This window comes from Anser brachyrhynchus, assembly GCF_964034855.1.
Source record: "Anser brachyrhynchus genome assembly, chromosome: 2".
Taxonomy (NCBI): domain Eukaryota; kingdom Metazoa; phylum Chordata; class Aves; order Anseriformes; family Anatidae; genus Anser; species Anser brachyrhynchus.
This window is the reverse complement of record NC_137695.1, coordinates 574683-1662146: the sequence shown is the minus strand read 5'-3', so window position 1 is coordinate 1662146 and position 1087464 is coordinate 574683. Positions and strand designations below refer to the sequence as shown.

Sequence of the window (1087464 nt, the reverse complement as noted above, 5' to 3'; positions counted from 1 at the left end):
ACAAGGCAGCAAAGCAATCACACTCCAGATCAACGAAGAAAAACAGGCTGCTGTACAGATGCAAGCTATTAAAGAGAAAGGTCGGGAGAGCAGCAGCAACAGCAGATGGTATTTGCTAAAAAGGAGCCAGACTTGCCTGACACATTACAGAGCAAGGATGGAGAAAGCGGAGACAGCAGGACTAGGACAAGGCATGGGCTGGTTTGGCTTTGTCTCGCTTTTTACCCAGAAAAAGTGCAGCGTCCCACCACACGGCTGCAAAGAGCCCAGCAACAGCTCAAAGCACAGAAGGGTTCGTATCCAATAAATGGGCATCCGTCCGCTCCCCTTGCCTTCTCTGATCAAGGAAGGAAGGTGGGTGACCCGGCACCACCTCGGCCCCTGCCCAGGGTTCCCCAAAATGTGCTGACACCCCAGGACCCTTCGCACTGTGGCCTTCAGGCTGCCACCAGCTCCCATAGGTGGGACACCGTGGCTAGGAGCACCCAGCCATTAGCCGTGGTGGTGGACCTAGAAGAGACCCAGAGGGTGGAGGAGATAAGATGGGGGGGAGAAGGGTCTCCTGGATAAGACCAGTGGTTTTCACAGCCTCATCCTACAAAAGGGCGAGCATTTCTTCTCCCAAGGCAAGGCAAGGTGCTCGCTCCAGCCCAGACTCTACAGCCTCAGCAGATGACAGAAGGGCCTTCCCCACTTCTCCTGGGCCCCCTCCCACCTCACCTATAGAATCACAGAGCCATTAAGGTTGCAAAAGCCCTCCAAGATCATCTGGTCCAACCATCCCCCTCCCACCAATGTCACCACTAACCCATGTCCCCAAGCACCACGTCCAACCTCTCCTTGAACACCCCCAGGGACGGTGACGCCACCACCTCCCTGGGCAACCCGTCCCAACGCCTGACTGCTCTTTCTGAGCAGAAATGTCTCCTCGTTTCCAACCTGAACCTCCCCCGGCACGACTTGAGGCCGTTCCCTCTGGTCCTATCACTAGTTACCTGTGAGAAGAGGCCGACCCCCAGCTCCCTGGGTTAAAATTCAGCCCCAGGGACACCCACACTCAGGATTCAGTGTGGATTCACTCCAGGTGTGCTCTCAAAGTGATCCAGTCTAAATCGGGTCAACCTCCTACTTCTGCCCGTAAGTCCAAGGGGCCGTAATTTGATTTATGCAATTCACATCTAAAACAAATTAACTTAGGACAAATTCAGGCCTCTTTGATTCTGAGGACTCATCTACCCAGAGACACTGGGGAAAATTCATCTGAGTTAACGTCCGCCGTAGATTAGTAAAACTGCATTAAAACCCTGTGAGGACATTCTTATTCAGAACTGAAGTGGCTTAATCTGATTTAGCTAAATTCACTTCCAAAGCCCATAAGCATTGCAAGGGCACTAAATCAAGAGGCACTTAATTGTGCACATGGCACACCAGTGATGCCGTAAGGTTTGTGGGGAGGTTCTCCAAGGAACCAAGGCATGAGATAAGGTTGTAGATAACTCAGGTGTCCTGATGCCTGTTTTCAGCCCCTGCAAGCCCTGATGTCCTCAGAGGGCTCTGCAATGAGCTCTGCACAGCCCAGAGCCCAAGGGCCTTAACCAAAAGATGATGCCCCCCGAACATCACAGAGAGGAGACCAAGAAAATTCAATAAATGTCCCAGGAAAGCAAAGAGCACAGGACAGCAAAGCCCACTATGGAGAAAGCCACTTTTTTTTTTCTTTTTTTTTTTTTTCTTAAGACATAGAGCAACAAGAACTGAGTTTCCCAAGTCATAGAAAGGATCTACATCTGTCTCTATAACGATTTTTGAGGCAGAGCTTGTAACGTGGCAGGAAAAAAAAATACATGGTATCAAACAAGTCATGACACAGTAAATCAGTCAAGAACTACTTAATTATTGAAGAAAAAATGCCCCGTTTGGGAGAACATTTGATAGATGGTATGCCCTTACCTACAGGGGTATATAGCTCCCCAGTGCTGGAGGAAACAGGAATATTACTGGCAAGACGAGTAAGGAGACTTGAAAAAAATAAATCAATATATCCTTTTCTGTTATTTTGTGAACTTTAAAGATGAAAAGCCTCCTGCAAGTGAAACAGAAAGCAAGCGACAAGGGCGATGAGCCAGTCAGCGCAGGGGGGCGTTGAGGGTCTTCGGCTCCTGCTGCCGCTTCAAGGACCCCCCACAAACATTGGGGACCAGATGTCTGGAGGGTGTCTGGTCAAACACCCAGGGCCAGGGTTTGTGACCTTGGCTCAGGCCAGAAAACAGCAAAATGTGTCAGGTTGGATGGGGCTTGGGGCAGCCTGGTCTGGTGGGAGGTGCCGCTGCCCACACAGTCACAGAATCACTTAGGTTGGAAAAGTCCTCAGCGGGCATCAGGTCCGACCGCTAACCTAGCAGTGCCACGTCCACCACTACACCATTCCCCCAGGCACCACATCCACCTGTCTTTTAAACACCTCCAGGGATGGGGACTCCACCACCTCTCTGGGCAGCCTGTCCCAGTGCCTCACAACCATTTCAGTGATTTTTTTTTTCTAAATAATATCTAGAATCATAGAATCATAGAAAAACTAAGGTTGGAAAAGCCCTCCAAGATCATCTGGTCCAACCATCCCCCTACCACCAAACCATGTCCCCAAGCACCACGTCCAACCTTTCCTTGAACGCCCCCAGGGACGGTGACGCCACCACCTCCCTGGGCAACCTGTCCCAATGCCTGACTGCTCTTTCTGAGCAGAAATGTCCCCTAACTGTTTTAATTGTTGAAGAGTAGTGCTCTTTGTTCAAGTCTTTGTTTTAATTGTTGAAGAGTAGGGGCATGACGTTTCCATTTTTCCACTCACCAGGGAAATCGCCCAAATGCCAGGACTTTTCAGCTATGATGGAGAGACGCTTGGCAACTACATCAGCCAGTTCCCTTGGGACCCTGGGATTCATGTCATCGGGTCCCATAGACTTGTACCTGTTTAGATTCATCAGGTGGTGTCGAACCTGCTCTTCACTTACAGCGGGTGGGACTTTGCTCCCCCAGCCTCCATCTACGGGTTCAGGGAAATGAAAGACTTGGGGAGCCCATCTACCAGTGCAGATGGAGGCAAAGAAGTTGCCGAGTGCCTCATCCTTCTCCATGTCTGTCGTTACCAATTACTCAGATATAGAAACTCACTCCTAATATAAGAAATTAGCCAGCTATAATCACTTACACACTACTATTTTCACCCCTCAGTCTATTTTCACAAATGTTAAAGGTGCATGGTGGCCCTCAGGGACTCCTCCTGTCACCCTGCAGCCTGAAGGGAGCTGGGTCCTCTCTTGTGCTCTTCCTCGAGGCTCTGCGCAGAAGGGATGCCACCTCTCGCACAAGGGCTGGGGGATGGGAAGGAAGCACTCACGCAACCGCTGAGAATTGGCAAGAGTCGTTTATTGCCAGGACATCTTGCAGGTAAGCCTGCGGGATGTCCGTGGTGCTTGGTGGCTCCAAGCTAATGCTTGGGACGGAGCCTGAGCAACGAGTAGGGAGCAGGGCGGGCACTCCTGCGCCGCTGTTGGTGCTCTCGGATGGAAGAGAGCAACGACATGCTGCGGTAGTCCCACGTCTGTTCTGGTGGAGGTGGATCCACTTCCATTTGTTCTTCCACATCTTCTGGTGGATTCGTTTCCATGGGCTCCACGGTGCTTGGCAGGAGGATGAGCCAGCCTTTGCCCGGGATTGCCCAAACGGGATGCCTTCCGTTCGGAATGTTTTCCGGCCAGGGTGCTGAACCAGGAGGTCGTGCAGTTCCGCCCCCAGGACCCATGCCACTGCTGGCTTGATTTTCACGCGTGGGTTCGAGGCTGCCGTCTGTTTTACGGCCACGCCTAGGTCCCACGCTCCGTTCTGTACCATGGGCATGCCTCTGCCCCCCACGGCTGTCTTTCTGATGCTTCTGACTTTGCCCCACGCCACCGTTACGCCGATGGGAAGGCCCAGGCCCCCTGTCGCTGGATGTTAGAGGGGGCGGCCTGTTCCCCGCGTCACTGCGGTACCTGTGGTACCGCTTATGTGTGTCCGTGGGCTGGGCGCCAGAGGTCTCTCGAGCACTGATGTCTCTTGTGCTGCCGGCGCTATCCCTCCGCCCACGACACATCTCCTTCTTGTGAGCTGCATTCCTTCTTGGCGCTTCTTTGGATGGCATCGCTACCCTTGCGCACCAAGGAGGGCTGCTTCTCGCCTTTCTGCTTCTAGTCGTCTTCCTGCCGCTTACGCCGGCTGTCAGAGGAGCTAGTCGCTGAGCGAGTGGTGGGCCAGCTGCAGGGGGCCTGTTTTATAGGGCCCGCAGCAAAGGTGGGGCAGTGGTGGCCACTGTGACCTCAGCAAGCCCCTGTGATGGAGTGGCCCACGCGTGGCCAAAGGCGGCTGTGTTGGGAGCACCCTGGAAGATGCCCTCACGTGGAAGAAGGAGGAGGGTTGGGGGGGCTGAGGGCCCCTTTTCTGGGGCTGGCTCCACCGGGCCATTTGGCTTGCCAGAGAGAAGTGCTGCCCCTCGGCCACAGGGACTGCCCTGCACCTCCCACGTTCCAGAGGACATTTTCCAGCTCAAGCTCTAGCCTCTCATCAGTGTAACATAGAATCACAGAATTATTAAGGTTGGAAAAGCCCTCCAAGATCATCTGGTCCAACCATCCCCCTACCACCAATGTCATCACTAACCCATGTCCCCAAGCACCACGTCCAGCCTTTCCTTGAACACCCCCAGGGACGGTGATGCCACCACCTCCCTGGGCAACCCGTCCCAATGCCTGACCACTCTTTCTTATATATCATATATTATTAATATTATCTATTATCTATTATTAATATTATCTATTATCTATTATTAATATTATCTATTTTCTAAATAATATCTGTTTTCTAATATTCAACTGACATCATTGAGATTTACTACTTCGAAAATGAAAATTAATTCTGCTTTATGTAGATACTTGAAAAATTAGTAAACCTGGGGGAAAAAAAAATGTGTTCTTTTTTGAAATAGAAAATAATTCACTTAAATTTCATCAAGCAGGGTTGAAAGCGGGTGGGCCTTGAGGTCCCTCCCCACCCAAACCCCTCTGTGGTTCTGTGATAATGTCATTCACGCTTCATTCTCCTGATGTGCTCTATTGCTTGTGTGGAGAGCATTGTTTGGACTACACCTCAGAATAACCTCAAAATAGCACCATTATCCCAGGTTTGTGACCTGCTGGCTCCTCTCCTCGTTGGTGTTGCCGCTGGCCTCATGGTTAGAGCACTGCTAGAGCGCATGGGGGGACAGTCGCTGAGGGTTTTCTGAAGAAACAGCAAATCAGACACTTAAAATATTTCATGAAAGCTGTGCTGGGCAGATCGGTGTAAGGAACAGCCTTCATCTCCTCACTGCAGGCGAGAGAAGGACATGGTGTGTGTGTGACCTGCCTTTCAAATAATGCCCCGTTCTCCTGAGCTCGTGTCCACCCATCGCTCGCGTTCGTCTTCGCGCACCGGGACCGAGTCCTGGTGGGACTGGGATGCTGGGAGCCATGCCAGGGTTTTGTCTCACCCGAGAAATGCCAGCTTGGCAAAACCCAATGCAACTCCCACCAGCAGGTGCTAGGCACAAATATTGCCGGAATCTGGGGGGATTTTTAGTCTCCGGTGCAATTGTGGAAGGACCGAAGGGAGCCGAGAGCACAAGGAGGGATGGGAGGGCTAATCCTGCCGGCTGCGTCCGCAACGCCACCCAGCAGCAGAAACTGATGGTTGTGACATCGCCGTGGACCAGTTTACTCTGATCACTGGGAAAAGGGCGTCCCAGAAAGCCCCAGGTGCTGGGACCAGCCCGGCCGAAAGCACGGAGGGGCACTGCAGCCCCGAGGGCATCACCGCAGGGAAAAACACCTTGGCACCGGCCTCCATCAGCACGGGGCCGACTCCTCAGCATGCACAGAGTCGTTGGACTCCTCGTCTTCACCCTGCATCTCGTAGGGCGCAGGCTGGAGCCCCAGAGAGATGGGGATGTGGAGAAATTGGTATTCAGCATCTGCTCCGAGCTGATACAAGTGCAGCGCACAAGCTCTCAGTCACTACGGGGGTCTGGCTGAGCTGAGCTCTCTGGGAGAGCAGTCTGAGTGTTCTTCAATAAAAAAAAGAAATAAAGCTCTTTGGGTTTGAAATCAGTTTTTCCAACACTCCCCACTTGTGGCTGAATGGCTTCTGGAAAAAGGAAAAAACCAAAAGAAGTGTTTTGATAGAGATGAGTTCTGGCGTTAGCAAATCACGGAGCGTGCGTCTCAGCTTCAGAATGGCATTTTGAGTGACCCAACAGGACTTTTTAATTTTGTTTTGTCTTGCGGAGAGCTTTGAATTTGGTTTGCTTTGGAGAAAAGAACCCAAAATCATGAGATTGCCCACAGAACAGAAACAAAAATCCATTTCCTACCCTCTTGTATTATTTAGCCATGAAAGACTGCTTTTGAAGGATCCCAGCATCGCTTGAGAAATTGCTGATGAATATTCACAGTTTATTTGAAAACAGGCTCTTGCTGAAAGAACGGGGCAGAAACGTGACATCTGAAACCGCTCGCCAGCCGCAAGCGCTTTGTGGGCAAAGTTTCGGAGCAAACACAGGGCTTTGCAGAGCAAAGCCCCCAAAACGTCCCCGTGGGAGGGGGCAGCTCCTGCAGCAGGGCACGCTGCAAGGCTCGCCAAGCCTTCACACGACCACCCTGTGGCAAATTTTGTCCCGAAAGTGTCAAAATTTGGCACGCCGGGCACATCCTAGCAGGGATACGAGGTGTTTGGTCTCAGCGCGTGAGCATCTCCAGACCTTGGCCACCGCTCTGCTCGTGCCCTCGTGCTGCAGCGAGATGTCACATCAGCTGAGGGCAGCCCGATTATCTCCAATATCGATAGATAACAGCAGGGGACAGCTGCGTGGTGGGACCGTGTTCGTGGAAACGAGACCAAAGATCCAGGTCTTGCTCTGAGACCCGTGCCTGCTGCTACAGCTAATCAAATCTCTGCAAATAAGAAGGGGAAATATATATATATATATATATATACGTTTACAAACACACAAAGTTATATGTAGCAAACCACCAGAAACTAAATAATAAACGCCGAGGCGTGTTCCGGTGTGGCGAACTTGGATGGCCAAAAATCCCTGCTAGGAAACAAACCCAGTTCCCCGCGAGGACAGGAAAACCTGGGGAGAGGTCGGAGCCCACCGGGGATCTTTGCGTTGTCCTGGTGCTGGTGGGGCACGGGACCATCCCAGGCGGTCAGGGTGCCTGTCCCCAGCCCCAGCTGTGTTCAGGAATTTTTCCTTTGTTTTTCATGAACATGTGCACAGAAATGTAACTGAGGCAGCCCGCTAGCAGAAAGAGCCCGGGCAGCTGAATTTCCTCGCATTAGGAGATGTCAGTTCGAGACCTGGGATGCTGGGAACGCGATTTCCCTTTCTCTTTCTCCATCCCCGGCTCGGAAATGCAGTTTTCCTGAGAAAATGCTGACTGATGAGGGCCGTGGTTGACTCCCCTTGACTCCGAGAGATGCACCAGGCGGTGCTGTGAGCTGCGGGCTGACGCTTCCCAGCCGGCTACAAGGGGAAGATGCACATGAGCTGCTGAACCTCCACCTCCTGGAGGAGGCAGGCACCGGGGGGTGGCACCCAGCCCCAAAACTGGGTCCCAAAAGCCATCGGGAGACCATCCTGAGATCTTTCCTCAGCAGCCAGCTCTGTGCTGGCCTCAGGGCTCTGTCCCCGTTCTGCAAATGGCCATGGGCAACCTGCTCCAGGTGGCCCTGCTTGGGCTGGAGCAGGTGATCTCCAGGGGTGTCCCAACCTCTCTGGGCAGCGTGCGGGACAAGGGGCCGTGCCACCAGACCCAGCTCGAGCACCGAGGGTTTCAAGCATCATTTTTTCCTTGCCTCTCCCCAGAGAGCTACTGCGCGCTCACCCCAAAGGAGGCAACGGCTGCTTCGAGGTCTCTTGCCGAGACAGCAGATCCCAACGCGTTTTGGAGGGACAGACAGGACAGACGGAGGACAGACAGAGGACAGACATCGTGGTGCATCTCACCACCAGAGCCTGGGGAGGGCAGACACAACGCTGCATGGTCGGATGGGTCTGCAAAGAGCTGGGACCTGCTCCCACTGCCGGTGGGGAGGCAGAAAGCGAAGATTCAACAGAGCGAATACCCCACATCCACCCCAAAACACCCCGAGGTTTCCAAAAGGAGCGGTTTATGCCTGCAAACCCTCCTGGGCCACCTCTTTACCCATTTCAAAAAGGAGGGCACGGCAAGCATCCCTGCCCAGAGGCACTCGGTGTGGCAGGAGCATCGCGCCGGGGAGCAGCCCGGTCCTTCTGCTGCCCCCTCCGCTGGCTTTGCAAAGGGCCAAGGAACAGCTCAGAAAACAACAGAATAAAAAAAAAATGCCTTTTTCGAAAGCGTTTCAAGGGGCGGGGAGGACGCCTGTGCCGGCTCCGTGCCGACGAGCCCACTCCGGGCATCAGCAGCTCGGTGGTCCGCAGAAATCCCCCAGGAGGTGAACGCCAAGCCGTTGATTTCCCCAGAGCCGCGGGGATTATCTCGCCGGGTTATTTATTTGCCGTTCTCCTCTGGCCTTTCCAATCCGCTTTGCTTGAGGAATTGTTAATTCTGGTCCCGCTGTCCACCTCGCAAAGGAACTCGAGCCAAGTCGCCTCTGGGTTGTCTGCGGCTCTCGTTTCTGGTCGTCCCCTTCCAGCCCAGCGCTCAGAGGAGCTCCCCTCCTCCAGGAAAACCGAGGGAAGCAAATCCGTGATGTTTCTCGGTGTTTCCACCCCAAGGACATGAGCACAGGACTGAGATGCCCAAGGGGGGCTTCAGGTGGGTCCTTGGGACACCGCAACGCAACACAAAACCCCCGCGGTGAAGTTAAAACTGCCTCTGGGCCACGAGAAGCTTTGTTTGGGATGCTGAAGGGTCCTGAGGATCAACACGGGCTCGGGGCACGGCCTTTTAAAAGGCACAAAACCCCTCACCCTGTGGCCACACAGCCAAGGAATAAATGAAATCGGCGGGACACAGAGTTTGGGGTCGTATCCCAAACGCGCTGCTCTCCCTGCACTTCCCCTCCGTCCCCCAGGCTGGGGAAGGGAATGGCCCGGGGAAGGGGGGATGCTGGCACCCCCACCCCATACCGGGACCCCCACCCCATACCGGGACCCCCACCCCATACCGGGACCCCCATCCCATACCGGGATCCCCATCCCAGAGGTTTGGGGTTCAGGTCTGTACCGGGTGGCTGGAACCAACCTCTCCCCATCCCAGCCACATCTCCAAGCCCAGGACCTGGGCACGATCCCTGCACCCTCTCAGCCTGGAATAGAAGCAGAAAGCTCGTGGGCGAGGGAAAACCAAGATGGTTCATTTGGGCTTGTCCTGAAAGAAAACGTTTTGATTTTTCATTTCCAAATGGCATTTTCACACAGGGCTGAAAGAGAAAACGATTCTTTCAAGAACGCCTCCTTCGTCCAGAAAAGTGGGCTTTAATTGCTTTCATTTTGTCGTAGCGAGGAAATTCTGCTTCAAACGAGCTCCAGAAACGTCAGCCCCTTCTTGCTGCAGGGCCGGCTGCTCTGCCACGCGCAGGAGGACAAGACGGGCACCTCTGCCGTGGGACGGGGCACAGCTCCGCTCCGGGAAGGGCTGTGCCTGCAGCCAGACTGGGGAAAAACAGAGCTTACAGGGAATTTACATCCCTTGGTGCGCTCCTTTGTGCGCGGAGGTTTGCTGACATCTACAGGGCATCTCACGGAGGAGAGGCCGTGGCTCTACAGGGGACGTGGGATCACGTTCCCCAATCTCCTTCCCGGTGAAGGAACTGCACGTTAAGACATGACGACCGAGGTAATTAATAAATAAGCACAAATATACCCACACGGTGGAGCCATCCTGAAACACTCATCTCGTTCGGCAGCAGGGAAGGCCACCAGCTCAGCAGACAGCTCTGCTTCGGTGATGGAGAAGACATCACTGCCACAGGTCGGTGGGTCCTGGTCATTTTCAAGGAGGCTGAGCTCCTCGAAGCATCTGACCCATGCCGAGGATGTCCCCACACCGGCAGATCCACCCCCATTTTTCACAGAGTCACAGAATGCCCCAAGTCAGAAGGGACCCACCGGGATCACCGACTCCAACCCCTGGCTCTCTGCACGATCACCCCAAAAACAGCCCCTGTGTCTGACGACGTTTGCTCCTTGAGCTCCGGCAGCTCGGGGCCGTGCCCCCGTCCCCGGGCAGCCCGTCCCAGTGCCCGACCGCCTCTGGGTGCAGAACCTTTCCCTAACCCCCAGCCTGACCCTCCCCTGTCCCAGCTCCGTGCTGGACCCGGACAAACCGGGTACCTGACGGCACCCCGGCCAAACAACGTGGCACGGCAGCACCTTCACCGTGGCGGAGACCTTCAGGGATTTCTGGCCAGAAACAGCCTGGGCAGAAGGGTGAGGGGCATTAGGGCTGGCTCCTGGGGCGGCTGCAACCAAGGAGCAGTTGCAAGGACGTTGTCCTGGCTCAGCCGGTGACACTCGGGGCCAGAAATGCCATCCTTCGCCCAGGCAGGCTGCTGCGCCCCGTCCAGCGCAGGAGCTCCGCTAAGGATCTCTCCTCCCAGCTGCTCTTTCAACGGGCTTTTAAAAGCAGCAGGATGCTCGCATTAACGGGAACAGCTATTTTTATCACAGGTTAACTCTTCTCTAAATCCTGCTGTCAGGGCTATGTGCGCCAGGTGTTTTACCTCGGGAAAAAACTGCTTTCCAATCAAATGCAGAACGCAGGAGCCCACGTGGCTGGCCGAGGTGCCCAACCTGCAAAGTCTCCCCACTGCCACAGGACGTGAAGGGAACGGGGACCTGCAGACAGTGGGCTTAAGTCCCCGCAGATTAATCGAGCTGCCTCAACCAGAGCTCTGCAGACAGAACAAGTAACAGCTTCTTCCTCTGCGGGACCATTTTATTATGAAAAGATTTCTTACAACGAACTTTGTCCATTATAAAACACCTAGAGGAGAGGCACACGCTGCACAGCCTGGAGGGTCTGGGAACGCCAAGGAACAGAACAAACTGCACATTAGCCTCTCAGCTGGACGCTTTTCCCAGCGCAGAGCAGGTCCTGAGCACACAGCCGCTTCCAGCAGTTACTCTGCACGTGCTGGGTCTGACCGTGGATGAGAGATTCCCAAATACTCAGAGCCAGAGGCTCCCCAGAGCTAGAGACCTCGTTGTTCCCTGCATGCCAGCTACAGCAGCTCTTCTGCAGAAGGTGCCTCTCTGGGGGCTGCAGTGCTCTGTGTGGGCAGCTCTTGCTTGCCCAGCAAGTGAGAGTTGGCCTGAATTTACCTTCTCTAGCACTACTCTTTCGCCCAGATCCTCCTTGCTCCAACTCCCACCAGCCTAGGTCGAAGCTAACGTGGCTGTCTGTCCTGCTCCCGTCAACCCCTCGCGGTCCCGAAAGGCTGGCTGTGAAACGTGCCTCGTAAGCCAGCCACAGTCTCAGCGGGGACAGCGGTGTTCCTTGGATCTGCCCCTCTCCTCCAGGCCCGGCAGGACTTGAGGGCTTCAGCGTGTCCCGGCGAGGCGCCTCTACCTGAGAGCCATGGGATCGGTGCTGCCGGCAGAGCCCGTGCCCGAGGCTGCCGGGTGCAGCTCTTCAGTCGGAGTCGCTTCCATCCTGCTTCGCCGACCCGACTGCTGATGCCAGCTCCTCCTCCTGCCCTTTCAATCTTTCTCCTGCAGGCGAGAAGCAGCAGCTGCTTAGCGATCAGCCTCCTGTACCGGGGAACCCATAGGGAGAGGCTGAGGACCCAAAGTGCAGCCCCTATGCCCGCAAAGCATCCTTCTCTGCCATGCGAGCCGAGTGGGGCAACCCTAAAACGGCTGCCTTCCCCTTTTGGGAAGGGGATCGAGCTCTGCCAGTCCCTCCCCAGCCCAGCAGCAAGGCACCGAGCTCCCCGTGTGTGTCGTCCCTCTGGGACAAGGGGTGACCCCCCCGCACCGCCCCCGCAGCACCGTCACGCACGTATCAGTTCAGCAATGGCTCTCTGAGTCCTCTTATCCAGCTTCTCCAGTTTCTTGGCGACGTCTCGCTTTAAATCCCTAGGGAGGAGAAGGAGAGGGTGAGAACAAATCCCCACCCCCAGGCAGACGTGAAGGAAGGGGCCACGTTGCACTTTTCCTAGCGGGACAGAAACTCCTTCCCCCTCCTGCGAACGCCGCGGAGCAGAGCAGGCATCTGCCACGATCCCATGGGCAAACTGACCCGAAGCCCAGAGCACCCCGCGTCACTGAGGCCACCACAGTGACACGTACCCCAAAGGGCTCGGCGTGCCCCGCATTTCCCTCAACAGCAGGGCTGAGTTTCCCATTTCTTGCACTCCTAACCCAACCTGGACAACCCCGAGGTGAGGGTGACGCACCGGTGCCGCAGGCACTCACCAGTCCGGCTTTCTGGGGGCCAGGTTTGCCAGATCCTAGGGAGGAAGAGGAGAGAAGCAGTGAGAGCTGGAAGCGAGGCAGAGGTGTGCCCGGCGCCGAGCGGCTCTCAATACACGTACCACTTCGTCAATGATGGGCTCCGGCTTGGCAGCCTCCAGCTGCTCCTTCACCACGTCTTCCACTAGATGGGGGAACAGGACCAGCATCAGCACAAGGCGCGGCAGGGGGACACCGAAGGGGACGAGGCACGGGGAAACCCACCAGAACCCCGGGCTTGTTTCAGAGCAGCTTTTATTAAAGCCCGTTTGAACGGCATCGCCTTCAGAGCGCAGGGCCTACGAGTGAATCCACGTGGGTCCACGCACCCTCCCACCGCCCAAACCCTTTCAGAGACTCTTAGAGATCACCTGAAAAGGAGGCAAAACTAACAGCTGTTAAACCCCACAAACGGTACACGGCAGCAGGAAGTCTTCTGGGTTCAAGTCAAGTTCTGGCAAGGTCTGCACCGCCGAGCTGCTTGGCAAGTCTGCGGGGTTTTAATCTGCAATTTGTCTTCCCGTGACTCACTTCTGAGGGCGCAGCGTGGGACACCTCGCAGGGACCAAGCTCCAGCCCTGCCCTTACGTAAGGGCAAAAAAAAAAAAAGGAAAAAAGGGGAGCTAAGGGGTAACCAGGGAAAAAAGGGGAGCTAAGGGGTAACCACGCAGCCTTCCTTCTGCTAATGGAGGTGTCGGTGCAAGGAGGGAGCGCGGGCACCGAGGCTTGAGCACATCCGTCAGGGATGAACTGAATCCTGCTCCAGCAAATGCGTATGCCCAAGGTGTATTTAATGTGAAACCGCTTTGAGTCCAGTTCCTCCATCCTCCTCCCTCCCCAGCCCCTGCACAAGGTGCCCCAGGACAGGCGGTTTGGTTGCTCCAGACACAGGAGCTGCACCTGACGGGCGCTGCAGCTCCGAAGGGGCTGGCAGGGAGCTTGGGTTTTTACTGGAAACAGTCAAAATTGCCGTTCCCAATCCCAAACCACACACAGGGGAAGAGTCGAAGGAAGTCGAAAACTTTTAAAAAGGATAAAGAAAGCACAGCATCAGCATTCCTACCCGCCAGATCTCTGCCGTGCTCCCAAAGGCAGTGTTTTTATTCAGGGCATTGTTAAAGAGCCCTGTTCCAGGAGGACTTCCTATTTCAAGATCAAGGGAACTTCCACCCTTTGCCTCCCTCTCAAAGACACGCAGAGGTTCAGCACTAGGAAACAGCAGGCTGAACGCCTTGGACCCGTGACTAATATTTGTTTAAAGGCAACTCAAACAAAACAACCCCAATTTCCTTGAGAATCCTGCAGCGAGATCTCCGCTCCCCTCGAGTTATCGGCCCTTCGGTTTGGGCTGGACCCGGTGTGCTCAGACCCACGCCCCACTTGTGTAACGCAGGGCGTGCAGCCCCACGGCGAGAGGGGACGGTGAAGCAACGGCGCCCGCCAGCACCACGTTCGCTCCCGACGCGGCTGCTCAGGCACGCCAGCGCCCCGCAGGGCTGCAGGCGCCCTCTGGACCTAAGAAAAACCTAAACCCCTCAGCCAGAAGCCCGCCAGCAGAACGCGTCGCGGTGTCTCTGCCACCCTGGGCTGGAGGCAGACCTGCGAGGAGGGACACTGAGGTTTCCAAGCCCCCTGATTTTGGAAAGGAAAGGTAGACCCCGTCCATTTTGCAGCACGCTGGCTGGATGCGGAGTCCTGTGCTGTTGCGCTTGCCCACACGACCGTGAGCGCTGCCTTGTTCCCCCTGAACGCTGCCTGGGAGCAGGAGGGGATCAGAGGTGCTGTTAGGGTGCGCTGTTAGCCTCGTTACAGCGGTTAACGAACCCCTGCAAGGGCTCCGCACGATCTGGCCCCAGCACCACCGCGGGCCCTGCTTCTGCTTTGGTCCCCGCCTCGTCCCAGCTCCCAGGCTCAATGCCTTCACTCACCTGAGGCCGGCTTGGCCGGGGGCACCTTCCTCTTCTTCAGTTCCTCATCTTCGGGGTCGTAGTTTCGCAGTTTGATCTCCCTGGGGGGGAAAGGAGAAGAGCAGAGGGCAGTGAGAGGCGGGCACGCCAGCGAGGGGCACGTTGCGTCAGCGGCGGCTGGCTGAGACCCGCGCAAGTCCTTCGAGCTCGGCGCGCCAAGCAGGAACAGCCAGGATCGGCCCCGAGCTGCCCTGCAAAGCCCTGAGCTTCAGCCTTTAGGGTCTCGAGAGGTTAACCAGCCACCAGAGACGCTTCTGGACGCGTAGGGCCAAGGGCGCAGAGGAGCTGCAAGGGGAGCAAATATTGAGCTGGTGGCGCTGGGGTGAACAGGACCCAGAGGCTCCCCCAATCCCACACACAAGACAGCGGCCAGCCCCTTCCCCAGCGCACACACCCCTCCCCGACGCTCAAATACTAATTCTCCCTCTTTCCCATCTGCTCTTTTTAAGCTTCTCCCTGAGGGTTTGGGCCTGCAATTGATAAATATCGGGCAGCTCCAGCCGCACGTACCCTGGGGCTGGTTCCCCACTGCGCCAGCCCCTCAAAACTCGAAGCACTTCCCAAATCAGAGCCCCAAAAAGCAGCCTGCAGGACCCCATCGGCTGCCTACACGCGTGCACAAGATGCTCCGCAGCCTGCTGGGTCTATATAACAGCGTACTGGCCCAGAGGGCAAGTTAGGCGGATTAAATGCATTTAACGCTTCGGGTGGGTTTAACGGGTTCAAGCAGAAACCAAGGCACTCACTGCCAGCTCTGATCCTGCCCCGGCTCTCAGCAGAGCCTCGGGCAGTGCCAACGGGGCCGTGCAGGGGCACAGGAGGACACGGAGAGCCCCCGGTGCAAAGACGGGGCCAGGACATTTGTATCGGGCAGGAATAAATCAAACACGACAATTTTTCCGCCCCGCAGAGAGCCGATACCTGGGCGGCTCCCCTGCTCGGCTGTGCAGCTGGAGAAGCAAGAAGGGGCTTTGTTTGTGGCTTTGTTAAAGTCTAATTTACAGCCGGTGCCTGAGGTGAGTGGCGTTTAGTGGGAGCTATTTCAGACCCTACAAACACGCGGCTTTAAGGCGCGCACCGCACGGATTCCCACAAAGGGCAAACGCTTGCCGTTTGCTCTGCCCTGATACCCGCAGGCAAAACCTTGCTTTCCTTTCCAGCTTTGCCAGGCTCTGCGGTGAGATACGGCCCGTCCCTGGGGCTTGCAGGCAAAGCAAGGAGCAGCTGAGAAAGGGACGATGGAAGGACACGAGATACAGCCCAGGATGAGAAGGGGAAGGATGGCAAGCGGGTGGGAAGCACACGGGGAAAACCCCCCCCTGGAGCACAAGCACCAGCCTGGGGGCGCAGCACCCTGCCCTTCCCACCCCGACCCCTTTCCAGCACCCTGCTGCCAGCCCCCAGGAGCTATTCGGGCTGAACAAACTCGACGTGCAGCAGGGCTGACACCTCGGGGTGGTGGCAGGGGGACCGAGGTTTGCTCTCGGCCGCGGGTTTCCGTAGCTGGATGTGTCCCTTGCAAATTCGGCCTCGCTGCGGTTGCCAGCTTCTCCTGCCTCAAATTGGGCTGCAAACGAGACATTTCTTTTGATTTCAGCCAGCTTGTTGGAGAAAGGACGCTTAAAAAGAAACTCGGGGGCAGGATTAGCTCATGATTATCCCATCACTGCAATACCTCCCCCCGGCCAGGCGCGCCTGGACTGCGCCCGGCACAGGAAGCAGCCACCCCCGAGGACAAGCTGCTGCTCGGTTTTACGGGTTTTTTTTTCTTTTTTTACACACACACGTGCCCCGGGAGGAGGAATTTATTGCATTAACCCGGACCCAGCACCATCACTCCCCAGCCGGCAAGGCAGGGCTTTTCGGGAAGCCTGATCTCGGATGATCAAGCGATTATTTTTGGGCAGAAGGCGATGCCATCGGCAGGCACGCAGGACTCACCGGTGCGCCGGGAGCTTACGGACGGCCGGGTTTTGTTGCTAACCTTGGAGGCGGAGGGGAGGGAAGCAGTTAATTCGCCCAGGAGGTAACGGGGTGTCAGGCTGTGATGCCGGACATCTGGCCGCCAGCCTGCTCCTGCTCGCTGGAGAGGATTTATCAGGCCAAGCGGCAGCACCAGACCCTGCGGAACGCAAACTTTCAGCCTCTCCCCCGCTTTCTGTTGGGTTTAGCTCACGTTTAGAAGGATTCGCTTGCAGCCGAATGGAAACCAAACAGAGACTCCCCGAAGGTCAGAGGGGGCTAAAACAAGAGCTGGGAGCCAAGCAAGCTGTTTCCTTCAGGCCAGCGAGATGTTAGCATTGCGCCTCGACAAGCCGTATTTCAACATCGCCAGCTTGGGCGTGCGATGCTGGCTGCTCAGCCACGGCCACACCAGCGGAGATCTATTTAGCAACGTTCCCACAAGCTTCAGCCCCTTCCCAAGCTTATCAGGAGGCCGGCACCGCGCGGGGAACAAGCGCGGAAGAAGGGGCTGCCCGGGGAAAGCTGCTCCCTCTGCGCTTAGCCCACAGAAAGTCCCACCTCGGTTTGCAAACAAAAGCCTTGCTACCCGGCGCTGCCCGTGCTCGCCGGAGATTTCTCCGTGAGATTAAAAAGGAGAAAAAAAAAAAAGGCACTGCACAACCGAGCAGGTCCTGGCACAGACGGGAACCCCATCGGCACAGGTCCGGCAGAAGGGGAAGCGGCCGCTGGGCTGTGCCCAGATCCCCTCGCGCCGGGCAGGGCAGGCACTCAGTTCCCCCCGGTGCTTTCGGATCCTTATTAAACCCGTGCACAACTGCAGGCGGGGGGAGAAAACAACCAGAAACGGATCCCTTTAATTAGCTGCTGGATGCTGGGGGATTATCTCCATGCACAGCACGGGGACGCTCAAAGCTGTCTTGGAGGCTGTAAAACCGAGCAAAACAACCTCCGCTGCCCCAGCCCCAGGGGCTTTAAGGAGCAAAGATCGTTCTTCGGTCGATGAACGGATTTTTTTTAGGTCTCCATGCCGACGTCCCGTCGCTTGTGAGGACGCTGCAACCAAGCCGGCATCGCAACCAAGTCGTTCCTAACACCCAGAGCCCCAGGAATTATTTCTGGAGCGCCAGCTTAGAGACTTTGCGTCCTTTGCAAGCAGTTTAGGGAAGTCCTGGGCGTTCTCACCCCTACCTCAGCTGTTTCGGGCAATCTTCTCCCGAGGCCCTGGAGAAAGGCCGTCTGGTTTGAGGACCTGCTGCCCTTCGACCTCCTCGAGCTGCTCTCGTGACAGCTGCCCCAACCCACTTGAAACCGAATATCCTCGGCGACAATTTCCATCTTGCCCTTTAAGGAGAAACCACGGCAAGAATTTCGCTTTTCTTCCTCTGCCCCCCCCCCGAGTTTCACTCACTCCGGGGAGGTCCTGGGAAGCCGCGTTTGAGCGCGTCAAGGAAAGCAGGAGACACGAGGGAGGCCTCACATCCTTGGGGAAGCGGCGGGGTGCGCCACGGGGAGGCAAAAAGGTTTGAAGGAGCACGGACAAGGCAGTCGGACGACGAAGGACAGCGAGGCAGGGGACTACCGGCAGCAACCCAGGAGGTTTGGGGCTTGAGGAGGAGGAGGGTGAGAGCAGGAGGCTGTCCCGGCACCCCAGATCAGCGGGATCAGCTCCCCAGCACGGTGATGTCCCCAAAAATCAGACCCAGGGGACTTGCCAGATGACCGAGCCATGAGCTGACCGTGCAGCCGGCCTCCCGCTTGGTCTTTGCCTCGGTTCCCTGCCCACGCTGGGCTCTGGCCGAGCCACTGAAGGTCCCGAAGGAGCGGGGATGCTGCGGTACCCACGCAGCGAGGGCGTCCCCTGGGGCAGCACACGAACGGTCCTCGGTGGCGGCACACGCTTCTCCTCACCGCCCGTCTTCCCTTTTCCGTTTTCTACGGCAGGCCACAGAGCAGAAGTCATTTTCGAGCTTTTTTTTTTCTCTTTTCTCTGCCAAGGAAAACTCGCCGTAGGGTGAGTTCAACCGCCCAGCTTACTCTTATTTCCTACTGCCGCAGACCGCACGGCAAGAAGCGGATAAGTGCCACTTCCCCGGCGCTGGGAATTTGGGCCGAGCTTTCAGGCTTGGCCTCTTGCACTCCCTGCGAAGCCACCCAGCACAGACGGGGTGCCAGCTGACCCATCAGCACCCAAGGGTGCCGAGGGGCTGCTGCAGCACCACCACCCTCTGGGGGCACTGTGAGACTTGCTGTGCTAGCGGCCCCGGTGCAGATTCTGTTTCACAAGCCCTTTTTTTTTTTTTTTTTTCCACCCTTTGCCTTCCCCCCCGGCAGACAGCCCTGCCCTCTGCTCCTGGACATCCACGAGCACCTCCTGCTGCAGCCTGCCTGGTTTTTTTTTCCCTGCAGCTGGGCTAGCTCAAAGCAAGGTCCCCACAGCTCCAGGCTGTCTCACCGCACACGGTGACCTCCCCGGCGACCCAGACAATCCGCGTGTGCTCCGATTTAAAACCAAGAAACCACTTTTCGTGCCCCAAACGCGCTCCGTGTTTGCTCTCCTCACCCCGTCGTGCAGCAGGGCAGAGACACAGCCCTGCAGGACACAGCGGAGGGTCGGAGCTGCTGTTTGATCAAGGGGGTGAAGCTGTTCCCACCGTTCCTGGATTCCTAAACCCGTTCCTGGATTCCTCACCTGGGGCAGAAAAGCAGCGAGCAACAAGCAGGGGCAGAGGCCAGCAGCTCCCCCAGCCCCTGCAGAGGGATCTCCGCGCAGAGCCGAGCGTGTCGCAGCGCATCCTCCTCCCCAAGCGGCCGCCCAAAGGCACTCGAGGAATGCCAAAAAACAGGCGCCTCTCTTACGCCTCGAGCCCCCGAGCTTGCCGAGGAGGTTTCTTGCTCAGGACGTGGCTCCTCGGGGAGCGCAGACGGGGCTCGGGGCGGGCGGAGACGCATCTCCGGGTGCCGCAGGAGGAGGGCCGCAAGAGGAGCGCTCCAAACGCAGGCGGGTGCCACGAGGCTGTCTGGCCTCCCACGCCGCTTTCGCAGGCAGGCTGAGCATCTCCCGGACAGACACAAGCATCTGCAGCAGCAAACGGGACTGGGACGAAGCCTACGCTCGATTTGCAGAGGGGGATCCGGGCTGGTGATGCCCTGCAGTGCGCCTGGCACAGGAGCGTGCTTTACGGGGCTTCTCCAGCTTCTCTGGCTGGTGGCATGTCAGAAACAGCCTGCCATCCTCGAGGCTCAAGCCAAGAAGAGGCCCTGAAGGTGTCTCAGTAGAACCTGGAGGACCTCGGGAGCTTGATATTCCCCCAGGCAGCCTCAGAGAGCACCGAGCACAGCTTCTCTGCAGCGCTGAGCCTGGATAACCACGCTCACACGCACTGCGCCAGCTCGAGCTCCCACAGAGCTGGCAATCTGTGAAGAAGATGATGTTCAGGGGTACCTACAGCCTGCCCCAGCACCACGCCAACAGCCTGCCTCCAGGCAAGACACAGGGAGGATGAAAGACCCAAAATTCAGCCCCCAAAACGCTCTGGTTTGGTTACGGGAGGGACGTAACCGGCAGCGGCTACTGAAATACGGAGGGCGCTGCTGGGAAGGTGCCAAGTCACCGGTTTGGCTATCAAAACCACCACGTCCTTACACACGTGCGGTGCTTTCTCCCGTACCTATTATTATTTTTTGATCCCCCCATAAGCCTCTTCAGGACGGGAGGGAGGACATCTGCACAGCGGTTACCGAGCTACTGCCTCGGCTGTGCCGCCCGGCCAAGCCCCCCACCGAGCAGATTTGCTGCTGCGTTTTATTTTGTGCGGAGCGGAGGTGTGAAAAAATAAAAAAAAATAAAAAAGCAAAATAAAAAACGAGGGGTTTTGCCCTGCCCCGTGACATTCTTCCCACGGCGAGGACAGAGATCGTGTTCCCCAGCCCCTGCCTCCCCCGGCTCCTGCCCAGCGTTCAGCCGAGCTGTAATTTTCAAGGATGACTAAGTGTCGAAACACCAGCAGCTGATCAACAGCAGCTCACCAAGGCTCAATTTCTAGCTAAGGCAAAGGCTTTTGGTCCCCCCTCTGCCTTTTGCGAGCCCTACCTCGGGTTTCTATTTACACTTTTCCCGCCCCAGCGTGCTCCGACTGAAGAAGGGGGGCCAGGTTCAAAGCTCAGCACCTCGCTGCGGGGTGCCAGCACCCATCTCGGGCAGCGGTCGCCGTTCGATCCCCGAGCGCACCGGCTCGTTTCTCCCTGCCGGCGACGGGGCAGAAGGGGCCGAGTCCACCCACGGCCGGCTCCTCGCAGAGGCTGAGCGCTGCTCCGCAGCGGGAGGCGGTTCCTGGGCTGGGAAGAAAATAACCCAAGCGCTTAGAAAATAACCCAAGCGCTTAAGCTATTACAAACATCAACTCCCCGGAGAGGCAGATCAGAGATACCCGGAGCTTCAATTGCTTCGAGTGCGTTGCGTTTTGCACAGAGGGCCTCGTCAGCACTTGTTCCTGCCGCGGTATCTCGCGGCGTGAAAGATAATAACAAAGAACAACCAAAAAAAAAAATAGTCAGAGGGGGGAGGAGAGCTCCGAGTTGAGCAGAGAAAAAAAAACAGGAAGCTGCCCCGAATCGTGTCCTCACACTGGCAGCCAGAAAATATCAGCAAAGCAGGTTCCTGGCTCTGCTGCAGGGTGCAAAGTCCCAGCCCACCGAGGACAGGAGGAACCAGGCTGTGGCCAAAGCCTTGCTGGTGGTCAGTCCTGCCCCGACAGCCACCCCGAGGCCACACCAGTTGGTGACCAGCCCCAAATCCCAGCCCACGGAGGACAGACAGCAGACGAGGCCGTTCCTGCCTTCCAGCAGGGCAGGACTGGCTTTCAGGGCGTCCCCCAAGCCAGCTTCGCCGATTGAATGGTGCACCCGAACGCTGCACGTTGGCCGCAAGATTATTTACCGAGCCGCTGGGTTTCACCTCCCTCGGTTGTGTTTTTGGTGGTTTTCAGCTTGAGAAAGCAGCCCAGCTACCAAGGCTCTTGTTTCGGGGCGAGGGAGCAGCGAGGGCACGCTTCAGCTACCAGGACCCTTCGTTTCCCCGCACGTGGGACCACCGGCAGATCATCTCAGCTCACCTTTTAGCACCAGCCGGCAAGGCATTAGCGCAGGGCAGTTCCCCTTTTCGAAGGGTTGAGAAAGTTGGGCTATGCTACGGGGAAACGAAAATCTGAGATGAAATCGAGCCAGCGGCTTGCTGACATCCTAGATCGCGTTCAACGCGCCCATCCAATTTCAGCAGCAGAAAAAAAAACGGGCGTTCGACGAGTAAAGCAGAAAGCAGCGAAATCCCTAGATGGGCTGGAGTTGAGTCGTAAAGCTACGAGCCGTCTCGGCCAAATTTGTGATTCAAACATTTCCTGCAGAGCAGATCTCGCTCTAATTTGCCTTGCAAAGTTACGTTTGGATCCTGACAAAACACACAGTAGCTGGAGAGGCAGACAAAGAGCTACAGACTCCTGCGGGGAAAATCAAGCTGGAAAGGAAACTTTTCGCCCCAAAAGCTGCCTCCCTCCCCGGAGGCATCACTCCCACGAATTTCAGGAGATGCCCCGCGCCCACGTCCGCGGGCAGTTTCGTGAATCAGCACAAGGTTGACTGCAGAAAGGGGTTCCTACTCAACAACCTCCCTCTGTCCATAACCTCGGTGAGGTTTCAAGGGCATCACTGCAGGCAGAGGAAGGATTTGCTGAACCTGCTGCACGAGGAGAGCTCCCTGACATGGACTCGTTGGAAAAGGGACCTCCCGGATCAACAGGGGTGATGCTGAAGGTTTGGTATGAAACCATGTCACCTCTGATGATGACGGGGCTCAGGCAGCTCAGCAGTGGTTAAAAAGAAGCAATCCCTGGCCTAAAAGTCAGTCAAAAGAGAATAAAAATGATTATTTCAGGGATTATTTCAGAATTCAAGCTCGGTGTGTAGGGATGCATCGCTGCTAGCCCAACGGATGGTGCCAGCTCACCGCGTGGCAGGGAGCACAGGCGTGATGTGATGCTCCCCGTCCGAGGGCCGCAGCGCACCGCATCACCTCGCCACGCCGCGGATCAGGTGGCAGAGCTGGAAAGCGAGAGCTGTTTATTCATTATTCATCATCGTTTCCGAGATCTTTAACTCCTGTGTCAGCGTCAGCCCAGATCCCGTGACTCTTCCGGCACGAAACCCACCAGCGGCGCCTCCGGACGAAGTTCAGCCTCTGAGATCGTTCTCGAGAACTGCTCCCAGCCCAAAACCGACGCTGGCACTACTCGAGAAGTTATTCTCCAGCAGAAGCAGGCAGGGCAGCGGGGACCTTGCTCCGCTTTCTCAGCGGGACCCGCGCGCCTGCCTGCGGCAGCAGCCCTGACGCTCACCTCCTGCAGCACGGCAACGAGGACAGATCACGTCCCGAAAGTTCAAACCCAACGTCACCCCCCCCCGTCGGCTCCAAAGGAGACCTGGCGGTGTTTTTAGCGGCAGGAAACCCACTGCAGAGTCAGCTGGCCCTGCCAGGAGCGGCACCCTGCCTCGGCTGGCTTTGTGCTCACATTTTCCAGTGACAAGAACAGCGGCGGGCCACGGTTAAACGGCCACGTGTGAGCTGCAAAGCCCTGGGGCACGGAAAAACCTGCGCTCTTAAACCATGCACGTGTGAGTGACGGGGATGTAGCGATAGACGTGGAACCGACCTGCACTCCGGGTGCCTCCGAGGGCATCGCCTTTCCCATTGCTGCCCCCAGGAACGCGGCAAGTCGGCCAGAGGGCTTTCCTTGGCGTTCCCCCATCTCGCATCCTTTAGAGCAGGAGGTTAAATTCACACCAAAACCAAACCCAGGTTGTGTGTTGGAAGCCAAAGGATGGGGCTCAGAGCAACCTGGTGTAGCGGTGGCATCGTAGGTGGAATTAGGTGGCCATTAAGGTCCCTTCCAACCCCAACCACTCCGCGATTCTGCGATCCTAATCGGCAAACACGAGGGCAGTGCCCAAACAGTACATACGAGAGAGAGAAGTCGGAATAAATAAATAATTACTTGTGCCTGACGCTCTCCTCTTCATCGTCTCTTCTGAACTGCTTGCTCTCGGGCTCGCCGCTGTTCTTGTTCTGAAAAGACAAAAAGTTGCTCCGTCAGACCTTGCACCCTTGCAGCCAGGCAGGGCGAGGGCAGCCCAGCTCAGAGACACCCCCCCCGGGGTTTGAAATCACCGCTGAATTGTGACATCTGGAAATTAAGCTGGCTTTCCTTTTTCTCCAATTTGTACTCTAAGAACTGGCAAGGAAAAATTCAGTTGTGCCCTCAGAGGCAACGGCAGCGATCAGCAAAGGCAAGGAAGGAAGGGTTTCCCTGGCAGCAGTCGCTTTTACGACTGAGCACCCCTGTCGCGCTCAGGACGGGAAGCTAAACCCTAGCAGATGGCAGGCTGAGGCTGCGCTTCCTTGAGCGTGGCCGGCTGCAGGAGGGGAATCGCCCAGGCTACCTGGTAATAAACACACAGCTCCTGTAAGATCTGGCTGCGGTGATCCACGCCGCCACAAACGCAGAGCTGCTCCTGTGCCCACGCTCATCTCTGCCTTTTTCACTGAGAATGGCTCAGACAAAGTGAAACCGTTTGCAAGAAGAGCCCTTCCATCGCCCCGGTCTGCTCACGTCCTTTTCTCAACCCCGAAAGGGGAACGCCTGGCTTTGGAAAATCGCAGGCGAGGACTGGTTGGAGCCAGAACACGGCCAGCATCGCTTTCAGACCAGAAACGTCTCTGCTCGGTTACCTGCGGTGCTAAAAGTTTCACTGAGAGCTCAGACATCTGACAGCAGACTCGAGGATACCAAAATTAATTACCAGCTAGACTTATTTCTGTCCTCTGGAAGGACCAGAAACGTTTCCCTAGCGAACAGCTTGCTTAACTTGAACGTATAAGCTTTGAAACTCTATTCTGCTACGCGGGTTAAAAACCAGATTGCGTGCAAACCGCTCGGTTCTGGTTCAGGCCCATCGCAGACTGGAGGCGCTCAGGTTCAGATCTCGAACAAAGCGCAAGCAGAACGGCGCTCTTTATAAAAAGAAGAAAGCAATTATTCCTAAAAACCAGTATTTAGTTCAGTTCTAACCCCATCTGAACGCGGGTTTTATTTTTTTCAGAAGCCCACGGCAGCCTTCTGACACCGCACGGACGTTTCTCGTTCAGGACAGAGCTGGGCCGGGTGGAAGCCCGAGCAGCCCCCGAGCAGCCCGCTGCAGCTTTCTGCTGCTGTGCAATATCTGGACAGCCTTCAGCCGACGTTGCCGCGAGCTGGGGGAAGCACCTTCTTTCACTTTCTCATTCCTTTCATCTCTTCGCACACGCGCTAGCAGCCTGCGTTCCCCTCGTTCTCGCTGGAAACTTACCCGGGAGGGTTTCGAGCATGTTCTGAAACACTAACAAGAGATTTGGTGAGAACAACCCCCAGCAGCAGCCGCGCTTCCCAGCACAAGCTCGCGTGTCCTGCAGCACTGCACATCTTTCTTTTTTTCCCCTGTATGCCGAAATAATTTGGCACCGAAATCCTACCGCTCCTCTGCAGCCTGCCCAAAGCCCCCGGTTCCTGGTACCTGCTGCAACTCATTCCCCGCCACCACCAGAATATTTTCCAGCTGGTGTTCCTAGAAAAGCCAAGCACGCCACCGGCGAACGCAGCTGCGACGAGCCCTGCCGTGCTTTTAGCCGAGCTCTTTTCCTCTGCTGCAGCTCCCCCGTGGCGCCTTGGCGGTCTGTGCCGAAGGGATGCGCTGCCCCACGGAGACACGGGAGCAGGCACGAGCGTCCCTGGGGAAATCCTGAGCCGGCAAGGAGGAGATGCAGCAGAAGGGAGCGTGGAATAATAAGGGTGGCAGCGAGGTTCGAGGCGACGGCGCGTCTCCAACCGCGCGGAGCCATTTGCGGCGTGCCCTCTAAACGAGGCTCCCTGCCGTCGCCCGCCGCTCATCAGGCTCCGCCGGGCCGATCAGCGTGCAAGAAGAACGCAAACGAGGTCTGAAATGAACGCCTCGAGTCAGGCCTGACCCCAAGCAAGAGAAATCCCTGCCGGCTCGCCGTTTGGGGAACGGGCCGCCAGCTGGATTTTGGTTTCGTTCGCGCGGTGCCCAAAGCCCCGCAGAAAGTCGCAGGGGCTACCCGCAGCCTGCCACCAGGGCTTCTCGTGATGCCTTCGAGCACGCGAATTCACGCAGAGAAGAGGCAAAGCTGCAAGGTAACAGCGGCTTTCACCTGACGCTGCGTGCAGGGAGCTGCCACGAGTTCCTAAATGTGTCTGTGTGTGTGTAACTTGGGGTCCGAGCCCGCAGCCAACTCACAGCACTCCTTGTTTCCACGCACAAGGCAGGCACGGAGCACTGCGCACGGCCAGCAGCACCCCGCCAGGCCTTGCAGAAGTTCCTTCCTCTGCTCTCCATCCTTCCTCACCCCAAAAAGCCCCTGCAGGAGGCTGGAGCTTGCAGAGCGGGGCGCGGAAGAGAGCTGCAAAGATGCAATTAAAGCATCCGTAGCCTCAGAGGCTGACGGCACAAAGGCAGCAGGGCATGGGAAAGAAAGGACCGGGTCAGAGCTCACCACAGCACGATCTGATTCACCTGGGATGTGATCCTTCCTCCTGCAGGAACACAGAGGTGGATCCCATTGCTCCGCCATGCCCGCACCTTTGGCTAGCGAAAATAAAAACCTTTGGGCACAGCAAGCTGAACACGCAGCCCTGCGCTCCTCGGGGACGCCCCGCATTGATATTTAAAACTAAGGCACTCCAGCTGAGCCCGAAATAATTCGGGCACGTCCTTAAGGGAATACCTGCCTGAAATCCCCGGGGTGTGAACGGGGACGGAGCTGAAATGGCCGCGAGCAGAGCCGGCAGGCACGGCCCCGACTGCAGAGGAACTGCAGCCACCAGCGGCACGAATTACCGGGGATATGTCGCGAAGCCTCCTCGCTCGCGGCACCTCGCCTGAGCGTGGGGGGGGGGGACTCAGAGAGCCTCAGAGGGGCGAGAGGAGGGGGAAATAACAGCCCCCGGGTATTCCACGAGCAGGTGACCAACAGTCCTCGCAGAGAGAGGCGATGCATGCTTTAAAATATCTCCCTCCTCCCGCAGGCAGAAGGCTGCTCGGAGGTGATTCCCCCACAAGCAGGGGGCTTGGGGTGAGGATGGTGGCTGGGACAAGGGCTGAGTCGGGTCTCGTTACGTGATCATTTATTGATACGGGCACAGGCTCTCGAACACACATCTTATCTTACAGCTCCACGTCTCCCCGCTGCCCCGTCTCTCTTTTCTTCTCTGCCCTCGCTGGATTTACCCCATCGCTCGACACAGCAGCAGCATCTTAGGGGTTCTCCACTGGGCTCTGAGTTTTTCCTTTTACGATCTGTCGTCCTCTTCAAATACTTGTTTGCCAGCTGTGTCACAACTTTCGTTTCTTCAGCTCAGGGCAGGAAGCGCTCCTCCCTAAATTACCTCCCCCAGACGATTACCAGCTCGTCCCGCGAGCGTCTGGATGTTTCCCTTTGCTTGCTCGTGGTCCCACAGGTGCGCAGCAGCGATCGGACTCTCACCACTTTTCGGTTCAACTTCACTTTCCCCCACCTAAAACCTCGACACCGCAAAGGGAGCCGAAAATAACCCCTCTGCCCTTCCAGCCTCGCTTGAGCGATTCCTCTTTCTCTAGGCGCCCCGTGGCGAGCTGCTCGCTATCAGCAGCGACTCGCGAGGCTGGAGACGCGGCCACGCTCTGCGAGGCTTTTTGCCAACCGCCTGCAAACACAGAGTCACTCCCATCCTTCAGTCTCTGCGAGGAGACAGTCCAAAGATAAACCGCCGGCGTTAAAAAGCTTGCTGACTCGTAGGCTGCAAGTTAAACAGCGAGGAGACAGCTCAACGGCAACCCTTGGCTCACAGCTACCAGCAGGAAAATTTTCGCTCAGCTGCCTCCCGCTCTTCACTAAGAGGTCTGAGGTTAGACGAGCCCAACCCGCCGCCCGTTTGGGGCGGAAATCCAAGATTTGCATCAGGGTGTTCAAAGAAGGGCTTCAGCTGCCTCCCCGCGAGGCCGGTAGCGAGCCACGAGGTGACAGCCCGCGCTCCCAGGCGAGCACGATGCCCGCGAGGCTGGCTCCTGAAAAACCTCAGACACGGGCCACGCTCGGTCAGCACGGTTCGCTCTCCTCCTTGGCGGCACGAGGCAGAAGGAAAAAACACATTTGGCAGTTCAACGGTGAGGCCAGCTCAGTAAAAACCAGCCTGGAAGGCGCCCACACGTACTGGAGGGCAGCAAAGCAGGGGCTGCGGGGAGATGAACCCATGCCCTGGCAGGCAGCAGCTCCAGCTTTCTGCTCGCCAGCACGGGGATTTTGTTGAGCTCCCTCTGCGACACCCCAGGCTCGGAGCCCGCCGGGGAAGGCACCAGTTTTGTATTCTGCCCACCCCCTGGACTCCAGCGAGGACGTACCGCGAAGCAGGAGGTAAGCCTTGATAACTGCGGAACAGCAAGCTCGCGGACAGCATTTCTACCATCTCGTCTCCCGAGCTCCGCGTTTGGAATCACAAAACGCCAGACTCGTTCTTGTTCCAGCAGAACAAACCCTCCTGCCCAGCCGGGGGGGGCTGCAGGAGCCAGGTCGCAGCCCTCGGTGCACGAGGAGCCGGCCCCGGCGCTGGGCGATCCAGGCGAGGTGCCGAGGAATGCGAAAAATCCCCCCGGGCTTCGGCGCTTTTCCTTCCTGGTAGGAGCCTGCGCAGCCCGCTGGTTCCTTGCACCGTAATAACAAGGGAAGCGACTCGGTTTGCATCGCCTTCAAAAGGTTCAGGGCCAAAAGGGAGGCGTAAAATCACTTAGCTGGGTTTGTGAAACACCTCTCGTCTGGGGAGCCTCGCCCAGCGACCCGCAGCTCCTCCTGGAGACACGAGGTGCGGGAGCCACTCCTTTCACCAGCAGCCTGGCTCAAAACCTGTGCGATGCCAGAGCCCGACGCCTGCGAGGGGCGAGAATACTGGGGCACGGCGATCCAGAGCGCTTCTCAATCCTCCCGGCAACCTCCCCATCGCCACCGACCCTTAAAGCTGTCTTAAAACGCCTGCGCTGGGTGAGAGATGGAGCAGGGCAGCACGGAGGGGACGCCGCTCCTCGCCCAAAAAACCAAGAGCCAGCCTCCTTTACGCCTTCGGTTTCCAGGAGATGAACCCATTTCACGGAAAAGCCCCGCACCATCCCCAGGCAGGCGCACGGAGCACGCACTGCGGGCTCGTTTTGCTCGGCAGGGCTGGCTCCGTCGCTGCTCGGGCCCCGCCAGCCTTCAGACCTTTGAGTCATCCGTCGTAAAGCAGAAAACGCAGGCGTTATTTCCAGAGGAGCAGTGGAAACACCGTGTGCACAGCACCACGGGCCCCAAAAAGCGACGCTCCTGCTGGGGACAGCTCCTCGCCGGCAGCCCCGAAGCTCCTGGCTGCCCACCGCAGAGCTGCAACTTCTCATCGGCTTCGCTAAATCGCATTTACACGACAGAAGTGACGCTCCCTTCTTCTTCCTCTTCCTTAAAGGACTTGCAAATCGCCCTTTTCATCCTTCTGCTGACCACGGCAGCAGGCAAACCGGCTTCACACAGCTCACCCCTCCTGCCTGGAGTTTCATACAGCGGCGTTTTATCAGCCCCGCTTCCAGCCCTCCGGAATTTATCTGGTGCTCGGAAAAAAAAAGACCTAAATCGAAACGCAGCAGGCTAACCACCTCTTCGGCTGATTATTTTAGGATTCCTAGGTGCAAATTACCCCCCGACCGCTGATTTTAAGTGTTTTTTTGCTAGATACCCGACATCCTCTCATCACCGCCGGCCTGGGAAGTAGCTCGTCGTTCCCACGTGGCACAAGCGTGGCACTTAACTCCTTCCCAAAGAACCCTTCACGGAGTCGAGCTTGTGTTTATTTCCTTCTCCCCACTGTCTTAAAAATCTGTCTGAAGAATTGCTTCCCCCTCTACTCAGCGCTGGGCCTTGCCAAAGTCCCCGTAACCAAATCGCGACGCTTTGGTATTTGCCCGGATCTCCCATTTTGCCCGTCCCGCTGCATTTCCATCCCTCCCCAGCTCCAGCACAGCTGCTCTTCCAAATCCCCCAGGCTGCTCAGCCGGCCCGGGGCGCCCGCGTTAAATGCAGTCCGGCCACAGCTGGCAATCCCCTGGCAACCCCCTAAAAGTCAACAAAATGACCCGACGGCTTCTCCTCTTCCTGGGAACTAACAGCAGCTTGCTTTCCTCGGGGAGCGACCAGAATATGAAGATCTCCTTATCTTTCTTTTAAGGCTCAGTGGATGGCCGCGCTACCAGCCAAGTGCTTCTCCGGCAAATAACCGTCTGCTTTTCGAGGAGTTAAAAGAGGTCAGAGCTGGAACAAAGCCGGCTCCGTCCCTGGAGCTGCTCTCCCTGCTTTCTGCACCCTGCCCGGCTGCAGGAGCCGGTGTTAAGAGACAGCAAGAGCAGCACGTACAGCGTCACGTCCTCGCTTCTCCTCCCGCTGGGAGGCTCCCAGGTCCCACAGCACCATTTTCTGCGCGACGCAACCAGACTTCACCCAGGTAAGGAGCATCCGTCGTCTTCGGCGGTGACGTCGGCCGCTCTCCTCGATCCCCCCAGCCTCTGTGCTGAACGTACGCACCGTGGGGCGAGGACGGAGCTGCGGTGTCTCGGCAGGAGCCCAGCACGCGCTGCTACTTCTCGCTTCGCCCGGATTTCAGCCCGGGTGTCCTCGAAGCCCCGCAAGGCGCCGTCGCGTTGTGCCACCCCGCCTGCGGCTCCCTCGGGACGTTTCACACCAGCGGAGCCACGAAGGGGAAGAAGCTGAAAGGCACAAAACGCCTTCGCACCTCACCGGGTGGCCAAAGGTTTATGTTAACGATAAAGCACGTTTTAAAAAACGACGCCAGCTTTAATTCCCTAAGTAGCCCCTAAAGGACCCAATCATAGATTTTGCAGCCAAAAGCTCCGAGCACAAAAACGCCGTCAGGGTAGGGCCCGAGATCCACCGATATTTATCGGGAGCTGTTCGGAAGCCATTTGCTCATAGCAGTCCTTGCGGTAATCATATAAATACGGGATTTATAAGAGCCTGAGCTACGTCCCTGCAGCTTTTTCCTTATTGAAGCCGTAATCCCGGTTCAGTCCCCGCCGGTTACTATGGAAATGGTTAAAGGAGAGCCCGAGCAGGGCGGCTTCACGTAAGAAACGCACACAAGGAACAAAACCTCCTCTGAAAACAATCAAACACCTCGCTTTGTGCCAGGGCCTCCCAGAATAATCTATTTCCAAAATGAAAGGCGCTTTTAATTCTTTTTTTTTTATGATTATTATGATATAATTACGCTGTTTACACAGCAAACACTCGCAGGTATTTTTCCCCGTCCAATAACCCACACCACCGCCGAAGCGGCTGCGGTTTGCCGTCTTAAACGCGCCCGCCACCGTGATTTCGGGAGCTGCACATTCGCAGTTGCTGCCCGTTCACATTTCGAACGCCGCGGCGAAGGCTGCGGAAGGCTTCTGGCTGCGAGCTGCCGCCCCCAGTGAGAGCAGCGGCACGGCTGCTCCCCCGAGACCAGAACCACAAACCTTTCCGCGAAGCAAGCACGGTGAAAGCTCACGAGTTGAGGCTGGATGCAGAGAGTTTGAGCAGGAGGAACCCTACGTTTCAAAGCCGGAACCCTTCTCCGGGCAACAAAGGGCAGGAAAAGCCACGAATAAGCTTTTCCCTCCCAACCCAGGCGAAAGATCACCAGTCCTCCCCACGTCAAGGCAAAACCCAGGCCAGAACGAGAGCCCGGGTGGTCTCACACAGCCTGCCAGGCATCACCCACGTCCGATATATCGCGGCCGTTCTTCTCCGGGCTCTTCCTGACTTTCAGGCCACGTTTCATCCTCCATCCTCACCCTGATATCTTCCGCGGCGCCAATCCGGGTGGCTGCAGCGCGCACCAGCGCAAGACGCTGCTCCAACACCACCGCCACTTCCCTACGGATGGCCAGGCAGCTCTTGCCTGCATTCAGCCGTTATCAGGGGCGCTGGCACTGCCCTCACGCTGATGCCAACAGGAAGCTCTCCCAGTCCCCAGAACCCTCTCTCTTAAGCCCAAACGTCAGCCTGAAACCTTCCTCCTCGTGCACTCACCCTCGCCGCGATGCCGCGGCCCGGAGAGCCACCGCGCGCTGCTCAAAACGGGGACGGAGCTGCCGAGGGGCAGCAGCATCGAATGATCGACACCGAGAGGCAACGTGGTGCTTGGCTGGCGTCTGAGCACGAAGAGGAGCCCCCAGAGAAGCCCCCCCGAACCAGAGCCGCTGCCTGCAGCGCCCAGAGGGGCTGCTCAGCACCGAGCCCGCAGGGAAGCCGTCCGTCCTCCGTCTGTCCTCCGCCCATGGCACGCTCAGGACTCACGCGTTTGGAGACGGAGAGCAAAGCTCTGCAGCCCGATGCCCACCTACACGGGTGCTGGCAACAGGAGCAGAAGCTTTTACGGGCTTCGTAGGCTGTGCTCACACAGAGAAAGCACTAAGGTGTTTGAGAAGACGCGGCCGTCCCTCCCGAAACCAGAAGAGAAGCCCGCTACGGTTTGTTCTGCCACCAACAAACCCCCCGCGCCTGAACCCAATGGGTTAAGGCGCTCGCAGCGCTCCCGTCTGCTCCAACAAAAGCCATCGATTTACAGCACCTGACGCCCAGGAATCCCTCCCGAAATATTTTGTTACCTCCAGAATTAACTGCGCCTGTCAGAGAAACAGCGTGCCTGCGTTAACCCCCGTCACACCTTCTTTACTACGTCACGCGACTCCTTCCTACTACAGAGGAGAGAGGGGGAAAAAAAATAGAAAATCAAAAAGCAGCTGCTAGTTCTGTTTAAGCTGAGAAGCCAGCCCTGCCCTAGCTGCCCGGGACAACATTTTGGTTATCTGGGGGAATAAAACCGGTGTTTTCCAGGGCGGGAGGGCAGAGGAAAGCAGGCTGGCTCGGATTCAGTGCCTTAATGCCACCTCTGTTGTTGTTGGACAAAAGCAGAAACAAAACCGAACGCTACACGTGACCAGTTTCATTTCTCCAAAGAAGGAAAAAAAAAAACAGGAAAAAAGAGTACAACCAGGTCTGTGTTTACACACCAGGACCCTGTCGAAAGGTGAAACGTCTGCGGAAGGAAGGAGGTCTGTGCATGAATCCCCCTGGCCCTATATTTATATATATATTTTTTTAAAGTTAGCTAAAGCACCAGAGTTTCACAACGAAATCACAGCCCCGCACGCGCTAATTAAGCGGTGCCGCTTGGGCGCGAGACAAACCTAACTCTGCATTTTTGGAGCTGATGATTAACCTGCTTCCTGGAGGCTGTTTTTTCCTTCTTCTTTTTCCCCTCCATAAATTAAAGGAGAGCCCGCTGGTTGCGGAGCGCCGCCAGCCAGCCGTGCAGGGGCACGGGCCCTGTACCCACCACGGGCTCCCCTCGGCTTCGCATCGGCCTCGGTTCTTGCCGGCAGAAAGGTGCTGGGGGGAGCTGGAGATCACCGAGACGTCTTCGTAAGCGTTATAAATTCTCTGCTTGGAGGCTACGAGGGAACTGAAGTGAATTTAAAAGGAGATGTTGCCATTACCGAGCTGCAACCTTACGCCGGTATAGCTCGAGGACGGCTCAGCAACGCACAGCCGCTCGTTTCGGGGTTTTACATTGTTTCGATGAGATTTTTAACTCCCCATCCGTGAAATTGGGGTGGTTCAAAACTGCCCCAGAGGGATGCTGCGAGGGGAAGCGAACACAGCCTTGTCACACAGCTCAGCCACTTCCCAGGAGGGGCGAGCCTGGTCTTTACAGCCCAGCACCGATGTAATCGGGCATGGCCAGGAGGCGAGGCTTTAACACCCGCAGCTCCCTTCTGATTCACGCAAGGTCACGGCCAAAGGGCACTTCCAGCCACGCGCAAAACCCAGCCGAAAACAAAATATTTCACTGAAAAGCCAAATAACTCCCTGCAGAAACTCCGGCGCAAAGCCTCCCGAGCCCTTCCTTTTCCGTGGCTCCCCAAAAACGCACGGAGTGAGCGGTCTCCTACATCGCTGTGCCTCTAATTTATTTATTTATTTATTTCTAGAGAGCCTGAGAACCTCTCTGAAGGTTTAGTTTTCCACGCAGGCCCCACGTGGGATGCTGGAAGGCCTCCCGCGCAGCAGCAGCACACCAACAGCGCGGGCGGCAGCGAGCGCAGCCCCGAGGAAATAGCGTGGAGATTCAGTGCAAGCATCCAAAGTGAAATAAAAAAAAAAAAAGAGGGGAAAAAAGGTAAGAGGAGAACATTAAGGGCTCTCCAGCAAAACCCTCGGGTACTTGGCTCACTGGAAACAGCCTGGAGAAGGCTGGATGTCCCAGCACGGCAGTGGGAAGCGCTGCAGGAAAGCCTCAGTCCGAGGGCTCGTGGTGCTGCCCCTGCAGGAAAGGGGCTCGAGGACGGCTGGGGGCACACAAGCCTCATCTCCACATCCCTCTCGCAGCCCCAAACGGCCCGAAATCACACAGGAAGGCCGAAAAGATTCCTCTTCCACCTGCGCCGGTTGCAGGTAGAGGAGGAATCCTCCCCGCAGCCTGGCGGTGCCACCGCCCGCGTGCCACCGCCCTGGTCCCCGTCACCCGTCCGTCCCCGCCGGCGCTCGCCTCGCCCCGTGGGAAACCACTTCAAGGGCTCGCCCTCGCACAGAAGCTGAGCCAAAGAAACCAAACAAAAAAGGGGGGGAAGGAGGAAAAAAAAAAGCAAGCCAAGGCGGTGAGCTTCCTGAACCAGTTCGCACCAGGGTCAAGCGCGCGCCAGCACGGGCAGGACGCGGCCACACGTCAGCTCGGAGGGGCGTAAGGGGCTGTCAAGCTACGCCCTGCACGAAGCCGGGGCTCTAACGGAGCTCCTGCCGTCCACGGCCTCCTGCTGCTCCCCTCGCATCAGCTCTGGGAACCGGAGCAGACCCAAAAAAAAAAAACATTTCCTTTTCCCCGCGGTTTTAACCCGGCTCCCATCGCCTGAAGCCCTGCTGGGCGCAGGGGAGAGCAGCGCCACTTGCTCCCTGCCCGTGGAGAAGCTTCTGGGGAGCCCCAGCAGAGGCAGAGGAATTGCATTTGCGCGTCCCCTCGCATAAAAGCCATCGGACAGAGCTTGGAGGAGGGAGCTGTTCCTGCCTCTGCTTCCAGAGGCCGCGGCAAGGAGCTGGGAATAAGCAGAGGCGAGGTTCGGTCTCGCCCGTAACCAATGGCCCCGCGCATCCTTAAGGGAAAGGAGGGGAGCCGCCTTCCCACCCCGGGGAGCGTCCCCTCGTTTCATGGGGCGAGAGCAGGGGGGCGCAGACACACCGGGATCCAGCCCCGAGCTCCGCCTGTGCTCCCCACCTCCCACTTGTGGGGCGCGCAGCACGGCTCGGAGCGGTGACACGCGGCCCCTCCTGGAGCGCAAAGCTCTCCCGGAGCTCTGTGCGCTCACAAAAAGTTTTCAGTTTGGGAAAAACACACCATACCTCACATAATAGGCACCCAAGCTGATTGCAGGACACCCATCGGGCTGCAGGATTAACGAAACGAGCGCTGGGCGATTTTTGCTCTTGGGGTTTGGCTGCCCCGCGGGGACAGCAGCCCGGAGCCTGCCCAGCCGAGCACCCCAAAACCCCCCAGATCCCACCTACATGCCCCAACCCTTCCCAATCCCACTGACGGGGCTGCGGCAGACCTGCTCGCCCCCACGCCAGCGGGGTGGCGTTTCACAGAAGCTCCCAAATCATCCCTGGGGACAGCAGAGCCAAGGAACACGTCCCGGGGTTGGATGCCCGACCGCCTCCTGCGCTCGCACGCTGCGGTGGAAGCGCAACCGTGGCGTCTGCAGGCCTCCATCTCCAGCCCTCCGAGCACCGCAGCGACAGCTTATTGCTTCCCTAATAAAGCCCGGACAGAAACGAAGCCTTTGGAGCCTTCGGTGTGCGTTTTTGCGTTTTATCCTGCCTGTAATAACTTTACTCCGCTCCGTTTCCACAGCAACTATTTTCTCAGCCGCCCCGCGGCGGGGCCATCAGGCTCGCCTGGCCCCACAGCAAAACCCGAGCAGAAAAAAAACGTGCACCGAGATGAGGTGTGGGGACAGGCACCAGCCGATGAGGGACCCCAGGCTGGGGAAAAAAAACTGGGAGGAAAAGGAGTGGGAAGGGCAGGAATGGCCTCGGGTGCCGAGAGGAGGAAAGGAGCGGCCCCGCCGCCTTCCTCTGCCTCTCTCGAGAGCCCCGGCGGGCGCGGGGAGCTCCGGCCACGAACCGAAAGCGACGTTAAAGGGAGACAAAAGGCTGGGTTTTAGCCAAGGCAGTGCTTCCGATGCCATGCGTGACGCAGCCACAAGAGCTTCGGTGGCGGCGCAGGGATGTGAGGGGAAAAGCGGGCAGAGAGGCTGCCTGCCCCGCCGCCCGCGGCCTCGCCACCAAGGCTCCTGCTCGCTTGCCTCCCAAGCTGGGTTTGAGGTTTTTGGGGCAAGAGAGAAGGAAAAGCAGCTCCGTGGCTAGTCCGCTCGCTGGGTTTAACCAGGGCTGGGTGGGAGAAAGGCACCGTTCCTGCTCGGGTCAGCCCCGCGATGCTCTCCGCTGACGGACGCTTTTGGACGAGGAGCAGCATCCTCTCGTGCCACCACACCACGGGTCCTGCTCTAAAAGGAGAGGGGCAGCCAGGTCTTCTGCTGAGAATCAGCTCACAGTGGAGCCCGTTACTTGGTCTCGTTATTTGGTCTATTTATTATTATTCTCTCACATTATTTTTGTGCCCGGCCACACCACCACCAACCGTTTTTGGAGCCCTCTCCTCAAGCTGATCTCTTCTGACAGGGAATCCGGAACAAGGCAGCCGCTTTCTGCCTTTTCTTTTTTGTGCCTTAGCCCTAAATTCCCCCCCAGAAGAGTCCCAAGCAGCCTGGATCTCCGCAGCACAGCCCCGGCCGTAAGGCCAGAGCCGACCGCGCTCTCCGGGGCCCCGCAGACTCTCTGTCCCCTGTTTACCTCGGTGCCTCGATCCGCACAGAGCAGTGGGAATAACCCGAGGCCACCACGCAGGGGAGGGCTGGGCACAAAGCCATCCGCGTCCCAGGAGAGGCGAGAACAATACCAGAAGGAGAGGAAGGGAAGAGCTGCAGGTCTCGTCGTACGTGCTGCACGGGCTCAGGCAGCGGAGAGCCACCTGCATCAGCTGCAAGGAACGGGTAAAAATGGGTATTTACAGAAGGTTTCCTTCGTTTGGCAAAAAAAGCTCCGTCCTAAACCCACCGGGGAAGGTGTTTGCTGCTCGGACCACCTTCGGATCCCCGTTTCTGAACCACGACCGCAGCCTAAGGAGCGTCTGAGAGATCTCCTGCTTCCCCCGCTGGCATTTGGCTTTCAAATCTCTGCCTTCCAGCTGAAAACACGCTACCCTTGGAGCGCCCAGACTTCACGCGAGGCGTCTGACTAGCGGGATGGATTTGCATTTGTTGTACTGCTGGCACTAAGGGAAGCAGGAAAACAGACATCGAGCGATACCGCGAGTCGTCAAAGGCAAGAAAAGCTTCCGAAAGCACCAAAAACAGAACCTGAAAGGGAATCAAGCACTCAGACGGGAAGAGGAGCTCCCAACTGACCTTTAACCACACGGTTCCTCTTCAGCAAACACCCTCTTGAGCTTAACCGCAGCTGACGAAGCTCACAGGCTCAGGACCACGCCGAAGCAGCCTTCCCAGTAATGTGCATTCAAGGAGAGGCGCCAAGTGAAATTCCTGCAGGAGCTGCTGTGGGTTTGCGACCAGCAGAAGCAAGCAGGCCTGCTTTGCTACCGACTTGGCTCGTGGGTACTTTCTCTGGGGTTTTCATAAAGCAGGAGCTCTACCCAAAACATTTTTCAGACTTCGACTTCACAACGAGGCGGTAGCAGTTGAGCCTGCACCAAAATGTTTCAGCAGGGTGGTGTAAAAATACGAAATAAAGTCTCCTTCCATACAAAACCTCCTTTTTTTTTGTGATGTTTGCAGGGCCCTCGACACGCAGCGCGCCCACCCTCTGCTGCCCTGGCCTTAAACCCGTCAGGGAAACCAGGGAGGAGAGACACGGCCGTGCCGGCCCCGTATCCTTGGGAAAACAGGGCTCCTGCATCAAAAAAATAAAGAGGCAGTTTCCGTAACCTACGGAAAAAGGCATTTTAGGGATGAGCTTATTGACTTAAAGGCTAAACGAGGTTTCCCCCAAAGAGGGCTCGCACCTGGTCTTCCCCAGCCCCATTTCAGGCCACCGCCGAGCTCCTCCCGCGCCCGCATTACCCCTCGGAGCCGCTGCGAGCTCGCCACCAGCTGGGGATGAAAAGAGGCTCGGCGTCCGTCCGGCGTTATTTCCACGGAGCCCATTCAAAAGCTGCAGCAAAAGCCGGGCCGGGCGGCACAGCTGGGACCGCTGAGCGGCAGATTAAAGGAGCCTGGGCTCCAAGCGCTGCCTGGTCCGTGTTGAAAAGGAGAGGTTAATCTTTTTTTTTTTTTTAAAACGGGTAGAGATGAAAAGAGAAATATTGCGTAAAAACCCTCTGCCCATTACCACGGCGATGCGAAAGAAAGTCAAGGTTAAAGGAGCATCAGGGAAATCAGACCTCAAACTCTGTTTCCCCTTGAAGGTTAACCCCCCACTCAAAAGATAAGCGTGGGGCTCCGAAGGGGGGTTTGCTGTATCACAGAGGTTTCGTGCTAAGGAAGAGGGGAAAAAAAACCCTAAAAACTGGCAGGGAAAGGCTGAGGAAAAACTCTCAATACTTCAGCTGCCACCAGCAGCCAGCGAGCGCTCCCCCTCACTTCAGCAGCAGCCACGCACCCGAATTATTTCGGAGCCGAATCAGAGGGGCGAGGGCAGGTTACAGGCAAGAGCTGAGACGAGAATTCCTCTCCGCTACTCCGCTATCTATTGCTAAAAATAAGGAGCTGTGGGAAAAGCACTTAGCTCCTCGCAAGAAGATAACGTACGCGCTTCTTTATGTCACTACTTTGCTTCGCCGGTGCTACCCAGACAAAAGACCTATCAAATCCTTTTCTAAATATATACACATACACGCACACACAGATTTTTTTAACTACAACAGAAATTCCTCCCTAAGGAAAAGCCTTTAAGACACCACACTGGGTAATCTATACCAAAAAGAGGCCTGAGACCTTCTGCATCCCCCCCCTTTATTTTTAAAACCGAGCGGTTTTCCACCCAACAGGCGGATCCCCGAACGGGTTTCGCTTTCCACAAAGCCCCCAGTATTTTTAAGGCAAGCTCCGAGGTGCACAGTGCTCCCGACCACGTCCCAGGGCACGGCGGCTGGAGGAGCTGACGTTACGTGGGGATTTTTTTTTATGGGGTTTGAAGCAACGTCAGCTTCGCTGAACCTGAGCAAAGCGCCCGCCTAACTCCAAAACGGGCAGACGGGACGCATCAGAAAGCTTGTTCCAAGGGCAACCCGTAGGCAAGCACCTCCCAGCCAGGAGTAGCTGCAGTTAATTATCAACTCGCTCGGCAGAAGGCTGCGGTTGTGGAAATACGGCTCCTCGAGACTTACCGGGAGGACTTGCGACAATCCTGAGCCCTGCAGAGAGGCTGGCACCCCTCGGCACAGCGATCTGGCAGCTTCTTATCTAGGGCAAGGACGCGCTTTCTACGGCAAGCACCGCTGGGTTCACCCCTCCACTAAGGAGCCAGAGCTCCCCGACAGCTTCAGCACAAGCTGTAGCACGGGGACTTCGCAGCGCAAGGGCTTTCTGCTTCCCAGTGCAAGCCCCGTGCCACTGGGCTCTTTTTTTTTTTTAAACCAGGAAAATTGCAAAGTGTTCATGAAACCGTAAGGTCCCCAGCCTGAAAACGCTCGTGGTTTTGCGTATCCCTCACCTGGCCAAACCACTCCAGCGAGCACGCACAGGGCCTCGGTGTACGCAAAAACGGAGTCGCCTCCGCTGCGCGCTGCCAGGGGCTTCAAACGGATCCAGGGAACCCGGCTCTTCAAAATGTGTCGTTAGGTGATAGTAAGGAGCAGCTAGCCAAAGCTTGTGACTGCATTTTGTGTCCCTGTTAAAGCTTACAGTGAGCAAAAGATACCAAGATAAAAAGTCTCCCCGAGAAACACAATCCGAAGGCTTTAATCTGATTTGCAGCCGTTAGGGAAGAAAAAAAAAAGACAGGAAGGGAGCAGGTTGTCAGGTTTTAGCACACGATGCTGCCAGGATAAAGCCTCAGCATCGTCTGTATCAGCACGAGGAGCCTTCGGCTAGGAACCAGCTCACTTGCACAGCTCTGCCTGTTTCATTTAAGAAATAAAAAGAAATAAAAGCCCTATGAAGCACGGGAGGCATCCGGTCGGTCAGCCCCCGACCCAGAAGAGCCTTGCTCCAGGAGAGGCCTGCCCTGGTCACGGGTGCAACGCTCTGCATGGAAACAGAGCTGGGAAACGTCCCCGTTTCCCCCCGGGGCAGCACCCAGGAGCTGGCACCGATGGCTGCTCCCTCCCTCCGAAACGCAAATCCTCGAACACGAGCAGCCCTGCATCGGCACGCGACCTTTCACGCGGCTCCCTGCAGGAGCTTGGTGGGGTTTTCCCGTTAATCGAAGGTGGCAGCCAAAACACGAGCTAAGCGTGGGCTATCCGAGCGTGGGTTATACAAACAGCCAGCCTCAGAGAGGCTTCCAAACATCCCAGGCTGGTAGAAAATGAGCCCGGCCCTGTTACACGCTGCACGACTTCCCCGCGCGCTTCCTCTTCCCGGCGCGGCGACAAAGTTTACCTCCACAGCTACTCCCACGGGCTCTCCGAAGGCTCCCAGATAAGAGGCTGCTGTAGTTTTTTTTATTCCCCTAGCTCAGTTTCAGATTTGTTTGGGTGTAAAACCTGGATCTTTCAATCAGCAGGGCTCGCGCAGAAGCGGCGGCAATGCAACAGAAAGAGGTTCTGCTGCCCGAGCTGGCTGAGCCAGCACCGATCACTCCAGGGGAGTAAAACTGGTCTGGCTAACGCCCCGGCACCCAGGGAAGAATCCCAGCACCCAAAAGCACCAAAAAAAGAGGCCCTGGTGCCACAGGAACAGCTACAACTAACCACGTGCTGCGCCGAGAGAAGGGACAGGCTGCAGGAGGTGCCTCGGTGCGGGGCCAGGAGCTGCAGGAACCTCAGCGCTGGGGAGCAGCGGCTGCAAGACGTTTTGCTCTGGCTTGAAAAAAGAAGAAAAGGGAAGCTTGCAAACTATAGATTACAGTGGGACAATTCCAACTGCACTGTTTTTTGGGTGTTTGTTTTTTTTTTTGCCAGAACAGGAAGCAATATTCAATATGCCACCAAGTCCGAGCCACACTCTGATTACTCGCTGCTGAAAGACAATTTAAGTTTAGGAGGGAAATGGCCTCGCTGATACCGTACCCGACCCTTCACATTGCCTTGGCATTGCGAACCTTACCGACGCCAAGGCCACGCGTTTAGCCCAGGACGCCAGCATCGCCTCGTGTACTATTTTAAGCACATTTGTGCAAGCAAACGTCGACTGACACGCCTCAAGTGTAGGTTATGCCCCGAACTCAAACAATCACAACTTGTATTGAGCAAAAAACCATCGGCCGGCGATCAGCAAGAGGCAGCCCAGCAGGGCGGGCAAGCACGGCAGAGCGCACCGGCTCCTGCATCGAGCTTTTTAAACGTTTGGGCATGAGCTCAACTCATTTCCTCGTTAATTAAGAACGAGACGCCCAACGCCTTCATGCCAAAACCGAGCACAGGGTGCAGCTGGCAGGGGAGCCTGACCCGGAGGAGGTTCCTTGCCTGACCCCGAGTGTCGGTGCCCTCGCTGCGTGCCCGCGGCAGGGAGCGGCGCCTCCCCTCCTGCGAGACCAGGCAGTGCGCAGGAGGGCAGCTCCCCCCCTCCTCCCCTTTCCCCACGCCCTCTGCCAGGGTTTGGGGGTGGCACAAGCACGCCCAAAGGCTGGGGAAAGGCTCGACTGGTTCCACAGCAGGGCTCGCAGGAGCTCGCAGATGACTCACAAGGAAATCCAGCGGCGACCCGAGTCCCGCGGGAGGGTTTTACAGCCACGCGTCACCGAGCAATAAGGCAACAGGTGAAATTCAGAGCCTGATAAAAAAAAAAAGCAGGGCACGCGGGGAAAGAAGTAATTCTGGCTACACACAGGCAGGGAGCGGGCTCCTGATGAGTAGTGCTGCTCGGGAAAGGGCTCGGGGTGGCCAAAGGGAGCCCTCTGGAAACGTCAGCTCAGTGTTGAGCAGAAGAGATGGGCAAGGAAGTCACAGATATATATATTATATAATATATATACACACAGAGACAGACTTCACAGACCCCATCTTGAGCCTGGAAGAGAGACCGAGAGTGCCATACGATAATAAACACGGACAGAACAATCACTTAATGTTTCTCTCTAGATCTCTAAGAGCAAACAGCCCAGGCAGCTTTCACTTAAAGGACTTGAAACCAAAGGAGCTCGTTCTTCGTTCAACGGGGGAACTTTGTGTGCTGCCAAAGCCAGGGGTAAGAGCGGATTTAGAGGGCTTGGATAAGCTCAGCAGGACAAGCTGCCTAACACGAGGCTCGCCTTGGTCTGACCCAGGAAGTCCCCGCTCCTCGCCACAAGGAAATGGCTCGCGCCCGCGGCAAGCTGGGTGCCAACGGAGCTGCTCCCTGCCCCGGCGCTGCCGCTTCGCCCTTCCTCTCCGTGCTGCTCCAGCCAGCCCCGGGGAAGGAATCACCGCGCACGAGCTGAACGCCCACCAGAGCAGAGCGCTGGGCGGCCCCAGGCTGACCAACAGGGGATTTCACAAGAGGTTCGGGAGCCAGAAGCCTGGTAAAGACCTGGTGTTACCTTCGAGGGCACAGCAGCATGCTGGTACCGGCAAAATCTCCAAGTACAGTGGGTAAGAACAACGCACCGCGTGCTGCGCCCTCCGTAACCACCCGCTATGTCAGATCTCAAGAGATTATCTCCACCTGAGGAACTGAGCTTTGAAGGGCTCTTTCCTCTTTGAGGCACCAGGGACCAACGTTTTGGACTCTTCTGAAACGGCCTCGAAGGCTCTCAGCCCTTCCCCAGGTGGCTGCCAGCTGATCCCCGTCTCAAAGACAACAGGGAGTCACCGTTTAGTTTAGTTTACGGTCACGAGAAATACACCAAAAAAGACCAAATCAAGAGCTAACAACGTTTATATTACGCAGATGCTTGAGCGGCCTGAGCTGGGCAAGTTTACCAGGACACAGGTTCTCAGGAAGCCTCGCTCCCTCCAAGCTAGCCGAAAGAAAGGCAAGAGCTTTTCTTTCCGTCAGCTTTTCTTCTCGGCAAGAAAAGCTGAAAGTTTTTTTCCCCTCCCTGAAAGCTCAGCACTGATAACGATGGGCGTTTCAAGGCGAGGAACACAGCACGAAGCGCCCACCACGGTCACGGCTCCTGGCGGAGGCGTACGAGCCCCAGGAAGGTCTCAGCAGAGGGGCAAGACACCTTCCCACGTTACTGGACCGTACCAACCTCGATCTACAACTTGAGGCTGACGTGGCAGGAGGGGAACAGCTCGCACCGCCTCAGGAGCCCGAGAGGGGAGAATTAAGCAAGGCCGGGACTTGCCGAGACACGCTGGGACGTGGCGGCCTTCCTCGGGAGGCACTAACTGCCGCGTTCTCACACTCGCTGCATTCTTCTTTCAGCTCCAACAGGGGGGAAAAAAAAAATATTTCAATACTCTGAGCTCAGCATTCGCAAGGCGACAGGGACGGCTAGCCGGAAGAACCGTGCTTTTCCAGGTGAGGATTTGACCCACGACAAAACTTCTCCGGTGAATTCCTTACAAACCAACCGCAGGATCGCCCCCCAGGCCAGTCCCTGCATCTCACAGGGACGTCATCTCTGCAAACCCAGGGGACCGGCAGCAAGCACGGGGTCCAGGACATGGGAACCCTGACCTGCAGACCCACCTGGCCTCAGGTGCTGCGTGAGGCGACACCACGGGCTCCTACTAAAGGCAATCAGCCCACGACACCCCTACGAAAGGGCAGCTTCAGGCCCCTACTAGCAGGGAGCACCGGAGAAGCAGAACACGTTGCTAATTAAGCCGGGACAAACCTCTGTTTTCACCCTGGCTACCAAACCCAGCTTGTGGCCTGGATTTCCACACGCGACGGGAACAGCGCAGCGGGGAGGTAACGGGAATGTCGCGAGGTGGCTGTTTAGCAATGACAAGCAGAGAGGATGACAAAAGCAGGGTGAAAAGGCAATTGGAAGCCTGGGGGCAAGTCCCCGACCAGCCACAGGCACCTGGAGCCAGCAGGGAGCCAGCACACGGGACCAAAACCCAGTACTGGGGCTGGGCGAGAGGGCCTGGTCACACAGGGGGCAGGTCCCCAAAAGAAACCTTGTGCCTGCTTCTCCAGTTCTGCTCCTCCCATCCCCGTGGCCGGGGACGAGGGACTTCACTCCGGAGCACCTCATTTCCCCACGCAGCCCCTCATAAAACCCTAGTACTCCTCACTCACCCACAGTGATCCCCAAATCCCAGCTCCCTCCTCCAGCGCTTGCACCTCTCCCTTCCCTTGCACCCTTTTTACCAACGCCCTTCACCCCACAGCCCCGTTCTCCTCACCCCTGTCCTCCATAATCTCCACTTGCCCTCTCCTGCCCCACACCCACCCCATCGCCACCCTCCTCACCTTACAGCCCTAAAATCCGCTTCCCCAGCCCGCACAGCCCCGTCCCGCCACCACCCTTCACCCCACCACTCTCACCTACACCCCTAGCCAAAGCCCTGCGCCAAACACCACGCTTTTTCTACCCCAAATACCAGCCATCCTCCGTGCCCAGCCCTCAACACCCCATAACCTGAACCCCCTCACTGCTCAGCACCACCAACCTGGTGGCCCCAGACCCCCCCCAGTCCTCCTCAGACCCCCACCACCAACAACTCCCTACCCTCATGCCCCCAAGCTCCCCCTAACCCCAGATCCCCATTTAGACCCTTCTCAGCACCCCACACCTCTCCGTACCCCCCCAAAACACACACCCCAAACACAAAACATCCCAAGTTGGAAGGGACCCACCAGGATCACCGAGTCCAGCTCCTGGCTCCACACAGAACCACCCCAAAACCAGACCCCATGTCCGAGAGCGTTGTCCAAACGCTTCTTGAACGAGGTATAAATGGAAATTTCTCTCCCGTGAGGGTGATGAAGCACTGGAGCAGGCCCCACGCCTGCCTCTGGTCAAGAGATGCTCGGACAACGCCCTCCATAACATCTTTTCAGCCTGGAGAAGAGAAGGCTCCAGGGAGGCCCTATAACAACCTCCCAGCTCCTAAACGGGGCCGCAGGAGGGCTTCGTCGGGGGTGTAGCGCCAGGACAAGGGGCGATGGCTTTAATCTAAACGAAAATAGATCTTATTTATAAGGAAAAAAAAAACCAGAAAGGCCTTGCGGCTGGAGGAGATGATGCTTGAAGATCCCTTCCAAGGGAAGAACCCGATTCCTACACCCCCAGGCCCCAGAGCCCCAAACCCCACACTCCCCAGCCCCTCCTATACCTACAGGTCCAACCCTGTACCCCCAAACCCCCCCCCCCCAGCCCCTCAACACCTCCTGAACCTTCACACCCACATCCCCCCGACACACTTACCAGGAAGCACAGCAATACAACAAGGTGTAACGGTTTTAACCCGAAAGAGGCTGAATTTGGGCTGGACGTTAGGGGAAAATCGCTCATTTTGAGCGCGGGCTGCCCCCAGGAGCCGGGGGTGCCCCATCCCTGTGGGTGCCCAGGGCCAGGCTGGATGGGGCTGGGGGCAGCCTGGGCTGAGGACAGGGGGATTTGGGGTGGTTTTGGGGACGCTGAGGGGATTTTGGGGGCGCTGAATGGGTTTTAGGGACCCTTCCCCTCCGGATCCCTCCATGCTCCCGCACCCCCCCGGAACCCATCCCCGCAGCCCCCATACCTGCAGCGCACGCTGCCTCAGAGCCCGCAGCCTCTCCTGCCGCCTCCTCGCCTCCTCCTCCAGCCGCCCCAGCACCGGCTCCGGCTCCTCCACCGCGGCCGCCGCCGCCATCGCCTCCTCCCCGGCCCCGCCGCTGGGCGCCGCCATTTTGTGCTCCCCGCGCCGCCGCCTCCCCCCCCCCCCGCAGCCGCGGCGAGCCGAGCGCCGAGCGCGTCGATGGGGGCTTTATTTTTTGGGGGGTGGGGGTCGCTTCTGGGGGGGGGTCACCCCCAAAAACATAAAAATTAAAAATTCGTTGTAAGCTAATACATTAAAAAGCAGTAATAAAGAATCGCTAGGAGTGCTCCTCCCCGTGGGAAGAGGTGTGGGGGGGGGGTATCTCGGGGAGGGGGGGCGCAGCTCGATGGGGGGGGCTAAATAAAGGTTTTTCACCCCATTATTTTTCTTTTTTTTTTTTGGGGGGGGTACCCCCTTTATGTCACACCTCACCCTTTTTTCCCTCCCCCCCCACAACCCCCCCCTCCGCACCCCACACACCCCCGGCAGCCCATTCGGGTGTGTGAGGGTACGGGAGGGGAGGGGGGGGGGGGGGTGTACAAACAGCTGCCCCCCCCAAATTTTTTTTGGGAGGGGGGGGGGAACACCTGCACCACGGGGGGGAGGGGGACGGGACGGGGAGGTGTCCCCCCCCCCCCCTCAAAGCACGCACCTGGGGGAGGGCCCGGCAGCGGGGCGGAGCTGGCAGCCGAGCCGAGCCGTGCCGAGCCGTGCCGGGGCAGCGCCGTGCCCCCCCCCCCCCCACAACTATCCCCGACCCCAGCACCCCCCTTTCCCCTTTTTTCCTCCCACCCCCCCCCACCTTAACCCTTTCCCCTTTTTTCCCTCGATCTCGCCCAAACCGCGCTGCCCCCCCCCCACCCCCCCTCACCACAACCACCACAACCACCCCCCCCCCCCGGGGCTATGGCCCCCCGGGGGCGGCAGGGCCGGGAGCGCTGAGCCCGGCTCGGCCCGGCTCGGCCCGGCTCGGCATGGCTTCCCGGGAGCGGCTCTACGAGCTCTGGATGCTTTACTTCGCCAAGGTGAGCCCGGATCCCCCCCCCCCTAAAAAAAAAAACAGGGACCCCCCCCCATTTCTCCCCCACCCTCATCCCTCCCCCATCCCCATCCCTCCCTGCTTTACAACCCCCCGTGCCCACGCCCCCCCCCCCAAAAATTTTGACCCCCCCCCCTCTATTTCCCCCCCCCTCAAAATTTGGGGGTTTCCTTACGCCCCCCCCCCCCCCCTAATTTGAGGGCTCCGAGCCCCCTCCCCCCCCCCCCGCCCCTCAAATTTAGGGCCTCAGTGCCCCCCCCCCCCCCCCCCCGGCCCTCCTCCTCTCCCCCAAATTCGGGGGCTCCGCGACCCTCCCCTACCCACCCGAGGAGGGGGGGGGACACCCCATAGTGCCCCCCCCGGCCACCAGCCCCCCGTTATCCCCAGCTGTGCCCCCCCCCCCGCTTGCTTGTGCCCCCCCCCAGCAGCAGGTGCGGCCGCGGTGACATTGGAGCCACCTCCTGGGCTGCTCGCGCTGCGCTGGGGGGGGGGGGGGTGGAATTTGGGGGGGGGCCCGCACGTTGGGGGGGGGGTCCCATACCTTGAGGGGGGGTCCCGCATCTTGTGGGGGGGTCCCATATTTTGGGGGGGGGGTCCCGTGCCTTGGGGGGGGGTCCTGCACTTTGGGAGGGGTCCTGCACCTTGGGAGGGGGGGGTCTCATAGCTTGGGGGGGGGTCCTGCATAAAGGGGGGGGGTCCTGCACCTTGGGGGGGGGGGGTCCTGTATCTTCGGGGGGGTCCTGCATAAAGGGGGGGGTCCCATATCTTGGGGGGGGGGGGTCCTGCACCTTGGGAGGGGGTCCTGCACCTTGAGGGGGGGGGTCCCACACCTTGGGAGGGGTCCCGCACCTTGGGGGGGGGGGTCCCATATCTTGGGGGGGGTCCCTTATCTTGGGGGGGGTCCCGCACCTTGGGGGGGGTCCCGCACCTTGGGGGGGGGGGTCCCATACCTTGGGGGGGGTCCCGTATCTTGGGGGGGGTCCCACACCTTGGGAGGGGGTCCTGCATAAAGGGGGGGGTCCCATATCTTGGGGGGTGGGCCACACCTTGGGAGGGGTCCTGCACCTTGAGGGGGGGGGGTCCCACACTTTGGGGGGGGTCCTGCACAAAGGGGGGGGGATCCCACTGCACTGCCCCCCCCCCCCCCCCGTTTCACCCTGCTCCAGCAGCCCCCCCCCCCGCCCCAAAGCCTTGTCCGGCCCCACGGGGGGGTCCCCGCAGTGCTGGGGACATGGGGACCCCACCCCCCCCCCCAGCCACCCTGAGGACCTCCCCCCCCCGGCCGCCACCGCGCGCTCCGGCTGTCGTCGTGTGTGTGTGTCCCCCCCCCATCCATTTTTGGGTCCAAACGGGGCGTTTTGGGCAGCGGGGCTTTTGGGGACGAGCGGCGACGCCTTTCGGGATCGCGCCGGCGTAATTAGGATCGCGGCCGGCAGCTCGTTAGGTGTCGGGGAGCCGGGTCCTCATTAGGGCCACGGGGCCGGGGGGGGGGGGTCCCGTCTGCTCCGGAGCCCCCCCCATGGCTTTGGGTCTCGCCCCCGTCACGGCATCTTTTTGGGGAAAAAAAGGGGGATCTGGAGGCGGCGGTGCCGGTACCAGCGGTCACTGGGGTGCTCCCAGTTTGGGGACTGGGATGCGCTGGGGGTGGGGGGGGGGTCAGGCAGGGGGAGGCGTGCGGGGGCGCTTGCACGGGGACACCCGCGGTGCCACCGGGGTGTGCGGGCTTATAGGGACGGGGGCTTATAGGGACAGGGGCTGTGCCACCGGGGTGTGCGCTTATAGGGACGGGGACTTATAGGGACGGGGGCTTACAGGGACGGGGGTCGTGCCACCGGGGTGTGCGCCCATAGGGACAGGGGCTTATAGGGACAGGGGCCGTGCCATCGGGGTGTGCACCCGTAGGGACGGGGGTTTATAGGGACGGGAGCTTATAGGGACAGGGGCCGTGCCACCGGGGTGTGCATCTATAGGGACGGGGGCTTACAGGGACGGGGGCTTACAGGGACGGGGGCTTACAGGGACGGGGGCTTATAGGGACACGGGCCGTGCCACCGGGGTGTGCACCCATAGGGACCAGGGCTTATAGGTACAGGGGCTGTGCCACCAGGGTGTGCACGCCACTTTGGGGACGTGTCGTGCTATGCAGGTGAGCGCTTGTGCGGGGACGTCGGTCACACCATCGGGGTGTGCACACTCATATAGGGCCACGTGCCACGCCAGCGGGGTGCGCGCACTTGTACGGGGACAGTGGTCACAGCATCGGGGTGTGCGCGCTCTTATGGGGCCACGGGCCACCCCATCAGGGCGCGCACGCTCCTACGGGGCCACGTGCCACGGCAGCGGGGCGCGCACGCTTGCACGGGGACGTGCGTGACACCAGCGGGGACACGCGTGCGCGCCCCCCCCGAGCGCCCTCGGCCACCCCTCCTGCAGGGCCGGGGACGTCCCGCGGGGACACGGGACACGGACGGCGCCCCCGCCGCGTCCCACGGCCCCCCAACGGGACGGATCGAGGCCGGCGGGGGACCCCGAGCGAGCACGGGGGGGTGGCTTTTGGGGACGAGGGCGACGTTCCCAGGTGGCACGGTGCCACCAACCCCACGGGGCGCACCGGGGACAGCGGCTCGGGGAGCGGGGGCGCGCGGTGACAGCAGCGGGGTGACGCCGGGACGGGGACGCCGAGGCCGGCGCCGACGTCCCCACGGGGTTGGCGGCCCCCCCCGGACCCCCCCCCCCGGTGCGCGCGGCGGTGACAGCGGTGACAGCGGCCCCCCGGGGAAGGGGGGGGGGGAAGGAAATGTCGTTGGGGCCGCGGGTGACTTGGCATTTCCTGACTCCGTTTTACACAAGACCTCCGCGAAAAAAGAAAAAAAAAAGAGAAAAAAAAGGGGGGGGGACAGGAAAAATTAAAAAAACAAAAAAAAACAGAAAAAAAAAGCAAAAATAGGAGCGCGGAGGCACGCGTCCCGTCCCCCCCCCCCGTCACCGGTGTCCCCACGCGCGTTTCCGCTCCCCGGCCTCGCCACCGCCCCTTCCCGCGGCGGCACCGGGGGCCATGGAGGCGCGCGGGCGCCCCGCCGGGGCCCCCCCGGAGGTATCGGGGTGCTGGGAGGCGGGGGGGGGGGTCCCAAGGGTGCTGGAGGCGGCGGGGGGGGTCCCCCGGGGGTCCCCTGGGAGCAAAAAGGGGTGGCGGGGGCGGGGGGACGGGGGCTGTGGGGGTTGGAGGTGGCTGCGCTGGGTGCTGCGCGGGGGGCACGGGCACCCAAGGGTGCTGCATGGGGTGATAGGGATGGGGTGGCCTCAGGGTGCTCGGGGGAGTGGGCACGGACACCCAAGGGTGCTCGGTGGTGGACACCTCGAGGTGGTGCACGGAAAGTGGGGCACCCTGGGGTGCTCCGTGGGGACCGCAGGCACCCCAGGGTGCTGCGCGGGACGCTCGTGCGCATGGGGCACCCTGGGGTGCACCGTGGGGACCGCAGGCACCCCGGGTGCTGCACGGGAGCATGGACACCTAAGGGTGCTCCATGGGGTCCACCAACACCCCAGGGTGCTCCACGGGGTCCACAGGGACATGGACACCCCAGGGTGCTCCATGTGGTGCGCAGGGGCATGGGTCACCCAAGGGTGCTGCACGGGGTCATGGAGACCCCAGGGTGCTCTATGGGGTGCACAGCACCCAAGGGTGCTCCACGGGGTGCCTGGGGACATGGGTGGGCCAGGGTGCTGCATGGGGACAAGGGTCACCCAAGGGTGCTCCATGGGGTGCACAGTACCCAAGGGTGCTCCATGGGGTGCAGGGGGACATGGACACCCCAGGGTGCCCCATAGGGTCCCCAGGCACCCAAGGGTGCTCCATAGGGTGCAGGGGGATGTGGGCACCCCAGGGTGCTCCATAGGGTACCCAGGCACCCAAGGGTGCTCCATGGGGTGGGGGCTGGGTGACTCACCTCTTGCACAACCCCACGGGGGTGGGGTCCACACTCCGCCTGCTGATTGGCTGGCGCCCGTCTGGAGGACCAGGTGCTCTGCGTGCTGATTGGCTGGCAGGTGGCGGGGTTGGGTCATTCTGAGCGGTGATTGGGCAGGTGTTGTCTTAGAGGGGCTGCTCCTGGTGCTGATTGGCTGGTAGGTGCCTGTGGGGACAGGTGCTCTGCGTGGTGATTGGTCGGTACCTCTGCAGGTTGTGCTGCTCTGAGTGCTGATTGGTCAGTTCCTCTACAGGTTGTGCTGTTCTTTGTGCCAATTGGCCAGTGCCTCTACAGGTTGTTCTGCTCTGTGTGCTGATTGGTCAGTTCTTCTACAGGTTGTTGTGCTCTGAGTGCTGATTGGTCAGTTCTTCTACAGGTTGTGCTGCTCTGAGTGCTGATTGGTCAGCACCTCCACAGGTTGTGCTGTTCTGTGTGCTGATTGGTCAGCACCTGTACAGGTTGTTCTGCTCTGTGTGCTGATTGGTCAGCACCTCTACAGGTTGTTCTGCTCTCAGTGCTGATTGGTCAGCACCTCCACAGGTTGTGCTGTTCTTTGTGTTGATTGGTCGGCAGTTCTACAGGTTGTGCTGTTCTTCGTGCTGATTGGTCGGCACCTCTACAGGTTGTGCAGCTCTGGTTGCTCATTGGCCGGTGGCTCCCAGGGGTGTTTGGCTTCCTGCTGTGCTGATTGGCCAGCCGTTCCCGGGGGGCATCACTGCTCTGCGTGCTGATTGGCCAGTCCGCAAGGCACTGGATCCCCACTGGGCCAACAGCTCCCGGGGGACCGCTCTGATTGGCCGGTGGCTCTGGCAGGGGGGGGGGGATCTCCGCGGGAGCTGATTGGCCAGCACCCGGCCTGGGACTTCAGGGGTCCCCCCTGCAAAAAATAATGAAATAAAATCCGGAAAAAAACCAAATCCGTGACTTGACGGCCGCCCCCGCCCTTGCAGAAGGACCTGGCGTACCTGCAGCAGTGGCTGGAGGCCTTCGTCATGAACTTCGAGAAGGTCATCGCCGTGCCCTCGCTGGAGCCCCGCAGGTGAGGGCATCGCCGCCTCCCCCCCCCCCCCCCCAAAAAAATAACCCACTCCAAAAAAAAAATAACCCACTCCAAAACAAAATAACCTCCCCCCCCAAAAAAATACACCCCCCCCAAAAAAAATACCCCCTTCCCGAAAAAATAACCACCCCCACAAAAAAATAACCCACCTCCTAAAAAACTAGCCCACCCCCCCCAAAAAACCCCCCCGCAAAAAAAAAAATAACCCAACCCCAAGAAAATAACCCACCCCCCGAAAAGTAATCCCCCCCAAAGTAACCGCCCCAAAAAATACGCCCCCGCAAAAAAAAATACACCCCCGCAAAAAAAACACACCCCCGCAAAAAAATAACCCCTCCCCCAAAAAATAACCCACCCCAAAAAAATAACCCACCCCAAAAAAAAAATAACCCACGCCCCCAAAACTCCCTCCCCAAATACCCCCTTCCCCCCCCCAAAAAAAAAAACTAAGAAAGAATAACCCTCCTCCCCCAAAAAATACACCCCCCCCCCAATAAAAATACCCCCCCCCCGAAAAAATATCCCCCCCCCCCCAGCAGCCGGGGCTCGGTTTTGGGGTTTTCGCTGCAGCGCCGGAGGCCGCTCATCCGCCGCCTCGCTCGGCGGTTTGCAGCCATCCGGCCCCGCGGGAGGCTCGTGGGGGGGTGCTGGGGGGGGGGTGGTTTTTTTGGGGGGTGAGATCCCATCCTGCCCCCCCCCTTCCATTTTTCGCCCCCCCCCCAGGCCGGAGGATTCGGCGTCGGAGATCCCGGTGCTGCCGCGGGAGGTGCTGCAGGTGCTGAGCCAGCGGCTGGCGCAGTGCGTGGGGCAGGGCCCCCGCCTCGGGCAGGCCCTGCTGCTGCTCAAGTTCTTCATCATCATCTGCAGGTGGGTGGCGGGGTGGCCCCCCCCGGGACGGACAGACCCCCCCCGGATGGACGGACCGCCCCCCCAAATGTACAAACACCCCCCCCCCACCCCAGCCCGGACAGAGACCCCCGGGGTTGGGGCAGGACGGGGAGAGGAGGGGTCCCAAAGCTCCGTGGTGGCTCCCTGGGTGCACGTTCCTCCCCCAGACACGTATTTGTGTCCCCCCCCCAAAAAAAAATGTTTATTCTGCCCCCCCCAGGGCATCTCTCCCCCCTCCCAAAGTGTGTATTGCCCCCCAAAAGTGCGTCCCCCTCTGCCGCCCTCAAGTGTGTCCTGTCCCCACCCGAGTGCATCACGTTGCCCCCCCCCTAAAAAAGTGCATTGTGCATTGTGCCCCCCCCAAAGAATTCAATTGTGCCCCCCCAAAAGAATTTCATTGTCCCCCCCCAAAGTGCATCACACCACCTCCCCCCCAAAACCTCATCCCGCACCCCAAAAATCTCATCACCCCCCAAGCGCATCGTATCCCCCCCCCCAAAAAAATGCATCGTGTCCCCCCAAAATGCACCGTGCCCCCCCAAAATGCATCATGTACCCCCCCAAAAAAAGTCTATGGTGGCCCCCCAGGTGCCCCCCCCGCATGCCCCAGCCCTGTTCCTCCCGTGGGGGCCCCCCCCAGCCGCCTGCCCCCACCCAACCCCCGGGGGGCCACCCGGCCAGGGGACCTGTCCCCGTCCCCCCCCCATTTTGCCCCCCCCCCTCGCCACGGGTATATTTAGGGCTGGAGGGGGGCCAGGTCCCGAACAATGGGGCTGGGCGGTGCGGGAGGACACGGGGTCAGCCGAGGACGTGGCGCCTTATCCCACCCCCCCCAGCCCGTTATATCCCCCCCGGGTGTGTTATATTCCCCCCCGGGTGTGTTATATCCCCCCCCCGGGTGTGTTGTCCCCCCCCCGGGTGTGTCGTCCCCCCCCCACGGCGTTTCACACCTTGCAGGAATCTGGAGAACGTCCACGCGGACAAAACGCCCGGCTTCATCCCCGAGGTGCTGGCGCTGCTGCGGGGCTGCGCGAGCAAGGTGGGCGCCGCGGGGACAACCCGACGGCACCGCGGTCCTGAACAACCCCCCCAGGGGTTTTAGGGTCCTGGGGGGGGGGCGCTGAGCACCTGCGGGACCCCAAATTTTAGCGGGGGGGGGGGAAAGAAGGAGAGGGATGGGGGGCGAGCGCTCGGGTACCGCTTTGCGCCTTCATGGCGCACGGATGGCTCCCGATGGGATGGAGCAGGGAGAAGGGAAACTGCGGGGGGGGGGGGCTCTGGGCTGCGGGGGGGGGTATTATTTGGGATTAATCATGCTCTGCACCCCTGCCCCCCCAGCTGAGAAGCGGCCAGGAGGAGGGGGCGCAGCTGGAGAGCGTGATGCTCTACGCCCTGCACCTCTGCGAGTGCCTCTTCGACCCCTACCAGACGTGGCGGCGGCAGCTGAGCGGGTGAGCCCCGGGGGGGGCACGGCCACCTGCCCCCCCCCCCCCAAAAAAAATTCCTCGCACCCCTCTCGTCGCCCCCACCTCACTCCCCTCCTTCCAGGGAAGTCGTCAGCTCGCAGGAGAAGAGCAAATACAAGTTCGCCCCCGCCGCTTTGCCCCCCGAGTTCGACGCCTTCTTCCAAGGTAAATCTGCGCCCCCACCCCGTGTTGGGGGGGGGTCCTGGTTTGGGCAGCGATTCCTGCCCCCCCCCCCCGGGCCAATTCTTTTTGTCCATGCTGCAATCGGCACCAGCTGAAGCTGTTTTTTTGGGGGCCCTTTATTTTTTTTACACCCCCCCCCCTTCCCGGGAGTCCGCCGGAGTTAAAGGGATTTCACGGAGCGGGGATTCACTCAAGGTGGCTTTCCGGGGGGGAGGGGGGGGGGGGAGGCGCGTCGCTTCTGGAGCCCCCCACAGACCCAAAACCTGAGCTTTCGGTGCTAAAATCGAATTTATTTTTATTTAAATCACCTAAAATAGACTGGAAGGGGAAACCCTGCAAACACAGGTGTGCTCCACCAGTCCACCGCCGGCGTGGAGCAGCCAGGCTTCCCGGCAGTTCTCGCAGGATGCGCCCCCCCCTCCTTTTTGGGGGCAAAATCCTCCTTTTCCGTGCTCAGCGTTCGGCGCTTTCACCTTGTTTCGGAAGCAGCCTGTGCCGCAAGAAACAAAGCAAATGGGATTTTTCAGGCGAGACTGATGACTTCAGGGCACCGAAGCCGGGCGATCGGCGTCCTTTCAACGTGATTTTTGGCCGCTGTGGTGCATGGGGCTGACAAAAATACGGCCTGGCCGGGAAACCCTAAAAACCCCATAAATGAGCTGTGAACGGGGGCTGCCCCCGGGCAAAGGGGTTGCAGAAAGCACCTAAAACTCCCGGCAAGCTGTTACCGGTGCCGGCTGTGAATCCCCACCAGGCTTGATTTTAGCACAAAACCCCGGGGTTTTGGAACAAAAAACTCCCCTCCTGCAGCCAAAGCTGCCAAAATCCGAGGTGTTTGTGCCCCTTTTCCCCCAACAAGGTCCAGTGCCACGGAGCCCGGGGCGGGTTTTGGGGCGGGATAGGTGGAAAAGGGAATTTCTGCCTTTTTTTTTTGCCACCTGCCCCAAGCGCCTCCATCGCCCTTTGTCCTTGCAGAGAGCTTCCAGCCCGGCGGGCAGCTCCCCGATGAGCTCCAGCTCCGGCTCATCCACCTCTTCGGGGCCATCCTCTCCGGGTCCAAGGTACTGCTGGGGTGGGGACGGGGACAGCGGGGACACGGGGGGGGTCCCCACGGCTCTGCCAAACCTTCGCTCCCCCCCGATGGGGCTGTGTGTGTCAGCACGGGCTGGCGAGAGGGAAACCGTGCCGAGACCCAACCCCAAGCCTTATTCCAACCCCTCTGTTCCAAGCAAGATGCTCGGCTGGAATTAAACTGGAATTAAACAGCTTGACTTCCAAAAGCCTTTCCGGATCACATTTAGAAATTGCAGCCTGGGTGACACCCTCAATTCGCTCAATTCGCCTTAAAAAAACAAAATGAGAGTGAAGTTAAAGAGCAGTCCTGGCCGGCAGCTTCCCTCCCGTTCAGCTCCGGGGCAGCCGAGAGCACCTTGGGTGGAGAACTCAATGCCGAGCGCACACGGGCTGTGATAAACCCAGTGCTCAACAAAGCGGGACTTGATTAACAGCCCCAAAAAGTGCTTTTTTCAATCAATTTGCATGCACCAGGAGCGAGGCGGCGGGCAGGAAGGCATTGCGTGAGACCTGTAGCGCTGCAAACATCACCGGGGCTGGCTTAAACGTGGGGTTTTACATTGGTGGGGGGAAAAAAAAAAAAAAAAAAAAGAAAGAAAGAAAGAAAATAAAAATTTCCGTTTGCTCCTGACAGCCCAACGCGCTGCGAGCCATCACGCCGGCGGCGCTGGAGGTGCTGCTGGGGGTGCTGCGGCGGGCGGGCGCGGGGCCGGCGCCGTGCCCGGGGCTGCTGGGGCTGACGCTGCGCAGCGTGGTGGCGGCGGTGCACGCGCTGCACGCCAGCAGCCCCGGCCCCGTGCCCCTGCGCGCGCTGCTGGACGGCTACTTCAAGGTGCTCAACGCCAACCCCCCCGCGGCGGCGCCGGCGGCGGCCGGCGGCCTCATCGCCCTGCGGGTGCAGATGCTGGGTAAAGGAGGGGTTCGGGGTTCGGGTGGTGGGGGAGCGGAGCGGGTTTGGGGTCGTGGAGGGCGCTGAGACGTTTTCCCCGCAAACCCGCCGCAGATGCCATCCCGGCCATGCTGAGCTGCGACGACCGGCCGGTCCTGCAAGCCGTCTTCCTCAGCAACAACTGCTTCGAGCACATCATCCGCCTCCTGCAGAACAGCAAGGTAGCTGAGCTGCTTTGGGTTTTGTTTGAGCTTTGGGATGCGGCGTCCTCACCTCCGTCCTCACCCTCCCCGGCTCTAAACGCCCCAGGCGATGCCGGGATGGAGCGGCCGCGCTGCAGCAGCCGCCCCAGCACTGTCCCCACCTCGCCCTCACCCCAAGCTGGGGCAGGGATGGTGCATGACCCTATTTCCTCTCCCCCCACATCCCCGCCTGGCCTCTGCCTTCCTCGCCCCAGCTCTACCTCAACAGCACGCAGGAGGCGGGTGAAGCCCAGGACAAGCTCCCCGTGCAGCCGCCAACGGGCAGTGGGCTCCAGCAGGTATTCTGTGGGGCTGCCCCACGGCACAGCTGCCCAGCGGGGTCGGGGGCGATGCCCGCAGCCGACCCACCCCCCGTCCTGCAGGTCTTTGACGTCGGCTCCGACGCCATCGCGGTCCACGCTATCGGGGTGCTCACGGCCATCATGAGCAACTCGCCCTCGGCCAAGGTGGGCACAACCCCAGTGCACCTGGGGTTGGGGTTTTTCACGCTGCGAGGTGCTCTGGGACAGAGCAGCTCGTCCTGGGGCCGCTGCAGAGCCCGACGTGCCCGGGTGCTTGCAGGAGGTGTTTAAGGAACGCATCGGCTATGCCCACTTCTACGAGGTGCTGAGGAGCCAGGGCCAGCCCACCCAGCGCCTGTTCCAGGAGCTCCTCAACATGGTGAGTGCTCCCTTGGCTCATCCCGGAGCCCTCCCAGCTCCCGTAAACCCTCTTCTTCTTCGGTGCTGGCATATCACAGTGGAACAATGGGGTTGATCTCTGCCCGCTGCAGCCCCCTTCTCTTGCCCCCCATGGTCCCCGTGGTCCCCATCCCGAGGTGGCCTCACTGCCTCGAGCTTTGAGTGGTGCTCAGCTTTGGGGAAATTTGAGCCTTTTTAGGAGGGGTCTTGGGAGGGTTCCCCAAAATGCTCGGTGCACGGGGGTCTCCCAAGGGTTTTGGTGCATGAGGGTCTCTCAGAGGCTTGGTTTATGCAGGTCTCCAAGAGTTTATGGGGGGGGGGGGGACTCCCAAAACACTTGGTGCACGAGGGTCTCCCAAGGGACTTGGTTCATGAGGGTCCCCCAAGACCCTTCATTCACGAGGGTCTCCCAAGGGTCTTGGTTCACAAGGGTCCCCCAAGGCCCCTCATTCACAAGGGTCTCCCAAGGCCCTTGGATCACGAGGGTCTCCCAAGACCCTTCATTCATAAGGGTCCACCAAGGCTCTTGGTTTACAAGGGTCTCCCAAGAGCCTTCATTCACAGGAGTCTCCCAAGACCCTTGGATCATGAGGGTCTCCCAATACCCTTCATTCATGAGGATCTCCCAGGGCCCTTGGCTCACTAGGGTCCCCCAAGACCCTTCATTCACGAGGGTCTCCCAAGGGACTTGGTTCATGAAGGTCTCCCAAGGGGCTTGGTTCACAAGGGTCTCTCAAGGCCCTTGGTCCACGGGAGTCTCCAAGATGCTCAGTGCACAGGGGTCACCACTGCATGCCTGGGCTGGCCGGGGTGGGGATCCATCCCTCTCCCCGTGCCCGGTGCCGCGCTGACCATCTCCTATATTTCGGCAGGCAGTGGAGGGCGACCACAGCTCCTTCCCAGCGCGCCCCATCCGCAACGAGCAGCCCCTGCTCCTGCTGCTGGCCTGGCTGCCGGCGCTGGCCTGCCGCGAGCTGCAGCTCTTCCTGGCCGAGCGGCTGCGGCGCCTGTGCGAGGCCTCGCTGCCCAGCCGCCTCACCTGCGTCAAGGCGGGCATGGTGGGCAGCCTGCTGGCCGCCCTGGCCGCCGAGCCGGCGCTGCCGCCCGCCTGCTCCGAAAACCTGCTGGAGCTGCTGCAGGCGCTGGGCGGCCTCTCCATTCGGCCCGGCGAGCTGCGGCAGCTCCTGCGGCTGCTGCGCCGCGAGCGGGGCCGGGGGCCGCACCCCTACACGGCGCCCGTGCTGCGGGCGCTCTCAGGGATGGCGCGGGCCGAGGGCCCCCCGCGGGCCTTGCAGTACTTCGACCTGACCCCCGGTATGGCTGGGATCATGGTGCCCGCTGTCCAAAAGTGGCCCGGCGGCGCCTTCGCCTTCCACGCCTGGCTCTGCCTCAGCGAGGAGGAGCCCGGGCCGCCGGCGAGGCCAAAGAGGAGGCAGCTCTACAGGTGAGGCTGGTGGGGGTGGGAGGAGGGTGAGGAGGGTGAGACGCAGCCGTCCCCACCGTGCTGTCCCCCCTCCGCAGCTTCTTCACGGCCAGCGGGACGGGCTTCGAGGCCTTCTTCACCACCGACGGCATGCTGGTGGTGGCCGTCTGCACCAAGAAGGACTACATGACGGTGGCGCTGCCGGAGGTGGCCTTCAACGACTCGGCCTGGGTGAGCGACGTCCCCATCCCCGTCCCTGTCCCCGTGGTGGGGACAGGGACGGCCTGACGCCCCCTGCTCATCCCCACAGCACTGCGTCGACATCGTCCACGTCGCCGGCCGCCGGCCCTTCGGCCAGAACGTGGTCAGCATCTACGCGGACGGGCACCTTCGGAAGACGGCGCAGCTCCGCTTCCCGTCCCTGCACGAGGTCAGGGACCCCTCCCCGGCACCGTGTCGCCCCTCTGGGTGGCAGCTTGGGGACCAAACGCCGCTCCCTCTCCCCTGCAGTCCTTCACCTCCTGCTGCATCGGCTCCGCGGGGCACCGCACCACCACCACGGCCATCGGCAGCAGCCACCCGCCGCCGTCCCACGGGCCGGAGCTGGCCTTCCCCCCGCACCCCGCGCTCTGCCGCTCGCAGTCCTTCCCCGCCGCCCTGGGGCCCCACGCCTGGACCCCGCTGCAGCCCCCCACTGAGGGGGTGGTGGCCACCACAGCGGCCGGCAGCCAGGACACCGAGTGGGGCACCCCCACGTCCCTCGAGGGCCACCTGGGCTCCGTGGCCATCTTCTGCGAGGCGCTGCAGCAAACCCAGGTCAAGGCGCTCTTCTGCTCGGGTACGTCGGGACAGGGGGACATCCACGGGGGGGCGGGGGGCAGCCACATCTCCAACCCTTCGCCGCTCACCCCTCTTCCCTCCCCCAGGTCCAAACGTGGCATCTCCGTTTACGCTGGAAGGCGACCTGGTGGAGCTCAGCAGCAAGCTCCTGCTCTACTACACCCCGCAGGTGAGGGCAGCCCCGTGGAGTCGCTCCCGTTGTGTTTGTCCTCACCGGGACCTTCCCCTCATGGTCCTCGAGGTCCAACCCACCTCGTCTTCCCCTAGTGACTTTCTTGGGGTGATGGTGGGAACGTGTCCCCAAGTGTCCCTGAGTCCTCACGGGGTGCTGTGCTCCCTTCCAGGCCTGCAGGAACAACATCTGCCTGGACCTCTCTCCCAGTCACGGCCTGGACGGGAGGCTGACGGGGCACAAGGTGGTCAACTGGGACGTCAAGGTACGCTGGGCACAGGGTGACTCGGCCTGATCCATCCACCCCGTGGCTTGGAGGCTGCCAGGCCTCGCCATGGATGTAGGGCAGGACCCCCAAGGGGTGCTGGATGGCCGTGGTGGTTCCCCTGGACCCTACGGGGAAATCAGGGGAATATGTGGTATGGGGGTCCGTCAAGGACCTGCCTGACCCATGGGTCCACCAAGGCCTTGAGTGATGGCTCCTGGGCCACCAGGGTCCGCCCTGGAGGTCCTCAGTGTCCAGGCTGGGCACCATGGGTGGTCACTGCAGGGGAAGAGGTGCTTTTGGGGCACCTTTTGGGGTGTGTGCTGTAGGATGGGTCAGGGCACACCTCAGCCTTTGCTAGCCACAGGATTTAGTGTTCTCCAGCTTGGGTGAGCTGGCAGAATGGGCCCCGGGGGTCCCTGGCCCTGGGTGGACGTGCGACCTCCTCCTCTACACCGCCGTCACCGCGCAGCCCCCAGGGGCACCCAGCAAAGCCTCTCGCCTCCCCCCGGCAGGACGTGGTCAACTGCGTGGGCGGGATGGGCGTCCTGCTGCCCCTGCTCGAGCAAGTGGTGACCAAGAAGGAGGAGGCCGAGGACGAGCAGGAGACCAACGACCTGGTGGGGCCAGAGCTGACGTCCTCCAGGAACGCCCAGGGCATGCTGATCCCGCTGGGCAGGTCCTCAGGTGAGGTCCCCGGGGGGGTGAAGCAGGAGCCATCCCGTAGGTAACCCCGCTGCCACGTGGGCTGGTGTCTACCACGGGCAAAGCCTTGCCTGGGGCACCAAGATTTATGGGGCAGTGGAAAAACCATCGCTGTTGTTGACGTCTTTTGAGGTTGTTATGACCTAATTAGTCATAAACGAGCGGTTCTGGGAAGATGAGGGTGGTTCAAGCCTGCCTAGCTCCAGTTTTGCTTTTGCATGTAGTGCATGGTGTCCTGCAGTAGACTTAGGTTCATGCAGAAGCCTTAGTGACATGAAATTCCTCCTGATACCCAGCTGCTGATTTTCCGGGAGCTCAGAACAACTGAGGTTTCTGCTGGGTTAAGTTTGGGGGAAATAGGTGAACGGACTGGAGAACAGTTTGTGGTGGGGTCACCAGGGGGCCCATCGTGGCAGAAGTGGGAAGGACCCTGGTGGGGGCGGGCTGGTGGCTCCCAGCTCTACCCGTGCCTTGCAGAGAGCAGGCTGGAGAGGAACAGCGTGGCCGCCTTCCTGCTGCTGGTGAAGAACTTCATCCAGCACCACCCGGTGAACCAGGAGAGCCTGGTGCAGTGCCACGGGCCGGCCATCATCGGGGCGCTTCTGCAGAAGGTAGGGGGCTGCCACAGCCACAGGGCTCCATCCCGAAATCGCTGCCCAAACCACAAACCCCCCCCATTGTCACCCCGTGCAGGTCTCCGGCCCGCTGCTGGACATGAGCACGCTGATGGCCTCGCAGATCCTGATGGAGCAGGTGGCCTCCGAGGGCAGCGGGCTCCTGCTGCACCTCCTCTACCAGCACCTGCTCTTCGATTTCCGCATCTGGAGCAACAGCGACTTCGCCGTCCGCCTAGGTGGGAGCAGGAGGGCACCCGCGGGGCTCCCCGGTGCCCGACGGTGGCCGCTCACGCCCTCTCCACGCAGGTCACATCCAGTACCTGGCCAACGTCGTCAAGGACCACAAGCAGCGCATCCGCAAGAAGTACGGGGTGCAGTACGTCCTCGACTCCATCCGGACCTACTACGGGTGAGCTGCTGCTTGTAGCCGCGATGCCCGGCCCCCAGATGCCAGCGTCGTGTTGGGCTTGAGCCCTGGAAGCTGCAGTTTGGGGTGGACACCCTTTATTTGGGGTAGTATCCCCCCCTGCGAGCACGTCATGGGGAAATCTGATGGAGCATTATGGTGGGCACAGGACCTTCTGCTCCCCGTGCCCCATCCCCAAGCATTGCATGGTCTTTGACATACCCAGATCTGCAACCAATTAGCCCCAAAATCCCCCCCAGCAGTAACTGGGAGCATCGTGGTTCCTGCAACAAACTGATGCTCTCTTCTTGCCTGACCCCTTGCATTTCTGCAACACACCCTGCAGAGACCCAAACCCATGGGGTGGGTGTTTCCTGGTGTGCCTGCAGGGACGTTCACACTGTCCTGGAGCTCCTCAGGCTCCGTGGTGGGATTTGGGATTGTGCTGGCGATGGGTAACGAGCGGCAAGAGGGCGGCTGTGCACATCCCCACTGGGAACATCCACGTGCATCTCTTCCCCAGTGCTTCCAAGGAGAAGTCCACGACGACGGACGACATCAAGACGGTGCAGACGTCCCTCTTCAGCCTGGTGAAGGACTTCTTCTGCAGGAGCTTCTCCGGGGAGGAGATGCAGAGCTTGCTGAACTACGTGGCCGCGGCGCAGGACGAGCAGCAGGTACGGCGCCTGGCCACCCGGGTCCCACCACGCCACCCCAAAAAGGCTCCCCAGACACGTGGGGCTGGCCCCGCTCTCGGCAGTGGGCCAGCAGGCAGGTGGGGAGAAGCTGCTGAGACCCCGGTGGGGTGCGTGGAGGACAGCGTGCACCCTTTGCCCGCAGGTCTGCGGGGCGCTGGAGGTGATCCACGGCCTGCTGAAGGGCTCGCCCGCCCAGGAGCAGCTCTTCGCCTTCCTCTTCGAGCCGGGCCACGTGGAGGTCCTCTTCTCGCTGCTGGTGCAGAAGAAGTTCTCGGATGAAGTGCGGGAAAGGGTCTTCAAGGTGAGAAGGGGTCCCCGGTGTCGCCCCCTGAGGCTGAGGGCTTCTCCGCGGGGCCACCACCACCCCTCTGTGCCTCGCCAGGTCCTCTACAAGATGCTGAAGTACGAGAAGGTCCCCGAGCGCAGCAAGAACCGCCTGAAGCTGAAGGACATCGGGTACCAGGGGCTCATCGCCTGCCTCAGCGACATCCCCGGCTCCATGCTGCTCTTCCGCTGCCTCTCGGAGCAGGTCCTCGGGGCAGGTACCGTGTCCCCTTCTGTCCTGTCCTGGTGGCACACCACAGGGCCATCATGGCAGCTTCCCACCCGTCTCAGCTCAGTGGGGCTGGCTGGAGGTAGATCTGGGGAATTTTGGTGGCTTTTGGGGACCAAAACTCTATCCTTGCCTGCAGACCCTCCCAACTACAAGGACCTGGTGGCCGTGGTTTACCTGTCCCACCGGGCCGAGCTGACCGTCCGGCTCGATATCTGCCGCAAGGTGAGCAGAGCAAGGTGCAGGGGGTGCCACCACACGGTCACCCCAGGGCTGAGCTCCCCCATGGGAGCACGGGGACATGGGCACAGCGATAACACCCCATGCACGGGGCTGCATGATGGGACCTGGGGTGCTCGTGCCCTTTGCGGGGCCATGCCCGTCCTGCCCCTGCCCTTTGGGGGGTCCAAGCCCCCCGAGAGGCTGCCTGGAGCTGAGGTGACCCCGCTGGGTGTCTCCCCCTCTCATCCCGCAGCTCTTCCACTTGATCTACGCGCAGCAGGACATGGTGAAGCAGCTGGCGAGGCTGGCGGGCTGGCAGGACACGCTCACCAAGCTCTACGTCAAGGAGTCCTACGAGTCCCGCCAGCACAGCCTGAGCCACTCGAGCAGCGGGGGCTGCCTGGAGCTCCTGCGCCTCTCGGAGCCCCCCGGCAGGGACGGCAGCAACGAGGTGGGGAAGGAGGCGGTGGGCAGCGTGAGCCCCCCACCCACCGAGCTGCAGGAGCTGGACGTCTTCCTGCCTCTGGGCTACGAGGCTTCGGACCAGGAGCTCTCCGAGGGCTTCTCCGACCACTCCATCTCGCCGAGCGGCCGCACCAAGTCCTTCCACTCCTACAACTTCAAGTCCTTCGACTCCTCCGACCGCGCCAGCCGCTCTTCCTCCAACCCCGGCGACGTCCCCTTTGACGGCGTCTACCACCCGCTCTCGCCCTTCTCCACCTCGCCCTTCGACCTGGGGCTCGACCTGGCCAGCACCAGCTCCATCGCCACGGCCGAGAGCGGCGCGCAGACGCCTGCCAGCGGCCCCGGCACCCCCTCGCCCCTGGAGAGCTTCAAACCCTTCCCGGGGATGCGCACCCGCAAGAGCTCCAGCCTCTCCAACGTCCTGGATGAGAGCAGCTACCAGGACGCCCTGCCCAGCGACAACGTCTCCAACACCAGCAACCCCCAGGTGAGCCCCGAGCCGTGGCACCCACCTCCTTTTTAGGGTTACCGGCGGGGTCCCCTAACTCTTTTTTTTCCCCCCCGCCTCTGCTGGCAGCAAACGCCCGAGGAGGAGCTGTGCAACCTCCTGACCAACATCGTCTTCTCGGTGACGTGGCGCGGGGTGGAGGGCTGGGACGACGCGGCGTGGAGGGAGCGCGGGCAGGTCTTCTCCGTCCTCACCAAGCTGGGCACGGCCTGCGAGCTGGTGCGGCCCCCCGACGAGATCAAGCGCAGGTTTGTGGGGGCGTACGGAGGGTCAACAGGGGCCACGGGGTGTCCCAGGGGGTGGTGGCGGCCCTACAGAGCTCCCTGCTGTCCCGCAGCCTGCTGGAGATGATGCTGGAGTCGGCGCTGACGGACCTGAAGGAGTCGGGGCCAGCCGCCCTGCCCGGCCTCACCCAAAATGTTCTCAAGCTGCTGCGGCTGCTCCAGGACTTCTTGTTCTCCGAGGGGCACAACAACCAGGCCCTGTGGAGCGAGAAGGTGAGCGGCCACAGGCAGGGTCCTGGCCCCACAGAGAACTCTAAACCCTTGTGCTGACCCCCAAACCTGGGGTTAGTCTTGCCCCTAAACCCTGCCCCTACACCCGTAGCCCGTAAGCCTAACCCTAGAAACTAACCCAAGCCCAAATCCTAAAACCTAACCCATAACCTGTAAATTTAACCCCAACCTCTAAACCTAACCCCAAAACTTCGTTCCAGCCCTACGCTCTTGCCATAAACCCCAACTCTAACCATAAGCCTTAACCCCAACCCTAACAGTACACCCTTGCTGTAAACCTAACCCTAATCCTCAACCCTAATGCTAACGCCTAACCTTGATATTAGCCTTTAACCTGTAGCCCATAAACCTAACTCTAGGAACTAACCCAAACCCCAGTCCTAAAACCTCACCCTGGCTCATAACCTATAAACCTAAACTGTAAACCTAACCCTAAACCTTAACTCTACACTCCTCCTGTGAGCCCCAATCCTATAGCCTATCCCTAATCCCTAACCCTTAACCCTACATCCTTAGCGTAAACCCAAACCCTATACCCTAATCCTATACATTAAGCTATTTATCCCTGAATTATATAAATCTAACCCTGAACCTCAACCCTAACCCTACATCCTTGCTGTAAACCCTAGCCCTAACTCCTAATCCTGACCTTTAACCTTAACCCTACGCCCTTGCCATAAACCCAAGCCCTAAACCTAGCTCTATACCCTAAACCCTAATTTAAAACCTATGAATCTAACCAGACCTCCTAAATCCCAATCCTAAACCTTAACCCTACATCCTTGTTATAAGACTCAGCCCTAATCCTAACCATAACCCTAAGCCCCCACTCTATACCCTAATGCCAAACCCTAACCCCAACCCTAAAACCCATCCCCTGCCCTAACCCCAGCCCCTAATTCCTTCCCCTCCCCATAACCCAAACTGGTGTCGAGCGGTGGCTGGGAGATGGGGACCCGGCTCCGGCTCGGGGGCTGGCGCGGCGGGGGGCTCACTGTGTCCCCCGTCCCCCCCCCAGATCTACGAGGGGGTGAGCGGCCTCCTGGACAAGCTGGGCGTCTGGTACCACCTGGCCAACGGCACCTCCGACCTCAAGGAGATGGCCCAGACGGGGCTGCGCGTCCTGGTGGGCTACATCATGCTGCAGGACCCCCAGGTGGGTCACCCCCTCCTGGGGCTCCAGGGGAAGACCCCAGCCTTTTGGGGGCCGGGCAGGAGGCTTCACCTAACGCCCCGTGCCCCCCCCCCTCCCCAAGCTGCACTCGCTGGCCTACGTGAAGCTGCACAGCCTGCTGCAGACCGCCTCGGCCCCCAAAAAGGACGAGGCTTGCTACCTGCTGGGCAAGCTGGAGACCCCGCTGCGGCGCTCGCTGGACGCCAAATCGGAGACCTTCTCGTGGCTGGTGCCCATCGTGCGCACGCTCATGGACCAGTGCTACGAGACCCTGCAGCTGCAGCTCTTCCTGCCCTCGCTGCCCCCCACCAACGGCAGCCCCACCTTCTATGAGGACTTCCAGCTCTTCTGCACCACCCCTGAGTGGAGGAGCTTCATCGAGAAGCACGTGGGTGCCACGGGGAACCCTGTTTGGGACCCTTGGGGGAGCCCCTTCCCAGGCTTAGATGTGGCTCCAGCGTTGGAGTGCCACCAGGCTGGGACATCCCGGTCCCGTGCCGGGATGACCTCCAGGGAAGGGGTGCTGGCAGCCTGGGTGAGCGTTAGGGGGTGCTGGTGCCCTGCTGAGCACCCTGCAGATGTCTCCTCTCTTCCCCCGCAGGTGCAGCCCACCATGGCGCAGTTCGAGATGGACACGTTCGCCAAGAGCCACGACCACATGTCCAACTTCTGGAACGCCTGCTACGACGCCATGATGAGCAGCTCCCTGCGGCGGGAGCGGGACAAGGCGGACAGCAGGAAGATGTTCCAGGTACTGCCTCCTCCTCGCCCCGGGGACGTCTCCCTGGGGACGTGCTCCTTGTCCCAGGGCCATGCTCCTCACCCTAGGGGTGTCACCCAAAGGACGTGCTCCTCACCCCAGGGATGTCATCCCAGGGATGTGCTCCTCACCCCAAGGATGTGCTCCTCACCCAGGGGCCATGCTCCTCACCCCAGGCGTGTCACCCAAAGGACATGCTCTTCACCCCAGGGATGTGCTCCTCACCCCAGGGATGTTATCCTGGAGACATCCTCTTCACCCCAGAGACATCGTCCCAGCGATGTGTTCCTCACCTTGGGGATGTCATCCTAGAGACATGCTCCTCACCTTGGGGATGTCATCCTAGGAACACACTCCTCACCCCAAGGATGTCATCCTAGGGACACGCTCCTCACCCAGGGAACATGCCCATCACCCTAGCGACATGATCCCCAGGATGTGCTCTTCACCCTAGGGTGATCCTAGGGACAGGCTTCTTGCCCCAGGGCCATGCTCCTCATCCCAGGGACATCACCCTGGGGATGTTCTCCTTGCGCTGCAGACGTCACCCCATGGACGTGTTCCTCACCCCAGGAACGTCCCCAAGCCCCAACCCCACTGTCACCTCCCCTTCCCCGCTCCCTCGGCAGGATCTGGTGCTGGAGCCGGCGGCGAAACGCGCCAAGGCCGAAAACGCCCGGCACGCCAACGTGCTGAAGCAAGCCAACAACCACCAGAGCACCGTGCTGAAGCAGTGGCGCTCCCTGTGCCGCCTCCTCACCTCGCCCCGCTCCGCCTGGGCTGACCGGTGAGCACCCACACCCCCACCTCGGCTCCGGGGGGGGGTACGGGTGGGGGTCCGGGGTGCCTCACCCCCACCTGCCCCCCAGGAACCCGCCCGAGGTTCGCTGGAAGCTCTCAAGTGCCGAGACCTACTCGAGGATGCGGCTGAAGCTGGTGCCCAACCTGAATTTCGACCAGCACTTGGAGGCCAGCGCCCTGCGGGACAACCTGGGTGAGTCTGGCGGGCACCCAGGGGTCCCCAAGTCCCCAGGGGGGCTTGGCAGAGCTCGTCCCCCTTCCATGGGGGGTGCCCGCTGACCTCCCCCCTCGTTCCAGGAGCCGACAACCTCCACAACCCCGCCGAGTCCCTCCCGCTCGCCATGGCCAAGGAGGCCAAGGTGAGCGAGCTGGAGGACGACCAGCTGGCCGAGGAGGACCTCCCCGTCCTGGACACCCAGTGAGTGTCCCCGTCCCCACCCGTGACCCCAGGTCCCTCACCCGGGGGTGTCCTCACCCTTCCCCTGTCCCCCAGGGCCGAGCCCAAGGAGCAGAACCAGCGGGAGAAGCTGGTGGTCTCGGAGGACTGCGAGCTCATCACGACGGTGGCGGTCGTCCCCGGCCGCCTGGAGGTGACGACCCAGCACGTCTACTTCTACGACGGCAGCAGCGAGAAGGAGGAGACGGAGGGAGGTAAGGGCACGTGCCTGGGAGAGCATGGGGCAGGGGGACGGGGCCACAATCCCTGCCCAACCGCTGGTCCCCCAGACAGGCTGGAGCTCCTCGGGGGGGGTCCTTGCGGCACAGCGGGGTGAAGATGCCCCCATCCATCCCCTGCCCCGCCTCAAAGCCCAACCCTAGGGACGCCGACCTTTTGGGGTGCTGTCCCCAATCCCTGCCCCTCGTCCCCTGCCTCTCCCCCCTGCTGGGTGCTCGCTGAAGCCCGCGGGGCTCTGTGCTCCCCCGGCAGGGATCGGCTACGACTTCAAGCGCCCCTTGTCCCACCTGCGCGAGGTCCACCTGCGCCGCTACAACCTGCGCCGCTCCGCGCTCGAGCTCTTCTTCATCGACCAGGCCAACTACTTCCTCAACTTCAAGAAGAAGGTGGCGGCACCCTTTTCTACCCCGAGACCCCCCCAGGCTCCAGCCGGGCCCCCCCTGGAGTCACAGGACCGTGTCGGGTCCACGTGGGGACCTCGAGCATCAGCAGGGCTCTCGCCTCCATCCCCGCAGGTGAGGAACAAGGTCTACTCCTGCATCCTGGGCCTGCGGCCCCCCAGCCAGATCTACTTCGGCAGCCGCTCGCCCCAGGAGCTGCTGAAAGCCTCGGGGCTCACCCAGGTACCCGTGTTCCCCCTCCCTGTGCCCCCCCGAAGGCGCCTGTGCAAAGAGGGGTGTCCACGTGCCCCCTGCGGGGCCAGCTGTGGGGTTTGCTCCAGCTTCTGCCCCCAAACCTATCTCAGCCGTCCCCTCTTTTTGCTCCAGAAATGGGTTCTGCGGGAGATCTCCAACTTCGAGTACCTCATGCAGCTGAACACGATCGCGGGGCGCACCTACAACGACCTCTCGCAGTACCCCGTGGTGAGCACCCCGTGTTTCCCCAGCCCCGGGCTGCCCAGTGGCCCCACGACCCCCCCAGCCTCACCCAACCCCAACCCCACCCAGTTCCCCTGGATCTTGCGGGACTACGTCTCGGAGACCCTCGACCTCACCGACCCGGCCGTGTTTCGGGATCTCTCCAAACCCATCGGGGTGGCCAACGAGAGGCACGCGAGGGACGTGAAGGAAAAGTGAGCGCCCCAAAAAAACGGGGACCGGGGGTTGGGGGGGGACTGGGGCACCTGCCCTGACCCTGCTGCTTCCCCCCATGCCAGGTACGAGAGCTTCGAGGACCCCACGGGCACCGTGGACAAGTTTCACTACGGCACGCACTACTCCAACGCGGCGGGCGTCATGCACTACCTGATCCGCACCGAGCCCTTCACCACGCTGCACATCCAGCTGCAGAGCGGACGGTGAGCACCCGGGGGCGGGGGGGACACGGGGTAGGGGACAAAGCCACCACCGCCGGGGGTCCCACGGTCACCCTGTGCCACCAGGTTCGACTGCTCGGACCGGCAGTTCCACTCGGTGCCGGCGGCGTGGCAGGCCCGCATGGAAAACCCCGTGGACGTCAAGGAGCTCATCCCCGAGTTCTTCTACTTCCCTGAGTTCCTGGAGAACCAGAACGGTAACGGGGGGACGGGGACGGGGATGGGGACAGGATGGCCGGGTCCCTGACCCGCCGTCTTCCCCGCTGCCCGCAGGCTTCGACCTGGGCTGCCTGCAGATGTCCAACGAGAAGGTGAGCGACGTGCTGCTGCCGCGGTGGGCGCGCTCCCGCGAGGACTTCATCTACCAGCACCGCAAAGCCCTGGTGAGACGGTGGAGCCCCCATCTCCTCTCCCACTGGGGCAGGGTCGTCCTGGGGGGGGGCAGCGGGCGTCCCAGACCCCCCCCTGATGCCCCGTGCCCCTGCAGGAGTCAGAGTACGTCTCAGCCCACCTCCACGAGTGGATCGACCTCATTTTTGGGTACAAGCAGCGAGGCCCGGCCGCCGTGGAGGCCCTTAACGTCTTCTACTACTGCACCTACGAGGGTGAGCTGCGGGGACACGGGGTGGGGGGCACCCACCGGGTGGCCTCACTGATGCCCCCCCGTCCCCAGGCGCCGTGGACCTGGACGCCATCGCCGACGAGACGCAGAGGAAGGCTTTGGAGGGCATCATCAGCAACTTCGGGCAGACGCCCTGCCAGCTGCTCAAGGTGCCTCAGTCCCCCCAAAAATCCAAGCCCCCCCCCGCTTCGTTTCGGGGGGTGCTGCCCCCCTTCTAACGGGTCTCACTCCCCCTTCTCTAGGAGCCCCATCCTGCCCGGCTGTCGGCCGAGAGCGCAGCCCGCAGGCTGGCCCGCCTGGACACCCGCCCGCCCAACGTCTTCGAGAACCTGGACCAGCTCAAGTCCTTCTTCGTGGAGGTGGGGACAGGGACGCGGGGTGCCGGGGGTGCCAGCGGCGAGCAGGGCACCCACCGGCTGCGCCTTCCCCGCAGGGCATCAGCGACGGCGTGGCCCTGGTGCAAGCCGTGGTCCCCAAGAACCAGGCGCACTCCTTCATCACTCAGGGATCCCCCGACGTCCTGGTGAGCGCGGGGAAACTGAGGCACGGGTGCTCCTCGCCGGGAGGGTGCCGGTGTCGGGGGTCCCCCCGGGTGCGTCACCGCCGTCACCCCCCTCCGCCCAGGTCACCGTGAGTGCCAACGGCCTGCTGGGGACCCACAACTGGCTGCCCTACGACAAGAACATCTCCAACTACTTCAGCTTCACCAAAGACCCCACCGTCTCCAACGCGAAGTGAGTCCGCGTGTGTGCGCGGCGGGGACGGTCCCACCCCCGGGTCCCTCGGGGCCACACGAGCTCTCCGGTCCCTCCGGTGTCAGGACCGTGCGTCCCGGCCACCATCCCGTGTCGCGTCCCTCCCCGCCAGGACCCAGCGCTTCCTGCAGGGCCCCTTTGCCCCCGGCGCGGACCTGTGCTCCCGCACGCTGGCCGTGTCCCCCGACGGGAAGCTGCTCTTCAGCGGGGGACACTGGGACAACAGCCTGCGCGTCACCTCGCTGGGCAAAGGGAAGGTCGTTGGGCACATCACCCGGCACATAGGTACGGTGTCCCCCTCCACGGGGTGCCAAGGGGACCCGGGATGGCGCAGGGGACATCTCTGCAGCCCTCGGGGCTCATCCAGGCTCCACCAGGGCCGGGATGGGGCTAGCAGCAGCTCCGCGCCCCAAAGCATCCCTCTTGGTGCCACCTGCTGGGGCTGGGCTGCCAAGACACACGGGGACGGGGCCAGCAGCAGCTCACCGCGTCTCTCTGGGTGTCACAGATGTTGTCACCTGCCTGGCGCTCGACCTGTGTGGCATCTACCTCATTTCTGGCTCCCGGGACACCACCTGCATGGTGTGGCAGGTCCTGCAGCAGGTACGGGGCTGCGCCGTGTGCCAGCTCTCGGGGTGAAGGTGCTGACTGCTGGGGCCCTGTGGTGGCACAACGAGGTCCCTGAGGTCCCCGTGTCCCCTCCACCAGGGTGGGTTTTCCAGCGGCTTGGCCCCCAAGCCCGTCCAGGTCCTGTACGGCCACGACGACGAGGTGACGTGCGTGGCCATCAGCACCGAGCTGGACATGGCTGTCTCGGGCTCCAAGGTGAGCCGTGGACGGGTGGCGAGGCTCATCCCAGGGCGGGTGGCACAGCCACCGAGCAGCGCACCCTCATCCTCTTCCTCCGCAGGACGGCACCATCATCATCCACACCATCCGCCGGGGCCTCTTCATGAAGTCCCTGCGGCCGCCTGCGGAGAGCTCGCTGCCCGCCGCCGTCACCCACCTGGCCGTGGGGCCGGAGGGGCAGATCGTCACCCAGACGGCCGTGGGCGAGCGCGCGTCCCTCAAGGTGAGGTGGCACGGCCGGGCTGCGTCCCCCCGTCCCCAGGTCCCTCTGATCCATCATCTCCCCCCCCCCACTCTGCTCTCTCCCGCAGGACAAATTCGCGCTGCACCTCTACTCGGTGAACGGGAAGCACCTCGCCTCCGTCCCTCTGGACCAGGAGGTGACGGCCATGTGCGTGACGGAGGAGTTCGTGGTGCTGGGGACCATGCAGTGCGGGCTGGAGATCCGTGACCTCCAGAGGTGAGGGCTGGCACCCCGCTGGTGCCACCGGCACCCCCTTGGGCCGCCCGCGGGGTGCGATCCCCCCATCTTCTCCCCCTTGCAGCCTCCGGGCGGCGATGGCCCCCGTGCCCATGCGGGTGCCTGTGCACAGCGTGTCAGTGACCAAGGAGAAGAGTCACATCCTGGTGGGGCTGGAGGACGGCAAGCTGATTGTGGTGGGGGCCGGGCAGCCCGCCGAGGTGAGCACGGCCCCGCCTGGCCGTGGGGCTCGGGATGGCAGTGCGGGGGGGGGCAAGTCACGTCACTGTGTCCCTGTGTCTGGGATGAGATGGGATGGGATGGGATGGATCGGGATTAGATGGGAGGGTTGGGTTGAGTTGGGTTGGGTTGGGTTGAGTTCAGTTGGGTTGGGTTGAGTTGGGATGGGATGGGATAATTGGGTTGAGTTGGGATGGCTTGGATTGGGATGGGATGGGTGGGTTGAGTTGCGGTGGGATGGGATGGGATGGGAGGGTTGAGTTGGGTTGGGGTGGGGTGGGTTGAGTTGGGATGGCTTGGATTGGGATGGGATGGGTGGGTTGAGTTGCAGTGGGATAGGATGGGACAGGATGGGATGGGAGGGTTGGGTTGGGTTGGGGTGGGTTGGATTGGGATGGGATGGGTGGGTTGAGTTGGGTTGGGCTGGATTGGGATAGGATTTGACAGAATTAGGTGGGTTGAGTTGGATTGGGATGGTATAGGGTGGGACAGACAGGATGAATGGCACGGAGCAGGACAGGATGGGATGGGGATTCACCTAAGGAAGGGGATGGGGTTTGGATGGGAATGGGGATTCAGATAGGGGTTGTGGGTAGGGATGTGGAAGGGATTGGAAATGGAGATGGGGTCGTGGATCTGGAAGAGGATGCAGATGGAGAAAGGATAAGGGGGATTTGGAACAGGATGGGGAAGGGACTGGGGATGGAGACTGAGAAAGGGTGTGAGCAGGCAGTGTGCATGGGAATGGGGATGGGGAAAGGGGGTGGGGATGAGGATGGGGATGGAGAATGGGGATGGGAATGGGGACGGGATGGAGATGGGGAAGGGGATGGCGATGGGGACTTGGAAGGGGATGGAGAATGGGGACGGGGACTTGTTAGGGGATGGAGAAGGGGATGGGAATGGGGACGGGGACATGGAAGGGGATGGGGATGGGGACATGAAAGGGGATGGGGCGTGGGGCAGGCGCTGACCCCCCTCTCCCCTAGGTGCGTCCGGGCCAGTTCCACCGGCGGCTGTGGCGCTCCACCCGCCGCATCTCGCAGGTCTCGGCCGGCGAGACGGAGTACAACCCCAACGAGGGCAGGTCCTAGGCTGCCACCCCGCACCCGGCCCCGCCGGGCTTCCCGCAGGTCCCGGCCCCTCCTGGGGGGCACGGCGACAAGGGGGGGACCCCGCTCCCGCCCCACGGCAGCGCCCCGAGCCCCTCGCGAGCCGGGGGGCGAGGACAGGAGGGGCGAGCCCCGAGCTCCCCGCAACCGGGGCTGCGTGCTCGGCCCCTCGCCGTGGCCTTATCCAGCCCCCCCGGGCTGGGGGATAGCAGTGGGATGAGGGGGGGCGAGGAGGCTCCCGGGGGGGACCCCTCGCTGGGAAGGGGGGGTGCCGTGTCCCCCACCCCGCGCCCGCTGGCCGGGAGCCAGCTGCCCCCTTCCCCGACTGGTTTTTCTATCGATTTCTAGCTCTTTTACAAAAAAAAAAAAAAGAAAAAAAAAAAAAGAAAAGAAAAGAAAGAATAATAATATATCTATCTATAAGAAATAAACGTGCACAAGGCCCTTGTCTGCCCTGAACTGTCTCTGCTGGGGACGTCTCCCCCCCCCCCCCGCCCCCCCCCCAGGCTGTGTTTTTGGGATGCGGCGAGCCACGGGGCCCATTCTTCCTGCCCTACATAGCGGGGCCAGCCTGGCACGGGCTGTGCTCTGGGCAGGGGACCAGCGGCCCCCGCGTCCCTGCGGGCTGCCCGGGTGTCCCCAGGGGGCTGGGGCTGTCCCCAGCCCGCCTGGCACACGGGGACGCGCGGCAGCCACCTCCTGTCCCGCGCCGCTCGGACACGGGAGGCACACGTGTCACGAGCGTGGGGGGTCTCAGCCGTGTTGTGACACGTGGGGGGGGTCTCAGCCGTGTCCCCCACGTGTCACCACGGTGGAGGGCGCAGCAGCCTGGTCCCCACATGTCCCGACCACAGGGGCCCCGCAGCCTGTCTGCCACGTGTCGCGAGCGTGAGGGGCCCAGCAGCCGTGTCCCCATGTGTCACAGTCACGGGGGGGCTCAGCAGCGGTGTCCCCGTGTGTCAGGACCAGGGGGGGCTTGGCAGCCGTGTCCCCACGTGTCACAAGCATGGGGGTCCCCGCTGCGTCCCGTGTCCCCACCACGTGTCACGAGCGGCGGGGAGGGGGCCACGCGTCCGCGTCCCCACATGTCACAAGCGTGCGGGGTCTCAGCTGGGTCCCCAGGCGCCACGACCGCCGAGGTCTGCACCGAGGTGTCACGAGCGTGGCGGTCCCACCCTTGTCCCCACTGTCACGGGGGTCCCCACAACCCCTTCAAAGTCCCCCCCCCGCCCCACCTGGGGGCTCGCGTCTCCTCATCCCCACGGCCACAGGACCCCCACTGGGACCACTGCTGTCCCCAGCCGCCCCCACCCCGTCCCCGTGCCCGGCCCCAGGCGCTGAGCGGCCGCTGCGCCCGTGTCCTCCCCTGCCCCGGCACCGCCGGGGCCCCACGGCTGGCAGCGACCTCTGTCCCCGAGCAGGGCTGGCCGCGGGTGCCCACGGCGTCACGTGGAGCCGCACCAGCCAGAGGCCGCCGGGAGCCGAGCCGGGAGCAGCCGCGGCGGCGGAGGTACGGACGGACGGACGGGTGGGAGGGAGGCAGGGCTGGGCGCTCGGGGTGCCGCCGGGATGTCCTCGGTGGGAGGCGGTTGGGGAAACTGAGGCACCTGAGCTCAGGTGAGTCCCTCCCGGAGGGGTCCTGGCCTCCAACACCGCTGCTGGAGGGGCAGGGAGAGCCCTGCCATAGGGCCCGGTGGCACTGTCCCCCGTGTCCCCGACCCCAAACCCTGGGCCCAGCTGTCCCCGTGCCGTAGGTCCCAGTCCCAAGTGTCCCAGACCCATCGGTCCGTTCTCCCCGTGTCCCTGTCCCCAGTGTCCCAGTACCAGGTGTCCCTTTCCGAGGTCTCCCTGTTCCCTTTGCGCCAGGTATCCCAATCCCAGGTGTCCCAGTCCCAGGTATCCCAGTCCCAGGTGTCCCTGTCCCCAGGTATCCCAGTGTCCCAGTGTTCCAGATGACCCAGCCCCAGGTGTCCCAATCCCAGATGACCCAGCCCCAGGTGTCCCAGTCTCCATGTCCCAGGTGTCCCAGTCTCCATGTCCCAGTTGTCCCAGTGTCCCATATGTCCCTGTCCCCAGCTTCCCCAGCCCCAAGTCTCCCTGTTCCCAGTGTCCCTGTTCCCAGTGTCCCAGGTGTCCCAGCCCCAGGTCTCCCTGTTCCCAGTGTCCCAATCCCAGTCCCAGTGCTCCCAGTGTCCCCGGTGTCCCTGTCCCACGCATCCTGCTCAGCTCACGATAAGCCCCCGGCTCCCAGCACCCCCAAATCCCCCCCCCCCCATCCCCATAGGGTTGCGGGGCCGGGCGGTTGGGGGACACAAGCCCTGAAGCTCCCACATCCTCCCCCCCAAAAAAAAAAGTGCCACCATGTGGCTGGGCGCCCGCCTGGACGCGCTGCCCACCCCAGCGCTGGCCGTCGACCGTGCCACGGCGCGCCGCAACGCCGAGCGCATGCAGGAGCGCTGCCGGGCCCTCGGCCTCCGCCTGCGTCCCCACGTCAAGACCCACAAGACGCTGTGAGTGCCGCCCCCACCTTGTCCCCAAACCCCCCTACATCCCCCCTGTTCCCCCCAGACCGACCCCAAACCCCTCCATCCGCCCCTCCCGGCAGGGAGGGCGGCGCGCTGGCCACGGGCGGCACGCGGCGCGGCATCGCCGTCTCCACGCTGGCCGAGGCGCGCTTCTTCGCCGACGGCGGCTTCGACGACATCCTGCTGGCGTACCCGCTGCCGGCCGGGCGCCTGGAGGAGTGCGCCGAGCTGGCCCAGCGCCTCGACGCCTTCCAGGTGCTCCTGGACAGCCCCGGCGCGCTGCAGCGCCTGCGGCAGCGCCCGCTCGCCGGCGGCAAGCGCTGGCTCGTCTGGCTCAAGCTCGACTGCGGCAACGGCAGAGGTGGGGACGGACCCGGGGCAGGGGGTTTCGGGGGGGGGGGGGGGGCTCCGGGTGCCCCCGGTCCCCGTGGAGCAGCACGGATAGGGTGGTTGAGCAGCCCCACAAAGATACGGCGTTCCTCGCCAGCCACTTGCGGGGGCGTCCCCTGTGTTCCAAAGCCCCCAGGCAGTACGGGTCCGTGAGCCCCCAAACCCATTTCCAGCTCCCTACTACGTGGATGTGCCGTGGGGAACACATGTCCCTAACCCCACAGCCCACACCACCAGCATCTTAACCCCAAAGGAGTGTTCAAGTTTCCCAAAAGCCGTTTTTCACCACTCGCTGCAGGGATTCTCCACGGGGCAGGCGTGTCCCATAAGTCCCCAAACCCCCGGCCCCAACAGCTCAGCCATTATGCGTCCCTTAGCCCCCCCCCCCCCCAAAAAACCCCTTTTCACCCATCACCTGCTCCTTGGGGGGAGGGATTCCAGGTGTCCCCATCCCCAGCAGCTCAGCCATTAGCCCCCAAAACCCCATTTGCACCCACCCACCACAAGGATGCTCCGTGGGGCCGAGATGCCCCATGCATCCCCCAGCCCCAAATCCCCAAACCCCAGCAGCTCAGCCAACACGGGGCATCACGCCCCTACCCCAAACCCCTCCTCTTCACACCCCGTAAGGATGCTCCATGGGGGGACGCACGTCCCTTGTGTCCCCACCACCCCCCCGTATCCCACAGGGGACACTTGGGCCCCTCCATCCCCACCCACCCCATGGCAGTGGGACACCCCCAGCCCCACATTTTAAGCCGGACCCCCCCCCCTCCTTCCCCATCCCCTTGCCGGCAGCCGGCGTGCGCCCCACGGACCCCGGCGCCCTGCCCCTGGCCCGGGCCATCGCGGAGGAGGCTCCGGAGGAGGTGACGCTGGTCGGGGTCTACGCGCACTGCGGGAACACCTACGGCTGCAGCGGCGTGCCCGCCATCCAGGCCATCGCCAGGGCCACCACCGCCGCCGTCCTCGACTTTGTGGCCGCGTGAGTCTGCATCCCAACACCCCCCACCAAATACTCCCTCCCCCCCCAGTTTACCTTCACCAGGCCCAAACCCTGAGCAGAGTTACGGGGGATTTTTATTATGGGGGCTGCGGGCTGCGCCCACCCCCCTTGGCCCGCTCCGTCCCATAAAAGCCCCGGCCCCGATACGGCCCCGGCTGTAAATGCAAATCGCCCTCTTCCTGCCGGCACCATAAAGCGGGGCCCCACAAAGCCCCGGCGCCCCGGGGAGCCGGACGAGGATGCCCCGGCCACCTTTGAAGTGGGCTCTGTGTCCCGTCCCCCCCCCCCCCCCATTGTCCCCGGGGAAGGGACGAGTGGGATTTCGCATCCCGGAGCGAATTGCGGCCGGATGCCTCTCGCTGCCCCATGAGGTCAGCGGGGTCCCCGAGGCGCACGGGGACGTGCCGCAACCCAAAATGCCCCCAAAACGCCCTCCAGGTGTGTGTGTGAGTAGAAGGGGTCCCATTGAGGAACCCGTTGTGCCCCCACTTTTCAAGACCTGGGACAAATCCCCCCCCCAGGTGGCCCGATGGGGACACTGAGCACAGCCCGTCCCCAGCTCCGGGCGGCCCGGCACCCCCCACAACACCCACTGCTGGAGCACCCCAAGGAACTGGCTGCAGGGGGGGGGGGCACCACCACCAGGAGCAAGCTGGGGGACACACGTGTCACCAACCCCACTGCCACGACACTGGTGGCACATCTGGGGCACATCTGGGGGGTCCTGGACATACCTGGGGGGAGCTCTGGCACAGCGGGCAAGGAAGGCACAAAAGGGAGAGGGCTCAAAATGGAGCACCTTGGGGGGGGGGGGGGGACCCTGCCAGATCTGAGCAGCTCTCGCACGTCCAGATGGCATCTGGGCGCACCTGGATTGCATCTGGGCACACCTGGAGGGCATCTGTGCACACCTGGAGGGCATCTGTGCACACCTGGAGGGCATCTGGGCACACCTGGAGGGCACGCCGGAACACACCGGTGCGCCCCGTAAAGGTTTGGGTGCGCCCGGGCACATCTGGGCGATGCTGCGACCATCAAGAGGCACGGGGTGGCACGTCAGGGTGGCACCCCGGCCCACCTGGGAGAACCCTTTGCACACCCGGATGGCCAGCCACCACACGGGGAGGGTGTTCCTTTTCCACGTCTGGGTGGCACCGGCACATCTGGATGTCCCCTTGTACGCCCTGGGGCTCCCCGGGTGCGGCAAGATCCCCCTCGCTCTGGCGCTTCACCACGCTGGGGACCCCGTGGCACCCAGGGGTGACACAGCCACCGCCAGCCCCATGCCCTTGGTACCCGGGGAGGGGGGGTGACATCCCCCTCGGCCATGCCCGTGGGTGGTGACAGCCCCTCCCGTGCCACCAGGCTGCGCCAGGCCGGCGTGCCGTGCCCCCAGGCCAGCATCGGCTCCACGCCGTCCTGCAGCCACCCGGTCCCCGAGATGGCCGAGCTCACCGAGGTCCACCCAGGCAACTACATCTTCTACGGTGAGTACCACCACGTCCCCCACCCCTCCCCAGGCACGGCGTCCCCCCTCGGGACCCCCTCCACTCACCCACCCTCTCCGCAGACCTCCAGCAGACGCTGCTGGGCTCCTGCCAGCCCCAGGACGTGGCCATCCGCGTCCTCACCAGGGTGGTCGGCCACTACCCGCACCGCAACCAGCTGCTGGTGGACTGCGGCTGGACGGCGCTCAGCCTGCACGGCTGGGCGCAGCCACCCGCCGGCCGCGCCGCCGTCGAGGGACATCCCCAGCTCCGGTGAGCGCTGGGGACACTTGGGGGGGGGGAGAAGGGGGGCTCGGGGTGGCGGCACGGCACGGCGCGGGGACCTGACGGCGCATCCCCGCAGGCTGGTGGGGCTGACGCAGGAGCACGGGCTCCTGGAGCCCGCCAGCGGGCAGCTGGATTTCGGGAGGTTCCCGGTGGGCACCGTGCTGGCCCTCGTCCCCTTCCACGTGAGTACTGGCCCCGCTGTCCCCCGCTGTCCCCCCCCCGCCCCGTGTGTCTCACCTCCTCTCCCGCCGCAGGCCTGCGCCACGGCTGCCATGCACCCCGTCTACTACGTGCACGAGGAGGGCGAGGTGGTGGCCCTCTGGCACCCCGTCCGCGGCTGGTAGAGATCGTCCTGCTGCCGAGGTCCTGCGCCGTGCGGGGCTCCTGCGCCCACCCCGAGGTCCTGCGCCCACCCCGAGGTCCTGCGCCCACCCCGAGGTCCTGCAGCCACCCTGAGGTCCTGCGCCCACCTTGAAGTCCTGCGCCCACGCACTGAGATCCTGCACCCACGCTGAGGTCCTGCACCCGCACTACGACCCCGTACCCACACCAAGACCCCGAACCTACACTAAGACCCCACACCCACACTAAGACCCCGTACCCACACCAAGACCCCGCACCCACATCACCCAGGAGGGGGTCAATAAAGCTCCTCTCCCCCTCTGCAGGCGCTTTGGGCTCTTTGGGACGAAATCCGGCGGTTTTGGGGCCCAGCCGGGGCCGGGTGACACCACCCGGCTCATCCCAATGCGGCCGCCCCATGGGAACCGCCCGGCCTGGGATGGGGACGGGGTCCTGGGGGGTCCGGGGGGCACGGTGGGAGCGGGGTGGGTGAAACGGGGCAGCCCAAGTGGCCACGCACCCCTACAAACACCCCTACACACACCCCTACACTCCTATACGTACCTTTATACACATCTATACCTACACCCCGTATGTACACCTATACCTACACACTCCCCTATTTGTACACCTACACACACCCCTATACCTACACCTACACCCCCACACACCTCCCCATACTTACACCTGCACCCCTATATATGCACCTATACCTATACACACCCCTCTATGTACATCTACATGCACCCACCTCTACACACACCCCTCTTTGTACACCTATACCTATCCCTACACGCACACCTATACGTACACCTACACCAACGCCATATGTACACATATACCTACACCTACGTGCACACCCTAAGTGCTCCTATACTTACCCCTACATGCACACCTATACGTACACCTGCACACACACCTATATGTACACCTATACTTACCCCTATATACACACCTATACGTACACCTACACCCATACCGTATGTACACATATACCTACACCTCATACACACCTATACCTACACCTACATGCACAATATATGTACACCTATACGTACCCCTACATGCACACCTTACCCCTACACGTACACCTGCACACACACACACACACTTATACTTACACCTACACACACACAACCTATATGTACAGCTATACCTATCCCTATATACACACCTATACACACACCATACGTACACCTATGCTTACCCCCTACACGCACACCTATACGTACACCTACACACACACCTATACCTACCCCCACCCCCACCTATACGCACACCATACATACACCTATATGTACACCTGCACATACGTACACCCGTACCTACCCCTACACACACCATGCGTACAGCTACACCTACACACACCATGTGTACACCTACACCTATCCCTGCACACACCATACGTACACCTTTACCTATCCCTACACACACCATATGTACACCTACACGTACACCTACCCTCATACACACCATATGTACACCTACACCTACCCCTACACACACCGTATGTACACCTACCCTTACACACACCACACGTCCATCTACACCTATCTCTGCACACACCATACGTACACCTTTCCCTACCCCTGCACACACCATATGTACACCTACACCTACACACACCATATGTACACCTACACGTACACCTACCCTTACACACACCGCACGTACACCTACACGTACACCTACCCTTACACACACCATGTGTACACCTACACCTATCTCTGCACACACCATACGTACACCTTTACCTACCCCACATACACCATATGTACACCTACACGTACACCTACCCTTACACACACGACACGTACACCTACACCTACCCCTGCACACACCATAGGTACACCTTTCCCTACCCCTACACACACCATACGTACACCTACCCCTACACACACCATACGTACACCTAGCCCTGCACACACCATACGTACACCTAGCCCTGCACACACCACACGTACACCTACACCTATCTCTGCACACACCATACGTACACCTTTACCTACCCCTACACACACCATATGTACGCTTACACGTACACCTACCCCTACACACAGCATACGTACACCTACCCCTACACACACCATACGTACACCTACCCCTACACACGCCATACATACACCTACCCCTACACACGCCATACGTACACCTACCCCTACACACACCATACGTACACCTACCCCTACACACGCCATACGTACACCTACCCCTACACACACCATACGTACACCTAGCCCTGCACACACCATACGTACACCTAGCCCTGCACACACCACACGTACACCTACACCTATCTCTGCACACACCATACGTACACCTTTACCTACCCCTACACACACCATATGTACGCTTACACGTACACCTACCCCTACACACAGCATACGTACACCTACCCCTACACACACCATACGTACACCTACCCCTGCACACACCATACGTACACCTACCCCTGCACACAGCATACGTACACCTACCCCTACACACGCCATACGTACACCTACCCCTACACACGCCATACGTACACCTACCCCTGCACACACCATACGTACACCTACCCCTACACACGCCATACGTACACCTACCCCTACACACACCATACGTACACCTACCCCTGCACACACCATACGTACACGTTTCCCTACACACACCATACGTACACCTACCCCTGCACACACCATACGTACACCTACCCCTACACACACCATACGTACACCTACCCCTACACACACCATACGTACACCTACCCCTACACACACCATACATACACCTTTCCCTACCCCTACACACACCATACGTACACCTAGCCCTGCACACACCATACGTACACCTACCCCTACACACACCATACATACACCTACCCCTGCACACACCATACGTACACCCGTACCGCCCCCTACACGAGAAAAAGGGGGGGGGAGGGCTGACCCCACCGGGTCCCACCCGGGCCAAAGCGATCGGGTCCGAACCGGGCCAAACCCAAGAGGGCCCGGCCGGGCCCTGCCCGCTCCGAACCGAGCCGGGCTGGGGACCCCCGACCCGTCCCAAGCCCCCCGTGCCCCGAGCCGGGCCGAGCCGTGCCGAGCCGTGCCGGGCGAGGCCACGCCCCCAGCCCCGCCCCTCCCTCGGCAGCCAATGGCGTGGCGCCTCGCCCCTCCCTGCGGGGCCGCGCCGAGCCGAGCCGAGCCGAGCCGAGCCGGGCTGAGCCGAGCCGAGCCGGACCGGGCTAGGGGAGCCGCAGCGAGCCCAGCCCAACCGAGCCGGGCCGAACCGAGCCGAGCCGGGACGAGCCGGGACGAGCCGAGCCGAGCCGGGCTGGGCTGAGCCGAGCCGAGCCGAGCCGGGCCGAGCCGTGCCCGGGGACGGCTCCGGGCGCTCCCCGCTCAGCAGCGGCCGCGGGGGGCGCGGCTCGGCCCCGCTCGGCCCCGTTCCCGTGGCCGCGATGCGGCGGGGCCGGGCCCCGCTCTGCCTCCTGCTGGCGCTGCAGCTCTGCCCGCCGCAGGTCCGGGGGGGGCGGCCGGGGGGGGCCGGGGCTGGGTGGGTTTCGTCTCGTTCCTTCCCTCCCCCCTTCCCTTTTCCCTTCCCTTTTCCCCCTTTTTCCTCCCCCCCCCTTCCACTTTTTCCTCCCCCCCCCTTTTCCCTTCCTCCCCCCCCCTTTTCCCTTCCTCCCCCCCCTTTTCCCTTCCTCCCCCCCCTTTTCCCTTCCTCCCCCCCCTTTTCCCTTCCTCCCCCCCCTTTTCCCTTCCTCCCCCCCCCTTTTCCCTTCCTCCCCCCCCCTTTTCCCTTCCTCCCCCCCCCTTTTCCCTTCCTCCCCCCCCCTTTCCCTTCCTCCCCCCCCCTTTTCCCTTCCTCCCCCCCCTTTCCCCTTCCTCCCCCCCCTTTTCCCTTCCTCCCCCCCCCTTTCCCCTTCCTCCCCCCCCTTTTCCCTTCCTCCCCCCCCTTTTCCCTTCCTCCCCCCCCTTTTCCCTTCCTCCCCCCCCTTTTCCCTTCCTCCCCCCCCTTTCCCCTTCCTCCCCCCCCCTTTTCCCTTCCTCCCCCCCCCTTTTCCCTTCCTCCCCCCCCTTTCCCTTCCTCCCCCCCCCTTTCCCTTCCCCTCTCCCCCTTTTTTCCCCCCCCTCCCCCCGTGGGAGCGGCCGCCCCCCTTCCCCCCCCCCCGCCCCGTCCCCATCTGGCCGCAAGCTGGGACCCGGGGGGGCCCCTCGGGACCGCCCCCCCCCAGCCCCCGCCCGCCGGGACCCACGCGGGACGCGGCGCGGGGGGGGGGCCCCGGGGGCCTCAATCGGCGCCTTTGTTCCTGGGGGGGGGGGGGGCTGGGGCTGGGGCATCGCCCTGTGAGCACCCCAAAAATTTTTTTTTGGGGTGGGGGGGGAAGGGGGGGGGGCTCGGAATGAGTTTTGGGGCTCCGCGGTGCAGGATCCGTCCCTGAACGCGGGGCGGGGTTAAGGGGGAAACTGAGGCACGGAGGGAGTTGGGGGGGGCACCCAGATTTTTTGGCCCACCCCCCAAAAAAAATAACCCTTCTCCCCGCAGGTGCCGGCACGCAGCCAGCAGTGCCCGAGCGGGACATACACGGAGGACGGGGAGTGCTGCGCCTCCTGCCCCCCCGGCTTTGGGGTGGCCGTGCCCTGCGGCCGCGCCAACACCCAGTGCGAGCCCTGCGCCGAGAGTGAGTGCCCGTCCCCATCGCCCCCGTCCCCATCGCCCCTGTCCCCATCGCCCCTGTCCCCATCCCTGTCCCCATCCCAGTCCCTGTCCCCATCGTCCCTGTCCCCATCCCTGTCCCCATCCCAGTCCCTGTCCCCATCGTCCCCGTCCCCATCCCCGTCCCCATCCCCATTCCCGTCCCCATCGTCCCCGTCCCCATCCATGTCCCCATCCCAGTCCCTGTTCCTATCGTCCCCATCGTCCCCGTCCCCATCCATGTCCCCATCCCCAGCCCCATATCAGTTCCCATCCCAGTCCCCATCCCCATGCCTGTCCCCATTCCCATCCCCATCCCTGTCCCCATTCCCATCCCCATCCTTGTCCCCGTGCCCCCCATCCCCATCCATGTCCCTGTCCCCATCTCCATCGTCCCTGTCCCGGTCCCCATCCATGTCCCCATCCCCAACCCCATATCAGTTCCCATCCCAGTCCCCATCCCCGTGCCTGTCCCTTTCCCCATCCCTGTCCCCATTCCCGTCCCCATCCTTGTCCCCGTGCCCCCCCCATCCCCATCCCCGTCCCTATCCCCATCCCTCTCCCCAACCCCGTATCAGTTCCCGTCCCCGTCCCAGTCCCCAGCCCCGTCCCCGTCCCCCCCCCACGAGCCCCGCTCAGCCCCCTCGCCCCCCTCTGTCTCAGACCGGACCTTCTCGGCGGTGAGCAGCGCGGTGGAGCCGTGCCGGCCCTGCACCCCCTGCGCCCCGTCGCAGCCCCTCGCCCAGCCCTGCACGGCCGCCCGCGACGCCCTCTGCGCCGGCCGCTGCGCCCGCGGCCATTACCGGCCCCCCGCCGGCAACGGGACGGGCCCGGGGAGGCCGTGCCAGCCCTGCCAGCTGTGCCGCGAGGGCTACGGCGCCGTCCGGCCCTGCGTCCCCACGCAGGACGCCGAGTGCCGGCCCTGTCCCCAGGGCTTCTACTCAGAGGAGCGCAGCGCCGAGGCGCCCTGCCTGCCCTGCCAGCCCGCCTGCGGGCCCGGCGAGGTGATGATCCGCGCCTGCAGCCGCCTCTCCAACACGCTCTGCATGGGTGAGCGCCCCCAGATACGTGGCCGAGTTCCCCGGTGCCTCAGTTTACCCATCTGTAGCCCCAGGGCGCGCGTGCCCTGCTCTGCGCGCCGGGACGGGGACGCGCGGTGGAGAAAAACGCCACCTGGGGGGGTGGGGGGGGGTACCCCAAAGCCCCACACGCTCCTGGGGCTCATGTGAGTTTGTGGGGGGGTGGCACCGAGGCACCGAGCCCCCTCTGAGCCCCCCCCCAGAGCCATGCTCGCCCCCCCCCTCCCGGGGGCCACCGTCACCCGGCAGCTGCCGCCCCGCGGCTGTCATCGCGGCCCCGCGCGCGGAGCAGATGCTCCCGGCAGCACCAGCACGGGGGCTTTGATGTGGCCAGGAGGGGATGGGGGGGGCCTGGTGGGGCCGGGGTAGGGGGGGGGCCCCTCTCTGTTCCGTTCCCCCTTCCAGAGCTGGCTGCGGTTTCCTCCCACCCCAAAACAGCGTGGACCATCCGTGGGTGCCGGTTTGGGTACCCCCCAGCCCGACCTGCCCCGTTCCCAGGGGAAACTGAGGCAGCAGAGCTGGGTGGGAGGGGGTCGGATCATTGGGACTCCCCTAATCTGGGGCTGGGGGGGGGGGGGCTGGGCTTTATCCCTGCAGAGAAGGACCTGCAGATCCTAAAGCGGGCGGAGGGGGACCCCCAGAAGGAGCCCCGTCAGCGGCAGCCGGTGCCGGGGGGCAGCGCGGCCCCCACCGCCTCGGCCGCCTCCTCCGAGTTCATGCTGCCGCCCCCCGAGGACACGGGCAAGGACATCATCCCCGTCTACTGCTCCATCCTGGCCGCCGTGGTGGTGGGGCTCCTCGCCTACGTGGCCTTCAAGTGGTAAGGTTTGGGGCCTTGGGGGGGGGTTTGTGCAGGGGGGGGAGCAGGCGGGGGCGCCGGGTGACGCCCGTGCAGCTGGCACACGTGCAGGCAGAAGCAGCAGCTGGCCAAGGCGCGCGCCGGGGAGCTGGGGACGGCGCCCGAGGGCGAGAAGCTGCACAGCGACAGCGGCGTCTTCCTGGACACCCACAGCCTGCAGGAGCCCCACCAGCTCGGCAAGGGTGAGCAGCGTCCTCCCCCCTCCCCCCCCCCCGGCCTTGGGGACACCCGCCCTGGGGGCGGCAGTGGGGTGTAGTTGTCCCCCGATGTCGCTTTGGCCATCCCGGGGTGGGGTTGGGGAGCACCCAAACCCTGGAGGCACCTGGAAGGGGTTGTGGGGTCCCGCGGAGGGGTCGGGGTGCACCCGGATGGGGCTGGGGAGCGCCCGTGATCCGGGGACCACCCCAGGTGGGGTTGGGGCGCAGCGTTAGGAGCACGCAGGTGGGGTCAGGGTGCAGCCCCTGGAGCCGGAGAGCACCCAAACTTGGGGAGCATCACCCTGGCGCGGCACCCGTGCCTTGAGGAGCACCCAGATAGGGTTGGGGAGCCCCCTGGGGAGCACTCGGGTGGGATTTGGGGACACCCGTCCTCCTGGGGAGCACCCTGGTGGGCTGAGGGCGATCCTTGCAGGGGACAGCACCCAGATGTGGTCGGGGAGCACCCACGCCCGGGTCCAGGAGATGCCGTAGGAGCAGAAACGCTGGGGTTGGGGGGGGGGGACGACGACACACGCTGCTTTTCGGGGTGCCGATGCTGACCCCCGCCCCCCCCCCAACCCCAGCACCCCGTCCCGAGGGGCGTCCCTACGGCGCGGTGCCGCCGCAGCGGCAGGAGGAGGTGGAGCGGCTGCTGGAGAGCGGGGGTCCCGGCGGCGACTGGCGCAGCCTGGCCGCCCGCCTGGGCTACGGGGACGAAGCCATCGGCGCCTTCGCCCGCGGCCAGGCGCCCGCCCGCACCCTGCTCGCCGCCTGGGCGGCCACCGAAGGGGCCACGCTGGAAGCCCTCTGCCTGGCCCTGGCCGCCGTGGGACGCCAGGACGTGGCCGAGCGCCTGGCGGGGCCGGGGGACGCCAGCTCCGTGGTGTGAGCGCCCGCCCCCCCCGAAAGCCATTTGGGGACACCGCGAGGATTCGGGGGCGCCGAGAGCCCGGGGACGCTGCCCGCGGCCCCGCGGGGACGGGCGAGCCCCCGGCCGCCAGCAGCTTTATCGTGCCGTGTATTCTTTTTTAAGCCGTTTTTGTACTTTTTTAGGAGTGTCGGGTGGGGGTGGGGAGTGCCTTTTTTTGTATTTCTGGGGGGGGGGGTGTGCATTAAACAGCCAGACGTGCCTTGGTGTCACTCGTTTTGTCGCCGGGATGCGTCCCCTCCGTCCCCGTGTCCCCTCCATCCCCGTGTCCCCTCCGTCCCCGTGTCCCCTCCATCCCCGTGTCCCCCCGCTCCCGTGCGTGTCCCCCTGCCCTTGGGGCCCTGGGGGGGTACACGAGGGGCCAGGAGGTGGCTGCCCCAGCACCCTGTGGGGTCTGTGGGGCGAGGAGCACACGGGGACCCTCTGGGGCCGACCCCACGGCCCCCAGGCTCAGCAGCACCAGGGAGGCCAAATGCCAGGAGCACTTCTAGCCCCAGGGCGCCCCTGGGTCACCCCAAGCTGCTCCAGGACACCAAAACCCCTCCACCCCCGCTGCTGCCCCTGCGTTTTGGGGCTCACAGGGGTGCAAAAAGGGTGATGGGGGGGGGGGGGGTCCCCGTCCCCAAACGGGTAAGGGCTGCTGAGGAGGGCCACCGTGTCCCCTGCGGTGCCACCAGCAGGTCCCCTCAGAGGAGCCACCGCCACCCTTCGCCGCCTCCTGCGACACCCAGCCACCTTTTCCAGGCCAGGTACGGTGTTGATTTCATCTTATTTTATTTTTTTTAAATTTTTTTTACATAAAAAGTTCAGTAAAAATTGAATAAAGTAAAATGATTTAAGCAGTAAAATCAATCTTATCAACATAGCACGAGGCCTGCCAGAAATCCAGGGGCAGCCTGTTCCTGAATATTTACATGAGAACAGATTAAACCTTGCAGAACAAAAACGAGGAAACAAACAAACAAACAAAAAAAAAAAACCCGAAACTATCCTTACAAAGTGTTCCCGTGATATCAGCACGTGTTGGGCTAAAAGCGAAAAAAAAAAATAAAATAAAAACGAAACAAAAAAATTATCAATATATTCACAGATACGTTAAAATATAATACAGGTCTTGGTGACACAAGATGCGCGCGGGGAGCGCGCCGAACAGCACCGCCGGGGTGGGCGCCCGGGTCAGCCTGGGGAGAGGAGGCGGGGGGGGGGGGGGCGGGCTGGGAAGAGCGCTCCCACCCCGCTCTTCCTCGGGGGGGGCCGTGGGGACAGCCCTGCTTCTGCAGAAATTCACAGGTCGGTGTCGAATCGGGAGTGGGGGGGGGGGGGAATCCGACGGCCTCCGGGGCTCGGCGGCCCCGGAGGGGTTGGTGGTGGTTTACTCCAAGTCCGTGTCCTCTTTGGGTTTGTAAATGGCCCCGAATTTCTGCATGTACTTCTTAATGTACTCCTTCGTTTTGTGTTTCACATTCTCGTTGCACTCCAGGTCCTCCGGGTTCTTGCAGTACTTCAGCTCCTTGTTCATGACGCCGTGCGTCAGCTGCGGAGGAGAGGCGGGTCAAGGAGCGGCCGGCGGCACCGCGCGCACCAGCGCCTCGCGCGCTGCCCTCCCCGGCGCCTTTCTTAAAGCTCCCCCCTGGACGAACAGCCCCGTTTTCCCTTCCCTCCCTCGTCCCAAACGACCCTCCGGAACGGGGAGGGCTGGCGGCAGGCCCCGAGCCGCGTTACCTTGCGTGCCAGGTGCTTGAAGTCCTCCGTCGTGGTTATCCGGCCGACCTTGCAGTCGGGCTTGCGGTAGGGGTTCAGGCACTGCACGATGAACTGGGACATCTGCGGGCGGCGAGAGACGGATCAGCGCCGGCCCTCCGCCCTGCTCCCCATCCCGCGGCGTCAGGCCGGGTGCCACCGCGGGCATTTCGGTGCTGGGATGCCCCGAATCAGCCCACGCCGCGGCCCCGTGCCGCTGCCCCTCGGCGGCACGGCGCCCGCTCGCAGCGGTGACAACCCCCGGGGGCCCTGGGGACACGCACCTCTTTCCTGAAGACTTCCTTGCTCTTCTTAGCCAGCTCGCTCGACGTGTCTGCCTCGGCTGTCTTGGGCTTCTTGGAAGACTGGAATGGGGAGGGGAAAGGGAGATTAAAAACGATAGCAGAAAAATTAAAATAATTAACGAAGCTTCGCTGGGCCGGCTCCAGACGCAGGCGCGCGCGGGCGGGCGGCAGCCAGCTGACGGCGCGGCACAGCCCACGCCCGGCCACCTCGCCTCCCCCCCGAGCAGGGAAGGCCGTGACGGCACCGCCGCGCTCCCAGCTTACCCACCGGGGGGGCTGCGCTTCCCCTGACCTTGTTTTTGGGGTTGGGATGAGCTCCAACGCCAACAGGGCAGCCAAAAAAGCGCGAGTTCAGCAGCACGCCGCGTTACCAAAACCCGGGGGGGCTTCGCCACGAAGCCTGCACCCACGGAGCCGCAGGCACCCATCCCACCCGCCCACGTCCCCGGCATCCCTTAAGCCTTCCCCGGAGCCAAACCCACGCGCCCAAGGACAAATCCCCACCCCACCACCACCGGAGGGGCACGGCCGCGCCGCCCGCCTCCCCGAATCCGCCCCCAGCGCCGCGGGAGGAGCGGGGCCGCGCCAGGCCGACTCGCCCCTATTGTTTGCTCTGGGAAATGGCCGCACGGCGAGGGCTGGTTCTGGGAGACGAGGCTGGCCCGGGGAAGGAGGGGTTGAGCTCTGCGGTCTCCGTTATTAGCCTGAAATATGTTTAGCTGGAGGCGAGGGGGGAGGAATCCGGAGGGTTCACCACCACCACCCCCCCCCACATTTATTTCGTGCATGTGAAGGCACAATTACAGGAACACGAATCGGCGACCATCTCCTAATCGTTGGCTCCGTGGCGCTTCATGCTGCCGGGCGGAAAGCGTTTGGTTGTCTGCAGCAGCCCCTCTCCATCCCAGCCGTGCCGGAGCGCAGCCCCCCCATGCCCGGCATGCTGGGCGAACGGTGGCACGAAGCCGGGGCACGGCCGGAGCCGGCACCCCAAGAGCCCCCGGCACGGGCAGCCGCCGGGGTGACACCGCCTGCGACCGTGCTGCGCCCCGTCCCGCTTCACCCCGGGGCCGCTTTGAGCAACGCTCGCCTTCCTTCGGCGCCGTAATCAAAGCCAGGCGCTCGGCTGCGGCGCTCGGCCATCCCAGGAACGCTGGCGGAAGCCTCCTCCTCCTCCTCCTCCCTGCCTTGCCGGCACGGCGGCACCATCCTGCCCCGCCAAATCCCAGCGGCTGCCCCGGCCAAGCCCGGCACGGGCGAGCCGGAGCCGTGGCGGGGCGGAGGGGGTTCCTCCCGGGCTGGCCCCGCGCGGCCCCGTGCCGAGCTCGAGCGTCGAGCTCTGCCCTCAGTCCCTGGCGCTGCTCCCTCTGCCCTCCGGCCGGCCGCCCGCCCCCTCGAACCACAGCAGGGCCACACGGACGGACGGACGGAGGGACAGACGGACGGAGCGGTGCGTCGCACCGGGCGCCAGCCACGCAGGGAGCTCTTGGGAAGCGCCCGAAAGCAGCAGCAGGCTGGCGAAGGGCATTCACGGCGATGCTCCGCGCAGCCACGGCGGGCGGCAGGGGACTCCGGAGGAATTTCTGGCCGTTCCTTCGAGCGCTGCGCGAGCACCAAGCCCCCAGGGCGAAGGCGCCAGCTCCCGGCTTTAATTCCCTGCCTGTTTCACGGAGCGGGGCACGAACCTGGTGCCCCCCGACCCCAGCATCCCTGCGGCGCCCGGATCGTGCCGCCACCGAGCGACACCCACCCCGCAAACACAGCCCGAGGGGCTCGCCCTACAGCCACGGGATTTCCTCAGAGGCTGAGCTATGGGGGAGCGACTTCTCCTCCTGCACAGCTCCGCGCTTTCCCGGGAGCAGCTCGGGAGCTTTTTGTGCTGCTCCGACTCGGAGAGAGCGAGACGCGGAGAGGGGAAGGGCTGCCGAGGGGCAGCAGCGGCGCTGGGGGAGGTCTGCCCACTGCTTGCGTAATTGCAAGATGTTTTTTTGGGGTTTTTTTTTAAGCGTTTAGGACTGAAAAAAAAAAAGCAGGAGACACTTCATCCCGAGGAAGCGCCCGAAGAACGCGCGTCAGCTCGCAGGAAGCAGGCCTTCGGGGCTGGGGAGCGGAGCCGAAAAGTCCCGCAGTAAAACCAGCGCGGGGCGGGGGCTTCAATAAAACGCTGCCGGGGGCGCTTTTACGGCCGGGAGCTCTCCCCAGCGAAGTGAATTAGCGCTGGGCCGGCTCCGCTGGCCGCACATCAAAGCCCTCTCCCCTCCCTCATCCCGGGTACCTACATCAAACGGCCGCTAATGGGGAGCAGATGCCTTCGCGCCGGCTCCCCGCTCGGCACCGAGGGCACGGGAGGCACCGGGGAGCGCGGCAGCGCCCGGCCCCGCGCCGACGGCACGGCTCGTGGCGCGTCCCCGTGTCCCCGTGTCCCACTCTCGGCTGCTCAGAGTTGGCTCAGCCTCTTGGAAGGGGTCTGCAGCAGCAGGATGCGGCTCCAGGGGTGCTGAGCATTCGTCCCCATGAAGACAGGAGGGACCCGGAGCTGGCAAAGAGCCCTACGGGAACGGGGCGGTCACACACCGGGGTCGCTTCCGGACCCCCCGAGTGCAAAACGAGATTTCGTTGGGGATGGCAGCTGGGGGGAGCGGGGAGAGGATCCCGGCTTTGCTTTCGGGCAAGGTTTATCTGCGAGCCCCCTGGGCGGGCGAGGGTCTCGCCGAGTCCTGCAGGGCTTGGCGAGGAGCCCGCAGCTCCTGGAGGATGGGAGGGAGACGCCCCCACGGCCCCCGCTGACGGCGCCCTCCCCAAAACGCGCGCCGTAGCCCCAAAACGCTTACGTGCGTTTTGCAGAGCCCGGCCTCTCCTCCTCCCCGCCCCGCCGGTTCCTGGAGGGTCTCCCTCTCACCCAGGCTATTCTGGAAGCACAGCTGGCTATCTGAGGGATTTCGGGGCGGGCAGCAGGGAGCAGCCGGGGCAGCGCCGCTCCCCCGAGGGCTCCGGGTGCGCATTACAACAGGACCCGGCTGCCGCCCCGCAGAGCCAAAGCCGAGCGCCCTCGGCCCGGCTCCGCGGCGGCGAGGAGCTCCCGGGCTCCGCGGGGGGGGGGAGGCTTCAGGCAAAGGCTGCAGGACCCCAAACCTTCCTGGCCACGAGTTTCTGATAGAAAAGCGAAGTGCCCCGAGGCAGAGCTCGAGGATTTGCCAGCACGGGCGAGACTGGCACAGGCCACGAGGGAAACGCTCCCCGGTGCCCGGCGCCCACGGCACGGCTCCGGCCTCCCTCCGCGGGGACACACAGTGCAGAAATGGAGGTGGTGCCATCAGGCCCTCGAGCCCCGCACACGGCCCGAGTCTGAGCAACTGTTACATCAGCCTAGAGAGAGGGTTTTTTTGTTGTTTTTTTTTTTTTCTTTAAATCATCCCAGCGCAGCCAGCAGCAGACACGCAGGGAGGTCGCAGACGACTTCCAGAGCAGCCTCCCCCGGCACGGCACGGCACGGCACGGCACGGGAAAGCCCCGACGCAGGCACCCCGCACGCAGGGAGCGCGTGATGGAAGCCAGAAAACCAAGCCGCGAGCGGCAGCCCCGGCACTTCCCTCGGCAGGGGGGGGGAGGACACGAGCAGAAACAGCCTAAAAAAAAATCACCCAGGCAGGGCGCAGCCGGTGACCGGGGGGGGCGTTTCGGGAAGCGGAGCCGGGCGAGGGGCAAGAGCTGGGGGCACCTGCGGCGAGCTGCCCGGGCGCGGGGAGGTGGAGCCGCGTTTTTGGCAGCTGGACCAAGGCTCCGAAGCGTGCTCGGGACCAGGCGAGGCCGCCCGGCCCCCTAAAAGAAGAGGAGAGGCGCAGGCAAAGCGCCGCCACGCCTCGCCCTCTCCCCTTTCGTCTGCGGCAGCAGGGGACGGAAGGCAGCACAGGCGGCGGCGCCCCCCGCCAACACGCGCTCGCTCCTCCGGCGGCCTCGGGGGGGAGGAAGCTCTGGGCCCACGCAGGGCCAGCGGATCGGGAAGCCCCGATCCGGCCTCGCCTCTCCTTCGCCCCGCGCCCTGGGTGCGGATCCCGGGCTCCGGCCATCGCTGGAAGCGAGCGGCGTCAACCCACGCCTGCTCCCTCCGCCGCGGGGACACGTTCGAGGTCAGCCGGAGCTCCCTGGTGCGAGGCGGGGAGCGCCCGGCAAGGGCTGGGGCCGGCTCTGCCTCTGCAGCAGCCGCGGCCGGCCGGGAGAGAGCACCCCAATAAAAAAAAAAAAAAAAGAGCACGAAACCAAGCGGCGAAGCGCGACCCCGCTGACTTCCCCCGGCTCCCACGCGTGCCCGGGGTCGGCGAGCGCCACAGCCCAGCACCAACGCGCCCGCGCCTGCGCCCGCCGGCTCCTGCGGGGACGGCACGGGGAAGGAGCTCCTGCCTGCACGGGTCAGTTGTGCAACAGCGGGATTTTCGTTTGGTCCTCCGGGGGGGGGGGGGTCAGAGGATGTTACAAATTACAGGCGCTAATTGGCCTGCCCGAGCAGCGCCGCCGGATGATGGGTTCCCGAAGAACGCAAACCCCTCTGTTCCCTCCCCACTTTGATGCAAAATTCCCAATGTCAGCGTTTTTTTCCGACTGTCGGGGGCGGGATTCGTTTCCTTTCCCACGGAAAAACTGACGGAGGGAGCCGGCCCGCCGCCTTGCCGGAGCGCTCCCCGCGCGCGTCGCTCATGGCCGCGGCGGTGCCGAGGGCCGGGAGAAGCCAGAGCGGGGACGTGGCCCTCAAAGGGGCTGCGCAGGCATCCGAGGAGCCTTCTGAAACTCAGCAGGGCCACGCGAGCCCCTGGCGAAGGTGCAGAGGTCGCTGCGGTGGTTGCCCGGTGGAGGACGCGAGGAGCTCCTGGAGCCGCCGCGGGGCGCAGCGGGAGGCGGCGGCGCTGCCAGCAGCGAAGCGAGGCGCGTTCGGGAGCGGAACTGGGCGCCGCTGCTGCATCCAGACCTGGGACCGAAGGCTCCTGGAGCTCCCTGGGCCCCATCGCTGCCCTCCAAGACACGCACGGGTGGCGGGCACGCGGCGAGGGGACGACCGCGGTTATTCCCCGCGCCTGGCGGAGAGGGGAGCGGGGCGGGGAGGCGAAGCCGACCTCAAGCTTGAGTAGAAACGAAGAAGAAAGGCGGGGGTGGGAGGAAAACCCCCGTGAGGGCTGAAAAACGCCCCGGTGCCGCAGCCAGAGCCAGTCGGAGCGAGAAGCCCGAGGGATGGGGGAGCCCCGAGCGGCTCCTGCACCGAAACCCTGCTGCCGCCCATGCTGCTCGCCTCTCGCCTGCGGTGCCGCGGGGGCTCTGCTTGGGGTCCCGGGGTGGCACACAACCCCAAACGCCTCCCGGGGCTTTCTCTTCCGTTTGAAGCAAACAATGCGACCGTGCCGCTCCTAAACCCCGCGCGGGCCGCCCGGACCGGCGCTGGGGGTGTAACGACCGGCAGCCTCGCCACGCTGCCGCCTCCGTGCCCGCGCACCTCGACCCGGAGCGAGGGGAGATCGGTGCCTGAGGGTGGGGCGAGGGAAGAGGAGAAATATTTCCTTAGCTGCTCCTTGCGGAAAGGTGATGGTCCGTCCCTGCGCTGAGATTAACCTTTATTCTAACAAAAAAATGCCTTATTAAAAATCTTTCTGCTTGGAGAGCCACGGTTAGGACGGAAATACAGCAGCACGGGCGTGCGATGAGGCAGATCCGCGGTTACCATCACCCAAAGGTCTTCGCAAGGCTTCAGCCTGCCCTGGTTCGACCACGGCTCCTTCCTCCGAGTCCCTGCAAAGCGCTGCCGCAGCCCGAGGCTGCGCCGCCCGCCAAGGAAATGGCAACACGGGACAAGAAGGAAGGGACACGAGCACAGCTTTGGTGGCACTCACAACCCCGAGCCTGCCAGGAGCATCCCTCCGAAGCAGAGCGGGGCTGGAGGGGATGGCAACGATGCTACGGAGGGAAAGGCGGGCTGGGGTCGGGGAGGAAGGGGAGCAGGAGAGGGCAGCGAGGGGAGCAGAGGCTGGGGAAATCCAGAGAAATCAGGAGGAGAAGCCTGCACCGGTGCCCTCCCGCCACGCAGGGCGTGGGGAGATGCCGCCAGGAGATGCTCCAACGCTGCCGGCCTCTCCGTGCGCTCCAGGAGGCAAAAGCAGGTGTGAAGGAGCGAACAGGTGGTGCTGAGAGGCGTGCTGCGCACGCTCCCGAGGAAATTAAATACTCCCAGCGCGAGTCTCCGCCGGTCGCGCGGCGCGAGCGGTGCCTCGCCGCCGGGGAAGCCCCGAATAGCAGCGGCAGCTGCCGGCCCTCCAGGCTGGAGGTTTGACCCCGGAAAAGGTGCGGGGTGGGGAGAAGGAGGAAAGAAATGCGAGGAATGAGGCTGCAGCTTCAGCACACGGGGCGGAAGCTGAGAAAAGCGTCTCTGTGGAGGCGCCGTACCGCCAGCAGCGTTGGGGCCGAACGCGCGGGGATCCGGCGCTGCTGCCACGACCGAAACCCCAAAGCCCAGAGACGGCGCAGCCCGGGAAGAAAAAGAGTTAAAGCTGTCGAGTGAGCACAAACACATCGCCGTACGGCAAGACGTAGCCTAAGGTCAGCCAAAACTGCGTGTCTGGTGTTCATTTAGGAGCGAGGTACGGGCGGCTTCGGCCAAGTTGCGCACCTGAAGGCAGGGATCTCGCTCCCCAGCCAGCTGGAGACACCAGGCTCACGGTTTTCCTCCCCTTCGCGCGGCCACGAGGGCAACACCTCCCAGAGAGGAGCCCGAGCCGTCCGTGCAGCCGCCGGGGTAAACCCGACCAGCTCATCCGAGCTTAAATACAACCTAAAAAGCTCCTCGTGCGACGAGCGGAGGGCGTTACCCCGAAGGAGCCGTCGGGCTGGCACCGCTGAGACCCTGGAAGTCTGTACCCCGCTGCCACGCACAAGCCCGGGGGGATTTCTCCCTCGAAGAGCCCAGCTTGCTCTCGCAGCCTGAGCCATCTGGAGCGCCCATACAGCTCCCCGAGCTGAAATTTTCACGCTAAGCACAGCCACGGCACCGCAGCACGCAGCCGCGCTGCCAACTCACGCTCTCGAACGCGTTCCCCGAGAGCACCTAAAAAACCCAGCAAGGCACGCGTGTGTGGGCTCACCCCCTCGGGGACGTGACCGTCGGCTCCGTTACACCCCGGCGAGGTCCCGAGGTTCCCCGAACGGCAGCGGGGTGCGAGAGGCAGACCCGGGACAAAAATCATTACAGGGCTCAGGATTCCTCCGCAGAGCCGCAGAAGTAAACACTCAGCGGCGGAGCAGCCGTGCGCCAGGTCTTAGTTCATTCTCTAATTAACTGTTTTACGGGCAGATAAATATTTGCAAATAATGTCGCTTAAGTCGGCTCTCCAGGAATCCCAGCTCAAGCGCTCGGAGGCGTTGCAGGGATTGCATTAACCCTCGGGAGCCTGGCAGCAGACGGGACCGCAGCAGAGCAGGGAGACGTCGCCTCCGGTATCCACCACAAAACCAGTCCCAGGTCTGGGCATCACCGTCCTGCCAAGAGCGTAAAGGCTGGTGCAAAACGGCACGGCTGGAGAGGTGCGGGATTGCTCCCGGAGTCACAGCCCGATAAAACTGTGCTTTCCATGGCTCTCCTCTCTTCCCCGCTGCCCTCGAAGGTGGAAGCAGGAGAAGAGTTAACAGCTGCAAAGCCTTGGCTTTGGGCAAGCTCTGGAGGTCACGGAGAAAGCCTGACCGCTTGCATTTTGCTGAACCCGCTGTGTGCTGGCGGCATTTCGCTGCCTACCTGTAACAAGCCCCAGTTCCGTGCCCACGGAATATCTCCTAGGGGCTTAAAAACCAGCTCCGAAAGCGACAGCACGTGCGGGGAGGTGCTTGCAAAGAGCCTGCCCCGCGGTGCCAGGCCGGGGCAGCTGGGTGCCACCCAAACACCGCACGCCCACGGCACGGTTTGGCAGCTGCTGGGAGATGGGAGCCGGGGACGGGACCTGCGCCCCCCCCGAGGAGGCGCAGGCAAACCTCCTCCTGCCCAGGTGCTCGGGGAGATGCGCCCAGCAGCCCCACGAGGCGCAGACGTGAAGGCGGGATGTGGCTGCTCCCCCGAGCCTGCTGCCAAGAAGCACGAGGGTCTTCGGCAGCACAGCCCAGGAGGAGGTGAGAGCGCCACGAAAACCTGTGCGCTCTGCTCTTTGTCAGCTGAGCCGTACCAGGGAAAGACCGGCAGCAAACAAAACCAGGACTTTTTGTCCTACAGCACAAAAAAAGGCCACGGGCAGTAAAACCATTCCAGCCCGTCTCAGGTCACTGCTGCCCCTCTCTCACCCTCGCAGCCCCCAGAGACCCCAGGCAGCCCCCCGCAGTTTTCTCCGCAGAACGGGGCGCAGGATCGCCCACGGGGACATCGCGACGATGCCGGCGGCGCTTCCCTCGCTGACCCTACGCTCACCTTCATCGGGTTTTCATCGTACGTTGGAGTCCCGAGGTCCATTTCGGCTTCGTGTTCAAGGCTGGCGTCATCCCCCGGGCTGTCCCACGTCGGGGGGTCCCACTGGGTTTGCCTGGAGAACAAAGAGAGCGCTGTCACCGCCCCCCGAAGAACCTGGATAGGTGGATGGATGGGTGGACGAATGGGTGGATGGACGGACGGACAGATGGGTGGATGGATGATGAGCAGCTCACCCATAATTCAGGAGAGGTTAAGGAGCACTTATCTCGTCCCAGCATGGAGCTGAGCTGAGGGCGCTCTGGCTGCTCACCAGGCAGGGCTAGCACCGCTTCAGCAGGAGCAGCTCGGGTGAGCAGCAAGGAGGCACCACAGCTCGCTCCGACCCGTCACGCCAACGATGGGATGTGATGGGCCATGCTCACGCAGGATGGATGGAGAGAATTGGGATGAATATTCTCAGGCTGGACAAAGTCAGCAAAGGTGTGTGTGCTACTATTCTGGAGCCGAGGACATCTGCAAGAGGGGAGCGGGCAGCCCTCAGCATGCGGGAGCAAAGAGAGGACGGCGCCAGGGAGCAAGAGGCACACCGGGGGAGGAAGGCGGCCAGGAGAAACCAGAGACAGCAGGACAGATCGCTGCCACTACGAGACTTCGGGGTGGTGCTGCAGGGCACGCACGGGTTCCCAGCAGGTAGGAGGGCTGACTTAAAAGCAGACTAAACAAAAGGGATGAGAAGAGAGGAGATCTCCAGCAGCCCTTTTTAGGTACGGAGGTGACCTAACACAGCAACTATTTTCCATCTCCGAACTGCGCCTGCGTGAAGCCGGGACGTGTACTCCTCTGCACGGGATAAAAAAAGTGGAGGTCCGCTTCGAGTCGCTCGTCTGAGCTTCTTGGGGTTTCTGAGCTGCGTTCAGAACCCCTGCCCTGCTTTAAGGCTTTTTACTTTTTAGGAAATGCTGTGGAGAGGCATCAAAGTCTGCCTGTTTCAAACAGCCCCGTGTGCTTCAACGCACTGCTTAGTTCTCCAGACACTACTTAATACACGTGACGGCAGACGACTATCATTTGGCTGCTGAATAAAGCAAAATATTCAAATCAGAAAGCGCACTGACAAGTAAGATCTCCTTCCCTCTCCTGGCCTTGCCCGGTCTGAAGCCATACAAGAGAAGGATTTACAGAAATCTTCCCGCACGTGTTCCTCTGTGACCCACGAGTGGTTTCTGGTGTGACTGCGGAGGGTTGGCGAAGGCAGCATTCCTCACCGACAGGTAAGGCTCAGTTGCGTCTCCGCTTCCAAACCACAGCTCAGCACAAACACTTTTTTTTTTTATTTCCTGGGCTTGGAAGGGCTCCTGTTGGGCTGCTGGCACAGCTCTTGATGCTTAAGGGAGCAGGAAGGAGCGCAAGCAGGAGGCTGAGAAGGCTGATGCAGAGAAAATGCTTGCACGTAACAGTAACTGCACCAAGACGCTGTCAGGACTTGCAGGGAAATACTCGGGCTTAACCCTTTAGACAGGCGAATTCCCGCACAGATCTCACTTGAGGTTTAAGTAAAAATTGAAAAAAACGTATTCAGAAGTGTAACATTCAGGACATTGATCTATGATACTAGTTTAAGGGGAGTTCTTAGGTGCTCATCCAAACATCGTGCCTTGCAGAACTGAGCACAAAGGTATGGGCAAAGCACTCGGCGCTCAGCTAGAACCGCATTTCTTGCTGCAGGACAGCCCAGAGGTTTGGAGACGGAAAAAGCGAGGGTGAGAAGAAACCCTCCCTTTGATGCTGCACACCACTAATCACGGCTCTCCCCGAGCACGCCCGGGCTGCCAGGGACCTCGCGTCCGTACGGCATTCCGTCCGCACAGCTCCCAAGGGCTTGAAAAGGCTCCGCAGAGCAGGGTTATTTGCCTGGCACCGTCACCGAAGCCACACGGGTATTTTAGGGAGCTGGAGACGTACAAGGCTCCTCTATCTGCTGACTGAGGGTCTGTACCCGAGGCTCTCAGCGGGGCCGGGAGCGAAATGCCATTCCAGCAGCGCACGTGGCATGGGGCAGCTAACAAAAGGAACGTTTTTAAGCCAGTGATGGGAACAACAGAAGATTTGAAAAGAAATAAATGCTCTGTAGCAAAGGATCCGTGCAACCATGTCCAGAAGCACAGCCCCATCTGCCACACGGGGTGGTGACTCCAGAAGGACTCAGGTGAGCTCGGAAGCCTCCAACCTGTCCCTGTTTCCGAGACACACGAGGCTGAAGGCATCGTTTGCATGGAAGTCGTTTGCAAAGCATCAATGTAATCATCCCGATGAGCCTGACACGTGTGGTGTGCTGCCCGGTGCCACCGCGGCCGGCTCTCTTCCACCCGCTCCATCGCTTGAGCGAGCTCAGCCCCGAAGCAGCACAACGCTTCCCTCGTCATCTCTCCCCTCGTTATCCCTTCCCTCGTTATCCCTTACCTCGTTACGACGTGGTAGTAGTAGATCTTCCCCTCGGGATCCCGGGCTGTTTTCCAGTTGGGCGGCAGGACGATCGTTTTGGGTTTCGGAGGGGACGGCGGAGGCAAGTCCAGGAGGTTATTGCTCACCACAAGCTCTGGCTAAAAACAGCAAAGAAGTGATGGAAAAAGAGGGGCAGCAGTGCCACAGGGCAGAGCACAGTAGCCCTGTCCCCCCCGACAAAGGCTTTGTTCAAGGTAAAACCTAAAAAGGTGTTGTCCCGAGAGGTGACAGCACAATGTTTCGCTGCCTGTTCATCAAAACGCCCCTTGTAGCCACTTGCTCGCACCCCGAGCTTCTGGATACAGCCACGCTGCCACCACTGCTCTGAAATCCCCCAAAGCAGCACACGGTACAAAAACCAGACCATCACTTCGGATGGAGGGGCTGCAGCAGCAAAAGCAGCCCAAACTGCCCCCAGGTGCCCTCGTGCCGCCCATACAGAGCCTTCCTGGGTGTGCTGGCCCAAGAGGGATCCCCGAAGGATCAGAACTGGGCTCAACGCCCCCAAAACCCTCCCACCAGCTGCCCCCAGCCCGCTGGAGGCGAGCAGCCCGCGCTGTGCCAGCACGGTGCTGCAAGGGAGCTCCTTCAGCGCTGCCACCGCTGTCACAGCACCCTGGGGGTCACCCAACGCCCGAGCCCCCGTGTACGAACCCCCCCCCGTCCCTCCTGGAGCCGTACCTGCTGGATGGGCTGAGGCTGCCCGGCCGCTACGATGGTGGCGACGGCGGTCGGGGGCTGCACAATGACGCCCTGCGGGTGAGCCGTGTAGATCTGCTGCCCCTGGATGTACTGGAGGCCTGGCTGCGCGTAACTCTGAAACGGAGCACAAGGGGGTTGGGTCAGCGTCGGTCCTGGGAAGCCCGGGGTGAAGGGTACAGCGCGGCTTCCTTCGCTGAAAATCCCACCGTGGAAGGAAAATGAAATCTACCCCTACCTCCAACATGCAATGAGCTCCTACAGAAAAAAAAAAAACCAGTGATTCCGACCAAAACGAGGGATCTTTGAAACCGTCAGGTGTGAGAGGAAGGCAGGAGGAACTCGAAACAAAAAGCTTTGGGCACTCCACTCGGCCTCACTGCCACACGCCTCGGTCTGCTCTCTGTCCAAAATGCAAAAAGCCCCAAAGATGGAAAAACACAGCAAAGGAAAGGTTCAAGAAAGCCCCCCAAAGTGCTTGAAGACCTGGACGTTTTCCTCTCCAGGCACCGAGACCCAAAAGTTACAGGGAGCTTTGGCACAGCCTCTGTCACTGCCTCCCCCGTGGGACGGGAGGAAGGAAAGCGAGGTTGGGTGACGCTGAGCGGTAACGCTCAGAGCCGTAAGCCAGGAAGAATTCGGGGAACAAAAGAAAGGCAGTTTCACTTTTTTCTTTTTTTTTTAAGTAGTCCGAGACCACGCCAGCACAGCGCCTGCCTGCCGCAGGGACACTGCGCGGGGGCACCGCAGCCCGTTCCTCCAGCTGCAGGAAGGAATAATCCTACAAGCACGAGCAGCACTGACGAGTAGCTGTGCTGAACTCGTTGGATCCTTTACTTACAACCTGCAACGGAAAACGGATGGGTTTTGTCTTACTGCTACACTTCTGCCGTTAACCTGTGCGTCCCAGGGAAGCCTGCATGGCTCCCTCCTTCTGCGTGCGTCCAACACTAATAAACCACACGCCGACACGTCCGATCGGCGCTGCTTTGTGCCCTCCTGGGGAACCCTCGCTCCTGTTATAGGGAAAGCATTTGCTTCTCGTTTGAATGAGTATTTCAAGGAAAATGAGAGCTCATCCTGCAGCATTTCCAACACGATGTCGTTTCGCTCCTCAGAAAACCTGCCCACGGGCCACGGAGGGCAGCCCAAGGAGCCACCGGTGCCTCGGCTCCCCAGAGTGGCCGGGGCAGCCCCTGCAGCTCCAACAGGCTCCAGCTTGGGTGGGCAGCAGGACCCCAGAGCAAGATACACCAGCTGGGAACTCAACACGGATCATCTCCGCACCCTCGCCGGGCAGCGGTCCCGATGCCGTGATGCCCGCCTGTGCTAACCCCCGATTTACGGAGAGAAAGGGAAAACGTTGGCTGCTGCGTTAAGGGGAAGAAGTCTCGTGTCCCTAAGGACTAAGGGAAGGTCGCACCAAAACGGAGCAGTAGGAACCGGTGGCTGAGGCTGGATTCAAGGAAATGAGCTTTGTATCATGAGGTCTGTAGCCATAAAATGGCCCGGGTGTCACCTTCGGGAAGAAGGGGGCATCGGCAAGGTGCTCCCCGGCTGCACACTTCCTCGGTAAGGAAGAGAAAGAGGGCCGAGAGCGAATTTCTACACAATTCCCAGCTCCAGGCTGAGCCCGACTGGTGGGGACATGTAATTCAAAAGGAAATTTTGAAATTTTTCAGCAGCCTGCTGAAGGCAAGCTCACCGCTCGCCTTTACTGCCTACGTGTTCGGTGCCGGTGGAAGCTCTAACCAACAAATACCCGCTCAGCGCAACCAACGACCAAAAATAACTGGGCACGACCTGTGTAAACGGGCTAACAAACATCTCTGCCCGGCTGCGAACTCCTGCCTGGCCCCGGCGGCTACGATATGTTGTGTTTGTATACTGAAAACAAGGCGTATAAACGGGTTTTTCTCAGCCCCTTGGACGGGATTTTATCTCCACGACGCAGCCGAACACCAGAGGCAAGGCAGGATGGCCCCAGGCAGACACGAGCGAAGGGTGACCACACGAAGTGTTTCCCCTTGCAGGCTGGCACCATTCCTTTTGGGAGCCATTTCGGGCCACGCTGCCTCTGAGAAGGTCACGTTTTCCCCCCGGGGGGGGGGGATTACCTGTACAATCGGCGGGGTCGTCTGCGAGTACGGGGACGTCACCCCGTAAACAGTCTGACAGGTCTGTCCCTGGTAATATATGGCTGGCTGGGACTGGGCTGGCGAGTACTGCTGCTGCACCGCCACAGTCTGCTGGCTCGAGTCCCACACCCCGTAGCCCTGGCCCTGCACCGCTCCCGCGGCGGGCACGGGCAGGACGGCCACGTTGGCTTCCTGGTGGACCACGCTGTCGCTTTGTGCTACATACTGCGGCGGCGTGACCTCCAGCGGCGTTGCTACATGTTGGACTACTGGTACCGGCTGGGGGGCCGGCATGGTGGCTTCCACCGAGTGCCCGACCAAGGGCTGCGGGTGCTCGTAGGCCGCCGGCGAGCACATGGAGTCCATGGTTGGGGTGGGCAGCAGCACCTTGCCGGCGTTGGGGTTGCTGGGGTCCACGTAAGCCTGCATGGGGTAGCCGGGCGGGTAGCCGATGAAGCTGTGGTGGGGCGTGCCGTAGCCCATGGAGTCGTAGGGAAGGGGGGAAGTCATGCCCAGGTTCTGCAGCTGCTGCTGCTGCTTCTGGGCCTCCCGCTGGGCCACCTCCTGCTCGAACAGCTTCCTGCGCTCCTCCGTGGACAGCTTGTTGCGATCCTTGAGCCGGACTTTCTTCTTCGAAGACGCTGGCGTGTCATACCTGGAGGGGAAAGAAAAGGTAGCGCCGCGTGAGACCTCCGCAGGCCGCGGGTCCTGAGCAGCAAGGAAGGGGCCGCTGCTGACGGCGTGCCACAAACGTGCTACGGCAGCAGCGACTGCTCCAACCGTTTGGTTTTCAGCTGCCTGACCGAGCGTGGTGAGCCACGGAGAGGAGGAAGAGCCGCTGGTCCAGCTGCTCGGCAGCAAGACGCCCGCACCCTGCCGCTGCTGGAGGTCCAAAACTGGAGCAGAACCAGCCCGGGGGACCCAGCGGCAGAAGGGGGGGGACAACATCCACCAGCCCGTGGGCCAACAGGGAAGCCAGGGGAGAGTGGAGAAGCGAGGAGCCCTCCGGATGGGCTGGGCACCACTGCTCCAGCCCGAGCAAGGCACCTTGGACAAGAGCACGGAGCGATTCCCCCAACGCCCGCGCCGTCGTCCCCTTGGTGGGCTGCCCGCGTCTCATTTCCTTTTATTTGGCTTTCGGGGCGTGAGCACGGCTCACCCGGGGACCGTTTTGAGCCGTGCCCCGTCTCTCCTGCTGGAAGACCGAGCCCTGTTGTGGCGGAGCCGCCGGGCAGCCCCCCCGTGCCGCAGCCCCCCCAGCTCCGACGTGCAGACGTTACTAAGAACAATGGAATGGCAAGCAACACATTGCTGTTTAGAGTTATGCTATTTACTAGACCGCGGTTTTAGCTTAAAAAATAATAAAGTGTGGATGGTTTTTTTTGGTTTTGTTTTGTTTTTTTTTGAAGACTAAGAATTTGCGTCCTGAGATGCGGAGCAGCTGGACGGATTTTTCCAAGGAGTTAAAAAAAAAAAAAAAGCCTAAGGACTTTGATCAGACCTCAACCATGGAAAATTTCAGATCAAAGGTAGATATTTTGAGAAGTTACGAGTGTGGTAAAACAGGGATTACAAGCAAAAATGGTTTGCAGCCATAAGTATAATGGATTCTACAAAGCATCCCGTATATGCTTAATATCCTAACTCCGTGTTCATGTGCTGGGTTCACATATCAAAAGCACATTGCTACCAACACACACACTTAAGATGTTCCTTCGTTTCCTCACATTCCCAGAGTAGCTGCGAGCATCTGCTAATGTGAACCTCATTGACATGAAGAGTTTAATTTAAATAATTCAAGTCCTTCCTGGCGCCGCCTCGGGAGTTTACATGAGAGGCAGCTCGCGTGAAGGGGCAGGCAGGAGAAAATCGAGGACCCAGCGCGGAGCGCGGCGCGGCGCGTTCATGCAAACCCTCTCCCCTGGTTTTTGTCCGCTCCGATCCTTCGTACTCCTTCTCTACCTCTTCCTCCCGCGCTCACGTCGCTGTCCCGCTGTGCTCTGAGAAGTTCAAGCCTTCCCTTCCAACAAATGGATCAAACCTGGGGCACGCGCGCCACGAAGGGAACAGGGGTGGTGGTGACTTCAGAAGGGGTCAGAGCTTCCCAAAGCTCCGGACGTGTAGGGTCGCTCAGGCACTAACTGCTGGGATCAGGGGTAAAGCAACTACAAAATGCTGGAGGGCAGAAATTGTGTGTTCTTAGGGAATTTTATGGGTTTGAGTCTGCCGTAAGGGTTTTTAATACCTGAAAGTGGCCACGGTATGATGGGCGTCCAGGGAAAGAGAGCTGTTTGGTGTCAGCACCACTGCGGGAGCGCTCACCCCCTCCCCAGCGCTCCCACCTCGCCTGCCAGAGCTGCTTCTGCTCGTCCCTGGCTGGAAAAACTCCCCGCCACCCAGCCAGACCTGCTTCACCCGAACACACCGCTCGCTTCGTCCCTCTCCCCACCTCCTGACGCACCGCAGTTACTCGGCTCTCTCCACTTCTGCCCCCAGTCGTCCCCGGGGTTTCCATCCCCCGCAGGGATAATTACAGCATCGTGGATTTGTCTCTGATTTTCTTACCAGACATTTCAAACTTTCCCAGTAAGCTCCCTACGAGGACAAAGTAGGCTCGCCTGGCTGACTCACCAGCGATTGTTCCCTAATTACTACGTTGCTTCAGATCCTATTTAAGAGGGACAATAGGAAACTGCCTTCTGTAAAGGAGATCCCTTGGTAATTGCACCGCCTTTAATGTGATCTGAAGTCTCCCTGAAAAACAAGACGCATAATGTTTTCCTTTTCTTAATTAATGAAGAACTGTCAAGCAAGGAAAACCGGCAACCCACGTGCAAGGGAAACAAAAACAGTGAGAGTGGAAGCGCCACCGGGGTAACAAACAGCGCCGGGTCTGCACGCAGCAGCTTCTCTGAACACGGTGCCAAGTGCCACGATGGGCGTGCTATCTGGTTGCCAGCCTGTTTGTGGAGCCGGTGTTCAGAAAGAGCTTTCTGCTTTTAAATGCGCTGCAGAGAACAGGGGCGGCCCCAGGACAGAAGTGGCCCCGGGACAGAGGCGCATCCTCACCCGGAGCACCTCCAACCCACCCGGAGCATCGCCGGCTGCATCGGGCAGCCGAGCGCTGACGAAGCAGGAGCAGGAGGCAGAACAACCCCAAGGCCTCCAAAACCACCCTGCTGCTCCTCCTCGGGGAAGGGGAGCGGGAGCAGGGGGGGCGGTGCTGCTCAGCATCCCTCCTCCCAGCACCCTTCAGCCGGCTCGCTGCTTTTGGGGGGACGTCCGCGTGGTGAAGGAAGCTGTTCTGTGCTAGAAATGCTGCTTGGCTTGGGTGCTGCTCGTCTTCGTGCAGGCGTGGGCTTGCTGCAAGCTCAATTTTACGATTAAAATGTGTGTCCCAGGTACAGCGGGGATAGGCGACGCAGGGCGCAGGCTTGGAAGGACTCTGAAGACCCCTTTACCTGAGCCTCCTTCCCCCATTTCTGAGAGCCACGTGTAACTCCCTCTAACACCTAATTCCCCAGAAGGATAAAACCACCTCGTGAAGATGAAGGTGCGCGTTACCAGAGGGTCACCAACGCCAAGGAGCCACACAGCCCCAGGAGCAACGACTGGCCGGGGAGCACAGCTCGCCGCGCCCCCAGGTGAAGATTTTCCTCCCCATCCCTGCGTGCTTTCGGAGACCACCAGGGCCGATTTCCCCAGCGTTTAACCCTGGCAGTGCTCCCACGCACGCAGAGCTCTCAGACCAAGGTGACCGCGGCACCCAAACCTGTGCCAGCTGTGCCACGGAGGCCGCCCGAGACGACTTGCCTGTCCTCCGGCCTCTTGGTGCCGCGCTCGTACGCCGAGGACGGCGGGGACAGCGAGTCTCTGCGCCTCTTCTTCTCCTTGCTCTGGCTCTGCCGCTCGGGATCCCGCTCCCGGCTCAGGACGGGGTTCTTCGGGGTGGGAGTCTGATCCCTGTGGCCAGACGCCTCTCTCCCACGGTCGGCTGTTAGGGAAAACGGGTAAAAGGAGAGAAATTTTTTACAATTCAGCGCGTTTCTCGCTCCCGTAGTTTCAGTGGCTCCTCTGTCTCGGCCAACAGAGTCTCCATTCAAGCAAATTACAGGTTGCCTTGTATCAGCCTCGGGACTGCAGTGTGGTTAAAATAAAACTTCCATCTTAATTTCTATTTTTAGGTACTTCTCCAGCTCCTGAGCTGTTACCTAATGGATGAAAATGCATCACGCTTATTTTTAGATCCCACCCGTTTCCCCTCCTCCCATTCTTCCAGCGGGAAACCTATTGCAGAGTGGAAAAACGGTGGCTCCAGACCTCAGCACACATCTCCTGAAGCGCTTTTACACCCAAAAACTTGTTTATGAAGCAAGAAGTCCCCCGAGCACATCGCCGCCGACACAGAGCCTGTACTGAAAGCCACGGTGCTGGTGGGATCGGGCTCAGCCGGGAGCTGTTTCACAGCCACTACGGAGTTTTCAGGTCGAACAAAAATCCCAAACGCGCCCTTTGCACTCTTGCTTCCACCTCCCAAGAAAAACTTAGGTAAGGGGAAAAAGGGGAGAGATTTGCAGACAACCACCAAAGCCCGGAGGCGATGTTTTAGGGACCAGAGGGACCAGAAATTGCTCTTCCATCAGCTTTCTGAGCTTCCAGCGCTGCGGTTTTGCATCACGGGCTGGTTTCGCTGGGCTCAGGGCTGGGACACGGGAGCAGCAGCCCAGCTACCAAGGGGCCCTCTCGTGACACCACACCCTGTGAATACCGATCTGTTTTCTAGGAATACGTGAAAAAAAGCATCAGTACGTACCACTGCTCTCCTTTTCTGCTTGACTCTTCTTCGGGATTCGGTACACCTCCTGCAAAACAAGCCACAAGCCAGAGTCAGATTTTCAGCTGGCCACGAGAGAACACCCCCAGTGCCCACGGGGCTGCGAGAACCAGAACTCTTAACTCTAGCCATTTAACTGCAATTTTAAAACAAACGCCCCAAAATTGTCTTTTGAAGCAAAGCTCCGTTTTTAAGCAAATCATCGTGGTGCTTTCTGTATGCTATCCTTCAAGCAGTTCATGTTTGATGAGTTTGTGGGGTTTTTGTGCCAGTGGGGCAGCCGCTGTTCCCAGCTCTACGTTGGCCATCCCACCCGCACGCCGTCAGCTTGGGGCTCTGCTGGAATAGCGAAAGGATGATTTTGGCACCCCCGACCTGTCCAGGAGCTCGCTATTCCCTTTGCTTCATGTATTTAACGGCCCCCCTGTGCCCGGTGGTGTTTCTAACCAGAGGCAGGAGCACAAAGCGCAGCCGCAGCAGCAGGTCCGCGCGGCACGGAGCAGAGGAAGACTCACGAGGCGGCAGGAGCGCTGACATCTCTCCTTTCCTTTCGAAGCCTGAGCCTGCTGCTCACGCCCACCGTGCTCCCGCGAACCCCTGAGCTGAGCCCGAACCCGAACCCGCCGAGCTCCCAGCGAAGCAGCCGGGCTGCCCTGGCTTTGCCTCCGGGCCCCTTCCCCGAACCCCTCCCGCGGCACCGAGGCATTCCCTGCCCCGCGCTGCCACCGCTGCTGCCCGTTGCCTGCAGCATTCCTGCCCAATATCTGGGCGTTAATGCAATTCCCAGTGCTAAGGGATGTATGCGGAGGTACGATGATGCATGCAGAATGATGCACGCATGTGGGATGTACGCAGAACTGAGCAGCACGGTTCAGCGGTGGACCTGGCAGGGCTACGTTAAAGGCTGGATAAAATGACCTTCGAGCTCTTTTCCCACCTGAATGATTCTGTGATTAAAAAAAAAATAATAATAACGTTTTTGCATGTTTTTTCTGCATGGGTTTTAGGGCAGGTCACGCTTCCGAAGTCTTCGCACCACCCACTCTAACTCTAAGACGGACAGCAGGAGATTCTGCTGACCTGGGGGGAGCTTACAACACACGGCTGCTTTGTTAGCTAGGTTTTTCGTGCCCCGCAAGGGCTTTTGGAGCATCCTCCAGCCACGTCCCGTCCTTTAATCATCCCTCTGATCGTTACAGGCGCTGCTCTGAACCTCCTTTGCTCCCCCTCCAGCGCTGCTGCTGCTGGCATTGCCGACAGCCCCTCGCCCGCATCCTGCCCCCGGGCTCGGGGGGTGCTGGCGGTGGAGCCAGGCTCAGCAGGCTCTGTCCTCCATTTAAAGCCAGAAGCAAAGGCAGAAATAAAGGGAAGAAGAGCCTCGAGGAAAGAGCCAAGCGGGCGTGCACCGTGCCAGGCTGGGAGGGAATTCTTCGCGACGTCAGGCTCTTTGCGGCAGAAACCACGTTTGGGGACTGCGCGCTACATGGTGCTGAACTACGACACCCGCGTGGGCACGAATAACTCAAAAACATCTCCGTTAGCTTGGCAAAACGGGACAGGACTTGGAAACGAGGATGGAAACCTTCTCAGAGTCCCGGTTTTGCAAATAAACGTGGGGCCTGGGACTGCTAAATGCCACGGGATCCCGCAGCGGCGGTCACCGGAGGGCACGATAACCAACGGTGTCACCGCTGGCCACAAACCGAGCGTTGTATGCACCGCCGTGCTCTCAGCCGTGTTCTCAGTGAAATATTCTGGCACTCAGTGTGCAAATAATACGGTGTCGTACTAGGAATGCCAACAGTCCCACCTGTATAATGTATAGACACTATATTGTGTGCATATACACTATATACATATACTTATACACGCTATATATATATATATTGACCAACTGTCTGAGTCCCGGTATCCTAGAAGATAAGACTCCTTTTCTTTTATTTCCAGCTTGGACCAAGCCCTTGCTCTCTGCTCTCCTCAGAAGCGATTTCAGCAGCTAACAGCAGCGCCTGCTCGGTTATTTTCTGGCCGAACACGACCGACTGGCCAGGTGAAAGGAAACAAGGTCAAAGACAAGAGGGGTGGGAGGCCGCGGAGATGAGACCCCTGCCTGCACGTGCTCGGAGACCAATCCACAGAAGACAGCATTAGGGCCACACAAAGCGGCTGTCCTGGTGCGATGCGCTGAGATCCTGGACCTCTCCATTCGTTAGGGTGTGCGTTTTGCTAGGATTAGAGACCAAGCAGAGCCAAAGCCTGAGCAAAACCTGCTCCACGAGCCTCCGAGCAGCGTTAATTCTTCGTACTCAACGTGACAGCAAAGGCATAAACAGAAGCTTGATGCCCCAGGGGAAAAACACCGCGGTGCCTCCAGTGCGGCACCAAAATATCCTTTAATTTAGGGTATGGATGAGGCAGAGGGGGAGTTACAGGGGGAGCGAAGGCTGCTGGTGTTATTCCAGCAGCGCTGAGCGCTGCCTGCCTCTGCTTTGGGATTCAACGCCTTCCTAAACTCACAAAACACAAAGCTCCAGCCCAGCTTGACTGCAAGATCCTCGCCCTTACGTAATCCTTGAGTTTGTAAGAAATTTGCTGCTGAAGCAGCTCCGGAGGAGGGCCGTGCTCATCCTGCCAAGTCCGGGGCACGAAGCGCGCAGCAGCAGCGGGGCTGGGCAGAAATCCCCGTCGGGGCGTCCCTCGGTGCCACGGGGACGCTGCGGGGCGAGGGGGGGCCCCCTGGCTCCTAGCCTGCTTTAGTAGCAGCTCAGGTCACCAGGAGGAACCCTCAGAGCAAAACAAAGCATTTTCCCTTAAAATCCCAGCTCTCAGCCCATTATTTTTTCAAGGCGGTTGGAAACGACTCGAGGGCCACCTCCGCGGCGCTGCCCGGTCGCCCCGGATTACATCAGCCCTCAGCAATGTGCCCACCTCCAGCGCCGCGGTTAACGAGAGCGCCCGGCTCTGAGAGCCCTGCTTTTATTGTTTTAGAGGAAGCATGCGCCCCGTGGGCTGAAAAAATGCATTTTCCTTTGGTGAAAGGAACGAAAGGAGAAGGGATCCTCTTGCGGTCCGGTCACAAGTCACAGCCACTTCCAAAGTGCTGCTGGAGGTTATAAAACGGGATTGGGGCAGAGATTTGTTTTACAGTAGGGTCAAATGCCTATTTTGTTTTCTGTTTTTGTTTTTTTTTTTCAATCTCCTCTTTTTAAACAAAGCCTGGTGCACACCTTGCTTCTGTCCTGCTCTGGGCTCTGCCAGGTCCCCGCACCGCCGTAATCCTGCTCCCTCCCGTGGCTTCCCTTCCATTTTCACCTGCCGGACAAATTCAGCGCGTGCCCTGACCTCTTTCAGCACTGAGAGGCATCCATAATCCGTAAACACGCCCTTTTTAACGTTCTTTCTTGCTCACACGTTCGCTATGGATGAAAAGACCCAAAATTTATGGCGTGTTTTGAACTAAATCTAGGGAAACAAAGCGGTAACTCGCTGCTTGGGGCGGGAGGGACGTGGAAGGAAGCCCCCAGATTAGGAAAGCCTACACAGCTCTGTGAAATCTGTGATAGCCAAAAAGCCCCGCGTGGGACAGAGGTGACTTCCCCTGGAAGGCTAAAAGTGTGGCACAGCAGTGCCCCAAGTTGCCCTTACGCTCACTTCTTCAAGCCCTCTCCAAGCTGAATCCCGGCGGCGTAAGTGACTGTGCCAAGTTACGCGGGAGGATTTCTCTTACTGCCTTGCTCCTGCAGCCCCGACAGCACCCGTTGGCGCTGGGTTTTCTCTTTTACTCTCTCCCTCCTGCACCAGCACCCCCAAAAGCCCCTCCTCGGATGCAGAGCGGAGCAGCACGCCGTAAAACCAAGCAGAGCACCTCGGGCAGCCCGCGCCACGCTCCCACCGGCACCGACTGCAGAGGAGCCACCGGCGGCACGAGGTGCCAAGGAACCACAGCAGCAGCGGCAGGAGAGGAGGTGCTGGCTCCACCGGACCCCCCAGCTCCGAAAAAATAAACGGCAGAGCACGCGACGTGAAAGTACTGGAAGGAACGGTCCAAGAGAACGGCGAACTGGTGCAGGGAGGCGAGCTGGGTACGGCCGGAGGGCGGCTCCGCACGCGGCCAGCACCGCCGGCACCGCTCCGGGGCAGAGCGGAGGCAGCAGAGCCTTTGAAACGGTCACAGAGCGGCACGTCGGAACGGCTCGATGAAAAGCAGATGGTGGCCAAAGCAGACGCGAGGCAGGGAGAGCTCCAGAGCAAGCCTCTTTTATTTTTGGAAACGGAAGCCGCTAGCTCGAGCGCGCAGAGCTGCTAACCCAACGGGAGCGCCGCTAGCGGAGCCCAAACGGCCCTCTACCTCCGAGAGCAACTTTTGACGAGTTACACGGAAAATCAGATACAAGATCCGAGTCTGTTACAAACGTAAGGAAAGAAAAAAGCCCCGAACTGAGGCTGCTGGGCTGCGCACGCACCCGTCCTTGACCCAGGAGGGGGGAAGGTGCAGCAGGGGAGTCGCGTCCCGAGCGCATCCCCGTCCGTGGCGCACATGCAAGAAGCTACCGGGCGATGCCGAGGTAGGGAGGGGAGCGAGGACTAATCCCAAAACTTCCTTAAATAAAGGCCAAAAACAAACAAACAAACAAAAAAAAAAACAGCAACGGCCTGGCCACTCACCAGCGCCTATTGTTTCCACAAGCTGCTTCTTGCTGTAAGTTACGACAAATTACAAGCGCCCTAATTGGAGCCCGCGATGTGCGTGCTGGAGCGAGAGCCGCTCACCCCGGGCTGGCCGGGCTGCAAACAGGGCTGGCGAGAGCAGCTTCCCAGGGCTGCCTCTGAAGATGCGTCCAACGTGATTTGGAGAGGTTGGCTCGGGGGAAACGAAAAGCTCAGCTCGCCGGGGCCACCCAAGCTCCGCTATCCCTATCAGGGTGATGATTAAGCTCCCAAAAGGGTGTTTTGAAGAAGAGAAAGTCCACCTTGCCAAAGCGAAACGGCTGGGGCACTACCTTGGCCCTGAGCTGCTAAATGTTTATGAGGAGCGTTCCAGTAAAACCCATCAAATCCAAGGCGCTCAGTTCTTTCCGAACGGGTTTCTTAAAACAAAATACACCTATTTATGAAAAAAGCAGCCTTCAAGTAGTAAGGACAGGGTTTGGAGCCTCACAGCTGCAGCTCCTGTCTAGCTCTCTGGTTCTCTAAGGGATGGATTTTAGATGTATGGGTAGCAGACGGCTGCAGGACGCCTATGGGATGGGCAGTGGAGCCGTAGGACCTGCAGGCTGGCTTTGGGGTCAGCAGTGATAAAACCCGGCAGCCAGAGCACCCTCAGAGTGCCGGCGTTAGGAAAGCACACTGCGCTCAGCTCCCAACGTGCCTGCTGCCCCTCAGCCTCAGCACTGAGACGTCACCCCTCAGAAAGCCGGCCCTGCAGCTCCCTAAGGGCTTAACACCCGCAAATCCCAGGCGCCAGAGGGGTGCACGTCCCCCGTGCCACGCTCGGCGGTGCCGAGCCTGCCGCAGAAGGTGCGGGTGCTGCCAGAACACACCGAGACGCCGAGAGAGAGAGGGGAGCGCACTGGAGCCGTTCACCATCGCAGCACATCTGCCCCGGGTCTCCTCGCGTGCATCTATCCACGGGGACCTTACCTGCCACGGGACAGGAGCACAAATCCTCGGGTTGGAGCAGGCTAAAGCGCTGGGAAGAGCCACGCGTGCTCTCCAGCCCCTCTGCTTGGGTCCGTTTTCAGCACGGGGGTAAAGATGCACCGCGTCCTCGGAGCGCGGGATCCGCGGGCACGAGCCCAGGCTGAAAACGTCCCCCGGCGGGCGGTGTGGGGGGGTGTGTGTGTGTGTGTGTGGTGCCGTGGGTGTGTAGCAGTGGCCACAGCTCCCTGGGGGTTACGGGGCCGGCGTGCCCGAGCCCCGTAAGCCAAGGCAGCTGTCCTGTGTGTAGAGGTAGAGAAAAAGATAGCTCACTTAATCCTTTCACGCCAGGAGCTGGGTTTTTCCCGGAGCGACGTCCATTGCCGGCAATGGACGCACCAAAATAACGTCGGCAGCACTGAGTTAACCACCTCTGTCCTCTTTTCACCTATCACTTTTCTCATGCATCATCCAGCTTCCCAACCATCTTCCCGTCTCTTCACGGTACGCACGCTACGTTCGCTCCCTTCTTCAGCACGGAGTTGAGAAAAGGAGACACATGGTCAGCTGGTGATGTTAACAAGCTCCTTGCTGCCCTGAGAAGCTAGATGGAAATGGGTGAAATTACCAGGGGGGTCATCAGCACCACTGGAGAGGACATAGCTTAAGTTACGAGGTTTTCAGACCCCCCCACCACCCCACTCCCGGCCACCCTCCTGCCAGCTCCGTTCTTTTCCTTTAGGAACCGGCCACCTCGGGCTGCGCGGTCGTTAACCAGCGAGCGGTTAACCAGAAACCAGCGTCTGATAGGCGAAAGGCGGACAGAAGCAGTTAACTCGTGACCACGTACAGCGCAGAAGGCACCCACGGGGTCGTGGTTTCCCCGAGAGCACTCCGCTTTTCGGGCCAGCTCCGGCGACAAACACCCGCCGTGCCCCTGCGAGCGCTGCCCCGGGGCTGTCAGCATCCCTGCCGTGGCACGAGGTAAGCACTAAGCACGCCTAAGGGACCACCGAGGGGACGTGAATCCACATCCCAGCTACCAACCCGCACCGGTGACGGCTCCGTGAGCCGACCGCGGGCTTCAGCACAGGCCCCCCGGGTACCCCGAGCTCCTCCGGGCTCCGGAGAAAACCCCAAGCCCCGTGGGACCAGCGAATGTCGGGCCGAATCCGGGCTCACGGCACCGTTTTGGAGAAGTGGCCCGTTTCGGGCGTCTTTTTCCTTATTGCCTTTACGCGTTTCCCCTGTGCCGCTCCGCGTTTCAGCCCCGCGGCACGTGAAAACCTCGCGCTGCAAAGACGGGTCTGGGGGGTTCCCCGCGAGCGCGCCTCCGAAGCAGGAGCAGGAGCTCGCTGAGCTTTCAGCTTGAACAATCCCAGGTAGCAAGGACTTCCAGTTCCACCTGGAAGGACCGGGAGGAAAAGTCCTTTTCCTAAAAGGAAAAGGGCTTCCAATTCCACCCCAACCTCAACCTGACGGTGCCACTTACATAAAGAAGCCTAAAAAGAGACCCACGCAAACCTAAAAAGTCTGCACATTAAAACCTGGTGAGCGATATTCAGCGGATCCCCTTGGTGAGAGGGGAAGGAACAAGACCCACAGCCTGATTTTCTACAGCAAGACCCTTCAGCTCACGGTCTGTACGGTAAAGTCTCGCTTCCTCTCCCGGCACGATTTATGGCACGAACGATTACGCTCAAACAATTCTGCGAGTGTTCGAGAGCATCTGATTTTTCTGAAAAATTCAGAGATTAAGGTGAGATTTCCCTTAACTCTTACACAGAACTCTGTTTTATACGATAATGTTTGCACCCATGGTAGTTCACCGACGCAGCCAGAGGTCTGGGGACTCCACGCTCCCTGCGGCCTCCTCCACCTGCACGTGGCGCTGCGTCACGGGCACCGCCACCCCTCTAAATCATCGCCCATTACCCATTTCGATGAATAAAGCAGCTCTTTGGCTACACGATGCGCCGTAAAAACGTAAATTTGCTTAAAGAGCACTAATTAAAACCGGGCAGATGCTTGGTTGGGAGAAGGGCGCAACTCCTCCGCCACCTCTTCCCCCAAGGCCACCCCACTTGGAAGCACGGTAGACCTGGCAGATGCATCTTAGCTGTAGGGCAGCGGCTTGGGGACATGCAAGGGTCCCTTTCCTCTCCCTCTGACCTTTGTTACGCTGCTGTGGACGCGGCCTCAGGGCAGTGCCTTTGCTTTGCTGGCTCCTCAGTAAATGCTCTCACACTTCAAAGCAAGGCTCTCGCCCTCCTTGCTCTCCCTTTCACGGGAGAGCATATTTCCCTATATTCCCTATATATAATTTCCCTATATATATGATTATATAATATATATTCCCTATATATATAGTTATATAATGTTCCCTATATTTCCCTATATATATAATATTTCATATTTCCCTATATATTCCTATATAGGAATATAATCCTATCGGAACAGCAGATTCCCGAGGAGTTTCCAAAGACCTACAGAAACCCCCCGAAAATGCCCGAAGCGTTGAGCGGCAGGTTACGGAACTAAATTTCACCCGAAATGTCATCAAAGACAGCTGCCAGCTGAAGATCAAGCGGCCAAGGCGGCCACCTACACTGCCCAGGGAGGAGGGGAGGCAACCAGCAGCCCCAGACCCCACTCTCACGTTATCTGCTCCGGGAAGATCTTGATGGAAGTGAACCAGCGAGCAGCTGCGTGTTCTGGCAGCCTTTAAAGGCTCAGATTAACACCCCCAGATCTGAGTATTTACCTGATCTCAACACGAGCTGCAAACATCTAGAGGTTAACCCAGCATTAGAAGTGCTACCGAGAGGACAAAACGTTGCCAACAGACGTGATTCTGGGGGCTCTGCACGTTAACGGACAGGGAAACGCTGACCATCTTCTCATAACTGAATCGAAGGGTAGACGGTTGGTCAACGGGCAGCAGGACGGGCACGGGGCACTTCAACCAGAAACGCTTGTCACGCTGTCACTAGCCCCTTTTTCTGACCGTTTGGGAGGTGGCTCTCAACCACGTACAGCCGCCTTCCCCCCGAGCGGTCCCAAAACCGCCACGAGACGACTGAGGTGTTTTTGCGGTGGCCAGCCCGAACCGTCTTTGGTGCACACCTTGCGGCGTGCAACACCAAAAAAAAAAATCCGGACAAAATCACCCGGACAAAATCTGGACCAAAACCACCTGGAAATCTGTTTGAAGTCACGGGCAGGGGAGCTTGCAATGCAAGGATATATACAGAAAGCACCTGAAAAACCCTTTACGTAGCAAAAGCGATCTTAGGTGTCAGAGATTTACCAACAGGACCACGTCTCGGCCCTGCTGTACCGAACTGCCAACAACGCTGCGGGTACGACGGGGCGCCTCTTACCTTTAGGTCTTTCCAGCTGTCGAGCAGCCTGGTGGCCAAGTCGCTCACGTCGACGATTTTGTCGGTTTGCTCTTGGCTTCTCTCGCTCTCCACGTCGGATACGCCCTCCTCTTCGTCTTGGGACGGCGTTTCCATCGTGATGGGCTCCTCCAGCTTCGCACCGTTGCTCTCCTTGACCTCCGCTTCAGGCTCAGGCTCCAGCTCCACCACCTGGGGTTTGCTGCTCTCCACCGGCACGTCAGCAGCGGATTTGATCTCCTGCTGTTGCTGCTGCTCCTCCGGCACCTCCGTCGGGGCACCCTCCAGCTGGTCCAGGTCCTCCTTCCCTTCCTTCCCTTCCAGCTCGCTGGTCGTATCCGAGATTGCGCTGTCCATGCTGTTTTCACTTATAATTTTGAGCCTTCGGAACACCAGCTTCTTGGGGGTATCCGTGTCACCTTCTGCGCTCTGCTTGGTGGAAAGATCCGGCGTGTTGAGCGGCGTGTGAGCCCGCGACGTGTTCTCGCTCGAGTAGCCATCGCCCTCGCTGAGCTGCGGGACAGCGGTCTTGGTCTGAGCCCAGCGCTGAATAATCGGGAGCACCTTGCTCTCCTCCAGCATGTTCTTGGTGGGTATAGGCAGCAGCTCCAGCGTCTTCATAATCTAATTGCAGAGACAAAATCACAGCCATTAGAACCACCACAGCGCTCGGCTGGCTCCAACCTGGGCCGATTTCCTTTTCTCAGCGAAATATCAACGCAAACAGGACTGTGAGAGGTCACGAGGAGGAGACAGCCGCAGCCCTCCTCAAGGCTGAGCCGCAGGGGTGAACTTCTAAAGAGGGCAAAGAAACCATGAGCGGGAAACAGCGAGCACAAATACGTAGCGGGTTGCAATTAAATCGAGTTCAAAGAGCTCAGACGCTTACAGATGATGGCCACAGCCACTTCTGGGACAATCGACACGGCTCAAAGTGCTCCAACAGTCAGCCTGTCAAACCAGCACGCAGCTAGGCATGCTGTAGTCGAGAAAATCTCAGACTTTCGAGACGTGTCAGCAGCCAGAAGAGCAGAGCTCAACCCAAGTGCTCTTTAGAGACCGGGGAAGGTGGAGAGGAACCGAAGAGCCTTAACGGGACATGGTGCCAGCACGCCAGGAAAGCCTTTCCCTCACTTCCCAGAGGCGCCCTTACCACCTCCAGCAGAAGCTGGAGCATTAACGGGGTCACAGGAGGGGGACCAGACGATCTTCTGAGGTCCCTTCCAGCCTCGGCCGTTCCGTGAGACCGCGGTGCCCCGCAGGAGGGGACGCAGGCAAGCGGCCGCGCAGGCGCTGCGCCCAGCCACGGCACAAGAACAACCTGCGATGGAGCACCGCTGAGCCTTGGCGATCGTGCCAAGTAATCCTAGCTGTGTCTGTCTAGAGCTCCATGATTGTACACCCGTGAGTTTAATAGCCCACGGAATAAAAAAAATAAAACCAACCCCACGGTGGTACAAAACCTCTCCCAAAAACAGAGCCCAAATCCCCGCCAGTTCTTCTGAAGCAGGAGGCAGAAAGCCCTGTTGCAGCACTTGAAGTGCCCCAGCTTTTCAGCTTACTGATGTTTAAACCCAATCCTTCTGGAAGGAAGGACAGGAGACGGTTTTATGGCATTATGCTAATTTCTGCCACAGGCATCTGATGGCCAGAAGACCAACTCTTAAAACAATGTGACTGTAAAAAAGAAAAAAATAAAGAGGAAAGAAGAAAAAAAAACAAAGTGTGATCTGACCCCTATCACAAGCCTGACTTGCAACTCAGTAAAGAATGACCTAGATTTTAAAAGAGTGTATTTGATCCATAGAAAAACACCGAAGTTAATAGTGCAGTGACCAGATGCATCGGGAGTGGAGACAAAGCCACTGCCCCAGCAACTCAACGCTCTCAGGGTCCCTCTGAGTGCTCGTGGGGAGCAGCTCTGGCTTCGAGAACTGCGCTGAGTGCCTGAACCTACTCCAGACACAGCAGGGGAAAACCAAATTCTAACCTGAGCACTGATTTATGCAGCCAAAGCTGGAGGCCAAAGACACTGCCTCATCCCTCAGAGCAGTAACTACAACATATGCGGGGCTCTGTCTGCCCTAAAGAAGACAATGCTGTAGTCATGGAAGGGAAAGCTCAGTGCAGGAGTGGTTCCTGCAAGAGATGCCACGCTCAACTCAGTCCTGGTGCACCCACAGACCCCTAACTCAACAGCACAAAAGTTCTCCAGGTATTTACGGGCAGAACCGCGCAAGCGTCTGCATCGTGGAGGGAGCATCTAAACCCAGTGCTGGACATCTAAGCCCACGGTGCTGGACACTTCTGCTATGTCCTCATCAAAACCTGTGAGTCAGTGAAGTTAGAGAAGCTAAGAGGAGAAGTCCATGACTGCCAGCGGCCGGGCTGCCTTCTTCCACGCCATCTTTCAAAAAGTCACCGGGTTACGGGGGTGTCAGACACCATCCCTCCTGGGGCCAGGGCGAGATGAGCGCGACGCGACCCGTTCACAAAAGCTGAAAGAGGAAACCGGCGCGGAGCTAAGGGAGCAGGCTGTCAGGCTGCCATCCATCCGTGTCGCCACTTCTGGAAAACAAAGGGGGAGTCAGGAGCAGGACAGGCACCCTCAGCCCCGAGGCTCGGGCAGTCTCTGCTTTCCGGCTGGATTCGGGGCAGGGTGCGCCTCTCCGAAACGCCCAGCAAAGCGCTGGCAAGAAGCGTCTTTAACGAAGGAACTCCCAGATGGTTTTCGCGTGCGATGCTGAAGCGCATACAGAAAACAGAAATCTTAAAGTTCCACTTCGGCCCGTCAAAGCAATACCTCAAATTCCCTCTGTAGTGCAGTATGGAAGAAATAAAGATCAGTGCCGCTGCTGTGTAAGTCTGGCTCATGTCACCAACTCAGAAATCTAAGGAAAACCACAGAGGCAAATTCTTTCCATGTATTTAGACTCTCCCTTAAAGCAGAAGTTTTAGACTGTAGCTGCACGGATACCGGCAGTTTGTTTTCACGAACGCTTGGTACACAATGTGTCTCTCAATAAACAACCAACTAAGACAAAAATAAACCAAAACCAATTAGCAGAGCGGCTAGGAAAGCCTCAGGCCTGAGGGCAGTACTGACCTCCAGCTGCAGCTTCAGGTTGTTGGCGGTGCTCCCCCGCCCGTCGCCCAGCTCCGTCATCCAAATCCAGAGGAGGGACAGGCCATGGCACTCCAGGAAGGACTTCAGGCACGACTGCGAGTGCGTGTTCTGGATGGGCCAAAGTTACAGAGAGGCCACGGGAAGGGTCAGCGACACACAGGCAAAAATAATTCCGTTTCCACATGCTGCGATGGCTAACCGCTGCACCGGGCATGTGTTACTTGTCAAGCTCATTGCTGCCGAAAAAGCATGAAGCAGAGAGCCAGAGCGAGGCACCTGCCAAGACCAGCACGCGTCGAATGTAATGCAAGGGGACACAACTGCCGTTTTCGGAGCGGTAACACATGCAGCTGAATGTTTATAACCACCGCCTGGTGAACAGCTCGTTCTACAGAATAAAGCTTCACGAGGCATTGCACAGAAATCGGGCTGCAAGCAACGTGCAGACTCAGAGGTAATCTCAGAGATAAGACAGCTGTAACGTCATTTGCGTCTAGAAATGGGCTTTTCATGACCCAGGCACACCAGTTCCACCAAGCACAAGGCAAGGGCTGCACCACACACCACCTACAAACCAAGCAGAACCGCTCAAGCTCCCTCTTAGCGTGCTGGCACAACTCAGACACCATTTTCCTCCCTATTTCCCCCTCTTCCTCTAAGGAGCTCTAAAAGGACACCCTTCAACCAGCGATCCCCTCCCCTTTCAGCTGGGAGCTGCCCACCTGTATGAGTTTGAGGCAGGTGAGCTTCTGCTCCAGCGTTTCAATGCGCACCATCAGCCGGGATAAGCTGAGAACTTGGTTCTTATCCGAGAGGCCCTCTCCGTTCTCCAGCAGCGCTTCCAGCTCCCCGTCCACCTGCCAGGAGGAAGAAAACGACGAGGCAATTAATTCTCCGACCAGGCCAGGCGCACAAAGCGCCACCCTACCTACACGACGCTAAGGAGAATTCATCCCCTGGCTTCAAGAGCCAGCACGAGCCCCTCCTGACCACTGCTCACATAGCGAAAGGGCGAAGTCTGGCTTTAATTTGCCGCAATTTGGTTGGGTTTCATTTATCTGCTGCATTATGGTTCTCATTCCACGCTGTTTAGGCCTCAACTGCCACACAGAACTGCACTGTTCCCGCCAGCGTTCGAGACGTACACATCTACGCCACGTGCAGAATGCTCTGCAGGGGAAATTCCAGGCGGATGCCCCCAGAATATTTCTGGTTGGAAATTTACCTTTTCATGTAGGAAAACAGATGTGCACGAGAAGATTATCGTCGTTTTAATTGCAGAGAGATTTACTTCTCCGAATTCCTAGCTCTTATTTATATCCTTTACAACCAGAGGCACATTCCTCTCCGCGCAGACACTGAAATATCAACCTCCGCAATTCGCTTACTGCTCGGTGGCACCAATTCGCATTTTAAACCCGCTTAAAAATGACTTATTTCTTGCCTTCCTGACTCTCAGATACAGTAAATGAAAACGAAGCTGGCCTTTTCAAAGGCAGCACCTCCAAAAAAAAGACGTAACGTTATTTGTAGGAATAAGGCTCTGTTTCTTAAAGCACAGGAAAATTCCATCTAGCAGAGAGTAAGAAGAGTGCAAGTTATTTCTTTGCAGCGCTTTGCACTCGGGAAGAACTCCTTTTGACCACTTTTCTGCAAACTTTCCTCCACCTACCACACAAATCCATCGCTGCAATTCAATGTGGAGAAGGCTCATGTAACCACTTGAAGAGGATTACATGCATGAGGAGCTATAAAAAGGCTTTAAAAAGTCTGGATTTAGCGTACTTAATTTCATTCACATACATCTGCAAGCACAGCTGAATCTGAAGGCAAAGCAAACACAATGCACGTCCATGCAAGTTCCTCGACGCTGACTTGCCTCTAGGCCAAAGCAATTAGAGGTTCGAATTCCACATCCTAACCCGTGGATGGCAAACATCTGCACCATTTTAGCTGTCAAATTGCAGGTAACGTCCTACACAGTGAAGCCAGTGTCGTTTGTCGTTCACTGGAATTTAAAAAATCACGCAACCCAACAAATTCTAAAACCCACGTAGAATTTAGCACGCTCTTCCTGAAACCAGAAGCATACGGTGTCGACAGCACTGGATGCACTCAAGACTGCAAAAGTCCCTTTCTAGAGCAAGGAAAGGCACATTTAACTAAAGCACCAAGAAAACACAAGTGTTCTACGTGCCCCATGTGAAATAAAATGATACAAACACATTCACGAAGAAGACTGAGCCTTGAGGTTGTTGTGAGTCACGAACCCTAGAGGAAGGCTCTACTATAACAGTGACCCGAAGACTCAGGAAGAGAGCATCATGCCCTCAGTCAACCCTCTGTTGCTGCTCCTCTTAAGGGAAAAACAAAACAAAACGAACAAAAAACGCACACGCAGAGAATGACACTCACCGAATCCTTCTTCCGGGAGCGTTCCTTTTTCATCTTCCCTCCTGCAGCTCGGATGCTGACCCTGTTCTCTCCCCCCAGGTAACCCCGGCAGTTGGCCGAGCCGCAGAAGCATTTCTGAGCTTCTTTGCTGTTCATGGGCAGAAGCAACACACCAGTTAAATAACGAAATCGATGGCATTTACAGTCAGTTGTTTTATCTTAGGAGTAAGTGCATCCCGCTACTGCGATGAGAAAAGGCCATTACCGCACTGCCCAGTCACTTCTCCTTCTCTTTTCCCTCCATTGTTTTTCAAATACAAGCTAAGCAGCTACAAGAAAATACGGAAAGCCATCACATCCCCGTTCTCTCGGATGGTTTGTTCTGTCTTGGAGTCTCCCAGCAATGCTGCTGCAAAGCAAGGCTGCCCAGACCACAAGGACAGGGCAGCAAATGTGGTATTTCACCAGCTGCATTCAGAAGAAAGGGACAGAGACTTTCTGCACGGCAAGGCTTTTCATTCTGGCCACTAAAAATTCAAACAAACCCCTCAATTCTCAAACAGCTGCTGTGATCCTGTTATTTCCACAAGAAACCAAAGGCTGGTACAGTTCCAGGCCCTTCCGAGGTCAAGAACCAAGAACCAGAAAGGTAAAGGTGGGGGCGCTGGGTCTGTGAACCTCCTACCATATTTTGCAATCAACCGAAATCACACGTTCCTTAGGAAAAAGGCTTGCATTTTATTGCTCAAAACAAAATAAAGAACGGGCTGAGGGTTCGTGGAAGTAGAAAGATTCAGGTGGAAGACTTTTTTTGCAGAGATTTACAGCAATGGACAGCACAAGAGATTTAAGTTGCTTTGTCTTCAGACAATATTTTTACAAAGCCTCTGTATTTTCTGCTTGACATGCCATAAATCTTAAACTATACGTCAAGATTGCTTGAGAGTGTGCAGGTTTTTTTTGGTTAGTTTGTTTGTTATTTAGAAATGTGCACAACGGCCATTGGAGGAAGTTGGCTCTGCAGTACCAACGGTAAGAAATGGAGCGGCTGAACTGCAGGGTCTCACGTGAAGCAGAAGCTGAGATCAGGAAGGGGACGAACAAGATCAGAGCTAAAAAAGCTCCCAGGAGACAGAGACCAGATGGACTGAACTCCGGTACATGAAACACCAAGTGAGGCAACGCAGCAAAACGATTCACCAGCAGGGAGGCCCCTAGCAGCACCGGACCACCAAACCCTCGTGGTTTGGGCTATGCCAAATGAAAACAGACAGAAATAAAATTATGGCTGTACAGACTGCGTGCTGAGTGACTTTGCCAGCTTTAGAGATTGGGCTGACCCACTCGCCCGCCTACCTTAGGACGGGACAACGAGCCTCCAGAGAGACCTGGGTCCTGCCACTACCAACAGAGCTCCGTGGAGACCTGCCTGGGTACAAGGCACTAACTTTTTGACGTGCAAGTTCAGGCTGACGAATCCCACCTAGGGGCTCTAATGAGCTAACAGGCCAGATACTGCCTCGTCTTAAAACCTCCGTGCCTGATTAATGCTTGGAACAGAGAACTACATGACAGCATCTGACATTTTAGCATGAATCAATGTATAATACAACTAAAAATGCATTTCTGAGCCTCTGCTTACAGGAAGAGCCGTGCTGTTGCAGCAAGCAGGATCCAGAAAGAAAAGCAAGAGGCACTCATTAAACTGCCATATTCAGTAAAGATGCCTAGGGATTATAAAATGGATCCACAATTAATCTCATAATTGGGGGTTCTTCCACGACTGTCAGATGCTATTTTGTGCTAATCACTTTAAAGGGAGGGAAATATTTCACCTGGACGAGCAGTAACAGAAAACATTCAGCTCAAGTGCAGAGAAGGGAGCAAAGCCCAAGCTGCAGCCTGCAGCCGTGCACCTCCGCAGCCAGGCAGGAAGAGGGAATGTGCTATCTGCTAGGCTTTTACAGCCCCTGCAAGCTTTGCAAAGTTGTAAAACAGTAATGGGCAGGGAAGAAAGAAGAGACATTATTTAAGAGCATGGCAAAGCCTAGAGCTTGGGCAATTAATAGACAGAGGAAAGAAACAGTCAGATAATTATCTAGGAAGTTTCCACTGGAGAGAGATGGTATGAAGTGTAAGAAAAAGCCAATAAAGTGATACTGGAAAAGACGTATTAAATATAACAGTAAATTCCTCTTTCAATCTCTTCTGTTTGTAATGGATGAAACTTTATCCAGGTAATTTTTTATACGGTTGAATTCCAGTTCATTTACAACCGCTCTGCTAGATGAGGCTTTCAAACAGTTCTGTAGCAGGATTTCTTCATTGCATCAACACTCACAAAACCCACTTGCAGCAGCTTAAGCGAAGAGAGAGGAGACCTACCCGTATCTCTGGAACTGGTAGTCAAACGTCAGCTCAGAACCCGATGGGACGAGCTTGGTGGTGAAAAATCCAACTCTGAGCTGCCCATTCACAGTCCACTACGGCAAGGAGAAAACAAGATGACAGCGATTATTGCAAAAGCCGGGCTTGACTTCTTTCTTGCATTAAATTAGCAAGACTAATCCTTCACAAAGCACCAGTGACAAATTTTAAATCTGCTAAGTGAATCAGCGGCACTTGCCCATTTCAAAGGTTTACATTTGACTAATGAGCTGCTACAACAACACACAAAAAAGGAAGACACAAAGATAAAGGAGAAATGCTTGTCACTCTGAGCTTGCCAAGTCGCAGGCCAGTGAAGTTGAGAAGGCAGCAGCAGCAGCTTCGAACCAGCAGTTTACCTTTTGTGTCTCACAGTTTGGTTCACAGCTGTGGTTCATAAAACGGGAGCAGTTTCCTTTCTGGGTAGCATCTATTATCTAAAAAGGAAAGAAACAACAAATATAGCAGAACTGCCTCTCCTCCCCGTGCACTAGGCAGAGACACTGAGCTGTGTACCAGGGAACACAGCATATTTGTGCACAGCAGGCTGAAGGAGAACGCAATCACTGCACATCCTTTCCTCCTTCAGCTATCAACACCATTTGATTTGGAGAGAATGGATTTTACGGGGACAATAAAAGCCCCCCCCCCAAAAGAACACTTTGCAACCGATACGTGGTTCTTAGTTTTCCTTACAAATTAATACAGAGCTATTCAGCGCGGTTGGGATCCTAAATTTTTAATATCGGTTTCTGACCCTCTGATACACGGCACAGTGAGTATCTGGGCTGGTGACGCCGAACATCTTTGCCACGCAGATTGTATTTTAATGGGAAGATGGCCTTGTGGATCACTGCGCCCTAACTGGGCAAAATCCTCCCCTGTGCTCCCTTGCGATCACGTACCAATCCCAGGGCAGCTACCGAAATCGCTTACACGGAGGGAAAAGAAAAAAGCACTTGGGAGTATTTTTAGCTCCTTTACTGTAAAGCTACCAAGACCCAAAAAAAAATCTTCAGAGGAGAGACAAGCAGAATGGGGTATTAAATTTCTATTTATACACCTCGCTCGCAGCAGGCCAGGGCCCACCGCCCAAGGTAAGCGGCGCTGCAGCTCCCTGCATTGCAGCTCCACAGCTCCGTGGGTCTAAAATAGCTGATAAGCCGAAGCAAAGATAAATAATTAAGAACTTCTGGTATATAAATATTTCAATGACAGTAATTCTGCATGTAGGGACTCCACCGGCTAAAAGCGGCCCAGTTTAGCGTACTTCTGTGAACTGGGGGAGTAAGGAAACTTGGTTTCTTGGGTTTTCTGGAGTGGTTTACGTTGGAAAAAGAACACTGAGTTCAGCTCCGAGCATCTCCCAGAGCTGGGACACAGGCGTGGGTTCTCCCAAAAGGGTTTGCTCATGTGGAAGGGGTGGGCCCCTAACTCCATCCCTTCCCACCGACACCAGGACAGTTTCTCCTCTTCCACGCCGCCTATTTTAAGGACCCTGGAATACAGTTAAGCTAAAAAACTTCTCTTAAACCAGGCTGAGATTGAGCAACGGATTAAAAAACGGGCAGTAAGACAGTCCAAGCGTCCTTCCCCTAAGAAAACACCTGCAGCAGCCTCAGAGCATCGCTCTGCGCACACACTGTGCTCACACTGAGCCAGGGCTGTAGGCAGGCAGGGTTAAGCCAAAACCAGGCAGTGTTTTGGTGGGTTCACCACTCACCTCGTCGTTTTTTAGGGCCATGAAGTAGTAGTGAATGTTCTTGTTGCGGGCATACTCCTTCACACGCGCCTTGAATTCTTTGTGATCCAGCACCTCCCCGCAGTACTCCAGCACAAAGGTGTTCCTGCAAAGCACAAGAGGGAGAAGCGTCGCTCAGCTCAGCCGCGAGCAATCAGCAGAAAACAACCGCCACTGAGACGAGCTCTCGGAACACAACTCGCCCATCCGTTTGTTAGAGCTACAATTGTACCACACGGCACAGCACTCTACCAGCTTTCGTCTCAGGCGCTTCAGATTAACTTATTTCTGACACCATCACACGGCTGCGGTAGGGTAGGAATACCACAGCAAACGGCCGAGATGCGAGAACAAAGCTTCCCTTCAAGCGGAACTTACTCTCTAACAGAACAAGACTTCGTGAGCCATGCGAAGAGGAAAACGAGGAGGGTTCCCAGAACGTGCTGGCAGATGGGCTTCCTAAATTGAGATGGAAAGCCTGCCTGCACCTTGCTGATGTGGCGAGTGAAACGAGGGGTCAATAAAAAGCCCTTTTAGCCTTAGGAAAGGTGAGTCTTGAAGCAGAGGTGCAGGAGAACCACCGGCTACCCCGGACACAGCAGAGGGCCAGCTCAAACCTCACCCACCGCACTCCTTGACACTTCCACGGGCATGCTCCAGTCTACTGCAACAAACTGTTAGGCAGCTTTTCCCAATACCTGTCCCAGGTCTCCTTGCTTAGTATCAGCCTGAACCTGTCACCTCTTCCCTTGTGTCTTTCCTATTTCCTTCCTGGCCTGGAAGATCAGAGAATGGCTTGGGTGGGAAGGGACCTTCTGCACAGAACCACGGTGGCGTCGCAGCCCTTCCCTCCCAGCCCTTGTTTATAAATTACGTCCATCTTCCCCCATCTCCCTGTTCACCAGAAAAATGGTTCTCCACCGAAAGAGGCAGTTCTGGCACAGGAGAGCTGAGCTGGAAATCTCTGAACAGCCCCCCCAGGTGGGACCGGTCTCCTCCTGGTGTCCACCTCTCCACCCCTCGTTGGATTTGTGGCCGTCCAAGTCTGCCTGCTGCTGGGATGACCTCCAGGAGAAGGCTGTCTTCTCCCAGGACGAGCTTTGGCGCTGCAGCAACATTGTGCCAGTCAGCACATCTCTCTCCAGTGCCAGATTTTCAGAACAGAACACGCAGAAACAAAAGAAAGATTCCAGCCAGCAGCAGGCTTAGATCTCTGCACCGAGTGGCGAAGAACTGCATCCAAGTCCCTTGACGAACACGAGCCAACTGCAGCAGATCCTCTTGCTGCTCTCGTTTCAGTTGATTTATTTCTTCTCTTCCTCAACGCGGCCTTCACGTGGTTGTTTTCACGTGGTTATTTCCTTCCCGTGTCTCTCGATGTCATCGAGCCCGGCACACCGCACGGACGTGATGCTTGCTCGGGTTCGCCGCCGCCACATCTGCGAGACAACCTGCAGACCCCGGGCTTCCAGAAGGTTTCCTAAAAACTTTGAGTAAAACTGGGCCCGATGTGTCCGTATGGGGCAGCAGCACCAACACCTCAGTCGCCATCACTGCTGCTTCACAGAAGCCCTACACACACGTTATTTTTGAAAAAACAGGACTCCGCTCTTACACAGGTTAAGTTTTGTTCTGCAGCGAGGTCAGAGCACTAGTACTGCCCACGTATCTGGCAAAGCTGGGCGATCAGAAGCCAGAAAACACGATTCTCACCCCCTTTGGTACAGTTCCCGTGCAACAGACCCGTAACAGAGAGCAATCGCTTCTTTTAAAAGCGACTTAACCCAGTTGTCCTTTACCTAAAGCCAGCTTGAAGGCTCTCTGGGTTAAATATACCTGCATACACTGAATTGTTTCCAGTGCATCTTAGATAACGTGGCATTCCTCTAAAGCAGTCAAAACCTCCTCCCCTCTGAATTAGCCTCGTGTGTTTGATGTAGCACTAAAAGAAACTGCTGTAAGGCCTACAGAGTTCTTAGGAGTGTCAGAATCCACTGCTGGATTCCTCAGCAGAAATCTTTGTCTTCTACAGAGGCAAAAAATCAGTTTCCACGGAAACTCACTAAAATACCCTGAGTTACAGAAAATCTTTGCACGATTAAATTCTAGGCAGACAGTCTTCAAGCTCACAGTCTCTCGCGGGCTTGAGACTGAACAGACACCCCGTGCCCATCCCACAGCCTTTTGAAATGTAAATCGCAGCGCCTGGTGAAACTCCCAGTGCACAGCGCTGCTTCCTCACAGCGAGACACGCCACCAATTTATCCTACAAAGCCTTTTGTTGTTCATCTGCAGAGCTTCACAGCTGACTTCTGCATGCCCTGTAAGGATCCGAGAGGGGACCCAGGCTCGGATGACACGCACGACAAATGATGCTGTCTGAACCTGGGGGAAAAAATCCATCCAGATGTCCCATAGCCTGTAAGAGCACAGCAGCTCACCACGCCTTAAGCAGCCGCTCTCCCGTGGCAAAGCCTCCGCACTCCCAATAATCCCCCATATTTGCCTCCTGTTTGTCCCGCTCCTCCCTGCTGCACCTTTGTGCGTCAGCCCCAAGCAGCTCTTTGAACACACACAGTCCTATTTCTTCTCTCAAGCAGACTTAAAGCTCTTTTTATTACAGCGATTATGAGAACGCACCAACTTTGCTGGCAGGAGGCTCACAGCAACTCCTTGGTCCATCCTCCCTGGTGAGAGGGCATTCCTGTCCCAGACCTGCACACGCTGCGCCTCAGCAGCAGAACGCACCAGGCACTACGCTTCCTTCCCATCACGCTCCCTTTCGGAGAGCACCGGTTTCGGACCAGGCCTGTAATTCCAACAGCACTGGCACCCATCCTGCTGCCAACCCAGGAGGAGGCCGACGGGTTCAAGCGCAGCCCAACACCTGCGTTCAGGTGCAGCCGGCTCCTTTGTGCACCAAGGCACCGATCCAGGTGCAAGAAACGCAAGAAATATCTGAGTTTAGATAAACAGAGGCAAATCAAAACCAGACTTGGATCTGCAAGCACCGCTGATGTAGAACTAGCACTCAGCAGCCCAGCAGTTGACTAACGACAGGGGGACGAAGGAGCCCCACGGGTTCTCTGTACAGTCCAGCCACGAGCAGGAAGACTCAAGAAGAGGAAAAGCTTCACAGAGGTGGGAAGAGAAAAAAACCAGACACGAACAGAGAGCACACTCCTCTGAAGCGACGGGACGGAGCCAAACAGGGAGAGAAGGGAACACAGATTAAACACAAGAGGAAGCTAGAGGCAAGTCTGCCAGAAAGCCTACTGAGAACAGGTTGGTGGAAGAGGGTAAAACCCGAGCGGGTGATCTAATACTCAACTGGGGTACGTACGTGCAGGTAACAGACAGGAACACATGACAGAGAGCAAGGACAGCATATAAAACTGGAAGAAACTCAGCACGTCTCCTAACAGCGGTGAGGCTAAGAAACTGCAAGCACGTTATTTTCCATTCGCGAGGGAGTAAAATAGCACAGCTACGTCATTCGAAGAGCAAAGTCTTACGATGGGAGATCTTTGGCAGCTCTGAGCCCCCAACCTTTCTTCTCAGTGAGGATCACTTCAACATCTGCATGCTGTTTCTTCTGGAAGCGCCTGTTGGAACAGTAGTCGCCATTTGGGCACCTGGAAGAACTAAGGGAAGGAAATGGAACAAATCAATTCCCAGCAGGACGACGGCGGTAACAGAAACAGCTCAGATGGGGAAGAGATACCAAGTAACCATAATAAATTCAGTGTAAAACTTTCAAATGTGTTTTGCTATAAAAAGCATAACCATCTGACTGTCAACATGCAAATGCAGACAATTTATTTCTGGAAAGAAGATAAAAACAGTTTCAATCCAAATGCTACTGCACTTGCACGTCGTATAATCAAAATGGGCTGAAGTGGCCAATTCTCTCCACATTTTTATGGGTTCTTCCCCCGAGATCTCCCCCTTCCCTACATCTGCTGCCTGGGCTGAATTAAAAACAAAGGGCAGGGCTTCTGCCAGGTAATTCCTTTCCTTCCACCCCAGCTGGTAACGATCCACATGCCAGGGGTGTCAACCCCTTGCCGTGACTATTGAAATCCCAGCCACATGCACCTAGCCCCTGCCTCCTGCTCACACGGAGCAATGGTTCCTTGGTCTCCCAAGCTCTTCCAGGAGGGGAGAGGAGACAAGAGCAGAAGGCTGGTAAGGCTCTGGGGAGAGCAGGGTTGCCAAAGGAGAAGTGAAAGCAGATCGCTAGGCTCACACAGAGCTGCATCTGCATTTCTAACTCTCTCCCTTCAACCACGCTTACGACAGAGCAGAATTAAACCTCACGAGCAGAGGACTCCAGGCCTCTGCAGTCGGTTTTAGCAGGAGGTTACTGAGGAAGGCACTGGCTTAGAAGATCTAAGGTCAGATCTGAATGCTGATATGTGGCCTCTGAAGCTCAATCCACACCAGCCAGTGGAAATGGGAACGCAAAGACAGCTTGCTGCCAATGGCCAAAAAGGTTTAAATTCTTTCAGGGGCTCCCAAGTCATCCCATGTACAACAGTGGCCACTCAAGAAGCAGGACTTACCACTCGATCATGAGCAGGCGATTGAGACAGTCTTCTCCACAAGCGACCTCCCCCTGAGCTCGTTCCTCCTTGGAGAGAGGAGGGCATTCACACAGCATCCGCTTAATATCCCGGTGAGATTTGTTCTTCTTCCTATGGAAGACAGGTCATTGAAATACAGCTGAGATAGTGCTGGGGGAGGGAAATTAATCCTCAATCTTTATCAACTGTCACTGGGGGAAAAGTAGTTTCTTCTTTAGAAACTGGACATACGGACTGCTTTTGGACAACGACAGGAAGGCACACGGGTTATCAAGGACACCTGGTTTGTTTGGAGCAGGAGGCGAGGGCTTTCTGATCACGTAAGATGATTCTCAGAAAGACATCCCAGGATATTTAACTTATTCTTCTTCTCCTGAGGGCACACAAGCCAGCTGTACTTACAACGTAGATGTGTGCATCCACGGACCTGCACACAGCGGCAGGACTAAAAACCCTTTATTTCGTCAAACAAGTAAAGAAGCCGACTTCCAGAAAAGTCAGTCCTAAATTTTACAGCTAGAAGACTTCTCACCACATAGTACAAGTTATAAGGTTTAAATTAAAAGGATAAAAGGCTTTGATTGGCCTCTTTCGAAATACTATATTCTGTAATCACATGTAATGCTATGGAGACAATCTCCAGGGCTCCCTCCAGCCTCAGCTATCCTGCAATGCCCCATTTGGTTTTGCTGATTCAAAGGCCAGGAGAAAACCCACGTTCTAAAATATTAACACACAAAACGTTAGTGTGCACGTGTATCATTTTTAAAAAGCATTCTTTTAATAAAGCAAATTGAAGGGTTTAGCTACTTAAACCTCTGCTTTACTGTCAAATAAGAAGATTAAAAAAAAAAGAAAACCATACGAAAACTGGAGTTACAGCAAAGGTAGAGCACCAAAGACATCTACTAAGTGAAATTTTAGTTGCCATAAGATGACTAGCCCTTGCAAGGGAAATGCTTTGGAGCGAGGATCCCAACAAGACAAAAAAAGGCGTAAAAAAAATAAATAAACTTGGGCTGAAATAAACAGCAAGTTCTGTCTACACGTAAGCGGTCTATATCCGGACTCTGAATTAAGAATATGTTTTTTATATAAACGTGTTAAAGCGTTTTGGCGAACAACGTAGTTCAGAGCAGCCAAATGAAGCAACAAACACTTGAGCATCAGGACCTACTACACAAAACACAACACGCGTGTAAATCCGCACGCGCGGAGCTCCCCCGCACCGCACCGTGCCCTCGCTGCCGGTCGGTGCAGAAAAGTTTGGCGTTCACTTGGGTGTGAAAAACACAGCCCCGCTTTACTCTGCCTCAGACTACGAGAGGGAGGCATCCTGAAGTGAGAAAGGAGCTTTAACGGGTATAAATGATGAGCAGGCCTTACCCCAGGCTGCACAAGGAATAAGGGCTGTTTACAAACTTGTAAGGAGTTCCTACCTACCCGTTAAAGCCGGACTCCGTATTTTTGGGCACGGATGAAGGTTTTTGAGCTCTGAAGCAACATACTTACTGAAGCCCAGAGCTCAGGAACAGATTTTTTTTCAAATGATCACACCCTGTTCAATATTCCCACGCAGAAGGATTCATCAATCAGCAGCTAACCTCTGCTATTTCAAATTACAGCTGTTAGAGCTAAAATATCTTGTTTGAGACAACGAATAATTACATGCAAGCACCCACAGCCTTTGAAAACACACAACATGTGTCCAGAACCTTTCCCATGCCCAGATTTCCCTTGGTCTTGAGAGAGCTGTCATTTGGGGGCTCTGAACAGAAGATCTGACAAGCCCACAGGTGATGCTGCTGCACAGCTCTGGGCTCTACTGCAGCCCCACCACGTTCATATGAACAGTGGACAGCAGAGAACACAGGAAAAAAAAAAAAAAGAAAAAAATGGAAGAAAAAAAATCACTTCTGCAAGCTACTGTGGGCACAAGAACAATTTTACTTGTTGCTGATGCTGGGAATCTCAAGTGGGCAAGTCCTGCCTGCCACCCATGTCAGGACAAGCTACAGGAGATGCCACAGAGAAGGAGGTAATTAGTGATCATCCCTCCACATACTCCCATCACTGGCACCTCTCCGGATCCTAAAAGTGGTTTTTTTTTTTTTTTGCTTGGGAGAAGAGACCTCGTGGGGGTTACAGCACTGGCCCAGCATGTCCTCTACAAGCAGTGCTGTGAGACCCAGGGAATGCAACATGCTTCCTCCCCATTCCTCCCTGCTCTACCAATTGCCAATTTGGCTTTAAAAAAAGCTATCCCAGAGTCAAATACAAGTTGAAACCGAAAACTGCTATAGTCAAAGGAAAAAAATATATAAAAAAAAAATCAGTTACCTTTCCGTCAAGTACACATTTTCCTCAATCAGGTCAAAGTAACAGGGCATTTTGCCTTGCTTGGCAAACTCCTTCCAGCGCTGCGGGTCTCGGAAGTCGTCCATGATGCACAAGCGACCGACCATGGAGGAATCCTGCGGCGCCGCCTCCACTTGCTCCCCCTCTGTCTTTACCTTCTTCCTCTCCCTGGAGTCGCCATCGCTCTCAGAGTCGCTCTCCAACTCCTGGCGTCTTTTTTTTGGCGGCCCTCGCTCCTTCACGTCATTTTTTTCCAAAGCCTTCACCTCCTCCTTTTTCTCACCGGCAGACACCGGCTCCTTGGTGGAATTGCTGCTGATCTCATGGGCTTGCACAGAACCTGCCTCTTTCTGCTCAGGAGCATGGAACTTACTCGGGGAGCTGGGAAAACGAGCCTTGCAGTCATCATCCCAGCGGTCATCCTCCTCGTACTCCTCGTGATCCTCCGTTAGAGAATCCGGCACTTGTCCTTGAATTCGTTCGTAATTAATTCCAGAAGGCCTGCTAGCAGACCTCGCATCCCAATAACCGTTGCCTTGCCAGTAGTTCTGAGACCCGCTGTACGCTCCCGAACCTGGCTGGTAAACGTAGCCTGAGTAGACCCCGAAGCTGCTATCTGGCTGCTGATAGGTGCTACTGGGCTTCTCCGGCTGGGAGAAGTCCCAGCCCAAACCACCCAAATCCTCCGTTGTATGAAAACCGTCCACCTTGGAGAACTCTCCGAGGCCAGACTGATTAAGCCCACCCTTCCCCTGCCTGCTGTCCGGCTTGGAAGCGTTTGCCTGGTGTCGAGAGTTATCAGCGCTTCCGAAACTCTCAGGCAGACAAAATGGCTGCTCTTCCTGCAGGCCGACCGGCCTACCTACGGCCATCAGCTCCTTCAGTCTCTCGTCTGGGTTGGATTTGCCGTCGGGGTCTGCCGCTAGGTCTGCCTGACTCGTGCTGTCAACGCCGTCGCTCTGTGGCTGGCAAGCGTCTGGCCGGAGCTCTTCGGGCTCCTTCCTGCTGAGCTCGGTGGAAGAGGCTGGGCTCTTCTCCATCCCCCTAGGAGAGCACCTGCTCTCTGCCTGTGGGCCGTTCTTACTCGCCATATTCTCCGGCCTCTCTTCGTAGTAAGGCCTGCTGGGCTCCGGCCTCTCGTCGTCCCAGTGGTCCGAGTAGCGCCGGTTGCCCTGGCTGCTCCGCGAGGAGCACGGGCTGCTCTCCTCCATGGCAATGGTCGAGTTCTTTGGGATAACCACAACGGACTGGAGCCGTTTCCGCGGCACGCCGTCGTCGGAATCAGAATCCTCCGTGTCGCTGTCGTCACTGCCCGGCTCGCTGTCGCTCTCGGCCGTGTCCGAATAATCGTCGTGGCGAGGGGGAACGAACTCGGAAGCGCTGCCGCTGCTGTCACACGTGGGGGCCTGCGTTACGGTTTCCGTTTCTTCTGCAGTGACGACAACGTCGCAAGATGGAAACAAAGCGTCTGGAAAAGCCGAAGCCACCAAGGGCCCGCTCCCTTCGTCCTCAACTGACGCGCCGAGGCCCTGCTCTTTCAGATCCTCTGACCCAACTCCCTCGGTGGAAACCGCGCTTTCTTCCACTGCGACCTCTCTGCTGCGGTGCTCCAGCGGCACTTCGGAGTAATACGAATGCTCGTCTTTGAACGACAGCTTGCCTTTCGCTGAAGGGACGTCGAGGTGCTGAGTATCCACCTCGAGCACCTCCTCAGCTTCCGAGTGGTGCGGCGGCCTCTCGCGCTGGTTTGGCGGGGCCCTGTCCCACTTGGAGGGGACGTTTCCCTCGGGATGCTGCGCGACCACGGGGTTGTCCAACCTGATTCGGGGGGAAAAGCCGTCCTGAGAGGAATCTCTGCTCGAGCTATCCACGGCTAGGCTCGTTTTATGGGAATGGTTAATATGATACTGATCATCTTCGCACGCAGACTTTGAATTTTGATCCTCTGTGCATTCATAGTCGCACGTCACTGTCTGCGGCTCGACGTGCACGTCCAGAAACGCCTCGGAAGTAACTTTCAGATCTCCTGGTTCAACTTCGATTTCAACCTCCGAATGGTACAAAGAAGGGGTAGCATCATCTGAAATGTAGCAAAAAACTGATTCTTTGGTTTTGTCACACGGAGTCGCCTGATCATCCAGCTTCTTAATTAAAGTTTTAGAATGATCTACATTCACGACTGGCAAAGGCATAGCTTCGCATTGCTGCTCTGGGACCGGAGCCTCCGTTTCCTTAAACAGGCTGCTACACTCGCTGGACTGCACACGAGAATCATCTAGCTCGTGCTCTTTAGAGGCGTATGTGCTCTCAAATCCATTTGATGGCAACGGATACAACTTACTCGTCTTTACGACGGGTGACGCTTCCGACCTACACAGACTATCGTCAGAAGACGCTGCGACATCCTCTGTTTTGGAGGCACTGAGAGTTGCCAAGTCATCAGACCTACCCTCTGGGGACCCATTTATATTCATTACCATAGGGAAACACGTTCTTAACTGCTCGTGCTTTACCTTTACTAAAGTTTCTTGTTCCTTAACACTGTCATGGCATTCATTTCCTGCAAGTTCCTCGGACCTTGAATGAGGAAAACCAGCTTTTGATTCATCTGTCTTTTTAAAAGTGGGTGAATCATTTAACTGATTTAGTGGAGAAAGTGTCTTTTCCCTTTCAAATCTTTTTGCAATGGACACTCGGATCTCATTGCTTTTTAGACAAGAGGTCTCTAAATCTAGAGAATTAGACTGCTGCTTTATTTCTTCAACTGATTCTGTACAACAGAAAGAACTTTTAAATTTATCAGGCTTTGGCGCAGGGGTCTTTGAAGGGGTGGACTTATAACGGGAGGAATTCACATTACTGTCAGGCTTAGAATGGGATGTCCCCTTTCGATACCCGAGCTCATTAAGGGGAGAGCACCTTTTGGTTACTTCACTTTCTGAAGTCCGTTTTGAATCTCTATCTGCTTTTGAAGAAGACTTTCCTCTCCTCTCCATGTCAGCATGAGATGACTCTATTTTGCTGTCCCTGTCCGATTTAGAGTAAGAAGTCCTTGAATCTCTGTACGAAGAGGAGTGGGACGACGTGCGCCTCGAGTCGCTAGATCTGGAATGTGTCCTCCTGTACTCGTCTTCCGAATCAGAGCTCTCCCTCGCCCTGGAATCCGCATACGAACGAGAGTATCTTGTCCTTTCTCTGTAAGGGGAGCTCCGGTGGTATCTGCGGTCAGACTCGTAGTAATGCGAGCGCTCCGACCTCGAGTACGACGAGCTGGTTCGGGAGCCCCGATCGGACCGGGAACGAGAATGAGACCGGCTTCGCCGCCTCTCCCTGTCTGACCTCGATCGGGAGGACGCATACCGCGAATCTCGCTCTGACTTGGAATAGCTAGAATACTTCTCATCTCTGTCCGACTTGGAGCGCGAGGAGGACTTCACCGGTTCTTCTCCCCTGAGCGACGCAGAGCTTTTCCTGGGATCTCTCTCTTTTTCCGCACTGGATATCTTCAGTTCATGCGAGCGCTGGCTGGAAGAAGTCCTCACAGAGTCTTCGTCAGACTCGGAGCCCAGCAACGTGCCGTCGGACTGGGAGAACTTCCTCTTCAAACCCTGTTTCCTAGAGCACAGAGAAGCACCCTTTGAGCTGTCAGACACCTCATCGTCTTTCCCAATATGGGAATCTTCCTTCTGTGGAGTTATTTCCACCTGCTCGGCCGTGTGTACGGTTACGTGTTCTTCCAAACCGTGTGATACTGCATCCTGTTTGACGTCCAGCTCCAAAGCCTCCTTCGGTACTACGCGACACGGCTCCTTCGAAGCCGGGACTTCTGCTTCTACAGGCGGCGACAGCAACAGCGTCGACATGAGCGTTACGGGCAGTTGTGGCAAGGCTGCTGCTGCGGGAACTGGCATGGATGCTGCTGGTGATGCTGTTGGTGGAGGTGGAGGCGGCGGTGGCGGTGTTGACGGGAAGTCCGCGGCCGCTGCCACCGGTTCCGTTACCGGTGCCAGAGCCGACAGTGGCAACGTTGCTGCTGCAGCTGGTGGCGGTGGTTTGGTAGTGACGCTAAGTAAATGTTTCTTAAAATGGATCTTCCCCAGTTCTACCTTCGGTTTTGGAGGTGAAGACTCCTCAGCTGAACCGGCAGCATCCCCAAGGTCCATTTTAATTTTGGGGTTAAAGTCAGTCTGAAGGGGTACTGCTGGGGAGTTCTGTGTTTCATTTTGTTTCTCGTTTCCGAGACCGGTCAGAAATCTGTTCGGTAAGGTTTTCTTGGTTAAACTAAAGCTGAAAGACACCTTTTGTCTTCCTTGCTCCTCAAGGTTAACCTTTGTTTTGGTGCCTTTGGGCAAAAAGCGACTAGAAGCAACACCTTTGAACACTGGGCCTTTGATAAAGCCAGCCTTCTGCACGGTTTCAGTCTTGCCCTGGAAAAGACAAAAAAAGAAAAGGCTGTTAGAGGAAGGTGTTTTTAAAAAACAACCCTGTTCTACAGGAGCACTGAACAATTCCCTTTTACCTGGTGAATTTTTTAAGGTTATAAAATAGAAATTGATATCCTGGGCTGAAGTCTGGGACAGCGCAGCCACACTGCTTTCTGCGCCTGCCTCCCTTTTGATCAGAATCAATTATCCGCTCATTTCGAGTCTTGAACATATCTCCTCTGGGATTCAGGCTGAGGCTTTTTAACTGACTTATTAATAACCAAGCTGAAAGTTCTTTTTGCATTTAATTCTTATTAAAAAAAAGAAGAGAGAGAGGGTTCAACGCACAAAGTTAATCGAAGGGAGAGCGCTACTTTATTTGTTCTCTTTCTGTGGTCTCGCACCACAAAACACCCTGCACTTTCAAGCCTTAGGTGCGTTTGTTTTCACACCCCAGCAGACTGCACCTGGATGCGTTTGGTTTCAGAGTGAATCAGGCTACCAAGAGCCACAGTCGCAGCCCTAAGCCCCGTCCTTTCCCACGCTGTGCTTTATCTCGGTCATTCATCCTTCCCAACAAGTCTCAGGCCAACAAGCAGGTTACTCACATGAGAGATGTAAGGAACCTCTCACCTTACAGAACGTATTTATCGAAGCCCTAGATTAGCAACTTTCAGAGCAAAAAGCACACTGTGTTTATTTACCTTGGCTTTTGTCCACCTATTTCTAAAGCTACGGGCTTGTCTCCGCAGAAGCTCTATCGCTATCTACCGCAGCGTAACGAGAGTACAATCCCTAAAAGACGAATGCTGTCACACTGTGGTAAAAGGGTGTTCCTCTCCACCTCCCTTATCCCCATAAATCCAAACTGCATTAGCGTAATCGCACTTCGGGCGAGGAGCATGACTCCAATGAAAACAGTTTTAGCAGTCAGAACACCGTACGCAGCGAGGTTTTCCTCCCATAACTATTGCATGAACACATCTTTGGCAGCAGCAGTGGTTTCCTGCTACCCACGGTGACTTACTATGTGCTTAGTTATCGTTTAACTTCTGTAAAACAATGCACAGTCGCTAAGGCTAAAGGCACCGTGGTAAATTATTAAGTAAGATGCTGGAATGGAAACCCCATCCCATTCTATTTGCATGCTTAGATGTAATTTTTACAAAAATACCCCCATATTTGATGAAACGCACAATATTCTAATTGTGAAAAACATGTCACGGCCTCCACCTGACTTTGTCTTGGCTACCCAGCCTAGCACCACGCACGCATCGGGTCAAAAATCTGACTCCTTTAAAACTGGTGCCACCTCACGGGTGCTCTGAAACGAGCACGGATGCCGAAAGGGCGCCCAGATAACAATGGCCTTAAAAAGGGGCACGTCCACACGCTTGTCCTCCTCTTCTCGCCAACACCGTCCCACACTCACCTCTACAGAGGCTGCTGAAAATACTCAGTTTTCAAGGAATGCACACATCAGAAGCCATCCGTTTTTTGAACCCAAACAACAGACTAATACACAAGCGCATACAACCAAATTCACCGAAGCACAAAGGACAAAATCAAGCGCTCGGCCCGTTTGGTTGGAGTTTCTGCGTGTCTGAATGCTACTGAGACCATCCTCCCGCAGGATGCTGGGCTCAGCCTCCCAAAGAGCAAGGGAACGTCGTTTTGTGAGGTTGTTGGGTCACTTCTTCTCCTTCCATGACCAGAAACTGACACCTTCCTACCCTGACCTGGGCATATGCATTGGAACAACCTAAGTGTAAGAAATCAGGTTCCTATCTTCACACGTATCTGGGTGTCTAAGGGAAGTAGTCTCCACAAATCTGAATCCAAACTCTTATCATTGACTGGATTCACCTCTTATACCAATTATACACTATATATATTAAAAAAAAACACAGTGAACACAGTGCATCAGCATTCTGGAGTTGTCTTACTAGAACCTGGCTGAAATTATTTTATGTCCAAAATTCAGTTATGGAAATAGATGCCAGTGCTTTGATTAAAATCTTTCTATCTCTAAGCACAACAGAGCTGAAATCTGAGCTTGCACACAAATAACGGGGTTTGGATACAGCCACCTTTGCACAGAACACAGGACTGGAGGGAAGGAAAGGAGCTGCTGAGCTTCATTCCGCTGCTTTCCATATCTATTCAGCAGAGATCACGCATCTCAGAACAAATGTTTCAACCTCACATGCTCACCCTTCCAGGGATTTTTTTCCTTAAATAACACCAAGTTTAAAAAACATGACTTACATAAATGTAAAATATATTCCACAGGTAGCTTTTGAAATTTAATAGGGAGCAATTACTGGCAAAATAGTGGAAAAGTTCTCCTGCCTTTCATGTTTTACAGACAGCAAAGGCTCCCCAGCACGCTGCTGTGGGCGCAGTGCAGCAGGGGAAGGCGGCAGGAGCTCGCTCTGCGTACTCCGCGGAGATGAATGACTGCCGAGGAATGACTGAAGCAGCACGAGGCAGTGCCCCTGCAGCTCTCCAGTCGCTGGGAAGGCAGGAGCACGCACAGCACGTTCAACCAGAGCAGACGTGGTCCTGAAGCGTCAAAAATTATTAGCGGCGGTCCTTCCTCGGCTGGGGTGTTATAAAACGTTCCAGTCCCTGAAAGTTTCCTCCCTTCCCCACACATTAATGCAGCAGAACTCGTTGTTTTCCACGGACCAAGGCCTTAAATACTCGTCTTGTCGCGGCGCAGAGAGCAGAGCCTCCCTGCACCCAGCGACTCAGAGGCACCACCGCGCTCTGCTGCCCGCAGTCGCCACCGGAGAGACGTGGAGGTGGCACTGAGGGCGCTCCCCTTCCCTGCAGACCCAACCACTAACCTGGAGGCACCCCAAAACACCGGGCTGGAACGTGAGGATGTCTCTTGTCCCTGTCCAAGCAGGTGGGGTTTGGTTTTGCCCTCTGGTTTATCTGGACCCAAGGCTCAAGAAATCCCTAAGTCAAAACGACTACGCTGGGCTAAAGCCTAAACTGGGAGTGACATAAAAAAGGAGTTAATTTTACTCACCTCATTTTCTTCTTCTCTATTGCAATCCAGCCGAGAAAACATGCAAAAGAAAACACAGAGAGAAGGTGTGAGCATCAGGCAGAACCACAAAACGCAACGTCAGACCCCTGCCACCCCAAGCGTGGCCGCGCCAGCCCGCACCCACCCAGCCAGCACCCAGACACCGGCAGCTTCGGAGGGCGCCTCGGGGACCCGAACAGCGGCAATTCTGCAAGGACGCCCAGAGCAAACCTTCTGAAACCCAGCAGCCTGCTGGACGCCGACGGCCGGCAAGCCAGCCAGGGTCCTGCTTCAACAGAGGCGACGCTGCGAAGGTAACGCAGGCGTAAGAGTCTGGGGAACGAGACACGGGAATCAGGATTTGTTTTTCTTCCTGGTTCAGTATTTTCCTTAGCAGATCCGGAACGGCGAAAAGTTCCTCCTCTCTCATCACCTCCGCACGCTCAGAAATAGAGGCAGAGGTCCCGACACACACCTTACCGCTGCGTCACCTGCCGCGAACCCGCGGCCCCAGCTAATATTCACCGCGACGCGTAGGGTTCAAGAATCCAGCTCCTTGGCGCTCAGCCCCTCGGCACCGAGCAGGCTGAGCACCACCTGGCTCCCAGGGAAGCTGCCGAGGGGAAGCCCAGCCCTCCTCGCCTCCCTCCTTACGCTCGCTGCTCAGTCCCACCAGCCGGGCAGCTTCTCCGCGAGCGAGGAGGAAGAACCGCGCTGCTCTGGTCTCGCCGTGCCCGACGCCTGCAGAGCCTCGGGGAGCGTTTTGGCCCCTAAAGAGAAACTACACACGAACGGATGCAGAGGTTTCAGGCACATTTCTGCAACGACAGCACGGAAGCAACCGGGTATTGCCCCATTTCAGCAATCATCAACCGAGAGTTAGGGGCGACCCGCTCGAAAGCCCCATCGCCAGCAGCAATATCCGCCAAAGGCTCACGTCCAGTTGATAAAGCTTATTAATGGGGCATAAATCACCCGCACGGCAGCAATAACAGGGCTTGTTTTTATTGAGGAAACATGACCCGTGAGCTTGAGCAAGCCGTGGATACACAAAGGGCGTGTAGGTGATTTAATGGGGTTGGGAACACCATTAATTCAGCGCAGTGCCGACGGGGAGGACAGAAGCCCTTTAAGAACCGCATTTTGACGCGAATTACTGCCCGAAAGGAGGCTTTCCTTCTAGGATCGCAGAAAGCGGAGTTCAAGACTTCCCCAAAACGCACGGCCGTCAGGAACGACGGTGTCCCGAGTCAAAGCGAGCGTTGAGGGGGTGAGAACAGCACCAAGGTCAAGCACGGCCAAGACCCGACACCAAAACGTTCACTACAGCCGCAAGGAGACGCGCTGCGACGCAGCACGGGGTGACGACCAACACGCAAAAGCTGGCAGTCCCAAACCAGGCAGAAAGAAGCGTCCGTTCACACGGGAAAACACGGACACGAGTCGGTACGTGGTGGGAGACGGGCACCGGAGTTCAGTATTCCCGAGTGCCCGCCGTGAGGGTGAAGGAAATAACAACCTGCGTTCGCTCCCGTTGCTGAAAAGCTCCGCAAAACCGGCGTCAAGTTAAAACGCTGGCAAGGACGCAGAGAAGAGGTCTCCAAAAACCGCAGGCTAAGAATAAAACTTCCCCAAGCTCCGAAGCACTCGGGGAGGAGCTGGGCGGGGGGAGGCACGTCACGGAGCAGCAGCACCAGGGCACGGCTGCAAGCTCCGGTCCCGGGCGCAGCTTTCGGCCACGGCGATTTCCTCGAGAGCATCCAGCGGCCTGCGACACCCCCAGCGGCACGCACCTGCAATCTGAGGTGCTTTACAGGGGGAAAAAACCAGCCGAGATGCTTCAAAACCCAGAGGAAGCCTCCGAGGAGGGAGCGAGCTGCGTTAGGAAGAGGACGATCCGGCTGCTCTCGCTTCTGCTGGGAGCGAGGCTTCGGGGGGGGGGGGGGGGGGGAAGCTGCTTTTAGGCAAAAAAGAACTTTTTTTCTCCGTCCCGCGGTGGTATCGCAGAAAAGGCAGTGGGATTTCAGAGAGGAGCAGCGAGGAGGCAGCCGGGGCTGCAGCCTCTTCCTTTTGCCCCAGCTCCAACACAAACATAGGTTTCCAAAATTAGGTAAGGCGCCGCTCTTCGCTCGGGAACGGTTTGCCAAATTCCTCCCACGCCGGGCTGGGAGTTACGCGGGCTTTCCACGATAGGAGCGCGAGGAAGCAAAGCAGGATCGTACCCGAGCCGGGGACACCATCCGAACGCACAGCCGCAGCCCTGCCTGCCTCCCTCTGGCTGCTCTTTGCTATCCTCAGAGGTGTAAAAGGAAGAGTTGTTAAAATTAGCATTGGGCTCAGGCGTTTACTGGCTTCTTTCCGTGAATTTCAAGAGGAAGGGCTTGCGAAAACCCAAAATAAAACGCAAAGCAAAACAGAAGACATCTACCAACAAGCGCACGGTGAAGTTAAAAAAAATAAATAAGGAGCTTGTACCATCTTTTCCTTGCCGAGGGCAACGCTAACGTAGTAAGACTCAGCACAATCCGCCTGCCCCAACGTACGATTTCCAAGAACAACTGCGCCGGGCTGCTGCCAGGCCCGATTAACGCCAGGTATCGGCACCGTGGGTTTGCAAACACGCCACGAACCCACACCGCTCCCGGGAGCGGCCGGAGCAGCAAGGAAATCCCAAATCCCCGCACCCCGCGCGCAGTTCACACCTCCCCGGTTTGTCCTGGGCACGATAATAATAAAATGCAGGTGCATTTTTCTTCCCAGGTTCAGCATCCCTTAGATGCTCCGACAGCTTGGTAGGAATGCCGCTTCTCGCCTTTAGACTTCTCCCCTTTTTAAGTCGTAATTCACATCACAACCTTGGCTTTGCGGGCTTTGCTTATGCTAAAAAATGCAACCAAACAGAACGCCCTCAGGCTTACGAAGTCTAAATGACAAATGCTGGTATGCATCAGGGCAAAAAACTCGGGGCTGTGCCAGAGCCTCAGCTCCCCTCGGTCCTTTTTTTTTTGTCTGGAAGCCGACGGCTCTTTTTATCTAAGCACCTGCAGGGCTAACGACCCTGCAAGAGCAAAAAAGCCTCACCCTGAGCAGCACTCGGCACACCTAGCTGGAGGCCGAGGCCGGCATTATGCAGGCATTAGCACAGGTCCATCTGAAAGCCCACCTGGCCAGCAATTCCCTTCCTTTCTTAGGGAAACAAAGCGCAAAAGCCAAATCCCGGAGGGAATGGCAGCCTCGGGGCCGCCCTGCTCCCCAGGCGCCGCTCTTAGACTGGGCAAAAACCCACAAAAACCTGAAAACGTGGGCAGTGACACGGGGAAGAGCGTGCGTGGCCACCCCGAGCTCCGGCACGGTGCTCAAGGCAAGAAGGGGAGCCCAGCGCATCTCACCACCAGGCGATGGGTTACAGCTCGGTGCGCGAGCTCGCCGCAGCCGCCGGCAAGCTCAAAACCGAGTGGTTTTGTAAAACACTTACAGGTCTGAAGCTCTAGCGCGTGCTCGCCTTGTGAATCTCCGCCGTGTCCGGCTGGGGATTGGAAACTAGGCCAAATCAGCCCCTGCCATTACCCGAAATAAACGCGGTGCTAAGCGGCTGCGAGCTCCGTTGCGCCCGGTGCTGGGCTCCCGCTTCCCGGACGTGTCCCTGCTTCCAAAATTACGGACCGCTGGGTGCCGCGCGGCTGGAAAAAAAGGCAGGGGGGGTTAATACACAACCCCGCTCCTTCCCCGGGTAAACCGCACAGAGGAAAGGCGACGGCACAGCCGGACAGGAAGGGGGGCAGAAATCAAACATTTTCCCCAAACAGAAGCTGGAAACCCAGCCAGTTGCTCCAGAACCTGAGGTCAGCAGCGCTACGAGCGGGGCCGTGCCCCCGGTGACACCCCCCCAGCCCCGCTCCCCCAGCTCAGCACCCGCTTTTGGGCAACGGGTTTGGAGCCGCACCTTTGGGTGCTGCTGCCTGGGGTCGGGGCAGGGGCGAGACGCCGCGTCCCCTGGCCTGAAATACAAAAAAAAACCCGGCACGTTCCCCGTGCCAGGAAGCAAGGCAGCCACGCGCCGGATGTTATTTCCCCCCCCTTCCCTCCCTCGTTTCCGAAAATAACACGGGCTGGGGGGCATCCCGCAGCCACGAGCAGGTGGGGAAGGGACGAGTTTAACAAGGGGACGACCTGAAATACCCTTCGCGAAGCACAAAAAGGGCCGGCCGCCGGCCGCCGGCCACCCCAGCGGTGAATTGGGAGCAGCGGTGACACGGGTGCCACCACCGGCCCGGCCCGGCGCCCCCCCTTCTCACCGCGAGGAGCGGATCCGGGAGGCTTTAAGAGGCAGCACGGGGAGCTCAGGGCGCCGTAAATCCTCGCTACGGGCATTCAGGTTCCCCTTCCCCGCTGCCCAGGGGGGGAAAAAAGGCAGGCTAAAGAGGCACGAGCTGCAAAACGCCCGCTCCGTGCCAGCTGGCAGCCTGCGGGGAGGTGCGGGAGGTGGCCAAGGAGCCCGCACAGCCCCTGGGGTAAAGCCACAGGTTGAGGCTTGGGGTCCTTTTTCGGAGGCGGGCAAGGCTTCACCTGCCACATATTTCGCTCCCCGTGCGTTCACAGCAGCGTTTCGGAGAGGCTGGCAGCTTTTCCTTTCGGAAGCAGGCCCCGGGTAAGAACGTTTCCAGCAGTCTCCAGCCTGCCGCTCCAGGAGAGGCGCCGCGGGACCCGCTCCTCGCCCAGAACTCCCCCGAAGCCCGGCGGCCGCGCACCCCGCTCGCGCTCTCCCCGCTGCACCGGGGCTCCGGGGCACGTCTGAGGGAGGAAGCCGGCGGTTCAAGCCGGGCGCCGTGACAGCGGCCAGCCCCCGGCGATCCCACGGCTGCGGCGTGCCGCCGGACGGCCGAGAGCACCGGCCCGGCGAGGGAACGCACCGCGGCGCGTGGAAGGGGGACGGCGGCGAGCCAGCGAGCTGGGACGGCGTGCCGGGGCGGAAGGAGAGGGCGCAGGCCCACGGCTGCACCCGAAAGCAGGGCTCCCGGTGGGCAACGTGGCAGCGCTCGCCCTTGGCAAGCCTCCCCCCGTCCAAGCGGGGAAGGAGAGGTTCGGTTCGCAGCCTTGGGTTAGCTTCCCCCGCGGCAAAAGGTAACCGGGGGGGGGGGTCGATGCTCAGACCCCCCCCCCCCCGCACCAAAATCACCTCCTGGAGGCGTCGCGGGGCGGCAGGAGCTGCAACAAAAGGGAAGGCTCCGAGCACCCGCAGCATTCTCCAGTTGCACTGCCCCAAGGCCATGCAATTAAAGCAGAAAATGCGTGAGCACCCCGAGGCAGTGCGGTGCCCTTCCCGGACCGCCTGTCCTTCCAGGGGCTGCCGGCAATTTGTCCCCCCCCCCCCCCCCAATTTGTCCCCGCTGTCCCGCCTCTCCGGGGCTCCCCAGCGCGCAGGCACCTCCGCGCTACAGCCCCACGCAGAGCAGCAAATCCTCTCCCTAACGCAGAGCGAGAGCAGTGCCCTCTGCTTTCCTCAACGCGAGGAGAGAAAGCAGAGGGGACAGCCGCCTGCGAACTCCCCCGGCGCGGAGCGCAGCCCGGCTCGGGGGGGAAGGAGGCTTTGGAGCAACCTCTCCAGCACCCTGCAGCGGCAGGGGCAGCCGAGGGAGGCGAGGAACCCGCGAGCGGGCCGGGTTAGGAGATAAATCCATCGCCCCACCGAGTTCCGCGCTCACTCACGGTCATCGCTGCCGGCGAGCGGCACCGGGGCTTCGCTGGCGGCGGCAGCTCAGGCCGTGCGGCTCCACCTCACCTGGGCAGCAGGTCTGGGTGTTGGAAACAGGGGGGGAAAAAGGGGAAAAAGAAACAACAAAAGGCAAGGTGGCCCCTCCCCTGGGGGGCAGGTCCTGGGGGCAGCCCCTGCAGCAGGGGCTTCCACCCACCCTCCTCCTCTTCCTCTTTACCTCCTCCTCCTCTTCCTCCTCCTCCTCCTCCTCCTCTTCCTCCTCCTACTCTTCCTCCTCCTACTACTACTCCTTCTCCTCCTACTACTACTCCTCCTCCTCCTACTACTACTCCTCCTCGCAGACCCCCAGCAGGCACCTGCAGGCATCCAGAGCCCGCTCCCCGCGCGCCCGCTTCACCTGCGGGGAGCTTTTCCCCGCCGCCGCCGCCCCGTACGCAAGGGAGCAGAGGGGGGCGAGCACGCTCCTGCTCGGAGGATCCTGCTCGGAGGTTACGGGGGGTTTCCTACGCCGCGAGCACCGCCCCGAACGGCCCCCCTGAGGGACAGGCTGGTCCCCGTCACGGTCAGTCTTCGGCCGAAAGGCAGGCGCGGGGCAGCGCGCGCGGGGGTCACCTCGAGCGGATTCCGACCCGAGTTCGCGTCCGGAAAGCAAACCGACCGGGAGCCGACGGGAAGCCCGGCCTCGCTCCTGCCGCTCGCGCACCCCGAGAGCTTCCTGAGGCGCTCGGGGAAGGCCCGCGGGACCCCGGCAGGTTTTGTCAACTGACCCGCAGCCCTCCGGCAGCCCGCGTGGCCCTCCCGAGGGCTAGAAACGGCAGAGAAGGAACCAGAAGCAAACTCCCTGCACCGGCAGCTCCTGAAGAGCCGAGGGCCTCAAACCGAGCCGTCCTACGGCGAATAAACGGAGCCCAGCACGGCGGGAGGAGAGGAGCTGCTGTGGCAATGACAACCAGGAGCTGGCGACGGGCAGGCGAGTACTGGGGGAGCAGAGAAACGCGGCCCCCTTCATCCTTCCGGGGAGCAGAAACTTGCCCGACACAGCACGAGCGCAAGGCTCCGGAGCTCGTCCACCGGCCGCTGGTGAGGACTTGCCTTCCGTCAGCCGCGACACGGGGCTCAGCTCTCGACGCGGACCTCTCCGCGGAGGCGTTTCAAGTCCAAAAGCTGCTCGGGCAGCGGCGCCGTGACGCTCTCCGAGCCGTTAAGATCCTCGGAACCGCCGTGGGAAGCGAGGCGGGCGCAGGAGCGGTGCTGAGCGCGGCGCACGCAGGGTTTGCTCGGGTACGGCTGCGGAGGAGCTCGGCTCTTCCTCCCCTCCGCCTCCTGCCTTATGGTTTCCGATCCATCTCTGCCTCCTGACCCGCCTTTCTCTTTCCACTCCTCTTCGGCCCCAGGCTCTGCCCGCCGGACACCTTCCTCCTCCGGGAGCCCTGGGATTGATCCCAAAAGCCTAAAACATGCCGGGGGGGGGGGGGGGGGGAGGCGGCGGCACGGAGGGGAGCACCCCCTGGAGAGGCCGAACGACCTTCGAGGGGCAGGGGAGAAGAGAAGCGCGACGCCCGCTCCGAGCCACCGCGAGGCAAGAACCGAACCGCGCGGAGAGGGAATTCAGCGAGAAACGCAACGAGGAAACCCTCTGAAAGCCGCTTGAACCCAAAAGCGGGGTGCCCGGCCCCTTTGCCGAGCTCTCCCCTCACCCCAGGAGCGCCGAGTTCATGCATTAGCCGTTCCCGCACGCTAAGCACGCAGCAATTAATTACCCGCACGGGGCGTGCGGGTGATTAAAGCTCCCGGAACCGTTTGGAAATCACAGTACGCTGCCCCGCTGACGGCTCTCAGCTCCGAGGACGCCAGCCAGCCGCCCGGCCGAGCGCCCTGAGGCCGCGGCTCTGCCCCGTTAATTGCTCCCTCCGTAATTGCTCCATCCTCAACCGCTCCGAACTGGCCAAGGCACACGGGCGCCTCGACCGCTCGACGCCTCGGCGGGGGTTTTTTTTGGTTTTTGTTGTTTTTTTCCCCATTACACCCCCCGAGGCTGAACGCTGCGAATCCTCCCTCGGCCGCTGCTTCTGGGCCGCAAGCAGGCGGCGAGGGAGGAAGGGCAGAGCAGCGGGTGGAAGCTGCGGAAGAACCTGGGGGAAGGAGAGCGAGCCAGGAGCCCTCCGAGCCCGGAAAGCCACAAAAAGCCCCAAAACCGGGCTCCAGGCGCTCACAGGAAGGAGCCTGCTCCTGCGGACAGGGCACGGGGCAGCAGGCGCGGCCGTCCCTCATCGGAGACGCGTTTTGGGGCTTAAAACGCCTTTTTCCTTACAGAAGCTGACTTTTCAGGGACACGCGTAGGGTGTTAATTCGCAAGCGCATCGCTTTAAAAGCCGGACGCGCACCCGGGCACCGAAAGCCGCGGCTCCCTGCCCTCCCGCCAGCGTCCCCCCGCTGCTTACAACCCACCGGGGGACCTGAATTCGGGGTTTTAACCTCCGCTCCCCGCAGCGTACCTGACAGGAGATCTGCCTGAGAGCTCTCCCAGGGGACAGAAGCAGCCCACGGAATCCAGGTGCCTGCGGGAGGCAAAAAAAAACCAAGTCCCGGAGCGACAAAAAGCCCACGGCGCGAGGCTCTAAGAGACCACGGCGACGGCCACGGTGGAAAACCGGAGTTTGGGGCCGTTTGGATCCAATTCCCAGGCGCGTTAAAACCGTCGGAGGTGCGGCAACGGGGCCGAACCCTGGTCCTGCCAAAGCACCCAGGCAGGACGTGCCCGGGGAGCCGGGGACAGCGGGAGCACCGGTGTCACCCCGCGGGGAGCGCGGCGGGGAGACCCGCATGCGGCTGAGCCCAGCGAGGGCGGACAGACAGACCCGCAGCACGGGGATCTGCTGCAGGATGCCCTCTTTCCGCTGGAACGCCTGGGTGCGAGCTGGAGACATCCACGGGACTCAACCTAACTCGCCTCACCGCCCCCAGGTCTTAGCGCGGGACGTTTGGGAGTCCCAGCCCCCCCCAGCAGCAAGGGAGGACAATGCCCGGTCCCTCGGGAAGCATCCCGGGTTCCGCCGTGCCCCGACGGCGCCCCAAAACCTGCTCCCGCACATCACGATTCCCCCCGGCTCGCTGCCTACCCCGCGCACAAACGCATCCAGGAGGTCACCGCCGGTGCCACCCAGCTCCGCAGGGACGCTGCGGCAGCTCCGGGCACGAGGACCGGGCCCCTCTGACGCTCCCGACTGTCCCGCAGCAGAGCAGCAGAGGACATCGGGGCGCGTTTGTGCGGATCTCCGCCGCGGTGGGCGGCTGGAAATACCCGGCCGGGCCCTGGGACGCGCCGCCAGGCTCCCCGGCCCCTGAGGTCCCACCGCGGTGGCACCGGTTCGTTCGGAGCGATTCTTTAGAAAAGCTGTCGGACAAACCGCCCCGGCTTCTCCCCGCAGCCCCGGTTTGCAGGCTCGGAGGCTGTTCCGGAGGAGGACCAGCGGCGTTTCACACCGCCACGCGGCGGGCGCTGAGCTCAGGACGACGCTCACCCTGACACCAACCTCACACGTTACTCCGACCCCTGGGGCCAGCGTTCATTTCACCCTACATTAGCCCAAAACGTAAAATACCTACACCAGGCTAGAACTTCGTGTCTAATGGCGGAGCTCTTTGAAAGCAACGGGAAGGAAAGCTCAGGACAAACCAGGAGTGCGACCGCCAGCAGCCCCGCGGGCAGCACGGTGCCCACCGCCAGGGCTTGCTCCTTGCCCCACACAACCCTCCTGCAGCGGGCGAACGCGTCCCAGAGAACCTCGAGAACTACGGCTAGCGAAACCGAACCCCAGCCCACCACGAAATCCTCCGTCTCTCCCTAGTTTTAGCAGGCTCGAGCGCTGGCATCGTTCAGCGAGGGATCCCTGCAGCTGAAACAGCTCCTCGGCTGCCCCAGGTGGGCGCGCACCCGACTCGCGGCGCTCGCTCGGGAGGTTTGCTCTGCTGTCCTGGCTCGAAAGGGGCCGTTTTTAGCTCCGACTCCGCTCCAGCAGCGGCAGGGGGCCGCTACGCGCCGGGTGTTTGCCTCCTCGCAGCCCCGAGCCGGCCGCCCGGCCGCGATGCTGCGCACGCGAAGTTTACGGAGCGCCCCAAATCCTTCGGGGAGGACGTCTACAGCTGCAAAGACACCGTTCAGAACCAACGAGAGAAAAAATAAAATAAAATGAAATAAAATAAAATAAAATAAAGTAAAATAAAATAAATAAAATAAAATAAATGAATAAAATAAAATAAAACACAACAACCCGCTACGGGCAACTCTTCCACAGGCAGGAATAAAAGCAGGACGATGTAGCGGAGGGGGGTTAGCGAAACCCCCCCGAGGGGAGGACCAGCATTCACCGGCCATGAGGAGCAACCCCTCGTTTCGGAGACTTCTCCCTTCCGTCAGAAAACGGGGCAGGGGCTCGCTCCCCTCGCCTCCCTCCAGCCCCGGGCAGCGGGGAGAGGACGAGGAGGGCTGAGGGGACAGAACCGTGAGGAGCTCAGGCGCTGCCCCCCCCCCAGCACACAGCCGAGAAGGGGCCAAAAAGGCCCCCCCCGGGCCAGGGCCGCACCGCCCCGCCGCCCCCCGAGGGCCCAGACCCCTCCGCAGGGCCCAGCCGGGGCCGGGGCAGAGCAGGAGCCGTGCTCCCCTTCCCCTCCTTCCCCTCCTTCCCCCTCAGCTCCGCGCCGCCTCCTCCTCCCCCCTCCCGCCGCTGCCGGCCTCCCCCCTCCGGCTCCCGGCCGCGGCGCTCACGCGAGGCCGGGGATGCGCGGCCTACCCCGGCCTCCCCCCCTCGCCGCTCCCCGGGGGAGGACGAACGGGAGCGGGGGGCGAGCAGGGACCGGGAGACGGAGCTGAAGAAGCGGCCCGGCCCCTTACCCACCCCCCTCACCCCCCCCCCCCCAGGTCCTTTCCCGTGCCCCGCGGGTCGAGCGCGGCTGCGGGGCCCGGCAAGGCCTCAGGCCGGGGCCGAGCCGGGCCGGGAGGAGGCGGCGGCGGCCCCGGGGCGGCCCCGGCGCTGCCCGCGCTTACTCCGGGGTGGGGTGCTCCGGGTCGTAGAAGTCCCCCATGGTCGGGCTGCGGCCGTCGGGGCTGACGGAGGGAGAGGGGAGAGGGAAGGGGGGGGGACGGAGGAAAAGGAGGGGGGGGGGGGTCCGGCAGCGCGGCCCCGGGAGCGGGGAGCGGGGGCCGGGCCGGGCCGGGAGGCCGCCGTCCGCCCTCCGAGCCCGGCGGGGGGCTCGGGCTCCGCCGCCTTCCTCCTCCCTCACATCGTCCGCCGGGCCCCGCGCTGCAGCGGCCTCCGGCGGGGCCCCGCCATCCGCGCCGCGCCGTGCCCTGCCCGCCCGCCGAGCCGCCGAGTCCGCCCCGGCACGGCCCCGGCTCCTCCCCGCCGCGACGTCGCCGCTGCCGGAGGTGGTGGCGGTGGCGGTGCTGGTGCTGCTCCCCCCGCTCCTCCTCGGCGGCCCCGCCGCTGCTGCCGGCACGGGGAGAAGCGGGAGGAGCCCCCCCGGGTTGGGGGGGGGGGGGGCAGCGGCACGGGCGGACCCGCAGGGGGGCGGCGGGGTCGGCCCCCGGGATGCCGGGGGGGCCCCAAGGACCACCGGGACCCCCCCCCCCCAGGATCACCGGGAGCCCTGGGATCGGTACCGGGACGCTGGGGCCCCCAAGGACATCTGGGACCCCAAAAATCAGCCTCAGGACACCAGCACCCCCCCCCAGGATCATCGGGACCCCCCCAGGATTACCAGCACCTCCCCAGGATCACCGGGATCCCCTGGAACAACCGGCACCCCCTGGGATCGGTACCGGGATGCTGGGTGCCCAAGGATATCTGGGATCCCCAAACTCATCCCCAGAACACCGGCACCCCCCCAGGATCACCAGCACCCCCTGGGACGAGCGGCAGCCCCCGCGATCGGCACCGGGACGCTGGGGCCCCCAAGGACATCTGGGATCCCCAAAATCAGCCCCAGGACACCAGCACCCCCCAGGATCAGCACCGGGACGCTGGACCCCTCCAAGGACAACTGGGAACCCGAAATCAGCCCAGGGACACCAGCACCCCCCCAGGATCACCAGCACCCCGTGGGACAACCGACACCTCCAGGATCAGCACCAGGACAGTGGGACCCCCAAGGACAACTGGGACTCCCAAAATCAGCCCTGGGACCCCCCCGGGACCACCGACACCCCCAGGATCGCACCCGGGACCCTGGCACCCCCAGACCCCACCACCCACCCAGACCCCCTGCCCCGTGCCCATCCTGATCCCCCTGCTTGAAGGAAAACACGTGGCCCTGGTCTTGCTGGCGTCCAGGCCGCGTTTCAGAGATAAATGCCCCAAAATTGCCCAAAACTGCTCTTGCCCTTTCAAAAGTTGTTTTGTTTTTTTTTTTTATTATTTTATTTTATTATTTCGCTGACTTTTCAAACCCTGGGGAGAGCTCCTCGAGCGAGAGGCTGGCCCAGCACCCCGGGACACCCGCGTGCCTTTGGGGTGCGGTGCAAACCTCCCCGCGTCCTTCGGGATGGGAGCCTCACAACAACACTCACAGCACCTGAAAATGGAGAGGTCTTTATTTATTTATTTTTTCCCCCAGATTTGGAGCCACGGGGCGAGCAGCAGCGGCACGGGGACCTGCGGGGACAGGGCGGTGGCACCGAGCAGCCCCGCTCCCCGCAGCCAAACCCTCCCAGTTTGGTGCTGGGAACGGCGGGGGCGGTGTCCGTGGGCAGCCGGGGGTCCCACAAGAGGACGGCCGAGGATGGGGGGACAGAGGAAAACGTCAAGGCAAGGCCGAGATCGGTTCACCTGGCAGCGTTTCCTCGGGAAATGCGGCCTTGGTTGGGTTTCCAGCCCCTTCGTAAGCCTTCAGAAATGGATCGTTACAACAAAAACGCTGTCGTCGCTGACGCCTGGGCAGAGCAGGCGATGTTACAGCAGCAGAGCGATCCGCAACGAATTAGAGCGAACCCAACAGCTTGGACTAATTGATTTTCCCGACGTTTCACGTGAACGGGGGGCGGCGTGAGGCGGAGCGAACCTCGGGGACGCTCCCGCGAGGGCTGGGGCCGGCTCGGGCGGCTTCGCCCCGTGAAGGTGCTGGTGGAGGAGGAACGGTTCCAGCTCCTACAGGCAGGGCCGGGCACGCGTTATCTCATCCCACCAGAGCTGTTCCAGGTCCGGGTCACCCCCACAAGGCCGGAGGTGGCTGGGGAGGAGAGGTGTCCATCCCATCCTCGGTTCTGCGCAGGTGCTGCTCAGCCGCAGGACCCCCAGCAGCATCACTCAAAGCCAGCAGGAGGAGACGCAAAAAAAAAAAAAAACAGACACAAAATCGCAGCTGACCGAGTTTTATTCCTTGTCCAAAGCAGCAGAAACCCCGAGGAGCTGCACCCCAGCGCTCCTTTAAGCCACTCGTGCAGCCCGCCGGCACATCCCGGCCCACAGAGATAGGGACCCACGTCCCCAGCCGTGGCACAGGCAGAGAGGAGCCAACGCTGGTGGTGAGTTAGGCTTCAAAAAGTGCTGCTGCCGCTGTCACTGGTGGCCTGAGCTGCGTTAAATTAATTTTTGCTCTGTGCCCGCATCCACCGATGCGGTCGCTAACAGCTCGCAGCAGCAGCAGGAGATGGGACTCCCCCGGCGGGATGTTTTGTACGCAGATTTCCCTGGCACGTGCGGAGGGGCTGGGTGCTGGGGTCAACCTCTTGTTGCGTTTTCCACTGTCCTGGGTGAGTAGGGCGCCCGGAGCCCACAGTTCGTTCAGCTGGGGGGGGTTCTCCCTTTGCCAGGCCCTTGTGCCGTCAGGGAGTCGGGCTGTAAATGCTCTGCTGCTGCGAGCGGTGCCGAGAGCGCACGCGGGGTCCCTGGGGGTGCTGCAAGCAGGAGGCCCAGGCCCTCAGCACGCCCCGCTCCGCACGTGAAGGTGGCAGCAGCACGATATCCTCCGGTGCTTTCCAGTTGCTGGGCACCGTGATCTCCCCTCCCGGAGCAGAATTACCTTCCCGGAAAGCACCGGGCAAACGCTGCCCTATTCTCCTGCCGCACCGAGGAGTGGGGAGGGGAGGCTGCCCTGAATCAATAACGCCATGGCTAATGCTCATCGGCTGGTGGCAACGCTTCCCTGCCGCTGCACCGCGTGCGCCCCTCGGGGTCCCTCTCCCTCCAGCACAGCCTGCAGGGGGAAGTGCCCCGGGCCTGCTTCAGCCCAAGGGCTCTGCCCCGGTTCGGTCAGGATCCGTCCTGGGAGCATCAAAGCGGCAAAGGCGCGACTTGACGCTCGCAGCTGCCAAGGTGAGGACAAGCCTGGGAGGCCCTCGCCTCGGGGAAGGAGGGCAGAAGCAGCGCGAGGTGTTGTAACGCCTCCCTGCCGTGACACGGCGTCGTGCAGAGACCGTTTGAAGGCCCTGCCTTGCTTCCCGTCTGCGCGACGGGCCTGCTCGCCGATAACCGTCGGCCTAGCTGCACAAAAGCAAGCAGTTTGTTTTAATTTCCGACTGTTTATTTTCGAGAAACCCGTTGTGGAGAGGAACGCGGGGCGCTTTCTGAGCTGACGTTGCTTGTCCCCTTCGTGCTGAACGCCCGAGGCCCAGCCTGCTACGTGAGGTGCAGAGACGACGGGGCTTTACTCCCGGCGGCTGTGATGTGCCCGGGCTTCTTGCGCATTTGCCCAAGGGACGACATGGTTCTAGCGTACGTGTGCTGGCGACAGAAAACAAAAGCAGCTATGAACATAAACCCCGTTTTCAGAGCAGAATTACCGGTAAAGGCATTTTGCCTGCTAAGAGAAACGACATTCCCAGCCTTCCCAAGCGGTGCTGGATGAAGCTGCCCCCCATAAGAACCACAGGGGGCACGGCCCCATCACACCAGCATCGCTTCACCGGTGGCAAACGCCACCGGGCTCAGAGGAGGGCGCAAGAAGCCCTCAGAGCTCAGACTGCAGCCTGAGAAATCCTCCTCCTCACCCCCAGCACTGAAGGGCGGGCTTTGAGATGTTTTCTTTAAAAAGGCGTAAAGACAGAATGGTGCAGCCCCGTTACTCTCATCAGCGCCCAATGTTTCTGAGTCCCCCTGAGCTCGGGGCCTCAGCGGTATTTTATGGCGAGCCCTTGCCTGGAAGGAAGTAGAGGTGCGAAGTGCTGGGATTGCTTTACAGCAGAAGAGACCAGCATGGGATGGGGCCTTTACATCAGACAGAGGGGAAAAAAAAGCCATGTCAAAGAGCTTAGCTGCGCTACAGGATTAGTCCGGCATCCCTTGAAAGGCTGAATTGGGTCCTGAGGAGCCCCGCACCCCAGGAGGCAGCAGGGCACGGAGCCGCTCTCCCGGCACACATCGGCAGGAGCTGGGCCCGGCCGAGGTCACCTTCTGATCGCTCCTCATTTTCGCCTTGTAGAACGAGGCTGACTCCGGGCCAGCTGGCAGCGTCGTCTCCTGCATCCGCTCGAATCTGTCCTGCTCGTCTTCCTCCTGCCGGGAGAAAGAGAGACCCCGTTCCATGCAAAGCCACGCGTCGTGGAGACGCGGAGCTGGACCGGAGCTCTGCACGCCGATTCTCAGGAGCCTCAGGACACGGGCTGGAAGTGAGAGCCCCCCCTTCCCACCCCGCAGCCGGGCAGGGCTTGGGGCAAAGTCCTTGTGCAAGCGCAGAGCCCCAGCGGGAGCTCCCTCAGCTCTCTCGGCCGTACCTACCCACGGGACGGGTAACCTGAAGGTAACCTCACAGCAGGAATAAAGTCTGAGCTGCACCTTGTCCCCCGAGCCCGGCTGCTGGCCTCGTGCCCACGCTTCTCCAGGCAGCGGTCTGGAAGGCGTGAGCGCGCCGAAGAGGAGCGTGGCTGGGGTGGAAGCACAATTTTTTAAGGTATTTTCATGGCAGATTTGAGGATAGCTCTGGCTTTCCTTGGCTACCTTCCATTAACGAGCAGCCTGGAGAAGGTGGCAGAGAAAGTTTGGGGTGATAAAAGGTGAACGGGCAAAGGACTCGAGCCACGAGTAAAAGGCGAGTGCCCTGGAGCAGTGGGAAGTACCTAGAGCAGTGGGTAGTAAAAGGTGAGTACCCTGGCGCAGTGCATCAGAACGATAAGTGAAGAATCAGCCTGGAGAAGGAAAAACGGCTCGGAGTAGGAATGAAACCTCTGGAGGAACATGAGGTGGTGCCCTCAAGGAGCTGGTGTGGCGCTCGGTCACGCTGACGGGGAGGCTGCAGCGAGCTGCCCGGTGAAAGGAAAACGAGAAACCAGCACCGAGCAGCGTTCCGGGGTCGCTGTCGGTTCTCTGCCTGAAGATTTCTGCCTGTAACGCCATCAGCTTGACACAGCTGCGAAGCGTCGCGAAAAGGCATGCTTCATTTATCTTTCGGGTTTTAATTGATGTGATGACAAGGAATCCAGGGCTGGAAACCATTAAGGGAGTTTCTATGAATGCACTGAGTAACTCGGGTTAGTAAAAGTGACTGGTGATGGATTTCCTCTTCTCCCCAAAGAGTGGCGGCCTGGGCCAGCACAGGCAGGCAGGGTTCCCCTGCTGACCTCATTATCCAGAGGGGTTGGGGTTAGGCTTTTTTTGTTGTTATTTTGGGTTTTGGTTTGGTTTTTTGGTTTGTTTTTTTTTTTGCTGTTCTCTTTACAGAGTCCGTGTCTGAAACCTTCCAGCCTGGTACATCACAACATCCTGCTTAAAAGTAAACTTAGTACATCTTTTTTCCTACATGACGCTTGTTACTCGTAGCCTCAAGGGAATTCACTCAGGAGGATAGGAAGAACCCGTCTACGATCAACCTTGAAGCTCTTCACGTGCCTTCCTAGAAGGCACGGAAGAAAACGCTGAACCGAGATTCACAGTCAAAATGATCAGACATAGAAACAAAAGATCTCGGTTTCAGTTTTCTCTCTAGGGAGCTACAGTCCCCCAGTACTAGAAATGGGGCTAGAAATGGCTAGAAATCCCTAGGGCAGGGGTCGCACAGCTCACGCCCTGCTTCCACTCCTTCCCAACCGCCCGCAGGTGCCCCCTGCTCCTCCTTTTCCAACCCTAACGCTTCTGGGGCTAGGCAGCAGTCACGGAGACGTGGTAATGGTACGAAGGGCTAACCCCTCACGGCCAGGAGGGGATCTCCCTCCTTGCCGCGCACCCCTCCTGGGTGCCAGCCAGGGTGGAAGCCCCGGCACCACGTTCCTACCAAACAGCATTAAGGTTCGGAGGCTGACATTGCACAGCGGAGGACAAAACCTGGAATGACTTCAGGGGGAAATCATGTGCAGAAGAAGTCTGGTAAATAAGAAGCCCGAGAGAAACGTCCGTTGTCAGGAACGACAACAGACGATGGATGCCCCAAAGCGGTGGTTTCTAAACAAGAGGGCTGGCTAAGCACCAGTTGCCACAACACGAAACACAACGGCGTAGCTGTAAACGTTACAGCTCCTACAGGCTGGAAACTCCCGGCCTCCCAAGCACCCCTCGCACCGCTGGGCACCGTGCCTGCTCACTGAGAGTCGGCAGATGACTGCGTGCTTCAATCACCGTGTCCTATTTTGGCCTCTCCACGGGAAAGCTAATGTGAGAGCAAGATGCGTCTCCAGATAGCTGCTCTCTGCGCCGTGTCGGCCAGCGTTTCGCTGCCAGCCACCCTGCTCGGAGAAAAGGGCAGAGCTGCCGTGCCCCCCTCCTCCCACGGGCTGAGCTGTGCCCTCATCGCCACGCAACCGACGCGTGGCGAGCAGGGAGAATAGGCAGAGCTGCCGGGGCAACTCACCAGGCACATAACTCTGTTGATGGGAATCATTCCAGGCCTGATGTTGCCACCGGGCTTCAGAGCTTTCTGCGCGTAGGCGGGGATGAGGAAGGACTCACTGTACCAGATCTCAAACTCTGCAAGGCAAAGCAGGGGGGCGATGAACGGGGCCGCAGCCACCAGAGGGTGAATTTCTTCGGGCTCCCCGCCCGCGGATCACGGAGGCCATCGGTGCTCCGAGCTCTTCTGTTTCAACCTAGTGGAAGAGTTCGTTATAAGAAGGACAGAGGGACAGTAAGGACAGTTAATAAGGTCAGCAGGCACAGGAGGTGGCCGGGACGTGGTGACTGGCCCTGGGGACAGTCCCCTGGGCTTGTGCACCCAAGAGGGGAACGGCCACGAGATGGCACTGCTCCTGCGTCCCGGCCACACGGAGCCGTCCTCCCAACCGGTTGGGAGCTTGGAGCTGGCAATTTTGAGTGGCCGGGACATTTCGGGGTCACATTTCAATCCCAAATGCTAAAGGAGCACAGGCGCTATCCATCCCGTAATAGCCGGTGATAACACGCAACAGGTGCTGCAGGAATTCTGTCCTTGTTAACGCCGGGCACTTCCCAGACGCCCGCTGCAAAGTGTCTGTGCTACGCTCTGGGCTCCCCACCCAGGAAGGGAGCTGCTCCGCGGCACAGGAGTCAGGAACGCAGGCACCGTGGACACGGCGAACATCGCTGATTTTTTACCCTGGTTTCAGCTCTGAGACCTCTTTGCTCCGGGATGGCACGCAGTTGTGAGAGCGAGCCCGTGCCTGCGTGTTTAAACAAACAGCAAACATCCGGAGCACCTAAAAGTGCCGAAGCCAGACCTAACAGAAACCCGTGGCAAATCCGGGGACACACGGGAGCAGGTTCCTGTTCCTGCAGACCCAAACGGAGCAGCCTGCAGTGCAGCACACCACCGATTTGCCCAGGACGCTCTGAGCGGAGCCGTGACTCATCAGCACGAGGGAGGCGATGGCGAAGAACAGGCTAAAATGCCCGAGCTCTGCTTCCTGCCAGGGCAGCCTCGCTGCAGCGCTGGGACCTGAGAAATGCTGATCTCACGGGGGCACGCAGGGGATGTCTGCAGCCCAGAGCCAAAGCCCTGGCCCAGAGTAGCTCCTTATCCACCATCTATAATAAAATAAATCAAGGGTGAGAACCAGGGCCGTCAGCAGGAGCGTTATTGTTGACTGCAGTGTGAAAGGCTCTTCCCCCCCACAGGAATGTGTCTAGTGGCACGAGCAGGGGACAGCGTGGCACGACCTGCGAGAGGGAATCTACAGAAATGCAGTATTATGTCGAAAAGAAACCACGATAACCGTCAATGAAAAGAAAAAGTCTGGAAAGGCAGAAAGAGAAACCACAACAGAGCGTGACAGGGGTTTGGCAACACGTCTGTGAAGTGGCTCGGTGCTGAGCTGCTCTCACGCACCCCGGCTAAGCCGGAGGCTGCTCAGAAACTGCCCCGGCGAGCCAGTACCTGCGACGAGTTTGTTCCGACACCGGTCCACCAGGTGCTGGCAGTACTGGATCTCTGCCTTCAGGTCCTGCAGCTCAGCGTAAGCCGACCTGTACTCCTCCTTCAGGTCCTTCATCTTCATGATGAGTAAAAACTCCTTCTCGTCAATGATGAGGTGTCCTTTCTCATCGACGTACTCCCCTGGAGGGTAAGGAAAGGAAACAAGGATTCTCGTGTGGGTGGAGAGGGCCGCAGAGCAGTCGTTCCGCTTGGAAGCACCTGGCAGTTACCCCGTTACACCGAGGTTAACCACACAACTGACGCTTCCTTAGATGTGATTTCTACAAAGACAACATTGCGGCGGTGCGGGGCAGGAATCACAGCTGAGCTCTCGAACTTCAGTCCCCCGTGAGACAGGACACGTGCAGACGAAGAGGAGGGACTGGGCCCCGCAGAAAGACACCTGCTTAGGGTATCGCTCAGGGCTTTCGTGGCTCCTGCCGAAAAAAACCCTGGGCAGCCGGGGTGAGGGGTCTGGGGACAAAAGGCTGGGCGGCCCTTTGGAGACCGCTAAGCCAACGCTGCTTCTCCAGGATAAACATCTCGTGTTCTCAGCTTCCCTCAAATCAGTTTGCTCTTGTGGTTTCCAGCACCCACAGTAAACCACCCGTTGGTAGATGTCATCAGGAAGAGCAAAGGACCGAAAAAAAAGAAAGCAGTGAGTCTGTGAAAAGAGAAACCCTCCCTCTGACGCGGGTTCAAGATGACACTGCTCATCGTCTAGCCAAAGGAGCTCCGCAGCTTGCTGGCCCTGCGGGAAGAGGCCACGTGCAGAGCACGCTGCTCAAAGCTGCTCTGCGAGAAGAGGAACGGAGACCAGCAGCGCTGCAGTCCCTTGGGGCTGACTCCCGGGCCATCGTTCACCAGGCAGGGCCTCCTCGCTGCTGACCGTTCCCTTTTCTCTCTCTCCCCCTTACTTCCCGCTGATCCCCTAAGGCACAGTTTCGGCTGTAGCGTCACAGAGGCAGGTTGTTCTGCTGCCCACCCTGCACGCCAGGGCCGCCGCCGCTGCTGCTTCCTCGCAGGGACACGCAGAGCGCCCTGGCACACTCTCCTAATAGCACAGCTTGCTTCTGATTTCTCTCCGTGCCTGAAGGGGTTTTCTTCTCCACTCCTCTGCGGAACGAAGCAGCAGCGACTCCCGGGAGCCCCGCTGCAGGGCGCGCAAACTCTCGCACACCTCCCAGTCTCACCCGGGCATACTGCACCCAACTAACGCCTCAGCACAGCAGGACCGCGAGGAACTTACCCCATTTGTTCCTCTCCTACTTGGCACTTCGGGGTTTTGCCTTTCACAAACCGGACCCACAAACCAGAGATGAAATCAAACCGCTGGGTGGCATCCACCAAAACTGCTCTGAAACCGGTGGCTCCCTCTTGTGTCAGACTCTCCCTGGCCAGCGACTTACCCTGCTGCCACCGCTCCTGCCTCTGGGCCTCCAGAGCCTTTTTGATGTCCTCCATCTCCTGCTTGATGAAGTTGATCCTCCGGGCCACCGTACTGCTTCTCTTCTTCCTGGCAAGGAGGATGCTTTTGTTCTCCTTAAAGATCCGGCTGATCTCACTTCCACACTCCTCCTTGAATTGCTCAAACGCCACCGGCTTCGACGGAGGGGAGCTGCAACAGAATTCAAAGGCAACGCCCGCAGATGTGGGGGGGGGACACTCTGTTCTGCCCGCGAGCGGGACACAGTTTTGGGGAGCGGCCAGAGCTGAGGTCTGCGGGTGGCATTGCAAGGGGCCCTCCGAGGATCGTGCTGTGCTGGCTGCCTCCTGGTGCCATCCCCGTGCCAGCCCTCGTGCCCCTTTCCCTCCGTGCCACTCCCAGAAGAAAGGGTTATTCACACGGAAGCCTCATTCTTTAGGAGGCGCCTCAGAATTGAGTCTTCCCTGGAAAGAGGATCTCTAAGGGTTTGAATTTTCAGAAAAAATAACTAAGAGTGTTCCTCCCCATTGTCAAGCCGAAACGCCTTTGCCCTTTTCTCGCTGGATTCCCAGCACAGACCAGTCACGTCTGCCAAACAAAGCCCTTGGCTGTGGTTGTTGGCTGCTCCACGATGCTGCCACCCCTGGCCTTTAAGCCTTGCCTCTTTCAAAAGGCTGAATTCAAAGTGGCACGTGTCAGTCTTGACTTTTCGCTGAAATAGCTTTGACGCAAATGTGCCCTCACGAACAGCAGCTTCTCCTCCAACACGAGCCACGCAGGGCGAAAGGGGAGCATCTCAGGAGACCCCTGGCACTGCAGGAGGAACAGCAACTCCAGCGCACCGCTGCTCGGTGCTGCTGGCTGTTCCTGGGGAGCAGGGTGGGTCTGGAAGCAGACGGGAGCTCCGAGTCTTCACGTTCCTCAGCCCAGACCGGTCAAAGCAAACCCACCCGCTGCCTTCCCCTGACCGGCCTCTTCAGGGCATTTTCAGACTCCTGCAGGGCTGCACGGGACCGCTTTCCTGCCAGGCTGCTGGCAAAGCACGGCACACGACGGCCACCGGGCAGGCTGCCACTGCTACAGCCCCGGCAGCTCAGCTGCTGAGCGGCTCTGGGCTGCGCCTGACGCAGCTGGAGCAGCACCCTTCCCCGCTGGCTTTGGGGGGAGTGCTGCAAGGGAAGCAGAGGGCACGGAGGCAGCACCACGGCGAGGTGCTTCAGGAGTAAATTCACCTACGATGCTCTCCCTGGGCTGCGGGAACGAGCAAGGACCAGTCTTGTACAACACGGCCATGGAGGCGCTCGTAGTACTTCAGAGCTGCTTCACTCGCGGCCTGAGAGCTCAGCAACGACAGAGGGATGGAAATGGTGAGGGGAAAAGTGGGGTCAAGTGGTGTGGGGTCCTGGCTGAGCTCCTGGCAGCTCAACAGCGGCACGCTGCTGAGCACATCGAGCCCTCGGTCTTGGTACCCTGAGCGTTTTTTACCCCACTAACTCCATCCAGAAAGAAATGCAATTCAGTGCTGCCCTCCTGTGCTAAGTCCTTGCCGTTATACAAGCAGATAATTGGCACACCGCTGCGTTTTGGGCCGTTCTCCACAATTCTCTCTTGCTACGGCATTTCCTGCCATGACCTCACGCGGATATTGACCCTTTTTCACGAGCGTCTGGGGGTTTTGTGGCCGGTCATGAGGCGTCTCTGCCCTCTGCCCGAGGGGTGAAGAGTGCTGCGGCTTTCACCTGGGACCAGGTGGAAATGTAGAGAACTGGCATAGCTCAGCAGCAGAAGGTAAAACCCGCAGGTATGCTAGGAATGTAATACGGGAATATTGGCTCTAGAATATACAGAGAGAGGGAAAAAAAATCACACGCCAGCATTTAAATGAGGAACTGACCCCTGATCAGCAGAGACTTCACGCTTAACAGAGCAGCTGGCCAGGACAGAGCTCAGAGGAGGTGGAGAAGCTGACTGCCACCAACATGCTTTGGTCCACTGGTGCCCATAAAACACTGCTCTGCGACCATGTGTTTCTGCACCCAAGCAAGGAAGGTCTCTGAATCTCTCCTCTTTACTTTGAAGCAGGGAATTGTACTAGGGAAATGCAATGCATCCACTCGGGTGTGAACTGGCAAATGGGTTACGCTCCCTTCACAGGGACGGCTTACCTGGGCCGCTGGGAACCTTCCGCAGAGGCTGGCTTCGAGGGCTGCACATCAGTATTTGCTGTATCCTCGCTCCTTGCTCTCTCCTTCACGTCCAAATCCCTGGTGGGAATCGTTCCCTGACTTTTGGATGGTAAAGGAGCAGCCAGCTCTCTCCCAGAAAGGTAGCTCCTAGTTCCTTCCTTCCTGACGGGGGGGGGAAAAGATGAACCAGGTTAATTTCTTCGTAACAGCGAACCGGAATCAAAGCAAGCCGCAGGCGCTAGCCTTGCTCATTCGAAAACGAGCAGTCTGACATGGTTTCTACCAAAGCCTTCATGGTTTCTACTAAAGCCTTAGTTTCTCTCCTCTCTAACACGTGGGATTTGGGGGAAACATCAGGGAGGAGCCAAGCGGATGCCCTAGGCCACAGACGTAGCTGTAGCAGCTGCCGGCACAGGGACCTCACTTCTATAAACTGAAGGGTCTTTCTCTGCTCTGCATCGACTGCACGTTCCCCCTTCTCTCTCAGCCTCTTCTCAGCTTCGCTCCCTACCTGCTCCTCAGCCCGCTGCCTCCTCCTCCTCCCTTTCCACTCGGCAGACCTCACTGCACCTAGCGCTTTAAAGGAAAACTGCAGGCTTAACACGGCTCCCGATGCCATCGCAGGACTGCTCCCCTGCCTGTGCGTTCAGTTCCCCACCTCTCAGCACAGGCTAACCCCCCGGGTGCTGGCTGCAAGTTCTTCAGCTCGAAGCCTACGATCACAGCTCACGCCCTGCACTTTATCACAGAAAAGGGAGAGCCGTCGGCCTGCTTAACGCACTTGGACTGCTCACTGCTCTTCCTGGATTTCTTCTTCTTCCCGTCAGGTTTGGGTGAAACAGGAGTCGTTCTAGTCCCAAATTCCCGTCCGTCCTTTTTCCCCATCAAATGGCGATCCACATCGACCACTCCTGCCTGGAAACAGGAAGAAATAAAACACAGACCAGGAGGCATTAGCTCTGCAGCTGACCAAACCACGCTGTACAGCCCATACCCAACAGCCTCTTCATCTTCTCATACAACCGAATCCGGAAATCTTTGTTCACCACCAAGTACTTCAGGGAAACACCTCCATAAAAATGAAGTACGAATTAAAAGGCAGAATTACCCTTAAATTCATACGCTGAGTGTTTCGGCTATTTAGGGGGAGAATATCTTGGGTCTAGTGTCACAAAAATAAGTTCACAGTGCTCACAGTGTTTTACTGGTAATATCTCAGAGTAAAACTCTTACACCACCATGGCATCAGCAACAACGCGACGGAAAAGCGACCTCGGAAGTCTTCACTCAGTGAAGGGGGACATGTGAGAGAGTTACATGTCTTACACTACCTCTCATATTGCCTCAACCATAAAACAGAAGGGGGCACTAACTGTTAAAATCTGCTCGTATTAGGGTTTTGTTTTGTTTTCCAGGTCTTTACATAAAGACTTGAACAGGCCTGCTAGGGACCATCTGTTTTTCTGTTATGCAAATAATTTGCATTTTCCCTTTCGCCTTTCTTCCAAAATATTCAAAGCATCTACAGTTAAACCACAGGACGGGTACATGACTCTGCAAAGCAGATAATGATTATTTTATCTGCTTTACTGGGAAAAGCAAGGCGAGGAAACAACCACTTCAGAGAGAAAATATTTCACAGATGGAAACAAGTAATGAAAAATAGGTTATAACTACAGGTCAGAGTTCACATCTGCATTTATGGTTTAGAGATGGTACATTCACTTTGCTTCAGAAATTATAAGGCTTAAAAGGAGGACCTCAACAGAGGCAAGTGATCTGACCCTGCCTTCTACAACTGCCTGGTTGACAGGCAGGTCACATTCTTCTATTAGTTTATATTTTCTTTATTACCATGTTATAAATTATTCTGTTCAGATAGCGGGCCTAACGCTCTGCTGACAGGAATGCTACTCTGCTAATTGGTGCACCTCTGCTCTGTGCAAGTTTTTGACACGCTCATCACGATAACATTTCTGAGCTTTAGATTTCAATAGGGAAAAGTTAATTCAGTGTTCAGCAGCAAAGCAGCTAATTCTAAAATGGATTCTGGGCAAGGCCCGAGCACCAGGAGTTACCTTCTGAGCAGCAGCAATAGCAGCAAAGTCATTTTTGTCTATTAGAGCATACTTGCTTCGTAATCTGGCTTCCACTTCGTGTTCCTGTTGCCTAGGGGAGAAAGCAGCCCTTTACCATTGTGTTCACAGGGGATTATTTCATATGTCAAATCCTGCGATACCTGCCAATATCACATCTCCAAAGAAAACATCTTTTATCTGAGATCTCACTTCCAAACACCCCATTCTGCTCCTTCTGCTCTTCCCGTAGCTGTTGTAACCTTTTCCATTCTCCTCGTCCTTTCTTTTTCTATACTGTCCTTTTAGGCCTCACAGCTATGGAAGTTTTCTGATGGCTGTTTAAATACTGAGCTTAACCTTTCAATGGTCCAGATCAAATAGTATCACATCTGTTCGGTTATGTCACTTCAATATCTAATCTTATTCTCATCTATTCTCATCTATTGATTATCAAACAGTGATTTTTTTTCACTGAAAGAGAGCAGGTGAAGCACTGTCCATAGGTGTAAGTACACTATACGAGATTGAAGATTGTTTGAGAATCTGCAAGTTAAAGAGAAAAAAAAAAAAAGCTCAGTGCTTTGGCACAATAAAGGAGTCACAAGTTTAAAAAATAATAATTATTGGGCAAGATTTTTACCATTTTGGCCTTGGGTCCCTCAAAATCCTGACTGCCTGGTCTGATGACATACCGCAGACATTTGTGTTCAAACAAGTCTCTCGAGGGCAGGCAGATTTTCTGCAGCAATATCCCCACGTCGCCCTTGTGAACAGCAACCTCTAATGCCTAGCCAGACCGCTGCTGTAAAGGCTGGTGGGTTGCCCTAACACCCTTATTCCTCTCCGTCCTCTTCTGTTTCACGACACGGAAACTGCCTGCACTCCTTTTTTCCAGCCTGCCACTTACCTTCCCTCGTTCAGCCCGAAAGCACAGCTTTCAGCACCCACCGATGACATTTTCCAACAGGCACTTTCACACTTTCTCCCCTCCCACACCACGCAGAGAGCGCTCCCTTGGAAGCAGCCACAAAGCCTTCTTATCACGCTCCTCCAAACTGCCCTGTGACCTTCCTTTGCCATGATCTTTAAATATAAATATGCACACACATATCTGATGACCTTTAGATGCTGGTGTGGGGAGGGCAGCACGTATCGTCTCACCCTACAGTTTAATTTTCCTTCAGATCTGCTTGTTGCCTGCCTTGCACTATGGAGATACACACAACGACTGGGGTTCCCATGCTCAGGGGTGTATATTTGCTGAGCAGTGTTATTAACCAGCAAAGCTTATCACCCTTGTGCCCTTGCACGTGACTTATGAGCACTGGAAGGTTCGAGGCAATAGTCTTGTGGTGCCAGCAGAAATTGTCCATATCTCTGTTTTCAGTTACAACTTATTCCCTATACTTAATAATTCTTCTCCACCAATGTCCCAGTAAGCGTGATATCACAGACAAAAGCTTGATGGAATTGCTAAACCTCACTGTGAAATATATCAGTCCTGAATATCTTACCTTACAATCAGCTTGAACTGCTTAAATACCTCCTGGACTTGCCTGATATTCATTATCTGAGGAAGAGATGTATACAGTGAAGACACAAGTAAGCATTTCCAGGCTGTGGTCAGCTGTACTGATTCCAGTATTTCAGATCGTGAGGGCTTTGCTTTCCAGCTGGTGGGTATCAGCACTGAAGGAGAGTTACCTTTATCCTGTACTTGGCTGGAGGTTGATACCTTGCTCACTCTGAGGAGATTTTTAGAGAGAACGGAATCTGATAGACCTAGATTTAGACCCAGACCTAGATAGGTAAGTTCCACGGAGTGCACAGCCAGCCAGATAATGAATTGTTTACAGTAATTTTACAAATTACATAGATGGCATCTACTGACCTCGCAGATTATGATGTTGCTTCTCTTTTCACTGCTCTCCAAGACTGTCTACTTAGAACTGCCAGAGCACTATCTCCAGTCCTCTCAGCCATGACACCGAATCAGTTGAGCCCTGTCCCTGTCTCTGCTTTAGAGATGAGGAGCAAAGGCACAGGCACGGACAGACAAGCAATGGGGAGAGTGTAACTGGGCAGGAATCTGCCCTGAGGTCTCCCAAGGCCTAAGATACCGGACCAAACTGTGAAATGCGCTCTCTCTGCTCTCAACCCTCTCTCTAAAAGATTCTTCAGTCCCACTAAAGACATTGTTCCCCGTGTGAAACTCCTTAGTCCTCTACCTTCCCTGCTCCACACCCATCCACATCACATTTTGCAGCTCAGATATAAAACAGCTTCACGTAAGCCTTTATTCTGCTTCACTCCTGCCTGCTGGAAGAAGAACACACGGACTTTCAGAGAAGATAATGATTACATGAAACAAGAGCGAGTGTCTCAAGCTGTTTCATTTAGAATCAGAGGAACACAGAATCATTTAGGTTGGAAAAAAACTTGAAGATCGTTAAGTCCAACCATTAACCTGACCTACCGAGTCCCATCACCAAACCATGTCCCTCTGTGTCACATCCATGCATCTCCTAAATGCCTCCGGGGATGGGGACACCACCACTTCCCTGGGCAGCCCGTTCCAATGCTTGATCACCCTCTCCATGAAGAAATTCTTCCTAATATCCAATCTAAACCTTCACTGGCACAACTTGAGTCTGTTTCCTCACATCCTATCACTTGTTACCTGAGAAAAGAGAACACCCTCCTCACCACAACCTCCTTTCTGGCGGCTGTAGAGAGCGATGAGGTCTCCCCTCAGGCTCCATTTCTCCAGACTAAACAACGCCAGTTCCCTCAGCTGCTCCTCACAACTCTTGTTTTCCAGTCCCTTCACCAGCTTTGTTGCTCTTCCCTGCACGTGCTCGAGCAGTTCAGTATCCTTTTTTTTTTTTTTTTTTGCCTTGTTTAAACAAGTATCGGAATTGTGGCAGCTCACTATCCTTCTGGTAGAGAAGGATACTTGGGGAAGGATATCCTTCCCCAAGCCTGTACCTCTGCGTGGGGTTGTTTTCTTTTTTGCCCCCACAGAAATATTTGTGCATGGGGGACTTCAGCTGTTTCTTTCTGCAATCATTTTGCAGTCGACAGGTACTTCCAAGTTGTGAAACTGTCCTAACAAACCTGTCTCTAAGAGACAGAACGTATTTTGGCAACACACCTTGCAAAAGATTTAGTATGATGTTGACAGGGCAAATTTTTGACATTACTTATTTGTAGAAGTAATGCATAAACCAATTCAAAGGGTTTCACGACAGAGGAAAAGTCTCCTCATGCTTTGTCGTGGGTTTACACGGCAAGGTTTTACCCGAGTAAAACCATCGCAAGCTTCCAAAAAAAGCAAAAATGGTATGAAATCAAGGAGACAGCCCTAACAAGCCAAAAAAACATATATGGAAATCTGCAGCACTTTTAGGTTAAAGAGAGCCTCTTCAGAAGACACTCTCATTGTTCCTGTCTTGGGATAAAACGGGATGGAAGCAGTATCTAAGTCCTTCTCTACTTAAAAAGCTACTTACATCAATTTCATCAATGGCTCCTTGTAGGTATTTGTGGATTTGAGACTTAATCTCTGCTATCTGGACATCAGTCAGAGGGTCGTAAGTCACCAAAGATCGATTTACCTAGGAGAAAAGGTGAAAAACTGAGTGTTGATAAATCACAAAAAACTCAGCAAGTACTAGTGTGGCAACATCTGACATCGCTCTGCTGTGCCCAGGGAAGCCTTATGCTTAATTTCTGATTTTAACTTCTTGTCTTCTGAGTTAATAGGACATGGGACTTGGGAGCATGCTGAAAGCAATGCATTCCTTTTCGTGTTTCAACCAAACAAGAGGAGGGCCTCACAAGTCAAAAAAGGAAACCAGGCATCTACATGGGATGGTGACTGAAGATACAACAGTCTCAGTGCAGAGCTTTGACTGATCCCAGAAGGATTGTGCTGGAAACAGAAGGAAGAATGCAGTCATGAGTTAACTGATCCCTCCGCAAAACGATGATTATGGCAAAGCCTTGACTAGGTCCCATCTAAGATGGTGCGGCCAGTTCCTCACCAGGTTGTTGTGCATGGCCAGTTCTTGCTTCAGAAGAATAATCTCCTTCTCCAAAGCCCTCACTGTCTCCTAGCAGGAAAACAAAAAAAGGTGAGCAAGTAACTAAATGCTGTTATTGAAAAAAAAATAATGCTGAAAAGCCACATACAGCTCACTGCCATGTAACGTCACAGCTGTGTACCAGCTCCCCCAGGATTTGCTGTCAGGATTCCATCAGTGAAACAGTGAGCCTGGAAGTCACTTTGCCTCTGAATAGCTTCCTACAGGACAGCGTCTGTCGTGTCCTGGATGTGCTGCCTGCAGAGTCAGCCTCAGCCTCCAAGAGAAGGGCACTTGTTTTATTAACCTGATGCTTTCCTGATCTGGTACTGTAGGGGCCCTCAAATTCCGGACCACGAGACATCAACTCAAAGACAAAGAGATGTGCAGGGTTCCACTCTGACCATTAATGAACTCTGTAGGAGTTCTGACATTAAATTTAATCATAGGCAGGAGTCTCCCATGGCATAATTGTGATTGAATTTCTCCATAATTGGGAATATCTTCAAGCACTGACTATGCAGAATGTGTGTCCAGAAAGGTGGGAGTACCCAAATCTGTTGGGATCTGGTGAAAACCGGATACTGAGCTGCTTTAAGTGCCTGTTGGAGTATCAAAGCACAATAGCTTCCCTAAACACATGTTGGTTTCTCTTTCCCACTCCACACATCCCAACGAAAATGAAGGGACCGAAGAGGAAATGACAGTTTTTTGCACAGCTCCCAGCTTCTTCTGGAAGCTGTTGGAGGAAACTCCCCAGCTGTTCCTCTGCTCACCAGTGAGATCAGGCTGTGAAGTACAGCAGGGCTCTCACACACCCCATGTGTTACGGATCAGATAAATCTAAGCTTGTTCTTTGGGCTATCAGCAATTCATTCAGCTTTGACTGCTGCCAGCTCCCTTTCAACTGTGGAAGCGCACTCAGGACATCTAAAACACTGTCATCAATTTCTTTAATTTTTTGCCTTGTTTAAACAAGTATTGGAATCGTGGCAAGAACATTATTTTACCAGCAGGAGCAGGAACGATGCTGTTCTCTACGTACCTCTGGGTCACATGTCACGTTGATGACTGGCTCTGTTGTGATCCATTTCATTCTGGTAGCAAAACGAAGAGAAGACAACTGAAAAACATGTTTGGTTTTCTTTTGTTAAACAGTAACTGAAAGAGATAGTGGTGAGGATATCATTTTCATAATCCCTTACTATTAAATCGTATCAGATCCCAGTCCATAGAAAAGCAAAGCTATTTAACTGCGTGGAGAATTACAGGGTTTATGATTCCAGGAGCGTATCCTCCAGTGCTCATTGGTTTCTGTGTGATGAGCCAGCTTCAGACAATCTCTGTGTTTTCTGTTCTGCATGTGGACAGTTCTTTGTGTAAAAGAGCTGTGGTCTCGAAAATACTCCCGTCCCATTTCTGATCAAAATAACATGCCCTAACAACTCCAAATCCCGTATCAATGGCTTTCAGGCTTAGTTCCTGCAATGTGGTATCTTGAGAATAAGCCCCTGCAGCCTGAAAATCGTCCCATTTCCTCTGCAATTCCCCCTGTTTCTAGACGCTATCACAGCACAAGTGGGAGATGACAAAAACAACACTCTGCCTCGAGCACAGCTGCGTAGCAGGTGACTGCGTTTGCATTTGTTTTGCTATGTAAAAGTTTGTTGGCACAGAGCAAGGTGATTCCCTTCTCAGTGTCACAGATACGGCTAAGATGATCCCACTTCACCCAGCAGGGCTTTCACCCATTTTATTCTTTCATGGCTTAAAAAACTTGGCTTACTGTTAGGAGGCTACTCCTGGTTCCAGTCTCCCAAACCAGCTGAAAGCCAGCTCAGATTTGACGTGACCTGGTACAATTCCATCGATTTCATTATCCGATTAACCATTCAAAACACACTCGCAGAACTGAACCAACAATAACAATTAACGTTATCCAGTGTGCTTCGATCTCAGCTCTTGGGGCCCGCCGTAATTCAGGCCGGTTACCACTCTTTGCCTCACAAAGCAGACTGGCGAGATCAATGTGTTCTCTGAGCCTCTAAGATAAGATGAGCTATCCAATGTTTCTGAAGAATTAGACAGGATGTTTCTCTGGGACTCCAGCCACAGCCCTCCAGAGACTGCTCTTTGAACACAGTTAGGGCTGATGCAATTGCAGCAGTAGCAGGAACAAGACTGTAATTCTGCAGAAATCAGTTCAACTTACAGTCTCTTCTACGTGCAAAGCTTCCCCGCAGATATTTGCCACTAGGACAGTATTGCATTTTCCCCCTGGAACAATAGAAAAGAAAAAAAAAAAAAGGCAAAGTATATCATTTTGTTGCTGTTCTTTCCTCTTCTGGAAAATATTATGTTATGTGCTGACTGAAAAACAGAAAAAGAAGGAACAAAGAACGCGGCCAGTTTGGAACTGCCCCTCTAAAGTTCCCATGCAGTGGCACAGACTGACTTACAAGTGAAGGTAAAATGTGTTTTTCATCTGGTGATTGTGCAGTAAGGAGATGGGAAGACAAACTGCAAAAGCCTGACATCAGATAAATCAGAGCAGAGGATTTTAAAAACCTTTGGTGTGACTCTAGTACCGGGGAACCTGACAGGACATCGTCACCGTCTTTTACAAGAGCAATTCCAGTCGTATGCTCAGAGTACATCAAACATCCCTCCGCGTTTTGATGACTTCAGTTACTCCACACAAATGTCTGCAGCCTGCCTTCAGCTGCTTTCTCCTCAGCCTTTCCTGCACGTTCCAGATGCACCTCGGCTTTGGGTTTCTCATCTGGAGCCTGACGCTAGAGGAGCAGCAGCTGCAAAGGCTTGTAACGCGCTGCATTTTTTTGCTGGCTACTTTTTAAACTGTTCCAACTGAGGAAAGTTCAGCGAATTTCTATTGGCCTGATCAGTGCGGCCTTTGTACTGTCTGTGCCTGCCGCTTTATTTGATGAGGAAAACCAGACGTCCTTTGAACAATGATTAGTTCCACGTGTTTATATGTAAGGGCTTTAACAGCTGATAGGCTCCCTGAAACACGACCTTCTGTGCGTTTTATTTGGGGCTGCTGTAATCCACAGCTCTTACCCAGCGAGTCCTTGAGGACGTGAGTGAGCTTGCTCTGTCGGAAGGGGATGTGGTCCCTCTTCGGATCAGCCAGGGCGATGACGATTTGCTCGAGGAACGACAGAGACTTGTTAATGTACGTGGCTTCCTTCAGAACCTGCCCTTCAGACTGTAACAAAGACCAAAAGGCAAAGCTCGCACGGGTGTTTCTGGCTGAAGCGCGGAACAGAGCCTGCTCCTTACCGGGGCACAACCCCGCCCAACGGTGAGGACAGGAATCTAATCCCTGTCCCAAACGCATTGCTCATCTAGAGCTCTCCTCAGCCTGAAAACAAGTTTTCAGAGACTTCCGTTTTTCATTACGAGTCTACCAGCACTACTAGCTTTCCTTCGCAACGGGAGAGTATGCATTTGTCACAGGACCCTGCTCCGATCGGTACAGAACGTCACGCGGGACCTGTGAAGGTTTCAGCCGTTGAGGTCTAATGCTCTGAGAAAGTTTCAAGAGTTTGCCTGCTGTGACCAGAAGCGAGATTTGCACTGATGCTCAGGGAATGAAGAGGAAAAGCACAAGTTCTTTGTCTTAACAGCTAACGGCTCTGGCCTTCTCCTTTGCAGAGAAGGGATGGATAAACTGATAGTCAGACCTGAACCTGGATCAGACTGGGAGGCACACGCAGGACGGGAGTCACGTACATGCGGACTCGGCAAAGGTACACAGGAGCTGCAAACATCTGAGCACTCTCCCATGCATTAATGTGACTTACAACTTGTCACAGTCTCTCCTATTTATCACAGGCTGAATTCTGCTGTGGAAAACCCTCAAATTTCACCTCCAACGTGTTGATTACCTGACTCTCCACCATGGACTGAAATATTTCTTCCATTACTTACTCCAGTCTTGCTCAGTCTCTCTGAGCCTGCCAGATCTATTAGGTTGATCTTCGAATTAATGCATCTGACGTCTGAGAAAACCCTGCAACGAGACTGAGGGGGAAAAGAACACGGGCTGTACTTAACTGTAGGCAAAACTGGAAAACAGTAAAAAAACAGACACACAAAGATCCTCAGTCATTCGAGCCCCTGGAAAAGCTGCTGGAGCTCTTACCTCAATGTAGATAGTAAAAATGCAATGGGATCTGGATGAATTTTTATTCAGCGAGTGTTCTGCTATTACTCTGTTGGTCTCACCCTGTAAACAGAGTCAAAATTGAAGACGGTATTTTAAAGCTTCTGCACTGGTAGAACACAGGGAAATTAGAAATCCACACAGTTAAATAAACAGGGGTTCAATCTTCGTTCTGCAGACTTGTTCAGCTGGTTAGAGCCTCCAGTGCAGGAGCACACGGGGTATTGGAGCCGCTTTCTCGCTTAAAAGGCATTTCACATCATGGTTGGTTAATAATCGTAATAATCGTGCCATAATCGTGCCTTTTACCGGATACATTATCTGTATTTCCACTTTCAAGGCTCAGCTCACAGACCTGTGGCTCTGTGAAGAACAGCCAGGCTGGCCTCCTTCAGACCCAACACCCCCCTGGCTGTTTCAGTTTCTCGATGAGTGGAAAACCAAAGAGCTCCCCAGGCTTTAAATGTCACGGACAACTCAGACGTGTGTGATAACCACAAATTTGTGATGACTACTTCCACGGAAACAAAGCAACACTGCAAACGATGTTGGAACTGCTTGTGAGGACTGCCAGTCTATCACAGAGCTGCGCTGCCACTTCTGGCAAGGCACAGAAGGAAACGGCAGGCTCTACGGCACAGAAATGCACTTGTCACAGGTTTCACAGCCAGCTGGTTTGGCCATGCCTCTGAGGACAACAACCTTCAAGTGACTGCCACCTCACCAGGGAGTTTGAATCCAAGAGCAAGCATGAAGGTGACGAAGTCCAGGTAAATGTGTGAAAGTTAAGCCTCGTTTTCACCATCCTTCTACTTTTTAGGAGGAAAATGGGAGCTCCTGTGAATCACGGAGGCTAGCTTAGGACACCACAGTCCCATCAGTAAAAAGGCAAATCAAAGATTTTAAGGGCACCAAATGGCTCCCGGTAAGAAAACCCTTCCTGCAAACAGAACCAACAATTTATTCACGTTTTCGTTGCGAACTAAAGCACCCACAGGTAAAAGAAGGATGCAGCCATAACCAAGCAAACTTCCTTCAGAAAGACAACCCATTGTGTGAACATCCCTGCTGTAAAATCTGACAAACAGTACCTGTGCTGTGACCACTCTACCTGCCAGAGATGTCACTGGTAAGACTCTTTTCTTGGAGCACTGACTTCGCTAGGACAGGCAGGGGAGTTTTTCAGGAAGGAATTCCAGTGTAGGCCAGCTCTGGGGTCAAAAAGGATCCCAAATATCCTACACTTTGTATTAAGGCACGCGCTGACATCCTTGTGAGATAAGCAGGGTAATGAAAAGAGGTCGTTCCAACTGGTCAGCACCTCAGTTGCCTGAAGGGGCCAGTGAGGCTGCTGGTATTTCGGACAAGCCTTGTGAAATGAAGGCAGAATCCGTGGCTACCTCAACTATTTTGGTGCTGCCTGGAATCTCCAGTGCTGCTGCTTTCCGTGGCCTCACCCCCAACATATGTCCTCCATCCCTTGACTTGTTCTCACATACACTAAAGCCAGGGTTTCTCCACAGACATCTTCCAGAATCTCTATGCCAAGGACATTCCCTTGCAAGAGCAGGGACTACAAAGAGTTACCAGTTCTTCCACACACCAGAGAGAGAACAAAGAGGGCTGAAGCTCCCTCCGGCAGTCCTGGCCACCCGCTTCCTGCTTCACTGCTCCTTCCCTCAGCCAAGCCACCAAACACAGCCGCCAAGGGAACTGTAATATTCGGTTGCCTTGCCTCAAAAAGGAGATTGAGAGCATCCTCCTCGTGGCTGACAGGATGTACAGATAAGCCCTTCACGTAAACACCCCACGGGCAGTCCACTACAGCCATCGGCACGTCTCCGGTCGCACTGCTTGTCGTGGGGGACAGCAGGTCGAACAAGGTCTCGTTGTAGATCTCCAGGTAGGAGATCCGGACAGTGATGAAGGAATCAACGGAGCGCGCAATCGCTTTGAAGACCTGCGCAAAGAGAAAGGATGTCAGTGGCAGGCCGCGTTCACAAGCAGAGCTGTCTATGGCTTTTCGGGTGAGCTGTCTGTGACTTTTCGAACGGCTCGAAGCTCATCCGCACGTGCACAGCTAATTCGGAACCGTGGCTGCCTGCGGGCTGACAGGGCTAAGCCAACATTTTTAGCAGGATTTCTCAGAACGGTGTTTTTGAAAGCCCTGGAGGCCTTCTTACGTTTGCGAAGCAGCTAGTGCTTTGTGTGAGCTAGTAGAATTAAACGTGAACCTCTGTAAATGACGATATTGCATATCTACAGAATTCCTCCCATCTGTGTCTCAGGTTGTATCACTCCCATACTGCGTGTGTCAGCCGTCTTTGTGGGAGTGGACAGCGTTCTGCAGCGACCTGTCCCCTAAAATAGCGCTTAACAGGTGCCTCTGGGCAGCCACGGATGTAGGCAGTGATGGAACCGACACAGGAGCGTGTTTCAAACCAACACCATGCCAGAGGTGTGAAATAACCACCACTACCAACGCACGAGGTCACGGCGTAGGAAAAGGAAGGTACAAAGTAACCGAAGGTACAAAGTAACCGTGCTTTACAGGATCCTTTATCTCCTTAATGACCATCACAGAAATAAAATTAAAAAAAAAAAAAGGACCGATGGAAACCAAATAAAACATATCTACAGTGTTAAAAGGCTTTTATGAGCGCCAGCAATAGCTGATACGAGTGACGCCTTTATTACTTCTTCTAGGCTCTTTTCCCGCTCGGATCCTCAGTACCTGCTGGATAGCTCGGGGTATGAGCCCTCGATGCTTGTACTCGGCAGTTGCTCCCGTCATCGTGTACGTTTTACCAGCCCCCGTTTGCCCATAGCACATTATCGTGCCTAGAAAAGAACCAAAGCAAAAGAATAAACCCAGAAAGGAATCTTTGTGTTTCCCAAACGCGACATCAGAAGGCGACCTCCCGCAGATCAAATCTCCCCTTATTGTAAAAATAATAAAAATAGCACGAAATTACCATTATAGCCAACCAGGGCATCAGACACCAATTTCTGGGCTACGGTCTCATACGCCAGCTCCTGGGAGGCGTTGTGAAGGACCCCGTCCAGTCGGAAGGACCAGTCAGTCTGTCTGTTATTCACGACTCCTTTCCTGGCGTCTTTTTTGATGTATATATCTATGCTCTGAGACCCCAGAAAAGAAACAAAGGTTAATTTCAGCAGCCGTGAAGAGTTCCAGCAGCTACTGTCTAAAAAAAAAAACCCATCCACTGAAGACCTGCAGGTAAGCAGAAGACGGAACACAAATACTGTTACTGCTTTTACTGCTCCTGGTGGTATTTTCTGGTGGTAGGAGGTCCAAAAAAAGGGAAAAAGGTTCCTCTGTTTGCCTTCCAGAGATGTGCCACGGCAGTTATTGGGTTGGTATTAGCACAAGGATTACGGGGTGAAGTCAGGAGCGCGTGGATGGGGAAGAGAAGCAGCCTGCGCCACAGGGGGACCTCTAAGGCTGAACTGGAGGTTACCAGTGGGAATTCCTCCGGGATCGAAGTCCCAGCCAGCCCTTTTTAGGATTTTCTTTAGGATTCTTTACAATTCTTTTAGGATTTTCTTTAGTGACTGCATCACAAGAATTATGATATAGCCAAACGTACTGATACAAAACCACGAGGCTCTGTCAGCACAGAGGAACGAGGAGGAACGTGTGAACCCACACGCGCCAAAAAGCTATGTTTGGTCCCCTAGACACAGAAGAATTCTGCATTTCTACGGGCAAAACTGAAATCAAATTCCGAACCGCTCACGCTTGCCATCGCTTTTTCTCTACCTTGTTGTCTGGCCCAAACTTGATCATATCCTGAGCAAAATCGGCCGTTGGTTTGACTCGCACAAACGCACGGACTTTCTTTTCTGCTGCATCCATTCTGCAGAGGAAGAACACAGGAAAATCAACGGCGCTGCACTCCCCAAGATGAAACGCAATGCTCTCCGCTGCGAAAAGGCCAGCTACAGAGCAGCGGAGTTTAAAAATAAAGCGCTGACAAATGCTCGGCCGTAGCTTCTATCCTTTAGTAAGAGCAACCGTGGGCAACCAGCTGCTGAAAAGTCTTGCCAGCATTGTTCTGCTCCGAGAACGGGGCGTGTAAATAGAAAGGGGTTTCACTGGTCATGATTTCCTCTTGTGTGTCGGGCGTCTGAGCATCTAACAACACGAGCTTTTCTTCCTCCTAGCCCTGCAAAGCAAAACAACTGCAAGAATACGAGACGGATCTGCTTTCGTCCAGTGCTTTGTGCGTGAAGGCTTCCGCACCACCACGCCGTTGGGGTGCCAACACCTTCAGCGCTCCGAGCAGCACCGACTGGCTTACGGTCCGCACTGACCGTGCGTTCCTCGTGTCTTCACAACCCCTTTTTACACCGTTAACCCCTTTTTATAAAGCCCCACCTGAGGCACACGGGTGAGTCTCTTTAAATCCCTGCAGCACGCAGGTGCTGCGTTTTCTCCTGCCTGTTTGCTACAGCCCGTGCTCGGCGGGTGAGATCCAGCAACAAGCTCTGGTTTCGGACGGGATCTTTGGTATCTCTCACGTATTAACTGCGCTTTTCTGGGGTCTCCATCACCTTACCTGCTGTGACCTCACTAAAAAGAAACGTAGAGACGAGATCTGAACCAAGGCTTCGATTTCAATAAGAGGTGAGCGTCTGAGTGACTAACTGACAGAGCACCACATGCCGTCTAACTAATTTAACATACGCAAACACCCAGGGAAACGTTGCACGTGACGAAGCCAGGCGGGGCGCCTTGCTCTTTTCCCAGGTTATCGTAGCAAAGAGTCCAAAATAGTGCTGGGACGCCACTGCTGTGAGCTCTCAGCACCTGAGGCAGGCTTCAGCCACGAGAATCCGTGCCAAGGCGTGGTGACGAAGCAGTGCATGGGCGCTGTGAGGGCTGCCATCGCGGGACACGCACAGAAACGAGCTGCCAGCGCTGCGAGCAGAGGCGGGAGCTGCTCAGGGACAAGCGAAACGGGAGCAAATTCAGACAGCCGTAAAGGTCGCGGCCCCCTTGGAAATGCTGCTGATGGTTTCTTGAGGGGTTTTTACGGAGAATGAGAGCGTTCTTCCCTATCCAAACACACCCCAGCCTCAGTTCCGTAAGGCCACAGCAAGAAGGAAAACGGAGAGAAAGGAGCAAGGGAAAAATTCCGGCAAAAAACCCCTAATCTGGACCGGAGAGAGAGAGAGAAGAAATTTAGGACAAGGGGAATTTTCCTCACGGCAACGCCCCGCTAATTTAGGTCTCGGGGCGGATTCGTGCTCAGAGGCGATGGGGACACAGGAAAACCCTGCGACGGGCGGGGGGGGCAGGCACCAACCACGGAAACCATTAGGAAAATCCCAGGGTGGCCCCAAAATTCAGCCCACACCCCCCAAAAGCCCCCCCCCCCCCCCAGCACCTGCCTGCGCAGGGCGCAGCACCCAACCCCGGTACCTGCTGGGGTGCGAGGCAGCGGTGACACTGGTGACACTGGTGACACTGGGCCTGGGGGGTGGAAGAGAGAGAGCAAGGGGGGGTGAGGGGCTGGGAGGATGGGGAGCGGGGGGGGTCCCAGAGCCCAGTATGGGGGGGATGAGGACAATGGGGGTGACATGGGGGGGGTGGGGGGGGGAAGGGATGAGGGGACAGGGAGGGGGGACAAGGGCTGAGGGGGGGGACGAGGGCTGAGGGGGTGAGGGCTGGGGGGGGGGGGGGACAGAGCATGGGGTGGGGGACAAGGCCCTGAGGAGGGGGGTGACAGGGCTGGGGGGGGGGGGGGTGACATGGCCAGTGGGGGGGGTACATCCCTGGGGGGCTGTGATATGGCCCGGGGGGGGGTGACAGGGCTCGAGGGGGGGCGACAGGGCCGGGGGGGCGACAGGGCCCTGGGGGGGTGACAGGGCCCGGGGGGGGGGGCGACAGGGCCCGGGGGGGGGGGTGACAGGGCCCGGGGGGGGGTGACAGGGCCCGGGGGGGGGTGACAGGGCCCGGGGGGGGGGGGGGTGACAGGGCCCGGGGGGGTCACACGTCCCCTCACCCCCACCTCAGCGCCCCCTCTGCTCCGGCCGGGCGCCGCGCGCGGGCCGTTCCCATGGCAACCGCCGCTTTCCCGCGCGGACGGCGCCGGAAGCTCGAGGGGAGGCGGAAGTGAAGGCGCGGCGGCGGTGAGGGCGGAAGGCGGGCAGCGGGCGGGCGGGCGGCCTACGGCGGCCGGGAGGGGACAAGGCGCGGGGGAGGGCGAAGCGCGGCGAGGGGCGGCGGCGGCGGCGGCCGGGAAGCGGGGAACCGGCGCCGGTGAAAGCGGGAGGATGCTGGAGGCGGCCGAGGCCGAGCTGGACGCCGAGGACCTGGTGCATTTCTCGGTGGGCGACCTGCCCAGCCGCGGCTACGGCGTCATGGGCGAGATCCGGCGGCAGGGCAAGCTGTGCGACGTGACCCTCAAGGTGCTGGGGGGGGGGTCCTGAGGGGGATCTGGGGGGTCCTGAGGGGGATCTGGGGGGTCCTGAGGGGGATCTGGGGGGTCCTGAGGGAGTCCGAGGGGTCCTGAGGGGGATCTGAGGGGTCCTGAGGGAGTCTGAGGGGATCTGAGGGGTCCTGGGGGGGTCTGAGGGGTCCTGGGGGGGTCTGAGGGGATCTGAGGAGTCCTGGGGGAGGTCCTGGGGGGATCTGAGGGGTCCTGAGGTGTCCTGGGAGGGGTCTGAGGGGGATCGGAGGGGTCCTGGGGGGGATCTGAGGGGATCTGAGGAGTCCTGGGGGGCTCCTGAGGGGGTCCTGGGGGTATCTGAGGGGTCCTGGTGGGGGTCTGAGGGGATCTGAGGAGTCCGGGGGGAGTCCTGGGGGGATCTGAGGGGTCCTGGGGTGGGGGGTCTGAGGGGATCTCAGGGGTTCTGGGGGCTCCAAGAGGGGCCCTGGGGGGTCCTTGAGCTTGTGGGGGGACCCTGAGGGGTCCCTGGGGATGGGAGGGGGACCTGAGGGGTATTTGGGGTTGGGGGGGGGCGCTCTGAGGGCTATTTGGGGTTGGGAGAAGGATCCGAGGGGCTGGGGGGGGGTCTGAGGGGTCCGAGGGGTTCGAGAGGGGGGCTCTGAGGGGTCCCTAGGGTTGTAGGGAGGGTCCTGGGGGGTCCTTGGGGCTGCAGGAGGGGGTCCTGAGGGGTCTTTGGGGCTGGGGGGGGGTCTCTGAGGGGTATTTGGGGTTGTAGAGGGGAGGCTCCAGGGGTCCTTGGGGCTTTGGGGGGGGCTTTGAGAAGTCGGTGAGGCTGGGGGGGGGGGGGGGAACCCTGAGGGGTCCCTGGGGGTTGGGGGGGACCCTGAGGAGCCCCCAGGCACCTTCGGTGGGGAGAAAGGGGGAGCTGAGGAGCCCCCACCGATCCTTTTGGTGGGTGGGAGGGGAGAGCTGAACCCCCTCCAGCTATGTTGGCACCGTGGGATCGTTCCCCCCCCAATTCCTTTTGGGGAGCTGAGGGCTCCCCCCCCGGCCCCTTTTGCAGGGAAGGGGGCACCCCACCTGATTGAGGCCGGTTTTAGGGGTGCGCTTGCTACAAGAGGCCGTGGGCTGATGGGCTGAGGTGTGCTCCTCGACCCTCGAGGGATCGGGGTCGGTGCTTTTCCCTGGGGACAGCGCCAGGAGCCGAGGGGACGGCCCGGAGCTGGGGCAGGGGAGGGTCAGGCTGGGGGTTAGGGAAAGGTTCTGCACCCAGAGGTGGTCGGGCACTGGGACGGGCTGCCCGGGGACGGGGGCACGGCCCCGAGCTGCCGGAGCTCAAGAAACATTTGGACGACGCCCTCGGAGACGGGGGCCGGGTTTTGGGGTGATCCTGGTGGATCCCTTCCAGCTCAGGACGTCCTGTGCCCTGCGTGGCTGCCGGAGGCACCGCGGCGTTCGCCCCGCCGTGGGATTACTCAGGAAGGTGTAGCCCAGCCGACTCAGCTCGAAACGTTTCACCCGCTCCCGAAGAAGCGCCCGGCGAGGGCCGTGCCAGGAGCTCAGCACCTGGGGCCACGCGGGGCGGCTTCGCCCCTGCCTCCGCAAAGCAATCCCTGGGCGAAACGCTCCCGGGCATCGTCCGTTTGCTGATCTTCGTCCCAAACCGTGGCAAAACGCGGCGGCTCGCGCCGGTAACCGCAGCGGCTGCAGCCCGCCGTTGGCCTGCAAAACGCTCCCGGATCTCCCCTTCCTGCAGATTTACCATTCCAAGGTGCTTTTTTTTTTCGGTCCGACTTGTCTTACTTCGTCGTTTGTAACCTGGAGGGCTGAAAGTGACCCCCAGAGCAGCTGCCGGGACGTGCTGGGCAGCGTTACGGACGGAGGCACTGCCTCGGCCCCGCTTGCTCTCCCCCTCCTTTTATATTTTGTTCCCTCCCTCTCTGGGAGGGTGTGGAGCCTTTCGGCTCTACGAAGGTTTAAAATCTATTCTAAAATCGGTCTGTTCTCCTGAAAACGAGGCTTAACTTTCTCCGCTGCGTGGGTAATTTGTGATTATACCCAGGAGAGATCCCCAAAACAGCCAGTCTGCGTGACAGGGGGCCGGCACCGTGTTCCCTCGTCGGTTCAAACCAGCAGCCTCGCGTCCCTCGTACGCCACAGCCCCCCGAAATCCCCCGCTGGTTTGTCTCCTCTCGCCTCGCAGGGACGGTGCTGCCGCGCTCCTTGCACAGCGCCGAGGTAGGGAAGGGCGGAGAAGCGCAAAAAACCCGTACCCGGAGGATGCTGGAGCACCGCTGGGATTTTTTTGGGGGCCCTCTTTGCCGGCGCAGGTGCCAATGGCTGTGAACGATTCCCCCAGCCCACGCAAGCGTTTGCTCTGCTCAAAATCATGAGGCAGCGCTGGTACTCCGGCTTCTTTTAACTATTCCTCGTGTAAATTCGTCCAGCAGGGGCCGGGATCCCTTCCCCTTCCTCAGACCCCGCGCTGCTGCCGCTCACGTTGCCCCTCGGCAGCACGTGGCAGCGCAGGGCCGAGGCGATTACGAGCCGGGAAAGCGCTGATGCGCCCGGCGCTGTCCATCCCTTATTTATCCGGGCTCAGCTCGGGGAAATCCATCGGCGCTGCTCCCGCTTGCCCACATGGAAGCCGAGTCCCGCCGGGCGGTAGCCGAGCCCTGCCTCTCCCCTGGGGCTTTGCGGAGCCACCCGGCCCCGCAGCGCCTTCGTGCGCGGACGGTTTGGGGGCGACGCGTTTGAGAAGTCCCCGCCTGTGCCCGTCTCCTAAATAGCCGCGGTCGGGGCTTCTCCCGAAAAGCTGCCGTCGCGAGCAGCTGTCCTTCCAGCCTCCCTTTGGCAGCTCTCTGGAGCTGTCGAGGCGTTTACAGAAAGAGAAATTTTGGGGCGGTTCGGTGGACACGAGTGCGAGGGAGCTGCGGGGAGGAGGCGGGGAAAGGAAGCGCACCTTTTTCTGCGGCTTGTCGTACTTTTCCTTCGGATTTTGCTTACTAAGGCCGGGTTTCTGCTGTTGCTCTCCTCTTTCAGGACCGTCTCGGCGTGGCCTTGGCTGCTTTAAAAATAACAGACGCGCACAACCGTTCGCTGGTTTAACTCAGCCAGGGCAATATTGCTGAAAATCCGCTGCGTGAGTGGGATTCGGGTTCCTCCCTTGTCCGATCCATCGCCACGAAGCTGCTGGTGGCTGCACTGGTGGCAGGGATGCGCCGAGCACAGAGCGCTCATCGCACACGCAGCAGGGACACCTCTTTTTCCCCCGGGAGCTGAATTTAAAGCAGTTCCCTAGCAGATCTCTGGGTTATTTTCAGCCCGCGGTGCTGCTTCCAGGCAGCGCTTGGGCTCTCCCTGCAGCTCCTTCTTCCCAAGGCCTTTCGCACGTTGCGTCGCCTTCCCTCTAAACACGAGGCTTGGAGCTGCGAGCATTCGGCCGTCTCTGCTAGCAGCACTGCCGCTGATTTTTACCTTATCGGTAGAAATAATTAGCTGTTTACTAAGCGAGCTGCATCAGGAGAGCTCCCTGCTAAAGATTTAGGCTCTCATAGCTTCAGTTTCCCGCGCCTAACAAATACGCAGCAGGACCTTTCCCCGTATTTTGCAGGGATTTGCGGTTCTGTTGCCTGAAAGAAGCTCCTCGGTGTCTGTGCGCTTCCCGAACACTGGTTTTGAACACGCAAATCCTGGCGAGGTGAAAGCTGCTTGGACGGCTTCGTTGTTCTGGAGGTCGCTCCTCTGCTTTCCGCGCTTTGCGGAAGACGAAGGCAGCGCTCGTAGTGTTTCCTCATCGAGAAATTCGGGGGGGGGGGCACAAGTCCTTGTAGCTCCTGGGAGCCAGCACGGAGCCGAGAACGCTCCCTTGGAGCAGCTCGAATGCTGTCTTCCCACGATTAACTCGGTGACTGATTAGAAAGGTCCCAAAAAAGAACGCAAGCCTGGCAAGTCAAAGGGCTTCCAAGCTGCGGAGGGGGGTTGTTATTTGCTTCGTACACGAGCCGGATCGGCCTGACGGGTGAGGGTCCTGTTGGCTTTTCTCCCTGCAAAGAGACGGTTCTGGTCAAGTTTTCCAAAGCAGGCTGTTTGCCTGAAAGCCTCCGGACTCCAGCAGACGCACGGGAGAGCTGCTGCCAAGCAGAGCAGAGGCGGAGGAGCCTCCCTTGGTCCCGCCGTGGCAGAGAAGTGCAATTCCAGGCTTCGGCTGCCCCTGCGGCTTCAGCAGAGTCCTTGAAAAGCCCGTCCCCGGCTGCTCCGCAGGCGTGAGGGCATGTTTGCGAGATCCCCAGAGCACGACGAAGGCGGTGGGGGAGGCTGTCGTTTCGTTTGAGCAGCCGGCAGATTTAAAAATCAGATAATCTCGTATGTACTCGAGACCTTTGTGCTAAGGACCTTATTTAAATCTTGTCGTACGGAAGGAACGAGCTGCTTCGGATTACAGCCGGAGCTGTTTTCTCACCTCCGTCCCCAAGTCTCAGCCGCTCTCGCTGCTCTTCCCTTATATGAAGACGGGTATTTTTAGAGCTTCGCAGACGCTAAACCTGAAGCGTTCGCGGACGCCACGCGTTTCTGCGCTGAGCCTTTTCCTTGGTCCCTCGAGCCTGCTCTCTGACTTCCAGACTCACCCGCGTGGCTTTCGTTTGCTTTCCTTAGCAGAAAACCGTGCTCTGCTTGACGTCCGCCGGCCCTCTGTCACCCTGGTCTCCTCTCTGTCGGCCGGTCGAAGGCAAATCGCGCAGGCTGGGGGCCGAGGAGAGGAAGCCCTGCTCGGCCTTCGGCTTCGGGGGCAGGCGGGTGACGGGGAGCTGGAGCCGGTGGCGGGCCTGGCCCCGTGCCCTAGGTGCCCGGGCGCTCACCGTGCTGCTCTTGGGTTCGTCACCGCTGTGTCAGCAGGACTCGAGGCAGTCAGGACCGGGACCCGGGGCTGAACGGGATCGATCTCCTGGTTCTGCACGTGCCAAGTCTGACCTAATCTTTTCCACGGCCTGCCCAGCCCTCAGTGGGAAAGGGGCACTGGGGAGGAAGGGTATTTACTCAAACGCTTGCGTTTTGGTACAACATCTCTCAAACCGAACTCTTCTGGTACCATCTCCCTAGCAAAATTTTGCCACGATGCCTTGGGTTTCCACTCTGGCCTCTCTCTGGCTGGAATGCCGACGTCACGCCGTGTCAGGAAAGATGTACGTTTCTTAAAAAAAATATCTTTGCGGCAGAGAGCTCGAGAGACTTCTCAGCTCTGCAGCGTAACGCCGTGAAAACAATAGATGCCTTTATTCCACCTACACCAGTTTGCTATGGAGAGAGCTTCGGCGTGCCCTGGAACTTGCTAAGGTTTGGGGGATGTGGGAGTGAAAGGGAGAACATGCATCCTGTCAGTCAGAGAAAGGGAATTCTGGCATGTTCGTGGTTGGAAGAGATGCTCTGCAAGCAGCGGTTCTGCTCGTGCCTCTGGCAAATAGGTTCTTGTGCCTTAAAGAAAGGCCTCGGCTCTCTCGTGTTGTACGATGGAACATCCTCGCTTAAAGGTGGAAGTCTTCGGGCCAGCACGTTGTTGTGCTCGGGCTGCAGAAGGGCTGGGAGCGCTGCCCGAAGGGGCTGCCCTCCAGCCTCTTCCCAGCGACCCTGCTAACATGGAGCTCCTGGAGTATTTCTCTTTGTGACACTCGTGTAAACGGAGTTCTAACAGTTCTGCTCATCCTGGCTCTGCGATGTGGATGCGATTACATCTGAGCAATTCCCTTGGTGCCTGGAGATGGTCTTCAGGCTCGAGGAGTGACGGATAAGCGTACCGATCTGCGTTTAACCCAACGGGAGAGCCTGATTTCGGTAACCTCACGGCCACGAAACGGTCTGTTAGGGCAGCTGGGGGCTTCAGCTGAAGGCTGACATCCCCAGCCGAGATTCCGGTCTCGGTGCACGTGATGTGAGAGAGGCTGGGCCCTGAAAGGCATCCCAGCTTACAGGAGTTTCTCAGCAGCTCGCCCTGTGACGTTATTCGGGAGGCGATGAGACCCTTTAACCGGGAGGGGGCTGCTGCTGCAGGAGGCACCGGCTCGCTCGCTCGGAGCGAATGCAGCTGTGTAGAAATGCAAAACTAGAAGGAAAAGCGTTCCTTTGAGACAGCTGCTGAACGCAGAAAGGGCAGTCGGTTCCCAACGCCACGCTGCCGAGCGAGAGCTGCTCGGTAAAATCAAAACAGGAACTGAACAGCCCGTCCCTGCCGGCTGCGCGATGGCTTGGAGGGCAAAAAGGGGGTTACTCAACCCGACGAAGCTCTTCTACTTTTTTTTTTTTAACGTTCTGCCGGTACTTCTGGAACTGGCAGGCAGGCCTGTGATGGATTTGGGGCAAATGGAAACCCGTCGGTGGTATGGCGGAGCTGTAGTGTCAGGTGTGTGTGACTGCAGCGTGGCCCCGCAGACGATGGTTCCCTCAGGAGGGAGGGAGATGGTTTGGCTCCGGAGACGAGGAGCGTTTTTTGAATCATAAGATGCGAGGCTGAACTGAGGGGATGCGCGCTGTCTGCTCATCCTCGCAAGCATTTCTCATCTTGGGCAGGAAAAACAGGTATCGCCGCTGGCCTGCAGCGAGAAATTTAGCGCTTCCTTCGGGACTCGTCATTAGGCGGCGACGGTACGGACGTAATGCTGGCTTCCAGAGCAGAGGTCCCAATTTATAAATCTCCCTCGGGGCCCTCTATCATTACGTGAGCAAGTTAAATAAGTAAATAAATAAAATGAAGAGAACTGGAGGTTTTGTCTTGTCCGGCACCGGGGGACGGCCGCCTCTCAGCTGGCGGCGGCGGCAGCGCGGAGCTGGCCCGGCAGTTTGCTGATGCAGCCCCATGGCTCCAGCTGCGGGCAGGGGCCGCTCCCGTCCTCCTCTTTCCCCTGCTAGGACAGCAGAAAGCCATTCCCTTTTTCACACAGCTCCTTTCGGTTTTATTTCCTCCATCCGCGAGGTCAGGCAGGGGCAGCGTGTGGGAAGCGCCGGGGGCCGGGGCCTGCGCGAGGCCTAGCCCTGCGTGGGGAGCCCAGGTCCCTCCTGCCGCAATTAAAACACACAATTAATTAAAACGCGCTGATTAGTTCGAGCCCTGCCTTGTTGTGCAGGACCGTCCCAGGTTACCCTGCTGAACGGGGCATTCCCCAAGGTGAAATCCTTCCCTTGGAGAAGGGCGGAACAACGCGGGGAGCCGCCGAGTGGGAGGGCGGTGCTGCCCGCACAAGGTGTCCCTTCCCCCCGATGATACAGCCTCGTTACACAGCCTCATTAACCCCGCTGGAATCCTGCTGGATGGCTGCAGATGATCGCTTTTGTAATAACTGGGTGTGTTATTTACAGCGAGGCCGTTTGGGGGGACCAGGGACATCCGTCCCTGAAGCCGTGGTGATGCGTGACAGCATGGGGTGTCTTGTCAAAGTGGGGCCTTGCACCGTGCCTTAGGTGACCGTCCAAGGCACAGATCTATTTTAAAAATAAACCGCGAGCCTGTATCGCTTTTGTGCTTTATGGTTATTTTCCAAAGCAGAGGGCTTTTCTCCTCGTCGGCTAGCACGGTAGGCTTGTTTTGAATAAATTTAACCACGCTGTTGTAGCTGGCGTTAACTGTGCTCATAAGGTTAAGTTTGGTTATAACTCCGGTTATACCTAGGGGATAGCAGCTCACATTTGAAGCGGGTATGTTCGTATCATTTAATACGTGTCTGGTCAACTTTAATCCTAGTTGTTATTTAAAAAAAAAAAAAAAAGGTGAAATGGCATTTGAGAAGCTGTGATTTTTGGCAAATTGTGTTTGGGTGGAAGCAAAATTTCAAAATCCTGCTCCGTGCTCAGTGACTCCCAGCGCCTTAGTCTTTTGCCTTAGTTCCACACGTTTTCAGCAAAAACCACGTGAAAGAAACGCGTCTCGGGTGTTTATTCCTCTGGCTTTATCCAGCAGGTCGGGCGTTTGGGACCCGCAGGCGGGGAGGTGGGCAGCGGAGCGGCCAGCCCCCCGCCCGCGTCACCCAGCCTGTGGCTGTGCCCGGCAAAACCTGTGGAGGAAAACCTTCTGCCAGCCAGAGACCCGAGGAGTTGCTCCTGCACCCCCCTGGGAAGAGACGCAAGGAGGATGCTGAAGCAGCGATGGCTTTTAGCAGTGGTTGTGGTGTGCGTTGTGCTCTGCCCTGCTCGTGGCTTTGCTCCTGTGTCTCCAGCAGGAAGAGGGCAGTGAAACTGTGAAAGTGAGCACGGAACCGTCGCACCCTGGAAAGGACCCCAGGAGGCCACCTAGTCTGTCCTCTGTCCCCAGGCAGGGCCCCAGCACGCTTCTGACCGTCTGCAGTCTTTGGCAGCACGTTGCGTCGGCTGCTCTCGTTATTTGCAGGCGTTAACGCTGTACTTCTGTGGCCAGGCTAGCAGAGGAGGGACCAGAGAATGGAGAAGGAACAGGGAGAGAAGGGGAAGGGATTTTCTAGCTGTGTCCTCTGTGCTGCCATTCACGGCACGACTCTCTTCAAGCCTTGGAGCTTTTGAGGCGTTTTACACAGTTTTGGGGTTAGTAGAAGAGATTGGTACTGGCCTTTACCCATTGTAAGCCATCAGATCACCTTACAAATACACGTGTGACTTCTTCTCCATGAGCTGTAGTAGTACAGAGCATTTTGCCTGCTGCTTTTGCTCTGGGCGTTGTGAACTCCCCAAAATGCGGGAGAGCAGGGTTTATACCCGACAGTACAGGCACCGTGGCATCCTGCATTGCACGGGTATAAACGCACCTAGGGCGGCCAGGACAGGGCAAGGCTCTCCAAAAGCAGCCCCTCTATCGCAGCAAGCCGTGGGAGCAGCTCGAGGTGTGTGCTCGGGGCTCTGTTAAATGGAGAAGCTCGGGCAGAGCAGCCTCGCCTCGCACCTGAAAGGCTTCAAGTCGCAGGCACAAATGCAGCCAGGAGCCGGGAGGCCAGGCTGGTTTCCAGAAACACTCTACCAACGTTTGTGGCAGGGAAGTATGCTTTCGTTTAAAATGGAAAAAAAAAAATCCCACCTCTTGTTCACGTATTTTTTTATGTAGTGCTCAATTCCTCTTACTTTCTTTGTTTAAATGCCAGGAATTTTGCTTTCTAAACTCCCAGCAAGTCACATTTACTGAGCGTGGTAGCTCTGGGCTTAAAGGAAGAGGCAGGGCGCTGTTCTCAAGGTAACCATAAAACCCCAAACAAGCAAGATTTTTGCTAATGTGCTGCCTAGACATGAAAGGGCAACGAAGCTTTTTGCGGAGAAGAGAAGGGCTGCTTGGACAGCCCGGAGAGCAGAGGACCTGCTGTGCCAGCTTGTTCGTCCCAGTGAAACAAAGCTCAAAAGGAGAACTGAAAGTGGGAAAACTGAGGACTGCTGAAGTGGGAGAAAAGGGCAGCTCTGTACAAGCTCAGGTATAAACTCGTATGAGTCAGGTTAGCCTGGAAATTAGAGGGGAAAAGAAAAAACTGTGAACCAACACAGCACTTGGAGAGGAGCAATCAGAGCAAAGCCCCGTGCAGAGGTTGGACTCGGTGATCTTGGAGGTCTCTTCCCACCTAGATGATTCTGTGAATCTGTGAGCTTAAAAGGAGGCTGGAAAACCGGGTTCAAAAGTCTGAGTTTAAAAGACACCGTCAGCTGTCTTGCCTTGAAAAATTGTCCGTGAAAGACCTGGAAATTGTCTTTCAGCCCTCGATTACTGCTGGCCGGGCAGAGCTGTGCCACTGTGATTGCTCCCGACCGTTCGGGTGGTGGTGGATGGTGCTGATCTTCTCCTTCCCTTTTCTTTTTTTTTTTGTCTCCTTTAGGTCGGGGACCATAAGTTCAGCGCTCACCGGATCGTGCTGGCAGCTTCTATCCCGTACTTCCATGCCATGTTCACCAACGACATGATGGAGTGCAAGCAGGACGAGATTGTCATGCAAGGGATGGACCCCAGGTAACTTCCCGGGCACCTCAGAGGGTTTGGCCAGGCGGACAGGGAGTGCTCTGCAGGGCTCAGCATTATGCGTGCAAGGCTGGAAGCCTGCCCTCTCCGTGAGTTGCACCAGGAGGGATTTCTCTGTTAGTCGCGTCCTGTGCTAGGCTGATAGAATTGGCTCGAAATCCGTTTTTTGCCTTTTTTTTTCCCCCTTCGTTCAGCGCGCTCGAGGCTCTGATCAACTTTGCCTACAACGGTCACCTGGCCATAGACCAGCAGAACGTCCAGTCGCTGCTGATGGGGGCGAGCTTCCTCCAGCTGCAGAACATCAAGGATGCTTGCTGCACCTTCCTCAGGGAGAGGTAAGGGGCACGTTTCGGTGCGCTCACCGCTCACCCTCCGCAGCAGAAGGGTTTTAATCGCCTGCGTCAGCCCTGGAGGAGGCGGCACGATAAAAGCCCTGAACCTCCTGAGGCTCGGCATTCCTCTTGCCTGTAAAAGTTGTGTGGCTTGCAAGGCGCTGGGGACAGCGTAAGGCTTTGGCCAGCCGTGGGAGTGAATGCCTAAAGCAAAACGGGCTGAACGTTTCCCTTTTCAGAGTCGGAATCGTAGAATATCCCGAGTTGGAAGGGACCCGCAAGGATCGTAGAGTCCAATTCCTGGCACCACAGGGGTCTACCCAAAAATTCAGACCCTAGCCAGCTGCCTGGCGCAGCGGTGTGTTTCTGCCTCTGACAAACCCGTCCTCGCAGCACTTCCCCTTCCTGCTGCTGCCTGGACCCAAGGGGAGGAACAAACAGACTCGGCAGGACGTTGGGTGGGAAGCTGTGGCAGAGTGAAATTGATTCCAGTTTTTCCAGTCCCCTCGCTGGCGTTTGCCTCCAAGATCATTCCAGCAGCATGATCTGGAAAGCAAAAAGCCGGGTTATTCCTTGGAAACACACCGCACGCGGCTTCGGGCAGCGCCAGGAACCCGACGTGCTTTCCTTGCTCCCCAGCCTGATCTCTCTGCAGCTGCTCTGTGTTACCGTGGCGGGACGTTGAACACAAATACCAGATGAATGCAACATCTCGTCCAGTTGTTATTTTACTTCCAGACAGAGGTATCCTAGATCTATGGTTTGGGGAGAAAAAGATGTATTTCCTCCGTGTACAAAATGCTTCAGTTTACAGTCCCACGTGAATCCCGAGTTTCTGTAGGTTGTTTAAAATTAAGTTATATAAGATCAGAGTGTTAATTTTTCCTGCACAAACATTTTATTTGGGGTACTGGGTGTGACACCGAGCAGGGAGGAGGTGGGTTGTGTTGATTTAGGAGTTCCTGCCAGCTGTGGGTGGTTATATTTATACCTAGACTAAACAAGGTGAGTTGTTTTCCCCGAGGTTCGGCTGCCGCGGTTATCCCAAATCTACCAGGAGCCACAGGGTGCCCGAAGTTAACTCCTGGGTGTGAGCACACGGCTGTCACTGATGGATAACACGAAAATTGGTGTGCTCTGACCATCCTGCAGAGCTGGAGCGCAAGCACTGAGCTCTCCTTCTTACTTGGAAATGCGGTGGGGGTATTTTTAGGCACTTGTCTGCAGGCAGGTCCATCGCAGCCGGGCCCTCTCTGGCTGCTGGGTGTACAAAGGACAAGGTTTTCAGAGTCGCTGTGTGAGCCCTGAGGGTCATCCCAACGTGAAAACCCCCCCTCCCGCAGCTCTTCGTGCTGCTTGCTCCTGGTAGGGCAGGGATTTGAATCAGGGCGTTGGGTACGTCAGTGCCGCATCCTCACCCGCGTCTGACCACCGCTGCCACAGCGGAGCCAAACTGTTTTTACCCACGCGAGCAGCATTTATTTTGGTACCCGTCGATCAGCACCACAAAACACCGCGGCTGCTGGCTCGTCTTGCGCGGCGACGTGCCCACGCTGGGCAGGGCTCCTCGCTCGGACGGGAGCATCCAGGTCACCCCCCTGCTTGTGTAGGGCACGTGCCTGGGGAGGACGTTGGCTCCTCCGGCTCGCTTGTGGCACCGAGCAGCTCCTTGGCAGTGGCTGTGCTGGGGAGAGCTGGGGTCTGCAGCAGCGCTTCTCGCCGCACCAACCTTCAGCTGCAGCAGCAGCTTTGAGAAAACCTCCTCGTGTCAGGAAATGGCTTTGGGAAGGTGTAACAGGCGCCGTTCTGTAGTGCTCGGGAAAGACGTGCTGCTTTCTGTGTTATTCGTGCGGTGTACTTGAATCCAGCGTTGTCCAACACTGGAATTACAAAGGTGCCAGGAGCCCAGGAGCCCAGAGAAGTGGGAGGGAGGGATTGCTTTGCGAGCCTCACACTTCCTGACAACTTATATTAGTGCAGAGGCTGCCCAGAGGCTCCCTGGCAGGTCTCAGGGGAGATTTCAAGTCGTGGTTTCCGTCCTTTGGCTCTGCTGCGGATTCACCACCAGATCTCCGTGTAGGTGCCTTCATTATGAGCCGCAACCTTTAATTCTAAACCCTCGTCCTTGGCAGAGGGCGCAGCACCGCGTATCCTCTGACGCTTGCATTGCTTCGCTGAGCCCCTTTGCAATTCTATCCGTCCTCCTGTTAAACTGAATTTAATTTTGCTCTCCTCTTCCCCCCCCCCTTTCCCAGGCTTCACCCTAAGAACTGCCTGGGCGTGCGGCAGTTTGCGGAGACCATGATGTGCGCGGTGCTCTACGACGCCGCCAACAGCTTCATCCATCAGCACTTCGTGGAGGTGTCCATGTCCGAGGAGTTCCTGGCGCTGCCCTTCGAAGACGTCCTGGAGCTTGTTTCCAGGGATGAGCTCAACGTGAAGTCTGAGGAGCAGGTACGTGTGCGGTGGCAGCAGGGCCAGTTATCCTCCCTGGGGGGTTTCTGGTTGCTTGGCAGAGGAATGGAGTAATAAATACCCCGTGCCTGGGCGGAGCGAAGCTGGGAAGGTGCCCTGACGTGTGGGAGCCCTGAGAGGTAGGCAGAGCTGCGCTGCCTGTCAGAGCCTGCTTCTTGTCCGTGCTGGAGGTGTTTCTTAGCTCCGGGAGATGCCTGCTAGGGTTTCTTGGAGCGTAGATTTCGCAGAAGGTTGCACTGAGGTGTTTTGATTCACTGGTGACGGAGGTGGGCCCCCCTGAGGACCTGCAGCCGTGCCCTGCTTCTTCAGCTGAGGGTGCGGGCAGCAGCAGGGAGCGCTTCCTCGCGGAGCTCATGCTCCAGTCCAGGAGGCTCTGGAGGTGGAATTTTGTCTCCCAGCGTTTTATAACGAATGGATTTGCCATTAAGAAGCGCCTCTAGACAGGCGTGTTCCTAGAACAACCAGAAAGCAGGGCTGAGCCGCTTCAGGACGTTTCGGCAGCCTCGAGAACCTGTCAGTGCTGGGCTGGCAGTCTGCAGGAGAAGCACAACCAGTCCTTGAGCCAGAAAAGCTGTCCTGCCCTTTCTGAGGAGGCGACTAACGAAAAGCAGTGCTACCACTGTCGCCGTGCAGGGAGATAAGCTCCCCGCGATCCTGGGGAAGAAGCACTTCTGTGCTGAAAGCCTCGGGAGAGGCGATGTGGGAGGCTCCAGATCTGCACCGTGAGGGAAGGGCTTGATAATTCTGTTCTGAGCTGCGGTGGGCTTTTCTCCACGGCCCCAGGTTGCGATACAAGACACCCAGGGTCGGGTGCATGCACGTGGCGTGCGGTGGTCTGCTTCGGAGGACAGCTGAGCTGCCGGGTGGTGGCCGTGACCGGTGGTGGTGGCCGTGACCGGTGCTCCTGCAGCTGCCGGGAGGCTGCTGTGGGCTCGTGAGCTCCACGAGCTGAACCTGTGAGCAGAAATGAGGCTGTGACGTGCGACGTTGGTCTGAGGGCAGCTGGGGACACTGCTCAGTGGGCTCCCTGCCTCGGGCGGTGGTGACAGGGCTGGGGTGTACCCGTGGAGGTGAGCACAGTGGTGCAGGACAGCCCAGCTCAGGCTTTATCTGTGAGAGTCTGAATCAAAAAGTACATCTCTGAGAGGCCAGGCTCCCTGCGTAATCTCAAGCCAAGGACACGATGCATCTTGCATCCAAAGACCTCCAAAACGGGGCAGAAGAGCGGCGCTTTGGAGAGGCCTGTCTCTGCAGGGACCACAGAGGGGGCCAAGAGAACCCAGCTGAGCTGTAGGCATCCATCGCGTGGTTAGCTAAGAACGGATCCCTCCCATCAAAACTGCCTTCTGGTTTTCAGAGAGCAGCACCCTGCTCTCTTCTTTCTTCACAGGTTTACTGATTTTTAACACTTAAAAAAAAAAAAAACCTTTTGCATTTTGCCTCTGACAAAACTCTTACCAGCTCTCATCTTCCTGCAAACGACGACTGGCAGCAGTAGGAACTCGGGAGGGGGGGGAAAAAAGCAAAAACGAAGCGAAAAATAAAATCCACCTTCCCCCGCCTCTGTTTGGGCAGGTGTTTGAAGCCGCCTTAGCCTGGATCCGTTACGACCGGGAGCAGAGGGAGCCCTTCCTGCCCGAGCTCCTGGCCAAAATCCGCCTGCCCCTGTGCCGGCCGCAGTTCCTGGCTGACCGCGTGCAGCAGGACGACCTTGTGCGCTGCTGCCACAAGTGCAGGTGAGGCTTGGGCGTGGGGTAAGGTAGCAGGAGCGTGGTGTAGCAGGCCCGGCGAGGGAAATTCTTCCTCTCCGTGGACAGCGCACCTCTCACAGCAAAGCTCTCCCCGTTTTTAACCTGGCAGCAGGGCGTTCCGTCTATACAAATGGTAGCTGGAAAGCCAGTGGCCTAAATCTGCATCCAACTTCAGTCAGCTTTCGTCGTAGGGGAAGCCAGCACCAACCAAGCTAAATATCTCTCTTGGATTTCAGGGATCTAGTTGACGAGGCGAAAGATTATCACCTCATGCCAGAGCGCCGGCCGCACCTCCCGGCGTTCAAGACCCGTCCTCGGTGCTGTACGTCGATCGCGGGACTGATTTACGCTGTCGGAGGCCTTAACTCAGCAGGTACCTTGCACATCCACTCCCTGATGAGGAGAGCTGTGTGGTTTGCTGGGTAGGACCCTGGGATTATGAACTCCTCCACTTTGGCCCGGAATGCTCAAGGTGGCTGTGCCCCTAGTTTAACGTCTGCCCACTAGAAATTCTGTGTGGATCAGGCTTGTCGGGACAGCTGTTGTTGTGTAGCTCAGAGAATCCTCACCTGTAACAACGTAGAACCTGGAGGTATGAAGCTGAATCGGTTAGGGTTGCTGCATCACGCCTGCAGACGCAATGTGCTTGCGCGGCCCTAGTCAGAGCATGAAAAAGAGGACAGAAAACGCTAACGAAATAATCTGCCGGAATCGCAAATAACCTGGCTAACCTGGGAAACGTCCAGCGGGGTTTTAAAGCTGCCGAAGGACAGCTCGCTGGTGAAGGGTCTGATCAGTGGGTCCGTGCTGGGCTCTGCCTTGTGGGATTTCCGTTCTGCCTTCACACCACGGGCGACTTACGGGGAAGCTATGCTCACAGAAAGCAGGAGCACCATCGGATGGGATAGGGTAGGTCTCTGCTGCCCCTTCAGGCTATAAAAGGCCCCCACTTCCACAGGCTGGGACTTGTCAGCCCTGATTGTGCCAGGTCCGCGCGAGGGTTTCAACCCTTACAAACCCTTTGCATCGCAGGGTGCCGTTCACACGGATTTTTCAGAGCAGGCTCTTTGTGAGCGAGTAGAGATGTGGCTGGGAAATGCCTCCGGCTTGATTTTGTGGGAGCAGGGAGGCTGCGATAGGAAGCGTGCGAGCCTGGATCTTTTCCCGGAGACCAGCAGGCACGGTCCTCACTGTCAGCTCCTCCTGCGGGGTCGCGGCAGCAGCTGTTTGTACCCCTGCAGAGACCGAGAGGTGGGTCTCCCCCTTTTAATTTGAGTAGCAAATTTTTACGCAGGCGACTCGCTGAACGTGGTGGAAGTCTTTGACCCCATCGCCAACCGCTGGGAGAAGTGCCAGCCGATGACGACGGCTCGGAGCCGGGTGGGCGTAGCCGTGGTGAACGGGCTGCTCTACGCCATCGGCGGCTACGACGGGCAGCTGCGGCTCAGCACGGTGGAGGTTTACAACCCGGAGATGGATTCCTGGTCCAAAGTGGAAAGCATGAACAGCAAGCGAAGGTACGTGCTGTGGGAAGGGGAGCTGGGGAGCAGGAGGGGTGAAAATGGGGTTTTAGGAAGGCTGGCGGGTGCAGAGGGAGAGGTCCCCGCGTGGGGAAGCAGCAAAAAAACCACACGTGGAGGAGAAGAGCAATGTGGGAGCAGGTGAGAGTCCCCTAACCACGTCTGGGGCATTTGTGCTGAATGTGGGCTCTGCTTTCTGGTAAGAAGGGAAAACTGTCAGCAACTCTTTATAAGCGTTTCTAAAAACTCAGCAAAGTTATACCTGTGCAGCACAGCACGGATTTACAGGGAAAGCCGTTGATACCTCGGTAGGTTAAAAGCAGCCGAGCGGTAACAGAGCTGTAATCTCCAGAGGTCTCTTAGCTCTTGAGGCACGAGGGAGGGAAATCAAACCAAAAGAGTGGTGACGTTCTGCTTGTCGGGCCTGTGAGGGTCCCAAAGGACGGGCTCAGAGCCCCATTTCTTCAGATCGTGGTTCTGGGTGCCGGGTAAAGCGCTGGTGAGCACAGCGTGGGAATTCCTCCTTTGCTGCCAGGAGTCAGGGTGAACCTGTTTTCCGTCTCTGCCTAGTGCTGCATCTTCTTCCCCTAGCAGAAAGCGCAGGAGGATCGCAGCTGGAAGGAGAGGAGTATTTTTACGGTCCTCAGAGAGACGCGGCCGGCTGAGCAGAAGGCGTTTGTGTCTGCCCGGCGCTGCCGCGGCTCCTGACCAGCCTCGGGATTGCTCCGTGGTTGGGTCTGGGAGCGCAGCCCGTGTTATTTCGATCCCCCACCCATTAAGTTGTGCGGTCGTCCCGTCCTCCCCGGCACAGCACGGTGGCCGCTGCCATGCCTGAACATCCTCCTGGCTTTCGTGGGGTTCGCTGTGGTTTTCTTTCCGCTCCCTGAGAGCTGCTAAATTGCTCGCTGCTCTGCAAGCTTTGCAGCGCTTATTTACCATCATGGTTTGCCTGGCTGGGTTTTTGCGGTCCGGGATGTTTATTGCTCGGGAAGGGAGCGCTGCGAGAGGCTGAGTGTGGGCACGCGGCATCCCTGTGGCTGCTGGTGGCGCACTCCTTCGGGGGAGCACAGGAATGAGCCCTGGTCCTTCTGGTTCCTGTCCAGAGCTTTGGGGCCGGCCCAGAGGCAGAGTTCGTCTAAATTCCTGGAATATCGTTTCCCTCCGGTGAGATCACCCCGGTTTTCAATCTGTAGCAGGAAAGCTCGCTTCTTCCCTAGCAGCGAGGTTCCTGGGAGCTTTTCCCGTGGTGAGAGGCAGCCGCTCTTCCGCGACGGGGCTGCTCAGCCTCAAAGCCAAGCAAAACGGGTGTCGGATGCCCTCGTGCAGAGGAAAATCTGCTGCTGTACAACGTCCTCGGCTCTTGCTGTAGTGCTGGGGTTCTGGTGTTGTCTCCAAGCTCCTCCAAGAGTTTCTGTGACTTCATTTCCAAGGTCTTTACAGGAAGCCAGGACCGGCGGGATTTTGACCCGTGACAGAATTACTCCTCGTGGTTTGGTTTAGTTCCTGCGGTCAGGAAAAAGGGGGAGTGTTTGTGATCCGCGTCAGCCTGAAGGGGGGTTTAACCGCTACAGCTGGTGTCGTACTGCCTCAAGACCAGTCCTTGCTGGAAGGGGGGTGCTGTAGGGCATCAGAAAATCCCCTCGTTAGCTGGTTGCTCCCTCAGATCTCCAGGTGCCTTGTGCAGGCCGTTCCCCATGCTGAAATCACTCCGATAGCCCAACAGCGTGAATCAGTTCATTAAGGGGCAGTAAATGAGGCAGATTGCACAGATTTGCTGTGTTTCAGGCCGCGTAGCACCGCGTAAAGCCACCTCACGGGGTTCTGCTTCTTGCAGCGCGATGGGGACGGTGGTGCTGGACGGCCAGATCTACGTTTGTGGCGGATACGATGGGAACTCCTCCCTCAACTCCGTGGAGTCCTATTCTCCAGAAACAAACAAGTAAGAGCCCTCTGTGCCCTACGGCTTCTCCTCCTGCTGCTGCCAGCGATGTGCCGGGCGGTGGCACCGCGGGGGGCTAACAAAAACCCGCGGTGAGGGGTGCGAGCAGGTGCTGAGAGCCGTGCAGTGTCCCTCCCAGCAGGGAGCTTGCCTTGACGCGGGGAAATGAAACCAAAGATTTAAATAAAACAGGCAGCGGAAGAAGTTACCGAAACCCGGTCCCGGAAAATCTGACAGAGCTGCAATAATCCGCAGAGCGGCCGGCGGCGGCGCGTGCGCGGTGCCCGCGGGAGCCCCCGCTCACCTCTCCCCTCTCTCGCCAAGGTGGACGGTGGCGACCCCCATGAGCTCCAACCGCAGCGCCGCCGGAGTCACCGTCTTCGAGGGCAGGATCTACGTGTCGGGAGGGCACGACGGCCTGCAGATCTTCAACAGCGTAAGTCGCCGTGGCGCGGCTTCCCGAAGGCCTCGCGCCGATGTCAGCCCGCCGCGGGCAGCCGGGAGGTGAAGCTTCGGGTGGGGAAGGCTCCGTGCCCTTTCCCCGCGCACCCAGAGTGCCTCGAGCATTCCCACCGTCAGATTCTGTCCTTCCCAGGGCCCTTCTTCCAGCTCGGGAAGGAAGGTAACCAGGTACCCACAGGGAGTGGGACTGAAGCGTTATTGTTCTTGTTCCCCGGTGCCAAAAGGATCGAGTACATGCATTTTGTCTCCCTGCTTCCTTTGCTTTTTAACTACTTTTATCACGGTGTCCCTGTTCCCTTGAGACCCGGATGCCAGGCGCTTGCCTCTGCTTCCTCCGCCTGCTTGGTGGCTTCAGTTTCGGGAGGAGATTATCTCAGAAATGAGCTTGGCAGCAGGGGGAGCTGCTGGTGCAGGGCCAGCTGCGCTCTGTCCCGGCGGTTCGGTGCTTGTTCTCCGCACGTTCCCCGAAGCGGGATTTAATGGGGGACAGATGAGGCTCGTTCAGCTGGGAACAGCGTCTGGATAGGATTTGGCACTGACGCGCTGCTCTCAGGATGAAAGCTGCAATTAAGGGGTTTGCAGGGAGCAGCGATAACCACTCGCACCTTGCTCAGGTGGGGGTTGTTGCCTGCAGCGGGAGGTACCCCGGAGCCAACAGTCACGGGTCCGCTTGGCTGGGCTCGCTCCTGAGCTGGACACGTCTGGAGTTCGTGTAGAAGGGGTCCGCCTAATGGTCTCCGCAGAAATATCAGGGGTACAAAATGTTGGTTTTCTGCTTTATAGGGTGTTTTTTTGTTTGTTTGTTTCGCTTTGAGGGCACACAGCCCTTCTGCAGGCACGCGGAGGAGGTGCCAGGCTCTTCCAAACGCGGAAGAGTTTCCCTGCACAGAAGGAGGGCGCGAACCTTGGCTGGGGGGTGCGGGACAGGGAGCTGGAGGCTCAGACCGCGTCAGGAGAGGTCGATGTGCGACGCGGGGAGCTGCAGCCGCTGAAACCTGCCGGGGGGGAGCGGGGAGTCTCACGGCCGCAAGAGGCAGTGCCGAGGCTCAGAAACCCCTTTAAAACACAACCCAGAAGCAGATGAGAGGGGAGGGAGGCAGGGGGGGTTTTAGAGCTGCCCTTTCTGCGGTCTCTGCAGCAATGGCCGGCGGCGCCCAGTTCCTTAGAAAAGTCCGACGGCGTTACAAAATCCGGACGGGTGAAAATCGAGGAACAGAACGCGAGCTTCCCGGGCTGCTCGCGGTTGCACAACAAAACCGTCCGAGGTCTCCGAGGACGTCGGCGGGCGTCCCGCTGGGGGCCGTCCCTTAACGCTGTGCCTTGTCTGTGACCGCAGGTGGAGTACTACAACCACCACACGGCCACCTGGCACCCCGTCGCCAGCATGCTCAACAAGCGCTGCCGCCACGGCGCCGCCTCCCTGGGCAGCAAGATGTTCGTCTGCGGGGGCTACGACGGCTCGGGCTTCCTCAGCATCGCCGAGGTGTACAGCTCCGTGGCAGACCAGTGGTACCTGATCGTCCCCATGAACACCCGCAGGAGCCGCGTCTCCCTCGTGGCGAACTGTGGCCGCCTCTACGCCGTGGGGGGCTACGACGGACAGTCCAACCTCAGCTCGGTGGAAATGTACGACCCGGAGACGAACCGCTGGACGTTCATGGCTCCCATGGTGTGCCACGAGGGAGGGGTCGGCGTGGGCTGCATACCCCTCCTGACCATCTGAGGAGGAGGAGGAGGAGGAGGTGTCGGGGCTGCCTTCTCCGCGGCAATCGGGGGAGAGCTTCAGAGAGCGGTTCACAACGCGATAGCCAGAGGAGCGCGTCTCCAGGTGCTCAAGTGTCATTCACAAACACACACACACACACACACACACAACTTGACAAAACCACCCCTACCCCCTCGGCTCTTGGACTGAGGCTCCAGAAAGATCAAATCTTATTTTATTTTTTGGAAATACGGTGCGAGTGCTTCCGTGTACGTGCCGGGGCGAGCGAAGGAGCTGCCCGCCGCCCTCTCCAGCGCTTCTGCCTCTGCACGGCCGCGTGGCTGAGCAAATTCTTCCTCTCGCCGTTCGTTTGGCAAAATAGCACTGAGCCACGTCGGCCTGTGCCTTCGGGAAGCGAAGTTGCGGGCTGGGGGCAGGGGGGGGAGCAGTCCCAGTTGTGACACAGCAACGGCCACTTTAAGGACTGGGGGAACGCTCGCACGCTTCTGCCGGCGCCGAAACGGCCCCGACGTCCCGAGGGTTTGAGCGGCGGCGGCGTTCGGCGTTGTCAGCTTACTGCTGGCCACGGCTGGACCTTACCCAGCTTATCAAAACAGACCGAACCCACCAGCGCGGGCCCTCAGGAGCATATCCAGGCTCTGCGCGTTCAGGCGCTCCTTGCGCAAGAGGTCACCTGCTGCTCCAAGGGCTTTCTTCAGCTCGATGGGGAAAACTTCTCCACAGGAGCCGCACGATGGAGAAACCAGGAAGAGGAAAAAGGCAGTTAAACCAGCCGCCAGCTTTAGCAAGCTTTGGAGGAGGAATGCCAAACGAAAATGGCACTAAGCAACAGTCTTAGGGTTGCAAAACCGGCAGGAAGCCAAAGGTGTTAATTATAAAGATATCCCTTAAATATTGATGCGGGTGGTTTGGTCGCGGAGCGCAAGCTTTGGCCTGTCAAAGCGGGGTCCCTGAGAGGCAGCTGGCGCGGTGCGAGCGGGATCCCCGGTTCTGACACCGTGCAGAGCCACCGCTGTGCCGGGGCAGCCGAAATTCGGCCGTGGGGAAGTGGGGCCGGGAGCTGCCGCCGGCCTCAGCAGGGGCTGCCAGCTCCTCGGCTCCATCCGGCACGGGCGCTGCTCGCCCCCGCGGAGAAACGCGCAGCGAGCGCCTCTGCGGGGGGGGCCGGCCGAAAGCCACGCATGCCCAGCACCTGCAGGATGGGTGTCCGTGGGTTTTTTGGTTTTTTTTTTTCCCCGTTTTGCTACGCTGGGAAAGGTTCCTCGCCACGTGCTTTGTTGCACAGCCGACGGGGCCACGCGAGGAAACGAAAATTCAGCGGCCAAACCGCGGCGGGGCTGAAGCTGCTGCCCGACGTCCCTGCCCCTGTGTTTGGGGGGGGGGCAGCGCCACCCCCAGCCCTTCCTGGGCTTCTTTCACACACCCCCCCCCCCCCTCCAGCAGCTGCAGACGAAGGGAGCTGCTGCTGCCAACCTGCTCCCAAACAAACCTTTCCCATCGTGGTTTGCAGGTGGGGGGGTCCCTGCCAGCCCCTGGGATTTCCCCCATAGCAGCCGGGGGGGGCGGCGGGACGGAGCCCCCCCAACACTAATCCCAGCGGTGGCAGCCGAGGGGGCTCGCGTCTGTCTTGTGCCCAAGCCCGGGGTTTTTGGGGGGGTGCTCGGAGCCCCGCATCCAGCCCGGGGCTGTCCCCCCAGTTCCCCCATCCGAGCCCCCACTTCTCCTCCGTGCCCGCCTCCCAGCGCCGCTTGGGGTTTTGACTTCGGGTGTAAATGTGGATGTCTGTATATTCGGGTACCGTGTATATTTTAGGAATACCTAACGAGCATAGCTGGCCGCAACCGTGACGTCTCCGTGTCCGTTTCCTCTGTATCCGTGCGTCGATGGACGGGTTCACTGGAGGGTGAATTCCTTGGGGCGGGGAGGGGGGTTCCCGTGCTGCTAAGACGCTTTAAAAAGAAAAAAAGAAAAAAGAAAAACACAAAAAAAAACACTGGAATTGGAGTTGCTTTTCAGGCTGCGAGTTGCAGAGCGCTGGATGAGTGAGCAACGTGCAGGACTGCTCCCCGCGGCTGTGCCAGAGCGAGGCGGGGACAGGGCGAGGGGTCCTGAGCTCCCCGTCCTTGGGGTCCTTGGCTCACCTGGGGAGCTCAGCACCACGCTCCGGCTTTCACCGGATGCTTCCCGCCCTCGCCGGGGTAGAATCGAGGCTCCGAAAACCTCTCACGGGTAAAGGGGCGCTGCCAGCCCCACGGGGCTGCAGCCAGGGGCTCGTTCCCTGGGGTTTCTTTGGGAGAGGACGAGGATTTCCAGCCGGGGGGGGGCGCGAGGAGGGTTTGGGGGAGGAAAACTGTAAAAAATACCGAATTTGGGGACGCGTGGCTCGCGGCAGGGGGCGGCTTGGGAGAGCACGGTGCCACCTCTGCCCTTCCACTCCCGGCGCTCGGTGCGATCCTCTGGCCTACGGAAAATTAAAGCGTTTGACTTCGGAAAACACATGGAAGGTGTGCTGTCGGCACGCGTGCGCGCACAAACTGCTGCTGCTCCTGCAGACGCCGTCCTGTGCTGGAGCCGAAGAAATGAGAGCGGCTCTTCCTGGGCTGGGGCCCCCCCCGGGGCTCTGAGCTGGGCTCCGTTAGGGGCCCGTCACCCTTTTTACGATAAAAACAGCAAAAAGGCATCGCCTGGCGTGCCGGGGGGTGCCTGCAAGAAGCGAGGAAGGTTTCCAGGAACGCGGGGAGCTGCCGGGCTCCGGGTTTGGCAGGGGAGGGACGGCGCGGCGGGGAGCAAACGTTTCTTTCCCCGAGCCGGCTCCCGGCCCCGTGTAGGGTGAGAGGGGCTGTGCACGAGGCAGTTTGGGGAGGCCGAGCCCCGCCACGCGCGGGGCTCATCCCAAAGCAAGGGCGGGCGGCCGGCCGCGGAGGGAGGAGGCCGGGAAGGAACCCGCCGAGCCCCAACCGCGAAGCCGAGCGAGCGTCGGCCACCCCGAGCTGGCTCTCCAAGAAAAACACCGGCAACCCGATCCCTTCCCGTCCGCGCCCCGGCGCCCGTGTTTGTGCTGGAAGCCTCGCTCCTCGCTCCCGGCCGGGCCCCAGCCCCGATGGAAGCGCTGCTGCTGCTGGGCGCGCTGCTGCTGCTGCTGCTGGGAGCGCTGCCGCCGGCGGTACCGGTGCCGCCGGCCCCGCGCGAGCTGGCCCGAGCCGTGCTGGAGGCGCACGGGCAGGATGCGGGCACCGGGCTGAAGCTGCTCAAGCTCCAGGGAGTCACCAGGACGGTAGGAGCGTGCTCGGCCGCGGAGAGGTTTTCCCCAAGGGGAGGCTTCGCTCCACGCCGACGCCGTCCTTTTTTCCTTCTTTCCCCCCCTGCAGAAGTTCGACTGGGGCACGCACTTCACCATCAACCTCACCGCCCGCGAGACGGCCTGCCCCAAAAACCCCGCTGCGCCGCGACACGCTGGCTGCAAAGCCCGGCCGGGCCAGGTAGGTGTGGGGTGACCCCGAAACACGAAGGAGGGCACAGACCTCTGCCCTGCCTCGCGACAATGCTCTCCAGCACCCCAGGGACGGGATCGGGGTGCTCGCCGGGGCCGTTTGCTTCCTTCCCTTGCCGGAGCCGTGAATTCGGTCCACCAGGACTCCCCCAGGGGCAGCGGCAAGCATTGGCCTCGCTCGGCTTCCCCACTGCCCCCAGACAGGGCTGGGGGCTTTCTGCGAGCCCCCCTCCCTCCGTCTCTCCCCTCTCACCCCGCCAGGTCCAGCACTGCGTGGCCCAAATCTCCGTCTTCGCCTTCCTGCCCGACGTGCCGCTATCGATGGTGGAGTGCGGCCGGCAGTCGGTGAGGGCTCCGCGGGTTCCCTTTTCCCCGGACATTTCGGGGCTGGGGTCCCCGTGGGGGCAACGTCCCCCCCTCGGGGATGAAGCCCACCCTGATTTCTTATCCTTTAGCCCAGTGGCTCGGGGCAGCCCCGCTCCAAAGGTCGGCGCAGCCCAGGGACCCCGCGAGCCTTCGGCCTCAGGGACCCGGCACCATCCTGAATCCCTGCAAGCGCATCTTTCCTGCGGGAGAGGACCCCCAGACCCCATCCCCCAGACCCCATCCCGCATGGAGCTGAAATAAAGCTGTTCTGGGGCCGTGTGTGTGTGTGTGTGATGCCTCTCTCCCCACTCCTCCTCCTGTTCGTGCCCAGGGATGGGGCACAGGACATCCAACAACGGATCCAGCCCCTGGAGCTGTGGGTGCCCCGTCCCTGGCAGTGCCCAAGGCCAGGCTGGATGGGGCTGGGGGCAGCCTGGGCTGGGGGCAGGGGGCCCTGGGCACGGCAGGGGGTGGCCGTGGGGGGTTTTGGGGTCCCTTCCCACCCAGACCCCGCCGTGGTGCCGTGCTCAGGACGGGGTGAGGCTCCCCGAGCCTCCCCCAGGAGGTTTCCAGAGGGCTCCGGGGGTGATGGTGCCGCTCTGGGGCATTGGGGGGTGGGAGCGCAGCCGTGGGGGTCCCGTCTGGGCTGGGAGAGGGGTGGGAGAGGGCTCGGGGCACGGCCACTGGGGGAAACCCGGCCCCTTGTTCAGCCACTTGACAATAAAGAAGCATTTTCTGATGTTGGACAACTTCCTCATGGGCTCGTGCTTGGCCTTCGGCCACGTTCGTTGCTCTTCTGTGCTGAGGTCGTGGCCGTTCCTCCTCCTCCTCCTGGTTCTGTGCCCTTGGGGTCACAGAGACACCAAATACACGAAGTCAGAAGCCATAAAAAAAAGTCAGATCTGCACAGAACCACCCCAAAACCCAGCCCCTGTGGCTGAGGGCGTTGTCCAAATGTTTTCTTGAGCTCCGGCAGCTCGGGGCCGTGCCCCCGTCCCCGGGCAGCCTGTCCCAGTGCCCGACCGCCTCTGGGTGCAGAACCTTTCCCTAACCCCCAGCCTGACCCTCCCCTGCCCCAGCTCCGGGCCGGTCATTCGGCTCCTGGCGCTGTCCCCAGGGAGCAGAGCTCAGCGCCCGCCCCTCCGCCATGCGGCCTCCCCTCGGCTCCTCCCGGCCCCACGACCCCAAGGCCCCGGCCGCTCCTCGCACCTCTTGTCCTGCAGACCCTGCACCGTCCCCACTGCCTTCCCTTGGCCTCCGTTGGCCTCCTTCGGCCTCCTTCGGCCTCTGTTGGCCTCCACCGCCCTCCTCTGACTTCCTCCACCCCCCCTTGGCCTCCTTCACCCGCTCCTCCCCATACCCAGCGCCAAAGGGGCCGTGGCGCCGGGGGCCCCGCGGCAGAGCCGTGGCAGATTTACGGCCTCCCGGGACTTCCCGGCCTCGACGCCCACCCTCGGGGCCGGCGCTGACCGGGTCGCGGGGCCGCCCTGCGCTGCCGCTCCCCTGCGGCTGTTTGCTCAGCGCCGCGGGCTTGGCGCGAGGGCCGGCGGCCTCCCCCCTGCCGCCACCCCCCTGGCGCTCCGGAAAGCCCCGGCCGTGCCCCCCCCGGGCCCGGGGGGCTCATAAAGGCACCCAGCGCCCGCCGCCAGGCACGAGGAGGAGGCTGCGGGCAGGATGCGGCCCTGCTGGGTGCTGCTGTTGCTGCTGCTGGCGCCGGCCGGAGCCGTCTCGCCGGAGCCGGACACGTCCCCGGTGCCGGGGCTGGAGGGAGCCGTCACGGCCAGGCCAGAGGGATCCGTGCCACCGGGGCAGGATGGATCCCTCCTGCCGACCCGGCCGTGGCGCTGGCCCTCCAGCTCCCTGCAGGCCGTGCTGGCGGCCCTGCGGCTGCTCCACCGCGGCTCCCCGGGCCCCTGCGCCCTGCGGCTGCGGGTCTTACAGCCCCGGCCCGGCCGGGTGAGTGCTGGGGGGCCGGGGCTGGCCCGGGGGTCCCGTCCCGTCCCTGAGGGTCTCGTCCCCCTGCAGCTCGGGGCCGCGCAGCGCCAGCAGGAGCTGACCTTCCTCGTGCAGGACGCGTGGTGCCAGCCCACGGGGACGCCACCGACCGCGTGCCGGAGCTGCCGCCCGCAGGTGAGGACCCGAGGACATGAGGGGGAGGCCGCGGGGGGCCGCGAGGCCCCGGGGGGGTCCCGGTGCCGCCCCGGGGCTGACGCCGCCGCCTCTCCCCGCAGCCCGGCCGCAGCTGGGGGGCCTGGATCCGCGAGCGCTGGGCCGGCCTCAGGCAGCGCCTGCGGGAGCGCGGCCCCCCGTGGACCCGCGGCCGGCGGAGCCGCACCAGCCCCGTGCGGCCCTGAGGAGCCCCGGCAGGAGCCGGAGCCGTGCGAGCGTCACAGCCCCGCGTCCCGATTAACGTCCCGATTAACGTCCCAATAAACGTCCCTCGCACCCGCTGTGTTCGTGTCCATCCCTTCCATCTGCCGTGGCTGTGTTCGTGCCCCTGCGCCTCCCCATGTGCACTCCCCAAGGGCTGGTGTCCCCACAGCATTTGATGTCCCGAGGGTGTCCCCAAGGTGTCCCCTCCATACATTCCTGCTCCCCAAGGGCCGGTGTCCCCACAGGGGACGATGTCCCCAAGCTGTCCCCAAGGTCTCCCCTCCACATGCGCTCATTCCCCAAGGGCCGGTGATGCACACATGCGGAGGGCACGGAGCAGGGCAGGGGACAGCCACGTCCCCACCACAACCCCCCCATCCCGCTGTGTCCCCCCCCAAAATAAAACGGCCGCGTTGTGGCTGCCCCCCCCCCCCTTGGCCCCAAAGTTTCCGCGGGGCCGTGCCCGCGCCGCGTTGCACAACCCCGGGGGCCGATAAAAGGCATCGGGGGCTGCGGGGCGACACGGGGCGAGGATGGCGAGCTGCTGGGTGCTGGTGCTGGCGGTGCTGGGGGGGGCCTGCGCCCTGCCCGCCCCGGCCCCCCTCGCCTACACCCAGGTGCTGGCGCAGGCCGTGGACTCGTTCAACCAGCGCCCCGACGTGCAGAACGCCTTCAGGCTGCTCAGCGCCGACCCCGAGCCCGCCCCGGTGAGCACACACCGAGGGGGCACCTTGGGGACACCTTGGGGACACCCCGGGGACACCCTGGGGACATTGGGGTGACATCCTGGGGACACCCTTGGGGATATTTTGGGGCTATCGTGGGGACAACCTGGGTACATCAAGGGGGATGATGAGGGGACCCCTCGGGGACACCCTGGGGACACCTTGGGGACACCCTGGGGACACCTTGGGGGCACCCTGGGGACATCCAGGGGACACAGTGGGGATGGGCTCGGGGGGGCTTTTCTGCCTTGGGGGGGGGCCTCGTTGTGACTGTTCCTCACAGGGCATCGACCTGAGCACGCTGCGGGCGCTCAACTTCACCATAATGGAGACAGACTGTGCCCCGGGCTCGCGGGTGCCCGCCGACGACTGCGACTTCAAGGAGAACGGGGTGAGGAGGGCTGGGGGGGGCTGGGGGGGGGGGACACACAGCTGGGAGCAGTGCTGGGGCACGTGGGGGTGACGCCGTGCGTGTCCCCAGGCCATCAAGGACTGCTCGGGGCCGGTGACGTTCCAGCAGGGCACCCCCGACGTCGACCTGCGCTGCACGGACGCCTCCTCCGACGTGAGTGGGGAGGGCTCGGGGGGGGCACCCACGGGTGGGGACGGGGCAGGGGCTGACAGCGCCCTTGCTCCTTCCCCATGTCCTGTGGTGTCGCCGTCCCCAAAAGCTCCGGGGATGGAGCTGCCACGACACGACGTCTCCATCCCAGGGGTGACGGAGGGAGGGACGGGGGGGTCCTGGGCGCGTTCAGGGCTCCCGATGCCGGGTCCCAGATTTGGGATCCCGGATGTGGGGTCCCAGATGTGACACCCTGCTGACACCCGCCTTCCCCCCGCAGCCCGTCCTCGTCCAGCGGGGCCGATTCGGCCGCTTCCTGGGCAGGATCCGGCGCTTTCGACCCAGGGTCAGCATCCGCGTGCAAGCCCACGGCACCATCCGCTTCGGCTGAGCAAATAAACGGGGCCGCGCACGGCCACCCACCGTGACCCGGGCTCTCTCCTTGCCTCCGGTCCCCACGGAAGTCCCCAAGTCCCCAGGGGGAAACTGAGGCAGGGGTTGGGGGGCTCCCCACGGTGCCGGTGCACGGCCCCACGTCCCGTGACATTTCCCAGCAGGGTTTTTCGCCCCGTCCCCTCCGAAGCGTCGCTGTGGGGCTGGGTTTCGGGCACAGCTGCCGTTGGGACCCCATCCCCATAACAAGCGTTGCCGAGCCCCCCCGGCCCCCACAAGTGGTTTCCATCCCACCCCCCGCGGTGTTTTGTCCCCAAACCACGGGGGCTGTGCTCCCAAAGACCCCCCCCCCCCCCAGCCCAGGATGTCCCCAGATGCCCACGGGGGGGGGATCAGCACGGAGCCACCGGGGCCATCACCAGCGGTTTGGGACGGGGCTGTGGGGACATGTGGGGATCCCATGCCCTAGGAGCTGGAGCTGTGGTGCCGTCCCCATGTCCCCCATGTCCCCCATGTCCCCCACGTCCCCTGCAATGTCCCCACAGGCTCACGCAGCCCCCAGGCACTGCCCTCTTCGAAACCCAGACCCCCCCCCGGTGCCCTGTCCATCCCTGGGGGACCCGTGGTTGTCCCCAGGTTCCACGGGACGTGCCAGTCCCCAACCCGTGCCAGGGGACGTGCCCTGTCCCTGCCCCGTGGCCACAAGTCCCCGAGCTCAGAAGGTGCCCGTGGGTGCATGGGGAGGCGGGGGGGGGGGGGGACAGACATCGCTATAGGGCCCCCATGGGGCAGACCCCGCTCCCCCCACACCGCTGCCCCCCCAGGGACCGTCCCCATCCCCATCACCCCCCCGTGTCCCCCGCACCCCGAGGGCACACAGAGCGGGCACAGCGCGGCCGGGAAGCAGCTTTATTGGGGGGGGGGGGGACAGGGGGCAGCGGGGGGGGCGGCAGCGGTGACGGGGGGGGCTCCCGGGGGGGGGCTCATTTCCTCCTGATGGCCTTGTAGAGGTTGATGCCAGCGGCCACGGTGTTGATCGCCACCGGCACCAGCGGCCAGAAGCGCTTGACGCGGACGGGCTGCGGGGACAAAGCGGTGTCACCGGGGGGGGGGGGGGGCACAACAGGGGACCCCCCACGCACCCCCCCTCCCTCCAAGGAAGGTCCCCCCGGGAGCGGCCCCCAGCAGTGCCACCAGCACAGGGGGGTCCCGAGCATCCCTGGGGCCGCCCCGCAGTGTGTGTGTCCCCCCCCTTGCCACCAGCACAGGGGGGGTCCCGAGCATCCCTGGGGCCACCCCACAGTGTCCTGTCCCCCCCCCCCCCGCCCCGGTGTCCCCCCACTCACGTCCATCGTGGAGTCCACGCAGGTGACGTCGAGCACGGGGCGGCCGCTCTGCGTCAGCACGGGCCCGGAGCAGTCCTTGATCAGCTGCGGGCAGCGGGGGCGCTGAGCACGGGGACGCGCAGCCCCCCCCATGGGGCTGTCACCTCTCCCCCTGCCCCCCCCCATCCTTCCAAGGGACCCCAGGGACCCCCCCCCCCGGCCCAGCGAGGCGCTCACCCCGTCCTCCTTGAAGTCGCAGGTGTCGGGGCGGGCGCCGGTGTGCGCGGGGCAGCGCGTCTCCATGATGGTGAAGTTGAGGTTCCGCAGGGAGCTGAGCTGGACATCCTGCGGGGACAGGGGGTGGCGGCCCCCCCAGGGCCCCCCCCCGGGCACTGCTCAGAGCCAGCGGTTTGGGGGGAGCAGCCCTGAGCCCCATGCCGCACCCCTACACCGCCATCACCGGCCGCGCGGTGTCCCCTTCGTGTCCCCTTGATATCCCCCCCCAGTGTCCCCCCAGTTTCTCCGAGGTGTCCCATTGATGTCCCCAGGGTGTCCCCCAAATGTCCCCCCGGTGCCCCCTCAATGCCCCCCCCGTGTCCCCTCCATGTCCCCAGGGTGTCCCCCCAGTGTCCCCTCCATATCCCAAGGGCGTCCCCCCAAAGTCTCCAGGGTGTCCCACTGATGTCCCCGCTCAGAGTGTCCCCTGCCCCGTCCCCCCAGCGTCCCCATAATGTCCCCCCCCGGGTGCACCCTCGATGTCCCCAAGGTGTCCCCGGGAAGTCCCATCGATGGCCACAAGGTGTCCCCAAGACATCCCTTGGTGTCCCCTTCATGCCCCCAAGGGTGTCCCCAGGATGTCCCCACATCATCCCCCTTGATATACCCACGATATCCCCAAAATGTCCCCAAGGGCGTCCCGAGGATGTCACCCCGGTGTCCCCAGGGTGTCGCCGAGGTGTCCCCAAGCGTCCCCGAGGTGTCCTCAGGGTGTCCCCAAGGTGTCCCCTAAATCCATGCTCACCGGGCTGGGCTCGGGGTCGGCGCTGAGCAGCCTGAAGGCGTTCTGCACGTCGGGGCGCTGGTTGAAGGAGTCCACGGCCTGCGCCAGCACCTGGGTGTAGGCGAGGGGGGCCGGGGCGGGCAGGGCGCAGGCCCCCCCCAGCACCGCCAGCACCAGCACCCAGCAGCTCGCCATCCTCGCCCCGTGTCGCCCCGCAGCCCCCGATGCCTTTTATCGGCCCCCGGGGTTGTGCAACGCGGCGCGGGCACGGCCCCGCGGAAACTTTGGGGCCAAGGGGGGGGGGCAGCCACAACGCGGCCGTTTTATTTTGGGGGGGGGACACGGCGGGATGGGGGGGTTGTGGTGGGGACGTGGCTGTCCCCTGCCCTGCTCCGTGCCCTCCGCATGTGTGCATCACCGGCCCTTGGGGAGCGAGCGCATGTGGAGGGGAGACCTTGGGGACAGCTTGGGGACATCGTCCCCTGTGGGGACACCGGCCCTTGGGGAGCAGGAATATGTGGAGGGGACACCTTGGGGACACCCTGGGGACATCGTGCCCCGTGGGGACACCGGCCCTTGGGGAGCGTAAGCGGGGCGGCGTGGGGACGCAAACACGACCACGGCGGATGGAAGGGATGGACACGAACACAGCGGGTGCGAGGGATGTTTATTGGGACATTAATTGGGATGTTAATCGGGACGTTAATTGGGACACAGGGCTGTGACGCTCGCACGGCTCCGGCTCCTGCCGGGGCTCCTCAGGGCCGCGCGGGGCTGGTGCGGCTCCGCCGGCCGCGGGTCCACGGGGGGCCGCGCTCCCACGGGCGCTGCCTGAGGCCGGCCCAGCGCTCGCGGATCCAGGCCCCCCAGCTGCGGCCGGGCTGCGGGGAGAGGCGGCGGCGTCAGCCCCGGGGTGGCACCGGGACCCCCCCGGGGCCTCGCGGCCCCCCGCGGCCTCCTCCTCGTGCCTGGCGGCGGGCGCTGGGCCCCTTTATGAGCCCCCCGGGCCCGGGGGGGGCACGGCCGGGGCTTTCCGGAGCGCCAGGGGGGTGGCGGCAGGGGGGAGGCCGCCGGCCCTCGCGCCAAGCCCGCGGCGCTGAGCAAACAGCCGCAGGGGAGCGGCAGCGCAGGGCGGCCCCGCGACCCGGTCAGCGCCGGCCCCGAGGGTGGGCGTCGAGGCCGGGAAGTCCCGGGAGGCCGTAAATCTGCCACGGCTCTGCCGCGGGGCCCCCGGCGCCACAGCCCCTTTGGCGCTGGGTATGGGGAGGAGCGGGTGAAGGAGGCCAAGGGGGGGTGGAGGAAGTCAGAGGAGGGCGGTGGAGGCCAACAGAGGCCGAAGGAGGCCAACGGAGGCCAAGGGAAGGCAGTGGGGACGGTGCAGGGTCTGCAGGACAAGAGGCGCGAGGAGCGGCCGGGGCCTTGGGGTCGTGGGGCCGGGAGGAGCCGAGGGGAGGCCGCATGGCGGAGGGGCGGGCGCTGAGCTCTGCTCCCTGGGGACAGCGCCAGGAGCCGAGGGACCGGCCCGGAGCTGGGGCAGGGGAGGGTCAGGCTGGGGGTTAGGGAAAGGTTCTGCACCCAGAGGTGGTCGGGCACTGGGACGGGCTGCCCGGGGACGGGGGCACGGCCCCGAGCTGCCGGAGCTCAAGAAAACATTTGGACACCGCCCTCAGCCACAGGGGCTGGGTTTTGGGGTGGTTCTGTGCAGATCTGACTTTTTTTTATGGCTTCTGACTTCGTGTATTTGGTGTCTCTGCGACCCCAAGGGCACGGGACCCGCCCCGCGCTCCCCTCCCGCCCCGACCCCGCACAAGGGCAGGGGCCGAGCCGCGACCACAAAATGGCGGCCCCCAGCCGCCGTGCACCGGAAGCCGCTCTCCTCTCTCCCCGGACCCCCAACCAATCAGCGCGCGGCTGGCTGAGCTGCGCGCCAATAAGAGGTGGCGGCGTTGCGGTGACGTCATCAGTCAGCGCCCGCACTCGGCGTGGTGCGGGCTGTCCGTACGGCGAGGGCCGGGCGAGGTCGGTCCCGGGGGGTGGCATGGCGTGGCATGGCGTGGCGGGGGGGGGGCGCGTCGTGCCGGCTCCGTTCCTAAATTTATTTTAATTTTTCTCCCCCCGCAGCCTCCCCGCCATGCGGCGCTGAGCCCCGGCTTCCCCCCCGCCCCTCCCCCGCCATGGCAGCCCGGCTGGTGGGGCGCTGCTGCTGGCGGCACCTGGCCGCCATCTCCTGCGGGCCCGGCCCGGCCTCGCGGCTCCGGGCCTCGCTTCACGCCCCGGGCCCCGCCGCCGACGGGGCGTCCGCCAAGGAACGGCCGGAGGAGAGCGGCGGGGCCGAGCACAGGGCGCTGAGGGAGCTGGTGGAGGCGGCGGCGGGGCCCCGGGAGCTGCTGGAGCTGAGCGAGGCGCCGGGGCTGAGCAGCAACCAGGCCTCGCTCGTCATCAGCCGCCTCTCGTGGCTGGCGGCCGAGCAGAAGCTGGAGGCGCAGAGCATCCTGCAGGACCACCGCTTCAGGCAGCTCGTCGGCGTGATGGACTCGCAGGTGGGTGCCCTGACGGGCGGCGCGCCCCGAAAGCTGCCTGCCCCCCTGCCCGCGTCCGCCTGCCTGGATGGCTCTTCTCCTTCCCCCCGTTTTTTTTGTAGTTGCGGCGAGCCAAAGCTGCCGCCTGCTCGGTGCTTGGTGGCTGAGACGTTTCAGAGCCCACCGCCACCAGCTTCAGCTCAAAACAGGGTCCCCGTGTCTGTGGGACAAGCCCGCAGCAACAGGGGTGCCCCAGAGCTGGAAGGGCCACGCTGCAGCACTGGGAGAGAGAGAAGCTGGCAGCGCGGCCTTGCTGCCCAGGGGAGTGGCAATGAACACAATTAGCTGAGAGTTAATCAAGCAAACTCGCTGCAAGCACAGTTATCCTTCTCCAAAGAGCTGCTGAAGCAGCCTGCAGTCCTGGGTAACTCAATGTAAGAAGGGGATTTGCAGATGCACGGGTGCTTTGATGCAGACTAAAATAAATAAAACAAACTAAAATCACAGAATCACAGAGTTGTAGGGGTTGGAAGGGACCTCAAGAGATCGTCGGGTCCAACCCCCCTGCCAAAGCAGGTTGGCCAGGCAGTAATTAATGACGTTGCAGCATCCTTGTGTTGACACGCCAGAGATTCTGAACCTTAGGGCATGAAGCAGAGCAGTGCTCAGCTCCCAAAACTTGAAGATCACCGTTTTGGGACTTTGCCTAAAGGGCGGGCTGGGAGGTTGAGGTCTTTGTTTGCTCAAAGCCGCCTGGTCCAAGTGCCCTGAGCTCCGTCGGTTCCAGCGCTCAGCGCTGCAGCTCTCCCCGTAGCCACGGAGCAGTGCCACCTGCTTGTCACAGCTGATCAATGTCTTTTCCCTATTCCTCCTGGCTGCCCAGATCTCTCAGGTGTGGAACAACACCCTGGTGAACGCGCTGAAGAGCCTCTACTCCCTGGGGATGCAGAGCAGCAGCAGGGAGATGCAGTCGGTGGAGCACGAGGTGCTGTGGCGGCTGCGGCGCCTCACCTTCCGCCAGCTCGCCTCCCTGGCCGAGTTCCTAGCCACCAGGCCGGAGAAGGAGAGCAGCAAGCTGCTGAGCGAGGTCATCAGGAAGCTGGAGCTGCGCTGGACGGAGCTGGAGGGCACCCGCACCGTGGTGGCGCTGATTGCCAAAGTCGGGCACATCTCCCCGGCCCTGATGGACCGCCTGGAGGACAAGGTAGGGCTCCAGGTGCTCTCAGCCTGCTCCGTTCCCTTCAGATCATCGTTCTGGGGGCGGAAAACAGCTTTGGGACGTTCCCTGTGGGCACCTGCTTAGCCTGCCAAGCAGAGGAGTGCTAATTCCACGCACATCTCTGTGCCAGCGCTCCGCTGTGTGCCCGCTGGCGGCTCTTTGAGCAGCTCCCCGTGCTTGGGAGAAGCATTTCCCCCCTGAGGAGCCACGCAGGTGGGGAGTTTGCGGGTGGGAGCTCCCTCAACGCGCTGCTCTGAGCCACTTGAAGGCTGATGTGCTGCGCTCTGAGGCTGGAATTGCCTTTTTTTGTGCCAGAATTGCCTTATTTTGTGCTAGAACCGCCTGAGCTCAGCTGGCAGGCGGTAAATTGCGGAGCCAGCAGAACCTAACAGCCAGAAGTGCTGTCCTTTTCCTCCCCCTCGCAGCCTGACTTGGCAGGGAAGGTGCTGAGGGAGGCCTGCTGCCTCTTTCTGTCCCTCCCAGCAGCAGGGAAACGTCCTTGGGGTCCTTGCAACCCAACAGGGGTTAACAGCTTACCGCAAACTGCAGGTGCGGGGCAGCAAATTAAAGCAAAATCAGGGCACGGGCCTCGCTGAGAGGAGCAAGGGCGACCTCCCGGGCAGCGGCCCGTCACGCCCCGCGTCCACGGCTGGCTGCGTGCCTCCCCCCTGACGTCCCGACGTTTCTTTGTCAGGCCCTGGAGCTGGCGGAGCAGTTCAGCCCCGAAGACATCCGGAAGATCACGCTGGCCCTGGCGTACCAGAACCGGCGCTGCGTGCCCCTGCTCCGCGCCCTGTCCTACCACCTGCTTCAGAAGCACGTGGAGCTCAGCCTCGGCACCCTGACGGACCTGATTTTCGCCTATGGTAAGCGACTCGGCCGGGTCGGGACCTGCCGAGGGCAGCTCGGCTCCTCCTGGGCGCTCGAGCCGGGCTCTGACAGCGTCGCTGCCACCCGGGGGGGGACCTGTGACAGAGGAGGGAGGCCGGGGATGTGCCAGCCAGCGCAGCCACCTCGTTTCCAGCTCCGGGTGCAGGCGGAGCGAGCCCCGGCGCCTCTCCCGCTGACGGCACAGCCTCTGGCCGCAGTTCTGCCTGCCCCCCGGCTCTGCCCCACACTCCCAGCATGGTTTTTTTGGTGCCAGCGGCGGTGAGGGAGACCTCCTGTGGCGGCACAGCGTGCGCGCTCAGCTCCGTGCTGCTGGCTGCTTCGTCTCGCTGCCGCCTCACCCCAGAGCCCGTTTGGGCACGGCCCGGGCGCGTGTGGTCAGCAGCGCGCCCCGGTTTTCCTTCCAGCGTGCGGGAAGAAGGGACGAGAGTGCTTCGGAAGGGCAGTTAGGGCACGGGGCAGCCCGGCAGTTAGCTGAGATCCCCAAACGGCCCGAGATCCTCTCCTGCCTCCTTCCCCGACCAGGCGTTTCTCAGGGAGTCCCTGTTTCCGTCTCCTCGCTTGCAAACCGGCCCCGTTCACAGCAGGCTGATCGATAATTGGTGTTGTTATCCTCAGTGTCGTGGTTCTCCGGCCCCTCTCCGTGCGATGCTGTGCGCCCCTGCCCGGAAAATGGGGGGAAGGCAGCCAGGGGAGCTGCGGGGAGCTGCTCCTCAGTTCCCCGCCCAGCTTTTGGCAGTGGGAACAGACTTTCTGTCTGCCCGTGGGGCGGGGTGGTCTGCGCGGGCTGGACATTCCCAAAAAATAAAGCCTCACCCCACGAGGCATGGCCTTGGAGGGGGGGGGGGGGCTCGCGCTTCTCGCGGCGATGTCTCCAGCCTCCCCTGGTCCTAAAAAAACAGCCTCGTGGCACCCCGCCCGCCCGGGCACGGCTCCCGTAGCAGCTCCGTGTAAGCGGCTGCCGCTTTTCTTTTGCTCCTTTAAGGAAAACTGAATTTCCACCAGCCCCAGGTCTTCCAGAAGATAGCCGCCGACCTGCACCCCCACGTGGCCACCATGACGCCCGTCGAGGTGACGCGCTGCATCAGGTCCTTCGCCCTCCTCAAGTGGCTCAGCCTGCCCCTCTTCGAGGCCATCGCTCAGGTGAGGGGGCGCCGGCGGGGCCCTCCCTGCCCCCAGCGGACGAGCGGGAATGTTGCGGAGCTCTGCTTCTGCTCACAGCTTTCCCCTTTAAAAAAAAAACAAAAATCCTACAGAAGTCCTCAGAGATCCCGTGCTCGTGTGTTCCTACCTCGCCGCGGGGGCCGGGCGCGTCCTCGGGTGGTGGTTTTTAATCTTTCCCTGGCCGTGCTCGCCCAGGACAGGTGACGACAAGCTCTGGTTTTGCTTCCCCTGTCTCGCAGTACGCCCTGGACAACGCCAAGCAGCTCCCGGTCGCCCACCTGTGCAGCATCATCCTGTCTTTCGCCCGCCTCAACTTCCAGCCCAGCAGCAGCGAGGACTTCTTTAAGATGGTAACCTCCCTCCCTCCCTCCCTAGGGTCCCTGGGAAGGCCGCGCGCCTCCCCCAGGCACATCCAGAGCAAAAAGCGGGCGTCGGAAGGCTCAGGCCGCTGCGGGAAAGGGGAATGGGGACCCCGCAGCTCACGACGGGCTGAAAATCCCCTCCTGAGCCGCGTGCTGGGCGATCGCAGAAGCAGGCAGCGCACCGCGAGCTCCCCGGCCCCTGCGGGCTCCCTTTTCCAGCAGCCACAAGCAGCGCGTGGGTGTTGGCGTGCCCTCCTGGACGCGGCGCGCTGTAATTAGCTTCCCCGTAACGAGGCCGCGGGGGGTTCGGGGTCGCGCAGCCGCCTGGCTCGCCCAGCCCTCAGCACCGCGGCGCTGGTTTTTGGGATCCTGCCGGAAGGAAGGAGGCCGCCGCCTGGGAAACGGGAGCCTCCCGCCGCGCCTGAGCCGGGGGCTGGCAGCAGGGAGCCCCTTCCCTCGCCCCCGGCGCCCCGAATTCCTGCAGGGGCACGGGAGAGGCAGGCGGCTCTCCCTGGGGACGGATCCTCGCCGGAGAGGGGCTGCGGCGTGGCTGCCAGCCGCTCGCGTGTGGTGCACAGCCGAGGAGGGATGGCACCCAAAATCGCGACCGTTAGGGTTGGAAAAGCCCTCTGCTCCAACCACCCCCCTAATTAACTGAATTTTTGAGGCATTGCAGAAAGAAAAACCCAAACCCTCAGCACCACGAGGCTGCCGCGGAGCGGTCCCGAATCCTCCCGGCGGCAGCCAGCCCGGGGAGGAGCGCCGCAGGAGCGGGGATGCGGGCGTGTCGTGGTGCTGAGCTGCGGGTTTTGTGCCGGGGCAGGTGCACGAGGAGCTGCGGGGCCAGCTGGGCGGCCTGGAGCCCCAGCTGCTCACCGACCTGGTGTGGTCGCTGTGCGTGCTGCAGCAAGCCGAGCCCCACTACCTGCAGCGAGTGCTGGCGCCCGACTTCCACGCTCGCATCCGAGGTGAGGGGGGACGGGGATAACGGCTCTGGGGGCTGCCTGAATTTGGCCCGGCGCAGGTCGTGGTAGCTCCAGCCGGGACCAGGAGGGGGGTCGGTGTCCCCAACGGGGGTCGGTGTCCCCAAGCACGGCTCCGACGTGCCCGCGGGGTCGAGCCCCAGCAGGGCGACGCGTTGCCCTCAGCCCTGGGGGGGAGCCACGCGCCCCAGGGCGCGGTTTTACTGCTCCACGCGCGCTGTCCCCAAACCTTTGCGCCTCGGGAGGGGGAGGGCTCGGCGCTTCTCCTCGAAACGGCGCCCGCCGCGGAGGCGCAGCCCCGTCAGATTCAGTCCCTGCCTCCTCCGTGGCAGGAGCCGGCCAGCCGCCTGCCACAGCAACGGCTGTAGCCCACGGGCCCCGCGTCCCCCCCCTGCCGTGGGACCCTGGGGATAAAAAATCGTGCCGCAGACAGCGGGGCCGTGCCCCCGGAGCCGCCCCTTCTGTGGGCGTTGGGTGTCCTGCGTGCAAATCCCTGCTCTCCTCTTCTTCCCCCCTCCGGCAGACGATCCGTCCCCCAAGGCCCAGACCCTGCGGGTGAAGCTGGCGCACATCAACGCGGCGGCCAAGCTGGAGAGCCCCGAGTACCGGGGGCCGTTCCTGCCGGCCGACGCGCTGGGTGCCGCGGGGCCGCCGGGGGACAGAGCCAGCCAGCTGCAGAGCGGCCTGCGGGAGGCCCTGGCGGGGGTGCTGGGCGGCCACGACAAGGGACGTTTCGACGTCCCCACCGTCTACGGCTGGCAGATCGGTGAGCGTGCCCTCTCCCCGCGCCCCCCACGCCGGTGGCGAGCGGCAGGACCCCGCCGGGGGGGTTACATCCCCTCTCGTCGTGCGGCCTCCGACCTCTCGCCGCCCCGCAGCCCTGTCAAATTCGGTCCCCGGCCTCTCGGTGGCGGGGACCGGCCAGCCGGCTGCCACAGCGACTTCCGTAGTCCATGGGCCCCGCGTCCGTTCCCCGTGGGACGCCGGGGATAAAATCGTGCCACGGACACGTCCCCCGCCCGAGGGGAGGTGCTCCCGGAGCGGGCGCTGGCGGGGGGAAGGCAGCCGGGTGGCCCCCAGCAGCCGGCCCTCGTGTTCCCCGCTCTCCGCAGACGCCGAAGCGGTGCTGAACGGCGAAAACAAACCCCTCCCCGTGAAGGATTTCGCCGCTCCCCACCTGCTCCACGCCGAGGGGACGAAGCCGCTGCCGCCGGGCGCCAGGAGGTGGGTCTGGGCGCGGCCGCGGGATGCCGGGGCTCCGCCATCCCCGGGGGACGGTGCCGTGGGGGCTGCCCCCGCGTGCCGGGGCTGCCTGCCCAGCTCCGTCCCTGGCTGTTTCGGCCGCCTGGGCTTGGGGAGGGATGGGTTTCGAGCCAGCAGCGCGGTGTTCGTGCTCAAAACCCAGCCCAGCGCTGAGCTCCGGTGTCAGCGCGCCACCGCGGTCCCTTCTGCCGCTGCTCCCGGCTCCCGCGGGGCCGAAGGGGCTCCGGCCCCCCTCTCACGGCCTCCCGTGCCCTCCGCGTGTCCCCCCCAGGGTCGCCTTCCTCAGGTGGGAGTTCCCAAACTTCAGCAACAGGAGCAAGGAGCTGCTGGGCCGCTACGCCATGGCCCGGCGCCACATCCAGGCGGCCGGCTTCCTCGTGGTGGACGTGAGTAGCCGCGGAGGAGGGCGAGGCTGCGGGGGCTGCCCCGGCCTCCCTCTGCCTCTCTGCTTGCCCCCCTGTGAGGGGGAGCGAAAAAAGCGCAGCCCCCCCCCTCCTGCGGGGGGCTGTGGGGGCACGGCAGCTCGCTTTTAGCCTGGCTTCAGGTGAAACGCTGCTGCCTCCGCGCCCCTCCTGCCCCTGCTTCCTAATTCCTCGGAGTTTCCTAATTCCTCGGAGCTTCCTAATTCCTCGGAGGAGCAGGACGGCACCCTGGGGGGGGCCAGGAGGTGGCACTGCCGTGGGCAGGGTTGCCCTCAGGAAGCCCCTAACCCCCCCGGTGCCAGAGGGGAGAGGAGTCGGGCCGGCTTCTTGCTCCCCTCACCCTAATCCTGATGGCTCGGGGCCCGGGGGGGATCCTGCGCGGTCCCGTCAGCCCCCAGCGCCCGTTGCTGCGGTCCCGCACCGGGCTTAGCCGCCCTGATCCTCCGCGGGCCACCTGGCGGGGGGGGGGGGGGGGGGCTCGCTAATGGAGGAGGACAGCGGGCGAGGTCTTAGCCGCGCTGATCCCTGCTCCGGAGCCCCGTGCTGCGGCGGGGTCACGCGTTATTGAGCCTCCCCGAGGTAATTTTAGCTCGGCGGGCGGCGAGCCACGTGTCGCCCCCGCTGCCGCCGCTCCCCGGCCCCACAAAGAGCCTGAGCTCGGGCACGTTTCGCCCGCCGAGCTGCTGCGTTTTGAGGCCGGGGGCTCCTGGTGCTGTGCGTAACCTCCCCCTGCTCCCCGGCTGGAGATTTCGGGGGGAGATGGAGAAGAGGAGGAGGGAAAACGTCGCTTCCCGAGGCTTGAGCCTCGCCTGGCAGCAGCTCCATCCAGCCGGGGTGGGCGGGGGGATCCCCCCCCAGGCATCAAATCTGCTCCCCTGGGCGCGGAGATGAGCGGTGCTGTGCCGAGGAGCGTTCATCCCGCCCCCAAAGCCGGCGCTGGGCCTGCGGCTCCTGCTCCCCTTTTTGGGGTGGGGAGCCCGGGGGCGTAAAAGGGATGGGTCCCCAAGCCCCCGTGGGCCACGCGCCGTGGTGGACGGAGGCCCTGAAGGCTCCCCGGCCCCCCTAACCTCCTCCTGGAGGGAGGCAGCCTTCAAAAAAACCCGGTGTCGCCCGCCTTTCCCCCCGGCTGCTGGGGGAGGCCGACGGGACACGGAGACGGGAGGAAGTGGCCGGCGGAGCCCCGCAAATCGGGTGAAAAATGGGGCAGGTTCTGGTGCTCCCTGAGGCTGCCACGGCTCTGCCCCGCTGCGAGCGGTCCCCGTGCTGCTCCCGCTGCTTTGCGCCCTGCTTACGGAAGCCCCTTGTTCCCCCGCGGTGATGGCGGCTGCTTTGGGGCCGCAGCTGGGATTTATCTTGGGGGTGTGTGGTGGGGGAGAAACGGCCCCAAAGCGGCCCCGAAACGTCCCCTCTGCGCCCGCAGCCTTGTCAAATTCGGTGCCCGCCTCTCGGTGGCGGGGACCGGCCCAAGGGCTGCCACAGCAAGGGCCGTGCTTCATGGGCCCCGCGTCCCCGCCGTGGGGCTGCGGGGATAAAAATAAGGCCACGCACAGCCCCCGGCAGCCCCCCCTGGCCCCCCCAGACCCTCACCCCCTTTCTCTTCACCGCCGCAGGTTCCCCACTACGAGTTCCTGGAGCTGAAGCTGGAGCGGCAGCGGGCGGCCTACCTCAGGGACAAGCTCAACAAGGCCGTGGCCAAGGAGCTGGCGAGCTAGCGGCCGGGCTCTGCGTGTGTGTGTGTCAGCGGCGTGCCCCGATAAACGACCCCCCCCCCCCCAATAAAACGCCCCCCCAATAAACCACACGGCTCTGCCCTGCTGCCTGCGCCGGGAACGGGGCTGGAGGGGCTGCGCCGCTCTGTGCCGGGGGTTTGGGGTTCGTCCTTGGGGTTCGGGGGGGGGGGGGATCAGGAGGAGGGCTGAGCAGCTCCGTGCCCCCCCCAAAAAATGCTGCTTTTGGGGTCGGGCCCTGCGCACACTGGCCCCCGGAGCTGAGGGTTAAGGGCGCAGCCTCGCTGCCTCCCCGTCTTCCCCGCAGCGCCTTGTCCCCGGGGAGGCTGCGCGGCGCGAGCAGGGGCAGCAGGACCCCAGAGGGGCACCGGGGAGCCCCCCCCCCAATATGCCTCTGTCCCAGCTCCGTGTCCCCCAGCACACGCGGGCTCTGTCCCCCCCCGTCCCCACGTCCCCCAGCCGGGCAGTGAGAAAGCAAGAAAACCCCGCTGCGAGCCGGCTGCCGGGAGGGTTTTTGGGGGGATTTAAGCGGCCGTGTGGGCCACGGCGAGCGGGTTTTTGGCCGTGGGGACACCGCCGGACCCTGGGTGCTCGGCCTGGTCCCAGCACCCCCCCGGCTGGGGACGGAGCCCCCCCCGGCAGAGCCCTGGCCGTGGGGACGAGGCGGCAGCGGCGGTGCTGAGTCACGGCTGGGGCTGCTCCTGGCACCGGCACCACGCCAGCGCCGGCCTCGCTCCCTGCCGCGTCGGGCCCTGATTTTGGGGGGGGGGGGCAGGACGTTTTGGGGGGGGGTTCTGGGGTTTGGGCAGCTGGGGTGGTTGCCCCCAACCGGGACTGGGCGGCCTGGGGGTGTCCCACGGGCGCCAGCTCCCCGCCAAACGTCCCCCTCCTCCCCAGGAGCCGTCAGCGCGTCCGTATGGGGTGTCCCCACCCCATGGCGCAGAGGGGGGGGGGGTACCGATGTGTGCCCCCCCCCCAGCATTACCAGGGAGCCGTCCCCATCCTCCTCCCCATCCCCATGGAGACGGGAGGAGGAGAAGCGCCACCGCCATGGCGACACCGGGGCCCGATCCTGTCCCCCCCCACCCAGGGGGACACCGGGCTTGGGGACACTGCGGGGGGGGGACCCTACACGTGCAGCATCAGCAGCTTTGGGGGGCCTGGGGACACCGGGGGGGGGACGGGGGGGACCCTACACGTGCAGCATCAGCAGCTTTGGGGTGCGGGGGGGGGGTTGGGGGGGGCTCCGAGCCCCTGTTCCCCGTATAAATGGGGGTGCGGTGTCACGGGGGGGCTGATCCTTAACCCCCACCCCACCCCAAAAAAAAATTTATCAGTGCTCGGGTGGGGAAACTAAAATGGGGGGGGGGTCCCCATGCCCCGCGCGCCCCCCCCCCTCCACCCGCCCCCCCCCAAGGCTGCTGCAGCGCCGCAGTGCCTGGCACACACCCCCCCCCCCCGCTGCTTTCTCTGAACTAAAATAAATAAATAAATAAATAAATAAATAAATAAATAAAAGGGGGAGGGATATAAAAAAAAAAACCAGCACCAAACCTGCTGACATCATCCGGGATGACGGGGCTGCGCCCCCCCCCCAACCTCCCCCCCCCCCCCCCCCCCAGCACCGATGCTCAGCCTCGCCCGGCGCAGCCGCCGTCGCCCAACGCCGCCGAGCCGAGCCGCGGGCTGAGCCGGCCTCGGGCCGGCCTGGGGGGTCCCCGGCCCCGCCGCCATGCCCGGAGAGTCGGCCTCGAGCCCCCCTGGGCTGCAGCTGGAGGCCGGCCTCCCCCCGGGCTCCGAGGAGGAGGAGGCAGGTGAGGCCGCGGGGATGGCGGCCGAGGGAGGCCGCGGGGACGGAGGCAGGGAGGGAGGGAGGACGTGAGGATGGAGGGCGCGGGGATGGAGGGATGGAGGCTGCTGGGGCTGGAGGCTGCAGGGTTGGAGGCTGCAGGGGCGGAGGACGTAGGGATGGAGGGATGGAGGCTGCAGGGGCGGAGGATGTAGGGCTGGAGGGACGGAGGCTGGAGGGATGGAGGCTGGGAGGATGGAGGATGGAGGGACGGAGGGACGGAGGCTGGAGGGACGGAGGGACGGAGGCTGGAGGGATGGAGGGACGGAGGCTGGAGGGATGGAGGACGGAGACAGAGGAGGACGCAGGGATGGAGGACGCGGGGCGGCAGCGCTCACCCTGAGGCTCTCCTGCCCCTCCACGCCGGGGGGGGGGGGGGATGCCACCCTGGGGACACCACCCTGACCCCCCCAGCCCCAAGTCGTGCCCCCGATACGGGGAGGCCCCGCAGCACCCAAGGGCGCCCGGGCCGGCCGGCCCCACGCCCCCCACCCCTCCCCCCCCCCACCCCCACCCAAGGGCCACCGGTCACCGCGCCCCAAGGTCACCCCGCAGAGACGGGGCCGGGGCGGGGGGGGGGAGGGTCCCGAGCGGTGCCCCCGTCCCGCTGCCACCCCCCCCCTGCGTGTCCCCAGGGTGCGGGGCTGGGGGACACCGGGGGGGCCCTGCCCAAAAGGGGCTTGGTGGGGGGGGGAGGTGAAGGGAGGGGATGGGGCAAGGTGGGGGGGGGTGGGATCAGGGCCCCCCCCCGGGCATTGAAGGGTTAAAGAGACCCCATGGAGCTGGGGGGGGTGCACGGGGGGGGGCTCGGTGATGGGGGGGGTGTCCCCTTGGTGAGATTGGTGCTGGGGGGGGGGGGGCCGGGGGTTTATCCCCATAGGGACAGAGTGGGGGTGCTCCAACCCCGCTGTCCCCAGCCCCCTATGTCCCCCCCCCCCCCCCGGGGCTCAAACTGGGGGGACAAAAAGCCCCCCCCCCACCCCCCAGCCACTTCTCAGGGTGCAAATGGGGGTCCCAAAGCCCCCCCAATAAGGCACAGCCCCCCCCATAAGGCACAGCCCCCCCCCCATATAGGGCACAGCCCCCCCCAGCCCCCCGTAGGCGCAGCATAGACACCACCCCAAAAACCTGGGGGAACTGATGCGCCCCCCCCCCCCCCAACACCGCCCCCAAAACGGGACCCCCATCCCTTATAGGACACCCCCTGAGCTTCCCCCCCCCCAAAAAAAAAATCCCCGAGGGCGGCCCCTCCCCGTTCCCAGCAGCCCCGCAGCCCGCCCCCGCCCCTCGCCCCTATATAACCCCCGGGGGGGCGCGTGGGGCAGCTCGAGGTGGGTGCCGGAGCCTGGTCCTGGTGGGGGCTCTGGGTGCTGCCGGAGCCTCCCCTGCCCCATGGAGCCACCCCTGAGGGCCCCAGGTAACGGGGGGTGGGGGGCTCCTTGTGTTTTTTTTTTTTGGGGGGGGGCTGCTGAGAGTTTTCGGGGGCGTTATGGGGTGGGGAGGGCTGCGTGCCCCTCGGGGCTGGGGCCCCCCCCACACTCAGCGCAGGGATGAGCGGTGGGGTTAGGGTGTGGTGGGTTTTTTTTTTGGGGGGTGGGGGGGTGGTTGTTGTTCCCCCCCCAGGTGGGGGACTTAATCCTTAGGGTTGCCCCCCCCCAATCCTAAATGCCCTGGGTGCAGCTGTGTCATCCAGGGGATGCAGGTGGGGGGGGTTGGGACTTCTGGCTACTCCCCTCCCTCCCCAACCCCCCACAAGACCCCTCCAGCACCCCCAAAACCTGTGGTGCCCCCCCGCTTAGATAAAGGGGCGTCTTTTTTTGGGGGGAGGGGGTCACCCCTATAATCTTCCCTGGGCTCTGCCCCCTCCCTCTGTGAGGACAGAGCGGGGGCCCTGCCCCATTTTGGGGTGTCTGAGCGTGTGTGGGGGGGTGAGGATATAACAGGGTGCTCTGCCCCCCCCACACTGACCCCCTCTCTCCACAGCCCCCCCGGGGGACGCCGCCGCCACCCCGATGCCCACCAAGGAGGAGGCCCGCCCGCAGCCCGAGGGGGCCAGCTGCGACGCGGCCCCCGGCCCCTCCGCCCCCGACGCGGCCGAGCACGGCCCCCCTGCCAAGGGCTGCCGCCCCCCCCCCGCCACCACCTCCGCCACCACCACCGGCCCCCCCCGGCCCTGCCCGCCGACCCCCTGGACACCCGCATCGTCATGGGCGAGGAGACGTGCTGCCCCCCCAAAACCCACCCCGAGCCCCCCCCCCCCCGCCGGCCGCCCCCCCGCCGGCCTGGACCCCGACCTCTTCTTCACGGCCCCCTCCACCCCCGTGCGGACGGGGGGGCCTCGCCCCAAGGCCGAGGAGGACGGGGGGGACGCGGAGAGCGAGGGGCTGGGCTCGCCCCCCACCTCCCCGTCCGGCTCCTACATGACGGCCGAGGGGGGCAGCTGGGGGTCCTCGGGGACCGCCAGCACCTCCCCGTCCTGCTCCCCGAACCTCCTGGCCGAGGCCCCCGACGGCGAGGCCGGGCCGGCGGCCTTCACGCACCGCTCCCCGTCGTCGTCTTCCTCCTCCGAGGATGAGGACGCGGCGTCGGCCGGGCAGGAGGAGGAGGAGGAAGAGGAGGAGGAAGAGGATGAAGGCAGCGGGCAGGCGCTGGTGGAGGAAGGCTCAGAGCTGCCCCAGGTGGCCCCCGCCGGCCTCATCCCCGCGGCGCTGCTGCCCTTCCGCGGCAGCCTCCTCTTCGAGGCCGAGGCCGTGGAGATCACGCTGGTGCCGGCCGAGGCGGCGGCCGAGCCCCTCTCCGGGGAGGAGGAGGACGAAGACGAAGAGGAAGACGAGGAGGAGGAAGAGGAAGACGAAGACCCCAGCACCTCGGCCTCCTTCCTGCGCTCGCTCTCCGAGACCTCCATCAACGAGGGGGTGGACGAGTCCTTCGCCTTCCGCGACGACACCTCGGCCTCCTCCGACTCGGCCTCCTACGACGGCGAGGAGGACGAGCGGCTCTACGGCACCGAGCGCCACGCGCTGGGAGGGGCGGGGGGGCCCCCCCCGGCCACCGCCACCCCCGGCGACACCGAGCCCTCCTCCGAGGCCTCCGGGGACATCGAGCTGCACCTGCGTGGCGGCGCCGCGCAGCCCGACGGGACGGGCAGCGGCAGCGTCACCCCCGGCGGGGATGAGAGGGCATCACCAGGAGGGTCCCCACGGCACGAGGCAGCCCCCAGCCCCCCCATTTTGGAGGCACCCCCCAGCACCGAGGAGGACCCTGAGACCACGTGCGTGGAGCTGGGGGCGCTGGGTGTGGAGCAGGATGGTGCCCACCCGGTTGTAGGAGAGGAAGAGGAGGTTGAGGAGGAGGAGGAAGAGGTGGAGGAGGAGGAGGAAGAGGAGGAAGAGGAGGTGGTGGTGGCGGCCTCTGAGGTGGCCTCCGTTGAGGCTCCCACCACAGAAGTCAGCGTGGAGCCGATGGGCGAGACCTTCAGCTCCTCCTCATCCTCCTCGGAGCTGGAGGAAGCCTCCACCCTGGAGCCCGACGTCCTGCAAGAACCAGGCCCCGTCCCAGAGGAGCCTCCCCCCACGGAGGCCGCCGTCCCCACGGAGTCTGTGCCCCCGGAGGAGGCCGAGGAGGTGACACCAGAGGTGGTGGAGGTGACACCAGAGGTGGTGGAGGTGACACCAGAGGTGGTGGAGGTGACACCAGAGGTGGTGGAGGCCCAGCCGGAGGCTGACCCCAGCGCGGGGCTGGAACCGGAGGCCGCAGCGAGCGGCAGCGCCCCGCAGCCCCCCTGTGCTGGGGAGACCAAAGACCCCGAACCCGATGGGCCGGGGGGGGATGCCCCCACGCTGCCTGCCACGAATGGTGACCACGAGCTTGACGCCACCACAGCGGAGACCCCCGAGCCTCCGTGCCCGCCTGAGCAAGGTGACCTCGACAGCCCGGACCACGAGGCCGGTGGCCACGAGGACGGCAGGACGGACCCCACGGCAGCGCCCAGCCTGGGTGAGGATGTCCCCGACCTGCAGGACGGCGTCATGGATGAGGCCCCTGAGCAGGATGAGGCCCCTGAGCAGGATGAGGCCCCTGAGCAGGATGAGGCCCCTGAGCAGGATGAGGCCCTCCACGAGGACGGGGAGGCCTCGGGCAGCGAGTCCCCGCCGCTGGCCGCGAGCGATGGTGGCAGCGACACTGCCGAGGCGCTGGAGGAGGCGCTCAGCCCCGCGCCGGGGGATGCGGACGAGATGAGGGACGCGGACGAGCCCGACGCCGCCTCCGAGGATGAAGCCTCCAGCGAGGACCTGGAGCGGGAGCAGAGCCCGGAGCCGGCCTCGGCCAGCGCGGAGGCCGAGTGGGATGCCACCGCCTCCTCCTCCTCCGAGGACTCGTCGCCGGAGCTGCTGGACACCTCGCGCTCCCGCACCGACTCCAGCTTCTTCACCGCCCCCGAGGACAGCGCGGGGGAAGCGGCCGCCCCTGGCCTCCCCTCCCCGGCCCCGCGGCCCTGCATGGCCCTCTGCCTGCTGCCCCCGGCCTCCGGCCCCCCGCCGCTGCGCTTCACCGCCTCGGAGCGGGAGGTGTACGTGGGGACCCCCCCCGGCCCCCCTCGAACTGCTCCCACCACCACCATCACCACCACTCGGTGCCTTGCCGGAGAGCGCGGAGGACCGCCGGCACGTGGCCACCATGCTGCAGGGCGCCTTCGGGGACCTGCCGGCACCGCAGCGACCGGGGGGGCCCGGACAAACTCCCCCCGCCACTGCTGCTGCTGTGGAGCCTCCGCAGCCTCCCCAGGCTGAGGCCGAAGCCACTGTCGCCACACCTGAACCCAAAGAGCCCCAGGAGCCGGGCGATGCGGGGAGCCCCCCGTGCACCCCTCCGGCCTGCCCCGTGCAGGACGAGGAGCCCCCGCTGCTCCCCCCCGGTGAAGAACCCGAAGCCAAAGTCCCGGCGGAGGGCGAGCAACCCCCAGCACCCCCTGAGCAGCAGCAGGAGGAGGAGGAGGAGGTGGCAGCAGGATCCGGCCCCACACCCAGCCCCGAGGAGGGCGGGGAGGCCGCCCCCAGCCCCACCGAGGCCGTTTTGGTGCCCTCAGAGCCCCCAGCAGAGCCCAGCTCCCCCGAGGACCGCGCACCCCAAGAGGTCCTGGCGGTGCCGGCCGAGGTTTCGGTGCCGGCCGAGGTTTCGGTGCCGGCCGCCTGCCCGCCGCTCTCCAAACTCATCCAAGTGCCTCCTCTCTCCTCCTCGCCGCCGCGCTCGGAGGACACCTCAGGGCTCGCCGAGCGGCCGGAGGAGCGTCCGTCTGTCCCGCCGGCCTCCAGGAAGCGGCTGGAGGGTAAGGGCCGTCCCCATCCCTATGGGTGCCTTTGTGGGGTCCCAAGAGGCACGTGTGGGGCTGGGTGGTGCTGTCCCCATCCCATGGGTTTGTTCGTGGGGTCCCGAGAGGCGCATGCGGGGTTGGGTGGTGCTGGGATCAGGGCGAGCATCCCGGGTTCCAGCCCCTGGGGGGGGGGGGTGCCTGGGGTCCCTACAAAGCCCGATTTTGGGTGATGGGGCTTCCCCTTGCTTCTTGGGGGGGGCATGCCGGGCCGTGGGGATGTGGTGACCCCAACATCTCCCATCCCCGCAGCGCTGGAGCCGTCCCCGCAGAAGGAGAAGGCGCGGGGCAGGAAGGCACCGGGCGGCACCAAGGGCGCACGGGGGCCGGAGGCGGCGGAGGGGGGGCCCCGCCGGGCGCCCCGGGGCTCGGTGCAGTCCGAGTCGAGCTCCTCCAGCGAGGCCGAGCTGCCCTACCGCTGCCCCGGCGCCGCCGAGCACCTGCCCGCCATCGCCCTGCTCGAGGACAAGGCAGCGCCGCGGCGGGGCGAGGCCAACCATAAAGGTGAGGGGGGGGGGGGGGGGGGGGAGATTTGGGGGGGGTTTTGGGGTGTTTGGGGGGGTGGTGGCATCGCCAACCTGGTCCTTTTGGCTTGTGCAGGGTCGTGCAACGAGTCAGAGAGCAACGACGAGTCCATCCCGGAGCTGGAGGAGCCCGAGGGCGCGGAGCCGCGGCCGGCACAGACCCAGGTATAGGGCTGGGGGCTCGGAGCCCCTGTCCCGGGGCACCCGAGGGACCGTGGCCCCCTGTCACCTGCTGCCGTCCCCCCCCCCCCCGCAGGCACCGCTCACCCACTCGCTGGGCACCGGGGAGGAGAGCATCAGCAAAGCCAAGCAGAGCCGGAGCGAGAAGAAGGCCAGGAAGGTGGGATGGGCACCGGTGGGATTGGCATCGATGTCCCATGGGGTTTATTTTTTGGGGGGGGGGGTGTGTTGGGACCCCGTGTCCTCCCCAGGGTGCTGTCACCATCCCTGGGGTCATGGCTGGGTCCCTTGGGGGGTGTCCCCGCCTTGTGGGGCAGCTCAGCCTGGGGACAGCCCTGTCCCCATCCTGCGTTATCCCATTGCTGAGCCCCGGGCTCTGCACCACCGGACCCAGCGGGGTCCCTGGGGCTGACCCCAAACGTGTTTTCCCCCCCCACCCCAACCCCAGGCCATGTCCAAGCTGGGTCTGAGGCAGATCCACGGCGTCACCCGCATCACCATCCGCAAGTCCAAGAACATCCTCTTCGTCATCACCAAGCCCGACGTCTTCAAGAGCCCCGCGTCCGACATCTACATCGTCTTCGGGGAAGCCAAGGTTGAGGGGGGGGTCCTTGGTCCCTGGGGGGTGGGAGGTCCCCGGGGAGCAGCCGGTGACCCCCCCCCCCCTTCCTTCTCCTCGTCCCCGCAGATCGAGGACCTGTCGCAGCAGGTGCACAAGGCTGCGGCGGAGAAGTTCAAGGTGCCCATGGAGCACTCGCCGCTGATCACCGAGACGGCGCCCGCCCTCACCATCAAGGAGGAGAGCGAGGAGGAGGAGGAGGTGGGCGGGATGGGGCTGGGAGGGGGGGGCCGAGACCCACCCCCCCAGTGGGATTTGTGGGGTGGGGGGGGGGTGCCGGGGTGGGGGTGACGGCGCTGTCCCTGCTCCCGCAGGTGGACGAGACGGGGCTGGAGGTGCGGGACATCGAGCTGGTCATGGCCCAGGCCAACGTCTCGCGCCCCAAAGCCGTGCGGGCGCTCAGGCACAACAACAACGACATCGTCAACGCCATCATGGTGAGCTGGGGGGGGGCAAGGGTTTGGGGGGGGTGTTTGTGGGGTTATCCCCACCCCGCGGTGCCTGACGCTGTGTTCTCCTCCCCCACAGGAGCTGACCATGTAGCGGCCGGGCCCCCCTCCCTGTATAGGTGCACAGTTCTCCTCCTCTTCCTTTCCCCCACCCCCCGGCATCCTTTAGCCCCGCGCCTTCGCCTCGCCCGCCTCTGTAATGCTCAATAAACGGCCTCATGCATCACTGGGATCGCACCCCGCCTCCACGCCTGGTGATTTGGGGGGGGGGGGCCCTCTCTGTGGGGTTTGGGGGGGTTGGGGGGCTCCTGCAGCCCCCCCACCCCCAGGCAGTGGGCTTGGGGGGGTGTAGGACGGAGACCGGGTGCGCAGGGAGGTGGGATGGAGACCCCCATGGTGGCACCTGGGGGTAGGATGGGGCTGAGCCCCCCCCTCCCCCCCACCAGGGGCTGGGGACCCCCAATTTGGGGGTGTTTTTGGGGACGGGCACAGCCCCGTTTGGGGCCGTCACCCCCCCCCCAGCCCTCGGAGCATTGGGTTTTGGGCACCCAGTGTCGGCCGGAGGGGAGGCGAGCGAGGGCTGAGCAAGGAGACGACGAAGCGCCGTGGGGTGCAGAGTTTTTTTTAATATTTACCTCTAACAATGCTCTGTACAGAAAGCATACATACAAACCACCCCCGGCCCCACCGTGGCGTGTCCCCCCCCCAGCTCCAGCAGCACCGGGGGCTGGAACCCCCCCTGGCGCTCAGCCCCCTGCCCACCAGAGCTCCAGCGCAGGGTCAGGGCCAGCTCCCAGCCACCTTTCCCCGTGAACAGAGTATTAAAAAAAAAAATACTGTGAGCTGCTAAAGATCTCCATACACAACCGGTCCAAAAATAGGGTTTTTTTCCAAATTTTTCCGGAGTAGTCAATGACTCGAGCGTCAGTGTGTGGTTTGGGGGTGGGTTTTGGGTGTTTTTTTTAGTTGGCAGGGTGTAAGAAGGCACTGAGGACTCGATGGAGCCGGGGTTCTGGCCTGATGCTCCCAGCGCTCGTTGGGAGCCCAGCGCCGGTACCCGTGGCTCGCGAGCTTGGCTTTTTTGTTTTTCTCACTTTCTTTTTTTAAGAAGAAAACGAACCCCGGGCCCCGCTGCTGGAGGTGCAGGGGCTCCCTCCCTCCCCTGCTCGGGGCTGACGGGTGATGCTGAGCGGGAGGAGCCCCCCCCCGGCTGCGCCCGTGCCCTGGCCGCGATTCCCAGCGCGGAGCCTGCAGGAACAGGGGGTAAGAAGCGCCCGGCGCAGTGGGGCTGAGCGAGGAGGAGGACGGCAGGATGAAGGCTCGGTGCTGGGAGCCCCGGCAGGATGGCGCTGAGGCGGTGGGTTCATGCAGCAGAGAGAGGTCTGGTTAATCGGAGCAGCCCGGTGGTGTGGAAAAGGTGCCAGCGGGTGCCCTGGGGCCCTGTCCCAGCGGGGGGGAAGCCGCAAAACGCAGCCAAAGCCCCACAAAGCCCCCGGACAAAGCGTGAGGAATGCGCACGAGGCAGGGGCGGGCTGGGTGCAGGGTGCTGAGCAAGCGTCTGGGCTCCCAGCGAGCCGTCCCTGCCAGCTCCGGGCTGCCGGAGCCCCCCCCAGGCTCCCTGTCCCTCCTCCTCCTCCTCTTCCTCTGCCTGCCCTCCTTCCTCCCAGGGCCCTGCTGGTGCCGGCTTGGGGCGAGGGCACGGATTTGGAGGGCAAAAAAAAAAACCCAGAAGGCTGAGGGATACAGGTTTAAAAAAAAGTGTTTGTAAGCGCCTGTAAAATATATACAACATCTCTGCCCTGCTCTGCGGCCGTCCTCGGGGGGGTCCTGGCGCGGAGCTCAGCTCCCTGGGGCACCGCGGGGAGCCACCGGTGGGTGCTGCCCCCATCCCACCACCTCCTGAGCAGAGCCTGGGGGGGCTGGACGGGGGGTTTGCAGTCCGGGCTGCTGCAGGGCACGAAGCATGGAGGCCGCCCGGGGGAGCAGCAGCAGCAGCACCGGGATTTGGGGGGGGGGAGCAGGGCCTGGTCCCCGGGAGCGAAATGTTTTGACGACGTGGAGGCGAGCTTTAAATAATTCACATTGTGGTAAACTTCATTCGAAACGGGGAGAAGGGGGGGGGAGCAGGGAGGAGGAGAGCAGTTACAGGAGGGACACCATGTGCAAAACTGTAAACCAGGGAGAGGGAGGGGGCTGCAGCCAGCTCGTCTCGGCCCCGCTCCCCGCACGGCGCCGGAGCCGCACCAGGGGAGGCTGAAGGCCGGGCTCCTGCCCGGCTCCCCCACTGCAGCACCCCCGTGGGCATGCACGCCCCCCTGGGAAGAGGGCACAGCCTCCTGCTGGACGGCCTCTAGGGGGGCCAGCGAAGCCGTTGAGGAGGCCGGGAGGGTGATTCCATCCCGCTCCATCCCCCAAATCCTCTTCGGGAGCGGAGGTTCCCTCGGGGGTGGGCTGCCCTCAGGAGGAGTCGCGGTCCATGCTGCACCCCAGGGCTTCGATGTCGTTGCTGATGTGCGAGATCATGCGGTCCCACTCGTCCTCCTCCGAGGGCACGGACTGGTCGTCCGAGCTGCCCGCCGCGCCGTTGCCGTTGGTGGTGGAATTGGAGGTGGTGCTCAGCGTCCGCCGGTACCTCCCGAAGCTGTCCGTGATGATGCCGCGGCCGTCCTTCACCCCGATGGTCTCCAGGAAGTTCTCGAAGTGTTGGCTGTCCTTCTCGGGGATGAAGGGCCGCAGGCCTGCCCCACGAAAGGAGACACGAGGAGGAGAAAGAGGAGAAATAGGAGCTGCGTCACCCAGCGCGGGGGCTCGCCGCAGCACCCAGGCAGTGATGTCAGGGCCACCAGGGCCTGGGCCACCAGGGACTCCATCTGGTGGCCACCTCTCCCACTCACAGCCCCGAGCCACGCTGCTGGGCAGGGGCTGCGGAGAGCTGACGGGGCTGAGGCAGGATTTCCTGAGCTCAGAAGGGCTGGCTGCCGCTTCAGCACCGCGGCACGTTGCTTGGCCTCGAGCTCATTACCCTAACGGCATCAGCAGGAGATTAAACGAGGGAGGGAGGGCGGGCTCGGGACATCTGTCCCTGCCCCATCCCCGCATCCTGCCCTGGGGCTGGCAGCTCAGCACGGGCAGGGGTCAGCCGAAAATCCAGCAGGGCTGCTACGTGCACCTCCTCGCCGCCCAAAGTGCTCGGAAGGAAACGCCACGCACCCAAAAACTTGGGGCCGAAGGGTGAGGGGGACGTAAAGCTAGGTGCTGGGGAAGCCTCTGGTTATTAACGCTGTTTGAGAGGATTGGAGCCAAAATTAAGCAGGGAGACTGAGCTGAGGGACTCCGAGAGCCCCTGAGGCTGTCAGCGCCCTTTTGGCGAAGGGAAACAGAAGGGTCCTGCTCCCTTCCCACCTAACGCCTGCCTGCTGGCGCTGCACAGCACCACCTGCGTGCTGCCCGTCCTTCTGGGATTGTAAGGTCACTTCATGAGGGCGTAGGTCCCCGAGGCACCCTGTGCAAACCAGAGGGCTGAACGCCAAACCTGTCCTGTGTTGAACACCTCGCTGCTTGGCCAGGAACAGTTCTGAGTGCCCCCAGCACGCGGAATCCTACAGGGCCCTGAGCATTGCACCCTGCTCGCCGTCTGGTGGCCGAGGAGCTCGCGCCGAGCCCACAAAGACGAGCAGCAGCAGCAGCAGCCTGAAGCAACGCGAGGCGGAAAGGCGGAGCCACTCACCCAGGAGCAGGAACTTCCTGCTGTCCCCGTAGAGCTGCTTCAGGTTGATGCAGAACTCGTGGATGGAGGCCCCGTTGCGGTACTCGTGCAGGAGCATGGCGAACTGCTGGATCTCTTGGGAAGAGAGCTTCGTCCGTAGCTGAGGGAGAGAAGCACACCGCCAACGGCACCGAGTTATTTTCGGAGCGCTCCCAGCTCTGAGATGGGGAGGAAGGAGAGATCGCGGGAAGGCTGGGGACTGCTTTCGCCGCTACTGCGGCAGGAGCCACCGAGCCGCAGCGCTCCCAGGGGAAAAGCAGGAGGGGACGGCGCAAAGCTGCTGCTGGGCTGGGACACGCTGCGAGCGCGTGGGGGGAGCGTGGCTCACAAAATGACGGGCCTGGGGTGCTGGGATGCGTCCCCCCACGCTGCAAGGGGACCAGGGGGTGGGGGTGCTCCCGCAGGAGGTCAAGATGAGCCTGAACTGGGAGCCAAGCAAGATTTGCCCGAGAAGTGGCGCGCAGACACCCAAAAGGGAAGGCGACCTCCCCCTCATGGGCGCCCTACCGTCATCATGTAGTCCTGCAGCAGCTCCGTGGCCGTGGTGCTCAGCTCGCTCTCGCTGACGGTCTTGATGTGGGGAGACTGCTGCGGCAGGAAGGAGGAGGGGGAGTTGTCACCCGCTTCTAAGGCTTCTGGAAAGGAACTGGAACACGAAGAGCTGGTGAGCCACCCCCCGCGCCCGAGGAGCTCTGGGTCACGTTGCTCCTGGAGGGGCGCTCACGTACAGCGGGACTAACAAGGAGCGCATCAGCCCTGTGATTTGCTGGACACGAAGCCCTGCGGAGGGAGGGATTCCCCTCCAAGCGCTTTTCCTTTTCAGAAAAGCGGGGGAAAAGGTCCCAAAAAAAAAGGTCCCCGACCATCTTATTTCGGTGTTAAATCTTAAACTCTCAAACAGTGTCGATCGACTTGAAACTCGACTCGAACCCAGCAGTTTGTGGGCCAGGTTTTCAGCCCACGACTGCTCTTACGCTTGCGGTGGTCACCGAGCCAGGAGCAGCTGGGTGACAGCCCCAGCCCCGCCGTGCCTACGTGACCACGGGGGAGCAGCGCTACCCGAACAATGCCGCCAAGGCTGCTGATTTGGCAGGCCCCCGCTGCACCCAGACGCTGCTGATGCTGGGAAACGTTCCAGCCAGGCTCAGCAGGCGCTCCCCAGCGTGCGGCGGTCCTGCTGGGGGGGGCTTAAAGCTGGCAGCGAGGCTGTGTGAGCCAGGTGTTATCCCCAGGGCTGCGCCATCACGTCGCGTTCACGCTCAACTTACACAGTGCTTGCTTCTGTCTCGTAAGGTTCTTTCACGTCCACTTTTGTAGAAGAGTCATCTGCAAGGGAGACGTTGGAGAGGTGAGGTTTGGGAGGCAGGAGCTTGCCCCGGCCCCTGCCCTACAAACACGTCGCTTTGGGGCTCAGCTTTTGGGCCGGAAGGGGAGAAGGGGGGTGAGGGGGCACAGGGCTGGGCACGGAGCCCCAGGGGAGACGCACAACCGCCAAGGGACAACGTGGTGCCTGGTTAACTGCCTCCATCCCCCGGGAACAGAAAGGCAAAGGGTATGGGGCAAGGACATGCTAAGGCTCGTGTCTTTTGGCTCCCCGCAGCCTGGAAGCATCTCCAGGCAGGAGAGCTCCCTGGTGCTGCTCCACCTCGCGTGCAGTCAAAGAAAAAGGGGCTCGTTCTCAGCACAGAGATGACCCCGCAGGAGGGGAAGCAGGGGGCTGGCTCTGTTTGGAGGGGGGTGAGGAAGGGGACGCGGAGGGGGCAGGCTCAGGCCGGGAAGGGGCGCCCGGAGCGAGCGCTTACCGCTGTGCAGGGACATGTGCCGCGTCGGCGTGGACGCCCCATCGAATATTGCTCTGTCTAAGAAGTCGATCGTGGACTCAGTGTAAACAATCTGGAAGACTTGGCTGAGGAGCGAGCACAGCTCCTCCGCGGTCACCTGGGGAGGGAGCAGGGAAGGGGAGGTGCGTGGCGCAGCGGCCTTTAGCTCGGCTCCCTGCAACGGCTGCGTGGCACGGGACGGTGTGTACCGAGCGTGGCATTTATGGGGCTGCTGCCTGCCCAGCAAGGGAAGGGAACCTGCCTGTCCAAGACGTGGGACGCTGCCTGCCTTGAGGTGACAAACCTGGAGCCGCGGGGCAGCCGGGTTAGCTCTCCCTGCTCCTCTGGCCCCAAGGGATTCGCCTCGGTGCGAGAGACGAGCCCCGAGCTGTCTGGCATCTCATCACCCTGCTGTAAGGCCGGGCAAGCACCCCAGCTCTCCTCTGCTCTGAGGCAGCGGGTGCTCGGGTGCTCCATCCTCCGGCAGCTCACGGCTATTAAATCCCACCCATGTCTCTGTCCTGTCTCTTCTCCTTCCTCGGCTCAGCCGCCCGGGACTGCGGCCGCGTGCCCTACATCCCGAATCGGTGCGGGCGCCCCGGGGAGCAGAACTGAGGGCGCAGCTGGAAGCGAGGAGCGCGCAACGCCGCCCTCGAGGCAGAGGGTTCCTGCTGCGGGAGCGGGAGCACGCTGGCCAGGATGGCAATCTCTGCGTCCAGACACGGGATAAAACAAACTGCCGGGTCAGCACCAGGAAAATGCCCTGGCTAGCAAATCCTATTGTGGGGGGAGATTCGGCTGCCTTCGCGGATTTCCTGCTGCTGGGGAAAGCTCCGGGCAGCAGGCACCACAAACGAGGGCAGAGCGTCTTCCGGGAGCGTCTCGGGTCTGAAGCAGGTCACGGGGCTGGGGCACCTCTGCTGAGGTTGTGGCCACCCCGGTCTAAATGTGATAAAAACCTCCCTGTCAACCTCTTCCCACCGCCAGTGCAATTCAGAACTGACTCTGGAGCCGGGGGGCAGCGTCAGCTGAGTGTTTGGAGCCTTACTTTGTTCTCCGTAGCCAGCACCACCAAGCAGCAAGCCTCCACGGGCACCACCCCGCTCTCCGACAGCGAGCCCGACGTGAGCGCCTTGGAGCTCTCGGCGCAGAGACTCTGGCTGGGGGAGATCCCGGGGTCCTGAGCTGAGAAAATCACAGAAGTCGTCACGGGAGGCCCGAGGCAGGGAGCAAGCAGCAAGGAGCCCTCTGCACGCCAGCCCCGTCCCCGACGCCGCCTCCCTGCAGGGAGAGCAAAGCCCCCAAACCAGACGAGTGCAGGATCCCGCGGCCAGGAAGAAAACACCCCGAGCAGGGAGCTCCGCCTGAAAGATGCCCGTGGGCAGAGCATTTGGATGCGGACCCCGTGATTTAGAGCAGGTTCCCGACAACTCCATAAATCGCTGCCTTAATTCCCGGGGCTCAGACAGCCTCGGGAGTCCTGCGGCAGAATTACGGCCCCGGAAGCCGGCTGTTCGTTGGTTCTCCAGCCCGTCCTCTGCTGTCGCAGGGTCTGTAATCCAGTAAGTCGCTGGTGTTACAGCCGCTAAGGAGCTCAGCCTGCCCCCAACCAGGCGGCTTTAACCCGGGCAGGGCTGTAGGGGACGGATGCCCAAGCCCTCCCCAGCTGCTCCAGACCCCACAGCGTGTACGATCTCCTGCTCTTCCACTCCCTCCCCAGCTTCCTCGGGCACAAGCCTCTCCCCAGGACACTTCTCCCACCTCCGGCAGCTCCGAATCTCTCGCAGTCTCCCCAGCCCCGGGAGGACACGCGGCGGGGACCTCACAGCGCTGTAGGATGCACGGCTGTGCTTTGGGACTGCACCGCCCTAAGCATCGGGGCTCAACCCCATCTCTGTCGGGGTCGGAGAGCTGCTGGAGGCTGGGGGAGGAATTTCGAAGCACGACGCGAGTCCGTGCATCCCGACACAACCGAGTACGTGGCCCAGCTCCAACGTCCTTCACCGTGCCCTGCGTGCTCGTACTCTGCGAGTCCCGCCGCTCGTGGTGGGAGGGTCCCAGCCCTTCCTCAACCCCCACGGTGAGAGAAAAGGAGGGACTGGAACAGCTCAGGGCAGGAGGAAGGACACCAATTACTCGGGTCTGTCCTCAGCCAGCATCACCTTTGTCCCGTTTCTGTCAGGGGAACGCTGCCCCGCACGGGGGCGATCCGGCTGCTACGAGACTGCCCCACAGCAAGGCAGCCACCTGCCTCTGGGCACCCTACGCGCCGAAAATACCATTTGTTGCCCCCAAAACGTCCCCTTGCTAGCATCTCCGGCTCCCAGCGCTACCAGGCCGGCTACCGCCCGAGCTCTCAGGGTCAGCGGGAGCAGGACTGCTCCCCCCAAGCCCTGCCCGCGCTGGCCCCGACCTACCTGTTTTCAGCACGACCAAGTGAGCCGAGTCGTCGCGGATGTAGGAGACGGACGCGATGTCGTGGATGGGGACCCTGAGGATGAGATCCTCCCCGTCCCGCCACACCAGCTTGATGTTGTAGGCGGACAGGCTGATCACGGCGTCGTGCTCGGGGGTCAGCTGCCCCGGGAGCTGGTGCGCTCGCTGCAACGAGCACGGGTGCCGTTAAAAAGCCGAACTGGTTGCCCTTGGGTAGCAGGGTGTGTGGGGGGGAGGCTTCCCGAAGTCTTCTCTAAGGCTTCCCTCCCACACTGGGGTCACCCGGGGAGGGAGGATCCTGCTCGGGGCAGGACCTCGCCCCAGGGACCCCCCCCCAAGCCTTTTTCCATGCGCGGGCACGGAGCCAGAGCGGCTGGTCAGCAGGGCTGAGCGCTCACCTTGGCGTTATCGATCAGGTGCAGGATCTCGGTGCGGCTGGAGGGGTTCAGGTACCCCGGGATGGACGTCAGCTGGCCTAAATACTGGGAAAGGAGCAGCAGGCAGCTGTGATGTCTCTGACACACCGGCGGGCCCCCCCCCAGCAGGCCAGCTGCAGGAGGGGAGACGCCGCCAGCTCCGCGCCGGGTGCCCCCAAACCCTCCTGAAGCTGCCGGATAGCACCCACCTACGAAAAATCGCTCGTTTTTAGGGTGAGCCTCACGCTCTAAGAGCAGTGAGGGCCTTCCTCCAGCTGAAGGGAGCTTGCCTGGAGCTGCTCTCTCCGTTCAGCCGCTGCAGTGAGCAGCGAGTATTTGTTTCCTTCGGCTCGGCGGCGGCTCCACGGAGCGCCTTTCCCGCAGGCCGCGTCGCCAGCTATTTCGCAGGGGCTACAAAAATGCCACCAGCTGCCAGGCCGAGAAGGAAAAAAACCCCCGTTTCTGCAAGAGGGGTGCCCGGGAGGGGTGAGGCCAGCAGGCAGAAAGCCGCCCCCAGGCCCTCCGAAACTGCAGAGGAAGGTAATTCAGCGCCCGCAGAGGCACAAGGGGGGAAAAAGAAAGTGAAAGAGCCGTGAGCCTTGTCCCGTGCCGTGCTCGTGCTGCCTGCGGGGCGAAATGTAGGTCCCTAGGAGGGTGCGGGAGAGGGGGAGATGTGGTCCCGGCCGGGCAGGCGTTACCTTCACTTCTTTCTCGATGTAGTCGTTCAGCAGGATGTCCGGCTCGACGCGGTCGGGCAGGGACACCACGACGGTGTGGAGAGGCCGCCTCTCCGTAACCTTCTCCTGGGCCTTTTTGTCGCGGCCTTTTTCACCCTTCAGGAAGACTCGCTTGAAAGGGGACACGATCCCAGGCTGCGGAGGGAAGGAGGAGACGGCGGGGCGTCGGGGACGAGGGCCCAGCACCGAGCTGGGGGGACACCGGGGCGGACACCTCCACCCCGTGGGCCAACGGGGTCAGGCTTCAGAGCTACGAATCCCAGCGCGTTGTCTTCTGCTGGAAACGTGTTTTTCTCCCTTCCCGGCAGCACCCCACATTTAGGAACACAGCTCCCGGGGGGCAGCCTGCGCCAGGCCTCACCGCCCGCAGAGGGAAGGATTTCGGCCTTGCGTCTAACCCAAACCCACCCTCTTTTACCTTAAAACCCTCACCCCGTGTCCTGCCCCTATGCCCCCTGACCCTCCCCTCGGGCTTGGGGGACGCCCATGAAGCACAACTGCTGCAGACCCCCCCCCTACACCCCGTTAAATCCCCGTTCTCCTCGCTGCGTCCCCGGGCAGCCCCCCCCGGCGCGGCTGCTGACGCAGAAAGCCCCGAGCTAAAAGCACGGCACGGCGCCCGGAGGCCTCCTTGCGCTGCTTTTTCTCAATTTAGACGAGCACGAGGGATCGACGGCAACACGAGAGACGGCAGCGAGACCGAAATAACCCGAAAGCATCGCCCTGGGACGGGGAAGCGGTAGGGGAAGAGCTCCTGTTAGCAGCACTTCCCAGCCTCCCCACCCGCCGCAAGGACGTCGGGGACGGCCCGGCCCCGAAACACTTCCCTTCGAGCCGGGCGTGCCGGGGAGATAAAAATAAAGGGGGGAGGTTTGGAGGACGACGGGGGGGCCGGAGGACAGCGAGCGGGACCGTACCTGGCCGGGCTCCCCGGCTCTGCTGCACGCCAGCACCGCCAGGCACTGCGGGGCAGGGGCAGAGCATCCCTCGCCGGGCCGGGCTCCGGAGGAGGAACGTCGTCCCTCCGCGCCACCAACTCCAGGCGGTTCCTGCCGAGGGGCAGGGGGCAGCTCCTGGCTCAGGACAGAAGAAATTCCCCCACCCCCTGTAAGAAACCCTCGTGCCGAGGGCAGGGACGGGGCTGGGCCAGCGGAGCGGTGCCCGGCCGGTTCCGCTTTCCGCGCCCGAACTGCGCAGATCTGGCCCAAAACGTGAGCGAACCCCGAGAAATGGGGGGGGGTTCCCCCCGAGTCTGGGGGTGCACCCGAGCCCCGCGGGAGAATCGGATCCTCCTCGAAGCGGCACTCGGCCCGCATTTTGCTCCTCGGGGAGCCCAAATTCAGGGCGGCGGCGGGCAGCAGTGGCACAGGGCGGAAAAGCCGCGGCTTTTTGGGGGCCGATTTCAGCCAGCACCTACCTCGCCCTCCATGAAGCGCCCTGCTACAGCGAGGTGACACGGGGGGGGGCTTCCCAAAAGCTCGTCCCCACTTGGGGGGGGGCTGTCCCCAGCTGCACAGGGGCCGCCGAGCCCCGCGGTGGGTGCCGGAGGCTGGCGGAGCCGCACGCGCTCGCCCGCCTGGCAGATCGCGGCCCGGAAGCGCGCAAACCGCAGCTTCCTCCTGCGAGCGGCGAAAACGTTCGGTTCTTGTTAAAAAAAAATGGGGTTTGAGAAAGGTGGGGGTCTGGGGGGGGGGCAGCTCCAGGCGGGGTGAGGCTGGCGCCCGCGGGGTTCGCCATTCCGCGGTCCCGGCCCCGGAGAGCAGAGGGGCGCGCCCAGCAGGGCGATATTCCCGGAGCCGGGCGGATTTTTTTAAGCCCGGTTTCTCCTCCAAATTTCAGGCGTTTTGGTACGACCTCGTCCTCCGGCTCCGTCTGGGGGACACCGAGGGCCGCGCAGATTTCCTAGGCCTCGTTTCCCCCCCCTCGAGAGCTGCAGGGGGCTGAGCCGAAGCAGTGCTCGGCCCCCGGTGAAGTGCCTTTCCCAGCACAACGGGTTCAGAAAACGCTTTTTTGGGTGTCCCTAAGAAGCAGCCCCTGCCCCCCCCGCCCCGTGCCGACACCTCCAGGTCACCTCCAGGTTTCAGAAGCCCCGGGGAAGGGCCCCGAGGACGCAGCTGTGGGCACGCAGGGGGCCAAAGGGGCTGCTCCGAGGGGCACCCGGGTGTCCCTAGCAGGGCACGCGCTGCCCCCCGCCCCCCGTCCCCGACGCCGAATTTGGGTTTTTTCCACCCGGGGGCCCCTCCCGGCTGTCTGCACCCATCCAAAAAAACGAGGCGAGGCTTTTGACAGCGCCCTAAATAGCTTCAGCCTTTCCGGGGGGAACGTAAAGGGAGAGAGAGCAGCCCCGTAACCCACTCGAGCGGCTTCTCGCGAGCGCAGCCGTGGAAAGCCGGATCAGACGGCCCCGACGGCGGGATGGCGCGCCGGGTCCCGCCGCTCTGCCGCGAGCCGTGGGCGATTAAAAACGTAACGAGGTGGCGTGTAAATTACAGCCGGAGGTGTGCCGGGCGGGGGATGCCCAGTATCCCCCCCACATAGTCCTGCCACGAGGGCCGGGTGCGGAGCTGACGTCCTGGGCCCGCTCCACAGAGCCGTGCTGGAACCACGGCAGGGCCGGGAGGGGGGCCGGGGGCTCAGCCCCTGAAGAGTGAGCAGAAAGCAGCCAGCAGCCGGCTTTACCAACCCTACAGCCGGCTTTACCGACCCTACAGCCGGCTTTACGGACCCTACAGCTGGCTTTACAGACCCTATAGCCGGCTTTACCGACCCTACAGCTGGCCTTACCAACCCTAGAGCTGGTTTTACCGACCCTAGAGCTGGCTTTACGGACCCTACAGCTGGCTTTATGGACCCTATAGCCGGCTTTATGGACCCTACAGCCAGTTTTACGGACCCTACAGCCGGCTTTACCAACCCTACAGCTGGTTTTACCGACCCTACAGCTGGTTTTACTGACCCTAGAGCTGGTTTTACTGACCCTACAGCTGGTTTTACCGACCCTATAGCCAGCTTTATGGACCCTACAGCTGGCTTTACCGACCCTACAGCTGGTTTTACCGACCCTAGAGCCGGTTTTACCAACCCTACAGCCGGTTTTATGGACCCTACAGCTGGCTTTACCAACCCTACAGCTGGTTTTACCGACCCTACAGCTGGCTTTATGGACCCTACAGCCAGTTTTACCAAACCTACAGCCAGCTTTATGGACCCTACAGCCAGCTTTACCAACCCTACAGCTAGTTTTACTGACCCTACAGCTGGTTTATGGACCCTACAGCTGGTTTTACAGACCCCACAGCCGGCTTTACGGACCCTACAGCTGGTTTTACAGACACTAAAGCCAGCTTTATGGACTCTAGAGCTGGTTTTACGGACCCTACAGCCGGCTTTGTGGACCCTACAGCCGGTTTTACAGCCCGTTCCCTGCTCAGCTCTGCCCGTGCCAGGGCTCCTGGGCTGATTCCAGGTGTGCGCACCTCGGAGCGGGTGCAATCCCAGAGCTGCGGGACCTTGGTGCCACCGGGACCCTTCCTGCAGAGCCCGATCCCCCTCCACCCCACCGCAAGTCGCCTGTCCCCAGACCAGGCCCACCCCGTGCCCCTAATTCTGTTTATTTCATCCCGGCCGGGCCTCAACCCCTTCCCCCGACTGCGCGGGCTGAGAGCCGGGGGGGGGGGGGACCGACATCGCAGCGCTCCGGGGCAGGGACACAAACACACACCTCCCCCAGGTCCTTTATGGGGGGCCCCGAGGGTCCCTCCAGCGTTGGGGGATTTGATAAAAGTGTTGAATTGGCACTGCAGGGACTCGGGGCGGGGGGGGGCACCCAAGTCGGTCATAAAAAAAAAAGCGGGGAAGGAGCTCGGGAGCAGCCCAGGGGTGGCACAAAACCACCCGCAAAGCGAGGCGAGGCTCCGGGCTTTCACGTCTGGCACCGCCGCGCCGGGCTCCGGCCTCCCGGCCGGGATTTTCCTTCGAGGCAAGAGGAAAGGAATTTTCCCCGGCTATTTTTAGCAAAAGCCTCGTTCCTCCTCGCAGAGATTCCTCCGGCCCTGCTCCTCCCTCGCTCCCTCGCCGAAGCTGCCCAGGGAGGCAGCGGAGCCACCTCCGACCCGAATTTGCTGGAAGAGCTCCGTGGGTCGCCGTGTGCGCTGTTTTTTTTGGGGGGGGGAAATTGGGCGGCGAGCCTGGCTTCCTCGCAGCCCTTCGGGAATTCGGAGGTTTTCCTCCAAATTTTCGGAGGAATTCGCCGGTTTCAGGCATATTCAGGCCTCTCCGCGGGGCCAGGCCAGCCAGGAGGCACGGCCCGGCGCTGTTTGCAGCCGCTCCTTCGCAAGACGGACGGCGGCCAGGCAAGCCTCGGGCCCTCGCAGGGCCGTGCACGGACCCCGAGCAGCGGGCGCGCTCTGAAACCACCAGCCTCCTCCGAACTTCAGCGGCTGGCCGGGGACGAGGAGCCCCCAGCTCCCACAGCTCGAATTTAATTTAAAAAATAAAAAAAAAAGGGGGTGGAATTCCACGAGGACGAGCACAGCGACGTCCACCTCAGCAGGAGCCCGGAGGCGGCGAAGCGGAGGCAGGGAGGCAGCCGGCCCCCGTTTTTCGGGCGGCCTGCACCCCGCGCCCCGCGGATGCGCTGGCGTCGGCGGTCCCGCTGCACAGCCGGAGCTCGCGGCTCCTGCGAGGAGAGGACGCGGAGCCCCAAGCCCCGAGGTTCTCCTCCCAGCCTGGCGCTCGACGACTTCCGTGCCGGGTTTGAGGGGGGAAAGCGCCACGGGCGGAGCACCCGGGGCTGCCCCGAAAGGAGCCAGGAGCCCTTTTGAGGGCTACGGCGTGATTCACCCCACATTTCGTCCCCAAATTCTGCCCTAACGGCACCGCAGAGCCGAGGGCACCTGGATGCACGCCTCACAGAAGCTCATCCTGCCCCGTGAACACCGACGGAGCTGACGCAGCTCCGGCCATCCCCCTCCCTTCCCTCTGGGGAAAGCTCCCCGCCCTGAACGCGAGGCACGAAAACAGAGCCCAAGGCGGCAGCGGCACGGTTTGAGACGGGAGAATCGCGCCTGCTCACCAAGCGGGTCGGCTGCGGGGACGGCTCCTGCCCTGCCCCGCGCCCACGGAGCCAGGCCACGGGCGCTCGGGGTGCTCGTTTCAGGGAAAAACAGGAGGCCCTACCTCCCGGCTGCGCCCGCCTTCGCGCAGCTTCCGCTCCTCGTGATTCCCGCAGAGCCGGCGCCTCCTGCCCCAGCCCGGACGCGCCCCCAGGCGCCTGGGGGCCAGAACCTTCTGGAAGGAGGCTCGGACCCGCAGCTCAGTCCCTCGGCGTGTTATATCCGGGCTGGGGGCTCGCGCTGGGCCTCCAACACCGCCTCGCCTCACCCCCGCGGAGGCTCAGCACCCGATCCTGCCGCTCCCATTCCTTGCTCGAGGGGCCCCAACACAGGATTTGCCCTCCCGGCCCTGCCCCAACGCTGGATTTGCCCTCCCGGCCCTGCCCCAACGCTGCTCGCGAATAGGGCCAAAAGGAACTCACCTGCCCCGTCCCAGCCCGTAATCCTGCTGGCTCAGGACCAGCCACCTGCACCCAGAGATGATTTTCACTGTACGCAAAGCGTGGGGAGGAGCTTTCCCTGCAAGCCCCCAGGGCTGGGAACCTGTGCCCCAGCAGCCAAACGAGCTCCTTGTCGGTGCTCCAAGCTCAAGAACACCGCAGGGGTTTGGCGAAGAGCTGGCTCAGCATCACCGCGAGGGAAAACCCGCAGGAAACTCGCCCCGGTCGGACCTGCAGCCCCAGACAACGCCAGCCCGGTGGGACAGGGATCTCTGCCCTCTGCCCAGCGTGCCCGGGGAGCGTCGCTGTGGGAGGCGGCAGGCACGGACTGCTTCGGTTTTGGCAACGGGTAACAGCGGCCGTCGGGGGAGAGGAGAGCTGGCCCCGCTCCTACACGAGGTGGCACCTCGTGCCGTGCTTCGGCTGAGCGCCACCTCCGTGCGAACGCATTGGGATTAACGCTGAAGCTGCTCTACGACCGCCCGCAGCCCCAGGAACAAGATCTGTCCCTTGAGGCACGAGGGATTTCCACGGAAGGGAATGCCACAGACCTGGGGATCGGGCCTGTTCCCCCGTCCCCCAGCGCCGCCGACCCCATCGCGCCGCACGCAGCTCACCGGGAAGCGTCACGGAGCCCTCCCAAGGCGCGCTCGGAGCCCCAGGTCCTGGATTCAGGGTTCTGGGCAGAGCCTCGAGCGAAGCCCTTCCTACCCGGCCGCGCGGGACGTACTCACGGTGCCCCACGAGAGGCGTCCGGCTCCGAGCTCGCCTCGATGGCAGCGGGGCCGCAGGAGGCTCCGAGGCCACCGCCGAGGTGCCGGTGGCCACAGGGCTCGGCCGGGAGCCTTGGGAGCCCCGGGGCGGGCTTGGTCCTGCGGGGCAGGGCTCGGAGCCTGTCGGAGGGGCTGCGTACAGCGAGCAGCTGCCCCAAGCTGTTTCACCTCCCACGGTGAAACGCGGCGTGGCACGGCGAAAATAAGCAAAAGACGGCAGAAAGCAGGCAGAACACGGGCAAAGAACAGCGTAAAATGGGGAAAAAAAGGGAAAGCGAGGAGGAAGGAAAGGGAAAAGGGGGGGGAAGGAAAAGGGGGAAAAACTTGGGGTGGAAGAGGGGGAAAAAGGGGGAGAAAAGAGGTGGAAAAAGAGAAGAATGGGGGGAAAAGAGGGGAAAAGAGGGGGGAAAAGGGGAAAAAAGGGAAGACTGGGGGGAAAAAGAGGGGAAAAGAGGGGGGAAAAGGGGGGGAATAGGGGGAAAGAAGGGAAAAAGAGGGGAAAACGGGGGGAAAAAAAGGGAAAAGCGGCACAAAGCGGCAGAGAGGCGTCCCCCGAGGCCCCGCAGCAGCAGCAGCCCCGCTCCCCGCCCGCCCCCGAGCCCCCCACCCGGGAGCCGGAGCCGGGCCGTGAGGGGCCGTGAGGGGCCGTGAGGGGCCGTGAGGGGCCGTGAGGGGCCGTGAGGGGCCGCTCCCGGGGCCGGCCCCGCTGCCGTGCCCCCCCCCCCTCCCTCACCTTGCGGCCCTTCCTGCCCTCCTCCTCCATAGCGGCTGCGGAGGCGGCCCCGGCCCCCCCCGGGGCATCCCCGGCGCGGCGGCGGCGGGGGCCGGGCCCGGCTCGGGGCGCTCCCGGCTGAGCCCCGGGGGCCCGCGGCCGCCTCAGCGCCCCCGGCCCCGCTTCCAGCCCGCCGCCATCTTGGGCGGCGCCTTCCCGGCGTGCCCCGCGCGGCGGCCGCGGAGGACTGACGTCAGTCCTCCTCCGCCGGGAAGGGCGGGGCCACGCCCGCTCGATTTGCATAGCCACGCCCTCCCGTGCGTGACCACGCCCCCTCGCTCGCCGACGCCCGCCGCAGCGCGCTGACGTCACGCGCCGCGGCGCTCTCGTAGCCATGGCGGCCGTGGAGGGAGGTAGGGCCCCTCGCCATCCGCCGCCATCCGCCTCCATCCGCCGCCATCCGCCGCCGGAGCCGCCCCTGAGGGCCGCAGGAGGGGTGAGGGCGCCGCGCGGTGACGGGATTTGCCCCGGATGGGTTTCGTTACGGCGTCCGTGCCGGGATGCGGAGCTGCGGCCTGCGCCCGGGGCCCGTGTGAGGCCCCAGCCTCCCCCCCCCCCGCAACCCCCGCAAGCCGTCCAGCATGGTGGGGCCTGCGGTGGCCCCGGCCGTTCCTGCAGCGCTTGCCAGAGCAGCCCCGGGGTGGTTTGAGGCCTCCCCCTGCGCCCCTCGGGGGGAGGCTATAGAAATCCCACACACGGCCCCGGCCTCTGCGAGGGTGGGAGATGGGGGCAGGGGGCTGGGGGGGGTTCACCCGTTCCCACTGGGCCTGCAGAGCCCCCCCTTTCCCATCCCTTCCCTCTCCTAACGCCGTGCTGCTTCTCCCCAGGTCGCAGCCTCCCCTCCGGCGGCCGTGGAGGGCATCTGAAGCCGCGCGGATCCAGCGGGTAAGTTAGCGGGGCCGCCCTGTGGGCCCTTCCTTCTGCACCCCGTGACGCCAGTTAGTCTGGCTCTGCGCTGTCAGGCCTGAACGATGAGGTCTTAAAGACCTCGTGGTCTCTTTGGGGCCACCAAACGAGTCCCTGCAGGAAAACCACAGCCTGGGGCTGCTTTGTGCCCCGGCAGGTAACAGGGAGGCTCAGCTGATGCTGTAGGGTTCGAGGCCCTGCACCCCACGAGGGCTCTCCTCAGCGTGTTCCCGTTTTGCCCCTTGCTCTGCCCGTACCTCGTGGTGGCGAGGCACCGAGCTGCCGTCACGTGGGGCTTCCCTGCGAGGTCTGCCTGTTGCACAGAGCGCCCGTGGTTTGCCAAGCACGGCGTTTCTTGCCGTGACAGCACCCACAAGGCTCCAGCGGCCGCAAGCCTTCCAGCGTGGTGGGGTCTGTAGTGGCCCCGTCCATTCCTGCAGCGCTTGCCAGAGCACCCCCAGGAGCTCTGGGGCCTCCCCCTGCACCCCGTGGGGAGGCCGTCGAAGTCTTGGGACACATTTGAGCGGCTCTTGCCTTGCCTGCGGTGTCTGCTGGGGCTTTGCTGCCTCCTTTAACACTGATTCTTCTCCCGCAGGGCTTTAACTCCCGATTTCTGCACCTCTTGTACCACGATGCGCTGGGCGGAGGGAGGAGCAGTGGCTCCAGCCCTGCCTTGGCCTCGCGAGGTTCCTCCCATGCCGGTATCGCAGCCGTAAAGCCGCCCGCCAAGCCGTGGGCAGTGATCTGAGCCCCCGAATCACGCTGTGCCCGGATCCCGCGGAGGTAAGGCGAGCCTTGGGGCCCTCTGATGCCACCCGAACCCATCACGCCCTGCGTGAGCAGCAGCATTGCGGCTTGGAAGGGACGTTGGCACCAGAGCCGCCTGCTCTGCCCCGCAGGAGGGGGGCGGTGGAAAGAAAGGTGGCCCTGGGGCGGCCTCACTGTTGGTAAAAAAAACAAACAAACAAAAAAAAAAAGCATTTGAGCGAGCTTTGGCCCGTTCCTGTGACTAACGCAGCTCTCTCTTTAATTCCAGGAGGAACGCCGCAGCCTGTGCCGAGCTCCCACCCCGCGTTGGTACCCGGACGTGCCGAGGAGCTGCCCGGCGCCATGGGGTGCTCGCGTCCTGAACCCCGCGTTCTGGGAGGGAGAGGGTTGGGGTGGGATCCCCCCACCCTCAGAGCGGAGGCCGCCGCTCTCCGGAGCGCCCAGCGCCGAGTGTGAGGAGGGGTGAGCGCCGTACCGATGTTTTGGGGTAAAACCTCTCCTGTTTAGCGCTGTACAGCGCGAGTCAGTCAATAAATACAATTTCCCGATGTTCCTGGTGTCTCCTTGTGGTTGTGGTGCTGGTGCAGGCTCTGCCCTGCTGGGACGAGAGGACCACGGGCCTGGGGCCGGCCCCAAGCAGCCGCCCGCGCAGCTCCGCTGCATTTCCTGGGGTATTTTTGGGAGCCTGCCCCTCGAGGGGGCATCGAGTTTGGGTGTCCGGGGCAGGGAAATGCCCCCAGGGCCGCGGTCCCCGGGTGCGGTGGCATCGGCCGGCCCTGACGCAGCGCCCCCGCGCCGTACTGGTACCGTACTGGTACCGTACTGGTGCCGTCCCAGCACCGCAGCCACCGCCGGCCGCACGGGCGGAGGCACCGACCAGCGCCCGCGGGCGTGGGGCCGGATGCGGCCAGGCACCGGAACGGGCGTAGTGCGTGCAGCGGGTGCAGTGGATGCAGCGGGCGCAGCGGCGCCGCCAGCGCGGCGCTGCCTCCGGAGGGAAGTGACGCTGCGTGACCGCAGCTGGGGGCACGGCGGTGGTCCCCGTGGATAACGGGGGGGGGGGGGTCACAGCCCCACGGGGCCTGCCCCGTGCCCCCAACCCAATAACTGCAGGACACCCCGGGGCTTGGACCCTGGGCGCACCGAGCGCCCACCCTTCCCCGTGAGGATGGGTGCTGCGGGGCGACGGCGCCCGAGCGCCCCGGGGCGTGGCACGGAGCGCAAATCCCCACCCCGTGGTCCCAGTTGTCCCCATCCCACCGCGCCCCACTGCCGCCCGTGGGAGGTGGTGACGGGGCTGGGCCACCCCCCGTCCCGCGCGCTGTGCGGCGCCTGCGCCGCTGCCTCGGCGGGCGGGCGGGCGGCGGCGGTGCAGGAAGCCGGCGCGGTCCGGGGTTGGGGGGGGGAAGTCGTTGGGCGCCCCGCGCTCGGTGGGCGCAGCATGGCGGAGCAGGAGGGCCCCGAGTTCGGCAAGGCCGACTTCGTCCTGCTGGACGAGGTCACCATGGAGCACTTCATGGAGAACCTGCGCCTGCGGTACGGGGGGGCGCGGGGGGCGAAGGGGGGCGAGGCCGGCCTCCCGGCCTCGACGGAGGATGCGGGCGATGCTCCGCGACGCCGTCCCCGGTAGGGCGGTGACGGGGATGCCGCCAGCCTCAAGGGACCTCGAATCCTTTGCGATGGTGGGGGGGAAGCGGTCCCGGGGCGCAAATCCTGGCTCTGCCCCGGGCGGTGCCGGCGGAGGGGAACCGAGGCACGTCCGCGGCGCTGGGCTGGGGATGTGGGTGGGGGCCCGGGGGATGTGCAGGCATGGCTGTGCGCCGCTGAGCTCTTGCACACCCACGCGTCCGTCCGTCCCGGTGCGCGTCCCAACCGCGGTGGCCCGCGCTTCCTGCCCGCGCCCCGCAGGAAGAGCCGCTCCCCCCGGCGCCCCACGGCGCCGCTCAGCCCCCACGGCGGCCGTGGCCGGCCCCGGCGTGGCGCCGCGACGATGCGCGGTGTCACCCTGCCCCACCGCCCGCAGGTTCTCGAAGGGCCGCATCTACACCTACATCGGGGAGGTGGTGGTGGCGGTGAACCCGTACCGGGCGATGGGGCTCTACGGCCCCGCCGTGGTGGAGCAGTACCGGGGCCGCGAGCTCTACGAGCGCCCGCCGCACCTCTTCGCGCTGGCCGACGCCGCCTACAAGGCCATGAAGCGCCGCGCCAAGGACACCTGCATCGTCATCTCGGGTAGGGGCGGGCAGGGGGCACCCCGGGGGGCCGGGCACCCATGGGTGCGTGCCCTCGCCCACCTCCTGCCTCTGCCAGGTGAGAGCGGGGCGGGGAAGACGGAGGCCAGCAAGTACATCATGCAGTACATCGCCGCCATCACCAACCCCACCCAGCGCGCCGAGGTGGAGAGGTGGGTCTGGCCCCACGGCGCCCGTGGCCCAGGGTCAGAGCAGGGTGGTCCTGGGGGGCTCCCTGCCCGTAGGGGCGGTGTGGGGGGGCCGGGGGGCGCCAGGCCGTGCCTTCACGCCGCGCCGCGCAGGGTGAAGAACGTGCTGCTGAAGTCCAACTGCGTCCTGGAGGCCTTCGGCAACGCCAAGACCAACCGCAACGACAACTCGAGCCGCTTCGGCAAGTACATGGACATCAACTTCGACTTCAAGGGCGACCCCACGGGCGGCCACATCCACAACTACCTCCTGGAGAAGGTGCGGGGGGGTGCGGGGCACGGGGCGTGGGCACGGGGGGGCGTGGTGCTGGCCCGCGGCACCGCCCAGCACCCACCCACTGCTGCCTCTTCCAGTCCCGAATCCTCCAGCAGCAGCCGGGAGAGAGGAACTTCCACTCCTTCTACCAGGTGAGGGGTGGGATGGGGTGGGAATATTGGGATGGGATGGGATTGATGGGATCCATGGGATGGGATCCATGGGATGGGATGGGATCGATGGGATGGGATGGGATGGATGGGGCGGGATGGGATGGGATGGATGGGATGGGACAGGACAGGATGGGATGCATGGGATGGGATGGGATCGATGGAACAGGATGGGATGGGATGGGATGGGACAGGACGGGATGGGACAGAATGGATGAGATGGGATGGATGGGACAGGAAGGGACGGGATGGGATGGGATCCATGGGATGGGATGGGATGGGACTTAATGGAAGGAATGGGATGAGACAGGTGGGTTGAGAGGGGGTGGAATGGATGGAATCTATGGGATGGGGCATAATGGATGGGATATGAAGGATGAGATGGGATGGATGGAACAAGGTGGAAGAGGCGGGATGGGACAGGATGGGTGGGATGGGGAGGGGATGGATGCGATGGGACAGGTGGGATCAGAGGAGACGGGTAGGAATGGGATGAAGGGAATCTATGGGATGGAACATGATGGATGAGATGGGATGGATGGGTCAGATTGGATGGGGATGGGATGGGAAAGGATGGGTGGGGTGGGATAGAATGGGATGGGATGGGGATAGAACAGATGGGTTCTATGGGACAGGACAGGATTGGTGGGTCAGGGTGAGAGGGGTGGAGATGGAACAGACAGGATCCATGGGAAGGGGCAGGATTGGGTTGGGGTGGGATAGGATGGGATGGGACAGATGGGTTGGGACAGTTGGGATAGGATGAGATGGATGGGGTGGGACAGATGGGATGGGATGGAGATGGGATGGATGTAATCCATGGGATGGGATGAGGATGGACGGGATGAGATGGGGTCGGATGGATGGGATCTATGGGATGAATGGGATGGAACAGGTGGGATGGGATGGGATGGATGGGATGGGATGGGGATGGGATGGATAGGATCTATGGGATGGATGGGATGGGGATGGATGGGATGGGGAAGTACAGGACGGGATGCAACAGGGTGGGGGCAAGACTGGAAAAGGTCAGGGGACACCAGGCCGGGTGGGCTGGGGACAGGGGTCCTGGTGTCCCCCTGGGCAGGGTACTGACACCCCCCTTCCCCACAGCTGCTGCTGGGAGCCCCCGATGCGCTGCTGGCCTCGCTGCACCTCTGCCGGGACCCTGGTGCCTACCGCTACACCCAGGAGGGTGCCCAGGGCAGCGTGAGTGCGCCGGGGGTGGTCAGGGGGTGGGTGGGGGTCCCGGGGGTCCCGTCCCTCACTCGCATCCCCCCAGGCTGGCAGTGACGATGCGGACGGCTTCCGAGCGGTGGAGGAGGCGATGGCCGTCATCGGCTTCTCCCCAGAGGAGGTGGGCGCCGTGCACCGCATCCTGGCGGCCATCCTGCACCTGGTGAGTGCACCAGTATGGTCCCACATGCACCAGTACGGTCCCACACACACCAGTATGGTCCCACATGCACCAGTACGGTCCCGTGCACACCAGCACGGCCCTACCAGTGCGACCCCATGCAACCCAGTACAGACCAGTGTCCGCAGGGCAACGTGCGCTTCGTGGCGGAGGGCGAGGAGGCGGCGGTGGAGGCGGCGGAGCAGCTGGCGGCGCTGGCCCAGCTGACGGCCACGACCCCCGAGCAGCTCCGCAAGGCGCTGCTGGCCCGCACGGTGGCCACGGGCGGCGGGGAGCTGATCGAGAAGGGCCACAGCCCCACCGAGGCCGCCTACGGCAGGGACGCCTGCGCCAAGGTGAGGAGGGGAACGCAGGGGCACCCCCCCCCTAAAACCCACCGCCAGGGTCCCCGGGGTGCCCACGGACTCCCCGACCCCGTCCCCAGGCCGTCTACGAGCGGCTTTTCAGCTGGATCGTGGGGCGCATCAACGCCAGCATCGCAGCGCGGGGCTACGACGCGCGCCTGCACGGCAAGGGCACCGTCATCGGCGTCCTCGACATCTACGGCTTCGAGATCTTCGACACCAACAGGTGACACGGCCCCCGGGGGGACAGGGACCTGCCGTGGAGGGGATAGGGATAGGGGGGAGGCGTGATGGGGCTGGGGGGAGCACACGGAGGGGATGTGGGGTAGAGGGACACCTGGAGGGGACAGGGACTGGGAGGGACACGTGGAAGGGACTGGGAAGGGCGAGGAGGGGACAGGGGACACCTTGGAAGGACATGCGGAAGGGGCCAGGGATGGGAAGGATCAGGAGGGGACAGGAGACACCTGGGAGGGACATGGGGAAGGGACTGGGGATGGGAAGGAGACGTGGAAGGGATGGGACCCGGGACAGGCACGTGGAGGGGACAGGGCTCAGAGGGACACCTGGAGGGGATGGCATTCAGGAGGGACACCTGGAGGGACGGGACCAGGGGGGCCAGCAGTAGGGCCACGCTCAGGGTGCCGGGGGCCGTGGTGCGGGGCCGGGCGGCGGTGGCTTGACCTGACCCCCGCCCGGGTTCAGCTTCGAGCAGTTCTGCATCAACTACTGCAACGAGAAGCTGCAGCAGCTCTTCATCGAGCTCATCCTGCGGCAGGAGCAGGCCGAGTACCAGCGCGAGGGCATCGCCTGGCAGAACGTGAGCGGCACGGGGGGGACACGGGGAGGGTGGCACCACCTGGCGGGGTGAGATTTGGGGTGCCGGGGGGCGATTTGGGGGACACGCTGCCCACCCCTCGCCCCCAGATCGAGTACTTCAGCAACGAGCCCATCGTGGAGCTGGTGGAGCAGCCGCACCGCGGCATCCTGGCGCTGCTGGACGAGGCTTGCTTGGCCGTGGGGACTGTCACCGACGCCCTCTTCCTGGCCTCCATGGACACCCGCCTGGGCCGCCACCCCCACTACAGCAGCCGCAAGGTGCATCGGGGGGCAGCGTGGGGGGCCGGGGGGGAGCGGGGGGCGCGTGGGCTGGGGCTGACACCCCCCTGCTCCCCAGCTCTGCCCCACCGACAAGACCATGGAGTTCAACCGTGACTTCCGCATCAAGCACTACGCCGGAGATGTCACGTATGGGGGGGCCGGAGGGGGCCACGGGGGGCTGTGGGGCACCACGAAGAACCATGGGGGGGTCTTGGGGCCATGGAGGACTTTCAGAGGGCATGGGGGACCATTTGGGACCATGGTGGGGCTGTGGGGGCTCTTGGGGGGTCCACGGTTGACCGTGGGGCCTTGGAGAACCGCAGCGGGTACTCTGTGGGGTTTTGGTGTCATTTGGAGCATTGAGAGTGTGGGTGGCCACTGGGGACTATGGGCATCCATGGGGGGCCATGGGGCTGCGGGGAGCCATGGGGAGCCATGGGGATGTGGGACACCACAAAAAAAACATGGGGGGGATCTTTGGGTCATGGAAGACTTTGAGAGGGCATGGGGGATCATTTGGTATCATGGTGGGGCTGTGGGGGCTCTTGGGGGGTCCACGGTTGACCGTGGGGCCTTGGGGAACCACAGAGGGCCATGGGGTGCTCTGTGGGGTTTTGGTGTCGTTTGGAGCCTTGGGAGTGTGGGTGGCCACTGGGGACTATGGGCATCCATGGGGGGCCATGGGGCTGCGGGAAACCATGGAGAACCACGGGGGACCATGGGTGGCCTTGGGGTCATGGAGGACTTTGGGAGGGCATGGGGGACCCTTTGGGATCACGGAGGACCATGGGACAGTAGGGTTTACACCTCCCAAGGACACGTCACCTCTGCGGGGCCAGCCAAGGGCATGGCGCTGCTGTGTCCCCAGCAGCCCCTGCCCCAAAGCTTGTCCCTGGCCCCCCAGCACGGTGTCCCCCTCCCGCAGGTACTCGGTGGAGGGTTTCCTGGACAAGAACAAGGACACGCTCTTCCAGGACTTCAAACGGCTGCTCTACAACAGGTTGGGGACAGCTAGGGGCTGGGGACACCGTGAGAGGGCTGGTGGCACAGCCTGGGGACACTGCCACGGGGTAGGGGGTGGCAGAGCCGTGGGGCTGGGCGCTGGGGGGGTGGGAGAGGAGCCCGGTGTCGCCAGCCCCACGCCGCCGCCGTCCCCAGCGCCGACCCCGTGCTGCGTGCCATGTGGCCCGACGGCGAGCAGAGCATCACCGAGGTCACCAAGCGCCCGCTGACCGCCGCCACGCTCTTCAAGAACTCCATCGTGGCCCTGGTGGAGAACCTCGCCTCCAAGGTACCAGCCCCGGGGCAGCTGGCCACGTCCCCACGCCAGCCCCGTATGTCCCCGAGCCGGCTGGGCACGTCCCTACGTGTCCCCAAGCCAGCCTGGTATGTCCCCATATCGGGTAGACGTGTCTCCAAGCCAGCTGCGCGCGTCCCTGAGCCCATCAGGTATGTCCCTACGCAGCCACAATGTCCCTGTGCAAGCCCTACGTGTCCCCAGGCCAGCCTGGTGTGTTCCCATATCAGCTAAAAGTGTCCCCAGGCCACTGGGACACGCTCCTCAGCCAGCCAGGCATGTCCCCAAGCCGGATGGGCACAGCTGTGCGTGTCCCCGAGGCAGTCGGGCACGTCCCTGTGCAGCCAAGGTGTCCCTGCGCAGCCAGACACGTCCCCAGGGCAGTCAGGTACGTCCCCGAGCTGGCCAGGCACGTCCCTGAGCCACGTGGGATTGTCCCCAAGCCACCGAGCTCTCCAGTCCCCATGCCAGCCCCCAGGATACGTACTGGCTCGGGGACACACGGGCTCGGGGACACACGTCTGGAGCGTGCCAGGCCGTGCGGGGACAGGGGACGGGGCCACCACCCGTTCCCCCGTTACCAGCCCCCACCGCGGTGCCCGCAGGAGCCCTACTACGTGCGCTGCATCAAGCCCAACGACCAGAAGTCGCCGGTGCTCTTCGACGAGGAGCGCTGCCGCCACCAGGTCGCCTACCTGGGGCTGCTGGAGAACGTGCGGGTGCGCCGCGCCGGCTTCGCCTACCGCCAGCCCTACGACCGCTTCCTGCTGCGGTACGGCCCCGGCGCCCCAAGGGGGGGGTCCTCGGCAGCCCCCGCGCCCCATCCTGCTGACCCCCTCCGCCCGCTGCTCCCCAGGTACAAGATGACGTGCGAGTACACGTGGCCCAACCACCTGATGGCCACCGACCGCGAGGCCGCGCAAGCCCTCCTGGAGCAGCACGGCTTCCAGGACGACGTGGCCTACGGCCACACCAAGGTCTTCATCCGCACGCCCCGCACCCTCTTCTGCCTCGAGCAGGAGCGGGCGCAGCTCATCCCCATCATCGTCCTGCTGCTGCAGAAGGTGGGGGTGGCACGGGGCGCGACACGGGGCATGGCGTGGGCTTGTGACGTGTGGCATGGAGTATGGCGTGGGGTGTGACGTGGGCTATAACGTGGGGGTGGCGTGGTGGTGGCATGGGGTGGGACATGGTGGTGGCATGGGGCATGGCATGGGGTGTGGCATGGGCCATAACACTGGGGTGGCGTGGTGGTGGCATGGGGCATGGCTTGGGGGTGATATGGGGATGACAATGGGGGATGGCATGGGCTTGTGACATGTGGCACGGAGTATGGCGTGGGGTGTGACATGGGGATGGCATAGGGCGTGACATGGGGCATGGCATGGGCCGTAACATGGTGGTGACGTGGGGCATGGCATGGGGGTGACAGAGAGCCTGGCATGGGGGTGACAGGGAGCAGGACCCGGGGTTGGTGCAGGGCAGAGCGTAGGGTGTTTTTTTGGATCAGCAGGCTGTGGGGCAGGGGATGGAGCCAGCTCCGGGCACCCCCAAACACTGCTGGGGGGCTCAGGGAACACGTCCAGCCCCGCAGCGCATTTTGGGGTAGGGGCAGCACTTTGGGGACCGTCCCCGCTGAGCCTGGCGGTGTGGGGCTTGGTGCCTGGCACCACGCTCTTGAGGAACAGGGCAGCACCCCCACCTCACATCCATGGGGGCAACGACGGGGAGGGTCCCCACCGCTGCCACACGCCCCGGAGGCGGTGGCGCCACCGTGGCGATCCCCGAATCCCCCCGAGGGCGGCACGTTGGCGGGGACAAAGTGACCTTGGCTGTCTCGCAGGCGTGGCGCGGCGCCCTGGCCCGCAGGCGGTGCCGCTATCTGCGCGCCGCCTACACCATCATGGGCTACTACAAGCGGCACAAGGTGAAGGCGTACCTGCTGGAGCTGGTGCGGCGCTTCCAGGGCGTCCGCGCCATGCCCGACTTCGGCAAGAGCCTGGCCTGGCCCGTGCCGCCGGCCGTGCTGGAGCGCTTCCAGGAGAACAGCCAGCAGCTCTTCCGCAGGTGCCAGCAGCGCGGGGGGGCTGAAGGGGTGCCGCGGTGGGGGCCGCGGCGGCGGTGCCTGAGCGCCTCGTGTGCCCCAAACCCCGCAGGTGGCGAGCGCGGCAAATCGTCAAGAACATCCCCCCCTCCGACATGGCGCAGATCCGGGCCAAGGTGGCCGCCATGGAGGTGCTGCAGGGGCTGCGGAAGGACTGGGGGTGCCAGCGGGGCTGGGCGCGGGACTACCTGTCCTCGGTAAGGGCACGGCGCGGCCAGCGGGACCCCGAAAGCCCACCCCACCCCGCTGCCTTCCCCCGGCCGCCCCACGCCGCGTTCCCCGCAGGCCAGCGAGAACCCCGGGCTGGCGCTGCCCTTCACCCGCCGCGTGCAGGCTCTGCGGGACAAGGTGCACTTCGGCTCCGTCCTCTTCTCCGGACACGTCCGCAAGGTGAGGAGCTCGGTGGGACCGGCACGTCCCCGTCGGTGTCCCCCCCCCCACCACCCCCTCAACTCATCTCCCTGCCCCGCAGATCAACCGCTTCAACAAGAGCCGCGACCGCGCCATCCTCATCACCGACCAGCACCTCTACAAGCTGGAGCCCCGGCAGCAGTACCGGGTGATGCGGGCGCTGCCCCTCAGCACCGTGAGTGTCCCCAGCACCGGCTGGCACCGGGATGCCCGTGGCCGTCCTGGCTGCCCCCGTCCCACATGAAGACCCCTCCACTGTCCCCGTATCCCACCCACGTTGGCACGGCGCAGCTCCCCGGGATGGGGGCGTCACGCTGTCCCCGCCACGGTGCCGTGACACCACTGCGGTGCCGTGACACCCTCGTGGTGCCGTGACACCACCGCGGTGCCGTGACACCCCTGCATGTCCGTGATGCCCCTGCATGCTTGTGACACCCGCAGGTGACGGGGCTGAGCGTGACGAGCTGCCAGGCGCAGCTGGTGGTCTTCCACACGCAGAGCCACGACGACCTGGCCGTCTGCCTGCACAAGACGCAGCCGCCGGGGGACAACCGGGTGGGCGAGCTGGTGGGCGTCCTGCTGGAGCACTGCCGAGCGTGAGTGGGGCCGGGTCTGCCCGGGGGGGGGGCACCCGACGGGGCGCTGAAGACCCCCCCGAAGTGCCCCCCCGTGCTGAAGCCGTGCCCTTGCAGGACCAAGCGGGAGCTGCAGGTCCGCGTCTCCGACTGCATCCAGCTGAGCCTGCGCGGGCGCAAGAGGCTGCTGACCGTGGAGACGCGGCCGGGCCTGGCCGCCCCCGATTTCCGCAAGAGCCGCGACGGCTTCGTGCTCTACTGGCCCGAGAGATGAAGGGGCGGCCGCCCTGCGTGTGTCCCCCCTCCCTGCACTGCCACTGGTGCCACGGTGGTCCCCGCGCGGGGCCGGGGGGACAGCAGCGTCCTCATCCCTGCCCCATGCCCCGTCCCGCTGGCGCGTGCCCAGGAGCCTCCCCGGGGACGCCCCCGGCCCCGCGTCCCCCCCACCCCGCGTCCTCCCCTCCCCTGGGCGATGCCAAAGCCTCTGAGTGCACTGGGAATAAAGAGAGCTGGATGGGAGCACAGGCGTGAGTGTGTCTGGGACCCCCTCCCAGCCCTTTCTTCGTGGTGCAGCCCCACACCGGGGGGCACTGGAGCCCCTGGGGACCCCTGTGCCAGCTCCCTCTCTCCCAGGGCCCCTGTGTCCCACGTCCCGATGTCCCTGACACCTGGGGTCCTTGTGCCCCTGTGTCCTGCTGTCGCTTTGTCCTGGGTCCTGATATCCATGTGTGCCGAGTACTGGTGTCACTATGTGCCGGGTCACTGGGTCCCAATGTCCCCAGGTCCTGGTGTCCCAACGTCTGTGTGTCCCAAGTCCTGGTGTCCCTGTGCCCTGGATATCTGGGTCCCACTGTCCCAGATCTCTGTGTCCTGATGTCCCCGGGGTCCCCATGTCCCTGACACCCCGTGTTGATGTCCCAGCAGTGCCGTTCCCTGCACTGACAGGTTGTCACAGCTCTGACACAGGAGCTCTGCAGCAGCTGCTGCTGCTCCTGCCCTGGGGAACCTCAGCAAGGCAGGAACTGGGGCGGGCAGAGACTGGGACCAGGGCTAGGACAGCCATGTCCCCCCCGCCTCTGGAGCTGGCAGGGACAGGTGACTCGTGGGGGCTCACGCACAGACATTTGGGGTCCCCTGAGCATCGGCCGTGTCCCCAATGACCGGCAGGGTCCCCCCGGGTGACGTCCCCATCCGCTGCAGAGCCCCGCGTGCTGCCGTCCATCCCTGGGTATCCCTGGGGTGGCACGGGCACCTCTGTGCCCCCACGCCCCACGGGCTGCTTCCAGGTGTGGCACCGCCAGGTGCCTCCAGTGGCTGCAGTGCCTGCGACGCGTGCGGTGCTTGCGATGCGCGCGGTGCCTGCGCTGCGGCTGCTGCTGCACCCAAGCAACGGTCCTGGGCATCGCGCGCGTTGCGTGCTGGCTGTTTTCCGGGGGTGGCAGGCAGTTGAGTCTCTGTACAACCGCTTCTCGCACTACCGGTAGACGGGGCCGGGCTGGATTTCTTTTTCCTGTTGACTGTGCCGTGTTGCTTAACAAGGCAGCAAGCGGCCGATTTTTGCTGTAACCCTGCTGCAGGCCCGGCGTGAAAACAACAGCACCGAGCTTGCGGCTGCCGAGTTGGTTTTGCTTCGTCTCCAGCTCGATGCCAGCGGTGTGCTCGGGACATTGCAGGGACGGCTGCGGACCTGGGGATGCGCAGGGCCAGAGCCAGGCGGCGCCTCCCAGGAAATGTCCTCGTCCCCTGCATCGAGCCGTGGGGGAGCCCTGGGTGCTGCCAGGAGGGCACGGAGCCAGCGGCCAGGCAGCACCACAAGGACGAGGAGGCTCTGAGCCCGGCTGCCCGTGCCTGAGAGCAGAGGCTGTTCCCCTCTGAGCAGGCTGGGACACAAAAACAGCACCAGCCGGGCTCTGTTCCTGGTCATCCCCAGCCGCTCGGTGCCTTTCTGCCGGCACAAATCCTGCCCAGCCCTCCCCTGCAAAGCAAAGTGACCGTGGTGCCAGCAGCCCCCAGCCTCTGCTTCCAGCGCGGCGCGAGGTGTGGCGGCCCGGTGTCCCAGCACGGGGGTCCAGAGGGTGGCTGCTTCTTTTGGGACCCTTCACTGAGCCCTGCTGAGCGTCTCCGCAGGAGGAGCCAGTGCTGCCCTCGCCCTGCGTGCCATCCCTCTGACACGAGGGCCGTGCTCTGGGCTGCTTCCGTCACCACTTTCACTTCCTGGTGGCTGTGAGCGTCCCGCGGGGACAAGGCGAACGCCAGCGCAGGACCTGCGGGAAGGTACGGGCTGAAGGTCAGGGGCTGCAAAGCTCTGTGCCAGCGGGAAGGGCTTTGAGGGGGGCTGGGGAACTGGCGCAGGGCAGCGGGGCAGGGAAGGGGCTCTTCCCCCTGTCCCCTTCTCTCTCCTCCCTTTCTCCCCACTCCTCGCTCCCCATGCTCGGCGTGGGCACAGCACAAACCTCCCCAGCCCCAGGCGCTTGCATGGCCCCAGCCCTGGCTCCAGCCCCAGCCCCAGCCCAGGGGAGCCCCTCGGCACCATGCTCAGCCCCACGTGGGGCCCCGGATGCACGAGTGTCACTGCCCCGAGGGTCCCTGCCACCACCCGAGGGTCCCTGCCACCACCCGAGGGTCCCTGCCACCACGCTGCCTTCCCCCCTGTGATCGTGCACAGACTGAGGCTGCCTCCTCGCTGCTCTGTTTCCCCGCAGCACCTCGCGGTTCTGGCTTTCATTTTCATTTCCTGTTCCTTGCTGCTGTCCGTGCACTGCTGTGGCTGCACACACTGCAGCACGATCCAGGGGACCCCGTCTGGCCCGGTGCCACCGCAGCCTGACCCAGCTGCAGCCTCCCGAGCCCTTCCCGCAGCGGGGGCACACAGAGCCCCGCAGCCTCCAGTCGCCAGCAGCGAGGCTCCGAAACCATCCCCGCTTTTAGTGAAAATCCCTTCTGCTGTCGGTAACGCTCCCCGCCTCTGGGTGCCTGCTGACGGAGCCCTGGGCGTCTGCTTTTGTCTCCGCAGCGTGGCCGTGGCCATCCGGCATGTCTACATGCTGCCCGGGGTCGGCGGGGGCTTGGAGATGAGGCTGATCCTGGCTGGGAAGGCTGGTGGGGGGAAAAGCGCCACGGGGAACACCCTCGTCGGGGAACGTGTCTTTGAGTCCAAGCTGTCCACCCAGCCAGTGACCGTGAGGTGTAAGAAAGCACAAGGGCACTGGGACGGCGAGGACTTCACGGTGGTTGACACGGCCGACATTTTCAACCCAAGTGATGCCAGTGATGAGGTGCACCAAGAAATTTTCCAGTGCGTCAAGCTGTCCTCCCCGGGCCCCCACGCGCTGCTGCTGGTGACCCAGCTGGGCCGATTCACCCAGGAGGACGAGGAGGCCGCAGAGAGACTGCAGGACATCTTTGGAGCTGATGTTTTGGGGCACACGATCGTCATATTCACCCGTGCAGAAGAGCTGGCGGGGCAATCTCTGCACGACTTCGTGTCCTGTACTGACAACAAAGCTCTCCGCGAGCTGATCCAGAGGTGCGGGAACAGGTACTGCGGCTTCAACAACCGGGCAGCTGGAGCCGAACGGGACCAGCAGGTCGCGGAGCTGATGGGGATGGTCCGCTGCATGGTGCAGGCGAATGGGGGCGGTTGCTACAGCAATGAGATGTACCTGGAGCCCGATTTAACAGAAGGGAAGGTGGAGTATCACATGAGGAGGTACAGAGCACGCAGGATAAAGAGGGAGCGGTCCGGCTGCAGGACAGTCGTCGCGGCTTTGGGGCTGATTGCCTTCACCGCGGCTGTGATTTCCCTGGGTTTCCTTATCGCACGGGTGCGAGGAATGACAGCACCATGGAAACACTGAACGCCTGGGGCTGGAGGCACCTCTGCACACCGCGTGTTCCATCCCTGCCCAGGCAGGGTCCCCAGCACCGGCTGCCCAGCACCGTGTCCATTGGGTGTCGGACATCTCCAGGGATGGAGACCCCAGCACGGCTCTGGGCAGCCTGTGCCAGCGCTCAGACACCCGCACAGCAATAAAAGACTTCCCTAATCTCTCACCATGCGTCCTTGTGCTTCCAGCATTACCCATGCCCTTGTGTCCTGGCTCTGGGCACCCCACCAGGTGGTGGCACACATAGATGGGACCCCCAAGTCCTGCTGCAATGGAACCAACTCTCCCTTGGAAAAGAAGAGGAATTGTCTATGTGTAATTGAGCATCCCTTGATCAGGTATCATTTATGTAGTACAGGGCAAAAATTACGTTTAACTTTTAACCTTGGCTCCCTTCGATCAGGGACAAAATGCTCCTTCTGGAAGAAACCAAGGAAAGTTGGCAAGAGAAAGTAGCCTTAGGATGTGCTTAGGTGACGTGTGGCCATCGGTGGATAAAAAGGGGTCAGGGTGCTTCATCAGGGAACACCACCAAGGGCCCCCAAAGAAAGGAAGGCATGCGCAGAAGGGCCAGGGAAGGATCCTTTAGAACGACAATACGTAAATACACAATGTAGATTAGAATGAACATGTATTAGATAGCTGAATAGTCATGAATTTAATGTCTACTTGTAGCAAGGAAGTCAACATCGGGTGTGCCTGATCTGTGGAAAATGCACCGAGCACCCAGGCCTGAATAAAAGCAATATCTCTCCTGAGTGCGTGGGAACTGGCTTATTGCACACCGGGTAAAGGAGCCACTTTTTCGGACAACGCCAACACCTCCGTGCCCTCGGCCGAGCAATCAACAGGGTGCCCACGTCCGCCCGCACACGGAGCGCTCTGGGGCACGGATGTGGGCCCCCGGCAGCCAGCAGGAACGCACAGCCCTGCCCTACAGCCCCTGCTCGGCCCTGGGGGCTTGCCACGTGCTCCCGAGGGATATAACGCGTTAAAATCCCTCGGCCCCGCACTCGGTCCCTGTGCATCCACGTGTGTGGCGGGAGGGGAGGATGGCAAAGCCCTTCTTGCCGTGCCGTGCCAGGTGCCCCAGGGCTGTCAGCCTGTCCCTCGCTGAGGGGACGGAATGAGGGGAGGGAATGAGGGAGGTCGTACAGGGAGGAGAACGAGGGAGATGCTGAGGGAGAGGGTGAGGGAAGAGAGTGAGGAACATCACCAAAGGAAGACATTGAGGGGAGACGCTAAGGGGTGACGCTGAGGGTGAGACTGAGGGGTGGGAATGAGGGAGGCCACCAAGGGAAGAGAAAGAGGGAAGACGCTGAGGAAGATGCTGGTAGAGAGGGTGAGGGAGGAGAATGAGGGAGGGAAAACATCGGGAATGAGGAACATCACCAAGGGAAAACATGGAGGGGAGGTGCTGAGGAGAGACACTGAGGTGGGCACTGAATGAAGAGCATGAGGGGAGACACCGAGGGGTGACACTGCGGGGAGACGTTGAGGTGACGTGGAGGGAGACACTGAGGGGAGCTGCTGGGAAGAGGCACTGCGAGGTCACTGAGGGAAGGGAAAGAGGGGGGACATCAAGGGAAGATACAAAGGGAAGACGCTGAGGTGGTCTAATGGTGGTCGCTGAGGGTGTCAGTGAGGGGAGTGAGCGGAGACATCAAGGCTTTGAGGGGAGGTACTGAGGGGACAAAATGAGGGGTGTCACTGACGGGGGTCATTGAGGGGGAGCGCTGAGCGGAGAGATTAGGGGAGGTCACCGAGGGAAGAGAAAGAAGGGAGACCATGAGGGAGATGGTGAGCGGAGTCACTGAGGGGTGGCACCAGGGGAAGGGAACGACAGGAGACACCCCAGGGAAACACCGAGCGAGGCGCTGAGGGGACACGCTGAAGGAGACGCTGAGGGAAGAGAAAGGCTTTATCGGTGTCAAAAAGGCCAGGAGTGTCAACAATTGGTCTTCCATGGAAGCACCTGTTGGCTCTTTTGTAGCCCTGGGTTGCTGAGCTTGGTAATGGCATAGATACGTGAGAAACAAAGTTGTGTTTTTGCGATAGAAGGTGGTTTTGCAGTGGGAAATTCCACTAAACTTTCATATTCAAAAGTGATTGTGCAGGCGTGACAGCGGGGAGTATGTTAAGCAGATAAGGGGAAGGTCCCACTGTCCCAAAATAAGGAGGATGGCTAAGAAAAACAGGATGAGCAGTACGAAATCAGTAAAAACAAAAATCACGGGCCCTCTAGTCACAAGAGAAGAAGGAAAAAATAAATAAAAAAAGGAAATGGAGAAATTAACGGTTGGTCAAATTAAATTGTACGTGTATGGCATAGAAGGGCGTCGAGTAGGTTGTGAACCTGCAGTACGCAGCCAGTGAGGAAACGGGAGAAATTGGGTGTCGGGTAATAGGGGATATAGGGTTATGGTAAACTTGTACTGTGCGCTCCTGCTTGCAGGATGCCCGCCATTGCAATCGTGAATAAAATAGCTTCATGGAAGGTCCTGTCTGAGAAAATTATTGAGATTTTTTCTCACACGATGGTCAGTCGAAAGGAAGGCCTGAGCAGAGACAGAGAAATTTCAAGATAGACGTGCGCATCTTCCTGAGGAGCCCCCGGGAATGGCTGCCCGGCTCCAAGCTCAGAGCACGTCTCTGGACTGGGGACAACCCTGTCCCAAGCCCGAAGCAAACCCAAAGCTCAGAAAGAGGGCTCCCCAGAGCCTAAACAAGTGTCCTGACATCTTTGAAAGCTGGATGAGGGAGACTTGGTGGGATGACTGTTATGGCTGGCGTGCTGCAGTGAGGGGATACGGGCTCTTTAGGAGGGACAGACTGGGGAGATGAGGAGGGGCAGTTGGGATTCTGCCTGGGGGTGGATGAGGAGCCCATGAGACCTTAAGATTTAATCAGACCACTGATTACAGGCAGTACAGGAGAAGGTGACATTATGGTGTGCATCTGCTACAGGCTGCCTGGCCAGGAAGAGCGAGCAGATGTGGCCCTCTACTGACAGACGAGAGCAGCCTCCTGCTCACAGACCCTGGTCTTCACAAGGACTTCACAAGGACTTCAGCCTTGTAAGAGGGACAGCACAGCAGGTCACAAGCAATCCAGGAGGTTCCCGGACCGCATCTGTGATGACTTCCTCCTCCAAGTGATAGAGCAGCCAACAAGGAGAGGTGCTCTGATGGACCTCATGCTCCCCAGCAATGTGGACTGGCTGGGAATGGGAAGGTCAAAGGCAGCCTTGGCTGCAGCGAGCATGAGATGGTGGAGTTCAGGGTCCCGAAGGCAGGGAGGAGGGTGAAAAGCAAACACATAACCCTAGACTTCAGGAAATCAGGATTTGGGCTCTTCAAGGATCTGCTTGGAAGAATCCAGTCCTGTGGTATAAGGCCCCAGAGAGAAGAGGGCCCAACAAAGCTGGTTAATATTTGAGGATCACCTGCTCCAAGCTCAGGAGTGATGCATCCCAACAAAGAGGAAGTCAGGCAAAAGTGCCAGGAGAGCTGCATGGATGTGCAAGGAGCTCCTGGCCATACTCAAACACAAAAAAAGGAAGACTACAGAAGTTGGAAGTAAGTAAACTCAAACACTCTGTTCAACATCTTCATGTACGGGTTTATGTGGTATGGTTTTGGTAGCAGGGGTCTGCAGGGAGACCTGTGAGCAGAGCCCCGAAGGGGGACCCATGCTGGAGAAGTGTGTTCCTGAAGGATAGACCCCTTGGTATGAACCCATGCTGCAGCAGTTCTTGAAGAGCTGCAGTCTGAATCACACTCAAACTGTAAATAATGAAGGCAGCACAGTCATACGTGACATTTTTTTTTTTTCTGGAAACACCACTAATACCTGACCAGCACTGGAATAACCAAAATGAGCCTGGGAGAAGAGTCCCGGCTGAGGGCACTGGGGGTGTTTAGTCTGGAGAAGAGGAGGCTCAGGGCAGACCTCATTGCTCTTTACAACTACCTGAAAGGAAGGTGTGGGGAGCTGGGGGTCGGCCTCTTCCCACAGATAACCAGTGATAGGACCAGAGGGAACAGCCTCAAGTTGTGCCAGGGGAGGTTCAGGTTGGAAACGAGGAGACATTTCTGCTCAGAAAGAGCAGTCAGGCCTTGGGACGGGTTGCCCAGGGAGGTGGTGGTGTCACCGTCCCTGGGGGTGTTCAAGGAGAGGTTGGACGTGGTGCTTGGGGACATGCGTTAGTGGTGACATTGGTGGGAGGGGTGGTCGGACCAGGTGAGCTTGGAGGTCTCCTCCAACCTTAACGATTCTGTGATTCTGTGACTTACTGGTTGAGCACTAGACAGAAGTTGCCTTTTTTGCACCATTTAAAACATCAGTAGTGCATGGGGTGGCCATCAATCAATTTTCTCAAGAAAACACTAATCGGAAATTTGCAAATGTTTAGAGGAAAAAGAAGTGGAAAGTGTGTGTGATAGTAAGGGTCTGGTTTGGTTCACAGGAGTGGAAGCCACCCTCACTGAGCATCACTGGTACGGCAGCTTTAAAGGCTGCTCACCAAAGCTCCCAGCACTCTGTGCCTGATGTAATCCTCACGTTGCTCTATAATACAACCTTGATATCGGTCTGTTATCTCTAAAAACACGTGGAAGGAAGCTCTGAAGAGAAAAGCAGGGGTGTGGGGGGGAGCGATAGTGACTGACCACAGCTGCTGCAAGAGCAGCCAAACCCATCTTGGTACTGAAGGAAACCGGAGGATGCCTTGTTGCTGGCAAACCAAATGTTCCAGACTCCAGGAGCGAGAGCTTCCTCGTCGTGGAGGATTTTTTGTGCTTTTCTTTGGCTACAAGAGCTGTGAATTTGGCTCTGCGTAGCATCAGAGTAATACAAAGGTTTTATGGTGTGGCAATTGCCGGCAACAGCAGGGACGGAGCCTTGGTGCGACAGCAGCACCCCGAGGAAATACAGGGCAAAAGACGGCAGCACTGGACCTGCTGCCGCTGTCCCATCCCTGACCGGTGCCAGCCCACTGACTCCATCCCGGACACTGGGTGTGCCCGGCATCGTGACGGCAGGCACATCGCTGAGAGCGGCGATGAAATTCACCTTTGTGTTGTGAGTCAGATGTAATTGCTACACTCCGGTACGCCTAATTGGTACTCACGCGGTGGATCAAGTGATTTGTTGCTGGCACTCTGCTCGAGAGAAATTCCGTGCCATTTCAAAGTGCTAAAAATTGGTACATTCTGCACTAAATCCCCTCAAAGCCTGAAAGGAGGTGGTCGGAGTGCATCAGACGCCCGCTCGCCGCCCTTCTCGGGTGCCTGGGCACCCTCGGGCCATCGGCAGGTGTGAGAAACTAAGTTGTTTTTGCAGTAGAGAACTAATTTTCTGTATTCCGAGGTAGTTGTGTAGTCATAACAAGGAGAAATGCCAAGTAGATAAGCGGAGAGTAGAAGGCCTCACTGTTCCAAAATAAGAGAGAAGCTTGAGAATAAACAGGATGAGCAGTGTGGGAACAGTAGAACAAAGATCACAAGTTCTCAAAACATAAGAAAGGGGAACAAAAAGGGAAAAGGGAGAAATTAAAGGGTTGAAGAAAAAGATATTGAACATATATGGTACAGAGGAGCGTCGAGCAGCTTGTGAACCTGTAGTACTCAGCTAATGAGGAAATGGGGAGGGGGTGTGTGATCAAGTGTCGGGTAATAGGGAGTAAAAGGTTATGATGTGTTTATTAAAATGCGCTCCTAATTGGCAGGACGCCCGCCATTGCGATCATGAATAAAATAGCTTCACAGAAGCTCCTGTCTGGAGAAAACTATTTGAGATTTTTCTCACAGGCACAGTACGGCTCCCACCTCAGGCACCCCCCTCGGGCCTAGAGGCGAGTGCCCCCCCAGCTCAGCCGCCCTGCACCGGGCACAGGCCCCAGGGGAGCCCCGGGGGAGCCGGGCTGGGGCTGCCCGAGCTGCGGGGGGGACCTGGGGGACAACACGGGCGGGGCCCCGCGGCGCTGCCCAGGGGAGGAGCGGCCCCGGGCGGGCCGGGCCTAGCGGCGCCCGGTGCAGGCCGCAGCCCGGAGTAGGCCTCAACCGAGTCCCAGGCCCGTTGCCACGGCAACCGCGTCGCCATAACAACACCCCCCCCGCCAGCGAGCCGTCGCCACGGCAACCCCGCCCCGAAGCGGGGTGGGCGGGGCGCGTCGCCATGGGAACGGCGAAGGAAAAGGAGGGGCGGGACTTCCGGGCGGGACCGGAAGCGGCTCGGTGGCGGCGGCCTCGGTTTCCCGTGAGGCTCCGCGCGGGGCCGGCGGCGGCGGCGGCTGTGGGGGGGGGGGCGGCGGGGCCCGGCGGGCGCCATGGAGGCCGTGCCCCGCATGCCCATGATCTGGCTGGACCTGAAGGAGGCCGGCGAGTTCGCCTTCAACGCCGCCGTCAAGAAGGTGAGGGCCCGGGGGGGGGGACGGGAGAGGTTTGGGGGGGGTACCGGGGGGGTATGGGGGGGGTACCGGGGCTGGGCCGCGGCCTGTGAGGGGAGCCCGGGGGCCGGGGGGGGGGCTGAGGGGGGCTGAGGGGAGCCCGCCCCGGTGACGGGGTGAGTCGGCAGGTTTGCGGCCTCCCTCCGGTCCCAGCCTGCCCCGGTGCCGGCCTCCGGGCCCGGTTCCTCCTTGCGCGGGAGCCCTCGGAGGGAGCCCTGAGGACCCTTGGGGAAGCTCTGCCCGGGGCCCGGCGGGAGGCCTCGCCTCGGGAAGGGGAAGGGGAAGGGGAAGGGGGGGGGACGCGTCCCTGTGCGCCGACGGGGCTGGCGGGGGGCTCCTCGGTTTCTCTGGGCGAGGGGCCGCGGAGGCAGGAGCCGGGCCGAGCCCCGCACGGGCCGGGCGCGGTGCCGGAGGCCTGTCCCTGGGCTGGAGACCCGGGGACCGGGGCAAAGCAACGCGATGAGGGCCTCGGCCCGGGCCCCTCCCGTCCACCCCCTGCCCGCGGGATGCGGGTGTCCCCCCCCCCCGCCAGGGCTCACCGTGTTCCTCGGGCTCTCCGTCCCTGCCTGGCCGTTTCCGAGGCCCCGGCGACGTTTGGTCCCGCAAAACGGAGCCCTCAGCCCTCTGCGAGGCTCCCGGCTGGCAGCGGAGGCGGCTCCCCTCTGCCCTTGGGTTTGGTTTTTTTTGGGGGAGGTCAGGACTTGGTTAGGCACCTCCGAACGAGGGGCTCGGCCCCCGGCACCCCGCAGTGCCACCGAGGGAGGAAAATCACCGCTCACAAACCCGATTATTTACCTCCCAGGCTGGGGAAGGGGCTGGGGGGGGGTGGTGGATTTCTCCGGTGCCGGTTTTGGGGCTGCAGAGGAGCTGTGCGGTGACACCGGGCGGGGCACCGCGGCTGAGTCCGGCCCTGCAGCAGGCTCAGCACCATCCTGCCAGCCCCGGGTGCCTCCCACAGGGATTTGTTCCGCGCCCGTACGTGGCGGGAGGTTTTCGACCCGCTCCGGAAAGCTGCCTTCCCCCCGGGTGTTTGTGACGCTCCCTCACACCCCCTGCCCGAGGGTCCCTCCCCAACCCCCCTGCACTCCCCGAAGGCCGCCGGGAGCTCTCCCCGCAGCCTCCTCTGGCTCTCTGTCCGTCGCGCGGGGCCGGGCCCTCACCTGTGCTTTCCCCCCCCCAAGTTTGTCCTGAAGAACTACGGGGAGAACCCGGAGAACTACAACGAGGAGCTGCGCAAGCTGGAGGTGCTGCGGCAGGTGAGCCCCCTGCGCACAGGGGGGGGCTCAGCCCCAAACAGCCTGCGGGGTGGCTGAGACCCCGCAGCTGGCCACGGGAGCTGCTTCGCAGCCGGCTCCCTGCGGAGCCGCGACGTTTTCCGGCTCCTGCTCCCCTCTCCCTCTCTCTCTTTCCCCCCCCAGAACGCCGTGAACGTCCCCAGGGACTTCGAGGGCTGCAGCACGCTGCGGAAATACTTCGGGCAGCTCCACTACCTGCAGAGCCGGATCCCGATGGGTGCCGAGCAGGAGGCCGCGGTCCCCATCGCGTGGTGAGGGGGGCAGCAGGGGCACGGGGGGGGCCTCTTTGTGCCCCCGTGGCGCGCGCTTTTCCCCGCCGCGCGGAGCTCGGGCGTTCCAACGACCGCTCCTCGTTCGTGGTGCTTTCCGCACGGCTTCCCCTGCTGCTGGGGTGTCCCGGGGAGCTCTAGAAATGACGTCCCGCCCTGGGGGGGTGGCGCTGAGGAGGCCGAGGCAGGGCCAGGAAGCTCACCTGGAGCCAGTGACACCCCCCCTGCCCCCCTTTATCCTCGCAGGACCGAGATCTTCTCGGGCAAGACGGTGACTCACGAGGACATCAAGTACGAGCAGGCGTGCGTCCTCTACAACCTGGGTGAGGCTCCAGGAGCGCCGCTGCTGCGGCCGGGCACGAGGGACGCCCCTCCTCGCTGCCCTGCTGCGCGGGAGCCCTCCCCGGGGGCAGAAACAAGGGAGGCCGGCTCTGGTTTGTGCCGGAACCTTCTTCCCCCCTTTTCCTCCTGGTCTGGGAGCGTCCAGGTCGGGGCGAGGCTGCGGGTTTAGAGGCTGCGCCCCCGGGGGCCGGCTTTGGGTTGAAGCCGCGGGGTCGCAAACGCCCTCCGTGGCGCAGCGACGGCCTCGCTCGGGCTCCGCCCGTCCCCTCAGAGCTGGCGTAAAAGCAGCAGACGTCACTTTCGGTGCCCCCTCGCCCCCCAGCCTTGGGCCGCTGCGGCTCAGCGGGTGCTTCTGTGGACCCAAAGGGGAGGTCGCGCTCAGCCGGTGCGCTGAAAACTGCCCCCCCCCAGGGCTGCAGCTCGCTTTGCTGGCCGGCGGCGCGCCGAGCGGAGCGGTGAGCCGCGAGAAGCAGCCCGCAGCCGAAACGCGCCTCTAAACCCGGCTCCCTGGAGCGGGCACCAACACGTCTGCGCGCCCGGGGGTGTCGGATGCTCGACGCTTGGCGGGGGGGGGTTGCTGCCAGCCTGGGGGCTTCCCTCTGTCGAGCGGCTTCCGCGCGTGCAGTCCTTCGGCGGAGCTGCGTGCCCGGCACGCAGCCCCTGCTGGCAGTGCGCAGGCTCCGCCTGGAGCCGGCCGCCCGCGGGTTTGGGGCAAGACTCCCGCTTTTTGGGGCTTCGGCACGGGCGCTGTGCTGAGGCCGCGCTCCTCTCCCCCCGCAGGTGCGCTGCACTCCATGCTGGGCGCCATGGACAAGAGGGTGTCGGAGGAGGTAAGGGGCCCCGAGCAGCCCCTGGGGATCCCCGAGGGGGCTTTGTTTCCCCCCCCCCCCGGGGCCAGCAGCCGCACGCCGACAGCGCTCAGGGCCCGGCTGTAGCCCGGCCGTCACGTCGACGCACGCCCCCGAGAGCTTTCTGGGTTCAGAGCTCGGCTTCGGGCCTCCGCGAGCTGCTCCTTGGGGTCCGGGGGGGGGTCCACGAATGGCGTTTGAGCCCCGCCGAGCTGGGTTTTGTCACCCTGAGCCCCCGGCGCCTCGCCGCTCCGAGGCCGAGTCCGCCCTCAGGCTCCTCGCAGCCGGGCGGCACGTTCCTGACGCGCCTTCTCCCGTCTGCTCAGGGCATGAAGGTGTCGTGCACCCACTTCCAGTGCGCTGCCGGGGCCTTCACCTACCTGCGGGACCACTTCCCCCACTCGTACAGCGTGGACATGAGCCACCAGATCCTCAACCTCAACATCAACCTCATGCTGGTAGGAAGCCGGCGGGTGCCGGGCAGCTCCCGCGCGTCCCCGGGGCAGCTCCGTGCTCGGCTCGGGAGGCGGGAGGGCTCCGCGCCGCGCCGCCGGGGGCATCCCGGTGGGGAAAAAAAGGGGCTGGAACCGCTGGGCCCTGGCGCTGGCTCGGGTTTCTGAGGAAAGGGGACACCCGGTAGCGCCTCCCTCTCCTTCGCAGGGCCAAGCGCAGGAGTGTCTGCTGGAGAAATCCATGCTGGACAACAGGAAGAGCTTCCTCGTGGCCCGGATCAGCGCCCAGGTGAGCTGCTGGAGGTGGGGGGGGGTCCCCTCCGTGCCCAGCTCCTGCCGGGTGACGCCTGGGGACGAGGCCCCCCCCGCGAGGAGCCGCGAGCGGCCCGCGGCTCCCCCGAGCGAGGCGTGAGGGCGGCGTGTTTCCTCGGAGGGCGCCCGGTTTTAACCCGCCTCCGGGTTAAAAAGGCGTCCCAAAAGGCGTCGGTGGGGCAACCCGAGCCCGGTGTCAGCAAATCTGCCCGTTTCGGGGGCCGCTCTCGCTTCGAAGCGGGTGTCCCCCCCCCTCCCCATCTCCGGGGGCTCTCCAAACACCCGCCCCGCTCCCCGCAGGTGGTGGATTACTACAAGGAGGCCTGCCGGGCGCTGGAGAACTCGGAGACGGCCTCGCTGCTGGGCAAGATCCAGAAGGACTGGAAGAAGCTGGTTCAGATGAAGATCTACTATTTCGCCGCCGTGGCCCACGTAAGGGCTGGGGTGGGGCTGCGAGGGGGGGAGCACCCCTCGCTCTCGGCCCTGCTCACGGCCAGCGAGCGGGGCTGGGGGGGGCTGAATTTCGTGTCTGAGAGCTCCCCCTCCCGCGGGGAGCTCTGACGCTTGTTCCGTTGCAGCTGCACATGGGGAAACAGGCCGAGGAGCAGCAGAAGTTCGGGGAAAGGGTGAGCGGAGCTGTGCCAACCCCGGGTCGCGGCCCTGCCCTGGGGTGTCACACCGCTGTGACCTTGGGGGGGGGTTGCCACAGCCCCGGGGACGTGGTTGAGAGCGCCCCCAACCTCCCGCAGGCGCTGGGGGGGTGACGCGCAGGGCGGTGCGTGCAGAGCTCCCGGTGGGGCTCCTCTCTCCTGAACCCCCAGCAGTTCCTGGGGTTCTGGGGCGGGGGGGAGCGGGAAGTGGGCGCCTGGGAAGCCGCTGAACAAAGCCGCGGCCCTCGGGGGCTGGTGGTGCTCCGTGCAAGGAAAGAGAGGCACTTATTTCTGCGCCAGCTCTGGCACCTCTGACAAATCTGGGACTGATTCCTCTTCTCTCCGCAGGTCATCTACTTCCAGAGCGCCCTGGATAAGCTCAACGAGGCTATCAAGCTGGCGAAGGTGCGCTCCTTCTCCCTCTAGCAGCAGGAGTTGTTGTGTTTGGTGTTTTTTTTTTTTAAGTCTTTGGTCTGTTACTGCTTCTGGGGATCCCCCTTGGGCGCAGTCCTTCCGCCTCCCTGCTCCAGGAGCGGTGCTGAGGGAAACCTCTGTCCCCGCTGTCCCTGCTGAGGAAGGGGACGGTGACAGAAGTGACCTGAGCCCGGAGGGCAGTGCCCCTTCCTGAAGCGGGGACCGAGCCGTTTGGGGTGCCCGTGTGGGGGCCAAAGTCCCTCTGGGACTTCCAAGGGCCCAGCCCCAAGGCTCTGGCAGCTCCCCGCTGGGCCAAGGCATGTTGAAAGGCACCTGGAGGCGGGCGCAGCCTCTCCCTTAGCGGGGGGGGCATTTATTTGGGTTTTAATCCTTCGGGAGCACGGCAGCAGCTCCCGAGGGGCCGTGGGTCCGCAGCGCTCGGCCCTGCCTCGGCGCTGGGCTCCTGCAGTGCCCCGCTGCTCCGGCAGCTGAGCGCAGCCCCCGCGACGGGGGTCTGCGTGTGAAAACGTGGGACGCGGGATCTGGGAGTGCCCGAGAAGGCAGATTCTGCCTGGGTTTCTCGCCCAGTAGCTCCGGGGTGCGGAGCCTGAGAGTCTCGGTCCTGGTTCGGGGCCCGAGGAGAGGGCTGGCGAGGCTGCCGCCGGCGTCCGGGCAATCCCCCCCCCCTCCCTCGCCTCCGCTAACTCGCTGCCACCCTCGTTTCTGCAGGGCCAGCCCGAAACCGTCCAGGAAGCCCTGAGGTTCACCATGGACGTGATCGGTGGCAAGTGAGCGTGCAAGGATCACCCCCCGACCCAGACACAGCCGTCCTGCTTCTCTGGGGGGGACAGAAACGCCCAGGGAAGGGCTCGTGGGGCGTGCGGTGCCCTGGAAGTCGCTGCTGGCTCTTCCCGGGGCGATCCCAAGAGGGGGGGGGCAGGCTCAAGGGAGCCAGGGCTGGCGCCCGCTTCCCGTCGGCCTGACGTCGCCTCTTGTTTCCAGGTACAATTCAGCCAAAAAGGACAACGACTTCATCTACCACGAAGCCGTGCCGGCCTTGGACACCCTGCAGGCCGTGAAAGGTGAGGCTGCGAGCCGCTGACGAGGGGGTGCACGCGCGGGGACCCCCCCACCGCAGCCCGGTGGGGCTTTGCGATGCCCCGCACCCCCTGGGACCTGCCTGGGGTGAGGGCGCTGAGCGGGAGGCCGTGTTTTGGGAACTGAGGAGCGTCCCCGAGGAGGTTTGGGACCAACGGGGCGCTTGCGTTCGGACCACAGGTGCCCCGCTGGTGAAAGCCCTCCCCGTCAACCCCACGGACCCGGCTGTCACCGGCCCCGACATCTTCGCCAAGCTGGTGCCCATGGCTGCCCACGAGGCCTCCTCGCTCTACAGGTGGGTCCCTGGGAACGGCCCCAGGGAGCGGGGCAGAGCTGCCTGCGCAGCCCCGGCACCGAGCTCGGTGAGGAGCCCGTGCCCAAGCTCAGCCTCCCTGCGTCTGACGGGGGTCTGGAGGGGGCCAGCCCAGCCGCGGGGGTTTCCTCGGGGCGCCACCGCCCTCCCGAAACGTCCTCGGGCCGATTCCTGCGGGGCGCGGAGCACCGGCGGTGTAGGGGTGGAGCTTTCCCGAGTCCCGTCCCGGCCCTAAAGGATTTTCTCCGCTCTGTCGTAGCGAGGAGAAGGCCAAGCTGCTGAGAGACGTGATGGCCAAGATCGAAGCCAAGAACGAAGTGCTGGAGTACGTGTGAGGCGCACCCCAAACGGGGGCCCCGGCCTCTTCCCCTCCCCGCTCGAGACCCCGGCGGGAGGTCCCGGTTTGCCCAGCTCCGGGCAGACCTCGGTGACCGGTCCCCAAATTCAGCCTGCGGCTGTCTCCGAGGCCGTGGTGTCCCTCGGGGGGCGGGGGGGCGATGCCTTGGCACTCTGCCCCTGGTTTTGGGGTGGGGAGGCGGGGAGCCCGCCCCCGTTTGGCTGGCGGGGGAGCCTCAGCCGCCGCTCAGGGCCTCGTTCCTGCCCGCAGCCAGTTCATGGACTCCATGCAGCTGGACCCCGAGACCGTGGACAACCTGGACATGTACAGCCACATCCCCCCCGTCCTGATGGAGAAGTGCGCCGCGCTCAGCGTGCGCCCCGACACCGTCAAGAACCTCGTCCAGTCCATGCAGGGTAAGGTCACGGGGGGATGTGGGACACCCGTCCGTCTCCTGGCTGGGGCTCGGTGTCGGGAGCGGCCTCTCCAGTCCCAAATTCTCTGCCCTTGTGAAGTTTTTAACCCCAAATCATCCTTGCTGTTGGACAGTCGCGGCGTGCGATGCTTCCCCGCGGGGCTGGACCGGCCGTTGGCCGCTGGCGCTTCAGGGCTGGAGCGGATGGGGGCCGGGGGGCTTGTGGCGGGGACCGGTTCAGCTCTTTCGGCCTCTGTCCCTCCCTCCCAGTGCTCTCCGGGGTCTTCACCGACGTGGAGGCCTCCCTGAAGGAGATCCGAGACCTCCTGGAGGAGGACGAGGCTCAGGAGCGGAAGCTGCGGGAGCTGCTGGGGAAGGGCCCGGCGCCGCAGGGCTCCCCCCCGCCGCCCTCGGCGGGGCTGGCCGAGGTCAGCAAGGAGTGCTCCAAGTACCTGGAGGTGCACGAGAAGGCCAGCTTCACCAACACCGAGCTGCACAAGGCCATGAACCTGCACATCGGCAACCTCCGCCTCCTCAGCGGGCCGCTGGAGCAGGTCCGGGCCGCGCTGCCCTCGCCCGCCTTGACCGAAGGTGAGCCCTGCGGGGGCTGGCTGTCCTCGCAGCCCCCCCCCGTGTCGTGCTCGTGCCCCCGGGCTGGTGGGGGCCGCGGGTTCTGCTCCCCCCGTGGTGCCCCTTCAGGGCTCCCTTCAACGTCGGCCGCGCTGTGCCGCCACATGGGCAGCGCTGTCACGGCGTCGGCCTGCGGCGTGGTCCGATGCTAGCCAGGGTGGGGGCTTGTCTCCCCCCAAAAAGATGTCCGAACGGCAATCCTGGCGCCTCGGGAGCCTGGCGCGGGGACGGAATGTGTCCGGCAGAGGCCCAGACATCCCCGCTGGGCTGCTGGGTGTGCTAGGAGGGGCTGCGGGCTGGCCCCCTGCCCTCGGCTCGCGCCCCGCCAGCAGGCTGGGGTTGGGGACGCCGCGCCGGCTCCGTTGCAGCCGCTGAGCGCCCCCCCGCCCCCCCCCCAGACGACAAGCAGGTGCTGCAGAACCTGAAGCGGATCCTGGTCAAGGTGCAGGAGATGCGGGACCAGCGCGTGTCCCTGGAGCAGCAGCTGCGCGAGATGATCCAGAAGGACGACATCACCACCTCGCTGGTCACCGCCGACCGCTCCGAGATGAAGGTGGGTGCTCGGGGCTGGGGGGGCCCCTCCGCGTGCCCCCTGTCACAGCCGGCGCCGCGGGGGGTGGCGGTGGCTGCCTGCAGCCCCCCCCCACCCCCCTCAGCTCCTCCCTTCTCCTGGCAGAAACTCTTCGAGGAGCAGCTGAAGAAGTACGACCAGATCAAGGTGTACCTGGAGCAGAACCTGGCCGCCCAGGAGAACATCCTGAAGGCGCTGACGGACGCCAACGTCAAATACGCAGCCGTGCGCAAGGCCCTGGCCGAGGTGGAGCACAAGTGAGTGGAGGGGGAGCCGTTCTCACCCGGCGTCCTGCTGCCCGTCCTGCGCGGGTGCCGCGTGCTGGGGGCTCCCGCGGGGCCGGGGGGAACGCGATGACGGCAAGGGCAATGACGGCGCGGGCAGGATGCGACCTCCACGCCGGCTCTCCCTCCCCCGGCTCCCCAGGTGGAACACCACCGTCCAGACCTTGGTGGCCTCCTACGAAGCCTACGAGGACCTGATGAAGAAGTCGCAGGAGGGGAAGGATTTCTACACCGACCTGGAGGGGAAAGCCGCCAAGCTGCTGGAGAAGGCGCGGGCGGCCTGCCAGGCTGCCGAAGCCAACCGGCAGCAGATCCTGGAGAAGTAGGTGGCGGCGCTGGGCCCCTGGCGCTGCGGGACCTGGGGGGGGGGTGGCACGGCACAGGGCTTCGAACCCCCAGCGAGGCGGGAAGCACCTTTGGGTGCTGGCTGGGAGGGGGGCGGGTCAGGGCTGCGGGGTTTTGGCTTCGGTGCCGTGGCTCCGCGAGCCCTCCTGTCCCTGAGGGGGTGGAGGAGAGGTGGGGGGGGTTGGTTCTCAGGGCTGGCAGCCCCCCCCTAACGCCTGCTGCCCCCCCCCACCGGCAGGGAGATGAAGAAGCAGCCGCCCCCCCCGCCCCACGGCCCCCAAGCCGGCCCTGCAGAAGAAGCCTCCGGAGCTGGACGCGGGCGGGCCGGAGGCGGCCGAGGTGCCGCAGCTCGGCTCCCTGGGCCTGGCCCAGCTGCCCGAGGAGCTGCGCAGCCTGCCCCCCGACGTGCTGGCCGGGCACCTGGCCCGCCTGCCCCCCTCCACGCTGGCCGCTCTCGCCCTCGACCCGGCCCTGGCAGCCGGGCTGCGCCCCCCCGGACCCCCCCCCGAGTTTTTTTTGCCCCCTGCCAGGCTGGCGAGCGCCCCGCTGCAGCCCGCGCAGCCCTTCGCCCCCGCCCGCTTCCCTGCCCTGCCCGGGCACTACGCCGCCGTGCCCGCCTCTGCCCCGGGAGCCTTTCCCCACGGCGGCGGGGCTCCGGTGCTGCCGCCGCAGCTCCTGCAGCCCTCAGCCCCCCAGGCGGCTGTCCCCCCCCCTCCCCCCCCCAGCTCAGCCCCTTCCTCTGCCCCCCAGCTCTTCCCCGCTGCCCCCCTGGCCCGGGGCGCGGTGCAGCCCGGCTACGCGGGGCCCCACGCGCTGCCCCCGCGCTCGTCCCCGCAGCACGGCCCCGCCGCCTCCTACGGCCTGGGCCAAGCCGGGCTGCCCGCGCCCTGCCCCCTCAGGCCCCCAGCCATGGGGCCGGCCCCCGTGGGTGCCCAGCCGCCACCCATGGGTGGCCCCGAGCAGCAGGGCCCGGCCGCCCGGCCGGCCACCACCACCGTGGACAGCATCCAGGCCCCCATCTCCAGCTGCGCGGCCCCCCCACGGCTCCCCAACCAGGGCCCCGCCGTGCCCCCCGGTGGTTTTCTGCCCCCCCAGCGCCCGGGCGCCCCCCCCGCCTCCTTCCCCTACGCCCCGGGGGGGCTGCAGCAGCCTTTCGGGCAGCCAGCTCCGCGCCCCTTCCCTCCCGGGCAGCCCCCCCACGCCGCCTTCGTCCCCGCGGCGCAGCTGCAGCCCGGCGTGGAGCTGCCAGCTCGCCCCCAGGGCCTGGGTGGCCCCCAGCAGCAGTTCCCCCCTCCCCAAGCCCCCTTCCTGCCCCCCCCCGGGCGCCCCCAGCTCCCGCTGCCCTTCCAGCCCCCGGCCCGGCCCCCGTTGCCCCCCCAGTTTGCCCAGCAGCCCTTCTCCGGCCCCGTGGGGCAGCTGCCCCCCCCAGCCCCTGGCCAGCCCCCGCTGTGCCCCCAGCTCTACGCGCTGCCCGGCCAGGACAAGCTGCCCCCCCACGGGCTCCCCCCGCACACGGGGGCCCTGCCCTTCGCCGGGCCGGTGCCCAGAGCCCCTGGGCAGAGCGTGCCCCCAGCACAGCCCCTGCACCCCACCCTGGGGGGGCTGCAGCCCGTGCCCGCCAGCTCCCCCGCCCTCCCCTTCTGCCCCAGCCCTGCCCCATGCCCCCCCGCGCCCTCCGGCACCGTGGCCATGGGGCCCCCCCCGCCGCCTTCCCCCGCCAGCCAGTCGGGCCCCCACCACGCCACCCCTTCTCCCAGCCCGGTCCTGAGCCAGATGCAGGGCCCAGCGGTGGTGCAGGGCCCTCTGGTCCCCTCCCCGGCACCGTCCCCGCAGCCGGCCGTGCCCCTGCAGCCCCCGGCTCTGGTGCCCGGCTCCGGCGCCCCCCCGCAGAGACCTCCGCCCTCGCTGACCCCCGGTGCAGCCCCGGGCCCCAGCGAGGCCCCCTTCCAGCGGCAGAGCTCCTCCACCGACGACCTCCTGTCCTCCAGCCCCGAGAGCCAGCACGGCGGCTCCAAGGCGGCCGTGGGCCAGCCGCTGCTGCAGCCCACCAAGGCCGACGCCAAGGAGGGCCAGAAGCCCAAGGCCCTGCAGCTCATCGAGAACGACCCCTACGAGAAGCCCGAGCGCGTCCTGCGCCTGCTGGCTGAGCTCGACCGCTTCCGCGGGCTGGTGGAGCGCCTGGAGCGCCCGGCGCCCGGCGGCGGCGGCACTGTCACCGAGCTGGACGCGGTGTGGAAGGAGCTGCAGGACGCCCAGGAGCGCGACGCCCGGCAGCTCTCCATCGCCATCGCCCGCTGCTACTCCATGAAGAACCGGCACCAGGACATCATGCCCTACGACCGGAACCGCGTCGTCCTGCGCTCGGGCAAGGACGACTACATCAACGCCAGCAGGGTGGAGGACCTCTCGCCCTACTGCCCCACCGTCATCGCCACCCAGGCGCCGCTGCTGGGCACCGCCGCCGACTTCTGGCTCATGATCTACGAGCAGAAGGTCTCCGTCGTCGTCATGCTGGTGTCGGAGCAGGAGCTGGACAAGGTAGACCCCCCCCCGAGCAGGAGCGGAGTGCGGCTGCGGGGCACGCGTGCGCTGGGCTTCCTCACCTCTCGTGGCGCCCATCGCACGCTGAGGTGGGAGACGTGGCCATGCCACGAGGCGCTGCGTGCCCTGAGGGGCCAGGGAGAGCCTGGTGCTGGGCCTTGAGGGGGTGCTGAGCCTTTAAGGGGTGCTGCGGGGCTGCCCCGTGTCTGCTCTGACCCCGTTCCCTCTCCCTCTTCCCCCCCCCCAGCAAAAGGTGCTGCGCTACTTCCCGGCGGAGCGGGGCCAGCCCGTGGTGCAGGGCCCCGTCACGCTCGTCCTCACGGGCCTGCGGGCCGCCCCCACGCACGTGGAGCGGATGATCACGCTGCAGTACCGCGACCAGAGCCTCAAGCGCACCGTCGTCCACCTCCAGTTCACCTCCTGGCCCGAGCTGTATGACAGAGGGGTTGGGGGGGGGATTGGGGTGGGGGGGGGGCCTGCTCTGTGCGTTGGGGGGGCAGGGGGAGGTTTTGGCGGAGCGCTGGGGGCTGCGGGGCTCCAGCCCTGGCAGGGGGAGGGCGCCGTCCCTTCTGGGGGCGTGAGAGGGGGGCCCCCTCCTCAGTAAGGGTCCCTTCACCCCCCCAGGGGCCTGCCCGACAGCAAGGGGAGCCTCCTGCGCTTCATCCAGGAGGTGCACGGCCACTACCTGCACCAGCGCCCGCTGCACACCCCCGTCGTCGTGCACTGCAGGTGAGGGGGGTTCTTAACCCAGCGCTGGGACAAGGGGGGGGATCCTGGGGGCTGTGGGGTGCCCCCCAGGGCCTGTCACAGCCTCTTGGCGCGCCTGACGTGGCCGCGTCTCCCTCGCAGCTCCGGCGTGGGCCGCACCGGGGCCTTCTGCCTGCTGTACGCGGCCATGCAGGAGGTGGAGGCGGGCAACGGCATCCCCGACCTGGCCCAGCTGGTGAAGCGCCTGCGGCAGCAGCGCAAGCACATGCTCCAGGAGAAGGTAGCAGGGTGGGGGGGGGGGGGGGGGGGGAGGTGTTCGGGTGGCCCCCGCCGGGTGCTGGGGGTGCTCACCCTGCTCTCGCCCCTCCAGCTCCACCTCAAGTTCTGCTACGAGGCCGTCCTGCAGCACGCGGAGCAGGTCCTGCACCGCCACGGCGTGGGCACGCCGCCCGTCCCCAAGCCCCCCAACAGCACCTCCCCCAAGGTGGGAGCAGGGGGGGAGGCTGCAGGCCTGGGTGGGGGGCGGTGGGGGAGGGCCAGCACCCCCCCGGCGCTCACAGGGCTCTCTCCTTGCAGCTCTACTTCCACCAGGACCCCCAGGACCTGGTGCTGGGGGGGGACCTGTCCATCAGCTCCATCCAGGCCACCATCGCCAAGCTCAGCATCAAGCCCGCGGGAGTCGGGGGGGAGATTGGGGGGGTCTGGGGGCCTGATCCTGCCCCTGGGCCTCATCCTGTCCCCGGGCCTGATCCTGCCCCGCTGGCGCCATTTCCCGACGGCGTGCTGGACGGCAGCGCCGCGCCGCTCCCTGAGCCAACCCCCCCAGCGCCGCCCGCGCCCGAGCCCCCTGCCGAGGCCGAGAGCAGCAACCACGTGGAGGAGAGCCCCAAGCCCCCCGCGGCCGAGCCCCCGGCCCCCCCGGCCTCCGCTCCCTCCTCCTCCTCGCTGGAGCTGCTGGCCTCCCTCACGCCCGAGGCCTTCACCCTGGACGCGTCGCTGAAGGGCAAGCAGCGGATGAACAAGCAGAACTTCCTCCAGGCGCAGACGGGCGAGGGGCTGCGGGGGCCCCGGCCCACCGACGACCCCCTCAGCATGCTCGACCCGCTCTGGACGCTCAACAAGAGCTGAGGGGGGGTGGCACAGCCCTCCTCCTCCAGACCCTGCACTACAGCCACGGCCCCCTGCCCCCCGCTGCTGCCTCCCAGGGTGCTGGGGTGGCCCCTGGGGGGGTTGGGGGTGGGCGCAGGGGGGGCCCTGCCTTCCCCCCCCCCCCCCCCCCCAGCTTTGTACAGGTGTAGCGGCGCCGATCACCTTCTCTCACTCCCTCAGAACTGACTTTTTCAGCTCTTTGCTACTAAAATAAAGGGGTTGCTCTGGCGCTGGGCCCCTGCGGTGCTGGGGTGTGTGTGTGGGGGGGGGCTGGGCCGTGTCCCCTCCCCGACTTTGTCCCCACAGCCCTGGGGGGGGCGTTTCACCATCAGCACAGCCATGGGGGGGGGGGGGGGGGTTAGTTCCGTTTAATGGTGGTGTCTCTGCGCATCTTATAAAACACGATCCGGTACAAAAAATGCTGCCGCTGTACAGAGCGAAGCGTACAGCGGGGCTAAGGCCACCCGAGGCACGGCGGGGGCGCGGGGTTTTGGGGGGGGGGGGGGAGCCGGGCGGCAGCGAGGGCACCCCCCCGAGCCTCCCTCCCTGCTGCCGCCGCGCTCTGGGCCCCCGCGCGCCGCCTCCACAATCAGCAGGATTCGATTAACGGACATGGGCGTCGTTTACTGGAGCAATGAGAGCGATTGAGCGGCTGGGGCCCGGCTCTGCTCGCAGGCACGGACAGGAACGGCCCTGTTCCCCCCCCCAACAAGCAAAACTCACGCTCCCCTGCTCGAGCGTGGGGTGGCCGCCGGGCCTCAGCCCCCCTCGCTGGGACCTCACAGCGAGGAATTTCTGGGAGAGCCGCGGGGCCGGGGCCTCCCCGCAGCCCTGGAGCTCCGCCAGGGCGCTTTGGTCCCCCCCCCCGCCGCAGGCCGTGCCCCGCTCCCCTGCCCCACGGGTGTTTTCTGTCCCCCTCTGCAGGGAGGCCGGGGCGAGGGCTGGGTGCCCAGGGCCCAACCTGAGAAACGCCTCCCCTGCCCCGGGGACGAGGACGAGGAGGAGGACGAGGAGGAGGAGGAAGGTGCCAACGCTGCAGGTTGGGCGAAGGACAGCGCGAGGAGGGCGGCCCGGGGTGGGGGGGAGGCAGCTCCACCACGGCGGCTTCGTGGCGAGCGCCCCGGTGCCAGCGCTACGGCCTGCAGCTCCCCCGCCCTCCTGCCAGAATAAATAAATATATACAGCACATAAATAAATAGGGCGGGAGCTGCTGCAGCACGGGGCCCGCAGGAGGCAGGGCCAGCCCGCTGAGGCGGGTGAGGGCCCTGCCCACGCTCGAAGGCACGTGGGGCTCGCCCGCAGCCGCTCCTGGGCACCATGCGCCGGGGTGGCCGTGGCGGGGGGCAGGCTCGGAGCAGGCTGGGCCGTGCCGCACGCGACGGCCTCCTCCTGCCCCGCTGCGGGCTGCGAGCAGAGCTGGGACCCGTCCGGGACACGGCTTAACGCAGCAGGCAACGCGCAGACACCCAGCTCCGTGTCACGCTGCAGCACCCGCTGCCATCATTCCTTCTCCCCGCTCAGCTCCGGGGAACCACCCCAACAGCACCGCGTCCCCATTTCCCGCTCCGGCCCCGTGCCCTACAGCTCCTGTCCCAAGCAGGGTGCTGGGAGCAGAGCCTCTGCACCAGCGCGCACAGCCCGGGGCCACACGCACGCCCCTGCCTCAGAGAGCGCTGAAGACGCAGGGGACGGGGGGAGACGAAGCCGGGCTCGGGCCCTGCGCACTGCTGGGGGACCGGAGTCCAGCTCCTGAGGAGCAAAGGCGACGGAGCTGCTGTCCCCAGCCTGGCACCCCCGGGGAGCAGCGCGGCGCTGCCCACGCACCACATCCACCTGCGCTGCCTTCGCCTACGGAAGGGGGCCGGGCGCCGAGCCCACCCGCCTCGCTGCCCCAGGCTCCAGCACCTGCCCCTCCTCCTCCTCCGCCTCCCTCCTCAGTCCAATTTCTCCAGCACCGAGGGCACGTAGACCAGGCTGAGCTCGCTCCCGAAGTTGCAGACGATGGCGGCGTTCTCCAGCACGAGGATCTGCCGGGCGGGCTGCGACTCGTTGCTCTTCCCCAGGTAGACGGTCTGGAGCAGGTCTCCGTAGCCAATGTCCCAGAAGGAGACGCAGCCCTGGCCGCCCGTCACCAGCAGGTTGTCGGAGATCACGCCCAGGCTGGCGCCGCAGCCCATCTCCTGCGAGGAACGAGAGCGCCCTGAGCACGCCCGGCCACCTTGCCGTGCCCGAAGAGGCTCAGCCCTGGCCCCTCTGCCGGCCCTGCCCATGCACACGGGTGAAAATGGGGCCGGAGCCTCGCAGCCTCAGCAGCGAGGCCCGGCTTCGCCTTGGATCTGGTCTTTGCCGAGCGTTTGCACGTCACGTTTGAGCACCCTCGAGCCTTCCCTGCTACCGACCTGCTGGATGGAATAGAGCTTGATGCCCGAGCTCCGGTCCCAGATGCTGATCACATCGTCCAAGCCGCTGCTGATGACGCAGGACGTGGTGCAGGTGAGCGAGGTGACGTCCCCTCGGTGGGCGTACATGTGGCTGACCTTGCTGCCGGTCAGCACGTCCCACAGGCAGATGGCACCATCCTGGCCTCCGCTCGCCAGCACCATCGTCTGCAAGCACAGGGGCAGAAGCAGGTCAGGCATCTCGCAGCAGAGCAGGCAGCCCTCCTCCCAGACCGCCCGGCCCCGGGAGGGCGCTGCACACGCAGGCTGATCCCATATGCGTGCGCTGCCGGCGCTCTGGGCACGATCCTGGGCTGCCAAAGCAAAGCGGGGGAGGGAAATCTGAACTGCTGGCTCAGCGTTTTCACTGCTTCCGTACGTGCGTTAGAGCAGGATGCGCTGGGGGTAACGCCAGAGCAGCAAAAACCTACGAGCCGCCTCCAGGAGAAGGTTGGTCCCCAGGCAGGCAGATAGTCACAGGGCGGAGAGTATTTCCTGGGCCAGTTTCAGCCTCATGCTCCTGGCTCTGCCTTCTGAGGCTCACAGGAATGGGGCATTCCCGCTGCAGACAGGACGGGGACAAACCGTGTCCGGGGACTGCTCTGCTTGCAGCGAGCGGGGCAGGAGGGCGATGCCCCAGCTTGCACAGCAGCTGGTGAGCGCGCCGCTGCAGGAGCCAGCGAGCCCTCTGCCCCCTCGGGAAGCGCACCCCAACTTCTCCAAGCACAGACCAGAAGCGGGTCGCAGCTGGGTCCCTCTGGCTAAAATAAATCTCAAATAAAGGCTGTTCTTCCAGCCGGGCCTTACCTGGTCCATGTACACGGCTGTGATGGCTCCTGAGTGGCCCTGCAGCGTGAACAGACAGCACGAGTCTTCGAGCCGGAACACCTGCAGGGCAGAAGGGCAGAGGTGAACGTCCCTCGCGCTCTTGCTAAAGAAGCAGCAGCTTCTCAGGTCGCCCTCCTCACTGCCATCCCCCCTCACGGCAGCAGGGCAGCGAGCTCACTGCGTGCCGCTGCAGGGGAAGAGGGCGATGCCCGTCGGGCAGCGTCGGGGCAGGGGGACAACGTGCATGGCAGAAGGGACAGCTACTGCTGGAAAGGACGAGGGGAAGACAGAGATACCCAGAACCCAGACCTTGCTACTTATGAGGTCGCTCAGCCCTCAGGCAGGAAGATCTCTGCTCTGTTTCGGCAGACACCTTGCGCAGGGCTTTGACCTTACTCCACTGAGGAGCCAGGTCCAGGCAGACAAGTACAGCTGGGAGCTGCAGGAGGGCACTGGACTGGCCTCCACCAACCATCCCCAACACTCCTCTACCTCCCTGCGCGTGGAGGCGTCCCCGCTGCGCCCCCGCAACGTGCAGCGGCCGCGCAGGAAGCCTTACCCTCAGCGTGTGGTCCTGGCTGCCCGTGACCAGGCGTCCGGCTGCGGCCTTCAGCGCCGTGATCGGCTTCTGGTGGGCGCAGGACACGGTGTGGGTGAGCTGACACACGATGATGTCGCTGCTGCTGAACACGGGGGAGGACGGGATGCTGCTTCTGCTCGGGGCTCCTGCGGCAAAACGCAGAGCTGAGCGCTCACGGCAGCAGGACGCAGCCCTGAGCCCCGGGGTAAGTGCCCAGCATCACCCAGAGAGGCCGAATCAGGGATGCCTCGGTGCTGAACTCGGGGAGAACTTGAGCCTGGGTCCCCCAAAGAGCCCCTGCACCGCTCAGCACCCTGGCTGACGCCCGCAGTAGCTACAGCTGCTCAAGCAAAGCACCTTTGAGCAAGCTGGTCTGGTGGGAGGGGACCCTGCCCACGGCAGGGGTTGGAACTGGGTGGGCTTTGAGGTCCTGCCAACCCAAACCGTCCTGGGATACACGGAAAAAACAGAGCGAGTGTCTCAAACACCCAGCTCGGCAGCAGCGCTCCCCTTTGTGAATCAGCGCCCTACACCTTTGGCAAGACAGATCCCTGAAGATCTCAAATGAGATCAGATGAAGAACTCAAACGAGCCCCAGCACTGCAAACCAGTTGCCACCGCTGGTATTTTAATTTGTGTGTGTCGTGGCTGTGCCGAAGCCCCGCGCTACCTCCTGGCTGCGTGGGGCTACGTGCTGTGCAAACAAAACCAGACCTTGCTGCGTGAGCAAGTAAGTGAGAGGTGGGAGAGGAAAGAGGTGCAGGGAAGAGCTGACACCAGAACGCGTCCCCCACCCTCCAGACTTAGGCACTGGAGAAAACCGGCACTCCAAATGCTTTAGCTCCACAGGGAATTCCCAAATTATTCTTCACTCCTGCACAACATCTGGCTTGGCATCCTGCAACGCAGGGATTTTTGGAGCGGAGCACGATCACAAAAGCTCACGAAGAGGGTGTGAGATGCCTGCTTACCTCGGAACAGCAGGTGCTTGAAGGACATGTGTGTTTCTAGTGAAAAGAAATCTAGAGAGCCATTCAGCCGGGCAGCAACAATCCTGGGGGAGAAATGCACACAGGTGAAGAGCTGCCCTCACAGCGCGAGGATCACCAGGACCAAACTATGTCACCCCCCCGTGAGGAGCCACTGCTGATGGCAAGGAAGGGGGCTTGGACATTGTGTCGAGCTCAGGCCACAGAATAAACCAGCAGATGGAAAAGCCTCCTGAGTAACAGCAAACAGGTCTGAGCAGAAACCGGTGACCCAAAGGCATCAGCTCTCACAGTTATTCCGGACACTCAGCCACCAGAAAGACCGAGTACACACGTATAAAAAAAAGTGGCTGCTGGAACAGCCCCGGAGCGCGGGGCCCAGGACACCTCGCCCCACCACGCTCTGCACGAGGTGGACACGTGGCAGGAAGCTTCCCCGACTTCCCAGCAGAGTCAGGCCACGGCAGCAGAGTGCCAGGGCAGGGATCCCAGCTTACACCGCCACGTTCTCCTCCCCGTGGGGACCACCAGGCACCGACACAACTACCTGTTGTTCAGGAACACAAGCGCCGTGATGCCGGACTGACTTTCCTCGTTACTGCTGCGGAGGGTGCCCTCGATGGCGTCCCACACCTGAGAGGGGGAAGAGTTCCTGCGTGAGCCCCAGCAGGAGGCCCCCGCGCCCTCGCAGCAGTGAAGCCGCGCGGCCGCAGGCCTGCACCGCGCCGCACGCATCCCCTGGCCGCAGGGCAGGCTGCTGTCACCCAGAAGGAAAAATTCTGATTTAGTTTCCTAAAACCAAACTCAAATCGAACTATTTCTGAAAGTTTCTCATTGGAGATGGACATTTCCAATCAAAGCTTGCTTCAAAACCTGTGCCATTCCTGTCGAGTTCCCACTCATCTTACTTTGCTTCGTGGCTGACGAGTAACGCTACCTAACGACGTGGCAGTCTTCAAGCTCCTTCAGCCTTAAAGAGCGCTGCTACTATTTAACACTGAGGCTTTTTTTTTCCTTATACTAAGAACCTCCTTTGAAATGAAGTACGTCAACACTGAAGAACAAGAAAAGAAGATGAGCAAAGTACTGATAAAGGAGAATTTCAGTACTGATAGAGGAGAATTTCTTTCAAGTACTTCAGAAAACCTGTTTTAGGTGGCACTAGGCACTATACCACAATTCCTGTTTTGTTCTAAAAAAGAACTAAGCTGAAGCACCGAGGTGCTCGGTGCAGAAGAGGAATGGGGCCTGTCCTGACCCGTGCCCCTGGCAGCAGCCCCGCAGGGCCACCGCGCACCGCAGGCCCCCAGTGCCGGGCTGGCAGCGGGCCCTGCCCCTTACCTCCAGCTTCCCGTTACTGCGGCCGGCCACGATGAGGTTCCCCTGCAGGTCCAGGCTCCAGACAGAGCTCTCCAAGTCTCCTCCCCAGGAAGGAAGTGGCGATGACTTGTCAAAGCCCGTAAAAGACTCGTCCCCCAGGCTCCTCCTGCGGCTGCTGCAGCCTCCCTCCTCGCCGCCGCAGCCCAGGGACCGGGGGCTGCCGGTGCCGCTGCAGAACCCGGCCTGGCCATGCGGGGCGGGCAGGCCGGCGAAGTTCACGCAGTTCGAGGTGCTGTGCTCTTCGTACACTTTGCCAACCAGGCTGCTGAAGTCGTAACCGGCCTCCTTCTGGCGACCGCCCACAGCCCGGAGCCGCGTCTCCGACTCGGGCACCTTCACCTGCTCGGAGAAGTTGGTGTCGATGAGGGACGTGAGGTCCGGCTGGTCACAGAAGAGGGGAGGCTGGGGCGGGCCGAGCATCCTCTTGAGCTGGTGGCTGTTCTCAAAGGAGTCGTCCAGACTGTTCTTGCCATCCGGGCTGTGATCCCAGCTTTCCTGGTAATCAAAAATGCCGCTGCTGTCCCTTCGCAACCTGGAAGACAGGAACAGGAGGTCAGCGCTCCCGTCTTCACCGAGTCAGAGGGCTTGGGATGGGGACAGGGGTGCCGAGGCAGCAAAGTGCTGGCACGCCACGAAGACAGCAAGAATTAGTGTGCACAAGAGCGGTGGTGGCAGGGATTAAGACTGCCCCAAGGACTGTGGCTGCTGATTTCTTCCAGAGGGGGTTGCGCCGGCTGGCGAGCGACCGCACAGCCAGCACGTACCTCGGTTTGGGAATAACGGTGAGGCAGTCTCCGGTCTGAGCATCCCACACACGGATCTGGCCCACCAGGCAGCAGCTGACGAGCAGCATCCCGTCGCTAGCCAGACATTCGATGTCCTGGGAAGGAAGCAGGAGCACAGCTGAGCACGGAGCACCAGCAGGGCCTCTGGCCTCTCGCAATCACCGTGCGCGTGGCTGAGAAGCTACACAGACGATAAATTTCACGTCCAAACTACACGGCTGGCTTAGCAACCTCTGGATCCTCTGAGAAAAAAGACACGTTGCCTGAAGCCCTGGCTGTGCACTAGACTGCCGCAAGCACACCGGACTCCATCTGCCTTCCCCTTCCCTGACAAAGCACAGCCCAAGGAGGCGGAGGATCAGCTGTCTCTGTAGCCCCGGACGATCCAGTGGGAACATACACTGACAGGAGCTGCAGGGACACCCAAAACAAAGGCGAACGCTGCAGTCTGTGAAACAAAAAGGCACTCAGCAGACAAAGGCTCCACAGGGACAGAGGTGCAGCTCATCGGGAAGACGCTGCGCAGCGTGTCCGTTCACGCTCCGTCTGACTGGGGGCTGAGCGCTTTGTTTCACTTCACAAGAGGGAGAAGAATCCTTTGCCTCAAGAAAAAACGAGTGAGCTGAGCCGCAGTGCACTTCTGCGGACACCCAGGGATGTTTTTAGCACTGGAAACAATATCTGACAGCTCAAACCTATCCACTAGCTTTTGGGAAAGCAGAAAAAAAAAGAGATGCAGTAGGCATTAAGTATCAGGAACGTAGAGCTACCCCAGCAAGGAAAGCTGGATCTGCCCAGCCTGTAAAGTCAGCAGTTGGCTACACAGTGGAAGGAATAACAGGGGCTGCAAACAACTCAGAGCAAGTTCCAGGAAGAGATGGGAAAGTCCTACACGTGGCTTCGTGCTACTAGACCCCACAATGTACCCGTACAGCTTTGCCTCTGCCTTTTACCTCCAAGGCTGCGTTACACCCAGGCTACACAACTAGCCTGTCTTTCACGAGGAATGTTAAGTAAACTACAGAAAATTAAAGATGTGTGGCACGAGTCACTAAACTGCCGTTCTCACAACGACTGCACCTGTCCAACCTACCATGAGGTGGCCCCTGAGAACCAAGGGGACGATCTCGGTCTCGGGCGGGGAGTAACCGTAGTCATCGCAGGGCAGGTCGCCCCTCTTCCTCCTGCTGTGGGACAGCCCGTTCTGCCCGTAGTTCTTGGGGCAGAACACCTTGTACAGGCAGAAGAGCAGGAGGACCAGGATAATGCCCGAGGCCAGACCCAGCGCGGCCACCCTGTGGGGAGAGAGGCACAAAGAGACCAGAAGGTGAGGTCAAGATCCCATCGCCAGTTCGCGGGCAGCGTTTGAAACACTGCAAACACATGCCAGAAGTCCAAAGTTTTCAGCTGAGAAAAACTTCCAACAAGCTGTAGTGATTTCTGGAGTAGTAAAGGATTTCTTTTTACAGGAAAATGTTTATTTTAACGAGATTTTCAGACTTGTCCATAAGAAGAACACACAGTTAAGACAGGAAAAAAAATGCTACGTGGGGATCAGGGTAATATGAAGTGTGTTCAGCACAGCCCGAGGAGAATGCAGATTCAGGTGGCAAGCTGGGAGCTTGTCGCCTCAGTAGGAAAGGAAGTTCTCTGCTTGCACGGGAGATTGATCTAACAGCCAATAAAGCATGGTCGAATCATGGCATTTATTCCCACAGATGAATTTCTATCTGTTTCCCACGGATCCACCCCATGACGTGTGGTGCTAGCAGTAACAGTTTTAGCATCACCATTAAAATCATCCATCTAACAATACATCAAAGCTAAATCCTCAATATGCACGACCAGCCGTGCACCGGTCGGTGTATGACAGTGAGCACTTGCACGTGTATCACATTTCTGCGATACACTTTTTTGTTTTTTTTTTCCTTTTTCCCCACAAGGAGAAGAGCCAAGCAGCCAAAGAGCAACCTGTGCCTCCAGAGAGCTGGGGCATGGCCGGAAGGCTGTGTCAAGGACTCTTACTTGTACAGGGTGACATCCCGGTGGCCCTGCAGCTTGGATGAGGCTTGGTCAGGCTGAGCGGCAGCACCCAGCTTCTCACTGCTCGAAGCGAGGAAAGGGTGGTAGCGGTTGGCCTCCTGGGGGTGCCGCACTTCTAAGGCCTCTTGTGGGTTCAGGTACAGCGTGACCGGGATGGCTGGAAGGATGCTGATGTATCTGAAGGGACGGAGATAAGAACAGCTTAGGAACAGCAAACACAGAAAGACAAAAACCCCAAACTCAGCTCGCCTTCTCACCAGCAGCCAGGACAGGCTGCCAGCAGTGGAGCTACCGATGAGCTCGGATGGGTCACACTGATTTAAGTAAAGATAAAACGATCCGGTCTGGCTTCCTGTACACTGTAGGTCGGAAGGTATCACCAAGAAGTTTGTTCAGCTCACGTGTCTCTATTCCTCACACGTACCATCCCCATCACGTACTGACAATCATACATGTCATCGGAGCTTGTCACCTCCAAAAAATACAACCTAGGATGAGGGTAACAAGCGAGGAATACACCGGAGAACACAAAAAAGAAACACAGCCCTTCTTCTCAGAGGAGCAGTCCAGCACAGTTTGGTGGCTCTGCACCCCAGGAGAGCCTGCTTTAATGGGTTGCTCCTCAAGACCCTTCTGGAGTAAGCCGCGTGGAGCACAAATTATCGGACTCGGGAGGATGAAGGGCAGAAAAAAAGACAAACGCTTGGACTCAATCCCACGGGGAATTCAAAGTGCCTGGGGCCCTCGGTGCCGGCCCACTTACCTTTTGGCCAGGGTGATATTGTAATAGCTGAAGAGGGATGGCCAGTGTCTGAAGGAAAGCTTCCTCCAGATCTCTTCATCCTCCGCTCCCCAGGTAACCTCTGCCTCAGTCCCAAGCTCCGTCTGTCCGTTCCCTTTGCCCTCCGGTCCTTGGGCCCAACTGTGCTGGTTCGTCTGCAGCCTGCTCAGGGAATCCAACCCTGACTTCTGCTCCCGCTGCTGCGTCTGGTTTTCCGACAGCTGCATAGGGTCCGCCGGGAAGACCGAGAGATCGATCTTGGGGTCGCCAGCAGGCAGGACCCCTCCAGGAACAGGCATGGGAGGCAGACCCGCTTCACCCAAGGGGCTCTGTTCGGTGACCTGCGAGGTGAGGTAGGTGCGGAGACCAGCAGGGTCCGTATAGACCAGGATTCCGATCCAGATCACCGTCCCGGCCTACACGAGGAGACAAACCCATTTAGTGCTCGGCCTTCCGCTCGCTGCCCCCACCCCCTCGCCGGCTGGCTGAGCTGATCAGCAGCACCCCAGCGAGGGGAGCACCCTGCCCTCGGTTAGGGTCCTGCTCCAGGCAGACCCTTATCCTTCACGGTGACCGGGAGAGGCTGCACGGTGTGCCCAATACCTGAGCACCACTTTGTGAGCTCCCCGACCCAGCCTGATGGTGGTGACTGCACTACCATCTACGGGGGACAAGCAGGGGCAGGAACTGGTGTCACTGTTACAGCTACACTTGCAAAAGGGAAAGAATTAGTCTCTCATGCAGAGAAATATCTCCGTGCCTTCCTTCCATGTTGCCTGCAGGGACAAATATGACTTCTGCTCTGTAAATACCTTCTCTTTCCACTCGTACAGTCCTTGAAAATCTGCTTATACAGAGGTATCTGAGAGCAAATAGCAGAAAATTGCCTGCTACCTCCTAAACATCAAGCAGACAGCAAAGCCCTGCAGCTAATGTATGCAGAGGGATGTTCTGAGGGAAGTACTTCTTGTATTATTTACCGTGGGGGGGTGTAAGCCTCGCAGGGGAACAAGGATGTGTGAAAATGTCGAGCTTTTTTTTGATTTTTTTTTTCCCCTGGAAGCCTGTTTGGGTTGGGCCAGCGGGACCCGAGAGAGCAAACACCACGGCGCCTACCATGATGAGCCTCTGGGCCAGCCGCGTCCTGGCGAAGAAGTAGATGACCCGCAGCCTCTTGGGGAGGCGCAGGTTCCTGAAGGACGAGGGCTGCAGGGTGATGGTGTGGGGGGTGGCGGGCCGCAGGGCTGGCTGCCGCTCGTAGCGCTGGGAGCGGCTGACGGCCTTGGCGGGGGGCAGGCAGGCTTCTGCCGGCAGCCGCTTGTTCAGGTCCGCAAGCTGCCGGGAGAGAAGCAGGCGTCAGAGAATCAGAGGAAGACGAGGTTGGAAAGGCCCTACAGGATCATCTGGTCCTCCGTTATCTGCTCTCATCTGCTCTTTTACGCGTGCTAAGTCTCAGCTCCCACCTTCACACCTGAGTCAGAAGGGCCCAGCTTCCCTCTGGTGTCCCCTTCTGCACCCAGCTGTGTTTGTGACCCCGTCTCCTTCCAACCACGTCTGTGACCACGTCCCCTTCCAGCCCATTGACCCACAACCTCCGCGTTTCTGTACCTGAGGGTCCCCCATCCCTGCATGTGTGTAACCAACAAGTCCCATCCCAGAGCATTTTTACAGCTCGCTCCTTTTTTTTTCAGAGGGTGGAAATCCCAGGGCGTGCTTCCCTCGGTCCCTCCACGCTCGCAGAGCAGGGCGAGCCAAGGCACGAGGCCGCGTCCCCAGCCCGTCCTTACCTCCATGCGGCGAATGTCAATGGAGAGCACGGTTGTGAAGAAGAACATCTGCAGGAAGAAGTCTGACACCAGGCCGACCACAGCGAAGAGGCAGAACTCCTGCAGGCAGCACACACACACACACAGATTAGCTACGGCAGCTCAGGGACAGGGGTGAATATCTCCAGTCCAGGAAAAGGGCAGCTCAGCACCCTCCTGCCCGGAGTGAGCGTATTTCACTGACCGGTCCTGTTATCAGGGCTTTGGAATAGTTGAAAGCTTGGTGTTAAAACAGTCCGCGTGAGAACTCAAGAGCACGTTTATTCATATTCACACTTTTTGTTCTTCTTAGCCACAAAACATCAAAGCACCCCAGGAAAAAACAGCAGAGGGTGCTGTCCCTGTTCCCAAAGCCGTGGCGGGGCTGCCACCAGAGCTCTCAGCCCCCTGCCTGCGTGTGCAAATCGCACGCCCAAAGAGCCCCCAGCAGTGCCGGTTTCCTTCCCTTCACCAATAAACCTCCCCCGATAGGAAACTCCTCCAGGAGCAGGGGGAGCCCAGGGACTGGGCACAGCCAGTCCTCCTCCCACCAAAGACCACCGAAGCCTCTGTACCCCCCCTGTGCTCACGACTAGTAGCTGCAGCCGTCCCCCAGGGCTCCAGCTAAACCACGGCTGTTTAAATCACACCCTTGGCTAGTGCTTATTTAGTGTTTATTTTTATATATATAGGAAATTTTCAGGCCCCTGGAAGAAAAGCTCCGTGCCCAGCCTCTGAACACCAAGCACACGAGGAGCAGCGTTGGTAAGATGGATCCCGAGCTCCCTGCCATGCTCCGCTTCCCCAGCAGGTGCCACTGCAGAAATGAGGATGACAAGAGGAGTACAACAAGTGAGCCCAGCACCAGGGACGCCCCTCGGAGGTACACATTGCTGCCAGGACCCGTCAGGGCCCAAAAAAGATGCAGTAACACGGGGAGATCGAGCAAACTGAAAGCAGGCACCGGCAGCAACCTCGGGCTAAAGGCGAGATCAAAGAGTCCGGCCCTCGCTTGCAGAACAGCCCTGGCAAATCCCCGCTGGGCCCAGCTGTGGCAACCACACTACATGCGCCCACATCCACCTCAGAGGAAGGAGAGGGGCCCTCAAGATTCATTTCTGTCCCCCTGCAGCCTATGCCTACCCGAGCTTCTCGCCTGTGACAGCAGGAGAGGCTATCCGAAACCTCGGAACGAACCTTGAAGCCTCCCCAGCCTGCCCAAACTGTTTTTTAAACACAAGCAGTCAGCTGCCTGCTGTCTGAAAATCAGCACGCTATGAGATGAGATAAACCACTAGGTCAGCTGCCCGCCCTTCCCCAAACCTCCCGGCAAAACCAGCACAAGGCTCTGATTTCGGCTCAATCCCTTCCTCGGCATTTGACGGGAGGTTTGGGGAGCAAACACGACATCCCGAAACATTCCGGGGATGAAAACACAGCACGGGTTCCTCTCTAAAAGCAGAAAAACAGAGGGAAAGCAACGCCCAGCTGCATTTCACCCAGATCTCAGCAAAAGCCTCCACAAATGGCAAGCTCTGCCATAATTAATTCCGCCGATACCTCCACTTATTCCACTTAGGATGAGAGCTATCTGAAACTACTAGCCCTGGAAATCTGACATCTTCTTATACTTGGGTTCTGCACACCCTACAGCACAACCCGAACCAATTTCGGTGATTGCCTCTCGGCAGGTGAGCTCCAGAACAAGGTGGGGGCCAGGAGGTGGGGAATGCAGGACGGGCACCCAGGACACATCCCTGCAGCGTCCTGGGACCACCAGGGCCACAAGTGCAAGGAGAAGGGGGGTCTCTGCCCCCCTGCAATGAAAGGTTCCACGGTAGCTCACAATTAGAAGGCATTTACGGTGTACGCCCAATTCTCACCTGAAGCTGAACTCTATTTAAGAAGGAGAACCTCAGAAAACAGAGAATTCCCTTCTGCTAAATGAGCTGCACTGCTGTGGGGTGGCTGAGGAAGGTGCCAGGACCTCACAGCCCTTGGGCAAGTGACATCCTTCGACAACGAAACGCCTCCCTCTCCTGCTGCTCCCCGTACGGGCAGGACGGGTGCCTCTGCTCCCTCTGACAGGCTGGAGCAAGGTCCCTGCCGGATTTACTCTGCCCGTCCCTCTCTTCACGACGCCTCCGAGGCTGCAACACGAGCACAGCGTTATCTGCGCAGCGCCCTTCGCCCCCAGGGACACGCAGATAAGGGGCACGCTCCCGGCTCCAGCAGACAGCATCCCCGTGAGATTCCTGCTCTGGAGAAAGCAAGCATCCTAGGAGGGACAGGATCACACGCAGAGCAAAGAAGGGATGTCATCACAAGCCTTACAACGCTGTAAGACCCAGGAATACATTCATAAAGGCAACACGCGGGTGTGGGGAAGTGCTGCTCTTCCCACGGCTCCTCTTCCAGGAAGAGGAGCTAAAAGACCCTATGCATGAGCCCAATTTAGACCCAAAGGATGGATCATGCTGGTTTTTGACCCGAGCAATCTCTGCAATCAGCTTCAAATAAAAAAATTAGGACACGACACGTGGCCGGGTGTAGCCTGGGGAATTCTGCTCTAGCTCCTCTCTTGCTGTCCTTCTCTTGGCCACTGAGAGCCAGGCTCAGGAGCCGCTAAATTCAGCCCGCAATGCTCCAGTTCAACCTGAACGGTTAATCTTCTTAGATTATAATTCACTTTAATCTGCAGTCTGTCTCCTGGTGGCTCCCCAGTGTCAAAGTGAGGACACGCACAGCCCGTGTGCGGACGGCAGCGGCCTTCAACTGTGCAGATGCTCCAGTGCTCCTGCCTTGCTGACTGCACCTGCTAAAATCTTTGCTAGGGATTTCCAGAGATAACAGGCTGACTCCTCCCTGAGCTCCGGCTGCAGCCTTACAGCAGTGGTGCTGAGGATTTGCCCAGGCACGAGCTCTGCCTGGCCCAGGGTCACAGAAGAGCAGATCCTGAGGCAACTCAGCAAGCACAGTCCTGCAAAGAGGTGGCACGATAAGTGGCAGCAAAGTGACACACCAAGGCAGAAGACCTTGACGCTATTTTCAGCGTTAGACCGACCCAACAGCACGACCATTCCACTAGATCATTCGCTGAGGTTTCAGTTTGTTCACCCCTGGAACAGAGACTGTGGTGCCTGCGGCTGGAAAAACCCAAAGGCTCGTACACCTGGTGAGACAGCCCCAAACACACCACCCACCCCTTCCTCAGAGGAGACATTCTGCACTAGTTACGGGTTTCCCTCCACTGCTGAAGGGGATTAGCTAGCTCACAACTCCGTGATAGGAAGCTCCCCTGCACAAGCAGAAAGGAGCACGGCGGGACTGTCAGGGAGGAACCAGCCCCTGCTCGGCTCGTCCCGGGGCTGTCACAGCACAGGGACCAGCCCCATGGTCTGGGGGTGACAGCCACCAGGACGAGTCAACGAGAGGCCTCCAAATGACCGGGCAGACTGACGTGGGTCACTGCCCAGGGGGTCTGGGACACATTTCGGGATGCAGGGAAGAGCGTTTGGGATTGCATGAAACCAGCCAGAGAAACCGGAGTGGAAATAAAGGCATTTCCTTGAGTCACCTCTTCTACTACTCAGCCACAGTAAAGCCAGCTAAGCCACAGAAAACGAGGTTTGGTGGGTTAGACAGTATCTTTTGTGGGACCAATAAACAAATAAATAATGGACAAGGCTCCTGATTCCAGTTATATCAACTGGCATCGAAAAATCACATTCCTCTTCCTACGTAACCTGCTTTTGCACATATTCTTAGAGGATAACGCCATTACTACAGACACTTCTGCGACACTTTGCTGCAGGGACTGTGAGCAGTAAGGCTCCGGGACGATGTGCCAGATCTTCTCAGAGCTCCACGTGGCCCAGGTGGCAGCCGGCAGTTCCGATGTCCCCCCAGGACAAATCTATTTGCACGCAAGCAGCCGCCACAGGGAAATGTCAGCAGGTGCCTGGCACCGACTGAACGAAGCCAGTCAGCTCCTGCACCACTGCCTGCTCTGTGACAGCTCCCAGGAGACACGTTCCTGCCGTGGCACACGGTTCCTCCCTTCTTCCCAAGAAGCCCTGAGAGGCAGCTGGGTGCTCTTTAACAGGAGGGCTGAGAGAGCAGAGCACTGCATACTGCGTTCGTGCAGTGACTACAAGCCTCTGTGTGCTCAAACTGCCCAAGCACACTCACCTGGATGGCTGGGACGAGGGTGAAATACCCGATCAGGATGATCCCAAGCTCTGTGGCCATGTTCTTCATAATTGACCAGCTCTCGTTGCTCAAGCCTGGGGAGAAAACATGCAGAGACAGGTAAAAGGAGACTGTTCACTAGTGAACGGGCGCGAGCAGAGCTTAAATGACTCCTCCCTGGATTACCCTTCTTTAAAATTAGGCACCTATAGTCAACAGATAAAAATGGCACTTTTAGGCTAAAATTCATCCGACCTATCTTGGATATCTACTTCTAAGCCAAGTAATTGGCCAGTAGATTTCAATGTGCTTATCAGCTGGGTTATCATCCAGCCCCAGAGCAGTAGTTGGATTATCATCCAACTACACGGGGAGCTGAAGAAGACTCAGCTCACAGAACTGCCTTGATTTAAGCAGTCTGAGGGTACTGAGCAGGACAATGCAGGGATTCAGAAGTTTAAGGAACCATTGAGTTTTCGAGTCCCGTTTTTGATCTAGGACACAAACCACGCTTATTTTCAAAAGTCAGTAGATTTTTCTGGGGATCACTCCAGAATCTCTCTTCCCTCATGTTTATAAATGTCTTTTAAGTTTGCAAACTACATTTATCTGTGGTTTGAGCATACCCAAATCCTTACGCAGCTGCAGAGCATATCTATTACTAGCACTTTTTAAAACTTGTTTTGCCAATGCTTCAGTCAAGAATCTTAGAAAGCAGCGCCCACAGTTAGAGGCTTACGTTAGTCTTGGAAATAACAAAAATAGTACAAAAGACCCTAAGAATACAACTGCCGATTCACATTCAACACACCCAGTCCTCGTTTCCTCTACAGACCACAATTAGGATAATTCCCCATCTCCCAGTCTTGGGATTACCCCAATTTTTTCCCTCTCAGCATTTTCCCAGAGCAGGTGCATACCTTGGGCAATGCGTAGCTTCACTTCCAGGTCGACAGGCGTAGAGACAACCGACTTGGTGAGAACCAGCACGTTCTCTAGGCCAATCACGACAACCAAGTAGGGAAATATCTCTCTGGGGGAAACAGAGGAAAAAATGAGAATGAGATCTTTGGTTAAAGAAAGTTAACTGTTTAGCCACTGCTCTTAGCCAAATTGTTATATTATTATAATATTAATATAATACAAATAAATATATTAAAATACATAATAAAATATTTATATTAATGTATAATTATATTATATATTATATTATTCTGCGGTGAGGTAAGAGGTGTGTATTTCATCTGCTTCGGACAGATATTAACATTTTTCTGAAACGGCATGATTTTCTGAAAAACAGCCACTGCAGACCACCACTAAATTAGTCTTAATGCTTCTTAGGGTCAGGAATCATAGAATCACAGAATATCTGAGTTGGAAGGGACCCACAAGGATCATCAAGTCCAACTCCTGGGTCCCCAAAGGACCAGCCAAAGGAGCACCCCAAAGGACAGCTCCCCTCAAAGAGTCTCTACAACAAAGTCTCCACAAAGAGGTGAAAATCAAAAAGATGGATTTGAGCACCACTGCAACAGACTCAGGAACAAACAGTCATCAAGAGGGCATTATAACACGAGGGTAGGGACCACGTCCCACCACCAGCAATGAAAATCTTGCTAAATCACAGCTTATTACATGAAACAAAACTTTCGAAAACCAACAAAAACCCTTCCCAGTGAAGAGCGCAGGCAAGGCCTGCTTCAGATACCCAAGGGGGAAGAGCTTCGGCACCTTGCAGCTGCAGTGAACAGCCAGGTCTCAGGCAGTGCAGGAGACACACGAAGGAAGAGGCTTCTCAGTCGAGGGGAAATAAAGTGCATGCAGCTCTGTTCTCCAGCACACCAGTGAGCTCAGAAGCCACGACACAGACCGCTATGCAATGTACACATGCTTTGGACGTGAACAAACTAAACCCTCCCAAGGATAACGTCTGCCCAAGACTGAATAATACACACTGCAATGGATTTGCCCTTCAGAATATATTCAAGCAGAAGAGAAAGACTACCCAAGGCCACCGCTGTGACTTTACCCAACTTGCCTTCTCACTTTTTTCTCTCTTTTAACTACTTACAGCCCAGCTCAGCAGGAGAAGAAGCTGATCCATGCACGGGAGGTGGTAAATCTCATTTCCCTCCAGCTAAACTTAGGCAAGAATAGGGATGTGTCCTTGCAGAGGGTAATCAATTTGTGCTGTGCTGGTCTGTGCAGGTCCAACAGGAGAACGTGTGTGCGTGCAGGTACACGCACCCCTTGGCAGATCACTAAGAGCCAAGACAGCTAAACAATAGGGTTTCAGGAGAACACCTCCTGCTTTCTGCCAGTACCTGCCACAACCCCCACGGACCACCTTCCCAAACGCCGCTTTGGATTGCCTACAGCCATCTGACATTGGCTTCAACAAAACTTGCACACGTGGAGCTGTCATCAGCCTGTACCTATCAAGTCCTGCTGGGGGAAAACACCTGTCTGGAATCACTGCGAGCTCAGCTATTTCGTTCCAGTTCCTTGAACAAATGGCAAGCTGAAACAGCAAGAGCTCCGTTCAAAGCAAAATTAAAAAAAAAATCAAAATAATAATAATAATAGAAAACCAAACCACCTCCACACACCCTTCTCCAGGTATCCAAATTGAATTTTCGCTCTAACAATGTGCAACGCATCAGTCCCTTCATCTCCTGTCCGACGCCTGCACTGCGAGTGAATTTCCAGGTTGAGTGAAAAACCACACACACACACAGGGCACTCGGGGGCTACTGCCTGCTCATGTCACAGAACCTAAAATCCAGCCAGTTCAGCTCAGTTCAGGCTTTATCTAAAGGCATTTTCAGTTCATAACTGGCACCACTCCTCCAAACAGCAGCTTGCAACAGAAGACAGACATGAGAAAACCTCTCTGGAATCCTTAGGGATGGAAATTGCTGGATGATGAGAATGAAACAAGCACAAGGGAGAGGTCTGCCGCATGGTGCAGCACAGTCCTGCAGAGTTTACGGTCCCCAAGAGCACGCTCCTGCAGAATCCTGTCCTTACACGCAGTCCTGCAAGAAGCGCTCGCTGTCCAGCACCGTTTGCAGACGAGCTGCAGTAAGCCTTCGGACGGCAGTACAAGTGTGCAAAAGGAAACCCGTAATTCTCTCAGCTATGTCCTACTTAACCAGTTGCTTCAACTGCAGAAGATAATTAATTAGTAGTCACAGGTTATCAATTTAAATAGTCCTTGAAGAGTCAGCAGGTTTCATTTTAAATGGCTAGCAGGCTCAGAGCAACCCGACATTGGCTTTTCTTGAAGAGAGCTACGAGCTGGTGCGGGTCAAACACAAGCTGTTGGCGCCCTGCAAACTCCAAACCCAAGTTCACTGCTCCCCACTCGGTGAGGCAGGCAGCAAGAGATCCTCGCTGTACTTTCTGCCATCCAGTGCCGAATGCTGAGAAAGAGCTTCCAGTAGGAGGAGGAAGGAAGAGCATGGACGCCACGCCACGTCCATCTAATGAAACACCTACAGATCATTTCTCACTTGGACGCCAGAAGGTGCTGCGTCACAGCAAGATCCAGCACCCATCAGTCAACAGAAACACCACCATGAACTCACGAAGAAAACAGATCTCCTCCGACTCCCTGACTCCAAGCATGCATGTGAACAGAGCGACTCACAGGTTTACCCAAAGATAAACTTGGAAGATATCACTCGGAAGCTTTATGGATTCATCACATCAGCCTCTCATATCTAAAACGTAAATGTTCGCATCTGAGCTAGTCAGCTTAGGCCAAAAAATCATATATAAAAAAATTATAATCAATACAGAGAGGTAGGTCGTCATTTAAGACGATGACTCCTCTAACCCAGCTGAGCTAGCAGCTCGTGGTGGCTGTGCTCTGGAGTCGTTCAGAGGCCTTCAGAGTCCCCCAGCTCACTTGTACCCCACTTCAGCAAACTCTGGGCATTCTGCACAACCTACTGTTCAGTCGTAAATCCTGGGCAGAGCATGCCACCAATCTCCACCTAGTCTTCTTTTCTGTAAAATAAGACTCATGTCTACCTCACCTATTCTACCTTGCCTTCATTAATATTTGAAATATGCTTTAAGGCAAGGGAAAACTATCAAAGCAAGATAAAAGATGAATGATAATGATTAAGGTCTAGTTTATAATATCATACGGTAGCAGTAAGCAGATACTGACCTCTAAGCACCAAGCTCTATTTTAGTACCTTACAAAAATCGGTGAGGGACAGAGGCTTATCGTAAATACGGGTACCATTAAAAACAAACACACCCATATCTAGAAGGCTCTGCTGTAAACAAAACAGATAAAAAAGGTTAAAATTCAGCTCAGAGTTTAACCAAACAAATCTGACTCTGCACCCTGAAGCCGGCCAACCCCTAGCACGTTACCATTGCGTCTAGGACATACCAAGAACACTCTGTCCCCACTCGGGAATCAGATAACAAGAGGGAAAGTGCTCTGGCAGACACTGGGGAATCAGGAAAAGGTCGGAGGATCCCTTGGGTACCTGCAGTCCCAACCCATTCTCTGTACGGCTTGCTCACATATTAATGCCACTTTCATCTCATCCAGATCTTTCTTGCTTTCAGCGTGATCCCACCTGTGACAGCTGTCGAGAACTGAAAATTATGAGCATTTAGGAAACGAAAAGGCAGGCCTCAGCCAAAGTGCCTCACTCTCCTTCAGTGTCCGAACGCTTACAGCACTTAGGAGAGGAGCCAGATCAAGCCCTGAGGGATCCTTCCCTATGACTTGCATCAAAAAGTACAACCACCGTTACTAGCACGTGGCATTTATCTGAAAGAGCAGAATCAACCTGCTAAAAAAACAACTCAATGTCATCAGAAAATAAAAACCTCAGTGTCATCGGAACCCATCACCACAGAACCCAAGTGTCTTTCATCCAATTAAATATCATTTATAAGGTATTGCAAGGGTTAAGTTTCAACCCCAAAGGAAATCATCTGTGCAATCATTTTAAGGGAAAGATTTTTTGCAGGAAAACCACTTTAAGAAACAAGAACTGATTAACTGTCTAGCCTGCGGGAGGAATAACTGAATTAGTTTAGCCCTTATGTGTGACAACAGTAATGCTGACAGTAGACAAAGGCCTTGGACTGCACTAACTAAAACCAGATTGAACCAACACTGGATGCCCCCATGTATCTGCATCCAAATACTGTTTTTACTTGAATTACAATTGTAAACTTCCAGTAGATCCTATCTTGATCTGGTCTTGATCCATAATTAAGGCTCTTAGTTACCACAGAAGTAAGAACAGGAACAAATAATTAAATAATTTAGTTTCTGAAGTCAATTATTTGTAGCTCTTCTAGGCTTCTCAGATTTCCTCCATGTAGGTCTGGCTCCTGGTAAACTATCACCAGCACTGAGAAAACCTCCCTCATGGTCAAACTTCGTATTGTTCCGGTGGTATATGGCTGGAAGGAGGAGTCGAGAAGACAATCGATGGGTACGTCCTTAATTACTTAGGAATGGGATCAGAAAAATCAAAGGAAAGATTCCAAATTGAACTTTAATTAATGGTGTTCTCAGGTGTTTTCAACTTGACACAAATATGAGTGGTAGTAACCACATCAAAAGGCCAAACACCAACGTGTGCAGGAGCCCCAGCCAAAAGAAGAGCTGACAAATGTCAGAGATGGGTGCAAAGTTACCAGCTGGCCTCCAGGCACAAACAGTGCAGCTCTGCCATTCTGAAAGATTCTTCTGAGCTAGCCCAAGATCAAGCAACGAGCACTTCTGGATGCTAGGACAAGTCACTGCAGGAGGAAGATATGTGGGAGCCTGCTCAGCTGCCAGGAAATCGTATTTATAATTAAGACATTGTCCCAATAATACCTTTTGCTTTAGGCTGGAAGAGCCAAATGCTAAGCAATAAGGCATCTCCAGGAAGACTGGGACTCAGTCAAATCTTTTTGCCAGACAGACAAAAACCACAAGGTCCTTCAGCTCAAGAAGTCTGTTTATAATTTTACACAGCAGTGTGTAAACACTATCATGTAAGCTTATATGAAAAATGCTAGATCTTAAAGGCTAAGCATTGAGCAGCTGTTTTCAAATGATTTCTCCTCCGTCTGCCCTTGTCTGGGAAGAGGTTTGGTGCTGGGAACATACCCTCCATTAAGAGTAGGGGTCAAACCAAACAGCGTGCACAGCCCAACTGACATGAGCAGAGAGCTGAGCACCGTGACGACCGCCGCCAGTGCCAGGCCCCATTTCGATTTCACCATGTCAATCTTCCCTGAAAAACAGAAATGCAAAGTCTCTGTTACGAAGCGAAAGAAAACGACATATTAATAAAAAATCAAGAAGGGATCCTCATCCCGACTTATTTCTGCAGGTACTTTACTAGCTGCAGCCCAGAAATTCTGGCAGTTCAATGTCTGAAATGCAGATCCCACCTCCTCCCAGTACCCAAGAACTGTTACAAGGACGGGACAGAAGACGTGGCTTGCGGCTTATACTGGCTCCAGTACAGCACTGCAGGGGCATGAAAAAAGGAACTTAAATACGGCTGGCAAGGTCTAAATCCACAAGCTCAGAACATGTATTTGATCTAAACGACCACAAATTAGTCTGTCCAAATTGGAAAAAGCATCACTGCTACAGCATTTAAAGCTGTGTAAGACAGGGAACACCTCAGAAGATACCACAAGGAGTAGCACCACTTTGGCTAAGAGGAACAAATCGGCAGAAATCAGATCAACAAGACTACTAATTCTCTACCTGACGGTTCACGGTAAAACTTCAACATCACCTTTGCTGCTGAAACAGGAGGAACTGCAGTGCTATGGATGGAACTCGTTTTTCCCATAGGTAGCCCTGGAAAGGTCCCCCACCACCCATCCCTTACATATGTACAGCTGTCAGGTGTGTATATATATATGGTTGGCTTATTAGCTTGCTCTACTCTCTAGGCTCTCCACCCCACAAACCTACGTGTGGAGAAGTAGATGTAAGCAAAGAGGATAATATAGGTGGTGACGAGGGGTATCAGCTCAGCGATGCCGATCTCCTCCTTGAAGTGGACGTGCACGATGTTCTCCTCTCGCAGCGTGCAGTTGGGGCTGGGATGCAGCAGCTTGAGGCGAGAACGGAGGCTGCTGAGGAACCTGGCGTGAAAAGCAGGCAGGTTGTCACTCACACTGTACCCAACAACCAGCAAACAGTTCCAAGGAGGAGCTCAATGAGGGCAGAGTACATCTGCGCTGTGGCTATCTCCCAGACCTTGGTATCTATGAAGATTCAAAAGGTAACTGTGAAGACTCAGCAAAATTATTTAAAGCAAGGGCTCATCGTCAACAAAATTTGGCCCTGGGGAACAGAACATCCTGTAGACTCAAACATCTCCTAAATTTTATGTAAGTGCTGCTGATGACAGGCCCTACAGGACAGTCCTTGAGGCTGAAGGGTTCTTGTACGGGCAGCAGCAGGGCACGTTTCGACTCCTGTGCTGCCAATTTCGTCCCAGGCATTCCTCGGGGAAATCTGTGCAGCACTGAGCAGATCATTTAGTCCTCAGATCTGCTCAAACCAAGGCAGCTTTGCCAACACTGCCAGAGGGGTTTCACAGTTGGTACCAGTTGAATTACTGCTTTCTGGGAAGCAAAACACTCAAACTCCATGCACCGGGAACTGGGTCAAAACAGACCTACTGGGCCTTGGCTGCAACAGTTGACAGCTCGGTGTGCAGATGAAGCCATCATCAGAGGAACTCTCACCAGCAGCTTTGGGTTTTATATTTACTATTTTTTATAAAGAAAGAAACAGCACTGACAGTGCTTTATTTCCCTAAAGCACAGCAAGTTTTCTCCCAAAAGCAGCACTCTGTTTTTCTACAGCACCTTCAGAGGATCCCAAAATACTCTAAAGCACAAGAAAATGGTGATTAAACAAAAACATAGCAATAATCAGAGCAGAGAAAACAGTGAACTTGACAAGAAAAGACTAAGGGATCCCTAATGTAAAAATAGCACAGCTAAAGCTCCCTACCTGGAATCGTATCGCTGGAGGCCCAGTGTGACCATATACGATACCACTCGCTTCCTATTGTACAGGTTCACCCCGCTGTATTTTCCAGGGAGTCCAAACAACAGATCTGCAAAAACACAGTATGAACAGAACATTACGATAACAGAAAAGGAGACAAAAAATGATTCATTGTGAAGAATGTTGAATAAGGACTGTTATTCTTAGGAAGCACCTTCTCAGTGCTCTGTGCAGATATTATCAATGTGTATAAACACCTGATGCAGGGAAATAAAGATGGAGCATCTCTTCTCAGTGGAGCCCAGTGACAAGACAAGAGGCAATGGGAACAAATTAAAATGTGGGATGTTTTCTTAAACATAGCGAAAAACTTACTTCCTGTGGTGGTTGGCTATCCTCATCTTCTTCCTGATCTGGCAGTCCATAGCAGATGATGGTTTGTCCTCTAATCCTAATCCATAAACTCTCAGATTGCTCATCATCCGTCCTGAAGCAAAGCTCCAGGCACTCCAGCTGTGTAAAGGGCAACTCTCCCTCCTCATCCTCCCAGCCTGTCCTTGATGAGGAGCCTGTGTCCACCCCCAGCAGCACTCCAGGACTGCGAGCTGCCCCACCTCACCTCTGTGATCCCAATGGGATCGTGGCCCTCCAGCTGCACACACCCCTAATTCCTCCTATTTGTTCCCCATGCTGTGTGTCCAGGCACTTCAAGTGGACACCCAATTTGTACTTCAAAGACAGGCATTATCTTTAAGGAAAAAAAACCCTGGAACATTTGTTTTTGTGCATGTCTGTGTGGGACTTAGACAGAGGTTCCAGGAAGTATTGCATCGCGAAGGACTATTAAATGTCTCTCCTGTTAATCTGGTGGGCTGAACGAAGGCTTAAAGAAAATTATGCATAATGAGGAACACCATCTCCACTTCCAGGAATTCCCAGGATATTGTGGACCTCTACCTTGGTTGTGAATGAGCTGTCAAAGAAAGGTTCCGTGTGCTCCAAACCACAGCGTGCATACATTATGGATGCTCAAAAAATAACCATTAAAACAAACCTGCTTTATGGATAAAAAGCCCCTTTTCAGACAGAGCTGTCATATTACAAGCTTCCTGTACCTATCTACGAAATTTGTTTAAATCTACAAAATTCCTTTAAAAATCTATGAAATTCCTTTCAAAATGGAGGAACAGCATTTCCTCTGGCCTTGTTGAACTACGAAACAGTATGACCCCAGTACACGATCAGACTTATTTTTTTAATTAAGAAAGCAAAAATACTTTCATGAGAGCCAGTGTCATCTCGGGGTATAGGCAGGCAAACGACAGCAAAAGCACAAGAGGGAGCAGGATGAATGTTTGTTTGTCTGTGACAATGAGACAGTCTTTGAATACAATAGACAATGGCACGAGGGAAAAAGGCTAGAGCACACGTAGAGATAAGAGGAATGAAAAGACTTGGACGATTTACCTGTTATTTTTACACCTACAGAAAGGGGGCTTCTTTGGCACTTCAGCCTCTTACCTTTGAGAGTAGCTGATGTCTGCAGAGTCTTTGGTTCATGCTGGTGGATGGTTTTGATAATATCTGGGTCAGCGTTAAATCGCTCTCGGTCATTCTGCCAGAAGTTCCCTGGAGACAGTAACAGACAGCCATGCTCGGGGAGCAGATTCCGCAGCTTCTTGAGGCCAGGAAGGAGGTCCGTAACCTGAAGGCAAACTTCCTCCAAGCTCTTGACACCAGAACTGAAATGCAAACAAAGATTAGACACCACTGTGCATGTTACAACTTCCACAGATAGGCAGAGCTGCTGAGATGAATACCCCAAGGACCTTCATCGCCACTCTTGTGCCACCGCTCTTGTCCTAAAAACAAAGGATCAAGAGCCTTGGGCCACAGACCGGGACCTCACCGAAACAGTGTGCAAACTCCAGAACCCTGTTATCATTTCTCTGCATGCTTTCTGGCCACATAGCTTTCCCTGTTCACCCATCCTAGATGCCACAAATTTCAGTTCCACATTTCAGATACCTCCAGTCTGCAGAGAAACTGGCTCCCTTGAACTCTTCTTAAAAGACCTTCAACTCTTCTGCATATTTCTTTCCACATATGTTGAGTGCCTGAGGTGGATTATTTAAGGTGTAGATTTGTTCCAGAACTTCCTGTTAGCACAATTACATAATCCTTATCAACTATTAACTCAGGGAAGACTCAGCTTGGGCTTACAATAGCATCTGACTGTGACTGCTCAGTTACAAAACCCATCAGCGCACCATTTGGCCAGACAAGCCAGAGCAGCTGATCCAAAAGAGAACACTTCCCTCAGCACGGCATGGGCAACCAGAGGGGTTTGCGCAAGAAGAGTATATTTAACAAAGGCTAATTTAAGACATCGGAGGCCAGTTTTCCCTGGCTTCGGCCCCACGGATTACAGAGAAGGTGTTGGAGAACTATTTTAAAATGCCTTCTCTAGAGGATTTTTTTCTATCATGACTGCAGAGAGAAAATATGGAACCCAACCGACGATGACTGAGTTACGACTTCGTCAGCACTCCCTCCAGAATCTGTATCTTGTTTTGTATCTGTATTATAGGGCAAGCTACCTAGAAAAGTCACATCTGTCAAGACAAAATACTAGATAATATGCTAGAAAATACTGTGTTTATAGAAACAGAAGTTTTCTAAAAGAGAACCCGAAAGAACTGATGCTGTGATGCCTCCGATAATAGCTCCAGGCAGAGTAAGAAGACTGTTGTTTTGTATTTAGGCTTTAACTAACTTTGAAACATAACAGCAATAGCAGTTTATACTGCACAAAAGCCTGTAAAAGCTCTTATTTGCGAAGCAAGTGCGTGCAGCCAATGTGCCCAGCAGTATGTTGCAGATTCAGAGACAAATACCAAAAATAATGAATGGAGCCAATGCCTGCTGCACTACAACAAATTTCAGGTCGCTTCGGACGTCACAAATGACTGCTCACAGTTTCAACAATCTTATAGCTAACGAAAATATAATCACCTTGTGTTTCCTGTCCAGTTGTCAGCAATCGTCAGCTGCTTCTGTCCCACCTTAGTATAAAAGTATGCTTTTTTCTTCATATGAAGAAAATCAGCTGCACTTAACTTTGATACTGACGAAAGCAACTGATGGGAAGGAACTCCATAATGACTTCTGGGGTGATTTCAGAATTTATCTGAAAGCTAGATGTTTCTTGAAATATGCAAGTCTGACACCAAATGGAAGACCTTATCCCAGGTCTGAGTGCCTAAATCACTACCTAGCCTTTTTCTTCTGGTGGCCGTGTAAGTTTAATTTTGCTTCCACACTGCCTCATTGCTCATCAGGGCTAACACAGCAAGGGGAGACAATGAGCAGATGACACACATACCAGGAGCAAGTTGTTTCTCACCTGTAATTGGCAACTACATCCAGATACTATCTAAAGATACACATTTGATATAGGAAGACATGAAAACAGAAAGAATGTCAGTGCCAAGACTTTGAGAGCTGCTAGCAAAAGCTCTATATTTAACAGCATGAGTGGCATTTCTAAATGTTATCAGAGAGAGCAGACAGCTATCTCACAAGGATTGGTTTTAAAAAAAGGACAAATCATCAGGTGGAGTGGCTAAGTGAACACTCAAAAATGAAGCAATGAAGGATGCTGCCAGGGAAGTAGGAAACGAACAAAGAGCAGATGTTCCCTAGCTATGTGAATTAGAGGACAAAGAATGAAGAAAGCTCCTGGCTAAAAAGCTAGGGGATGATCAAAGACTCTAATCTCACCATTTTTCACCACACTTGGCCTGTTCTCAGTATCATTATTCTCACTGAACAAAGAGAGAAAAAGGAGGGAAAGCCTTTCTGTCCTCAGAAAGTAAACCAGCCAAGAGCTTGTCAACAAATAAAAACTTAGAGCTCAAAGGGAAACATATTATAAAAAACAGAAGCAAATTAATATGTGTAAACTGTATTCTTGGTTTTCAAAGTGCGAATATGCCAAACTAACCGGAGTGGTCCTTTTTTTTTTTTAATACTTGACTTCTTAGATGAGGAAAGCACAGCAGATCTCATCTACTCGGGCCCAATAAAGGCTTTTGATGCAGCACCATGCAGAAAATGCTTTAGTTCACAGGAAAGACAGAAGTTAGCACAAAAAATGTAATTCAGTAAAGAAATGGGTTAACAGGAAAATGGCCATGGGGCTGCTGAAAGGGCAACCGCTGGTCTTGAAGAAAACAAAGTGGAATTTTTCACGGACAGCTCAGAGAACCAGTATTTATTTTATGTTTTTATTAAAAACCTTGGAATAAGATATAGAGACATCTGTCAAGGACACAAAATAAAGCAACACTGCTAACACAGCAAGGGAACAGAGTATCTGAAATGGATGTTGTAAGGGCTGGGCTAAATTTAATACCATTTCTACTAACTGTACAAAGTGCAAGGCCGTGTACTTGGGAACTAAAAAAAAGATTTTCTGCTATCAGGTAGGAGCTCATCAGCTGGAAATGATAAAAAGAGAGATGGACATGGAGGCATCAATCAACCACTTGACAAATGCTGATGTGATTGGCCATGAAAAAGGGATTCGCAATCTCACTGTATTTCAGAAAAGTCATTTCCATGGAAAATAAGGCACAAAAGAGACTTCAGTGAGAATCCTATGTAGAGTTCTCATCTCCCCTGTTCAGGGAAGACACTAAGAACAGTGCAGGGAAGAGCAACCAGGCTGACAAAGTGAACACAGAACCATCTTAGCTGTGTAAGTTGAGAGTTTCCTACATTTAGTTTAACAAACAAGGATTCGGGGTGGGGAGAATGAGCTTTCCCAGTAAATATCTGGAAGCAGAGGAGAGCTATTTTTGCACGAAGGCTGTGTCAGGACAAAACCAAGCAGGTACAAACTAGTCCTAAACACAGCCAAAAGTGGAAAGTCAGGAGAAGGTTCCTGACCATGCAAAAATTGTAGAAAAGCCTCACAATAGGCATGGTGGGGTCGAATGAACTTGCTTAAATATAAGCCTCACATGCTTATGAAAAGGATTATGTGAAACTGCTGTCAGCTATAAAAGGTATAACCTCAGAGGACCGTTCCAGACCTCTCTGCCTAAGACTCTGACCGGAGGGTTCCTGACAATTATCAGTAATTAAAGAACAGGCAAGTTCTCTAGCAGGAAAGCTAAAGTGCTGTACCTGCAGGAGGGATATGCCATCGCTGCTCAGCAGTGACCTCTCATTTTATTTTGAGAATCTGACACGTTCAAAGCCAATAATCAGATTTAGTAGGAATAATTTAGAAGACGGGTGTGCACAACAGTGGGTGGGTCTGCCTCCTCCACAACCCTTAACAAACAGTAACTACCTGTCTCTCAGGGCATGGTTTCTGATCTCCTCCACTAGCTGGAAGACGCGGGACAGCGGTGAACGAAACACGTCAACGGCGAGGAAGTTCTTCTGCCATGGGGAGACGGTAGCTTTCACAAAGATCTGCTGAATGTAGGCCACAGGAGCACCAACATACTGTGGGGAAAACCAGAGGGAGAACGAAAACACATGGTGAGTGGGAAGCTGCTTAGCAGAATTAGATCACAGCTTGGCAAGCTTTCAGGAAGGGGTTTGCCAGACTATATTTTTCTTTCCCAAGTTAGAGGTGAAGCATGGCAGTAGTAACCTAAGGAGAACAAAAAGAGTCTGTTTCTCACAGAGGCAAAATGCCACTGACCATTTTGTCATCGGTATATTGTGCTTCTGTGTGAGGCAGAGGCTCCCAGACCCTGCCGAATTTGGTACTGGAAGGCAAGCCGCAGCGGGGACTCGCTGCCTCTCACAGATGCCTCTCCCACACGGTGGTTCCCCCAACCTGTGCTGATCCTGCTGTGTGCCGTTTAATTCTTCTTGGTCTGTGTGCCCAGGCTGCTGTCCCCTGCTCTGGGGGCTGCAGTGCTGGCAGAACTTTGGGCTCAATTAGCAGAACTAGGCAACGAAGCAGGAGATTTAATCAGCCAGCATCAACCTGAGATAACAGCACAAAGCAAAAAGCTTCTCGGTTGAAATGATATCAATCACAACGAGAAGAGCACACGTGGAGAGAGTGGAGAGCTGGAGGCATCAAAAACATTAAGCCAACAGCCAATTTCTGCTTCACAGAGACCTTGGAATGAAAAGGAACAGTGCGGGTTACAAAGCATCATTTTACAATTGGTTCCTGATGTCCTGGACCTGTTATCAGCCTTCCTGGAAAGCATCAGGGCTCCATCCTGTTCACGCAAAAGAAATATTAATTCCTTACCCCTGAACATAAGTCTAGTTTACCTGTATGACATGTACCAGTCAACTGGTTGCTGCTCGAGGGAGACTGCATGCCTTCATATGGCATTAGGAAACCGGGGCATTATCCCAGAACCCTTCATTAAATGTACGTAAAACCTAGTAACGCTTTATAAAATGTACTGCTTGCCTTAGGACAAAGTTATCCATGTTAATCCTTGAAAAACGGGCCCTTAAACAGCATTTCACAACTTTCATAGAATCATGGAATGGTTTGGGTTGGAAGGGACCTTAGGGATCATGTAATTCCAACCCCCTGCCATGCCCAGGGCCCCCTGCCCCCAGCCCAGGCTGCCCCCAGCCCCATCCAGCCTGGCCTTGGGCACTGCCAGGGATGGGGCACCCACAGCTCCTGGGGGCAGCCTGCGCCAGGCCTCACCGCCCTCATAGTAAAGAATTTCTTCCTCGTATCTAACCCAAACCCGCCCTCATTTACCTTAAAACCATCACCCCCTGCCCGAGAGTCCCTCCCCAGCCCTCCTGCAGCCCCTGCAGGCACTGACGGCCGCTGTGAGGTCTCCCCGCAGCCTTCTCTTCTCCGGGCTGAACAACCCCAACTCCCTCGGCCTCTCCTCACGGCAGAGCTGCCCCAGCTCCTGGATCATTTTCACGCCCACACCGAAGCCGTACCCAGTCAGGGCGCTCGCCGAGGTCTCCTTGCTGCAAGACCGGGTCTGGAGAGGGTGGAAAGTAATCCTTCACGGGGGTGCTGTACTCCACGGGTCCCGTTCCAGGTAACGGCAGCTTAAGCAGCGGGTAGCTATGGTGAAGACAGAAGTGAGAAATGTGCTTTTTTTTTTTTTTTTAACTAGGCTTTTAAACGGTCTTCCAGAAGAGCCCAAAGAATGGATGGGTAAAATGAGCCCACCCCACCTTAAACTTATCTCTGCACAACAGGAAACACAGTCACAATAAAACAGGGCTTCAGCTCTCATAATAACAGATTTATGTATTTCTCCAACGCACAAGAGAGTTGGTCTTTTTCTCTTGGAAAGGGATGAGTAGGAATCCTGGGAGAAGTAGGAGGCAAGTTCTCCTTGCAGGAACGCACCTAAATTACTCATTATCACCTAAAAGTCCGTAGAGCTACAGCACAGCCATGTCTCAACTACCCCACAGCCTGCACAGAAATAATTACTGTACTTAGGTGGCCACTTTCCTATCCAAACCCCATCCTAATCACCTGGTTTTCCTCATTAAAATCTGAGCCGTTTCCAGTATTTGTCGCTAACTTCATTTCACCAGCAGCAGCCAGACACCAAAGCAGCTATGTGATGTTTATCTTCCTGCTCCTTGGCTCCTATGACCTTCGGGTCACCGCAGCAGCTATTGCACAACGAATACACGAAACCAGCTCAAAACTGAGATACCGTGGTTTCGGAGAGTTTAGGATGGCAGTTTTAGCTTCAGGGGGTCTCTAAAGTCACTAAAACCACGTCAGGAAAAAGCAAGATCGCTGTTACAGGGACAATGCCCGGCGAGTTGGAAGGGGAAGGGCCGAAACAGAGCGGAGATCCCAGCTCCAGGCCAGCTCCAGGTGCCCAACGCACCATGAGCTATCAGGGCTCCCCTGTCTGGCGTAGCTGTCAGCGCGGCCGAGCTTTCCTGGCAATAAACACGAAGGCCTTGGCACCGTTTTCCTGCAGGACTCTGTCCGCTGTGTCAGGGATCAGCCTGAATCATCCCCGGCCACGGAGGCGGCAAGCGGCAGCTAAAGGCGAGGTTTGGGGCTGAACAACAAAAGCTGGAAAAGAACAATGGAACGGGGAGCAAGGCTTGTCGGGTCTGCTCTTTTGTTAGCCTGACAAAAACGCATCTGATGATTGTCATTCCACTGCGCACTGGGAAGGGAGAAAAAAATAAAGCCAGGTCATAGCACATCATAATACAAAATACCCCACAAAACCCGACCCGGAGACACGGCACAGCCTTTTTCCTCTGACAGGCAGCAATCGCTTTGAGCCCTTTGAAAAGGCGCGTGGCACCGCCTGCCACAGGGTCTGCCGGCAGCAAAGCCTGGGGAGAGGCACGCAGCGAGCGTCCTGCGTCTGACTGAGACCAAGATGTTAAAATAAAAAAAAAAAATCTAGGTGTGATAAACAAAGCTGAACGAAGAGGTGACCTGCAGAATGATTTGTTCACTAAACGATTTTGACGCTGATGCCTGAAAAACAGGCACAAGATCTCAAAAAGGGCCAAGTGGAAAACACTTCGAATTCAGAGTACCTAGAGGTGCGTTTCTCTGCGTGACCCCTGTAAATTTTAGGGACTCATAAGGACAATTCCCTATATTCCTTATTCCTGCAGGAGGTGCTGGATGGATGCAGCAGGAGTTGGATGGATGCAGGAGGCGCTGGATGGATGCAGGAGGCATTGGATAAATGCAGGAGCTGCTGGATGGATGCAGCGGGTGCTGGATGGATGCAGGAGGTGCTGGATGGATGCAGGAGGCGCTGGATAAATGCAGGAGGCATTGGATAAATGCAGGAGCTGCTGGATGGATGCAGCAGGTGCTGGATGGATGCAGCGGGTGCTGGATTCCTGCCTTTCAAAGCAGAAGCCCCCAGTCCTGGCAGAGAATTAACCTGGATGTGGGTTTTCTTCACTTCCGAAAGGAAGGCAAGGATTTTCTCTCTTAGTACTTGCTAGGTAGGGAAAGCTATGTGGTACGAGCAAAGATGGAAGGAGCTGAAGGGGGTACGATGCAACAGAAGCAGATTGCTGCCTCGGAGGAAGACGCACGTAGCCTTCCCCTTGTCCCCCTCACCTGTGTGTGGCCTGGGAACAGCAGCCCCCCCTCCTCATCCCCCTCACTCTCAGCGTGGGCCCCGCTCCCCCTCAAAACACACAGCCCCCAAAATCCAGTACGAGCGGAGGTCAGACAAAACGGCCCCAGTAACCCTGCCGGCTACAGCCCTGCTGGTACGGCCCAGGGGGCAGAGGCCCTCCTGCTGCACGGACACGCTGCCTCGCTCTTACCCGACCCATCCTTGCCGCAGAGCCGCCTTCCAGCCCGCCCAGCTCCGGGTCCCACTCTGTCCTGGGTGCAGGGCTTTGCCTTTTTGCCTTTATTGAGCTTGACCCTGTCCCTGACCTGTCAGCGTGCCTCTGAGCGGCCACCATGCTCCCCACCACGCCGACCGCGCTCCCCAGCCCGGCGCGGAGCGAGCTGTGTCCGCAGAGCCACAGCGCGGCTGGGATGGGGGCACCCCCGGGTCCCTCCGGTCCCAGCCCTGCTCCAGCAGCACCCAGAGCTGGTGCCCAGGTCAGTGCAGGTCTGTAGGGTGGTGAAATGCTTTTGGAAGTGTGCGTGTGCACGTGTAGGTGTGTGTCTGTGCGTACACCGGGTGGCTTCAGAAGATCTCCAGGGAGGGAGGCTGCACAACCTCTCCGGGCAGCCTGTGCCCGCGTCCCGACACCCGCACAGCACAGGCGAGCTTCCTGAAGCACTTGGTGAAGTTCCCTCACCCGGGTCATGAGCAGTAACATCACCCTGCTGGGATCAGGGAGCACTTGCAAGAGCTGCTGGCAGGGCTGTGGAAGCAGCAAGAACAGCCGGGAAAGGTTAGCAGCCTCCCTACCCACGGCTGGCTGCAGAACACCAACCTGGCCACCATCACTGATGTTTTGGCAGTGCTGGGCACGGCACGTCAGGCAGTCCTGGATTCTGATGCGCCCCTTCTGTGCTTGAGGCCACGAAGGAAGGCTTTCACGTGCTAGCTTACGTACCAGGGAAACAGAAAAAAGAGCACTGCTGTGTTTTAAAAAGTAGCCTCTGGAGATGGCTGGCAGTTGCTCCACGTTGGTTGTCTGCTGGTGGTGTATTTACATCTCAATAAAACCAGTTTTAGCAACAGAAATGGCTGTTTGGAGGAAGCGTGGAGTAGAGGTGGGTGTCGTCGACTTCTCTGTTGAAGTTTCCTCCTGCTGTGTACCTGCTGTTCACGAAGTTCGGCTTTTGTTGTGTGAGAAGCTGGGAAGGAAGCGAGTCCATCCAACCGAGGGCAGTTCGTACACGGCTTCCAGAAGCATCAGAAAATCACAGAACCATAAGACGCGACCGATGAGAGACTGCCTGCCTGCTGCTAATATGAAGGTTTGTTGACAATCCAGCGTCTTTTTCCTGTTGTAAAAGTTATTTAACAAAAAAAAATAAATCCGTTCATGGGAAGAAGCCAACCACTCCCATCCTGATGTGCAAGTCACCTCCCAAAACACTGGGCACAGCGACTCCTAACTCCTTAGCGGCTATTTCTGAACGGCCAAGGGACGGATTCTTTTTGGTCGGTTGTTTTTTTCACCTTAGGGTTTTCACGTTTGCCCGAAAAAACCAAAAGCACACGCAAACGCAACAGAGGAAAGATTAAGCGGCATTTCTTGGAAGAACCAAGGCCCACAAAATGAGGGGAAGAACAGAAGGGAAATTTCTGATGGAAAAAAAAGCCCCCGAGACATCTGTGCACTGCTATGGATCCCATCCTGCTGCAGCTCTCGGGGGAACCAAGGCAACCAGGACTCCCTTACTCCACCACCCTCGTAGGCCTGCGCTGTGTCGGCCTGTCAGTGTCCAAACCAAATTCAGCATTTCCCCAAATTCTGAATATGGAACAGGACTGACGCTGTAAGAAGAGATCCGTATGCTCCCCCCAGCGCATATTTTTAATCCATCCATAGGACAGGGAAGGAAGAAGGCAGCAACCAACCCTGCAGGTTATTCAGACTGCCTCCCCCAGGCGATGCAGGACAGCACCAGGTTTTCTCTCTCCGGCCTAGTTTCTGCAGGCACGTTGATGGGCTCCTTCCTCTTCCTCGACACGTCCAGTGCGTGGCTCTGCCCTCACGGCACTCCCCTTGCTGGGAGCTTTGCAGTGGGTGCCTGTGCTCCTGGTGTGTGGACATACCCGCGTGTCCCTCCTATAGCTTGCACCCAACGTGGGATGGACAGGACAGATCGTCTCGGCACTGCTTTGCAGCAGGGCTCAGGAACAAGACTTACTGTGGGGACTCGTACCAAAAGCTGCCTCCTCCTGAGCCAGCTACAACAGAAATTAATGTCCCCAGTAAGCGAAGGGGGCATGTGTTTACTTATATCCCAGTGATGTTTGAGGATTTGGGTTTCTGTAGGGTTTTGATAATGCCTGGTGAAATTAAAAACAAGGCACACCTTCTGGTATACGCTTACTGCAGACTGTTTGGGTGAGATGTCAAAACATCAGTTCTTGAATTTATTTAGCCTTACGTGGCCACGGGATAGCAGCTGATCTAGTCAGCGATACCTGAGACAGCAAACAAAAATGAAGTGAAAAAAAATAGCAAGAAACTCACTAGACCTACTATTTCGGACATCGAATGTTAGAGCATCTTTAAAAGACGATACTTTAAAAAATATCTAAACTTTACTTAAAAAAAAGTATCTCATAAAGAGATACTTGAAAAAAAAACGTCAAATAAAAATACCAAGAACTAATACTAGGTTGTCAGAAGCATCCTGGCTCCCCACAGGCACTAAACGTTGCAGGGACAGCGAGCTGTGACAAGCCTGGGTCATTTCCATGGGCACTGCCTACCACGTGAGAGCTGCTCCAGGTAAATTACAGGATGGCGATTTCTAGCGTCCAGGTTTGATTCTCCTCACATTTCTCTCTGTTAGAGATTTTTTTTTCCACCATCAGGGGAAGAGGCGAACACTAGAATGGAAAGTTTAGAGACAGGAGAGGAAAGAAGTAAGATCTAAAACAGGCCAGAGGAAAGTTCAAAGAGAAGGGCTGGTTTTGAGGAAGGCTCTTTTTAGCTGCTCATGTAACAGCGTGCTCTGACATCCCTCTGCGAATCCAAAAGGGAAGGAAAATAGATTGTCTGCAAGTCAGCAGTGCTGAATTGAAGCAAGAGCAGCTCTCAGTTACCAAGCACGAGGTGGGTTCAAGCAAAAATGTTCATCCAACTACTTTACATATTTTCAAGACAGCTTCGAGGGCCAAGATGGAGACCTGCCAGGTCAGCCCGAGGCAGCTGGCAATGCAACAGGGCTGCAAGCCCTACGATTGCATATTCCTCCTTCACTGAATCAAAGTGGAGATCACCACCCCCAAATAGGCTTCTGCTGGTGAACACAAAGGAGAGTGGAGCTGCCAGGTCTTAGATAACAGCGAGGGCGGAGATGCACGGCCTTAAAATAGCTACCGCCTCCACCTCGCACGCTGCAGAACGAGCTTTTACTGTTTCGGGCCCAAACCAACCAGCACCAGGACAGAACAACCTGAAATCCCGTTGCTAATGAGATCTGACGCTTGACAAAAAGGGTCCTGCCAGTGGGTAGAGGGGACCAGATACCTGGCAGCAACAGGTCCCCCTTCGGCCTTACCAAGTGCCTAAACAATACCTGCTGCTGAATGAACTGTGTTTGGTTAGCACTGCCTCCCTCTGACAGGGCCCTCAAAGGTCTGAGCAGCAGCAGTACAGCTTCCCCCTGCTCTGTGCTGCCAGCTTCCTTTCTCTGAGAGCAGAGAGAGGTCTGGCCACACGCAACTTGCTTCTCGTTTCATCATGCGCTCCCACAGGCAGCTGTATTCTCCGTGGATGTGGAACACGAAGAAGCTGTCGGCAACCCAGCTCCTCGGGTTGCCGCGCGGGATGGCGCAAGCCTGTAAGATAGTAAAATGCTTGGAGAAGGGTGCGCACACGTGTGTGTGTGTGTGTGCACACTGCGTCCAGCAGCGCCTGGCCGTGGGGCTGGGCACCAACTCTGGGTGCTGCTGGAGCACGGCTGGGACCGCGGCGACCCGGGGGGGCCTCCAGCCTCAGCCACTCCATGGCTCTGTGCTTCGGTAATCGCGGGCCAGGTGGTTTATCCCAGCTTTTAAGAGTTAGCTGAACATCTGAACACGAAGACGGGCTTGGTTTACTGATGTGTTGTGGAAGAAAATGAGAACAGCTGAGTTAATTTCTTCTGCAGTACGATTTTACCAGCTCTCCTTGATTCCGGGTGCACACAGGTACAGAAGGAGAGAAGAGTGTTCCACCTCCCTCCCTTTCAAGACTTCGGGATGCAGGATCCACCCTTGCCTTAGCAATATGCTGTAGTTTAGATGTGGTTACATGGCTAAATAAATATGTTTAAGTAGGAAGAATACAGAACGTTTCCTTTTTACTCTACCACTGTCTCTTTTTTCCACACGCTTTGGGGACAGGGAGCAACGCTCTTAACAAGTTGTTACAGCTCCTTCCTTGTTGGTAAACGTCGGGATAAAACCCACTGGAACACTTCACTTATGTATCACCTTTCCTCATTAGAAAGACTTCTAGAGAAAGAACACTTCTGAAGAACACCAAACCCCAGCAGCAGGTTGCTGCCAAGGACCATTACTCAGAGCCCTCCCAACAAGACTACAGAAAAAAAAAGAAAAACCACAGCCGTGTCACTTCGTGGCCACCACCGAGTTCCTCGTCCCACCATCAGAAAGCTTCTGTGGGAAGCAGCCAGCCAGCAGCTCCTGTCTGCAATGGCTCTACAGCCAGCAGGCAGCGTGCCCGACTGCTGCTGCCGCTCTGGCACCCTGGAAGGCCGTCGGGATGGACGCTGCTTGAACCCACTGGACATCCAGCGAGCTATCATGGGCTGGGACAAAGCCCAAAACCCTGCAGCCTTCGTCCTGCAGTGGCCAGTAGCAGGCACCAGGGAAGAGCAGAAGGACGTGGTAAGCACGCAATGAAGGAAACACGCACCGTATGACAAGCGTGAGACAACTTCAGCCTAAAGTGAGTTCGTCTATTAGCTAAAAATGCACCCCCCTGACCAGTTATTACAATACTTTTGAAGTTTCCTGCCCTTCCCCGTACAGAGCTAGTGAGCGAGGTGACTGTTGGCCAACTCCATTTTTCTGTCATTGTGAACCATTTCAGACAATCTGCTGTCCTGATTAAGAAGTTGCTGTCCTGCCTTCGGCCTTGGCACCCTGCCCCTCCAAAATAGCAAAATTTCACCGAATCTCATGAAAATACTTACTTAGAAGGATTCTAGTGCAGGGCTATCTGAAAAGCTACTGAATATATTGCTCTGGGTTTCTACCATCGTAGTCCCTACCCTTTTGTTAGGGAGTGAGCTTTCAACAGCTCTAGCTGTGCTAGCCACAGAGCTAACAACTGCACGCAGCCACACGCCACAAATATCAGATTATTCCAGGCAGAGCAAGCAAGGAGGAGACCTCTCGTACTTGTGCTTATGAACCACTCACTGAACTGAAGCTCTGGCAAGAACACGTATTCTAGTACAAGTCAAGGAGCCCAAAATACAATAAAGCTGATAACATGGCTTTGTTGTATTGTAACTGGATATAAGTTGTATTTCTTGTTTTAAATGCACAAACAATATGTGGACTGCAACTGCAAGGCCACCTAGCCCCAGAAAACAGGAGCCGCTCTCAGATCGCTCGATAGCGAGGATGTGCGGTCCTTTCAGCACCGCTTCCTCTTTCCGTTTGAAAACACAGAAGATGACTTATCAGGAAGGAAGCGTGGCTGGGGGGGAGCACTTCAAACACCTTGATAAATCAACACAGCTCTGGCTCTGGAGAAAACTAAAAGGGAGTTGAAACCAGCTCCTGTTAATCATTTGCATTCCGCAGCTACTTAATAATCTTTGACTTTTACAGACGGAGAAGCAGGCAGATGTGATCCCAGAGAGCTGAGGCCAGCCCTGGAGCTCAGCTAGGCCACAACTGCTTGCATAGGGTCGGCCACAGCAGGTACATCAGGGCCGTGTCCAGGCGGCCTTTGAAGATCTCCAAGGAGGGAGCCTCCACAAGCTCCCTGGGACGTCTGCTCCCGTGGTTAATCACCCTCACAGTAAAAAGAACCAAGCTCAAAGAAAATTGCTCGGGCTCCAGGCTGGGCCCGGGGCCGCTGGGCCCGGCCCTGGGCACCGCCAGGCAGAGCCCGGCTCCGGCCTCTCGGCGCCTCCCTGCAGGTGCTGCCGGCCACGGCCGGGATCCCCCGGAGCCTCCTCTGCTCCAGGCTGAGCAGCCCCAGCTCTCCCGGCCTCTCCTCACAGCAGAGGGGCTCCGGGCCCTGCGGCATCTTCCTGGCCCCGCACCGGGCTCTCCCCAGCGCGTCCAGCTCCCTCCTGGACCGGGGGCCCAACACCGGACCCCGCACCCCAGGGGCGTCTCACCAGCACGCCACCTTTGCCACGAGGACACCTCACCGGTCTTGGTCACCTCGGTGCCCACCGGGACCCCCAGGGCCCTCTCTGCCAAGCTGTCCCCAGGGGCTGGCCCCCAGGTGCCGAGGGCTGTCCTACCCCGGGTGCAGGACTTGGCAGTTCCTTTTGTTGATCTTCACGAGGCTCCTGTCGGCTTGTCCAGCAGCACAGCCACTCTCCTTTCTTCATTCAGTTTTCCCGTTCGTGATACGGGAAGTTTATCACATCTGCAAACTTGCTGAGGGTGCAACCCGCCCCCCCCCCCCGTTCAGGTCAATAACAAAGAGGTCAGGCCTCGGCCTCAGACTAAGAAGAAGACCTGAAAACCTCAACCCAAAACTAAACTTCCAGAAAGTACCTCAGAGGAGCCTGTTCACAGATACTCTGTAAGATATCCTGTACGAGCTCAGCCTCACCACGCTGAAATGCTCAGGTGTAGAAGGGCTGCACCCCGGAATAGTCTGGGCCTAGTTAGTGCTGCTGCTTCCAGTATTTCCAAGCCAGAATGAGCACCTAGTTAACTCCAGTCAACACAGGGCAGCACAGAACAGGAACTGAAACATCCCCAAAAATTGTTTCTAGAGAAGGATAACTTTAAGCTGCACTTCCAGTTTTTGTCAGGGCACTCTTGCTCTCAAAGGGTGTCGTATTTTTTAAACCCTGTCCCTCCTAGGGCCATTTTTTGCCCCCTTTTTCTATTTAATTGAGTTACTGAAACTCATTAACGAAAACACACACTACTGACTATGCTCGATGTCCTCAACAAGCTTCTGCAGTCTAAAGGTAGCCAGTAATTAGAAAATCCTCAAATACCAGCGCTGAGCAAAGCAGACACTTCCACAATTACGAGCTGCTAATCTGCCAAAGAGGCCCTGGTTTGAAGCTTCAGGGACTTTGTGCGGGACACCTTGATTCGAATTGCTCTGAACACAATACCAGAAAGACAGGATGCATCCAAGCTCTGACCAGGACAGACGCTAGCAATCCTACACCAGATTTCCTCCTGTCGGGGAAATCTGAAATTTAGGAAGGGCATTAAGAAGCAGTTTTTATTTTGATCCCTCCCAACACGCAACACGTGTATGGATAAACATTTTATACTGAAGCAGCCATCTTAAATTCCTACCAGTAACAGCACCTGAAAGGTAACTGAAAATAGGAGCCTAATGCCACTGGGAGCTCTGAAGAGGCAATAAGCGAGCAAGAGAGCTGTGGCATGGCGATTTGGGACTCGCGGTGGACCTCCGTGTTGGCTAACGCAGCCCTGAATCTGAAATCTGCATCCAGCAGAGCTGAAGCCAACAGATAATTACTTGCAACCATATCAGCAAAAGATAAACAGAACAAAGAATTTTCTCGCTTCGACCTTGTAAAAGTTTCATATTTCTGCCCAACAGAAGAACTGAAAATAAAACTTCATCATTGAGGCTTAAATCATACAAAGCAGTGCAAAAGCAGAAAAGCACTGGCTCTGTGCTGTGCCCCTACTGCCGCTCACAACCTTCATGAGCCATAGGCACGAGAAGTGATCCCACGGGTTCTCAGTGCACGAAAACAATCACTGCAATAGCCTTTTTACGTTTGATGTGTTGAAGAAGTCTGTCCTACCCTCAGCAACGCTCAGAGAAAAACTGTCCTGTACCAACACAGGTGGAGCCCTTCTAAAAGCAGAAGGCCTCACCACATATGGCTTATTTTGACCACAGGAGACGAGATCCTTCGACTTAAAACCACAAAGACAGAACCTGTATGCGTGCGTGTGTCTCTGCACAGATCTGAGCACCAAAGTTTTCACGGCTCCAGTAGGTATTTCCATCGCCTCACTGGAAATGATTACAAGAAACGTAACATTTCTGATTGTGAAAATACATTCAGCTACAACTCACATTCAAACCTCAGTCCCCAAGGAAAGCAGAAAATTGAGAACAAACGAGACATTTATACCAAGGCAAGGGCTGAAGAGTACAAGTTTCAGGGAGACCAGAATATGTAAGCATGGAGAGAAAAACCAACTTCCTTTCTCCCCATTTTCAATTTATGACTTTGATGTCTTCCACCAGGTGTTTGGGGATCACTTTTACTTATTGATTTACTAATTAGTTTTTACTATTTACTTATTAAACCGCATGAAGATACTTCATTCCCTGTCTTTTCTTTTGTCCCACACAAAAAGATGACAAAAATCTACATTTAAGAAAAAATAAACAAAAGAAAAAGGACTTCTGGGATAGCCCACAAAACAGGGGAACCCGAGCGTGGCTGTGAGAGCCCCCAGAGCAGCCCCCGGAGCCCAACTGCCCAGGACAAGCAGAACTTGGTGACTTACCAGCAGGCCAAAATACAGAGCCCCGTGAAGAGGATGATGGGGATGGGGTAGGAGGCACAGAGCAGCCCGTGGCTGTAGAAGGCCCGCGATATCCTCTCGCGCAGCTTTTCAGTCAGGGTCATCCTCAGCGGCCGTCACCTCGCTGCCATCCCGGGGTACAGCAGGGCGGCGGGCAGCTCCAGCATGTGCAGCGCTTCAGGGGCGCCGTATCCACCTAGGAAGCAGAAAGCAAGCCCATGAGGAAAAATAAATCAATGACGGCAAACGCCACCAACTTGCTGCAGAAAGGCTTTCCCAGGACGGGGGCTGCTCAGCGCCGCGCGCCCACCAGAGCTGCTCCTGGACGCTGCCAGCCCGAGGGCTGTGACCGCCAGCAGCACCCAAGGGGATCCCGACAGGAGGGAGGAGAGCATGAAGCGAATTTTTAGAAACAACGGAGCAGAAGAAACCTTTTCCTGTCTTTTTTTAATTGGGCTATGCAAAGCATAGGGTTCGCAGCAGCGTACTCAGAAGCGAAAGACCCGAGTGCAAGACAGGTTTTTCTGTAGTTCAAAGCCACGATTATCCAAAGTTTTATGTTTTCATCCGAGAGGAAATAATGACAGTTTTCCTGGCTTCTTCAGAATAAGACCGGGCCGGTGAGAGACTCGAAGGACACGACTAAAGTCGCTTTGTCCGCAGGAAGATGCCATTCATGACTGCTCCAGATAATTCATACAAGACCTAAATTTAGGCTGCCCCACTACAAGCCCCTCGGCGTTTTGAGCTCCTCACCGTCACCATCCTGAAGGGACAGCACACGGGATGAGGAGGCTGGCAGGCAGGGAACCATTAAGGGTTATTTATACACACCCAGCTTAGAAATTCCCCGAGCTTCACACGTTCTGAAGCTGGAGCAGGCACCACAGGTGCTCTTTTTTGTATTTTCCTAAGCGCTCACTTTCAGCTACACCAGAGCACGTACCGGGGAAGGCAAACCCTGAGTACAACCATCATGCTTTTAATTTCAGGTGAAGTTCTATTTAATGCCCATTTTAATATAATCTACTTTTTTTTTTCCCAGAAACACAACTAAAATAATCAGATTTTTAGCAACAGAAGCACCGGTACATCGGCCTAATGACCAAATGAAAAACCTGGACAAATACTTTCGTTAATACCTTTTTCAGCAAGGCACCAGGCCTTGCCGGATGGATCGACATCGCTGTCCTAGACGTAGGGAACTGCCTACCCACCCCTTCCAATTCTTGAGCTCAAGAGAGAATAAACAAAACAAACTTTACTTTCAACTTCCAATAACAAAACCATCTCCCAGAGCTGTTCACGGAGTGGAACCACGCAGGAAACCCCTGCACACACGAGCCTCCTGCTCCGAACTGACCGCTGAAAGCAACATCAAACCCCTGGTGGACGTACAGCAGGAACTGATAACTCGGCCTGTGTTACTAGAAGGGGAAAGGAAATGCAGAAAAGTAAGTTGGAACATCTGACCTTCATCTCACTGGTGATATTTTCAACAGGAGTCTTGCTAGAGCTAGACAACTACGTTGGGGCTCGCATATAAGGCTTATCCCCCCTAACCTCAAGGCAGAAGACGAAAACCAAACATTAAAAAGTCCTTAAAAGCAGAATTCCGCCGCTTTTCAGCGCCCGCACTCCACGGCTGTCCTGTCACAGCAGCAGGACACAGCTTAACCTGACGGCCGGGCTGCAGCAAGCAGGAAGGGGGAAGAAACCAAAAGGAACGTGCCTCACATCAGCCCCACTGACGCTCGTAACGCAGTTTCTGCATACTGCAAACGCAAGGATTGGAAGAAAAACACGTTTCAAGCACTCACCAGTCACAGAAGGGGGAAGGCAGCCAAAATAAAAGCAAGTTCAAAGTGCAAAAGCAGCGCCACCAGCCTCGTCCTCTACGAGGGATCCCGGCGACAGCATCCCACCGGGAACAGCTTCGGCTGAACGCAAAGAGAGTTCCGCATTTACTTGCTTCGCCTGATGTGAAACATCAGCGTTAAAAGGAAAACCTGAGTGTTCCAAAGCTAACATGTGCTTACTGGTTTTTGGGGGGTTGCATATCCAATTCTGAAACCTCTGTTAGCTTTATGCTCATAAAAGTGGAAGGCGGGAACAGTTCCTATTCAAAGCCAGTTTCCCAAACAGAGGTTAGGTAACTCAAAATAAAGCCTCTGAGTTCAGGACAAATATTAAAATAGAATCTACTCAAAGTGGTTTTTTTTCCTGTTTTGCATGACTGCAAATCCAAGCCAAAGTTTGAATGGAGACGAGCAGACCTCGGGATGTTTCCTTCTACCCTTGCAACACTGTACGTGGCGTGCCTCGTGCCCTTCGCTTGCAAAAGGCGGGCACAGCACTGAGGGGCAGAGATGTAGAGTAGGAAACAAAAGCAAACAGCAGGCTGAAAAGAGCGAGGTTTAGCCCAAACCTCCTGGCTACCACAGTCCAAGTGGCAACTTGCCCCAAAGCAGAGCAGGCTCCGTACAAGGGAGCACGGGGAGTGAGACTGAGGAGCAAAACTTCCCGACACGCCGCGTTGCGTGCCAGGTCGCCACCCTTTTTCCTGGGGTACAGCACCCTGACACATGGCAAATGAGTTTCTCCAGCAGCCAAAACCTCTTCTCGTCCCCGACACTGCAACTCCAGACGGCTTCTACCACCTCGGCAAGAAAAAGCACAGCGTCACTCACCTGCTGTTCAACCACAGCGCGAGGCAGGCAGAGAGAACGTTAAACAAACGCCCGCGCTCTTGGAGCCCCACGCAGCCTGCCTGCCCGTGGCGCTCCTGGCAGCTCCCCGGGCCATCCTGCGTGCTTCACCAAGGTCACCCACTGAGGTTTCAGGCGAAGAAGTGCAGCAAAAGATCCCCACGCTCAGACAAAGGCTGTCGTCCCCACCTGTACCAGCCTTGAGGCTGGGACACACGGAACCCCAACGGCCTCTTGCACTTCTTGACTAAATGGGCGTACCAGCTAGAGAGACCGAACTACGGTAATATTAAACTACACCCTAAACGTGAGCAGAAAGGGCTTATTCCGTAGCAGTGTGGATGCTGGAACCGTTATACTTGCTTGGGAGCCTCCTCCTGCTGCTCTAGTTCGCTGCCTCTGCTGCAAGTTCCTACAAAAAGCAAGACTTCTGTAAGGAAGTCCTTCCGGCAAAGGAAGAGACGTGGAATTTCTTGCAGGGAGAATAAATTCAGGCTAGCAGACGCTGGGTGATGCTGCTTCTCCCAAGAGAAAGGCTTCTGTCTCACCCAGCAGTAGCTGCGCATCTCAAACTCCACGTTTCTGCCGGACAGCGTTTTGCAGGCTGCAAGGAAAACCTCCCTTTGCTACTGACAGGCAGCTACTGTGCATGTAAACGGCAGCAGCTCAGACAGCATTAACCCACAGCATGGTTAGAGGCAAAACTACGAAGTGTGGGAAAGCTTTCTCCTTCATTATGGACAGTATTTTATTTTTTTAAAAAAGATAAATATATTTAAACATTCGAGTCTTCCAAAAAAGCCTCTCTGGAGCACGCCTCAGCATTAGGTAGTCATAAAACCATAGCTGGTTAAGTGGGGCGGGGGGTAAAGAAAGGAACCGTTCTGTAGGAATTCTTCTGGCACTTCAATACATAAAATATTTTGCTCCGTCTTGCTGCCCATAGCGAAGTCCTACACCTAAATTTCAACATGAACTTTCGCCCAGCGATTTCCACTTCGATCACAGCTTGGGAACGCAGGACGCCAGCAGAGCAGATCTCTGTGACTGCTGATCGCTCAGCACCTGCGGGGCTGTCAGCAACAAGTCACCCTCCCGGGGCTGCAATCATCCCTCTTGCATCCACCAGGCCAGCACGGGCTTCCCAAGCATCTTCCGTCCCCAGAGGGATCGGCATTAAGCTTCCACCTTCAGTCATCACAAAATAAGAGGAGACAGCAGGACCGATGCTGCTCGAGACAAAGCTAGCCAGACTGCTTCAAAACTACTGCAAAATGAGGGAAAAATGGATTTGGGGTCCAGTTAAGATCTGAAACCCCAGGCAGAGCACCCACTGAGGACAACACCTCGTTCACATCCTTGTGCCACCTCCTTCACCCTCCTTCGACATCCTGCAGGCACATATTTGTACACACGTACAGCTACAGGAATCTCACGCACTCCTGGGCTTTTCCAGGACACCCAGGGAAACGCAGGAGCCATCACAGACAGAGCTCACCGCCTGATTCGTAGCCTGCCCTCAACCCACAAAGGTCTCCGATCCCTCTTCAGTCCTCTCTACGGATCTGGGTTCACTACGTGCCCGAAACTCAGCACAACATCCCCCCGAAAATAACCAAAAAAACCCAAAAGCCCCCCAGCATCCTGCTGCTGCCAGCCGAGAGGCACAAAACACCCAGAGGTCAGATCATCCACGAACCAAAGCAAAACCAGATTTCTTGCCCTGTCGGACTGCAGAGGCAGCTCGTAGCCCTGAGATGCCAGCAGCCGCCACCGCTTTGATCCCTCCAGCAGCGACTGGTGCCAGCAGCCGCCGCGGCTCTGCTCCCAGCCCGAAACGTCCCGGCAGCAGCAGCAGAAGGGGAAGGAAGAGGGGAACACGCCACGGGAACCCGCTTCTCAGCGCATCTCACTTGCCAAGCGCGAATTCTCCTCCAACCAGGGCCGGGGACGAAGCACTTCTGAAGACTTGAGAGATGGGAAAGCAAGAAATAGGCTCGAGAGACGGCCCTCCTTCAGAGAAACGCCACACAATCAGCTCTAACACCCGGTCCCCATTCTCCGCTCGCGTTCCCATGAGAAGAATAAGGTGCTTTGTGCTGCGAGAGGACGCGGGTCACGGGGAGCAGAACGCTTCCTATGGGAAAACCCCGACCAAGGCACTAACCTCCCGAAGGCCGCAGGCTCCAGCGGGCCAACCCTGACACAGCCCCTGGGGAAACGAGGCTCCAGAGCTGCCCCCGTTCTCTCTGCCGGGCACTGCTCCTGGAAGGCTACTTCTTGTATCTAGAAAGCAGAAACTCTTCAGTAAGCGTGATTTCAGACTACGCCCTCTCCGTCCCACAGAAGGCCAAAACAGCATTTAAAAAGGTGAACTGAGTTTTTAAAACCAGCTTTCAAAAAGAAACCGCTTTGAGAAGTCATCATAATATCGCAGACAATGTAGGCAGCTACCAAAGAGGGACCAACGCTCAAAATAAGCTTCCAAACCCACTTTCAGTGCATCTTTTGGACCTTCATGCCACAAGAGAAGAACCTCAGCTGAACTCCTGCTGAAGAGCAGCAACTCATTGAATCCATTTCCTATTAAAGGTCTTTTTTTGCTTCCTAAAATAACGAGTATTGCAGTAGGCATTAGACACCACCTAATTGGCATGGGTGAGGCGGTGGGATGTTCCATGAGAAGCGCCCTAAAACAACAGATATCTACAAAAATAACAAGCATCCAGATTTAGAAGGCAGACCACACAGCTTCAAAGTTTACTCCTCTTTTTGCATCCAGCCAAACGAAGCGAAGAACACTGACGTCTTACCAAACACACGAAAACATTTCCCAATCTTTTCTTCCTGACATTTCCCAATCTTTTCTTCTCTTGCCCAACCTGACTCTTGTTAGCAATGATCTAGGCTCCACTATTTACTACACAGAAAGAAACAAGATCCTTTAAGACAGCTTCTCTTAAAAAACGGTTTTAACATCATTTAATACAACTTCAGAAGCATTACTAGTGTACCCCTCACACAGGGCAGCGCATGGAGACACATGACAGAAAACCTGCAAAATTAAGTAGGAGGAGGTTTACTCTAGAGAAGAAAAGGTGCAGGGCACACCCAGAATCCCTGAAATTTTAATTTCCAATGTTGGCGCTAAGCTGCCGAGCTGTTTCAGACAGGTTTGTCCTCTCTGGACTCATTTCTCCATCTGTAAGAGGAAAGTAAGTTATACCGATGCCATTTTAAAACCCACTGTGAAACATAAAAGCTAAGAATCACAAATCAGAAGCTACCACTGTAAATACCAGGAAGACTTCCCTTCCAAATCACATTCTGGTGAAGCTGGGATGAGCACGTCAAGGAGCGCATCAATTCTTGGCCAGGTCAACGTCTGCACAGCCTCCAGAGAGCCCTGCTTTGCCGCTCAGCGGAATATTCAGAGGATTTCTAGGCAAGGCGGATTCTTCCACGACTCCAATGCACCAGCTGCAAATGAATTTTAAGAGTGCAACCACAACACGATATTTTTCCAGGCCTTTGGCAACTGACAGTAGCAAACTCCTACTCTAATGAGATAAGTAGAAAGAAGGCAAAAGAGACAATCGGATTGTAGCATCTGGCTTTTAATTCATTTCCTGCAGTCAAGAACTCAGCATTTACTTAGATAAACACAAGTCACGGTGATTGTAACACTATCGTTAAAGACTGCCAGGAGTTTCGGAAGAGACAAACTCGCAAGCACCAAGGAACACACAAGATTTCAACAAAAGGTAGCAAGCCTCTCCCAAAAGACGTCTTCAAATGCCTCAAACCTACTTGAGGATATTTTATCCAAGCCTACTGAACTGTAAAGCTGTGATTCAATTCCTTTGCTTTAATTGAGGAGTCATTGAGCTCAGAACTTGCCATCCAACGTATTTTTCACTGAACCTCCCTGTCAATAAGATCAGCACCAATTCTGTTACTATTCAGTTCACCAAGGGTTCAGGCAGCAGGGTTGGACAGTGGCTCTGCTTTCACATGAAAACCTCACTGGACAACCAAAGCATTTCCAGGAGTAAGAGTCCAAAATCAAAACCCACTGCTTTGCAGAACAGCAAAGGAAAAAATGCAGACTACATTAAAAAAAGAAGAGATTGTGTTTAAAAAGCCTTAAGGGGAATTAGAAGAGCAAAATGTTTGGTGATAACAGAAGCTATCTAAAGATATCGTATGGGAACCATGGGAAGCTCAGAAGAAATGCCTACCGCATCAGAAAATTTGGTCAGGAGTTGAAGATGTGTCTAAATGAGGCAAATAAGGAGAAAAATTCTTGCACACTGTGTACGAGAACATTATACAGCAGGCCAAAAAGGAGTGGAGGAACAGCTGGAAGAAGGTATAAGAACTAATAATAAATCCCAATTCAGATACCAGGAACGAGCCTGCCAGGGAGCCCGCAGGGCCAACAGATGATCGGGATACGGAAGAACAGAGAATACAAAAAGCCACAGAAGAAAAGCTAAAGCAAGCGTGAATCCGTCTCCATGGATGAAGAGCTCGGGGCAAGGAACTCCGGCAGGAGCAGGCAGCCTCTGCCCCACGGGGAGAGGTGGGGAGTGCTCGGCCAGCGCTATGGGGAGCAGGCGGCAAGCTGCAGATCACCACGGCACGGGCTCTGCAGTCAGTAGAAACTAGCTAACAGAATTTTGGGACGGGAGGACAATAATTACAACACGCTGTAGAAGAGTCAGCCTCACAGATCTGTTAACACTGACTTCTCTAAAGCTATAACCAAGTACAGAGACTGGAGATTCACTTCAGAAAGTCTAGCTAGGCTTCTCAAAGTGGATTCGGGCGAACTCCTTACCGGGGAGTGCTGAAAAGCTAAGCAGCCGTGTGCTACAGTCACCATCCCCGGAGGTCTTTAGAAGACGTTTAGATGTTGAGCTTAGTGATATGGTTTAGTGGAGGACTTGGTAGTGTTAGGTCAGAGGTTGGACCTGGTGATCTTGGAGGTCTCTTCCAACCTAGACGGTCCTGTGATTCTCTGACCTTCATAAGGCCAGAAATTGATTGCAAGAGGTTAAAAAAGGATCATAACAAACGTCCGATCCTTTTAATAGAAGGAGGTAACCAGCCCCACAGGGAACCGGGCCGCTCAGCAGCCTCACGAGTTACCTGGAGAAAAGGCACGACGCTGACAACGCCAGCAACGCCTCCAGCTGCTAGTCGTGGCACCAAAACCAGGCCGAGTGAAGAGCTGGCAGAAATAACTCCCTGCCGAGCAGCGGGGCAACAGGGCTGCAGATTAAGTTCAATGCCAATGAATGTTCTGTGGTGCATATGGGGAAAACAACGTTACAAGCACAGGACTGCGTTCCAGACTGGCTTTGTCACTTATGAACCAGGTCCTGCGGTCCTTCTGGTCGTTCCTCCTCCTCCTCACCTCAGAAAGGACATACTGAGGAATTAGAAGAGGTACAGAGAAGCCCAACCAAGGGTGATTAAATACATGGAGCAGTTTCCATAAAACAATAATATGGGAAGACTTTCCAATCTGGAAAAGATTTTATCAGCTAATGGGTACAACAGACCTCTAAAACCCGAGGCCATCTGAGGAAACGAACAAGGAAGGGCTGCCTCCTCCAGCGCGAGCACCACGCAACATCCAGTGAAGCTACAAAGCAGCAGCCCAAAATAAACGCGCAGGGAAGCTGCGGACATCTTTACCCCAGGGCTCTGCCCACACCACACGGGTTAGAAAAGCAACCGGGCACATTTTTTGGAAGGAAGAGGTGCGAAGCACCATTAAGCACCCCGCGAGGCGTTCCCCTGGCTTGGGGGGCCACTGCCACTTTCCCAGACCTCGGCGCTGGCTGCCAGCTCCTCCTCACACCCCTCTTGTTCGGGACTCTTCCCCTGTGCCAAGCAGCGCCCACGCTCAGTGACCAGACACCAACCTAAGCCTCGCAGCCCCTTCCCGTGCGACACGTCTCACACAACTGCTTTTGGAACAGGCGGCTCCTTTTGTCTGTTGACGCGGCTGCCTTACAAGCAGCCAGGGAATCGCTTTCCCCTAAAATATCAGGAGGGTGATGCAACAGGTATGCACGGTTACGTGGGGACGCCTTGCCATTACACACAGCAGCCCCAAAGCCTCCTGCCGCTCCGCACGCTGCTGCTCAGCACCAGGCGCTGGCTCCCCAGCGGCCGGGAGCCAGCTCCTGACTCCGGATGGGAGCAGCAGTTCCAGGGTGCAGACAGTAACCAGCAAGGAGCATCGTTTTTAGGATATATCCCATCTCCAGGAACGGACCGATGGGGCATCTTCAGCCCGTATTTTAAAATCTCGTTAAGAGAACTCATTTCCACAGACATAACAGGGGCTGCAGGCGTTCATTGCCATTTACCTACTTGCTAATCGAGCTCCCCAGCCGCAGCGTGAAGGAGTCGTGCCTACATCTGTGCGTCCTCCTCAGCCCCTTCGGCAGCAGTCACTGCAACCTGCAGTCAGCGCAGCTTCACGCGGGACTCCCACAGGAGCACGCGAACACCCCAACCCGCGCAGGCTGGCAGCAAGTTTGTCTTTGTACTCTGTCCACGATTTCTACCGGTGCCATTTTCTGAACCTCTCTGCAAGATCAAGTTCAGCATCTGAGTCCAGCCTTTTGCTTGTGATGTGAAATACAAGAACACTTGGGTGTCACTCCTGTGGGAAGCTTTGTCATGACCCACCCGCAGTGCGATGCATGAAAAGTTTCCCAGTGACACGTGGTAGGGCCTAGCAATACAGAGTGAAGGCCTCCCAAATGCAGCCCTCACGCCCCAATTAAAGCACGGAAATCGCAAAAATGAAGCTAAATACTTGAATATGACAGCTGTAAGCGGACTCCGTAGGGCAGAGACCCACCGCAGTGGGGGACACCACCACCTCCTGGTCCCTGTGCCCCCGTGCCCCGAGAGCAGCGCCCTGCAGGGAGGCCGCCCCCAGCTGCCCCATGGTCAGAGCCACGCAGCGAGCCTCGGTGGCGGTGCCAGCTCACGGGACAGCAGACGGGGCTGGAAGGGACCCTGCAGGCTCACCCGTGCACCTACCTCGGAGCGTTTGGGGTCACGCCCTCATTATTCCCAACAGGGTTTGTCAGAGTTGTCCTCGGGTGTTTCGCTAGAGACTACAGCCACCCCGAGCGATGTCCTCCCGTGCTGAGCTTCACGCAGCTTCCTGTGACACTTCACTGCACGTGTCCAGTGGGTGAAACCCTGCACAGTGTGCCTAAAAACGCTCCTTTCCTTCTGGATCATACCTGCTCATTTATTCCAGTCCCGCAGCTGACTATTCTTGCTTGAACACAAAGCCTTACAACTGCCCGCAGCGGCCTGCGGCCTGTTTTGCAGGCAGGGCTGAAGCCATCAAATCCCTTCGTCGATTTTCAGTCCCGTCACATCGCGTAGCTGCAGTCCTTCCCAGCTCCACGGCACTTAGGGCTTTAATACACGCAGTCCGTCCTACCCCGCAAGTCCTGGAGGAAAACCTGTGGCCCCAGAGTAACCCCTCAATACAGCCTCCTGCTCTAACACCAGCCATCTGTACCACAACGGGCTCGTTTATTTAACCGGTTTTGTACCAGTTACACAGCAGCATCCTCTCAGGATAATTTTTTCTAAGCCTCACCTACCTGATCCTTTTCCTAAACCTCCACCTGATCCTCACTAGGACAAAAATCAGGACTTCCTGAGTTCAGGACGCACGGACCCCTTTCCTTCTGCAGCCAGAGGCAGGCCTGCCACGGGATCACGGAAAGCAGCAGACTCACTTCGTCAGGGCAACACCTGCGGCAAACCAGTGCTGGCTGTTCCGCACTCCCTGGAATCCTTCAGGTGCGTACAAGTCATTTTTCTACTTGCTCCGGCGTTTTAGGATGACCACTACCCTCCTTTCTCCCCTTCCCACTCTCACCCCCACAGGCTGCTCGCTCCTCTCCAGCCTTCCCTCACCACCTATTTCCCGTTCCTCACAAAAGACGCCCACGGAAGCTTTCAACATTTTTTCCAGCCTGTACTTTAAGGACGTAAACGAAAATATCTTACTCAGCTGGCTGCCTGCGAGCCTGTTCCTTCTGCATCCCGGTCTGTCAGCAGCATCAGTCGCTGGCCAGCTGGCTTCAGCCTGCAGTAAGTCAGCTACAAAAGATACTGCAACAACAGACAGCGAGATCTCCTCTTGTTCTGCCCTCCATCATCCTCTACTACCACATTCATAGAATAATTTTATACCTTGGCTACTTGGGTCTGACTTCTATCTTAATCCTCCTCGTATGGTTTTGTTAGCCTTTAAATGAAAAATGCAACCCCCCCGGGGTTTCAGTAAGCCACACACGGCACGAGTGGTAAAAGCAATGTTTGCAGCTAGTCCACGGAGTGTAAGAACGGGATTTTAACCCAGCGCTGCTTTCAAGACGAAGTTCAGGGAACTGAGAAATACCTACAGCAGTCATTTACTCTCACAACCCACCCATCCAACACTCACCCAGTTTCTCTTCACAGTTCTCCAGCTGCAGTTACCCATCTACCTGCCAAACGAACAGCTGGAACTAGCACGGCCTCTTCCCTGTTCCCTCACCTACAGCCGGGACTCCTTTTGCTGCAAAGGATGCACTTCCTGCTTCAAAACCGGCCTTCGGGACAGAAAAAAAAGAATTTAATTTAGGCCTACAGACTACCTGCCTGTTTCGCAAGCAGGTGGCCTTGTCTGCATACCCGAGTACCTCCTTCTACTGCAGCTACTTTTAAAGACTTTCTGCCCCAATAAATACTTGGCCTTCCATACCTCATAGAACTGTCGAAAGCAAGGTGAAAGTTAAAGATGACAGTAACACTTTCCAAAGGTAACACACAAATACAGCCTTCAGAAGGGGATGCAGCTCAGCTGGCAGCCCGCTGCACTACTGCTCGTGACTCGGTCTCTGCTTTAGCCTTGGGTGTGACAAACAGGAAGGGTTTCAGGAACCTTCCCAGGTAAACCACGTCCACATAAAGGTTTCCAGCAGCTTTCTCCATTTTCCAGACCTTCAGTCCCTTTTCCCTCCTGCACACGCTCTCTGGATGCACCCAGGACTTTCTGCAGGTACAAGCCCGAGCAGAAGACTATTAATTTTTAAGCAGTATCACCACGGTCGTTGTACGGATGAATAAGGTATCTGTTACTACCAGGAACTTCATAAATATTCCCCCAGTAAAGCACTTCTGCTTCGGGGACAGAAGTTCAAAGATGTACGGACAGTAAACTAAAACAGAGGCTGGAAGGGTTCTGAAGCGATTAATTCAGAAAGAAACTTCTCTGGTAAAGGATAAAAAACCATGAAACAGCCAGCACTGGGACCTGACGATGGCTCACGTTATCCGGACATATCCTCACCACCCAGAAACCCGCTCAGGAAGGGCAGAAGAGCTTTTTTCAGGCATCTTCCTCCTGCTGCAGTCTGCACTGCCAGCACCGAGGCTCCAGGCACCTTTTGCATCACCTACATTTTCATCGCCGCCCCTGCGCTGCTCTGAATTGAATTCAGCAGCTAGCTCTGGTGGTCTCTGCTGATACAACACCAGGGTTATTCTGGTCTGGTTTAACCAAGACCACGGCTTACACTGGATCGTTTGCCCCCTGGAAGAAAGTTTCCCAAAAAACCCACTCTGAAGTGGTTCAGAGTAACCGCCCCGGTCTAACGCCTGTCACATCAGAACACCACGCACCAGAAATTTTCTGAGGAGCACTTTGCAGGAGCACGCGAAATCGTCTTCCTGCTCCAGGTGGAGGACTTTGGTTTCTGCCTTCCACATCCAGACGAGAACCTCCTCACAACTACCAGAGGAAGTCACCTTACGCTCTCTGCAAAACCTCCGGGTCAGGCAGAAAACAAGCAGCAGAGCACCCCCGGCTCCCCGGGGTAACAGACGCCCTGTTCCACAGAGCCTCTCCGCAGCTCCCAGACTTCAGAGCTTCAGTGGCATTTTCCCCCTGATGCCTTGAACGCTGGAAGTTCGGCCTGAGCCAAGTTAATCTAATTAACAGGTATCCTCTCACGGGCGGCACGCCAACGGCGACAGAAACAAGAGACCAGAACGCAACTCGGACCAGTTAGCCCATAAAACGGAAAGTAAAAATTAAGAACCAAACCTCAGCATCTATTTTCCTGCGCTGTCCCCCTCCCACCCCAAAATAAAGTCATGCACAACTCTAATCAGAACGGTTTCCATTCTGAACTAATAACTCTGCGCTTCCAGGTGTTCCAGGCACAAGCGCACGCAGGCATCGGTAAGGTGACTCACTCGCACGGGATTGATTTTCAGCAGGTCCTAGATCACAGCAGCAGCCCTCGGCGGGCCCGAATAAGCTACCAGGACCGCCGGCATCCGACACAGGGAGCTTTCTGCCAGCCCCAGCGTCACGCAGAACCAAATATTTTTCTTTCTAATAACCACCGATTAAAAAGCCGGGGCTGGCAGATCACTGAGCTCCTTCTTCCCAACAGCGAAACAACCCCCGGACTACTTCGTTAGATAACGAGTCTGGAAGCCCGGCCCGGGCATTGTCTTCTCAGAACAAACCAACTATTATCCCCCCGGCATCTTTATCACAATGCTCCATACAAGATCCGTTCGGCTTTTACCAAAGAAACGCGACCCTCCTCCTCCTCCTCCTTCTCCTCCTCCTCTCCTCGTCCACCACTGCGCTCTCTTCAGCTGAAACTCGCCGTGCTGCTGGCAGGGGCCTCAGGCTCGGGTTTTCTTCCCGAGGGAATCCAGCTAGGCACAGCAGGCTCCGGCCATTCCGAGGCGTCGGGAGCGTGTCTTCACCTGAGGACACAAAAGAAAAGACTCACTTGAAGGCAACCGTCCTCGGGTCCCCGCTCCTCTTTGCCATTTCAGCCGACAAGTAACACCGCACAGGCTTCGAAACTGAGGGCTGCGCTGCCCCAGATCTTCCTCACGCCCCTCAACACCCTTTTCTCTCACACGAGCAGGGGAAGAGGTGCTCGGTTGTGCTGCGGGGCTAAACTAAGAGGGAGGGGAACGGGTTGGCACGGGCACAAGGTCTTGGCTGGAAATAGCGGCCTGGATGTACCAGCAGGTAGGAGGAACGCAGAGCGAGCAGGATACATCCGGGACACGCACAAGGCCAGTTTGTTGTTTAAAGTAAAGGTGACACAGGGCAGCCACAGACCTCAGCAATAAATGTCCCTCCAGCTTCATGCTTAGCCCGAATTTGGCCATTTTACTTCCTGCAGTGCGAAGGAGCCGTAACCCAGCCTTACAGCTTCCAGTGCTCGCTGTGCCTCTGCCCCTGGTTCATGCTCAGGGATGGGCTCGGGGGGCAAAGCGAGCCGCGGCAGCACCTTGAGCCCTTCGGGGATGGAGCTGGAGCCCGGCTGCCGGCACCCCCGCGGGGATGGAGAGCTGCCAACACTCCCGGCGAGGGGGAGAGGGACCCCCAGCTGCTGCTGCTGCTCCCCTTCTGCTCGCTACCTGCGGAGCTGCACTGCAGACAGATTAATATTTGTATTCATCAGGCTCTACCTATTGTATTTTTAAACTCTTTGCTCACCAGAGAAGAAGAACCTGACTTTTCTACGCACAACCACACGGACTTGGACAAGACAGGCCCAGCAACCGAGTGAAAATAACCCCGAGTAACTGCACGGCTGTCTTCAGAGAAAGCCCAACAAACTTCTTTCATCGCTGAGATCAGGACACTTAGGAACCTATTTTAACGCTCCTCAGGGGGAAAAAAAAATAAAATAGATTCTTCTCCGCTCTTTTGTGGCGTCGGTACATTTAAATCACATTTGGAAAAATAACCAGCATTGTGTCAAGTTCAGCACCGTAGCTGAAAATACCGAGCGGAATTGTTTCGGCGGGAGGATTCGGAGCTAGCAGCACGGCCCTCCGCACGCAGCGCGTTCGGCGAAAATCCCTGGGTGTTCTCCTTCCTTGTGAATTCAAGTCAGCTAATCGCCTTTCTGCATTACACAACCGGTCATGTAATCCTAAATTTATCACGCCGGCGTGCTGTCACAACAGCTACAGGTTTCACCACGAAGGGGACCATGCCTCATCTTTGCCTCTGTCGGAACAGGAAGCGTTTTTTTCTTGTAACAACTCTAACAAATAAGCGGACACCGCGGTCGGGATCGTGTTGGCATCCAGGCAGCAGCTCTGCCCTCGGGATCCCCCCAGGCACGAAACCACGAGCAGAGCACTCGGGACCCAAACAGCTCCTCTGCCCGCGTGTTATCCTCGCTCGCCTAACCCGGGCTCGCCTGCTCGCAACGCCAGGAAATCGATTCCTAAACTTTAACCAAACTTCAAAGGCTGGGGCCGCGAGCCGGGGCGCGAGACCCCCGCGGCACCACGCCGTGCCGCAAAGCAAAGGCCCCGGGGAACCACAGCAGTGGGGCAGCTCCAAGGCAGCCAGCGACTGCCCGACTGACCACCTACCTGCCCGACTGACCACCTCCCTGCCCGGTTGACTACCTACCGACCACTTACCTGCCTGCCTGACCACCCACCTACCCGATTGACTACCTACCTACCTGCCCGACTGACCGACCACCTACCTACCTGATTGACTACTTACCTACCTACCTGACTACCCACCTGCCTGACTGACCACCTACCCGCCCGATTGACTACCTACCTGCGCGACTGACTACCTACCTGCCTGATCGACTACCTGCCCACCTGACTGACCACCTACCCGCCCGATTGACCACCTACCCGCCCGACTGACCACCTACCCGCCTACCTACCTGCCTGATTGCCTATTTACCTACCTCCTTGTCTACCTACCTGCCCGATCGACCACCTACCCGCCCGATTGCCTATTTACCTACCTCCTTGTCTACCTACCTGCCCGATTGACCACCTACCTGCCCGATTGACCACCTACCTGCCCGATCGACCACCCACCCGCCCGACTGACCACCCACCCGCCTACCTACCTGTCCGACTGACCACCCACCTACCTGCCTACCTACCCACCCGACTGACCGCCTCCCTGTCCCCCACCTCCCTGTCCCCAGCCGCCGTCCCGTCCCCCCCTTTGTCCCCTGCCCACCGCAGCCCCCCAGCAGCCCTCCCCGCGACGCCTTCACCCCCTCGCCCCCTCCCTTCCCCGGCCCACCCCCCTCCCCTCGCCCCGCCCGCACCCCCCGGGCCCCCCCCAGCCCCCCGGGCACCCCCGGCCCTCCCCCTCCTCCCCCCCCCGACCCCCGGAAGCGCAGCACAGCGCGGACAGGCCCCGGCCCGGCACCACCGCCCCCCCCCCGCCCCGGTGGCCTCCTCCCGAGCAGGAATTCGGGGAGGGGGCCCCGGGGGGGGACCGGGGGGGATCCCGTCAGCGGCCCGGCCTCGGCGCCCCCCCCACCCGACCCCCGCGCGGCCCCTCCTCACCTCACGGCCCCGCCGCTCCGCCCCCCCCCCCCCCCCCCGACGCGGCTCGGCCGATCCTTCGTTAATTTTTCCCTTAATTTTGCCCGTTTTAGTTCCGTTTTTAAGCGTTTATCCCGCCCCCCCAGCGCGGTGCGGGATTTACCTCACGCCGCTCGCAGCCCGCCGGCCCCGCGCGCGCTCCCGGCCCTCCCCGCCCCCACCCCCACCCCCCCCGCCCGCCGCCGCCGGGCGCGAGCGCGCAGGGCCGGCCCCGCCCCCCGCCCCCCCGCCGGCGTCACCGTCACCACGCCCCCGCCCTTAGACCACGCCCCCTGCCACTAAGCCACGCCCTCATCTGCCAGACCACGCCCCCCCCGTTGCCTGACCGCACGCCCCAGGCGACCAGGCCACGCCCCCTCGCGCTTTAGCCCCGCCCTCGTCCGCGTGGACACGCCCCTTTGTGGGCGGGGCTAGCGGCTCTTACGTCAGGACGCGGAAGTGGCCGAGGGCTGGCGGAGCACGTGGAGGGGCCGGGGCCGGGGCCGGGGCCGGGGCCGGGGCCGGGGCCGGGGCCGGGGCCGGGGCCGGGGCCGGGGCCGCGGCCGCGGCCGCTGTCCCCGTCCCCATCCCCGTCCCCGTCCCCCCAAGGCTCGCCCCGCAGCCCAGCGCCTCTGTGCGCCCATCAGCACCCTCCCAGGGGAGCTCCTGACGAATTACCGGGTACCGGCGGCGGTTACCGGGTGCCCGTATCCTCGTTTTAATTAAGACGAGCGATGAGGAGCCCCCCAGAAGCATTTTAAATACAGGCAGGCGTTAGCAAATTTTCAGTGTATGTTCGATATTTTAATTCTAGGCTGTGTTTCAAATGCAGGCAGGTAGTGGGGTAGGGGTTAAGGGGTAGGGGCTAGGATTAGGGTTAGGGGCTAGAATTAGGGACTAGGGGTTAGGGGCTAGCGGTTAGGGTTAAGGGCTAGGGGCTGGGATCTGGGCACAGCGACAGACACAGGCTCACGTACAAGCACCCGTCACCCAAAGCCAAGGCCGAGCCTGGGAAATCACACACGGAGCGCATCCGGGCACAGTGGTTTTATGTGAAAAGAGGGAAAATTAAAAAAAAAGGCAAGGGAGCGACCGCCCCAGGCAGCCTCTGGGTCTTACACCCTTACACCGGCTGTATAAATAGCGCCCTGGTTGTTAACGCTGCGGGAACGGGGCGTTGAGCAAATCTCCGCCCGCGCTGGGAGAAAGGTGAGGGTTGCGACACGCCCTGCGCCCGCTCTGCGTCACCTCGGTAAGGGCCGGGGTGGGGTGATGGCTCCCCGCCGCACCGCGGCACTGCCTGGCACCGCCACGCCGCAAACGGAAAAGGCGAGGCCCGCCCGGCCCCCGGGGCATCCTCCTGCCTGTATTTACACGCTCTGAGGGACATCCTCGGACGTTTTCGGTCTTCCTCTTGGCCTCGTAGGTTGGGAACAGGGTGGGAGGACAAAGGGATGCAATAAGCTCTTGGCGAGCTGATGCCTACGTCTGCTTGTAGCGCGAGAGCCGTTCAAGCTTCTCTCCGAGGGAGTTTTGCTCCTGGGAGGCAGGGGTGAGGCCAGCAGGGTGGTTCGGTGGCACCTCCGATGTACAGGTGCTGCCCCGGCCCCGCGCCGCGGTGCTCTCGTGGCGTCGCTGCATCACAGCACGGCAGCGGACAGCCCTCTAGCGAAGAAGGTGACGTTCCTCTCCTGGATCTTGTACTGGTAGACCTGGACGAGATCCTGCTCCGTTGACTCCAGCGACAGTCTCTTAATTATTTTAATCTGCAAAGGGAAAGGAAGAGGAGTATCATCCCTTGGGCTGCCCCCCTTACAGCATCCTTGCCCCCCTGCCCTCCAGCGCCACCAAGGGAAGGTGGTCACTGTCACAAAAGCCATCACACGGTGCCTGGCGCCAGTCTGTCACCCCTGGGGGCAGCCCCCAGTGACCCAGCTGCCCTCCCAGCCCGCAGAGACCACTCCAGGCCAGGCCGAGATCTGCGGACACGTCAATTTGAGGAAGCTTCCCAGGAATTAGCTATCATTCCTTTGGATCACCTTGGTGCAGGGCCTGGTGCTGGGTAAACCCTTTCCATCTTCCAGGAATGGGCAGTCTCCGGGTGGCAGGACGTCACTGAGACATCCCCACCGCAGCCGTAAGGGTCTGGGAGCTCCAGCAAGCCCTGGAGACCACAGCCAGGCAGCGTGTAAGCCCTCAGCCGCGCTGCAGACCACGCTAGTCCCGGGCTGTACGAGTGGCAGCGTCCCGTGGGGCAGCTGGAGCACAGCTCACGTCCCCAGGCAGAGCCGTGCGTGACATTCCGGCGTGCGTTACCTCCCCGTGAACGTCTTTGCAGAAGCCGGTCGCCAGCCCCTCCACCCACAGGATCAGGTCGCTGTGATGACCCAAGGAGTTGCCGACCAGGTCGTTCTCCTCGTCTTCCGCATCCTCGCTGCCGTGGACCAGCACCACGATGTTCCCCTGGAACGAGAGCGCCAGGCAGCGCTGAGCCCCTCGCTCATCCGCTGGCGGTAAGGAAGGGGAGGGAGCGAGAGGAGCCGGCAGAAATGCCCTGCTAGCTAAGCTGCGTGGGCACCTGCTGGCACGGCGCCCGCTTCTGAAGTCCACCGGGAAAACAAATACGAGGCACAGGCACCTCTCTGAAACACCTTGCCCTCTGTACACCGCATATACATGGACGTGCGTATAATCTGATCTCATCCGCGGCCCAAAATACATCAGGCCTTTGTTCCCAGGCAGCCGTCTAGTTAAACCCGTCTGTCGGGCCGCGCAAACGGCAGCGGATGAACTCCCAGCAGCTAAATAAAGACGCGGCCGCGCGGACGCAGCCAGAGCCGCGATGCTCGAACCTCCGCAGCTCCCGGAAAAAAGCGGAGGTCCCCCGAGCAACGCCAGCTCCATCAAAAACATGTCCCGAGAGGCCCTGCCTCAGCCCATGCAGATTGCCAAGGGCTTAAAATAACATCAAATCCACAATCAATTAAAATGTTCTTTAAAGCTTCGGAACATCTTGGACAGAAATAGAAGCGCGTTAGTATGATTTATCTTCTTTTTTTTTTTTTTTTTGAGCTGCTTTGGAGGTAAATATTCCCAGCGAGCTGAACATCCCCTGTCAGCACTTGCAGGGCAAACACCCTGGCACGCTTTGAGGTGCAGCATAACAAAACTTGACGCCGTCTACTTTATTTCTCGCTCAAGCAAAGAGAGAAGTGGCCGGGGCGGAGGACGCCGCGGTGTAAACAGCGAAGGACGGATGTGGCCGTAAGGAGTTTTGGCTGCGATGCTGTCAGGAGCGAGCACACCGCCGGGGAGATCTTCGTGGAATTGCCACCTTGTCGCACGCCCTTCGAGCAGCTGGTGCCGCACACAGCAACGCTGAAGGCTGCTGGAAGCAGAGACCCACGTCCCTCCAACTGCAGGAGGAGCTGGACCTTCATCTGTCTCCCCTGCGAGACTCATCAGCCCCTCGTCACCTTCCCAACCTGCTTCCTTCCCACGTGCGCACAAACGTGTGTGAGCAGCAAGCTCTGGGGAGCTCTTAAAAATGGTAATTTCCACCTCAAAGCTCTGTTCACACGTCAGGGGCGAAGAGAGCCCTTCCCACAGCACCTCCAGGGAAACCGGCTGCAAAGAACCTTGCAGAGGTACCCCAGGCTCTGACCAACCCCCCAAGAATTATTCCCCTTGGAATAATGATTTGAACTTTCCGGAAAAACAAAGCCCTACTGTGCAGAGGAAGATAAAGGAGACAAGGCCAGGCTTTGCTCCAGAGGCTCTTGGACGTTGGGAGCACCACGTGCGGAGGGAGCGGTACCTGGAGCTGAGAGCACACCACGACCCTGCAGTAGTGGATGAAGTCGAGCACAGCCACCGGCGCGGCGCCCAGGCTGAGCAGGACGCTGAGGTCGTCCACCAGCAGCACCGGGCCCTTCCACGAGGCGCTGTCGGCGGGAGTCAGGGAGGTCCGGACGAAGTCAAACAAGGCTTTGAGGTTGGAGGTGCTCCCGCTGGAAGAGAAGAGAGACCTCGAAGGGGTTCTGCCCACCCTCGCGTCCCTCTCCTCGCCCCGCGAGCCTCGCTGACCCAAAAAGGGGATCGCCGGCCCGTGCCACCCGTGCTGTCCCCACTGCTGTGACAGTCACCGGGTCCAACGCTTCCCTACCAGCCCGTGCACCCGCACCCAAAGGGCACAGGTAGGTTGGTTGGTTGCGAGGCCTCGCTGCCTGCCCTCATCTCTCCTCCAGCCGTGTCTCAGCTCCCAATTTAACAGCCCTCGGTGGGTCCTGCTGCCACACGCACCGACCCACGGGAGCTCTCCGCATGCCCTGCGGCCCCCAGCAGCCGGTCACTCAGCCTGACGGGGCGCGAAGCTCGGTTCGGTTGCTTCGTGTGCGCCCTGCTGCTCCTCCAGCACAGGCGGGGGTGATTTCTCTCCGCCGCGCGGGGTCTGATAACGCTTTTATCAAACCATCAGGGACGGGGAAAAGTGAGGTGGGAACAAAAATGAAAGCCAACGCGGCTAAAAGCAGCACCACTCTCTAATTGCTTGGATGGAGTTATTTGACAAAAGCCAGTTTGAGAGCTGAAATAAATTTTCTCTAGAGCTATAACACACTTGGCAGCGAAGACGGGAGCAGAAATTGCCCCGAAATGCTGGAGAAGTGGGACAGAATCCCTCTCAGAGTGGCAGGGAAAGCACAGCAGCGTGTGTGGCGCTGGCATTTCCCTCCACGGAGGGTGTCTGAGCATCGGGCACAGCTACTGAGCCCCTGAGCCCTGGAGGGAAGCCCAAGGGGAGCCTGGTCTCAGCCCCGGGGCTTCGCTGCTGCTCTCTGCATCGGCAGGAGACACCACACAGGAGCCGGAGGGGAAACACTCCGCACCAGAACCACCTCTGCCCTGTGCAGCCGGTCGGGCTTACCTTATAAACTGAAGAGGACTGGGCTCTCCCGACGGCTCCTCCTCCCCGAACAAGAGGTCGAGGCAGGACTTGAGGCCTTCCAAGAAGACGAGCTGTCCCCGCTCCCTGGCAGCTGTCAGACTGACTCCCTGGGGAGAGAGGAAAACATCACGTTGTGGAGCACACGGCTCCGGAGGAAGGGTGCAAGCAGAACCAAGCGGATCACCGAGCCTATTTCTATCCAATCTCATCTCAACGAAATAAAGCCGCCGCCTCGGTGACTCCTGCACGGCGGCTGAAACAGGCGGTTCTGCTGCACAACCGGGTGGACGCGGTCACTTGCCTTTATTTTGCCGGGAGGAAAAAAGAAGTTGCTGTGATTTGGGGCGCTCAGACGACCTGGAATCGCTCCTGGGAAGACAGCAGCATCGTTGCTGGCCCAGCATAGGAGAAAATTCTCATCCAGAGCCAGGGAGAAGGAGACAGGCACGGGGTGTTAGCGGGCGGCGATTGCTTCACCTCCTTGGCTGGTGAAGCCGAGGGTTTTCGCTGCTTTCCAATCACCGCCGTAGCAATAACGACGCCCTGGTGCTGGCAGCTCCTCAGCACAACCCACGCACCTGGAGAAGGCCGCGGGCTGGGCACCCCGACGCCTGGGAGACAGCGGGGTGGCCGGGGAAGCAGCCTCAGCCCTTCGGAGGAGGAAGAGGGGCCGCGACACAACCCCCAGCCCAGGTTCCTGCTCTCAGCCTCCTTCACGACGCCAGCCTCGAGACGGGGCCCATCCAGCCCCCACCGCCAGCGGAGAAAGCCCTGGCACAGCTGCGGCGCACACACACTCGGAGGATCCCAACCAGAGGCGTGGTTCATCATCAAGTTCATCCTCCTTTATCATCAGGGGCGACTTCTGGCAATTCTGCAGCCCCACAGCTTGCATCAGCCCACGTTTTGGGAGAAAACTTAGTGCTCGTCACTGGCACGGTCACACAACGTGCCACGCGCACCGTGTACCCCCTTCTCACCCGGTCAAGCCGTGCCTTCCCCAGCAGCAGGAGGTGGCTCTCGGCGCAGGTTGCTCCCCACGTTTCGCAGCGGGACCGTCAGAAATTAAAACGGAGCCGGGGAGCGTTGGCACGGGGACTCGCAGTGCCCCGGCACCCTGAAGCCGGGCCGCCGTGCGGCGCCGCAGGTAGCCGGACGAGGCGGTGGCACGGACGGCTCGTGGGGAGCTCAGGGAGGTTTTGCTCCGCGCGGCGTTGCTCAAGGGGCAGAACCGGTGAGCCAGAGGCCAGGAACCAGAAGCAAGGGTGCTGAGAAAGCGGTTCCCGTGTTTTGCCTGGGGAAAGACATCGCTGCTGGCGGCTGTGAGAGTTTGTGCCCCTGCCCGGAGCGTGGCTGAGCAGCACTGGCCCTCACCTCAAGCCTGGCTTCTGCCTGAACGCTGGGAGAGGCGCACACCAGCAGCCCCGCTGCTTTCCCACTTTTTTAAGCATCACAGAAAATATATATATTTTTTTTTTTGCTTTTTTCCTAAGCAGCCCTGCTGGGAGCTGCGGGACACTTGGGCGCAGTGTTGGCGATGCCGGAGCCGAAGGCTCGGAGCAGCTCTTCCCCCCAGGAGCTCGAGCACTGTGCTTGGCACGGCCCCAGCACCTCCTTCCGAAGAGGCCTTGGAGGTTTTCCAAGCGTTGCCAGTGCTCAGACACCCCGAGAGCTCTCCCTTTGCACGAGGGGGAGACGCGGCTAAGTGATGCGTCCACTTCTGCCTCCGGATTTCCGCCTCCATGGCTCACCTGCTGTCACTCTGACCTCAAAAACAAGTGCCAACATTTCACCTTCCTCCTTCCTTTTTCTTTTTTTTTAATAGATCGGCAAGCAATCCCAAGCATCTGATCGATGAGATATCCCTACACGGGGCTGCTTTGTGAGCAAAGGGACCCCCCGGAGAGAAGGTCTGAGCAGATAAGGACGAGGTCCTTTGCAGGAAGATTAACCCCGAGCTCCCGCGAGGCTTATCAGTTGCCACATGCTCAGCGCTGACGATAGGGAAGACAGATCTACGCCGCCTTCCCTCCCTGATGAAATCCTAGGGGGAGAGATCCCTTCAGCGGGGCCGGTGCCAGGACATGCTGCCTGCGGTAATTAGGGAACGGCGGCTCGCAGGCAACGTCCTCAGTCACGGCCAGGGGCGCCGCAGCACGCAGCCTCGGCTAGCGCAGGCTGCTCGGGGGTGAAGGGCACCGGGCCTGCGCCCGGCAAGTTCCTCACTCGGCCTCAAGTTTGCCCTTCGTTTTTCCGGTCTCCCACGCAGGCTGGTGGGAGGAAAGGAGTCCTGCAGGCCACGCAGACCCTGGCCGTGGATCTGTGGGCAGGGACTGCCTCGGGCGAGGAGCCAGCCAGCACTTTTGGACTTACCCCTTTTGTTTTCCAGCACCCTCTCGATGAACAGCATCGAGCCCTAAGCGTTGCGGCTGGCATCACGCCCCCCCTCACCTCACCCACGTTGCCTTCCCTCGTCTCCCTTTCCCCCAGGCGAGGCAGGAGCGGTAATTCCCAAGAAAGAGACGCTGGGGGAGGCTGCGGGGCCCTTCCATCTCCCCACGACACCTCCCGCCAGCCCGGAGTCCCGCAGAGGCTGACGCGGGCTCCAGACGCCAGAATCCAGCTTCGGCAGGTGATAATTCCTCACTAAAACCCTGCGAGGAGCGGGGCAGGGGCGCAGAGCTAACACGAGCCTCTTAGGCAACTGCAAGCCCACACCACGGAACAATTTCTGGCCAAGGACAGAAGGGCCTTTGTGCGGCAGGAATGCGGAGCAGACGGCAAATACCTGGCGTGCCACGGAGCAGGGCTGAGCTTCAGGGCGGCCTCACGGCCCTGATCCCCTGATCAAATCCTGGAGCCCGCAGGACTCGGGCACTTAAACGCCCTGCGAGAGCGGTGTCCGAGCTCACTCTCGATGTCGATAATTCAGGAATCGAGAGCAGGGAGGCAGCCCGAGGGAAGGGCAGGTTGGGGCAGCATGTGGATGGCTTGAACAGGGGAATTTGAGCCCCTGAGTGCCACGATGTTCCTGGGGGAACCCAGCACGTCCAGGCTCGTTTTCCAGCGGGAGAACCAGGTCCCAGAGACGCAGCGCTGGACGAGGTCTCACGCCCCAGCACCGCAGGCACCCAACAGCCCGCCTGAGCAGCACCTTCCCAGCATGTGAAGCCCCAGGACAGCTCAACATGGGTGAGAAAAGCGCCCAAAACGGCCAACGGCACCTCTCTGACCGCCAGCAGCTCCGCCGCTACAAACGTCCTTGCTGTAGAGCCGCCGCGCCGCAGCGCACCCTAACAGCGTGCGTTGCCGGCCCTGAAAGCTTTCGTTATCTCGCAGCACCGCACTCCATTATCGCACCCAGACGTTATCTCTGGCAATCTGTCCTTTATCGATCGAGCCCGGAGACGCCTCTCAAATAGCAGCCCAGCGTGACGGGGGCCGCGAGCTCCACAAAGGAGCACAACTGCTCTCACCCACAGCGCCACGTCCCGCCGGCCTGCCAGCACCGACGTCCCTAAAAGCCAAAAGCGCCGCTCGCTGCTGGCCGGGTGATGACGGAAAGCCAAATATTTGCAGGCGAGAGCTGATAATGGAGCTCGCGAGGCAGCGGGCATTAACTCAAGCAGCAGCCGCGGTGCAAAGCGCGACGCTCCGCGATCAGGCGATCCTGCGAGGTCTCTCCTGCGGGGCAGCACCTGCAGGGGCGAGCAGAGGCGACCAGGCAGCGTCCTCTGCTCTGGGGGTCTCAGCGCCACGGCACGGGACGGGGGAGCAGGCAAAAGGGAGGCCAAGTGGGGATAAAGACGTTTTTCCTCTAAAAGAAAACAAACGTCGTACAAACGAGGGTGGGACACCGACCTGGCAAGCTGCCCCGGTGCCATGAGTCTTCCTAGAGCCGAGCGTGCTGCCTGGGAGGCCATGACAAACACCTCTAACGTTGTCTGTCCCTCAAAATTAAGCGTGGATCCTCAGGAAGAGTGGGATTTGAAGAAAAGAAAAAGGTGAAGCCGTTCCTGTGGAGGCAGGACAGGCACAAAAAAACAGGGAAGCTTCTTCCTGCAAGTGAAAATAAGTCACTGCACTTGGCCAAGTTATAAGGAGCTGGTTCTGGGCTGGTAGGACCTGGCGACACTGTGGGGAAGTGGGAAACAACATCAGGCGCTACGGGGAGCACAAGATATCACTGCAAAGTCTGTATCCTACCCCCCTGGCTTCAGCAGCCTGCGCCAGGCCTCACCGCTCGCAGGGGGAAGGATTTCTGCCTTGGATCTAACCCAGACCCACCCTCTGATGCCTTAAAACCATCACCCCGTGTCCTGTCCCTACATCCCCTGCCCAAGAGTCCCTCCCCAGCCCTCCTGCAGCCCCCACCCCGTCCCCAGCAGAAAGAGGAGCACCACCGAGTTGCGAAGCTCTTTCCGCTGAGCCTTTCACAAGCACACGATGATTCTGCAGAGGAGATTTAACCTGTGCATGGGGTAACATAACATCAGCAGCCAGGTTCTTCCAGCCAGAGGCCTTTTCCTGCAGAACATCCCGACGGCCTGCAGTTCTCCCGGCCGGCACAGAGAGCCGGGCAGCTCGTCTTCAGCGTGCCCCTGAGGACGAGGAGGTGGGCAGGGAGCTGCTGGCCGCTCACAGAAGCACGCGGCACGTCTCGGCTCAGAGCTGTGCCTGAGCCCAGGGCTCGCTGCAGCAGCGTAAATGACATCTCAGCTGGTCTCCTGCAGGCACCTAGGGCAGCACAGCCACGCTGCCGGCTGTGAACGGAGCGAATTCCAATCATAAACAAGTCTCTGATCATGAACGAGTCTCCGATCATAAACAAGTCTACGTGGAACCACCCTGCCAAAAACCACCTGACATGTTTGTTTAGGCAAAGAAGGATTCGAGCAAAGGCAAGACCTCACGGAAACCCAGATACAAACAACCGACGGAGGTACAGCCTCCGGCTGCTCGGAGCTCAGGAAGAGCTCCCACCAACCAGCCAGGCAGACGTCTGCCAGGTCATAACGTAAAACTGACTCAGGGGCCTGAAACCACCGGCACGGGGCCAGCTCGCTGCTGGAGGCGAATGCAATCGCTCCTCCGAACTCCCCTGAGCAAACCGCACTGTTCTTCTTATCACCTCCCCTCCCGAGAGTGCCTGCCTGTTGGAAGCACCGGACAGCAAATCGTTTTTGTTGCACACGTGCTCCAGCTAATCCTCGCGTGCTCTCACTTCTCGGGCTCCCCCCAGGAGGGAGGTGACGCCGCCACCTGTTAAAAGCCCGCACTCAAACTGCGTACCAGGACACTGCACCACGTGAAGAAACAGACCAACGAAAGTGATTCTTCTTTGAGAGCAGACACGGTAAGGGGGTTCCCATCCCACTTAGCAAGCTCCCCCCAAGAGTTCCTGCTCTCTGCAGCACGAAGGGCAGAACTATTCAGCGCTCGCAGAGCCTGGTTTGCTCAGCAGGGAGATGCTCTGCAGGGGAAACGCACGTTCAGCACCTGGCCGAGGGTTAAAGCTTCACATGGAAATGCTTTGTTTGCTCAGTCCCTTTTAATTAACTCAGGTCTGAGCTCTCAGACCATTTATCTCCTTTTAAAAGGTAAAAACCGAATATTAAATAAAATACAGCTGTTTAGCAAGTACCAACATTCATCCCACATTTACAGCAGGACTACACCGTCATCACACCACCTGGTTCTCCAACACCTGAGAGTCTTTACCAGCAGAAGCACTGCGAGGTTTCCCAGCAGAACCAGAGCAGGGAGGTTCAACACGAGCCCTCATCCTCCAGCTCGGGAAGGTCACCCGGACTTCACAGCCGGAGCGTTTCACGTCCGTGAGAGAGCACTTCACAAAAAGCCGAGAGGCGCAGTTCAAACCCAGAGGGGAGAGTGGTTTGCTGACACCGGGAATGACCTCTCCTGCTTGGTTTTTTTTAGCTTTCTCCTTTCGTGGTACACGTAGTCCCTGCCTGACTCACCGTGGGAAGGGAATTGTTGAGAACGTTCTCACCTGTGGCTCCTCGGATGCCTCTAAGGGATGGCTTGGCCCAGGGGCCAAAAGCAGCACACAGGCATCGTCCCGAATTTACAGGTGTTCCAGCCCAAAATGGTTCAAGACAATGCAGCCACAGGACAGAGGACAAAGCCCTCCTGTGCCGTGTAGCCAGAGGACGCTGCAGGAGCACGGAGAGGCCCCATGGACACTGCACCAGTGAAACTACACCTACCGGTCTGGGCTTGTCTGGGGAACGCCAGAAAACTCTTCTAAGCCTAAAGTAAGCAGGCAGGGAGCGCCCGGTGGGGCTGCTGCAGTGAGCATCCTAATCAGACAAGCCTGATCCTAATCCTAAACCTGGCTTTTGTCCCGTATCACATCCCTCCCCCAGCGAGAACGCTCCCCGTTCCCCGCTGCAGGAGCACCGAGCCTGACCGGCCCCACCAAGACCTGTGAATCTGTGCCCACGTGCGATTTCCATTCTTTATTCTCATTTCTTTCCACCCAACAGAAACTGCCCAGGCCTGTAATTATTCACCTGTGCCAGGAGACTTACCAGCTTCTGTGCTACGATGTTATAGTGACTGAAGGACTGGAGCAGGGCCACAAAGCACACCTTACAGCCGGCTGGGAGAGAAGACAAAAGGCGCGTTATTATTTCGATTTTGCAAGCTGCCATTATCAAGGCACACAAATCACAGCAGCCAGGCTGCAAATCTGTCTGCAAAAGCCTTGAAGTGAGGCAGGTCTAGGCAGCCCCTCACTTGCTCGTGGCTGGGCTTCCAATTTTCACCTCTCTGTGGGTTTTCTGGTTTAGGGAAAATTTTAGTCAGGTTAAAAAGAAATGGAAAGAACAAGAAAGAGAGGACAAAAAAAAAATTAAAGGCCTCTTTTCTGTCTCACGTCATTCTGCCCTGGGATTTCCCGGCGTTGTTTGCTGGTCCCGCTGCAAGGAGGCCAACGGCCGACCATGACACGAACTACTGAAATCCCTGGCACGCCAGAAGTCCCTGTTTTGGCTCTCGCAGAGCGAGTGACCTTGTCTGGAAATACACACAGAACCAGCAACGCTGACAAAGCCACCTCGCTAAAACGTGATTTTGGAAAACCCGGCACGTGACGGCCCGGCCTTGTGGCTTGGGTACGAACCAAATCCGTGTGCTTGCTCCTCCCTGCCAGGGAGCGTGGATTAATTTTTAAAAATAGGGTGAAGCTGTAAGCTGAGGAGGTGGCAGCTGTTGGGGGGCAGGATGCTCTCAGCCCCACCACACGCACAGCGCTCTGAGCTGAGTTTCAAGTCGGAGAGGTTCGGTCTGACCACATTTGCAGGGCCGGCTGCTTTGCCAGCAGAAAGCTGGAGGAGCCCAGGCACCCAGTGCCCTCTCTGCAGGGGCTGGCAGGTTGCTCACAGGTGAAAGGGTAGCAGAAAAGCAATTAGGCAACTCGGCAAACCCCCTGCTTGTTTGTTTGTTTACCCGCTGCCATCTTATCTGCTTGTTCAGTCGTTCCTGATATTTTTAATTGTGTTATGAAAGGCTGAGTAGCAAAGGAACTGCATTCATCACCTCGCTCTCGGGTGCCCCTGTGATTTCCAACCTGCGCTGCACTAATGACGAAACGAGCTGCAGGGAGATTAAGGCTACAGGGCAAGTCCCGAGTGCCCAAGGCTATGGAGCACGTCCCAAGAACAAGCCGGGACTGGGATCCATAAATCCTGACGCCAGGGCCTTGCGCTAATCCAAGGATGCCACGTGCTCTGCCAAACCAGCCTCTGCTCAAGGAGAATCACTTCTCGGAGGAGGAAGCTCCAAGGACCAGGCGAAGACAAGCCCTCGCCTCGCAGCGTCCTGCTGCTCGCATACCTCTGAGGTAGAAGGAGAGGAAATGGTGCACCAGGAAGCTGCCGTCCGTCCCGGTGTCTCGCAGCAGCGTGAATTTACCCTGGAAAAGAAGAAGCAAAAGAACTTAACAGAGCACCACGAGGGTACAAACAGCTCCCGGCTCCATCTTGGTAGACAAGGTGCCTGCAAGGGCCTGCAGCCAGGGGAGGCTCTGCAGGCGTTACAGAGGGCAGAAGCAGCGCTCCAGCCACCCATCCATTTACAAAGGGATGCTGACCTGTGGAGAGGCAGCAGCAGACATTGAGCCCGCGGTGGAAGATCTGCCCGCCACCTGAAAGCCCTCACGCTGGACCCCTCGCTCTGTGCCCACCAAGAAGCTTCCACAGCGTATTTTCACGCTCCTGGTGCTGGACACCTCTGTCATGGGTGGCTGTGAGCAGTTTCCGCCTCCCAACTCTCCTCCGACTGAGGCTCGTCCTCCCTCTGCGCACAGTGGTGCAGGTGGCACGGGGACAAGAGCCACCAGCTCTGCTCCCCCTGCTGCTGCTCCCTCCCTGCTCCCAGCCCGTCGCAGGCAGTCCTCCCACCCCTGCTGCACGCTAACCCCAAACCACGTTCGTACCACCTAAATACTGCTACAGGAGCAGAGCTCCCCCCATGAAGTATAAACCTTGTTTGGATCACGCAGGAAATTAATTCAGTTCATCAGCGCGTGCTTGTTATCAGCACCAGTCTCATCAAGGCGTTTGTTGCCATTACAACCTTAGCCAGGATTTTTCTTTAATCAATACGAATCACAGAAGGGTTGTTTTTAATCACAAAGAACTTACCAATGCATTTTTTTTTTCAATCTACTGGAAGAATAAAAAAAAAACAACAAAGCCCTTCGCAGCAACAAGCAAGCTACCCACAGGCAATTTGCAAGCCATCTATCAGGTAACTCCCCGATGCCTAACACGTGTTGTAAAGCGGTGCTAATGGAACGGCAAATATTGAACGCGTCCGCACGGGATGCAAGGCAGGACTTCGGGTCCAGAAGGGCTGCTCTGCCCCAGCCTAAAAGCACTTTTCTATGCAAAAAAGGGGTACGCCTTGGTGGTCATTACAATAGTAGGAGGCACCACACGGTGGGAATCTCACCGGGATGCACCCTCCAAGGTGAAGCCCAGAGGGGTCTCTGTGTTAAAACAGCACAAGATCAAGTGTTCCTCGGTTCAGCTCCTGCCAGAGCTCCTGCTCCATCCCCTCGGCCTCTCCTCCTGCATGCAGTCAGCCGGAAGGCAGCCCCACGTCCCTCCTCGTGCCCGCTGAAGCCAAGTCCACCTGACAGCTCTCGGAAGGCTCTGCGCTTCGCTACCACGCACGCTGCGCAGAACACAGTGGGATGCTGTCATGCAGAGCATACATTATTTAGCTTCTTCAAAACTTCCCGTTGTTGACCTTTAATCCTGCCGATCCTCACTTTGCTGTCGCACTGCAGCAGCTTAGACTGTGCCCAAAACTCTCCACCGCCAACGTGTACGTGCCCAGCTTGTGAGCGGTGGGAATGCCCGAACCGTGCACCTCCAGAGACAGCAGCTGCACCACAGCTCACGGGGGTGCACGGTCTGACCCTCGTCCCCCACCTGCACATCCTTCTCAAGGCCAGAAAGGGCTTGGGATGAAGCACTTTCAAAGGGAAAGCCGCCTTCTTGCAGCACCTTCTCCATCTGTCTGCCCCTGGTCTCTCCGCACGCTGCTTTCGCACTCTTTCCACCTGCAGGCTACAAAGCAGAAGCTGCAGCGACTTGTTAGAAACTGCCAAAATCAATCAGCAGGGCAGCGGTGGATGTCACAAGCATTCAGTGGTGACATATCAGATACACCCACGCAGGCAGCAGCTTCTTCCACCTACCAGCCCTGCAGTCAGCACTTGGAAAATGGCACAGACTTAACCGCGGCGATGCAGAAAACAGAATGGGAAGAGGAGATTTGGAAAGGGCTGGTGCTTTTTAAGCACAGCAGGACACTGATTTCTGGCCAGCCTTTGTAGCCAGGTGTGGTAGGGCATCCGAGTGTGGAGAAGAAGTCCACGTCCCTGGCTGATGGAAAAGGAAGAGCTGACACAAATCTGAGGCAATTCCCCACACAGAGGAGCCTTCGGATCGGCGCCTCTGCCAGGTTCTGCCTACGCTGCCAAGTCAAAACTCGGGATCTTGAGGCCAAACCTCCTGTCAGTTTTGCTCTTCTGAATTCCCAATTTGCACCAAGCCCCACTTTGCAGGGCTGCGGCGTCAGATCACGATACCGCTTGGCCACGTTCCTTATCCCCAGTTTTGTCTCTGATTTCTCCGTCCATCGAGACCCCTGCCTGGGAGAAGGGCCTGGTGGGTGACAGCACCCCTGCCCGTCCCACGGCCTCCGCCAAGGCTCCTCGTTCGGGGCCTCCATGCTCAGCCCCCAGACACCAACCTGAGGGGCCTGGGGGCTCGGGCAGCCTCTGCTTTGGTCCCACTGATGTCCGTCTGTCCTTCTGGCAACAGGGCACTGCTTCGCTGCCATTTTCTGGCCAAGCACATTACCCTACCGGCATCGTGTGCTCTAAAAGGGAAGGAGCAGGGAGGCTCTGACTTATAAAGCTACCATCCCGAACACGCCTTTATGGCCTGACCCAGCATCCATCAGGAAGGACAAGTTCTCCGTGACACACGTGCATTTTGTTAACTTTTTACCCCAAGCACCTCACGGCCCTTACACAGGGTGTTTTGTCACCACATGATTTCACAGAACCATAGAATCGTTAAGGTCGGAGGAGACCTCCAAGCTCACCTGGTCCAACCACCCCCCTACCACCAATGTCACCACTAACCCATGTCCCCAAGCACCACGTCCAACCTCTCCTTGAACACCCCCAGGGACGGTGACGCCACCAGCTCCCTGGGCAACCCGTCCCAAGGCCTGACTGCTCCTTCTGAGCAGAAATGTCTCCTCGTTTCCAACCCGAACCTCCCCTGGCACAACTTGAGGCCGTTCCCTCTGGTCCTGTCACTGGTTATCTGTGGGAAGAGGCCGACCCCCAGCTCCCCACAGCTTCCTTTCAGGTATTTTCAGAGAGCAGCGAGGTCTGCCCTGCGCCTCCTCTTCCCCAGACTAAACACCCCCAGTCTCTCCTCGTAAGACTTGTGAACCAGTCCCAGAAAAAAAAAACCAAAAACCTACAGGGACAAAATAAATGAACAGAGCAGCCTAAAGGAGCTTAAACCCCTACAGCGCACCAGAGGGGCGTGAATACATTTGGGGCAATGCTGTTTTGTGACCACAGCCCCCAGCAGCCCCCGGCCCGCGGGGCAGAAGCCTGGCAGCCCCCCCAGGGGCTGCAGGCGGGGTTGGGGGGGGGGGGACATTAGTGACAGCGGCGGTGGCACTGATGGTGGTGCCGGGGACAGCGCTGCCTGTGGCGGCGAGGCCCTGCCCGCGCCATGGCGGCCGCCCCCCCCCCCCGCCGCCCGGACTACAACTCCCGGCGTTCCCCGCGCCTCCGCCCCGCCGCCGCCGCCCTCACCGTGCCCGGGCGCTGCGGGGAGGCGCCCAGCAGCTCGTTGAGCTCCGCCAGCATGGCCGGGGGCCGCCGCTGCCTCCCGGTGCCCGTGGCTTCGTGGGGGGGGAGGAACCGCAGCAGCGCATGCGGCGGGCGGAGCCCTCTTCTCCCGCCCCTTGCCCCCGGTTCCGTGTTCGTGGAGGGGGCGGAAGGGACCGGGGGGGCGGATGGACGCCCCCCCCCCCCCACACACACACCTCAGGCGGCGGCCCCCGGCGTTAAATGGCGGCCGGGGGTGGTGGCGGAGCACCCCCGGGGGGGGGGAGCCCCCCAAGGGCCGCCTGAGGGGGCGCCGGGCTGGGGGGGGCGTCGGGACAGGAGCGGGGGAGGCTTTAGGCTGAAAAGAGGGGGATTAGGGAAAAATTAGGGAAAATTAGGGAAAAATCCGTCCCCGTGAGGCCCTGGCGCAGGCTGCCCCCAGGAGCTGTGGGTGCCCCATCCCTGGCAGTGCCCAAGGCCAGGCTGGATGGGGCTGGGGGCAGCCTGGGCTGGGGGCAGGGGGCCCTGGGCACGGCAGGGGGTGGCCGTGGGGGGCTTTGGGGGTCCCTTCCCACCCAGCCCCCGCCGTGGTGCCGTGGTTCCGCGGTCCCATCCCTCCAGCTGCTGGCAGCGCTCGGCCCCGGGCAGCCCAGGGCTCCGTCAGCCTGCCTTGTGGTCACCTCGGCCCTACGGGCGTGCTGAGGGGGCACTGCCCCCATCATCCGCGTCGTTAACATCCACGTCGCCCCTGGGGTCCACCGCCAGCGCCTGGCCTCCCCCCGGGCCCTACACCTTGAGCCTCCACCCTTGGCACCCGGCCGTTCACCCGGGTAGATGCCGTGGCACGCCGGTGTCTTCAGGAGGGCTCTCCGATGTCCTTGATACTCCCCAGCAAGTCACCGGCACGTCCGGGTGCCGCTGAGCGTTAATTTGGGGCTCTCAAAGCAGAGCCCCGATAATTCCCGGCTGCTTCTCCGAGTAGTAGCAGCTAATTTACAGCCTGCAGCCGCGAACGTCCAAATCGCGTACGGTTATTTTTTTCCCCTTTGCTTGAATTTGCTTTTATGCACTTGCCCATTTTACTGCCCCTCATTTGCTTTTGTAATCTTTTTTCTTTTTCTTTTTTTTTTTTTAATATAAATGAGGATTGCCCGGCTGAGGGAGGCATGCAGAGCCCTGGATTTGCCGAGGGACCTGGAGGAGCTGCGCGGTCCCGGCACTGCCTCATCTGCTGCGAGCATTAGGGGGCATCACGCGATGCTAATAAATGGCAAGCGCCGAGCAAGAGCGAGGAGACGCGTGTGTCGTTTAACGCAGGGCTACGAAGAACCACAAATTGTCAATATTGAAGGGTTCGGTGGGCTTGGGGGGGGGGCGAACTGGTAGGAGAAGGGGACAAATCCATGGAGGAGAGATCTGAGGGCCACTATGGGCTTGGGAAGCCCCTGAGCTGCAAATTTGGGGGTCTGGGAGAAGAGTTTTGGGACCACGCAGCGCTCGCCTTAGCCTCAGGTTTCCCCATCTTCTGATGAGGAGAACTGCTGCAGAAAAGCCAGCGGGCTGCGTGGAGATTTGGTTGAGCCATTGCAGCTGTTCTTCCGCCTTTATTTTCGATGTTTACACGTGTATTATCTGTAGAATTTGCCACCCCATTCCCTGACCCTTTCCAGAGTGCGTAGGCACAGGCAGGGTGAGGTGCCCAGACCCCAAGATACCCCCCTGCCATCTCTCTTTGCTGCAGAAACCCACGTGCGTGTCAGCCCCGTGCTTCCTGCCTTTTAACCGGTCACTGAGCTGTGAAAGGGCTTCCTCTCCTACCCTTTGATGGCTTCGTTTCTCTAGGAGCCTTAGCTGAAAGCTGCTTTAAAAGCCCGGATCCCTTTGCTTTTGTTTTCCTACCCTTTCAGAGAGCTGGGAACCGGCGCTCTGGTCTCGGGGCGTGGGTAACCAGCTCCGGCCGGGCTCCGTGCCTTGACTCCCTCGCTGCCCTTCCAAGTGGCCTCCCCCTGGCTCCTGTCCTCCCAGCCCTCGGGGTTTGTCTGCAGAGCCCCATCCGCATCGCAGAGGGACTTGGCAGAGCCCGGGGATGTTCCTACCTGGGAGCTCTTTACAGGGCAGCGTTCGTACGCCGGTAAACGGGGCGTTTTTCTGACCACCTTTTGTCTGCACCATCACGTTTCTCTCCCCGTAGCACTTCCCTTCCAGCTCCTCCAGGAGCCGCAGAGCCCTCAGCGCCTTGTAAATGAAATGTAAAAATCCTGCCTTTTTCTCTTTGCAGTGGGAAGGGGACCAAAGACGCACGCAAAGTACAGCTGCGTCTCTCAAAACACCTCTTGTCCTTCTTAATGTATTCCTTCTCACAATTCGTGACTTGTTACCGCGCTAAGGCAGCGAGAATTTTGCTGTTAACACTGTTGCCCCTTCCCTTTCCATCTGCTCCGTGCTTATTTGCAGTATTTACAATGCAGCAAACCTTGTGTGTGTGGCATAGCGGAGCCGTATGGCATCCATAGGTAGCAATGCTGCTTACCATTAAGCTCCTGTGCTACGTGAGACCGAAATGAGTGGCAAAAAAAAAAAAAGCAATTCTTGACCAAAAGAAACCACCTAACCAAATCAAAACAATTCATCCTGCGGTGTTTGAGGCAGTTCCCAAGAGCGTGGCAGGGAAGGGTAGCTAAAATCACCGGGCTTCTTGGTGTGAGCGTGTGGAAAGCGATTTTTAGGGAGAAGACATCTGATTTCCTCCTCCGGTGACCCTGAGCTACCCGGGATGTTCCCATCCCGCCGGAGGTCAAGGCGCAAATCAAATTGCTCGGCAGCAAAAGGAGCGTACCCGAGCGGGAGGGCTCCCTCGTCTCCCACCGCCGGGCCGATGCTAAAGGCTTTAGTAATGCTCTGAGCCAGAAAAGATCATCATTAGAGCTTCGAGGCCAGCAGAGGTTAACGAGAGAGCAGCTGTCGGGCAGGCTCAATGGTGGGGCAAGAAGAGGCCCCGGGCAGACGGTGCCGTGAGCTCAGCTTGTGCGCGGGGGGCTCGGCCCTGCCGGGGCAGAAAGCAGCTGGAGGGAATAACGCCTGAGCTGAAGCCAGGCGCCGCGCTTCTCCGAAGCAATGCGAGAGTTTCCGGGCTTGGAAAAGAATTTCTGGGCAAGGGGGCGCCCCCCCCGGGAGGGCGAGCAGAGGGGGGGGCTGAGCTGGGTGTGAGCGGCGGGGCTGTCATCGGGGTGGGGATGCTCCCGCTCCTGCTCCTACCTGAACGCGCCACCCCGATGCAAACCCCATCCTCACCCCTCTGCCGCCAGCAGCAGCCCTTTTCCATCGCAAAACCGGGGCAAAACGGCTGATTCTTGTTAAAATAGCACCCACACTTGAACCCTCCCATCGCCTTCGGCTCAGGAAAGCACCGCCGATGACCCCGAGTCCCGCGGGGTGTTTGCAGAACTGCTCTGCGATCCCCCGTGGTGGTGGATCCGCCAGGCTGTGGGGAGAGATGCCAGCCGAGGACAGGCAGGAGACAGGGAAAGGAACGTGAATGCAGGTGCCTGCGAGCCAGCCGGGACCCCTGAGCACGCAGAACCCAGAGCTGACCCAAAAAGACCCCTGCAAAAGAAGCGGGTGGCGCTGCATCGGCGCGTCCCTCGCCCTCCTTCGCTCCTCCTTAGGCTGGCTGCAGACAGCCTGGAAGCCAGCTACACGTACTTTTTGGGGGTCCGGGCCCACCGCTGGGTAATCCTGCAAGATTTTATGGGGGCTGATAGGCCTGGGACGGAAGAAATGTGAGGTAAACAGGCACAGTTAATAGGAAGGGCAAAGATTTTTATTCCATCCCTTTTTAAACCGTCCGCTTTGCCTACACGTACTCACATCCACGTCCCTCTGTGTTTGCAGCAGCCGTTAGGGACGTAGGAGAAACCACCGACGACGATTGCCTCTGCGCCCCCAGCGAGGAGCAGAAAAAAAGCCTTCGGCGCTGCCCTGCGGAGCCGAGGAGCCTGGCAGCAGGGCAGCCCCGACATTGCTGCTGCCGAAGGAGCCGAAGCATCGCGGCGGCGCCGAGCACGGGGCTGGAGGGACACGGAGAGGGCACGCAGACCGAGCAGCGCCGGCCGCCGGGCGACAGCGGCTCAGCCCGAACCTGCCCTGGTGGTGTGTGCCCAACCTGCCCCTAAAAACCCGCAGCAGGGGGGGCCCCGCAGCTCATTATCCCCGCTTTAGGAGCTTTCTGCTAACGCCGAACCGAGGTACCCCTTGCTAGGTTTAACCGCGGCTCGTTTGCTGATTGCCTGTGGCCGCGGGGAATAATTTACTGCATTCGTGAAGCGAGGGGAAATGAAGGTTTTGGTTCAATTTCCAGGTCGCCTTTACAACTGGAAGCGAACTCCCCTGGCCTTTTCCAGCTCCGAGGAGTCCCCAGGAGCCGTGCCGAAGCCGGCAGGGACGTGACGGCAAAGACACCTCCGTGGGGAGCCGCCGGGATCCTGGGGACGGCCGCAAGCAAAACGGGATCAAACGGGGCACCGAGCCCCGGTGCCCGCCCTGGCAGCCAGCGTTGTCTGCGTTCCTTTGTGCTCTCTGCCCAGCAGATCGCCTCCATCTGCCGTCTCTTTGCAGTTGAATTGCCGTCCCTTCTGCCAGCTGGGGTTCACCACCTTTTTTGTGCCTTCCTGCGTGCCACCACGGCCCCCTGAGCGGTTACCCCAGCCTCTCGAGAAACCGTCCACATCCTTGGAGACCTTTCCCACATCTCGCTGCAGCTCCACACCGCCTAGCCCCGTGCCCCACACCCTGAGCCCGTCCCTCAAAGGCTCCTTTCTGGGCCTGGGATCAGGTCCCAGGTGCCTTCAGCCAGTTTTCTAATGAGGATAAAGTCCAGAAAAATCCCTCTCCAAGCTACGTGCACTGCTTACTATTCTCATTTACCCCAATTAACGCTCTCTGGGTGGACAGCACCCTGCATTATTCACCGTGGAGGGCACCTGCTTGCAGCTGACGTGTTTAAAGGCTGGTTTTACAAAGCCAGTGACACCTGAATGCTCAGCCCCTCGTTTTCCAGCAGCCTTCCTCCTCCAGCAGCACGCCGTGCCGCCGGCGCAGCCCTTTCTTCTCCCCCTGCTATTTCCATCTCAATTTGGCCGTTCGGATCCCCCCACGTGCCTGCGCCACCCCTGTAGCTGCCCCGAGTAATCCGACCTAGTTCCCACTTTCTGTCGGCCTTTTTCCCGAGCCCGAGGTCGGCGAGGAGCCGGCGACGGAGCCAAGCTGGTTCCTGGGGCGCTTCCTTTCGGGTTCGCCCCTCGTCGCGCTGCCTGCGGCGCTCCTCTGAAGCCCTGCCAGCGTCCCTTAAAGCCTTTCACCACCCAACGCGCCTCCGGGAGGCCTTTCCTACCGCCTCGCCCAGGCTCTCAGCCCGCTCGTCTTCGGCTCCCTTTCCTTCCCCGTCCCTTCACGAGGGCCAGGAGCGAGCTCACGCCGTGCTCGGCCTCCTCCTGGCCTCCTGCCTCTCCCCTCGATCCAGCCTCCTCTCTCGCAGCCCCTCGGGGCAGCCCGCACCCTGCAGTGCTCCTCTCCCCGCGGGACCCCCACCCCCCGGCCCCGCAGCTGGAAAGCAGCGAAGGAGAGGGGCTGCCGTGGCTAAACGACGCCGGGAGCTTCGCTGGCATCAGCAAACGCGCGCGCGCAGCTGTTCTCCCCGCACTGAGCGCTTTACAGTTTGCCCAGCTGAGAGGATTTTGCTTTCCTCCTCTCGTTAAATCCGGCGCAGGTTCAGCCCCATGCTGGGTTCGCTCCCTGTTAGGGTGCGGCTGGGATGAAGGAAGAGTTGGTGGCATCCCCCTGTCCGCGGCTGCCGAGGTCCCTGCGTGTCCTGGCCCTGCGGGCACCACCTGGGAGCTCCCCTTAGTGCCCAGGAAGAAATGGACATCAGCTGAGCTGCTCCACGACCCCCCCATGGGACACACGTCCCCCCGCAGTGCCCTCGGGTCACCAGGAGCCGCCCCCCCGTGTGTGCGTCTGGGGCTGGATGGGGTTTTGGCAGCCCCCAGAGACGGTCCAGGAGGCCGAGGAGGGTTTGGGAACGGTCCCACCAGCCCGACCTCCGTGCCCCTTACGCCGTCGGGATTGCGGCCGCTTTGTCTCGGGCAGCCCGCGCCAGCCAGCGGGAAGAAAGGCTCCTTGTCTCGGGGCCGCCGCGCTGCTCCCGGGACGTGTCCGACGGAGAAAAGAGGACGACGGAGGGAGGAGGACAACCGCGGCTCCCGTGCCAGTCCCCTCTCCTCGGCACCCGTGGTCCCGTGCCAGCCGTCGCCCAGCCACAAAGGGCCACCCCCCCCCTCCCAGGAAACCAACGAGGCATTTAAATTTAATGGCCGTCCGTGACCTCTCCGTTTAAAAGCGATTGGGTCTTTGGGTGAAGCCCGTGTGTTGGGAGGAGGCACGTTCCCCCGCGGGGACGGAAAGTCGCGGGGCTCCTCCATCCTCCGGCAAGCCCCGGGCAGGCAGCAGGATGGGGACGTGCCGGCGGCTGGAGGGGAAACTGAGGCACGGCGAGGGACGCGGACCCCAGAGTGAGATGGGCACCAGGGCACGAGAGGGGAAGGGAGGTTGTGTTTCTGCGAGAAACCCGGGGGGGGGTCTGGGTGGGCGAGAGGGCTCCGAAACGGGGCTGCAGGGGCCGTGCCGAGCTGCCTGCACCGTGCCGGCTCCCGGGCGTTAATCCCCAAAACGGGGCTGGGAATTAAGCATCCAGCAGCCGATGGCTGGGGCTGGGAATTAAGCATCCAGCAGCCGATGGCTGGGGCTGGGAATTAAGCATCCAGCAGCCGATGGCGAGCGCCACGAGCAGCCAAAAGGCGACGAGCTGCAGCCTGAGCGCTGCCCGGCCCTGGGGAGCTCGCCGTCCCGCGTGCCTAGTGCACGGCACGCTGAAAATCGCGTGGTGATTAATTGCTTAATTTCCTCTCTCTCTCCCGAGGAGCCAGCGAGCTCCTCTCCGGCAGGCGCGGGCGGGCGGGGAGCCATGGGGCCACGTCCCCCCCCGGGAGCCCGGGGACGGGCGGTGGAAATAGCGGCGGCGCTTCTGGTTTACGCCGCCAGCAGCGTGGCCAACGCCACCGAAGCCACCAGGAGTTTTTCCTTCCTGCTCCGGTCGGCTCGCTGGGGACGGGAGGATCGGCGCGATCGGAGGCTGCAGGCCGCGTGGAAAATCGGCTTCGCCGTGGTTCGGCCCCAAACAGGGTCGGAGCTGCCCAGGGAGTGAGTCCCTGCTGGGGCACCTCGTGAGCTGGTGGGGACACAGGGGTGACACCGCTGGCACCCGTCTCTGTCCAGCGGAGGTGACCGGGAGCACGCTGCGGGTGACGGCCGCGCCGCCACGCACACAGATCTTGTGGGGGGACCCTGTGCCGGGATGGGGACAGAGCAAACGGAGGGGGGGGCATGGAAAAGGGACGGGTCACACGCTGCCCACCCCCCCCCAGGTGGCATTCACCCCTATGGGGCAGGGGGAGATGGGACCCCGGGGGGCGGGTTAGGGTTAGGGTTGGGGTTGGGGTTGGGGTTCGAGTTGAGGTTGGGGTTGGAGTTGGGGTTGGAGTTAAGGTTAAGGTTAGGGTTAGGGTTGGGGTTGGGGTTGGGGTTGGAGTTGGGGTTGGGGTTGGGGTTGGAGTTAAGGTTAAGGTTAGGGTTGGGGTAAGGGTTGGGGTTGGGGTTAAGGTTAGGGTTAGGGTTGGGGTTAAGGTTAAGGTTAGGGTTAGGGTTAGGGTTAGGAGCCACAACCTGGGTTGGGAGAGCGCAGACACCAGCAAGAGGCTTAAGTTTAAAAAAAAAAAAAAAAAAGAAAAAAAAAATGTTTTATTTCAAGGTCTCCCTTTTTTTTGTTGTTTTTACTCATTTCAAAAAAAGTGGGGGTAAAAGTACAAAAAAAGTCGGTCGCGTAACAGCAAAGGTTTAGAAATCACAGCGCGGAACGGACCCAAGCGGCAGACACGGAGCACAAAGCACACACCCCAACGACACGGCGCAGCCGGGGCCGCCCTCGGCCTCCGGCTTCGTACGATTATTATTTTGTTCCTCTGTACAAAACACACCAAAGCATGCCACGGGCGGGAGGGGGGTGGGGGGGACACGGAGGCGGGCGGCGGGCCCCCCCCCGCGCCCTACCCCAGGTTGTTGTGCAGGCAGGGCACCCCGCAGCCCCCCGGCTCCCCCTTGCCGCCCTCCTGCGGGGCCGGCGCCGCGCTGTGGATGCTCGGCGGCTCCTCGTCCTTCAGGCAGGACTTGAGGGAGTCCTGCAGCTTGTGGGGGGCGTTGGGGTCGTCCTGGGGAGAGAGGAGGGGAGAGATTGCTGTGCCGGGCCCGTGCTTGGGCAGTTTGGGTGGCCGGACCCCCACGGACCGCCCCGTGCCACCCCTGCCGTGGGCTCCGCCAAGCTCCCGGTGCTCAAAGCCCCGAGCGCCCCAATCTAGGGCACCTCCAGCGATGGGCACCCAACGCCAACCGCTCCAATCACCCCGCCGTGGGCTCCCCCAGGCTCCCGGTGCTCAAAGCCCCGAGCACCCCAACCCTGGGCACCCCCAGCGATGGGCACCCACTCCCCCGTGAGGATCTCCTCCCTCCTTGGGTTTAAAACCTCTGCCCCTCGTCCCGTCCCTACTCCCTGGCGAAGTCCCTCTCCCTCTCCTAAGCCCCGTTACGTACGGAAAGGCCGCCACGCACCCCGGTGTCCCACCACCGCCTTGCCCCCTTGCCCGCACCCCCAACCTCCTACAGGGCACCGAGGGGAAAAAAAATCCCCCTGCACGCATCCTGGTGGGGGCTGAGCCCACGGGAAGGGCAGACAACAGGGTCCGACCCGTCCCCAGTCACTCGCTCCCAGGAGAGCCCCCAGCACCTCCAGCACCCAAAGCCATGCCCACCCCGAGCCGCCGTGTGTCCCCCCCCCCCAGGACAAGCAGCGACCCCAGGCAGCGCTGGCAGGAGCCCCGCGGGGTTGGATTTATTGCGTTTTGTTAGCGTACAGCCCCGTGCCGCTGCCCGGGGTTAGCAGAGCTCGTCCCCGCATCCCCTCGTGTTCCAACACCGTCCCCTCCGCGCTGCCACCGCTCTTGGGGCAGGACTGGCTGGTGCCGGCGGGCCGCAGCGCATCCCCGCGGTCTGGCACCCCAAAAACCCCTTCCTGGGGCGTCCCCCCCCTTGCTGTCCCCCTCCGGTTTGGGGATCACGCAGCCCCCAGCCGGGCACCGCAGCGTCCCGGCGGGGACGGGGGCACGGGGAACAGCAAGGAGCAGCGGCCGCCCCCCGGCTCCCGGGGACTGGCACCGGATTGAGGCCGGGGCCTCGCCGCGGCGGGAGCCTCCTGCCGGGGTCTCTCGCAGGCACTACGGGTGCTAAAATCGGTCGAAAGACGGGGAAAACGGCTAAGGCCGAGGCTAGAGGGCTCCGCGCTCCTCCTGCGGCTCGCAGGCGGCGAGGCACTTGGCGTCTCTCTGTTGCAACCCGAAAGAGCGGCGGCGGTGGGCGCAGCCCGGGGACCCCGGTGCCCACCTCCCGCACCCCGCGGCAGCTCCTGCTCCGGCACCCCCCGCCCGTGGCCACGACGCCCCCCCCCGCCGTGCCCAGCAGCACAGGGATGGGGACATCCCCCCGGTGTGTGTCCCCCCCCCGGGTCCCCGAGCATCCTTACGTTGGGGTGGGAGCCCTCGGCGATGGTGGAGAGGGAGAAGTTGTCGTTGTGCAGCTCGGACGGGGTGCGGTATCTGCCGGGGGGAGCACGGCGGTGAGCGCCCGCAGCACAGCGGTGCCATGGGGTTGTGGGGTTTTTTTGGGGGGGGGGTCCCCATTGAGCACTTGGGGGGGGAATGGGGGCCTGGGGGGGGAATGGGGGCCTGGGGGGGGGGGGGATGCCCCCAGGTTGGGGGAGCAGGCAGGAGCAGCGGAGGCAGAGGGGGACGCAAGGGCTGGCACAGGCTTCGCTGCTAATTACACTTGGCCCAGGCAAACGCTAATTAACAGTTCATTAGGGACCCGCGCTGGGAGCGCTTTCTCCTCGCCTGGCTCCAGGGACACGGGGATAAGTGGCTGGGGGGGGGGGGGGGGCCGGACCCCGACCTTCACCCACACCAACCCTGCCACCCCAAAGCGTCCCCAGAGGGGCGGTGGCAGCCGCCCTCCCCCCCCCCCCGCCATGGTCCCCGCACCCCATCACAGCCCCTGCATGCCCCCCCCCGTCCCAGTGGCCCCAGTTCCCAGTGGACCAGGTGAACTGGTGCCAGTCCAGAGCGACTCGAAAGGATTAACCACGCAGCGGCGTTTCTACCACCTCCCCCCCCAGCCCTGTGCCACCCCAAAAGCACACGGGGACGGGCGCTTTGGGGACGTGTCCTGTGCCCCCCCGCCCCCCCCCCGCCGCCCCACTCACTTGGTCTTGCGCAGTTTGCTGTTCTCCGTCTTGAGCAGGTAGAGCTTCTTGGCGAAGCAGACGGTCAGCATGAAGAGCAGCAGCAGCACCAGGGCGGCCGAGCCCACGGCCACGCACAGCACCTGGAAGTCGGTGACGATGGACTCGCAGCGCGTCCCCTTGTGCCACGTGTAGTCCTGCGTGTTGCACCTGCAAGGGGACGCGGTCAGGGTCCCGTTCGCCCCCCCCCCCCAGCACCACCACCGACCCCGAACCCGCCGAGCATCCTCGGGGGGCGCCGGGGGCAGCCGACATCTGCGCTCGGGACCGAGCGGGGGGGATTACGGCGGCCGGCGGGGGTGGGATTAGCGCGTGTCCCCACGGGGGGACAGCGCTGGGGCGATGCCTGTCCTTGGCACCCCCCCAAAGGCAGGGTGGCCCCGCAGGGACAGCCCTGGTGGAGCCCTCCACGCGGCAGCATCCCCGTCCCCCCCCTCGTGCCAAGCCCTCCCCGGCGCAATCCCGACAGGCGCCGCGGCCGGAGCCTCGTCCGCGCAGCCCTGACCCAATTCCCGCGCGGATGCGGCGGGCGATGGAGAGCCCCCGGCCCCCGGCGTGGCCTCGGGGAAGGGGACGCAGCCCCAGGCAAGGGGACATGGCCCCAGGGAATGGGACATGGGCCAGCTGTGGGGAAGCCAAGCATCGCCCCGAATCCGTCACCCTCCTCCAGGAGGCCGCCGGGGCCTCCCCGATGTCCTCCACGGGGACGTGCCCCCCGACACGTGCCGCAGCCCGGGGCGAAGCAGCCCCCCCGACACCCCCGTCCCTACCTGCAGAAAGCCCCGAGGCCCTCCACCAGGTAGCACTGGCCGCCGTTGTGGCAGTAGCTGGGGACGAGGTCGCAGACGGAGCGGCAGGAGCCGTTGTGCCGCACGAAGCCGCTCCGGCACTCGGTGCCGTTCTCCGGCACCAGGCGCTCCCCGGGCCGCGGCGGTGCTGGGGGGCTGCCCCCCGCGGCACCGGGGGGCTTCGGCGGCCGGGCGCTGGGTCGGGGTCCCCGCGGTGCCGGCGGGACGCGGGGCACGGCCGAGGCGGGCGGCCGGTAGCCGTTCTCGTCCTCCAGGCCCCCGTCTTCCTCCTCGTCCTCCTCATCCTCCTCTTCCAGCTCGTCCTCCTCTTCCTCCTCCTCGTCCCCCTCGGCGTAGAAGGAGGTGGTGGGGTAGAAATCGGACTCGTCGAAGGGCGTGAAGTCGTCGTACAGCTCGTGGAGGGCCCACGGCGTGGCCCCGCCGCCCGGCTCCCGCCTCGCCGAGCCGGCCGCCCCCCGGCCGCCCCCCAGCCCCTCGCCGCCCTCGAACAGGTCGTAGTAGTCGACGTCGATGATCTCGGGCGCCGGCGGCTCGGCCGTGCCCGGCGTGGCGGTGACGGGCTCCTGCACGTCCAGCCAGGTCCGGTCCGTGCGGCCACGAGCCCCCTGCGCCGGGGCCGGGCTGGATGAGGCCAGCCAGAGCTCCCGCCCCGAGTCCCCCGGCACCGGGGGCCGCACCGCGGCCGAGCCCCCGGCCGCCAGCAGCAGGTCGGATTCGGCCGAATCGGTGCCGAGCCCCGGGCTGGGGAGGCCGGGGCTGGGGAGGCCGGGGCTGGGGAGGCCGGGGAGGCTCGGCGGGGCGGCCGTGAGCCCCCCCAGGAACCCGGCTCCGTGCAGCGAGGCCCGCGTGGGCTGCTCGCCGCTGCCGGCCTCCTCGGGGCTGCCGATGGCCACCGCCACCGCGCCGCCGTCGCCGGGCCAGGTGACACCGGTGGCCGCCTCGCTGCCCTCCGCCGAGCCGGGCGTGGGGGGCAGAGCGCTGGCGTCACCCTCCCCGGCACACCCCGGGCACCCCGCAAGGCGCCCGGCCGTGTCCGTGGTGGAGGCCGTGCCCCCCCCGGGGGGCTCTAGCTGGGGTCCCAGCGGGGTGTCGCCGGCCGACGGGGCCCCCCCGGGGCTGGTGCCGTTGCTCGGGGTCCCCGGGGGGGCTCCGCTCGCCGGGTCCCGTTCCGGGGAGCCCCCCCAGCCTCTGCCTTCAGCCTCGCTGCCATTGCGGGGGGGCCACTGGGGCGCTGCGGGGAGCACAAGGACACAGCGGCGTCGGGGGGGGCCCCGCGCACCCCCTGGGCTCCACCTCGCACCGGGAGCCCCCCCCCCCGGCCTGCAGCGGGTCCCCCCCCAGCCGTGACCCCCCCCGGGGGTCCCAGCATCGCCCCCGCTGCCCCCGGCCCCTCCCGGGGGCTCCTGTCGGCCCCCAGCCCCCCCACCGCACGGGGATCCAGCCCTGCAGAGGGATCGAGTCGCCTGCAAGGGGATCCGGCCCCCGAACGGAGGGATGCAGCCCCCCCCCCCGGGGGGGGGGGATCCAGCCCTGCAGAGGGATCCAGTCCCTGCCGAGGGGATCCTGCCACATGCCAGGGGATCCAGTCCCCCCCCCCCCCCCCCCGCCCAACCATGGGATCCCGCCCCTGCAAGGGGATCCGGCCCCCGCCCCCAGACACATAACGGGATCCACCCCCACCCCCCCAGCAAGGAGATCCAGTCCCTGCGAGGGGATCCAGTCCCTCCGGGGGGGGGGGGGGGGGGCTCCGGCCCCCCCAAGAGCGGATCCCAGCCCCCCAAAACGCATCCCGATCCCCCCATAGCGGATCCCAGCCCCCCCATAACGGGATCCCAGCGCCCCATAACAGACCCCAGCCCCCCCCAACAGACCCCAGCCCCCCCATAACAGACCCCAGCCCCCCCCAACAGACCCCAGCCCCCCCATAACAGACCCCAGCCCCCCCATAACAGACCCCAGCCCCCCCCTAACAGACCCCAGCCCCCCCCAACAGACCCCAGCCCCCCCCAACAGACCCCAGCCCCCCCCTAACAGACCCCAGCCCCCCCTAACAGACCCCAGCCCCCCCTAACAGACCCCAGCCCCCCCCAACAGACCCCAGCCCCCCATAACAGACCCCAGCCCCCTATAACAGACCCCAGCCCCGCACCAGGACCCGGCCCCCCCCCCCCCCCCCCGCCGCAGCCCCCCCGGCCCCTGCCCAGCCCTGCGAGCCGGGGGCCGCCCCCCGCCCTCCCACAGGTGGGCTCGGCCCCGCCGGGACCCGGCCCCGGGCAGGGGGGATGCGGCCCCCCCCCATAACCCCCCCCAGGACCCCCCCCCAGGTCCCCGCACGTACCGGGCGCGGCGGGGCCGAGCGCGGCGAGCAGCAGCAGGGCGAGGGCGGCGCGGGGCGGGGGGGCCATGGCGGCATGGACGGGGCCGCGGCACCGCCACCGCCACCGGCACCGGCACCGGGAGCGCCACCGGCACCGGGCGGCCGCGGCTCCGCCCGAGCCCCCGCTCCCGAGCCCGATCCGGAGCCCGCCGCCGCCGCCGCCGCCGAGCTCCGCGCCGGGGGGGGGCCGGGCCGGGCCGGGCTGGGGGCGGGCGGGCGGCACCGGCTCCGCCCGCGGGGACTGGGGGGCGCCGAGATGGGGGCGCCGGGACGGGACCCCCCCCCCCCCCCCAAATCCCGGCACCGGGAGCCCCCCCGCCGGGACACCCCCATCGCTCTCCCCCACACCCCCGTCTCTCCCCCCTGCATCCCCCCCAGTACCGGGTCCCACCCCCCCATAGCTCTCCCAGTACCGGGACCCCCCCCCCATAGCTCTCCCAGTACCGGGACCCCCCCCCCATAGCTCTCCCAGTACCGGGACCCCCCCCCCCCCATAGCTCTCCCAGTACCGGGACCCCCCCCCATAGCTCTCCCAGTACCGGGACCCCCCCCCCCATAGCTCTCCCAGTACCGGGACCCCCCCCCCCATAGCTCTCCCAGTACCGGGACCCCCCCCCCCCATAGCTCTCCCAGCACCGGGACCCCCCCCCCATACCTCTCCCAGCACCGGGACCCCCCCCCATAGCTCTCCCAGCACCGAGACCCCCCCCCCCATAGCTCTCCCAGTACCGGGTCCCCCCCCCCCATAGCTCTCCCAGCACCTGGACTCCCCCCCCAGCAATCCCAGCACCGGGACCCCCCCATCTCCCCCCTCTGCCCCCCCAGATCCCTCCCAGCACCACGAATCTCAGCCGCTGTCATCCCCCCCCCACCGCTTGGTCCCCTCTCAGCATCCCCAAACAGCCCCCCCATGGCAGGACCCCCCCACCAGCACCAGCTGCCCTCACTGAGCCCCCCCCTCACTGGCCCTGTGTGGGGTGAGGGGGGACATCCCTGCACCAGGACCCCCCCCCAGCATCTACAACCAGCACAGGGACCCCCCCCCCCGCAGCCCCAAACCTGGCACTCAGCTGGGGGGCGCCCGCACCCCTCACCCGGGGTCACTGCGGGGCTGGGACAGGGGCTGGGACCCCCCCCCCAGGTGAAGACCCCGGTGCTGGGGCAGCCGCTCTGCTCCTCCTGCCCCATCTCCTGCCCACGAGCACTTTTCTCCCAGAAAATGCTCCCCAGGGTGGGCACCGGGCATTTTTTGGGTGTGGGGGGGCCTGATTCTGCCCTGCGGCGGGGTGTGAGGATGGGCAGGGGGTGAGGATGGGGACACGGGCAGGGGACACGGGCAGGGGACACGGGCAGGATGCGTGCCGGTGGCTGCCCCAGGCCCCTGCCCGTCGCGCGCCGGGGAGGCCGCGGCGGCACAGAGGCCGGATTGAGCAGGGGAAGAGCCGGGGAGGAAAAGCATCGCGTGGACGTGACCGGCGTAGTAATGGGGCCGGGGTGAGCCGAGAGAGGCCACGGGGGAAGAGGGGGGGACGGGGTTGGGGCAGGAGCCCTGCAGATGCGCGGCCGGGGGTTTGGTGTGGGCATGGCCCCGGGTGCTTGCGTGGGGGGGCTCCAAGCCGTCCCTGCGCCCCCCAGCCCCACGCGTGCCCCCACGGCGCCTTCACGCTGCTGGAGCCACGCAGGGGTGCGTGCGCTCCCCTGCCCACCCCGGGGCAGCACCCGAATCCCCCGTGTGCCGCTGCCAAGGTGCGGGGACACGGCCCGTTGCGTCCCCAGGTGCTCACGGGGACACCACACCCGTGAGGACACCACGCTCACGGGGACACCGCTGCGTGCACAGTGACACCGTGTGCACCTCGAGGTGCAGCGGGCACCCAGCCCGTGCCCGCAGCGCTGCTTTCCTCCGTGCACGCGCCCCTGCAGCGCTTCGAGGCCGGGCAGGCGGTCGGGGCGGTGACGTCCCGGTGCTGCCACGCGGTGCTGCGGGACCGATCCTGCTCTCAGTACCACAACCACCACGCTTCTCCGAACCGCCCAGGGAGAGCCCGAGGGTCCCCAAGGTCACCTCGTGTCCTCCAACGCAGCAAAAAGACACCGGCCGCTCCCGCACCCTGGTAAAGGATGCGCAGAGCAGGGCCAGGGCTACATTTGGGTGCCCCCAGGCCCGCCGTGCCCACCCTCGATCCCCGCCGGCGTTGCAGGGACCGGAGGAGCTGTGCGGGGACCTGGGGGCAGGCGTCCCCGCTCCCCCCAGCGCTGCGCCTGGCCGGGCTCCCCGTGCCGTGAACAAACCCGGCTCTGTCCCCGCTCAAAGGGGGATTGAAGGGGCTGCACCTGCTTAATATTCCCCGCGCTTCCGCCCCTGAATGCACCGGGGCTCCGGCGCGGAGCTGTTTCCAAGGGGACCCGGCCAGGGGCCGCCGAGGGCAGCGGCAGCCAGGGACGAGGATGGGGAAGAGGCAGCGGGGAGCTGGGTGCTCCCCGTGGCAGGGGCTGAGGCCCCAGTGGGTACCCACTGTCACAGGCACAGGCTTGGCGATGGCAGAGGGGAGCCTGGGGACGAGGACAGGGCTGGGAGGGAGGCGTGGGGCAGGGGGACGGAGCCTGGCCGAGGCCGTGGCCCCTTTCTTGCACCCTTGCCCAAACCCCAGCAACCCATCCCCATTTTGTCTTCATTAGGGGCAGGAGCGGCAGCAGAGGGGTGGAAGGGCAGCAGGACGGACAGCCAGAGGGACAGACAGAGGCTGCCCAGGACAGGGAGGCGGCAGCAGCTCCATCTGGCAGCGGGGAGCACGGTGCTGCAGGGGCACCCCCTCTGGATATTTCATTTTCCGCAAGGCCCCCGGTGCTGGGCTGGGTGAGCCGAACCCAAGCGGACGCGGCGATCCCTCCTCTTCCTCCTCCTCCTCGCAGAGGTGGGCAGGGGGCTGTGTAGGGCAGGGGGCTGTGAAGGGCAGGGCCCTGCTGCCCCTCGGGCCTTCCCGGGTGGCAGCGATGCTCAAACCTCTTCCCCCTCCGAATTTTTTAATTGCCAGGCAGCAATTCTTTAACTGCCAGCCCCAGCAACGCTAAAAACAACACGGGGGCTGCAGCCGCGCCGCCACCCCGCTGGCAGCCTTAAAGCCCCGACTGATCCCAGCCCTTCCGGGGGAGCAAGGGGGGATGAATTCAGACACCTCGCACGTATCAGGCGCCTGCCACCCCCCGTGGTGCTGAGCAGACCTGAACGTTGCCGTAAGCCTAGGACAGGAGCTGTGCTTGGGGGTGCAGGACGGGTGAAGAGCCTCGCGGCTCCAGCTGAGCACGTGTCGATGCCAGGACCTGCTGCCCCTGGGGGCCGGAGCTGCTCAGGCCCTCTCCCATCGACCAGAGGCTGACGAAGCCGTCAGCTCCCCAAAAAGCCCAACCCAGCCCACGCAGGGAGCTCCTGGCAGCAGGTTCAGAGCTGCTCCCACCCAGCCCGGCTGCAGGCAGGGCAGAGCCCCAGGGCCGGGGCTGCAGCCGTGGAGAGGAAGGGGGCAGAGCTCAGGGCTCGCACGACTGCTCTGATCTGCAAAGATTTAAAGAAATTAAGAAAAAAAATCAGCCTGAGCTGCGTTGGTGAGCAGAACAGCACCCTGAGATCCTGCCGGCTGCGCTCAGTACCGTCTGCACGTTCACAGCAGCACCAACAAGTGACAGCAAAGCCGGCACGGGCTGGGCTAAGCTGGTGCCAGCAGCACCTTCCTGCCCCTCCGAGCTCGAGAGACCTGCGCCGTGCTTAGAGGCTTGCGAAGGTGGCACCGAACGCGATGCACTTGAGAAACGCGTCTCAGCGTCAAGGCTTTCCTTTCATTGCTGCTGGAAAGGAGGATGAATCAAAGCAGCCGTTTAACAGCGAAGGACGCGGAGCGAGGACGGCGCTTTGCCCAGCTGAAAACAAAGGAAAAAAGCTCGGGAGGGCAGAAGTGCTGAACCCCGCCGGTGGACGCTCACCTTCCCCTCCCACGGGTGTTTAATGACCTCCGTGGCTCAGGCTTTGTTTCGTCTGAAACAGGGAAGCCAAAACAACAGCGAGAACCGGGTCCAGAGGCTGCAGAAATCCTCCCTGCACGCACGCAGCCGAGCTCCCGCCCCAAGCAGCCTCCAAGTGCTGTGGTGCCGAGGCTGCCTCCGCTTCCCCGCGTCCTCTACCGCGTCCTGGCCTCCTGCTGGGGATTTGGGTGAAACGGACCCTTGCTGTGGGTCCAGCTCTTCACCCGTGCATCGTCCACTGCTCCCGACCGCCCTCCCCACAGCTCCGCTCGGCAGCGGGGAAGGCTGCTGGTTTCGGCACGAACCAGGTGGTTCCCATCACGCTTCAGCTTGGAAGGAGAGAAAACGAGGGCTTTGGGAAATAAATCCAAATTCACCCCGAAGAGGTGTTGCAGCTCCCCTGTAGTGACCCCCAGCAGCCTCCCCCCAGCAGCGAGCACCCCTGGGGCTGCCAAAAAAGGTCCCCGAGCTGTGATCCCCGGTCGGAGGCTTCAGTGAAAGGGGGAATTTCCACGCAGACAACTCGTGGAGAAGGTGCAGACAATGCACAAAGCTGTTCCTAAAGAGTTGGGAAGGGAGCGGCAGAGCCACAGGAGCAGGGGGGCACTTGGGGTGCCCCTTCCCTGCCCCCATGTCCCCCTGGTCGCTGAGGGCTGGCAGCACCCACGGGGTTATCCCGAGCAGCTCCGTGCTTGTTGCTGCCAACCTGCGGCTGCACAGCTTGAAAAGGAGTTTCCAGACTCGCCAAATCCTTCCTTTTAGTTTCTCATGGGAAAGGAGGAGGAATTGGAACAAGGGCAGCGGAGAACAACGCGCACCCTCAGGCTCCCCAAACTCTTTAGGTGTCCCAGCACGCAGCTTTTGCTTTAATTCAGTTAAAGGAAAAAAAAAAAAAAAGGAGCTTTTCAGGAACCACACGGTGGAGCTGGTATTGCCAGGCACGACACAAGAGTGGCCAGGAGCTTTGGGATGTTGTTAAAGATGCGGAGACGATTCAAGACGTGGTGTGTGTGTGTGACTGTCCCCACAGCTGCCCCACCGCTCCTCTGCAAACCCCGCGCATTACGACGGTGTGAACAGGAGGAAATCGCTCTCCAAAGCCTGCGCCTCCCTGTGCCCGTGCCACCAGAGCCGGGGTGACGCAGCGCCATCAGTCCTCGCTCTTGGGGCCAGCCGCTCGCTGTCCCTGCAGCACAAGCCGGGTCCCCGAGGGCCCGCAGCCCCCCTCCGCTGCCGAGCCACCAGGCAGCCCAGCCTCGGCAATCTGACCGCAAAGCCCCGAAGGTGCACAAAGAGAAAAGACAGGGCTGAAGAAGGGACACCGTGCCCTACGCTGCTCTTCGTAGTCCTCAAGAGGGGGGAGAGGAGAAGCAGCAGCAGGGGGAAAACCTCCCCGAAGGCAGCGGCAGCGCATGCACAGAGCGATTTACCTGTCTCACCTGGCCCTAAGCAGGAGGAGCAGCCACCACCGGGGGCATTCAGCAGAAGACCCCAGCCCCGAGGTGCTCCTGTGCCGTCCTGCAGCAGCTAAGGAGGAATCCCCAGCCAAAAGGAGGGCACGCGCTCTCTTGGCATAACCGATCCCGTTCCTCTCGATGCCTCTCAGACCATCGCACCCCTCGCACGTCCCTGCTTTCGTGCCTTTTGTTCTCCAGCTTCAGGGAACAACGAGGGCCTGCACGTATTACACGCACAGACCTGGGGTGCCCTGGAAGAAGTGCTGTTGTCAGAGGAAAAGCAGTTCCTCGGTTAATAGCGGCAGCATTGGGAAGATAACCCAGGCTGGGCTCCCAGCTCCAGTTTAATCAAAAGGCAACCCATCCCGGCAGGCTCTGGAGCCCTGCAGGACAGGACAGAAGATCCGAAGATCCATTCGAATTAAACAATTAACCATGAAGCTGGTATGGGAATAGAGGGAAGGTGGGACCCCGCTAGGTCAGTGGGCCCAGTCCTCCTCTTTTGAAAACGCCACCTCCGAGCGGCTCTTCCAAGTGCTTCATTCAGCCAGGGGTGTGAGCGTGAGCAGTTGTCCAAGGCAGCGGTAGCGCAGCAAGGGTGTGTGAAAGCAGGAATCAAAAAGAAAATCATCCTAGGCCTTGAATGCTGTTTTACCTCATCCACATTCATGAAGGGTTTCAAAATCTGAAATATTTCCCGAAGCAGATCACCCAGCGCATTGTGAAGGGCCTTCACTCACCTGCCTCGCTCAGATGTCTCCCAGCTCGCCGGTAACAAGCTCTGGCTTTGTGCTCGCTCCGCCGTGGTTCGGACGCAGCCCCCAGACAGCCCCATGTTGTACCAGCAGCGCTCGGCAAATCCGCAAGGCGCACCGTGAGAGACCAGACTGCAGACAAACGGGCCCGAGCTTTGTACAAAAAAAGACTTTTTTATTTCACAAAATTGGGTGGCTGTGTTGCAGGAATAAAACCGGCCCTATACAGAGGATCAAGATGAAAAAGTCAGCACATGTATTATTTATACAGGAACACAACAGTGTCAAGAATTCAGGTACTCTGTAGGATCATCACTAGTACAGTAAAAAATAGTCTCCATCTGGATCCTTTATATTTGAAGTTGATCGCGCTAAAAACAACCTGAGGTTATTCTAAACCGGACTACGGTCTGAACCAGAATCCCATGCTCACCCCAACGACCCTGGAGGGAAAGGTAACGTCGGGAATGAATTTCCTTTGTGGAAGGTGGAAGGCAGGCGGGCCCTGACCGTTCTCTGCTAGGCACTGTGGATTCTTAGAGCTTGACAGTGGAAAGCGTTATTCCTATGCGCTGGAAGGATCGAGGCCGCAGCCAATTGCCTGAGCATGCAGCCGGTGTGCAGACAGCCCAGGAACGGTCACCCCACGCTCGCGCACTCTCAGGACCTGAAGTCCAACCCTTAGCGTCGACGAGTCGATCACCTGAGTGCTCTTCAAAGCAAATCCTTGTTTTTTAAGCCTGGTGACATACGTGGTTCTGCGGGCTTCGGGTTATTTGGGAGACCTCTCTCTGGGCAAGCCTCAAAACACCACCTCGCCCCGAGAGCCGCCCGTTCAGTACGGGAGCAGTCTCCAGACGCTTAGCGTGAAACCTCTCGGTCTGGGGAGAGGGCAGAGGCCCCGGGGCAGGCAAAGGGCTCCTCTGCAGCCGCCAGCGACTGGCGGAGCAGCAGCTCGGGGCCGCCTGGCTCCTGCATCGTACCCGAAGGACTGCTCCGGTGGTCTCGTTCAGAGCACTCCCAGACTTTTGCCTTGCCCACAACCCCACCGACAGCAGCCTCGAGGAGGTCCGCGAGCGGAGGCGGTGTGTGCACGAGGGGCTCTCCCAGTCCCGATCCCGAAGCAGCGTACCGCGGCCACTGACCTCTGCCCACGCCGGCTGTCGCAGGAGGTAGTTCTGGCATTCGCACCCCAGCCATCCCAACCCAATCCCGTATGCTAGCACTTCTTTGCTACCTACTTTTTTTTTTTGTTCATTTTAAAAAGTAAAAAGTATATGCTCCAAAAAGAGGGACTAAAAATCGCGTTTTTATTCCTCAGTTGGCTACTGTACCAAACTACTCAGAGGGAAGGTTCAACTACCACCTTCAAAGGCAAAAGAAAGGTAAAAACTGGAGCAAGAAAACTCCTACCGTTGAGTGGTTTTATTCCAATTGATTTACTCCTGGCTTCATTCACACTGGATCAATATTTTCTTTAATAAGTTAGCGAGGCAGCCCCCAGGACTCAGCTACTGTCCTTAATGATCAGGTATCTCTAATGAACATGGCTGGCATTCCTGCACCTTCCGTGCTACAGCACGCCCTTATTTATTTTCCTTTTTAGCCCAAAGCACTGGTTTAGCATCCAATCTTGATGCTTTGCTCGTTCTGCCCGGAGAACCTGAAGCACGAAGCCACAGGTGGATTGGGCACGTGCTGCATCCTAAAGCTCAGTTAATGCCTTAAAAGCTTCATTTTTTTTTCTTTTTTTTCTTTTTTTTTTTTTTTTTTATGCTCCCCAGGAGAACCCAAAGCTCAAAACACCAAGATGAAAGAAAACCAGAGTTGAGGACGCTCCGGAAGGCAAGCAGACCCAAGTGTAAAGGACTTCCCACCAGCAACACGGGAGCATCGCTGGCATTTCTGATCTAAAGATTTCCCAAAGGAGTGCCGAGTACTGCCAGGCTGCGAGCGGAGGGGACAGGGGGAAAGAGACTCTGTGTGTGTGTGCTTGTACACGTGGATGTGCGTGCGCACACACACGGCTGGGGCAGGTCAACGGGAGGCAAAAGCCCCCCCCGGGGAACAGAAGGTAACTGAGGAGTTATTTTTGGTCACCACTATGTTGCTGTAGAAGTTCCTTCTTCCTCGACTGCTTAGGGAGCTGCTGAGGCCGGCGGGGCTCCTGCCGGAGGTGGGGTCACCCCTTCCGCTGGTGGAGGCGGCTGCGCAGGGGGGGGATCTGCAAGGACAGCAGAGGAACAGTGAGCTGGGTGCTGAACGGGCGGAGGAGCACAGCACGCCCAAGTGGCCGGCTCAGCCCGGCCCCAGGAACGGCCACGGCTGCGGCTTCCCCCCCTCTAAGCATCACAGGAGCCCCCCGGCACGCCTCATCACGCCTTTCCTACCCCTGAGCGCTGCACGAGCTCTGTGAGAGGGGAAAAACCTTCCCCGTTTGTACAGAGAAGACGAGAGGCGTGCAGCTCACCGGGTAGTAAAGTTCACATCACGCAGCTTTCAGAGCTGGAGTTAGTATTTCTCATCTCCGTGCTCGAGCCTTCAGACACGGCCCTCTGCTATTTAAAATAGATGGAACAATACATCTCGTACACACAGAGCCTGCACTTCAGCTCTGCGCGGCGTATGTAGGTTAAAGCAGAGGAATCCACAGCTGCAGCAAGTGGAAGGGGAGAGATGAAGTACACAAAAGGCCAGCTTTCGTGCGCGCGGAGGAGATGCTAATGGAACATGACTGACTTGTTTAGTAGGGGAGGAAAAAAAAAAAAGAAACCGAGGTAAAGGAAAAGAGCAGGCAGGAATACAACCTGACATGAGATATTCCCAGAGGTAGAGGCTCAGAGAAATGGAAGAAAAAGTAAGGAAAGCTAGAGCTCTAGGAGAATAAAGAGCAAATATCTGCACAGAAATAGCATCCGAACGAGAAGTAATTCATGCTTACGCTGATTAACACCAGTGAGTCAGTACTCCTCGGCAACTCCCTTCAGCTGGAGCCCAAATGGGATGACTTCTCCCAGTTATTTTTTGCAAGAGGTACTAAAAGCGATTACAGTCGCTGCCTGGGTGGCGACAGCTACGCAGGGAGGCAGGCCAGCAGCTTGCCCCGGGCTGCAGGTAATGCAGCCCGATTTATCGAGGAAGTCACCGCAGCATCCTTCCTGCGCCAGCCATTCAGCTTTCCTTCTACTCTCTGCATTTGGCCACGTCCTTATGCTCATTCAAGTAACACCCACACGGTGGCTACTGACTTTTTTTTTCTTTTTGGCTGGCATAAATCGACTTCGTTTTCAGAGTATTTATACCATGTAAGGAACGTTCCCAATATACTTTTTGCTTTTTTTAAATTAGTGCTTCCTCTTTAATTCCACAGTGCTAAGTTGTCAGTTTTTATATTCCGATCTATTTAAGGACTTGGCTATAGTTTGTTCGTGAGGCTCTGCTGTGCGTTCTCACAGACTTAGCCGACAGAGGTTTTTGACAAAGACTACAAAGCCTTAGCACCATAATGAATAAAATAACGGATGTTATAAATAAAATAAAGGACAACGGAGTACGTTCGGATGCCTAGAGGGGAGACGAGCACTTAAAGCTTCAAGCACACCTCTGGAACCAGTCTTTGGCTGCCAACACGTACAGATATGATTCCCGCAGCACATAACGGGGTTTTCAGCTACAATGGCTTTTCCAGCAACGAGGCAAGCCACAGAAAAGCCACCCCACGCCAGGTACAATCAAAACGTTACCGGTGGAGATCACTTACACATGCCGTTTGGAGCTGCTAGAGGAACGCGGGGTCCGATGAGGTTCCCTGACATCGGCGACATGCCGGGTGGGGGAGGACCGCCGCCGGCCGGGTGGATGTTGGCCGAGACGCTCGGCATCATCCGTCCTGGCATGGGCTGCCCAGGCATCATCGAGCCGGGCCCTGGCATCTGACCTGCAAGAGCATCGAAGAGACACGGTAATGAGACTCGGAGAAACGCGGACGTGATCAGGAAACAGTCCGGTCGTTCTCTGAGCAGTGAGAAAAGCCGTCTTGCAAATGGGAGCCAACCCTGTGCACGCTCCGAGTGCCACCTCCATCCACCCCAAAGAAATGCCTTCGCATCCCCCATGCCAACACGCTCCCTTCAGGAAGAACTCCTGGGCACTTGTCATCTCTCAAAAGCATCAGCAGGAGAAGCGAGTGGAAGATAACACACAGCTCTCTTCAAACGAAGCCTCGCTAAAATGGCATTTAATATCAATCCAAACAAAGGCACAGGAAACAAACTGCTAGAACAACGAGACATTGAATTAAGAGCACTTGATGAAAAAGAGCAGCCACAAAGCCTAATGGATTAATTTAACGGGAGAAATTAAATCATTTCATTAAAAATTAGACTGTATAAGTATTTCCACTGCTAAAAAAACCTACTCTGATGTGATGGAGGTTCCGATAAATCTCCTTTGCTTATCAGCTCTGCAAGAGACCTTTGTGTTTCAGCAGCGTCAAGGAACTGTTAGGACCGCACGGCTTTGGACACCCACAACTTGCGGATTTGCTGCTTTAAAACCTCATTTGAAGAGATTATTTTGCATAATCCAATTATATTTATTTTTACACGTATACAAAGGTAAAGTATTTTAGTTAGTAAAGCAGCTACTAGGCATGGGTTGTAAAGGCTCACTCCGGAGGAGCACACTTCAGCCCCGAACCCGGTGAAGCAGTTCCACCATTCACGTGGAACGAAGCACGATGGCAGAGCCCTCCGACGAGGAAGGCTCTGAGAACAGTACATAAAAGCACCACAGCCACACCGGCAGTTAAAGCCAAAAAAGTGCAAATGCCATATTTGCGATCAAGGCAAACTTCCCAGGGTTTGGTGCCTCTGCCAACCACACAAGTCTCCCGGCTCAGCCACGTCCCTCCCGAGGACGCACACCTCCCACCTAAAGCACTGGGTGCTCACCAGGCCCTTGGGTGCTGGCCTCTGGTTTAACGTGCTGGGTAACGACAGGCAAAATCCTGCTCTCGGAGAAAGGCAGGCTGTCCTTGCACAAAGGCAAGGCAGGGCCACAGGATAAGGGAGTACTTGCTGCTGAAAGCCGAGCCGGTGACAGCCCCGGTGCCCAAGAATCCAACACACCTCAGCTCATGGGCTTCGTACAGCCCCGATGCCAAATCACCCGAAATTCGTAGAGACTCAGAAGCACCGGACCATGGAAACAACGCGGGAGCTCATGGTCACACAACAAGAGGTCCAAGTACCAGCCTGATGCTGCTCCACCACGGGAACAAGACTAGCACGCTCGCAAGCAGCAGATGTGAGGCTCTCTGGAAACATCCAACCTCTCAAACGTTCACAAAGGACAAGAACTCTGTGTATTTATCCCCAGACACGCTCCGCCGCTGGTAAGCGGCCTGCAGCGCAACACCACGGCATTTCCATCACTTTTCATTAAAGAGCAGCAGCCAACCACAAAGCCTGCCTACGGTTGAGCCTCAAATCCCCTCTTTTATCCCCAGCAGTACCAAAACATTTCCTGCTCTGGTGATGGCGAAGAGGTGACTCGAAGCAGACCCCTGGAATCCTTACTCCTCTGGTCACCAGCCTGAGCACGAGAGGAAACGCGGGGCATTTCCTAACGCTACACTGCACGCCTCTGTCCTCAGCCCCTCCACGCAGAAAGCTGCAGCCCTTGACTGTCTTTGGTCGCCCTCAGCTGACCTCACTCCGGTTTACTGACATCTTTCTTGTACTGGTGGGCCCAGTGCCCCAGACGTGGTCTAACAACCAACACGGGGCAAGGCCTCCCAGGTACAGGCTTTGCATTCGTCCTCGCTGCGTTTCACAAGGCTCCTGCCAGCCCGTTCCTCCGGCCTGTCTCAGTCCTCCTGAACAGCACCCCTGCCCTCAAGCACATCAACACGTAACGCTCAGATAACCGAAGATTTAAGCAGACTTGGCATGAATTTACTGCCACGGGCATCTACGCATCTGTCCAGCTCACTCAGGGTTGAGGAGTGGGCAGAAAGGGCACAGCAGGACACGGCAGGCAACACGAGAACAGCGTCACTGAAAGCAACAACCCGGCACAGCCTGGGACTTAAAAACATGATGATCCATTAGTGCTAGAAGTGGGGCAGGAGCTACAGGATCAGTGCTGCTGGGTTTACACCCGCAGACCCTGCACCACCCTCCTCCAGAGCTGGAGGGATCGGCACAAGGCCGTTGCATCCCGGTTCTGTATCAGAGGGCAGAGCTCGGAAACCTCAGCCTGCGGCTTCGCAGAAGTCAGTACAGCTGGGAGACGGAAAGCAGGCAGCTCTGCACCATTCCTTACGGCTGCCGATGTGCAGAAACCGATTTGGTGGCTTCTACGACCTCGGTGGTAGCAGCACGGCTCTGAAGCGCGGCCTGATGGAGAACGGGTGCACGAGGGCAGCTGGGCAGCTCCGGCAGCACGGATCGTCCTGATCTGCGTGAGACAGATGTGGGAACTTCCGACATGCCTGGCGTTACGTGATGACCTGTGGCACTGGAGTCACAGCATACGAGAGGACAGCTTGAATTCCAGGTCGCTGAAAATTCTGGGCAAAATATTAAAACAAAACCAAAGTCCTGCATCGCCAGCTATCTACCCAGAAGAAAATGAGATTCGTTTGGCCGCTTTGCTAACCGATACCAAGCAAGCCTATTCTCTTCAATTATGAAATGTCCTGGCTATTGCCAACTCAAAGGAGTTACTTTCCAGGAAAGATTTATACCCTCCTGCTCCATTTACCTGTGCCCCTTCACCTTACACTAAGCAGTCCCCCAAGAGCAGCCGGTATCTTCAGGGGTTGCTGTCGTAAATGCAGTCTGTTCCCCAGAGCCCAGAACACAACACTGCGGGCTGGTTTCCTGTGATAGGTAGGGAAGGAATTTGAGCATTTGCCTCACCGTCCTGATGGGCCGCCTGTTCCTGGTCAGTCTGAAGTTTTCGGGTGCACTCACGACCCCATTTAAGAGCAGCAGAGCTGGTGTAGAGACGTGGGCATGCAGCAGACGTGCAGAGGTCAGACCTACCAGCAGCTCGGGACACAGCAGTGCCAGTGTGGCTCCCTAAGCACCGAGCACCAAATGCTCCAAGAGCACAACTGCGGAAGGCTGGATCTGCACTCACCCTGTTTTAACAGCCTTCGCTGAGTATCTGCTGCCTACCAGGATCTGAGGCAGCAGCACAAGCCTCTGTGCTGGCCCAGCATGCATACTCACAAACTACAAACTACTCGTGAAAAGCCAGATTTGCCAGAGAACAGAGAAACTGGCCTGCCAAGCTTAAACACTGGCACAACGTGTCCAGCTCTGGATTAGCTCACACCAGCAGAAGCAGCACTGCTTCTTGCCACGTCCCCATCCTCCCACACCTCGACTCAAACGTTGTACTCTGGAAGGAGACAACACAAGGACGGCCACGCTCGGTACACCAAGACAACGTTATTATGCCGCTAAGAACTCTAGCTTGAGCACGTCTTTATTTTTTAATGAACTCCTGTATTTTCAACTACAAAAAATAATGAAGGGAAACAACTGCATCTGCAAACGTCCAGAAACAAAGGGAGACTACCGAGCAGATACAGGGCAGCTGAAACTACAGTGGCAGGTCTGAACCTGTGCCAAAAGCAGAAACCAGAGGCTAGAACAGCCTGGAGATGCAGAGGGCTTTGCAGCAAAAGGACAAGACAGTCACAGGTACAAGTCAAGTTATTCACTGGCAAAACAAAGGTTGAGGGGGGAACAAAAGTGAAAAAAATCAGCACATCACAGCGGTGTTGCAGAAGCCCAGGAAAGCCAGGAACTGAGAAATCCCCAGCCTGGGAGCTGCCATTTGACACAAGCCTGAAACTCTCCAAGCACAGTTTGGCTTTCTTCCTTCTAACGCTGCATCCCTGCAAGGCTCTCCCCATGCAAATGAAACGATTAGCACTGGAGAACCTCTTCTGAAACACCTGAAGCTGGATCAGGCTTACTGCATATGCAGACATGCTTCACATGAGGTCTTAAGAACCAATTAAATCAACTTAAAAATTGGTTTCTTTGTAAATTCAAATTGCATCATTACTTCATATCTTCTAACAACGCTCACTGGCAAGTTCCTGCTATCTGAATCGAGGTATCTGTCAGTATTTTTCTCTTTTGGAGATTTAAAATTAAGTGGCACCGCAGTTTTTTCCCATAAGCTGGAGAAGAGTGTTTGAGTACAGGGCTGGCTGTCCATTCTTCGCCTTTCTGATGGGATAAGCAACAATTTTGTCTTAAAATGAGCTTAAGGTACTTGCAGAGGAACAATCTTATCACATACACAACTCCAAAACGCTGAATTCGAGCAGTAATCAAGCAATACCCAACCAAACTGGGATTAACAAAGGGGAAATTACTACTACCACCATGGCAAAAATGAAGTGCCTTTTCTACAGAGATCATATGCTTTTTCATTTCACAAGAGATACCGCTTCAAGACAGCAGCTCAAGCATAAAATGTGCAAGTGTGACCTACATAAGGGGGAGAGCTTAAAAAACAGCAGACGCAGGAAGAGATAAAGCCAAAAGGTTCAATAAAATGAGATTTAGCAGACTAAAAAAAATCCTTTACACGTTAGAGGTTGGAGACATTTTCTAAATGCAAGCTCCGAAGCATTCCACTGTTACCGAACTGCCAACTGCAGATTCGCGTTACAGCGAAGCTCACGAGGAGCAGTTTTTAAAGGATCTCCAAGGTATTTATCCCAATTAGATAAGCCTCTACCCCTATTAAATCAGCTACCCGAGGGGCACTACAGTGGCAAACACCGAGGATTTTTGTTCCAGTGTAGCAGTCAATAGGGCGTGATGCACAGAGCCCGAGCCGACGCCAGTCCTCCTGCGCACCTCTGCTATTTGCCATGCAAAGCGCGAGCGTGCCAGCACAGGCAGCGCTACGTGAGGGCATTGCCCCCTTCCGTGGCCAGGATTTCAGAGAGGGCAAAGCAGCAGGCACCGCGACGTGGCCCTCATCTCCCCAGGAGCCACGTCCTTCTACAATCCCGCTCTCCTACTATTGAATGAGTTGTTTCAAAATCCTGATGGGGGAGCAGGCACACAGCCGCTCCAGGCACGCCGGCCGGCTCGCCGCAGTGCTGCGAGACACGCTCCTCCTCGCTGCCAACGGAGCCCGCAAGACGCGGCAATCCGCGCTCCAACCAGCCTCCCGGAGACGGCCTCTCCTTCAGCACGTCCTCCCCCCCTAACACGCGCTGCGGCAGGCGATCCCGTAGCCGAGAACTGTGAATAATTAACCACAATAACTCATTTAGCATCGAGTCTCGGGGGAGAGGCAGAATTTCCACTTCGCTTGCATGCCGCGTTTCTGTCGCTCCCCTCCAGCGCGATGCATTCGGCGCGGGCAGAGGCATCGGCGCGCTGCGCAGGCACCTCCCAAGGCCTGGGCACACCGCAGCTGGCTGTGGGGCCAGCCGACGGCTCGCTGCTCTTTGCTCATCAAACCCGATGCGAGGTCCTTTGTCGAGAGGCTGCTTCGCGTGTTACGCCAGCAAGGACAAGCCTTACGCACAGCAGCACTGGTGACCTTCAAATATCAAGGCACTCTCAATAACGCCTCCTTGCAAGGAGCTGGGAGCTGCTCAAACTCACCGGAGAAGCCCTGCAGACGTTCAGCACGGTGCGAGTCAGCAAAATGTCATCCAGCATCCCCAAGGGGAATCGTGGTCCCCCGGCCAGCTCTTATTTCCTACTCGAGCCCCGTGGCACCCTTTGCACGCCCAGGTTTTCGCAGGTGATGTGACACAGCTGGCAGGCCCTAAAGGAAGGCTTTAAAGCTGCCTGCCCTAGTGACCCGTGGGGCAGAGCCACGTACAAAAACCGCCCGTTGCACTGCCCCACAAACAGCCTTCAGCACGAACGCAGAGCAAAGAAGTCAAGGTAAAGTCAACACTCGTCTTCTGCCAAAATAGAAGTAACACAACTGCCTTTCCACGACACTGCTGAGAATCTGCCAGAGAGCATTATCTGGCTTTAATCTTTTTTTTTTTTTGTATTACCAACCACTGCTACACCTTACAAAGCCACAATTAAGCGTGGATTATGGCATTAGGGATGAATACCACAAACCTGTTTACCGCACATATTACTTTGCTTTCCTATCGCGTGACGACCCCCTGCAAGTCTTCTGCCGGCAAGCTCATAACGTGCAAAAAGGAAGCACTGACAGCCCTTGGAAAGTATTTACCGGAAGGAAGCGAACCCTAAAATCCTGATCTGGACAAAAAAAATATCCTGTGATTGCAGCCAGCTCAACAGGAAAGTAAAGAGCAACCAGGAGCTCAATTTTTATTTTTATTTTTAAATATTTCAACATAAAAAACGTGGAAAACATGTTGGGGAAAAACGCTATGAAGTTACTCACCCAGCCGTGGTGGAAGGTGCATCCTTACCTCTTTATTTCTGCTTTGGGTCAGAAATGATTTAGTAGCTGAAAATTCACTCTGAAGGGAGGAGTTAATTAATCCCAGCTATTAGTACATGCACCTCTCCCTTCCTCCAAGAACTGCAGGTTTCTCACAGCACACACCACAAGCACCACTTGTGCAAGGCACTTCTCGGCATTTCACAGATAACCTGAACGCAGAGCAATCTGTAACGTGCTTCGGATGATGCAACCAGCTGCAAGGCCAGCAGCACAGGAAGAAAACTGGAATTTTATTTTACATTCTAATTATGAGGTGTATTTTTTCACGGTGAGAAACAGAAATCCAACATTATTTTTCTTTATTTTAAACGTCTTCCTTTCAGGGACCGGAGAGAACAAAATGAGCTCCGTCAAAATGAAGTTAGGAGTTGTGGTAAAGTCAAAAACGTAGGAAATGAGCTAGCAACGGGACTTGTCTGAAAACAGTGAACAGCACCACCGAGCCGACCAGAACCTGGTCACATCCAGGCGCCGAAGCACAAACTAAAGGCAGCCAAGCTCAAAACCCAGGCTGGAGCAGCAGGCACCAAGTTCAGCTGAACGTCACGGCCGACACAGCAGAGCCCTACTTCGAATTTTAAACTCCAGGCTGTGTCTTTTCAACCATCGAGCCGTGCTGCTTGCTCTGACCAGCAGAGAGCCCAGCCTGCCTCTGCGACCAGAGGAGCTACAAGCAGCGACTTTCCTTTCTTCCATTTCTAAATGCCTTTCGGATCTTTTCACCACTTTGTTTCCTTGCCATCTCTTCAGCTTACGTCAATCACTTTAAAGCCATTCGACTCAGCTTTTTCTTCACGGTCTGCTGACCCAACGGTTACACTTTTTGCCACTGTTAAGGTCAGAAACCTGGCTGATAACACGGATGAGAACCAAGGCCTGGAGTCGGGCCCACGCAGCTGCAGAGGGAATGCTGAAGGTGTATTTCCACCTCCGGCTCCCCCTCAGGGCCTTGCTGCTTCACTTCCATTCACAGTCGGATTTTGAAGACTTGCCCACTGGCAGGTCCAAGCTGTTTGGGGATTTTTCTCCAGCGCCAACCGAGTGGGTCAGCCCCTCCTGCGGAGCTGCCAGCCGGCCCAGCGGCTCATCAAACAGCCTCCAACAACCTCCCTGTACCTGAGGGAAGGATTACTCCGCGTCACTCGAGTTCCTTGGAAGCGTCCACTTTAGGGAAAGCAGGTTATTAACGGACAGAGACTGAGAGGGTACGAAACAGACTGTTTTTCTTGCGAAAAGGAATTCAAGCTCAGCACTGGCATGCAGCACACTGACAGCTCCAAAGCCCAAGGTTCACCTATGCAGCTAACTCCGAAAAAAAAAGCAGTTTTCAGATTTCTTCTGCACATGTGTCTCAGCCCTCTCTAGCTGGGACTACGTCTGCTAGGTGAGGTCAATCTACATAGAAACCCTCCAGAATTTTAGCTCTCCACCAAGACACCAGGGAACTCCCCGGCAGGTATGCAGCGAGGGAACTTCAGGCACAGATGTACAGCCAGTAAGGTGAGGTTCCCCAGTTTGTTCCAACGGACCCCACATTAGCAGCTGAGGAGCAAAAATTGTTCCTGATCTATCTATGAAAAAGCATATCATGAAATTATTACACTGCTAAGTTGCCTAAAAAAATTAAAGAAAATACATACATTACAATAGGAATTCTGTAGTATTTAACACAGATTCAACAGGACCAATATGATGCAATAGGGGATTTTTCTTTTCTTTTTTTAGTGTATACAATACGTTGTGTGTGTGTGCATGCGAAATGCAATTGCTGACTGCCTCAGGGTTCCAGCAGGATTTCTGGAGATCGCAGCTTCGTGTCTGTCGCGTGCACCGCCTGCGCACAGACCCAGGCTGCAACATACTGATTTGTGAGAGAAACCAAAGTCACACACCAGGCAGCTTAAGCTACCTAAACAGAAAGTCAGGTCAATTTGTGAGTTACCTTCTTGGAGGGCTGAAGCATCCCTATTGCCACAAACACACCCTGGACTGGCTCAGCACTTAAGTCCTGAACTCGCTCGAGGAACAGCAAACTCTTCCGTTTCCTGTCCTTGCCCTCGAGATACGCAAAGCTCTGCTGCCTTCAGCCAGCTCACGGTGAAGCCAAGGAGCTCTGGTTCTACGTTGTGGACTTCCCAAGCATCTTCAACAAAACTAGAAATTTTGTCTCTGCCACTGAAGAGCCTGAGGAAAATGGACTACCTTGCTTTTTTAGGCAGGATGAGTCTGAGATAGTCTCGGTACAGAGGAAAGGATTTTGCCTTCAGATTCTCCAAGTCTCCTAAAAGGCATCTGCATTCTCACCTTCACAAAAATACCAAGCCCATGAACTACCAGGCTCAGTAAAAGGCAAGATCCACCTCCTCCCATGCCTGCACACCGACAGACGGCACCAGCTGCTTCCCTGCCAGGGAGTCTGCAGTGCTGCTCCTTGCCCATCAGCTTGCCACCCTCTAACAGGAGGGGGGAAGTCGATCTATTGACTAACTTTAATCAAATCTGAAAAAGATGTACTGACTAATTAACACAGTACCACACTCCGCTAATACTCGCTGGAAGGGATCACTGGAGATACAGAGGGCCTCGATGATTATGATGGGGCTGAAGTAATAAGGTATTATGTGAACCAAGGATGCAAATATATGAGAAATCAGGCTTTATTAGTCCCCTAGTGAATACAACAATGCATTTAATCTTGTTATATTTTCAGTCTCGATAGCACCTTGTAAATAGGAGCTGGTCTAATGATATGCAGTATGATTCCCCCTCCCTTTACACTGTTTTCAATTTGCCGTTTTTCCATTTCACAGAACGTTTCTTCATTCCACTAAATGAACAAACCGAATTGCCAATACAGCATACAATAGACAAATCAAGCTACAATATTATTTGAATCTAAAAATCATAGCATATTTTATCACATTCCCACTCCACAATTTCAGAATTAACTTTTTGCCCACAAGTGCTCAATGAACTCGCTGACCCTGACCTCTTGAGAAGATAGTTATCTTAAGCATCTAGATCACAAGATGACTCTTACCTTCCCCTCCGATGGTCATTTCTCTGCATCTGTTGACTGAATCGTGTTTTTATTACTGTGGAGATTCACACAATTGGATTGGATGCCTCGCATTTCATGGTCATCTGCAAACCCTGCTAGTTTACTAAGCACTTTTGCTCTTTCTCAGACCACACATTCAACAGAGGGCTTTTCCAAACTGCCCTTACCTCAGGCTTTTATTAAGGCGAAAACTCGTTCTACTGCACACTTTTGGTTACCACGTCTTATTCTTGATCATGATACTCTAAACTTTCCAGCTTCTTCAGCTATACAAGACCTTCTGAAAGATTTTTAGCTAATAACCAATCAGGCCATCTTTTAGAATGGCTTTTGAATGGCTTTAGAATGGCTTTTGGTCAAGCAGTTGGTACCTGACAAAACCTCTTCTCCTTTGCTGCAATCCAGTCTACCAGGTTCATACAATCCAGGTGGTGACATTTTAGTTTAAATGATCACTTCAACGACATGCAAGTATAACAAAGCCACCTAATTTCTCTATCCCTCAGTATTAGAAATATCTCCACCCTTGAACACATCTAGACCCCAACAGGACAAGTCCCTCTGCTGTCAGATCCAGCCAGGTTTGCCCTGAGCAGGAGGCTGGACTTTCAAGCAATTCTCCTGACCAACACAGCTCTGCGATTCTCATCTCACATCAAGCATAACTGAAGGGCAGAAGGCAGAAAGAAAAGCCCTAAGTAGGGGGTAGGAGCATATGAGAATGAGGTCTCCTGCCAAATAAAGCTGCCTAAGGAGCTTTCTGCCTCTGTTTCTCATTCTTGGCCTTTCCCTTAAGTTTTTTACCTGATTAGATGTGTCATGAACTGGAGAATTTGAGTGAATGATTGCTGTTGAAGGAGCAGAGATCGCTTGGCATAAAAAAGTCTAAAGAAATACAAACAAGCTCAAAAACATTTGAAAATGATAGTCAGTGGCAGCTCACAAGCTTTAAAAAAAGAAAAGGGAAACAAACACTTTAGAGGCTTGGAGTGACAACCTAAACTCCAAGCACAGAGAGCCCTCAGCCTCGCCAAGCAACCTGCTCTAGTGCTCAGGGACCATCATAGAAAAGGGTTTTCTTGTGCTGACATGGAATTTCAAGTGTTTTAATTTGTGCCCATCCCTTCTTGCCTGTCACTGGCTGCAACTGAGAAGAGCCTGGTGCCCTCCTTCTCATTCCCTCCGATCAGGTATTTATATGCATTGCTAAGATATCCCTCCCTTTCAGTCCCCCCAGATTCCACCCGCACATCTGGTACTGGGACATAAGCTCTAAAACAAAGCTGTAGTACAGGCAAAGCGAGAATATCCCGAGTTGGAAGGGACCCACAAGGATCATCGTGCTAACTATTCCAGCAAGCTGTTTCCATTTTACAAGAAGCACCATTATAAAACACCACATAACGGAACATCCGTCAAACCTCGTACAATTTTATCCAGCAATACTTTTTCCTCTTATTTTAATCTACTCTGAGTGGCGATGACTAACCTCGGGGGATTTCTCCTTCCAGTTCTTACCTGGCTGTGGTGGGTGGGGTGGTGGCATCTGGTGGTGCATCATTGGGTACGGCGGGGGCTGCTGATGTGGCAGTAGGCCTGGATGTGCTGGTGCCCCGAGCGGGTTCATTCCAGGCCCACCGGAGTGCTGGTGAGGTTGCTGTGGGTTTTGACTGTGCTGCTGCTCCATTTGCTGACGAGCCCTTAATTCAGCGTATTTCAGCTGTTCCATGTGAAAATTCTGGCGTTCTGTCAGCAACTGTTGTCTCTGCTGCTCTAACTACGTCAAAAATGGGGAAAAAATGAAAAGAGAAGAACATAGTTAAGAACTACATATTTAAGCCATTTCTATAGGATCGGCATTTGATTAGCAAAAAATTGGCAGCAGTTTTTGGTAATGGGTACAGGCCATCTTCCAGCCAGAACCGATGAAGTCACCTTGTTTTATCCTAAAGAATCCCCCAGTAATACAATTAACACATTACTCGATAATAACTGTACAGAACATTCAGCCTCAATACAGTTCTAGCAGTAACCGCACGTTTTTCTCTCAATCTTCCGTGTGTTGGAATGAGGAGAAATAGCCCAAAGAGATTCCAGGGAAAGACCAAAGCAGAATATGCAGGCAAAAACACATGCTCAGTGACTACAGGCAGGACCCTGCTCTGTACCTTTATTTTAAGAGTAGGACCTGTACACCATGATATCTAAACACCAATGATTTGCATTACTGATGAGTCTTATTTTAAAGAAAAGCCTCACGTAACCTAGGCCAATTAACGTAAAGAGATCACTTTAACTATGAAGGCATATAGTTTGCAAGCAGTGCCCAAATGAAAAGATGAAGCTTCAGAAAATGTGTCTTACTATTGGGCACTTACATGACCGATCACTGCCATGGCTAAGGAAATGTGTTTGACTACGAACCAAGAAATCATAATGCATTTTTATGTCTGTTACTCTCAAGCAACTGGACCTATTTGTGCAGCTAGTTTACGAATTTTGAATGAGCGTTGAAGATTTACTCTATTATTTATCTGAAAAGCAGGTTGCCAAGGAGACTTCCACCTTGTGGAAGTTCTCCAGAAATCCCGAAGCTCCACCAATGCTTTGTGTTAGCAGTTTGACTGCTGACAAAACACGGATGAAAACGAAATTCCACTACAGAGCACACATTCACCAGCAGAACCAGATGGGGACAGAGCTAATGAATAATACATGCTCCTTGTTGGGGGCTGTTTTTCAGCATGTAGGGACCACAATGTGATTATTCATGCTGCCATGATTCCTTTGTCCTTGACCAATCTGATACATTAGTGGGAGGAACTTGATAAAAAGAAGAGACACATACACCAATGGTGTAATTGTGCATGTATGGAAACAGATTCGGTAGGTGACAGGCGGTTCAGAAGAGAATTACTGCAAATGACCCGAAACAAAGGCTTAAGCAAGAAGAACTGCTACACCATACTTTTTATATTCTTTTACACTCCTGCTTTGCTCTCTTCATGGCACCCTATCCTGCTACACCTCATCTAAGAGGTCAGAGCAGTCCAAAAATGCTTTTTAAAGCATTACCAAACAGCATCCAGTATCTGAAAACATACCCTGTACTTAAGAAAATGAGTAAAAACTTCCCTTCTACACATTCCCTCCCTTCAGGATGAGAAGACCCAGTTGAACAGAAGAGAAAGGCACACAAATACAAGTCACAGCACAAGCTGGTCTTAAAACTGGTGCAGGGCCCAAAATACCTGGTTCTACATTAGGTTCTTGCATCTGTCACAACCAGTTTCAAAGCAGGTTTACAGACTCCCGCCGTACAGATCAGAATTAAGATGGGTGGTTAAAATGCATTTTTTTTTTGTTGGGCAGATTACCAGTAATTTGCATTCTCCAAACTCCATAAAATCTGCAGGTTAACATCAGGCGAGAGTGAAGCTTGGCTATCTCAGCGAAGATGAGCGTGCTTCAGTCTGCTGCACAATCTCCTACACAGCTCAATTCATTAAATCCACCAAATGCTTTAGGTACACATTCACAAATACTACACTCTTGATGATTTTCAAGTTTGCAGCAACATATTTTTGCACTGTTGCAAAGTGATTCCTGTTAGAAGGGACTCTTACAAATGCTTTATATGTACACTTATGCAAGTTGTCAAGTTGTCATCGTACTACAAATTCCATCTTCAGAAAATAATTCCTGCCTAACAGGCACAGTAAAGAAAAGCATTCGTGTGCGATTATAAATTCTGGGTCAACAAGGCTCCTACCAATAGGGTACACACAATCAGAATTAGCACTGAAGTTATTCAGCTTAAACACCAAGTACATTTGTTTTGCCTAAAACCTAACACTCTCCAGTCTGTAGCGCAGATTTCTTCCAACACTTGGAATCACCTCACCTTCACTGTAATGAAGCCACCTTTACCGTAATGCAACAAATAAGGACATATGCATGCTGTGCAATAGCACTAAGCAAATTTTTGCTTTAATTATTCCACCAAATATCCACAGTGACAGGTGAAAATTCCAAATTTAACTGCTAGAAAGCCAAGGAAAAAAATCTGTATGCACTTTTTGAAAAGGAAAATGTCATATGCCTCAAAGTGGAAAAAACCCTGTCAGTAATGGAATATATCCCCCAAAGAAAGAAATCTACAGAGAACCTTTTCAGAATAGTTAGGTCCATTTCTTGCACTGCCAATCAGTGTCAGAGGCAGACACCACACTGAAATGGCTGAGGATGCTGAGCAATCTAGAAATTCTTGCTGACATTCTGCTACAACAGAAGACCACAGTTCGTCAAATTCTATCAGTGTGATTAATGCCAAAGTGAGGACGTAAATTCCATTAAATTCACATGGTAGGGCAAACATGAAAACCCCCAGAACTATCAGTCGATATCTTCAACACACCTGGAGTAACTGCCTATTGACAAAACTGAGCAAGCTAAACAACAGAAAAATGCAAAAAAACTGACTGCTCTCTGATAAAAATGAAGTTTTGGGTCATGTTTACAGTAGTCAGAGAAAAACTGCTTCTCTAAAAGCCCACTGATCTACAGATGGGAGAACGCTCAGTAACTAATGTGTAATCCAGTCACTGGTAGGCAGAGACAGCATCTCTTTCATATTACATCCTGATTTTAGGGATGCACAAGTCCTCAGTGAGATGAACTAACAGCGTTACAACAAATAAACCCTGCCCGAGACGCCCCATATATATGCTCTCTCGGGGTCACTACTTTCTGCAGCTGGCTAGACCTCCGTCACAGCCTGTGCCCCGGCTACTGCCTCTCACCAGACTGAAGTCAAACAAACAATTTCTCTGCTTTACTTGCCCAGCTCCTCCTCCTCTGTATCCTCCATATCAATCATGCTTCATTGTCAGATTTGATAATTGAGCTTTGTTCTCCTTTGATACCTTTCTGTTCCCTATGAGCAATCACCTTTTCTCATCTCTTGACATTACTGCTTCCTTCCTTCTCTTGCACCTGCTGTTACCCCCTCCAGCTCAAGCAAATCCCTCATCTCAAAATGAGAAGCTGTTACTCCTGAGCATGTATCCTTCTGCTACTGCATTTCACTTTGAGGATTTTTTCAAGAGCTACTGAGAACGTCCTCCAAAAAAAAGAGCTACCTGCTTAAAACCACATCTCCCATCTGAACTGGGTCAGGAATAGCAGGCAGACACTGCTGCTTTCCCTTCCCTCTAGGGAAGCAAGGTTTCCATCCATTTCACTCTCTTTACAGGGAAAAGCCATTCTTCTGTCAGTTATCATTCACGTCACAAGGCCTACACACAGGCCCAGGTCTGAGTCCACACTCGTGCTTCCTTGACAGGAAAAAGGATTAGGAAGCAAATCTGGGATACTGCCAGTTTGCTGCTTATGGTAAAAGGGAGATTCTGGACAGAGGAGGAGAGAGCTCAGACATGACGGTATGGGGTAATTATGAATTTGAGCTGGGGTAGAAAGAAGTGCCTAAATGTGAAGAACAGCTGAAACTGCTGATGGCATAAAGTCTTTGTAGTGACTGATACAATCCAGAATTTCAGATTAGTGTCCCCACTACTTACTGCCTCTTTCTCTCTGTCCATAATGGTTTCCAACTCCTCAAAATGGCGAAGTTTTATCTCCAGCTTCTTCATCTGTGTTTCCACCAGAAGGGCAACCAGGGACTTGATCTTTCTTTCTTCCACTGCTGCCAGATGCTGAGAACAAAACAGGATTTTGCGTTACATGTATTTCACAAAACAGAGCATTTTAAGAAAACAAATTACCAACTACCCCTGCACCTAGCTTTAGCCATTCTGTTCCACTTCTGGACAGAAAGCAGGGCATCAGATTATCAACTTTATGCTCAGAACCAAAAGTCCTGGGAAGATTATTCAGCTTTTACATAAATACACAATGTATTGTGTATTGTGGATGCTCAGTACTCAAAAGCAAACCAGCTTTGCCCAAAAGCCTTCTGAATGCGCAACAGAGCATGTTCAGGGGAAATGCAAATAAGGAAGCAAAGGTTAGGTCATACTCAGCTGCAGGTCATCCAAAAACTCACCAGAACTCATACAGGAGGCTTTTACCTGGAAAAACCCACAAAAGCACTGAGATGACTTGCACGCCTTTGCCACTACATTTTTTTTGCTCAATTAAATTAGAAGCTATGTATCTAGCTAAGTATATTCCCATTACGTTCAACACCATACTGCTAAATCATAAGCTTTCTTCCTGCAGCAGTTCTACCTCAGGCTAGGGCAGAGACTGCAGAGAAACCTCTATGTATCTATGAAAAAAAATGGAAAAAAAACACCCTCTGGTTTCCTTCAATAACCAGGTTGCAAAGCTGTATATAAACAGTGTGAAACAGAGCTGCAGAAAAATGCAAACAGGTTCCTCGCGAGGATTTAGCTTTAACACATACACACGCAGATACGTACATGACTTAAGAGATAGATAATATATATAGGATAGGTAGATCTAAGACGACCTATGAAAGCATTTCACATTTTCCAAGTGTGAAAGGCATGCTAATGATGCCTTCTACCAGCTTTTGCTACAAGCCCACTGTTCAAACTAAAAATACACTCAAAATATAACACCCGTTATGGGCACACACTGCTGGGCAGTTTCTGTAGCAGCAGTCCCAGGACGTTTCCTGAGCAGGGCGCTGAGGCAGAGCCAGCCTGACCCATGCCTTTTGAGAAGGGCAAGGTGAGGGCAGAAGGGAAGAAAAACGCTAGATCTCAACCAGCTCAGCCTGCAAGCAGGGAGTCACATTAAGCAGGCTGTGTCCCAAATCTTTGCTCAGGACTGGAAGAAACACTGAGGAGAAAAGCAGCATTAGAAAACTGGTAATCCTGACCAGAAACAGAATTTCTCAAATCTCTCACGTTGTTTCCATCACTAATGTTTTACTGGAAATGAACGCTGTTGAATGACAACACATCAACAATAAAGCAAGTCTTCAGGAAGTCTTGGTACCGTACGGTCAAGACTCACTAAATTTCCTTCTCAGTAACGTCCAGTTTTAGGGAACCAGAACAATCCCCCAAAGTTCAACTGCTGGCATGCCGTTGTGAAATTCAAGCAGGATCCTCACTTAAGTGCTGACCAGACTTGACGGTGCACATCTGAAATAAACTAACTGAATGGCTGACACAACTACAACATAAAACGTCAATTAATACGGCTTAGTAAAGCAGACTGATCTGTACAAAAGTCAGTGACAAAAGCACCTTTGTTGGTACACAAAGCCTTTGATAGTCATTTTGCTTCACCTGGTGTGTGTAATTTTAATAATGAAACCAAATTAACAAGATCAGCAAGGCACGTCGTTAGGTAAAAGATGTCTCAAAATACACATTAGAAAGGAAATCCTCACAGAACTTTGTTCTGAAGAGACGTGAAGAAAGCACTCCTTAGCCTGACATTACTCAGGGCTTGATGTGGACAAAGAACAAGTCGTTGCCAACTCTGAAGCTTACAAAACAGAGTACGGATAAAAGTTAACAGTGATTCAAATTGTCTGATAAGATGGATGCAGCAAGGTGCTTAACAAGTAACAGAAAGCGAAAAAGAAGATATGACATTATCCTGGGACACCGCCACTCTGAAAGAGCTGAGCATCACCGAGCCAGCAGAGCCAGCCTCCGGCTGAGCGCCTCTACAGAACAAATCTTTTATGTTTCCCATGTCCCGGACACGAGGACAGCAATTAGCACCTCCATGCCTGGGATCGTGCCCACTGCCACAAAACCCACTGCTTCCCCTGCTCACAAATTCCTTCTGAGTGAATTCCTCTTGAAGAGGAATCGCAAGACTAGCTACAGACCCAGCAAACGCACGTTACAGGTGGTTTCACAGAACCTAACCCACCCCTGATCTTTTTTTTAACCCCTGCTTCAGTTAGGAAAGGGGCTAATCGCAGCAAGAGTGTGACAACAGGTACACGCAACTGTAAAACCAGAGCACGAGACGCCTGGAAAACAGATAGTGTCCTTGCAACACATCACAGGGAGCGTGACATCCTCTCATCCACACGCAGGAGATTAGTTGGAACTGCAACAGGCAGAGAAAATTATTTCTCCTCCCTCCCCTCCTCTATTTTGTGAAAGGAGACCAGGTGCTTCACCTCACTTTTGTTTTGAGGCCCAGAGGGCTCCGCCTTTTGCAAATGAAAACAGAAGAAATAGTTCTGTGCATTTGCCATCTTTGCCTAAACCAAGGCACACAAGGAGAAAAACTGCTAAATCCTGTCCTGCGTACGTTCAAGCAGGAGATGAGGAAGGTTCTACACTAAATTTCTAGAGCAGCAGCAAAAAGGAACCAATTAAAGACGACCTGCCTACAAACAGAAGACATGATGTAGCTTCCCAAAAATAAGGAGAAATAATTTTAGTAACAGCATCTATCCTATTGCTGAATTTCACATTTCTGAATACCTACACGTGGAACAAGCGGTTGCTAACCAAAGACTTTTTAATTCAGCAGGAAAGCGTTGCAGTGCTACAATAGTGGCTGAAGTGCACCAGACTAGAAATAAAGCTTAACAGCAAAGTTAACCACCCACGGAAAAACCTCTGGATAATTATAGGGGGTTTTGCATCACTGGCAGTTTTCAGATCAGCGGCTTCTAGAAAAAGATGTACCCGATCACAACTATCTCAAAACAGAAATTCAGGAGCCATACGGTCTCTGCCATGCAGGAGGTCACATTATGAACAGAACGGTCTTTTTTGGCAGGGTAAGTGACAGTCCAACAGCTACAGCAGAAGGGCACACAACTGGACAGAAGTCAACAGCAGTCTGCAGGACAGAAGGCATTTTCTGTCATGGGCTACTTACTGTGTTGGGTTGGTATGGCAAGGTTTTGGTACTGGGGAAGACTATGGGGGGCGAGGGGGCCTCTGCGAGCTGAGCCCAGCAGCTGCCCTGTGTCAGATCAAAGAGCCAATTCGTGAGAGATGCTGGTTGTGCCTCTGGGAGAACAGACTGGAGAGAGGGAGGGGAAAAAAAAGCAGATGGGAGAGAAGAGCGAGAAATAAGAGAGAACCGGCCCTGCAGCCTCCAGGTGAGCGCGGCAGGAGGTGCTCCAGGCACACAGCACAATCCCCCTGCGGCCCGAGGAGAGGCCCCTGGTGGAGCAGGCTGTCCCCCTGCAGCCCACGGGTCCCACACGGAGCAGATCTCCACGCTGCAGCCCGTGGAGGAGCCCCCGGTGGAGCAGGTAGATGTGGCCTGGAGGAGGCTGCGGCCCACGGAGAGCCCCCGCAGGAGCAGGCCCCGGGCCAGAGCTGCAGCCCGTGGAGAGGAGCCCACGCAGGAGCAGGGGGGCTGGGGGGAGCAGTAACAGTCATCCTATGCCAAGTCTGTTTTGCCCACAGTGCTAATTGTGGAACAATCTCCTTGTCCTTATTTCGACCCATGAGCATTTTTTCATATTTTCTCCTTCTGAGGGGGGGGAGTGAGAGTATGATGGCACAGTGGTGCTGAGCTACCTACTGGTGTGAAACCGCAAGGCTTACGTGCAGAAAGGAAGAAGAGCTTACATTGATTTAAGAATCCAAGAAGAAAAGGAGAAAAAGGGTCTTAAATAATTCTAATAATGTTTGTACCAAAGCCATAACCCGTAAAAATGCATTTAAAATTGTTGCTCCATTCTACGTGTAGGAATACAGAGCCTCTCCCCCAGATGAGCACATTCACTGGACACCATTTCTCAAACAGAACTCACTGGTAAAGCTACTTATCTCAAAAGAAAAACAACTTCAAATGCCTGCCTTTGACCCTTGTTTCTCCTTAGAAGATAACTGCAATATTCCTCCGATATAAAATCGGAAGGAAAATAACTCTACCAGCTCTTCACATGACCAGGTCTTCAGTTTAATACGAAGAACTGAATTACTTTCTCAGACAAGATACAGCTCACTGAAAGCCTAAATGTTGCCTGGGTTTTTAAATGCAAGTGGAAAGAGAAATCCCTACTGAACCTGAATTCTACTCTAAGTGTGAACATCCTAATTATATTATTTCCTGTAATATAAAGCTAAAATTCTTCTAGAATATTAGTATTATCATAACGAAAATTGCCATTAGCAAAGTCCCTTCTCCCTCTAGCACTCATTATCACCAAAGGAAGGAAAGCAGGATATCATTTTTTATTTGGAGAAAGAAGACTTCCATAAAATAGAGATTAAATTCCACACTTTAAAACAAAACATGGCTGAAAATCACAGAATCACAGAATCATTTAGGTTGAAAAAGGCTACAAGGGCAGTGTTAATTCATGCAGCTTTTGATTTTAGAAACTAGTTTGAAAGGTAGCCAACTAAAAATATCCTCAGTCTCATGGATTCATAATGGAAGGATTGTATTATTTCAACAACATCTATCATCATACTTCCTCAATATAGATGATGCATCTGGGAAAAATAGGTCTAAAGTTCAAGGGGCGAAAAAAAATCGGACCGGAAAGTCAGTGCAACACATACAACACCTCATTATGCCCACCATTATGTTCTGGAAATCCATCAGGAATAAATACAATCCATGCTTTGCTTTTTGGTGTCCATAAAGTAGATGGAATGCTATGGAATATGGCACTGAATCCCAAAGCACTAAGAAACCCAAACTAAAATGTGAATCCCCAAAAATATGAAGAGAAAACAGATTTAGAAAAAGATATTCTGAAAGAAGTAAAGGCAGTCTGGTTCCTGCAAAAAGAGAAGGAACAAAGGCCAGCATGCAATTAGTAATTACAGGGTAACGAAAAGCTACTAGACAGAACACTGATTCAAACCACAGCTCATTAAGAGACTACAGACAAACAGAAGTTTAAAAGCGTGTTTTTGTCTATCATTAACAGACACACAGCACCTCTTAACACAAATATCATCAAGTTGTCTGTAAAACAAATTATAACACTGGAATTGAGCATCACATTGTTGTTACAGACAAAGGATCCAAGTACAGAGGGGTTGTGTGAAGGCCACGGAATAGACTGGCACAGCAAGAAAGGCAACATAAGGGTGCTGCCATCCAGATCTATGCCTTCAACATTACAACCAGACCTACTGAGCAGAGAAAAGTCTTTACAAAAGTTGACAAAAGTTTTGGGGCTCTCTCTTATGGATGTTCATTGGCTTCATAAACATACAAATAGCAGCCTAAATTAAATTATACACAATTTCACTTCGTAGTTCAAGCAGAATAAATTCAAGATGACATGTGGTCTTTCAAGGCATTAGAGATCAGAACATGAAATTCCACAGATCTGGAACAAAGGACCATTTTAAAAACAGCTGTAACGTGAGCTGGAAATCAAGCCAACGCATATTTGCATAAAACAAACCTTTGCTTTGGTGGCAGCTGAGGCAAGAGCAGCAGCTGCAGCTGTAGCTACGTTTCCTTCCGAGATTTCATGTTCCACTTTCTTCTTCCCAGCCTCATTTTCTTTGTCTTTGCTTGCATCAACGTTCTCCTTGTTCTCTTCTGTCTCCTTTTCTTCTGAAAGAGATTTCCCGCCACGTTTGTTATGTGCATTCTCCCTTTGTTAACAGTATCACTCAGGACAGGAATTACACTTCACGCACTGCTATTGGCCAGACAAATCCATTCATCCACACAGTCACATTCCTCTGTAACACTACTGCTACTCATCCAAATGCTGACGTGGGAACAATTTTAAAGGATCTGATCCAACAAATACATCAAGTTTAAACGTTTTTAGTTTTCATCCTGTCAATTCATCTTCTGCCATCAGCTTATTTTCATTGGAACGCTTGTAGCTGCATTTCCAAATCAACTCCATTATTACCTCCACTTTTATATGTGAATCCAAGCATGTCTTGTTTTACCTGGTGCTAAAATACTGATTGCAAGCTCCAGTAAAGAACAACGTATCCACCATGTACAAGGGGAACGTGTTAAAAATAAATAACAAGAGTAATGTCTTATGTAGGAAAAAGATGGTACTTGCCAACCTGTCAAAATAAAGGCTTCACATCACTTCACAGGGAAATTGAGCTAGCACATTATCTTATAAGCATAGAAGTGAGCAGTCCCATTTCTTTGCATCGAAAATGATCAAATGGTGTGTAATGCAGGCAGAAGAAAAGAATTTGTGACCTATACTCACTTTGCCATTGCAATTTCTTCACCCAGTCACAACACACAATGAAAGAAAGCTCAGCTGAGGTCTAAAATGAGTTCAGGAAAGAATTTAGTGCTTGAGCTTTTCAGTGAAATTAAACGAGAATATTTACTACTGAACCATGAAGCAGCCTGATGTGCAAGACAAAATATTTCTGCCACAGTTGAGTTTATAGTCTATTCCAACAACTTTAGAGGAAGGCTATTAAAGCTAACACAGCTTGAGGAACAGCTGGGAATCATTACCTGTCTTGGTGTCTGCAGTCACTTCACTATCTTGTTCTTTTTCTGGGTTTCTCTCATTTTCTCCTTCTTGTGCTTTATCACCTTCCTCAATTTCACTCTCCACTTTGTTTTCAACCTAAATGGGATGAAGGATTGCTTGGAGAATGAGAGCTATACAAGACATTCAATGTTAACTTCGTTTATAGCTTTCAAATTAATTCACTACCACAAAGGAAGAGATTAAGTTTTAAAGGCTGACTTCTACTTAAGCCCATTCTGACAATCGTACCCACAATCTGAACAGACAAAGCAACTGCCATACTGGACGGAAATCTACCAGATTCAGTAACCCAGGTAAAACGCTTCATCTGAAGGTACGTGAAGTAAGATGACAGGTAAGAACATCTTCCACTCCCCATGCTGTCACCATTTATTCTGGTAGTTTGTGCACCAGTCTCCTATCTTTTCCGTGCTACGTCAGTATTCAGCAGTACACGCATCACCTCCGAATTCTCACGGTCACAACAGCATCTCGTGGCAATGAACACTACAACTGAATTACATATTGCAGGAGGGTGCTTCTGTCCAGGAACTGGTGAGAAAGACCAACGGTTGCAAAGTAGAAGTAAAATAAAAATATTAATTAAAAATCTAGGTGCCTTAAGATAGTATTCATAAAATCGGCGGCAGCTTCATGCATAGGACTGGAAATATAATTTTCCCCTTGGGAATAATCCAAACTGGCCCAAATGTTTCTCATTTATTCTGATTTAAAGAACAGAGCATCCTTTCAAGCTCTAACCAAGAAGTCTTCTATACTTGCATCTACCTAAATGTACCTGACTATCAGAAAGACAGTGTAAGAACTATCTGAGACCAGAGTGAGAAGTAATACCAAGACTACAGACAGAAACACATACGTCACTTTATCTCATTCCTTTGATGAAGCACGCAACACAGAAATACCATCTGTTGTAGCAGATGAGATAAGTGCCTACCACTATTTATTTAGCAGAGTGATGTTTGAATTCCAGCGTATTAGTTTTAACTGCAGTTTAGGTCAGGAACAATCACAGCCAGTGACATTACTGTTGACCATCTGAAAAGAGGTACTGCGTTTGTAGACACGATGTTATAAAACTCCCCCCCTCAAACACTTGCATTCTTGTGAGCATTATCAACAGGTTGAAGGAATTAATTTCTAATCTGATCTTTATTGGCAGGCTGCATCACACCTAACATCAAAAGCTCATACTACACACACCTATAACCAAAATTTAACACAGACTTCTCGTGAAGAGGAGTTCTACTGACCAGCTCAGTTACAGACACCTTCATTTCATCAGATCTCATTTGCCCACATCCGTGGAACAGAGAACGGTTCCAGAAACAGCCAACAAAGCCGCAGTGATCACACGGACTGAACAGACGTAACTCGCATTGCCACTGGGGAGTTGTGACAATAGCTAATAATCATTCAGGTCGTCTGTTCAGCTCCACACAAGCTACTCAAAAGTGGTTGCCAAATACTGCAAGGAATCCAAACAACTCACCAGTTTCCAGGAAAGCCCGGATCTCTCTGATCTTGATGGAGCTGAAAGCTGTATTCAACTTTGGAAAGGCAATTTGCCACAAGACAAACTTTTCTAGGGCAAGACTTCAAAGTGATACTTGCTTTAGACCACTACAAGTCATGAACCGCAACAAACCAATGTCCTTCTGCAGCTTAAGTCTCTACAATTAGTTTGATATTGCCTGCTTTACATTTCCTCCCAGTCCCAACCCTTTTTTTTTTCCTCAGGACTAGGAAAAAACATGCCAGCCATTTGTCCAGCACAAGAAACATCTCTACGTGACTATGTGATTAGAAAATGAAGTACTAGGAAGACTGGAAACTGTTAGGGAATACTGTTCACTAAGAACTGACCAGCACACTGCCATCTACCTTTTTTTTAAGCAGACACTTTAGAATTTAGTAATTCATGTCTATAAGTATCAGAAGTACCTTTTCAGAAACAGTATGCTGAACTAAGCTTACCTTCTCAGACTGCTGCCCATCTGTTTCTGCTTCCATTTTTTCTTCTTCAGCTCCATCTGAGAATATAAATAAAGTGTTTAGAATTGCCACAACATCCATTTATTATACTTATTTCAGAGTTAACTAAAATTTTCTGTTCTCTACTGACAATGGTTTATAAAGAAAGCCCAGACAGCACTGAATTCCTGGAAAACCCAATTCTATTACACTAATCTTACTTTAAAAATCAAGTTTACTTGCAAATTTAAATTTAACAGGCTTTTATTTACAGTCCAACAAGAAGGACAAAGCATTAAGTTATCTGTGCTCTACTCAAACACCCAATTTACCCACACAGGGAGAAACCCCCAAATCTATCCATCTTAGTTACATAAAGAACAGTATAATGTACAGCTCTGCAGTATTCAAGGCGCATAGTAATTCCCATTGGTAAGTCAAAGTATTATAAAATGTTTTTCCCAATACAGCCAATTTGATTCTGTAGATGGTTGTCAGCTGCATGATTAACCTCAATTACAGTGCTGCCAGACTTGTAATTCCTCCTTAGCACAAGATCCCCTGAGCTGCTTTTGATGAAAGGTCCACCCAGCAGCACTGTCGCATGTTGCAGGTCAACTGAAGATCTAAATTGCATTTTGCAGGTGGTGAAAACACCAGAGTTCGGTGCTGAAGTTTGCCGAAGCAGACTTTAAAATAATTATTCAAACGCCAAAGTAATACTGAGTCCTGGCCAATTTGTTAAAGCTGACGCTGTTGTTAAACACTAAGCACCTCCTGCTATTTTCCGCCCCAAAAAGCGCTGGAGGTCAAGGCAGTGAGCAATTCTTCTCCTTGGTGGTTCTGGCATGAAACCCAGCACCGTGCCGTGTTTCGCATCCTTGGTACCTGCTGCTCTCTGCACCAACACCGTGACTGCCGGGTTCTCAGGTACGGCCCGACCCGAAGCTTTCCTCAAAGCATGTTTCTCCCCAGAGCACTCTGAGAAGTATTCAAGCCCTCAGAAACACATTTAGATGAATGAAGATGTTTTAGAGCTCCTACATCACACGAGTTACCGAAAGGGGAGCGGCACAGAGCCCACGAGGCTAAATATCTTGTTACCGCCAGTTAGCACTTGATGCCAGGCACGGCATGTGGTCACGGGCAATCTAACAGATTTTCCAGGTATTTCACATGCGATGTAGAACTACATGTCCCAGTGAATCGGAACCGAACAATGATGCTTAAGTCAAAGAAACCGGTCCAAAAAGGTGTGCTACGATAGATGTTCGTGGACAATCCTCTCACTCAGGCCTTAATCATTCATTCTCTTGCTTCCTCCTCAGCTGAAATGAGAGCAATGCTTGTGGGTTTGTACTGAAGAACGGATCAATGAAGGGATCCAAGTTAAACCCAAACGCTTTATTTGCTTTCTGAGAACAAAACACTATTACAACAGCTCCTTAAAAACCCAACGGCAGCTTCCCAGCTAGGCGCTCAACAAGCCACGCATCGCATCTGAGCGCAAGAGCTGGTTGTTGGTTTGGTACAGAGCAAGATAATAACAGTCCCAGCTTTTTAAAGAACTTATTTTCCAAGATGCTCTGAAAAAGCGGAGCTAGCATGTGCCTTCAGTGCTAACACCAAAGACGACAATAGCGTTGTCCAAGAAGCTAGAAGCATGTAATATGAACCATTTGGACACTTGGCAGGTTTCTCACTGCTGTGGACGTGTGGGTCTGGACGCCACCCACTGCCTCTTACACATTCTTCATATTTTGAACCCAAAATGAGTTTCCCAGACACCCAGAAAAACCTGACCTTGACCACAAGCACCTTCTGAGTGCCCGGCCTCAGCTTCGATACACGACTACATGCTTCCTGCTGTTGCTCATTTTGGTTTTTGGCTGACGAGACCGAGCTCTTCAAGCTAATAACCTCTTATTTACTGTCTGTGTGGCATTCAAACAGCCACAACAGAGACATCTGAAGGGTTCTGCCAAAACAGAGCCAGGCCCCCTTGAGTTACAGACTGCTGTCTGAGTAACAGCTGACCAGTTATCATCCCTTCTAATTTTGGCACCTACTAAGGGAGATAATAGCCTAACTGATATGCAAGTGAGACTAAAATGAGACGAAAGAAAAAAAATCCATCTCCTGTCACTGCTACAGCCGTAATGTTACCATGTGCTGGATGCATGCACCTGGAAAGAGAGTGTTTTAACAGCAGTTAGTATATTCCTGTCCTTAGGACAGCTCTTCTGGTGCTAGCCTTTGGTTCGCTCATTTATTCCTTTATACAACATTTAAATAAACACTCCTGCTAACGAAAGCAAGCCTCTTCAGGATAAGAGGATAACAATAAACGCATTGACAGCAAATACCACGAAGGAGTCTGAATAATGCACTACTATTTCCCAATATTTTCCCATACGGATTGTTTACTAGACCGAGAAACACCGATCTATTTGCAGCACCCAGATGTTCTGTAAGAACAAACAAGAGGGAAACTTCAGCACAACCCTGTACTCCTTGTCTAGGACCTCAGACCTAAAAGACTGGATGCCAGTGAAATTTAACGTATGGAGGCATTAAAAAGGGAGCTTACTTAGATCACTGGCTCCAGCACACGCTGCCATACCAGTATAAATCTGGTGAAAAGCCTTTATCCGTCTCTAAGCTTCTGAAGACACTGGTTGGTGTAAGGGTGCTCATTTTCTGTAACCCTTACTTTACTGGGAATTCCCATGTGCTACACTGAAGCAAAACAGTGCCCAATGCCAGGCTGGATGGGGCTGGGGAGTGGAACTTGATAATATTTAAGGTCTCTTCTTACCCAAACCATTCTGTGATTCTGTGATCCATGATTCCTACCATCAGGATACAGTGTAATCGAAAGAAAAAAGGTCAGCATGAACAATGCAGAACTTAAACGCACGGAGGAACGGAGTGGGTCTGAAGCTCGGTATCATACAAAACTTACAGCGAAGCAGGCTAGAAAAGTCCCAGCTTGTGGACAATTTTAAGTGGAAAAGAGGAGATGTCTGTCTTACGAGCTCATAACGTGACAATTTGTTTGCTGTTCTGGAAGATGAGACCCTGTAGCTCAGGTTGGACTCAAGTCTCAGCCCCCCGTCCCACCTCGCTGCTCTCACCTGCCAAGGGCTTCCAGTCTGAGCAGTCCCCTCAAACCTGCGGCTTCACCTTTATAGTCTGCCGGAGGGGAAAGAAATCACTATGACGTTCTTGTCACGCAACTGCACACGATTTGCTCAGGACCACCAAACGGATGACAACGCTCTTTGCTACGTACACATTCCCGGTCACATTTGATAGAAAGCTGGAGGTAACAATTGTGCAAGCTGCTCCTAACAATGCCATAAAGTCAAGGCCTGTAAGACACAAACCTTCCCGCTCTATCCAAAAAGCCAGTTTGTTCTTGGGTCTGCTAGATAGGACTGAATTCCCTTTCTACCCTAAGATCAGCTTGGGGTGGTGGTTTCGGTTTTCTGATTACGATGCACGTCAGGGTTTCCAGTCCTGAGATAAAGAGGAGCAGCGACTAACAACGTGTGACTCCCTGCAGCAAGCAAAGATACCAGCACAGGATGAGTTTGTGGAGGTTTACAGCGTGCTACCCACCAAGCATTACCATGGGGTTGAAGGCAGTTGCTGTTAAATCCCTATGCATACTGGGGCAAGTTTTATTAAGCATTTATTTTTTTACTTGCAGACCACAGGAACCATCGTTGAGTGACTACTGCCACAGAAGCCACCCCAAGGCAAACACGCACCCTAAGAGGGCAAACTCTTTTCCCCTGACCTTTAAAAAAAAAATCCCAAAGAAAAAAAGCACATACAGCATCTCTCAGTAAGAGAAGTGCCCTTCGACTCTCCCCTGCCTCATAATACATCTAACAAACTCTTCCCTAAGCTCAGCACGCTTCTGTATTGCAGAGGGACACATCCAGCTACAGAAAGAGAAGGTGTGTGTGTGTGACAGTAAGATTGTTGGGAACATCCTGATTTAGCTTAGGTTTTTGAGTCCTGGCTATAAGATAAAATGTTATTTTAAAATCAGGATGACAACTTTAGGCAGGTTGCAGTCAATGGCTTTTGAAAACTGTTCTCTTCTATTAGCTAGCAAGCCGCTATCTGCAGTGACAGCGCTACGCCTCTGCGGTTCCCACTGGCATAAGCCATTCCGTGCTTGTACACATTGAGGAGACCGTGCTTAAATACTACATGTAGTAAGAAAAAGAAGCTATCGATTATTAGTTTTGGCATTAAATAAGTTTATCTGGATCCAAGCAGGTTTTTGCTTCTAGCTTACGGGCTACTGGAAGTACCTCTAAACAATTACAGCTCCATAAAAATTAATTTTGAATTCAAGTATGAAAAGATCTAAAAAAAACCCACCACATTTCTGACCCTCTGCATGAGAGTGACAGAAATTACTCCTGCATTTCAGTGAGATACAAACACCTTAATGATTGAAAGAGGTTAAAAACACAACTACGTAATTGCATGAGGTAATGAAAGCATAACTGACAATGAAAACAAGGATTGATTAATTAGAGATACATGTTCCTAATACAAAAGTAGAAGAGAACTTTAAGACCCAATAATCCCTTTTACAGGGCACCGGTGATGCTCTTTAACTCTTCGCCAGGTTTCGTATCATACCTTGAACCTTGCAGGATGTGGGAAAAGAAATTAATGGCGTTTCTTAAATCAACAGCAGGCAGATGGTTACAAGACACCACAAGGCATCTTTCTAGAGGAAAAAGGCACCTGCAGAGTAGAAAGCACTGCCCCTCCACACCCTTCTTCAAACACCTGAAGCAGCAAATATTTGCTGCTCTATGGCAACTTGTTCTGCTTTGCATGTTATCTCCAAGAACAGGGGGGGCTGTTTTCTAACACATGAAGAATTTATAACTGCCTTCTGATGAAGCCCAGTGACTTTACAGAGAAGTTAAATTGACTTTAGGTCAGCAAGGGAAACTATAAAATTTCCACTGTCATAATTTACTGCATCACCAGCAAGCAGACGCTTGCAGCACCCGCAGATAAGTAACCTCTGTTGTCGCTAGACCAACTGTAAGCCAAGCCCTACACACGAATGCAGAGCACCATGCAGGAGATTCAGCTCAGGAGCCAGCTTAGAGCTGCCCGCGAGGCATCCCTTCCTCTTTGTTTTCTATAAGGCAACAACGTGCAACTTGTCAGAAGTCAGGCTTGAATATTAATATTTAATTGAGAGAAATATACCATAGCTGTAGAAAAATCCAGGGTCTGAACGTGATAAATACGTTACCATCTAAACCATAATTTATATCTTCCAAATTAAGTCAGGACTCAGAGCCTCCTCCGCCGCCACCCCAGGCAGCTCGCACACGGACGGCGCGATGGCTGCCACGGAGAAGGAATTCCAGATTCACGAAGCTGCGCGAGTCCATCACAAGGGGATTGATGGGGGGATTGATGGGCTCAATCCTCCAACGGCACGGAGCTAGCTTACAGGCACCTGCACATATGCAAAGTGAACGAACTGTTCAGTGTCTGCCTTAGTAATGTCTGCGTTATTTCAGAGTGAAAGCACACCCCGGGGACCGCATGAGAAATCATCCTGCCAAAAATGAAGTAAAATAGCTTCTTCTGTGTATGTATACTCGTGTTTTCCGCTATATGTATTTGAGAACGTTACACGATCGTCCATAAAGCGTTAAATTTAATCATCTGTTTAAGTCGCTTACAGTTGTAGTGGAGCCCCTAAATCAGACCACCACCCCCCCAGGGTCTGCTGTCACAGATGAGCTACAGCTGGAGGCCTCCACATGCTTCTGCCAGTGGAAATGCTTCCAGTGAAATACTTGTTAGAGTAAGACCTAAAATCCACGAGTAACTGCCTCCAACACAGGCACTTCAGCGACTCCCCTGTGCCTAATTCAATGCACATATATGCAGGCTATGTAGTTAATCACCTTTGGAAAGTTATTGAGAAAGCACACATACTCAGTGAAGACCTAAGAGGGATACTACGCACCACAGGTGCACTAAATATTCCCCTTCTCTGGAGCTTAATCCTTGGCCCAGAGAACAGGCTCCTTTGTTTGCTCTCCTCAGTTCACTCAATAAACCAAACGCAGGGCATCTTCTCCATTGCATTCTATAACCCACAGCCGCGGTAGCATCTTGGAAACTAAAAGACAGTACCTGTCAAGCTTATCACAGAATGTGAACCACTTGAGCCCATTCTTAATTCTACCGAAGCTTTACAACATTAATTCAAAAAGAACCATCGTCAGCCTTTAGAAATTTTAACAACGAGGACAAGAATGAGATTCTTGGATATTAATGTAAGCTCCAGGAATCCCTTCCAGTCCCATTTTCCCCTTTCACATTCCACACTGCCTACAATTCGCTGATATTAAGAGCTTTCAAAAGATTGCAGAGCTATGGTATAATTTTATTTCTAAAATATACCAACTGATGAGCTTTAATTACAGTATGGAACCCTCCGTAGATATTTTTAGTTCTCTGCGGCGACATTCAGACACAATACCTCGGGTCTAGTCATGCCAAACAGCTCCATTTCAGCAGTTACGCACCACAACGCTGCACTTCAACATCCAACACACCTCTGCACGTGCAAGCCATGGATTCCCCTATGCCCTCCAGTGCAAAGCTGTTTTGGGGGTGGAAGGCGCTGCAGATTGCGGAGTGACCCAGTTCACTCTTGCTGAGCAGCTCCCCCAGGGAGAACCATCTGCTGTTGTCCTAATTTATTCCATTAGTCACAGCCCAATACAAATCGCATTAGCTATAACAGGACAGTATTACTTATAGAACTCACCACACAGCTCATTCAGAAGTAATCGTGTTATGGTCATCTGCTCTCCAACTCCCCATATTAAATGACAAGCACTTCAGAATTTCTATTTGCAACTTGTTTGCAAATTCTCCTAAAGAAAGGGCTGCCAGACTAGCAATATCACTAATGATGTCGATGATAGACTTCCACAATTGTGCTGCAGGATTAAGAATTAAGACTTAAACAAGCATACATGACACAGAGGTCCTTAATGTGCATACTACGGTGAAACCTGTACTCAGAAAATAGGGAAGAGTAGAACAAAGCCACAGGAGAAAAAAAACGTATGTACGTATAAGCCTAAGCTAAGTTTACTTTAAAGTAGTCATCACCTTAAACCTAGTCTCAGATGGAGTTAACACCTAGATTTGTTTCATAGTAGACTTGAAAATAAAACCAACCCCCTTGAACTTTCAACAGAGCTTTGATGCTTTTTGACAGCTTTGTGCAGAGCACTGCAGATACTCCAGATGCCAGTGTTTCCTTTCCAACATGTTCTCCACCTCTTTCCAAAGCACCGAGCTGCCTGACATCAAGGCTGTCCCACGGAGCGTAGGACTAAAAAGAGACGAGGAGGACTGAGTGGCCTCTTAATTTTTTTTCCCTTTAAGAAACACATTAATGAGTTACAAGCTACTTTTAAATCTTATTCAAAAGTGTAGTTCTGCATCGGACACTAAGCACCATAAAATAGTAGTCCTGCATCTATCTTCAGCCGTACGGCTAGCAGCAGGTAACTGAACAGAACTGGAACACACAGGTCCCTCACGGTCCCATCATACAGCACGCACCTTGCTCATCCCTCTGCACAGGGTGACAGCAGGTCAAGTAGAGGAGACACAAGCACAGCCCAAACCAAACCTCCCAGCTGACCCAGATTACATTCCATTCAGTTTTATCCAAAGCTACAGTGGCATTTAATTATGCAGTCACTAAACTCTCCAAAACAGCTTGTGGTAAGCTGAAAAAAACAGCAGCCAACAATGATGGAGAGAAAAATTAAGATGTACTGACAAGCTGGTAGATCTGTACCAAACGCAGGAGGATGAAAGCCTCTGAGAAAGTTAGCAGGTATGCAGCAAAATGTCCCTCTGCACTCATTTCACTGCTGTAGAAGAGCCAAAACAGAGATGGAATGGGGTTGTACAAAGCTTTATAGGGAGTTGCAGCAAGATACACTTTTACTCACCATAGTAACAAATAATTTGCAAGTGTCAAAGTTGCAGATAACAGACTTTATATCAGAGTATCTGCTGAATACCATAGAATATAGTTCAGTTGAAGCTGAACTCCAAACCAAGAGCTTGTTAGTATGCAGTGTAACATACAACAGCCAGAGCCAAGAACCACCATGTACCAGTTCACCTCTTAATAAAAAGCTGCTCTTCTCCTACCACCAGTTAGCAGTGTACCCTGTACAATACTTACACTAAAATTAGTTGCCAAAAGGTGTGACAGAACGTTATAGGCTCAGCTGGGGCACAAAGAGCCAATAAACCTCTGTTTGCTCTACCATAACTATTATGCTAGAAAGCCATCATCATTCAACTGCTCTCATGCTCGTGGAACTGGCATGAAATCTCCCACTCTAGTATTTTTGCCCATTCAACTTGTATACATCCCAAGCGATGGCATTTTCACTTAGCCAGCAGCAGGAAAACAAACGGCTGAAACTAAAGCTGGCCCTAAGTTCATTAATTCATTGTCAAGAGTTAATAATCCGCAGAGAGTAGAAGTGGAATGACCTGTCACACACACTCCTTACCACCATTCCCATCTCTCATTGGAGGCGAACTTAAGGTTTATTACAAGTCAGAAGAAAGTGCCTGCCAAAATCTGATTTGCAGATATTTCTGCAAAACACAGAACCGACGGACAAGCCTACCGATTTTTTCCGGCTCATCTGGACCTGTTCCAGCAATGCAACTGCTCTCCAGTCCGTACGTCGGATCCACCTTCCCAGAGGCTCGTGCTGCTTCCTGTACTTTCTTTACGTGAGCTTCAACTAGCTCCAGCGGTACTTCCTCTCTGACTCGGGAAAACTCCTCTGTTAAAAATTACACAGATATGTGATATTGCATGTGTTTTACAGCAAGCTGTAAGTTACAATTTTCTCAAAGAAGCATGCAGGTAAATCTTGTGACAAAATGCATTCTCAAATACAAGTTCCTTCTTTTCGCATTAGGCAATTTTCTCTCTCCAATCAGGTAGAAGAGATTCTCCTCCCAGTTATATAAAATGCTTTTTACATGCAAAAATAAAGAAAAAAGTAAAAGGAACAATTTCATTGAGTTTCTTAGGGGATATAACTGTGGCTGATAATTTCAACACAAGCAAAAAGAGGAAAACTAGATGTTTAGCATTGTGCATTTTTAAATAGCTAAACTAATGAGAGCAGTCATAGTAACACCAATTACAGGGCAGTGCTTGCAAACTATTGCTACTCAACGTGCACAGAAGAGGGGATGCAAGCCCTCTTAAGATATTCAGTGGCTTTTAGGAGTTATTCTAGCTTGACTGTAAACTGGCAGGTTCAGTAACAACAGAACACAAACCTGTGTATTAGCAGACCTGTAGAACCTCTTATCAATCCTGAATAACCTCTAGAAACAGTTGATCCTAAGAGCAGGCTGACAGAACAGAATGTTGTATAGACAAGGTGAAAAAAACTTCCGGGGCAAACTCATACCTAATGCAGCCTTTGCTGCAGCTGATGCCACCCGGGGATCCACCACTGATGCCAGAAAAGCAACGGTACTCATCACTGGATTGCCAGATTGGCTGAAAGGAACGGGCTGGTAAGCCAGCGGGCCGAGAGATGCATCGGAGTTCTCCAAATACGGGTCTTCGATAGGAAGCCTCAGGAAATGGAGAATGCACTCATCCTGGGTGCGGCTCCCAACGTGCTCCGAGACTTTGTTCCAGTCATCTTTGTACATCTCCAGAGCCTGTAAAAGATGAAGATTGTGGTATATACATTAGCTAATCTGGAAAAAAAACCACAAGAACTGCTTTATGCAAAAAGACTTTTGATACTAGTTATTTTGGTGATGCAACAACAACAGAATCAAACAACTATTTAAATCCTAATTTTTTTGGTAGCAAAATTCTTCCGCAGAAGAACAACACACATCTCGCTGGCACATGAGTTAAACTTAAGCTACAGAGAGCATTACACAAGTTTTATTCTGTTACTATACCAAAGAGAACTGTCGGAAGATTTTGGATTTAAGAGTAAGATTTGAATAGTTAGCATTTTCCCCATTTCGTATTCATATGTAAAACTTTACAAAAAATAGCCTGCTTATCCTACAAAGCCTCACCAAATTCTTTTAATTCTCCTAAGTACTCCTCCTGATAGCATTCTCGTGTTCCCTCATTAATGTCTTAAACCACCAAGCTCTTTGAGGCAGGAACAGTATTTATTTCACTTGTACTATATATGACGATGAAGTCCATTTTTTACATTCAGCACATGTTATGAAAACAAAAGAGCATCAAAACAATACACCAAGGAAAAAAGGAAAATATATTCTGTATCATGAAGTGAAAAGAGATCGGCTTTCTAGAAACTACTACCCAGTCCGACTCTCAGCAAGTATTCAAGTTAAGAAATTGTTATTATGCAGGTAAGACACCTGATAAATTAAGGACCTTCCAGATTAAGTCAAAGATTTGTAATTCTTAATTCCAGTCACTTCTGAAGTTACTTCAGCCAAGCCTCAATTAAACAATTTAATGAATACGAGATACCGAAGATTCTGCATTAGTTTTTTTTTTTTTAAAAACACAAATTAATAAATAAAAAAAGGGGTAGCCTAATACAATATTATCCTTCAGAAGATTTTGTTGTTGTTGAAAATTACCTTAGTTATTTAAGCATTCGGATAGCATAAAATTAGAGTTTAAGTATCCTAAACAACTTTTACATTATTGATATGATTAATGGTAAAATCACCTAGGAAAAAGTAAAAACCAATTTGATTTCTAGACCTATTAAGTTAAACAAACAAAACAAGAAAAAAACAAATCTGCAAACTCAAACAAAGGCCTATCAGAAGTCTTCTGAAAATATTTACTACTAGAGGCTGCATATGAACAGTAAACACCTGTTTCCTTGCGTTACAGATCCCATTTGAATTTCAAATTGAATGGAATTGGCATTGAAGTCAACTTGCTTTTTACTTATGCACTTGGGCACATCGTGGATGTTGAAAGCCAGCTTGGGAAAAGTGACCTGGAAGTGGTTTAAGCTTTCCCTTGCTGAAGTCTTGTATTTCTCTCAAAAACCTCGTTATTTAAATTGGGTAGGGAGGAGGGAGCAACCCCCAGCATACCTTCAGAAGGCCACTGGTTCCCCACTCCGGCCCCAAAACACGGGGTGCAAGATTAAGTGGGCAAGCAGCGGAGTAAGGGAAGGAGGGAAGGCTGTGCTCCAGCAGAGCCTAGCTGGATGGAAAGAACAATACAGAAACTGTTGCAGACCACAAACTAGACAAAGAGAGGGGTTTTAACAGCTGCACAGAAAGAATACTTCGGCTTGGGAATGAACAAAGGACAAGCCACGTTGGACAGCCTGCTCAATACCGCAGTGATCAATGGTCCCTAACTGCTTATAAACCGTTCGCCTGACCTCCTTCACATCTTGCCCCAGTGCTTAAAGAAATCAAACTCTCAGTTCACTAGGTCATACTCACGGGGAAGTATTTATTTGATGTTCAACATTAATTTCACTTTCCCTAATTCCATCTCAAGTTGTGTGTCTTTGTCTACCCACTGTTAACCACACTGGCATATTACATCAAGTTTTGCTTTTCATGGCCATGCGGGATTTTTTTCTCTCTTTCCCCTTCATTACCTATTTTTCTGCTATACAAACTAGCTCTCCCAACAGTTGTCCTTACTATAAATAGCTGAAAGTGCCTTTAACTCCACGGAGACACAGAGCAGCAGTGTGGCAGGGAAGATGGTTCTGGGAGGGAAACGAGATTCCCCCGCGTCCCCTATTCACTCAGTCAACGGGAGGAAGGACAATAATTATTTTAGATACGATTTATTCTTTGGAACTCCACTGCATATATATTTGCCCAAAGCTACCCTGAGGATTTAATTGGACTGGGCTGCCTTGTTATAACTGAATTACTTATGCTTGAACTGATATACTCTCTTCACTGATTTATTCATAGGATAAATCCACAAAGAACATTATTAATTTAAACGCACATTAAATGAATTTGCAATCTCAAGACTTAGTTTTTTTTGTTGTTATATTTTTAAAAAGAAAAATGAATACGCCATCTGGATTATTTAATTAGGCTACTACTTGCTATGTATGATCATAAGTTACAGACACACAAAAGAATGAATCTTAAATATTAATAATAGTAAGCAAAGACGATAGCGTATCAAGATATTACTTCTAAGTTTGCTCCATACAAGAACACCATGAACAATATCTTAGCTTTTTTCACCACGTAAGCAAAATTCTTCCACATGCTGACACAAAAATGTGGGCTCAACAGTGTGCAGTCTGACATGAAAAAGCTGTTTTGGCTATTTGATGAACACACTTCTGTATCTGTGAAGGCTGAATCAAAGTACGCTCTGCTGAGGCACTTTGTCTAGTTCAGAAAAGAAGTCACACAAAAGTTTAGTATTGTTCAGCACTGTTAATACCCATTGTCCAAACTTTGCCATATAAAATTTCTTAAATTTTCAGTGGACTAATTAATGACAAAAGAAAGCCAGAGCAATCACAGAGCTTCATGCTAGTTTAAGCTATAAGTTAAAAAAACAACGAAAACCACGCCAAAATGGAATTCTTTCACAAAAAAAGCTGAATTGTAGCGAAACTGAATTATATAAAAGGGAGAAAAAAATCCCACCCAACATCTACACCAAGAAAACATTCCTGTAATAGAAAGCTCAGTGGAAGATAGATATATATATATATATACACACTTTTTTTTTTTTCAGGAAACAGCAGCACATTAATTATTTCAGGCCACCTAGAGTCTTCTGACAAAGTGCTATGAAACACCACGTTGCCCTGACACGAGTAGGAAAGACCAGAACATACTTATGCAGTACACCTCGTGTGATGGTTTTCATCCTAGGTAGGAAATCCAAGAGACCTGAGAATTATCGTATTCAACAGCTTCAGACTAAGCAATCTGGAGACAAAGACCCGATCTAGTGTGCCAAAAGCTCTTTGACCTATTTTTTACAGTACCAACGTGACTCCAGGTATCTCATGTAATTTTTGAAAAGACCTCTCTGCACTGCAAGATCTCTTCTTGAGCTCATGCACACGTTCCCAAACGCCTAATTTCTGAGTTGCAGATATGAGTTCAATGGAACTGAACCTTAAAGTTCATGAAGTCCCTTGAGTACGCAGATGTTACTGCCATCTCTTTTTAGTAGTAGCATTCTTGTAGCAATGATGGTCAAATAAAGAGAGATGGTTTTGAGGGAGAGCTGTAACCTTTTACCACCAGTTCAGAAGCCACAGTCACAAGAGACAGACAAGCAGCCTTGTACACACAGACACTCAACCACATTCCTCTTCCAGATACGTAGAAATAGCTTCCCACTACAAACTCTGCTTTGCTATTCCAGTTCTGTAAAAGGATGCAGTTGTCCTCTAACTCTACTTCAAAAAAGTTAATCTACACACAGATTTTTTCAATGCATAATATCCTGCATGTTTTGGCTTCCTAGTCTTCACTTTCTTTCCCCTCATGAACTTACTTCTAATAGCAGCAACGTCTCTTGTTCCGTCCATTCTCTTCCAGCACTTGCACCTTTACTCTACAAAAGACGGGGAAAAAAAGTGAAATGTGTTTCTTTGCACAGAATTAAAAAAAAAAAGAACAAAAGGGGAAGAATCTTTTGTTATTTGGTCCACTCAATATCTAAAGCACCTACCTGTTAAAACAGTCCTTCTACAGCTCACCAACACCTAGTTATTTAATACACAAGTTCAGTTCACAAATTTACCTAACATAGCTAAAACATGCCGGGAAGTGCATTACTGCAGGTTTTGGGGAGGTTTTGGGGGTGTGTGTGTGCCGGTTTGGTACCTTTTTCTCCTGGCTCCCACCTATCCTTGCATGTAAATACAGCCAGTTGAAAAGATGATTTTCCATATAACAAAAACCCTCAGGAAAGTTGATGGCATTCCAGTCAGTTTGACTTTGGCCAGTGAAATTACGTCAAGAACAGAGCAGTTTACACAGAGCATTCTACAATTCACGCCAAAGAACAGCAGCAGCTAACAGTAGAGCACAATATCTAACTGCTCCTCATCAGCTGCTGCACAGAAGATGTATGCTGCTGTCAGTCAGGGAGATGGAATTACTTGATTCAGGCACAACCGGGCTACTGTCAGCTTAAAGGGCACATTTCTCGACAGAGTAGGGCTTATGTCAACCAAACTTCAGCACCTCTCAAACCTCTGGTATACTTCCAAGGCAGGCTGGAAAGTGTAAAGCACACGTTGGTCCAAAAACAAAAGAAAAAACAACACATACCATTCATCTATCTAAAAGCAGTAACTCTGTAAAGAGAAAAAAGATCTTAACGGATAAAGAGATGAGCTATCTGAAAAGACAGCAGTAGTAGTAGCAAGATAATCTGCATATTTAGCAATCGCTTGCTCTTATCATTACTTCTCCCAAATTTGCATACTGGGGTTAACTTCTCAAATTTCCTAGAAGCTACAAAACTCTTGGTGAAAACTTACTCTTCCACTATTACAGTAACCCTAATCTGTAGGCATCAAATAAAGACAAAATCATGTTGTCAACTGCTTATAAAACAAGATTATCTAGATTGGATGTCTCTGTGTAAAACCACACCAGAAGGAAAAGGGGTATGTAAATCTATCCTATCTCAACATGCATTTCAAAATCATCATTAGCCCACAGGAAATACTAATCCAAGGGAGCTGTTGAGCTACCGGTCAGTTCTCAAGCAGGCTGGTATGAATGGCCAGAATTGCAGTTGCCACAAACACCCAAAACAAAAAGGGAAATCAGCTTCTGCAAATAAGTCTGCTCAAGTTTATTACAGATGCTTGCAAACAGAACCGAAGTCTAGAATCACTGAAAGGTTTATGAACGTGGTAAATATTTCTCTCTAAACTAAAAGAATTACGTCACTCCATGAAATGTGATATGGACTCAGGCTCTATAAAAAATGCTAATCTCTAAAAACATTGTGGGGTGTTGTAGTGTTTTTTTCTCCCTCCAATTTAATATAGTTATCTTGTGATCTCTTAGCACCATGATCATTGTACTTAGAGAAACCATTTACACAGAATTAGCCTGTCGTCAGCCCAAGAGAGGCAGTAATCAGCAGAACACTGCAGACCTTCCAGACTGAAGGCTATGCTGAAGTAGTAAGCTCGTATTCCTGCAGTAGCTTCAAGCACTATCAAGTACTCACGCGGGTATCAGACACCAGCAGGAGTTAAAGTCAACAGGTTATGGAATCAGCAACATCACTGCAATGGCATCTCAAAACTTAACTAATTATACAATACGTTGCAAAGACGGTGCTAAGAAGTCCCCTGCAATGGTTTTGTGACACCGTTTGTAATTAAATGGCTTTCTGGCTCTCAGCCTGAAAAACCTTGCTCAGTCTTGGAAAACAGGATAGTTAAAGATGCTGCTGAAAGATTTCAATTTCTGTATTGAATTACTTGATAGTTTGTTGATTCTGAAGCATTCAAGTAAAACATCCAAAAAATATAACACAAATTCAGCGTTTGGAGACTGACGGTATTGACTAGCTGTGGATAGGCATATGATTTTCATTTCTACAAATCTGGGTATCCAATACAACTGAGTGAGGTATCCTAACATCCTACATTGAGAAGGAAGAAATCTAAAACAGGAATATAAAGAGTAACATAAGGCATTTCACTGTCATCTAGTGGGGGACAATTAAGGAAAAATGCTTAATAGAAGCCACAGGGGAAAAAAATCCAAACAAACTTGCCTTTGCTAAAGTCTTTTTTGAGTAAATATCTGTGCGAAGTCCAAAGTTCTGTAGATCAGTAGGTTTCTCCTTGTTTTTCTCAGGAAAACTCAGCATCTGCTGAGCAGCTGGAACCTGCAAACAAACATAACAGAAGACAGGTCAGAGGGTCAGGAACTGGAAATTATTGAAGGTTTTCAAACCAATGTTAAGCAGAACACAAAACGAACAAAACAGCTTAACGTGACTTGTAGAGATGTCTTTACATAATATCACTTAGACACAACACTAGCAGGCTTGACTTTAGCGAATCTGACTACTTGAAGCCCCAAACCTAGATGGAGAACATTTCAGCAAAACACGCACACATTATTCTATTAAGATGTTCCAAGACACTGGCTAGAGCTACAAACTTCTCGCGTCTAAGGCGAACACAGTTCGTGCCACCTGTGGGGCTCACCTGGGGAGTGCGGATGTGGAGAGGCATCAGGCCGGAGGGCGTATCAGCGAGCACGTTGAAGTGAGGAGTAGGAGGAGGGCCCATTGCCATGGGACGGCTTTCTGGATCCACCTGGTAGTTGATGAGACCCCACTGCTCCAGAAAAGCATGTACTCTATGAGACAACAGGACAAATTAAAATCTTAACAAACAAAGCCATTTTGGTTGTGTAGAAAGGAGACAGCAAAGGAAGCAGCTTTGGTTTAGGATCAAACTGGTCCGTAATCTCCTACAATCCTCCACTAATCACAACGACCAATGCAATTACATATGAGCTTTGTGCAGACTTGATAGTATCACTTCAGTGTGTTAGCTAAAACAAAGCATGACGTTTTGGTTCTGGATAACAGGAAATCATTAAAGACAAAGGCAAAGCAGAGAGAGGGCTGCATGCATGGAGCCATTTGCAGATGTAATATCCATGTGAGGGCTGCGCAACCCTTGGTTTGCTTCCCTCATCTATCTGTAGCTGTTCTTCACTGGTCTACTTTTAGCAAGTTCCAAACTCTAGGACTCTGCTGTACCTCACAACTTTAAGACTGGTGGAACATATAAAACCAACAAAATTTAACTGCAAAACCAGGAATCCTGAGAAGAACTCCACACACTGTACTGAACAGCAGAACCGTAATATTACAAGTTAAGACCCAAACTTCGCAGGCATGGTTCAGTGAGCACACAAAATATTATAAATAAAGGATAGTATAACATATTCCGGTTACCATAAAACATGGAACAGTCTGCTAATCGGCTGCACAATGGCTATTGCCCACACCTTTCCTGTCACACCAGAGCACTTCCATTTCTATTTCTTTTTGTTAAAGTGAAAGCAATGGCTGAAAGATCCGTGGTTGTTTTTTTGTTTGGTTGGCTTTTTACCTCATGACAGCACACACATCTCCAGTCAGATTCCTTCTGCAGGCAGTGCTAGTCAAGTACTCCTGAGGGTTTAAGCGATAGGTGTCAATCATGAAGTTGCGGTAAGCGAGGTATCTGAAAGACAATTGGTACATATTTCATATTGTACATTGGTGTCTAACAAAGCTTAGAATACGTATTTTAGGATTCAGCTTCTCCAAACACATTTATTACTGACAAGCAAACACCTCCCACTAGTTTTTATTGATGAAATGTAGTAAGGTGAAATCAGTATCAAAATAGGCAAGCAGAATTTCTGTTTTATACACTGCATATGGTCCATCCATCTCTTCCACATGTTTCGTTCTAGATTTTCTCTGTAACTGTATTAGTAGCACAAGGCACACTTAAATCTCAGTCAAAGAGTTGTGGACAAGTAAAACTCAAATTTAAACTACTCAAATTGTTACCTACTAATTGTCGAGTACTTTGAAAGCGTTGCAACCGAAAGCAGTAGTATTAAGTCTAGAACCAGGCATGTCAGAAGGTTAACGACGGGTTAACTCCTTGATATAGCTGCTCTTCCAGCACTAATATTATGAAGAGGAAAGCAAGCCCCTTCTTTTACACCTTTGCTTCTGCTCTACTACAAACACATAATACTTTTGAAGATCGGGGATATACAGTTGGTCGTATACCCACTCCATTTAGGTTTTAAGTTTCGAGAAGACAGACACTGCATCCTTGGTGGAAAGAGGCCAAATACAGGTCGTCCTTCTTGCCCCCACTCCAAAGCACTCCGACTACAGCTATAACTTGGTCACTAACCAAGTACTTGCTCAACACACTGCAAGCTGCAGAAAAAAATTAACAGGGCCTGGTCCTAGCATAGAAACAGGATAAATAATCCTAGTCGGTCCTCTCTGTGAGCCTGGAAGGAAAAAAGCTGCACAGAAAAAACGAAGTTGTACGCTGGATGGAACGCTACTGCTTCTGTATGAGGACTTTTTATACATTAAAACACCAACAAGGAGAGGGTTAGAGAACCAAATGGAGAAGACAAAATCTCTGAAAAGCTGAGGGAAAGAATCCAGAAGCCAGCACAGCACTCCCCACGCACTGAGCTGGGAACAGCTGAAGTAGAAACTGCTCCCATGCTTGTGCATGTTAGTGCACAACAGTCCAAATAAGCAAGTTTTGGGGTTCAGCCCATTTCCTGCCCTGTACACGTTACTGCTTGGTCTTTTTCATTAAGTTTCTGGAATGTACTAATGTTTCCAAATACAAGTTGCTCAGAACAAAAACTACCATAAAGTTACTTCTAGCTCTGTTCTTTAGATTGAACAAAACCAAGTCTGCCAACAGACGTAGGCAAGGATCCTAAGCAAAGATCTGTTCAAAAATAGTGTGTTATAAACAATTTCTACCTCCCACCATTAAAAATTCAACAAGGGGATGCCTTAAATGCAGTGTAAAAAAGCAGCCAGCACTCAATACTCGAGAATATAAATCATGCAGAGAATGAACACCAGTGTCTTTCACAGGCGAGACATAAGCAGACAGATGCTGCAAGGACCCATTCCTGCCAAAATTGCACATCCTCAATTCTGAAGTTATATATAGAACTTGCTGGAAAACCACTATGGGACCAGGTGTTGAATGTTGTTATGGTAGGCGAGAAACAAAAGGGAGCTTCTTTCATAGAGGAATATTCAGGAACATTTCTGAATGTTCCTGGAGAGAACTGGGTTGCCACCTGCTTGGAGGAAGGCTACCTTAAAGTGCTCTCAGCTGCAGAAACAAGTTTAATAGCTTAATAATAAGGTCATATTGCTAGGTGGAGGAAAAAAGCCTAAGACAGAAATATCCCTGAAGTTTATCCTGAAGGGAATCTGTTTTCAAGAGAGACATGACCCATCGGCTATAACTTGTCAACAGCAAGAAAGAAAAGTCAACTAGTATTTAGTTAAAACCCTTTCCAGACAGAAACCAGGCCCCAGGCCCTACTGTCACAAGAAGGAACCTGTGTGAGCTCTTGAGACACGGTATTTTGTTTGGCCTGAAAACTGAGCTGTAGGCAAGACATTTCCATGCAGAAGGATGTTTATTTTATTAAAACCAAGACACAATGCCAAGACCACGTGCTACTCCTGCAATCCCTACGTGGTGGCAAAAATACATCCCCAGGATAACACCAGGACCGGGCGAAGGGAGTGCCTCATTTGCTTCCCTCAGAGGGAGGTAACCAGCAGCGGTTCATGGGCAAGTGCCAGCAGACCCGATGTTTTGTTGCAAATTGAAAAAGAAGCATGGGATTTCACCTGATAACCGTATCAGAGGCAAATACGCAATGTTTCCAGATCCAGCTACCACCCTGTAACCAAAGTTGGAGGGGGCAACGTTCCTTCACGTTTGTCCCCAAGCTCTCTCCAGACAAACCAACAGCCCAGGAGGAACAAGCAGTTATTGGTTGTCTTCACTTACGGGGGCCTCAAACTAGTACCCATTACCATGGTTTTGGCTGCAGCTACTGGAAAGTTATCCACTAACTATCCAAATCTGTAACTTGAGGAACAAGACTGAGAACCCTTGAAAGGTCTTTTCACAACTCTGCCTGTTTTGCAGCCTTAAACATGAAGCACTAGAAGGCCCCAAAGAAAAAAATACATTGAATAGTAAAACTTACAGAGCAGAGTTAGTGTCAAATACATTTTGGAATTGCTATGGTGCGGGTAGAGTAACATCTGCAACTCAAACACAGAGAAGCCGGAAGCAAAGAGCACAGACTCAGCATCAGTCAGGGTACAAGAGACCTCAGAAGGTCTCTAGGCCAATCTCCTACTCAACACTAAATCGAGACTGGGTTAATTAGGGCCTTGTACAGCCAGGAAATGTTCAAGGCAGAACATTGCACAATTTCCCCAGGCCCCTATCCCAGTGCTTCATCTTCCTTAGAGTTCAAGAATTTCCCTTGGTATCAACCTCAAACTTGCTGGGTTTCAGTTTCATTTATTTTTTCTGCTGCCACAGTAACGGGCCTGGCTCCATCCTCTCAGTGACCTCCTCTGGGCATTTGGCAGCTAGTGTTAGAGGTCTCCCAGTCTCTCTTCTCCAGGCTAAGAAGGTTAATTTATCTTTTCTACCTCAAAATCAGATCAGAACCCTTGCAAAATATCAGCCATGCCTGAGAAGAGATTCAAGTACAAGAACATTTTCTGAAGTCTGCTTTGTTTACCTGTTAGAAGACCAATACAAGATGATATTAACGCTATTGTTTGCGCTAGGAAAAAAAAATAATTTGGAGAATTGCTATGTAGAAAAATGCACAGGTTAAGACAACATACTGAGAAGACCCCTCAAATGCTTCATTTCACAGTTCACGAGAAAACAGTTTTTAAATCCCCCAAAGCTCCTTTGCAACTAAACCGAGATTTGCTACATGATAAAGTGAACTAGCCTGGTTCCATTGTCCAAGTCGTCAAGTACGTCAATGGTGTTCGCTGTGATTTTTTGTGAACTCTCAGGTTTTAGGATTATCATTTTAAGAAAAACAAGCACATTGACTATCTCCCTGTAATCAATCACCTTTCAGGACTGCTCTGAATAACTACATTTACTGTTGTAACAGAAAATTCTCAAGGAAGGGGAGATGTACTTTTACTAACGCACATAACAAGATTTGCAGTAGATTTCCAAAATAAGCAATCGATGCAAAAATCACCAGCTTATCTTGTCTCTTCACTAAATTAGAGGAGAAATTAATAATTTGATGTATGGAAAGACCTACAACGTTTCAGGACAGCATTCAATTGTGATTTATTTTAAAACTTCTTGAAAGCTATTTACAAACAACTGTATTTGTATAATTTCAAATTAAGAACACTTAAGTTCTGCTGCAGATACCAGACCCCACAAGGCAACGATATAGGGTCAAACTGGATCTAAATTCAACCCAGAGAACTCCACCTACATTTAAGAAGCACGATCAGAATTAAGAAGTCATTAGAGGGTTTGGAACAGCTATAAACAAATGCTTTTCTTCTTGCACTGCACAACTCCAGCTCTGATTTTAATCAGACTACCTAATATTCACTTTCCAACCTTCACCTGCTCTTTCAGAATTACCCATCACCTGCTCAGGGAACCATGAAATCAACACAGATAACTGCGGAAAATCCATTCCACAGTCTGACACAGCATCCTATAATAAACCTTGTCATCAGTGCTTAAACACAAAACTCTCAAGTCTCAAAAATACAGCATGTCATGAAAAGAGAGCAAGAAAAATAGGAGGATCACTGAGGTTCTACAATATCATGATTTTTTTTTTTTTAACATGTCTCTGGAAGATATGTCCTGCACCACAAAAAAAAAGTCCAGGAGTTTGTTCCAATATTACTTTTGCAAAACTAGTTTGATTTTTTTCCTGGATAACCACTAATAACTATTGCATTGATAATTGAAGTTTTACCTCTACTACTACAGTAACGCACAGACGTTATCAAACTACTAGTAGTAGTTGCACAGGTGCTCTTTCCTTCTTTTATACACTGACAGACAATATCTGTTTAACACACATACAAGAGGAAGTGACTGAAGGATTTGTGACACTAAAACCTCCTCTATCTTGCGAACTCTCACATGCCTATATTCACATTTTACTTACATTTCTGGAGTCTTGGACTTGTTTTTTCCGTTGAAGAATTCAGGAAGAGCACGACGTTCAATCACATGAATACTGTAACAAAAACACACAATTCAAATGCCAAATCGCAAATAATCTTACCGAGTACCCTACACACCTTCAAATGACCATCCTGAGAGCACGTTTACGGAAAGGACTACTTTTTAGAAACCTGAGTATTCTAGCATGAGCCTGTGAATTAAACATTTTCATCAAATAAGCAAAGCTGTATTAAAAAGGCATCACAACATTCAGTCGCTGATTTGAAGCAAAACCATGTACCCAGTGCTGCCATAAACTCACTCTGAAAACTGAGCAGCAGCCCATTTTTGTCTGCACATTCACAAGTTCTGTCTTCCAACAGAGGCGTCTTTCCGTTCTCCAGACTAATTGCTGTTAACATTCACCCAAGAAACCAAAAATTCCTCAGATAAACCAAGCTTTCATGGTATATACTTAGAAGATGGGCGTGTAAGTGTGTGCTTTGAACCCAACTCCAAAACTGATCTACAGTAATTACTGCTGCTCACAAGTCAGGCAGGAGACTGACTGTCTTCAAGAGCACTGCCAGCACCTCCCTGGTCCATTAGGAAAATGAAATCCAAACTGTGGCTATTTGGAGCAACCTAACACTTTCTTAAAAATAATTCCTCCCCCTTTGGACTCCAAGAAGAAATATGGAGTTAAAACTGACCACGTATGAATGGCAAAACTAATGATACACGAGGTGCTATGCAGCATGTAAGAGTGAACCAATGTAAGGATCACAGCTAATTCAGCTCTAGTGATTTGACAGATATAATTCTTCCCTTGTGTAGCTGTTCCAGGTAAAATATAAATACTCTTCTAGTAGAATTTTCCATTCTGCATGCACTACCTGCCTGACAGCATAAACAGCAGAGTAAAAACTTATAAAATCAACTTGTTCATCAACTTATTCTCATATTCCCTAAATAAAAGATAGGACTGATTTATTTTTAACATAAACAAGGAAATTGGGTCCTGAAGGGTCACGGCACCTGTGGAGGTCTACTGACAAATAATTAACAAGAACATGTTGTGTAATCCATGGCATATGTTAATATATAAGAGCGTTTTGACTGCAAAGCAAAATTAGTGAGTAAACAGCCAGACCCCATGGACCTCGATTACTCCACTTTTTTTTTTTAATCTTAATATGCAAATTCTATAAGGGATATAAGATTCAATCTGCCTAGTACTAAAGGAGGAAAGAGCTTCAAGATTCAGAAAACCTTTATTTTATAAAGGTATCAGAGGTGCAGGACTTGTATGAAGTTACTCTCAGAAGTTATTTTAACAATGGCACATACTTCATTCAAGTTAAAATCTGGAGAACAAATTGTCCTTTAAGTGCAGTTACTTTTAAAGGAAGTAAAATTTTCATTTTTTAATACACGATCTCTCTCATCTTTTCAGTTTTTAGCCTAACATACAGTTGTCCTTCAATACAGACACTGTTCATTCTTGTCATTCCTGCAGCATTAACTTAAAGAGGAAGATTAGCTGATAAACTGTTCGGATTTTAGTAGCAAGCAAATTATTTGGTTCTTGCAATAAAGTCACCCGCAGCATAAAAGATTACACTGAAAATGAATTGAGCATCAAAAAGTTTCTGTTTGCTAGAAAATTAATTTTAGTAATGACTATTCTAAAACAGCAGTTTATAATACATTTTAAGAGAGGCACATTAGAATTATTCCTCAGCTTGCTTCAAATTTTTTGCAACTGGACACAAAGAAACATTTGCAATTTGGGAAGGCTGCAGGCAGTGGTTTATATATTTACATAAGACAAGAAGCATCTTTCTGGCACCGCTACAGCAGTTACACCTGAAGTCTGAGGCCGCACGGCGCTAAGTATATGCTCTCTGCATCCCCAGAACTACAGAAACCTCTCTCCGGATGAAAGAAGTGCTCAGGGACACCAAAATGTCAGTCCCACAGTTGTGCTGTTATTTCAGCCTCAAAGCCGAATCAGCTTAAGGTGCAGATTGTTTCCGGAGCACCAAAATCCAAAAATCAAAGCTTTTTTCACATCCTGCTACCTTACGGATACCTACTCTTCCTGTCACAGAGATGTTTTGAGGTTGCCTTTTATAAGGTCAGCATAGATACATCTGAGCCAGGGAGAAGTTCGTTCTGTTTCTTTAGGAATACTGCATTAGTCTCTCAGCCGTGCTTCACAGGCTGCTTTAGCTCTCAGGAGCACCCTCACAGCTACTGCTACAAACACACCCCTAAGGAGGTTTTAACCAACCGCTCCCAGAGGGCACCTGTACAATAACAGAAGAGTCAGCTCACGACAAAATGTCACCGTTGACATAATTTTCCCAGTAGGGAAGTATTACTGAACCTTCATTTTACAAAAGGGAACTGAGCACAGAGACTACAGACGTACCCACCTCGGGTTAAAGTACACCTCAATTAGCTCAAGCTACGCAGCGTTTCGCTCTGCACGCGTGACAGAACTGTACGTACACCTCAAGCTTCTCTGCTCAAAAGTAACTGGAGCACCTATAAATTCACGTGGTGTTGTTTTTTTCTGCTTCCAGGACCATCTCCAAGTGGGACAGCAAGGGGACTAAGAAAATGGATGGTTCTCTTTAGGAAGATTTAGGTCAACTCAAGCTACTAGCACAGACATCACCCAAACAACTGATTCCATGTAATAAAGTTTGCCAGAGCTGAAAATTGAACCAAACTTCACACTAACAGTACAGATCCCATCCTAAGTCACTTGTGCAAAAGAGTTATCCACCAAAAAGGCCAACTTATGATTCGCTTCTGAAGGTTACGTGTGAACCCTTGTACTCAAGTGTCCTGGTGTTTCTCTTTAGGTTCCAGTCCCAACACTGCCTCAACTCCTAGAGCTAAGAAGGAACGCATGCTCAAGTAACAGCCTTCCCGGACAGCTAGTCCTTATCCTGTTTCCAAAGTAACTTTTCATTAAAAACAAACAAAAACCTACCTAAGAGTTTTAACTTGTAGAGAGACTTTCATTCCTTTCATTCCCACACCACAGAACTTTCAGTATACAAAGAAAATTAGGGTTACCCTAGCAAGTTGAGCGGTCATATCAAGTCACAAACCTATGACTCCAAAGAGGATCCCGAAATGGAACAACTGACCTCCCTGCACAATTGAGGACTTATCCTCATGCAAGTATTAGGAAAGTAGGGAAGGAAAAAGGAATTAATTCTCCCATGAAAAATCAATGCAAAACAAAAAATGCTGATACAGTAGACAGAATATCTATGCTATCCGAAATCCCCTTCTTCACTCCCAATTCCCCAAAACAGACAGAAGTCATCTCAGGAAAATTTATGGGTGGGAAAGATGTACCCACGCACAAGAACTAGACCCAAAGGGAAGTAAAATCTTTCAGCTCTTATCATGACTTATGAGAAACCACCTCCAAAACTCAACATCCGCAGTACCAGATTACTTTCTTACCAGTTGTAGTCAAACCAAGATGCATAGCTTGGAATAATGATGTGGTTGGTTTGTTCCGTGACGTTATCTTCACCTGGATCAATTGACCGACTTTGATCACCTTTGTTAGGATCTTCATCTTCCTGTATTACAGAGGGAATGCACTGGTTAACACGCTGCAAACAACAGACACTCAAGAACTCTCAGGCAGCACAGAGTTAGCCTGTAACAAATGCTTTCCAATCCTCTGCAGCATAAAATTTTTGATGCAATCTCTTGTCAGTGGGGAAAGCCTCAGGGACAAGAAACAATCAGCTTTCATAAAAAAAAAAAGGAAGCATAAAGCCACTAAAAAGTTTTTACAGGGACAGTTGTCAAACCTTAAGAACATACTTGGCAACACAGATCAAGCTTCAAGTCTGATTTATAAAATTAAGAGTCCTCTAACTCTAGGAGAACTATAGGTCTTTGCATTTCAATACTGCAGTATACTGCAACGAGACACGATAAATACAGCACGAAGCAAGAGAACTTTGCAAGTTGTCAGCCTCGCTCCTGCTGCCATCTCCAGACACCGTCACTGCAACAATTTTTATTATTTGTAAAGATTACTGATTTTTTGCCACTCTTTCCCATGAACTTTCTCACTCCTCAAAAGAGCACTGAAAGAAATCATATTCATTACTTCTAGTTTTACTGGGAAACCCTTGTCAGTGGTAATAATTTCACGTCTGCAAAACTGCATCTCATTACCCTACATTTTTGCTTGGATAAACTCACATTGATCGATCATAAAGCTGGTCTTGGATACTTCTCTGTTGTGAAGAAGAGATACTAAGTTCAAATTGTAACCCTGCCATGAGAACTCTGGCACAGAATATAAGCATACTGTGCTTGTTACAGACGATGGACAAACCTTCTACGCTAGAACTTAAACTAATAGATCCCAGATGCGAGAAGGAGAGGGCAGAGGTTTCTTTAAGAAGACCGTTGGTAATAAAGTAAATAGGAGATGTTCTAACACGAAGGCATAAAGTGCTGATAATGGGTCACATGCATTAACAGGTTAAAGAAATCATTACTTCCCCATCAGAAAGTTAAGACTACATATGACATCAGCACAGATTCTTGTGAACAGTATGCAGAGGCAATTTCAAGGCTTTCATTAAATCACGTTTCTTGTGCATTTCTAACGAAGAACAACTGATAGTTGAACTCCGTACCTTACCACACGCAATTCAATTTTTAATGATTTTCTTTATCTGAATTACCAAGCCAGTCAGATTTCAAAGAAACAGAAAAGGCTGTTAAAAACAATCAAGTCCCTAAAGCAAGATTTTAAGACCACTGATGTTGCATCTTTTGGGGCAATGAAATTCCTCCAGAGACAACAAGGCATCCTTCTGAATCTATTTATCGACCTGACATTGGCTGTTCAGAAAAGAAATCCATCTCTCTTCATCTCCGCAACTTCAATATCCTTCTCCTCTCAAAATACATTCACTAAAGTGAAAACAGACTATGACGAAAAAAAAAAACAAAAAACCACAACCAAACGTTTAGGATAGAACATAAAAGCAAGCCTCCCAACCTAACGTGGAATGAACACTTGCAGCATGAGTTCCACAGTAAGGGGTCATTCTACATGCAGGGGTGGAGAAACTGCACCACCCCCCCAAAAAAAAAAGAAGAGTATTTCCCATACTGGAAAAGCCTGCTGTCTTTCCAAGATGGTTTCCCTAGCTTGAAACACAGTGCTCGCCTAAGAATCATATTTTGGCACTGTGTCCATGTGTATGCACCAAGATACTTAAACCCACCGTTCCTTAGTGTGATACCAGAGCCTAAAACCTATAAGAAAGGTTGCTTACTGGCTAAACAGTATTTTTCTTATCTAGAGTTGTCTTCTTTCCCCAGTTTAGAACTTGAAAAAGGATTTTCAAGCACTTCTCTAAAACAGATATATAGATTGGATATTTATACTGAAATACAGTAAAACTGGAAATACATCAGCATGATGAAAAAGTCAGATTTTCTTAATATGTAACTAAGGACACATCCAAACATCTGTGTCTGCAGGCCTACAATGTATGAACTAACACAGATGTGATCTTTTTCTTACTTGCCTGATCAGACAGGCATCTTACTCAGCAAGTTGTTAAAAATAGTGCCTGGCATACCAACAATGCAATTAGATACAGACACTACACAGCAAATCCATTAAAGTGATCAGAAAACATATTCAGGGTTTATATTTAGTCCTGGAACCTAAATAAAAAGCACAGCCTTTGAAAAACCTGCATCTGAAAAACGTTTCTTTGAAAATACTTCACACCTGTTTTTGTTACTCGTTTCTAAAATCTTGGATTTATAAATACAAAATAATCTCACGCTATTCATAAGATTTTTATAATAGCGAAACAACATGCGCACCAGCAACCAACTCGATTTCACTTATCACTTAAAAACATTACAGGGATAAATTTCTGAAGATAAGACGAAGAACTCAGTTTCTACCAAATTCAGTATGAAATGACTGCTTTTACCTTTCCTCCAGTTGCCACTGTCTCCTCATCCTGTTCATCTGAAAGGTAAAATTATCAGGAATTAAACTAATAAAATGCACCTGACTGCTCAGAATCCTTTCTAGCCATGCAATTGCTTAATTAGAAAGACTGCTTCATTTGTTTTGGGAGAGAAGTTAGGAGGAAAGCAAAGCGGACCACACATCATTAAGACAATCTCATCCTTATGCAGGCACCCAATGATCCCAGACAAAGGAACACATAAGAGCAGGAATACAGAGGAAAGATAATTAGAATTTTTCCACACTTAGGAATCCATAATTAATTACTGCCTGGCCCAGTGCCCTAGATGTAGCCTTGTATAATAGGATATGGGACAGTAGTTTATCTCTCTTATGCCAAAGGACTAGCAAAGCTCAGGGAACCTGTGATTCACCCTAATGCCTAATCCATCCAATAAGAAAAAAAATCTACCACGGAAGAGCTCATATGTCACTTTTAGAAGAAACAAATAATGCCTACAAGGAAAAAGCCTCAAAAAGGGAAACAGTCAGTACATTCCAACCGGAATACATACGAAAACCGAATTAATTCAATAGAAGAGTAGAATTAGAGATTCCTTTTAAAACTGAAAGAGTTAAAAATATTTATTCTGTTGCCCACAAGCATGATTTTACTATTAAGAGGGGTGTGTGTGCACTCATGTGTCTTTTTGCATTTGTTTTACCGAGGTCCGCTACTGTTCCTCCTTTCACAGGTGTGTTTTCACTGTCTTTCTTTGGGTTCACTACAAAAAGAGAGATTGAAATCCCAATGAGTAACCATCAGACAAGATACATTTATCAAAGTTTAACATGCTTTTACTATCTTATCAATAAACCATTTTGTTGGGCGAGTTTTTGCAGTTCAGAAGAGCTCATCTGGTCAGTGTAGTTTGAGCACACCAGACCGTTTATTTGTTTTCTCTCTAATTTCCCATCTGAACACAATGCAGCGTCTATTGAGGCAGTCACTGTGCTGTACTCTTCCCACCTGCACAACACGGAACGATTCTTACATGCAAATTCAAACCAGATGAACGTCAAACTACGTGACACCCAAAATGGCTCGGTGTTAAGGACTTGCTAGGCTAAATTATTTCTGACCTATATTTATTTACTGCATAAATCAACACTTTTCCATTGCATCAGGCCTGTTACTAGAGTTTCCACTAACTTGATGTGAATTCTTTTAATCTAGAAAACTTCACACCCTGACACATGAACTCAGTATACTGGGCAAGAGCAAGCCCAAAATAGGCATAACTAAACGTTCGAGTGGACTGTCATGAATGTATTTCAAGAAACCTAAAGAAGGTAAATCTGTTGCCTTTCCTGGAAGTCCCATTCAAATCCTTGTCTAGATCAGTTTGGATGAGCACATACTACCTGGCCCCATGGCCACAAAGTATTCCAAAAATTTGATAACACATGTTTATTTTCTCTATACAGTTTAAGCAATTGTTTTAACATTCAAAGAATCCAGTTTATAAGTATTTTACCATTTTTGGGAAGTACCACTTCTTCTATATTAGGTACCGGTGTGGGATCCTCCATGTCCTTTGTAAGATCTTCTTGCTCATCTTCTTCTTTCTGCCCTCTCCTTTTCCCATATAAGGCTGCTTGTCTAAAAGAGATCATATACAGCTACAACCATCAGACGTTTTCATCTAGACATTATTCTTCACTAGATAGAAGGATTAAAGGATTGGGTTACAATATTTTTGTGAAAACATTGGTGCTTGTGGAGTTAACAAAAACTAGTCTCTGTGTATTGCTAAAATAAAATAACATTTAAAAGGACACTATCAAGTTCGCTTTTGCAGTATAATCAGATTCTCACCCAGAAGTACCTCTTGGTTTCAAATAACTAATGATCTTGTTTCAAGACTGTAGAACACCACTGTATAAATTCTTAATTCCAACCCCAAACTGTCTCCAGCAAGTTGGCAACACCTGAATACTAGTGAGATTCAAGGCAGCAGTGGTTCGCATACGTTTTTCCTTTTTGAAGTTGCAATAAAGGCATCTGCTGCGTAGAACAGAGGAGGTGACCGACCATTTTGAGGCACACTGCCTCATGTTAACAAAAAAATGTATTTTATGATCAATTTTGTTTAGAGAGAAAGTCTTTTAGGAAACAAAGCCAGAATCACCTAAGCTTCTCCTTACAGGATTTAACTCAGACTTGACATTAGGAACAGAAAAGTCAGATAACAAATTGATTCTTTCTCATCTCAGATGATAAATTTCCATTCCCTTTTTTTCCCCCAGAGCCCCACAAGACTACTAAGCAAAACTTGAATTTTTAATGACTTTTTAAGTACTCCCCTCCATACCATGCACAAACCCCATAAGTGATAAGCTGTTATCTGCATATAATCTTGACCTTTATTTAAAGGTTGAATGAGTACCGAGGGGATAAAAAAACCAAAAAAACACCAATCTGTAGGCCAGCTGCAATCAACAAGTGCTACTCCAGTAAAGTGACATTTGAGCAGTGGACTTTAAGACACCTGGCTACATAGATTAAAAACTTCTCAATTAAATGCAGCAATTTATATGTCTCTGCTTCAAAAAGCATACACATACTATTTGCTTTCACTACCAGAAGTGGTTTATTTTAGAAGCAGCTGAGTAACTTTCCATTTGACAAGTTCTACTCTCAATGCAGCACTGAACCCTGTCACTGAGGAACAGATAACATCACGACTTGCACTAGATTCTCCTCCACCTGCAGGCAATACATTTCTACAGAGGAGAAGGGAAATTGCGCTATTGGACTAGCAAAATCACACTAATCTATTGTAGAAATAATTACTCTACGATTACCTAAGGTGTGAAAAGTGACAGAGGACAGATCTTCCTATAAGCATATCTTCAACAAAATTAGCCTCAGCTTCCAGGAATTAGATACTTACCCTTTCTTCCCTGTCTTTTTTCTTGACTCCACAGGAGTGGGGGGTGGAGAAGGAGAATGCTTTCTCTTCCTTGTACTTGCTGCTGCTTTCCTGTCTCTCCTCTCTGGACTACGTACAGGCTGTTAGAGAAATGAAGGTATTAGCTCATCCCAAATACTACAGTTATTGAAAAGCTGTAGGCTACTCTTCCTTAATACATCTTATAACAAAGGAGCTAAAAGTAGTAATATCATAACAAGCACCATATTCAGCTCCAGAATACTTTCCAAATACACATCTGACATTGTGGAAAACCTTAGCTTTCCTATAGCCATTCCCCAGATACCACAGTAACTATCTCCGTAAGAACTGTGCTATAAGAGCAAGATTCAGCAGCTAGTTTCTGATGCATTCAATATACTCTATCCATCAGGAAAGATTTCCCAGCGAGTAGCCTGACCTCAAGGTTAAATGGGCAAGTTTTCAGAGCCCTAACTAATTTCCTGCATCAGGAGGGATACAAAAATCGGAGAATTTGGAAATTAAATGACACTGTTCAATGCACTCCCTGGTTTCACTTAAGAGAAAGTACGAAGTGGATCTTATCTCTTACTATCCTCAGTGAGGGGAATGAGGGGAAAAGGCCAAAAAAAATCAGAAGGGCACACTTATGCTTCTGCAAAGACATAACAGAAGAAATGTCAGATGAAAATTAAACTAGACTGTATTATTGTAGGTACCTGAATCTGTTCAAACAGACTGAATTTTAGCAACTTTTGCACAGAGAAGGAATGTTAATGTTTCAACAGGTCACTCATAAGCAGAGAACCACCTACCTCTTCATTTTTCATGGAGATTCTCTGCCGAAAACTCACGGATTTCCTGTTCTCATCTACCTCATAATCCTCTTCATTCATCCATTCATTGAATATATCTGTGTCCAAAATCCACTTGGCATGAACCTAAAGAACAAAACAATATATTGACGTGCTGATTTTTTTTTTTGAAAAGCTAACTCCACAGCAGACCTAATAGTACAAAGGGAATACTTGCAGTTTTGTTTAGGGTCTGAAGTTACAGACATCTCATATGAGTTTTACACATAATGACAGTGCTGAGGCAATGCAATAAAAGATGAACATGCCTGTAAGCCTACTGAATGCCATGTCTGTTCCTCAATCATTTTTAAGTCATCTGAAGAGCGAGGTCAGTTCTCACAGCTGGACAATTGCTCTATATCAAAAGTGTCCCAAAAATAGTACGTTTTTGATGCCAAAAAATACCATCAAAATCCTCCAAGTACTACACAGATCACCTTAGCAGATATAATGTGCCACAATGGAGACACAAAATAGGAAGAGTTAGCCATATCTTGAAAAGATTGACTATCTTGACTTAAAATACCATCTTCATATAAGTTCTAGTTCACATCACATAGCTGAACAATGAAAATAAATTGAGCTTTAGTGGATTTATACACAAATAGCATAGTATGTCCCATTTATTTAAAAGGAACAACCAGGAATAAGTAGCGTTTGAAGAGACCAAATGACTTTCTGACCTGAGCTGCCTTTTCTTAACTCTGCTGTTCAGATTAACAGCACAGGAGCACACATACAGAACAACATTCCACATTATGTATAAACCAAGTCCAATAATAGGACAATAGAGGAGTATTTACTGCTGTTTGATTGCAATTGCTTCCTATTGTCCTCTCGCAATGAACTAAATCAGAAAGACTTTTTTCCTGCTTGTGACATCAGCAAAGAGCAGAGTTCCCATTAGAGTGAACCTTGCCATGAAGGAAGATGAGACGTGACCCTCAGGGATTCTTTAAACAGCCGCTGATTTTCTCAGAGACTCTCTCATTGGCTCTTAACTCTAGGGACAGCTGCATGCATTTGTGTACCACAATTCTCTAGCGATGCCAAAGCTTTTGGCAAATTCAGTCAAATCAAGAAACATGCACTCTGCAGGGTGCTGAGGGCATACAGAAGCTGGCACCTACATCAGTACTGAGCCAAGACAAACAAGCCAGGTGAAAGGGGGACAGGGAGCCCATGGCCACATGTGACCTAACCACGCCAATTCTACTTTGCTTTTACTTTACTGGAAATTAAGTAGCCACTACAGTAATAACAATTCAAGGAGAACAACATGATTTTATTTGTACCACAGAATTCAAAATTCAGATGTTGAGTTCTCCAAAATTCTCATAAAGAAGCTACTCAATTTCCACATAATCTAACCCCTAATATTTTTGGCCATTTCCATTATTATAGGAACGGATAAACTTTCTGCACATAAAAAATGTTTTAAACTCAGTAATGTGTGTGAAATAACCCGGGGTTTCTAACTGGGCAATTCTTTCCTCTAACAACGTTCTTCCAAAAAAAATCACAAAGATACAATATTTTTCCCCACCCCCCTCTCTCCATAACTATTGTGTAATACTATCATGCCCAGTCAGTCTCATCCCAGAGATGGCTACATTTCAGCAGTAGGGGAAGGATTTACTTTTAACACAAACCACCTCAAGTCATGCCAAAATAAACATGGTAATTTTGGCATTATCAGAGATGCATTAATCTGCCCTTTTCACTCCCCAGAAGTTTCACAACAGCATTCCTTCCCAGACCAAAGAAATGTTTCAGGTATTTTCATTACAGCTCTAGAAATATTGCTGTTTTTCCATATATATGGAAATGCAGCCATTGATACTCAGCAGCGCATTAAAACATCTATCCAGTAACACCTGGGGATGAGCTATATCAATACAATAACTTTGAGAAACTGTTTAAGAGAGACTTACCTTCCATGGCTTTTCAGGAATTGGAGGATCCTCAATTTCAGCATCTATTTCATTGGCATGAACCCAAGTGTCATAGCTAATGAGAAGAGTCAGAAAAAACAAAATTGGTCCCCTGGGCTGTTCATCCAGAAAGATCACCAGCAGGGATATTTATTCAGCAGTTTTGACATGTTCAAATCATACTGCTGGGATAGAACAGCAAATAATTTTCCACTCAGTGAAAGTTAAACAAAGGAATAATCACTGGCTTCTGCTACAGGAATAGGGCACCCTGAAAAGGGAGGTGCCCAAGGCATCTAGTGCACGTTATTAGCTTTCTGAATTTAGAATCCATCTCAGCGAAGTCAGCTCCAGCTTGAAATCGCACATCTAGTCTCCAGATTCAGGGGTACAGATAAAATTTGAGTCACCTGTTCAAACTCTGGCAGTAATTAAGTCATTTCTGTTCTTATGAGCTTAAAGCAAGAGATACCAGACTCCTAGAAGGAAAGTTTGCTTCCTCTACTTCAGTCCCTACTGCTGTAGAATCTAGCTATTGTTTATGTTCACTTTTCCCACACACCATTCTCCCTTTTGGCTTTGAAGTCTCATTAACTTTGTGGAAAGGCTTACTGTGCCCTTTGGAAATTGCAGCCTTACTACTGACTCTGCAGAAGACTAGACTCCTTTTCTAACTTCACCCACCTGACAGTATCATACGTAGGTATGCATAGATCAGTCTTAAAGCCACTGATTAATCTTTTCAATTCTTGGAAAAACAGCAACAATACTAAATTACTAAGTGGTTTTATGTGCAAGACAACCACTGCTTATTCTGGAATATGAACAGTTCAACCACTCAGAATCAAAACAACAGGAATGCAGTACTGCCTGTTTACGTTACATGTTAGGAAGAGTCAACAGAGGACAGGTCTAAACCTGCTGCTTCGCCGAACAAGAGAAGAGCACAGTTGTAGCCTACACAGTTGGGATGTTCTCCATGCGGGTTCATTGCTGACAGCCACAGAGCACAGTGCAGACAGACGGCAGAGCACTGGTTTCAAGAGGTAGGATTCAGCAAGTTGAAGGAGCAGCTTGTTTGAGGACGTGGATTTACCTACTTGCAAGTTCTAATCAGTACTTTGCCTTTAACAAGCTTGAGAAAGATTTGGGGTGTGCCCTCTTCCCCCACCTTTATTTACCTGTCTGGAAAGAAACCCCAGTGTACCAGCACCTGCTTGTCTTTTTTCATCACAGGTCTCAGCCATTCATCTGCAAAGAGGAAAGAGATCTAGCATCAGATTCAGATTTAACACTCAGCACACTAAACATCAGTCTGCTTTTCCGTAGGCAAGCACAGAAAAGTCATTGCAATTCTCTCTGATGAAGTCTACTGTAATGAAATTACGGTGTCCTGACCTGTAGCAGTAATACACTTGCCTGCATTAACTTTGCCATGCGTAGACATTCACGTGCTCTGCTTGTATACGACAGATGTTACACGAGTAAAATCATTTTAATGCAGTGAATTATTACGTTTCCTGCCCTGGCCACATGAATTCATACCCTAACACGCTCATGATTAAGACCCAGTGGGGCTTGAAAGAGTCATCTGTTCCTCAACAGAAGTGAGAGGAGTTTCTGGCTGACAGGTGGAAGCACTGTCAGCTCATCTAGTCCCATCTCATCTCTCAGGTGCTTTGTCTGGTTGGGATGGGACAGAGCAAATCCTCCAAAATGACATTAATTAAAGACTAATGAAAGACAACAGAAATAAGGTAGCAAGAGAGATGTTCTCCAGTCTGTCAGGACATTTTTTTTTTTAAATAACTGTGCAAATGGAAAAACTAAACTTATCCCAAAACGCTTTGTCGTCAACTGGTGTTTCCTCTTTTTTTAATCCTTAAGACTTCTGAATCCCCTCATCATTAGCTTCTTTTATTGACTTACACTTATTTCACAAGACCCTCTTCCCAGTACTAAGTTCTACCCTCAACGTGTATTTAAGACAGCGGGAACAGTTTTGAAAGAATAAAATTTTGAAGGAAGAATGTTGTGGCAGGGAGTGGTGATGAAACCAGCTTTAAAGAAAACATTTCCAAGAGTTTTGTGAGACTTGGATTTCAACTTTCTCCTTTCACATCAGTGTTAACACAGGCTTACTGAGCAACACTAATGCCTTGCTGATCTTGTGATAGGGTGTACGCTCAGTTTGACTGGTATTTTAGAAGGTTTTTTTTTTTTTTTTTTAACTGCACACTGCACATCTGACCTACCTGCTGCAACTCAAATATGATGAGTATGTCCCAGAAAAAAAACCTGAAGATTTGCACCTGTATAATGTTACCCTGCTTGAATTCACAGCCTTTTTCTCACCTTACTGCAATCAGGCTTTGCAAGAGAGCTCTATCTAGCACACCTGCATGTTCGCTGCCTACAAGACAGATAGAAACTACTGTGTTCAACCCTCTTCCAAGAACCTGAGGTGGTTAAAAATAAACAAAAAGCAGTAGCTGGACATGATATTTCCAGAAGTACAGGACACACAGAGCTAAACACCAGCAGACAAACAATCCATGACCATTCCAATATGGAAGTGAACACTTCCATCTAGTGGAGATCAGATGCCAGGGCGTGCCAGAAAAAGCGAACTTATGATAGCAAAACTAAGACTCTACAATCATCCACCAGACAACGAAATGTATTTAATATGAAAAAAATAAGAGCTTGTTTTTGCTATTTGCTGAAGGATACAACTGTTTAATTGCTTTTGAGGTGCCTATTTCCTATAAAGACAGACTGCATTATAATAAAGCCAACAACCCCAATTCATCGAATCTACATGTTATTGTATCCACCTTGCCAAACCACATGCAACGATAACATATCGGCATTCCCAATCTATTGCCTGGGAAGAGCGGAACACGGCAGAAAGTTTTTCACTCTCTTTTACTTTGGCATCTATGGTCTTCCACACATCTCATGGTTTCCTAATACCGTTTCACTCAATATTTCAACCAATTCTTGCACACAGGGCAGACACACCAAGGAAGAAAAAAAAACCAGTAGAACCTTCAGTTTTAAGGCCCCCACATCCATTAGCCTTCCTTTATTTTTTCATCTAAGTTGATTTCTTCTTCGGTTCTTCCAGACCCTTAGGCTTTGGTCCCCTTCAGCATGTTAAGTTATTTGGGGCAAAGAAAACGTTCATTTGCTTTGTATAATGCTGAATACTGCATTCAGTGATAAATATTAATAGCTCAGTTCCCAACCCAATCACTGAAGAGTAGTCAGTGTTATGCACCCTTTCCTGAAAATGTTACCCTAATTAAAGATGTGAGCGTTATACCTAACAGTTAGAAGCAGGACACACGGTGATTTGATTTGGAGTTGTTAATCCTAAAACCACTTTTGAAGTAGCTCTCAGGAGCAGGCTAAGAACATTCTGTGCCTATGTGAAATCTCCCATAAGTGCTAACAGAATGTAGTTACAAGATTATTTCCACTTAAAAAATTGGAAAGCATTATTACCATCATCCATTGAGGTAGGACTTGGATAAACGTGGTGGGTAGCTTTTGATTTCTCTTCAGTTACTGTTCCCTGTGGGAAGGGTGGAATGAAAGAAGACACCGCATGAGAAACCTTCACATTACCCCAAATTTCTCAATAGTTTCTTTTCACTCACATTCCATGCAACCTAGAAACATTCGAGGCTCACCACAATGCACCTATGAAGAATACCACCTCTAACAAGCGCTAGAAAAAAGCAGTTATTTCAAGAGACAATTTCTAAATACTACAATTTACATAATATTAACTCTGACAAGCAGGAACTTCACTAGAAATGGCTAACATGAAAAGGATATCCCCAGCATTCAAGTCTGTACATTAAATGACAAGAACACCTGCTCTTTGTAAAAAGACTCCTACGTCACAGAAGGGAGTAAATCAGAAACAACATTAACTCTACACAACTTTTAGCCACATATTCAGACACGAGCACACTTTTTCTTCTTGAAGGTTTACGACAATTTTCTTCATGTATGAGAAGCAACAGGAAGACTCCTTGTGCTTATGCAGATGCCACAATTATATACCTATTGGACCCACATCATCGTGGAAAAAGATTCTGCTATAAAACTATCAGTTAAACAAATGCATAATAACATGGTCAGTCAAGAAAACCCTCTCCTTTCCTCACGTGGGGGACCAGCTGGATTCTCCCATACGCTGCAGAGACACTGCCAGTCTCCACAGATGAATAGTCTTTGCCAAGGACAGCAGAAATTCACAGAACTCAGGCTCTTTTGCAGAAGAGGCATTGTGCTTTGGTATAGTTTTTATGAAAACGTTATTCAAGATTTACATTCCATAACTATTTGACAGATTTATTTAAAGGACTTAAGAGCAGATGGGACAGTTTAAAGCAAACAATGTATGAACAACTTATTTGAAGGAGTCATCAGCACCAAAAGCAGAAAAAATTCAAAAAGCATGAAGACGCATTATGTTATGGTAGAGATACTTGGAGAGTGTTCTGATATCAGGGGCTGAAACGACCGTTTCTACCCCAGTAAGAGTTCGCAGAACTGGGTAAAAGGAGAGGAGGTGCTCTGAGTAGCAGCAAAAAAAGGAAGCTGGAAAGTGAGAAGAATTTAAAATTTTAAATAAATAAATATAATAAAATATAAAATATAATAAAAATTTTAAAATTCTTTAAAAAAAGAGAAGAAAAGTGCCTAGGCATGACTGAAGGACCTGCAAAGAGTTCAAGAACAATAATGGACATTCTCCCTTCATTGCCCACGATCTGGAGAGGCCTCTCCAGGTGTCCAATCTGACCTTTACGAATCATACCAGTCAGTTTCATTTATTCCCTAAGGAGCTTCAAAAAAACAATACATAGAAACTAGGCAAACAGGAAATCTTTCTAGATGCTACGTTGACTGAAGAGAAAGGGATAGATAACTTTAAAACAGCTTTCTGAAGGATGTAAGCAAAATATAAGGCTTATTTCCTGTCTCTGCTAAACTAAATACAACTGGAAGCTGGAGGCATAACACTTTTTTTGAAGCAGATAGATATAAATGCTCATCTCACTCTTTAACTGCTTTCAAGATCCTAAATTATTATTCTGGTTCTTCTCTAAAGAATCCTCAACACTTATAAAGAAAATCAGATAAGGTCTGACTACGAGAAGCAGTAACATCTTCATCAGCAAAGACAGCAGGGAGGAGAAACACCTTCCTGATGATTTTAAGTCGAGAGATCCCACTACCACTGTGCTAGGGCAAGAGTGATGCAGCTCTTCTGCACAGACAGCAGAAGGACATGGAAACGCCAGGGAGAAGGGAGTTACATTACTGGGGAAGGAAAAGAAGAAAATGACAACGGGTAAAAATGAAGACAGTGAGCAAGCACTGGCAGCAACACAAATTAAGAATTCTTCAGAATTATGAGAATTTGAATTCTTCAAAGGAAGAGAACTCAAAAAGCAGAATTCAAAACAGTTTGATTTTATTTCTTCACATCCCTTTTTAAGCAGGCAGTTTTGTCACCAGGGTCCCTTAAATCATTCACAGATAAAGAACAGTCTGGGTGGGAAGGGACCCAGAGAGTTTACAAGTCTTTTAAAACAGCATCCTTTTACTGGCATCAAGGGATTTTCAGTGCTGTCTCCATTGCTTTATTGTTACACAGCTTGTAACCAGCAGTAATCATGGCTCATCCAGGACCAGCTCTTCACTTGGTCCTATCTGTCAGAAGAGCTCCCTTCCCAGAACATTTCTCTCAAGACAAGTGACAGGTCTGTTTACATTTTGGAGAGATGAAGCTATTCAACTTGTTCAGTTCATCATTTAATGTATTAAATTACAACAGCAAGATTTTGACTCTTGTGGAACTACACTACCTGAAAGGAAACAGATGTTGCTTGTGCTCCGTTCAGCACAAGAAAAAAAATCAAGTAAAATAAATCAAAAGAGGTAGTGATTTTTTTTCTTAAGATTAAAACTTCTTTATGCTTGTTCCCACATATCTAGAGTAGCTGTATGACACACTACCTTTTTTTGGTCTCTGATTTGGACAAACTGTGAGCTTCTGCTCTATGTAAGCAGGAATTCAATGTAGCTGGGCCAGCAACAAACTCATTGAGAAAGCATAAATCTCAAACTGGTTACTACTTTAAACTTCAACAGATTTACTTCTTGAACAGTTACGATTCTGTTTCCATGCGAGGATAATTACTAATGGCATTTTACAAGTGGTTAACATTTGGTCTTAATTGACTTCTTGTTGCTGCCTCGTGTTGTCAAGACACAATCCAAATGTAGCTGGTATGCTGAAGTCACGCAAATACACTTGATCTTACAGAGTTACAAGAGACAAAAGACGTTTTAAGATTTTTAAGATATGCTATTTAACAGTTACCTGGTGACGTTTGACAATATCCTTTAATTTATTAGCCAACTTCAGTTCTATATCTGGAATGAGGTAGATGGTTGGTCTACTCAGACAGTTGTTCTAGAGGAGGGAATAGGAAATTAAATACGAAATTAGTAAGCCACCTGTGACATAAACCAAAAAAATCCTGCTACAATCACCAACGCTTGAAAAAGCTCAAAAGGAACTGCACGTATCAGACTGAGATACGACACAATAATTCCAGCTCCAAAATCCTTACAACAATATTATTTCCCTTTCAGCCTCCCTACCACAGCCTTATCGTGTGTTTACATCTGGACTCTGCAGATTTGCTGTTAGCCCTGTCAGAGACATTATCACGGGTGAAGGAACTCAACCCACTGTGGCTGTTCTTATGTTCCTGCTTTCACAAAAACATCTTTAATGAAAACTGTGTCTGGGATTACAAAGAATTTTTGACAGGTTCTGGAAGACTTCACAGGAAAAGAAATTCATCCACCATGCAGATTTGTGCACTTTTACAGTCTACATATACATTTGTTCTATTTGCAATTTTAACATGTACTTTATGTATTAAAGCAGCCATACAATGGTAATACTTTTTAAAAGGAAGTATCATTTCTTTTTGCTGTCCTTTCTCCTATTTCCATTTTTGACAAGCACCTGAAAGTTACATTTTTACTATATTATTTGAGTATAAACCACAGGTTTTTGACTTTGAGAAAAATATTCTGTTATTCACGTACAGCAGTAAAAAAAAAAAATAACTTCAAGTTAGACTTCACACAACTGTTACCTGCTACCTTCTGGTAGTAACTCTGTACGTTTGATAAAACAAATGAGAGCCTAAAATGCACCCCAGAAGTTACAGATGAAGCTCGTCAGTGGATCACAACCAAGGTACACGTGCTAGTGAATCATTTTCCCTGAGCACATGAACACATACAGAGAAACTAGTTGGTTTTGTACAAGTTTCTTGCCTGCACTAGTGTTTTCTCAATGTTCATGAACATCTCCACATTTCGATCCATTCGGGATGGATTCTGCAGGTCAAACCTCCGCCTGTTGAAGGAAATGATTCAAAAATATTAAAAATATTAACTTTCCTCCATTCAGTAGTAAAGAATCTTTCATGTTTGACATAAAAAGCAGTATATTGCAGAAGCTATGTAAAAACACTTGAAACACGATCAGAAATATTTTTGCTTCACTTGGCAACTCTCACAAGCCAAAGAATCACCATGAAGCAATCAGCAAAATGCAACTGATTTGTGAAATGTTTAGCAAAAAGGAAGGTTGAAACTGTCCAGCACAAACCCTGTAGCAGGGTTGTGCATTCCACTACAGTTGCAAAGGATAATTAAATAGGAACATAATCAAATGTTCAAGGTTGGTTTCAATGACTAGAGGGGAAAACTCGTGAACAAGTTCTCGTGTTTTCCTTATTTTTAAGGAAATTTTTCTTTTTAAGTTGCACCCACCCACCAGTCCCAGACGCTAACCCAGGAACAAAGAGCAATCCATTAGCTGGGGTCTCCTGAACCACAGACCTGTCTGAGAACAAGCCACCCGCCACCCACCCAGCATGTAGGTAGCTAATAATCCATGGCAGCATTTCATGATCGTCTTTATTGGACTCTGGTACTTTAAAGTTCCCCACTTCATTGACAAAGTAATCAAAACCCTGGAAATAACAGCGCAGGTTGAAGCATCTATCAGAAACGGAGGGAGTGGCACAACCTGAGGCTTTCTACCGGGGAGGAAGAAACCCACGAGCCCTCAGCGGGCGTTCTGCCAGGCCCCCTGCCACGTGCAGAAGTCACGGACGAATCACCTCAGATGAAGAACTGGAGCAGTGTCCCCACAGAACTGGGAAGGCTGGACAGTAAGGGCACCGGTGCCAAAGCTCAGCACCTGCGTAGCACCGACCCAGTGCCGCTACCTGGGTACGGGGCTGCGGGGGCCTCAGACGGATTTGGGCCTGACCCTGCGCACCTCAGCCTTTTCCGTAGCACGACGGCGTCTTTGGATGATGAGCTTGGTGACTCTCAGGTGTCAAACACCGTCTGGTGCACTGCTGTGCCTCTGGTTTTGAAAGAAGCTGTCAATAAGCCTGACAATGCACTTAACCAGAGCGCTGAGCTGGCAGTCGGGGCGGCAATCAGGATTTCAGCACATGAAATGCTCCTTAACGCAGTGAAGGAGCCGTGCTCTAATTACCCTGGGGTGACTGACAGGCTGCTTTCACTTCACACCCAACTTCAAGCACAAGAATTTATTGCTGCACCCGTATCCTTAATGGCAGTTTCTTTTAAACACCAGCTTGTTTCCAGTAACACAGCAGATCAATTTTTAAAGTTCATAAATATACAATGAGGGTAACCAAAGCAAAATTGATTTTTAGGCACAAAACCCATTACTACCCAAAAATGGCATCCCACCAGCATCATACTACTAAATTTAACAGACACCTCAGCCGAGGCCACCACGTTTTTCTTCATCTGAGGCTTTCTAGTATTTTCAAAAAGACATCGTCCAAGCAGGTGGCACTGCATAAATACGCTGTAGTGTTGGGCAGCACTAGCAAACATCCGCTATTAGTCTAAGACTGCTTCTATCCTCAAATGGACTCTTAGGACCTGGCAAATAATTTAATGATAACATTTGACATATTTATTAGAATCTTCTTTTAATTTTAAAAGAAAACTATGACCTCTCTGGACTGCGCTGTGCATGTTGAAAGCTCTACGCTGACTTCTAGAAGTACAACAAGTCATCAAGAAGTCTGTCAGTTCACTGCACAACACAACTTAATGCATTAAAGTATTTTACACCTAGATGCACAGGATTTTAAGAGCCAAGATCTTCTCCAGGATTTGTGCATGGACAGCTTTATAGTCTATTTAAAATGTATGCTTCTCAGGTAAGTATAATAGAGCTTCAAGGAAGTGAAAGAAAAACGCCAAATAAATACAAATTATTTTCCTAGACACCTAAAAAAGTCTTCAGTAGCCATGAAACAAAGACATTTAAGGCATTCAAGGTTGACCAAAATTTTTACATTTGCTTGCCTAAAATCTGCACTAGATTCACTTGATGCTATGCATGCCCCCAAACTTTCACCTGCTTCTGAAACCCATACTTTAAGAGAAGCATGTCAATATATTACGAAAAAGCACTCTTTGTAGTTGCCCGTTTAGATAAAATGGTAGTACCAATTCTTCCTGTCCTCAGTTTAACTGATACCCTCTGGCAGGTTTTAGCCAACAACTATGTGAATTGCAGTGATAGGCAAGGTATGTCCAGCTGCACTGGATAAGTGCATTTTTGAGACATACCTATTATGACGAGGAAAGGTACTTCTCCTATAAGACAGATCATTCACAAACAGGTTAAGCAAGAGCGACAATGCATACCATTAAAAAAATAATCATATTTCAGGCAAAACACCACATATTATTTGGTTGAGTCAGTGAAGGATACATTCCAAGATCTAAGTCTGATCCACAGAGTTAAATTCAAGTATTACTTCCCTCTACATCCCACATGCACAAACACAAGGCACTACCCACTAGTTTTGAGGGATCAGCAAGAGAGTGAGACGAGAGGAGGCAGCTGTGTATCTGAGCTTTGCTGACAAATTTCAATGAAAGAAAACTAAATTTGTTAAGGAAAGAAAGTGGAACGTTTAAATATGTCCTACTTCATGAATATTTAACTCCTTTGCCTTAAGGCAAAAAGGTAGCAAGACACTCCTGAAAGATACGCCACACAGAACGTTACAGATATCACATCCTGGGTGTTGGCAATATCAGAGTAGGGGAAAAAATAGAAAGACTAATGGCTTTCTGATATAACCATCTTAGATATCCAATTAGCTGATATGAGTATAAACAACTCCTGAAAAACAACCGGTCATACTAGAATAACTTGATTTTTTGCCTTTTAATTTGCTCTTGTGGGTCACAGAAACAGTCAGTTCCAGGAATGCTCTTACAGGTCTGCACAACGTCAGATCAAGAGCTATTAAAATTCATGTGCGAGAACAATCTCTGCTTGCTTTTATCTCATGACTTCTCATCTTCAATTTTCTTCCCGTGTTCTCAAATACCGTAATTCATGCTGCTGCCTTTTTGCAAAGATTATAACTTAGAAATGAACAAGTCAAAGCACCACTGTGGTATCGCATTAATAGTTCTAATACTAGTGTCAATAGCTACATGGGCAGCGTCTTAACTACTCACATTCCTCATTTCTGGAGGTTGATAAGCAATGGATCACTTTGTATTTATTACTATCTGATGATGACAATTCATATTTTCCTAGACCTAACTAAACCCTATACTCAGTACAGTTAGAAATATTCGTATCTTTCAGATGGAAAATAAATTGTAAGATAACCAGTTAATTTGCTCAGTCATACAGCACATAAATTGCAAAAAAAGAAGTCTCAAGTTTGTAATTAACTTCCAACCTAGAAGTTCAAGAGCTCAAACTTGGACAATTCATCTTTAAATTTAGGAGTGAGGGCATGTCTTTAAAAAAAGCTACCATCCGCAAAACAGGGGAAAAAAATTCCTCTTCCCATCTCCAACTCCCTTGCCTACCCAGTTCTCCAGAAAGTATTAAATCTCAAGTAGTTCGCATAGGCATTTCATGTGCTTAATTTCATGCAGAAGGTGTATAAATCAAAATAAAAACTTACCAGCCCTGTTCATTCTTATATTTGTAAGCAGCACCAAGAATGTGACATAATGTACCTCCAGCTTTGAAATCCATGAAGCACTTTGCCTAGAACCAGAAAGGAAAGTGAGAACAGTGACATTCACTTTTATGTCATCGTTTTAACAATGAATACATACTTGTCAGCTGAGTTTCAGACATCTACACCTTGTCACTGTGCGGATCTGCCCTAAAATGCTAAATCCAACTCTATCTTCACTCTCACTTCTAGCTGAGCCGCACATTCATAAACAGGTACTCCGTCTTCAAGAACTGAAATTCAACAGCAGCAGCAGGAGACAGAAAGCTCTGCTGAGCCTCACCAAGCCTCTTCTCCGAAGTCACGCAGGACTGCTGCCTACATAGAAAGGCACTTTTTTTCCCCTTATTTTAGTTTGGAATTCTCTTTGCTATCTTGCTCATATCTCCTGTGAGGATGTTTGTATGTTCTTGGAAAAAATAAGTTACTGTCACGTAATCTTAGCAACGGAGGAGAACTGGAGAGCTCAGCTAAAGCCGGGGCCAGACAGAAGCAGCACTAGAATCTGTTTTAAGCACGGTCCCCAGGGTACTGACATGCCGCGGATCTGAAGTTTTCAATACACAGTTTGGAACAGGAAGGAGAAAAACATGCAACAGCATTTATGAACTAAGTGGTTAAAGAAACTGACATGTCATGACTACAGAACAAATTAAAACTGTTTCTGTTCACCAGGCCTTCTCTCTACAGTTACAGATTGTTTCCAAAAGGACTAATAAATCAATTTGACTGAACCACAAAAAGAAAAGCGATTTAAGTTTATTTAAGCCATGTCATTAGTTACAAACATGAACTTCTTTCTAATAACTGCGGCACTGCTCTTGGCAACTTTTATACAGAAACAGGACTTTCGAAGAGTTTACTTAGGCAAACAGGTCCATTCCCCAGGCAACTTCAGACACATCTAAAGAAAGCTGCTCTAATAATAAACCCAACTGATAAAATTAGGCCAGTCAGTCACGCAGATAAGCTTCCACAGCAGAAAGGCACATTCTGCCTGGGTGTCTGCGTCCCCTGGCAGGAAGGATGCAAGCCCACGCCTCACAGCCTGGGGTAGCGCCTACCCCAAGGGGCCCTGTGGGGCCAGCTCCTGCTGCCGAGACCCCAGCCCCATACTGGAAGGGGAAATGAAACCCGTCATCCCTCAGGAGTGCTGAACACGCCAGGATCAGGGTCTGGTTTGTGTTTCTCAGTAAAAAAAGACTCGTACAATTCAGCGAACAGAACCTGGGAGCGGCCTGGTGGCTGGGCTCCAGACACCGGTGGCTGCCTGCAAGCTGCCTCCTGAGGGAACCGAGCAGGGAGCGCACAAGGCAGGAGGCACTGCACACCCACGGCAGCTTTGGCTCAGCTTTTCCTCAGCAGGAACGTTTCTGATCTAGCTTCCAACTTACTTTTTGAGATCAGACTAGGTAATTTTCTTTAAAGCCAGTTAAATGACGCTTCAGGAATGTTTGCTAATAAAAACGAACACCAAAGGACAAACGGTCTTGGCATTACTGACAAGCACTTAAAATTCATTCTTCAATCAGGAAACTAATATGGGAGCATGGGAATTAAATGAAACATTGCCTTCCTTGGCTCTAGGGCCGCTGGTGGAAAGAAAAGCAGTTCTGTGAGGTATCTGATATGCCAGTGTCCAAGAACAACACAAACAAAATCCTTCGTAAGCATCCAACAAGAGCAGAGCCGCTCCCGGCCTACCATCTGTTGACAGCCCTCCTGCGTGCAGAAAGCGATCAGGATCCCAGGCGACCACACGCGTACCTGAGCTCGAGCCGCCCGTGTTTCAGCACTATTCTTAGCGGCCTCAAGTCCCTTATGGACTGGGCAGCCCCTGATCAGAAGCCTGAATTACAGCACCGAACGATGGCACAGACAAGCTGCGTGGCTCCGACAAGGCAGTGCTGGTTCTCAAACATGCCGGCCGCCCCAAAACACTCCCTGCTGCAACGCTGCTTCAGCACCGCTACGCGGGTTGGGCATCTCGAGGCTGCCCTACATACATACGGCCGTGGCCTTCCAGGCCGTCTCCTTCCCCAGAGCAGTGGGTGCCTGACCGCAGGCTCTGAGAGGCGCTGGCCATGCCACCACGCACAGGGGGTCTGGCTGACACCACACCGTGAAGAATGGTACAGAAATTTCTCTCACAGACTGGCGTCCATTTTTACTGTCAGCAGCCTCTAGCAAGACCCTCTTACGCTAGCAACAGCGGCCGGTTTAATGAAAGGAAATAGCTTTTAGCAATTAGACAAAACCTGTTCTGCTGAGATGTAACTGTCAGCAACCTCCTACAGATTCCCCCAACACTTTCACCCAACAAAATCCAGTATAACAAGTCAATTAATACCAACTGACCTCACAGTTTGCTGTCTTTTAAGAGTATCTTACCATAACCTTTGCTCGAAACATGCAAAACTGTCTTTAAGACAACTAATCAACATTTTCGTATCTGAGAACTATTAAGGTTAGACAACATGCGATCAAATGCCGTGATCAGAAGACAGCAGTTACGCTGTACCAGCCCTTCATTTAACCCACATCCAGTTACAGATGCTTTCCTGTACCAAACCCTTGCCAACAACAGGAGCTTAAACTCAGAATTAACACCCTGTACCAAGTACCAACTCGCTGATGGAAATGGGTACAGTTTTATGGTCCACACTGCCAGATCAAAGTAAAGCACCACAGCGTTCACCTCTGATCCTGAGGCTTTTCACCACCACTGAGGCGTCACCAGGTCAGAAAGGAAGAAGGCGAGCTACGTTTTAACGGCATCTCGTGGTGCTTCCTGGTGCGTTCCCAAGCATCACGAGAATCACCTTGTAAGTCAGCCTGAAAACCCTTTCTGGAAACAACATCCACGAGTTCACACTCTTAACAAAAGAAGTTACACAAGCAAAATATGTCTGGAAAAAAGTAATCATAAAATAGTGATAGTATTCCATAATGGTGAAGTAAAGAAGATAAAGTTACTTTCATTTTCACAAAAACTTCAGTTCAGGATATTGGAATGAGTTATAAACATTCCCAACTTAATTTGTATATCAAAAAGTATCCTAAGTTGCATGGTCTTAGGTTCCTAGTGAGTATTTTGTGGCAATAAATGAAGACCCTCCTGCTGATGTCCACAATGCTTACAAACACATTTACGGCAGCTGTCTTGGGCCACAAAACCTACCCTAAACCAGCCAACTGGGTGCTTGGTACCATGAGGATGCTGGAGTCCTTGCCCTCCACAACTGAAATCCTTAGCTTACTGTCCTGAACATTTGCTGCATCCCTCTTTACCACGTGTTTAAAGTTCACACTCATTTGGGCAAGAACGTTTTCACGGTATACAGGGTTCCAAGCACAAAAGGGCTGATCTCTGAACACTACCACAAAGATAGTGCTGGTAAAGATGTACCAAGTTTGAACTTTAAATGCTACAAGGAACCCTTAGAGTATTATCTCTGTATGCCAACACTCTGAGTGGCTGGAAAACTGTCCTAGACAAACTAGGTAACTATGTACTACTAAAGACATGGTATAGCCAATTTTCAGCACTGACAGCATCACGGGTTAGAAGGTTTCACTGGGTATTTCTGTTGATTAAACTTATTTGTTTTGGAAAGAGCACGTTATTCAGTCAATTTAGGATGCGTCAGTCCAAATGGATTTGACTTAAAGTTTAGAAGTTTACACAGAACGTGCACGAGAAATTAAAACCTTTCCACGGCATGCAGGAAATCATTTCCAAATGTATAGAAAATAAGCTGCATCAAACTGAAAACCTGCTTTTCAAAAAGGAGCGTGCAATTTCTCCCCTTCCAGAGGATGCACCAACAAAAGCTTCAGACTAAGCACACATCTCCCCGTCACCTGGAAGCATGCCAGCGGCACAGACCCTGGATGAAGAACAAAATAGGCTATTGTAGCAGCAGTGGGTTAACCCCAGTACTCACAGGAAGCTTTGTGAAGGCAGGATTGGTGACATGTTTTCCAAAGGCATCTTCCTGGAATTGCAGCAGCTGCACCACCAGCCCAGCCAGCGTTTTATTGGTAGGAGCATCTGCTTGAACATACTGAAAGACAAAACACACACGCTTACTTGGGATAGAGGATAATACAGTGGAAGGCTGGTTTATTAATTCCCCAGATGACTTTCATCAGTTGCAGGGCACAATTTAAGATTTAAGCATCGCTGGCAGGGGAGGGAGGACTGGGCACACACAGAACAAGCACGATGCACATTTTTCAAGCTGTACTCCTAAAATATAGGACCTTTCTGTGAATCATCATCAATTCATCACGGCCACTGGTGTTTTAAACAAATACTAACTACTTTGATCTGTTTCATAGATCGTAATAAAGGAACAGGCTAATTCTGGCCTACACACATACAAGGCTTTCTACAGCAACTTTAGCATATGCTTTGGAACGACATAAACGTTTCCCAAAGTTACACTTCTAATAAAAAGCATACATGGAAAGGGAGAAATCACAGCATGGAATTAAGAAAACAACACAACAAATGGCTGCAGAGTTTTCATTACTCCTAGCATACTATATTCGCTTACTAGATGTACTCTTCTCAGCAAGCCAGAAGCCCTCCAAGAGCAGAACAACCGTTCCTTCACGTAGAATACAGGGCAATATGAGCTACCCTATAGTCATTCACCTGAGGAACACTATGTACCATGAGAGCTTTGTGCTTCCTTTGTATCGGGTTCTCCTACAGCCTCTTAAAATAAGAGGAGCCAGAAACCTGAAAAAAAAAAACTTAAAACCTGAGCCAGAACCTTCAAAGGTTTAAAGGTGTGGTGTGAGCAGGAACTAAGCTTTCCAAAGTCCCATCTGCGTAGTGAAAGACACCACGAACATGCTGACTCTCCCATTATGACTTTAAAGTATCCGACTACCTCAAGATTTGAGTTAAAACAAGCAGACATACATCTGAGAAATTCAAACTTCGCAACAAAGGACACAAACACCCAGAAGACTCCCTAGGTGCCCTCCCAAAGCTGCATACTCCTTACTCCTCCTCCCTCCCGCATGAAAGGAGGCAATTGTGACAATTTTATGCAATTAACAATTCCTATCAATCCCCATCAGCTACCGCAGAGATATGGAACAGCAAGAAATCAGTCTTTATTGCTGTCGGAATCCAACCAGAGGTAAAGACGTTTGCTCTCAGGCTTTTTAAAACCCCTACCCTTGCGCTCCTCCCAGCTCGCAACTATTTCTTTTTTATACATCATTTTCCAACGAGAAGCTCTGCCCGCTGGGGCTGAATTCAGAGCAGTTTAAGCAATCTTTTGTTGAATTACGGATGCCAGACAGGACAGCAGAATGCAGCACGTGACTAGCCCAGATGCCTCGCTTAATCCAGCATCTGCACTTAGAGCCCCTCGCCAGGTGCTGCGGCTCGGCGGGGAGCGTGCCCCTCTCCTGCCTTTGTCACGGGCAGCAAAACCCTCCAGCAGGGAGGCACAGAATTACGCTTCCACTCCTGCTGCTGAATTTGCCAGAACCCTTTTTTTCATTAAGGGCTGCTAAACCAAGGAGGATTACTTCAATACACGCAGCGCTGTACGTTTTTAAAGCTGTTAATTAATATTTTTCGTACAGGTTTAGAACAGGCAACTGCTGCACCCAGGACGCGTACAGATGAAGTGCCTCGCAGCTAGTGGCCATAAAGCCCCCATCGTTTTGGGCATTCAACCCCACGTCACGACCTTATCCAAGCCTGAACAAAACCCTGCCCTCGCAGCTCAGCCGGGCCCATCACCCTGCACCCAAACACAAATTCGGAGGCGCAGGCAAAACGGGCAGGTGCTGCGCTGCAGACCTGAGATCTGCACGAGCGTGAAAACAAAAGCACAGCAGATGAAACAATCCCATTCCTACGAAATAATCCCCTTCCTGTTACCAAAACAGCTTTGGTCCCAAAGACGCTCACACGCCGTACCTATTAAAGGCATCCAGAAAGCAAAACTGCTGGTTCCACGTTGAGCCCAGCTACCTCGAGGTGGAAACGTTCACCACCTACCCACAGCACTTTCTCTGTATGCACACGTAGGTCGATGGATGAAGAACTTTTCCCAGTAAAACAATAAATTACACTGTGCCACCACGCCTTCAGCGCGCATAGGAGGCACGCTCCAGGTATATTATAAAAATAATACAGAAGTGGCTTTTGCACGTCTCCTCTGAAGCCACGCAGCCTTCGTTACTCTGCCAATGCTGGGCAGAGCAAACAAAACAACCGATCACTGACCCAAAACCTGCATTCAGCTCATGCCCTTCCCAGCCCATCCAGCGTACTTAAGCTCACAGCTTCTTTATGGCACCAAACCAAAGCCTTCAGCATAATCCCCTAGGTATGGTTATCTCGGCTCCTGCTTTGAGGATCCCACGGGAAGGTAGCTCGTGAAGGGGAAGCAGACAGAGAACGTTCTTCACACAAAGCGACAAAAACAGAAAACGAAAACCGAGAAGGGAACATCCAAGCCGGGGGTTTCTTTGTCACTTGCAGACGGGAGCCGGCGCTGCCAGCAGCAGCAGGGGACGCACGGGGCTGTGATTTAAGGGCTGAGGAGCGCCGCCGCTGTAACACGGGGCAGGCAGGGCTGGCACCTGCCCGAACAGAACCGAGTCTGAGAGATTCTGGTACCGGCTTACTGCATTTTTCATAACGTGTTTTCCCTTAGAAAGGCACGTCGACGTGAGCACGCCTGGGAAATGCAATCTTAAGACACGAGTTCTCAGGCAGCCGCTCTTCCCTCGCCGACCCCGCTGCCACCTGCGGCACCGGCTGGAGGCTGTCGGAAGGCAGGCGGTAGGGATCCCCGCTGCCACCCTGCGCTGCCACTATCTCGCCGCTTTTTTGTGCGGGGAAGTCACTTCCTTGCCTGAGGCTTCCCCTGAACGACAAGGACAAAGCCTTCAGAAGGAAGCACAAGAACCTGGACCTCTCGTTCATCACGCACGCCAGCCAGGAACACCAACGGAGCTGGCGCCGCAGGCCGTACCGCGGCAAAATTAAGGAAGGTAATTTCCTGAGGGATACTCAGGGCTGTCGGAGGACCACAGGAGGCTGAAGTCACAACGCACCTGCGCTGCTCTCCACAGCAGACGGAAGCAGAAGGCGATTCTGCAGCAAACAAAGACCTTTAAACAATAAATTCTTGAAACGATGCACTGCTCCTAGACAAATAACTTCGGTGTAAGAGGATTTTGGTAAAGGCTGATCTGTACCGCACACTTCCCTTACAACTACAAACACAAAAACCATGACGCATCATTAAACTCCGCCGGCATCAAACAGGAACCACACACGCTCGGAAGCCTTTTAGTATAACTCAAGTCATCCAAGAACTACTGCATCCACTACCAGCAGAAGAAATCACTTCTCTTCCCCAGCAAGATCTGCCATTACAGCTGCACGGGACAAGCCCTTGCCGCAGACCCAAGGGACAGATTTGTATATCCAGTTTTGATGTGGCTACTAACCTTAAATAACCCCATTACGGCTCTACGGTGTAGCCCTGACACAAAATCCTTTCCTTCCCCCTAACAAAGAACGTTTCAGCTCAAATAGCTAGGTAACGGGGAAAGGAAAACCGGCATTAAAATACTTTGATTTAGCTTACAGCTCTTGTTCCCTTTTTTTTAAAAAGGTGAGCGCACAAAAGAGCTCCAAACACGGAGAAAAACCTCCCTCAGATTAAACCACAGCCAGTCTGCCAAGAAACACTCGATAGGGTCAGCACCCCGGGTTCAGCTCGCGGCAAAGCAGCGGGTGGGTGGTCCCCGGCCGGGCACCCAGCACCCAGACCCCTGCCCCTTCCCAACACCAAACACCTGAAGTAGTAAAAGTGGGTCCTAAATATTCGGCAGAACACCCGGGCTCCCAAGCCGTACCTTGCACACCGCACGCGTTAGTGCCCCTACGGACAGCCCGCCCTCCATCTTCTCCTCCAACTCCTTTCCAAGGCAACGCTCCCCTTGCTCTTTAAAAAAGGGAACAAAACACCCCAAGCCCCGTGTTTTTGCAGCCTCCTGTCTCAGTGGCACGACTTCTGGAGCCACGAAGCAGCCACATCTCCCAAAGTGTCAAGCCGGACATGACTAACGCGCTGGGAATTGTCCTCAGGGACTGCAACTGAAAGGCCAAGGCTATTCTCCATATCCTTCGTAACACATGCAAAGTTAGGAAAAAAAAAAAAAAAGAGGAGAAAGTGTTTTAAATACTTCATGACAAGGCATTTCACATAAGCCATCTGTTGCTCAATGTCAAAGGAATTACTGAACACGTAACACCAGAGATCACTGAGCACTTACACAACAGCAAGTGCATCGCCCAGTTTTCCTTTGCTTTTAAAGTGCGAATTCCTGCTTCTAAGGGACACCTTGACGTCCCCAGCGCTAGCCTACCCAAACGCTGCGAAACAGGACTCTCAGCTCCTCTGAAATAGGACTCTCAGCTCCTCCAGGACTTAGAACCACGGCATAATTCAGACACGAGCCCCAAACACCCCCCCAGGGCCCGGGATGAAGCGGGGTCCTGCAGCTGCCAGCCCGGGGAAACAGCACAAGGCGGCTTTCACGCCTCACACACGCAGCCGGGACGGGGCTGAAGGCTGCAACAAACAGTATCGTTTTCTGTCGTCACCAACAGCGTGCCCCAACGTCCCTGCCCCCTGTACCAGCACCCTTTACTAACAGCCGAGTCCCCCCTGCCCAGCAGGAGCCCCCGGTGCCTGTTTGCCCAACGCTGGCTTCCTCACTGCCAACGCTCCGGCTGTGAAAAGGGCGAGGGGAGCTTCGTGCTGGGAAAGCAGGACGTCCTTCTGCAGCAACGCAGGGCCACGGAACACACGCCACTACCGCACTGAATTCATCCCCAGCCACGCTGCCTACACAGCCCATTCCTCCTGGTTAACAACGGCTGGTTTTCCGCTACCCAGCCTAAGCTGCCCATACTATTTGAACCTCTTATTTTTCGAGCTGTGCTCTAGAGACACGGAGAACTCTCGGGGATTTGAAGACCCGGCAACGAGCAGATTCACAAAGGCAGTTCTCTCTCCCCTCGCCGGCCGACTCCTGGACCTGGGCGGTGCTCGCTGCGGTTCGCTGGGTTCTCTCCAACACGGCCACGGCTTCCTCGGCGCCCCCGGGGCTGGACACAGCGGGCAGGCAGGACCGAGCTGTACGGGTCCTGCTGCGGGCACGGCCTGGGCAAGGTCAGCTCTAATCGCTGCGTGCTCTCCTGAAAGAGGCCGTGCGCGCACAGCAAAGCTGCCACCTGGGCTACAGGGAACGAGATTAAGGGCGAAGCATCCACCGCACAAAGCAGCGCGACCCAGCTCCGGGCAGAGCTTCCACCGGGAGCCTTACGGACACTTCTCTAAGCCCCAGCAGTGCCCACAACAACAATCCGTTTCTTTGTTTCCCGAACCAAGAATCACTTCCCGATTTTTAAAGGATTTTCCACAGCAATATTTTGGAATTCATTTGCCCGGCGCGGGCCGCTTCTTCGCCCAGTTTTAATTACCTCGCAGAGCCCAGGAAACAACCAGAGGTATCTAATCTTTACAGCCGGTAACGCCGATAAGTGCAAACCAATTATGAGAGACGAGCGTTGCTTTGGAGCGTGGCGCGGAGGCTCCCACTCGCGCGGCGCAGATAAGGGGCTGTGCGGTGCTGAGAACCATCCTGCCGGGGCTCTGCTGGGGGAGCAGCACCGGGAGCAGCCCCGGGAGCAGCTCCTGCCAGCTCCGGTGCCTCCAGGGAGCCGGTGCTGCCAGACACCGGTACCGGCCCGGGGTTACTTTACACACCTGAGGTCCCTCGGGGTCACGGGGGTCTTCCAGCTCGGGCACGCGGTGCTCCTCGGGGGCCGGTAACGGCAGGGAGCGGGGCCACAAGGGAGGCCCGGTGATTTTTGCGTTACGGCTTCTTACCGACAGACACGGCCCGAGCCGCTTCCCCAGCCGGTTCCGGGGCTCACGGCAGCGCGGGGCCCGGCACTGCTCGGCCCGGAGGCGCTGTGCTCGTGTCGGAACGGCCGGGACCGGGACCAGGACCGGGACCGGCCCGGAGCTGCCCCCGTGCCCCGGAGCAGCCCCCGGGTACCGGAGCTGCCCCCCCCCGGCCCAGCCCCCCCCCAGCAGCCGCCGCCCCGCGCTGCCCCCGCCGCCTTTGTTCGGGCCGGCGGGCGGCCAGCGCTGCCCAACCCCTAGGCCAGCCCCCCCCCCCCCGGCCCCGGTTGCCCCCCCCCCCGGCCCCGGTTCCCCACCCCCGGCCCCGGCCCCGCACCTTCTTGTAGTGCTTCCCGAGCCAGACGCGCACCGAGTCGAGCTGGGACACGGTGTCGGGGCTCTCCCAGAACTTGCCCGTCGGGCCGCCGTCCTTCCGCCGAGCCACCGACAGCGCCGCCAGCCCCGGGCCGCCCGCAGCCGCCGCGGCCGCCGCCGCCGCCACGGCCACCGCGGCCGCCCCGGGCCCCGCACCGCCGCCGCCGCCGCCCGCCGCCACCGCCGCCGCCATTGTTGGCCTCGCCGAGCGCCGCCGCCGCGGCCCTGCGCCTCCCCCCCGCCCCGCGCCGCGCATGCGTCGAGCGCCCCGCCCCGCCCCCGCGGCGGGGGACCGGGAAACCCCGCCCCTCACCCCCCCGTCCCCCTCACACACACACACGCAGACCGGCCCCGCGCTCCCCGCCGCCATCTTGGCGCCTGCGCTGCGCCTCCCGCCCGGCTCCGCCTCGGGAGTCCCGGGGCTGAGGGGGGCTCTGAGGGGCTCGGTGTCCCCTCGCGGCCCGGCCCGTGGTGGCTCTTGGACGCTGCCGGTTTGTTAACCTCGGCTGAAAGCGGTCCCTGTAGAGCCAGCGCTGCTCTGCCGCCCCCCCCCTTTGTTTCTGGTATCGCCTTGTGGCGGCGGGCTGCCTCACAGGGAGCGAAGCGTTCACTCTCTGCTAGGCGCCCGGTGGTTTTTTATTTCTGTGGAGAGCTGTGCGCCCTCTTGGATCTGCTCCTCCTGCTTAAGGACAGGGGACTGTGCCCGTCAGACCCACACGCTTCCTCACAGCTGTCCCTTGGGAGCCGTAATTGCAGTAATTACAAAAGTTAGGTTCTTTTTTCTCCTTCCCTGTTTCTAAACAGCTGAGCCCTTGCTATATGCATTTATATGCATTTATAACATATACGACAGGTACTCCTTGTGTTCCTGTGGGGAAACAAAAAGCATTTACCTCACACAGCTTCAGCCCAGGCTGTTTGTTCTCTGATCGGCTACCACAGGATGTGGTAGAGCCCCATCGTCCTCAGGCAGCAAGGCTGGGTGCACTGCTCCTTCAGTGAGTAGGGCTTACAGAGGAGAGAACATCATCTAACGGCATCTAATAAACAGTGTTTTGGGGAGAAAAAATAATAATAAAAAAGTGGAAGATAGGGAAATTGAGAAACATAACTAGAGAGTAAATAAGGGGCGAATGTAACTACCCTATAGTGAGTTTTGATCCTGACGGTTTTTAATAAATTCCCAAGTGAATCCTAAGCAGAAGTTGTCGTGCTTTCATCAGATCACAGAGCATCGCTTGGGAACACGCAGAGTTGGTTGCAGAGTCTTCCTCTTCAGGGAGAACTAGAGCTGGTCACCCACCAGGGATGGGTCAGTCATCAGCTGGGATCACGGTCCTGGGCTTCCTTCCACAGCACAAAGGATTTCAGCCAGAGACAGGGACATGGGTAAAGAGCCAAATCACAAGAAAACGTAGTGCTCATTGTGGCTTCAAAAAAAAATAAAAAATCAAATGGACTAAAATGCAGTGAACCAATCTGCACCAAGTCTTCACTGCTGGGTACGTTCAGATTTATCGTATCTTTCCGTAATCACATCTAGTACTATGTAGTAAGTCATTATGAGGCAATTTTCTCCAATTTTCCTCTTTTGAAAACACTTTAGCTAGTAATGTTTTATTTGTGAATCCCGTCATTCAAAATAAAAAACTCAACAAGTGACAGGCAGAAAATAATCTGTATGTAATTATGCAATATGTCAAATTCTAGTAAAGAAAATTGAGTATATTTCCATGCTTTAGTTTTCATTCAATTACAGAAAAATATGAATGACAAAGCTGGGGGCTCCTCCAATTTTCACATTTTTCAAACCAACCTAAAGAGCACAGTCCTTGGTTCACACAAACACTAACAGAAACCCGCACACAGCTGTGGTGGTTCCCCATTTAACCCTAGAGCTTTTTCCTTTTTCTTTTTTCTTTTCTTCCTGAACTCCCCGTACTTCTGCTCCATCTGTACACATCTTGGTACAAACTAAGCCACCTACCCCTACCTGCCAGGCTGCGGTTACCTGTCTGCAGGCCGTGTGAAGGTTTGCAGTGCACCGTTACAACGGGGAACCAGACCCCTCTGGCAGCGGGCAGCCTTTGAGCTACCTGAACTCTTAAACACAGAGTATCGGTGAGTCAAGCAATTTATTTTACAGAACGTGTCTAGGCAACGCTTGGGCATTTTACTGCCACTTTATCAAATATAGACTGGAAACAGCTCTGCATCAAAATCATCCCGATATAAAAACTTTCCTGGGCTTACCTCAATTTTCTAGAGGTCCTCCCACCCCTGAACACTCCAACCCAGAAATAAAATACTTGCAAGGAAGGACACTTATGGAGAATAAAAACAACCAAACATCCAGAAATCTGAGCTTCACAGAACGTTTTGAAAGGCAAAGTGCCCTTCCCACACATCCTGTCATGGGTTACCATCCCTTGGAGGTCTAGCACCGTAGCTCCCTCAGGTGCCTAAGCCTATCCTGATCTGGGAATCTTCTCATCCGCTGCTGAAACAAGGTCTCACGCACAGCAGTGCCACGCAGTGCTTGTGCTCCACCACACCAGCCCAGCAGGCAGCCTTTTGACGCCGCAGCATGCACAGCAACACTTCACACACACCACCGGTCAGGTTCATCTTTGCTGACCTGGGCTTTCCTGGGCTGCGCTGCTGGACCGTGACCTCCTCTATGTTTTAGCTTCCGTCTGTGCACAGGTTTGTTTCTGAAAAGTGCATCCCTGTGAAGCTGCGTGTGACAGCGTGTACGGAGTTAGGCCCCGTACCCCACTTGTTACCAGAGACCCAGCACTGAGAGTCTGCCCGTCCAGAGCTATCCTCACTTGAGTGAAGGAGGAGACCTCGGTAGGCAGAATCCAGAAGTGGAAAGGTGCGAGGCTCCCAAGGCTGTATGTTCTGTGGAGTGAAAAGGAGAGAAAGGAGAAGTTGCTGGAATTAAGAGCCCAGAATCACATGCTCAAAGAATACTGCAATATTCACCTCGTCCCAGACCCCGACAGCTGCTGGAAGTCCAGCAGATTCAATTTAGAACACCAGCTGTTCCCCAGTGTGCCAAAACAAACCCAAATTTTAAGATCAGTGAACACTTTGGAGTTCACGACGTTTCCAGGATCGCCAGTTCAGCTGTCCATTGGTATCAAGACCACTGCCTTGCCACCTCCACTTAGGTTCCTTATTTTTCACAGGCTCATCTGAAAAGGCTTCCAAAGCAAATGCTGCGCACTTGAGCCCAAACACAGGACAGATCTGGTATGAAGCGTAAGACAGTACTTGTAAGACTATTCGTAAGGATGAAATGGAAGTTCAATTCTTCTGGTAGCTTCAGAAATTAATCTACAGCAAAGTTTACTGGTTTTGGCAGAAGGTAGTTATCTCATGCTGTGGGCAGCTGTCTGAAACTATTCATTGTCACGTAGGTAACTCAGTCCCGCACACCAGGAGTGATCTCAAACTCCAAGTCAATATTATTTTAGAATGACAATGAAGAAGAAAGTTTATCCCACTCTGAATCCTTTAGCCAGCCCAAGTCTCGGCAGTCAGAGAAGCTGAAGTATCCTTTGAGCAGTACATAGCTCAAACAGCTTTCATGAAATTCACTTTATGTACCAGTGAAATTCTTTTAGAAGAGTACATGCAAGCTAAGGCCAGCTGACATTAATACTAAAATAACTCGGTGAATAGTTACCAGCCTCTACAGGCTTCCATTTCAGACTTGTTTCAATTTTAACTTTTCCTAGCGTTGCTTTTACACGCCAGTGCTACAGTATCATACTGCTATGACCACTGATATTATTTTCATGTCAAGAACCCAATACTTCTTTGCCGGAACCCTGGAGAATAGACAAGCACCGCCTTCCCAGAGTAACCTCACCTCTACTGCTTCATCGAGCATTTCCAGGGAAGATCTGGCATCCTCACCGCAAGACAGCATCATTCTGGTCCTACTGTTTACGGAGAGGGACTGCAAGTTGTTGCAAGCCTCAGGGCTACAGAAGCCAGTAGAAGAGTGCACGTACAGATCATTAAGGCAATTAAACCCAGTAACTGGAGGAGCTGGCAGAGGCTGCCCAGCCCATCGGCCATCTGCTTTGTTGGAGGACCTAAACCAAGGCAGCATTTGGAGCACAGTTATGTAAAACAAGAAACCCAAGTAGAAGTAAGATCACTGTACAGTGAAAAATGTGAGCTGAGACGCACGGTTTGGGCCAAATTGCTTTATTTGTTCTATACAAGATGGTCACACGGCCCAGTTGGTCCTTTAACTAAATTGGTCCTTTAATTGCTTAGTTAAATCGGTCCTTTAACTAAGCATCTCATGGCTTCTTGGGCAATCACTGTCCGTTCCACTCATCCTGAGCATGCAGAGAACAGTTAAGCATTAAGAGAGGAAGAAAAAAAAACCAACACTTGTGGAAAAGAAATAAGACAAAACCAGAAAAGCATACCAGCACTAGAGAGAACTGCTACAGCTGAAGTTACCTGGAGGCACTCCAGCGTTCTTCCTAGGTGACTACACTATTTTGGCCTTTTTCCAGAAGTAAGGATTAAGAACAAGACGATCTGTCAGTCCCTCTCCCCCCTCCGCTGCTCACCAACCTGTGAAAACATCAGACAATTTCAGCTTTGATAGAGAAGCAGGGGTCTCAAAAATAGGAAGCTCTCAAAATATGAGAGCAGAGACAGGCCTACTGCTGCTCCCACTGAGGGAAAGGCAGAGAGTTCAACTTTTACCTATTTTTACCCCAAAAAAAAAATGCATACCCAAAGCAAACCCAAATTTTAAGACCAGTGAACACTTGGAGTTCACAGCATTTCCAGGAGGTTTCAAGAGGCTGATGACCCTACGCTGTGTGCTTCCCCCACACTTTACGTGCTAAAATTAAGTTTTTAAATAAACATATGTTAAGCAATTTAGTTCTTTCCTATTAACTTGTAGCTAAAATAACCCCGTAACATGTGTTTTTAGCTACATGCTTAAAAAAAGGAATGAGTAGAATGCGCTCAGCACTAAGTTCAAAACCAACCGATCTGGTTGGGGAAGCACTGCAGCAGGCACGCAGCCAGCCAAGTGCCGCCCGTGGAAAAAAGCAAGTAGCTGTTGCTGTTTATTTAATCACAACATCCAAAATGCATTTCCTAGCAGTCCATTAGCAGTAAAGACCAATCTGAATTCCCCGTGTGTCTGCAGCCCCAGGCAATGCTAGATAAAAGAGGTATTCCCCAGTTCCTCTAAGGCTACTCCCCCTTTTCAGATCAATTTCCCACAGCTTTTCTTTCAACTCACCATCGCTGAGCTGCCAGTGAAAGGGATGTGACTGGAAGAAGGGGCTGGAGGAGTCTCTGGGGACGAGGCCAGTGCGTGGTGCAGAGAACTGGGTTTTTGTGCCTGAGGACTGGAAACAGGAGAGCTGTGACTGGATGTTCCTTCAAGCTGCCTTTCCCCTTCGAACAACAAACCTGTTCTTAAAACACGAACAGAAAACCAAGGCGAAGTCAGACCGACCTAAGACCGGTTGGTTGTGTTGCTGCCCCTGTAAGGTTACCTCCCCCCCAAGGGAAAAGAGAGCAGAAAACCGCATTAGAGAACAAACGTAACACAAGAGCCTCAAACGGCGTGCCAACGCTCTGCAGCACTGAACATGTCAGCTCAAGAACGGTGGTTGTTTCCCGAACACAGCAGAAGGTGAAGAAGTTACAGCCCTCCAGAACACCAATACGGTACACAATGCAGCCACTTAAAGCTTACTTCACTGTCGAACTCGTCAGGCTTGTCCCATCTCTAACGACCTCTCCAATTACTAACCATGCTGAGTTTAATACAAATGTGTTCTTCTTTGAAGTGCTGTGTAACCTTAACTTGATACGCTTTTTTTCTACATCAGTTAACTTTTTTTTTTTTCCATTTGGGACTGGCTTATTCCACGCTCCACAGATGGAGCGATCTTCTAAGCCTGTTGTGCCAAATGACTCCACTAGTCAAATCTTTCCTACAAACCTAGCCCTGTGAGGATCTTTGAGTTAAAAGCATGTAAAAGTTCTCCTGCACCATCCCTTAGTGCACACTCTTCACGGTCGGTGTCTCACACACCCCCTGCATACATACTGCCCATGAATATGGGCTTTTGTGTAAGCTTGTGGCTACATATTTGAAAAAGGAAAGAGGTGTAAGAAAACCAGATCAGTTAAAAGTCAAATAGCTGCTGAGCAGTTGATAGAATTATAGCGGTGTGTTGTTCAAACACCCTCCAACAGGTTCCTTGCATTTGTTCATCACATCCTCAGCTGATATTGAAGGATATATCATATATCAGTATGATATACCCACAATATATACCTCCACAGCACTGCTCTTAGGCAGTAAGATCAATCCCCATCCAAGGCGAAGTTACCCCAGCTCAGACTGAACCTGGTGAAGTTGTAGCTCAGGTCATGGCTGCCAAGAACACCACTGGAGGCTGCTGATGTGCTTTCAGCATGAAAGCTGTTGGGTTCTTTTGTTTGTGTTATTTTTTTCCTAGTTCCATCGGGTTTCTTCATTACAGGTTGCACCAGCAACCGCAGAACATAGTGAGGACTCCACATGTAGGAATTGTCCCATTACAAGAATGTCAAGGAAAGCACAGTCTGTAAGCTGGCCATATACGTTACTTTAAAAATATATATTTGGCATAAAAATACGCCTTTTAAAGAAAGCCAAATGGAACACCAACCCTAGTTCATTAAAGAACAAGGATATGTTTTAGCTGGGTTTCCCTCTTCTGAGCTTGAAACTGGTTTGAGCCTTCTGTCATTCATCTTAAACTGCCGTCGATCATTTTAAAATCATCAGCTGACATGGGCTGATGAAGAATGAGAAAAAGATGTCAGAATTTTGCTAGACAAATATTGATTTAATCTGATTTAAAATAAAGGTTCGTAAAAGCTTCCTTTTGGGTTGCCTTTTCCCTACAAAAGAAAGAAAGAATGGCAAGGGGTGCTTTTTTTTTTTTTTCTAATTGTAATAAATGTCTTAGCTAAAGCAAGCAAGCATTGATGCATCCTTCCAAGGTGGTCAGAATTTCTACAGCTTACAAATTGCAGGACTCAGTTGCTTGGACGTTACTATATGACAGAGTAAAGTTATGTTCCTCTGGAAGAAAGGTTGCTGCTGACTCCATTATACTTTGACTGGTTGCCCTCAGGTACTGGTTAAAAGCCCACATTTAATTTTTTAAACATCACCTCAAACTCGGTTTTACTTAACTTACAGGAGGCAAGCAGAAGTGAAGAGGGTAGCTTTGGGAATGCACTGGTAGTTGGATCTTGCTTCTTTCCAAAACTGGACATTTTCAGAGTCTCGAGTTTATGGCTCAGCAGTCTACGCCATCTGTCCTCTCTTAATAAGGTTTCAAAGTGTAAGTGGAGAGGGTTGCCTGAGAAGAGAAGTTATTTTGGTGACCGCAAGATTTCTCTTCACACACATCATTGGCAATCTACATCTGTCAGTACTTTGATAAAACAGTAAAGTGACACAGGAACTAAAGTAAGCGTGGTTGATTGCAGGCTCTCCCTCCCTTTGGTGCTGGGATACAGAGTGAGGAGCACGAGCACGGCCCCAGATCGGCAGCCTCTGTCCTGGCCCTCTGTTCGTGGCAGCCTGACAGCCTGGACCGGACACCCGGCGTCTGAGCCTTCCCACCCCTGCAGCGCGCTGAACTGAATGACAGCCAGCTACATCCTGCCTGGCACTTGCTTGCAGCCTTATTCGAGGAGCTGAGAGATTTAAGTAAGTTATAAAAAAATAACTGTGGAGATAGGCTTTTGCAGTTGCACCGTCAAAAGGGTATTTTCCTCGTGGTCCTTTAACCTGCTCAAAAACTCGGTGGTGCACATTCTCCTCCCATGGTTAAAGGCACTGACGGTGCTGCAGTCTTCAGATATTTGAACAGAAACTAAACGTTAAGTTCCACAGCACTGGGAAGCATAGTTCATCCTAGTACAGAGCACACTGAAAAGGCCACCAGTGTTTCAATGTCAGACTCAGTGATTTCACACAAACAAAATTGGTGCCAGGGGTCTGCCAAACAACCACCACACAGCCTGTTAAAAGCAGTGTTAGATTTTGAGTCTTTCAAGTAGCTCTCCAGGGCAGAGGGTTAAAAGGAACTTAAAAATAATCATTCTGCAAGTCTCCAGAATTAGACTATCCCTCGGAGAAGGCACAGAGCTGGTTCTACAAGAAGTGATCTAGCTTGCAGTAAGCTAGTTACGGCAATCGCCTCGGACACGAGCCAAGGCACAGCATGGTCTCGTAGGCTCAGAGATCTCTGGACTGCATCCTCCTTGCACTGAGGATAGGGTGTCTGTAGGTGAGCTGCAGAACGTCACTGGCTGATTTTTATTATCCTCCAGAAACACGGTTACAATTCAATTCACGTATTTTTAAACCTCCTTTATGTAAGGAGGAAGAGAAAAGAGTGCAAGGGCACAGTAAGGGATCCTCTTTCACTCACCATGAGGTAAGGACAGTATGGGATGGAACCAGAAACCAGCAGGGCTATGTGCTCTCCTAGTGACGTGGGATCAGGGTCTATTGACTGGGGAGAGGTTTTGCAGCTACACAGGATGCAAGAGTTGGGCCATTCACATCTGCACTTCATGGTGAGAGGTTTCAGCGGCTAGCAGAAGAAAGATCAAACATTTGGAACAGGAAGCACGCTTCAGATTTAATAAATAAAACTGAAATTTAGACCTAGTACTTCCAGTCTGCATTCTACACGTACACTAGTTTCCATTCACAGAAAAACTAAGGTCTGGCAAGTTTTGAAAAACTGAAAAGCACCTCTCTGGCATAACCTCCAGGCTGAGGAGATAGTCACAAATACACAGACCGCAGCACAACTAACAGGAACAAGCAGCAGATTTGCAGGGTGAAAAATAACGCCAAGAGTCAGAAATGTTTTAGAACTGGAGTGCAAGAGTACTGCAACAGGCTGTTTCTCATCTTGACCATGGATGAGCTACCATATCAAAATAATTAAGGGCATTAAGGGACTCGGTTACTGTTGGTCTGTACTTTTCTATTTCAAAACCAACAGGGCTGTTACTTTGCAACTCTAGTGAACCCACAATACTTGTTTGCTTTTTTTTTTTAATTTTATATTTTTTTAATAAAAAAGCACACTTCAAACATATCCATGCCTTTTCCCATGCTGCTCGTTCTCATTTTCCTTAAAAGCTCCTTACAGCTCTGATGCTTACAAAAAAACAGGAGAAAACTGCTAGGCCAGCCATCCACTACCAGCAGCATCTGTCACTTTGACCAACATTGTCTTATTCTCCATTTTTAGCTCACTTGTCTATCTGGAGTATAAGCTGCAACTGAAATAGCCCTGGTAGTTTGCTCAACCATTTTTTCCCCTCGCTGTTGCTAAGACACACTTAATGCCCCTTTCCCTAAAACTGTACGGGTGTTCTGAGATCAGACAAACCAGGAGAGGGGGTACAAACAGTGCTTTTACCTATAGCCTCCGCAGGCTGAATTAAGTCACATCGGCTTTGTGCTCTGACAAAACAAAATATCAGACTAGAAAGAGTAACAACCTTTTTGTCTTGATCTGCAGCTTGCTAATTCGCTGTAATTCATTCAATTACTTGTAAATGAATACTTGTATTCACCAAATTACTTGTAAATGAGAAAGGCTACAAATAAGCAAAAAAGGTATGAGCAGGGTACTGAAGTACCACTGCACCTGACCACAGACTTTCTTTGTCAGAATTAACCTATTAGACATCTTCAGTTATCAAGTAACTCACCATCGCACAGCTTGCATCATCCAAGGGGTGCTTATCTCATCAGGCCTGAGATCTCAGAATTGAGTAATGATAACCCACTTACACTCAATCACACGGCAAGTCTTAATTAGGCTTATATATTTCTGAGTGGGTTGGGGTTTTGTGGGTGGGGGGTTGTGCTGTCTGTTTTTGTTGTTTCTGTTTTCCCCCCCTCCTTTTTCTCTTCTCCATGGACAACTCCAAGGTAATCAGCTCCACAAAGGTAAATGGCAGAAGGTTGCTGCCAGGCTAAAAGTTTGAGGTATGCTCTGGCCACCATTATTCAGGAAAGAGTTACCTGGTTAATAAAAACTTAGATTTCTAAATCAGTTTCTGAGCCATAGTTAAATAAAGAACTAGCAACTTTTTTTTTAAACGTATCTGGGAATATAAATTTTAGGGAAGTGCTTAGAAAATTATTGACAGTTTCTGCTAAAAATAAAACTACATCTTCTAAATGAAAATGCAGCATAGTTGAGTAACCACAGGGCAAAACTTCCACTTACCTTCCTGCTGGAGTGAGACACGGCGGTAGCCCACGTTTTTTATGTGTGCAAACTGGGTGGATTCCAGCAGCGACGCAGGTACTGTCTGCTACTGCTGGTGTAGGAGCGAGGCCGTTAAACTGCTTTTGTTCGCCAAATCTCTGCAACTTTCAAGCTGATCTGAGAAGTGCCGCTGCAGGAGCCAGTATGCAGACTGCAACCAAATGAGAAATAATCATCCCAGGGCGAGAGCAGCAAGCTGCAGGACCCGGTTACTGTGGCGGTGATGCCCAGAGTCCGTAGCATTTACATCAGCAGCTAATGCTTGCATTTCTGGTCTCAGCACACTGTTAGTCTTGGCTAAATTTTCCCTCGAGGGATACATAGATTTCTAAATTGTCAACGTAGGAATGGACCTGAGGGGTCTTAATGCCTACATTTTTGTTAGTTAAGGGCTGAAAGTCTTACAGCCAATGCAGACGTGGTAGCCACCAATAACGTGTATTCCTTCTTCAACGTCACTTCAGTCAGCAGCTTAATTATCAGCGGATAAGAAACAAGTGATTTATTTTACGTTAAAAAATGACACTGGCAAACATTCTATTTCTCTGTTCACTACAAAGTTATGGTTAATTCTGATCTTAGATTTCAACAAGCAGATTTGTTGCCTCGCAGCACCCTCATTCCAGCACCACCTGTAGAAGTGCGTTGTTACAAGACCTTCACGTCATCACCCAGCCGGCCAGGAGGACTGCTGGGCTGCAGCTCTGTCCAGGCCTTCGGAACCAGGCCACCACTGCACAGTTCCCTTCCGTGTCACTTGGAACAAGAAAGGAAGGTTGCTGGCCAGAACCAGTCACTACATTCATCTCCAACAAAAACCTGGATGCATGTGTTCATGTCTGTGCTATTATTGTTTGTCACATAACAAAGAAAACTAACTTCCAATGCTAATTTATAAATTTTATAGCATTCCACACCTAAATAGCATGAGAAAAAAAATGCAGACATGGGTAATTGATTTGCAATTTCCCAGTACTTCTACCTATTTTCACAAATTAGCATGAGATTTCCACTGTGAATTTTTGGTTACGAACACACCTGGTGACGCAATAAAAGCTAGCAATAAAAGGAAAGTCTAGAGATTTATCTTTACTTTATCATGGATAACTCACAGGTGTGAGCGTTTCAGTGGCACTGTGAAAGCTCAGTTTTAGAAAACGCTTTTAAACTTAGAACCACGGCAGGGTCTGGGTGCGAAGGGGCCCCAAAGCCCCCCATGGCCACCCCCTGCCGTGCCCAGGGCCCCCTGCCCCCAGCCCAGGCTGCCCCCAGCCCCATCCAGCCTGGCCTTGGGCACTGCCAGGGATGGGGCACCCACAGCTCCTGGGGGCAGCCTGCGCCAGGGCCTCACCGCCCGCAGAGGGAAGCATTCAGGGTGTCCCCGTGCACTCAAGGTGTCCCAGAACTTGCAGTCAAAGTGCATTCTAATGAAGTCTTGTCTCCAAGAGGCTCTTGAAAATAAGAGTTTGAGAAATTTCTATTACTTTGTGTTGAACAGGAAGCTCAATGTATCAAAGCTACATAGAAAGGAATTTTAGGGCTTTTATTCTCTTCTGACTGTTGAATAAAACTTTGTATTAAGAAGCTTTTAAAATATATGTCATAGCTTGTAAAATACACACTTTCAAAATGTACACAAGTGAGACAGCAAATCCTTCTTTCCAAGAGAAGCTTCAAACACCATCACTAGATTCACAGAAACAAGACAAGCAGGTTACTTTGAACTGTTTCCAACACAAGCGGAGGGAAAGTTTTTTAATTAGAAAAGCTGGAGACAAAACATTTACATTTTGGGTTTGTGCTATATGTATCTACTTGTTCAGGAGTGATCAAAGATAGATCGTACCACGCTGCACCAGAACTATCCTCAGAAGCTTATTTTACGAGTTCCAAGCCCAAAGTCCTCATTTTAAATGTGCTCAAAACCACCTGGTCTCTTCTCCTACGATGGGGGCACAAATTCCCAGTGCATGACAAAAATTCCAGTTTGGGCACTTACAGTTTCACACACATCTTGGGATGGGAGCTAGCTACATCAGATGATCTTAAAGATTTTCCAGCGTCCACCTGTTAGAGAATTACCCCCCGCCTCAAGCACCCAGCCGATTCTACAGAGGAGCAAACAGCACTGAGGAAAAAAATCTTAAAAGCATTTACCTACCAGAGGCAAAGACAGAACCACCACTGTAAGTTGAACAGACCGTACTTAAATTAGTGAAAACGCTGCCTTACGCAGTATTTGATAAACAGGCTGGGGAGTAACAAGCTGCACCAAAGGCGACCAGACCTAAACAGGTCAAGACTCGGGTTTTACACAGCAAACGACAGCAGGTCCGAGTGCCACACTTGTAGGAAGAGTGGTAACAAGAAGGGAAGCCTGGCTGCTGAGCCGTACCCCTCAGGGCATAGAAAGATAGAAACTCTTCTCTTCAGCCCTCCCGTGGCACTAGCTGTTACCGAGAGCCAGCAGAAGCCCGGAGCTTGCACTAGCTGAAGGGTGACCACCCGGTTGGCATCCCAGCTCCTCAGCCCTTTTTTTTTTTTTCACGTTACAAGCCGCATGCACTACCACTACAGTGTCTTTTACCAAACTTTGTGACACAAAATATAACGCCTTCCTTGTGATTAAGACAAATCGCAAGGGGAGCAAGCGTAAAATGTCAAGGAATACAGAAAGCAGGAGGTATTATTTCAGCTGGGCTGAGGAGTTAAACGTGTAGTCACCTTGAAGTACGACAGCGACCTGATATACCATGTTGCAAGCAACTGTGGATTAAGATTGCCATTTAAATAGATTTAGAAGCTTATTATTTGGTCTAATACCTCCAGAATCCTCTGGATTTCTATATAAGTCAACAGAAAATGAGGCTTATTACCTGCAGAATTAAAGTGCAAGTACTGAAGCAGCCACTTTTAGAAGATCAGCAGTGCTACTGTGTGAAGCACGGGAATAATCTGTTAGGAATTGGTTAAGCTATTGATCACTAGCAGAAATACAAAAATATATGAATGTACACTTGGAGTAATCTGCACTTGCTGGTCTCTCATTCTACTGCCACCTATACAATTCTAGGCTGACACTAGCAATATTAAAAATGCAAGCTAATTTTACAGGTTGAATACAGCAAGTACAACCTTTACTGAAGCCACCTACGAAAGAAAATCTGTTCTCTAACAAAAACACAGGAGGGACCTACGAGTCCTGGCGGGCAGCAAGTTGACCACGAGGCAGCAGCGTGCCCTTGCTGCCAAGAAGGCTAACTGTGGTCTGGGCTGCATGAGGCAACGCGAGGGGACCCTGCCCCTCTGCCCATGTTGGTGAGACGCCCCTGGGGTGCGGGGTCCGGTGCTGGGCCCCCGGTCCAGGGGGGAGCTGGACGCGCTGGGGAGAGCCCGGTGCGGGGCCAGGAAGATGCCGCAGGGCCCGGAGCCCCTCTGCTGTGAGGAGAGGCCGGGAGAGCTGGGGCTGCTCAGCCTGGAGTCTTTCAGAGGCAACTGTCTTGGTTCAAAACAGCCACAGGCATTCTGAATTTGCCAAATACAATTCAGGCAAATTTCCCCCATTTTGCCCATGAACAGAAGAGCTGCATCAATTTGCATCAAGAGATACTAGCCCAAAAAGATTCTAAAGAATGGAAACCAGCTGATGTCTAGGAAAAAACGTACACCCACGCAGAAGGTGTTAATGCTCTGCACCTTCCAGCAACGTCCCATTCAAGGACCTTTTGAGCCAGAAGTAACATCTCTGTACTGAATAGTTCTCAGTGCATTTCTCAACTTCTCCAGTCAATTTTTGAAACCGTTTATCTCTACAGTGTCCAATAACAATGAATCCTATAGTTTGTTCCACGCAGAAATGTATGAACAGAGAAACTCAGGTCAGACTCCACCACCTTTCAGGTTCTATCTTACTCACTGAGGAGGAAAAAGATACATCTGCCAGCTAAGTATTATGTGGCGTTACAGCAGAGCGTGACAGCCAGCTAAAAGCTGCTGTTGCAAAGTCAATTTCAGTTGAAATTATCTTTAAACTTCCACTGACCTGTAAACAATATTTCCTGGAGAACTTCAGCCTGAAACCACAGGTGATGAAAAGATCGCTGTCTGCACCGATCACAAAGCCTCTCCGGCACCACGGTGCTTACGAGCTGGTTGGGAATTACCGATTTCATCTATCAGATACTGGTGGTGGAGGGCACCACACAGGAACGCACGGGTAATCCTCAGACATCGAGATATTACAAATACTCTTTTGGTCTCTCCTTCAAGAGGAAACAGCTGCTCTGACAGATTTTAGCAGAAGCACTGCAGTCCGGGCACTACACCCAAACAACTCAGAAGAACGATTCGTGATGCTCTCCTCTGCTCTGTCCCAGGCCCCTCACCCCCCAAATAAAATTGATCTTCCAACTTTCTGGAAATAAAGCAAATAAAAAGGTAGTTGTAAGCAGTGAACGCAGTGGAGTTTTGGGTCTCACATGTAGAACAGGCAAAATATCCACTTTACCAAGAGGAATTTCCATTCCTCCTCCTCATTCTCTACTCCGAGAGATGCACATAGTTATATATACATCGCCAGGCCGTCCTGTGTCTTCCACTAGGAATACCTGCAAGAATTTGCTTGCAAATTTTGCAGAATTTATCTGTTCAGTCAGTTTGTTGTTTTTTTTTTTTAACAGGCATTGTTTTAGAGAAAAATATTTGGCAGGTACAATTTCAATAAAACATTTTGTTAAAATATATAAAAGTTATAAATATAAATGATAAATATATAAAATATCTTGTTACTGCCATTGGATTATTCAAAGTTTCCTGCACCAAGTACTCTTTTCTTTGTGGCACAGATTCAGTGGGCATGCAAATTTGTAAGTCAATAATTTATCCTTTATAACCACTTCCTAGTGCTCCAAAGATGAAACAAGGCTTTAAAATTCCTTTTTTAACAACGTTTATTTACTCAATCTGACAGAAGCAAGACTTTAACAACACACAAAACCACAAGATTTCAAAAAGCAAAAGGTGAAACAAGGGCAGTTATCACACACCAAGTACAAATTACTGGTAAACCGATAACAGATGATACATTAGTGTACAAGAAAATTTAAAATACCAAAAAAAAAGTTAAAGAAACATTAAAATAGTACAATAAGATCAAATTATTCAATGTGATTTATAAAATTGCTTTCACAAATCACATCGCCGTTGATTTAAGACTTGGTTTAACGATGAAAATATTTTTTCACTTCCATCATTGCACACTTACGTGGTTCTTGATTGCTGACCTGCTTCTCCACGTTATACAGGAAGGAAGAGGTAACAGCATCTCCTACAGGGCACTTTGGGGTAGGAGGTGAAGGTGAGAGCTGTTTATTCGTTCTGGAGGCCGCCAGTGACACGGAACCCAATCGGCCCCGGTGCTGCATTAGGTCCACCAAGGACTGCTGGGCCCCGGGATAAAGAGTGACCTTGAGCTTCACTCACAGAAGTCACAGCACAACAAATTATTTCTTAAGAATGCTCTAATAGGGAAGCAAACAATGAGAAGCTGTATTTCTATGGCAATATCACTAATTCAGAATTTAGCACTACCCTCTCTAGACAAGGGAAAGCAGCTTGGGGCAGAAGCATTACTATCAATGCTATTTGTTTTTTTTTTATTGTTTTGTTTAGAGAGTCATCCATGACCATGGCTCAAAATTAATGTGCTGCTTCCAAGGTCCTCCAGAGCTCACAGGTACAGGAAATCATAACTGAGATCAGCAAAAAGAAAACCAAGGCACAGCACTGACCTCACCACGTTACCTGGTGTTGGTCGTGGACCACCAGGCGCTGGTGACTGCTACTCTAGAGCATTCTGAGAGTTTAGACTATTTAGAACAGCATGGCAGTAATTAACGAGCACTGCTCAGGAGACGATAATTGCCACGATTAGGCCTACCGTTCTCCTTCCACACTTTTTCCTTTTTATCATGGGTGAGGAGAGCTGGCCACCTTGCAGTTCAGTTTCTACTGCTCCAGTCACATAGCCTCTTCGTCTTCACCAGCGTATGCTCCGTGGCATAAAAAAAACCCACTTGGGACACTAAGCTACTTCTCTTGACAATCTTCAATATACTTACCAGGAGCTTAATAGGTTTTCATACCAGCAAAATATCCCCTTAACAGAAGAATAGTGCAGAAGGTAGCTGGAAGGTCAGCATTCCTTAAGGGGAGAGTTAAGGTTATTCGCTGTGGTCTACACTGTGTAGCACCTGTGCTATAATTATGCACATACTTGTGCATGGAAGGAATATTATGCAGAACAATCAACTTACTTCCTGCATTTGCATTCATCTCTGTGTAAACATCATAATTGCCTGAGAACAGTAACTGCTTTACAGCGAATTAAAGATAATCATAAGCTAATTGGGTTAAAGAAATACTGACATAGAGCTAGCACAAGTTCTAGTTATTTAGAAAAGATTGAAAGCTTCTCAAAAGTTTTCCTGTATTTTGTTGTGCTGTATAAGACATCGATGTTACGAAAGTCTAGGGCCCTTAGGAGTCATTATTTTCCATAGCATTAGAGTTGTATCAAAGAGAACTGAAAGCTTCCACAGATTTCCCCCTTTGGCCTCCGAACCCGTAACCCTGCCGGTGTTCAGGGAAGGCAGAGCCCTGCGGTGAGGGGCTGCAGAAGGCTCTGCCCACAGACTCCTTGGCCGTGCAGGGCTGGGTACAGCGCCTCACCTTCTCACCTGGCTGCACCGTAACGGAGGGAGAACAGGGGAGCGCGTGTGCAAGGCGCACCAGGCTGCCTGCCCGGCTTGCAGTCTTCGGTCTTCCCCCCGAAGGACACGGTTCTAGGTTTGCTTACACATTCCGTTAACATCCCAAAGGGATGGGTTGATGCTTCCCAGCTGGTCCAGGAGAGTCAACTGCAGAAAATTAAGAAATGAATTCTTAACGTGTACCCTTACCGAATCTCTCAGATCCAGGGGAGTCCCAGAACACCCAAAGGGACAGAAATAAAATGTTGCCGCTGGAATTTTAAAAGCCAAATTCCTTTACTACCAGCGCTTCTTCTGATTTTAGTTGTATGGAAAACTAGGAAAAGAAAACGAAAAAGGAATCTGTCCGTAGGAAAAGAAAATGCCTATACTATGAAACAGGAGTCGATCCGTAACAGCAGGCAACTGTTAGTACTAAATTGCTCTTGGGAAAAATCATGAAACTAATTATATCAGACATCAAGCATTCTGGAAAAAAACACAAGACAACCTGTGGGAGCATTCATACGGATAATTAGTGAAGCATATATTACATTTACTGTTACCATTATGCAATTATCACCAACATCAGCATCTTGGGCACATCGCACTTCCCACAGCCTCGATAACTGCTGTACTGCAGCACCTCAGCAACTACAGCTGGGACGACCCTGCGAAGCAGATTTCGCCTTCTGCCCCCAGAGCAAGAGTAGCCAAGAGACAGGCATGGCAAGAATCCCCACAGAACCTGTGTTTAAGCAAACTGACACATAAGGTAAGCAACGCGGTACAGAACTGCTGTTTCAGAGTCCCAGCCTGGCATTACAACGATTCTTTGCAGCCAGAAGAGTAACTCCACTTACTTTTGCCGTTAGCCTGGGCATATTGCCAGAAGGTACGAATCTGCCAGGTGGAGAATCCACACACCTAGCTTTCCACAGTACTGGAGAGTAGCTACCATATTAACAAGTCCCCAAAATTAGAAAATAAGAGTTTCCACAGATAGGTTGGGAAAAAAAAAAAAAAGTCAATTAAGTCAATTTCAAAATATATGAAGAAGTCAATTTCAAAATATATCGAGTCTGCCACAGACTGATGTGAGAAAGATCAACGTACAGGAGCACATCAACTCTTAAGCTACAACAGCCCACTAGAAGCCACCTTTCTTCTGCTTCAAGTCTTAGCTTCTAAAAAAACTACTGGGGATTAACTAGTAATAGAGCAAAGAACATCAACATCTCATTAAATGAAAGGTAATTACACAAAGGGTCTAGAAGTAGGCAGAAGAAAACAGTACAAAACTACAAGCTTCTGCCAGGTGTGCCCCATTGGACAGGCCCCTCGTTTCTTCTGCTTTGGAGGGATGCAAAGCAGCCGAGAGTACGTCAAGACGAAGCCAAAGCCAAAAGTGAAAAACCCCACCTGCTGCTGCTTCCATTCTTTTTTTAAGCTACTACCCCTTCCAAAGTCAGTATTTCATTATGTTTCTGCACTAATTCTGAATTGGAAATAATGACATTCCTTCAGGTACGCTATTTTGTGACAGATATGCAGATTGAGTGTGATAAAAAAAGCTGATATAACAGTACAGACCACAAAGGGAACCTCCAGAGCAGCTGCAGCAGTTCACGGCTCTCTCAAGCCAACCGCTCGGGCTGAAGCTGGTTGTTACTCACACCAGCGCTCCCAGAAGTACTCACAGACCTTACGGCTTCTGCTGTAGTTAAAAAAATAATTGTTTCTTCCTAGCCGTGTTCCAAACAGCACGCAGTTTTTATGGCCAGGACACGGGCTGAAACACAAAGAAAACATTGAACAGGTAGCTAGCTATTCAGTTATCGGCATCCAGTTCACCAAAGAAATCAGGACTTTTGGGGAAAAAATGGGGTAATGCAAATGAAACTATCAAAGCACACATCACAGAAAGAGCAGTAGCACAATCACAGTACTTCCTGAGGGAATAATCTGACAACATCAGGCATCTTTCAGGGTACTATCGTGCAATTTCTTTTGTTTGTTTTGTAAGAGCAGAATGAAGCAAAAAAAAAAAATCAGGAAGAGTACTTTAAATTAATGCTTCATTTTAACATCTCTGCTGCAAATAAACAAACGCACAACATCCTTCCAAAACATTGCAGTCCTCTTGAATGCAACTTGGCTTGGATTTTAAGAAAAACTACACGGCACACCAATAGGAAGAAAAATGAACAAATACTCCACATTTCTAAGTATTCAATGAAAGATCTTCTGGACAAATAACCAAGAAGAACAAGAAGAGGGTCAGTGCCATCCCCTACCACTAAAACAAGACAAAAACTGCTAGGAAGGGTGTAATTTTATGAAGTTGCTATCCTGGATTTCTGGGTATATTTACAAGAATTTTTGCATCCATTTTTGACTGCCAAGTAATCAATTCTGAAATCTTTTATTAAAAAAGGGAAACAGGAAACACCTAAGCAAAGACTTAAGCTCGTCGGGTGATGCCCTCTGGTCTGCCACTTTCCTGGCCTCCTGGCAGATAAGAGCTCGCGACAGACTCCTCTGCGGTTTTGGGGTCCTCTATCCTTCCAGAAATAACCCTCCAAAGGGCCGTCACTTTGCTCCTTGCTGCCTCGGAGTGACAAGGGAAGAAGAATGATGGCACTTCCAGCCTGGTGGTGTTCAGGAAGCTCCAAGGGCCACCAGAGCCAGGAATACAACTGTTTGTTGGGAAGAGAGAGCACGCAGAATTATACATTTTCCATCTGAACAATGCACAGGTTAAGTGGAACGAGGACAAAACACGCTACAGCAGGAACAGCAGACTAAGTAAATAATACAGTACATGATTTTCCAGGCAGCTGAGATGGCAGAACATGGGCTGTATCAGTGTAAAAGACAGCTGAAAGACCCCCAGCAGGGTCACTCCCTCCATCCGTCACCACTTACCAGGTCATCTCAGGGCGGGGAGATGAGTTACTCCAACAAACCGTCAGAAAAAGACACCCGACATCTCCGTAACACAGCTACAGCTTAATACACATCTAAGACTAATTAACATCTCCCCTCTGTGGAAAACAGCAAACCTCCGAGCGTTTCACAGAGGAAACCCCACAAGGTACGACCATCACTGAGAGATAAAGGATTGGTACACGCAGTGAACCGCTCAGCAAACAGAGCAGGGAGGAATAAAAAGTTTTACAGTCTGCGTTATCTCCAAGTTACCGCAGAGCCACCACGGTCTGGGCCTTTCCTACAGCACGAATACGTCTTCCAGAGGCAGGCAGCAGCCAGGAGGGGTTGCGTTCATCAGTGCACGATGCAAGCGCTGCTTTCGGATACAAGGTTGAAAATACAGGTCTCTGTTCTCACTTCACACAAAACAAAAGGAGCATCTTGAGGTTCCTGCACATTCATGGCAAAACAGGAACACGCGGCTGGTCACCAGCAGCGGTCACCCTGCCCCATCCAAGCTGACCTGTGCCACTCCTTGTGTGCTTCAGAAACATTCCTCCTTCAAAGTCACTGTAAGCTGGGTTTGGATTCACACAGAAGAGCCCTGTCAGCACAGCCACTGGGGTTTAGAAAGACGAAATAAGTTTTATTTTTTTTCTTCCCTCCCCCACAAAGTGACGGCTTTCTCTTCCTTTGTGCGCCCACCTGGTTACCTCCTTCCTACCACACCGCAGAGCAGTCCTGTTCCACCTTGGTTTATCAGACTGGGGCCAAGCTTCGGTCACTTCTTCCTTCAGACCTGGCCCTGCCGTCTCCTTAAACCAAGGGGCGTTGTGCTGTGAAGCCAGCACTACCGAATAAACGGTGTTACGCGCTGCCATGGCTGTTTGAACAGCTTCCTTCGCAGATGATCTTAGTAAAAATATTTCTGATCTGCTGCGTGCAAACCCAGAGTAAAATAAAAAGAAAGTGTGTGTCAATGAGCTCCCTAAGAGCACACACGCACAAGAATACTTGGTACGTTCTCAAGAAAAACAGAAAGCTAGTGAGGTGAAGCAAGATGATGAGATAAATATACGGTGAAGAGAAAAGACAGACTCTGACACTGTTCGCTGCCCTCTGCTCCCTGGGGACAGCGCCAGGACCCGAGGGACCGGCCCGGAGCTGGGGCAGGGGAGGGTCAGGCTGGGGGTTAGGGAAAGGTTCTGCACCCAGAGGTGGTCGGGCACTGGGACGGGCTGCCCGGGGACGGGGGCACGGCCCCGAGCTGCCGGAGCTCAAGGAGCGTTTGGACGACGCCCTCGGACACAGGGGCTGGGGTTGGGTGGCCCCGGCGGGGCACCACCGCCCCTCACGCTCCCCGCCGGAGCCGCCGCTGCCCGCCGCCGTCTGAAGGGCGGGCGCCCGGCTCCACAGCGCGGCCTGGCGGCCCCGAGCGGGAACGTGAGGGGAAGCACTCGCCCCGCCCCCGTGCTGGCTGCCGATTGGCTGCTGGGGCTGGCGCCGGCTGCGGAACCAATCGGAGCGGGTAAATAGTGCCTGCACGTGCTGGGGGGGAGGAGGGATGAGAGGGGCAGGCTGCAGAGCCAATCACAGCTCTCAGCCCGCCCCCCGAGTCTATATAAGACAGGGCAAGGGGACGCTCTTCGTCTTGGCGCTGGCAGCCATCTTGTCCCGTGGAGGCGCTGTGTCGCTGCGGCCCTCCGCAGCCCATAAAAGCCCTTTCCCACCGCGCAGCCCTTTCTCCTTCCTCAACCCATTTCATCTGCTAATCTAATTACAGAAACAGCTCAGCCTGTGATTAATTCACACCAAGCAACAGAGCTCCATTGGGAGCACGGTGCTTGGTGCGGGTGACTGAGGGCGGCGGGCACAGCAAGGATACCCAGTGCGTGTCCTTTAGGGAAATAGATAAATAATAATAATAAAATATAATGCCTTACAACAGTAGACCTCAGAAACACACAAGGAAAGTGCAATGTATGAAGCCTTTGCTGAGGTTGCCTGGGAAGGTCAGGCAGTGACCACTGGCTCTCCTTGCCAACACCTTCCTGAATTGTCCTTCCCTACTTTCCTGAAAGTAACACGCTGAGGCAGAATAACGGTTAAGCAGAGCTGCCGTGACTGTCCTGGGAGAGGAATCTGCTCTATAGAAAGAAAATAAAAACCAAAACCCACAAAGAACTGGCAGTGTACTGCCAAAGCGCTCAAACCACCCCAAGAAACATTATGAGTGAAGACGCAGTGTTTCTGCACGAGCTCGTCGGGCGGCGGGATGACTTCAGTGATTTCTGAAGGGACGGTGGCATTTTCATTTGAAGTTTTACTGAAAAGGGTCACAGATTAGCAATTGTACTCTGTATAGTGTTTTATTAGAGGTTTGTTACTGATGTAACAGGCTGAGAACATGGTTTCCAAAAATGTTATTTAATATCTGATTAAATATTTTTCTTTCCGAAGGTAATAAGCCAAAAACAACATTTAAGAATTCACAGTCGTCTCATTTGGCCATGCAATATCTTTCCCAAAAGGTTTATTTTACGGCACAGCTGCAGCTGAAGAAATGGTGTCATTGCTGGTTGTACTTTCAGGCCAATGTAGTTCAGGAGAAAATTGTATCCTTTGTAACAAATATTAGACCACAAAAAGGTGCTGGAGACAAGGCAAAAATGGAAAAAAGAAGAGGAAAAGAAAAAATTAAGAAGGTAAAGAGGAACAAAACGCGGTGTTTTGTTTTGTTTTCCCAAGATCTTTAATGGGCCAGTACACTTCCAAGGTATAACAGTTTTCCATTTCTGATACCAATACTTTATTGGGAATGGATTATGAAGTTACTTCATACAGTGAGATAAAACTGGATATTTTATAACTATGTCATATTGAGGGCGTGGGGGAAATGCATGCATTTTTTTCTTGACCAGCACAGAACTCAGCCCATGTAACTTTTTTACTACCCCAGAGTTACACGGATCCTGTCATGCCTCCTCATGAGAGCCATTAAGTGATATTAGAAATGAAAGCATGCGGTTTCATATAAAAAATTGAGACATGATGTATTATCCACTGACAATCCAGTCTAACAATTTCCATTAGAGACACCTTTTATATTTTTTTTTTAGCAGCTTGACTGAACAATTTTCTTTCACAATTCTTGGACTTGATTTAAAAAGCAATTTATCAGTTTGATCCAGTATCCCCTTTTCTGACGTTTAATACATCATCCAGATTATCGGAAGTTTTAAAAGGTACAGCAGGGAATTGTAGCATTCTCCTTCACAACAGAGGGGATCAGGAAATGATCTGTCTTATTTGTTCCATTGGTGACAACTAATATGCGAGGTATGACAGATTTTCCTTTACGGGGGGTCTTTGGTCTGGGGATTTTTTTAAAACAACAACTTTCTGCTTCCAGCATTTTAAAACTACTTTTTGTTTGCTTTTAATAGCTTTAATAATTTGTTCTTCAAACTCCATCTCAGAAGTTGTACTTCCCTTATCCATTGCTTGTTAGCTTATGTTCATTAGCTTCAGTCGAATCTGGCCTTTCCAGTTATGAAATAATTCAGTTCTTAGGGCATGCTATTTAGCTAGACTGGTTTACTTGCTTCTCTGCCTCATCTTTGGCTAGATATGCCAACTTTTTCACACAATGGTTTATGTAAGTCATCCCTAAGCTAAAGTCAAGATTAAGATGATTCCACATCACTGCAGCACTTGGTGGTAACATCCCACAGGAAAATAAATAAATAAATAAATAATCACAAATTTCTAGTAACAACGATAAGCTCAAAAATTGCATTAATGGCAACGACCTTCCAAGCAACTTTCCAAATTAATCCTCACAGCTTTTCCATAAACCTGGCCTTTTCCATAAATTGTATTAACCTCGTAGTGTAGAAAAAGCCACGAAAGCTTGAGTTAAAATCTAAATACTTTCATCTGCGCTGCCCTATTTTTCAACATCCTCCAGGTGTTGTGACAGAAAGAGCAGCAGTCGGTCTTAGCTCTTCTGACAATAAGCTTCTGTGAAATTACACCGACATAGTATTACATCCTTTGTCTTTAGGACTACAACGAGCCAAGTATAAACCACACGCAGAATGGTATAAGCAAGCCTGTAAGGAAGTGTAACGTAACTGAACTATAAAGGCGTCAGATCTTAAAAGATCCAAAAAAAACAATACCACTTACTCATTTAATTCACCCAATGAGAGCTACAGTGTCTGGGTAGGAAGAGAAGACCATACAGGAAAACAAATTAAAAACGTGTTTTACCGGAATTACAGCACGGCTTAATTGCTTGCACGCATTATAAATAATACAGTTTCCCATCTCAGAAAACAGAACCTTAAGTTTGTTTGTTTGTTTTCATTCAGCGTTTTCATTATTAGGAACTTCATTTGTGGGAGAGACATATCCTGACTGTTCTCATTAAAGGGTGAGCAATGGGGGTGTCCCTCTGGTGGTGCTAATCACCTGGAACCTCCTCTGATAACTTCTAAACCCACTAACTAGTTTCAAATAAAGTCAACGGGGACATAAAAATGCAGGGATACCAACTTCTTGTGTGGAAGAGAAGTAAGATCAGCCTGCTTTCCACGTGCAGTGCTGTACGCGCAGGCAGTCTGGATGCAACGCTCATAGCGATTTCCATGGCTTTTACACTAATTGCTGTCACTTGTGCAGCTGGTGGCGAGGGACAGACACGGGAGGGGTTGACAGAGGAAGTTTAGGGGATGTGGTTGCAGAATATATAGGAATGTTTAGGTGTCAAGGTGAAGATCTAAAGGTTTCAGAGTGAAGGACCATGAGCTGTTTGGTGAAGTGACAAGATATGCTGGGTGGCAGATGGGGCAGGGTTGCAGAGAGGAGGTGTAATGGTTGAACTGCAGTTTGCTTAATGGGGGGCATTGGACGGGAGACTTTTTGGTGAGTTATGCTGGACATGGTAGTTTTACCTTTTTTTTTTTTCAGAACAAAACCAAATGATTAGATGAACAAAGCCTGACAATGAAAAAAAAAAAGAAGAAACAATGAAAAAGTATCATCTGTGGTTTTATCTTCATTCTTCACTTTACAGTTACAAAGAGTGACAAACCGTATTTAGTATTGCATTTAAAACTTGATTAAAATCAGTTTTTGCAGCATCTCTTAGGTTACTTGGAAAAAAGACTACAAAGTAACACCAGTAAAAATGTTACGATCAGTAGGAAGTGAGTAGAGGATTATAATTAAATGATCATGCTTTAGATGGCATGACATATTCTCTACAAAGCCATTGTATTAAAGTGATTTTCCATTCTAAGCCCCCTGAAACCAATTGCTTTACTTAAGGTAACTTAACAAATGACTTCTGACTGATTATGCAGGCTTTTTAGGTTAAGCCTGCAATAATGGCACAAGTTACTCCACTTATCTCAGCACTTTCTTTTACTGTCCTTGTTCTTATCTGTAAACACTAGAGAGGGATGAGGATAAGCCATTAACCTTTCTGCCTTCACACTCTGCAGATGTAACTGGGCTTCATGCTGCTCCTTCTGAATAAGGGTGCCTTATGCAGAGATCCCTAAGCAGATCTGCAGCAGATGCAAATGTTCTACACTGCCGCTTCCTCCCCTCCCACGTGTTCGCCGGTCGGTGTCACCTTGTTTTATGGTTCTGCGAGCAGGCAGGTAAATTCTGGGGAAATTCCACTTTCACGCTCTTACCTTTAGATGACTTCCTTTCCATCACGTTTTGCCTCTTCACTAACGTGAAGACAGCCGTGCCCTGCAGACCACAGCAAGAAAACAAGAACTTCAGTAAGCTTTAATCATTCCAGGCACCTCAACACTTCGTTCAAGAAAGCTTTTGAGTAGTTAGCTTGTTTTCAAATGTAGTTTCCATCTCATGAAACAAAGCTTTTCTTGGGATTCGTACTCTAAAAAGTTTATTTTGCAAATAAATGGATGGTATGAAAAGTTACAGTGAATAAAAACGGCCAGAAAAACAAGCAAAGAACTCTGCATAAAAATAAGCTGTTCTGTAATAACTGCTAAAACCTGTCTCAAAACCACGTTGAATTTAGTGTTAAATTACCAGACAGAACTTAAAAACATAATAATTTTCCATAATTTAAGCCTAGTTTTTCCATGTTTACCTTGCTGTATGTCGCTAGAGAATCAGTAATGATAGCAAACCGGCGCACCCAGCCCACAGCTCTATTTATCAATGGCCCAGTTCCCTCACAAATTAGTCTTTCCCTGACAAATTCAGCTACCCTCGTCGCACATTTTCTGCTACCAATAACGAAGCTCACCATGGCACCCACGCGATTTTGGTATTTTGCAGGAAGCAGTGACACGTTTTGGCTCAGGGAGAACCCGAGTGTGACAAGTCCCCGTGTGTTACCCCTGCAGTGGCGAACCGCTGTCAGAACTCTACACTAGAAGTCACTAGGTGAGTGAGGGAACATTATTTACATTAGAACTAGAACTTTTACATTAGAAGTTACTAGGTGAGGGGGGGAACATCAAGAGCTGCAGGCTGTGGTAGGAGTTAACAGTGCGCATGGACAAGGGGCAGTTCTGTGGGACTGACGGGAGCGTTGGGAAGTGGTCGAGTCACCATCCCTGGAGGTCTTTAAAAGACGTTTAGATGTAGAGCTTAGTGATACGGTTTAGTGGGGGACTGGTTAGTGTTAGGTCAGAGGTTGGACTTGGAGGTCTCTTCCAACCTAGGGGATTCTGGGATTCTGTTTCATGGGGTGACTGTTCACAAACCCTGGGCAGCACAGGGGACAGATACTCCTCCTTGCAGCTCTCACTAAGATCACGGAGGCGAGACCCTGAGGCGAGACCCTGAGGCGAGACCCATGGGGTGAGACCCCTGAGGTGAGACCCCTGAGGCGGGACCCCTGAGGCGGGACCCCTGAGCTGAGACCCTGAGGCGAGACCCCTGAGGCGGGACCCCTGAGGCGGGACCCCTGAGGCGGGACCCAGCGCGGGCCCCGTGGAGCAGCGCAGGCGAACCCCTCCCGCCCGCCCCAGCACCGCCGGGCGAGCGCCCGAGGGCCGCAGGCTCCAGCCGTTGCCGTGGCAACAGGCCCCGCCCCCCGGGCCTCGCGCTCCCCGCTGCCGGAGGCGAGGCGGGGCCGGCTCACATCCTGGCGCGGCGGCGGAAGAGACGGCGCGCCCGGCGGGCGGCGCCCCGGAAGCGCCTCGCGGGGGCTCCTGGGAGTTGTAGTCCCGGCGCGGCGGCGGACCGGCGCCAGAGAGTTGGCGGCGAGGAGGAGGAGGAGGAGGAGGTCGGTGGCGGGGAGCGGGGCCGCGCCGCTCCCACCGGCGGGACCGGGACGGGCGGGGCGGGGGAGGGGCCGCCCACCGGGATCCGAGGCCCGGGGAGCGGAGAGGAGGGAGGGGGCCGGGCCCGCGGCCTGCGGCGGGGAAGGAGCGGGGGGGATGGCTGCCAGGCGGGGCCGCCGCCGGGGCCCGGCGGGGCCGAGCGGGGGCGAGGGGGGCACCGGAGGGGGCCGAGGGGGGCGCGGAGCCCACCGGGGGGGCAGCCTCGGCCCCGGGGGGCCCGGCCCGAGGAGGGGGCGGCGGGGCCGGGCCGGGGGGCGAGGGGGGCGCCGGCCTGGGGGGCCCTGAGGGGCCCTGAGGGGGCGGTCCCGGCCTCGGGGGGAGCCGGCCTGGCCCCAGGGGGGTCCCCGGGGTGGGGGGCCACGGGAGCCCGGCTCCTTTTGTCCCCCCCCCCTCCCTCCCGGGGTTGAGCCCCGTGCAGCCCGGATGCCTCCGGTCCAGGCGCGGGGCTGCTGTGGGGCAGGGCTGGCGGCGCCCCGCGGTCCGGTGCCCCGTGCCCTCCGGGTCACGGCGGTGTCACGCGTGGGACCGTTCTTCTCCACGGCCCTCGCGAGGGCGGCGGGGCTGCCCGGGTAGCCCCCGAGGGAAGTTCCGAGGGCAGCCCGGCCGCTAATGCTTTATTGGTCCCCTTTGCAGCAGCAGGAACCCCGCAGGATAGGAGTGGTAAAGAGAGATTTCTTGCACACCTCCCGTGCTCCTTTGGCCCGAGTAGCGGAAAGCCAAACTGCCTCGCTTTGCGTGGATCCCCACCTAGGTGACCCTTGAAAGTGAACGATACGTAAGGCAATGTAACTTCTCCTTTGTTCTCATGACAAAGCACTTGGGGCTGTACCTCTCTACGTGCTGCTGGAACGTCAGGAGGTGATAACCAGAAGTTCCGTGACACTCACTGTGTGGTGGACGTGGTTTCTCCTCATACATGTGTGTAGCAGTTCTCCAGTGGATCAAAGAAGCCCAACAAAGACCGAATTCCCGGGCCTCTGAGATTTTATCTAGGTTTCCAGTGCCACATTCAGTGGGTTCGTGCCCTGCTTTTGCAGTAGGGGCGTTAAGTCTGTTACTACGAAGCTTTTAGTGTCTCTTATGCCCCTGGGTTTCCAGTACTTTGCCAAGCATGAGGTGTAGAGGCACTCTGCCTTCTGATAGCGTCATTGCACATGGTTGATTCTCATCCCAAATGTATCATTACCTCGTCCGTAAGAGTCCCATGTCATCGTATTCCCCTTCTTCTTAAATCCAGTGTCCTTTGACGCCCACATCTGCCACCTCTCCTGGGGCCTAACAAAATGTATTTCGAGCCTTCCAAAGGCTCCCTCTTTCAATGATGCTCATGCGTCCCCTTCATGTCAGTGCACGGCAAAGCAGCTGCCGTAGTTGGACACCTCTTTTTGGTGTCAGGGTCTTCAGCAGCATCAAAAAGCTGGGATTTCCACCTGGCTGCTGGCTCTGCTAAAACTGGTGGTTCCTCTTGTGAGATCCCCCGTGTTCGGATCCAGCAGATCTGGTTCTGAGTAATCTAGGGATGACGCTGTGGTCTCTTCATAACTAATACCTTAAATCTAAGCTTATCTGTTCAGGCTCTTCTCTCTCTGCCTTGGACACGTTCCTTCAAGATGTGAGAGCTCTAGGAACTTGAACTTCATACAATTTAAAAGGCATCTCCCATCTGAAAGAGCCGTGTTCTGTTCCTGGACCTCGCCTGGACTGTTTCATCTCCCCATGCCTTTGTTCTCCTCCACATCCTGTCCCCGCTCCCATCCGGGCTGACTCCAGCTCTTTGAGACTTGAGGCTGTTCATGGTTGCCCACTAATTGTCCCCATCTCAACTGGAGATCTGCTGCTTGTCAGTGGGGCTCTCAGTTGTTAATCTTGTAAGCTCATCCGTGTAGGGTTTTATGGTATTTTTTTTTCTCAGTTTTGAAGAGAAAAGACCACTTTCTTCAACTTTATCTTGTGCTTATTTTTGAAAGTGCCACTCTGCCCTCCTCAGTGTAGGTGAGACGTTCTTCATTCTCCTTTCCACTGATCTGCGCTCCGTAGATGAGACCTGCTCTTTCTCTGAATGTTACATTGGTCTACGAGAGCGTTCCGGGATAATTTCCCAGTGTTCTTTGGAATGGGCTCAGTCTGCTTGCAGGCAAATGGCTTCCCCAGTTTTGTCATGCTTAGAAATTTGGGAGGAAGATGTTGCCTTTACCTCCGTTACTGAGATCCAGGAGTGTACGGTGGTGTTCATCATACTTGTGGTTGTCTTTCTCCAATGACTTCAGAGCGTTTGAAGACTTGCTCTTCTGTGTTGGAACAATTTTGGACTCGATTTATCAGGAATACTATTGGCTTTCGGACGGTTTGTACCCAGTCAGAGATGGTCTGTGCGTGAAGGGGACGCCAGGCTGGTATGTGGCTGCTCTTCACACTCGTAGTTTGCATTCTCCTGTGCCATTGATGGTTGGACGCTTCAGCCTTGAGAATCTTGCTCAACTGCCACAGCAGAGCTTTCTAACTGACCAGTGCAGCCAGTTATTTGCACTAAGGCTGTTTTCTTCAGCCACCTTGATAATTACTACAGCATGTACGGCTTTTAATTTTTAAACGGGCCAAATAACTGTGTTTTTGATTCAGCCGTTGGAAAAGGCAAAGCGTAGATGTGTCAGCAAAAGCCGGTTTGGTTTCGTGTGCCTGTAGGGAGCTGATGTGCTGGAGGAGGTGTCCTGTCCGCACAGCGGTGTTCTAAAAGCCGTGCCATTTTAGGCCTCATTTGCTGTCGCTGAAGGAAACACTAATTTTGTCATTAGTTTCACCGAAGGCAAAGGCAAATCACGTGAAAGCATAATACTTGTAGGAAGCGAGTTGTGTACACAGGAATAGCCGTTAGCATGGGTAGTTAATGTTAGCGCTGCGTAAATAAGGACCCTCACCGATCTGAGCTGTTTGTTAAAAAATCCTCGTTAATTCTCATTATCATTCTCTATTAACGAGAATGCCTAAAATGTATTCAATATTGGGCATGCCAGATGCAAAAACCCCAAACCGAGTTGATTGTTTTCATTTTTCTCTTATTTAAGTAAAAGTAATTTCAATAAGAAAACAAAATAGAAAATCTAATGTAATTTCAGTAACAAAGTTTACCAAAAGCGCGCGTCTCTGTCTCTGCGTGTTTTGCTTTAAGGAAAGAAGAAATGACGGCCGTGGTCTCCCTGTCTGTGGTGTTCAGACTTAAAAAGGTTTAAGAAACTCTGCCTAAGCCAGTATCATCGAGCAGACAAAAGCATTTCCAAAACCTACAACCTGCCCTTTGGGTGTAGAGCAGCCAGTTACAACAGGATAGCAATTAGTACGTGATTCAAATGAGACAGGCAGGATAGAAACGCCAAGGTGAAATTCGTTGGGGACTGTCGGCTTTGTTTTGTGCTCAAGACAGCTGCTTTCACAAGTTCGAAGCACTTTAAACATCTCAAAGGAAAGATTAATTCTAACTTCCTGCTCCTTTTTGCTACTCTTGCTTTCCTAGGAATCATCGCTTTCTGCCATGATGGAGATGTTCTCATTGAATTCCCTTAAAGGTAAGCACCTGAGACAATCTTACAATTGAACATTTTTTTTTCTTTTATTAGAGATTTAACACTATGGCAGACTCCTCAAGAAAATTACTTTCTAAAGAAACAGTACTGTCCTTCTCTCTGCTGGATAAACGCGAGGTTTGTCCTGCATATGACTTTGTCAGGCTTCCTTCTCAGCCTTAGGGACAGAAAGGGAAGTAGGTGTGAATTTACCTGGGCTAGGGATAGGTGTGTAACACACGATGCCGAATTTTGGTTGTGACAGGCTTTTTCTCCAAGGGGAGCCCAGCCTGCACGACTTTTAGCTCGCTTCGTGTGTAGCTTGTAACAGTTGTAACAACAACAGTTGTTGTTGTGGCCAACCTAACTGAATTCTGCCCTGGTTAGTGTAGCGCATGAGTAAGCGTTGCCCTAAGCTTGGGGCAGGCCAACCAAGTGTTAGAGAATTTCAGGTAGAGGACAGATTCTGGAAAGGGGAAGGACCTGTTGTGCCACCCAGTAAACAACAACGTAGACCTGGGGGAAGAAAGCTAAATAGGGAACTGTTTAGCTCTCAGTAAGGGCTTTTTTTTTGCCTTCTTAATTTTATCCTCCTACTCATAGCTGCATCCTTTTGTACCAATTCAGTGAGTGATTTCTCCCTAGTGTTTGCATACTTTAAATATTTGTCAACTGTTATCATGTCCTTATTTTCCTGTCATTGCTTTGCCAACCTCTTCATTTATTTATTTTTTTAAATTCCTTCATTCAGTGGCTGTTTTTGTTTGTTTGTTTTGTTTTCCTTTGTTGTTCTTTTCTGAATTCTGTTACTTGGCCTTAAAATAAGGAGCATAGCGTGGAATAAAATACTCCAGATATGGCCGATCCGGTGACGGATCGCTGCCTCCCGTCTCGGGGAAGTAATGCTTCTGCTTTAGCTCTTGGGGAACACGAGCGTACCAGCCGTTCTTGTAACGCTGCCATGCTAATCAAGTGAGTCACCAGTGTTTGTGGGTTCCATATTTAAAACAAAAATTCCCATAATGCTCGATATATCCAGGGTGTTAATTAGGTATGAAGTAATTTTAGTTGGAATTAAAAAGCCTCTGACCTGTCAAATAAAGCGTGACCTGGGTTGGAGCCTGAGAGAGGAGGAACTTTCCTGAGAGGGCTAGTGGTTTGTCATGGCCAGGCTGGGTTTGGGGCTCTGGATGCTGTAGCGCTTCTGCTCCGGGGGAAAAGGAAGCCTTTAAAGTAACATGGTTTGTTAATGCGCTTCTGCACGGTGCTGCAGCCTTTGCAAAGGCTTGGCTAGCGAAGATGAATTAACCACAGCTCATCGAAGTGAGCCTGAACTGGCAAAGCCTGGGAGGATGGCTTTAAGTGATGACTTATATGCTGTTTAACTCTCATCTCTGCAAAATAAAGGTACTTGGATTGAATTTACGCAATCTGTGACTTCTGGAATTTTTTAATAAATTGAGTCTTAGTTATTTTTTCTGTGCTCACAAGATAAGTTTTGTATCACTCACGGTGACAAACCACTAGCCCTGCTCGTGTCTAACTTTCCGTGTACCACCACACTGTCTTTCAGCATCTCCCAGGTTTCTCCTTCCCACTGACTGTGCGTTTCCGAGATTTTCCCAGACATGTGCTTTATTTATGTTTTCTTTCGCTTGTTTTGATTTTAATCATTGCGTTCTCCAGCCATGGTTTATCTCTATAGGGCTCTTGTTCTTTTTTTTGTGTGCCTCTTCAAGATAAAGTTTTGTGTTTGTTTTTACAAACTGTACGCAGACAAATCACTAGCAAACTCACAGAGGCTCTGAGATGTATATTAGAAAAGGCAAATTTGTATAGTAAGATTTTTTTCAAATGTTCATGTATGAATGCTGTTCCGAAGATATACCTCTTTATACAGGATTTTGTGTGATAACTTTCCATTTCTTGAACCTCTTCTTGAGGAGTACAAGCTTTGTAGAGCTTGTGTCAAGTTATGTTAGTCCTTTTGTGGTTTACTGGGGATTTCTTTTTCTGATTTAAAAATCTTTTTTCATCATGATGTTTAAACAACTATTCACGTGAAATTTTTGGCTTACACACGAAATATTCACTGAGTAATAAGCCATTTAACATGGAAAGGGTGCCCTGCTGTAAAGAAGCACACAACCTAATGGTGTGTAGATGTATGTTGCAGCCAGGGATGAAAACATATACATGCAAACTTTATATATAAGTAATTTGGGCTTTTTTAAATATAAAAAGGCATAAAGAGCCCTAAGTCACTCGTACAGAACCGAACAGCAGGGTCTGCTTCCAAGAGGGGAAATTGTGTGAGAAGGGAAAGGCACTGCGGTCTTGCCATGTAACTGACTCAAAAGTTTTGGTGTTTATCTCTGATATTAGAAAATGATATGCTGCAAGCAGGCTTCATTTTTAGTAACAAACACACCTGGGCACGAATTGCACAACCTGCACGTGAGTGAGGGTGCAGGCGGGGTGCTCGTGTGGATGAAAACAAGTGAGAAACCCCCGCGACTTTCAGGCTCCGGGGCAGCTTCTGAATTTCCACTTCTCAGTTATTCTGGTTTTATGAAGGCAATCGGGAAGATTGCTTTGCCTGTTGCCAGAAGCGTGTGCAGGAGGGAAACCGAGGGTAGCCAGAGTCGCAGCCGGAGCTGCTGAACTTTGTGTGGAGCAGCTCAGGAGCGGCTCGTGAGGAGGGAGGGATGGCTGCGCGTGTCGGCGGAGCCATCGCCAGGCGCTCGGACCTCGGAGCCAATGCCTCATCCCCACGTTTCTCGGGGTGTGTGTGAAGACATCCTTTTTTTTTTGTTTTTGTGATATCTCCAAAACGTTTCTGAGCCCCTTTGAGGCGACCTGCGTGCGTCTGGCGCGAATGATCTTTGATGCAAACGGCTCCGTGCTCGGCAGCAGCCGGGACACGGCCAGCCGCTCCCCGCGAGGAGCCGGTTGGGTTTTTTGTTCTTTTTTCCTCCACTTTTCCCTCATTTTTTATTTTTTTTTTTCCCCTCAGCGCCGGGTCCTCCCCGCCTGAGGTGCCTTGGGGGGGCGCTGTGGCGGGGAGGCGGCGCCCCGGGGCCCGGCCCGGCCCGGCCCGGCCCAGCCGCTGCCTCTGCCCCGAGACCGGCACCGGGCGGCCTCAAGATGGCGGCGCTGGGGCTGCTGCTGCAGGCGGCGGCGGGCTGCGGCTCGGCCGGGCCGCTGCGCCTCTGCCGCCGCTACCGGGGGGCTCGGGGGCTCTGCAGCCGCCTGCCGGCGCCCGAGAGCTCCGAGGAGGCCCGGCAGCAGGAGGAGGAGGAGCCGCAGCCGGCGGCGGGCGGCGAGGGGGAGGACGCCGCCATGGGGATGGGTGAGGCGGGGGCGGCGGGGAGCGGCGGGCAGGGCAAGGACGGGGAAGCGGGCCGCACCGGGCCGGGTTAAACCGAGCTGAACGGGGCCGAGCCGAGCTGAACCGGGCTGAGCCGCACGCAGCGGAAGGGAGGAGCGAGCCCCGCTGCCCGGTGCTGGGAGGAGGAGGCGGCGGCGGCGGCGTGTGCGCGCCCACGTCCCTCCCGCCCCCCTCCTGCAGCCGGGCCGAGCCGAGCCGGGCCGCGCCGCCGGGCCGGGCCCTCACGGCGAGCACCGGGGGGGGGGGGAGCAGCGGCCACCGGCGGGGAGCGGCGCGGCCTGAGGGGCCCCGGGCCGGGCCGGGATGCGCGGCAAGGGAGAGGAGCCGGGAGGCTGCGGCGGGGTCTGCACGCTCGGCTGCGCCGCCGCCGCCGCAGGTACCGGGGCCGGGGGGGGGGGGGGGGTTGGAGGCGGCGGGAGCCGGGGCCGGGCCCTTTGTGGCGGCCGCGCCCTTTGTTGGCGGCCGGGCAGAGCCGGGGCTGCCCGCGGGGCCTCTCAAGGTCGCGGCTCCGGAGCCGGGCCCGGCCGGGGGGCACCCGCCGGGGCTCCCGGAGCGCCCCCGGGGCTCGGGGGGGGGCCGCGGGGCCGCGATCCGCGTGCGAAAGGGCCCGGCCCCGCACCGCCGGGGTCAGAGGGAACCCTCGCTCCTCTTTAACACGCGCCCGCCTTCACGCGTGGGCTCTGACGCCTCGCGTGGGCACTCGCATCCCTGAGGTGACCGCCGGCCGGCGGGGGTGCGAGCGGCTTTGTGCCGGGCCCGCTGCTTGTGGGGTGCCACCGGTGTTCAGAGCCCGGCTCTGCCCCCACTGCCGCCTCCTGGGCTCTCATCTTCCCCTTGGGAAGTCTGTTTGTCGTGCGTTAAAGATGCTTGGTTTTTTTTTTTCGTTTTTTTTTTTCCTTCCCTCCGTGTTCCGTGCTTCCCTCCCACCCCCGGCACTTACTAATTAGTTATTCGTAATTGTCTCTCTGGTTCCTAAGTTCTTTGGGCTCTCAGTTCCCTTTTCCTTTCAGAAGCTTTGCCGAGCTTTATCCCGTGGTTCAGAGTCATTCCTCAAGTGTTGCGTTCAAGCCGTTTGATGAAGCAAATGAACTTATTTCTGAAGTAAATGCTAAAGCGCCCCAAGTTGTTTAATGGGCTCATTCAGGTGTTGCCTGAGAAAAGCAGAGAACCGCGGTTTTTTCCCCCTTTTGTGCTACAACCCTCAGCGCTCTTGCAGACGTCCATTGTCAGAGGGTGCTTGAGGGCTTCATCCCGGGGTTTCGTTTCACTCCTGCGGCTGCGGTGCGTCCTGTGAGGTCCCCTGGAGCCCAGGGGCAGCGCCGAGGGCGGATCTGCTGGGACCGGCCTCGTCCTGCTGCTCTGCGCGCAGCTCGACCGCACGCAGCGTGCGTGGGGAGTTCGGAGATGGCAGAAGGTGCGCTCCAGATAAGCAAATAAAATGTCCCCAGGGTCCCGCTGCAGGTCTGCCCTGCCCGTAGGGCTGCAGCTTGAACGTGCGGAAATCGTGAAAGTTATTTTAAAAGCTTTTAAAAGTGAGTGCTGTGCCTGCAAGTTGAAGTCTTGTTAGCTATCCCTGGTTGACTACTTTTGTTGCTAGCCCTGGATACTCTTACCAATGTGGAAAAAGAAACTGGGATCTGAGGCCAGCTCTAAGCCTTGCAGTATTACATCGGTGCTCGCATCAGGGTTCCCTTTGCTGGCCCAAACGTGGGATTTTGGAGCGGGATTTGGGATGAAGGTAGCTTCCCTGCCTGCTCAGTCAGGTCTGTGGCACTTCACTCTTTATTAAGACTTATGTGATCTTGACCTCTCTTTTTGCTCTAAGAAGCAATCTTTCTCTGCAGCTAACTAAATTTGCCATCTCCTCATGTCACGGAAGGACCCAGGCTGGAGACCCTCGGGGTGCCGTGTGGCCGGATCCCCCTCTCGGAGCAGGGCCAGCCTGGCACGGCTCGGCCAGGGCTGTGTGCGGCCGAGTTCTGAGCCTGTCCCAGCGGGAGGCTGGCCCCTGGTGCAGTGTTAAATTTGTTCTTCTTTAGGCAAGAACCACACGTGGGTTTTTATTTCTGTGCGTACTCGAAGGGAACCTTGGTCAGGGTCTGTAGATGATTTTAAAAAAAAAGAAAAAGGTAATATTGTTTTGGTGTGCTCTCAGCTGGTGGAACCTTTTTTTCTCTTGCCATTTCTCACTAGTAAAGTGTGCCTGGGCTAATTCCTTATGAAGTGGCTCTTTTGGAGCCCCAAGGCTTTCTTCTTCCCTGTGAATTTTTGATCTGTTAGGAGCATTCTTCACTGAGATGAATATATAAGCGGGAGCTTACGTCTTGGTGAGCGTTGCGTTTAATACTTTGTCCTTGCTGCTCATTTGTTGCTTCTCTAGGGAAGAGAATCTCAGGGAAGACAGAAACTGTTAAAATCGATCCAGCGCTCCTCTGTCTTCCTTGAACAAGACCATGGGCCATTTTATTCGTGCTCTTGCTGTACCTGCTGGTGTCTTTACTTGGCAGGCTTGTTGAGGTTAATAGAAGGCTTAGCCACTACGCATAGGAGGGTTTTTTCTTTCAGAGTTGCTTGGAATTATCGTTGGCTTCCACCATCAAGTTCAGCTGAAGCACTCTCTGGCTTTGAGGAGCAGGAATTAGTTAACTGGCTTCATTTGGCAAACCCACCCTGAGCTGTCTGTTATCTGAGACAGGCTTTTAATATTCCTTCGTGGTGTCGGAGCTGAGGTGCGGACACCATGCGTGGTTCTGGCTCGATTGGAATTGGGCGTGAAAATCAGCTTCTTTTTGTTGTTTTTCAGGGAGTATTAGTCTGTATTCCTTGTCTCGGCAGGGCTGTGACTTCCATTAGCGTCGTTCCTACCCAAATATCCGTTCTCAGCAGTCGGAGAGCTCAGGCACTCTCCGGATGAGGGTGCCAAGAAATCCAATCTGTCGGGGAGGAAACATTCTGCAAATCCAGGGCTGTGGTTTCGGGTTGTTTCTTTAAAAACGATGAGCGAGGCATGGCTTCGTGCAAAATAAGATCCTTTCAGCTCTTGATTTCGGGATAAGAATGGACTGAGGGTGATCCATCAAGCCTTGGGGTTGCTGTTGATACGTCAGATGGCACTGCTGAATATGGCATTGTCAGCTGTGAAGAAGACATTGTGTCTCAGCTGGTAATTCAGAGCCTCAACTGCAAGCCGGATCTCAGCTTTGTCACTTAGAGACCCTATTCTTCTTTGCTTGAGAATGGATTAAATATTTAGTCCTGACTGAGGAGTCACCTCAGAATCTGAGGAATTGGCTCGCCTTAGGTAAATGCATATTTTTTTTTCCGGGCATTTAAAAAGAATGTACTTCTTGCCTCCATCTGCTCCGTATCACAGAATTCCTCGGGGTATTGCTTTTGAAAGGAGAAGCAACTAGGGGCCAAAGAATACAGGCCGCTGCTAGAGGGATTTATTTATGTCTCCTTTATTAAATGAATTGTATAGGACATTTGGGAATTGGGCTACTATTCCTCCCTCCAAGCGTCCCAGCAGCGTGGGCTGGAATAGACATGTAGAGGGCTAAAATTTTAGTTGCTTTTTCCAGTTTTCGTGAACAGGTGGAAGTCTGAATGTAGCGGTGCTTGCTGTGCGGCCGGGTGGGTGCCTCGTGTTCGCTGTGCAATTGCAGAAAATTGGCTCGTGGTTCTTCGAGACTGGGACCCTTTTCGTGCTGCCCTGGCCAGTACTTGGAAGGTGCAAGAGGAGTTCCTAACACAGAGTACTTCCTGCTCCCTAGCCCTGTGCGTTGTCCGAGGGGTTTGCACAGGTATTTGTGAGAAACAGCAGCCCGAGGGCTCTCTTATTATTCTTTGTAACGGCAGTGCTGGGGCTGGCTGTCACACCTGGGAGTGGTGGAAGGCCGGTGTGCGTTGCACGCTGTTTTCCCCGTCGGTACGGCCAAGGAGACGGGGCAGGTTCCAGGTTTGTTTTGATGCCGCCCCTGGGTAGCAGGTGGAAAAGTAACCCCGAACGGAGCCAGTTGCCAGTCAGACAGCTGTCGGATTGCAGAGCAACCTGTCCTCAGATGATATCCAGCTCTCGGCGTCCTTATCGCAGGGCACGGAGGTTGTGTTCCAGCATCACTCTGCGTGCTAAGGAACCCAAACTCCCGCAGTAGCTGGGCCGTTTGCCTTCTGGAAGCCGTTTCTCTGAGGTTCAGCTGGTTCTTCTGTGCTTCCGAGGAAGAACTTGCAAGCCTGGCACCAGTAACTTCTTTTCTGAGCCCTGGGTCAGCACGCTGGCTTTTTGGTGCTGCCGTTGGAGAGGGCGATGGGATCAACAACGTGGTTTTTGCTCGGCCTTACCCCAGGATCTCCAGCCTGACCTCCTGGTAACTTCACTTTTCTCTTGAACGCAGCTCCCTATGTCCGCATTACAGGGCTCTTTGCTTAAATACTTCCTGCTTTGGAGGCAGTCGTTGTCTAGCTTCATTACAGCAACTCTGTGATCGGAGATTTTAGGAGAATGCAACGGCAGCTCTCGGTGATGCTCCGAGTGCCGTGGACGGGCCGCTTCTCACTCCTCAATTTGGTAGCTCCATCAGGAATCCCCGATTCCGGGTTGTGTCGTGCTGACCCCGTGGTCCTCGTGGGTCCCACAGCTCGGATGTTGTGTGGTTCTCTGACTCGTCGCTGATACCTGCCCTAATACCTCTAAAGAACCAGAAGCCTTCTGAAAAGTAGTCCCCGGCCCTGGTGGTGGTCTGCGAGGAGGTATTAATGGAGTTCTGCCCGCCAGGGCAACGTTTGTTGGTGAGCTTGGCTTTGTGGGGTCAGGTTGTGGGGTTTTGTGGGGTCACGTTGGCGTAGCTGGGCTTGCTGTTGCCGGGACGGGAGATCCCTTTCCCTTCTCCTGTTCCTTGTGCCCGTTTTGGGTACCTGCAGGACCGTGCAGTTGGCCAGGTTACTTCGGAGACATTTGTCTCCTCGCGCCCTGCCTCCTGCCGGGGCAGGTTCGTCTCCGAAGGCTGCGCTGGCAAACTCGGCTTCAGGGGGTTCTCTGAACAACTGAGCACAAAATCGCGTTCCCAACTTGTAACCCCCCGAAAGAAGGGACTAGAGATGAAGCGGGGATTCCCGAAGCGTTCTTCTGCGTTTTACGTTCACGACCAGCGGATCTAACGAGTCACTTCGCCTGTTGTCAAGCCCCTCGGTTTAACCCCGAGGTGGCGTGCGTGGCTGAGGAGGCGGCTGCAAATATCAAAGTCTGTTCGAGATGGTTACTGCTCAGTTCGGTTTTGATACCGAAGGATGGCAAGCAGAGCCACTTTTCGCATTCACAGCGAGGAAATGGCACCAACTCCTCGCGTTAATCTGGGCTTCGAGTTCTCTGCTAGGGTGTTTGCATTCGGGTTCAGTTGGGTGTATTTTGTCTGACAGTTTTTTTGTTGATACCGTGAGTTTTGGGGGGGGGAAACAACAGTCACAACGGTTCGGGAAGATTTTTTAGTGTTGCTGAATTAGGGTTAGCACTGAGTTAGACTGCCAATGCTGCGGTTTTAACTGGAAGTTTTAAATTCATACTTTGAAAGGGGGGGGGGGGGGGGAGTAATCTCTGCATTTCAGGAAAAGTATTGGTGATACAGTTAGGCGTTTCGGAAATGCAGTATTGTCTTGTGTTTGGCGCTCAGGAGACTTTACACTCCTGTGTACCATTTTGCTGATGCCTGGAGACATTGTGGGTGAACCTCTGAGCTTCTGCCTGCTTCCCTATCTGTAGCCTTAGAGACATTTACGCTCGCAGAGCTGCAGCGAAGCAGGTGTTAGGACATGTCTTTGAACAGGACTGCACAAGAACTATAAGACGTTTAGTTCTTCTGTTGTTTTTTTTTTCCAGATTCCAGAGACTTGTTGAAGGAATTTCCACAGCCTAAAAACTTGCTCAACAGCGTGATTGGACGAGCCCTGGGCATTTCTCATGCAAGGGACAAACTGGTGTACATCCACACTAATGGGCCAAGAAAAAAGGTAATTCTCTTGCACCAGGCAGTGGTGGTAGGTGGGTATGGTGTGAGTGAGCCAGGAACACTGCTAAACCTGGAAGTAACTTTTGAAATAGAGAAAGTTATAGCACACAAAGTCCACATAAAAGTTGTATTATAATCTTTCAAACAAGATTTTCTCACTTCTTCCCGTTTCTCTCTTTTCATGTGCTTTAACAGGTATGTAAATGTAGGTCCTGTCCACCTCCTTTTGTTTGTGGAAGGATGAATTTTTGTTTTTTTTGTCCTGTAACTGGCTTTCCTTAGCAGGAGGCCATGTAGTTTGCTGTTGAATGTGTTGAGCTTTGTAACCTACTGCCTTAGAAAATGGTAATTAAGTGCTATATGGTAGACCTTAGGGCTACATTTTGTTTCTGTATTCTAATAGAAAAATGCCTAAGAAAGCCTAAAATTGCAATAAGAAAAGATGAATTTGTTTGGAATGGAGGGAGGCTTCTAGTGCTACTTAAGGGCAAAATTAAATACAGAGGTGGTTGTTGTTAAATGGACCAGAGGAATTCCAGGCAAACATTTTGCCACTCAGTTGGAGCTTGGATGTACGACTCTCACGTCCCAGTCTGCGCTATGAATTGAGCAGGCGTTCTTAACTCAGGGGTGCTCTCGGTTCAAGGGTTTGCCTCCTCCTGTTGTACAGCCTCTGTGGCCCCAGGCCTCTTGCTCTGTCTCGAGCAGAAAGCCCCTTCCAGCTGAAGTTTAACGGTAACGTACATTCCAGGAAAAGATTCAGTTCTGATGGATTAACATTTTCCAATAACATTCTGTCTTAAAACTTCCCAGACACTTCTCATTACCTCATCCTTTTTGAGCATACGCATGTTTTAGGCAATACATTACTAGTGGTTACTTTGGAATTCCTTCGTTATTTGTGTTTCTGCGTTACTTGCCTTTCCTCAAGCAGTAGAGCAGTTTCCTAGCTGATGTTTAGGAATGCCATACCTAGTGCCTCATCATTTTTAGTCTGCGTAATCAGATCAAATTCTTGCTAGCGCTTACACAGATTGATGTCGTCCATAACTTCAGATTTCTTAGAAACAAACATACAACAAAACAATAGAGCAGCTCTCGTAGAAAACAAGGTGGGGAAAAAAACAAAACAAAAAAACACAACAGGAAGAAGTGTGGGGACAGGAGGACAGGTGAGACAAACTGGGGGAGCCCTGGTTGGAAGTGGATAAGACTTTTTTTGTGAGCACCAACTAACCCGGCCTTCATGAGACAACTTTTTTCTCCGCAGCTCCGTGTCTTTTCATGCAGAGTCCTTAGGCAAAATATGCAGCAATTTTCTGCAGTAAGATGAGATTCAGATGGCAGGCAGGCAGGCAGCCAGATGGAGGCTGTTGAAAAGTCAGGAGCTTTTTTTCTAGCCTTATAGGTGGGGTTTTCCCAGCGGACCTAAATGCCACCTTTCATCTTTGCTGCAGAAACAGGAGAGAATTCCTTCGGCATTTCCCTCCTTTGAGCCTTGCAGAAACTCGGCTACGGCATCTGCGGGGCCGGGAGTAGACCGAGCTCTTCATTTGGAGCAGTTTTTACCAAAGGGCAGGGTTCAGCTCTCAGTGTTCTTCGCAGGTTTTTTCAGCTGCTTTGAACCAACCGTGCTGGTAGAGGAGGAGCTCTGGTGGCACTGTTAGTTCCGTAACAGCTTGTGCCGGGCAGCACGAACTGCAGGCTGCTTCTCTTCTGCCCGAGGAGCGCGGTACCTGCCTGCGTAACCGCGGTGCAGGATGCTGCTGATTGAAACTAGGATAAGGAAGCAGAAAGATTTGCTCGCTGTTGCAACTGGAAGTGTGTTGGAGAGCGCATGTTGCTTCTCTGGTGTGGTGAGCTGCAGTGCACACAGGAACAGTTACTCTGAAACTGAATTGTTCTCGCAACAAGCTCTTAGCATTTGATTCCTTGGGGCTGACACGCCGCAGCCTGCGAAGCTCCGGCCTGCGGTACGTGGCGCTGTGCTGGAAAGCAGCCTGCTTTCTGCGCCTGCCTCGGCCACGCGGCTTCCGTGTGGCTGTGGGCACCTTGTGTCTGTTTTCAGGCTTTTGTTTCTGTGTTACTGGGATGGAGCATCCTGTAGAGCGACTGAACAAGCAGTTTGTTTGGGATTTTCATTTGTAGTTACCTTCTTTATCTGGAGTTCAGAGATGTTTGAAGTAACAGTGCTTCTGGTGGAGGGGAGAGATTGATTGCTCTGTGCTGTCTGACTTTACTGCTTATCTTTGCTTTTCAGAAAGTCACTCTGCATATAAAGTGGCCTAAGAACGTGGAAGTGGAAGGCTATGGGACCAAGAAGATCGATGCTGAGAGGCAGGCAGCAGCAGCTGCATGCCAGCTCTTCAAGGTGAGCTTTTGCCCCTTAGCTTGATGAACCGAGCCTCTGAGCGGGCAGGTGAAATGAGCATTTTGGTGAAATGATTTTTGACTTTTTATCTCTCTCTGCATGTTTACTTTCTTAGTTGGCCCGTCTGTTAATCGGGAGTAGAGAACGAAGTCTTGAGCTGTCCAAATCAATTTGAGTTTAAAAGCCCAATTGCTTCTGCAGCCAGGCTTGAATTCACTGCGTTCTTTGAGTTCTGGTCTTTGTTCTTTATGTCCTAGACCTTAATCATCTTCTATCTTGGTCTGAACACCTGTGGCCAGAAGTAGACCTTTCCTCCAGTATGTTTGCTGTTACTATTCGCTAACTCACACCTGCAAGTCTACCTGTGTGTATTTGCAAGCATGGTAGCTTCAGAGACTTTCATTTTCTTGTCACTTCAGCCATAGTGTGGCAGTTGTGTGTTCTGGTTTAAAGTTGTGCTAATCTGCCTCTTATTTCTGGCTGGAAATGGTCAATGTGTGTGCGCAGCCAACGTCGAGCAAGTACTGCAAGGTTATAAAGGGCGCTAAGATGTGGTGAGACATAGCAGCTGTCTGAGGATAAGGTGCAGTTTGTCCCCAGCTCTCCCGCTAGCTCTGCCTGTAACCTCGGGCAAGTGAGTTTGCTTTTGGAGTTTCCCTTTCATCCGTGGAGCAGGAACAACGCTTCCTGCGAAGGAGCCTAGCAAAGATGCCAGGTGCTCTGGCAATAGGAGCTTTTTGATTCCCTTGTAGGGCAAGAAAGCTATGTTAAGAAATAACTATTTAGTTTTTAAGTTAAACCTTCAGAAGTTAAGGATTACAGCGTTAAAACTAGCAGTTTCTTGAGCTGCCTTCTGATGAGGTTAGTTTTTTTAATCTTGTGATCAGCAGAACTTGTTCCACTGACTGCCTTACCTGAAGCACGGTGCTCGTTCAGTTCACAATCACTGGAAGTATGTTTTTGTTTCCTCCTCGCTATTCAACATTCAATGAAAGCATTGTTTCTGGCTTTCTTGGAAAGCCTGGAAGTTTTCAAGGGGGGAAAAAAGTCCCACCTACACTTGCAATAATATTATTCACTACATTTTGGGAAATGGTTCAACTGTGCTTTCAGTTCAGAACTGGAAAACGACAAAAGACAACCCTGGGACCGTAGATTAAGCATGCAAAGTGTTAACCCACGTGCTTTGCCAGCTAGACCTCTAACCAAGAGAAACCACTCGTAATGGGAGGCCTTGTGCAGTCCTAGCTATGGAAATAGCTACAGGTGCTGCTCTGAGTGAAGAGTCATCAGTTCAAGAAAAGCGGTGGTGTTAATTGGAGTGGAGATGAGTGGTGACTTTGGGTACAGCAGCTAGCAAAGTGAGTTCTTGCTGTCCTAGGCACTCCTACAGCACAAAAGAACACCACCGAGAGGCCTAAAGATGTAACTTTTGATGTATTGCAGTGGTCTGGTAAGATACGGTGCGTGGTGAAACCTAGGTATACCTGGAACTTCGTGTGGTGGGCCAGCAGTAACTGGGAACTCCTCTGTTTCAGGAACCAATAGATTAGGGAGATCTTCATACTCCTTATGCAGACTGAAAAGAAAAGGAAGCAAAAAGAAAAGAAGCAAACCATTCACTGAATTCTCACCTTGTGTTATCCCAGGTTATGTTTGTTTAGGTTTAGCCTTACCAAAAAGATGCGTTTCATGCTCTGAGGTGCGTTTCAGAACTTCTGAAATATAAGGTTTGAACTATATTTGGTAAAATACCCATAGATCTAGGCCAGCCTTTGCAACAAGCTACAGGATACCAAGCAACTGGGCTCTGGGAAGGGCGGTTAGTGAACAGATTTCCTCGAAGTAGCAATAGCTGGAGGAAAGCTTTACGTTTCTGCAAGTCCCCTTTCTTTCTCTCCTCTTTCTGTGTGATACGAAGAAATTACTCCTGCGTTTCTCTCCTTCCCCAGATGTTTTGTTTCCTGCAGTTGCCCATCTCTGTCTCTTTACTGCAGCTAACAGTGTGTTTTTTCTCCTGCAGGGCTGGGGTTTGCTGGGGCCCAGAAATGAGCTGTTCGATGCTGCGAAGTACCGGCTCCTCGCAGACCAGCTTGGCTGCCCCGATGAGAGGTGGTGTTCGGAGGGCAAGTGGCGCTCCAAGTCCGGACCTTCTCTCGCCGACTTGTCGACCTGCTGGCGACGGATGGAGCCAGACGATTCCATCCAGCCCATGGAGCAGGGCCGCATGCCTAAAGCAATGCGGAGAGAAGAGCTGGAGGAAGGGGAGCTAGAGGAGGGGGAACTGGAGGAAGGAGAGCTGGAGGAAGAAGCGATCGATGTTTCCGATTATTTACCTATGGCACATCAGGATGCTCGAACCTCAGGCAGAGACGCAAGGTAAGTCTGCTTTGATAGCTGCTGATGCAGGGCAATAAAAAGGGGTTTTCTTCATAGCTGAGGCAGCCCTGTGGTTCCTCCGAGTTGAGCTGCAGCTTTCCACGTCGCTGGTGTGACCTTAAGGAGGCTGTAATGAGGTGGGGATCGGTCTCTTCTCCCAAGCATTAACTGATAAGACAGAGGAAATGGCCTTAAGTTGCAGGAGGTTTAGGTTGGATAATAGGAAGAGGGTTGTGAAGCACTGGAACAGGCTGCCCGGGGAAGTGGTTGAGTCACCGGCCCTGGAGGTCTTCAGAAAATGTGTAGGCATAGAGCTTAGTGTCATGGTTTAATGGTGGACTTGGCAGAGCTAGGTTAAAGGCTGGGACAAGCTGATCTTGGCGGTCTTCTCCAGCCTAAATGATTTGTGATCTATGACCTGTAGGTGAGCCAAACAGTGACTGTTGTGCCAGTTCTCACCTGAGAGAGAGTGGGGCAGCCTGATCTTGTACCTGGCTGTAATCACAGGGGAGTGCCGAGGTGTCATCTCTGGAGTCCTCTCCTTTGGGTAGAGCGCTGCCTACTCGTTCGCTCCCTTTCTTATTCTTCTGGGCCTGAAGAAATTTTCTATTTCCAGAAAACTGTGCATATGCAGTTAGGAGTCCCTTTCTTGATACCCCTACCCCCACGGTTTTGGGGGCGATATTAAGTCTGCTCCTTTTCATCCCAGTAGTTCCATATAGTTGCTTTCTTGGCTTCATGCTTTATGAGCACAAATTTCAGATTTTAATAGTCAACGGGAGGAATAAAATCCGTAAGGACCTGGCGGTGGTGGTGGTTGTTTGTAGGGATGCTCTTTGGATTCAGAAATCTAACATTGTCTTTTGTTGTTGCTTTTTTTGTAGTTTTCTAAATAATTTAAAACCTGTTGATGGTATCTGGTTTGTAGTACTAGTGTAAAGGCTTCCTTGCTTTTTAGTTCTGCACTGGGTGATTATTCTGGGACTGACAGACTTTAGCAGCCAGATACAACTTGACTTTTCAGATGCGAAGGCGCAGATAACCTTGATCTTAGTTGCAGACCTGAAGCGAGGTGGGTCTGAGCACTGAGTGGATGTTTGCGTATCCAACTGTTCTCCTCTTCCGTCTAGCCGAGGAGGGAGTTCCATCGAAATGACAGACGACAACACTGCCATCCGTGCTCTGACGCAGTTCCCGCTTCCCAAAAATCTCCTGGCCCAAGTGATTCAGATCGCCACCTCTTCCTCCACGGTCAAGGTAAGGAGCTATCCGAGTGGCCCCTGCCGGGGACCGACCTGCAGGGGATGAGGCTCAGAGACTCGGGCTGCAGTCTCTGTGGGTGCTTCTTCGGGCAGCTGAGAACTGGGGAGAGACGGGAGGTTAACGAGGCCCAGAAAAATCAGCCTGAAGAGCAAGAAAAGTCTTAGTGGTAGGAGCTAAGGAAATAGAAGCACCGGGAACATTGTTACTTGAGGTCGGGGCAGTAGAGGAGCAGTTAGTGTGAACGAAGGAGTGTATTCTCTAAGGCGATAAGCTTGCATTTCCCCTAATATCCGCAACAAACACAAGCTGGCGTTACTCGGAGAAATGTGCGATTCCGGTGCTGACGGAATCTTTCCGCAGCTCGGCTCCTGGCAGTATGTGGTGGTTCTGCTCCTCGGCGTGTGTCACCCAGCTCCTTTCCAGACCTCGTGCGCTTTAGCAAGCCCTAGCTGGGCTCACCCCGTGTGCCGCCAGGATTGTTCTGCACACAGCTGGCTGCTCTCGCTCCTGCTTCAACTCGTGAGCTCCGGGGTGGAATCTAGTGCAGTAAACCTGTTCTGGTGTTTGAAAATAATCCTGATTTCGGCTCTGCTTAGAAACACTGGGGTATATTTGAAAAATCTCTGCCCGTGTAGGCTCTTAGCACCACCCCAACCTGATGTTGGTTCTGTGCCTTTCAGGAATACATGCAGTTCCGTACAGTAGGCACCAAGACCAAGATCTGCAAGCTCACGCTCCGCTGGCCCTGCCCGATGACTTTTGCTGCCAAGGGCCGTCGCAAGGTGGAGGCAGAAAACAAAGCAGCGGCGTTGGCCTGTCAGAAGCTTAAGGTAAGCACGTGTGGTTCCCGCATCCCATCTCTAATCCGTCATACATAGGTGATCCTTGCCCCTCGCTCACCATATTTGAAACTGATGTGGTGACGCCTAAAACGTTCTGATCTCTGACTTCATGCTCAATAAACACATTTTCAAACCTTAGGATTCAGTCCAAATTGCTGTTGTACCCCGCAGGTATCCCCCTGTGATGACCCCTTGAAGGCTGTTGGGCTTGTTTTGATCCCTCAGCAGAGCGATGTGTGGGGATTACTCCTGAAGCGTTGGCTTTTTCGCTTGGACCCCTCAGCGCTGCCTACTAAGACAGGCTATCTTCCTGTTCTTGTAGGCGAGCGAGTGCAGCCACATTGCTGTGTTAGGTTTTGCTGCAGAGGCTGGAATTTCCAGAGGAGAAGTCCAAGAAGATCGTGTAGGGCTTAGTACTGAGTTGGCACAACGAACCAGAACCACAGCAAGAGAGTTAACAGCCCCATGGCGAGAGGGTTTTGTCACCTACACTTGCGGCTGCTGTTTTTTTGGTGGATCTGTTTGAAATCTTTTTGTGAGCACTGCGTTGGGGGCAGGTAGCAGTTTCACCAGAGCTGCGATAGGGGCGTGTTTTTGCCATGCCGAAAGCAAGCAGTGGTAGGTTTGAGCTACGAGGCAGGGAGTTCACCCGTCAGAACTTGGAGGACCTACACGTGCCGGCAGGTTGCATGCAAGTCTTGTGTCTGATGGCCTGGTTTGCCTCTCCTCTCTGCAGAGCCTGGGCTTAGTGGACAAGAACAACAACCCTCTCAGCCACGCCATGTACAACATGACCTCGCTCCGGGAACTTGGTGAGAACCAGAGGAAACCCTGCCACATCAAAGTTCCCGAAGCCACCCTGCGCAAGATTGAGAACTACCTGAATCATGTAAGGCTTCCTTAGGCGCCTCAGAACCGCCTTTGGCTGATCACATGTAATGTCAGAACTCAGACTGCGTGCACGTGGGTTGAGAGCTTCATGCCACAATGTCGGGGGAATTTATGACTTGATGTTTTGCCACAAAACTTTGACCCAAGGGGAAGGAGACCCTTTCTGGGCAGTGGGCCTTCTCTGGATGTATTTGTGATGTTTCTCTGTGTTATTTGGCCTTTGGGGGTGTTGGGGAGTGCAGTTTTTGCTTATAGCCTCCTTTTGTAGGCTTACGACCTCTGCCTTACGCAGCTCTTGCTAACATAAAACCCTGGTTATACCTTGTTGCTTTACAAGGACCGGGTGCTGGTAAGTTTTCAGGTTTCCCTTGGGGGAGTGTCTCTTAGAGCACTTCTAAGTTAGCGGTGGGAGCAGATCCCCGGCACCTGGCAGTGAGGTCCCAGGAGATCTCCCTTCCTGCTGTGGGGTGCACACCCACGGGAGCCGAAGCGGTGCCAAGACAGGTTTCCTTGGGAGCGTTCAGTGCCAGTGTAAGGTGAGGACGGGCACGGTGCAGGTATAAATGTCTGTAGCTCATTGAAGCAATTAAAAATGATGCCTGTGTTCGGAAGCCGGCAAGTCACTGCGCAGCACTGTTGCAGCACCCTTGGTGGTGAACATTGCAGATCTCGGGGGGTGTTTATAATATCTTACAGATGCTGTAAAGTCAACCAAGTGGTAGGGAGTATCCTAGGAAGCCAAAACCAGGCCTAAGGCAGCAGACGTTTCTGGATGACCTGTTAGAGTGGCCAAATTAAGGGCTAGCTTGGTCTGCCTCCCACGTGCGTGTCGCACCGCGTGCGGAAGGCTTGCCTTTGCGGCCCTGAGCGAGGCTGAACCCGAAGCTACCGATCTGTCACTGAACTTCTAATCCTGTGAACAGCCAGGCCAGTGCTTCGATTTTTGTTCTAGCCGGTTCCCGACCTGCTGTTGCTCCTTTTGGTTATTCCCATAGGATCATGAGGATTGGGTATTTCTGGCTTAGCTGATCGCTCATGTTTTGGGCAGGTTACACATCCGGGCTTCCCGAGGGAAAGGAGGGTGGAGGTGCAACTTGAGCGTTTCAAAAAGCTGACTTCAGGGGCTGTTGCAGCGCTTGCAGGCAGTGCAGCCACTGACTCGGGGAGCGTAAGGTGCTGTTCTGGGCCTGTCAGCTCAGGCCTTGGCGCTGCTGTGTCTGTTAGACCAGGCTGCACACTTCAGGGGACGCAGGGAGGAACATGCAGGGAGCTGCTCTAAGGTGCTTCCTGAGTTGAGGTTATTTCAAGTGAGAATTACTTCCACCTAAAGTCTGAAGGGTACCTGAAAAAAGGAGGTGGGCTACCTAAAATCTGGGGAGAGTTTGATAAAGCTTTGTGGCCACTGCAAAGCCAGCCTGGCTGAGTCCGTTCCAGGCACTTGTTTCTCTTTGCGTTTCTGAGGACTGGTGCTGAACTTGTCCCTCACACCTTTCTCCGTCTCCCCCAGTACCCAGTGGACATCAGGGAATCCAGGCCCCGGATTGCTGATGACATGATGAACCTGAGCAAGGAATCGGGCGCGATAAGCGACGCGATCACGGGGAAGACGTACATCCCTATGCTGGAAGCAGAGGAAGTGCGCCTTAGCCAGAACCTCCTGGCCCTCTGGAAAAGGAGAGGATCCTCGTGGCAGGAGAGCCACCCGCTGCCGGTGGATCCTCACAAGGACACCATCCTCTCGGCCATCGAGCAGAACCCCGTGGTTGTAATAGCAGGAGACACGGGCTGCGGGAAGACCACGCGGATCCCTCAGCTCCTGCTGGAACACTACATCCTGGAGGGACGCGGCGCCCGCTGCAACGTCGTCATCACCCAGCCCAGGAGGATCAGCGCCATCTCGGTCGCCCAGCGCGTGGCGCAGGAGCTGGGGCCCAACATGAGGAAGAACGTGGGCTACCAGGTGCGGCTGGAGAGCAAGCCCCCCGCCCGGGGAGGAGCCCTGCTCTTCTGCACCGTGGGCATCCTGCTGCGCAAGCTGCAGGGCAACCCCAGCCTGGAGGGTGTCAGCCACGTCGTGGTCGATGAGGTCCACGAGCGAGACGTCAACACGGATTTCCTGCTCATCCTGCTCAAGGGCATCCAGAAGCTCAACCCCGACCTGCGCCTGGTCTTGATGAGCGCCACGGGAGACAATCAGCGTTTCTCGCATTACTTTGGGGACTGCCCCGTGGTCAAGGTGCCGGGCTTCATGTACCCGGTGAAGGAGTACTATCTCGAAGAGATCCTGGCCAAGCTCGGTAGGCACCGACACCGGCACTATGAGATAAAGGTGGGTGTGCGGCACGGCGCTGAAGCTGTTCCCCTTGGGTCAGGGACTGGCTTCTGGTGTATCTGCAGGGCCTGGAACCGCTCCCTCTTCCTGTGGCTCTTGGGCATTGTTGGCTCAGCTTTAATGCCAGGTCAATCCTCCTGAGCTAAGATCAGCTTAGCAGAATCCCTTGTATTTAAATTAATTTATGGATGAAGAGGACTTCAGATTTAAGTTACTTTTGTCCCTCTGTAATGGGAAGTTTGTTTATGCCTGAGTAAGCCAACAGCTCGGCGTACCTGTGCGTACACAAACGTGCAAGTCTAGTCCGAGGTTAGGGTGGCGGTGACGTGGAGCAGTGTTACCCGGGTGCTCGTTATCTCGCACGACTGAATTCCTTGCTGTCCTCTTTTTACAATTAGCCTTACTGCTCCGAACTGTTCTGGTAAGTGCCCTCCAGATGCGTGCTGTTCGCTGGGGGTAACCGTCACAGAGTGGGTCACAGAGTCACAGAACGGTTGGGGTTGGCAGGGACCCCCACAGTTCCTCTGATCCAGCCTCCCAGCTCAGAGCAGGGTCAGCCAGAGCAGGCTTACGAGGAAGTTTTGGGTGTCTTCCACGACAGAGACTTTGCAGCCTCTCCGGGCAGCCTCTTCAGTGTCTGAGCGCCCTCGCAGCGAAGGTTTTTCCTATGCTTAAACAGAATTTTCTGCATCTTATTTGTGCCCGTTGACCTTTCCTTTTTCAGCCTCACGAGGTTTCCGTCAGCCTGTGGAAGTTCCTCCCGGTGGCTGAGCCACCACCTGGTTGTATCAAGGACTTCCCCCAGCTTTGTATCGTCAGCAAACTTGCTGAGGGAGGCCCCTTGCATTCAGGGCCATCTTCCTGTTCCTCTCGTGGCTGGCTGTTTTTTTTTGCCCCTGCTCTTCTTAAGCTGACCTGACTTACGTTCCAAATCGCTGAGACAGACAGCTGCTGCTCCGTGCCTGGTGGACTTGAAGGCCTGGTTCTGCCCCCCAGAATTTCACTTTAACTCTTGCTACTCAGGTGCTGTTGAGTAGAGGTACAGGAACGTCAGCTAGCTTCCAAGTCTGGAGAGCAGGAAAGGGACCGCGCATTCTCACTCCTCGGCCGAGGAAACTGGCAGCAGTGGGGACCAGGGCAGGTGCCAGATGGAGCCAAACCCAGGCTTCTGAGGTTCCTGGCTCCTCGTCCTGGGGAGGCCATCCAAGAACAGGCATCTGCTCGCTCCAGAAGACGCTTTGGAAGTCTGTGCACCTTTCTGCTGTCTGCTGCGTCGCTGCTTATTTATCTGCGTGTGTCCTCCTGCAATCACAGGATATCCTGAGCTGGGAGAGAGAACCCGTGGTGGTTGTCAGGCCTACTCCTGCCTGCGCGCAGGGCACCCTGAGAGTTAAACGTGTCTGAGAGCATCGTCCGCGAGCTGCTGGAACACCCAACGGCTTGGGGCTGTGGCCGCTTCCCCCGGGAGCCTGCTCCAGTGCCTGCCCACCCACCCTTGTTCATATCCAGTCTGAACTTCCCCTGACACAGCTCTAAGCCATCCCCATGCATCCTGCCGCCAGCGAGGAGAGAGCAGCTCCTCCTCTGCTCCCCCTCTCGAGGAAGCTGCAGGCAGCAGCGAGGCGTCGTGGCTGAACCCCGCCGGCAGCCAAAAGCAGGACACGAGGTCACCCCTTGCTCTCCTCCTCTCGAAGCTGAGCAAACCAAATATCTTCAGCTGCTCCCCGTAAGCCATGCCCTCTAGCCCTTTCACTTCTTTCTTGTCCTTCTCTGGACCCATCCTAGTATCTTTGGGCTCCAGAATATAACAGATAAAAAACTGTGCTCGGTACCTGAGGCGTGGCCGCAGCAGTGCTGGGCGCTTTGTCCAGGAGGACGCTGTGAGAGACAGTCTCAAAGTCTGCCAAAATCCCCAAACCCCACAGGCACCACCTTCCCTTCACCCCCTGGGCAGGTGACCTCGTCATAAAGGGGTATCAGGCTAGTAGGGCACGGCTTGTCCTCATAAACCCATGTTGGTCTTGGCTGCCTGTAATTGCCAGAGTCATCTTTCTTACCCTTGCTGAAAGTGAGAACAACGTGGGCACGCTCCCAGTCAGCTGGGACCTCTCCAGATTCCCAAGAAATTCCCACTGAGAAATAGCAGAGGGTCTTGCAGTAACATCGGCCAGCTCTTTCAGTACCCGGGGACGAGTCCTGGGAGATCTGCTTACGTCTGGTTGCAGCAGCAGATCCCGCGTGAGTTCAAAGTCAGCTGGGAGCTCACCGCTCCCCAGGTCGTGGTCCTGCAGCCCAGCACACGTAAAAGACAGAGGCCAAGAAGGCGTTAAAGGCGTCTGAAGAGGTGGCTCAAAGAGTGACCAGCCCCGATGGGCCCAGCACACTTGAAAGCCATTTCCCAGGAACCTTTCTGACGATTTCCTCGGGCAGCCCGAGCTCTGCCCTCCCGGCAGCCAGGGCAGTTGCTCCGCTGCCCGTTTTTCTCCCAACACCACAAATTTTATACTCCACCACTGAGTGATCGCTGTGGCTGAGACAGGCACGCCACTACGCCCGTGAGACCACCTCTGTTTCCAAACAGCAGAGCTCGGAGGGCACCTTTCCCAGTCAGCCCCCTTAGTGCCTGTCTCAGAGCTGTCTGTCCTCACTGTGCTTCCTGTTTTATCCAGCAATCAGATGATGAATGCGTCCTCGACCTCGATCTGATCACCGACCTCGTACTCCAGATTGACGCCCACGGAGAACCGGGTAGGTTCTGCTTTTCCCCCTTCCCCTTTCCTTTTTTCTTGGGGGGGGAAAAAAATGGTACCTGCAGAGCCCAAACCCTGCGCGGAGAAAACGTTGTGCTGAGTTCTGCAAGGCCACCTGGAACTCCCGGTGAGCTGAGTGGCCTCAGCCTGCCGCGACCTGATTCTGAGTCTTCGGCTAAGGCGACGTATGAGTCCTCATGCCTTAGGCAGAGGCTAAGGCGAACAGTGCTCCAGGCAGCTACGCAAACCCCTCTTTCCTGGAGTTCGGGAAGCTGTCTGGAGGCCGGGTTGGTTGCTGATTCCCGTGTCGGTGTGTCCCAAGGTCCCGGTGTCCTGAGAGACCCCGTTCCTGGGCTGAAACTGTGTCTGTGCACCAGCGTCTGCAGCCTTGTGCGGCACAGTCCGGTTCCTTTCCTGTACTGGAGACCGGTCCCCACTAAGTATCCTTCCCTGGGAGGTGATGTTTTTGTGAAGGCAGGATTTTTCAGATGGCTTCTGCTAGCTTTGAAACGCTTTAAAGCTTTTCGAAGGTATTCACTCCCAGAACGCAGCCAGCCTTGTTTCCTTTTGACTTCAAACTTCTGCCCTGACGAGCTGACAGGGGCAGGTACAGCAGAGCAGGCGGGCAGGGCACGTTTCCCTGGGCCTGACTTCCCCAGCGGCTGCATCTGGCATCGGTTCGTGATGAGCAGGGCGCAGGTTTCCTCAGCGACCAGCTGGCAGGGGGCATCCCAGCCCTGGCCCTGCTTTCCTTTGGGTTTCTCGGGCTAAGGGTTGCTGTGGGCTTGGAAATAATAGGGGTCCTGTCTGCGGTTCCTGAGTCTCCGGCGGGGAAAGAGCTCTTGGATTGCTAGGTTACGCGTTCTTGCTCTGTTACAGGCGGGATCCTCTGCTTCCTCCCTGGCTGGCAGGAAATCAAAGGAGTGCAGCAGCGCCTGCTGGAGATGCTCGGGTCTCAGAACAGCCGGTACCTCGTCTTACCAGGTGAGGGGGCAGGGCCGGATTTCTCCCCAGGATTCAGGAGGAGAGGCCAATTGACTTGATGAACCCCTTCAGCTGTTGCACACAGATAACAGAGCAAGTTTGTGTGCTCTGATGTATGCAAATGCGTATGTGAAGCACAAAGAACTCCTAGCAGAGGCTATCCAAGCCAGCGTGTGATTAAAGAAACTGGCTTCCTGGCTGCCTCCAGCAATGCAGATGTAGGCGAGAGGAAACTGCCGAGTTCTGCCTTGCTGTAGCTGCGTGCTGGGCCTAAATAGAAAAGCTCTGTGAGACTTGTTTTGGGCGATGGAGGTGCGCTCCATAGTTCGTCTTCTGTTAGTGAGTTTAATGTTCTGCATCCCAGGAGGGAAACGTAAAACCAGAGCCAGGATTACCCTGCAGGGCTTCAAAGATTGTTGGTTGGTTGGTTTGGTTCTTTGTGTGTTTTTTAACAGTCCTCCCTATTCAGCGTCAAACAAGGTCAGAAGGGGTGCGACTTTGAACAGCTCAGCTGCTAAAAAATGCAGGTGTTTTTTTGTGAAAACTGCACATTCTTGTGCTCCCCTGCTGTTCTGTGCAGTTGTTGGGAATTTCTCTGCATCACTGGTCTGTAGTGTGGAAAATACGATATCAAAGAGCTATAGGCTCTTGTCAGTAATCATTTTTGGAAAGTCAGAGCAGACAGCGTTGAGAATACCCCGTTCCCCTGCCCCAGAGGCCTTTTAAACAGGGGAAGCTGCAGAACTGGACTCTGGAAGGGAGTGGGACACAGATATTCTGGTGGTGCCATTCTCCTCCGTGGGGTAGGAGGGGTTCAGAGATGGTGTGGAAGTTTTATTTCACTTGCTTCTTTTTTCCCTGAGGTCTGTCTGGCAGGAAAGTGCTGACAGTGACTGTCGGCATTACAAGTGGCTTCCCTGTCCCCCATTTCTGGAAGTGGGAGGTGATGGTACGGGAGGGCTGCGAATCTTTGCTCACCTCGGCCTTTACAGCAAAGCAGGGTAGGACTGACTCTGTTTTTATCTGCTAGTGCACTCTAACATCCCCATGATGGACCAGCAAAACATCTTCCAGCGGCCTCCGCCCGGCGTCAGGAAGATCGTCCTGGCCACCAACATCGCTGAGACCTCCATCACCATCAACGACATTGTCCACGTGGTGGACAGCGGCACGCACAAGGAGGAGCGCTACGACCTGAAGACCAAGGTACCGCTGCCTTCTCGCCTCTGCTGAGTGCCTTTGGGTTGTGGTAGACCTCACGGATGTTTTCAGAGCAGCGTTTGAGGAAACCACGGAGGGGGATGGTAGTCGCTTCCCTTTCGGCCCCGGGGGCGCTGGCCCTGTGTCCCTGTTTGGGGACTGGTTTGTGACTCATCGCTCAGAGCGTTTGCCTTCGGCACGTTCCCTGCCAGGCTTCTCAGCAGCTTCTGCTGAACAGGCAGGAGCCTGGTACCTTCAAAGAAATCAAAGGCAAACCCCACTCACTCCCCAGCTCTCTTTAACACCGTTAACGTTTGTAGCTTTTCCATTTGCTCTCTGCCTTTTCCTGTGGTTTCATCGTAAGCCTCTTTCTGCCCGACCAAGGCAGCTCGGACCTACTGGGTGCTGCTCCTTTGAAGCCGTCTTGACCCCACTGTCTAGGCGCTTTTCAGTCAGCCGTAAGGGGGGGTGGTGCAGTGCTCAGGCTGTTTCTGGCAGTATCGGGCCTTACAAAGCTCCTTGGGAGCACGTTTTCGTAACAGCCTGAAGGCAGCTGTGCCACCGCTGCTCCTGGCGGGAGGGATCCCGGCTGTGTGCTGCTGCCCCTTCCCTTCCCTTCCCTTCCCTGCGCTAGAACATCTCTCAGGGCCAGGTGGTGACTCGTGCCTTGGAACAGGTCTAGTTTTAAAACAGGCGTTTTATATTTGCCCACTTTTAGCCCAGTTCATCTCACAGGGCGGTTCCCAGCAGGCCCTGCAGCGTCTGTGCTGGCGTGCGGCAGGATTGGTGCGGGGAGGCTGGGACCGGGCCCTGCGGGCAGCTCCCAGCAGGGCACTTCTGTGAGCTCCTGGCAAGCGCCGTGTCCAGCAGGTGGCATCCAGGTCTCACCCGTGTGCTGAGCGGCTCAGGCCTCCGCACTGCTGGAGAACGGCACCGCAGGGTGCAGGATAACAGCAAGGGTTTCTCTTCCCCTTTAGCAGGGTGGCTGATGGGTCCTGAGGAGTTCCCAAGGTCCGTGGGCCAGACGGAAGGCTCCGTTTAAACTGGGCAGATAGCCGTGAGAGTATTCACCCCTAATTCTTCTCCTCCAGGTGTCTTGCCTGGAGACGGTGTGGGTGTCCAAGTCGAACGTCGTGCAGAGGCGAGGGCGTGCTGGCCGCTGCCAGTCAGGATTTGCCTATCACCTCTTCCCTCGCAGCCGCCTGGACAAGATGCCAACTTACCAGGTTCCAGAGATCCTACGCACCCCACTGGAGAACCTGGTGGTTCAGGCCAAGATCCACATGCCAGAAAAAACAGTAAGCACAATACACGCCTGCAAGACTGCATCTGACTGAGCCAGCAGAATGTGATCTGCCTGGTGCCAGTTCTAGAGATGAGATTTGACCACAAACACGAGTAGGAAAAATCCAAGACGCTGCCGACTCTAGTTCTTGCTTTCCTAAACGCGCTGCTTTCTAGTGAAGTTAAGACCAGGACATACGTAGATTATCTAGATCACAGAGTGTGTCTAAAAGGCACTGTGCAGAAATGGAGAGGACTGAGCTCATATTTCTTGTAGGCAAACCAGGAGGGGAACTTGTGGCCGTGGGGCAGAGCAGTGGGCTCCTGGAGGCTCTCCCGCTCTCTGGTCTGGGAAACGTGCCTTCCCCCCACTCCCCATTCTCCATTGTGTGTTGCAGGCGGTTGAATTTCTGTCCAAGGCTCTGGACAGCCCTGACATCAAAGCTGTGGATGAAGCAGTGATCTTGCTGCAGGAGATCGGTGAGCTAAGGCTGCGTCCTGGTGTGGGCGTGATGGAAACGCGTTTGCTGTCTGAACGTGGGAAGTGAGAGTTGGCACAGGATCCCGCGGGACGGAGTGGGCAGGATTGTCCCTTGATAGGGATGGCAGCTGGTAGGGACTTCTCCAACTGCACACGTTGTGGTGCTGTTGTATTTTCCACACTGCTTTGCTCAAAGAGTGGAGAGAACTTTCCAAATTTAAAAAAAAAAAAAAAAAAAGAAAAAAAAAGTTGGGCACAGAGAAAGAAGGAAAACTGTGACCTGGGGTCCATATCTGGGGTCGTTGTTGGTCATCGTTTGGCTGTTCCAGCCCCTTCTTTGGTCTCAGGTCCTTCCCCCCGGGGGTGGGAGGTTCTGGGTGCTTGTGGAAGGCCCCTGTGCTGTGTGCCTCTTCGGCAGGTCACAGCAAATCTTCCCAGCCCGGTAGGAAGGTTCTCCTGGCAGCTCCCAAAAGCGACTGGCTGCCCCTTTGGCCCCCCTCGGAGCTGACGGATATGCCCTGGTGGGCGGCTCTGTTGCAGGAGTGCTGGACCAGCGAGAAGCCCTCACCACGCTGGGCAAACGCCTCGCCCAGATCTCCACGGATCCCCGGCTGGCAAAGGCTATCGTCCTGGCCTCCATCTACCGCTGCCTCCACCCCCTGCTCGTCATCGTTTCCTGCCTCACCCGGGACCCCTTCAGCAGCAGCCTGCAGAACCGTGCGGAGGTGGACAAGGTGAGGAGCCCTCCTGGAGGAAGGCAGAAATCAGGTAAAGAAGGGGGGCTGCTGCTCGCCTCACCCGCGCGTCTGTCTCCCAGGCCAAGGCTGTTCTGAGCCGGGAGAGCGGGAGCGATCACCTCGCCTTTGTCAGAGCTGTGGCGGGCTGGGAGGAGGTGCTGAGGCGTAGGGACAGCCGCGCCAGGGATAACTACCTGCAGGACTACTACCTGTATGGCCCCAGCCTTCGCTTCATCAACGGTGAGTCTCTGAGGCCTGCTTCTCCCTTCCCTCCCCTGAAGAGGCTGGAGCGCTGGGGAAGGGCCCGGTGCAGGAGTGGGGGGGCCGGGCAGACGAATCCTGGGGCGGCTGCGAGTTCTGCTGCTGGCTCTCGGGAGCGCAGATACAGCCCTGGGGAGGCCCCAGGCAGGAAAGGTCTCCTCCTGTCCTGGTGCTGAGGCTGAGCCCCCCGGGGCTGGAGCCGGTGCTGCCCTGCCGAGGTCGCTTCACGGTGGGGTGACGGAGGGGGTGATTCGCCGGTGCCACCTCCTCCTCCCCACAGGCCTTGTCAAGCAGTTCTCTGAGAACCTCTACGAAGCCTTCCTGGTGTCGTCCCCGTCGGACTGCACCATGCCCTCGTCCGTATGTAACCAGTACAGCGAAGAGGAGGAACTGGTCAAGGGAGTGCTCATGGCTGGGCTCTACCCCAACCTCATCCAGGTACCGGCTCCCCGCTCTGCAGTCGCTCTCCGGGGCTTGCTGGTCGCTGTGGGTAGCGCAGGGAAGCGTGGAGGTGCCAAGTGACAAGAGTCTCGTGCTCCTGGGAGTGTGTCCCCTGGGCTGGCTGCCTGCTTGTGCTGCTGCCTGCTGGCCCAGCGCAGTCCCTGGATCCCTCCTTGTGAGGAGCGGCCAGCACAGCCTGCGCGGCTCCGTGCTGTGGTTCTTGGGAACCACCCGGGTCGTATCCTTCTCTTCCTGTTTGCTGCCCCTCGCACGGTGCTTGGTGACTTGTGGGTCTGCTTACCCAGCCCCATACGTGTGCTCTGCTACGTGGTGCTGCTGGAAGTGGGGATCCTGCTTGCCCTACGCACACAGAGGCAGTTGTGGGGAAACTCGGGCTGGCTGCTTGTGGGCAGTGCCTGCCCACCGTGCGGCTGTCTGAGATGCTCTCATTTCAGGTGAGACAAGGCAAAGTGACCCGCCAAGGGAAGTTCAAACCCAACAGCTACGCCTACCGGACAAAGGCTGGCACCGTTCTGCTCCACAAGTCAACGATCAACAGGTGAGGGGTCCCCGTGTGCGAACAGGGGGGCGGTGACACCATGCGCTTGGCTCCCCAGCACCGGCGGGCTGCGCCGAGGACCCCGGCAGCGCCTCAGGCTCATGTGCCGGCACCAGAGCGCGACACGTCTCCGTCCGCGCCTGACGCAGCTGTTCCCCCCCTGCAGGGAGGCATCCAAGCTGTACAGCCGCTGGCTCACGTACTTCATGGCGGTGAAGTCCAACGGCGGCGTGTTTGTGCGGGACTCCTCGCAGGTCCACCCGCTGGCCGTGCTGCTCATGACTGACACAGACATCCACGTCCGAGGTGAGTGCTGCGGCAGCTGCGGGGCTAACGCCCGCACCTCCTCGCGCTGCTGCTGCCGCCCCAGGCGCCCTGTTCCTCCCCGAGGACCGCAGCTGGAGGGGCTGCGAGTTGGCTACCCCTGGTCTCTGCTGTTGTAGCAGCTCTGCCTTCTTGGCCAGCTCTCTCACCCTGCTTCTTTTTGAGCCTCTTGCTTTGGAATTGGGTGGTGCTGTCCCGGGGCCACAAGCGCAGTGATTCGTGAGCTGCTCTTGGCAGTAGCTGTGCGGGGCGGCGAGGTAACCGAGCCAAAGGCAGGCTGAGCAAGCTTTGCCTGGAGGCTCACCCCTGGGGGAGCAAGGCGTCGGGCTGCTCTTCAGCCACGACTGGGAAGGAGACTGGCGTGTGGGGAGGAGCGAGCCCTTCCTCCCGTGGATGTGTTGCTTTAGCCCCTGGGGTTTGGGTGCTGCTGCAGTTGGGCTTAGCCCTAGAGCGCAGACACGCTGTGCCGTCGGCCGTCAGCCGTGGGAAGCGAGGGAAAGTTCCTGCTGCGGTGGGTCAGAGCACTGCCAGGCTTTTGTGGGAACGCTTTGGCCAGATAAATCCCCCAGACGGGGCTAAAATGAGCGCGGGGTGGACCTGCGCCGCCCCTGGTGGAGCGGGCTGAGCGGACAGCACCAGAACAGCCCGTCCCCGTTCCTGCTTCTCACCCGCTCTCTTCTCCCCACTAAGATGATGGCTGGCGAGCAACAGTCTCCCTGACAGACAGCGACCTCCTGGTGCTGGAGGGAGACTCCTACACCATCCGCCTCCTGCGTGATTTCCGCGTATCGCTCTCCAAGATGGTGGAGACGTGCCTGTGCTATGAGATGGCAGCCATCCCCGGGGACCTGCACCACCAGCACAGCCAGCTGCTCGACATCCTGGTGGATCTGCTCAAAGGCCCTCCTGGCAGCTTTGGCGCTTAGGCAGAGCTGGAGGATTGTGTGGGGACTTGTAATTTGTATAAAGATGTTCACAAATGTTTATTTAAATAAAGTTCTATTTATCCCTTGTGAAGTCATCTCTCTCCATCCTAGAAGATTAATGTTGTCTGAATCTCCTGCTGTCGGCTCCGTGCATGGTCACCGTGTAGGAAGAACCAGCGCCGTACCGCCTGGGACGGACTGCGAGCGCCGATGGACCCTGACGGGAGCTTCGTGGACCCCCCCCCACCTCCTCCGCTCCAACAGCGTCAGTCCCTGAACTGGAAAGCAAGGACACGGCTGCTGCGTGCCGTCCTCCGCCCCATCCCCACAGGGCCGGGCAGGAGCAGCTCTGGTTCGAGAGCTACTCCGGGCTCAAGAGGAGGACGGATGTCTCGGCCCGCCTGTGCCTGCTCCGGGGGCCGGGGCCGGGCACAGCGTGGATCCAGCGGCTCTGGCGCAGGGTGGTGATTTCTGTCGTCGTACCCCTCCCCGCACCGCGCGCCCCAAGGACGTCGGAGGGGAGGAAGCCCCGAAGGTGCCGGAGGCGACGCTCCACGCGGGACCCGAGCCTCACAGCGGGGCCCTGCCGCCCCACGGCGCGAGCGCAGTCGTGGCGTTATGAGTGTGAGATGTGACTCGTTGTTCCTAATCTGCCTGTACTCTTTGTCTTCTTGCGTTGTTATTATTTTCTTTTTTTATTATTATTATTTCTTGTTCTCCCTACGTCAAGGAGGCCGGATCCCTGTAACTCGTGCAACACAGGACGCGATTGTAGATGCCAGTCTGCCTGTGAGCGCTTTCTCCTGCAGGAGGCCAGGAGCATAGGCACAAAATTCTTTGTTTTCTATGAACAGGGACCATATTTCTGTGGAAGGAGGATTGCGACAGGCGCAGCATTAAATGGGAGGTCTGGAGTTTAATCCCAGCTTTGCCTTGGATCCCCTGTCAATTGAAGACAGTGACCTACCTCACAGGGCTGTTGTGAGGCTTCGTTAACGTTCGTAACGCATGTGAGACCTCAGGCGGGGCCGTGCCACGGAGGAACGAGTAACGCGGGCGCTGTGCGGGCGCTGGGGGAGCCGAGGGGTTGCGCCCACGGGGGCGGGCGCGCGGCGTGGTGCTGGAGGGAGGTGCTGCTACTGCTGTGCCCAGCAGCTGAGCAAAAGGCAGTCACAGGGCCTGGGATTATTTGTTTTTATTCACCATTTCTTATGCTCTTTGTATCTGGAAATCAAGGCGAGGTGAGCGCCCCAGCTGGGCACGCTGCTGTGCTCTGCTGGGGGAGGAGGGGGCTGAGCTCCTGCAGGTGTGGACGATGGCGAAGGGGGTCCCTGCCCCGCAGCGTCCCGGCCGCGCTGGGGCCCGGGGCTGCCTGCTGCTGGGGCCACCTTTTGGTTCTGCCACTTGTTCTCTACTAAGATTTAATTTACTCGTCATGGGCTTTAATTAACGGAGCTGTGGCCCCTGCCATCTGAACTGAGGGAGTGGAGCGGGGGGGGGTGCGGGAGCCCCGCGGCTCCAGCGGCTGTGGGCGAGAAGCACAAGGGCAGGGGGTGGCGGGGGCTCGGGGCCGCCTCTGCCCTCCTGGAGCCGCCGGGCTCCCGCGGGCGGTCGGAGTCCTGCAGCCTGTGTTCACTCGAAACTTTTCATCTTCATTTCACTTGCTTGAGGTTGTCACTATTATTTGACCAGTGTTTGTTTCTTTTGGCCTGTATAATGGGCAGTATGGTTTTTTCCCTTCCAGCAGGTTTAAAAAAAAAAGAAAAAAAAAAAGAAAAAAAAGACTAAGCTATTGTCTAAATGGTTCAGAACTAGTGTGATATTGGGATACTTCAGTGGCTGTTATGTGATACTGGATCTTTTTACAACATAGATTAAAGACAATAAAAAGGGATAGAGTAGTAACTGCCTCTGTCCTCTTCCTTTTTATTTATTCGCTTGTGGGGGCTGACCAAAGGCTGGAGCTGGGAGAGGGGCAGGGAGACCCCAGCCCTGCCCCTGCTTGGCCTCGCGTGGCACCAACCCGGGGACCCCGTGCAGGGGGGGAAGGCGCAGCCCCAGCCCTGTTGGGGTGTCTGCTGCCTGGGTGGGTGCAGCAACGGCTGCTTCAGCTTGCGACAGGACACGGGGTGACGGCTTTGAGCTAATGGAGGGTGGGTTTGGGTTAGATCCAAGGCAGAAATCCTTCCCCCTGCGGGCGGTGAGGCCTGGCGCAGGCTGCCCCCAGGAGCTGTGGGTGCCCCATCCCTGGCAGTGCCCAAGGCCAGGCTGGATGGGGCTGGGGGCAGCCTGGGCTGGGGGCAGGGGGCCCTGGGCACAGCAGGGGGTGGCCATGGGGGGCTTTGGGGTCCCTTCCCACGCAGCCCCCGCTGTGGTTCTATGAAGAGCACTCCGAAGCCTGCCTTGAAAACCAAAGCCTGGGAGTTGAAGCGTTTTTTGGAGGGACTGGGGAGAGGTGTCACAGAAACAGGGACGTGCCCCCTGCTCCAGCCCGGCTTCCAGCAGCTCTTGGAGCCAGGTACCCAGGAGGAAAGGGCCGGGGCCTTGGCAGCTGGCTGGGGGGGGGCTTTCTGAAAAGCTGTGGTGGGTAAGAGGGGTTGGGTGCTGCCTTCGGGACAAAGGGACATGGGAAAAGCCTTTTCTCCCCCCCCATGCACCCAGCCAGCAGGACCCTGCACACTGAGCTTGACTGCATCCTGGTGAGGAAAGGTAGAAAAAGGTTTTGGTTTTCTTTGGTGTGTGTGTCGGGGAGAGCGGCTCTTTGGGGCTCTCCATTCACAGCTGTGGATGGAGCCTCACCGCCCCCCCCCCCCCCCCCCCCATTTGCCCTGGACCCAGACTTGGCCATTGCTCCACCAGAAGCCCCCGGGGCTGGGCAGAAGCCAAACCTCCCAGCGGTGTAGCTGGCCAGGCTGCTCCCAGGCTCCCCCCACACCCACCCCAGCCCCTTTACCTCTTCCTCTGGGCTCCCCACACCCACCCCAACCCCTTCTTTACCCCTCTGGTCTCCCCAGGCCCCCACGAAGGCACGCCATGCTGAGGAGGAACATCTAGAAGCTTTATTTCAACCCTTTACAATAGTAATAATAATCACAACATCAAATCAGGAAATGTTGCTAAGGAGACAGTCGTACAGCCCTCGGAAGAGGGTGAGACAAGGCAGAAGCAACCCGCTACGAATTCAGGCCGTGGCAGGAGGGGCGCTGCCCCCCGGCCCCTCTCTCAGGCCTCACCCCCATGCAAGACCCCCCCCCGCCCCAGCCCGCTCCTCCCTCCCTCAGTGCCCCCCTCGGTACAGGTAACGCCGGCGCTGCGCTCCGCCACAGCCGGGCCCGGCTGCACCCCTCCCCGGGCAGCACCGAGGAGACGGTGCCTCTGCCGAATAATCCTATGACACAAAATAATGAGAATACTTCACATTTAGCGACCGCTTTGCACGCTGCTCACGCCTCACAACAGCCCGGCGAGGTAAGTAATTATCGTCCCCACCTTGCGGGTGGGGAAACTGAGGCAGAGAGGTTCCGTGACTTCCCAAGGCCACGGAGGAGCCGAGAGCCAGGATCAGGCCTCCCGGGTCCTGCGCTCTGAGCTCCTCTCCACCCCACTGCCCTCCCGGTCCACCCCGCTCTCCTCCCACGGGTAGTTATCCCCCACTACGTCTGTACGCGTTGTACCTATGTTACGGGGTAGCTGAAGCTGCAGGCAATGCTGAATGCTGGAGCGGGAAGATCACAAAGGTGCTGGACGGGAGCCTCGTGTCTGATCATACTCGAGACACCAGCTGGTGGCCAGCGAGACTCGTGCGAGAGCGGGATTTCAAAGGCAACTGCTGACTCTAGCAGGACGCGGGTGGTGAGGAGGAAGAAGCGACAGAGCCTGCCTTCCACTGCTGCCTGCGGAGCAGCTCCTGCTCCTGCTGCGGGGCCCTTCCCACCCCACCAGTGCCCAGGCCCAGAGGGTGCAAACACTGAGCTGCTGCTGCGAAATTCTGCCTACACGTTACGGACACAAGAGGGGCCCGGAGCCCACTCACACACCCACGCGGGGACAACAGCGGGGTCAGCATAGAAAAACTACATTCAGTTTGCGGTCAGGACGCCGACCTGCGAGGGGAGGCGCGCGCTGGGTGCAGCAGCCAAGTGGCTGCGGCTCCCGTCCTCCTGCTCCTGTGGCCTCAAGCCTGCTCGCTTGGTTACTTGAATGTGCTTTATTTTTACAGTATAAAAAGCCCCAGAGTAACTGCATAGGCATATGCAGGGGGACCCCAGGAGCCAGCAGCCGAGCAGCCCCTGCCTGGTTGCGCTTCACTTCTGCAGCTCAGCCACCTCCGAGCCAACTCGCACCCTGACCAAGCGCTTGGGAAAAGGCTTTGCTGAGCACCCTGCCCCAACCCGAGGCGGGAGCCGGCTCCAGCACACCCTGCAGCGCCTGAGCCCACCGCGCCTGACTTCTCCCAGCTGGGCTCATCGGAGCCGAGCGGCTGCTCTGCACCCCTGAGCCCCTCTCTACCCCCCCGCCTTCCCCAAGAGCAGAAACCACACCAAGCGCAGCTGCAGAGAAAGCCGGGACCCACACGAGGCCTCTCAGGCCAGGGACATCTACAGCCAAATTGCATCTAAGTCAGACCATAACTTATCTTTTCTTCCCCAAGAGCATTTGCTACCTCTCGCCCTTGATCAAGCTGGTGGCAAACGCAGCTCCTTCCCCTGCTGTGCCCAGCCAGCAGCTTCTCCGCAGTCCTCATTTAAGGTCTCAGCAATAACCAGCTCACTCCCATCTCTCCAGATAGGAAACTAAAAAGTCATTTCACCACACACCGATCTCTTCCCAGGCTAGCCATATGTACAGCCGTTTCCTTAAAACAAAATTTAAAACAAAAACATATTGAAACTGAAGCTGTCTTAGGAAAAAAAAAAGAACAACACATGAAACTAACGTATCTGGATTTAGTTTGTCAGCTAAACACAGGCACAACAAGTGTTAAAGTGGCACAGAGGCACGGGGCCATCGGTACACAGCTGGATGGGAGGTGCTGGGGGAGCTGAGCAGGGTCAGCCGGGCCCCAACGCCGCCGCACCCACACGCGGCCCTGAGCCGAGCCTGCCGAGCAGCCAGCCTCACAAAGCAATGCAGCGGGGAGAAGGTGCCATCGCTGTCCCTTTGCAAGCCGTGGGGGTTTCGCTTGCTTTTTTTTTGCAGTCCCAGGAGATAAAGTGCAATGTTGCCACTTGCCTGCCTACCGCCGCACCTGAACTAAGACCAGGACGGGGCTGCGAGCAGCCGGGAGCCGCCCGGGCTTCACCCCGCTCACCCAGGGCAGCGCGGCAAGGGGGGGACGCGGCGTTTCGGTGCCCACCTCGGCTCTGGTTGACCAAAGCCACCGCCACGCTTTGCGTCCCCTCCTGGCGCACGCGCCCAGTCGCTGCCCGGTGCCGCAGTGGCTCTGCCCGGCCCCTGCCTGCACCAGCCCCGAGCACGCCTGTGCCCGTTATTGCTTCAGGAAGAAAAGGCCAAGCCTTTTCCTGCGGAGGGCATGAGCCTGCTCTCCTGAGTCCCTCTCCGTCAATCCTCCCCTCCTTTCAAGTGTTGGAACGCAAACAAACCAACCAACCGTCAACAGACTGAAAAGCTCTAGCTGGTGTTGAGAATTTAGCAATAAGAGAAAGAAGGAAGCATCAGCGAAGGGGCAGTGATATATACCGGGGGCTGCATGCGGGTGACCGGGTGGTTGGAGGCGACAGGACCAGCTGGAGGGTTTCAGGCGGCACCGCACAGCTCCGCGCGCTCGGGGAACGCTCGCCAGGCCGGAGGTTTCCACCCCAGCCCCGTAACAGCGGCCAGCACCCGTGCAGCCGGCGGCGTTAACCCACGGGCGGCGGCTGCGCTGCTCCCCGGGCACCTCCAGCTTTTCTCTCCGCGGAGCCATCCACGGAGCAGGGCAGCGGGAGGGTCCCGAGGACATCGGTGCCGGCTCCTCAGGACGCGTGCCTGGAGCGAGCGGTGGTGGACACGGAGCATCGCACAGCACCGCACAGCACCGCACAGCACCGCACAGCACCGCACAGCGCCGCTTTCCCCGGCCTTGGGATGAGAGGGTTGTGGCATGGAGGGGAGAGGAGAGGAGAGGTGGCGGTGGTGGTGATGATGAGGAGAAGGGGAGGAGGAAGGGAAGCAGTGGGAGTTTTCTGGGGTATATATAACCGCCCCTTTCAGGTGCAAATCTGCATTGCTCATTTAAATTTGTATTCAGAGGAAAAAGCACTTATGAAACTAGCAGACGACTTTGATGCAAACTAGTACATTTTAATGCCATTTTATTAGAAATCATGCAAACTTTAATATAAAAAATACAAGTGCAATAAGAATCTTTGTGTGTAAATACAGATTCCGGGTTATCGTGTCATTGTCGGCTTTCCCAAAGAAATATTCCCACAAGCATGAGAAGCTGCAGGCTTCCCTCTGTCCCCTCCTTTGATCAGCTCCCCCTTAGCACACGCCTGGTTCAGTTGACTTTGATCCCAGTGTTTTGTTACTCCGCCTTTTTTTTTTTTTTTTGCTTTAAATTAGTTTGACGACCCAAGAACACTTTTTTTTTTTTTTTAAATTTATTTACATTTCTTTTTTTTTTTTTTTAGTGTCATTTGCAACATCAAACGAGGAGCTCAAGAGCCTCAAAGAGTACGTAGCAATCCCCTCCCGAGTCAGAGCTGCAGCTCCCTGGCACTGCAAACCTGCCGGCCCCAGCGGGGCGCTGCCCCCCTCCAGCCCTCCACAGACGTCCCGCGATCCCCGCCTCGTGCCCTGGGCGCAGGGTGGCCGCTCCTTCCTCCCCGCGGCCCCCGGCAGCCCCGTTCAGCCTGACGGCGTGGTTCCCCACACGTCAGCCTCGGTCAAAACGACACACACACCACAGACCTGCTTGCCTCAGAACTCCCGGCCTGCGTTAACCTGCAACTCCACCGCGAAAGCAGCCTCCTGCCCTTCCTCCAGACCTCGGGCCCCGGCTGGAAAAAAAGCCAGGGCTTTGGCTACGCAAGTTAATAAATAAACCGTCTTTGCCTTGCTAATCCACAGAAGGTGCTACGGCATCCTCTAGGGCTGGCGGTTTGGCCCTACAGGAGGTTTTACGAGCATCGATTCAACTCATCTCGTTGCAGTCAACACAGGCTTCATATGATCTGTTACAGCAAGGAGTTTTCCTTTAACACATTCTTGTGCCTTTCATTTCAGACATGGCTTAATCCCATGAATTTTGCTCCATCGTTTTAAAATATTAAAAAACAACAACAAAAAGTTACAATTGCTGGATATGTCAATAAGAAGCCAGCACTGCAGCAGCGGTTAATGTCTCTACTCTCCTACGGTTAGGAAAAGAAGGAAAGAGAAAAGGAAACTTAGCATGGGTTTGTAGCACGATAAATCATCAACACTTCGTCACAAAGAATAAAAGGCTAAAGTCAACAGTTAAAACAGCCTAACGTGTGTGTATAATATATATCATCATCAAACAGGATCAGCAGAAACTGAAGCAGCAAGGAGGAAAAGTGTTTTGTTTTTTTTTTCTTAAAAAGAAAGAGAGATCACAGCTTATCCCTATTAACTCTGGCCTGGCTTCAGCCACCAGCAGCGTAGGCGCGCTTCTCCCCGAACCTCCCGCGCCCAGCCCCGGCGCGCCGGGACAGCGGCCGTGGGCTGGAAGTCGCTGGGTGCCGTCCCCGAAACACGGCCACCGCTCCCTCTAGGATCCTCCTAACAAACAGCGAAAGGGATGAGGCGAGGAGAGGGAGGGAAGCCCTTCCCAGCCCCAAAAGGGACCAAAGGCTGACACGCTCGGGCAGGGGGTGCGCGGCCAGGACGCCCCCCGTGCCTACGGCTGACCAGACGGCGCTGACCCGAGAGGAGGCGCCGCCGAAAGGGACGCTAGCCCTGCTAAACGCTGTCCCCTTCCCACCTAAAGCCAGACGCCGGGTTAAGAGGGCCAAGCTGCGTTACTGGGGGGAGCGCGAGGGAGACGGGGCTGGGGGGGGGGGGGTCACAAGCCTTGCTGAGAAAGCGCTGCAAGGGGAGCTGGCTGTTGCAGCGGTGACAAGGAGGCGACCGAGCCCAGGCTCTCGCTGACGGATGTGCTACGCCAGGGGGAGGTGCTGCTGGAAAGGTTGGGGGGTTTGGAGACGACGATTTCCGCTCCGTGGTCTGTTCGAGCCTTGGCCTTCTCACGGAACGTCAGCTTGTGAGATTCAATCTGCAGCGACACAAGGGCAGGTGAGAAGGGGAAGGGCAGGAGGAGGAAAGAGGAGGAGAGGCGGGGGGGGGGGGGACAGGAGGGGAACGGAAGACGATACCATAATGTCATCATTAGATGCCTGGAAAATAAAAGGCAATTTTCTCAATTAAAAAAAAGGCAAAACCCTGCAGACATCGATACAAACAGTTCAACTTTCAGATTACAGCGGTGTGACCAGTGCTCACGGGCGGCTGCTCTGCCCCTGCTGCGGTGCTCTCCCCGCCCCACCCGGCAGAGTGCGTAGAGAGAAGGCACAGGCACTTACTTGTTTCTTGTATCTGAGTCTCGAAGCTCTGAATTTCCCTTTGGTCACCACCGCTCAGGGCAGTGGGCACTGCCGGCCCTACGCCATTCTCCCGCATCTCACTGCCTGCCGGGGCCGCCGGCACCTCTCCGTTCTGAGGGGCTGGCGGGAGCTGCCCTGGCTCCGCGCTCCCCTCAGCCTACAAGGAGACAACAACGGGGTGGGGAGGACGACAGGAGGAGTCAATCGAAAATGGGGTGGCGGCAGGGGGGGGAAACGCGGCTCCCCCGAGCCCCCTCCGCCCTCCCCAGCTGCCGAGACGCGCGCAGGGACCGGGGGCATTCGGGGGAGGCGGCGGCCCCTCGGTTCCCCCAGAAAGCCGCCGTCCTGAGCGGCTTCCAGTGCCCCGGCACCCGTGGCCCAGCGGCACCACGCCGCCCCTGCCAGCTCGTCCCAGCGCGGGCGCCGTGCCCCCGGCCACGGGGTGCGGAGCTCAGCACCCCCTCCCCGTGAGCGCCCGTAACGCTCCGGTGAGGGAGGAGGAGAGACAAAGGCAGGCCGGGTAACAGGGCTGGGGCAGCAAGCTACGGGGTGGAGAGCAAGCAGGCGGATTGAGCAGATCCCAGTGAAGCAGACTCCTTCGTGTGGACACGTTTACGCAGCAGACCCAAAGGATAGGTAGCGGATCCCGAATCCAGGTTTGTACGAGGAAGCTGGACCGCCAACAGCAGGCCTGGGGGCGCAGCCTTTACAGAAAGCCCCGTGCTGGCCTGTTCTACCGCAGCTGGCGTCCCCGAGGGAGCCACCAGCTTCTGCCAGCCTGAGAGCCAACTGAGAGCCCCTAGAGAGGAGAGCAGGATGCCGGCGGGGCCTGCCAGGAGGGGAGCAGGGTCGCTGAAGGACCTTCAGGCACCGCTGGGGCTGCAAGCACAGCAAGCACAGCAGTGGCTGCTCTGGGCTCGTGCCCCTGAGCCCTTGTGGCCACGTTCAGGGGGGGAGCACGGGGAGGGGGCTGCTGTCCGAAGCAGCTCTGCTCTTACCCCGTGCCCTGCAGTGTCTGATCCCCGGGGAATAAGGCTGCTGCGCCCTCCTCGGGCTAAGCCAGGCCCCCTCCTTGCAGCCCGGTAAGCGCTGCAGGATGCAGCGGGCTCCCTGCACCCACTTACATGGCAGGAGCGCCTGGCCCCCCTGCGGGGTGTGAGCTCTCCCCCCCCTACCCGACAGCCACATCTCGGTGCCCCTGCAGGGACTACGTGGCCTGGACAATCCGCACGCCACGAGGGCGGCCCTTGTGCACGTGGCTCCCCGGGGCACGCCAAAGGGGCAGCGCTGGCTGAGGGCTGCGGGGTGCAGCGGGGAAATGACTTGGTCTCCGTACGGCAAGGCTCAGCGCCAGAGCCAACAGAAAGAAACGGGTGAGAGTGCCACGGGCAGACTCTGCACCCATGGAGACAGCCGGAAAATCAGACTGGGTCTGAACAGGAAAGATTTTAGCAGGTTCGTGCCAACCCTCCTTACTGGCAGAGAGCAGCGGCACGTGGCCCGCAGACCCCAGCACACTGAACAGCCGGGCTTCCTCACAGAAAGCTCCCCGTCCCTACCAACACGCCGGGTACTCTACAGCTACTTTCAGCTCTTCACTGAGCCCAGGCTGAACTTTACATAAAGGGTTGGAGAGTCCCGAAGTGTCCCCAGCAAACCCTCTGGCAGCCACCTCTCGCCTTGCTGTGGCGGGGACGACTGAGCACGTACTAAATATACTTGTGAGTCCTGCCGCCCGAGCTGCCCTTCAGGCCAGGGATTATTTCTTTCAAGCGCACACAGCATTTAACACAATGGCTCAAGCCAGCCGAACCCGAGGCCCTGCCACGACACAAAAGTGCTCGAACAAAGCGATGCCGGGTGGTTAGGGGGAGGTTCTGCACCTCCGCCCGGCGCTCCTGCTGGGGGAAGAGACCAAGTCACAGTTGTGACGCTGGAGCACAGGATTGGTTTTGCTGCTTCTAGGGCTACCAGCCAATTCAGAAGCAGCAGTGCTTTACATGAAAGCCCCAGCACAAGCGAATGTACCTAAACATAATCCCCAGCACTGCTCTAATCGTTGCGTGGCGTGATAGGTCAGGCCCACACATCCATCACTCGGTCGTTCGAGCGGGGTAATTTCCCTCCCCGAAGAGCAGATGTCTCCTTGCTGCAGCGAGACCCACAATCTGCGGAGCTGGGGCCGGGGGGCAGCTGGAGTTACGCTTTCATGGGGAGAGGCAGTGAATCACACTGACAAGAACACACAATCCTTCCTTGCCCTCGGACAAAGGGCCTTTGGGCTGGGCTGCAGTGCAGGTTGCGGCTGAGAAGTGCTCCCGAGAGCTGCCAGGTGCCATTTCCCAGCACAGGGCGCCTCGATCTCATCAGCTTTACTGGGGGGAAGAGGGAGGGGGGGGAAGAGGTCCCAGCAGGCCACATGCAGCAGCTCCGGCAGGCTTACAGAGCAATCCCTGCCCGCTGACTCTTAGAGGAAGGATGCAAATGCAAAGGGGCAGTACGAGCCGTGCAAGTAACGCAGAGCAGGAAGCCCATTCAGGCAGGCAGCTGAGCGGGCTCAGAGCTCTCTTCTTTTCAGCTCATACTTACTCCTGGGGTTCACAAAACAGAAGCCACAGAAATAAATAGATGGCTACAAAAGGCTGGGGGTGGAGAGGCTGGGCTACATGAACAGCAGGACAAGGAGAAGAACCAAATTTAAACCCTACCCTGAGGTACCAGAGCTGGCTGCACCCACCTTCACTGTTCCTCCTGCTGGCAAGTGTCCCACGTTGTCCAGAGAACCCACTTTGGCCTGGGCCTTCTCCTTGAAGTTCAGCTTCTGGTTCTCAATTTTGACATCTCCTCCCCCTAGAACAAGATCGTGTAGGGGTGAATTTATTAACGCCTCCAGGAGAGTCCCACTGAAGATCCGTCCCCTTCCCAGTCCCCACAGAGGAACACTGGGGATCCGATCTGCTCGGGAGGAGGAACACAGCCAAATAATGCGTTTAATGCCTCGCTCTCCCCCCAGTTCGGGTTCAGTTTAAGAACTGGCAAGACCCAAGTTGGTAATTTCCACCTGCGCAGGCCAAGGAACACCGCAGGCACACAGGGCTGCAGGGCAAAGCCCTGGAGGTGCCGTCAGGTGGGGACAGCCACACGTCCTACCAGCCGCCCGCTATCTGCATCCCGTGCCAAGGCCGCTATCAGCTCAGCCCACCTGTGAAGTTGCTGGTGCCGGGAGATGTTCTACCCCTTTTCCTTCGCTGTGTGCCTTTGCTCATGATCCCCACTCCTACTCCATCGCCAGCAGCTGCACGGCTGCCCGGACCGACAGCTCCCGCCCCGACACACAGACCCTCGTGCCACTGCCTGCCTGCACTCAGGGGGTGACAGGGCCAGCAGGGAGAAGCCACGCTTGGGAAATGGAGAGAGGCTTCGGGTTCAGGAGAACCTGAAGGTCAGTAAAACAACCAGCAAGATTTCCCTGGGTTTAGAGTGCTGCAGTTCCCGTTAATAAACTAAGAAGGTATGTGCTGTCCGTATTCTGGTAGGTTTCTCAGAAAACTATTGAAATATTACTGAGCACAATTTGCTTCCCGGTGACATCACTAAACACACAGTCCCCAGCACCTCAGGAGCTTTGCCTGGCCAGTTACAAAAGCCAACTGATTTGGTTCAACAAGATCAGTTAAAACAGTTGACAACAGACAGTTCTGGACGGATTGCTCTGCTTTAATCAGCCCTGGACAAGAGCGGTCTTTGTTGCACGGAGCTTGTTATTACAGCGCGCTGAACACACAGAGGTCATGCTCGTGGCACCACGTTCTCAAAGGGGAGCGTGTTTTGCGGCGTTGATCCGTGGTGCTCTGTGTACAAGGTTGAACTGCTTTCAACCTAAGGGGCTGGCGGAAAGGGTGCAGGGAACTCCCAGGAGCAGACAAAGACGGGCCTGTAGGAATTGTTTTCAGCTTTGGTCAGTGAACTTTGTCCCTCGCACACGAATGTTTGGTTGCCAGTCTTCCCATGCAGATAGCTGTCCTCAGCTATGGACAAACCCGCAGAAGTCACTACACTGGCCATGCTTTGGGATGCCACAAAGGCACGGCTCAAACAACCTGCTAGCAGCCACGGTACCCTGAGCTCGAGACTTGCCTGCACGCCAGCCGAGTGGGAAGCTGGTCGTGGCTTGGTCAGGAAACCTGAGACTCGCAGGAATCCATGCAGAGTAACTGCTGGGTGCTCAGTGGGGAACAAACAATTCCTGCACGCTCATCCCATAATATGTCGTTAGAGAGCCCAACGTGTTGTCTGTAAGACAGGAGCTGCTACGGAACCAAAGGCTTAACGTCCCTCGTATCTGCCCTGAAGACCTGGAGGGAAGTTACTTCGTCCTTCCATGGCACCTTCCCCCCAAAGCCCTCTGGGAGCACGAACAAAGCTCTCTCACTCCTGAAGCAGTTGTGCTAAGTATCTACCTTGTCAAATGGGGTGGAAAGAGAACGAAGTCAAAGCCGTAATTACCTCCACAGGCACGACAAAACCCTTATCTCCTAACCCCCTCTGCTCGAGAAGCCACCAGGGACCTAGGCAGCACTTCCAGAAACACCCCCCGAAAGCAACGCACCCCTTAAACTAGTTCAGTCACAATCCAGGGCAGTATTTAAGTGACTTGCAGTTTCTGCAGACAAATCATGAGGAAATGGTAAAATTTCTACCTGGCTTATGCTTGATATTTGCTTTTGAGCCACACTTGGAGGACACTTTGGAAAGGTCAACTTTCTTGTTCTGGATCTGCACCTACAAGACAAAAAGAAACATCTCAGCACAAAGAAGCATTTCCTGGGAATCTGGAGGCCAACGCACCATCTCAAACATCAGGTCAGGCTTAGCGAACCTGCACCCCTTTTCCACTGGATGGTTCTTCCTTACCCATTTCCCAGCCAGCGCACGTCAACGCTACAGATGGCTTTAGCACTATTAAATGCCTGGACCAGCCACAAGTGGTTAATGTGAGCAGACAGAAACTGAGACCAGATAAAAGCTAACAAAGGACCAGTAACCAGAAGCAACTCTTGAGCTCATGGGTATGTCCACAGAATACTAAAGCGCTGGCAGAGGGACCACAAAAGCCAGTTTCATTGCCACGTTCCCCAGACTTTCTGCTCATGGCCTGGGCAGCTTCAGAGAGACGCCAGGACAGACGTCCATCCTCTCACGGTGCTACTCGGCCACCCTTGCTGCAGGGCCAGAACCGTGTCACCAGCTCCAGCTTTTTTCTCTACCTTTTACAACGTGTCTGTTCCCAGCCTCCTCACCGTGCTCCTCCCTCCCTGCCAAGGACAGGACACGAGGTCGGATCATTGTGCTCTGATGGAACAAATGGCTCGGACAAGGAACAAATGGCTTGAAGAAGCTATCCTTCTCACAGGCAGAACACCGGGAGCGGGGAAGCTCTCTCCTAATAGTTTTCTTTAACCTCATTCTACCAGTGACCAATACGAGCGTAGAAAACCACCCATGAAAAAACATACAGGGTGATGCAATCCAGAAATCACGACATGTTCGTGACTCGGCAAGTGATCTTCTTCCAAGTCAACCATGAGCCAAATGTCAGAGCACAGTGCGTCAGGACATTGCTTTGAATTTGGGGAGAAGTGTCTTCTCTGAGGTAGGACAAAGGTGAAGTCAAAATGTCTTAGATTTTATGTCTTTTTGCTCTAAAAATATTTCGTCTCTGACACCTGGATATTCTAGACACTAAGTGAATTGTACAGAGCCCCGCTTCGGACATCTTGAAAATTCTCCTGCAGCTCCAGGTGGATGAAAGATTCCTCTAGGCTGGAATTAACCTCTGCGTAACTAATTCTAAATCTCTCATTTCATACAGTCGTAGGATAATTTAATTGGAAGAAACCTCTGGAGCTCATCTGGTCCGGTGAAAAGTCGTGAAATGTCAGGTGGAAATGTCTAGCATCAAACTTTCTGTGGCAAAAGTCCACAGGCGTTTTTTTCGGTGTGTATGTGTGTGTCTTTTTTGTTGTTGTTTTGTTTGGTTTTGATTGTTTGGTTGTTTTTTTTTTTTAGTTTTGTTTTTATTTGTAGTAATGCTAAGAGGATGTAACCTTTCCATCCATGTCATCAACCACCAGCTGGCACCTACGTGCACAGAAAGTTCTGCCACAAATTGTTTTTCAGAGAAAATTAGAAAGAAGAACAAGAATTTGTCCACTTACAAATTACTCTAAAGGCTTTTTGAAAACTACCATGATAATTTGTAGCACATCGTTCTCAGGAAGCATGAATCCTCCTATTACTCGTGAAGAGGGATGAGTCAAAGCCATGACGCCTTGTTTGCTCAGCTCGGTTCAGCTTCCTGATATGTCGTTCCCCGTATCTTGTACCCTGACTCAGAGACACCACACACTCCGAAAACATGAAATCATGGCCTCTGAATTTCATTTTTTTTAGTGGCTGCTAGTGAAGCTACTGAAGCTTTTATAATGTATTTGTTTGCTTGGAACTGGACTCTATTTCATAAAAATGCTTCTGAAAATAATGTTTATCATCAGCAGGAGTAGACATACCCAGTTATGACTATTCATGATTTCACCCAGGGATACAAACATTTATACCTAAATGAAAGTATATTTCTTGTAGGATTTCTAACATGAGTTGTTTTCAGCTTGCAACGGGAGATGAGTTAAATGACTGGGCTTGCATTTGTAGAGCCAAATGCTCAGCCTCTGGTGCCAAGTAAATCTTAGACCTCAAAGCTCGATACAGAGGTTTTCATGGGAAGTGTGACCCTCACCACTTTTTACATTTTGTGTCATATCTCTGACCACTTCCCAATGCATCTGAGCAGGTAAAACCAAAGGGTAGAGAAACCATATGTAAATTCCAAATGAACTTGTTGAATTTTCAACAATACTTATGCTACATGCGTTTTGGAAAATTTGTGTCTTTATTGTTGCTTTATTTAAAACAAGAGCAGAAAAATACTGAAGCCCAACAAAAGCTTTTGCCCAGGAAATTTGTCTTTGTGCCATGGTATTTCTGTCAAATGTAACAGAAATATGAAGGATATCTATTGCTTTTGAACGTGGCTTCTTGGGTATCTTGGAGGGGAGAAGTTTTCTCTGGGGTCCTCCTTCCTTGCAGATCCTCAAAAGCCACCTGGGCATGGTGCTGGGCACCCTGCTCTGGGTGTCCCTGCTGGAGCAGGGGTTGGGCCAGAGGGACCCGGAGGTGCCTCCAACCTCAACCACTCTGTACAGAAGGCAAAATGGGGACCCATAATGAGTATGCCTGATAGGAACAACTTCACTTAGGCTGTCCATCACTTTTACCAGAGCAACCCTAATGCTGAATCGTAATGTGCTACGAACCACACCTCTTGTCCACAGGATTCCTACAAGCTTTGACTGAAGCCACAGACTTGGAACAATGGACTTTCCAGACATCCCCATCAGCAGTGTGGTTTGGGAATTAAGCATCAGGAAATGTTCCATCAGGAGTGATCATCACAACTATTTGAACAAAAAAAACCACCTTGGAAGAGGACACTACTATTACAGTGCCCCAGAGTGAGTGGATATAAAAATGAGTAACAGGAACCGCTTTTACAGGGAGCCGGACTGGCCTCTGTGCCTCTTCTACTCACATTGGTACTGCCCGAGCTGGGTCTGGGGTCGTTGGATGGCTGGGAACAACTACCTGAAGCTGGCTTTGGGACATTTGGAACCTGGAAAGAATAAGCACTTTATTCTCTAAGTAAAAACCTTAAGTAAGTAAGGGGAAAAACTGCAGGGGTAAAAGGAAAGTGTGGTCGAGAGAAAGAATGTGGGCACACGTCCTCTGGAGTTGAAAACATTCCCAGGACAGAAGAGCAAAACGTAAAGAAGAAAGCACAGGTCTGGTGATTTATCAGAAGAAAGAGTTCCTCAATGTAGTTATCTAGCAAGAAAAATATCCTCCACATTAAAGCACATCTCTGTTGGCCTCAAAAAAGGAAGCGTACGTAAGATCTGTTGTCCACTAAAGGACTATGAAGGTAAGAGTGGCAAAAGAAGAGTGGCTTATAAAATACAGCTCTCCTCTGAGTGCACAAACGGTAGCAGCAGAAACATGCGGAACTGAAGAACAGCACTATAAGGGCACTAATTCACACGGTGGTCTCAACACCAGGTTTTCTTCCTGTGTTGCAAAGCAGAGAATTTCCCTGTATGAGCCTTTCTGTGGGAAAGCTCCATCCACGTATGCATGCACTCCTATAAATGCTGGGCAAGTAAAATACCAAAATACCAAATAAGAATGGCAAATCCCACTGGTGAGAATCAGCAAGCTGAAAAGCAAGGAGGGCAGAGATGTGCCCAAGGTTTAAGGAAGAACTGGTCATGTAGAGTAAAGATTCAGCCAGCTAGACATATACACGTAGGTTTCCCAGGAAAAGTGGCCCCAGCAGTTTGCACCACAGTCAGGACCTACGGAGCACCTCTATCTGCTGAACCTGACGCCAGACAGAACACACCGACCATACAGCGGCACTAATTCTGGCCCCAGAAATTGAATATTTGCAAATACTTCACAGAGCGATGGTGCAGGGAGTTTCACTGAGAGTGGCTCTCATGTGCTGGGCCCAAAGAAAGCATCACAAGCTGTGGCAGCTGGGCTCCTCTTCTCAGGAGCCTGGCGAAAACACCAACAGAAAAAAGTTCCTTGTGCTTACGTACATCAATGTCTTTTTGAAACCATCCAGCCTTTGTATTTCTGCACACTAACGCTAGCACAAGCAGGCCAGCGCAGATTTGGTAAGGCGTCACAGGCTGTGTCCACAAGGAAACACGCCCGCCAAACTACCACCACTGTTTTCCAAACCTTTAGTATCTAGATAGTACTTTTTTTTGGCCAGACACTTTCAGGATGTAATACGCCAAACCTAGGACACAGACATAGAAGATTAGCCTTCCGTTTAACAAGCTCAACTCTGTTGCCAGAGATACCAGTAGCCTTTAAATTCAGAAGTTAATCACAGCTCCGAGATTAAGTCCCAGTCTTTTCTTCCTCCTTTTTTGAAGTCTCCCTTCTTGCAAAGCATGAAGTAAAATTAATCTGACTCAGATTAATTTTACTTACTCGCTCTACTAGCCAGTGAAGAGCAATAGGCAATTCTAGGCCACGATCCATTTCGTCTACAATCAGACATCAAAAGCAGGTCAGAGGAGTGATGAGGTGCCTCCACTGACTGCAGAGGGAATCCACAGTGAACTCACTCCTGGGGTCAGCAATGTGCACATCCCACATTTGGTCAATTAATGCCACGTAAACCATGCGAGAAATAGGTCAGGAGCATTCGTGCTACTGTGCAACAGGACCCACACACCCGTGTATTCAACCTACGTTATTTCCAGAAGCCCTGAAACTCTGCCATACCCTTCTGCCCGGAGCAGGGCATTCTACAGACTGACACACAACACGGTACAAGAGAAGGAGTTAGTAGAAAGACAGCTTGCCCAGAGCCCATACTTACATTCCCACCTCCAGGGACATGCTTAATATTGTCCTTGGAACCACACTTGGACTGAACATGGCTGTAGTTCGCTTTTTTGGAGACTATCTGGACCTAGAATGTTACAGAATGGAAAACAACACAAGGGAAGAGGACTGGTTAGAGTTGTCATACGGCAGGCTGGAGAGGATGCTCTAAATGGTGGGTAAACGAGGAGTCGTGTTAAGCTCGATCTGACTTTAGTATTAGGTGTGAAAGCAACTGAGGAGGAGAGTGAGAGAAAAGGTGAGCGAAACGAGAGGCTGCACAGACGGTGTTAGTGCGAGAGCGGAAGCGCTGCCACCACCGACCGGGTGCTGGGGGTTAGCACCGGGCGCCTGCCTGCCACGAGCTGGGTCCGTGTCAGCCCCGCACGAGGCTTCCTTGGAGCTCGCTGGCGAGAGCTGCCCCGAGCACGTGGAGGCACAAATCCGAGCGGCAAAAACCAGCTCGGCCGCCTCCTCCCTCCACGGATGGAAACCACGGGGCTGCTGCTTCCAGCGGAGCTCCGAACTGGTCCGGGTCTGCACTGTACTCATTTCTGGTGTCTGCACTCTACTCATTTCTGGTCCGTGTCTTTCTGGTCCGTGTCTGCACTGTCCTAATTTCAGGTCCGCGTCTGCACTTCAGTGATTTCTGCTTGCCAGGACTGACTCCAGTCCTGGGTAACGCCTCTCAGAAGCCCTGGGCAGTAAAACCCCGTCTGAGAAACACTGTTTTCCAACGAAGGCTGTCAGACCTTCGGTTAAATTTTATCAGACAAGTCTGACGTTAATTAAATAGATGCAGAGTTTCTCCTTTAAGCTAAAAGGACTCTTTTTTCAAAATACAGCAAGAGGATGCTAAATGCGCTGACTTTATTCACCAGGGTGAAGTAACTGAGTTAGAGTAAGAGGCCCACGTTTACACAGGGTTAGTTACAACACGTGTTTAGTCTGGGAGTTATTTAACAGCACGAAACGTGGCAGAAGCCGTGTCCTAGAGTATTTGCTAGAAGGAGGTGATAAATTCAAAGCACAAAAGGAACCACCAGAAGATTCTTACTTTAGCAGGTTTCTAGAAGCTACTCAGCCAGCTCTGAAAGACTGGATTCAGTACAACAGAAGTTATGAAAACGTACTTTTTCTGTTAAATTTACATCGGTTTACTGGCTTCCTTAGCAGCACAAATCTGACCCTTCTCTACCAGGCTCTGCCTGACGATGCCTGCAGTGAACCTGCGGTACGGGCACCCCGCCTCGTTCCCCGTCTGGTCCTGGGTGGCTCACGCACTACGGTGTCCCGACAGCTTCAGAGTAACCCACCAAATGGGGACTGCCTAAGGTACGGTCAATGGGTTTCGATGCAGCCAGGCTGGGAACATCGCAGGGAAGACATTAGGAATACCCTTGATGTTCTGCCATCGTCCTGAAAAGCAGCGCTGGACTAAAGCTCTCGTCTCAGTTACACACGCGTGTTGTGTACGAAGAAGCGGTCTTAAGGGAAACTTCCAACTCAAAATCAAGCCCATGTAAAAGCTAAAATGAAGGGCTACGCTGAAAATGTTTTATAGCAGGCATTGAAAAGTTATCCACCACGGTGACCTCTGGTGTGCCGAACTGGGAACATCTCAGCTTTAAGAAAGAACGGGAGAAGTGTCTGTGCAGGGAACAGTGACACTGACAGGAGAAAGCAGAAGAGTTGAAGAGGAGGGAAAGTGACTCAAAATGGAAATGTTTTCCTTCGTCTCCCACAGAGAAAAGTCTGAAATAAACTCACTTTCCCATTGGGCTGTTTTGGGGCACCCTCTTTTGTTACGGTTGTTTTAGCTGTAGCCATTTTAGAGACCGCATTGGGTTCAGACTTTCGTGCAGCAGCAGCTGATTCTGGCTTTTTCTCTACTTTCCCCTAGATGGAGACAAACGGATGATTTCAACCAGCAAAAGCAAACGTGTGGGCAGGCAAGTACGGGAACACAAGCCACCCCGATAGATAAAACCAGTGGAGTGGCCAACCCAGGAGAACTTTTACGCGCTGTGGCTGTTGGCAAAGTAAATCGCCCGTCGGTAACGCTAAGGGCAGGAGGGGGAGCAACGCTGCTCAGACATGGGACGGAACAGGCACACCGGGGGCACAGAGCAATAAATAAGACAAGTTCTCCGTTTCTCAAAGAACTTTCAGGTGCTCTTCATCAGCATCCCGTTATTTCCCCTGTGGCCGCACTGACAGGTCTCCGAGTGAACACAAGACACAACACGGTGTGAAAAAACTCAGCCCGTCCCTCAGAAACCAGCAGCAGCTCAGGAGCACCTCCTCCACACGGAGGGCACCGCACAGGTCCCGGAGGCACACGTCCACGGGCCAGCTTTCTTGGCCTTGGAGCTCTAGAGCCCAGCTGGCCACAGACGCGCTGTGCTCCCACCTCCGATTTCTCATCCCCACGCCGGGGTGACTCAGGCCTTGGGATTAACAGATGATTTATTATTTGTTTTTAGCTAATCGAATGCAGGTGGACCTAACTGGTCTTGCTAAACAGAAAACTGAACACAAATTTATAGGTTTTAGAAAAATTCAGCAACTAGCTGAGAATATCATTTTTTTGGTAATTCCATTAATTTTGGTAATAATCCATTTTTTGGTAATCTGGGTCCAGATAGGAGCAGCAGACCCTGTGTTTCGGGGGGTGAGCAGAAATCCTCCAGTTCACTAACCCACCAGCAGAGCAGTAAACAAATAAAAAGCCTCAGCGCTCCCTAGGTGTTCTCATCCTCTGAAAACATCCCAGCATAAATAAGACTACGAAACGGGCAGTTTTCTTCAAAAGCAGGATTTACCACTACTATGAAAATAACCACAAAACAACAGACAGTAAAACTGAATGTCAAAATAAATCCTCTCAAACCAGCACAATAACCCCGCAAGCTAAAAAGCTCTGCGGTCCTACGGAACCCTAGCACAGCCTGAAATCATGGAACAGGCTGACACGTTCTCTTTGAACAGATGTTAGCAGGATCTGTGAACTTCAAATATTATATATTGCAATTTGAAACCAATTTGAAAGTGTCGCTGTCCTGTTCACAGAGTGAAAGTTCTGTCTTCTAGACCTCCAAGCGCTGAGGACCATCCTATGATGTAGTACAACTAAGATATCCTTAACCCCGAGGAATAATTCCACGCGTGTATCTCTGTGACATACAACACCACAGCCCAAGAACGCCCTTGACTTTCATGTGCCTAAGAGGAGATTAGAGCTCCCAGCATGAGATGAACTCTCTGGGCATCAGATTAAAGTTATATGCCGGGTTACTCATTACAGCAGACCTGCAGCAAAGGCGAGCGGGCAAATTAGTTCCCCTTTGTGGAAATTAAAGACTGTGTGCAAGCTGCTAATGCATTTTGTCAGGCAAAGATGGTGTACCTGTTGTACAATACCCACTGAAGGTTTTATGGTCATGCATATCCACAAAATGATTTAAACCCTCAGAAGGGGCTTACAGGCATAGCCCCAAACCTTTATCATGTGCATGGTAGACAGTCACAGTGAGAATTAATATAAGATCATTACTGACTGAGAGCCTCAAGTTTTATCTGTGTACACACTACTCCCTACAGCTCCTTCCTCACTAACCTCTTCTTGTGGCCACCAGAACTCATCTGAGGAGCAGTGTATGTTTCATTTCAGCTCTGACAAGTTGAACAGAGTCCCTGTTGCTAGACCTGGGAAAGGTGCTGTGGAACTCACACCTGAATCCAGATTTCCTGCATCGCAGTGCATTATCCCACCTTCTGTACCATTCACCAGACTCAATTCCTCTACTCAAAGGCAGAGTTTTGGAATATAAACATGGTTTGAGCTTTCAATACCAACTAGTTCCTATGTTGGGATGTACGACAGAAAAACAGAACCACAAAGTTTTGAATTCCTGTACGTGTGCCAGCAAACACCAGGCAGGCTTTTAAGGTGGATTCCTTCTGTACCCTACTATCAATGCTTTGTTAATGCCCTCTGCATAAACCAAGAATTCAAGGAGGAGCTCTGCAGAGTACAAATATGAGAAGAGCAGTGAGGATACAGCCACCAAAATTAGCAAAGAGCACCCACAATGCTTAGGAGCTACAGTTTCAAGGAGCATATCGGTATCAGGTTTGAGGAAACTTACCTTTCCTCCACCAGGCTGATGTTTAATATTATCTGTTGATCCGATTTTGGAACGTACGTTTTTCAGATCTGGAGCAGAAACACTGCTGGTTGGGCGAGGAGGCTTGGAAACAGTGCTGGGTTTAGCTGGAGCCTTAGCAGTTGTTTTTTTAGCATCCGCAGTTGCAGTTGAGGTTGTAGTGGGTTTGGTTGCAGCAGGCTTGGGTTTGGGACGGCTGGTGGCTGCTCCAGGTAAACTAGGTGCGCTTGAGGTGGTGGTGGGAGTGGTGGCACTACTTTTTACTGCGTTTCCAGAAGCGCTCTTAGGGCGGGCCAAGTCTGCTACAATGATCACAGTGATAGTTAGAGGGAGGGGGGGGGAAGATGGGTCAGAGGCCATTTACACAAACCTCCTCAGCGTCCTAAAGATGTACAGTGGCCTGCTCAGTAAACACAGCCGCAAACAAAAGAGGATTTGGATTAGATGGAAACTGAGCAAAATTACCTGATGGTGACTTTGCAGCGGTCTTCTTGGCATCTGCAGGTTTTGTTTCAGTCTTGATAGCTGCCCAACGCAAAGCACACCGGTTAGTATTTCAGAGTGAAAGCCAGTCTGCACAGATGAGAAGCCTGGGATCCTGGCACAGCTTCCCCTGGAGGTCATCGCATCCTGACGGTCCTTTTTACCCACTACCCCTGTCTCGAACATGCTGCTTGAAAGAAAGCATCTCAGGAATGACCTGCTCTCTGTGAACATTGGGCTGAGGTCCTCCTCATCGCAGCAGCAACAGCCTCTCGTGTTTTCCAGCACAAGGACCGATTCATCGAAAGGATCAAAAGGATCATCACTCAATGATGCAACGCACTTGAGTGTGTTGTGTGAGTTTACTTTTTTTGAGTTTACATTTTTTTTCTTAAAATAATTTTCTTAATAATTTTCTTAAAATAATTTTCAGAGCCTGACAGCACTCACTCAAACATTATTTTAACTCTGACCCAATTTCATTTCTTAAAAATCCTTTCTTTACTAAATAGCAAAAGCAGAATCGCATTTGTCCATCTTTGATCTTGGTATCATTGCCAGATCCGTTCTAACCAACGCCAATTTTCTTGCACAGAAGTTATTGCACACTGTGGTCCCCACTCCAATTATATAAAAATAAAAATCAGTCACTAAACTGAAAATGTGCCTTTGGGCAAACACCAGTGGTCGTGACCTGATTACATTCCGCGCAGACAGAGGACAGTCTAAACCAGGAACGCATCCACATTTCCCAAAGCAGAATAAAACCATACACAGAACTGCTCAAGGAAAAATCACAGACTGGAAAATAAAACAGAACCTTATTTCAAAGAGCTCTTTGATAATGAAATTGTAGTTTTTGCTATCGATGACAGACAGCTTTGCCTAAAGTCTGCTTCGTTTCAATAGCCAAATGAAAGAAACGTTAAAAATAAATACCGAACAGAAAAATCGAAGTAGTTAGAAACTATGAAGGACCCCTATCTTTTAATATTTAATTTCCATTAACAGCCTTAGATTTTTCAATAAACTCAAGTAGCTAGCAGGGTATTTTATGAAATGCCGGTATAGAAAGGAACAAGCAAAGCAGGCAGACAACCATAGGTCAAGTTAGCCCGGATCACTCCACCCAGACTTTGCTAAAAGCACTCAGTTAAACACCACCGACACTAGCTAACGAGATGAAACACATTGGAATAATTTAATAAGGCCTTAAGGATAGATAGATACGTAATTAATACCAATCACTTCCAAAAGGCCCTGTCAAACCAACCTCATCTCCCTCCTTGAGACCTCAACTTTAGCGGGAAGAACTGACTACATGGAGACAATATGCGTAGTTGTGAACAAAGGCAGATGGACTACGATGCTATCTGGATACACACAGAGAGGTGATTATTTCCCCTCGTGTCAGCGGGGAGCCAAATGCCGGAACTCTGTGTATGTTATTAGCAGGTAACGTCAAAAATCTGATAAAGCTACTGCAGAAAGGGGCTATAACAACAGCCGAGGTGGTCTTACACAAACGTAGCCGTCATTTTCACAGGCAGGGGAGAAGCCTAAATATAGATAAGCAAATAAACCCTGCGCCACACAACCCATGCCTCTTGTTTAGGAGAGGAAGTGACTGACATTTAATGCCTGAAAAAGTGAAACCACACAACTTCCAAACAAGCCACAATTCACACGTGTTTGTGTGCTGAGAATGACCGAACATTTGAGCGAACCGCAAGAAAGCGCCTCTCTTTAGACACCTGAAAAGCAGGAGCAGATTTCCTTCTGAAACGCCATTTTCAGCCAGAAACTTCTAACCTGGCCTCATGCTAGGTTGTGCGAAACGAAGCTGTGACCAGAAGAGATCCAGTTCTCCATCACCTGCAGCTCTGCACCTCGCTGAAGCTGCGTCTGCTCTGCCCGATCTGAATTGATGCTGTTCGGCTCGCTTCGTGGCTTCGCAACACCACTCACCCCCTATCACGCCCTTGCTTTCTCCTCTCCCAAAAGAAGCCTCCCTTTTTTTTTTTTTTATTTTTTACCGTTCATGACTCCCCCAAGCATTCCCAGATCCAGACAAAGCTTCTCTAACTCCTGGTGGAGTTTCTCCAGCTGCCCTCAGCTCTCCATCGCCCACCCAGGCCTCTCGCTGTTCTCTGGCAATGTCCCTCCACGCTCTCGGGTGCAGAACCTCTCCCGCCGCACATCTCGCCACTTGGAACAACTTTTCTGCGTCTCTGCATCACTGGCTCCATCTCCTTTCAAATGTCATCAGAAAACCCTTCTTTGTTTGTCTCTCAGTTTGGGAAGGAGAAATTAACTCAGCTGAACTCATTAAAATGTGTTAAGCATTCTGTGCTGTGGTTTGCATAAAAGACCACACAAAATGAATTTTACAGGAATGTCCGCAGGATTAGTTAAGATACGTGGCTCTTGGAAAGTGCAATGCTTCCTCTGCGCAGGATTAATTATATTTTCCCCTTGAGCAAGAAGTGTGGGATGTCCATCTAGTCTAATACGTTTGAACACAGTTCTAACACTATTATTCTTTTGGCAAAGATGGGTTATGAATTCATGCTTTGGGACTCAGAGCAAAGCAACTAACTTGCATCAGTTTTTACCTGTTTATTGGCAAATTTGGATAAATGACCAAATTTGGGACTCAGAGCAAAGCAGCTAGCATGCATTAATTTTTACCCGTTTATTGGCAAATTTGGATAAATGACTAATGAGATCCAGTCATTTGAAAAGCCTTGAGAACATTTAACTATATTTTCATCTGAAGTTGAATCTCTCAAAACGTTAAGGTGAGTGGAAATAATGTTTTCATGAAGCTAATATTCTGCTCATGCTTCTTGCTGACTCTGTTAAACTCGTGGGAAATTCCCTCTTTGGCAGCAGTGCCCGGGATGGGATACGGCTTTTGGATGAAGCTGATGTGATTTCAGCTCCAAATTCTTCCAGCACTAATGAAGAGGAAAAAAACAGAGTCCATGCAGAGGAAGAAGGTGAAGCTCTTTCCTCACAGCAGTTCATCTTTGTGTGGCTAAGAGAGAATTAAACTAAGCAAGCGCAGCACCCAAGCCCACTCCAAAGCCACCCATTTCACAACGGAGCGGGAAGTCAGACTTCAGCCAGTCCAACACCTGAATCCTCCCGTTCTGCTCCAAGCTGTCCATGAGCTACAAACATCTTCTGAACGATTTCGACCAGACTCGCTGACAAAGCTAAAAGCATAGCTTGATCCCATAAATAACCGAGTATCTGAAAGAGAAGCCAGTATCTTCTTGCCTGACTTTTTTCTTTTTAAATCCTTTCAACATTCCATGTCTAGACTTTGAAAATGACAATAAAGAAATAGAAAGTTCAGTTATTTAGCTATCTCGAGGCCTAAAATTAGAGGACCTCATCTTATAATTCCAGTAAGAAGAACACACTACAGGTGAGCTGGCACCTGTTACAAAACAGCCAGCTGGAAATACACCAAAACAAGATTTGCCACATTCCAAGGCAACCTGTAGCAATGGATAACCGTCCTCACTTAAAGTTCTGCCTTCATCACCTTCCAGCCCTTTATCTCGACATACCTGTGTGCTATAAGGGGAAGCTATGCACTTTTCTCCACTTCAACTTTGTTTTTTTTTTAGATGCACCAGTTTGAGAACTTAAAGCACCATCCTGAAGATTTGCTTTCCGCAAGTTTTAATTTGTTTTGAGTGATTATTTTAACTGCTACTGTAAGAAAATAAAGAGGTAGTAACATCCTTTCTCTTAAATCAAAGGTTCAGCAATTCTATTAATTCTGAATCACACAGAGCTGATTCAAGCTGACCTGGAAGAAGCTCATTCAGATTTGGTTTTGGAAGAGGAAGCTCTGGCAAGAAAAAAAGCCTAACCTACCATCTCCATGCTTTGGCACAAGTTCCTGTCCCATGTTGTATTAAGACAGTTAATACTTATTTTAATATATAGACAGCTATAGTTAAGCCTCTGGTCACTTCTGACTAACAGGTAGGCCAGTTTACACCTCTCAGAAGAGCTGGTTCACAGCAGCTACAGCTTCTCCTGAGTGGCTGCATTTCAAGGTTGTAGGTTTCTTTTTTATTTTGAACCTGAAGGTATCAATCTTGTTTACTAACAGGCTAATTTTAATAAAATTGGGGTCACAGGGCGATGCCAACATGATGACACCTTGGCAGAGCAAAAACTTGTCTGTAGTACTGGGATACGTGACGGACACACACCTTTGTGAGAACCAGTGGTGCTACTCAAACAGAAAACCTGCGGCTGTTTAGAGAGAGCTCCTGAAGACAAACAGAAGATTACTTACATGTTGGCCTCTTCGGTGGAGAAGTAGTGGTACTTTTTGCCCCAGCAGCTGCCGTGACTGGAGATGCCGCTGTTGTCTTAGGAGCAGCAGGGGTGCTCCTGGCAGTAGTTCTAGGAGTGACAGATGACGGAGGCTTTGAAAGTGAGGTCCGCTTATCTGGGCTCTTTGCGTCTGTAACCTGAAAATGGATGGGCTCCATTAAAGCCAGAATTTCACTGACAGTCTCTTCAAAATGTTTGCCAACAAAAAGCATGAAATAAATTGAATTTTGTTCTAATATGGAAGACACAATTGTGTAAGTTCTTGAACACGTAAGCTGGGCACTGTTGAGGCATTTTAAAGCAGAAAATTAAAAAAACATAATTAAGGTGGGCAGAAGTGGCTGACTACATCCAGCAGTGCTGGACACACCGAATATTAGAATTCATCCAGACCCGTTCCAGCATTAGTGCTTGGTGTCCACTTACAGATGTGAACAAGGCAGTGATTTCCAAACACGATGGAAAACACGGGTCCACTAGCAGTACTGCTGGGAGAGGGTCCTTCCCTTCAGAGCAGAAATGCTTTCTAAGCTAAGCATACTCTTAAGTATTGAGATCCTGAGTTAATACATGAAAACAAATGACATGAGTGATTACATCAAACAGGAATTCAGAATCATGCAAAAACTCAAATAAAACTGAAGACACTGATTTGCAGAAAAAAACTAATCTGTGCCAATTTGGTTTTCCTTAAAACGCTACAGTCAGCGACTTCTGCCTGCTAGGAGTTCAGCTCAAGCCCGGTTGTTCAGTGTTACCTGCCCAAGTGCCAGCATTTCCACCCAGAGGGATACGGACTTTGCTCCAGCAAGTACAGATTTACATCTTTGCTTTCGAATTCTTTGTTACTTTCATTTAACTAGTTTTTACAAGAAGCTCCAATGCAGTTATTTAAGCTTTAATGTGTAATAAAAACAATAGTGTTTAAGCATAAGCTGAAAGCTTCTGAAATAGTTTTTGATATTCCCTTCCAAATTTCAGTTCTTCTACTATGCGGTAACTCGGATGTAAAGAATCGTGAACAGAAAGGTCTTCTGACTAGGGCTAAACAAAGACGCAGATAAGACCTTAGCCAAATGTATCTCAAGCAGACATAAGAGGTGAAATAATTTCATGTGTCAAGCTCAGTGAGAGCAGAAAATTCATCTTAACATCAATATGATTCCAGGCAAAAGCTGATTACATTTCTACAGTGTTTAAACTCGCAGGGGCAGGGGAGGGATGCTCCACACGTCCAGTACCTAGCTCCAGATGTGCACAATGCAGAAGGGTCACAGAGTCGGTGTAGGGAAAATTCAAGGGACATTTCCCATTCTTAACAGTGCACGTGGATACCTCCCTGAGCATTAAGACGGAACACTAAGAATTGTCCACAAGTCTTCTTACTGGAGAGTTACAAATCTCCAACATTTCCTAAGCACGTACATGTACTATCAGTTACCTCTCCACAGTTTTTATAATGGCCAGACATCATAAAGAGACAATCATGGGGAAATACCGAAGTGTGCACACTGATTTTTTCCCCCTCAATATTAATATTGAAGCTCTCCACTCAGTTTTCCCATGCTCCTGTCAGGATTTAACAGCTATCCTGGGTTTGCAATGTATCTAAAAATTTAAAAAATCCTCCTTTAGTAATGGTGAGACATGAAGAAATATCTTGTGTACTTTGACAGTCCCACAAGGAAAACCATACTAATACAGTCAAGTTTCATTTTCTCCTTCGCGATGACACCATTAAATGCCTGGGACCCGAGGCTGTAAGTGGGTTAGTGGAAGCTGATGCCAATAACTGTGCGTGTCTTGCAGTGAATCACGTTCATTATCTTATCCTCCTATGTTTAGCACCAGAATTAGGTTGTGACTTCTGGGTAAAAGAGCTGGTAGGTTAACATGTAACTAAGGTCTTGGAGCTCGCGCACAAAAGCAAAGAACTTCTTACCTTTGGTTTAGTCTCTTTTGGAGTTAAGGTGGAGGGACGTGTAGTACTGGTGGCTGGGCGTTTAGGAGTAGTGGCGGAAGTAGGACCTGCAGTAGGGCTCGTGGGCTTTTTGTTTTGGGCGGGTGCGGCAGAGGCTGGCCGCTTGGGGCTGGTAGCGGACAGAGGCCTGGCTTTCGTTGCTGCAGGCTTTGCCGATGGTGTGGATGCTGCAGGCTTTATGTTTTTTCAAAAAGCAAAATCCAGTGTAACAAAAACAAAAACACAACAAAAAGTAGCGCATTGTAAACCAAAACATCAAGCTGCAAGAACATGAAAATGATATCGAAAATGAAACAAAAACTTGGCTTTCTGTTTTCTGAGCACAGCGGAAAGATCACAACGAAGCAGCTCTGGTGCCTTCGGAGCCCCGGGGAGCTCTGCCATTCAATTCAAAGTGAACAGGATTTATTCCAGCAACATCCAAAGCAACAGAAGGAATCGCTGGTAAAGCTGGGATTAGTAATTGGGTGCTCCTGGCCATCCAGTCCACTCATTAAATCCATTTTCAGCCAAATTTGCTGCAGCCTGCGTTGTTTACAGCTCCCTAACTGAATGCCTTTGTTTCAGCAAAGTGGCTCACAAATGGCAGCTCAGAAAAGAGAACTCGTGTCGCCGTGGCTTAAGAAGCAGAAAAGCTGGCAAATTAAAACCGCAGAAGCAAACAGGCTCAACGTGAACCGATACCTACCTTTGTCTTCTTCTCGGGGCTGGGAGGAAGCTCTTTGTTTGGGGGCGCTGTGATATCGTTCCCTGTCACGGCTTCAGCTGGTTTGGGCTCTTCTGGTTTTGCTGGCAAAAAAAGAAAATGAACGGAGACTTAAGTTTGAGCTTTTTCGTTTGGTTGGTTGGTTTGTTTTACTTTTTCCCCCTTAATATTCAATGCTGTAACAAGAGGTGACGGAACAAGACAGTTACGGGTTGGCTATTTCTGGAAGAATTTCCCCCAAACCAGGACACTCAGAGGAAGAAAAATTTTCCCTGCAACAGGGGCAGGCTGACAAACGTTCATCCAGATGCCATTAGCATCCCATTACTCAGCTGATGAAGGAAAGAAAGACAGCTGCTGAAGGGAGCCTCTGGTTTAATTAAAAATAGCAAACTTTCCCATCTTTCGAGCTATTAAAATAAATCGTTGGAATACTAATGGTGAAGCTCTGGCCTCTGCCAGCTTTTACACCACGACTGTTGCCTTGAAGCCGGGTGCTATTTTCAAGCTAGCCCTACCACTCCGGCTGTTTCTTGCCAGCTGCTTTTCTTCCGCGTCTCACCCTCCAGCTGAGGCGTCGCAGAGGGAAGCAGCAGCGCGGGGACCTCACTCTCACACACGTGGGCTGTACGGAAACCGGTCAGCGTGGGGTGCGCGGTGCCATGCTGCTGCACACGGTGATTCGCAGCGCAAAGCCTAGGCTCGGTCGCAAGGGCGGCCAGGTTTTCTCAGCAACTGCTGGGTTTTGTCATCGCACCGAAGGGTTTTGTGCCGGGCAGGGAGCAGTGAACGCAGCGTGGGAGCCACAACCACCTCCTCCATCCCTTTTAACCTTGTTAAGGTTGATGGTGGATTGTCCAGCTGGCAGCGGAAGGCTAACTACTGCCTGCCCTCCAAGGTAAACCACGTAACAGAGCAGGACGCAGAGCAGCAGCTCCCCAGGTTTCACCCCCAGCTCCCCAGGGCTGCCGAGGACCTACAACAGCACCCAGGAGAGCCGCAGCACAACTCCCCGGCGGGCAGCGCGGCGGCACAGCCATGGGTACGGCCGCCAGCCGCGTCCCCTGGCGACTCCTGGCAGCTCTGAGAAGGGCACAGCGCTAACAACCCATCGCACATCTCATCCTTTTCCCCTTGTCATCGGGGCAGCAAAACAAAGCCTGTGTCGGGTGCTGCTTTTTCTAACAACGCAGCAGATTGTTGCGCCGCAGCGCATGACGAGGGCTCACCAGACAATGGCGCAGCAATTCCAACAGTAACAGGTTGTTTTGCACGTCTTTTGAAAATTGCTGTTTATATTTCACATTTTCTCGCTTGTCAGCCTTGAAGGGAGAGCCTCAGAGGACAGTTCAGCTCTGGTACAAACGCCTTTGTTGAAACAAGCAGAATAAAATCGGGCCTTCCTCGTGCCCGGGCGATGCCCAGCAGCACGGCGGTTTTGCTCTCCTTGGTTTATTTATTTTTTCTGACTCGGGACAAGTTTAGCAGCTTTTCTTTCCTCATATTGCATTAACCCCTTCCTAGTCACTCCCAAGTCACCTTAAATGTTTTGCAGCACTGCACTTCATGGCTTCTGCGTACAAAAAAAACCTTGTAAAAAAACCAAGCACCAAAACGTCCAGGCTGGCTGCTAGTTTTAATGCAAAATTCTTAAGGGGCATTCATGTTTATCTAGAAAGTCATTTTTTTTGGTAGCTGATCGATATTGGCTCCTCTCTACTGCTTTTCTCCACGGAATCTCAATAAACCTTTATACTCTCCCTCATTTAACTTGTCAGTTTTATCTGCAGCAGTACCAGAAAGAGCGACTGTTGTGGACAGATCCTGCTGCTGAGCAGCCGCCTCCTTTCTGTCCATTCAGAGCTTCCGAGCCCCCACGCCTGGAGATTTGATTTTGGGGAGCTTTATTTGGGATCCTGCTTGTCTCCAATACAAAGACACGAGGTCACTTGCCATTGATTGGAAATCACCTCTCAGTACGGCCTGTTATTGTTATTAGATGATGACGGTGGTGGCTAATGGCAGCACCACTAAAGCTCTCGCACCTCGCGGCCACGGCGATGTGTCGGCTCACGAAGCCTCACACGGCTTCTCGGAAACCCTGAGCGTAGCTTCAGGATTTAAACTCAGCAGCTTCCTTGCTTTTGATCGAATGAGAAGACGAAATTCACGGTGTTTCGCGCTGCCTTGTCCAACACAGGCTACAACACAGGGCGTTTGGAGGGAACAACCTCACCGAACACCCAAAGGAACCGATCCGAGCGGACGGAGGGTCTGTAAGGCGAACAAGATTGTTCTTTTTAATGGGAACATTAAAATGTAAGTAATGCTGGTGGAAGCCGGGATCGCTGGGGGGAAGCTTGCTGCATCGGAGGGCCGCAGGACGCTACGCAGCTCCCTTCTGTCGCAGCCTCTGAAGCCTGGGGGCCCGTGCACAGCCCCAGGGGACTACAGAGGGGTCGCTCTGTTCCGTGCTGCCTCGACTGGAGCCACAACCCGGTGTGCTGCCCGGCACGCTCGCTCCCCATGTAATTACGAGGTGCTCGCTCCCACACAGGGCAGAGAATCGCCTGGGAAGATGTGCTAGTTGCAGGAAACGTTCGGAAAAGCTGCCAAATCTTAATCAAATTTGTTCATTAGTCTGCAAGAATTATTTAAGAGACTTCCCAGTTGGCCTGTTCCCCCAAGCATGGCAACAAACCTCGGGGAGGTATTTCAAGGACATCTGGCTCAGAGCTGGGACAGCGACCGCTGCCCGGGCTCCTCCCGCAGCTCCTGCTCCGTGGTGCTTGTGGGGGGACCAGCGGCCCCGCTGCGTCAGCGCCGCCAGCGGAGCTGTGCCGGGGGCAGGAGGAAGGGGCTTGAGGGAGAAAAGTGTCCAGTGTCCGGAACTGTGTCCAGTTCTGGGCTCCCCGGTACAAAAATGACAGGGATCTCCTGGAAAGAGTCCAGCGGAGGGCCACAAAGACGATACGGGGCCTGGAGCATCTTCCCTGTGAGGAAAGGCTGAGAGACCTGGGGCTGTTCAGCCTGGAGAAGACTGAGAGGGGATCTCATCAATGTTTATAAATACCTGAGGTGTGGGAGACAGAGGGATTCGGCCAACCTCTTTTCAGTGGTCTGTGGGGACAGGACAAGGGGCAATGGCCACAAAATGGAGCCCAGGAAGTTCCGCACCAACATGTGAAAGAACTTCTTCCCGGTGAGGGTGAGGGAGCACTGGGACAGGCTGCCCAGGGAGGTTGTGGGGTCTCCTTCTCTGGAGATATTCAAGGCCTGTCTGGACGCCTCCCTGGGCAACTTGCTCTAAGGAACCTGCTTTGGCAGGGGGTTGGACCCGATGATCTGTGGAGGTCCCTTCCAAGCCCTACAGTTCCGTGATTCTGTGAAGAAAGGACAGGCCACACAGGCAGCTCCGCTGCGAGAGCGCGAGGCAGCCCTGCGGCCGGTTCTCATCTCCCTCCTGCTCCTCACGCTGTGCCGCGCTGTTCCTGCACCCCAGGCTCGTTACTCAGCCTGATGCCAACCGGGGAAACCAAACTTTGTGCGAGGCACCGCTGTCTCACCAGGTCCGGGGGGGACCCTGGAAGAAATTACTCAAATCTAAGCGAGCCCGAAAACACAAATCGCCTCCGCCGTAATAACCAACCCGACAACCGCAGACTCCGGGATTTCGTTTGAGGTTTTGCAGACATCCATTACGAGCGAGCAAACCCGATAAGCTGTGCTCATGTTTCCCTCGCAGCGATAGCGGGCGTCCTTTGGAGGCCCCCGGGGCCAGCTGTGGTACTGTGGGGTGCAGGGACCCGCGGGCAGCCCGCTGCCCCCACGGGGCTTTGGGACTTCGTGTGTGTGGAGCGGGTAACAGAGCCGCTGGGTGATGTTGGACAAAACAGGCTCTGAGAAAAAGGCTAGCGACAACTATCCTGCACGTCACAGACAGTGGCAATGTTTCCTTGACAAGGTGCCGCTCTCACCTGCTCCAGGAGGGGTTTGGCACACAGATACGTGCCCTCTCTTACATAAAGATCTCCCCAAATTCAGCAGTCTGACAGTTTACCGAAGGCAGTCCCCGCGCTGCAGTTGCAGATGGCTCACCCCATCCCAGAGGCTGAAGCTCCACTGGGCACACCGGGGCCAGCAATAAATTAAAAAACGTGTTTTTAAATGAGTTTGTCACCAGAAACCACGTATTTGCTGTTACTGGGTGAAGGACCCGGCAAAAAGACAATGTGGTGCTCAGGTAAAAGTGAAGTCAGTGGGAGCAAGAGTCCTAGCAAATACGGAGCAGGGACTGCTCAGGAGCAGTAAAAAGAGGATGCTCTGGGCCAAGGATGACACTTGGGAAAACAGGCTTCAGGTCCTTGCTATAAAAGGGGACAATACTGTTCTTTTAGGTCATGAAAATTACAAAAAGATAACTTGCCTCACACTACCAGGGTAAGCCATGAAGAGCACGAAGGAGGAGGTTTACACAAAGCAATCGAAGGACAGATGTGTTTAAGACAGATCTTCTTTTCCCCACCAAAGAACAGAGCAGAGAACAGCTACTTTACCATCATTTTAAGACCAAAACTGTCCTCCAAGGCTCAATTTTAATTTTTAAACAGACTGTTATACGGTTGCTTATATACAGCTCAGGAGAACAACTTCTGACGGAGCCCCCAAGCGCATCTCACACTTAGTCATTCAGCCCCAGCCCAGCTATCGCCTCTCCAGAACTCCAGGTCACAAGATCCTGATGTGCAGCTTCTCCCATGGTTAGCTTTCCTGTAAGGAGACTTCCTCTCCTTAGAAAACAGGTTAAGAAATTGAATCACAGAACCACAGCGGGGTCTGGGTGGGAAGGGGCCCCAAAGCCCCCCATGGCCACCCCGTGCCATGCCCAGGGCCCCCTGCCCCCAGCCCAGGCTGCCCCCAGCCCCATCCAGCCTGGCCTTGGGCACTGCCAGGGATGGGGCACCCACAGCTCCCGGGGGCAGCCTGTGCCAGGCCTCACCGCCCGCAGGGGGAAGGATTTCTGCCTTGGATCTAACCCAGACCCACCCTCTGATGCCTTAAAGCCGTCACCCCGTGTCCTATCCCTACCCCCCCTGCCCAAGAGTCCCTCCCCAGCTTTCTTGTAGGCCCATCACAAGGATTTACAGAACCTCCCTCCAAATGGATAAGGAACTATTCTGATGCAGAGTGTGGCTGATTTTATGTTCGGCTGTTTGGAAACCATGGGTGTCTTCCAGATGAAAAAGGAACAAGACAAATCAAATTTAGTCTTTCGACAGAGGTTTCCGAATGCTAACGGGGGCTCTCCCTCAAAAGCAGCACCAAATGGTAGCAAAGTCCGCTGTAATCTGAAAACAGAAGAGCTGGGCAAAGGGAAACGACAGCACAGGTGACGTTCAGCCTCAGGCCCCTGACGGAGCAGCAGAGCGCGGCGTGGCCCGGAAAGGCAGGACAACGCGCGCCGCCGCGCCGCTCCTCCCAGCTGGCCCAGGTGCCAACTGCACATACGGACAGCTCGGGCAATGCTTCAGGTTTTTAACCTTGGCTCGTCACTAGAAACGCAATTATACCTCTTGTGAGAGCTCAGCGACCTGCCTGCGTGGGTGCAGCACCGGGGCCAGGCAGCGCAGCGTCGCCTCCAGGTCCCGCCGGGTCGGGCTGCTCGCAGCCGGCAGCTTCCCAGCGTAAGGAAAAGGTTTTTCAACGCGAGGGAGCTCAAGCGGAGGCCCAAAAGCACTGCGTGACCTCCATCATTGGAGACTTGCAGACCTTGCAAGGGACAGATGTGGCCCTGGAGCTACGTGACCGACTTAGACATGATCTTGAGTTTGGGGTTAAAGCAGAGACCTCCGGAGCCCTGCTCCAATCTGAGTGACTATTACAGCATTGTAGAGGAGGATGCCCACACCATACGCAATTAATCATATGTCTTCTTGAAACCAGGAGCTGTTTATGAATAGAGTAACCATATATAGTTTTCCTAACCATAAGGAAAAGAAAAAAAAAATCCACTGTTCTCCAAAATAAATCCCTCTCACCAGCCTGTGACTCACAATCTAGGGACGACCCGATCCGGAGGTGAGGTCTGTAATTCTTCCATGAGCTTGCCCAACAGCGTTTTAGGCAAAGTAATCATTTAATATTAGAATGACAGAATAATGCAGGTTGGAAGGGATGTCTGGAGGTCACTTAGCCCAATTCCCGACTCAAAACAGGCTCAAACTACATCAGATCGCTCAGGACGTGGTTCAGTTGTATCCTGAGCACCCCCGGTAGCGCCTGCTGCTGTTACTTTCATTTGACGACCCACATTCTTAGACCGGAAAAACCGAACAGACTTTTCTTGTTCACAGTTTCTGTCATTCATGATACAATTTGTGTCATTCATAGACAATATCATACCCATCCCTTCTCCAAGTCCTCTCTCCTCCAGGCTTGAAAATAAAGTTATTCAGCCATTCTCCACGTGAATTTCTCCAGTGTGATGCCTTTGTTTGTCATCTTTTTAATTCCACTACAACCTCTCTGAGGCAGAGGACGACAAGCAGGTTTACATCTTGTATTCAGAACAGAACGGTGTAAAGCTTTTATAAACTGATGCAATTGTTTCCCTAGTTTGATCTCTTTTCCTTTCTGAACTCCTACAATTTCATCTGCTGAAGGAAACCCACACAAAGGCATCCTTATGACATCCACGTATTATAAAATCCCTACAACAGCACCATTATTGCTCCTCCTCAGCAAGTGCAGGAACAAACCCACGAGGGTTACAGCCCGTGCTACGTGACGCCGAGCGGGAACACAAGGGGAGCACGCACAGACCTCCAGCCTTTCAGAGCCCTTCACAAGCAGTTTTGCTGTAGCAGATTTCTCGTGAAAGCTGTTAGCGTATGTGAACAAATAAATAAATCGGACGCTAAATCTGAGAAGCTTTACCGTTCATGTTTCCTTCCCTGAAAAAGTAAAATTAGGAAAAAGTACTTAGAGAAACACAGGAGCATCTTTAAAAGTCAACTGCAAGGTTTTATGAATGATGGAACTTGTGTAGAACGAAACCCATGGGCGTGTATCTCTCAAGTGTCATGCTGCAACCCATTCACGAACTGGCATTCCCCAAAATTCATTCTCCATGTCAAAAGGAACAGGCAAAGACCCCATTGTAATGTGGCTTAAGTGGATCTTAAAATGCCAACAGCAAGCACTCCCATTTTCTGCTGCTGTGGTAAGCAAAAGCCTGAAAACAAAAGTGAAGATAGGTGGTAGCGGTCATTATTTACCACGCAGCTGGAAGGTTATGAACGTTAGGTCTTGCTTTCCTTTCTTCCCTTTCATTGACTAGTTAAAGGAGCATTTCAGCGGGCCCCTGAGAGCACAGCCCCTCAGTCCTCTCCTCCCACCCTTCCCACCCGCTCCCCCTTGCTGGGTCTGCACCCCACCTGCCTGGTGCCCAGGCTCTGCCTCAGGTCGGCTCGTTCCAGGCTTCGAGCTGCACGTGGATTTGCGGCTGCATTCAAACGCGGTGGTGAATGAGGCCACACGCTCATCCTCATATCCCCAGCAAGGGATATGGGGCAGGCTAAGCCGAACTAAAACATCATTCACTGCACCAGCTCCGTAATTCTCGTAAGGATTAGAGTCATCAACAGAAAATCCATTAAGAGAAACAGATTAAGCAATAAGGCAATGACCATCTTTACTCTCCCTCTTCAACGTAAACAACCTTGGAAACAAAACCAGACCACGTTCGATACTGCTTCTGCCCAGATGTTGCAGAGGCACGGGTTCTTGTTCATCCGTCCTCCTCCAGCAGGAGCTGCTTCATCACAAAGCCCACCCAGTTAAAGCCTTTCTGTCGGAGGTTCGTAAGAGAAAACTATCTACAAATACACCAAGTCTCAGTTTAAGCAGAAATACAACCCTATCTGCTTTCCCCTCTCCAGAGAAAGCTAAACAAGATGTCTCCTGCTTGACCCAAATACAGAACAGGTAAGCGTTTTCTTTGGCACAGAATGCAACTCCATCAACGTGTACACTTTGGCTTATTATCAGGAATCGAGGAACAGACCAGATGTTCTCCTGGCCTGCATCTTCTAAGCCCAGGTTGATTCGTTAAGGCTATTTTTTACCTGAGAAAGAAAGTCCTAAATCAGTGTCCTAAATCACAGAAATCCTAAATCAGACACTGAAATCAGATGTTTATTTAGAGTAAGTAACACACATTCTGTCTGACTACAATACTGTGTTAAAAATTTGATGCTGGACATGAAAAAAGCTGGAACTCATATTCCATATTCATTCTCATATTCATATTCTGTCCCTGAGACTGCTCTAGATGTCGGAGAAGTCTGAGAGCGCTTCAAAGCGACAGCCGGGGCTTGGGCACGCCTGGGCAGGGGATCCCGGGCTTCCTTTCAGGTACTGTAAGCGTGCAACTGCAATCCCCCTGTTCCAAGCGCAAAAGCATTTCAAGCACGATCCCGTCTCTGAGCCGAGCACACGGATAAGGTATCACCCGTGATGCAGCCGGTCCCATGTCACGCTCCTGCACCTCCCTCCCCTCCAGCCTGACCTCTCCTGCGCTCTCCCTGCCTCGAAGCATTTCCAGAGCCCTGCCACCCGACCCCATCCCCTGGCTTTTGCTGGCTTTGAGGAACGTATGACAGCACAAGGGACATTCTGATTTATGGAACTGTTACAACACTTTCCGCATCAATTTCCAACCCAGTCCCAGGCTGACCGTGTGTACACCAAGGAAGAATTTTCGCCAGGCTGCTCTGTTCATCTCCTCTCTGCTGACTTTCTCCTCCGCCCCGCAGCCTGCAGCCCTTTGTTTCTTTTCTCATTAAAAGCCTGATTTCATCTGGCAAGGAACCTTGTCAGCAAGCCACCATCCACCCCAGTAACATCACTTGAACGAGTATCAATAATTCGTTACAAGGTGCTTGGGCTGATTTTTCCTAATCCCGTAATTAACTTTAATCTATTTAATGTGGGGCGATAGGCTTCCCACCCTCACCCAGCAGTGACTCCAGTCTCAGGCTCTACATTTATCTCAACCACAACACAACGAAGCGTGCTGCTGTAAAACACCACGGGAGACTGAGAAATTATGTCGGGTTGCACACCTTGCTTACAGATCGATGGAGAAGGGGTCAGGAAACCAGGACAATTTTCCCGATGCATGTATCGGGCTACAAGTATCAGAGAGGCGACGGTCTCGGCTGAGCGTGCTCCAGCGGTGCCTGGAATCTCTGATATTTCAGAGTGAAAAGTATTTGAACTTGGAGGAAATTCAAAGAAAAAGAGAAAAGGCAGAAGGCAAAGGCAGTGGGGAACCACGTTTGTGTAAGTGAGACCATCGGAGCTGACATCTTAGGTATGTGCAAGAAATCACACGCTGGCTTCTACACAACGCCAACATGAATCGAATCTATTGTTAGTGCAGGAAACAATGCGACCTCTTGTTCTGGGAAGAATCTGCAGTGATTACGGATGAAACAAGGGACCAGAACAAGTTGCACAGTTCAGCTCTGACCAGTTCGAACCCGCAGCCGCGGTCTCTCGCTTGAACTACCTGCCGTGGGCACGCAAGACTTGAACGGGTATTCCTTCCCGACAATTTTTAGACTGACATTTAACTAGGTGTGCAGTCATACTCCTACCCAACTATGTGTAAGAAATATTTTATGTGCAGTTCTAGGTCACCCTAAAACCAGGAGTGGTAGAGGTTTAGCAAAAAACAACAAGACCCACAAAAAACCTAGCTGTATAGGGCCGAGGAAAGCTACTTTGGGCAGCAGTTCTGAGAAATGCCACTCAGGTAATTCACATCTGCTCGGGCAATTCTTTCAGGAAATTTGAGGATGAAAACAGGTTCAAGAGACAAAAGTTGTTCCCCTTGAATGTAAGTTCAGACTGAACAGATAGAAGAGAGAGAAGGAAAACCCGTTTACATCGGATCGCACAGATCTGTTGGCCATTTTGGATACACTGCCTTGTGGCTGGGAGGAGACTTGCAAGGGGAATATCAAGACCAAAGCAAGGAGGCTGCTAGGGATACGAATGGGTAATCGAGCCCTGAATGAAATGCAAAGGACAGATTTACCATCAGTTCTACACGTACAGCCACGGCTGCTTGCTTGGCTGCGTTGCGTTCATCGCAACTGCCTCTCTGCTTAGTAGCGGCGGAGAGGAAGCTGAAGCTCGCCGCAAAGTGTGAAGCCTTTCGGAAACATCCAAGGAATTCCTGTCTGTTTCCTTTTGCATTCCAAAAATGCTTTCTAAGCTGCGGATATACAAAGCAAAGAAAATGTTTATTGCTTCTACTGCTATGTTTTCTTCCTGCAGCAAATATTTGCAGCCTGTATTTCTTACGAAGGCATCATAGGCAACAGAACAAAGCAAACCCGACCTGCCCAATTCCTACCTGTCAATTTTGGAGAAGGGAATAAAAAAGCAGTTACATACAACTCCCATCTCCTTACCTAGGAAAACCCTCGTGCTGCCTGCCCATTCAGTTATTACCAGACCAGATCGCACTGAGACCTGTGGTTTTAAGGGCTGTAAACAAGCTTTTATAACACACATCGCGAGAGTGCAAAATTTCCAACCCAAATGCTTAAAAAAGCTCGGTAACACAAACTGGTTGTCTACGGAAAGCGACCGACCGAAGAGCTAAGCGTTCCCGTCTTTCAGTGACCTTTCCATCGCTGGTGCTCAGCCCCTCGGGGGAAAACACGCCAATCCACTTGAAATCGTTTTTAGTGGTTTTCTGATTTAAAGATCCCACATACGGGTCCGTGTTCGGGATGGTGCCTCTAAGCTCCGCAGAATGGCCGGCCCGGCCGAACCTGGCTTCCTGCGTGTCCAGAGCACAAAGCTCCTTGCTAAAGACACCACGGCCTCGCTGCAAATAAACTTGGGTCACAGAGCAGATGTCGGCGAACCCCGATACTGCAGAAATTCCCTAACATGGAAGGTGCACGGCACAAGTATACGGGAGCGTGTAAGCAGGAGGGGGAACGCCTGTTTGTGTGTGTTGGTAGCGATAGGACAAGGGGGAATGGTTTTACACAAAGACAGGGGAGATTTAGGTTGGAAATCAGGAGAAAGTTTTTCACTCGGAGGGTGGTGAGGCACTGGAACGGGTTGCCCTGAGAGGCTGTGGATGCCCCGTCCCTGGAGGCATTCAAGGCCAGGCTGGATGGGGCTCTGGGCAGCCTGCTCTGGTGGTTGGCAACCCTGCCCGGAGCAGGGGGGTTGGAACTGGATGATCTTTAAGGTCCTTTTCAACCCAGGCCATTCGATGATTCTATGGCAAGCACGGGATTTTTTCTGCTCCCCGCGGCTGCGGTCCCCGGCCGAGCAGCCAGCCCTGCGGGCGCCCTCCCGAACCGCAGCTCGAAGCCAGGAGCTCCGGGAGCGCTGCTGGCTCCTGCCCGCGTCGGGGCTTGACATCTCCGCTCAGGCTCCGGAGGACTGATGTCCGCAATCCGCGACGCGCTGCCACCAAACCTGACACTGCTGCATCTCACGGCTGCCGGAGTGACTCAAAGTCTGCGCACCAAGCAGGCCGTGAGGGGCAAGGCAGCTCCGAGATAACCAACGGGGCCGAGGACATGTCGGCACTCGGGAGCGGGGAGCTCTGCGCTGCCAAAGCCTCTGGAGGCGGGCCCGAGCACGAGCTCTGGAAATTGAAGCATCTTAAAGAAATTATTAGCGAAAAGTAAAAGCCGTTACGGACAGAAGAGGATTGCGCTGAACGTGACTACCGATAGCTGGAAGCAAAACATCGTCAGAGCCATCTCCCAGGCTGCCAAGCGTCTGGGGCCGACCATTGGGTGTCACTAACACGCCGCCGAAGCAGGAGACACGCATCTAATCCCGTAGCTCGCACAGCACAGGCTGCCCCTCCACGCTCACTGCTGTGCAGAGCCCAACACCCCCAAACCAAGCGTTTCGGAGCCGGACCTGGGCAGCACACCCCTTGGCCCATCGCGGCGTTCCTCCCCCCGCCCCAGGTGCCACCATCTCCCGTTCGTCGTAGCGCCCAAGGCCGAGCACACCGGCCGACCGCACAAGAAGTGGTCGGATGCAGGAATCCTTGTGCACGCCTTTTGTCTTTATTCCCTGACACATTTTCTTTCATCTCCCCATGAAAGCTCAGGCAACAAAGACAAAAAGCACGCCGACCCTCCTCACACCCCAAACCTGGGGAAAAAGCAGGTATACTGTTTTTTGGGGACAGATGCTGTTCCAGGCTGGAGAACAACAAATAACTTCTCTTTTCATGAATTCTGCATCTGGGAAGATGGCCCTCGCTCACCACAGCACCGCCACACAGCAGACCACCGCAAATAAAAGCTGCTATTGCCACTGAGGCTCCAGGGGAGGGGAGGCTGCGATCAGGAACGGGGAATTCCATTTTGCATCTCGGCACCGAAGTACTTCGGAAGAGCTTAACTACAGACATCACCCTACCCGGGTACTCCTGCCGGCCAGCTCAAATGAACACCGAAGGGTGTAAAAGCTTAACTGAAAAGGACAATGCTCAGATCTCCGTGGGAGAAGCTGCGAGGTTTTAACTTCGCTAACGCCCTCGGCTCCTAACAATACGGCTCGCAAGCCAGCAGGGTACCGATGCACGCGGGAGGGAGTGGCAAGAGGGTGCTGAGCAGAGACCTCTCACCGTGCGGATGCTACAGACTTCAGCATCTATTTTAGGAACCCAGGAAGCAATTCGGGGGCTGCTGCTAAAACAGCTGCTGTGGAATCAGCCAGGCAATCATTATTTATTTTTTTTTTAATTTTTCCTCCATTTTTGTCCACCCAAAAAATACATCCTTTGTTCTAAGTACCGGAACCTGAACTGTGTCAGCCCCGCCAGGTGTGCCGAGCACCCACCCTCTGTCTGCAGCCTGAGAAGTCACTTAGCTGCTTCCTACTGTCTGCCTGCTCCCAAGGGAGGTAAAAATTAGCAACATACCATCACGTGGTAAATCTCCTTGCTTGGGAGACGGAGTGCTCTGCACATCGCTGACCTCGATTTCTTTTCTTTCCAGCGGAGCAGTTTTGCTGGCTTCCATCTCAGCGCATTTGCTTTTGGGAGAGTCGAAGCCGGCGGCCCCATCGGTGCCGTTCCTCTTCTCCCCCTTCGCCGCCGCCTCCTCCCTCCCTTTGTCGTGGCCGCTGATTTCAGGGATTTGCTCCAGTTTGCTGTGATACAAGCCCGGGCTGCCCAGCTCCTTCCTGGCCGAGTTGCTGCCGCTGCCCCGCTCCTCTCTCTTCTTGGCAGCCGGCTCCTCGGCCGGCAGGGGCTGGGGCTCCTTCACCACCACCAGGCTGGGCAGCCCCGCGCGGCTCTGCTCCGTGCCCGCGCCGCACGCGGCCGCTTGCTCTTCTGACACAGTCATTGACCTCTTCATCGGGGCGCCCGGCTTCCTGGCCGTGGGGCTCGAGCACTGGGTCAGGCTGCTATTAGGAGAGAGCAGACCGGTAGCGACGTCTTCTCTAAGCACCGGCTCAGGGTATTTGTCAGCCAGGTTAAGGGTTAGGGGCACGGACAAGTGCGAGCACTCGGACATTGCACGCCTCATTGCCTTCCTTTGGTGGGCAGCCCTGTTCAGAAAATTGCCGTCGTCTGCACAGCTCAGCTTGTCTTCCATCTCTTCCTCCATTTCGGTGGTATTATTAAAGTCACTACTTTTGGAGTCATCTTGCGCGAGCTCCACGGTTGTAGTCGGGGGTTCTGGCTTAGATGCAGGTAAGGAAGAAGAAAATCCACTCTGCACATAGTTGTCATTAACCACCCCAATTACACAATAGCTGGGGGCTCCATCTTTTTTCACGGCTGCTTCCTTAGACCCTGAATTGTCAGGCAGGATGGGGTGGAAATTAGGATTCCAGACACTGATCTCCTGTTCCTTCATGTATTTGCTGGGCTCGCTCTCCGACACGGACAGATTGGGCAGGTTTGGGTCTGGCTGGCACTTGGTCTCCATTCCAGCCTTCCCGGCTGCCTTCTCCTGATCGGTGATGGCTTCATTTTTACCCAGCCCGGAACAGGATTTTTCAGCTCCTGCCTGCCCCAAATGAAAATCTGTAGTTTTAGGGTTTGCGAAGTTCCCCTCCGCAGAAGGAAACGTTTCAGAAATCAGAGACCAGCTCTCAAGGTGACCTGCAGCTGCCTGGTATTTTTTGCCTTGCACCTCGATTTCTCTTTTGTCTTTCTGAGCTATTTTTAGCTCTTTGTCTAGTTTGCCTTCAAAGAAGCAGAGCTTGTCCTCATCCGTGAAACCGGCGTTCTTAACGAGCCCATCCTTAATCGGTCCCCCTGAGTTTACATTCAAGCCAATCTCGTTAAGCTTCCCCTCAGTCCTCTGCCATTCGAATTCGGTTTTGCCGAAGTCTTTCGGGGACTCCATGCAGTGGAAGGCTTCCGAGAAGCTCTCCGGGTTCTTGCTTTTGCACAGCTGGCTGTATTCGGAGAGCGGCGCGGGCTGCTTGTTGGAGAGAGACATCTCCGATGCCTTCGCCTCCTCCCGGAGCTGTAAGGCTGCCGCGGAGCCGAGCGAGCCGGCGCTGCTGCCTGTGACGCCACGCCACGCCGTGCCCCCCGCTCGCGGCACAGCTCCCTCCTCCCCACCCCTCCCGACCGCGTTCATTTACCGAAGGCAGCCACTAGTTCGAGCGACGCGCTGGAGGCAAAGCGGCAGCTCTCGGCTTTTCGTAGGGCCGCAGAGAAAGGCGGTTTTGTAACGGGAATGGTGGTCTCGGGCGAGACGCTAGCGGGGCTTCGATGAGCTCGGTGAAATGACGTTTCTGTGAGCGGCGTCTCCGCGGCAGTCACCCGCTCCTGGAAACCGTGCCGTCTCCCTTCCCCCTGTCAGGCTGTATTATGATCGATGCCTTTACAAGCGTTAATGCCTGCCGATGAGCCACGCAAGAATACTGATGAACTAAGGTCAGCATTTCCCCCCCCCAAAACCGAAACAAAACCTAGAAACGACCCCAGCCCCAAACGCCCTGGCGCAGAGCAGAGGGGCTTTTGTTTGCAGTGAATTTTAATACGTTCGTTAGGGGCCAACAGTGACCACAAGTATTGCTGTAACAAGGATTCAGTGATCCACAACCAGAAATCCTATCACTCATATGAGCAAGTGGACAAAGCTGAGAAGGACCAAACCTCAGCTAGAAGAGGTTTTGCAGTTTTTAATACCATAAACCTGATTTTTTATTTCTTTTCTTTATAAAATAAAAAGGAAAACCAAACATACCCGACAATGTTTTTGAACTGCCTTTTTTCTGTTGCATGTAATTTACACCTAGCATTTCACATTTCATGTCACTGCTCCAAAACCTGTTTCAACACATACTAAGTGCACTATTTGGGCATCCCACAAAGCCTCTACATGCAGCATCCTCGACAAGGCTTTTAAACGGCTATTCCTGATTTCAATATCGTGTCCCTGATCAAACTGGGAGCCTGCTGCGCGTGTTAAAGGTCACTCCTAGCCACTCAGCAGCTGGTCTCTGCATTGCTGCGATTGCATTAGTACCAAACCGCAGAGTTGTCTTTTTTTCTTAAGTGCCTGGTACCGATTAATCCTTGACGAAGGCAAATTTTCTCCCCCGAGCCAGTTACACTGCTTTACAGACACTCACCATTACAGACATCAATAAACTCCAGCCCAGGAGAAAATGTTATCCTTACAGTTCAAGCAGCAGAAGGACTCCCTGTTATAGCTTAACTGAGCATAAATGTATTTTTACACCCAGAGACTGCAAGCTAGAGTACGCCCCCTGAATTTAACCTGCTGCTGAGAAATGTTACAATCCACACATTTATCTACTTGTATTTAAGCTCCGGGTTTAAGACGCTGCTATATTTAAAAACAATGACTAAGGAACTGTAAGTTATATGAATCTTTCACGACACCCTCTAATTAACCAGAATACTTCCACCCACAAGCTTCACTTCTCAAAAGGCCTCAACATTTTTTTTTTTTTACTTTAAAATATTCATGGGTATCTTGCTAGTGGAAAATGGGACCTTCGCGCAAGGCTTGCATTTGCTCTCCTAACTGGTGTGGGACTAATGTTTGCAAGCATTTGCTCGCTCTGCAAGTGTTTATAGACTGGTCCCCACAGATGTAAGACCCTGAAGTCATCCGATCCCATGTAATTGCTGTTAATCCTTTATTGCTCAGGCACTTCCAAAACTAGGTTTTAACAGCAACTCTGGGTCCACTGCAGACCACTTAACGCACCGCAGCAGTGGTGAGGGCAAGTCTGTAAAGCTACCTCAGCCCAGCTAGCAGGCTTCTAGCGGCTTTTGTTGGTTCTTTTTTTAAAAGCAAACATCTACCATTTAGAGAAGAGACCAGGAATCCCACATCGATTTAGGGGCTGGTACTTCTGAGCCCAGAGATGCAGAAGAGATTTCCTATCGCTGGCAACAAAAGCCTGACTCATGATATCCCCATAATACAGCCACCAACAACCACCGCTGCTACTTTATGTTATAATGGGTTTTAAACAAACGAACTGATCCATGTTCAATACCTGCGATAGTCAGGAGCAGCAGAGTGCTTAGCTATGAAAACCTCTGAAGTCATCTAATATTTATTTTCTCAGGATATTAATGGAGGTAATTTGGAGTTCAGACGCCGAGAGCCTTTCAACAACTTCATCCTGCCCACAGCATGTTGTCTCCAGACATCCAGTCCCGGTCCCGGTCCTCCAGCCACTACTTTCTCCCAATTGCATTATTTCTTGAAATTTCTTACCGTTCTGCCCCGAAGCTACGTTCTCTTCAAGTGCTCAGCTTTCAGCACGACCAAGTTTGCCAACACACACAACATGCTGCCGGCAGCCCCGATACCGGAGTTTTGGTCCCAGATCTTCCTTTAAAGTCCTACAGAGCTTAATTTTTCTTTCAAATGATAGGAGAAGCAGCATTAGGCAATGAAAGACAAGCGGGAAAGGATGAGTGGATGGCCAGAAAACAAGAGGGCTTTGACAGATTTAGGGAAAATAATGACTCAAGTGAGGAAGGGCCCAGGCTAAAGGGCAGTTGGATCAGAAGGGCAAGTTAGAGACTTTCAGAAAGGAAGCCCAACCATTGCTTTTCCCCGTAGTCCAACTTCGAGGAGGACTGAATACTCTTCAAACATCAAATCGGGGGTTCCACAGCTCGGCTATCCCCCACCTTTCATTCTGTGATGTGGCTGCGAGCTCTCGCGAGGGAGACCCCGGTGCAGAGCTGGGCATGGAGTGCCCAGTGCCTGGAGCTTCTCTCAACCCCTCAGCGGTGAGACAGCAGCGTATTTCACACAGGGACCTTACATTTCACCTCCTCACAGCCTCGTATTGTCATTATCTCCTGGCCTTTCTTAAAGGTACAGCTGAGACAAGTAAGCTGGCCAAGGAAGCTGAGCACATACAGCGCACGTTTCAGTACGAATATTAAATACCCACAGTCATTTATCCGTGCTGCCTGGATGCATTTTGGCACCTGTGCGTGCCCCCGGGTGCGAGGACGTCCCCGGGCACGAGGCACCGCGTGCCGCAGCGGCTGCGAGGAGCCCCCGGCCCCGCGCGGGTGCTGAGATCACCACGTCGGCGCGTCAGGGCTTCGTACCCGATCCGCAAGCTTCCAGCTCAGCAGATGAATCAGCCTAGCGTTTCTATTTTTGCCTCACTCCCAGAGCTATTACTTATCCCTCCTAATGCCTTTGCTGCCTTTTTTTTTTTTTTTTTCCCCTAATCTAACACGATCGTTTCTGTGCAGTCCTTTGCACTGGTTTCTAAGGCAACATCACTTTCCGGGATGAGCTACTCCTTGCCAGTGTCTCCAGCTAATGTGCTCTCTAATTAAGTGCTATTACCAATAACGGTCGGTGATCAGACTGACCAGAGCCATCATGGATATGCTTTGGCCATAAAAGCCAAGACCACAACACCGCAGTTCACATCGGCTCGTCGGTGAGCTCCCGCATGCGTGCACGACCAGCGGCGACGTCTGGAGCCCAAGGTGTGCCGTCACCCGCTGAACCCACGTGCCTCGCTTATTCTCACGGTCTGGAAGAAGCCCGTCGAAAGGACGGAAAGGTGAGCCAGAATATTTAGGATTCTGGCCATTGTAACTTGGAACTACAGGCTTAGCATCTGAACGGCGCGGAGGGTTACGAAACACAGGCTCACGTTGTATAGGGCAGGCTGTTTGCAGATCAAATCCCATTTAGAATTGAACAGAATACTGGAAGCTCATCTCCAAAGATCATCTAGTCCAACTGCAATTCACTTCAGCACTTACAGATAATATATTAAAAATCCTAATGATCAGCCAAAACCAGAACTTAAGTGGTTTTGGAGTGATTCCAACTCAAAATATTACCAGCATTGGGTTATCGTACGAGTGTTTGATAGCGGAAACTGCAAATAGGCAAAGCAAAGTCACAATACAGGAGCAATGAGCTAGCAATGTAAGCAAAGACAGATGAGGCTTCCGATTCAGGTATCCCCAAAAGACAAACAGCCTCCCTAAGGAAATGTGTTCGACATTCTTACGCCGGCAGAACTCACAAAGAGCTGTGGTTTTGTTCCATTCCCAGCTTTTCTTGAACTTCGGAGTGCGAGGAGTGAGCGGGAACACAAAGAGGAAGCACCGAGCCCTAAGGCGATGGCCAAAGCCTGTGGGTGAGCTCCCGAATGAGACTGCCCAGTGACAGCAACAGCCAGGATCAGCACAGCCACGGCCCAAAGCCACGCAGGAAGAGATGGACGCGTGCAGTTACAGCTGTTCTGAGCGTTCCTTAGCACAAACACGTTTGATGTATTCAACATAAGACAAAGAGGCCTCTAAAAACCCAGCATCTGCAGGCTACAGATCTGCAAAGTGTCTTCTCAATTTACCTTTTAATTAAGATTAAACTGACACCTCACCAAAACCTTCTGCTGAAGCAGAATCAAATACAAGCACACAACTGCTTTTTGGAGGAAAAGCAGGTAAGAGCAAATTTCTCTTGCTGCTTCATAAACACCTTTAGTACTGAGATGAGAACTGTCTGGTGCCATCGTTTGTGTTTCACCTTCTCATATACCTACCTAGGATAATGAGCAGTCTTAACTAACGCAACATGATGTTATGCTGACCATTCTAAAAGGCATTATGAAAGTACCACTCTGTTATTAGGAAGTACTTGTCCTAAACACTTTTGTGATTTTGATTTCGGCTACCAATCCATACAGTCCACAGCCCCTTCAAGTTCCCGTATCTCACTAGCTCGTATTAGACAAACCCGATTACAGCGTGGGGTCCCACAGCAGAACTACAGACACTGTAAGAATGAAGGGTGGCTGTGGAAATGCTAAACTCATTTAACATTATAATGTCAACAGCATAATGCAAACCAGTCAGGAAAAGAAAACAGAGGAAGGGCTTCATCATGGCTGTAAAAGAAAAGCAAACACTATAATTAAGCAGGGACAGCATTTCTTGCTGTTAGATGTATCCTATTTGCACACAAGGGATTTAGAGCTGTCAAACTGAGAAATATGTACTGTGTTACACACCGAGATGGTGCCAATGGAGAGCACTGGTGACTGCTGCAAAGACAGCTTGTCATCGGCTCCGCTGAAGGCACGGGGGCTGGAAGGACGCCCGCAGGAGGCGGTGAGACGATTGCGATGGAAGCTTTTGAGGAAAGAGGGCAACTCAGCAGCAGATGACCACCTGGACAGGCCCCTCCGAGCCATGCCTGGGAGAACGACCCCGAAGCATAACTGTCCAGGCCACCAGGCAATTATGCAATGAGCTCGTTACTCTGCGAGCAGCCAACCTCCCGGCACTACGCACCGCAGCAGCAGGCTCATGAAGATGGCCCCTTCCTGAAACGCTTAAACAAATCAAAAACCATAAGAAGATACAAAATCCAAACCACTGAAACAAATTAATGTGCTGTTTGTTTGTTTGCTTTTCAGTTTTTTCCCTTTTTTCTTTTAAATAGACTTTTATTTAAGGACAGGCTGGAGGAAATCTATTTCTAATGTCTCAATGCTGAAATACAGCTGGAGGAGTAGAGGGACGAGAGCAGCAAATCTGAAGCATACGGCTCAACGCTGGATGAAAGAAAACCTTCCATCATTTATTCTGTTTGCCGTTCCTCAACATCAGATCTCCAGTCCTGCGTCAGGCAGGGCTCCTGCTTGGAAGCACTGATTTTAGGACCCTGCTTTTTATGCATAATTTCCAATTTTAGTTTCAATTCCAAACAAGAAGTGGCATAAAGGCTCAGTCGCATTTTAAAGGCTGATAATGTCTAATACGCTTTGGTTATCATCTCAACTGCCTCCTCCTAACATTCAGGGATATAAAACAGTTTTCCAGAAGAATCGAGGGAAGTTCTTACATTGGCAGCAACAAAAATGAGAAACCGAAATAAATCCGAAAGATGCACAAAGGATTAAATTCAAATTGCATGAGGAGCTCTGCATCTGATGGTTCTTAACTTTAAACCGCAGTCAAAATTAGAAAACAAAATTACAGAAGTTTGCAGGCAGAGTTTCTACCAGACGCACACAACTTCCGCCAGTGAGAGAAATCTGCAGCATCACTGTTGCCATGACTCCCGAGGGAGCCGTATCACAAAGCTCGTACCTATTTTAGCAGTTCATACAGGAGCTGATGCACTTAGGAAAGCCATCCTGTTATTCTAGAACAGACAGCGTAAGACAAGGGAGCCTGGCTAAAGAGACTGCAGTTTCTAAACTTCAGCAGAAGATTATCCAAAATAACTCCATGCATTATTCTTATAATACATCGCTGACTGCCCACCAGGGTGAAAAAAATAGCTCATGTGTGCGGATATTCCAGCTCGGGATATTCTGTTCTGTGACTCTGTATTCCATGTTGCAAAGTATAAGCTTCACACAGCTCCCTGAGACACAGAGACAAACTGTTGGCCAAGTTCTGGTGGTAGGTAAAGACAGAAAAACCTTTGAACGGTTGATCGTTACCTTAGCAGGAGAAAGAGGCAGAAAGGAGAAGGTAAGCACAGCCCTTGGCCCCACCAACTTTGTGAAAATTTGGATTATAATATGATCTCCTAGCTCTCTCTGACTGCTGCTCTACCTAGTAAAGAAGCCCACAAGTTCACGTTTTTAGATCTCAACACCTTCCTTTCACCGATTTCTGTTCCTGACCTGCGTTGAAGCAGCGCGTGGATTTCCTGCCTTGCCCTCGGATGCCGCCTAAGGCACTCGCACACCGGCTGCACTCACCTTAGGGACTCAGCTCGCTTTTTGCTGGCATTCAGCAGCTCACTGAACAGGTAGAGAGCTACAAGCTGGGAACTGGCTGCAAGGAAAGAGGCCCTGGTAACGTACATGGCGGCCGAGCAGCCCAGCGGCCTGGCGCCGCGCTCACCGGGGCTGCCAGCGGCCGGCTGGGCCCTGCCCAGCACCGCGCTCGGCCGGGGCAACAAGCACTTCAACCAGCATTGCCAAAAGAGGCTCGGTCGTTCAGGGCTTCTCTAAGAAATAACAAAAAATCCAACTGTGGATCTATGAAATTCTGAGAGGATGACAGCTAGTGAAGATTGATAAGTGCCGCACAAACTTAGGCCGGGCCTGTTTACAGATGCGGACTGTGTGCCCCCAGTTCACTGACAGGTTATACTGCTGGCTCTGAACTAGGAATCCTTCAACTAATTACACAATTTTCCTTATTAATTCCACAATTTTCTTGAATATTTACCTGTAAAATATTCAGGAAAAGCTTTTCTTTTTTTACATGGATCTCCTGCTAGACTACCACTCCCTTAAAACCAGCAGTTAGCCAAGGAAAGTTAAGACTTCTGGCAGATGATGGAAAGCCTTGAAAGATTTTTATTTTTTAATTTTTCAAAGACGATGCTGTCTTTAGCTTTCCCCTCACTCTGTATCATCATGCACGAAAGAACATCACTTCTGCAGGCACAAGTTCATGCAGAGAACACCACTTTCACCAAAATAGAACTACTTCAGGTTATGCAACACTCATTAAAATTACAAAACCTCTCAAAAACCTGACCAGCATGTTAAGGCGCACTAGAGCTCTATGTTTGTTAAGTTAGTGGCTGCATCATGCAAACTGGCAGCGAGGAACTCCGCAGAAACGGGAACAAACTTTCATGCCCGATGACGAGGCAGAAAATCGGAGCGCCGGCGAGCGGGGCTGAGCGCCCCAGCACATCTCGGCGACAGCCCTCAGGGCAGGCCCCGGTTCTTTCTGAGGACGGCTTGGACTGAGCAGAAGTACAAGGGTATTACAGTAAGGATGCGGTTGATATATATACTCTCTCTTTTAAAGGTCCTATGAATTTCCTTTCGTTCTGTGAAATGAATCCCATCTCATCCTGTGAGAACAGGGGGCCGTCCCCTGGTCAACAGCCAGGGTGACCAGCCCCAGATGCTTACCAGCACCTCCACAGGCTCAGCAGGGAGAGCCCCAAAGCCTGTCAGTCCAGCTCTTGTTCTGTTACACTCTGCTTTCATGAAGATGATTACTCTAGGAGGAAGCACGCTTTACAGACTTAACAGTTCAAGGTATGGCAAGATAAAGTCACTGAGCGACTGCAGGAGGAAAAGGAGATGGCTGCAGTTAGCCTCATGTAGCGTTAGAGGCTCAACACGGCAGCAATCGAGAACATTTCCTACCACAGGAATACCCAAATCCCTGCCCTCCAGCAGCACGCAATGCTATTTAGTGACCACGATGATTCACGGCTGCATGTCAGATGAATGCCTCTCTGTCTCTGATGACAAGAAGCTCATGTAACTTAACACCAAAAAGTGCAAGTTTACTTAAAAAAGTTATGTACAATACGTATGTAAAACCAACTCTGAATGAATAAAACAAATAATCAAGTTCTGGAACTTACACCAAACTGTCAATCCTTCGGAGTTTGGGAATTAGCACTGTGAGACAGGCAAGCAGAACTAACAGCCTTTTAAGATCAGCCAAAAACCCAGTCATGCCACACTCGCTTGTGCCACATAGGATTAACGATTACGTATTCATGCCAACGCACTGACAAATAGCAAGGTCTTGCACGCAAGCTGCCTGGATTACTGCTGCTAGCTCCAATCACAAACACACACCTTTTTCTTGCCTCTGCCGGCTCATACCAGTGGCTCTCAGCTGCCTTTGTCTCTCCTGGTCTTGAGCAGCAGACCTGGCTGGCAGAGTCGGCACCCCTCTTGACTTTGTGGGTCTCATGTAGCCTTTTAGCTGTTCTGCTGCTTTAACTCTCTCTTTCTTTGCCTCCTTTCCAGCTTTTTGTTCAGGCTCCTCTTCATTTTCTTTAATTGTGTCTTTATCTCCCCCAGCCTTCAGTGCCGGGCCATCCTTCAGGTGAGCAGCATCCTCTTCTGCTGGGCGAGGATGAGCTTCGCTGTTACCTTCAGGACTGACTTGGGTTGTTTGGGCGGCTGCTAGATTTACACCAGCTGCCTCTGCTTCGGCTACTTTCTTGTCTAAACTGCCCGGGCACTTCACCGAGCCCTGCTCGCTATTCCTGCCTCCATCCAACCCAACCTCTTCGGCTTTCTTCTCCATCGGTGCTTCCACCACCTGTGATGTGGCTGCGTCTGCCTTGCTCTCTGGTATCGCCGTGTCCTTCTCTCCAAACGAGACAGTTTCTTCTAGTTTCTCTGTCCCTTTGGCACCTAGGGGAGCTGGTCTGTGTTTTGTATCAGCCACCTTCTGAGGAAGGTCAGAGGAAGTGCTGTCAGTGATTTGCTTTTTATCAGTGGTTCTTATTTCTTTATCATCAACCTTTGCCACAGGAGAAAGGTAAACTTCATCCTGTTTTGATTTAATGTCCTGTTTAACTGAACGATCCAGAGAAAGTGGTTTACCTGCCTCAACACCACCCTGGGAAGCAGTCTCTTCAGTTTTATCATTCTCTTTCTTTGAAAGCTCTTTTCCAGGCTCCTCATGTCTCAAATTGTCTGGTTGCTCGGGAGTTTTCTGGATCTGGATCCCCTCCTTAGCACTAGGTCCAGGCGATTTGCTGCTCTTCTCTGCTGTCATCTCAGGAGAAGGAAGCTCCTCAGCTCCTGTACCCCCCTCTGCGCGCTTTGGGAAGCCAGAAGAAACATTGCCAGTGTCATCAGGGCCCCTTACTGCAGCCTGAGCAAAGGATTCAGGGTAGTTTCCTTTATTATTCCAAAGCATTTGAGGGCCGATGGGAAAACCTTTAATATTTCTGTTTTCATCTACAAAATCCATTTTTTCCATTCCATATCCCATCTCAGGTCCCACGGGAGGCAGCGCTTCACTCTTGTTCATTTTTGTCTCTAGAAAAGCAAGCTGCTCAGGGGCATTTTTAGACTTTTTACTTCTTCCATCACTACCTCTCTTTTTAGATCTATCAGTAGCTGTGGCTGAGCTGTGATCTGCCACTGCTGGGTGCTCTAGAATAGGAAGTCCGACCCCAGTGCTACAAGGAGCGGGACTTTCTGCTCCAGGTTTGGCAGATGTCTCCTTGTCACAAAGAGGAAACACCTCTGCACCTGCTTTGGGCTCCAAAAGAAACGGCTGCTCCAAGCTAACCTCCACCTTTTTGCATTTCTCTTTACTATTTGTGCTCAATTTTTCTGGCTCCAGAGGTGCAGCAGGAGCTTGTGCCTTACTTGTATCAGATGGCTCACCTAGCAGACTCCCTAAAGTACTGAAATTATTCTCTTTGTCTTTAGCAGAAGACTGAGTTTGTTTAGTATTTCCCACCTCTTTGACTACTGCAGGGACGTTACCCGGACCCGCTGCGGCAGACTGCTCAGGACTATTTTCAGCCTTTTTGCCTTTTGTATCTCTACCCTTTTTCTTAGGCTTGTCTGTCACCAGGTCCCTGACGGGGCCGCATGCCGTAGCTGCATCTGCCCCGTGCTCTGGCAGAGGCTCAGCTGTTTTAACATCTATTTCCTTACCTTTAGTACCGGGCCATGTCTCTTTAGTGCTGGCTGTTTCTGGCTCTGCTGTCTCTGTTTTATGACCTGAAAGAACTGGCTGGTTAGAGGAACTCTTCCTATCGCCACCCTCTGTTTCAGGCTTTTCCAACACCTCTTTGGCTACTCCTGTCAGGTTCTCCAGCAAAACCTCTCTTTCCAAATCAGATGCCTTATCTTTACCAAAGGTCATTTCCTCTGTTTTTCCTGCCACCTTCTCTTTGGTTGGAACATTGGTTGTTTCCACCCCAGCGTCCAGGCCAGCTGACTGCCCAAAAGAACTTTTTTCACTTTTTTTCCTTTTCCCATCACTACACCTCTTCCTAGGTTTGTCTGCCACCAACACTGCATCAGAATCTGTCACAACGAATTCACCTGGAGAAGTAAGTCCGGCCTCTTTGCCTTTAGCCATCACATTTACCTCCTTCGTTTCGCTGATCGTGTCAGCCATAGCAAGATGCTTTGTCTCATCTCCCCTACCCTCCAGAAAGAACGGTTGGTCTAAAGCAACCACAGCAGCCGCTTCACTTTTTCCAACATTCTCTTTAGGCCCCTCTGTTATTAGTTCAGCAGGCCTCTGTATTTTATTTCCATCCGATATATTCTCCTGAAAACAGCCAGCACTACAGCCTCTCTCGCCACCTTTATCACTGACTTCCTCAGTTTTATCACTTACGGCAGGACGACTACCGAGGTCCATCTTACTCTCAAGAAAAGGCTGCTGGAAAAAACCTCTTTCACCTTTTTTACTTTTTCCATCACTACCTCTTTTTTTTGGCTTGTCTGCTGTTTTTGCAGGGTAAGTATGTGCATTTGCTGATGGGTGTCCTCTTGCAGTAAAACCATTCTCCCTGCCCTTATCAGAGAAAGTTGCTTCTTTTATGGTCTCATCTGCCTTCATTCCATCAGCAGGTTTGCCTACATCCTCCGAAACAGTTACCTGCTCAGAGGAACTTTTGATTCTTTTCACTTTCCCTTCACCACGCTTTTTTTTAGGTCTGTCCATCCCATGAGCAATATTGAGATCTTTTCCAGTCTGCTGCTCTAACGCAATAAATCCGTCCCCTTTGTTTTTATCAGGGGAATCTGCTACTCTAGCTCCGTCTGCTGCTTCAGCAGAAGCAGGGTGTTTGGCTGCATCAGGCTTAGCTGCTAGAAGAAACGGCTGCTCTGGAAAACTGTCAGCCTTCCTGTTTTGCAGAGAAATAACTTCCTCGGGTTTTTGTACAGCTAATGGTGTAACGGCCATTTTAGTAGTATCTGCTGGGGTCTTCGATGTTCCCTCTGAAGTACTTAAATCAACTGCCGCGTGCTTATCAGGGGACACTGGCTTGGTTTCTTCAGCTGCCTTTGGCTTGTCAGGAAGTCGGTTTGATGGGGCCACAGCCTCTGGAGGAGCAGGCTCTCTGAAGGATTCGTTTTCAACCCCTTTGCTTTTTTCACAACTACCTCCTTTCTTCGCTGCTTCTTCCAGTGACCCACTGGAAGTCTGAAGCTCACGGCGGACAGTGTCGCTGGGTATTTCATGCCTGGGAGATACGCGCTGAGCTTCCTTCTCCTTGTCAGAAAGGAGGGTTTCTGAAGGCTTGACCTCTAAAGGAGTTTCTACTTTGCTTACATTGATCGCTTCTGAAAGAGATGCCTGCAGGCCAGCACATCCTGACTCGTCAGACTCCCTCTTGTCATTTTTACCAGGAAAACTTCTTTCCACGGGCTCGGTTGGCACCTTTGCTGTAACAGGTTCCCCCGGCTTAGTCTCGCCTCCCTGCTTGAGGGGAACCTGTTTTCTCTTCCCTTTGGGGTGCAACATCCAGCTGTCATCTCTCACGTCTTCTGTTGGCACGAAGTCCCTATTTTTTGCAGCCACCGCTGGCTCAAATGGCATGCTGGTTTTCTGGGCCTGCTGTCCTGGTGCTGGCACTGAGAAGGCATTTTGATCATCCAGGATGGGACTTCCAGTTATTATTTTAGCATCCTGTGGCATATCTGAAGCTCTGTTTCCTGAGGCAACTGACTGCTCTTTGTGAACTTTGGCGGGCGTTATGGGGCCAACCTCTGGTTTTTGCAATTCACCACCAACTGGAGGATTTTTAGGAGCTCTTGAGACTGCTGTATTTTCATCCCAGAACTCCATCGCTCTTGGCGGCTGGTTTCTCTTTTGTTTCGGTTTCTTTTTCTTTTTCTTCACAATAGCCAGAGAACCTTCCAAATCCCAGCTCTCCCTGGGTGCATCTCTGCAGCTCTCCGCAAGCTCTGACAGCACACCGGACGGCTGCTCAGTTGCCTTTTTATGTGAAACCCTAGTGCGAGGGGATGTTCCAGCAACAGATCCAGGTTCCGCTACCGAACAGGGGTCTACTCTGGGGTCAGTGCTCTTCTGCTGTGGCAGACCTATGAGACGTTCCTCTGGCACATCTGCAATAGGCACTGCTGCAGGTTTTGCTCTGCCAAACCTGCGGTCACTTGATTTGTTAGCTTGCCTTATTTGTGCAGTAGGTAGACCTGGAATACAGGAAGCCTGCTCAAACATCAAAGCAACTATTTGCTTTTTTAAAAAAAATTATATTATATATATATACGTAAATGTGATTTTAGCCATCTAAAACAATCCATACAGTCATATATGCAGAACTTCCCAGCACCGATACCACACTAATTCTAAACCCACCTCAGTGTGGCTGGGATAGGCATTTACACGCAAAACCTATTTCAACTGTTACCAATAAATACGTCAATGCTATTTAAAAATCCATAGTCCCTGACACATGCTCTTACCCCAACAAAAAGCGATAGTTCTGGTAAGGCCATGTTATCTTTTTTTTAAAAGTGCATTAAGGATCCATTTTGTCTCGGCAAGACAAGACAACACACACTTTTTCTCTCCCTAACTGGCAACCTTCCCAAGTGCGAAAACAGAGGTTTAGTGGAAAGATGAGACTGGGGAAGAGAGGAGGGGCGCAACGGGAGGGGGGAGCAGAAGAGCCAGGTTTCCCACAGCACCCACAGTGGAAGCAGTGGAAGGCAGAACCTCCGTCACAGAAGTCATTTGCTGTACTCGGTTACAGGCAGGGCTAGGTTTCCTTAGCTACAAGCCACCGATTTTAAAGAGAGCATCAGTCAGTTGTCAGTTAGCCCTGGCCCACAAATCAGCCTCCAGTCACAAATGTAAGCAATAACAGCTCTTTGGAGAGGCTGGATTAGTGGAGCAGGGGAAAAAAAAAAAAGATCCCATTTTCCTTTGGTAATTACAAAATCCAATTTGGAAGGAGGCCTTCACTGGGAATATTGCAATAAGAATTAATGGTCCTTTTTAATACCAGAATAAAATAAAATAAAACAGCAGTGGTAATGGCAAAAAGATGGTGAGCTTTTATATTCTAAAGCAGAAAAGATATCAGCTAGTACCAGTGATAAAGTAACAGCAGCAAGCATATTTGGGCTTTTAGTCCTGTGAACAGGAAGGGGAAAAGATTATTTTAGAGCGCAGGGATTAGAGGCAAAGTGCAAGCAGAATCACCGATGAATGCAAAGAACCGCACAGCTGATTGGTGCAAAAAAAAATTTTGCTTGCTCAGGTGACATAGAAATCAATAGGAAAAGGTGAACAGTTCCCAGAGGACATTTCCATTCTAAAATTGAATTATTATTTATATTCTACCTGTAGGTTCTTGTAGAGCTTTTTCTTGCTGGGGTTGTGCATGCTCGATATGGTTGTGTTCAGCCTGCTCCTTTTGTTTCTCTGTAACAGTAACATCCACAGTAGTAACAGGTTTTTCTGGAAGGAGGTCTTTGTTTTCTAGTGCAACAACTTCTTTTGCTTCTACTGGAACTGAAATATGAAAGTGGAAAAAAATTGAAATGAAATACAAAAAATATGAATAGAAGATTTCAGTTCTTATGAATACAGGTAACCAGCAGTTTAAAAGCAAGCCCTTGGAGAGGGTTCAGGTTCTATCTTATTTTTAATAGGGATGAAGTTTATAAGATTTGATTGTCTACTATGTATTACCTCCTCACAATCCCATTTTAAGAAGCAGTTTTATATTTTGCCTGACATGCAAAAGTATAGGTAATGCATGAAGCAAAGACCATCTTGGTGCTTACGGACGCAGTGAGGTTGTCAATTAAAAAAAATCAAACCAGTGTTAGAATATACTCCATTATCAGTCTGCATCAGTCTAATGTTAGTCGTCTAGTATTCGTATATATTTTAGCATATATTCATATAGACACTACAAAATTCCTAGCTACACAATTATAACAAGTTTTAATTTGTAAAGCAATCACATTGGAGAACAGTTGTCTTTTTAAAATTTAAATAAGATTGATTACATAAAAACAAAGATTATGAGAGATGTTGGTAAAACAAATATGGATGAGGAAGAAAAAGACAAGTTACACGCTGGTCATTTCCAAAGTTAGGGCTACCAGCTATTTATAACACAGTCCCCACGTTTGTACATGTTTATAACCTTCCTGAGATTAAATCTTTGTTGCTTTGTCCTTCATAAGGATAGGAGAACGCTGTCTGCGAGAAAGAATCCGGGTGCTTGGGAAGAATCAGCCGAGAGCAAAGCGCTTGCTGCAGTTTTATGCTGTGGTTTGCATTTCTCACCTGCTGGTTCAGGAAGATGGTTCGTCTGTTCTGGAAGACGATCTTCATGGTGGCCGGGAGATGGAACATTGTCTTTGGCTTTCTCTAACGGAAGATCAACACAAGCCTCTGGGCCTTTCAGTTCTTGTTCCATGCTTGCAGTTGCTTCTGAAAACAGAATGTAGAGAATAAAAATTCATTTTTTTAATTTAGATGAGATTAAGCAGGATAAAATTACACCCTCGCCTAATTCCCATTTTCCTCGGGAAACTAGAGGTTTTTGTCACTTTCAAAACAGTGATAACCTGCTTTTTAGGACCACTCTTCTAAAGCAAATCTTCCCGTATTGGCTGGTATTTAGTCTTTCATTCCCCCACCTATGCCTTTCAGTTACTACATTCTAATGAGGTTTTTCTTTTGTTAAAACTTCTCTCCTTTGAAATGTATTCTTATCATTAAACCAAAGAATATCAGAAGGTAAAAAAAAAAAAATTAAAAAGAGAATTTCTTACTAGGTAGAACTCTTTCCACAGTCAATCAACATACGCTGGGTCTGCCCAGTACTGTTTGCTACACTGTCATGTCTCTCAGAAAGGGAAGTGTCCTTTGAGAAATCCACGCAGCACAAAAAATCCATTGTCCACCACATGGAAAAAGCAAAATGCTTGCCACCCTGAATCGATGCCTATAGTCATCCCAAGGAAATGTCACAAAATCACCAACAAAGCCTATCAGTCTCCTCAGAAACTATTTTCAAGATAAGAAGCTTTGTTCAGAAACAGTGTCCTACAGCATCTGTGGAAATTTCTGTATATGATAATGATGCAAAAATAAATACTAACACAGATGAACTAGAATGTCTCTATGGCTGTCCTAAAAAACAAACAAACAAACAAAAAACACAGCTCTGTAAAGAATGCCAAGTCCTTAAAAATCACTAAGTTACTCTAGTTTCATATTTTACAAGTGAAAAATCCTTGTGAAGTACTTCCTCTGTCTGTATCTTGTCAGTGGAGCTGTGCTCTACTTAAGATTCTGATGTGCCTTGCATTTAAACATCTTCGCTACTAAAAAAAATACCTTTTTTATGTGACAGCCTTACTACAAGTGTACATCTCTGTAGTAGTCACTATCCACCACCAGGACTGTAGCTGCTAGTGCTGTGCCAACTTAGAGTGGCCTTTGCACGCTGTTTGCCTTGTTATTTCAAGCCTGAACGAAGCTTTCAGATAAGCTCACCTGCAGGAGGCTCGTGGAAGGGTGACTTGCCATGCTCAACAGAAGATTCAGATGTTATCAGCTCTTCGGATGCAGCACCCTTGGTGTCAGCTGCAGGGGCAGACTTAGCTTCTGGTGCAGAGACAAAACCTGAATCCGCAGCAGGAAAAGGCTTGGCTTCTGCGACAGGAGCAAAGCCAGAATCCATAGCGTGCAGGTGGTTAGCTTCCGCTGGAGGGGCAAACTCAAAATCCACAGCATGATGAGACTCGGTGTCTGCTAGTGGGCTAAACGCCAAATCCATAGCGTGGTGAGACTTCGTATCTGCTGCCGGGGCAAACCCTGCGTCTGCTGCTGGAGCAAACTCCAGATCCACAGCGTGATGGGACTTAGCATCTGCTTCTGGATTCAAACCAGCATCCGCCTCTGGGGTGAACGTGGCATCGATACCATTAGGAGGCTTGGCTTCTGGGGCAGGAGCAAACCCCACATCCATAGCCTGAGGAGGCTCCGCTTCTGCTGCAGGTGCAAATCCAGCATCCGCAGCTTGGGGAGGCTTGGTGTCTCCTGCAAGGGCAGACCCCGCTTTTTCTGCAGAAATGGACGTGACATCCGAGGCAGGAACACACTCTGCATCTGCTACAGAAAAACAGATTGCAGAAATCAATAAAAAATAAAGAATGTAAAAACCCAACAGTACAGTTTTTGGCCAGGGAATGGCTTTCCCTTGGCCTTGTGCCTTTTCAGCAGCATTCACTCCCCCTTCCGCTCCGCGCCACACCAGTGCGCCCAGGTTGCACTGCCCTTCCTGACATATTCCTCAGGGCACCCAAGTGCATCTCCTGCTCCAGCCTCAAATGCCATGTTTTGTATCCTTGGCTACACTGTCAGACATCCGCCTGCTCCCAGCACACAGCAGCCAAAAGATGCTTTGTTGTTGTTTAAAATCTGACGCTACAGAGCTGGCGAGAGACCCGAGCTGGTAGATCCGCTGCAAGCAGCACACCCCCACAGGACGGACACCAGACTCCTAATGAGGTTTTTTCACTGCGTAGGAGGAGACAGAAACTTTTGGTGTCACCTTTACGAGCACGGCAGCGTATTCCAACAACTGAAAAAGTCCTGAAACGTTCCAGAGCCACATGCACTTCGTTTCAAATATTGTTTCTACTGTTCGTGGGCAGGACAGCACCGCAACTCGAGCGGAAGCAAGGGCACTGCTGCTACAGAAGGCACTGCCACCCAGCGAATCGCCAGCTGCCCCTGATTCTTTCGAACTTGGCCTCATTCACATTTTACATAATAGCTACTAAAAACTCAGCTCTTAGTTTCAAAATAACATTCAGATTCCAGCTGTCTGTAGGCAAATTTTACAAATTATCCGAAGCCAGAAGCACTGGCTATTACACTTCTTCTGCAGCTATTATTTTCAACAGCCCCTGCTACTACCTATACGCTGTGCAATGCAGCACGGTGACCTGAACACCTTAGATACACAGCTGAGTAGATGCTAAAAAATAAAATTTCTACTCAATGTTTGAACTGCATCTAAAAACATCCCCCGGCTGAACAGTGGAAAATATGTTTAAAAGATATTTAACAAACTGAAAAATGAAAGAAATTAGGAAATGAAAATGAAAATTATGAATGAAAAACAAAAGAAATGGTAAAAGTCCTTTTAAAAACTGTACTTCAGGATGTATTTAGATAAAACCAATACTCCACTAAACAAAACCAAGTTTTTTTTGTTTGTTTGTTTTAAGGAATTTGATTTTACAGAAGGATGAGATGGTGAAGAAATAGTTATGTACCGTGAATCTCCTGCTGTCTGTAAATAGGTTAAAAACTCTGTTTTAAAGTCTCTTTATCTCTTCTTAAAACAGAGAGTTTTAAGGTGTTTATAGACAGCAGGAGACTCACGGCATAACCATGTCCTTGACACACCCTAACATTTTCAGGAGGTGAAACTTGGAGAAATTTTGATTCTTTATGAATCATTTTATCTGTTACTGGACTGTGACAGAAGAGTTGAAAAGTCTACTAGACTTGCTCTTTCTCACCAACACAATCTATATAAACCTTTAATTACGATGCAGATTGTTAATACCTTGCTGTTTTTTCTTCAGAAGAGACACTCGCATATCTTTCCACTACTACAGCTTGCTCATGACGGGTCTAAAACCAGCACCAGTCATGAGACAAGGGCAGCTTTACCTGATATGTCACCTTTTGATGCATCAGTGGCTTCAGCCCCTTCTGGGGATGCTGTTATTGCAGTAGGAACAAAATCAGGAGTCACTGCTGCCGGGCTTTCTGGCAAATTTGGCTTTTTTGCTTCAGTCACTGTGGGGGGCACTGGGCATAGAAAATGAAGTTTGATTAAGCACTCGGAAAGATCTCAGCAAACAGCTTTATCTTCTGGACTTGCCAGGATTTGAATCACCCTCTCGAGGCGCTGCCTGCTCCGCGCTGACTGCAGCGAGCCTGATGAGCAAGCTCTCCCACTGCAGCAACTCAGTCGGGTAGGACAGAACCAGAACCTGTTTACATGGTCCGTTTCGGAAAAATGACTTGCGCAATGCCTAAGAAAACACTTGTATCCTTCGGGAAGCAATCGCTGTAACAAAATCGAGGAACGTTCAGCTATAAAGCATCCCTGCTCTACCCTGAAACCTGGGTGGAGCCATGAGCTCTAAGCACACCGTCTACCCACAATCAGTATTAAACTGCCCTCCTCTTGGCTCGTTCACCAAAATCAGCAATAAAGATCCCATTGCAGGTCAAATATCGTAATATACATGCAACTGCACTGCAAATGTGTCCTCCTCAGTGGAGCTTCAATGCTTTAACTGTAACCATAGTCTAAAGATAATTGGGCAGAGTATACAGGCTTGCAATTAGAATTTAATTTAAAATTCTGATGATTATGCATGAGCCAAAATTATGTTTGTTGTTTCCCTCAGCTGCACTGGTCCTTAGAAGGAGTAAACATGAGTACTCTGGCATATTATTCAAGTCAGCAGATTTGACTCTAGCGTGTACGAAGACTAGGGCTCTTGAAAGTAGTAAAGTTTCAGCTTTACAGGCTTTCTTTTCTAGAGTCAATTTTATTTATCCTATTTATTATTTTTGAGTCAAGTAATGCTTGAACAGATACCCCAACTGGCATTCATGGTACCCTCATTGGTGCGAGAGAAGCACAGAACAGAGGCGCAGTCTGGAGTCCACCAAGCTTGCTGCTACCAGCGTTATTTTGCACACTTCTGCATCTGCAACTTTAATTCCCCATAGCCCATGAACGGGCATGCTTAACCCCATGCTTTCAGAGGGTTAAAGTCCAGCTTTATATGCCCCCAAAGGGCACACGACTAGTATATACTTAGCGTTGGGCTTGGAACTGTATAAATTTGTCACCGTAAATAAGAAGGTAAACGGTCTGCATAATGCAGGGTTCCCCCCAGCCGTTACAACACTAAACCTGAAAGTGTGTGTTAAGTAACACTTAAACCACACATTTTTGTTCCAAGTTGATTTGAGAACCAGAAATACTGTTTTTCTTGGTCAGGTCCCACTTCACTCCAATACTGCTTTCTGTTTCTTGAAAAGGCAGACGGGGACACAAGTTCTGTTTCTGCTGCTCAGAAACTCTAGGAATGAGAGGAACTGGACGGTTCCTGCAGACTAAGTCGAAACTATTTTTACCTGATGGCTCAACAAAGAAAGAGGCATCTGGTCCCTTCACATCATGCTGAGCTCCCATCCAATGTTCTTCAGGCACTACGGAAAAACACATTTAGTCCTGTCACTAACAGAGAATCACAGGGGTTGGAAAAGCCCTCCAAGCTCACCTGGTCCAACCACCCCCCTACCACCGACGTCACCACTAACCCATGTCCCCAAGCACCACGTCCAACCTTTCCTTGAACACCCCCAGGGACGGTGACGCCACCACCTCCCTGGGCAACCCGTCCCAACGCCTGACTGCTCTTCCCAAGAAGAAATGTCTCCTTCTTTGCTCAGGGTATTGACTCTGCTGCTGTATTCACTTCACTCTCAGGTAACTTAGCTCACTCTACGAATGCTATCATAACGTCATGTTCTTCTGTGATTATAACCAGTCCAAGCTTGCATCAGTCAGAGAAGAGTTACCCCAGGACCCGGCAGAGCAGGTTCTTTGCTCAATGGCACATTCATCCCCTAGGATCTTTAGAACATTCCCATGATCTAGGAAATGATGTTTCCAAAAGGATACTTTCTAATCGTGACTCATTTTATGCATTAATTCCCCCACCAAGTTTCTTTAGGACTAATACACAAAGATTTTCCAGCTGCATATCCTTCAAAGCCAACTACAGTGAGACAGACAGCAATAGCAAAACATCTGTCTCTTACCTGCATTGTCTTGCAGAAATTCCGCAGCTGAGTCCAGGCCCATAAAGGCTGATGGGTCAAGAACCTCTGCAGGACAATAGGGGGATCCCAAGAAAGGTTGTTCAGGTACCATCATAGATCCATGTGGTGCTAACGAAGGAAAAGGCCGTTTGTCAGTCATTTGCCATTTGTCATTTTAGATAAAGTTTGCAAGCAACTCTCTCAAGTAGTTCCCCTTTACAAGTTGCATTGTGAACTATATATCTATTTTTTTTTCCAAGATAAGACAGTAAATACATACAAATTATTTGCCTTTTGCTTTCTGCATCTGCTCCCATGAAGTCTCGTTAATAACCACTTAAGCTGCAATAGCCTGAACACTGAAGACCATTGGTGGAAAAAGTTCCTGCAGCTTTGGTCTTTAGCCTTGAAGACAAGAGCCGTTAGTGACTCCAGCCCCAAGTCACCTTGTCGAGATGCCCCATCTCCTTCTGCCTAAATATGTTTAAAAACAAACGAATCAACAAAAAAACACAAAAAACCTTCCTGGAAGCAGCTACCGGAATGTCTTTCAGCCACAAAACATAATCATGTGAAGAGATTACATGGTCTGTGTACTTATCGGCTTAATAGTTTTCAGTACGTGAAGGTCAATGGAGAAGACACCAAAAAAGACCATCAGGGACAGATGCTGAGGAGGGATTGCGGATGTCTCACCATGGATGTCTGTGGAAGTGTCAACATGGTCCGTGAAGAGCTGCACATTCTTCATGTCAGCAGGAAAGGACAACTCAGGCAGGTTCTCCCCTCGGTGCATGCTGAAGGGGTCTGAGGGGACACAAAACGAGGCCGGCGTTACCACACAGTCGAAGACACGATGCGGCGTAAGGTTATTTAAAAGCAGCGATGGGATGCACCCGAGCCCAGCGCCGCTGCGATGCGACGGCAGAGTGAAGGACTTCCAAGGGAGAGCTGCTTGCAAGACTACTTATCGGGCACAAACGCCTCCCTCATTAGACTTCATGCCCAACAGCAAAACACGGTTGCACAGACTGCATGGGAGGGAAAATTGCCTGAAATGTAGATTCTAACAGTCATATGAAGAACCTGTCCCCTCCTGTGGTACGTAAGATGGATTCCCGACCGAAAGCCGTCCCTCAGAGAGCCTCGCTGACAAGGAGAGGAAGAAGAGACGACCCCCCCGGGGGTCTGGCCTTACTCCAGCCAAGAGCGAGGCGAAGGGCAGGAGCTGTGGCGCTCCCCTCGCAGACAAACCGCCCTCGGCTCACAGCCCCCGGCGGTGTTTTGTGACCGGTGACTCCCAGCACATCTCACCAGCCCGGAGCAGTGCTCCATCCCTCCCCAGGGGGGCACAGCCCCACGACGGGAGGCTTCGACCCCTGCCGCGGGCCTTTCCTCCTGGCTGCCCGGGAAGGTGGGGACGGGCTCCACGTTCCCGAAGCGGCCGCCACACGCCGATGTGCAGACACCACGCAGCTTTCTTCAGGTTAAGCACAATTAAAAGGGATTCAGCTGAAGGCTTCTTGTTGTCTCCCGTCAGACATGCTATTTCAGGGGATGACAGCAAAACCGCGAGTGTTCATTGTGCTCCCAAATGTCAGCGCTGGGTGAGCACCACGAATTCTTTGAGAAATCTATCAGCCTATTTGAGATCCCGAGACAATGTCTTGCTTCAGAGTAAATTTTAGAAAATGTTAATTCCAAGCTGTTTACAACAGCACTACCAAGACTAAATAACTGCCTTTTTCCAATTCAACAAAACCTAAAAAGCATTCCAACCAAAACCGACTGAGAGGCTCAAAGGGACGCTGAGGATTTCCCTCGGTGCCAGCAGCTGCTGGATGCAGCACGCGGGGGCTGCCCGGGTTCTGCTCTGCGGGGCCCAGGGAGCGTGGAGGGGCTTCTCTTGTCCTCTCCAGATCCCCGTGGGGGCCTGAGCCCCCCTCTAAAGCAGGTGAGCGGGGCCCTTCTGCCGGCAGCAGGGCAGAGCCCCCAGCACAACACCCCACGACTGCAAGCCGAGGGGCACGGTAAGGGTGAACCGCACGGGTGGGACCCGGCCAGCGCTGTAAGGTATCCATCCTCGGGTCCGAAATAATTCTCTACCTGCCCCAAACTTGCTGCTTGTTTGTAATATTATGAAGCCAGACGAATGTTACGACTCTGAGAAGGTTTTTTCCAGGCAGCTGGAGGTAAGATGGGACAAAATACTTCGGAAAAGTTCTTCTCGGCTCACTTCCACGTCCACTCGCAGCCGCCGCTGCTCAGAGACACAGCTCGAGTTTGCTGCTGATCCTGGCCTAATAAAAGCACGTTACTTTACATCAATTAGAGACGCAGCTCCTCATGTTCAGTGATTTACCTGTAGCTACAGTAATGAATCACGGGACGCTCCTGACTGAGAGCCTCACAGCATTGTAAGGCTCACAAGCAAACAGGCAGTGCTCGAGTTTCATTCCCTCTGCACTATAACAACATTTCTAAACAAGTCTTTTTATTACAAGTAGTGTGAGATAGATGTATATAAATAAATATATCTGTAAGATTTTGCTCCTAACCGTTGCTTTCACAGGGCTGAGTCCCAGCACCAGACCCTAACTCGGTGTTTGCGACCAGGAGCAGCGAGCAGGCTCAAACACGCGCTTTTTAAGCTGCACAGAAGCAGCAGAGCACTGCAGAAGCTGAACCGAGCTTCTCACCACATTTCTCACCGCGGAACGAGGAATTACAGCAGTGCTGGTTGGGAGACCTGTTACACAAGTGGCCAGAGAACTCCCGCCTTTGGAGGGAAATTAGCCTACAAAGAGCCTGAATAAAAACATGCAATAAACCCATACACTTTTATGAGACTGCTGTTCACTTCTTCCCCTCCTGCTGACATTCTTAAAGCTTGTCTGCTCTCTCACTGCTCAGCCGTAGGAACCTATCCATCCTTAAGCTGCCTCTGGCTTACTCAGCACCAGGAAGGGCAGTCCCGAGGAATGCCTTGGTCCTGCGGTACGCACGGTAACTTAGGCACGTACGGGTGCACGAGATGCTCTAAGGACGTGAAACCTAAGGCCGCGGTTTCCTGCAATAGATAACCCACAGACTCGCTTCATTTCGGCGAAGAGGAGATGGGGGGATGGGCTAGGTATTTAAATTGCCCTAATCAACTACTTTATCATCTGGCTACTGAGTGTAACTACATCACCAGCCCATTCTCCGACCTAACAAAGCAATGGGGCGGGGGGAGACGCTGTGTTTCAGACACCAGTGGTTCTTTTGTTCCAGCTGTTCCATGAATCATTTCTCACCATTGTAACAGCACCTAATTTTCTCACAGAATCTCTTAGTAAATACAAGATTCAGATAGCAAGAAAATAATTTAGAAAGCAGGCCTACAATGTTCAAAACCATCACAAAAAAGTTAGCTTTCATCCCGTTTCAGCCAGTCTCCTTCCCAAGCTGATGGCCTGTTGCAATCTGGGTAGCCTGGTTTTTGGTTCCCTCAAAAACTAGCAATTGATTTCCCATACTTTTTTATCAAAAATGAGAGAAAATGGGGTGAAAGGTATCTTTTTGCAGGTGCTGCAGTTGGAGGAGTAACACGGGCATACCTGCCATCTCCATGGGTTTGAACACCGGCTGTGATTCAAAGCACAGGTCTCTGTCGTCCATCGCCCAGGTGTCATTGCGATCGAGAAATTCTTTATAGGATAGCTTTTCATCCATGATTTCTCCTGGGAACACTGAAATTAGGGAAGAAAATGACAGAGTCAAAAAAAACAATCACCCAAACCTTTTAGAGTTCATTACCACATGATGACATTCAAAGGCCAACAGGTAACGAACTATGAGCCAAACCAGAATTCATGATTATTTCATTTTCCACTGCTTTGATGCAAACACTTAAATATAATTTACAGAACAACGGGACTTTCTGCATTTTAATCCACACCAGGTCAAGCCGATCAGTATGACCGAGGACAGAGAACTCGCACGCCACGGCGCTGCCCCGTTTTCCAATGCTGGACATTCACAGCAGCTGCTTGAGGGAGATTTTTCACAAGAAGAGGACCAACCCCGAGGAGCTGACCGAAGCTGTCGCGCCTGCGATGCAGAAGTGCTGAGCACAGCTCACCGGTCACACCGGGCAGGAGGGGAGGGCACGGCCCCTTCTCCCCCGCACACGCATCGCGTTTGATGCTTTGCCTTTGGCTGTATTTATAAAAGCGTTCACACCGCAGACAGGCAGCACCCGCACGGAGTTTTTGCTCTGTATTCCTCTAGGAGGACAAACTCCAGATCATTTGAGGGAATAACCTTTCCCTGAGTGCCTCGAGGGCCTTTATCTGTGTATCTTCATCTCACGCTTGAGCCCAATCCCCCCTGGTTCACGGGCCCGAAGCACAGGACACATCGAAGCCCGGCGGCTTCCACCTGGCCGAGGAAAATATTCATCGTCCTTTGCTGCCCGCGTTAGGAAGACCCGCGCCGAGACGCCAGCCCCCGCGGCCTGGCACCGGCCGTGTGCGTGCCAGGGGCTCTGGGCCCCAGGGCCAGGCCCGCGGGGTCGCTCCATCCCACAGACGGCCCCGCACACATACATGGAAATGAAGAAGAAATTAGACTACAGGAGGTAAAATTGTTTAAATTGGACTGTCATGAGGAATACTGGGGATACGCAGTCATCTTTTTCTGACGTCCTTATGACAAGTTGGAAAACGTGTACGCATCAGAGCAAGGAAGTGCAGCTGCGAGCTGAGAGCCTCTGCTGCCCTCCTCCTCCTCCTCCTCCCCCTCCTCCTTCTTCTCCTCCTTCTCCTCCTCCTCCTCTTCCCCCTCCTCCTCCTCCTCCTCGGTGCGGGGCCTTCACGGACACACCTGCACCACCCCAGCCATGCTTCTGCCAGCGCCGTGCCTGGGGATGAAGTCGTGGAGAGGCTGAGCACCGGGGGTAGCTCTAGGTAACAGGGAACCGGGCGCACACCTCCACTGACCCTGCCCTGGCTTCAACTTCAAATCGCTCCAACAGAGCAGCGAGCGGCAGTGGCCAGGAGGAGGGAAGTTATTTTTACGTTTAAGGGATTTATCGGTATTTACGGCACGCAAAACTCGCCGTGCATGGGCTAGCGCCTGCAAGGTCTGAGCAACACCTCAGGTTAGCAGAAGCGTTTGGCATCGAGGTAATGCCAAACCAGCCACTGCTGGGGAAAGCACGGTTGTTTCAGCTGCTGTTCAAAACATTTCCAGATCTTCCGGTTTTGGTTCTTGCGCACGAACGCGAGTCCTGAAGCTCTCAAGCACGACAAGTGCAGGGGGAAGGCTCCAAGCAGGCTCCCAGACTCCTGATTCTTCAGATCAGTTCTCGGGTTAAGGAGACCTGAATTTACCAGGTCGACACCACCAAACTTCCAAAGCAATTTCCAGTTTCCTCTGGATAGGAGTTAGAAGAAAAAAAATACACAAACTCTTCCCCTCATCACCTAACGCAATATTCTACACTCTCTTGCCAGTAACCCTCTGTATGCTTTCAGAGCTCTTCCCTTTGCTTAGGCTAACCATGCCCCCCGCCAGGCTGCAGCTCAGGAAAGGACATCGGTTACACGCAGAGGAAGAGATCCCCCCAAAAGCCCCTTAATTCAGAGCAAAACTGTGGTTAATAAAAGCAAAAACAATCTTTGCGCACAGAAGTAACAGAAGAAATAATAAAAAAATACAATGCTGATATACTAAAAAATAGTGATAAAAAAGCCAAGCAGCACCTCTTCTAGAAGTCTGCAGTAGCAGCTGGTCACACAGAACTCACGGCAAGGTTGAGCAGAGATTCACAGAGAGGTTGTAAAAATTCTAATAATAATGAAACAAAGGGATTGAGGAAAAAAATAAGAAGGAAGAAGGTGGCTTGGTCTCTTTGCTCTCATATAACTGAGCCCCGGAGCTCGACCATGCATAATCCCTCGGGTGACAGCCGACGAACTCCTGCGAGTCGCCAGCACGAACGCGCCTCGGCAGCGAGCGCAGACGTTCCCAAGGAAAGCGGAATTCGGGAGCTGTTTTCAACACGTGCAGCGTGGTGAGCAGCACCAGGCACTGGGCAAGCGTTTCTCATTGCAGACTCGGGTGGCAGCACCGGTCGGGGCTCGTGCGGGACAATTCCTGCTGCGGAGCATCAGGTGCAGAAGGCACGGTACCGGAGCGGCACGGAATTCTCTCGTCACCTTCACAGCACGCTGAAGGCCAGGGAATGGGAATTCAGACTCTAAATCTAAGGACAGGACCTTTTACCACCTCGCTTCTGTGTAAACACCACCGGAAAAAAAAGCAGTAAGGATAGTTTTTGAATAAATCCAATTTCTGACCGTCAGGGGAGTTATCCCTACCTCCCGCGATACGGCCCTGCAGATGCTACAGGCTTCCTAAAGCGGAGCTGATTTGGCAAGCGCTCGCTGCTTTTCTGCCAGTGCCTTTTAGCTGTTCTGCTGCTGCCTGGCCACGTTTGGCACGGCTGGCTCGAGAGGCGAGGGCAGGGCAAATCCCCAGCCAGCTTCCAACGGCACAGGACGGCACAGGAGGGCACAGGACGGCACAGGAGGGCACAGGAGGGCACAGGATGGCACAGGAGGGCACACACAGTATGGCACAGGACGGCATAGGAGGTACAGGACGGCACAGGACAGCACAGGACGGCACAGGATGGTGGCACAGGACGGCACAGGACGGCACAGGATGGTGGCACAGGACGGCACAGGACGGCACAGGACAGCGACGCCAGGCATGCAGAGGAAATCATGTAAAACGACAATGGTCACTGAATTCACAAAGTGCTTGGAAGAGAAAGCGTCCCTCTAAGCGTCAAGAGGCACCGTTATTTGTAACCGTGTGAGATACGACAGCAAGGGGTTTAACTGCATTCTGCTGTGAATTGCTCAGGACAGGAGCTGCCATTCCTTTCTCTACAAAACCCACGAAAAACAGGAAAACGGCGTGAGGAAGGGGCCTGGGAGCCCAAAGGCAGTTTGACATCGAGTTTCTCAAAGAGGACTGTAGCTGACTTTTTGGATTGGGGCCCCCTAAGTCTGCTCGACTGTACAGCATGCTGGTCGAACCCCGAGTGGTTGTGGCAAGCCTGTCCCCACCAGGGCCTCGCCTGCCTGTCACCGGCACAGCCTGCATCATTAGGGTCACAACGGGTCCGTCGGAAGTAAATCTGCCTTAGCTTCCTCTGTTTGGTTGGGTTTTTGGTTGCTGCCTGGGTTGGTTTGTGCTTTGTTCCAACGGACAGGCTGCACTCCTGCCTTCAAATGAAGAGCCGGGGCCTTGCTGGAAAAGGGACGAGCAGGACGGTAAGACAGCAGACACAAGGAAACGTAAAGGGAAACACTGAGGAGGGACCTCAGACGGCATCAAACCCCTGTAGCAGTGCTGAAGGCCGCCAGGCCACGGGCACGGGACGAGGGCAGCACCCGCCCTGTGGCTACCTCCGAGCTGTCCTGCGAGCACCAGCGCAGGTGGGGAACAGAGGCAGCGCGCACGCTGCTCGCCGGCCAACCAGCCACGGCAACAAACCCCTCGCTGCTCCCAGTCACAGCGGTTTTTGGCACCACGCGCCGTGCAGCTAGAAGCAGACACTTCCCATCCGATCCATCCCCACCCCGCCCCGATACTCAGCTCCTCCTCGTTTGCAGCAGCCTGGCTGAACACGAGGAAGGCGATCGCCAAAACAGGGACCCAGCGGCTGCAGAGAAGAGGGTTTCCAGTTCCACCCCCAGCTCTGCACACCCTCCTAAAAACCACAGCGTGCACAGGTGAGCTTCAGGTTAGAGCCTGAAGCAAACACAACCAACCAGCCAAATTTTTCCGAGGACCACTCCTGAGGTGCTAGGAACACGTACCGGCAGCAGAGAATATACTCAGTGCTAAACGTGAACGTGACAGGCCCCACAGCCCGTAGCTTCACCGAGTATTACAGCTTTGCTCACAGCTGCAAATCCAGTTACAACCACTGACAACAGAAGCCGACGGAGGAGCAGAGCTCACGAGGTCTCATTTCAAGAAAATTCCCCCTCTCGGCGTACTTACAGAGCGAGCTTGCTTCTGAAAGTAAGAATAAGGAGCCCATGCACGTAGCGCTCCCCCTGCACTGATCCCACTGCTGGTCCCGGAGGAAGAGTCGGAGCGTTCAGCCTCGCTGCTGCCGGCGTCGCTTTGTTGGTCTCAGCATCTGCCGGCACCACACGGTCACGGGCACCAGCCCCGAGGCTGATCCGTACAAAACCGCGCTCCTGGCGACCTGCGTGGACGCTCCCGAGGCGCTGGGCTCAAACCTCCGTGTCCAGGCCCCCGGGCTGCCGGGCATCCCCCAGCCGACCTGCAGCAAGGAGCTCTCTTTTATAGGGGATTACCACGACAAAGCCTTTTCGCCGGAGGAGCCGCTAATCTTGGTAGGTCACTGACCAGCTCCCTGGCTGGAGGTTAAGGATCTTCAAAGTTAATGGGTCTGCAGCCACGCGATGCCCCTGCCAGCGCCGCGCCAAGCAAACAGGGCAAGAGAAGCTTAAGAGCTTCGTTCCTACAGCTGATCCCAAAGCTAATTTGCCCAGATCGCCGCGCTGGTTCAGCACCCTAAACAGATGCCAAGCTTGCTGAAATCAACTGCTGCGACCAAGAGCTCTCCCGGTGCCGGCACAATAACCCACGCGCCACAAGACACCCCTGGCGATCACAAAGCACACAAGAAGACCACAGGGTGCGACACCCCGCCGCCTTTAAGAGGACCTTGGTGCTGCTGGAAGGGCTTTGGGAACGAGCCCGTCCCCGCACGCTGCTGCTCCGCTAGCTCTCGGCTCCCGCGCCAGGCAGGGGCCCGGCTCCGCGCTGCAGCACCCAGCTGCTGGCCCCAGCGGCTGCTGGTCCCCAGCCCACGGACACGTGCGGTGTTTGCTCCGTGTTCCTTCCCTCCGTGCTTTTTAAACGCACCCTGGACTACGCGAACTGGCCACGTACTGGGCTGTACGGGACAACATGTGGAACAGCAGGTAACAGCCCTGCAGGAAGCCCAGAGGTCTGGGGTCCCCCCCTTCCCTCGCCGGTGACACTAATGCATTATTTACGGGAAAGGTACCAAATCCTGGCCCTAAAGGGCACGCGGTGCCTCTTCAAAGACGCTCGGCGCTCCCCCTCTGTGCAGGCCAATTACGCAGCAATGGGAAGTACCTTGCAGGACAGCTCCTCAATATTTCATGATCGCTTTCATTATTTTGTAAAGCAAAATATTGCCTAGCTCAGTGTGAAGGGTCTTAAAAATCCCTCTCGGTGAGTATTACAGACAAGCTTCAATAATACCCCAAAATCTAAGGGATAAACACAGCGAGCAGCTACACGGAGAAGTACACAAACTAGCACACCCAGAGAAGTCCTTGCATTTTTACCCAAGAACTCAGAGACTTGAAAGAAGCGATTGCATTTAACGAAGAGCAAAGCTGGGAGCCCTGCTGGTGAGGAATTCACCCGGACCAAAGCCACCAAGCTGGTTACTTTCTGCCCACTGCCTTTCCTCTTGCCAAGCTGACATACAGGCGACTCCACTGAATTTTTAGTTTTAAAGCAGACTGTGAGGCAAGCCGAAGAGCAGACAGGCTGCCCGGAGAGGCTGGGGAGTCTCCATCCCCGGAGATGGTTCAAACCCGGCAGGACGAAGCCCCGAGCAGTCTCCCCTGGTCTCCCTGTTTGAGCAGAGGGGTTGGACATCAGATGGGAGAGGTCCCCCCCCAAGCTCTTAAGCCTTGCACGCAGTTCAGATGTTGCTTTTGGAGTGAAAAAATTCTGTCCTTGCAAGAAAGATAAAGGCTGACCTATCAGGAGCCAGCACTAAAACCCAATCTAGCTGAGATTACTCTAAAACGGACTTCATTGCAGCGAGAAGTGAATGAAAATCCACCACCGAGCTGGATGGGGAAAGATCAGGAGATGATAAAAGGTCCACCAGAAACTGCAGCGCATTTCAGATGGTGCTGACAATTCTCGAAACGTTTTATTGCTTTCCTTCTGAAATTTCCTGCTGTTATATAATCTGGAATGCCAAAGAAGCTCCGTGCACGACTGTCAGAGCCGGCACCTCCCAGCTTAAAAGATGCGAAGTCAGTAACTTGGAAGTTCAACGCAAGCTTTTCACTTTACCTTTTTTAAAAAACAATCTGAAAGAAGAAAAAAAAAAAAAAAAGAAGCATTTGTTACAGCTCATCGTGTAGCTTCGTTCCTTACTCCTCCTAACAGAGATGCTCCTTCAGCAGCGACCGCCTGGCGATCCGATCGCACGGAGCACACCTCCCACCCTCGCCTCTAATTGCTCTGCCGGCGCTGTTTGTTCTCCGGCTCCTGCTTCCCGCGGGGAACGTCAGCTGCTCAGGAAGTGAGTAATTTGTTATCGCATCTCCGATGTCAGCAGAGCAGGCTCGCGGCTCGCTGGCGGCGCTCCGGACGCCGCGCGCCTTCCCCCGGCTCCGCTCTCCGGGTGCCCCAGGTGTGCCGGGAGCCGCACGCCTGCCAAGGCTTCCTCGAGTGCCCAGCCTCGAAACTGGAAGGGAAACAAGGCACGTGCCCAAACCCAAAGCCTCCTCTTCCCTCAGCTGGTCAGCATTTTCTTTGTCCCCACGAGTTAACGTGATCGGCCTGAGGACGAGAGGAAGGAAGAATTACCCAGCAGGGCACCCGGAAAGGCAACACCGACACCCTGCACAGACCGATTCGAGGAGGAAAAGGCAATTCACGCTTCTTTCTGAGCTTGTTTGCGAGCGAGATACCTGGCCTGCGAGAGACCATCTGCTTACGGGCAGATTCCACAAGTGTTTTATAACAAAGGCACTTCAGGTCCTACTTTTGTACAAAAGACTCCAACGAGGTTTGTTTCCACAGCGTTGTCATAGGCGCAGGCGAACACAACCGCTGCATTTCGGAGACCTTCTCCCCATAAAGCGTTTCTCTGAGTGACTGTGCAGGGAATTAAGAGAGGGACACTCCTGTGTGAAGGCAGAGGAGGGTTACAGGAACACCGCCTGTGTCACCAGGCCGTTGGAAACCAGGCCCTTGGAGCACGGTTGAGTATTTTTACTCTCTGCTATCCTTTTTTTTTCACGCGAGATTTTGGAGAGCCAAGTGACACAACTAAAACAGGTTTATTGTTTGACTTGGGGTTCCTTCCGAAAGCTGAGGGCTCTCTGCAGATCCTGGTAGCGAGTATTTCAACCCAATGCCATGCAAAGACCATCAGCCTGTTCAGCAGGCCTGGCACAAGATGCAGACAATATAAAAGATGTATCCACACAGAAACCCCACGGGAACAAACCCAAGCCTGAGTCAGCAGAAACACCCCCACCTTCCAGCCTCCTAATTCAAGAGTCCTTACAAGAACCTTTCTCAAAATTTTAACCAGGCAGCTTTGCCTAAAGCTCATGAACTTGAATAAAGCAAAATTTTGGGGCAAAAGACTCGCGGCGCGGGATCCAAGGGCTCCCGGGGGGCGCAGAGGCCTGCCCAAACCCAGCTGCTGCTGCCGAAGGGGAGCCCGAGAGGCGAGGAGGCGGCAGCTGAGGCTCAGCCCCGTGCTGGCCAGGCCCTGGGCACCGAGGTCTGCCCGCAAGTACGTGGCTGGGAGAAAAAGGTTTGGTTTGAAATGAACATCCCCTGCCCTGCCATGAACTCTCATGCCGAGCTGTGTTGCACCAACACCCTCCGGAAGCTTTCCGAGCTCCGGAGCAGCGGGGCAGGGGTGGAGGCTGGAGCGGCACCCCAGCCACGGCACTCGCACGTTCCGAGCAGACCGACCGTGCTCCAGATGAATCGGGGCTCACAAAACGACGCAGAGCTGCAGAGCCTTTGAGAGCAGGGGAAGCAGCAGCAAGGAGTGCACCCGAGGATCCGGTCAGCGAAGGTCGGTGCTGAGCCTCAGCGCTCAACTCTTTCAACCACAGATCTACGAAGGCATGAACTGCAACCCCGCTGGGTGTAAGGGCTTTGGTTTCCTTTCCTTTCCAAGGCAGGTTTTGGGAATCCTTTCCTTCCAGGGCAATTTAACTAGCCTCCTAACAGAGATGCAGGTGTCCCCTAAGCCTCCTGGGGGGAAGGATGAGAAAACACTACCAGGAGAGACGCACTAACCCCAGCCGCGCGACAAACAAGCTCTAAAAGTGAGCAGGATCTGCGGATGCTGTGTTGAGCAGCAGGTGAGGTGTGAGCTGAGAGCAGGCCATCTCCTCCCTCTCGGGTGGAGAACTCAGGGACACGAGGCCGGGAAGAAGCGTGGTCCAGCCCAAACGATGCGATGGCCCCGGGGACTGGAGAGCGCCGCGCCACAGCCCGGACTGCGGCCGAGGAGGGTTTGGCACGTCAGCAATGCAACAAAGCAGCTACGGCACGAGCTTCTGCTGCTCTGCAAGGAGGAACCACAGAACGGCTCGGGTTGGAAGGGACCTCGAAGATCTTCCAGTGCCAACCCCCTGCCGAGGGCAGGGATGCCACCCACCAGGTCAGGTTGCCCAGGGACTGGGGCCTTCAAAGCACGGTGCTCCCTGCCCAGCCCCAGAAATCCACAGTGCAGAGAACACGTTTAAGAAATAGCTGAGATATAAAAAGCCAGTGAGGTTTTAAGGAAACCATCCCTTACCTAACACCCGACGATGATTCGGTAACTTGGCTCGAGGAACTCAACTTGCTCGAAGCTTTACCCGTCCGCACTGAGACCAGGTCGCACATACCCAAACTGCCTAAAAACACGTCTGCAAACACCTCCCCAGCTAGACACAGAGCTTCTTCATCTTCAAGACCAGTCATTACTAGCATAAGACCTCCTCTCATCCCATTCCCATACCAGACAGACTGATCAATTTCCACTCTTCATAAAAAAACATTTTCTATTTGAGACGTCTTTAAGGAGTCGCTTAAACGTCAGGCGTTCCCCATGGCCCCAGGCTCCTGCGTTCGTCTGCTCGGCAGCGAGCGGGCAGAGCTGCCCGGCCACGGCGCCAGCAGAGCAACTGGAGCAGAAAAACGGCCTCTGCCGCCCCGCACGCGGTCGCCGCTGCGCTGAGCCGTCCTTCCGAGGAGATCCATCATCCCGGGCTCTCTCCCGACAGCTTCCAGGTGCTCTTCTGCTTAATGCTTTCTTCAAACGCAATCGGGGCCAGAGAGGAGAACAAGAACTTTAAAAAGCACTTACAGCCCTACTGGAAGACTATCATCTGCAAGCGTACCCTTGTAAAAGTCAGCCTGTGCAAACAAAACGAGGTCCACACAACAGCGTGGCCGAGGTGTCCAGCCAGCTCCTTGAAAGCTCCCACTAAGAAGCACCTCAAGAGCTGCCCTCCCAGCTCAGGAGGGCACAGGACGGCCCCAGATCTCTCCGTGAGGTCTCCACGACCCCAAACTCGCCAGCTGCAGCCGCACAGAAGGCAGCAGCCCCCTCACCGGCCTCACGCTGCGCCCCGTCTCATCTGCTACCTTGTGGAAGAGAAGCAGCTCCAAGGACCATCTCCAGAGCCTGCTCCTCACCCCGCTGTTCTCCAGGTGGCTGTGAACGGGTTGACTCCTTGGTCCTAATGTCGTCTCAGGAATTTAACGTAGGCCTTGCTCTCGCTGGGCCCCCGGTCCCCAGCCCCACGCACACAGCGCACGCCCCGGATTTAAACTTGCTGAACCTTCCCCCCAACACACTGAGGTCTGTACTGCTCACCAGAGCAAATAATATAAACCAGAACTGAAGCAGACAAGGGTCTGAATGCTGCAGCCTTTTGGCATCGTTTTCTCCTCCGTCTGTTTAGCAGTGGATGTTTCTTTGGTTTATTCCTAAGAGATCAGAAAGCCTGCTCTTTTTGACTCGGGTGCTTCAGTAGCTATAAATCATTTTGTACCTTCATCTGTATAGTTCTTTCTTACAATTCTCAAACTTTACATCCTAGCTTCTTAAAAAATAATAATAATCCATGCCTCTGCTTTCTCCAGACCCTTTCAGGAGCTCCCGACACAGCCATGTTAGCAGGAGTCTATGAATGCCTTGCCTATGCCCACAAACAATTTGCCTTCTTCGGTTTTGCATTTCTCTTTGCATTTTTCCAACAGATTTAACTCAAGAGTTAACTGTCAAGACAACCTTAAGCTCACTGCCCTTTTCTCCCTGCCGCTCATACCTTTCCTTGCCTAAAAATAGCCGGTTCCATCCCGTTTATTTGCCTTCCAACTTATCTCCTATCCTTATCTTCCTTCAGCTCTCATAAGCAAAACCATGCAGCAGACGTAGCGGCAGCGCACTTGGTAGCCCTTCTCCTAGTAAAAAAATCCAAACAATTTACTTCAGCCATTCGTGGATCCGAAGGCAGCACTCATCACAGAAGCCAGACGCCCCGACCTGCTGGCAGGGAAGCCACGAGCAGTAGGATTGCATGGTGAACGTGCACGGGCTCCAGGAGCTCCGAAAAATTAGAATATAATACTGTTTGAGGTTCAGTCACAAGACATCGGTAATTCCATCCCCACGCCCATTAGTGTTTGATTGCTGCTCGGACGCACGACGCTTCGCTTCTTCTGACCTACGTATTTCAGTACTGTCACTCGTTCCCCGCCTGCTTCACACGAGGCGCAGAGGAGCCGTCCCTGGTCCCGTTCAGGAGTGACAATGTAGATGTTTATTGTCCCTCCTGGACACGCATAGCACGCACAGGCGTATGTGTAAATATCTACACACGCGTCCGGCGCGCATCTTGGGTACTGCCTCCCGAACCCCACCTGCGGGTGCATGCCCACAGAAGTCCCCACACGCTTCCTCTGCAGAATGAGATGGCGACAATGGAAATAAGCGCTCGAAATAGAAAATTTCCCTTCAGCATTACAGTCATGTTTGTTTAATGCTGAGATTATAGCCTGTTCCCCAGCCTGTGTTCACACACATCGCGGTGACCTACTTTCCGCTTTTAAAATCCCATGGCAAGAGCAGCGAGCTCACACGAGGAATCAGAAGCCGTCAAGAGAAATCTGCCACGTTTGCAACAGAGTTTTATGGCCGTTAATTCCAGCTAGTGTCAAACTAATGACACGAGGGACATCAAAGCATGAAGCCCTTTCCATAATACTAGGAGAAGCTCCAATCCTACAGCTACTTATTCAGGAAGCTGCTGCCTAGAGAATGAGACAAACGACACGCTGTCTCTGCGCCTTGGAAATCTCCGTAATTTGCAGCCCTGTAAAAGTCACCCCGTCTTCTAGGAATTCTCTGATTCCTCACAAAGCCGTTAGCGGTGTTCTGCAGCGCTAAGTAAACCTTGTCAATACCGCCTTCTCCCCGTGCGTCTGACCAGCAGAGTGTCTCGATTCGTGTGGACAAGCCAGCCGAGACGGAGTGCAGCAGGGTGTGAGGGGAGCATCTCACCAAGGGAAGGACCGCTGGAGCCGGTGGCCGCCGCGTGGCTGCTACCTACACACCGCAGACCCGCGACGTAAAGGAAAAAAAACCCACATTACCCAGATCTCTGCTCTAATACCGAACTGCCTCACCTAGACGTGCGCGGCAGAGTCGGGGCTGAGGCACGGAGCCAGCGCGGGAGCGACAGTGCTGCCGCCGGGCTGACAGTAAGCAGGCTGGACGTCGCCAGGGCTGTCAGGAGACTTTCGTGGCCTGCGAAGCTCCAGCCGCACCGAGAGCCGCAGTGAAGGCCCCGCGGGGCACTGCAGCAGTCAGGGCAGACACGGCTTCGGTTTTGTTTTCATTTTAGGAAAAACACAGGAGCGCACAGAGCCTGACCTTGGGACGCAGCTCAGCGGCACCAAATCAAAAGACTCAAATCACCCCCAAAATTTCGGAGGTATGGCTTGAAACACAGAATTTGCACTGACTCCTGTGTTCCAAGACGCGTATCGAGCTGTTTTGCCCCGGTTAGGCCCCCCCCACTTCACCGAGAGTTAGTGCCGAAGCACGTCTGCACAGCCATCCTCGCAGCACTGCCGATGCTCGGGGCACAAAGCGGGGACGCGGCGGTGCAGCCCGGTGCCCTCTCTCCATCAGTTCGCTACAGCAGCGACAGAAGCTCACTCAGCAGCGGAGACGGTGGCAGCACTTCTGGAAACTTGAATTCACTGGCTGATTAGGAAGACGAATTCCAAGAAACGAGAACTGCCGCAATGCAGAAAGGAGTAAATGCTAATATTAAATGGAAACTGTCTCGGTAAGCATTTGCTTTCCTGCATGTTCTTTGGCCCCTCCACAGGTCCTAGCAGACCTTTCAGGCACACATAGCTGTGAGCCTCACAGTGTGTTCACATTTAGTTCTATCCAATACCCCACCTTTCAGAATTAAACCTCGTGAGGCTGAAGGCCTTTCTCGGAGCGGTGCTGAGCTGCGCCAGGTGAGCTGCAGCACCACCGGTACGTGAAGCCACGGCCAGCCTACAACACGTCTCTTTAACACATTTCTTCCCCTTGCTCTGGGCAGCTGGCACCAAATCTTCACCAACTCCGAGCTACCAAAGTGGGCGCCTCCCATGCGGATCTGCTACCGAAGAACCCGTTCCCGGCCCCCTGCTACTTCAGCAGAGCCAGTCGTTACGGTTGTGAGATGAAGACACCGATCGCTCCCTAAAACCTTACCCAAGTGTTTTCATGTGAGTGACATTTTGAAAGACAAGCTGTTCGCATCGCTGAAAAACAGAACGCCGCTAATGTAGCAGATTTAACATAGCAGATTTTCTAGACAAAGTAAGTAGGCAAGACTCGACTTAGCTGAAAGCAAAATATTTTTATCTGTAGCCAGGGGAAATGTTAGGGAAACTGGAGACACAAGGAAATGACATAAAGGTAAATAAAGAGTTGGCCAAATGACAAGTGGCTAGGCAATGTCAAAAGGAGGATTATCTTGCTGGAGGAGCATAACTAGTCACTAGCGTTTGAAGGTCGAGAATCCAGGATATGTCACGCGTACCATTTTTTATTATAAGCTTAGAAATTGGAAAGGGTGCTGATGAAATAGCTTTAAAAGATAAAGCCAGCAAACAGTGTTAGGATGCCATCCTGAAGAAGACGGTGATTTTGGTTATCAGAACGGGAGACATGAGAAAGTTTGACGTTATGAAATTCAAAGTCCTGCAAGGGACCAAACCATGACCTAGCAGGAATTTATGCCGTGATCAAGGATTTCAAGGAGAAACACGGGCTGAGGTCACGAATGAAATACAGAAAGGCGAAGCTGTGTGATGAAAAGAGATGAGAGAACGCAGGAGCCCAACAGGGAAGGGATGTCGGTTAGAGAACGGGAGCACTGGCACCTGTAAGACAACAGCAGGACTTCTGCACAACACACCACGCGGCTCCATCCAGCATCCCAGGAGAAATGAATGGGAACGGGGACCTGGGATTGGAAGATGGACTGTGGATATTAAAACTGTTCTGAATACCATGAAGAAAAGAGCAAGAATTCAAACTGTTTAGCTTAGCAAAAAAAAAAAAAAAAGATGGAACAGGGAACAGATCTTTCTCCATAAATTTACCAGGGAAATTGCTAGGGAGCACCTCCCCGAAGTGTTTCCCCAAACTCCAAGCCAGAATTTGCACAAGAACAACTGCTCGTGTCATTTCCAGAGTATATTTAGCGTGGAATGAGAAGAAGCTTTCTCGGTAAGCAGCAGGGAAGGGAGGCAGTGAAACGAGCGGAGCACAGCCAGGCACATCTCCCCTCCCTGCAGCGGCTGGGATCTGGATCCGATTACCCGAGAACACTCTTCCAGGCTCACGCTCACTTCGTAGTGCTATTAAATTAAAAGATGTACTGCAAGATTATTAACGATTGCTTCAGTGTCTCAACCACAAGCTGCAAGTGCTGGCACTGGGCAGCTCTGGGACGTGACGTGGGAACACCCCGGGACACGAGGCGCTGCCCCGGGCTCGCCGCCGCGTAACCTCGGCGCTCGGCTCCGACACTCGCTTCATGCACTGCCCCTGCAAAGCAGGCCGGGCGAATTCCCACTTTTTCTTCTCAGCTGGATTGGTGGCTGCCACCAACAATGATCGGGACAGCAGATTGGGCTAAATTATGAGAATTTAACCATGTCGTTTTGGGCTATAACCAGCACGCTAAGCCCCAGTTTTACAGAACGGACAGGGTTGCGTTCATGAACAATTACATTTCAAAAGCTGCCTTCTTTTTCCACCGTGTTTCACAGTAAACACACTGCAAATAAAAATATTCTACAAAAACAAGTTGGATGGACGCAGATAGCATGTAAGCAAGCAGGGGACACTTTTAAAAAGTGACTCTTTTAAGCGAGGGACTGTATTTTTCTATGGGTTCGTGTAAATGGAACTAGTTCTTTCCGTTCTTCACCATTTCACTCCAGATTTGTGTTCTCAACTGGCTTGAAAATACCACAACGCTATGTAGCTTCACATTTAAACAAACCCCATGGTTTGTAGAACACAAACGTTCAGAACGGAGGAGTTGCAACCTGTAAATAACACTGCTCTGCTGACCCAGACTAGTTTGAAAAAGTAACCTGAGAAACTTACCCTTCCACACCGAACTGCCTTTTGGTGGTGGTGGTGGTTTGGTTTGCTTTGTTTGTGCAACACCGCAGTTTTGCAACACAAGAAGAATCCTACTTCATAGCCACACGTAAATAACAAAAGAAGCTCTGTCAATAAAGAAGCTGAAGGACCTTTTGTCAGACTTAGAGAAAAATGTTACTTCACACCTCAGACGCACCAGACTGACCCGAGCAGCCCAGTCAGCGCGTGCTGGAGGCAGGCACTAGGTGCTTGCTCTCTGTTATCAGAACAGCTTCGGACTTTCTGCCCCCCTGGCAAATTTCACTCTACACATCATGTCCTTAACTGGCACCGAGAAAAGATTTTAAAACACAAAAAGCTGTGCACCAATTAGGGCAGAATACACGGCATCACGTCACGACCCCAGACACCTCCAACCCTTCCCCTCTGCCAAATGCCATTAAGGCCAAGCAGTTCATCCAGCACTTCGTCGCAGACCGGAGATCTTTCCGCTGGCTAACGCTGTCACGTCTCAGGTCCCGGTGCTCTGGCAGCCAGTTTCTGGTTGGGAAGCAGTAATTTTAGTGGCTGGCTCAGGACACACGAGTTCTGCTCCCAGCCTTCCCATCAGCTCGCCATGGGACGCCTTGATGAACCACCAGGGCACTCTCCTCTTGGAGCCATGGTCGGTAGCCATTTAACATATTAGCATTCTAGCTTTTAATCTGCACTGAAAAAAAAAGGAGTCCAGAATTTCAAAATGCCATTGTTTAATCCTACGGCCATCTCTGAGGAAATTACCAATCCTCTTAAGTGCAAGTAACTGCTAAATCCCTGGTATTCAGGAAGGGCAGGGGAAGACGGCAAGTTTAGCCCGAGGATTTGGTGTCTTTCAGGAAGACAGACGAACCTTGAGGGCACAGGAAAAGCTAACGTCACACAGAGCTACAGAAAATTCTTTTCTTTTTTTAGATAAATGAAATATAGCTTGCTCTAGTTAAAAGGAAGAAGGTTAAATAATGCAGTAAGTTACACGACAAAACAAAGCCAAGCAACCCTTCCAGATCATTTGTTTTTGAGGATGAATCATGTTCTGTTTGCTTCCCAGAGCCTCATGTCACTTCTGGGCCATGCTAAGTCATTTCTAAGTTCAGAGCTGCCTCCAGCATCAATAGTCTACAGAGAAATCCGCAGCCCTCCAGCCATGCGACCGCTGCGGAGGGAGCTGTTAATCTTGCAGAGCCGAAGATGCATCTGGCTGGCTGTGTTGAATCGATGCCTGTTAAGGAATCTCAATTTCGACCCAGCATTTTTCCAGTAAGCAGCTTATTTTGCCATTCACTACTGCCAGATTTATGTTCAAACACCACAGCATCTCCTTGTTCCAGGAATCGTGATCCTACATTGTTCATTCAAGCGGAAAAGAGCAGCTTCAAGTGACGTGGGACCAATGCTGACACATCGAGGTGAGCTTTTATCACAGCGCATGAAGAAGACACTGCACTGTATTTATCAACAGAAATGGAACAAGGAACAACACACTCTTAAAAAAAAATAAATTAAAAACAATAAAAATCAAACTTCCCATTTTTGCAGACTCCACGAGCAGGATCCCAAGCATCCCTCATGCCTTGTTTCAGAGTTTTATAACTCTGGAGAGTTAAAAACCGTTTTTTCTTCTGATATTCAGTCAGCAATAATTTAGCTAACTTATGAAATAAACTCCTAGAACAGTCTGGGTGGGAAGGGGCCCCAAAGCCCCCCATGGCCACCCCCTGCCGTGCCCAGGGCCCCCTGCCCCCAGCCCAGGCTGCCCCCAGCCCCATCCAGCCTGGCCTTGGGCACTGCCAGGGATGGGGCACCCACAGCTCCTGGGGGCAGCCTGCGCCAGGCCTCACCGCCCTCACTGTGAAAGATTTTGAGTATCTAACCTAAATCTGCCCTCTTTTAGCTTAAAGCCGTCACCCCATGTCCTATCCCTACCCCCCCTGCCCAAGAGTCCCTCCCCAGCCCTCCTGCAGCCCCTGCAGGCACTGACAGCCGCTGTGAGGTCTCCCCGCAGCCTTCTCTTCTCCGGGCTGAACAACCCCAACTCCCTCGGCCTCTCCTCACGGCAGAGCTGCTCCAGCCTCCGAGCATCCTCGTGGCCTCCCCTGGGCTCGCTCCAGCAGCTCCGCGTCCCGGTGCCGGGGGCCCCACCACGAAGGCGGTGCCCAGGTGGGGTCTCACGAGAGCGGAGCACAGGGGGACGATCCCCTCCCTCGCCCTGCTGGCCGTGCTGCTTTTTGGTGCAGCCCAGGGCACGGCTGGTTTCTGGGCTGCGAGCACCCAGCGCTGCCTCGTGTCCAGCTTCTCGTCCACCAGCACCCCAGGTCCTTCTCCTCAGAGCTGCTCTCCATCCGTTCCCCACCCAGCCGGGATCTGGCCTTGGGATTGCCCCAGCCCAGCTGCAGGACCTTGCCCTTGGCCTTGCTGAGCCCCACGAGGCTGGCACAGGCCCACCTCTCAGCCTGCCCGGGTCCCTCTGGGTGGCATGCCGTCCCTCCGGGGTGTCAGCTGCACCACCCAGTCGGTGTCGTCGGCAAACTTGCTGAGGGTGCCTCAGTTTCACTGTCCGTGTCACCAACAGAGATGTCAAGCAGCTTTGGTCCCAGTACCAACCCCTGAGAACACCACTGGTCACTGATCTCCACCTGGACATGGAGCCGTTGACCACAACTCCTGGAGTGCCACCACCCAGCCAATTCCTTACCCACCGAGCGCTCCACCCATCACATCCGTGTCTCTCCAGCTTAGAGACAAGGATATAATGGGGGACAGGGTCAAATGCTTTGCACAAGCCCAGGTGGATGCTGTCAGTTGCTCTTCCCCTACCCACCAGTGCCGGAACCCTGTTGTAGAAGGCCACCAGACTTGTCAGGCACGACTTCCCCCTGGCGAAGCCATGTCGGCTGTCACCAATCCCCTCCTTATTTTCCACGTCCCTTAGCAGAGTTTCCCGGAGGATCTGCTCCATGATCTTGCCAGGCATAGAGGTGAGACTGACCGGCCCGTGGTTAACCAGGTGTTCCATTTTTCCTTCTTTAAAGCTACGGAGAGTAGCTTTATGGTGTTTAGTGAGGAAAGAGAAGCACCTGGCTCACCGAGCACCTGAGCCAAATTCCCAGTGCTCACCGCTCGGCAGCACTCGCCCTCAGGTGCCGATGGGCCCTCGCTGCTGGCCACGAAGGGTCTCTGGCTTGGCCCCGCCGTGCCCAGGTATGCTTTGTAATGGGAAGGTTTCCTTTTTCCAGAAAGGGTCGGATTAACCCAAGGTTACCCCTGGCACTAGCTGACACCGCCGGAACGAGAACGCTGCAATAACAACAGATGCGGTGCAGTTATAAAAGCTAAAATGCACAATATAATCAGCCTTACCCTATTTTCGGTGATGGGGCTGAAATGGAAGAAGATTACAGAGCTGTGGCCTCAGAGCGAGCTGCAGCTGGAGCCCACGTGAGGGAGGCCTCCTCACCCCCAGGCCTGCATTTAGCCCACACCACAGCGGAGCTACTCCGACACCCCAACAGGTACCGCTTCCCAAAGCTTTTGTAGGCAATAAAACCCTATTACACCAGGTGGTACGAGCGAGAAGACAGCACGGTTTTACAACAGGAAAAAGAGGTGGAAAAGCAGAAAGCTTTAAAAAAGAGAGCCTGCCCTTTGCACAAACCCCCCGGGGCCGCTGGTTCCCCCGGGGACGTGCGGCCGCAGCGCTGCGGGGCTGATCTGGTATTACAGAGAAATTCTTATGAAGCTAAATAATTAAGCCAGATCTAGCAAAAAGATGATAACAGAATGTTTAGACACTTCAAAAAGCTCTATTTTGATGTGTATTTCACAGCACGGTTTTTCTTTTCCTTTGACAAGTCTTGCGAGCACGAGCAGTGTATCAGTTCCAGTAATCCAGAGGGTCGCTGCAAAAGCTTTAATATAAACCATCAGGGTAAGCAAGAAAAAAAAAACAGGATGTTGTCCCAGGCATTAAAAAGGAAAACAAAGCATCTTTTTAACATGCAGTCGCAGTGCGGAGAGACAAGTTAATTAAAGGAAAATCGGGTAACAGAAGCGTAGGATGAAAGCATGACATTTCTTTGGGTGCTAACGCAGGATGGGCAAGTGGTCCTACTTGTTTGCAGCAATAAACGCCAGGGCCTCTTCTACCTGCCCAAGGGCTTTTTTTGAAAAATGCCATTCTAAAATAAGTGGACGTTGCGGCTGCATTTGAAAAATATGAAAATATGCTGGGTAGAAAGAAAAAGAGTACTGAAAAATGGCAATCGAGCTGTTTTTGTGTAAAAGCTGATGAACTTAGAAGGACAGACAGAAAACAGGGTTACATATTCTATTAGATGTTAATCTGCATGTTTTCCTTATGCTTTCTAAAGCATACCTTCATAGATTAGTTGGTTTAAATGCACCAAAATATTGAATTTAAGACATAATTTCCCAAGCTCATGGCTTGACCACGTTAAGTAAGAGCTACTTGCTCAGGAAATTCAAGCCTTAGAAAAACCCCGCCGCTTCATCCAGCTGTCAGAGGCTCGCTAGAATGAATATTAAACACTACAAAATCTAAAGGGTTTTGTATTTCCATTTGAAAAATCTCATTAGGCCTCACCACACAGCTTTTAACGGCCTTCTTGATGTACGTACTACTTCGTTATAAGCTTCTCTATCTTCTATTCAACAAGTCAAGATGCAGCGTCCACCTTTGAATCAAAGTTTAAAAGCAAAAAGGGAAAAGCAGAAGTGGCAGGTTGCTAGGAAAATACCATTTGAGGGAGACAATGCCATGGCAACGGTGTTTTCAAACAAAAAGGGCCCCTCCTTCTGCTCGCAGTCCTCGCTGGAGCTCCCGCTGCAGCGCCAGCAGTGCGCGAGGCCCAGCACCTCCTGCCCTTGCAGCAGCAGCCCCTTCGGAGCCGGGCTGACACTTGGTACAAAAGCAGGCTGTCTTCCTGAAAAACCCGCGGCCTCGCTCGCTCCCACCTCTTCCCTTTCTGATTTCACTGATTTCTCTCTGACGGGCACGCAGCGCTGCCGCGGCCCGCAACAGCAGCGCTTTCGGCCACGCGCTGGGGTCCTCAGTCGCAGGGGCTGCCGGGGGCAGGTTCCCTTTGTTCCTGGGGAAGAGGAGCATTTCGTAAAGAAGTTACCGTGGTCTGACATGCTCCACTTTCCTGCAAATAACAGAGCTCGTTACACAACGGCTTAAGCTGATTTGATACGAGCGGCAAACAAGACTACAGCACAGGGAGAAAATCTTCTTGAGCACGTCGTTTAACATATGTAAAAAGCTGACTGATTTATGTCGGCGGAGACAACTTGGGAATCTAATCAGCAGCTCGAGTCGGCCAGCCGAAGATTTATCTTATTTACAGCCCCTTCCCTGGAGTGGCAGCGAGTGCCGGCAGGCGCCAGCCCGCTGCTCGCTGCTGGGTGCAGCGCCCAAACTAAACCAGTCCTCGCGGGGAGAGCACCGCAGCTTGGGCACGCTTCATTTCAGAGCCATGCCCTGCAGCCATTTAAGCTTGCTTAAGTGCTACTCTGTGCGTTACACGTGTTTAGTTGCCTATTTTCTCGGGATATCAAGCTTTTTGAGGAGAGAAATGCAAAAAGGACATTTGGAAGTGTTATTACAGAAAATTACTTGCTTTGTGTCTGAAAAAGCAGAGATCCAGAAAAAGATCTTATTTGTTTTCATTTAAAAATGATTAAAAACTTCTCTACATTAATTATTTTTTTTAATTGTGATTTCCTGCAAGATGCCAAGGCCAGGACAATCCTTTTATCCCTTGCTATATCGGCACTACCATTCACTAAAAATGAAAAACAAAGGGGTTTGTTGATTTTCTGTTCCGCTTTGCTCATTTTGCTATTTTCTCTCATCACCTGGTCTCTCATTTATGAATGATATCAATCTGAGAGTCACTAGAGTTATTAGCACTGCTCCCTGAGCCGGCAGAAAACGCTGTTACTGCCAAAAGCAAAGCTGCTGGGGCCAGCCCTGCCGGCACGAGCACAGCCCACTCCATGGCACGAACTTGCTGACATGTTCTGCCGCCTCTGAGTAGATCCCAGAATTTAGGGATTTACGTGCCTTCCCTGTGGGGCCCCCAGCACCGGGACGCGGAGCTGCTGGAGCGAGCCCAGGGGAGGCCACGAGGATGCTCGGAGGCTGGAGCAGCTCTGCCGTGAGGAGAGGCCGAGGGAGTTGGGGTTGTTCAGCCCGGAGAAGAGAAGGCTGCGGGGAGACCTCACAGCGGCCGTCAGTGCCTGCAGGGGCTGCAGGAGGGCTGGGGAGGGACTCTTGGGCAGGGGGTGTAGGGATCGGACACGGGGTGACGGCTTTAAGGCATCAGAGGGTGGGTTTGGGTTAGATCCAAGGCAGAAATCCTTCCCCCTGCGGGCGGTGAGGCCTGGCGCAGGCACCCCCAGGAGCTGTGGGTGCCCCATCCCTGGCAGTGCCCAAGGCCAGGCTGGATGGGGCTGGGGGCAGCCTGGGCTGGGGGCAGGGGGCCCTGGGCATGGCAGGGGGTGGCCATGGGGGGCTTTGGGGTCCCTTCCCACCCAGACTGTTCTATGACTCTATGAATAACACGGCAATTTGCTGAACCTTGCAGCCCCCAGGTGATGCGGTACTACCGTGCTGGCAAAAAGCCCCTCCTGGCAGCGGGTTTTACACTTGCTGAATTGCTTCACGTGTCGCAGAGGGATCAGTGCATGGCGCGGGGGCAAACAGAAACTCAGGGGGAACCCTGCAATGGGAGCGTGTGCAGGGGAATTGCCAGCTGTAGTGTAAGGATGGCCTCCAAAACCCCCAGCACCAGGCTCCTATGACCCCGCACGCAGCCTGTGTGAGCTCAGGCACTGTGGGTGCTGCACCTTTATCTGCGGTTAACACCCCTGCCCCTCCGTGCTTCTTCCTTAATCTGCATCCTGTTGCCGATCAGGGATGACTTCACAGCTCCAAACATCCACTACCAGCAGCATCCATTTATTCCCTTACTACTGCATTTGGGAAAGTCACAAAGCTTAGGGACAGGGCAATTAGAGGACCGTAGTGAGAAGAAATAAGGACACTGATGCAGAGACTCCACAAAGCAGTGGCAAGAAGAGACAAAAGAGAAACTGGGCTTTTGCTCCGTGTTCAGGGTAGAAGTGGGATGAAGATCTGACAGTCGTAGCAATGATCAGCTTCCTGTTATTATTTTCTTTTCCCAGGCATTCACTACAATTACCAAAATGGCAAGCTGAACCACAGCGCCAAGACTCTGAACCACATTTAAAATAGACCCAAGAAGTTTCAGAAAAAAATATATATTTTTTTTAACAGTATACATAAAGGACGTTGTCACCGTAAAACATTCCCTTACTTGCTCCGCTGTTTCTCAGGCAACTTCCTACGCTGCAAGATGCTGCTCAAGGCACATGCCCCAGAGAGCTCTCCGCCCTGCTGGACACCAGCAACCATGCTCACTGGTCTTTAATGACACTTCGCAGGACTTGTTTGGGGTTTAGAACTGAAACTTCAACATGTGTTGAAACTCTTAATTACTAATTTTAAGCAGTCTGATGATGAGAAGTTACTTCTATTTAATAAATAGGCGTGCACGTAACAAGCAAGTTACTGGTGAGATCTCTCTTGCTGCCCATGCAACGCACCGGAACAGGGAGAAGTGTCGGTATTTTGAGGAAACTGACAGGAGAGCATCTAACATGTCACCAGATCACTGGATGAAGCAAAGGCACAGGCATTAGAGTAGGCACTACGCTGCAGTTCAGAAGAACTTGTAATTTATTTTGCATAAATCCAAATAAGCTTTTCAGATTTGTCTCTAGGAGGCAGAGCCCTCTGAAGATGCTACCAGCCTTTGCCAGCATCAGCAAAGGCCATTTTTTAACTTAGCTTAAGCGGTACGAAGTGATTGCTTTCACAGAAGGCAAGTCTTGCCTGATTTGTTTTGTTCAGATGAACGAAATTTCAGATTTCAATTGTTCAGATGAACTCCAGGAGAGAAGCTGTGCTGACCGCATCCCTCCGCAGAGGGGGCGCAGCGCACCCTGGTTGAGCAGGGCATTGAAGAGGCTGAGGCTCCTGCAGGTGACCTGACCTGCTAGGCCTTCCTAAGGCTTCAGAAGGAAAGGGAATGCAAAGCGTGTCATTCCGAAGGATTTCAAAGTCTGTATGTGTGTATGGATACAGGTGAGTCTCCTCTTCCTGGATGGTCAGAGAAAACGTCAGCACACCAGACCGACAAGCACGTCGCACATCCAGAATCTGAAAACACTCACGTGTCCTCAGAAGCAGCCTGGTTTTTGTCATGATTATGTATGCACACAGCTGCGTATCACGATGCACTTCTGGGCCCTCAGATTCAGAAAGTATTCTGTAATCAAGATGACCCACCAACACCTAACACAGGTACGATGAACAAGCCGACCTACAGCTGCTCACTGCCAACAGAGAGATGCCCACGTTCATCTGACGTGCAAACGTAGGTATCCTTTACAGCAGTACGAGGAGAGCTGATCTTACCACTGGAAGTAAATCTCTCAAAGTATTGCTAGCTTGAAGTTGGTTGAATTTAAAATAGAAATAAGTGCTCTGCTTTTTAAATCGAGTATTTCTGGTAGGAAGCCCCTGCAAAAGTGCAAGATTTACAACATTCAGATGATGAAATCCAGAAGACAAAAAAATTTAGATCAGATGGTTATGGCAAAAACGTTCCAGGTGTGCCATGGGCCTTACTCACCGAGGACTGTCCTGCATTGTGGCAGTAAGGCAGTGGTCACGAGTGGACACATCCAGTTTCCTGAAACGGACAGCTAAACCCCAAAAACCTCTGAGGTGCACTACCACATTTAAGCTTCCTCACACTAAACTTTCATCTGCAAAAAGAGTTTGTGTTAGTAGCAGCTGGCTCCTCCTCGACACGGAGGAATATATTTCCCCTATTTCATCTTCCAAGGTCAGGGGTTTTCAAAGGAGCTATTCCCATGGTATCAAAAATTCATACAGTTCTTTCAAGGTGCACACGAAACTGGTATTCCGAACTGGATATTCACCAAAACATCCAACATCTTAACAGAAGGAAGGATGTTAAAAATTGCTAGCACAAACAATTGCCTGAGACATCATCCTTCACTGTAGTCAAGGTACATCGACACCAGGTTTACCCAAAATGTGACTACTCAACTCCCTGAGATGGGGATAAGGAAGAGGTTCAAGGACGCAGAGCTCTTAAACGCAGTTCTTTTAGCACAGGTCTGTAATATTTTAGAGCTAAGCTGCCACCGAACGTTATGGATGCTTAAAGAGCTATTGTTAAAGCAGCTCCCAAAACAGCTTTAGAGTTGGTATCGGTCGGGTACGTTACACTAGCGGGCTGTCAGGCAACACAGGAGAGCTGTGTGGATGAGATGCACATCCAGGTGACACGTCTGCGGCCTGCTGGTCTCAAAGTCCTCCGTCACTGCGTGGGGAGCGCCCAGAGCCTGCGGCCACCCCCAGCGCCCTGCACGGCAGCTTGCAGGCCTTGTCCTGACCCAGCGCACGGAAGGGGCTCTTCAGAGTGACGAGGTGTTCCACACAAACCTCTGTGCTGAGCAGAACTCCACCCCAAATGTCTCAAGTACCACAGTGTTTGCAAGTGCTTCAACAGCTGGAAAGTTCCTTCCAGCTCCCTGAACTGCTCATGGGCTGAGATTACACCGAGTGCTACTCTGAACTCCTTCGCCAGGTGAAGAAAGCTGCAAGGGCTCCTCAGGTGAGCAGGCACCGGCTCCTCCGGAGCCCTGCACTGCAGAGCAGAAGTTTTCCTTTTCCACACTTACCCTCCAGAAGCAAGGGGAACAGCTCCCTGGTGCACGCCTCCGCCTGCCACGCACCGTCCTTGGCAGGAGCCGGAGCGCAAACAGAGCAGGAACAGCCCTCGCCTCTGCCCCCAGGGCTGCCGACCAGCTCCGTAGACACCCACCTTCACCCGCCTCCTCCTCAGTCCTAAAAATAAGTACCCCCAAAAGATCAAGCAGACGCACACAAAAACTCTTAGTCATGCCAGTCTGAAGAACTAAAGGAGCCTTTTGAATTATTCAGTTTCGTGCTTTCTTTAGACCAAAGCAGCACAAAACAACTCTCCTTCAGCAAATACGGTTGGATCCAGACCCATTTTGAAAAGCCTGAAGAGCTCTCTCTCCCTGAAGTCCACAAAGTCTGAAGAGCCTTTATAAATAAAACCTCATACCATACGTGAAATAAGCAGATAGGTGAAAGAGGAGAAATAGCTTTAATAAGAAAAGCACATTTTTAAATGTCCTGTTTTCAAGATACTAAACACAAGGAATGTATGTGGTTTTTTTAAATAAGAACTTCCTCTAAAAGCAACTTATTCATCAGTGAAGGGGGTTAGTTAAACTAGTGAGGCAGCAAAGACTGCTAGGGAGGCAGTTAAATGCTCCCACTGTATTCATCAAAATACTCCAAAAGATTGTTAAACGCAGATTACCATGCCCACAGACACGTCATTTTTGTGTAAATCCTCGCAAAATCAGGTACCTTAAACCACCAGACGTGCGTCCACTGCAGCGCCACAAGCACTAGATGTTATTTATTTGCTAGTTTATACGTGCAGATTTTAAGTGCCCTGCATGTGCCCCATGGAAGTGAGCATCCGTCTCACGGAAGCGAGCACCCAGTATTGCTGGAGCACTCTGAGACGGGACTTCCCTTCCTTCTACTCCTGCACCCCCTTTAAAACAACAAGATCACGCGTCTCACCGAAAGCATTTCAGTTTTAATGCGCAAGCTGAACTGATTCTTTGATGGACATGTTTACGAGCATCCATCCCAACAGCAAGGTATTCCAGGTTAAGCCGTCACCTCTTCCAGAAATACCAGCAGGGTGGTCAGCCAAGGACATGCAGTGAGCTGCAGATATTAACTGTGAACAAGCAGCACAACCCAACAAGATTCTCACCACAGTACCACTCGTGAGAGGTTAGTTTGAAGTGTTTATTACGGTGGTTTATTCAACAGTGATACACAGCTTCACATCATACAAGGCATTGGAATCTGAGAAAAATCAGAAGTGACAGCAGACAAGCTCATTAGCACAGAGGAGTTATAGTATGTTCTGAAAATACTGCATTACCTCCAAAACTGGACAAAATAACATGAGATTTAAACAGAGTAATACATTTGGTAGCTACCCAGCTTTCTGGGAAACAACATACAAAAATAAAGACACACTCTCTAGCATATTAATTTACTGCACTAAGTTTTCAGCAAGGTGCGTGTACATTTTCTGGGGGTGACCGAAGACGCGACACGCCACACCGACCCCCCAGCATCCCCACCTCCCCTCACCCTCCTTCCCGCACAGCATGCAGCCCCAGCACAGCCACACGAGCCTTCTGCCCCAAAAAGCCCCCCTGTCACATCACAGGGCTCGTGGTAAGTTAGGCCGTCACAGAGACACAGAACCAACCGGCTCTTCCTCTATCTGCACTTTCGAGTCAACGTAAACCTAATGACATTTAAAGGAACAAGGATAAAGATATGGGGGAAAAGTGGCAGTGTGATGGAATGAGTGACTCGTGCTAGCGTGAGCAGCCGACAGCGACTGAACCCTGGGTGCCCCGCTTTCATTAGCGGTCCTTGCTCTGCTTGAGGCGACGCGGTGGCGGTTCATGGATGGTCGCAAGCCTGACCCCACTGTGCTGAGCCCTCCTCAGCACCGCCGCCACCACGCAGAGCGAGCACAGCTGGCCAGCAGCTCCCTCTAAGCAGGGCTTTAAAACATCGCTGTGCTCCGCTGCCGTAAAGCACTGCGGGGGAAGAGTCTCTGAAAGCTTCTGTTACTCAGTCTGAAAATTCCTCTAATTTATTATTTACTTTCTGTTTCTGGGGCACTGGTGGCTAAGTCCACTTAAGGCAAAAGGTGAGAAAGAATGATTCGTGGCACCAAGCTAAAATGCCTGCAAGCTAGCAGCGATGCTGCCTTCCTCCAGAATCAGCCATGCTAAAAGGTAGTTACAGGAGGTCTTTAAAATACATCTCTCTTTATGGGAACCAAAAACGGGAGGAGGAAAGCGCTTCATGCCAAGAGGAAAGGGCCAAACACCCCTCCTTGCTTCACACACGACTGCATTGCACCAGGGGGGCTCTGGCAAGGCCTCGACCGCCTGCCCAAAGGTGGAGGCTGCTGGCCTCATGCTGCCACACAGCACGTTTCCAGTAACACCAGAAAGGCAGGGGACACTCTCATGGCCCTCTTTGCCACTGCGGCTTGAGTCCCAGTCACCACTCCGGCTCTACTCTACAGGCAGCGGCCATTTTCGTAGTTCAGTCACGGGCTGGGCCCAGCGGCTGCAGGCCTCATGTCGCCTCCGTGGTGGCTGCCAGGAGAGGAGCCTGGCTTGTAGGTACACAGGTGTTGTCCCAGTGCTGCTGTTCTCAGCCCGGCAAATTGGCACCACGAGGCTATCAGCTGCTAACAAGTGAAGTTCCCACCGACTTAGAGAACAAAAGCCTCGGGCCCTGCCGCCCATCGCGAGCAGGCTGATGACACGCCACTCACTGCGACAACTCTGGGCGCTCTCGCCCTGGGTGGGAGCATGCGAGGGCTCAAAAAGTCATCAAGATTGGCTGGGTCGCTATCTGAGAGAGAGCTTCAAAGAGAACCTCGAGGTGGTGTAACTCCAGCACTCACTCACGGTGCAATACTCTCGCAGGGAATTATCAGCAGGCCAGCGCCACAACGCAGTCAGGTACTAGCAGGGCACTGGGAACATTCACGTGCAGGCCTCTCTCTTCACAAAGTGAATTCTTTTTTAGGCCAAGTTCTCAGTATAAGAGCTTTTGGCAATTTGGAGAATCATGTTCTGCCTCTGGATTTTGGTTCAAATAAATCCTGCACTTGACTTGCCTTCAGTACCTGATAATTTTAACTGCACAACACTAGTATCCTCAAAGAAAACATTTACTGATCTACAGAAAAGTCTGAGCTTGCCTCATTTAAAATACTAGGTAGTCTCTCGGTTATTCCCTTCTCCTGAACTTTATCTGTTTATGGCAGTAACTAATACTTCTGGAGACAGCAGGAATTGCAAGGGGCTGGCTGACCTCCTGCAATTCTGCTTCAGGTTCAAACAGGCACGTTCCTTTTGATGTTGCTGGAAACTGCCTTAACTATTTCAGCCTAGATCTAGCAACTTGTTCACGGGTCTTTTGTTTCTCTCGGAGTTGGAAGGGGCAGATTTTTTGACAGATTTTTTTTCCGTGGCAGGTAAAATTTCATCCAAGTATGCTGTCATACCAAAATGGAGCTAAAAGCACAAAGTTAAAGAAAGGCTTACCTCCAAGGTTTGTGAGAGGCAGCACAATAACAAAGCAAGCCTACGGAGGCAAGAAGCTGGGGCTGGTCATTCTCCTTTATACTCCCAGTTGATGGCAAGTGCTTGAATCCCTCATTCCATCCCTCACAAACCAAAGAGGAACCTCTTGTACCTCGGTAAACAGGGTTATTCCTAACCTATTTTTCAAGTCTTCATAATAAATGGTATGAAGTGGAAACACTCGTTTTGACGATGACGATATTGTTAAAGATAAAAACCTCATATGAGAAGGTTTCAAAGCAGCAGGGATAAAGGCAAGTAGCGTTATTCTAGGCTGTGGTGAGCAAGGGAGAAGGGAGAGGAGCTGCAGTCATGGTGCACCCATCCACATGAAAGCACAACTTTAAGTTTAATAGCAAACCTTCTGTTATTAAGCATCCATGAAAAAAGGATTTAAATTAAATTTAAAGGTGGTTGAACTGAAAATGGAGCTGTAGTTGTGATTTGAATACAGTGGGAGTGCTGAAATAGTGCAGTTAAAAACCATCATGCACATTTGTGCTTACACAAAGAAAGGAAGGTTTCAACAAGCACTGCAGAGCAGAGGGAGGAGGAGAAGGGCTGATCGGCCGACAGCACAGCTACCCTTTGGTTTCTTCTACACGTAAAGTCCAAGGATGTAAAGCAAGAGCTCTGTAAAATGCTGAAGATTTTAGAAGTGTAATGGCAGGTAGAAAAGTACATTGGTCTTGTAACAGTGGCAGCCCCAGTGTTAGGAGACAGTCTAGGCTTCTAGGAGGAGAAAATAGAAGAGAGGAAAAGAAGTAGGAGAGGGAAAAGGGATGGGGAAAGGGGCAAAAAAGCGCAAGTCATTAGTAAACATGAACATTCAGGTAGCACACTGCACAACAAGCAATATTTCATCTAGTGCAGCCAGGAGATTTGCCAAAAGCCAGATTAGAGACACGTGATATTTTGCTTTTACAAGTGTCTGAAAATACATCACTAGCCATGCTACGGCATGACATCGTGCCACATGCAGAAATTAGCTGTGATAAATCAAGATTAGTGACAAATTGCTATCAAGAGAGCAGCAGCTCAGGATGCTGCTTGTAAGCACAATTTGCACTGAAAACGGTTACAAACTATTTTTGTGACCTGATCTCAGAGGAGAGAGAGACAAGCAGGCTGGCTTGGAGAGAAAGTCCATCTAGGGGAAGTATGGACCCGAGAGCAATACTTCCCCAGGTTACTTATCTTCCAACAAGAATGAGAGGTATCAGATTGATCCGTTTGATTGTCCTTGATGGATTTCTTTCCATAAATTTATCTTTTTTAAAAATATATATATAATTCCTTTGAACTCTGGGCAAATATCCTGCAATAAGGAGTTGCAAACATTGCACTGTTCAGAAGTTACTTGTATCTATTTTGCTTTAAACCTGCTGTAGTTTTACCAGGCACTTTGTAGCTTTCGTTTTGCATGGTGAAGGTTAACGGTCATCCCGACCCCACTACCTGCGTGCTGCCAGTGACCCCCAGCTATTCCCCCACCAGCGACCACCAGCTATTCCCCGCAGCCGTGCGGGGCCTGGCCCCGAAGGCCTGCTCTCCTATTTGTCCTTATAAGGAAGAAAAACCCGATAGAGGCTTTGTGGGCAGGCTGAGGGCCCGAGCCCGAGCTCCTGGTCTGCAGCTCTCCAATTCTCAGCAAAGCAAAACAAAGCAAGCCACCCCCCCCCCCCCAACCCAAATAACCCAGTGCCCCACCAGGCTCAGCCCTGCCAGGAGCCGGGCCCCGGCTCTCCGCGGCAGCACGACACGAAGGCTGCTCGGGGCCCTCACGCACAGGCAGCGTGAAGGCAGCTTCCCTACCTCTGCTTTACGTCCTGAAACCCCGAGCTCCGCACATCCCTACAGCTGCCGTGTACATACATCATGCTGCAATAATTCAGAGGTTAACATCGGTTTTGCCCGTGTTAGAGTCGTTCTGGATTTACGCCACCTTCTACATTAGCAGGACTTCGCGCGGGGCGGCCGGTCAGGAGGCAGCGCGGGCTGCCAACGCAGCACTAAGACTTCAGCCCGAATTCTAGCCTCTGCATGCACATACACCAGATGTCTGTAGATTATGTTGCATGCAATAAAACATTAACAAGTCAACACCTTGTTTTATTTGATAGGTGAAAAACGTGTAGCAATGCTTCCTGGGAGACCTAGCCCAGAGCGATAAGCAGACGTTTGTATTTTCAAACAGCCTGACTACGGCTTTCCCCTTTACCTAAGGCGTTTCAGAATCCAGCCCAAACACAGCTCTGCTTTTAAAAGCTCTCTGTAGCTCTTAGCACAGCTTTTTCCGGCAGAAAGCTGGGTTCTGGGAGCATCGTCCTTACGCCGCTCTCAGCTACTCCTTTCCTGCCTCTGCACCGGGCCCATGCTGCACAATCCATGAGAATCACCTCAGCTTCAAAAAGACAGATCAGGAAGCAGATCCAGTTGAAAACAAGCAAGCCAGCCAAAACCTGAGGGTGGCTTACAGCCAGGGACAAAAGGATTTAGGCAGCACCACCTCCCAGATGCAGAAGCAGGCCCTACCGAAGTCTGTCACCTGCCCTGGAACAACTTCCCTCTATTTCTGCAGATCGTCAACTCTTCAACTCTCTGAAAAAAAAAATCTCTACTAGCTGCTTTAAAATTAGCATTTATCACTTACTCTCAAACGCATAAGCACTGATTTTTTTAATTATTCCATATGGAAGAGGGTAGGGGGAAAGAAACCATGAAGTAATTGTGTAGATCTTCTGTTATTCGGAAAAACCTCATTAACTTGACGCCTGTGACTGTTTCTCTTTCGACACACTGTTTCTACCACTTTGATGTCACTTTTAGACAGTCTTCAACATGAAAAAAATTAAACCCCACCCCACAAAGATGGAACATATGAATAAATTAAAAGGCTGCAGACACATAAAAGTATCTTTGATCAAAATTGTTAGCATGTAGCACGTGAAGAGTTAAACCTCCAGAAAACTAGTATTAAAAAGTATCAACCATTTTGAAACACAAATTCAGAAGTTCAATAAAAAAAAATACCAATGCATTTAAGTAGTCATACCTGACGTGTCGTAAGTCTGATTTTATTACGTACTAAATAGAGAGGAAGTATCCTTAGGGAGGTTCAGAAGTGTCCTTAATTTCAGTTTTACACTAAATTACAAAAGATGCACTGCTTTCTTCTGACCAGATTTGCAATGGCAAATTAAGTACACAGCTCACATTTTAAATTCCCATCCTCAAATAAGAACACACTAACTAGAATTGAAAAAAAGGCATTTTTCATTCATCCTTGTCTCTCCCACTCCTGTTAAATTCACCACGATCTCCTGGATTATTTCTGTCTCGGGGCTGCACCTACCGACCAGCAAGGCTGCGAGCGCCGGGAACATCGCAAGTCATAGCGATGACCTGGCCTGCTAAAGCTGAGCTGGAGATCACTGAAAGGGACACCACGAGAAAAGCACTTACCGTTTCCAGGATGACAGTCAGCTCTATCTACGGCCTGTCAAAGCCCACGCCCTTCCCACCAAAAAATAAGAAAGTTTCCAGTGGCTCATACGTACAGACTCGGAGCTCAGTACTGCTCATACTGAAGAGTTTGGCTGGAATTTGATAGGAAAGCTGATTCCAAGCGAGAACATCCCATTGGAGCGAAATGGCATTTGTCATTAAATATAACTGTTAAAGACAACGAACTCCAGCATATGCTATGCTGATAGCAAGATCAATTCCTTTCCAGATTCCTTACAAGTCTGAAATATTGGTCCACTTAATTCGTAACAAGTTTTCTTGCAGAATAAGGCGGCCTCCTGCTGTTCCAAAGACCTCGGTTTCAGCTTTGGCAGCACACTGCTACAGCAATTATTATGAGCAACTTACAGAAGGGCAGTTTAGGGTGGAAGGAGCTGGAAAAGCACAAGAGGAGCTGCGGAATGATCAGAGCAGCATAATTTCACTGGCAGCTATGTAGTGAATGAAAAAAATGCATCAAAGGATGACGTACTCAGAAGAAACCTCACCGTCAGTCTCACTGGGAACAGAAGTCATAAGGGTCAGGATAGAGCTCAGGTATGAGTGTTATGGACTCCCTGGAAAGCCATCAAGGTATCCGTGCCCTAGATGTTACCTTCCCAACACTGGCCACGGATAACGTACACAGTGCCTTCAGAGAGTGGAGTACTTTATGCATATAAGCAATTTCAAACCCAAAAGAAAATGGAAGATTTACGAAGAATTTGAAACAAAAGATTTAATTTAAAAAACCCTCTGTGGAGAAATACTAGTTAAAGACGACTGCATTTGGTCAAAATGAGGTTACAGCTGTTCCAAGGACAGATACAGGCAATGATGTGATGCATTCGGACGTTAGGCACTTACCTGGGCGGTGATCTTCTATTCCATGGTCACCATTTTCTAGAACCGTTGGCCCAGAAGCTGAAGTATCTGCAACAAATCATAGGCAACGTCGGTACTGGATGAAACCAATCTTAATCCAAAAAACAGAGCAGCACTGGTGTTGTCAAACACAGCTATGGATTTTTCCCCAGATTCACTTCTAAAATGAAGCCACCCGCATGGCACTGAGCCTGTGCACCCTGAAACCCAAAAGGAAAAGCTGTTCAATCACGGAGCACCCGCTCCCACGATGGAGACCCAAGGCGCAGGAACGAGAAGCTTAGCTATTCGTACCATCACCCCAAACAAAGCCTTCCTAAGGGCCAGCACTGGACCACTGGGACTCCGGATTTCCTTTAAGGGGTGTTCTGTGATTTTTAATCCTATTCTAAAAATACAGGTCCTTTTTGCTACGCTGCATAGAAATACTTATTGGAAAGAAAAGGCTGCTTTCAGTCAAAAGCTTGTAATCCTCCACACAAGATTTACACTAAAGATGCTTATGTCTGACTTCCTAAAGCAACTTTACTCCAAATGGAGCACACACAGAGGTGCCCGGTGCCTCTGGTCATTCAAGTGCTCTTTAGAAGTCCTGAGGCCTGATGGGCTGCACCCACGAGCGCTGAGGGAGCTGGACAACATCACTGTGAGGCCACTCCTGGTTATCTTTGAGAGGTTCATGGTGACTGGAAGGGTTTCCTGAAGGTTGGAAGAAAGCAAACATCACTCCCATCTCCAAAAACAGCAAGAAAAAGGATCCAGGGAACTACAGACCCATCAGCCTCACCCTCTACCACCTTCTGCCAGGGACTGAAAACCTCCATTTGTGCTTCGACAGCACATCGCTAAAGCAAACTTCAGGGAGAGACTTAGAGAGGGGTAGGTTGGGGTGGAAGACAACCAAGTACAAAAGCTTGTAAGACAACAACCACCAGGAGGTTTACTCTTTACAGGACTGAATACATTCGAGGATATTCTCAGTTCCAAATCTTGTTCCAACACAGAAAAAATTCAAGAGGCACTGGGATTCACGCACTGAACTTGGACGGCGTGGCAGCAACACGAGACCTGGTGAGAGTTGAGGCACTTCAGAATCAAAGAACTGAGCTCTAGTCTCGACTTTGCCATCTGCTCAATGGGCAGAATTTAATTAACACATAGTAACATGATTTTTTTTAAGAAGCACACTTCTTGTTCTGGTAAGCAAACAGCTTTTCCTGTTCATCAAAATACGCTGGTGAAATCCTATATTCTCCCCCTAACCTTTACGCTGGGCTGCTGAGAGTCAATAACTATGACCAATTTGGCAAACTGCTTGAGGATTTATTCTATTTTTAGCACGTGAGATCAGACTGTGGTCCTTGCAGAAGCTGCTGGATTAGGCCAGTATTAGTACTGGTGCAGGCTGCCAGCAGCACGGTGTTTCTGCAGAGCACCCCCAGGACAGGTGAACATTACAAGGCCGTTTACATAAATTAAATGCATCGTTCTTGCAAGAAGCACCAAATCTTAAGATGTTCTCTAATTTCGTCAATAAGCTCATCTTAATTTCTGTGAACTTATGCTGTTTCAGAACTGGAAAAATGGGAGAAATCACTCCACGAACGACACCGTAGAGCGTTAGTTAAGCTTAACAAGCGGCACAAGCCCTAACAGCAGCTCAGCTCCTCAGGACGTTTGTTCTGCTTACTGTGAGCCATTCCTCAGCCTAATGGCTACAGAAACCTAAAAGCCATTCAGATCAAATCACTCTCCAAAAGCCAGCTGGAGATGCTGCTGTCCCTTCCCTGAGCCCAAGCCATTTTAAAACAAAGCCACGTCACCAGTGGACGCCAGGCACAGCACTTCAGGGCTTCACCCAACTCGCGGTGAAGCAAAAGGGAAGTCTTTCCAGTTACTTCAGTGGCTCATGCTGGTGTTTTACAGAAATCCAACATGAACTTGCCAGACAGCTTATAGAAAAACATACACCTACATCCTTTTCAAGTAGCTGAAAATACTACAGGAATCCCTGGACCTGTTTCTTAGCAGTTAAACACACCAGCTCCTCCTGCTGTCAGTCTTCACAAGGTCTGGTACTTACTGTAACAGTAGAACAGGCTGAGCCAGCAACTGGGAGACCTACTGCCAGTCCCTGGATTTGCTCATCAGATCACGCAAGGAGAGATCGGGGTCATGGGGTGGCTCGCACAACAGCTTTGCAAGCGCCAAGAGGAAGGCCGGGCGTCTTGGGGAACAGCGGGGTCTTACAAGGGATCTCCAAGGAACTACGCAGGAGCCATTGCTCAGCCCAAGTGCAGGAGCTGCGAGCTCTCTCGAGCCCCGCTCAAGCGGGTGCCATAACACTGGTTTAATGAAGGCGCTGGCGGCGCCGCTACAGCCGCGGCTTTGGAGGCTCCAGTCTCCAGTCACAACAAACGTGCCATGCGTCTTTTTGTGGTGGGGGACGTGAACAGCAGCCCCATTTCTGCCACCCACGGACGCTTCAGGAGCTTAACCTGCAAGCGAAAACTTGAGCACGAGTTCTGGTTTAGGCTGGGCACGATCACGCCGTGCTTTGTGCCATCCGAATGTGAACGTGACGCCTCGCTCAGCCGACCGGCCGCTGGGAGGTCTCTGCTCCTGGTGCCACTGCCCTTATTTATGCCTTAAAACCAGGACTTTGGCTGATTGCAAACGTGACTAGATACTGCAAATTCCGTCCGTCTGCATACTTTCAATACTCGCTTCAGGTTGCAAAAGTGGTCATCTGTAGCCTGGGCTGGTAGCGCGTGGATGACCAGCTTGTGCGCACCTGGGGACAGCTTCCACCCAGCGGTGCTCGTGGCAGTTAAATGCATTTCAGCTATTCAGACAACAAACACTTCATCTGAAGAAAACTTTCATTTTGACTGACCCCCTAGGTAGCAAGCGATCCAAGCCAGCTCTGTTATCAAAGCCAGGACCAGGCACCCTCCCCTACCAAGGGCTCTGCAAGTGTAAAACGAAAGCAAAAAGCCACCAAAATGTTACTCAAGGCACGGCGCTTGAGTCTTCTGCTCATTTGGGAACCCACCGTTGAGCCCAAAACCTCATTTTAATTTGGCCAGTTGAGTGTTCGATTTGGAGAGACCTTCCCCTGAAGGTGAGCCAAGCACACGTGCGCAACGTGCTTCCGCGCTGCCTTGGCAGGATGATGAGCAGGTGAAGTGCTTTCCTTTACAGTCTGGCTCCTTTGGAAGACGAGCTTCCAGAAAATCAGGTCAAATCAAACACGCGCTTCCATGAAAACAACTCCCAGCAGTGGAAGGCTTTGATTTTTGTGCCTCTGAAGGTCAGCTCCTTTGGAGCAATCAAATTTACTTTAGGTAAGCGAGCGCAAGTGTGAGAGCACCCGGCAGCCTCCGGGCCAGGGCTCCTCCCCTTCATATTCTAAATTGCTTAAAACCAAAAACCATGTCAAGATGTTGTAACTACATAATCCTCATCAGAATCACAAGATGGTATTTGCATCTGGCCGGTGGATCAAAGGATTGTTTTTATATAAACAAATTTAAGGCAGCATTTGCTAAACCCATAATCTGAAGCAAACGGGCAGTGCCGATACAACCCCTAATCCCCGGGGGTGCCTGGGCACGGCGCACACGGCAACGTAACCGCAGCTCAGCGCGTTCCCACCGGCCGTGCCGCAGCACCCAGGGGATACCGGAGGCCCGAAGGACACCAGAGCCCAGCGGCCAGGCTGCGGACACGGCCCCTTCGGCTCCACGGTTCACCAGCCTGTTGCTCCTTCGGGCGCGCAGGCTTGGTTGGATGCAGCCTGTCAGAGAGCTCGGATAAAAGACATGGGTGGGAACAAAGGTGCCGATAAACTGTGCACCACGCAGTCAAAACTAGCTGGAAACTCTGAAATAAGCAGCTTAGGCTGCTTCAGTTCAGACATTTAAATATTCTGCCTCCAAACAGCTTCAGAACAGGCGTCAAGCTCATCTCCTGGAGTCACCGTAAGGCGGCTTACAGCTCGGCTTGCCTGACGGCATTCCCGTAGGATGTAAGCACTCGGATCACATTTTCAAGCTTCCCCTTCTAACCATCAGAATTAAAGACAATTTGGCTTTAAAGGCAACCAAGGCTCGCTAGGTTCTGTGCTTCTGGGACGCCAGGGCGTCTGAACACCAGCATTACCCCAGGGATCCTAAAGTCCGTGCAAAACGACTGCCCTGAAAAAAAATCAAATCATTCTGCCTTGTCAGCTAACCCAGCTAGATCAAGTGCACCACTTTACTTCAGGAAGCATTGAAAACATGTCAAGAACACTTCAGCTTATCAAGACGATGCCTAAGGCTCCCTGCTCCTCGAGCAGCAGGAAGGAACCAACCCAGGGCGCGGGGCGGCTTCGCAGGACTGCTCAGGAGCACGCAGCAGGGCAGCGCCTGGCCTCTCGGGGCTGCCTGCACACTTTGGGTACAAAGCGCCCGACAGAAATCCTCTGCAAGGGGCACGGGCAGATTAAAGAGCTCGGACCGCTGGGTTTTGTACAAAGATTCACGCTAACCAGAGGTTTTACCAACCTGTGCAGGGTGGGGACAGGGACTCTGAGAGACAGAAGGTATTTAAAGCATCGTAAGAGATCACCATACAAGTAGCTGACATTTGCTGCTGTTTTTAATCCCTCTGAAGCGCAGGAGTACGTGGGGCACGCTCTGTCCTCAGCTTCATCCCTGCAAAAGCAAAGCCTGCCGTCCCCTGCAAGAGAGGGGCTCGCTCCTACTGCGGAAAGGGAAGGGACAGGAGGGGAGCGCTGCGGTTCGGCCCCAGGTTCCAGGCCCTGGGGCTGGGATTTGTTCCCGCACCAGGAGGATGCTCAGCTCGGCTCGGCTCAGCTCAGCCCCGCAGTGCAGCGGGGTCCGGCCGGCAGCATCGCGCAGCGCCAGCAGAGCCATCTCGTGGCGGCGTGCGCGCTTGAGAAGCCCCAACGTGACCGTCCGTGGCAAATCCAGAGGCCTTCCTCCAGCACTCGCACCATGCCCAGGATTTGCTTTCCTCTAAAAAACCTCCAGACTAGGGAGCTGGGCGAGCGTAAGAGTGCAGGACGTGGACGTCCTCATCAACACGCCCGAGGCCACGAGCGGCTGCGGCGCAGACCCAGTTTTGTCCCCAGCTACACGATCCAGCCGTGCAGAAACGCAGTGTGGGTCCTCACCCGAAATACATCGCGCAGGAGCGCTGCTGCCTGCTGAAAGCTCTTACAGCGCTGCTTTGCCTCTCAGCTGGCACTCACTCCCACCCAAAGATGCACAGCCCTCGCTTTAGGTGAACCCAACGGAGAGCTGCCTTCGTGTTCACCTGGAAACTGCTCCGCGACTTCAGTGGGAAGCTCTGCAGCATCCCCTAAATTCCTGGGGACAAAACCTTGGACTTGAAGTGGTGAGGAAAGCTAGCTGCAAACAGCGCAGGAAGCCCTGCATGCGCCCATCGCAATCCTTCAGCATTACGTAAAGACCACAAGGCCCTAAGAGGATTACCCCAGAATTCACCAAGTTACGATGTCCAGCCAGGTGCCAGAAAGAATAAAACCCTTTCCAATGATTCTTTAGAAATGAATTAAAGTTAAAGCTTTACCTGGGACACATTCAGCTGACCATACAACTGCTCATCACCTTTTCTTCCTCTTTATCTCTCTGCGCTTGGAGTTTACTGGTCTAAGCTGGGGCCCATCTGACCGTTACACTTGCCTGATCTGGCTCCCGGGTTCAGAAAAGAGTGAAAAAAAAATATCCTCAAGCAGCGACGGAATAGCTCGAGCCCGACAGGACGTGTGATGAAACCTCTTCTGACTGGGGAAAGGCAACGTCAGTAGCCGACACCGCGCTGTCAGACCACATTTGTGCCTTTCAGTATAAATAATCTAACAGGCAGGGGCTGAAGAGCCCCATCCACGACTGCTGCTCCTCTCCCCGAGGAGAGCAGGGCGCTGGGCAGCGGGGGAGGCAGAAGCTTTGCGCCCAGCGCCCCCAGGAGCTGCAGTGGGGGCCTCCCCTCACTGCACAGCCTCACCCCGCACCTGGGGCTCGCGTGTTTTACAGCCCCAGCAAGAACAAGGACGTCAAGATTTACAATTTTATTTTTTATAAAAACCATTTATAAACACGGAAGAAATCTCACAGAAGAAATAGGGATCCTTAGCGCTTCAGGGAAAACCAGATTAGACAAATTAAGACGTAACAGGATCAAATGCTAAGACTCACCTGCAGTAAACTGACACCACCGTGAACTGCGGAGCCTGGCAAACCCCGACCGCCCCATACGAGGTGGCAAAGCTGAAAACCATTATCTTATCCCCTCCAAGCAAGCAAGCTCTCCAGTTCTGTTAGTTACGGTCTTGTTTTGATCTTGCCAGAGATTTAGATAATGCTCAGAATTGTTCTCCAGCTACCCCAAAAAAGGGAGAAACCAATCTCCAGACCGGGAAGACAGATGCAGGAACTGCAGCCCCCCTTGCCGAGCAAGGAGAACCAAATCCTGCTCGAGCACACCGGCAGCCAGGGGAGGCGCTGGGGAGGACGAGGGGGTTGGAAAAGCCAGGAGATGCATACGGGCAGTGCCTGCCCCAAAGGAAAGACGTGTCAGCGCTCTCAAATCTTTGCCTCCGTTCTGCCCAGGACCTGCCAAGTCTGCTCCCAGGGCAGCTCAGCGAGTTTTAATTACCGAGCAAGCCCAAAAGGCCTCGTTACACCTGCTTCAGGAGCCTGAAGTTATTTGAAATACCGAGTCCCGATGGTACTGGTCAAGGGATGCACATCCGGGGGGATCTAAGGAACTTTTACTTTAAGCTGGTAATACAATGATTTTAACAGTAACTGGAAAATTCTGGTGCTGAGATAGTCTAGAATCTGCAACTTAAAGAATAAGGAGTTGTTTTAAAATATTCCTTAAACCACATGCAAAGATGTTAACAAGTCTTCGTGTTTCTGCAACGCTGAGCTACAAAATAGCTGTCATTAGAGTTCCTATAATAGAATATGATAACACGCATCTGAATAGACCAAAGCTCCGAGTTTTACAATCTCTGCCCACTTCCTTCCTTCCTAATTGTTTGTTACAATTTAATGAACTATGCTAGCACAGGAAAATTCTAAATTACATTTTCTGTACTACAGGGCACCTGACTCACTTCTAAACAATGCAAATAAGTGCCTTAAAACAGAGCAGAAATTCCCTTTGTGTAAATCCCCACTCCATGCTCCTGGAGGTCTTTATTCTGACGGGTGATCGTTACAGTTCTCTGTACTTCCCACCTTCCTCAGCATTAGTGAGCAGGAAGGTTAAGGCAAAAAAAAAAAAAAAACAAAGAAATTACCAGGTTACCTCTTTAGGAGCAATTTTTTTTTTTTTTTTTAACATGGCAGAGATCAAGGGGAAAAATAAACAGAAGTCAAAGCACTACATATCAAAGGTGACTAGTTTTAGGGGGAGGGGGAAAAATTGCTGAGGAATAAACAGTGGAGGACCCCTCACATCTCACTGTTCTTTTTATCCAGCCAGGGAAGTTCTCTGTTTAAACCTCTCCTTTTTCTAAGTAGTTTCTGATAAGGTTACTGACACCAGTGAACATCAACTGGGCCAGTAAGTGTTGAGAGCCGGTAGATACACCACCGCTTTTCACTGTATGTACATGTGCAGCATGTACATGGCAGCAAGAAATCAAAACAAGCAGACCCTTGGATCAGCGGACAGAAGCAGCTTTAGCTGTTAAGCACTCGAGGCTGAAGCTCACAGCAGCAGGGGCCTTGCAAAGATACTAACCTGCAGACCGCACCAGCAACAACAGCTGATCTTTATGCCTCCATAAAGAAGGCATAATATGCCTTCGTCTCCATCTTTATGCCGGTCATTGATCGTTATGCCTTGGACTTGCTGTTATCTGGAGTGGCACTTACCAAACCTTGCACTATCCTAATATTTTGAGACGGACAGGGCTGTAAATGTAACAACAGAGCAGCATTCACGCCCTTCTGGCAGTGCTTTCTCTGAGAAGCCCCAGGCAGCCCCCAAAGCATTCATCTAAGCAAGAGCGTCTTCTGCCGAGTAGGAACGATCGCTTATTTTGCAGGCTGAAGAACCGAACAGAAGGCAGAGCAGAAGAAGAGACAAATTTGGTCTCAGTTCTTTGCTCTTAAAATAAACTGTTCAGACTAAAACCAGCAACACATGGAAGTCCTGCTTCAGGGGGCCTACCAGTAACACAATAAGCAAAATCATTCTGCGATGCTACGCGGCGAAGCTTTCTGTTCTGTACTAAGACACTTACGTTCCACCTGAATGCTGTCTGCATGGGCTTTGCTTTTTGGTTCCTGGCTCCCAGCTTTTGCATCGTCATCATCCAGCAGAGGAACATAGTCTGTTTTGTTTACTGTTTCTCCAACCACATCGTCAAACTTCTCTGCTTCCAGAGTGGCGATGAAGTCCCTTTTCACTTCTTCCTCAATCTCAGGAGGTGGCTCTGTCAGAGCGTCCGCGAGACTGAGATTGTGATCCAAGTCAGCCATGTTTTAGCACCTCTGCAACCTACAAAGCGATTTGGGGAAGAAGAAAAAGAAACAAGCATGTTTTAGTAAGAGACCTTTTAAGCACGCTCAGTTTTGCTGTCAGCAGTGCGCCTCCTGATACCTAACACAAGAAGTAACAGTCACTTCAGTGCTCAACAATTCCCAGATGTTTACAAACCCCCACCACCCTACAGAGGCAAACAAACAAGCCAGATCACCCGAATCGTGTCATGTTTGGGCAGTAAAACCGACCACGTGATGTTTTATCAGAACCTTAAAAAAAAAAAAATACCTGGCCAGCACAAACACAATCTTATATTGATTTGTGCCCTGCCCCAGATCTGCGAGTTAATTACAGATCCCCAGCAGCAGGAAGACAAGTGACGCAAGCGAATTTAGTTCTGGGGCTGGACTCCACCCAGCCTCCCCTATGGAGATTAGGATTTTACATAATCTCTGATGTATAGTTCAGGGATGCTTCTGATCCCGTAGATAGGGTCCAGCTGGGCGTTTCTGTCCTCAGCAAACCTTGCTAATACCCACAAACCCAATCCAGCCCTGGGATTTGTGCTGGAAGGTGAGATTTTAACAATGCTTACATAGAAAAAAATATAGTGGAGTATAGACATCCACGTCACGCACAAAGCTACAAATTGGGAACACGAAGGAGAAAGACTCACCATCTACCTTTTCCTCCCTGATTTATATCTCAGCATTCAATTTAAGTTCCTCACACTATACAGAAGATGTACCTAACCCAATTCAACTGCTCTGCAGCAAAGGCGTTCAGGTTGACATAAGAAATACACCGATAAACAGTTATACACACCCATAAACACTTATTTTCTCAGATTTCATCCTTACAAAGCTATTAGCAAAGACGCAACAGAAGCTGAAGCGAATCTGAAGCCGCACAAAGAAGAAAAGCCCACCGCTTCTGCCTGGCAAAAGGCACATTTCTGAACTTCCTCGCAGGCCAGTTGTGCACAGGCAGTGCTCCCAGCATACCAGAGGAATGAAAAGCTCGATTCATGTATTTTAGCCTTTAGCAGAAACCATCAGGTTGTGAAAGGCAAAAAGACCGAAGGGCCATTAGCACCTGAACCAGCATACTTACAACTCCTACTACAGGAACTCAGCTTCCTTGAATTTTCGTCTACGCTTGGAAGAGCAAAGCAAGGTGATGCCAAGCACTACAACGCTCCTCAGGTGCACAACCGGCACCGAAGAACCTCTCTAAGAGGAAGATGCCCTCTTATTTCAGGAGCCCAGCAAGCCGAGGCGGGAGCGCCCCATTCAGAATCAATACAGGACAAGGACGTGAAGGAAGGTTTGGGAAGGAAGGTTTAGAGTTCCAACAACAACAAATTCACCTAAACGAAAGGATGCGAAGGAGTTCAGCTCAAGCGGTTCATCATTTCGTGGCCAGTTCCCAGTACAGGAACCACGGAGCCACGTCAGGGACCAGCAGCAGTAGGGCTGCAGACGTCGCCATGCGCCCGCAGAACGGCGCCCGCGCAGCCGCACGCACAATGGCCGTTTGTGCGCCGCTAACGAAGGGCCGACCCAGGCGGCCGCTACGCCGCACTCCGGGGTCACCGCCTTACGCTGGGATGGCAGAACACAGACCCCTTGTTCCAAAACAAAGGCTCCTACTCCTTAACTACGGGAAATTCTTCATCAGCGGCGTACGGCCACTGACATACCTACGGGCTCGAGCCCGGGGAAGGCAATGCTTGGCATTCTTTACAGACAATGGTTTTACATTGATATTGGTGTCTACAGAATCACATGCAAGTATATTAGGGGAACTAATTCAGTTAAAACCTTTTTTCTTCCCTTCAACAATAAAAGGTCAAGTTTCAAGTCGGATCAGACTCCAAGCAGCAACTGTTGGTTCTGTTGGTCCAGATAAAGGCACCAGAGTTACCGCTCACTGGAAACCTGGAGGTGAAAGGTTTGGAGCTCTCAGCCCTTTGTGCAGGGCCAAAGCTGAAGGGTTATTGCTATCAATAGCTCAATATCAATTGCTCTGCACTGGCCAGTCCTCAAAGAAACAAATGGGGACCGTAAACGGCCATCGTTGCAACCACGTCCTCCATTGCTTTCAACTTCCAAGTGACACATTGGCTTTTAGAGCAGTATCTCAAAAAAAGTTTGACACTAGGAATATTTCAGCCTTTTCTTCTGAAGGTTTCAGTTAGCACAAGGAAGAAAACCAGTATTCAACATCTTCAACAAGCTGTTTCATGATGCAAGGATCAAGACTGAGGTGCGGAAATAGCTGCAGAACATCCAACAACCCGGGGAACCGACAAGCAGAGGCTGGCACGAACACAGCAGGCTCCAGAAGAGGACTCCAGCTCCTGTCCTTCACAGCAGGCACGCCAGGGCAGGCTGCTTCAGACCACGTGCGCCACGGCCTTCACTGTGCCATCATCTGGTCCCGCACCGACACCAGCACAGCCAGGTTTACAATGTGCAGGTGGCATTTAGGAAAACCTCTTTCTTTAACCCCACCCCAAAAGCTCACCAGCGGCAGATTACAGTCAGTAAACCGAGCTCTCAGCTCACAACATTCGCACGTTCACTTCAGATTAAACGTTCCTGCTATTTTGGTTTCGAGCACAGGAGGGGCCTTTTAGCAGCATTTCCTCTTGACAGCTTAATTTAGGGTCTGTCCAAGCAGCAAGACATCTCCCATCCTCCCACTCCGATGGAAACTATTACCTAACTGCTCTATAGAGGAGCCCTGTAACATTTAGCATCCCCTCCCCTGCACGATCCAAACCGAGAAGGCGCCTACAGCCAGCAGCAGGCCGCACGTGGACGCGTACCGCCGTAATCACTGGTTTGCAGTCAGAGAAAGCTCCTAAGCAGTACTTTGATGGCCTAGAAATTACCTCGGTCTTGCTCCACTGAGATATTCCATCATTGTTCCTCTAAGCCTAAATAATTGCACTCCAATTAACATAGCAAACTCCTCCAAAGCGCCAGGAATGGCAGGAGGCGCCGCGTGAACGCGCTGGGGAAGCCGACTGGAGTTACTAAACCCGAGTCACTGCTGATCCCACCCAGATCGTCCTGTGGCACCCGAATATTCCATCCCAAGCCGCTGCGTGATTCGCATCCTGTAGCTTTTGTTCCTGATTAAAGGAAAAAGTGGTACCACAATAAATAGTTGCCATAAGGTAGCATTGATGACGTCTCCATTTCAGACCTACGTAGGACCGGGACGCAGAAGCAATCTAGTTTCTGGGGAAAAATAAATAATAACGAGGTTACACAGACTTATCAGCAGGACATTTCCTTGTCTATATTTAACTTAATAAGGAATGCAGAAACGACCAAAAAAAAAAAAATCAATGCAACTAATAAAAGCCGCTTTGCGTTTTGCAGCAAATAGAGACTCAGTCTCTCTGGCACATTAAGCACCCAGCAAATAACTGGCTGCCCCCTGCCCAAAGCACTGCACTGGCTACAGGAAGCTTTCAACAGTCCAGGCAGAAGGAAAGGACACCTAAACTAACACCAGACTTGGACCAGAAGTAATTTCCCTGCTGCCTACACTCTCAGGTGTCAGAGCAGCTGAACCACCAACTCCCAGGCTCCCGGTCCTAACCAGGGCCTGCAGCTAACTAAGACAGAAGGAGAGTAAGGACGCCGCACAGATTCTGCACAAGGGTAGAAGAAAACTGAAGAAATAACCACGTGTTGAGCAGCTTAGGAAGACAGATGCTTTCTGCACCACATTCCTCCATACAGAAGAGTGAGCTGCGCACAGGAGGCATTCAGGAACATCCACCGAGACGCCCCTTGATGGCGTTACACAGCTGTGCGAGCCAGGCACACCGGGGACCACTCGGAATAAGAATTCTGACGTTAACTTACAAGATGAAAGGGAAAACCGAGCAGTGATGGAGGTTTCAGAAGGCAGCAGTTAAAAAAATATTCAATAATTCTTCATCTGCAAGACAGCTGCGGCGGTCCTGATGTTTGCTAAGTGGCACAAGGAGTAACAAGCGATGGTGTAACAGCAGCCTGCGTGACTCAAGGCTTGCATCTCTCAAAGGGCCTCAGAGGACAGCCAGGTCCTCCCCGAGGAACGCCGGGTCAAGCAGGCGTTGCGCTCAGGGGCAAGGTGTGGGAAGGAGCAGACCGTGGTGCCGGTGGCCCCGCAGGGACAGCTGTACGGCAGACGAGGAAGAGAGCTTTCCGGTAGCCTGGCGTTCTTCAATCTGTTCCAGGAAATCTTCAAATTACTCCACAGCGAATCAATTATACTCCTTCTACTCACTTTTGTTCCCAAAAATGGTTCGTTCAGGCCTCTTCGTGTTCCAGCAGCAGCTGGTCCGTTACAGCCAGTATCTGCCCCATCTGTTCCGCTTTGTGCTCAGAATCTGTGTGCCCAGCGAGCAACCTATTCGTTTCCACACAAAGCCATCTTCTGGTAGCCGAGCCGAAAGCAGCAGCGCTGTTTCCACCAGTTACCCGTATCACGGACCCCCTTGTCCTACAGCTCCTGCTATTTACCCAATTCTCAGCCCCCACCTGCAGCGAGCTCCTTTCCGGGCGCTCCCAGCAGCTCACGTCAAGCCTGCCATCGGCGAGGTGGAGGCTGCCTGCCCTGGTCTGCAGTCGGGACTCACGAGTCCTAGAAAGAAATCCGGCTGGCAATTCCCCGCAGAAGTTTTCTTTTAAGTACCCCAGTGGAGCGACTTTCAAGAAGCTTGGTCTCCTGCAGCCGCCCTCCGCAGGCAGGAGCAACACAAACAGCGCTTGCATAAGCCACCGCCTCTAGCTTCCCATCTAGGGAAGAGTGGAATTTGTTTCCTGAACTTTGTATTTCCATTTTGGAGCTGCTTTCGCTGCGCGGCGGCGCACACGCCTCTGGGCATGCACAGTCTGAGTTCAAATTTATGAGCAGCCTGACCCAGATTCCCTGCATCTTGGCTGGGGACGGTGAAAGGGGAAGACAGGCACGTGGGCACAGGGGACGCTGCCCCCCAAAAACGATACTCGAAGGCCCGTCCACTGCTTCGACGGAACCACAGCTGGCACGAGGCGCTGACCGACTTCCCTCAGCCTTCTGGCAGGGGGACCAGGCGATTTCCCCCGAGCAAGGAGCACGCAGCAGGTACCGCGCTTCGCCAGACACACAGGGCAGGGCGCTCGCCGCGCCCAGCCTCCCCTCTTCCAATTAAAACAGCCTGGGTAATTAGCGGCAGTATCCCCAGTATGCATGGCCCCCACCAAAGCAAAGTGGGAGCAGCCCTTATGGCAAAGAGGTGCGATCTCAAGGGCAGTACGTCTAAGAGGAGAAGGAAAGAAAGCAACATTTCTCCTGGTCTTGTTTAGAGGGGACACCGACACGGGGATTTATCAGCAGGTATTTTGTTTCACCAGATCCCCTCGCTCCTTTAAAATTAGCTCCCAGCCCCATGCAGAGCAGTCTCCGACCGGGAGACACAGACAGCTCCGTCATCCTTCCATTTCTCTCGCCCTAGGTCAGCCTGCTCTTCTTAGCTGAGGCTCTCAGGAGCACTTCGCGGCGGGCGCTGAGGCAGAAGGGAACAGGGCAGCAGGGAGCAGAGAGACGCGAAGTCATCGTCCGCCGCCGCTGTAGCTGAAGGGAGTCACATGAAGAGGACGCCTGCATTAATCTTCCCAAAAAGAGGGCACACTAACAAACGGCACTGCTGACAGCTTACATTTTGTGCATAGACACACCAAGTCTGTGACCTCTTTTTTTTTTTAATGCACAAACTGAACCAAGGGGGTTATTTTTTTTTTTCCCCAAAATACTTAAACAGGGCTGGACCTGGGCTTCATTTCTGTGGGTGTTCCACGTTGCAGGAAGTCACTCGAATTTACTAGAGGCTCGTTCTCAGAGGTATGGAAACGCAGGTCCAGGGACCTTTACCTTTTGATGGAAAAGCATTATTTTCACAGAATCCCAGCCTGGTTGGGGCTGGAGGCCCCCCCGGGTCCCTCTGGTCCCAGGCGTGCTCCAGCAGCCCCCGGAGCCGGCGCCCAGCCCCACGGGCAGGCGCTGCTGGAGCTGTGCAGGGAGCAGCCCCCAGCCCCTCTCGGGGCAGCCTGGGCCAGGGCTCCGGCACCCGCCCGGCACGGACGTGCTGCTGGGGGGCAGGGGGAGCCTCCCGGGCTCCGGGCCTCTCTGGGCACCGCCGGGCAGAGCCCGGCTCCGGCCTCTCGGCGCCTCCCTGCAGGTGCTGCCGGCCACGGCCGGGATCCCCCGGAGCCTCCTCTGCTCCAGGCTGAGCAGCCCCAGCTCTCCCGGCCTCTCCTCACAGCAGAGGGGCTCCGGGCCCTGCGGCATCTTCCTGGCCCCGCACCGGGCTCTCCCCAGCGCGTCCAGCTCCCTCCTGGACCGGGGGCCCAGCACCGGACCCTGCACCCCAGGGGTGTCTCACCAGCACGGAGCAGAGGGGCAGGGTCCCCTCTCCTGACCCGCTGACGATCCTTTGCCTCATGCAGCCCTAGACGAGCTGAAGGATCCGCTATCACGTACAGCACCACACCGCTAGGCAGTGGACAACCACAGGCATCGACATAACAAAAATCCAACACCAATTTAACCCGGAGCCGCTGCTGCCACGGGGGTGCAGCCGGTACCTCCCCTGCTCTGCAGCTCCCAGCCCCTGCCCTGTGCCGCCACCAGCCCCGCGCCGAGCTCCGGGCCGCTGACACAACGCGCCACACACGCGATTTTTTGACCGACTTCAATGCACATTTGGACCTGCAGCAGTCAGCATCAGGATTAGCGAGAGCGGTGTCACACAGAACCACGCTCTCCTGCAGACAACACGCAATGCAGCAAGAGAGCTCCTCGGTGCTTGTACAGCTTCGCAATTGCCTCCCTTCTTCATGAGAAAGAAGAACAATGGCGAGTCCAGAGCAGGTAGATTTGGGGCATTTTGGGGGGCACTTGTTGCTTTTAGGACTGCTACACCACCAGGCAAAGCACTCGCACGATCACTTCTCAGGACAACTTCATCAGTGGCTTCCTGGTTAAGTGTATGAAACAGATGGGAAGTCTCAACTTCCAAATCCATACCGACAACAAATCAGAGCGAACATCAATAATAATAATAATAATAATAATAATAATAATATAATTCTCGCAGGCTGGGAACGGGAGACGGATGTGGGGGTACCGTGGAAACAGACTACGGGGGGCCGGGCACACTGCAAGGTGAGCCAGGGCTGCTACAGAGCAGTCAGCGCCACTGAATCGCTCACCACTAACCACGAAATAGCTGCAGAGGCCCGATGCAAATCTCAGTTCACTTCCACAAGCAGCTCGTGGCCGCGCGAGATAAGCGCGGTGCTTTAGCTGCTCACTTCAGACAGGCTCCGCGAACCTGCAGGTCAGCTTGCCGGCGGGACTTCACAGAGGAGACGGAGCTTCAGCCGCTGCTGCCTCCTCACGGCACGGCACGGCTCGCTCAGAATCACTTCCCCTTCCTACGTCTGCTATCTCGCTCCTTGTGCTTCTCTCCCCAGGCCACCACCTCGTTCCCTCACCTCGCCTTCAGGCTGCTGTTCCCACCCGAGCTGCGTCTCCTGGAGCAGGGGGCCTGCGGAGAGAAACGGCCCGAGCAAGCTCTGACCAACAGCACGCGGTGCAAAGCAATTCCTGAGGTTCTCGAAGCAATTCCTGAGGTTCTCGAGCTGTCTGCAGCCTGTTCAGCCGGGGATAACGGAACGTGCACACTGAGCAAGCGAGGGGCTGCGACAGAGCCCAGCAGATAACGAAGCTCCGAGCACCGCTGCCCTGCCTGGGAGAGGACAGTCGGAGGAAGCCTGTGAACGGGCAGGAATATGGGCAAAAACAGCGACTAGAGTAAAATCTTGGCTGGAACCTGTACATACGTGCTTTGGGTAAGGAAAATAAAAGCGTAAATCAAAAAAGGAAACAAGCCTAAGGAAGTGGAAGGGGCAGGCAGAAGAGGAAAAAAATCAGCACAAGAGGAGCGAGACGACGGTCAGCTCCCCGTTTAATGACGCTGCCCTACGCCGTGAAAATTGCACCTCGGTCTACGCACTGACCCAAGGGAGAACAGCACCGTTACCTCCGGGGGGTTCGGGAACTCTCCCAGGCAGCAGCCACAAAGACGAGCTGGGAAGCAGCAGTCCATGGGCACATGCCACAGATCCGCGAGAGCCTGAAGCAACTGACGCCGCGCTGCAGAAGATGCTCGGGGTGGCGTTTATTTTTGCAATAAACGAAGAGCGACTGGCAGAGCAGAACGGAGACCACCGCGGCGAGGCCAATGGACTACGACAGGGAAAGGCACTGGAACAAAACGAGCTCCCGCTGAGTGTTGCTGTTTGTTTTTTTGTTTTTGTTGTTTTAAAGTGTCATACCTCCAGCTTTTATAAACTGCAACTTCAGAATTTCAGAGCTGGTGGCTTAAAATAAGCGCAGTTGTTTCAGTTTCCTGCTGCCTTTGTAAGAATCTACATAATTCTGTTCTTTCTTCAGTAGTCCCAAGAACACCCATTAATTTGCAGAATTTCATTACTCGGGACACAAACCATTTCTCCGCAGTTTAAAGCGAGGCATTATTTTTGCTGCTAACAGACACTGCACATATTCCTCACTTCTACAACCAGGCTGGGTACAAGGCTGTAATGAACCTTTCTGCTCCATAAGCTTGAAACATTTTCACCAACTAAATTTCCTTTAAGCACGCAGCAATAAAGCCTGTAACGCATGCTTTCGCCATGTGCAATGATTCAGCTGCCGGGCGAATTAGCCAAGACAGACACCAGGCAGTCTCCCATTATTTGCATCTCTTCAGTAGCGTTGGAAGGATTCTCTCGGTTTTCTGGAGATTGGAGACAAATTCGGCTTTCTTCCCGCCTTTTAGACATTCATAGCCTGGAGAGCCTCCATTTGATCAAACGAGAGCGTCTGCAAAGCAAACTGGGCAGACGTCCTGGACTAGCCAGAGGAAAGCCGTAAGCTCGCCTCCTCTCTCCGCGGGTAGATCTCCTACCCGCCATCAACGTAAAGCCACAATTAAGGCCAGCCTGCGAGCTGACAGTCCGACATTTAGCCCAACTAAAGCTACGCTTCAGTTTAGAGATGGACATTTACTTACATTAAAGTCATCTGTCAACTGGAACCAAGTCAATTGGATTTAAGAAAGAATTTTTTTTCTTAAACAGATTTTAAAAGAAACCACAAAAAAATAAAAGAAAGAACTGGGAGAAGTCCACGCAGTGGTGGTGATTGCAACAAGGACAATTCAACTCTACCTTCCTCAAGCACAGAGGAATTTTACATTGCTTCAGGAAAAAGGGCATGACTTGTCTTTCTGAAGAGCACGGCACAGAGCCTAGCAAGCACAGGGATGCGGACGCCAGCTTTCCATCTCCACAGAGCAGCTAAGTCTTCAACGTCAGCCAGATCTGCAAAGCACGCCTGAGAAGTTACACAACCCACAGAGCATCAGGTAATGAAACGCTCCCAAATGCAAATAGAAGTCTCACTGAAGCTGGCTACTCTGAAGACCATTTTAACAGCTACCAAGGATTGAGAGACCTTATGGAAGGACTACGTAAATTAAGAGCCGCAAAAAAAAAACCCACCCACACACCTCCTCAGAAAACCAAGCAGGCTGTTCCAGCCTCTGCAGGGCAAAAGCTTTGTGTTCTGGGATGATGTTTTCCCAGAAACAATCCTTACGCCAGCAAGGATAGATCAGCGCTTCGCTCAGCCTCTTCGTCTTTGCGCATGCGTCCACGGGCTCCTCCACGGGGAATGCAGCGCTCTGTCCTGCTCACCTAAATAAAACACAAGCTTTGCAACAGCCATAGGAACAGACTTGTACAGTGATCTTTCTCCATGAGGAAGCTGGGTCGCTGGCACTGACCTTTGCTGTAATTCAGCACAGGAATTGACCTGGTCATAGACTTTAAAGAAGAGGTCTCTGGCGCCGCAGTGCGTGGCAATAAAGGACAAACCCCCTCAGCAACCAAAGCCTCGCTTACAGAGACTGTCGCCCGCTGCCCCCAGCCCGCCGAGCGACGCAGCCCTCCGGGCGCTGCCTTCCAGACGCAGAGCGAGCGGCGGGGCGGGCGGGCGGCTCCGACACGGGTCGCCTTCAGCGCGGGAACCCCCAGGAGGCTCCTCGGGCTTAGCTCCCGGGAGAGGTGACCGCGAAGGAAGGCGATCCTGCGCCAGCAGCCCTGCCTGCAGGAGCGACTGCGCCACTCCCGCTCCTTACAGGAGCCCTACGCCCAAACCGATGGCAGGAGCCAGATCTCTTATTAGCAAAGGGAAAAAATGGTAGAACGCCAAGTTGTGGAGGGATCTCCGTACCCACCGGCAGGGGATACGTGCCTATCGTATGCCCCCTCCCCCTTTTTCGTTTGCCAATTAGGTAAAAGCAGGTTAAAAATAAAGTCTAAATTCAGCACTTATGCAAACTAAAATAATTAGCTGGAGTTAGATCTCCATCAAAGATGAACGTGGAAGGAACACCTAAATGACAGAGCACCAGCAAAAACTCATTTGCGCGTCTAAATGTATATGTGCAAGAGTAGGGGTGCTTGTCTACACGGCATTCTGCAGCGAAAGGCTCAGGACGCTGCAGGAAGAACACAGTGCGACTGGCTTTACTAAGATCCAAGATGAAGGCAGCCGGAAAGGAGACTAGGAAAAGTCTCCTACGAAAGCCTGTGAAAAGAGCAAGATGAGCCCAAAAGCACTTTCATTTTACGTCTTGAAGGCAAGCCTTAAAACCAAACCGAAACAACCCCCCCAGCCTCCCTGGACACACAAGCAGCTTCGGGAAGGATCCCTTCCCCACCCCAGATCCTGGGACGATGAAGTGCTGCAGAGCCCCACAGCAGACAGGGAATTCCATCGGTACAGGGGCTTTTTGCCAAGAATGGAAACAAGGCAAGGCTATATTAAAAAAAATGGAGGAACGATTCCAGAATTCGCATCTCTGCCCCACAACTGCCAATCTTGTTCATTCAGATTTTCAGGTAACCTTCTTGCTCTTAAATTAAGACCTGAAATGACTCTGGGTGCTACGAAGCTAGCTCCTGGAGTCCCAACTAGTCCTGCAGTGGAAGGGCAGCCACCCATCCTGCTCACTAATATACAAACATCTTCCTCCTGCTGCTTCAAAAGCCTCACAAGTTATTACTTGTCTCCAATTGCTTCAGTTTGTCTCCTGTGCAAGGCCAGAAGTCAGTACGGTAGGAAGAGTCAGGACAGGAGGAAGAATTTGAGTTGCAGCCCGCATTATTCTGGAGGGTCAGCTCCAAAAGCAAGAATTTCACATATGTACCACAAAGATGCCAGTGTCACACTACTCCTCACCTACCTCCTCCACAGAAAGGCACACAACCATGTGGCTTTAGGGTAAAAGCAAGTCATATCAAGGAAAGCCTCGCACACGCTGGCACTGCTTGTTAAAGCCTTCGGGCTTTGCTAGCCTACTGCCACCAGAGCTGTCCCGACGAGCCGACGGGGCTGAACAGCCGCCACGAGGCTGAAGCCGCTCTCCCAGGTGAGAGCTGGTCCTCGCGAGGCGCTCCCGAAGCAGGGCACCGCACTCAGGGCACCGCGCTGCCAGCCCTGCTCCGCGGCACGCGGTCACAGCAAGGAGCCTCCTGGAACAGGAGGGGAAGAGTCCCATCAAGTCACGCGGCTTTTTATTGCTCAATATTTTTTTTTTTACTTTTTCATTGTTTTAAAATCTCTGCTCTGACATTTTTATCCCTTTAGTCATATCCCAGCAAAGACCAGGGCACCGAGGGATGAATGGAAGCGCCCAACGCCTCGCCATCAGCCGGGAGCGGCCGACCTGCTGCGCCCCACATGTGGCAAGAGCACGGCCCTGCTGCGCCTTCCCACGAGCCCCAGAGCAGGCACGGGCACACCTCAGTGGCTGCTGCATCCACAGTGACTCACGGCTCCTGGAGCGCTCTGGATAACTATATTTTAGTAATTTGTTACCCAACTCTGGTTTGGACTACTAGACTTCTTCCCTTTGAGATAAAAAACTCCTTCTGTCAGTGAGGTAAGATCATCTACACCAACTCGTAATGTGGACTCCTATGAAAATCAAAGTCACTGTGTCGGGTTTTATGTATGCCTTCATGCGCTTCCTTTCGAGAACTTGTTCCCAAAGTGTTGCTTTAGGGAAGGCAGGAGAGGTCATGGAACAGGCCCACTTACTGCTCTGAAAGAGTTTAGAGTTGCTGATGAACCTGAGGAGGCTGGACTTACTCGTTTGCTGTTCTTGCTCTCTGAGATAACATCCTGGGACTCCAGGGCAATCGCATTCAGAGCATCACTTCTCTGGCACGCAGCATTTATGCGGCACAGAGCAGCCCTTGCTTCTTCCACAGATCTCAGGAGGAACTCCAGCGTGCACGAACAATTTTCCTGCCCAGTGAGCCCAAGGTTGCTCACTCAGATTTCAGACTCAGCTGCAGTTTCCCATCTGTTACATCCCCTTTTGGACTTAATTCCTGCTCTCTCTGCTCAGGGTGAAGAGGTACTTTTCACAAAACTCATCTTCTTTCTGTGCAGGGAAGTAACTACGTGCAGCGTGTCCAGAACGAGATGCACGGGAACTACAGGCACGAAGGCTGTAATGCTCTTTATCAGACATTTAACAGCTGAGCAAAGCCAAGACAGGAACTCCTTTTGCTATCTGGCTTTGAAAAGCCTAATTCTGGCCACAGTACTCACGAAGGAAAAAAACTCCGGGCATTTAAGAGATTAATTCCACCACATCCCTGGGAATTAGGCTTAAATTGCTCTGGATTTGTCTAAAATCCTGCAGTGGGTTCTGGAATCTCCCCACGGTGCTGCTGGGGAGGCAGCCGAGTTCCTGCGTTGACCAACGCTACCCAACAGGGCGAAGTCGGAACCGAGGGCAAACCGTCCACGCCGCCCTTCTGGCCAACTCACCGTAATCCCTGGAAGGACGACAAAACAGAAGGAATCCCACCCAAACTCATCCTGAGCGTGTGGAGGAGCCTCCTCGGAACCAAGGGAAAGTCTCTGAAGAAGGACAGGGGAAGGGGGAGCCTCACGTACGAAGGCGGCTCTGCATCAGCCGAGCCCCAGCCAGCCAAAAACCAGAGCCAGGCGGCTCTAGGAGCTGGGCTGAGAAGCAGAGTGACAACTGTAAAAATTAAAATCAGCTCAACAGACCTGTTCCAACCCTGACTTCACTTGCACCCATTCCCCAAAAATGCGGCATGTATCCGTGCCTTCAAAGAGTGTTTTATTACTGTTAATTATACTTAAGCACAGTGAGATAAGAGACTACCAGCCTCCTGAATGATTTCCTTCCTTTGGGCAATTTCATTACTATTAACCACTCAGCAAGATGGGGTAAGACTGTCCAAGTTAGATTGCTACATTATGAGCTGTACGGTTTCCAAGCTGATAAAAAGTCACATTAATAAACTTGCCTTAAGTTACAGCAGGAGAGATGCTCTGCCAGAGCAGCTTCGCTGGGAGTACAAGAATAACTTTCCTATAAGCCCCGGCAGGGATTAGGGCCTCTGAAAGGTGGGGATTAATGGTCTTGGCCGGCCTTCAAAAAAGCCACATGGAAGATGAGTTCATAGATAATAACTGTGAGGGACTTTCAAGTGTCTGGCTGAGCACAGGCCTACAAGCATTGAAATAAGAGCCCTAAAGAAGGCTGGTATGTCATCTCCAGAGCCATAAACGCTTATCTAAGGGAAACGGAGGAGTCTGCCCACCTTCTGCGCAGACTTGTAAGTTTTAGCTAAGAAATAGGTGGTTTTAGAGCTGATTTCAAAAGAAAACAAAGTCATACTTGCGTGCTGGCCTCCGAGGCGTTTCACAGGAGACGGGATTTTCAGAGCCGCACCAGAGCGGCGGCACCAAATAAGGTTTGCTGCATCAATCAGCGCGGGGAGAGCCTCCTGCCTGCTCTTGGCAGAGCACGGAGGGCGAGAAGACAGCGCGGGGCAGGGTACGAAAACCCTGGCTGTTAGCACAGCACTTTCTTTCTTTCTGTGTTGCACATTGACTGCTAAGCCACAAACCAAACAGGCAAGGCGAGCAGCTGTTGCTGTCAGCTGCTTTCCTTTAATAGCACACGCATCAGAAAGGAAAGCAGCTTCGACCTCACGGAAGGCAAAACGCAGAAAATAATGGCTTGGACTTTTCCTACAGAGTCCTTTATCTTGGGAGGGGAAAAAGCAGGCTTATTTCTAATCAGGTCAATCAGCGATTCCCATTTTTATTAGGCATTCTTCCTCCCCCGAGATCATCTTGCTGCCATGGCCTGGGAAAGACGACTCGAACGCACACGGAGGGAAGAGCTTCACTGCAGAAGTTCACCTCAGTCACTCAGTCCTCCCTTCAGCTCCCCTACATTCATCCTGCTCCACATTTCTCTTATATACGCTGTTCCCAGAATAATGAGTCTTGTGCTTACGTGACAATCTTGGCTTTCATTTTAAGACGGTTTCTTCTGTTACCGTACTGCTTTCTTCCCAAGCAACGTGAACGCTGGAGCTACAAACCAAGAGGCGTGAAAGAACTCAAGTCATGCTGTAAGAAGAATGATTTTTCAGGGATCCAGTTCAGATTAATTCTGGCTGTAATAGTGCTGTTCAGGCTCTTGATACTTTCACGAATTCAGTGGTTTGCCTCATGTATATATATGCATCTAAGAGGGTAGCAGGGAAAGTAAAGACCAGAGAAGACAGATATTCTGAAATGAAGTGAAACAAAAAAAGCTCTCAAATAGTAAAATCTGCAACCATTAAATAGCATTTAAATGTTACACTCATATCACGCACGCATCAATAAGTTTACTGTGATAAGTCTTGAAAATTGGGAGTTAAGCTTTCCGTAGAACGGCCGAGGCAGTTCCAGCTTGTGGAAACAGCCTGGCAGAAAGAGGCCAGAGACTCAGCAGCTCTGCTCCCTTATTCCACAAGGGGTATCAAGGGTGAATCGAGCCACAGGTGGCACTGAAAGACCTCACGTCCAGCTGCTGGAGGCCACGTTTCTGTATGCAGGTAGGGGAAGCTACGGTCTGATGCCCACAAGAAAGGCTGGACGCCATCTGCTGCGAGCAAAGCGACCCCTAGAGAAGTGCCCCAACGTCACCAGCTGGTGTTACCCAAAAAGCAAGACAACAGTTGAGCAAGTAGCACCAAACACGACAGGTTGTATATTATAGGAGCTACAGCAGATACAAGTATGAAAACAGAAGCAGTTTGCTTGGCAACTGGGTACACACAGTCACTGCTTCCAGGAACTCCGTTTACACACAAACTTTACTCCTTTACCTATACAGAATAACCCTAGTTATGCTAGTGACTGCATTAGAGCAGCTACTTCACTTTAATTAAACTAAGCACCTCTTGACAGCGTAATTATACAGGATAAGAACCTGTAGATCAGGACACAGAACTGGTAGCTTCCAAATGAAAAGGCTGCCTAGTAAACTATTTTCATCAGTGACAGCTCACCACCAGCTGCATGTTTGAGCCAGATGAGTGAAACAGCAAATCTATTGATGCTTTTTCACGCAAATGACTTGCAAAGAACAAAATATTTGAAAGCTTTCGCTATCGGAAGTTCAAAAGCTCCCGAAGAACGAAACAAACCACACATCTAGGCTAAGAAACAAGTTTTAGCTCTTGTAACTTCTGCAAAACCTCACCACAGAAAGTGGTAGCTTATGGACTCGTCAGGTGCCTTGGCGCACCATGCCCTGCCCTCGGGCTCCTGCGAACTGACAGAGGTGCCCCAAAAGGGATCTGGAAGTAGAACAGACACCTGAACTAGCTGGGAGATAGGGGGTTGCCATTTCGAAACCACAACAAAGCCCTCCGGAACCAGACATTTAAAAAGGAGAAACAAACGCTCTGTTAGTGCCTAGCCCCGGTTTTGGAGCATCAGCCGGCACGGAGCTCTGCAGCCACGCAGGCAGCGCGGCTCGGAGGGAGCCGGGCCCGCTCGCTGAGCACCACCACCCGTCCGCTCTGCCCCCGGCGGGTCCTGCAGCCAGGAACGAGCTGGTCCCTGCACTCACAGGGAGGCTTCTCAGCTGCTCACAAATTCATGGAGAATGAAGTCCCTAGGCAGCGCCAGGGTGGGAGCAGAGCACACCCAGAGGACCGAGAGCCGTGGAGCCCGCTGCTCCTTCTGTGCGCTCTGGGGCAGCCACATCCCTCTGTGTGTTTTTTTCTTACTTTTAAGTAGGGATATTTCTGTCTACACATAAGCGAGGAAGATAAAATCAGAAGTCCTTTTAAACCCAGGTGGAACGTAGCTCAACCCTCCTGGGCACCTCTACCAGAGGAACTGGAGTCTTTGGCTACGAACAGCTCATGAAAGGATTTGCTAGAAGCCTGGAAGTAAATATTGCCTGCGTGCAATCCGAGAGAAGGAGACACTCCTTCTCTTGGAGAAAAATGCAGGTGGAGAGAAGTCAGAGAGAAGTGCTCAGCAAGTCGCTCGGTAGCACGTTACCAGGTACCCAAGATGCAGGCCGAGGCCCAACATGACACACTGCTCGGCTAGAAACGAAGCAAGTACGTTCGCGTCTCCTTTCACAAGGAGGGTTATCAGATTCTTCAATTATAAAAATAGACTGTTGGGAAAGCACTGTGTCATGGTGCACCGACGAACTGAGCAGCAAGGAAAGCAGGAGGTTACGTGCCAGGCCCTTCTGCTTCCTGCGGACTCGCAGCTTATCCCTCCGGAGCGGAGGGAGGCCGGGCCGGCCCTTAAGCTGCTGCTGCTCCCCCCCCAGCACGCCATCTTAATTCTCCCCCGGGCAGGGAAGTACTCCTGCTCTCACGTGATGTTTATTCTTAGCTAAATAAGAATCCCTGGGATCCTCTCGAAGTTCAGTCATGCAGCTGGCCAAGCGCCGTGAGAGCATCACGGAGCTGCTGCGCTCCGGGCCGGGAGCAGCATTAGTGCAGTAGGGGCGTATTAATAGCACAAAGGGTGGCGGGTTACGCAAGGAAGCGCCGCAGGTAAATAACTCACCCCAGAAAGTTGTTACTGCCATACAGAGCTCAGGAGGGACTCTCGGTAAAAAAGCAGCACACGACAGCCTACGGTTTGAGGTCAGTTTAACTCTAACCTTCAAACAGCTCAACCCAATCCCTCCCGAGCTGTAAAAGAACGGGTGTCACTGTTTGAACCTTTCCAGTGTCTTGAGCTAGTTTTAATGACAAAACTCATAATGGCAAAACTCATACCCAGCTAAGAAAGCTACCAGCATCAGCTCCTAGTGACCCACGTTGCTACAAGGAGAACCACGCTGACAAAGCAGCTTTCTACAATAATTGCAAGCCGAGGTCTGGGAGAAAAACATTCAAGTCAGTGAAGGCACTGTTCTGATTTTATTAGTTATTCTTTTAAGAGACTCGCTCAAACATCACAAGCGGATGAACGCAGACTTAGTTCAACTAGAAGGCTGCCCGCACGGTTATCTGGTTACAGGTTTAGGTAAAGTGGAGAAAAACAACAAGATGTTCTGTTAGCCAGTGCTTGCGTCAGGCTGGAGCGCAGGAAAGCTCCTAGAGGGAGCTCCAGCAAGGGGCCTTAGTTTACTTCTCAGTCCTAACACATACATGAGAGTACTCGTGGGTTTTTTTGCTCACACCCTTTGGTTTTTGACATCTGACAGAGCAGCAACAGGGGGAAGAACACTCATTTCTGAAATTCGTTAACGCAGAAGAGTAATTTCCACCTTCCAAAACGTATGCAGGAAGCCACTAGAGGAGGAAGGGAGTAGCTACTGCAGTTCAACCACTATTGTATTTACGTTTCCGTACTCCTGATAACAAATACATTCAACCATGGCTTAAAAACAAGGCATTGGTTGGAAAACAAAAGCTGAGTCTTCAATGAAAGAGATCAATAAAAAGAATTCAGGTCTCCCTGCAATGTTATCAGGTACAGCCTATTAGTTCTGCAGGGAATGATTCACTTCCTTATTGCAGGTACAGCTGCTGCCAGCATCCACAGCATTGTGCCCTTTGACACAGGCAGCTTCCCCTCCAAAAAGAGGGAGATATGGGACCAAACAGCGCGGTATGGTACTGAACAACCCCCTCCTCCGCCTTATTTTTCCTTTTTTAAGGATTAAAATAAAGGGTTCTGCCCACATCTCTGCAGGGAACTCAAGCCATATGTTGGAAGTGATGTATTAGCACTGCCTTCTTCCCAAGGCTTCTCTTTCTTCAAGGGCTAAACCTCGAGTCTGTTCCCAGTATTCTCAAACTAAAAGGCCAGCGCCATCCTCAACCCCTTTTTAAAAGGGTGGATGCCTAATGCAGCAGCCCCTCTTCCAGCAAGCCACAAAATCCTCCTGGAGCACAAGCAGTCAAGCTCCATTTGCTGAAGGAAGCTACTGAAGCTACTTACTCCTACTACAATTATGGCAGCAGCAGCCCCAGTCTAGTTGACTTTTCATCAATAACATTGATCCTGAAGATGTGCTGTTGTGCTGGTTTCCTTCCAGCTGAAGCAGTTGCACAAAAAATAAATTAATCCAGCAGGAAATGCTTAGAAGTAATTTCTCCCCCACCTACACGTGTTACAACACAATAACCAAACGAAATCCTAGGTGCCACGAGAGCCCTAGTCAGTACTTGTAGTTTAGGCAAGATGACCAGGGTGAAACTGTACTTGGTGGAAGTAGCTCCTAACAGAATATGCAGGCAGGATTTGAGCGGAACAGGTTCTCGGTTTTGCTTCGTAAGGAACCCCAGACACTCCTCGGTCGGGTCATCCAACCAGGCCCAACCAACGGGCGGACTCGCACAAACACCTCTCCTTCCTGCCCGCTCTCCCGGGCTCCCCCGAAGGATACTGGGGAGGAAGTTGCCTTTATTCATTTGGGCAGTCAATGAGCGTGGATTAGACGTTCCCGGATAAGTTACTTCAGGAAGCATTTTTAGCTGCTGAATACAGTCTGTGGGAAACACCTGTTTGGTTCCATGTCCTGAAACCACGGAACAACAAATGTTGAAAGGTGCAACTCTGAGTATTGCTGGGGCTCCGCGAGTCAGCTTATGTTGTAGCTTGGGTTTGTGCAGCGGAAAAAAGAAAGGAGGAAAAGGAGACCGTAGCGAACTCACCACCTCAAACAACTTGGGGGCTAACAACACGACCAAGGAAATCCAAGCCTGAGGTCAATTCGAGACACCCCAGGAGCCTGGCAGACATACGGCCACGCCAGTCAAAGCCAAGTGGAAAGTTTGACAGGACACTCAGGGAGGGCAGCGTAGGGCTCTTCCACCCCAGTGTCATCGCTGTGCAGCTGCGCAGAGCACCAGCTCCACTCCGCCTCCAGGGACCTTTTTTGCTCCACTGCGGCCACCACGAAAAGCATGCACAGAACCTGGGCGCCTCCCCTCCCACCCCCTCCATCCCACCCGAAGCGAGACAAGCCATCTCAGCTGGCTTCTTGTCAAACAGCTTTTAGAGAACGACTTGGGGTGGTCTGGCAGGCAGCCACAACACACAGCACAAACAAGTGGCGGTGATGCTGAGCCTGGTTTCAGTCGTGTCATGAACGGACACACGAGCGTTTGCCTGACTGCAGGGACAGGACTTTGCACCTCTCCACCTCTCAGTTAAGTAGGCAAGAAGGAGGCGTTCTCTGTCCCGTGCACATAGCAAGACGTTAGGAGACGTGGGGCTGTTTCAAGACAGTTTTAGTAAATCATATTAAATAGTTGTTGTTAAAACAAGCGGTAATAACTGTATGCATTTTGACTCCTCTGTTCTTTACAGCCAAGTATCGCTGGACCGTACTGGCAGACTGACATTAACAACTTGGTCATTTTGTCTGTGCCCTCTGTTGAATTGGTTTATATTCTAGACTACTTTGAGGTGAAGACAGAAAGAAGTATTAATTAGTGTAGTAAACAGGCAGTAAACTGCTCCCAGGACTTAAAGAAATAGGCAGCATTTGAGAGCAGCCACTGCCACGCTACTCAAACTGCAAAGTAGAATTCATCTGGGTCCCTCAGTCCACATAAATATCAAGAAATTGTAATTCCTTTGCTAAAATGTGTTGTGGAAGCACCTGCCCCTCCTATGTCCTCTGACTGCAGACCTCACAGCAAACTCCAGCCGAAGTTTAGCTTCGTGGTGCCTTCCACAACTGGAGGACAGGACAAGCATCTCAGACGATCTAGTGCTCCAAATTCCTACCAAATCAAATCAGACCTGGTTTCACCTCAGCTGAGATTGCCCAGCTTAATCTTTGTATCAGTAAGAGGTCTACAGAAGGTTTGTGTGACACGTGGAACAAGCTGTCTGCCCTCTGCAGCACAAAGAGCAGGAGGAGAGGTCCAGTGGGCCAGGAAGGCCATGCCTGGAGCCACACACTGCCCGTCTTCAACAGAAGCAGGGCACTGTTAGACGCTAATACTCAAAATGAAGGCAGCAAAATGAACAGTGCGTAAAGCATTTAACAGAAGCTGAAGTTAAATGCATTTCAGACATTTATTCTGCAGAAGCTCAAGTCGAAGAACTCTCCGTATAATGCCTTTTAAAGGCATGCAGACTATCCCGGAGGCCATTTAATACTTGGCTTGTCATAGCCAGGCCTGCCTGCTCCGCCAAGCCTTGCTACTGAGCTTCCGTGGGAGATAAGGAGATTGCTGAACTCTGGATGGTAGCTGTGAGCCCAGAACTGATGAAGCTCGGGGTGTACACGCAGCTGCATCGAGCCCTCACTTCTAATCAAAGGTTTAGTGTTGGATAATTAAAAAAACAGTTCATACCTCAAAAGCAGGTGTTCCCTTTAGCAGGTCCTTCAATCTTCAGAGGCTGCTTATCTGCAAAACACAACACATGCAGAATTAAGAGGAAGCCAATTACCAAGTACTTGTATGTCAGTATTAGGGTGGCTCGAAGATGATTTCTGTCACTCAAAATGAACTCAAACTTGAGAAGTCTTGCTACAGTCCCACAGGAGGCTTTCTTTAACGTTCCCTTCTCAACAGGAATGCTATCCAGCTATGACTATTTCACACCAATGTTTGCTCGAGCTGCCAAGGATATACTGTGAAAATTGTAAGCAACTTTTCCCTTATTATGCAATTTAACAGGTTTTTATAAACGCACCATTAACCTGAAGTGGACGATCCGGACATCCCTCCACTAAGCACAATTTCAGGTGTTTATAGAGTGGCTTAAATGCTCCCAAAGTCACCGGTACAGGGACACACCGCCCAGCCCCCTGTGATTCCTGCGCTGGGTTTTATCTGACTGGAGATGAACAAAGCTAAAGCGGCACCAGCACACCTGTGGCCTGACGCAGCAGTGAAAGGAAGAAGACCTTAAGCTGTATTTTTTTTTTAAATACTACATTCATGATATTTGGATTAATATTTTATGTTTTTCAGGTTGAAGATAGACTATTTGTTGTACGTCTGCCATGACGCCCATGAAGCTGTGCCCACTAGCTATACCAGGGAACCATTTCCTCCTGTTCTGCACGCTGCATCCCAAGTTTTTGTATACTTTATTCTATACCTTGTTCATTAACGTTCCTTTATCGCAAAACAAGCATATCTAAAAACAAAAAAAATGTATTAAAACAATACTCTCACGTTCCCCACGTAGCGCTCAGTGGCCGAGAACACAAACCAAGCTGCAGAGGAAGAGCCAGTTCAGCATTTCGGTACACACGGAGGAACATCCATCCAACCCGTTCCCCACCGCCATGAGTAGCTGAGTCAGCCTCACAACAAAATGGCAGCTCAGGGCCTGTTATTAACGCAGCCGTACAGATACGGCAGCGCCTGTTCCCCTCGCTACAGACGCGTGCTTCCTGTCCCATGGCAGTAAGATGACAGTTTCCAGTTAAATGAAAAACCAGGCCAGTGGAAACACCACCGTTACGGCTTTAGCAAACAGAGACACACTCAGGAGTGAGAAAAACCTTCTGCGAGAGCCCCGTTCCCTTCCGCAGGGCTGGAAGGGAGAGCTCAAAGTTAATTAAGGAATGGAGAAATACCTTGCGTATGATTCAGAGATAAATATTATGGATGGGCTCCTGCTTGTATGGTAACATCGCCGCTCCCCCTCCAACAGGAGGCGGCTCTGCTAATACACACCAGAAGCCCACGTTTTCCTTCCCCACACCACCGCTCGCCGCCCCGTGACAGATCGGAGCATCAGGGACTTGCTCCCCAGCTGCTTCCAGCCGGCGAGCGCCCCGCTCACAGCCGCGGGCAGCAGGCCCTGGCGGTGCTCCGCTAAGAGTTCATCCCACGGCTTTCACGGTAACCCACCAGCTCTCCCACACTACATCTCAACTGCTCTTTGCGTTGAGAATACCAAACTATTTCTTAAGGGGGAAAAAAAAACACAAATATGCAAACCACTCTCTTTTGTGGCAGAACGTTAAAGAAAATGAGAAGTACTTGAGAAACATTAGCTCCTTTCTTATTGCTGGACGTCACAAGTCCGCCTCCAGCCGCACAGCGCTGCACCACGCACGGTTCTGACATCAGTGAAGGGAGGGCAGCCGCAGGCTCTTGGTCTGGGCAAGAGCCTCCTGGTAAAGCTGCATCTGTAGCTGCTCGTCCTACGAGCCCCGAAGGAAAGCATTCGCATGCTACCAAGGTCTTATCAACTATCCGAAGTTGTAAAAAATTGCTTTTCTCCTTACATAGAATGACTTGGGTTGGAAGGAACCTCACAGACCACCCAGTTCCAACCCCCTGCCATGGGCAGGGACCGCTCCCACCAGGCCAGGTTGGTCAAGGCCCCATCCAGCCTGGCCTTGAACACCTCCAGGGATGGGGCATCCACAACCTCTCTGGGCAGCCTGTGCCAGTGCCTCACCACCGTCTGAGTGAAGAATTTCCTCCTAACCTCTAACCTAAACCCTCCCCTCTTGTAGTTTACAGCCATTCCCCCTTGTCCTGCCACCTGACTGAGCAGAGATGCTCTCCATCTTTTTTACAAAAAGGGCGGTGAGGCACTGAGCAGCACCTTGCACTTGTTGAACCTCGTTAGGTTCCCGTGGGCCCACTTCCCCCGTTTGTCCAGGTCCCTCTGGATGGCATCCCTTCCTCCTGCTGTACTGACTGCACTGCTCAGCCTGGTGTCATCTGCAAACTTGCTGAAGGTGCGCTCGATCCCATTGTGTCATCGATAACAATATTGACCAGCACCAGTCCCAGGACAGACCCTGAGGGACACCGCTCGTCACCGGCCTCCACCTGGACACGGAGCCATCGAGCACCACTCCCTGGTCTCTCAAGCCAGCTCCTTACCCACTGAATTGCCCACCCATCACGTCCATCTCCCTCCAATTTGGAGACCAGGATGTCACATGGGACCGTGTTAAAGGCCTTACAGAGGTCCAGGCAGATGACATCGGTCGTTCTTCCCTTGCATGGGATGTCTGTGACCGGCAAGCAGAAATGCTGCTTGTTCCTACCCCAGCTTGACAGCTCTCCTAGAACAGGAGGTGGGACAGCAGAGATCTGCATGTGCTAGACCTCACAGTAGTCTAAGATGCACGCTACCTCATGCCCCCAAAATAAACTGAGACAGACTCCAGCCACTTTTAGAAGTCTTGGTGAATGGGGGGAAAAAATGCAGCATCTATCACGCAGCCAGCAAATACTGACCTGTGCCCATCACCACCCGTAGTCATTTCCCAGTTTAGAGAAACAGAGGGAATTATTTTAATATTAGAGACACCTGTCCATACGTCGCAACCCTCATCCCAAGTCTGCAACCTTCTCCCCAGGAGAGTTTTTACACAAGTGACACCGAAGAGCAATGCAAGACGAGCAGAGCAGCCTCCGCTCCATTTACATCCCACACCACACCCGCTCTTCATTTTTATCTTGCCTGCACTATCAGGGAGCAGGCAGCGCCTGGTATGCATACTGTCCCATCGTGTTTGCTACCCCCTAATAGCCAGTTTCACGTCCTGCACCAGTACTTCTCGTTCCCCAGCTCCGCTGGTTCCCCAGCTCCTCGTACTTCTGTTACTGACCATTTCGATGGCTCCTCTCATCCCGTCCAGTTTGCCACCGATGGATCCTTCACCAGCTGAACTGCCGGTCCCATTAGGAGACCGCGGTACTTTCTGCTTACCTCTCACCTTCTGCTCCCTTCTCGCCTGCGAGTTTACCAGCCCATCCCATCTGTAATTCAGCAGTTATTCTCAGAGTCCCAAAAGCGTACACATACCTCAGGGTAATCACTAACAATTCATTGGTTGTGGCTTCCCCCTTTTACACAATATTAAATAGTTACTACTCCAAGCAGCAACTACTTGCCTCTGCCAGCTGCCAAGGACAGCCCCTTTGAGGATGGAGTAAGCTACCACCTCTCCGGTCCATGAGAGAAGCATGCAACCTTGGTAAGGCACCCAAAAAGACGTGAGAGAAGGAAGAGACTCCCCTCCGTCCACCTCACAAAGCTACCGCAGTTAGACAGTCCCTAGTCCCAGCGATTTCGCACTTTAGGTGCAAACACTGCTCATCTCAGTCTGACTTCATGGTGCGCTGGCAGAGATCAGACCAAACCTGCCCTTACCCTCGGGGTTGTCACTCTGACCCCACCAAAAGGGAAACGCGCTTCAGTGCAGTTAACGTAACAGGAAGAACGCGCTGTTCTTCTGTCAGACGCCCTTACAGGTTCCCTCAACTTCTCCAGATAAGCAGCGCTTTCCACCTTCCCATCCCCAATGCCAGAAGATCCCATTTCTCGGATCCTGCTAGAGAAAGCCCGCAGAGCTTTTGGCTTCCTGTCCTCTCTCACCCTTGGTGCTTTATTTCCACATCTCTAGATCAACAGGCACCTTTAAATAGCTCCGTCTCAGATACGCCTGGTGCACGAAGATCACTTGATATGGAAAGCGAGGAGGGATGACGCACCGCAGCGAGGGCTCCGCATGCAAAGCGGCATTACGCCATCCAGCACCCAGCGTTCAAACGCGGCCTCGGGGACCCCGAGCCTCTGCCGCCACGGTGGCCGTGAAACCCCGAGCTGAAGACATCTCAGACTTCCACCCCAGTCCTTTCCTAGAGGAGAAATACACCACGCAGCAAGTTCACTACAACTGGACACAGGGAGTACTGCTTTCATGGCCACAGGCACCTTGGGGATACACCAGGGTAGGTGCCCAGACACCAAGATCCCCAGAAACAAAGATCCTAAAACACGAGGTTATTCTAGAATACACGGAGGACTTGTTTTCACCACGGTTACCATTGCCAAGTAGTCAATGAATTTTTGATCACCGTCAAATTCCTGCTCCTACGCCTGCATGAGGCACCTCCAGTAACGCTGACAGTATTTAAAGGACTGCTTTTAGACTCGATTCCAGGTGTCTGAGTAGAGCTTCTGCCAAGAGAGAAGGGGAGTGCTGAATGCAGACCCAAGTAGTTCAAAGAGCCTTCAAGACATGAAGATTGACTTCCACTAAACTCTGGAAGTAAATAATCGTCTAAGGAAACATCCACGAGCGGAAGCCAGACGTTTTCCAGAGTCACACGAGACTTGCTACTTGCAGAACGAGCTCGAACTTCCCAAAGGCAGGTAGTAGAGGGAAGAACGAAGATCTTCAGCTGTAAGGAAGCAGATACTCCTTGGCAATATCCGCCTTTAATCCTGATTAAAGAGGACAAGCTTTAACAAATGGCCCTCTGCGAGGATTCAGGCTGACAAAGTCAGGCAGTGAGGTTCACACAATCAGACAGTAAATAAGCAGCTGCACATGGCTTCTTTTATGGCACCACGGATTTTCATATGTCAAGAGCAATTTGACTAAGGGAACAACAAGCAATGATTCAGAAAGTTGGAGGAATGACTCATGGCCTTGTAAATCACCGGTGTGAAGGCCCCGCCAAGGTCTTTCCAGAACGGCCCTGAACCCCAGCGGAGAGGTGAGCTCCTGCAGCCTTGCTTCGGCAGCGCACAGCCAGCCGAGGGGCACGGGGAGGGCGAGGAGCCGTCACCAAGTGCACTACAAGGCAGGGAAATGCATGAAAGGAGGCCGAGAACACCCCTGAGAACTGAGATGAAATACTTTGACAGATGATTTTTGAACCTTTCTGCGGGTCAGATGTGCCAAAATGAAACAAAAACCTAAACACACAGAGCCAGACCCACAAAGAGAAGAACCACGGCAGATAACGCTCTCCGTAAGTGAATTCCTTTTTGGTAGGCGCTCAATAAAAACAGAAAGTGATTTAAGCAAAACCAGAGTATGTCTTCACAGCTGAACAACTCCGCTGCTAGCAGGGCTGTTAGCTAATTTTAGCTATCACAGTTGCATTCCCAACAGCACCTCTAGCTTCCTGTGTGGATGAGGAGTTTTGCTAAAAGCAGCCCGAGTTTGGATTCAGAGCATGCAAATTTCAGGAGAACACTGATTTCTGACCGGTCCCTTCCATCAACACTGATGCAAAACAAAAACTGTCTTTCACATTTCAGTTCAATCCTCTTCTGAAATATTTATTTTCGGAACAATTCATTGAACAGCAAGCCTTCAGCCTAGCTGAGTTACAGCTAAAAATAAAGGTATTAAAGTTCAGGAATTCTCCCTACTGTTGTATCTAATCAATACAGATCCACCGTGACTCCTGTCATATGCTTTATTTGTCAAAGCACATGCCCACGCCCACACTTAGGCAGTGTTATCCAACAGCCTGCCATCTTTTGGGGTAATAATACCAGAGAGAGACATTTTTAATGAGTTGAGATGTTACAGAGACTCAGAAGCGAAGACTCGGTTGCATGCGCATTAAAACACGAAGCTATAAATACCGGAGCCCAGTCCTGAACTACCGAATCCTAACACAGCTCAGCTCAACTACGCCAAGCTGAAGCTCACCCAGCGGCCTTTTTCCCTTGGTTGGGTCCAAACATTAGCGGCCACCTGAGGAGGACAGAAAGAAAAAGCAGCCCTCGCGGCTCAGCCCTCACTGGCCCTCTAAGAAAAGCCTGCCGAGCCCACTGCACCTCCTGCGGCCGGGGGGACCTTACGGCTGCCCCCCAGCAGCACGCTCAGGGCCAGGACGCCTGGAGAAGGCACGCTCGCACCGGTCAGGTCGCACTCTTCACACCGGGGGGCTACGTGTGAACTCCTGAGAACGGTTCTACGCCACCGGTTTTTGAATGGCATCCGTAAGGGTCCAGGAAAGTACTTCTGGCCTAGGCCAAAGGCTGTGCCAGAAGTACTCTCGAGAACACCCCCAGCACGCTGCTCTGACCCCAGCGCGGTCAGAAGCACCAGGGATCTCCCTAGCACAGACACAGACCCCAGACCCCGAGAAGCTTTTCCTTCGTGCACCGGTTTGATACTCACATCATTCCCAGCTCCCCAGAACCCGCCGCGGCTGATCCTCCTCTGCCACTACAGGACACACATCCTAGGAGTCCCCCAGCCCCCTCCTGTAAGAAGCAGGGGATCTTTGCACGGTCTTCTCTCTCACTGCTTTTAAAAAATCATCGTAATAGGAGATGCATTATCATTTTTACTAGTCTTTTAAAGAGACTTTTATAAAGTTTTATAAAGTCTTCGCTCTCTGTAATTCCTTTTGTCCCAACTGAATGCCTGGCCCTCAGGGCTGTTGGTGAGGAGGTAATTCTGACAACCTCCAACTCCCCGTGTTCTCCTCCGCAGCTCTCCCTCCAGCCTGCCCCAGCAGCCGCCATCCGCCCGCGACAGCTTCAGCCAAAGGACGGGGAAGAAGCCAACCTCCAGCTCCGAGTCCTGGCGGGCACTGAGGCCGCACGCCCAGCAGGCAGCAGCAAAACCTGGGGCAGGCTCGTCATTGTGTAACAATGCAACGTGTAAGGCAAAGAGCACCCTTCTGCACGCACTTCAGCCCCACGACGCCCACTCACGCCAGCGCTAACTCAAACGGCGCCGCTGCCCTCCCGCAGCCTACCCCGCAGGTCGGGAGAGGGCTCACCCCCGAGGCTGCCCCTTCCCCTCCGCCTGCACAGCCGGCAAACCGCTGCGTGGGTCGGAGCCGGGAAGCGGGCAGCGATGCCGCATACGTTCACAAGGTAACTCGAACGGGCGTGAAGTGCACCCACCTGCCGGCAGCCCGAGCGGAGAACACCGGGGGCTCTGTGGGACTCTCAAACACCGTCGTGCCCTGGCTGAGGGAAGGAAACTCATTTTGCACAAGTTGCAGGTGCCAACAGCGATTTCACAGAGTTCACAGATGAATTTGTCTGCAGCTTCAGCTAATGAGCAAAGAAATAGTTCAGGTCTCCCATTTCTTGGGGGCCTCGAAGTCCAGCTCGGCAGCGACAAGCTGCAAGGGGACGGCTTTAAAGCGGAACAACCGTCAGTGCTCTGAACCGCCTCCGAGGTTTTACAATTGCAAGGAAGGACGGACGCTCACAACACTTGGACGTACCCACGTTTTCAAGGTGACGCCCGCCAACCTGCGTAACCTAAGCACCAGCATCACCCCCTTGTGTCCCCTCACTTACTCGCAAGGCTCCTGCAGAGGTCCCAGCCCTCCTCTCGCAGCCCCGTCCCCCCGGGCAGGCGCAGCACGAGGGGATCACACCGCGGGTACCTGCAGACGGCAGAGCAAGGAGCCGCACGGCGCCTCTCGGGGATGCTGCCAACCGGCTTCACCACGCGCTGAGCGCTCACCGCACCTTCAAGCGCCTTCACAGGGGCATTTATGGGACCTTCTGTATGTTAGAGGACCCGCGGGGAGAACAGCGGGTGCTCTTTGTGTTGAGGAGCACTTGGCACTTCTGAATGGGTCAGCTCACGGGGACCCGAACTCAAAGCGTGGCAGTGACAGGAATCACGCTTCCTCGCCCGGCCTTGCAACCGCCCCAGTGCTGACCTAGCAGAAATACCCTTTAGGGCACATTTTTGAGGTTCATTCTAACAACAGATTTGACGTGGAATGTTTTGGAGGAAAAACTAAACGCCCCAAAATCCTGCAACCTATCGAGTACTCGAATTAAGCAGAATACACGCTGCGGATGCTTGACCAGCAGCCTGGATTAAAAGCTCTGAAAAGCATATGTTGCTTAGCTAAAAAGAAAAGGTACCTATGTACAGAAGGCCATTTATTTAGACCAAATTCTCATACCCAGCTGTGCTCTAAGTAAACAGAAACCAGTATCTGGGCAAATCAGCGTGACAGGTTTAATAACTGGTGCACTGTAAGTGTTCCCAAATATCTTAAATATTTAACGGAAAAGGAACTGAACTAGATGTTAATCATATCCTTCAAAAAAAGACACACCCAAGCCAAGACCATCACTTTAGAAGGTGAGCAAGACTACGAAATATCCACTTAATAGCAAATTCAGCGCCTCCTTTTTTAAGGCTGTATATTTTAAGAACTAGTTGCTCTTTTTATCAAGGAGTCTGTGAGCAGATCTGAATTCAGGCCACACATTTCCCTAACAAGCCACAGCACCCAGCTTCTGTCGCGGCTCCGCGTTCTCTTTATCGTCCTCATCTCCCTAAGAAATAAGGAACAGGAGGCAACGTTTTCAAGCGACGCTCATCCCTTTCGCATAGCGGGCCACCAAAAGACATTTCTCTGCTTCCTCAAGGGGCAAAATGGCAACAAGGAACAGGAGGAGTAAGGGGGAGCAGGGGCAGAAGTAAAACAAACTCCATACTCACAGCACTGCCACCGGAGTGCTAGCGATCAGTGCGCTTTTCTGCTTGCCTTTTTTCTGTTTTCGGGATTCCCTGCCGAGCACAGATGCTGCTCCGCAGGAAACTCAATCTTCCTCCACCCGATACCCGCTACCTGCGCACGCGCGGGGTTCGCGGGTTGGTTTCCAGTGCCTCGCTTCTCTGCTACAGAAATCGGAGACTACGCCGAGCAGCGAGGCTCTAAGGGCACGAGCAGCAGGGCCGGTTTCAGCACAGCCAGGTAAGGTCTTTTCAGAAGCACCTGACACTCGTTAGTCACAGGTGAACAAAAGCATCCCCAGGGCAAGCCACACACACGCTGCTTCTTAACACAGATGAAAGAAGGAAAGCAGCACCTCCTCTGTACAAGAGCTCATGTATTGAAAGGGTGGATGGAAACGAACATTTTTAAGTTTAGACCATGCCAAAATTCAATATTTACAAATGAGAATCACAACAGAACTTGATGTTACTTTTACCTTTTCCGTATTGACTTTGGGGCCTGTTTAGCCGATGACGACACATAAGATCCATCATCAGCTCTTATTAGACAGAGGGAATGCATTTTTTTTTAGTGCTGCCAGACAATGCAACTAGTACGGAAAGGAATAAGTTTTTAAAAAAGAAACACTTTTTTTTTTGTTGTTACACAAACAGCTTTAGAGTCTCTGCATCATCAGTAGAGTTCTCTCTGCCTTCCCCAGGGAGAAAACTTTAACAGGGGTCAGAAAGAGGAAGGAAAAAAAAACCAAAACATTTAACCCCCCTACGCACAGACGCACCATCACTTTTACCTAAGTGCCAGAAGCCACTGAGCGTCTCGACTTGCTTTTCTGGAATCAGCCCCTAAGGAGAGCCGCTGCCCCACGCATCTCTGGGGCAAGTGGCGCCAACTCCCCTCGGGGTGAGGCCCAGCTGAGGACACCGAGGGTGACTCTGAGCCGGTGTAACTGCACAGAGAGGTCACCAAATATCCCAGGTTAGAAGGGACCCACCAGGATCACCAAGTCCCACTCCTGGCTCCGCACAGGATCACCCCAAACCCAGCCCCTGTGGGTGACAGCGGTGCCCAAACGCTCCTTGAGCTCCGGCAGCTCGGGGCCATGCCCCCGTCCCCGGGCAGCCCGTCCCAGTGCCCGACCGCCTCTGGGTGCAGAACATTTCCCTAACCCCCAGCCTGACCCTCCCCTGCCCCAGCTCCGGGCCAGTCCCTCGGCTCCTGGCGCTGTCCCCAGGGAGCAGAGCTCAGCGCCTGCCCCTCCGCTCCCCTCCTGAGGAAGTTCAAGGGCAAGGAAACGCCAAACAAAAACAATCTGAATACGAAGTTAAACCTGCCCAGAGCCCCAGTGATCCTCAACATTTGACAGCGCAATGTTCCAAATCGTGCTCTTTCAGAGCCTGGGCTGCAGAGCGAAGAATTACAGGTCCTCACCGCTGTCCTTCTACAGCCTGTGAAAACACACCCCACTCAGCTCTGGGTGCTGCAAAGCGACCCTGGCAGACTTTGGGGGGCGGGAGGTAATTTTTTAAATGTAAATCTGAACAGCCTTTCCTTGAGCCATGGCTATTCAGTAGCACAGGGACTATGCACTTTTCCTAAGACCAAAATATTTACTTCTAAACTAGAGGGCATCCTCTAACAGCTGACGATGACACTCAGATCATTACACACCGTATGAAGCGTTATAACTGACTAAAACCAGGACCATTTGGAACAGGGCTATATTCCAGCAGCCTTCAGGACTTGCTGCTTGAAAGCTCTAGGTGCACAAGACCAGATCCACCCCAATTACACAGTACCAGCGCCCTGAGACACCAGAGCTGCTGATACAGTGAAGGGCACGATGGAGCCTGGTTATGCAGAGACATCGGAGCCTCAGGAGGACGCCACACGGGTGGAAGTGACCTGCAGAACATCCCTCCACGTCCCGCTGTCCTGGGCCCCGCTAGGAGCGGCACGCCGGGTTTGGTGGAGCTCAGCCTGGGACAGCTGCTGGCGGTGTTCTGGAGATCGCTCGGCTTCTCCGTCACTCGTACCGAGGACCGAGCACCGGGGAATTAAGGCGGGCAGGGGGAGCCACACAAATCAGCTGTTCTCCCCTCGTGTGTCCTGCAGCACCTACATTTAAGGCCTGTGGTTAAAATCAGAGCAAGCTCGGGTAGATTTGTTGTGCAAGGTGTAAGCAGAAAGCGATATCCGTACCTGCTGAAAGGGAAGAAGGGGAGATAGAGGTCAGAACAGTGAGCCAGATAGGATTAAGATCTTTAACATTTAGTTATTCGCCTAATGGATTCCGTATCACGTTTCCAAGGCACAAAGCAGCCCATTTTACCCCTTTCTCCAACAACAGTCGGCCTGATTCACAGCACTCCTCCACCTGACCGACAGCCTCCTGCTGCACCATCACGCACACGAGCGGTGAGAAAACAGCAAAACAGTAAAACACTGCTTTGTTTTTTGGAGGGGGAAGGAAGGGGCAAAACAGCCTTTGGGAAGGTGCAGCACAAAACAGGACTGCACTCTTTGCGACATCTTTTCCCTACCATCTGCCACTATCACCCCATAATCTACCTCAAACTGTCGGGTATAATTTTTTTTTTAATAGGGACTGTGCTTTTGGGGTTTCCATAGGAGTCTTCACACTTTGAGGTGATGTAAAAACGCAGCCTGCCACAAGTGGAAACTCATCTCTCCTAAGAGGAGCAGTCCCTGGGACTCAGACTGCCTTTTGCTGTTGATTGGTTTTTAAACCTGTAAAGATAAGTTAACTACCACCCACCCACCCCCCTTTTTTTTTCTTTCTACAAAGGGACTGAAAAAGCAGCAGTCTGATTCGATGCCAATTTGCAAATTGATTAAACATTTAGTCTGAGCTACAACACGCTAACATTGTGCATCAGAACTGCGGCTGCTTAAGTCACTGTATCACTCCTTGGCAGTTAAAGGCAAAAGTAACTGGACTTGAAACTACCTGACAAATACTTATTTACAACTTTTAAAGAGTATTTAAGGCAGAATGTTTCTAAAGTTAGCAAAAAAATTAACTAGAAGAGAGGAAAAGCACCAACTTCCCATGGTGCAACCTCCTCTGAAAACAGATTTGTCCCATTAGGCGTGAAGCAGGACGGATTCCTAGCACCCACCAGACGACAGCAGGCTACAAGGTGCAGACAGCAGCGAGAAGCCTGATCAGGTGAAGGAGTTAGCTCAGCACTGAGACACGATACCCGCAGCGGCGTACCTGACGCAGGCTCTGAAGCGATGCCCTGCAGGATGGCTGCAGAGCACAGTACCACCGGGTACGGCCACACATCCCACATTCACTGTACCCTGCTCTAAGACACTGTGGCGCATCATTAAACTTCAACAAAATATGCACATACAGACGTCGAGGAGTTATGGCCACGGCCAAAACAACGAGAGGCATGGGGGACGTGAGACTCGTCTATTTTTGTTTTGCTGCATCTTTGCAAATTGCTATTCAGTCACAGGGAATAAAACGTGAGACGGAGAAGAACTAGAGGGGAGAAAGAAGTGAGACAGCATTGTAGAGGACTCCTTCCCCACAGACCCTATTCCATTTCGCTGAACACAGAGGAGCAGCTGCAGTGAGTGAGCGTCATCACGACGACGATACCCTACACAAGGGGAGCTTGGTGCGATTCCAGATACCTGTTCTGTGCTTACCAGGGGAAGTTTACATCATTTCTGCTCTGAAAACAAAGTTTCCCATCAAGAGTGAGAACAGTACAACAAGGGCACCTCACAGCATAAATTAGTGCACAGATTCCCTACCTTAAGTCTCCAGAAATCTAAAGCTACGCAAACGCAATGCTGCAAGCACTGGGGTATGACTAGATGAAAAAGTCCCTTGTGAAAACGTTTCGAAAATGTTTCCGATGCGCCAATAAAGCTCGCTTCCAGCTGTGTGCTCAACCCCATATGATTCTCATTTCTCACAGCTATTGGAACCAAGAAGTGCTGCAGAGCCCCGAGCTGCAGGAGCTTGCACGAGGGAACACGCACACGGCACGGCCTTTATCCAGCGCAGCAAGGCCCTGGCCGAGCAGAGAAGAACCCTAAGGGCTGCCCCAATGGCAGAAGAAGTCCATTCCTAGTAAAGGTCCTTTACTAGGAGCTGTGCCCACGCACCCACCCTGCTCGCGCTGCCTTGGGAGGAGTCATCTGCCAACCGCCCGTGCCTGCGTGGGTTTAGGATCCGTGGGTTTAGGGTCTATTGCAAGCTCACCAGCGGGACCCAAAGCTGTTGCGCTGCTTCAGTGCGCCAGCATCCTGACTGCAGCTCCGCACCCGCAGGTCGTGCTCCCAAATACTGAGTCACCACCAGTGAGATCTGGCCAGGGGGTGGGAAGGGGATGAGAGCAGCCCCAGCGGAACAAGGAGCCGTATGCACAGCTCTGCCCCGTGCTGCCCTGCCTTCGGGGACTTCCCAGTCTGCAGCCCCCAGCAAGCGGCACTCCCTCCTGCTGCATTTACATTTAGAAGCTGTTTCGGTTCCAAAATGACTGATGAACTCTTCTCCCCCTCCATTTTTAAGACAAATTCCAAGAAGGAAGATAAGTATCTTACGCTGTCTCACAGCCAGCTGCATTATTATTTTTTTTAAACAGTTCTCAGCGTTTCACCCACAGACAGAAATAAACCGTTTGAATTTGAGTTGAACAGGAACTTTCTGGCTCCCCCTACGCGCAGAGACTGCGTTTCGAACTGGAATCAGGCTCTGGCTTGCAAAGCTCTCAAGGACAACAGATAATCACGGACTGGTGAGAAACCGAAGGAACAAAACAACTACTACAACTTGAGGAACAGGAGCTCTATTTTTCAAAGTCAACTTGGACAGAATCAAACTCCTTTTGTTTCTGGCACGTGACTGAATTCCAGCTCAGTGAGACAGATACAACTGCCGACTCCCACAAGCAGCACGGAAAACGAAGAGCTGGGGTTTGCTCTTACTGCAGACTTCAAGCTAATCACACGCTTTACAGCGCCGCAATTTTATCATTTTAAAAATGGGAACAGGTGGAAAGCATGAGGTTTTTCATCACCACTTGACAGCCGCTTGCAGTAAGGAAGATTGCACTGTTTCCCCAACTTTTACTGTCATTTACTACTCAAGCAGAAGAAGCACCTCTGGCCCCATGCACACCAACGTCCTACTTATCAATTCATCATACTAAGCTCTAAAATAAATAAATAAAAATATGAAGATAGAGACCATATTAAGTAAAAACGATAAGACCATATTTCATACAGATTCTTTAAAAAAAACAATCAGTACGATTGCCAGAAAAATACACTGAATTCACAGGAAGCAGTTCCAGCTTACCCCACCCCAAAGAGCAGAGCCCATTTCCGAAGGGCAGCGACGAGCCGTGCCGCTGGCGCCTCTACCTGCCGCCACGCCACGACTGCACGTCCACACGGCTCCCGCAGACACGACCGAGCGCATTGCTCGGTGGTCAGCCGATCCAGCACACTTTTGTTTCAGCAAATAGTTGGGGCATTGCACAGAGACCCGTTGGTCACCAGGATGAGATCATTCCCAACAGCAAACTCTGTCAAAAAGCCGTTTGTTACACGCTGCTGCGCTTCAGAAAGTTCGCTTCGTCCCGTGATTGAAGATGGTGCGTGGAAAGGTTCGCTTGATGGTTCAGAAAATATTCAGGGTTTGGGATTTTTTTTGTTGCTTTTTTGTTTTTAAATAAATATTTCTACCTCTTTAGATTCAGCACACTTATGAAGATATTTTTAGGCAAATTATTAAGAACATAAGGGGGTGACTCCTGACTCCGAGTATCAGAGGGTTTGGGGACAGACCTCCCCCCCAAGTCCAGAAGAAGTGCTTTTTAACTCTTACAGCCTCCCTTCAGTCCCTCTTTGCATCCCTTTCAAGTAAGGAGAAAGCGTCCTGAGCTGCACACAGCTGGCCTCAGGCTGCAGAACAAGAACACAGCAGCACGGGAGGAAGAGGTTGCTACAGCTCGAGGTACCCTTGCTGGAGAAGGGACGAGGAAGAAGAACAGTGCCCACACCACCATCGTCGTTTCCAAAGGAAAGGAAAACACACCTCTCGGGCTCCCCTTGCAGGAGCTCAGACACCTACTTTCGAAAGGTGGCTTCAACCAAGAGCCTGACAGGCTCCAGACAGCCAACTCCTCCATACAAACCCCAAACCCAGTGTCTGCGGTTCTGGTACCGTACCTGCCCGAGGGCACGGGCACTTGTCGTGCTGAAGATCAGCACGTTGCAGATTCACAGGGGAGGCACCCCCATGCGGGCCTCCAAAGGAGCTGACCCCACACACCCCCAGCACACAAAGCATCAGGCTGAAATACCGAAGTGCCTACAGCACCCCCGCTTTGGGTGAAGGGGACCCCAGGCCTCGGAAGCTGGAAATCCTGGTTCCATTTCCTCCCCAGCCTGAGACCACCCCAACCCACGTGCCCCGTTCCGGGCAGGGCTCTCCCAGCCGCGGGCACCTCGCGCGGTGCAGCAGCTCCCGCAGGGCAGCTGGGCCAGGAACGGGGAGTTAGAGGCATGCGAGCAGCCAGAGCATCTGCCCATCCCTCCTAGCTGAGCGCTCGAGGCTTTTACTTCTGCTTCAAGAACTGCTTCGGTTTTATGCAAGAGGCTTGCTGGGTAAAATCAGAAGTAATCCTACGGACATAAGCCAGACCCCATGAGCCCTGACACCCGAGCATCCTATTCCCTGCTCCGCAGCTGAGCATGCCAACGTCTGAGCCTCCTTCCAGACCTCCCCTGGTATTTTCCTCCAGTGCAGGCGAATTCTCAGCTCAGCTACAAGAAGCAGAAGAGAAGCAGATGCAGAATTACAGTTTGCCACTGCATAGCGCAAGTGAAACAAATCAAAACACAGCAGCATTTATTAACAGCTGGATCACAGGAATTCAGAACAAAGACAAAACCGAGAAGCCATGCAGTATTTAGGAATCGGGAGCAGCTCCGGTTGTACTCTGTGACTGAACCAATCCCGCAGATCTCTCGCGAGGCACAGGCTGCCTGTTCTCAGCTCACTTCCCAGAGGCAGATAGAGATGCTTCCGAAAGTTTCACCCTGTGGTTGGTTCGTTTCTCCTCTCATCCAAGCATCTGCTGCCTGCAGCTCACTCGCCGCAGCCTTTCAGCTTCAGCTAGAAGGAATGAGCCAATTAACCTGGAGGTTACACAAAGAAATGGGAAAGCAGGCGGCCTTTAATCAGACCAATCCAGCCAGCATCTCCAACACTCAATTTTTTTATTTTTTTTTTTTAAAGAGGAGACTGAAAAAGTCATTTAGTAAAAGCTAGTTAAGATAGAGACCAAGTGACAGGCAGTCTCCAGATAAGAAATATACAGGATTTGAATCAGAATCCCCCAAAACACAGGGTACATCTCTGTTTAGTAGATGAAAGTGGTCCCCTCGATATACACCACCCCCCTTTTTGGTATTACGTTTCTGAGAAGGGTAACAGAGCTTTCAGGTAGAGCTTCTGGCTCCTGTACTTTGAAAGACTAAAAGAAAGCCTCTCAGAAGAGATAAGCGGTGACACGGGGGCAATTAGCATGACATGCAAGCTACAAGTTTGATAAAGCGTGCCAGGAGGACAAAGGTAACGGTGGTAACCAAAGATAATTCTGCTACTTGGAGATGTAGGGACTTTTCACCTATGGGATTTCTTCACTAAGACCAGCACCTGCCTGGCTACGGGTTATTCACCCCCAGGAATAAAGGCATTTCTGCAGCAGCAGGTCAGTGCTGGCCGTGCAGACAGACCGAAGGAGCCATGTCACACACCTGCATGGCGCACAGAACCACGCTGCTCACGGCGGCACCTGAAGCTCCAAGGCCAGCAGGAGCGGGGCAGCACACGTTTATCCCTCACCCGAGCACGGAAAGCCAGAGGTTTAACAAAGGACACCAAAAAACAAGCTATGGCATAAATATATGCAGACAAGCCTTCTGCCCAACCTGCTGTGGTTCTGACACCGATACCTGCCCCCCACGTGCCGTGGGAGCGGGCAGAGTAACGCGGCCCTGCTGGCTTACAGAGTCCCAGCCGCCACCGCTTACTGCGCCCCGCTCCTCTGCTCTTCGTGCTAAGATGCTTGCACCCCTCTGCCCCCAATACATGCCATGTGTGTGTCACACACACATTTAGTGGGTTTTTCCACCCCCAGTCCCCCAGAAGAGCTCAGGCTTGAACCTAAAGCCTTATCAGGAGTGCTGAAAGAACGGCTTTGGAAGTCCGGTATCAGTAAACACGAAGAGTCGCTGGCGGACGCACGCCTCCCCCTTGGAGTTTGACCCAGCAACAACTTCCAGCTTAACCCGAAGCTTACATTGCTGAGGTAATCACATCCAGTCAGCCGGAGTTTGAAAACTGAAATAACTTAAGGACAAAACAGGGTAGGCAAGTCACCTCCTAAGTGACTTGGTAACGTGGAAAGTGGCTTTTCTTTAAAAATTTAGCAGGGAGAGCAACGCTACCCGAGCCTTTCTGCATGGGCTGGGTCATGCACTCGAGATCAGAGACTATTTCTGTTCCACCTTCCTGTTCCAGAGGATTGTTTATAAGCCTGTTTGTTTTACTCCTCGGTTTATAAATCGTGAAGTCTTTTTTAAGCAACACCGCAACTTGAGAAAAAAACGCTTTTTACAGTTCTACGATCAAGATACTCCAATGCATTTCAACTCTGATTACCTGTTCTATGCACGCGTTGTGTCGCCCTCTTCTCATTTGCAAATTAAACATTGTGCTGAACTCGCTTATTAGAACGCAGTTGTGAGGATAACTCCCACCGAAGTTTTGATGAGATAAGGACACGCAGCATGTCAGCCTCAATCTCCCCCTCGGCACTCAATAAATTCACATTTCTTCCATTAAATGACCAAAAGTGAAATTGCTGAGCAGCATAAATGCCTACTGCAAAACGTATAACGCGAACAAATGTATTTAAATCCTATACAGATTTCAAGAGCGAGTTTTGCACTGTATAATTTTCTGTCCAGTTCACGTTCAACCATGCGATTACATCAGCACCTCAAAATGATATTAGGAGATGTGACGCCTGCCAGGGAATTTCATTTGGGAAATGTAACAGGCACAGTCAGCATATTTGCCTGCTGAAAAATAAGGCTACGGACAAATTACATAGCAGAGAAAAACAAACATACCCCAGGCCCAGAGGAAGAAAAAGGTTTTATTTCCATCACTTTGGCATTTTCAGCCTTTCTGCAGGCACGCCACAGAGGGAAAGCGGCCGGGGGGCCTTTCAGGAACAGACCGACCGAGGCGAGCGCCTTCTCGGCGGGATCCAGCGCAACCAGGAGGACTCGGATCTCAGGGAGCCACACGCCCCTGGAGTCACAGGGCGATCCGCAGGCATTCAGCTCCTACCAGCACAGGACGCAGCACTGCTTTCACTGCGATAGGCGATCGACCACGCCAAGAACATCTCTCGGCATGTTCTGCTCCCACTCCCCAAATGGGGTTTCTTTAAGGGGAAGGAAAGGATCCCAGAAGAAGGGTTGGTCTCAGCTAAGGCTCCAGCCCGGCTGGCCAACACCTGCAGGCTCCGGCTTTGAGCTGTAACCCTCCCACTGGGCTCACTGCACCTACACAGCCTCATCCTTCCTCTTCCCCCTTCCACCCAGGAAGAGACAGTGCAGGGAAGAGGCAAAGCAACCCTTAAGAGCACCCCACGGCCAGGGGGCTTACCAGCACACCGGGGCTCTGCCAGAAATCTCCACGGGTTGATCTCAGACCGCACCGCACCCCCAAGAGCTGTAAGTGTGAAAACACGACATTGTGTTGTGGGTAACACGTGTGCCACCAGCCCAAGACTGCGGCCCACAAGAAGCAAATTCCCCCGGTTTCCTGAAGACGCCACTGAATGTCAGCACTGTAACACAGGTTACTGAGGAAGCAGGAAAGAAACGGAAATAGGAACCAAATTAATTGTCGTTCTGTTCCCTCCTCCCCAGGCCTGTACTCTTGGAGGCACGGTCAGCTACAACGCAGAACAAAACAGGAGAACGAGACACAAATAACAAACATAATAAACAAGAAAACAGAAAATCTCATTACTCGAAATGTAAGTATCTGGAATTAATCAGTCTTAAGCTTCTTTAGCAGAGCTGTACACAAACCCCCACCAGCAACACTCCGCTTTAAACCCAGGGGAGCAGCACCCCAGCAGGACGGGTCCCGGCACGGAGCACCGCGTGTCACAGATGGATTTGGGCTCAGGAGGGGAGCGCTGGGCGAGGCAGCGTGCTGCTGCTGCCAATGCTGCTGCGGTGCCAGGCCTGGCCAGGCAAAGCTGCCCCCAGCACTGCCAGGGGGCTCTGGGAACAAAACGTGGGCAGAAGGACGGAGCCCCTCGTTCTGACACTACCTCGGGGCAGGGAACTGCCACCCAAGCGCACAGTCACTAAGAAATACCCTGCACTTGGGTCTTCGAGTCAAAAAAGCAGAAGCCACCATGGCTCTCCTAGAGGGTCAAGCTCAAGGCCACGTTACTCTGACAAATCACAGCAGCTTCTTCGAGGAGATTACAGGCAGTTTGGCAGGAGCTAGCTTAAGAGCCCTAGACGCACCGTACAGCTTCGTCCTTCATAACTTAACCCCCTTCCTCCGCTCCGAGCTGGGCACTCCCTCACTTAGCTCCTCAAATGTTTTCCTCTCACTTCCCAAAGAGCATTCAAGTCACTGGTGCGCTCCCGAGCATAACTTTCTATTCTCTTTCCTGACAGTCAATTACCAAAATAACTCTTCTATCCTCCCAGCGTCACTTTTGGACCATTTCCTACTCTCATTATATAACCAGGGACCTCTACTTTAAAAGGAAATCTCATTTTATCACAGGAAGTCGGTCCCCCAGGGGAAAAATATTAGAGACGTCTGCAGCGCGTTTAAAAAAGACACAGCATCAGCTGATGCCAGCCGGAGTTAAGATTTTTAGAAGCGCCGTATTAAGTTACGTGCTCCGATCAGCCCTCGAACAGCCTTCTTGAAAGGTCTTCGAAGCAAAAATAAAACTACCCCACATGCAATGAGCTCAGATGGCCCACGAACAGGCTTCGGTGGGCAAGAAACGCAGGTAACGAGGGAAACAGCAGCACGGGCCAGGCATGAGTCGGGCCGGTAGGGCGCAGATGGAGGGAAGGAGCAGCAGAGCACCCCTGAGCACAGACGCAGCTCACGGGGGTTCAGCGGAGACCCAGATCAGCGCTTTAAAACTAAAGGCTTTCATCAAACGTGTAAGGAGATTTACTGCACAATCCGGCCATCTCCTGCCAGCCGACAAATTCAGCTGCTCCCGGCTAGCGCCACCCCAGCCGCGCACTAACCCCCCCCCGCGTGCCCCCCTACCTGAGCACGGTTCTAGCACACCGCCAGCACAAGGGAACAGTGGACTGAACGAACACAAACCCTAGGGAAGGTCCCTCTCCAGCGAGGGCTCGGGTCAGATGTGGAGGAAGCCCCTGGGAGCTGCCTGCACACACACACACGTGGCCGTGCCCATCGGCATGGCCTTTGGGCGGTACCAGCCACTCGTGGCCGCTTGGCGAGCTGGCAACCTCAGCTTGGAATCGTTTCCCACCTTCACGGGGTTCACGTTTTTATCGGAGAAGGAAATCTCCCAGAAGCTGCCAGTAAAAGAACGCAGTACATCAAAATAACATCATGAGTTAAAGAGTTGGTATAGTTTTAAGATGACAACAATGACCACTGATGCAAGCAAGAGAACAGCTGACCAATTTTTTTTTAAAACCCTCATTGCCACCTCCTGCATTAAAGCCTCGGTTCTCAAATAAGCGTACAGCTTACTGGACACATTCGGCTTGCAGCAGCCAGGCAACGCCATACGCTGTATTCAGATAAATAATCATTACTGGTAGCAAAACAACCATTATATTTAAGTGGAAATTAAACCTGCAAATGTCAGTTTCAGGCATGTTATAGAAGCCCTCCTTAAAAGAGAATTCCCAAGCTGAAAGTAGGTTGGACCAAAAGCAAATAAGCCAGGGTTACATCAAGGCAGTGCTAATGCAGATATACATCCCTATAAATCCAGGCAGTCATTCACCAATTACACCAATGCAAGCTACTAAGAGGGTCACCCTGGGACAAATATGTAATCCCCAATGTGACACTTGATCCTATTGCCCTACATGCTCTGCCCAAATCCCAATGCATAACAAAAAAAGTACGTTTTACTCAGAAGACCGGTTTAAAAAAAAAAATCCGCTCCTCGGAAGACAAGAGAGATATCCCTTAACTTTCATCTTGTAACCGCTTAAATGGATGGAAGCACAGCCTAAGAAAAAACAATACGTGTGCTTTACGCATAAAGCTAGCCTGAAAAAAGTAACACCGACGATGACGTGTGCTGCTTTATATATAAGCTCCATTTTACGTAACCCGTTTGCATTTGAGCCGCCCACCGCCCCCTACGCAGGGCTCCCATCGTGGCGGTGTCCCAGCAGTCCCCCGAGACACGGGTGCCACGCGTGAGGACGTGTCACCCCCAGGCCACCTAAGGGCTACCAGCCTCAGACGCGAGGTGACGACGTCCTGCCGCCCCGTCCGGCTGGAAGCTTCTGGCACTGCTGGCGGAGGTGGAACCATCCTGCGGCCTCAGCAGGGGCACAGGCTGCAAGCACCAACTGCACCGCTGACCCGACGTCTCCTCCAGGGCCTCAGAGCCGTTTTAAAGGTTTCCTCTCACATCCCACCCTGCTCTTCGGAGGTTTTTCTCTGCTTTCTCAGGGATAACGTCACATATGCTAAAGTTTTTCTTTTATTATCAGAGTAACGCTTCTGAAGCTGTGCATCAATAGCTCATCTCGTGACTTTCTATTGCATCCTTAAATACATTTAAGTTACCGCTGCATATATGCATCACTTTAAAATCCACAGCTCCTGCTAAGTTCGAAGTCCAAATCATCTCTTAACATCTAGAACCCTTTTTCTAACTGCTTTCATTTCATGACGAAAACAAGAAACCATCTGCTGCCACCACAAGAGTCAGAGGGAAGGAAAAGCCTGTGACTCAGTTCTTTGTCTCATTCTTTACCTCTTATGTCTGCAGCATCCAATTCGAAGCCTCTGCTGCAGCTGGCTTGGGGATTTTTGTCTCTGCTCCTCCACAGTTTTGACGTCTCCAATTACTTTTACTATTAAGTAGTAAAATATGCAAAAGAACTTCTTCCCGGTGAGGGAGCACTGGGACAGGCTGCCCAGGGAGGTTGTGGGGTCTCATTCCCTGGAGATATTCAAGGCCCGTCTGGACGCCTCCCTGGGCAGCCTGCTCTAGGGAACCTGCTTTGGCAGGGGGTTGGACCCGAGGAGCTCTGGGGGTCCCTTCCAACCCCTGCAGTTCTGTGACTCTGTGATTAATTAGGTATCCATGGGCAGCAGGACGCCTGCTCTGAGATCCCCTAAGACCGGTGCAGATAGATGCAGGAGCATCTTCAAAACAAGCACCACGCCCAACACAACTGCCGTAGAGAACCAGCTGCTGCGGAGCCAGGAGACTGACAGGAGAACACCCAAGGTGAAACGGGAAGAAGCCCGGAAATGGATGAGAGGAAAACCCCCATCAATGGCAACAACCCCAACTCGAGATCTGGGCGCTTGTCGCTAAGACATCTCGCCCCACCCAGAAGAACTGCGCTGCAGACAGTAACGACGTTACAGGCAGGAGTGGAGCACGCAGCCCTGCTACAAGCAGGGCTAACAATCACTCACACGTACAAACGCTTTCTGTAGGCTTTCCGACGGAACACATCCGTGGTTTTGGACGCTTTGCCCCACTCCTCCCCAGGCCTTACCTCCGCAGGGCTCGCAGCCACGCCGCCGGCAGCGCTCCTCCACCTGCTTCCCGCGGCACAGAGCCAGGTCGGTGCCTGCCCGCATCCCCTTCTCCGCCAGTTCCTTCTGCCTCCCCTTTAACTGAGTTACGGGCCTCCTAAAAATAGTTCGAGAAATCCCACCTGGCCGTAACCCACTTCACAGCACGCACGGTTACAGCGCCGCAGAGAGCCCGACAGAAAGCTGCAGCCTCAGAGCGGTCCCGCTACAGAACAGGCACCACGATATGGGAACAAACCCCGGCGGCACGCCGCTGGAAGGACAAACGGCCGGGGCGCCCACGGCACGGAGCTACAGACGGACCTCCCGCAGCGAGCGCGCAAGTGGCGGGCTGGGGGAAGGGAAGGAAAGGGACAAGGAGAGTGACAAGAAGCGAGAGCACGCGCCTGCTTCCCCCAGGAGCATTTGAAGCACGTCACAAACCCCAGCTCGGCTGCACGTAGGGCGCGCTGCAGGCATCGGGTGGGGGTTCAGAACCCCGTGGGCAGGGGGTCCCCAGCACCACGACTGTCACTGCCGGGTCTGAATTGATCCCCTATTCTAGGGCTTCAGGAGTCCTAACAGGAGTACGTAAGCACACTTTGAAATTCATCTGATAAAAGCTCCCCCACTTTTACTTTGTCTAAAGCAAGCGTCAACACCCTGCGCTGGGCTGAGAAGCGGCTTTCCAGGATGATGTAGCCCCAATGCAATTTTACCGAAGGAACAATGACTCACTCCCAGGCGGAATGCGGTGGAAACGTATGACCTAATGCTCTGAAAGAAGCTTGCTTTTTCAAAAAGAAACAGCTTCAGTACGTACAGTATCTTCCCAACAGCTAACGTTTTAAGAAGGGAGTTTCTGCACAACGGAGCTTACAAAATTACCTCTTTTTTTTCGGCACGTTTCAGCTGTACCTAGGCTGAGCGGCTTTTGACAAGGACTACCCGCACGCAGCCCACCGAGCCTTAATTTCAGTCGAAGGCTGCACAACCGCAGCCCTGCGTGACCCTGCTGCCCCACGCTGGCCCTGCCTAGGCCGGGGCAGAGCCAGCAGGAGGGAGGCGCCGCCCCAGCACCCGGCGCGGACGGAGGCGTTACGGCAACGTGCTAGCGCTCACCCGGTACCAAACATTTGCAAGCTGCGAGCACTCGACTGACGAGCAAGACAAGCCTACTTCGTGTTGAGCTGGATTCCTGGCAGCGTTGCGGGGGATCCTCTATCCACCAGAGGCTGCTTTTACGACTGACCAGCCAGCAGCTGTACGGCTTACTAGAGTTACCTGGCACAAGGAGGCCCAGAACAACCGGAGGGATTTCAGCGCGCAGCGACCATCCCTCGGGTTTGGCCCTGCATTGTTCCCCATCCCTCACGAAGACTCCAGACAAAAGGGGCAGAGCGTGGGCGGAGAATCGGAGTTGGTGACACAGCCTAATCAGGATCTCAATCATGCTAATGGATGTGATTAACTGCATACTTCTCCTGGAAGCTTCCTGCAGCTGCACAGGAGCAGCCTGATAGCCAGAACTGCACGAGGGACCTGCTCAGCCCACGTTAATCTCCAGCTACACCATGTGTGGCACGTCACCCAGGGTGCGGGGATGCACCTAATGCTCAGCCTTAATTCCTCCCACACAGCGAATCTTCCCCCATGCCAACGCAGTCAGCTGGGGCAGGCTGCACAGACTCCGGACCTGTTTGTGCCGACGTTTCTCCCCAGAAGCACGTCGCTGCTCCGCGAGGCTGGAAGCCTCACCTTCGCACACGAAGCCGGGACAAGGCCTGCTGCACTGCACAAACGGGCCTCAATCACGCAGCTAAAACTGATTTTTTTTTTTGCTAGTTTTGTCCAAGTCACAAGGACACGGCTAGCTTTCCTTTGGAGTTAGCATCTTGCCACCTCTTACGAGGGCTCCTAATTCAGTGGCTGCCACTCTGGGGGAAAAAACTCCGAGAGGAGCCAGACAAGGATGAAAGAAGCAACAAGAAATATGCTTTTTTTTTTTTTTTAAACAGCGAGGTGCTTGGGTAGGCAGGGAAGAAGTCGGGCCCTTCCCTCCCTGTTCCCTCAGGCAAGTAACCCACTGGCCTCCCACCCGCCAGCAGAAGTTCCAAGGGAAGGACGCGTACTTTGGAGCTTCACCGCGCCATCGCTCACATACGCGTCCCCTCTGCATTTAGGTAGCAGACCTGCACCCCCCAGCACCACCTCCACCTCCCAGCACCACGTGCCTCCTGTGTTTTGCAGGGCAACAACTGCAGACGCTGCTATCAGCAGCTGTTTGGACAACACAGGCATCCCAGGCGCTGTCGTACACGCCTGAGACTAAACTTGTTTGGGAACAGACCTGCCCTCCCCAACAAACCCTGCACACTCTGATTTTTATTTTATTATTTTTTTTTAGAGCTTAAATACTGCTCCAGCACCACACTGGTGACTGTCCATAGTCCTTTGGGTTTAGAATTCCAGCACAGCTTGAATATCACAACACTCTGAAATAATTTGGAACATTTATAGCTTCAAACTGTATCAAGGAGCCTCCCCGTGAACAACACAGAGCACCAGTGTGAGCCAGAAGCATTGCGCTTGTATTGTTAGCGAGTTAAAAATCGCATAACATCCACAGCAACTGATTTCGCTGACCTTTCCATCCCACGAGAAATTCTTTTACATGTGCAAAACACCAAGTCATGAAATTGGCTTCTGAGATGTAGGAGGCTGCAGAAGGCCACGGCTGGGGACAGGAGGGCGAGCTGGACGAGCCCACCTGCACACCTAATTCACACGGGCTGCACTTTGGCAGCCTGGCTTTTATGCCACCCCCTCAAGGAGCTGATCCAAAGTACATTTACACCCTTCCCTCCGGCAGATGAACTCTGCAGCAGGGGACAGCAGCGACGACAGCTCAGACCCAGGCTGCTCTGCCACCGCCCTGCAGGCTGTAATCGCAGAGCCTGGCGTTTCTCTGGTCTACATTTGAGTATGATCTAACCTGCCTCCGAGGAGATACGAAAAAGAAAATGAGTTTGATAGCACTGTTAAGACAGGAGGAAGCCATACACACAGGCATTTGACTAAGTAAGAGATTCATCTATTTTAGCTGGGACAGGAAGTATAAACACGAAGCTACAGGAAATAACTCTGCCTTTCAGAGCAGTATCAGCTTCTTCCAGTTTGCATTTGAAACTCCAGAAGCACACACACAAAATATATTTTCACTGTCTACAATCAGACTGGCAACAACACGATGAGTAACATGCCTCAAGCTCTTAAGTTTCCGAGGAGGAGACCTGGGTTTTATCTTCAATCTCCGTCGAGACTGGCAAGATAAATTATTTGGGATTTTTCGGACTAGAACACGGTACAACTATACTCTATTTGTCTTTTAAGTAGCCACCACTTTCATTTGAATTGCAAGTAGCTCGAATTCATCTTCACAGATTCATACCCTGTCTGACCAGTGGTTTCCCTTAGTCATAGGTTTGGCATATATCAGAATTTGGAAGTCTGCACATCAGTGTATGTGGAGACAAATGCAATTTAAGGAGCAGTTATTAGCTGAAGATAATGAATAGAGAGTTTATTAAACAGCAGGTGAGCTGAAGAATAGCAGACAAGAACAAGAAAAGCACCGAGCGATAGGTACAAACTAGTCCTGAACTCCACAAGAACTCAAATTTGTTTTAATGGCTCAGATTCATTTATTTCTAGGGAAGAGAGGCAACCACTAAAACACAACAGGGGTTGGGACCTCAATTATAATTACTGCTCCTTTCACTAAAATTAAGGCTGAGTCAGCCCTTTCTACTGACTCGAGAGGGATATGTAATTTATTTGTTTAAACTGAGTATTCATCAGACTTCATAAAACAAGCTTAAGAATGGAAATCAAGTCCTACCCCAACCTCCACGCAGCCTTACCTACCGCTCCTTTGAAAAACAAAAAGTTGTTCCTATTTCCATGGTGGTTCTGCTGACCAGGCTGTCTTGTGCTCGCGCTGCTGAGGGGCAGGTGGGTGGTGGAGGGCGTTTAACACCGCGACAGGACAAGTTCACTTTGGTATTTAAAGCCTAAACTTAACTGGCAAACATCCTTAGAAGTTAGATGAAGGAGCACTCTGAACCAAGTACCTGAGAGGCAGCATTGCCACCTGTACGTGGGACTTCCCAGCACCACAAGGCACGGCGTATGCAGATACCAGAATAAATCCACGCCGCTTTCAATAGCTTCTGGGAGCTCGCCCTGCGATTACTCACCTCCCTGTCTCTTTCCTCCACTCGCTACGATGCCCACAACCCACTGAGACAGAGCAGAGGGCAAGGGCGGGAGCGAGGCACGGGCCCACAGCACCACACCGCTCGTAACCCTCAAAGCTTCCCGCAGACAAATTGGAGATGTGCTCCAACAAGTTGCCCAGATAACCCGCATGGGGAGGTCCTGCAATTCCCAGCGCCAAGCTGCGGCGTTCAACGCTCCCCGGAGCCAGCCCGAGGATCACGGGCCAGCAGCACATGAACCGACTGACAGAGTCGTCAGCTTTTAAGAAACTACCCGATAAAGCCAGATATTAAGCGCTTAGCGAGTACCCCCTGCCGTAAGCACACCACCAGCAGGCCTCCCGTTCGGTCCTTGCAGGCAAGGGACTGGATCCTCCCCTGACACCATCCGAGGACTCGCTGGGCGCCCACAGAGCTGTGCCAATGGCAACGCCGGGCTCTGGCTGAGCTTTAAGTGCCACGATCTGCAAGTCACTGACACCTCTTTGTATTATTTGATCTTTCCCTGGTGTCATTTCTGCAGAGACACAGAACAGATTTAATAACACCCGTGTCCTTCAGCCTTAGAGTCGATCGCATTCACAAGCATCAACCATTCTCCCTTTGGGCTAATTATTTCTCGCTAAGGTGTCATTATTTCACAAAGAAAACAGAGCACGTTGCAGCCACTGCAACGGAAAGTCAATTAAGCTATTTTTAAAATTGAGCAGTCCATCTCATCTGATCTGAGGAGGGCAAGAAGCCATGAATCCTCCGAAATGCGACTAAAAGGAGAGTCAGAAGCCTCATCGGTTCTCATAAGTCCCCCCCTTTCCGCCTGCCTAAGTGACTACTTGGCTGGGCAAAACTGCTTTATCATAATGCTATTACAGCCTTGAACATTGTTGAATTATTTTTTATCTTCCTCAAAGAGAAAGTTAATCGAGTTACAGCAGAACATTATATAAGGCCGGTACAGCATACAATACCAGATGGAATAATTAAGGCCTAACAAAGAGGAAATAAGTTTTACAGTTGGAGAACTCCAGCGCAGGCAGGCCTGTCCTTTCAGTTTGCAAAACGCAGCTACGGCAGCGTCAGACTGAGCGCCCTGCGGAGGGAGGCACCGCGCAGGGCTTGCTAGCCCACAAGCTGAAACGTTAGAAAAGTGCTTAGACGTCCACTGCACTACTCGAGGAGCCTTTCGGATGCACTGCTGGAGCTGCAAGCTGGGCAGAACGCCGTTCATTAAATAGAGAAGTCCGGCTTCACAAGAAAAAGAAGACTCGTTTACCTTATGTTTTAAAGTTATTTGTTAAACCGGTGTAGGAATCAGCGGACAGAAAGAAAAGAGGAAGCAACCGAGACTTATCAGCAAACACCTATGAAGGATTTTATCGTATATATATATAAAAATAAGTAAGAGCCAGCTTTGATACGCTTGCAGACCGCGCATTTCACACCCACCGTGGCAGAATTGGGGGTTACCCCAACGCACTCTGCCCCCAGCCAGACCAATGCGGGGCGGTGGGTGTCTGTCGGCGGCACCCCCAGGGCCCAGCCCGGAGCTGCCCGCGGATCTCCCAGCGGGGCGCACCCCCCCCCCCCGCCCTGCTCAGCCTCCTGCCCGCGGGGGGGGGGGGGAAGCCAGAGGAGCCCCCCAGGAACCCCAGGAGCCCCCCAGGAGCCGCCCCGTGCCAGGCTGACGGCCCCAGGACCTCCCCTGAGGGGACAAAGGCGGTGCCCGCACCCCCCCACACCCCCCCACAGCCCCCTCGGAAGGGCCGGGGCCGGCCCCCGCCCGCCGCTCGGTACCGGGGGGGGCCCGCGGGGAGCGGTTGTGGGCCGGGGCCGGGCGGGCAGCCCTCAGAGACCCCCCCCCCAGCCCTCAGAGACCCCCCCCAGCCCTCAGAGACCCCCCCCCAGCCCTCTCAGAGCCCCCCTCAACCCCCCCCAGCCCTCACAAGCCCCCCGCCCGCCGCCCCCCCCCACACAAGGCCGGAGCCCCCCCCCCCCACCCCTCACCGCCGCCGCCCCTCACGGCGGGCACTCCCCGGGCGCCCCCAGCGGGGGCTCCGCAGCCCCCCACCCGCCGCCCTTACCCTCAGCGGGGGCTGCCGCCGGCACGGAGCCGCCTGGCGAGGGTCGCTGTCCCCTGCGGGCCCGGCCGGGCAGGAGGAGGAGGAGGAGGAGGAGCAGCAAGGAGCCGAGCGGGCGCTGGCCTCACGCCGAGCGCACTACCCTGCTGGCGCCGCGGGCGGGCCCTCGGCCGCTCCGCCAATCGCGAGGCGCCGCGCCCGCCGCCAGCCAATCGGCGCGAGGCGCGGGCGGCGCGGGGGCGGGACGAAGGGGGGCGGGCGGGGCTGAGGCGGTGCCGCAGTGACAGGGCAGCGGGGTAGGGTGCGGCGCGGAGGGGCCATGGCGCTGGGTGGGGCGGGGCGGGGGCTGAGGGGAGGGGAGGGGGCTGTGGGGAAGGGGCTGTGGGGAAGGGGCTATGGGGAAGGAGGAACGCAGCACAGAAGGGTTTTGAGGAGCTGGGGATGAGGGGGAGAGCCTGAGGGGAAGGGATGTGGGCAGCAGGCAAGGGGACAGGGGGCTGAGGGGACATGGCTGAGGAGATATGGCTGAGGGACATGGCTGAGGGGACAGGGACCTGCGGGACATGGCTGAAGGACATGGCTGAGGGGACAGGGGGCTGAGGGGATATGGTTGAGGGGACATGGCTGAGGGATGTGGCTGAGGGAACAGGGACCTGAGGGACATGGCTGAGGGGACAGGGACCTGAGGGGACACGGCTGAGAGGACGTGGCTGAGGGACGTGGCTGAGGGACGTGGCTGAGGGGACAGGGGGCTGAGGGGACATGGCTGAGGGACGTGGCTGAGGGGATGTGGCTGAGGGGAAGCAGGAGGCTGGAGGGCGATGGCTGAGGAGATGCCGTGAAGGGCGATGGCTGCTGAGGGGGAGCAGTGAGGGGAGGTGGAGGCGAGGATGGCTGGGGAAGAGGCCTGAGGGGACGCGGTGAGGGAACGCGGGGCTGAGGGCAGACGGGGCTGCCTGGCACTGGCAGGGAGGCTCTGGGTGCTGGCGGGGGTGAGGGCACCTTTGCGCCATTGCTTTGGTGTCGGTGCCACCTCTGGGGGTGGTAAGAGCGGGTCCCCTCCCCAGGCAGGGGCGAGCAACCCATACGCACAGTGCTGAAACACAGTGACAAGGGGCGCATCGTGCTTCTTGGAATCAAGGCTTTGTCATCACACCTTTGGGGACCGAGGAGGTTGCTGACAGACAGAGAAGTTTGAGGGTGGGTGAAGGCTGAATAAAGATGAAGGAGGTCCCATAGAAATGGGAAGGAGCTACATTTGGCCGGGGAGAGGATGTCCTTACATTTTACACATTTGTGCTCCCGGGAGGACATCTCCCCGGCCAAATGTAGCTCCTTCCCAAATGTGTGTAATGTACATGGAGACTGTCTGAGGTGTTGAGGCAGCTGGAAGGTTCTTGCTCCAAACCATAATGTCCAGGGCAGGTGGAGAATTCACCCACCCGCCCAAGAACCCACATGACAGACATCACTGCTGCTTTTGCTTAGATTCTACCATGGCCCTTTTGGTCCAGAAATATGGGTATCTTTGCCTGCAGGACAGGAGAAAGACGGGAGAACAAGTTGTAGTGATGAAATGTACAGATAGCAGGATGGTACGTGATGAAAGAACAGGCTTTTTACAGCAGGCGTAGTTGTAGTGCACATGGCTGAAACTTCTTAGGGAGCAGGTAAGTGAAAGGTGAGACCATTAAATATTGGTGCAGTGACAACAACCGTGCAGGAGGAATGTTCAGGCTCATGCTTCATGGCTTAAACCATTGCAACCTATTATGCGAGTTCATCGCGGAGGGAGGGCTGTCTGTTGACAGCAAAGTTTGTGCATGTGCCCCAGGGGTGTATGTGTCACTCGTCTGACCAGAGGGAGCTACTGAATCTCATGGGAGTATGCGACACACTGGCCTGCTAGATAAGAAAATCAAAGTGTAGTGACTAAATTAAACCAAAAATAGGTGTGTCTCTTAGGTCTGGTCACTTGCGGGAGGGAACACCCTTTGCATCAGGCTGTGGGAAGGGGCACACCCCATCCATGTGCAGGTAAGGTTGCAGCTTCTGCCCGCCCCCCTCCTGCCAAACTTGAGAAGTGGGTGCTTTCCAGGGCCCCGCTTGCAAGGGCAAGATAGGGGGAAATCCCATGTCCTGATGAAAGGCATATATATAACAACTGCTTGTACCATGTGCTATTTTTAAGTTCTGTGATAAAATAGCTTCTTAATAGCTTGCTTTGGGAGGACCAGGTGACGGTTTGAATTTCAGGGCTGTCCCAGCCTATCCAGGACTTCATATCAACGTAGGCTTAAAGGTCCCTCTCTCCTCCTTGGTAAATCCACCTCTGTTCTCTGGAGCCTTTCTGCTAGGTGCTGTCAGAGGTAGGGTAGACCCTTGTTCTGGTGCAGAACAGTAATTCCCATGCCCCTGGAGCAGACTGTAATACAACAAAAAGTAGTGGGTTACATCAGTGCCATGCTAGGGAGTATACCTGACCACTGGGCTGACTGCTTTTGGCTCTAGAAAGAACTTCTGGTTGCTCACCAAGCCCTGAATTTATTCCCCAAAAGGAAAATGTCAGAGTCCATAGCCTAGACTTCAATGCACGCAGGTCACGTGAGAGACGGACCATTGGTGTTTTAAGGAGACAGAAGTTTCCAGACTTTACTGTGTCAAGCGACAGCTTTGATAACACCCTATTCCCAGCCAAGCACACCTAACCATCATAAATCAGGGCAGGTGGCAGCCCTTTGCTTTTTTTAATGATAGGTGTGTCCATTCTAAACTATATGGTACAGCAGGCCACTGCCCTCCATAATCCAAACATCCCTATTTCATTGCACATGGAATTTGTGAAATGTCCATTTGTAAACTGGGCTACCGTCAGCCCCAAAGCAGTGCTTTTTCTCCTCCTACAGAGACAAACTAAATCTGTTTCTGTGGCATGTAGCACCACTGCCCAGACAGCTCTCTCCCATCGTTGCTCTCTCATATGCATTGCTAGCTGAGAACGGATTCTTCTGCTTGCCTCATCCCCATCTACAGCTGCTGCTTCTTTGTTTTGCGTGACCTTCTCCTTGGACACCTTAAGCTGCTTTGGTTTTTTGTCCTATAGCTTCTCCTTACACTGAGAATTGGGCTTCCTGATATCCTTAGATCCTGTCTTGCTTCAGCTGAAGCCAGTCGTACTTTTATGGTTGGCATTGAAAGCAGGATGGAAGAGTGTTTGATAGCTTAGCTTACATCTGATGAGCAGAATAACTTTTTCCTGACCAGAAGGAAGAACGACATGTAATGCAAGCTACATCTCTCCTCTGCACAGATAAATTCCTGTAACTCTTCAGAAACCATCAATGTAAAGGCAGGATGAAATCCCAGATGGGCTTGTTTCGAGGTGAACAACTGATTTACATGTTCTCGTAGTTGATACTGCACTTACAAGCCTAGCTTGCCCAGAAAACTGATGGCTATTTTATTAACCTACCCAAGTTCAGTGCAAGTTTGTGGGGCACTATTTAATATGAAACCTCCCTGGTTTTTGCCTAAAATTGAAAGCCTGCTTGTTTCTTTCTGGGAGCAACTTAAGGACAGACTTGATTTGTTGCTTTTCTATGTGCCTCCCCTATGCAAAACTTCAGAGCATTTCATTTATATTTGTTTATCCCTCAAAAGAATATAACCTACTTCTCCACTTGCTTTTCCAGCTGCCTCTCCAGTCTGAAGAGTCCTTTCTCAGCTGCATGTGGCCTGAAAGAGAGGGCAGCAAGAACCACTTTACTCTTGGCGTGGTGGCCAAAATCTACAAGGTGCTGTGAGTGCATCTGTCCTTGCAGTAGGGAGGGAGATTATTTTATTTTTGTGAGGGAGGCAGAGGGAAAGAAGCTTAGCAGGCAATGGCTCAGCCCTTTCATCAGGCCAGACAGTAAAAGTGGATGGGGGAAAGGGAAGGGGACCAGCTCATCTCCCCGAAGAGTCACTTCTGCCCAGCAGGGCAGGTGGAGCGGGCCAGAAGCTGGGCTGTTCTACATGTAGGCCTGACTCGTATCTCCTGAGTCACTCGGGAGCACTGAGAGCTGGAAAGCGAGAGCTCATTTCGGGCAAATGCGCATTCATCTCCACTTTGATGGGAGCCAGGGCAAATTAAGGATGCCTGGTAAAGTGGCAGGGTTTGGCTCTGCTGATTCCAGGGAACTGACAGCAAAAGTCTTGGAGAGAAAGAACTGTACAGCTTTCTTGCCCACTTTTCAAGGGTTTGTCATTCACTCCTCAAAGCAAGTGACATGATGGCCAAAGGTGAATGCCTGACATGAGAAGTGCTTGCGAGGCAGGCTGCTGGGGTTTGTCCTGGCTCCGCAGGGATGCTGCTCTCAGAGCTGCTTGCTGCTGAGGGGTTCGCTGTCATTCCTCTGATCTCTCACTCATTTCAAACAGGCAGCAGAGCCTTCGGAGGGGTCATTTCCAAAAATGAGTGCAAGGCAGAGTGGCAGTTAGGAAGTAGTGAACCTGAACCTATATTAAAAAAAAAAAAAAAAAGTTGGACTTGAGCTATAAAGTGCTTGAGTGGAGCAGTCAATTACTGCAACACTTAGAGCAGCACCCAACAGTCTCTCATTTCCAGGAAAAGGAGGTGTTTGTATGCTTTTCAAAGTGAATGCCTGAAAGCACCTTGGAGAATTTGAATACTCTTACAAAACCAGCCGGTAACTTTCACTCCCATGCCGCAGTCTTCGTTTCACATCCACTTCCCTATCATGAATCAGGATGCAATAAGAAGCTAACTAGTCAGAGCTAGGCAGGACGCTGCTCCGGCGACAACAAAAGCGTTTGTGGGTCACTGGCAGATAGTCGCCAGCCAGACAGGGCTGTTTGCTCATTGAGGCTGACTCCAGCGTAATGGAAGGCATGGAATTTTGGCCGGGGATCCTTGCCGTCCCAGCGACCTGTCGAGTCTCTCTGACCGGTCATGAGATTTGCCTTGCAGCTGGCACGCCCCGTGGTCTCCTGATCTGGGCTCTATCCGTCACCGTCCCCGGTGCGCGGGGCCGCGGAGGAGGAGGAGGGTGGCTGCGGCACGGTGCTGGGGCTGGGTGAGAACCACTGCTGCGGCTCTGCAGTCCAGGAGCACCGGCAGAAAGTGCAGCTCTGGTGGCCAGCCTGTGTCTAAGCCCTGCTGGAGGTGACCCAGGGCACGGGGCGCTCCCCGCTTCCCCCACTCAGTGCCTGGTTTCCCGTGCTGGACGAGGAGAACCTGCAGACGTCAGGGGACGTGGGCTTGTTGTGAGGCAGGAGCTGAGACTCGCAGCGTTCTTCAGGCAGAGCATTACCCTGCAAAGCACCGGGCAGCCTGGCCTTCTGGGGACTTAGCCCTTCTCCTCTGCACCGGAGGGGGCTTTTAGCGTCGAGCTGCTCCCCTCTCTAGCCTGGGCCTCTGTAAACCGTGCCCACTTCTCCTGAAGCAGAAAAATTGTGTTTGTGCTGCAATGACAGAACGGAAATGTCCTCAGGAGTCTGTGTGTAGCCTTGAGTTACCTTTTATAAATAGGTTAACAGCTGGAGGGCCCGTGTTTGTTTAAAGGCAAAGACATACAGTACATGCCCTATATGATGTGCTCTGTCCTAAGTAGTTCTGCCATTTTGTTGATTTATGTCTGGAGATTAAAGGATTTGCCTTTCAATAAAATTATTCTCCTCAAACTACTAAGTGGGGGAGAGAGGGGATTTTAAGCACGTTCTCCACAGTGTGCAGCTATCCCTGGTGAAGCCACAGACGGTTTCTTCCTTGCTGTGCCGCTCACAAATTACTCCTGGTGACTTTGACTGTGCTTTGCCATTCCTCTCCTGCTTCTGGAGCACAGGACACTGGGGACAAGGCGGGGTGAGAGGTCTCTGGGCCCCAGGGAGCTTCCAGCCCGAACTAGATGGAGCATGTAACCAGGACCGACAAAAGCTGTGTGATGAGACAGAAGACGACTGTTCTGGGAAAAAGAAGTCTGCAAAGAGCCCAGCTTCATGGGCCCTGCAGGTCTGCACAAAGCTTTCTGCAAGTCAGATCCCTCACCAACCAGGAGTGCCTCAGGGCCAGGGCCTTGTTCGTTGTAATCTCACCGTTCTCATCCTCCCTCATGTGCTCAGGTACAAGATAAGGCACAGAAAGCATCAGCAGGGAAAGTCGTCATCACTCATCTAGAGGCCGGAAGGAGCAGAGCTGGGGGTGGTGAGGTGAAGGACACGGGTATCTGGAGGACTGACGTGCCTCTTTTACGAGAGATGTGCTGTCGTCGCTTGGACAAAGTGAAGGCACTGTGACAGGCAACCAGACCTCACACCTCTTTTCACATCACCTCGTCGCTGGTGGTGCCAGGCGCGCGGAAACGGAGCAGTCAGTTTGCCAGGCTGTGGTAGGGGTGATCTCCTCACGTTGAACCTCATCCTGCGCTCTCATTGCTGGCCTCCGAAAGCTCTGGGACAAGGGATTTAATAACTTTTCCATACCACTCATTATGACTATCCTAGACTTCTTGGGACCCAACGGTCCACTCCCTTTCTGAGCTGTAATAAGCCAGTGGCAACGCTTTCTTGTGGCAACAAGTTCCCCGGTGTAATGGCACATGTGCAAATTAATGGTTTGGAATGTGCTGTTTTCTAATTCCTTTGTTTTTGTGCTACAACAAAAAAGAAATGGAAAGCTGCTCCCGCTGCACCTTCTGCAGGCTATTCAGTATTTTCTCTGCTTCCATCACATAACTTCTGACTTTGCTTTTATCTGAGGTAAGCGTGGCCAATCCCTCAATCTCTCATCGGGTGCTCTTCTCTGTTCCGTGGCTGCCTGCCCTACTTCTGGTGAACTCTCTTGACTTCTTCAACTTCCTTGCTATCGTGGGAAGTGACAGCAGTACGGGTGTTGTTTTTGGCAAGGCTTTACCGTTCGCCTGCATCTCCTACATCACTCACCTGTGTTCCAGTACTTTCATTATACTTCATCATCTTTCTTTTAAATCTCTAACATTTTGTTGTTCCTTTTTTCATATTTTTTTTCAGAGTAGGCAGAAGTCAGGACAGCGACAGTAATGCCCAGGTTCCCTTTCTGAAATGACACAGTCGCTTTAGAAGCCTGACTCCCATGAAATTCCCCTTGGTTCATGGAAATGGCTGAGAGCACTTTGGCTGTCTGAAGAATTCCCAGGGCATTTTCTGTTGTTTATTTTCCATTTGGGCAGCGAGCCCATTTGCATGAAGCCTATGAAGGACATGTGGGATGGAAAGCCCGTATGCGTGATGCTCATCCACTGCTTTGCAGCCACTGCTGGTCCCATTTTGCACACTCATTAGTCCAGACATGCAAATAAAGGGTGTGGAGCTTTCATTTAGATGCTTTAGTTTTAAATATGAGCCACACATGAAAATTGCATGAAAAACATCTTTTCAGGCTAGAAGCAAGCCCTCAGTGTGGATTAAAGGCAGTGTCACATTAGCAGCAAGGCCAGAGCTCAGCCCTTCTTGATCAAAAGCTTCTCTCCCCTGCAGCGTGAGCTAATGGAGGTAGCAGTACAGCCCCTGTGTCAAGCACGAATTATTCAGATGCAGCACAGCAGAAGGCAGAGATCCTGATACGCGTAGGGGCCAGCTCTGCAGCATCACCTGAGAGCCGTGCATGTTCGTGGCGGTGCCTGCAAGCCCCTCGGCACCCCCCAGGCGTGGTACTGGGCAGGCAGTACGGCAATTTGCCACTACCACCTAGCAAAGCCTGCCCAGCTCAGCAGCAGCAGAGCACCGGGCTGCGGAAGATGGACCTTCCGAAACATTCAAATGCGTTACCTCACTGAGACGGGTTTTTCAGGCTTGCAATTGGAGAGGTTTTCTGAATCTGCTCCCGAACCCTGGCTGCCAAAACAGAGTGGAATATACGAGCCAGAGAAATTCAGCGAAGCCCCGAGGCCGGGGTTGGAGAGGTGATCTCTGAGGAATTATCTCACATCCAAAATTGCAGTAGGAAAAAAAAGAAGGAATATGCTGGCTGGGGTGAGGGCGTAACTGCTAGAAACTGGCCCAAAGGAGAAAAGTGAAAGCACATCAGCGTGCTGCGTGACATGGCCGCAGCAGAGAGCTACATGCATTATATATAAAACAGAGGGTGGATGACATTAAAATTAAAAGTTGCTTGAGAATGCTGAAGGATGAAACCCAATCTGTCATATAAAAATTTAATTACGTTGTTGTTAAACCCAAGGTTTCTGGAAGAGACAAAGTAAACACAGTTTCTAGAAGACTCTTTCTTCTCTTGGGACTTCATAACAGAGCTGGAGACCTGATTGTGAAATTTCATCATCGTCAGTAGGAAAAAAAAAAAAATCCAGACAATATCCAAAGCTCATGCTCAGAGGCCACAAATGGCTATATATTTTTTTCCACATATTTTTCTGCTCTCACTGTAAAAAGAAATGAGAGCTGGGGGAAATGACAGCAGCTCTCATTACTATGGGTGAGAGTTCCCATTTAAATTCTTATTCATCTTCCAAAAATGCAAGACTTTAAGCAAGGGGAGGGGATCCACTCCAGTTGCTTGGAATAGAAATCCAAATCATTCATACAAAGCATGGAAAATAATGATAATCTGATGGAAAAAAATCTTGGCAAGCCGTGAAATTCAGAAAAGGAAGGAGGGGAGAGGGAGGACAGAAGATTGTAGAAAGCCTGGCCTTGGCAGAAGTTAAGTTCAGCAAGAAGGCTGAGAGCCCCCGAGCGTTTCAGGGTCATGGGGTAAACCGCGTCCTGCGGGGAGTGGGCGGGTATTCAGGGCTCAGCAAAGGCGAGTTGATGGGGACTGAGTTAAGTATTCTTTTGGTGTTTAATTTTTGCAGTCAAGAGGAATTATCACAGAAAATAGCATGGCAGTTGACAGGCAGAAAATTAAGGAACACTTAGGCATGTTCTCTGTGAGTTGAACGTAATAGGAAATATAGGGAGCGTTCACCAGACCAGGATCCAGGCAACCCGGTAGCCCAACTCAACTGTTCTCAAGTGTTTGATAAACTAAATGAATCCCTATTAGCAGCACTTAGCTGTGAAGTAATATCTCTATCAAAGATTGCCTTTAAAGGGAATAAACCAAATTCTGAAGGAACCAAAGCCCCCCTCATCTAACCTGCTCCCAAGTTACTTTATTGGAAGGTTTGCAGCAGCTGGGAAAATTGTGGGCATGAAATGCCGCAAAATAAGTGATAAAGAAACAGGAGATAAAAAATAAGTGATAAAGACTTCTTTAAATAAAAGTCCTCAGTGCCAGCATTAGTCAATAAACGGAGAATCTTACAGATAGAGAGAGCTTGGGAAGAAATGAATCCCAGAGAACGAGCTAAAAAGCTTACAAGAGAGTCAAGACAGATCAGCAAGTTGTGTTGCAATTAACTAATTTAAGAGCATAGTTGAATATGTTGGTGACAGATGCCAGCAAGCAAACCTTTAGGAACACAAGGACGCCATGTGAAAATGAAGCTATTGGCTTGGAAGTTTGAAATGACTCAAGAATTCTTTCCAAAATTAAAAACAATCCCAAAAGGTCATTTCACAACATAATGAAATATGTGCTACTGTTGCTGCTTAATATAAAACCCCGCAGGCCTCAAAGAGCCCGAGTTCTGAAGTTATTCGAGTAGACCTGTGAGTAGCAGGCTGGCTGGAGATAGGATTGACTAAACCTGAAATTGGAGATAAGGAAGTCCCAGGCAAGAGGCAAGAAGGACTTGAAAAGCTCTGGGGCCAGGCAGCACCCAGGCAAACGGCACACGAGGCATTGAAGGCATTGTTAGCACACCCCTGAGGGGTGCCCTTCAGGACATCCCTTTCAAGGAGGAACGTCCCCAGCCCCTGAAAGAAGCTCCTGGTGTTGTTCTCCTGGTAGGCAGAGCCTTTGCTGGGTGCAGTTCTTAGAGGCCCGTATCGTTACTACATCGCCGTTTAAAGATTTTAGCAAAAGCACCAGGCAGTGAACTGCTTGTGGTTTATGTAACCCTCAAGTGAAACTGGATGAAGTGAGGACAGTGTTCAGCTCCTGCTAGCAGAGCACTTGGAAATCGTCGTGGTGCTCGCTTTAGCCAGCAGAAAACCTTTTATTTTTAGCTGTATGAATCTCTCATTGTAGAGAGGGTTGGGGAAAGGGAGTGCTCCGTTTGAAGTTGTGTCCTGTGTGGACATCCCTCCCATATTCTGTTAACGCACGACTTCTCTCAGTGTCAGCCCCAAAGCAGTTTGAAAGTCAATGGAGCAATTCTCTGCCTGAGAACAGCCTCCGATGCCTATTGTCTCCTTTACTTGGCCATGGAGCCTTTGGAAGAGAGCACAAGGAATAATCAGTTTGTCATAACTGTCGGGAACGCACTGCACATAGCTTCACATGCTGACAGAATAGTGCTGGTTGTAACCAGCCCAAACATTGCCCTAAAATTAGTACCCAGATAAATCCGTTGCTTTGGGAAAGCATCTGCTTTCAAATTAAATGAATCCAGACCTGAATGCGAGCGATATTTTTGCTGAACTTGAGCTGTCACCCTACCAGAGCATGATTAAGTATTAGACTGCAACAAATTCGTCAGGAAACCTGAGAAGTAAAATGTCGAGCCATTGAGAAGAGCCAAACGACTTAAAAGTCAAATTGCTGTCTCAGCAAATGGGAGCAGATTTGGAGCACTGGGGGAATATGCAATTTCTTGGTTGGGAAGACGAGCCACAGTCATAATGAATATTTTGCCAAGCCTATATCTGGTTTCAAAATCTTCCCACAGTCATCCCAAATAAGCATTGGTGAGAATGCAATGTTATTAGAAAGGGGACGGAATAAGAACAGCCTGAGAAGTAATGAATGAATGTAGGCTGGTAACAGAGGCTTGTTAAACAGGGGGCACTAGCTCGGAGGTTGCAAAATGAGGTCCTGTCTCTTGCAAAAGCAGGCACGGGGAAGGCGGGCGGAACGCAGAGCCCCGCAGCGCCAGTGCCCTGGGCTTGCTGCAGCTCCTGCAGCCCTCGGAGGAGCTGGGTCTGCTGCCACGAGCGCGAAGTCTGCTCTGTCCGGCATGCATGTGCGTGTCCGGGAGCACTTGTGGGGATCCTGGGGCTCACCCAGTGGGCTGATGCCCGTGGTGATGCTCGATGTGGGCCACCTCCCGCAGAGCCATCACCAGCTGCGGCAGCCACAGTGGGGTGGAAACGCTGAGCGGCAGCTCCGAGTCCTCCAGGTCAGCTGCGCAGAGCCAGGAGAGGAAATGGAAATGTGCACGCGGTGGTGAAGCGGGATACGGCGCTGCGGAGGAGAAGCAAAGGGCCTGACCGGAGAGCTGCTGGACTGGGCCGTGCGATGGGACCGTGGCCATGGGCTCAAGGGGGAAGGGGACAGAGGGGCTGTAGCGCTCCTGATTTCCCTTGAATGGGGAAAAAGCTGTGACCAGGATTATTGATGGGAATATAAAATGTTGCTGTGTTGATTAAAGAAAATAATCACTTCCTCCAAGAATGACTGTGTGTTTCAGCAGAGGTTACTCATCTTTTCTTTGTCTGGGACAGCAGCAGCTTGGCATCGCTCTTCCCCACCCGTTTTAAACCTTAACCATGGAAGAGGAGATTTAAGCACTGGGCAAGTAAAGGAATACTTAAAGTGGGCCAGCTGGTCACCCAAGAGACTTTTCTGACATATTTGGAAACTGAGACAAATGCTGCTGGTCTGGTGAAGCCTGCAGGGCCGTGCTCCGGCAGTGAGCACCACCAATCCCACGCGGTGCTGGGAGGAAGGGCTGGGGCTGGGGGCACCCGGGGGGACCCCGGCCACCTGGGCTCCGGCTGCTGCCCGGGGAGGAAACCTGGGAGCAGGATATATCATTTTTTCTGTGTACCGAGATTAAGGCTGCGTACCGAGCTGCCCATGCGCCGCGTTCGTCTGGGAAAGGAGCAGCAGCAGCTCCTTTTGGCAGCGCGGCGGAAGAGCGTCAATGTAAGTGCTGTTTCCAAGGTTCCTCGTAGGGTTAGGTTAAAAGGTAGGTTGGAACAAATCTTGGAGAGATTGTGGTGAAAGCGAAGCTTCGTGTTTGTATGGTAAACATGCCCAGTTATTAAAGAGCATTAGGATGCGATTTGTAACCAAATATTACAAATACGGCTATTTATTACCAAGCGATCCCGCGGTAATCCCTAGGGGCTTCCCAGCCAGAGTGCTCAGGCACAAAGAACGGAGAGATAATCTCTGCTCTAGCAGTTGACTACAGACAGCCTCTTGTTCAGAGAGGAAAATCAGGCCAAAACTGGAGGAGCAGCTCAAAAAAAAGGAAGTCTATTGTTAGGAAAGGCTGGCGTATCGACGCCCTGCCGCACAGAACCGAAAAGTGCACGAGTGGGGTGCGTGGCTGAATTGTTGCCATTTATTTATCGCTGAAAATACGTTTAGCTGAAAACAATCAGCATATTTTTAAACACTAATGTTTGCTTAGAAATATCTGCTTCTCTGCCAGGACAGCTGAGGGGAGCTTAATGAAATGGCAGAAATTGCATCCTGATGTTGTGCGGAGGCAGCCTGCAGAAGGGAGCAGTGATTACGTCTGTTTCTAATATCTACAGGCCATTAATTTTAAAGCAATTAAAATTGCTAAACAAGGAGACGGCATAAAAGTGCTATTTTATACAAGCACGTACGTGTAACGATGTGCAGGAGAGGGCCGCCACCAGCGGTTCCTCACGAGATGTCCGTGTAAATGCACAGCTGCTGCAGCCGTGCGCTGCAGCCCTGCGGGTGCCCGCGGCGGGCCCCGCTCCCCAGCGGCACGGTGATGGGTGGTTTGGGGCAGCACGCAGCCGACGCAGCAGCGACGGGTGGCGGGAGGCCTCGCGGGTGCTGCCGGAGCCCGCGTCGTGGTGCAGGCCTTTATACCGGTGTCTCTTGTCCCCTCCTTGAGCATCCCACGCCTGCCGAAAGCCAGGCTCGGGGTTTGCCCGGTTGGTCCGGCACGTAAATAACACGCAGGAGGATGAGTGCTGCCGTTTGGATGTTGGCGTTCTCCTCGCTGGGAGTTCGGTGAGAGAGGAGAAGGTCCCCAGGCATCGGTGATGGCCGGGTGAGAACACGGGGAGGCTCCGTGTCCCCCAGGCTCCTGCCGGTGCTGCGTACTGAAGGGCCCCGTACGCAGCTGGGCCACGAGGAGCTAAAGTATTTTGTTCTTTTGAGCTGGGGCAGCTTCTCATCCCCGGCTGATTAAAATGGCCTGCAGTGGATGCTGCGAGCAACCTGACACCGTGACTCAGCTGAAAGCAGGCCCCGGCGCTGCCGCCGGGCCCGGAGTGCACAGCGCTCGCTGCGGCGGAGACAGCCCGAGTGCACGGGGCCCCGCAGGAAACTATGGCAAAGACCAGCTCTGTTTGGAAATAACGGAGTTATTTATGAGGGGGTGGGTGCCCGCGTGCTTTTGTCAATGGCAACAGCAGCCTGGAGAAAGAAACGTCTATTTTAGCTGCCGAGTGGTGAGGGAGGAGAGATCGCCTGGCTTTTTGGGCAGGGGGCTCCACGTCTACTCCAAGAGGAAAAGCAAGTGTCCGACCCCCAGCATTGCCACCGGAGGCCTTCGGCAAAGCACAGGAGCTCCTGTTCTAGCCGAAAGCCGAATGCGAGCACGTCGCCACGGAGATGGGGGAGGAAGCCTCTTTAACAGCCCCTCTTAACCCAACGCTTTTTGGTTTTTCCAGGCTCTCCTCTTGCAGCCCTGGTAACGTGCGCCAGGGCGTGAAGGCGTGGGGCAGGCAGCGCTTCCCGCCGTCCGCCTTCGCTGCCCCTGCTGCAGAGCAGCCCCGGGCCAGAGCCCAGGCTCAAACCCAGGCTCAAACCCAGGCTCAAACCCAGGCTCGCTGCTCTCTGCACAAGCACGCTTCTGATGAAGGGTCCTGGGCACCCGTCTGGGGAAGAAAAGCCCAAGAGCACCCGGCTCTGCGTCCAGCTCCTGCATCAGGGATGTGAGGCCTCCAGGTTGCTGCAAAGTCATAGACTCGTTTAGGTCAGAAGAGACCTCTAAGATCATCGGGTACAACCATGAGTCGTCGAGCCCCTGCTGTGTTCGGCCATGCTCAAGATCTGGCCATGCTCAAAATCCAGCCGTGCTCAGAACAGCACCAGGTCCCTGCCGGACCCAGAGCAGAGGCTGGGCTGGTGGCAATGGGCTCAGTTGGGCAGAAGGAACGCTAACACAGCAGAGCTGGGTGCGTGGAGGCGACTGAAACAGATGAGAAGGTGATCGAGAGCCTGGGCTCGATGCCTCACCTAAGCCCAGGGTGCGTCCGGACTGGGGTCTGGCGATGGCTGGGGTGCGTGGTGGCAGAGCCGCACGTGGTCCCGGCACATCTCAGCACGGGCACTGGAGCTCTGCGGGGCCCCAGCGCCTCGCTGCCCCTTCCCACGTCCCCACCGCGGGCACTGCCAACCTCTGTGCGCGGGGCCAGGCCCCAGCTGCCAGGAGCTGCCCAGCGCCGAGCAGCGTGCAGCCACAGCGCGAGGCCCGTCCACGACTCGCCGGCTCCAACGCAGCCTCCGCACACACGACAGCCGCCCGCCGCTTTGAAGCCCGTCCACAACGTGGGAGCAACAATCGCGGCTTTGTCCCCCCGCTCCGAACGTCCCTGCTCCCGCTGCCAGCTCTGCGGGCAGAGGCGGTCTCCTAGGCCACGGACACACGTCCGCTCTGCAAACAGCGGCGCGGTTTGAGAGATCGCCCCGCTCCTGCCGCCCCCTGTGTGAGCTGCTGCTGCAGCTCCTGGACCTGGGGCCCCCCTTCGAGGCTTCAGATCCGGGATGCCACAGAAGGGGTTCGAGTGTCAGACGTGACCTCGTCTGCTGTGAGTTTGGGGTGAAATCCCCCTGGAGCAGGGGTGCCCCCGGGCCAGGGGCTCGCTGCTGTCGCAGCTCCAGGAACCAGCCCGTGAGGGTCCCCGCAGCGCCGCAGCCTGCGCGAGGCCCAGCTGAGAGCAGGGAGCCAGGGCCCGGCCCCAGCTGACATCTGCACACAGCTGGGAGGTGTGGGTGTGTGTGTGTGTGTGCACGTACCGCCCGTAGCACGACCAAGCCGTGAGCTCCAGCAGCGCTGCTGCTGCTAATCAGAGTGACTCCGGGCGGTCGCTTAAGCAGGTCAGGCCCGAAATGACGGCTCTGCCCCGGTAACCTCACCTGCCCGGCCGAGGGAGGAGCGGGTCCTGCTGGTTCCCGACGGGAGATGGAGGTGAGCAGAGCCGCCGAGGGCAGGAGGCGAGGCAGGAGAAAGGCTCCCGGCGTCTCCTCGCTGCCACAGTGCCCGTCCCCAGTGGCCTGGGGCGAGCCTGGCGGGGATCGAGGATGGGGACGGCGGCCGTGCCCTCCACGTTTCGCCAGGAGCCTCCCAGCCCTGCCGGGGCCGCTGCCGCCAGCTCGATGGGAGCTCCCTGCTCTCGCCAAGCTTCCTAAAATCCTCCTGCAGCACTGGGGGGTGAGTTACCGTGGGCTGCTGTGCCGGCTGTGGATGTTTGGGTAACCGGAGACACGGGGACAGCGCAGGCAGAGCCCTCCGGAAGGGACGGGCAGCTCGCCTTGGTCTGAGCACCTTGCCAGGAGGCAGCCCGAAAGCTCGCCGGGGCCTGGCGCTTAGCAGCCGGTGGGAAATGGGGATTTCTGAGCGTGCCAGGGCCGGTGAGGTGGGGAGGAGGGGACGGCCACCGACCATCCCAGCTCTGCTCGGCAGTGTCCACGCATTGCACAGGGCCGGATGCAGAAGCTCAGTGCGGGGCCTCGGCCTCTCACCCCCTCCGAGCATCTTCGGGATGTGAGCGGTGCGGGGCGGTGCTGAGGGGCTGGGTTTGTGCCCAGCCAACCCTGTCCCCCAGATGGGCTTTCTCGCACCGGCTGCAGAGTTCATGCTGCGTCCCATTAAACGATGCTTATCGTCAGCAGAGCTGGAGAGCTTTGGGAACCTGCCGGAGCGGGCGACTTCCCAGGGACGGCTTCCCCGTTTCAGCAGAGCCTGGACCCCTTGGGGAGGAAGAGCGTCCCGGTGTCTGCATCGGTGCCCAGGGGCTCCCGCAGTGCCGCTCCCAGGCCCGGGGCGGTCACGGGCCGGGTTTCCCAGCGCTGTGGGGCTGTGGGTCTGCGCGGTGCGGGGCTGGGGCTCTGCCTCGCGCCGTGACCGTCGGCCTTCGCTCCCAACTTCAAGCACATTCGGTGCGGGGGAGAGGAGCGGCCCAGTGGGACCAGTGGGGCTGTGACCGGTCGTGCCAATGGGGACTTGGGGCACCGCTCGTCCTGCTGCAGGACCGGGGAACAGCCAGGCCCCTGCTTGGCCCCTCCGCATGCAAAGCACGGACAATGCACCCAGGACAGCCCCAAAGGCACTTTGTGATGCCCCCTGCATGGGCAGAGCCCACATCTGGGCTCATGAGGATGCCTGGAGAGTTCCTGTGGGCATGGGGCTCGCCGCGTGCTGCACTGGGTGGCTTGGTGGTGGCTGGAACCCTTCAGCACACCGCTGGCCCCGGCGCACAGCTCTGCCGGTCAGCCCGCGTGGGAAGGGCTGCAGCAGGTGGTGGCTGGAGCCAGGGCACGGCTCCTGCCCCTGCGCTCCCCACGGCCGGAGCGGAGCCCATGGGAAGTCCCCGCAGCAACGCCGAGCCCATTTAGCAGGGGTGAGTGCCGCGGAGCCGGGCTTGCACCTTCCCCTGGCACCGGGCAGCTGTTTGAAGAGGTTTGTGCAGCGCCGCGTGGTGTTTGCACGTGCTAATCTCGTCGCTGCAAAGTAGCTGCTGTCTCCATCCCCACCCTGCTGCATTCCTTCGGTGGAGACACCCGGGATCCGGCCGTGGGGGTCCTCCACTGGCACTCACATCCCAGCAGACACCGACCTTCCCTTCCCACCAAACACGAGGGCAAAAGCCATCCCTGAGGTGCCGCCTGGTTCCAGACACGAGCGCTTTCCCCAGTCCCTGCCCACGGGGCCCCTGCCCGAGCCCCCCGGGGTCCCTGCCCTCCCCGGGGATGCTGTCGCCCACCCGGCCCCGTGGCAGCAGGGCTGTGGGGCCGAGGCTCTCTGGCCTGGCGCGGGGCTGTGACGGAGCCCTTGGTTTGGGGGATTTCCCGCACAGAGTGAAACAGAAAGAAGAACTTGGCCGCGTTCCTCTTGGCCTCCTTCCACTTTCCTCTTTTGATGTTAGTCTCCCTTTTTATGGCTCCTTGCTTAAGCCCTAAGCCCCAGCAAACAGCGCTGGAGAGTTCATCCAGCAGAAACAAACGGGGCTACGCCTCCCGCGGCTGCAAAGCAGCAAACCTGCCCCGGAGCCAGCGCGCCCTGTCTGCGGCCGCGCAGGCTGTGACCGCAAAAGCAGAAACAAACCCAAAGGAAGCCCCGAGTGGCCGAGCTGCGCGGGTCTCCGTGACATCCTTCCTCCTGCCTGCGCCTGGCATGGGAAACGTTTTGGGGGAGGAAAACTGGGGCGGTGCAGACCCCTGCCCGCTGCCCTCACACCACGCCCCGGCAGCGCAGGGTGAACGCGACGGACAGCCCTGATGGCCTCGGCACTTCCCAGGAACATCCTTGGCAGCGGCTGCGATGCAGCAAGCCCAAATTTCCCCGTGCAGCAGGCGCCAGGCAGTAGCAGCTGGGGCCCCGGTGTCGTTCCCAGCCCACGCTTGCAGCTCCGCAGCTTTTTGGACATGATTCTACCCCGGCGGATTTGCCCAGCCCCACCGTGCCACCCGGGTCACGGAGCTGGGGCAGGCAGCACAGGGAGCAGAGCACAGCACCAGGCGGATGAGTTCCCAGCCCGGAGCGGCCACAGGAGGTGGCAGCCGCCCTGCGCAGGCTCCGTGGTCCACCAAGGGACCCCGCAAACCCGGTGGCACCGGGACGTGGCCACGCTGCGGCCGCTGCCAGGCCAGAGGCAGGCACCCGCTCGGGGATTTTTCTCCATCACGGCTGAAGCTCGGCTGGGCAGCAGGAGGTTAGCTCCACTTCTATCTCTGCGTGGATGCGGTGACCTCTGAGGAGGATCTGCCTCCCTTTGCCCTGGCTGGCGGCCTCCGCTCCTCGCACCGAGGCCGAGCCATCCCACTCCACGCACTGCTCCTGCTCGCAGCCCTGCAGCAGTGTCCGGGTTTAACCCAGAGCACGGCAGGGACCGCAGCGGCTTTTGCTAAGGGCCCAGGTGATGGCAGGACGTCCCCTGGGGCCGTGGGACACGATGCAGGGGGGTGGCCCCAGGCAGGAGGGGCCTCGTGGGGCACTGGGTCACAGCATGGCCACTGCCTGCCTCCAGTACAAAGGAAACCCAAACGGGAACCCGGCCGAATCTGGCACCAAGATTCCCGGACTTGCACAGCACCACCACCCACACACCGGCTTTCTGGGGGACATCTTCATCACGCGTGTCACTAAAAGCCATTGCCGAGAAGGGAAGTCAGTGGCTTTCTCACCAAAACAACTTCTGCCCAGCAGAACCCTGTGAATGCCCTTAAAAAAAATTAACTACATTGAGGCACGTCTGAGATTTCCCCATAGAGAGCCCAGCAGAGGCAGCAGCTCGCTGCCTGCTTACTGCCCTCCTGCCTCCCCGTGGGGCGGGGGGCACCGGCCTCCGGGAAAGCAAACAGGGGAAATCGGCGCTGGGGAGCAGAGCGCAACCACGGGAGATGCTGGGTTACTGCCACCTGGTGCAATTCTGGTTTATTGGTGGATTTTGAACACCTCTGCCCCAGGGCACTGCAGTCACACTCAGGCCCTCGCAGAGGATCCTTTTGCCTTCCCCCCACGCTGGGCACCAGGCACCTGGTACGTGCTTTGTGCTCCTGCCGCGAGCCGAGGGAAGTCCTGGTGCCCCTGCTGGGGGCACCTTTACTGGTCAAATAACATCGCAGAAGGGTGCGAGCCCTCCCCAGGAAAAGGAAATAGTGGAGGCAGAACGACAAAGAGGGATTATAGAAGGTGTAAAAGGCCACCAGACGCGCGGTTTGGCCAGCACAGCACCTGCAGCTAAGAGATGCCGCCGCTCCCCACAAAGCAGGGGCTGAAAAGCCGCAGGGAGGCAGCACTGGGGGGATGCCCGGCCCCTTTTCAGTCCCCCTCTGAAGGAGCTGCTGGCACATCCACAGCAGCCGGCCCTTCACAGCTTGCAGGAGCCAAAAACATTGCAAAATAAACAACAGGACAAGTTTTCGCTCAGGCCAGAAAAGGTAAAGCAGAAAGAGAAAACACCGAGCTTTGTGGCATTCAGGAGCTCACGGCAAAGGCTGATGAAGCCGTAAGCTGCTTTCAACATCAGTTTTAAGTATGACAGATGGAGGCAGTAAGGAAAAACAACCCTCCCCTACTCTGCTTTAGCCTCCAGTGGATTTGAAGTCACATTGCTGCATTTTAAGTGAAGCTTTTAGTGCTGACCCCGTTGTTGTTGGCCACCTGCTTTGCAGCCCTGCACCTCCTGCTGAAGCCACCTTCAGGAAGCAGCTCCGTGGGGAAAGCCTCCAGCACAGGCGAGGATCTTCATCCAAAAGGGAGCTGCAACACGGCAGCGCAGAGAGCACGACGGAAACAAGCTTCGAAAGTCAGAGGGCTGCAGCTCTGGCGTGCCCAAGACACTGGGATGACCAAAGGTCCCCAGGGGCCTGGAAGGAGCAGAGGTGCTGAGCTGGGCTGTCCCCACGCTGCCCGTCACTGCACTAGGAGACGATGGGCTCCTGCCCAGGCCCCTGCAGGTGCACAGACACCATACAGAGAAGCTCCCGATGCACCCAGGAAAGCAGGGTGCTATTTTTCAGAGCTGCAGTTTGACGTTACCCCAGAAGCACGAAAGGCAAGCCAGGAAGGCAGCGATTCTTTTCGATGCAGGTTTCTTTTCAACGCGCCAGGGAGCTGCACATTCCCCCCGAGCACTTCCGCACCCTTTCTAGCAGGGAAAAGGCAGCAGACAGAGGCTGGAGTTCAAGTACTTTATTCTTTGCCTGCAGCAGTCCGTTATTACAGTCGCAGGCTGATATAGTACAGATCCTGGTTGGAAACATACACAGCGCAGCTTTCTCCTGCACACCCACAGGGCTCACCACAGCACACACGGGAACAGGGCTGGGAGTAAGGCGAGGGGCCGCGTGCCCCCCTCAGCAGGGCACGAGGCAATCCCGAGCAAAGCATGGGCTGCAGCTCCGTGCTCCGATACTGCAAGAGCAGAGCAGCGACACCCACAGCAGTTTGCTTCCTGAATATCAGGGAGCTCAGGATACCCAGCAAGGCAGGGGCACCTGCACAGAGCACAACTAAAGCCACGGATTGCTGCAATGCATTACTCCAGAAACTGCAAATAACTAATCTCAAAAGAGCATCACCCCTCAAACGAATCTATTCCCCTCCACCCATTTTTAGTTTTGTTTTTTTTTTTTTTTGGAATGTGGCAAGTTAAACTTTCACAGTGACTCTGTGCCTGGTTACAAAGTTGCACTCAAACAGCCCCTGTGGCAGTTGCATTGCTAAACTGATTCTTTACCACTTAAAAGCAGTTTGGGTTGGTCAGGGTGCTGCCTGCGCCCCACGACAGGCAACCCCCACGGCAGTGCAGCCCCCCCAGGCCTCACCGGCTTCCTCTGAAGTTCAAAGCCTCATGAGACATGGGACACGCAAAGAGCAACGGGGCAGTCATGATTTCTGTTGCGTCATTTCATCTCCCCCCTCAAGGTAATAATTTTTGCTGAAACAAAGCTCAATTTTTTTTTTTTTTAAATGAGAAAGTCAGAGAGTTCAAAGCCTACCCTTTCTGTTCTCAGGAGGATTAACAGCAGGTTTTAAGAAACAATTTTAAAAAGTCAAGTTAAAAGCCCACACAAGACACCTCTGTTTCAAGTCAATTCTTTGACACGGATGTAACAGCAGGCAAGACTGGCTCATGCAGAGCGAGCCAGGCCATGGAAAACGTGGATTTCTGCTGAAGTGACAGCAGTTTCCAGGACTTGTGGCTGCTCCCAGCCTGCGCGAGCTTCACCAGGGCGCTCGGCCGTCAGTGAGAGGAGCTACAGCAAGCACAGCGCTGCTGGGGCAGGCGGCTGGCCTCAGCCTCAAGTCACTGAGCTGCCGCCAGGTTCTGCGGGTGTGCCACAAGAAGGGGCAGCAAAGCTGGTTTAGCACTTCAGGTTTTAGGTCCCCGCTACGCCACGGAACCGCAAGCCCTGCTTTAGGTGGGCAGTTCGTACGGCTCAGCCCTAGGGTAACAAAACTACCCGAGGAATTCTTCTTCCTTCCGCAATTAACTGCGTTTCCTGCCTCTCCTGCCAGGAGAGACTTGGATGCTGGAGAGCTGGCTGAAGGCAAACCCACGGCAGCAGGAACGGCTTCAGGGCAGCCTCGGGGAGGCGCGCTGATGGCGTGAGCCTGGTCCCTCCCGGCCAGGCTCTCTTCTGGACACATTTCATGACACTCGCACAGGGCCTGGGAGGGAGCAGCAGCAGCAAACGCTGCTGCTGAGAACACCGGTGACAGCTTTGCCACCTGGTGCCCCTGGGATCACCCCAGGCCGTCCAGTCCTGAATTAACTTCAGTTCCCAGAGATTCTGACGACTTTGAGACACCGATTTCTTTAGAACTAAAGCAGCAGCTAAATTCAAGTTAATACAAAATAAAGCAATTGAGATTAAGTAAATGAGGTGAACATGATATCTACGGAAAAAAAAAAAGCAATTTCCCAACGGAATTTCTTCAGGAGGCTTCCCTCAGCGTAACACGGGAGCTCAGCGACGTGGAAGCCCTGGCTGTAAGGGAGCGTTTCCCATCGTGCTGCACCACCGCGCGTTACGCTGCCAGAACACAACCCAAGCTGCAGCTGAGAAAAAGCATTAAACCTCCACCCGCACCCCCAACAGCCGGCTGCCCTTCAGCAGAAAAAGCTTGAGTACAATCCAGATGATTTAACTGCAGCGGTCTTAGCTTCATTTGACTGTATTTAAATAAAATAAGGCATTTAAAAAACTAACAGGCACTAAAATATCCTCCCTCCTCACGCCACATGCCAGGCCAAGCCCCGCGTACGCCGCAGAGGACAGCCTCCTCCCAGCCTCCTGGGGCAGGCTGTTGGACAGTTTGTGGATGTCAGAGCGTGAGAAGCCGTTTCCTTGAGGCAGCGTAACAAGAATATTCAGCACAGTCGGCTTCCAGCCGGTACCTGGGTTGCTCGGTTCAAGCCTGCGGCCGCAGCGTTACCATTAGGACAGATGAGGAGAGGGCTGGCACCCGGTAACCACCAGCAAGGAGCAGGCAAGCTTCCCTCCCGCTACAGCTCCCCCCGACCCCGCAGCGCGCAGTCTTTGCTCATCCCGTCAGCCCTCAGAGCTTCTTCAAGCGGCTGTACAGTTCCCTTTTGCTCCTCTCACCAGCCCAGGTTCGGCTTTTGGTGCGAAATCTTTTCAAGTCTTCTTTGAAGTCCTCGTGGTGCATGGGGCGGTAGCTCTGGGGCTCGCAGAAGCTCTGGGGAAAGAGAAGCTGGTTTCACCTCGGTGTGCCAGGGGCAATGGTCTCTGAGCATCGCCAAGAGCCTGGCAGCAGCCGCTCAAACAACTGCCACCAGAGCGAACAGAACTGAACCCACTGAGCTGGAGCACAAGCAGGAGTCGCATACCAGGCGTTCGCGAGCAAAGCCGAGTGACACTGAGATTACAGCTACTTCAGAAGCGGTAGCTATCAAACGAAGGACTTTCAGCCCTCTACACAGAGCTCTCACCCCACTGTCCTGGCAGACATCAATATTTAGTGCAAGCAAGCTAAGTAAGCCTGTCCAGCGTTCACCTTGAAATAACGAAGATGTGAAAAACGCATCTCCAGGCTGGGCAGCCCCTGGCTCTCCCAGATCCGAGAGCAGTGAGCGCTGCCATCGGCTGTTCCGTGCTGCCACCTTGAGGCCCTCGGTCCTCCCAGCTCAGGAGAGCGCGGCCAAGGGGCCAGAAACAACCCCTGGGGCATCCACAGCCACACGGGAGCCTGCGGATTGCAGGAGAGCCGAAAAACACGACTGTCGTGAGCAGCAGCAACCCCGAGCGGGCCCAAATGCTGCAAGACCCAACATCCCAACGAGTGGGAAACGGTGCGGGGGCAGACGTGGGGAGCAGCACACAGCCCTGCCCTGCCGCTGACACGCTGGCTGCAAAAGGGCTGAAGGAATCCCTCCCACCTGTTTGAAAGCGCAGCAAGTCTTGGAACAGGAAGGTGATCTAAGAGATACTCTAAAGTGTGAGGCCCTGACAGGGACTAAAGTGAGAGTCAGACCATAGCCTAGTTTGTGCCAGAACAAGGAGAAATAGCATCCAGCTGAAATGCTAAAGCACCAGAAAACAAGCAATGCAATTAGCACCATCCTCACGGCGCTGGGAAGAGCTGCTGGGCATCTATTAGTCTCCTTTTCTGAATTAGGGGTTGAAAAACTCAAGCTTTGCGCTTCCAATTTTGCTTTCCTGGTATAGCAAGAGACTTGACATTTCCATTCGTCATACAGCAATTACTGTCAGGCCTCTCTCTTCCCTCCTAGTCCTTGCAGGCTAAGCAGTCTTAAATTCCTTCTCTGAATGACATTTTGAACTCCTGGTTCTTATAAAAAGGCGGAAAACAGTTTTATATTTTACTCTAGAGACAAGCAGAAAAACATTTCAGCTATGGCAGCAAGACAGCTCTAAGGTACGGAATCCGCTTAGAGAAGTGAAGGGAACATCACTGCCAAATGTTAACTGCTCTCAGTACAGGAGAGCACCGAACGAAGCAGAAAAAGCCACCGCAGGAAATTGGGGTATTTATCCTTTCTTCTCTTTGAAGAAGAAAACAGAAGGGCTGAATTTAAGTGCATTACTTACACGGCACCTTAGGAAGAAATCCCTGTAGCCCCCCTTCAGGACATACAGCTCTGGGTAGTGGAGGTTGGGGTATTCGTTACCCAGCCTGTCCCGCTCCCTGACAAACCGGCACCTGCAGCAGGAAGAGATCCCACGTCACGTCTTGCATTCGACAAGTAACGCACGAAGACAGTGCTCCCCCCGCGCCTCCCGTTCCCTGGGCTGCGGTAGCAAGCTGCTGCCCATTAGGGAAACACCAGCAAGCCACGCTCACTGCAAAGGGCGGTTAACTGGATCGCACTTCCTACTTTTAAGCGTTCCAGCGCACCAGCAGTATCTACTCATGACAAACCACACGTTAAGCAGCATGCCAGCACAAAAACTGGTGCCTCCATGAAAGCCATGCTCTCGACCAGCAGGGCAGTCAGCTCGTGTCTGGTGTTGTGGGATAACTCACATCCGTGGGCCCCGCTCCGAAGAGAACTCGCAGTGGAACACTATGATCACCCGTTTGTTCTCTGATGGCAGGATCGGCTTCTTCAGCAAGAAGTCTTCCACGTCCTCTTCCATATGTAGGTTTACAGCACCCTGTAGAGGCAGTCACAGAACCATTAAGGTCGGACCAGATGATCTTGAAAATCTTTTCCAACCATCCCCCTGCTACCAATGTCACCCACTAAACCACGTCCCTAAGCACCAGTCGTGCCCAAGTAAGAGGAGAACAGCAACAAGCCCATCCCGCCTCCTTGCGAGCTCTCCCCTCAAGTTTCCCAGAGGAGCTTGGCATTGGGAACAAAGCTTCAAACCCAAGCAGAATGTTACACAGTCTAACACTGCCCTGAGTGGCTGTGACCAGCCCCAGGTGGCCATTTCAACAGCAGGAGGCTGTGGCTAGTTGGATTTCACTTCCCACCTCACTGTTTGAGGGCCAGCCGGCTTACTCGAGCAACAGACCCCAAGAACAATTACGCTTTCCACAGCCCTTTGTCCTACAGATGAAGTGACCATTTAAATGAAATGCAGTATTCTAATCTTAGCTCCCCTGGATATCAGGATGCTGGACACTGGAACATCTCACATCTTCCTCTGGATGCATCTCCCTGCTTGCCACACAGGCCACCTCCTCTGGTTAAGGAAAGGGAAAGGCTCCCTCCTCAGAGGGCAGTCACTTCAGGGACCAAGTGAGCGCTCAGTATCCTGAGATTCACGCAGTGTGCAAGCATAATGAGATCCCAAACCTCTCTGGGCTACCTGGGCACCTCAGCCAGAAGATACACATGGTCTGAGACACTTCTAGTGAGGAAGAGCCCCACATGGTGCCAAGCGTCCCCATTTTTCCTGATAGGCAACTTCAGCCAACTCCACGTTGCTCTTACAGAGTCAGCAACATACCTTAATGTGTCCTCCTTCATACTCATATGGGTATCTACAGTCAATTATCACACATTCCTTGATGAAGCTTGCGAATTTTCCAGTCAGCACAGACACAATCTGAAAAAAACACACAAAGAATACCCCCACAACAATACAGTTTAGATGTTTTGAGACATTTTTCTTAAGTGAAGAATTTTCCTTACTGTCCCTGGAACACATACCATTTCCGAGTCAATGTATTTTAAATCTTGATGCTTCCCATCAACAGTGTGGAACAAATAACCCTAGAAAACAGAGAGCATTTAATTGAGAAATTCCAAGCATGTCCCACATACTTGGTAGCAGAGCATCCAGCAGCTCGGTTCGTAACACAAATGCTTTATTGACCAGAATCTCTTCAGCAAAGCGTAAGAGTTAAAATAGAATTCTAAAACTTAGGGACAGATTTTCTTTGGCTCCTATACTGAAGGGATTTTGTAAGTATTTTTGAATGACAAAAGAATCACTTCACATCTAACTTATGAAAGCACCGTTCCCAGTGACAACCTGCACTGTTAGTGTGAAAATGTACCATTGAAGGGAAGTGCTTCGCTTGGGCTGGTTCGAAACATCACTACCAAAAGAGACAATTAAAACAAATCGATTACCTTTGAGAAGTCACCAATCAGGTCTCTCTGATCACTGTCCAAAATGCTTTCAATCTCTGCTGCAGAGGATTGTGTCTTTACTATCTTCAAATTCTAGAGGGAGACAGGTTAGAGATGAACACTGAGCACTGAGAGCAGAGACCCCTTCCCCACAGCGTAACAAAACTGTGTTTGCTGACACCCTGAACCGTGACTCAGTTTCCCTTTTGGATCGCAGGGAAAGAGGCTCAGGAGCACGCAACCAGTGCACCAACTCCCCTCAGCCCCTACACTATGCACAGAGAAGGCAGTTTTGGCAGATCAGCAATTCATTAACCTTCATAAAATAGGCAACTGTATTTGACCTTCCCCGATTAATTCTCTACCACAACACCGGATGCCAAGCCACCAACCGTTGCGTCTTCGGATGGTGTTCCGGGCAGGCTTTTCCTCTTCTTGCTTTTCCCTGGAGAATTCTCTTCCTGCGATCTCTCTATCCTTTTCTGGGTAGTTCTGCCTACGCCACTGGGCAGAGATGAAGAGCCAAACAACCGGCATCGTTTGGCCTACAAGGAGAGAAGTTAGAGTTGTCTAGCAAAGATTAGGATTAGAAATTAAGCCAGCCTCAGGCTTTCAGACTATTCAAAGTTTTGCCTTATATAAGACTGTCACTGCATAGCAACAGCAGGAAGTAAATAGGGTCATCTAAATTGGGGACCTACATTGCCAGTAACACTTCTCTCGCTGTGCAGACTGGGTGAGCTGAGAGCACAATGATGTGCTGGCAGAGTGCTTTCTATCAATTAGCAGACAATCTACCCGCAGATTAAAAGCCTTCTGCTGCGAGACTGAACTGCCCTCACAGTCTATTATCAGAAGATTGGGCTACAGGCATTTCAGGTAAGCCTATGAAAAATGTTTTCAAGATATGTCAACAAGTATCCGATAAGGGAAGTCAAAAAAATCTTCCGCATTTATGAAGTGTTTTAGTACAAAGAAAATTAACATAGATGCACACAATGAGCATTGTTCTACACTGACACAACCTTCCAGGCATCAGGCTTTAGCAATTACAAAATAGCATAGGGTTTTTATACTACACCTTGTTTTATTAGGGATGTAGGAACAGAGACAGTGTGATCGCTTTTCCCAGGAGTGAAAAATGGATGCCAGAACAAAGTTCCCGTCTCTGTTCTGCTGTGCTCTGCTTGAACACTCACCCGATTGTCCGTTTTCTTCATGACTAGCGGTGCAGTCCAGAGGCTTGCCACATCAGATGGCATCTCCTCATCGTTCTGGGAAATGAAGGTTCACTCATTTATTTCACCAGGGACAGACCATGTAAGTATCTAAAGCTCTTGCATAGCTTGGGCAAACATTGCAATTTAATACAGCTGCCAGAGCAGGTTGAGGAATTCAGCATAATTACTAGCCCAATACTCAGTAAAATAACAGAACTGAAGTGACGCATATTGGAACAGGTAAGTTATATCAATTCATTCATTACTTCCAAATTACTTTCCATTCTTCCAAAGCATTAAGCATTTCAAGTTCAATTAGAAACAGCCTTCTGTATAAGTGGCTTGAAAGCAAATATTACCTCTAGCTCTTTCAACAAGTTTTCTTTAGAAAAACCAACTACTCAAATAATTCTCTCTAGCAATGCAATTCAGCTACCAACAGAACAGCAGCAATACCTTTAACTGCTGCTCTCCCACCAAGTAAATACCATTGCCTGCACTAGGAAACAGCACATATAAAAACAGAAAAATGGAAGCATTGCAAGAGATAACTCAGTCTTTCAGGAATCCCTAGTACCCAGCTTTTTGCAGGCCGACATAATACTGCACTGACTTCTAGAGCATACATGAGCTGCAGACATTGTTGGCAGACTAACATTATATAGAGATGATTTTCAAAGTGTTGATATTTTGTACATACCTTCAAATCTTGCTCATCTAAGAGCTCTAGGAATCCATCATCATCTTTGCTTTCAGAGGAAGTTAGAGAAGACTGCTGCTGGAAAGCTGACCTCTGGTTTTCCAGCTCACCCGTGGGTATTTCGTTAGATGGAAACTGAGAAAAAATACTTCGCTTTACCAATATTCTCTTTACAGTAGGATACTGCAAACAGATGATGCCATGCTGCTCACTGAACTACAGAAAAGATGGAGGTTATCCCAGCACTTGGAATACATGGACTTGAGCAAACCCCAAACTGAGTTCCAGTACTTTATTTGATCCTTACAACTGCAGAGTGCTTCATTAGCCTGGTTACACAATAATCCTCTTCTCTTGAGGAAGTTATTCAGTGAAGATGCAAAGGGGAAGAACTGACAGCGTCACAGGAACAGGAATATTAACTCCATAGTTCCCAAGTACCAGATCAGGAGTACTAAGCACGATGAAGTACTACCAGATTCAAGGAGTGGAGAGAAGACTTGGCTTCTCAGTTCTGTTTCTGTGCAAGGATCCATCATGTTTGTTTTCTAGTTGCTTCTGCAAAGTTTTGCAAAGCAACAGCACATGAAGTAATATTTTTTTCTGCATGTCATATCTGGATAAGATCCAGTTGCATCTACACAGTTGGCTTCATTGTTCCCAGTGCATCTGCATCAATATAAATATCCATTTTACTGATAACGGAAACAATTACAAATTAACTTCATCTACTCTGCACTAATGTCCCCATTCACTTGACTTACTGCAGCATAGCCTCAGCTCTGCATTTACTCATCTTCCACAGACTACAGAACAATCTCCCTCATGAGCCAAACACAAGAGTGTTCTCATCTGACAGACAGATGAGCTTTCCTATTTGGCACATGAGTAGTGACAAGAAACAGCAGTGTCTTAGAACCACGATGCAATTCTTCCTCTTCCCTAACAGTACGCACGCAGAGGATTAGGTGGGAATTAGTTGTCTAGAACACCGCGGTACTTACTCCCTGAGCTGAGGAGGAATTCTGCCTTTGTCCAGGAACACCTTTTCCATCATGGGAACGGACGTGCACAGAACTACGAGAAGCTGGTTTGGTTGGCTTCTTAAACTCGAATGATTCCTGAATTTAAAAAATAGAAAAGTGATCATTTTACCAAAATAACAAACTGTGTAAGTTGCTAGGATCACTGCATCTTCTCTCTTTAAGCTGACATGTTGGATATAAGTTCCCTGCTGCCAACAGAAATCGGAGTGTGAATGTTTTCAAAGTAAAGATGTTACAATAGTGATTCATTTAACATAACCAAGCTTTCATCCTCTTGTTATCTGCAGGTTTAAGGCTTTTTTTTAATTCCTTTTGGCAGTCAATTTCTCTGCAAAAGAAATTATTTCTAGGGCAGCCGAGGCTGTGGCTTGGTCAACAGAACTACGTTTGTTGCTAGGTGACAGGCCCCTGCTCCTGAGCACCGCTTTTCTGCAGAGACCTGTCGATGGCATGTCCAGCAGCCAGGCCTTACAGACCAAGTAGGTAAAAGAGCATTTGTGCTGCTGGGGAGCCCAGGTTCCCCTGTATCACCAGTGGAAAAAAGATACGGTGATCCATGCAGCCTTCTGGAGGCACCCCTCGCAGCTATCTAAAGGTAGCACTAAGAAAACATTTTGCCTTGCCACAGACTAGTCAGGTCCGATAGCACAAAGTCAGTCCTGCATAGTCAAAGCCTTCCAAATTTTTAACAACCTGTAGTCAGTTTGCAGCCACTATAATCAGTGTTGTCGCACTTCACTGCAAGTTTCCCCCAAATAAGCTGTGCAAAAGCTTTGTCATGTCTGAGCTGTAGTCTGGCAGGCACTAATCGAAGCCTCTTCCACCACACCTGCTGAGGAAGGGGCATGCTAATTCAGCTTCCTTGCTATCACCTCTTATACTACCATCTCAGCAGACAAAAAGCAATACTTACGTTCTCCTTGTTTTCATTTTGCTCTAAGAGTTGAAAAGCATCACAATCCAGAGAATCTGAATGGTTTCTCTTCAGAGCGGGACTGGATCCCAGGAGCCTCTGCTACAAAATTCATAGAGAAAGGCTAGTTTAGTACCATGCTGTAACCTTTGCACAACCAGATTTTAAGCAAAAGAGGAGTTAACAGGAGTATAAGGCATTCATCTGCAAGTTGGGGCACCTATGTGCAGGAGCCTTATGCTGACACCTCACGCAGGTATCAAAATGCAGTGCTCCAATTGCATTGGTGACAAAGCTACATCACTGAAATTTTACATCAACACGTGGACAAGATTTCGAGTTTAGAAGCTGTAAATTTGACAGTTTTCAAGTCAAGCACCACAGCAGCTGTTCTTGAAGCCAATAAATTAGCAAGTTGTGGGACAGATCCAACTAAAAACACTTCACACACTAAATCCTTTAACATTTGCACAAGATCAATACCACCCTCACTTACTGGCAGTGAATGTATTCTTCTGAGAGGCAGTCGAATGCTACAACAAAAAAGAACCAAGATTACTATCTTTTAAGAGACAATGTTGAAATAAATGTGAGTAGAACTCACTTTTTTTTCAACAAAACTATAAGCTAGAGGCAAATCCAGAAAAGTCACTGAACAGAGAAGTTAAAACACAAAGATACTTACTTCAGTCTGCTAGATTCAAGAATCGCTTTCTCAAACCTGAAATTGAGATGCCTCACAGTTAACAAAAGATAGACTAAAAGTCAACCTTTTATTTAGGTCAGAGTGTTATGCTAAACAGAAGCCAACATGCTTTTTGATGACGCTTTGTCCTTCCCAAGAGGTATTTATAGCCAGCTTATCCCCTCCTAGTTTTCAAAGCACTAACTGGAATCCTGCTCTCTCCTCTCAGCATCATCTAGACAAGAAGCTAGATTAAAGGAATAAAAGCTCAGTAAATCAGGAACCAAAGGCATTTGGCCCCCATAAATAAAGGGGCAAAGGATCTTTTTAAAATTCTCATTGGGAGAGGCAAATTCCAAGCTAAAAGCAACCTCTTGGTACCAGTTAAGGCATACACAAGCAGAAGTCACAGTTTAAGTGTTGAGGTCAAAACCACAGCTTACATGTGACTTGGTGCAGACCCTTGTAAGGCATCAGTGTCACACACAAACGGTTGGGTTGGTACAACACCAACTCAGACCCAAGACTTAGTACTCTGGGACACAGACAAGACAGCGAGCCAGCATCTGCCCAGCACTAAAGCACACGCTTCTACAAGTTTAAGAGACAAGAACCCGCTGCACACACGCCAGCAAATGAAAAAAAAGCACATCAAGCTTCTCATCAGCCTGCCTTGGTTAGTAGTACAACATGAAACAGGAGTCGGGCTTAGCTTAGGGTTACGTACGTTTCCTCCATGATGTCGTTGGAGGTCAGAGGACTGGGTGAATCCAAAGCACAACCTGCGTAAGACAGACAGCATTTTCTAACAAGCAGTGTCTGAGCACCAAGTAAATGCAAGTTATTGGGCTTCACTATAGCATTCCCCCAAAAGACATTGAGTCACCTAACATGGAATAACCTTGGCTTATACCCTCACATATATCTTACTAAGTCATTTAATCCTTTAGGGTTTTTTAAGCCATGTTTTCAGTTACATCTCAGTTAAAAAAAGGCCGTTTTTAACACATATTAGTGCACTGGGAATAAAAGCAAGAACTCCATGAGCAAAATAACACAAGCAGAACATTACAACTACAGAGCATCTTCTCAGTACAGGCAAATACAAAACCTGCTTAAACACAGATCCTCTAGAAGCTTACAGTATTCACAAGCCCTAGTGACAGGCACACACCTTACCAGAACACCTCCCTAGGATCATCACAAGACTTGTTGCTACTTCAGCGACTGATCTAAGCTAACAGCTACAAAATTCACCCGGCTAACAGGACAGGCGGTGGTCTCAGCACAGCAGAAGCCTTACAAGTACTTTGTAAACACTTGAGACCTGCTTTGGAGGCAGGAAAAAAAAAACAAGAAAGTAGAATAACCAAGCTGGCTGTATATCTATCTCCCCTTGTGGCTTGCCAGCTGTACTCACTGTCTGGCTTCCTTTGAAGACAGAAATATCATGCACAAACTGGTGCATAAACTCCAGTGGAAGCACTGGACCGGTGAAGTATCAGAAGCTTCTCTGAATCTACAGATTATGGGGTAACTGCTTATTTTATTTTCACTGAAAATCCATCTCACCCAGAGGGGAAAAAAAAAGCAAATCGAGAGTACTTCTAGGCAAATATCAGTCCTAGAACGCAGCTCCCCAGATTTCAAGATAAACAGCCAGCTTCTGTATGCAAAAAGCCACAAACAAAACCCAAGCCACAAAGGAAACCCTGCTGAACAGCCCTGATTCAAGCGCGCAGGGCAGGTTAGCACAGTTCGGGTTTAAAGAGAGAAACCACTCAACTTGCTTTCAAAGTTACCACCCTCCAAAGGGCAGAAACCCAAACTGGTCCCATTCAGAGCGGAGCGCAGGTACGTGCTGGATCCTATCAGTGAATAACCAGACGCTATCTCTCAGAGCACAACCCCAGCGTGCAGCACTCCCAGGCCAGTAGCTGCCAGCCACCACAGACCGGAGAATAGCGGGGCTCCAGCTCGCTGGGGAAGCCTATCTCGGGCTATCTAGAGCAGCATTCGTCTTCAGCCACCCCTGCTGCACGAGGGGCTGATCCACTCACGATAAGGCGTTGACCTACTGCCACGCACAGAGCAGATCAAGGCAATCAGAAAACATCCTGATAACCTGGGGTTTGTCTCTCCAAATCATGCTGGAGCACAAAGCAGAACGGGTCAGTAGCCACGTCTTGCTTTTCTTTTTTTTTCCCCTCCTTAGGATGAGTTATCTGTGTCAAAGAGCCCCCATCTGGAGCCAGAACCAGTTTTTCCTCCATGCTAGCTCTACTGCTAACATGCTCCGGGACAATTAAAAAACCCACAACCCAAAACAGGGACGGCAGGAGCTTCGCTGAGGGACGGAGATGTGCCTGCCTTCCACGAGCTTGAGGATGAGAAGCGGCTACAGGGAGCGCTAGCTCTGTATCCTAACCCTGAAAGCAGAGTGCAGATGCAGTGCCCTTCGTTCCTTACCCACTTTTATCCCCCGAGAACACCCCACCTGAGTCTGTTGACTCTGATGACACCGTTCGCTGCAGACCGCTGGTATTCCTGTTTCCCGGATCTTGTTCAGCGTTTCCGTGCTGACTGTAAAAGAAGTTCAGGGCTCATTTTAAATGTTCGTAAAGTGAGGAATACAGCAGAAGAGGACGTGAAGGCAGCTATACAGCACAGGGAAGCATACCCGGAAACATTTACTGCCGGCCAAGTACAAGGACTCCTGCTTAGCAATCTTGCTGACTTTTGTGCGCTCTGCGCTGCTGAACACGCAGACAACACCACCACCAGATCACTGCACCCACAAACATGCTCAGCGCCTTCAGGGACCTCAGTTTCAGTATTTATTTTTTTTTTAAATATAAATGTGTAGCATTGATGACGTTAGAAATGAGGCTTACAAACGAGAAAGATGAGGGGTGGCTGGAGAAGGGGGCGTGCAGAGGAAATAACGCACAAACCACGAGGGTTTTCTGAAACTATGCTTTAGAGTCCCTCGTGATCTTGTACCTTCACAAATGAAGGTTCCAATATAGCAAAACGACACCTTGCAATAAAACTTTAGGACTAAAACCACTTTAAACGTGGAGTAGGACACCAGTGCCTGGAGTCCTGCCAGCATCTCCCATACGATTCTCAAGAAAAACCTTTATCAGAGCCCAGTTACCTTCCTTGGGACTGCAACCCTCTCTGGCAGCCACTGATTTAATGATTGCTTTCCATCCAAAAATGAGCTTGAGTTAGACAACTATTTTTTTTTTTTTTAACTAGTTAGGTCTCAAGTTTTGGCTGATCACCTAAGATCCTCCCCGCCCACAGGACCATCAGATCAGCGTGTGGGTGAAGGGGCTCGAGGCACCCGGAGCCCAAAGGAGCTGCAGCAGGCGCAGGTACGAGCGCTGCGCTGGGCTGGCAGCGCCCCTCTCCTTCCCGACAGCCCGACCCCCGCAGGCACACGCTTCCTTCACACGTGGGCAGGGGTCACAGCAGCTTCGTTACAGGAGATGCACATCGTGCACAGGAATACCCCGCGTTATCTGAATTACGAGAGGAGCTTCCGCGGGGCGGCTTCTCCTCTCACACCAGGTAATTCGAAAGGTGCGCCAGGGCACAAAGTCAAAAGGACAGAACAATGAACGTGGAGGGGGCTGGCGTGAGTTGCTCACAGGAATCCCAGGAATCTGAAGGAAGGGAGAATCATCAAGAAGGCAGATTACAGAAACGAAAGTGATATAAAGCCAAAAAGCAAAGGGCGAATCGCAGGGGGGGGCTCTCAGGACCGCGCAGGAGGCCAGAGCAAGGCCGGAGCTGTAGGAGAGACGAACCGCGGAGCTGGGAAAGAGGAAAGCGTGCAGCCTTGGAGCCAAGCACAGGGAAGGGCTCGGGGGCGAGGCAGATGCCCAGAGATAGGAGAAGATGGTGGCACGTGGTGAGCCACCAGGGGAGGAGGAACACAGCCCAGCAGGCAGCAGGAGCCCCAGCACGTGTGGGCATGGGAGCAGGGCCCGAACAGGAGGGAGAAAAGGGCGGCAGAGAAGGGGGAACGCGGCGGGAGGAGGAGCGCCAGGGGGGCTCCGGGCTGCAGGGGAGGGGAGGGGAAGGGAGGGGAAGGGAGCTCTGTGGGGCAGGGAGGGCATCGGGCACCTGGCGAGGAGGGGGAAGGGAGTCCTGGGGGCCTCGGTTTGGGGACAGCACGGGAAAAGCTGCTGGGGGGGGGGAGGTATGAGCTCAAGGCCTTGCATTTTGGGGGTGGAAGAGGCCCTCGAGGCTGCAGTTGGGGGGGGGGGGGAGAGTTCCTCAAGGCTGCAGTTGGGGGGGGGGGAGAGGCTCTTGAGGGTGCAGTTTGGGGGGGGGAAAGGAGGAAGATGAGGCCCTCAAGACTGCAGTTTGGGCAGGGGGGGAGAGAGGAGGAGGAGGAGACCCTCAAGGCTGCAGTTTGGGGGGGAGGAAGAAGAGTTCCTCAAGGCTGCAGTTGGGAAGGTGGGGGGAGATGAGGCCCTCGAGGCTGCAGTTGGGGGTACAGGAAGAAGGGATCCTCAAGGCTGCAGCTGGGGGTAAGGAAAAAGAGGGGGCCCTCGAGGCTGTAATTTGGGAGGGGGGGGGGGAGGAAGAAGAGGACCTCGAGGCTGCAGCTGGGGAGAGGAGGAGGGGGAAGAAGAGACCCTCGAGGCTGCAGTTGGGGGTGGAAGGAAGAGGAGGCCCTCGAGGATGTAATTTGGGGGGGGGAGAGGAAGAAGAGGCCCTCAAGGCTGCAGTTGGGGGAGGGAGAAAGACGAGAAGGCCCTCGAGGCTGCAGTTTGGGGGGGGGGGGGTGGAAGGAAAATGAGGAGTCCCTCAAGACTGCAGCTGGGGGGGGGAGGAAGAGGAATTCCTCAAAGCTGCAGTTGGGAAGGGGGGGAGATGAGGCCCTCGAGGCTGCAGTTTGGGGGGGGAAGGAGGAAGAGGAGGCCCTCGAGGCTGCAGTTGAGAAGGGGGGGGCAGAGGAAGAAGAGTTCCTCAAGGCTGCAGTTGGGAAGGGGGGGGGAGAAGAGGCCCTCGAGGCTGCAGTTGGGGGGGGGGCAGGTAGCTGAGGCCCTCGAGGCCCTGTTTCCGCAGGGGGGGGAAGGGCAGAGGCGCCCCCCGGGCCCTGCCGGAGCAGAGGGGACGGGACCCCCCGGGCCTGGCCTCACGCCTGGGGAGAGGGGAGCGGGCGGAGGCCTCGCTCCGGGGGGGGAGAGGAGAGGGAAGGAGAGGAGGGGAGCGGAGCCCCCGGCCCTGCTCTGAGGGGAGCGGAGCCCCCAGGCCTCGCTGAGGGCCGGGGACAGGCCCCGGGGGGGGGGGGGGGGGGGAGTCACTGACCCGGCCGAGCCGCGTCCCAGCTGCTCCATGGTCAGGCGGAGGTCGGAGACCGGCGAGAGCTCGGCGGGGAACAGCGCCTTGACGGCGGCGGGGGAGGCCGGCGAGAGCAGCAGGAGGCGGCGGCGGTAGGAGCCTCCCGGTGCGGCCTCCACCGTTCCCCCCGGCCTCCTGTCAGCGCCGCCGCCCGCCCCGAAGCTGGCGCCAAAGCTCCCGCCGCCAATCGCAAGGCCGCTCTGCGCGGCGCCGCGAGGGGGGCCGATTTTATAGCCGGGTCGCCCCACCCACCGCCCGCTCGCCGGCCAATCGAAGCGGTCGGAGGGTCAACCTCCCGGCTGGTTGACAGCTCTTCTGCCCAATAAGAGAGGGGTGTAATGGGGGACTGCACTTCCCAGCATGCCACCGCGAGGCGGGCGGCGCGCTCACTGGTTGCCCGCCTCGCTGTGGCATGCTGGGAAATGTAGTCCTCTGCCTCGGCGAGGCGCCGCTTTGCCTCCCCGTCGGAGGCTGTCTCCCTGCGGCCCTCCCCCCCCCCCCCACAGGGCTCGAGGGGGAGGGGATAAAATGGGGGAAGATGAGGAGAAAGGGCACAAAATGGGCAAAAAACGGGGCCTCGGGGAGCCGAGGGGCCCGGCCCGTGCCGTTTCTGCCCGAACGAGGTCCCTGACGGCGATAAACAAGCGGTGTCCCCAGGGAGGCAGCCGCAGCTCCGGCGAGGCGCTGAGCGCCGGCGTCCAGCCAAGCACCGCCGCGGTCAATAAAGAAATGGAGATGTCTGTCACAGGCAGCACGCCTGGAAGCTTCCAGAGCCCCATTACCTGCAAAGAGCAGGCGGCCCACCGCGAACGTCAGGGCACGTCCCGGCAGCACCCTGAGCAGAGCCCTGAAGGCGCCTCTGGGCTCCGTCTGTCACCATGGGCAGCGGGCACGGGGCTGAGCCCTCACCCCCAGCAGCACGGGGCCCCCCTTTGTCTCTCTCGTTTCCCGGCCGTTTCGCTGCCCTGAGAAACGCCAGGCGCGCTCAGCGCTGGGTTCCCAGGGACACAGTGCCTGCAGAGCTAATTGCTGCTTCGTGCTCGGCCTGCCTGGCGGTTCCCCGGCCCTTGTGGGGAACGGACAGGTCTCCGGGGAGGAAAGGCAGTGCGGCTCTCTTGTCATCTCCCTGCGGCGGGCTGTGGTGTTTAGCAAGGCTCCGCTGCTCGCCTGCGAAATGGATGCGTGCCCAGCCCTTCAGAGGACACGGCGCCGTTCCCTGCCCCGGTAATGTCAGCCCCGTCTCCGGCCCTTGGTGGTGGAGGAGGGTGGAGGCAGCAATGGCTGTACATGGTCCCGTTTCGCAGGTTGAAAAACAGGGAAACAGTGAGGCAGGCCCCGCATTGCCTCCTTGTGCAAGGAGCCGCAGATCTCTGCTGCTGACCTGAGTCCCCGGGATGTGCTGTGCCGGAGCTCCCGGTGGTGCTCGGCAGTCTCCGGCCGCAGAGCTGGTGGGTCCGATATCATCAGCCCCGACGCGCGTAGGAATGGGCCTGGCTGGGGGATCCCCCGGCTCCAGGGCACCACACATCCCTCTGCCTGGGCACTGCCACCCCCAGTTCGGGGTGCTCTCGGTTCCTTGATTAGACACCACAGCATTCGCTCCCTCCTGTCCCTCCCCGACCGCCCAGGATCTCACAGATCGTCGTCACAGCCCCGCCACCACCTCTCTTGCAGCCTGAAGGAAGCTGAGGCTGTGCCCTCACTGCAGCTCTCTGCTGGGCCCTGAACATTTTTTTTTTTTTGGGGGGGGGGGGGGTTAACACTTTTTGATGTTTTACGTGGGCAGTTGCCAGCACTATTAGCAGCTCTGTGTCTCCACCCCGAGTTCCTGGGTGTGGGGTGACTGTCACAGCGCTGCCCCCACCACACAAATCCAGAGCCATGCAGTGCTGTCAGAGACCGGCATCAGCACCCAAAGCTTCCCTGCCCCTCTCCCATTTCTCACCCTCTTAATCTTATCTCCCTGTCTCTGCAGGGACAGGTGGACATTGTCACTGGGAGATCTGGCCAGTATAGCAGCATGTTCCCCATGGCCATGCCGACCGAGTCCTTCCTCCGCACGGGCACCACGGCCACCCCCGCAGCCCAGTTGTCCCATCCCCTACCTCCAGCTCCCAGTAATGCCTCTGCCGTGGAGCCCTGGGAGCCCAGGACGCTGGCACTGCCCGTGAATCTCTTGAGGGTGTCAGGGAGGTTTTGCTGTTCTTCTCCCATATGCAAGGTTTTGCGGTCCCTCGAGATGGTCAGGTACGGGTTGGCTGTCTCTGCATCCAGTGTCACCTTCATTAATGCACAACAGAGAGACACGTCAGTCTGTTTCCTGCTGAGAAGCAAACCAGCTTCTTTTATATATGTAAATATATATATATTTATATATATAAAGTGCCTATCACCATATTGCTAAACACTCTTTGGAACCACTATGGTGGCAGGGGTAAGAACAGGAGTCGGCCTGTTAGTGCCTCAGCACTTCTGTTTCCAACCAATTTAGAAAAAAAAAAAACTTTTCCCTCCTCTTTTGCAGGGCAGGGGCATGTCATGTAAGCACACTGGGCCCCACCAGTGCACATGCAGCACCCACAACCCCCTCAGAGGGCACAGGGCACAGCACCCTCGCTGCCCTCCCCGCTGGACCTGAAGCAGGATGGAGCCGGGCAGCTGCCATGCACTGGGGACGGACGCAATGGGCTTTGCCAGCCCCCTGCTTCCACCCCTGCTTGATATTGGGAGGTCTGAGCGTGACGGGGCTGCAGCCAGGCTGGGTGTGTGGGGTGGCTGCGGGGTGCGGGGGTATCCCCGGAGGTGTGAGGACATCCAAGCTGCAAGGCGGCGGCGGTCCCAGGCCAGGCCCTGCTCCAGCACCACGGGGACAAGAGCCCCGCAGCTCCCAGCCCCGCTCTGACGAGCAGCCGGGCAATCTCAGCGCAGAGCTGGAGCTGCCCGATGCCGTGGGGCCACAGAGGCGTCACCACGCAGTGCCACCACCCCAGGCCCTCTGCTAAGCCCTTTCCTCCAGGGCCTCACGTCGGGGACCGCAATGTGGGGGAAACTGAGGCACGCTCACCCTGCACATCATCCCCAAAACTGCGAGGGCAGAGAGCAGCCTGCCTGCAGGTGGCTTCAACCCGCCTCAAGCCCTACAGTGCTGCCAGGACCACGGGGAGCCCTGAGCGCACACGGAGGCATTTCCAATCTCTGCCTAAAAGCCAAAGGTGTGCACCCGCTGCCACGTTTAACCCAATGCTCTTATGTGGCATTAGCACCTCTGGGTCACTCCTGGCATGGAAGTAGACCTTTATTTTTACAGCAGACCTAGTTAAAACGAAGGGATCCGGTTTTAGATGGACACCGGATTTAGATGTTGCGCTGTGAACCCATCACTGCCCCAAGGAGATAAGGAAACTCGTTTCTGGAAAGTTTTTCTCCCCCATTTGTGCCCATCAGCTCCCCAAACTTACCCCTTTCTCTGTCCAACACGCTCAGCAGGTTCACTAGAAGAAGGAAAGGAAATTACGTGAGGTCTCTCTCCTCTTGTGGTACCTCTTGTGGCAGCTCTGGGCAGACTGGCTCTGCGGTGGGGACCTTCACCGCCTCGCACCTGGGGGAAACAACCCGGAGAGGAACTTGAGCCACACAGAGTCCATACTGCGGGCTGGGAGGGAAACGGGGAGACAAGAAACCCTGTAACAGGAGGAAACTTCCACCTGCAGAGCTCAGGGGAGCTGTGAGCCCCTCGTCTCATGCTGGCTCCTGCAGTTTTCAGCCACCCCGTGCTGGACCCCGCAGCCGAGCAGCGTGCGTCCCCAAGGGGCTGCATGAGCCAAAGGGATGACAGAACCATGGGGACAGCGGTGACCCAACATCCCAGAGCCCGGCCAGGGCCACTGTGGGTCCCAGGCACCCACACAGAGGTGCAACAACCTCTGGCTCCAGCTAACATCACTCTGAGTCCCACATACTCAAAGCTACCTCCCCCCATCAGCTGCTGCTCAGCCTCCGGCAGCGTTCCCAAGCCTCTGCCCAGAAGGGCCACGTGTGGAGGAGACACTGAGCTCGTTTCGTACCTGTCCAGAGCGTGTCCAGCAGCAATTTCCTCTCCAAAACAGGTCACTGTCCCCCACGAGGCACACACGCAGAGACCCCCTGAGCCATCCCCTCCTCTGCAGGATGCGGTGCTGCGGAGAGGGGGACGAAGAGCGTGGGGAAAAGGAGAAAGGGTTTGGGGGAAGAGGAGGAGGAGGAGAGGGGAGAGAGGTGGCAAGGCTGGATGTTGGTGGACCCAAAGTGACCATGAAGCTGAATGAGACCAGGATGGAGGGATATATGGGATGGACAGGGAGGGAAGGAGGAAACAGCAGTGTCATTACGGGGAAGGAGATAAAACTGAATGGGGAGAGGGAAACACGGGATGTGTCCTTGAAGAGGGGTGGGTGTACAGGCTGGGAGGGCATGGCAGACACAGACACGTACCATCAGCACATCACTTTTGTTTTCTCCTTTGGGATTAAACCCTTCTTTCTGTTTTTCTAGGAAAAAAAAAATGGTCTGGACTGTCTCCTAGAGGAAAATAAAAGCATATTTGGTGATTTGGGGGTTATATTTGCAGGAGTGAGATTGCGTCACCAAACAGACCCTGGGGGGGGGCAATACCGCTCTGCAGCGAGGGGTGAGTGGGGCACATTTTTTGAGGTTACCTCGGTTGAGAAAGGCTGAGCTCAGAGACAGCACCCACCTCTGGCCCCCTCTGTTAGAAACAGGCTAGAGAGAGCCCGGTGTGCAGCTGTTTTGGCCAGAAACATTTCTGGAATAGCTTCATGTGGAAACCCTGAAGTTCGTGGGCTTTTTCAATTAGGAAAAAAAAAAAAACCCAAACCTTTTGGTGTTGGAAGTGGGATTTGTGGGAAGAGGCTTGGAGAGCCAGCAGCGCTGTGTCTCGGACGCACTCGGTAAATCGGCTGGAGTATCCTGAACAGAAACGCCTGCTCCTCCAAGGCGTGCCCCCTGCTGGAGGGGGCTCCTGGTGGGGGAGACCCCAGCCCACACGCGGGAGGAGAGGCCACAGCCTCTGCAGCTGCAGCCCCAGGCCGCTCCCTGGCTGGGGGTGTACGGGGTGCTGGGGCCCTCACGGGGCTGCAGAGGAGTGCGAGGGGCTGGGGGAAGGCGAGGGGCTGCAGGAGCCCCGGGAGAACCAGCAGCCCCAGCAGGGCGGCAGGGGTACGGGACATCAGCTCAGAGCCAGCTGGGACCCAGGCAGAGGACAGAGGGGGACCCTGACCATGCCAGAGGGGACCCCAGCTGTGCTCAGAGGGGACCCCAGATCCGTGCCCAGGGGGCACCCCAGATCCATGCCCAGAGGGGACACAAGCCCTGACCTGTGCCAGCAGAGAACCCCAGATCAGTGCCGGGAAGAGACCCTGCCCTGTGCCCAGAGGGGACCCCAACCTGTGCCCGAAAGGACCCCCGATCTGTGCCCCTGTGCCCAGAGGAGACCCCAACACCTGCCTACCGGGGACCCCACCTTGTGCACGGGGGGGGGACCCCAATCCACGCCCCTGCACCCAGCAGACACCCCAGCACCATGCCAGGCAGAGACCCCGACACATGCACAGCAGGGACCCCAGAACCCATCTTGTGCACGGGGGGGACCCCCGGCAGCGCCCAGCGGGACCCCAGCCCTGCCCCGCTCCCCCTACCCCGGGGTGGCCATTGCGGGGCCTCCTCCAGGCACCACGGGCGCTGCGGCACCCGGCAGCTCTCACAGAAGATGGCCGGGGCCTCGTCGTGCACCACAAGGTGGCCAGCGGCCTCCAGGGCCTCCGCAGGCCTGGCCACAACACCCAGGACGCGGTTGGGCCGCAGCGAGCCCCGCAGGCTCTTGTCCGGCACCAGCACCGCGGTTCTGGGGAGAGGAGCGGGGCAGGGCTGGGGGGTGAATGCGGGGGTGGGAGTGGGGCTGGGGAGCCCCCGGGAGCTGTGGGTGCCCCATCCCTGGCAGTGCCCAAGGCCAGGCTGGATGGGGCTGGGGGCAGCCTGGGCTGGGGGCAGGGGGCCCTGGGCACGGCAGGGGGTGGCCATGGGGGGCTTTGGGGTCCCTTCCCACCCAGCCCCCGCCGTGGTTCTGTGATCCTGCCCCTCCATTCAGCATTGCTGAGGCCGCCCCTGGGCACAGTGGGTCCGGTGCTGGGCCCCCGGTCCAGGGGGGAGCTGGACGCGCTGGGGAGAGCCCGGTGCGGGGCCAGGAAGATGCCGCAGGGCCCGGAGCCCCTCTGCTGTGAGGAGAGGCCGGGAGAGCTGGGGCTGCTCAGCCTGGAGCAGAGGAGGCTCCGGGGGATCCCGGCCGTGGCCGGCAGCACCTGCAGGGAGGCGCCGAGAGGCCGGAGCCGGGCTCTGCCCGGCGGTGCCCAGGGCCAGGATTTCGGTGTCTTGGTGTGTTCACACGTGTGTGCACGCAGGCATCTGTGCGTCTGCTGGCACCTGTAAGTGTGTCAGTGTAAACTTATGTGTTGGTGTGTGCACGTGTGTGTAAGCACATGTGCACGTGTGCTTTTGCATTGGTGTGTGTGTGTGCATTTGTGTGTGTTGGCATGTGGATGTGTGTCAGTGTGTGTGTGCGTGTGTGTTTGTGTACGTGTGTGCATGGTTGTGTGCCTCTGCATTGGCACGTGTGCATGTGCCAGCACGTTTGTGTTGCTTACATGCACGTGGATCTGCGTGCACGTGGGTGTGGTATGTATGTGTATGCACATGTGCAAGCGCGTGTGGATGTGTGTGCATGCATATGTGCCGACATGCATGCCTTTTGCTGAGTCTGCATGTTTGCACATGGATGTGTGAATGCGTGCGCACTGATGTGCCTGTGCACGCATCTGCACGTGTCTGTGTGTGCACACGTGTGTGCACAGCCATGTCTGAGTGTACATCTGACTGGCTGCTTGCGTTTGCCCGCGCATCCGTGTGTATGTGGGTGCAAGCGTGAACGTTTTCCTGCACGTGGGTGCATGTTTGTGCACAGCTCCGTGTGTGCACACATTAATGTGTGTGTGTGTGTGTGCAGATACGTGTCCGCCTGTGTCTCCGTACAGGCATTTGGTTATCGGTGCGGAGGCAGGGCTGTGTGTACCCATGTCTGTGCACGTGGGTGTGTATTCGTGCATGAATGTGCTTGTGAGCTCTGTGTGTGCTCGTGTGCACATCCCTGTTCACGTCTGTATGCATGCGCACAAGTGCGTGCACGTGCCCATGGCTCGCTCTGTGTGCCCGTGCTTGTGTGCCTGTATCAGCCTGCGCGTGTGCACCCACACCTGCCCCGTGGGACAGCGTGCAGGTCTCGGCTTTCTGAATCGGTTAAGAAATTCCCGTTCCCGAGCACTCGGAGCATTCGGGGCTGCGGTTCGGCACGGCCGCGCTGGGTGCTTCGACCACTTACATAAATTAAATCATTTACAGCCCGAAACGTGCCCGGGAGCTTCTCCCCAGCAGGCTGGCGGCGCTGAGCGGCGGCCGCTTCCACCCGCCAGGCTCGGGGTTAATGCAGCTGAAGGGATTGTGCCAGGGCAGCAGCTGGGACAAGCGGGAGCCGAGTGTAATCCGGTGCTCGAGCGGCTTCCTGGGGCCGGCTGCTTCGCTGCGCCCCTTCCGCAGGCAAGAAATCCCAGCGAGGGGCGAGGGGCTCCATCCTGCACCCCACGGCTGCCCACCGTTCCCCCCTATTTCTTCTTAGGAATTAGAAAAGGAGGCTGCCTGCTCTGTGCTTGCTGCCAGCCTCCTGTGATGAACAGGGGTGCCGAGAACCAGAGTCGGTGCTTTTTTTTTTTTTTTGTCTTCCTAATTACGTTTCATCTTGACGAGAGGGGGGACACTGGGGCTGCAGCAGGGCCCCGCTGTCCCCTCCTGGCAGCCCCTGGCGGCGTGCCGAGCCCCTGCCAGCCCACGCACCCAGACCCCAAACCCCAAACAGCTCCCAGCACATTTCGGGCAGCAGCCTGGCGCTGGGAACCCGGGAACCTCGGCCAGAGCCTGCCCCGGCAGCCCCAAAGTGCTCCTCTCCGGGGCTCCCGGCTGCGCTGGGTCGCTTTCTAGCTCGGAAGAGTCTGGGAATTACAAATTTAAGAGTCGTTCATACGCACACGTCGATATCCACGAGCCTTGTTGGCAAACGTGCTTTGAGAACCACAGAAGTGCCAGGGCTTCGATACAGCACTGGCTCTGGAAATGACGGGGCAGTTGACCCGAAAGTCTTGGTTTTCCCCTTAAGTCGAGCCACAGAGCAGAGAGGAGCGGGTCCTGGTGCAAAGGGGAGCGAAAGCAGTGGGGCAAGCGCCTGACTGCAGCCTTCTCTGCCTCCCCGAGCATCCCGCTCACTGCTCACACCGCTGCCCAGCCCCGTCCTGCACCAGCAGCACTCCCCCACCTGCAGCGGGGCGCTGGGCTCTGTACGAGCATTGACGGCCCCGACGACTTCTCCCATCACCGCTCTGTTTATTAACGCCACCACCTGACGCCACATCCAGCACCGCGGCCCCGTGCCCGGCCGGGAACCCAGCGCTGCTGCCCCAGACGTGGCTGGGATGCGATGGGCACAACACGGGGCACGGAGCCACCGGGGACGGGAACCACGACCTGCAGCGGGTGCCCGCGCACCGGGGGTCTCCCGGCGGCACAGCCACCCTCGGCCCCGTTCCTCGATCTGGGGGCAGAGCCCCAGGCTGCCCCCGCTGCTGGTAAAGGCACTGCAGCACCGCCGGTGAGGGCACGGGCAGCGCCGCTCGCCAAGGTGCATTTAAGGAGAGCGGCGTAAACCCCAAGGGTTTGTGCACAGGGACACCGTGTGCCCCATCGGGATCACCGCAGGAGGACGGGGGTGAGCAGGAGCAGCTCGGGGCGGGCTCGTGGGTCTCAGCCCTTGGGGGACACGGCCACATACCCAGGGCAGGACCCCGGGGACGGCTGCGTGCCTCCACGCACCGCTCCCACGTCTCACACCCGCGACCCCTCGGGCGCAGCTCTTGTAGCAGCAGCGGGGCCGGGTGCCCGGGGTCGCCGCTCGCTGGAAACGTGTCCGCCGCTGCGGAAGGATGAGGGGCTAGAAACGAGCGTTTGGAGGAGCCTTGCTGGCGGGGTCCTACCAGAAAAATGTCCTTTGACTGGAACTAGCATTTTATTCTATTGTATAATCCATGAGTGCGTCACAGCCCCGAGAGCCGGGCAGGCACCTATCAGCGCTTCGGATCTAGATACACAGAGAACCTCCTTGCCGCCTGCATCTGCCGGAGCTCCCTGCCGCCACGCGGTGCCGCCGCGGCCAGCCCCGAGAGCCGGGAGGAGGCAGCGCCTGGCCGGGGCTGCAGCACCTCCGCAGAGCTCCTGGACAAAAGTGACTGTGCCAGAATCAGCCTACGGAGCACTGAAAAGAAAAAAAAATATATATATATATATAGCTTGGCGATCCTAAGTTTGCTTATCAAATAAAAAGTTCCTCCACATTTATTAAAAAACCAAACAGTAGATTTAAAAAGCAGTTAAGAGTCCTACTCCGGCAAAACACCCTGTACAGGTTTCCTTTGTTGTTGCTGTTGTTGTCGATGGTGAGGATCCTCCCTAAGTCAGCTGCTTCTGTTAATTTTATATATATATAATCTTTTAATTTTGCCGCGCGTTGCTTGCTTTAATTAATTAATTTATTTCCAATCAGCCTAGCTGTCTCCACCAGAGCAGCGGCGCTACCACACAAAGCTTCCTTGATGTCCATGCCCTGAGCCGGGGGGGATGGAGGGAGGGTGGGGAGAGATGAGCAAAGGAGGAGGAAGAGGAGGAGGAGGAGGGCTGGAGGGAGGGAAGGGAAGGGAAGGGAGAGGAAGCCGTGGCAGCCCCTCACTCTCCCATGTGCGTCCTCAGGTGGTACTTGAGGGACTGCTTGTAGCGGAAGCACTTGGTGCACTCGGTGCAGGGGTAGGGCCGCTCGCCGGTGTGCGCCCGCTGGTGCTCCAGGAGGTGGTGCTTCTGCGTGAAGTTCTTGCCGCACTCGGTGCAGTGGTAGGGCCGCTCGCCCGTGTGGATGCGCTGGTGCTCCAGGAGGTGGTGCTTGCGGATGAAGCCCTTCCCGCAGACGGCGCAGGCGTGCGGGCGCTCCCGCGTGTGGATGCGGTAGTGGTTGGTGAGCTTGGACTTCTCGCTGAAGGTCTTCTCGCACTGGCTGCACTGGTAGGGCCGCTCGCCGGTGTGAGTCCGCTGGTGCCGCAGGAGGTGGGAGGGCCGGGTGAAGTTCTTGCCGCACTGGGGGCAGAGGAAGGCCATCTCGCTCTTGCCGGCGTGGATCCTCTGGTGCATGATGAGGCTGATCTGCAGGCGGAAGCTCCGCCGGCACTCGCCGCAGGTGAAGGGCCGCTCCCCGACGTGGGTGATCTGGTGCTTGCTGAGGCTCGACTTGTGGCTGAAGCTGCTCTCGCACTCGGAGCACTTGTAGGGCTTCCCCGGGGGCGGGGGACGCGGCTGGGGCTTGAGGCCGTGCTCGGGGCGCCGGGGCACCCCCACGCCGCGGCGCGTGTGGCTGCGCTGGTGCAGCAGGAACTGCTGCTTGTTGCGGAAGCTGAGGTCGCAGTCGTGGCACTCGTAGGGCCCCTCCTTGAGGTGGTTGCGCTGGTGGATCACGAAGTTGATCTTGAGCATGAAGCTCTTGCCGCACTCGGGGCAGATGTAGGGCCTCTCCCTCGTCCGGTTGCGCTGCTGGGCCGTGGCCGGCTTCATCTCCCCCGAGTCCCTCTCGCAGGCGGGGGCCTTCCCCACGCGGGCGGCCGCCAGGCTCCGCGGCGGCGCCTTGGAGCTGCACTGCGCCTCGCAGCCCAGCCCGGCCTCGTGGTTGGGGAAGGCCGGCGGCTCGGTCCGCCCCGAGAACATGGCGCACGGCTCCAGCGTGTCCGGGTCGTCCTCCTCCTCCTCCTCCTCCGTCTTGATCACGATCCCGTCCTCTGCAGGGCGAAACCAGAATTTGGTTAGGGTGGGACCGAAGAGACGCCCGCAGCCGCGTGCGCAGACCCCGCGTGCACCCGACTGCCCCGGGGAGGATGGACAAACCGCCTCGGGAGTGACAAACTGAGAGGCTTTGCAGTTCCGTGACGTTACGAGGCAGGGGGAGAAGGGACACGAATGACGGCGTTATTTCTGAGCAGCTCTCACTGCTGCTGTTGCGCAGGGCTGGGCAGTGACCGCTGGGCTCTGCGGGAACACAGCACGGGGCTGCCTGGCTCCAGCTCCGAGCGCCCAGCCTGGGACCGACCCCTTCCTTCGGCTTCCCCCGACCGTCGTCCTTCCCAAACCCCAGCAGAGATGGGGTGGCCGAGGGCCCTGACGGCAGCAGGCTCCCTGCTTGCACCACACCGACGCCGGAGGTGACCCTGCCGCTTTCGTTTTTTTTCCCCAAACGCCGTCTGTTTGGTGAAAGCCGCCCTGGCAGGGACGCACGCAGCGTGCCCCGAGGAAAGGCCCGCGGTGGATCCCTGACCGTCACCCCGCGGTGGACTTTGAGTCGGGCTATGTACCTTTCAGAGGCTTTCTAGGAAGAACTGCCAGGCTTTCCCAAGAAGAGGCAGCCGACACCGGGTTGTCTCAAAGGCAAGGCCCTCTCCCCTCCGACGGAGGGGTCAGCAGGGGAAAAAACATTCCCGAGGTGCCCACCGCGACCTTCTCTCTCTTCTCTCCACCCCCTGGCCTCGCCGTGCCTGCCCTCCCGGCAGCTCGCACGTCACGGATCCGGCCGCCCTCGTCCCTGTCCTCTGGACCCTCCCTGAGCTCCCGTGTGTTCGGGGACGCGGACCCCGTGCCGCCCGCTTCCCCTCCCCAAATCCAACGCCTGCCCCAGGCCTCTGCAGCCCCTGGCTTTGCTCCCTCTCCTGCCCCGACAAGAGGTTTGGGGAAAGGCTTTTCCCAAAGGGGACCCCAGCGGGTCGGGTGCCCCTTCGGACAACGCTCAGAAGTTCACCGCCTGCGCGTGCCTCCTCCTCCCGGCCCCAGCACCACTGCAGCTGCGATCGAGGCTGCCCCAGCCGTGAGCTTTTCCTTCCAGCACCGATCCCGGGGGGATTTCACCCCCCCCCCTCTTCCGTCCCAGCCTTTTCCCCACCCTCCCGGCACCTCTCACCTGTGCAGCTGCCGTGGTGCACGATGACCCTCTGGATCTCGTTGAAGTCAGCGACGTACTCGGAGGGGTCGCCCAGGCTGGTGCCCGGGAGGTCTCTCGGAGGGGAGACGGAGCCGTAGGGGCTCTCGCAGGCGGCCTCCTCGTCCGGGCTCTGGAAGCTCCCCTCCGACTGCCCCGACATCCCGTGCAGCTCTGGGTTTTCGGGGCTGTCCTCAGGAAGCAGCTCCTCCGTTTTGATCACAACCCTTATGCCGGCTGCAGCAAAGAGAGATGCCCACCGGCGTCATCCCCAGGAGCTGGGATGAAACCGATCCCAGCAGCTCTTTGCCAGCTCCCGAAGGGCTGGCTCTGCTGCTGTGCCCACAGATGGGCTGGCTTTGCTCTGCCGCCGCTCTCCCGTGTTCCCCTGCCCCTCACTCAGCCCTGCCGCGGTCCTCCCTGTAACCCAGGCGCCGCACGCAGCCCTCCCGGCTCGCTCCGACAGGTCTGGGACTCCGAAGGGTCTGGGGACCCCGCGCCCGCTGCCCAGTGCCCCTTCGGCCACCCCAGGTCCCCAGGCAGCGGGGCTGAGCCAGCAGCCCCGGGGGCAGCAGAGGATTTTCTCCTGCTGGCCCTGATTTAACTTCAAAATCCTCACGACCAGGAGCCCGGGCAGGAGGTCAGAGTGACCCAACCCGGGGCAGGAGACCAGCAGCGGAGCCAACGCCATCTCTGCCAGGACACCTCCTCCAGCCCCAGCACCTCGGCGGGCCCTGTGGATGTCCCTCCTTCCTTCCCTGCTACGTCTGTCTGTCTGTCCGCCCTTGTCTCGAGCCCGAGAAGCCCGCTGGCAGCTCGGTCGTGCCAGGCCCCAGGCATTGCAGCCCAGCTCCCCGCCCAGCCCTGCAGGCGCAGGGACCCCTCAGCACCCCGGGGTGGGTGCGGGCCGCAGGGGCACTGCAAAGGGCGAGCCCAGCCATGCAGCAGGAACCGACAGAGGGGAGTTTTTGGGAAGGCTGCAGCTCCCTCGGTCGGCCACGACTCGGCACACCAGGCTCCCGAGGACGTGCTCCGACTGCGGATCTTTCCCCTGCTGACAGCTCCCGGTGCCCACCGCTCTGGGCTCCAGCAGCCCTGCTTTGCGCTGAGCCGTACCTGGACGTCAAACCGTCAATGAGACGAACCCTTCCCTGTTTGTTTTTGCTCCTCCTGATCATCTCCTCCGCCACAGCTCTCAGCAACAAGTGTTTTAGCCCTGCTCCCTCCTGCCCGTCCCGGGGCAAGCCGGCTCCCGGCTCCTCCGAGCGCAACCCAGGGCTCCCCTCACGCCCTCGTCACGCTGCTCTCACCTGCGGTGGCATCGGTTATGATCTCGCTCTCCTCCAAGTCCTGCTCATTCCTGACCCGCGATTCCTCCCCTTGCTCGATCTGGGACAAAACACCGGGTTTGGAAATTGCATAGTCTGTTGGGAGAGAGAGGGACGGAGGGAGGGATTACTGGAGGGGGAATCCTCAGGCTCAGCTTCCACCTCTCGCGGAGCAAGGGAGAAAACACGAAGAGACTGGGGGACAGCCGCAAAGGACCCGCGCACAGAGCAGCCCGGTGCTGCAGGTGGGCTCCCTGGACAGCCACGGGGGCAGGAGCTGCGGTGCCACACACAAAGCGACTACTTCAAAGAGCAAACCCAACCCCAACATTTTTCGTGCACGACTTTCGAATTTCTCAGGCGAATTCCTGCCTCTTCTGAAGCCAAAAGTGTTTCGCCTCTGGCCCCAGCAGAACAGGGATTTCTCCTGCAGGTTCAACAGATAAAGCCCCGAAAGACGGCAGCTGACATTGCGTTACGCAGTTTTTCTTTGCCCTGGGTCTCCGCAGAAGTTTTCTCTAAAGGGGTACGTGAGCAGCAGACCCAAAAGGTGAAGGGAAGCCCTTGCAACAGCCGCAGGGGAAAAATGCTTTTTCGGTATCTCTGGCTGCAGGGGGCCTCGACAGGTCTCCTGTCCACCTCGCCCCGAGCTGGGGGGTGGCCTTACCCAGCCTCGTGCACCACCAGGAAACAAGAGCAGGACTGGAAACATCCTCCTGTACTTTTTAAGTCTCCCTTTACACCGGGACATTTGGGTCTCGAGAGGATCAAACTGTGAAATCGAGGAGGAGTCGGAGGACGCCTGGGACTGCAGGCAGCCAGGGATTCCCAAGAAACTACCTTGAAGCAGAAGGGGGGCACCCGTATTTACCCAGGGAGATCAGCGACTCGTAGTTCCCCTTCATCACGTTCTTGTACAGCTCCTTCTGCCACTCCTCCAGCTTCTCCCATTCCTTGTCGTTGAAATAGACGGACACGTCGTCGAACGTCACCGGCACCTGCAATCACAAGCACCACGGGTTCAGGCGGCCTGGGCGGGCACGCTACCTTGCCCCTCGCTTCCTTTCCCCCCCTCGCCCCGCGGACGTGGCCAGGCTCCTTCGCGGCCACCACCCGGTTTGTGTTTTTATTGGAAAACAACTCCTGGGCACGAGTTCCCATTCTGTGACATTAAAGGGCTCGTCCAAACACCCGCTTCTGTGCATGGGGCCCCGACCACGCTTTCCCCAAGCGACACCGACCTCCTCCTCCTCCTCTCGGTCCCGCTCACACCGCGGGGTCAGCTCTGCAGAGGTGACCGGGCTCGTGCACGCCTGGAGGTAGCGTAAACGAGATAAAAACCGGGTGCCACGGCTGGACCTCATCTCTATTGATGAGCTGACGTAAAACCCCAGATTCAATTACCCCAGAACTCCAGGGAAAACTCGACCCAGGCCCTGAGTTATCATTAGTTATTGCTTGCAAATTGTCCGGGAGCAGACGGCAGTTTCCGAGGCTGTTTTGCCGAGCAATAATTTCTGCAGATAAATTCAGGATGCGGCCGGCTTGCAGGGGCTGCGCCGAGCTCTTCAGAGAGCAGCACGGTGCTGAGCGGTGCTGCCCGGCCGCGGGGCCGCCGTGCCTTCCTCCAGGCTGGGTGTCAGTCTTCCTCTCGCAAGCACCCACCGCGCTCTCCGGAGAGCGGCGACGTTCATTTCCCGGTGTAGGAAACGGTCCCATCAGCAAACTTTCTTTTGGTGAAAAGAGTCATGAAATGCAAATAGCGGATGAATATTCATGGCGGGCGCCTTTTGTTGCTGTACATGGCTGAGCCCAAGCTGTAAGGGCGGGCGCTCGTCATCTTCCTGCGGATCCCCGAGGTTCCCCCGTGCCCGGTGCCGCAGACCCCGCGCGCTCCTTCCTCGGGTACCGCCACCCGTCCTCGGGGATCCAAAGGTGGCGGAGAAAGAGCGGCTGAGCCTGCTTCGTTCACGGGTTCTTGATTCAAACTCCAGTGGCGGTTAGAGGTGAGCTGCTGCGGCACGGCTGGCCGAGCTAGAACCGAAACCTCCCCCCTAAATGCCATCTGAGTTATGGGGAGATGCGCCCCCCCCGCCCTCAATTCCACCTCCCTCCCTCCACGGGCACCCCATCGCAGGGCACACCGGGAGGCTCAGGCGGGCAGGTTTGGCGTCTGAGCTCCCCCCAGGTCCCGATGGCGACTGGCTGCCCTGCACCGGGGCCGTCCCCGCTTACAGAAATTACAGGATTTGGGGAGCAGCTCCTCCGGCCGGCGCCCACCCCCATGCCCTCGCCCCAGCCCGGGCACCGTTACCTTGGGGACTTCCCCCTTCCTGCCGGGGGGCAGGCGCAGGATCCAGAAGTTCCTGTTCTTCAGCAGGTTCTCCATGTTCTCCAGGCGCCGCTGCAGCAGCCCGTACTCCTGGATGAGGGTGCCCAGCGCCGCGCACTTGCTCTCCAGCTGGTTGCCCAGCTCCGCCGCCGTCTTCTCGCAGTCGATCAGCTTCTTCTCAGCCACCCCCGTCCGCCCCTCCAGGTCCAGCAGGCGGGTGGCGTGGGAGTCCACCTTCCTCTCCACCGCCTGCACGGCCGCCACCACCGTCAGGGACAGCTCCGCCGTCTGCGTCTCCCGCTCCGAGGTGCGCTCGGGGCCGGCGGGCGGCTGGAAGGGCGAGGGGCAGCGCGGCTGCAGCACCGGCTCCGGCGCCTGCGGGCAGGGACGGGTGTCACCGGGGACGGGCGCAGCCCTGGGGACCCCCCCCAAGAGGTGCTCGGGGACCCCCTCGGGGCTGAGCCCCCCCGGGGCGGCGGCGATGTCCCCGTCCCGCGTCCCCGCGTCCCCGCAGGGCGCTGACCCCGGTAAGCTGCTTACGGCTGGGCCCCATGGGACGGGCAGGGCCTGCCGCAGGGGGGCACGGGGGTGACACTTGGGGGGGGGGGGGGGACACCCAAGGGACAGCGCAGCCCCGTTGCTGTGGGGACGGGGAGGTGACACCCCGGGGGGACAGGCGGCCGACCCGCCACCGGGGGGGGGGCCCCCAGACGGCTCCATCACGGCTCCGTCACGCCGCCACCGGGGGGGAGCTACGGGGAAGGGGGGGGGGGGCGGATCGGGGGCCGGCGGCGCCGGTTCCCCCCCCCCCACCCCCCCCCAAAACCCCCGCAGGGCCCGGCCGCCGGTGCCCGGGGGGGGCGGCCCCGAGGGGGCGGCGGGCGCAGGCCCGGAGCCGGGAAGGGCGCCCCGTCCCCGGCTGCGGCCCGGCCGGCGCCGCCCCCGACGGCAGCGCCGTCTCCGGAGGCCCGGCTCGGCCCGGCCCTGCCCGGGCGCGCCGCCCCCCCGGGGCTCCCCGCGCCGCCGCCGCCGCCCCGTCGGCGGAGTGAGGGGGGGGGGTCGGGTCGGGGGGGGGGGCTCCCGCGGTCCCGGTGCTGACAGCCCCCGGCGCGGCCCGGCCCGCCCGGCCGCCTCCCGCCGCGGCCTCGACGGCGCGGCCCGCCCCGACGTGAGGCCCGCGGGCGCCGGGGTTCGGTGCCGGGCCGCGGCCCCCCCCCCCCCGGGCGAGGCTGCGGCGGCCGCCCTTACCTGAGCGGGAGCCCCCTCGGCCATGGCCCTTTGTTCCCTGCCCGGGGCTCCCGGGGGCCGCGGCCGGGAGGATCCAGCGCCCGCTCGCTGCTTCACCTCCGGCCGCCGCCGGGCATGGGGCAGCGCCGGGGCGGCGCGGGGCTGGCGGGGCGGCGGCGGCGGGGCGGGGGCGGCGGCGGCGGGGCTGCGGCGGGGCTCGGGGGGGGGGGGGCGCGGCCCGGGCCCGACCGGGGAGCTTGTTGGGGGGAGGGGGGGGGGGGCGGCGCGGCGAGAGACCGAGCGGCTCCGGGTCCCGGCTCCGCCGCTCCGCGCTGGGCGCTCCGGCCCCGCCGCTGCCCCGCCGCGCCGGCAGGGGGCGGGCGGGACGCCGCCGCCGCGCGGGCCTCGCCGGGGGCCGCGCCGGGCGGGGCGGAGCGGAGCGGGGCCGCCCGCCGCCGCCGCAGCGCCCCCTGCCGCACCGACGGCATCACCGCGCCGCCGCCGCCACCCGTCGGGGCCCTGCCCGGGCGTCCCCGGCCCCGCAACCGCCGGGGCCCGCACGGACCGGCCCCCTCCCCCCTCCCCGGTCCGAAACCGGGCCGCCCCCACACACCCTCCCCGCTCCCACCGACGCCACCGACGGGCGTTGCGGGGGGGGGGGGGGGCTGCGCCGAGCGGCCCCGGGGGGGCTGGGGGGAGACTGGAAGGGACTGGGGGGCACTGGGGAGCGCTGCGGGGGAAGCGGGAGGCCCCCGCCGGCGCCGCGGGGCCGGGGGTAGCCGCGGAGCTGCCCCCCCCCCTCGACGGCAGCGCCCCCCGCCGGGATCGGGCCCCCCCCGGGCCCCGCCACGGCTGCGGGGGGCTCCGGGCTCCCCCCGGCGGCCCCGCCGCTGCCGCCCCCCCCGCCCCCCCCCCGGCGGCGTCGCGGCCCGGTGCGAAATGGCGGCCGGAGGGCAGCGTTGCCATGGCGACCGCTCCCCCCCCCCCCCCCCGATCCGACCCCCCCGCCCCGATCGGCCCCGGCCGCCGCGGGGGCTCCCCGAGGAGCGGCACCGACGGGAGGCACCGCCCCGGGCACCGGTACCGGGCCGGGCCCGCCCCTGCTGCCCCTTGGGTCCGGTCCCATCCGTCCTGCCCCGTTCCAGCCCGCTCTGTCCCGTCCCATTCCATCTCTTGTCTCATCCCTTCCCGTTCCGTCGTGTCCCTTCCCGTTCTGTCACGTCGTGTCCTGTCCCATCCTATCCATCCCACCGTATCCCAATCCACCCATCCCATCCCCATCCCTTCCCGTCCATCCTGTTCCATCTGTCCTATCTTGTCCTCTCCCACCCCATTCCATCCATGCTCCCCCATAGTACTCACACCCACCCCACCCCATCCCCATCCCATCCCCATCCCATCCCATCCCATCCCATCCCATCCCATCCCATCCCATCCCATCCCATCCCATCCCATCCCATCCCATCCCATCCCCATCCCCATCCCATCCCCGTCCCATCCCCATCCCCGTCCCCATCCCCATCCCCATCCCATCCCCATCCCATCCCCATCCCCATCCCCATCCCATCCCCATCCCCATCCCATCCCCGTCCCATCCCCATCCCCGTCCCCATCCCCATCCCCGTCCCCATCCCCATCCCCATCCCCATCCCCATCCCATCCCCATCCCATCCCCATCCCCATCCCCATCCCATCCCCATCCCCATCCCATCCCCGTCCCATCCCCATCCCCGTCCCCATCCCCATCCCATCCCCATCCCCATCCCAACCCCATCCCATCCCATCCCCATCCCCATCCCCATCCCATCCCCATCCCCATCCCATCCCCATCCCATCCCCATCCCATCCCCATCCCCATCCCCATCCCCATCCCCATCCCGTCCCCATCCCATCCCCATCCCCATCCCATCCCCATCCCCATCCCGTCCCCATCCCATCCCCATCCCCATCCCATCCCCATCCCATCCCCATCCCCATCCCCATCCCCATCCCCATCCCGTCCCCATCCCATCCCCATCCCCATCCCATCCCCATCCCCGTCCCCATCCCCATCCCATGCCCATCCCATCCCCATCCCCATCCCCATCCCCATCCCATCCCCATCCCCATCCCATCCCCATCCCATCCCCATCCCCATCCCATCCCCGTCCCATCCCCATCCCCGTCCCCATCCCCATCCCCATCCCATCCCCGTCCCCATCCCCATCCCCGTCCCCATCCCCGTCCCCATCCCATCCCCATCCCCATCCCATCCCCGTCCCATCCCCATCCCCGTCCCCATCCCCATCCCCATCCCATCCCCGTCCCCATCCCCATCCCCGTCCCCATCCCCGTCCCCATCCCATCCCCATCCCCATCCCATCCCCATCCCATCCCCATCCCCAACCTATCCCCATCCCCATCCCCATCCCCATCCCATCCCCATCCCCATCCCATCCCCATCCCATCCCCATCCCATCCCCATCCCCATCCCCATCCCCATCCCGTCCCCATCCCGTCCCCATCCCATCCCCCATCCCCATCCCATCCCCATCCCCGTCCCCATCCCATCCCCATCCCCATCCCCATCCCCATCCCATCCCATCCCCGTCCCCATCCCCATCCCCGTCCCCATCCCCGTCCCCATCCCATCCCCATCCCCATCCCATCCCCATCCCCATCCCATCCCCATCCCCATCCCATCCCCGTCCCATCCCCATCCCCATCCCCATCCCCATCCCCATCCCCATCCCCATCCCCATCCCCATCCCCATCCCCATCCCATCCCCATCCCATCCCATCCCCGTCCCATCCCCATCCCCGTCCCCATCCCCATCCCCATCCCATCCCCATCCCATCCCCATCCCCATCCCCATCCCCATCCCATCCCCATCCCCATCCCCATCCCCATCCCATCCCCGTCCCATCCCCATCCCCGTCCCCATCCCCATCCCCATCCCCATCCCATCCCCATCCCCATCCCATCCCCATCCCATCCCCATCCCCATCCCCATCCCCATCCCCATCCCATCCCCATCCCGTCCCCATCCCATCCCCATCCCCATCCCATCCCCATCCCATCCCCATCCCATCCCCATCCCCATCCCCATCCCCATCCCATCCCATCCCATCCCCGTCCCCATCCCCATCCCCGTCCCCATCCCCGTCCCCATCCCATCCCCATCCCCATCCCATCCCCATCCCCATCCCCATCCCCATCCCATCCCCATCCCATCCCCATCCCATCCCCGTCCCATCCCCATCCCCGTCCCCATCCCCATCCCCATCCCATCCCATCCCCATCCCATCCCCATCCCCATCCCATCCCATCCCATCCCCATCCCCATCCCATCCCAGCCAAGTGCCAGCTCAGCCCCGGCCAGGCCCCATGTGCGGCAGCAGCCCCCGGCTAGCGGCCCCGTTCCTGTTCCCGACCTTGGGGGCCCCCTGGCACAGGGTGACAATGGGGGGAAGTCGGTGACACCGAGCACGGGGATGGGCAGGAAACCTTTTGGTTTGCGGAAAAAGGGAGGGGACGGGGGGGACGGGACGAGGCAGCATCCCGGCAGCATCCCGGCACTGCCGTGGTGCTGAAATGGGGGCATGGCCACAGCGCTGGGGCGAGGAGCACGCGTGGGAGAGCCCAGGTGCACGACGGCAGCAAGGACCCTAATTGGCACCCCCCTGTTCAGGTCCAGGCCCCCCGTATTGTCCCTGGGGACAGCACCCATCAGGAGGAGCCGGGGGAACAGCTCTGGGGCCGGGGGCCCTGCTGGGGGTGAGGGAGAGCCCCTTGGAGGGGGGGCAGGCCGTGGCAGGGGGTCCTTGGGGAGGAACCAGGGCAGGGCTGGGGCGCTTTGGGGACGATCAGGAGCAGGGACCGGCGAGGGGTGGCGGGGACGGCCGTGTCCCTGCGCCCAGCCTGTCCCCTCCGCCTGGAGCCCCCCGTCCCTCGCCCTGCTGCCAGCTGGGACCCGGGGGCAACCGCTGGGCAGGGACAGAGGGAGGACCTGCCCGGTCCCACAGCGTGCGTATGGAGAGAGATGGACACTTATTTATTATATATATATCGAGCTTTAATATGCATCCATGTCCCTCTGGCAAACCTGCATCGTGATCAGCCAGAGAAGAATCCGGATGAGGCCCCTGCTGCTGTCTAGGTTTGCGAGCGCTCTGCGCTGCTGGCCGTGCACATATATTACATGTATGTGTAATGCACGCATAATGCACATGCAGGCAGCACACACGTACACTGCAAATAAAAACCCATGCCCTGTGCACCGGCTCGTGCACCATGCGTGCATTGCCCAGCACGTGCTCGCTGCCCCGGGGGCTGGGAGCTGCCACATCCAGCACCGTTCGTTCTCTGTGCCGCAAGCCTGTCCCGTCCCGTCCCGTCCCGTCCCGTCCCGTCCCGTCCCATCCCATCCCATCCCCATCCCATCCCCATCCCCATCCCATCCCTTCCCATCCCCATCCAATCCCATCCCATCCCATCCCATCCCGTCCCATCCCATCCCGTCCTGTCCCGACCCCACAGCCCGCCCTGCTGCGTGGGGCAGCCCCGTCCCCGCTGGATGCTGCGGAGCCCGGGGGGGAGCTGGCCGGGTGCCCCCGCTCCAGCTCTGCAGGCACGCACCACGGTGCACCAACACGGCAGCAAAGCCAAGTGCCACCTCCCCGCGTGTCCCCTGCCAGCTGCGACCCACAGCCACCCTGCCCGTGTCCCAACCCCTTGGGCCTCGTCGGGGCTCTGTTGGCCATCCCACCGCAGGCAGGACCAGGGGAGGGGACGGTCACCCTGTGCCAGGCTCTGTCCTCAGCTCAGCAGAGGAGCCCAGGGGACACGGGGCTGGAAACGCAGCGCTGTCCGGGCACCCTGGCACGGCCAGCAGCTCATTTGGCAGCCACGACCGAAGCAACGGGGAGAAACTGGGAGTTACGGGAGGCAGCCAGGGAGGATCGGGGAGGTCGCTCAGCCCCAGACCCCACCAGGCTCAGGCCAGCGGGATGGGACGGCTGCCAGAGGGAGCGGGAGCAGGAGCCGGGCGGCTGCCCAGGGGCTCCTCTCGGGACAGGGAAGAAACGGGAGCTTCTGCCAGGCAGCAACAACGCACAGCGCCCGGCCCCGCTGCTGTGGCTGCCGCCCCGCAGCGCCATGCACCGAGTGACGAGGAAAGGTGGCAAAGCGGCCAGGGGGACGCGAACCCCCACGGCACGGGCACACGGGGACAGCCGAGGTCCTGGCGCAGGGACCCGGCGACATCCGAGGGTGCTGGTGTGGGCCCGAGGCAGCCTTCCCTCTGCAGGCACCCCTGGAGAGAGGCGACCTGCATCCGGCATCCCCGAACCGTACAGGGGTGAGGCGATGGCGTGGAGGCAGGAGGGCGCGAGGAGCCGGGGGACGTGCTGCTGGGGCTGGGCAGCACCGCGGGGCCAAGCTCAGCCCCGGGAGCCAGGGCTGCATCCCCCCCCCCCTCCCCGAGACAAAAGCGCACGCTGCCCTGCGGGGCCAGGCCTGGCAGGAACGGTTTATTGGCAGCCCCGGTACAAAAAGCGTGGGGAGGTGCAAGCGAGGAAGCCGCGATGCAAAACCCAGCGTGCCGACAGCGCTGCCCCGCTCAGCAGCTGAACCTCCTGCGGCCCCATGCACCCCGGTCCCGCCGTGCCAGGCTGCCACGGGGGCACCCCAGCTGGGTGAGGGAGGAAGGATGAATCCGCAGGGTACACGGGGGGGTCTCCACACCCACCGCAGAGGGCCGGCGGGTGCCGCAGGGCCAGTCCGCGAGCAGCGTCCCTGCTCCACCTCCGCAGCAGCTCGCTGGCCGCCGCAGCCCTTGTGCGCGGTACGGGCCAGCTCCCGGAGGCGCAGGGATATTTTCGTGTGAAACCAAGGTCTGCTTCCAGACGTCAGCAGAGAGAAAAAGCTTGGAAACACGACCCCCACAGGCTGACCACCAGCACACGCAGCAGCCCCAGAGCCGCGCTCAACAGCGCTTTCCAGGACGTGGCTCCTCGGATGCTGGGCACGGACAGGGACGGACTCGAGCAGCCCTTGCCGAGCTCGTGCAGTTCACCAGTTCCGCAAGGTACCCGGAAAAACGCCGGTAAATAGCAGCCAGGTGCAGGGCGAGCGTGTGCAGTCACCGCTGCCAGAGAGAAACGCAGAGGCTGGGCGAGGGGAACGGGGCTGCGATCACTCACCCGACACGGGCTTCAGAATGGAAACACTGTATTGACGGACTTTACAAAAGTTATTACAAAACACGGTCACAAACCAGCAGCCGACGACACACAGCGGAAGAGACACTACTTACAGTCACCTTGGGAACAACACCACTGAGCTCCGAGAGAATTCAACCGATATTTACAGAGACGTCTGAAAAACTCCGGTAAGTTACCTCATACATTTAAGTGTTTTAGTTCAACAGTGAAGTATAGTGCCACACGTTTCCTTGTATTATAATAATAATAATAATTATAATAATAATAATAATTATACTACTTCTAGATTAACTAAAAACCAAACAGCTCTTTACAGGGGTTAGGAGAAGTTCCTTTCATTTGCCTGACTTACCTGAGTGTGAGACCAAACCCAGTTAAAAAATATGAATAAAATCACCTTCATCCACAAGAGTTCCTATGACGGACCAGCGGCACCGCTCCCTCAGGCCAGAGGGAAACCGCAGCCTGACTGGCGCAAGCAACGTCCTTCAAGAGAACAGAGACATCTCTGCTCCGGGTCAGGTCCCCGACCGTGCCTCCGTGCACCCACACGCTGCCCTCCCGGCTCCTCCTTGCTCCAATGTCCTCAGCCCTTCCTCCTTCGCGTCCTTTCCTCCTACACCTTCTCTTTCTCGCCTTGCTCTCTGCCGCTCTCTCCTCTCTGCTTTCCTGCCTTCGGCAAGTCCTGCGTCACGCCGCTAACCGCATCCCTGCTTCGCCTCTCTTCCCTGGACCCCAGCCCCGGCCTCGCGGCGCGGGGCTGCTGCTGGGGGTGCGTCAGCGCGGCCGGAGCGGCGCCTCCCCCCCCCCCTCCCTCCCTCCCTCCCTCGCGCCTCGCGTCCAGCCTTGCGGTGAAAGGAGTGGAAAAGAACGAAAAGCGAAAGCTTGTCACTCCTGAATACGCACAAAGAAAGGTGGGGAAACACCTGCTAAATACAGACCCCAGAGAAGCTCTCGGGAGCGTTCTCTACAGGCAAAATCCAAACCTGCGCGGGGGACAACTAGAACGAGGCCTGCACCGCTGTGGAAGTCCCACGTAGCCCCGCAGGGCTCAAGAGGTGCCCAGGCCTTCGTGTCAAAGAGTTTTTAAGAGGAATTCCTACGATGCTTCGACAAAGCGGGCTTTGTAGCATGACCACGTGGATTAGCCGCGATACAAGTTCACCTCCCATCACGCTGCACGTCCACCGGCTAGACCGTATCGTAACCGCGAGCCCTTCCGCCCGGCCACCCAGCGCGGCGCTACTGCTTAGTTTCTTTTTTCAGGCAGAAGTGGCCCGTCTGAGTGGCCGACTCCAAGTTGTGCTGCGACTCCTCCACGGGCCGGGGGTTGCGGGAGTGGATTTTCTGGTGGCAATTCAGGGACTCTTTGTAGCGGAAGTGCTTCCCGCAGACGGGGCACTGGTACGGCGTCTCGCCGGTGTGGACCCGCCAGTGCTTGAGCAGGTGGTCCCGCCGGATGAAGCTCTTCCCGCACTCCGTGCACTGGTACGGCCGCTCCCCCGTGTGGATGCGCTGGTGCCGGATGGCTTTGGAGAGGTCTCGGAAGTCCTTCCCGCAGTAGGTGCAGGTCAGCGGCCCGTCACCCTTCCCCGTGTGGAGCTTCTGGTGCAAGATGAGGCTCACCTCCAGGCTGAAGCTCTCCTTGCACTGCGAGCAGGTGTACGGCCTCTCCACCATGTTGTTCGCCTGGTGCCTGACGAAGCCGTACTTGAAAGCGGAGCTCTTCTCCGAGTCGGCGCGCTTGGACGCCTTGGAGCGGGACGGGCCCTGGCCTTTCGGAGAGGTTTTGGATTTCTGCCTGAAGCTCTCCCCGGGCTCCAGGGAAGTGCAGGCTTCCTCACCCGCGTGCGCTCGCTGATGGGCAGCGAAGAGCTGCTTGTCCAGGAAGCTCTGCCCGCACTCGCAGCAGATGTACGGCCCCTCCACCGCGGCCGCTTCCTCGGGAGCGTCCTTCTTTGCCAAGTCTCTCCCGCGGCGAGCGGAGCGCCTCAGCCCGTTGCCCGTCGCGGCTCTCTGCTGCGGGGTCGATCCGCTCCGACTCTTGCCGCTCGGCTTTACCTCTTCCTCCGGGTTTGAGAAAACATCTTCCCACTTCCCTGCTAACGAGCTAGGAAGCTCAAGGCTGTCAGGACCTTCCTCATCACACTGCTGTGCATCTGACGGAGCAGAGACATGCATGTCATTTCTTTGAGATAAGAACGGCCGCGTTACTTAGACTGCAATTCGTTTGGGGGCAGAGGTGCTCTGCGCGCTCACGGTGGTACCTGGCACTACAGGGCTGCAAGCCCTGACCGGGAGCTGTCTAAGCAGTACTGCAATGCAAATAAAGCCCAAATACGTTGACTTCTTGGGAAAGCTCAGACACTGTGACGGTGAGACCTCTCTATTTAGCTACGCAAAGGGAAAAAGCAGGTTTCTCAGCAAGAGGTGAACCAGAACGTGTCACTCAGGGCGCATGGTACAGGATAAAAGCAAAAAAAAAAAAAAAAAGAGAGGGAGAGAAAGAAAGAAGGGGAATAAAACCTCTTTTTCTTCTGGGCTTGTATGATGCCTAGGCCTGGGGCTGAATGATCTCTTGTGATATAAACGGTAACTCAAAGCTCCTGCCAAGGACCCTGGCAAACAGAGGATGAAAAGAGCATGGAGGATCTGGGGGTACAGAGGAAAGGCCTGAAAAAGCCACAGGTTTCTGCAGAGCACGCGAAGGTAAAGGCACGCCCAGCGCTTGCGTGCACAGAGCAGACTGCTCCTCGCTCCCTGTCTCTCCACTTGCTTGTCACTTTGCCAAACGTGCAGTTTGAAAACGGGCCGACTGGTATGGATCGGGCCGAAATTCTGGAAAAGCACCAGCCAGAGCAGTTCGGCTGCTTGTGAGAACGAGGCCAGGAAACCAGACACGTCCTAGCAGGATACGCTTCCCCAAGCGGCTTACGTGTTCCCAAGCTTCAAAGCAGGGACCTGGGGTGACAGGCAGCGACAAGGACGTGTCTTCTGCTGTGCCACAAAGCCTCACATTCGGCTGACATAGGAAGCCGTGAAAAATATCACTTTACATACTCGTGGAAGCCTTGTAGGAACACTGCTGCTAAAGCCATTGAAGCGTGCCCGCGCTACGCCTGCTCCAGCCCACCTCCACCTCGCTGAGCGATCCGACCCCGTGCGGGTGACCCCGCACCCCCTAGGGAGCCCTCAGCTGCTTTAGAGCTGTGCCGGAGCTCCTCCTGCACGCGTGCCATCCATCTGCAGCGGCCGTCGTCCAGCTCCGTGCCGAGCCCGAGGCGAGCCTGGCAGAGACCGCCGCGACGGCAGGGTCTCACGCGGGGACCGTCCCCGGCCAGAGCCAGGAGCCTGCGCCCGCCTCTCTCTGCCCCTCCACCTCTGCGCGGCGCCCGGCGAAGCTCTGCGCTTCCAACTCACATGTACTGGGGGCCTCCATGCTCTCCTCCTCCTCCTCGGAGCCGTCGTGACTTTCAGCCAGGGTCTCTTCGTATTTACCCCATGAGCTGTCGTCGGGACCGGGAAAGGAAAACTCTGTGCACAGAAGGAAGGACAGCATGAGCTGACGCTCACACCTTGCAGCTGCTTTACAGGGGATTTCAGGAACGACGGCAGCAGCGGGTAGGAGCCGATGAGGAGGGCGAAGCCACCCTGACCTGGAGGACAGCGCTGGCAAAACTCATCGGCAGAAGCAGGGAGAAGAGCACAGACAGGCTGCGGCAGCTGCAGCTGCTTTCCGTCACCCCACCGAGTCCCGGGAACTTTATGGCTCACCAGTGCTGGGATCTGTGGGAGTTTCTCCTCCCTCAGAGTCATCCTGCTCCTCAGCGTTGGGGTCCTCTCCTTGCTCAATCCGCGACAGGAGGTCAGGTTTCGAAATGGCAGTGTCTGCGCGTAAGAAAAGGATCAGAACGTTTCCTCTGCCTTGCGGGACAGAGACTCCGCAACCTTTGCCCACCAACCTTCCTTCGCTGCTGGGGAGGACGGGTAATGGAAACAGAGGCTTAGGAAGATGCTCTCACACACCTGCACCGCTCACCTTGTCTGGGCCCTGGGAACATGAGCGGACTGCAGGAGCACACTCTGCTCAGGTGAGGAGCACCTCCCAGCCTGCAGCGTGAGGAGGAGAATAAGAAAATGCATCTGTGCTTACCTCCAGGCTTCCTCTCTTCTCCTCTGTGCTAAGGTCCGCGGATCCATTGCAATGGGAGCTTCAGCTTGGGGACAGAACCAGAGCTGTCAGCCAGCGGCAGCAGCGGAGGTGCCCTCCCCACACGGTTCCCTCCGGCCCCGGATTGCCACAGCCAGAACCGTTCCTTCCTACTCGTCCGAGGCACGGGCTGCTTGTGGATTTGGGTGCGGGAAAGGGGAAAAATCACAATCTCTCCTAGCAGGGAGAGCGGAAAACTTAATTTTGAAACAACAAGCGTTTGTCTCTGGGCATTAATTTCCATTACTGCTCTACTGGATCCGTTAGCCTTATGCGAGGACCTCGCCTCCAAAGCTAGTTACTCAAAAAAGGGAAACCTTCAGATTAAGCACAGATACATTTTTCTAAGCTCCAGGCTCAGACCCACAGATCCCTTCCAGTAGGACCGTTACGTTCCTGTGCATCCAGAGTAGGATGCAGGATTCTTTTTTAAACAGGAGAACGGGGGCAGTATTTATCCTTTCCTTTTTTCTCTTGCACACAAGAGCCATCTAAACGATTTAAAAAAAAAAAAAAAAGAATGAAAAAAAAAGGAAGAAAAACAGGAAAAACAAAAACAGGATGAAAGGCCCTGGATTGCCCAGGACCGGAGGGCGGGACGGCTGTCTGCCAGGGATGTCAGCGCTCCCGAGTGCCGCACGAGGATGCGCAGCCCAGGCAAGACCATTTCTCAAAACACAGGCAGGTGCTCCGAAACCCTCGTGAGGGCAGCACGTCTCCAGAGGTGCAGCACAGGAATGGCCAGCACTGGAAGGCGCCCGCAGGGCACGTTCCTGCAGCCTCGAACGCACTGCCCTGAGCCCTCCGGCTCTCCCCGAGAGCTGCACAAGCAGACATTAGAACACCTTGGTACAGAAACGTTCCCCGGCACGAGGCCGGGGCTCGGCAGAGCGCTCAGGCGGACAAACCTCGCTCTGCTTCCTTAGGCAACCTCTGCTGCTGGAAGGGGCTGACCACCTACAGACGGGGCTGGGAGCAACCCGAGGCAGGGCACCCCCCTGCTGCTTGCACTCGCCCGAAGCGGCAGCGGGCTGATGCCCCCAGCGCAGTGGATCTGTGGACCTTCGCGGGACCAAGAAACTCCCCGTTCTCCCCATCGTCGCTGAGCTTGAGGGCCTCTCGCTTCCCCTCCTCACAACCCAGGTCCTCGCCCAGCTCCTACCGGCCGCAGAGACCGTCAGCGGGACGGGGTCACTGCGGCGACGCTCACACCGTCCGTCCCCTGTGCACCCAGCGCGGTGAGGACCGTGCTGCCGATCCCCAGGGCCGCCACCAGAAGCCAGCACAACACCTGGCCAGACCCGCTCAGCACCCACCCTCCCCGATCCGCCAGGCACAGCCTGGCCCTGGAAGACCTGGGACGCCAGCAAGCGCGGGGCAAACCCCAGCCAGACTTTACCCATCGAGATCACGGCCTCGTAGTTGCCTTTCATGATATGCCTGTAAAGCTCTTTCTGCCACTCGTTCAAGTTCTTCCACTCCTCCTCCGAGAAGCTAAATGAAGCGTCACTGAACGCCACGGGGACCTGCAATTAGAAGCACCGTATGCTCAGCTGCTGTGCCTCTTGCTGGAGAAAACATCTGGGCATGTTTCCTCACTCAAACTCCTACACGTCTCGTTCGTGCCCCGTGCCTCAGCTCAGGCGGCCTGGTGAAGGGACACGACGGGGCTTTCCCCCGTCACCTGCCTACCCCTCGTGCCCCATCCAGCCTCCCCTCTCGCAGGGCACGCGGCGCAGGCTCGTTTCCCACCTCGTTTTTGATGCAATTCTGCAGCAACCGCCTCCAAAGAGGAACCGGGTGCAGCGGGCAGGCACGTGGGGCTGAGCCACGCCGTGTCGCGCTCGGCGTGATCCGAGCGCCGACCCGTCCGCAGCAGGGGATCCACGGCCCCGCACGGGGTTTGAGCCCCACGGGCACGTGCCGAGGGGCACGTAACCACCCGAAAGGACCCGTGCTGGTGCCCGGCGAGCAGGCAAGCCCTGTGTTGGTGGGCCAAGCCGCACCAAAGCTGTCCTTCAACGGGGCTGCTGGCGCGGCCTTCCGTGCCCCGTACAGGAGACACGGGGGGGCAGCGGGCACCGTTACCTTGGGGACCTCCCCCTTGGCGCCGGGGGGCAGGCGCAGGATCCAGAAGTTCCTGTTCCTCAGCAGGTTCTCCATGTTCTCCAGGCGCTTCTGCAGCTGCCCGTACTCCTGGATGAGGGTGCCCAGCGCCGTCCACTTGCTCTCCAGCTGGTTGCCGAACTCCACGGCCGTCTTCTCGCAGCCGATCAGCTTGGTCTCGGCCATCCGCATCCGGCCCTCCAGGTTCATCAGCTGCGCCGCCTGCGCGTCCACCTTCCTGTCCACCGCCTGCACCTCGGTCACCAGCGTCAGGGACAGCTCGGCGGCCGGCAGCTCGGCCTCGCCGCCGGGGCCCTCCTCGGGGGCTGCCAGGGGCTGCTCCAGGGCCAGCTCCTGGGGCTCCATGGCCCACTCCAGGTCCTGCGGGGCGGGAGGGACAAGGCCGAGCCGTGGCACCGCCGCCACCACCGGGGGGGGGGAAGAACCGGGGAGGGGGCAGCGGGGAGAACGGGGAACCGGGAGCGGGCGCTTACCTGCGCGGGGGCCCAGTCGGCCATGGCCCGGCGGCGGCGGCGGCGGGGGGGCGGCGGGTGGGGGGGGGGGGGGGGGGCGGCGGGGGGGGGGGCGGCCGGGGCGGGGGGGGCGGCGGCGGCCGGGGGGCGGGGGGGGCGGCGGCGGCCGGGGGGGCGGCGGCTGCTCAGCAGCGGCGGCGGCGGCGCGGGGCGGGCAGGGCGGGCAGCGCGGCCATGCCGGGAGCGCGGCGCACGCTGGGAGAGGAGGAGGAGGAGGAGGAGGAGCAGCGACCCCTGGCGGGGAGGGGGGGGAGGAGGGGAGCGGGGGGGGAGGGAGGCGGCCGGTGCTGCGGCGGGCGGTGTGGCAGGCGGTGGTGCGGCGCCCGGTGCTGCTGCTGCTGCTGCAAAGGGTGCGACAGCCGGCGCTGCAACGGCAAACGGTGCGGCTGCAGACACTGTGACACCCGGCGCTGCAACACCCGGCACTGCAACACCCGGCACTGCAACTGCAAACGGTGCGGCTGCAAACACTGTGACACCCGGCGCTGCAACACCCGGCACTGCAACACCCGGCACTGCAACTGCAAACGGTGCAACACCCGGCACTGCAACACCCAGCACTGCAACTGCGAACACTGCAACACCCGGCGCTGCAACACCCAGCACTGCAACTGCAAACACTGCAACAGCCGGCGCTGCAACACCCAGCACTGCAACTGCAAACACTGCAACACCCGGCGCTGCAACTGCGAACGGTGTGAGGGCCGGTGCTGCGACGCGCGGTGCTGCTACTGCAAGCGGTGCGACACCCCGTGGTGCGACACCCGGCGCTGCAACTGCAAACGGTGCGGCTGCAAGTGGTGCGAATTGCAAGCGCTGCAACGCCCGGCGCTGCAACTGCAAACGGTGTGACAGCCGGTGCTGCAACAGCCGGCGCTGCGACACCCAGCGCTGCGACTGCAAACGGTGCAACACCCAGCACTGCAACACCCGGCGCTGCAACTGCAAATGGTGCAACACCCAGCACTGCAACACCCAGCGCTGCAACTGCAAACACTGCAACAGCCGGTGCTGCAACACCCGACGCTGCAACAGCCAGCACTGCAACACCCGGCACTGCAACAGCCAACACTGCAACTGCAAACAGTGCGGCTGCAAGCAGTGCAAATTGCAAGCACTGAAATACCCGGCACTGCAACACCCAGCACTGCAACTGCAAACACTGCAGCGGCCAACACTGCAACTGCAACACCTAGCGCGGCAACTGCAAACGGTGTGACAGCCGCTGCTGCAACAGCCGACACTGCAACACCCGGCGCTGCAACTGCAAACGGTGCAACACCCAGCACTGCAACACCCGGCGCTGCAACTGCAAACACTGCAACAGCCGGTGCTGCAACACCCAGCGCTGTGACACCCAGCACTGCAACAGCCAACACTGCAACTGCAAACAGTGCGGCTGCAAGCAGTGCAAATTAGAAGCACTGAAATACCCGGCACTGCAACACCCAGCACTGCAACTGCAAACACTGCAACACCCGGCGCTGCAACTGCGAACGGTGTGACAGACGGTGCTGCAACACCCAGTGCTGCTACTGCAAACAGTGTGGCTGCAAGCAGTGCGAATTGCAAGCACTGCAACACCCAGCACTGCAACACCCAGCACTGCAACACCCAGCACTGCAACTGCAAACGGTGTGGCTGCAAGCAGTGTGAATTGCAAGAGCTGCAATTGGAAGCAGTGCGACACCCGGCACTGCAACACTCGACTCTGCAACTGCAAACAGCCGGCACTGTAACACCTGGTGCTGCAACACCCAGCACTGTAACTACAAACACTGCAACTGCAAACAATGCAACTGCCAGCGCTGCAACTGTAAGCACTGCAACTGCAAACACTGTGACACCCGGCACTGCGTCAGCAAACACTGCAACACCCAGCACTGCAACACCCGGCACTGCAACAGCAAACACTGCAACACCCGGCACAACAACACCCAGCACTGCAACACCCAGTGCTGCAACATCCACTGCAGCACCCAACACTGCAGTACCCAGCGCTGCACCTACGGTGTACGCCGCACCCAGCACTGCAATACCAAGCACTGCGCCTACTGCACCCAGTACTGTGATACTGCACCCAGCAGTGCACCCACTGCAACACCCAGCACTGCACCAGCCAGTGCGGCACCCGCTGCAATACCCAGCACTGCATGCACTGTGCCCAGCAGTGCAGCACCCAGCAGTGCAGCACCCAGCACTGCACCAGCACTGCGGCACCCACTGCGATACCCAGCACCGCATGCACTGCGCCCAGCACTGCAGCTCTCAGCACTGCATCCAGTGCTGCGCCACTGCGCTCAGCACCGCCCCGCTGCAGCACCCGGCGGTGCAGCCCTCAGCGCCCAGCACTGCTGCTGCCCCCTAGCACTGTCGCAGGCGGTACCGTGGGGCCGTTGACCAGCTCCTGTCCCGCTGTAACCAGGGGGCACTTCCCCAGTGCCCCCCAGCAGGCACCGGGCGCTGTCTTGGCAGGGCAGCTCCGCTCCCCTTGTCCCTATTTGACCGGGGGCGTTCTCGCTCCAGTCTCCCCCCATCGGTTCCACCACCATCACCTTCACCAGCGGCTCCACTGCCCTGGAGCCCTCATGGCTGGCACCTACAGACCCCGCTCTGACGTCATAGCACGTTGCTGATGTCATCTCACACCACTGTGATGTCATCCCACACTGCTCTGATGCCATCTGACACTGCTCTGATGCCATCCCTCACTGCTGATGTCATCCCTCGCCGCTCTGATGTCACCCCACGCCCCTCTGAAGTCACCAAACACAGCTCTGACGTCATCCCACACTAGCGATGTCACCTCACATCACCGATGTCACCACACGCCGCTCGGATGCCATCTGACGAACCGCTGTGATGTCACCCCGCACCGCTCTGCTGTCACCCCACATCGCTGTGATGTCACCCCGCACCGCTCTGCTGTCATCCCCCCACTGCTATTGTCGTACAATGTCACTGTGGTGTCACAGAACCCCAAAACGGCTGAGGTTGGAGGGGCCCTCTGAAGATCACCCAGTCCAACCCCCCGCAGAGCAGGATCACCCCGAGCACCTTGCACAGGACGGCATCCAGGCAGGTTCTGAATATCTCCAGAGCAGGAGACGCCACATCCTCCCCGGGCAGCCTGTCCCAGTGCTCCGTCACCCCCCCAGTACAGAAGTGCCCCCCCACATTGAGCCGGAACCCCCTGGGCTTCAGTTTGTGCCCGTTGCCTCTCGTCCTGTCGCTGGGCACAACCGAAAAGAGACCGGCTCCGTGCTCTCGACACCCCCCCTCGGATATTTACACACACTGATGAGGCCCCCCCTCGGTCTCCTCTCCTCGAGGCCCAGCTCTCCGCCTGTCCCCGTACCACAGGCGCTCCAGGCCTCGCAGCACCTCCGTAGCCCTCCCGTGGCCCCGCTCCGGTAGCTCCGTGTCCCTCTGGTACCGGGGAGCCCGGCGCTGGGCACGGTGCTCCCGGTGCGGCCTCAGCAGGGCCGAGCAGAGGGGGAGCGTCACGGCACCACACGGCGCGCCCACGTCATCCCACAGGGCTGTGATGTCACCCCGCAGCGCTCTGATGTCATCCCACAGTGCTCTGACATCATCCCACAGGCCTGTGATGTCACCCCACAGCGCTCTGACGTCATCCCACAGTGCTCTGACGTCACCCCACAGCGCTCTGATGTCACCCCACAGGCCTGTGACGTCACCCCACAGTGCTCTGATGTCACCCCACAGTGCTCTGACGTCACCCCACAGCGCTCTGATGTCACCCCACAGGCCTGTGACGTCACCCCACAGTGCTCTGATGTCACCCCACAGCGCTCTGACGTCACCCCACAGGCCTGTGACGTCACCCCACAGTGCTCTGACGTCACCCCACGGCGCTCTGATGTCACCCCACAGCGCTCTGACGTCACCCCACAGGCCTGTGACGTCACCCCACAGTGCTCTGATGTCACCCCACAGGCCTGTGATGTCACCTCACAGTGCTCTGACATCATCCTATACCACTCCAATCTCACCCCACACCCCTGTGATGTCACCCACACTGCTCTGACGTCATCCCAGAGCACTGTGATGTCACCCACACCCCTGTGATGTCACCCCACACCGCTCTGACGCCATCTCACACACCTCTGTGATGTCACCAAACACCGCTCTGACGTCACCCCACGCCGCTGCTGTCACCCCCAGCCCTCTGACGTCACCCCCGCTCTCTGACGTCACCCATCTCTCTGACGTCACCTCCCGAGCCCGCCCCGGCCCCGCCCCCCAGCACGCGCCGCTCCCGCCCCGCCCCCTCCCCCGCCTCCGAGCCGGGTCCCCGGGACGGCCCCGCCCCTCCCGTCCCCGCCTCGATTGGCAGTGGCCGCAGCCAATCGGCGCGGCGCCCCCCGGCGGCGGCCCAATGGGCGGGACGAGCGGGGCGGGGCGGGGCGGGGCGGGGCGGGGCGCGCGCTCCCGCGGCTGGCAGCGGGGCCGCGCGGGGCGGCGGCGGCGGCGCGGAGCGGAGCGGGAGGGGCCGGGGCCGGCCCAGCTACGGCACCGGCACCGGCACCGGCACCGGCCTCGCTGCCTGCTCCCGGGGCTCACCGGGGCCTGGCGAGCCGGTACCGGCCGCCGTCCATCCCCGGGCGGCCCCGGTGCCCTCCGCGGGCATCGCCGCCGCCCCGTTACCCGGCCGGTAACCGCGGGCTCCCGGCGGTGCTGACAGCCCCGGCCCCCGCCACCCAGCCCCGCTGCCTCCGGTAGGGCCGGCCGGGCACCGGGCAGCGCTCCGTCACGGCGCCGTGCACCACGAAGCCGCCGTGCGCTGCCGGTCCCGGCCGTGCGCATCCGTTACCGGCCGCCCGTCCCCCCCCGCAGGGCCCGGCATCACGGCGGCCGTGTCACCACCCGCCGAGCGGAGGAGGCCCCGCGGGCACCGGCACCGGGACGGCGCCATGAAGGAGGGCCGCGAGCGCCTCGTCGCCCTGGGTAAGGCGCGGGTGGCTCCCGGGGGGCTGCTGCACCCTGCGCCACGGTGCCGCCACCGGGCCGGGGCCTCGGTGCCGGTAGGGTACGGCGTCACCCAGCCCGACGTCGTGGCCCAGCTGGAGCACCGGGAGCGGGCACGTAGCCCCCCGGCACGTAGCCCCCCGGCACGTAGCCCCCCCGGCACGTAGCCCCCCCGGCACGTAGCCCCCCGGCACGTAGCCCCCCGGCCGGCCCTTCCCAGGGTGAGCGGGGACGGGGTGGCACCAGGGCCGGAGAAGGGAGCTCGGGGACAGCCATCCCCTGGGCAAACGGGGAGCGCGGTAAGGTGGCGGGCCAAATCCTGCGGGATTTGCAGGGTTTTGCCCCAAACGCACCTGTCTTCCCGCAGGGGAATGGCTGGGGACGAAGGCGAGGAGCGAGGAAGGGGATTCGGAGCCCGGCGCCGTGCCACCGCAGGAGCAAGGCTGCGGCCACGGCCACGGCGGCGTCCCTGAGCCGAGCCCCGGTGTGGGTGACGGGGGCTTCATCCCCCCGCCGGCGTTCGCCGAGAGCCCCGGCGCGCGGCAGGGGCGGCCGCTGCACGAGTGCACCGAGTGCGGCTTCGGCGCCGAGCAGAAGCCGGACCTGGTGCGGCACCCGCTGGCACGCGCCGCCGGCTGCTCCTACGTCTGCGGCGCCTGCGGCCGGGGCTTCGCCCAGCGCGGTGGCCCCGCGGCACGCCTGGCTGGAGCCCCCCCCGGTGCCAGCGGGTGCCCCGGGGCGGAGGTGGGGGCACCCCGCAAAGAGCGCAAGGAGCTGTCGCTGACGGAGAAGGTGCGCGTGCTGGAGATGCTGGACGGCCCCAAGGTGTCCCAGAGCGAGCTGGCCAAGCGCTTCGGGGTGTCGCAGCCCCAGATCTGCCGCATCATCAAGAACAAGGAGCGGATCCTGAGCGAGTGGCACCAGAACAGCAACCCCGAGCGCAAGCGCAAGCGGGAGGGCAAGGACGTGGCCGTGGAGGCCGCGCTGCTGCGCTGGGTGGAGAGCGCCCGCGCGGCCGAGCTCCCCGTCAGCGGCCCGCTCCTGCAGGTCAAGGCCAAAAACCTGGCCGAGGCGCTGGGCAAGCCCGGCTTCGAGCCCAGCGGCAACTGGCTGGCCCGCTTCAAGCTGCGCCACAACATCGCCCTCGAGAAGCCTCCCCGGGAGAGGGGGGACGCGGAGCAGCCCGCGGCCGAGCGCTGGGCCAGCGCGGTGCTGCCCGACCTGCTGCGCAGCTACGCGCCCTCCGAGGTGTACAGCTGCGGGGAGACGGGGGTCCTCCTGCAGACCACCACCCCGCTGGCCGAGGACGAGCCAGCTGGCCCCGGCGGGCGGCTGACGCTGCTGCTCTGCGCCAACGCCGACGGCTCGGAGAAGGCGGCGCTGCGGGTGGTGGGGCAGAGCCCCCGGCCCCGCTGCCTGCGCGGCGTTAACCTGCAGCACATGCCCTGGAGCTACCGCGCCAGCGGCCTGGCCCGCCTGACCGCCCCCCTCTTCGCCGAGTGGCTGCAGGACTTCAACGAGGAGATGCGGCGCAAGGGGAAGAGCGTCCTGCTGCTCCTCGACAAGCGCGAGGCGCACCCCTACCTCGAGCTCTCCAACGTCAGGATGGTCTTCGTGCCGCCCGCCGCCGCGCTGGCACAGCCCCTGGACCGCGGCGTCGCCAGGGACCTGAAGGGCCACTACCGGCGCCGGCTGCTGACGCGGCTCCCGGCGGCGCGCGGTTCGGAGCGGCCGACCCTCTTGGATGCCCTGCACATGCTGGTGCAGGCCTGGGGCGACGTGCGCCCGGGGCTCATCGCCAGCTGCTTCCGTGCCGCCGGCTTCAGCCCCGACGCCAGCCCCGACACGCTGCTGGCACCCGTCCGGTTCGGCCAGGAGCAGATCGAGCGCTTCGTGCTGATGGACGAGGGGCTGGAGCGCCTCGGGGAGCCGGCAGATGCCGAAATGGCCGAGGGGGCGGACTGGGACGGGGGGACGGCGGAGGGCGAGGATGCGGGGGAGCTGGTGGCGGTGCAGCCCTGCCCCTCGGAGCCCGAGGTGTGGGACAGCCTGGCCACGCTGCGGCGGTACCTGGAGTGCCGGGCCACCTCCCCGGACCTCTTCCAGGCCTTCTATGCGCTGGAGGACGCCGTGCACGCGTTGTCGACCAGCGCTGGGCGAGCCCTGCACGGGGACGCCTGTGCCAAGCAGTGAGCGGGGCGCGTTCTCAGCCGCGGCTTTGGGAGCTGGGCCAGCAGCAGCGCCCGTTCCCACCACGGAGCTGCTCTGGGTGGGCTTCGCCCCGGGCGGGGACGTTGCGTTTGGTGGAGTGGAACGAGGATGAGGCCGCTGTGTTGGCGCTGTCCCCGTGCCCGGGGGTCCTTCCCGCGTGGCCCCACGAGGGGCTGGCGCAGCCGATCCCGGGGAGCAGGCGGCTGGGGGCTGCTCCCCCCCCGCCGCGCGGAGCCCGGAGGTCTGCAACGGGTGCATTAAACTGGAGCGTCAGCAAACCGCAGAGCGGGTGGTGTTTGTCGTAATTGAACACAACTTCCAGCGCAGCAATTAGCAGAGCCGCCGCGCTCCCCACCGCGTGCCTCCGGGCTGGGGTTTTGCTGCTGACAGCAGCGGTGCCACCCCGAGCCTCCCTTTGTCCTGTCACCCTGGGCTGGGGACATGGGCTGCCTGTCCCAGCGGCGCTGCGGCTGCTCCCCGCGCCCCGCAGATGGCACCCATGGGTGCCCGGGGGGGTCCCCTGCACGTGCCCCCCATGTGTGCAGGGCCCCCAGCACGGGGACCGCTGCCATCCCCTGCTGCACCAGGATCCACGGGTTGGGATGGGACGGGGCTGTCCCCACAGCTCTGGGGCGCCCCGGGGAACCTCACGCCCCCCACCCCACCAGCCCTTGGAGCCCCCGTACCCCGCTGGGACCCAGGGGAAGGGTCAGCCCCGGCATTAGGAGGTCAGACTGGTAAAGGACACCGTGGTCCCAGGACAAACTGGGTCCTCTTGGGTTATTGCCCCCAGAAGCGATGCTGGTGGGGACACGGACGGGAGCCGGGCAGCGCGGGGGGAGCTCAGTGTGGGGCAGCGTCTGCAGAGGGACCTGTGGGGGTGTTTTGGGCAGGGGGGTGCCCGTTGGGACACAAATGGGGCAGGACACACGAGAGGTGCCCACTGGGGTTCCCAGGGCAGGGGGCTCGAGGTGCCCATCGGGGTGCAGCGGGCTCGGGGGGCGCGGGGGCGGCTGGCCCAGGCAGGATTCATTGGGGCGCACTGGGGGGGTCCCCTGGATGCACCCGGGTGATGTTGGGGTGCGTGGGGCGTAAGGGGCACCCTTTGTGTTGCACGGGGCGGGGTGCAGGGTGCCCGTCGGGGTGCTAAGTTCACCCAGGGGTGCCTGTGGGGGTGCACAGGGCAGGGGGGGCACCCCTCGTGCCGCATGGGGCAGCACTGGGGGGCATGGGACAAGGTGCGACGGGCAGGAAGCACGGGGAGGTGCCCGGCTGGGAGCGGGGGGGGGGTGCCAGGGCCCCCCAGGGGTGCAGGGGCAGCGTGTGCTGGGGGACATCCATTGGGGTGCCTGGGGGGGGGCAAGGGTCACAAGGGGGTGCGGGGTCGGGGTACACCGGGAGGGTCATTGGGGTGCACAGCACGGGGCGGGGGGGGGGGGTGCAAACAGCACCGGGGGGGTGCAAACAGCACCCTGGGGGGGAATGGGGGGGGTCCCGGGATCCCGGGGGGGGGGGGGGCACGAGGATGCCCAAGGACTGGGGGGCAAGGGGTAGCCGGGGGGGGGGGGTCGGGGACAGGACGGACGGCTGGGACCCCACCGGCGTGCACGAGACCGGGGGTGTACAAATGGGGGGGGGGGGGATACGGGGAGAGGGGGGGGGGGTCCTCGGTACCGGGATACCGGCACGGGGGGGGGACACGGGAGCACGGTGCGGGTGCGGCACGGGGCTCACCCCCCCTTCGACGCGAACCCCCCCCTCCCCGGTCCAACCCCCCCCCCATACCGGAACGTCTCGGCGGCACAACCGGCAGGGGGCGGCCAAGCAGCGGCTCTCGCCGGGTCCCCGTCCCCGTCCCCCCCCCCCCCGCTCCGCGCCGCTCGGAGGCGGAGGAAATGAAGGCGAGTTCCGCCGAGGCGGGAGCCATTACCCGCCGCCGCCGCCGGACCTGAGCCCTTACCGACACCGGCCCCCCGACGTCGCTTCCCCCCCCCCCCCCCCCCCTTCCCCCCCTTTCCCCGTTCCCCTTCCCTTCCCCCCCCCTCTTCCCCATTGCAAGCCCGGCCCGGTACAGGTAGGCTCCGCCGTGCTGCCCTACCTTTGGGGGGGTGGGGGGGGGAGAAAAAGCTTAAGGTTGGGGGGCCGGGGCCTGCCCCCGGGCCCCCCCCCACCCCTTCGGGGTGGGGGGGGGCCCGGGGGCAGGCCCCGGCCCCGGCCCCTTTGTCCCCGGTGCCCGTCGGAAGCGCGAACAAAAGGCTCCCGGTGGAGGGCAGGGCGCCGGCTGTGCCCGGTAGCCCCCCCCCCATCAACCCCTCCGGCCCCCGGGTGCTGCAGCCCCCCCCCGGGCTGTCCTCACCGCCCCCAGCCCGAGGGCGAGGCCTCGGCTGGGGGTGCGAGGGGCCCCGAGGGCTCCCGGTGGGCTCCCGAGTCCGTAGCAGGGCCCCGAGGTGCTCGGCGTGGACGAGGCCTCGGCTGGGGTCCGTCCCGTCCCCCCCCCCATCTCGGGGGCTGTTGTTGTGGGGTCCTGAGGTCTGCGGGCCGGCCACGGGATGCTCGGAGGCCGAGACCTTTGCTGAGGACCACGCCGTGGCCTGCAGGCAATTGCGGCGGCCAAGGTCTTTTCGCCGCGGGGACACGAGACCTGCGCCGTGGCCAGGGTCCTCGCCGTGGTTTGCACGTGTTCGCCGTCGTCTTAGGGCATTCGCCATGGCCGAGGTCTTCGAGGTTGCCCTGTAGACCTTGCTGCAAGCCTGAGGTGTTGGCCACAGCCGAGGTGTTCACCGTGGCCTTGAGGCACTCGCCATGGCCATGGTCCTTACCCCAGGGCTGTCACCAGGTGCTATTCGGGGCCCTGAGGTGCTCACCGTGGCCGTGGCCTTCACTGTTGTCTTTGCCATGGCCTTGAGGTGCTTGACATGGCCAAGGACTTGGCCATGGCTCTAAGGCTCCCTTGATGGACCTCAGAGGTTCACCATGGCCAAGGCCTTTGCCAGAGCCCCATGGTGCTCGCTGAGGCCCTAAGGCTCTCACCACAGACAAGATCAGTGCCAAGGCCTGCAGCATGGCCAAGGTCTTCACCGTGGCCTTGGGATGCTCACCATGGCCATAGCCTTCGCCACGGCCCCAACACCTGCTCTTTGGCCAAGGTCTTCACTGTGGCCCTGAAGCCCTGTCCTGTGTCCCTGGTGCTTTCGCCATGGCACTGGCCCTCGCCACAGCGCTGAGGTGCTTGCCGTCACCACGGTCCCCGTTGTGGACCTGAGTTGTTGCCCATGGCCAAGGCGCTCTCCGTGGCCCAGAAGCAATTGCTGTGGTGCTGAAGCTGTTGCTGTGGCTCCTGCCACAGCCCCGGGATGCTTGCCAAGGCCACATCCTGGAGGCACTTGCCGCGCATCCGAAGATGCTCACCATGGCCTTGACGCGCTCCCCATCGCCCTCAAGGCGGTGCTGAGGCCCTCCCCGTGGCCTCGAGGCACTCCCTGTTGCCCTGAGCGTGGCCCTGAGGGGCTGCTGGTTCCCCTCTGCGTGGCCCTGAGGCACTCGCCGTGGCCCTGAAGCCGTGCCGTGGCTAAGGTGCTTGCTGTGGCCCCAAGGTGCTTGCCCGTGTCATGGTCCCAGGGCACGCACCATGACCACGAACCTCTCTGCGGTCCCCGTTGTAGCTGGCTGGGAGCCCCTGGGTGCCTTTGGTTGGAGAGGGCTGGGGGTCCCTGATGTCACCCCCCTGCCGTAGGGACCCTGTGGGGTGACGCACTGCCACCACCCACCGCTGCCCTTTCCTTTTCTCCCCTCCCAGGTGCTCTCGAGCTGGGGCGAGGGGATGAGGTGCCCCCCTGCCGCGTGGTGTGCCGAAGCGGCTCTTTAGATCCTCCCCGGCCCAAGCCTCCCCTGCCATGGATGCCTCGGGGGCTCTTGCTTCGGCTCCCTCCTCCGCGGCTCCCTCGGGCTCCCGCAGCCCCATGTTTCCCCCAGGAGCTGACAGAGAGGAGTGGGGACCGAGGTTCAATTGTGCCCCTTCCACCTCTGCTGCAGCCTCGCAGGCGATGCCAGCGTCTGGCCGGAAGAGGAAGGCCAACTTCTCCAATGACGAGACCGAGACACTGGTCTGGAATGTGGTCCGGCATTTCAGCGCCCTGTATGGGTCTGAAGCCCTGCGGGCTCACCCCGTGCGGCGGAAGCAGCTCTGGACCCAAATCCAAAGCCGCGTCAACTTCCTGGGCTACACCGAGCGCTCCATCGACGACCTCAAGCACAAGTGGCGCGACCTGCGGTTGGACGTCAAGAAAAAGATCACCTCCAAGAAGCACCTGCCTATGAACCGCGCTGGCGGGCCGCTGCACAAGCCGCGCCTCACGCCCCTGGAGAAGATGGTGGCTTCCACTTTCTTGCAGGCCAGCCACGACTCGGAGCCCGAAATCATCTTGGACCCAGGTCAGTCGTGGTGGTTCTCTGGGGACAGGAGAGTTGGAGCGGCTCTAGTCCTGTGCTGCAGCCCCGCCTGAGCTCTTCGAGTGCCGCCGGGCCTGGTAACCTCGCCAGGCCGTGGTCCCCCCAGCTCCGGGCTCTGCCGAGTGTTCGTGCTCTGTGCCTGCCGGCACGGCGTGGATCGTGGAAGGAGACTTGTGGGTTTTGCTCTCGTACGCGGTTTGTGTCAGGATTACAGCACGCAGCAGGGCTGTGGTCCTGTAGTATCTGAGCAGCAAACCGCCAGGGTTGAAAGCTGCGTACGCTGGGATTAAAAACCCACCGTGGAAGTAACCTGGGATCAACCGGAGCGCGTCAAACTTTGTGGGAGTGGGTCGTTTTTTAAAATGTGATACAGTGCCTGGCCTTGCTGGATACCATCTCAAGGCAGCCGCTAAAAGACAGGATGGGATTTTATTTCCCCTGTTCTTTTCAGGGTTAGCGTCCCTCGTGCTTAGCAGAGGTCAGAGGCAGCAGGAGCAGCTGCCGCGGTACCGAACCGCGCTGTCCTCCCGCTGCGTCTCGCACCTGCACCGTGGTGCTGCGCGTGGCCGGGAGGAGCCTTCCCGATGGGGCTGAGCCTTTGAACCCTCCAGTTCCTGCAGAATACACCTGTGTCTTGGTCTCACGCAGGTTCTGCTTTTGCGTAACGCCTGTTTCACTCCAAAGGCCAGGGAAGCGCTTGGGGGAAGGTGTTGGGAGTTAACTGCCCGACATCGCCGCGCTTGGCGGTGGGGTTGCGCTGGGCCTGCAGGTAAACGCCGGCTGGGCTTTGTTACTGTCCAGGAGGCAAACGGCCCCCCTGCCCTTTCATTTCCTGCAAGGGAACGTGTCCGCCTTCCTTGTGCCCCCAAAGGACACCGCAGGTAGTTGTTCCTGCTCCTTCCTCCGCTTTTCACCTTTCAGCTCGGCCCATCAGGTGTTGGTGGGGACGGGTGGGCAGTGTGGGTCTCGTTTCACTTCTGAAGCGGGCTCAGGCTGTCTCTGAACCAGACGCCGTTATTGCAGAGCAAAAAAGCTCTGGGCTCAAGGCAGAAGTCCTGGGGGCTGTTCAGGGGGTGCCAGCCCTCTGTGGGACTGGGGGGAAGCGACGACGAGCGGTTGTGCGGGTGTCCCTGCGGGAGGCACATCTGGGGCTTGGTGTGGCCACGTCCCCCGTGCCGTGTCACTCCCCTGCACGGCACTCGGGGACCCTTCTCTGGGGGAGCCCCGGCCACCCGTAACGCCAGGACGCACGAGTCGGCAGTGCCGCTGTCGCAGCAGCTGAGGCTGGGTGTTCTCTGTCCCGCAGATCTGTTCTTCCCCGGCGCAACCAAGCAGTCCTTCATGCACCTGCAGCCCGGCGTGAGCCACCCCAGCATCTACATCGACACCAACGGGCAGCCCTCGTCCCTGCCCGACGTGGAGGGCTCCGCCGTGCCCCGGCTGGCGGTGCAGAGCCCGGACCCCTCGGTCATCTGCGAGTACAGCCGAGGGGAAGGGCAGAGCAGTTCGGGTAAGGCCGCTCCGGGGCTTTGTCGGGGGGAGGGAAGGTGCGGTGGGTGGGTGGGGAAGCGCCGGAGGCCTGGTGGTGGTGGTCTGCACCAGGAGCACGGTCCCGGCACGGGGGGGCCCTCGGCACGGTGTTGGGGGGCCGGCCCTGAGCAGTCCCGTGGGTGCTGCTCGTTTGCCTCGAAGGGCTGCGGGTGCGCGCCTGCGAACCCGGAGCACGGTTTCACAACTGCCGAGGGCTGTTGGGTGGCGCGAGGAGGAGGCAGATCCAAGTGGAGGCAAAGGCTGCGGCTTTCCCTGCGGCACGCAGCGGGACTGGGGAACTCGCTGCTGCAGGATATGGAGGGATGGGAGCCGTGCGAGGAGAGCTGGGCTGAGGGCTGCACGGACAGGGTGCGTCCGTGTGTCAGGAAGGGGTACGGGGACAGCGCAGAGCAGACGTGGCAGCGACCTGCGCTCACAGGAGGGCTTCTCTTCTCTTCCAGCCGAGTCGGGACCAGAGCTGCGGACTCCGGACATGACAGCCATTTCCCCGTCCCTGCGAAACGAGTCCCTCGTCTCCTACGCCTCCATGTCGGAGGAGGAGGAACGGGAAGGCCGGGAGGTGGAGAGGGGCCACGGAGGGGCCATGGGGCTGCAGCCGGGGCCCGAGGCCCCGATGTCCGCGGAGGAGGACATGAAGCTGTCCCGCCAGGCCATGCTGATCCGCCGGTGCAGCTCCCAGGGCTCCGTCACCTCCCTGCCCGAGGACCCTCTCAACCCCGTGGACGCTCACTCGGACTGGGGACACGAGGGGGTGTCCGACCTGCCCCCCCTGGGCCGCTCGCTCGACTCCTCGCACCCCGAGGAGCAGGCGGGGGGCCCGGGCCCGGAGATGGGCGCTTTGCCCAGGGTACTGATGGGCCCCGCCTGGGAGAAGACGACGGAGGAGGAGCCGCCGGCACGCTCCCCGCTGCACGGCGCCCTGACCGAGGAGTCGCTGCCCTCCTCCGCCTCCCCCCCGGGGGACGCCCCCGCCGCCCCCGGCCCGGCCCGCGGCGGCGTGGGCTGCTCCCGCCTGCGGGAGGACCGCCGGGAGAGCTGGAGGACTAACATCCATCACCTGCTGGACCTGGAGGAGCAGTGGGACCAGCTGTACCACCAGGAGCTGGCCATGTGGCAGGAGGAGCGGGCCACGCAGCGCGAGGAGAGGGCCCGCGACCGCGAGCTCCAGTTCCGCCTGCTGGGCGTCCTGACGGACATCCGCGACGAGCTGCGCTACCTGCGCCAGGAGAGGGCCAGCGCCCGGCAGAGCCAGGCGCCGCCGGCCGAGCCCCGGCCGGACCCCAGCCCGCTCCTCGAGCAGCCCAAAGCCGAGCCCAGCTTCCCCGAGCCGCAGGCCGGGAACGCCGGCTGGGCGGAGACCGCCGTGCCCAGCCGAAGCCCCTTCGGGAACCGGGGCCGGGGCCGGCGCAGAGGGCGGCCGCGCGGCTCTGCCTCCAGACACAGACGGCTCTTCCTCACCAACAGCTAGGGCCGGCGGGGACGCCGTCCCGCGAAGGACGTGGTGTGCGTACAGCCCTCCCTCCCCGCGCGGGGCTCCGGGCGTGCGGTGGGTGCCTGCCCACGGACCGACGGGCGTGCTCACGGGGGGGGGGGGGGCGGTGTGCGTGTACGTGCGTGTGTCGCGGAGGCGCGTGCGAGCGAGCGTGCGGCCGTGAGCAAGGTTGGTGCCCGCCGTGCCACCGCGCCCGGACCCTGTGAGCACGGGGGAGGTACAAGGGGACACGCGGGCGGCTGGCGCCCCGCGTGCCTGCGAGCCTGCCGTGTGCTGGGCGAGTTTGGAGCACGCCGGCCGCGTGCGCGAGCCCGGGTCAGGAGGCGGCGATGCGCGCTCGCGTGCGAGGTGTGCACGCACACCCGGGAGGTGCCGGCGGCCGTGGCCGAGCCTCCGCTCCCGCGGGCAGCCCCGAGCGAGCGGCGGGAGGCGTGCATGCGCGGGTGCCAGCGGGGCGTGTGACGGCGCTAGTCGAGTAGGATTACTACCTTGGGGGGGGTGGGGAGTTAGGAACACTTAGTCGCTGATGTGCGAACATTTTATGCAAATCATTTAATGACCTAATTTGCATATAACCCATAAACTTCTGTTTAAAAAAAAAAAGAAATCCCCAAAAAAACAGAAAATGCCATCTCTCTGTGCGTGTGTGTGTGTGTGTGTGGACTCGGTGCTGGGGCGGGAGCAGGGTGCGGCCGTGGCCCCCATCCCCGCCCCGAGCCTCCGCTGCGCGCTGCTGGGAGGCTGCCGGCCGCCGCTCGCTCGTGCCGGGGCCGCCGGGGCTGCTGCGTCATGCTGGTAATTCGCCGCCTGCCCACGGTGCCTCCCGGCTCTAATCCCCCACAGTGCCGCTGCGGTGCTGCCGTGGCCCGGGGGGGCGGGGGGGGGGGGGGCAGGATGCTCCCGTTTGCTGCGGTGGCAGCGGGGGTCTGCGAGCCCACTGTGGCTGCAGCCCACGGCGGGGGGTGCCAGCCCAAACCGTCCTCGCTGGGCTGAGCTGCTGCACGTCACCGCGTGCGTGGCTGGCAGCAGGAGCCGCAGCCCTTGCTGGGTGACCTGGGGCCAACAGGGCCCCCCCGGGTGGCCAGGTCCCCTTTGGGGAGGGGGACAAGAAGCAGCTGGAGGCGTGAGTTGGGTGCTGGGCACTGCAGGCCGGGAGCATTTTATTTTGCAGCAACACGATTCAGAAATACATGGGGGGGGGGGGGAGTGATGGCGGGGAGAGGTGGGCTCCGGTCGCCGTGCAAAGCCCAGGGCTCGATCCCCAGGGAAGGCTTCGCTGTGAGCTGGTGCCCAGGAGTTCAGTGAAAAACGCAAGAAAAACAATAAATGCTGGGATTCGGTGAGAACGGCTAGAAACAGCTTTACAAGGCGGGCGGCCCTGCTGGGCTGCGGCTGCTGCTGGCCCTGGGGACCCCCGTGGCCACAGGAGCGGCTCCCGTGCACACACACAGGTCCCACGTGCGTGCACGTCACTCAGCCCTGCCTCTGGCTCTGGAGGTGATGCTGCCACCCTCCTGGGGGGGGGGGCTCCGTGGGGGACAGGGACAGCGGGGACCCCGCGGGGCTGGGGCGAAGGTGCTGCAGCCCAGCACGACTTTATTCCGCGTTGCATCGTCCATACAAAACGACACCCCAAGCACTGTACAGAGCGGGACGGCGCGGGGAGTAAAAATAAGCAGCGGGGGCTTGGAGGGAGGGGGCAGAGCAGCAGGCGGGGACGGCGGCGGGGGGGGGGGGGCAGCGGCGGGAGGAGGGGGGGGGCATGGCAGGCAGCAGCTCCCGTCCATCATCCCCAGATTGTCTGGCGGGGGCGAGCGGCAGGGGGGGGCTGACGAGAGTCCCTCCGTGGTGGGGCTGGGGGCGGGGGGGAGACCCCTCCCCACGCACGGGGCAGATCGCGCCACTGCCTGCGCCCCCCCGGCCGGGCGCCCGGATTTGGTACAAAGCTCCGTGGCCGGCGCGTGGCCCCCTCCCCACCCCCCCCCCTTCCCCCAAGTCCCGGGGAAGGGGGCATCAGTCCGCCAGCGGGGCGTCCCCTAGTCCCCGGGGGGCAATCCAGGGGGTGGCAGCGGCGGGGGTCCCGCTTCGGCCCCGTGCACGCGCTGGTGGTCCTTGAGGGACTCCTTGTAGCGGAAGCTGCGGCCGCAGGCCGGGCACTGGTAGGGCCGCTCGCCTGTGTGGATGCGCTGGTGCTTGAGCAGGTTCTGCTTGCGGATGAAGCTCTTGCCGCAGGCGGCGCAGACGAAGGGCCGCTCGCCCGTGTGCAGCCGCTGGTGGTTCTGCAGGTGCTCCTTGCGGCTGTAGCACTTGCCGCACTCGGCGCACTTGTAGGGCCGCTCGCCGCGGTGGATCATCTGGTGCCGCACCAGCCCCGAGTGGCAGTTGAAGCTCTTGCCGCACTCGGCGCAGGGGTAAGGGCGCTCGGCCGCGTGGCTCCGCTGGTGGATCCGCAGGCTCTTCTTCCCGCTGAAGCTCTTCCCGCACTCGGCGCAGCCGTGAGGGCGCTCCTCGGACGGTGCCGCCGCTGCCGGGACCCCCCCGGGCTCAGCCCCCGGCCCCGGCTCCGCACCCAGGGCTTTGCCCAGTCTGTGCTGTGCGGGCAGGGCTCCCCCGGCCACCGCTGCCTGTCCCTCGGGGCTCCCGAAGCCCGAGCCCGGGAAGAGCAGCTCCGCGGAGGCACCCGGCAGCACCTCCTCCGGGGGCTCGGCGCGGGGACACCGCTCCTCCGTCTTCACCATCAGCCCCTCGCCGGCTGTGGGGGGAAAAAGGCTGCAGTCAGCAGCTGCCGGGGACCGGGGATGGCCCCAAGCTGGGGGGCAGCACCCGCAGCCTAACCCGGAGCCGTGGGGACGATGTGGTCCCTGGTGCCTCCCCGCCTGACCCCGCGCACCCTAACACATCTTTCAGCCAGAGCCCGGCATGGCCGGGGCATAGGCACGGCCCATGACCCGCATCGCTGGGAGCAGGGGCTCTGCCACCCCTGGCACCCGATCGGGGTCTCCCCAGGGCAATCCCCGAGCTGCACCAGCATGGACATGGTCTGCAGCGGCCGTGGGGAGGAGCAGGACCCGCACAGTTCCTGCTGGGCTGAGGACCCCCCCCAGCCCAGGCTCAGGCATCGCTCACCGGGGCCAGGACCGGTCAGGATTTCCCTCTCCGGCAGCTCCCAGGGCTCCCTGACGCACGGCTCTTCCTCCTGCTTGATCCACGACAAGAAGTCGTGCGCCGTGATCAGGGCGTCAGCACCTGCGGGGAAGGACGGGGATGGGGACTCAGGGCCGCATCCTGCACAGGGTGGGCCCAGGAGGCAACCGCTCCAAAAGGCACCGAGCACCCGGCTGGTGCGTCCCGCGGGCGGTGCCGGCCTCACCTGCGCAGGGGTCCGTGGGCATCCCCCGGTCCTCCCCGAACTGCTGCTCCCCCACGAACGCCACCTCCTGCTTGATCCGGGACAGGATGTCGGAGGTGGAGATCAGCGGCTCTGTTCACAAGGAGAGACTTGGCGGTGCCGGGTGGCAGCCACCCGGCGCGGCCCCGCTCCTTGCCGGGGCGCTGGGAACGGCCGCGGGGTGGGGGCCCCCCTGCTCCGGCCACGCTGCGTGTCCCTGTCCCACAGCGGTGACAGGGCCTCGAACACCCCTGGGGGAGCTGTCAGGATGGGTGACCACAGGACATCCCTGGGGACGGGTGGCCACGGGACATCCCCTGGGGACAGGTGACCATGGGATATCCCACGGAGATGGGTGACCACGGGACATCCTGCAGGGATGGGTGACCACGGCATGGCCCGTGCGGACAGGCGACGGCCGCACAGCCCAGTAGGGACGGGACTTAGGGGACGTGCACCCTAAATGCAGCAGGAGGGAGGGAGCGGGGCCGGAGCAGAGCCGGGCGCTGCCGCCACGAGGAGCTGCCCGAGCCGATGCCTCACCCGCGCAGGCGTCCGCCGGCAGCTCCCGCGGCTCCAGGTCCCTCTGCTCGGGGACGCAGGGCACCTCCCCGCGCTCCAGCCGGGGCTGCGCGTCGCTCCTGGCCAGGGCTGCGTCTGCTCGGGGGGAGACAGCGTGGGGTCGCAGCGGCGGCCGAGCCCTCCCCGTCACCGCGGGACGTGGGGCCGGGGAGAGACGGTGCCGAACGCCCCTGGCCGCCGGGAAAGGGGCAAAAAGGGATGTTTACCCAGGGAGATCAAAGACTCATAGTTCTCCTTCACCAGGTTATTGTACAGCTCCTTCTGCCACTCCTCCAAATTCTTCCACTCCTCCGCCGAGAAGTAGACGGCAATGTCAACAAACGTCACCGGCACCTGCAGGGACAGGCCGCGGGCAGCTCAGCAGCGCCTGTCCCCGTCCCTTCGACGTCCCGGCCGCGGGGACTTGCGTAGCCCCAGAGACAGCCCCGAAGGGCTCCCGGGCCCCCCGTGCCCACCCCGGCCCTGCCCACCTTGGGCACCTCGCCCCGGGGGCCGGGGGGCAGGCGCAGCACCCAGAAGTTCCTGTTCTTCAGCAAGTTCTCCACGTTCTCCAGGCGCCGCTGCAGCAGCCCGTACTCCTGGATGAGGGTGCCCAGCACGGCCCACTTGCTCTCCAGCTGGTTGCCGAACTCCATGGCGGTTTTCTCGCAGTCCAGGAGCTTCTTCTCGGCCGTGCCGGAGCGGCCCTCCAGGCTGAGCAGGCGGGTGGCCAGGAGGTCGATCTTCCTCTCCATCGCCTGCACCGTGGCCACCACGGTCCAGAGCGAGGCCTCGGCGGAGTGCAGCTGCGCCTCCCGCACGTGCGCCCGCTCGGGCAGCAGCGGCGGCTGCAGCGGCATCAGGTGGGGGGGCTCCACGTTCCACTCCTGCACCTGCACGGGGAGGCGCGGGCTGGGCAGGGGGCACGCCGGGTGCTGCCCCCCCACCTCCCGGACCCCGCGGGTACCCCCGTGCCGTGCCCGGGTCCCGCGGGTTGCCGCGCGGCCACCGAGTCAGCGCCGGTCATCGTCCCCGTGGGACGGCAGCCAGCTGCAGGAGGTCACCGCGCCGTGCTGGCAGCCCCCCAGCTGTGCCGCTGGGGTGAAGCAGGGCCCCTCCCGACCCTTTTTTTTGGGATTTTCTGGATGTGCTTGGGTGGGAGCCTCCCTCGGGCAGAGGAAGGAGCAGGGTGGGCAGGGAGCAGCGGGGCCACGGCGGGGCCACCGGAGCATCCCGGGTCAGCGGGGCACGGGGACGTCCCGGGGCTGGAGCCCGCAGAGGAGCATCCCGGGGACACGGGAGCATCGCGGGGACAGCGGGGCGTCCGAGAGGAACGTGGGCATCCCGGGCCGGGGTGCAGGGGGACATCCCGGGGCAGGGGGACACGAGGGCATCCCGGGAAGGGCACCGGGGCCATGCCGGGGGGGACACGGGGACATCCAGGTGGGACACGGGGACGCTCTGGGGGGGCGCGGGGCCAACTCGAGGGGGACACGGGGCTACCCCGGGAGGGACACGGGGACACTCGAGGGGTGCGCGGGGGCATCTCGAGGGGGACACGGGGCCACTCGGGGCCATCCCGGGGGGGGCTCGCGGGGCTCCGCTCCCCGGCCCGAGCGCCTTCCAGGGGCACCCGGGACGGGGACCCGGGGCCGGAGCGGGCCCCGTCGGGGAGCGCCCCAGCAGCGCGGGCGGGGCGGCTCCGCCTCCGGGCCGGGGCCGGGGCCGGGACCGGGGCCGGGCTCGGCGGGGGGGGGGAGCCCCGGGCCGGGCCGGGCCGCGCTTACCTGGGCGGGCGCCCACTCGGCCATGGCCCCGCGGAGCTGGGCCGGGCCCCGGCGGCTGGGGCCGGGCCGCGGCGGGGAGAGCGCGCTGCCGAGCGGGGCCGCGGGGCCGCCCGCCGCCGCGCCGGGGCCGGGGCCGCTGCCGGGGCCGCTGCCGGGGCCGCTGTCGGTGGCTGCGCTCTGCGGGCCGGGCCCCGCCGCCCCGCCGAGGAGCCAGGGGCAGCCGGGGAATTGCATCCGCCTCGCCGGTGCTTGGCGGGCGCGGGCGGGGGGAGCGGCGAGGAGCGAGGAGCACTGCCGCCTACCGGCCCGGCACCGGCACCGGGAGCGGCACCGGCAGCGGCACCGGCAGCGGCACCGGCACCGGCACCGGGAGCGGCACCGGCAGCGGCACCGGGCTGCCCCGGGGCCCCGCGGAGAGGCTCCTTCCCCCCGCCGGACGCTGCTGGCCCGGGGCGCTCGGCGGGGCCTCCCCGTGCGGGACGGGGACGGGAGGGGGACGGGGGGACGAGGGGGGACAAGGGGGACAAGGAGGGGGACACGGGGGACCAGAGGGGACAAGGGGGACAAGGGGAACAAGGCGGGGGACCAGGAGGACAAGGAGGGACAAGGGGAACAAGGAGGGGGACAAGGGGGACCATAGAGGACAAGGGGGACAGGAAGGGACAAGGAGGGGGACAGGAGGGGACACGGGGGATCAGAGGGGACAAGGAGGACAAGGGGAACAGGAGGAGACAAGGAGGGGGACCGGAGGGGCCAAGGAGGACAAGGGGAACAAGGAGGGGGACCAGGAGGACAAGGAGGGACAAGGAGGGGGAGAAGGGGGACCAGAGAGGACAAGGGGGGCAAGGAGGGGGACAAGGGGGACCAGAGGGGACAAGGGGGACAAGGAAGGGGACAAGGGGGACCAGAGGGGACAAGGGGAACAAGGGGGGTGGACCATGAGGACAAGGAGGATGAGGGGGGAAAAGGAGGACACGGGGGAGAAGGGGACAGAGGGAAGAAGGTGGGCAAGGGGGACTGGGAGGACAAGGAGGGGACAAGGGGAACAAGGTGGGGGAACAAGGGGGACCAGGAGGACAGGGGACAAGGGAGGGAAAAGAGAATGGGGGGGATAAAAGGTGGACAAGGAGGACCAGGAGGATGGTGAGGGGGGGGGACAACAAGGGAGGTTTGAAGAGCCCAGCACGGCCACACAGGAGCCTGAGCAGCCATTTCGCTTAAGGACGCGGTTGTTCATCCCATCCCCTCCGGTGCAGCATCACCCAGCCAGAATGACCAAAATCCCCCCCAAAAAACACAGCCCACCAGCCCCACCAGCTGATGTGGGGAGAGCCCAGCAGCTGCGTCCCCCCAGACAGAAGGGCTGTGGCCCCTCAGGGTGCTGAGCATCACCCGCACCCAACATTTTGTTGCATTTTTTTTCTAATTTAAAAATTCAGCAGATGTTGTGTGCAGCTCTCGGGGGTCACAAGTGCGAGGAACGTCACCGCTGTCCCCGTACGTGGCACTGGTGAGACCGCAGCTCTCGCCAGCACCCCGAAAGGAGGATGCAGGGAGGAAGGTGTCCGTCTGTTTTCTCAGTGACAGGACATGAGGGAACAGGCTCGAGTTGCTCCAGGGGATGGTTACGTTGGGTTTTGGGCAGAATTTCTTCATGGAGAGGGTGGCCAACGGGAGCCTGGGAACGGGCTGCCCAGGGAGGTGGTGGAGTCCCCATCCCTGGGGGCATTTAAGGGATGCGTGGACGTGGCACTGAGGGACACGGGGCTGGGACTGGGCAGGCCTGGTCGGTGGTTGGACTTAATCACAGAGCCACCGAAATCAAGATCTCTAGAAAGACTTCTCCAGGGCAAACTGACAGGGCTCTCAGGCACCTCTGTTCCCTGTATGGGTGCCAGCTGGAGCCAGCGGGCTCCAAAAAGTGTTCCTTGGACCCCGGGGGCAGACAGTGCAGGGCGCAGCACCGGGGGCGGGTGGCTTGGTGCACCCAGCGTCCCGGGCTGTGCCGTGCCCAGGGCAGCAGGCTCTCGGTTAGCTTCTTGTCACAGAATCCCAGCCTGGCTGGGGCTGGAGCCCCCCCCGGGTCCCTCTGGTCCCAGGCGTGCTCCAGCAGCCCCCGGAGCCGGCGCCCAGCCCCACGGGCAGGCGCTGCTGGAGCTGTGCAGGGAGCAGCCCCCAGCCCCTCTCGGGGCAGCCTGGGCCAGGGCTCCGGCACCCGCCCGGCACGGACGTGCTGCTGGGGGGCAGGGGGAGCCTCCCGGGCTCCGGGCCTCTCTGGGCACCGCCGGGCAGAGCCCGGCTCCGGCCTCTCGGCGCCTCCCTGCAGGTGCTGCCGGCCACGGCCGGGATCCCCCGGAGCCTCCTCTGCTCCAGGCTGAGCAGCCCCAGCTCTCCCGGCCTCTCCTCACAGCAGAGGGGCTCCGGGCCCTGCGGCATCTTCCTGGCCCCGCACCGGGCTCTCCCCAGCGCGTCCAGCTCCCTCCTGGACCGGGGGCCCAGCACCGGACCCCGCACCCCAGGGGCGTCTCACCAGCACGGGCAGAGGGGCAGGGTCCCCTCCGTGCACCTGCTGGCAGCGCTCGGCCCCAGGCAGCCCGGGGCTCCCTCAGCCTTCCTTGCCCAAGGGCCCGTTGCCGCCTCCTGGTCACCTTGGTGCCACCGGGATCCCAGGACATAACTTGCTAAGACCCCATTTTTTTTTGCACAGGCACGGAATTAAATGTGATACTGTGGCTCTTCCCCATCTGTGATTTGGGACGAGGTTGTGCCCCAGAGTTGGGGGTGCTCGGGGCTGGGACCAGCCCCTGGATCCCCTGTGAGCTTTGCCCGTTCCAGGGATGGCAGCCCCAGAGCTGCTGAGGACCTGGGGGTGCCTGGAGGTGGCCACAAGCTCCAGGTCTCCCTCAGGCAGAAGCGGCACCTTGGTATTTAAAGATCTCTGTCAAGTTGTTGCCTTTTGGGAGTTTATCCAGATGATTCTAGGTAGGTAAACAGGGGGATAGGAGAAGAGCAGCTGGTATCATCTATCTGGTCTTGTGCAAAGCATTTGACCCTGTCCCCTGTTATATCCTTGTCTCTAAGCTGGAGAGACACGGATGTGATGGGTGGAGCGCTCGGTGGGTAAGGAATTGGCTGGGTGGTGGCACTCCAGGAGTTGTGGTCAACGGCTCCATGTCCTGGTGGAGATTGAGCAACGAGTGGTGTCCTTGGGGGTTGGTATTGGGACCAGAGCTGTTTGACGTCTCTGTCGGTGACAAGGACAGTGAAATTGAGGCACCCTCAGCGAGTTTGCAGTTGACACAGCGAGGGCGGTGAGGCCTGGCGCAGGCTGCCCCCAGGAGCTGTGGGTGCCCCATCCCTGGCAGTGCCCAAGGCCAGGCTGGATGGGGCTGGGGGCAGCCTGGGCTGGGGGCAGGGGGCCCTGGGCATGGCAGGGGGTGGAATTAGATAATATTTAAGGTCCCTTCCAACCCAAACCGTTCTATGATTCTGAGCCAATGTAAACTCTCTGCACCTGCAGCATCTTGCGGCACGGCAGTCACTGGTGTATCCAAACGCTTCATTAAGAACCTTCTGTTGGCTTTGAAGCCCCCACTTACTGCTTTAATTTGATGTCTCCCAAATCTGGAAGCAGGCAAGGCAGGGGATGACCGATCCCTCGTTACCCTTCCTGTACCACTCATGCATCACACCTCTCCTCATGTGCTCTTTTCCAAGTGGAAGAGCCCGCACACAGCAGTCATTCTCTGTACGGAAACCATTCCGTGCCGTGCTGTCCTGGGCACCCTCCTCTGGGCAGGTTGGGAGGGGACACCGGCTGTGATTTACACGCGAGGCAAAAAGAAATCACGGAAACTGGGTGTAATGAATTAGGTAAGCCCAAAACCACACAAAAGCAGAAGGAATTTTCTTCACTCAGAGGGTGGTGAGGCACTGGCACAGGCTGCCCAGAGAGGCTGTGGATGCCCCATCCCTGGAGGTGTTCAAGGCCAGGCTGGATGGGGCCTTGGCCAACCTGATCTGGTGGGTGGCATCCCTGCCCTTGGCAGGGGGGTTGGAACTAAATGGTCTTTGAGGTCCTTTCCAACCCGAGCCATTCTATGATTCTATGAATTTGTTGGGAAATAGGTTCCTTTTTTGACTGGTTTTACTATAAAGCCACGTCGAGAACAGAAGATGATCTCTTCCCTGAAAGTCCTCACACAAGACCTCAGCCTCACTTGCACCCACCCCACACCATGCAAGGCACCGAACTCGCAAGATGAGACTCTTCATCCGGAGACATAAGCGAAGAGACAGACGAGTACAGAAGAAACTGTAAGAAGAAATAATCCTTTATCAACATTAATCACGAAATGCCAGACATCTTGTAATTCGTGAACTGGACAGAGCAGAACAGGAAAGGAGTCTTTAGAGCATGACCCATAAAGGACAATTACAACAGAAAAGGCAGAAGAGCCTCACGTGCTACATCCTGACCTCGTTTCTACTGTTTAGGAGAAATTAAGAGAGTTTAAAACTAAAAATGATTTAGTCATGAATGTGTTTCTGTCACCGTTACCCCTGACAAGGTGTTAGGTGTTACTTAACATGGCAAGTTTTACATTTTCAGATTGACTTTTAATAAATAAATAGATAAATAAATAAATAATAATAATAATAATAAAAAAAGCTAAAGGGAATGAGTTGGAAATTCTCTTTAAAGAATACCCAGCTTGTTAAAGATCTGGCTTTTTTTCCTTCTGGCTGCACAAACCCGACAGTTTACACAGTCACTTGTATTTCCTGATGAACCTTATTTCTCAAGGCGAGCACACAGATTCTCAGCTTAGGCTTCTTATTCAATAACACTGTCTATGAGAAACTCCTACTCTCCCTGCTATGAGAATCAGGACAGTTTGTTCCGCAGCAGGAACAGCAGCAAGCTCCACAACTGGAGAATTAAAACAAAACCTCCCAGAGAGGAATTCAGAGAATCTCGTGGTTCCCATTCATGTTTCTGTAAAAAGACTCAGGTAAGGAACGGCCAGTGCCCACGTCCCCTCTGCTGGCTTCGCACCGTAACCTTCTGGTGCTCCTAGCAGACACCACACTAGAGGATTACCGTATTTCCACCCCACTTCACTCAAGTTTGTTCCATTCTACCTTAGCCTAAGTTTTGGACTGGAATTATTGCTTATGTCACTGCCTTCCGATGCTTACCTTATGCTGCTTTTTGTTTCCTTTTAATTTAAGGAGCACGTTCATTGTGCAAATTATTTAGCGATGGTGCTAAGCGAGACATTGCTGCATGATAGCACAAGACACCTAAAGAGATGCACTGTCCAGTAAAAGTGCACCTGCAGAAGGGCATCGTACCACACCGGTACCAAACACCTTGAAAACAGGGTCCTGCTTTGCTCTGCCGTGAACTTCACTGAAAACATTTCAAGTCCTTTTGCACTGGGCAAAAATCTTTAATGTTTTAGGTGTCTTTTGTCCACAAAGATTGAAACCACAGTGCTTAAATAAATCTTCAGAAGTGATATCAGAAATATATTATGAAGTTCAGAAATAGTTAACAGCAACGTGTTGAGCAATTCTAGCACTCAATCTGTGCTTAATCCTTATAGGCGTAAGCCTGGTCTCAATCGAGGCAAGATTCTTACCAGCATCAGTGGAGCCAGCAGCAGCCTACACTGGAAACAAACCCAATAAAAGTTATCTTTTTTAAAAAATGGAGTCCTTACATTAACATCTCTGCACTTTTTATATCCTAAGCAGAGAGTGCTTCACCACAGCATGCAGCGACACTCAGAAGGCACCTGGAAGAAGCTGCACTTCTCTTTGCACGTGCTCCCCATTTCAGGTCGGAGGGAGGGACGTTAGGCGCAATCCACCTGCCTCAAAGCCCTTCTGCTTTCAGAGGAAAGAAAACTTCCACAAACGTTTTCACAAAACCACAGATACAAAGACTCCCACTTCCTGCTGCTTCTGTCACTCCTTCATCAGGACACAAACAAGTCATTCCGACACGACAGCCACCTGACTCTGAATTTCCCCTGATTCTAAACTTTTGTTCTTCAAGTAAGACCATGAATACCTTTTGCAGCAATCACAGCTCCTCCAGCTACTCATGTTCACCCTCACCGTGCCCAACGCTAACCCGGCGAGCTAACTTTCTGATGCTTCTCCCGTGGGAGACATCCAGTTTTATTAAGCAAAGATGCTGAAGGGGTTTGGTAACGTTGTTAAACTCAGCACTTCGGGCAAGTGAGATTTTACACACTGTCACTATTTTGGATCACCCCACTGGCTGCGTGGCTTTCCACCTCTAACTTCATTTAATGTCTCCGCTTAAACCTCTAAACAAGGTGATTATTCGTATTTCAATGCTTACAAAAATCTCCAATGTAAGTGACCATCTGTGCCTGGTCTTCCCCTGCGACGGGTGCTCCTCAGCCCCATGCCTGCAGCACAGGGGGGTAGGAAGGTCTTACACTGAGGATTTTCATTCAGCAGCTCCTGAACAAACAGCTGTAGGAGTGTGACACGCCAAATTCAGCCCTGCTGTTCCAGGTGCTCTTCGTTTCGCAGAAGGAAGAAGTTCTGCTAAGATGGTGCTTTACAGGAGCGGCCTCACTGCAAAGAATCCTCATTCAGGAGCACGCAGCATACTGGTAGCTACTAAGGCATTAAGTTGCATGGGAGAAGGATAAAAGAAATGCTGTCCCCGGGGTAAATTTTAAGAAGAAAATAACGAGAAGTGAGTGATAAAAGAGTTCTCTGCAAGCTACTCCTGCTTTTGGGATGAGCAGGGATCCCCTGGGGCCATGAGTACTCCCTTAATCTTCTTCAGAACTTACCAAGCTCCATCCCAGCCCCAGTTGTTTCGTGGTCTGCTGTTCCCCAAGGGAAGCCAAGGACATCAACTTCATTCACGGCCTCAGTGCAGAACACGTGCTTTGAACAGGAGGCAACCCTACCTTTTCGATCCCTGCACTCAGCTGGAATAAGCAAAAATGCTGAGCATCACCAGCCTACGGAGAGATGTGAGGTGTACAAACCCCGTCTGCACAGGACCCCCTTCCTGTCTGCTAATCCTGTCTCTGGCTGAAGCCACTGCCTCTTTTTGGCTTCCAGGGATGAGCGTTTTCACCTGTCCTTCACACTCACGTTAAGAACATACCTGCGTGCCCTGCCAGAATCTCAGAAACGAAACTGGCATCTCCTGCACTGTGAATAAATGTTTGAAACAACTGATTCTGGTTATTTCCATGCAACAGCGCCTTCACTGCCCCTGTTACTGTCCTATCACTGTGTTGTGTGTGTGTGTGTAACACCAAACCCATGCATTCACTTTAACCTGAGCTCCTGAGCTCTCAGAAGCTCCATTTTCTGCTTACAGCTCTGCAGACAATCCTGTTCTGATCGTATCTTCGGTCTTCTCGAACATGAAAACCCCCGGCAATTTTCTGCTTAAATACAGCCGTTTTCTAGCACAGGCTGCTTTGTGCATCGGAATATTCTTTTCATAATGCTTTCAGTACCGTCAACGCTGCTGTGTATAACTCCCCCTCCCAGATATGAATCATCTAGCCACCGATTAAAATCAGCTCCTAATCAATGCCTCTTCGGCTGGCACCAACCAGATGCCTGCCATGCTTGGGTTTGATTCGGTTTAATCAAACCGTCTCATCCTAAGCCTTCCCCTGTAACTGATACATGACTAGAAGCCAATCCTCTGGTGGATTATTTGGTAACAATGGAAAATCTATCCCAGGGAAGCTTCTGGCACACCAATTACAGGCCTATGTTGTGAGTTTGCAAGTGATTCACACGCCTGGGTTTCTCTGTAAAACTTTTATCGCTCGCTGTACGCTTGTAAGGCCTCTCTCCTGCGTGAGTTCTCTGGTGTCGGATCAGATCCGCGTGGCGACCAAAGCTTTTCCCGCAGTCTGTGCGTATGTGTGACAATACCTGATTCTTTCCGGTGTGAACCTGCTTTTGTTTTAACAGTCCTATTTTCAGCTTAAAAGTCTTCCGACATTCTGCACACGCATACAGCCTCTCTCCCGTCTGGGTTTCCTGGTAAAGAAGGATCTCTTTGAATTCGTCAGGCTCTCCTCTCCCAGGAGGGCTGTTACCTCTTCTGCTTCCTGTTGTTCGATTTGCCTGACCTGCTCCCGACTTGCGATGGCTCTCGGATGTTACCCCCATGTCTGAAACTTGGCAAGTCGAGTCTTGGGATCCTCCTGGACACGACCCAAACAGCTCTGTGTTTCCTGAGCTCTGTGCGTGAGTCTGCATCTCGGAGTTGATCCCAGCAGCACCACAGCCTGGAACAAAAAGATTCCAAACCTTCCCTTCACCCGATGTGATCTAATACGAATTTCCAAAGAACAAAAACTCCTTATTTATTGTCAGTAAGCTGTACAAACAGAACAAGTTTGGGATAAAAAATGCAGGAACGCATTAGAAACCCCCTCCCTCTGATCCTAGAAGCCCATGCTTAATATGTTGCCAGTTTAAATTTTGGCTCGTCTGAGGCCATCACGCACCTGTGCTGAGACTTGCAGGAATTTCTCTTTCCTCAAAACTCCGCCGCTCCTTGACACCCGGCACTTCCCTCGGCCGGATTTCGATGTTGGGAACAGGACAGTCTGCGCAGGGAACACAGGGAAATAATAACCACCATTTCCCTGTTCTGACACCTCCCCCAACCCCCCAGTTGCAAAGGTATTGCCTAACCTACTTTAATTCCCAACGTAGGCAAAGGGTAAGTTGCACAAAGACCAGCGCTGAGGATGGCTTCATGTCAGGCTATGCACTTTCAGTCTCTAAGCCCTGTACTTCATCTCTGCCCTTTTTGTAACGTGACTCATTCTCATTAATTTGCATGAAAAATACTGCCTTTTGCCTTCTCAAAAAGCAACATTTGGGGCCCAAGAACTAGAAGCAAACACTCCGTGATACTGTTTTCTAGCAAAAGCCTGCATAACCCACTGTCCAAACACGCCGCGCTCTTTTGCCCTGGAGACAAGACCAAAGAGCAGGTAACTGCAAATCACTGCCACAGCTGCTCTGGCATATAGGATGAGTAGGAAGCAGGGGCGGCAGTATTTGTCTTCCAATTCTTAAAATATGCCAAAAATGGTAGCTAAAAAGTTGAAAAGTCAAGTGTTCAGAAGCGGAAGGTCTTGAATTGATACAGCTCTGCAAGTGTAATTCGTATCTAATATGAATAAAAATGATTCATGTCACCATTTCCCCCCAGGTAATTCTTTCTCATGCAGAGCAAGGCACATGCTTCTCTAACAGAGCAGAGCTGTACAAAAAATAGAGGCTGCTGTCTGCACTCTAGCTCTTCTACTGTAAAAAATAGAAGATATGTAAAGAATAAAAAAGTGGAATTACACCATCTCATTATTTCATGGATTTTCAGATTTGAAAGTGCAGAAATAGCAACAGAATGAGGTTAGGCTAAATCAGCACTTCTCCAACAGAGCTGTCACAAAGCGGAAAGTAGAGTAAGCAACAGCTGAGGCTTCTCGGGTTCACAGCAATTCTGTTTCTGCAGCCTGGAGGACAAGTAAAAGCACATTTAGCCCATAATTGCAGCCAGGTTCATTCTTCTATTAATCCAAGGAATCGGGTGAAAGCTGAGGAACCAAAGGGGGGCTCACACCTTCACATTTAGAAAGCAATGATTTCAAACAAATAGAGACGGGCACTTAACACTGACTGGTAAGACTTCTTTGTTTTCTGGGGCATCATTCATGTTATTCAATTACTTGTGCATCAAAATAGTTCAATATTCTTCAGTGAATCACAACAAACAATATACATGGGGTTTGGAGATGATGGAAAAACCCACAACCTGACTATGATGGACAAGTCCACAGGATTCACACTGCCGTGTGTCATTCCAGCTCCTTAGCTCGTGTGTTTAAAGCCTTTCTGTTCTCCTTTGCTCTTTGACAGGTAGCACATGCCTCAACCGAGGCACTGTCAGAGCTCAAGCCCCTCCGCCAGGGAAGACCCCGTCACTCTATCCTGTCACTCGATCCACGTCACAGACGTCACCTACATGCACAGATCGAGTACCTAGCGACACCAGAGCGCGGGGTGGGCAGCGGACCCGGAGGCATTAGAAAAGCGACTGTCCTTCAGTCTGTAAGGATTGTGGAGCTTATCTTCCCGCACAGATTCAGAAGCATCTAAAGATGAATCCACAAAAAAAAAAAAAAAAAAAAGGATTTGAGGAGTGATCGGTAGACAAGAGACAGGCCAGATACAGCACAGACCTCTCTGCCTTCTGCAAGAAATGGAAAACTAGCCTTTACCCAAAGTAGTTAAGGATTTGTAATTCTCCTTTAGCACTTTCTTGTAAAGCTCTTTCTGCCAGTCTTCCAGGTTCTTCCCCTCATGTGCTGCCGCATTATCAAATGTCCCAGGGGCCTAAACCAGAAAGCGTTCAATACTCAATGCCAGCAGTACATCGTACACCCTCGAAAGCCTCTTTGCTCACACCAGCAGTTTAACAAGCAGTCATCAGCCAACTGTTTCTAGCAGCGCCCACGTTACGTATAACCAGCGTCTTACCTGAGGAATTCATATGTGAATCTTCTAGTGTTATCTCTACACGTAGCTCAGAAGCAGTAAAATGATTTTAAAATAATGTGACTCAGTGATTTTCTAAAACAACCAGGACAAAAACTAATCACAAAAAATGTGGTCAGTGAACTTGAAACTCCAGTCACTGAATTAATGAAAAAAAAAAAACGAAAAAAGAAAATACTTCAGAGTGTATTTTAACTGAGGCAATGCCACAGTCCATCAGATGTGGCTCTATGAGTTTTTCCCCTGCTAATAAAACTTAAAAGTTAATGCAAACAAAAAAATTAAGCGCCATGAATACTAAGAGATGATTCCTGCATTGTTTGCAAAAATATATTGAAGGTGAAATGCTAAAAATGTTGTTTTTCCATTCATTTCTTTTAACTTAGCCAGATATTTCTTTGAGGTGAATGGTGCTGCATGCAGTTCCGATCGCTACGGCCAGAGCCCAAACACGGGATCTGTGCAGTCAGAGTGAGAAGGAGCTGACACCTTGCCTTCATGTGTTGCGTACATGTCTGCGTTTGTGTACAAACACGGGCTGTGCATGTACGTTACCTGTACATGGTATCTATCGAGCACCGCGTTTGTATATGCTTGTCTTTAAATGTTTTACCTTTCATCGTGAGGCACATCTCACTGGTTTTGACACCTGCAGCGTGCTCCGTGTTTACACCCAGCCGCTCACTCTGCTGCCAGGAGGAATCGTGGGGCCAGTGAGGTTTCAGCGGTGAGGCCGCACCTCGAGTGCTGTGTTCAGCTTTGGGCCCCTCGCTACAGGAAGGACATGGAGGTGCTCGAGCGAGTCCAGGGAAGGGCGACGAAGCTGGTGAGGGGTCTGGAGAACACGTCTTACGAGGAGCGGCTGAGGGAGCTGGGCTTGTTCAGCCTGGAGAAGAGGAGGCTCAGGGGCGACCTCATCGCTCTCTACAGGTACCTTAAAGGAGGCTGTAGGGAGGTGGGGGTCGGTCTGTTCTCCCACGTGCCTGGTGACAGGACGAGGGGGAACGGGCTAAAGTTGCGCCAGGGGAGGTTTAGGTTGGATGTTAGGAAGAACTTCTTTACTGAAAGGGTTGTTGGGCATTGGGATGGGCTGCCCAGGGAGGTGGTGGAGTCACCGTCCCTGGGGGTCTTTAAGAGACGTTTAGATGTTGAGCTTAGTGACATGGTTTAGTGGACTACTTGTTAGTGTTAGGTCAGAGGTTGGACTGGGTGGCCTTGGAGGTCTCTTCCCACCTAGATGGTTCTGGGGTTCTGTGATTCTGTGATACTTTGCCACCCGCTGGGTCACAACCCAAAGCGAACACACAGGGCAGAAGGCTGAGCAGGGGCTGAGCCTTTGCCTCAGCCCCAAGCACTTGCACTGCAGGCACCAAGCCCCTGCCGAACCCACCCAGCGGCTGCGAAGGAAATTTCTGTCAGCACAGCGCTGCAGACGCGAGGCTGCGCGCGCTGAGCACCCCCACAGCTCGGAGCGGGATCAGGCCGCCATCTTGCCCCGCCCCCCGGCCGCAGCCAATCCGGCCTCAGGCGCGCAGAGCGCCGCCGCGCCTCCCCTCGCCATTGGCCGGCCGCCTCTTTGCCCCCGCCCTCCCATTGGGCGCGCGCGCGGCCCGGCCACAGCCAATGGCCGCGGGCACGTGCGGCGCGGCCCCCCTGCGATTGGCCGGCGAAGCGAGGGGAGGGCTCTGATTGGAGGAGGGCGTGGCTTCAGGGGAAGGAAGCGGGCGTGGCGGGAACGCGCTCTCCCGTTGCCAATAGCAACGGCGGGGAGCGGCGGGAACCTGAGGGGAGCGGGGCGGGGAGGGAGGGGGGGGCGGCGTGACAGGACCGGGGCGGGGGGGGACAGGACCCGGGGGTCCCGGGGCAGCGACCGTGACACCGGCATCGGGGGAGGCGCCACCTCCCGCCTCAGCTCTTCTCCCTTCCCCAGGGAACGAGGCACGGGGCTCTCCCGATACTGTAAATTTTACAAAAGCGCACGTTTCCAGCCAAAATAAGCCAAATCCACGCGTTTCAGCCTCAATCTGACATAGCCTGTAAGGACAGGCGGCGAGCAAGCCCTGCACCAACACGGGCTGCCGCTGCCTTTGTCCCAACCCGACGCCACCAAATACCCCAGGCCTCCCGTCACCGAGGGGCACACCTCCCTAACAGCACTGCCCCCGGAGAAACACCAACAGCGAGCAAACACAAAATTGTCAGGGGAAAACTTTGAGCAAACGGCTAGTATTTAGCTTTTCTGTTTTCACAGGACGCAGAAAACTGTACAAACGACCCCAGCGGACCTGTAGCGACATGGCGAAGTACAGCGGAAAAGAACTTTAAGGCTACGCAAAATGGGAACCGTACTCCAGGCCCCCCGGTCACTCTGCAGCGCCTCGTCCAGGCCAGCCCCAGCCCGCAGGAGGCCTCCCTCGGGGTGCAGCAGCATGGAGTCCCCAAACCATGCTCTCAGGAGGGCACACGCTGCCCGCAGGCTATGTGATCCGGCTGCTGCTTGCTGGAGAGGCAGCCACGGGGCCAACGCTTCCTTTCCCAAAGGTTTTCACACACGTGGGGTGTTCCCTCACACATTTTCAGACGCTTGGTGAACCAGCAGTAACTTGAACTCACGTTTACACCAGTCTCTGGGCTCTGAGACGTCTCAGGACAACCCTTCGGATGTCCGGCCTGAAGCGCCACGCGTCGTTCCGTGTGCTGATGTCGCTTCTCCCCGGAGCGGACTCAGCCAGCACTAACTGAGCGCTGCAGATTTCCTACACATCCTTGACACCGTTCCTACACACTCGGCACCGCTGAGAGCTGCGAGGCAGCTCCACAAACCACCCCAACATGCCCTGAAGGAAACAACCCCCAACATTCTCCCCTTCCCGGGCAGGGGGCACAGGGCGGCCGCTCAACAGCCTCCTCCTGCCCCCTGGGAGATCCTGCTGCACCCCTGCCCCTAAACGGGCCGGGAAACCCACAGCTGGGCAGGGTTTTCTATCTGGAGTGCACAACAGATTCCCGGACCTCTGCGCAGGGCCAAGCGCCCACAGTCAGTTGTGTTTCCTGCACGTGACTTTCCTGGTGCTTAATTAAACTCCTCCTGAGCACAAATCTTTTCCTGCAGAGGTGGCACTGGAACAGCCCCTCTCCCGAGTGGCGGCGCAGGTGGTTTAGAAGATAATCTTTTCTCCGGTAGCTTTTGTCACACTCTGAGCACTTGTAGGGCCTCTCTCCTGTGTGAGTCATCTGGTGTCGAACAAGCCAGGAATGGCAAACAAAGCTCTTCCCACAGTCGTTGCAGATGTAGGACTTCCCCCTGCCCTGGCTCTGCTGCTGGCTCACCAAGCTGCCCTTGGGTGCCTCCGACACGTCCCGCGGGTCATCCCCGCAGGGGCTGGGTAAGGGGTTTTCGGCGGGGAGCTTCTCCCCGTGTCCCACGGACGGACGGTCCTCCGCACAAAGGCCGCTGTGCTCGCGGAGCCTGGTTCCGCCTGCAGCCTTCTGTCCGCGCTCCACGCGGGCCGTCAGCGGCGGCCCCGAGGGCAGCCCCTCGCGGGAGGCAGGAGCAGCCCTCTGCCCCCCGCCTTTCTCCCCCGGAGCACCTGGCTGCTGCTGGAGCATCCTCTCACTGAGCCTCTTCTCGCACACGGGGCCTGGAAACGTCTCTTCTCGGTCTCCCTGGGGAGCTGGAAGATGTTCCTGCTGGCTGGAGTCTCTCTCGCATTTGCTGTACGCACACGGTCTCTTCCCAACGTTGTTTTCCTGAGCGCTAAAGAAATCTAAGTGTTCACCAAATGCTTGGTTGTACCGAGCGTCATCCCCGAAGCCGTTCCTGGTGGTGCTTGTTTCCATCGTTTCTGAATTCCACTGACTGTCCCACGTCACTCCAGGGCTAGGATCCTTGGAAAACTTCTCTCCGGGTCTCCCCAGTATACCAGAGTCACAAACCGTGCTTCCAAAGCTATCGGCCAGAGAATCCTTCTTCATGTTCTCACCATGCACTGAAACAGACAGATTTCACAGACTTTCAGTTAAGGAAGCCTCTTAAGGGTATCACAGAAAATATGTTCTTCAATAGGCGTGCTGCACCAGCGGGCAAAGCGCATAACATGGGGGGCTTTAGTACTGAGGGGAAGGGCGAGTACCAGAGTGCCACTGAAACAAAATCTCCAGGAAAATAAACGGTCTGTTAGCAATTATTTCTTTAAATCTCTGTGAAAAATCACTAAGGCGATGTCTCATCTTTGCCCCTCATTCAGACGTCTGAAGCGTGAGCCTAAGATCGCCGTGTAAATAACAGGGTGGACACCTGCAGCTCAGCGCTCTCAGTTGCTCTCCGGATGCTCCACCGCGCATCTCGAGAAGCAAGGTCCAAGCTGAGGCAGCAAAGCCAGGTAAAGGCATCAGTGTAAACGACCCCTTCTTGCCCACGGGCTGCTCTCTCTGCAGGCTGGGCTTCTGCGGGGAGACACCCCCCTACCGCGTTTAGTTCAGAGCGCTCAGAGCAGCGCTGAGGCAAGGAGAAGGCTCTCGCACCTTGCAGCTGATACCCAGACGCTCCTGGCACGAGGCCGCCAGAGCTGACAGCTCTCAGCCAGACTGTCTCTGCTCTCGACACCTCTCCTGCCTTCCTCTGGCTCCCAGTAATCCAACCCCAACAGGTACCTAGCACCTCAGCCGCTTAGGCACAGCTCTAGATTTATCACTGGGCAAAGTACACCCCACTCGTCCCTGCCTGTTGCTCCGCTGACTGCAAATTCCCTTTTTCTGTCATTACAGCTCCCTGTGACAATAACCCAGTGTCTTCACGATTATTTTCCATCAGTGGACTTCGGCTCGGGCTTCTCATTTTCCGTGGTTCCTCTGCCCCCGTGACCCTGCCCCCGCGGTGCATTGCTACCGAAAACAGCACCAAGCACGGTGCGGGACCACAGACCGGCCAGCTGAGACCAACGTTACCTACACCGCGGAAACATCCCGAGCTCCTATTTCCCCTGCTGCACGCTAGGACATCAGCACACAGACACGTTGCCACAGGCCAAGCTAAAGCGTGAAGGCAAAAGGCACCAGCGTAACTGTCCCAGCACGTCCTCGCGCCTCGGTGGCTGCGGGCCACGCGGCAGGACAGGCTGGAAGGCCTGGAACAGAGTCAGCTGGCAGCCCGTGCCCCGGGGCCCCTAACGGCAGCCTGAACAGATGTCTCAGGAAAGAGTTAGGTGGAGCCGATCCAGCCTTACACCAGGGCAATACCCGAGATGATCTTTTTTCTGTGGGGTGAAACCCTTCCCGTAGGCAGTTCCCACACAGTCACTGGCATACTGAGGGATCATCCATTAATTTACTCTACAGCAGCTTCACCACGTGGCTGTCAGTGTCCACGAATGCCCAAATAATTTACAGGAAGTGAAGGCATCCTAGGCTATCAACCGATTTCCATACAACATATTCTTCTGCGTATTCCTCCTCAATTTTCCACCTGAGAGCTATACTGAATTGCCCTGGGTTGCGGTCTGAGAGGTTGTATTTAAAATCCCTGTCCAAATTGGCACACCTATTCCCTGAGGTTGAGCCGTGACCCAAAGATGAATCTCTGTCAATCAACTCCACCTCAACGACAATCCATACTCCACCTGCTCTGTCCAAAACCTCCTCTGAATTATTGTTACCATGGACATCTCCAAACGGCATGTCCTAAAGTTGTCTGCATTAAAGCTGCCTAAAGTTGTTTGCATTTTGCTGCAGGAGAGCTCTCCTGCTTGGGAACGCAAAGCCAAGGCTCCACGATCGTTGGTACCAGGTTTGGACACACCAAGCCGGCTGGAACTACCAACCTGAGCACACCACTGTGCCTGCCTAAACGAAAACCAAGGCGGTGTTTATGACAGTTTTAGGGCGTCTGAGGGAGGGAAGAGAGACTTCAGCTGGCAGAACCCGATCATTTTGTGATCAAACATTAACTGGCAGACTGAGGTTCGCATCAGTTCTTTCATGGCTTACATTATAAGGCCATAACATTTAATATAATATAAAACATGCTCTACATTAGATCCACTATCCCAGGAAATCTCAGCTGGCATTCATTACTGACCTGTTCCTGGGTCTGTACGGATTTCTTCTTTCTTTGAGTCTTGCCGTTCAGGGCAGCGTGGCTCCTCCTCTTGTTTAATCCATGACAAAACATCAGTTGCACAAGTCTGGAATTCTGTTCATTGGGGAAAATGTACACAACTGAGAAACACTGGAGAAAGATGCAAAGCACAGAAGATTTAGGAGCTCACAAAGGTAAGAAAAGTGCTGGCAAAGCCTCAGGAGCCACCTGAGCCAACACGTCAGGAGCCACCCGAGTGGTCACTCCTACACCGGGAGTTTTTTCCAGGGAGTCCTCACCCGTGTCAGGGTCTCCTGGGATGTCTTCACCCTCTGTGCCCTGCAGCTCTCTGGCATACGCCTCTGTGCCTCTCTTGGTCTGACCTGAAGTCTCAGGCTCATAAAACGCTGGCTCTGATAAAGGACAAAATTCAAGACAAGCTTATCAGAAGTGCTCAAGTTCGAGATTTTACAAGGGCGAGACTTGTCCTCGTTTTGTTCTTCCCCATGCCAACCCTAGATTTTACATGAGCTCCCATAAGCCCGCTTCCTAAATGAAATCTGACAGCAAGGTCTAGAAATCCCAGTTTGCTTTAAAAGCGACAGGCCAAATAAAATTAGCGGAGCCAACAGACAGAGCTGCCACCCCTCATAAAGAGTAAGGTGCCGCACCAGCCGCACGTCTGGTCCTGCCACTGATTTTGCCTCCTCCGAGCTAACTCTTTGGCCCAAAAAAGTGAGTAAGCAGCTTACAGCTGTCAGCCTGAGGGGCGCAGAGTAAGGAATTTAAGGGGGAGTGAAACATTTCCCCTTCCACTGTTCGGATGAAAACCAGCCACAAACTCCAAGGTGGCCGCGAGAAGGGAAAAGATGAAATACCAGCTGCCTGCCAGTCAGGACTGGTGGCAAGTCTGCTCAAAACCTGTGAGCTTTTTATAAAATATTCGGAATACGTGAGGGGGAAACAAATAAACAAACAAAAGCTTAGAATTTAATCCCTCTGCCTCTTTTTCCCTGCGAGGTATGCAGTTACTCACCTGGGCAGGGCCCTTCCAGAGCTCCCGTAGCCTCCACCTCTTCCTGATCCGCTGCACACAACTCTTCCTCTTGCTTAACATGGATTATGCTGTCCTCTGTTAATAGGAACCAAGGGTATTTTAATTCCGTATACAACATTAATTAAAACTCTCATCCCACCCCAGGCTCAGCGGCTCTGTTCTAGCCCTCATACCAGCGAAAACCTCACTTTGGCTCTAGCTCTTGCTGCCCAAGATCCCTCCAGCAGGCCTCAGGTACCTGTCACAAAGCCCCCAGCAGGGGGTTGAGTTTCAGAGGCACGCAAAAGTTTCTGCAGCTGTAATGTCTGGTTTGCTGCAGCCAACATCAGTAAACAAATCTCATTGCAGGTGTCCCGGGGTGAGGAAGGTGCCGCTGAACTCTCGTTCTTGACTCCTGCTGCTCGTTTGGCTCTGCCATTCTCTGCTCAGTCACCCTCGGTAAAACCCACAGCACTTGTAGCCCATCAGAAAAGCATTGCCGGATACCGAAATTCACCGCTTCATAAAGAGCACGTCTTAGAACAGAGCTCAGTAAGAACATCAGTAAGGGAAAATTATGAATAAAACTCATCGGAAAAGAAGAACACCTCCGTGAAATACATAGGGGGAAACAGACAGGCTGATGCTCCACACCTTGCTCTACCTTTACGCTCCGGTAACGCAACGAAGGGATCAGAGCAGTCCTTCAGGGGTGTAAAACCCACCACAGACATTTGCGCAAAGGGAACAGAAAATGCTGTTACATGCCAGCGGTCTGCCTGTCCGGCCACACGGCATCCCAGCTCGGCGGGCACCGCGGGGACGGCGGGTCCCACGGGCACAGCCGCAGGCAGCGGTGACCACGAGAGGGAAGAAGGGTGGCTGGCAGCGACAGGACGAGGGGCAGAGGTTTCACACCGAAGGAGGGGGGGGGCAAAGGAAGCCGGTGGGACAGGGGCGCAGGCTGCGGGTGCCCACGGCTGGGGGTGCCCGGAGGTGGCGGCCGGGCTCCGAGCACCGGGAACCGGGGGATCCCGCGGCGGGGGGGGGGCACTGGGGGGGCTCTTTTGCGCCTCTGGGGTCCGCCTCCTGCTGCCACGGGCGGCGGGGAGAGCCCCGGCCCCCTCGCCCCCGCCGCCCCGCCGCCGGCTCCCCGCCGCCGTCCCCGCCCCGCGCCGTCCCCCGGGCCCTTACCGCGGGGCGGCAGCGCTCCGCGGGGGCTCCTGCGGGGGGCCCGGCGCAGGGCCCGCCGCCAGCCGCGCAGCGCCCGCCGCTCCCGCTCGCCGAAGGGCGCCCACGCCGCCCGCAACCGGGCCGGGGCCCGCGGCCCCGCCGCCGCCCCCCGCCGGCCTCCGCGCTCCAGCCGCCGCTCCAGCGCCTGCAGGCGGCCGCGCAGGGCCAGGGCGGCCCGGAGCTGCCGCTCCGCCCGCGCCAGGCGGGCCTCCAGGCGGAGCAGCCGCGCCGACACCGACACCGCCGCCCGCCCGACCCGGCCACCGGCCATGGCCGCCGCCGCCGCCGCCGGGCTCCGCGGTCCCGAGCTCCGCGGGCGGCCCCGCAGCGCCCCCTGCCGCCGCCCCGCGGCCCCCGGAGCTGGGGGGGGGGGGGGGGGGGAGGCGGAGCGGCCCCGGTCGGTGTCGGTGAGACACCCCTGGGGTGCGGGGTCCGGTGCCGGGCCCCCGGTCCAGGGGGGAGCTGGACGCGCTGGGGAGAGCCCGGTGCGGGGCCAGGAAGATGCCGCAGGGCCCGGAGCCCCTCTGCTGTGAGGAGAGGCCGGGAGAGCTGGGGCTGCTCAGCCTGGAGCAGAGGAGGCTCCGGGGGATCCCGGCCGTGGCCGGCAGCACCTGCAGGGAGGCGCCGAGAGGCCGGAGCCGGGCTCTGCCCGGCGGTGCCCAGAGAGGCCCGGAGCCCGGGAGGCTCCCCCTGCCCCCCAGCAGCACGTCCGTGCCGGGCGGGTGCCGGAGCCCTGGCCCAGGCTGCCCCGAGAGGGGCTGGGGGCTGCTCCCTGCACAGCTCCAGCAGCGCCTGCCCGTGGGGCTGGGCGCCGGCTCCGGGGGCTGCTGGAGCACGCCTGGGAGCTGTGAGGGTGCAGGATCCCCTCTGTGCCCGAGGCCTGGGCTGACCCGCGGTGCGGGGCGCAGCACTGGCACCTGAGGTTCATTTCGGGGGCTCTCCGGCACTGCCACGGCCCCGGGACAGGGGCACGGTGGCCATGCGGTGCGTCCTGGCCCCGGCTGTGGTTTGCCTGGCCCTGCTACCACCCCATCTGCGCTGCCACCAGCCTCCCAGCGTGATGCCTCCACGCGTTCCGCACGCTCCAGCCTGGCCAGAAGCACCCAGGGGCTCCGCTGCGGGTGTCCCCGCCGAGCAGCCTTCACCAGATCAGGTAACACCTCCAGGCCACCCTCTGTGCCATACCCGCAGGCTGCTGGGCAGCACGACCTCACCTCATCCTAATCCGGGCCACTTGCTAAGCTGCCTGGCCACCAGCTACACAAAACAGGACCTACAGGGCCTCCTTCACCTCCGAGGTGATCACAACTGCAAAGATAAAAGTGTTTGCTGACATTACTGATGTGGCTGACGTGCTCGTTCTTGCTGCAGAGAGCTGTCAGGATGGCGCTGAGTTGTGACAGCTCTGTAGCCGCCTCCAATAGTAGGAATCAGGTGTTTGACCTGCCCTACAATAAACTGCTCCTACCAGCTTGCCTTAAACCACAGAGCAGACTGGGTGGGAAGGGGCCCCAAAGCCCCCCACGGCCACCCCCTGCCATGCCCAGGGCCCCCTGCCCCCAGCCCAGGCTGCCCCCAGCCCCATCCAGCCTGGCTCACCCTAGGAAGGGACAGAAAGGGGCTTAAGAACCTGGACACGGCGCTGGGTGACAGCTATTGTGGCACGTGCGTTGTCGGAGGCCTGCTGGTGAGGGACTGCCAGAGGCCAGCTGCTCTGCACCTGCCCGTGCCCTCATGTCTTGCATTTAGTTGTTGCGTAAGGCGCTGGGTGCAGGAGAGCTGGCATGCCAATCCGAAATGCAGAAGTGGCCGCGTTCCTGTGGTATGCAAAGAATTCCTGCCCCTGTGTGGTAAGACACGCAGAAAGGCTTTTATAAACAAAAATCTGAAGTCGCAAAGCAATAAAAGATGTGGAGTTGCTCTAACAGCAGAAGGTACTTGAAAAATGAACAAACAAAAACTTGAGCTGCTCTTAAGCAAAATAGAGTCACAGAATCACCAAATATCCTGAGTCGGAAGGGACCCACCAGGATCACCAAGTCCCACTCCTGGCTCTGTGCAGGATCACCCCAAACCCAGCCCCTGTGGGTGACAGCGGTGCCCAAACGCTCCTTGAGCTCCGGCAGCTCGGGGCCGTGCCCCCGTCCCCGGGCAGCCCGTCCCAGTGCCCGACCGCCTCTGGGTGCAGAACCTTTCCCTAACACCAGCCTGACCCTCCCCTGCCCCAGCTCCGGGCCGGTCCCTCGGCTCCTGGCGCTGTCCCCAGGGAGCAGAGCTCAGCGCCTGCCCCACCGGAGCTCCAGAGTCCAATGGGTCGTTGCTGTCCTGGGTCGGCTTAGGTTCTTCTCTGGTTTTCTGAGCATGCTTTTTTCTTCTTTTGTGAAGAATAACCCGGCCTAGACATCTGGCTTTGAGGCAGAGGCTGCAGTCATATTCCAGCCTGAGCTGTATCAAACCATGCAGCAGAAGATCAGAAAAGAGCTGCACTGAGAAGTGCTACCCAAGGAGGGCAAAAGCACGGCACTTGTTCACAGGAGGTGTGAAGACTCCACGAGGCATCGCCTTGCGCTCCTGAAATTCTCCCTCCCCACCTGCGTCTTCCCTGGCCTCTCCCTGCAGCTTCTGCTCTGTCCCGTGAGCATCACGGTGTCTGGGCGAGGATTCTTCTTCCCTCTTGGGAGAGCGGCGCATTTCCGTGTCACTTGGCAATAGTTGTTCTTGAATTCGGGGCTGAATTTCTGAAACTTAAGCCGCACAAGCCTCAAAATAGCTCCGAGATTTGTTTGAAATGTACATATTGATCTCTGAAATACAAGAGAGCTGGGCAGAACAGGGAAACTGTGACTCACTGCGCAAAATACTGCTCCGTCTGTGTTATCACAGCCAGCATCAAGACGTGGTGAAACATGGAGCACATCAATGGCTTCTGATGCTTTGGTAGCAGTTGAAACACGAGGTCTCACAGACAGAAATAGGAGAGCGCTGTTAAGATAGTGTAACCCTTCTCAGCCCACAGTGCTAAAATGCCCAACTTTTCGCTGATTCTTTTACAGTTGTGGTTACGGAGACGTCTCAGGCGTGAACTCATCAGCAGGCAGACAGCTTCTTTAATTATTGTTGCAGACTCAACTGCCTAAAGATGACGGAGTGGCAGAGCAGGAGGTCAGCACCAGAACGTACACAGCAGTGGCACAACAAGGACTGGAGACGGTAACGTGGCGGGACCTCAGTGTTTTTATTGTCCTTTTGCCAGAACAGCCCCTAAAAGCCGCCTGTAGTTGTTGGTTCGTAGAATGATCCACAAATACTGTTGAAGTGTTCCCAAGTTTTCGGCTGCTCAGGTCGCAGGGCAAACTGCTGCTGCATACAGGAGCACCTCTGCATCTTTACCCCAGAACAATCCTGCTCTTCCTAGACTCAAAGGAGTGGGCTGAGCTGATGGCGACTGCAACGCTGAGGTTGCTGAGAACTTTTTGCCTGCAGCAGGATCAATTTAACCTGCCTGCAGGATGAGAATTGTACAGTGAGCTTATTTACATGCTATTTTTGGTCGCTATTACCATTCAGGCCCTGTTTGGATCTCATGCACACATGGAAAACAACGCTCCTGCTCAGGTGCTGCTGCAGTATTAAAAAAAAAAAGAAGAAGAAAAAACAATGAAAACCCACTCTGGTCTGCAAGGGAGGCTTCTGTCTTCTAACCAGTAAGGTGAGATACAACAAACTGCCGCTCGCTTTGAGCAGGGAAGGCGAGGTGTGTGTGACAGACCGTCCCACCTCCCGCACAGATGGGAAGATCCCTGGGATCTCCGTGACCATGCACGCAGGCTTTCCCCGTGCACTCACACCCAGGGCCAGGCGACGCAGGTGAAGGGACATTAGAAAGGACCAAAAACAGAAGCACTGAGGACTTTGCACTTTAATCCGTTCAAGTTTAATGTCATTATTATAAAAAAATCAAGTATCTACTGCCGTAGGTGTAACTGGCGTTTCACACACGGATAGAAATGTGTTCCCTGCCCTGAAGGCTCACAGTCTAAGATAACAAAAAAGGTAAAACGGAGAGAAGCAGCTTAATCGGAGTCAGCAGGAAACCACTGGAGGACTGATTAGTTTACCTGCTTACTGAACAAGACCCAAACTAGTAGTCTGGGTATCAAATGCTGTACCGCCTGTACTGCTAACTGCCAAGAGATTTTCCTTCAGCACGTCAAACACGGAAGAAAAAGAATGAATGTGGACCGGTTTTATGGCAGCAAGTGGCCACTGAGCACCGAGAAGTGACGCAACGTGGAACCCTCTGTCCCCTCAGATCTCTTATTTGGAAAAAACAAAACGGCTGCGTGCACAGAGAGGCTCACCACACACAGACCCGCTCAGACACGTCGGAAGCTGAGAAATCAAAGACCTCGGCGGCACTAAGGCGAGAAGAGGCTGCAGGCAGATGTCACCAGGCAAACACCTGCAGCGCCGCTGACACTTCTGCCAGGGGCTCTGTGCCAGCTTTGTCCCGCAGCACAGGCTCAGAGCAGTCACGCAGCTTCACCCTGACCTGCTCTGGATTCTGCACGAATCGGGTTAGCTTAAACAGACCAGAGCAGGCAGCAATGAACAGCGAGGACCTGGAGAGGGACCTCACTTCTTGGCCAAAAGAGCTTCCAGGCTGAAACATCTGCCCCAGCAGCCAGCTGGACCAGAGGAACACCTCTGTCCCTGCAGGGGCGAGCCAGGCACCTGCATCCTCCCCTCAGCAGACACTTTGGGACCAGGCAGTGACAGAGGGGTTTCTAAAGCCTGGTGAGTGATGGGGAGAACCCGCAGCAGCTTTAAACCAGGTCAGGCAGCCACGCAAGCCCTGAAGTTGCACGACGTATTTGGGCCATTTGTTAAACACATTTCATTTGGGGATATAATGAAAAAAAAATCATATGTACCCAAGCTAACAGGAGGAAAGGGAGATGAAGACAACAGTGACATACAACGAAAAAAGTGTTAGCGTACAGGCAGTCAGCAGAAAGTTATCCCAGCTCTCACCTCAGCCTGAGTACAGCTGTGCGCTGCCTCTGGCTTACAAGTGCTTTCCCGTTTCAGTTCCACTGGGAGTCCTGCAAGTTTCAGGAGGAGTCTGGGCAATGCCACCTCCCTTAGGTGTGCTCAGGAGAGAGGCAATGAGGCGAATTCCCCGCAGCTACTGCAGTACAGAGCCAGTCTCCAGCGGAGCAGGACCCAGTGCACATCACAACAACCTCACACATCAGGGCAGAATGTGGCCCTACCGCTGTAGTTTACAGAAAAATAAATCTGATTTTAAGCTCCAGAGAAGGAACTGAGAGAGGCTGGGGGGGTCTCCTCCTTGGAGACCTTCAGAAGCCACCTGGATGTGGGGCACCAGCTCTGGGTGGCCTTGCAGGAGCAGGGGTCGGACCGCACGGACCCAGAGGTGCCCCCAGCCTCAGCCGTTCCGTGAGACAAACCTGTATTTCGAGCGAGCTTCCCGAGCAGCAGCAGCAATATAAAGGTCACTTGGCCTGTGCATGGAGAGAGCTAGGAACTGACCAGCTGCCCCCCTTTGGCAAATGGGGCATCCATGCAGGCCATGAGCCAGACCTCACCTTGTGCACGTGTTTAGTTGCCTGGAGCCTTTTGCAAACCTGTACCTCAAACCTGCCCGTGAAACTGAGCACAGCAGAAGTTCATCCAGGAGAGCAGCCAGGGAAACTCCAGGCAAAGAGCAGCTGCTTCCAAAACCCTTACCTTGCTGTAGCCAGTTCAAATAACGGATTCAAAGCTGGAGAAGCCCCAGACGCTTTTATTCTTAAGAGATCCTGGGGCGGACTATGAGGTATTATGGCATGCCATCACTGCCACGAAGAAAAGGGCAGCAATGCCAAGTTGGATCCTAATTCTACTTTCCTTGGACCTTTGGGATAAATTGCTAGAGGGACTTTAGTGCTGAGCAGCAGAGGTTCTCTCCTCCCCTACCTCTTCCACCCCGGGGCGCAGGGCCACGTGAGCCCCGCGCGACCTAGAAGCTGTGTAGCGGTGCCTCCCTCACGCGACTGCCAGCCACACAGTTCCTCTCACGCAGGTGGATCTTCTCATGCTGGAGGAGGTGCTGCTTCTGGGTGAAGCGCTTTGAGCACTCGTTGCACTGGTACGGCCTCTCCCCGGTGTGGATCCTCTGGTGCCGGGTCAGGTTGGAGGGATGGCTGAAGGTCTTGCCGCAGTACGAGCACCAGAGGACCCCTGGGCTCCGGCCCGAGTGCACGCGCCGGTGGATGATGAGGGTTTTCTTCTGGGGGAAGAACTCCTGACACTTGTTGCACTTGTAAGCCCTTCCCTGCGTGGGGCTCTTCTGGCTTGGCTCGTCAGTGCCGTTGGCGCCGACGCTTTTCATGCACCTGGGACTGCCGCGCGGCTTGTCCCTGGCTTTTGCATTCTGGTTCTGCCTGAAGCTCCCCCTGGCCACGTGGGACCCGTCTTCCGCGTGGATCTGCTGGTGCTGCTGCTGGAGGAAGACCTCCCCGTCCTCGGGGTACTCACTGCTGCACAGCGTGCCGTGACTCTGCTGCTGCATCATCAGCATCTTCTTCAGGCATAAGCCCTTCCTACACGCCACGCAGGAGTGGGGTCTCTCCTCAGGACAGTCTTGCCTGTAGAACGCGACGGTGCTGATTTCGCCCAGACCACCTTCCCCGTGAGCGGATGGCACCAGCCTGCTTGTGCTCTGGTTTCCCAGGGGCACGGGAGAGCCGTACTGACCATCAAAGGGCAGCGCCTCGCTGGGACCCTCGAAGACCACCTCCTCCGAATCCCTGGATAAAGCTGTGGGGGACTCCGAGCTCTGCAGGCATTCGTCGGAGTCCAGCTGCTCTATTTTGAACGCTATCACCTCATCTGCTGGAACTGAGGGGAAAAACAAAGGGGCATTCACTGGTGGGTGACACGAGACGCTTCTGAAACCCCCTCACTCGTTCCCCTGCCGCCCCCGAACCAAACAGGCCCCTCTAACACAGGGAAGAGAGACTAAAAGAAGAGAAAATATGACTGAGAAGCACGGGAACGCTTCCCTTTCAGCTGGCTTAGCGGTGAACGTGAAAAGCCACCAGGCAGGGGGCAGAGAGGGGTGCTGCCTTTCAGGACAAGTGTTCAGTGCTCCCCAGACAGTTTGCAAAGCTGTCTGCAGCCACTGTCCTCCTCCAACGTGTTTTCTGCCTCCCCATCTGCCTTCCCTCTACTCCCAGGACGTGGAGAACCACCTGTGTGGCCTCCTTCATGAAAGGGGACACATGAACACTCGCTGTTTTTGAGTCAGGATGTGCCTACTGCTGCTTTGGATGTGCATGTAGCCAGGAAGCATCCCCCGCGGTCCCCCTGAGGCAGTACATTTTCTCGGAGGGTTCATTGCTTCTCATCTCTGAGGTAGGTGCCTGGGGTTCTCCACTCACACCAAACCTGCCGGGAACTTTCTCTGACTCTCATTCCTACCCAAACTTTTAATTTCAGTTGACCTGGATGGGAGTATGGCCTGTCGATGGAAAAGCAACCAGCTGCTGGCAGTTTCCATTTAAAAGGTTGTGGGCAGCGTGAGGGCAGAATCTGAACAGGGATCGGCCTCCTGTCCGGACAGCGTCGCTTCCCAGTTCACTGGTGCTGAGGAGCGCCTGACAGCGGAGAGGTGACAACATGCAGAGGTGACACTAGGGGCATGAGAAAAAGCATCTAAAATTTACTCACAGCAGGGCAAATATCAAAAACGGAGCAAGCCCCACTGACAACAAGGAGAAACAAAGACCAGGACTGATGGTGAGGGAGAAAGCACGAAACAAGGAAGCGACTGGTGAGCTGCCTACCAACGGCCTACTAATCGAGTATTACATTGCTGTTGGGAATGGAAGAGCCATCCCAGCCCATCTTTGGAGAAGACCTTGAGAATTAATTGTTCTCAACTTCAATCCTAACGACTCCTGTATTGCTATGCCCCTCTCTTCACTTGCAGTGCCTTGTTTACCCGGATCCTTAACCTTACTACCAGTAAAGTTGTCGATAAGCTTTCTGTCTGCTCTGCTGACCTCAGAGAGGCTCTTGCTCTCTCCCCAGGCCTCAGCACACGCTCTCCCACCATGGGACCATCCTGGGTGCCCTTGTGCAGCACCAGCTCTCGCTGCGCCTTGTGGGACTGCCCAGAACTCACCCACGCTGAGCTCAGTGAACTCCATGTCCTCCGCGGCTCCCTGCTCCTCCATGCACGGCTCGTCCTCTTGCTTCAGAGCGCCTGCGAAGCTCGGCTCTGGAATGCCGTACTCTGCTAATATAGAGAGGGAACTCCCTTACCGGGTGTCACAGCACCCTTGGGCCCTTCCCTAGCTGCACCCAGGAGGTTTGCTCCCAGCATTCGTTTTCAACCTCTCTCCAGCACCTCCTGCTCCTACTGCTGGGAGCTTTACTCAGCCCTGTAGAGGAGTCTTCCCAATACCCCACAGCTGACCACGTTTCAGGACAGCGTCCTCCCTGCCGTTGTGTCCAAGCACGCTCTTCCAGAAGAGCACTCACCGGGTGTGGGGTCTGCCAACACTGTTTTTGCCTCCAGGTTCTCCTGTTCTGTCGGGCACTGCACTCCTTCTTTGCTGTCCTGGCTGCTTGCATCAGGTCTAAACACCAGAGACTCTGCTAATGGGAAAGATCAACCCCATTACATGTTTTCTAACACTATTACTCCCCTGGAACTTGCTTCTCCTAAGACCCGAGAAGTTCCTGCGAGAGCAAATCAGGACCATCATCTGCCTGGTGACAACAACACACAGGCATTATCCCCAAGGATAAACCTGCAATCAATTCATTCCTTGCCTGCGCTTGGCTCCACAGGAATCTCCCTCTCTCCCAAAGCCACCTCATCGCAGGGCACCTCTCTCTGAAGCCGGGACAGGAGGTCGGGTTTGGAGACGGCGTAATCTGCTGAGGCACAGAGATGTTATCTTCAAAATTGTTGCTTCGAACTGCCCTCATCCCTGTAGGTGCCAGGCGAGGGAGCGAGCCTGCAGCAACACAGGCCTGCAGGGGTGAGCAAAGTCCTCGGTGCTCACGGGGAGGAAGGGACCCCTGCAAACGCTGCTGGCAGCAGCTGCACGCCCCGAGGCGGCTCCATGGACCAGAACACACCGCTTGGTGAGAGCCCTCTGCAGGGCCCACCGACAGGTGGTGGCTCCTGGCTCGGGCAGCCAGCCCCATCGCAGAAAACATCTGCGGGCCTGAGGGAAGGGGTCTGCGGGCTGTGCTTGGCACGGAGCAGCCTCTGGAGGCGACGGCAGCCAGTGCCCACCTCAGTGAGTCCTGGCCACCGAGGGGCTGGACGCGACATGGCCTCAGCAGCGGGCACAGCCTTCGCCGTGTTTCTACAACTTCAGCTCCCAGGCGTGGGGAGAAGTCCCCCGGAACAGAGCTAGTCTAGAAGCGCCGACAGCTGACAAGTTATTTACCCAGAGAGATCAGAGATTCGCTGTTCCCTCTCAGCACGTTTTTGTACAGCTCCCTCTGCCATTCCTCCAGGTTCTCCCACTCTTGCTCGGAGAAGCCAGCGGCGCTGCTGTCAGACCCTTCTGGGGCCTGCAATCGTAGAGGTCACAAACTCAGCACCCGCTCGGGTACGGCGAGACACCTCTGCCGTGCTTACAGCACCGGGGAAAGAAAACGTCCACATTTCTATTTCTTTTTTACTGCTAACGTATATCAAGTGCTGAAAGGAGAGAACAAATCCTGTCTGGGGGTATTGTCATGACACAAGGAGCGCAAGGACTAGGATCTTCAGTTTGAATAACTTTGTTAATTCGTGCTAATTCTGTGAATACTCAATGTTTCTGCTTCCCCTGGTCCCATAATAAAGGTAATTCGTATACTTCGGTGTCATTTTCACAGGAAAGAAGTTAGTGTTTGTTATAAAATGTAACAGTCTGTCCTTTGCCAGTGAAATTCGGCTCAGGCAGACATGCACGGGAGCCATCAGCCGGGTCAGATCCTTGCTCGCGGCGCAGGACAGCACCCTCTGCACACCCTGACGTGCTCAGGGCAACGATGGGGCTCCTGGGACCCCCCCTCCTGGCCAGCAGCACCCGTTCGGCACCCCGGGGGACGGCCTGAAGGCCCTGCTGAGATGTGATAACGAGATGGGATCACGCCAACGAGCCGGTCCTTACCTTGGGCACCTCTCCCCGGGGGCCGGGGGGCAGGCGCAGCACCCAGAGGTTCCTGTTCCTCAGCAGGTTCTCCACGCTCTCCAGGCGCTGCTGGAGGTGCCCGTACTCCTGGACGAGGGTGCCCAGCACGGCCAGCTTGCTCTCCAGCTGGTTGCCGAAATCCACCACCGTCCTCTCGCAGTCCACGTACTTCTTCTCGGTGCTCACCGTCCTGCGCTCCAGCCCCAGCAGCCGGGCGCCGTGGGCCTCCACGCTCTTCTCCACCGCCTGCACGGCGGCCACCACGGTCCACAGCGAGATGCAGCCGCTGCCGGGGGGGCCCGGCGGGCAGAGGGGGCCGGGGGGCGGCGGGGAGGCCATTGCCCCCGGGGGGGGGGGGGGATTAACGGGGATCCTCCGCCCGGGGGCTGCTGAGGGCGGCGAGGGGAAAGCGAGGGGGCCTCGGCACACCGGGACCGGGGCCTTAAATCGCCGGGGGGGGGGGGCACCGGGACCGGGGCTGTAGCCTGTGGGGGGGGGGGGGGGCACACACCGGGAGTGTCTCCCCGTGAGGGGGACGCCGGGACCGCTTCTCCCTCCCCGTCGGGGGACACCGGGACCGGGCTTAGCCCCCCTCACCGTGACACCGGGACCGGGCCCTACCTGCACCGTTCCCGGAGCCTCCGCCGCACCTGGCCCCCCGCCGCCCCCCCCCCCCCCCCCCGGGGCTGTCGCCGTCCGCCACAGCGTCCCCTGCCGGCCGGCGGCCTCACGGAGAGGCGGCGGGGTGATTGACAGCTGTCAATCACCGGGAGAAATAAAACGGGGGGGGGGCAGCTGGGGGGCCAGCGGGAGGGCTGAGGGACCAGGAGCCCCCCCGAACGGGGGGCTCCTGGTCCCTCAGCCCTCCCGCTGGCCCCCGCGGAGGTGGGGCAAAATCCCCCCCAAATTTGCACTTTTTTCCCCCAAAAAAGCCCCGTGAGACCCCCCCCCCCCCCCTCAGGGGCTTCCCCCACCCCTCAAATCCCCTCCCGGGGCCGGTGCTCGGCGCCGCCCGTCCGGCGGGGGCCGCTGTGGGAGAGAGCGGCCGGCGGGGACCGGGGCCGGGGCCGGGGCCTGGCCGGGGGAGGTGGCGGGGGCCGCCCCCCGGGGCCGTCCACGTTCCCGTTCCCGGTCCCGTCCCGTTCCCGGGGGTCATGGCGGAGCTGCACGCCCGCATCGAGGCCCTGGAGCGGCGGCTGGAGCGGGCCGAGGCGGCGCTGAGGGACGGGGGAGCCTGGGGGCTGCGGCTGCCCTCGGTACGGCCCGGCGGGGGGGGGTCTTTGTGGGGTCTTTGTGGGGTCGGGGGGGAGGCTGGGGGGTGGTTTTGGGCCCTTTGTGGGGGCGGGGGGGAGGCTGGGGGGTGGTTTTGGGGTCTTTGTGGGGGCGGGGGGGTGGCTGGAGGCTGCTCTGGGGGTCTTTGTTGGGATGGGGGAGAGCGGGGGGATGCATGTGGGGTCTTTGTGGGGGTGGGTGGGAGGCTGGGGGCTGCTTACGGGGTCTTTGTGGTGGTGGGAGGGAGGCTGGGGCCAGTTATGGGGTCTTTGTGGGGGTGGGGGGCAGGCTGGGGGCTGCTTATGGGGTCTTTGTGGGGATGGGAGGGAGGCTGGGGCCAGTTATGGGGTCTTTGTGGGGATGGGGGAGAGCCGCGGGAATGATTCGGGGTCTTTGTGGGGGTGGGGGGGAGGCTGGGGTCTGCTTTTGGGCCCTTTGTGGGGATGGGGGTGAGCCAGAGAGCTGATTTTGGGGTCTTTGTGAGGATGGGGGGGAGCCAGGGGCTGGTTATGGGGTCTTTGTGGGGGTGGGGGGGAGGCTGGGGCCAGTTATGGGGTCTTTGTGGGGGTGGGGGGGAGGCTGGGGGATGCTTATAGGTCTTTGTGGGAATGGGGGGGAGCCAGGGGCTGGTTATGGGGTCTTTGTGGGGATAGGGGTGAGCTGGGGGGGTGATTTGGGGTCTTTGTGGGGTTAGGGGTGAGCTGGGGGGGTGATTTGGGGTCTTTGTGGGGGTGGGGGGGAGCCGGGGTTGTGATTTGGGGTCTTTGTGGGGATGGGGGGCAGCCTGAGGGCTGCTTATGGGGTCTTTGTGGGGAAGGGGGGGGAGGCTGAGGGATGCTTATGGGGTCTTTGTGGGGATGCGCGTCGCTTTGTGGATGCTTTGTGGGCTGGGGGGGGTGTTTGTGGGGCTGGGGGCCAGCCTAGGGGTCGCTTATGAGGCGATTTGGGAAGTGAGAGGGTGTTTGAGGGTCCAGGGATTGGTCTGGGGGTCGTTTGGGGGGCTGGTGGCTGCTTTTGGGTCTGATTCTGGCCTGAGGAGGGTGTTTGTGGAGCTGGGGGTCAGTCTGGGATTCGATTGTGGGGCTGTTGGAAGCCCGGGGCAGTGTCTGTGGGACTGGGAATCAGCTTGGGGGCCGCTTATGGGGTCTTTGTCTGGCTGCGGGTCAGCCGGGGGGCGGCTTTGGGGTCTGAGAGGGTGTTTGAGGGGCTGGGGGTTCAGTCTTACGGGGCCGCTGAGCCCAGCGCTGTGCCCGCAGGTGCCGGTGACCTTCGAGGACGTGTCGGTGCAGTTCAGCACGCAGGAGTGGGCCCTCCTGGATGACGGGCAGAAGGAGCTGTACCGGAGCGTGATGCAGAGCAGCTACGAGATGCTGGTGTCCCTGTGTAGGCGTCCGGTCCCGCCGGTCTGCAGCTGCCGCTGCTGCTGCCCCGGCTGCTCACTCAGGGTTGCTTTCCTTTGCCTTTCGCTGGGATCCCAAAACGATCTGCTCGATCTCTTGTCCCCTCTGGCAGCGAGCAGAAGTTGGGGGACACAGGAAGGGGTAGTAAGTGGCTCGGTGTCTTCTCCTCGTGGAGAGCAGGTACGCTGGCCTCCCTGAGCTGTCACAGCAGTTCCCGCTCCGTGCCTGCCGACGTCCCCGTAGGGTTCCCTGCCGGCATGGTGGACGTGCTGTCTGTCTGTCCTGCTGCGGTGAGCCGTCCGGAAACCCGCTGCAGAAGCCGCACGGCGCTGGGAGCCCGTGGTGGCACGGAGGTGGCCCGAAATGAAGGCGCCGCCTGGCCCTGCCTGGCGGCCTGCAGCAAGCCGCCCGCCCCTGGTGGTGTAAATCAGCGCCCCAAAGCAGTCATCGTTCCCCTCGGGGCATGTGCATGGATGTGACGTGCTTTGCACCCTGCCTGTTGCGCGGTGGCACCCCACGCAGCCCGGCCTGACCCTCGTGCCCCTCGATAATTCTGTCCCGTGCTGAGCAGGGGCTGGATTTCCCCGCAGCGGGTGCCGAGGCCGCCTCTCGCCGTCCCGCGGGCTCTGCTCTAAGTGCAGCCTGCGGAGCCTGGGCCAAAACACGATGCGAGGCACGAGCCCGGTCCCACCGTGGGTCACGGATCTGGTGCCCGTCTCCTGGTGCCGGCACGAGCCCGTCCTCCACCCTCGCCCAGCGGTGAGCGTCGGTGTGGGCACATGGTGGCTCGGAGCGGGCGCGGGCAGGACGCGTCGCTGCTGCGTGGGCTAACAGGCGTTCACCAGGGGATGCATGATTCTTCTCCTGTGCTTCAGCGTGTTTTCCGATTTGTAGGGGGGTTCTGGGAGAACAGAAGGTTGCGGCGGCATCCCCAGGTGGAGCGGGGATGGATTTTGTTGTGGCTGTTACTGGGGAGGTGTCAGATAACCCAGAGGGTGCTTCCATACCCGCTTAGATCTCCCTGCTGGTTCCTGTGCATCCCTAACTCGCCGTGTGCATCACTGGTGCTGCTTTGCTTGGAGACGAGCTTTTGCTGGGCAGGGACTGGAGTCTGTGCATGCAGAAGGCTGTGGTGCGCCCAAAGGCAGCGTCGCGCCTTGCCCCTGATACCTGTTTTGCCCTCGAACAGACTGTGACCTAGCCAAGCCTGAACTCTTATCTCGGATTGAGAAGGAAGAAGAGCCGTGCGTGCCAGCGGAGCCGGACCCGGAGGGAGCGGTGGTGCCCCCAGAGCCAGCCGCAGGTGGGTGACGCTGGGATCGTGCTGGGGCCTGGAACCCTCCCCTGGTACCGCGGCTGCTGTGATAATGCGCGTGCTGCAGAGCCTCCGATGCCCTGGGGGGGACCCCCAGCCCCTGTGCTGGCTCCTTTGGACCCCAGCAGCTGCTGGTGACACCACGTTCCCTTCTGCCCCCAGAGCCCGGCTGTCCTGGCTCCGCGAGCGGTGGAGCTCTGCAGGCGGAGGAGTCCCGTGAGGGGAGCTGCAGGGACCTGGAGGGCAGCAGGAGCCCCGCGGCCGCCCCGGACTGCAGCACACGTGAGTGCCTGGCCAGACCACCGTGCGAGGGACCCCGGGCCCTGCCCGTGTGCCACCCGGTGTCCTAATCCCCGCTTCTGCCCTTGCAGCACGCGTCCTTCAGGGAGCCGGCGGCACCCCAGCGGAGCTCGGCCGGCCGGGCCCCTCTCCGCCCTGCCCTGTCTCCAGGTGCTGCCGTGAAGTGGTGAACCTGAGGCCGCCTCCATCTCCCCCCCCTGCAGCAGGTACTGGGCAGAGCCCCCCCCATCCTCAGTGGTGTTTGTCGTGCCAGGCCACCCAGGGGTGTCTCCGGTGGCTGGCTGTACCCGTGCCCTGCCTGTACCCACACCGCGGTCCCGGTGTGAGGGGGGGAGTGGTGCTGCTGTTCGTAGCAGCTCCCGGGTGGGCAGGCACGGGGAAAGCCCCTGCGTCTTTGTGCCTTGTCCTCAGAACCGAGCGGCAGGGTGACGCTCAGCTTCTGTGAACGTTTCCAGCAGGTGCTGATGTGGGGGTCCCAACAGAGGTCCCGCGGGAGGAGGTTGCTGCGGAGGAGCTGGCGGCGCCTCAGCGGCCGCTGGAGGGGCTGCAGAAGGAGGACCTAAAAGATGCGGGGAACGGTGGCCGGGGTCTGGTGGCAGACGTGCCCGAAGAGCTGGGCAGGGAGCAGATCCCGGGCCTCTGCCAAGCAGCGGTGTGCGCGGATCCCAGCCGCCCGGTCACCGTGCCGGGAAAGCCGGTGGAGAGCGCCTGCGTGGGCAGGACCACGGCCTGCCAGCGCGGCTCCTCTCGGGAGAAATTCTACAGGTGCGTCGTGTGCGGGAAGAACTTCCTGCTCAAAATCAACCTCATCATCCACCAGAGGAGCCACAGCAACTGGGTGCCGTACGTCTGCGTCGACTGCAACCAGGCCTTCATGTCCAAGAAGAAAATCGGGCGCCACCTGCGGATCCGGGCGGCCACGGGGTTCTGCCCCCCCTCCGACGCCAAGGACTGCGCCAGCCTGCCGCCCTGCCCGGCCGCCCAGCCCCGCGCCCAGGGGAGCGGCGCCGCGGCGCAGTGGGAGAAGCCCAGCCCCAACCGGTACCCGCTGTCGCCTCAGAAAATTATGTACACGTGTAGTGAATGCATGGAGAACTTCTCCAGCCAGAACTTCCTGATGCTGCACCAGCGGATGCACGCCGACCTGCATCACTTCACCCTCTGCGCCTGCTGCAACAGGAGCTTTGTCTGGGCCTCCGAGTTGCTCCACCGCCACCAGGCCGAGCGGCCGTACTGGTGCGGCGAGTGCCAGAAAGCCTTCAAGCGGCACGACCACCTGTCCGGGCACCAGAAGACCCACTCCAGGAGGGAGAGCCCGTACGAGTGCAGGGACAAACCGCCTCTGTCAGTGGCACCTGTTTAAGTGCGGGTGCGTGAAGTAGGAAATGTAGCAGGAGAGAAGGGTCAGAGTTGGACTCGATGATCCTCGTGGGTCCCTTCCAACTCGGGTTGTTCTGTGATCCCGTGAGAGCACGGGGGTCATTTCCCAGGGACAGAGGGCCGCTGTTGTCCCCTCTCTCCCCCTCCTTGGCCACGAGTCCTGGGCAGCCTGGCTGGAGCTCGCCCTGCCCTGCCCAGCGTGTCTGCGCCCGCCGGCTCTTTTTGCTGGAGGAGCCTCTGCCGTGGGTGAGGACCTGGTGTGGGTGAAGGACTCTTCCTCAGGTTGGAGGTGTGGGTAGATGGCTGTCGGAAACGTGTGCTCCGACAGCTGAACGTGGCTCTGTCGTGCTGCTGTCAGCCTCCAGCTGAGCACCCGCGGTGCCGCAGCTGCTCTGCCAGGCCAGGGTCAGGTCCCGGCACTGACGGGCGGCCAGGGGGGCTGCAAGCACTGATAAAAGCTGGTGTGGGGTCTTTCCTCCCCTTCTGGAAGTCGCCGGGGAGAGTTAAGAGGACGTTATGGAGCCAAAGAGCTGGATAGGATGCTAATGGGAAAATAATTCGGGGGAAAAGTGTGAAAGCAGCTGGGAGCAATCCCTGTGCAGGGTGAGCACCAGAGGGGGTGGGAGCAGGCGGGGGGAGCGGCGAGGTGGGGTTCTGGCGGATGAAATGTGGGGACGGGGCTCCCGCAGCGACAGTGGGGTCGCCGTCGTGACTTTCCCCGTGTGCCTTTATCCTGCGGGCCGTGGCCCACGGTTCCTCACCCACCGTGGCGCGGGGCGGCGGCGGGGCTGGAATAAAGAGCAGGAGCCCCTCGTCCCCGTGGTGTGTGCTGGTCGGCGTGCTGGGGGGGCGAAGGGACGGCCGCGGCCGGGCTGTGCTTGGCCTTGGGTCGGGGGGGGGGGGGATCAGGGTCTGGGGGTTTGGAGAAGGATCAGGGTCTGGGGGGGTACGGGGAGGGATTAGGGGCTGGGAGGTACGAGGGATCAGGGTCTGAGGGTATGGGGAGGGATCGGGGACTGGGGGGGGTCGGGGAGGGATCGGGGACTGGGGGGGGGCTAGGGGCACGGAGGGGCTGGGACCAGGGGGGACTTTGAAATATGTGGAGGGGCTCCAGGAATGGGGGGGGAGTTCTGGCACCAGGCTGGTCTGGGACTGGGGGGGGTCCCTGGGCTGTGTGTGTGGGGTCTGGTAACTGGGGGGGAACTGGGACTGGGGGGGGACTGAGACTGGGGGAGCTGGGTTGGGGGGCCCAGGGCAGGGAGGCTCCAGGACGGGAGCAGCTGGGGACGAGGGCGCTGGAACCGGGGGGCCGTGGGAAGGGGGGGACGGGGGGCCCGGCCCCGGGGGCGGGGGGGGGGTCCCGTTACCGGGGGGTCTCTGAGGGGAGCCGGGGCCGGGCCGGGCCCGGGGGCGGTGCGGGGCCGTGCGGCGGGCGGGGGCCGCCAGGGGGCGCCGTGGTGCGGCGGCGGCGGCGGCGCGGGGCGGCCATGGCCCGGTGGGGCCCGGCTCAGGTACGGGGGCACCGGGCGGCGGCGGCGGCTCCCTCCAACCCCCCCCCCTCCCCGTACACCCCCCACCCCCCCGGTCCGTTCCGCAGCCGGGCGGCGGGGACCGGCCCCGGCCGCGCCTCGGTGCCCGCCGCAGCCCGGTGCGGGGGCGGCAGGCCCGGGCCGGGCCCCGCCGGTGCGGGGAGGGGGACGGGAGGGTCCCCACGGTGCTGCCCGGCCCCGGACCCCCCCCCCCCGTGCCGTGCCCACCGGGCCCCTCACCCCCGTCCTCTCCCCGCCAACAGGAGCCCGAGTGGGGGCCCGAGCCCTGGCAGCCGCTCCCGCCGCAGCCCCCCGTGCCCGTCCCGGTGCCGGTGCCGGTGCCCATCGACGGGGACAAGCAGCCGCCGGTGGCCGAGATCTCGCTGTGGACGGTGGTGGCGGCGGTGCAGGCGGTGGAGCGGAAGGTGGAGTCGCAGGCCCTGCGGCTGCTGAGCCTGGAAGGGCGAGCGGAGACGGCCGAGAAGAAGCTCTCGGAGCTGGAGAAGGCGGTGCTGGACTTCGGGGGGCAGCTGGAGCGCAAGTGGGCCGCGCTGGCCGCCCTCGTGCAGGAGAGCACGCGGCGCCTCGAGCACGTCGAGCGCCAGCTGCGGCACCGCGGCTGCTGGGCACCCCGGCCCGGACTGGGTCCCGGCGGGGACGTGCCCCAGGTAACGGGGACGAGCCCCCGAGGAATAGGAACAAGCCCCGGGGAACGGGGACGAGCCCCTGGGGAATGGGAACAAGCCCCGGGGAACGGGGACGAGCCCCCGGGGAACGGGGGATGTGCCCCAGGTAACGGGGACAAGCACCGGGGAAGGGGGAACAAGCCCCGGGGAATGGGGACAAGCCCTAGGGAATGGGGACAAGCCCCTGGGGAATGGGGGACGTGCCCCAGGAATGGGGGACGTGCCCCAGGTATTGGGGACAAGCCCCAGGGAACGGGGACAAGCCCCCAGGGACGGGGGACGTGCCCCAGGTAACGGGGACAAGCCCTTGGGGAACGGGAACAAGCCCCTGAGGAACGGGGACAAGCCCCAGGGAATGGGGGACAAGCCTCTGGGGAACGGGAACAAGCCCCAGGGAATGTGAGACAAGCCCCAGGTAACGGGGACAAGACCCTGGGGAATGGGGGACAAGTCCCAGGGAACGGGGACAAGCCCCTGGGGAATGGGGGATGTGCCCCAGGGAATGGGGGACAAGCCCCGGGGAACAGGGACAAGCCCCAGGTAACGGGGACAAGCCCCCAGGGAACGGGGACAAGCCCCAGGTAACGGGGACAAGCCCCAGGGAATTGGGGACAAGCCACAGGTAACGGGGACAAGCCCTGGGGAACAGGGGACAAGCCCCGGGGAATGGGGACGTGCCCCAGTTAACGGGGACAAGCCCCAGGGAAGGGGGGACAAGCCCTGGGGAACGGGGACAAGCCCCAGGTAATGGGGACAAGCCCCAGGGAACGGGGACAAGCCCCAGGTAATGGGGACAAGCCCCCGGGGAATGGGGACGTGCCCCAGGTAACGGGGACAAGCACTGGGTAATGGGGACAAGCCCCGGGGAACGGGGATGAGCCTGAGGTAACGGGGATGTGCCCAAGGCAACGGCGCGGGTGCGGAGCTCTCGTGGGCGTCGGGGCAGGATGGCAGGGACGGGGCTCCTCTGGTGCTCAGCCCCGAGCCCTTCCTGCTGCTCCCCATCCCCGGTGAAAAGGGGGAGCGCAGCACAGGTGCACCCCGGTGTTTTCAGCCCTGTGGGGCCCCACGGGTTGCCTGCCAGGTGGACGGCTCCTTCCCATGTGTTTTGCTCCGGTGCCACGGGGGCTGCCGCAGGCTGCCGGTGTGGATCCGGGGAAGGAGATCGTAGAATCGTAGAATATCCCGAGCTGGAAGGGGCCCATACGGATCATCGAGCCTAACTCCTGGGATGCAAACCTCCCGGCTGTTAGGGGAGAGGCGGCTGAGCAGGGGAAGCATCATTCTGCTGCTTTGCAATTGTTCCCTGAGCTCAGGCTGGGACACAGCACCTTCCGCGGGAGCTCTGCACCCGCGCCGTGCCAGCCCGCAGCACACAGGGGGGGAGCGGGGCGCCTTGTGGGGGCAGACAAGGCAGGGAGGTGCTGAGGGGGTGCCTCCTGCCGTTTCAGGTCCCCACGGCGGGTGAGGATGACGCCGCCTGTTTGCCGGAGCAGGAGTGGGGCGGCTTGGACAGCCGTCAGCAGGAGCTGTACAGGATGGCGGTGAAGGGGAGCTACGAGGCTGTGGTCTCTCTTGGTAAGCATCAGTCCCCGTGCACGTGTCGTAGGCTTTATCTGTCGTCTTCTAGGCGGCATCTTGCTTCAAGCTGCGTATTGACTTCTGTCGTCTGGACGTTTGGAGAGCAGGTAGCGAGCGGCGGTGCCCTGACACCGTTAGGGTTTGGCTGTGGGTGGCGAGTGTGCTGCACGCTCAGCCTCTGGCAGTTCTCAGCACCCAGGAGATGTCACGCCTTGCTGACGCAGAGCCCCGCGGTGCCATCCATCAGTGAGCACGGCCAGGATGGGGCCCTCAGGCAGCCCCGCGGGCAGGAGCCGTGCAGGAGGAGCGGGCACCCGCTGCACCGCGCCTGCTGGGCAGGGAGCAGAGCCCCCCGGGCAGCACGTGGCGCTGCGCCTGCCGTGTCCTGGGTCCTGCTCTCCAGTACAGGTGTGCCCCAGGACATGGCCGTACATGCAGGACGCTGGAGGAATTTGTTGCGGGCAGCCCTAAGTTCTAGCACGAATTATTTTTTGGCTGAAAATAATGAGTTATTATAAAGGACGAGTGCCCGATGCGTACTTCTTGCTGAGGTAACTAAAATCAGTTGTCCAGTTTGGCTGACACCAGCGTGCTCCGACTGTCCTGGGAAAACCAAACCGCTGTTCCGGCAGCCCAGGACGCCCCGGCTGTGCAAGAGCAGCCTTTTGCCCAGGGGCTGTGGTGCCAGCGCCCAGCATCAGCCGTTCGCACAGCCGCTTCCTCCCCTAGGGCCCGGGGACGCCAGCTCCAAACCCTCTCTGCTGTTGCCGGCCGAGGACGGGGAGGATTTGGGGACCAGGACCCACGGGCTGCTGGAGAAGGGAGCGGTGTCAGGGCACGTCGGTGGCGGTGAGTTACGGCAGCCACGTAGCGGCGATGGCGTTAACACCGCCACCGCGAGGGCCTGGGGATGGTGAAGGGTTGCATACAGCTTGGCGGGGCGAGGGAATGGAAATTAAGGGCTGAGGAGGAAAAGCAGTGCCAGGGGGGAAAGAAATCCGAAAGGAGCCACGCCAAATGTCTAAGCCCAGAACAGCCCGCATACCGAGGGAGTGGAAAAAGCCTGGGCAGGGCTTAGGGTGAGCGTGGCGCTGCGCCTGCTTGCCTGCAGACAAGCTCGGTCCTGCTCCTGGAGGGTAGCTTTGGTCCTTTTCCCCAGATTTACCCAACTAAACTCTGCCATTCCTGACCAAGTTCCTTCCAGGACAGAGGACTCCGCAGCCACGACTTTGCCCTCATGTTTTCCTCTCTTCTGGCTTCTTTACGAATATTGCGTTGTCAGTCCATTGAATGTCCCCCGAGATGACCAGATAACTCCCAGCAGACGCCAGCATCCTTCCACCTCTTGTTCTTCTCCCCCTTTGCTCACAGTAAAACCCTCCTGCTCCCTCTCTAGTGGCACGTTTGCTGGTTCGTCTCACCAACGTGCTGCAGGGGAAGCTCGGCTCCTGCTCCTGCGCTGGGGCTAGAGGCACGGGAGAGCTTTCCTTGGCTGGGAGTGAATAATTGCTGTCCTTCAGCAGGTGAGAAGATCGTGATCAAGACAGAAGAGCAGCAGCCGCAGGAGGAAGGATCAGAAAGCCTGGCCCTGCCGCAGGCACCCTCCATGAGGCTGGAAGAGGAGGTTCCCCTGAGCCAGGAGCTGCCAGTGCCCTGGGAGAGCCACACCAGCTTGGACGAGCAGAAGGGAGCTGGAGAGGGCTTAGGGGAGCTCTGCAAGCATGGGGCCGCCCAGCCGGAATTCAAGCCCGTGGTTGTCCCGGTGGAAGCTCGCCCTGCCCCGGCCTTGCCTTTCCCGGCGGAACACGGGCACGGCGCGGGGACCGACCAGCCGTTCACCCTGCCCCAGGGGATGCCGCTGGGAGAGGACACTGCCGCGGAGGCTGCCTCGGCACAGCCCGGCGCCGAGGAGCACGGCCCGTGTGCCGCCGGGGATGAGCCCCACGCGCTGCCCCTGGGCTGGAAGAGCGCGCGGCTGAAGCGCAACCTCCTGGCGCGGCAGCAGAGCCACGCGCGGAAGAACAACGGCTCCTTCATCTGCACGGCCTGCGGGAAGAGCCTGGCCCACCACGCCGCGCTGCTGCGGCACCAGCGCCTGCACACGGGCGAGCGCCCCTTCCAGTGCCCTGCCTGCGGCAAGAGCTTCAACGAGAAGTCCAACCTCAACAAGCACTACCGCATCCACACCGGGGAGCGGCCCTACTGCTGCCCTGCCTGCGGCAAGGGCTTCATCCAGAAGCACCACCTCCAGAAGCACCAGCGCATCCACGGGGTGCAGCTGCGGGCGGGCTGGGCGGGCCGGCCCGCGCGGGCCAGCGCGGCCGGGGAGCGGCTGTACCGCTGCATCGAGTGCGCCGAGAGCTTCCCCCTGCAAGCGTCGCTGGAGGAGCACCAGCGCCGGCACACCCAGCAGCGACCCTTCCAGTGCAACGGCTGCAGCAAGAGCTTCCGCCACCGGCAGTCTCTGAACCACCACCAGAAGGTCCACGCCACGGCCAGCCCTCCTGCTGCCGGCTTGCCCAACCACGGCCAGGAGCCGGGGGCCGTCCCCTGCAAGCCGTCCACCCAGGACAATCCGTAACGCGAGGGCTGCGGACGGGAAGGGGCAGCGTTTCTGCAGGCAGAGAGGTGCAGTGGCCCGTGAGGGCGGCACGCGGCGGGCAGCTGGCGTCGCAGCACCGCGGGGCTCTCCGCACCCCCCCCCCCCGTGTCCCCGGGGACGAGGATGGGGCTGGCAGACGCACGCTGTGGGGGCGAGACCGGCCCGAGACCGAGCGGAGGAGGTCCAGCAGCGGGGGCTGCGCCGCTGCCCCGTGGAAGGGGGGCTCGGCTGAAGAGTGGCTGCTGCGTGTTTGGCACCGTGGGACGGGGAGCGGAGCACTCGAACTCAGGGTTACTTAAATCCTACCAGCTTCGAGGTCGGTTGGGGGAGTTCGGTGGCCCGGGGAGAGGCTGTTGTTGCTGGGACAGCCAGGGTCACCGCACGGCTGGGGAGAGATGTGGATAAAAGACTGGGCTGATGCGGTCTCCTGCTGAGCTTTGTGCGTCGGTGAGCGAGGCTGGTAGCATGCCGCCTCCAACAGCCCCTGCCAAGGGAGCTGTGGGTGTGAGGCCACGTGAATCGTAGCTGGATCCTCGGTGGTGGCTTTGCCAGGACGCCTCCTGCAGCCCTGCGCCACCTCCCGCTCCCTGCGTGCCTCCCGCGAGCCGAGGGATGAGCACGCGTCCTGCCGGCAGCAGGGCAGCCCCCGGGCGCCTTCCCCCCAGCAGCAGCAGCTCCGGGTGTAGCAACACCCCCGGGACTTGGTGTGCCCACCCTGCGGTGCCCGTGCCGCAGGGAGAACCGCGGTGCCGTTCCCCGGGGCAGTCCGTCTGCCGCAGGGTGTCCGTCCTTCGTGCAGCTTGCAGCGCGTCCTGCGGTCAGCCACCCCGTGTCCCTGCTGTCACCCTGCACCCATCGTCCCTGCACGGGTGCTGCTGCCCAGCGCGGGTCTCGCCCAGCCTGTCCTGCTCCCAGCCCGGCAGCGTCCCGGGAGAACGCAGGAACTGCCCCAGGGAAATGCGGAGCTCCCATTCACAGCCCCATTCAGCCAGGAGCTGCGGCTCTGGGTGAGCATCAGCACAACAAAGCCTTGTCTGCCCTCCCGCTCTGCCCCTGGGTCGCCCACTGGCAGCCTCTCCTCCTCTTCCCCTGGCCCAGGTTTTGTGATTTCGGCCCGTTCAAAGCAATGCAGCCTGGGGGAGCGCTTATGCCCTGGTGCATTTGGGCAGCTGGTGCCGCTGGCGGTGTCTGCCGCACATTCCTGTCCCAGCACGGGCCGGCAATGTGCGCCTGCAGCCCAGAAACCAGCCGTGCCCTGGGCTGCACCAAAAAGCAGCACGGCCAGCAGGGCGAGGGAGGGGATCGTCCCCCCGTGCTCCGCTCTCGTGAGACCCCACCTGGGCACCGCCTTCGTGGTGGGGCCCCCGGCACCGGGACGCGGAGCTGCTGGAGCGAGCCCAGGGGAGGCCACGAGGATGCTCGGAGGCTGGAGCAGCTCTGCCGTGAGGAGAGGCCGAGGGAGTTGGGGTTGTTCAGCCCGGAGAAGAGAAGGCTGCGGGGAGACCTCACAGCGGCCGTCAGTGCCTGCAGGGGCTGCAGGAGGGCTGGGGAGGGACTCTTGGGCAGGGGGGGTAGGGATAGGACACGGGGTGACGGCTTTAAGCTAAAAGAGGGCAGATTTAGGTTAGATACTCAAAATCTTTCACAGTGAGGGCGGTGAGGCCTGGCGCAGGCTGCCCCCAGGAGCTGTGGGTGCCCCATCCCTGGCAGTGCCCAAGGCCAGGCTGGATGGGGCTGGGGGCAGCCTGGGCTGGGGGCAGGGGGCCCTGGGCATGGCAGGGGGTGGCCGTGGGGGGCTTTGGGGCCCCTTCCCACCCAACCCATTCTTTTATGCTACGATTCTGTGATTCTTTGCTCCCGCAGCCTCACGCCTCAGGGAGGCGACACTGGGGCTGACGTGTCAGGAGTGGCAGCTCTGCGGGCAGCGGGGACAGCGCGGTGACGGAGCGGTGGCACAGGCTGCCCAGCACGGCGATGGGGTCCCCATCCCCGGGGGATGAGGACACGGACCGCGATGAGCAGCACTGGGTGGCCCCCCAGGAGCAGGGATGGGACTGGGGCCTTGGGGCGCGGGGGCAGCACCAGGTGGGACCCCGACGGCCGCGACCACCATCAGGCCGTGCAGCAGCGTCAGGGCACCGACGGCTCAGCCCCAGGCCCCTGCCCTACACAGGGTGTCCCCATGGGGCTGGTGTCCCTGTCAGGAGCAGCACCCCGGGGTGACAGTGACACCCTGGGGACACCCCGGGGATGAAGGAGGGGGCCATGGCGTGCTGAGGACACCCCGGGGACACGCTGGGGATAAAGAACGTGACAGTGACGCCTTGGGGACACCTTGGGGATGAAGGAGGGAGCCGTGGTTTCCTGGGGACACCCCCAGGGACAACTTGGGGATGAAGAAGGGGACACTGACACCCTGGGGACACCCCAGGGACACCTCGGGGACGAAGGAGGGGACAACGACACCCCGGGGACACCTTGAAGACGCCCTGGGGATGGAGGAGAGGACAATGACACCCTGGGGACACCCCAGGTAGGAAAGAGGGGACGCTGGCACCCCGGGGACACCCCGGGGACAGCGCCCAGGCCGGGAGGTGGCAGCGGTGACGCTCTGGGCATGGCCTGTGCCCGGAGCCCCGCCCACTGCCGCAGCCACGCCCACCCCAAGATGGCCACGCCCCCTCCCCGTGGCCACGCCCAATCCCAATGGCCCCTCCCTGGCTCTGTCCCCACACAAGATGGCCGCCGCCATGGGCGGGGTAGGGCGGCCATGACAGCCGAGGGCGGCCATGACAGCCGAGGGCGGCCATGACAGCCGAGGGCGGCCATGACAGCCGAGGGCGCCATCAGCGCCGTGGCGGGGCCATCCCCAGCCCCTCAGCACCCTACGGTTGCCCATACGGCGGCCGGGCTCCCCTCGGCACCCCACAGCTGCCCTGGTGACATCCGGGCTCCCCCGGGGCTGGCAGCCCTTGGGGAAGGTGCAACCCCAGCCTGGCACAGCCCCTTTCAGCCCGTGCCCGCCTTCCTCGTGTCGAGCTGCGAAGCGCTGTGTTTAAAGCAAACGAAACCAGGCGCGCGTACAGACAAATACTTTATTGACTCCACGGCCTGAGAAAGGGAGCTGAGATTTCCTACGAAAAAAAGTTGGTCCCAGTCACAGCTTTAAAGCAAACGCTCGGGGCCGGGCAGGCGGCGGCAGGGGGAGGCTGCTTCCTCCGAGCTGCCCCGGGGCCTGCACTGGCTGACTCGTACCCTGTGGTACTGGGATCAACTGGGCTCACTGGGATGGCAAACTGGGCAGGGGTAACTGGCTACAGCCCGCACGGCAGCAGGGCTTGCTGTCGGACCCATCACCTCACGGCCCTTAAGGCATCAACCACCCTTGTGTCCTCCAGGGCTTCGCAGCACCCGGTGCCTCCTGCTGGGGGCTGGCGCGGGGCAGGGAGCACGGAACGGGCCCAGAGGAGCCCCTCTGACACCACGCCTGGGCACGGCCGTGCTGTCCCTCCAGCCCCGCAGGGAGGTGGCCGGGCACCACCCCGCACCCCGCAGTGTACCCCAGGACACGGCCCAGGCAACGTCACCTCGCTGCCCAAGGCCCGCCACCGACAGCAGCCCCACCTGCAGCCCCTCAGACCGTGCAGGTGGCCAGGAATGCAAAATCTCCTAAGGAAACTGGTTCCCCACACTCCCTGCCCAGAGAGGGGCAGAGACTTAGTGATTTCAAACAATAACATCAAATAAGTCAATGGAAACAAAGCAAAAAAAAAAAACAGCTCGGGAGTCCTATCAGCCTCTCAGCTTGGCCTGCACCGTGATGCCTCCAGGACTGATTCCCTTCTCTCTGTACACATGCTTCATGCTTCCCAGCGGCGCGCCCGGTGCGCGCAGGGCTGGGGACACGTGCTTCAAGTGATTCCTGGGGCCACCAGAGCCTCGGCTGGCCTGGCCGTCGTCGCCCACCAGGGTGCCTCTCCACAGCGCGTTGAGGTAGCTAGCATAACCAGTCTTCCACGAGATTAGTGACAGAGGGAGCGTGCACGGCTTCCAGTCGCAGCGGGGCTGAGCGGAGGGGATGCTCCTGCACGGAGCAGCTGGGATGGCGCCGGGTGCCAGCCAACACGTCCGAGCCCGGGGAAGGGTCCTCGCACAGGCTGCAGCTGCAGCGCAGCAGGAATCCTACCTACCATTTGTAAAGTGACCATCTGCGCAGGCTGGTCTTGGGGCACCAACCCTCCCACGTAGGATTTTGAAGGCCGGCCTTCCCAATGGAAGGACCAGTGCCGGGACCTCACAAACACCTGCAGCGTTACGCAAACAGAAGGTGTGCCTTGTTTCTCTCTACTTGTCTTCCAGTGCAACACACAGCTGTTCCCAAGGAGATCCCCCGCGTGGCAGATTTCCTCAGCAGGATGGGGTACCCGACACGCACGGCCAGGACGATCTGAGATGCCACACACTCTGCCTGGCGTCTTGGTCAAGCACCATCAGTGAACTGAAAAGCTCCTTTGGAACCCACTCTGATCTGTCAGTTTGGTTCCCTCTGTCTGTCCTCTTCACTGTGTTTCCAAATTGTGTTTCCAAAACGAAGCGGTCAGCTTCAGCATCGAATACTGGGTGAGCTCAACAGCTGGTAGCAACTTCTCTTGCTGGGCTGCGTGACCTATCTGCTAACCTAGCAAGGTCAGTTTGGGAAGTTTCATGCATTAGCCAGCAGACACGAGTTTGAGAAATAGCAAAGCAATATTTATCACTGGAGAGGCTTCTGTAATTTGTTCCACATAATGGTATTCAAGCTTTGATTTATTCTGCAACTCGGGAAAGCTCCAAAAATCCAACTGACGGATGGCCCACAACCCTGATGCCCCACCACGTACAGAATCTGTCTGAACGCTCACCGTTTCTGCCCAGGGACACGAGCAGTTCGGATGCCTCCCGTCGTCGTGTCACTTGCCCCCAGGCTGCTGTCCTACTTCCTACTCTCCCAACAGGCTCCCACTGTAGCAGCAGCAGTTCTTGAGTTGGACTTGAGGATCTTTGCGGGTCCTCTTCCAACTCGTGCTGTTTTAAGAGTCTGATAACTGGAAGTTTGAGTTCCGCAGCAGCCACCAGGAGGCGCGTTCAGTGGAGCAGCTTTGGCCGCAGTGGGCACGGAGCTGGCCCTCGGGTGCCCGGCTCAGCGAGCGAGGACGGCTCCTTGCCAGGCACCTCCGGGGCTGCTTTCAGCTGGGGCCTCCTGGCCGCAGTTGAGTGCTAGACTGTCTTGGGCTGCTGGCTTGCCAGGGCTTGCTGCCGTATGTGAATTTGCTCGTGGCGCAAGCGGTGAGTATTGCGGGTGAAGCCCTTGTTGCAGGTGGTGCAGCGAAACGGCCTCTTCTCAGAGTGGGTCTGCAAGTGCCGCTGGAGGGCAGAGGGGCAAGACAGAAACTTGTTGCAAAGATCGCATTTCAGTGGGCGTTTCGTGTAATTCCTAAGCGTCGACTGTGGGGAGAAATGCGCCCTGGACGGGTTCCCTGTGTCCTGCTCCTCCTTGGTCTGGCCCAGCCAGGCCCCCCCAGCATGTGTCCTGTTACCCAGGCTGTGGGCAGTGCTGCCGGGAGCCCTGCACAGCTTCTTCCTCGGCCCTATCCTCAGTTCTGGGTGCGTGTTCCCCCAGACCTTGGCCGCAAAAGCCCTGTCTTGGGTGTGGATGGCCTGGTGCAGGACCAGGTGGCTTTTGTCTGCAAAGCTGATCTCACACACCGTGCATTCGTAGGGCCCCTCTTTGGCGTGGCTCCGCTGGTGGATGATGAGGTTGATTTTCAGACGGAAACGCTTCCCGCACTCGGTGCAGGGGTGCGACCACTCACGCACGTAGCCGCGCCGGCAGTCGCCCATCAGCAGGCTGTTGCTTGAGCACTTGCTTGGCTTCTTCTTGCTCCTGGGCTTCGCCTGCTCTCCTGGGCAGTTCTGGATTGCTGGGTCAGGAGAAGTCGCAGAAACGTTTTGCAACGCGTTGGGCCCCACCTCCTTCACCTCGAGGCTTTCAGGAGGAGAAGCCCCTTCACAGGCCTTCTCGTTTTCCAGTAAAGAGCCTTCCTCTGAAATGAAACAACACAGACATTCCTCACTCACACTCCAGGGACAATTCCATCTTGTGGTTTTAGTCCCAAAGCACCGAGCAGGCTTTCCGCAATAAAGGAGCTCCTGACAAATCCGAGAACGCAGCGTGGAGAGGCGCAGGTGCCTCTGCAGGGTCCTGGCCTAGGCAACTCAACAACTCAGCGTGGTCTCGGGGGCAAATCTGTTGCTCTCAAGAATCGGGCTGTGCTCTGCTGCGGTGCCACCAGAGCAGGTTGTGCAAAGGGCTCCGCCTCTAAAACCACGACACCAATGATGGCCACAAGAGGTAGCAGGAAAAAAAAAAAATCCTTGGAAAGCTGTAATCAGCAGTACTTCCAGGCTCTTCGCTTCTGTCAAGCTTGTAACTGTTGCCAAATGCCAAATGTTCAATGCTGAGCACACTTCCCCTGATTGCTGCTAGCAGGACCCCTGTCTGGACTCATTCTCTCTGCAGAGACGACGGGGCTGAACACCCCACCTGGCACCAGATCCCTCCCTTGCTGGGTGACAAAAGAGGATCTGGAATGTTCCTCTCACCTCCTATTTCAAGCCCGTGAGTGAGCTGGGAGCTGCTTCTTGCCCACAGAGCGCCATGCCTGCCATGCACGGGGTAACTCACCAGAGCCGCGCTCGGCCAGGTCCTCTTCCACCTCTGTCTCACGCTTAAGTTCCCTGCTCAACTCCTCTCTCCGCGCACTCAGGGACGTGACATTCATCACCAGGATGGGGAGCTCTGTTGGCAGAGAAGAGGAAAGCAACTTTAAACACCAGCGGACAGCTCACATCTTCTTGCTTTGGCGTGATGCTGACTGGAGACATGCTGGCACTGTGCAGAAGAGCCAGAGCCAGCTCCAGCTCAAGAAGCACACACGGACCAAAAGCAGAGAGAGGTCTGGGAAGAGTCCCCAAGGAGCCACAGGTGGTCACCTCTGCAGAGCAGCCTCATCCATCCTAAACTCTCCCCATCAACGCCATGGGTGGCATTCCCACTGTGCCTTATGTTCAGGCCCTTGAACCGCCTCCATTTTCCCTTGCAGCACTTTGGCAGCACACCCCAGCACTGCTGCCTTTCCCTGGTGATGCTCCTCCAAGCACGGTGGCTTGCCAAGCCCTCCTCCACGGAGGCCGCTGGCAGATCTGAGAGCTGGGACGGGAACGGGCTGTAAAAGCACATCCTCCTGGCACTCAGGTAACGTACCTGTGCCGGCTTCCGAGGGGACTTTCTGTTCTCCCACGGCCTCTTCCTTCCGGCCCGTCTCTTCTGGTGTTTGGGGGGGCTCCTGACCATCTCGGATGCAGGGCTGTGGGGTCACCTGGCAGCCTCTGGTGCAGAGCTCTTCATCCCTCCCGATCTGGGACAGGATGTCAGGCTCGGACACAGCGCAGTCTGCTCAGGGACAGGGAAGCAGAGGACAGCACGTTTTGTTAGGAACTGGCTGCACCATTCCTCTGCTGAACCCTCAGACACTTCAGAGTGACCCTTCTCCCTTAGCCCCAGGGCTGGCAGGCAGTAAGGACGGACACGGACACAGAACCCATGCTTTAACAGGCAAAGCCACGCTGCCGCCTTAGTCCTGTGGAAGGATCCACCCGTAAGGACGGCTCTACCTCAAGTACAGAGAAAACCTCCCCAACAGAAGGTGACTTAAAATCTCAGAGGAGAGGGAGAGGCTATGCCTGCGTAACGCCTTTTTCCTCTCTTCCCAGGAGCTCTTGACAAACCAACCCCCAAGGACACACTTGGGGCCTGCGTTGTTTCTGGGTAACATTCCTCAAAGGGCAGAGCCGGCCCTCTGACCCCTGCCAGTGCTCGCCCAGCCTTTCACGAAGCTCCTGTAGCCCCCCCAGCTCCTAATTCCAGCAGGAAAGAGCTCTCAAACACAGCTCTGCCGTTGGCTCTCTCTGGGTCTGTCTGTACCTTTCCAGTGTCTCCTGTTTTTTGCCTGGCCTCCATACTCCAGCAATCATTTTTCCAGCAATTCCATGCCACGCCCCGAGGTGCTCCTGCCTCCTTCTGCAGCCCCTCGTGCTAGCAGCCTGCTCCTGCCTCCTCCCTCCATTGCAGGTTCCTACTCCCCACCGTGGCTCTACTCTCACCAAAGCACGCAGGAGCGTCTTTGGAAGCACTGGGGCTGATGCATGCCATCAGGTGAAGGACTGCAGAACTGCACAGAAACGGAGCTGGAAGAGATCCTAAGAGATCTGTCCCACCGCTCCCGGCTCCATCCCAGCCCCTTCTGGTAGGTTTTGTCTGTTGTCTCCCCACGATTCGTCTGGCCAAGCATAAACGTTCCTCTTGGAAGTAAGATTCAAGGCATTCCGTGGACAGTTAGCCAAAAGAGTCAACAGAACCTCAGGGCAGCTCATTTCTAACAAAGAGAGCGATGGGAGATCTGACAAAGCAGGGACAGGAACTGCCACGTCCTCCTGGCACCCATTTAACTTACCCATGTCATCTTCTACGTCTACGTCGTCTCCCAAGGCCTCTTCCACCTGGTCCGTATCTTCTGGTGCCTGCGGGGGTTCCTGGCCATCTCTGACGGACGTCTGCGGGGGCTCCTGGCTGTCCTGGATGCACGTCTGTGAGGTCTCCTGACTCTCTCCGCCACACGTCTCCAGGGACTCCTGACCATCTCTGAGATGTGTTTGTGGGGGCTCCTGACCATCCTGGATGCACATCTGTGGGGTCTCCTGACTCTCTCCGCTACACGTCTCCAGGGGCTCCTGACCATCTCTGAGATGTGTTTGTGGGGGCTCCTGACCATCCTGGATGCACATCTGTGGGGTCTCCTGACTCTCTCCGCTACACGTCTCCAGGGGCTCCTGACCATCTCCGATACACGTCTGCAGGGAATCCTGACCGCCCTGGATGCACGTCTCCGGGGACTCCTGACCGTCTCTGAGATGTGTTTGTGGGGGCTCCTGACCATCTCCGATGCACGTCCGCGGGGGCTCCTGCCCATCCTGGATGTACGTCTGTGGGGTCTCGCGACAGCCTCTGGTGCAGAGCTCTTCATCCCTCTCGATCCGGGACAGGATGTCAGGCTTGGACACAGCATAGTCTGCTCAGGGACAGGGAAGCAGAGGACAGCACGTTTTGTTAGGAACTGGCTGCACCATTCCTCTGCTGAACCCTCAGACACCTCAAAGCGACCCCTCTTCCTTAGCCCCAGGGCTGGCAGGCAGTAAGGACACCGAGATGCTACCCGCACTGAAAATGGTGGGGTCGATTTCTTAGTCCTGCGTTGGGATTCACCATAAGCACAGCTGTAGCTCAAGCACAGAGAAGACTTAAATAATGGAAAGGAACATAAAATCTCAAAGGAGAGGGAGAGGCTTTGTCTTTGACCTTTTCCTCCAATTTCATCACAAACGTTAGCGGTGATTTGAAGAGTAAATCTTCTGAGCTACTGTTATCAGATTACTTTATTTCGGGTGTAGGGACAGAAGAATTCCTGCTGTGTAAAAATGTCTACATCAGATGGACCACGTGAGGAACAGGTTTGTGCCTTCTACAGAGAATTAGCTAGAAAAGTGAAGCTTCAGCTTCAGTGACTGCACCAACCAGCACGTTACCAGTCGTGCCCACAAAACAGTTTTTGATGGGCAATCTTACAGCCCAAATCATCCGAGAACACGTCAGATGTCCTTAGAACTGAACGTGGTTAAATTGGTTCTTTACCAAGGCACGTGGAAATGTCCCTGTCACTTCAAATCACGGCTAAAGAGACAGAAAACAAGAACTCGTTCGAGATGCGATTATCAAACTCCACCCGGGTAACTCCTGAACTGTGCTGGAAGGTCGTGAGGGTTCCCTGACCCTAGAATCCCCTTACACAGTCGTTATGAATAGCATCTCCTCTGCATGTGTGTTATAACAGATATCGTTTGTATTGTTACTGTTACTATTATTTACTACAGATAGCTCTTACAAGCAGGAAGGAAGGGAAAGGAGTGGGTCTGGCTGCCCAGGAGAGGTTCTGCGAGCTATGGGTGTCCAGCCCCACCGCACCAGACCACTGGTGGGACTGGAAGGAAGCTGCCCAGCCTACACAGAAAAAGAAATTCACCCAGAGGAACACACCCTGCGCCTTACCCAGGGAGATCAGAGTCTCGTAGTTCCCCCTCATCACAGCCTTGTACAGATCCTTCTGCCAGCTGTCCAGCGTCTCCCATTCCTGCTCGTTGAAGTACACGGAAATGTCATCAAATGTGAGCGGTACCTGGAATCACAAGCAGCACGCACTTGGTGACGTCCTCCGCGGCGACGGGGAACTGGGAACCGCGCACGGGCACGGAGCGCTCGCTGCTGGCCTCGGGGTCTCCGGGCAGAGAGCGCAGCGTGCCTGGACGCATCAGGGCTTGCAAGCCCCGGGTTCACAGGTGCTCAGCCGGGCCAGCCCGCTGCTGGGAACGCCGCGGCACTTCCCACGCTCTCCATAGCTGCCGCAGCGGCACTCACTGAACTGCTCCCGGGGGGCGGCGTGCAGCTGCGGGCTGCTGCCCCTCCAGGGCTCCGGGGTGGGAATCGCAGTGGAGGGCACGGGGAGGCCACCGCAAGGGCAGCACCGTCACACTGCTGCCCGAGGAACTCTGCGGGGCCGCCCGATGCGTTTCCGGGGCTCAGGGCTCGGACCGGCCCAACCCCAGGGCTCCTCACCCAAAGCACGACGGAGCTGGGGCCGGCGTCCCGCGAGGCAGCCCCTGCTTTGCCGCCCGGGGAAGGGGCTCACGGCCCCGGCCGGGCACCGTTACCTTGGGCACCTCTCCCCGCGTGCCGGGGGGCAGGCGCAGGATCCAGAAGTTCCTGTTCTTGAGCAGGTTCTCCACGTTGTCCAGGCGCTGCTGGAGCTGCCCGTAGTCCTGCAGCAGGCTGCCCAGCGCCGCCAGGTTGCTGCCCAGCTCGCCCACCAGGTTCTCGCAGGCCAGCAGCCTCCGCTCCGCCTTCTCCGTCCTGCTCCGCAGCTCCTGCAGCTGCTGGGCCTGCGCCTGCTCCGGCCCCGCCGCCTGCACGCGCCTCAGCCTGCCGGTGCCTGCGCCCCACGACGAGGCCTGGGAGGGGACCGGGGGGGAGTGAGGGGTGGCCGGGGGGGGGCCGCTGGGACCCCGGGTGCTCCCGGGGGGATCCCCCCAGTCCTTGCACCCCCGGTCCCTGCACCCCCGGTCCCTGCACCCCCGGTCCTTGTACCCCCGGTCCCCGCATCCCCGGTCCTTGCAGCCCCGGGCCCTTCATCCCCGGTCCCCGCACCCCCGGGCCCCGCACCCCCGGTCCTTGTAGCCCCGGGCCCTTCATCCCCCATCCCGGTCCCTTCATCCCCGGTCCCTGCACCCCCGGTCCCTGCACCCCCGGTCCCTGCACCCCCGGTCCCCGCACCCCTGGTCCCCGCACCCCCGGGCCCCGCACCCCCGGTCCTTGTAGCCCCGGGCCCTTCATCCCCCATCCCCGCACCCCCGGTCCTTGTACCCCCAGGCCCCGCACCCCCGGGCCCACCCTCCCTTGAGGCCCCCCCCGCCCCCCGGGGCCCCGAGGAGGCCGCAGCCCCCCCGGCCCCTCTCAGCCCCGCACCCCCGGGAGCGGCTCCGGCTGTGCCCAGAGCTCCCGGGCCCGGCCCGGCCCGGCCCTCACCTGAGCGGGGCCCCGGCGGGACATGGCCGCCGCCACCGGCACCGCGCGCTCCGCACCCGCCGCCACCGCCGGGCCTGCAGGGGGCGCTGCGGGAGGGGCGGGGCGAGGTGCACCGCGCAGGGGGCGGGGCTTGCTGCCGGGGGCGGGGCTTGCTGCCGGGGGGCGGGGCTTGCTGCCGGGGGCGGGGCTTGCTGCCGGGGGCGGGGCTTGCTGCCGGGGGCGGGGCTTGCTGCCGGGGGGCGGGGCTTGCTGAGCTGGGGCCGCGGGTTGATTCCGTGGGGGCGGGGCTTGCTGCGGGGGGAGGCGTGGCCTGCGCTGAAGGGGGCGTGGCGTGGCCCCGAGGGGGCGTGGCGCGGCCGGCTGGGGGCGTGGCCGGGCCGTGGCGGGACCTCGTGGCGGGAGTGCGGGGCCCCGCTGCCGCCGCCCGGTGCCGGCCCCGGCTCCCCGCGCCGCGCCGGGTCCCGCCGTGCCCCGACCCGCCCCAGAGCCCCGGCATCGGCCCGGCCCGGCCCGGCCCGGCCCCCTCGCTGCTGCTGCTGCTCCCCGAGGCGGCGGCGGCGGCGGCTCGGGTGAGCCCCGCGCCGGTACCGGGGGGAACCGGGGAGAGGAACCGCCCCGTCCCGTCCCGTCCCGTCCCGTCCCGTCCCGTCCCGTCCCGTCCCGTCCCGCCCCGCGCCGAGCGGAGCGGAGCCGTGCCCGGGTGGGACCGGCGGGACGGCCCCCGGGCACCGGGCACCGGGACCGGCTGCGGCGGGGAGGCTGCGGCGGCCGGTCCGCGCCGTCGGGTCCGCGCCGTGCAGGCGAAGCGCGGGCGGCTCTGCAGGGCTCCCGTCCCGATGTCCCGGGGGGAGCAGCGCTGCCGTGCCCCCAGCAGCACCGGAGGCACCGTGTGCGGGGCGCTGCGGCAGGGTCGTTACCCGCGGGGGGGGCTGCCCGCAGGGGGACCCCGCAGCGCTGCTGTGTGGGCGCAGCCCGGGGGTGTGCGGGCAGGGGGTGCACGAACATCCCCCCCTGCTCCCTGCTCTTGGCCACCTCCGGGGACATGTGGCCAGCAGCGGGGACAGGATTTGCTTTCGCAGTCACAACAGAGGCGCTGGCCGAGAGCTCCCCGCTGCAGAGCCTGGAGGAGCTGGCGGGGAGGGGGCCAGGCCCACCCGGACCCCCAGGCAGCGGCTCCTGCACCCCCAGCGAGGGGCACGGGGCAGAGCTGGGGGGGAGGGGGCCCACTCTCATTCTGGGAGGTGCTCGCTCACAGGTGGGGCACGGCATGGTGTGGGGGGCACGGCGTGGTACCGTGCAGCAGGGCAGGGCACCAAGTGGTGTTGCCATGGCAGATGGTGGCATGGTGCGGCATGGCATGTTGTGGCACGGCATGGCATGTTGTGGCACGGCATGGCACGTTGTGGCATGGCATGGCATGGCATGTTGCGGCACAGCATGGCACATTGCGGCACGCCGCGGCACAGCATGGCACGTTGTGGCACGGCATGGCACGGCATGGCACGTTGCAGCACGGCATGGCACGTTGCAGCATGGCGTGGCATGTTGCGGCACAGCGTGGCACGTGGAGGCACGGCATGGCGCGGCGCATTGCAGCACGGCATGGCATGGCACGTTGTGGCACGGCACGGCACGGCATGGCACAGCACGGCATGGCAGAGCTAAGCACAACGCCCTCCGCAGCGGCACAAGCCGCACATCCCCGCGCCAGCTGGCAGCGGGGCTCGTTGTCACCCTGGGGTGCGCTCTGCTCCCTGCGGTGGCTTCGGGGTCATCACTGGGGGCTCTGGTCCCTGGGGGGCAGGGGGACGCCCTTTGGGGGGGTCTCCGCTGCGTGGGGCATCCTTATGGGGTCCAGTCCCCAGGGGCACCCCTGCAGGGTCGGGTCACAAAGGGGCAGCCATTGGGGGTCAGTCTCTGGGGGTCTCCTTGTGGGGTCTGGCCCCTGATTTTGCTGTTCCCCCATCTGATGTGCCTTACGGTGACGCTGCGTGCTCTCGCCAGCTGGAGCATGGGGCACAGCCCCCCGCAGGGGCTGCTCGACTGCCTGAGGGACGTCACTGCCCTGACACCGACACCGACACCGTGCTGGTCCCCACCGGAGGCTGCCTGTGGCACACGGGGGGCCGTGGGGCCGGGCGCCCTGAGCAGTGGGGGCCAGAGTCCCTCTGCAGCAGGTGAGTGCGTGGCCAGTGGCATCCTTCTTTTGGGGGAAACTGCCCCAAATCCGCCGCTCTGTGCCCTGCGGTGGCTCTAGGAGCAGCGGGAGGACGGGTCATGCTTGCTTCGGGGTCCCAGCAGCCCACCCCAGTGTCAGCGAGCCCCCAGGACCCAGGGTTTTGGGGCGCAGCAGGGCGCCCCTGAGCTGCAGGCTTTTAGGAGGATGCTGAGCCGTGACAAAGGGAGGGTTTTCAGGGCCGAGGTTCCCAGGGTTCAACCCCAAAATGCCCAGGTGCCCCCCAAGAGCCGTCCCCACAGCAGCGTTGGTTGTGCCGGATCCCAGCCCAGTCCCGCTGCCCCCTCCCAAATCCCCCGCTGGGGCTGGGAAGCACCGGTGGGGGGGGGGTGAGGGATGGATCCAGCCCGCAGGGGGACGTGGTGTTTGGGCCAGGACGGGCCGAGGGGTGCCCGTCCCCTCTCCCGGCCGTGTGTCTGTGCCGCGGCAGCGCTGGGGGAGCTCCCGCCGTGGTGCCTGACGGCCGCCGCGGTGCCAGCGCCGTGCCGGGACCCCTCGCGTGCCGCCCTGGCACCGAGCGCAGGGGAGGACGAGCCCCGGCGTCGCCCTGACGCAGGTGAGCATGGGTCCCCCGCGCCCCCCACCCCCATGGCCATCCCGCATGGCGCTGAGCCCCGGCGGCGTCCCAGCGCCGCGGCACCCCCGTGGCAGCCGGGCTAAAGCCAGGGCGGCTCGCGGCAGGATCCGGCCCTGCGTGGGGAAGGGGGGCGGCTGACCCCCACCTCCTGCGGTGAAGCCCCCGTGCCCTGATCCATCCCTGCCGGGGGCCCCCTGTGCCATGGGGGGGGGGACCCAAGCTGCGGGGCTGTGCGTGGCGCTGCCTGGGCCCTCGTCCTGGTCCTGCTGGGGCGCTCGTCCCCTCCCGCACCCCCTTCTTCCTTGGCAGGATCGGACCCCACACATGGTGCAGGGGGGGCACGGGAGGGCTCGGCTGTGCCCGAGTGGAAGGAAAGCCGCGCATCGGAGCGGGTAGACCGCCCCCCCCCCCCCCCCGCGTCCCACCTCCGTCCCTCCGTGCCAGGCAGCTTCTTGGCTCAGCACCCCGTGGCCACGTCCCCGTGCCGGCACCGAGCCCACCGTGGCACCCACGGGATGGGGGGCGTGGGGGGTGCCGGGGACCACCCGGCCGGGCTGGCGGTGTGGGTGTGGGTGTGCCCGCGCAGGGGGCCACCAGCTCAGCCTGGGTCCCGTTTGTGCGGATTGGGGGGCGCGGTGCCCCCCTTGGGGGCATAACCAGGGCAGCGTCTGAGCGGGGGCAGGCGGGGGGGCTCCCCCCCTGGAAGCGGGGTCCCTCCATCACCCCCCCAGACGCACCCACTCGGGCTGTCTCGGTGCCTTTATTCGGTGGCTCCGCGCAGCGGGTGGGGACACCCCTGCAGAAAATTTTGGGGTGCAGGGGCAGCAGCGTGCTGGGGTGGGGTGGCCCCACTGAGCGGGGGGACACGGCAGGGCCCCCCCAGCTCCCCTCAGGGCTGGTGGGGGGCAGCGGGACCCCGCGGTGCGGTCAGGGGGCGGCGGGACCCCCGGCTCCGTCCTCGCGTGGGTCCGCGCTGGGTCACCGGTGCCTCTCCCGCCCACGCCGCGTGGGCGCCCGGTGCCTCCTGCAGGACACAGCGGGATCACCTCGGGGGTGTCCGTGACCGCCCGCGGTGCCCGTCCCCAGGGGCTCGGTGCCACCGGCAGCCGGGGCAGGGGATGCCGGGCCCCCACGGTGCCGGTACCTGGCCGAGCTGCGGGACGTGGCCGCGGCCTCGTGCCACCTGGGCGGGTCTCTCGCTTTCCCTCCTGGTGCGCTCCTGGACGCGCTGTGGGAATGTCAGAGCCGGGCAGGGGGTGATGGGGAAGGGGGGGCTGTGTTCCCCAGCCCTGCCGGAGCCATGGCAGGGGGAGGTCTCAGGCCATGCCCCGGGGCTGGGCAGCGCCGCCCTGCACTCACCCGCCTGCCCGCAGGGCCTTCGTCCACATCCCCGGTGCTCCAGGCCATGGAGGTGGACTCCTGCAGGTGGGGGGGGGGGGGTACGGAGCGGTGCGAGGGGCGCATGTCCCGGGTGCCCCGGGGGCTCCCCATGGAGGGGTTCCCCAGGGGCACCCGCAGGCTGAGCCCTCGGGGACGGACAGACAGACAGACGGACAGACGGACAACAAATGGACAGACCTCCCGCTGCCACCCCCACAGGGGTGAGCACAAGCCTGTGTGTGAGCCCTGCGCCTGCTCTCTGCCCGTGTGTGGGGTCGTCCCATCCCCATCCCCGTCCCCGTCCCCATCCCCATCCCCATCCCATCCCCATCCCATCCCATCCCCATCCCATCCCATCCCATCCCATCCCCATCCCCATCCCATCCCCATCCCATCCCATCCCCATCCCATCCCCATCCCATCCCATCCCCATCCCATCCCCATCCCCATCCCATCCCATCCCATCCCCATCCCCATCCCATCCCCATCCCATCCCATCCCATCCCCATCCCATCCCATCCCATCCCCATCCCCATCCCATCCCCATCCCATCCCCATCCCCATCCCATCCCATCCCATCCCCATCCCATCCCCATCCCATCCCCATCCCATCCCCATCCCATCCCCATCCCATCCCCATCCCCATCCCATCCCCATCCCCATCCCATCCCATCCCCATCCCCATCCCATCCCCATCCCCATCCCCATCCCCATCCCCATCCCATCCCCATCCCCATCCCCATCCCCATCCCCATCCCCATCCCCATCCCCATCCCCATCCCATCCCCATCCCCATCCCATCCCATCCCATCCCCATCCCCATCCCCATCCCCATCCCCATCCCATCCCATCCCCATCCCCATCCCATCCCCATCCCCGTCCCCGTCCCGTCCCATCCCGTTCCCCCCAGCACCTCTGCTCCCCGCTCACCTCGCTCAGCACAGAGAAGCACCCCGAGCACGGCCGGCGTCGGCCCCCGCCGCGCGTCCCCGCCTGCGGAGGGAAGGCGTCAGTCAGCGGTCCCCGTGGGGACCGAGCGGCGCCGGCACCGCCGTGCCCTCTGCCAGGGGGTGCCGCGGCTTGGCCCCGCAGCGGGACGGGGCAGAGAGCAGGGGATGGAGCGGGGGGATGCGGGGGGAGCAGGAGCACCAGTGGCGTGCCGCCCTCCCACGTCAATGGTGGGATCGGGGCGCTGCAGGGCAGGGGCGAGGTGCACGGCGGCAAGGGGATGGCGGCGGAGGAAGAGGAGGAAGGCAAAGGGGACGAGGATTCGCTGTAGCCAAGGCCGCGCTCCTCCTGCCCCCGCTCAGCCCCTCGCCAACCCCTGACGAAATGTTTGCTGGTTGTGCAAGCGGCGGCGGCAGCAGCGCTTTGGCAGAGCGAAGGCCCCGGGGACGCCCCAGCGCCCCCCCCCCCCCCCACGGCGCAGCCCCCTGGGACGAGGGGCTCGGCCAGACCCCGCTGCCCCCGGCCCATCCTCGGGGCCAGCCCTGCCCAGGGCAGCACCCGACCGGGACAGGGACAGAGAGCGGCGCTCCCTGGGGCTCTGCCCTGCCCGGTGCGCGGTGCCGGTGACAGCGGCCGGTGTCCCCCGGGGGGACAATGCCGGGGGGGGAATCGCTCCCTGCGGTGCCAGAGCCGCCATGCCGTGCCTGGGCCTTCCCCCTCCTCGCGGCGCTTCCCTGCGGCCTCCCTCCCCTCCTGGCTGGTGCTGCCCAGCTCTGGCCTCCTCCCTCTGCCCACCGCCAACCTCTCTGTCCCGCGTGAGCGTCTTCCCCTTCTTGGAGTCCCGTGGGTCGGCCCCGGCCACGGCCAGGAGGGCCACGGCGAGGGCGCAGAGCAGCCGCAGCCTCATGGCGCTGCGCGGGGCACGGCTCAGCTGCCCGGTGCCGCCGCCGGGTGCTCCCCGCCTGGACCTTGGCCCCTGCGGCCGCCCAGCTCAGGAGCGGCCACCCACCGGCCGGGAGGGCAGCAGCGAGGGGCTGGGGGGGCTGCGGGGCTGCTCCTCTCCAGGCCAGGCACGGGCCAGCTCCCCCCCTGCCAGCCCCGCCACCTCCCAGGTCTGCCAGCACCTCCCCACCTCCCCGTCCCCTTCTGCTCTTGGTGGCGGGCACCAGCACCCGGTGCCCAGGCACAGGGCAGCCCCAGGAGCCGCGGGCCCAAGGGGGGGGATTGGGTTTGTATGGCAAGGTCTGGTAGTGGGGGGCTGCGGGGGGGGGTCCCTGTGAGCCGGGCCCAGCCGCTGCCCGGTGTCAGAGCAGAGCCGGCTCCGGCTGCCCCAAAGGGCCACGGCTGGGCCGCGAGTGCTGCCGGCTGTGCTGCTGGGGGAGCAGAGTTAGGGAAGGGGGGGGGAAAAAAATTGCTGCACCACAGCAGCTGGGAGAGAGGAGAGAGAAACGTGAGAGACCCTGCAGCCCCCAGGGGAGCGCGGCAGGAGGGCAGGAGGTGCTCCAGGCTCACAGCAGCAGTTCCCCTGCAGCCTGGGGAGAGGCCCCTGGTGGAGCAGGCTGTCCCCCTGCACCCACGGGTCCCACACGGAGCAGATCGCCACGCTGCAGCCCGTGGAGGAGCCCCCGGTGGAGCAGGTGGATGTGGCCTGGAGGAGGCTGCGGCCCATGGAGAGCCCCCGCAGGAGCAGGCCCCGGGCCGGAGCTGCAGCCCGTGGAGAGGAGCCCACGCAGGAGCAGGGGGTCTGGGGGGAGCTGGCGCCCGTGGGGGACCCGAGCTGGAGCAGTTTGCTCCTGGGGGATGGACCCTGTGGGACGGAGCCGTGTGGGAGCAGTTCCTGAAGCCCCCGCAGGCTCAGTTCAGGAGGGACCCCATGGGGAGCAGGGGCAGAGAGGGACTGTGAGGGAGCGGCGGAGACGAAGTGTCAGGGACTAACCGCAGCCCCCGTTCCCCTGCGCCGCTTGTGAGGAGGACGTAGAAGAGGGTGAATGTGGGGAAGGTGTTTGTAGTTTGCTTTTAGTTCCTCACTGCTCTAGCTTGTTAGTAATAGGCAATAAATTTCTTTAATCTCCCTGTGCTGAGTCTGTTTTGCCCGTGACAATAACTGCTGAGTGATCTCCCCGTCCTTATCTCCGCCCTTGAGACCTTTCCATCACATTTTCTCCTTTCCATTTGAGGAGGGGGAGTGAGAGGCTGGTTGTGCTGGAGCTCAGCTGCCCAGCAGGGTAAAACCATCACGGGGTCCAAGAGCTCACGCAGGCACTGCCCTGCATCTCGGTAACTGCTGCCACGTCCCTCAGTGCCGTCCCGCACGTCCGAGGCTCCTCGTGGCACCTCCGGTGGTTCCACGGCAGCATCACCCCGGCCAGCCCTGCGCAGTGACCGGGCCTGAGCTGGCTGCCACGGCCGGCTCCCTGGTGCCGGGATGTGCTGCGCGGCGCTGCTTCGTGCAGCGGGTTTAGGAAGGAGATGCTGCAAGGTTGTGCACATCCCCACCTACTCTTACAGCCATCCCGTTGTGAGAAAAACCTCAATAATTTGCTCATACAAGGTCTTCTGTGAAGCTATTTAATTTGCGATTGCAATGGTGGGGGTCCTGCAAGCAGGAGCGCACAGTACAAGTTTACCATAACCCTATATCCCCTATTACCCGACACCTGATTTCTCCCGTTTCCTCACTGGCTGAGTACTGCAGGTTCACAACCTACTCGATGCCCTTCTATACTACATAGGTACAATTTTATTTGACCAGCCATTAATTTCTCCCTTTCCTTTTTTTCCTTCTTCTCTTGTGACCAGAGGGCCCGTGATTCTTGTTTTTACTTATTTCGTACTGCTCATCCTGTTTTTCTTAGCTATCCTCCTTATGTTGGGACAGTGGGACCTTCCCCTTATCTGCTTGACTAGTGCCATGCTACTGTCATGCCTGCACGATCACTTTTGAATATGCAAGGTTAGTGGATATTCCACTGCAAAAACAACTTATATTGCAAAAACAAAACCTTGTTTCTCAAAATGGTCACGTCACCTAAGCACAACCTAAGGCTACTTGCTATTGGCAACTTTCCTTTGTTTCTTCCAGAAGGAGCATTTTGTCCCTGATCAAAGGGAGCCTAGGTTAAGAGTTAAACATAATTACTGATTTTGCACTGCTCGTCCTGTTTTTTTTCTGAGCTATCCTCCTTGTTTTGGGACAGTGGGACCTTCCCCTTATCTGCCTAACGCCCTCCCCGGTGCCGTGCCAGTGCCGTGCTGTGCAGTCACCGCTGGACATGCGAAGTGAGTGGATTCACACCAGAAACCACCTCATGGTGCACAAACACTGCTTTGTTTCTCACACCGTGGCCGTGTGAGAAACACTCCGTAGCCAATAACGTAGGCTCAGGTGAGGATCTCAGTGAAGTTGTAATTTATTCACGATTGCAATGACGGGCATCCCACAAGCAGGAGTGCGCCTACTAGTTCCATAACGCAGTTTATATACTTTTTTTTTTCCTCTCGATGACCAGGACCCTCCCGTTTCCCCATGACTGGGTAATCCAGGTTCACAATCTATCCGGTGCTTCACAGACAATACACAGCGTTCAGTTGCTGGCCGGTTATAAGTCAAATATCTTTTGACATTTTTTGACTCTTTGAGGTGGTAATGTTTCTTACACCTTGATTTCTACCTAATTGCTCTAAGGAGTCTGGTTGCCTGCGTTTTACAAGCTGTCTGCTCGACGTGCAGAAAGCAAACTCCACAATCAGTAAGATTGTAAAGTAGGTATGTTTATTCAGCGCTGGGCAGCACGGGGGGTAGTCCCGCCAAAGTCGTGCGCACCCCAACGCAGCACTTGCCTTGGTTATATGTGGCGAAGAATTACATATGCATGAAGTTTCTCGATACGCCTGTACATATGCATGACCTATCCCCGTTTGTATTAAAATTAGTTCCAGGGAATCATTTTCATAGATTCCTGCTATCCACGCCTGTGCAGTGTTTTCTGGTAGTGGTCGCCAGGGGTTGTGGGGATGAAGATTAGTGAGTCTTCCTCGTCACCGCTGGTTGACCTCTCGTCTCAGCACAGACTCATAAGCTTCTCAGCTTCTGCTTAAACTGCAGATTCGGTTTCAGTTGGTTCTGGAAATGTTTCCTGTTTTCTATCACGACTGTTTTTCGTGAGGAATCCCAGAATTCCCTGCCTCAGTTTCTTTGCACAATAGGTAGCTGAAGATATGGAACGTGCCCCTTACCTGCCTTATTTACTAAGATTATTTTGGCTTCCTTTCACGTGCCCGTTAGCCTATCGTATCTACTGGAATTCTTTCAGCCTCCTCTCACGTTCAGCTTTCTTATTGCTGCAAGCACATCTCAATTCCACATTCCTTCCCCCTAAACAATGTAACTCTGTGCAAAAACATTTTTATTCCCACAGTCGGCCTGACACAGAACACGAGGCTGGGGCTAGGGCCGGGGCCGGGGCCGGGGCCGGGGCCGGGGCCGGGGCCGGGGCCGGGGCCGGGACAGGCCCACGTCCCGCCGTCCGCTGGTGCCGGTCCCGGAGCACCCGGCCCCGCCAGGCCCTGCCCCCGCGTTGCCATGGCAACAGGCGCGCCGAGCGGGCCCGCTCCGTCACATCCGCCCGTGCACTTCCGGCGCAAACCCCGCCTCGCGCTCCTCGCGGCCCGCCCCGCCCCGCGACCCGGAAGTGACACCGCAGCCCACAACCCCGCGCGCCGGCAGGACGGTGAACTCCGCCCGGGCACGTGACGGGCTGCCGGCCGCGCGATTGGCTGCTCCGCCCGGCGGCGCCATTTTGTGGCGGCCGCTCGCCGCGCGGCTGACCGGAGGCTCCCGCCATTGGCCCGCGGCGCCCCACGTGACCGCAGAGCCGCTCAGCCATTGGCCCCGCGGCGGCCGCCATTACCCGGGACGACGGGAGGGGAACGGGGGGAGCCCGGGGCCCGGCCTGGACCCCGCGGTGCCCCCCCGCGGCCGGGGCCCTGCTGCGGGCCGAGCTCCAGGGGCCGCCGCAGGCAGGTCAGTGGCAGCCGGGGCCGGGCCGGGCCGCACCGGGAGCCCCCCGGGGCCTTCCTCACGAAGGCGCCGCCTCAGCCCTGTCCCCGCCCGGCACCGTTCGGTCACGGGGGCCTCGGCTGGATGCGGGGGCAGCGTCGTGCCCTGGGGGGGGGGTGGCTGCGGCTGCATGGGGGGGCCGCAGGGTCTCTCCCGGAGCCTCACAGTCCCCGGGGGTTGGGCCCGGTGATCCCCAGGGGTCCCCGCCGGCCCCGGGCCCTCGGGGGTTCCGTCAGCCCCCCCCCACCCCGTTCCCCGTGGCAAAACAGACTCAGTTTGGGGGGGGGGGAAAACGGTTTTATCGGCAATTAAAACACACGGGGGGGGGGGGGGGGGGGGGGGGGGGGGGGGGGGGAACTCACCCAGCGCCTCCCCCCAGCCCCTTATCAACCCCGCTCCTTCATCCCGGACTCCTCTGCCATCCCCCCCACCCCGGTGCTACACGGGGGTCATGGGCACCCCCCAGGGCTCCTCTCAGCCGTTCCTGCCCCAGTGCGGGCTCCCTGCGGGCTGCAGCCATTCCTTCAGGATGCACCCCCCCCCCCCCCCCCCCCCGCTGCATCCCATGGGCGGCGGGCAGCCCCTGCTCCAGCACCCCCGTCCCCTCCTCCACATCCCCACCCCCCGTGCCGCCCTTTCTCCCCCTTGCTTTCCCCTCGCCCTGCTCTCGTGTGTTTCTGTAGCTCGGTGTTTGCCGAAACTTCTCCCCAAGGTGCCGCCCCCTGGGCTGCTGTGCCCCGAGGCAGCCCCAGCCTCTCCTCAGGGTGCCCCCTGCAGCCCCCCCTGCAATGAGGCTGCTTCCCCCCCCACACCCCTCGCAGCGATGCTGCAGGGCTCTGCAGGACCCCTTGCGCTTTTAAAACAGTGCTAATTGCCGGGTCTCGTTAAATTAAATGAGGTTATCAGTCCCCCCATCAGACATCTCCCTGTTCATGCTGCCTAAACGAGCAGAGGGGGAAGCTGCGCACGGGTGCTGCAGGAGGCCGCGTGCCTCCCGCGTCCCGGTGGTGCGGAGCAGAGCCCAGCACCCCTGGAACCGGCGCTCGGTCCCCGGGGCCAGCGCCGCAGCCAGCGCACAGCGTGCTCAGCTCTGGGTGGCAGCCACGTGATGGGAAGACCACGGCGATCAGGTGCAGCGGGATCACAGAATGAACCTGCCGACACGCAGCTGCTCTCCCTCTCCCGTTTCTGTGCTCCCCTGCCTCTTCTCTGCACCCATCCTGCCGTTCCCTGTCCCCGCCGCCTCCCTGGCGCTCGCGCCTCCCCTCCCGCCCTGTGCCCCCTTCCGCTGCCCCTCAGGCACCGCTCCCCTCGGTGCGCCTCTCGGACAGCCTCCTGCGCAGCCCTGCCAGGGGGCTCCCCCGCGCAGGGCAGGCGCGGCTGATGGGGCTGAGGTGCTCAGTCGCCGGTCGGGGCAAGCGGGGGCGACCCCTCCGCGCCCTGCACGTGGCTGAGCTCAGACACACAGTGCACAGCCCCCAGTTCCTGGTCCGCATGGCCCCGTCGCACGCGTTGCAGAGCGACGCCTGGCTCGGGGCAACAAGTTCGCGTCTGGCGAGGTCCCACCAAGGCCTGGGGGGCCGCCTGCCCCGCGCCCTGTAGCGCACCCACACCTCGGGTCGCGCCGCTCCGCCCCGCGCCTCCCCCGCTGACGGCTCGCGAGAGGCCGCGGGGGTACAGGGCGCCTCCGGTGTCCCCCCCCGGGAGTCCCGCTCCTCCTGAGGCTGCGGGATCACGGTCGCCCACTCCGCAGACGGCCAAAACACCCCACGAGCGTCCTTGGTGGGGTCTTCTGCCCGAGCGGGACGGGCAGACGCCGGCAGGGTGGGCGCAAAGAGGCAGTCTGCGCAGAAGTACCCCCGGGAGAGCCGCAAGCTTCTGAAGCAAGGCCGGAGACGGCGCCTCGCTCGCGCGCCCTTCCCGCTGTCACGCCCCTCCCGCCATTTCCTCTTGCACAGCCGGCGGAGCTCGGCACGAGCGCAGCACGTGGGGCAGGCGGCTTTGCGGGCGCGCCCCTGCCAGGGCAACGTCCACACCTGGCAGTAGTCGTGGTCCCTCAGCGCGGAAGCTCCGCTCTCGCCGTCCCCGCAGTAGTCGTGTTCCCTCAGAGCAGGCAGGAACGCGGCGCCGTGCTGGAGCAGCGCCTCCGGCCTCGTGCAGTAGCAGTGGTCGCCCAGCGGAGCTCCGTCCACGTCCTCCCCTGCCGGGGGAAGGCTCCCGTCCCCCGCGGCATGCAGCGCTTCCTGCGCGCCGCCCTGCAACGTCTCCCGGCGGTCAGGCCCCGGGCGCTCGTAGGGATCCGCCGCGCTGTGCCGAGGCACCGGGGGAAGCAGGAGCCCCGTGCCTCCGCCGAGGCCTGGCCTCGCCCCTCGGTCGTCCTCCGCTTCTTCCTTCCCGCTCCGGGAGCCGGCCTGTGCCCGCTCGGGGCTTCCCACGGGTGGCGCTCGGCTGCCAGCCGCCTCTGCCTGCGCCTTGCCCCCGGGGTCGCCGAACTTCTTCAGCAGCCTGCTGCAGCGCAGCCGCCATGGCTCGCGCCGTCCTCCTGCCAAGAGCGCGGCAGGGACAGTTCGCCTCCATCCCTTGGGCCCCGCGCCGCAGAGCCCAGGGGAGGGGCAGGCGCAGCACTCACCGTGGCCAGGGGGCTGCGTGCTCTCCTCCAGCGCCCGCCGCCTGCCAGCGCTCGGCCACCAGGTGAAGCAGGGCTCCTCCGGCTGCCTCCCGTCCTCGTCGCATCCTGCAGGGACACCGGAGGGACGTCACCTTCCTGGCAGGGGAGCCCCTGCGCTCTGTGGCCCCCCAGCAGAGGAGGGGGCCCCGCAGAACCCCAGCCCTGCTCCTGCAGCACCCAGAGGTGGCAACCAGCGGCCGCTGGAGGTGTGCGGGGAGGGCAGTCTGCGGGGCAGCCATCGCCCTGCACGCAGACACCACCGGGGGGAGGTTCCCCCCGGGCTGAGCGCCGAGCTGCGGCCCTCCCGGAGCGGCCATGGGGGACGCTCCGGGTGCAGGCAGTGAGCAGGGCAAGGAGCAGGACAGGGGGAGAGGCGGCAGCACGGGGTTGTGCCGCCCGCCGCTGGGCAGAAGGAGGGGCCTGGCGCGTGGCGCCACAGGGCTGGGCTGCGGCTCTCACCTGGGGTGGGGCTGCCAGGTCCGTCCCACGTTGCCGGGCCCCGCGGCGCGCAGACCCACGGCTCTTCCCCGCGCTCCAGACGATACAAAAGGTCGGGTTTGGGGCCTGCGTACCCTGCGGGGTGGAGACAAGAGCGGCATCCCGTTACCGAACACTGGCTGCGGGAACAAAGGCTCAGCGCGGCCAATGCGGCCCCTCCCGCACTTCACCGTCGGAGAAGCCCGGGTGGAACCACACCAGGATACGGGGAGGGTCATGGGAGCCACCGGAGCCGCTGCCGGCGTGAATGCACCCCAGGCCCATGGGCAGTGTGGCGCTGGCTGCGGCGCTCCTGGCCCGCAGCGGCTCCTCGCAGCCCCGGTGCCCTGTGACAGCCCCCCATGCCCCCCCCCGGAGGCGACCGACCCCCCCCCCCCACGGCCCCGCGTTACCCAGCGAGGCTAGGAGCGCGAAGTTGTCCAGCATGACGCCGCGGTACAGCTCCCGCTGCTCCTCCGCCACCAGTTCCCACTCGGCGCGGCTCAGGTACACGGCCACCTCCTCGAACGTCGGCAGCTCCTGCGGGAAACGGCGTGCGGGGGGGCTCAGGCCGGGCTCCGTCCGCCTGCCCGCTGCCCCCCCGGCCCCGCAGGGCGCGGGGCTCGGCCGGGGGCGTCGAGGTGGGCGCGGGCCGGGCCCGGCTCCTACCTGCGCCTGCCCGGCCATGGCCCTCCGGGGTGCCACGCGGGGCCCGCGCCCGCCACTTCCGGTGCGCCCGCCACTTCCGGTGCGCTCTCCGGAAGCGGGCTCCGCGCCGGAAGTAGGCCGTGCGCACCCGCATCCTGTCCCGCCGTCGCCCCTCTTTCCCCTCCCCTTCCCTCACGTGCTTCCGGCCGGAGCCCCGCCCACGCCGGAAGTGTGGCAGGACCTCACGTACCCCCCCGCGGCCATGGCGGCAGGGAGGCAGGGCCGGCGCCACCATTTTGAGCCCTGCCGCGGTCCACGTGACCGCAGGCAAGGCCGCCATTGGCTCACGGCGGAGTCTGGGCGGGAAGGGGCCCCAAAGCAACCCATGGCTGCCCCCTGCCGTGCCCAGGGCCCCCTGCCCCCAGCCCAGGCTGCCCCCAGCCCCATCCAGCCTGGCCTTGGGCACTGCCAGGGATGGGGCACCCACAGCTCCTGGGGGCAGCCTGCACCAGCCTCACCGCCCTCATAGTAAAGAATTTCTTCCTCGTATCTAGCCCAGGCCCGCCCTCTGATGGCCTAAAGCCGTTATGTGCCATAACGCTACAAAGCAAACGCTGCCATCTGGTTTGTTCCCATCCCCCTCCCGTCCCCGTCCCGTCCCCCGTCCGTGTCCCCCCCCCCCCCCCCCGTCCCTTCCCCAATACACCATTGTTCTTGTTAAGGTGGCAGGAACAGTTACAGAGGTGGTTTGGCTACGGGCAGGGAGCGTCTGCCAGCCGGGAACTGCCGGCCAGGGAACCAGAGGCAGCCTTGAGGCAGCATCGTCTCCGGCATCCTGAGAACTGAGAACATGCTGAGATAGCATTGAAAACAGAAAACAGGAGAATGGGGAAGAACTTCCCCTCTGAGACGGAGATGAACAGTCTGAAGAAAGGAGACAGCCAGAGACAGTGGGAATCAGCGACTGCTATAGTCTGCTAGCTAATGCTGGCCCTTCTTTTATTGGCCCCGTTCCTGGGGGCTTGTCTCTGCTGAGGCCGTTTTTTTTTTTTTTAAATTGGACCCTTTTTGAAGGTTGGTTTGTCCCCCATTATTAATTGGTGTGATTCCCCAATGCTGCATATCATTGCTATCCTGATACGATCTGTATTATTTTGTTATCTATCTGTCTATATCTACTTGCCTTTTTAACCACAGTGGTTCACTGCGATTAATCACTACTTGCTAGTGGTGGTTTGTGGTAATCTGTAATAAATAGAAGTTGTAGAAAATAAAGTCTCTATGCTTGTGTTTTACAGAATCCTATGGACGCACTCTTGCAAACTCCACATACCTGCAGGCTGGGTGACCCTTTAGGTCTCGCCACAAGGTGGTTGTTGGTGTTTGCTCTGCCCTAAATTCTCCTTCTGGAGTGTTCCACTTGGAGTACTCTGTGCTGGAGGTCGCAAAGGCACCTGCCTCCTTGCTTTGTGAGCTGGCTTCTCTGGGCATCTTCAGCTGGATGCTGAAGGACTCTGCCAGGATGCATAGAGTTTAAAAGTGCAAAGCAGGTTATTATTAGTTAGCACGTGGACGTTGCTATGATTAGCGAGCTGTTGGTGCACACCCATGCTCACTACCCCCGAGAGGGCATGCAGGGAGCCTGTGGTGTGCGGGTGGCACCACTGAGGAGGGCAGGGCTGGTGTCTGCATCTCCCGGGGTTAAACCCTCAGAGCTGCTGAGCTGCTGCCTGCCCCGGCTCTGTCAGCACTGCTGACGTCTTGGCCCAGAGATTCCTGAGTACCTCCGTATCCACGTGGCCACCTTCAGTGCCTGTTTGTCTTTCTATAGGATTTTGTATATTCACATGGTGGTACTTTCCTTCTTGAGTCTTTGGTATCTCAAAGATCCCGTCTCAGCAGTGCTGCCGCGTTGTCTAATTTTTCTCTTTCTTCAGCTCCAAGCTCATTCACAGCAGTCCAAGGCAAGGTTACAAAGTGAGGGTACATTGGAGGCTCAAGCCAGTCAGTCTCAACGCTGTGCCCAGTGAGATCATGGAGCAAATCCTCCGGGAAACTCTGCTAAGGGACATGGAAAATAAGGAGGGGATTGGTGACAGCCGACATGGGTTCGCCAGGGGGAAATCATGCCTGACAAGTCTGGTGGCCTTCTACAACAGGGTTCCAGCACTGATGGGTAGGGGAAGAGCAACTGACAGCATCCACCTGGGCTTGTGCAAAGCATTTGACCCTGTCCCCCTTGGTATCCTTGCCTCTAAATGGGAGAGACACGGATGTGATAGGTGGAGCGCTTGGTGGGTAAGGATTGGCTGGGTGGTGGCACTCCAGGAGTTGTGGTCAACGGCTCTATGTCTAGGTGGAGATCAGTGACCAGTGGTGTTCTCGGGGGTTGGTACTGGGACCAAAGCTGCTTGACATCTCTGTTGGTGACACGGACAGTGAAACTGAGGCACCCTCAGCAAGTTTGCCGACGACACCGACTGGGTGGTGCAGCTGACACCCCAGAGGGACGGGATGCCACCCAGAGGGACCCGGGCAGGCTGAGAGGTGGGCCTGTGCCAGCCTCGTGGGGCTCAGCAAGGCCAAGGGCAAGGTCCTGCAGCTGGGCTGGGGCAATCCCAAGGCCAGATCCCGGCTGGGTGGGGAACGGATGGAGAGCAGCTCTGAGGAGAAGGACCTGGGGTGCTGGTGGACGAGAAGCTGGACACGAGGCAGCGCTGGGTGCTTGCAGCCCAGAAACCAGCCGTGCCCTGGGCTGCACCAAAAAGCAGCACGGCCAGCAGGGCGAGGGAGGGGATCGTCCCCCTGTGCTCCGCTCTCGTGAGACCCCACCTGGGCACCGCCTTCGTGGTGGGGCCCCCAGCACGGGGACGCGGAGCTGCTGGAGCGAGCCCAGGGGAGGCCACGAGGATGCTCGGAGGCTGGAGCAGCTCTGCCGTGAGGAGAGGCCGAGGGAGTTGGGGTTGTTCAGCCCGGAGAAGAGAAGGCTGCGGGGAGACCTCACAGCGGCCGTCAGTGCCTGCAGGGGCTGCAGGAGGGCTGGGGAGGGACTCTTGGGCAGGGGGTGTAGTGACAGGATAGCCCTGAGTGGTGTGCAGGGTCCATCCCAGGTCCTAGGCAGCATGCAGGGTCCGTCCCAGCCCCTGACCACGATGCAGGCAGCAGCTGCCTCGTCTCCTGCCCCTGCTCCAGCTCTGGGCTCTCCCTCGAGCGGTTGCACCAAGAGAAACTGGTTCAAAATTATATACTGAAACCTAAATTTTGAGGTCCCTTCCAGCCCAAACCATTGTAGGATTCATTCTATGATTCATCTGGCCAGAAGGACCATGCTGCCAGGTGCATTCGTTTTGGACACTGGCGTTCTGTTTTGGGTCAGGATGGTGGTATGTCTGTGAACACAGAGCCCTCTACCTCCTCCACCAGCTTTTCTGGTTACTTTTTTCTGGTAGGGCTTACATGGATTGCGGTGATCTCTCCATCTGGGGATGTTTTTGCAGCATCATCCGGTTACGACGGAGGTGGTGGAAAGGTTCCGGTCATCCTCCCCCTCCGTCAGCTGCAGGAATTGGGCCAGAGGTTTTCTGCTTACACCTATAGCCCCGTCTGCGTGCAGTCCCTGCTGTGTGGCTGCTCCTTGTTCCTGTCGCAGCAGGACCGCGACTGCGTGGGGGTGGCAGGGGACGGGAGCGTCCCAGCAGTGCAGAGCTCCAGCCCCGGCTCCACGGGGGAAGGTGTTTAATGGCTGCTCGTTCTTCTTCCCATCTTGCCCCATTCCCACCTTCCAAGGGTCCCCAACATCGTGGTTGCCACAGCTCTGCCTCCGAGGAGCAGCCACTAGATGGACCTCGGGATTCGCCATGTGCTCACGTGGGCAACGAGAGCCTTTTCCAGCACCCTTGTTACTGGCGGTGCAGCCACTCCATAAACTTAAAAACTGAGCCATTACATTTTGGTTTGCGGACACCCAGCCTGGCTCTAGTAAAAGCCTCCTGAGCCTCATGAGCCCTGCTCTTGTCTGGAGGAGGAAGACAGAGCTGAGGGTTTGTTTGTGAGAAAGGAGCAGTGGCGAGAAGTACTCAAACTAAAACACCCTTCATCGGGAGGAGCTTTTTTCCTTACTTGCTCATTTCTGTAACTGTCGTGCAGTTTCTGTTCTTGGCGACCAATGACTTTGCACATCATCTAGCTCATAACCGGCTCGTCCATGGCCATTTGTTCAACAGAGCTGATTTGCATGTCACCGAAATCCCCTCCTACTCCCGCTCCCGCTAAATGCTGCCGAACTTCACAGGCAGCAGCCACACAGAAGAAAACCTGTAACCATTAGAAGCTGCAAAGTTCAAACTTGGGGACAAAAGTGCACAGGTGCCTCTGGTAAGTTGTCTGAAACGCTGCTACTGTCATTACAGGGAGAAAAAAAAAGGTTGTAATGCCTGCTTTCAGGGAGTGGGTTATTACTTCCCTAAGTAAAGTTCAGCCAGTATTTCTTTCCAGGTGAGAACAGAAAGTCACTGGAGAATGGAAATCTTGATTGCATTTCTGTAAAGGTGATTTAACAAACTCCTTGTCTTCAGGAGTGTCTGTTCTGGTAGCATTCGCTGGGTCCTTACAGGACCGTTAACTTCAGAAGGGTGTCTGCACCATAGGAATATCCTGGTCAAAAGAGTGAAAAAGTAGTTCTCCGACCTGCTTTAAAGTTTCTCGGAAGAAATTGATTTATTTAAGTTACAATCAAGCTTTTAAATATATTTCCCCCTAAACGTGCCATATGACCCTTTCACATACTTTCTGATTACTGAAGCCATTCTTAATTTTTTGCTTGTTTTGTGGACAGACAAATCTTCTTGGGGGGTGTTAAAATGTAGTACTTGCCCCAGCTTTTTGTTTTAGTTGTGGTTTGTTCTATATGCCAGTTCTATTGTGGTATTTCCCAGCTGACAAGGGTTCTAGTTGTTTCATTGCACGTCTGTTTCTTACCATGATGCCGAGCCCCGGAGGCTCAAACGGAGGGTGGTTGGTGCAATCCAGGCCTCGGCAGGGCATGGGCATCTCCCAGCTCAAAGGACGGGCGCGGGTACCCACGGTTCCGGGTGGATCGTCTGCCTGGGCTGGGGCCGCCACGCGTGGTTAGGTGATGAAGCATCGTTCTTGTGCTGGCAAGGAACAGAAAGCAGAGAGCTGAGGACGCTGTCAAGGGCAAGACGTGAACTGTGTTGCACCTGGCCCGAGCATTGTGACCTGAGGAGGTAAGAGGCAAGCACAGCAGCCGTTGCTGGAGCCATGCGGAGAGAGCGGTCTGTGCACTGAGTGGCTCCGAATGATCTCGGCATTTGGGGGGTACTTTAGGAACTGCTAAGCCTGAGCTAGCTGGCAGGCAGGCGAAGACGAGACAGCCGAGAACTGGTGTGACTTTGCTGTGGATGGGGTAATTCCTCCAGTAATGACTGAATTATTTAATGATGTGATTTTAATTTAATTTGAGTAGTGTATAAACTGTGCTTAGTTTTCAAACAGTTTACCTTGCTGAAATCACTCAAGGCAGAGTCCAGAGCTGAAACGGGGGCAGGAGACGTGGCAGCTGGCACCCATGGCACGATCAGGGACTGGGACGGACCCCGCACACCGCTCAGGGCTGGGACAGACCCCGCACACCGCTCAGGGCTGGGACGGACCCCGCACACCGCTCAGGGCTGGGACGGACCCCGCACACCGCTCAGGGCTGGGACGGACTCCGCACACCGCTCAGGGCTGGGACGGACCCCACACACCACTCAGGGTCAGGGCTGGAGGTGCAGGTGCCGGACGAGGGCACTGAACTAACGACAATTCTGGGGATAGGCTCCTGCTCCAGCTAGGGGCCGTGCGTCTCCTCTGCGAGCTCGGCAGGTTTTCCAAAGCATTGCAAGGGTTGCCAGTGATCGATCTGAGTTTCCCTGCCAGCTCCTCGTTCCCCAAGGCGTCGGGACCCCCTCCCAAGGTGGCCGCAAGCAACTGAGGAGGAGCAGCCCTTGCCCGGGCTGTCACCATCTGCCCCCACGGTGCAGCGAGGCACAGCCACGCTCCCCTGCCCCTGCGGCCCCTGCTCCTGGGCTGTGCGGGGCTGGCAGAAACGTGCCCTGCCACTGGCGCGGGGTGCGGGGGCTGCCAAACGCTGTTCCCTGCCTCACCGGGTGTGCAGCCGTCTTGTGCGTGCGTGTGTGTGTGTTTACCCCCGGTTATAAAACCACTTCCTGCGTGCACACACACCAGGCGGGACACACACGCAAGCTGTGTTAGCGACCCGACTGCCAGGTGATCGTCTTCATCGGCCTTGTTACCGCCGCGGGGCGAGCACGGGAGACTTTGGCAAACCTCGCTCAAAATCCCTTATTCTTCTTTCAGGCTTCCCCTGGGAGCGGGCTCAAAATGGCAGACGCTCAGATGGAAGGTGAGCGCCTTACCCACTGCGTGCAGGCAGCCAGAGCCTGGCCGAGCTTAGAATCCCAGGATCACAGAGCCACAGAGCGCTCTGGGTGGGAAGGGACCCCAAAGCCCGGCTGGTTCCAACCCCCTGCCATGCCCAGGGCCCCCTGCCCCCAGCCCAGGCTGCCCCCAGCCCCATCCAGCCTGGCCTTGGGCACTGCCAGGGATGGGGCACCCACAGCTCCTGGGGGCAGCCTGCGCCAGGCCTCACCGCCCGCAGGGGGAAGGATTTCTGCCTTGGATCTAACCCAGACCCACCCTCTGATGCCTTAAAGCTGTCACCCCGTGTCCTATCCCTACCCCCCCTGCCCAAGAGTCCCTCCCCAGCCCTCCTGCAGCCCCTGCAGGCACTGGAGGCTGCCGTGAGGTCTCCCCAGGGCCTTCTCCTTTAGCAGCCTTCTCATTCAGTCAGCCGGGCGCAGTGCTGCTGAGGCTGAGGCTGGGTTTGCGTCCTCGTGCAGCCTCACGCACGCTTGTGCACGCTGTGCACGGGCCCTCTGGGGAGGCCACGGGCTCAAGGATTTCCCGAGGCTGCCTCTCATCTTCCCACTCCTTAGGCTGTGTTGTGCCAGGTCCAGGGCAGGTGGGGCCCCAGTGGTTGGTTACGGCCTGAGGCACAGCGCAGGGTGCAGAGTCCTGCCCCAAAGCCTCGATATCTGTGTGCCTGAGGCATGGAGCGCGTGCCCAGCCAGCGCCGGCCATGCTGGGGCCGTGCAGGGCAGGCGGAGGGGCTGGGGGTGATCCAGCCCAGAAACCACTGGGTGCTTTTTGCTTAGCACGTGGCTTCTTGTAAAGGGAGTGCTTCAGCCTGCCCGTTTGAGTACTCTGTGCATTCCCGGGCTGCCGGGGAGCTGCGGCATGCACTGCTGCTTTCTCTTTCTGCCTTCAGAAGAGGTCTGGATGCTGGCCCTTTGAGGCAGCCTTATCCAGACTCCCCTGGGGTCCCTCGGGGCCACGTGTTGCTACTGATGGTCCCTGGGGACCGCTGCTGGGGCAGCGGGGACGTGGGCTGCCCACACCGTGTTGTCGAGGCTGGAGGGGAAGCCGGAGCTAATCGTGGGGCTCGGGGGTCACACCGACAGCTGGCTGACACCGAGCCCAGACGAGCTGCTCCCGGCTCTGCGCGGGCTCAGTCTTACCAGAGGCGAGCTGTGCTGGCTGCCTGTGAGCACGCAGCATGGGGTGAGAAACCCCCCTCTGCCTGCTTCTGTCCTGCCCCGGCTGCTTTTGGTCCATTTTCCAGAGGGTCTTTTAGTCAGGGCAGCCTTTGTCTGAGTTTAGGTTCCTCCTGGAGCACAAACTCTCCTCCTGTGGGAGAGCCGAGCAGAAGGGCAGGGCTGGCGGGGGCCGAGCAAGCCCTGCTTTGGCTGCTGGGACACGGCTTCAGCCCCTGCCCCATCCTGTCCCCACTCGTGCACAGCAGTGGCTCAGTGTGAGAATTAAAGTTGTGTTTTTGCAGTAGAAAGCCTTTCCTTCTCGCCCTTGGGATCATGGCGTGCAGGGGGTGTCCCGGCACCACAGGGCCGTGAGGTTCAGACACGTGTCTCTGCTTGTTCCCCCAGGACCCAAGCGGAGCATCCTGCTTGTGGGCAAAACTGGAAGTGGGAAGAGTGCGACAGGGAACACCATCCTTGGTAGGAAGGCATTTGAATCTATAGTGTCACCAGATGCAGTAACTAAGGACTACAGTAAAGAGAAAACCTTATTCCGTGGAAGACCAATTGTCGTTATCGACACTCCTGGCCTTTTTGACACCAAGAAAGCCAATGCAGAAACAGCTCAAAAGATTAGAGATGCTGTTCGTTACCTCTATGGAGGGGTGCATGCTATCGTCCTGGTGATGCAACTGGGCCGTATCAGTAAAGAAGAGGAGGAAGTGGCTGAGTGGGTGACAAAGATTTTCCATACTGAAGCGCAGAAGTACACAATCCTGTTATTCACCCGAGCAGACGATCTGGAGAAGCCAGGTGATATCCACGATTTTGTGGCAGCAAGCAAATGCCTCAGGGGGCTGGCAGGAAAATGGGAAAATAGGTACATTGCTTTCAACAACAAAGCAACAGGAAATACAAGGGAACAGCAGGTTTCAGACCTCATTAAAATGATTGATGAGTTGGTAAAGAAGAACAAAGATGCTCCGTGTTACACGCGAGAAATGCTGGAGAAAGATACACGGACGGCTTTTGAAAAGTATTGTCCTATACTCTAGCCAACAAGGGTTTGGTCAGACGGGCAATGTTTCCTCTGTTGTGCCTTTCCTGCCGCGCTCTGAAGATCACTCTCTCCTTCCTCTCTTGACGTTTCCTCCTGTCCTGTCAGTGACCTACATTTTCCCCTGGGCCATGCGATTGCTCTCCTGACAGGCTCCAAGAGTGCAATGGGTGTCTGACGACGTGTAATTCTCCTCTGCTGCTCTGTCTCTGCATTGCTCTGTCACCACCCGTTGTGCTGGGAAGCCGGAGACCTTGGCTGGGTGGCAGAGAGCTGCGCTGCCCTGCTTTCGGCACCACCGCGCTGACTCTCTCCTCCCTGGTGTGAAGGCACGGCAAGCTGAAAGGACCGGGAACGTCAGGACTGTGAGATGTGCCCCCTCACAGCAGAGTTCAGCCTGGAGCGGTGCTTCTGAGATCAAAGCCACTTGTCCTCCCTGTGGCAGCCGGCGCTCTAGGAACTTCTCTGGGGTTTGGGAGGGTTCGTGGTGCCAGTGTTGGTCCCTCTGCGGTGGGATGCTGCTGGTGACGCTGGCTGCGCTGCCCCTGCCTTGACTGGGCAATGCGAGTAATTGTATGTGATCGCGGGGTCTACAGAAGCTCATCTAATAAATGCTAATGTAATGCTCATCTAATAAACGCTAATAAATGCTGAGCCTTGCTGTCTAGAGAGGCGCCCATCAGTGCACTGTGGCCTGCAGTGCTGAAACAGCCGTTTGGGAGGGTGGAGAATGGTCCGGGTGCGTTCAAGATCAGGCCCAAACTGCAGCTCCCCCCAGGCTGGGGTGTTTGGTGTTGGTCATGAGCTGTGCAAGGCGCGAGGTCTCACTGCTTGCCAGGCAAGTGCAGCAGGCAGGGGAAGCTCTGTGGCCACACCTGAGCGTGGGGCTGGGGGAGTGCTCGGGGGGGCTGCCTGCCTCACCCCAGGTTCTTCTCCCACCCAGAAAGGCTGCGGAAAGCAGCCTAGGAGTGGGGAGGAATCCCAGAACGCCAGACTGACCTCCACCTCGAGCGATCACAGCGAGAGAAACTGCTTCAGAGCTAAACACAGACCATACATCACAGTAATTAAATAACTGAGGTTGAATTGTTACTGGAGAAATTATCAGAGTTAGCGTAATAGTTGTGTTTTAGGTAGCACTCTATGTGTATCAGCGTATGTATATATACCAGTGACCTCCAGTGGCATAAGCAGTATCAATGCTATCCTAAAACCGGCCCAGCGTGACCTGAAGGCATCCAGTGCTGAGTCCTGGCTGCCACCATCCCTCTGCGCGAGGAGAGGAGCTGCAGGTCGCGAGGAATCACAGAACCCCAGAACCATCTAGGTGGGAAGAGACCTCCAAGACCACCGCGTCCAACCTCTGACCTAACACTAACAAGTCCCCCACTAAACCATGTCACTAAGCTCAACATCTAAACGTCTTTTAAAGACCCCCAGGGATGGTGACTCAACCACTTCCCTGGGCAGCCCATTCCGATGCCCAACAACCCTTTCAGTAAAGAAGGTCTTCCTAATATTCAACCTAAACCTCCCCTGGCGCAACTTTAGCCCGTTCCCCCTCGTCCTGTCACCAGGCACAGGGGAGAACAGAGCAACCCCCACCTCGCTACAGCCTCCTTTCAGGTACCTGTAGAGAGCGATAAGGTCGCCCCTGAGCCTCCTCTTCTCCAGACCAAACACCCCCAGCTCCCTCAGCCGCTCCTCAAAGGGAAGGGGCAAAAGAAGTGTGTTGGGGGGGGAGGGGGTTGGGGGCTGTGTGCCACAAACTGCTGGAGACTCTGAGGGCCCCAACACGTTTCCTGGAGGTACAGAATACTTCTGCTGACCTGGAACAAGGCTTGAAATGCAAGCAGCCCTGTAATAATTTTGCACCGCTTGCTTACAATGGCAAGAAAATGAGCATTTAACCTTAGGATTAAGGCAAAATGCAGGCCCTGTGTGCACCTCCACCCAGGGAGTTTCTGTCGCTGTGTTAAGCGCAGCAGCAGTGCTGTGGGTAGGGGGCGTCACCACAAGAACAAGCCAAGACTGTGCTTGCTCCCGTCCTCTGCCACACTTCTCATTTCCAGCCGATTTTTGCATTCAAACACTGGAGCACAGGCAAGGGGGACCCGGGGCAGCACGCTGGGTTAGAAGCAGAGTAGCGCTGCGAGGCTCACGCTGAAATGCAGACAGCAAAGTGGACAACAGAACCCAAAGTCACACCTCCAGAGCTGCACAGGATCGAAACCGATATTTGGGCTGGTGCACGGGCATTTGTAGGCTGCCGAGTGTCCGTGCCAGGAGGCTGAATGCTGTCCTGTGCCTGCACCAGTGCCGGGCACAGCGGTGCCAGCAGCCCCAGCCTCTGTCTCCGAGAACGCTGCTGCAGCAGCCCAGTGTCACAGCAGGGGGTTCTGGACAGGTGGGTGCTGCTACTGGGACACACGGGGTTCTCCGCGTCCTTTGCCAGACCCTGCCGGGTGTCCCCATGGGAGGATCTGGTGCTGCCTGCGCCTTGCGTGCCCCCTAATGCCACGAGGGCCGTGCTCCAGGCTGCCAGTGCCAACACCACCGCCAACGCCGCCGCCAACGCCACTGCCACTTCCTGGTGGCTGCAAGGGTTCCATGGGGACACTGCCTCTGCTGCAGCGCGGCCACGCTGGGTGTCGATGGTGAGGCCAGCGCGGGAGCTGCATGAAGACACGGGTGGGATGGCGGGGGTGGCGAAACTGTGCCGGCGGGGAGGGTTTCAAGGTGGCACAGGGCACGAGTGTGCCTGGGTGCTGCAGGAGCCACACGGGGAGGGCGCTGGTTTCTCCTGCAGCCACCCAGGGACCTGGTGTAGGGGCCATCCCTTTAAAAATCCCTTTAAAAGATCGAAACCGTAAATCTTTTGCATGATGATTTGTAATCGCAAAGTGAGTAACTGGTACATGCTTTGCATCTGTGAGTCTTAAGTTAATTTAGCAGTTTGGTTTCACGCTCAGTACGTAACCAGTATGTGTGTCTTGTTTACTGATAAGCTTTTGCTCAGTCAACGCCTCCCGGGCACCGCTTGTTCTGACTTCAGGACTTGCAATTCCTCCCTGAGCTGGAGGAAGGGGTTGCTTTCCCATCTGGATCTGGCAGACCTTGTTATTTACCATCCCAGTAATAGTCTATAAGCATACCGACATATTTATGTATGCATGTGTGAACATATGCATATATGTATATATTTTAATTCCAATTGGTCCTTAAAGACAATTGACAAAGTCTGTTTAGGACTCCTAGATGAGATGCACATTCTGATTACACACTGAACTTTTAAACCAAACTGCTATGTTAATTTATGACTCCCAGACATGAAGCGCATACTGATTACTTAATATCATGGAATCATAGAATATCTGAGTTGGAAGGGACCCACGAGGATCATCGAGTCCAAGTCCTGGGTCCCCAAAGGACCACCCAAAAAATCAGACCCTATGTCTGACAGAGGTGTCCAAACGCTCCTTGAGCTCCAGCAGCTCGGGGCTGTGCCCCCGTCCCCGGGCAGCCCGTCCCAGTGCCCGACCACCTCTGGGTGCAGAACCTTTCCCTAACCCCCAGCCTGACCCTCCCCTGCCCCAGCTCCGGGCCGGTCCCTCGGCTCCTGGCGCTGTCCCCAGGGAGCAGAGCTCAGCGCCTGCCCCTCCGCTCCCCTCGCGAGGGAGCTGCAGGCCGCCACGAGGCCTCCCCTCATCTCTTCTCCACGCTGAACAATCCAAGCAACTTCAGCCATACCTCGTATGTCTTCCCCTCTAGACCCTTTGCCACCTTTGTTGCCCTCCTTCGGACGCTCTTTAACAGTTTTTTCTTATCCTGTGGTGCCCAGAACTGCACACAGTACTCCAGGTGAGGCCGCACCAGCACGGAGCGGAGCAGGACGATCACTTCCTTTGACCAGCTAGCAATGCCGTGCTGGATGCACCCCAGGATACGGTTGGCCCTCCCAGCCACCAAGGCACACTGCTGGCTCGCGCTCAGTTTGCTGTTGATCAAAACGCCCCGAACCCTTTCTTATGGCTGCTCTCCAGCGCCTCGTCCCCCACTCTGTATAACCAGGGTTTCCTTTTCCCAGGTGCAGAATCTGACACTTGCTCTTGTTAAACTTCATGTTGCTGAATGGCAATGGCAATGAACTAGCTGACATCGGCTAGTTCTCTGAGTACTCTGGGATGAATCCCATCAGGCCTCATAGACTTAGAGGCATCCAGGCGGAGCAGCAAGTCTGCACAAGTTTGGGGTTAACCGGGAGTTTGTCGTGCCTGCAGTCACCATCCCCCAGCTGCGGGTAGCTGATGCCCCAGAGCCCACCACTGGTGCTGAAGACAGAGGCAGGGGCGAGTACTATGTTAGACGTCTCTCTTTTGTCTATGTCCCTGTTTGTGAGGTGTCCATCCTCATCAAGTGTCAGACCAATGTTTGCTCTGGTCCTCCTTTTCCCATTAATATACTTTAAAAAGCCTTTTTTATTGTCCCCCATGCTCCTGGCCAGCTTCAACTCTACTTGAGCTTTGGCAGCCAAGAAACCCAAATTAACCCAAGATAATGGGTTGATAAGCTTTTGCTCAGTCAGGTCCTACGCCTTCTGGGCACCGCTTGTTTTGACTTCAGGACTTGCAGATCCTCCCTGAGCTGGAGGAAGGGGTTGCTTTCCTATCTGGACCTGGCACACCTTGTTATTTACCATCCTAGTAATAGCCTACATTGCAGTGTGGTGGTTTTACTCGGCTGGGCAGCTGAGTTCCACCACGGCCGCTCTCTCACTCCCTCAGAGAGGAAGGGGGAGAAAACGTGACACAAAGAGTTCAAGGCTTGGGATACGGATGATTTAATTTAATACAAAAGAGAGAGGGGAAAAAAAAAAGGAAAGAAAAGAAAAAACAAGGCAAAGGCTGTGCGGAAGCACAGAGAGAGAAAAGCAGTTACTCTCTACTTCCCATCAATGAGCAATGTTCAGCCACGTCCTGGGAAGCAGGGCCTCAATACGCGTAGCGGTTGTTTGGGAGCACAGACACTTCCACAGCGAGACCCTGAGCAAATTCCACGGTGCTGCTGCTGCCCCAAGCACGAGCGGCGTGGAGCGGCCCCACGCCCCGAGACTGGATGGAGTCGCTACGCCACTGTCCATCACAGCTGAGAAGTCGTGGCAGTCCGGTGAACTTCCCACTAAGTGGAGGAGGGAAAACATAACCCCCACTTGGAAAGAGGGGAAAAGGGAAGACCTGGTTGTCTACAGGCCAGTCAGTCTCACCTCTATGCCTGGCGAGATCATGGAGCAGAGATCATGCGCAAATCCAGGCCAAGCCGCCCAGCACGGATGTGAGACCAGGGAGCTGCCCTTTGAGCGAGAGCTCAGGTTCCCTTTGCCTCCCGTCGCTCTGAGTTTCACTCTCTGCACTGCCCGGAGCTCAGCACATTTACGGGAAAAGCCCGTCTGGGGGACCTGCAGCCCAGGGCTCACAGCCCCAGCGTGTTTGCAGGCGGGAGCAACGGAGCCTGCGCAGAGCCAGGAGCAGCTCGTCTGGGCTCGGTGTCAGACAGCTGTCGGTGTGACCCCCCCGAGCCCCACGATTAGCTCCGGCTTCCCCTCCAGCCTCGACAACACGGTGTGGGCAGCCCACGTCCCCGCTGCCCCAGCAGCGGTCCCCAGGGACCATCAGTAGCAACACGTGGCCCCGAGGGACCCCAGGGGAGTCTGGATAAGGCTGCCTCAAAGGGCCAGCATCCAGACCTCTTCTGAAGGCAGAAAGAGAAAGCAGAAGTGCATGCCGCAGCTCCCCGGCAGCCCGGGAATGCACAGAGTGCTCAAACGGCCAGGCTGAAGCACTCCCTTTACAAGAAGCCACGTGCTAAGCAAAAAGCACCCAGTGGTTTCTGGGCTGGATCACCCCCAGCCCCTCCGCCTGCCCTGCACGGCCCCAGCATGGCCGGCGCTGGCTGGGCACGCGCTCCGTGCCTCAGGCACACAGATATCGAGGTTTTGGGGCAGGACTTTGCACCCTGCGCTGTGCCTCAGGCCGTAACCAACCACTGGGGCCCCACCTGCCCTGGACCTGGCACAACACAGCCTAAGGAGCGGGAAGATGAGAGGCAGCCTCGGGAAATCCTCGAGCCCGTGGCCTCCCCAGAGGGCCCGTGCACAGCGTGCACAAGCGTGCGTGAGGCTGCACGAGGACGCAAACCCAGCCTCAGCCTCAGCAGCACTGCGCCCGGCTGACTGAATGAGAAGGCGGCTAAAGGAGAAGGCCCTGGGGAGACCTCACGGCAGCCTCCAGTGCCTGCAGGGGCTGCAGGAGGGCTGGGGAGGGACTCTCGGGCAGGGGGGGTAGGGATAGGACACAGGGTGACGGCTTTAAGCCATCAGAGGGTGGGTCTGGGTTAGATCCAAGGCAGAAATCCTTCCCCCTGCGGGCGGTGAGGCCTGGCGCAGGCTGCCCCCAGGAGCTGTGGGTGCCCCATCCCTGGCAGTGCCCAAGGCCAGGCTGGATGGGGCTGGGGGCAGCCTGGGCTGGGGGCAGGGGGCCCTGGGCATGGCAGGGGGGTTGGAACCAGCTGGGCTTTGGGGTCCCTTCCCACCCAGAGCGCTCTGTGGCTCTGTGATCCTGGGATTCTAAGCTCGGCCAGGCTCTGGCTGCCTGCACGCAGTGGGTAAGGCGCTCACCTTCCATCTGAGCGTCTGCCATTTTGAGCCCGCTCCCAGGGGAAGCCTGAAAGAAGAATAAGGGATTTTGAGCGACGTTTGCCAAAGTCTCCCGTGCTCGCCCCGCGGCGGTAACAAGGCCGATGAAGACGATCACCTGGCAGTCGGGTCGCTAACACAGCTTGCCTGTGTGTGTCCCGCCTGGTGTGTGTGCACGCAGGAAGTGGTTTTATAACCGGGGGTAAACACACACACACGCACGCACAAGACGGCTGCACACCCGGTGAGGCAGGGAACAGCGTTTGGCAGCCCCCGCACCCCGCGCCAGTGGCAGGGCACGTTTCTGCCAGCCCCGCACAGCCCAGGAGCAGGGGCCGCAGGGGCAGGGGAGCGTGGCTGTGCCTCGCTGCACCGTGGGGGCAGATGGTGACAGCCCGGGCAAGGGCTGCTCCTCCTCAGTTGCTTGCGGCCACCTTGGGAGGGGGTCCCGACGCCTTGGGGAACGAGGAGCTGGCAGGGAAACTCAGATCGGTCACTGGCAACCCTTGCAATGCTTTGGAAAACCTGCCGAGCTCGCAGAGGAGATGCACGGCCCCTGGCTGGAGCGGGAGCCTATCCCCAGAATTGTCGTTAGTTCAGTGCCCTCGTCCGGCACCTGCACCTCCAGCCCTGACCCTGAGTGGTGTGCAGGGTCCGTCCTAGCCCTTTGTGGTGTGTGGGGTCCGTCCCAGCCCTGAGCGGTGTGCGGGGTCTGTCCCAGCCCCTGACCACAATGCAGGCTGCAGCTGCCTCGTCTCCTGCCCCTTCTTCTCTCAGCGCTCTGCCTCCAGTCATAGCAGCAGGAGAAACTGCTTCAAAATTAAGCGCAGAACATCACTGTAGTTAAATAACTCTGAGGTTGCATTGTTTCCGGAGGAATTACAAGAATTAGCGTTATAGTTGGCTACACCTCCAGAGCTGCACAGAATCGAAACCGAGACGGGGGCTGGTGCGGGAGGAGCCGGTGCTGCCCTGCTGCCATGAGCACAGTTCTCCAGGCTGACAGCGACGCCGTCACCGCTGTCACTTCCTGGTGGCTGTGAGCATCCCGCGGGGACAAGGCAAACGCCAGCGCAGGGCGTGCAGGAAGGTACGGGCGGGAGGCCAGGGGCCACGAGGCTCCGTGCCGGCAGGGAGGGCTTCGGGGGGGCCTGGGGACCGGGCGCAGGGCAGGGGGGCAGGGAAGGGGCTCTTCCCCCTGTCCCCTCCTCTCTCCTCCCCTTCTCCCCACTCCTCGCTCCCCATGCTCAGCATGGGCACAGCACAGACGTCCCCAGCCCCAGGTGCCGGCATGGCCCCAGCCCCAGCCCCAGCCCAGGGGAGCCCCTCAGGATGGTGCTCAGCCCCACGCGGGGCCCCGGCTGCACTGTCACTGCCCCGAGGGTCCCTGCCACCACCTGAGGGGCCCCGCCACCACGCTGCCTTCCCTGCCCGTGATCGTGCACAGACTGAGACTGCCTCCTCGCTGCTCTGTTTCCCTGCAGCACCTCGCGGTTCTGGCTTTTATTTTGCTTTTCTGTTCCTTGCTGCTGTCTGTGCACTGCTGTGGCTGCACACGCTGCAGCGCGATCCAGGGGACCCCGTCTGGCCCGGTGCCACCGCAGCCTGACCCAGCTGCAGCCTCGCAAGCCCTTCCCGCAGCGGGGGCACACAGAGCCCCGCAGCCTCCAGTCGCCAGCAGCGAGGCTTCGAAACCATCCCCGCTTTTAGTGAAAATCCCTTCTGCTGTCGGTAACGCTCCCCGCCTCTGGGTGCCTGCTGACGGAGCCCTGGGCGTCTGCTTTTGTCTCCGCAGCGTGGCCGTGGCCATCCGGCGTGTCTACATGCTGCCCGGGGTCGGCGGGGGCTTGGAGATGAGGCTGATCCTGGCTGGGAAGGCTGGTGGGGGGAAAAGCGCCACGGGGAACACCCTCGTCGGGGAACGTGTCTTTGAGTCCAAGCTGTCCACCCAGCCAGTGACCGTGAGGTGTAAGAAAGCACAAGGGCACTGGGACGGCGAGGACTTCACGGTGGTTGACACGGCCGACATTTTCAACCCAGGAGGTGTCAGAAGCGAGGTGCATCAAGAAATTATCCGCTGCATCAGGCTGTCCTCCCCGGGCCCCCACGCGCTGCTGCTGGTGACCCAGCTGGGCCGATTCACCCAGGAGGACGAGGAGGCCGCAGAGAGACTGCAGGACATCTTTGGAGCTGATGTTTTGGGGCACACAATCGTCATATTCACCCGTGCAGAAGAGCTGGCGGGGCGATCTCTGCACGACTACGTGTCCTGTACTGACAACAAAGCTCTCCGCGAGCTGATCCAGAGGTGCGGGAACAGGTACTGCGGCTTCAACAACCGGGCAGCTGGAGCCGAACGGGACCAGCAGGTCGCGGAGCTGATGGGGATGGTCCGCTGCATGGTGCAGGCAAATGGGGACGGGTACTACAGCAATGAGATGTACCTGGAGCCCGATTTAACAGAAGGGAAGGTGGAGTATCACATGGCGAGGTACAGAGCAGGCAAGATAAAGAAGGTGCGGTTCAGCTGCAGGCCATCCCTGAGAGTTCTCCTGGCTTGTGGGCTGATTGTCCTCATCATTATTGTGATTTCCCTGGGTTTCCTTATTTCACGGCTGCGATGAATCCCAGCACCACAGAACCACTGAACGCCTGGGGCTGGAGGCACCTCTGGACACCGCCTGTTCCATCCCTGCCCAGGCAGGGTCCCCAGCGCTGGCTGCCCAGGACCGTGTCCATTGGGTGTTGGACATTTCCAGGGATGGAGACCCCAGCACGGCTCTGGGCAGCCTGTGCCAGCGCTCAGACACCTGCACAGCAAAAAAAGACTTTTCTGATGTCTCAGTGGGCATCCTTGTGGCTCCAGCAGTGCCCATGCCCTTGTGTCCTGGCCATGGGCACCCCACCAGGTGTTCGCACACAGACGGGATCCCCAAGCCTCCTTCCCCAGGCTCAGCAACCCCAGCTCCCAGCCTCTGCCCGCCTCACAGATGCCTTCCTTTTCCCGGTGTAATGGAACCAACTCTCCCCTGGAAAAGAAGAGGAATTGTCTATTTTAATTGAGCATCCCTTTCATCAGAATCAAAGGAAAGTTGGCAAGTGAAAGTAGCCTTAGGATGTGCTTAGGTGACGTGTGACCATCGATGGATAAAAGGGGTTAGGGTACTTCATCAGGGAACACCACCAAGGACCCCCAAAGAAAGGAAGGCATGCGCAGAAGGGCCTGAAAAAGAGCCATTAAAAATGATGCCACATGAGTACAAAACTCATGTAGATTAGAATGAATATGTATTAGATAGCAGAATAGTTATGAATTTAATGGCTATATGTAGCAAGGAAGTCGACACTGGGTGTGCTTGATCTGTGGAAAATGCACCGAGCTCTGAGGCCTGAATAAAAGCAATCTCTCTCCTGAGCGCGTGTGAATTGGCTTATTGCACACCGGGTAAAGGATCATAGAATCGGAGAACGGCTCGGGTTGGAAGGGACCTTAAAGATCGTCTAACTGCAACCCCCCTGAAACAGACAGGGACGACACCCTCTAGATCAGGTTGCTCCATCTAGATCAGGGCCCCATCCAGCCTGGCCTTGAACACCTCCAGGGATGGGGCATCCACAGCCTCTCTGGGCAGCCTGTGCCAGTGCCTCACTACACTGACAGCGAAGCATTTCCTCCTAATGTCTAGCCTAAAGCTATTTTCTTTTAATTTAACACCATTCCCCCTTGTCCTCTACCACCACCCCCAGATCCTTCTCCTCAGGGCTGCTCTCAATCCATTCCCCATCCAGCCTGGATTTGCGCTTGGAATTTCCTGAGCCCAGCTGCAGGACCTTGCACTTGGCCTTGTTGAACCTCATGAGGTCCGTACAGGCCCACTTCTCAAGCCTGTCCGGATCCCTCTGGATGGCATCCCTTCCCTCCAGCGTGGGGGACAGGGTCAAATGCTTTGCACAAGCCCAGGCAGATGATGTCAGTTGCTCTTCCCCTAGCCAGCAGTGCCGTAACCCTGTCACAGGAGGCCACCAGATTTGTCAGGCATGATATGTCGGATCTGCTCCATGATCTCGCCAGGCATAGAGGTGAGACTGACTGGCCTGTAGACAACCAGGTCTTCCCTTTTCCCCTCTTTCCAAGTGGGGGTTATGTTTTCCCTCCTCCACTTAGTGGGAAGTTCACCGGACTGCCACGACTTCTCAGCTGTGATGGACAGTGGCGTAGCGACTCCATCCAGTCTCGGGGCGTGGGGCCGCTCCACGCCGCTCGTGCTTGGGGCAGCAGCAGCACCGTGGAATTTGCTCAGGGTCTCGCTGTGGAAGTGTCTGTGCTCCCAAACAACCGCTACGCGTATTGAGGCCCTGCTTCCCAGGACGTGGCTGAACATTGCTCATTGATGGGAAGTAGAGAGTAACTGCTTTTCTCTCTCTGTGCTTCCGCACAGCCTTTGCTTTGTTTTTTCTTTTCTTTCCTTTTTTTTTTCCCCTCTCTCTTTTGTATTAAATTAAATCATCCGTATCCCAAGCCTTGAACTCTTTGTGTCACGTTTTCTCCCCCTTCCTCTCTGAGGGAGTGAGAGAGCGGCCGTGGTGGAACTCAGCTGCCCAGCCGAGTAAAACCACCACACTGCAATGTAGGCTATTACTAGGATGGTAAATAACAAGGTGTGCCAGGTCCAGATAGGAAAGCAACCCCTTCCTCCAGCTCAGGGAGGATTTGCAAGTCAAATCCTGAAGTCAAAACAAGCGGTGCCCAGAAGGCGTAGGACCTGACTGAGCAAAAGCTTATCAACCCATTATCTTGGGCTAATTTGGGTTTCTTGGCTGCCAAAGCTCAAGTAGAGTTGAAGCTGGCCAGGAGCATGGGGGACAATAAAAAAGGCTTTTTAAAGTATATTAATGGGAAAAGGAGGACCAGAGCAAACATTGGTCTGACACTTGATGAGGATGGACACCTCACAAACAGGGACATAGACAAAAGAGAGACGTCTAACATAGTACTCGCCCCTGCCTCTGTCTTCAGCACCAGTGGTGGGCTCTGGGGCATCAGCTACCCGCAGCTGGGGGATGGTGACTGCAGGCACGACAAACTCCCGGTTAACCCCAAACTTGTGCAGACTTGCTGCTCCGCCTGGATGCCTCTAAGTCTATGAGGCCTGATGGGATTCATCCCAGAGTACTCAGAGAACTAGCCGATGTCAGCTAGTTCATTGCCATTGCCATTCAGCAACATGAAGTTTAACAAGAGCAAGTGTCAGATTCTGCACCTGGGAAAGGGCAACCCTGGCTATACATAAAGACTGGGGGACGAGGCACTGGAGAGCAGCCATAAGAGAGGGATCTGGGGGGGTTGATTGACAGCAAGCTGAACACGAGCCAGCAGTGTGCCCTGGCAGCCAGAAGGGCCAACTGTATCCTGGGGTGCATCAAGCACAGAATTGCTAGTTGGTCGGGGGAAGGGATCGTCCCGCTCTGCTCTGCAGCCCCACCTGGAGTACTGGGTGCCGTTCTGGGCACCACAGTATAAGAAAGATATAAAACTGTTAAAGAGCGTCCGAAGGAGGGCAATGAAGATGGTAAAGGGTCTAGAGGGGCAGACGTATGAGGTGTGGCTGAAGTTGCTTGGATTGTTCAGCGTGGAGAAGAGATGAGGGGAGGCCTCGTGGCGGCCTGCAGCTCCCTCACGAGGGGAGCGGAGGGGCAGGCGCTGAGCTCTGCTCCCTGGGGACAGCGCCAGGACCCGAGGGAACGGCCCGGAGCTGGGGCAGGGGAGGGTCAGGCTGGGGGTTAGGGAAAGGTTCTGCACCCAGAGGTGGTCGGGCACTGGGACAGGCTGCCCGGGGACAGGGGCACGGCCCCGAGCTGCCGGAGCTCAAGGAGCGTTTGGGCACCGCTGTCAGACATGGCAAGAAAGGGCTTTGGTCCCTTCCAACTCAGGATATTCAATGATTCTATGATTCTATGATACTGCATCACCCAGATTGTTAATGAAGATGTTAATCAGGACTGGGTGAGGAGGCGCAGGATGGGGGCTGTGACCATGCAGGGGACATCAGGTGCCTCCACGGTGTGGGTCCCATCCCTGAGCCGCGGCCCTTGCTGTAGGATTGTACGGGACTCCAACCCTCCCTCCCCTCTGTGCCTGCAGGAGGGGACCCTGCTCTGCTAGTGCTCGAGAAGTGTTTCCAAGTGCTCTTCTTCCTCACCATAGCACACAAGCCTCAACCGTGGCGAGGGGAACCTTGAACTGGGAGCAGGGGGAAGGCAGGGACATTCAGCCTGGTGAGGACGCGGTGGGCAGGGATGGCGAGAAAGGGCTTTGTAATCAGCAAAACCCGCCTAAGGAGGGGCTGCCCAAAGCCTGTGCAGGCGCACAGAGGTGTGGTGTGGGCGCAGCTCCAGCCCTTTTCAGGAAATGAGCCCCGGTGCTGCTGCAGCGCAGAGGAAGCGGGGAGCCCTGCACGCCTGTGGCCTGCTGGGTGACGGGGATGCGGTAGGACATCTCGTGTGGCCACAGGGCACGCAGGCCGATCTGTGAATGGATGGGGGTGGTGAGGTTTGCCTGAGCAGGCTTGCCTCTGCAGACATCTGCCAAACTGGCCTTTCCTGTAAATGCGCTGAGCTCCCACTGCCCTTTTCCAGGGAGAGGGACGAAGAGCACTGCGCTTAGGAAGCTCCAAAGTGCTACTGCTGCCCCAAGCGTGAGCGGCGTGAAGCGGCCCCATGCCCGCAGGGTACGGCCCTGGCTCTCGCAGGACGATGCCCCTGGGTGTCCTGCCTTCGTGGCACTTCCCTGCGGTACCTGCCCTTCTCGGGGCACAGGCCAGCAAGAGCCCTGTACCCGGTGCCCAGCCTGCCCTGCCCCGTGCCCAGCGAGACAGTGCAGAGCTCGGGCAGGCCAAGAGCCGGCATGGCTCTGCCCTCCGCTGTGCTGCTCCCGCTGAGCTGGCGGCTGGGGCGGAAAGCGAAATGTCCCCTGCCCCGTGGCACCCAGGCAGCTCTCGGGGACGTCGGCTGTGGGGAAGGGAGCCGGGGCAGGCACCAGCCCAAGGGCAGGCACCGCGTGGCCCATGGAGCCGCTCAGCTCCCGCAGCTGGCACGGCACGGCTTGGCTTGGCACGGCAAGAAGGGCTTTGCCGTTGTCCTCTCCTGCCACACACATGGATGCACAGGGACCGAGTGCGGGGCCGAAGGATTTTAATGCGTCATATAAGTTAGTAGATGGCACCAAGCTGATGGCACTGCTGGTGCAGTCAGCACAACAGAAGGAAGGGATGCCATCCAAAGGGACCTGGAGAAGCTGGGGATTTGGGCCCATGTGAACCGCATGAGGTTCAACAAGTCCAAGTGCAGGGTGCTGCACCTGGGTAGGGGCAATCCCAGGCGTGAGTACAGACTGGGAGAAGAACTCATTGAGAGCAGCCCTGCAGAGAGGGATTTGGGAGTTCTGGTGGATGGGAAGCTCGACATGAGCCAGCAGTGCGCGCTTGCAGCCCAGAAGGCCAACTGCATCCTGGGCTGCATCAACAGAGGGGTGGGCAGCAGGGGGAGGGAGGGGATTGTCCCCCTTTGTTCTGCCCTCGTGAGGCCTCACTTGGAGCACTGCATCCAGGTTTGGGGCCCCAGCACCAGAAAGATGCGGGGCTGTTTGAGCGGGTCCAGAGGAGGGCCACAAAGATGCTCAGAGGGCTGGAGCACCTCTCCTAGGAAGAAAGGCTGAGAGAGCTGGGACTGATCAGCCTGGAGAAAAGAAGGCTCCGTGGAGACCTCATTGTGGCCTTTCAGTGCTTGAAGGGTTCTTATAAAAGGGATGGAGAGGGACTCTTTACTAGTGCAGATAACGATAGGACAAGGGGGGATGGTTTTAAACTGAAAGAGGGGAGATTTTGATTGGATATTAGAAAGAAATTCTTCACTCAGACGGTGGTGAGGCACTGGCACAGGTTGCCCAGAGAGGTTGTGGATGCCCCATCCCCGGAGGTGTTCAAGGCCAGGCTGGATGGGGCCTTGGCCAGCCTGATCTAGTGGGAGGTGTCCCTGCCCATGGCAGGGGGGTTGGAGTTAGATGACCTTTAAGCTCCCTCCCAACCCCAGACATTCTGTGACTCTGTGATCCTTTACCCGGTGTGCAATAAGCCAATTTGCACGTGCTCAGGAGAGAGATTGCTTTTATTCAGGCCTGAGAGCTCGGTGCATTTTCCACAGATCAAGCACACCCAGTGTCGACTTCCTTGCTACATGTAGACATTAAATTCATAACTATTCTGCTATCTAATACATATTCATTCTAATCCACATGAGTTTTGTACTCATGTGGCATCATTTTTAATGGCTCCTTTTCAGGCCCTTTTGCGCATGCCTTCCTTTCTTTGGGGGTCCTTGGTGGTGTTCCCTGATGAAGTACCCTAACCCCTTTTATCCGCAGATGGTGTAAGAAAAATCTCAATAATTTTCTTAGACAGGACCTTCTATGAAGCTATTTTATTCGTGATTGCAATGGTGGGCATCCTTGTGAGAAAAATCTCAAATAATTTTCACAGTATCACAGTATCACAGATTTCTAGGTTGGAAGAGACCTCAAGATCATCGAGTCCAACCTCCGACCTAACACTAAGTACTCCACTAAACCATATCGCTAAGCTCTACATCTAAACGTCTTTTACAGACCTCCAGGGATGGTGACTCCACCACCTCCCTGGGCAGCCCATTCCAATGCTTAATAACCCTTTCGGTAAAGAAGTACTTCCTAACATCCAACCTAAAACTCCCCTGTCGCAACTTTCGCCCATTCCCCCTCGTCCTGTCACTAGGCACAGGGGAGAATAGACCAACCCCCACCTCTCTACAGCCTCCTTTAAGGTACCTGTAGAGAGCGATGAGGTCGCCCCTGAGCCTCCTCTTCTCCAGGCTGAACAAGCCCAGCTCCCTCAGCCGCTCCTCGTAAGACTTGTTCTCCAGACCCCTCACCAGCTTCGTCGCCTTTCCCTGGACTCGCTCGAGCACCTCCATGTCCTTCTTGTAGCGAGGGGCCCAAAGCTGAACACAGCACTCGAGGTGCGGCCTCACCAGAGCCGAGTACAGGGGGACAATCACTTCCCTAGACCTGCTGGCCACACTGCTTCTTATGCAGGCCAGGATGCTGTTGGCCTTCTTGGCCACCTGAGCACACTGCTGGCTCATATTCAGCTGCCTATCAACCAGTACTCCCAGGGCCTTCTTGGCCAGGCAGCTTTCCAGCCACTCACCTCCCAGCCTGTAGCTCTGCTTGGGGTTGTTGCGCCCCAGGTGCAGGACCCGGCACTTGGCCTTGTTGAACTTCATACAGTTGACCTCGGCCCATCGCTCCAGCCTATCTAGATCCTCCTGCAGAGCCTTCCTGCCCTCGAGCAGATCGACACACGCACTTAGCTTGGTGTCATCTGCAAACTTACTGAGGGTGCACTGGACGCCCTCATCCAGATCATCGATAAAGATATTAAAGAGGACCGGCCCCAGTACCGAGCCCTGGGGGACACCACTAGTGACCGGCCTCCAACCAGATTTGACTCCATTCACCACAACTCTCTGGGCCCGGCCATCCAGCCAGTTTCTAATCCAGCGAAGCGTACGCCAGTCCAAGCCCCGAGCAGCCAGTTTCTTGAGGAGAATGTTGTGGGGAACTGTGTCAAAAGCCTTACTGAGGTCAAGGTAAACCACATCCACAGCCTTTCCCTCATCCACCAAGCGCGTCACTTGGTCATAGAAGGAGATCAGGTTCGTCAAGCAGGACCTGCCTTTCATAAACCCATGCTGACTGGGCCTGATCACCTGCTTGCCCTGCAAGTGCCGCGTGATGACCCTCAAGATAATCTGCTCCATGAGCTTTCCTGGCACTGAGGTCAAACTGACAGGCCTATAGTTCCCTGGGTCTGCCCTGCGGCCCTTCTTATAGATGGGCGTCACATTGGCTAGCCGCCAGTCAACTGGGACCTCCCCTGATAGCCAGGACTGCCGATAAATGATGGTAAGCGGCTCGGCCAGCTCCTCCGCCAGTTCTTTCAGTACCCTCGGGTGCATCCCATCCGGCCCCATCGACTTGCGCACATCCAAGCTCCGTAGCAGGTCGCCAACCATTTCCTCATGGATAGCGAAGGCCACATCCTGCTCCCCATCCCCTTCCACCAGCTCAAGGCACTGGGTATCCAGAGAACAACCGGTATTGCCACTAAAGACTGAGGCAAAGGCGGCATTAAGCACCTCAGCCTTTTCCTCATCCTTAGTAACTAGGTTTCCCCTCGCATCCAGTAAAGGATGGAGATTCTCCTTAGTCCTCCGTTTCGCGTTGATATATTTGTAAAAGGATTTTTTGTTGTCTTTAACGGCAGTAGCCAGGTTGAGCTCCAGATGAGCTTTGGCCTTTCTAATTTTCTCCCTGCACAGCCTCGCTACATCCTTGTAGTCCTCCTCAGTGGCCCGCCCTTTTTTCCAAAGATTATAAACCCTCTTTTTTCTGCTAAGCACAAGCCGCAACTCTCTGTTGAGCCAGGCCGGTCTTCTTCCACGCCGGCTCGTCTTTGGGCACGTGGGGACGGACCGCTCCTGTGCCATCACGATTTCCTTCTTGAGGAGCGCCCAGCCTTCCTGGACTCCTCTGCCCTTCAGAACCGCCTCCCAAGGGACTCGGCCAACCAGCGTCCTGAGCAGCTCAAAGTCAGCCCTCCGGAAGTCCAAGACAGCAGTTTTACTGGTCCCCTTCCTGGCCTCGCCAAGAATAGAGAACTCTACCATTTCGTGGTCACTCTGCCCCAGACAGCTTCCGACCACCACATCTCCCACCAGTCCTTCTCTGTTTGTGAAGAGAAGGTCTAGCGGGGCACCACCCCTGGTAGGTTCGCTGACCAGCTGCGTCAGGAAGCTATCTCCCACGCTCTCCAGAAACCTCCTAGACTGCTTTCTCTGTGCCATGTTGTGTTTCCAGGATATGTCCGGGAAGTTGAAGTCCCCCACGAGGACAAGCGCCGATGATTTTGCAACTTCTGTCAGTTGCCTATAAAACTCCTCATCCGTCTCCTCATCCTGGTTCGGCGGCCTATAACAGACCCCGACCAGAAAGTTAGCCTTGCCGGCCTTCCCGCGGATCCTAACCCACAGGGATTCAACCTTATCATTCCCAGCCTGGAGTTCCACAACATCAACATCAAAAGATTCTCTAATGTAGAGAGCCACGCCACCACCCCCTCTGTGCTGCCTGTCCCTCCTGAAGAGCCGATAGCCAGGCATTGCAGCACTCCAGTCGTGGGAGCGGTCCCACCACGTCTCCGTGATGGCAACCAAGTCGTAGCCTGCCTGCTGCATGATGGCTTCCAGCTCCTCCTGTTTGTTACCCATGCTGCGTGCATTAGTGTAGATGCACTTCAGCTGGGCCATCGCCTTCTTCCCCGGCCTAGCCATTGTTTCCCCCGGCACAGCTCCAACAAGCCTTGTTTGAGCCCCGTCCCCCTTCTTACCTAGTTTAAAGCGCTCTCTATGAGTCCCGCCAGCTCCTGGCCTAGGATCCATTTTCCCCTTGGAGATAGGGACCCGTCTGGGGCCATCAGGCCGGGTGCCGAGTAAAGCTCCTCATGGTGAAAAAAAACAAAATTTCTGTGCTGGCACCAGCCTCTGAGCCACCTATTAACCACGCGAGCTTTCCATGTCCTCTCCGTGCCTCTCCCTTCCCCCGTAGGGATGGACGAAAACACCACCTGCACTCCCGCTCCCTCCACCAATCGTCCCAGCCCCCTATAGTCCTGTTTGATGGCCCTGAGGCTCCTCTTTTCAACATCGTCACTGCCAGCCTGGACTATCAAAAGCGGGTAATAGTCAGAGGGGCGAACCAGGTTTGGAAGCTTCCTGGTAACGTCTCTGACCCTGGCCCCAGGGAGGCAGCAGACTTCCCTATGTGTGGGGTCAGGCCGACAAATAGGGCCCTCCGTTCCCCTGAGGAGGGAGTCGCCCACAACAATCACCCTTCTTTCTTTCTTGGTGGAGGCAGTCCTGAGACGTGGAGTCAACTTCCTCACCTCAGGCAGCCTCCCGGGTAGGCTTCCTACCTCATCCTCACCCACCGGTCTCTCGAGCTCCAGGGCCTCAAACCTATTGTTCAAGGGCACCTGGGAAGGCGGCACCGGAAGGGGAGGGCATCTCCTGCGAGGTCGAGCAGGGACCTGTCTCCATTCCTCCTCAACTCGCAGGTCCCCTCCCTCTGCCCGATGGCGACAGGGCAGGGGGCCCACCCCCCTTTGGAGCGTCTCACCCTGGTCCCTCTCCCTCTGGTCCTGCAGGGAGTCGCTCCACCAGTCTATCTCCCGCTCGCACTCCCTGATATCCCTCAACCTCTGCACCTCCTCCTTGAGCTCCGCCACCATGCGGACCAGGTCGTCCACCTGCCCGCACCTCACGCAAGCAGTCTCCCTGCCTCCCGCCGATGGCAGCAAGAGGCTCATACACTCCCCGCATCCGGAGACCTGAACTGCCGCATGTTTGGGCGGGCAGTCGGTCTGGGTGTGCACTGACTTCCTAGAGAAGGCACCGTGCCTGGTGGAGACCATTGTAGCCCAGCTGACAGGAGAGTGCCGTTAGAGGAGTTGTCCCTATGGGCGGGTGTGAGCGCTCCGCCCTGCCTGCCCGCCCTGCCCGCGCCAACTGCCTCGCTAACTGCCGCGTCACTCCCTGTTTGCCGGCCCTGGTCGCTCGCGCTCCCTAAGGGCTGCCTTTGCACGGCCGGGGGGAGGAGCTGTCGCTGACGCTGCTGGCCCCGCCTACGCCTCGTCAGCCTCCCTCACGAGGGCTGCCGGTGCCTGGCGGCTCCCTCACGTAGGCTCGATGCCCGAAAAATAGCCCTGCCTGTCCCGATCCCGCGCTCCGCTGCAGCACGCGTCTGCCCCGGAGCCGGTCACCTCGGCAAGTGGCTCGGCAAATTTTCTTCAGACAGGACCTTCTATGAAGCTATTTTATTTGCGATTGCAATGGTGGGCGTCCTGTCAATCAGGAGCGCATTTTAGTAAACAAATCATAACCTTTTATTGCCTATTACCCAACACCTGATCACCTCCCCTGTTTCCTCACTGGCTGAGTACTACAGGTTCACAAGCTACTCGACGCTCCTCTATACCATATGTGTACAATTTTTCTTTTTTTTCCACCCTTTAATTTCTCCCTTTTCCTTTTTTTTTTCTTTCTTACGTTTTGAGAACCTGTGATCTTTGTTTTACTGTTCCCACACTGCTCATCCTGTTTTTCTCAAGCTTCCTCCTTATTTTGAAACAGTGAGGCCTTCTACTGTCCACTTACCTACTTAGCATTTCTCCTTATCATGACTACACAACTACCTTGGAATAAAAACACGTAATTCTCTACTGCAAAAACACTACTTAGCTTCTCACATCGTGCAAGCAGGAGCGCACAGTACAAGTTTACCATAACCCTATATCCCCTATTACCTGACACCTGATTTCTCCCATTTCCTCACTGGCTGAGCACTGCAGGTTCACAACCTACTTGACGCCCTTCTATACTACATAGGTACAATTTTATTTGACCAGCCATTAATTTCTCCCTTTCCTTTTTTTCCTTCTTCTCTTGTGACTAGAGGGCCCGTGATTCTTGTTTTTACTTATTTCGTACTGCTCATCCTGTTTTTCTGAGCTATCCTCCTTATGTTGGGACAGTGGGACCTTCCCCTTATCTGCTTGACTAGCGCTATGCTACTGTCATGCCTGCACGATCACTTTTGAATATGCAAGGTTAGTGGATATTCCACTGCAAAAACAACTTCTATTGCAAAAACACAACGTTGTTTCTCAAAACGGCCACACGTCACCTAAGCACAACCTAAGGCTACTTGCTATTGGCAACTTTCCTTTGTTTCTTCCAGAAGGAGCATTTTGTCCCTGATCAAAGGGAGCCTAGGTTAAAAGATAAACATATTTTTTGTCCTGTACTTCATATATGGTAACTGATTAAAGGGATGCTCAATTAAACATAGACAATTCCTCTTCTTTTCCAGGGGAGAGTTGGTTCCATTGCATCTGGACATGGAGGCATCTGCAAGACGGGCAGAGGCTGGGAGCTGGGGCTGCTCAGCCCGGGGAAGGGGGCTCGGGGGTTCCGTCTGTATTTGTGAACGCCTGGTGGGGTGCCCAGAGGCAGGACACAAGGGCATGGGCACTGCTGGAAGCACAAGGATGCCTGGTGAGACATCAGAAAAGTCTTTTTTTGCTGTGTGGGTGTCTGAGCGCTGGCACAGGCTGCCCAGAGCCGTGCTGGGGTCTCCATCCCTGGAGATGTCCAACACCCAATGGACACGGTCCCGGGCAGCTGGAGTGGTGTGCAGAGGTGCCTCCAGCCCCAGGCGTTCAGTGGTTCTGTGGTGCTGGGATTCATCACTCCCACCAAATAAGAAAAATAATGAAAACCACCGCAATGGCAAGGAGAATCATCCCACGAATCACAATATCTCTCCTGTAAGAGTGAGTGAGAAACTCACTACTTTTCCTGCCTGCTCTGTACCTCGCCATGTGATACTCCACCTTCCCTTCTGTTAAATCGGGCTCCAGGTACATCTCATTGCTGTAGTACCTGTCCCCATTCGCCTGCACCATGCAGCGGACCATCCCCATCAGCTCCGCGACCTGCTGGTCCCGTTCGGCTCCAGCTGCCCGGTTGTTGAAGCCGCAGTACCTGTTCCCGCACCTCTGGATCAGCTCACGGAGAGCCCTGTTTTCGGAATACTCACTACTTTTCCTGCCTGCTCTGTACCTCGCCATGTGATACTCCACCTTCCCTTCTGTTAAATCGGGCTCCAGGTACATCTCATTGCTGTAGCAACCGCCCCCATTCGCCTGCACCATGCAGCGGACCATCCCCATCAGCTCCGCGACCTGCTGGTCCCGTTCGGCTCCAGCTGCCCAGTTGTTGAAGCCGCAGTACCTGTTCCCGCACCTCTGGATCAGCTCGCGGAGAGCTTTGTTGTCAGTACAGGACACGAAGTCGTGCAGAGATCGCCCCGCCAGCTCTTCTGCACGGGTGAATATGACGATCGTGTGCCCCAAAACATCAGCTCCAAAGATGTCCTGCAGTCTCTCTGCAGCCTCCTCGTCCTCCTGGGTGAATCGGCCCAGCTGGGTCACCAGCAGCAGCGCGTGGGGGCCCGGGGAGGACAGCCTGATGCAGCGGATAATTTCTTGGTGCACCTCATCACTGGCATCACTTGGGTTGAAAATGTCGGCCGTGTCAACCACCGTGAAGTCCTCGCCGTCCCAGTGCCCTTGTGCTTTCTTACACCTCACGGTCACTGGCTGGGTGGACAGCTTGGACTCAAAGACACGTTCCCCGACGAGGGTGTTCCCCGTGGCGCTTTTCCCCCCACCAGCCTTCCCAGCCAGGATCAGCCTCATCTCCAAGCCCCCGCCGACCCCGGGCAGCATGTAGACACGCCGGATGGCCACGGCCACGCTGCGGAGACAAAAGCAGACGCCCAGGGCTCCGTCAGCAGGCACCCAGAGGCTGGGAGCGTTACCGACAGCAGAAGGGATTTTCACTAAAAGCGGGGATGGTTTCGGAGCCTCGCTGCTGGCGACTGGAGGCTGCGGGGCTCTGTGTGCCCCCGCTGCGGGAAGGGCTCGGGAGGCTGCAGCTGGGTCAGGCTGCGGTGGCACCGGGCCAGATGGGGTCCCCTGGATCGCGCTGCAGCGTGTGCAGCCACAGCAGTGCACGGACAGCAGCAAGGAACAGAAAAGCAAAACAAAAGCCAGAACTGCGAGGTGCAGCGGGGAAACAGAGCAGCGAGGAGGCAGTCTCAGTCTGTGCACGATCACGGGTGGGGAAGGCAGCGTGGTGGCGGGGCCCCTCAGGTGGCAGCAGGGACCCTCGGGGCAGTGACACTCGTGCAGCCAGGGCCCCGCGTGGGGCTGAGCACCATCCTGAGGGGCTCCCCTGGGCTGGGGCTGGGGCTGGGGCCATGCCGGCACCTGGGGCTGGGGACGTCTGTGCTGTGCCCATGCTGAGCATGGGGAGCGAGGAGTGGGGAGAAGGGGAGGAGAGAGGAGGGGACAGGGGGAAGAGCCCCTTCCCTGCCCCCCTGCCCTGCGCCCGGTCCCCAGGCCCCCCCGAAGCCCTCCCTGCCGGCACGGAGCCTTGTGGCCCCTGGCCTCCCGCCTGTACCTTCCTGCACGCCCTGCGCTGGCGTTCGCCTTGTCCCCGCGGGACGCTCACAGCCACCAGGAAGTGACAGCGGTGACGGCGTCGGTGTCAGCCTGGAGAACTGCGCTCATGGCAGCAGGGCAGCACCGGCTCCTCCCGCACCAGCCCCCATCTCGGTTTCGATTCTGTGCAGCTCTGGAGGTGTAGCCAACTATAACGCTGATTCTTGTAATTCCTCCGGAAACAATGAAACCTCAGAGTTATTTAACTACTGTGATGTTCTGCGCTTAGTTTTGAAGCAGTTTCTCCTGCTGCTGTGACTGGAGGCAGAGCGCTAAGAGAAGAAGGAGCAGGAGACGAGGCAGCTGCAGCCTGGATTGTGGTCAGGGGCTGGGACGGACCCCGCACACTGCTCAGGGCTGGGACTGATCCCGCACACCGCTCGGGGCTGGGACAGACCCTGCACGCCTCTTAAGTGTTGCAAAGGTTGCAAGTGACAAATCTGAATTTCCCTGCCGCTATCTTGTACTTCCTTCTCCCCACACTCGTGGTTCTCCCTGGCTCCGCAGGCACCTGCAGAGCTGGCAGTGATGCTGCCGGGGCACTGCGGGGCTCCTCGCCGGGTGCCTCCAGCCCCAGGTCCTGCTCTCACACCTCCAACCCCTGCTCCCACACCCCTGGGGCTCCCCACCAACAGGTCAGTGATCCCAGCAAAACATGAAACTGCACACAAGTGCAGAGCAGCCCGTGTTCCTGAAGGCAGGGAGGTGTGCATGACAAATGGAGACTGTGCCTGCGTGCAGCTCCACAGCACGTCAGCCCAGGGAGAGTACAACCGCAGTGGGATGGCACCTCATCCTGTGTCACGGCACTTCCCTGTCAAAGTTCATGGTGGTTTCAGATGCTCAGAACTGCTGCTGCCAGGGATATTTCCGCCGTCCCTGCACATGTGACCAACCTGTCCCACCTGTCCCTAGGATGCTCTTTGCCCTGGGTCCTCTCTCAGGGACGTGGATCCCCAGGTACCTGCTCATATGGCTCCAGTCCCCTGAGAAACAACAGCAGCACCTGAAGGGCAGCAGGAAGAAGGGCTGGCTCCCTTGGTGTCCCTGCCAGGGTCCCTCGATGTCCCTGCTGGGCCAGCTGGCACCTGGCCCATTGCCCCGTGCCCCTTGTCCTTCACCCCCCCACCCCCCACCCCCGTGCCAGGCCAAGGTGGCTCCCCAAATCCCATGCCAGCCTGCGGGGACATGAGGTGAGCTCAGACCATGGCAGTGAGGGGAATGTGACCAGTTCTGTCCTCGCCCTGCTGCCCCCAGAGCTGCTCAGGGATGGGTCCCCTCTGGTGGGTGCTGCTCCGCTCCGCCTGGATGCTCTGCGCTCTCCTGGCAGCACCCAGGGCTGCCCCACAGCTCAATGCAGGGGACAAGGGCATTTCCTAGGAGGCACTGCCTGGCTCTGGCCCTGCGCGTCCCCAGGTCCGCAGCCGTCCCTGCAATGCCCCGGGCACATCCCTGGCATCGGGATGGAGACAAAGCAGAAACCGCTCAGCAGCCGCAAGCTTTGTGCTGCAGTTTCGCACCGAGAGGCACAGCCCATGTGGGGACTGCGGTGCTGTTAGAGGGGGAATCAGCTGCTTGCCATGTTGTTAAGCAACACAGTGCAATGACCTGGGAAAAGAAATACAGCACAGTGTATTCTCGTTCTATTCTTGCTTCTAGCACAAGAAGTGGTTTTACAGCCGGACAATTGCCCTCCAACCACTGCGGCACGCCTGCCACAGAAAGCGCGCAATGTGCAGGACCACTGCCCAGGTGAAGCAGCAGCAGCAGCACAGGAACCGCATGCATCGTGTGCAGCACAGCCCCTGCACACACCGCGTGAGCCACCCCAGGCACCCGTCTCTTGATGCTCCTTGTTGGCCCTGCAATTGCTGCTCCACTTGCTTCGCGAGGTGCTTGCACTTCTCTTCGAAATCCACGTCGTTGCAGCTGAGGAGCCGCGTGGCCTGGGAGTAGAGCTCGTTCGTGTAATGGGCGCCCTGGTTCTCCTCCAGCACCTTCTGCACCAGCACCATCAGGTCCTCGACCTGGGCTTCGCGCTCGGCGCCAGCCGCCCGGTTGCTGAAGGCGCAGCACCGTCCCCCGCAGGCCTGGAGCAGCTCCCACAGGGCGGCGTTGCTGGGGTGCGCCACGTAGTGCTGCAGGGAGCCGCCCCCCAGGTCCTCCTTGCGGGTGAAGAGGATGACGGTGTGCCTCGCAGCCTCGTGCCCCAGCACCCGCCACACTTGTTGGGCGGCCTCCTCGTCCTCCTGCGTGAAGCGGCCCAGCTGGGTCACCAGCACCAGGACGTGCGGCCCCGGCGCCGACAGCAGCAGGCAGCGGGCAAGCTCGTAGCAGGACCGGGCGCTGTGCTCCGGTGAGTCAAACATGTTGGGGGTGTCGGTGACCACCACCCTGTGGCCCTGCCAGAGCCGGCTCTCCTGGGCACACGTCTGCGTCACCGCCCATGGCGCCAGGCGCGACTCGAAGGCCGCCTGCCCCAGGATGGTGTTCCCCGTTGCGCTTTTCCCTCCACCAGTCTTCCCGACGAGTACCAGGCGCAGCTCCGGCTCCCCCATGTGCTCCTGTGTCCCCTGGCCTGCTGGCATCAGTGAGGGGAAAGGCTCAGCGAGAGAGCAGCCGCATGAAAAGCCCTGGCTGGGGTGGGTCATGCATGGAAACAGCCCGGCACAGGGGCACAGAGCTGCCTGTGCCACCCCAGGGCTGCCTGTGCCACCCCAGGGATGCTCTTACCTCCCCAGGGGTACCCGTGACACCCCAGGGATACCCGCGCCATCCCAGGGATGCCTGTCCCCCCTCCACGTGCATGGCACCGCTCGGCACATGCCGTGTCCCCACCTGCTCTGTCCCCAAAACCCCTCCCAGCAGGGAGACTGCCTGGAGAGCCTGGTCCCTGCAGTGGCACGAGGACACCGATCCCCCCTGCGAGGGGGCTCTGGGACAGGGCAGTGCCTGGCCCTTGCACACTTACCGTGACGCTCACTGTGATCCTCCCGGGGGCCGCTCGCCATCGTGCTCTGCCGGAGTGTCAGTGCAGGAAGGGTGATGCCGGAGCCGGGTCACAGGCTGCAGGGGGACAGACAGCAAACACACGTGCAGGGTGAAGGATTTACCGCTGGGCTTGGGGGATAAGGGCACTGGCAGGCTGTGACAAAGCCCTTGAGAAGACCGAGCCTGCAGTGCCAGCCCAGCCAGCAGTGGGCTTGGCCAGGGACCATTCGCCCCGTGGGTGAGCAACGCTGGCTGCTCCCGATCCCTGCGTTCAGAAGCAGCCCCCCAGGGATCTGCTGCACGCTTTCTGTGCTGCTGAGCTGTGACTCTGGAGCCGTGCAGTGCACTGGGGAGCAAAGTCGATGAGCACCAAGCCCCGGCACCTACCCATGGCTCCAGGCGCAGGAGTGTCCCTGGGCAGGAGGTGCTCGTGCCCGGACCCAGCTTTCAGTTTGGGGCTGCGGGGGCAGGAGCTGAGTGCAGCAGGGCTGGGTGCAAGGTTCACGGGGCGGGGGCTCTGCAAGGACAGCCCAGAGACACTCGTGGGGGGCACGGAGCTGTGGGGGAGCAGTGGGGGGCGGTTTGCTGCATGCTCTGCAGGACGCACCCAGCCCCAGCTGCAAACACCAAGGGTCCTGCAAACAGGCTTTTCCCGTAAATGCGCTGAGCTCCCAGTGCGCTATTCCGGGGAGCAGGACTAAGGGCAATGTCCTGAGAAAATTCCACGGTGCTGCTGCTGCCCCAAGCATGAACGGCGCGGAGCAGCCCCGCTCCCCCCGACCGTGGCCCTGGGCTCTTACAGGACAACGTCCCCCAGCGTCCCACCTTTGCAGCCCTGCGGTTCGGTACCCACATGGCCCCAGGCACGCAGCAGCCCCGAGCATGCAGCAGCCCTGGAGAACGCTGCTCCCGGCGCCCTGCAGCACGCCCTGCACATGTCCCTGCACGCAGGACGAGCTCCAAAGGTGGGCCCGGGGGCGGGCAGGGGCTCCCCGCACCACGATGACTCCACGCACATCTCCACGGCAGAGCTGCGGTCTCCAAAGGTGCCCACTCGCAAGCTGCTCGCAGGAGCTGCTCCCATGGCAGCTCCCAGCTGGAAGATTTCCTCTTGTGCCCAAAATCACTGGGAAAGCTCAATCTGTGCAAATGAGGGAAAACATGTCCTGGAAATAAACCTCACCGGTCATGAGGTTAACGAGGCAATGAGGTGCAGCCCCCTAACAGAGGAGTTTTGGTCTGATGCGCATGCAAATACAGCCGGAGGCCCCCTTTTCCACCCGGGCTGTGGTGTGTGAGGCCGCACTCTCCTGCGCCGGGGACATTTTGTGGCACAGCACAAAGCGGTGTTCAACCCCTGCCCGGCCCCTCCGCTAACCCCAGGTCCCTTGCAGGAGGCAGGGAGCCCCCTCCTCCGGCCCCTGTGTGCCACAGCCCCAGCACGCTGCTCGTGCTTTGGCCTGAGACACTCGAGCACCACTTTGTGCTCGGGGCCATCCATACAGGGCGGCAGCTTCGGACCCCTGTGGGTGCCTGGGCACCAACCGCCCATGGCTCTGCGGCTCCCTGTGGGCGTGCAGTCCCCGTGGCGCCGCGGTGTGCCTGTTCGCTCGCCTTCACCCGTGGGCACGCTGTCCCGCAGCTCGCCTTGATCTGCTGCTGGTGTTCGGCTGCGCGCCTCCTTCACGTCCCCTTCCTGCTCCCCAGCGCCGTCCCTCCTGGGACGCTTTTGCTTTCGGTGGGTTTGCAGCCTTTGGGTCTGCGAACCTCCCGTGCTCCTGCTTCAGGCACCTCCTCGCCCCCCTCCTCATCCCCGCAGGGGCTCGGGCACTCTTCCTCCCCATCCTCTTCCTCTCGGCCGCACGTCCCCAGCCCGGCCAGCTCGGGATGCCCGCGGGGCTGCCCCTGGCTGCTGGGGGGTCCGCACGGTGTCTGCTGGGGAGCTTTGGGGGGGGGTTCCTGGGGCAGAGCTGCCGTGCCACAGCCACGGGGCATCCGCCACCCGGGTCCAGCCTCGCCCACGGGTGCTCCAGCACGGGGGGCACAGCCCCGGTCCCGTTCCCCTGCTCGCCCGCTGACCGGCGTCCAACCCCCAGACCCCGGTACCGCCCGGTCCCGGTACCCCGCCGGTTCCCTCACCTGCTTGGCTCCGGTACCCGCCGGCCGCCCAAAGCCGCCGGCGCTCAGCGGGACCGGGAGCGGAGCCCGGGTGCGCAGCGGCGGCCGCGGAGCTCCCGGAGCGGAGCCGCGACCCCCTGCGTCGGTGCGGGGAACGGCACCGGGAGCCGGGCACCGGGAGCCGGGCACCGGGGGTCAGGGACACCGGCACCGGGACCGGGGTCACCGGGACATTGCGACACTGGGTGTCACCTGGGGCACTGGGGGCACTGGGACACGGGGATCTGTGACACAGGGACGTGAGGGCTGGGGACATCGGGACATGGGGACACCGGGTGTCGGGGACATGGGGACTGGGGACGTTGGGACAAAGGGACATCGGGGCATGAGGACACCAGGTGTCGGGGACATGGGGACTGGGGACATTGAGACACCGAGACCTGTGACACAGGGACATTGGGAATGGGGACATTGGGACACAGGGACCTGTGACACAGGGACATGGAGACTGGGGACGTTGGGACTGGGTGCGTTGCAACATGAGGACACTAGGTGTCAGGGACATGTGGACCCGAGGAAATTGAGACACGGGGACCTGTGACACAGGGACGTGATGACTGGGGACATGGGGACACTGGGTGTCAGGGACCTGGGAACATTGGGACACAGGGACCTGGGACACAGGGACATGGGGACTGGGGACGCTGGGACAAAGGGACATTGGGGCATGAGGACAGCAGGTGTCAGGAACACGGGGAGCCGAAGACCTTGAGGCACAGCCACCTGTGACACAGGGACATGGGGACCGGGGACATCGGGACATGAGGACACTAGGTGTCAGGGACATGGGGACTTGGGGACATTGAGACATCGAGACCTGTGACACAGGGATATGGGGACTGGGGACATGGGGACACGGTGTCAGGGACCTGGGGACCTGGGGACATTGGGGCACAGGGATCTGTGACACAGGGACATTGGGAATGGGGACACTGGGACACAGGGACAGGAAGACACTGGGACACCGGGTGTCAGGAACCTCTGGCCGCAGGGAGCAGCACCATGGCAGCGGCTGCCCAGCCGGCATCTTGGGGAGGCGGAGGAGAGCTCCTGACATCTCTTGTGACCATGGCTAGAGGGACCCCAAAGGCTTCAGCCTCTGAAGCCTGGTGATGCCCGAGGACAAACCAGCACGAGGGCCAGGGGCTGCCAAGGCAAGGCTTTAAATTAAAGGCTGAGGAGCAAACCTCCTGTTCTGGCCAGAACCTGGCTCCCTTGGGGCTCTGGCAGAGCCCTGCCGTGTCCATCACCTCTGAGGCACCTCGGAGGTCACAGCAGTGCCACACACCCAGCATGTGTGCTCTGAGAGCACATTTAAGAAAGGAGAAAAAAATACCAAAACCCTGCTACACTACAGCAGCTGGGAGAGAGGAGTGAGAAGCAGCCCTGCAGCCCCCAGGGGAGCGTGGCAGGAGGGCAGGAGGTGCTCCAGGCACACAGCACAATTCCCCTGCAGCCTGTGGAGAGGCCCCTGGTGGAGCAGGCTGTCCCCCTGCACCCACGGGTCCCACACGGAGCAGATCTCCACGCTGCAGCCCGTGGAGGAGCCCCCGGTGGAGCAGGTGGATGTGGCCTGGAGGAGGCCGCGGCCCGTGGAGACCCCCCGCAGGAGCAGGCCCCGGGCCGGAGCTGCAGCCCGTGGAGAGGAGCCCCCGCAGGAGCAGGGGGTCTGGGGGGAGCTGCCGCCCGTGGGGGACCCGTGCTGGAGCAGTTTGCTCCTGGGGGATGGACCCCGTGGGACGGAGCCGTGTGGGAGCAGTTCTTGAGGAGCTGCTGCCTGTGGGCAGCCCACGAGGGATCAGTTCGGGGAGGACGGCATCCCGTGGGAGGGACCCCACGGGGAGCAGGGGCAGGTGAAGAAGCAGCAGGGACGAAGCGTCAGGGACTGACCGCAGCCCCCAGTCCCCTGTGCTGCTTGGGCGGGGGGGGGGAGAGAAGAGGGTGTGTGTGTGGAAGGTGTTTGTAGTCTGCTTGTAGTTTCTCACTGCTCTGTTCCACTAGTGATAGGCAATAAATTACATTAATCTCCCTACTTCGAGTCTGTTTTGCCCATGACGATAATCGTTGAGTGATCTCCCCGTCCTTATCTCAGCCCCTGAGCCCTTTCCGTTGTATTTTCCCTTTCCCTTTGATTAGGGGCAGTCAGAGAGCAGTTGTGCGGGAGCTCAGCGGCCCAGCAGGGTAAAAGCACCCCACACAGGCCTCGTGGTGGGCAGTCAGTGGCCACCAAACTTCGGGCCACAAGGGCTCTAAGCCCGTCCTTCCCTGCACTCGGGGATTCGTGGCTCGCGTTGCTGCTGACGGGGACGGGCCTCATGTGGTGTGAGGGTGTCCTAGGCGGGCACGGCCTACCCCAGAACACCCTCCTGAGCACTGAGCTCGTTCCTTTTGCCATTGGGGGAAAACAGAGAAAGCCAAAGTCAATAAAATGCAGTCGAGGTGGAAGCGTCTCCAGCCTCCCTCTGCCGGGACAGGCACAGGCCGAAGGGCAATGGCAGCTCCCAGGCCCCGAGCGCTGCCTCGGATCCGCTCCTGCCCCCGGCCACATAACCAGCAGGGGACGGCCGTGAGCTGGGGGGGACACAGGAGCAGAGCCAGGACCCCTCTGTCACGTTCTCCCCACACTCCCACCTCTTGTCACAGCCCAGGGCTCACCACATCAGGCAGGACACCCGGCATGTGCCCGTGGAGCGGTGCTGGCTGCTGTGCCAAGCCCACGTACGGCTCATGCTGGGGTGTCCCCGCTCCCGGCTGGCATTCTCAACATCCATCCATCTTTTGGGACAGCGGAGGATCTGCAGGGGCCGGCTGGGGATGCAGCGTGCGCTCTGCTCACCGCCGTGCCGAGGCCGGCCGAGTCCTGCAGCAGCGACAGCCGCTGGCCCGGGTGAGGGCAGGATGGGAGCAACACCTGCAAGGGGCAAGGCTGAGCTGGGAATGGGCTCCCCGGCACACATGGGGCCGTCGCTCACCCCTGGTGCAGGCGCATGAGCAGCTCCGTCCTTGGTGAGCATCTCTGCAGCCCCCCCCCGGGCAGCAGCGATGTTTTGGAGGGCCCTGGGAAGGCGTGGGTGAGCCCTCACGAAACTCCCCAGGTTCCCAGCAAGATGGAGACGTGGTGTTTTCCAAGCGTAATTAATTTAATTCATACACATCAGCAGTACCTGCATTTCCACACATGTAGTGGCGAAGGGAGAAGTGGGCAGAGGACGGGGCAAGGGTCACTTTGTGCAGCTCTTCGCAGGGGACTTTGACTTTTGCCAGGACGGCGAGAAGACACCGGCGGGCAGGGGCGCGGCGACCGGCAGCCCCCACGGCACCGGGGCTGGGCCCAGCACCCTCCTCCTGGTACCAGGCTGGGTGGGGGCACTGCGGGGAAAGGGCTGCCCGGGGGGGCTGCACCGTGTGTGGCGGGGTGCAGGCGGTGCCATGGGCACGGATGGACCTGTGCGAGGGGAGCAGGGGGGAGTGGGGCACGGCGGGGCTCTGCAGGAGGGGATCCAGCTCCCTCGGGAGCCGGTGGCAGCCAGGACGGTGCCGTCACCGGGAGCTGGGGCCGGGCCAGGTGTCAGCTCCCCCCGGCAGCTGCACACTCGCTCTGCCCCGATGCACGGCGTCGCCCCATGAAGGAGGGCAGGGAGCGCTGGCCAGCCCAGCATCATCCTGTGGTGGAGAGCGGCGCAGTGCAACGGGCATCATCAGCAGCAAGCGACGGCAGAAGCTGATTTTCCCCTGCAAGCAGCAGGGCAGGACGGGTGCAGGAGAGGGGCACCCACCCTGGATTCAGCCACCAGTGCTAAGTCCCGTCTTGTCCTAGAGAGCATGCCAAGCACTGTCCCGGTTTAGGGCTCCGGATGGAGCACAGACAGGGACCCTGTGGAGGGCAGGGGTGGCCGCTGACCCCCAGCAGCACCCGGGATCAGCCCTAAAACCCCGTGGCTTCAGAGGTGCCGCAGGGTTTGCACGGTCCCACGTGCCACAGGGCTCTGGCGCAGCCACTTCCCCTTCTCTGGTGCCATGGGCGGGCTCAGCAAACACGGGGCTCCTCTGCTTGTGCCTGGGGTGGCAGAGCAAGGCATGGGCAGAGATTTCACGTCCTGGCCGCGGCTCACCTCTCCTGGCTGCCTGCTCCGCCACCACATCTGTGGGCTCCGCACTGGGGCCTCCGTGCTGCCCGGGCTGGGGTCTCTGCCTCTCTGCAGCCGGGTGCAGCCCCCGCCTCGGTCCCTCCTCCAGGCCGGAGCTGCCGCTGCTGCTCCTTGGGAAGCAGTTTGCACCCGTGAGCTTTGCGTTTTATTTTATTTTTATTTCGCCTGATTTCTGTGCTACTCGGGGCTCTCCGCAGTGCCGGGACGAGCCTCTGCCGCCTCCTCTTCGAGCCCCTCTCCCCAGCACGGTGGGCAGCACGCGGCGCCGCGGCTCCTTCCCCGCAGAGCACAGGAGGCGAGATCTGGCTCTGCTCTGATGCTCGTGGCCGTCATTCCCTGGGCGAGAAGCACACAGAGGTGTTACCTGCGCTGCAGCAGCACCAGCCTGGGTGGGGGGGACAGGGGTGCGTGGGGAGCATGCAGCGGTGGTCCCCTGCCCTGGGGAAACCTCCCCGCTCCTCCTCCTCGCCCTGGCCCAGGGGTTTAACCTGTGGCCCTGGGGTGCGCCAGGCTGCAGCACTGGGTGGACAGACGGGGAGGAAGCCCCACAGAGAATACCACCATTTCCAGGGCCGGCCGCAGCGCTTGGCTCCTCCTGAAGCCCTGGGGGGCAACAGGCGTCCGGCAGGCACAGATCAGCCTGCGAGCGCCTGATGCAGGGCACCGGAGGCAGCCAGGGCTGGCGGGAGCAGCCTCGTGATGGTCAGGGGAGGAACTCCAACAGGAGGAGCGCAGCAGGCGCCCAGGGGTGCCCACACGGAGCCGGGGCTGATCACACCCGTCACGCCGGGCTCTGTGCCCCACACGGGCACACCGGCGGTTTCCCACACTGACGGATGTGCACGCGCCTCGAAGCCCTGGTGAGGCCACTAAGGGCTCCGAGGCCCCCAGGCAGCACCTCCAGGTGCACTCCCGCAGTGCCCGGGGGGCTGCAGGATGGGGAGAACCCTGTGGGGCAGGAGAGCGGTGCAGGCAGCGGTGGGTGGGGGTCCCGGTGCGCGGGGGCTCACGTGAGGGCGTTCTCTGCCCCGTGGCTCCGCTGGTGCGCGGTGAGGTTGACCTTCTGGGCGAAGGTCTTGCCACACTGGGCGCAGGAGAAGGGGGTCTCGCCCGTGTGGGTGCGCTGGTGGATCTTCAGGGAGCCCTTCTGGCTGAAGCTCTTGCCGCAGTCGGGGCAGGCAAAGGGCCGCTCGCCGGTGTGGGTGCGCTGGTGCGTGGCCAGGCTGCTCCGGCAGCTGAAGCCCTTCCCGCACCGGGCGCAGGCGAAGGGGCCGCTCGCTGCCCCGGGGCCGCCGGCCTCCTCATGCGGCTCGGGCCGCGGCGAGCGACTGCTGGCGGCGGCGGCTGCGCCGGGCTGGTCCTCGGTGGCCGCACCGGGCCGGTCCTCGGCGTGGGTGCGCTGGTGGTTGAGGAGGAAGCGCTGCTCACGGAAGCGCTTCCCACAGCGCCCGCAGGAGAAGGGCTTCTCGCCGCTGTGGATGCGCTGGTGGGTGAGCAGGTTCTGCTTGAGGCTGAAGCTCTTCTGGCAGACGCCGCACTGGTAGGGGCGCTCCCCGGTGTGGATGCGCTGGTGGATGATGAGGTTGTGCTTGAGGCTGAAGGCCTTGCCGCACTCGGCGCAGATGAAGGCGCGCTCCCCGGCGTGGTGCTTCTGGTGCCGGGCGAGGCTGGGCTGCTGGCCGAAGCATTCCCCGCACAGGATGCACTTGAACTCCTTCCCGGCCTCCTCCTCCTCCGCCTGGCTGTGGATCACCAGCGCCTTCTCGTCCCCGAAGCCCTCCTCGCCGCCGGGGAAGGCGAAGGGGTTCTCGCCCGTGGGCGAGGCCAGGTCCGTCATGGGCGCGCGCTGCCCGGCTCACGGCGCCCGCATCGCGGCCCTGGGGGGCACAGAGAGGGGCGGCTGCGGCTCCCAGCGCCACGCCGGGGGTGCCGCCGCCCCCCCGGACCCCCGGGACCCCCGAACACCGCCCGGTGCGGGGGAACCCGAGGGCGGAAGGGGCCGGGGCCGGGCGCCCTCGTGGCGGAGATGGGGGGGGGGGGGGTTGGCGCCCGCCTCCCCCGCTCCCCCCCGGGGCTGCGGGGCCCAGCCCGCGAGCCCCGGCGGCTCCGCGGCCACGCCTGGCCCTGGGGGGCCCGGAACCGTGCGGGGGGTGGGGGGGGAGCTCCGTGCTCGGCGGGGGGGGGTCCCGCGGCATCCCCCCGGCGGGCGGCCCCGGGCTGGGGCCGGGCTGCGCCGCATTGCGCCTCGCTGCCGCACCGCACCGCCCCCCCCCCGGGCCGGGCCGAGCCGTGCCGGACCCCCCGGACCCCCCACACCCCCCCAGCGGGGCCGCCCCGATCCCCCCCCCCCACCCCCTCCCCGCTCCGGTGCCCGCCCCGCCGCCGACCTGCCCGGCCCGGTTCCGCCGCTCCCCGCCGCCGCCGCCGCCGCCGCCGCCCGGCTCTTTGTGGCCCGCTGGCTCCTCCTGCCCGCCTGACGCGCAGGCACCGCCGCCGCTCCTGCCCCGGCCCGCCCGGCCCGGCCCGGCCCTGCCCCGGCCCGCTCCGCCGCCCGCGCTCCCGCAGCCCCGCGGCCGGGGCGGGGTGGCCCGGGGGGGGGGGGGAGGGGGCTCGGCCCGGTGTCCCCCCCCTTCCCCCCCGAGGGCAGGGTCCCCTCCGGGCCGGGGCTGCGGCGGGGAGCGGCCGGGGCCCCCCGGGGAACAAAGGGGCTCGCACGGCGCGGCCCGAACAGAGGGGCCGGGGGCGGCCCCGAGCTGCCGGGGGGCCGTGGTGCGGGGCACCGGGGCACCGGAGGCCGCGTGGCCCCGCGGTGGAGCCCGCGCGGTGCTGAACACGGGGCAGGGGCAGCCCGAGACCCCCGGGACCCCGCTCGCACCCCCGGGGCTGCATGGAGCCGAACCGGAGCCCCCCGGACCCCGTTGAGCCCCCCGGGGCTGCATGGAGCTGAAGGGGGCACCCCCGGTCCCTGTTCACCCCCCCGGGGCTGCATGGAGCCGAACTGGACCCCCCCAGGTTCACGCTCATCCCCCCGGGGCTGCATGGAGCTGAACCGGGCCCCCCCAGCGGTTCTGGAAGCTGCACCGGTGGTGCCAAACCGGGGGTCTTGGCGCTGGCCCCGCCAGAGGTGCCCCTCGGTGCCCGGGTGCAGGAGGCCGGGAGCAAAGCGTTGGCACGAGGCGAGGCCGGAGGAAGCCCAGGGACCGCGTGGAAGGGCCCGGCTCTGCGGGACCAGTGGGGACATGAGGACACGGAAGCCCCGCAGCAGCCGAGGTGGCGAAGGCACCGTGTGCCAGCCATGCACGGGGACGAGGAGCGGCCACCCCGGCCCCTCGGTGGGGAGCACGAAGGGCAGAGGGGTGAAGGGAGCCCCGACCCCAGTGGGGGAAGCCCCTCTCTGCCAGCCGTGCCCAACGGCACGCTGCTCGGGGTCCCGGGACAGCGGCACGGCCCCAGGACCGGCACTGGGGCACGGCTGGGAGCAGGCCCCGGGCGCAGGCTGCAGCTTGCTGGAGCTGCGCACGCCGCGCTCGGCAGCGCCGGCGGTTGGGTTGGGGCACCCGCTGCAGATTCCTGCGGAGCCGTTGCCCAGACCTGCCTCGCCGGGGCCGGGCCACGCGGCAGTGGCCTCGTTGCACGCCTGCGCGCCCGGAGCAGCTGCTGACGCCTACGGATGGCGTCACAGGGGCAGGGACGGGCGGGACGAGCCCTTACGCCGTCGGTGTCCACATGTGGCCACGGCCGCTGCTCCGTAGCGCTGATAGGAAGCACGTTCAGCTCCGCGGGAAGGGCAGGGGCAGCCAGGGCTGGTGCCGGGCAGGCTCGTGGGGGTGCCGGGCAGAGCCGGGCCCTCCCGCACCGCCAGCACATGCTGCCCTGCGTGTTAGCACCCCCGGGACATCGGGGCGTGACGGGGAACGTGCTCCATGGGGCGAGGGCAGCCTGGGGCCGGTGACTCTGGGGTGAAGGATTCCTCCCACCGAGGCGTTTGCCGGGAGCTGGAGGGGCCGGGCGTTATCGCTACCAGCCTGGTGCGGCGCCGTGGGGGAGGCCAGGGTGAGAAACAAAGTCGTGTTTTTGCAGCAGAAGGTGGTTTGGCAGTGGAAAATTCCACTAAGCTCGCGTATCCAAACGTGATCGTGCGGCACAGCAGTGGGGAGTACGTTAAGCAGATAAGGGGAAGGTCCCAACATAAGGAGGACAGCTCAGAAAAACAGGATGAGCAGTGCGAGACCAGTAAAAACAAGAATCGCGGGCCCTCTGGTCACAAGAGAAGAAGGAAAAAAGGAAAAGGAGAAATTAATGGCTGGTCAAATAAAATTGTACCTGTATGGTATAGAAGGGCGTCGAGTAGGTTGTGAACCTGCAGTGCTCAGCCAGTGAGGAAACGGGAGAAATCAGGTGTCGGGAAATAGGGGATATAGGGTTGTGATACACTTGTACTGTGCGCTCCTGCTTGCAGGACGCCCGCCTTTGCAACCGTGAATAAAACAGCTTCACAGAAGGTCCTGCCTGAGAAAACTGAGATTTTTCTCACACCAGGCCCCGCGCCGCCAGCTGTGCTGCACCCGCACCCTCCCCGAGCCTCGGCTGTGGTTGCAGTTTGTGGCTGCATCGCCCTAAGGCCCTGAGGGTGTTTTCAACCCCCAACCACTTCTTTCCCTGGGTAAGCGAAAGCCCAAGAGCATCGGCCGTCCCCGGGATGCGGCGGTGAGGGGCAGCAGCTCAGCTCCCGGTGGGCACCAGCAGGGCACCCACTTCGTGCTGGGATCCCATCCCAGCATTACCAGTAAGGGGGGGAACTGAGCCGTCAGCCAGTGGCCACGGGAAGGGCAGCAAAGGCCCTCGGGATCTCGTTGGGCTGCGCTGGCGGGGGCGGCGTGGATGTGAAGGTGCTGGGAGAGGCGCAGAGCCAGGGCCTGCGCCGAAGGCGCTGTTCGCAGAGCCAGGGCCTGCGTGGATTTGAAACCTGCAGCAATCGAAGGAGCGGAGGGGTTGTCAGAACCGGCTGGTCAGCGGGAAACGAGCCCACGAATGCAACGAAGCGCGAGGCAGCGAAGGGCAGGGAGCAGCCCCCCCCCCCTGCCCCGGCCCAGCTGCTGGGAAGAATCCTCCTGGCTTTAACAGGCACGGCAAGCCCGCGGCCCCACCGGCGCTGCCGACAGCCCCCAGCGTTTCCCCTTTTTCGCTGCTGAGGCTTTTGCCGAGAGAGGCAGAACCCAGGGAGTCCGCTGCAGGCGGCTCCGCCACCAGCACGACTCCAAGTTCAACTGCAACAGCCCACGAGGAGCAGAGCACGTGCAGGGACGGTACGACGGGCGCTGCGGCCGCTTTCTCCCACACGCTGGGGGCAGCGCGGCTGCCCCAGGACCCCAGCTCTGCCCCGCAGCCCCTCAGCAAGGCCTCGGTGCCCCAGGCTCTGCCTCAGCACCACGGGGCCGACGGTTTGGCAGGGAAGGAGGCACGTGGCCGGGGAGCAGCTCTCGCCCCGAGGATCAGGAACAGCTCGAGGCTGGGTCAGAAATCCAAGTGCCTGCCCCCGGCCCCCCCTGCGGCGCAGACCACGGTACCACACCGACGCTCCCCGGGAAGGAGGAGGAGGAGGAGGCCGGAACCTGCTGTGAGAAAGCTTTTATTTTAAATAACCTCAAAAAAATAGAATTGCAAGGACCTGAAATGTTGCTGGAGCGTGATGCTAGGCGGAAGGGAGAGGGCGGCGTGTCTGCCGGAGGGGAGAGGGCAGAGCCGAGCACTGCGGGCTGGACGCCCACCCCCTGCCCGGGGACAGCTCGGGTGCCAGGGACCCCGCGCCCGGCAGCTGCCACCCCTCGCACGGCCCCGCCACCGCCGCCCGGATGCGTTGTTAGCTAAGAGTGCCTTAACGAGGCTGCAGCTCCGGCAGGGACCGTACCGGTGTCCCCTCGGCGTGACAGCGAGCTGGCACAGCCGCGGCTGGCCCGGCTCCATGGGGCAGGATCTGCCCAAACCCTACGGGGCAGAGGGGCCGAGGGCCGCGTGGATAGGGCACCGCCTGCTCCGGGGGGGCTGCCCGGGGCCGTGTCCAGGCGGTTTGAACACCTCTGGGGATGGAGACCCCACCGCCGCCCTGCGCCGCCTGCGCCGGCACTCGGGCACTGCGTGGCGAGAGGCGTTTCCTGACGCCGCAGGCCCGGGATGCACCCCCCAAAAGGCAGGGGAGGAGCGCCCCAGGAGAGCGCGGCGCCGCGCCAGGCGCTGGTAACAGCATCCAATGTTTTCAGCGAAGGTCTTTGCCAAACCATTGTAGCAAGGAGGCTCTGCAGCCGAGCAAAGCAAGATAGGGTTCTACTGCCATAGCTGGGGCTGAGGGCTACGCGGCTCGTGGCGCGTGAGGGGGAGCAGCGGACGGGCGGCTCCCCTCGGGCGCGGCGGGCGAGATTCGTTTCCCCTTTCATGCGAAGCGCGCTTCCAAGCGGGAGCAGCTTTCAGGCCAGCGGTTCCCATCCCTAAAGCTCTGCCCCCGCGGCCCTGCCCCGGCCAAGCAGCTCCCCCGCTTCCAGCCCGGGAGCGCGAGCACAGGCGCGGGGCAGCGCCGGGCAGGCTGCAGCCACCGCTCCCCGGCGCTCCCGGGTTATCTATGCAGAATTAGGTGAGTACCAGAAAGAGGTGCTAGTCAGAAAGGTTATCCACAGAGCAAGTACAGAAGCAGAAGCTACATTCCCCGACCCACCCCCCCCATATTCACCCTGTAATACTCCTCCAGGCTCAGAGGAGATGCTTAATCTTATCTGCGGTCCGTTGCGGATGCGGCGGTGAGGCACGGCCCGCGGCGGCCACCAGCGCCTGGCTGCGCTGACGCTTTCCCCACCGCCAGCTCCTCCGCTCCAGCCGTGAAGCCGCAGGCTCGGGACCGAGCCCCGCCGCCCAGGGACCTCAGCGCGGGGTCCCCGCGAGGCTGGAAGAGAGCCGGTACCGCATTTTCGGCGGCTCGCTCGCCTCCCCGCGAAGCTGCTCCTCCTCTGCCCACACCGGCGGACAGCCGACAGCGGGTCTCGGCTCCCCGTCCCAAAAACATCCCGCAGAAGGACACCCAGTCCGAAGAGACGGACGGAGGGCTCTGGCAGAAGCTCTCGGCCCACCGAGGCCTCTCTCTGCCCCACGCCGGGGTCTGCACATCACGGGACGGCAGCCCCCAGCGGAGCCTGGAGCCAGGGCCCAGCAGATGCGCCTCTGCCCGGCCTCCTGCTCGGCGGAGGCGACTTTTGAGCCGGGGCGCGGGATCCTCAGCTCCTCCCCGCTCCTCGCCGTCCAACTCTTCGCAGGCAGCTGCCAGCAGAAGCCAGCACCGCAGACCCGCAGTCCCGGTAGCGCCTCCTGCTCCTCAGCTCCACCCGCTTTACAAATTTGGTATGTTCACAAGACAGAAAACGCGCACGCAGCGTCCGAGTCCAGCACTGCTTCGTGACCAGTTCGGTGCATCCCACGCCACCTCCGGGGTGCTCCGCTCCGCAAGAGCGTCCTGTTCCCGTGAGCCACCACAATCCTCCCGAGCCCCCGCCACGTCCCGGGAGCCCCCCCCCAGGTTCTGACTCGCAGCTTCCCCTGCGTCAGGCCCTTACAGGCTCCGCACCGTCCCCGTTTGGTCAGCAGTCGGCTCCCGGCGTGAGCTACCCCCTGTCCAGGTTCGGTGTCCGTAGTGCAAGAGCGACGAGGCCCGGTCCCTCGCTCGGACGGGTTCATGGCAGCCCGCGCGGGCGCGTTACAAGCAGCTCGGGCACGGCGAGGTTTTCTCTTCGCCGTGCGCTCTCTCAGGCACTCTCAGCACTCGCTTGTCCTCGAAGCTTCTGCCGCAGCCGCCGTACTTGCACCAGATCTCGGCGCGGCAGTCGTGCTGGGGCTTCAGGAGCAGCTGCCTCTGGCTCACGCAGTCGGCGCAGCAGCACTGGGGCTGCAGAGTCGGCTTCCCGGCCAGGCCTTCCCCGCCCTCGGCGCACTTACAGGGGCACTGCCCCGCGGGCGCTTCCTGCGGGTGGTGCGAGCCGGACACCAGGTGCTGGTCTTCCTGCATCAGCTGCAGAAGGATGTCTGCTGCCCCGGACGGGCTCTCCGCTCTGTTCGGGGGCTGCGCTCCCGGCCGGAGCTCTTCCCGAGGCAGCGATCCCTGCGCGGCCCCCCGGGAGCAGGGGGACAGCAGCACGCCGGGCGGCGCGGAGCCCTTCCCCAGGGGAGCGCCGGCGTCGGGCTCGTCCCGGTGCGCGGGGCAGGCGCCCTCGCAGCAGGAGGGCGGCACGCCCCCGGTGTGCGTCCTGCGGTGCCGCAGGAGGTGCGCCTTCTGGCTGAAGCCCTTGCCGCACTCGGCGCAGTGGAAGGGGCGCTCCCCGGTGTGGGTCCGCTGGTGAACGGCCAGGTTCACCTTCTGACGGAAGCGCTTCCCGCACTCGGCGCAGGCGTGCGGCCGCTCGCCGGCGTGGCCCTGCCGGTGCAGCTGCAGCTCCCCGTGCTCCTCGAAGGACTCCCCGCAGAGCGAGCAGGGGTAGGGGCTGCCGGGGTGCGCCTGCAGGCTGGGCGGCGTCTGGCCCGGGCCCGGCTCGCTCTGGGGCTGCTCCACGACGTGCACGCGCTGGTGGACCCTGAGGGAGAGCTTGCTCTTGAAGCGCTTGGGGCACTCGAGGCAGGTGAAGGGCTGCCTGCCGGAGTGGGTCTTCTGGTGGGCGATGAGGTTGGGCTTCTGGGCGAAGCGCTTGCCGCACTGGGTGCAGGCGAAGGGGCGCTCGCCGGTGTGCGTGCGGTAGTGCGTCACCAGGTTCCCCTTCTGGTTGAAGCGGCGGCCGCAGACGCCGCAGGTGAAGGGGCGCTCGCCGGTGTGGATGCGCTGGTGCGTCACCAGGTTGGTCTTCAGGCTGAAGCGCTTCCCGCAGACGTCGCAGCGGTAGGGCCCGCGGCCCCTGTGGTTCTGGCGGTGCTTCACCAGCCGCTCGTACTGGACAAAGCTCCTCCCGCACTCGGGGCACAGCCAGGCTCTCCCGTCCAAATCCTTCTCCTGGGGAGACTTGGCGGACAGCTCGTCTCCGGAGCTCTTATCGTGCTCGGGGCACTGGAAGGCCTTCTGCCCGACGTGGGTCTTCTGGTGGGCCACCAGGGAGAGCCACAGGCCGAAGCTGTTGCCGCACTGGTTGCAGATGAAGGGCTTCTCGGCCCCGGGGGTGGGCGGCGCGGGGGCTGCGCCTTCCCCGAGGACGGGCTGCACCCCCAGGTGCCCCAGGAGGTGCGGGCCGGGGCTGAAGCCCGCGGCGCAGCCGGCCGGAGCCTCCGCCCCAGGGCCGTGCTGCGGGCGGAGCAGAGCCACCTTCGGGCAAAACCCTTCCCCGCACTGCACGCAGGGGAAGGCCTGCTCCCCCAGCGGGGCCTGCTGGTGGGGCAGGAGCTGCTCCTTCGGGGGGAAGCCCTTCTCCGTGCACGAGTACAGCTCTTGGTTTTCGGGGATCTTCTGAACAGGCAGCGGCGGCATCGGGCTGAAGGCGGCCTCCTGCTCCGGGCCGCCGGGCTGCAGCAGCGTGGGGGCGGCCCCGAAGGGCAGGGCGGGAGCCGGACCCCGGCCCGGGCACCTCCGCTGGCGCGGGGCGTGCGTCTTCTGGTGGGCTTTGAGGGACACCTTGTCCTTGAAGCACTTCTGGCACTGCCCGCAGGGGTAGGGCCGGACGTCGGTGTGGGTGCTCTGGTGCGTCACCAGGTTGGTTTTCTGGGTGAAGCGCTTGCCGCACTGGGTGCAGGCGAAGGGGCGCTCGCCGGTGTGCACGCGGTAGTGCGTCACCAGGTTGGTCTTCTGGTTGAAGCTCCGGCCGCAGAGGAAGCAGGTGAAGGGGCGCTCGCCGGTGTGGATGCGCCGGTGGGTGATGAGGTTGGGCTTCTGGCGGAAGCTCTTCCCGCACTCGGGGCAGACGAAGGGGGTGTCGTCCTGGTAGCTCCGCTGCGGGGCGCGCAGCTTCGGCTTGCCGGAGGCGCCGTCCTCCTGCTCGCCCCCGGCCAGCGCCTTCTCGTTGGCGGCGTGGATGCGCTGGTGGGCCAGGAGGTTGGCCTTCTGGCTGAAGCTCTTGCCGCACTGCGTGCAGGGGAAGGGGCGCTCCCCCGTGTGCACGCGGCGGTGGGTCAGCAGGTTGGGCCGCTGGCTGAAGCTCTTGCCGCAGTCCCCGCACCTGTAGGGCTTCTCCCCGGTGTGGATCCTCTCGTGCGTGATGAGGCTCTGCTTCTGGCGGAAGCCCTTCCCGCACTGGGCGCAGCGGAAGGGGCCGCTGCCGAGCTGGGGGGCCCAGCAGGCCACCCGGGACGGGAGCGGGCTGAGGCTGGCGGCGCCGTCCCGCTCCGCGCCCGCCCGTTCGGGCGCGCGCTGCCCGCCATGGAACCAGCGGCCGGAACCGCCGGCGCCCGCCGGGTACAGCTCCAGCGAGCCCGCGGCGACCCCGGGCTTCTCGTCGGGCTGCTCCACTTTGCTCGGTCGCCCGGGCTCAACTAGATTCCAAAAAGATTCAAGACATCGATTTCAGAGACCTTGGCCGCAGTTTATAGCGCCCTAATTACCCGGGGGGGGGGGGGCGGGGGGGGACAGAGAACCCTTCCAGAACCCGTTCCACCCGTGGCTTGCTGGGAGCCGCCAGCGGCTACGGCAAAAACTTCCCAAAACGGCCCAAAACGGCTGCCGACAGCCCCGCAGGGCCAACGTCCCCTGCCAAGGCCAGTCGCCAACCGCTGCGAAGCCCCCGCGGGGACACGGGGAGCACCTACCTGCACACGGGCTCACGAGGATCTTGCTGTCCTCCTGCATTTGCTGGCCTTCGGGGAACGGCTCCTCCGACTGTTTAATACCGAACAAGCCACCGGGCTTGAAAAATCTGTAGCCTGGTTGAAGGGATAAGAGCTGGTCACCATGAACTGTCACACTGCAAAACATGCATTCGGCATACGCATCATTATGCTGGAGACGCCTGCGTTAATTCACAAATAAGCTAAAATTAACCGAGCCTCGGGGCATTGCTTTCATCTATTTTAAGCTGCCGCTGCCTGAAGTGTAATTAAAGATAAAAAGAAACCCAAGCTCCAGCCTCCCTCCTCCTGGCAACGCGCGCTCCAGCGGAAGGTGAGCGAGAACACCGTTCCCGGGAAAACGACGTTCCCTCGGAGCCTCGCAAACTCACCCCGGCGTCCTCAGATCCCGCCTGGCGCTTCCACGATAGGATTTCAAAGGGCACCGCAAGAATGCAACCAGCGCGGCCCCAACCGCCCAGACAGCAGGAAAAGTCTCCACCTGCACCAGCGCCGCGCCCGCAAGGCGGGCGGGGGGTTTCCTCCCCACACCCCCCACCCCCGTGCCACATCTGCGCGGGTTTAGGAACGGATCCTGCCCCCCTGCCCGCACCCCAGGGGACGCGGGAGCCCCCCCGCCGGCCGCCCCGGGCCCTCACCTGTGCAGGGGTCGGAGGGGATCTCCGCGCCCGCGGAACCCAGCTCATGGCCGGCCCTGGGCACCTCGTTCAGCCGGGGGTAAGGGAGCAGGTTCAGGACGTGGGCAGGCTGCTCCGGGAGAGAGGGGGAGGCGTTTCAGCAGCCGGCCGCGGCCGCTTGGCTTTGCTTTTTGCCTCTTCTTTTTGTTTTCTCCTGGCGGGAGGCGCGCGGCAGCGCTGCCCCCCGGGGGGCCCGGGCGCTGGGAGGTGTCGCAGCGCTCCCGTGCCCTCTCCCACTCGCCCCCCACCCCCCGCCCCAATCCCTTTCAGCCTCCCCCCTGCCTCAGGGCCACCCAGCCAGGGCCGGGACCGAAGGGGGGAGGTCGCTGCGAGAGCCCCGAGCAGGCTCCTCCCGGGAAGCCCGGCGCCCCTTCCGCCCCCCCCGGGGCTCCCCTCGTCCTCCCCCGGAGCTCCCCGGTGGCTCGGCAGGAGCACCGGGAGAACAGATGGCGCCAGGCGGCGCCCCGAGGGCTGTCACAACTTCCAGAAGTGCCAGCTCCAAAGGGAAAGTCTCGCGCGGAGCCGGCAGGGCCTCCGGGGGCGAGAGCAGTTCTGGGCGACCGGAGGCGGAGGAAAGCACCGGGGGAGCTCCCGGCCCCCCGGGGAGGCCGCCACGACAAGGCGGCGGCGGCACAAAAGGCAACCCCAGGCTCCCCCCCCCCCGCCCCGCGCCGCGCTCGGCCCCCGGGGCACGGCCGATCCCTCGGGGGAAGGAGCGCGAGCCGCCGCCCCCCCCCCCCCCATACCTGGGGAGCCCCCCCGGCGGACATGGTGCCCCTCGGGGCCGTTGGGCGCGGGGCGGCGGCGGCCGTGTCCTCTCCCTCCGCCTTCCACGGCAGGCTCGGATCTTCCCCAACTTCCTCCAAATGGCTGCTGCGGGGCCCTGCGGGAGCGGAGGAGAGCGGAGGAGTGAGCGCGGCGGCGGCAACGGGAGAGCACGGGCGGCGGCAGGAGCGGCACGGCGGGCGCCCGGACCTTCCTCCTCCTCCTCCTCCGAGTTATCCGAGGGGGAAGGAAGGAGCCAGCCCCGGGGTCTGGCCCGAGTTCAGAGCCTCTGTTTACAGGAAAGCCTCCCCGCGGCCCGCGCGCGGAGCGCTGCCGGGAGTTGTAGTCCTGCGCCGGGGCCGTGCGGGGAGTGGGGGGGGCTGGGGGGGAGCCGCAGCTGCAACCCCGCGGCTCCGGGCAAAACCCAGCCGGGGGCTGCGGGGTCCCGGCACCACAGGGGGTCCCCGAGCCGGCCCCAGTGTGCCTGCGGCCCTGAGCGCGTACCGGGGGAGGTGGGGGATGGCCGGCGGGCGAGAGCAGCCCCCGCTTGGGGCCGCAGCTCTCGGGGGGGCCTCTCCTGCCCCTGCCACAGCACGAGCGGGGCACGGTCCCTCGGGGGGGGGACACGATGGCCGCAGCGCCCCAGCAGGGCCCCCTCTCCGTATATATCCCTCGCTCCTTCCCTCCCGCTCCGTCTTTAGGGACGCCAGGGCTCGGACTCGCCCCGGCCAGCACCGGGCCGGGACGTTCACGTCTCCAGGGAGCTCCGCAGCACCTCAGGAGGCACCGGCGGCGTCCCCTGGGCACCGGGGGGGGGGGAAGGACAGGTCCCGCAGAGCCCAAACGCTGCCCTGCGCTTCCTGGGCCTCGCGGCCCCCACTGCTGCAGGGGGCCCCCGACGGGCAACTTGCCCCCGGTGGGCAACGCGGGGCGAGAAATCGGTGCCCCCGGCGGATCCGGTACGGAAACGGCACGCCGAGAGCTGGCGAGGGCAGCTGCGGAGGGGTGCGAGGCGGGGGTGACACGGGGGTGCCCCCGCCGCAGACGGTGTCACGGCAGCGCCCGGCTCCTCGGGGACCTTCCCCTGCTCCCCAGGAGGGACGGGGACGCTTTGAGGAGCCCCCGGCCGCCAGCGGCGTTGTTTTCGGGGCTCCGCCGCCCGGAGCAGTGGCAGCAGCGCGGGAGGCACGGGCGGGGGCCTGGCCTGGTATCGGGACACCGGGTGGCCTGCCGTTAGTCACCGGTATCGCAATACTGAGCGCCCACCGTTAGCTGCCGGTATCGGGACAGTGGGTGACCCGCCGTTAGCCGCCGGTATCACGACACCGAGGGATTCACCGTCAGGCACCGGTATCGTGATGCTGAGGGAGCCACCGTTAGCCACCGGTATCACGACGCTGGGTGACTCACCGTTAGGCACCGGTATCACGATACCGAGGGACCCACCGCCAGCCACCGGTGTTGCAACCCTGGGTGACTCGCTGTCAGCTACCAGTATCGCGACACCGAGGGATTCACCGTTCGCCACCCGTACCGTGACACTGAGCACCCACCGTCGGTCGCCGTTATCACGACACCGAGCACCCACCGTTAGCCGCTGGTATCACGATCCTGAGGGACCCGCTGTTAGGCGCCGGTATCGTGATACTGAGGGACCCACGGTTACTCGCTGGTACCGCGATACTGAGCGCCCGCCATTAGCCACCGGTATCGTGAGACCAAAGACCCACTGCTAGCCACCGGTATCGCAACACCGAGGAATTCACCGTCAGGCGCCGGTATCGTGATACTGAGGGACCCACCGTTAGCCAGCAGTATCGTGATACTGGCTGACTCACCGTTAGCCACCGGTATCGCAACACCGAGGGATTCACCGTTAGCCACCGGTATTGCGACAGCGAGGGTCTCACCGTTGGCCACCGGTATCGCGATACTGAGGGACCCACCGCTAGCCACCGGTATCGCGATACTGAGCACCCGCTGTTAGCCACCGGTACCGTGACACTGAGGCCCCACCGCCAGTCACTGTTATCGCGACACCGAGCCCCCACCGTTAGCCCCCGGTATCGCGACACCGGGTGACTCACCGTTAGCCCCCGGTATCGTTATCGCGACACCGAGCTCCCCCCCCCCCGCCCCAGGCGGTGCCGGCAGCCCCGGGACCCCCCCCCCCGGACACATCCCCGGGGGCGGCTGAGGGCCGGGACCAGGCCGGGGGGGGCCCCGTGGGCTCCGCTCCCGGCAGCCGCAGGCCCGGGGGCTCCCGCCGGGGGCAGGCCGCGGCCCGGGGCGGGCGGGGACGGCGGTGGCTCCGCGTTGGGGGGGGCCCGTGGCCGCCTCCCTGCCCGCCCCCGCCCCCCCCCCCCCGGTCCCTCCGCCGCCGCCGCCCCCCTCCCCCAGCCCCGGGGCCGCCTCCCCGGGGGACTCACGGCCGCCGGCGTCCCGCGGCGCGGTGACGTCGCCGCGGCGCGGTGACGTCGCCGCGACGGTGACGTCAGCGCGGCGGCGACGCCGGCAGAGGCGCGCGCCCAGCGGCGGGGCCTGGATGTGAGGGGGGACGGGGGGGAGGAGCGGGGAGGCGGCCGCTGCCGGCGCGGGGGCTGCTGGGAGTTGTAGTTCCCGCCCGCCGCATCGCCATAGCGCTTCCGGGTCACCGCGTGACCCGTGGCGGCACCCCCTAGGGGCGTGCCGGAAGCAGCGCGCGGCACCATAGAGCGCTCAGCGCGCGGCTAGAGCGGCGCCACCATAGAGTTGCCCGACGTGGGCTAGAGCGCCACCTCCCGTCCCCCTGAGTCCTCCCCCGTTCCCCCCCCCAGGCGGGGCCGGGCCGGGCGGTACCGAGGGCGCTGTGCCCCTGCCCCTGCCCCAGCCGCGGCCTCTACCCCGGTGCCTGCAGCCTGCACGGGGGCCGTGCGGGGGCGGCGACACCGGGGAGCCCGGGAGCGGCGGCAGCGGGGCGGCCCCGGGGCTCCTCGGGGCTCCCCGGGGCGGGGGGCGGTGGCTCCCGGTCAGGCGGGACGGTCCCGTGCCCCCAGCCCGTGAGGGCCAGGCGGGGCGGCGACCCCCAGTACCCCCCTCGTTACCCCCCGGTACCTTTCTGGTACCCCCCGGTACCCCCCGTTACACCCCCGGTACCCCCAGTACCCCCCAGGACCCCTTGGGTACCCCCCGTTACCCCCACGGTACCCCCCGGGTAGCCCCCGTTACCCCCTCATTACCCCCCCGGTGCCCCCCTGATACCCCCCGTTACCCCCCCGTTACCCCCCAGTACCCCCTAGGTACCCCCCGTTACCCCCTCATTACCCCCCCCGTTACCCCCCGGTGCCCCCTCTCGGGGCAGGCCCCACCCCGCGCCCACCCCCCCCGGCCCCTCCCCGCATCCCCCGGGGCCGTCCCGGGCCCGCTGCCCCCCTCTCGGTCCGAGCCCCCCCCCCCCACACCCCCCCCGGTCCGGGCGCCTCCTCCCCGGGGGCGGAGCGGGGCCGTGCCGGGAGGCAGCGGGACGAGGCGCGGCGGCGGCGATGCGGCGGGTGCTGGCCCTCGCCTTGGGCTTCGTGGCCCTGGCGGCCGCCAGCCAGAGCCCGCTGCAGCGGCGGGTGGTGCGGGACGTGCTCGAGTACTTCCACGGCCGGGGCAGCGTGCTCTTCCTCTTCAGGGAGCACTCCCTCGAGGGGGCCGTCGAGCGGGTGAGTGCCGAGTCCAGCACCGGGACCGGGACCGGTGCCCCTGCCCGTGACCGTGACCGTGCCCCGCGGGGGCTTTGCGGCGAGCAGGGTGGCGCCGGGCACGGAGACGGCCGGGGGTGCACGGTGCCGCGGTCCCCGGGCGGTGCTGGCTGTGCCCGTTGGCACGGGGCAGGGTGCGCTGGCGGCGCTCAGCTACTCATTAACCACAGTGCCCGGAGCAGACCCGGTGGCCTCTGGGGCCTGGCTGTCACCGGGCAGGACGCGGTGTCCCGGCTCAGCTCCATCCCATCCTGGTCCCCCTGGGCAGGACGTGGTGTCCTGGTTCAGCTCCGTCCCGTCCCCGTCCCCCCCGGGCAGGACGCGGTGTCCTGGTTCAGCTCCGTCCCGTCCCCGTCCCCCCGGGCAGGACGCGGTGTCCCGGCTCAGATCCATCCCGTCCCCGTCCCCCCGGGCATGGTGTCCCGGTTTGGCTCCGTCCCGTGCCCCTGGAGCTCTCCCCAGGAGCTGCCCGTGCTCACGGGGTGCTGGGGGCCGTAGGGCCTCTCCCCTCTGAGCCGCTCGCCCCTCGTGGGAGCCTCCTCGCAGGGCCTTGGGTTGATTTGGGGCTGGGTTTGTGCTCAGGGTCGTTGTCCCTCGGACCCCGGGGTGTGCGGAACCCCCCCTGGGGCTGTGCCCGCCGTGACGGCGGTCAGAGGGGGAACCGGGGCAGTGGGACCGGGCGGCACAAACGGTTCGGGTACTGCCTGCTCTGCCTTCCCCGCTGTCCTGAGGCACCGGGGGCATGGCGAGCACCCAGGCGGGTCCTGCCTCTCCTCACCCCAAAATATCCCAGCACTGCCCCAGCGAGCTGCGCGTGCCCCCCCAGTCCCCCCTCGTCCCTCCCTCCCCGCCTCTCACGGGACGTTTCCCTCTCGCACCAGCAAGACTCGTCGGGGACGTTCGTCCAGCTGCGCGTCAACCTCGTGCAGACCAACTGCAGGAAGAGGGCGCAGAGGACGCAGAACTGCAAGGCCGTGGAGAACAGGGTGAGACGGGGGCTGCGCCCCCCTCCGAGCCGGCTCCTGGAACCCGCACCACGTCGCGTGGGGGCAGAGCAGCGTCCCCCTTCTCCCTCCCTCCTGCCCCGGTCCCCGCGTGCCTGTCCCCTCTGCCGGGGCTGCAGGAGGGATGGCAGGGACGGGACGTGGCCGTGCCCGGCGCCAGCCTCTCGCTGCACAGCCACGAGCGTGGGGGAGAGCTGCGGGCCGGCAGGGAGCGGGGTTCAGCTGGGAACGGGGCTGGGGGCGGGCTGGGTGCCGGCACCAGCGCTGACGGCCACGTTGTGTCCCCAGAGGAAGCCGGCCTGCCTGGCTTGCTACAAGTTTGACAACAGCGATGTCCCCAAGGTGCTGGACAAGTACCACAACTGCGGCCCCAGCCACCACCTGGCCGTGAAGGTGAGCTGTCCCCAGGGGGTGTCCCAGGGCTGGCGGGGGGGGCTCTGGCCCTGGCTGCTGCCTGCATCCTTTCGCTCACGTGTCCCGGAGGTGCTCCGGGGGCTGGCTTGTCCCGCGTGCCCCCCCTCTGCGGTGCCAGCCCCCCGCTCTCTGCCCCGCAGGAGATCAAGCAGCGCGACGAGGCCGAGTGCAGGGCCGTGGAGGAGGCCGGCAAGTCGACGGACGTCCTCTACCTCCCCGGCATGTTCGCCTTCTCCAGGGGGATGCCAGCCTAGGTGGCTGCACCCGGCCACGGTGGGTGCCGGGGACGGTCCCCGCGCATCCACGTCCCCCGGGGCGAGCGGCCGCGGGTGCTGGCGGTGCCTGGGACCGGCTCGCCGCCCTGCGTGGCGTGGGGAGGTGCGGGCGGGGGGGCTCCTCCTGCAGCCAGCTCCTCTCAGCACCCCCCTGTCCCCTCTCTCCAGGCCAGCTGACGCCGCGTCCACCAGCCCGGAAGGATGCTGACATGGGGCCAGCCCGGCCCCCCGAGCTTGCTGCCCCCCCAGCGCTGTGCAATGAAGGGAGGGTCGTCCTGCAGGTGGCCCCCCCACGCCTAGGCAGTGTCCGCATGCACCAGTAAACCCCAGCTCTGCCTCTGGTTGTCTGCTCTCTCGTTCCCGCCCGGGGTTGCTGTGCTCAGGGTGTTGGGATGGACTCGGCTCCACGTCCCTCTTGTGCCCGCTCCCCTCCTGTGGGAGCCCGGGGGGGCTCTGCTGAGGCTGTCACCCCCCGCACACTGCCCCCAGCCCGGGGCACGCTCTGCTCTGTGGTACCCTGGCAGGCTCGGGAGGGATGTGGGATGCGCCGGGACGCAGCAGAAAGCAGCAGAGACCTCGAGGACAGCACGCCTTTACTGCGCAGCCTCCATCGCTCTGTGACACCCCTCCGTCCCTGCCCCCAGCCCCCCCGCCCTGCAGCCCCCGTCCCCACCTCTCAGCACAGCTCCTCCGCCGGGCCGGGGGGGTTGGGGACAGCTCCGAAAGCCGCCAGGTGTGGAAGTGCTCCTCTGCTCCTGCTGCGTCGGCGTGAGGGATGGGGAGCCCAGGTCCCCGTGGAGGCCGTGAGCTTGGGGACCCGCTGGGAGCCTCCCCGGGCTCCGAGGGCACGAAGCACAACGAGGTGGATGAAGCAGCCAGCTCGGCGGCCAGCCCGGGTGCTGCTCCAGAGCGGAGCGGGGCTCAGGCACCGCAGCAGCCCGGAGGCGAGGCCGGCTTCGTGGCTCCTCGGGGACCCCGGCCGGGGGGCGGATGGGGCGGGACGGCGGCATGCGGGGCTCCGGGACCGGCTCTCTCCCCGCTCAGAAGACGTAGGAGCCGGGGTCGCTGCGGACGCTCAGCGCCCGCTCCGCCTGGGCGATGGTGTCGTCGGCGCGCCGGCTCAGCTCCCGGCACTCCTGCAGCGCCTCGCCGAACTGCTTGTACGCCTCCTCTATGACGGAGCTGCGCCGGGGCGGCGGCGGCTCCCAGAAACTCGCCTGCACCCAGGGCTGGGCGGCGCGGGGCGGCGCGGGGCCGGGGCCGTGGCCCAGCGAGCTGTCGAGGTCCCGGCAGAGCTGGAAGAGCTCGCTGCCGCGGCCCGACACCCGCTCGCCGTCGATGGCCTTGAGGCCGGGCAGCGCCTCGGCCAGGGCGGCGCGGTAGGCGGCGGCGGCGGCGCAGACGGGGTTGCTGAGCTGGCCCAGGGCGTCGCGCAGCCGCAGGCTCTCCAGGCGCCGCAGGCCGGCCAGGCAGCGCAGCTGCTGCAGGCTGCTCACCAGGTTGCCCGCCAGGTTGAGGCTCTGGAGGCTCTCGCAGGAGCCCAGCGGCTCCAGGCTGGAGACGCGGTTGCGGGAGAGGTTGAGGACGGCCAGCTGCTTGAGGCCGGCCAGCGGGCCCAGCTGCGAGATGGCGTTGCCGGAGAGGTCCAGCCACTCCAGGTGGGCGCAGTCGCCCAGGCAGCCCAGGTCGGCGATGCCGCGGCCGCGCAGCCGCAGCAGCAGGATGGAGTCCAGCGCGAACTGCCCGGTGCTGGCCTTCAGCAGCTGCGCCGTGATCCGCGCCCCGGCGCCCTCCTCGCCCTTCTCCGCCCGCGCCTCCATCTGCGCCGAGCCCTGCAGGGACGCCGCCGAGGGTCGGCACCGGCACCGACACGGCCCCCCCGGACCCCCCCCGTGGGGCTCGGACCCCCCCGTGGGGCTCGGACCCCCGTGGGATCCCCTCCTCCCCCCCCCCGTGGGTCTCGCCCCCCTCCCCGTGGGGTGCTCGGGGCAGGCGGGGGCTCGCCACCGGGGACCCCCCCCCCCTCCCCAAACACCGGGACCCCCCCGCGCTCACCGAGCGGCGGCTCCCGGCGGCCCCCTCGGCTCCGCCTCCCGTTGCCGTGGCGATGGAGGGGGAGGGGCACCGGGACCGGCACCGGGACCGAAGGGCACCGGGGAGGGGGGGGGGCGGGTCGGGGGGATGGGACGGACGGACAGACGGACGGACAGATGGAGGGGTGGGAGACGGGGATGGGTGGGTGGGTGGGTGGATGGATGGATGGATGGACGGACGGATGGACAGACGGACAGACAGGGCAGAGGGATGGGTGGACGGGCAGACGGACAGACGGCCAGCTGGTGGACAGACGGACGGACAGCCAGCTGGCACCAAGGGCCACGGCTCGGCAGTGGGCTTGTGGTGGGATGGACGGACGTACGGACGGACGGGAGGGAAAGATGAATGGTGGGAGAGGTGGGAGGGGGATGGACAGACAGATGGGTGGACACCTAGATGGACACACGAATAGATGGGTGGATGGACGGATGGACAGACGGGAGGGAAATAAAAATAAATGGCGGGAGAGGTGGTAGGGGGATGGATGGATGGATGGACAGATGGACGGATGGATGGACAGACGGATAGATGGATAGATGAGAAAGGAATGGAGGAAGGGGCAGGAGGGACAGAGGGAGGGATGGAGGGACAGATGGGTGGAGAGATGGATGGGTGGATGGACGGACGGACAGACAGATGGGACAGAGGAGTGAAGGGACAGAGGGACGGACAGACAGATGGGAGGGAGGGATGGGACAGAGGGGAGGACAGACAGACAGTTGGACACACAGATGGGCAGGACAGAGGGGTGGACGGGGTGCTCCAGCCCCCACACCGCTCACTGGCCGGGGCGGCTCCCACGGCTGCCGGGCACCCACGGGGCCACGGCCCTGCCTGCGCCGGGGCTGACGTCCCCGTGCCACCGCCGTGCCCTCACCGGTGTCCCCGCTCACGTCCCCATGCCGCAGCCGTGCCCACAGCCTCGCCGTGACCGCTGCCCCCAGAGACGTCGCCGGTCCCCAGGCACGGCGGCGGCGATGCCGAGCCCCGGCAGCACGGAGCCACTGACTCATGGAATATCCCGAGCTGGAAGGGACCCATAGGGATCATCGAGTCCAACCCCCGGCACCGCACGGGTCTACCCAAAAATTCAGACCTATGACTGAGCACAGCCCAAATGCTTCTTGAACTCTGACAGGCTCGGTGCCGTGACTACGTCCCTGGGGAGCCCCTTCCAGTGCGCGACCGCCTCCGGGTGAAGAACCCCTTCCCGATGTCCAGACCAACTCCCCACCACCCTTCCCTCCGGGGGGCCGCAGCCCCGTCCCGGGGCCGGGTGGTGCCTGGTGGCCACGGGAAGGGCGGCAGCGGCAGGGCCCCGGCCCCCTCCCTTCCGTCGCGGCGGTGCCGGCCCTGCCAGCACCGCGCCGGCCGCCGCAATAACAGGAAGCCGAGCCGGGAACCCCGCGGTCCTGCAGCGGGGAGATAAACCCACACCACCGCCAGCCCCCCCGCTGCTGCAGGGGCTGGGGACGTGCCACCTTGCCTGGTCCCCGCTGTCCCGCTGCCCTCCTGCCACTGCCACCGGCTGCCAGGGACAGCGAGACGGGCTGGGGACGGGGCGACACGCGTGGCACGGCTGAGACGTGGGGTGGGGGCAGCATCCCCAGCGGGGAGCCCAGCGGCACCGCGGCCCCCGGGGGCTGCGCCTTCCCTTGCCAGGGCCAGCAGGAGCCGGACGCTGCCGGCAGGGCACAGCCCGCGTGGCTCGGCCCCGTCCTGCCCTGCCCCACGCCGAGGTTCAATAACGGGCACCTTTTTACGTGTGCCGCTGCACGGCTCCCGCCCGCCTGGGGCCGGCTGCCTGCTCGTGGTTGCGGCCCCAGGCTCGTGTTTTCTCCCTCCTTCCAGGAGCAAACAAGCGCGGATTCAGCTCAGCGCGCCGCAGGACGGGGAAAACAACCCGCAGGCATGCGGCCGGCGCCAGGAGTGCCTGCAGCACCGCTGGCCGGCTGGGAACCCCAGCCCTGCGTGCAGCCGAGGGGCTTTGGGGTGTGGATCGTGGCCCCACGCAGCCCCCGGGCCCTGCCCTGCGGATGCTGCGTCCCACCGGCCCCGTGGTGCCGGCACCCCGCAGCCCCACGCCGTCCCGCTGCGCAGCCTTCGCTCCTGCCCAGCCCCACAACATCCCCAGGGAAACTTGGCAAAGGACGTTTTATTGGCATTTACGAATTGTTCCTGCCACAGGGGAGCCTGCCAGGCCTGGGCAGGGCTGGGAGCAGGGCTCGTGCCCCCCGTGCGGCTGCAGGGAGCTTTTCCACCCGGTGCTGGCCCTGCTGCCTGAGAGCCACCAGCCCTGCCGCAGGCCAGCGCTCCGGTGCTGGAGCCGCCTCGCTGGGCCCTGCCTGGAGAATGGCAGCGAGCCCAGACGCAGCGTCCCGGTGCCGGGGCCAAGAGCATCGCTGGGCCCACCCAGAGCCGTCGGGTGCCCTGCACCGGCCCCCTTGGCAGGAGCACGACAGCTCTGTCCCTGTCCCCACCCCGATGCCACACAGGTCCCCGGAGCTGGGCACTGCGACGGGAGCAGCAGCTGGCGGCACGTCCCACGTCGGAGCAGCCGGTTCCTCCCTTCGACCACGGCGCCGGCGCAGGACATGGAGCACGGCAGCCCCGCGGGCAGGGACTCAGCTCCCGGCGCTCAGGGGCAGAGGGTGGCAGGGGCCGGGGCCACCCAGCCCTGCCGGGGCGCGGGCGCCGCAGCGTGGGTGCGCTCGTGGCGCAGGAGGTGGGTCTTCCGGCTGAAGCTCTTTCCGCACTGGGTGCAGATGTAGGGCCGGTGGCCGGTGTGCACGGCCTGGTGCCGCGCCAGGTTGGTCTTGGAGCTGAAGCGCTTGCCGCACTGCGTGCAGCCGTGGGGCCGGGTGCCGGTGTGCACCGCCTGGTGCCGCGCCAGGTGGGACTTTCGGCTGAAGCCGCGGCCGCACTGCTCGCAGGTGAAGGGGCGCGCGCCGGCGTGCGCCTTGGTGTGCGCGATGAGGTTGGGCCGGGAGCTGAAGCAGCGCCCGCACTGGGGGCAGGCGAAGGGGCGCTCGCCCGTGTGCACCCGCAGGTGCCGCAGCAGGTGCTGGTTGTGGGCGAAGCCGCGGCCGCAGTCGGGGCAGGCGAAGGGGCGCTCGCCCGTGTGCGTGCGCTGGTGGGTGGTCAGGTTGGGCTTGTGGCTGAAGGTCTTCTCGCAGTGGGGGCAGGCGTAGGGCTTCAGCCCCATGTGCCCGCGCAGGTGGGCCGTCAGGTGCCGCTTGTCGCTGAAGCCGCGGCCGCACTCGGCGCAGGCGAAGGGCCGCCCCTCCAGGTGCAGCCGGCGGTGGGACGTCAGGTTCTTCTTCCAGCTGAAGCTCTTCCCGCACTCGGGGCAGGGGAAGGGCTTCTGCTCGGCGGGCGGCAGCGCGGCCCCGTCGGCCGGCTCGGCGTGCAGCTGCTGGTGCCGCAGCAGGTGCTGCTTGTGGGCGAAGCTGCGGCCGCAGCAGGCGCAGGCGTAGGGGCGCTCGCCGGTGTGGGTGCGCTGGTGCCGCACCAGGTGCGTCTTCTTGCGGAAGCGGCGGCCGCACTCGGTGCAGGGGAAGGGCCGCTCGCCCGTGTGCGTCTTCTGGTGGGAGCGGAGGTGGATCTTCTGGCGGAAGCGCCGGCCGCACTGGGCGCAGGGGTAGGGCCGCTCGCCCGTGTGCACCCGCAGGTGCCGGGTCAGGTGCGCCTTCTTGCCGAAGCCCTTCCCGCACTGCGCGCAGGCGAAGGGGCGCGGGGGGGCCGGGGCGCCGCACTGCCCGCACGGCCGGGGCTGTGCCGCGCAGCAGCAGTGCTGGCAGGCGCCGGGGCCGGCCAGGCCCTCGCCCAGCAGCGGCCAGGCGAAGGCGGGCAGCACGCTGTAGCCCAGCTCCGCCGGCTCCCCGGGGCTGGGCGGCTCCGGCTTGCAGGCGCCCGCGGCGGGTGGGGAGGCGCTGCCCGGGAGCTGCCCCGCCAGCAGGGCCTCGGCGCTGAGGCCGGCCGGCCACTCCTCGTCCTCGTCCTCCACCTTCACCTTCCGCACCAGCCAGTCCTCTGCGGGGCACAGAGCGGGGCCGTGGGGACGCGATCGGCGCGCCCCGTGTTACGGACGGGCGGCACCGCCACGGGAACCCAGCGCCCGTCACCGCGTGCCCCCAGCGCGCCCGCACCGTGCCGACCGGCGGTTTGCCACGAGCTGGAGATGCCGGCACGGGAACCTCACCTGAGCAGCCGAGCTCCAGGCTGCCATGCCCCTGCACGGCCCCCGCGTCCCCGCCGCCCGGCTGCTCCTCGCCATCGCCCTCAGGCAGCACCTCCGCCTTGGGGACCAGCAGCCTTGCTGGGAGGACAAAGCGCGGTAAAGCTGGGGTTCCCTCCAGACCCAGGGACGGGCAAGAGCCCCCCCAGGGCCTTGGCACCAACCTGATCCGGCACAGCCCGGTGCCTCCGTCTCCTCCGCCGGTGCCTGGGTGTGCGGCTCCTCCGCTTGCTCCGTGTGCGGCACCGGCTCCGGTTTGGTGATGGGGACGCCTGCAGGGGACGGCGCCAGGATGAACCGGGGAGGCCCTGGGTCCCAGTCCCGGCTCCTGGCTTCCCACCAGGCCCCGCACCAAAACCCAGCCGCGGCGGTGCTGGGGGCCGGCACCTCCGCCCGGCCGGGCCCCCGAGCTCGTGGCTCCACGGCGGGCACGGGAGCAAACCCGGAGCCTCCGGAGCGGGCGTCGGTGCCGCCGCCTTACCCAGGGCGAGCAGGGCGTCGAAGCTCTCCCTCATGGCGCCGTCCTGCCGCGGCCGCTCCGCGTCGGCACTCGGGTGGGCTCAGCCCCTGCGAGGGGCGATGGGGAAACCGCGGCCCTGCTCAACGGAGGGGGGCAGCCGGTGCCCCCCGCCCTCACCCCCAGCCCCCCACGGGGACACGGCACCAGCACAGCCACCCCATCCCGGGCACCCCGAGGGGCTCGCACCCTCCCAATTGCCCCTGTGCCCCCCCCCCAACCCCCAGCCCCCCCCAGCCCTGCCCTGTCCCCCCCATTGCCCCAAGTCCCCCCATGTCCCCCCCATGCCCCCCACCGCCCCTGTGCCCCCCCAGCCCTGCCCTGTCCCCCCCATTGCCCCATGTCCCCCCACGTCCCCCCCGTGCCCCCCCCGACCCCCAGCCCCCCCCAGCCCTGCCCTGTCCCCCCCATTGCCCCATGTCCCCCCATGTCCCCCCCGTGCCCCCCACCGCCCCAGTGCCTCCCCCAGCCCTGCCCTGTCCCCCCCATTGCCCCAAGTCCCCCCATGTCCCCCCCGTGCCCCCCACTGCCCCCGTGCCCCCCGACCCCCAGCCCCCCCCAGCCCTGCCCTGTCCCCCCCATTGCCCCACGTCCCCCCACACCCCCCCCGTGCCCCCCCGACCCCCAGCCCCCCCCAGCCCTGCCCTGTCCCCCCCATTGCCCCAAGTCCCCCCATGTCCCCCCCGTGCCCCCCACCGCCCCCTGCGTTCCCCCACCCCACCGTCCCCAGCCCCCCGACCCCCATCCGCCCCCCCATAACCCCCCCCCGGCCCCGCACCCAGCCCCCGGGGTCGCGCCTCCCCCCCCCCCCCCCCCCCCCCCCCCCCAACCCCCACCCCCCGGGGCTCGCCGCTGAGCGGGGCCCGGTGCCGGTGCCGTTCCCGGTGCCGGTCCCGGTGCGGCCCCCGCCGCGCCCCTCGCCGTGGCCTCGGGGCCGGGCCCCCTCCGCCGCCCCTACCTGCGCCGCCGCCGCCGCCGGGCCCAGCCCCGGCCCCGCCGCCCGCCCGCCCGCCCGCGGTGGCCGCCGGTCCCCCCGCCCCGCCGGGCCCCCCGCAGCCGCCGCCGCCCGGAGGGACCGGGACGGAGCCGGGAGCGCGCCCGGGACCCCGCCGCCCCCCGCCGCTCCCCGCCGCCGCCGCCCGGCCCCGGCCCCCGGGGCACCGGCACAGGCGGGCAGCGGGACTACAGCTCCCAGCAGCCCGCCGGCCGCGCGGCGCCGCCCCGAGCCGAGCCGAGCCGAGCCGAGCCGAGCCGAGCCGAGCCGAGCCGAGCCGAGCCGAGCCGAGCCGAGCCGAGCCGAGCCGAGCCGAGCCGAGCCGAGCCGAGCCGAGCCGAGCCGAGCCGTGCCGTCGGGGGCCGGGCTGTGCCGTGCCGAACCGAACCGTCCCGGGCTGTGCCGAGCCGTGCCAAGCTGCCCGGTGCCGTGCCAAACTGAGCCAAGCTGTGCCAGGCCGTGCTGTGCTGAGCCGTGCCGAGCCGTGCCAAGCCGTGCTGAGCCATGCCGAGCCGTGCCAAGCCATGCCATGCCAAGCCGAGCCATCCTGTGCCAGCCGTGCCGTGCCGTGCCGTGCCGCGTCGTCATGCGCCATGCCAATCCCAGACGAGCCGTGCCGTACTGTGCCGAGCCGTGCCGAGCCGTGCCAAGCCGTGCAGTGCTGAGCCGCGCTGAGCCACTGTGCCCCCAGAGAGCGGCTGCCCGGGGCTGAACCCGGCAATGGAGGACACAAGGACACGGCACGGGGACACGGCACCGGGAGCCAGGCACGGGGACACAGGGGGACACGGCTATGGGGACACAGGGGGACATGGCTATGGGGACATGGGGACGTGGCTCTGGGGCTGGGAGATGGGCAGGGGCTCAGCGTGGGGCAGGGAGCAGCCAGCATGGAGCTGTGGGGCTGGGGTCCCCCCAGGCTGGGGCTGTGGAGCACGGGGACCTGGGGGGACGCAGGGCTGTGGGGCAGGGACACAAGTTTGCGGGGCCAGGGCTGGGAGCTGCCCTGAGGCGTCCCTGTCCTTGCAGGGCCCCTTCCTGTGGGTCTGGGGGCTGAGAAGGGCCCCCGCGCTGGGCAGTGCCCCCCCGTGCATTCCTGGAGGGGATGAGCGGGACCAGGACGTGGGGATCAGGCGCATCCGTGTCTGGGGCAGGGGGGCCGCGGGGCAGGATGCCGGACAGGGCACAGCCGCTGCAGGGGCACCAATCCGCAGCGTTTTGCCCTAGAAACGGCATCGGCCTCCCCTGGGGCCACGGGGGGGTCCCCATGGCAGGCAGCTGGGCCCAATCGCCAGCCCCACAGCTGGCCCTGGCCGGCCGGACACACCTCATAAAAAGCTGCCCCTCGGGACGGCTTTGGGGCTGCGAGAGGTCCGGGGACAGAGGACAGAGCGCTGCGGGTCCTGGCAGCCCCAGGTGAGGGGCTCTGCTGGGCGCGGGGGGCATCGGGCACCGTCCCCCCGAGCTCCAGCCCCGGCACAGTCCCACCGAGCAGGGGGCACCCCCTGGGCACACCCATGGGGTCTGGGACCGTGTCCCCATCAGCAGGGGCCCCCAGGGAGGGGAGGGACCCCCAGCTCTGCCGTTACCCCTCGTGCAGCGGTGAAGGAGAGCAGGGACCATCCCCGTGGGGAAGGTTTGGGCACTCCCCGGGCTCTGCTGGTTCGCCACCAGCGCCGTCACCAAATCCTCCTCTCCGAAGGTTGGCCGGCGCTCGCAGGCAGCGGCGAGCCACGGCGGGGATGGCACGGCCCCGGCAGCCCAGAGGCATGGGCATGGGCATCCTGGCCTCGCTGCTGCTCTGGGCGGCAGCCGAGGCTGCCAACGGGTGAGTCCCGCGTGGGGAGCGGGGCCGGGCTGGCGCAGGCTCCCGGTGATGCCGGCGGCTGGCGGGGTGCCGTCGCAGGCGGTGGTGCGAGCAGACGGTGCAGGTGACGGAGGAGGAGGTGGTGTCCCCCCGGCGCGAGGACGTGGTGCCCTGCCCCAGCATGTACCAGTACAGCCTGGAGGGCTGGCGGATCGACCGGGACCGCATGCGCCAGGCTTACGGAGGAGACCGCGGCGTTCCCCCTGCCAGCGCCCAGCCCGACTCCGGCACCCCCATGTGCTACGTCTACAAGTGAGCGCCGGGGGGTGCGCGGCATCGGGGCGGGCTGGGGGCAGCAGGGGATGCCTGTCCCCATGCCCCTCACCCTTAGCCTGACGCCAGGGCTCCCCCCGGCTTCACAGGCCCCCGGAGACGCGGCCGGCGGTGAGGAACCGCACAGTGCTCGCCTGCTGCGCCGGTTGGAGCGGCCCCCGCTGCACCGAGGGTAGGAGCTGGCAGAGGCGCAGTGGCACCGTGGTGCCCTGCACGCTGGGCTTAGCAGGCGGCAGGGGAGCATTGCAATGCCACGGGGATGAGCCGTGTCCCCCTGCCGCAGGGGAAGGCTCGCTGGGACACTGCTACGCCGGGTGGCAGTGCCAGGATGCCCCAGGCGCCCGCAACCTCTCCGCCGTGAGCATGGCCGAGTGCTGCCGCCAGCCCTGGGGGCACAGCTGGAGGAACGCCTCCTCGGTGCTCTGCTTCGCCTGCACCCACCAGCCCCTTGCCGGTGGGTCTGGGGGCAGCCAGCTGCAGGGGGACGGGCGCGGGGCTCTGCCAGGCACGTGCTGAGCGGTGCTCACCCCCTGGCACAGGAGACATGCCCCTGCCCGCAGCTCCACGGGGCCCGGCCGCACGGCACCAGCGTCCCGCCGCCAGCTGCCTCGCCTGGGCCAGCTCCCGGTACCGCAGCTTCGACGGGCGGCACTTCCACTTCCAGGGCGAGTGCGCCTACAGCCTGGCCGCCTCCACAGATGGCACCTGGGCTGTCACCATTGCCACGGGCAGCCCGCAGGTACCGGCATCCCCGGGGGCTGCACGCGACGGGGAGCTGCGCACGGGTGGATGGAGAGGGTGGATGGGGTTAGCCCTGGATTGTAACCCTGAGTTACAAGAGTTTCCATCCCTGCTGCGTGCCACAATATCCGTGGCTGCTGGGTCCCTGCCGCGGGCCCCTTGGCCCCCTGCTCATGGCCTCTGTCCCGCAGGCGCTGCGCATGACATTTGGGCTGGACACGGTGGTGGCACGGGGCCGGAACGTCTCCGTGAACGGCGTGGCGGTGCCGGAGGGACAGCCCCACCTGCACAGCGGTGAGGGGCAGCCGGGTGCGTCTTTCCCCATGGGGCACCGCTGCTGGGGACCTGGTGGTTTGTGGCACGAGGTGGTGCAGGGGGACAGTGCCAGCTCAGGGGATGCAGATGCAGCGGAGCCCCACCGGGTCCCGTCCCTGTCCCCGTGCCCTGCTGAGCACCCTGGTTCTGTCCCCGCAGGGATCAGCATCACCTGGCTCGGGGACTTCGTGGCCGTGGAGAGCGGGCTGGGCGTGCGCGTGAAGTCGGACGGGCGCAGGACGACCTACGTGACGGTCAGCGCTGAGCTGCGGGGGAGCACGCGGGGGCTCTGCGGCCCCTACAACGACGACCCCACCGGTAAGGCCCCTCGCTGGCACCCTGCACGGTGCAGCAATGGCAGTCACAGGGGTGGCCGTGCTGAGGACGTGTAGTGCATCCACGGCATCCCTTGCCCGCAGATGACTTCCTGCGGGTCGGAGGGGACGTGGCCCCATTCGCCGCCAGCTTTGGGAACTCCTGGAGGATCCCCGATGCCAGCTCTGAGGTACCGGGGCTGGGCAGAGCTGGGAAAGGGAGTGGATGTTGCCGAGCAGAGCGGGGCACCATGCCCGGCACCCAGCTGGGCTCTTTGGGGCTGTCACCTCAACCCCATTCCCAACAACGGGGTGCTGGGGGGTCCCTTGTGGGCTTGCTCCCCCCCTGATCCCCCTCCCTGGGCACAGCTCTCTTGCAGGGACGCGGTGGAGCCCGGCCCCAGCTGTGCGGAGGGCAGCACAGCACGGCGGGCGGCTGAGGCTGTCTGCGGGGAGCTGCTCGCCGAGCCCTTCAGCCGGTGCCACGGCGCGGTGAGTGGCACCGGCTCCGCGGGGCTGGGGGTGCACGGCCCCGCCGCCCTGATGCTACCTCCTGCACCAGGTCGAGCCCCACGGCTTCTACGAGGCCTGCCTGGATGTGCACTGCCGGGAGGGGGGCGCGGGGCCCTCACCGCCCCCCGCCGTCTGCGACACCTTTGCGGGCTACGTGCGGGACTGCGCCCAGCGGCAAGCCTACGTCGACTGGCGCCGACCGGGCTTCTGCGGTAGGGACGTGCCTGGGCTGCTCTGGCCCCCAGCCCCTGGCTGCCCCCCCCACCTTGCTGTGTGCTGCCAGCACCCACGGAGCTCGCGGGCACCCCGATGGGTTGTGCGTGCACCCTGATGGCTCGTGCTTGCCCCTGTGCTCCACGCCCCCCTTGCCTAGCGCAGCACCCCTGCAAAGGGAGCTGCATTCGGCCAAGTGGATCCCATTCCCTGACCCCTTCCTCCTTCCCTCTGCAGCCTGGGGTGCCGGGGGGAGCGGTGCTGCTGCCTCGGAGCTAAGCCCACCGTTGGGTGGCTTGGCTGTGTGGGTGGGCTGCAAGTGGGGGGCTTTGGTGGGGTGGACATGGTGGGATGCGGTGGGACACGGTGGGACGTGGAGGGAGGGATGCAGCGGGATGCCACTGAATGGCCGTGGTGGGATACGGTGAGATGTGGTGGGGTGGATTTGGGACACGGTGGGATGGAGATGGTGGGATGTGGTGGGACACGGAGGGATGTGGTGGGACGGATGTGGTGGGATGTGTTGGGACAAGGTAGGATGGATGTGGTGGGATGTGGTGGGATGTAGCTGAGCTGCACCCCGGTGCCCCGCAGAGCGGCAGTGCGGCCGCGGGCAGCGGTACTCGGACTGCGTGTCCTCCTGCCCCGCCAGCTGCGCGGCCGCGGGTGCCGCCGAGGAGGGGCACTGCCGGGACGACTGCGCCAGCGGCTGCGAGTGCGCCCCGGGGCTGTACCTGGCCGGGGGGGCCTGCGTCCCCCAGAGCGCCTGCCCCTGCCACCACGGCCGCCGGCAGTACGCCCCGGGGCAGAGCATCCGCCAGCGCTGCAACCAGTGGTGAGTGCTGGGGGGGGGCCGGGCGGGGGGCAAGAGCGGTGTGGGGGGGGCATGGCGTCCCCTGCACCGTCCCTGTCCCCACAGCACGTGCCGGGGGGGCCGCTGGCTCTGCACCCAGGACCGGTGCGCGGCGGAGTGCGCGGTGCTGGGGGACCTGCACTATGTCACCTTCGACCACCGGCGCTTCTCCTTCCCGGGTGCCTGCGAGTACACCCTGGTGCAGGTCTGAGCCGGGGGGGGGCCAGCCGAGGGGGGGTGCACGATGAGGAGGGGGGCTCAGCGTGCTCGCTGCCCACAGGACTTCATGGAGGGGACGCTGCTGATCACGGCGGAGCAGGAGGCGTGTGGCGGCCGCCAGCCCCTCAGCTGCCTCCGTGCGCTCTCCGTCACCGTGCGGGGCGCCTCGGCCCGGCTGCGCAGCACAGGTGACATGCGGCGGGGGGAAGCGGGGTAACGGGCACAGGCTGGGGGGCTCCACGCACCCACACCCCCTCTCTCTGCTCTCCCCGTGCAGGCGAGGTGGAGGTGAACGGGCGGGACGTGCCGCTGCCCTTTGCCAGCGCCGCGCTGACGGTGCGCCGAGCGTCCTCCTCCTTCCTGCTGCTCCAGGCCTTCGGCACCCACGTGCTGTGGGGGCTGGAGACCCCTGCGGCGTACATCACCCTCCAGCCTGTCTTCGCCAACAAGGTGAGCCCTGCTGGGTGCTGCTACCCCCTTGCACCCTCGCCAGGCACCCGTGCCGTGCCCGAGCGCTCTGCCTGTGCCGCAGGTGCGGGGGCTCTGCGGCACCTACAACTGGGACCAGCGGGATGAGTTCGCCACGCCGGCAGGGGACGTGGAGGTCGGCGTCGCCGCCTTCGCCAACAAGTACCGGGTGTCCAGCGCCTGCCCCGTGCTCGGCCCCGTCCCCTTCGAGCCCTGCAGCACCTACGCCCCGCGGCGGGAGCTCGCCGCCGCCGCCTGCGCCGTCCTGCACGGCGCGCCCTTCCAGGTGCCGAGCAGCCCCGCGCGTGGCCAGGAGCCGGCACCGAGGCGTGCACGGCCCGACGTGTCCCCTCCTGCCCCCAGCCCTGCCACCACCTCGTGGACAGGGAGCCCTTCCACCAGCTCTGCCTCTACGATGTGTGCGCCTGCCCGGCCGGCAAGCAGTGCCTGTGCCCCGCGCTGGCTGCCTACGCCCGGCAGTGCGCCCAGGAGGGAGCGGCCCTGTCCTGGAGGAACCAGAGCTTCTGCGGTGCGGGGCCCCGCAGGGTGGGGTGGAAAGGGTGGGACAGGGTCGCATGGATGGGTGGGACAGGGCAGGACTAGGTGTATTGGGCTGGGATGGAATGGGATGGATGGGGTGGGAGAGGATGGATGGGATGGGATGGGGATGGGATGGGGATGGGATGGGGATGGGATGGGGATGGGGATGGGATGGGGATGGGATGGGATGGGATGGGACGGGACGGGACGGGACAGGACGGGATGGGATGGGGATGGGACATAACAAGATGGATGGGACATTATGGGGCCGGGCACCGGGGGTTCATGTGGCAGTGCAGGGCAGGGCAGGGCGGCCGCCTTCAGTCACTGCACCGCGTCCGTCCCTGCAGGCGCGCAGTGCGGCGGGGGCCAGGTGTTCCAGGAGTGCAGCAGCCCCTGCGGCAGGACCTGCGCCGACCTGCGCCTGGACGGGGCCGGCTCCTGTCCCGACCTCGACGGCCTCTGCGTCTCCGGCTGCAACTGCCCCGAGGGGCTGGTGCTGGACGACGGCGGGCAGTGTGTCACGAAGGACGTCTGTCCCTGCCAGCACGGCGGCGAGCTCTACCCACCGGGCAGCAAGATCCGGCAGGGCTGCAACGCCTGGTGCGTGCCACGGGGACCCTGGGCTCTGTCCCCCCAGGGCTGGGATGATCCCAGGCTCCGGTGTCATTGGGGGGGCGATGGGCTGCTCCAGGGGACAGCCGTGGGGACGTGGTGGCAGCAGGGACCCGACAGGGGCAGGATGCTGCTGGAGGTGTGAGGTGGTGGCAGGAGACACCTGATGAAATCACCCTATGGCCTGTTTGTGACGGTACGGCAGGATAGGTGGGTTTCATTGAATGTCCCCGCCACGTGGCGCCGGTGTCACCTCTGAAGACGCTGTCCTCAGCCCTCTGCTGGGGCTGGGGACCAAGCTCCAGGGTCCAGCTGCCATCCTGGGGCTAAGGACAAGCCTATAGCAGTGTGGGGACCTGGGTGCTGCTGAAGGTCACCTCCCTTTGGGAAGAGCATTTCGTGGGGTCCCAGGGGTGCTGGGCATGCTGTGGACCCCAGCACGGGGCTGGCTGGGGGGTCCCATCCATCCCACCCACCCCACCCCTCTGTTCCATCCCACCCATCCCACGCTCCCCACGGCCAATAACCCACACGGGGGTGCCGGCCCTCACTGCAGCCCCCCCTGCCCACCCCAGCGTCTGCGCCGCAGGCGCCTGGAGCTGCACCGACGCCCCCTGCCCCGAGGCCGCCTTCTGCCCCGGGGACCTGGTCTATGCTGTGGGGTCCTGCCTGCGCACCTGCGACAACACCGAGCTCAACGGGACCTGCCCGGGGCTTGCTGACGGCTGCGTCTGCCCCCCAGGCACCGTCTTCCTGGTGGGTGCCCCCTGGCTTTGCTGCCCTGTCCGTGGGTGGGCACCAGGAGGGGTTGGGCATTGGGGACCGGGAGGCCCAGGGATGGGGCACGGGGGGGCACTGGGGAGGTGGTCAGGGGAGGTAGGACGTTGGGGAGCGTGGTGCAGGAGCTGTGGGGTGCTGGGGAGCTGGGGCATTGGGGGTGTGGGGCACCGAGATGGGTGCGGGGGATGTGGGGTGCTGGGGAGCTGTGTGTAGGGCGCACGGGGTGCTGGGGATATGGGGCATTGGGGTTATGGGGCATTGGGGAATTCGGTCTTGAGGACGTGGGGCACTGGGGAGCTGGGCCATCGGGGGCTGGAGAGGGCCCTGGGGGGCAGCAGGAGCCGGGCAGTTCCCAGCCTGTCTGCTGGCACCCGTGCCCGGCTGTCCCCACGCATCAGCCCCGGGGTCTCACACGGCTCTGATGCCTGCAGGACGAGCGCTGCGTGCCCCCGGAGGAGTGTCCGTGCCAGCACAGCGGGCGGCTGTACCAGCCCAACGACACCATCGTCAGGGACTGCAACACCTGGTGAGCCCCGGCCCAGCACCGCAGCGCGGGGCTGCCACGGCCCCGCGCTCAGCTCCGTGCCCCCAGCGTGTGCCACCGGCAGCGGTGGCGGTGCGGCAGCGAGGACTGCGCGGGGACCTGCGTGGCCACGGGGGACCCACACTACATCACCTTCGACGGGAAGGCCTTCTCCTTCCTGGGGGACTGCGAGTACGTGCTGGTGCGCGAGGCCGGCGGGCTCTTCACCGTCACCGCCGAGAACGTGCCCTGCGGCGCCAGCGGTGTCACCTGCACCAAGTCGGTGGTGGTGGTGCTGGGCAACACCGTGGTGCACATGCTGCGAGGTGAGGGGTGTCCCCGCGGTGCAGGAGGGGTGGATGCGGGGGGGGGGGAGGGTGGCCGTCCTCACAGCCCCGCTGCCCTGCAGGGAGGGACGTGACGGTGAACGGGGTCTCGGTGCGGCCCCCCAAAGCCTACAGCGGGAACGGGCTGACACTGCAGCGAGCCGGCCTCTTCCTGCTCCTGCTGTCCCGCCTGGGGCTGGCGGTGCTCTGGGACGGAGGTGAGACCCCAGGGGGACGCGGGACCCCGTGTGGGGACGCGGGATCAGCCCCCGGTTTGCCTGGAGCCATGCCCCATCCCGTCCGCAGGCACGCGGGTGTACGTCCGGCTGCACCCGCAGCACCGGGGCCGGGTGGCCGGGCTCTGCGGGAACTTCGACCGCGACGCGGAGAACGACCTGGCCAGCCGGCAGGGCGTGCTGGAGCCCACGGCCGAGCTCTTCGGCAACTCCTGGCGTGTCAGCCTGCTCTGCCCCGAGGTGGACGGCGCGGACACGCAGCACCCCTGCGCCGTACGGATGGGGACGGGATGGAGGCACCCGCTGCGGGTGGCTGGTGGGGGTGGGATAGGTGCTTGGGGGTGATGGTGTGGGGAGGGGAACCCCTTCCCGTGGTGGTGACAGCTGCCCCTCAGGAGAACCCACACCGGGCAACGTGGGCCCGCAAGCGCTGCAGCATCCTCACGCAGCGGCTCTTCGCGCCCTGCCACGACGAGGTGCCGTGCCAGCGCTTCTACGACTGGTGTGTCTTCGATGCCTGCGGGTAGGTGCTGGGCTGCAGCCGCCCCTTGGTGGGGGGTCCCGAGCCCCCGTGCCTGTCCCTGCCCCGGCCCCAACACAGCACCATCCTGCTGTGCCCCACCGGCAGCTGTGACTCCGGGGGGGACTGCGAGTGCCTGTGCACGGCCATTGCCACCTACGCCGAGGAGTGCGGCCAGCGCGGCATCCACATCCGCTGGAGGAGCCAGGACCTGTGCCGTGAGTCCCCGTCCCCAGCGCCGGGGCTGGGCTGGGGGGTCCGGGCTGGGAGAGCCTGGGCTGGGGGTCCTGCTCGCCCCAGGGCTGGCAGGACACGGCCCCCACACCCCCACGCCCCCTGCCTCTGCAGCCATGCAGTGTGACGGGGGGCAGGAGTACAGCGCCTGCGGCCCCCCCTGCCCCCAGACCTGCCAAAACTTCGGCCTGGAGCTGCCCGAGCACTGCGACACCATGTCATGCCTGGAGGGCTGCTTCTGCCCCGAGGGAAAGGTGCTGCACGGTGAGCACGGGGCCGCCGGGGGGCTGCCCCAAATGAGGCTGGCCCACGCCGTGCTTGCTGACACCTCCCTTCCTCCCTGCTGGCAGAGGGCAGCTGCATTGACCCCGCCGAGTGCCCGTGTGTCTGGGAGGGCATCGCCTTCCCGGCCGGCGCCGGGGTGCAGCAGGGCTGCAGGAACTGGTGAGTGGGGGGAGAGTGGGGTGTCCCTGTCCCTGGCGCTGCCGCGGCACCGGGTGCAGGGCGGGCGCGCGGGCGCCACGCACCAGGACTGAGCCACGGCCACCCCGCAGCACGTGCGCGGCCGGGCTGTGGCAATGCGCGCCCACGGCCGAGCCCTGCCTGTCCCAGCCCCGCTGCCCCGACTCGGAGTTCGCCTGCCGCACCAGCGGGCGCTGTGTGCCGGGCGCCTGGCTCTGCGACAACGAGGACGACTGTGGGGATGGCTCGGATGAGGTCTGCGCCCCGCGCTGCGCCCCGCACCAGCACCGCTGTGCCGGCGGGCAGTGCGTGCCCTGGGGCGCCCGCTGTGACGGCGTGCCCGACTGCAGCGACGGCTCGGACGAGAGCGGCTGCCCCCCACCCGCCTGCGCCCCCCCGGAGTTCCGCTGTGCCAGCGGCCGCTGCATCCCCCGGGCACGTGTCTGCGACGGGGAGCTGGACTGCGGCTTTGCCGATGACTCGGATGAGGCAGGTGAGCGGCCCCAGCACGGTCTGCGGCTCCCCCGCACCCTGGGGATGGCTCCGCATGTTCCCGTGCCCCGTGGTGAGGGTGCCCCAACCCCCCCGTCCCTGGGGTCCTTGCCCCATGGGGGGGGTCTGCCCGCTGTCGCCGCAGGCTGCAGCCCGACCTGCGGCACCGGGGAGTTCCGTTGTGCAGCAGGGCGCTGCGTGCCCTACCCACACCGCTGCGACGGGCACGACGACTGCGGGGACTTCAGCGATGAGCGGGACTGCGTCTGCCCCGCCGGCCGCTTCCAGTGCCCCGACGGCCTGTGTCTGCCCCTGGCCGCAGTCTGCGACGGGACAGAGGACTGCACGGCTGGCACGGACGAGGCATTCTGCCCAGGTGAGGGGACGTGGCTGTGCTGCCCGCGGGGCTGAGCCCGCCGTGGTGGCATCGCCCCTGGGGACTGTCCCCTTCCCTGCAGGCCGGGTGACCTGTGCCCCAGGACAGCTCCCGTGCCCCGATGGCTCGTGCATCGGCCAGGCAAAGCTCTGTGACGGCGTCTGGGACTGCAGGGATGGCTGGGACGAGAGCCCCGCACGCTGCATCGTGTCCTGGGCCACTGCCGTGCCTGCCCACCTGCCCACGGCGCCTGCCAACGGCACAGCAGGTGAGGGACATGAGTGTCCCCTGCACCTCCCCATGTCCCCGCTGTCTGGGGGGGCTCCCACTCGTGGCTGGGATGGAGAGGCCAGAGCTGCCCCCTGCAGCTCCGGGGGTGACACGTGGGGACCGTGCGTGGGGTCCCTGCTCACTGTGGCACCCCGGGGTGACACCTCCAGCACCCGCGTGTGGGCCCTACGAGTTCCCGTGCCAGAGCGGGGAGTGCACGCCGCGGGGCTGGCTGTGCGACAGCGAGGCCGACTGCCTGGACGGCAGCGACGAGCTGGGCTGCAACCGGAGCTGCGGGCTGGGGCACTTCCCCTGCGCCCTGGGCGCCCACTGCATCCCCCACGGCCACCTCTGCGACGGCGTCCCCCACTGCCCCGACCACTCCGACGAGAGTGCCGACACCTGCGGTGAGGCGCCGCGGGTCCCCGTCCCCAGGGCGCTGGGGTGCTCTCCGGGGGACAAGATCCTTTTGGAGGGGGGGGCAGCGAGGCTCTGCTGCCCCCTGGGGTCCCCAGAGGGGCGCAGGGGATCCATCCCAGTGCAGTGACACCTGACGGGGCTGCGTCCCTGGCTCAGGCTCGACACAGATCCCGCCGTGCCCGGGGCACTTCGTCTGCAACGACCGCGTGTGCGTGAATGCGTCCAGGGTGTGCGACGGCAGCCTCGACTGTCCCCAGGGCGAGGACGAGCTGGCCTGCGGTGAGGGAAGGGGGGTGGGAGGTGTAGTGGGGCTTGGGGGTCCAGGCGTGTGCTCACAGCCCCCCTGTCCCTGTTGCAGAGGGCCACATCCCCGCCGAGGGGAGGAACCGGACGGCGGGTCCCTGCACCGAGTACACCTGCGGGGACGGCGAGTGCATCGCCTTCAAGCAGGTACGGCCACGGGACCGGGACCCCCACCCCCCTTCCTTCCCTGTGCCATGGTGGGGGCCCCGTGGGGTCGTCCCCATTGCCCTGCCGGGGGCTCAGCATCGCCATGCACCGCAGGTGTGCAACGGGCTGCCAGACTGCGGGGACGGGGACGCGGCCTCAGGCTGGGTGCCCTCGGACGAGCGGGACTGCGGGCACTGGGGTCCCTGGGCACCCTGGGGCGCCTGCAGCCGCTCCTGCGGCCCCGGCCAGCAGCTGCGTGCACGGGGCTGCAGCCAGCAGGCCCCCGACGTGCTGCACCAGTGCCCCGGCGAGGCCACGCAGGCACGGCCCTGCTTCAGCACCGCCTGCCCCGGTGGGTGGGCGCGGGGCTGCGCGGGGGGCCGGGGGGTCTGGGGAATCCCTGTGACCGGGGTGCCTGGGGGATCTGGGGTGTTCCCATGGCTGGGGATGCCCAGGGGGGTTCCCATGTCCATGGCTGCTGGGGACACCCAGGGGGTTCCCACTGATGGGGCTGCCCAGGGGATCTGGGGGGGGTCCCACAGCCAGGACTGTTGTGGGGGGGCTTCCCATGGCTGCAGCTGCCCAAGGGACCTGGGGGGCCCCGTGACCTGGGCTGCCCAGGGGATGTGGGGGCTGCTTGGTGTGCCCAGTGGGGTTCCCACAGCCAGGGCTGCCTGGGGGGGCTGAGAAGGGGGTCCCAAAGCTGAGACTACCGGGGGGGGGGGGGTCCCGTTGTGGGCAGGGTGGTGCTGTGCGGGGCTGCCTGCCCTCACCCCTCACCCCTCCCTCTGCCTGCAGTGGACGGCGCTTGGAGCGAGTGGGCAACCTGGTCCAACTGCACGCGGGACTGCGAGGGGGTGGTGGTGCGCCAGCGGCACTGCCTGCCCCCCCGGGACGGGGGCCGGCCCTGCGCCGCGCTGCCCGCCGTGGCCCCCGCCACCCTGGAGATAGGTGGGTGACCCCCCCCCACCTCATCCCCCCCGCTCCTATTGCCGGGGGCTCCCACAGCCCTGACCCCGCTCCTCTGCCCCAGGCTCGTGCCAGCAGGATGGGTGCCCCCCCGCCGCCTGCCCCGGGGGGCTGCAGCACCGTCCCTGCGCCCCCTGCCCCGCGTCCTGCGCTGACCTCGCCAGCCGCGCGCAGTGCCGCCGGGAGCAGCCGTGCACCCCAGGTGAGGCCGGGAGCCGCGGGGGTGGCACCGACCCCTTCCCCAGCGATGCCGCGACCTCCTGGGCTCGGGGGAGGTGGTCTCATTGTGGGGTGCCCACCCACCCGCCTGCAACCCTCCCGCAGGGTGCTGGTGCCCGGAGGGGCTCGTGCTGGATGGCGAGCGGGGCTGCGTGCGCCCGCGGGAGTGCCGCTGCGAGGTGGAGGGGCAGCGCTACTGGCCGGGGCAGCGTGTGAAACTCAACTGCCGCCTCTGCACCTGCCTGGACGGACAGCCCCGGCGCTGCCGACAGAACCCCGCCTGCACCGGTGCGTCCTACGCCCTGTGCCCCCACCAGGGAGGGCGCCGGGTGCCCCTCTCACCCCCCTCTGTGCCCGCAGTGAGCTGCAGCTGGTCCCCCTGGTCGCCCTGGGGCGAGTGCCTGGGTCCCTGCGGCGTGCAGAGCATCCAGTGGTCCTTCCGCAGCCCCAGCCACCCCGGAAAGCACGGGGCTGGCCGGCAGTGCCGCGGCATCTACCGCAAGGCACGCAGGTGAGGCCACGGTGAGCGGGCACGGGCGGTGGTGGCAGAGGCAGGTCCCCGCCACGTCCCCTCTCGCAGGTGCCAGACGGAGCCGTGCCAGGCGTGCGAGCACCAGGGCCGGTCCCACGCGCTCGGGGACCGCTGGCGCTCGGGGCCCTGCCGCGTCTGCCAGTGCCTGCCTGGCCCGCAGGTGCAGTGCTCGCCCTACTGCGCCCACAGCGCCGGGGGCTGCCCGCAGGTGAGGGTCCCGGGGGGCCTGCGCCGGGCTCGCTGTGCAGGGGAGGGGTGCAGCAGTGCCACCATGGCGCTCGGGCGGGGGGACAGCGCCGGTGGTGACGGGGTCCCCTCGTGCAGGGCCAGGTGCTGGTGGAGGGCCAGGGGGATTCCTGCTGCTTCTGCGCCTGGCCAGGTGAGCCCGGGGCTGGGGGTGCAGGGGGGGCCTGGCCCCATGCTGCTCGGGGTGCTGCTGGGGGGCCGGGCTGCGTTCCCACCGGGTGCCCACCAGTACCAGGGTGCTGCACGGCGGCTGTCCCCGCTGCAGGTGGCAACGTGACGGCTGTCCCCACGGAGCTGACGACGGAGCCTGCCCCCTCCAGCGTGCCGGCAGAGCCCCCCAGCAGCCCGCTGGCCACCTTCCCGCTGCCTCCCCCGGGCGGTACGTGAGACCCCCGCTCACACATCACAGTGGGCCAGCGTGTCCCCTTGGGGACCGGACATGCGGCGTCACCACCTCCCAGCAGGGCCTGACCCGGTTCCGCTCCCCCCAACCCCATTCCCGCTGCCCGCAGACCCCTGCTACAGCCCCCTGGGCGTCGTCTCCCTGCCCGACAGCAGCTTCAGCGCCTCGGCCGCGCAGGAGGAGCACCCGGCCCCCGCCGCCCGCCTGCACCGCGTCTCCCCGGGGCAGGAGCTGCAGGGCTGGGCCCCCCCGGCCGACGTCTTCCCCGGGCTGCCCTCGCAGCCGCCCTTCCTGCAGCTGGACCTGCTGCAGCCCACCAACCTCACCGGTGGGTGCTGCGTGCCGGGCGGCACCGGCACCGCTGCCCCGGGCGCCGCGCGGGTGCTGGTGCCACAGTGTGCCACGTCTCTGCCGCCAGGGGTGGTGCTGCAGGGGGCAGGTGCCGGCGACGCCTTCGTCACCGCCTTCCAGCTGCAGTTCAGCACCGACGGGATGCGCTGGCACGACTACCGCCAGGTCTCCACCAGCAGCCGGCCAGAGCCCAAGGTGCTGCATGTGTGCACGTGTGTGTGTGAGTGCGTGTGAGCGTGTGTGTGTGTGCACGGGGGGCTGAACGGGGCTTGTTCAGCTGCCCCCAAAGTGGTTCTGAGCGTCCCCTTTCGGCCAGGGAGGCGGTGACCCCATGTCACCTTCCTTCCACCTTCGGCGTGCACCCATGCGAGTGCGCGGGGGCTGGACGTGAGGGTGCTGGTGCACGGGGGCACACATGGGGGTGCACCCCTGCCTGCCCAGCCCTGCACCCTTGCTCTCCCCGCAGCTCTTCCAGGGCAACTGGGACGCCATCACGCCGGCGGTGCAGCCACTGGGGCGCATGGTGCAGGCGCAGCACGTCCGCATCCTCCCTCGCCGCTTCCACAACCGCATCGTCCTCCGGGCCGAGCTGCTGGGCTGCCCGCCAGGTACTGCAGCCAGGGGGGGCTGCAGGGGGCTCCCCCCCGGTGCCAGGACCCCTGCTCCCTGCCCACCTCTCCCCCTCCCCAAAGTGCCCCCTGCCCCGCTCGGGGTGCTGCCGGTGACCGCGACGGTGACGGCGATGCCGACCCCACCACCCTGCGGCGCGGGCGAGTTCTGGTGCGGGGGCGGCTGCGTGGGGGCGTCCCGGAGGTGCGACGGCGTCGCCGACTGCGCTGGGGGTGCCGATGAGGCCGGCTGCGAGCCCCCCACCACTGCAACGCCCACCCATCCTGCCAGGTACCCGCACTGCTGGGGTCCCCTCGGAGCCTGTGCCCCCAAGGGAGCCGGGGTTTGGGGTGCGGGACCCCTCACTGCCCGGCTCTGCTTCTTGCAGCCCCCCAGCCCCCGCCAGCGCCGGCATCCTGGGGCTGACCCCGCAGCCGCCTCCAGCCCCCCCGACAGCGGTGAGCCCTGGGGATGGGGGGGGGACAAGATGGGGCGCAGGGGGTGGCAGCGGGTGACACTTGTCTCCCTGTGCGCAGGGGACATCGGGGACAGGAGCCAGGCTGCTCCCTGCTGAGCCCCCCGCTGAGCCCCCCACTGCAGCCGGCACCGCAGCCCCCCACCCCGCTGTGCTGGTACCAGCAACGAGTGGGCCACCGGCTGTCCCCGCCACCGCTGTGTCCCCCGGGGTGCCACCCCCTGCCAGCCCCCCATTACCGGGCACGGCCGCCGTGACCGTGACACCCCCCGCGACGGGACTGCCTGCTCTGCCCCTGCCCCCCACCAGGGTCCCCACCCCGACAGCGGCAGGTAAGGGGGCGTTGCTCAATGTCAGCCCCGGGGGGGGGGGGGGGCACACAACCTCCCCATCCCCTGGCACCACAGGGGGTGGGATGGGGACAGGGGTGTCCCTGGGGCAATATGGGGACAGCTCCCCGGGTTGCTGCTGGGGGGGCTGTGGGGCTGTGGGATGCCATGGGGTCAGGGGTCCTGTAGGGTTGGGAGCGTGTAGGGTCAGGGTGTGCCATGGGGTGGGTCCCACGGGGCCGGGCATTTATGGGGCAGGAGGTGACAGCCCAGAGGTGCCGCTGGGAGCAGGCACTGCCCTGGGGCTCGCCCCCAGCCCCTTGTCTCCCCCCCCCCCCCCCAGAGCTGCTCCTGTCCCGGCTCCTGTGCCCCTGGGACCAGTTCCCCTGTGATGTCCTGGGCTGTGTGGATGCCGCCGTGGTCTGCGACGGGCGGCCCGACTGCCTGGACGGCTCGGACGAGGTGCACTGTGGTGAGCCCCCCCCGCCCCCCCCCACACCTCCGCAGAGCCCACATGGAGAGGTCCTGGGGTTGCCGAGCCCCCCGGCCCTGCCCGCTACCCCCGGCTGAGCCCTGCCCCTGCCCGCCCCACAGGCACCCCCCCCGCCTCCAGCAGCCCCCCAGCCCCCCTGCTCTGGCCCCCCGGGCCCCCCCCCCACCTGCTCCCCCAAGCAGTACTCCTGCGGCACCGGCGAGTGCCTGGCCCTGGCCAAGCGCTGCGACCTGCACCGGGACTGCGCCGACGGCTCCGACGAGAGCGGCTGCGGTGCGAGGGGACGGGGGGTGGGGGGCGTGGGGGGGGTTGGGATGGGATTGGGCGGGATGGGATGGGATGGGGATGGGGATGGGGATGGGGATGGGATGGGGATGGGGATGGGGATGGGGATGGGATGGGGATGGGATGGGATGGGGATGGGGATGGGGATGGGGATGGGGATGGGATGGGATGGGGATGGGGATGGGATGGGGATGGGGATGGGATGGGGATGGGATGGGGAGGGGGATGGGGATGGGGACGGGGATGGGGACGGGGATGGGGATGGGATGGGGAGGGGGATGGGGATGGGATGGGATGGGGATGGGGATGGGGATGGGGATGGGGATGGGGATGGGTTGGGGAGGGGGATGGGTTGGGATGGGGATGGGATGGGGATGGGGATGGGGATGGGATGGGGAGGGGGATGGGTTGGGATGGGGATGGGATGGGGATGGGGATGGGGATGGGGATGGGGATGGGGATGGGGATGGGGACGGGGATGGGGATGGGATGGGGAGGGGGATGGGGAGGGGGATGGGGATGGGATGGGGATGGGGATGGGGATGGGGATGGGATGGGATGGGATGGGATGGGATGGGTTGGGATGGTGTGGGGATGGGGATGGGTTGGGGATGGGGATGGGGTGCTGCAGAAGGCACGCGGCTGAGGGAGCTGTGCTGAGGAATGGGGAAGGGTTGTCCCTTCAACCCAGAGCATCCTGTGCCTGCCCAGCTCCAGCCCTCTGCCCCTTTGGGGAACCCAGGAGACTCCAGGCTCGTGGCACTGGGGCTGGTGACACTGGGCTTGGGACACCAAGCAGGGCTGAGCAGAGGCTCTGTCCCTGCGGGACCCCCCATGGGGACAAGCCCCAGCCGTGGGGAGGGTCCGGGGCAGCCCTCACCCCGCTCTGTCCCCGCCAGCTGACTGCATCCTGTCCCCATGGGGTGCCTGGAGCGAGTGCAGCCGCTCCTGCGGGCTGGGGGTCACCGCCCGCCAGCGGGCCGTGCTGCGGGGCGCCCTGCCCGGGGGGCACCTGCCTGCGCCCCCACCTCGACACCCGCTCCTGCTTCCTGCGCGCCTGCCCAGGTACCGGCCCCCACGGGACCCACGCTGCTGGGGGGGGGGGGGGGGGCCTGTCCTGGGTGGGTTGGTGGGGGTGGGTGGTGGGGACATCGTGGTGGTGCGGCATGGCAGGGTGGTGGGCAGCGCGGTGTGGCACAGAGGCACCCCATAGTGATGGGGCATGGTGGCATGGGACAGTGGTGGCACGGGACGGTGGCTGGCACATCCCTGCACGCCAGCCCCCAGGCATGGCCATCCCAGCAGATAGAGCGGGGGGTCATGGGGGGGGGCCATGGCGGGGGGTTTGTGCCACGTCCCAAGCCTGTGCCAGGACGGCGTGGCCGGGCTGGAGGGGGCCAGGGCCACGGCAGGGCGATGTGGGTGGGTGGGCAGGGAGTGCCCCCAGTGCCCCCGTCCCGCTGCCCCCCAGTGCCCGGCGCCTGGGCTGCGTGGGGCGCCTGGTCCCCCTGCGACGCCGAGTGCCAGGGAGGGGTGCGGAGCCGCACCCGGAGCTGCACCGACCCCCCGCCCAAGAACGGGGGCCAGCCCTGCCCCGGGGAGGCCCTGCAGAGCCAGCCCTGCAACCTGCAGCCCTGCGGGGACACGCAAGGTAGGGGACGGGGGGACGCCGGGAGGGGGACATGGAGGTGGGGGTGACGGGGACAGGGATGGGGATAGGGCTTTGCGCTGGGGCACGGGGACATGTGCGGTGGGGGGGTGGCGCGGGGCAGCACCCCACCCTCACAGCATCCTCCGTCCCCCCCAGACTGCGGCCCCGGGATGGTGCTGGTGCGGGCAGGGGACTGCGCGCGGGGCCTGGTGCCCCCCTGTCCCCAAGCCTGCGGGGACCTGAGTGCCACCGCGAGCTGCCAGAGCCCCTGCCAGGAGGGTGAGCGACGGGGCTGGGGGCGGTGCGGGGTGCCGGTGAGGGCGCAGTGGGGCTGAGCCGGTGCCGCCGGGCAGGCTGCCGGTGCCCGCTGGGGCTCTTCCTGCAGGAGGGCGCCTGCGTCAACGCCAGCCAGTGCCACTGTCACCTGGGCCAGCAGCGCTGGCCGCCCGGCCACGTCTTCCTGAGGGACAACTGCAGCCAGTGGTGAGCAGCAGCGACGCGTCCCCTGCCCTGCCTGCGCCCTGCCTGCCACGTGCTGCCCCGTGGCCGCTCCTCGTCCCTGTCCCCGTGGCTGAGCCCAGCTTCTGTCCCCAGCGTGTGCCTGGACGGGGCGGTGACGTGCGAGGACCTGGCCTGTCCCGTCGCCTGCGGCTGGTCCGCCTGGTCGCCGTGGACCCCCTGTGACCGCAGCTGCGGCGTGGGGACGCAGGAGAGGTTCAGGTGTGGGGCTGGGGAGGGGGCCCGGCCCCGCGGTGCTTGGTGGGGACAGGGGACAACACAGCGCCATCCCCGCAGGTCCCCTTCCAACCCTGCAGCGGCCCACGGCGGAGCCCCGTGCGATGGGGACGCCCGGGAGGTGCGCGAGTGCCACACGCCCTGTGCCCCCGGTACGTGCAGCCCGCGCCCCGGCGATGGTGGGGGGCTGCTCCAGGGACCCCTGACACCCCGGGGACAGGACGGCTGCCATCCCCTCTGCTCACACCGCCCCCAATGGGGGTGACTTGGGGGTGCCCGCGGTGGCTGCTCCAGTGCCACGCGTCCGTCTGTCCCCGCAGAGCCGAGCAGCAGCTGGAGCGCCTGGACCCCCTGGTCCCCCTGCTCCCGGAGCTGCTTCCACCACGTGGACCACCGCGGGCGGCGGCGCCGATTCCGGCACTGCGAGGGGCCGGGGCCGGCGGGCACCTGCCCGGGGCTGGGGGAGCAGGAGGAGCCCTGCGACACGGCCCCCCTGCCCGGGTGAGCGCCCCGACCAGCTTGGGGCACGCTGGGGGCGTGGGGGGCTGCTGGGTCCCGCCACAGCCATGGGTCTGGGGGAGGCTGGACCCACCAGAGAGCCCCTGCTGCACGTGGGGGTCCCGGGATGTTTGTTGAGGGGGGGTCACGAGCCCGTCTCCCCGCAGTGGCAGGCGTCTGGATGCCCTGGTCCTCCTGGTCCGAGTGCTCGGCTCCCTGCGACGCCGGCGTGCAGACGCGCAGCCGGGCCTGTGCCCCCCCGCCTTCGGGGGGGCCGAGTGCGTGGGCCCCCTCCTCCAGACCCGCGACTGCAACACCCAGCCCTGCAGAGGTGGGCGCCCGGCGGGACGCGGGGCTGTGGCTCCCCGGGGCGGGGGGGGTGCCGATACCGAGCCCTGCCGCCCGCTGTCCCCGCAGCGCAGTGCCCCGGCAGCATGCGGTACCGCACGGCCGAGGAGTGCCGGAGCGAGGGGGGGCCCTGCCCGCGGCTCTGCCGGGACCTGGGGCCCGGCGTGGTGTGTGCCGCGCGGTGCCAGCCCGGCTGCCGCTGCCCCGCCGGGCTCCTGCTGCAGAACGGGACCTGCGTGCCGCCCGGCCACTGCCTCTGCCACCACCGCGGCCGCCTCTACCAGCCCGGTGACACCGCCGCCCTCGACGCCTGCAACAACTGGTGCGGGGTGACACCGGGGATGGGGTCTGGGGGGGTCCCGGGGGGTCCAGACCTACTTCCACTTACATCCCCTTGCTTACATCCCCTCTCGTGCAGCACCTGCGTGGCTGGGGAGATGGTGTGCGGCACGGAGCCCTGCCCAGGTACCGGCCCAGTGGGGGACACAGGGGTTGGGGGGGGGTCCCGGTGCCTCCTGGTGCTGGGGGGGGTGGGGTGGGCGGGTGCAGCGAGTCCCCGCAACCCCCCCCCAGTGCCCTGCGGCTGGAGCAGCTGGACGGCCTGGAGCTCCTGCAGCCGCAGCTGCGACGTGGGGACGCGGCGGCGGTACCGGGTGCCTGCTGTGCCCCCCCCGGCCGGGGGGGGCCGTCCCTGCCAGGGACCCAGCATGGAGGTGGAGTTCTGCAGCCTGCAGCCCTGCCGTGGTGAGCAGCCCCCAGCCCCCGGGGCCCCCGGGGAGGGTGTCCCCAGAGGGGTGCCATGGGGAGGGTGTCCCCGGGTGGGTGTCCCCGGGTGGGTGTCCATGCACGCATATCTTGGGGTGTCTGTTCCCAGGGTGGGTGTCCCCCAGCGAGTGTCCCTGGGGAGGGTGTCCCTGGGAAGTGCGCCCCTCTCCCCCCCCCAGGTGGGTGTTTTGGGGTGTGTATCCCTGGGTGGGTGTCCCTTGTGTGGGTGGCTTTGGTGTTGGTGTCCCCGGGGTGTCCCTGGTGAGGATGTCCCTGCATGGATGCCCCCAGGGTTATTGCTCCCGGGTGGGTGTCCCTCGGGGTGGGTGTCCCGGGATGGGTGTCCCTGGGGTGGCTTCTCCTGGGTGGGTGTCCCTAGAGAGGACACCCCCCGGGATGGTTGTCCGTGGGATGGGTGCCCCCGGGTGGGTGTCTCCTGGTGGTGTCCCTGTTGGGGGGTTCTCCCCGGGGGGGGGTGTGCAGGACCGGGCAGCACCCCGAGCCTCCCCCCTGTGTGTGCAGGGGCCGTGGCGCCGTGGGGGCCGTGGTCGGGGTGCTCGGTGCCCTGCGGGGGCGGCTACAGGAACCGCACGCGGGGTGGCTCCCCCCTGCGCGGCCTCGAGTTCAGCACCTGCAACCCTGCGCCCTGCCCCGGTGAGCCCCCTCCGTCCATTCGTCCGTCCGTCCGTCTGTCCATCCGTCCGTCTGTCTGTCCGTCTGCCCCTCTGTCTGTCCACCCCAGCAGCCCCTGTCCCCACCCTCTGTGGCACTTGTCACCCCGTGCCGTGCTGCGGCACACTGGGGGCACCCCAGCTCCCCACAGGCATGGTGGGGGTGCAGAGCCGTGTCCCCCCCCCCCCCGCCTCTACCCCCCGCTGTCGGGCAGACGCACACCGGTGACACCCCACCACAGTGCTGGGGGTGCTCAGGGGGGTGTCTGTGCCCCCCCCTGCAGGCGAGGAGCCAGGTGTCTGCCCCCCCGGCAAGCAGTGGCAGCCGTGCGCCCACGTCCCGGCCTCGTGCGCAGAGCTGAGCGCGGCCCCCACGGCCGGTGGGCACTGCCACCCCGGCTGCTCCTGCCCCCCGGGAGCCCTGCTGCTGGTGAGCGGGGACGGGAAGGTGGGGACGGGGTGGTGGGGACCCCCCCAGCATCATATCCCGGTGCTCCATACCACAGAACGACGAGTGCGTGGCGGAGGAGGCATGTCCCTGCGCCCTGGACGGCGTGCTCTACCTGCCCGGGGACGCCGTGCCCCGGGGCTGCCAGAACTGGTCAGTGCTCATCCAGGGGGGGGGACCCGGCTGCTGCAACCCCCCCACCCACCGCCGCCCTCTGTCCCCAGCTCCTGCATCGCCGGCCGGGTCACCAACTGCTCCCAGGTGGCTTGTGGTGACGGTAAGACCCCCGCCAGCTCCTGCCGTGCCCCCTGAGCGGGGCATCGCGGGGTGGCTGCAGGGACAGCCCCCGACCCTGCCCTGGTGGCCCCGTGGGGACCCGTCCCCGCTGTCCCCTGTGGCTGGTGGCCCTGGTGCCTGCGGTGGAGTTATGGTGACAGGAGTGGGGGGGTCTGGCTGCCTCTTTGTCCAGGGATCTGTCCCAAAAGGGAAGGATTTGTCCCAAAGGGAGCGACCTGCCCCAAAAGGGAGGGATGTGCCCCAAAAAGGAGGGATGTGCCCAAAATGGGGGGATGTGCCCAAAATGGGGGGATGCGCCCAAAAGGGAGGGTCTGCCCGAAAATGGGGGAGGAGGGGAGGGGAATCTGCCCCAAAACGGAGGGATGTGTCCCAAAATGGGGGGACCTGCCCCGAGGCGAGCTCCAGGTTGCACCAGTGCCCCCACACCTCCCCACCCGGGGCCCACGCTGATGCCCCCTGCCCGGGGCAGAGGGTGAGCCCCAGACCCCCTGGACCCCCTGGACCCCCTGGAGCGAGTGCTCGGCCTCCTGCGGGCCTGGCCACCAGCGCCGGTACCGCTTCTGCACCCCGCAACCCGGGGCACCCTGCCCCGAGCCGCAGTCCGAGGAGCGCCCCTGTGTCCTGCAGCCCTGTGCCTGTGAGTGCCCCCCCGGGGGGGTCGGGGTCCGGGGGGGCTGTGCCGGGTGCTGAGCCACTCCCTGTGCCGCAGGGCCGGGCGGCTGGAGCCCCTGGAGCCCCTGGAGCAGCTGCAGCCGGAGCTGCGGGGCCGGCGTGCGCAGCCGGAGCCGTGCCTGCTCCAGCCCCGCGCCCCAGGGCCAGGGAGACTTCTGCGAGGGCCCCCCCACGCAGCTGGAGCCCTGCAGCACCCAGGAGTGCCCCGGTGAGCGGGGCTGGGGTGGGGGGCCAGGGGGGGAGCAGGGGGTCCCATGCTGATGTCCCCGTCCTGCTGCAGCTCCCGACTGCGCCGCGGTGCCGGGCTCGGTGTTCAGCCCCTGCGGCCCCCCTTGTCCCCGCTCCTGCGATGACATCTCGGTGAGCCGTGACCCCCCCCCGGTCAGCCCCCCACCCCCCCCCACCCCGCCGGTGTCCCCAGCCCTGACCGCTGCCTGTCCCAGCACTGTGCCTGGCGCTGCCAGCCTGGCTGCTACTGCACGGGGGGCGCGCTGCTGGACGCGCCGGGCACGGCGTGCGTGGCCCCGGAGAACTGCACCTGCCTGGACCTGCGCTCCGGGCAGCGGCACCGGCCCGGCCACAGCGTGCCCCGCGGGGATGGCTGCAACAACTGGTCAGCGGGGATGGGATGGGATGGGATGGGGGCGGCGGGGTACCCAAGGGGCCCGACCGCCCCATCCCCATCCCCATCCCCATCCCCATCCCCATCCCCATCCCCATCCCCATCCCCATCCCCATCCCCATCCCCATCCCCATCCCCATCCCCATCCCCATCCCCATCCCCATCCCCATCCCATCCCATCCCTCCCCATCCCATCCCATCCCTTCCCATCCCATCCCCATCCCCATCCCCATCCCCATCCCCATCCCCATCCCCATCCCATCCCCATCCCATCCCATCCCATCCCCATCCCCATCCCCATCCCCATCCCCATTCCCATCCCCATCCCCATCCCCATCCCCATCCCATCCCCATCCCCATCCCCATCCCCATCCCCATCCCCATCCCCATCCCCATCCCCATCCCCATCCCCATCCCCATCCCATCCCCATCCCATCCCCTCCCCATCCCATCCCATCCCATCCCTTCCCATCCCATCCCATCCCCATCCCATCCCATCCCATCCCCATCCCCATCCCCATCCCCATCCCATCCCCATCCCCGCTCCCCACTGTTCTGCTCTGCCCCGCAGCACCTGCACCCGGGGGAAGCTGCTCTGCACTGGCCTGCCCTGCCCTGGTGGGTGCCCCACATGGGGCGAGGGACGGGGACGGGGCTGTCCCCACACAAGGGACACCACAAACGCCCCCCCCTGCCCTGCAGTGCCCGGCGGCTGGTGCGAGTGGTCCCCGTGGACGCCGTGCTCGAGGACCTGCGGTGAGGAGGCCGCCATGCGGCACCGCGCCTGCTCCTGCCCCGCACCGCAGCAGGGGGGCCCGGGCTGCCCTGGGGGGCAGGAGGGGCTCGGGGACGCCGGGACCCAGCTGCAGCGCAAGGAGTGCCCCAATGTCCCCCCCTGTCCCGGTGGGTGTCAGGGTGGGGGGCACCGGGTGCGCAGTGCGGGGTGACCCCGCGGCTCAGCGCCCGTCTCTCTCCTGCTCACAGAGGATGGTGCCTGGGGAGCCTGGGGGCCGTGGTCGCAGTGTGGGGGCTGCGGGGGGCAGGCGCTGCGCACCCGCACCTGCTCCGGGTCCCCGGCACGCTTCGGTGGCCAGCCTTGTGCCGGCGAGGCATGGCAGAGCCGGCCCTGCCCGCGGGGTGCCGGCGGCTGCCAAGGTGAGGCTGTGGGGTGCCGGGGGGCACGGACCCCTCCTCAGACCCCTCTCCGGACCCCTGCCCAGACCCCTCCCCGGTGGGGCCAGGCGTGCCCCGTCCTTGGCCCCCTGGGACGTGTCCGCTCCCCGCAGGGTGCGGCGGGGACCTGGTGGCCTTCGCCTGTGGCAAGCCTTGTCCCCGCTCCTGCGCGGACCTGCGGGAGGACACGGCCTGCCTGGATGGGCCCCGCTGCCAGCCCGCCTGCGCCTGCCCCCCCGGGCTGCTGCTGCAGGATGGTGCCTGCGTCCCCCCGCAGCGCTGCCGCTGCCCACGGGGTGCGGGGATGGGGTGGAAGAGGGGGGCAGGCGCTGGGTGCCGCTGGATGGTGGGCATGGGTGCAGGGTGCCTGGGGTGTCAGGGATGGGGTACAGGGTGCAATAGGGTGACAGGAATGGGGTACAAGTTGCTGTGGGGTGCTTGGGACGGGGTCCAGGGTGCTGTCAAATGGCAAGGATGGGGCGCAGTGCGCTGTGGGGTGGCAGGGATGGGGTACAGGGTGTAATAGGGTGATGGGGATAGGGTGCGGGGTGCCTGGGGTTGTGGGGATGGGGTACAGGGTGTATAGGGTGATGGGGATGGGGTGGAGGGTGCCATGGGGCAACAGGGATGGGGTACAGGGTGCTAATGGGGTGGCAGGGGCACAGGAACAGGGATATGCCAAGGACACAGGCAGGGCACAGGAGGTGCTGGGCAGGGTGGGACTGGGGCCAAGGGCTTCAGTGGCCCTGCACCAGGGTGTGACACATGCCTGCACCCCCCCCCCCCCCCCGCAGGGACCCCCGAGGAGGGGAGCGCCTGGGGCTGGGACGGGGCAGCCCCCGTGCAGGAGCTGCAGCCTGGCGAGACCTTGCAGAGACCCTGCCAGAACTGGTGAGTGCCCCCGTCCCCACACCCAGCCCCGATCGGGAACCCCACGGGACCATCCCGGTGCACGGGGGTGGCACGTGAGGAGCCCCCACCACCAGCCCTGACCCCTGTCCCCCCCCCCGTCCCCCAGCACGTGTGAGGCAGGGGCGCTGCGGTGCCGTGCCGACCCCGAGTGCCGCGTGGATGGGGGCTGGAGCCCGTGGGGGCCCTGGTCCCGCTGCTCCCCCGGCTGCCGCGCCGGCACCCAGGCCGCCTCCCGGCAGTGCAGCAACCCCGCGCCACAGCACGGGGGCCGGGGCTGCCCCGGGCACAGCCAGCGCCAGCGGCCCTGCCCCGCCACCGAGGGCTGCCCAGGTGAGGACACCGGCATGGCCGGGGGGGCACGGGGTGCGTGGGGTGCGTGGGGTGCATGGGGTGCACGGGGTGCACAGGCTGGCATAGGGTGTGCAGGGTGGCACGGGGAGGGGATGCCTGTAGGACGGTGGGTGGCACAATGTGCTGCCCTGCTGGGCGGTGCCGTGCCGTGCCATGCAGTGCGGTGCTGTGCGGTGCTGTGCCGTGTGGTACGGTGCTGTGCAGTGCCGTGCCGTGCCATGCGGCACGGTGCAGTGCCGTGCCGTGCCGTGCCGTGCCACGAGCTGCCGGTCAGTGCCCCGTGGTGCTGTGTGGCACAGCGTGGTGCAGTGCAGTGCTGTGCAGCGTGGTTCCACCCGTTGCAGTGCGGTGCCACACAGCGCGACATAGCGCTGAGCGGTGCAGTGCCGCGCCGCATGGTGCAGTGCGGTGCGGTGTGGGTGATCCAGCTGGGTCCTGCCCAGGGCTCTTTCCCCATGGGGTGGGGGTGCTGGTGCCACCATTGGTGCTGGCACAGCGAGCAGGGCCGTGCTGGTCACATCCCCACCACCGGGGCGGTCGGGGTCCCCCCGCGCCCCCACGTTGCTTCCCCTGTCCTGCAGAAGAGGAGCCGTGGGGCGAGTGGTCCCCGTGGGGGCCCTGCAGCGTCTCCTGCGGCGGGGGGGAGCAGCTCCGCCAGCGGGACTGCCCCCCCCCGGGGGGGTGCCCGGGGCTGGCCCTGCAGAGCAAGACCTGCAACACCCACGTGTGTCGGGGTGAGTGCCATGCCCTGCCCCAGCGCCCTGCAATGCCCTGGGGTCCTCGGGGTGGCACGGAGGGGATGGAGCAGCGTGGTGCGATGGGTGGGGGGGGGTGGAGTTGTGTGGGGTGCATAGGGTGGCGTGGGGTGCTTGGGGTGGCATTAATTGGAAAGGGTGGCACGGGGTGGATGGAGGGGCATGGGTGGCACATGGGGTCCTTGGGCACGGAGTGGATGGGGTGGCACGGGGTGGATGGAGGGGTACAGGGTGTCATGGGGTCCTTGGGGTGGCATTAATGGGAAGGGGTGGCTCGGGGTGGATGGAGGGGCACGGGGTGGCACCCGCAAACCACACCCCTGCGCACGAGCTGGGGCTGCGGGTGCTGGCGCGGTGGGGAGGGCACGGCAGCTCCAGGACCCCCACGGGTGCAGCCGCCCTCAGCCCCGTCCCCGCACAGAGGCGGGCTGCCCGCCGGGGCGGCTGTACCGCGAGTGCCAGCCGGGCGAGGGCTGCCCCTACAGCTGCGCCCACCTCGCCGGCCGCATCGCCTGCTTCCCCGGGGGGTGCCAGGAGGGCTGCCACTGCCCCGCCGGCACCCTGCTGCACCACGGACAGTGCCTGCAGGTAAATGCCCTCACCCCCTCCCGGCACCTGGGGGTCCCGTGCCCCTTCCCCACCCCTGCCAGCCCTGGCCGTGTTCCCTGCGCTGCCTGGGCACCCATGGGTGCAGCCTCTCCACTGCACCCAGCCTCGTGGTGTGAGCTTCTCCTGCTTCCCCTGCTCCTGGGGTGGTGCTGGAAGTGGGCGCCCAGGGCTCTGGGTGCTCCCCGGTGCCATGGGGGCTCCCTGGGGCTGTGGGCACGATGCTCATGCCCTATGCAGGAGTGCCCCTGCATGCTGACGGCCGAGGTCCTGCGGGAGCTCCAGAACAGCTCCGCAGACCCCCAGGAGGCCCCCACCCTCCTGGGCACCCAGGGGCCGCCCCTCACGCTGGACCAGGAGGTGCCTCCCGGCAGCACCCTCCACTCCCCCTGCACCACCTGGTGAGTGCCGTGGGACCCCTCCCCACGCACCCTGCTCCCCTCCCCATCCCCATCCCCTGCTCCTATCCCTATCCCCATCCCCATCCCATCCCCTTCCCCTGCCCCTTCCCGGTCTCACCCTGCCCCTTCTCGCCCAGCACCTGCCTCCACGGCCGGCTGAACTGCTCGCAGCCCCTGTGCCCGCGGGACGGGGGCTTCGCACCCTGGGGCCCCTGGAGCAGCTGCTCACGGAGCTGCGGGGGCCTGGGGGTGAGGACCCGTCAGCGGGGCTGCACCAGCCCCTCGCCTGCCCGGGGGGGCCGGGACTGCGCCGGGCCCCGCTCCGACAGCAAGTACTGCCAGAGCCCCGAGTGCCCGGGTGGGTCACAGCCCCCTCCCTTTGCCTTGACGGGGGTCACAGCCCCCTCCCCTCGCCCTGCCGGGGGTCCGGCTGCCCCACTGGGGCCGGATCCATGTGGGCACGGAGTTGGGGTGCGGGGGTGTCACCGCCTGCTCTGCTCCCTGCAGCTGTGGCCGTCCCCACGAAGGAGCCCAGCCCCAGTGTCCCAGGTGAGGGCTGTGCCGTGGGGGGGTTTCGCTGCCCTGGGCATGGTGGGGTCCCCTCCCTGGAGCTCCCTCCCTGCCTGGAGGGGTTCTGGCACCAGGGGGGGCCTTGCGCTCCTGGCAAGCCCTGGCCCTGCTCCCAGCCCCCCTCATCCCCCCCCATCCTGGGCAGGTGCTGAGGAAGAGGAGGGCTTCGGCCCCTGGTCCCCCTGGAGCCCCTGCTCCAAAACCTGCACCCGCCCCGAGCGCCCGGCCACCAAGACCCGCGAGCGCCTCTGCACCGGGGCCGCCAACTGCAGCGGGGAGAGCTTCCAGGAGCAGCCCTGCAACCTGCCCCACTGCTCAGGTGGGGCTGGGGCCGTGCCCTGCCCCGCCGCCCAGGGGCTGGGGCTGTGCCCCACTGCCCGGGGGCTGGGCACCATCCTCTGCGCCCCTGCCCGCGGGCTGGGGCTGCCAGCATCCAGTGGCGCAGCCGCGGGAGGTGCCATGCCCCTCGTCCCCATGTCCCCACAGACGCCCCCCCATGCCAGGGCGAGGACTGTGCCGGCCTGAACTGCTCGTGGACGCCGTGGGGTCCGTGGGCCGAGTGCTCCCGCAGCTGCGGCATGGGGCTGCAGCAGCGCCTGCGCGCATACAGCCCCCCCGGCACAGGGGGCCGCTGGTGCCCGGGCATCCTCAGCGCCTACGTGCAGCGCCGCTTCTGCAACCTCCAGGCTTGCAAAGGTGGGGAGCAGCGGCAGCAAGGGGGGGTCCCCAGCACCCCAGGGAGGGTCCCCAGCACCCTGGGGGCTTTGCCTGGCCCTGGCTGGGCACCAGCCCCCGCGGCACCTGGGTGTGACGCCCGTCCCCTCGTGTCCCCGCCGGCGGCAGTGGATGGCGCCTGGTCGGCGTGGAGCCCCTGGTCCCGCTGCGACCGGACGTGCGGGGGGGGCCGTGCCGTGCGCTCCCGCTCCTGCACTCGTCCCCCCCCCAAGAACGGGGGGCAGCGCTGCCCGGGCGAGCGGCACCACTTGCGCCTCTGCAACCCCCAGCCCTGCGGTAGGGAGCGCGGGGGGTCGGGGATGGGGACGGGCACCCTGGTGCCGTGCTGATGGGTGCCCCCCTCCCAGGGGCCGGCTGCCCCCCCGGCATGGCCCTGGTGGCTTGTGCCAGCCGCTGCCCCCGGCGCTGCGAGGACCTGCAGGAGGACATCGCCTGCGGGGACGAGGAGCGCTGCGAGCCCGGCTGCCGCTGCCCCAACGGTGAGTGCTGGCCTGGGGGGGTGCCGGGGGGCAGAGCCTGGCCCCCTCCCCCCCGGGGGCTGTGGGGTGCCCTTGGTGCCTGCTGGATGTGCACGCACCGTGTGGTGCCGTGCGCGCACTGCAAACAGGCGTTCATGGAGAGCTGCCTGCACGAGTCTGGGCACATCCTGCCAAAGGCTGAGCTGCACACAGAGCACACAGTGCACACGCACACACACACGCACACGCACGCGGCAATGCCCAGCCTGGCGTGGCCACGCGCTGACGCTGCCCGCCCGCAGGCACGCTGGAGCAGGATGGGGGCTGCGTGCCCCCCGCGCACTGCGAGTGCACCGATGCCCAGGGCCACAGCTGGGTGCCGGGCAGCACCCACCACGATGGCTGCAACAACTGCACGTGCCAGGAGGGCCGCCTGCGCTGCACCGACCGCCCCTGCCCGCCGCCGCACTGCCCCTGGAGCCGCTGGTCCCGCTGGTCCCCGTGCAGCGTCACCTGCGGGGACGGCCGGCAGACGCGCTTCAGGTGGGGACGTGGCCCACGGGGACCGTGCGAGGCGGTGTCAGGGACCTGCCACCCACGCGTCCCCTCGCTTTGTCCCCTGGCAGGACCCCCGTGTCAGGCTCGTGGGACGAGGAGTGCCGGGGGGAGCATGTGGAGAGCCGGGGCTGCGTGGCGGGGCCCTGCCCGCCCCTGTGCCCCCAGGAGGGCTGGGAGAGGCGCCTGGGGGACACGTGGCGGCAGGGCGAGTGCCAGCAGTGGTCAGTGTCCTCGTGGGCAGGGGGCCGGGAGGGGCTGGGGCTGCTTCTGCGTGACCTGCCCCATGGGCACCCCCTGCCCCGTGGGCACCCCTTCCCCTATGGGCACCCCCTGTCCCATGGGCACCCCCTGCCCCTTGGGCACCCCCTGCCCCGTGGGCACCCCCTGTCCCATAGGCACCCCCTGCCCCTTGGGCACCCCCTGCCCCGTGGGCACCCCCTTCCTGTGGCACCCACCCCCCCCATCCCCTCCCGCAGCACCTGCACCCCGGAGGGCACGGTCTGCGAGGACGCCTCCTGTGCCGGTGAGTGCTGCGCACCCCTGGGTGCAAAGCCCCAGCCCCCCGCCAGCCTCCTGGGGCCAGGAGGGGGACGGAGGGGACCGAGGGACACCGTGCCCTGTGACGTGCCACCCTGCCATCCCAGAGCCCGAGCAGTGCACGTGGGGCGCGTGGAGCCCCTGTTCCCAGACCTGCGGCACTGGCCTGGCCACCCGGGAGGGTTCCTGCCCCTGCCCGACCCCCGGGACCCCCGGTGCCCCCTGCAACAACAGCACTGGGACTGGAGCCAGCCCGCGCCGGGAGCTGGAGGCTTGCTACCTGCAGCCCTGCCCAGGTAGGGGGGCAGGCACGGGCAGGGGGCGGTGGGCCCGTGCCCAGCCCTCATCCCTGGTCCCCTCTCTGCCCCAGACGAGTGCTCCTGGAGCCCCTGGAGCCCCTGGAGCCCCTGCTCCTGTAGCTCCCCCCTGCAGCACCGGCACCGGCACCGGCACGGCCCCGGCACCTGCGTGGGGCTGGACGGGGAGCTCCGCGACTGCGACACCTCGGGGTGCTCGGGTGAGGAGGGGGCTGGTGGGGACCTCCTGCGCTGGCACTGCCCAGCGCCGTCACCCTCCCCAAACCCGCCTGCCCCTGCCTCCTGCCCTGCCCCTGCCCATCCTGGTGCCTCCAGGGGTGTCCGAAGCTTCTCCTCTCCCTGCAGAAGCCGGCTGTGAGCCCCCCTTCGAGTTCCAGCCCTGCGGCCCCCCCTGTGCCCGGCTCTGCTCCTCCCTGCAGCGCCCGCAGCTGTGCCCGGCCCTGCCCCGCTGCCTGCCCGGCTGCTTCTGCCCCCAGGCAAGGGCAGAAAGGGGCGAGGCCGGGCTGGGTCTTGTGGGGTGGGCGCCACCCTGGTGGGCTCTGAAGCCTGTGGGGTCAGGGAGGGCTCAGGAGGAGCCTGGTGCCCGCAGCGAGCCCTGGGTGCAAATGGATGGCTGCGGGGACGCTGCGGGGACTTTGTGGGGATGCCGCGGGGACATTATGGGGATGCTGTGGGGATGCTGTGGGGGTGCTGAGGGCACACACCATTTGCCCCCCCTCCACGTCCCTGTGTCCTGGCAGGGGCTGCTGGAGCAGCGCGGAGCCTGCGTGCCCCCCGAGCAGTGCGACTGCCTGCACGCCAACGGCTCCAGCGGCCCCGTGGCCCTGGCTCCAGGGAGCATCGTCCTGCTGGGCTGCAAGAAGTGGTGAGGGGGCCGCTGGGGGGCCGGGGGGTCGCCCCCACACACGGGGGGCCGGAGGTGCCGGGAGCTCACCGCTGTTTCCTCGCAGCGTGTGCCAGGACGGGGCCCTGCGGTGCAGCAGCGAGGGCTGCCAGGGTGAGTGTGCCCCCCGCGCTGGGATGGGACCCCCGGCCCCTCCTGCCCCATGGGTTGTGCCCGTGGTCCCACGTCCCCTCGGGGGCACCCTGGGGGTTCCTGCCCACCCAGCACCCCCCGTGTCCCGGCAGGGCTGCTCCCGCTGAGCCCCTGGTCTGAGTGGGCGCCCTGCAGCCCCTGCCTGCCCCTGCCCGCGCGGCTCCTGCCCCAGCCCGAGGAGGCCCTGGGGGACGCCATGCCCCAGGTTTCGCTGCAGCACCGCTACCGAGCCTGCCTGGACCCCGAGACCGGCCTGCCCTGGGCCGGGGACGCGGCTGCTTGCTCAGCTGAGCTGCAGCAGGAGCGGCTCTGCCCGGACCCCCCCGTCTGCCAAGGTACCGGGGGTGCTGCAGGGTGTGGGGGTGAGGGGCCCCCGCTGCAGGTAGGTGACGCCCGTGTCCCACAGAGCTCTGCCTCTGGAGCCCCTGGGGGCCCTGGGGGCCCTGCCAGCAGCCCTGCAGCGGGGGCTTCCGCCTGCGACACCGCCACCTCCAGAACCCAGCGGGCAGCGGGCAGTGCCCGGGGGCGAGCTCCCAGAGCGAGAGCTGCAACACTGCCGTCTGCCCAGGTAACACCCCCTTCCCCATCCCATCCCATCCCATCCCATCCCATCCCATCCCATCCCATCCCATCCCCATCCCCATCCCGTCCCGTCCCATCCCATCCCATCCCATCCCCATCCCATCCCCATCCCATCCCCATCCCCATCCCCATCCCATCCCATCCCCATCCCATCCCCATCCCCATCCCCATCCCCATCCCCATCCCGTCCTGTCCCATCCCATCCCACCCCATCCCATCCCATCCCATCCCATCCCATCCCATCCCCATCCCCATCCCCATCCCATCCCATCCCCATCCCATCCCCATCCCCATCCCATCCCCATCCCATCCCATCCCATCCCCATCCCCATCCCCATCCCCATCCCCATCCCAATCCCATCCCCATCCCATCCCCATCCCATCCTATCCCATCCCCATCCCCATCCCCATCCCATCCCCATCCCCATCCCCATCCCCAACCCATCCCCATCCCCATCCCATCCCATCCCATCCCCATCCCCATCCCCATCCCCATCCCATCCCCATCCCCATCCCATCCCATCCCATCCCATCCCGTCCCATCCCATCCCCATCCCCATCCCATCCCCATCCCCATCCCATCCCATCCCATCCCCATCCCCAACCCGTCCCCGTCCCCATCCCATCCCATCCCCATCCCCATCCCAATCCCATCCCCATCCCATCCCATCCCGTCCCATCCCATCCCCATCCCCATCCCATCCCCATCCCCATCCCATCCCATCCCATCCCATCCCCATCCCCATCCCCATCCCGTCCTGTCCCATCCCATCCCACCCCATCCCATCCCATCCCATCCCCGTCCCATCCCATCCCCATCCCCATCCCCATCCCATCCCCATCCCCATCCCATCCCATCCCATCCCATCCCATCCCATCCCATCCCATCCCATCCCATCCCATCCCATCCCATCCCATCCCCATCCCCATCCCCATCCCATCCCCATCCCCATCCCATCCCATCCCATCCCCATCCCCAACCCGTCCCCGTCCCCATCCCAACCCGTCCCCGTCCCCATCCCATCCCATCCCCATCCCCATCCCATCCCGTCCCATCCCATCCCCATCCCCATCCCCATCCCCATCCCCATCCCATCCCCATCCCCATCCCATCCCATCCCATCCCCATCCCCATCCCATCCCATCCCATCCCATCCCGTCCCATCCCATCCCCATCCCATCCCCATCCCCATCCCATCCCATCCCATCCCCATCCCATCCCCATCCCCATCCCCATCCCCATCCCCATCTCATCCCATCCCATCCCATCCCATCCTGTCCCATCCCATCCCATCCCCATCCCATCCCCACCCCATCCCATCCCATCCCATCCCACCCCCTGGCCCCCCCCCCAGGGGCTGCCCCCAGCCGCCCCCCAACACCCGGCCGCTGCCCCCAGGGGAGGTGTGCGAGGACCGGGGCAAGGCGCTCGCTGCCCCCTGTGCCAACAACTGCCCCCGCGCCTGCGCCGACCTCTGGCACCACGTGGAGTGCGTGCAGGGGGGCTGCAAGCCAGGTACGCACCCCCCCCACCCCGTGCAGCCTGTGTTCAGCACCCACCCATGCATCCCTGCACCCTTCCTGCCGGGTGCTCGCAGCACCCATGGGTGCACGGCTCCTCCTGTCCCTGCAGGGTGCCGGTGCCCCCCGGGGCAGCTGCTGCAGGACGGGGTGTGCGTGCCCGTCGCCGAATGTCGCTGCGGGCTGCCCGGGGCCAACAGCACCCACGAGGTCTGGCCAGGGGAGGCAGCCGAGGTGGAGTGCCACAACTGGTGGGTGCCGGGGGGCAGGGGACGGCGGGGGGGACACGGGCAGGACCGCGCCGTGCCCGTCACGCAGCCCCAGGGCGAGCGGGGGGCACTGAATGCCCTGGCCTTGGGCTCGGGCCCCCTCCTCACCCAGCCCCTCTTCCCCTTCAGCACCTGTGTGAACGGGACCTTGGCGTGCCCGGTGCTGGCGTGCCCGTCCTACGGGCCCTGGTCTGCCTGGAGCCCCTGCTCCAGCACCTGCGGGGGCGGCCGCACCTCCCGGCACCGCGCCTGCCTGCCGAGCCCCGGCGGGGTGCCCTGCACGGACACCGGCACCCAGGAGATGGCCGAGTGCAGCCCCCAGCCCTGCCCCGGTGAGCGCCCGTCGGCACCCCCAGCATCGGCACCGGCACCGGCAGGGCCTGGCAGGGCGTAGGGGGTGGCACTGACCCCCCTCTCCGCCCCGCAGACGGGTGCCAGCTGAGCCCCTGGTCCCCCTGGAGCCCCTGCAGTGCCAGCTGCGGAGGGGGCAGCTCGGAGCGGCGCCGGGAGCTGCTGGGAGGCGAGGAGGAGCCGTGCCCGGTCCCGGTGCTGCAGCAGCACCGCGTCTGCAATGCCCGCAACTGCACGCCGGGTAGGGCAGCCCCAGCGTGGGCACCCTACGGAGGGTCCCAGGGGATGGGGCTGGCTCTGGAACGGCGGTGGGGTCGGGGGCGGTGGGATCTGCCCGCCCCCACTGACACCAGCCCCCATCCCTGCCCCGCAGAGTGTCCCCGCAGCCAGGTGTACGGGGACTGCGCCAACGCCTGCCCCCACGCCTGCGCCCACCTCCGCCCGGGGACGCAGTGCCTGCAGCAGCCCTGCCAGCCCGGCTGCGCCTGCCCGCCCGGACAGGTGGGGCCGTGCCACAGCCCCCGGGGGCACGGGGAACGTGGGCTGGGGTCGGGGCAGCAGCCTCAGGGTCCCCGGTCACCCGCAGGTGCTGCAGGACGGCGCCTGCGTGCCCCCCGAGGAGTGCCGCTGCGTGCTGGACCCCACCGTGCCCTGGGCGCTCAACCTCTCGCGGGAGGAGCAGGAGCAGGAGCACTCGCCGGGCAGCCGCCTGCAGCACCGCTGCAACAGCTGGTGGGTGCCCCCGCGCCCCACGCTGCCCCCCCCCGAGACCCACGTTGGGTCCGGGTGGGCTCTGAGCCCCGCTCTGTCCGCAGCATCTGCCTCCGCGGCACCTTCAACTGCTCCCAGGAGGACTGCAGTGGTGAGAGAACACCCTCTGTCCCTGTCCCCGTGCCCGTGCCGTGGTCCCCATGCCACAGCCGGGCCCTGCTCGCCCCCCCCCCCCCCGCAGTGGACTGCCTGTGGTCCCCGTGGTCGCCCTGGTCCCCCTGCTCGGTGACGTGCGGGGCGGGCGAGCGGCTCTCCCGCAGGCACCCGCTCCGGCAGCGCCTCTACGAGGGGGCAGAGTGCTTGGGGCCCCCCCTGCGCCGGGCTCCCTGCCACCTCCCCGACTGCGGTGAGTGCCCCCAAACGTCCCTGGGAGGTGGCTGGGGGGGGGGACAAGGCACCACGGTGGGTCCGGCTATGGGGACAATGCTCCCCGAGGTCTCACCCAGCCATGGGGGCATGGAGGGGGCAGCGAGGGAAGGGGCAGAGCTGTCGCCTGTGGGATGCCAGCCCTGGCGGGGGCTGGCAGTGGCAGCGCTGGCAGTGCCCAAGCACCCGGGTGGGTTTGTCTGCCACCGGCTGAGCCTCTCCGGTTGCCACGTGCCCGAGGGCAGGGCCAGCGCGCGGCCAGTGCCGGTGACATGTCCTGCACCACCGGTGACGTGTCCTGCACCGCCGCCAGCCTGCCCGGAGGGTGAGCGCTGGCAGGACCCCGGGGTGCAGGGCCCCGGGGTGCCCCCAGGCTGCGATCAAAGCTGCACGGACATCCCCGGTGAGGCCCCCCCCGGCTGCAGCGCGGCCCCGGCCCCCGGCTGTGCCTGCGAGCCCGGCCGCTACCGCAACAGCAGCGGCCGCTGCGTGCCCGCCACGCTCTGCGAGTGCCTGCACCGGGGGCAGCTCCATGAGGTGAGCGGTGCCTGCGGTGCCTGCGGTGCCTGCGGGTGCCTGGGGGAGCCTGCGGGAGCCCGGGGACCCCCCCACCTCGCTGTGCTCACCCTCTTCCCCCCCCCCCCCCCCAGCCTGGCAGTGAGTGGCAGGAGGAGTGCGCGAGGTGCCGCTGCGTGGACGGCAGGGCTGCCTGCACAGATGGCTGCCCCCCGCTCTCCTGCCCCGAGGTACAGCCCCAGCCCCCCTGCTGCCCCCCAGCAGCCCCCCCTGCTGCCCCCCAGCTGCCCCCCCAGGGCTCCGGGAGAGGCTGATGCCGCTGTCTCTGCAGGGCGAGGTGAAGGTGCGGGAGCCAGGACTCTGCTGCCCCGTCTGCAGGATGGAGTGGTTGGGTAAGGGCCTCCCAGGGAACCCCCCCCCGGCTCTGCCCCAACTCTTGGGGACCCCCCACCCACGTGGGGCTGGCCAGGCGGCCATGGGGGTGCTACAGCTCTGCCCCCCCGCCCCTTGCAGAGGAGCCATCCTCCATGTGCCAGCGCTTCACTGAGCTGCGCAACATCACCAAGGGGCCCTGCTCCCTGCCCGGGGTGGAGGTCAGCTACTGCAGCGGGCGCTGCCGCTCCCGCACCGCCGTCACCCCCGAGGTGAGCCCGGGGCAGCGCCAGGCACCAGTGGGGTGCCCCCCTCGTGGTGCCGGGGGTCTCGGGGTGCACGCAGCCCGGTGACGGTGCCGCTGCGCAGGAGCCGTACCTGCAGACGCTGTGCGAGTGCTGCAGCTACCGCCTGGACCCCGCCAGCCCCGTCCGCATCCTCAGCCTGCCCTGCGCCGGCGGCACGGTGGAGCCGGTGGTGCTGCCCGTCATCCACAGCTGCGAGTGCAGCAGCTGCCAGGGTGAGGGGGACTGGGGGGCTGGCGTGGGGGTCCTGAGCAGCTCTGGGACCCCCTCGCTCCATCCCCGGGCCCCTCCTCACCCCGCTGTCCCACAGGGGGGGATTTCTCCAAGCGCTGACGTCCTGGCTGGGTGGATGCTCCTCCTGTGTGACGGTGGTGGAGGACCCCACGGCTCCCCGGCCCCCCAGCCCAGCAATAAAAGCACAAGCACCCAGCTCGCCTGTGCCTTAGTGGGAGTGGGAAATGGGGAGGTGGGAGGGAGCAGGGTGCCGCACTGGGGGATATATGGGGATGGGGATGGCTGCAAGGCGAGGGTCTGGGGTGCTTGAAGGTTTCCAGTGGGTCCAGGGCACCTCTGAGATCCCCGGGCCCCCTGCTCTGGCTGTCCGAGCACCCACCATCTGCCCACCAGGCTCTGCATCACCACCAGCTGCCCACCCTGTGGGCACCCCAAAGGCACTGCAGGTGTGGGGGTCTGGCTCCCTGGGTGCTCCCCAAGACCCTGCCAGTCTCCAGGACCCTGGGGGGGTCCAGGCTGCCCCGCACAGCTCCCCCAGCGTAGCCCCTGCCCCAGTACTCATGTCCCCATGGCGAGGCCGTCACCTGCTGCCCTCACACCTGAGGCCACCACAGTAGATGGGACGGCAGCGGGGAGAGGCACCAGCCCGTGCTCCTGGCACCCTGTGCTCGTGGTGGCACAGTCCCCAGAGCGTCACGGTCCCCAGAGCGTCACATTCCCCAACATGACACAGTCCCCAGGGTGTCCCCCCCCAGGGCAGGTGGCTGCTTGCACCCAACGAGGTGCTGCTGTGCCGTGCCGTGCCGTGCCGTGCCGTGCCATGGGGTGTGCTCCCAAATTGGAGGTGCCGAGCTGCCCTTCTGCTCCTGCCCTTCTGCTCCTGCCCTTCTGCTCCTGCCCTTCTGCTGCCTTGACGGGTGCCCGAGCAGCCCCCACCTGGCGCACGGAGCCCAGCGGGGGGTCACTGCCTCCCCCTAGGGCAGAGCCAGGCCCGCAGGTCCACGGCCGCCACCCTCCACCACCCGGGGAAGGGGCTTTAAAATAGCAAACCTCTGAGCACAAATGGATTTTTTTAGCATTAGTGATCCTGGGGGGACACACCAGCCCGGGACCCCGCCAGCACCGCGCTGGGCACGGGCGCTCCCTGCCCTTCGGTGCGCCGGTCGCCACGAGATATTTTCATCCCGACAAAGCAGCCTCGCTTCTTTTATGCTGCTTCAGATAAGGGATGTCCAAGAACGCATGTGTGGAAAAGTGCAGCTTTGTGCCTGGGGCAGGTTTGTGGGGGAAGCACAGTTTAGAAGGCGGGGAGGTGACAGGTTGGGCTTTGCCCTGAAAAATCGCTCAGGTTCCATCCCCTGCTGATTGAAAACAGCAATAATACCAAAAAACTATGTGCTCGTGGGCTGGGCAGGCAGCTCCCTGCAGGGCCTGGGGCCCCCACACCTCTCACCATGCCCAGGGCCCCCTGCCCCCAGCCCAGGCTGCCCCCAGCCCCATCCAGCCTGGCCTTGGGCACTGCCAGGGATGGGGCACCACAGCTCCTGGGGGCAGCCTGCGCCAGGCCTCACCGCCCGCAGCGGGAAGGATTTCTGCCTTGGATCTAACCCAAACCCACCCTCTTTTACCTTAAAACCATCACCCCGTGTCCTGTCACTACCTGCCCTTGTAAAAAGTCTCTCTCCATCTACTTTATGTCCCCTTTAAGTGCTGAAAGGCTGCAGTGAGGTCTCCCCAGAGAGAAAGAAGCATCTTCCCTCCTTTCCTATAAAACATCCCCGATGAATTTTGATATATTTATTTTTTATTTTGATTTCCCTGCCACAAGCGGCCAGGTGCCAGCTAGCAGCTCTCTCATGCTGCACGCTGCCACCACGGTGTGACTCGAACACAGCAGGGAAGAGGAGCTGCACTAATGCCCACCGACGGGGGGCTCGGCCCAGGGGCTCAGGGGGGGCTCCGGCTGCCCACAGCACCGGGCTTTGCTGCTGCACCTCAGCGCAGTCTGGTTGGGGAGGGGGGGATGTCGGTGAGGGGGGGGGAGCAGCCTGGGGACAGGGCGCAGGGGCGGGCACTGCCCTGCTTGCTTCGGGAGCACCCTCCTTGGAGCACGGCGAGGTGGCTGCGGGCGTGGGTGCGGGCGCTCCTTAGGGGGAGCCGGCAGCAGCACCCGGAGCCGTGCTCCCCACTCACGTGTGGCTCCGCTGGTGGAGCCGCGGGCACCTGCCCTGGGTGAACGCCTTCCCGCAGTCACCGCACACCCTCGGCCTCCCGGCAGCCTGCGGGGCCGCGGGCGGCAGTTTTTGGGGAGCGCCGGGGCCCTGCGCCCGCCCCGGCTGTGGCCCCTGCTCGGCGTGGGTGCGCTGGTGGGCCAACATGATGCCCTCGTCCCGAAAGCGCTTCTCGCAGCCGGCGCACTGGAAGGGTTTGGGCTCCGGCCGCGCGCTCGGCGGGACCGGCCGCCCGTCCTCCAGCGCCCGCGGGCCCCGGTGTATGCGCTGGTGGCTCTTCAGGTGCTGCTTCTGGCTGCAGGTCTTGCCGCACTCGCTGCACTTGTAGGGCTTCTCGCCAGTGTGCACCCTCTCGTGGATGATGAGGGTCTTCTTGTCCTTGAAGCGCTTGGGGCAGCGGGCGCAGGCGAAGGGGCGCTCGCCGGTGTGGATGCGCTGGTGGCTGACCAGGTGGTGCTTCTGGCTGAAGCGCTGCCCGCACTGCGCGCAGGAGAAGGGCTTCTCGCCCGTGTGCACGCGGCGGTGGCTCAGCAGGTGGTGCTTCTGGCCGAAGCGCTTCCCGCAGTCGGCGCAGCAGAAGGGCTTCTCGCCGCCGTGCACCTTCTGGTGCGACACCAGGATCTGCTTCAGCCGAAAGCTGCTGCCGCACTGCGGGCAGGAGAAGGGCCGCGCCGCCGTGTGCGTCTGCTGGTGCTTCCTCAGGTCCCGGCTCTTGCCGAAGCTCTTCCCGCACTCGCTGCAGGCGTGGGGGCGTTTGGGGCCTGGGGGGCCGCGGTGGGGCCGGGATGGTGGTGGCAGGGCTGGGAGGCAGAGCCCGGGGCCGGGGGGCTCCCCCCGCCCCGCGTGGATTTTCTGGTGCCGCTTGAGGTCCCCCTTGGAGGGGAAGCCCTTCCCGCAGCGCGGGCACTTGAAGGGCCGCTCGCCCGTGTGGCTCCTCTCGTGGATGGTCAGCGCCGTGTTGCTCTTGAAGCTCTTGTCACACTCCGGGCACGTGGGCGGCTTCCTCTGCAGCGGGGGGGCCGGGAAGGGCTGGGGGCAGGGGCATCCCGCCGGGACCCCCCCTCTCCTGCCCGCCTGGCACTGCCGGGGTGTCCGTGGGGTGGAGGTGCTGGGCACCGGCGGCTGCTCCGGGCCTTCCTCCGCCTCCCGCTTGGCTCCAGCGTCACCGTCTGCTGGGAGGGCAGGGCGGGCGTCACCCCCGGGGCGGCACAAGGGAGCCCCCACCCCGGGGGAACAGCATGCACCCCCTGCCCCGAGCCCGCGTCCCGCCGGGCTGACGGGGGGCAGCCCCCCGCAAACAAACCTTACGGGGCGTGCGGGGGCCAGGGGACGGGGCTGTCCCCACGCCCGCCCCCCGGCTCCCCCCCCGCTGGTACCCGCCTGGCCAGGGGGCCGGGTGCCTCCTCCCCGCCACGGGCTCCCGGTGCCGTCCCGCACTCAGCATCTCCTCCTGCTCCATCTCGCAGATGATCTCGGGCTTGGTGCCGGGGCAGCCTGTGCGGGGCAGACAGAGCGGCCCCCTCGCGCGCTGCCCCCGCGCTGCTGCCAGCCCCGCAGCCCCCCCTGCGGCCCCCCGCATCTCCTCCTGCTCTGCTCCAGCTGCGCGGCCCTGCGGCGATGCCAGGCAGCCCCTGCCAGCCTACAGCTGCGCTGCCGCCGTCCCCTCGCCTGCCAGCTCTCCTTGCCTTGCTCTCGGCACCGCCTCTGCACTCCCGCATTTCACCTGCTCCCGGCCAGCCTTTCTACCAGGACTGCTGTCCTCAGGATACTGCCTGCGCAGTGTAAAAACCTGCAAGTATAACCACTAAATCAGCGTCCAGACGTGGAACGGGAGCAGACGGATTTTCAGTTCCCAGGACTCCAGCTCTGTCACAGAGGAGAACCACGGCTCGGCCCCAGCCCCGCGGCTCCGGCGCGCTCCTCACCCAGCGAGGCGAGCACCTCGAAGTTCTCCAGCATCACCTCGCGGTACAGCTGCCGCTGCCAGCCCGCCAGCTCTGCCCACTCCTCGGGGGAGAAGTAGATGGCCACGTCCTCGAACGTCACCGGCATCTGCAGCGACAAGCCAGGAGCTCGGCACGCTGCGCCGCGCCAACGAAAATCCGCGGCTCCTGCTGCTGCCGCTGCTGCCCGCGGCCCACGGGAGCTGAGCGCAGCCACAGTGCCGGGGAGCAGGGGGCGAAGCAAAGCAGCTCTCTGCCACAATCCTGCCCCCACCCTGCTTTGCAGGAGCCTGGGGGGCTGCGGGGGCGCCGGCACCTCAGCCAGGAGGCGCAGCGGGGTCACCGAGCACCATGGCCCCCGCTCCCCAACAGCCCTTACGGCGTGCCTCCCTGCGGAACGCCGCCCGTGCTGCCTCGCCGCCTTCCCCACCGCTACGCTTGGAGGTAAATTCGGCCCCAAGCAAGACAGACGGGTGCTGAATGCTCAGAGGAGGGGGGACTGCACCCTGCCAGCCCCCGTGTGCTGCCCACTCATGTCCCTCACCCCCAGCAGCCCCGTGACACTCGGTTTGGAGCACAGGGCTGCCAGCAGGCAGCTCCCGCTGGCAATGCTCTCAGCGGGCCCAGCTCAGGGCCAGGCACCAACGTCTCCTGCACGGGAGCAGGTGTCAGAGCGCTTCTCACCATTAGGGCATCGCCCCGGGTGCGGGGTGCCCCTGCCCCACAGGAGCAGCACCCAGCAGCACCGGAGACCCGGCTGTCCTAGCCCACGGGGGGAGCCAGGGGGGGACCGCAGCACCCAGCCCCTGCGCCCCGTCCCCCTCCCAGCAATTTGCCCTCCCAGGCAAACCCCACTGCCTCCGTCTGCTGCCCCCATCACCCCTGCCCCGGCCCTGTTTGCAGCAGGGTCGCCCCCACGGCCGGTGGGGCCACGGCTCTGCCACGGGCACGGGCAGCCCGGGTGCAGCCCCGGGAGCTGCAGCCCTGTGCACTGCCCGCAGCACAGATGGACGGATCCCAGATCTGTCACCGATCCCGGATATGGCTTCGCCCGAGCCCCCGGGGGTGGGCACAGAGTCACGGTGCCAGGGGACAGGAGCGTTACGGGGGCCACCAGGCTGCTTTACCGTGAGCGCCGCCGCGGCCCCGTCTGCGCCCAACCCCTGCCCGAGCAGCCGCCGCCTGCAGGCTCTCAGCGCGGGGAGGGAAGCGTGCCCAGGCATCGGTCCATGCAGGCAGGGTCGGGTGCTCCGGGTCTGCGGCGAGGCCCGTCCCGCCGCTCAGCCACACGGGTGCACAGCGACAGACGGCCCTGCGGGTTCTGCCAAACACAACATTTGGCGTAAGGAGCCAAAAGGAGGCGGGAGCCGGCCCACCCATCAACCACCGCATTCCCCAGCGAAACACTGGGGGTGTGGGTGGGGGTCGGGGCCAGGAGCCCCCCGTGCAGCGGGACCTGCCCCTCTCCCAGCCCCCCGCCGCAGCCCCGCGCCCCTGCGCAGCCCCGGCCCGCAGCCCCTACCTGCGCCGCCCGCCCAGCACGGCCGTGGGCACGGACAAAGGTGGCCCTGGGAGCCGGGGGCTGCGTCAGCTGCCGGGCCTCGCCGCCACCAGTGCAGCACGGGAGCTGTAGTCCTGCTGCCGCGCACTGCACGGCTCGGCACGGCACGGCACGGCTCCGCACGGCTCGGGGATGGATGGCCCAGCACGCCTCGGTGACGCACGGCACGGTGCTGCCCTGCACAGCACCGCTCAGCATGGCCCAGCCCGGTGCATCTCCGTGATGCACGGCACGGTGCTGCCCGGCACAGCACCGCTCGGCACAGCGCTGTGCCCCCCCGGCTGTGCCGGCACTGCCATGCCCCCACCCCACTGCCACTGCCCGAGCCTTGCCCTGCGCCGGGCAGGGGCTGCTCCGGCCCTGGCGCTTCAGCAGCTGCAGTGGCCCCAAGGCTCCTCGTGAGAAACTAAGTTGTGTTTTTGCAGTAGAGAATTACTTTTCTGTATTTCAAGGTAGCTGTGTAGTCATAATAAGGAGATAAGTAGACAAGCGGACAGTAGAAGGCCTCACTGCTCCAAAATAAGGTGGAAGCTTGAGAAAAACAGGATGAGCAGCGTGGGAACAGTAAAACAAAGATCACAGGTTCTCAAAACATAAAAAAGGAGAAATTAAAGGGTTGAAAAAAAAAGAAAAATTGTACACATATGGTATAGAGGAGCGTCGAGTAGCTTGTGAACCTGTAGTACTCAGCCAGCGAGGAAACAGGGGAGGTGATCAGGTGTTGGGTAATAGGGAATAAAAGGTTATGATTTGTTTACTACAATGCGCTCCTGATTGACAGGTCGCCCGCCATTGCAATCGCGAATAAAATAGCTTCATAGAAGGTCCTGTCTGAAGAAAATTATTTGGGATTTTTTTTTTCTCACGTCCTGTAACAGGCATGGGCGCAGCTCCCGTGGGACCCCCGCAGCTCTGCAGGGCCTGGGGCACCAGGGTGCAGCGAGAGCCGAGCTCCTTGCAAACATCCCAGGCACCTTCTGCAGCAGCGAGCGCTTCTCCTGGGCACAGAGCGTGGTCTGCTCAAGGTCACGGGGGTTCTGCTCCCGTCCCCAACGCCGCTCCTGCAGCCCCCAGCCCAGCCCGCACCCGGTGCCGCTGCCCCCCCCAGCACCGAGCGGGTCCCCCCCTGCCGGTGCCCAGCTGCTGCCCACCTCTGCCCATCGCCCTGCTGCTGTGGGTGCTGCTTCCTTCCCTTCTGTGCCCTCGTCTGCTGTGCGCAGGTGGTGACAGGGACCTGCGGGTGCCACAGAGTCGTGGAGTCCTTCAGGTGGGACAAGACCCCTGAGGTCGTCTCGCCCAGCCTCTAACCCAGCACCGACGAGTCCTCCACGCCGCTGGGCTCTGCGTGTACACGTCTCTTGAGGACCTCCAGGGATGGTGACCCCCCACCACTGCCCTGCGCAGCCTTCCAGTAAAGATATGTCTCCTAATATCAAACCTAAACCTCCCCTGGCGCAACTTGAGGCCATTTTCCCCTCGTGTTTGGGAAAAGAGCCTGATCTCTACCTTGCTTCAATGTCCTTTCAGGTAGTTGTAGAGAGCAGTAAGGTCCCCCCTGAGCTTCCTCTTCTCCAGACTAAACAACCCCAGTGCCCTCAGCCTGGTGCCACCCGGAAGCTGACTGAAGGTGCGCTCGGTGCCTCCCCCAGAGCACTGATGACAATATCAGAGAAGTGGCCCCGTGGTGAGCCCTGGGGACGCCGCAGTCCAAGGGCTGTAAGCAGGCGCGGTGCTCTGTCCCCATCGTGCTCCTGCAGAGCTGGGGGCAGCTCGCTCCCCGCTGCGCACCCTCGGCTCCCCGCGCTGCTCCCTGTGCTGCTGCGGCCAGCCTCCATCCCGCAGCATTGCTCCAGCAACCTGACACCCCCGTTCCCATCCTTGCAGAGGAAGCAGAAAGCGCATGGCCAGGCCACCAGTTGCCGCAGCACTGTGCTCGTGGCAGCGTGGGCTCAGCGACCACCCCGGCACCGCCGGCTGGGATTTGTATGGCTGCACCTGCCGTGGGGGCGCTTGGCCCACGAGGAGCTGCCCGTGACTGCACCGGTGATCGCAGATTTGGGGGTGTTTGGGGCGCCCCCAGCTCCTGGGGCTGATGGCATGCGCTGCCCTGCGACCGAGGGGCGTTGGGTGAGGAGAAAGGACAGGCGGCATGTCCTAACGGGAACACTGCCCCCTCGTGCTTGTTTCCACTTTTTATTAGTTCCTAGATTAGAAAAAAAAAAAAAAAAAAAGAGGAAATATAAATACACGTGGTCCTTTCTGCGCTGCTCACCGGGGGTCTCCCACGCGTGGCAGCCCCCAGACCACAGCAGTGGTAGCAGTGACACCAGGCAGCCCCGCTCCCCTCCCCGAGGCACCGTGGGCAGCGGCTTAGCAGCACCCCAGTGAGGCAGGAGCAGTGCTGCTAGCCCATTTTATGGATGGGGAAACTGAGGCAAGGCATTTACAGAGGCTGCCACGTGCCACCCACACAGCAGCTCCCAGCTCGTGGCCCCCACCCCAAAGGCAGCCCCCAGGGACTGTGGGTGCCCATCAGCAGAGGTGCCCAGGGTTGGGGTGCTCGGGGCTTTGAGCACCGTGAGCCCCAGGGGGAGATGTCCCCGTGCATGGCAGGGGTGGGATGGGGTGGTCTTTGTGGGTCTGGTCCCCCCGAATTGCTCTGTGGCATTATGGACAGCACGGCTCGGTAACCGCACGATGCGAGCTGTGGGAGCCTCCCCAGGGACAAGGGGGGCTGCTGAGCCTTGGGGGGCAGAGGGACAGGAGCCGACAGCAGCGCCCGTGCCAGGGAAGGGAAGGAGCACGCTGCAGCAGTGCCCCCCACGGCCCATGCCGATGTGCCTGGGGTACATGTGAGGAGAAACGACGGCTCCTACTGCAAAACTCGCCCCTCTCCCACCCAGCAAGGAAGGGTGGGTGCCCGCTGCAGCACAGGGAGGGTGGCACAGGGACAGGGGGGAGGCCCCGCAGCTGCTGGTACCCAAGCGAGGGGACAGAGGAGGTGGCGAGGGGACAACGCGGTGCTGGCCGGGCAGGGTGACCCGAGGCCATCTTCAGACACCCCCCGGCACCTCTCCTGTACCAGTTCCTAACCCAGAGCTGGGGCACCTTGCTGGGGTGCGTGGTGGCCCCATGCCTGGGGCTGCGCCACCGCCACGCACCCGGCACACTGCACCAACCACCAGCCCTGCGCAGCCTGCGAGCGCCAGCCTGGCACGGGGAGGCGAGAGCACCCACGGTGCCAGGTCTAGCTTGGGCCCCGGCCCCGGTCCTGGCCGTGCATGAAGAAGCTCAGGGCCCCTTTACCACCAGCAGCAGGGGAACGGCCACACTCTGCCCCCCGGCATCCCCCAGGGCCAGGCTCAAGCCCTTGTCTGTGCTCCGTGTGCCGGGCACGCTGACAGTGTGCCGTGAGGGTGCCGCGCTTGCTCCGGGGCGAGCTGGCTCTGCAGCAGTGTCCCAACGCGCCACCAACACCACAGCAGGCCTGGGTCCCAAAATTGCTGTGCCATTCCCCCTCTGTCTGCTCCATCTGCAGAGACGTGCGCAGAGCTCTGCGCTTCTGCCAGCTCCTACTTGTACTTGGACAGGGCCTCCAGCGGCACCTGGAGCTGGGAGCAGGACATGAGCAGCGGGTGCACGGGGAGGAAGGGGCTGAAGGACTCCCCGTCCCGGTAGCAGGACAGGAGCCGCTCCTCCGTGTGCGTGCCCTGGTGCACGGTCAGCTCCTTCTTGTGGCTGAAGATCTTGCCACACTCGGTGCAGGGGTAGACCCGCTCCACCGTGTGGGTGAGGTGGTGCGTCCGCAGGTTGCCCTTGTACTTGAAGCTCTTCCCGCACTCCAGGCAGGTGAAGGGACGCTCGCCCGTGTGGATGCGCTTGTGCTTCATCAGCGTGGTCTTGAGGTTGAAGGTCTTGCCGCACTCGGGGCAGACGAAGGGGCGCTCGCCGGTGTGGATGCGCTGGTGGGTGATGAGCGTGCCCTTGCGGTTGAAGCTCTTGCCGCACTCGGTGCAGGTGAAGGGCTTCTCGCCCGTGTGGATGCGCTGGTGCTTGATCAGCTCGCCGTTGTGGCTGAAGCACTTGCCGCAGTCGGCGCAGGCGAAGGGGCGCTCGCCCGTGTGGATGCGCTGGTGCCGCGTCAGGTCGCCGTTGCGGCTGAAGCTCTTCCCGCACTCGCTGCAGCCGAAGGGCCGGTCGCCGACGTGGATCTTCTGGTGCAGGATGAAGGTCTTCTTGGCGCAGAAGCCCTTGCCGCACTCGGCGCAGATGAAAGGCCTCTCGCCGCGGTGGATCTTCTGGTGCGTGATGAAGTTGGCCTTGCGGTTGAAGCTCTTGCCGCACTCGGTGCAGGAGAAGGGCTTCTCGCCCGTGTGGATGCGCTGGTGCAGGATGAAGGTCTGCTTGGAGCAGAAGCTCTTCCCGCAGACGGTGCACTCGAAGGGCTTCTCGCCCGTGTGGATGCGCTGGTGCCGCATCAGGTCGCCCTTCTGGCTGAAGCTCTTCCCGCAGACGGTGCAGGCGAAGGGCTTCTCCCCGGTGTGCACGCGCAGGTGGGTGATGAGGTTCCCCCGGTGCTGGAAGCTCTTCCCGCACTCGCTGCAGGCGAAGGGCCGCTCGGCGCCGTGGCTGCGGGGCCGCCGGGCCGGCTCACTGCCAGGTGCCGACGTGACTTTGTGCCCAGCGGTGCTCGCTGGTGGGACAGGAGCCGTGCCCGTCCCCACACAGAGCCCCCGGGGCTCGGTCACGCCACCCCGCACCGGCTGCACCATCCACTGGCTGACACGGGGCGCAGCCTCCGGGCTTCTCTCCAGCAGAGCCACCTCTGGTTTCACATCCTCTGGCTCCTCCTTGGGACGCTTCTCACCTTTGCCTTCGCCACCTACGAAGAGAAGAAAGAACCCGGCCACCACCGGCACAACGCAGAGCCAGGAGCTGCGCGTGGCCCTGCGCTCCTGGGAACCCGGCGCGGAGCTGAACCCATCGGCACAGGCACGGCACGGCTGCGGCACAGGGACAGCCCCGGGCATCACTGCTGGATGCAGCACTGCAACCACAGCCCAGTGCCACCGAGGCTGCCCAGGGGCTGCAGAGCCTCGGCTGTGGCACTGGGTTAGCGCTGCCAGGAGCCCCTTGGTGCCGGAGGAGCTGGAAGAAGCCATCGCACCCTTGGCACCGCAGCCAGGTAAAATGCCTCCCTCAAACATGCCCCCACAACCAGACACACGTGCAAACTCTCATCTAAAGCCAAAACTGTGCAGAGATTGCATTTGCAGTTTAGGGCTCGAAGGACCTGTTTTTTTGCTGTCGTGGAACCCCCAGGGGACGTGTTCAGCCCCCTCCTGTAAAACAAACTGACAGCTGAGGCTGCCCGGACAAGACGGAGAGCACCTCGGTGCTCCTCCAGGGTCGCACAAGGAGCAGTGCCCCCGGGGCTGGCAGTAGCACGGGGCCAGGGTCCCTCCCTGTGGATTTCTGCCAGGTTGGGGCAGGGGGAGGACAGCAGCACCCCCAGGCTCTCTGCCTGCCCAGCTGCTCCAGCCCTTGGCGCGGTGACTCCCAGCAGCAGCTGCGCACCCAGACGCAGCCCCCAGAGGCAGACACAAGCCGGGTCCCAGCCCCACAGTGCTCACCTGCACCTGCGCCTCCTGGGTCACCCGGGCCCTGGGGACACCCGATGTACGCCTCCTCCTCCGGCTCCACCTTCACAATCACTTCGGGCTTGGCATCGCCTGCGGGGGCAGAGGGCAGAGCTCTGGGGGCTGCGCTCGGCACACCCTGGGCACGGCCGCAGGCACCAGGGGCCGGATTCTGACCTCGGCTGGCAGCAGGGAGGGCAAGGGTGGGCGCTGCATGGCACCCGTGGGGTGTCACTATCCCCAGGACCGCACGGGGCAGCTGCCCACCAAGGCACCGAGGGGCAGAGCAGGGAGCGTGACCCCATGGCACAGCCCCGGGCACCCCCATGTGCCCAGCCCCACTCACAGGCAGCGGGGTCGGGGGGCTCCTCCTTCTCCCGTGGGCAGCAGTCACCGTAGGAGTCGTCCTCAGGCTCGGTTTTGATGACGACCTCTGTTTTGATGCCTGTGGAAGGAAGCACCCGGCCCACACGTCCTGCTCTGGGGACGGACAGGGCCGTGCCGCTGCCGCCCGCTGCCGCCAGGTCCCCGCTCCGCAGGCACTGGGTGCAGCGAGCTCGGTGCCTCCTGCAGCCAGAACCCCGGGGAACCACGGGGCTGCACCAGATGCAGGTCACTGAGGCTCCAAAGCACCCATCGATATTAAACTATCGTCATCTTACTAAGTTAAATACTATTAAATACTCGTTACGCAGGGAAGGGAACTGCTGCTTTTCCTGCAGGAGGCAGTTCCCGGTTCCCAAAGGGCGCGGGGCATGCCCCGTCCCAGCACAACCCCTCTGTGCAGCGCCCTGCTCCACGTCACTTACTGGTGCTGGGGACACCGGGGATGCTGGGGACACTGGGGATGCCGGGGGCAGCAGCCCCCGCCCCTGGGACCTGGGGGTACCCGATGTCCGACTCGTCCTCCGGCTCCGTTTTCACCACAATCTCATGCTTCACACCAGCCCAGCCCTTTCCTGGGGAAGAAAAAGCCAAATTTGGGTTCCCTGGACGTGCGAGCAGACAGCAGCCAAGCAATGCTGCCACGCGCTCTGTGGCGCTGGGATGGGCACAGAGGGGACAAAACCTCCCCCGGGGGGAACGGAGACCCCCAGCACCACCCAGCCCAGGCAGCGACCACCCCAGCGGCTCCCTGCTGCCCAGGGTCCTCACCCACCGACCCCCCCCAGCAAACCGCTCCGCTGGGCCCTGGGGGCAGCAGGCATGGGCTGCCTGCCCGGGGGTCCCACGGCTCACCTGCACCACGGGGGCCAGGGACTCCCCTGCGCCCCCCGCCCCGGGGGTCCCCCACGAACGGCTTCTCCTCCGGCTCCATCGCCGGGGGTCTCGGGGTCCCGCCAGGAAATCCTGCCCGAGGGACAGGACAGCCGCCTGCAGCCGCGCTGCTCCCTGCGAACGCCTGCAGAGAGACCCCAGGCAGAAGTCACCCTTTGTGCCAAACTGGCCCCAAAATGCAAGCAGCGAAGCAGCACCACAGACAGCTGGGGACTGGGGGGGCTCGGGCACAGGGGGGCTCCGGAGATCTCCAAGCTGCTTCTCCTGACGGCTGATTCCTCCCCTCCCCTTCCATCCTATCCCTTCCCCTCCCCTCTGCCTTCGGGGAGTTGCTGCTTTCAGCAGGGGCAGGCACAGGAGGAGGAGGAGGAAGAGGAAGAAAAGGAAGACCGACATGGGGGCTACGACAGCACAGAGCAGCCCAGGACAGGGCTCGGTCACTCTGCCCGTGCCCCCACCTCCCTTCTCGCAGCCCAGCAGCAGTGGCACAAGGTCACAGCCGAGGCACGTGGTGGGGCCGGAGGGGAAGGAGGAACCGGGAGAAAACCCTGCGGAGTTCGGAGGCGGCTGCGCCCCATGAAGCCGGCAAGCTTTCCTCGGCTGCTGGGCACAGTTTTCACGAAGGCACGGCGATGCGGTAGATGCAATCTCAGTGGAATTTGACACGCTGCCACAAGCAGCGCCGGGGCAGCCCCAGAGCAGGTGAGGAGCCGCTGGGGACACCCCCGTGGTGAGGGTCAGGCATCCCCAGGCACCCCCAGGCACCATGCGCTCAGGCGCCCTCCTGAGCAGGATGCAGTGGCAGCACCCAGGGGGGATGCGGCTGCGTCCTGGCAGAGCCGCCGCCGGGCCCCACATGCCTGTGAAGGGGCCTCCAGCATCACTCCCGACCCCGTCCTGCCGAGCTGCACGCGCAGCAGACCTCCAGAGCAACGCGTGCCGGCCACCCCGGGGACGCTCCCTGCTCGCGCAGCACCCCAAGGGCAGCTTCCCACGTTCGCCGTGTCCTACCCGGACTTTCCCTCCGACACACCCGGCCCCACATGCTACCACTCCTCGAGAAGCTCTCCGCTCCTCAGGGCACCCGGTGCTGCCACCGCCTTTGTTGGCCAAACGCTCTGTGCCCAGGGGGCCTCTGGCAAACTGCACATAGCCACAGAGCGAGCTGGAGCTGGAGCTGGAGCAGGAGCAGGAGCAGGAGCAGCAGCAGGAGCAGGGTCCTCGTCCCTCATCCCGCCAGCCCCGTGCCCCGTCCTGAACCTTGCTTTCCCTCCCACTTGGTGCCACGTCCCTGCGGTGCAGAGCGTGTCCTGCCTTCCACCTAACCGCAGCACCGGGAGCCACGGGGCAGAGCGTGAGCCGAGGCAGGACCTGCTGCCGTGGCCACTGCCCACCCGCGCCAACGCCGCCCCGCAGCCAGCCCAGCACCAGTGCTCCGAGCCAAGAGGACCTGGCGCCGCCGGGGATGCCCGGAGGTGGCACGGGGCCGGGAGGGCGCGCGGGCAGGCACGGAGCTCAGCCGGGGCTGGAGGGAGCAGGGTGCAGGGGTTGTCCAGCTCAGTGCCGCTTTCAAACAAGAGAGGGGTTGTTCCGGGGGGGCTCTCCCCGAGGTGCCCCCCACCCCCTGCTAGCTCACGCGCTGGCACAAGCCCGTCCTGGGGCCGGGGCATTTCGGATGAGCTCCAGCAGGCGCCAGCCAGGGCCGGGGACGGGTTCTGCCCGCGTTACCTGCGCCCCTCGTAGCGCAGCCCGGTGCCTCTCCCGCCCCACATCCATCCCCCCCAGCACCTCCCGGTGCCCCGGGAAAGCGCCCGGTGCCGCGCCGCAGCGCCCGGACCCCCGCCCGTCCCCTCCCCGCTCCTTCGTGCCAGGCCCTGGGGGCAGCAGGGTCCCGAGGCAGCGCAGCCGGTGCCGAGCCGTGCCGTGCCGTGCCGTGCCGAGCCGTGCCGTGCCGAGCCCGCGGCTCTCACAAAGCCGTGCCCGCTGCCGGCAGAGCCTCGCGGGGCGGACGGGGGCAGGCGGCTGGCGCAGGGGGCGCCGCTCGTAGCGGGGGCACGGCCCCAGCCCCACCGGGGACCGGCGGCACCGGCGGGCGGCGAGCCCCGAGCACGCACCGCAAGCGGCGATTTGCGGTACTAACGGGTATTCCTCGGGTCTGGCGGGGTACGCCCCACGGAGGGGTCGCACGCCGCTGGCTCCGAGCGCCCACCCGGGGCCGGACAGCAGCGGGGGGGGCCCGGGGGCCGGGGGGGGGGGCGGCGGGTGCCGGAGCCCCCTGGCGCCGCCCCGGGTACCCTCGGGCCCCGCTTCCCCCCCCGCGGCACCGGCCCCGTCCCGGGCTCCCCGTGCCCCCCCGGCGCCCCCCGTTTTTTTTGGGGGGGGTCGCACGAGCGGCACCCGCACCGCGCGCACCGCGCTCCAGCCCCGCGGTCCCAGCGCACCGCGCACGACGGGCACCGGGGCTGGGGCGGAGGGGGGTGGGGGGGGTGCGCGCCCCCCCGGTTCTCCCCCCGGTGCCCCCCCCCCGAACCCCGGCCGGCCCCGTGCCCCCCGCCCCGCTCTCACCGGCGGCGCTCAGAGGGGCGGCGGCTCGGGCATCGCCGCCGATGGCCGCCGACCGCGGGACCGCACCGGGGCGGGCGCACGGGGCGAGGCAGACAAAGGGCCGCCCCGCTGCACGCCGGGAGTTGTAGTGCGCCCCGCCGCCCCCCCCGGTACCGGCACCGCCCCGCCGCCCCCCCCCCGGCACCGCCCCGCCGCCCCCCCGGTACCGGCACGGCCCCGGCACCGGCACCGCCCCGGCGCGCCTCAGCCCTCCGCAGGGCACCGGGGGGGACTCGGGGGGAGGCTGGAGCCTGGCCGGAGGGGGGCTTGCCGGGGGGGGGCTCGCCGGGGGGGGCTCGCCGGGGGGGGGCTCACCGGGGTGGGCTCACCGCGGGGCTCAGCCGCTGCTGCCACGGGCAAAGGGGCCGGGTCCGGGGAGCGCGGTGCGGCGTGCTGCCCCGGGGCTGGCGGCCCACAGAGCCTGGAAGCAGCGAGTGCCACCCCCTGCCCCCCCCCTGCCCCCGGGCGGGGAACGGGACCGGGGGCTGCGCTCGGGCCCTGGCGCTTCGTCCCCGCCGCTCCCTCACGGTCCCTCTCTGCCCCTGCTCCCCGCGGGGTCCCTCCCACGCGATGCCGTCCTTCCCAAACTGATCCCTCGTGGGCTGCCCACAGGCAGCAGCTCCTCAAGAACTGCTCCCACACGGCTCCGTCCCACGGGGTCCATCCCCCAGGAGCAAACTGCTCCAGCACGGGTCCCCCACGGGCGGCAGCTCCCCCCAGACCCCCTGCTCCTGCGGGGGCTCCTCTCCACGGGCAGCACAGCGGGGACCTGCCCACGACACCCGTGCAGGCAGCGCACACCGGGACACCACTGCAGCCCCCAGCCCTGGTCCCATCTCCCCACAGACCCTGGGGCCGGGGCCACCTCCCCTCCCTTCTACCCACCTGGAAATGGGGACGCAGGGGGGGGCACAGGGTGCGGGACCCCCTGGGAGAGCCCCCGGACACTGGTAGGGCTGGGAGGTGGCTACAGAGGGGCAGGCAGCACGAGGGCTCCTGCACCCCAAAACTGCTGGTCCAGCTCAGAGCAGGGCACGCTGCGGAGGCACCGACACGGGGCTGCGCACGTAGGAGGAGAGAAATAACAACGGTAACACAAGTAGGACGGCGGAGGAGAGGATGAGCAAGAGCCTCCCACCCCGGGGCTTCTCACCCTGCCGTACCCAGCTGTGTGGGCACTGGGGCTGGCGCGGGGACGTCTCCCCACCAGCTCCACCACGCGTCCCTTGGAGCGGGGAAGGGCAGCCAGGCACAGGGCTCGGCAGGCACCCAGAGGCTGCCCCCACCGTGGTTGTTTCCTGGCCTCAGTGCTGGGAGCGAAGCCTCGGGTGTAACTTGGCCGAGGCGTTGCATCAGGGGCCGGCTGCAGCTCCCTGCCCCACGGAGGAATTTTGGGTCCTGTTGCTCTGTCACATTCTGCACTCCTGGGCATGAAGCTGGAGCCAGGGCGTCCTCCTGAGCAGCTGGGGTGACACCAGGGCACAGATGACAGCCAAGCGACTGGGTCGGCTTTGGGACGGTGGCACGCTCCCAGCCAGAGGGCAGCAGGCAGCCAGGAGGGGACAGGGAGCAGCGAGGTGACAGAAGGAAAGAGAGGGAAGTGGCCAAATACCATTGAGGAGCCTGGGAGCAGGGCCAGCAGGAGCAGGACCGGAGCCAGAAGACGCCCGTCCTGCCCCTGCCACGCTGCTGAATGTGGCCAAGCCGTCACCTCCCACAGGCTCCAGGCATTTAAGTCCACACGTGGAGCCAGCCGCTGTGCCGGTGAGCCAGGTTTTGTGAACGTCAACCCCAAAAAATGGGGCCAGAGCCAAGCCTGGGTCACGCCGGCTCCCTGCCAGCTCCGGCGCAGCTGCACCGTGACTGCTGCCCCCCGTGGCCCCGCGCTCCCAGCGGTGCCGACCTGCAGGTCCTCACGCTGTGTCCTCGTGTGGCTGCAGCCATGTGCAGCGGGCACCCGTCCTGCTGCACCGCAGCGTTTTGGGACCGGCACCCGGCTGCCTTCACCGCCACTGCCGTGCTCCATCCACTCCTGGCAGCGCTGTGGAGGAGGGCGCTCGCACCCACGACAGCCCCGGGATCAGCTTCTCTCTGTTTTTGCTGTTTCTGTGATTGGCCATTATTCTACCGCCAGTAAAAACGAAAATTATGGTGCCATCCACTGAGCTTGGTACCACAGCACGGCCAACAGCAGCAGAGCTCCGGCTGGCAGAGGGAGCAAACGCCCTCCGCGAGACGGCCGCGGTGCGCGGCAGTGCTGCAGCGAGCGCGTGCTGCTGGGAGCACTGCGGCTCCCGAGGGAAAAGGCCCTGCCGCTGCGGCTGGATTAACGCGGAGATTGATCAGGTCTTTGTCTGAGCTCGCACGTGCCCTGAGACCAGCAGGATGTGAGCACTGCACAGCCTCCTGCGCCTGAGCAGGTGGCGCTTGGCCGCGGTCCCTGGGATGTGAGGCTGCAGCGAGGGCAGCGTCCCGGCTCTGCAGGCCCCAGGGCCCTGGGGACACCCAACGGCAGGGGCTGTGGCAGGGGCTGGCCCCGGGGTTGGGGGGGGCACAGCAGGGGGTGCAGAATGGCCGTGCCCCCCGGGAGCGCTGCATGGGGCCAGCGTGGGATGCTGGCCCCGCTGGGCTGGGTGGCGGCAGGATGCAGGGCGGTGATGCTGGCGCAGCCCGGAGGCGTCGCGCTCCCGATGGCACCCAGGAGGCAACGCAGGGTCCCGCTCAGAGCCACCCATCGACCTCTCGGTGCTGCTCAGGCTTCGGCGCATCCTGGTGGCTCCGCAGAGGGGAGCAGCACCCCCGAGCAGGTCCCCCCAGCACCGTCCTGCCCCGTCCCAGCAGCAAGGAGCCACACACCACACAGGGCAAAACGAGCACCCCCAAGGTGCTGCAGGACAACAGCCCATGCCAGGAGCAGCCCCAGCGCAGCCCTGGGACACCCCAGAGCAGGGGATGCCCCTGGGACCTGCGCCTCCTCTCGGGGCAGCTCAGGGGGTGGCGGGGTGGTGCCCCACGGGAGGCTGCTCCTCGCCCCAGCTCTCACCGAGGGCCAAGCCCCTTTTAGGGCAGCAGACCCGAGGCGCCAGGAAGGCTGCTTGTCCCTGGGTGTCCCCAGACCCTGCTAAGTCAGGTGTCAGCGCTGCCGCACCTACGTGGGGCCCCACGGCCCAAAATGCCACAGGCCTTGGGCCGGCGCAGGCACCCCGCGCACCCAGGAACCGTGGCTGGGGGCAGAGGGCTGCACAGCCGGGCACCACAAGCCGCGCTCAGCCTTGCTCAAGGGCAGGAGCCAGGAGCCTCGGCACATCCTCCGGAGCCACCTGCATCCTCTTCCTCCCTGCAGTCAGCAAACGTGCCCAGCCGGGGCTGCGAGCCGGTGGCGCTTGGCCAGCCACTTCCAACCCGCTGCTCCTTGTGCCCGTGCCTCCCTCGCTGGCTGGCGCCCTGGCAGGACGCAGAGGAGCAGCAGGCACGGTCGCGGCGCAGCTCCTGGAGCTCACGGAGCATCAGGCACCCTGAGGGTAGGGGCACGGCCCGGCATGGGCACTGCTCACCGCAGCCTCCCCGGTGCTCCTCGCCTCCGCGGCCATCCAGGAACGGAGACGCCTGGGGCTCCCGGCAGCGATGCAGCGGGGACCAGGCGAGGCAGGGCACAGCAGCCAGGAGCAGGCAGCAAACCCCTCACCCCTCCCTGCATCGCTCCTGCTCCTCTCCATCCACCCGGCCCGGGGGGCACCGGTTCACCCAAACAGCCACGTGTCTGCAAAAGGACTTTATTAAGCTACGAAAATACACAAATCATCCTAATAATTAAGTGACACCATGCCCCATGACTTAAAGTAGACGCTATCCCAGGTGACGGTACCCAAGGGAAAAGCCACCGTCCCGTCCCCCAGGCCAGGAGCCCACCCGGGCAGTGCCAGCAGCGGGTCCCTGCCTTGGTGACCGGTAGGAGAGGACAGAGGGGAGCAGCACGCAGAGCCTCACGGCGCACCCGATGAAGCCTGCCTTCACCCCAGGGGCCACGGAGGAAGCACGCAGCACCACACAGCAGTTCCTAGGAAGGTGCACCCCAAAGCCGTAGGGCTTGGCCACAAGCCTGGAGGGGCTGGGCAGCACAAAGCTCGTCCCAGAGGGGAAAACTCTCCCTGGGGGAGCACCGGCCGGATCCTGCGCCAGGGCTGCACCGCTCCTGTGGCACAGGCACCTTTCCCCGAGGCCGGCACAACGCAGCTCGCGGAACAGCAGCACTCCTGCCCTCCCGAGCTGCGGCACGAGCCTGCCGAGGCCGGGCGCAGGCTGGGAGCCGTGGTGCAGGCTCCAGCCACGCAGCCGGTGCTCAGTCACACTCTGTGAGTTGCTCAGAGCCCGTGCGAGAGCTGCGTGCCAGTGCTGCAGGAGCAGGGCAGGCACCGGAGCCCCGGTCACCTGCGCTGCAGGACACACGGACAGCGGGGTGCACGGATGGCTGGACACCTCCCCACGCCAGGCTCTGGCAGGCGAGCGGCCCAGCCGGCTGCGCTCTCCCAGCACCAGCGGGGCTGCTGAACCCCCGCCACCCCGCCGGCTGCACGGGGAGCAAAAGCTCCCGGAGCGCAGCACAGCCAGGAAGGGCCCCCCCAGCTCCCGGGCCTGGGAAGGGGGCGATGCCGGTGAGCGGGGCACGCAGCGGGACTGGAAGCGCGTCTGGTGCCGTGCAGTGCGGGCAGCCCCAGGGGCCGGGGGCACGGGGTCCTCGTCCTGCCCCTCGGTGTTGATCCTGATGCGGAGGCCAGCCCGCTCTCCTTCACCGAGGTGGGGTCTGCAGCAGCCGGCACTCAGGCCGGGGGTACCCTGTTCAGGGCCCCCCTCCCATGGTCCCAGCCTCCCCCAGGCAGGGCCACATCCTGGGGGGCTGCTCGGGAGTGGGAGAGGCTGTGGCCTCCCCAAAGCGGCCACAGGAGCCTCCCCTTACTTGCACTGCACAGCCCCGAGGTGCTGGGGTCAGGAGGTAGCTCAAGGTCCTGGGAACGGGGCAGGGGTCCTGGGTGCTGCCCCCCAGCGCCCCCAGCCCAATGCGGGCAGCCAGGGGCTGGGTGGCAGCAGGGAGCCAGCCCTGCGAGCAGGGCCCAGGGCTCAAAGCTCCCCTCTGCCCTGCCAGCCGGGGGCACAGCAGCACGGGGTCTTTCCAGCTCGGCTGCAGCCGCCCAGGCTCCACGCTCCCGTCGCTCTCCTGGCTTTGAGCACAGACGAGGACACGAAGACACCCGGGCAGCTCCGCCGGCTGCCAGGAGGCTGCTGCTTCCCAGCCCCGCCTGGGCACCAGGGGAAGCACCCAGGGTGGGAATTCCTTGAGGTCCTGAGGGGTCAGGGTGAAGTCCCAAGCCATGTTTGAGAGCTACGGCCGCCCGTCCGGCGGGTCGCCCCCCGTGCCGAAGGTCCCGCTGTCTCCATGCGCCCGCAGGTGCAGGAGCAGCTTGCTCTTGGAGCTGAAGCCCAGCCTGCACTGGGCGCAGGCGAAAGTCTTGTAGCGCCGGTGGAGCTTCTTGTGCGTGATGAGGTTGGCCTTGTTGCAGAAGGCCTTGTCGCACTGGGCGCAGGCGTAGGGCCGCTCGCCCGTGTGCACGCGCTGGTGCACCAGCAGGTTCCCGCTGCGGCTGAAGCTGCGGCTGCAGACGGGGCACTTGTGGGAGCGCTCGGGCGCGTGGCTGCGCTGGTGGATCATCAGGCTCTCCTTCCAGCTGAAGCTGCGGTTGCAGCGCCCGCAGACGAAGGGCCGCTCCTCGACGTGGGTGGCCCGGTGCCGGCTCAGGCTGGCCTCGTCCTCGAAGCGCTTCTCGCACTCTGGGCACTGGCGCGGCGCGGCGGCCGCGTGCTCCTGGCGGTGCGCCTGCAGGTCCCGCTTGTGGCGGAAGCGCCGGCCGCAGAGCGCGCAGGGGTAGCCGCCCTCGCCCGCGTGGCAGGCCCGGTGCCGCAGCAGGTCCCCTCGCAGGCAGAAGGTGCGGCCGCACTCGGCGCAGGCGTGCCGGTGCCGGCCCCGGTGCTTCTTGTGCGTCAGGAGGTTGCGGTGGTGCTGGAAAACCTTCCCGCAGGCTGCGCACTCGTGGGTGGGCGCCGGGCCGAGGTGCTCGCCCTGGTGCGCGCCCAGGCTGGCCGCGTCCTCGAAGTTCTCCCCGCAGGTGCCGCAGATGAGGAGCCCCCCGGCCGCCGCCGGCTCCAGCGGCCGCTCGCCCTGCTCCCACGCCCCCATCCTCCCGGGGGAGCCCCAGGTCCCTGCCTCGCACCAGCCAGGGCACAGAGGGGGGCACCCCAGCTCCTTGGCACCCCCGGCCAGCGGCGCAGGTGGGACCGAGCGTCCCTGGTCACCGTCCCCAGGCGGGTCCTCGCCAGCCGTCCTGCCCCGGGCAGCTGCAGGGAGCGGAGGCACAGCATCAGGGAATTGTCCCAGCAGTGTCCCCACAGCCCGACGAAGCCGCCACGTGGGCAGCACCAGCCCCTCACCTGGGCGCAGCGCTGCAGCCTCCCCTCGCCCCTCTGGTGCCACGGGGTGGGGGCCCTGGGGAAGGCCAAGCTGCAATGCCCCCACCTCTGGCTGGAGCCGCCGGCCTCACGGCACAGCTCGGGGCTCCTGCCCACGACGCACGGAACCTGCCCCAGCTTCCAGCCCGCTGTCCCCAGGCACCGGGGGGGGCTGCGCCCCACGTCACTCACCAATGGCAGCGGTGTCGGGAGTTGCTCCGTCCCCATCACCAGGGGGAGCCCCCCCGCACGACTCCTCCTCAGGCTCCATTTTGTGGATGAGCTTGGATGAGACGTCAACAGAGCCTGCGTGGGGGAGAGACCCCTCAGTATCCCCCGGAGCATACCCGGGGAGTGTCATCACCACCAGAGACCCCAGGGACATGCCAGGGGTGCCAACAGTGCCACCCAAAGCTGCTGGTGCCAGCCCCAGCAGTGGCACCGAAGCTGGGAGCAGTGGGGCTGGGGTGCCCAGAGCGCTGCCCATGCACGTTTTTGGCCAGCCTGGGCCCCGGCACGGCTCCTCCTTACCCAGGCAGGCGACCAGGTCGTAGTTGTCCATCATCACCTCCTGGTACAGCTCCCGCTGCCACGCCGCCAGCTCTACCCACTCCTCGGGGGAGAAGTAGATGGCCACGTCCTCAAACGCCACTGCAGCCTGGAAAGCAAAGCCGGGGCTGAGGGGCCCGGGGGTCCGGCGGCTCCATCCCCGCCCGCTGCTCCCGGCGGGATGTGGCACCTGCAGTGCCCGGGGGACACGCGGGGCCGTGGCATGTCACGGTTCCTGGAGCATCCCCATCCCACCCCATCCCCATCCCCATCCCCGTCCCCACCCGCGGGCCGCCCGGACCCCGGCCGGGCAGGGTCTGTGCGCTCCGCACGCAGGGCACGGCACAGCCCGGCCCGCAGCTACCGGGCCAGAACCGGGCACCGGGACGAGAAGGAGCTGCCCCGGGGACCGGCCCCCCCGGGGCTCCCCCCGCCTGCCCCTCCCCTCCCGGGCGCGGGGTCCCGCGGGCCGCACCCGCTGCATCGCTGCCGCGGGCGGGAGGCGGCGGCACCGGGAGCCCCCGGCTCGGGGCGGCCACGCCGCGATGGCGCCGGCGGAGCCACCACCGGGGCGGGCCCGGAAGGGGACGGCGGGGGCGGAGCGGGGCGGGGCGGGGCGGGGAGCACCGGGCGGTGTCTGCACCGGTGAGCATCAGCCGTGGGGAGCACCGGCACCGGGCGGCGTCAGCACCGGGGGCGCATCGCGCGCGGGGAGCATCGCGCGCGGGGAGCACCGGCACCGGGAGCACCGGCACCGGGAGCACCGGCACCGGGCGCCCCCCCGGCCTGCTCGCCGCTACCGATCCGGTGCTCCCCCGGCGAGGCCGGGTGCCGTTCCGGGCCTCGCCGCCCCGCAGCCGCCGCTTTGGGCAGGCGGGGACCCCGCTGCGCCGCCCCGGTGGCGGCAGGGAGAGCCCCCGGTACCGGCGGGCCTGGCACCGATAGCGGCGGTGCCGGCACCCGGGCCGTGGGAGAGGCCGGAGCAGGCGGCGGCCGGGCCCCGTCCTCGCCAGCAGCGCCCTGCCCGGCTGCGCACCCCGGGATCCGCGCCCGGCCCCGGCCGCTGCCCCCCGGCCCTCAGAGGTGCCGGAGCCGCGCTGCACGGGGAGCCCGGGGGTTACCGGTGCCCGCAGGAGCCCGCTGCGAGAAACGGCCCGCGTCGGGCTCCGGGGCCGGCAGAGCCCTGCCCTGCCCGCAGCCCTGTCCGGGAGCCCCCCCGCGCCCCCAGCTCCGGGCCCGGAGCACGCAGCCCCCCCCGCCCCCGGGCGCTTCCCCCCGCAGCCCCCGCAGCACTGTCAGCACCGCCCCGCTCGCAGACAGGGAAACTGAGGCACGCGGCTGCTGCACCACGGGGCTGGGGGACAGCGGCACGGCCCCCGCGCGGAGCCAGGAGCCTCCTGCCCCCGGGGGGGGCCGTGTCCGCCTCCCGACACCGCAGGGTGGGCTCCCCCCGGCACCGCAGTGCTGCGCTGGTGAGGTTTTGAGGTGCGCAGTTATTGGGGGTGTCTGGGTTACGGGGGGTACGCAGTTATTGGGGTGCAGGGCTATGCCCAGTTTATTCACAGTGTGCAGGTTATCGTGATGCCAGGTTACTGGGGTGCACAGCTTTTGGGTTGCCCGCATATTGGGAACCATGGTTATTGGGCTGCTGGGTTATTGGGGTGCCCCATTATTGGGGTGCGGGGTTATTGGGATGGGTTTATCAGGGTGCTTGAGTTATTTAGGTGCCCAGTTACTGAGGTGCCTGATTATTGGGATGCTGGGTTTTTTTGGGTGCTGGGTTATTGGGGTGACCAATTATTGAGGTACTGAGTTATTGAGGTGCCTGGTTATTGGGGGTGCCTCATTATTGGGGGTGTCTGATTATTGGGGTACTGGGTTATTGGGGTGCCTGATTATTGGGGTGTGGGGTTATTGGGGTATCTGATATTGGGTCACCCGATTATTGGGGTGCCCACCTTGCAAGGCAGCACAGCCCCAAGGCGCAGGGGGTGCAGCCCCGCTGGGAGCCGTGGTCCCGACACAGGGTGGGCGGCAGCATCCAGAGGGGGCCGCAGGGACCCGACCCTCACAAAGGCTGGAGCAGAGGGCGGCGTTACCCCGTGCCGCTGTGTTCCCGATCCCTTTTAGCATTGACCGCACAATCGGCAGAGAAGGCAGCACAGAGCCCAACGCACCCCCAGGAACCAGGGGGGTCCTCGTCCCCGCGCCCCCTCCCGGACCCCCATTGGGTGGGGACCGGGCTGCAGCGGCAGAGCAGAACGGGAAGCTGCGCGCCTGCCCCGGCAGGTGTCACCCGACAAGAAAATAAATCGTCTTTCGCAAGTAGGGCAAACGTCTAAAAATGTTGCCTGGGAGGTACATGAGCCGCAACGAGAGGAAAATGAGCGCGTGAGGTTCCCGGGGAGGGCAGGAAAGTTTCCGCAGGGCACCAAGGACCTGGAGCAGCGGGGCGCAGGCTGCAGCGGGTGCCCAACAGGCCCTGGCCGTGCAGGGCTGCAGAGCCCCCGACACGGGGGTGGCGTTGGGGTGGTGAGGAAATGTGGGCAGAGCGCAGGAACACGTGGGCAGAGCGGACACGGAGCCTTCTCCTGCAGGAGGCACGGGGGGAGGCAGCCCCGCAGGGGGCTGGCGGCACGGGTGGGGATGGGGATGTGCACAGCTGCGTGCGCTGGGATGAAAGCCGAGGGAAACTGCAGGATGAAAGCCGAGAGAAACTGCACAGGGCTCGGTTAAAAGCGGCTGGGTAGGAGACAGCGGGCTGCGCTCCCTCCCGCACAGCTCACGCATCAACGAGCACGCGGGGGGGAGATGGCGTGCGCAGGGCTGGCGGTACCGCACCGTGCCGAACCGCGCCGCATGCGGTGCTCCCAGCGGCTCCTCACCCCGGGCAATGCCCGTCCTGGTACTCCAGGCACCAAGTTAAACCGGTCCCCAGAATCACAGCTCTGGTTGGCAATCACCTAACAGAAGTGCTGTTTGTGTTTTAAGGCCGGGGAGGCCGTGACATTAGGGGTGAGGAGCACGAGGGCGGCTGTGGCGGGGCTGGCACCGCCATGTCCCCGTACAGCCTGTGCCGGCCGCACTGCGAGCAGGGCTGGGCACCCAAACCTGAGGTCATGGGGGAGAAAACCCAGGCCTTGGAGGTGAGCGCGCTTTGCACCAACACGTCCCTGCCACATGCACCCATGCAGAGACCGACCCCAGGCCCCCGGTCCTCGGGGTGCTGCTGATGCTCCTGTCCCCAGGGCAGGACGTGGGCAGCGCCCGTATCCTGCACCGCACAGCCCCGGGTGCAGGGGAAGCCTCAGCAGAGCTCAGAGCCCCTGCACCCAGCACGACGTCCCCTCCCCAGGGGGGTGTTGGTGACCGACATTTGGTTGCTGCTGCCCCCGTCCCCCCCACAGAGCCAAGGACTTTTCTGCTTCTCGTGCTGCCTTGCTGGTGAGCAGGCGAGGGGTGCACCAGGACCTGGGGGGGGGGACACAGCTGGGAGAGCTGACCCAAAGGGACGGCCCACAGCCTGTGGCATCACGCAATAAAAGCTGGGGCAAGGAAGGATGAGCGGGGGACTTTCAGAGCGATGGCGTTTGTCTTCCCAAGAAACCGTAACGCACGATGAGCCCTGCTCTCCTGGACGTGGCCGAGCGCCTGCCTGCTGATGGGAAGCAGGGATGGAATTCCTCGGTTTGCTTTGCTCGCAAGCAGCTTTTGCTCCGCCGGTTAAACTGCCTTTATCTCAACCCGCAAGATTTTCCCATCCCACTGTGGGGCAGTGAGCGAGCAGCTGCGTGGTGCTGGGCTGCCTGCCGAGAAAAACAGCTGAAAAGGTAATGACGACGACGGTCTGCCTGGTTACATAACGCTGAGCAGGGCGAGTTTTTAGACCGCAGCCCTTTCCCTTCGCGTCTCTGCCATTCCCACCACCAGCTCCCCCCGACCCCCAAATCTGCAGAGCCTTAAAGGCACGCAGCCTGCACCCCGCTGCGCCCCTCGCTCTGCTCCGCGCCCAGGACAGCGCAGAAAGCAGCAGCCCCCCCGGGAGCAGCGGGGGCTGCACAGAGCCCGGCCCCGCAGCAGCACCCAGGACACCGCGGAGCTGGAGCCGGGCTCCTCGGGCACCAGGACCGCGGTGAAATCCCCAGCACGGAGAGAAGGCAGAGACAGAGCCCAGCAGATGGGGAAGCCGCCAACACCCCCGTGCCGGGAAATCACCTCCCCTCGGCGCGCGGGAGGCGCGAAGTGAAGGATTTTCCTGGCACAGGGAGCCAAGAGCTGCTCCCTGCAGGCTGCAGCCCCCAGGATGCCACATGGGACACAGGGACACGTCCCGCGCCCCCTCCTCTCCCCCTGCCCAGCAGCGCTGCGGGGCTGCCGCGGGCACGGGACATGCACAGGGAGAGACGGGGCCACGAGCGCAGGGGGCGAGAACCTGCCAGAGGCTCCAAAAGCGCAGAGAATGCCTTTCCCTTTCCTTTTGTTGCCAAAGAGAACGGAAATTTTGCAGACAGCTGAAGCGCCCCTGCTGGGTACCGAACTGCTGCTGCTGTGCTTAGGCACGAGAAATCCCCCCCGGTGCGCTCACCCGGCAGCACCGCGGGGCTCGGGAGGCGGCAGCAGGGTGGGCACGGGCTGCATGGCCGGGGCTGGGCTGTGCCCTGTGGTGACACCCGGTGCCGCGCGGTGACACCCAGTGCCACCCAGTGCCACCCAGTGCCACCCAGGTGCCGGCTGATGCGGCAGGGCCCAGTGCCAGCTCTGATTAAACCTCGCTGCGGGCTCACGGCCAAGGGCAGGTGGCCTCGGTCGGGCACGAGCCACGGGCACAGGCTGGCACCAAAACGCAAGCTCAGGAGCAGCGTGTCCCTGCGGTGCCAGCAGCCCTCCTGCCCATGCTGGGCTGGTCCCGTGCACAAACCCGCGCCGTGCCCGTGCCAGCAGTGCCACAGAGGCCGGAGCTGGCGGGCCTGGGCTCACAGAGCCCCACTGGGGAGCTTCCGGCGCTAGAGCAGGCAGAGGTGCCGCGATCCCTGTTTGTTCCTGGGATTTCCTTGTGACAAGCCCCTTCCCCAGCACCCTGGAGATGTCCCCATTGGTTCACATCAGGCCGGGACAAATTGCCCTGTCTGCTCCCACACCCAGAGCCCCATCGCCCGCAGGGGACAGTCACCAGCCCGGCCCTGGTGCCACCAAGAGCCCCGCAGCGCACAGCTCCGTGCCGCTCGCCCCATTGCTGGCAGGGCGCTGGGCACAGGCGGCCTCGTGGTGCAGGGACAGGCACATACCGGCAGGCACCTTCCCCCTGTGCCCCAGGAGGGCAGGATTCAGGACCAGCACCACTCGCCACACGCAGGGCAGCCCCCGGACAGCGGCAGCGCCGTGCCCGGGGAGGCAGCGAGCTTCTCCATAGCGTGGGGAATGGCTCCGTGCCCCCCGGGGTGTCGCTGGTCCATATGCTGCCCTACTTGCACACCGGCTGCCCCCACGCTTCGCTTTCCAGGGAAAAATGATTTTCTTGACGGCTGACAGATGTGCTGCACCCCCTTCTGCGAGCGCCGTTCCTCCAAACCACGACCTGTGCCGTCAGCATTCACCTGCACGCGTCAGCACTCCAGCTTCCCACGGGCACCAAGTGGGGATTTTTATTTTTCCTGGTTTCTGGCAAGCCGGCCAGGCTGCTTCGGCACGCTGGGGTACGCAGAACTGAAAGGCCAGCAGCCAGGAACGTTGCACCAAGCACAGAGACATATTGCAGCCCTTCGCAGGCTATCATCGGGCAGGAGCAGCCCCCCCGCCCCGCAGGCAGCCTCCTGTCGCCCCATCTGCTCCTGACCCCGTGCTCCAGAACCGCGAGGCGGGGTGAGAAAGTTTCGGGGGAAACTGGGGCAGTTGGAGCAGGGCGAGCCCGCGCCGAGCGGCGCCGTGCTGCCGGCGGAGCCTTTCCAGGCCGGCGCTGAGGCAGGGCCGCGCAGGGAGCCTGCAGGCGGACACGAGACCCCCGGGCTCCCAAGGACATTTTCCACCTTGAGGAGCGGTTATGTCAGTGCCGTGCTCCGCCGGAGCGCTCGGTGCGGATGATCAGTCCCGGTTACTACACAGATACCTCCCTTCTCGCCCGTTTCTGTGTCACCTCCGAGCCTGGCACAGGCAGGTGACCGCAGGGGCTGTTTTGGGGTGCCCTAGTTGTGGGCTGCGCGGCCGTGCCCCCACGTGCGCCGCCTGCACGTGGCCACGGCGGCCGGGCCCCGCGCCGCAGCTCACCCAAACCTCGGCGCACCGAGCGCCCGGCCCCCCGGACTCGCTCCCATCTTGGGACCCATCCGGGCTCTGACGCCAACAAAAAGCATGAAACGCCTGAAAATCCTTTTCTTCCTTCTCTGCTACTCCAGATGAATACAGGAGGCCGGGAGACAGCTTCCCAATTATCTCTCTGCAGCGGGACCGGAGCTGGAAGGGCCGGCAGAAATTGAGGTGGTGAAAAGTGCCCATCACCCTCCCAGTACCGTCAAGGACACGGCTCTGGGTCTGCGCCGTCCTAGCGCCGTGGGTTACTGAGGTCACTTGGTGCCGCTGAGCACCGAAGGCTGGGTGAGGCTGGGAGCAGCGCGCCCCACGGCAGGACCCCGCGCGCCCCGCAGCAGGACTCCATCCCTTTGAAGCCGCCCCAGGGCCCACCAAGAACGTGGGCTCTGCTTCTGTGAGCCACGGGAGGATGGGGGCACGCGTGGGGCCCCGCCGGCAGGGAGCCGTGGGATGGGGATGGGGACAGGGACGGGGCAGGAGGAGCCGCGCTCAGGGTGCTGGAGGCACCGGCACCGCTCCGCCTGACCAGCCTCACCCTGGGAAAGCTCCCCCACCACTTCCCACCACAAAAGCCCCTCAATTTCTGAATCAAAAAAAAAACAAATTAAAAAACAACAGCCTCCTGATCACCCCAAAGTCACTCCTGTGGGGTTTGTTTTTCACTCGTTCAGGTTGTGTTGGTGCGGCCAGGGTCAGGACACAGCCCTGGCAAGGTCTCCTCCTCCCTGCACTCAGGCAGGAAGACAGCGGGTGGCGAGGTCCTGGGTCCCCAAAGGCTCCCCCGGGACAGGGGGCACCGCATCTCGCACAGGAGCACGGCCTCGTGCCCACTGCCCCCGGGAACTGGTGAAGAGAAGGAGGAGGACAGGACAATGTCACAGCCAGCCACAAAAATAGATCAATTGAAGGAAAAACCGCTCAGTTGTTGCAGAAACCTTTGTTGGGTATTTTCGGCCAAAGACCACGCTTCCCCGACTCCCGCGCTGGAGACACCTCAATTAACCTTTGTGTAATTAGCTCTCCCCAGAAGAACAGATTTCATTAGCGGGTGCCGATGCAGGAACAAAGGGCACCTCGTGGTGCTGGACCTCGCTCGGAGCAGGACGGGGACAGCTCGCGGGCAGCAGCCGGAGCACCCCCAGTGCGCGGACACGTCGTCCGACAAGGGCCCGCGGGAAAGTCAAGGGGGTTGCTCTGGAGGCTGCGAAGTCTGGGGGGGGGGGGGGAAAGAAGGCAAAACGCTTGGATAGCGTGAAGGAAGGGGCCCCTGACGACTTGGTCACGCAGGAGAAGACTCCAAGGAGGGGAGGCACAGCAGCCCCCGCGGCATCCGAGGGCTGACGGCCGCCAGGCGAGAACCGCACTCGCGTGGAAAGGAACGGGGCCGCGAAATGCGCCCGGCGCGTGTCCTCCAGCGGGGAGGGCTCTGCTCAGCTCGGGTGATTTAGGAGCTGCCCTTTCAGAAGCAGCCCTCTCTGCCTTAAAAGGAAGCGTCCCTTCGGTGGAACGCTGCTCCAGGGCCCCAAAAAGCAGCAAAAGCTCATTAAAGACCTGAGTGGTGGAAGATTTTTCTCTTAAAAGAAAGGAACAGCTGGTGGACGAGATGGGAGAATTGCAGGGCCGTCACACGCTCTGTTGTTATTGTGATTAGGAGCTTTTTGACTGCAGTTATGAAATGTGGGAAAAAACTGCATCTGGTGTGCGAGCACCAGCTGGAGCAACGTGATGCCTCCGGAGGAGGAGGAGGAGGAGGAGGAGAGCAGAACCACAGCAACGTAGGCAGCAGGGATCGTCCCCAGAGGACACGTTTAAGAGGACAGGGTAAAGCTCAGCCTCACGCCTCCCTGCCGCAGGAGCACCTGGCGTACGAGGCAGGCGCTGAAGGCGGAGGAGAACCAAGCCCGTTCCACGCAGGGCAGGAGCAAAGCGCAGCCGCTCGGGTCTGGGGACGATGCAGCAACGGCTCGGGAACGGCCGGGCACGGCCACGCAACCCTCTGCCAGCGAGATGAGGCAAGGTCTGCACGTGGGGGCCGCCTGCTCCTGTTTCCTGCGTGTGGTTTCAGCCACAGGTCCTTCAGCTTCAACCCTCCCCTTTGTTCGGCCCCTTCAAGCCCAGGGCGTTTCTTTTTCAAAGCCCTGGTAAACCAAAGATTTCCCTCTTCTGCCGCAGGTCCCGGTGCCGCCAGGAGCCCCTGGCGCATCTGCTGATCCTCACGGCAGGCTGCGGCACGCTGTCCCCTTCTGTCAGAAGAAACTCCCTGACATCGTCTCTGGGTCGTCCTTCGACCTTTGAAACGCTCCCGTGCCTGCTGCTGGGCAGGTACGAGGCTTCCAGGAAACTGCGTTGATTTCGGAGGGAGGTGACTGTAAACAGTTTTGCCAGAAGCCAGAAGCAGGCCTTCCGCTGCGAAATCCCAGAGCAAACGGTCTCACGAGAAATGCAGCCGGGCTGTTGCAACGGACGTGAAACTTTCCAGACGTGCCCAAGGCCCTGTGTTCGCTTTGCACAAGCTGCATCGAATCGCCACCCAGCCCTGCGTCCTGAGCTCCTCGGGGCGCATTTCCCCGCGCAGAGCGGCACAGAGCCGTGCAGACCCCTGGTCTGAAACGTCACGGTGTGAAAGTGGGGGCCTGAACCCCGGGGAGAGGCTGCAGGCGTAAGAGAAGGGGTCAGAGCCCACAGCAGGCGTTAGGAGACACCGGGGAGAGGGAGAGCAGGAGACGCAGTCCCCGCAGCACCGCTCAGCACAGAGCTCACCCAGTGCCTGAGCGGGGGGGGATACGAAGGGATGGGATGGGGATGGGATGGGATGGGGTGGGGATGGGGATGGGGATGGGGATGGGATGGGGATGGGATGGGATGGGGATGGGATGGGTTGGGGTGGGGTGGGGTGGGGTGGGGATGGGATGGGATTGGATGGGGATGGGATGGGGATGGGGATGGGATGGGGATGGGGATGGGATGGGATGGGATGGGGATGGGGATGGGGATGGGGATGGGAATGGGGATGGGAATGGGGATGGGGATAGGATGAGATGGGGTGGGGTGGGGATGGGATGGGATTGGATGGGGATGGGATGGGATGGGGATGGGATGGGGGTGGGGATGGGATGGGGGTGGGGATGGGGATGGGGATGGGATGGGGACGGGGATGGGGATGGGATGGGGATGGGATGGGGATGGGGGTGGGGATGGGATGGGATGGGATGGGCATGGGGATGGGGATGGGATGGGGATGGGGATGGGATGGGGATGGGATGGGATGGGACGGGGATGGGGATGGGGACGGGGATGGGGACGGGGACGGGGATGGGGACGGGGATGGGGACGGGGATGGGGACGGGGATGGGGACGGGGATGGGGACGGGGATGGGGACGGGGATGGGGACGGGGATGGGATGGGGATGGGGATGGGATGGGGATGGGGATGGGGATGGGATGGGGATGGGGATGGGTACGGGGATGGGATGGGGATGGGGATGGGATGGGGATGGGGATGGGGATGGGATGGGGATGGGATGGGGATGGGGGTGGGATGGGGACGGGGATGGGGATGGGATGGGGATGGGATGGGGATGGGGGTGGGGATGGGATGGGATGGGATGGGCATGGGGATGGGAATGGGGACGGGGACGGGGATGGGGACGGGGTGCTGCAGAAGGCACGCAGCTGAGGGAGCTGTGCTGAGTCACGAGCGGCCGGGCCCTGCCTGCGCGCTGCCTCCCCGGCGCCGCTCACGGGGCTGCCAGATGAGGTAAGCAGGAAAACATTTCGAAACGCGGGGTCAGGAGGAGGGCGAGGTGTTCGGAGGAAAGCCTCGCTGCGGGCTGACAGAGGCACAGAAGGGAGCAGGGGTGGGCAAGGCTCACCTCACCCAGCACCAGAGGGGCGTCCGCAGCGCCTCTGCAGTACCGCCAGCAGCTGCTTTTGGGTGTCTGCAGCCTCCTCCTTTGGGAAGGGACGGCCTTTCCGAGGCTGGGGGGTTACTGCCTCTTCTTCCTGCAGGGGAACCACGCTGTCCCCGTGGCCACATCTCTCTCGGGCTCTCCGGAGGCTCTCTCCGACTGCTGCACCACCAGGCCACGCATTTTGTGCGAGCACAAAGCTTTCGGAACTGGCTGCCACCTCCGAGACTGGCTCGAGACCTCAGGAGAGCTCAGCGAGGGGCGTCCATCCCATTTACATTACCATGATGACGAGGACATCGCTGCGCTCGTTAGTGACCACAGTGCCGCAGTTACAAATGCTGCCCTCTGTTCCCTGGCGGGACGTCCTGTGACAAGGCACAGAACAGCTCCCACGGGCGGGTGCCCTGGGAGACGTGCAGGGCGCAGCAGCACCGGCGGCAGGGCGAGCTCCTGGTGGGCAGCACAAAACGAGCAGGACAAAGCCCCCCCCGCCTCCTGGCTCCCCCGGCCCGTGGTGCTTGCCCACGCAGCCCGGCCCTTCCCTCGCTCGCCTTTTGTCGCTCTTCGGGGCAAGAGGAGGCGTCGGCAGCGCCACCCCAGTCCCCACAGCCGCTCACTGCCGGCGCCGTGCTCTGCGCTCAGCTGATGACCTGACCCGCTGCGAAACCGATAAACGCCTGCTCGTAAGGGTTTTCTTCAAAGGCTCCTCCGATGCCAGACATCCTCAGGTGGCTTCCTTTTATAGAAACAGGATTTTTTTCTTTCTGATCGAGAACGGTTTTCCAAATCCCCGCCGAGTCTGAGCTCATCACCTGGCAGCCAGCAGGCTCAGCTCTGCCGAAGCTGCAATTGCAAAGGCTCCTGCCTTCTGGGGGCGCACCGGGGGAACACCGGTAGCCCCCGTAGTCCTGGTGACCCCGGCAGCCCCAGTAGCCCCGGTCACCCCAGTATCCCCAGTAAGCCCGGCAGCCCCGGTAGCCCCAGTTGCCTGGGTGACCCCAGTAGCCCCGGTCAGCCCAGTAGCCCCGGTAGCCCCAGTAGCCCTGGTGACCCCAGGAGCTCTGGTGACCCCGCTAGGCCCAGTAGTCCCAGTGACCCCGGTAACCCCATTAGGCTTGGTCACCCCAGTAGTCTTGGTAGCCCCGGTAGCCCCAGTAGCCCCGGTGACCCCAGTCACCCTGTTAGCCCCAGTAACCCCGGTAGCCCCAGTAACCCCGGTAGCCCCAGTGACCCCGGTAGCCCTGCTAGTCCCGGTGACACCAGTAGCTCCGGTAGCCCTAGTGACCCCAGTCACCCCAGTAGCCCCGTTGACCCCAGTAGCCCCGGTCACCCTGGTAGCCCCAGTGACCCTGGTAGCCCCCGTGACCCTGGTAACCCCGGTAGCCCCGGTAAGCCCAGCAGTCCCGGTGACCCCGGTGACCACCGCACACCGGGGCCGGGCCGGGCCTGCAGGCCGCGCGGTCCTCCCGGGCAGGCCGCGTTGCCATGGCGCCGCAGCCGCTCTAGGCACGGACCATAGAGCGGCGGCCTCCCGGACCCCGCGGGTTGCTATAGTGACAGGGGGTTGCTATGGTGACGGGGGCGTGGCCACGCCGGGCGGGAGGCGGGGCCGAAGGGAGGCGTTGCTATGGGAACCGCCGGCAGGTGCGGCGGGGCGGGGAGGCGTTGCCACGGCGACGGGAGGGGCAGGGCGCGGCGTTGCCATGGCGACGGGGGAGGATGCTGGGGCACGGCTCAGCACCGCTCGGCACCGCTCAGCACCGCTCAGCACCGCCTCCCCCGCTCAGCACCGCACCGCTCAGCACCGCACAGCACCGCTCAGCACCGCTCAGCACCGCTCAGCACCGCACCGCTCAGCACTGCCCCGCACAGAACCGCTCAGCACCGCACAGCACCATACGGCTCAGCACGGCTCAGCACCGCTCAGCACCGCTCAGCACTGCCCCCCCCCCCCCCCCCGCACAGCACAGCACAGCACCGCCCTGCAGCACACAGCTCAGCACAGCACCGCTCCGCACCACTCAGCACAGCACAGCCCCGCCCCGCCTGCTGCTGCCCTCACCCCCTGGGGACCCCCAGCTCCAGCCCCAGCCCCCGCCAGCGCCCAGAGCCCGGAACATCCCCGGCGGTGGGGATGGGGATGGGTACGGGACAGGGACAGGGACGGGGATGGGACAGGGGCAGGGATGGGACAGGGGCAGGGACAGGGACGGGGCAGGGACAGGGACAGGGACAGGACAGGGACAGGGACAGGACAGGACAGGACAGGGGCACAAGGACAGGACAGGTCGGGCTGTGTCAGCGCTGCCTGCAGGGCCCGGCCCCCCCCCCGGTGCCCGGCAATCATTAACCGGGAGCCGAGCGGGGCCTGGGCGCGATGCGCGGGGGAAGCCGCCTCTTCCTCCCCCTCCTCCTCCTCCTCCTCCCCGTCCTCCCCCTCCTCTGCCGCCGGCTCGGGATGGGGGGGGCAGGTAAGGACCCCGGCGGCACCCCCGGCACGGACCGGGACGGACCCGGCACGGCCCCGAGCGCACGGCACCGGGCCCCGCTGCGGCACGGCCGGGACACGTCGGGACCGTGCTGGGGGGGGACGGGGGGGGGGGGGGCACAGGGGGGTCTGTACCCATGGGACAGCGGGATCGGGGGTCTCTGCCTATGGGGACACCAGGGTCACAAATGTCCATGCCCACGGGACACCGGGGTCTGTGCTTAGGGGGACAGAATGATCAGAGGGGTCTGTGCCCATGGGGACAGCGGGACTGGGGGTCTGTGCTTACGGGACACTGGTATCGGGGGGGGGGGGGCTGTTCCCCTGGGGACACCAGGCTCAGCAGGGTCTGTGCCCATGGGGACACCGGGCTCAGAGGTGCCCGTGCCCATGGGACACCGGGGTTTGTGCTTATGAGGCCAGCGGGCTCAGCGGCGTCTGTGCCCATGGGGACACGGGGCTCACTGCGGGACATGGGGCTCGTTGGGGTCCGTGCCACGGGGCTCAGCCGGTTTCACACCCACAGCCGAGCCCAGCTGCGGGCCCGGCCGCCCCTGTCCCCCGTGGAGCAGCTGCGTGGAGCACCCGGGCGGCGCCGCGTGCCGCTGCGAGCCCGGCTTCACCCCCAGCGCCGACCGTGGCTGCGTGCCAGGTAGGGGACGGGACCCCCAGGGGCTGCGCGCCAGCGGGGGGGGCACTCACACGGGGACCCCACCGGGGTGGGAACCCCACGAGGGGTGGGGGGTCTGGTGCCCGCAGGGCCGAGTGGGGCCCTCTGCGGCTGCCCTGACCCGAGCCCCCCCGAAGCCAGGACGTTCCCGGGGCGCCTGACGCCGCGGGACCCCAAAGCCGTGGCCGCGAGCCCCGTGCTGGAGGCGGATCTGCCCCGGCTGGTGAGTGAGGGGCTCGGGGGGCTCGGGGGCTCGGCAGGAGGGGGCCCTCCCACAGCGCCCAGCCGAGCCCCCGCCGCAGTTCCAGCGCATCCTGGGCTCCCTGGACGCCTACGTGGCCTCGTCCCTCCTGGAGCCGCCGTGAGTGCCGGGGGTCCTGCCCGCCGCCCCCCCCGCCACCCGCCGCCCCCCCGGTGCCCGGGTGACACGGTGGGCGCCCCGCAGGCGGGGGGCGGCGGGGGTGACGGTGCTGCACAGCTTCTCGGTGCTCTCCTCGGTGACGGCCCGGCACGTGGAGGAGGCCGTGGCGAGCTTCCAGGCGCGCTGCCAGCCCCGCGACCCCGGCTGCCGGCTGCTGCGGGACGTGGTCGCCTACAGCAGTGCGTGGGACCCCTGCCTGGGGATGGGGGGGGTGGGGGGGGGGCGCTTCCTGACCCTCGCCCTCCCCAGGTCTGAGCCTCTGCGAGCTGCAGCCCTGCGACCCTGTGTCCACCGTGTGCCTGCCCCAGGAGGGGCTCGCCCTCTGTGCCTGCCGCCCGGGCTTCCGCAGCGCCCACCCCATGGACCGCGCCTGCACCGGTGGGAGCCGGGGGGGCCGGGGGGGCCGGGGGCTGCAGCCCCACGGCAGGGCTGGGAGGGGGTTTGGGTTTCTGGCCCGGTGGGGGGCGGTGGGAGGGCTCCATGGGGGTGCTGATGGGGTGGGGGAGGTCTGAGGGTGGGGGTCGCAGCCCGTGGGGCAGGGGCCAGCCCCAAAGGGGGGGTCGTGGTCCCATGGGAGGGGAGGGTCCAGCCCCTCGGGGGTCTGAAGCCCCACGTCCCCCCCCCTCCGGGGATGCACGGCCCGCACTCTGTCCCCAGCCTGCCACCCCGGGTCGCGGCTGAGAGACAACGCTTGTGAGAGGTGAGTGCGGCCCCCCCCGGCCCCCCCCGGCCCCCCCAGCCCTGAGCCCCCAGCCCCGCCGCCCGCCCTCATGCCCGCTCCCCGCAGGTGCCCCTTCGGCTTTGGCGGCTTCGAGTGCGAGGAGCGTGAGTGCGGCACGGGGCCGGCAGCGGCACGGGGCATGACCCCAGTCCCAGCCCCGACCCTGACCCCAACCCTGACCCCTAGCCCGATCCTGACCCCAGCCCTGACCCCGACACCGAACCCAACCTCGACCCCCATCCCGACCCCGACCCCCATCCCGACCCCGACCCCAACCCTGACCCCAACCCCGATTCCAACCCCGACCCCGACCCCTGCTCCGGCCCGGCCGGCCCCGACCCCGACCCCGATCGCGATCCTGACCCTGACCCCAGTTCCGACCCTGACCCCAATTCCTACCCCGACCCTGACCCCGACCCCGACCTCGGCCCCAACCCCAGTCCCGACCCCGACCCCGTTTCCAACCCCGATCCCGATCCCAGCCCCGATCCCGATCCTAATCCCGACCCCAATTCCGACCCCGACCCCTCCCCGACCCCCCCCCCCCGACCCCGGCCCTGCCCCCCCTGTCGACCCGCAGCCCTCCTGCTGGCGCTGGTGCTGGTGTCCTGCTGCGGGGGGGCCCTGCTGCTGCTGCTGCTGCTGCTGCTGCTGCTGCTCGGCGGGTACGGCCCCCCCCAGCCCCCCGCCGCCCCCCCCCACCCTGGCTCTGTGTGGGGAGAGGGATGCAGCGAGGCCCCCCCACTCGTGCCCCCACCCGCAGACCCCCCCTTACCCCCAGAGCTCAGCCCCCGTCCCGTTCCCCCCCCCCCCCCCCCCCCAGGAGAGCCCGGCGCCCCCCCCCGTCACCTCCCTCCCCGCTGCCGGACCTGGGGGCCCTGCAGTTCCCGGCGCGGGGGCTCAGCCTGCCCCGGGTGCAGCCCTGCGGGACCCCCGAGGCCGAGCCTCCGGAGCCCCCCCCGGTGAGTGTGTGCGTGGCGGGGGGGGCGCGAGATTCCCCCCCCCGGGACGCTCCCGCGGTGCGTGACGGCTCGCTCCGCAGCCTGCCCGCATGGAGACCTTCCTGGCGCACCGGGGGGGCCCGGCAGGACGGGGCGAGGACCGCGACTATTTCTGAAGAACCAACCTCCCCCCGCCCCCCCCCCCCCCCCGCTGCTTCCCACGCGGGACGGAGCTGCGGGGATCCACGCGGGGGGGGCGGGGGGGGGCACCGCCGTACCCATCCCGGAGGATAAAGTGGAAGCTGCAGCTGCTCCGCGTGGTTTTTGGGGTGGGAGCATCCAATGCGCATCCACATTTATGGCACGGGGAGGTGGGGGAGCCCCTGCGGCGCTCCCACGCCCCCCCCCCCGCCGCCCCCCCCCCGTGCCCAGGATGTAGCCACGGGCACGAGTGGGACTCTCCCGCGCCTGCCCCGGCCGTTATCTCGCCTCGTCCCTGGAGTTTGATCGCAGCGAGGCCATAAAGAGCAGAGCCCCCGGAACGCGCAGGGCGTGGGGGGGGGAACGACCGGACGGCCCCGGGTGTTCATTAACCCGCGGGGGGGGGCCGGGCGCGGAGCCCCACGCGTGGGATGTGCTGGGATGGGAAGTGGGAAGGGGGACGAGGGAAGGGGGGACGACGCGCACGACGGCTCCGCGCGCCTCCGCACCAAGTGGGGAGGAAGGGGGGGGGTCCGCAGCATGGGACCCCCACCCTGGGGTGCTGCCCCGCAGCCCGGGGCCCCTCCCCGGCCCCCCCCGCGGGGGCGTGGCGGCGCGGAGCGGAGCGCGGCGGCGAGCGGCGGCGGCGAGCGCGCAGGTGCGGGAGGCGGCGGGGGGGGGGCGGGGGGGGGCAGCCGGGGTCGGGCCCCCCCGTGGAGGGTGCTGGGGGGGCACCGCGGGGCGTCCCCACTCGTGGCGGGGCGAGGGAGGGGAGGCGGCGGCCGTGCCCCGCGCCCGTCCCCGCTCGGCACCGGGGATGCGGAGCCCGCTCCCGGCCTTGACCCCGGGGGGAGGCAGCGGGGGCAGGGTCTGGCCCCCGGCCCGTGCAATGCGGAGGGGGGGGCGGAGGAGCCGGGGGGGGGTCAGCGCCCCGCGGCGCGGCCGGGCCGGGGCAGAGAGCCCGGGTGGCGCCGCGCTCCCCACGCGAGGTGAGTGGAGGGCGCACGAAGGGGGCTGCCGGGGCCGGGCGCTCCGCCAGGGAGGGGGGGTCCGGGGGGGCTCGGACCCGGGCCGGGGGGCTCGGGGTCAGCCCCCGCAGCCCCGTGCCTGCTGTTCGTGTGTTTCGGAGCGCCGGAGGAGCCCCATGGAAGGAGCCGCGCAGCGCTCGCTGTCCCCGTGCCCACCGGGGGAGTGATTCCCAGCGCCCCCCCCAGCCTCAAGCCGCTGCTTTCGGGGACCCCCCCGAGCCCCCAACCGGGAGCGCTGGGGCTGTGCAGCCCCCCCCCGTGCTGGTCATGTTGCTGCTGCTGTGGCCGTTCGGGGTGTCACTGTGTGCCCTCCACCCCTGGAACCCCAGGCACAGGAGCTGCATGGGATGGGATGGGGGGGGGGGTGAAGCCCCCCGGGCCCCCTCCCGCTGTTCCTTGGCTCCGTGCCTGCCCCGCAGCTCTCACCAACACCGACCCCGGCTGGGCTGGCAGCAGGGCCTCACGTCCTGGGGCACCGTGCCCGCCGTGCTCCCCGCTCCCTGGGCCCCCTGGGCTGGGTGCTGCTGGAAGGTGCCACTTGGCACGGGCAGGAGCTGCACACCGTCCGTACCGGGTGCGCCGGGGGCTTTGCTGCCGCAGGGGCCGGTGCCCGGTGCTGTGAAGCGCTCTCCGCTCAGCAACGGGAGCGTCTGCGCGGTGCGGTGCGGCGCTGCCGGCCTCGCTGTGGTGCTGTGGGGCAGGACGAGGCGGCCTTTGCTGTGCAGGGCCCACGCCAGGTTTTGTGCGTGGGGAGAGGGCACCCATGGGTGGGGCCGAGGTGTAGGGAGGGGAGTAGCCGGTCCCCCTGCCCGGGGCGCAGCACGAGGCATGGGCTGAGCCAGCGGGGCTGAGCCCGCGGCAGGCTGCTCGAGGGAAGGGGCTGAGCTCCGGCACCGACATCCCACCGCGGCATCTCCCCAGGGCAGGGCCAGTCCTGCTGCTCACTGCCCTGTCCCTCCACAGGTCCCCAGGAAGGATGTGGCCGCTCCGGCTCGCCTGGGCGCTGGCCACGCTGGGCATCGCGGCCGGCGCTGACCCCACCGCGCCGCTGCCGGACAGGGCCTCCATCTTCGCCGACCTGACGCCCGTGGAGCTGCGCGCGGTGCGGGACTTCCTGATGGGCCGCCCGGAGCTGGGGCTGTCCCCGAGCCGGGGGGGCACCCTGGCGCAGAACACGCTCTTCCTGGTGGAGCTGCTGCCCCCCAAGAAGCGGCTGGCCCTGCGCCACCTGGATGAGGGCGGCCCCGCGCCCCGGCGCCAGGCTCGAGCCGTCATCTTCTTCGGGGGGCAGGCGGAGCCCAACGTCACCGAATTTGCCGTGGGGCCCCTGCCGCGGCCCAGCTCCTACCGGCCCCTGCGCTTCAAGGGCAGGCGCAGAGTCCCCTTCGCCGCCCGGCCCATGACGCAGCTGGAGTACGAGCTGCTGCACCGCGCACTCGTGCAGGCAACGGAGCCGCTGTACCGGCTGCTGCGCGATGCCACCGGCTTCTGGTACCACAACTGCACCGACCGCTGCCTCACCTTCTCGGACATCGCGCCCCGTGGGCTGGCGTCTGGCGAGCGCCGCAGCTGGTTCATGCTGCAGCGCTTCGTGGAGGGCTACTTCCTGCACCCCGTGGGGCTGGAGATCCTCATCGACCACCGGGACCCCGATCCACACCGCTGGGCCGTCCAGCGCCTCTGGTACAACGGGCAGTACTTCTCCAGCCCGCAGGAGCTGGCTGAGCGCTACGAGCAGGGGCGGGTGGCCGTGGCGCGGCTGTCCGACCACGCGTCCCAGCTCCTCTTCTCCACCTACGTGCCGCGCGGGCGCTTCACCACCGGCACCCCCACCGACGTGCACGGGGCCAAGGTGTGCGAGCCCCAGGGCCGGCGCTACCGGCTGCGGGGGAACCGGCTGGAGTACGGGGGCTGGAGCCTGGCCTTCCGCCTGCGCTCCTCCTCCGGCCTCCAGCTCTTCGACCTGCGCTTCAACGAGGAGCGCGTGGCCTACGAGGTGAGCGTGCAGGAGGCCATCGCCTTCTACGGCGGCGACACGCCGGCCGCCATGCAGACCAAGTACATCGACGCCGGCTGGGGCATGGGCTCCGTCACCTACGAGCTGGCCCCCGGCATCGACTGCCCCGAGGTGGCCACGTACCTGGACGTGCACCACCTCTACGACGCCGACGGGCCGGTGCGCTTCGCCCGCGCCGTCTGCATCTTCGAGCTGCCCACGGGCGTCCCGCTCCGGCGGCACTTCAACAGCAACTTCCAGGGCGGGTACCACTTCTACGCCGGGCTGGAGGGACACGCGCTGGTGCTGCGCACAACCTCCACCGTCTACAACTACGACTACATCTGGGACTTCCTCCTCTACCCCAACGGCGTGATGGAGGCCAAGGTCCACGCCACCGGCTTCATCCACGCCACCTTCTACACGCCGCAGGGCCAGCGCTACGGCAGCCGCGTCCAGAGCCACGTCCTGGGCAACCTGCACACCCACCTGGTGCACTACAAGGTGGACCTGGACATCGCAGGTGCAGCCCCCTGCTGACCCCCTGGGGCTGGACCCTGTGCCAGCAGCTGCGGGAGGGGGCTTGGGGGTGGCACGGAGCTGGGGGGCGGGGGGGCTCGGGGCCATGTCCCTGCTGCTACTGGGGTCCCCAGGGTGATTCTGGCGCACCTGCGGCTCACAGCCTCTCCGCTTGCAGGCACCGGCAACAGCTTCGAGACGATGGACTTGAGCTTCGAGAACATCCCAAACCCCTGGAGCCCCGACGCACGCGTGGTGCAGCCCTGGCTGCACCGGCAGCCGCGCCGCAGCGAGCGCCGGGCCGCCTTCCCGCTGGGCCAGGCGCTGCCCCGCTACCTGCTCTTCTCCAACCCTCGCCAGCGCAACCGCTGGGGCCACGCGCGCAGCTACCGCATCCAGCACAGCTCCCACGCCGGGCGCGTGCTGCCCCGCGGCTGGAGGGAGGAGAGGGGCATCTCCTGGGGCAGGTGGGGCTCCGGACGGGGCTCTCGGCAGCGGGCACTCCCTGGTGCATCCAGGGGAGCCGGGGTTGGGGGGGGGGGGGAGAGGGGCGTCCTGCAGGCCTGTGGCACACATGCTTGTGGCTCTGCAGGGTCCCCGTGCTCAATGGCAGGGCTGATCCCCTCCCTGTCCCTGTCCCTGTCCTTGCAGGTACCACCTGGCCGTGACACGGCACCACGAGAACGAAGCCGTCAGCAGCAGCCTCTACACCCAGAACGACCCCTGGGAGCCCCTGGTCAACTTTGAGGGCTTCATCCGCAACGACGAGAGCATCGAGGACCAGGTGATGGGGACAGCGGGGCTGGGGACAGGGGCAGGATGGAGCATGGATGGCTCTGGGCCCTCTGATGGCCACGGTCCCCTCCTCGCAGGACCTGGTGGCCTGGGTGACCGTCGGCTTCCTGCACATCCCGCACGCCGAGGACGTCCCCAACACGGCCACCCCCGGCAACGCCGTCGGCTTCTTCCTGCGCCCCTTCAACTTCTTCGACGAGGACCCGTCGGTGGCCTCGCTCAGCCCCGTCATCGTCCGCCCGCTGGACCAGACCTTCTCGCGGCTGGAGGTGCAGCGCTGGACGCCCGACAGCCCCGGCCCCTGCGTTGCGCCGGGGCCCTTCGCCTACAACGGCACGTACTGGCCGGAGTGAGCGCCGCGGGGCGCGGGACGGGGCAGGGACCCCGAGGACCTTGGGGGCCTTGGGGGCCTTGGGGACCTTGGGGGCCTTGGGGACCCCAGCCCCTCGGGCTGAATAAAAGCCGTGCCACCGCCTCCGGCCCCGTCTCTGCCTGGCTGCGGGCCCCTCCGCCGGCTGTCGCAATGTTTAATGACGCCTGCGTTCAAGGTTGGCCCCCCCCCGCACCCTCCCGCGGCCTTTGCCCCCCGGCCCCCCCAGCCCCCCGTGCACCGGGCTGCCGGCGTTGACCCCCCCCCCCCGCACCACCCCGGGGGTCCCCAGCCGCCTCCCCCCCGCAGCGCAGCCGCACACAGAGACGCGTTCTCGGTCGGGTTTATTGGGGTGCGGGGACCGGGGGGCGGGGGGGGCTCCTACCGCAGAAGGCGACATGCGGGGCTGGGTACGGCGGGGGGGGGGCACGCAGAGACCCGGGCAGCGCCCGGCTACGGGACGACGGCACGAACACGGCACACACTACGGGGAGCCGGGGGGGGGCGGGCGCTGCCCCACGGCCCCCGGCCAGACCCTGCCCGCGCCCCCCCCCCCGCCCCGGGGCGTCCCCCCCCCCCTTGTGCGTGTGGCGGCGCCGGCCCGGGGATCGGTGCAGGCAGGGGGGGGCCGGGGCAGCGGGACCCCCCCCCCCGCTCCCTCCTGCCCGCTGCCACCCGCTGGGCGCGGGGAGCGGCCCCGGGGAACGGGGGGCGCGGGGAGGGGACGTGGCCCGACCCCACGGCGCGGGGGGGGGAAGGGGCGCCGGGCCAGGGCGAGGACGGGGACGCGTCCGGAGGGGCCCACGCGGGTGCTGCCGCCCGCCCCGCGCCACGGCGGGCAGGAGGCACGGCCGGGACCCCCCCCCCCCCCCCCCCCCGCCCCCAGCCCCACGGACACGGCAGAGCGCGGCCCCGCGGCCCCGGGAGCCCGCAGCGCGCACACGCGGCGGCCGAAGGGGCGCGAGCGCACGGACACGCGCGGCCCCGCGTGCACCCGCACCCACGGAGCGCGCGGGGCAGGGGGGCCCGCGACACAGGGAAACACGCGTGCACACGCACGCACACACACGCAGACACACACACGGCCCCCCCCAGCCCCCTCCCCTCACCCCCAGCCCCACGGCCCCGGGGGGGGGCGCAGCGCGGCCCCGGCCCGGCGGGGTCCGGGGGGAGGCGGGGGGGCTGCGCCCCGCTGCAGCACTACGGGGGGCAGGAGGAGGAGGAGGAGGAGGAGGAGGAAGGGCGAGGAGCAGCCCGCGCCCCCAGTCCTGCCAGCCGAGCCCTGGAAGCCGCCGGCACGGCGGGGGCCGGCCCCGGGTTAGGCCAGCTAACGTGGGCGCCCGCCCGGCCCCATTGTCCGTGGGGACGGCGGCCGCGGCCCCGGCAGCCCCAGCGTCCTGGGACGGGGGTCCCGCGTCCGTCGCCGGGGGTCCCGGCCCCGTCCCCCCCCCCCGCCGACTAACTGCCGGGGTCGGAGCAGTGTCTATGCAGGGGCTGAGCGCCCGGCGGCGGCGGCAGCTGTCCGGGCAGCGAGCGGCGGCGCGGGGTGGCCGCGGGCTCCAGCAGCAGCACCACGTCGGGGGGGGGCGGCTCGGGGGGGGCCGGGCCGCGCCGCAGCTCCGGCGGCACCGGGAAGCTGGGAACCTGCGGGAGAGAGGGCGGCCAGCGTCAGCACAGGGCCGGGAGGGGGCTGCGCCGCCCCCGGGGGCTCGGCTGTGACCCCCAGCTCGTCCTGGGGGGGGGAAGGGGGGGTACAGAAGAGGGGCTGCGCCCCACCTGGGGGCTCGGCAGCATCCTCACTTCACCCTGGGGGTGGAGGATGGGGCACAGGAGAGGGGCAGCCCCAAAAGTGGGGGGGTTGTGACCACCCCAGCTCACCACGTCGAAGGAAGATTGGGTGACGGAGCAAGGGAGAGGGGTCTGCCCCAAACCTGGGGGGGCTCGGCAGTGCCCCCAGCTCACTGTGGGGCTGGAAAATGAGGCAGAAGAGAGGGGCAGCCCCTAAATGGTGGGGGGGGGGTGTCAGCAATGGCCCCAGCTCACTGTGGGGCTAGTGGATGGAAAATGGGGCACAGGAGAGGGGCTGCCCCAAAGCTGGGGGCTCAGCCACGTCCCCAGCTCACCACGGGGCTGGAGGATGGGGCAGAAGAAAAGCCCCAAACGTGGGGGGCTCAGCAGTGCCCCCAGCTTGTGGTGGAGCTGGAAGACGCAATAATGGGACCCTGCCGGCAGGCACCCAGGGCCTGCCCCACACTTTGGGGGGTTTGGGGTCCGCTGGGTGCTCACCTGAGAGAGCGGCTGGATGGGGGTGATGGGGAGGACGGGCTGCAGCGGGCACGGGGGGGGGCCCGGCGGCTGATGCGGGGACGAGACCGTGCTGTAGGCGGGGGGCACGAGCGCGGCCTGGCGCTGCAGCAGCTGCATGATGGAGCTGATGTCCGCGGCCATCCGCGTCTCCAGCCTGCGCGTAGACACGTGTCACGGGGGGGGCGTGGGGGCTCCCCGTGCTGTATGCAGGGCATCGCTTACCGCAGGGCAGCGAGACCCTCGGCAGCCCCCCCGGATCGCCCCTTAGGGGCGATCCGGGGGGGCTGCCGAGGGTCTCGCTGCCCCCCCCCCCCACACGGTACCTATTGAGCTGCTTCTGAAGGAGATCGAGCCGCGTCTCCACCTCGGAGCGCTGCCGGCGGCTCATGGAGGGCAGCGGGATGCTGAGGGCGGCGTGCGCCGGGATGGTGCAGCGCGGCAGCTCCTGGTACTGCCGCCCCCGGCTCTCCCCCCAGAAGCTGAAGATGTTGGACACCCCCGAGAAGGCTCCTGGTGGCGGGGCACAACCGTCAGCGGCACGCAGAGGGGTCTCAGAGGGCGGGGGCGCGACAGCAGAGAGGCGGGTGAAGGAGGAACGGGGCAGGGTAATGCGGGGCACGGGGTGGGGGGTGTGGGAGATGCCGGTGGGGTTTGAGCAGGGAGGGGGAGAAGCGGTGACCCCCACCACCACCACCCCCGAGCGCCGTCCCCACCTGAGAGGGGGTTGCACATATCGCTGCCCTTGCGCTCCTCGGCGTCGGGGGGCGCGGGGGCTTCGCCGCCCGGGCGGGGGCTGTGGAAGGGTGAGAGCACGGCGGCCCCCGGGGCGGGTGCGGGGTGCTCGTCCTCATCGCTGGAGGGCGAGCTGGAGGGCGAGCTGGAGTGGCAGGGGTCCCACTCGGCCGGCCCCCGCGGGGCCCCCGGCGCCTGGCAGCTCCTGCCCAGCCGCAGCGCCTTCTGCCCGCTCCGCAGCTCCCCGGCAGTGTCCGCGTCTGTGGGGATCGGGAAGGGGGGGGACGAACCCTGGGTCACGGCGGCCCCTCGGAATTCCCACCCACCCACCGGGCTCCCCCTTTTCCAGCACCCCCCACGCCCTCCCCGTACCTTTCTCCGTGCGCCGGCGGAAGGAGAGCTTGCGCTTGCGCAGGCGGTTGAAGCCGCTGTCCAGCTCGTCGCTGCCCGGGGAGCCGGGGATCATGTTGGTCTGCGGGGCGAGGGGCGGCTGAGGCGGGGGCAGATGCCAGGAGCCCCCCCGGGGTGGGGGTAGAGGGGCGGCGTGGGGAGGGGGCATGTGGTGGTGCCTTATCCCCGTCAGCCCCACGGTGGCTGTGCCCCATCCCTGTCCCCACCCTGAGCACCCCCGCGCTGTCCCCCCAGCCCAGCCCAGCCGGGTGAGCACCCCCCGTCCCAGTGCCCCCCCGTGCCCCTATCCCCCCCCCCCCGGCCCCTCACATCACGCAGGTTGAAGGTGATCTCCAGGCTGGACCAGAAGTGGTCGGAGAACTCGGGGTACATGTCCAGCACCTCCAGCAGGTCCTCGCGGTGGATCTTGTGCAGGTCGCAGTAGGTGAGCGCCCGCACGTCCGCGTTGGACTTCCCTGGCCGCGCGTACAGGTTCAGCGGCTCCCCAAAGATGTCGTTCTTCCCTTGGGGGGGAGGGAGGGAGGCACCGGGGTTCAGCCCGGGGCGGCGAGGGGGGGCCGGCACCCGGGGCACATCCCCGTACCCGTCCTCAGCCCGGGGGCTCACCCAGGATGGCCACCACCACGTCCCCACGCAGGATCTCAATGGAGCCCCGGGAGATGAAGTAGAGGGCGGTGAGCACGTCCCCGGCGTGCACCAGGGTGTCCCCGGGGGGCGCGTGCGTCGTCTTGAACTTCATGGCCAGGGCGCGCAGGCAGCCCTTGGTGGCCCCCTTGAAGGGCTTGCAGTTCTGCAGCAGGCTGCGGTTCAGGTGCAGGCAGATGTCGGCCTGCAGGCACTCGGGGAAGCCCTTCAGCACCTGCGGAGACGGGAACATCGGGAACGTCACAGCACGGCGCGGCACGGCACGGCACGAGGCGGTGCGTGGCGGCACGGCGCGGCACGGCGCTCACCGCGTTCATGTCGATGCCGTTGGTGTAGGACCAGGCGTGCTGGAAGTACTCCTCCAGGCGCTGCCGCAGCGGGTTGGGGATCTGGTGGAAGCGGATGAACTCGCGGACGCGCAGCATCTGGGTGTGGTAGCGCGCCGTGCCCGAGTACAGGCGCTGGATGATGGCCGAGACGTTCCCGAAGATGCTGGCGTACATCAGGGCTGCGGCACGGCGAGGCGGGGGTGAGGGCGGCCCCAGCCCCCCGGGGCAGCAAGGGGGGGGGCTGGCGGTGAGCGGTGCCCCGGAGCCCCCCCCGCAGCCCCCTCCCCGCGTGTGGGGGCCTCTGTGGGAACTCGCCTTGGGCACCCCGCACACGGGCACGTGTAGACAAAGACGCGCACGCGCGTGAGGAGCGTCGCTGCCTACAGAAGCGTGCTCTTTGCACCCGCAGGGGCACGGCCGCCCCCCACCCTGCAGACACACCCGTTCGCACACCCGCAGCTCTGCACGGTGACACCCACACACGCGGAGCTGGGCTGCTGACAGGTGCGTGCTCACACACGCAGGGGTGCACACAGCCATCCACACGCGGTCAGACACGTGTCCTTACACACTTTCACACATGCTCGTACACACGCGTATGCTCACACATGCGTGGTCTATGGTGCATACACCACATGCAGGCACACACCCACAGCCACGCTCACACAAGTCTACTCACACACACATCCATGCTGACGTGCACACGCACACGTCCACTCGCACACGTTCCATCACACGTATGCACTCGCATCCACATGTGCCCATACACGCTCACACGTGCTCATGCACACAGACGCCTGCTCGCACGCTCGGGCACGCTGTCACCCACGCGCAAGCTCACACACACGCACAGCTGTGCGCTCTCAGCCCCGCGTGCCCCCAGCCCCGCGGCGGCCGCACTCACAGCCGATGAGCATGACGCAGATGGAGAAGATCTTCTCGGAGTTGGTGTTGGGCGAGACGTTGCCGAAGCCGACGCTGGTCAGGCTGCTGAAGGTGAAGTAGAGCGCCGTGACGTACTTGTCCTTGATGGTGGGGCCGTACAGGGGGTTGCTGTCGTTCAGGGGCTTGCCGATCTGGTCGCCCAGCGAGTGCAGCCAGCCGATGCGCTGCCCCTCCACGTTGCCGATGGCGTACCAGATGCAGGCCAGCCAGTGGGCGATGAGGGCGAAGGTGCACATCAGCAGGAAGAGCACGGCCGCCCCGTACTCCGAGTACCGGTCCAGCTTGCGGGCCACCCGCACCAGGCGCAGCAGCCGCGCCGTCTTCAGCAGCCCGATCAGGGTGGTGGTCTGCAAGGGGGGCACTGAGGGCTGTGGGGACCCCCACGGGAGCCCTGACACACAGACCCCATCCTGCCTCCCTGCACAGGAAACCTGGGCTGGTCCCTGTCCCTGTCCCCGTCCCCATCCCCATCCCCGTCCCCATACCTCCTCAGAGCCGGAGCCGAAGATGAGCAGGTCGAAGGGGATGGCGGCCACCATGTCGATGAGGAACCAGCCCTTGAAGTAGTGGATGGCGATCTTGGCGGGGTGGCTCACCACCTCCTCGTTGGAGTTGACGTAGGTGGTGCGGAAGTTGATGAGGATGTCGATGATGAACATGATGTCCACGATCAGGTCGACCACGTTGAGGGGGCTGCAGGAGTAGCCACAGTTGTGCCGCTGGGCCTCCTCCTGGTCGTTGAGCAGGAAGGCGGCCGAGTAGGGCGTGAAGATGGCCGTGTAGATGACCAGCAGCAGGATGAGCCAGTCCCACACCGCCTTGAAGGGGCTGTAGTGCAGGATGGTCCATTTGTGGATGCGCGGCGCCTGCAGCTTGTACTCGGGGAGGACGTCGGCGCCCAGCGACAGCACCTGGGCAGGCGGCAGGGGCTCAGCTCCCACCCGCTCCGGCGGGGAACGAGCCCCCCGGCCCCCCCGGCACACGGTGCCGCAGCACAGGCACCCGGGCTGTCCCTGCACCCCGCTGGGCACCAGCGTGGGGACACCGAGCCCCAGCCGCCCCCAGGCACTGCGGCACCGGGCTGCTCCTGGCCGCGTGCTGTGCTGGGTGCGAGGGGTGCAGGAGCGCAAGTGGGGGCAGCGGGGAGCAGGGGGGCAGCGGTGGGGGCAGCAGGGTGTAGGGGGGTGTTGTGGGGTGCAGAGGGGAGCCATGGGGTGCAGGGGGTACGGTGCAGCGCAGCGGGCTGTGGTGGGGTACAGCAGGGTGCAGAGAGGACAAATGGGGCGCTGGGGGGGTGTTGTGGGGTGCAGTGCGGTGTGAGGGTGCTCACAATGTGGTGCACTGGGGTGCACTGGGGTGCACTGGGATGTGATGGGTGCAGCAGAGCCCTCCCAGCCCCCAGCCTTGGCAGGGCTCCCCCTCCCCCCCCCATCCTTCCCTGGGCAGCGCCAGCCCCGGCTGCGGCAGCCGGGCCCCATGGAAATGAGGGCGCGAATGCAAAGGCGCCAGGGGACATTTCCATGCGGGGGGGCCCGGCCCCCGCAGGCGCTACCTCGGCTGTCGCAGGCACCTCCCCGCACCCCCCCCCAGCCCTCCTGCACCCCGCAGGGCCCCGCTCATCCTGCCCCACACCTGCCCCCCCCCCAGCCGCTGAGGCCCCCCCGGCCCCCAGCCCCCAGCATTGTGGGGGGTGCGGGGGCAGCAGCACCTCTGGCTGGCGGAGGCGCAGGAGGCGCTGGCACAGAAATGGGGCAGAAGCAGGCAATTCTCGCCTTCCCACTGCAAAGGAGGCCACGCACGCAGCGGGGACGTGCGGCGGTCCCCGGCTCGCCCCGCTCTGGGGGGGCGGGGGCTCTGGTGCTGCCCCACGACCCCGGCAGCTCGGGGCGGGGAGCGGGGACCCCCCCGCGTGCACCCCGAGCAGGGCCCCGGGTGGCACGGCCGTGCCCGGCAGCTGCGCCCATCCGTCCGCGGCGGGATCAGCTGCGGGCGCACGGGCTATAAATAGGGGAGCGGGCGCACCGGGGGCCCGGGGGGAGCGGGGCGCTGCGCCGCGGGGGGGGGAGGCACGGGGCAGAGCCCCGCTGGGCACCGCGCTGGGCACCGCACCGGCCCCGCAGCCGCACGGCCCCGAGCGCGGCTCCCGGGACCGAGGACCCGGCGCCCCGCGGCGCGACCCCTGCCCTGGCTCCCCGTCCCCGTCCCCCCCCCCCCCCCGCGTGTTCCCCCCCGCTCCCCCCGCTGCGTGGGGGCCGTGCCACGAGTGGGGGTGCCAGCGCGCGGTCCCCCGCCCCCCGGGCAGGGGCGCCCCGGGGCGGTCCCAGCGCCCGGCGCCCGCCCCCCGCCCCCCCGCTCCCCCCCCCCCGGGGCATCCCGCAGCGGCCCCGGGGCGCGGGGGGGGGGGGGCGGCGGCCGGTACCTTCTGCTCCTGGCGCTGCCCCGCGCCATCGAGGCCGAGGCCGAGGCAGGTGCCGCAGGGCGAGGCGCCGGGCATGGGGCGTGCGCGGGCCGGGGGGGCGGCGCCGGGGGGGCCCGAGAAGTCCCGCAGCAGCTGCAGGAGCGACGCCAGCATCCTCACGGCCGCCCGGGGCGCGGGGCCGAGCCCGTGGCGCGCGCCCCCGCCGCTCAGCCCGGGGGGCCCCGGACCCCCCCCGCCGGCCCCGCGCCCATCGCCCGGTGCCGCCCCCCCCCCCCGGCGGGACGGCGGCGGGGCGCGGCCGGGAGCGCCCCGGCGGAGCGGGGGATTATTGGGGCGGAAATCCTACCCAGCCTGCCCCGCTGCCCCCCCCCCCAGCGCCCGCCCCCCGCCCGTTAACCCCTCCGGTACGGCGGTGCCGCCGCCGCGCCCCCTCCCGGCTCCCCCCGCCCCGGAGCGCCGCCGGCCGCGGGTGGCCTCGGGGAGGACCCAGGAGGCGGCGGCGGGGCCGGCCCCGGGGCGGCGGGGGGCACACGCGGGGGGGGACACGGGGGGGGCTCGGCAGCCGCGGGCAGCCCTGAGTCACCGCCGCCGCCCACGCGCGGGGATTTCCCGCTGGCACCCGCGCGTCCCCGCGAGACGCCGCGTGACGGAGCGGGGGACGGGGCCGCGCGCGGCACGCGCCGGGGGGGGTGGGGGGGGGGGCGACCGCACGCCCCTACCGGGGGGGGGGGGGCGGCTGCGGGCACGGGGCGCCCCGCGGCACGGGGGTGACGGCACCGCGGGGGCACGCGGGGCCACGAGGGCACGCGGGGTCATGGGGGCCGCGGGGACGCGCGGGGCCGGGGGGGGGGGGCAGGAACACCCCCAGCCCCACGGCCCCGTCCCACGGCCCCTCTGAGCCGCTCGGAACGGGCCATAACGGGACGGGCGAGAGCGGAGGGGTGTCGGCCCCGCGGGACGCCCCCTGCCCCATAGCTGCAGCGCGCCGCCCCTGCGGACACCCCCTCCCCAAACGCGGCCCCGTCACACCCACGGGGCGCCCCCCCGGACCCCTCAGCAGTGCAGCTGCAGGGAGGCAGCCCCGGCACCCCCACCCCCCTGTCCCATTCCCGGCACACGCCGGGACCCCAAGCATGGCCCAGGGGCAGCCCCGCACACAACAGCACCATCCCCACGTCACCGAGCTGCGGCAGGCAGCCCCCAGGGCAGGTCGGGGGGCAGCCCCCGGACACCCCCGGTGCTGCACCACTGCCAGGGACAGCCCCCTCCGAGCCACCCAGCCGTGGGGACAGCCACACTGCCGCGCTCAGCTCCCGCAGCCCCCATCACACCGCCAGCACCGTGCAGCCGGTGCCCGGCACCCGGGCGCACCCATGCCCGCCGTGGGTGCTCACCCGGTGCGGCAGCGGACCCGGACACCGGCTGCATGCGTGGCACCCGGACCTCCAACCCGTGCACCAGCAGCGTGCGGGTGACGCCGGCACACGGCAGGAACGCGCTCCCTCGAGACTCCCGGCGACACAACACCTATCAGTCACGGTGACACAGATACCCGGCAGTGCCGGCACCCGGTGACACGTACACCCGCCCTGGCGCAGGCACGCGTCACCTCACGCTCACAGGCGTGCAGTCACCAGCACCTCTCGCTCGCGGTGACACGTACGCCCGACACCTGCTGTGACACAGGCACCTGACACCCAGCCCGCACAGCCGGAGGCGCCCGGCGCGGCACCTGCCGCGACCCAGACACCTGCGCCCACGGGGCTCAGCCCCCTCGCTGCCACAAATACCCCGACCCTGCAGCCCGCGGCCACCCTGCGGCCGCTGTCACCCGGTGCGTGGGTGGCACCCGCACCCAGCCCACCAGCTGGTGGCTTCGGGGGCACCGGCACACGCCAACCCGTCAGCTGACACCAGCGCTTGCGGTGGCACCAGGCACCCGCAGGGAAACGGCCGCAGCCCGGGCACCCAGCGCTGGGATGAGGCAGGCACCCGGCGTCCCCAGGCCTTTGGGGATGGACTCGCAGAACCCACCTGGCCTTGCCGTGCCTCAGACCCCAATGCCTGCCCCAAACCAGGCACCTGGCACCTGCCCAGGTGCCCCTGCACCAGGGCTGATGATTCCCGATGTCCTATGGGATGCCCAACAAACACCAAAGCTCGGCTGCCCAAACCCACGCAGGTCCCTGACGGCTGTGGTACTGCCAGAGCCACCCCACAGCCACGGCACCACACCAGTGTGACGGCAGCACTTGGTGAGCTCTGCGGCACCCGACGGCAGGACTCACACCAAAACCCAGCGCCACAGTGACAAAGACACCCCACATCCACCACGGTCAACACCAGCACAGCCGCCCAACGCCGTCACGGACACCCGGTGCCGTCACCCTCAGAGGTGCCCGGTGTGTGGGTCACCCAACGCACCTCTCCGCCAACAGACACCGTCCAACAGCAATGCGCCCGCACAGCCGACCCCAAACACACCGTGCGGACCCACGGCACCCACCACAGGCACTCCGGTGCTGGGGACACCCCAACGCCCAGCCAGCACTCACCGCGTTCAGCTGCGGCAGCGGCGCGGCGCCCTGCGCACCCACCGACATGGGTGAGCGGGACGGGTGCCACCGCGGGCCTCGAGGCGCTGCCCTCTCCCGCTGCCGACAGCAATGCCGCAGCACAGGCACCGGTGGCGGGGTGGGATGGCGAGCCCCGTGACGAGGTGACGTCCCCACGGGGCGGTGCGAGCCCCCAGCAGCCGAACCCCCACCCGCTGACGCAGACACGGAGCAGCCCCGGCACCCCAGCCACGCAGCGTGCGCCACCGCACCGCAGCACGCCCGACGGTGGGGACCAGGGACCGCGCTCTGGGGACACAACAGCCACCCCAAACACCTGGCGCTGCCCCATCCCTCGCCGTGGCCACAACCCCAACCCCACAAGGGGCTGGGGTGGCACCGGCTGGCGAGGGGTCCCCGTGGGGGGGCTGCGTCCCCACAGACCCCGCTCGCAGCCCCGCCGAGCCCAGCCCAGCCCGACGCGGTGCTCCCCGCCGCTCGGGGCTCTCCAGCACCACCGCCCCACGGCACTCGGGACCCCCCCGCCCCGGAGCCCAGCGCCGGGGGGGGGGTTGCGGGCAGCCCACCCCCACCCCATCCTTTCCGTGCCGGCACATCAGCCGGCTCGCCCCGGGCCGGCCACAACCCAGCGCGGGGAACGGCTCCGGCCCGGGCCCCCGCGCGCCCGGGGCACCCAGGGCACCCCCGCACCGGGGGGCCGGGGGGGGGGTTTTGGGCATCCCGCGGGGGGGCTGGAGCCGGCGCAGCCCGGGGCAATGCCTTGGGGACGCCGTCGTCGGGGCGAGCTCGGCTGCGGGCGGGGTACGGCGGCGGGACCTCCCCCCCCCAGGTCCCGGTCTCCCCCCCGGCCCCCCCGCACCCACCTCCTGTGCCACCAGGCTGGAGATGCGGACGGCGCGGCGGACGCGGGCGCTCTTTCGGTCGCCGTCGGGGCGCTCGCCGCTGTCGCGCCTGCCCGGGGCCATGGCCGCGCTCAGCGCCGCGCCGCCGGGCGGGGGGAGCCGCCGGCCGCCCCCCCGGGGCCCCGCATCCCGGAGCTGCCGCGGAGCCCGGCGCTGCCCTGCGCGGCTGCGGGCGCGGAGCTGCCGCGGCGGGCGGCAGATGGAGAGGGGCGGCCCGGCCCCCCCCGGCCCCCGCCCCCGCCCCCGCCGGGGCTCGCTCCCAGCCCGGCAGCCGCCGCCCCTCCCCGCGGTGCCCGTCACGCCCCGGGGAGGGACCGGGAACACCCCCGGGAAACTGAGGCACGGCGGGGGGCAGGGAGGGGGCTCCCCACTCGCGGGGCCCCGAGCCCCCCCGTGCGTCCCCAGCCACGGGTGCCCCACGGTCCTCGGGACCCCTGAGACAGGGAGCCCGGTGTGAGGCGGTCACAGCTCCGCGTGCCAGGGAAGGGGATGGATGGGGTGGGGTGGGATGGGATGGGATGGGATGGGAATGGGATGGGGATGGGATGGGGATGGGATGGGGATGGGAGCGGGGATGGGATGGGAAAGGAATGGGGATGGAATGGGGATGGGGAAGGAAGCAAGGACAGGGCTGGGGATGGAGAAGGGGACAAGCTGCCCTCAGGGCTCCTCAGCTGCCGCAGGCTGATTCACAGCTCCGCTGGCTCCCGCTCTCCCTGGCTGCCTCCCAGCCCTGCCAGGGAGACCCCGCTCTGCATTCCCAATGCTCCTGCCCTCACGACACCCCACACCGGGACAGCTGCCCCCATGCTGCTCCCAGCCCCAGGCGCTGCTGATCCGCCCCAGCCTTCAGCGCAGGCAGCTGGGCACAGCCACCGAGCCCCCCGCGGCACAACGTGCCCCAAACCAGCCCCGTCCTGCAGCGAGCGGAGCCCAGGCACAGGCAGCGCGGTGCCAGCAGCGCCCGGCTCCAGCACCAGCCTGCGCCCCACGGGCAGGGGTCCCCACCAGGAGGGGTCAGGGGGCCTCGGTCTGCCGTGAGCCACCGGGACCCTGCAGCCTCCATCCCCGGCACCTCTGGTGCTCCCTGGGCTGCGGCGGGGCCTCGCGCCCCCCCAGCCACAACGCCCCGTGCCAGCCGCAGCCCCTGTCCCCGTCCCCAGGTGGTGTCGCCCAGTCGGGGTGGCCGGCAGGCCCAGGAGCGTGGTGACCTTGACGGGAGCTGCGGGAGCGTGCGGCGGGCGGCGCGGGCTTGTTTGGATGCCGTCACTGCAGATGATTCACGGTGCCGCTGCCTGGAAGCCCCGGCCCCCCTGGCCCCCACCCAGCAGCTCACCGTGCTGGAACTACGGCTGCCCGGGGACAGGCTCGCCTTGGCCTCAGCTTCCAAATCCACAGCATCTGCCCCACCACCGAGGTGAGCCTGTGCCCCGTGCCCCTGGCACCCCCGGCACCCCCAGCACCCCTATCCACCTCCGTCCTGGAGGAGCCCCAGCATGCACCCGCCAGCCTGGCAGCGGTGCTCGGTGTGCCCCGACCCCATCCCCACGCCCAGGCGCAGCGTCTGCTCCTGCCCCAGAGCCCAGCGGGGCACGGCCGAGCCCTCTGCCCCACGGCAGGGGGGCTGTGCTGGCCCAGCAAGGGGGGTTGTGTCCGTCCGTCCATCCGTCCAGCACCGCATGGTGATGGCAGCTGGTGGCAGGAGGAGATTAGCATGGCTTGGGCAGGCAGCACAGCAGCAGCGGCAGCCGCCACGGCATCGTAATTAATTACACAGCAAAGGCAATCAGGATGCGTTGCTCGTTAGCGCACTGGAGAGGAGCAGGGAAGGCCGGCGCTGCAGGGGGAGGGGGCCGAGCGTTGGCACCGTGCTGCCCCTGGGACCACGGACCCCCTGGGGGCTCTGCCGCCCACGTAGGAGCCCCATAGCTGCTCCATCTCACAGCGAGGGGGGGCCCAGGGGCAGCCCCGACAGCAGGGCTGGGAGCTCCCAGGGTGGGGGGGTTCCCTCACATGGGCCAGCAGGCGCGAGGCTCAGGCACGTCGCTGGGGGGGCCAGGCCACCGAGGGACCCCGGGCGCACGCAGGCGGCGCAGGGCAGATGTGCCTGGGAGCTCCCGCCCCGCCGGGCCCCTCCCCGAGCCCCCGACCCCTGGCAGGCAGGGCGAGCACAGCAGGTCCCCCGAGCCCGCCGGCCCCGGCGCATCAAGCCGGCAGCTTTAACTTCATTAGTGGGAGCTGGGATCAGGGTGTAATTAAGCAGCAGCAGCCGCCTGCTCCCCGCAGCCAGATGGCAGTTACACAACGTGCGAAGGATTAGCCCGCAGTGCCAGCGCAGGGCAGGGGCCCAGCACGGGCCAAAGAGTCACGGCCAGAGAACAGGGCGCAGGCAGCACGGTGCAGTGTGGCGTGGCACGGCACAGCATGGTGCAGCATGGCATGGCATGGCACAGCACGGTGCAGCGTGGCGTGGCATGGCACAGCACGGTGCAGCATGGCACAGCATGGTGCAGCATGGCACGGCATGGCACAGCATGGCACAGCATGGCACGGCACAGCATGGCATGGCATGGCACAGCATGGTGCAGCATGGCATGGCATGGCACAGCACGGTGCAGCATAGCACAGCATGGCACAGCATGGTGTGGCATGGCACGGCACAGCACAGTGCAGCGTGGCACGGCACAGCACAGCACGGTGCAGGAGGTGCAGGGCCGTGCTGTGCCATGCACGTAGCTCTCACGCAGCCCACCCAGGCAGCGGGCCAGGGCTGGGGCTTGCTGCTGGGCCTTGAGCCCACCCAGGAGGGAGCGAGGTCAGGATCTGCAGGGGATGCCCCCGTCCATGGGGCAGCGCCCACATCGAGCTCCCCACTGGGGAAGGGGGCCAACCCCCATGGGTGAGCCCGGCCCCACCGCCCTGCCCTGCTGCGGGGAGCGCAGTGGCCCCGCTGCAGACCACATCTCTCGAGGTGCTTGGGAGGGACAGCCTGGTCCCATGGGTGGGGGACAGCAGCCACATGGGCACCAAGTGGCACCTCAAGCCTCACAGCAGTCCCAGCCCACGCAGGATGCAGCCCCTCCAGGGCCCCAGCCTTGTCCTGAGCACCATCCTGAGGGGTCCAGCACCATCCTGCAGTGCAGAGCACCCACAGGCAACTCCCTGCGTGCCCCAGCATCACCCTGTGAGCTCCAGCATCACGCTGTGAGCTCCAGCATCACCATCAACTCCAGCATCACCGTTCACGCTCCAGCATTGCCTGCGCACTCCAGCATCACCCCGTGTGCTCTAGCACCACCCTCCTGCAGTGCGGAGCATCCTCCTGGGCTCCGACCATGCCCGGAGCACCGTCCAGCCACCTCCGGCCGCTGGGCTCACCTGGGTGACCTTCTCGGTGACGTTGTGCGTGCGGTCCTTCAGCTTGGTGGGGGCGATGATCTCCTTCTCGCTGGACGGCGCGGCCAGGAAGGCGTCCGCCTTGAAGTCCACGAAGTTGAGGGTGATCTGGGGGATCTTGCTGATCGCCCGGTAGCGCATCAGGTCCGAGTCGGAGGTGGAGTTCAGCAGGGTGCTGCGGATGTTGTTCATGGCCCCTGGCCGGGGGGGCACCATCAGCACGGGCTGCAGCCACTGGGTGGGACCCCCCCACCCCTCCCCACCACCCCCAGGGTCCCCAGCGGGGTGAGGGGAGCAGGGAGCCGTGCCCAGGGCAGGCAGAGGCCACCAGCAGGCGCGGCGGGACGGGCACCGACAGCTTGGTATCATTTACTGTTAATGTAATTATTTCCCCCCTCCCTAATGCGCTTAGCGGGCGCGGGGGCTTAACAAGGCAATTGCCGTCCCCTCCCTTTGTCGCTAAGAGGATTACGGGGCTGGGGGTCACGCCAGGTGGTGACGGGAGCTGCCACACGAGCAGGCAGGACACCGGCACCGGGGCTGAAGCCAGGCACTGACGGGCAACGAGGGCCAGAAGGGCACCGGACAAGGGAGCCAAACGGGGGCCGGACACTGCGCAGGGCGAGGGACGGCTGCCCCACATGCACCGGAGATGCCGGCAGCGCAGCGCATTACAGCAATGCCCAGCCTGACAGTGACGGGTGCCCGGCGCCCCGCGCCGCTAACGAGCCGCCGGCGGCACCCTTTGCTGGCAGCCGCCCGGCTACCTGCGTGCCAGCAGCTGCCCTGCACCCTAACGAGCTGCCAGCCCTAATGACTTCACCCCAGGGCCGAATGCTGCCTGCGTGGTGGGCCTGAACCCTCCCCTCCTGCAGCTAAGGGGCAGGGAGGTGCGGGCAGGCCCCCGGCAGCACCTGCCCCCCATCCCCAGCACCACGGCCACCGGGATGCGCCAGGAGCCCACGTACCGGTGCTGGAGCCACGGTGCATGCTGGCCCCCACGGTGGCGTGCCGGTTGTGGCAGCGCTTGTCGCCCTCGCCCTTCATGGTCTCGATGTCGTCGACGGAGGAGGCACGGCGGACGCTGTGGCAGCTCTCACGCGAGCGGCTCCGCGCCAGGCTGCAGTTGGAGAAGGCGGCGTGCAGGTGCAGGCGCTCGGCGCGGGGCGAGGACTGGGTGACGGGCGGCTCCGGGCGCCCATCGCCCTCCTCCGGGTCCATCAGCGCCTTCTGGTCCTCGGGCTGGGAGCAGCCCAGGCAGCTGTTCTCCAGGGAGGACGTGGCCTCCTCGGGCGCTGACTCGCTGCTGTGCTTGGAGAAGTCCACGATGACGGCATCGGGGGGCTCCTGGGGCAGGGACTGCTTGCTCGCCGTCAGCGCCAGCAGCGCCGGCAGCTTCAGCCTGAAGGACTTGCTGCGCCCTGGCCAGAGGAAGGGGCGCGGTGAGGGGCGGCCCCCCCAGACCCTCCCACGGCCCAGCCGAGGAGCTCGGCCGCAGCGGGTGCCGCGGGTCGGGGCGCCCCACCTGTGGGGAACCAGCTGGCGGGGGTGACCCAGTGGTTGGTGTCGGCGTCGGGCGAGCCCGGGCGCTCCTTCTCCATCACCACCTCGAAGTTCAGGATGAACATGATGACGGCCCCATCCTCGTTCTTCACCGGCACCACGTCCACCAGGCACAGGAAGCAGCTGCCTGCGGGGAGCGGGGCTCAGGGACCCGCGGGCTGCCGCTGCCGGGGGAAACCGAGGCACGGCGGGGACAGGGAGGGCCCGCTGGGGCCCGTCGGCACGGCCATGCCAGGGGGAACCGATCGTGGGGCGGGGGCGGCACACGGCCCCCCCGGAAGCCCCAGGGGCTGATCTGGGGGGGCTGGGGCCGGGGCTGCCCCCGCCGCCCCCGGCCGGCCGCCCTAAGCCGCTCAGCGCTCTGCCAGCTGCGGCGTTAATCCCGCTCCTGCAGCTGTGAACTCGGCCGTGCGGGCACGGGGGGGGGGCCTGGGGGGGCAGCCCGGGGTGACCTCTCCCGCACTGGGCTGGGGCCGCATCCCGCGCCCACGGGGCTCCGCTGGGGGCTGACCCTTCCCCAGCATCATTTTGGGGGGGGGGGGGTCTCCGCAACTCCCCCTTCCGCCCCCGTTCCTGCCGCCCGCTGCAGGACACGGCGGGGGGGGGGGGCAGGGGGCCCCGCAGTCCCCCCCCGTGGCCCCGCGTCCTCGGGGCCCCGCGCCCCGCCCGCCCCCCCCGCTGGCGGCGCGCCCGGCAGCCTGCACCGGGGAGCCCCGGCCCCGGCCCTGCGTGGGGCCCCGGCGGGTGGGGGCGCGGCCCCGGACGCCCCCGTGGGCGCGGGGCGGGGGGGGGGCGGATTAGCAGCGCGGTCCTGGCGCTCCACCGGCGCCCCCCCGCCGCGGGATGCCCTAATCCCGGCTCATCCCCGCGGCCACGCGCGGGGCCACGGCACGGGACGGGGGCCCCCGCATCCCCCCCCCCCGCCCCCCTCGCGGTGTCCCCCCCTCCCCGGGCCCCCCGGAGCCCCCGGCGCCGCGCGAAGCTCACCGGGCGGCGGGCGGGGGGGTCCCGCGGGCGGGGGCGGGGGCCGGGCCCCGGCCCCCCCGGCACTGGGGTGCGCGCCCCCCCCGGCCCGGCTGCAGGGGCTGCGGCCTTGGCACCGCACCCGGCGCCGGTTTTATGCCTAAATATGGCTGCGGCCAGCGGCCGCCCGCGCCTCGGGACGGGCCGGTGACACCCGCGGCCACCCCCCCGTGGCCACCCCCTCGTGTCCATCCCGCCCCGCATCCTTCCCCCCCGTGGCCACCCCCCGTGGCCATCCCGCCCCGCAGCCACCCTGCCCCGTGTCCGTCCCCCCGGGTCCACTCCCTGCGTGTCCCCCCCCCCCCCACCCGCCCCGTGTCCCCCCACCCCTCCCCGTGTCCGTCCCCCTCCCCGGTCCATCCCAAGCCACCGACCCCGGCGCGGGGCCGCGGGGGTTGGGGCCGTGGGGGCCCTGTGGGAAGGGGGCGCGGGGGCAGCCGGCTGGGGGGTGCCGGGCCCTGCGGACCCCCGGTGGGTGCGGGGGTCCCGGGGGGAGCCCGGTGCTGGGAGCGGGGGCCGGGGGCTGCGCGGAGCCCGGCCCGGATCGCCCCCGCCCGGCATCGCCCCCCCCGGCCCCAAGCCTCTCCCGAGCCCCTCGGCCCCTGTCCCGGCCGTGCCCCCCCCGCCGGTTGTTCTCCGGAGCCCTGGGGGGGCCCAGCCCAGGAGCGGCCCCCACGCCCGGTGCCAGCCCCCCCGCAACAGGACTTGGGGGGCCGAGGGGCCCCGCACCCCTCGCCGGGCCCCGCACCCCCCCACGAGCCGGGGGGGCCGTAGGCGGCCCCGCGCTGCTCGGGGTGCGCCCTGCGCCCCAACCGCCCCCCCGTGGCCCTGCACGCCCAGGGAGCCCCCACCCCTCCCGCCCTGCACCCCAAAACCCAGGCACCCCCCGGCCCTGGGGCGCGCCCCAGGCCCACGCGCACCCCAAGCCCAGGCGCACCCCGCAGTCCCGCTCCGCGCCCTCACCCCCCCGCGCCCCCCCCCTCCCTGCGCCCCAAAACCCCCCGGCCCCGCTCCGGCCCGGGGCTGCGCTGCTCGCCTTGGCCACCGGGCGGCGGCACCGGGCGGCGGCACCGGGCGGCGGCACCGGGCGGCGGCACCGGGCGGCGGCACCGGGCACCCCCCGCCGCGCCCCCCCCGTACCGAGCCGTGCATCCCGCACCGTGCACCCATTCCGCACCCCACGGCACGCGGCGCAGCCTGCCCCACGCACCCCCCTGCTGCGCGCACCCCGCTGTGCGCCCTCCCCTCTGCACTGCTCCACGCTGAGCACCCCGCGGCCGAGGCGGTGCACAGCCCCGCAGCACAGCACCCCACACGGCCCCCATGCGCCCACCCCATGCACCCACCCCGCCCCCCCCCCCCGAGTGTTGCGGGTGCACTTAGGTGTGGGGCACCCCGGAGATGTCACCGCGTGTCCCCATGCACAAACCCGCGGGGAGCCCCCAGTGCCGCACTGGGATGCTCTGGGGCTGGAGCAGCTGAGCTGCCCGCGACGGGGAAGCCCCGGCGGCGCGGGGGGGCCCTGTGCCAGGATCACCCGCTGGCACCTGGCAGGCAGCACCGAGGGCCTGATCCTGGCCCGGCCTCAGCCCTTGCACGCAGCCCAGGGACCCGCCGGAGGCCAGGCCCAGCCCCCAGTGACCTGAAACGCCACCGGCAGCAGCGACGACGCCGGGGGGGGGGTCTCTGCTCCAGCACAGCCTGGCCCTGACCTCGCTCCTTGCCGCGGCTGCCCGGCACGCCGGCTGTCCCCGCCGTGCTCCCCTGCGGCTGCCGCGACCTTCCCGCGTCCCTGTTTGGGCTCTGCAAACATCGCTCAGGCGCGGGGAGCTGCACCGGCGCTGAGCAGCACTGCAGGAGCAGCCGGTCCCCGCTGCCGCCAAGGCAGCAAAGCACGGCGGGGCAGGAGCTGCGGGGCTGCGCGGGGCCCCACCAGGGCCCGGTCACATCCTGCTGGAGCAGCAGCACGGGGCTGGGGCTGAGCAGGGGCAGCAGGGGTCACGGCGTGGTGTTGGCACACACCAGTGCCAGGTGAAGCCTTCAGCAGTGCAGCTGGAGGGGAGGCTGGAAACCGCAGCCGCTGACAGGCACAAGGCCCCCGACACACACCTCGCTGCCCGGTTTGGTCATTTTCGGGCCCGGGACAAATTCTGTCCCGCAGCACGTGCCCGGCTCCAGCCGCTCCCCGGCCCCAGTGGGCTCTGCCAGCCAGGACCCCCACAGCAGGCCCTGGCCTCAGGGGGATGTCACCATGCGGTGCCATGGCACGGGGCCGCGCGAGGCTGGGGCCAGCAGCCAGGCAGCATGGGTGCCCCCTGCCCGGCGGGGCATCGGGGCTGGGCACGGGGCCAGGACCCTCCCGGCCGCCCCACAAGCTGTGGGCGCCTGCACCCTGGGGTCCCCGCTGCCACCACGGGGAGGGGGCTGCCAGGGGGTCGCGGGGGGCTCCTGCAGCGCGGGGAGGCAGGGAAGGGTTAAAGGGAGCAGCTCCCCCTCTGCAGGCACCGCTGCTGCTCTCCTCTGGCTATAAATATCCCCTCGGAAACACCGCACTCCCCGGGGACGCGGCGCGGGCAGCCCTGCCGCAGCGCCAGCCGACCCGGCACCCGCCGCACGCCCGGGGGCCCCCGCCCAGCCCCCCCGGCAGCCCTGGGCACAGCAAGGGGCAGCGGCACCGCTGCTCCCCGGAGCCCTGTGGCAGCACACGGGTTGGGGGGGGGGCTGTGTGGTGCTGGGACCCCCACAGCACTGCAGGGGTGCATGGCCCTGTGGGGAGCACGGCCCCGTGGGGGGCCAGGCCCCGGTGCCCCCTCCTTGGCCAGGTGGGGGTTGCACAGCCCCATGGGCTCCATGGGGACCCAGCCCCAGGTGTAGTCCCCAGGGTGGCAGTGACCAGGGGTGGCCCCCCCAGACCCCCCCACCGGGGGCACAGACCATGCAGCCGCCCCCTCCCCGCTCCGGGGGGGCCACAGGCACAGCACCTCACCCCACCCCGCCTGCGAGCACTGTGCTGCCCTGGCACCGCGGGGTGCCACCGGCATGGCGCAGGCTTCGCGCCGCACGGCACGGCACCGGCCCCCTTGGCCCCGCAGGGTGCGCAGCCCAGGCCCCCCCCCGAGGGTTGTGTTCCCCCGAGGGCCGCGTCCCCCCGCTCACTCAGCCTGTCTGGCCCAGCTGCGCTGACGCTGGCCAGAGCCCCGCGACCGGAGACACGAAGCATACGCAGCTGTCAGCCGGGCGGCCCCGCGGCCAGACGGCCCCGCCGCCACTGAGCACCGCACGGCACGGCACAGCACCGCACGGCACGGCACCGCACGGCACCACCTGCCCATGGCCCTGAGGCACGGGGCAGGGAAAGCCCCACGGCAGCAGGCAGAGGTTGGGACCCGGGGCCTCCCCATCTGCTCAGCACATGCCCGACAGCGGGAGATGGACAGGGCCAATTAGCAGAGGGCTAACGAGGACTCGGCGCGCTGCGGCTGCGGGAGGAAGCAGCCACGTGCTGCCTGCGCCCCGGCCACCCCGAGCACCCTGCGTGCGGGTCCAAAGTGCGCAGGCAGCAGATGTGCCCGTCCGAGTCGCGGTGCCCTGGGCCGTGCCTGGCACGGATGCGCCAGCGGCTGCGTGCTGGGACCGGAGCTCAGCTCCGCGCCAGGGGCTGCACCAGAGCCAGGATGCGGCCGCACTGGGGCAGCCCCACAGCCGCAGCCAGGCCCCCAGACAGGCAGTGAGAGCCCTGGGGCCGCACAGCCGAGCCACGGCAGCCTCGCTCCTGCTCCTCCCGGGGGATGAGGGAGTGGGAGATGGGGGCCGCAGGGGAAGGACCCGTGCCCTTGTGCCCTCGTGCCCCGTGCCTGTGCTGCGGGCGGCGGCGCAGCGCCGGGGCTGCTGGCTGCACGTGGTGGCTCCGCGGCACGGCCGGCAGCTGGGAGCCAGCTTTGTTTACTCTGCGCGCCGGAACCGGGGCCGGGTGCCGAGCGCCAGAGACAGCTGCCGGCGAGAGCCGGGACACCTGGCGCAGGGACCGGCTCCTTGTGGCGCGCAGCCGCACCGCAGGGCCCTGGCGAGGGGCAGCCCCGCTGCACCCGCAGTGCTCTGGGGCCACACGGGCGGGGGGAGCGAGCCCCTCTCCACGGAGCCCCCACGCCGTGGGGCAGCAGGGGCCCCGCCCGACATGAGGGACGGGCCCCCCCAGGACTGGGAGCACTGGGCTCGGGGAATGCAGCACAGCCCTCGTGCCACGGGCAGCACTGGCGCCGTCCCTGCCTGCCTGCCTGGGGACCCCAGCGAGCAAAGTGCCCACGGGAAAGGGGGCAGCGGGGGCCGCGCTGCCTGACACGGGCTCAGAGCCAACAGCCCCCAGGCTGGCTGGGCATGGCTGTGGGGCAGCTGTGGGGCACTGTGGGGCACCAGAGAGGGGCTGCCCCTCCTGTCCCCGGGGGCTCCGTCCCCACTGCCCAAGACACAGCTCCCTGCTACCCCCTTGCCCCCCTCCCTGGGCAGCGCAGGGACCCCCGACCCTCCCCCACACACACTTTGCAGCCCCCACAGGCAGGTTACAGCGCCGTGCCCCACAGCTGCCCCACAGCACCCGCAGACCCTGCTCGGACCCAGGGGAGCTGGGAGGGCTGTGGGCCCCGGCAGGGGACGTGCTGGCACCAGTGGGGCAGGACGAGCCCCCGGCCCGGCCCCGGCACGCTGTCACCGGGGGGCGGGTGCCGGCTCCCACCCGCGCTGGCACCGCACGCCACCCACAGCGCGGCGGGGCCTGGCACGGCTGATGGATGGACGCGGCGCGGCCGCCCGCCGCAGCAGGCCGTTAACTCAAGGGTCTGTCTGCCCGTGACGGACGGCCGCCCTCACACCCGCACAAATAACCATAAATCTCCGCCGGCCGGCTGGGAGCGCGCCGGGAGGCTCCCGCGGCACAGGGTGCCCGCGCGCCCACTCCCCACCCAGCACCCCCAGCCCGCGGGCGACGCGGCGGCGGGGTCCCTACCGTCCTTGCGGTAGAAGCAGATCTCCACCTTGCGCTCCTCGGAGCCCAGCAGCGCCTGGGCGATCTGGGCGGCCGCGCTGCGCTGCGTGCGGGGCCCGTGCAGGAAGTCGCAGGTGCAGGGCTTCTGCATGACCTCGGCCCGCGTGTACCCGCACAGCTCGCAGAAGCCATCGTTGCAGTAGATCACGGCGCAGTTCTCCACCCGGGCGTTGGCGATGATGAACTTGCGGCCTGCGGGGAGGTGGAGGTGAAGCCCATGGGAGCCCTGGCCCCACGCCCCACTCCATCCGCCCATCCATCCATCCGTCCGTCCATCCGTCCATCCATCCATCCATCCGTCCCCACCCTGGGCTCTCAGCAACCGAAGCGTCCCCAGGGACCGTGCAGCGGCAGCGCCCTGCTCGTCCCCAGCCTGGAGCTGCCCAAGGGCACCGGCCGCAGCGGGGTCCCCCCGCCCCATGCCTGCACCAGGGGCCCCGCCGCAGCCCCGCGCGCCCACCCCGATGCCCCGGGGCGCATTGTGCCACCCCGCAGTGCCCCCGGGGCTGCAGTGCGGAGCCCCCCGATGGGGACAGCAGGGCCCCGGCCACAACCCACGGCGCGATGCCAGCGCGAGGCCCCTGCTCCGGAGGGTCGAGGAGGCCGTGGTGCTGGCGGGGCTCCGCGGTCCGGCCCCAGCATCGGCCATGTCACGCGAGCTGTGGCTGCGGCTCCGTCCTGGCCGTGCTCCGTCCCTGTCCCCACCTCAGGGACCGGACCCTGGGCACCCCCAGCCCCGGCCCCCCCTGCACCCCCCTGCCTGGGTGCCCTGCCCAGGGATGGATGTGGGGACGGGTGCTTGTGGGGCCACGGTGGCACCAGCACCCATGGGCCCCCCCAGCCCCCAGCTGGACTTCTCACACGTGCCCCACAGCTGCCCCAGAGCCCCATGGCACTCACCCCCAGCCTCACCAAAAGCCCCCCCCCAGTCTCACCAAACCTCAGCCTCGCCCAAAATGCCCGGCCTCACCAACCCCCCCCCCAGCCTTACCAAACCCCCAGCCTCAACACAAAGGCCCCTGGCCCCGACATAAAGCCCTCCAGACTCACATAAAAGCCCCCGGCCCCAACATAAGGGCCCCCAGCCTCACATAAATGCCCTCCAGCCTTACCTGAATCCCCCAGCCCCGACATAAAGGCCCCCCAGACTCACATAAAGCCCCCCCAGACTCAGATAAAGCCCCCCCAGACTCACATAAAGCCCCCCCAGACTCACATAAAGCCCCCCAGCCCCAACATCAAGGACCCCAGCCCCAACATCAAGGCCCCCCAGCCCCAACATCAAGGCACCCAGCCCCAACATCAAGGCACCCAGCCCCAACATCAAGGCACCCAGCCCCAACACAAAGGCCCCCCAGCCCCCCCCGCCGCCCCCCCGGCGCGGTGCCGCCCCCCGCCCGGCCGCGCCCCCCGCACTCACTCTGCCCCTCGAACTTGCGGATGATGGTGTCCAGGAAGGTGTTCTGGGGGGCGACGTGCCCGCGCCGCACCGGCATGGCGCCGGGCCCATGGGGCAGCGGCCGCGGGCGCGGGAGGCGGCGGCGGCCCCGCGCCGCGGGGGGTCCCGGTGCCCTTGAGCCAAGGACGGCGCCGCCGCGGCGGCTCCGCGGGGCGCGCACGGCTCGGCTCGGCGCGGCGCGGCGGCGGCGGCGGGCGGGGCCGGGCGGGCGCGCAGGGGTTAAGGCTGGGCCCTCCCTCCGGGGCCGCTCCCCGCGCCCCGCTCCCCGCCGCCGCTAGCCCATGGCCAGGTGCGGGGCGCGCCCGCCGCCGGTAGCGGTGCCGGCCCCGCCCGCCCCCCTCCCCGCTAGCGGCTCCGTGCGCGCCGCGGCGGGCGCAGCATCGGCCTTATTTAGGCAAGGAGGCGGCTGGCCCGGGGGGAGATTTATCACCGCGCCCCCCCCCCGCCCGGCTCCGGTCGGATCGGCTCGGATCGGCACGGCCCCGGCCGCCCTGCGTCCCCCCCCCGCGGCGCCGCCCTGGCCCGGCTCGGCCCGGCCCGGCCCGGCCCGGCTCGGCTCGGCCCGGCTCGGCCCGGCTCGGCTCGGCCCGGCTCGGCGCGGAGCGGAGCGGAGCCGGGACGCGGCGGGGCCGGCGCTGCGCGGTGCCAGCCGAGCCCGGCCGGGGAGGAGCGAGCGCGGCCGCAGCCAATGGCCCGAGCGGGACGGGGGGGTCCGGGGGGGGGGGGGGAAGCGCCCGGGGCGGCCCCCCCCAGCCCCGCCCCGGGCCCCTCCAGCCCCGCGTTCCCCCCCGAGCCCCCTCCCCAGATCCCCACTGCCCCGCGCCCCCCCCCCAGCGCCCCCAGACTCAATCACGCCCCCCCCCAACCATCCCGGCTGCGACCCCCCCCCCATGCGAAGAGCCCGGCCACAACCCCCCCGGGACGGGGGGGGGGCTCATGAATGTGGGGGCACGGATAGGGGCTCATGAATAGGGCAAGGGGGGCCGGGGGGGACCGGGGCATGGAAACGCTTCCCGGCCCCCCCCCCCCACCCAAGGCCCCCCCCCCCGTCCCCGTCCCCGCCCCCCCCCCAGCCCTGGAGCCCAGAGCGGGGGCCGGTGCCAGCCCCGGCGGCGGAGCAGCCGCGGGAACGTAAACAGCAGCTGCGCCTGGGCGGCAGCGCCGGGGGGCCGGGGGGGGCCGGGGGCCAAACGGGGGGGGGACGGGCACGCGGCACCCGGGGTGGCTCTGCAACTGGGGACACTGGGATGCGCTGGGGCGGCGTGCTCTGCCCGGGTCATGTGGGGTCACGCTGGGGGGGCTGCATCTGACCCACACCGGGGACCCCCCCACCGGTACCACAGAGCGGCCCCCACACACGGTCCCCAGCCCGGTGGGCTCCACACAGCCGGTCCTGCTCCAGTGCTGGGACTGGTCCCAGTGCTGGTCCTAGTACTGGGACTGGTCCCAGTGCTGCTCCAGTGCTGGGACTGGTACCAGTACTGCTCCAGTGCTGGGACTGGTCCCAGTGCCGGCCCCAGTTTCAGCCTGGTGCCGAGTCCTGGCCTGGTGCCAGGCTCCAATCTCTGTGCTGGTCCCAGTCCCAGTGCTGCAACCAGTCTGGCATTCGGTCCCAGTACTGGGTCCCAGTCCAGATTCTGGTCCCAGCTCTGATCCTCTCTCTGCGCCCTGGTCCTTGCCCATTGCTGGGCCCAGTGCTGGTGCTGGGTCCTAGTCCTGGTCTCCGACCCATTGCTGGTCCCAGTCCCAGCCCCGTTGCCGGTCCCAGTCCCATTACTGGTCCCAGTCCCACTGCTGATCCCGGTGCCAGTCCCCGTCCCAGTCCCAGTGCCAGTGCTGGTCCTGGTCCCAGTTCCGGTCCCGTTTCTGGTCCCAGTGTCAGTCCCAGTCCCAATCCCCATCCCAGTCCCGGTACTGGGGACACTGGGAGCTGGGGCAGCATGCTCTACCCGGGGTCATGTGGGGTCATGGGGGGGGGGGCTGCATCTGACTCACACTGGGGACCCCCCCACCAGCCCCACAGTGCAGCCCCCAGACACGGTCCCCAGCCAGGTGGGCTCCACACAGCCGGTCCTGCTCCGGTGCTGGGACTGGTCCCAGTGCTGGTCCTAGTACTGGTACTGGTCCCAGTCCTGCTTCAGCACTGAGACTGGTCCCAGTCCTGCTCCAGCTCTGGTTCTGGTCCCAGTGCTGGTCCTAGTACTGGTACTGGTCCCAGTCCTTCTCCAGTGCTGGTATTGGTCTCGGTGCTGCTCCAGTGCTGATCCCTGTCTGAGTGCCAGTCCCTGTCCCAGTCCCGGTGTCGGTGTCTGGCCCAGGCCCAGGCCCGTTACTGGTCCCTGTCCCATTGCTGGTGCCAGTCCCAATCCCAATCCCTGTCCCAATCCTGGTGTCGGTCCCAGTCCCAGTCCCAGTCCCAGTCCCAGTTCCGGTCCCAGTCCCAGTCCCACTCCCAGTTCCAATCCCAGTCGCAGTTCTGGTCCCGGTCCCGGTCCCTTGCCAGTCCCGGTCCCTTGCCAGTCCCGGTCCCAGTGCCTTTGCTGGTCCCATTCCCGGTGCTGGTCCCAGTCCCAGTCCTGGTCCCCGACCCAGTCCCGTTACTGATCCCAATCCCAGTCCCAGTCCCGGTGCTGGTGCCGGTGCCGGTCCCAGTCCCACTCCCGGTGCCGGTCCCGTTCCCGTTCCCGGTGCCGGTCCCGGCGGGGCCGCGCCGCCCGCCCCTGTCCGAGGTGCTGAAAGCGGCGGCGGGACCTGCCCGGCCCGGCCCTGCCCTGCCCCGGCCCTGCCCTGTCCCGGCCCAGCCCTGTCCCGGCCCGGCCCTGCCCCGGCCCGGCCCTGCCCCGGCCCTGCCCCGGCCCTGCCCTGCCCCGGCCCGGCCCTGCCCGCCCCGCGCGGCCCCGGGCTGGGCTCCCAGCGGGCCGGGCCGGGCCGAGCCGAGCCGATCTGTGCCGAGCCGTGCCACGCCGCACCGCACCGAGCCGCACCGCACCGAGCCGCGCCGCTCCCGCACTGCCCCGGGTCCCCAGGAGGCTGCGGGCGATCCCGCGGCTGCCCCCCGGGCGGACCCACGCGGGAGGGGCCGGGCCGTGGGCGGGGGGCTGCGGGCTGCGGGCAGGACGAGCCCCGAGCCCCCGCCCCGCCTGCCCCCGGGGCCGCCCCCGGCCCCCGCCCCCGCCCCGCACCGGCACCGGGGCCGCCCGGTCACCGCCCCCCGGTTGGGGGGGGGGGGGGCAGCCAGAGGGGTGAGCGCCCGGCGGTGACGGACAGCCCCGCCCCGGGGGGGGCGCGGGGGTCGGGGGGGGGCGCGGGGTGGGATGGGGGCGGCGGGCGGGGACCCCCGTGCGGCGGGGCCGGGCGGGCGCCCCCGGCATGGGGCTGGGGGGGGTCCCACGCCCCCCCCCCGCGGGGCCGGCTGCCCCGCGCTGCCCTCGGGGCTGGGGGGGGCGCCCCCGGCGCTGCCCCCGCGGCGGCACCCCCGGGCCGTGGGGCGCTGCCCCCGAGCGGCGGCCCCGGGGGGGGTCCCCGAGGACGTTTCCCACGGGGGCGCTGCGCGGGTCCCGCCCCCCCCAGCCCCCTGCCCGGACCCCCCCGCTCCCCCCGCGCCCTCCCCAGGCGTTGCTTTCCTCCGAAGCGCAGGAAGGAAACCCGCGGGGCGCGGCTTCCCGTCTCTTGCCGCCCCCCCCCGAGTCCCGGCACTGCTGCGGAACCCCCGGCCGGACCGACCCGGCCGGCCCCCCCCGGGGCACCCCGCTCTGTCCCCGCTGCTCCCCCCCTCCCGTGGGGCGGGAGCCCCATTCCCGGGACCCCCCGGGACCACCCGCCCCCCCACCCCCCGTCCCCCGGGGTCCTCCCGCCCAGCTCGGAGCGTCCCCGCGGGTACCCGGCGGGACCCCCCCCACTCTCCCCCCCCGCCCTAGGTGCCCCCCCTCCCGCCTGCGCCCCCATCCCCGTGGCGGGGCCCCCGTAGGGTGCCCTGCGAGGGGGGGCCGGCAGCGGCCGGCGGCATCAATGGCAGGAACTGGGTGGGGGCCCGGGCCGGGGGGGCCGGGGCGCACCTCCGGATGTCCGCCCCGCGCCGGGGGGCCGGGGGGGCGCGGGGCCGTGGGGACCCACGGGGGGCACCGGGACCACCTCCCCCCGGCAGCACCGCGGCGCCCCGGGGGTGCGCCCGACCCCGACCCTTGCCCCGGCCCCGTCCCCGGCCGACCCCGCCGGGTCCCGCGCGGGTTCCGCGTGGGGTCCCGCGGCAGCTCCGGGGGCCGCGTCCGCGCCCCCCCCCCCGCCCCGGGTGGCCGTGCTCGAGCAGGCGCCGTCCCCACGCGCCCCACGCGCGGGGTCCCGCGGCCCCGCGCCCACGCCCCCGCCGCGTGGCGGCCGCTCCCTGCGCGCGGGCGGGGGGCACGGCTTCCCCCGCGCCTTATCGCCGGAGGAAGCGGCCGCTCCTGGCCCGGCGGCTCAGTGGCGGCGCGATGGGGAACCTGCCGGCCGTGCTGCCCGGCGCTGCCCGCTCCTGCGGCCTCGGCCTCTGCTCGCGGCAGCTCAGCCCCGCGCCCGAGGAGGGTCCCGGCCCCGACAAGGGCAGGTGGGTGCGGAGGGGCGCGGGGGGGGGGGGCTCGGCGGGACCCCCGCCTCCGTCCCTGTCCGGGACGGTGCTCACGGGCACGGCCCCGGCGGGCCGGTGCCCCGCGGAGCCCTGGCCCCACCGGAGCCGCGGCCCCACGGGAGACGTGGCCCCGGTGGGGTGGGAGCGGCTCGGCGGTGGCAGGACGGGGGCCGCAGCCACGGGAACCCCCCCTGCGCCCCCTGCGCCTCGCTGCCCCATGCGTGGCGGCTGCGTCCCCCCTCCCCCACGGCGTGCCCGGGGCTGTCCCGCTGACACCCCCCTGCCCCACGGCAGTCCGTGGGACGTGTGGGAACCCAGGGGACGAGCTGGGGAGGATGGGACGTGGGGATGGGACACAGGGGGATGAGCGGGGGGATGAGCGGGGGGATGAGCGGGGATGGGATGTAAGCCGTGTCGGGACGGGGGGGACACCACAGCCCCCGTGGGGACAGGATGGCGGGTAACCCCTTCGGGTGGCGGGAGCCGGCTCTGACTCACGCCTATTGTTCACACTCGCACGCACGCATGAGGCCGAGGAACGCCCCAAGCCAGTACCAGCCCCTCACCCCACGCCTGTCCCACACCCCACGGGGGTCCGGGGACAGCGCAGCAGCACCAAGGGCAGAGGGGCATGGGAGACGTCCCCCTCTCACCCCAGCACTGCGCCCCACTGCCCGCAGCGCGCCCCTGCCGGCCCCTCTCCCGCCTGCCCTGACCGTCCCCGTTCCCTGGGGGCTGGGAGCATCCCCAAGTGTCGGAGCCGTGGGGGTGAGCGTGGGGAGGGGTCCCCAGGCGTGGGGCCGGGCTCAGGGCTGCCTCTCCCCAGCCCGGTGCCCGTGCGCCCCACGGAGCCCACGCGCTTTGCCCGGCTGAAGAACTGGGAGACCGGGAGCATCGCCTACGACACGCTCTGCGCCCAGGCCGAGCAGGTGGGGGCCGGGGTGGGGGCGTGGGGGGTTGGGGGGTGCGGGGCCAGTCCGGTGCCCCCACGGATTCCAGCCTCTGCCGCCCGCCCAGGAGCTGCCGTGCTCGGGGCGGCGCTGCCTGGGCTCCCTGGTGCTGCCCAAGCAGCTGCCGGCCCCCGGCACCGAGGGCGCCCGCAGTGGCCCCGAGCTGCTGGCCCTGGCCCGGGACTTCATCAACCAGTACTACGCGTCCATCCGGCGGTGAGTGTGGCTGGGGGTCTGCCCCACAGCACCCCACAGCCCTGTCTCCGTCCCTGCCCCAGGGCACCCCACAGCCTCGTCCCCATCCCCACCCCACAGCCCCGTCCCCATCCCCACCCCAGAGCCCACCCCACGGCACACAAATCCTCATCCCTGCCCAGGGCACCACAAAGCCCCTTCCCCTCCCCAAAGCACCCACTTTGGGCTGGGGGCTCCAAGGACGCTGCCTCCCCCTCCCTGCCTGTGCCCCCCTCGCTGCACCCCAGGCAGCCCGAGCCCCCAGGGGCCCCCCCATCTCCGGGCACCCCCGAGCCGGTGCTGGGGTGAGCTGAGCGGGTGCCTGCAGGGACAACTCCCCGGCGCACGCACAGCGGCTGCGGGACGTGGAGGCGGCCATCGAGGCCACGGGCACCTATCAGCTGCTGGAGCCCGAGCTGATCTTCGGGGCCAAGCAGGCCTGGCGCAACGCCGCCCGCTGCGTCGGCCGCATCCAGTGGAACAAGCTGCAGGTGAGTGCAGGCGCAGCCCCACTGCACGGCCGGGCTGGAGGGGTGCCCCGGGGCCGGGCACGCTGTGGGGCTGGGGATGGAGGAGGCAGCGGCACCCCCTGCCCCACAGGTGTTTGATGCCCGGGACTGTGCCAGCGTGGGGGAGATGTTTGGCTTCCTCTGCACCCACATCCAGTACGCCACCAACCGCGGCAACATACGGTGAGAGAGAGCATGGGGGATGGGATGGGATGGGATGGGATGGGATGGGATGGGATGGGATGGGGTGGGGATGGGATGGGATGGGGATGGGATGGGATGGGGTGGGGATGGGATGGGATGGGGATGGGATGGGGATGGGGATGGGATGGGATGGGGATGGGGATGGGGATGGGGTGGGGATGGGGATGGGATGGGGATGGGATGGGGATGCGGATGGGGATGCGGATGGGATGGGATGGGGATGGGATGGGGATGGGGATGGGATGGAATGGGGATGGGGTGGGGATGGGGTGGGGATGGGGTGGGGATGGGATGGGGATGGGATGGGGATGGGGATGGGGATGGGGATGGGGATGGGGATGGGGATGGGGATGGGGATGGGATGGGGATGGGGATGGGATGGGATGGGATGGGGATGGGATGGGACGGGGATGGGTTGGGATGGGATGGGATGGGGATGGGGTGGGGATGGGGTGGGGATGGGGTGGGGTGGGGATGGGATGGGGATGGGATGGGATGGGGATGGGATGGGGATGGGATGGGGATGGGGATGGGGATGGGATGGGGATGGGGATGGGATGGGGATGGGATGGGATGGGATGGGGATGGGGATGGGATGGGACGGAGATGGGATGGGACGGGGATGGGTTGGGGATGGGATGGGGATGGGGATGGGATGGGGATGGGGATGGGGATGGGATGGGGATGGGGATGGGGATGGGGATGGGGATGGGATGGGGATGGGGATGGGATGGGGATGGGGATGGGGATGGGATGGGGATGGGGATGGGATGGGATGGGGATGGGGATGGGGATGGGATGGGGACGGGGATGGGGATGGGATGGGGATGGGGATGGGGATGGGGATAGGTTGGGATGGGATGGGGATGGGGATGGGGATGGGATGGGATGGGGATGGGACGGGACAGGGACAGGGACAGGGACAGCGATGAGGTCATGGGGGGGCAATCAGTAACCTCCCCTGCCCCCGCTCTGCAGGTCAGCCATCACCATCTTCCCCCAGCGGGTGCCGGGCCGGGGCGACTTCCGCATCTGGAACTCGCAGCTGATCCGCTACGCCGGGTACCGCCAGCCCGACGGCTCCGTGCTGGGTGACCCGGCCAACGTGGACATCACCGAGGTGGGGGCCCCGCGGTCACCATGCCGCCCCGGCACCGGGCGAGGGTACCGCAGCCCCCCCCCTCTGATGCCACCTGTGCCCCCAGCTCTGCGTGCACTACGGCTGGAGCCCGGGCAACGGCCGCTTCGACGTCCTGCCCCTGCTGCTGCAGGGCCCCGACGAGGCCCCTGAGCTCTTCCCCCTGCCGCCGGAGCTGGTCCTCGAGGTGCCCCTCACGCATCCTACGTGAGTGGGTCCGGGACCCCCGTGTCCCTGCCCATGGATCGGGGGCTGCCTCAGCGCATGGGCATGGCCACAGGGATGGGGACAGGGGTGGGGGCTCCACGTGCTCATCCCAGCGCAGCCCTGGAGCAGGGGACAGGAGTGGGGACGGGAGGCAGGGGTGGAGGTGGGGGGTCTGCGATAGGGATCTGGGGCCGGTGCGGGGCCCTGGGCTGCATCCCCTTCCCCACACAGGCTGGAGTGGTTCGGGGAGCTGGGGCTGCGCTGGTACGCGCTGCCCGCCGTCTCCAACATGCTGCTGGAGATCGGGGGGCTGGAGTTCCCGGCGGCCCCCTTCAACGGCTGGTACATGAGCAGCGAGATCGGCACCAGGAACCTGTGCGACAGCCACCGCTACAACCTGCTGCAGGTGAGCGCTGCAGCGCCCGCAGGGGAGGATGGAGCTGGGGGCTGGGGGGCCCTGCTGAGCCTGCACCCCCCCGACAGGAGGTGGCCCTGCGCATGGGGGCTGGACACGCGCAAGACCTCGTCCCTCTGGAAGGACAAAGCCGCCGTGGAGGTGAACATCGCCGTGCTGCACAGCTACCAGGTGGGCTGGCGCGGCCGGGGGCACCACGGCCTCGGGGGGCTGGCCTTGGGGGGCAGCAAGGAGGACACCCCTGGGGCACGGCATGTGGGGGGGGGGATTGGCCGCTGCCCGCGCCCCTGTTCCCGCAGGTCGCCAAAGTGACGATCGTGGACCACCACGCGGCCACCGAGTCCTTCGTGAAGCACATGGAGAACGAGCTGCGGACGCGGGGCGGGTGCCCGGCAGACTGGGTCTGGATCGTGCCCCCCATCTCGGGCAGCCTCACCCCCGTCTTCCACCAGGAGATGGTCAACTACCAGCTCTGCCCCACCTTCCGCTACCAGGTGTGCCCGGCCCCTTCCGCTTCCCCTTCCCCTCCCCTCTTCCCCTTCCCCTCCCCCCTCCCCCCTTCCCCTTCCCCTTCCCCTTCCCCTTCCCCTTCCCCCTTCCCCTTTCCCCCTTCTCTTCCCCTTCCCCCTCCTCCTCCCGTTCCCCCTCCTCCTCCCGTTCCCCATCCCCATCCCATCCCATCCCAATCCACCCCATCCCCTCCCCACCCCACCGGTCCTGCCCCACTCCTGACCCCCCTGCCCGCACGCAGCCCGACGCCTGGAAGGTCTACGTCTCCAAAGGCACCACCGTCACCAGGAGGAAGACCTTCAAGGAGGTGGCCAAGTAGGTGGCAGCCCCAGGAGGGTGCTGGGCCCGGGGGGCAGGGGCTGGGTGCTGAGCTGGCTGCGCCCCCACAGTGCGGTGAAGATCTCGGCCAAGCTGATGGGGCACGTGATGGCGCGGCGCGTGAAGGCCACCATCCTGTACGCCACCGAGACCGGCAAGTCGCGCACCTACGCCTGGAACCTCTGCCAGCTCTTCCGCCGCGCCTTCGACCCCAAGGTGGGCAGAGGGGCCGGGGGGGGGCACAAGGTGGCCTGGCCACCAGACCCCATCCTGCCCCGCCACCCCCACAGGTGCTGTGCATGGACGAGTATGACATCGTGTCCCTGGAGCACGAGACCCTGGTGCTGGTGGTGACCAGCACCTTCGGCAACGGGGACCCGCCGGAGTGCGGGGAGGTGAGGGGCGGCATGGGGCAGGGAGGGGGGGATGGGGACGGGATGGGGAGGGGTGGGGATGGGATGGGGATGGGACAGGGATGGGGCAGTCACGTGCACCTCCCCGCAGAGCTTCTCCAAGGCACTGATGGAGATGTCCTCGCCCTACACCAGCACCTCGCAGGCTGCAGGCCACCCAAGTGAGCGTGGGGGCACGGTCTGTCCCGGTCCCCCCCTGCTATGGGGCCAGCTCCCCCTGCCTGCCGCGGGCCCTGGGAGCCCCCAGACCTACTCACACCACCCCCCACAGGAGCTACAAGCTGCGGTTCAACAGCGTCTCGCAGTCGGACCAGCTCGTGGCCTTGCGACTGGACAGAGGAAGCGGGGCGGCGGCAGTTGAGGCAACACGGACAGTGCGGGCACCTGGGTGGGCCCTGTGGATTGGGAACGGGACGGGTGGGATGGGAGGGTGGGATGGGATGGGAGGGATGGGATGGGATGGGATGGGGATGGGATGGGATGGGATGGGATGGGATGGGATGGGGATGGGATGGGGATGGGGATGGGATGGGGATGGGATGGGGATGGGATGGGGATGGGGATGGGGATGGGGATGGGATGGGGATGGGGATGGGGATGGGATGGGGATGGGATGGGGATGGGGATGGGGGATGGGGATGGGATGGGGATGGGATGGGATGGGATGGGGATGGGATGGGGATGGGATGGGATGGGATGGGGATGGGGATGGGATGGGATGGATGGGATGGGGATGGGGATGGGATGGGTTGGGATGGGATGGGGATGGGATGGGGACGGGATGGGGACGGGGATGGGATGGGATGGGGATGGGATGGGGATGGGATGGGGATGGGATGGGATGGGAATGGGATGGGATGGGTTGGGATGGGATGGGATGGGATGGGGATGGGGATGGGGATGGGATGGGATTGGGATTGGGTGGGATGAGGATGAGTTGGGATAGGGATGGGGTGGCTACCTCTGCCCCCTCTGGAGCAGGGAAGCAGCCATGCTACCTGGAGCAGGGAAGTAGCCAGCTACTGCCAAGGCCCCCATGGCAGAGTGGGGCTGGGGCTGGGGGCACCCTGCTCAGTGCCCCCCCATACCACCAGGTTCTCCGTCTTCGGGCTGGGGTCCCGGGCGTACCCCCATTTCTGCGCCTTCGCGCACGCGGTGGACACGCGGCTGGAGGAGCTGGGCGGGGAGCGCATCCTGCCCATGGGCGAGGGGGACGAGCTCTGCGCGCAGGAGGAGTCCTTCCGCACCTGGGCCAAGCTCGTCTTCCAGGTCAGCGGGGTGGCTACGGGGCAGGGACCCCCGGGGCCGGGCCTGGAACCCACTGCTGGCCCTGCCGCCCCCAGGCTGCCTGCGAGACCTTCTGCGTGGGGGACGGGGCGGAGGCGGCGGCCGAGGAGGTCTTCGCCCCCCAGCAGGGCTGGAAGCGCCAGAAGCACCGGCTGGCCGTGCAGCCCGAGGCCGCTGACATCCTCACCGGTACCGTGCACCCCTTGGTGTCCTGGCACGGGCCCGCCCCCACCCTGCGGGACCCTCCCCCCAATCTGGGACACCCCCACCATGGCCAAGCTCCCCAGTCCCAGAGCTCCAGAGTCCCAGCCGGACTCCCCATGGCCAACACCGGACCCCCACCACAAGCAGCACCCCAGCCTGGGACCCCCCACCAGCACCCCAGCCCCTGCAGCCCCCCTCAAGCCCCCAACCCCAATGGTCCCCAGCCAGCCCCCCAGGCGCTGCTGCAGCCCCCACCCCCACCATCACTCCAGGTCCTGGGACGCCTCCCCCAGCTCCTCTGACCCCCATCCGTCCCCCCGAGCCCCCCAGCGCCACTGACACCCCTGCCCCACAGGGCTGGCCCACGTGCACAAGCGCAAGGTGTTCCCGTGCACGGTGCTCTCGGTGGAGAACCTGCAGAGCGAGGCATCCAGGTGAGCCCCGTGCCCCCAAGCCCCCACGCCCCCCCATCCCCGGCAGGGACCCCTGCCCACATCGTGCCCTGGCCGCCTCCGCAGCCGCGCCACCATGCTGGTGCGCCTGGACGCTGCGGGCCAGCCCGAGCTGCAGTACCTGCCCGGGGACCACCTCGGCGTCTTCCCCGCCAACCGCCCCGAGCTGGTGCAGGAGCTGCTGGAGCGCGTGGAGGACCCGCTGCCCGCCGACGAGCCCGTCCTGGTGGAGGTCCTGGAGAAGGACAGCAGCGGTAGGGCCCTCGGGGCCGGTCCCCAGAGACCCTGCGTGGGGGCTGCACCCAGAGTGGGACCCCCACCAGGACTGCCTGGGAACGGGGTGGCTCCTGACGTCCGACCGTGCCACGCTCCTCCCTGGGGAGAGCACCCCTCCTTCCCCACCCCTTCCTTCCCCATCCCCATCCCCATCCCAATCCCAATCCCCATCCCCATCCCCTTCCCCTTCCCCATCCCCATCCCCATCCCATCCTCTTCCCCATCCCCATCCCCATCCCATCCCAATCCCCATCCCTATCCCCTTCCCTTTCCTCTTCCCCTTCCCGATCCCCGTCCCCTTTCTCTTCCTCATCCCCTGTTCACATCCCGTTCCCCATCCCTATCCCCTTCCCTATCCCCATCCTCATCCCCTTCCCCATCCTCATCCCCTTTCACATCCCCTTCCCCATCCCCTTTCTTCCTCTTCCCCTTCCTCATCCCCCTTCCACATCCCCTTCCTCTCCCCTATCCCCTTCCCTGTCCCCTTCCCCTCCCCTCTCTTACCCATCCCTGTCCCTGCCCCTGTCCCCCCCCCCCTCCATCCCCGCGCCCACCCCCCGCTGTCCTGCAGGCAGGTTCCCCGGCCACAAGTCGAGCTGGGTGCCGCAGAGCCGCCTGCCCCCCTGCACCCTGCACCAGGCGCTCACCTTCTTCCTGGACATCACGGCCCCGCCGAGCCCCCAGTTCCTGCAGCTCCTGGCCACGCTGGCGCAGGAGCCAGCCGACCGCGAGCGCCTGCAGCAGCTCAGCCAGGTCGGGGCCGGGGGACACGCGGGGAGAAGGGGCTGGCGCCGGGGGTGGGGGTGGGTGCTGGGCTGCTGGGATCCTGATGGGCTGGGATACTGGGACAGGCAGCTCCGGCCCAGCTGGGACACTGGGTGCGGTGGTCCCTCTGGCTGGGGTGCTGGGATGCTGGATACGGGGATATCGGGATACTGGATACTGGGATATTGGGATGCTGAGGTAGTGGATGCTGAATACTGGACTCCCAGGATACTGACATGCTGGATATTGGGATGCTGAGATACTGGGATGCTGAATACTGGATACTGGGATCATGTGATACTGGGATGCTGAGATACGGGATGCTGAATACTGGGGTGCTGAGTACTGGGGAACTGAATACTGGGATCCTAGGATATTGGGATGCTGAGATACTGGGATGCTGGATACGGGGATGCTGGATAGTGGGATCCCAGGATACTGGGCTGCTGGGGTGCCAGGCTGCAGGGCCACGGGCCCCTGCTGGCGGGGGTCCCTGCCGGCAGCGGTGCCGGGCGCTGCGCGTGGCCCAGCGGTGCGTGCTGCAGGACGCCCGGCTGTACGAGGACTGGAAGTGGTTCCGGTGCCCCACGCTGCTGGAGGTGCTGGAGGAGTTCCCCTCGGTGGGGCTGCCGGCCCCCCTGCTGCTCACCCAGCTGCCGCTGCTGCAGCCGCGCTACTACTCCATCAGCTCCGCGCCGGGCCCCTGCCCCGGCCAGATCCACCTCACCGTGGCCGTCGTCACCTACCACAGCGAGAGTGAGCGGGGCCGGGGGCGGGGGGTGGGGGGGACAGGGGCTTGGTGCTGGTGCCCCCCTGCCCTGCGGCTGCTGCATGGCCCCGGAGCACCGCCAGTCCCCGGGGAACCTCCTCATCCCTGGGGTGCCTTGGGGTCCCCAGGGCACCGCCACTCCCCGGGTACCTCAGGGTCCCCCAAGGAATTTCCACGCCCCTAGGGCACCTCCAGTCCCCGGGGAACCCCCCAAATCCCTGGGGTACCTCGGGGCCCCCAGGGCACTGCCAGTCCCCGAGTACCTCGGGGTCCCACCCTGCCCAGCCCCACCACGCAGCCCCAGGGGTCCCACCAGCCGCCCCACACCCCCCCCCGCAGCACCCCGTGTCCCACAGCACTGCGGGCCCCGTCCCCTAGCCCCGCTGTGGGGCTGGGGTCCGTGTGCCGCAGCCGTGCCTGTTGCCCGCAGACGGCCAGGGCCCGCTGCACCACGGCGTCTGCTCCACGTGGCTGGCGCGGCTGCAGCCCGGGGACACCGTGCCTGCCTTCATCCGGGGGTGAGGGACCGCTGCGCCGCGCCCCCAGACCCAAAACGCATTTCCCTGCGTGCCTCGGTGCTATAGCCCCCAAACTACATTTCCCAGCATGCTCTGGCGCGATAGCCCCCAAACTACATTTCCCAGCATGCCTCGGAGTTATAGCCCCAAAACTACATTTCCAGGCATGCCTCGGGCTCCAGCCCCCCCCCCCCAAACTACATTTCCCAGCATGCCTTGGTGCCTCAGCCCCCCCCCCCCCCCCCCCCCATTCCCCAGTTTGTCTTGGCGCTCCCAAAACTACACCTCCCAGCATGCCTTGGTGCTCCACTCCTCCCCAACTACCTTCCCCAGCATTCCTCGGTGCCCCCTCCCCAGACTACATTTCCCAGCATTCCTGGGTGCTCCCCCACCCCCCCCTTCCAAAACCACATTCCCCTGCCCCCGCCCAGCCCAAGCCCGGTGTCCCAGCACGCCCCTGAGCCCCCGCCTCAGCCCAAACCCGCGGCTCCCCGCCCGCGGCCGCCCCTCGCCCTCCCTCAGCGCCTTCCACCCCGTCCCCTCCCCGGACTCCAACCCCCAACATGCCCCGCGCCCTCCCCCGGGCTGACCCCGCCCCCTCCGGGCTGGCCCCGCCCCCTCCGGGCTGACCCCGCCCCCTCCGGGCTGACCCCGCCCCCTCCCGGCTGACCCCGCCCCCTCCCGGCTGACCCCGCCCCCTCCGAGCTGACCCCGCCCCCTCCGGGCTGACCCCGCCCCCTCCGGGCTGACCCCGCCCCCTCCGCCCGGCCCCGCCCCGCAGCGCCCCCTCGTTCCGGCTGCCGCCCGCCGCCGAGGCTCCGTGCATCCTGGTGGGACCCGGCACCGGCGTGGCGCCCTTCCGCAGCTTCTGGCAGCACCGGCTGCACGAGCTGCAGGGCGGAGGTGCGGCGCCGGGACACTGCGGGGGGCAGGGGGGCGTCGGGAGGGGGGATACCGGGGCTCCGGGGCACGGGGACACCGGGCGTGGGGACCCGGGGACACTGCGGGGGACAAGGGGACGTCGTGCGTGGGGATACCGGGGCACTGGGACGTGGGGACACCGGGACACTGGGCGGGGGGACACCATGCATGGGGACACCGTGCGGGGGCAAGGGGACATGGGGACACCATGGGCGGCAAGGGGACATCGGGCGGAGGGACATGGCGACACCACGCACAGGGATACCGGGGCACTGGGACGTGGGGACACCATGCATGGGGACACTGGGGACAGCAGGTTGCAGGGACGCCATTCTTGGGGACATGGGGACAGTGTGCGTGGGGACATGGGACACCGGAACACCACGCACAGGGACGCTGTGCATGGGGATACCCCGTGCAGGGACATGGGGACACCACGCATGGGGCCACACAAGCGCTGTGCACGTGGATATGGGACACGGGACCACCATTCACAGGGACACGGGGACACGGTGCGTGGGGTCACGGGGCACAGGGCTGCGGGGACGTGGGCACACGGGGACAGGGAAAAGGGGCGGGGGGCCGGGGAGGCGTGGACGCGGGGCTGTGGTGGCGCTGGGGGGCAGGCCGGGGGGCGCGGGGCTCGGGGCGGGTGCTGCAGCCGCTGCCCCCCGCAGGCGGCCCCCTGGGCAGCATGGTGCTGGTGTTCGGGTGCCGCTCGTCCGCGCTGGACCACATCTACCGGCAGGAGATGGAGGAGGCGCGGAAGCGGGGGGCCCTCAGCCAGGTCCTCACCGCCTTCTCCCGTGAGCCCGACACCCCCAAGGTGGGACGGGGACGGGGACGGGGCGGGGAGGGAGGTGGGGGCCAGGGCGAGATAGGGGCAGGAATGGGATGGGGACGGGGACAGGGCTGGGGGCGCGCAGAGGGAGGGAGGCAGGGCTGGCGTGGGGACACAGGGGGGACAGGGACACGGGGACGGGGCGGGGACAGGGACGTGATGGGGACAGGACGGGGACGGGGGCCACGTGCGGGTCTCAGCGCAGCCCCCGCGCCCCCAGGCCTACGTGCAGGACGTGCTGCGGACGCAGCTGGCGGAGGAGGTGCACCGGGTGCTGTGCCAGTGCGCGGGGCACATGTACGTGTGCGGGGACGTGACGATGGCCACCGAGGTGCTGCAGACGGTGCAGCACATCCTGGTGCAGCAGGCCGGCATGACGCTGGGGCAGGCGGGGGACTTCATCAGCGAGCTGCGGGTAAGGGCCGGGGGGGCGCGGGGACGGGGAGGGCCTGGGGAGGGTGCCCGGAGCCGCTGTCCTCACCGCCCCCTCCCCGCAGGACAAGAACCGGTACCACGAGGACATCTTCGGCCTCACCTTCCGCACGCAGGAGGTGGCCTTCCGCATCCGCAGCCAGTCCTTCTCCATGCAGGAGCGCCGGCCACCGCGCCCGGCCCCCTGAGCGCGCCAGGGACCCCCCCCGTGCCCCCGCGCTGCTGCCCCCCCGCTGCAGGCAGCGCCCGCCCCCGGTAAAGGTTTAGTTTTGATAACCCCGTACGGCGTCCTGCGTCCCGGGGGGCTCCGGGGGTGGCAGGGGGGGACCATGTGCGGGTTGGGGTCCGGGCAGCGCCTCGGCGGCCCCTGCACCCTGCAGGCAGGGATGGGGCTGAGGGGGCAGCGGGTGAGCAGCACCAGCAGCTCCCGGCGCACCCCGGCGTCGTGTCACAAAACACCACGGAACCACGGCGTCGCCCCAGTGCCACCCCCCCCACACCCCTGCCCCGGTCCCCACGCGGAGCCGGCGGCACCCCGGCAGGGCAGCGCACGCAGCGCTCTCCAGCACAACCAGTCTGTAAACCTTTATTTGCCCCTGGGGCTCCCGGGGCCGAGGGGGGTCCTGCGTCACCCCAGGCTTGGCCACAGCAGTGGGGGGGCCCCGGCACGGGTGGGCAGCAGAGACGGCAGCAGCCCCGGGCGCGCCGTGCCCCCCATATAAATATAGCACCTGGTGGGGCCGGCTGCCCCCGGCAGCGCCCCGGCCCCACGCCGCAGGCCGGGCAGCGGCATGGAGACGCAGCCAAGCGGGGGTCCCCACGGTCGGGCCCCCAGCTGCAGCAGGCGGCATCGAGCCGCCCCACGGCGCCCGGGCCCCGGCCGCCCCCTCCAGCAGCTCCCCCGGGCCTGGGGGTGCCGGGCGCTGTTGGTGCACCCAGGAACCTGCGGGGAAAGGGGGCCGTCAGGGGCACCCTGTAGCACGTGCACCCCGTAGGTCCCGGCCCCTGGGGGTGCCAAGCCTCCCCTCTGCACTCACCGGAGCAATGGGCAGCTAGCCCGTCGTCTGCTCCTCTTCCTCCTCCTCCTCCTCCTCGTCTTCCTCAGCCCAGCCTCCCAGCGGCATCTCCCGAAGCTGAGCCTGTGAGGCGCGGGCAGCCGAGCCTGGCACAGAGCAGGGTCAGGGCATGCTGTGCCCCACAGCCCCCCGCTGTGGGGTCGGGGGAGCCCCCCAGTCACCCCCAGCTCAGCCCCGCAGGCACTGGGGCCAGCACGCATCCGGCACCCCGCGGCACTCACCTGCGGTCACGGAGGGCTGCTTGGGAGCCCCTGCAGCCACCCACAGCCCCACGGCCAGGGGCGCAGGGCCCTGCTGCTGCTGCTGGTGGAGCTGGGGGGGGAGAGGCAGTCACCGCTCGCTGCCCCCCCAGCGGGGGCACACAGCGCGGGGCGGCTGGGCTGGCCTGGCAGGGCTGGGGGCCTTGCGGCACAGGGCGGCAGGAGGGGGCTCGCGGTGACACCCAGCCAGGCGCAGGGTGGGGGGCTGCGGCTCAGGGATGGGGACGGGGGAGGCACTGGGGGTGGCAGGGGCACGGCCGCGGGGACACCACGGGGCGGGGGCCGGGACCTCACCTCATGCATGTAGATGGCGTGCAGGCTCATCTCGGCAGAGGCCACCTCGGCGAGCACGGCGGAGCGGCTCAGGCTGAGCAGGCGCGACTCACTCAGCAGCAAGCTGCGGGCAGAGCACAAGCACGGGGCTGGCACGGGGTGAGGGCACCCCCCCCACCCCCCCAGCACGAGCCCCCCTGCCCCACTCCCACCCCGCGCCCCCGGCACGGCTCCGAGCCCGGGACGCGCGGCGGCAGCACCTCTCCTCCGGGAGCAGGCGGTCGCTGTGGCAGCCGGGGCTGTCGGCAGAGGGGACGCGCGCCCGCCCGGGCAGCGGGGACGAGAGGGACGCCAGGACGCTGGCGGCGGCGCTGGCCGTGCTGCAGGGCTGGACGAAGCGCCGGTCCCGGGACACCAGCCCGCTGGCAGAGAGGATGGGGCGGGCCAGCACGCTGGCCAGCAAGCCGTCCGGCTGCGGAGACACCGCGCTCACAGCCGCCCGTGCCGTGCCGAGCCGAATCCCTGCCGCGCCGCCCCTCCAGCTCCCCCCGCCCGGGGGGCACGGGTGGCCCCGGCACACCGCAGTCCCCACGGGAGTACCCGCGCCCCACTCACCGCCGTGGCCGAGTCGTCAGAGAGCAGCGAGGTGCCCAGGGGCCCCTCGGCCAGGATGCGCTGGGCGGGCGGCGCGGCGGCCGCGTCCTGCTGCACCTTCTCCTTCAGGTGGCTGAGGAAGAGCTCGCTCTGCGGGGGCGGCTGCCAGCGCGGGTTGGTGATGGCGAAGTGCATCAGCGACAGCTCCGTCTTCCCGTTCTCGGCTTGCTGGTACACCGAGGCCTCCGTCTGCCCCGCCGACAGCCACTGCGGGGGAGCGGGGTGAGCGGGGGCAGTGGGGCGGCAGCGCTCGGCCCCGGCCCCGGCCCCCTCACCTGGGGGTTGCCGTGATTGCGGATGTCGAGCTGGGCGAAGGAGCAGATGTCGCCCACCCCCACCACCTCCACCGTGAAGTTGCGGAAGAAGTCGATGATGTCCAGGGCGCGGGCGGGCAGGGCGAAGATGAGGATGAGGGGGGTGAGGATGGGGCTGAGCAGCTCCTCCAGGATGAAGACCTGTGGGTGGGCAGGGGGCGTGTCAGGGGGCAGGAAGGGCCCCCCCTTGCCGCGGCCGCCGGCCCGCGCTCACCGCCTTGTACTGGAAGAGCTGCGCCATCTCGTTGCGTGTCTCCGACTTGCTGGCGTTGCCCTGCCAGTGGTCGGGCATGTAGTGGATGTGCGCCAGGACGCGCTGCAGCAGCTGCTCCGGGCACCACACCATGTGCTCGTCGGGGATGAAGGACCTGCGGGGCAGGGGCGGGCGTCAGACCCCTGCCACGGCAGCCCTGGTGCCTGCGGGTGGCACGGCACGGCATGGCACACCCACCTGGCCAGCGTGACCACGAGCCCCAGCAGGGTGATGGCGGTGAGGATGTGCTGCACGGTCAGCACGTCCTCGTCGTAGACGGTCAGGACGATGAGCACGGCCAGGATGGAGCCGGCGAAGAAGCCGACGTTCTTGGCCAGCACGGTGAGCAGCGGGCTGGTGAAGGAGTTCATGTACTTGGTGGCCGGCTTGTAGCCGCGGCTCAGGCGCGCCTGCAGCTCGTGGTTGAGCTCGTTGAAGTGGCGCAGGTAGTGGCGGCCGTAGAGCGACCAGCGCCGCGCGCCCAGGCTGCCCGGCTCCCGCTTGATGACCTCGGTGTAGCTGAAGAAGGCGTAGAGCACCTGCCACACCAGCACGAAGGGGCACAGCAGCAGGTTGGCCAGCCCCAGCAGCACCATGGTGCGCGCCAGGCGCTGCGCCAGCTCCAGCCGCGAGCCCGCCCGCTTGTACTGAGGCTGCAGGTTCCACTTGTTCTGGAAGAGCGAGCCGGGGCCCCAGAAGAGGAGCAGCTCCAGGTTGTACTTGAGGCCCTGCGTCAGGAAGACGACGTGGCCCAGCAGGGGCAGGCGGAAGCGGACGGGCAGCAGCGACTTGTTGACCATGGCCACGGTGTAGTTCTTGAAGCGCAGGATGCGGTGGTAGATGTCCAGCTCCGTCAGCTCCTTCTTGTGCACGCACATCTGCTGCTCGCGCTGCAGCGAGATCAGCCGCGCCTGCACCTCCTGCCAGCTGTAGTTGCACAGCCCGTCCTGCGCCGAGGAGAGGCGGGTCGCTGCGGGCACGCCGGCACCACCGCGGCACAGGCGGCCCCCGTGCGCCCGCCCCAGCGGCGCCCCGTCCGGCCCCGCTCACCGAGGGGATGTTCAGGGCCTTGATGTAGAAGGCGCGGATCTCCCAGTAGCTCAGCAGGCTGCACAGCACCTTCACCAGGCGGTACAGCCAGAACACCGCGGCCATCACCAGCAGGAAGATGACCCAGCCGTTGGCGCGGATCCTGGGCGGGCGGGATGGGCACACGTGGCTCGGGGGGGGCCCCACCGCATCGCCGTGCCCCCCCGTGCCCCCGCTCCTCACCTCTGGGCGCACTGCGGCGCGGGCAGGATAGCGTCGGGCAGCGTCACCTTGCTGCGCTCCGGGGCCGGCGCCTGGCTGTGGTTGAGCGGGCGGTTGGCGAAGAGGACGTCGTACTCCACGCAGCACAGCAGGAAGGTGCTGAAGGTGACGACGAACAGGAACTGCCTGGGGGGGCACGGGGCTCAGCGGGGGGGGGGGGGCACAGCCCCGGCCCCTGCCCCGCAGCGGCACTTACACCAGCTCAAAGAGGTCGGAGAGCATCATGCAGGCGAAGCCGTTCTTCTGGTGGAAGTGGTAGATGTTGGGCGCGCGTTAAGGAACGTGCCCACGGTGCTGCCCCCCCCGCACCTCCCCACCCCCCCGCAGGCAGGCACGTGGCCCGGCAAGGATATCTTGGTGAAGAAATTATCCAGGTTCTTGATGTGGTGCCAGGAGTCTGGCGGGAGAGAAAAACACCGGGGGGGGCTCAGCCGAGGCCACGTCTCCGGCCGCCCCCCCGGGCCAACGGGGGGTGCCCCCACCTTGCAGCCCCTCGGTGACGTGCACCAGCAGCTCCTCCTCGCCGGGGGGGGAGTCCTCCTCGTAGTCCTCCAGCCGGTGGTACTCGGCCTGCGCCGCCATCGCTGCCTCCGGCCGTGCCGCCTGCGTGGGGCGGGATGGGACGGGACGCGTGCGCTGGCACCGGAGAGCCCCTGGCACGGGACCCCCGGCAGCGGGGCGGGGATGGGGCCCCCACCCAGCCCAGCCCCAGAGGGGTGCCGTGCCGTGCCGTGCCGCACCGAGCCAGGCTGAGCTGTCTGCCCCGGGGCCGGGCACAGGAAATGCCGGGGAGGCCACAGAGCGCCGCCCGCGTGCCCCGAATTCGGGTGGCCTGAGCTGGCCCCGCACCGCAGCCGCGGGCACGGCCCCGGGCAGGGCCAGGCCGTCGGTCCCGTCCCACCGGCTGGACCACCGCCGGCACCCGGACCTGCTCCGTGCGGTGCCAGCGGGGGCTCAGCTGCACCCAGCATGAGGTGGCCCCGGCCCCATAGCAGCGAGCACCCCACAGCCCGCAGGGGTGGCCCGGACCAGGGCCCAGCACCGTGCCCTGTGGTCAGTTGGTGCCTGGGAGGGGGCAGACCCCTTGGGGAAAGATGGGACCCCTGTAACCCCCCCCCAGTGGGATAGGACCCCAGAACCCTTGGGGAAGGATGGGGCCCCTGTAACCACCCCAAGTAGGATGGGACTCCACATAACCTAAGGCAGGATGGGACCCCCAGACCCCTTGGAGAAGGATGGGACTCCTAGAACCTGGGGCAGGATGGGATCCCCCATAACCCTCCGTGATAGGATGGGACCCCAGACCCCTTAGGGAAGGATGGGACACCCATAAACGCCCAGGCAGGATGGGGCCCCCCCATAACCCTCCCTGATAGGATGGGACCCCAGACCCCCTAGGGAAGGATAGGGACCCCATAAACGCCCAGGCAGGGTGAGACCCTCAGGACTCTCGTGGACAGGATGGGCCCCCTGACCCCTTGGGGTAGGATGGGATGGCCATAACCTAGGGTGGGAGAGGGCCCCCATAACCCTCCCAGATAGGACGGGACCCCCATAAACGCCCAGGCAGGATGGAACCCCAACCCTTGGGGCAGGATGGGACCCCCGCGCTCCCGAAGCAAGACAGGCCCCCGTTCCCTTGGGACCCCCACCCCCCGGGGTGGGACAGGACGGGACGGGACGGGACGGGACGTGCCCCTTCCCCGGGCGGGACGCCCCCCCCGCCCCGTACCGCCGCTCGGCTCCCGCTGCTGCTTGCCCGCCGCCGGTCCCGCGCGTGGGGCCGAGCCCGGCCCGGCCGCAGGTGAAGCCGCGCGGCCCCGCCCCGCCCGGGGCTGACTCACGGGGCCGGGGCCGTGATTCAGCACCGGGGGCACGGCGGGGCCCGGGCCGGCCGGGACGCGCTGTCCCCGCGCTGCCCCCCGGGATCGGGTGTCCCCGCGCGCCGCCCGCTCGTGACACCGCCCCCCGCGCCCCCCCCCCGCCCCTGCCGGCCAAAAATAGCCGGGGGCCCGAAAATAGCCGGGGGCAGCGTAAACACCGGGGGGGGGGGCTGGGGGTGCACGGCCAGGCGCGGGACCCCGGCGCCCGGGGAGTCCCCCCCCGACCCGCCCCCGTCCACGCGTGTTCCCGCGGGACACGCGGGAGCCCCGGGACGCGCGCCCCTGCGGGACTCGGTGTCCCCGCGGGCCCCCCGGTGCCCCCGGCACCCCCCCGCCCCGCCGCGACCGCCCGGGGACACGCGCGCCCTCCGCGGGCACGGCCCCGCCGCGGGGATCGCGGCCCCGCCACGGCCCCCGGGACACGCGTGGGGACCCCCGAGCGGGGTGGGCTCGGGCACCGGGCCCGGGCGGCGGGGCCGAGGCGGAGGCAGCGCACGGGCCCCGTCCCCGCGTCCCCGTGTCGCGATGTCCCCGTGTCGCGGTGCCCCCGTGTCGCCGTGTCCCCGTCCCCGTGCTCACCTGGGGGCTCCGCCGTCCCCGCCGCTGGGCGCTCACACGGCCCCGCGCCCCCCCCGGGACCGGGCCTGCGCCCCCCCGCCGGGCATGGCCGCGCCGCCACCGGCACCGGCACCGGCACGGGGGGGGCGCCCCGGGGGCTCGGCGGGGCCGCGGAGCGGGGCCCGGGAGGGGGTCGGGGTCGGGGTCGGGGTCCGGACGCGGGGCGCGGAGCGGGGCCCGGTCTCGGTCCCGGTCCCGGTCCCGGTGGCGGAGCCGGGGGGGGGTCCCGGCGCGCTGCCGCGGGCTGGGGGCTCCGGTTCGGCCCCGCAGCGCTGGGGCCCGGGCCGCGGTGCTGGGGCTCCGCCCGCCGCTGCCGGGGCCGCCCCTCCGGAGCCCGCCCCTTCCGTGCCGAGCCGGGCCGTGCCGCGCCGTGCCGGTGCCGCCATGCTGCTGCTGCTGGCGCTCGGGGCGCGGGTCGGTGCCCGCTCGGTGCGCGCTGCGCTGCGCCCGTCCACGGCCCCGGGGCGCAGGTAGCGGGGGGGGCAGGGGGGAACCGGGGTCCTCGGGGGGGGGGGGGGAGGGGAAGGGACGCGGGGGGGGGAGCTGTGGGGGACACAGACCCCCTCCCCCCCCCCCGTGTCCCCCGCCGCCCCCCCGCCGTGCCCGGGCGGGGCGCTCACGGCGCTCCCCAGTTGCAGGTACGGGGGGGCCCGGCCGGGGCCCAGCGCCCCCCCCCCGCCGCCCCGCGCCGCTCGCCCCGCGCTGCCTGCTGCTGGCCGCCCCGGCTGGCCTGGCGCTGGGCTGCCTGGGCTCGGCTGTGCGCTGCCAGGAGGCTGCTGTCCCCGCTGTCCCCGCTGTCCCCGGTGTCCCCGGTGTCCCCACTGACCCCACGCAGCCCCGTCCGGAGCCCGTGTTCGACTGGCCGGTCTTCTGGGCCTTCCTGCGCCCGCAGCTCCTCGCCCTCTCAGCGGCCGTGGTGGTGAGCAGAGGCGGGTGGCAGGGGCTGTGGTCCCATCCTGTCCCCGTCCCCGTCCCGGTCCCGCTGACGCCCCGTCCCGCAGCTGGCCCTGGGCGCAGCCCTGCTCAACGTCCGCATCCCGGTGCTGCTGGGGCAGCTGGTGAACGTGGTGGCCCGCGGCGCCCAGAGCCGCCTGGCCGGGTACCTGCGAGCTGCGCGCCCGCCGGCGCTGCGCCTGCTCAGCCTCTACTGCCTGCAGGTGGGCACCGGCACCGTGCTGGGGGGGGGGGGGGGGCAGGGGGGCTGCACCCCGCGCCCCGTCCCAAGCCCCCCGCTCGTTTCCCGCAGGGGCTGCTGACCTTCGGGTACATCGCGCTGCTGTCGCGGGTCGGGGAGCAGGTGGCCGCCAGCATGCGCAAGGCTCTTTTCATCTCCCTGCTGCGGTACGACGCCCCGGGGGGGGACACAAACGAGGGGCGGTGGGGGGGGTCCCGCTGCAGCCCCCCGACCCACCCCGCCGCTGTCCCGCAGGCAGGACGTGGCGTTCTATGATGCCAACCGGACAGGGCAGCTGGTGAACCGGCTGACGGCCGACGTCCAGGAGTTCAAGTCCTCCTTCAAGCTCATCATCTCCCAGGTGAGGCCGTGGCACCGGACCCCCCCGGACCCCCATCCCGGTGCCCGGCCCTGCCACGGCCCCGTTCTCCGCAGGGCCTGCGCAGCAGCACCCAGGCGGCGGGCTGCATCCTCTCGCTGTACCTGCTCTCGCCCAAGCTCACCGGCCTCCTCCTCCTCGTCATGCCCACGCTGGTGGGCGCCGGCGCCCTCGTCGGCTCCTTCCTCCGCAGCCTCTCCCGCCGGGCGCAGGAGCAGGTAAACCCCGCGCCCCTCACCCACGACCCCCCAGGGGCAGAGCCCGGGGCCGCCCCGTCCCGCCGGCTGCCCTCTCCCATGTCCCTCATCCCTCTCGGCGCAGGTGGCCAAGGCCACCGGGGTGGCAGACGAGGTGCTGGGGAACGTCCGCACCGTGCGCGCCTTCGCCATGGAGGACCAGCAGGCGGGGTGAGGATGCGGCGGGGTCCGGCACTGGTGGCACGGGGCGGGGGGGTGCGGGCTGGCCGCGGTGCCGTCACCCCCCCGCCCGCAGGCTGTACTGCGCCGAGGCGGAGCACTCGAGCCAGCTGAGCCAGCGGCTGGGGCTGGGCATCGCCGCCTTCCAGGGGCTCTCCAACCTGGCGCTCAACGGTGAGTGACCCCGCGGGGGGGCAGGACCCATGGGGGGGGATGTCAGGACCCACAGGGGGGCAGGACCCACAAGCGCCCCGTGCCCGCAGGCATCGTGCTGGGGACCATCTTCGTGGGCGGCTCGCTGATGGCCGGGAACGAGCTCTCGCCCGGAGACCTCATGTCCTTCCTGGTGGCCTCGCAGACGGTGCAAAGGTGAGGGCAGGGCCCCCGCGCCCCCCCCGCCTCGCTGCCACCGCCTCAGGGCTCGCCCTGAGCTCAGCCTCTCCCCCGTGCCGGCAGGTCCATGGCGAACATCTCCATCCTCTTCGGGCAGGTAGGGGGGGTCCCACCGGGTCCCCGCGCTGACCCCCAGCTGCTGGGCAGGACGGGGGCACTCCGGCTGTGTCCGTGTTGTCCCCCCCCCAGGTTGTGCGCGGTCTGAGCGCGGGTGCCCGCGTCCTGGAGTTCATGACGCTGGAGCCCAAGGTGCCGCTGCGGGGGGGCGCCTCCATCCCCAGCCACTCGCTGCTCGGCCACGTCGCCTTCCACCGCGTCTCCTTCAGGTGAGCCCCCGGCCCCGGCCCCAGCCCCTGCCCCTGCCCCACCGACCCCCCAGCTGCCTGCAGCCCCCTGAGCCCCCGCACCTCTGCCCGCAGCTACCCCACGCGCCCTGGGCACCCCGTCCTGCGGGACTTCAGCCTCAGCCTGCCCCCTGGCAAGACCGTGGCCATCGTGGGACCCTCCGGAGGAGGTACCGGCACGGCCCCTTCCTGACACCCCGGGGGCACAGGATCCCCGTTGGCTGGAGGCAGGGGCGAGTGTGCTGCCCAGTGCGCCCCGACGGGGCTGGGGCCGGGACCTGACGCTGCCCCCCGGTGCCCCCACGCAGGGAAGTCGACGGTGGCGGCGCTGCTGGAGCGCTTCTACGAGCCCACGCAGGGCAGCATCACGCTGGACGGCCACGACATCGCCTCGCTGGACCCCTCCTGGCTGCGTGGCCAGGTCATCGGCTTCATCAGCCAGGTGTGGGGCGCGGGGGGGCCAGGCGCGTCTGGGGTGGGGGGGCCGGGGCCGGTCCCAGCGCTCAAGGCCGAGCGCTCCCGCAGGACCCCGTGCTCTTCGGCACCACCATCATGGAGAACATCCGCTTCGGGAAGCCGGGCGCCTCCGATGAGGAGGTGTACGCGGCCGCGCGCCTCGCCAACGCCGACGGCTTCATCCGCAGCTTCCCGGAGGGCTACGGCACCGTCGTGGGTGAGCGGCGGGGCGGGGGCGGGCGGGGGGCGGTGGGGCGGGTGCTGGGGGTCGGGGGCACCCACCGCGTCCCCGTGCTCCGCAGGCGAGCGCGGCGCGGCGCTGTCGGGGGGGCAGCGGCAGCGCATCGCCATCGCGCGGGCGCTGCTCAAGGACCCGGCCGTGCTGGTGCTGGACGAGGCCACCAGCGCGCTGGACGCCGAGTCGGAGCGCGTGGTGCAGGCGGCGCTGGAGCGGGCGGCGCGCGGGGCGCACGGTGCTGGTCATCGCCCACCGGCTCAGCACCGTGCGCGGCGCCCACCTCATCGTCGTGCTGGACGGCGGGCGCGTGGCCGAGGTGGGCGGGGCGGGGGCGGGGCCACCCGTGGGAGGGGCAGGGGCGGGGCGGGGTCATCTGGGGACAGGGTGAGGGGCGGGGCGGGGTCGTCAGGGCAAGGGGCGGGGCAAGGGGCGGGGCTTGGAGGGGGTCCTCTAGGGAGGGGCAAAGGGGCGGGGCTTGACCAAAGCGGGGCGGGGCTTGGCGGGGTGCCCTAAGGGTGTGGGGCCAGGGGGCGGGGCTTGTCTCAAAGGGGGCGGGGCTTGGGTGGGGTTTCTCCGGGTGGGGGCGGGGCTTGGGGGGGTTCATTCATGGATGGGCAAGGGGCGGGGCCTGGCCCAGGGAAGGGCGGGGCTTGGAGAGGGGTCCTCTGGGGAGGGGCGGGGGGCGGGGCTTGGAGGGGTTCCTCGGGGGGGCTTGGGCTGGGGGCGGGGCCTGTCCCGAGGTGGGCGGGGCCTTCCCAAAGTGGGCGGGGCCTGTCCCGAGGTGGGCGGGGCCTGTCCCGAGGTGGGCGGGGCCTGTCCCGAGGTGGGCGGGGCCTGTCCCGAGGTGGGCGGGGCCTTCCCGAGGTGGGCGGGGCCTTCCCGAGGTGGGCGGGCCCGGGCCGTGCCCCGCCCGGTGACGGCGGCCCCGCAGGCCGGCACGCACGAGGAGCTGTGGCGGCGCGGCGGGCTGTACGCGGAGCTGACCCGGCGGCAGGCGGCGGAGCGGCGCTGAGCGGGGCGGGGGGGGCAATAAAACGGTGCCGGACACCGGCTGTGACGTGTGCGGGGGGGGGCCGGGGCGGGGCGGGCAGCGGCGGCAGTTCCGGGAGGGGGCGGGGCACCGGGCCGGGGGGCGGGGCCGGGCTCCGTGCTGCTCCTAAGCCCCGCCCCTCCGGCGGGGGGCACCGGGAGGGCAGCGGGGTCCCGGGGGGGCTGGGCCCGGCCCGGTTCGGTTCGGTTCGGTTTGCCCCGTCCCGGCGGCGCCCCCCGCACGGCCCCGGGAAGGGACCGGGGCGCTCCGCCGCCTGCCCCTGGCGTCCCCCGGCCGCTGTCCCCCCGCGGGGCTCCTCCGGGCGCTCCGGGACCCCCCCGGGCCGGTCCCGGCGCTGCAGCACGGTCTCGGCTCCCCGCCGCCCGGGACCCCCAGGCCTTCCCCCGGAGTTTGCGGCAGCCGCAGGGGGGGTCCCCGCCGGCCCCCCGGCAGGGCAGCGCCGGGGCTGGGGGCCGGGGCGCAGCGCGGGGGGTTCCCGGGGACGGAGGGGGCTGCCGGGGGCCGCCCCGCCGCCTCCCTTCTGAGCCCCCCCGGCCCAGCCTCTGCCCGCCGCGGCCCCCCCGGGCAGCTCCCGGCCCGCGGCACGGCTGCGGGAAGCTCGCGGCCCCGGCAGCGCAGCCGCAGCCTCGGCGCCGTGCACGGGGGCGGCCCCGGGGAGCGGCGGGGCCCGGGGCGGCGGCAGCGGAGCGCGGAGCCCCGGGGGAGGCGCCCGGCGCGGGGAGCGCAGCAGCCGCGGGGCGGCGGGGCCGGGGCCGGGGCCGGGGCCGGGGCCGGGGCCGGGGCCGGGGCCGGGGGCGGTGCCGCACCGGGCGCGGCCCCCGGAGAGCGGCGCCTCCCGCGGCGGAGCGGAGCGGCCGGGCCGGGCCGGGCCGGGGCTGGGGCGGCGATGGGGCGGGGGCGGGCGGCGGCGACCGCGGGACCGGCGGCGGCGGCAGCATGAGGGGCGGCGGGGAGGGCGGCGGGGGGGGCCCCGAGCCCCTCTCCAGCCTGCGGGCGTTCGCCAGCAGCTCGTCGCTGCACGGCATCAGCCACATCTTCGCCTACGGCGCCGTGTCGCTGCGCCGCGTGCTCTGGAGCGTGTTCTTCCTGGGCTCGCTGGGGCTGCTGCTGCTGGTGTGCGCCGAGCGCGTCGCCTACTTCCTCACCTACCCGCACGTCACCAAGCTGGACGAGGTGGCCGCGCACAACCTCACCTTCCCGGCCATCACCATCTGCAACCTCAACGAGTTCCGCTTCTCCAAGATCACCCGCAACGACATGTACCACGTCGGCGAGCTGCTGGCGCTGCTCAACGACCGCTACGAGATCAGCAACCCGCAGCTGGCCGAGCCCGACGTGCTGGCCGCGCTGCGCGACAAGGCCAACTTCAAGAACTTCAAGGCCAAGCCCTTCAGCATGGCCGAGTTCTACAACCGCACGGGCCACGACCTGACCGACATGCTGCTGCAGTGCTCCTTCCGCGGCGCCAACTGCACCGCCCGCAACTTCACCGTGGTGAGTGCGGGGCGCGGGCGCGCCGGGGGGCCCGGCCGCAGGACGAGGTCGCGCTGGGGGACGGGGCGGTCGCCGCTCCTGGGGGCCGCAGGTGGCCGGGGGTGTCCCCACGGGGTGGGCAGCAGCGTGCAGGGGCTGTGTCGGCGCTGGTGGGCACCCGGGCGAGCCCCTTCCTTGGCACCGCCGGCCTGGGCACTGTGGTGGGCTGGGTGCTGGCTGGCGGTGCCCCCATCCCGTGCCCACCACGGGGGTGCCAGGCAGCTGGGAACAGTGCCCGTGCTGCAGCCGAGCAGCCTCCACCCCCCCGCCCTCCCCATGCCATCAGCACCCCCTGCTGCCGTGCCCCGCGGCGTGCTGCACGCCCTGCACGGGACGAGGGGGCTCAGCCCCAGGCACCTGCCGTGAGTGCAGCGCGGTGCCGGGGAGCTGAGCCCCCGGGGGGCAGTAGCAGCGAGGAGGGGCCTCGTGTACCCGGTGCAGCCGGGATGGGCACCGGGACCCCCATCCAGCACACTCAGCACCGCGGGGTCCCGCTTGCAGCAGAGGTGAGACCCACGCAGGCAGTGCCTGGCCACGGGGTGGGGGGCTGTGGGGCCATGGGGCGGGCGCCCTGCTCGCTCCGTGGGGAAGGGGCATGTTGATCAGGAAACGTCCGTCCGCCAGCACCCTCGTGCGCGCATTCTGCTCCCCAGTCCCCACCGCAGTCGGCACGAGCTCGGCGTGCGGTCACACCAGCGACCGCCGCCAGCCCGACACTTGGGAGCAGGAAATTAATTCGCCTTTGCAGCTCCGCACCAAGGACTCCCCCGGGCAGCCCTGGGCTGCGGCACCCCCTCCCTGGGCTGTAATCCCCTGGGCCGGGTCCTGCGGCGGGGGGGGGCGGTGGGGCGGGGGCAGGGCGTGGGGCCAAGCTGGGGGTCTTGGGGCCAGCGCCCGTTCCCCCCGTGCCACCTGCCGCTCTTGGGGCCGCTGCTCACCACGTTCCCGGCTCACGGGCTGCACCGGGCACGTGTGGCCCCGGCGCTGGCAGCAGGAGTGTGTGCAGCAGTGCCCTGCCCGGAGCCCGGCCGTGCCCCCCCCCAGCAGCACGGCTCAGCCCCACCGCTGGCTGCACCGGCTGCAACTTTGCCTGCTAAAAATACAGCGCTAATGCGCGGGCTGAGCGGGGATTAGGGTCCCGCTGCCCCCCCGCCGCCGCCCCGCGCTCCGGACACCGGCTCCCACTGTGGCGCAGGCACAGAGGTGGCTGCGTGCGGGCACCCGGCCGTGTGACGGGGGTCCCAAGCCCGGGCCGTGAGCGGCGGGGGGCTCACGCCGCATCTGTGCCCCCAGGGCCCCCCCGAGGCAGTGGGGCCGGGGGCTGGGACATGTGGTCCCCGCCGCGGGGTGGAGGTGGGAGATGGTTGGGGCGAGCGCTGCGCGCGCAGGGGCCACGTCCCCATCCCCATCCGTCCCCCCCAGCCAGCACGTCCCGGCGCTGGGCCGCCGGTTGCCATGGCAGCCCCCCCCCCATGGGCAGCGTTGCCATGGCGATGGCTCCCCTCTTTGGGAGCTCGGTACTGCAGCAGCCGCCCCCCCCCCCCCCCCCCCGCGGTGGGGTCAGGATGGGGCCGCCGGGGGGGTCCCACAGCCACGTGCGGCCGTGGGACGGGGCTGGGGGCTCGAGGCTGCAGCAGGCCCAAGCAGCCCACCGCCCCCCTTCCCCTGCGCCTGATGCAGCCCCTCCGGGGGGGCTCCGTGGGGCCCCGCAGCCTGCGTGGGATGGACTCGGTGCAGGGGGCGCGGGGCTGGGCGCAGGGGGGTGCAGGGTGCGGGGGCTGCTCTGCCCGGGGGCTTTGGTGGCAGGGAGGGGTTCTCACAGATCCGTGGGGTCTCGGCTCCGGCTCGCACTGTGGGTGCTGGCGTCCTGCTCCCTGGGGTCCCCGGCACTGGGCAGGCGGGTGGGTCCCAGCAGGGTGAGGGGCTGTGTCCCCGCGGGGTGACAGGCTGTGTCCCTGCAGGGTGATGGGCTGTGTCCCCACCGCCCCGCTCCCCGCTGCCGCCCTGCCTCGCGCCCGCTCACGTGTCCCCCGCGTCCCCGCGCTGCCCCGCGCTGGCGCTGAAACCCAATCCCCCTGCAGAGCCGCGCCGCAGGACGGGGCCACCATGGCCGCGCAGCCGGGCAGCGGGGCGCGCGGGGCCGCCAGCCTGGCCGCCTTCGCCAGCTCCTGCACCCTGCACGGGCTGGGGCACGTCTTCGTGCCCGGCGCCCCCGCCCCGCGCCGCCTGCTCTGGGCCGGCGCCTTCCTGGCCTCGCTGGGCGCCTTCCTGCTGCAGGCCGGGGAGCGGGTCCGGCACTACGCCGCCTACCCCCACGTCACCATGCTGGACGAGGCGGAGAGCCGCGTCCTCGTCTTCCCCGCCGTCACCCTCTGCAACTACAACCGCATCCGGCGCTCCCAGCTCACCCCCAACGACCTGTTCTGGCTGGGCAAGGAGCTGCTGGCCGTGGAGCGGGAGGACTTCTCCCGCTACCTGCGGGCGCTGGGGCAGCCCGCGGACTTCACCGGCTTCTTCCCCAGCAAGAGCTACGACCTGGCCGCCTTCTACCAGCGCGCCGGGCACCCCATCCACGACATGCTGCTGAGCTGCCGCTTCCGCGGCCAGGACTGCGGCCCCGAGAACTTCACCGCCGTGAGTGCCACTGCCACCACCGTGGCCACCGCCGTGGCCACCGCCACCACCGTGGCCGTGGCCGGCTCTGCCGCAGGCAGCTCGGCCCTGGGCAGGACTCGCAGCAGCCCCCATCCCCTTCCCCATCCCCTTCCCCATCCCCATGCCCGGCCAGCTCTGCCCCCGGGGTGGCTCTTTCCAGGGCAGGGCTTGGGCAGGACCCAGGGCAGGGCAGGCTGAGGAACGATGGGATGTGCAGGCTGCGGGCTGTGGGGTGCACAGGCTGTGGGGTGGTGGGTTGTGCAGGCTGTGGGGTGATGGGATGCACAGGCTGTGGGACGCACCGGCTGTGGGGTAGTGGGGTGCACAAGCCGTGGGATAGCGGGGTGCACAGGTTGTTGGGCAATGGGATGCGCAGGCTGTGGGATAGTGGGGTGCACAGGATGTGGGGCAGTGTCTGTGGGGCATGGCACCTGCCCGCCCTTTCCGTCCCCAGCCCCAGGTGCTTGGTGAAGCCCCCACGGCGCTGGCAGGGGCAGCTCCTCTCGCCCACCCCCAGGGACGTAGGGCAACGTGGGGGCTGCAGCACCAGGGCGCACCCAGGGGAGCCCAGCGGTGCCAAGCCGCCTCCCGGCCCCTCAGCACGGGATCAGCCGCCGTGGGGCCGGGCGGGCTCCAGCACCGCTCTAGGACGGCACTGGGGCAGGGGCTGCGGCCCCGTGCTGGTGCCAGCGGGGAAGGGAGCAGCGCACCGGCCCTGCCCTGCGCCGCGGGGCCCTGCAGGGTCCCAGCCCCCGGCCCTCCAGCCCCACTCGGGGCCCTGTGGGGCCCAGCTCCCGTCCCCCTGCCCCGGGGCAGGTGCTGAGGCTGCCGCCCCCACCCCGCAGATCTTCACCCGCCTGGGCAAGTGCTACACCTTCAACTCGGGGCAGCCGGGCACCGAGCTGCTGACCACGCTGCAGGGCGGCGCGGGCAACGGCCTGGAGCTGATGCTCAACATCCAGCAGGAGGAATACCTGCCCGTCTGGGGGGACACCGGTGAGGACCCCGCATGCTGGGGGTGTGTGTGGGGGGGGGGAGGAGGCCCAGCCCTGCATAGCCCCGCGCTGCCTTGCAGACGAGACATCCTACGAGGCGGGGGTGAAGGTGCAGATCCACAGCCAGCAGGAGCCCCCCTTCATCGACCAGCTGGGCTTCGGGGTGGCGCCCGGCTTCCAGACCTTCGTGTCCTGCCAGCAGCAGCGGGTATCCGGCGCCTCCCGCACCACGCGGGTGCACCCCAACGCTGGGGGGGGCACCGGGACCCCTCCCCGGCACAGGCAGCCCCCGCTGCGGGGACCGAGGCTGCCCCAGGCTCCGGCAGTGCCTGGGCAGGGTCGTCCCGTGCGGTGCCGCAGCTCGCGGGCACTGGTGCAGCGGCTCTGGCACCGCGGCGTGGGGCAGCCCCGTGCCGGGGCCGCTCGGTCCCTGCCGCAGGCTCGGGCTGTGCCCCCCCCACCGTTCCCCCCGGCTCCTGCCGAGCAGCCTGCGGGCAGGGGCGGCCGCAAGCTGGCGCAGCCAGACACCTAAATTTAGGTGCCTCGAGTGGGCGTCTCCATGTGTGCCGGTGCTGCTGGTGTGGGCAGCAGCGCTGCCCCTGCCCCTCTCTGCTGTCCCCCCCCCCCAACACCCCCCTCTCGCACCACCAAGCCCGCGGTGCTGGTGACCCCCTGGCTACACCAGGCCCTGTCCCCGTGGGGTCCGGAGCCCCCATCCCGCAGTGCCCGCCATGGGTCTCCCCTCTCGGCCCCACCGTGGCTCTGCGTTGCCCACCCGTGGGATGGGGCCACCGAGGCGGGCTGGGGCCGTGGGACGGGGCCATGGGACGGGGCCGTGGGATGGGGCCGTGGGACGGGGCCGCCGGCGCTGCCGAGTTTTCCTTAGCACCGGCCCGGCAGCTGGTGTACCTGCCCCCGCCCTGGGGGGACTGCAAGGCCACCCCCATCGAGTCCGACTTCTTCACCAACTACAGCATCACCGCCTGCCGCCTCGACTGCGAGACGCGCTACCTGGCCGAGAACTGCAACTGCCGCATGGTGCACATGCCGGGTGAGTGGGGGGGCGGCGGGGAGCAGGGACCCCCCCCCCGGGACCCCCCAGCACCCCACGACCGCTGCATCCCCCCACAGGCAACGCCAACGTCTGCACGCCGGAGCAGTACAAGGAGTGCGCTGACCCTGCGCTGGGTAGGTGCAGCCCCACGGTCACAGCCCCGCCGTCCCCAAGCCCATCCCCGTCGGTTCCACCGGGGATGTGCAGGTCTGGGGTCCCGCCGGCAGCGCTCGGGGGACACGTGCAGGGTGGGGGGCTGCGGGCCTGCGCCCCCCGTCCCAGCCCGTGCCCCCCCCCCCCCCAGACTTCCTGGTGAAGAAGGACAGCGAGTACTGCGCCTGCCGCACGCCCTGCGACATGGTGCGCTATGGCAAAGAGCTCTCCATGGTGAAGATCCCCAGCAAGGCCTCCGCCCGCTACCTGGCCAAGAAGTTCAACAAGACCGAGCAGTACATCGCGTGAGTGCCGCGCGGCCCCGCTGCTGCCCATGGTGCACGGCACGGCACGGCATGGCACGGCACGGCACGGCATGGCATGGCATGGCACGGCACAGCCACGTACCACCCCCCAGCACGCAGCACTGCATGGAGCAGCACGGCACGGCATGGCCTCCCGGATGCAAACCCGCCCCAGCACTGGGCAAACCGCACGGCACTGCATGGCACGGCCCCGCTGTGCCGCCCCTGGCGTGCACGCAGACCCCCCCCCGTCCCACCCGCGGCACGGCGCAGACCCCAGCTCGTCGCCGCGCCGGACGGCTCGTCTGCCTGCCCCAAACCCGCCTGTCCCCCAGGGACAACGTGCTGGTGCTGGACATCTTCTTCGAGGCCCTGAACTACGAGATGATAGAGCAGAAGAAGGCGTACGAGGTGGCGGGACTGCTGGGTGAGTGCCCGGCTGCGGCTGGGGCTGGGGCCGGGGCTGGGGGGCGGCCGCGCACCAACGCTGCCCTCGCGCCCCAGGCGACATCGGGGGACAGATGGGGCTCTTCATCGGCGCCAGCCTCCTCACCATCCTGGAGATCTTCGACTACCTGTACGAGGTGAGGCTGCCCGCGCCACGGGGCCACTCGCCTGGCCCGTCCCTCGGCCCCAGCACCCGCGGGGCCACGGGCGGGGGGGCGCTGACCTCTCCCCTCCCAAAGGTGTTTCGGGACAAGCTCCTCGGCTTCTACAAGGACAAGAAGCGGATGCGGCGGAGCAGCAGCAGCACCCTGGTAACCCCCCTCCGGCGCCCCGCAAGCCCCCTGCCCCGCTTCCCCCCCCCCCCCCCGGCACCTCATCCCACCCCATCTGCGGCCCCCCCGCCTCATTGTCTCCTCTCTGTCCGCCCGCCCTGCCCCAGGAGCATCCAGCCGTGCCGGGCAGCCCCGCCGCCGCGCTCCCGCCCGGGCCCAGGTAGATGCCGCGCCGCCAGCCCAGCCACGGGGACCCAGGGACACCGGGGGGGGGGTGGGGGGGCGCGGGGCGAGGACGGCGGCAGGGCCCCCCCACGTCCCCCTCCATCCCAGGCTTCTCTCGGCACCATCCGCGGGGCCGGCTGCGCTCCCATCCTCATGCATCACCCCCGGCGGCGTGCCACCGTCCCCAGGCACAGCGGGGACAGCGCCGGGGCCGTGCCCTGCCCGGGGTCGGGGTGGTGCTCCGGCAAAATGGGGGGGCTGTGGTTGGGGGGGGGGCCCTGCCCCATGGAGTGTGTGTGGGGGGGGTGTGCGTGTGTTGGCTCCCACAGCGCGCATGGATGCAATGACACCGCGCACAGCTCGGACAACAGCTCCAGTCCTCTGGGGCCCCGTGGGGCAGCTGGGGGGGGGTGGAAGCAGCCCCCCCAGAGCCCCCCCCCCCCCAACTGCTGCCCCCCATCGTGCCCGCAGAGTGCCTGCCGCCCCCTGCGCAGCCACGCGGACGGTGTCGCCTTCGCCCCGAACGTGCTACCTCGTCACCCGGCTGTAGGCGCCCTGGAGGAGTTCGCCTGCTGAGGGGCCCGGCCCCGCACCCCCGGCCGGCCGGGGGGGGGCTGGTGGGGAGCAGACCCCCCCAGCCCGGCACGGTGCCCAGGCGGCAGGGGGCTGCGGGGCTCCCCGTGTCCCTGCATGTGCTGCTTGTCTCCACGTCCCCGCTGTACATGCGCCTCCCCGCGCCATTAAAGTCCTGCCCCACGCGGTGGTGGTGTGGCTGTGCCTCATGGCTGTGCCTCGGGGGGGTCCCAACCCGGGGGGGGGATCCCACCCACCACCCCCCCACGCAGCCTCAGGCTGTCCCGGCGGCCCCCAGCTGCACCAGGAAGGAGGCGGCTCGGGGAGGGGGAAGCTCTTTATGTCTGTACCAAACACGCGCAGCCACCCGCGTGCAGCGTGGTGGGAAACGCGGTGCCCCCCCCGGAGCCAGCACCGGGGGCCCCGTCCGCTGCCAGGGCTGGGGAGAGGCGGGGGGGGCGCGGGGGTCTGGCCCCCCCCCAGGTCCTGCCGCTCTGCCAGCACCGCGGGGGGCACGCCGGTGCCCCAGCCCTGCTGCTGGGGGGGCAGAGGCGGCCGAGCCAGCACCCGGCACGCGGGGCGGGCGCGGGGGGCGCTGGATAAAAACCTAATAAATAGCGGGGAGGGGGGGGGGCCGCGGGGCGCTTGTCCCCTGCTCCCCCCGCCGCGGCCGCGGCTCTGCGCGGGACCAGGCCAGACCTAGGGCGGGCAGAAGTCCGTGAAGTAGGGGTGCTGCAGCGCCTCCTCCGCCGATATCCGCTGCACCGGGTTGCACTTCAGCAGGTTCTGCGGGCGGCACGGGCGGGGGGGGGTGAGGCCGGGGGCTCCCGGAGCAGCCCCCCCTCCCCGCACGGCCTCGGTGCCCCCCCTCCCACCTCCCCGCGGCGCTCACCTGCAGCAGGTCCCGGCCGGTGGCGTTGAGCTTGGGCACCACGTTGACGAGGGAGGTGGTGGCGGGGTACATGGGGTAGGGCTGGGGAGAGCCGTGAGAGCCGGGCCCCGCGCCGGCCGCCCCCCCGCGCCCCCCCCGCGCCTCACCTTGTAGTCGGGCAGCTTGGCCATGGCTGGCCACTGCTCCTCCGTGGGGGTGCCCAGCAGCGTGGGGGCGGCCGCAGTCAAGGGCCACCGCTCCGGGGTGCTCGGGAGACCCCAGCCCGGGGACCCGCGCGCCCCCCCGGCCCCATCCCAGCTCTCCTCCTGCACCCCCCCCTCCCCTCTCCCCCCGCGCCCCACAAGGATATCGGAAAATCCTCTTCAGCTGGTCGTCCACGTCGTTCCCCGGGAAGAGCGGCCGCCCCGCGTTGGCCAGCTCTAGGCAGGGAGCGGGGATGAGCCCCGGCGGCCCCGCGGGGTCCCGGCCCCCCCCCCGCCCCCCCCCCCAGGGCAGGGCCGCCCCCGGCTACCTGCGAAGATGCAGCCGGCCGACCACATGTCGATGGAGGTGGAGTAGAGCTTGGCACCGAACAGCACGTCCGGGGGCCGGTACCACAGCGTGACGACCTGCGCGGGGGCGGCGGGGGGATGCTCGCAGCGGGGCAGGCGGGGCCGGCCCCCCCCCCCCCCCCAGAGCCACCGGCAGCAGGAGGGCGTCCCGCCGGCCGCCCGGCTCACCTCGGCTGAGTAGCAGCGCACGGGGATGCCGAAGGCTCGCGCCAAGCCGAAGTCCGCCAGCTTGAGCTCCCCGTTCTGCGGCGAGAGCTCCGGGTCAGCGGGGTCAGAGAGCCCCGTGCCCGGCGGCAGCCACTGCTCTGCGCCCTGCTGCCCGAAGGGACTCCAGAGGGACCCCAGAGGGACAGACGCCCCCCGCCCCGGGCTCACCCTGTTGATGAGCAGGTTCTGGGGCTTGAGGTCCCTGTGCAGCACGTTGCGGCTGTGGCAGAACGCGAGGCCCTTCAGCAGCTGGTACATGAAGGACTGCGGGGGAGAGCGCGGCCGTGAGCGCGACGTGCCCGCCTGGCACCGCCGCAGCCGGGCGCCCCCCGCCCCCCGGGACCCCCACCTTGACGATCTCGGGGTCCAGGTCCCCGTTGCAGCTGTCGAAGTACTTCTTCAGGTCCTGGCGGGGAGGCAGCGGCGGCGTCAGGGCGCGGCGGGGGCCGGGGGCCGCGTGCCGCACGCGCCGGGCGCTCACCTGGTCGCAGAACTCGAACACCAGCGTCAGCTTCTTGTCGCTGTGCAGGACGTCGTGCAGCCTGCGGGGGCGGCGGCACCTCGCACCGGGTCCCGGGGGGCACGCGCCCCGCGGGGCCGGGCCGTCCTCACCTGACGATGTTCTTGTGCTTCAGCTCCTTCAGCAGGCAGATCTCCCGCAGCGCCGAGCTGGGCACGCCCTGCGGGCACCAAGCACCGGGTCGGCACGGCACGGCACGGCACGGCTCGGTATGGCGTGGGACCGCTCGGTATGGCCCAGCATGGCACGGGACCGCTTGGCACGGCTCAGCATGGCACGGGACCGCTTGGTACAGCGCGACCCAGCCCGGCACGGCACGGGACCACTTGGTATGGCTCGGATTGGTATGGCCCGGCCCGGCACGGCCCGGCTCGGTATGGCATGGGACCGCTTGGCACGGCTCAGATCGGCCCGGCACGGCACAGCACAGCCTGGCATGGCACGGGACCGCTCAGCACGACTCCGGTCGGTATGGCACGGGACCATTCCGTATGGCTCAGATCGGCACGGCTCGGTATGGCCCGGCATGGCACAGGACTGCTTAGCACGGCCCGGGTCAGTATGGCCCGGCCCGGCATGGCTCGGTATGGCACGGGGCTGTTCAGGATGGCTCAGCCCGGCACGGCTCGGTATGGCCCGGCTCGGATCAGCCCGGTACGGCTCGGTATGGCCCGGGACCACTCGGCACGGCTCGGATCGGTCCCGGTGCGGCCCCGGCGCCCTCACCTCATCGTCGTCGTCCAGCCGCACCCGCTTCAGCGCCACGATCTCGTGCGTCTCCCGGTTCTTGGCCTTGAACACGGTCCCGTAGGTGCCTGCGGGCAGCACGGGCACCGGCACCGGTACCGGTACCGGGACCAGCCCCTATCCCCGCCCCCGTACCCGTCCCGGTCCCCTCCCCCCGCACCTTCCCCGATCTTCTCCAGTTTCTCGTATTTCTGCATCGCGCCGCGCTCCGCTCAGGGCCGCACCGACCGGCCGCCGCCGCGCCTCCCGGCAGCCCCCGCGCCGGCCCCCGCCCCTCCGGTACCGCCACGCCTCCCGGCACGGCCACACCTCCCGGCAGCCCCCGCGGTGGCCCCGCCCCCCGCGAGGCCACGCCCCCTTCGCGGCCACACCTCCCGGCAGCCCCCGCGCCGGCCCCGCCCCGGTACCCGCCACGCTGCCCGCCAGCCGCGCTCAGGCCACGCCCACTCTGTGGCCACGCCCCCCGCCCCCCCCCCCCCCCCCATCGGCCGCGGGTTCGAGCCCCGCCGCCCCCCGGTGCCGTTCCCGTGCCGGGTTCCGGGTCCGCCCGGCCCCGCCCCGCGCAGAGCAGCCCGGCGCGGCGGGGAGCTCCGGTAAGTGCCGGGCCGGGCATCCCCGGCGGGACGCAGCGCGGGCCCGCGAGCGGCTGCCGGCCACGTTCCGCGCCCCGCCGGGGCCCCGCCGCCATCCCCGTTCCGACGGGGCGCCCGCGGGGCGGGGGGGTGCGGGCTGCTCCGGGGTCCCCGCTCGCACCGGGGCTGCTCCCGGCCGGTCCCCCCGTCCGCCGCCCCCGGCCCGTTCCCCCCGGCTTTCTGCGGGGCCCCGGAGCGCCCCTCCGCGCCTCCAGCGGCCGCCGGCGGGACCCGAGGCGCCTCCGGTCCCGTCCGGTCCCATCCCTTCCCGTCCCGTCCGGTCCCGTCCCGAGCCCCGCCGGGCCCCGCAGGACGCCCCCGGCTCCGGGGCGGCACCGGCCGCAGCGCCCCGCTCCCGGCCCCCGGCCTCCCGGCTCGGCGCCCCCCGCCCGCGGTGCCGGTGCTTGCGCAAGGCCCCGGGGTTGGGTAACGCCGGCGCGGGCCCAGCCCCGCCGCTCGGTCCCGCTGCCGGTGCCGCCGCCTCCGGAGCGGGGTCGGGGCCCCGGGAGCGGCGGGGGCTCGGCGCCGCCACCCCCCCGGGGCAGCCCCGGTGGCGCTGGGGACGGTCCCGGAGCTGCCGGGGGGGGCGGGGGCCCCGCTCGGTAACTCCGGGGGGGCCCGGCCCCGCGGTGCCGCTCGGCCCCGAGCCCAGCCGGTGGCGCGGCGCCCGGCCCCGAGGGGGCCGCAGCTGCGGGGGGTCCACGGCCCGGCCCCCCCCGCGGGGCAGCTCCTCCGCCCCCCCCCCCGGCCGCGCTCCCGGCAGCAGCGGTCGGTGTGCAGCCCCCCCGCCCCCCCGGCTGCCCGCACCTGCTGCCCGCACCCGTGGCTGGCGGCGCACGGCCGGGGGGCTCGGCGGGGACCCTGCGCGGGTGCCCCCGGTAACCCCCGGTTATCCCCGGTAACCCCCGGTAACCCCCGGTAACCCCGCGGCCTCGGGCTCCCCGCCGAGCGGCGCCGCCTCTCCCCTGCCCCGCTTTGCTCCGCTCCCCCCCCCGGGCACGGGACACCGAGAAATGCTCTGGCCCGGCCCGGCCCGGTGAGCTCCCCGGGGGCTGGCGGAGACGTGGCCGGGGGTGGCGGGCACGGCGCCCATCCCGCCCCCCTCCTCCCCCCCGCCCCGCACGGGGCCAGGACGGGCGCAGGGGCACGGCGGCGACCCCCGGGGCGCGGGGCCGGGCGGAAGGGAGCGCCCCCGGGGGCCGTGGGACCGAGCCTGGCCCCGGGCCCCGGCGCAGCCCTGTCATTAGAGGGGAGCGGATCGCCGCGCAGCCCGGGCTCGCTGCCCGCGCCCACCGCGACGGAGCCGGCGAGCGGGCGCTGAGGGCGGCGCAGGGAGCGGGTCTGCCCCCCCCCGGCCCCCCCAGCTCCTGCTGCTGCCACCCCGGGGCTGCGTCCCCCGGTGCCCCTCGTCCCGGTGCCTGTCCCCTTGTAGGATGCTGGCTCCCGGCGCTGTGCAGCCGCCGGCGCACGTCCCGCTCCCCGCAGTGCCCGAGCGCCCCGCTGCCGCCCGACCCTCCCCGCGCCCCCCCGCAGGAGCGGGGCCTCTCCCTTGGCACGGCCGCCCCCAGCCCAGCCGCGCTCGCCTCTCGCCGGCCCCCGTGCCCAGCGGGAGCCTCGCTGCGCGCAGAGGTGTGGCTGCCTCGGTAACAGTTACTGGGACTTGGCACTCGGGCTGTGTTTGGATAAAGTGGCCTGTTACGGGCTTGGCGAAACAAAGACTCTCGCTGCTGCTGCTGCTGCTGCTGCTGCTGTTTTTTTCTCGCGCACCGGTATAAAAGCTCCCGGCGTTGTCCGGGCACTTGGCAGCTCGGAGCGCGGAGCGGGCGGACAGACAGACAGACAGACGGCCAGCGGGCAGCTCAGCCCGCGGCAGAGGCTGTGCCAAGGGCCCTGGCCCCCCCGGGACACGCTCCTGTCCCGGGGGCACCCACGGGCCCTGCAGCACGGGAGCGAGGAGCGGCGGGAGCGCAGCGGTGCCGGGCGATGGGGTGAGTGGGGCCGGGCAGGGGCAGGGCGGGCACGCAGCCCCCAGCCCAGCCGGGGACATGGGGCTGGTGCCGGCGCCTGTCCCCGGGCATCCTGCCGAGCCCGCGGCGCGGCTGTGCCTGATCCCTCCCCGGGCGCACCCTGGGGCGGCCGCAGCCCTCGGGCTGGGGCAGGGGCTGGCGGCTGCCGTGGGATGGAGCCCCTGGGCCGGGGCTCTGCGGGGTCTGGCCGGCAGCTCCCGGGGCCGGCCCTGTGCCCAGCCCCGTGTCCCCGTGCTGCCGGGGGGGGGGCTGGTCCCCTGGGGCCATGGCGGTGGCACCGCGTGTGGGCGTGCGCGCAGAGCAGCGCCGTGATTCATCCCCTGGATCCGGTTGTTTTGAGGTCACCGAGCGGGGGGAGGAGGATATTTTTGGTGGCGGCTTCTGAAGTTGCTGTGTCCAGAAAACCTCGGCGGGCACGGGAGCCGTGCCGAGGGTGGCTGCGGCGTGGTGGTGGCAGCGGGCCCTGCTCCATCCCTTGCTGCCTGCCATGGCCGTGGGAGCGGGCGCGGGCTCCCTGGCCCTCTGCGCTGCAGGCCCGGCTCTGCCGGGGGCTCACGGAGCCACACGGAGCCGCCAGGTGAGCGGGGGGGCAGCGGGACCGGGGTGGGGGTACAGGGATGGCCACACGCGCACGGCCACTGCAGGTGTCGGTGACCCGTGGGGAGCATGGTGAGCCCGGCACCCCGGGGCGCGGAGGCAGCCCTGCCTTGGGGCGCTGGTCACGGGCTGGTGCCGCTGGCACGGCAGTGCCGGGCTGGGGCTGTGCTGCCCCGGCTGGCTGCTGCGCCCGGAGGACGAGAGCGCTGAGCAATGTCCTGGACAGGAGCAGGGGGATTTGTGCTCGCAGCCACCAAATTCCTCCTCGTCCTCCTGCTGCCGTGGGATGGGGTGGGCAGCCAGGTGCCCTGGGCTGAGCTGTGCCCAAGGCTGCAGCCCTGCTCTCCTGGGGGCTCCTCGTCACCACAGTGCCCACCAAGCTCCCGGTGCCACGGTGGGACAGGGACAGGGGCAGGGCAGCCCACCCGCCGCAGAGGGAGGGGGCTGTCCCGCGACCCGCACGGCGTGGAGCTGGAGGCAGCGCGGGAGCTGCGGGGGGTCCTCGAGGTGCCAGCCCCAAGCAGCACCCCCAGCCTGCGCTCCGCGGGGGCGCGGGGACCCCGTCCCACCGGGCCGGGGCAGTGCACGCAGCTCTGTGGGGACGTGGCCGTGCCTGGTCCCCCTCAGGTGCTCTGGGACACAGTGCACAGAGAGGCGGGTGGGGGCCCGTGCATGGAGCATGGGAAAAGGGGACATTCCCCCCCCAAAAAAGCCCCGGGGGTGGGGAGCCCACGTCTGCTGGTGACCTGGTGCAGCGTCCCCTCTGGCAGCTCACAGCGGGTGTACGGGGGGCACAAAGCTGCGGGGAGCAGAGCCCCGCGGGGTCAGTGGTGCCCGTCACCACACAGCACCCGGCGGGTCCCCGCGTGGGGCCGGGCTGCCGGCCGTGGCACCGGGGCTCCTCGCTCCGCTGGCCGGGGCAGGGCTGGGGCCGGGGCACGTCCACCCGGCGCAGGGCACGGCCTGACCAGCGCCGCACCGTGCCTGTGGCAGCGCACCCGGAGCATGACAGGGGCAGTCCCCGTGGACCGGGCCCAGCTTGGGCAGCGGTGGCTGGGCTGGGCCCCGTGGCCAGGCTGTGGATGCGGCTCCAATGCCCGGAGCAGTGGCCGCCGAAGGCTTCTCCCTGGCCTGCGGGCACAAACGTGCAGCACGCGGATGTGTGCCTGGGGCATCCACCTCTGGAGAGACACGGGGATGCTGTGGGGGGGGCACATGGGCTCGTCATGGGTGGCCAGCGGCACGGGCACGAGTGGTGTTGGTCCTGCATCCAAGGAGCAGCTGCTGGGTGCTGCCGGCCCGCGGCGGGGCAGAGCGGGCCCGGGTCAGGGAGCAGCCCCGGGAGCTCCAGGCGTGGTGCCGCGGGGCCGGGACGATGCCCTGTAATCGTCTTAGGCGGGATCAGGCGGGCAGGTTGAGGCTGGCCCCAGGAATGCGGCGGCAGCACCGGGGCGGGAGCAGCAGAGCCGGCTCACGCACAGGCACCGATCGGAGCCAGGCGGTAATTAATGGAGCAGAGCGGTGTTGGCAGCCCTATCTCCCTATCTGAGACCTGCCCTGCTTATCTGAGCGGGATTGTTCCCTGCAAACAAGAGCCCATTGTGCTGCGCCGAGGGCCTGGGAAACGCAGCACACGGAGCGCTGCGGGACCGGCTCCGGTGCGGGGCGGTGCTGCGGGGCGTGGGGGGCACCGGCCCCCGGGGGGCTCCTGCGGGGCCAGGGAGTGCAGGGACCAGGGTGCCCTCCCGTCCCCGCGGGGCTGCAGGGAGCGGGTGCGGGAGCCAGCGCGGCGCCCGGTGCGGGTGCGGGAGCGCCTGACTCGGGGCTCCTCGTGGCTCCTCTCCCGGCCGCGGCACGAGCTGCTGAGCCGTTTCCGCCCGGCCGCGCTCGCGGTGACTCAGCCGCCACCGGGGCAGCAGAGGCCCTGGCGCCCGTCACCCTTTCCAGCGGGGTCAGCCAAGGGCGCCCGCAGCCCTTGTGGCCGGCGCTGCGGCTCCGCCATCCCCGCGGTCCTGCTGGGTCCCCGCTGTGGCACCGCCAAAGGCAGGGGGAGCGGGGCAGTGCTCGGAGCCCCACTTTTGGGCAAGGGGCAGGCGGTGCAGGGGTTGGACGCGGGTTAGCGCGCGGCTCCCGGTGCCCATGAGAACACGGCTCAGGACTGCTTCCCAGCTCCGCTCTCCCCAGAGCAGTCCCAAAGGTGTTTAAGAGGCTCTAATCCCTGCGAGCTGCAGCCAGGATTAAACGCGGCAAAGCCTCTCAGGGCAGCGGCGAGCGCGCTCCCGCACCGGACCTGGCACCCCTGGGTGGGGGCCCGGCACTGCCTGCCTGGTGCGGCTGGGACGGGGGCACCGCAGCGGGGCTGCCCCCATGGGGCGACGCGGCCATGACCCCACAGCGGGGCTGGAGCCGCGTGGAGGCTCCGGCTGCACCCAGCCAGGCTCTTCTGGGTGCCTCTGCCCCCGCTGCATGCTCGGCACGTGCTGCCGCTGTCCGGTGGCTCATCCTCCCCATCCCCGTGCCCGGGTGCTGCCTGGCACAGCGGAGTACATGCCCTCCCCCCGCCCCCCCCCGCCCTTCCCCACCACTGCAGCCCTTGGGGCTGGGGGGGCGCAGCGGCACGGGGCCCCCAGGCAGGGTGCAGCCCACGGGCACGTTGCGCTGCGTGTCCCCGTGCAGGGAGCACAGCACCCCCGTGTCCACATGGGGTGCGGATCCTTCTGCACCACCCTTGAGTCCCCCTGCACCCAGGAAGGGCATTTTGGGGGTCCCGGCTCTGCCGGGGCAGGCACAAGGCACCAGTTTGTGCCCCCCCACCCCCAGTTCCAGCCCCACTGGGCACACTGGCGAGACCAGAGCCACGCAGTTCCTTGCAGAGATGACGGGAACTGGGGCCTCCCGGCCGTCCCCGTGCCCTGCAGGGTGCGGTGGCCGCAGGGGCCGCAGGACGTGTCCCTCCCCGGGGCTGCGGGGCACACACCGGGGCTCCCCGTCCCGCGCCCCGGCCGGCGGCGGGGGAGTGGCAGCGGCGGTTTGGCGGGCGCCCCGGCAGGTCGCTAATCTGCGCTCGCTCGGCTGGAATGTGGATGTTCTGGCTCCGGCCCCGGGATTAGGGAGCAGCCGGAGCCGGGCAGCGCCGAGCCCAGAGCAAGCAGACGCGGGCAGAGCGCCGTGCCGCGCTTGGCCCCGTGTCAGCCGAGCGGCACCGCGCTGGGGCCGAGCCGGGCCCTAGGAGCCGCAGTCTCAGCGGACGCCGAGGCTGCAGCTCCTTGAGGCCGGCCGCAGCCCCCGCTCTGGGCACGGGATGGAGGGGGGGGAGCGTGGCCCCGTGCCACCCGTGGCGGTGTTTGTGCTGGCAGGGTACGGCCAGGCACCCCGGCCCGGGGGCGGCGCACAAACGCCGTCCTTATCTGCGGCGTGCCTGCCCCGGCCTCGCCTCCCCTTGCTGATGGGCAGCAGCCACCTTGGCAAGGGCACGGGGCTGCGGGGACGGCTCCTGGAAAACCCCGCGGTGTGGAAATTGTGGCTCAGGGCAGCTCCCGCCCGCTCCTGGGGGCGCTGCCATCGGGGGGGCGGGGGGGGAAGCAGCCCCCCTAAGGCCCGGGGGGGCCCAGCAGCCCGCGGCAGCCGGACCCCACGTGCGGGGTAGCGGCGGCGTGGGGCGCGCGGAGGGGTTGCAGGTGTGGGGCGGCGGGGCGGGAGGGGTGCCCATGCCGGGCGGCGAGGCACCCATGTGAGGCGCAGTCATCCATCACCACCCTCCGCGGTCCCCGCCGTCACGTGGGGCCGCCTCCCGCAGCAATAAACCCGACACGCCGGGACCGAGGGCTCAGCCGGGTCCCGGGGAGCTGCCGAGGGCAAGTGGGGGGGCGTGGGGGGCGAGGGGCTGGAGGAGGGCACGTGGCGGGGTTTGGGGCGAACGAGGGCAGCGGCGGGACCCATGGGGGTGCCTGTCTGGGGGTCCCTGCCGCGCGGGGCTGGGTTCAGCGCACGCTCAGGGTCACGCCGAGGGGCTGGGCCCCGTCCAAGCCCAGCCCTGGGCCCCGCTCTCCTCCGGCGTTTGTCTTGGCGCCCGCTCTCCCGCTCGGACCCAGCGGCCAAGACAAACCCGGCTGGAGCCGGCCCCGGGGCGCAGCCTGCTCCGCTGTTTTCTTTCTCTCCCCAGCCCCCGGGTCAGCCGGAGGGGACGCCAAGCGCGGCCGCCCTCCCTGCGGGGCAGCCGCGGGGCTGGAGGTGGCACCCAGTGCCGGGGTCGGGGGCATGGCTGGGCAGCCGCACGGCCCCACAGGGCTCCCGGGGAGCCCCCACCGAGCCCCCCGCTCTGCTCCCCCAGGTTATGCTGCCCCAACACCGCCCTCTGAGTCCCCGTGAGAAGGAGAAGGGCTAAGCGGGCCCCGCGGCCAGCACCATGAGCCACTCCCAGGTGTCCTCCGAGATTCACCACATCGTCTCGTCGGCCTTCGAGAGCGTAAGTGCTGCCGGGGGGCCGGGGGGCTGCGGGCAGTGCTCTGCCGGGCGAGGGGAGCCGCAGTGTCCTGGGGCACAGCATGGGGCGGGATGGCATGGCACGGCATGGCACGGCACGGCCCTGCTGGACCGAGGGGCTGCCAGCGGGGCCGCACGGCGCCCAGCCCGGTGCGCTGCCACGGGGCAGGGCTGGGGGGCTGGGGGTGCCCTCGAGGGCGGGCTCTGCCGGTGCCGTGCCCGGTGCCAGCGCACGGCTCGGCTCTGCTGGGGTTTATGGGGCTGCCGGGAGCGGGGTTAATGATTAACCCCTTGTGGCACGCGGGATGGCTGCCCCATGCCATTGGGCAAGTCCCCATCGCCGCGGCACGTGATCGGGGATGGGACCTGCGGGTGGCACAGGCGCTGTGGCCCCAGCCCCTTCCTCACCGCTCCGCCACCCATGGATTTCCTCCTGCGCCCCCGGGTAAGCCGTGGCCTCGCATCCCGCGCTGCCCGGCCACGGGCTCCTGTCCCCACCCGTCCTGGGGCCCGAGGCTGGGCCATGCTGGTGGCAGTGCCACCAGCGTGCCAGGGACACGGGGCATCGCCCGCCAGAGCCGCTGCTCGGACGGGGAGGGCTCAGCCCCGGGGACCCGCGGAGGGGGCCACCGGTGCCCGGTCACGCCCGGCCAGGAACGGGGGTGGGTTTGGCACGGGGGGGGTCCTCGGCGTGACCGCGGCCAGGGTTCAGCGTGGGGGCACGGGGCTGGGGGCCAGGGCTGGGGGCTGCGCTCACAGCACAGGCAGCGATGGGGGGTCCCGGGGGGGGCAGCAGGGCGCTGGCGGTTGGGGGCGGCGTGCGCAGGCTGGGGACTGGGGGGAGCCCTGGGGGGGGGCGGCTCCGGGGGGGCTCCGCCCGGCTTCTGTCGCCCCGCCGGGACGGGGCCCTTTGGGGTCGCCCCGGGTCGCGGGGGGGCGGGGGGCGGCGGGGGGGGGCTGGCCATGGTGGGGGGGGCTGGCAGCGCCCCCGCCCCTCAGCCCGGGCGGGTCCGGGGGGGCGGCGGCGGCGGCGCGGCCCCGAGCGGGACCCGGGCACGGCCGGGGGGGGGGAAACGGGGGGGGGGGAACGGGGCGGGGGGGGCCGCGCGTGCCCGCGGGATGACGGGGCGGGGCGGGGGCGGGGGGGGCCGGGCAGCCCCGAGCAGGCTCCGCGCAGCGCGGGGGGCGCCGTGCACACGGCGGGGGGGGGGCGCGGTGCCGGGGGGGGCGCGGTGCCGGGGGGGGCCGCGCGGTGCCGGGATGCTGCGGGCGCGGCGCGGTGCCCTCTGCGGGCCGCCGTCACCTTGAGGCGGGCGCGGGGCGGCTCCGTCAATATTTGGCGAGGCGGGGGGGGGCCGGAGCCGCCGCCGTGACCTTCGCGGCCGCGCCGCCCGCCGCCCCCATAAAAGCGCCGCCGCCGCCGCTGCGGGGGAAGCGCCCGGGGGAGGCCCCGCACCGCCCCGCACCGCCCCGCACCGCGCCGCCCCGCACCGCGCCGCCATGACTCAGGTGGGGACGGCACCGGCCGGGGCGCGCCGCGCCCGCACCCAGCGCCCGCACCCAGCGCCCGCACCCGGCCCCCCCCGCACCGCACCCGCACCCGGGGCCGGGGCCGGGGCACGGCGGGGGCGGGGAGCGGGCACGGCACCGGGCGGCGGGGGGGCGGCACCGGGGGGGCGACACCGGGGGCTGCGGGGCGCGGGGATGCGCGGTCGGGGCTGGGGGGACCGGGGGGGCCGGGGGGGGCGGCGGGTCCCGGTGCCCGCTCAGCCCCGCGGCCGTCCCGCAGCCCGAGCAGGATGCGCTGGGCCCCGGCTCGCCCAAGTTCGGGGAGGAGGAGGAGGAGGAGAAGGACCTGAACAAGGCGCTGGGCGTGGAGCGCTTCGAGGAGATCCTGAGCGACTCGTACCCCCGCAACGCGGAGGAGGCCGGGCGCAGCTACGGCGAGGAGGACTTCGAGTGTGAGTGGGGCCGGGGGGCGCGGGCAGGGCCCCGGGCAGGGCGAGCGGGGCGGCAGCGCGCCCACCCCGCCCCGTTCCCCCAGATCACCGCCAGTCGTCCCACCACATCCACCACCCGCTCTCCACGCACCTGCCCCCCGACGCCCGCCGCAAGAAGGGAGCGCCCAAAAAGGGCAAGAAGAAGCGCCCCCGCGCCTCTGCCCCCGGCGAGACCCCCACCATTGAGGAGGCCGAAGAGGATGAGGACGAGGCGGGCGACACGGAGACGGAGCGCTCCGCGGAGGAGCTGCTGCAGGGCGCCCCGCCGGAGGCGGTGCAGGTGGGGGCCGGCCGGGGCAGGGAGCGCAGGAGCCGGGGGGCTGCTGGTGCCCGTGGGGCTGCAGCAGCAAATTTCTCCCCCCGCCCTTCGCCGCAGTTCTTCCTGCAGGAGGACGAGGTGGCCGACCGCCGCGCAGAAGAGCCAGCGGCACCCCCGGCACCGCCAGCCCCCCCGGCAGAGCCCTGCGGGGCTGTGTCCCCCAAGGCAGCCAGGGCAGCCAGGTGAGAAATGGGTCCGGGGGTCCGGGCACCCCGTCCTGTGGGGCTCAGCAGGGGTGGTGCTCAGCCCCGGGGTGGTGCCTGCGTTGCAGCCCCAATGCCGAGGAGGGACGCTCAGCTGAGGGCCCCGCCGCCGAGGAAGCCGGTTCCCCCGGCCGCCCCACGGCCAAGTCCCAGCCGGGGCACCGGAGCTACAACCTCCACGAGAGGCGGCGGATCGGCAGCATGACGGGCGTGGAGCAGGCGCAGTACCAGAAGATGCCCACAGACGAGTCGGAGGCCCAGACGCTGGCCTCGGCCGACCTGGACTACATGAAGAGTGAGTGGGGTCTCGGACTGGCGGGCGAGGGGCTCTGGGGAGCACGGAGCTGTGCCGGCCGCTGCAAAGCCGGAGCCGTGCATGGGGCAAGCAGGGCTGGGGCCGGCCGAGCGGGGCTGGGCGCAGGCTCTGGGCGCAGGGGATGCCGGGCACCGAGCACAGGCAGGAGAAGCGCCAGTGGCGCTCAGCCAGGGGCTGGCACCCAGGGCGGCTGGAGCAGGAGGCGGCGGCGATGCCTCCCCCGAGGGCTCTCCGGCTTGCAGCTCCGGGACTTCCAGGGCTGCTTTTGCCGTAACAGCTCCCTGGGGGCCTCTCTGCCCTCGGCGCACCCGCAGCCCGTTGGCAAGGGGTGCAGGGCGGCTGCTGCTCGCTGCTGGCCCCCCCTCTGCGCAGGTGCTTGCCAGCACATGGCCCCCATCCCCCCGGGCCGAGTCCCACCCCCTGCTCCCATGGCCCCCGGCCCTGTGGTGGCCGTTGCCCTGCCCCAGCTGCAGTCCCTGAGCTTGCCGGGGGGCTACTGCTGGGGAAGGGCTCCCCATGGCTGCGTGGTGCGGGGGGGCTCTCAGGGCCGTGCCCCCCACGGGTTACCCACCTGCCTCCACCGCCGTCCGTCCCCGTTTCTGGCAGGTCACCGCTTCGAGGACGTGCCCGGGGTGCGCCGGCACCTCGTGCGGAAGAGCGCCAAGGCGCAGGTTGTCCACGTCAGCAAGGACCACAAGGAGCCGAGCACGCGGCACCGCAAGCAGGACCGGCAGCCCCACGAGGTGGGGTCTGCGCCCGGGGGGGCTGGGGCACGGCGGGGGTCCCACTGCTCGCGGGGGTGCCGCAGAGGAGCCGAGCGAGTGGCAGCTCCACGCGGGAGCATCCCCACGGGGCCATCTTGCTCAGGGCCCGGTGAACGGGGGCTGCCAGCGCATGGCCCCCCCGCTGCCGTGGGGTGTCCCCGCTGACCCATGTGTGCCCGCAGGTGTTTGTGGAGCTGAACGAGCTGGTGGTGGACAAGAACCAGGAGCTGCAGTGGAAGGAGACAGCGCGCTGGATCAAGTTTGAGGAGGACGTGGAGGAGGAGACGGACCGCTGGGGCAAGCCGCATGTGGCCTCGCTGTCCTTCCGCAGCCTCCTGGAGCTGCGCAAGACCCTGTCCCACGGTAGGGCAGGGGGGCAGCCCCTCAGGGCACAGGCGGGCGTAGCCCTGGCCCCGCTCACCTCAGCCCCTGCTCCCTTGCCCCAGGCGCCGTGCTCCTCGACCTGGACCAGAAGACTCTGCCGGGGGTGGCTCACCAGGTGGTGGAGCAGATGGTCATCACCGACCAGATCCGGGCCGAGGACCGCGCCAACGTGCTGCGGGCGCTGCTGCTCAAGCACAGGTGAGCAGGGGACAGCGGCCCGACAGCGTCCCACTCCTCTGGGCTCTGCTCCCCACGGCCGCGGGGACAGCACCGTCCCTGGTGCCACCGGTCCCTGCCGGGACGCTGGGAACTCTCCCGGGGCAGTCAGTGCCAGCAGCCCCTCGGGCACGCGGAGCTGTCGGGCCGCCGCAGACACCCTGGGTTTGTCCCGCAGCCACCCAAGCGACGAGAAGGACTTCTCCTTCCCCCGCAACATCTCGGCCGGCAGCCTGGGCTCGCTGCTCGTGCACCACCACAGCACCAACCACGTGGGCGAGGGCAGCGAGCCGGCCGTCACCGAGCCCCTCATCGCCGGCCACGCCGTGGAGCACGACACGCGGATCGACGTGGAGCGGGAGGTGAGCCCGGCACCACCACTGCGCTGTGTCCCCAGCCCCCCCCTCCCCCCCCGCGCCTTCCTCTGTCCTGCTGCAGCTCCTCATCCTCGGGCCGGGCCCTGGCCTGAGCTCCGCCGCACACTCTGCCCCCCCAGAGGGAGGTCCTGGCCCCAACGCCCCCGGCTGGCATCACTCGCTCCAAGTCCAAGCATGAGCTGAAGCTGCTGGAGAAGATCCCAGACAATGCCGAGGCCACGGTGGTGCTTGTGGGTATGGAGGGGCGGCAAGGGGGGGGTGGGGGGGCTCCACACGCCAGGCACCCCGAGGTGACCCCCTGTATCCCTTGGACGTCCACAGGCTGCGTGGAGTTCCTGGACCAGCCCACCATGGCCTTCGTGCGGCTGCAGGAGGCCGTGGAGCTGGACTCGGTGCTGGAGGTGCCCGTCCCCGTGCGGTTCCTCTTCGTGCTGCTGGGGCCCAGCAGCACCCACATGGACTACCACGAGATCGGGCGCTCCATCTCCACCCTCATGTCCGACAAGGTGAGCGCCGCCTCCTGGGCTGCGTCCCGTCTTTGGGAATGTGTCCTGGACGCGTCCCCTGCCCATGCCCCCGCCTGGCTCGAGTCCCCCGGCCGGGGGCTCTGACCCCGCCGTCCCGCAGCAATTCCACGAGGCCGCCTACCTGGCCGACGACCGCCACGACCTCCTCAACGCCATCAACGAGTTCCTGGACTGCAGCGTGGTGCTGCCGCCCTCGGAGGTGCAGGGCGAGGAGCTGCTGCGCAGCGTCGCCCACTTCCAGCGCGAGATGCTGAAGAAGAGGGAGGAACAGGAGCGGAGGCTGCTGCTGGAGCCCAAGTCCCCCGAGGAGAAAGGTGCTGGCGGGGCCGGGGCAGGGCAGGGTCTCGGCGGCGTGGCGGGGTCTCACCGCCCGTCCGTCTGTCCCGGGGTGCAGCACTGCTGAAGCTGAAGGTGGTGGAGGGCGAGGGCGAGGATGAGGACGACCCCCTGCGGCGCACGGGCCGGCCCTTCGGGGGGCTGATCCGGGACGTGCGGCGGCGCTACCCCAAGTACCTGAGCGACTTCAGGGACGCGCTGAACCCGCAGTGCATCGCAGCCGTCATCTTCATCTACTTCGCTGCGCTGTCCCCAGCCATCACCTTCGGAGGGCTGCTGGGTGAGCTCTGGGGTGTGCTGTGCTGCATGGGGACGGGGCATGCAGTGCTCGGGGAGATGGAGCAGCGCGCTGCCTGGGGACAGCAGGGCGCAGACCTGTCCCGCCTGCTGTGCCTGACCCTGTCCTGCCCGCAGGGGAGAAGACGCAGGACCTGATCGGGGTGTCGGAGCTGATCATCTCCACGTCGCTGCAGGGCGTGCTCTTCTGCCTGCTGGGCGCCCAGCCCCTGCTCGTCATTGGCTTCTCGGGGCCCCTGCTCGTCTTTGAGGAGGCTTTCTTCACGGTGGGAACGGGGAGGACATTCCTGGGTGCTGGGGGGGCAGAGCCCACGGCTGGGTGCTCTGCCCGGCCCTGGGGCTGTCCCTGCCGCTGACACCCGCCCGTCCGTCTGCCCGCAGTTCTGCACGTCCAATGGCCTGGAGTACCTGGTGGGACGCGTCTGGATCGGCTTCTGGCTCATCCTCATCGTGCTGGTCATGGTGGCCTTCGAGGGCAGCTTCCTGGTGCGCTTCGTCTCCCGCTTCACGCAGGAGATCTTCGCCTTCCTCATCTCCCTCATCTTCATCTACGAGACCTTCTCCAAGCTGGCCAAGGTGAGCCAGGGGTCCGGGATGCCTGCGGGGCAGTGCTGGGGCCAGGACGGGCCTGACCCCCCCCCGCTGCTGCAGATCTTCCAGGAGCACCCCCTGCACAACTGCACGAGGGCCAACGGCACGGAGGCGGAGGCCTGGAGGGACGGCAGCACGGCCCCGGCCAACAGCACGGGGGGCCGCGCCGCCGCCAAGGTGACGGGGCAGCCCAACACGGCGCTGCTCTCGCTGGTGCTCATGGCCGGCACCTTCTTCATCGCCTTCTTCCTGCGCAAGTTCAAGAACAGCCGGTTCTTCCCCGGACGGGTGCGTGGGGCAGGCGGGACGGCGGCGCGGGCGCTGCGCGGGGCCCTGGGGTGAGCCCGGCTTTGGGGGGCAGGGCTGAGCTGGGGGGGGGGCGGGCAGGGGCTGGGGCCGGGCTGACGCTGCTCTGCCTCCAGATTCGGCGGCTCATCGGGGACTTCGGGGTGCCCATTGCCATCCTGGTGATGGTGCTGGTGGACTACAGCATCCACGACACCTTCACGCAGGTCAGCACCAAGCCGCCGCCATGGCGGGACCCCCCCCCGGCCCCGTTCCCTCCTGGGCCTGGGGGTGATGGGCGCAGGCACCGGGCCCCACGGCACTCGGCCACCTCGGGCTCCTGGCGTCCCCCTGCCTCAAGCCCCAGGGGTCCAGCCCCATCGGGTGCTTCTGTGCCCTAGCGTGGGGCGGGGGCCTCCTCGCTCCCGGGAGCCGGGGGCTGGGGCCAGAGCCTGCGGTGCCCCCCCAGCATTTTGCGCCCCCCCACAGAAGCTGAGCGTGCCCAGCGGGTTCTCGGTGACGGCCCCGGAAAAGCGGGGCTGGGTGATCAACCCCCTGGGCGAGAAGAGCGACTTCCCCGTGTGGATGATGGTGGCCAGCGGCCTCCCCGCCGTCCTCGTCTTCATCCTCATCTTCATGGAGACGCAGATCACCACGTGAGCGCGGCGGGGCCGGGCTGGGGGCCCAGCAGCACCGTGCGGGGCATGAGCGGGGCAGGGGGCGCCGTGCTGTGCCGTGCTATGCTGAGCCATGCCTTGCTATGCTGTGCCGTGCCGTGCTGAGCCATGCCAAGCTGTGCTGTGCCAAACTGTGCCATGCTTTGCTGAGTTGTGACCATCTGTGCTGAGCCATGCCATGCCAAACTGCCATGCTAAACTGCCATGCCGTGCCGAGCCTTGCCAAACTGTGCCGTGCCATGCTGAACCGTAGCATCCTGTGTAGTGCTGAGCCACGCTGTGCTGTACCGAGCCATGCCAAGCTGTGCCATGCCGTGCTGTGCTGAGCCATGCCAACAGTCCGCCCTTGTGCCCAGGCTGATCATCAGCAAGAAGGAGCGGATGCTGCAGAAGGGCTCTGGGTTCCACCTCGACCTCCTGCTCATCGTGGCCATGGGCGGCTTCTTCGCGCTCTTCGGGCTGCCGTGGCTCGCTGCGGCCACGGTGCGCTCCGTCACGCACGCCAACGCGCTCACCGTCATGAGTAAGGCCGTGGCGCCCGGGGACAAGCCCAAGATCCAGGAGGTGAAGGAGCAGCGGGTCACCGGGCTGCTGGTGGCCGTGCTCGTCGGTAGGTCCAGCCCTGCCTGCCGGGGTCCCAGGTGACCACAGGGCCTGGGCAGCCATGGGGGGGGCAGGGAGGGCTGCAGGGGTGCGGGGGTCAGTGGGCACTGCACAGACCCCCCCCCCCCCCCCCCCCCCCCCGCACAGGGCTGTCCATCGTCATCGGGAAGCTGCTGCAGCAGATCCCGCTGGCCGTGCTCTTCGGGATCTTTCTCTACATGGGCGTCACCTCCCTCAATGGCATCCAGTTCTACGAGCGCCTGCAGCTGCTGCTGATGCCCCCCAAGCACCACCCTGATGTCCCCTACGTCAAAAAGGTTGGGGGGGGGTGGGGGGGGTGGCGGGGGTGTGCCACGGGTGGGTGAGGCCGTGCCCTGCCTGGTGGGGTGCGGGACCCTCGCCTGAGGCACCCTCGGCTGTACCGGGGTCAGGGGCACCAGGGCAGCTGTGGGACCCTTACCTTGGGGCTTTGGGGGGGGGGGGGGGGGGGGGAGGCACAAGCAGGGCTGTGGGAGCCAGGTCACAGGGTGGGGGCTCAGCAGGGTGAGGTGGGGGGGACGCAGGGTCCCATGTGCCCCGTCCCTGATGCCCATCCCCACGCAGGTGCGCACGCTGCGCATGCACCTCTTCACCGGGCTGCAGCTGGCGTGCCTGGCCGTGCTGTGGGCCGTCATGTCCACGGTGGCCTCCCTGGCCTTCCCCTTCATCCTCATCCTCACGGTGCCACTCCGCATGTGCCTGCTCAGCCGCATCTTCACCGACCGCGAGATGAAGTGTGTAAGTACCAGCCCCGCGGCGCCGGGGTGCGCTGCAGCCGTGCCCTCCTCGGGGAGGGATGGGGGCGGCAGGGGGGCGGCAGGGGAGCCCCCCGCTGCGCGCTCAGCCCCCGCTCCTCCAGCTGGACGCAGACGAGGCCGAGCCCATCCTCGACGAGCGGGAAGGTGTGGACGAGTACAACGAGATGCCGATGCCAGTGTGAGCCTGTGCCAGCCAGCGAGCCGCCCGCGGGGCCGGGCACGGCCAGGCCCCCGTGCTGCCGCCCTGCGCGGGGCTGGGGGCAGCGGCTGCGCAGCCGTGCCCGGCCGGGGACGGGCACCCCGCGCCCCTGGGGCTCCGCTCTGCCGGCCGGGGGCCCCCTGCCAAAGAGAAGCCGTCCCGTGGCCTCACCCCACGGGGACCCCCCCCCCAGGGCACCCCGCTCGCCGCTGCTGCAGCACAGGGGGCCCGTGCCTTTGGTCCCCCGCCCCCCCAGACACGTCCTGACCACGCCGTGGGGCAGAGCCCTCCCACCCCTCCCCTGCAGTGCTGCAGGTCCGTGCCCTGCCCCAGCTCCTCTGCCACCCTGGCCTGGCCCTGGGCTCCTGCCCGACAATCAGGTGTTAACTGAATACCACCGTGTTTTATTTAACGTAAATGGCAATAAACAGCTTTATAGCGAGCGTGGCAGGATGAGGAGCGCCGAGGCAGCCCGGTGTGGAGGTGCGGGGGGGGCAGCCCCCCCTGCCCTGCCCCACGGCTGCCCACAGCAGGGCAGGGCTGCCGGCAGCACCCGCACACCGCGCACGGCGGTGGGGTGCTGGCCCTGGGGACCACGGCCGCCCCCCGCCACCTCCCGGGCAGCCCCGGGGCCGGGGGCAGCCCGCTGCCTCGTACTAATAAAGAGAACGGACTTTGCACACTTTTCACCAGTTTTATTGTAAAGTTAACCCCTGCGTCCCAAGCACCCCCCTCCTCCCGCCCAGGGCCCCGGGAGCAGCCCCTGTGCAAGTGGCCGCGGCCCTGCCCGACCCCCTCCTGCCCCAGCGTGGGGCTGCCACGGCCCCTACGGGGGGGGCCAGGCAGAGCCTCCCCCCCCTCCCCCCCGCGGTGTGTTGGGGGCCCCGGACCCCCCACCCAGGACCGCCAGAGCCCTTCAGCGACCCTGAGGCCGGCGGGGCCGGGGGTGGCCGTCAGGGGCCCGCGCCCCCCGGCCTCACGCAGCCCAGGGCTCCCGCCACGCAGCGGTCACGTCGCGCCCCTTCCCCACGCTCACGGCAATAAATAGCTCGCACCACCCCGGCCCCACGTCGCAGAGCAGGTGCCCGCGGCTGAGCCCCGCTCCCCACGGGAAGGGGGCAGCTCCGTCCCCCCCCCAGCCCCGGCCAGGGGCTCCGCGCCCGCCCCAGCGCCCACCCGGCGAGGGCTGAGCCCCCTCAGAAGCGCAGCTCCCTCAGCTTCTGCCGCAGGTAGTGCTTGGCCTCCTCGATGCCACTCACCTTCTCCAGCTCCGTGTAGGGCAGCTGAAACGGGACAGGAGCGTCAGTGCAGCCCCACGAGCTGGGCGGCTGCCTCTCACCCCCCCCCCGGCACGTAGGCTGGGCAGGGAGAGCCCCCCTGGCACGGGCAGACCCCACAGGGGCAGGGGCTGGGGATCGCTGGGGGTCAAACGGGACTCGGGACCCTTCCCGTGGTGCGTGTGGGGTCAGCGCTGCTCTGTCCCCAGGGGATCGGCAGCTGCCCCGCGGCCGGCACAGCCGGGCGGGGAGCGCCCTTCCACTGCCGGTGCCCCCGGGCGGCCGCGGCTCCCTGCCCTCTGGCCAGCCCCACGTCGGGCAGAGCCGGAGCCCGCGCGGCTCCGGAGGTCCGGCTGCACCCCCAGCCTCCCCCTGGAGGCCCCGCACCGGGCCCAGGGTGTGGGACTGGTGGTTCCTCCTCCGTTCTCCACGAACCGTGCCAGGCCACTGGGAGAGGGAAGGGGACGGCCCTCGGGTCTCTGCCCCGCAGACGGGAGGCAGAGCGCGGCCGTGGGGGGCACGGCGCCCATCAGCCCCCCACACGCAGCCTCCGGCAGCCCACCGGGGAGCCCTAAACGTTCCCCCTGCCCTGCGCCCCCAGACCCCGGTGCGTGAGGGGGGCACCCCCAGGGCGAGCACGGGCACTGCTGGGGCCCAGTCCCGTTGCCCGCACCCAGCCACTGCCTGTGGACTGTGGGGAAAAACCCCAACCGCCCCATTCCCACGGTGGCAGCGCCGGCCCAGGGCTGCCTGGGGACAGGGGGAGGCTCCAGCTGGCACCCGAGCGCCCGCGGCCACCCCGGGGGCTGGAGGAGCCGCGCTGTTTGTGCCTGCTTCAGCCCCGTGCGGGGCAGCGGCCGAGGGCTAACCCGACACATCGCCCCGCGGGACGGGCGCTGCCACCCTCGGCGGCCTCACGCTGGAGAGGAAACCTTCCCCTCCCCTCTGGGCCAAAGGAAACGCAAGGAAACCGCAGGCAGCGACAGGGCTGGGTGCAAGCCCGGAAGGAGCCGTAGGGGGAAGTGCTCCACGCGTGGCCGGGGGGGTCCCCAGGGGGGTCCCGTTACACCACAGGCACCCGGCGCTGCTCGGGGGCCTCCCCCCCCCTCGGGAGCTGCAGGGCTCCCCGCACAGCGGCCTGCCCAGGAGGAGGCTTTTTTGCACCAGCTCATGAAGAACCGGGGCCAACGGCGGGCGCCCTGCAGGGACGGGGCGTGGGAGCCTGGCACAGACGCAGGGGCTGAGCGGAGAGCTTCAGGCCCAGAAGAGCAGCCCAGGGGCATTTCCGTCCTTCTGGCCAGCTCCCACAGCCCCCCCCGGCATCCCCAGCTGCAGGGAACAGGGAGGGACACGCGGCGGAACGGGCAGAGCCAGAAACGGTCCTGGGGGGCCCGAGGCCGGATCCTGACACGGTGCTGCGCGGGGCCCGGGGCCCGTCTGCTGCCGTCACAGCAAACACGCCGGGCGCAGGCCGGGGGAGAAGACAGCCACCGACACGGCACGGGCAGAAGGGACCCAGGCCCCTGGCTGCGGGGGCTCTGAGCCGCGCGTTTCTGGCCGCTTGGCCCCGGCACCGCCGCCTCCTCCCACGCTCGGCTCCGCACACCCAGCACCCCAGGGCTGCCCTGCCCGAGCACCGGCAGCACAGAAAGCCCCTGGGGCTAAAGGGGCTGGGAGCGAGCGGTGCCACGGCCAGGACGGGCTGGGGACGGCAGGTGGGGCCGCTATTCCAGACAGGATCCCGGGAGGGAAGGGGGCTGGCAGGGGTCAGGACCACCGGGGGAAAACAGAACTCTGCCTCGGCAAGGGCCGAGCGCCCGGCCGCCCGCACCGAGGGGCAGCGGCTCCAGGCCCAGCCCATGGAGCCCAGCGGAGGACGGGAAGGGAGCGGGTGCGAGACCAGCAACGCACCCCACGGGTACCGCGGGCAGCCCCGAGGCGCTGCAGCACAGAAGGAGCCGTTGGAAGCCAGCCATGGCCCCACGGCCGCCAGGCCTGCCGGGCAGGCCGCGCACCGGGGAGCTGGCACGCATTGCGGGGAGCTGGCACGCACCGCGGGGACACGGCCGGGGCCGCGGCGTGCCAGCCGTGCCAGGCAGCGCAGGCCCAGCAGGGAGGTGGCAGCGCCGCCGCCAGCAGCGGGACGTCAGTTAAGCACGAGGAGGGCTGAGCTGCCAGGCCCAGGGCTGCGAGCGGAGCGCCCTGCCCGGCGGCAGCCCCGGCTCCAGCGGCATCCCGCGGGAGGCAGCCCATTTAACAACCCCGCTAACCCCCTTTAGCAACCATTTAACAGCCCCGCTAACGAGCTGGGCGACACCGAGCGCCCCTCGGCGGGGCTGCAGGCAGCACGGGGCCAAGGGGCGCAGCGGGTCCCTGCGCTGCCCTTCGGCAGGGCCCCCCCGGGCCGAGGAACAGCCCCGGGCCAGGCTGGGGGCCGCCCCACGGGAGGTGGGCTGGCAGGAAAGGGACGGGGGGCCCGGGCAGACAAGGGCTGGGGGAGGCCGGCGGCCCCCGGGCTAGGGCAGCGTGGCGAGGGGCGAGGGAGCCGACCCTTCGCTGCCGCACGGCCTGGAGCGTGTCCAGCACTGGGCGGCCCGGCACGAGGCGGGGGCACGGGGGGGTCAGGGCAGGGCCAGGGCACACGCGTGGTGCTGGCAGAAGCGCGACTGCTCAGCCTGGAGAAGGGGAGGCCTGGGGGCACCTTGTCTACAGGCACCCGGGAGGAGATGGTGAGGACAGAGCCAGACTCCCCGTGGTGCCCAGCAAACGGGACTGAGGCAGTGGGCACACCTAAAATATAGGAAACCCTACTTACATTTCAGCAGCTGGTTGTCTGAAATGTGAGAAGAGGCTTTGTCTGTGAGCACGGCTGGACGCTGGAGCAGGTGACCCAGAAAACAAGCGACCTCCAGCGCTGGAGGCCTCTGGGGCTCGGTCGTGGCACCGAGCAACCGGCCCCAGCGCGCCCTGCTCGCAGCAGGGGCTGGGCTCCACCTTCTGCAGGGCCCTGCCAAGCGCAGCTCCCCACGGCTCCCGTGAAGGCGCCGGGAGGAAGCAAACCTCAAACGAGAAGAGCAAGAAGAACAGCCAAGCTGCGACGGGGCCTCGGCTCGGGAAGGAATTAAAGTGCCCGGGGTCCTCCTTTTTGTAAAGGGCTGACCAAAGGGAACAGGAGAGACCTCTGGCACCGCAAGCGCAGGGAGAAGGTAACCGCAGAGCCGCGCGCCACTGGTGCGGTGCCAGGCCTGGCGGCACCGCGGGCAGCCAGCGGGCCTAAAACCACAACAGGCCCCCGCACGCAGGGCCGCAGGGAGCCGCCGGCACAGGGCGCTGCGGGCGGGGGAGAAACGACCCGCTCAGAAAGGCACCGAGTGCTCGCGGGCAGAGCTCCTCGGGTGGCGGCGGGCTGTAGCTGTCCCACACGGGGCTCTGGCGGGGGAGCCGCCGGGGTTGGGCCGGGGGCCAGGACGAGCTGAGCTGGCTCGCCCCGCGCAGCCCCGTGCCGCACGCGGGGGCCTCAGCGCCGAGGGACGGAGCCGCAGGACAGGGGCCACGAACCGTGCGTGCCACGCGCGGCCCACGCGCGACTCCTCTCCTACCTGCCCGCCGCTGCCTGTCGGAGGGGGCACGTGGGGGGGGGGGCAGCGCGCTCCTTGTGGCACGCAGGAAGCGCCCCGGCACGGCCGCGGGGGCAGCCCCACGCCCCGGCCCCCCCAGCGAGGAGCCGGGCCTCCCGCAGCGCGGCCCCCAGGGGAGCCCAGCAGCAGCTCTGCCGTCACGGGGCGCCCAGAAGCCACCATGAACATGGGATTCTGGGCCCCACGCTGCCAGCTCCGGGGTCAGGAGCCGCGGGGCTGGCGGCAGGGGAGGGCCTGCAGCCCTGTCGCACCGCCGCGTGCCTGAGCGCGGCCCCGGAGAGTCTCTGACTCTCTGCAGAGAAGTAAACGGGGCGAGAGCCCCGCGCTTCTCAGCTGCCTTCCTCGGGAGCACCTCCCGTCCGGCTAACGGCTCAGGACAGCCGGACGCCAGCCGCACACGCCGCAGTAACGCCCCGAGCGCACGCAGACACCAGGGCGCTCGCCGAGGGCTCGCTGTCCCCAGCCACCGCCCAAAGCCACCCGGCCCCCAAAGCCGGGGTCACAGAGGGGGGGGCTCGCCCCACGGCTCCCCCCGCGCCGGGAGGAGGAGCTGCCTCACCCTGCCCAGCTCCGCGCAGCGCCGAGGACGGAGCAGCAGGACGGGGGCCCCACGGGCCTGGCGGTGGCAGGGGACGGGCCGACCCCTGCTCGCGTGGGGGCCAGGCACGTGCCCCACCCGGGTGCCAGGGCTCCTCCTGCCAACGTGGCCGGGTGGGAGCCCTGGGGCGGGACGGGGCAGGAAGGAGCAGGGAGCGCAGGGACGGCTGCTCGGGGGCGGCCCCCCGGCAGTGACGCCAGCTCCGGGCCGGCCCCCCCGCCGCGTTTGGGCCGGCCCCGTGCCGCCAGGCAGCGCCGGTTCCGCCCGAGGGGAAGAGGGGCCGGGAGCAGCCCGGGCACTCACCTGCACCAGACAGTAGCCCAGCAGCCGCAGGTGCCTGTCCCGCATGGCTCGCGAGCCCACCAGGATGTCGGAGTTCTGGCAGTAATGCCACTTGTCGTTGACCGACAGCACCACCCTGCAGGGACAGAGCGGCGGCAGGAGGGCAGCACCGCGGGCAGCACCCCAGGGCGCCGCGCCCGCCTCCCCGGGACCGTGCAGGAGGGAAGCAGGGGGAGGGCACCCCGCTCCCGGCGGCGGGGGGGGAGCAGCCGTGCCCTGCGCGGGACAACGCTGCGCCCCCGTACCTGACCCCGCGGGGTGCAGGGGGGCCGGGGCGGCCGTGCTGCAGGGGCTGGGGGGGCGCGGGGGGCTCTGCTCGGTACCTCTGAATCTCGTCGGCTGCCGGCGGCCCCTCGCCGGGCCCCCTGGTGGGGCTGGGCCGGCACGGGGAGGGCGGAGGGCAGGCTTCCTCGGCGGGCGGGGGGCTCCGTCCCTCCGCGTCCTCCTGGGCCTGCTCCCCCTGGAAGGAGCCGTGCTCGCGCTGGGGGCAGCCGGCCGCCGCCGCCGCCTCCTCCTCCAGGATCTTGCCGATGGGGAACTGGAAGAGGGTGGCCGCGGAGGAGCCCCGCGGGGAGCAGTCGGGGGTGCCGGCGGGCTGCGCAGAGAGGCACTCGGAGGGGCTGCTCAGGGTGGAGCTGCCCTGGCTCTCCAGGGAAGACTCTTTGCTCAGGCCGCGGTAATAGTCCGAGGGGGGCTGGTAGCAGGGCCCCCCCGGGGCCGGGCACAGCGTGGAGAGGAAGCGCCCTGCCAGGTTGTTCTCCCGGGGGGCTGGGGGGCTGCCCGGCGTCTCCGGAGCGAACGGGGCAAAGTCCTGCAAGTCCGAGGCGAGGGCCAGGACGCTGGAGCGCAAGGAGATGGCGGCGGGGGACGCCGCGGCGTGCGCGGGGGGCGCCTTGGAGGCCGCAGGGACGCGGGAGAGGGGCAGCACCGTGCCCGAGCGGTTAATCCACAGCAGGAAGTCTGCGGGGGGAGCGCGAGGTCAGCACCGGGCCCGCGAGCCCGCCGCGATGAGCGATGGGCCTGGGGACCCCGAGCACCCCGGGGCGGGAGCGTGCCCCGGGCCGGCTCCATGGCACCCGGGCTGAGCTGGGGAGGGCAGCGACCACCAGCCGGGGCTGGCCCTGCCCCGAGCGCCCGCCGCAGAGGGCCGGTACCTGTGCAGTATCCGGGGGGCAGCACCTCGTCCTGCCGGTAGCACTCCTCTCCCACCAGCTGCCGCAGCGCCTCGGCCACGAGCCCCTTGTAACTGAGCAGGGACAGAAGGGTCAGCACAGGCCCGCCAGGCCCCCGGCCCGCCCCCCAAGCACCCCGGCCCACCCCCTCGCTCCTCCGGGGCACACCCGCGCCCCGGACGACGCCACGCTGCAGGGGACGGGCAGCGGGCGCCGGCGGGGCCCTGCTCTCCTGCGCGCCCCCTCTCACCTGTACTTCCTGTTGGCCTCGTCGGCCGTCAGCGCGTGCTCGAACATCAGGACGCGGTAGCGCGGGTCGAGGCGGGGGCCGCTGTAGTCGCGGAACTCCAGCTCCACCGCCGCGTCCAGCAGCGAGAGGTAGCGGCGCACGATGAGCGCGTAGGGGCTGCCTGCGGGGGGACGGGCGGCTGGAGGCGGCCCCGCGGCTCCCCGCCGTGCGCCCCCGCCGCAGCCACCCCGAGCTCCCCGAGCCGACGTGCCATGCTCGGCCCGGGGCGTCCCAGAGCCGCCCCCACCTCGCCGCCAGGCCTCAAGGGCTGGGTTTCCCCTGGGGAGGGCCCGACGTACTCATCACGTTGGTGATGAAGGCCGGAGAGAAGACTTGGTGCAGGACGGTCTGGGGGAAGTGGCTGAGCTGGAACATGGACATGAGGATGTTGACGGTGGCCAGGGGCGAGCTGCCCGCCTTCTGCTCCAGGATGGCCTCCAGCTTGGGGAAGAGCTCGCCGTGGTTGGACGGGCGGTAGTTCATGCGGCTGAAGGGAAACACCAGCTTCTGGATCACCTGCGGCCGGAGGGAGACGGAGTCGGGCCGGGCCCCGCAGGCAGCCCCGGGCCGCCCTGCGGAGCGGGCAGGACGCTCACCTTGCTGTCCAGCTGCTCCCCGCGCTTCAGAAGGAAGTTGGCGATGGTATCGAGCAGCCGCGGCTCGCGCAGGCGGTGCCGGGCCACGTACTTGGCGATGAGGGCCATGGTGTAGGGGGTCAGGTTCTCCGCCTTCCTGGGAAGCCACTCTGCGGGGCAAGCCGCGGCGGGGCGTCACGCAGGTGCCGGCCCCGGGCCGCCGCTCCCCAGAAGCGACCGCGGAAGCGAGGGTCGGGGGGAGGCGACAGGAGCCTGGCAACGGGGCCGAGATCCGAGCAGCTCCCCGGCAAACGCGCAGTTACTGGGCCCCCGGCAGGCCGAGGGACCCCCGCCCCACGCACCCAGGCAGCCCAGGCAAAGAGCCCCAGCGTGCAGGGGACAGGGGCGGTTCTGCAGGACCCCCCCGGAACCAGCCCGCTGCCCCTGGCGCCCAGCACAAAGGGGCAGGCGGGGCGGTCGCCGGCAGGGTGGTGCAGAAGCGTCTCCTGCTCCAGCCGCCAGCACCGCAGGCCTGGAGCTCCGCACAGCCCCGGCACGGCCCCTGACGCGCTCTGGGGCTGGAGAAGAGGCTCTAAGGCCGCGGAGCGCACCGAGAGAGCCCCGGGGTGAGGCTGGCAGCCGGCCGGGCCCCCTCCCCTACCTGCCATGCTGCGGATGAATCGCTCCTGGCGGTTCTCGTAGAAGAGCTGGGAGCTGAAGATGGCCTCCAGGGCTTTGTTGTTGGCCTCCTGGGCGCACAGGGCCAGCATCTCGTCCAGCAGGGCCAGCTCGTGCTCGCGCATGGCGCTGACCTGCCCCAGCGTGTGCCGGACGAGGCGCAGGATCTTGCGGTTGTTGATGAGCTGCTGGTCGGAGGCCGGGTGGCCCTGCAGCGCCTGCGCGCGCAGCCGGTAGTAGGAGAGGAGCAGGAAGAGGGTCTGGGGGTGGCGCTCCTTCTCCAGGTGCCGCTCCAGGCTGCTGAGGCACGACTCGACCAGGGGGTGCGGGCTGGACGGGTGGAGCCTCATCACGCTGCTGAACACCATGGAGACGTCCTTCTGGTTGAAGCGGCCCAGGCGGCTGCGGGACTCGTCCTCCAGCACCCGCACCAGTGGCGACTCCCCGGGCAGGCCTGCAGGAGGGGCGGCGTCAGGGACCCCCGCGCTCGCCAGCTCAGGCGCGAGACCGCGGCCAGAGAGGAGCGGGTCCGTCACGGCTGCGTCGGGCCAGGGAGGAGAAGGGGGAAGAGCAGAGCTCGGGATGCGCCGTCAGCGCCTCGGCACTGCGGAGCCAACCCTTCGGGGCCCTCGGACCGTCCCCTGCCACCCCACCGACGCAGAAGGGCATTGACTGATCTGCAGAAGTCAGGCTGATTTTTTAGGCCCCGGACTCCCCCGGGATGAATAATGCACCTCGGAGCACTTTGAGCTTTGCTTAGAAACCAGCCCAGGCGTCGGCACGCCACCAAAACAGAACCTGCCTGCGCGGCAGGAGTTTATCCTTGCACGTTTCTAACTTTCTCCTCTCAGAGTTTGTAGCTTCGATGCGGTCCTCCGCGCTCAGCTCCCGGGGGAGGCACTTCTCCTAACTCCGGGCTCATTATTCGGCCACAGAAGGACGAGAGGCCACGGGCACAGTGCGATTACGAAAAATGGCAAAGGCCGTGCCTGGCGTGTCAGGAGAGATATTTCCAGCGGGCGCATGAAGCGTTCTGTGCGCCGTATGAGGCTCCCGGAGCCCGCTGATCTCCCACGCCAGCTGACAGGATTTCAGTTTTTAAAAGGGCTTTAAAGAAAGCAGGGCGGCAGGGGGTAAGTCGCTGCGCTTTACCGTTAATCAGGAATCAGTCGGGAGGTGGGAAGCGAAGAATTGGTCTGAGCGGTTGCTTTGTTCCCCCAACTGCCCTGGGAAGGGCGGGTTAGCACCTTCATTAACGAGCCGGTGAGCAGGGAGGGCTGGCTCAGGGAACAAAGCGTGGGTCAAAACCAGAGCAGGCCGGGGGAGCCCAGCTCGGGGGAGAGGCGGCCGACAGCCCAGAGCTCGGTGCCAACGAACACGAAGCACCGCGGGGCCGAGGGGGGCAGAGACCTCCCCCTGCCTTTGGCAGGACCTCGACTCCTGCACCGCCCCCGGCAGGCAGCGGGCGGCTGGGCACGCGGCTCGGCGCGGCGACGGAAAACCGAACCGAGTGGCTGGGAAGGGCAGCGTGGGACGCGGCAGCACGGGGCGGGGAGGGCAGGCACCTGCTGCCACAGGCAGCCACCGCACGTCATCCCTCCGCAACAGGCGGGAGGAGGACACGGGGAGCCCTCTGAGGCCCTTCCTCAGGCTAACGAGGGGTCTCTCGGGACACTGCCTGCAGGCCGGAAAGGCGGCAACAAGGCTGGAGAGGCTCCGCGACACGAGGGGCTGCTGCCGCGGACGAGGATCCAGAGCCGCTGGAAGGCCCCTTCCTACGAGGCGCCCAGTGACCCGAGGCCCCCGGCTCCCGCAGGAGCAGCCCCCTTGGTTTCCATCCCGCCGCGTGCCCCAGGCAGAGCCTCCGCCCGCAGAGGGCTCAGCTCCGCCTGCACGCAGCCAGCACGGGCAGACGGATTCATGCTCGGCAGCTCCCGTCCCAGCGCACCGGGACCGGCGGGCTCCCTTCTCCCCATGTGACCTCGGAGCACCCGCCACCCCCCACGGCCCTGCCCGGGCGCAGGACCCTGGCGGGACACTCACCCAGCGCGGCGGCGGCGTAGAGGCAGTTGACGATGCTGAAGTTGTCGAACTTGGGGCAGCCGCTGATGATGGCCTGGCAGAGCGTCTGGAACTCGGGCTGCTCCAGCACCTGGCCGGGCCCGCGGCTCTCCCCGGTGACGGCGGCCGGGCCCTGCTGCTGCTGCAGGAGCTGGCCTAGCTTGTGCAGGGCGATGGGGTAGTGGCTGGCGGACACCTTGCCGGGGTTCTGCGTCACCCAGCGCAGCACCTCGCCGACGCTGCGCGAGCGCTCGATGAGGCGCTTCATGGTGAAGAAGGTGTCGTAGCTCATCTTCTCCTGCACGAAGCCCCAGCTCCGCCTCTTGCCGGGGCCCCGCGGCCTGCCGCCGTCCGGGGCGGGGGGCGGGGGGGGCGCGGCGGGGGGCACGGCGTGCAGCAGCCCATGGCCGTAGGCGTCCAGCGGCAGCAGCACGGCGCGGGGCTTGGCCCTGCCGGCGCAGTAGCAGGCGGGGAACATCCCGGCCCCGCCGCCCTCACCGGCCGCCGGCCCCCGCGGGCCGCCGGGCCGCGCACCGGGGCGGCTCAGGGCGCGGAGCCATGGCGGCAGGCGCAGCATGGCGCGGCCGGGGCGGCGCGGGGGGCTCCGACCGGCCGGGGCAGCCTGCGGGGAGAGGAGGCGGCGCTCAGCGGGGCCGCGCCGGGCCGCAACGGGCCCCGCCCGCGCAACGGGAACGGAACGGAACGGCCCGGCCCCGGCCCCCCGGCCCGCCCCGCGCCCCCCGGCTCCCGGCCCCGGCCCCGCCCCGCCCCCCGCGCCCGGCCCCGCGGCAGCCCCGCCCCCCCCTACATGGCGCTCGCGGCCGCCCGGGACCCGCCGCGCCCCGCGCTCAGCGCCGCCCGGCCGCCGAGCCCGCCATCTTCCCGACGGCCCCCGCGGCGCCGGGGGACCGCCCCCCCGCGCGGGACGCGCTTCCGGGGCGGGGCGGGGCCGGGCGGGGCACGCGCGGAGCGCGGGGCCTCCGCCAATCAGCGACGGTGCCGGGGAGGGGCGGGGCGGGGCCGGCTCTGGCGGCGCAGGCGCGCTGCGGGCCTGCGGAACGCGTGGACCGAGAGGGCCCCGCCCCGCCGGCTGCCGGGGGCGGCCCGCGGCGGGGGCGTGGCCTCACGTAGAGGCGTGGTCTCGCGCGGAGGGGCGCGGCCTCCCCCCGCCCCCGCCCCGCCCCCGCCCCCCGCAGCGTCTCGCAGCACTCTCCGTTTTTTTTCCGTTTTAATCTTTAAAAGCAGCGCGGGGCAGCGCGTGCCCCCGGCACACGGACACCCCCGGGGGCCGCCGGCCCCGCCGCCCCTTGGTGCCCGGCCCCTCGCGGAGCCCGGCCCCACGGCACGAGGGGCGCAGGGCTGCGGGGGCTCGCGGCGGCACTGGGCGGCAGCAGGGGCTCAGGGCGCCCCAGGCCCCCCCCACCCCCCCTCCCCCCGGCAGCGCCACCCGCCCCGGCGGCGCGCTCCGCCCCGCGCCAGGCAAGGGTCCGGTGCCGGTAGTGCCGGGCTGCGTGTCCGTGCGCCCCTTCAGCAGGCAGAGGGCCGGGCGCCCGCCTCAGCACGGGGCCGCCGCGGCTCCTCCAGGCCCGCCGAGTCTCACAGCCCCTGGGAACGCCAGGGCCGCGGTCGGTCGCTCAGGCTCCCCTCGAGTTCGGGAGCGGCGGGTGAACTCCGCCCGGCACCGCGGTTATCCGGGCGGGAGGGCCCCACGGGGCAGCGCTATCTGCGGTACATGGTGAAGGCCATGAAGCTGAAGAGCAGGGTGAGGCCGGCCAGGAAGGTGGTGGCGGTGGCGGTGAAGACGTGGCGGTACTGCAGCTGGAAGTACCAGAGCACGGCCAGCATCAGCACGAAGAGCGGCAGCATCAGGCTGCCCACGTTGAGGGCGGCGTGCACGGGGTCGGCGGAGGCGTGGGGGCCGGCGGGCGCGGGGGCCGGGCTGTGCTGGGAGATGTGGCAGTGCAGGACGCTGTTGTGGGTGAGGTGCAGGGCGGCCAGGCTCTGGGCGTCGTCGCGCAGCAGCTGGCCCTGGTAGATCAGCCGCACTTGCTGCTCCTGCCCCGGGAAGTAGGCCCTGGGGAGCACAACGGGGGGGCGCAACGGGGGGGGGTCACGCTCCTGCCAGCGCGGTCCCCGTGCCCGCCCCCTCCGCCGCGGCGCCCCGGGGCCTGTCCGGCCCCACCGTGTCCCCAGCAGCGAGGGCGCCACCGGCGGCGGGGCCGGGCCCCCCCCGGGGCGGCGCCCACCCCGCGCTCACCTCTTGAGGGCCCCCACAGTGTCTCCGGGGCGCACCCGGGCCAGGCGCTCGGTGTCGTTGAGGAACTTGAGGCGCAGCACCATGCCGGGCTCCCCGGGGCCGGCCTCCTCCTCGCCGCCGGGGCCCTGCCGCGCGGCCGCGGGGCCCGCCCGGGGCCGCAGCCCCGCCGCCAGCCCGCCCGGCCCATCGGGGGCCGCTCCGCCCGCCGGGGCCGGGGCCGGGGCCGGGGCCTTGTGCTGGGCAGCGGGCGGGGCGGCGCTCGGGCCCTGCTCGGGCAGCGGCGGGGCGGCGCGGGGCGGCGCGGCGGGCTCGGGGGCGCGCGTGGAGGCCCAGGCGAGGCCCAGCACCAGGGCGGCCAGCAGCAGCGCGAACAGCACGGTCACCTCGTCGCCCACGCCCTCGATCAGCGCCATGGCGGCGGCGGTGGCGGCGGCTACCGACCTGCGGGCACAGAGCGGCGCCGTCAGCCCGCCGGGCCCAGAGCCGCGGCCCCCGCCCGCCGCCCGCCCCCCTCACCGGCCGCCATCGCGCCGCGCTCCGCTTCCGCCCGCGCGGGGCACGCCGGGAGCCCCCAGCCGGGGCGGCCGCGCGGGGCACGCCGGGAGCTGTAGTCCTGCGGTGCAGCCCCCGGGGGGGCGGGGCATGGAAGGCCAGGCGCGGGTGGAGCCGAGCGGCGCGTGCGCGGCGCCGCTCTCACGCGGGGCATGTCGGGAGTTGTAGTTCGCCACTGGGCGGGACGCACCCCCACCCCCCCCCGCGCCCCCTCCCGCACGGGGCGGGCACCGGGAGCCCCGGAGCGGGGCCGCAGGGACGAGGCGGGGTTGGCTCGGCCGCCTCCCCCAGCCCGGTCCCGTTACCGCCGCCGCTCGTTGGCGCCCCGCAGCCTGATGAGGAGCAGTGCGGGGGCTGCAGGCTCCGGGAACGTACCCGTGGCACTGCCGTTACCGGGGGCACTGCCACCGCACCGCGGCAGTCACGGAACCGCAGAGCCGCTAGGGCTGGAAAGCCGTCCAACACCTGGCCCAACCACCCGCTACCCCCAGCGTCACCACCAAACCATGTCCCCAAGCACCGCGTCCGACCTCCCCCGAACACCCCCAGGGACGGTGACGCCACCACCCCCTGCGCCACCATCCCAAGGCCTGGCTGTCCCTGCTGAGCACAAGAGCCGCCTCGCGGCGTTCACGAGGAGACGTCCTGCGGCCGCAGGGAGCGAGGTCCCTCCCGGCCTGCAGCCGGCACCGGCGGAGCTGACGGCGGGGCTGCCGGGGCAGGGCTCCGGTGTGCACAGCGGAATCCCAAACCAGGCTCCTGCCCACACCGACATGTACCCACAGCGCCAGGAAGCCCGCGGGGGGACGGCTCTCCAAGCTGAGGGGAGATGCGGCCCCCGACGTAACGCGCCTTGGTGCCTGCACCGCGGGGGGAAGCTGCGGGTTCAGCCGGTGGATGTGGGACCGCCCCCAGCCACGGCCTGCATCCTCCCCAGCTCCGGGTTCGCGATGGGTGCTGGCTGCTGCGGGGCTGAGTCCCTGAGGCTGAGCATCGTTGGCCAGCACAGTGCCCGTGGGCATGGCGGTGCGGCAGAGATGAAACCTTCACCGACGTAGCTGTGTTCCAGAAGCTCCCGCCAGCAGCCAGGCGCCCGCCCCAGCGCAAGCCGTGGGAATGTGCCGTGGGGAGGGCGCTTGGGCAGAAAACAGAGCCCGAGGGCAGGAGCACGGGACACATTACTCTCTGATGTACTTCCAGGCAAACTGTAGGCCTCCCATATTTTTTCACTGCACTTGAGATACTCAGCAATTCTACCAGGGCCTCCCAGTGCCCTCTAGGTCCCCCTGAAAGCGTCCCAGTGACACCCTGTGTCCTCTGGGATGTCCTAGAGGCCTCTCACGGTCCCCCAGTGCAATCCAGGGTGCCCTAAGAACCTACTTTTGCACCCTAGAGTCCACAGAGGGACTCTTCCTTCTATCTTCTGGCCTCTAGCATACTCGCAGGGTTCTCTAGTGCACTCTCAGGCACGCTGGAGGCCTCCCATGGGCCTCCGCTGCACTCCAGATCCTCCACACGCATACCAGGGCCACCCAGTACCCCTGCAATGCCCCTGAAAATGCTCCTCCTGGGGAGCGCTGCCCCCCCCGGCACCCAGCACTGAGCGTGGTGCAGAGGGTGCGGGGGGAGCTGGCAGCGGGAGCTGCCCCCTCTCCGGGCAGCCTCAGGGCGCCGATGGCGCGGGCGCAGCCTGGGTCTGCAGTGGGGTCCTGGGGAGAGCCAGGAGAAAGCGGGGGCGCGCGGGAGGGGGGTCGGTGCGGGGCAGAGACCGGCCTGGACGGGGAGAGCAGGGCAGGGAGATGGCTGGAGAGGGAGGATGCTGTGGGCATCGCTGCCCAAAGCGTGAAGAACCAGTCCCTGGCTTTCCAGTGCCTGATTCCTTCGGAGCTGCCACCCACAGCGGCCTCCACTCAGCATCCAGCCGTTGGCGGAGCAGCGCTGCACGCGGCTGTCACAGCCCCTGCCATCGTCCAGGCACAGCACCAGTGCGTCCAACGCTACCGGTGACCGCTGCCGGCAGCTGGTGTCACTGGTGTGGTGGCTGAAAAGGGGCAGAGAGAACCTCGTGTGGACCTCAGGGAGGACAAGGATGGGGACACGCACCAGGGAGAAGTCGGACCCACGTTATTGTCACAGAATCCCAGCCTGGCTGGAGCTGGAGGCCCCCCCCCGGGTCCCTCTGGTCCCAGGCGTGCTCCAGCAGCCCCCGGAGCCGGCGCCCAGCCCCACGGGCAGGCGCTGCTGGAGCTGTGCAGGGAGCAGCCCCCAGCCCCTCTCGGGGCAGCCTGGGCCAGGGCTCCGGCACCCGCCCGGCACGGACGTGCTGCTGGGGGGCAGGGGGAGCCTCCCGGGCTCCGGGCCTCTCTGGGCACCGCCGGGCAGAGCCCGGCTCCGGCCTCTCGGCGCCTCCCTGCAGGTGCTGCCGGCCACGGCCGGGATCCCCCGGAGCCTCCTCTGCTCCAGGCTGAGCAGCCCCAGCTCTCCCGGCCTCTCCTCACAGCAGAGGGGCTCCGGGCCCTGCGGCATCTTCCTGGCCCTACACTGGACTCCAGTGTGTCCAGGTCTCTTTTGTACTGGGGTGGACCAGCACCGGCTCCACCGTGCCCAGGGGCAGCCCCACCGATTTTGGGCCGAATAAATGAGTAGAGAAAAGGCAAAGTTTTGAGGGCAGCAGAGCATTGATGGAAGAGAACAAGAAAAGATATGGTGAAAAAAAATATTATTTCTTCAAAATTTATTATTAGCTGCTGGTAAATTATTTAAATAAGCTGTAGTGGGGATGGAAGAGGGAGCCCAGCTCCAGGCCAGCTGCTGGCCCCAGGGACCGCGAGAGCCTGATGAAAATCTCACAACCTTCGCCTTTCTATTGAGTACTTAAAAAAGTGCCGTGCATTACTTAGGGATTCCTTGGCACAGGTTTTAGAGCAAAGTTTTTAGACGGAAGGACAGCTGGCAAGCTGTCTGCAGAGCAGACGGTGTTCGCGGGTCACCCGGGCAGAGGCAGTGTCGAGCAGGAGCCGTGGGAGGTGTGGGGAGGGTGCAGGGTGCAGGAGGCGTCGAACCTGGCACGCGGGGTGTGGAAGAGCCGCTGGGGCACGGAGGGGGAGAAATCACGGGAGCTTGCTGCATGCACCGGGGAGAGAGAAGGGGAGGGTTTTAGCAATGATGATTCAGCTACAGGCACAGCTCTAGGGTGCAGCTTTTGGCCCCCGGGAGGAAGGCAGAGCAAGCGCCCGGGACTGCAGGAGAGGCTGCTGCAAAGAGGAAAGAGGATTGCAGGGCTGGGAGGGGGCTGGAGGGCAGGATGCAAAAGAAGCAGCAGATTTTAGAAGAACGCATGTGTTGCATACGAAGCAGAAAGAGGATTTATAACTTTGAGGATGTAGAAAATAAGCCGTGTCTGAAAAAAATCATTGGAGTGGTTGTGACTGCTCAAATTCCACGTGCTTTATCTGGTGGTTAATCACCCTCACCGATTAAATTTTGCCTAATTTTCAATGTGGATTTGTCTGGCTTCAGCTTCTGGCGATTGAGTCTTTTTATATCTTTCCTGGCTCAATTAAAGAGCCATTTAATATTTCCCTGCGAAAGTGCTTCTACAGTGTAATCAAGTCACCCCTCAATCTTCTTTTGGATAAGCCGAACAGATTGTGCTCTTTAAATCTTCTGCTGTAAGGCACTCGCTCTAGCCCTCAAATCGCTCTGCGTGGGTCTCTTCAAAATCTCTTTGATTTTTCAATATTCCTTTGAAGCGCCGTTAGCACGAAGCCGTGCCCAGTTTCACAGCATCGCTGCTCCGTCGGGGTGCAGAGGCGAAGCCGCAGGGCTCCGCGTGCCCCGGGACCGGCCGGCCCCGCTCCGCACCCGCCCCTCGCGTCCTGCCCTGAGCACCGGAGAGGGAAATGGCCCCAAACCCCTGCCGAGCTGCGCCCGGTGCTGCCGCAGGCGCTGTGCCACGAGGGGCTCAGCCCAGAGCCACGGCTGCCCCTTGCCCCGCAGGCGTGGGCAGCGCTGCGGCGGGCGCAGGACCGGCTGTGCCCCAAGGCTGCCGTGTGCCTTCCCTGCCGCTCCGCCCTGTGCCCGGTGCCAGAAGCAGGCTGCCCCCGCTTCGCCCGCTGCAGCTGCTGCCCTCGCGGGCTGGGATTTCCTCGGCGCTCCCTCGGGTCCTTTACAAGCAGCAGCGCCCAGGCCCCGCTGCCACCGGCACCCAGGGAGCCGCTGGTGTGAGGTCTCGAGGTCTCTGCCGGTGCCTCTGGCCTCCCCCGCAGCCCCTGGTCCCCGGTGTGCCCCCCGGTGCTGGTGCAGGCAGTGGTGCAGCGCACAGGTCTCGCCGTGAAGCAGTTCCCTGCACTTCATGCTTGCTGCCGGCCAGCCGCGCTCGGTGCTGGAGCCTCTGAGGCGTGCGTGCGGCTGGGGCCAGCTCCGAGGAAAGCTGAGGAGCTGCTCATGCTGTGGGGAGAAAGCCCACCGACCCCGACCCCGACCCGCACCCTGACCCGCACCCTGACCCAGACCCTGTCCGTAGGGACAGCCGCTGTGCTGGGGGTGACATCCCACTGTGAGCCCCCTCCCCGCCCAGCCGCTGCCCCCGTCCACGCGGAGCAGCCCGCCCGAGGAGCACCACGACGCCAGCCCCACCGCGTGCCCGGCAGCCGCCGGGGGAGCCGAGGCTTGCCGCCCCTCCCCTTCCCAGCGAGGTGTGAGGAGGTGCTGGGGGAATGGGGCTGGGCGTGAAATTCCCGTTAGGGGAGGCTCCAGCCCCCCCGTGAGCGCTGCCCCCCGCCCCCTTCCCTCTCTCCCCCTTCCCCGCTCCGCAGCCCCTCGGCACGTTCAGCCTCCCGGGGTTATTTTCTTCCTTGCCTGCGCCGAGCACCGAGCGCCGTCTCCGTCCGTCCGCCTGCCGTTACCGTGGGCTCCTCCTCTCGCTGCTCCCGCGCTGCCTCTGCACCGACTTCGGGCTCCGGTTCCCAGCACCCGCGGCGCCGTGGGGCCAGTGCAGCCGCTGCCCCCCCCGGCACCCCCTGCCCAGGGTGGTGGTGCTGGGGCATGGCGGGGGGGGTTCGCCAGGAGGAATCACACCAAGCTGCCCCAGCTGCTTCCCGGGCCGGGGCGAAGGAGGACAGGGGGATGCAAAGCCCGATGCGGCCCCAGAAGCCACGCAGGAGAAGGGGCTGCAGGGGGGTGCACGGGGCCAGGGTGCCCCGGGTTGGAGCCGGCCGGGGCCGTGGGGGCTGCGGGGGTGGCAGGGGTGCAGGGGCTGTGGGGGTGCAGGGGGTGCACGGCCCCCACCACGGGGACAGAGCCGAGGGGGGCTGCGAGCACACTGCGCTGCTGGGTCCGGAAAGGGTCTGAAACGGGCGAATTTCTGAACATTTCTGGGTGAGCCGCTGCTGGGGCGGCCGCAGCAGGACGCGGGGGCTCCGCCGGGGGCAGGCGAGGGCCGGAGGAAGGCTGCAGTGGGAGAGGGGGTCCCTGGGGCGGGGGAGGCCGGGAGGAGCGGGAGAGACCCCGAGCAAGAGCAGCAGAGCGAGCGGAGGCCACGAGCTCCTTGCTTGCGAGAAAGGCTCGAAAGCGTGGGTTGGCTTCAGCTGGGAGAGGAGACGATGGCGATGACTTTGCAGTGTATTGAAACGTGGGGAAAGCTGATTAACAGAGGGAGGGAATCGTTTAGAAAGGAAAAGGAATCATCTGCTGAACCTCCAGAAGGGGAACTCAAAGTTTGATAATTTTCTAAGAATAACCTAACACCAGAATAGAGCAAAAGTTGTCAGATCTCCGTCACTGGAGGTTTTTAAGGGCATGCTAAATATTTCTCAGGAACCCGGTCAGATAGCAGCCTGGCTTGGGATGAGGGGATGAATAAAAACGAGCTCTTGCAGTCCTCTCCAGCACTGCTGGTATGTTCCTCGTTCTTTTTCATCCTTTTACAAAATGTAAAAATACTTCACTGGTTTATTTTTAAACTCACTCTCTGCATGCAAATCTGCATATCTTGGCCCGGGCAGGACAGGGAAGGTGGGAGACGCAGGGCCGAGCTCGGCAGCAGCCCGGGGCCGAGCCGTGGCCCTCGCAGCCCTCCTGTGCCTGGGGATCAGCGCCAGGCACGGCTGCTGGGGGCCGAGCAGTTCTCCCTCTGGACGAGACGGTCCCCGATGCTCTTTTCCATCCGGGGGCCCTGGGCAGTGCCGCTGGCACCAGGGGCAGGGGCCGTGCCCGTGCCCTCGTTCTGGGCGCCCCAGGGGACGGATCCGGAGAGCTGGGACAGGCGGCGGTGGTGCGAGGGGGCTGCTCGGGCACGGGGAGGGGGCAGAGCCCCGGGGCTGCTGCGGGAGGAGCGGGGCCGGCCCCGGGCACTGCGGGCACCGAACGGGAGCTCTCGTCAGCGTTCAGCCAAGTCCTGCCTTCCAGAAGGGCTCTCCCTGGGACCGATACGCGCTGAGACCCGTTCCGATAGCACACCTAAAACACGCTGCGAATACGTCGTGCTTCTTGTCGGTGCTTGTGTCGTTTCCACAGCAGCCAGGAGTTCTCGTTATTCTTCTGAAGCGAGGAGCCTTCAGAGCTCGGTACTATCTCCCTGAAATGTACTTGTCTGCCGTAATTGCCACTTCTTGAACCTTCCTGACAAGCTCAACAGGCGCAGATTTTTTCAGTCGCTCGCTGAGCGTCGTTCCCCAGCTCCGCGGTGCAGCTCTCCCTCGCCGCGCAGCCTCTCCATCTTCCGAGCGCGGCTCCGCTGGAGGCGGGGGCGTTGTGCTGGCGCAGCTCTCGCCGGTGCCGCGGCTGGACGAGGCCCCCCCTGCTCCTGAACCCGCTCGTCCCTCCCTCGGTAAACTCCCAGCAACTGCTCTGGCCGCTCTCAGGACAGTTCTGCATCGAATTAGCTTAACACACAGCCCCTAAATCCTTCTTGGATTCTTTGCTTCCTAGAGCAAAGACCACATTTCTTCAGCTTGGGGCTGCAGTTTTCATTACCAGGGAGATGAATGTATTTGACTATTTAAATATATGTTATTTGAACGGGACTGGCTTGCCAAGATATCTGGTTCTCTCTGTGTCTGCTCTATAATTGCTGTTTATCATTCCTCTCCTTTTTTGTGAAATCCACTAATTTCATCAGCAGCAATTTCATAATCGCTCCCAGATAATGTCTTACCAGACAAGCTTTAGAAGATGAGTAGGAATCAGCCCCAACCCCCTGCGGCACGGTGAGAGCCCACACCGCGGTGATGGAGACGGAGGCGCAGGGGGCGAGACAACGGGGAGCGGAGCCGCGGGGCCGGGGGCGCTGATGGGCGCTGCCACCTGCCCTGGCCCCCGAGCCCCGGCCCCACCGGCACCCGGGGACCCCCGGGGCGAGTGCCCGGCCCCAGCCAGCCCCAGCCCCACGGCCCCAGCGCGGCCTCGTCGCTGTCCCCCGCCCTCACTGACCCCGCTCCGCCCCTGCATCATTCCAGGTGCCCCTCCTGGCCCAGCCTCACAAAGCCTTGTCTTTTCCTGTTTGCCACCTTATTATAAAACGATGTCGGAAAGTACGGACCAGACCAGGAGGACATCCTGCTTTGCACACCCGTACCGACAGCTGTGCGCCTCTGTTTCGGCGCGCTTTGCGCAGGCTCCCCCAGGGCGTGAGGAGGGCCCGGGGGACGGAGCCGGCCCTCGGCATGCCCCGGTGGTGCCGCAGCCGCCTCTCCCCTCCGGGCACAGCCGCGGGGCTCAGCGCCCGCTCCTCCGCTCAGAGCCCCGTGGGCGGCCACCCGGTGCCGCGCTGCCTGGTCCAGGCGCTGCCCTTGGTCCTTGGCGGCCGCTCAGGAGGCGATGGGGCGCTCCTGGGGCGAGCGCACCGCACGCCCTGCTCCCGGTCCTCACCTCACCTGCCCCGGGCTCAGCTTCCAGCGCCTCCACCTTTGCCTTCAGCATTCGGGGTGTCGCTGCCCGCTGCTAGCACCGGCTGCAGGGCTGTGCCGGGGGGGTGCCGGCTGCAGTCGTGCCTCCGCGCCCGCGCTGTCCGCCAGGCCACGGCTGTCCCCAGCGGCACGCGGCGGGCGCACACAGCTCCTGTCTGGGCAGGCCATGTGCTGCCTCCTCTGCTGCTTTGTTCAACACAAGCAGAGAGCGCTGAAGGGACGTTCGGAGTTAGCTGTTTTCCTAAGTTGCAGTCACGGCCCCAAAATAGCAGCGGCACCTTTGCCGCGTGAAGGGCGCGGGGTGACTCAGGCTCCCCGGCACCGCGGCTGCCGTCAGCACCGGGGCCGCTGCCTGTGGGGTGCCGAGTGCGGGGCCGGCAGATGACAAATCTCATCTGCACACGCAGGGGGTGACACCTCCCTGGCACTGTGCTTTTTGTGGCGCGGGGATTTTCACCACCCGTGCCTGCAGTGCTGCAGTTCCTCTCGCCCCTCTTCTCCGAGGCAGGGCTGCAGCCACCCCGCGCTGCCTCTGCCCCCCGACACTGCTGAGCCCGGTCCTGCCAGGCTGAGTAGTGCCAGCTTCAGAGCAGGCACCCCTCCCGGCTGAATGCTCTCTTTGCCAATCCCCTTGTTTCCAAGGCTGTTGCAAGACATTATAAATAAAAGAGCTCCGATACTGATGACACAGAGAGTTTCCTGATGTCGCTGATCGGCTTTGTGCAGGCAGCATGAGGAAATGGAGCTCACCGTGTGCGTACAAGCGGGCGGCTCAGGGTGGGCAGCGGGGTGCGGGCAGCGAGGAGGAGGGGTTGTCTGTGCAGGGTCACGGTTTGGTGACGTGATGAGACCGCTGCCAGCACAACGGGTGGTTTCCATGGCTGGAACGGCACCGGCTGCTTGTGACCCTCCGAGGAGGGCTCCATCAGATAGCAGCAGGATGGAGGCATCGTGCTGAGGCTGCCACTGCTGCTCCCAAGTGCTGATAACGTAAATTACAGGGCCTGGGAAGTGTGTGCTAATGAGCAGTTGCACAAGCACAGGATGCCGCTGCTGGCTGGATCGGGCCCACGGAGGGGTGGCGGTGGCAGCGCTGTGCCGGCACCTGCCTGGGCGCACGTCCGCACTGCTGCAGCACCGGCGCTGCCGGGCCGTGGGCTCTGCCCCAGCCCTGCCTCCACGCTGGGTGCCCGGGGCTGCGGTGCACCAGGGGCCGGCATCGCCTCCCTCCGTGGCCCCGTGGAGATCTGCCCACGCTGGGCCGACGTGGCGTGGGGTGGCTGCCCCGTGCCCCGCGCCTCCATCCAGCCGGCCGAGGGCCACACGAGCGCCCGCGGGGACCATCCCCTCCTCACTGCCCTGCTCCGGTGCGGGACCCTCGGGTGCTCAGCAGCACCAGAGGACCCCCGGTGCCGTGCTGCCTGCAGGGCCCTGCCTGTCCCGCTCGGTTGGGCCCCGCAGTCCCACGGGGCTGGTGCTGTGGCCGTGTCGGGCTGGCGGTGGCGTGCCGGGAGGAGGCGGGGGACCAGGACCGGCACTCAGCCGTGGTGCCGCCCGGGAAATGTTCTCCTCGTTCAGGCTGCGAGTTTGAGCATCAAGCTACAGGAAACGCTCAGCGAGATGCTGGAGGGGGATTTCTGCCCCAGGTCTCAGCGAGGCCCGAGCTCCCTCGCCCTCGGGATTTCAGCTGGCACCGTGCTGTGCTCCGCAGTGCTCCGCAGCTGGGCGTCCTCACGGCCACCGGAGCAGAGGAGATCACGGCGATGCTGCCCGCGCTCCTTGGGCTTCCCTGCCGACAGCCTCGGGATGTCTGCCGTCTGAGTGATGAAATGCCTCCTCGGGGCAAGAGTCCCCATGCTAACAGAATTCTGCCTGGCCCAGTTTTTCCCATTCTCAGTCTCCTTGAGTAACTCACGGCAGCACAAGCGATGGAGGAGTGCAGCTCCGTTTCTCCTTGACATCTTCTCAGCTCAGCTCTTTTCTGGGGCAGGCACTGGTGGTCTCAGGGCTTTTCTGTCAGCAGTTGCCCCAGGGCCACGTGGACCCTGAGACCCGGACCTCCAGACCCCCCCACGGCGACACAGCCCATGGGCTGGAGGGGCCTGGAAGGAGCAGAGCAACTGGAGCGCAGCAGGGATCCGCGCCCTGGGGTCCGTCCAGGCGTGGGCTCCTCTGTGCCGTCAGTGGGAGAGCCATGTTTGTCCCTGTAATAAAAGAAAACCGTGACAAAAAGGCAGGTGTCCCACTTAGGTTGGTTTCGTGGGGTAGTCTGGGTTCACATCTTCCTGCAGAAGGACTTCTGCTCTCCCGTCAGGCTGTAGAAAGGTTTCTGAAGCAATCTGACATTTTCAGCCACGGTGGGACCTTGTTGTTCAGCGAAGCCCAGGCTTTGCTCCAGCAGCAGCGTTTTTTGGTGCACGGCCTCAGCAAAGCCTCCGAGCGGGACCGTTGGGTGGCTGCGGGGGGGCGCCGGCGGCCTGGGCGCTGCGGGGCTGCCCCCAGGGGAAGTCGCCCTGCGGAGCCCAGCCCCTGCCGGAGCGCACCGGAGCTTCCTCGGAGGCAGCCGCTTGAATAACCCCCAGCTGGATGATATCTCTGACTGTTTCCTTAGGAACTCGGGACACAAAGCCACGCGTAATGAACAGAGCCGGTTGGAAACAGAAATCACTGTAAATCAGAATTTATGGTACGTGGAAAAATGATAAGGGAAGTTAAAGACATGAGGAAGAAGTAAGTGTCAGGTCATGCCAAGGACACGAGGAGGAGATTAAAAATCCATTAGGGACAGAAGAAGTGTCAGCGGGGCTGTACTGCGTGCCGCTACAGGGAGGTTAACGCTGACGCTGCGTACGATGCTGTGAAAGAGGAGAGTTTGGTGTTTCTCCCCAGCACTGGAAGGAAGCAGGGTGGCGGGCTCGTTGTCACACGGCGGACGACGTGCTTGCTGATGCCACAGCCTTTGGGGACGGAGGCAGCACCTGCAGGGGAGCGAGCGGCACAGGAGCCGCGGTGGGCAAGCGCCCACCCATGCCCGTGGCTTCCCCAGGTGCAGCCACCTTGCGTGGGACAGCCCCTGCCCTCCCGGGGGCCATGCGGTGCCGGTGGGGGCTGCTGGAGGCTCACAGCGCCCGGGGACGTGGCAGGGAGCGGTCAGACCGAGCCGCGGGATGCCGAGGCTGCTGCCGGCCGTTAATGGCTGCGGCTTCCGAGGAGAGCTGCGGCCGATGCAAGGAGCAGAGCCGAGCAGTTAGCAGCCTCGTCGGTTTACAAGCGTTGCGGGGGGCGTGCAATCGCAGCGGCCGGTGGGGAAGCTGCTGAGGGCGGGAGGAGCGCCTCGGTCTGCGGCACGAGAGGGGCACCCGGGACAGGAGACCCCACGTGCTACACGCGTGGGACGGCGGCGCCACTCGGTCTAAGGGCGAAACCCGGGGGGGACGCGACTCCCCGGCAGGGCTGGGGGCTCTCGGCCCGGCCCCACCGTGCCGCACCACCGCGGGAACCTCGGCTGCTGCTGGGCCACCTCCCGTGCCCGAGCAGCGCCCCGGGTGCCGCATGGTGGGGCTGGGGACGCGGCCGGTGGTCTGTTCTTCTCCTCTGGTAAAACCTGTTTCCAATTGCTCGTCAAGAATTTAACATTTTGCTTTGCAGGAACAATTTCCTGTGCCTCGCCTGAGAGCTCACCTGGTGGGAGCAGGCTTTTCAAACAACCCCGTCTTCATTTTTGAAGGAAGTGCGGATTTAACACCATTCGCTTCAGTAAGAAAATTGACTCAGTGCCGTGGGACTTTTTGACTTGAAAACTTAGCACTGTACAGTGCTAATAACGAACTACTAATTGACTCCAAAAGCTAACTTATGAATTCAAAATGCGTTTGTCAACAGGTTTTTTTTGTTTTGTTTTGTTTTTCTGAAAGCCTTCCTGAAAGACCTCTGCAGTGCTGGTGGCATTTAGCAGCTCCCTTGGTGGTCTTAGAGCCAGCACAAAACCACAGGTGCTGAAGATTTGTGGGAGACAGGGTTAAAATCACAGACTGGGGGCACAGATGGGCAAGGAATCCCCAGGCACATGTGCAAGGCAGTGGTGTGGGGGAGCCCCCCACGGGTGTGCAAGGCGGCGGTTTTGGTGATGGGGCAGCAGCTGTGGGGCTGTGTTGCTGCATTCAGCAGAGGTGAGAGCAGCGCTGGAAAATGGCACCAGAACTGTGCATTTTAAGCGGTTATTAAAATACCTGACAGGATTCAGGAAAGAAACATGAAAGTTATCTGAGGTTTGGAGAAAATGCCGTACTTTGATCCTCCTAAGTCTTACAGTCACGTCAGAGCCGGGGCTGAGCGGTGATTTGTGACGGTGCCCAAATACCCTGCTAGGGAGAAAATGTGGCTCAGGTACACGCAGCGTGAGGGAGGTGCAAAGCCGGCCGATCACCTGCCCAATGTAACCCACCAGCTGCTGCCCGGCGAGGGGCGGCGAGGCTCCCGGTGAGGCTCGGGGGACGTTCCGGCCCCGTGGCATCCCGCTGGCGACGCCTGCGGCACCAACAGGCGAGGGGTGCGCAGGCACAGGGCAAGGAGCGGCGCGGGGTCGGGGGCAGCAGCTGCAGCGAAGATCCGGATTGGCAGCAGGGGGGCACAGATACACGCGGTTAATTATGCCGTTTGTGCAAACAGAACAAACCTCAATGTAGGGATGTATGCTCAGGAGATTTATTAGCATCAGCTTACATTCACTTGGCCATCCGTGCTCGCTGGCTGGCGTGCCGAGGTCGTTTCCAGGGGGAATGGCTCCGGTCCTGCGGGCACGCAGCAGCAGGCAGGGTGGGCAGGGAGCGCGGGCAGCTGCCGGGCCGGTGGCGGGGCGGTGGGGACGAGGGGACGCTGGCTCGCCCCCGCTGTCCTCAGCGCAATAAAGATGCAGCCCGGCCGCGGGGTGCACAAGCAGAGCGCACCTTTTGGCAGCGGGGTGGAGGTCGGTCCTCTGCCCGCAGGTGCCTGTAGGTCTCAGCCAACCTCTGTGCAATTCATCTGAGCCAAACGTTGGGCTGCGGGCAAAAGAACCTCCGTGGTCCCACGAGGGGTCAGTGGGCGAGATCCAGCAGCCGGGGGGCCCGGCCGAGCCCCTGCAATGCTCCTCCCGGTGCTCGAGTCCGCGTGTCCTGCGGCTCGGGAAGCTGAGGCTGGTCGTGTGGGGGAAAAGGCACAGCAGGCTGACACGGTGCTCGGAAAGAGCCTGTGGTGTTATCAGTTGGGGAAATGATGGAGCAAATCTGGAAGAAAATAAATACGCTTTGACACCGTGTCTCGACAGGAGCCATGCTGCTGACCTCAAGGACCCAGTTACCGCAGAGCAGCCCAAATCTCCCCTGCGATCGGCACAGGGAAACGCTGCCTGAAAGCAGCGCGTCGCTCCAGACAGCCCAAAATTAGACGTGTGACGCCAGCCCTTTCAAGGCGGATTTTCAAATCTGTCCCTTTTTCTTGGTCATCTAAGAAATTCTGCTTAGGGTTTGCATTTAAATTCATGTTTTCCAGTCTAATCTTTCCTTTTCAGTGATTTTTCGTGACCTTCCTCTGTTCAAGGAAACTAAGCCTTCTGAACATAAACATGTTACTGGCCAGGATTATCATTTATTTGTCCAGATTGATGCAGACCCTTTATGAACACTAGCTGTAGGACAACTGCTCACGGATTATACCTCACACCACCATCCATCCCTTACAGAGCACTGAATGGCAGGTCTCACTCAGGACCCAGACCTGGGAGTCAAACACCGATGGAAGGGCAGTGCTGAGATCCACAGCCGCGTATCGATCCGTGCTCTGACCCAGATCCGAAGCCAACAGTTTCAGGCTAAGAGGCTCCCTGCGGGCTCGCCAAGGTGCCTGTTCCTTAAGCAGACCCGTGGGTTTCTGTGGGCTGCGGGATGAGCGTGGGTGCTTAGGTTCATCCTTTAATGCTTTTCATCCAGCTGTGGTAGGGTTCATTGTCAGTGCTCTTCCAGTGCATAAATATAAGGAGAAAAGAAGAAAGTAATGATTTTTTTTCTCTTTTTCTCTTGTCCCTTCTCCAGGAAAGAAAAGGAAAACACTGAAACAGACGCATGTGTGCATACATACCCATATGTATTTATAAACAAAGGCCGAACCTGCTGCCTCGGCCCCACTGGCCTCATGGAAGCACCAAAATCTCCGCATGGACCTCCAGGAGCTCCCCAGGCTGCAATGGCTCTGCCGAAGAGATGACAAAGTTGCTGCTCGCCCCGGAGCCTCGCAGTGCGGGACCGCGCACGCGGCTCAGCAGCGCCCGGGAGCCGCAGCCTGCTGCTGGCGCTGCCGCGGGACGTGGGGTGCCTGGGGACGGTCCCCGGAGAGCGGCTTTGGCCATTGTCATCCCTCTTATCTGGAGGTGATGAAATGAAGGTTCCTAACTGCGGAGGAACTGGGAGATGCCCACAGGGCAACCCTGCCTGGTTGGTCTTTTCTTAGGCACACGTACTGTGGAAGCCTCAGCACGTGGTACCAGAGCTTTATGGAGGAACATAAGCCACGATGGTGATACTGGGCAGAAGGCCATTTCATACGGTCAGTGCTCCCAGGGACCTGCAGAAAATCGTGTCGCTGTGTGGGGCTGGTGGGGGCCGTGGCACCCTGCAGCCCTCCGGAGACACTCAGACGTGGGAGGCAGCTGCTCGGTGCCTCTGCAGCCGGGCATTTGCGTTACCTGCTGCGAACAGGAATAGGAAGACACAAATAATAAAAATAAAAATAATAAAAATAAAAATAAAAACAAAACCAAAACAAAAATAAAAATAAAAATAATAAAAATACATCTTCAAAAGGGCTCTGGGCACGGCCTGGGAACTGCAAACCACTACGGCTAACTTCTGTACCAAATAATTCAATAGCAAATATAACAAAGAATAGGAGTAGATGTGGTTAAATATGACAAATTAGGGAAGAGTCAGCCTGGCTTTTGTAAAGAGAGCTGGTGACTCAGATCCACGAAGAGGTCTTTGGAAGCGTAAACAAGCGTCCAGGTGAGGCTGATCCAATCAGTGCAACGAACGTGGATTTTCTGAAAGCTTTCAACAAGACGCTCATAAAAGGGCTTTGTGTTTTGTTTTTTTTTAAATAACTGCTCATGGTGGTGGTTGTGGGGGTGGAAAGGATGCACTCCTGTCCCGTGTGGGTCCGGAGCCTCGGGCCAGGCTGTGCAGAGAGGAGCCGGGGGCTCCATCCCAGGAGGAGCCTGGACACGGACCTGCTCCGGGTGCTGCTGGAGCAGGGCTGGGACCGGGGGCCCGGAGGTGCCTCCAGCCCCAGCCAGTGCCCGGTTCCGTGGGCGAGCTCCGGAGGAACCCTTACAGGCCAAAAGGGGGAGACAGAGAGGGCAGGGAGGTGGCTGTCCCACACTCACCCAGCACCCAGCTACTCGCATCCCGCAAGATTTCCTGAGCCCGGGGAAGTTTTTCTAGTCACTGACGCTGCCATGGCCATCGTCCTCCTCCTCCTCTGTGTCCGGGCTTCCTGCAGACCACGTCGGCCGGGTGCCCCCGCAGCCCTCCCAGCCACCTCCCACCGTCCGTGGGCCCCCCGTTTCTCTGCTCTGAGCGCCCCAGGAGCACCATCCGAGTGCCCGGCTCGTTTGGCTTTGCCATCCCTTCCTCCCCAGCCCACGACTGGGTGCCACCCACCCCACCCTGCCCCTCTGCCCCGTAATGGGCTCAGGGATGCACCAACCTGCCTGGGGCTGCACCGGTGACCCCCCCATGGCTGCGCCCATGCCTGTGCCCAGCCTGCCCCCGGTCCCCAGAGCCCCCCTGAGCCCCCTGCCTGTCCTCTGTGCCCCAGCCCCTGCCCCGATACCCCCGGGTGGGCTCCGGGTGGCCCCTGGGGGCCGCGGCTCCTGATGCGATGGGAGAAGGAACCGCTCTGGGCTGGGTTCTCTCGGAGAGTCCTTCCTTGGCGCTTTGCCTCCCGAATCGCACTTCACCAGCCAGGGCTTATGATCCCAGTTTCTTTGTTTCTCAGCGTTTTGAGAGGTGCTCTCACTCTGCTGAGCCCCGCTCGGCCGGGGTGTGCTGTGCTCCCCCCGCCCCATCTCCAGGCCCTGGGTCGGCGCACCCCGTGTGCGCCTTCGCTGGGGGGACCCAGTGGTGCCCACCCCCACCTGCCAGTGCCCCCGCCACGGCTTCGCGCTGGTGGCATCTCAGCCCCGGCACGCCACACTCTCACCCTCTACCCAAAAAAAAGGAAGGGGAGAAACTATGATGAAAAGGGGCTCAGGGGCTGAGATAATGAGATAAGGACAGGGAGGTCACTCCACAATTACCGTCACGGGCAAAACAGACTCACCCGAGCTGAGCCTGCGGGGGCTGCCCACAGGCAGCAGCTCCTCAAGAACTGCTCCCACACGGCTCCGTCCCACGGGGTCCATCCCCCAGGAGCAAACTGCTCCAGCACGGGTCCCCCACGGGCGGCAGCTCCCCCCAGACCCCCTGCTCCTGCGGGGGCTCCTCTCCACGGGCTGCAGCTCCGGCCCGGGGCCTGCTCCTGCGGGGGCTCTCCGTGGGCCGCAGCCTCCTCCAGGCCACATCCACCTGCTCCACCGGGGGCTCCTCCACGGGCTGCAGCGTGGAGATCTGCTCCGTGTGGGACCCGTGGGCTGCAGGGGGACAGCCTGCTCCACCAGGGGCCTCTCCTCGGGCCGCAGGGGAATTGTGCTGCGTGCCTGGAGCACCTCCTGCCGCGCTCCCCTGGGGGCTGCAGGGTCTCTCACGTTTCTCTCTCCTCTCTCCCAGCTGCTGTGCTGCAGCAATATTTTTTCCCCCCCTTCCCTAACTCTGCTCCCCCAGCAGCACAGCCGGCAGCACTCGCGGCCCAGCCGTGGCCCTTTGGGGCAGCCGGAGCCGGCTCTGCTCTGACACCGGGCAGCGGCTGGGCCCGGCCCACAGCAGCCCCCAGCCCGGGACCAGGCTCCTGCCCTGTGAGCCCCACACCCCCGTGCCGGTGCCGCGGGGTCGGGAACGGACCGGAGAGCGGCACCGAGCGGCACCGAGCGGCACCCGCGAGGGACCCGCGGCCACCGGGGCACCGCCGGGGACTGCCGGGCACCGACCCCCCGGTACCGCGAGGGGTGACCTTGGCGGGGCGGGGCGCGGCGACGACCCCCCGAACGAAGCGGGGAGGCGAA

At 59.2% G+C, this 1087464-nt stretch overlaps 59 protein-coding genes and 7 long non-coding RNA genes across 174 annotated transcripts; 28 read left to right on the top strand and 38 right to left on the bottom strand.

Moving 5' to 3' along the window:
* Nucleotides 1-10982: 10982 nt before the first annotated feature.
* Nucleotides 10983-45706, bottom strand: CCDC12 (coiled-coil domain containing 12). 2 transcript variants are annotated; one of them, XM_080583383.1, is made up of 7 exons: nt 45459-45706; nt 23493-23563; nt 14446-14525; nt 12601-12662; nt 12482-12516; nt 12066-12142; nt 10983-11776 (listed from the first exon to the last, which is right to left on the bottom strand). In XM_080583383.1, the coding sequence occupies exons 1-7, from the start codon at nt 45603-45605 to the stop codon at nt 11697-11699; spliced, it is 552 nt and encodes a 183-aa protein (XP_080439509.1). In that variant the 5' UTR covers nt 45606-45706; the 3' UTR covers nt 10983-11696. The 2 variants fall into 2 exon arrangements, with proteins under 2 accessions (XP_080439509.1, XP_080439510.1); XM_080583384.1 differs by lacking the exon at nt 45459-45706 and adding an exon at nt 45143-45364.
* Nucleotides 45707-46381: 675 nt separating this feature from the next.
* Nucleotides 46382-73624, top strand: NBEAL2 (neurobeachin like 2). 3 transcript variants are annotated; one of them, XM_080583379.1, is made up of 55 exons: nt 46382-46540; nt 51473-51561; nt 52306-52449; nt 53428-53509; nt 53809-53921; nt 54019-54101; nt 55095-55180; nt 55828-56101; nt 56197-56303; nt 56540-56623; nt 56708-56791; nt 56907-57005; nt 57898-58469; nt 58547-58679; nt 58759-58878; nt 58959-59286; nt 59375-59457; nt 59633-59725; nt 60241-60412; nt 60908-61041; nt 61124-61283; nt 61354-61456; nt 61977-62130; nt 62294-62452; nt 62534-62693; nt 62844-62929; nt 63180-63878; nt 63969-64147; nt 64237-64396; nt 65433-65570; nt 65671-65976; nt 66190-66339; nt 66978-67135; nt 67218-67342; nt 67447-67567; nt 67643-67800; nt 68078-68211; nt 68341-68448; nt 68593-68688; nt 68773-68897; nt 68982-69122; nt 69207-69337; nt 69414-69523; nt 69628-69745; nt 69814-69911; nt 70005-70121; nt 70196-70285; nt 70387-70496; nt 70630-70802; nt 71026-71120; nt 71226-71342; nt 71428-71589; nt 71678-71826; nt 71912-72047; nt 73056-73624. In XM_080583379.1, exons 1-55 carry the CDS (start codon nt 46490-46492, stop codon nt 73158-73160), a joined length of 8262 nt encoding a protein of 2753 aa, XP_080439505.1. In that variant the 5' UTR covers nt 46382-46489; the 3' UTR covers nt 73161-73624. The 3 variants fall into 3 exon arrangements, with proteins under 3 accessions (XP_080439505.1, XP_080439503.1, XP_080439504.1); XM_080583377.1 differs by having other exon boundaries at nt 68078-68448; XM_080583378.1 differs by lacking the exon at nt 46382-46540 and adding an exon at nt 49426-49648 and having other exon boundaries at nt 68078-68448.
* An 83-nt stretch (nt 73625-73707) lies between these two features.
* Nucleotides 73708-79537, top strand: LOC308191206 (D-serine dehydratase). Of its 6 annotated transcripts, none has more exons than XM_080583380.1 (9): nt 73708-74688; nt 75533-75688; nt 75784-76064; nt 76892-77078; nt 78465-78586; nt 78670-78859; nt 78951-79056; nt 79129-79293; nt 79332-79537. In XM_080583380.1, exons 1-9 carry the CDS (start codon nt 74185-74187, stop codon nt 79463-79465), a joined length of 1845 nt encoding a protein of 614 aa, XP_080439506.1. In that variant the 5' UTR covers nt 73708-74184; the 3' UTR covers nt 79466-79537. The 6 variants fall into 6 exon arrangements, 3 of the variants coding, with proteins under 3 accessions (XP_080439506.1, XP_080439507.1, XP_080439508.1); XR_013947803.1 differs by having other exon boundaries at nt 74629-74688; nt 79129-79312; nt 79352-79537; XR_013947804.1 differs by having other exon boundaries at nt 74653-74795.
* A 2836-nt stretch (nt 79538-82373) lies between these two features.
* LOC308191343 (tumor necrosis factor receptor superfamily member 16-like) lies at nt 82374-87975 on the top strand. 2 transcript variants are annotated; one of them, XM_080583674.1, is made up of 6 exons: nt 82374-82718; nt 83747-83882; nt 84560-84946; nt 85573-85795; nt 85886-86016; nt 86616-87975. In XM_080583674.1, exons 1-6 carry the CDS (start codon nt 82659-82661, stop codon nt 86918-86920), a joined length of 1242 nt encoding a protein of 413 aa, XP_080439800.1. In that variant the 5' UTR covers nt 82374-82658; the 3' UTR covers nt 86921-87975. The 2 variants fall into 2 exon arrangements, with proteins under 2 accessions (XP_080439800.1, XP_080439799.1); XM_080583673.1 differs by having other exon boundaries at nt 82376-82718; nt 85871-86016.
* On the bottom strand, nt 87717-151621 carry SETD2 (SET domain containing 2, histone lysine methyltransferase). 3 transcript variants are annotated; one of them, XM_080583658.1, is made up of 21 exons: nt 151495-151621; nt 140738-140753; nt 133256-137700; nt 130895-131026; nt 129845-129973; nt 126312-126435; nt 124948-125025; nt 124547-124644; nt 122183-122309; nt 120490-120624; nt 119747-119875; nt 116623-117264; nt 107582-107630; nt 106582-106762; nt 102748-103423; nt 100613-100747; nt 99890-100029; nt 97430-97541; nt 88984-89064; nt 88682-88783; nt 87717-88493 (listed from the first exon to the last, which is right to left on the bottom strand). In XM_080583658.1, exons 1-21 carry the CDS (start codon nt 151530-151532, stop codon nt 88332-88334), a joined length of 7731 nt encoding a protein of 2576 aa, XP_080439784.1. In that variant the 5' UTR covers nt 151533-151621; the 3' UTR covers nt 87717-88331. The 3 variants fall into 3 exon arrangements, 2 of the variants coding, with proteins under 2 accessions (XP_080439784.1, XP_080439783.1); XM_080583657.1 differs by lacking the exon at nt 151495-151621 and having other exon boundaries at nt 140738-140994; XR_013947902.1 differs by lacking the exons at nt 87717-88493; nt 88682-88783; nt 88984-89064; nt 97430-97541 and adding an exon at nt 113752-113843.
* Nucleotides 151622-154945: 3324 nt separating this feature from the next.
* Nucleotides 154946-179897, bottom strand: KIF9 (kinesin family member 9). Of its 11 annotated transcripts, XM_080583666.1 has the most exons (23): nt 179755-179839; nt 179172-179222; nt 177507-177603; nt 176698-176863; nt 176457-176563; nt 175458-175682; nt 173702-173785; nt 173488-173580; nt 172615-172762; nt 171746-171810; nt 170579-170656; nt 169495-169563; nt 168961-169065; nt 166963-167018; nt 165449-165539; nt 164152-164285; nt 163350-163532; nt 161168-161376; nt 159720-159899; nt 158223-158338; nt 157991-158097; nt 155834-155938; nt 154946-155167 (listed from the first exon to the last, which is right to left on the bottom strand). In XM_080583666.1, the coding sequence occupies exons 1-22, from the start codon at nt 179808-179810 to the stop codon at nt 155848-155850; spliced, it is 2511 nt and encodes an 836-aa protein (XP_080439792.1). In that variant the 5' UTR covers nt 179811-179839; the 3' UTR covers nt 154946-155167; nt 155834-155847. The 11 variants fall into 11 exon arrangements, 10 of the variants coding, with proteins under 10 accessions (XP_080439792.1, XP_080439791.1, XP_080439789.1 ...); XR_013947903.1 differs by lacking the exon at nt 157991-158097 and having other exon boundaries at nt 155582-155938; nt 179755-179837; XM_080583665.1 differs by lacking the exon at nt 157991-158097 and having other exon boundaries at nt 179755-179834.
* Nucleotides 179898-179919: 22 nt separating this feature from the next.
* On the top strand, nt 179920-202142 carry KLHL18 (kelch like family member 18). Of its 2 annotated transcripts, none has more exons than XM_080583671.1 (10): nt 179920-180160; nt 189951-190081; nt 190285-190425; nt 192678-192876; nt 194473-194633; nt 194885-195021; nt 195928-196165; nt 198003-198107; nt 198432-198543; nt 199906-202142. In XM_080583671.1, the coding sequence occupies exons 1-10, from the start codon at nt 180026-180028 to the stop codon at nt 200290-200292; spliced, it is 1746 nt and encodes a 581-aa protein (XP_080439797.1). In that variant the 5' UTR covers nt 179920-180025; the 3' UTR covers nt 200293-202142. The 2 variants fall into 2 exon arrangements, with proteins under 2 accessions (XP_080439797.1, XP_080439798.1); XM_080583672.1 differs by having other exon boundaries at nt 180021-180160; nt 195943-196165.
* A 150-nt stretch (nt 202143-202292) lies between these two features.
* Nucleotides 202293-206591, top strand: LOC308191344 (cathelicidin-B1-like). 2 transcript variants are annotated; one of them, XM_080583676.1, is made up of 6 exons: nt 202293-203569; nt 203664-203774; nt 204047-204130; nt 204241-206107; nt 206177-206281; nt 206383-206591. In XM_080583676.1, the coding sequence occupies exons 1-4, from the start codon at nt 203396-203398 to the stop codon at nt 204328-204330; spliced, it is 459 nt and encodes a 152-aa protein (XP_080439802.1). In that variant the 5' UTR covers nt 202293-203395; the 3' UTR covers nt 204331-206107; nt 206177-206281; nt 206383-206591. The 2 variants fall into 2 exon arrangements, with proteins under 2 accessions (XP_080439802.1, XP_080439801.1); XM_080583675.1 differs by lacking the exons at nt 202293-203569; nt 203664-203774; nt 204047-204130 and having other exon boundaries at nt 205621-206107.
* Nucleotides 206592-207012: 421 nt separating this feature from the next.
* Nucleotides 207013-208239, top strand: LOC308191345 (cathelicidin-2-like). The gene is made up of 4 exons (XM_080583677.1): nt 207013-207231; nt 207533-207640; nt 207731-207814; nt 208092-208239. Exons 1-4 carry the CDS (start codon nt 207058-207060, stop codon nt 208200-208202), a joined length of 477 nt encoding a protein of 158 aa, XP_080439803.1. The 5' UTR covers nt 207013-207057; the 3' UTR covers nt 208203-208239.
* An 860-nt stretch (nt 208240-209099) lies between these two features.
* CAMP (cathelicidin antimicrobial peptide) lies at nt 209100-210825 on the bottom strand. Its single transcript, XM_080583678.1, has 4 exons — nt 210551-210825; nt 209767-209874; nt 209551-209634; nt 209100-209283 (listed from the first exon to the last, which is right to left on the bottom strand). The coding sequence occupies exons 1-4, from the start codon at nt 210722-210724 to the stop codon at nt 209188-209190; spliced, it is 462 nt and encodes a 153-aa protein (XP_080439804.1). The 5' UTR covers nt 210725-210825; the 3' UTR covers nt 209100-209187.
* A 1585-nt stretch (nt 210826-212410) lies between these two features.
* TBRG4 (transforming growth factor beta regulator 4) lies at nt 212411-221145 on the top strand. Its single transcript, XM_080583670.1, has 11 exons — nt 212411-212548; nt 212651-213069; nt 213932-214252; nt 214962-215133; nt 216141-216298; nt 216559-216669; nt 217505-217649; nt 218188-218430; nt 218777-218888; nt 219199-219313; nt 220960-221145. The coding sequence occupies exons 2-11, from the start codon at nt 212704-212706 to the stop codon at nt 221059-221061; spliced, it is 1845 nt and encodes a 614-aa protein (XP_080439796.1). The 5' UTR covers nt 212411-212548; nt 212651-212703; the 3' UTR covers nt 221062-221145.
* Nucleotides 221146-222703: 1558 nt separating this feature from the next.
* Nucleotides 222704-230302, top strand: NACAD (NAC alpha domain containing). The gene is given in 13 exon segments (XM_080583659.1): nt 222704-222890; nt 224909-225066; nt 225068-225085; nt 225087-225193; nt 225195-227517; nt 227519-228251; nt 228546-228797; nt 228894-228982; nt 229074-229157; nt 229446-229592; nt 229686-229817; nt 229931-230053; nt 230145-230302. Coding segments are annotated over 13 exon segments (4263 nt in total). The 5' UTR covers nt 222704-222808; the 3' UTR covers nt 230160-230302.
* Nucleotides 230303-230672: 370 nt separating this feature from the next.
* CCM2 (CCM2 scaffold protein) lies at nt 230673-246478 on the bottom strand. 3 transcript variants are annotated; one of them, XM_080583650.1, is made up of 11 exons: nt 246301-246478; nt 240158-240313; nt 239202-239375; nt 238486-238569; nt 238069-238252; nt 236700-236836; nt 235634-235769; nt 235100-235157; nt 234339-234477; nt 233793-233931; nt 230673-232803 (listed from the first exon to the last, which is right to left on the bottom strand). In XM_080583650.1, the coding sequence occupies exons 1-11, from the start codon at nt 246328-246330 to the stop codon at nt 232523-232525; spliced, it is 1518 nt and encodes a 505-aa protein (XP_080439776.1). In that variant the 5' UTR covers nt 246331-246478; the 3' UTR covers nt 230673-232522. The 3 variants fall into 3 exon arrangements, with proteins under 3 accessions (XP_080439776.1, XP_080439778.1, XP_080439777.1); XM_080583652.1 differs by lacking the exon at nt 246301-246478 and adding an exon at nt 240658-240789; XM_080583651.1 differs by lacking the exon at nt 240158-240313.
* Nucleotides 241028-243802, bottom strand: LOC308191335 (uncharacterized protein). Of its 3 annotated transcripts, XM_080583655.1 has the most exons (3): nt 242654-243802; nt 242429-242465; nt 241028-242260 (listed from the first exon to the last, which is right to left on the bottom strand). In XM_080583655.1, exons 1-3 carry the CDS (start codon nt 243077-243079, stop codon nt 241635-241637), a joined length of 1089 nt encoding a protein of 362 aa, XP_080439781.1. In that variant the 5' UTR covers nt 243080-243802; the 3' UTR covers nt 241028-241634. The 3 variants fall into 3 exon arrangements, with proteins under 3 accessions (XP_080439781.1, XP_080439779.1, XP_080439780.1); XM_080583653.1 differs by having other exon boundaries at nt 241551-242498; nt 242540-243802; XM_080583654.1 differs by having other exon boundaries at nt 241551-242465.
* A 135-nt stretch (nt 246479-246613) lies between the features above and the next one.
* Nucleotides 246614-258647, top strand: MYO1G (myosin IG). 3 transcript variants are annotated; one of them, XM_080583648.1, is made up of 25 exons: nt 246614-246775; nt 247167-247224; nt 247841-248028; nt 248282-249549; nt 250037-250245; nt 250324-250417; nt 250547-250712; nt 250808-250861; nt 251993-252088; nt 252162-252278; nt 252425-252631; nt 252721-252866; nt 253346-253460; nt 253568-253738; nt 253818-253888; nt 254667-254741; nt 254900-255032; nt 255644-255810; nt 255895-256102; nt 256882-257105; nt 257195-257339; nt 257428-257532; nt 257615-257728; nt 257995-258149; nt 258246-258647. In XM_080583648.1, exons 4-25 carry the CDS (start codon nt 249182-249184, stop codon nt 258400-258402), a joined length of 3297 nt encoding a protein of 1098 aa, XP_080439774.1. In that variant the 5' UTR covers nt 246614-246775; nt 247167-247224; nt 247841-248028; nt 248282-249181; the 3' UTR covers nt 258403-258647. The 3 variants fall into 3 exon arrangements, with proteins under 3 accessions (XP_080439774.1, XP_080439775.1, XP_080439773.1); XM_080583649.1 differs by having other exon boundaries at nt 255623-255810; nt 255895-256088; nt 257012-257105; XM_080583647.1 differs by having other exon boundaries at nt 255623-255810.
* Nucleotides 258648-259150: 503 nt separating this feature from the next.
* Nucleotides 259151-262773, top strand: LOC308191336 (GTPase IMAP family member 1-like). The gene is made up of 2 exons (XM_080583656.1): nt 259151-260402; nt 261142-262773. The coding sequence occupies exon 2, from the start codon at nt 261170-261172 to the stop codon at nt 261983-261985; it is 816 nt and encodes a 271-aa protein (XP_080439782.1). The 5' UTR covers nt 259151-260402; nt 261142-261169; the 3' UTR covers nt 261986-262773.
* Nucleotides 262774-268232: 5459 nt separating this feature from the next.
* PTPN23 (protein tyrosine phosphatase non-receptor type 23) lies at nt 268233-281665 on the top strand. Its single transcript, XM_080583643.1, is given in 26 exon segments — nt 268233-268427; nt 269645-269719; nt 269882-270009; nt 270274-270350; nt 271150-271199; nt 271544-271675; nt 271878-271958; nt 272282-272413; nt 272560-272607; nt 272980-273036; nt 273775-273833; nt 274048-274127; nt 274324-274438; nt 274716-274781; nt 275064-275209; nt 275479-275799; nt 276237-276391; nt 276515-276666; nt 276836-277015; nt 277277-277295; nt 277297-279576; nt 279827-280011; nt 280204-280308; nt 280429-280567; nt 280658-280771; nt 280864-281665. Coding segments are annotated over 26 exon segments (5532 nt in total). The 5' UTR covers nt 268233-268343; the 3' UTR covers nt 281416-281665.
* Nucleotides 281666-281784: 119 nt separating this feature from the next.
* Nucleotides 281785-339523, bottom strand: SCAP (SREBF chaperone). 3 transcript variants are annotated; one of them, XM_080583645.1, is made up of 24 exons: nt 339413-339523; nt 336489-336675; nt 323123-323336; nt 312231-312360; nt 310636-310793; nt 306795-307015; nt 305277-305382; nt 304224-304396; nt 303399-303525; nt 298177-298289; nt 297257-297351; nt 293048-293146; nt 292377-292595; nt 291243-291676; nt 290462-290656; nt 289530-289731; nt 288416-288531; nt 287613-288183; nt 286819-286904; nt 286254-286336; nt 285262-285428; nt 284682-284762; nt 283836-284042; nt 281785-283616 (listed from the first exon to the last, which is right to left on the bottom strand). In XM_080583645.1, the coding sequence occupies exons 3-24, from the start codon at nt 323242-323244 to the stop codon at nt 283371-283373; spliced, it is 3951 nt and encodes a 1316-aa protein (XP_080439771.1). In that variant the 5' UTR covers nt 323245-323336; nt 336489-336675; nt 339413-339523; the 3' UTR covers nt 281785-283370. The 3 variants fall into 3 exon arrangements, with proteins under 3 accessions (XP_080439771.1, XP_080439770.1, XP_080439772.1); XM_080583644.1 differs by lacking the exon at nt 339413-339523 and adding an exon at nt 337716-338745; XM_080583646.1 differs by lacking the exon at nt 339413-339523 and adding an exon at nt 337424-337691.
* LOC308191337 lies at nt 316173-323116 on the bottom strand. The gene is made up of 2 exons (XR_013947901.1): nt 317168-323116; nt 316173-316876 (listed from the first exon to the last, which is right to left on the bottom strand). It is a non-coding gene; the product is annotated as an uncharacterized lncRNA (long non-coding RNA).
* Nucleotides 339524-340070: 547 nt separating the features above from the next.
* On the bottom strand, nt 340071-355785 carry ELP6 (elongator acetyltransferase complex subunit 6). The gene is made up of 7 exons (XM_080577819.1): nt 355614-355785; nt 352094-352172; nt 350788-350858; nt 344213-344340; nt 343106-343298; nt 341605-341751; nt 340071-341054 (listed from the first exon to the last, which is right to left on the bottom strand). The coding sequence occupies exons 1-7, from the start codon at nt 355665-355667 to the stop codon at nt 340929-340931; spliced, it is 798 nt and encodes a 265-aa protein (XP_080433945.1). The 5' UTR covers nt 355668-355785; the 3' UTR covers nt 340071-340928.
* On the bottom strand, nt 346909-348946 carry LOC308188613. Its single transcript, XR_013945643.1, has 2 exons — nt 348704-348946; nt 346909-348292 (listed from the first exon to the last, which is right to left on the bottom strand). It is a non-coding gene; the product is annotated as an uncharacterized lncRNA (long non-coding RNA).
* A 7674-nt stretch (nt 355786-363459) lies between the features above and the next one.
* On the bottom strand, nt 363460-369437 carry CSPG5 (chondroitin sulfate proteoglycan 5). Of its 2 annotated transcripts, none has more exons than XM_080582607.1 (5): nt 369232-369435; nt 366855-368124; nt 366046-366234; nt 365311-365383; nt 363460-363946 (listed from the first exon to the last, which is right to left on the bottom strand). In XM_080582607.1, the coding sequence occupies exons 1-5, from the start codon at nt 369296-369298 to the stop codon at nt 363785-363787; spliced, it is 1761 nt and encodes a 586-aa protein (XP_080438733.1). In that variant the 5' UTR covers nt 369299-369435; the 3' UTR covers nt 363460-363784. The 2 variants fall into 2 exon arrangements, with proteins under 2 accessions (XP_080438733.1, XP_080438734.1); XM_080582608.1 differs by lacking the exon at nt 363460-363946 and adding an exon at nt 364599-365113 and having other exon boundaries at nt 369232-369437.
* Nucleotides 369438-375645: 6208 nt separating this feature from the next.
* Nucleotides 375646-458837, bottom strand: SMARCC1 (SWI/SNF related BAF chromatin remodeling complex subunit C1; the record flags this gene model as incomplete). Of its 3 annotated transcripts, none has more annotated exons than XM_080578218.1 (29): nt 375646-377720; nt 379257-379433; nt 390567-390825; nt 394628-394762; nt 400405-400559; nt 401451-401565; nt 403468-403523; nt 412209-412370; nt 413013-413271; nt 417074-417133; nt 419327-419440; nt 419766-419919; nt 420684-420797; nt 425329-425400; nt 428820-428941; nt 431345-431382; nt 432051-432110; nt 432864-432988; nt 434283-434401; nt 435098-435223; nt 437074-437149; nt 438255-438324; nt 440584-440653; nt 443483-443575; nt 444457-444538; nt 446815-446841; nt 448182-448267; nt 452186-452305; nt 458544-458837. In XM_080578218.1, the coding sequence occupies 29 exons, from the start codon at nt 458835-458837 to the stop codon at nt 377635-377637; spliced, it is 3426 nt and encodes a 1141-aa protein (XP_080434344.1). In that variant the 3' UTR covers nt 375646-377634. The 3 variants fall into 3 exon arrangements, with proteins under 3 accessions (XP_080434344.1, XP_080434345.1, XP_080434346.1); XM_080578219.1 differs by having other exon boundaries at nt 400405-400556; XM_080578220.1 differs by lacking the exon at nt 446815-446841.
* On the bottom strand, nt 452306-458058 carry LOC308188821. The gene is made up of 2 exons (XR_013945796.1): nt 456224-458058; nt 452306-456188 (listed from the first exon to the last, which is right to left on the bottom strand). It is a non-coding gene; the product is annotated as an uncharacterized lncRNA (long non-coding RNA).
* Nucleotides 458838-485797: 26960 nt separating the features above from the next.
* Nucleotides 485798-520857, top strand: DHX30 (DExH-box helicase 30). Of its 4 annotated transcripts, XM_080581429.1 has the most exons (20): nt 485798-485919; nt 489486-489537; nt 498798-498928; nt 501188-501298; nt 503322-503677; nt 504808-504934; nt 505621-505770; nt 506519-506671; nt 508181-509002; nt 511675-511753; nt 512635-512739; nt 513770-513945; nt 515031-515237; nt 515622-515703; nt 516245-516438; nt 516522-516681; nt 516983-517140; nt 517599-517702; nt 517869-518008; nt 518717-520857. In XM_080581429.1, the coding sequence occupies exons 2-20, from the start codon at nt 489504-489506 to the stop codon at nt 518950-518952; spliced, it is 3525 nt and encodes a 1174-aa protein (XP_080437555.1). In that variant the 5' UTR covers nt 485798-485919; nt 489486-489503; the 3' UTR covers nt 518953-520857. The 4 variants fall into 4 exon arrangements, with proteins under 4 accessions (XP_080437555.1, XP_080437556.1, XP_080437553.1 ...); XM_080581430.1 differs by lacking the exon at nt 485798-485919; XM_080581427.1 differs by lacking the exons at nt 485798-485919; nt 489486-489537 and adding an exon at nt 492609-492886.
* Nucleotides 520858-521989: 1132 nt separating this feature from the next.
* Nucleotides 521990-678896, bottom strand: MAP4 (microtubule associated protein 4). 29 transcript variants are annotated; one of them, XM_080581426.1, is made up of 25 exons: nt 678739-678895; nt 649613-649666; nt 628564-628820; nt 620256-620321; nt 587539-587670; nt 584636-584746; nt 583940-584068; nt 583250-583324; nt 581762-581902; nt 579569-580186; nt 578351-578497; nt 577394-577564; nt 571888-576237; nt 548728-548828; nt 548001-548213; nt 546018-546195; nt 541676-541735; nt 541193-541512; nt 538812-538940; nt 537037-537129; nt 532223-532304; nt 530260-530372; nt 527502-527679; nt 527295-527315; nt 527056-527194 (listed from the first exon to the last, which is right to left on the bottom strand). In XM_080581426.1, the coding sequence occupies exons 3-24, from the start codon at nt 628799-628801 to the stop codon at nt 527308-527310; spliced, it is 7653 nt and encodes a 2550-aa protein (XP_080437552.1). In that variant the 5' UTR covers nt 628802-628820; nt 649613-649666; nt 678739-678895; the 3' UTR covers nt 527056-527194; nt 527295-527307. The 29 variants fall into 29 exon arrangements, with proteins under 29 accessions (XP_080437525.1, XP_080437524.1, XP_080437551.1 ...); XM_080581399.1 differs by lacking the exon at nt 527295-527315 and having other exon boundaries at nt 521990-527194; XM_080581412.1 differs by lacking the exon at nt 571888-576237 and having other exon boundaries at nt 678739-678893.
* Nucleotides 603038-616608, bottom strand: LOC308190287. Its single transcript, XR_013947044.1, has 3 exons — nt 610756-616608; nt 605320-610336; nt 603038-603944 (listed from the first exon to the last, which is right to left on the bottom strand). It is a non-coding gene; the product is annotated as an uncharacterized lncRNA (long non-coding RNA).
* A 573-nt stretch (nt 678897-679469) lies between the features above and the next one.
* Nucleotides 679470-694961, top strand: LOC308190286. Of its 3 annotated transcripts, none has more exons than XR_013947041.1 (3): nt 679470-679935; nt 682046-682117; nt 682428-694961. It is a non-coding gene; the product is annotated as an uncharacterized lncRNA (long non-coding RNA). The 3 variants fall into 3 exon arrangements; XR_013947042.1 differs by having other exon boundaries at nt 679470-680405; XR_013947043.1 differs by having other exon boundaries at nt 679470-680405; nt 682046-684745; nt 684856-694961.
* A 3708-nt stretch (nt 694962-698669) lies between these two features.
* Nucleotides 698670-714786, bottom strand: CDC25A (cell division cycle 25A; the record flags this gene model as incomplete). Its single annotated transcript, XM_080579491.1, has 16 exons — nt 698670-701198; nt 702572-702683; nt 703008-703138; nt 703943-704041; nt 704146-704208; nt 704572-704664; nt 704964-705116; nt 705771-705845; nt 706492-706626; nt 707496-707612; nt 708451-708552; nt 708947-708983; nt 709136-709171; nt 709863-709917; nt 711633-711718; nt 714467-714786. Coding segments are annotated over 16 exons (1755 nt in total), but the record flags the coding sequence as incomplete, so codon positions are not given.
* A 1654-nt stretch (nt 714787-716440) lies between these two features.
* LOC308189447 (uncharacterized protein) lies at nt 716441-721020 on the bottom strand (the record flags this gene model as incomplete). The annotated part of the gene is given in 5 exon segments (XM_080579490.1): nt 716441-716592; nt 716595-716626; nt 716628-716899; nt 718040-718097; nt 720006-721020. Coding segments are annotated over 5 exon segments (1146 nt in total). The 5' UTR covers nt 720638-721020.
* Nucleotides 721021-721840: 820 nt separating this feature from the next.
* LOC308189537 (zinc finger protein 783-like) lies at nt 721841-731746 on the bottom strand. The gene is made up of 6 exons (XM_080579639.1): nt 731559-731746; nt 730293-730685; nt 728850-728976; nt 727961-728074; nt 726633-726887; nt 721841-725463 (listed from the first exon to the last, which is right to left on the bottom strand). Exons 1-6 carry the CDS (start codon nt 731580-731582, stop codon nt 724370-724372), a joined length of 2007 nt encoding a protein of 668 aa, XP_080435765.1. The 5' UTR covers nt 731583-731746; the 3' UTR covers nt 721841-724369.
* Nucleotides 731747-737033: 5287 nt separating this feature from the next.
* Nucleotides 737034-744622, bottom strand: LOC308190285 (zinc finger protein 783-like). The gene is made up of 6 exons (XM_080581433.1): nt 744552-744622; nt 744040-744438; nt 743351-743477; nt 741516-741629; nt 741162-741275; nt 737034-739900 (listed from the first exon to the last, which is right to left on the bottom strand). The coding sequence occupies exons 1-6, from the start codon at nt 744573-744575 to the stop codon at nt 738984-738986; spliced, it is 1695 nt and encodes a 564-aa protein (XP_080437559.1). The 5' UTR covers nt 744576-744622; the 3' UTR covers nt 737034-738983.
* A 696-nt stretch (nt 744623-745318) lies between these two features.
* LOC308189446 (uncharacterized protein) lies at nt 745319-749032 on the bottom strand (the record flags this gene model as incomplete). Its single annotated transcript, XM_080579489.1, has 3 exons — nt 745648-749032; nt 745521-745616; nt 745319-745427 (listed from the first exon to the last, which is right to left on the bottom strand). The coding sequence occupies exons 1-3, from the start codon at nt 746832-746834 to the stop codon at nt 745319-745321; spliced, it is 1392 nt and encodes a 463-aa protein (XP_080435615.1). The 5' UTR covers nt 746835-749032.
* A 3-nt stretch (nt 749033-749035) lies between these two features.
* LOC308190284 (tigger transposable element-derived protein 3-like) lies at nt 749036-752076 on the top strand. 2 transcript variants are annotated; one of them, XM_080581432.1, is made up of 3 exons: nt 749036-749332; nt 749451-749561; nt 749950-752076. In XM_080581432.1, exons 2-3 carry the CDS (start codon nt 749528-749530, stop codon nt 751773-751775), a joined length of 1860 nt encoding a protein of 619 aa, XP_080437558.1. In that variant the 5' UTR covers nt 749036-749332; nt 749451-749527; the 3' UTR covers nt 751776-752076. The 2 variants fall into 2 exon arrangements, with proteins under 2 accessions (XP_080437558.1, XP_080437557.1); XM_080581431.1 differs by having other exon boundaries at nt 749036-749561.
* A 1630-nt stretch (nt 752077-753706) lies between these two features.
* Nucleotides 753707-759924, top strand: LOC308189535 (uncharacterized protein). Its single transcript, XM_080579637.1, has 4 exons — nt 753707-753867; nt 755590-756224; nt 757549-757752; nt 758234-759924. The coding sequence occupies exons 2-4, from the start codon at nt 755687-755689 to the stop codon at nt 759259-759261; spliced, it is 1770 nt and encodes a 589-aa protein (XP_080435763.1). The 5' UTR covers nt 753707-753867; nt 755590-755686; the 3' UTR covers nt 759262-759924.
* Nucleotides 759925-760076: 152 nt separating this feature from the next.
* Nucleotides 760077-765285, bottom strand: LOC308189534 (zinc finger protein 783-like). 2 transcript variants are annotated; one of them, XM_080579635.1, is made up of 7 exons: nt 765022-765285; nt 763726-764127; nt 763462-763588; nt 763217-763333; nt 762656-762766; nt 762412-762531; nt 760077-762037 (listed from the first exon to the last, which is right to left on the bottom strand). In XM_080579635.1, exons 1-7 carry the CDS (start codon nt 765253-765255, stop codon nt 761322-761324), a joined length of 1827 nt encoding a protein of 608 aa, XP_080435761.1. In that variant the 5' UTR covers nt 765256-765285; the 3' UTR covers nt 760077-761321. The 2 variants fall into 2 exon arrangements, with proteins under 2 accessions (XP_080435761.1, XP_080435762.1); XM_080579636.1 differs by having other exon boundaries at nt 763217-763330; nt 765022-765281.
* Nucleotides 765286-777818: 12533 nt separating this feature from the next.
* LOC308190271 (uncharacterized protein) lies at nt 777819-784266 on the bottom strand. 2 transcript variants are annotated; one of them, XM_080581377.1, is made up of 5 exons: nt 783930-784266; nt 782736-782831; nt 781999-782112; nt 781700-781813; nt 777819-779612 (listed from the first exon to the last, which is right to left on the bottom strand). In XM_080581377.1, exons 1-5 carry the CDS (start codon nt 784237-784239, stop codon nt 778606-778608), a joined length of 1641 nt encoding a protein of 546 aa, XP_080437503.1. In that variant the 5' UTR covers nt 784240-784266; the 3' UTR covers nt 777819-778605. The 2 variants fall into 2 exon arrangements, with proteins under 2 accessions (XP_080437503.1, XP_080437504.1); XM_080581378.1 differs by lacking the exon at nt 783930-784266 and adding an exon at nt 782995-783915.
* A 3616-nt stretch (nt 784267-787882) lies between these two features.
* Nucleotides 787883-818099, bottom strand: LOC308189445 (uncharacterized protein). Its single transcript, XM_080579488.1, has 16 exons — nt 817976-818099; nt 817105-817401; nt 816446-816572; nt 814797-815411; nt 813548-813736; nt 812969-813082; nt 811507-812327; nt 805433-806256; nt 801616-801830; nt 799625-799821; nt 794159-794935; nt 793445-793571; nt 792816-792923; nt 792522-792638; nt 792163-792276; nt 787883-790874 (listed from the first exon to the last, which is right to left on the bottom strand). The coding sequence occupies exons 1-16, from the start codon at nt 817997-817999 to the stop codon at nt 789994-789996; spliced, it is 5547 nt and encodes a 1848-aa protein (XP_080435614.1). The 5' UTR covers nt 818000-818099; the 3' UTR covers nt 787883-789993.
* On the top strand, nt 795210-800661 carry LOC308190272 (zinc finger protein 777-like). Of its 2 annotated transcripts, none has more exons than XM_080581380.1 (6): nt 795210-795435; nt 796708-796834; nt 798041-798154; nt 798329-798448; nt 798538-798672; nt 798925-800661. In XM_080581380.1, the coding sequence occupies exons 1-6, from the start codon at nt 795334-795336 to the stop codon at nt 799827-799829; spliced, it is 1503 nt and encodes a 500-aa protein (XP_080437506.1). In that variant the 5' UTR covers nt 795210-795333; the 3' UTR covers nt 799830-800661. The 2 variants fall into 2 exon arrangements, with proteins under 2 accessions (XP_080437506.1, XP_080437505.1); XM_080581379.1 differs by having other exon boundaries at nt 795211-795435; nt 798922-800661.
* LOC308190268 (zinc finger protein 212-like) lies at nt 801298-810936 on the top strand. 4 transcript variants are annotated; one of them, XM_080581354.1, is made up of 5 exons: nt 801298-801357; nt 801639-802043; nt 803513-803639; nt 804372-804491; nt 805166-810936. In XM_080581354.1, the coding sequence occupies exons 1-5, from the start codon at nt 801334-801336 to the stop codon at nt 806221-806223; spliced, it is 1734 nt and encodes a 577-aa protein (XP_080437480.1). In that variant the 5' UTR covers nt 801298-801333; the 3' UTR covers nt 806224-810936. The 4 variants fall into 4 exon arrangements, with proteins under 4 accessions (XP_080437480.1, XP_080437479.1, XP_080437482.1 ...); XM_080581353.1 differs by having other exon boundaries at nt 805163-810936; XM_080581356.1 differs by lacking the exon at nt 804372-804491.
* A 3432-nt stretch (nt 818100-821531) lies between the features above and the next one.
* On the bottom strand, nt 821532-824121 carry LOC308190279 (uncharacterized protein). 2 transcript variants are annotated; one of them, XM_080581396.1, is made up of 5 exons: nt 823919-824121; nt 823099-823161; nt 822148-822207; nt 821933-822007; nt 821532-821812 (listed from the first exon to the last, which is right to left on the bottom strand). In XM_080581396.1, the coding sequence occupies exons 1-5, from the start codon at nt 824021-824023 to the stop codon at nt 821678-821680; spliced, it is 438 nt and encodes a 145-aa protein (XP_080437522.1). In that variant the 5' UTR covers nt 824024-824121; the 3' UTR covers nt 821532-821677. The 2 variants fall into 2 exon arrangements, with proteins under 2 accessions (XP_080437522.1, XP_080437521.1); XM_080581395.1 differs by having other exon boundaries at nt 821933-822016; nt 823919-824110.
* Nucleotides 824122-827812: 3691 nt separating this feature from the next.
* On the top strand, nt 827813-841308 carry LOC308190277 (GTPase IMAP family member 4-like). Of its 7 annotated transcripts, none has more exons than XM_080581390.1 (4): nt 835419-836342; nt 837136-837214; nt 838350-838395; nt 839993-841308. In XM_080581390.1, exons 3-4 carry the CDS (start codon nt 838374-838376, stop codon nt 840637-840639), a joined length of 669 nt encoding a protein of 222 aa, XP_080437516.1. In that variant the 5' UTR covers nt 835419-836342; nt 837136-837214; nt 838350-838373; the 3' UTR covers nt 840640-841308. The 7 variants fall into 7 exon arrangements, with proteins under 7 accessions (XP_080437518.1, XP_080437519.1, XP_080437516.1 ...); XM_080581388.1 differs by having other exon boundaries at nt 837130-837214; XM_080581392.1 differs by lacking the exons at nt 835419-836342; nt 837136-837214 and adding an exon at nt 827813-828139.
* LOC308190266 (uncharacterized protein) lies at nt 828542-834004 on the bottom strand. 4 transcript variants are annotated; one of them, XM_080581351.1, is made up of 4 exons: nt 833302-834004; nt 831734-831860; nt 831303-831416; nt 828543-830909 (listed from the first exon to the last, which is right to left on the bottom strand). In XM_080581351.1, the coding sequence occupies exons 2-4, from the start codon at nt 831765-831767 to the stop codon at nt 829471-829473; spliced, it is 1587 nt and encodes a 528-aa protein (XP_080437477.1). In that variant the 5' UTR covers nt 831768-831860; nt 833302-834004; the 3' UTR covers nt 828543-829470. The 4 variants fall into 4 exon arrangements, with proteins under 4 accessions (XP_080437474.1, XP_080437477.1, XP_080437475.1 ...); XM_080581349.1 differs by lacking the exon at nt 833302-834004 and having other exon boundaries at nt 828543-830717; nt 830805-830909; nt 831734-832669; XM_080581350.1 differs by lacking the exon at nt 833302-834004 and adding an exon at nt 831990-832669.
* Nucleotides 841309-844774: 3466 nt separating the features above from the next.
* On the bottom strand, nt 844775-847502 carry LOC308190281. The gene is made up of 3 exons (XR_013947040.1): nt 847451-847502; nt 847315-847360; nt 844775-845819 (listed from the first exon to the last, which is right to left on the bottom strand). It is a non-coding gene; the product is annotated as an uncharacterized lncRNA (long non-coding RNA).
* A 783-nt stretch (nt 847503-848285) lies between these two features.
* Nucleotides 848286-850747, top strand: LOC308190275 (GTPase IMAP family member 1-like). The gene is made up of 2 exons (XM_080581383.1): nt 848286-848422; nt 849128-850747. Exon 2 carries the CDS (start codon nt 849156-849158, stop codon nt 849954-849956), a length of 801 nt encoding a protein of 266 aa, XP_080437509.1. The 5' UTR covers nt 848286-848422; nt 849128-849155; the 3' UTR covers nt 849957-850747.
* A 9521-nt stretch (nt 850748-860268) lies between these two features.
* Nucleotides 860269-871707, bottom strand: LOC308189444 (GTPase IMAP family member 8-like). Its single transcript, XM_080579487.1, has 4 exons — nt 866521-871707; nt 865227-866130; nt 864514-864535; nt 860269-863537 (listed from the first exon to the last, which is right to left on the bottom strand). The coding sequence occupies exons 1-4, from the start codon at nt 866558-866560 to the stop codon at nt 861729-861731; spliced, it is 2775 nt and encodes a 924-aa protein (XP_080435613.1). The 5' UTR covers nt 866561-871707; the 3' UTR covers nt 860269-861728.
* A 132-nt stretch (nt 871708-871839) lies between these two features.
* Nucleotides 871840-875410, bottom strand: LOC308190274 (uncharacterized protein). Its single transcript, XM_080581382.1, has 3 exons — nt 875254-875410; nt 873877-874743; nt 871840-873202 (listed from the first exon to the last, which is right to left on the bottom strand). Exons 2-3 carry the CDS (start codon nt 874701-874703, stop codon nt 873196-873198), a joined length of 834 nt encoding a protein of 277 aa, XP_080437508.1. The 5' UTR covers nt 874704-874743; nt 875254-875410; the 3' UTR covers nt 871840-873195.
* Nucleotides 875411-878479: 3069 nt separating this feature from the next.
* Nucleotides 878480-897572, bottom strand: ZNF467 (zinc finger protein 467). The gene is made up of 9 exons (XM_080579486.1): nt 897336-897572; nt 897019-897126; nt 896819-896935; nt 895274-896649; nt 887190-887643; nt 885084-885220; nt 884299-884407; nt 883622-883735; nt 878480-883348 (listed from the first exon to the last, which is right to left on the bottom strand). Exons 1-9 carry the CDS (start codon nt 897367-897369, stop codon nt 880602-880604), a joined length of 5196 nt encoding a protein of 1731 aa, XP_080435612.1. The 5' UTR covers nt 897370-897572; the 3' UTR covers nt 878480-880601.
* RARRES2 (retinoic acid receptor responder 2) lies at nt 888566-890859 on the top strand. The gene is made up of 5 exons (XM_080581394.1): nt 888566-888788; nt 889709-889813; nt 890120-890224; nt 890386-890518; nt 890689-890859. Exons 1-4 carry the CDS (start codon nt 888624-888626, stop codon nt 890497-890499), a joined length of 489 nt encoding a protein of 162 aa, XP_080437520.1. The 5' UTR covers nt 888566-888623; the 3' UTR covers nt 890500-890518; nt 890689-890859.
* LRRC61 (leucine rich repeat containing 61) lies at nt 891097-895257 on the bottom strand. Of its 3 annotated transcripts, none has more exons than XM_080581385.1 (2): nt 893495-895257; nt 891097-892352 (listed from the first exon to the last, which is right to left on the bottom strand). In XM_080581385.1, the coding sequence occupies exon 2, from the start codon at nt 892338-892340 to the stop codon at nt 891561-891563; it is 780 nt and encodes a 259-aa protein (XP_080437511.1). In that variant the 5' UTR covers nt 892341-892352; nt 893495-895257; the 3' UTR covers nt 891097-891560. The 3 variants fall into 3 exon arrangements, with proteins under 3 accessions (XP_080437511.1, XP_080437510.1, XP_080437512.1); XM_080581384.1 differs by lacking the exon at nt 893495-895257 and adding an exon at nt 892576-892662; XM_080581386.1 differs by lacking the exon at nt 893495-895257 and adding an exon at nt 892556-892633 and having other exon boundaries at nt 891097-892340.
* Nucleotides 897573-899096: 1524 nt separating the features above from the next.
* On the top strand, nt 899097-937351 carry LOC308190280 (SCO-spondin-like). Its single transcript, XM_080581397.1, is given in 104 exon segments — nt 899097-900193; nt 900272-900484; nt 900595-900677; nt 900789-900959; nt 901045-901244; nt 901438-901540; nt 901721-901879; nt 901981-902066; nt 902245-902367; nt 902438-902600; nt 903196-903436; nt 903521-903659; nt 903735-903861; nt 903951-904123; nt 904206-904427; nt 904505-904670; nt 905032-905284; nt 905872-906052; nt 906508-906602; nt 906669-906925; nt 907009-907143; nt 907232-907434; nt 907557-907684; nt 907790-907899; nt 908030-908179; nt 908266-908359; nt 908470-908870; nt 909015-909245; nt 909328-909513; nt 909686-909922; nt 910092-910214; nt 910294-910385; nt 910500-910737; nt 911184-911336; nt 911419-911556; nt 911679-911861; nt 911934-912084; nt 912154-912313; nt 912430-912484; nt 912617-912730; nt 912864-913082; nt 913173-913300; nt 913572-914255; nt 914257-914521; nt 914862-914990; nt 915113-915156; nt 915158-915284; nt 916196-916296; nt 916298-916361; nt 916768-916947; nt 917104-917226; nt 917301-917430; nt 917542-917667; nt 917743-917834; nt 918003-918172; nt 918174-918183; nt 918348-918431; nt 918434-918511; nt 918598-918850; nt 918947-918993; nt 919102-919947; nt 920249-920394; nt 920471-920565; nt 920637-920689; nt 921179-921346; nt 921419-921589; nt 921662-921741; nt 921825-921994; nt 922575-922621; nt 922706-922906; nt 922988-923158; nt 923290-923472; nt 923971-924067; nt 924195-924418; nt 925021-925173; nt 925616-925782; nt 926041-926201; nt 926339-927090; nt 927258-927467; nt 927615-927782; nt 927854-927985; nt 928267-928507; nt 928591-928743; nt 928999-929045; nt 929167-929355; nt 929430-929576; nt 929722-929852; nt 930117-930241; nt 930327-930373; nt 930505-930747; nt 930819-930980; nt 932394-932510; nt 932628-932766; nt 932914-933116; nt 933212-933376; nt 933509-933636; nt 933722-933867; nt 933951-933997; nt 934088-934252; nt 934586-934809; nt 934923-935018; nt 935120-935180; nt 935302-935432; nt 935530-937351. Coding segments are annotated over 104 exon segments (17532 nt in total). The 5' UTR covers nt 899097-900134; the 3' UTR covers nt 936010-937351.
* Nucleotides 937352-937485: 134 nt separating this feature from the next.
* On the bottom strand, nt 937486-942854 carry LOC308190270 (uncharacterized protein). Of its 2 annotated transcripts, XM_080581376.1 has the most exons (5): nt 941396-941538; nt 941001-941194; nt 939856-939982; nt 939311-939424; nt 937486-939099 (listed from the first exon to the last, which is right to left on the bottom strand). In XM_080581376.1, exons 2-5 carry the CDS (start codon nt 941094-941096, stop codon nt 937889-937891), a joined length of 1548 nt encoding a protein of 515 aa, XP_080437502.1. In that variant the 5' UTR covers nt 941097-941194; nt 941396-941538; the 3' UTR covers nt 937486-937888. The 2 variants fall into 2 exon arrangements, with proteins under 2 accessions (XP_080437502.1, XP_080437501.1); XM_080581375.1 differs by lacking the exon at nt 941001-941194 and having other exon boundaries at nt 941396-942854.
* Nucleotides 942855-943792: 938 nt separating this feature from the next.
* LOC308190267 (uncharacterized protein) lies at nt 943793-951026 on the bottom strand. The gene is made up of 6 exons (XM_080581352.1): nt 950917-951026; nt 948313-948475; nt 947883-948032; nt 947420-947518; nt 947068-947166; nt 943793-946316 (listed from the first exon to the last, which is right to left on the bottom strand). The coding sequence occupies exons 2-6, from the start codon at nt 948389-948391 to the stop codon at nt 945007-945009; spliced, it is 1737 nt and encodes a 578-aa protein (XP_080437478.1). The 5' UTR covers nt 948392-948475; nt 950917-951026; the 3' UTR covers nt 943793-945006.
* Nucleotides 951027-954712: 3686 nt separating this feature from the next.
* LOC308190273 (uncharacterized protein) lies at nt 954713-958612 on the bottom strand. The gene is made up of 4 exons (XM_080581381.1): nt 958478-958612; nt 957985-958111; nt 957646-957759; nt 954713-957342 (listed from the first exon to the last, which is right to left on the bottom strand). The coding sequence occupies exons 1-4, from the start codon at nt 958484-958486 to the stop codon at nt 956333-956335; spliced, it is 1260 nt and encodes a 419-aa protein (XP_080437507.1). The 5' UTR covers nt 958487-958612; the 3' UTR covers nt 954713-956332.
* Nucleotides 958613-970469: 11857 nt separating this feature from the next.
* LOC308191225 (protein HEG-like) lies at nt 970470-973870 on the top strand. Of its 4 annotated transcripts, none has more exons than XM_080583457.1 (11): nt 970470-970687; nt 971231-971356; nt 971512-971597; nt 971677-971735; nt 971853-971974; nt 972045-972173; nt 972453-972495; nt 972583-972620; nt 973097-973181; nt 973340-973478; nt 973559-973870. In XM_080583457.1, exons 1-11 carry the CDS (start codon nt 970594-970596, stop codon nt 973631-973633), a joined length of 996 nt encoding a protein of 331 aa, XP_080439583.1. In that variant the 5' UTR covers nt 970470-970593; the 3' UTR covers nt 973634-973870. The 4 variants fall into 4 exon arrangements, with proteins under 4 accessions (XP_080439583.1, XP_080439584.1, XP_080439581.1 ...); XM_080583455.1 differs by having other exon boundaries at nt 970473-970687; nt 971820-971974; nt 973559-973865; XM_080583456.1 differs by having other exon boundaries at nt 970474-970687; nt 971820-971974; nt 973343-973478; nt 973559-973863.
* A 387-nt stretch (nt 973871-974257) lies between these two features.
* AOC1 (amine oxidase copper containing 1) lies at nt 974258-978471 on the top strand. 2 transcript variants are annotated; one of them, XM_080583453.1, is made up of 5 exons: nt 974258-974316; nt 975650-977205; nt 977380-977668; nt 977853-977985; nt 978074-978471. In XM_080583453.1, the coding sequence occupies exons 2-5, from the start codon at nt 975663-975665 to the stop codon at nt 978347-978349; spliced, it is 2241 nt and encodes a 746-aa protein (XP_080439579.1). In that variant the 5' UTR covers nt 974258-974316; nt 975650-975662; the 3' UTR covers nt 978350-978471. The 2 variants fall into 2 exon arrangements, with proteins under 2 accessions (XP_080439579.1, XP_080439580.1); XM_080583454.1 differs by lacking the exon at nt 974258-974316 and adding an exon at nt 974429-974647.
* A 222-nt stretch (nt 978472-978693) lies between these two features.
* Nucleotides 978694-1002227, bottom strand: KCNH2 (potassium voltage-gated channel subfamily H member 2). Of its 6 annotated transcripts, XM_080583452.1 has the most exons (16): nt 1002073-1002227; nt 1000614-1000844; nt 994554-994718; nt 993997-994449; nt 993011-993225; nt 984221-984646; nt 983928-984082; nt 983695-983780; nt 982770-982969; nt 982423-982675; nt 982126-982319; nt 981778-981877; nt 981387-981665; nt 980997-981183; nt 980653-980827; nt 978694-980010 (listed from the first exon to the last, which is right to left on the bottom strand). In XM_080583452.1, exons 1-16 carry the CDS (start codon nt 1002146-1002148, stop codon nt 979825-979827), a joined length of 3381 nt encoding a protein of 1126 aa, XP_080439578.1. In that variant the 5' UTR covers nt 1002149-1002227; the 3' UTR covers nt 978694-979824. The 6 variants fall into 6 exon arrangements, with proteins under 6 accessions (XP_080439578.1, XP_080439576.1, XP_080439574.1 ...); XM_080583450.1 differs by having other exon boundaries at nt 983695-984082; XM_080583448.1 differs by lacking the exon at nt 1002073-1002227 and having other exon boundaries at nt 1000614-1001552.
* A 3801-nt stretch (nt 1002228-1006028) lies between these two features.
* NOS3 (nitric oxide synthase 3) lies at nt 1006029-1018353 on the top strand. The gene is given in 28 exon segments (XM_080578883.1): nt 1006029-1006693; nt 1007541-1007643; nt 1007732-1007880; nt 1008227-1008389; nt 1008499-1008590; nt 1009590-1009731; nt 1009817-1009956; nt 1010188-1010362; nt 1010440-1010457; nt 1010459-1010542; nt 1010671-1010865; nt 1011123-1011196; nt 1011271-1011415; nt 1011490-1011594; nt 1011704-1011760; nt 1011763-1011773; nt 1011884-1012009; nt 1012707-1012881; nt 1012956-1013088; nt 1013459-1013537; nt 1013622-1013809; nt 1014403-1014584; nt 1015142-1015352; nt 1015796-1015883; nt 1016665-1016786; nt 1017482-1017630; nt 1017866-1018060; nt 1018143-1018353. Coding segments are annotated over 28 exon segments (3945 nt in total). The 5' UTR covers nt 1006029-1006172; the 3' UTR covers nt 1018266-1018353.
* A 293-nt stretch (nt 1018354-1018646) lies between these two features.
* On the bottom strand, nt 1018647-1024819 carry ATG9B (autophagy related 9B). Of its 3 annotated transcripts, none has more exons than XM_080578884.1 (15): nt 1024681-1024819; nt 1022701-1022821; nt 1022572-1022615; nt 1022415-1022479; nt 1022180-1022344; nt 1021958-1022099; nt 1021106-1021854; nt 1020869-1021022; nt 1020616-1020795; nt 1020302-1020547; nt 1019947-1020158; nt 1019708-1019810; nt 1019375-1019465; nt 1019115-1019239; nt 1018647-1019020 (listed from the first exon to the last, which is right to left on the bottom strand). In XM_080578884.1, the coding sequence occupies exons 2-14, from the start codon at nt 1022798-1022800 to the stop codon at nt 1019130-1019132; spliced, it is 2361 nt and encodes a 786-aa protein (XP_080435010.1). In that variant the 5' UTR covers nt 1022801-1022821; nt 1024681-1024819; the 3' UTR covers nt 1018647-1019020; nt 1019115-1019129. The 3 variants fall into 3 exon arrangements, with proteins under 3 accessions (XP_080435010.1, XP_080435012.1, XP_080435011.1); XM_080578886.1 differs by having other exon boundaries at nt 1021106-1021797; XM_080578885.1 differs by lacking the exon at nt 1024681-1024819 and adding an exon at nt 1023951-1024153.
* A 284-nt stretch (nt 1024820-1025103) lies between these two features.
* ABCB8 (ATP binding cassette subfamily B member 8) lies at nt 1025104-1029166 on the top strand (the record flags this gene model as incomplete). The annotated part of the gene is given in 18 exon segments (XM_080579485.1): nt 1025104-1025189; nt 1025352-1025399; nt 1025401-1025638; nt 1025721-1025876; nt 1025966-1026060; nt 1026149-1026254; nt 1026329-1026490; nt 1026594-1026679; nt 1026765-1026862; nt 1026952-1027057; nt 1027145-1027178; nt 1027271-1027407; nt 1027501-1027595; nt 1027734-1027867; nt 1027951-1028098; nt 1028184-1028341; nt 1028343-1028435; nt 1029051-1029166. Coding segments are annotated over 18 exon segments (2061 nt in total). The 3' UTR covers nt 1029132-1029166.
* An 875-nt stretch (nt 1029167-1030041) lies between these two features.
* On the top strand, nt 1030042-1037847 carry ASIC3 (acid sensing ion channel subunit 3). Of its 3 annotated transcripts, XM_080581344.1 has the most exons (12): nt 1030042-1030664; nt 1032981-1033337; nt 1034204-1034354; nt 1034434-1034561; nt 1035254-1035404; nt 1035485-1035541; nt 1035712-1035865; nt 1036201-1036292; nt 1036370-1036449; nt 1036552-1036623; nt 1036752-1036804; nt 1037281-1037847. In XM_080581344.1, the coding sequence occupies exons 1-12, from the start codon at nt 1030107-1030109 to the stop codon at nt 1037357-1037359; spliced, it is 1932 nt and encodes a 643-aa protein (XP_080437470.1). In that variant the 5' UTR covers nt 1030042-1030106; the 3' UTR covers nt 1037360-1037847. The 3 variants fall into 3 exon arrangements, with proteins under 3 accessions (XP_080437470.1, XP_080437469.1, XP_080437468.1); XM_080581343.1 differs by lacking the exon at nt 1032981-1033337 and having other exon boundaries at nt 1030046-1030664; XM_080581342.1 differs by lacking the exons at nt 1030042-1030664; nt 1036752-1036804 and having other exon boundaries at nt 1030671-1033337.
* Nucleotides 1037709-1040615, bottom strand: CDK5 (cyclin dependent kinase 5). 2 transcript variants are annotated; one of them, XM_080581346.1, is made up of 12 exons: nt 1040460-1040615; nt 1040279-1040367; nt 1039645-1039712; nt 1039514-1039574; nt 1039382-1039438; nt 1039201-1039296; nt 1038994-1039068; nt 1038786-1038882; nt 1038624-1038693; nt 1038421-1038481; nt 1038275-1038355; nt 1037709-1038168 (listed from the first exon to the last, which is right to left on the bottom strand). In XM_080581346.1, the coding sequence occupies exons 1-12, from the start codon at nt 1040494-1040496 to the stop codon at nt 1038082-1038084; spliced, it is 879 nt and encodes a 292-aa protein (XP_080437472.1). In that variant the 5' UTR covers nt 1040497-1040615; the 3' UTR covers nt 1037709-1038081. The 2 variants fall into 2 exon arrangements, with proteins under 2 accessions (XP_080437472.1, XP_080437473.1); XM_080581347.1 differs by having other exon boundaries at nt 1040279-1040344; nt 1040460-1040552.
* A 144-nt stretch (nt 1040616-1040759) lies between these two features.
* Nucleotides 1040760-1057606, top strand: SLC4A2 (solute carrier family 4 member 2). Of its 7 annotated transcripts, XM_080581335.1 has the most exons (24): nt 1042478-1042824; nt 1042874-1042919; nt 1047886-1048020; nt 1049827-1049998; nt 1050082-1050317; nt 1050414-1050538; nt 1050628-1050854; nt 1051482-1051618; nt 1051822-1052002; nt 1052086-1052221; nt 1052418-1052601; nt 1052736-1052850; nt 1052938-1053122; nt 1053244-1053457; nt 1053538-1053759; nt 1053894-1054042; nt 1054158-1054352; nt 1054428-1054655; nt 1054790-1054879; nt 1055142-1055308; nt 1055686-1055939; nt 1056080-1056249; nt 1056536-1056709; nt 1056831-1057606. In XM_080581335.1, the coding sequence occupies exons 3-24, from the start codon at nt 1047961-1047963 to the stop codon at nt 1056909-1056911; spliced, it is 3702 nt and encodes a 1233-aa protein (XP_080437461.1). In that variant the 5' UTR covers nt 1042478-1042824; nt 1042874-1042919; nt 1047886-1047960; the 3' UTR covers nt 1056912-1057606. The 7 variants fall into 7 exon arrangements, with proteins under 7 accessions (XP_080437458.1, XP_080437461.1, XP_080437459.1 ...); XM_080581332.1 differs by lacking the exons at nt 1042478-1042824; nt 1042874-1042919 and adding an exon at nt 1040760-1040892; XM_080581333.1 differs by having other exon boundaries at nt 1042478-1042919.
* A 2-nt stretch (nt 1057607-1057608) lies between these two features.
* Nucleotides 1057609-1068486, bottom strand: FASTK (Fas activated serine/threonine kinase). The gene is made up of 10 exons (XM_080581341.1): nt 1068367-1068486; nt 1067541-1068180; nt 1065481-1065951; nt 1064841-1064989; nt 1064544-1064760; nt 1064206-1064365; nt 1063938-1064029; nt 1063107-1063743; nt 1062745-1062859; nt 1057609-1058211 (listed from the first exon to the last, which is right to left on the bottom strand). Exons 2-10 carry the CDS (start codon nt 1068133-1068135, stop codon nt 1058125-1058127), a joined length of 2523 nt encoding a protein of 840 aa, XP_080437467.1. The 5' UTR covers nt 1068136-1068180; nt 1068367-1068486; the 3' UTR covers nt 1057609-1058124.
* Nucleotides 1068487-1068769: 283 nt separating this feature from the next.
* On the bottom strand, nt 1068770-1070467 carry TMUB1 (transmembrane and ubiquitin like domain containing 1). Its single transcript, XM_080581345.1, has 3 exons — nt 1070332-1070467; nt 1069816-1070256; nt 1068770-1069632 (listed from the first exon to the last, which is right to left on the bottom strand). The coding sequence occupies exons 1-3, from the start codon at nt 1070457-1070459 to the stop codon at nt 1069278-1069280; spliced, it is 924 nt and encodes a 307-aa protein (XP_080437471.1). The 5' UTR covers nt 1070460-1070467; the 3' UTR covers nt 1068770-1069277.
* Nucleotides 1070468-1070520: 53 nt separating this feature from the next.
* On the top strand, nt 1070521-1084334 carry LOC308190264. 2 transcript variants are annotated; one of them, XR_013947037.1, is made up of 3 exons: nt 1070521-1071677; nt 1072094-1080960; nt 1081923-1084334. It is a non-coding gene; the product is annotated as an uncharacterized lncRNA (long non-coding RNA). The 2 variants fall into 2 exon arrangements; XR_013947038.1 differs by having other exon boundaries at nt 1072094-1082030; nt 1083994-1084334.
* Nucleotides 1084335-1087464: the final 3130 nt, after the last annotated feature.

Bases quoted from the DNA above. Each gene is read 5' to 3' on its own strand.
- CCDC12 (XM_080583383.1), bottom strand. From the start codon at position 45,605: ATGGCGGCGCCCAGCGGCGGGGCCGGGGAGGAGGCGATGGCGGCGGCG. The intron at 12,663-14,445 runs GTGAGTGAAGGC...TCCCCCATCTAG, and splicing joins CCCGGCCAAGCCGGCCTCAG to TGGAAGACGTGGTGAAGGAG. The intron at 12,143-12,481 runs GTGAGTGCCTGC...TCTCCTCCCTAG, and splicing joins GCCCCCAGAAAGCCGGACTG to GGATTTAAAGCGAGACGTCG.
- NBEAL2 (XM_080583377.1), top strand. From the start codon at position 46,490: ATGGCTTCCCGGGAGCGGCTCTACGAGCTCTGGATGCTTTACTTCGCC. The intron at 71,343-71,427 runs GTGAGCCGTGGA...CTTCCTCCGCAG, and splicing joins TGGCTGTCTCGGGCTCCAAG to GACGGCACCATCATCATCCA. The intron at 72,048-73,055 runs GTGAGCACGGCC...CCTCTCCCCTAG, and splicing joins GGGCCGGGCAGCCCGCCGAG to GTGCGTCCGGGCCAGTTCCA.
- LOC308191206 (XM_080583380.1), top strand. From the start codon at position 74,185: ATGGGGGTCCCCGCTGCGTCCCGTGTCCCCACCACGTGTCACGAGCGG. The intron at 75,689-75,783 runs GTGAGTGCCGCC...CCCTCCCGGCAG, and splicing joins GTCAAGACCCACAAGACGCT to GGAGGGCGGCGCGCTGGCCA. The intron at 77,079-78,464 runs GTGAGTCTGCAT...CCGTGCCACCAG, and splicing joins GTCCTCGACTTTGTGGCCGC to GCTGCGCCAGGCCGGCGTGC.
- LOC308191343 (XM_080583673.1), top strand. From the start codon at position 82,659: ATGCGGCGGGGCCGGGCCCCGCTCTGCCTCCTGCTGGCGCTGCAGCTC. The intron at 83,883-84,559 runs GTGAGTGCCCGT...CCTCTGTCTCAG, and splicing joins GTGCGAGCCCTGCGCCGAGA to ACCGGACCTTCTCGGCGGTG. The intron at 86,017-86,615 runs GTGAGCAGCGTC...CCCCAACCCCAG, and splicing joins GCCCCACCAGCTCGGCAAGG to CACCCCGTCCCGAGGGGCGT.
- SETD2 (XM_080583657.1), bottom strand. From the start codon at position 140,812: ATGCTCACACCTTCTCTCTGTGTTTTCTTTTGCATGTTTTCTCGGCTG. The intron at 126,436-129,844 runs GTAAGACTTTGC...TGTGCTTTGCAG, and splicing joins GCTGCCAAAGATCTCCCATC to GAACACCTTTGTGCTGGAGT. The intron at 88,494-88,681 runs GTAACGCGGCTC...TCTCCTCCGCAG, and splicing joins TCAAGCACCTGGCACGCAAG to CTGACGCACGGCGTCATGAA.
- KIF9 (XM_080583660.1), bottom strand. From the start codon at position 179,810: ATGGGAACGGCCCGCGCGCGGCGCCCGGCCGGAGCAGAGGGGGCGCTG. The intron at 159,900-161,167 runs GTAAGTCGCTGG...CTTACCCTCCAG, and splicing joins GCAGGAGCGGTGGCAGCAGG to GGGAGTACGTCGATGAGAAA. The intron at 158,339-159,719 runs GTACTGGCTCGC...TTTGCCTTGCAG, and splicing joins TCGGAACAAACTCGTCGCAG to AGTTTGAGATCTGGTACAGT.
- KLHL18 (XM_080583671.1), top strand. From the start codon at position 180,026: ATGCTGGAGGCGGCCGAGGCCGAGCTGGACGCCGAGGACCTGGTGCAT. The intron at 190,082-190,284 runs GTAACTTCCCGG...CCCTTCGTTCAG, and splicing joins ATGCAAGGGATGGACCCCAG to CGCGCTCGAGGCTCTGATCA. The intron at 192,877-194,472 runs GTACGTGTGCGG...CTGTTTGGGCAG, and splicing joins ACGTGAAGTCTGAGGAGCAG to GTGTTTGAAGCCGCCTTAGC.
- LOC308191344 (XM_080583675.1), top strand. From the start codon at position 205,826: ATGCGGCCCTGCTGGGTGCTGCTGTTGCTGCTGCTGGCGCCGGCCGGA. The intron at 206,108-206,176 runs GTGAGTGCTGGG...GTCCCCCTGCAG, and splicing joins TACAGCCCCGGCCCGGCCGG to CTCGGGGCCGCGCAGCGCCA. The intron at 206,282-206,382 runs GTGAGGACCCGA...CTCTCCCCGCAG, and splicing joins GCCGGAGCTGCCGCCCGCAG to CCCGGCCGCAGCTGGGGGGC.
- LOC308191345 (XM_080583677.1), top strand. From the start codon at position 207,058: ATGGCGAGCTGCTGGGTGCTGGTGCTGGCGGTGCTGGGGGGGGCCTGC. The intron at 207,232-207,532 runs GTGAGCACACAC...TGTTCCTCACAG, and splicing joins CCGACCCCGAGCCCGCCCCG to GGCATCGACCTGAGCACGCT. The intron at 207,815-208,091 runs GTGAGTGGGGAG...TTCCCCCCGCAG, and splicing joins GCACGGACGCCTCCTCCGAC to CCCGTCCTCGTCCAGCGGGG.
- CAMP (XM_080583678.1), bottom strand. From the start codon at position 210,724: ATGGCGAGCTGCTGGGTGCTGGTGCTGGCGGTGCTGGGGGGGGCCTGC. The intron at 209,635-209,766 runs GTGAGCGCCTCG...CGCTGCCCGCAG, and splicing joins GCGACTTCAAGGAGGACGGG to CTGATCAAGGACTGCTCCGG. The intron at 209,284-209,550 runs GTGAGTGGGGGG...TTGTCCCCGCAG, and splicing joins GCGTGGACTCCACGATGGAC to CCCGTCCGCGTCAAGCGCTT.
- TBRG4 (XM_080583670.1), top strand. From the start codon at position 212,704: ATGGCAGCCCGGCTGGTGGGGCGCTGCTGCTGGCGGCACCTGGCCGCC. The intron at 214,253-214,961 runs GTAGGGCTCCAG...TTTCTTTGTCAG, and splicing joins TGGACCGCCTGGAGGACAAG to GCCCTGGAGCTGGCGGAGCA. The intron at 216,299-216,558 runs GTGAGGGGGCGC...CCTGTCTCGCAG, and splicing joins TCTTCGAGGCCATCGCTCAG to TACGCCCTGGACAACGCCAA.
- LOC308191335 (XM_080583653.1), bottom strand. From the start codon at position 243,079: ATGACCGACTTGGGTGCCCCCCCCCGCCCCGAGTCCCTGCAGTGCCAA. The intron at 242,499-242,539 runs GCTGTGGGGTCT...GTCCATAAACCA, and splicing joins CTGTAGGGTCCGTAAAGCCG to GCTGTAGGGTCAGTAAAACT.
- CCM2 (XM_080583650.1), bottom strand. From the start codon at position 246,330: ATGGAGGAGGAGGGCAGGAAGGGCCGCAAG. The intron at 235,770-236,699 runs GTAAGGCTCCAA...CTCCCTCCCCAG, and splicing joins TGCTGGCTACGGAGAACAAA to GTGACCGCGGAGGAGCTGTG. The intron at 232,804-233,792 runs GTGAGTGGCTCC...TTCGTGGGGCAG, and splicing joins CAGGAAGTTCCTGCTCCTGG to GCCTGCGGCCCTTCATCCCC.
- MYO1G (XM_080583647.1), top strand. From the start codon at position 249,182: ATGGGTGCTGCGGGGCGACGGCGCCCGAGCGCCCCGGGGCGTGGCACG. The intron at 252,632-252,720 runs GTGAGGAGGGGA...CCCCGTCCCCAG, and splicing joins GCAGGGACGCCTGCGCCAAG to GCCGTCTACGAGCGGCTTTT. The intron at 256,103-256,881 runs GTGGGGGTGGCA...GCTGTCTCGCAG, and splicing joins TCGTCCTGCTGCTGCAGAAG to GCGTGGCGCGGCGCCCTGGC.
- LOC308191336 (XM_080583656.1), top strand. From the start codon at position 261,170: ATGCTGCCCGGGGTCGGCGGGGGCTTGGAGATGAGGCTGATCCTGGCT.
- SCAP (XM_080583645.1), bottom strand. From the start codon at position 323,244: ATGACCCTGACTGAAAAGCTGCGCGAGAGGATATCGCGGGCCTTCTAC. The intron at 305,383-306,794 runs GTAAGAGGCTGA...GTGTTTTTGCAG, and splicing joins GACATCAGCTACTCTCAAAG to ATCTGTTGTTTGGACTCCCT. The intron at 286,337-286,818 runs GTAGTTGTGTCG...TTTCTCCCCCAG, and splicing joins CTTGTGTTCCTGAACAACAG to GATTGTTGCTGCCCGGCTGA.
- ELP6 (XM_080577819.1), bottom strand. From the start codon at position 355,667: ATGCTGGCGGAGCTCAACGAGCTGCTGGGCGCCTCCCCGCAGCGCCCG. The intron at 350,859-352,093 runs GTATGCGAGCAG...CTTCTCTCCCAG, and splicing joins CCTCTCCTTCTACCTCAGAG to CCGGCTGTAAGGTGTGCTTT. The intron at 343,299-344,212 runs GTAAGCCCGACC...CTTCTCTTCCAG, and splicing joins AGTCCTCTTCAGTTTATAAG to CGGGAGCACCTCCAACCTCA.
- CSPG5 (XM_080582607.1), bottom strand. From the start codon at position 369,298: ATGGCCCCCCCGCCCCGCGCCGCCCTCGCCCTGCTGCTGCTCGCCGCG. The intron at 366,235-366,854 runs GTAGGGACGGGG...GTCCCCTTGCAG, and splicing joins GGCCTCGGGGCTTTCTGCAG to GTGCAACACGCAGGACTACA. The intron at 365,384-366,045 runs GTGAGTGGGGCG...TCCCCCCGGCAG, and splicing joins AGCAAACTGCGCAAGACCAA to ATACCGCACCCCGTCCGAGC.
- DHX30 (XM_080581427.1), top strand. From the start codon at position 492,682: ATGGCGGCGCTGGGGCTGCTGCTGCAGGCGGCGGCGGGCTGCGGCTCG. The intron at 511,754-512,634 runs GTAGGTTCTGCT...GCTCTGTTACAG, and splicing joins TGACGCCCACGGAGAACCGG to GCGGGATCCTCTGCTTCCTC. The intron at 517,703-517,868 runs GTGAGGGGTCCC...CCCCCCCTGCAG, and splicing joins CACAAGTCAACGATCAACAG to GGAGGCATCCAAGCTGTACA.
- MAP4 (XM_080581398.1), bottom strand. From the start codon at position 628,801: ATGGCTGACTTGGATCACAATCTCAGTCTCGCGGACGCTCTGACAGAG. The intron at 578,498-579,568 runs GTGAGCTTATCT...TTCTGTTTTCAG, and splicing joins CTTCCACGAGCCTCCTGCAG to AAGCAACTGCAAGCATGGAA. The intron at 548,214-548,727 runs GTAGGTATCGGT...AAAAACATAAAG, and splicing joins GCCCCGAGAAGAAGACAAAG to CCTGCAGCATCCACACCATC.
- LOC308189537 (XM_080579639.1), bottom strand. From the start codon at position 731,582: ATGGCCGAGGGGGCTCCCGCTCAG. The intron at 730,686-731,558 runs GTAAGGGCGGCC...CCCTGCCCGCAG, and splicing joins CCGAGGGGGCTCCCGCTCAG to GCGCCGGAGCCGGTGCTGCA. The intron at 728,977-730,292 runs GTAACGGTGCCC...TTGTGATTGCAG, and splicing joins GGAAGGGGGAAGTCCCCAAG to GTGCCGGTGACGTTCGACGA.
- LOC308190285 (XM_080581433.1), bottom strand. From the start codon at position 744,575: ATGGCCGACTGGGCCCCCGCGCAG. The intron at 743,478-744,039 runs GTAACGGTGCCC...TTCTAATTGCAG, and splicing joins CCAAGGGGGAGGTCCCCAAG to GTCCCCGTGGCGTTCAGTGA. The intron at 739,901-741,161 runs GTGAGTTGGAAG...CTGCTCCGTCAG, and splicing joins CATGGAGGCCCCCAGTACAT to ATGCACAGCAGTGTGATGAG.
- LOC308190284 (XM_080581432.1), top strand. From the start codon at position 749,528: ATGAAGGAGGGCCGCGAGCGCCTCGTCGCCCTGG. The intron at 749,562-749,949 runs GTAAGGCGCGGG...GTCTTCCCGCAG, and splicing joins CGAGCGCCTCGTCGCCCTGG to GGGAATGGCTGGGGACGAAG.
- LOC308189535 (XM_080579637.1), top strand. From the start codon at position 755,687: ATGGATGCCTCGGGGGCTCTTGCTTCGGCTCCCTCCTCCGCGGCTCCC. The intron at 756,225-757,548 runs GTCAGTCGTGGT...TCTGTCCCGCAG, and splicing joins CGAAATCATCTTGGACCCAG to ATCTGTTCTTCCCCGGCGCA. The intron at 757,753-758,233 runs GTAAGGCCGCTC...CTTCTCTTCCAG, and splicing joins GGAAGGGCAGAGCAGTTCGG to CCGAGTCGGGACCAGAGCTG.
- LOC308189534 (XM_080579635.1), bottom strand. From the start codon at position 765,255: ATGCAATTCCCCGGCTGCCCCTGGCTCCTCGGCGGGGCGGCGGGGCCC. The intron at 763,589-763,725 runs GTGGGCAGGGCC...CTGTCCCTGCAG, and splicing joins CCCGGGGCGAGGTGCCCAAG to GTGCCGGTGACGTTTGTTGA. The intron at 762,038-762,411 runs GTGAGCGATGCC...TTCCCCCCACAG, and splicing joins CCTGACCGGTCCTGGCCCCG to CCGGCGAGGGGCTGATGGTG.
- LOC308190271 (XM_080581377.1), bottom strand. From the start codon at position 784,239: ATGGCCGGTGGCCGGGTCGGGCGGGCGGCGGTGTCGGTGTCGGCGCGG. The intron at 782,832-783,929 runs GTAAGGGCCCGG...TCCTATTAACAG, and splicing joins CGGAGCGCTGCCGCCCCGCG to AGGACAGCATAATCCATGTT. The intron at 781,814-781,998 runs GTGAGGACTCCC...CCCAATGAACAG, and splicing joins CCCAGGAGACCCTGACACGG to AATTCCAGACTTGTGCAACT.
- LOC308190272 (XM_080581379.1), top strand. From the start codon at position 795,334: ATGGCGGAGCTGCACGCCCGCATCGAGGCCCTGGAGCGGCGGCTGGAG. The intron at 795,436-796,707 runs GTACGGCCCGGC...CTGTGCCCGCAG, and splicing joins GGGGGCTGCGGCTGCCCTCG to GTGCCGGTGACCTTCGAGGA. The intron at 796,835-798,040 runs GTAGGCGTCCGG...GCCCTCGAACAG, and splicing joins CGAGATGCTGGTGTCCCTGT to ACTGTGACCTAGCCAAGCCT.
- LOC308190268 (XM_080581353.1), top strand. From the start codon at position 801,334: ATGGCCCGGTGGGGCCCGGCTCAG. The intron at 801,358-801,638 runs GTACGGGGGCAC...CCCCGCCAACAG, and splicing joins CCCGGTGGGGCCCGGCTCAG to GAGCCCGAGTGGGGGCCCGA. The intron at 803,640-804,371 runs GTAAGCATCAGT...TTCCTCCCCTAG, and splicing joins CGAGGCTGTGGTCTCTCTTG to GGCCCGGGGACGCCAGCTCC.
- LOC308189445 (XM_080579488.1), bottom strand. From the start codon at position 817,999: ATGTCCCGCCGGGGCCCCGCTCAG. The intron at 799,822-801,615 runs GTGAGGGGCCCG...GCACTTAAACAG, and splicing joins TTGGCGGGGAGAGGACGGGG to GTGCCACTGACAGAGGCGGT. The intron at 793,572-794,158 runs GTAAGGACCGGC...CTACGATTGCAG, and splicing joins CCCGGGGAGAGGTGCCCAAG to GCCCCAGAAGGGTCTGACAG.
- LOC308190279 (XM_080581395.1), bottom strand. From the start codon at position 824,023: ATGAGGCTGCGGCTGCTCTGCGCCCTCGCCGTGGCCCTCCTGGCCGTG. The intron at 822,208-823,098 runs GTGAGCGGGGAG...CCCCACCTGCAG, and splicing joins GCTTCTCTGTGCTGAGCGAG to GAGTCCACCTCCATGGCCTG. The intron at 821,813-821,932 runs GTACCGGCACCG...TGTGTCCTGCAG, and splicing joins ACGTCCCGCAGCTCGGCCAG to GAGGCACCGGGCGCCCACGC.
- LOC308190266 (XM_080581348.1), bottom strand. From the start codon at position 832,007: ATGGCCGGGCAGGCGCAGGTAGGAGCCGGGCCCGGCCCGCGCCCACCT. The intron at 831,417-831,733 runs GTAACGCGGGGC...TCCACCCCGCAG, and splicing joins CGCGCTCCTAGCCTCGCTGG to GGTACGCAGGCCCCAAACCC. The intron at 830,910-831,302 runs GTGAGAGCCGCA...GTGTCCCTGCAG, and splicing joins ACCTGGCAGCCCCACCCCAG to GATGCGACGAGGACGGGAGG.
- LOC308190277 (XM_080581392.1), top strand. From the start codon at position 838,374: ATGGCAGACGCTCAGATGGAAG. The intron at 838,396-839,992 runs GTGAGCGCCTTA...TTGTTCCCCCAG, and splicing joins GGCAGACGCTCAGATGGAAG to GACCCAAGCGGAGCATCCTG.
- LOC308190275 (XM_080581383.1), top strand. From the start codon at position 849,156: ATGCTGCCCGGGGTCGGCGGGGGCTTGGAGATGAGGCTGATCCTGGCT.
- LOC308189444 (XM_080579487.1), bottom strand. From the start codon at position 866,560: ATGGCGAGCGGCCCCCGGGAGGATCACAGTGAGCGTCACG. The intron at 866,131-866,520 runs GTAAGTGTGCAA...CACTGATGCCAG, and splicing joins GGATCACAGTGAGCGTCACG to CAGGCCAGGGGACACAGGAG. The intron at 863,538-864,513 runs GTACCTGGGGAT...CGCGGGGACAAG, and splicing joins GACTGGAGCCATATGAGCAG to GCGAACGCCAGCGCAGGGCG.
- LOC308190274 (XM_080581382.1), bottom strand. From the start codon at position 874,703: ATGACGGACCTGGCCTCGCCCACGGGCGAGAACCCCTTCGCCTTCCCC.
- RARRES2 (XM_080581394.1), top strand. From the start codon at position 888,624: ATGCGGCGGGTGCTGGCCCTCGCCTTGGGCTTCGTGGCCCTGGCGGCC. The intron at 889,814-890,119 runs GTGAGACGGGGG...TTGTGTCCCCAG, and splicing joins GCAAGGCCGTGGAGAACAGG to AGGAAGCCGGCCTGCCTGGC. The intron at 890,225-890,385 runs GTGAGCTGTCCC...TCTGCCCCGCAG, and splicing joins GCCACCACCTGGCCGTGAAG to GAGATCAAGCAGCGCGACGA.
- LRRC61 (XM_080581385.1), bottom strand. From the start codon at position 892,340: ATGGAGGCGCGGGCGGAGAAGGGCGAGGAGGGCGCCGGGGCGCGGATC.
- ZNF467 (XM_080579486.1), bottom strand. From the start codon at position 897,369: ATGAGGGAGAGCTTCGACGCCCTGCTCGCCCTGG. The intron at 896,936-897,018 runs GTTGGTGCCAAG...TTGTCCTCCCAG, and splicing joins ACCGGGCTGTGCCGGATCAG to CAAGGCTGCTGGTCCCCAAG. The intron at 887,644-895,273 runs GCCACCCTCTGC...CCTCACATCCAG, and splicing joins GCTGGGTGGCCCCGGCCCCT to GCCCCGCCGCTGGGCGCGCG.
- LOC308190270 (XM_080581375.1), bottom strand. From the start codon at position 941,632: ATGCTGAGCGGTGCTGTGCAGGGCAGCACCGTGCCGTGCGTCACCGAG. The intron at 939,425-939,855 runs GTGAGGAGCGCG...TGCCCCGCACAG, and splicing joins CGAGGTGCTCGCCTCGCTGG to GCTGCCCCGGCACCAAGCCC. The intron at 939,100-939,310 runs GCGGGTACCAGC...CCCTCCCAGCAG, and splicing joins GCACCCGGCCCCCTGGCCAG to ACGGTGACGCTGGAGCCAAG.
- LOC308190267 (XM_080581352.1), bottom strand. From the start codon at position 948,391: ATGGAGCCGGAGGAGAAGCCGTTCGTGGGGGACCCCCGGGGCGGGGGG. The intron at 947,519-947,882 runs GTAAGTGACGTG...TTCCTTCCACAG, and splicing joins CCCCGGTGTCCCCAGCACCA to GCATCAAAACAGAGGTCGTC. The intron at 947,167-947,419 runs GTGAGTGGGGCT...CTGCCCCCGCAG, and splicing joins GCCCCCCGACCCCGCTGCCT to GCGATGCCAAGCCCGAAGTG.
- LOC308190273 (XM_080581381.1), bottom strand. The intron at 957,760-957,984 runs GTAAGGAGGAGC...TCCCCCACGCAG, and splicing joins CGACCTGGTCGCCTGCCTGG to GCTCTGTTGACGTCTCATCC. The intron at 957,343-957,645 runs GTGAGTGACGTG...CGCTCCCTGCAG, and splicing joins TCCCGACACCGCTGCCATTG to CTGCCCGGGGCAGGACGGCT.
- LOC308191225 (XM_080583455.1), top strand. From the start codon at position 970,594: ATGCGCGGGGGAAGCCGCCTCTTCCTCCCCCTCCTCCTCCTCCTCCTC. The intron at 971,975-972,044 runs GTGCGTGGGACC...CGCCCTCCCCAG, and splicing joins GGACGTGGTCGCCTACAGCA to GTCTGAGCCTCTGCGAGCTG. The intron at 972,621-973,096 runs GTGAGTGCGGCA...GTCGACCCGCAG, and splicing joins CGGCTTCGAGTGCGAGGAGC to CCCTCCTGCTGGCGCTGGTG.
- AOC1 (XM_080583453.1), top strand. From the start codon at position 975,663: ATGTGGCCGCTCCGGCTCGCCTGGGCGCTGGCCACGCTGGGCATCGCG. The intron at 977,206-977,379 runs GTGCAGCCCCCT...CTCCGCTTGCAG, and splicing joins GGTGGACCTGGACATCGCAG to GCACCGGCAACAGCTTCGAG. The intron at 977,986-978,073 runs GTGATGGGGACA...CCCTCCTCGCAG, and splicing joins ACGAGAGCATCGAGGACCAG to GACCTGGTGGCCTGGGTGAC.
- KCNH2 (XM_080583447.1), bottom strand. From the start codon at position 1,001,301: ATGGCCGATGCTGGGGCCGGACCGCGGAGCCCCGCCAGCACCACGGCC. The intron at 981,184-981,386 runs GTGGGGACGGCG...CCCCGCCACCAG, and splicing joins TATGTGCAACCCCCTCTCAG to GAGCCTTCTCGGGGGTGTCC. The intron at 980,011-980,652 runs GTGAGCACCCAG...TCTCTCCCGCAG, and splicing joins CCATCCAGCCGCTCTCTCAG to GTTCCCAGCTTCCCGGTGCC.
- ATG9B (XM_080578884.1), bottom strand. From the start codon at position 1,022,800: ATGGCGGCGCAGGCCGAGTACCACCGGCTGGAGGACTACGAGGAGGAC. The intron at 1,022,345-1,022,414 runs GTAAGTGCCGCT...GTGCCCCCCCAG, and splicing joins TCCGACCTCTTTGAGCTGGT to GCAGTTCCTGTTCGTCGTCA. The intron at 1,021,855-1,021,957 runs GTGAGCGGGGCC...TCCTCGGCGCAG, and splicing joins AGGCCCTGAACATCCCCTCG to GACGGGCTGTGCAACTACAG.
- ASIC3 (XM_080581344.1), top strand. From the start codon at position 1,030,107: ATGAGGGGCGGCGGGGAGGGCGGCGGGGGGGGCCCCGAGCCCCTCTCC. The intron at 1,035,405-1,035,484 runs GTGAGTGGGGGG...ATCCCCCCACAG, and splicing joins CCGCATGGTGCACATGCCGG to GCAACGCCAACGTCTGCACG. The intron at 1,036,624-1,036,751 runs GTAACCCCCCTC...GCCCTGCCCCAG, and splicing joins GGAGCAGCAGCAGCACCCTG to GAGCATCCAGCCGTGCCGGG.
- CDK5 (XM_080581346.1), bottom strand. From the start codon at position 1,040,496: ATGCAGAAATACGAGAAACTGGAGAAGATCGGGGAAG. The intron at 1,040,368-1,040,459 runs GTGCGGGGGGAG...TGCTGCCCGCAG, and splicing joins ACTGGAGAAGATCGGGGAAG to GCACCTACGGGACCGTGTTC. The intron at 1,038,694-1,038,785 runs GTAGCCGGGGGC...CTCCCTGCCTAG, and splicing joins GGCCGGCTGCATCTTCGCAG to AGCTGGCCAACGCGGGGCGG.
- SLC4A2 (XM_080581331.1), top strand. From the start codon at position 1,048,354: ATGCCATTGGGCAAGTCCCCATCGCCGCGGCACGTGATCGGGGATGGG. The intron at 1,050,539-1,050,627 runs GTGAGAAATGGG...CCTGCGTTGCAG, and splicing joins AAGGCAGCCAGGGCAGCCAG to CCCCAATGCCGAGGAGGGAC. The intron at 1,054,880-1,055,141 runs GTCAGCACCAAG...GCCCCCCCACAG, and splicing joins TCCACGACACCTTCACGCAG to AAGCTGAGCGTGCCCAGCGG.
- FASTK (XM_080581341.1), bottom strand. From the start codon at position 1,068,135: ATGCTGCGCCTGCCGCCATGGCTCCGCGCCCTGAGCCGCCCCGGTGCG. The intron at 1,064,761-1,064,840 runs GTGAGCGTCCTG...CTCCGGCCGCAG, and splicing joins GGGAGCAGCTGGACAGCAAG to GTGATCCAGAAGCTGGTGTT. The intron at 1,064,366-1,064,543 runs GTACGTCGGGCC...GTCCCCCCGCAG, and splicing joins CTTCATCACCAACGTGATGA to GCAGCCCCTACGCGCTCATC.
- TMUB1 (XM_080581345.1), bottom strand. From the start codon at position 1,070,459: ATGCCCCGCCCCCCCGGGGGCTGCACCGCAGGACTACAGCTCCCGGCG. The intron at 1,070,257-1,070,331 runs GTGAGGGGGGCG...CTGTGCCCGCAG, and splicing joins GCGCGGCGCGATGGCGGCCG to GTCGGTAGCCGCCGCCACCG. The intron at 1,069,633-1,069,815 runs GTGAGCGCGGGG...TGTGCTCCCCAG, and splicing joins ACTGTGGGGGCCCTCAAGAG to GGCCTACTTCCCGGGGCAGG.